The sequence below is a fragment of the Lissotriton helveticus genome, chromosome 8 (genome assembly GCF_964261635.1).
Source record: "Lissotriton helveticus chromosome 8, aLisHel1.1, whole genome shotgun sequence".
In the NCBI taxonomy this organism is placed as follows: domain Eukaryota; kingdom Metazoa; phylum Chordata; class Amphibia; order Caudata; family Salamandridae; genus Lissotriton; species Lissotriton helveticus.
The window spans coordinates 1,148,051,893-1,149,205,325 of record NC_136069.1 but is presented as its reverse complement, the minus strand read 5'-3'; the positions used below and the strand labels follow the sequence as shown (position 1 = coordinate 1,149,205,325).

Genomic DNA, 1,153,433 nt, shown 5'->3' with positions numbered 1-1,153,433 from the left:
GTGTATTTTTTTGGTTTTATTTTTTAATCCCACACACACCACAGAAAGCTTGCCCATTTCGATAGATAACTTGGTTGAGCACATGCTGTGCTGGTCGATGTGTAGTCTTTCAGGGACTAACCTGAATCCCGTCTGCACACCTTTCGTGTTTGATCATTGAGTTGGTAAAATAATCAATGCCTGTGATTTGGGCCACATATTATGAGGTCACCAATCTTACCCAGGAACTTTACTCATTTATGCTTTACTTTTATATTTGTTATAACATGTATTTTAATATCTTTTCATAGAGATTTTGTCTTTTAATGTTCTTTGTTCTTAATGTGAATATACATAGAAATACAATAAGGCTGCTCAGTGAAAACAACGAAGCTTCAAGGTTTATCATATCCTGTGCTCCAAATATAGGTATACTCTTATTACTATTGTTAGACCTGACATCATTGGCGTGAGTCTCCCTTCCATTTTTGACGGATTGCCTTCTCTGTTTTGATATGTTTGTGCTGGTTATATGTTTTGGGCACTGTGCCACTGGTAATCAGTGCCACAGTGCAAGTGCTCCCTATGTTAAATTGATATACTAATTGGATTCCATGATTGGGTTATTTGATTTATCTGTCAGCCCCTAGTACACTGCGCCATGCGTGCCTAGGGCTTGTAAATCAAATGCTGCTGGTGGGCTTGCATCACTGGTTGTGCCACCCACAGAAGCAGCTTGTAAAATGTGTCTCAGGCCTGCCATTGCAAAGCCTATGTGCAGTCTAGCACTGCCAAGTCGACTTACCAGTCCCTAAACCTTCCCTTTGCTTCATATTAGACACCCCTATGGTAGGCCCAAGGGCAGGGTGCATTGTAAGTATAAGGTAGGACATGCTCTGATGTGTGTAGCATGTTCTAATAGTGAATTACAGCCATTTTCGTTTTTCACTATTGAAGGGTACCTGTTCTCATAGGCCAGAATGGGCAGTTAGATTATTACCTTCTTATAATCCTAACTGACTCGGGGAACACGGTAGAAATTCGAATTTAGTATGCCTGAACTCAGAATAATAAAATACATATTTTAGTGAAGTTGGTTTTAATATTCTGTGTTTGAAAATACCCCTTTTAGAAAGTAGGTATGTTCTTGCCTAACTATCCAGGCCTGCCTCTGCTGGGTTGTGTATTCCTTGTCTGGGGTTTTGAGTGACAGGGCTAGGGGATTCCAGGAGACAGGTTGGGGCAGCCCAGTGGTGAATGGAGAGATCTGCATCTAGATGGGAGGGAGGAATTGCACCTGGGACCTGATTAGGGCTGGGCCTTACCTCTACAATGCTGGCTCCACCCCTTGTGGCTTGTCTGATGTCTCTGACCTGCACAGTGAAAGGAAGAAGAGAGTCATGCAAACAAAGTGCTCAGGAACTGGTTTGGACTAGGCAGAGGCCTCTCTGCCTTCAGAGAACAAAGGATTTTGGGGTATAAATATTGGGACTCTGATCCCAAGAAATTAGATCACTTCTGGAACAAGAAACCTTTCTTCCAAGGAGAAGAACCAAGGAAGCTGCAGGAGTTTGGACTGCCCCTCTGCCAGTGTGCTGTTTGCTGGGTTGGCCTGCAGTGGTTGCTTCATTGCCAAGGGAAAGGAGAAGGAACTTTGTAAGGACTTTCATCTACAGAATATTCTCCAAGGACTTGAACTGTGCTTGCCTCCTTCTGAAGTCTCAGGGACAAAAGACTTCACCTCCAGCTCCCCCTGAAATTCCTTGCTGGGAATTCTGACTCCAGACACTTGCTTGCCGCTGGGAGCTGGAAGCGCGACGCATCGAGAAGAAGCGTATCGCCGCCGCAGCTGAAATCGTGGCATCACCGGAGAAGCGAGCCTTCGCCTCATCTCCCTGGAAGCGTGTGTTCATCGAAGCTGCCTGCTGTCGCATCATCGGATATGCCTGACGCAATCGTGAGAGTCGCCATCGCATCACCGGAGAAGCGTGTCGCAGGGCCTGTCGTGGCTCCAAAGTACAGAGTCGTCGCAAGGCTGCCAGGGCATCATCGCATCGCCGCATCAAGGGTGCCATCTTCTCGCATCGCAACCGGATCATCGCATCGAGGCGCCATCTTGCGCACAGCAGCAGGCCCGCAGGCCGAGAATCTACGCATCACCTCCGCACCGGTAAGGCTCACGACGAGTCCCCTACTCTGCGCAAGCATTGAGGCAGGACGCAACCGTTCCCCCGGATCACGGAACCGACGCATCTCCCCTTTTGAGAGCCTTTTGTTTACTTTGCGTTACGCATCCAGGTACTTTGTTGAGAACTTTGTCGCATTATACATCAACTTGAACTAAGCAACTTTAATCATCTTTTTAGTCAACTTTTAGTGTAGTATTGTGGATTTTTGTCGTTTGTGGTCTTGTGTTTAAGTCTATATAAGGAATACTTATTTTTATAAAACCTGTGTTGTGTCCATCTGTAGTGTTATCACTGTATTACTGTGTATATTCACAAATGCTTAACACACTGCCTTTGAGATAAGCCTGGCTACTCGTGGCAAGCTACCAAGGCGGTGTGCAGCGGTTATTAAGGAGTGTAATTCCCTCATCCTGACTTAGAAGTAAGGGTCCCTATTTGGACAAAGGTGAATACCATTGCCAACTAGAGACCCCCAGATCTAACAACTATGAATTGCGTACCCTAGTATTCCCTAAGTCATTGGTCCTTAATCTTTTCACTTCTGAGGACAATTGGAGCTTTTTAAAATTCAATTGAGTCAACTCATTGTCCATACTATATTCCGTTGGATGCACTTGCACGACTCCCACAAATCAATCTGTGGATTCTAATTTAATTTTTAGCTTCCAGTTTCAAAATTCTTCACATTTACAGGACATTTAAAAATTTCAAATTGTACATTTATCTTCATTATTTTTATAACTTTATTAATCTGTTAATATTATTTAATTTTCTAAGCAGTCACAGACCCCCCGAGTAGGCTTCGTGGGCTCCCAGGGTTCCCCAGATCACAGGTTAAGAACCACTGCCCTAAAAGCTTTGTGACCCTGCCTACTTCCTTTCGGTTACTACTCTTGTGTATGGGTGTGGTTGGCGGTAACCCGCACAGTCAATGTATTGGCATATTATAAGGCATTGGCATAGCAAGGGTTTTAGGACACTATTGCAAGAAAGGAAAATATCTTCCTATCACTTTGTTTGATTTAAAAAACAGGGGTGCTCAAACCCTTGGGCGCTCCCTGCTGCACTATTAATGGGTATGCCTCTGTTATAATCAGCTCCAACTGCAGGTGGGAGATATATTATGAAAGAATGAAAACTGATCCCCAGAAAGTCCAGTATAAATGTACACTCGGGTATGCAGATATTCATTCTCTTCCTCGCTTTCCTCATCCTAGTTGTTCATTTGCTCCAGTTAAGTGCTATTCACCGTAGATTACTAGTTTTTGGTGTTTTTCTCATGTAATAACTGTCTAAGACATGTTTAGAGCAGAATTTTTGGGGCTTTCTACTCTTCAAGTGCTATCGAGTCAATCTCAGGATTAGAAAGTGCGGTTTCTTTTTCTGCTAATTTGTTTGAGGTGAATTACCAGTGAATGTCTGATTTATTTTCTCTCCCTCTGACATAATGTTTACATTCAAAATACAAAGGTGTTTCTGCTTCCAGGGCATTGGTATGGGCTGTCACAATTTTCTTGTAGTTGTGTGATATGCACACATATTCTTTCACTTTGCAGTTGTCAACAAATTCCCATCACCACGTGACTCAAGCTTGGACAGTCACAGAGTGCAACACAAGGTTAAATGGAGGACACACAATCTCCTTGGGGAGGGGGGAGCAATACAGTGATGGAAAGTAACATTAAAAAAGTCAAGCAAATGTGGAGAAGACAATAGTAACTTCTTCAAATAGTTTTATTTATAAGGATTTAAACACCGTCTTGCCACCGCATCCTGGCTTCTTTCAGTGCCCAGTTTATTTAATTGTTAAGAGGGTATATTTTCCTAACCAATGAATGAACAAGTATCTATATTCTGTTGACACACTGTCAAAAGTTCACAGTCCACGTACTGGGTGCCTTTGTTCTTTCAAAGTCTTCAGCATCTTTGTCCCACAAATGTTCAAAGTCATTGGGCCCTATAGACAAAGGTATATTTAGACATGTATATTTACTCCTGTGTAAATCTACTCCTGCACCTAGCCTTAAGTCTGCACTGTTTTACTGTTCCCCATTTCTGAGTGTAGATTTACTACTTAAAGTTTAAAGTTACTCCTACTAACATTTGACACATAGGTGAAGATCTCTGCCACCATGTCAGAGATCTTCATTAAGGAAAGTATAAGAAAAAACTATTTTTTAAACAGTACAAATATATTAATGTATAAATGTAAAATAAATATTTTTAACCTAGAACTAATATATCATTAGAGCACATTAACGCTTCACAATAAATGTTTATTAAACAAGTAAATCATTTAAATATATCAATTTAGTTTTGAAATATATATTTTTAAATAAAATAAAATAAAACTGCCCTCATGACCATTTTTATTTTTAAACAATATGTAGAAAATGTAATTGAAAGTAGTGTTTAATGTTAATTATTCAGTTTTTTTTTACACTGTTTAACATTCTCAAGTTCCAGGTACATATTACTTAGGAACACATTTTGTTTATGTCTTGTAGACAACAACTCATAAATCTGATCTGACCCCTTCCGGAACATCAGCCACAGAACTACACTTTCCAAGAGCAGCACATAGACATTCCCCATGAAGCATCCCCAGTCACAATATCCTCAGCCCCAGTCACAATATCCTCCTGGCACAGGGCTCCCCTTAATCGCCACAATGAGCCTGTTCAATCCCCAAACGTATTAGGTCAGGTTGGCATGAGATTCCCCGGGTACATTTAATATATGTTTGAAAAGGCGTCCAAATCTTCTCGTATTTCGACATGGTGTCCTGTACCAGTAGAGTCAGTCTTTCATTGCATGAATGTTCCAGACTTTAGTCCACTACATGTCTAGGGTTAATGGAGTCGGTGCTTGCCAATGCCGTGCTACTATCAGGTGAGCCTTCAGCAGCAATGCTTTGAGTAGTCTAACTACTGATGGGGAAAGTGGGGACAATCACCCTTTGCCTATCATTCCTAGCAGGGCTAATCCCAGCTGCATGGGGAGGGATACATTGATAATGTCTCTAATAACCTCCTTTACCTGACTCCAGATCCGCTGTGTGTACGTGCACTCCCACCACATATACAAGGATGTCCCCCTTGCTCCAGTACCCCTCTAATAAGCGTCAGGGGGGGTCCACCATAGCTTTCAGTTGAACTGGTGTCAGGTAGCGAAGCATTGCTTTAAAATCATTTGTCTGTGTTTAAGGTGAGTGAGGAATGTGAAGTCTCTCTCTTGCCAATATCCCACAGTCAGTGCCTAACGAGGTCAGTGGCACATTTTTGCATATAGGAAAGCTGTAGCGTGGGGCGTGTAGGAAGCTGGCTCTGTATATACTATACCAAAGTAAGGTATAGTGTGCACAGAATCCATTGGATACCTAAAGGTTTACAGAGGTAGAAGTAGATAATAATTTACTCTCTACTTGTGGTAGTGTGGGTGAGCAGTAACACTTTATCAGAGGGTAGTGTTAAGCATTTATTGTACACATTCAGGCAAGAAATGATTTCACACACTCAAAGACTGTGCTCTGACCAATTTGTTTTGTATAAAAATATTATTTAGTTGTATTTTATTTCTAGAACCAAGCAAGGCCTGGCACAGGTAAGTGTAATAGTACTTTGCAAGAATAATGCAGTTAAATACAGTTGAATGCAATTGGTTTGATTACAGGTAAGTCAAATATTGATAACGAATTGAAATTACAATACAGTTGTGAATGTCACTGGCATGGGCTCCAGGAAAGGGAACAACCAAGCATGGAATTGGTCATTAGGTCCAGAGACAGGGACTATCATCAATGTCTCGCCTCCTATCAATCCCCTAACCAGAACAGCTTTCCCATCCCTACGGGTCGAGTTGTGGCAGAAAGGGACACCTGCTAAGAATAGGATAGCCACTCCCTTCATCTTGGTGGATGCAGAGGAAAAGAATTGGAGGGGGAAGTATTGGGGAGCACACTTTTTCATTTTCGCAATGGCCACCGTTAGAGGGGGTGGAAGTGTTGCGCCCTGTCCTGCCATTCAAACACCATTGGGTCAGTGCTAGCTAACACACTTAGTATTTGGTTACCTTTCTATGGTCTACATTCTGGTGCTGGGAAACAGTAAAACAAAAGCACAAACATCAAAACAAATCGAAACAACACAACATTTAGGAGCCTATTAACTGTAGGTTACTGGCGACAATGATGGGGTTAGCTCTCGGGATTCTAGGTTTGCTTCTCTTTATGGCTCAGTCCCAGTCGGCCCCTCTGGGTCGGGTCTGTCCACTAATCCTTGTGCAACCCTCCAGTAATGTTTAATTGTTAGGAGTCCAGTAAAGTCATTTCGAGTCAGGCAAAGGACGTGGAGGACCCGCCACCACCAGGTAAGCCTATTAGTGTGAGCATGCAGGTTATCTCCGTGAAGGGGAGAGGAGATCTGAAGGTTATTCCCAGCTTCACGTCTCTTCTTCCTAGTTTGATGCCTTCTCCATCCTGGGTGTTGATGGTCCAGTTGCACTTGTGTGGGACAGGAGTCATCCTCGAGACCCAAGAGTATCACTGCCTCTTCATGTGTGGTGATGGTAGCTGTTTTTACCTTATAGCCAAAGAACAGGCGTATTGATAACCCCCAGCGATACAAGATCTTAGGGTCTCTGAAGTAGTCTCTGGCTATCTTTAGCAATTTGCATGTAGCCAGGGTTGTTGCTGATACGGCTTGGAACAATGGCAGGGACGAACATCTGAACACCAGGGGATCCATCAGTCTCACCGCCTTCATGATTTTCTCTTTCTATCGGAAGAGGTAAACTATGGGTACAATGCCAGAATCCTCCCCATCAGTATTCCAGAGGAAGTAGCTTCTCAGCCTGCCGTCCTGGAACAAGCAAAGAACTTATGCAGGTTGCACAGAAAGGTGCGGGACATCTGATAAAAGCCAAGCAGAGCTACAAGAAGTGGGAGGATCTTCACCGAATGGATGGTCCTACATATCAAGTGGGCGACAAAGTGTGACTGTACACCAAGAACATTCGCTTTAAGTTGCGCAGTGTGTTCCATCCTAGGTACATTGGCCCTTACACTGTAATGAAGCAAATTAATCCTGTGGCGTACAAACTGAAATTGACTGGTACTCTTCGGATACACCCCGTTTTCCATTGTAATCTCATGAAGCCTGCCCTTTCGGCGAGACGGCGTGCTCCCCCTCCAGTGATGTGTGATCGGAACCTGGAATATGAGGTAAAGAGCATTAAGGACTCCAGGGTGAGGAGGGGAGTTCATTGGTACCTGGTCTCCTGGAAGGGGTATACCGCCGAGGACAACTCTTGGGTAACATCCATGCGCTTGTAACTGTTCGCTCCTTCCATAGAAGATATCCCACAAAGCCCGGACCTAGGAGGGAGGGCCTACTGTCAGGATTCATCCTTAGCGGCGCCTGTCTACTGGTAAAACTACAACTCCCATGAGGCCTTTGGTGGGAGGAAGTACTTTAGACGCTATAGCGCCAATGCCGTTGTGCGTAATTCTGATTGGAAAGTTCTGTTCTCGCTCGGCTGAGTGAGAGCGTCCTCGCTGCTGTTACTGGAGCCGTTCTGTACCTGTTCCTGGATATTCTGTCCTCGCGTTTCTGTGAGTATTGAGGTGCTATCAATACCGGGCAGACAAGGTTGTTGGGATTGTGTCGTATTGTGTGAGCGGGATGTAGCGGTGAGCAATGTGAGCCGCACATTACCGTTTCCAGGCTTGTGCTTCAAACAAGTCTGCTTGTGAAGTTAACGAGCCTTGGGTTCTAGACTGTATCATTAGCGGAGCGCAGTGGTAACTCCTGGCCATGCGTTACCGTTTATTCACAAGAGCTTATTAAGCATCGCAGCGGAGCGGAGTGGTAACTCCTTGCCACGCGTTACCGTTTATTGACAAGAGTTGATTAAGCAGCATAGCGGAGCGCTGTGGCTATTCCTGTCCACCCGTTACCGTGTATGTCTCGCTTCTTGGATTATCTGAGCTGAACTGAGTGTTGACTTTTTAACCCCACTTGTCCGTGTTTTAAAGGACTGGCTATTCCATAACCCATTGGAGGAGTCTTTTCAGACTGAGCATATTGTGTGTGTGGAGTAAACATCGCGCTATGGCATTTCTAAAGAACTATATATTAAGTTGCACCTTTCTGGATTCAATTACTTTATCTTTTCTGGGATAAGGGAGGAGTCTTCCAGTGGTTATTTGAGATTCCACTCCTATTTTGATTGCTGTGTTAGGATTGCTATTTCAGGAATCTTGGTATGTATGAGTGGTTACAGGATACTTAAGATACGGTTCTTTTGCAGGGTAAACTGGGTATTAACCTGTGTGAGTTCTGTATTGTAGATGCCACTTATGGACTACGCAGAGCCTGGGGTAGCTTGATCATACAGGGAGACAACGTAGGTTTAAAGAGGTATGCCTATCTTAGTCTAGTGAGCATTATCGAGAGTAGACAATTGTATGCACTATTTATATCTCTGTCTTTGTTGTTTCAGGTCCTATTGGTCCCACCCTGCTCCTTCCCTTTCCCTTCCCTCACCTGATCCCTCGAACACCCTGTATATATATACCTTGGGGTGTTGGTGAATGTATGATTTTCCAGCATTTTGTCCATCATATCTTTGCATAGCACTTTTCACCCTAAGTGGGATGGGTATACCCAGACGTGGGTCCTTTGCTCACTGTCCCACTGGAATCAAGCTAGCCTGGCTGATGAAGGGTAATACCCAGAAACTGGTCCCAGGATGTTTGTTTCCGGTCCAGGGAGGACCTGGTTTGGCAGTTCAGACTGGACTGTTACCATGAGGAACAGGGTCAAAACTGATTTGCATATGGCTGGGTCTAAACTGGGGTGGCATGGTGAGCAAAAGAACAATGGATTTAACCCAGATCTCTTGACTGGGGGTCATTTATGATTTTTCAGCATTCCATCCATCATTTGTTTGTGTAGCACTTTTCACGCTAAGTGGGATGGGTATGCCCAGACGTGGGTCCCTTGCTTACTGTGCCACTGGAATCACACTAGCCTGGCTGATGAAGGGCAATACCCAGAAACAGGTCCCAGAATGCTTGTTTCTGGTCCAGGGAAGACCTGGATTGGCAGTTCAGTGTGGACTGTTCCCATGAGGCACAGGGTCAAAACTGATTTGCATATGGCTGGGTCTAAACTGGGGTGGTATGGTGAGCAAAAGAACGATGGATTCAACTCAGATCTCTTGGCTGGAGGTGAATGTATGATTTTTCAGCATTCCGTCCATCATTTGTTTGCGTAGTCCTTTTCACCCTAAGTGGGATGGGTATACCCAGACGTGGGTCCCTTGCTCACTTTGCCACTGGAATCAAGCTAGCCTGGCTGATGAAGGGTAATACCTAGAAACCGGTCCAAGGATGCTTGTTTCCGGTCCAGGGAGGACCCTGCTTGGCAGCTCGGTCTGGACTGTTCCCATGAGGCACAGGGTCAAAACTGATTTGCATATGGCTGGCTCTAAACGTGGGTGGCATGCTGAGCAAAAAACAATGGATTTGGGCCCAGATCTCTGTACTGGGGTGGATGTATGACATTGTTCTGCATTCTGTCCATCTATTGTTCTTTTTCCAGAATTTAAAACAGCACAGGTCTTCTGGGCATCAATTTTAACCCTTCTTTTTAATCAAGCTTTTATCACTGAAATGACAACGCACTCTTGGAGGGGTTCCATACTCTTTCCCATTCACAAAAAGGTGACATTCCCAATCCTGCAACCTACAAGCTTGTTGCCCTTCGTGATTTAGAAGCAAAGGCTTATGCCCAAATCCTCTTCAAAGAGTTGCTGGAGTCATGGGTAAAAGAAAATGAATCAGCAGTAGACTATGGGGGAAATTGACCGCATTGGGGGAATCCGCCTAAGCTCCTGAAGGCAATAATATCATTAAACAGGGGACATGGGTCCAGGTCAAAACAAGCCCAAAAACAGTAACTTCAAGAGTCGCTACAAACAATGGGCTCAAACAGGGCTGTGTTTGGCTAACCTCCTTTTTAACCTCTACACTGCAGATTTGGGAGTCTCCTTTCAAGGTGCCAGCCTAGTAGCTCCAAGGCCGGGCAGTGCGAGACTCCCCATTTTATAATATGCGGCCGACATGGCAATAATGGACCATACCAGGGTGGGCTTCCAGCGAAACCTTAACACACTTGAACGTTATAACCAAGAGAACCACCAATGGTTCAACTAGAGTAAAACCAAGGTAGCAGTATTAGGAAAATACCCACATAAAAGGCAAGTTCACTGGCATTTGGGAGATCTGCAAATTGGGACAGCAACAGCTTATAACTACCTTGGGGTCTGGTTTTCAGAAAGGGCAAATTTGGCTATCAACCTAAAGCACCTTAGCATAAAGGCCAACTGTGTCATCCATACATTGAGCCAACTGAACCGTGGCCTATCAAGTCCAACCACTGAGCCAACACTGACAGTTCTAAAAGCAAAATTGATACCCGCCATCAGCTATGGTCATCTAGCTTTTTCTGGAGCCCTGGATGACACCATCACCATAATTGCCGCACAGGCCAAGGCATACAAGTCACTGCTGCTAGCACTATGGCACACCAAAAAAGCAAGGTTGAGGCTGGAGTTTGGCCTTGGTGGCTGGACCTGGCAAGTCAGGAGGACCTAATAAAGTTCTTCATTAGGATCTCAAGAGCTCTAGAAGACTCCCTCAAATACCAATTGAGAAACTCTTTTGAGGAAGAGGGCTCCCCCTTAGCACTATGGGCTCGTTCAGGCACTCAGCAGCTTGAAGACTTAAGCAGAAAGCCTGCATTTACCCAACATCCCTCTATCCGCCTGGAAAAAAGTGGCGAATAGAGAGGTATTGCTAACCTTGTTTGAAAAAGACTCTTATGTTCGCGACGCACTGATATCCTGTCATGGAGATGGGCTTTGCCTTTACAATGTGTTAAGTTAGCATGAGCTTATTAGTAGTTTAAACGCCATTTTTCCTCTTTGCTGCTTTTGCACACGGCACACAATATTATAAATGTTTAGAGTCTAGCAGAATATTTTGCTTCACACGAGAATAATATGTTTTCCTATAGTATCAGCCTTGCTTGGTAAGCTATGTCTGAACAGTGTGTGCCGCGGCCTTCAAGGTTGTTTCAACACAGTGGTTGTTGTTCGGTCTGATCAGCGCACATCCTAGACATAACACATATACAGCTTTGGCCACCTCTGATTTTGGCGCGTTTAATAATGCACTGCGCAGAGCATGCACACACACTTTGGACATTCGCATGCAGAGAGCTGGGGTAGAAAATGATGTGATCCATTTCTACTAGGACCAGAGGTATGGGGTCGCCCTTGTAATCCCAAGAGACCTTCTGTAGATATAATATAATTTACTAGCAAGGGAAGGTAAGACTTAGGTGCAATTTAGCCTTCTTCCCTTTAGACTTTTAACATGCTTTCTCCCTTTGTATTTTATGGAATACTATCTATGCTGATAACCTTGTTGCCTATAATATGTCTGCTTGTATTAGCTAAGATACTGCGCCTAAAAACACGGCATTAGAAATAAATATTTCAAACTTGCACGTGTCTTCATTTACTCCTCGTTTTGGACTGTTATGATAGTATAACGAAAGAATGTTCGTGTGTTCCACGTTACCTGAGGTATTCTAAGTTCATGTTCTGGGTTGTCTAATCATTGGGGGTATGGAAACACAAATGAGACACTGATTGCTAGTCTGGTAGGGGATTTTGGATACTAAGGTGAGTTTTGGTACACCCTAATTTACCGTGGTTCCAAGTCTCTATGCACAGTTCTGTTTAGGAGCAGAATCCCTGCGAAAATCCCATGTCCACAGGAAAATACTCTACATGAGATTCTCTGGGTTACGAATCACAGTTTCAAATCCAGCATAGGTGCACAAGGGGGAAACTGTGTTGTGCAGACTTTGTTCATACTCTCAAGCATCGTGGCTGCATCTACTGTGCTGCTGCCTCAAACTGTTCGATGATCAACACCGCCTGCTTTTAGCTATTTTTAGGGCAAAGCGAGTTAGTACTTGCAAGGAGCCTTCAGATCTGTGCTTCACTGAAATCATCACAGGGAGAACAAGGGAACCCTACTCACTAAGGAACCAGGGTACATGCTATATATAGAAAACAATGGTTCCAGTGGCGCAATAAGTGTATACTCAATAAACAATTTATAACATAATAGACAATAGCTGATGTGAGAGTATGCGGGATGTAGGAGGGAGACACAAGGCTCATGACACAAAATTTATACCATCATAATTTTGTATTGTTTCAGAAAAAATCAACATGAATATATACATTGTTCACATAGTGTTATATAAAAAGTGCAAGCGTGTCCCAAGTGTATCGTGAGAACCTAACAATTGTGCAGTGAATTAACAAGAAGTGCAAATTATGTACACGGTTTCTACAAGGGATAATATACAGGGGAAGGAAAACGACCATTAAAGCAATTAATGATAACAATGGTGTTGCAGTGACTATTTTCAGTCATAGACACTGCATGTATGGTTCATTTCCATATGGCGTCGACGGCGTTTCGACCCTCTAATGGATATGGGGTCTCTTCAGGACATGGGGGATGTGGACACCATTGTATATATTCATGTTGATTTTTTCTGAAACAATACAAAATTATGATGGTATAAATTTTGTGTCATGAGCCTTGTGTCTCCCTCCTACATCCCGCATACTTTCACATCAGCTATTGTCTATTATGTTATAAATTGTTTATTGAGTATACATTTATCACTGAAATCATGGCACACAGTCTAGCCAGACTGGGGAAGTTCACAAACTTAATCGGAGTAGCACTCAATGAGTTGCTACAGACAAACTCTAGTCGTCAACAGGCTAAACATTGCACCTTTTTCCTTACACAGCACATTTTCTTCCTTTTAGGGGGTAGCATGGAAGGTTTCCAACATGTTCTAGGGGGGGTGTATAACGAGGGCCACCAACCATTAGTTTAACAATAAAGGACTTTTAAGTCTCTAATACCTACTGGTTTGCACTTACTGAGCTGCTACAGATGAACAACAGGCCGTGATAGGCCAGCACATAGCAGTATATATTAGCATTTTGCACTTTATCTTTTTTAACGTCGTTGTACAGTATGTTTTTATTAGGCTTAGAAGGTATGAATAGCAAGGGCTTGCTTGACTACCAGCTTAATTAATTTTGGACTTTTATAATCCTAGTCTATTTACAGGTTATTAGGACGAGCTATGACTCAAGTAGGATAGCATAGTATAGGTCTAACCTGGGTAGACATGCCTCATTTTTATGACATGTAACCAACCCTCACCCTCAAAGGGTCTTACTCTCCATCTGTTGCCCTTTTCAATCTGGAAGTGTAAATTACATTGACTTCTGAGAATACGCGTGCCGGGAGACCATTGCAGCTTTGAAGATCCACAAGACTGGAGGGTGGGATGGGGGGGTAAACAGCAACGCATATTTTTCTGAAATGATTTTAATTAATCGAATGGTCAATAAAGAAATTGAAATAATTGAAAATTGACTCATTCGCATGTGTCCTTGCTGTGACTACGTCCCCAATTATTCCTAATAAAAGTTTAAACAAGTAATATAGTTTTAAAGACTGTAAGTTAACTATTTTTAAAGTAAAATATTTGTAAATTTTGTATAATCAAGGCTAAAAGAATTAATGTAATCTAAGAGTCAAAATAATAAAATTATTTTAACATTATTTTCAGTGGGGTGTTCTATTACGTTCCTACCTCCGCTATTTTCTGTGGGAGTGTGTTGCATCCTGGTTCAAGGTTCCCAAGGAAAAATAGTGCTGGAGTTTGTTCATTGTATTTGAGGACGGGCCTTATTAACTACATTCTCTCTTTTGATGACAAAAAATGTCGCTCTTGCTTACCTTTATCATTACTATTAAACGATCATCATGTAGACTTCTCAGGAAAAGACAATCATTACAGGTGGGATTCCTGTGATCTATTTTCCTACTTTGCATATTCTGAATTTCAAATTTCTTTAGGTCACTTACAACAGCTTGGTGAAATGTATTTATAATATTATATTTCAGTAAATATAGGACAAAGGGATTTAACTTTTGAACAGATAAAGTCACTATGTCCAAATCTAATACAATTGTAGTCAATTGTATGGAGAATGTGCGTTTTCAGTGTCCTAAATAAAAGTCTTTGTATCCAGAATATTTCCTGCTGATAAAAGGTTTCATTTCCTTATCAGCAACAGTGTAAAAGTATTCTGAAGAACAGTGAAGGATTTAATTTATTTCAATGTATGAGAGATCTTATAAAATGGCTCTCAATGTGCATTGACTAGTTGATTAATCAATGACTAGTTGGATACAATTAAAGCACTGGACCCCATTTAGAAGGGGGTGTTAAAAAGACATCTGCCGGAAAACTACTGATGTCCCAGCCACCCACCTACTGAAGTAGTACCACTTTTACAGAGTTCATATTTACGCCTTTCTCTACAGCAGGCCCTGGGTGGCTTAGTTATCCGAAATACCCATTCAGAGTCGTGGTCTATGTTCCTTTTAGGGTGCGCGCGCGTGCGCTCGCACCTTTCCTTTTAAAAGCGCCCAGGCTCTCTTTTGGTGCGTGCATGCTGAACATGCAGAAAGAAAGAATTCAAGTGTTCATTTAAAACGAGTGTCTTGAAAGTTTTTCTTGGTGCACGATGGCACTCACACTCTATGAGAATTATTAAGAGAAGTATGAAAGCACTTGGGGGCATTTTATGCAGAAACTTGCTGATTTTACACACACTGCCAGCTTGGGACTGCTGCTGGGGTGTTTTTTGTTAAAAAATATTAAGCTATGGGAGGCTAGTAATTGCACACTGTGCTGATGGGCCTTTGGTTGAGACCCAGCTGTGGGGATTGTGGGAGGGTAAGCAGTTTTGTATGAGTGTCGCTGAAGGGGGGGTCTGCTAAAGTTAATAGGACATTTAGCAGTTCTTTTGGGAATCAAAGTGCATTTTGCATGACACTGGTATAAGTGGGGAGGGTCAAGTGAAAGCAGTAATGGGTTCATCCCAACTACTATATTCATGCCCTTAATATTGCAAATTTCTTTTTTTCTTAAAGTAATAGAGGTCAGCAATGCAGTCCCTGTTTCATTTCGCTTTTTGACCTCATGTTCTATTGTATATGTAATTCTGCTTCCTAGGAGTATTTTATTTTCCCAGCTGTGTTGCAGTAATTTATTTGTTCATGCAGCTTTTGAATCTTGTACAGCGGCATCATGCAAGTTGAGTTGACTCCAAGTTTTTGGGTGAGTTAAGGGTGTGGATGGGGTTTATGATGGGGCAAGATTGAGCTCTCCGAAATTGCATCTGAAAGCAGTGTGAGTTTCTCTTAGTGCCTCTGACTGGGCCATAAGGGGTTCAGAAAAAAATTCTCAATCTTTGGCCTCTCTGTAAAGCATAGAGTGAAGGTCTCATTTGTGCCATTTGGAACAAAGGAGATGTAAACCTGTTGAGATATAGAGAGTGAAGTATTAGAGGTGGGAGGGTCAAAAAATTAACAGGGCAGTCCGAGGAAAGTGTCTGGCTTGACTCTAAGAGCATGTGTTAGAGCCAAGTCCCAATAATGTGTGGCATGTAAATTATGCAACAAACATCATGCAACACTATGAGATGATCTCTTCAAAATTCCAAAAAGCATATTTCTTTAACATATGGAAGCGTTCCACTTTAGTACATCAGAATATTTCACTGCATTAAAAAGCATTTAATAAAATTGATTTTTTTAAAATATGAATTTGGAAACATTTATGCCTCCTGCCATGGCAACAATGTGATTAGTGAAGAGGTATGTCAGTTGTTATGTGCACCCTACATATAGCCTATATTCTATTAAATCAAACAAAATATATGTTTTGTACAGCACACATCCACAGCTTACATATTTCTGCATGCCCTCATATGAAATAAAGAAGAAAAGAGAGCCACATAAATTAAACATTTGTTTAATATCACACAAACTGGTCAAACATAGAAGCCAAGATTGATCCCAGGTTCTTTGTTTTCACAGTTTGCAATTCTGGCACTAGATAGGTATCTTATTCTCTCTCCTACATCAAGTGTTAATGTTTGTCTTCAATTTTTGTCTCATTTGCTTAGAGTGTGGTTGGCAGGCAGAAGCCACATGAAAGCTCAGCTTGTGTTGGTCTTAAGGTTCGAAGAGGACCTCAAGGTGAGCCAGAGTCAGGCATCTGGTTAAAGCCTCCATTGGCTCGCCCGCCACTACGAAGTGTTGACAGTGCCAAAGGAAAAGAAAATACATTGTAATGGAGAGAGTGAAACCATGGTCCTTTGAGGGGATGGAGGAAATGCATAATGGGAGAGAAAATGAAGGGTGTGCCTTGCTTGACACTCTGGAGGAACCAATGTTTTGTAGAGATGGATAATAATGATATAAGTGAAATGGCACCCTATATGCCAGATGTGTTCCCTCGAGGGCGATCTAAAGTGGTTTTGCAATTCTGCAGAGGAGAACTGTGGCTGCTGTTCTTTGACACCCTTGGCACTGCCATGTCCTCTGTATTATGGAACACACTGGTTGGACTGCTACTGCACAGGTTGTGAGGCCTGGCGCTTCCAAAAGGGTATAAATTGGGAGTAACACCCGAACGTACAATATTATCTGTGGAACTGAAGAGCAGGGAAAGCCAAGGCGAATAACTGGGCCATGACACAACCCTGTTTAAAATGTTCCAAGGGTAAGTCAGCCTCCTTGCCAAAAACATGAGCATCATCAAAGGGAATGTTTATGAGAATCAACTGGACATCACCAGCCAGATCAGTGCATTCAGGCAAAGTGGTGCATGACAATAAAGAAGCCCATGGACCTACAAGCCATTCCACAGTATGTTGGTCAAAGCAGAAGAGGTTAGTTTCTCTTTAGCTGTGTCCTGACTATCATGCAACACGTCTGCAAAATGGTTGAAAAGGTGATCAGAGACGTTCAGGAAAAACATTTGTGCAATGTCCTAAAGATCATGAAAGTAACAGGCCAGGAGGCAAGTTGCATTCTTGTAGCAAAAGGGCAAGACTCCCCGAAAAGAATAACTCTATCCTCATTGCCTCAATCCTCTTACATTCCCTCCCATAGAGTAGAGAGAAAAGAGCCGAGATTCTGATAGGAAGAAGTGGAAGCCTATACCACAAGACTCTTTGCGAGTGATGCAGAGAAAGTTGAGGTGAAGGATTATGAAGTTGGGTGACCTGATGATTCACTATCTGAGTAGAAACTTGTTTACTCCATGAAATCTATGAAGGCCTTGTTGAAAGGGAGCAAGAGATTCACATCAAAGGAGGCCAGCTGTGGAATCTCTGTGTGGTTAGCTTTGTTTTCATCTACAGGCAAAGGCATTCCATAATCACCACAATCTTGCGTAGCACAGGCATGAAGGAGGCAACCTCCTCCTTCGGAGGTGCTGATGGACTCTCCAGATCTACCTCAGGTAAAGTGCCCAGACCGCTTTCTTTCTGCACCACCAAACTGACCCCAACATCTGTTCGAGTATGGGGAACAAGTTTACCAGTTTCATTACTATCACCATGGTTGATAATATTGGCCATCTGAATGTGGTCTGAGTAAGCCAAAAATCCCTTCAAACCTGTCAAAGTACTTAACACAAGGTAAAGCCCTGCAAGAAACTCTTTCTCCATTAACTATTGGGCATGGGACTGGGATCATATCAAAATGGCCTTCACATTTTGTAACAGATCAGTGATGGTCGAAACCTTGGAGAGGACAACTGCTGTGTCTGGAAGAGGCTGAGAAGGGTTGGCCAGGGTTGAAGTCTCTGGTAGAAATCTAGTCCCAGTCAGAAGCCCCAAGGGCTCTTGGGAATTTCGGGTGCACCAGAGAAAGCTGGAGGATAAAATTGCCAGCATAGCCTGTATGAAGACAACATACTGTGCGGTGTCCATCCCAGAAGATGGAAACTCTAGCTAGAAAGCAGGGGGCTCTGGACCCAGATCCAGTTGCATTGCTATGAAAATCAGATACCAGGATGATATTGATGCCCAGGAATCAGGCAATGACCTGCAGCTGTGATGCACTCAGCAGTTATCCTAAGCTTGTGCCATGATGAGCTCCACTTTCCACTCCTTCATGTCCTTGGTGTGCATGAAGTTGCACTTCTCAAATGACCCAGAGTTATCTTTGGGCTCCAGGCAGCAGATGTATATATCTGTTGCCGTACAGAGTCAGGGCATGGTTAGCGCATCTCCTGTTGTCCAATGATAGGCATAGCTTGCTCATCCAATCCTTTTTTTCAATCTTCATTATACTACTTGTAGTCTTGTTGCTATAATGTGGTTGAAAACATACATGTTATGCAATGGCAAGAATTAAACATGACTCGATCAGTTAATCATGCCTGACATGGCAGAACTTGAGAGCTCTGTTGAATGCTTTCCCACACTATTCACACTAAGGCGTCGATTCCGATCCGTGAAGAAGCGCTCCGAATAGCGTTTGGGAGCGTTTTTCCCCGTACGAATCGTACCCGTAGGCGTCCACGTACGAATCTGCAAGTACGATCACAATCTAAAGCGTCACTCCGTACGGCTCGGAAAAAACGCCGTCCGAATCGAAAGTCCATACGATTTGCAGTCGGTTGACGTTACACGCAACGTTCGGACGTAAAAAGACCGCGTCTCCCGAACCAGGAAGTACGATCCGTGTAGAACACACTCCGTACGGCTCTTATTCTACGAGAGCTCTAAACTACCGTAAAACCACACTCCTGCACGAACCGCACGCCGGTACGCGACAAGCAGGACATGAACGCCATCGTCCGTCTCATCTCTATCCTGTACGGCCACCACCTCGTACTTAGAAACCGATGACGGCGCAGAAGGTGAGTACAACGAACTTCAACATACCTGTACGTGTTGCCACACGCGCACATCTCCATTGCACGACTGTAATGTCTGGGTACATTGCGCCACACACTCCCGCACAACACCAGAGGAATTCGGAGACGTACCGCACCTACGTCATCGACCTCGGGGTACGGTACGTCACCGCACAACACCAGTGCAATACGGAGACGTACCGCACCTACGTCATCGACCTCGGGGTACGGTACGTCACCGCACAACACCAGTGCAATACGGAGACGTACCGCACCTACGTCATCGACCTCGGGGTACGGTATGTCACCGCACAACACCAGTGGAATACGTGCCGCATGTACGTCATCGATCTCGGGGTACGGTACGTCACCGCACAACACCAGTGCAATACGGAGACGTACCGCACCTACGTCATCGACCTCGGGGTACGGTACGTCACCGCACAACACCAGTGGAATACGTGCCGCATGTACGTCATCGATCTCGGGCTACGGTACGTCACCGCACAACACCAGTGCAATACGGAGACGTACCGCACCTACGTCATCGACCTCGGGGTACGGTACGTCACCGCACAACACCAGTGGAATACGTGCCGCATGTACGTCATCGATCTCGGGGTACGGTACGTCACCGCACAACACCAGTGCAATACGGAGACGTACCGCACTTACATCATCGACCTCGGGGTACGGTACGTCACCCCACAACACCAGTGGAGTACGTGCCGCATGTACGTCATCAACCTCGGGGTACGGTACGTCACCGCACAACACTAGTGCAATACGTGCCGCATGTACGTCATCGACCATGGGGTACGGTACGTCACTGCACAACACCAGTGCAATACGGAGACGTACCGCACCTACGTCATCGACCTCGGGGTACGGTACGTCACCGCACAACACCAGTGCAATACGGAGACGTACCGCACCTACGTCATCGACCTCGGGGTACGGTACGTCACCGCACAACACCAGTGCAATACGTAGACGTACCGCACCTATGTCATCGACCTCGGGGTACGTACGTCACCGCACAACACCAGTGGAATACGTGCCGCATGTACGTCATCGACCACGGGGTACGGTACGTCACCGCACAACACCAGTGCAATACGTGCCGCATGTACGTCATCGACCACGGGGTACGGTACGTCACCGCACAACACCAGTGCAATACGGAGACGTACCGCACCTACGTCATCGACCACGGGGTACGGTACGTCACCGCACAACACCAGTGCAATACGTGCCGCATGTACGTCATCGACGTACGTCATCGCACTTCACCAGTGTAATAGACGTGTGGGACATACGTCTGCTAAGTAATTGTATGTGTAAGTATCAGAGTGTGTGTCTGAGACCCCCCCCTGCCCACCAGTGCCCAGCACCAGAGTGTGTGTATGGCTAACCCCCCCACTGCCCACCAGTGCCCAGCATCAGAGTGTGTGTATGGCTAACCCCCCTGCCCACCAGTGCCCAGCATCAGAGTGTGTGTATGGCTAACACCCCCCCCCCCACTGCCCACCAGTGCCCAGCATCAGAGTGTGTGTATGGCTAACACCCCCCCCACTGCCTACCAGTGCCCAACATCAGAGTGGGTGGCTGAGACCCCCCCACTGCCCACCAGTGCCCAGCATCAGAGTGTGTGTATGGCTAACCCCCCCCCACTGCCCACCAGTGCCCAACATCAGAGTGGGTGGCTGAGACCCCCCCACTGCCCACCAGTGCCCAGCATCAGAGTGTGTGTATGGCTAACCCCCCCACTGCCCACCAGTGCTCAGCATCAGAGTGTGTGTATGGCTAACCCCCCCCACTGCCCACCAGTGCCCAGCATCAGAGTGTGTGTATGGCTAACCCCCCCCTGCCCACCAGTGCCCAGCATCAGAGTGTGTGTATGGCTAACACCCCCCCCCCCCACTGCCCACCAGTGCCCAGCATCAGAGTGTGTGTATGGCTAACACCCCCCCCCCCACTGCCCACCAGTGCCCAACATCAGAGTGGGTGGCTGAGACCCCCCCACTGCCCACCAGTGCCCAGCATCAGAGTGTGTGTATGGCTACCCCCCCCCCACTGCCCACCAGTGCCCAACATCAGAGTGGGTGGCTGAGACCCCCCCCCACTGCCCACCAGTGCCCAGCATCAGAGTGTGTGTATGGCTAACACCCCCCACTGCCCACCAGTGCCCAACATCAGAGTGGGTGGCTGAGACCCCCCCACTGCCCACCAGTGCCCAGCATCAGAGTGTGTGTATGGCTAACCCCCCCACTGCCCACCAGTGCTCAGCATCAGAGTGTGTGTATGGCTACCCCCCTCACTGCCCACCAGTGCCCAGCATCAGAGTGTGTGTATGGCTACCCCCCCCCACTGCCCACCAGTGCCCAGCATCAGAGTGTGTGTATGGCTAACCCCCCCCCCACTGCCCACCAGTGCCCAGCATCAGAGTGTGTGTATGGCTAACCCCCCCACTGCCCACCAGTGCTCAGCATCAGAGTGTGTGTATGGCTACCCCCCCTCACTGCCCACCAGTGCCCAGCATCAGAGTGTGTGTATGGCTACCCCCCCCCACTGCCCACCAGTGCCCAGCATCAGAGTGTGTGTATGGCTAACCCCCCCCCCCACTGCCCACCACTGCCCAGCATCAGAGTGTGTGTATGGCTAACACCCCCCCACTGCCCACCACTGCCCAGTATCAGAGTGTGTGTATGGCTAACCCCCCCCACTGCCCACCAGTGCCCAGCATCAGAGTGTGTGTATGGCTAACCCCCCCCCCCCCACTGCCCACCAGTGCCCAGCATCAGAGTGTGTGTATGGCTAACACCCCCCCACTGCCCACCAGTGCCCAGCATCAGAGTGTGTGTATGGCTAACACCCCCCACTGCCCATCACTGCCCAGCATCAGAGTGTGTGTATGGCTAACCCCCCCCCCCCCTGCCCACCAGTGCCCAGCATCAGAGTGTGTGTATGGCTAACCCCCCCACTGCCCACCAGTGCCCAGCATCAGAGTGTGTGTATGGCTAACACCCCCCCCACTGCCCACCAGTGCCCAACATCAGAGTGGGTGGCTGAGACCCCCCCCACTGCCCACCAGTGCCCAGCATCAGAGTGTGTGTATGGGTAACCCCCCCCCCCCCCACTGCCCACCAGTGCTCAGCATCAGAGTGTGTGTATGGCTAACCCCCCCTGCCCACCAGTGCCCAGCATCAGAGTGTGTGTATGGCTAACCCCCCCACTGCCCACCAGTGCCCAGCATCAGAGTGTGTGTATGGCTAACCCCCCACTGCCCACCAGTGCCCAGCATCAGAGTGTGTGTATGGCTAACCCCCCCACTGCCACCAGTGCCCAGCATCAGAGTGTGTGTATGGCTAACACCCCCCCTTGCCCACCAGTGCCCAACATCAGAGTGGGTGGCTGAGACCCCCCCACTGCCCACCAGTGGCCAACCTTTACATCACAAACCTACCATTGATAACCACATTACCATCAGGAGAGTGACACATGTCATCATACTTATATTCAAATAGCTTTATTCAGCTGGTGCTAAAATAGCAAAGCAAATAAGAGTCCTCGCTCATTAAAGGCCAATGGCCAGTCCAAAAAAGTCTCTGCAACAGTTTGTGCCTCAATGGGTGTCATTACACCTAAACCTGCCTGCACATGGCGTTTAGTCCGCTGTGGTGACTATGGGGGCACCATCTGTGGAATCCTCTGGCACCGCATGGACAGGAGAGGGAAGGACTGGTGGAGTGGGTGCAGGTGTAGTGGATTCATCCACACTGGCTGGGTCATCGCCGAAAGTAGCTTCAAAGACCTGGCTGCAAACCTCAGCCAGTGCGGAAAAACTACCACCTGAACCCGGGGACACATTGCGGGTGGAGGTACAGGGCTGTGAGTCAGTTCTACTGGGTGTGTCGATGCGTGTGTGAGGTGTCTCCCCTCTCCCTGTGGGTGTGCCTACTTCCCCTTGAGAATGGGTGCGTTGAGCTTTGAGCTTCTTATGCTGTGTGTGAGCGCTTGGTGTGTCTGACCTGTGGCGTGTGTGTGTATGATGTGTAGGTATGTGAGAGGCAGAGGTGGATGGGTCTGAAGGATGGGGGGGGGGGCAGATGCTGCTGGGTGTACACAGCTGCCATCAGTGCTGACTCCATGGCAGCCACACTCCGACGTAGATCAGACATGGCTGATGACATGCTCTCCATGAACGACACCACCTGTGTAAGCAGTTGTGTATGTCCATGGAGGACAGACAGCATGGATGTCTGACCTACTGCAATCTGCCGGAGTAGGTCCACAGTCTCAGCACTGAGGGCAGCAGGGGACACAGGGGCAGGGGCTGCGGTGCCGGGAACAAAGGAGACACGGGGGCTAGCACGGACCCTAGGAACACTAACGACTGGGAGGGTGGAGATGGTACTGGAGGAGGGGAGGGCAGCCGAAGAAGATGTTACCATTGCTGCATATTCCACCCCCTCCTGAGAGTCTGACTCGGAGTCGTCGGCATGCTAAGATGTGTCAGTCACATGTCGTCCGGCCTGCAGACTCTCCTCGCCCTCCGTGCCACTGCCTCCCTCTGACACCTCAAAGCAGGTGGCACTGTCGCTGGGTCCCTCGGCCTGGTCCGCGCCTGTGTCTCCTCCAGATTCAGATGATGATACTGTGGGCAAGGAGAACAACAATAACATATCAGTCACTTGTACACATCAGACATATCAGCTACAATACATTATGGCTCATTTCGAAACATGGCATGCATCATGAGGCACATTACACAGAACTCTGCACAATGCAAAGTCTACTTGTGGCCAATTGGGAGAGACACAACGATCAATGTACAGTAGGATACAAGCAAAATGTAAGCTAAAAACTAGTATGAGATACACAATGATGATCCACTGCCTGGCAACAGGATAGCTGATTATGCATCCCTGCTCATTTTCCCACCCTGCCACCCAAACCCAGAACAGGACATGTTGGAATTGCTTAGACCTTGTGCCACATGGGGAAAGTGCTGCCTGTACTGAAATGTTATGCCATCCTGGGACCTGAACCAAGTGTAACATCACCTCACACTGGCATCACAGCTGTTGACACCCAAAGCCTCATTGTGTGGCTGACCATCATTATTAGTTAGAAACAACATTATACATATTTGGCGCATATGCACACACGCACTGCCCAGTGTGAGTATGCATAATGCCAAAATATTGCACATGTACATTGTGCACCTGTATCCAACACATTACAATTTGAAAGAGTACCATGGTCCAAGGCCACTGAGGCAGACTCGTGCAGAAAACACATGCTTAGACTGAAGATCAGTGCAAAAATATGAAGAATGGCAGACACTGTGAACATGTGGTGCTACATGTAATGTACCAACAGGTGTCACAGACCCACCTCAAACATGATGATGTGCAAAGGAAGATGCATACTGAGACATTGCACCATAGGAGTACATGTGAAAAATACACATAAGCCAAAGCGCAGGGCAAATGTGGAGTAGGGCAAGGCATGCAAAGAAGCAGCTGCAGAACCTGGGACATTCTAATGCCAAAGCATGGAGTGCCTGTCTGACCACACCACTCAAACTATGGGAGTGTGAACATGCCATGAAGCACTGCAGGGAGCATGTGACACACATGACAACAAACAGACATGTACCTACCCCCTACTTGCTGCTGTCCCTCCTGCAACTGCCTATGGAGGTCTGGGAACACCACTTCCAGGACCCGGAGCATGTTGGGGGTGAGGTGGCAGGTGCCGCCATGCCGGCGTGGAGCTTCCAGATGCAGCTGGACTCTGGCGATGCGGCGGGTCCAGCACCGGATGTCCTGCCACCTCTTCTTGATGTTCCTGAGCCTCCTGCGAGGCCCCCCCTCACTCCTGACAGCCCTGGCGATGTCCAGCCAGATTTCACCCTTCTCATAGGCAGATACCTGTCACAAATGTAAAGTTAAAGAGCATCAGTACACCTGGTCCATGTTCAAAAGACACACATATGTGCACAAAAGACTTGATGACAACAGGGCATCGTAGGCTCCACACATTAGCATCATTGTCCAGGAGTATGTGGCCTGTGAGCAAACACTGCTGCATTACATGCCATTGAAAGACTACAGATGACATGACGTGGGCTAAACACTCTTAGAGCATAGCAATCAGAGAGCAATGTATGCTACATCTGGGTGCACTGCAGCCTGTGACACGCTGTCACACACCCCACTACAAGAAATAACACTCTTTACACAAGACTGTACACCCTGGCATTCACTCCCAACAACATTGCATCTATACACCATACATACACAGTGGGCATTATGTCACACACACAACAGGTGCACACTCCAAGGTATTGCACCAATCACTCACCTGATCCTCTGGTCTCCCATACAGCTTGCTGTAGTTGTGCAGGAGGGCATCCAGCAGGGCCTTGTTCTCAGCATCAGTGAATGCAGGTGCCCTCTCCATGCTCAGCTAATCAAGGTCCAGAGGATTCAGAGACAGCAGCTGTGGTTACCACACCAATGTTGTGCAGGCAAGTGCCCTCCCACAGCCACATGCTGCCTTATATCTGTGCTGCAGAGGGTCTGTGAGTCCAAGGAGTAGTGTGTGATAGGCCACCATAGTTAGCATCCTATGTTCCATCCAATCACATCACACATAAGCCCATTACACACATATGCATGGTTTGAAAATTGAGCCTGAGCTGAACAACAACTTTTGCAACATTGTATACTTTAGCCAAACTGATTTTTCTAGAACAACTGTAGGAGCCTCAAAAAACTCTGTATCCAGGACAACCTGGTTGCATTTTGATCAGTACACTGTTCCCCTAGTTGTTCACTATTATTTATCTAAAATGCCCACACAAGTATGGTGACATAGCGTTGCTAATGCAACCCAGTTAATGGTGTAACGAGGCGTACACACGCACGTACCTTGGGGTACGCTTTGCTCGCGCATGGCCGAAAAGCAATAGGGAAACGAGGCGTACACACGCACGTACCTTGGGGTACGCTTTGCTCGCGCATGGCCGAAAAGCAATAGGGAAACGAGGCGTACACACGCACGTACCTTGGGGTACGCTTTGCTCGCGCATGGCCAAAAAGCAATAGGAAAACGAGGCGTACACACGCACGTACCTTGGGGTACAGTGCGTCAGACATGGTCAAGTGAAGGGTTGTGTAGCCTGAGTCCCTGTCCACCTTCATGTCACCATTGGGAGAATCACACCAGGAAATCACATAGCAGGGATGTAGTCTACACTCAGTTCGACGATGTGGTGCATACATCAGCATGGCATACATACATCAGGATGCCCATGGTGTGGCAGACATTGAAGAAGCACAGGGATTGTGACCTTGTGCCTCAGTTGATGTGTGAAGAGCTTGCGAGACATGTCATCAATCATATTGCACATGTGCATCACATGCAGTCAACACTTTGCACCGGAGTAACGTCAGCAACATGTTGCAAGGAACATCAACACTGGAATGGCTCACCATTCAGTACAGGGAACTGGCACATGATGACAGCAACATGCCCACTGTCACTGAGGTGTAATAGCCGCACAGCATGACCCTGTGTGACCACGTCATGTGTGTGCCATGAGCGACATTGTGCATGCCGTTTGCATATGAAATGAACAGGTCAGTATTCTATAACTCACCTTACAATATCCCCGCATGTCATCCTGGATATGTCAATTTTCGTTCTGTAGTACAATTGTGTGTCGGTAGGCATGTCCTGTGGCTCTGCATGGGTTGTTGGCGTCATGTGGGCCGTGATGACGTTGTCAGAGTACTCATACGTCACCTCTGCGTGCACACGTCAGGTCCGCTTTTTTAACAACACCAGCGCTGGTCCCGTATAAGTGTAACCGTACACACTTTTGTTGCCACTTTCATAGTACAATCACTTCAGACCTTTTACCTTGGATTCTCTGACTCTGGCCGGTGCCAATAGGGATGTCATTTTCAAAGCCTGTGAGGAATACAAACTAGTCATGTTGGTGACTGACCCTCACCGTCTGTGTCTCCACTCTTATCACGTCAAGCACAACAACAAGAGCAGCTCCCACTGCCGGGACCAGACATATGAATCCAGGTGTGATTGGTCCCACAAGCCACTCAGACTCCAGCAGTTGGCACTGCACCACAATCGCTCATGGCTGGACGTAGGACGAGTGCATGGGCGTTGTAGTTGAGACATCACTGCCCCTTAATTTGACATCAGTGCTCCCGGGCAAAGTTGTCCGGTTAACTAAATAAGTCAGATATATCTGATAGCAAATCCAAATCACCACAATGCACGTGCAATGCTGCATGGGATTCGGGTGACACCAACCACGCGGCTCTGTCAGAATTGCAGCCGTCGTAGCCAGCACCACGACCTCCGGTCCCTGCCCTGCATGTGACGCAGGATGAGTTAGTGCACTTCCTCAAGTCCATGATGTCCCTCACCCCACCAACGGCCTACGCGTCGGCTTCTGGCACAGCGGACCCGTCTGGGGGCACTAGCGCGTCTGTTGAATAGCCCCTGACGCCATCACTCACTTACTACAGGACGCAGGCGGCGCATATGTCCCAAACCGCCGGGAGAGACAGGATCTGAATGTTCATCCTGGTCCCCGCTGGTTGAACTCGCAACCTCACTGGCAACTATCACCCAGGTGTCAGCCGTGGCGCCGTTCTCGGGTGGTGATGTCCCCGATACCACACACTGTACCGCTCCGGCGTGGGAAATGTGCAGCAGAACACCCCTAATAATGCTGCATGGGGAGTTTAACTTCAATGAGCCGGGCAATGCTCATTACAATGCTTGTCAATGAGTATTGGGAGGGTAATGAGGAACCACTGGCACGTGAGTGTCAGTCCCAAGACAACAGGACAGGTGGACTGGGGGATGCAAGTGGTCTGGACACCTAGCCAGACACTGGTGATGTCTCTACTCCTAACGTGTCTTAGGATGAGCGGGCAACGTACAGTGTTGTGTTAACGTGGGAGGCCGGAGCCTTGGCCCTTCATCTCCCCGTTGCTGCCATGAGGACCAACTCCTCACTGAGGTCCTTAAACTTCACTCCGGCTCAGCTGATCCTCTGCAGGCATATCTTGAGGAATGTACTGTATCTATATTGGGCATCCTGTACAGTCACGCATCATGTTTGGCTGTAGATAGGCACCTTGTCAGACCCCCACACCCCGCCCTGGACTGACCATGTTCCCTTTCCTCCCACCCCACCCCAGAGAGCATGGGCATCCAGGCCTCCCAATCACAGTCCACATTCCCGTTAGCTCTGCTGTAGAGGGTATCCAAGAGGTATGGGCACTACGGAAAGATGTCATCATCCTCCCTGAGTCTGGGACTGAGGTCTTCCAACATTACATGAATCTTAGTCCGCTACCCACATTCTTGGTGGGACATGGTTGTGTAACTGCTGGCAGAGTGTGCGTTGTAGGTACGGGCAACACTTGGGCACGCCCTTGTGGGATACCAATATGCGGCACTGTCATTTTTCCGGTGTGGCCTGGATACCCCCGACTCACTGTGCAGAGCTATGGCATCCAGGGATGCAAATAGGTCAAAAGCCTGGTATGTATTGAAAGTCGGGAATATGCTTCTAACTACTGTTGCTTACTGATATTTTGTTACAAAAGGGAAGTAATCCGTCCTTACTGTTCAGTACATCTGCTGTAGGAGCATCTATGTAGTGTCCTTGCCGTGATGACAGGGTTACTAATGTACGCACACCATGCCACGTGTGTTAATGACCTGTTCATATGTATGATGGCATCACAGACCATTTGTGAGAATAACACATTTATGCTGTATGATGATGGATATGTAATAGTTAGGGAAGCTACACACCGCAACATGACTAAGGCAGAAGTGTGCAAATGATGGCACATGTGGTGTGTGTGTGTGTTTATTGCTGTCAGATGTCTGGTTGTGCAGACAACCTACTACAGACATTCACATGACCTTTGTCACTGACATGATACATTGTCATGCTCACTAAGACCTTTCCATCAGATTGTTTGTATGCATGTCATATCCATTCCACACACCACAGGTCTTTAATTATTCACGGAGGAGTGGCTGGGAGCTGGCACACGTTACTTCAGTGTTTATGCCACGCCACACTCCAAATTGTCTAGATTATTTTAAGCAGTCTTGCTTGTGCCATGTACATTGTTACAGTCTCAGTCAGACAGTTGAAGACATTTCCAATAAATTGTGTATTGCAGGGCACCCCCTCTGGAAAGGCCGTTGCCTGATTCGGAAGCCATGAGGGAGGCAGTTGATCAAGGAGCTGACGAACAGGCTTGAGGCTCACCTACAACCACGCCACAGGTATCCAACTGCACTGACACCCAAGGTAAAGGTGATGGCAGCCCTCCATTTCTTTGCCACAGGTACGTTCCAATTTACCATAGCTGATGTGGGAGGGATGTCTCAGACAATGATAAGCCGGGTGTTGAGTGATGTTTTGGCTGCCATGTTGCTACACCTAGATGAATTCATTAGATTTCCGACTCCTGAAGAGTTGACAGATGTCAAGGGGGAATTCTATGCCCTGGGCCGCATGCCACATGTAATTGGTGCAATTGATGGTACACATGTTACTCTGGTGCCACCACAGGCTCAGGAGCAAGCGTATCGCAACAGGAAATACTACCACTCGATAAATGCCCTGGTGGTGTGTCTTGCCAACATGATTATCTCACATGTTTGTGCACGTTTTCCAGGATCGTGCCACGATGCTTTCATCATGAGGCGTAGCAGGGTACCACAGATGATGCTGCAGCTGCACAATCACCGGGCATGTCTAGTTGGTGAGTATACACTGTCAGCTCTGTATGTCAGTATGTCACAACTTCATGATCTGCATGATATTAATCACTTTTGTACATGATGTCTATTTGCAGGAGACGCTGGATATCCTAACATGCCGTGGTTAATGACTCCACTACGCAACCCCAGAACAGCTGCAGACCAGCGGTACAACAATGCCCATGGCAAGACCAGGCGGGTGATTGAGCGAACCTTTGGACTCCTGAAGAGCCGGTTCAGGTGCCTGGACAAGACAGGCGGAGCCCTCCAATACAGCCCACGCAAGGTGTGTGACATCTTCACCGTGTGCTGCATGCTACACAACATGGCAGTGGAGAAGGCCGTGCCACTCTACCTTGATCCTGATGAGCTGGAACATCCGCCCGTTGAGGATGAAGGCCTTGCCCAGGATGCCAGTGACGAGGAGGATGAAGATGATATCCGGAGTCACCTAATCCGCAACTTTTTTGCATAATGGTGAGTCATCGCAGCTTTTCAGCAACAGATGGACTCTAGAGTAGCATGGGTAGCATGCTGTGTATGCAACAGACTATATGCAACGTCACTTGGATGTGTGTTGTGCAGTGTCACACATGTGCAGTTCTAATGCAACACACATACGTGCTATGTGTGCACTTGGAATGTACAGGTGTTCTACAACATCTGGCTATTCAACAGGACATTGTGATAATGACATTATACAGAACTTGACCCCTTGTGTGCCACTCTCATCCACAGCTCGCCCTGCCTGTTGTCCGTTGGGGTCATCGTGGTCATCCTGCTATCGCTCATTATGATTGCAACATCAGCCAAATCAACGGAGCATGCATGGACATGTGTAGAAGTCAATTTGGGTAAGGACGCATATGAGGCTGTTTAGCGTTGGTATGTTTAGAAACGTGTGGTACATGTTCATGTGCATGTAGTGAGACCATGCATACATGCAACTACTTTATGTTACTTATTACATGTATGCCCACTCCCATGACAGGATATTCACCCCATCTGACTGTCATCTGTTGTAGTTATAGACTCTGGTGAATGCATCAATGTGTGTAGACATTGGCACTGCAACATTGCAAATACCCTGGGTTTACATTGTGTCAGAGGTCACAACCACGGACTCTGTGGGGGATTGCAGCCTCACTGTGTGCATTAGATTGTGACTGGATCCTCACGTCCAGCTTGTGGCCCAGTCCAGTTTGATTAACATGACACTATGTGGTGTGGGTGTGGCCCAGTGTATGTTCCACATGTTAAGACAACTGTCCTGTGAATCAGTTAACATGGATGCATTGCCCCTTGTCGCTGTATATCATGTCACTGTCATGTCGTTACCTCAGTGCAGGTTGAGAATACTGCTACGCCAGCCTTCACAGTGAGTAGCAGTGCTGTTTAGACTCACATGATGCCAAGTATGTTTTGCATGTAAAGTCTAATTGTTGGGATGATGCATATGTGATAAATTGTGTTGCACCAGTGGAGTGCAGTCATTCACATGAATCTCTGGTCCCGTGCTGCATTCCTGTGTAATGGTAAGGTCTCATTATGTGGCTCGGATCAACATCACTAGCACTTTATAGTTCTTCTACTAGCATGTGATGTATTGCATAGTAGTGCTAACTTGACAGATCAAAAGACTGGCTACAGAGTGCCTCCATTGCATGTTGGTCATTAGCTTCCTCTACATATGTGATAGTTACAGCTGTTGTGGCTGAAGTAAAGTTTGCCTACATGGCCCTTATGGGTAACCAATATCAGACAGACATTACAGTTAGGGTAAGTAGCATTTCCATATGTTTCCATTTGTATGTAAGGTCCACCTCATCTGAGCCAGTGAAAGAGTTTTTTGCAACATAGATCTAATTGCATGGTAGCTCAGTTGTGAGCGGTACACATGACTCTGATGGATGACAGACTGTCCTTGGTTTTATGTGTCCGTGCCATAGCATCAGATCTCATGTGATGGCATGATTAATCATCTAAACTTGTCTCCAGTTAGTACACTTCACAGGTGTGAGTGGTACGGTGTATCAAATGAGGTATTTGAAATGTCAGTGACATGAGAATGTAATCCTAATGGTTATATGCCTGTGTTTCAGGTCTCCCTCCCAGCAGTTCCCATCCTCTCCTTCCCTCGCCTGATCACCCTTTTGTGTCTGTCGTTTGTACTCAGACCAAGGGGCTATTTGGAGGTGGAACCCTTTGAGCATCACACCACTCTGAAGAAGAAAGGTATGGCCAGTCCTTGACAGGCTAGTAGGTAATAGTACTGCTGCATTACAGGTGACATCAATAATATTGTAATTTGGACTTCTTGCCAATGCACATGTATGTTTCATGATGCTCCATGGGCTCACAATGTAAATAATGATGTTGTGCATGACGTCTGACTTCTACGGAATATTGTGCCGCCTTGATGTCAACGCACATGTCCTTCTAATGTGCATCTATACTATTTGTCATTAACTTAGCTTATGCTTGTTTTGTGTTTACCTGTAAAGTGAGCACACGCATGGGGTTGGGGAAGGCTAGTATACTATGTTGTGTGTGAGGTAGATGGCTTTGTAGCTGCTGTTTAGCTTTGAAAACACTAGCTGTAGTCTACACCTGATGATGCTGTGTGTCCTGTGCCCCACTTGTCCGTAATGTCCCTGATCCAGTGACCTTGGTGATTACTGTGCCATTTATTTTTCAGTGACCCTGAGTGAGGCAGACACTCCAGCCTTCACATACACATGTCACTTTGTGGCTTGCCAATGGTGTTGTGGTATGTGCTTGTTTTGCATGTTGTCACACCCCTCCTGCCATCATGTCTTCAGTCATTGCTGCTGCTGCATACACAGCCACCATGCAGCGCACACCATTCAGGAACACTGACACCTACAGGATGACCCTCCTTACATCCATTTATGGAGCATGCTCCTGCCACCCTACACACAGACAAAACCAGACAATCAGCATCCTGGTATCACGATGCTACCGACTCAGCCATTGCTGCTGCTATGCCTGTGTGTGCGACACATACTGGCACGACTATGCAGATTCACATGACATTGGGTCTACGTACCACCAGGTCATGTGCCGTGTCCAGCACAGCCCCCCCTTCCACGGCACAATATTGTACAGGGTTACCTTGTTAACACCACTATAGCACTAAAGTGCTTGCTTACAGTCACGTGGCTGTACACAACCTGCTCACACCACTGCAACATGGCAGTCACAGTCAGTCAAGTTGCCACATGGAACACACACCATGAGCATGTCTCTTGGGTGTGGTGTGATTTCCCCGTTCTGGTGTAGGTATTTGTCAGACGTGTGTAGTTGTTCTGTATGCGTAGCTACCATTACAGTAGTATAGTACTTGTAGCTACATAGGGGTAGGTCACCTATTCAGGTGTGCTTGTGTGGATTGCTACAGCCCATTGCCCACAGTCTGTCCTGCCAGCCTTGTCCTGTGCGCCACACCTCACATCCACAGTACTGCATCATGCTGATGATAGCTCACATACCTGAGCACACAGTTGCAGGTACTCCCTACGTGGACCACTACTTTTGTGCCACTGATATGTACACCTCAAAGACACTCTCCTGGGTCAGCCTGTGATAGAATGTTTGGGATCCATACCCCCCTCCAGCATTTACTGTCCCACGCAGGTGTGTATTTCCATCCAGGTATGTAGTTGATAGGATTTTCTGACCAATGTGTGTCCTCACTCAAATTCTGATCGAAGTGTGAGGCTGACTGCTGTTTGTTGTATACCCTTGCATTTTATACATTTGCACACACATATCAGTTTATGCTGTTTAAAAGATAACTCACCTAAAGCGTATGAGGTGTAGAATATTTAGTGGGTGATATTGTGCAGGAAACGTGAATAGATGCTGTACAGGAAGGGGTGGAATCCAAAGTTCACTGCTGGAGATGAGATGCCTTACAGTTTGAGTCACCAGAGTCCAGGCCACAGTGATTGGCAACATTGGGCAGACTGTGACCAGCAAGTCCATGTGGGAGAGTCTCATAGGGGATGCTGTTGCACCCAGGGGCAATATGCCAGGTCCAGTGTCCTGGGAGATGTCCATGGCCCACTGCCCCTCAACGTCTTCGCCGTGGACGACCCACCTTCCTTGGGGGACCCTCATGTGCAGGCATGGACGGTGTATGGGACGCTACGTCAGAGGGTACCTCCTCCTCCTCCTCCTCCTCCTCCCTCCCTGTGGCTGGTGTTGCACTTTGCCGTGATGTTGCTGGCCTTGTGACACAGGGAGGGGGCCGCATGTTGGCAGCCATCTGACGTAGCATATGGCAAATGTCCCGATGCACCATCAAGAGCTGAGCCTGGTGTGCCTCCACCCGTCCATAATGCTGGTCTGGCCTGGCTATTTGCTCTGCCTGCTGTTGTCTGACCTGGTTGAGGGCCTCCGCAAGCTGGCTTACCTCCCTGGTGTCCCGCCGGTATGCCTCCAGGATGTTAGCGAGTTCAGGCATACCGGGTGCTGCAGCTGACTGTCCAGATTCTCGCCTCCGCCTTCCGCCACTCCCACCACCCTGACCCACATGAGCACGGCCTGCGCTAGTGGGCACATCCGCTCGACGGGCCCCCCGATTGCTGGCAGGGTGGAGGTCGTCACCATCCTCAGGGGCGCCCGACAAAGGGTGTCCCTCATTTTCAGACTGGCTCTCTTGTGGATCATGGGCAGGGCTCTGACCTGTCTGCTGGGATGTGGTGGGAATGGGTCCGGTGGTTGGCTGAGATGTAGCTGGTTCAGTTGCTGCAGGGGTTTGGGATCCAGAGGAGCCAGGTTGGTTGGGGTCATCCACAGTGCGTTGAGGGACGGCGCTGTTGGTGGGGTCTGGGTCCTGCTGAGCCTGGGACTGGGATCCTTCTCCCCCCTGGTTGGGGGGGACCGCCGCACGTTCCCCTGTGTGTGGGAGAGACAGACACTGTTAAGGCACTATCAAGTGACATCTTGTTAACTTATCCATTATCAGCATCACAGTTCCACAAGCTTGACATTGTTGACATTGTTAAGTTGTGTATGTAGTGGTACAAATTTTAAATGTACTCTGGGCTATTTACATTCTTCCTTTGTCTTGACAATGACTGACACAGCCATTGCTGTGTCTTGTGTTGCCGGCACCACACGTGTTAAGCATTGCTCATTTTCACGCAACATCCAGGATACGGTGTAAATCCTTATGTCTGCGTCATGCATGCACAGAGTTCATATGCAGCGTGTTGATGTAAGAGACAGAGCATCATTAATTTGCATGTCCTCTACTACTTTGGATGTCTTTTGCTGTCCCATGCTGGGCAAACAATGCCAACACACCTGGACCTGTAGACACACAGTTATAGATCATGGCTTTTGAACTTGGCACTTCTCAAACACGCATCACCTTGTCGATACCCATGTCCATGTCAGTACTTACATGCATACACAAAGTTCATGAGATGGGACACGTGCATTGTTTGAGAGGCACAATGGACTAGAGCATCTGCTATGTGCATGTATGAGTTGTATGCATATTCATATGAGTGAGTGTTTTGTTGTGGTACATGACAATTGGGACAGTGTTGCACTCCATTGCCTGTTCCCTGGGGCTGACTTTCTGTATGGGGGTGTATGACAAGGCATGCTATTACTTAGCTTGGGAATTGGAAGCGTCAATCGTTCATGATTTGGCTGTCCCCTGATGTATCATGCTGGCATGATCGTGTTTTTGTGTTGATGCCCAGGATGTGTGACCTTGTCCTGGTGTTTGTGTTAGCAGTGATCACAGGAGGGACTTGTGCTGCCTACACCTGTGCCCATTGTGTACTACAGAGCATTCCGAGAAGTGTGTCCTAACACAGTACAGTGTGGACTGCAAATGGTGGGTGTGTTGCAGGCACATAGCAGATGACTGGTGGTACTTGTGAGACATCCCTTTACATTCAGATCTATGGTGTTTGTTAGGCCTGTGCAGTGCTTAGGTGCAACTGTGTGTGTGCCCAGGGAGCTGCGGTGAGGTGACAGAGGGAGGAACACTGAGGGATGGCAACAGAGGGAGAGGGCGACAGAGGGAGAGGGCGACAGAGGGAGAGGGCCACAGAGGGAGAGGGCGACAGAGGGAGAGGGCGACCGAGGGAGAGGGCCACAGAGGGAGAGGGCAACAGAGGGAGAGGGCAACAGAGGGAGAGGGTGACAGAGGGAGAGGGCAACAGAGGGAGAGGGCAACAGAGGGAGAGGGCAACAGAGGGAGAGGGCCACAGAGGGAGAGGGCGACAGAGGGAGAGGGTGACAGAGGGAGAGGGCGACAGAGGGAGAGGGCGACAGAGGGAGAGGGCGACAGAGGGAGAGGGCGACAGAGGGAGAGGGCGACAGAGGGAGAGGGCCACAGAGGGAGAGTGCGACAGAGGGAGAGGGCGACAGGGATGGAGACAGGTTGTTTGTGCTTGTTTGCTTGCTACACTGCCTTACTGTGTCACAAAATATCGCATCTCGGGAAGGTGTGTCCACAACATGAAATTGATTAGGAGCTGTGGTCTACTATATTGTGTGATATTTCCCTATCCCTGTACATTGGGCATGGTGCTTGAGTGAGGCCCTTGGACATATGGGATGAGTGCAGCCTCCTACCCTCCACCTTCCACCCTTTGTGGGTTCCACTTGCAACAAACCACTTTTAGATGTGTCCTGCTAGGACTCATGGCCACCCACTCCATGCTGCTGGGCACTGTTGTAAGTCCACCCATGTGACATGTATTTTTTGTACACTCACCAGACTCAACGGCTCCTTGTATTCCATGTACTCCCACTGGTGGCAGCAGGGCCATGACTCTCTCCTCCCAGGGATGGTATACAGGAGGTCTGCGGGGACCGCCGCCTCCTGTGTGGTGTGCAGAGGCGTAGTCCTGGTCCATTTTCTTCTTGACCATCCTCCGCAGCTCATACCACCTGGACTGGCATTCCACCCTGGTGCGCCGGATGGGTGCAACAGCATTGACCCGGTCTACAATCCTCTCCCACAGGCGTGTTTTTTCTGCCAGGCTGGTCTGTCTGACCAATGCGCCAAACAGCTGTGGCTCGACTCTGATGACTTCATCTGTGAGTATCTCATTCTCCGGGTTAGTGAACTTTGGATTCTTGGGTGTGGTCATGGTGTGGGGTGTATGTGATTGAGGGTGTGATGGTGTGTATGGATGAGGGTGTGTGGTTGTAATTGTGAAGGGGGTGGTGTGGGTGAAGATGTGATGGTGTATGTGTGAAGGTATGTGGCTGCAATTGTTGGTGTGCTCTCAGTTTCCTCGCAAGAATGGGTATGTTGCTAAGGATGATGGGTTGTATGTGTGGACCCTTTTATTGGCCAAAATGTGGGTGTGGCTTAATTTGAATTCGGGGGGGTGGGGTGTTATATGGGGTGGGTGTTGGTGTTGACCTCTGTTTGGCTGTGACCAGGGCAGTGATTCTCAATGGAGTGTACACAGGAGACATGTTCAGTGTTGTTGTGCGACCTGTTTGGTAAGTCCTTGTGCTGCTTTGGGTGTTGGCGTTATTTGTGCGTGTCGTACTTGTGCGTGCGGTTGACTGGTACGGCCGTTGGCGGTTGGGGCTGTTCGGGTGGGCTGGTTGGGGGGGTGTGCGTGTCGTAGTTGTGCGTGCGGTTGACTGGTACGGCCGTTGGCGGGTGGGGGTGTTCGCGTAGGGGGGTGTACGTGTCGTACTTGTGCGTGCGGTTGACTGGTACGGCCGTTGGCGGGAGGGGGTGTTCGCGTAGGGGGTTGTACGTGTCGTACTTGTGCGTGCGGTTGACTTGTACGGGCCGTTGTCGGTTGGGGCTGTTCGCGTGGGCTGGTTGGGGGTGTGTGCGTGTCGTACTTGTGCGTGCGGTTGACTGGTACAGCCGTTGGCGGGTGGGGGTGTTCGCGTAGGGGGGTGTACGTGTCGTACTTGTGCATGCGGTTGACTGGTACGGGCCGTTGGCGGTTGGGGCTGTTCGTATGGGCTGGTTGGGGGGTGTGCGTGTCGTACTTGTGCGTGCGGTTGACTGGTACGGGCCGTTGGCGGATGGGGGTGTTCGCGTAGGGGGGTGTACGTGTCGTACTTGTGCGTGCCGTTGACTTGTACGGGCCGTTGGCGGTTGGGGTTGTTCGCGTGGGCTGGTTGGGGGGTGTGCGTGTCGTACTTGTGCGTGCGGTTGACTGGTACGGCCATTAGCGGGTGGGGGTGTTCGCGTAGGGGGGTGTACGTGTCGTACTTGTGCGTGCGGTTGACTGGTACGGGCCGTTGGCGGTTGGGGCTGTTCGCGTGGGCTGGTTGGGGGGGTGTGCATGCCGTACTTGTGCGTGCGGTTGACTGGTACGGGCCGTTGGCGGTTGGGGCTGTTCGCGTGGGCTGTTTGGGGTGTGTGCGTGTCGTACTTGTGCGTGCGGTTGACTGGTACGGCCGTTGGCGGGTGGGGGTGTTCGCGTAGGGGGGTGTACGTGTCGTACTTGTGCGTGCGGTTGACTTGTACGGGCCGTTGGCGGTTGGGGCTGTTCGCGTGGGCTGGTTGGGGGGGTGTGCGTGTCGTACTTGTGCGTGCGGTTGACTGGTTCGGCCGTTGGCGGGTGGGGGTGTTCGCGTAGGGGGGTGTACGTGTCGTACTTGTGCGTGCGGTTGACTGGTACGGGCCGTTGGCGGTTGGGGCTGTTCGCGTGGGCTGGTTGGGGGGGTGTGCATGTCGTACTTGTGCGTGCGGTTGACTGGTACGGCCGTTGGCGGTTGGGGCTGTTCGCGTGGGCTGGTTGGGGGGGGTGCGTGTCGTACTTGTGCGTGCGGTTGACTGGTACGGCCGTTGGCGGTTGGGGGTGTTCGCGTAGGGGGGTGTACGTGTCGTACTTGTGCGTGCGGTTGACTGGTATGGCCGTTGGCGGGTGGGGGTGTTCGCGTAGGGGGTGTACGTGTCGTACTTATTCGTGCGGTTGACTGGTACGGGCCGTTGGCGGTTGGGGCTGTTCGCGTGGGCTGGTTGGGGAGGTGTGCGTGTCGTACTTGTGCGTGCGGTTGACTGGTACGGCCGTTGGCGGTTGGGGGTGTTCGCGTAGGGGGGTGTACGTGTCGTACTTGTGCGTGCGGTTGACTGGTACGGGCCGTTGGCGGTTGGGGCTGTTCGCGTGGGCTGGTTGGGGGGGGTGCGTGTCGTACTTGTGCCTGCGGTTGACTGGTACGGCCGTTGGCGGGTGAGGGTGTTCACGTAGGGGGGTGTACGTGTCATACTTGTGCGTACGGTTGACTGGTACGGGCCGTTGGCGGTTGGGGCTGTTCGTGTGGGCTGGTTGGGGGGGTGTGCGTGTCGTACTTGTGCGCGCGGTTGACTGGTACGGGCCGTTGGCGGTTGGGGCTGTTCGCGTGGGCTGGTTGGGGGGGGTGTGTGTCGTACTTGTGCGTGCGGTTGACTGGTACGGCCGTTGGCGGGTGGGGGTGTTCGCGTAGGGGGTGTGCGTGTCGTACTTGTGCGTGCGGTTGACTGGTACGGGCCGTTGGCGGTTGGGGCTGTTGCGTGGGCTGGTTGGGGGGTGTGCGTGTCGTACTTGTGCGTGCGGTTGACTGGTACGGCCGTTGGCGGGTGGGGGTGTTCGCGTAGGGGGTGTACGTGTCGTACTTGTGCGTGCGGTTGACTGGTACGGGCCGTTGGCGGTTGGGGCTGTTCGCATTTGCTGGTAGGGGGGTGTGCGTGTCGTACTTGTGCGTGCGGTTGACTGGTACGGCCGTTGGCGGTTGGGGCTGTTCGCGTGGGCTGGTTGGGGGGTGTGCGTGTCGTACTTGTGCGTGCGGTTGACTTGTACGGGCCGTTGGTGGGTGGGGCTGTTCGCGTGGGCTGGTTGGGGGGTGTGCGTGTCGTACTTGTGCGTGTGGTTGACTTGTACGGGCTGTTGGCGGGTGGGGGGCTTCGCGTAGGGGGGTGTGCGTGTCATACTTGTGCTTGTGTGAGGGGTACACGTGTGGTATGGTTTGACGCTGCTTGATGCGACCCCATATTTGCCGTACGAATCATTGTTTATGTCCGAATACTTTGTCCCGTCCGAATCGCTGTCAGGCTTCTCGTACCGGATCGTACTTGTGTGTTAGTACGGGTAGTTTCCGAATCGTACGGTAGGATTCCCGATGCATGTTCGTACGGATCATCGACTGTGATTCGGACGGTTAGATGATATTCGTACGGAAATAGACAGGAACGGATCGGAATTCGCAGGTCGGACGTAAAGTTCCCATTCGTACGGATTCGGATACGAATGCGATTCGTACGGCGGATTATTTTACGGGATCGGAATCGGCCCCTAAATGTACCTAATGGTACAAATATTTGAGTTCTGGACATGTCTGTACCTGTTTAAATCCAGGTGATGGTGGAGTGACTGTCATGGGGTACTGGTATGATCAAGATAGTGTATAATGCATCTGACGTAAATATGGTTATTACATGCAACTACGAGTGAGTCAAAATGAGCCTTTGATGTGGTAAAACCAACCGATTTTGGTTGCTCAGACGCTGCAATGGCTTGCATAGTGAGTTTTTAAATGTCTTTGGCACTCGGCCTTGGCTGCTGTGCACAGAGAACCTTTACTGCTGCACACAGAAGAACAGAATTAGAGGGAACAATGGTCGTGGTACCCATTCAGAGTCATGGTACCAATGGAAAAGTGTTGGAGGGATTGTCCAATTAATGGTGGCACTTCTGGCTTCATTGCCACTTCATTGCAACGGGTAGAACTGTCCAAGAAAGCCATTGTAACCATGGTAGTTCTGCCCAAACAGAAAATACTACAAATGTCCTCCACACACAAGACAAAAGTCCCTGCCTGTAGGGGACATTACTTATGTATGTCATGGTGATAGATCTGCGCATTGGGGTACTATCTAAGGGATGCGCATAAGTGAAGGACCACTGTTGTGCCATAGCATAGCAAAACTTCCACAATAGTTTTTTCTCCCCCAAAGCAGCTCCCTCAAGGGATGCAGGAGACGAGCATCTCTAAACTTGGGGCTGTAAATCTTCCCCAAAGTCTGCAGTAATATAACGTAGTCATATAATATACACTGTCAAAATATTATCAAAACAAATTTCTCCCCACAAAACATGTTGACACAATTTAATTACTTAATCTTGCCAAACTTGCTTCATATGCCAGTCTAACCATACCTAGAGGCAAGTGGTTAATACAGAGTTGATGATGTCAAACATTTTGTAAGAAGATATTTATGTATGGTCGATATTCGAGCAGGGCGTAGTTTAGAAGTTTAAGCTTTTGCAGTCTGTGTTTTCCCATGGTACCCTCAGTTGTCATGAATATTCTTTTTGTGAGATTGATAACCAATGATCCGGTAGAATTCATCCTTTGTAGTAAATTATGACTGTTTGATTGTGTTGTTAAAGGTTTTAAACCTGCTATCTCTTTCCTATTTACATACGTCATTTTCTTTCTCTCTGATATGGCCCCGAAAATGTAAACTGCTGCCAGCAGAGAACTGCCAAACTTTGTCCAAAGAATACCCATATATCTTTTGCATCCAATCACATGAGGTTAGATATACAAAAGGACTTTGTGTCTGCAAAGGGGGGGCGTGGTTTCAGCGCCGACCGGGATGGCTGCGTGAGCGAGTTGCTCCGCGCCATGTCCCGTCTTTCCTCCTGGTAATTATTGCCCCGAGTCGCCTGGCGGCTGGAATCGTGGTCCGGAGGGGCCGCTGACCTCCTGGGGAGCGTTTGACCCCGGTCGGAGCCCTGGCTGCTGAGCGCCGGAGGACCTGGTGATCGGCTCGTCCTGCGGGCGGACAAAGGAAAGATGGCGGCGCCGACTGCGTGAAAGCTCCGGGAGCGGAGCAGTGGGGAGAACCGGAGCAGCTGCAGGCTCCTGCGGGGCCCTTGTGAGGCGGCGAGCAGAGCGGTGGGCCATAGGAGCGGGCCTCGACTTGCGGAGGAGGTCGGCGGGGATATGCCGGCACGAGTGGTGCCCCTCCCCCACCCGGTCCCTAGAACGGCTGGAGAACGGAGCCTGGAGTTGCGCTGAGCCGGCTGAGGCACTGTTGGGCTGTGAGGCCGCCCACCCACTGGCTGGATCGCGGTAGGAGCCGAGGGGCCACGGAGGTGTGCGGTGGGCTGGTGGAGCACTGGGGGGGCGGCCGCCCGAGGCGCCTGAGCATCCCTGGACACGGACAGACAAGGTGGTGGCCTTCGGCCCGGTCTGTGGTGGAGGACCCGCCCGGTGGAGGGCAAGGATACGCCGGGCAGCGAGCGTGGAGCTGGGCCCCGCTGCGCGTGGTGCGTCACGGGGGCCGGTGCTGCCGTGGGCGGGGAGTTCGGCTTGCCCTGGACCCTGACTAATCCGCTGGCCACCTCTTCAGTGGAGCTTGCTCCCCCTGGCCCTGGTGGGCTTTGCGGGCGTTCCCTGGGTGACTGTGGGGCAGCGCGGAGGGCACTTCCGGCCTGGATATAGTCGGAGGACCGTGAGTGTGGCACGGCTGGCGCCGCGGGTTCCCGCTTGACCTGGGGATTGGGGTTCCTCCGCTGGGTGTTTCTGGAGGGCCTGGCCATTGTCCGAAGGGGCTGCTCGAGCAGCTGAATACCGGCACGCAAGATGGCCGCGCGGGGAAATGGCGTTGCCGAACCGCCTGAACCGGGAGGCCGGAGGCCAGAAGACGTGAATGGCGGTGCCCTGACGGAGCCCTCAACACAAGAACAGAGACTAAACCTTCGCCTTGATGCAATCTTGGCTGCGATCACCGCTACAAAGGATGAGCTGCACCAGGATATTGCGCAGGTGGCGTCCGGGCTCGGCCTGCTGAGGGCGGACCACGCCAAGCTCTCTGACCGTGTGAAATCCAACGAACAACTGCTCCAGGAGCTGAAACCGGCGGTGGTCACGGCGGAGCATAAACTGGATGATGTTATCCATCGGCTGGCGCTTCTGGAGCGGCGAGCGGAGGACGCGGAAGGACGCAACCGCCGGAACAACGTGAGGGTGGTGGGGCTTCCGGAGAAAATTGAGAAGGGTGATGCGGTGGCCTACTTGGAGGACTGGTTCCGCACAGTGGTGGCGCCGGAGGGCCTATCCCCCTTCTTCTCCCTGGAAAGAGCGCATAGGGTGCCCGCGAAGCCTCCCCTGGAGGGCCGACCGCCCCGACCGATGGTGGCCAGACTGCTGCACTATAAGGATCGGGATCTGCTGATCCAAAGGGCGAGAGATCGGGGGCCCTTCCAAGTAGACAATAGCAAGGTGACGATCTTTCCGGACTACACACAGGAGGTACAGCGGAGCAGGGCTTCTTTTCTGTTGGTGAAGAAAGAGCTGCGAGAGGAGGGAATTCAATACTCCTTGCTTTTTCCAGCCAAGCTGCGGGTCGTCGTTGATGACAGGACCCACTTTTTTCAAACACCCGATGAGGCTTGGTCCTGGCTGGAACTGTACCGGGCAGGGACAGATCGAGCGCACAGGCCCGCCAGGGATCGGGAGCAGCCGGTCAGGGTCAGGAAGTCGCAGCGCATCCGCTCCCGGAATAGGCGCCAACGGGCCGAGCGAGAAGCGCAAATGCTGGCCGATAGACGGAGTGCGTTGGAGGCCACGGCGAACATCACGGGCTCGCAGCAAGAGGACGCCTCCAGAGGCTCGGCTTCGGAGGGTGAAGGTGAGAAGACCGGCGACGAGGACTCGGAGATGGGGGGAGCGCTAGGGCCGGAGGTGACCCCACAAACGTCGGATGGTATCTTTAATGGGTGAAGCCTGTGGCCGCTGAACTTTTTGTAAGGCCTGGACGCTCCTGACTTCTATTAGACTGCCAGGTATGGGGCTGCATCAGCAACACGGGGCTGTGGGCGCGGGGTGGTTGCTCTGTCGTCCTGGTTCGGGGCTCCACAGTCCCCATCAGACCCTTAAGGTCTTCTGTGGTGTCGACCACAGAATAGTGTGATGTGTTGGGTGTTTACGGTTTGGAACGGGGCTGAAGCTGGGTTACTAGGCCCTGTCCTGGGGAGGGGGTGGGTGGGAGTTGTGGGGTGTGTTTTGAGGGGGTTGTACAATTGCTGCGATGCGGGTCACATTTCTTGGCGTGCACTACTGTTGGGATTGATGCTCTATGGGGACGTTACCTAATTTGAAATGTGTCACATGGAATGTCCGGGGTATTCGCACTATGGTTAAGCGCCACAAAGTACATGCCTACCTGGTGAGGCGGGGCGTTCAGATAGCAATGCTTCAAGAAACTCACTTGACACAGCAGGAATGTGGGGCGTTACAGAGGAGGTGGCGGGGTCAGGTGTTTGGCACGACTTACTCGGCATTTGCTAGGGGAGTGTTAATATGGATCAGAGCGGGCACGCCATTCCAAGTCACGAGTCAGAAGATAGATCCGGAGGGTCGTTATGTAGTGGTGGAGGGACGGCTATGTGGACGGGAAGTAGTGCTGTGTAACATTTATGCCCCCAACGCTGAGCAAGCGCATTTCTTTGAAGGTTTATCGCGCTCACTGGCGTATTATTTGGCAGGCCCTATCCTGCTGGCGGGGGACTTTAACTCCATTTCGGATGTGCTGTTGGACAGGTCGCACCCGCCTTTGGTAGACTCCCCAGTGCGCAGACTTGCGACCCATAGACGGGACTGGCAGGAGAGGTGGGGCTTGGTGGATGTATGGAGGGCGCAGCACCCCGAAACTCGGGATTACTCCTACTTCTCAGCGCTGCATGATCTGCATGTTCGATTGGATTCGGTGCTGTGTTGTGAGTCTCTAGCGCAGGTGGTGATGCACTCTGAGTACTTGTCTAGAACCATCTCGGACCATAACCCACTGCTGATTTCTGTGCACTGGCAGCTGGCGAGATCGGCGGTCCCCACATGGAGACTTCGTCCGGAGACGCTGGATGACCCGGCGTTCTGTGACACGGTCCGACAAGGCATAGATGACTACTTCGCGGTCAATGCTGGGTCGACAGCGACCAGAGCGAATGAATGGGACGCGATGAAAGTGGTGGTGAGGGGGCTGTGCATGGGCCGGTTTCTGACTGTGAGAGGAACGGTGTTGAATGACCTCGCGAAGGCGGAGGAAGTGCTGAGAGGGGTGGAGCGGTAGCGACCAGAGAAGCCGGAGCTGCAGGACAGCCTGTTGCGTGCTAAGGAGGCGGTGGCGACTGAGACGGAGAGATTGCGGTGCTATGATTATAGGTTGTATGCGGTGAGAGTGCATGAGGAGCATGATAAAGTGGGCACGCTCCTTGCGAAACTGGCCGATCCACACCCTAGAGGATGTCCGGTTATGAGTGTGCGACAGGAGGATGGAGTTGTGGTTTGCTCGCAGTCAGCGGTCCTGGGGCGCTTTCAATCCTATTACGCGGGTCTGTATGCCAGCCACCTCGAAGTGGAAGCTACGGATATTGGCGATTATTTAGATCAGATCCCTTTGCCAGTATTAGATGAGGAGGAGGCCCGGGATCTGGGGGGCCCGGTCACCCTGTCCGAAATCAGAGGGGCGATTAGCCATATGGCGCGGAACAAACCCCCCGGGGTTGATGGGTTGCCGATCGAGTTCTACGTCAAATTTATGGATGTGCTGGCGCCTAGACTGCAGGCTGTGTATGCGGAGGCGACACAATTGGGGCGGTTGCCTGACTCTATGACGGAGGCGCTGGTTGTGCCCCTGATGAAACCGGGCAGAGATGTTTTAGATGTCTCCTCTTTTCGTCCGTTGTCCATGCTGACTGTGGATTATAAGATTTTGAGCCGAATCCTGGCCACCCGGCTCCTGCCACTGATGACCTTTTTGGTGCATAGGGATCAAGTGGGATTCATCCCCTCTAGGAGCACTTCGATGAATATCCGCCGGCTGATTGGGATCATCGATAGTGCTGCCTTGGCGGATCCAGGCCCAGCAGTGCTGACGGTTGATATTGAAAAGGCGTTTGATAGTTTGGAATGGGATTTTTTAGATGGCGTGCTGTTGAAGTTCGGGGTTGGGGAGGGGTTCCGGGGCTGGACGAGAGTGCTTTATTCTTCGGCTAAGGCGCGGGTGCGGCTGGGGACACTGGTCTCCTCGGTTTATCCGGTCTGTAGGGGCACGAGGCAGGGCTGCTCGCTGTCCCCTCTGCTCTTTGCTCTCGCGATGGAACCATTAGCGGCGCAGGCAAGGTCGGGAGTTGTTTTCGACGGGATTGCGCAGGGCCTTGACGCGCATTACATATCGCTGTACGCCGACGACTTGTTACTGTACCTGGCGGATGCTGAAAAGGCTCTAGAAGGCGCGGTGGATATGTTGAGTAGGTTCGGGAGGCTTTCAGGCCTACGGGTGAACTGGGCAAAGACCTGTGTGTTTCCGCTGCGGAAGACCACGCTCTGTCCGCAGCTTACGAGGCCGGTGGTGTGGGAACCCTCTTGTTTTACTTACCTAGGAGTGCGCATCTACCATGCCACGGCGGACCTCCTTGAGGGGAATGTGGGACGCTGTATTAGGGCTCTGAGAGGCAGTATGGACTTCTGGGCCTCTCTTCCGCTGTCTGTACTGGGCCGAGTGGCGCTGTTGAAAATGGTGGCGCTCCCGAGACTCCTCTATTATTTTAGAACGCTGCCGGTGTGGATCCCGCAAGGTGTCTTTAGGGAGCTGAAGACGTTGGTGACTGGCTTTCTCTGGGGCCACGGTCGCAGACGGGTGGCATTGACCACCCTGATGAGACCCAAGTGTGAGGGGGGATGGCCGTCCCCGACTATGAGTTATACTATCTGGCAGCACAGCTCCAGGTCCTGACACAGAACGTGGCCAGAGAATTCAGGGGGCCCGAGGATGGCCGGGGGGTCGGCGCTCAGAGGCATGTTTTGTCATCTATTGTGATGCAACAGAGGCTGGCCAGTAGGGACGTCACGATGGAGGAATGGACACTCAGATTGTGTTGGAACAGGTACCTGAAGAGGGCTGGGAAGCGCCGGCCGTACGCCCCGGAGATTCCGTTGGGCATGCTCACTGCCTTGCCGCACGGAGGTGATTGGTCCCAATTATTGGAGTGGGAGGACCTGGGCTTGCAGATGGTAGGAGACCTCTATGTGGATGGGACGCTGGCCCCGTTCCAGACCTTGCATGAGCAATTCGGCCTGCCGAGTGGTACCTTCTTGCTGCATGCTGCGGTTGTCGCGGCTCTGCAGAAGCATTGGGGGGGCGGATTGGCTGAACCGGAGGTGACGACGGTATGCCAATATGTGGTGATGGCAGCGGGCACCGTCAAGGCGGTGACCTGCCTGCACAATAGGATGTTAAACGAAGGTCTGTCCCCGTTGGCCGAGTTGAAGTCGCGCTGGGAGGCCAGCATTGGTAGGCAAATCCCGGACTCTGTATGGGGCCAGGTGTTACACAGGGCCTGGAAAGGGACAAGGAATGCGAGATTCCAACAGGTGCACTATTTTGTGCTTCATAGGGCTTATTTGACCCCGGAGAGGTTGCGTCGTCACTTCCGGGTGCTTGATGCCACGTGCCCGCGATGCTTAGAACCTGAGGCGGATCTTGACCACATGCTGTGGGGTTGCCCGAAATTGGGGGACTACTGGTCTGAGGTGGGGGACCTCTTGAATGCTGTCACGGATCGGGAGGTGGACTTTGACATGGCCACTTGCCTGCTTCTCTGGTTCCCGCATACCAAAAAGACCAAGGTTACGAGTAAATTCATTGGGTTGGGACTGATACTGGCACAGCGAGAAATCACTTGGCATTGGAAGTCTAAGGAGGGGCCGTCTGTACGGAGGTGGAGGAATGAATTGGTGAAGTGGTCGAGCTGTGAGAGTGTGTTACGAATGCGCCAGGCGACTAGAACGGGTAATGAGAAGAGCTTGGACCTGGCACGGTCGTGGGAGCTGGTGGTGCAGGCATTACGGGACAACATAACTGAAGGCGAAGACACTGATCAGTCATGAGCAGGGACTCCATGTGACTACTAGCTTGTTACACTTTCCTGATAGTTGTCACCCTAGAGCAGGAGGGGGGTGGTGGTACCCGCATTAGCAGCAGTTGCAGGGGAGGGTTCAGAGTAGGAGTCGTAGAAGGGGGTGGTTTGCCGGCCAGCGGCGACCTCCCGGAACTGGATGGCCCAGGAAGGTAGTCGTGTTGAGTTCGTGATATGACATTGGAGTGGCCTAGGATTGGACGGAGAGGGGGGTTGGTTGTTTTGGGATAAAAGCGGAAACGAAGTGCTACACTTGACCTGTGTCCCGAACAGGGCACGCACCGAGGTACCTCCAGTGACCTGACTCATTGACGCGCCGCCCAGCCTCCGGGATGTGGGCTAATTGGCTGTGTATTGTATTACTATCGTACTGTATGCTGGGTACCGTTGGTATATGGGTTGGCTTGTTGGATATGTTTCTTCCTGATTCTGCAATAAAAATATATTAAAAAAAAAAAAAAAAAAGGACTTTGTGTCTGCAAAATCCATTTTTGCCATGTGCAAAGCCCAAATCTTTTGTTGACGCGTAAAACAGGGTTTTGTGGCAATTCATCTCAAGTTGTAAGTGGCGTGAAAGCGCCATTCCTTCCAAACTGCTATTTGATGTAGTATGTTTCAATGGTTTGTGACCACAGTTATGGTCGCAAACTATTAAAGAATTACCGACTCGTCAAAAGGACAACGTCCCCTTTGGAAATCGGGGTGGTAGCGTGAGGGGGAGCAGGCAACAGTCAAGTGGACAACTGCCTGCTTCCACTGAAGTTTGCCAAACAGAAAACTTTTCTTTTAGGTCTTGCGTTAGCCAAGACCCTTTGATTTTACGAAAATATGAATATTGTACTTACTTTCAGACCCCTCTCTTCATCCATTGGTCATTCACATTCCGCTTCCTCCCTATACAGAGTATAGCCTGCGGCAGTGGGTCAGCCTACTTAAGCTACTGGGTAACTTCACTTTGAGTGTAACATTTTGCTTTCTAACGAGGAGCACATGTGCACACAAACTAGTTCCCTTTCATGCCAGTGTTTTTTTGGTCGAGCGTAGAGCTGCGCATGCGTAGCATGCGCTGTCTAGCTCAGGACCTATAGCTGTTACTTTTGGGGGAATCTGGGACAGCATTCTGCCACAAGCCTCTGCTGTCTCAGATTTGTCCGCGTGAGCGCGCCTCGCGCTTTTGTATCTGGCTGCCCGTCCCCTGGCTCCGAATGCTTTCGGTTTCGGAGTGCGTGTCTGCTGAAAAAGACACAGCACACATACACGCAGGCAGGCACAACACACGCTGGCACATACAAGCGCACCCCCCCCACCCCGGCATGGCTTACATACACACACAAACGCGCACACACACACTCCCAACCCCACTCACCGGGCACACGCAGGGCTTCCATCACTGGGGGGGCGGGCACCGTCAATGTGCCCCGACGCCCCCCCTCACCGGCTCCTCTCGTCCTGTTCCTCCGTGTCCAGACTCCGCAGCCCGCTCTGTTGTTTCTCCGCCCCTTCAGGACAGTTCGTGCGTGTCACGCCTCTCCTTTCTCCCGGCCAGAAATCCTATTTGCGTGTTAGGCCTCGTTTTCACCACGCAATTTTTTTTTGTTGCTGGCTTGTTTCTTTTTTGTGGACATATCTACAGCCAGATGGGGTCTGAATCTGGTTCTGCAAAATCGTTTCAAGTCTGTGGGTTCCTGCGAGCTTTGGCTGCTCTCTTAATGCGTCCTTCATGGGGGCCATATTGTGAACGTGTGTGACGCTTTTTGCGTCCTCTGGGTACTTTAGAAGTACAGAAAAGGACATTTGCACGGTCGCTAAGATAATATGGATTGTTATGGTGCAAATGTGCACTGGCATAATCCCAAATGAGCATTCCCGGATTTGCAAGAGGCGCGGTCCCAGTAACCCCTTCCCCCAGGCGTCCCTCTGAAGGCGGGTGGACTCGCTCACTGCACCCACCTGCGGGCCGATCCCAGTCCTTTAGTTTGAGCATTGAAAGGTGAACCGGCTCTTTGAAACCGGACTCTGCCTCGCAGTGCGGTGCTGACCCAGCCCGGTGTGAGTGTGCTCCTGCGCTATGAAAGTGCATGGTTTTGGCATTGGGTGTTCTGTTCCAGTCTAGGCGCAGCCGCCCCCCAGTGAAAGGTGTGCTGTGGTACAGACTGGAAGAGTGCCCTGGTTGTATCACTTCTGCAGTACATAGAAGGGGGCTCGGCCATGACCATGCTGGGGCCGGGGAGCAGCGGATGCGGCATCGGGGTGCGGGAGCCCGGGGAAGCGGCACAAGCATCTCCGGCTCCGGTGGCAGAGCTCAGCCTCGGCCGGGGAGGCGAGGCCTGCAGACTTTCACAGTTCACTACCAAGGCGTTGCCATGGCGACCAAAGTCAACGTTGACGTCACCGCCGAGATGTCAATCAGGGAGTGTGTCCGCTGCCAGCTCCTTGGCTGTCAATCTCCGGAGGTGGGCAAGGAGGGGGAGGCAGACGCCAGCTGTGCCAAGTGCCTGCCCTCGCCTACTCTGTCTCTGCGCACCCATGCAGCTGGATAGCGCTTGCACCCGTGGCGTGGGTATATCCTTTATGTGCCAGCTCCGTTAGCTCAGGGTACATGGTAGCCCCGGAAGATAATTGCACCCGGCACCATCTCTGCAGTTTACATAACTTCTACATTGATCTGTGCGTGGTACTTAGGGTATATCACTCCATAAAAATGGCGCTATTAAATCTTGCACCGAGCACTCTTTACCAGGAACAGCCACGCTACTCCGTCTAGAATGATCCACGCAGCTCTTATTATGTGCAATGTAGAGGTACTCACCACATACCATTCGCAGGTATATTTGGCCTATCTCAGTGGCGACGTAGGGGCTGCAGGGGTTTGCGTTACACCCCTGCACGGCACCCAACACTATCTGTGAACAGTAAACGCCTTCAAGGGTACATGCAGTACATCCACTCCATCCAGCAATCCATCCCCCCACTCCACCCTCCCCACTCCATCCATCCCACTCCATCCATCCATCCATCCCCCCCACTCCATCCATCCATCCCACTCCATCCATCCCACTCCATCCATCCATCCATCACACTCCATCGATCCATCCATCCCCCCACTCCATCCATCCATCCATTCCCCCCCACTCCATCCATCCATCCCCCCACTCCATCCATCCATCCACTCCATCCATCCCGCCACTCCATCCATCCATCACCCATCTACATCCCCCCACTCCATCCATCCACCCTCCCCACTCCATCCATCAATCCATCCCCCCACTCCTTCCCCCCACTCAATCCCCCCATTCCATCCCCCCCACTCTATCCCCCCACTCTATCCCCCCCACTCTATCCCCCCCACTCTATCCATCCCACTCTATCCATCCCACTCCATCCATCCCACTCCATCCATCCATCCCCCCACTCCATCCATCCATCCATCCATCTCCATCCATCTCCATCCATCCATCCATCCATCCCACTCCATTCATCCCCCCACTCCATCCATCCATCCATCCCCCCACTCCATCCATCCATCCATCCATCTCCCCACTCCATCCATCCATCCATCCATCCATCCCCCCACTCCATCCAGCCATCCATCCCTCCACTCCATCCAGCCATCCATCCAACCCCCCTACTCCATCCATCCATCCATCCATTCCATCCATCCATCCATCCATCCATCCCTCCCCCGCCCCACACTCCATCCCTCCCCGCCCCACACTCCATCCCTCCCCCACCCCACACTAAATCCTTCCCTCGCCCCACACTCCATCCCTCCCCTGCCATACACTCCATCCCTCCCCTGCCCCACACTCCATCCCTCCCCTGCCCCACACTCCATCCCTCCCCCGCCCCACACTCCATCCCTCCCCCGCCCCACACCCCATCCCTCCCCGCCTCACACTCCATCCCTCGCCCCACACTCCATCCCTCGCCCCACACTCCATCCCTCGCCCCACACTCCATCCCTCACCCACACTCCATCCCTCGACCCACACTCCATCCCTCGCCCCACACTCCATCCCTCGCCCCACACTCCATCCCTCGCCGACACTCCATCCCTCGCCCACCCTCTATCCCTCGCCCTCCCTCTATCTCTCGCCCTCCCTCTATCTCGCCCTCCCTCTATCTCTCTCTCGCCCTCCCTCTATCTCTCTCTCCCCCTCTATCTATCTCTTGCCCTCCCTCTATCTTTCGCCCTCCCTCTATCTACCTTTCGCCCTCCCTCTATCTATCTATCGCCCTCACTATCTAGCGCATCACCACAGCATCACTCGGCACCACCACAGCATCACTCAGGGGCACCACAACATCACTATGCGCTACCACAGCATCACTGAACGCCACAGAATCACTCGTCGCCGCCTCAACATCATTCAGAGCCACCACATCATCAATCTGTGCAGCCATTCAACAACAACTGATTCAAATATGTTCTCTCAATGTTTCAAGCTTTATTACAAATGTCACAAAAAGATGTTGATATTTCACTTCTGTTCTTGGATTTTGTCACAATAAAATACACTGAACATAATCTTCACAAAAGTTATTTACAAAAGTTTAAGCTATTAAGCTATTGCCATTATACATTACAATAGCTTTTATTTAAGTATTAATTATTTAAAAAAATTAAAAGCCATTGTTATTTGTAATATCAATACATCTAAGTCACTTAAATAAAACACATATTGCATTACAAATGCTATAGGTGTCACATTTGCGAAAGTTAAAACTATTGGCATTGTAAATGACAAAGCTATTAATTTCGCTATGTTCAAAACCAACACATAAGTAAAAAATTTGTCATTTACAATACCAATAGCTCAAACTTTCCTGATGCGAGACCTATTGCATTGCAAATGCTTGTTCTTTATAGTTACTTTAGCAAGACACTTCTAATGTCCATTCAATCTTTCTCACATCCCATCTCCCGCCAATGCTGTTTTAATTACCTTTTCGAGTGTTTTGCTTTGGTGACTGCTGCTAATACACAGCATAACAGATTGTGTCCATTTGAAACTATTCTGTATTGAGGTATCGTCTTTTTACTTCTTCCTTTCTTTCTTTGTTCCTCCCTTTATTTCCTCTCTCTTTCTCTCTCTTTTTTTTCCTCCTCTCTCTCTCTCTTTCTTTCTTTCCTCCTTTCATTCATTATACTTTCTATTTCTTTCTCTATTCCATTATCTCTCTTTATCTTTCTTTTTGTTTTTTCTTTCTTTCATTCTTGCCTTTCTCTATTTCCTTCTCTTTTTTTCCTTCTCTCTTTCTCTTTCCTTCTTTATTTCCTTCATTTTTTATTTTTTGCTATTTTCCTTTCTTTCCTTCTTTCTTAGTTTCCCTTTTTTCTTTTCTTCTTTATTGCCATTTTCTCTCTTTCTCTCTTTCTTTCTTTGTTTTTCCTTTGTTTTTCCTTCTCTTTCCATCTTTCTTTCCTTCTCTTTCCTTTTTATTTCTTCTTTCTTTGCTTTTCTCTTTCCTTATTTCTTCTCTCTCTCCTTCCCTGTTTCCTTCTCTTTCTTTATTTCATTCTCCGTTTTCTTCTCTCTTTCTATCCTTCTCTCTTTCCTGCTACATTTCTTTCTTTCTTTCGAAGGCAAGAGACTTGTAGGCAGTGCCAGACTCACTGGCTTTCTAAGGAGTTCCCTTCAATTGCAAGGAGTACTGTGGTGAAGTTTGACCTCAAAATCTATGTTTTACCTGTGGCAAAGAATTTTTTGTTTAGATTGATGAGGGCCTGGCATATTCTCAAACAATAATGTTATGTAAAAACCATGACAAAAAAAGAATTGCCAGAAGGCTGTAAGTAGGCGCCAGATTTGACAACACTTGTTTTTAAATAGCACTGATACCTTTTAGAATCATAGGCTGCTTTAAAGAAAATCTGTTTTAGAATGGAATCACAAGAAGTAACAAATTGCGACTTGGCTAATGAGTAAAAGTTAGGCAGGTGGTTCTGTGACCTGCTGCAAATGGTGATTGTTGGGAAACAACCTAATAGTAATCAGTCGGTATGCAAAATTGAATTCCATTCACAAAAAGTTGGTGTGCAATTTGCAACCACTTTTTGCAAATGGAAGTTTGTCACATCTGGCCCTAGCTGAGGATTCAAATTAAATCCATCAGCAAGCCACATCACCAGGACTCTCCCAGGTGTCTAGTTTTCAGAAATGTCTAGGTTTGGTAGGTTTGCCTGGGTGGTGCAAATGGATTTTCATGGTGAAAATGTCAAATCTCTATGTGCATTTTGGGACCTTTCGTGTCAGCGATAGGCCCACATATACAAGTGGAGTACCATTTTTATCAGGAAAAGTGCGGGAGCACAGAATAATATAACATTTGCTATTATCAATGTAACTTTTTTCCCTTGTTGGCTTCTAAATGTAACCCAGTATGCAAAATGAACACATTTTTCAAAATGCCTGCTGAATCACATGATAGGATGGGTAACCCAAAATTCAGAGCTGTGCAAATAACAACTTTTCCTAAATTCAGTATTGTGGTCACATTTGAAAAAGGCACAGGTTTCCTTTATGCCTATTTTTCATTAATTATATTTTACCATACAAATTGAAACACAGTAGTTACACAATTAAGAAGCATTACAAGCTGCAGCTTAGTTGTTGGGTCTGGGAATAACATGTTTTTGGACAACAAACTTATATTGCATTGAACAGAAGGGTCTGAAGAACCTAACGATTTATCACTTATGTAAATCAGCCATTGAAACAAAACATAGATAAAAATGTTGGCACATTTCCAACTTATTTTCATCACTTTTTTAAATTAAAGAGTGATCAACATAAATGACCCCTTACTGAATTCAGAATTTCATCTAAGAAATGTATAGTTTTTGGGAGTCACCTATGGATTTCACATCTGTTCACACCACAAATTGAAATCAGGTGGAAACCAGATAAAAATGTAAACAACCAGCTACCGCTTGGAAAAATGCAAAACATTGGTAATATATTATAACTCTCCCTACTCCTAAACAATGGGACGATGGTGATCTTAGCACAGCAAACCTTCCATTGATATAATTTTCAGAAACAAAATACACTTTCTTGCACAGTAAGTATTAACCAAAAAAGTAAGTGTTGCTATAGTTTGGCTATTTTCTGAGTTCTCCGCAGAGGAGTCCACAATCTATGGGTACCTTTAGAATCCCTAAGATGTGAGAAAAAAGGATGCAAATTTGGTGTGGATACCTTTTGTAGGAAAAGAGTTATGATGGGGTAAGTGCAAAGCACCCCAGGCATCACAAAATGGCTCAGCTTTTGGGCCAGAAAAGCTTCAGTAGCTAAGGGCTTAAAATACAAGCGGTGCCTGTCTGCTTTCCACAATAACATGGATGAGATAAAGCTCAGGTTGAGTGCTCAATTGTGATAAGTAGGTGCTAGTTATTTTTTGTAGTACAGCAATGCAAGCCAGTCTTGGCTAAGGGAAACAAATGATTCACTTTGTGGGTTTCTGACAATGCACAGTGCTTTGGCACATTCACTTAGTTTTGCTTCCAGTAAGACAAACGTACGTGTAAGTTGTTTATGTATGATCTTTGCGGTGTTCGATACGTGAGTGGATAAAACTGACCACGTGCCACAAATCACTTGTGCAATTCTAATGGACAGAATTGCCAAAAACGCGCCAAACGTGAGGTATAGGAGTTATGTATTGGTTAGCTGCATGCTCTGCGTTCCACCCTCTCCCCTCACCTCAAGCATGTTCTCATTGTTCCGTCTGTTTCCCCATGATGAGTTCATGTGGAACAATGATGCAAGGGGAAGTCAGCTGCATCCTTACAACCGCAAAAGCCTCACCTCTGGCACAAGGCCTCAGACTTTTTTTTGAGCTCTGCTATTAATAAGCATTGTTTTTTGTCAAATGTTCCACAACTCAGTGGTCTTTTCCTGTGTTCCGTTCACCTCTTTTCAGATCATACTCTTGGTTCCCTATTTTAGGTTTCCTTATTGAAGGCTTTCTTTTTGCTGACCAGTCCCACCCACTCCTTAGCAGGCGCTTTTACAAGTGTTGGAAGACTTGAATGCCAACCCCTATGCATAAACCATGGGTTGGTTTGTACTCAATAGTGGACAGCCACAGATCTCCTTTCCTTGAGGTGCTGTCTCAGAGGAATGAATAGATGTATGTTGCTCGAGAGACTCATATAAGAAGCTTGTGGGTCCACTCAAAAACTTGTAGAGTTATGGGAGCACTGGTGGAACCACTTCCCTTTGGATAGTCGTTCCAGGTGGTGTAGCCGTTACCTTGTCCTAGAAATAGCCATTCCAATGCTTCAGATTATAGTTGCCTTTAACTGTGCTATCTTTTAATGGCCTGGTGCTTATTTCTTACTGTTTTGTTTATTTTTAAAGGCTAAAAAAATTGCTTATTAAAAGAATAGAATTAACGGACTGGGATACAGCCCAGTTGTTTTCCATAGGCTGAAATGTATTCAAACATTCCTTCCATCACCTTATTGTATGTTGTGGTGGATGCCATATGTGCAACAGGTATGGCCCGAAGTGCGCCTCGTGCTCACTGTGTCACATGACTCAAGTTATATGTCACTGGTGAGACCTAAGTTGGTTGGAACAGTCTGGGATTGCTTGTGTTCCTGTCTGGAAATGACCTGTCCTGGCAGTTCAGACTGGATTGTTCCCAATGGAGCAGAACCAATATTAATTTGTCTGTATCAGGTCTTTAGTGTGGCTAAGTGGCTGGAAAATGATGGACTTGAATGCGTCCCTGAGCAATTGCCCGAGGCTGAGATTAATTCAAGTATTTCTTCCATCACTTGCTGCTTTTTGCAGTAAATGTCCTAAGATGCAGCAGATGCCATAAGTGCAACGGATGTGCCAAGATGTGGGTCCGACTCATGCTATACCTCGGTGATTAGACATATTTAGGTCAGAACCAGTCCGGTGTTACATATGTTCTCGTCTGGAAGGAACCAGACCAGGCAGTTTGGAACAGAGTGTTTCTATTGGAGCAGGACCGAGGGTGATTTGCTTATGGCATATATCTGGCTAGCGTGGCATAGTGGGTGAAAAACAATGCACTGGAATGTGGCCCTGAATATTTGCCCTTGGCTGAGATAAATTCAAGCATTCTTTCTATCACTTTGTTTGTGGCAGTAAACATCCACTCAAAGAATGAGGAAAATCTGTACTGAGGAATCCATCCACACACAATGGACCATCCACCTCCTATATATGGGAAACAGCCTTTACGATGCAGCCAGAACTACGCACTACCATTGCAACGCGGGCAATACAACAAACGCATTGTTACCACGTGTTCCATTACCATGCAAGTCATTACAATGACTTGCATTAGGAAACATGTTGTTGGATTATAAATCCAACACCTTCCCTACTGTTGCATGACTGGAGTTCGAATAGTAATATATACTATTTGGAAGCCCATCGCTTCCCTAAGGCAAGTGGTTGTAACCACTTGCGTGATAATGGAATGCATGGTAACAACGAGTTTGCTGTATTGGCCGCGTTGTATTGGCATGTGTTGTAAAAGCATGTGTGATTGTGTCATACATCCCCTATATCCACACCAACAAATGCTGTACTTGGTATTTGTTTGAGCATCCTGTACAGACGTGTGGTGGAACCATGCCGCTCCAAACTTGGTCTCCATTGTGTGCGTCAACCAAGTCGGTGCATCTTTCTCACTTCTTCCGTTATCAAGAAAGTTGTCAAAAATCCGTAGATGTTTGTCCGACCTCTTTTCATGGTTAACTGCCTCATTTAGAGGGGGGGGGCATCTTCATTTCACCCAGCAGGGCCTCAGCCTGCTCCACTGCCAGAGCCCTATTCTCAGCTGGAATCCTCTGCAGGACAGCCATCTACACCTCTATGGTGTTAAAAGGCTCTCTCTTTAGGGCAGGTGTTCTAATGCTCCTTTTTCCAGAAGTGGAAAATATGAGCTATGTACCTTAAATGCTGGGAGCACATCAAGGGCATTCGTTTTTTAATTTTTCTAAAACAAACTCACGATTTGGCGCTTGTGTTTAAAAAACAATCCCGACCAATCTGTCATGACATGGCAGGTCATCAGGAAGGTATTGTGCGATTTCTACTGCTGCATTGCCAGAAATACTTTTGTTTTAAAAGCCCACAACTAGTGCTTAATTTGAGTTGGTGGTTTCCTGTGCTCAGCACCAGCACTTAATTGTCTACTCCGGCTCTAATAACAGTGCACCACATGGCGGCACTGTCTGTCAAATTTTGAGATAAGCACAACAACAGTGTTTAATATGTTAATATACATTACAAATGAATAACGCCTGTTGCTTACACCATTATTATAGCTTTTGGTGGCCTGGAATAGTTTGAATTGTCATATTTGTAGGAGTCCCGTGGTTAGGACTTGTGTTTATTATGTCAGTTGCAGCGCTGGCAGGGGCAATGTGCGGGGCAGGGTGCAGTCGCCTCCAGAGATGGGCTTTGGCACTTTTTTTTACAAATTGAGCACTACCCACATCACAAGCTGCAGGACAGTCTGCGGCTGGCGTGGTGGAAGCACTGCCCCTGTTGGAGGCCTGTCAACGTTTTTGCAGCAACAAAAAAGTGAGAATCTATGTTCCTGCAGTATTCCACGCATGTTTTTGCCGGGTATTTCACCTAGAGGCGTCACCAGCTTGTAGCAGGCAAAGCCACTGGATGAAATTCTCCTGAGCCACAGAGATACAGTGGTTCTCATAATTCCGGTGAGACCACTAAAACCTTTTACTCGCCCCATCGGGGTTACAGCGGAAGTCACAGTAAAGCCCTAGGTATAACCCATCGATTCATGTGAGAAAAAGATCTCAGGTCTACCTGGTATGATTCCAGGAGCTTTGCTGTCAATGGTACTGCAGGTGTCCACGTCCCAGAGGCCTGTGGTGCCACTGAAGCCCGATTATTGCAGAATCGTTGTATTAGGAAGTGTGTATTGGCCTTTAAAGTAAAATTTAATTATTGACATTTTTTATTATTGACAACTTTTCTTCAATGCTTGCATTTTTTATAGTAACATGATTAATACAATAAAGTATTTTTACTACTACTACACTGAAGCCGGATTATTGCTGTACTATACCAACCAAGTAGCAAATACGGGGTCTACTTTCCTTACCTGCTCTTGGGCCCATGGCATCCTTGCTACGGCATTGCATGATTTTAATTTATGTCACTCTTTTTAAGGTCATATTACCAAATAAAGAGTTTTTACATAACATAAGCAAAGATCAAGCAAGAAAGTAAAATACAAATGTCTCAAATCCGACTTAAGTAATGAATTCTAGAAACGCATTACTAGGCACCGGCTCTCACTGTGATTGTGAGCGCATATGGAAAAGATGATAACGGTTTACTGTTTCACATGTGGAAATAGTTTCAGGCAATAAAGCTTGGAAAAATACAGTTTCCAAGAAGGCAATATACGCATTGCAGCTCAGCCCTCAGACTGATGTTTCATAACGTGCTTTAGTTGCGGGATACCGAGTGGCGAAGGAAACACTGATTAGCTGGCCAGGATTGTCATCCCTAGACCAGTGCTGTAAATTTTACGAGCCCAGGAAAGCCTCATAATACTTCAGCAATTGTTTGCTGACATCCGGGTTTCTTTCGTGCTCAGCTTCTTTGACTTCCGGTAGGAGTCGAAATGCCCTGATGGAGTTCGGTCTCTGGTCAGGCTGCAGATTCCCCCTGCGTCTTGTCTATCCTGTTTTTAAAGCCCGAAGAGACCTACTTCCTGGCCATATCCATCAGCTCCGAGTATGTGACTCAGACTTTTTTAGCAGAATCTGTTTGTCTGGAAGCTTCTGGAAGTCATACACAGGCCCAAGGGATGGGCGCGAGAAACATGCCAACGGTTTTTTAGCTCTGTTCATTCGCAGTTCATATTTCTAATGGCAGATCACAGAGTTGTGTCCAGTCACCTATCTGTGTTGTTCTTTAATCACTTTCTTTGAATTTTTTTTGTATAAAATCTTGTTTTTGTTTTGCTTTTAAATAAGTATTTTATTATTATCATGACAAAAAATAATAAAGAAAAAACTCACTGCTCTACATTGACACAGTCAATTAAAAAATTTCCCTCTCAGCCACTAATAGCTTGTGTGTTCTCTCACCCTCCCCCATCACATCACCAAAAAATGACGTTTGATTCGGAGTGATTAGCCAGTGATATATCGGAACTAGCACCAACGAGGGAAGTGCAGGGATTTCCTTTATAGTTGTTCCATTTCCCCCATATTTTTGCCTTTTTTTAGGACAGCCCTGGCCCTCATATACCAGCCATCATGCACCAGTCCATGTCCCGTTTCTAGTCTCCCGGTTGTGATGCTTGCTCCACCTCCCATAAACGTGCAATATGTCATTGGGCTACCGCCAGCCCCAGTGTCATCCAAATCTGCTCCATATGACTGAGATCTGTTTCATCCTAGACATTTAAGAGAGAGACTCCCAATATTGTTGTATCTCAGGGCAGCTCCATATAGTGTGAAAGAATTTATCTATTTGGCCGCACTGCCTGTGACACTGTGCTTCCGTTGCCTTGCCCATTTTTACCTTGGTAGTGCATGGATAATTGGGTCTAAGCAGTATTTTGGCTGCACAAGGGATAACTGTGACCTTATAACCCCCTCTCTTTGGGACGCCAGAGCCTCACGCCACTCATCGTCCTCAAGACCCTCCGGATCGCGCTCCCACTGCTCCTGTAGATGTTTTAGGGTATGTGGTGAGTTGCTGATACATTTTTGGTAAGTGAGGGAGATTGCCTTGCTGGGCATGTGATCATCTAACAATCTGTCCTCTACTGGTGAGGACTTGGAGAGCACTGCTCCTTACGGCCATGTGGTCTGCAGTGCATGGTGTATCTGCAAATAGCGATACGTTTCAGTCGGTGTTAGTTGATACTCATGTTGCAGTTCAGCGAACGGGATGACCTCCTGTGCCTAGAGGTCTCCCACCTTAGATAGATGGATGAGGTCTGATTTCTCACATCCAGGCTGTGTCCTAGTGTGCCTAGTTTCGCTGCATCCCGCTGGGGAGTGGCTGTTGTTATCTTGTCCCACTAGCCAAGAACATGAAGCCTTTTTTGCCAGAGGCTGAGCGTTACTGCCGTTGGACCTTTAAAGGTTGTGCAGCATGACCCCCCATAGATGGCCCAGAGATGGCTCCCCCCACCCCCCCTCCCCCAGTTGCAAGATTTGTCCATCGATGCGAAAGGCAGGATCTTCTGTGTGGAGGTGGACCCAGTGGTTAACAGCAGTTAGTTGTGCTGCCCAAAAGTATTTTTGTAGATCAGTTCTGGCGATTCTGCCATTGTGCCAACCTCTCATCAGCTTTTTGATGGGTAAACGCGCAGGGCAACCATCCCAGAGCAGTGTTCGAGTTTCACTCTTGATTGCTCTAAAGTAGGAAACGGAGTGGGTAGGGTGTGGTGTGCAGAGAATAAAGAAAGCGTGGCAAGGCCATCATTTTGAATTGTGCAGCCCTGCCAAGTATCGACAGGGGTAGGTACCTCCAGTGTTGGACATCACGCCTCAGAAATGCCAGCGGTGGTAACACATTACTGTTGTAAAACATGCCAGGGTCAGTGGTACTGTGTATCCCTGTATATCGTTACCCATCTGTGACGATTCTCACCTCATAATCACAGGGCAATCGTGGTATGCGCCTGTGGAGGATGTAGATCAGGAACTTTCTCTAGTTGATAGTCTAACCAGAGTTTCGGCTAAACTGGATAAGTATTTGCATAATTTGATCAAGTGTAAAGACTGGATTCAAAACGTAGAGCAGAATGTCATCCACGTAGAGTGATATTTTGTCTTGCCAACGGTTGGTCCATTACAAACCTCGAAACAGGGGGTCTGGCCTAATCCAGTCTGCTAGCGGCTCTAAAATGAGAGCGAACATTAATGGTGAGAGCGGGCAGCCCTTTGTAGAACCACATTGGAGCCAGAATATCTGAGATATTCCTCCGTTGACTGTCACCGGTGCCAGTTGATCGGTGTACTAGCCAACACTTCAAACATGTATGGCCACTCGATCTTGTCAAATGCCATTCTGGCATCAAGCGAGAAACACCATGGAGACAATGTAGATTGCGAGCAGTGCTCCCCCCCATCATAAAGCCAGACTGGTCAAGATGATAAGAGTCGTAATCACATGGATCAAACGGGAGGCCAATACTTTAGCTAATATTTTGATTTTGGCGTTCAACAGCGAAATCAGCCTATATGAGGCACACTCCTCTGGCGGTTTACCATCTTTGTGTTGTGACCACAACATTGGCCAACCTTTGATCTCCAGGGAGGGAGCTCCAATTGCAGCTTTCCTTGAACTTTTGCAGCAGATAGCAGGCAAGAGTCCGTAAGCTTGTAAAGTTCAATAGGCACGCCATTAGGGCCCACCGCTTTGCCAGGGTTTAAGTCACGGATTGCCCGCACGATTTCCGCTTTGGTGAGCTTCGTTTCCAGGAGCGCCCTGTCTGAGTGTGAAAAGCTTGGGAGTACTATGTTCGCCAATAGTTAAGTGGGTGTAATAAGCGGCAAAGCTGTTTTTAGTTTTTATGCAAACAAAACGTCAAACCAAGTAATAAGAAGCTGTTTGGACTGTACATTTGCCTGACTATTTCTTCTTACTTTTCCTAATATAAACAAGCCATTTTTGCTGTATTACGAACAATCAATGATTAAGCCAACACAATCAATCGTTCTTAAGACATCTAAGCCTTACAATTTCTTTTTTTGAACGATATTTTATTGATTTTTCTTGAACTCAATGCAGCCACAAAGGTGGCGAACAGTTTATCAAAAACCAAGGGCCCAAATGTGTTATTTTACATGCCAGGCGTGGACACAAACAAATTTGCTGTGCTGCTTTGTGTAAGGGGAAAAAAGCACCACAGATCCGAATTTATTAAGATTGGTCTAGCACTGTCATCTTCTGCAGTGGTGCACAAGCAGTCCACCCTGCACAACACACAGCTTTGCAACATGGCGCAGAGGCGAGTATGCGCTGTCTAGCACAGGATTTAACAAGATGCATGGCCTTCCTGCATAGGTAAACTCAGAAGTATCCCACCCATTGGGTGTGTGCTCCGCATCACAAAACACATGCAATGCATTTTTTTCAGAAATGAGCACATTTTGCCTTCTTTACCCCTGCTGTAAAGCGACACAAAGCTCCGCAAAACATTTTCATGCTGAGAAAGGGCCCCTTTCAATAGCAAAACACCTTTTGCACTTATTAACAAATACCATGCAAGACTTTCTGTTGCTTTGCATCGCATTGTGCCAGCTCAAAGCCTTAGTAAATCTGGACCAAAGATCTTTTGCATGTCGGCTGCTGTACAAATATGAGAGTAGCATACATTGTACAAGCTTGGATTATGTGTAACGTTACCATTTAATTATTCAAGCATATACTCAAATTACTTTGGTAAGAGTTCAGTGTGAAGTTACTACAAACCACACGTAGCCACCTATTTTGTCAATGTTGCTCTGCAAATGTCAGTACCGCTCAACGCCCCCATTGTATTACAGTGCCTCTTTTTGCCACTATGAGGTCCTCATTTACAAACAGTCTTAGTCGTGCCAATTTTTTTCAAAATCCCCAAGATAAGAGCTAGTACTGTTCATTTTACAGTTCTGCCTAAGGTTGCCTCCAACATCTGGCTTGCTTTCTCCCAGTATTTTGCTATGCAGGCGCAATTTAAGTCTTAAATTTCCAAAGGCAAAGATTGAATTCTATAAAGGATATCCTTTCCCATCCCATAAATGGACACATAAAGTTAACACTTTTCTTGAAGAGCATGCATGGGCAATTTTAGTTCGTGTATTATTGATGTGTGCTGACTTTTACACCAACTCACATATTACCCAGATGTCTGCAGAAATTGTAAAAGATCTCGCCCCCTTATATTCAAATGAGCGTCATAATTGTAGCCTTTTGAATTGTGTAACTTTAGCAACTTTCTAGAGGAGTAAGGTTCAACCGCATGTTACCCTTAGCATGGAATAGTGCTACACTTAGCACACTGTCAGAATCTGCCTTATATCACCACCACAAATGGTCACAAGAGAGTGCCAGCGTGCAGCAACAGGCCTCAATAATCGGACCATCGCCGTCCTAATTTTGAAGTGGTACTGTTAGCCCCATATAATTCTATCCATCCAAAAGTTCAACAGGGGCTAAGGTCTCATGTTGCCAAAGTTAGGTATGCATATCTCAGCTAGTCCTGGTTTTAAATTATTTCCTTTTTCTGCACTTTGTGCCTTAAGAAGACAGGGTGGAAACAGGATGATTAAGGACAACATACTTGCCTGAGGCTCGGATCTGCACTTGGATCCCTGAGGGCCTGGTTCATCATCCAGAAGGGGCTCTGTTCAGGTCCACTATCTTCCAAAAGAACGATCAGACCATGAGGAGACCATGCAATGATCTGCAGACACGGCTCGGCCCAGGCACACCCACATATGTTTATTTTGGGCTCTGGGAGAGCACCCCTTAAATTAATTAAATAGACTGTTGAGAGTTTGTGTACTGATAATGAGAAGCAAGCAAAGGCATACACGAGAAAAGAACAGACACAAACAAGGTAAGGAACAGGAAAAGGACAGAAAAGGCAAGGTTACCCTAAAGTGTACAAAAAGGGTAAGGAACAACTAGCGGACAAAAACACAGGGTTACCACTAGGGTTGTGCACAGGTAAGACTCAGAACCTCCCACAGCAATAGGGAAAGTCTTCTTTTCTGTGCAGATGACTCTTACAGATAGCTACTCTGTGAACCCCATAAAAGGGAGATGGCAGACGTAATTATGTTTCTGGACTCTCGGGCACAAACAAGTATTGTACTTACTTACGCTAGACATGCCTTTATTGGTCCAGTTGGATACACACTGGAGATTCCTATAAAAATACGAATATCACACTGTCACAATTAAAGCACTTAAGACTACATGTAACACAAGACAAAGGATGGAACAGGGCTTGCCTCCTGGAATCCAAGAGCCAAACCCTGTACAAAAGGAATACACTTATACAAAGGTGAGTAAAAAATAACATGCATACCAAGAGGAGTACACAGCTCAAGCATTCGCGGCTGGCATGACTCATGGGTGGGGAGGGCGAGGGTCACGTGGGGAGGGGATCATGCAGGGGTAAGGGGGTGTAATTATAAATTAAAAAAATAAAGTTAACTTACCTTTGTCGGCCCGGTCAGGTCCCGCGTCGTGTCATTCTGAGTGTCTCTGCTCCTCACAGGAAGCAGGCAGCCTCCCTCCCCTTCCCTAAGCCAATCACTACACTACACAGGCATCTATGGGGAGGCCATTTTCTCCATGTAGGCTGCTTGCAGCCTACATAGAGAAACGGGAGAGTGTGTGTGACTGGTTTGGTCGTCCCTTGGACTGACCAAACAGTCAGCACCCACAACAGTGGGCAAGCCACTCCTCCCCTTCCCTGGAGCAGGACCGCCCACCCGCCTGCCCCCAACCAAACCCTTCTGCTTTCTCGCAGTGCAGAAGCAGAAATATAAAATGGTATTTCTAATACCATTTTATGTTTCTGCTTCTCGCACTGCGAGAAAGCAGTGGGGCAACTCTCCTCCGCCCACATGGAGGAGCCGCCCCCGAGCTCAAGTACTAGAAAAAAGCCTAAGAACTAGCAAATATTGAACAGCAAGCCATTCAAGGAAAAACTGGAGAACAAATGGGGTAAGGCAAGCACAAGGATAAAAGGAACTGTACCAAGCAAGATATTGGAACTGCAAGGGTGCTGGAGTTTTCAGGAGAAACACAGAAAAGGGCACATAAACAAGGAGCAAAGTATAGAAAACTGGGGAAAAATATAAGAGCTATTACAGAAACAAAAGGAATAAGCAAAGGGAAATAATAGCATGAACAGGTGGAACAAACAGGAGCAATTAGAAAGGGGGCAGTCAGGGGCTGTACTTATTTTAGACAAAAGGCAGACAAGGAAATAAGCAAAAAACAATGCAAGGCTGGGAGAAATCTGCAGCAATCTGCAAAGGAATAGGGCACAGTTTCTGGCAGAAACAAGGCAGGAACTGGTCAGGGAAACAGGCAACAAGAGTTGCAGTAAACATAGGTTCTAACTTCAATAAACAAACCAGGGGCTTCAGGCAATGTTCCAGGTAGCAGCAAGCTTGGATGGAGTCACATGATTGAGCTGCACAAGACGAGTCACAGGTGTGTGTGCAATTCCCATCTCTTAGAAGCCTTGGAAGAGAGAATCCAACAGCAGAACTGGCATCATAGAAAGCATTTCACATTGGAAGCCGGAACTTAGTGTATATATGGCAGTGCAATATGGGACATGTACTCCATGGAAGCAAATACAGTTTTTTCTAATGTGCCTGAGACTGCAATGGGAAGCTGGAAGAAGCTATACAGGGACTTTGGATGAGCAGTAGTGGTGATTTGATTTCCAGGCTGAAGTTGACCAAGTACACCCTCCAGAGGCAGACTGATCGGATCGTAACATTACCTCATTCATACTGCAACATAAAGATACAATATTGAGGGGTCCTCCTAGGCTCCCTGAGGGTAGCTGCCCGAATACTTGCCGAAGGCAGTACATGTAAACAGCTGCCAGTTAAATCCACAAACCAGCTGGGAGAGACTGAACCTCTCCATCCAATTAAATATTTTGGTGCCCAGAAATGAGTTCATTTTAATAAATGAATGAGCTGATATTTGGCATTTGACAACAACCCATGCATAATTGTTACTAAACAGGTTTAACCAATGACATAGCTGCTAAGGGTTCTCGTGTTAATTGTGGCACATTCAGTTTTAGCTTTTTACGGCCCCATGGAAACTATTCGGTTTTTCTAACAAATTTTACCTTAAAAGTTGTCTTTAAATCCTATTCAAATTTGAATAGTGTTACTGGCCGTAACTGCTTTGGAATACACCATTTGCAAAGACATTTCCTATTCATTTCTTAGGGTAAAGCCCCTAATGTTTCTCTGTCAAATTGCCTTTGAATTATATCCAATTGATTATCATTCTGAATACTTCTGACTGCAGATTGCTCACCTTTTGAATACCCCCAGGTGCCACACTGCAGAGCTTTCTCAGTAGCACTGCGTTGACTTAATTCCAGTCCAGAAGCGATGCAAGAATCACATATATGTGCCACTCCTGTGCGCTGTCAGTTCCTTTTTTCTGCACCTCTGATGCAGATCCAGAGCTCAATCCCAATCTTTCTTTCCACCGTTTGACAAATATTTTCTCAAGTTATTTTTTTTCATAGTGTGCAAGGGAATATGTCCCCTCCAACAACTACAGGTTATAAAGTTTATACTGACTGTCTCTTGTGTCTAAGGTCCTCACAGACTGCTCCCAGATGAATCTCAAGATGATCTGGGACCGTGAAGCCAAACTCTATGTGCTGAACACTGTCAGAAGGCACGTAAATCCCGGTCAAAGTCGATAACGCGGACCCGCTCCCGTTCTTGGGCCCATTCCAGAGAAAGATCTTCCTTGCATTTCAAGTCTTCAGGTTAGTCTAAATTGAATACAAATGCAAGAAGATGAAGATGAAGCAGGATTCTTCAAAGTCCGGCTACTCCTGAAAAAGTTTTAGGGACGTCAAGGTGCCTCTCGGTCTCAATCCTCTCCTATTGACGAACATGTTCTACAACTTCTTGCAATGCAACCGAGTTGAAAGGTCCATGGGTGTTGCTGCAAAAAGTACCGGCTTTCAAAGAAGCCATATTGTGAATATGTTTGGAACCTTTCTGGCTCCCTAAGGCAGTCCTTCGGCCCCCAGGATTGGAGGAGGTCTCCAGTTGGATTGCCATCGCTGTAGGGCGGTGCGATCGGTGCCACCACACCGGGCGATGACTTGGGGTGGGGGCACCATGTTTTTTTTTTTTGGGAATCTTATATAGCGCGTAGTTACCCTCGGGCATCCCAGCGCTCGTACATGACTCAGAGGCAGAGGGCTAAAAGGACAACGTTAGCCAGGGAATAGGTGGGTCTTAAGCAACTTTCGAAATTGAATCATATCGGTCTCTGTCCGTAGATTCAAGGGCAATGCATTCCATAACTTGGACACATTCACTGAGAATCTTCTACCGCCCGTCCGGGCTCTTTTTACTCTGGCCACTTGTACCAGAAATTTGTGGTCAGAGCGTAGTGCTCTAGTAGCCTTGTAGGGGAGCACCATGTTCTCCAGGGCGGGAGGACCTTTCCCTTTCAAGATCTTATGAGCTGTACAGAGGGATTTAAATTTTATCCTCTCCCGTACAGGGAGCCAATGCAAAGCTCTTAATGCTGGTTTTGCTGACTGTCTCCTAGGAACATTCAGCAGCAGCCTTGCTGCTGCGTTCTGCACCAGCTGAAGTTTGTTAAGCGTTGCCTCCGGCGCGCCCAAGAAAAGAGCGTTGCTGTTTACTGTTTTAAAAGCACCTGATGCCACGTTCCTTGTCCCAGCAATTTTTAAGCATCAATAAACTTGTCAAAATAACTCCAGTGATTAATGTTCTTGCTGTAGAGAGACTGGAGCTTATTCTGGTCGCGGAAGTTTTGACTCATCATAGTTCAGAGGGTTAATATGTCTGCTGCAAAGAACGTGTCCCATTCAGATCACAAAGTGCATATACTATAAATAGGTCAATGGGTTATCGCTTTTGTCAAAGAGAGCCCTTTTGTTACTTGCAGTTTAAAAGTAAAACATCCTAATATAGAGCAGTGAGCTATTAACAGTCCTCAAAGAGCTGCATGCAAACTGTAAGGAATATATTACAGCTACATGTTTTTTTGCCCAGTCTTTCCTTATCCTAAAATTGCAAAAAGTGTTTATTTGGGTAAAAATCAATTCTTATTACTAAAGAAACCCCCTAACAAGGGTGTTAAATTTTAAATTCTGAATGTGTGCTTTTCCAGACCAAGGACTCAAACTATACTGCTTACCAGTATGGATGACATGTGACTCCTACACCTTGTAGGCCTCTGTCTTGAGTAACATTTCCTATACACTGATCAACACACGTTTGATTGTCTCTGTGCAATGTATGTTTTGATGTAAAGTGTTCTGACACCATAAACTGGTATGAGTGGAGCTACAAAACTAAATGAATAGAAGAGACAGTGGTTATGGAGACTTGGGGGGCATTGTCAAATGGTGGTAGTGAGGGAATCCGTTGAGAGGTGGTCATGGGGGGGCGCACACATTGTCACACAGGGCGCCACCAGTACTACAGGCGGCCCTGCATCACTGTATCTGTCTTCAACGCTGTCTGTGTCTTCAGACTCCTCTGCAGGGTCTGGCCGAATCTCTGGGGACGACACCCAACACAGCTCTAAATGTGGCACCACAAGCAATGCCAGTCCCTGTCATATTAACGCTGGCCCTGACACTGTTGGAGGATCCAGTTGTTTTGTCTGACATGGACTCGTCCATAGCCACATCTCCCACAAGCTTTCATGTAGTCAGTCCAACCTCATTATGACTCCGACAGAATACTTCTAATACCTAGGAGTCGCCACAGACACTCTGAAACTAATTTGGTTCAGACTCAGAAAACAAACAGTCACCATGGTCTAGATGATGATAATGGAGATGATGGGGATACTACATCCCATTGTAATGATGATAACATTTTATACATGGACCTTCAACAGGCCAGTGGCCTGAACACCTCCCCTGACACTGGGTTGAGTCTCCTTCTCTCTTTCTGGCCCTTCCACAGAAGAATCAGCCTCCTTTGCTGTGGTCATCTGGCTTGCTTCCTGAAATTCTGGACCTATAGCACTTGTCCATTAAGGTAAAAAATAATGTCCTCTATGACGTCCTACAGCCTGGGAAGGCTTCCACAGAACCACTCCTCCCATTTAACAAAGCCCAGACTGATAAACGAATGGGCATTTGGGACGAACCTTGGTCGTACCCACAAGTAAATAGGCAAGTTGTTGAAACTAAGTCGGGGACAATCGATATTTGCCCGGCGGTATCGCCTCTTTAACCCACGAAATATTAATCAATGAAGAGGCAGGCGCTGGAGACGGGAAGGCAGGAAACAAGGTTTATTCTCTCCGGAGGAGAACACATCAGTTCAAACAGCAGGTATCGTTCTGAGGTGCTCTACCCGCATCTCCGAGGCCTGGCCTCTTATACATAGTTAAATGAATTTTATTGCAGGTAACACAGTCTTGTAATGCTTTGAAGTATGAAAGGATATCCTCTGAATCTCCCCTTCAGGCCCGTTCCCACACACATTTACAGTTGAAGTCCCCACCCCGGTCACAACAGGTGATGATTATCGCGCAGCTGGACATTCCACCGATTCATGGAATGTGGGGGTTTGATCGGATCTCATAGGGTGGGGGCTTTGATCAACTCGGGGGTCCTTTGATGAGGGAAGCGTTCTACTGTACGGGGAGGGGCAATAAACAGTATCGGCAGAGCTAGGTGTCGGCCTGGGAACGAGGAAGACAAACGGGCACACAGGAAAAGGGGGTTTGTGTCAAAAAGGGCCTGGGACCATGAAAGGAAGGAAGGGAGGTGTCGCGCTGGGAACAGGATGGGGTTCTGAGGCAGAGCTGCGCTGAAGAGGGGTTTATGACCCAAGGCATGTGCGAGCGGGGGTTGTCAGAGTGCGGGCTTTGTGAGGGCGGAGGGCTATGCTGGAGGCCAGTGGCATGCAAAAGGGTGGTTCTGATCGAGGCACCTAAAATGGCGGGTGCGCACGACAAAAAGTGTGGCATTGGGGAAAAAAGGCAAGATGGCGCAGATAATGTTTACTAAACCGTACTAATTTTCCACAGGCCTCCCTTTAACATATCCAAGACATCTTGCTGGCCTATTTCCTATTCATGTCTACTGTGGTGGTCATAAGAAAAGAAGTAGGTACCCAGGTGAAGGAGCTATAAACATTACATTTTAAAATCTTTCATCTTAGGAGGCGGGTCTATCGATAAAAACTCGTTTGCAGGAAAGTCATAGTAATGCAATAACGGACAAAAAATGATTCTGTAGTGAGAGCATTGAGTACATTTCATAGCTACTTATAGTCATTCGGAATGTAAATTGATAGGTCATTACATATGTAAGTTCTGTTCATATTTGGTTGGAGCATAATCAATACAATGGTGGCTGGGAGAGAAATGAGACATAGGAGAAACGATAATTAAGGGTGTCAATGTTCGAAGTTAGTGAGTTCTCAGCATTCTTTGTCGTCTTTTGTTGGCACTGTGGAGCACCGGTGGTGGAGCCACGGGTCCGGCTCTATTCTAGGTCCCGCGTTGCAGGGCACGACCTTTTCCTCGCGTTTCTGGTCACAAAGGTCCTTTTCGCCCTGTGTCCTTTGAGTTGATTGTCAAAAAAAGTTCAGATGGAAGAAATGTGCGTGTGAGCAGTCCTTTAGGGTAGGTCGGAGAAAAAAGGGGGATGGAGCAGGGCCAGATCGGGAACAGACTAGGGGGACGGAAAATTTCAGGTAGGCGGGCTCATGACCGAGTTCAGAGAGCGGGGACTTTTCGGCATACGTTGAACATCGAGCAGGGGCATCAGGTCAGCCCTTTCCTCTCATTTTGTCGGAAACAGTGCCTCGTCCTGCAGCTCCTTACTGTCGCGGTCTCGCCTTGGCCAATGTCGCAGATGTTCCATAATCTGTAGTCAGGCCACGTGCTCCCACATCCGGTCCTTCTTTCCTCCGACAGTCGTACCCTTAAATGAGTTTGAAAAGACAGTCTTTAGAGAATTGGCAGAGGAAGGTAATCACATAAGTCTATTTCTCTCCCAGCTCCAGGCAAATGGGAAACGTCCGTTATATTGGGGTTCACAATTAACATATAAATGATTGATGATGGGCTTGCTGGGTTTACTATAACTTTCCTTCACAACTATTACTTTGGTGTTTGTTGGTCGTGGTACGAGATCTGGTACCTTTTATTGCATTACAGTTACGTCAGTTCTTCTGACGGAGACCCACCTTCCTAATACGAGCCTTACAAAGCTATACCGTTCTCCAGGGCTTTATATTTAAAAAAGGGTGCTGTGTGCTATCACCATGGTCTGATAGGTATCTTTCTGAGGGACGAACATAGGCTAAACATTTTTCATTCTATCAATGCATCCTGCCTTTCAACTAAACATTTTCGCTTTCAACAGGGTTCATTGCAATGATTTCTTCACTTCGGTCTAATCTTTAACTTTGTAAACATCATTCTGGTTCCTACATAGCCTCTTACGACCTGACTACTTAATTAAAAAGGGGGTCTTATGGAAAACAACTAGGGACATAGAAAACTGTGGTAAGGGCGTAAATCGACCCATCTCTTACAACCGGGGGTGAGGGACAGTTTTAAAACTCTCGTCTGGGGCAGCTGATACGAAACTGGGGGCGTTCTGGGAACATGAGGATGTTTCGATCACCTTTACTGCTTGGGTATTGCGACAATTCGGGACGGGGAAGGTCGCGTTATCTGAGGCATCTTTTTATAACACAGGAGCCGCTGACATGTAGTTCCCTTATTACGGGTCAGATTAGGGAACCTCAGTTGTCTTACCTGTCCTTTCCCTTATGGCCAATTCTCGGTTTCATCAATTTTTAACAGAAAGGAGAGGTAGTGCCACGGCGTCAGGGTGATTTTATTTAGGATAAATTTTGTGCAAATACTTGCGGTATTTGGAGCCAATTGGGTGGTGCACTAGGGGCGGCGGTTTGCCAATTTAGGTGCTAGTCGTTCGGAAGAGCGAGAGAGAGAGAGAGAGAGAGAGAGCGAGAGAGACAGAGAGAGAGAGAGAGAGAGAAAGAGAGAGAGAGAGAGAGAGAGAGAGATGTGCAACAACAGGCTAAATAGTACACGTGCGACATGGGGAGTGGCCGTGTATTTAAGATAGGCTATTCAGCGCATTACACAACATAAGACATTACGGGTCCGTGTTAGAATTTTGAAAGCATGCAGTTTGGGATGGACGAGCATTAGGCCGGGTACAGAGGACATGCATCGAGTAGTCCGCTTCGTGTATCAGACATGGCGAGGCTTCAGATCTTCACCATACCTCGGTCGTGATTCCGATGTGGCCTGTAGGGGGGGAAAAAGAGGGGAGGGGAGGGGGACAACATTCGAGCATATCAAAAGCACGGGTACGAAAGTCTTTTACTTACCTCATACTCGTCTTATCTCCTCGGGATAGAATCCCTGGGGTTGTGGTTTCTGGAGCCAAGGGGGGGGGGGGGTAGTGTGTCCTTATAGGCTGTGAGTAAGGAAACGTTAGAGAATCAGAAGCACTTAGCGCGAGGTTTCTAGTTGGTAGGTGTATTTGCTATCGGGGTCCTTAAATCTCTCACAACGCTGTGATGTTCTAAGGTTTATCAGTTCTTCGGACAACTCTGTTCCCTAGTACCTTTTAGCGTCGTATTTTTATAATACTCTATCATTTACATCGTTTCACTTTACCCATCCTTTATATTCCATCATTTACACCGTTTCGCTTTACCCATCCTCAGAAGTCGAGGTCTTTCTCCATGCGCGAGTCCCTGAGTCAGTCGCATATTTGACGGCAGAGTATCGTGTCTTAGATTCGATCCTCCATCCGGGGCTGGGCAACCTTCTTCTAATAACCTTAAAGAGAGGGCAGAGTAGGGTGCACAGAAAAAAATTCTCCCGCCGATCCCACATTTTAAATAAAGCATGTAATACCCGTTCATAGTTTCGAAAACCTTTATTTGCACAATCGTTCAGCATGTTGATATGACAGTGTGATCGGGGTTGGCCGGATACGGCAATGGCTAAAGTGCGTACAGTAGGGGGGGCTATTTTGTAGGATTAAAAACATGTTAAAAAGGTTCATTCATTCATTTGCAGGGGACTAAAAACGTCTATCGAATAGTTGAGGGATCAAGGGGCATTCATTTCATAATTGGAAACACAGTTGGACTAGTTGTAATCAAATTCCTATAGGTATACCATGGGAGTGTGTCATAAGCGAGGTTACATGTCAGACATGATAATATCATAATGAATCGTACATTGAAAAACATTTTTTTCACGGGGTCCTGTTACATGTTCGTCGAGTGAATCCTCCCTCTTTTCCGTCAAGTGTACAAAGGATCATAACATATCTCGGAACATCGAGTCTTTTTAGCAAAAGAAAGACACCACGAGGTGTTCGTAAGTTCCTATTGATACCGGTGCCATTTTGGGCGGGGCCGGGTTAGTCCGGAAGTAGTATCAAGGAAAAAATGTTTCCTACAACCGGCGGTTGGACCAGAGTCCTTTTCGGCAGTTCAAGAATTCATGCTAACAGAAGGAGTGGCTATGTCATGCTTATTTCGTTAGCGATCAAGGCAGTTGTCCCTCACCGGAAACCTGCAGGGGCCGAGGGCTCCTGGGACTTTTGTAGAATCTTCAAGGCTGTGGGGGTGCTGCCGGAGGTGGGGGCTCGTGCCCCGGTGGGCAAGCGCCCGAGTTACATTGCTGGTCAAAGTTACTCTAGCGGCCTAGACCCGCCTTCCAGCGGACCCAGACGCCATTTTGAGGCCCTGCAGCAGCTCCCCTCGTCGAGTCTGCAAGAGTGGAAGAGACCCTTTTGGGGACAAAAAGGAAATAGAACTCCGTGTTGTGGAAGCAGGACATTCGGCTAGGGTGCAGCTGTGGTGCCCCCCACCTGGGGGGGGCGAGGGAGACTTGTTCGCGCCGTCTCCCTCTCCCGGTGCACTCCATGCCGCTCTCTTTCATGGGCATGCACGATGGCCTCTCCACACCCCGTGCTCCACAAGTCCCATGCCCAGTGCTGCGGAAGTATGGCCACCTGCGGCGCATGTTCGGTGCTGCGCAAGTACTGGGGCGCCACCATGGTATGTTCGGTGCTACGCAGGTATTGGCACCCCCGCCTGGCTGGAGGAGTTCGGCGCCGGGCCGGGGGCTGGGAAACCTCCTATCCGTGGAGGTGGGAGAGGCTCGTCCGCGTCGCCTCTCCCTCCCAGCCCGACCTGGACTAATTTTCGCGGAGGTATGTACAAGACATTCCTCCCCCCCAGAGTTGTCGCAGCCATTATTCAAGTGGCGCCTGGCGTGCTGCTGCTGCCATTACGGAGGAGAAAAGAAAGAAGTGTCTCGTCCTTCTCTGGGCCGGGCTTCCGGTGGATGTCGGCCGGATGCCCCTGGCTCTGGCCCCATGAACGGGTTCCTTGGTTTATCGGCTGCAGCCGGATCCAGTTGGCCCCAGTCCCTGGCCATTGGTGGCCGGACTGGGAGGACATGTGGCGGGACTACCTGAAACTCCCACGCGCCACCGCGGCCGGACTGGGGGAGAGAGAGAGGGGGGTCGAGGACATAGACATTCCCCCCCTACAACTCTCCGGTGTGGTCAAGGTGATCCCCTGGCTGGGTCCCGCTGGCCCCTGTCTCTCCTCCGGCTCCACCCTATGTTACGATTCCCTGGCCGACTGTTGGCAGCAGGACCCGCCTTATATGGGTTGCTGCCGGCTGGGCGTAGCCGTAACCCTGCCCTACCGTGGAAGGTTCCAGAGTGGGGGGGGATGTTCTGCTGACTTTCATTTTCTACAGTTTACCGTTCTTGTTTCTAACGTTTTCTGTTGTTAGGGCATTAATAGGTGTTATTATTACGTATTGTTATTTGTTTCTTGTTCGTTATGTTAAATAAAAGTTCAAGTTCATCAGTGGCCTACGATTTTCGTTTTCCCATTCCTTTCTTTCCAGGTTGTTTCATGCTAAAGCTTCTGTTAACAGAAGTTAAGTAACACGGAAACACAGGCAGAGGGATGACGTAGATTCATGCATCACGTACACACAAACTCAGACGGGGAGACAGTACAAGTATTATATACAAAGACCCAAGACAAACATAAAACAGTTATTGGCCATAATTATCTCTTTCTGTATGCTGCGCATACTTATCGCTAGAGCAATGGGGCAGTTTTTAGTTATATGTCTATAAGGATGCGGAAAAAGGAGGTAGTAGGTTTTCAAACATTGGCAATATCCCTAGTCCTCTCGGCGAAGGATACTTGTGTAACCCTTACCTCGAAATACCCTAAACTTTTCCCTACTTGGCTAAACGTAAGAATGCTTGATCATGTGTGTACATTATTCTTTTTGCTTTATTCGGAGTTTGTCGTCTGTTAATTTAGAGCTAGACTGGGTTTCTCGTCTTAGCGTTGTTTGATCTATGAGGACTCGAACATGTCGCTGAAATCGGCCTGGCGAAATCTGTGCCATCGGGCATAATCGAACGTGGTGGTTCTATCTGGCCTGTCCATGTCAGTCTGATTCATCTTTGTCTCGCGCCTTTTCCCTTTCTGCCGGCCTGTTATTCCTGTCGGCCCTCTGCTCCTACTCCGGTTCAGTAGAGTCGGGCATTGGGCTTTCCAGTGCCCGGCATATCTACAAAAAGCACATTGGTTTTGCCCTAAGTCTGGCCGTCCTGTGCGTAGTGTCGGGGGATTACTTTCGGGACGTGGTGTCCTGGGGTCGTCCTGTCGATATATTCCTTTACCCGCTCTGTCCTCGTCTCTTTTCTTTCGTTGCATGGCTTCTTTGCGCCACATACCGAGACAGTCGAGCATAATAGGCGTTGTCTTATTATCACGAAGGGCTATTTCTAACGTTTCTATTTTATCAAGATCGAAGGATCCTATCAGTGGCCACTGTTTCTCTTGATTTTCTTTGGTATACCTGTGCCATAGTTTACTATAGGCTATAGTAACTAATCCATAGTTTATGAACATGTCTTTATTAGGGGTGCCTTCCAGCGGAGCTAGATGGTCCACCTCTAATAAACGGTCCGGGCTGAACCAGCTATCGACCAGTGGGGAGAAGACAGACATGACAGCTCACAACGAGGGACAAAAAGTCAGCACTGCCTATCTTATCACTGTGTGCAAAGACTAGACAGAATATTTCTACTCTACGTTGTTTGCAGGCAGTGAATACCTCATGAACCAATATCAAATGAACAATAAAACGACCAGTGGGAAGAATAAGTAGGTTCGCAAAAGGTCTGCGTCCTCTACCCTTTCACTATCTGCAAAGGGGAACCTGTTCTTTCCTGTTTGTAGACAGAGAATCTCCAGAAAACGATCCGCGAACAGTAGCTCGGGGTCAAAAACAGTTAATCAGTGGCCGTTAATAAATAATCAATTCAGTGGGGGAGAAAGATAGGCGCGACGGCTGCGTTACCTATCCTTCACTGTTTCCAAAGGAGAAAGAGCCTACTGTTTCTCCGTTTGCAGACAGTGAATCTCCAAATAGGTCAATAAAAAGAGTAATACTAGTATTTTCTGAACAATTAAACAATTATTTCGTGATTCGTCGTGTCTACACGACCTTACCCGGACCGTATGGACAGTTTCTTGTCTTCCGAATCCAGCGCCCGATCGTCCTCTTTTCCTCGTATTTCTCGCAGCACTCCTGATGGTTCCCAGTCAGGACCGTAGATCACTCGAGAGAGGTCTGTTCGGAACCAGTGAAGTTCGGATGATCGGCTGCCAGACGAGGGTCTATTGGGCAAGAGCTCTCCCGATCGTTGCAGTCGTTCACTCTGTCGTCAGGACCTCTCCCACTGGATCCACGAGTCGCTGATGGGCCCCACGCTTGGGACGCCAATTGTTGAAACTAAGTCGGGGACAATCGATATTTGCCCGGCGGTATCGCCTCTTTAACCCACGAAATATTAATCAATGAAGAGGCAGGCGCTGGAGACGGGAAGGCAGGAAACGAGGTTTATTCTCTCCGGAGGAGAACACATCAGTTCAAACAGCAGGTATCGTTCTGAGGTGCTCTACCCGCATCTCCGAGGCCTGGCCTCTTATACATAGTTAAATGAATTTTATTGCAGGTAACACAGTCTTGTAATGCTTTGAAGTACGAAAGGATATCCTCCGAATCTCCCCTTCAGGCCCGTTCCCACACACATTTACAGTTGAAGTCCCCACCCCGGTCACAACAGGTGATGATTATCGCGCAGCTGGACATTCCGCCGATTCATGGAATGTGGGGGTTTGATCGGATCTCATAGGGTGGGGGCTTTGATCAACTCGGGGGTCCTTTGATGAGGGAAGCTTTCTACTGTACGGGGAGGGGCAATAAACAGTATCGGCAGAGCTAGGTGTCGGCCTGGGAACGAGGAAGACAAACGGGGACACAGGAAAAGGGGGTTTGTGTCAAAAAGGGCCTGGGACCATGAAAGGAAGGAAGGGAGGTGTCGCGCTGGGAACAGGATGGGGTTCTGAGGAAGAGCTGCGCTGAAGAGGGGTTTATGACCCAAGGCATGTGCGAGCGGGGGTTGTCAGAGTGCGGGCTTTGTGAGGGCGGAGGGCTATGCTGGGGGCCAGTGGCATGCAAAAGGGTGGTTCTGATCGAGGCACCTAAAATGGCGGGTGCGCACGACAAAAAGTGTGGCATCGGGGAAAAAAGGCAAGATGGCGCAGATAATGTTTACTAAACCGTACTAATTTTCCACAAAGTGTCTAGAGGACACATACCCACCCAGGGGACCGGCCTGTCTCTTTCTGCCTATGCATAAGGCTTTGGTGGTCCAGGTGTGAACAAGTAGACTGAACTCAAACTAATTTCCTACCACGCCTCAGGTAGGAGTTCAAAATGTATGAGTCAATTTGGGAAAGGGACGCTTTCCTCTGCTAGTGTCACCATTTGGTCAATGCCAGCTCCCTTTTAGGGAGATACTCATGTTAAAGCGGGAAAAGTTTGCTTTAAATATGTGTCTTAACTTGTGAAAATATTGGGATGAGAATGCCTAAAGAATGGAACAAATAGTAAATGAGCCTTTTCTAAACCGTGCAATTTAACATGTTTCATCATATTTCTTTGAAGTAAGCATCTATTTCTATAATATTTACACTGTCGCCCCCTGCTCTACCAGAACTCCAAGATAATGGTCTTCCCGGATTACTCCAGAGAGGTCCAGTCCCAGCGCAGGGCCTACGACGAAGTCAAACAAAAGCTCAGGGTGATGGGCCTGCGCTATGGTCTCCTTTTTCCGGCTCGCCTTAAGGTCTTCTTTCAGGACAGGACCTTCTTCTTTGACAGCCCGCAGGCGGCGTGGACTTGGCTTACGGAGGAACGCCCCCTCCTGCCCGGGCGGGCCCCATCCCCTACCCGGAGATCTTCAACTCACCCGACCCATGGCACGCCCAGGTCGCGGCGGTGCCGCAATGGTTCTCGCAGGAGGGGCCGTCGCCGAGAAGGGACCTCTCGGTCGCCGGGAGGTGGGGGGGTCTCGACGACCCCAGTGTCCGCCCACTAGCCCTGGTGCTCCCCCCTCGGCTGCCCCCTCCTCCCTGGTTGTCATCGGCGGGACTCCGGAGTTGGCTGCGGGCCTGCGGAGGGCAAGATCTGACTCGGACTTATCTGGCAGCCCTGTGATCCAAGGAACCATAGACGACGTGGAAGTCTGAACCAACTTCACCAGATACCTGGTCTCAGTAGGTCGGGTGCGACGCACCGGCCCTGCCCGGGCCGGCCACCCGGGCCTCTTCCGCTATCCGGGGAATCTGGTCGCCCATGGTGTTCCCCGTGGGAGACGGGCCCTGAACTGCACACGTTCTCACAGCCGCCGTCCCTGCCCTGTCCATCTCCTGCCACTCACCTCACATCCTGTCAATTACCTGCATAACTGTGGCTAATATCCTGAACTGTGCTCAGCTCTTAAGTTTTCCTTCGGTGTTTAAAGCTGTTGACATTTATCCTGTGATATGGAGGGAGGTCCTCCATAGCAAACTCTTGACTGGTGCTACTGCTCCCTACTAACCGTTTTAGTTTAGTGTCGACTGTTTGAAATTTGGGGCGACAGATGCTTCCTGTTTTGAAGTGTAGGGTAGGGGGAGTTGGGGGGTGTGGGGGGGTGGGGAGTCCGTTGACTCTCCTTGGTTTGTTATTTTTAGTCGCCTACGGGCCGCCTTTTAGTTTAACTCTGTTTAGCCGCTTCTCGGCTTTTGCTGGTGCTGCCTCCGGGTGGCTGGTTGCAGTTCTCCTTACTGAAGAAATGGGGTGGGTGGGTCCACGCCTGACACGCATCTCCTATCACCCGCGACTTTATTATTTTCGGCCACTTACGGACCACCATGGGGGGCGACCGCGGGCGGCTGCCCCCCTCCCCGACTTCCTGCTCGAGCCCTCAAAGCCCCTGCTCCGCCCATTGCCCCTGGATCAACTCCTCCCGCCTCTGCTGGCGCTGCTGGCCCTCTCTCCCCGGGTGCGCTTCCCTCATACCTCCTCCTCCCCTGATGGTGTACGCACTGCTTAGGCCCCTCCACATTCTTTCTTGGAATGTCAATGGTCTCTTGGAACGCATTAAGCGCGCAGCTGTCCTTAGGGCGGCCCACCGCCACGCGGCGGACGTCCTTCTTCTCCAAGAAACCCACCTCCTAGGCACGCAATGCAACTTCCTGGCCCGGTATGGCTTCGCGATGGTATGGCACTTTGGGTTCGCACGCGGGTCCCGAGGCGTGGCAATCCTGCTTAAGAGAAGCCTTCCCTTTACCTTAACTGCCGCATGCACTAACCCGCAGGGGCGCTACGTGGTGATATCGGGCACGCTGGAAGGTTGCCCTCTAAATATCCTGAATCTTTACGTCCTGCCTGCCCTCCTGCCCACGAGACTTTGATGCCTTACACGGGTCTTCTCCTCCCTCCCGCAGGGCCTCACGGTGGTTGGGGGTGTCTTCAACGCCGTCATGCAACCCCGATGCGACACGACCGGGACCCCGTCCACAGTCCGGATCTCCTCCGCTGCTGCTCTGTCGAGTTTGGCCTCGGCATTGGGGCTCTGCGACATATGGCGGGTTTGGAATCCCCACAAGGCACAGTACACTCACACATCGGCCTCCCACCACACCCACTCCCGTATTGACCTCTTCCTGCTTCCAGCCACCGACTGCCATCTGGTCTCCGGTGCGGCTATATTGCCCAGGGGCCTGTCCGACCACTCTCCCGTCTCTCTCCGGTTTGGCTCCCCACGGGCGGGCCCGCGAACGGTTTGGCGTCTCAATGCTTCGTTCCTGAAAAACCCTAAACTAGTGGATTCACTAGGACAAGAGCTACAACAGTACTTCTCTACTAATGAGGGGTCGGTCGCCTCGCCGAGCACCCTGTGGGAAGCTGGCAAGGCTGTGATTCGCGGAGTGGCGAGAGGACTGGTGCATGCCAAGCGGGCAGACCAGTCGACCCGGCTTGTGGTGTTGGAGTCCAAAGCCGCGCGACTGGAGGCGGAGCAGATCTCTGCTGGACGCACAGACCCCACCCGCCAGCTGTCGTTGCTGTGGGAGGAAATCCGACAGGTCTCACTAGACTCGGCCCAAATGTTGTGGCGATCGCCGGTGGCGCGGGTGTATGGCTGGGGGGACAAGAACTCTTCCACAACCTGGTCTCCTATCCCACCGTCCACCGCATCATTCCGGAGGTCCGCGCACAAGATAAATACCAATAGTACATTAAAACAATATTGTATGCAGGAAAATGTGAAGCCCAAGACTTAATTCCGTAGAAGTTACAATTAGAATATTTCTGCGTTAGACTAGTTCATTGTCATGCAGTGGAGTTCTGAATAGCTAATAGTGTAAACTGCAGGGTTCTTGTGGGCCGTTGTATGTTTACCGTGGTAATGAAGTAAGATGTAGCAGTCCATCGGACAATACTTTTTCATTGGACTGAGATGACCTAACACCGACAAGGATAGATATATTCTTTTTGTGTTTTATATACACGTTCCTAGTTAGGAGTTCTAATTGAATTGATTATTTTAGGAAACAGAGGTCTTCCCCTACCTTTTCCTTAGAGCATGCTCTGAGAGCCCATTCTGCCCAGGCTATTTGTTCTGTGACCGTCCCATATCCTGGCTTTTTTGCCTTTTTTGCCTTTTTCACTGTGAGCTACTGCTGATGGTGATTGCTAAATTCTTTTAGGATAACAGCTACTGCTGTGACTAACTTCTGAATTAAGGGAGACTCGGACGAGTTTCCAGAACTGCTCTTCATGAGGAGTTCAACCAAATGCTAATCTTGTATTAAGTGCTCCTTAAAATCTCGCTGTTTTCTGAAAATGACTCTTTATGGTTCTGGTAGGTAGGATCTGCTAGGGTAGAATAGGGACTTAGTTAATATTTTCTTTCTGGAACATGTGGTAATCCGCCCGCCATCCTAATGGGCCCCTTACTATTCTGCTAGAATACCTACTGCAACAGCAGGCCTTTGTCCTCTGTACTCAGATCTGGCCTTGACTCTATGGGAGAGCAGCCAAGTGGCCAGTCCATGTCCATTCGTTCCTCTGGACTTTGAAGATCCAGCACCAAGGAATATGCAGGCCTTATTTTGCAACTCTACAAGCTGTACCCTATACAGGTAAGCACATTTGTCAGCTAAAGGATTAGTAAGGCCAGTGCTCAGGGCCGGACTGGGAACCACAACCGGCCCTGGCAAAGTGCTCGGCCGGTCCCCCCTCCCCACTCGGGGGGTTGGAGGTGCCGCCGAGCTCTTTGCCGGGGCCGGTTTTCAGCCGATTTTGGTATAGGGTTGATTTTGCAGCTATGCTGCAAAAACGGCCCTGTAACTAAAACGGCCCCCAGGGGCCCAAAACCGGCTCCCACCTGTTCAGCGTACCGGGGGATTGCCCGGTGCCCGCTGCGGCGAATCCGGCCCTGCCAGTGCTTCATTTGAGCCTGTGGTTTCCGTTGCTGACACCAGCACTTAATTGTCAACACCGGCATTTATTACAGTCTGCCACGTGGTGGAGCTTTTTGTCTAATTTAGCAATCAGCACTACAGCAGTTATTAATTCACTATGAAAAAATGACTAGTAGTCTGAATTGTCACACTTGTACATGTGCTATGGTTAGTAGTTGTGTTGGTACTGTCACTGTCAGCACTGTCAGGGGCAATGGGTGATGCATGCGGCAGTGGCCTCCTGACAATGGCCCTGTCACTTATTTATTATTATTATTATTAGTTTTTTACAAATTAAGTACTCAGTAACGCTACGCAGTGATATGGCATACTACCTGCTGTTGATGTTTTTAAAATATGTGACCACTTTTGTTACTAATGAGAGCAGGAGGAATGAGTGCCAGATAGGCCTGGTTTTGAGACAAGTCTGTTCAGAGCATTAATTGTGTGCTTCTATGGCACATTTTAATAAAGGTGTAGATCTAGTGTTACATACTCAAATATTGCAGTTGCCTGTTCCAGGCTTCTTCTGTCCCTAAAACGAGCTCAAACTGTGTAAAACTGGATTAAGTTCACGTATAAAGAGTCCTCAGATTTAGAATTTACAGCTTTGAATTAGCATCAGGGGTTATTTTTTTATATGCAGAACCCATCACCACCAGAGGGTCCTTACAGATTCAAGGGTATGAGAACCCATGGTCCAGCTGTCAGAGATCCTGAAGTGGCATGGTGTGGAGAAAGTGGAGACACAGTATGTCCTAACCACGTTAACATATAGCTTTTGTTTAAAACAGAGACGTTTCTATATATATGCACATACATTGCCCTTTAAATGGGGCCATGTCATGGGTTAGCCCACATAGGCTTGCAGACTAGGACATTCAGAATTAATTTATTTATACCTAGAAAGGCCCTGGATCTCCCCCTGACGTCATACTCCCTGATATGGTTTGGACATCAGGGTCCTGTCAGAACCCAAATCCCTGAGGTTCTAGGAGAGTTTGGGTACGAGGGGTCCACCTGCCTCAAACACTAAATTTCAGCTTGTGTTCCTCCACTAGAATCCGGGACCTTGCATGGTCCTCTGAGCCTAGAACTACATCTCTAAGCCAGTGCTTAATTTGAGCCGGGTTTCTGGTGCTTGGCACTGGCACTAAATTGTCAACACCGGCGCTTGTAACAGCCTGCCACAAGGTGGCACTATCTGACCAATTTACAGGCGGCCACAACAAGAGATAATTAATTCAATATACATTAAAATGACTATTACCGTCCGCCCAAGTCATTGTTATAGCTTTGGGGGCCTGAAATATTAAGAATGATCACACTTGTAGGAGTGTGATGGTTAGTAGTTGTGTTGTTACTATCGTTGGCAGCAGGGCTGGGGCAATGCTTGGTGCAAGCTGCAGTGGCCTCTTGACGAGAGCCCCGGTGCTCATTTATTTACAAATTAGGCACTGTGCCCACCCACTAACAGTTGTTGTCTGACAAAGCTATCATTACATATGTCAGTAGTGACATTTGAGATTTGTGTTCCCACTTGTCTCAAATCCATTGAGTCATTCCTGACTCCTTGATTATAACTCCTGCACATTTCACTCTGTCTGCAAACATGCCACGTTTCCTGGACTAGCGCTTTAAACAAGCCTATTTCACATCACGCATAACATAATACATGTATTATGCAATCTGTTTGTGACATTCATATTTACATGCAATAGGAAAATAGAGCTATTCTACTCTAATAGTTTATTACAGAAGATAAGCAGCATCTCAGTATTTCCTTCTAGGAACAGTAAACAATGAAAAACGCCTCTTAAGTAATTAAAGGGATGTTTAGCTTTTCCGACGTCTTTCTTCTGAACATTCTGTTCATTTTACCAAACATAGTCAGTATCCTTGTATAGTAGAATGCTTATTTCTCACACTGCTGGGGCCAAATAATTGAGAGCATGATTTTGTCTGCCTGTTACCTACATATTCTAAAATGCAAACGTAGTACTCATACTGACTTAGAATAAATTGCTTCAGAGTGCTTGAAAGAAAGTACTCAGTGGGCCATATTATGAGTTAGGAGGTTCATTTTGACCCGAGGTGTAAATTATGAGTTGTTTGGTATTTAACACATCCGACAATTATGAGATGCATTAAATAACCCAACCCCTTGTTAAATTTCGGCAGGATTGTAACGAGTGAAAACCACACAATATTTACCACATCATGCAGTTTTTGATGTGATAAACACCAAAATCAGCATATTATTCCCCAACAACTCATAATAGGTGATATTTATCACACTTGATAAATAACATACCCTGGTTATCATGTCCGATAAATACCACCTATACTTATAATCAGGGCCAGTGTGTTTATATTCACAGTACAGATTCTACATTCATTATGCAATGTTAGCCACCTGGGGCTATATAGCACTAGGCGCCCCGGGGGCGCAACAGGCGTTTGCACCCGCTTTGCATGCCCTCGGGCACTTTGGTATTACAGAAGGGGCCGCAGACACTTCTGTGACCCGTTCTGTAATTCTGAGAGCGCTGGCGCGTATACAGCGCCAGCGCTTTCTCAAGAGGGCGTTCCCTCATTTGCGTGGGGGGGCATGGCCCCATGCAAATTAGGGACCCTTTGCCTCTGCACCTGCGCCGTATTACAGACTCAGGTGAGGAGGCAAAGAAGCCCTGAGGAGGCACATTGACAGGTGGCACACTGTCATTGTCCCCTGACTGCAGCCCTCTGTTATGGGTAAAGGGGTCCCATGGACCCCCCAGGCATCCCCTTTAAAGGTGCAGGTGAGTTGCCGCCTGAACTGTGAAACACGGAGCGGCTTCTTTAAAGCCGCTCCGTATTTCACTTGAATTTGCTGGCCCCCGGGCAACACGACTTCGTGGCTGACCTGGGGGCAGCGCTTTTTATGTAGTCGGGAGCACTCTCCCTGTTTGCACCCGGCACACCTGTTTAAAGGTACTCCGGGTGCAAACAGGATAAGTGCACCTTTTCAATAATAGGGCCCAAGAGGTTTTCTTAAATTTTAAGGGACAGAGACCATAGATTTTGTGGTGGACAAAGGATGAGATGTGACCATGTATTACAAAGAATAAAATATCCTCAACAGTATGTACCAAGAATATCACAAGGCACCGTGTTGCTTTGTATAAAGAGTCATGGCCTTCAACCTCATTCCTCCACCTGGCCACAGAACGCCTCAGTGACCTGAACTATCCTTGTCTTGTATGTTGGATCCTTTATCCCAGATACATCTGGTTGTTAAATTAAGGGACTACCTACATTTCAGAATAAACATAATGACCATATGTTATTTTAATAGTGTTTGGACCCAGTGAAAACCTGTGCTGTCTCTAAATCACTGCATATAGGTATTTGTCAAGCAATATGCCTGTTGGAGGAAGAGGTGGGAAATAAGACTTGGGGTGCAAGTAAAACATAGGACCGAATTCGCCCTCAGAGCGGATTCATCTCAATCAGGGCCAGATATAAGCTAAGTGACACACACAGTGTAGAATACAGAACAACTATGAGTCATAAGGAATATGTTGAATGATAGAACAAGACTGTCAGGATCTATTTTATTAGAGACATGGATGAGAGTATGACGAGTCGGATTGGAGTCTTTGGAGAACGGGAAAACAAAAATTGTAAATTCTCAAACACTAGACCACTAACGTGGTGCTGGCTAACATGTTTTACTCACTTCCTGGTTTCATACGCTTTTGGGGGAGAAAGAGTAGAGCCAGTATTTAGGGGACTGATAAACATGGCGGCAACACCTGGCAACATGTTGTTCAGTGGTGCAGCTTTCGGGTTGTTTTAGTTTGCAACTGTTCTCACATCCATCACGTCCTTGGGTTCTCTACCTTTTCCCAGCTTTGGTCTGTGTGAATGTCTGTGGTACCTCTGGTTATCTTCTTTCTCTTGCTTGCTTCATTTGCTGTCTTGTGTGGTTTGCGGTGGCAAACAGGGACTTCCACCTCGGATGACGGTCTGTAGGGGTTTTACCACAGCAGCATCTACCCCTGACACCAGTAAGCCTGACTTAATTGAACTACTGCAATATTTTACCAACAATAACCCATACTCTTTTGGGGTGTCCTGCATCATTACTGCCCATGCAGTGAATCCTCGTACTCCTAGCAGCGAGGCCTTCAGTACTGGTCCAGACCCGCGCAGGCTTCAGTACGACAGTGAACTCCAGCCTTATCTCTCTCTCTCTCTCTCTCTCTCTCTCTCTCTCTCTCTCTCTCTCTCTCTCTCTCTCTCTCTCTCTCTCTCTCTCTCTCTCTCTCTCTATATATATATATATATATATATATATATATATATATATATATATATATATATACATAGCTTTCTTAGTGAGAACTGCGTCTCTCTATGCCTGACCACCTTCGTAAGTTAGAGTCAGAACTAATGTTTAGGAAAGCTTTGAAAACCTGGCTTTTTGGCCTACCATAGTTGCCCCCCGTTCTCTCTCTGTCGAATCCGCTGCTTGCGCCGGGACACATCCGTTGGAGGTAGCCATGCGCTGAATAAATGTAATGTAATATAATGTAATGTAAATATATCTCTATCTATCTCTCCCACTTCTATTCCAGAAGTACTTTTAATAACCCAGAAATGAAGATGTCTATTGAAACTGCCTTGAGCAGTCCAGTGTCCCTATGAGGTTAATCTTCAGTGCCCTATTTTTCAGTTTCCAAGCATTTCCGGCCCTGTAAATAACTCAGTCTGAGTCATATATGAATCCTGATCCCAGAGATGATCTATTCTGCTAATCAAATTTTTTTAAAGTGGAAAAAAAATGATTAACCGACCTCCACATGTCCTGTGCTCTATACACCTGTCTCTCAGGCTTGGGTGTTCACAGCAAAGATGGCTAATGAGTTTCAGTGATTTGTGTGGAACTCGGAACATTTTGAAGTCTGACCTTTTGACACGTTATACCCAATTTCATGTTGCTGTGAAACCCACAAGCTTCCCCCCCTCCCCCATGTCAGCAGTGGGCATGCCCTGCAGAATTTTGTCACCAAACCCTTATGAAATGTGGAGTGTCATGTATGTCCCCTCAAGAACACACTTTTGGACCATCCACATTTCTAATATGGGGGCAAGATGGTGAATAAGGGCGTTGACTCCCATAAAAAGCACTGTTTCTCTACAACACAACTTTTATACTTATCTTCCTCCTGAAATATTTGCTTTTTATTTGCAAGACACCTGTCTATTCCCAAAACACACAAAACCGGGAAGGAGATTGCTCTTTTTCCATTCAAGCTGCTACCAGGAGCTTTGAAGCAACTGGGACAACAAGCGCGGAGGACATCTCGCCATCACCAGCTCGGTGATCTCTCCAGGTCCAGGATCCCCGCCTTTGAGTGCAACAGCACCCTGAAGGCCGGGCTGAAAGCAAGAACCCCAGCAATGGCGAGAAGATCACGCTGTGTAAATATCTAATATATATATGTGTCCATCCCTAATCGCTTTAACTCTTCCTAAAATGTAATCTTGAGTGAATTTGCAACTTCTATATATGTAACTCTAACCAATAGTATCTGTAGTAGACATATGTACTTTCTAACATTCTTATATAAGTTTAGAGTTTATCTGTTTGTATCTTTTATGCAACTCAAGGACGCTGAAGTCCTTATGTAATGTGTCTGGTTCTATTGTAAAGCACTTTGACACCTTCGGGTAACGTTTGCGCTATATAAAAACACATTAAATAAATAAATATAGGGTCATGGCAATCATTGGGCCTTTTGAAAACAAATTAAAACCACATCGTTCATTCAATTTTGAGACCTACTTCTCTGACCAGTTAGTGGTTTTCTTCATTGTGCCAGGACATAGTCAGGGGTATTTGTGATCTCTATGAATTTAATCAAATAACATTCTGTGGTAGAACGCAGGCGCGATACCAAAGGGGATGATGGACGGAGCGTTAGAGCCAATCAAACACTCACCCCCAGTCAACTGATCTGGGTTTAATCCATCATCATTCTTTAGCTCACTCCACCACCCCAGTTCAGACAAGGCCATATGCAAATCAGTCCGACCCTGCGCCTCATGGGAACAGTCCAGCCCGAAATGCCAAGCCATGTCTTCCCTGGACCGGAAACAAGCATTCTGGGACCGGTTTCGGGTTCATAACCCTCATGACAAAGTGAGCAAGGGACCCACGTCTGGGCATACCCTGCCAATTTAGGGCGAACAAAGCGATACCAAAGAGGATGATGGACGGAAGTGATGCAGACTTCCCCAAAATGGCGCAAGCATCGGGCAGGGCATCCGCCTGAGAGGGGAGTGGACTACAGGCTGAGGTGAGACGTCTGTCGCAACAGGAATGAATGCTTTTCAAAATCTCTGGGATGTTATTAGGTGACATTCACAAAGGATGAATGGTATGGTTTCCATACTGTCAGAGTTTCTGTTATTCCAAATGCATTTTATTCATGGAAAATTATGCAAGTCTGGACTCTGTAACTCATATTTTAGGTGCACAGACCACTTTCTCAAACTGACCAAATATACCATAGCTCTGCTTTAATTATTCTGGGTTGCCCCGCTCCACGACTGACGCAGCTTTAAACGTGACATTAGCTACGCTTCGATTGGCTTATTGTGTGCGAATACCTCCAAGCAGCTTTGCACTTTTCAATTCTGGTTTATGCTCCTGCTCGGTTTTACATACACATTCTAATATGAGGCAAATCTGTGTCCTCTTTGCATGTACCTCCCTTCGGGTTGAATTACTCTCTGAGAATATTTGCACATATTATCTTCTGGTTCCCAAACAAGTATATTTTTGCACATTACATGCCACTCATAATTTGCGAACCTGGAATATTTATCGCACACTTTGAGCATATTGTACAGTTTTGCTGTGGCGGTATTTCTAATTTTACAGATTGGCAGCTCCTTTTGCTTATCCAGAATTATTAGAAAAAATCTGGTCCTGTTTTTCTTAATCATAAGCGCGTCTCAGTGCTACAAAATTAATAGGCGTTCGAGTTGTTGGTTTGAAATCCAATCTAGATAGATGCACGTGGAATATGACAAAATCCCAGAATCTGGAGAGAATAGATAATGTAATAAATTCGAGGAGCTAGCCTCGTTTTACTTGGCATAAAAATATTATTGGGCATCACGCCTTCTCCATATCCATCCAGTTCTTGCTTGGCCCAGCGAGGGAGATGTGAAGCTAATTACTTCCAATTCCTCTTTTACTTAACAAATCCAAACTCAGCAAAACATTATCTTACAAAATTCAGGAATCCGAAGTATTTAAAAAAAGTTAAATTCGAGATTAATCATCAATTGGCGCAAACATATTTCACCCAGAGCTCAGCTGTCAGGGATAACCACGACCTACTACTCATAAAGGCCTCCTCACACTCAAAGATTCAGGATTATATCAACTATTTGAACGATCTGTTGGTGATGTGAAACAGCTGAAAAACGTTCATGAATTATGATAGTGTACAATAAATTAATTGAATTTGTTAATATATTATCTGCTGACAAACGTACTGCTATAGAGCCAGGCTCTAGATTTCATCAGCTGTCTCCACTATTCACTTGAAGCATACATTTTTTTTCTCTGAGTATCATGAACAATTTTCTCAGTTTTCTAAAAAAAAATACAACTGAAGCAAAATGGATTCTTGTGTATTAAGGGATTCAAGTGTCCAATGAGTTTTTGTTGAATTTAATTTCGTATATATACACCAAAATTACCATACCAGGTATCTCCAACAACAATTGTAAACAATGCATCGTGAATATTATACACCGGAAAGACTTGCTAAATTGAAAGCTCAATCTAACAGTATATGCTCAAAATATAAATTCGGACCACATCTACATATTTTTTCATTTCTTCTTCTTAGTTCCATTTTGGGAATCCACTGAAGTTTGATACTGTTTGGAGTAAGTCTGAGATAAATATATTCTCCATTGGTGTTACATTTTTTGTGTGCTTTGCAGGGGTAATTGCATGGTTAATTATTGCTACAGACTGGAAAACCTCAATGAATCCGCAATGTAATAAGTATGTGGGACAAATAAAGTATGTTTGCGCCAAGGAGCTGGCTATACCATTAAGAAATCAGATAAGTAAAGGTTTATTGTTGATAAATTGAAATATTACAATATGCAATCATTACAAACAACATGTTATTCAATGAAGAATGATAACAATACTCGGATACAATTGAATGAAAAGCTTTCAGAATTGCAGTTTAAAATCAATCTAAAATTCCTAAAATACCAGCAGCTCTCATGGTTTCTGTTGCTAGCAAAAAGTGTACACTAGTCCTCTTTTGTTATACCAGCTAATTAGCGCCTCATATACAAAACTTAAGTAGGTAATCAAAGTGCAATTTGAACAGAAATCAGAACAGAAAAATGAGTGCCACTTGGACTAATATTAAAATTAGTTTGAGGAGGTTGATAACCCTTGAATCTCAGGTGTTTTTGTTTTGGTAAAGGCCTTTATCAGATGAACAATAGGAGCAATATCCATTGAGGTTTTGTAATTGACGAGTGGAGAATGGAGATAGCTTTTCAGGTTTAACCAAGAATTTAACAGGCTAACTCCTTGAAAGATTCTTTAATAGGTAGACCAGATGGTTTGATAAGTTGATTGAGTGTGATGCAACAAGGAGGGAGGCTGCCAGTCAACTGACAACGGCATCCCTTTTAATTCACATATACTAAAGAAGGAGAATGTTGGAGCAAAATTGTCTGCTAAGTGGAAAGGATGCAACTCTCATATCTTCCGCCATTTAAGGACAATATATCCAATATACTAATGTTCAGGTAGGAAACGATCCATTGTCGACGCAGTTGCATTTTGCTCCTCTGTGTTCTGTTTCATTATCTTATTCAGCTTGTTTTCAACTGCACTGGCATAATTTAGCAGCATTTATTCTGCTATGGTGAGTTGAAGTGTAAGGATTATCTCACAAAAACAACACTGCCAACTCCAATAGCCCAGTGTTTAATGTGCTAACACACGCGCAGTGCTGGCACATTAAAGTGAGACAGACACACAAGAGGTAGCAGACAGAAAAGAACATACTTGTAAAGTAGTCCTTCATGCTGTTCAATGCAAGCACTGGAGTGGAGGCAGTAGGATATACTCAAACAGTCAATAACTTTAGGTGAGAGATGAAATCTTTATTGAGATGAGCCAAAAAATGATTGAAAAAGTCTCGGTCCAATGGCTGAATGAGTCTGTTACAAGGAAGCAAATGGTTGAAAGGGAGGCTCCAAAGCCCATTCCATGTATGCTGTTTGCAACAGGCTTTCAAAATAATGGCAGTAGTGATCCTTCAGACTGCAATGGTCAATATCCCTAAATTCTTATGTATATTGTGCCTTATCCCAGAGTTTCGACCGCCCATAAAATTCTACATAAATCAGGAATATTTTTAGTAGTAGGGCACAATATATCGGGTTGTTTCATTCGTATGGCCATGATTTTTTTTGTGCACAGTTGTAATCACTTTAGAGCCAACAATTCGTAAGCAAAGTCTTTCCTTCTGTTGTAAATTATACTCCAAGCGTTGGTATTTTTTCAAAATGTTCTTTATTGCAAGCCAGTTTTCAATCATTTTTTGGCAGACCCAACCAATGTGTTTTATCCCTTATATGGACTTCATCAGGGCAAAACATTATATTTCATTTCTGTTGTGCTATTTTTTTAGTTCTCAACAATTTCAGACCATTTAACCACATAAAGCATTTCTCATATCAGGCAACAGCGATCTCCCTACCCGATGAAGTCCCTGTAAGCATGGCCATTGGAATTATGCGGCAGGAAAGTTCCAAATTATGTGGCCGGGTTGGGTAAATTATGCAGCACATTTGGGGATACTATTTCTTCTTTATTTTGTCATTTTTAAACTTGTTAACACTGTCTGGCAATTGGTTGCAACTCACTAGTACCAGTTTAAACCCCAAACACAGCAATAGGCTACAGAAAGGTGACCAGTCAACTTTTGTGAGGTGCCTTCCACTGCATGGCAATGTGAGTCGCTATGTTTGTAGTAACCTTTGAACCGTTTGAGCTAGAAACAAAATTATTTTTTTTGTTAAAATCTGCAGATTATGCAGCAATTATTATGAAAATCGCTGCAGCCGCAAAATCACACAATGCCAGTGGCCCTGCCTATAAGGGAGGATACATTGCCTTGGCTGGGTCTGCCAAACAATGACTGAAAACTGGTTTGCAATAAAGTACATTTTGAAAAAAAAACACCAATGAATGGAGAATAATTTACAACAGAAAGAAATATTTTGCTTATGAATTTTTGGATCTAAAGTGATTACAGCTAAATATAAAAAAAATCGTAGACATATGAATGAAACAAACAGATTGTATGCTGGCCTCCTACCAAAATGTATTGCTCTTAGCAGCAGGTCTACTTGGCAACTGAGCTGTCAAACCCAAGAAAGGACTAGTAGATTTATAATCATGGTTAAGCCAAGATAAAGTGTCTCCAAGACCTGGTTTCAATTGGCTGAAATGAAGACTTCCAAAAAATGTAAAAAAAAAAAAAAAAGAGGTTGCAGTACCAGTTCCTCTGCAAAACCCCTCGTTTATCAGATTTCCCTTTTAGATCTCATTCCCTACATCACAAACGGCTCAAACTTGGATTGACACCTCAGTTGTATTGTTTATTGCCTGGTTAATCTAAAAGTTCCCTTTTAACAATTCACCCACGCTGTCTTTGACAGCAGACTGTGGTGACTACCTTAACTCCTGGATCCTGTCATAATATTGCCTTTATACTCCTAAGTGCTGTTCTGATTTCCCTCTGCAGCGGCTCAGTTTATTCAGCAGCTCTGTGGATGTGACATGCGATGCTATGGCAACCAGCTCAGGCACCAGCGGCAGGGAGACGCGTGGAGTTTCTTATAAACAGTATGGTTTTTGTAAGTGTGAACAGGGTGTGGCTTATAAACAAAATCATTCTTGTAAGTTTGAACACAGTGTCTGTCGACTGAGAAACAGAAATGGTGTTACTTTTACAAATCTGGCAAGAAGATGGCTACCATTGGTTGCCTTTCTTGATAGTGTCATCTGTTTGCTGCTTATTCAATTTCTTTCCTTCCTCTTCTTGTGTTTGTCCCTCCCCTGGAGCATAGCTTCTTTATCATCCTTTTGATTTGATGACTTTTTTCCTAGAAGCTGTACAGCATGGGTAAAAAAAAAAGCTTGTTTAATGTATATTGGGTTCTATACATTTTTATTTCTGCTAATGCAGAAGATTGCAATGCTATGGACTCAATTAGTCAAGAGGGTCCTGCCCTTGAATAGTAAGGGAGGCAATCCTTTGCTGTCATATATCGCTTATGTCAGTAAAGCTAAAACAAGTGTTAAAGTGTTAGAACAAGCCAAAAGACAGTTCTCCGTGCATACCAACAAAGAGACACTGATGTAGACAGTCCAAAAGAACTATAGAGACCCAAACATGCAGGCCATATATCGGGTGATTAGCCGTGCTTTATACATCTTGATTGATTGATATACAGGCACCCTTGCAGACAGACCGACAGGTATGCAAGCACCTATACATGTACAGAAGATACACACACAAATACACACACACACATTACCTATGCAGATAGACCAAAACATCAGTGCACACAAGCAAGCAGACAGAAAAGCACCTCTGTGCACAGACCAATAGTCCTACATATCCTTGTGCAACAAAAGGCACAAGTTCTTGACTATTGCAACTCCTTGTATTTAGAGGCTCTTCAGTACATCTTCCAGGGGTTGCAAAGAGCGCAGTCCGCCGCGGAAAAACTGGTGCTGAATCTGCGGCGTAACGCGTCCTCTACTCGTGCCCTGAGAGAGCCCCATTGGTTACCAATCAAGGAAAGGGCTCTCTTTAAATCAATCTGTCAGGTTTACAGAGCATCACACGAGATGGGCCCAATCCCTTTACAAGAAAGGTTTTCTTGGTACCTTCCGCAGCTCAGGTCCTCTGGTGCTAGTTTATTAGCAACCACGAGATTTAAACGCTCAAGGATGGGAGGGAGGGCCTTCGGTGTGGTAGGAGCTCAGCTATGGAATGAGCTGCCACAAAGGATCAGACAGCCTGACTCTCTAATTGAATTCAGGAAGAGCCTGAAAACTTAGCTCTTCCCGAAAGTCTGATCCGTACTTTCCATCTCTCTGCTCGTCATCATGCTGATCGGGTGTTATTATATCTGAGCGCCAGGATACCCGTAGGGTAGCAGTTGCGCTATATAAGCACTGATACAATACAATGCAATACAATGTGCATCAGGGGAGCAAAGGATGGTATGCAATAGGTGGACCATGCAGCAGCGGCTGGCACAGGTAAGTGCTGTAGGGCAGGGCACGGTGGGGGGAAGTCGACAGATGACGAAATAGGTATTATTTGTTTATTTATACACATTCCATTGTCTGTCTACTCCCCCCCCGCTCTGCCCCTCCCCACCTCGCTTACCTGTGCCAGCTGCCGCTGGGTCCATGACAATGTGAATCATTGGAGCACAGGTTGAATGGCACCAGTGGGCCACAGAGATGTGGACCTGGGAAGCACAGGGTGATCTGCAGAGCACAAGATAGGGAAGATGTGCACCAGGTAAGCAACAGGAGAATTGCAGCAAGGCAAGCACAGGCCAATGTGCACAAGCATAGCACAGAGCGGTTGTCCTAAGTCAAATCCTCAGGGAAGCATAAGTTTATGTGCTTCAGGAAACACGTGGTGATTCTCCACAAGGGAATACTGGGTGATGTGCCTCAAGAAAGCACTGCGCATTACTCCTTATGGGAATACTGAGTGCTGTGCGTAACAAGAGCACGTGCTGCTGAGCATCAGTGCAGCTCCGGGTGATATGAAGATCATGGACACAGGGCTGTCTGCATTACAAAGCTGGAGGTTGATGGGCAGCGGGATGCAATCCAATGGGACACAGGGTGGTAAGTACTTGGGAGACAAGGGGATGTGCAGCAAGGAGCACATGATCATGTATTGATGGAACAGTGATTATGGATTAATGGGTGGTTGATAGGCACATCAATGTGTAAGAGGGATCTCATTTGAGGCTTAAGTAACACAATTTACCAAGTCTGAATGCTGTGATTAGCAGGCGTTACTGTTACTCAATGTAATGGTCCTCAATTTACCCACATCATAAAGATGGGAAGATTTTGCCAGAATTAAAGCTCATAACCTACAGATGTCACAGCGTGTTTGGAGCTGTATGGGAGGAGAGAGGTCCAAAGCTTGTCAAGTACTCTCCACCAAGTAAGAACAGTAAGTGGAGGAGTGGGGAATCTCCAATCTACTAGTTCATAACAGGGGGAAATGGAGCTAGGGAGGGTAAGGGACAGCACAATGGAATAGCTGGCTTGTCTCAGAGGGGTTCAGATGTTTTACTACTCAGGCTTGCACTGTCTCCCTTGGAAGTCTTACAGAAACCCATACCACTGGTTCAGCAAGTCTAACTAATATGACAAAGGTAGACAGTAAGTAAAGGCAGTGTGCAAGCATACCCGTTACATAACGACGAGCATCCCTTCTGGGACATGATGTTCCTAAGGCAAATGGGAATAAAGAACCCAGGAAGTACCTGGCAACCTTCCTCATCTTGGGAGTGCCAGGAGATGCTGAAAACTGATGGTTGCGTCAAATATCACACAGCAGGTTTAAGCTAATCTGTTAGCTGGATATCAGAGGCATACAAAGTCACAACAAGGAGGAAAAATGGGGCGACTGATATAGAACCAAATAAAGGTACAGTGTAGCCCCAAAACGTTGATGAACTAAGTGAGTGGGAACCATACAACACAGAAGTTGGAAAGCAGCCTACCGCTACCACTAGGTTCTTAACATACCCGGGAAGCAGTCCTACTGCAAATGTGATTGGTTGTCCTTCTCTGTCTAAGCCGGAAGACCGAGCTCTTGTCCACTAGCTCCAACCTCCTATGAACCAGCCTTCACAATAACAATGTGTCCTTTCTGCCTTTCTTCCATGTTCTCCTTCCCAAAATATCACAACCTCACGTTATTCTCCCACAAGTCATGACAACAGATCACCTGAGATATCAGCAATGAAATGAGCTTTAATTCAATAAGTCATATTGTCAAGTAGGTTGTCTGGACCATGTTTTTTTCTTAGTATGCTTCACTTGTAGTAAAGCATGTACAGTGAGACAACTAGTGCAGTAGGCAATGAAAACACACATCAGATAAGATACTGAAACTTGATAAGGGATATTTCTAGAACCTCATGGTAAACAGGGGGATTTTAAGCCACTCTTTTAAATGCATTTGAGTGATGTTTGAGGGCAGCAAGCTACTTGTGGACCGATAACTAAAATGATCTGTTTTATGCACACGTGGATGGAGTGATCATGTGAAGCAAAGGTATATCATTCATTTTGCTTTCATCACACATTTTTATATGTTCACCATGTATGACTATCTCAATACAATACAATACAATCTTTCATACTATCTCAATTCTTGGCAAACATATTATATTCTATACTTATGTCATGGGCTTCTTGTACTCAAGGAGCTTCACCACGGGCTTGAGACACTGTCAGTCACATCTCAGATCTTCCCACAGAAGTGTTTTAGTCTCACCACAAAGGACTTTCTTTTATATCTAGAATCATTTGAAAATTACCCAAAAGCACAGAGGAGCAAGCACTGACAAAAGAATCTGAAAAATACATGCTGCAGAAAAGAGAGCACCGATTTATTTTCTGTAACATCCATTTTTCAGATGCTTTTGCCTATCTTGCTCTCTGGTGCTGCCAGGCAAACAAGCATTGTTAAAGTTAATTTGATTTGTACATTTGTACGATGTGTGCACGCTAGGTCCGCACACCATAAAAATGTGATGCCTATTTGCAAATTATTTTCTGGTTCATTCCATTTACATTTGCATTATTGAAGTGCCCTAGTTGCAAAGTCCATTTTATTGTGCGTAATAAATACAGAGAGAGGTGGTAATTTGGGCAGTGAGACTGCCTATTATGTTTGTGTTCAATTTCCCATTAACGTGCCTACCAATGATGGGATCAATTTACTCTTCATTGTTAAATGTGGTAAAGCTTCATACTCATAAGCAGTGAAATTTGCAGTCTGTGCTCAGTGGACCAGTTTCTAGTTTGCTATCATTGCCAGTCCAACTCCGACTTTACGCCAGTTTACCATTTACTACATGCACAAGAGTATCATGGAGCATGCAAAAACATAATTTTGGTATATACAATGTTGACAATCTGTATTATTTTCATTTTCTTGCTTCCCACAAATTACTTTTATTTCCTATTGGCATCTCACAACAGTCTAAACTAAATAAACAGACATTGGCAAAGCCACTAGGTCTCTCCTATGCAAGAGCTATTCACTTTGCCAATATGATTAAGCCATGTTGTACACCAGCATGGCTAAAAGTAAGTGGCGTAAAGGAGAGTGGCGTGGAATGTCGTAAAGTAGAGTATCGTGGAGTAGAGTGGTGTGTTATGGAGCGGTATAAGGTAGAGTTGGGTAGAGTGGAGTGAAGTGGACTGAGATGGAGTCATGTAAAGTGTTGTGAAGTGTTGAGGAGGGAGTAGAATGTCTTAGAGTGCAAGGGAATAGAATGGAGTTGAGCTTTTGAGTTGAGTAGCATAAGAGTAGAGTAGAGTGTCAGAGAGGAGTAGATTGTCGTAGAATGGAGTGGCATAGAGTGGATTGGAATTGCGGAGAGTGGAGTAGAGTGTTGTAGAATAGAGTGATGTGTAGTGGCGTAGAGTGAAATAGTAGAATAGAGCAGAGTAGTGTGTCATAGAATAGAGTGGAGTAAAGTGGCATGGATTTGCATAGAGGGAGTTGTGTAGAGTGTTGTAGAGTGGAGTAGTGTTGCAGAGTGGCATAGAGAGGGGAAGTGTTGTAGAGTGGAGGGTCATAGAGTGGAGTAGAGTTTAGTGGAGTAGAGTGTCACAGAGTGGAGTGTCGTAGAGTGACCTAGAGGGAAGGGGCTTCATTTACAGTGTTGCCGAGTAGATTGGCGTAGAGTGCATTAGTTTTGAGTGAAGTGGTGCAGAGTTCAATGTCGTAGAGTGCAGTGACATAGAGTAGAGTAGTGCAGGGTAGAGAGGTGTAGAGAAGAGTGGAGTGGTGCACTGTAGATTGCAGTGGCTTAGAGTGCAATGCCGTAGAGAGGAGTGGTGCAGAGTGGAGTGGGCAGAGTGGCGTTGAGTGCAGTGGCATAGAGTAGATTGTTTCAGAGTAGAATGAAGTGGTGCAGGGTAAAGTGGAGTGGTGCAGGATAAAGTGTAAAGGTGTAGAGTGGCATAGAGTACAGCAGTGTAGAGTGCAGTGGTGTGGGGTGCAGTGGTGCAGAGTAGATTAGAGTGTTGTAGAGTGGAGTGAAGCAGTTTAGAGCTGTTTAGAGTGCAGTGACAGGGCTCCATTGGCATAAAGTGCAGTAGAGTGGTGTAGAGCAGTATAGAGTTCCATGGCGGAGAGTGTAGCCTTGCAGAGTAGACTGTCTTAGAGTGCAGTGGCATAGAGAGCAGTGGTGTAGAGTGCCTTGGCATAGAGTATATTGGCATATAGTGCAGTGGCATAGAGTGTTGCAGAGTAGAGTGCTGTAGAGAGAAGTGACATACAGTACAGTGGTGCAGAGTACAATAGAGTGGCATAGAATGCATTGACATAGAGAACAATGGTGTAGAGTGACATAGCGTTTAGTGGTGTAGAGTACATTGGCATAGAGTGTGGTGTCTTAGAGCAGATTGGCAAAGAGCACTGGCGTAGAGTAGAGTGGTGCTGAGGTGTGTAGAGTGCAGTGGCATTCCGGCACTCTATGCCGGAATAAACAAAAACCTCACCCACAAGCTACAGAACATCCAAAATGCCGCCCCAAGACTGGTCCTCAACCTGCCAAGACACTGACACATCTCCCAGCACCTGCGCACACTCCACTGGCTCCCCATCGAAGCTAGAGTCACCTTCAAGATGCTAACCCACGCTCACAAGGCCCTCCACGACACCGGACCAGCATACCTGAACAGCCAACTCAAATTCCACGCACCCGAAAGGACCCTACGATCAGCCCGGCTTTCATGTGCCGTGGTTCCCCACGCCAGAAAGACGAGATCGGGAGGCCGCTCCTTCCGCGCGGCCAGAGCCTGGAACGACCTTCTGCTCCACCTCAGACAGATAACATCGCTCCCCATCTTAGCAAGAAACCTCAAAACCTGCCTCTTCGACAGACTCCCTCCTTGATGGACTGGAACCTGCGAAACCCCCCCCGCATACCCCCCCAGCGCCTTGAGACCCTTACGGGTGAGTAGTCGTGCTTAGCAAACACCTGATTTGATTTGATTTGGCATAGAATGCAGTGACATAGAATAGATTGTTTCTGTGAATTGGGTTGTTTGTGACTGCAAAAAAGGTTTATTAAATGTACAAAAGTAAAATTGCTATTCAGTAACCTGTTACTGAATCTTAATTTGGGTTTGCGAATTGGTATTTGGAAGGGGTGTGTTTAGGGCATCCCATCCTAATACCGATTCACAGCGGTATGTATGAATGTTTTATCACCAAATTATAGTAGTAAAACATTCATTTTTTTCCTGACAACTCAAGGGTGTTGGCAACCATTCAAAAATGGGAAGGGATCCCTATAGGACCCTTTCCTTCTCCTTTGTGCATGCTGATATAAATATTTTTTAGATCAGGCAGTGGTCCTACGAACCACTGCCTACTCCTAAAAAATGAAACTTCAACATTTCTTTGTTTTTTTTCTTTTTAAATGCATCCCGTTTTCTTTTAGGGAAATTGGGCCGTATTGGAACAAAAAAAGATTGCTTTATTAAAAAGTAATCACAGACATGGTGGTCCTGTGACCCCAGCAGGCCTCCCTGTGATGGCTGGAAATTCCTATTTGGCCACAAATTGCGACCTATCTCATTAATGTTCACGAGGAAGGTCTATTGTGACCCCATTAGTAATCGCTATTTCGAACTTGTACATTTTTGTAATTAGGAATTGCGATTCGCAAAGAATCGTATTTAGGAAATCGCAATTCCTAAATTCTGTACATATGGCCCTTGGCTCATCTCACAAAGCCTAGAGTTCTACACAGCACCAACTATCCTCTAAACCAGTGACATTCATTACATAAACCCTAATGACTCCACAATTGGTAATACTAAACATATCAGATTTTATACCACCATTGACAAATGGCGTCCCGTAATATCAGCCCTTCCACCTCATTCTCGATTTAGATTAATTTCCCTTAGATGCAGTTTGGCAGTTTGCCCAGTCGTGAGAGATTTAAGAAAAAAACACAGCTGACTTGCCCTCGACTCCCCACCTCAGGTATTCATGCTCAAACGCAGGTACTGCCCCCCTCAGGCTGAGATTTCCCTCTTTCCTGTGCCCACCCCCAAGTATCCCATGCTGGAATGTTACCACTGGGTGCAAAATTGCTGAGCAGAGGAATCGCTGTGACAACAATACATGGCCCTGACACAACCAGTAGGAGTGAGGGACCCCAAGCATGGAGCACCTGGACCCTGCCATCTCTAAGCATTGGGGTGCTCCTTTTTTGCAGAAGGGGTTTGCAGTGGTGACCCTGCACCATTTTATGGAATGGAATGCCAAAGGTTACTCATGTGTTTGCTTTGAGTGTTTACCATTCCAGTGATCCACAAACGTTTTGTATTTTGTCAGAGACATCAACAGAAAACTATTCCTCGAGGTACCTCTCTACACACCTTACTTTGCTTGTCCTTGAAAAGAGATCAAAGGTGGGGTCAAAGGAACAGGAAACATAAATAACATAAAATAGTAAATGACAAATATGTAAGTATTAACAAGGGGTTTCACACCTTGTGGTGCTCTTGGGTTTCACTCTCTAAGGCTATGATGTCACCAGGAACACCTCAGTGGAAAAACAACTCGGTTCTTGACGCCTCCCCATGTGCACTTATATCCCAGTTTTTCATACACCACACAAAAAACCCTGAAGGTGAAAGAGAATATTTAGTGCTTCCTATGAGTGGAGTAATGGCAACATTATTTATAGAACATAAGGGAGGCATCAAATAAACTAGTTCAGACCTCTGCAGGTATCCTATATTCTACTACACCATGCAAATGAAAGCCTTTGTAGGACTACCTCCATTTAACAAGAAGATTCTATTTCCTGTCCACATTCTGCACCCTGAAAGTGACAAGCACTTGGTAGCAGCCTAGAGAGATTGCAAGGAGACCATGAGAAGGCAGCCAAGGGAGTCTACATCAAATGATGCTTTTGCCTCACTCAGCTCTAAGGCACACAGGCAAAACAACAATCTTCATTTATTTAACAAGCTTTGCTTGATGTCATCATATAATGAGGGCCGGAGAAAGGCCACATTTTAGTTGCGCTGAGGGGATTAAAGAGTCAGGCCCTCATTAGGAGGGTAGTGTAAACTTTAGATGAAACCGCTAACAGAAGTTACCAGAATTACTGTAATTATAAGTTTTTGGTTTCCATAGGGAAATTGCACTGAAGAACTTAAACATGCAGGAACTGTCGCGAGAACACCGGATACCACATGTTATTCCCCGAAAACATGAAATATCTGTTATTTTCTCTCCACCTCTGAAATTACAAGGACATCAGGGAATGGTATTTCTGGGTCATGGAAATAACAGGGATTTTAGCAGGCCAGCTACAATGAGAGTATAAGTAGAGAGCCTGTTAATACTCCAATGTATGTTAGGAGTCAGTAGAACCCTGTATGGGCCTTCATGTGGATACACAAAAGCTTATTTCAAGAGGAGAAGTCAGACGCCTGGGTGCTTTCAAAGGGGATGGATACGTCATTCTCAGCTACGGAAATACTGTGAATGCTGTCCAGTTCCAGAGAAGATACGGTTCTGTGCATATCATTGATTGCTTGGGGAATCACTGCTCAATGCAGTGAGACTCCATTTTCAAAAACGCGCACATCGTAGTTCAGATAACAACCACCACTTCGCTGTGAAAATGATCCAGGTGGCCTGACCAACAAATCAATGGATGTCCTCATCTATATTTAGGCCTCTAGGTTTCTCCAGCTTCATTTAAAAAATCAATGTGCACTCAATTTGCCGCCTTTGTGATCCTGACCTTTGTTTAGTGGAGAACTGAGTTCTCAGAGACTTGAAAGTATTATATGAGAAGCAATTAAATATTTTTGACAGGTTGTCATCGAATCGGTGGGAGTAGAGGGCATTTACATACAACCTCCAATCATTACGATCATCATGTAGCTTGCCATGATATATGCACAGTCTCCACCCATTCCTCCACAACAGGCAACCATCTTTCAACCACTAGGGCTTCCCTTTTCATTTAACACTAGATAGTAGTGTCCCAGTGTTAGAGTTCAAGGTTCCCAGCAGGTGAGTACATACAAAGTTATAACTGGGGGTGAACACCTACCCCAAATGAAGTCTCTTTGCATAGGTAGTAGTAAATAGCATAAGGGGATAGATCAATTTATAAGCATACATTTTCAGTTTATCAGAGCAGTTTGTCTTGACCACCATGAGGTTCCTTGTGATTCACAATTTCTTAAAATATATACAGCTCCTCTGTGTGAGATTTCCAATGAACAATATAGCTGAATTTGGTTTGTGTATGTTGACAGATCTAGATAGCTGTATTCTTTTGGAGCTTTAGTCTCACCTCCTAGAGAGGGCGCATCAAATCTAGATGAGCAAGAAACATTTTCTTTATGGTTGTAAAAGGAAACTAAGGTTTTGTTTGTCCTTATAATTGGTTGTCTTTAGCTGGGAAATTGAAAAGTGAAAAGACTGGATTGATTGGGGATGCATCTTTTGGAGAAATGTATGAACCACTGAAAAACTGATTGTACATTGGATTCAGGGGAGTAGGCTAATCTAATATCTTTTACTTTCTGCTTGGGCATTTGAATTCCTTGAGTTTTAATGAGTTATCCTAAATAGTACACGTTGGCACTGTGAAATTAGCACTCACATACCTCATATGATTGTGGTGCTTCCAATTAGATAAATATATCATCCAACTACACTAACACATGTTTGGGAAGTAATGGGGTTATTTAGAGTTTGACAGGATGGAACCACCACCATAAAATTGGTAATGCCCCCTTCCGCCCAAACTTGCAGTTGACTCACCACATTTATAGGATGAGGATTCCAAGGGTTTCGGAAGGTTGTACATTAGCTGACTCCGATGTCGATAACCCTTGACCCGACAGCTCATTTGCCCCTGAAGGCTAAGACATAGTGACAGTTGCCTTGCTCTAGGGCAGAGAAACAGTTGCTAATTTTCCTTGCCCAGTTCTGGCATGCAAAGAATTGTGGGCACAGGCAGAGAAAAGAAATAGTGGTACAAAAGGGGGTGGTTATGGACGGAGCATCTGAACCAATCAAACACTCACACCCAGTCAACAGATCTGGGTTTAATCCATCACCATTCTTAGCCCACTCTGCCACCCCAGTTCAGACATGGCCATATGCAAATCAGTCTGACCCTGTGCCTCATGGGAACAGTCCAGCCCAAACTGCCAAGCCATGCCTTCCCTGGACCGAAAACAAGCTTCCGAGGACCGGTTTCTGGCTTTTCAGCCGGCTTCAGCCCGGCTTGCTTGAATCCAGTGGCAAAGTGAGAAAGGGCTCTGATGACAGTAAGATTAGGCAGATGGGGATCTCATAATATAGCTGATGGACCAATACCAAAGAAGTGGAGGCCAGGCCCTCGACTGAATTGCGGGCTAGTGGGCCACACACCAGGCTCGAAATTATCCTGCATGAATCGAAAAAACATCTTCAGTAATTCTTTCAAAGTTAGATGGCAAATTTCAAGGGCCAAATGGCATCAATAAGAATCCATAATCCCCAAATCAACTTTGAAAATCGATCGTTTGCTTGTCTTATCCTTAAATTGCACACTGTGTAACACTGGGATTCACAAATATTTATTTACCTAAGTATTTTTATAATTAAATAATAATGTACTATTTTTAGATATTTTTTGGATTACTTTACACTTATTTATATTTTTTAACTATTTGAACAAATTTAATTGAATTCAACATTATTTCATATGCCGTTTATTTTAAGGCCCTGCCGCTATTATTTTCTATTGGAGGGTGTTGCAGTACTAGTGGTTGGCAATGTGTAGTCTTGGACTTACTTGAAAACTGTACGTTATTACAAAAGTGTTAGTTACTACAAAAGTGCAGCTTGTGAATGCCAAAAAGTAGTAGACTTATTTAAAAGTGTAAACTTTCTCAAAAGTGTAGGTTGCAGTTGGGGCGGAGAAGTCTTTCGTCTTATCACGAAAATGTAACCATGCCTTGAGTGCCCCAGCTGTGGAAGAAGTCTCGATCCCTGGTGCTGATTTTATTGTTATGGGCAACATGTTATCACATGTGTGCACCATGACATAGGTCTGTCTCTGGTTGTGGTCTGGTTGCACTGGAAGGTGTGCACAATGCTCTACCCTCATAGTGGTGAAATGCTATTGCCTTTGCAAAGTGTTAAGTAGCACGAGTGCAGTGGTGACAGCATAATGTATTGAGATCAGTATGTGCAGAAGAACATAGGAGGGAGGGAAGGAGGTTAAACCAAACTAGGTCGGCCTCCAAACAGTATTAGAAATACATAAACCTCCTCTAAAGAGGTCGGAGACCTAGTTGGTGTGTATGGTTACTGCCAATTATGTCAGTGTGTACCAAGAAATTAAGAAAGAAAAATTTCTTTCTATAGTCCCCTCACTCACCGGGGTTTCCCCACGGTGACATGCTTCATCATTGGGGCTTCCCAATTTCTCTACGAAAAAGGGGCGTGCTGCGACAAAACGGACTACGCAGGAGCACTTTTTACGTGAAAGGCTATGTGTGGTGTAAGGTGTAGTGATGGTGGAGTGGGTGTGGGTTTAAAAATACCGTGCTAGTGGGCCTCAACAATTTATTTTGCTCCTAGTCTGGTATATTAAAAACGGGGTGTGACACTGCTATCTGGCCTTAAACTAGGGCTAGATCAGTGTTCTATGGTCAACATGTTTCAAGCTCCCCAAGCTTTTCATCAGGACCATACAGGGTCCAGCCCTGTATTTTCCACTCCTATATCCCAATATTAGGGTTTTTAAAAAAAAATTTCGTGATCATACTAAACGCTGTAATTATTTAAACATGCGTTTTGCATACATACGATTTGTATCCTACTCGTATTTCTGAAAAAGAGAATGACACTGATTAGTGGCAAACATCCCCCCTCAAAGGAGTAGGGGTTCACACATGCAGCTCACTTCGTCTAGGGCAATGGTGTGCCTTGGGCACCATAATGGTGCGTGCAGGCTTTCCAAACTCGTGAAGATTAAAAAGGTTCTGTGAAAAGGTGGTAACGTGATTGGCACACACATAACACAGAACTTAATGTGACTATTGACAAGACACACAACATATATACACAAAATGTTCTCATGGCAAAAAGGTATATTTACATATGCAAGTGCTCAATTACACTTCATGGTCTCTGGCGAGGGCAGGATCGCCTCGTGGAAACGTTGCTGTAAAGTTTAGGTGATAGTTACTTTCCGTTTTCACCCAAAGATTTGCGTTACCATTTTAAGGAAATCAAACCATTTACGAGGTTAGGAACAACTGTACTGCTTCGCGTCATTGTACTTACTTCCTATCGGCAAACCCGCTCGGTACTACCTGATCAATCCTCACCCGACCTCATACTAATGCTGGAGAGGAACGCCGGTGTATTTGGAGTCACCGCGCTTCCGGGTCTAGTGCGTCTAGAACGTTCATAACGCGGCGGCCATCTTAGGTGTATGTCGATGGAACCGTCACGAGTGTGCTATGAAATTGTGAATAAAATTACTAATCAGCTGATTTTTAAAAAAAAGAAGGTATTTACAGTGATGCCTCGATGTTTGGCATTCATTTAATACAATTTAGGCGAAATGATGACCAAAAGTGTTTAGTCAGTTTTTATGCTGAGTGGTTGGTCTGAAAAAACGGTGATACCGTCTACTTATGTTTAGATAAAGTTCTGAGTATTGCAACGCTGGCGAGATACTTCCCAATGTCACTAGATGGTTTGTTTTATCTGTTTGGGTTGCAGTTCAAAGGTCAGAAAAAATCAGGAAAATTTTTTTTCAAGGCTTGAGGATCAATAAGGTGTATTGTAGTGTTCTTATTGATTAGGTTAGGTTCTGAAAGCACCCCAAGGGATTTCGTCGTTAAGCCCAAGGGTGTCGGTGTGAAGACGATACACCCATCTTTGTTCACGTTCATGGAGGACTCTCTCCAGGTTGTCCTTGTTTTTCACTGTCTCGAGCACCACCCAGGTCAAGTCATTTGGTGTATGGTTCTGTTCGATGAAGTGGGTAGTCATCCTGGTGGTTGCTCGTTTGCACCTGATATTGCTTCTGTGTTCCACTATGCGGGTACTGACCTTCCTCGTGGTCATCCCTACATAGTGGAGGTTACAGGTGCATGTTATTAGGTACACCACTCCACTGGTGTTACAATTAGAGAAAACCCTTAGTTCCCATTTTGTAGCATTGTTAAAGGTTACAGTTTTTGTTGCGGATGTCAAATGACAAACACTACAGTTGTTACAGGGAAAATGTCCACATGGTAGTGGTTGTGTTCTTATTGTTTGATTTGTAGTTATGGGTCGGGTGTGAACCAGGAAGTCTTTCAGGTTCTTTCACGTAAAAAGTGCTCCTGCGTAGTCCGTTTTGTCGCAGCACGCCCCTTTTTCGTAGAGAAATTGGGAAGCCCCAATGATGAAGCATGTCACCGTGGGGAAACCCCGGTGAGTGAGGGGACTATAGAAAGACATTTTTCTTTCTTAATTTCTTGGTACACACTGACATAATTGGCAGTAACCATACACACCAACTCGTTCGAGATCAGTATGTGAGCAGGCCTTTCAACCTGTGTCACTGGAGTGAGGCCTACAGGCTCACTCTTGTAAAATTCAGCTGCTGTGTTCTTAATTCACCCTTGGTTAGCATGTAGCAACTTGCAGTGCGTGTGAGTTGTATGCATGTACTGGTTGTATGTGTGCCTGTGAATGGTACACTACATGGAAGATTGTGGATTCCATTTTGGGAGACCCAGAGCTGACTGAAGGAACTGAGTGGGTAGAGGAATCCCCCCATATAGATTTGTGGATTGCTTTATTTCTGTGAGCTGGGTGGGACACACAGGAGAAAGGGAGAGCCAGGCTCTCCAGCACACTTCAAAGGGTGCTCTTTGATTTAGAGAGACATCACTAGAAAGGGGACTGGGCACATCACAGGAAGGAAATAAGATGTGCCACGGCATGTCCTGTCATTTGTGGTTTTACAGCAAAAGTTGCATGCGGACTCGTTATCCGCAGAGGAACACACTTTGAGGCTTTGTTGGAAGCGGTACCACAACAGAGTTGGGGTGCAGCGCCCTTACGCCCCAGAGATACCATCGGGCATGTGTACAGCACTTCCACATGGCAGAGATTGGTCGGCCCTTGCGGAGTGGGAGACTCTCGTGCTGCAAGTTGTGGGATCCTTGTACGGCGATGGCGTTTTATTGCCTTATAATGAGCTGCAGGAGAGATTTGGACTTCTACAGGGTCACTACCTAATCCATACAGCCATAATTGCTGCCATCCAAAAACGCTGGGGAACGGGCCTAGTAGAGCCACCGGTGAATGCTGCATGCCAGTATGTAACGATGTCGGCGGGCACCTATAAGGCTGTCACCTGCTTATATAGACGAATGCTTGAGGAAGGGTTGTCGCCACTGCAGAGACAACGTTCCCACTGGGAGGCAGATATGTATAAAGAAATACCTGACTCGGCCTGGACGCACATAGTTAAGAGGGCATGGAAGGGCACTAGAAATGCTAGATTTCAATTACTTCATTTCTTCATATTGCACAGGGCGTACCTTACCCCAGTGAAGATAAGCCAGTATTTCCATATAGACACTGCATAATGCCCCCGCTGCAAGCTGAGTGATGCGGGCCCGTTACATATGTTATGGGATTGTCCACAACTGGGTACTTACTGGGAGGATATAGTTACATTACTGAGTAATATAACGAAACGACAGATTAATCCAGACAAAGGAACCTGCCTATTACATTGGTTCCCTCATACTAGTAGGACAAAATTGACGAGTACGTTCCTGGACTTGTGGTTGGTGCTGGCTAAAAGAGAAATTACGTCCCACTGGAAGGCTACGGGAGGTCCCAGCTTCATCAAATGGAGGGCTGCATTACTTACATGTGCGGGGAGTGAGAGTATGGTTCGCCTGCAGCAGGCCCAGAGGTCCCACAACGACAAGGCACTAGAAGCAGCGCGGGCATGGGAGGCCCTGGTCACAGAGCTGAGGGTGACAGATGCGGACTCTGACTCGGAATTGAGCGCACCTACTGGGGATGGTGACTTATAATGTAGCTGCCCTATGGTGACGGTATGGAAGCATACGGAAGGGTTGTTTCCCCCCCTTCTAATATAGTCGCAATACTTCATATTGCCGTGTATTTGGTACCATGTACATGATCGATCATCATAACATACTGTTTTGTTAATATATGTTGGTTTAATTGACACGCCGGTGAGAGGGGGCGGGAGGCGGGAGGATTGAGGGAGGGCAGTACAAGCTGGCCTGTCTATGATAAGGCCTTGAGCCACAACATACAATGTTTGCAGGAGGGCCCTGGTGCTACTACGGAACTATTACAGCTTGGGCAAATTGATGACAGGTGGTTTCACTTTTCTTTTGTTATTTACTTGAATATTTTGCTTGGAATGTGACATCACATGTCATATTTTGTTGCACGTGCCTTGACGTGGCCACGCTCATGTGTAGCTTGAATTGGTCATCTTTTACGCTAGTTTTGTATGGAAAGCAATACAAATATTATAAAAAATAAAAAATAAAAAAATCACAGGAAGGTAATGAGCTGACAGGAGACTCATAAAGACTGGGGCCCTTGGGAATTTTTTGCTGCACTTATAACTGCTGCTGACATCAGGTGTGAACCTTAGGTCTCTCCCATGACCTTTGTTGTGGGCTATCAGGTTGAAATCACTCCTGCTGTGACAGACTGCTTTCCTGAGGAAGGACAGTGCAGAGGAGTGGGCACCTCAAAAGGAAGCAGACTCCCAACACAAACGTCAAAGACTCAGGCCCTAAATCACATTTGGTGTTTGGAAATGGACTATATGAATGGGAGTGTGAGGCCCCCGATATTGTCAACTGTCAAGCAGCCAGTCAGGCTCTGCAAGGAGGAGAAGCTCTGCAAGACTTCTGCCTATGCCCAGGGTTGGAGGCAAAGGCCTGCCAATCTCCTAGCTGGGTGAGTGGACTACACCCAGGGACATCCAACACCATCTGCCTGTGGAGCCTGGAGCACTAGTGTCTGTCTGTTTGTGAAGACTAGTAAGCCCTGTGAGAAAGATGAAAGTACTGGAGGGAGCAAGGTCCAGCTGAGGATCCTGGCAAGTGAATCCCAGTACAAGGTGTGAAGCGATGACTGCTGTACTAATTGGATCATCGCCATGTTCCAGTCAGCGACCCAGTATGCCAGGAGGTGGCTGCCATGAAGTTGGCAGTGATCATCATCACTGCTTTGCCAATCTTGCCGTAGTTTGTGTGCGGAGTGAAGTCAGTGACTATATTCCAGGTGGGGCAACAGTGAAGTTCACTGCAGTGCCGATTGGGCAGTAGTCCTTGTGCAGAGTGAAGTCGGCGACCCTATATACTAGGTAGGGCTGCTGTGAAGATTACTGCTGTGCCGAACAGGCCATAGTCTGTGTACGGAAGAAAGTCGGTGACCCCTATGTTAGGTGGGGCCGCCGTGAAGATTAGTGCCATGTTGATTGGGCTGTAGCCCGTGTGCAGAGTAATGTCAGTTACTTCCGTATGCCAGGTGGGCTCACCAGAAAGGACAAGGACCATCTTCCAGTTCAACCGTTCATTGTGTTAGAGACTACTGTTGTGACTTGTGTGGGCCTGAGCCCTCTGACTGAGGATCAGAGGATCAGAAATAGATCAACCCCTCACCTGTGGGAAGGATCAGAGGAACTTAACGTCTCACAAGCGCTGTGGATGCCCAGCTACAAGTGCTACTCACCAGCAGCAGTTGCTGTGCTCCCCGCAGAGATTCTGATCAGACCATCCTCACTCAGGAGCAGGTAAGAATGATCTCTGGGCTAAAAGGTCCTGGGAGAATTTGTTCTGCTACGTAGTGCTTCGGGCGCTGGAACACTTTTGCCTTTTATCGGAGTCAGAGTTACACTCCTGAGACTCGGACTACTGCTGGAGTCTAGAATAAATGCCACCTATAGTTAGTAGGGAATCCTCACTATGGCTAGTGATAAGGAAGGGTTACTCAGAGACCTGCCTATTTAACACTAGAGCCCTGACCTTATGGGGCTGTGTATATTGTTTGTGTATACTGTATTTCACTTTGTGTTCGTATGTAAATACTACTTTTGTTGTAAAAGAAGGTATTTGACAAAACAATCATTTACTGCTGCTATTGAACGTACTTTGAGCTGTGAGCCTGCGTTCACCCTCCTGTATCTACACGCCCCCCCGGTTTCCCGTGAGAAGCCTGGGATTGCTCAACCAGCACTATCACTGAGAGTCAAGTGCTCAAGGAATACTTGGCACAGTTGCTCAGAACCCATAGTAGGTCGGGTCCCTGGACATCAGGAGTAAAAAGCCCCAACCCCCACAGTTGGGCCCAGTAGCTTCTGCTTGCCCGGTTGCCCTCTGAAAGGGGCTCTGACAGTTACCTATGTGAACCAGGCCTGCAATCTTGAAAATCCGGTTATTGTCTGATGAGATAAATGGCAGTTCAGTGCTTGAGTATAGGAATCTGCCTGCATGTTGCCCAATATGGAAACGGAAACGTTATACTTTATCAAAGTACCGATATATGATAGAATAAATGATTTACTATTTCCACAGAATAAGGCGGTAGTGGCGTGGAAGCATTTGGCACGCAGAAAAGCAATTGATATGGCCATACATGGGCATTTCTAACAACATCTGTAAATTTGCACAATTGTTATTTTTCTGATAGAAGTGCATACATTTAAGGTGGCAAAACTAGCAAAATATATTAAACTGCTTGAAGTATATGAACAATTATTCTACATTACCTGCTGCAGGGAGACCTCATTCATCAGAAGGAGTAAAAGACCAAGGATCTAAAAAAACAATGGTTTGGGGTCCAGGTGACGGCTTGAGCACATGCTATAAGAAATAGGAGACCCACCCTGCCTGCACACCTTCAGCGTTCAGCCCAGTTAACAACGATACTGAAGTAAGGTGAGCAACAGTTATTTTGTTTTTAAATGTGTGTGAATCATCAGCTGTAACTGGGGAAAATAAGAAGCTCAATTGCTCTATAGCAGAGCTGCAGCTGAACACCCTACCACAAAACCAATCTTTACACCTTACCTCCTCTCACACACTGTACCTTACTCTAAGACTAACCCCTAAACATAACCTGAACTTAAGCTTGAGCTCCTTCTAAGGCCATCTGTTATCCTAACCCTAACACATACATTTTCAATACTTTTGTCAACATTTTTGTATATTCCATATATATATATATATATATAGTCCCGCGTCTTCTCTGCTCCTGCTCGTCTGCCTCAGACTCTGACAGGAAGCATGCAGCCAGGCTCCCCCCTAAAGCCAATCACAACACTGCAATGCAGCGTTGTGATCAGTCGGAGCGCCATGAAACGGCACTCAGCAGGGGTTGCAGGGGTGAGCATGTTCTGGAGAACTGGGAAAGTGCGCATGACTGGTTTGGGCAGCCCAAGTGGACCGACCAAACAGTTATTGCACACTAAGGAGTGGTTAACGCCTTAACCACAGCGGTTTTTCCGCTGCGATGCGGGCGTTCTAAAGTGTGGGCGGGGCTCGGCAGCACTAGGGAGGTAGTGCTCCCATCGGCCAACGGCCGACAGGAGCACACAAGGGGTTAAGCCACTTCTCCCCTGCTCCGAGAGCAGAACAGCCCCGCCCGCCCGCCGTAAAGCAGTAGGACACGAAGCATAAAATGTTAATAACTTTAGGTTATTATCATTTTATGTTTCTCACTGCCTAAAAGTAGTGGGGCGACGCTCCTCCACCATAGCGGAGGAGCCGCCCTTATTCCTTTGTGTGTGGTCTGGTTTCCTACTTCGTAGTCTCTACCTTTTTGCTAGTCTTTCGTTTTATGTTGTTTTTTTTACTTCAAATCTCATCACCGATCCATCAGAAGCTCTACACCAAGGTACATAAAAATATTTTGCTGAGTCACCTTGGGGTTCTATGGCTGTATAAATGAACAAAACCTTCAGTCGTATTCCCCTATGTCAATGCAAAAACATCTAGATGACATACAGTATTGTTATGATTTATGGTTACGGAAACTTTATACTTGAAAAAAGTTCCGATATATGATAGAATAAATTCTTTACTATTTCCACAGAATAAGGCGGTAGTGGCGTGGAAGCATTTGACACGCAGAAAAGCAATGGATATGGCCATACATGGGCATTTCTAACAACATCTGTAAATTTGCACAGTTGTTATTTTTCTGATAGTAGTGCATACATTTAAGGTGGTTAGCATAGTTTTTGTCTGCCGAATAGTGACATGATATTTTTTCACGCTCCCACACTTAAAAGGTAGATGGAATTTTTGATGTTACTGTTGTCACAGCCTCAAGATCTTCTGGTGGTGTTTGCTGCTGGACATTGGCTTTACGTATGTTTGTAATCACACGGTCCTGCTTGTGCCTATAAGAGCAGTTAGCAGAGGATGACTCGAAACCACGGGCACTGCAATTATGCATAATTATAGATTTGCCACATAATCCATCCTCTCCTCCATAATCTGCAGATTTTAACCAAAAAAATGTTTCTAGCTCAAACCGTTCAAAAATTACTAAAAACGCAGCTGCACATGCTATTGTGCAGTGGAAATCTTTGCAAAGGTTAACTAACTGTTCATCTTTCGGTTGCTTATTGCTATATTTGGGAGTTACACTGGTACAAATGAGGTGCAACCAATGTCCAGACAGTGTTGGCAAGTGTAAAGTAACAAACAACTGAAGTAATACTGTCACAAAAGGTGCTTCATTATGCCACATATTTGCTGTTTCTTGCTCTGCATAGTTTACTCAATCCTGTCGCAAAAATTGGCTCTCCCATGCCACATGATTCCAATGGCCCTGCTCAATACAAGTGAGTGGGAAAGAGGATAGACATGGAGATAGAATCAGACAGACGGAGAGAGACAGGTGTCATGACCTGGCAATGGGCACTAGGACCCTGGGGTCGGCAACAAAGAAAGTATAACAAGAAAGAAAAAAAAAGAGAAGGAAATTAAAGAAGGCACAAAGAGATGCCACACAAAAAGAATCAATAGAAAATAACAGGAAGTCAAGTATAAACAGCGAAGGGCCACCAAGAGCATAAAGCAAAGAAAATGGCAGAGGCAAGGATTGAAAGGCAAAGTTCCCAATATCGCAGACCTCTCCCATTCAACCTCTCAGAGCCACAAGTGGGAATAAGATGGGAGAGGTGGGTCAAAAGATTTGAAAGGTACATGGAAGCAACTGATGTAATAGAGGCCAAGCAACTAGGCCTGTTCCTCAACTTAGTGGACGACGAAGTAGATGACCTACTGGTGATCCTACCAGAAAATGAGATATCAACGTACAAAGACCTAATAAAGTGCCTAACAAACAAATTTGACCCGCAAAGAAACATTGATTTCGAGCGATATACTTTCACCATAGCGTTCCAACACACCGATGAGTCACTAGATGATTTGGCGACGAGACTAAGGAAGCTAGTAACTCACTGCGAGTTCGATAAATATGACAACGAGCAAGCAATTTGCCTACGCATCATTGAAGGGTGTCGTGACACAGAGTTCTGCACAAGGATTCTGAAGGAACCGACATCACTAGAGAACATCCTATCACTAGCAAGGGCGGAAGCAAGAGCGGCAATACAAGCGAAGGAAATGGAGCGAGGAAAAGAACGACGAGTCGAACAGGCACACCGCATGACAGAACACAGTCGCACCAACAACTGGAAGAAAGGAAAAAATGACCAAACGACAAGAAAACAACCAGAATCATCATGCTACAGATGCGTACTGGAATTTCCGCATAGAGGCGAGTGCCCAGCGTTTTGCCAAACCTGCAGGAAATGCAACAGGAGCAATCACTTTGCCAGTGTTTGCCAAGGGCTGCAATTTAGAAGTGAAAGAGGAAGACCGGGAAGACAGCGGACGACGACGAGCAGACACGTCAGGCATGTCGAGACGGCAAACAGAAGCTCTTCAATAGAGCGGCAGATGAAGAAGAAGAAGAAAAGGTAGAGCGACTGTACCTCATGTCAGATACTGCTGTCATGTTCACAGATGAAGACAAAACTGAAGAAAGTATCCGCCTCATAGACAAAAGCACCATAAAGAAGACAGAGTCTGTGACCATTGACGTAGGACCACACAGAACACGGTTCGTGCTCGACAGCGGCGCCACATTCAACATCATGTGTGCGTCGTAATATGAAAGGATGGAAGTGAAACCAGCGCTGAAACCGTCGAAAGTTGAGGTGTTCAAATGGGGGTCAAAAAGGCCTGTGACCAACCTGGGAAAATTCACAGAGAACCTAACATACAAAAGTCAATCGACAAAGGAAGAGATTCATGTACTGAGAGGTGACTTTCCAGCACCGTGCCTGTTGAGCAACGTCACAGCCCAAGTGATGGGCCTGCTTGAGATGACGTATAACATGTCGGAAAAAAAGAGCATCTTAAAAGAATATCCCAAACAACTGAAAGGGCTGGGGAAGCTAAAGGGACGCCAAATAACGCTACACATCGACGAAGCGATAAGGCCAGTAGCTCAACACCACCGGCGAGTGCCAATACACCTGCAAGCGCAAGTAGAAGAAGAGATTGAGGCACTGCTCAAACAGGACATTATAGAACCAGCTGAAGGGCCGACGCCCTGGGTGTCGCCAATAGTGGCTGTACCAAAGAAAAACACATCCAAAATTCGCATCTGTGTTGACATGAGGGTACCAAACACAGCAATTGAACGGGGAAGACACCCTGGACCTCATCTTGACGACATGATCAGCTGCCTAACAGGCACCAGAAGATTCTCCAAACTAGACTTGTGCAAAGGATATCACCAGCTAGAGCTTGATCCTCAGTCATGATACATAACAACATTCTCCACGCACCTTGGTCTGTTCCGCTACAAGCGTCTGAGTTTTGGACTATCCTCAGCCCCCGAAATATTTCAAGAGACAATAAGACAAGTGATAAGGCCAGTAAAGAATAGCCTGAACTACAGCGATGACATCCTAGTGTTCGGCAAGTCGGATAAGGAACATGACAAGGCGCTGCGAGAAGTATGCTCTCAACTAGAGCAGGCAGGGCTCACATTAAACGAAGACAAATGTGAACTTGGGCGAGATGAACTAGTATTCTTCAGACACATTTTTTCAAAAAAAGGAATGCGGCCAGATCACAGCAAGGTGGACACATTGGAAAAAGCCAGGCAGCCAAGCGATGTGGCAGAAGTAAGGTAATTTCTTGGTCTTGCCAGTTACTGTGCAAGGTACATCAAAGACTTTGCCACAGTAAGCGCACCATTGTGAGAACTGACAAAACAAAGACAGAGCTTTGCATAGACAGAGGAATGCAGCAAAGCCTTTGAAGAGATCAGAAAAGCTGTGACTGCAGTAGATCATCTAGCATACTTTGATCCTCGACTGTGCACGGAATTGACAGTGGATGCAAGTCCAGTGGGGTTGGGAGCCATACTGGCACAACACAAACCAGGAAAGGACTCACCAAGATGTGTGGTGGCATATGGAAGTAAGAGTCTCTCTGACGTTGAGCGAGCATACTCTCAACCGGAAAAAGAGAGTTTAGCAGTTGTGTGGGCCTGCGAACATTATCACATGTTCATCTATGGGAAACCATTCACGATAATAACAGACCACCAGGCACTCATAACAATCTATGGAAACCCCAACGCAAAGATACCACCCCGGATACAGAGGTGGGGAATAAGACTAATGGATTACAATTTCAAAATAATACACAAGCCTGGCAAAGAACACAACCCGGCTGACTACATGTCCAGACATCCGTTGCCACACGCAACTGAGGCCACGACAATGGCGGAGGAATACCCGAACTTCATACTGAAACACAACACGCCGGCCTCAATAACAATGGCAGAGCTGGAACATGAGACCAAGCGGGATCCCACCATGCGAGCAATACAGAAAGTGACAAGACAGCAAAGGTGGAGACACATCAACAATAACTGCATCGTGGATGAAGGAGTAATGAAGGAGGAACTGTTGGCCTTCAAGAAGATCCACGAAGAGCTCTCAGAGACCGAAAATGGTATCATGATGAGAGGAACGAGAATCGTGATGCCCCGAACACTGAGGAAGCAGACAATAGAACTGGCACACGAGTCACACAGAGGAATGGTCGCAACTAAGAAAATGCTACGAGAAAAAGTGTGGTTCCTGGGGCTGGACAGCATGGTCGAGGCGACTGTCATGCGTTGTCACGTCTGCCAAGTGACGGGGCCGCTGCCCAAGCCAGAGCCACTTCAGATGTCTGAACTACCAAAAGCAGTGTGGACCGAGCTGGCGGCAGATTTCTATGGACCACTGGAGACAGGAAACTACTACCTGTTGGTAATAATAGATGAGTTCTCCCGTTTTCCAATTGTCAGGCAAGTGGCGTCAACGTCAGCAAGCGCGACACTACCTGTCATGGATGACGTGTTTGCAGCATGGGGCTCGCCTCAGACATTAAAAACTGACAATGGGCCGCCATTTTCAGGAGAAGAGTTCCGGAAGTTCATGGATTACCTAGGCATCCGCCATCAGAAGATAACGCCTCTGTGGCCACAAGCGAATGGGATGGCGGAAAGGTTCATGGGGACAATAAAGAGGGTGGTGCAGAGAGCAAAGATAACACAAATATCGATAGGACAAGCACTATGCCAGGTACTACAGGAACACGCCTCACAGCTCCACAGGCCGGTGCCCGGCCGAGCTCGTGCTCGGATGTTCGAGCAGGACCCGGTTGCCGTAGGTGGAAACGATGTCAAGTGTGGAGCGAAGCAACATAGCTGCAAAAGATGAAGAGGCATAAGCAAAAATGAAGGCGTACGCAGATCAAAGAAGGCACACCACCAAAGCAAGACTAAAAGAAGGGGACACAGTGGTGGTACGGCAAAGACAGCAGAGGAAATCGGACAGTGCGTTCTCGAAGGACCCGCTGACCGTAACGGAAGTGAAAGGACCGATGATCACAGCATTAGCCGGGCGGTACAGCATTACAAGGAACAGCTCACATTTCAAAGAGTTGAGAATGAAAGAAGAAGAACAGCCGGCACCAGCGCCGGAGGCAACAAAAGAGGAAGAAAGTGTACAGGTACAACAGAGAAACAAGGCAGAGAAGGACATGCAAGAAGCCACAGAGACTGATTGAAGAGATGTAATGGGGCGAGGGTCTGTGAAGATCTCTCTCTCTCTCTCTCTCTCTCTCTCTCTCTCTTTCTCTCTGTCTCTCTTTCTCTCTCTCTCTCTCTCTCTCTCTCTCTCTCAGCACTCACTGACTAGTGGTCACAGGCCGCGTCACGACAAATGTTTAAATGCTTGTTTGGAACAAAGGGGGAGATGTCAAGACCTGGCAATGGGCACTAGGACCCTGGGGTCACAGATGTGGGGAGGTGACACTTGACACCACATCCGGTCAAGGGGCAGGACATGGGCATTCAGGAGGGCAGAGGGCGAGGAGCAGGACGCAGGACAGGCTGTATGAAGACCGACAATAAAAGTACCTGAAAGAGACCAACTGCATCGCGTCATCATTGGGGGGCGAGCAGAATACCACAACAGGCAGACAAGAAGTCAGAGGAATGCATGGTTGGGCATAAAAAGAGACGCATGGCAGACTCATATATGAAAATATAGGTGTCTGGGTAGATTTATGGAGTGGCTGTTGAGTCAAAGGGTTGATAGGAAGACGAACACGTGGAAGGAGAGTTTTCTAAATATCTGTAGTCCTATAGTTCTTGAACTATTGTTTTTCCCACGCTTGCTGGCAAAGGTAACCCCAGTTTAGGATAGGGTTCAATGGAATCGTTTTGTGGAACCCCATACATCTCGTTTTTGCTGTAATAACTCCAATGATCTGGGCTGCTGCTTCTTCGGTGGGGGGGGTGGACGGGGGGCCAGTGTGGTCTTAACACATGGGCATGCTGGGCAGTTGCCCCCGGACCCCACGAGCATAAGTGTCCCATGCTATTCTATGCACAGACCAGAATTTAACCAAATTTACATTTTTATTCATGTAAGGGGTTGTGTGGTCGGGGCTCAGTGCACTGCTTTGCCCAGGGGCCTATAATGCTGTTAAGAGGCCCTAGGTGGGGGGCACGTTCTTACACTGTTGGCTTCATTTGCATGACACTGGCGGTTGGTGATGAAGTGGTGGCATGTGCAGCTTAGTCCTAGTGGGGACTGGGAGGCAGTTACATAGTTGTACATGTGCTATATCGTATTCTGCTTACCAATGGCTGGAAGAGTTCATATTATCATGACCTGAACAGCTACTGAAAGTGCTGTAGAGCACTCTCCTTGTTGATTGAACAGAAGGTTGGTGTCACCTTCTTTCAGTAGGTGCAGCCTACTATGCAGAGGCATACCAAATTAGCTAAAAAAGGGAGCACAGAATTGTATTACTATTCGTACTCCATAGGACCACTACGTATTGGTGCAGGGATGCTTTGATGGCCAGGATTAATGTTTACCACAATCCATGCTTCTACTGTTCCTGACCTTTCATTTCCCCCACAATTGCTAGCAAAGGTAAACTCTTTATGTGGAGTCTAAGGAGTAGAAGAGATTTCCTTTGAGGCGGATCTCTGCCTTAGGCTCATGGCTCAATTGTGTGATACAGTAGGAAGACTTTACCAGCTACATTTGTAGAGGAAGCACTGTTGTATTTTTTTTATTCACCCTCATGCGCTGGTACAGTAGATCTGAATGTATTATGGTTAGTTCACACATCCTGTACGAAAGACCCTCTGATGCCTATTATCTTGGTAGACCTTCTCTGATTGTTCAACCTACTGCCTACTCTATTTGTGGTAGAAATCTCAAAATAGGGAGCTGACATGGAAACTGAAAGTGGAATCACTGCTGCATCCAACTTTCTCAGCAGCTATAGGTGAGGCCCTACTAGCTTCTTTGAGACAAACTGGGGAACTCGATTCAAGGGAGCATCAAAATGGGATGCAATGAAGGCTGCTGTATGAGGTATATGTATTGAGAAAATATACGGTGTGACACAGCAACTGCAGCTACTATACAAAAGTTTTAAGATAAGATAACTGCCTTGAGGTTGGAAGTGGAGCACAAATCCAAGCTTGAGAAGCACCTCCTGGACTGTGAACATGAATGTAGCGAACAAAATATGTCCGTAGATAAATTATAATACACTTCCAGAAGACAAAGGTATGGAGATAGGCCGGGTACGATGTTCATGTGGCTTATTAAAAAAAAAGGATTAACCACAGTCCTTTATTTACATTATAGACCAACAAGGTGTTTTGCAGCACACTGAGACAGGAATTAACATTTTACGACTAATTAAAAGCCCTGTATGCACACAATGATGGCCAAGATCTGCAATCAATACACAGATATCTGGTGAATATGGCTATCTGTGGAGCGGAGAGAAACTTGAAATACATTGTCCTCCTTGAAACAAATGACATGGAGGAAATACCGGAGGTCGGGGGGGGGGGTAGGACTGCCTGCTCTGACAGGATCCAGGATCCCGTTGGGGCGGCGGTCGGACTCTTATCCCGACTATAGAGGCGGTGCCTGCGCAGGCACCACCGTAAGGATTAGGATGTCCCTTTACGACTGCCTTTTCATAGTGGTCCCAACGTCATGAAAAGGCAGACGGAAACAAGCAGGGCCCCCATCCCTCGTGGGCCACTGCTAAGTGGCCTGGGGGGCACATGTAGTGCCCCCCCACACATCCATGCACCAGGTTCCAGGCACCATATGGTGCCTGGCACACAGTGCATGGTTGTGCACAAAGTTCCTTTTTCTACTGCGGCTTGTGCTGCGGCCCTATTCCTGGGCCGCAGGCCAAGCTGCAGTAGAAAAAAAAACTTTACGACTGCCTGCACGATGGTCGTATTCTAATAGGGCGGGCAGGAGCACCAGACTCATTGTTGGACGGTTTCCTGCCCGAAACGTTGGCGGTCGGGGGTCTGACTGACCACCATCTTAATAAGGCCCAGAGTTCTTCCAGGCTTCCTTTGGTCTACTGATCGACAAAATCTTCAACTGAGACTGAGAGGTAGATAGTCTTCGACATGATGTGTAACATGTTCTCCTTGTAGCCGTAGTTGTATGGTGCACTATTATGGTGTATATAAATGGAAAATAATTTTAAAAAGTGTAAATAGTCCAAAGGAGGAACAGAAAATGGCCTCAAAGAGGAAGAAAGGTCAAATAGTGAGAGAGAGGAGCCGATAAGGGACTGACAGAGTAACTGGGAGGTGGACAGATGGAGGGGAAGATGGAAAGGCACATTCTGGGATCCAAAATGCTGTTTTGTTGTAATTTATTTGCATAGGGCACCCGTCCACTGAAGTTTCTTGGCGCTATGGAAAATAAAAGAGCAAGTGCTTGCGCAGTCCATCCCCCAAATAGTGGTTCTCAACCGCGTGAACAGCCAAGCATTCCGCATTTTCCGGAATTTAGAAAGAGAAATGAGATATTGAGGGAGGCTGGAGAAGCAGATGGAGATGACTGGATGGATGGATTGATGGATGACTGGCTGGCGAAGAACAGCTAAAAGGACACAGAGCCAAGGTTTGGATGAAGAGACAAAAAAGGGAGTGACTAATGGAGAGATGAAGGGAGGATCATCTGACAATTAGAAAGGCAGGTAAGACTGATGGAGCAGAGGTCAAACAAACTGAATCAGTGACGGGGATGGGTCGCCTGATTGACAGAAGCAGAGATGGCGGGACGCATATATGAACTGACCAATGGAGAACAAACAAAGGTGCAAAGGTGTGTGTTATTGAGTGTACAGATGGACAAAATGCAGGGACAGATAGATGCATAGAGATGGTGAATGGGTTTGGCCGAAAAATAGAGTCACCCATGGCAGGGTAGGTGGGTGGACTATCTATACTACTATAATAAAGGAAGAATTTTCAGCCTTTGAGGCGGGTAAACTCGGGAACCACAGTGCCAATCTACACACCCCATACACCGTTGGAATCGTCAGGGTGTGTAGATGGTTATAGGCTATATACATTTTTAAAAAAAAGTTATTTAAAAAATTTACAGTAAAAAAAAAGTAGTCCCTCCGAAGTAGCGCCGGCCTAGACGTGCGTGCTCATGTCAGGAGCGCGGGGAGGAGCGGCGTCCAGGAGCGCGACGAGGAGCGGCGGACATGGCGCGGGGGAGGAGCGGTGACGTGAGGAGCAGCGGACAGGCCAGCGGCGGGGCGAGCAGTGGACAGACTGGAGGAGCGGCGGCTGAGGTAAGGGAGCGGCGGACATGGCGCGGGGGAGGAGTGGTGACGTGAGGAGCAGCGGACAGGCTAGCGGCGGTGCGAGCAGCAACAGGCTGGAGGAGTGGCGGCTGAGGTAAGGGGCTCCATGTCGGGGCAGGCGGGGGTCGGGGCAGGCGGGGGTCGGGGCAGGCGGGGGACGGGCCGGGCGGGGGCCGGGCTGCTGGACAATGTCAGGGCGGGCGGGGGTCGGGGAAGCCTGTTGCTCCCGGACAACGTCGGGACAGGCTGCTAGTTTAATATAATGCAGAAAGACAGAGGGGGGCGACTGTGCACAAGCTACAGTGAACTCTACACAAAATTTAAAATATTAAATTGTCAGATAACCTGCTATCCTGCGAAAATCACCCTTGGATCGCTGCCCTGTGACACAGATGTTTTTGTGGCAGATAAAGGCACGGTCACAACCGTGGCTTTACAGCAGACTTTCTAGTAATGTAAACAGAGAAATATTTAATGAATGTCCGTGGATGGCATGCCTGGGATGTTTCTGTGAAGTAGTTCAAGTTTTTATCGTGTCTTCCTGTAATAGCAAAATGAGTTGGGGGGTTTGGGGCGGGGGGGGGAGGGGGGTGAGTCATACCCCTCCAGGCTATGTATACTTTTTTTTCAGTGACTAACTCTTGCCAGTTAAAACTTGGGGAAGCACAGCTTTGATCCAAAAACATCTGCCACGGGTCAGCAGTTTTAAAATGAACTCTTGTTTCTTTCATGTGAAGCCCCTCTGGCTGAACTCCTCATTATGATTTTTTTTTTTTACCCCTCACCACTGATTTTGCTCAACCACATGCTTCTCGGACTGTACTTAAGTGAGGCGAGGGAGCTTTGCAGGCAGTCTGTAACCAGCAAATAAGCAGATGGGCCGGCCGCGCCTCTCTCTTGGCTGACAATTATGCAAACCTCAGGAATAAAAAGAACAAAAAGCGATCGGTGAGTAGGATTTGGTTTTGAGAAATGCTGATATTAAATGGGAAAAAGATGACTGAATAAAAAAGGTGCAGCAGGAGGGGAATTTACGTGGGGGGTTGGTAAGGGCCACTAAAAAACTTTTTTGCACACAGGTAGACATTTTGCTGACTTAAAGAAAGTTTAACCTAGATCACTATATGTTATATTTTAGATCCAGGTTTTAAGGTAAGAATTGGTGGTTTGGCTGTAAAATCTTAGCGCTCAACACATTGTAACAGCGGGTGTGCGAAGTGTAAAGATTTTGTTCAGACACTTTGTAAACTTGTTTAAACACTTCATAATCTTCGTGAACATCACAAAGCTGGTTATTTTTTTTAAAACAAGCATTGGCAAGGCAGTACACCTTGCGTTGGCTGGCAGCGTTTTGGCTTTGTCAATGCTTGTTTTGTTTTGCCATGGTTTTTGTACAACTTTATTTTTTTTTTTTTTTTTTTTCCAAACCTTTATTGGAGTAAGCATAGAAAAGTACAAGAATGGGCCTACAACCTCACGGGCTGGCCGCTAATAACAAGGCACAGTGCATGTAAGAAAATGTACACCCGTGGATGGGTACAGCTCAAGTACAAAGCATTACTCTATAGACATCACAGAACAATGTGTATTTTTATTTTTTACAAAAAGAAACACAAACACTAAAAGGCGAATGAATGATACTTAAGGTCAGCCCAAAGAGCGGAGGGGACGGTTCCACGATCAGGAGAACACACCCAGAGCCCAGAGGCTCCAATCAAGTCGGGGAGGGGGGCGGAGGGGAGCAGCGGGGAGAACCGGAAGTATAAAAAACCCTTACGGAAGGGTTCCGGGAACTCTAGTCTAGGGAGAAAGGACAATCTCAGCTGTGTTGTCAAGGGGAGGGGTGCAAATATCCCCACGATAATCATTCCACTGGCCCCAAACCTTCGTCCACGCCCTGGGCCTGCCTCTGGCCACATAAACCGTCTTCTCACGAAACATGGACCAGTCCATATTGTCTTCCCACTTTGAGACCTCAGGGGGCCTGGAAGCGCCCCAGAGTTGCGCGACATCCCGCTTCGCAATCATGTAACCAAGGGTAGCCCATCTGGTCTGGGCCACCGAGTAGTCAGTGGGCTCCCACACATTCAACAGACATCTGCGAGGCTCCGGCCGCAGGGCAACACCCGTAACAGCAGTCATCACCTCAAGCACAGCAGTCCAATAAGCAGCTACAACCGGGCACTCCCAAAGGATATGCAAAAAGGTCGCACTCAAGCCACATCCACGCTTGCATAGCCCATCCGAAGAAAAGCCCATCGTAACCAGACGCGGACCAGTGACATAGACCCGATGAAGAATCTTAAGCTGAACCAAGCGGAGACGGGCAGGAATGGCCACCTCCTTGGGAGAAGAGAGCGCCGATTGCCAATCTTCGTCGTCCAGTTCCAACCCATCGCAAACCCAAGCCTCCCGAAGTCGGACCAGTAAGTCCGCCCGATTATTAATCAATTTCTTGTAAATAAGAGAAATAGTGCTATCGGGAAGATGCCCATCAAGGACACGGTCCTCGAGGGGGGAAGATTCAGGCAGGGCCTCATCAGGGACCAAGACTGAGGCGAGGGCATGCCGGACCTGCAGGTAGCGAAAAAATTCCCTACCACTCAAACCATATTCCGCCTGGAGGGCCTGGAACGACTTCACACAACCGTTCGAGTACACGTCACCCACCTTACAGATCCCAATCACATCCCAGCGGTCGAAACCCTTGGTAGACCAGAGCCCGCCCAAACGTTCGGATGCATAAAGCGGCGTCGCCAACGTCAGTCGATCCTCCCACCCCAAACTCACACTCGCAGCCCGCCACACCGTTACTGCAATCCTGGATGGGCCCACAAGATGGCGCCCGGCCGATCGGGAATAAAGCGCTCTAGTAAAGTCCCCACCCGGAAGCTGGAGTCTGTCCATCTCGAATGCAGGATTACGACCCGGGGAAAACATCACGTGATTAATGGCAGACAACTGGGAAGCCCAGTAATATCGCTTGATATCGGGGAGCGCCATGCCCCCGTCATACCAAGGGATGGTGAGCTTTGCAAGCGCTATACGCGGACGCCCATCCCATATCAATTGCCGTTGAAGACTCTCAATCTCTTGGAAATAGGTCTTAGGAATAGCGTCATAGGAGTTTTGGAGCGCGTAAAGGAATCGCGGCAAGGACATCATTTTAAACAGAGCCGCCCTGCCCAGAGGAGACAAAGGAAGCTTACGCCAACGGGCCACATCCAGGCGCAATCTAAGCAACGGTGGGAGGAGATTACGCTCAAAGCGGAGCGTCGGATCCAACGTAATAAAAATCCCTAAATACTTGAAACCCGAGTGGACCACCTGAATAGGAAGTCTGCTCGGCAAGGGGGGCAAAACCCCCGAAAGAACATATACACAGGATTTGGTCCAGTTAATAACAAGGCCCGAATTGGCTCCAAAGGAAGCAAGAACATCAAACAGAACAGACAGAGATTTACGCGGGGAGGTGAGATATAAAAGGATATCGTCCGCGTAAAGCGAAACGCGGTCCTCAAAGTCCGGAGACCAGTGGATCCCCTTGAGGGAAGGTTCCCACCGAAGCCAAGCAGCCAATGGTTCCATGGCGAGCGCAAACAGTAACGGAGACAGGGGGCATCCCTGACGGGTACCCCTACCAAGGGTGAAAGGAGCCGAGACCCTACCATTCACCACTACTTGCGCCAGAGGTTCCGCGTACAGTAACTGGACCCAACCAATAAACTCAGGCCCAAAACCAAATTTCTCGAGAGCCGCCCAAAGATAAGGCCACTCCACCGTGTCGAAGGCCATGGAAGCATCCAACGATGCCAAAATGGCCGGCTCCGTCAGAAGCCCCGCCCCCGCGACCGCGCCGTGAAGACGACGCAGGTTCAGAGCCGTGTTGTGATGCGGGATAAATCCAGATTGATCCGGATGGACCAAGTCACTAATGACCGTCAAGAGACGGGATGCCAGGAGTTTCGCCAATACCTTGGGTTCAACATTTAACAGGGATATGGGCCTATAGGAGGAACAAAGATCACGTGGTTTACCCTCCTTGGGGATGACAACTATTGTGGCCAGTCTCTGATCATAAGGAAGAATACCCCGTTCCCGGGACTCCAGAAACATGGCGCGAAGATACGGAGCCACCCTATCGGGACGCAACTTGTACAATTCGATTGGCAACCCGTTCGGGCCCAATGCTTTCCCGGAACGGAGGGAACGGATGGCAGTAGCTATCTCATCAACCGTAAAGGGAGAGTCCAACGCCACACGGTCTAAATCGGAAACAATGGGCAGGGCTATATCACGCAACAGAAGGCGAGAGTCAACCACATCCCTCACAGACACATGGGTATACACCACACGGAAGTAATCGGCAAACCGGTCAACTATTCCAATCGGGTCCGTTACACTCACACCACTCGCAGACTGAATCACGGGTACCACACGATTAGCTCTCTCCTTCTTATCCAGCCATGCCAGTAATTTACCCGCTTTGTCACCCACATCATACAAACGACCCTGTTGCTCCCGAAACATCACTTTGGCGGCATCTGTGACCATGGACTTATAAGCAAATTGTTTCAGACCCAGGGCATGGAGCTTCTCAGGTGTGACACCAGATTCCAAACCCTCCTCCAATGCAGAAATCTCCCCCTCAAGATCAACCACCTCTCTATTTCTCGCTCTCTTAGCCTCAACAATAAGGGAGAGGGCCTGCCCACGAATCACGGTCTTAAAGGCCTCCCATAGGGACACAGCAGAGGAAACCGACCCCTCGTTATCCAGAAAATACGAGTCCAAGGACTTAAGCAAAAGGGTGCGGGTCTCGGGGGAGGTGAGGTACCACGGATTAATGGGGGCCACCCGGCCCACTGCCTCCACCCCAACCTCAAAACAAAGCCAGAGCGGAGAGTGGTCAGAGATACCCCTGGGCAGGTGCACAATCTCACGCACCGCTGGGGACTGAGCCGCAGGCATCAGGAAATAATCCAGCCGAGACAGACTCCCATGGGCCCCAGAGTGAAAGGTGTACTGAAGCTGCGTAGGATGCAAAAGCCTCCAGCAATCCACCAGGCCAAAGGTATCCAAAAATCCACCCAACCACTGCTGAGCCGCAGGGGTATCCCTAGGGGGGTGGCGATCGTGGAGGCCGGAGACTACCGAATTAAAATCACCAGCCAGAAAGAGAGTACTATCAGGGAGGTCCAACAAGACACGGCCCAAATCTGAAAAGGTAGAAGTCTGCAAGCCGGGGGGCACATAAACAGTTAATAAGGAGAGGGCACGGCCTTCATATCGACCCACAAGAACAGCATACCGCCCCCGGTCATCCTGAATAACATCATCAATAGCCAGGGGGAGGGAAGCCCGGACAAGGATACCCACACCCCTGGAACCCGAGGTAAACCCCGAATGCGCTACGAGGCGATAGCCCCACCTATTCATTGCATGACAAACATTGCCTATCAAATGAGTCTCCTGCAGGAAAACAATGTCAGGAGATAAACGTCGTATACATTTCAACACCACACTTCGTTTGATACGATCTCCCAGACCATTAACGTTCCACGAAACAAATCTCAACCCGCTACCCCCCATCCCACCCGAAAAAGCCCAAACCCCCCACCAATGAGCATGACCATGAAAAGCAGTACAGATACAGAATAAAGTCGCCTTGAACACAGAACACACAAACAACGAACTTCCCAACCACCCACCCCCCAGGTAACAAGAAAACACCCCCCACCCTGCACCCCTGCAAAAAGCTAAAAAGCCACCCCAACCTGCAGTGTGCCTGTCGCCCAAGAACCCCTATTCTACACAAAGACCCCGGAGGAGGAAAGGCTCTGTCCCACCCGCCCCCCGATCAAACCAATGACGAGAATAGAATCATACATCAAAACACAAGTGAGGTAGAGGAACATAGGCTTACATCCCTGGAGAAGTTATACAAAACAAGGCATCAGTCAAAGATGAAATGTTCAGCTCTCTACGCCACCTTCAGCACCGCCCGGGTGGGCTTCGGACTCAGGCTCAGGAGGTCGATGAGGCAGGGAGTCTAGCCAGTCATTCACAGCATCTGGCCGATCAAAGAAGAAAGTTCGATCATTATACTCCACCCGCAGCCTGGTCGGAAAGAGCATTGCGTAACGCATCCCCATGTCCCTAAGACGCTTCTTGGCACCACGAAATCCCATACGCTGCTTCTGGACCTGTTGGGAAAAGTCCGGATAAAAGTTCACCGTGGTATTCTCAAAGGCCACCGGGCCCTTCACCCGCGAGGCCTGCAGGATAGCGTCCCGATCTCTATAGTGGAAAAGCTTAGCAACAATAGGTCTCGGCGGGGCGCCTGGCTTGCCCTGGCCCCCCGGAACACGATGTGCGCGCTCCACTGCGAAAAATTTACTAAGGCCAGACGGAGAAAGGTGGTTCTGGATAAGGTCTTCAACCAGGAGATCAACCGAGTGGGGTTCTGGGTTCTCCGGCACACCAACCACGCGAACATTACAGCGACGTGCCCTGTTCTCAAAATCCTCCAAGCGCCGGGTCATGAAATCGTTCACCCTACGGAGATTGCCAATCTCCGTCTGAATATCAGAGACGTCCGTCGTGAGGCTGGATGATTTGATATCCAACGACTTCACCTTTTCGTTCGTCTTGGAGAGATCGGCTCGAATCAAATTCACCTCAATTGCCACAGTGTCAAGTTTGTGGGCCAAGGTTTCGTACTGTTGGCCTATGGATTCCCTCATGCCAGAAATGGCGCCCATAATGTCCTGCAAGGAGGGCTCCGTCGACGCATCCACTACTTGGTCGGACGCAATGGGACCGGGCAGGGCAGCTCCGGGGGATCCTTTAGAGTGGGTATAACGATCCATAACATTAGATTGAACCGGACCCCCGCGCAGAGGTGTCTTCGTCTTGCGCGTCTCTCGGTCCCCTCTGCCCGCCATTTTGAAGATGCGTCACGAGTAAAGTCACCAGGGTCGACGGACCGGGCACCAGAAATGGAGGCCCTGGGACCAAAGGACTACAAGAGGGGGAATCACCAGGATCGAGGCAGCCCACTCCAGGAACAGTGCAGCCAAGGCCAGACAACCTACTCGTGTCCCGGCCGCAGCTCCGGTCCGACCCTCTCACCAGTGTCCCAGTCTGAGGCAGAAACGAAACCGAAACTTAAGAGGGGGACCCACAAGACCAATCCCCCTGCCGTTGTTGTTCAACTCCAAGACGGCCACCGAACCTCACCCAGTCCCGGGCGCACTTCGAGGGCGGAGCCCAAAAGTTCAATTGAACATAATTCAGGCACCCGATGTCCAAATCAGTTTCTGAAAGGTCCAGGTAGATCAGCCCAATGTCCTCTACATGAATCCTCGCAAGAAATCAGGATTAAAGCAGGATATTAAGCCGGGAGCGGCGGGGGTCCGGAGAGCGCTGTGCTCACGCGGCCATCTCGGATGCCCGCCAAGCTCCTCCTACAACTTTATTTTTGAGGAGCTTCCGGGCCATCACCAATATAAAAAATAGGCACTGGCTAAAAGCAAAAATATATTTTTGACATCGCAAAGCACACTTTGCTGTAGTAGTCCCTGATACTGAAGGGACTGAAGGGAACTACTTTGTGTGGAGGTGCTCTTTGAGAAAGAGCAGAATGGCATGACTCACAGTGAAGTTAGCCAGCGGCTGAAGTGCAGTGACACATTGTCCCATGCTGTACACTGTTGTGGGTGGAAGAAAAATGTGACTTGCACAACAATAGACCAATGGATGACGATGGCTGGATGAAAACCAATATAAGTAAGCATAATATATATATTACCTATTAGCAGTCGCCAGTAGGTATATATTCTTAAGACCATGTTGCCATTGGAAAAGGGTTTTTTGATTTGCCAATATCTTTGGTGCCGGTTGATGCATTGTCACAAAATGTTTCAAAAGAAGTGTACTGGTCATTCTAGTTGTGAATGTGAGGTTTTGGGGTGATCCGTCCAGCGGGGGCCAAGAAAAAGGGGGGGCCAACAAATGTGTGTTTCCCATGTTAATTCCCATAAGGATTTTGAACATGACTACACCCCGAACCACTGCACGGAATTACACCAACTTTGGCAGAAAGGTAGCTCTTGGTCCAGAAAACATGTTTTTTGTTATTTGGTGTAAATCCATTCATTAGTTTTCGAGGAATTAATTGAAAATCAGATTTGTTTATCTAGTGATGCGGATCCTCAGAGGATCCGACAGTCCCTCTGCTGATATCTGATTGGCAGCTAACACTTCAACCAGGAAGTGTTGGCAGTCATCTTGGGACTCGGCTTCAGCCGAGCCTGAATTATTATTTTTTTTTAAAGAAAAGGCGGCATGGTAGGAATACCCTGACCCCCTAGCGTCTCCCTGGTACCCCACCAGGGCAAAAAAGCACTTTATAAAAAATGATTTTGGTGCAAAATCAAAAGGGGGTCGCAAATCCCTGGCAACCCCCCTCCCACCAAAAAAAACAAGCACGGGCTCCTGTGCTTGTTTACACTATATCCCCTCTTGTGGGCTGGATCCCAGGGGCATACATATTTTATAAAAATAATTGAAGGGGTGCACATGGCCCTCCTCCAATGGCATTTTTATACCTTGGGTACCACCATCCCCCTGGGCCTACATATACATATAATGTGGGCCACACGAACCCCCAAAACCCGGGGACCATGTCCTCCCCTGGGCTTTTTTTTAAAAAGCAGTGGGGCTGAGGAGCCAAGATGGCGACCGGAGCAGACCTGTAGGCTCCCGGCTCCTTCAGCCTGCTATCGCCGCACCGGGATCCTGGCATAAATCCTGATACAACTTACTATTCGATGAAGTGCGGCGCGGCGCTGATTCCAGCGGTGTGTTTCTGGTCACTCGACCTGGCCGGCGGCCGGAGATAGCCGCGGTACTGCTTGCAGCCCTGGAGCCCGCCTGCACAATCGCTCTCTGCCGTTCCCCGGAGACCTGATGGCGGCCGGGATGCCTGGTCAGCGCTGACGACCCGAGCACCGGTGGGGACCTCGCGATGCACTGTCTGTGCTGCGACGCTTACGGTGACTTGCAGAAGGCGGCCAGGAGCGAGCGCTTGCTGAGCTGAGGCACCCTATCGCAACGGATCCTTTGTTTGGGGCAGATACAAACGGAGAGTGTCGCACGGCCATGTTTGTTAGCCTATGCTTGCCTGACCCCGCGCCTCACTACTCTCCTCTGTTACGAGGCGCCTCTCCGCGATGTGTGCATCACTGGTACTGTGCTTTGTGATATCGTAGCCCTGCAGGGACGCTCGCCTGTGCCACACTCATCCTGCCGATTTCCCCAGAACTTCGCCATGATGGCTTTGTTTGATGCTCCGAGGTGTGGGGGAGAGCGCCCGCCCCTGCCAGTGGCCTGTTTTGCCCCACCTGTGTTGGGGTCCGATTCTCAAACACCTTTCTTGGGAAGTGTGAGACGGGGGATTCGGCCTACACTTTCTTTCGAAAATATCCTGACTGCCCTGCACGACCTCCGTGCTGATATGTGCCTAGGCTACCAAGTACTTCGAAGGAAGCTAGACGACATGGCGTCGTCGCTGCGGCGGGAATGTAACGTTCTGACCCCGCAAAGTCTACACTCCTCTCCGACTGCGTTCCATGGTGATACAGCACATCCGTCTGCCAGCTGGACGCTGGTGCCCGCTTCCAAATCTACTGCTGCCCGAGACCGTCCGCCTGCTACCTCTATCTGGGATACTTTGTTTCTCCTTTCACCGGAGAGTGCAACATTGTTGGTATTTTCACCGCGAGTTCCTTGGGACATATCTAAGACATTGTCGACCTTATCGCCGGCCCCTGGGTTGTGCCCTCTGATTCTGTATTCAGAGGACTCGTGCGCTCTGCAGGTTTCTGGGGAACTCGCTATTACAGTCGGTGGAGTTACTGATGGCTCTCGACGGCCATTTTGTGTTCCTGAGACGCTCTCACTCTCTCGGTGGCCATACTGTCTCACTGTCTCTCTGTGGCTATACCTAGTGGGATTCCGACGTTCGGGACAGGGCTGATGACTTTTCCCTTGCTGGCACTGACTTTCTGCCTGGCTGTGACCCCGGACTGCAACACTTGTTGATGCATTGCTTATGCATTAAGTGAGACTTCCACCCACTTCATATTGTATTTCCTGTTCTGCGCGCCGGCCGCTCCCTTCCTTTCAAGTCGCAAGTATTGTGTTTTATCATTTTTGGTTCCTCTTTATGGGGCGACTGTTGTTTTGCGGGCTGGGGGCTCAGAGACAGATGTTGTGGTTGATGGCTGCGGACTTTGTATTTGCTTAGCCGGGGGGGACCCGGACCGAAACACTAAAATGACGTAGGGGTTGCGGATGGCTGGGAGTCCGGGAGTACTGTTATTGTGAGGGCTCCTCCCCGCTTCCTTCTTTTTGGGAGTGGCGGATCAGCTTGATCTTTTCTTCCTCCCTATATTCAAGTGTTGAAATTCTCCGTTTCTTATTATTTTCTTTCTTCCTTTTCTACATTTTTCTTCCTTTATCTCGTCTTTTTCTCTTCCCTTCTTCTCTTGCTATATTTCGGGTTTATGGGGCGACAGACACTCTGCTAGGGGGGGGGGTAGGCCATAGCCTCTGCATGTGTGTAGGGTGGGGGGTTATATTTTGTTTTTGGTTTGTTTCTATGGGACCGGTTTTTGCTTCTTTTCTTTTTTTCCTTTTCCCTTTTCCTCTTTCTCCCTTTCTTATTCCCCTCTTTTCTCGTTATTATTCTCTTCTTCTTTCTATATTTCGGGTGATTCGGGGCGACAGGCACGCTGTTTAGTGGGGTAGACCGTAGCCATTACAGTGATGTAGGGTGGGGGGGGTGTTTGTTGTTTTAGTTTGTTTTCTTCTATGGTCCCTTTTTGCTTTCTTCAGGAGGTGGGCTGTGTCCCTTGGTGTTTACTCCTTTGTTTCATGATGCGTCTGCACTTTCTCCTTTTTCGGGGCGGGTGGGCTGTACGTATGGCGTCCACTTGATTTGTTTGTTGGTATTTTTGTCTATTTTGCACCTGATATGGGCGTGTGTGGTCTTGGGGCTCTGCCCTACTGTGGTCATCTGCTTACGTGGGGGGCTGTTCCCTCCCGCCCCCCCCCTTTTTCTCTTTTCGGTATGTGTTGCATGACGCACTGGTAGATATGGTTGCTGCCTCCTTCATACAATTTAAAATGAAACCTCTTTCTCCTGGCGCTGGCGATGTCATGATTTTTGCATTTATCCTGTATTCATCCTGTCGTATACATTGCTATGTTTTTTGACTCTCCTGATTTTGCGGCCGGCCCCTGTGGTTGTAGGCCAGCGCTTGTACTTATACCTGTTTTTCAATAAAGGTTTTTAAAAAAAAAAGAAAAAAAAAAAAAAAAAAGCAGTGGGGTCGCACCGACACACATCCTAGGGCTTTTAGTAACCACCTTCCCATGGCTAAATTAAATATGGCCAGCCCCGGGGACCACCATCTCCTCAGGGCCAAATCCAAAATGTAAACATGGAGGGGGGCCATATATGACTCCAGGGTCCACCACCTCCCAGGGCTGCCAGTGCAAAACAAAGGAGCGGGGCTGCGTGACCTCCTCCTGGAGATAGCAGTTTTCTTTTGCTTCACTGGAGCTGTAACAGCTCCCACCAAGTAAGAGCAAACATTTACTTTGCTCGCAGCAAGTGGGAGTTGTACAACGATTTTACCTGTTTCCCTGCCCGCTTTCAAACAGGCAGGGAAACAGATGAAAAGATTGCTCCCACACACAGGGAGCTGCATGCTTAGCAGCTTGCTGTGTGTATGGAAGCAATATCGGCTCCTGCTGGAGGCAGGGAGCCGGCAGGGACTGTGGGAGCTCCGCGTTCCCCTGCAGTACAGACTGGGTACCCTGCATGGGGTTAAAGGCACCCAGCATGTCAAGGCCAGGCCCCAGGGAGGGGGGGCGCCGTGCAGCCCCCCCTCACTCTAAAAATATAAAAAGAGACCATGGCTCTCTCTTGTAATTAGCCTGAGTACGCAAATGTCCAAAAACATCTGCAAGCCCTGCATATTAGTATTCAAAGGTCTTACCTCCTTTTCCCACGTTGATTGACAGTTTACCAAAAGGCCCCTGAGCGCATTTCCCACCGATTTTGGTGACGGGTTCTTGATGCAGATGAATATTCGGACATCTCCACCAAACAAAGAACCAGTTATTTTATATAGTAAAGGGGAAGTACCCCTGTTAGGTCGAGATTCACCTCTTTGTAGTCTTGTTATCTTCTCTTAACAAGGATTCAGGTTATCAGAAATTTGTGGATGAAAACGCTGTAGGAAGAATCACATTGCTGAAATTACATGCACACAAGGTCACTACATACATTTCCTTATGGTTCTATATACAGCTGTAGTGCAGATTATGCACTAGACATTTAGACAACAAGGTAGCACTTACTAATTAACCTGTAGAAATACATTTTCAGCAAAAGTGTGCACTCTTCTTCAAAAAAATGAGGTTCCATTCTGGCCGTGATGCTCATTTCACAGAATTTAAACCTTAACGGGAATCACTTACAAATATAAACACAGCAAGTGCCCCAGCTAAAGCTCCACTTCAGTGACGTTATTTGCGATGTCATCAGTGATATCACTGACCATCTAATGAGTGATGTAATATGTGAGGTCATAAGCAGTGCATTATTGGGGCATAAGGGATAGTTAGTACAGGTAACTATAACTGCTGAATTTCACTGATTTTGTTCAAGTGGAATGTAAGGCTAACTATAACGTCCCTGTTGCCTATGTTTTGTTTCAGTGAATATATATATAATTTCGGTAAAATCAAAACTAATGCCAGACCTTAAAAATAAACATGCCTGACACGGATGGTTTCACTCACTAACTGGCTCTTGCTGTTTTGTAACGATCCAGCGGCTTATATGACCCCTTGATAACTTCGGTTACCTGCTGCCATGCCCTTTTGACATTCCCCTGATGAAGGGCAATTGTAAATGCCCGAAATGCATTGGGATCGGTGGTATTGATTAACTCCAAAGTGTTCAGAACTCAGCGGCACGACTTCTATCCAACTTCCCTAGGAATAACTCAGTCACCGCTGAAATTCGAAAGCTGCATTGGCTCCCAGTGGAGCAACGGATTAAATTCAAGGCACTGTCTTTAGCTTACAAAGCCTTGAGCAAAAAAGGGCCGATCTTTTTGCAGAAATTGTTTTCCTGGTACGAACCTTCCAGACACCTCCGTTCCTCTGGCACAAAACTTCTGCAGGTACCAAAAATCTGCACCGTGCAATGTGGCGGGCACAGCTTCCACTACTATACCTCCAAGCTCTGGAACTCTCTTCCTTTCGAGCTTAGAAACGCCCCCACTCTCATCGCCTTTAGAAAGGGCCTGAAGACCTGGCTATTCCAGAACTAGCTGTCAGTGTAGACCCCCGCTGTCCATAGCGCCAAGACACCTCCGGGTACACGCGCGCTTTATAAATTAAAATAACATAACATAACATAACCATAATTTGTTATTATTGAACTGTGTACCAAGAAGGTCATTTCTTTGTCGAGATGTTTTTTCATCTGAACATTAAAACAACTGAGGAAGATCCAGCGGTCTATTGATCATTTTGCCATGGACATTGTCACTGAGTTATCGATTATGCACAGTCGTTGAATTTTGGTCACACTTTGTTGAACATTTCTTTAATTTGTTGCTGTTCACATTGTTCAAACTATTACAGTGTTTTACAGTAGTTCACCGAGTGTCTGGGACACACGTCCTAGTTTTCTTTTTCCTTTTGAATTGGGTGGCTGTGCAGACTTGAGAAAACGGCCTTGAGTAATTTGAGTCACATATGTTTGAAATTCGTTTAAATGGAGTGCATCCCAGCTTATTTTTTGTACTTGTTAGACCTAAAAAATAAACATGGGAGAGAATTCCCACTCCAACTAGGCATGCCAGAGGACACTTTGAGAAAAGTCAGTTTTGAGCTGTTGTCTTATAAATAAGATTTTGCAAGAAAATTCTCTCACAAAAATATTTTTATGTGGAAAACAAGCACGCGAAACCAGGGCAAGTTGGTAAACTTGGCAAAGTATCGAAGCTAGGTGAAGTGCAAGATTTGCAAACTCCATCACATTTCAAGGACGAAGATTATAATTTTGGCCACTCGTAATTCTATTCCAAATATGGTCATTGCATTCTTTTACTTATTTGTGTTCATTGTGTTCCAAAGGCAAGATATTGGCTGTACATAGAAGACAATCGCAACAAATAAACAGCAATAATCAAACTGACAATTTTGCTTACTGCATTAGTGCTTGCTGCTAAAATTGCAGTGCTCAGAATTTCAATTTCAAACGTTTGAATTCTGTCAAGGTCTGTTAGCCTTCTATCTTCTGAGATCAGGAAATTAAGTCACAATGCTTAGAAACAGTACAAATGTGGTTTGAAGTGCTTTAGGACAATTATTTTTAAAAACAAGTTATTCATAAACAAAGAACCAAAAATGGGTATCCAATTGCCTCAAGATTAAAATAAAATTTTCCAAAAAAGTCTCAGGATTTTGATCTAATCAGCCATACACTTTCTCATTATCAGCATAAAATGCTCCAAATGAAGTAATGTGCATTTTATTCTCCCAGATATTATTCCCCGGTAGTGCACAATCATAAAGCTGTCACTGACCACGGGGGCAGACCTAAGTCACCCTGTCCTATGATAGGAGCATGACTTTCAGCCGGCCCTGGTTTAGTAGCCATTGTAAAAGAACTTTTACTTTCATTTTTCGCGTAATAAACATGGGTCTATAAGCCTGCACACACTTAGGGCCTGATTACAAGTTTGGCAGACGGGGTTACTCTGTCACAAACATGACGGAGAACCCGTCCGCCGTATTACAATTCAATTATATCCTATGGAACTTGTAATCGCCAAACTTGTAATCAGGCCCTTAGGGGGGAGGGGGAGGGGAGGGGGAGGGGGGGGGGGAGGGGGGGGGGTCCTGATAATTGAAAAGCCTAGTGTGGCTGAAAGCCACACACCTGGCATAATAAACATACTAAACAGTTAATGTATGGCTTAAACTTGTGGGACACCCCCGCGCCGCACGGCCACCAGCTGCTGCGTGTGCCCCTTCGCTGTGCCCTCTGCCTCGCTGCTTGCCTCGCTGCCGGCTGACCCTGCTGCTCTGTTGTGTTTTGACAACCATTTGTGCGTGTTTTTATTTTTCCTAGTTTCGGCCCGTGTCAAGCGTCTTTTGACTGTCATTTGTGCTTGTTTTGTATCTCTCTTTGTTTTTGCCCGTGTTTAGCGTTTTTACTGTAACTTGTGCCTGTTTTCTTGGTTTTGACCGTCCTCTGGCCTGTTTCCCGCCTCCCTCGCCGCCCCCCGCTTCCCGCCACCACCGCCGACCCCGCCCCTTTTTTCCTTCTGTTCCCTCCCCGCTCCCGCCTCCCAGCTGCTCCGCCCACCCGCGCACTTGGCCTTAAATGGCGACCGTGCGACACAGGTGAGTGTGACCCACTTGTGGGACACCCCCGCGCCGCACGGCCACCAGCTGCTGCGTGTGCCCCTTCGCTGTGCCCTCTGCCTCGCTGCTTGCCTCGCTGCCGGCTGACCCTGCTGCTCTGTTATGTTTTGACAACCATTTGTGCTTGTTTTTATTTTTCCTAGTTTCGGCCCGTGTCAAGCGTCTTTTGACTGTCATTTGTGCTTGTTTTGTATCTCTCTTTGTTTTTGCCCGTGTTTAGCGTTTTTACTGTAACTTGTGCCTGTTTTCTTGGTTTTTGACCGTCCTCCGGCCTGTTTCCCGCCTCCCTCGCCGCCCCCCGCTTCCCGCCACCACCGCCGACCCCGCCCCTTTTTTCCTTCTGTTCCCTCCCCGCTCCCGCCTCCCAGCTGCTCCGCCCACCCGCGCACTTCGCCTTAAATGGCGACCGTGCGAACGCGCAGCGTTGACGCGCAGCGGGCGTGCCGATTGTGCGCCGAAGGCGCGCCAAAGGTAAGCCCGTCTGCGCCCGTCCGCGACCGGATCGCGACCAGCGCCAGGACCCCTGGCCCCCACCGACGGAAGCCGACCCGACGAACCTACACCGCCGCCGATCTCATCGCACTCAACACCGGCCGCATCCCGGGATGTCATCGAGCCGCCCCGAAGCACACCCACGGACCCTTCAGCTGCCACGCCTGCAAGTTCACCTGCATCCCGACCTTCCCTGCACCCGCCAAGCCGAACACCAGCAGCAACCACCTCAAGTGCATCCTGCTCAACACCCGCTCCGCCCACAGACACGCCGTAGAACTCTGGAACCTCCTCGACACCACCGCCCCTGACGTTGCCTTCCTCACCGAGACCTGGATGAACGCCTCCTCAGCCCCCGACATCGCCATCGCCATCCCAGAGGGCTACAAGATCATCCGGAGGGACCGCACCACCAACCAGACGGGAGGAGGCATCGCCATCATCCACAGAGACACCATCCGCATCACGACCAACACCGACGACACCCTAACCACCGCTGAACACCTGCACTTCCAGATCCACACCAACCCGAAGACCACCCTCAGAGGCACCCTGATCTACCGACCCCCGGGTCCACGCACACGATTCAGCGAGGACATCGCCGACTTCATCAGCCCGCACGCCCTCCCCTCCGCCGACTACATCCTCCTGGGGGACCTCAACTTCCACCTGGAGAACAACAGCGACCGCAACACCATCAGCCTGCTCGACAACCTCGCCAACCTCGGACTCAAGCAGCTGGTATCCACCCCCACCCACCTCGCCGGACACACACTCGACGCCGTCTTCTCATCCAGCAAAGACGTCACCTTCAGCCACGCAACAGGACTCCACTGGACGGACCACAGCTGCGTCCACTTCACCTTCAGAAGAACGACGATCCACCCCCACCAGCAACAGGTTGCCCGAAGAAGCTGGAACAAGATCACAGCCGACCAGCTCACCGCTTTCCTGAGCCAGCACCCTCCCGCCAGCTCAGCGAACCCCAGCCAGGCCGCCGACAACCTCACGAAGTGGATCAACAACTGCACGGACGAACTCGCCCCTCTGAGAACCCCACCCAGCAGACCCTGCAGCAGAAAAACACCATGGTTCACCGACGAACTCAAGAGCTCCAAGAAGAACTGTCGAGCCCTCGAGAAAGTCTGGAGAAGGGAACCAACTACGGACAACATGACCACCCTCAAGCTCGCCACCCGGAAACACCACCAACTGATCCGCGCCACCAAGAAAAATACATACAAGGACCGACTGGACAACAACGCACACAACTGCAAGGAACTCTTCAACATCGTGAAAGAGCTCTCCAACCCCAACGCCGGAAACAATGACATCACCCCGTCGCAAGACCTCTGCAACTCCCTCGCGTCCTACTTCCACAACAAGATCACGGACATACACAACAGCTTCAGCAACCAACCAACGCAAGCCACAACCGCAACAACGCCACCCACCACCACCCTCCGCACCTGGACTCCGATCAGCACCGAAGACACCATCCGCACAATGAACTCCATCCATTCCGGATCTCCGACTGACCCCTGCCCTCACCACGTCTTCAACAAGGCCGACGCTGTCATCGCACCCCACCTGCGGGACATCATCAACACCTCCTTCGACACCGCCACCTTCCCTGAGAGCTGGAAGCACGCCGAACTCAGCGCTCTTCTCAAGAAACCCACAGCAGACCCCACCGACCTCAAGAACTACCGTCCCATCTCGCTCCTCCCGTTCCCGGCCAAAGTCATCGAGAAGACCGTCAACAAACAGCTGGCCGCCTTCCTCGAGACGAATGGATCCCTCGACCCCTCACAGTCGGGCTTCCGAGCGAACCACAGCACCGAGACGGCCCTCATCGCTGCCACCGATGACATTCGAACTCTGATGGACAACGGAGAAACAGCGGCCCTCATCCTCCTGGACCTCTCCGCGGCTTTCGACACTGTCTGCCACCGCACCCTAGTACAGCGCCTCAGCAACATCGGAATCCAGGACAAGGCACTGGAATGGATCACCTCCTTCCTCGACGGAAGAACACAGAGAGTCCGCCTACCACCGTACAAGTCAGAGGCCACCAAAGTCATCTGCGGCGTCCCTCAAGGATCCTCACTGAGCCCCACCCTCTTCAACGTCTACATGAGCCCCCTCGCGGCCATCGCACGCCAACACAACCTCAACATAATCTCCTACGCCGACGACACCCAGCTGATCCTCTCCCTGACCAACGACCCCGCCACCGCCAGAGCCAACCTGCACGAAGGGATGAGAGATGTAGCCGAATGGATGACGACCAGCCGCCTGAAACTGAACTCGGACAAGACGGAGGTCCTCATCCTGGGCTCCTCGCCCTCCGCCTGGGACGACTCCTGGTGGCCCCCCGCCCTGGGCACCGCACCCAAACCGACGGACCACGCACGCAACCTGGGCTTCATCCTGGACTCCTCCCTCTCCATGACCAGACAAGTAAACGCCGTCTCCTCGTCTTGCTTCAACATCCTGCGCATGCTACGTAAGATCTTCCGGTGGATGATCCCCACCGAGACAAGGCAGACGGTCACCCAGGCCCTCGTCACCAGCCGACTGGACTACGGCAACGCCCTCTACGCCGGAACCACCGCCAAGCTCCAGAAGAGACTCCAGCGGATCCAGAACGCCTCGGCCAGACTCATCCTCGACATCCCCCGACGCAGCCACATCTCCGGACACCTGAGAGATCTGCACTGGCTCCCGATCAACAAGAGAATCACCTTCCGGCTCCTCACCCACGCACACAAAGCCCTACACGACCAAGGCCCGAGCTACCTCAACAACCGGATCAACTTCTACACTCCCAAGCGCCTCCTCAGATCAACCAGCCTCGCCCTCGCCGCCGTCCCCCGCATCCGAAGAGCGACAACAGGAGGAAGGTCCTTCTCCTACCTGGCCGCCAAGACCTGGAACTCACTCCCGACCGACCTGCGCCTGACCCAAGACCACCTCTCCTTCAGGAAGAAGCTCAAGACCTGGCTGTTCGAGCAGTAACGGCACCCCCCCCCCCACCCAGCGCCTTGAGACCCTACGGGTGAGTAGTGCGCTCTATAAATGACCTGATTGATTGATTGAAACCCTGAGTGCAGAGCCCACAGTGTCATCTGCCGTTTGGAATAGAGCCTGAGGGTGACAAGTCAGCTGCAGGAAACTTACTAACGGTGATACATGGTTTTGAATAATGCATGGATCCCCATCATGACTGAAAAAATAGTGCAGCACACTCTAACTAAATTTACAATCAGCAAGATCGGCGACCTATTTCCAGGCGGCAATGTCTTTGACGGAGACGAGGAGGGTAGATTTAGTGAAGCTACGTTTATGGACAAATTCATCCTTCGACAGGTGCGAAGCGCGCTTAGGTCTACATTTTCAGAATTCCCCTTGGCACCAGCCGACTTCGGCCCGTTAACCACTGTAATTTCTTCCCTGGGTAGTGCCCGACTAGTTTCGAAAATGTGTAGTTCATTCAGGACACTAGTTCCTGGAAAGGACACCGAGATCAGGGAGGCTTGGGAAAGGGATATGGGGCATCCTATTCCAGACACACACTGGGACTTTAGATGTGCATAAATTAAAGAAGTTTCCTTAAACAGCAGACACCGGTTATTACACGTTAAATTCTTATGGAGGATCTACATGTCCCCAGAAAAAATACACATCATCGACGCTAGCAGGGCACACGCATGTGTAAAGTGTGGCACACCACACGCAGACTTTGCACACTTAGGGGCTCATTACGATGCCCGCCACCATAGCAGTGATTGGGTCTGACCACCATGTGTGCGGCGGTCCTGCATATACAGTTATGATGGTACCGCAACCGCTGCGGTTGGATTCCGCACCTTTAACATTGCGGTGGTGGCTGCTGACAGCAGCACCGCCACGATGTTAAAAAGAGCATGTTGTGCATTTCACAGCACTACGCGGCAGGCACCACCCTGTGCCTGCCACTTGGTGCAGTGAAATGTAGGGGATTCATAAAAGGAGGTGGTGATGGACAGAGCATCTGAATTAAGCAGAATACTCCTACCCAGTCAAAAGATCAGGGATTGATCCATCACCGTCTTTTAGCTCACTGCACCATCCCAGATCAGAACCTGGCTACATGCAAATTAGTCTGTCCCTGGCCCAGTGCATCATGGGAACAGGGCAGATCAAACTACCAAGCCAATTCTTTACTGGAAAGAAAACAAGCTTCCGGGGACCGGTTTCTGGCATTGCAGCCGTCTTCGGCCCGGCTTGCTTGAATCCTGATGGTGCAGTGAGCAAGGGACTCATGTCTGAGCATACCCTTCCACACTTGTAGTGGCCAAAACGATTCATAAAAGGGGGTGGTGATGGACAGAGCATCTGAATTAAGCAGAATACTCCTACCCAGTCAAAATATCAGGGCTTGATCCATCACCGTTTTTTAGCTCACTGCACCATCCCAGATCAGAACCTGGCTACATGCAAATTAGTCTGTCCCTGGCCCAGTGCATCATGGGAACAGGGCAGACCAAACTACCAAGCCAATTCTTTACTGGAAAGGAAACAAGCTTCCGGGGACCGGTTTCTGGCATTGCAGCCGTCTTCGGCCCGGCTTGCTTGAATCCTGATGGTGCAGTGAGCAAGGGACTCATGTCTGAGCATACCCTTCCACACTTGTAGTGGCCAAACTAATTTGCATGTAGCCAGGTTCTGAACTGGGATGGTGCAGTGAGCTAAAAAACGGTGATGGATCAAGCCCTGATCTTTTGACTGGGTAGGAGTGTTCTGCTTAATTCAGATACTCTGTCCATCACCACCCCCCTTTTTGAATCGTTTTAGCCACCATAAGTGTGGTAGGGTATACTCAGATGTGAGTCCCTTGCTCATTGCACCATCAGGATTCAAGCAAGCCGGGCCGAAGACGGCTGCAATGCAAGAAACTGGTCCCCGGAAGCTTGTTTCCTTCCCAGTAAAGAATTGGCTTGGTAGTTTGGTCTGCCCTGTTCCCATGATGCACTGGACCAGGGCCAGACTAATTTGCATGTAGCCAGGTTCTGAACTGGGATGGTGCAGTGAGCTAAAAAACGGTGATGGATCAAGCCCTGATCTTTTGACTGGGTAGGAGTGTTCTGCTTAATTCAGATACTCTGTCCATCACCACCCCCCTTTTTGAATCGTTTTAGCCACCATAAGTGTGGTAGGGTATACTCAGATGTGAGTCCCTTGCTCATTGCACCATCAGGATTCAAGCAAGCCGGGCCGAAGACGGCTGCAATGCCAGAAACCGGTCCCCGGAAGCTTGTTTCCTTCCCAGTAAAGAATTGGCTTGGTAGGTTGGTCTGCCCTGTTCCCATGATGCACTGGACCAGGGCCAGACTAATTTGCATGTAGCCAGGTTCTGAACTGGGATAGTGCAGTGAGCTAAAAAACGGTGATGGATCAAGCCCTGATCTTTTGACTGGGTAGGAGTGTTCTGCTTAATTCAGATACTCTGTCCATCACCACCCCCCTTTTTGAATCGTGAAATATAGGGGGGTACCATGGGTACTACCCCAGTGCACCCACACCTCCCCCCAACACAAGGGGGGCCCACAACAGGCCCCTGAAGACATTTATCTGCCAGCTGTTCAATGGCGGTTCAACCGCCACGGAAAGGCTGGCTTCCACCGGCATCATAATTGTGCCGGTGGAGCCTACTAGGCTCCGCCGCCATTGTGAGCATGCTGACCGCTCCTCCAGGCAATTGTGACGATTGCTACTGGTGGAAAAGTGGCAGACGGACTTTCTGTCCGCCAGGATACCCACCGCCATTATGATGTGGCTGGGGTAAATCTCATGACGATGGCGGAACGATCGCCACCGCCGACCCGGTTGTGGCTGTTTTTCTGCCATCGTAATGAGCCCCTTAGTTTGGAACTGTGCGAAGATTGGGGCATATTGGGGTTCGACTTGCGTTGGAATAGCTAAGATGATTAATGGGGATGTGGCTCTCTCACCGGGGCCTACATTATTGGGCTATGTACTAAGCTTCCCTAAGCCTGTTCGTAAATTTACTGCAACGGGCATCCTGCTTGCCAAGCGGGAGATTGCCCTTAAATGGGGCTGCAAGGCCCCTCCGACAACTAAGGCATGGCTCCAGAGTTTAGCCTACTGTAACACAAATAGTGATCTGTACTAGGACACCATACCTGCAGGTCGTGTCCAAAGGATATTTGGGACCCCTTCAAAGCCTGTTTAGTGGACATGAACACCACCCCCACTTCACAACTCCCAGATGGGCTGGTCCCCACAGGAGTGGGGTGACACAATACAGTGGGCATACGCCTCTCAGATGCACCCTTTGTTATGTATATTTCATATTAGGAGGGAAAAACTCCACCTTCTCAGAGTACAGATGATTATTGTGGGGTTGGAAAGCATTGTCTGGGTGTTCTGTTTACATAGATAGGCAGTTACCGATGCAAAGGCGGTTGGAGGGTGTGGGAAACAATCTCGTCAAATATATTCAATGTTCATTGTATGATTCAACGTGGAGTTACCTACTGCGGTGCAGCAGTGTACTACATATGTGAATGCTGTGACTTTTTCTATTATGGAAATGGAAAATAAAGTTTAAAAAAAAAAGTTGTGATACATGGTTCCATATATCCTTCTTGAGCTCACAGATTAGTGAGTTTCTTGACATTCACAAACCTCGATCCAACCTTTTCCCACCCTGGAAATGGACACAGATTTACTCTATTAAAAGACTGGAGTAACTCCCTATCCAGAGTGTTATAGTGAAGGATTAATCTCCAAGCTTGGTTGGGCTGTAGGAAAGGCGTTTCTTTATGTGGCAAAATGTTTTCCCGTACAGAAGAAAAGGAGAAAATGTGCATATGTATGTATTTATTTATTTATATTTGTAATTTCTTTATTACCTTTTACATTGATAGCATACTGGTAATTGTTGTTAATAAGATACTATTTTCTAGTTTTTAAGCTTTTAGGCTTTTTAGGGGGTTGAGTGGTAAGTATTATTTACATTTTTAATATTTTAGATATTTCAAATATTTCAAGGTAATTGAAATTTGTTTTATTGGATAACATTCAAAATTTGATTGCTTAAAAAATATGTAATCTTTTTTGTACTAATTATCATTATTTGTAATAAACTTTATAGAAAACAATTACTGTTCTTTTTAAGGTATTGTTTCTTTTTCAGTTGGTTCACTTTGCATTTTGATTTTTATAACATTAATTGTTTTTTTGAAATTGTGATAATTTATTTACTTGGTTATGTATTTATTCAAACGATTTTGTAGTATTTATGTTTGTTTAATGTTATGCTTACTTTTGTTTTAAATATTTTTTATTTTGTTTTTAATATTTTTAATTATGTTGTGAAATGTGGATTATTAATAGCAAGCTTATACTGTTTAGATATCGATTTTATAAGTGAAATTTTAGGTTTGTAGGTGAAATTATTTTTTGGGTCCCCCCCTCCTCAACCAAAGTCAAACACTTTCTCCAGTGAGGTTGTTTGGAGTGGGAAAAAAACTTCTAAATCCCAAAACTGCTCCCAGTGGGGTAAAGTTTGGAGTGGTAATAGTAAACACTTTCCCCATGGTGGCTGCGTTCGGAGTGGAAATAGAATTTCTAAACCCCCCAGAGTCGAACACTTTCCTCAATGTGGTGAAGTTTGGAATGGCAATAGTAAATCTGACACCCTCAGTTTCCAACACTTTCTCCAGTGCGTCTAAGCTTGGAGTGGTACAAATAAATCTGACACCCCCATGGACCAACACTTTCTCCAGTGTGGCTAAGTTAGGAGCGGGAATTGTAAATCTGACATCCTCTGAGTCCAACACTTTCCCCAACATGTATTGAGTGGGAACGACAAATCTGACACCTCCATAGTTCAACACCTTCCCCACTCTGGCTATTTTTGCAATGGGAATAGTGAATTTGATGCCCTCAGAGTCCAACACTTTCCCCAGTGTAGCTAAGTTTGAAGTGGGAATTTTAAACTTTACACATCGAAAGTGCAACAGTTTCCCCAGTTCACTTCAGTTTGGAGTTGGAAATATTAGTGTGATACCCTGAAAGTCATATAGTAAATTACAATATATTAAAAAAACATTTTTAGTAAATTGTTTGTTTAATATTAGAGTGAACATTATTTCTGACTGTATTATTTAAAAAAATAATTATAAACAAATATGGATTGGTAATAGCAAGCTTATACTGTTTAGATCTAAATTTTTTACATGAAATTTTAGGTTTGTAGGTGGAATTATATTTTGGGTCCCCCCTCCTCAACCAAAGTCAAACACTTTCTTCAATGAGGTTGTTTGGAGTGGGAATAAAACTTCTAAACCCCAAAACTGTCCCCAGTAAGGTAAAGTAAACACTTTCCCCATGGTGACTACGTTTGGAGTGGAAATAGAATTTCTAAAGCCCCCAGAGTCGAACACTTTCCTCAATGTGGTGATGTTTGGAATGGCAATAGTAAATCTGACACCCTCAGTTTCCAACACTTTCTCCAGAGCGTCTAAGCTTGGAGTGGTACAAATAAATCTGACACCCCCATGGACCAACACTTTCTCCAGTGTGGCTAAGTTAGGAGCGGGAATAGTAAATCTGACATCCTCTGAGTCCAACACTTTCCCCAACATGTATTGAGTGGGAACGACAAATCTGACACCTCCATAGTTCAACACCTTCCCCACTCTGGCTATTTTTGCAGTGGGAATAGTAAACTTGATGTCCTCAGAGTCCAACACTTTCCCCAGTGTAGCTAAGTTTGAAGTAGGAATATTAAATCTTACACATCCAAAGTGCAACAGTTTCTCCAGTTCGGAGTTAGAGTTGGAAATATCAGTGTGATCACCTCAAAGTCATATAGTAAATTTACAGTATATTTAAAAACATTTTAAGTAAATTGTTTAATATTACAGCGAAAATTATTTCTGACTGTATTATTTAAAAAAAATAATTATAAACAAATGTTTTTGGTACATATACACAGAAACACTTTTAGTAATAAATTTTTAGCATGTATTTATTGTTGCTAAATTTGTAGGCCAGGTCGTTTTAAGCAGGGCTTTATTTGACCAAACACCCGTTTCTGTCTACTGGCCAGTCTCTGTTTAGCAAAGCTGGCGGGATCCGTGTTGGAGATGGGCGTTGGGCTGCTCGGTACGGAAGCTGGCTTGGTCTGGAGGCTCCTGTCAGGCGGTCCCCTTGGTCCGGATGTCCCGTAGGCAGGAGAGGTAGTCAGGTATAACAAAGAAATAAAGAGAGATGTCAGGACACTTGTCCTACTGGAAAGCGTATAAACCAGGGCCCGGGGAGTGAGGGAGACACCACCCTCTAGTGGGTAGAGTGCAGACACACGAGTATGACGTGAATCAGTGCTCGTGGGTGGGGACGGGGTTATTTACAAGGACTATGCGGGTGGCGGAGGCTTCACGCCTAGAGGCCCGACAGTCTCTTCTTCCCACCCACCCCGCGAACTTGCCCCGTACCTGTTCCAGCCACGCTCCTTCCCTGGGAACGTGGCACAGCGGCTCGTGGGGTCGTTGGTCTCCTGGCTTCGTTGGGGCTGCAATGGAGCCCAGCCTTCGTTCTTCCTCGTCTTCTTCCTCTGATGTTTGGTCTCTCGAAATCGCTCTCAGCTCGGGTTCTTCTTCCTCTCCAGTGGCACTGCACAGCGGCTTCCTGGGAATCCCTGTTCTTGAGGGCGTGGGTGTCATGACGTCATTTGGGGGCGGGGCCTCGTACGGCAGGAATCCCCAATTAAAGGCACTAGTTTCTTGTTCCTTGCTAGCGCTCAATAAAATTTGGGAATGTGGGGTCCATTCCTCCTGTTGAAAGGGGACAAGAGGAGGAAAGAGAGGTACAGCAGTCCACCAGTCTCTATTTGTCTTTACTTCCTCACTGGGTTGCCCCACCTCGTCACACACCTCCCCCCCTGGATTCTCCCACTCGGGGAGAGGAAAGGCCAGAGACAAGTAATCTGTATTTCAATTATCCTTCCCCTTCCTATGATGTACTTCAAAGGTAAAGGGTTGGAGAGACAAGAACCAGCAAAGCACTCGTGGATTTTGGGCTTTGTTTCGGCACATCCACTGCAATGGGGCATGGTGTGTGTACACGACAAATGGTTTCCCTTCTAGATAATAGCGCAGTTTGTCAATGGCCCATTTAATTGCCAGGCACTCCCACTCTATCGTGGGATACTTGCATTCCCTGGGAAACAATTTTCTGCAGACATATAAGATAGGGTGTTCTAGCCCATCTTCCCCTATCTGGTATGACATGGCCCCCAGCCCTGAATTGGAAGCGTCAGTGGCCAGAATGAAGGGTTTGCTAAAATCGGGTGATATGAGAACTGGATTTGTAGTGATGATCCCTTTCAGCTCCCTAAAAGCTCTCAGCATGTCTGGGGACGGGTTTTTGAGTAGTTGTGGCCGGACCTCTTTTCAGAGAAGGTTGGTCAAGGGAGTCGCCAGGTCTGCAAACTGGGGAATGAATCTTCGATAATACCCTATCAGACCTAAAAATGCCCTTAGCTCCCTCTTGGTGGTTGGAAAGGTGTGCAGTCATAATATCGAGTCTTTTATTTCGACTGGACAGAATATCGAGTAAAAAATATAGAATGGACATAATATCGACTAGACATAATATAGACAACAAAAATATCGACTAGAGAAAATTAATATCGAATAGAATGGACATAATATCGAATCAAAAATATAGAATGGACATAATATCGACTAGACATAATATAGCCAACAAAAATATCGAATTTAAGGTAAGTTAATAATAATTTTTATTTTTTGTGTAATATAAGTCTGTAGCGGGTTGTGGGTTTATAGGGTTTATAGGGGAATAGGGTGGGAAGTAATTTAATTCTAATTAATTAAATATGTTAATTTATTTATTGATATTTATTTAGAATTAATTGTTAATTACTTATTAATTGGTAATTAATTAAAATATAATTGGTAATTAATTATAATTGATAAATATTTTAATTTTAGTAATTTATTTTCTGTAGCGGGTTGTGGGTTTATAGGGGAATAGGGTGGGAAGTAATTTAATTATAATTAATTAAATATGTTAATTTATTTATTGATATTTATTTAGAATTAATTGTTAATTATTTATTAATTGGTAATTAATTAAAATATAATTGGTAATTAATTATAATTGATTAATTGATGAATATTTTAATTTTAGTAATTTATTTTCTGTAGCGGGTTGTGGGTTTATAGGGGAATAGGGTGGGAAGTAATTTAATTATAATGAATTAAATATGTTAATTTATTTATTGATATTTATTTAGAATTAATTGTTAATTAATTATTAATTGGTAATCAATTAAAATATAATTGGTAATTAATTATAATTGATTAATTGATAAATATTTTAATTTTAGTAATTTATTTTCTGTAGCGGGTTGTGGGTTTATAGGGGAATAGGGTGGGAAGTAATTTAATTATAATTAATTAAATTTTTTAAATTATTTATTGATATTTATTTATAATTAATTGTGAATTATTTATTAATTGGTAATTAATTAAAATATAATTGGTAATTAATTATAATTGATTAATTGATAAATATGTTAATTTTAGTAATTTATTTTCTGTAGCGGGTTGTGGGTTTATAGGGGAATAGGGTGGGAAGTAATTTAATTATAATTAATTAAATATGTTAATTTATTTATTCTTAATTATTTGGAATACATTGTTAATTAAATAATAATTGGTAATTAATAAAAATATGATTGGTAAATAATTTTAATTGATTAATTGATAAATATGTTAATTTCATTCATTTATTTTCTGTAGCGGGTTGTGGGTTTATAGGGGAATAGGGTGGGAAGTAATTTAATTCTCATTAATTAAATATGTCATTTAAATTATTGGTATTTATTTTGAATTAATTGTTAATTCATTTTTAATAGGTAATTAATTACAATATAATTGGTAATTAAAATTAATTTATTAATTTTTAAATTGTACAGTAATTTATTGTTAATAGGTAATTAATTAGTATGAGTAGGCAATTTTTATAATTAAATAATTTTATTTTGTATTTATAAATAAATATTTAATATTTTTTATACACAAGTAAAATATTTTATTTATTTGTAATTGGTATTACTATTTATGTTATTTATATCTATTTGTGAAGTATTTACTTTCCCTATTATTGCACTCTCTGAAGTTGGAATAGTAATTTTAACCCCTACGCTATACAACACTTTCCCTACTGTTGCACCGACTGGAGTGGGTATGCAACGTTTACAACGCAACTTTTACTATGCACTACCATTACAACGAAACTTTTACAACGCAAAAACTTTTACAGCGCATACATTTACAAAGCATGTTTTTACAACGCAGATACCTTTACAACGCATACCATTACAACGTAAGTATTGCTAAGTATATAATTATTTTTAAAAAGTTATATGTTTGGGTTTTTGGGTAAAGGGGTATTTTTAGGGTTCAGGGTCAGTTTTCAGTTTTTGGGTAAAGGGGTATTTTTAGGGTTCAGGGTCAGTTTTCAGTTTTTGGGTAAAGGGGTATTTTTAGAGTTCATGGTCAGTTTTCAGTTTTTGGGGTAAAGGGGTATTTTTAGGGTTCAGGGTCAGTTTTCAGTTTTTGGTTAAAGGGGTATTTTTAGGGTTAAGGGTCAGTTTTCAGTTTTTGGGTAAAGGGGTATTTGTAGGGTTCAGGGTCAGTTTTCAGTTTTTGGGTTAAGGGGTATTTTTAGGGTTCAGGGTCAGTTTTCAGTTTCTGGGGTAAAGGGGTATTTTTAGGGTTCAGGGTCAGTTTTCAGTTTTTGGGTAAAGGGGTATTTTTAGGGTTCAGGGTCAGTTTTCAGTTTTTGGGTAAAGGGGTATTTTTAGGGTTCAGGGTCAGTTTTCAGTTTTTGGGGAAAAGGGGTATTTTTAGGGTTCAGGGTCAGTTTTCAGTTTTTGGGTAAAGGGGTATTTTTAGGGTTCAGGGTCAGTTTTCAGTTTTTGGGTAAAGGGGTATTTTTAGGGTTCAGGGTCAGTTTAGGGTTTTTGGGGTACAGGGGTACTTAGTAAAAATAAAGTAAAATTACATTTAAATTACATTAATTAAATAAAATTAAATAAAATTAAATTATATTATAATATTTTAAATTAATTTATATTAAAAAAAATATTATATACTTACCAATACTTACGTTGTAATGGTATGCGTTGTAAAGGTATATGCGTTGTAAAATCTTGCGTTGTAAATGTATGAGTTGTAAAAGTTTTTGTGTTGTAAAAGTTTTGATGTAATGGTAGGTGTTGTAAAAGTATGCGTTGTAACGTCATACATCCCTGGAGTGGGAATAGTAATTTTAACCCCTACGCTATCCAGCGCTTTTCCCTACTGTTGCACCCACTGGAGTGGGAATAGTAAATTTTACCTCTACGCTATCCAACACTTTTGCTAATGTTGAACTCACTATAGTTGTTACAATAAATTTTAACCATTTTCTATGCTACGCTAAAAATGTTATATATGTTTATTTAATAATATGTTTTTATATATATATATATATATACATATATATATATATATATATATATATATATATATATATATATATATATATATGTATTATTTTTGGTGATATAATTTTTTTAATTATAGAAATTATTTATTAAAATTAAAATTTTAAAATAATTATTTCTAAGTTTATATTAAATATATTTATTACTATATTAGTTTTAACTTAATTTTAAGACATTTAAAAAAATCGATATTTTGACAGTCTATATTTTTGTAAGTCGATATTTTGGAGTCGATATTTTGGTACTTACCTGTTTGTAGATAGGGAGTCGATATTTTGTCAATCGATATTTTTCACTCGATATTGGTGTATCTCGATATTTGTGACGTCGATATTATGTCAGTGATCCGGTTGGAAAAGGTGTTTCCGCTATGGCCTTTAATTTTTCTGCTTGAGGGGCTTTTGCACCGTCTCCTAACACGAACCCAAGATACTTCACCCTCTGAAATGCCACGCAGGATTTTTTTGCGTTAATGTGTAGCCCGGCCTGCTTGAGGGCCTGCAAGATGACTTTTAGATGTTCTAAGTGGTCGGCCCAACTGCTACTATAGACTACAATATCGTCCAGATACGCTGAACTAAACGAGGGGTATGGTTGAAGGATGGTGTTCATCAGCCTTTGAAATGTGGCAGGTGCCCCGTGGAGTCCAAAAGGAAGAACGTTAAATTCAAACAATCCTTCATCCGTAGAAAATGCTGTTTTTCTTCGGTCTTCGTCACGGAAGGGCACCTGCCAATACCCCTTCGTTAAGTCAAAGGTCGTGATGTACGTGGCGTCACCGAGATTTTCTTTTAGCTCATCCACCCTGGGTATTGGGTCGGCATCAAATGTGGAGATGGAATTTAAGGCTCTGAAGTCCATGCAGAAGCGCATCCGGATTCGGGACCATTACGATCGGGGACGCCCAGTTATTGTTAGATGGGCGAATCACCCCAAGTCTCAGCATCTTCTGCACTTCCTGTCTTACTGCCTCTCTTCTGGCCGCGGCTATCCGATATGGCTTCTGCTTCACTGTTGTTCCGGGTTGTGTTTTGATCTTATGTTCTGCTAGGGAAGTCTTTCCTGGGAGATCTGAAAAAATGTCTGAAAAAGGGAAAAGAGCGTGCTGTAGCTCTTTCTTCATGTCTTCTGTAATGTCTTCATTGACTGTGAGTTTCTCTAGTGTCGAGTCCCGGCTGGATGAAAATGGGTAGTAAAAAGTGTGCCGCCTTGGGTGGTGGTCCGAGCCATTTTTTTTAGCATGTTTATGTGATTACATTGGACTTTGGTGGGAGTAATCTGTATTCTATACGTGGTGTTGCCCAGGGTCTCTGTCACTCGATAAGGGCCCAGCGACTCACTTTGGAATTAACGGGTAGAGGAGGGGAGAAGAACCAACACCCAGTCCCCAACGAATAGTCTTCTCAACCTCTTCCCCCGGTTGTAATACTTCTTTTGTTTTGTTCTACTTTCTCTAGGTTGGAGTAGGCTAGGTCTCTCAATTTCCCCAGTTTCGACCTCAGTTGTTGCGTATATTCCAATAAAGACTGTTGGTCTTTTTCTTCTTCTGTTTCCCATACGTCTTTGGTCTTCTCAAGTAGGGACCTGGGCTGTCATTCGTACAGCATTTCGAATGCCGAACAACACAGGCTGCTTTGTACCTGTGAGCATAGGACATATAAAGCCAGGGGTAGGAGCCGGTCCCAGTCACGTCCCTCCACGGTGAGCATCTTCTTTAGAGTGATCTTCAGAGATTGGTTGTATCTCTCGACGAGACCGTCTGTCAGGTGGTGGTACACTCACGTACGGAGGTGGTGTAAATCCATAGAGCGGCATACTTCCTTCATCAGGCCGGACACAAATGGGGTCCCTTGATCTGTTAACACTTCTTTGGGGAAACCCACCCTTAACAACAGCTCTACAAACTTCTCTGCGATGTTCTTGGTGGTAGGGGCTCGAAGAGGCAAAGCCTCTGTGAATCTAGTGGCGTAGTCAATCAATCAATCAGAAATTTGTATAGCGCGCTACTCACCCGTAAGGGTCTCAAGGCGCTTGAGGGGGGGGTCGCTACTACTCGAACAGCCAGGTCTTGAGTTGTTTCCTGAAGGCGAGATGGTCCGGGGTCAGCCGTAGGTGAGTGGGGAGGGAGTTCCATGTCTTGGCTGCCAGATAGGAGAAGGATCTTCCTCCGAAGGTGCATTTCCGAAATTGTGGGACGGCGGCAAGGGTGAGGCTGGCGGATCGGAGCTGGTGGGTGGGTGTGTAGAAAGTGAGGCGGCTGTTGAGGTACTTCGGGCCCGCGTCGTGGAGAGCCTTGTGTGCGTGGGTGAGGAGTCTAAACGTGATCCTCTTGCTAACGGGGAGCCAGTGCAGGTCTTTCAGGTGGGCAGAGATGTGGTTGTGGCGAGGGATATCCAGGATGAGTTGTGCTGAGGCGTTCTGAATGCGCTGGAGTCTTTTCTGGAGTTTGGCTGTGGTTCCAGCGTAGAGGGTGTTCCCGTAGTCCAGACGGCTGGTGACGAGGGCCTGGGTGACCGTCTTCCTGGTTTCAGTGGGGATCCATCGGAAGATCTTTCGGAGCATGTGCAGGGTGTTGAAGCAGGTGGACGAGACGGCGTTGACCTGCTTGGTCATCGTGAGGGAGGAGTCCAGGATGAAGCCCAGGTTGCGTGCGTGGTCCGATGGCTTGGGTGCGGTGCCCAGGGCAGGGGGCCACCAGGAGTCGTCCCAGGCAGAAGGAGATGGCCCAAGGATGAGGACTTCCGTCTTGTCTGAGTTCAGTTTCAGACGGCTGATCTTCATCCATTCTGCGACGTCTTTCATTCCTTCCTGGAGGCTGGCTTTGGCAGTGGCGGGGTCGTTGGTGAGGGAGAGGATCAGCTGGGTGTCGTCGGCATAGGAGATGATGTTGAGGTTGTGTTGGCGAGCGATGGCTGCGAGAGGGCTCATGTAGACGTTGAAGAGGGTGGGGCTGAGTGAAGATCCTTGCGGAACGCCGCAGATGACTTCGGTGGCCGCGGATCGGAACGGGGGGAGGCGGACTCTCTGTGTTCTTCCGGCGAGGAACGAGATGATCCACTCCAGTGCCGCTCCTTGGATTCCGGTGTTGCTGAGGCGCTGTATCAGGGTGCGGTGGCATACGGTGTCGAAGGCTGCTGAGAGGTCCAGGAGGATGAGGGCCGCAGTTTCCCCGTTGTCGAGCAGGGACCTGATGCCGTCGGTGGCTGCGATGAGGGCGGTCTCGGTGCTGTGGTTTGCTCGGAAACCGGACAGTGAGGGGTCGAGGGATCCGTTGGTCTCGAGGAAGGCGGAGAGTTGTCTGTTGACGGTCTTTTCGATGACTTTGGCTGGAAAGGGGAGGAGCGAGATGGGGCGGAAGTTCTTGAGGTCCGTGGGGTCCATGGTGGGTTTCTTCAGGAGGGCATGTTTCCAGCTCTCCGGGAAGATGGCGGATGCGAAGGAGCTGTTGACGATGTTCCGGAGTTGGGGTGCGATGATGGAGTCGGCTCTGTTGAAGATGTGGTGAGGGCAGGGGTCGGCGGGGGATTCAGAGTGGATGGTGTTCATCAGGCGGGTGGTGTCTTCGGTGCTGAGAGGGGTCCAGGTGCAGAGGGTGGTGGTGGGGGGCGCTGGTTCGGTGGTTGGGTGCGTGGTTTGTGCACCGAAGCTGTTGTGTATGTCGGCGATCTTTCGGTGAAAGAACGAGGCGAGTGAGTCGCAGAGGTCTTGCGAGGGTGTGATGTCGTTGTTGCAGGCGCTGGGGTTGGAGAGCTCCTCAACGATGCTGAAGAGTTCCTTGCTGTTGTGGGTGTTGTTGTCCAGTCGTTCTTTGAATGCTGTCTTCTTGGTGGTGCGGATCAGCTGCTGGTGTTTGCGGCTGGCGTTCTTGAGGGCTGTCATGTGTTCTGCTGTCTAGTCGCGGCGCCAGGTTTTCTCGAGGGTGCGGCAGGTTTTCTTGGAGTTCTTGAGGTCGTTGGTGAACCAGGAGGCTTTCTTGTTGCAGGGTCTGCTGGGAGGCTCCTTCAGTGGTGCGTGTTCGTCGACGCAGTTGGTGAGCCACTGTGTGAGGTTGCGGGCTGCTTCGCTGGGGTCCGTCGTGTTGGTGGGCGGGTTCTGGCTGAGGGTGGTGGTGAGCTGGTCGGCGGTGATCTTGCTTCAGCTTCTGCGGGGAACCTGTTGCGGGTGGTGGTGGGTCGTGGTTCTTCTGAAGTTGAAGTGGACGCAGCTGTGATCTGTCCAGTGTAGTCCAGTAGAGTGGCTGAAGGAGATGTGTTTGCTGGAGGAGAAGATGGGGTCAAGCGTGTGGCCGGCGTAGTGGGTGGGGGTGTTTACCAGCTGCTTGAGTCCGAGGTTGGCGAGGTTGTCCAGCAGGGTGGCGGTGTTGCGGTCCTTGTTGTTCTCCAGGTGGAAGTTGAGGTCCCCTAGGAGGATGTAGTCTGTGGAGGTGAGGGCGTGCGTACTGATGAAATCTGCGATGGCTTCGCTGAATTATGTGCGTGGTCCCGGGGGTCTGTAGATGAGGGTGCCTCTGAGGGTGGTCTTGGTGTCGGTGTGTATCTGAAAGTGAAGGTGTTCGGCGGTGGTGAGGGTGTCGTCAGAGTTGGTTGTGATGCGGATGGTGTTTCTGTGGACTATGGCGATGCCTCCTCCGGTTTGGTTGACGCGGTCCCTCCGGGTGATCTTGTAGCCGTCCGGGATGGCTATGGCGATGTCGGGTGATGTTGAGGAAGGCGACGTCTGGTGATGTTGTGTCGAGCAAGTTCCAGAGTTCGACGGCGTGCCTGTGGACGGAGCGGGTGTTGAGCAGGATGCCCTTGAGGTGGTTGTTGCTGGCGCTCGGATTTGCGGGTGCGGTGCTGGTTCGGAGACATGTGAATTGGCAGGCTTGGCAGGTAAAGGGTCCGTGGGTGCGTTTTGGGGTAGCTCGGTGGCAGGCGGGGTTCCGGCCGGTGTTGAGTGCGTGGAGGGTGGCGGCGGCGTAGGTTCGTCGGGTGCGCTGGCAACGTCGAGGACCAGGGGTTCCGGCGCTGGGCGCGGTCCAGGCCCGGACAGGCGTAGACGGGTTTACCTTTGGCGTGCCTTCGGCGCACAATCCGCGCGCCCACTGCGCGTACGCGCGGGCTCCATATGAGGCGAAGTGGGAGGGAGGAGCAGCTGGGAGGCGGGAGCGGGGCGGCCAATGGGGTTACAGAATAGAAAAGGGGGTGGGGCCGCGAGGGAGCAGCGGCGGAAAGCGGGGGGGGCACACCAGTGGTACAATACTAACGGGCACAAAATCAATTAAACAGAAAATAAGAGATTACAATTACGAAATGCACAAAATGAGGGCAACACTACAATACTAACGAGGCACAAAACAATTAAGCAGAGATTAAAGAGATTACAATCACGAGATGCACAAAATGAGGGCAACAGCGGGGAGAGAAGGAACGAGCAGCAGCGAGGGGCACCGAGGTCAGGGGCGAGTCTGTGGCGCCGGGGCAGAGACGCGCTACCGCTGGCGAGCCGTGCGGTGTGGGGGGTGTCCTGGGGTCAGGTCACACTCGCCTGCCCCGCGCGGGCTCCATATGAGGTGAAGTGGGAGGGAGGAGCAGCTGGGAGGCGGGAGCGGGGCGGCCAATGGGGTTACAGAATAGAAAAGGGGGCGGGCCGCGAGGGAGCAGCGGCGGGAAGCGGAGGGGGCACACCAGGGGTACAATACTAACAGGCACAAAATCAATTAAACAGAAAATAAGAGATTACAATTACGAAATGCACAAAATGATGGCAACACTACAGTACTAACGAGGCACAAAACAATAAAACAGAGATTAAAGAGATTACAATCACGAGATGCACAAAATGAGGGCAACGGCGGGGAGTGAAGGAACGAGCAGCAGCAAGGGGCACCGAGGTCAGGGGCGAGCCTGTGGCGCCAGGGCAGAGACGCGCTACAGCTGGCGAGCCGTGCGGCATGGGGGGTGTCCTGGGGTCAGGTCACACTCGCCTGCGCCGCGCGGGCTCCATATGAGGCCAAGTGGGAGGGAGGAGCAGCTGGGAGGCGGGAGCGGGGCGGTCAATGGGGTTACAGAATAGAAAAGGTGGCGGGGCCGCGAGGGAGCAGCGGCGGGAAGTGGGGGGGGCACACCAGGGGTACAATACTAACGGGCACAAAATCAATTAAACAGAAAATAAGAGATTACAATTACGAAATGCACAAAATGAGGGCAACACTATAATACTAACGAGGCACAAAACAATTAAACAGAGATTAAAGAGATTACAATCACGAGATGCACAAAATGAGGGCAACAGCGGGGAGAGAAGGAACGGGCAGCAGCGAGGGGCACAGAGGTCAGGGGCGAGCCTGTGGCGCCGGGGCAGAGACTCGCTACAGCTGGCAAGCCGTGCGGCGTGGGGGGTGTCCTGGGGTCAGGTCACACTCGCCTGCGCCGCGCGGGCTCCATATGAGGCCAAATGGGAGGGAGGAGCAGCTGGGAGGCGGGAGCGGGGCGGCCAATGGGGTTACAGAATAGAAAAGGGGGCGGGGCCGCGAGGGAGCAGCAACGGGAAGCGGGGGGCACACCAGGGGTACAATACTAATGGGCACAAAATCAATTAAACAGAAAATAAGAGATTACAATTACGAAATGCACAAAATGAGGGCAACACTACAATACTAACGAGGCACAAAACAATTAAACAGAGATTAAAAAAAGAGATTACAATCACGAGATGCACAAAATGAGGGCAACAGCGGGGAGAGAAAGAACGAGCAGCAGCGAGGGGCACCGAGGACAGGGGCGAGCCTGTGGCGCCGGGGCAGAGACGCGCTACAGCTGGTGAGCCGTGCGGCGTGGGGGGTGTCCTGGGGTCACAGTCCACAATAACAAGCGCATAAAGGTGTCCTTTCGCGGTCCTAGGTAGGGGACCTATCAAGTCCATGCCGACTCATTCAAAGGGGGTTCCTATAATAGGCATAGGTTGCAGGGGTGCGGCCAGAGGTCAGTGCATATTCTTCTTTTGGCAAAGCTCGCAGGTTTGACAGTATTTCTGGATGTCCCTGTAGATGCCCGGCCAGAAGAAGTGCGCAATACACTTTCTGTGGTCTTTTCCGTTCCAGAGTGACCTGCTGTAAGGTGCGCATGGGAAAAAAATAGAATTTGCTCCCTGAAGGGCATCGGAACTAGTAGTTGTGTGGGCTCACCTAGTCCCCCTTCACGGTATAGAAGATCATTCTTGATAAAAAAACGGGGATAAGTGATGGTTAGAGCAGGCAGACCCTGAAGCAGAGGTCAGACCCGGGACCAGGGTTCAATTCCCGACGCGGCAGGGTCTTGAGCTCAAATGTCCATGGACTCGATAATTCTCGCTTCGGTGCCTGACCTAATCATGGGTTCACACTCTGCAACTCTGGGCATTAAGCTTGCTTAATCTCCACAACGGCCCCCCTGCGGCGGGATGCCTGGCTTTCACCTTGGGGATGCCCTGTAGGGGCTATCTCACAGGGAAAAGCCAGGATGGGTTCCCAAGGCAAGCGCGGAGATACCCCTTCGGGGGTCGATTCAGGCGCTATATAAGAAACATAATAATAATAATAATAATAATAATAATGGTCTGATTACTCTGGTTGACATGAGCGGACTCCCAGGCATTAAACAAAGTGGTGTCATTGGCTTGGGCGAAGCGGAAACTACGGTCTATCAACCAAGGGTCTGGGGATTTAAAGGCCGGTAAAGGGCTCCCCTGTTCTCCCGTTGGTCTTCCTATTTTACCCTGGAATAGGGAGAGAAAGTCAGGATTGTCAACTCCCAGGATGATGTCTTCGGGCAGGGAATCAACCATCCCCCACTTTAACCGTACAAGGGTCCCTGTCTATGGGTATCATAGTTATTAGGGCGAGGGGGTAGGGCTTTACGTCCCCGTGCACGCAACTGATGTGAATCAATGTATCGGGAATATACTGGATAGGGAGGATAAGGTTTCTCTGCACCACTGATTGCTTACACCCCGAATCTAAAAGGGCTTTTACCATTTTCCCATTCACCTGTACACTTACATAAAAGGATGTCCCCATCCCTGCCGAATACAGTACAGCTTTTGGGAGGTACCCAACTTCCATCGGCTCCTCCACTGGTTTTTTCCTGGGGCACAGACGGGCGATATGGCCCCAGTTGCCACATTCAAAACACTGGGGCCCTCGGAATGTGGGTGTCTCCACTCTGATACTTTTAGTCTTTGGAGTGTCCATCAGGGGTTTTAGCTTTTTCTCGGGTTTAGCCGGTCTTCTGAGGTCTTTCCAAGTCCCACCCCATGGTCCGAGGTTGGGCTCTGGAGTAGTTTGCAGCCATTTCTATGGCTTGTTCCGCCGAGAGATTAGAGTGCTGCTGCAGCCACCTCTGGGTACCGTAAGGGAGGGCATCCATGAATTGTTCCATGTAGACCCTCGTCATGATTACTTCCTTGGTGCTAGTGGCCGGCTTTAGCCACTTGTCAGTAGCCATCTTGAGATGGAAAAATAGTGTTTTGGGATTCTCCCCTGGTAAACCTCGTTCCTTTCGGAACCTTCCTCTGTAGGCTTCAGCATCGAGCCCAAGATGATCCAGAATCACCTCTTTGATCCCCTGGTATGGAGTGTCCCCTGTGGGGTTGGCGACTTGGTAGGCGAACTGGGACTCGCCGGTCAGTAATGGCGCTAAAAAGAAAGGCCATTTTTCTTCGGGCCAGCCACATGCCCTGGCGGCCCTCTCGAAATTCAACAAGAAATCGTCTTCCCCGGGGATGTAATTTTGGAGCGCTATCCCTGAAGGATTGGGAACAGGGGCTCGTCTCTCTGCAAGGATTGGGGTGCCAGGGTCGCGTGCCACTTTCTGCATGCTTTCTATATGGGCAGTGATCGTGTTTTGGAACACTTCACGGTCCGCCTGGGCTGACGACATTTGTCTTTCGATAGCCCACTCAAGCTTCTCTTGGCCTTTGATTAGGTGTTGAATAAGGGCGTCCATCTTGGGTTGGCAGACAGACTGGGATTTTAATCCCACTTCTGACATCAGTTATGGCGGGGTATCATTAACTGAGAGTAGGCCAGGTCGTTTTAAGTAGGGCTTTATTTTACCAAACACCCGTTTCTGTCTACTGGTCAGTCTCTGTTTAGCAAAGCTGGCGGGATCCGTGTTGGAGATGGGCGTTGGGCTGCTCGGTACGGAAGCTGGTTTAGTCTGGAGGCTCCTGTCAAGCGGTCCCCTTGGTCCCAATGTCCCGTAGGCAGGAGAGGTAGTCAGGTATAACAAAGAAATAAAGAGAGATGTCAGGACACTTGTCCTACTGGAAAGCGTATAAACCAGGGCCCGGGGAGTGAGGGAGACACCACACTCTAGTGCGCAGAGTGCAGACTCAGCAGTACGACGCAAATCGGTGCTCTAGTGCTCGTGGGTGGGGACGGGGTTATTTACAAGGACTATGCGGGTGGCGGAGGCTTCACTTCTAGAGGTCCGGACGGTCTCTTCTTCCCACCCACCCCGCGAACTTGCCCGTTCCTGTTCCAGCCACGCTCCTCCCCTGGGAACGTGGCACGGCGGCTCGTGGGGTCGTTGGCTTCCTGGCTTCGTTGGGGCTGCAATGGAGCCCAGCCTTCGTTCTCCCTCGTCTTCTTCCTCCGATGTTTGGTCTCTCGAAATCGCTCTCATCTCCGGTTCTTCCTCCTCTCCGGTGGTGTTGCATGGCGGCTTCCTGGGAATCCCTGTTCTTGTGGGCGTCATGATGTAATTTGGGGGTGGAGCCTCATCCGGCAGAAATCCCCAATTAAAGGTGCCGGTTTCTTGTTCCTCGCTAGCACTCAATAAAGTTTGTGAATGTGGGGTCCATTCCTCCTGTTGAAAGGGGACAAGAGGAAGAAAGAGAGGTACAGCAGTCAACCAGTCTATATTTGTCTTTACTTCCTCACTGGGTTGCCCTGCCTCGTCACATACCAGTATTTGCAAAGTCATGTAAAGAAAGGGTTTTTCATTTAATAAGCTTTGTAACCGGTAGCCAATGAAGATCTGACAAGTGAGAAAAGATTGATTGGTGTTTAGGGATATGCAGGAGTAGGGATGCGCCACGTTTTGTATTATTTGAAGTCGTTTTAATAGCAAATGTGAAATACATAGATAATGTACGATCCCGTAGTCCAGGTTCGCGTTAATAATAGCTTGGACCACGTTCTTAAGGCTCATGAGAAGGCCAAAACAACAGGCTGATAGATTCTTTATTAGATTTTCTAGAGATAATTTGTTGTCAATCCAAACACCAAATATCTTATTGCAAATCCGGGGACAGAAAAAGGGCTTAGAAGCTCCAGCAGCATGTAGGGGTCCAGAGATAGGGCTGGTTACCCACTATCATCACTTCAGTCTTCCCGCAGTTCAATTTCTGGCAGATAAGTCCCATCCAATCGGCAACATCTGAGAGATAATACCTTAATTTCACAGAGTTTTTTTCATGATCTGGCAGAAGTGACCTTACCAGCTGGGTGACATCAGCATAGATGATCTGGGTAAGACCAAATAATTCAACAATGTCGATCAGTGTGTGGACATATATATTAAAAACAGATTGGGCTCAAGTAAGAATCCTGAGGCACACCACAAGAAACTGTCAGGCTGATAGTGAAGAAAGGTTTGTCAGATGCTTAAAAGCATCTGTCCATCAGAAAGAAGGCAAACAAAATCCAAGACATTATTGCTGATACCACAGCTCTGTAAAATAGAGCTATGGGTCACTGCATCCAAAGTGGCATTCAGATCAAGCAAGATGATAACAGCAGAGCTGATTTGATCTAGGGTCCAACTACGTTTTCCAATACAGCCAGCAGGGCAGACTTCGGGCTATGGTATGGCAAAAATCAGGCTGTGAAGAGTGGAGCAGGCTGTGAGTTTCAAGATACGTAGAGAGTCGGTGGTTAACATGTTTTTCCAGTACCTTAGCTGGAAAAGGAAAGATGATATATACAATAGTAGTTTTACAGTTTGTTGGCATCCAGTGGGGTTTTGCAGTAAAGGAATAACTACTACATGTTTCCATGAAGAATGAACCTGTGCAGTGGAAATCAAAAGACTGAGTAGATCAACAAAGGTTGGAAGGATACTGGACACACCTTTATTGATGGCATGTGGTGGAGCAGGATCAAGTGGAGAGCTTCATTTTACTGTGTGGGCAAAACTTTAAAAGTCCTCAAGCTGAATAGGACTGAAAGTCCAGCAGAGTCCAGAGTCTCAGAGGTCACAGGTGCTTTCATGTTCTGAGCCTCTGCGGGAAAGGAGGCATAGATATCTCACATTTTTTGTGAAAAGAACCCTGTGAGTTCATTGCGTGGAGGTAGCAACCAAAGGGAACTTAGAAGTAAGGTCTCTCATAGACTTAACAACTGAGGAAATCTCAAGAAACTGTAACTCGTGCCCTAAGGTAACTATAACTTGTGCCCCTACCATGCACAGTTTTCTCATCAATAATTTTATTGCACATGTTGCAGTTATATTATAAATAATGTCATTTAAGATCTCATTACTGATGTAATATGTGGGTTTATTAACAGTGTATTGCGAGGGTGTGAGTTATAGTTACTTTAGGGCAAGAGTTATAGTTTCTTGAGATAAGTGTAACTATAGCTGCTGAATTTCTATGGTTTTGTGTATGTAAAATCTGAATCTAACTATAACGTCCCTCTGACCTTTGTTTTTTTTAGTGAATTTCTAAGATTTTTTTGTTTCTATTTCCTAACTATAACGTCCCAGTAACCTTTGGTTTTTTTCAGTGAATTTGTAGTTGTTTTAACATTAAGTGATGTTTTAAATCAAATCATATCAAAATACTTTATTCAGCACAAATATTGGTACCATAAAAAAAGCATAAAATATGTCACTAAAAAATATAACATTTAAAAAGCTATAAAAATTAAACAATCAAATCATTCCTAAAAATGTACATTACAATACAATGCTTTTCCTGTTAGGAAAGGCAACCAAGTGGTAAATAGTGCCTAACCGCAGTCTGGTTAGGAAAAAACAGTGCTGTCCGTTGGTTACAAAAATAAGATATGATTTGCAACCATCTGGCAGATCGTTCGATAAATATGTCATCATTGTTTGCTTCCTGGATTATTGTGTCCTTCACTCCGTTCTATAATTCATAAAGGAGGCCTTAATTACATTAAGTAATATTTAATTACCAGGGCACCCAGCATCAAGTGGCCGGCCCCCAGAGGATGGGGTCCCCAGGACCAAAATAGGCCCAGGGAGGGGGGCTGCGTGGCCCCCTCCACTTTCAATAAATGGCCTGGCCCCGGGGGATGGGGTCCCCTGGTCCAAAATCAGCCAGGGAGGGGGGCCACGTGGCCCGTTCTTCCCTTTAAATAATTGACCGGGCCTTGGGGGAATTTTTTCACAGAAGAAACGTTTGCTCCCAGCAGGCGGGGGCAGTTTTACTGCTCCCGCCTGCTGGGAGCGGTCTTACTATTTACTCCGCTTGGCGGGAGCTGTCAAAGCTCCCATCAATCGAATGCAAACATCTATGTCCCGAGGGTGGGCACCTCATGACATAGGGAGCCGGCCCTTGGAAGTGGCCACCCCGGGGCCATTAATGGCACAGCTCTCCTCTTGTGAAATTTGAAGGGCTGCCCCAGAGAGGTGGAAGCCGAAAACAGCCTGTTAGAGGGGCCGCCCGGTCCCCTTCCCCGTTGTCAAAATCGGCTGGGCCCCGGTTTATATATATATAGAGGTATACACATTTTAATATCTTTTAACACTTTTTTGGTTGGCAATATTTTTTTTGTAGTTTACATCATGCTTCATTGGTTTTTATGAGTTGTCAGTATTATAGGTTTAGATATTTCTGTTTTCAATATTATATATTTTCTGTATATAGAGGACATATTAATTTTCTCTCGTTTTTTAAAATGAAATTTTAATATCTCAATATTTCTGTCAATATTGTGTGATAGAACAGTCCCACCGGCTCGACTTAGCATCCTTGCTGCTGGATGATCCAACTCAATTTTGCAACCTGTTTCATCTGAGCATGACATCTCAATGAGCAGGCACTATGCACTCTTTGCTATATCACGTCACAGGCAGCAGAGCCAACGCTGGAGCCTATGCATGGTTTTCAAGCACTGCCTCATCTTCATCATCAGTGTAAACACATTGGGCTTAATTACGGCTTGTCAGTTGCGGTCCAAACCGCATCTACTTCTGAGGTCCGACCGATGCATTACGATGCGTGCGGTTGGAAGTAGCATTCGGAGGGACCAACTGCCGGTTTCTGATGGTCTCATGGAGCCCGTCAGTCGGAAACTCATCATAATCCCTTATGGATGGCGTTTACGCCGTCTGGATACTGAATTATGATGTTGGTTTCTGACTGTCTTTCATGGAAGGAAAACGACATTGGAGGCCCCTAGCAGGGCCCCCTTCCCCCTGGCCCTCCACATCTGGACCTAGGGGGCACCTATGGTGCTCCCCTGAACATCCCTGCACTGTGTGACAGGCAGCGTGAGGTGCCTGCCACACGAATCAGGGATGTTCACAAATTCCCGTTTCTCAATGGGAGCCTGTGCTGCAGACGGTTTCTTATGGGAGTGGATTGTAATTTTGTGTGCGGATGCAACTCCGACCGACATCGTAATAAGGCCCTGAGTCTTGTTTCACAAACAAAAGACACCACTACCAGTCGAGATACGCAGTAAACCAAAGTTCAAAACATAAAAATCAGCAAACAAAAACACCTGTGCTGCAGATCTACCTTATATTGCATAAGAAGCAGAAGGAACTTAAGACTGCTGTTGTCGCGATTACTGGTTTTCAGACACGAAAGGGAGCTAGTCTAAGTGAAAAACACACAACACCTTTCTCTGTTTTGAATGAAATCCCAGTATCTCACAGTTTAACCTATTTCACTACATCCCCCAGAAGGCCATGGGGCACAGTGGTAGGAAGAAGAAACCATGTGACTACCAAAAGCCTATCCAGATATAAGCCCTGCCTCTTCCAGAGAACGGCACTTGACAATCTCCCAAAGCCAAGTAGCGGATGGTGCTTCCCCGCAGGAGGTCTCTCGGTTCTTTGCCATAGAAATGCTGTCTCAACTCGACGAAGCCTCGTTTAACCTGTGAGCACACGTGTGCTCAATTCCAGAATATCGAAGGCCAGCCTTGCTTTCTGGATGACCCAGCGCGTTCTCAGGTATTTGATCTTCACCCCGAGAGTGGAAGACTGCGCACAGAAGCGCTCTCCTCTCGGGGCTGTGGGGCATTTCCGCCTAGCGCGTACTCAGGTATTTGGTCTTCACCCCGAGAGTGGAAGCCTGCGCACGGAAGCGCTCTCCTCTTCGGGGGTGTGGGGCATTTCAGCCTTCCTTGCTTAGCGGTACGGGCGGCAGTCCTGGTGTTTTCAGGCTCTCCGCTCCGCTTACTTTATTTCACAATCTTCTTGACAAATACACCGCAGTGGTCATGTGGTTCATAGCGGGCAGTTGAAAGTTGCGGGATGCCCGCGCCTTTCTTGATTTGTTCACTACTGGAAAGGAGATACAATATAGTGTGTACATTGTGGGGTATACATTATCCTGAAGTTCCTTTTGGCCCTCCTGATTCTCGAGTAGAGCATGGGAGGAAATTACTTATATTTACTTTGGAAGTTTATTCCGTGATGGTCTCGAGTCTTCCCCCCCTATGACAGAAGGAGTTCTGGGTTTATATTTGTTTTACTGCGATGATTCCGGCACAGAAACTTCCTGTGAGTGTAACATGGTGATACTAGATTGGTAATCTGTATGACTGCATGCTGTGTCTCTCACTGTCCTCTTACTTTCTATTTACAAACAGTGTTAACCAAGAAGAAGGCAGGAGAGCCAGACTAGACCAGACCTGTGAATCAACAAAAGTCTTTTATTGTTTTGTCCCCTTCCCTTTTCCCCTGTGTGCTCCTTTTCTCCACAATGTGGTCTTTTACATTGTGGTGGGGGTTGTGTTCAGCGTAAGAGGGAGGCTATTCTTCACGGCATCGTTCCTGCTAGCTGCTGCAGAAAAGGTTAGCGGCGACTAGCTACCTTGTGCTGCTGACAACCCTGACATATTGTCAAGCCCAAGTTAGACACCCAGCCTAAACGATGAATACTAATGTGGTATTGTCCTCATTGCTGGAGAGCCTAACCGCTCTACAGCAGGAGGTGCAAACCTCACGCCTGGAAAAGCAGGAACTTAGGAAAGAAATGAACACACTAAGAAGGGAGGTAGCAGGTATATCCCGGAAAGGTAAAGGGCCTTCTATAAGGGAAGCTACCTTACCCCCACCAATATCAGTCGTACACCCACCTGCCCCTACACAAGGGGGGGCTTTTTTGCAGCTGGTCCTATATCCCCTCCAGCAAGTGATTCAGTGCCCACAGTCCATGTCATACAAAACACTGGAATTCCCTTGGCACCCCCTGAACGCTTCTACGGGGATCCTAAGAAGTTTGAAACATTTTTGAATCAATATCGTTTACATTTCCTCTGCAAACCTGCTGTTTTTCAGGACGAAACCACTATGAACTCATACAGTTTGATGTCATAGACGCTCCCCAGTTCCGCCTCATCTTGGATATGCCATGGCTTACTTTACACGACCCTATAGTTTGATGGGCAGCTCGTACTGTGATCCTGAAATCGAATACTGCAGAGAACACTGCCATCAACAGGCGGCCTTTCTAAGCAACTCCCAGGAGGTATCTCAGGCTAATCTACTGGCTTCCGCTTGTGCAAATCCTGTTTATTTTTGTGCTACCTCATTGCCAAGTGAATATGAAGAATACCAGTCTGTTTTCAATAAACAGAAGGTTACCCAACTTCCACCCCATCGAGTATTTGACTGCCGTATTGATCTAATCCCCGGAGCAGAGATCCCATGCAGCCGAGTATACGCTCTAACGGAACCCGAGACGCACTACTTACGGAAGTACCTTGATGAAAACCTAGCTTGAGGTTTTATAAGACATTCCTCATCACCTGCTTCTCCTCCTCTCTTTTTTATCACAAAGAAGGATTGCCATAATGCCAGAAACCGGTCCCCGGAAGCTTGTTTCCTTTCCAGTAAAGAATTGGCTTGGTAGTTTGGTCTGCCCTGTTCCCATGATGCACTGGGCCAGGGACAGACTAATTTGCATGTAGCCAGGTTCTGAACTGGGATGGTGCAGTGAGCTAAAAAACGGTGATGGATCAAGCCCTGATCTTTTGACTGGGTAGGAGTGTTCTGCTTAATTCAGATGCTCTGTCCATCACCACCCCCTTTTCTGAATCGTTTTGGCCACTATAGGAGTGGAAGGGTATGCTCAGACATGAGTCCCTTGCTCACTGCACCATCAGGATTCAAGCAAGCCGGGCCAAAGACGGCTGTAATGCCAGAAACTGGTCCCCAGAAGCTTGTTTCCTTTCCAGTAAAGAATTGGCTTGGTAGTTTGGTCTGCCCTGTTCCCATGATGCACTGGGCCAGGGACAGACTAATTTGCATGTAGCCAGGTTCTGAACTGGGATGGTGCAGTGAGCTAAAAAACGGTGATGGATCAAGCCCTGATCTTTTGACTGGGTAGGAGTGTTCTGCTTAATTCAGATGCTCTGTCCATCACCACCCCCTTTTCTGAATCGTTTTGGTCACTATAGGAGTGGAAGGGTATGCTCAGACATGAGTCCCTTGCTCACTGCACCATCAGGATTCAAGCAAGCCGGGCCGAAGACGGCTGTAATGCCAGAAACCGGTCCCCAGAAGCTTGTTTCCTTTCCAGTAAAGAATTGGCTTGGTAGTTTGGTCTGCCCTGTTCCCATGATGCACTGGGCCAGGGACAGACTAATTTGCATGTAGCCAGGTTCTGAACTGGGATGGTGCAGTGAGCTAAAAAACGGTGATGGATCAAGCCCTGATCTTTTGACTGGGTAGGAGTGTTCTGCTTAATTCAGATGCTCTGTGCATCACCACCCCCTTTTCTGAATCGTTTTGGCCACTATAGGAGTGGAAGGGTATGCTCAGACATGAGTCCCTTGTTCACTGCACCATCAGGATTCAAGCAAGCCGGGCCGAAGACGGCTGTAATGCCAGAAACCGGTCCCCGGAAGCTTGTTTCCTTTCCAGTAAAGAATTGGCTTGGTAGTTTGGTCTGCCCTGTTCCCATGATGCACTGGGCCAGGGACAGACTAATTTGCATGTAGGCAGGTTCTGAACTGGGATGGTGCAGTGAGCTAAAAAACGGTGATGGATCAAGCCCTGATCTTTTGACTGGGTAGGAGTGTTCTGCTTAATTCAGATGCTCTGTCCATCACCACCCCCTTTTCTAAATCGTTTTGGCCACTATAGGAGTGGAAGGGTATGCTCAGACATGAGTCCCTTGCTCACTGCACCATCAGGATTCAAGCAAGCCGGGCCAAAGACGGCTGTAATGCCAGAAACCGGTCCCCGGAAGCTTGTTTCCTTTCCAGTAAAGAATTGGCTTGGTAGTTTGGTCTGCCCTGTTCCCATGATGCACTGGGCCAGGGTCAGACTAATTTGCATGTAGCCAGGTTCTGAACTGGGATGGAGCAGTGAGCTAAAAAACGGTGATGGATCAAGCCCTGATCTTTTGACTGGGTAGGAGTGTTCTGCTTAATTCAGATGCTCTGTCCATCACCACCCCCTTTTCTGAATCGTTTTGGCCACTATAGGAGTGGAAGGGTATGCTCAGACATGAGTCCCTTGCTCACTGCACCATCAGGATTCAAGCAAGCCGGGCCGAAGACGGCTGTAATGCCAGAAACCGGTCCCCGGAAGCTTGTTTCCTTTCCAGTAAAGAATTGGCTTGGTAGTTTGGTCTGCCCTGTTCCCATGACGCACTGGGCCAGGGACAGACTAATGTGCTTGTAGCCAGGTTCTGAACTGGGATGGTGCAGTGAGCTAAAAACGGTGATGGATCAAGCCCTGATCTTTTGACTGGGTAGGAGTGTTCTGCTTAATTCAGATGTTCTGTCCATCACCACCCCCTTTTCTGAATCGTTTTGGCCACTATAGGAGTGGAAGGGTATGCTCAGACATGAGTCCCTTGCTCACTGCACCATCAGGATTCAAGCAAGCGGGGCCGAAGACGGCTGTAATGCCAGAAACCGGTCCCCGGAAGCTTGTTTCCTTTCCAGTAAAGAATTGGCTTGGTAGTTTGGTCTGCCCTGTTCCCATGATGCACTGGGCCAGGGACAGACTAATTTGCATGTAGCCAGGTTCTGAACTGGGATGGTGCAGTGAGCTAAAAAACTGTGATGGATCAAGCCCTGATCTTTTGACTGGGTAGGAGTGTTCTGCTTAATTCAGATGCTCTGTCCATCACCACCCCCTTTTCTGAATCGTTTTTCAGGACGAAGCAGTCAAGTCTGCATTTATGATGTCCTATATGGGAGGAAATGCCGCTAACTAGACGATTGCGTTAATGGAACGCAAGGATCCTGCGTTACATAGATTCAGCGATTTCTGCCTAGAACTGAGGAAACTGTTTGACCGCAAATCCCACATGATGACCCTAGATCGTGAACTCATCACCATCCGACAGGGATCACAGGATTTGTTAGCATATATAACGACATTTAACCGCCTGATAGTAGAAACCGACTGGCCACAGGAAAAAAAGAACCACTCTCTTCTACCAGGGATTAAGGGGGGAATTAAAGGATGTCCTTGCTCAGGTGGAACAGCTGCCCCAAACTTGCGAAGAACTGATTGACCTTACAGTCCAGCTTGATCATAGGATCCAGGAACGAAAAGGAGATAGGAATAAGGGAGACATGCGCCTTTTTCTTCCTAGATCTAAACCTCATCCCGAAGAACAATCCAAGCAGGCAGGTAGATCAGAGCCAATGCAAATCGGAGGCATCAGAGGTCCCCTGACCACCAAGGAAAGAGAAAAACGGAGGAAAATGAAACTATGTCTGTACTGTGGAAAAGGGGGTCACTTTATCGGAGAATGTCGTGCCCGAGCCCAGCTTCCAGAACGAAGCATGGGCCAGAGGGGGCAAGCATCACTCGGATCAATGGAACCGTTGGAAAACTGAAAGCTCTGAGACAAAAAGGGATCACTGGCTCATCAGGTGATTGGAACACGATCTCGTCAGTGATTACTAATACCACGCAACCAGCGGTCCCCGGAAGCTTGTTTCCTTCCCAGTATAAGAATTGGCTTGGTAGTTTGGTTTGCCCTGTTCCCATCATGCACTGGGACAGGAACAGACTAATTTGCATATAGCCAAGTTCTGAGCTGGGATGGTGCAGTGAGCTAAAAAACGGTGATGGATCAAGCCCTGATCTTTGGACTGGGTAAGAGTGGTCTGCTTAATTCAGGCACTCTGTTCATCACCACCCCCTTTTCTGAATCATTTTGTCCACCATAAGCGTGGAAGGGTATACTCAGATGTGAGTCCCTTGCTCATTGCACCATCAGGATTCAAGCAAGCCGGGCCGACGACGCCTGAAATGGCAGAAACCGGTCCCCGGAAGCTTGTTTCCTTCCCAGTATAAGAATTGGCTTGGTAGTTTGGTTTGCCCTGTTCCCATCATGCACTGGGACAGGAACAGACTAATTTGCATATAGCCAAGTTCTGAGCTGGGATGGTGCAGTGAGCTAAAAAACGGTGATGGATCAAGCCCTGATCTTTGGACTGGGTAAGAGTGGTCTGCTTAATTCAGGCACTCTGTTCATCACCACCCCCTTTTCTGAATCATTTTGTCCACCATAAGCGTGGAAGGGTATATACTCAGATGTGAGTCCCTTGCTCATTGCACCATCAGGATTCAAGCAAGCCGGGCCGACGACGCCTGAAATGGCAGAAACCGGTCCCCGGAAGCTTGTTTCCTTCCCAGTATAAGAATTGGCTTGGTAGTTTGGTTTGCCCTGTTCCCATCATGCACTGGGACAGGAACAGACTAATTTGCATATAGCCAAGTTCTGAGCTGGGATGGTGCAGTGAGCTAAAAAACGGTGATGGATCAAGCCCTGATCTTTGGACTGGGTAAGAGTGGTCTGCTTAATTCAGGCACTCTGTTCATCACCACCCCCTTTTCTGAATCATTTTGTCCACCATAAGCGTGGAAGGGTATACTCAGATGTGAGTCCCTTGCTCATTGCACCATCAGGATTCAAGGAAGCCGGGCCGACGACGCCTGAAATGGCAGAAACCGGTCCCCGGAAGCTTGTTTCCTTCCCAGTATAAGAATTGGCTTGGTAGTTTGGTTTGCCCTGTTCCCATCATGCACTGGGACAGGAACAGACTAATTTGCATATAGCCAAGTTCTGAGCTGGGATGGTGCAGTGAGCTAAAAAACGGTGATGGATCAAGCCCTGATCTTTGGACTGGGTAAGAGTGGTCTGCTTAATTCAGGCACTCTGTTCATCACCACCCCCTTTTCTGAATCATTTTGTCCACCATAAGCGTGGAAGGGTATACTCAGATGTGAGTCCCTTGCTCATTGCACCATCAGGATTCAAGCAAGCCGGGCCGACGACGCCTGAAATGGCAGAAACCGGTCCCCGGAAGCTTGTTTCCTTCCCAGTATAAGAATTGGCTTGGTAGTTTGGTTTGCCCTGTTCCCATCATGCACTGGGACAGGAACAGACTAATTTGCATGTAGGCAGGTTCTGAACTGGGATGGTGCAGTGAGCTAAAAAACGGTGATGGATCAAGCCCTGATCTTTTGACTGGGTAGGAGTGTTCTGCTTAATTCAGAACACGAGACGCACTACTTACGGAAGTACCTTGATGAAAACCTAGCTTGAGGTTTTATAAGACATTCCTCATCACCTGCTTCTCCTCCTCTCTTTTTTATCACAAAGAAGGATTGCCATGAATTACGCATGTGTATTGACTTCAGAGCTATCAACCGGGTCACAATAAAAAATCGTTATCACTTACCCTTGATTCCTGTCTTATTGGACCAGATAAAGGGGGCTCAATATTTCACCAAATTGGAGTTACGAGGAGCCTACCATTTGGTAAGGTTGAAGCATGGTGATGAGTGGAAGACCGCCTTTCGAACAAAATTCGGGCTTTTTGAGTACAGAGTAATGCCCTTCGGTCTCTGCAATGCCCCGGCGGCATTCCAGTACTTTATGGATGAGGTACTCCGCGGATTGCTGGATACTATTTGCGTTGTGTACATCGACGATATCTTGGTATATTTGTCCAGTCTTCATGAACACATTCTACATGTGAAAACCATCCTGGAACGACTTCGACAACATTCCCTATATGCCAGACTGGAAAAGTGTTTGTTTCATGTTCAAGAAGTTGCTTTCCTGGGGTACATCATAAACACAAAAGGATTCCAGATGGAAACAGGCAAGGTGGAGGCCATCACCCAATGGAAAAACCCCCAACACGTGAAATCCGTCCAAAGCTTTCTGGGGTTCGCCAATTATTATCGGCGTTTTATCAAGGACTTTTCAAAAATCATCCACACCATCTCCTGCCTGTTATGAAAAAACACCCCGTTTATCTGGGGAGAGGAGGCTGAGAAATCCTTCAACATACTGAAAGAAAGGTTCACCCATGCACCTATTCTCAGACACCCCGATCCACAATTTCCTTTCATCATGGAAACCGATGCCTCGCAAAATGCAATAGGAGGGGCATTGTTGCAACGTCGTCCCACTACCGGACAGCTAAAATGTATACTTGTAAAGCGCACTGTTACTCCATCTCGGAGTGTCCTGGCGCTGTATACCGCTGGGGAACCCGTCCTGACTTTCCCTGTGAGATGGTCCCTCTTGGGCACCTCCAAGGTGAAGCCAGGCATCCCCGGCGCTGATAGGGCCGTTGTGGAGATTAAGCAAGCTATTGCCCAGAGTTGCAGAGTGGGACCCATGGTTAGCTTAGGCACCTAGGCGAGAATTATCGAGTCCACGGACATTGACCCAAGACCCTGCCGCGATGGGAATTGAACCCTGGTCCCGGGCCGACCTCTGCTTCAGGGTCTGCCGCTTCTAACCAGTGAGCCACACTGCTACACCTGGTTGCTTATTATTAGAAGAAACGTAGCCCAAGTGAAGTGAATTACTCAATCACTGAGAGTTACTCGCCATAAAAAGGGGTTGTGAGGAATGGAGGCATTACCTTCTAGGAGCTCATCATGTTATTGAGATATACACTGATCACAGGAATCTGTTGTTCTTGAAAACAGCCAAAGCCCTAACACCACGTCAGTTGAGATGGACTCTTTTCTTTTCTGATTATGATTTTGTTATCAAGTACAGGCCTGGACCACAGAACGGCAAAGCCGATGCATTATCATGCATCGATGATTCAGAAAATGTGTTGTCACCTGAAACACCAGAACCCCCATCCATACTAACTGAGACATGTTTTCCTACCACATCGGTAGCATTGACGACTTCACGTGACTTCCTTGAGGATATCAAAGTGTCTTTAGCGGACATCGATGTCGATGCGTGGATCCAAGTACTTCCAGAGGTGCACAGACATAATATCGACTCCAAAATATCGTTTGGACAGAATATCGAGTTTTAAATATCGTTTGGACAAAATATCGACAGGACAGAATATCGACAGTCAAAATATCGTTTTTAAGGTAAGTGAAGTAATATCGACTGTAAATAATATAGAAAGTGAAAATATCCAAGTGTATAATCTAGATAGTAAAAAATATCGTTTTTTAAATAATATTTAATTATTTATAGTGTTTTTATGTTATAATATGTGTGAAAAGTGTCATTTTATGTTATAATTATTTTTAATTAATGATTTTTTTGTAATTAATGTGTAATTTTATTCTGTAGCGGGTTGTGGGTTTATAGGGGAATAGGGTGGGAAGTAATTTAATTATAATGAATTAAATATGTAAATTTATTAATTGGTAGTAATAATTAATTAATTGGTAATTAAATAATATTTGTTAATTATTTAAAATTTAATTGGTAATTAATGTAATTTAATTTAATTGATTAATTGCTAATTATGTAAATTAAAATAATTTATTTCCTGTAGCGGGTTGTGGGTTTATAGGGGAATAGGGTGGGAAGTAATTTAATTATAATTAATTAAATATGTAAATGTATTAATTGGTAGTAATATTTAATTAATTGGTAATTAAATAATATTTGTTAATTATTTAAAATGTAATTAGTAATTAATTTAATTTAATTGATTAATTGCTAATTATGTTAAATTAAAGGGGTATTTTTAGGGTTCAGGGTCAGTTTTTTGTTTTTGGGTAAAGGGGTATTTTTAGGGTTCAGGGTCAGTTTTTAGTTTTTGGGTAAAGGGGTATTTTTTGGGTTCAGGGTCAGTTTTTAGTTTTTGGGTAAAGGGGTATTTTTAGGGTTCAGGGTCAGTTTTTAGTTTTTGGGTAAAGGGGTATTTTTAGGGTTCAGGGTCAGTTTTTAGTTTTTGGGTAAAGGGGTATTTTTAGGGTTCAGGGTCAGTTTTTAGTTTTTGGGTTAAGGGGTATTTTTAGGGTTCAGGGTCAGTTTTGGGTTTTTGGGTAAAGGGGTATTTTTAGGGTTCAGGGTCAGTTTTTAGTTTTTGGGTAAAGGGGTATTTTTAGGGTTCAGGGTCAGTTTTGGGGTTTTGGGTAAAGGTTTTTTTTTTAGGGTTCAGGGTCAGTTTTGGGTTTTTGGGGTACAGGGGTACAGTGTAAAAATAAAGTAAAATTAAATTTACATTAATTTAATTTAATGAAATTAAATTAAATTAAATTAAATTATATTAAATTAATTTTAAATAATTTAAATTATAAAAATTATTATATACTTACCAATACTTACGTTGTAATGGTAGTGCGTTGTAAAAGTTGCGTTGTAACGTCATATATCCACTGTTGCACTCCTTGGAGTGGGAATAGTAATTTTAACCCCTACGCTATCCAACGCTTTCCCTACTGTTGCACCCACTGGAGTGGGAATAGTAATTTTTATTCTATTGTATTTGTACGTTAATAATATTGGCTATTATTTAATTAAATTTTGTTACTATATATATATATGTTTTAAGAAATATGATTAAAAAAATATAATTTTTTTACTTTCATTAATTATTAAAAGTTATTTTAAGTATTGTTAAGTATATTTTAGTAATTAATTTTTTGTATTAATGTAATTAAACATTGTTTTTATTAAAGTCGATATTTTTTACAACGATATTTTTGTAAACGATATTTTTAACTCGATATTTTTGTACTTACCTGTTTGTAGATAGAAACTCGATATTTTGTCTCTCGATATTTTGTCAACGATATTTTTGTTGGTCGATATTCTGTCCCTCGATATTATTTCAGTGATCCACTTCCAGAGTACCGCACAGAAAAAGAAAACCTGTTATACCATTATTAAGCTTTGTACATCCCAAGCGCAACAATACAAAACCAGGTGTTGGCATGGGCACATGACTCCACGTTGGGAGGACATCTGGGAAGATATAAGACCATTGCCAGCATCGATAGATCTTTTTGGTGGCCCACCTTGAGAAAAGACACTGAGCAGTACATAAGGAATTGTGCTATGTGTGCACAAGGAAAGGCAGACCACAAGAAACCAACAGGCCTCCTACAACCTTTACCTATTCCCCCAGACCATAGCATACGGTGTCGATGGGTTTTATCGTAGAGATGCCACCCTGTGAGAGGTACACAACCATATTGGTGGTTGTTGATCATTTTTCTAAAATGCGACACTTTATACCTCTCAAACGGTTACCTACTTCATCCGAGTTAGCCCTAGTTTTTCTACAAAATGTGATCAGACTATACGGAATCCAGAGTGTCCTTATCACGAATCGTGGATCACAATTCACTTCTCGCTTCTGGAAAGCTTTATGTAAAACCATGCAGATAGAAGGTAAACTCTCAAGTAGCTACCATCCACAGACAGATGGAAAAACAGAACGGTTGAACCAAACCTTGGAGCAATATCTCCGTTGCTTCACCCTCCAAAATACCTCTGATTGGTATACTCTATTATGGACAGCGGAATTCACATTCAACAATGCTGAACACTCAACGTTGGGGTGCTCGCCATTCTTTTGTTTGCACGGTCATCATCCCAACATGGTTCCCTTTGAATGGTCAGTCCAGTCCCAACTTCTGAGTATTTAAGAACACCATGCTCATCTCAGGGCTGTGTTGCTAGACGCAAAGAAACATCTCCTCACATCCCAACAAACACAGAAACACTTTGCTGATAGAAAAAGGTCTCCAGAACCTGTTTACCAGGTGGGGGACAAGGTATGGTTGGAAACCAAGAACATTCACCTTAAAGTGTTAATAAACTGAAACCTAAATACATTGGTCCATATGGTATAGAGGAAGTCATAAATCCCGTAGCTATGAGACTATCCCTACCCGAAGCATGGCACATCCATCCTGTATTCCATGTCTCTTTGCTCCAACCCAGTCCTACTAGCATGAGAGTACCTGACTGACCTCTCCCTGTAGAAATAGATGGCCAGAAAGAATACGAAGTACAAGTACTCATCGATTCTCGGATAGTACGGGGGCAAGTACAATATCTTGTTGAGTGGAAGGGTTATGGGGTAGAAGATAGAATGTGGGAGCCAGTGCAGAACCTTAACTGCCCCGACCTACTGGAACCGTTCCACACTACCCATCCAGGGAAGCCTGGATGACCGCCGAGTCGGCGATCCTTGCGAGGGGGTTCTGTCGCGATTACTGGTTTTCAGACACGAAAGGGAGCTAGTCTAAGAGAAAAACACACAACACCTTTCTCTGCTTTGAATGAAATCCCAGTATCTCACAGTTTACCCTATTTCACTACATCTCCCAGAAGGCCATGGGGCACAGTGGTAGGAAGAAGAAACCATGTGACTACCAAAAGCCTATCCTGATATAAGCCCCGCCTCTTCCAGAGAACGGCACTTGACAATCTCCCAAAGCCGAATAGCGGATGGTGCTTCCCCGCTGGAGGTCTCTCGGTTTATTGCCATAGAGACGCTGTCTCTCCTTGACGAAGCCTCGTTTAACCTGTGAGCACGCGTGTGCTCAATTCCAGAATAGCGAAGGCCAGCCTTGCTTTCCGGATGACCCAGTGCGTTCTCAGGTATTTGGTCTTCACCCCGAGAGTGGAAGACTGCGTGGGGAAGCGCTCTCCTCTCGGGGCTGTGGGGCATTTCTGCCTAGCGCGTACTCAGGGATTTGATCTTCACCCCGAGAGTGGAAGACTGCGCACGAAGCGCTCTCCTCTCGGGGCTGTGGGGCATTTCCGCCTTCCTTGCTTAGCGGTACAGAGGAGCAGTACTGGTGTTTTCGGGCTCTCCGCTCCGCTTACTTTATTTCACAATTTTCTTGACAAATACACCGCAGTGGTCATGCGGTTCATAGCGGAGCAGTTCAAAGTTGCGGGTTGCCCGCGCCTTGATTTGTTCACTACTGGAAAGGAGATACAATTTAGTGTGTACATTGTGGGGTATACAGTATCCTGAAGTTCCTTTTGGCCCTCCTGTTTCTCGAGTATAGCATGGGAGGAAATTACTTATAATTACTTTGGAAGTTTATTCCGTGATAGCCTCGAGTCTTCCCCCCCTATGAAATAAGGAGTTCTGGGTTTATATTTGTTTTACTACGACGATTCCGGCACAGAAACTCCCTGTAAGTGTAACATGGTGATACTAGATTGGTAATCTGTATGACTGCATGCTGTGTCTCCCACTGTCCACTTACTTTCTATTTACATACAGTGTTAACCAGGAAGAAGGCAGACCAGACTAGACCAGACCTGTGAAACAACAAAAGTCTTTTATTATTTTGTCCCCTTCCCTTTTCCCCTGTGTGCTCCTTTTTTCCACAATGTGGTCTTTTACATTGTGGTGGGGGTAGTGTTCAGGGTAGGAGGGAGGCTATTCTTCACGGCATCGTTCCTGCTGGCTGCTGCAGAAAAAGTTAGTGGCGACTAGCTACCTTGTGCTGCTGACAACCCCGCCAGCTGTTCAGCAACACTTACCTCACCACAAAATGCATATCTTCATATAACGACAGAGGGAAACCCCGCTCCCCGATGGTCCTGTACACACAAAATTGTTTGCTTTTTTGACAATTTTATTGATGTTTACAAACATATTTAGAACCAGAAAAAGTAGTGTAAAAATAATGAAGCAAATACATTTGTTCCAGTTTTGAAGATAATTAAGCAGAAATAGCGTACCTCTTAGAATATTTTCAGAGCTTAGATAGCTTGGCAACGATATTTTCAATTAGGTCATTAGTGTGCCCTATATCTTTTCATTTTTCCTGGGATGTATACACCCCCTGGCACTAGTCCTCCACCCACTATGTCCTTGTCCACGTCACTAACCCAAGTTCTATTTTCCGGTGCACCTTTCACGCGCCAAGGATTACAGCGTCCAGTTTGCTAAAGAGTAATACAAAAGTTACAAACACTTGAGTGTGCCTTAACACCTTGGGAGCTTGTAAACATACCTCCCCAGTGCTGCGCTGTCCATTATCCAGTGCTGAACTGGACGTCCAGCGGTCGCACGCAGCACTGGGGAGGTAGTGCCCGTGACGACCGTTGGCCGACGGCAGCACCTAAAGGGTTAAGAGGTCAAGTTCCTCTAGCAATCCCAGAAGGGCCATTTTGGGGTCAATCTAAGTCTTTACCTTAAGCATCACAGCAATAACCCCAGCCATATCAACTCAGAAGTTTTGTTTGGCACTAAATCCCACAGAATTGTTTGTATGCCGATAGTAGCATGAAAAACAAAATTACCAAAAAGTGCATAACTGTTCCAAATAAAATGCTATGTGGAAGCAAATCAAACAAAGACTCAATGAGAACAAATAATCCCCAAACAAAAGTAGTTATGGCTACGAAAGGCCGCACATATGCTACTCTTGTAATAGCTGTAGGCACTCACCCTACAATGGTTGAACTACTCAACAACGATAAATACAATTGAACAGACAAAGACACACAAAAGGGAGTGCCTCAAGAATCCAAAAACTGTATTATAGAGCTTGTTCTCTTTCTTTTCTTCCCCTTTCACGAAGAGCACGTAATTCTATGGTCTTGATCCCAATATACTCTTCTCCAAGACCAAAATAACATGGGAGCCGTAATATGAATCTCAAAACAATTCTCTTCATTAGTCTTCAAAACATCAATGAAACAGCCTGGACAACGCGTTTCGTCCTCTGATAGGACTTCATCAGGGTTCATGTATTTCTTTGCAGCAATATCACATTGAAGTTTAATTGTGAGGAAATCAGTTCTCTCAGAGACTCTTGGAACACTTGTTTTGCTCCTATATTATCGTAGTACAATAACGGAAGCCCATATTTTAACCTTGCAGCTTAATATCCACACCCCAGTAGGTTCTGTAAGCTCAGACCAGGTAGCACAACGCACCTTCTTGGACTCTTGAAGCATTCCCTTCTATGTGTTTTTGTAAAAACTCAATAACACAAGGGGCTGGAGATTAGTAGTGTACAAACGAAAGTAATTCTTAAGCATTTTGTAGCACAGCAGCCCCAGCATAAGTATTCACTACATGTTTCTGCTAAAAAGCGAATAAATACGTTAGCAGGAAATAAATACCCAATGCTGGGCGGTTATTATTTCGATCTAACAAAATACATTTTATGGTCTGTCTGGAACATGAGTACGAGAGATTGAAAAACAGCGTAGCCAGTGTTGTTCCGTTGTGTGAACTGATGATTGATAACCTGGGTACATTCGGTTTTGTATTTCATATTCTGAGCGCTATTTCGTGCAGATTATGACTTGCGATACATATTATATTGTGTCCTCCAAGCCACCTGTTCACAATGAGCAGGTGAGAATTAATTATCTAGATGCAAAGAATCTGAAGCGAGAAAGAAAGAGAGAAAACAACAAAAGCTTTTACGGAAAAACCCACTTTCAATCCCGGTCCTTGTGGGCCATCTAGTGGTGATATTGAAAAGTGCTTGTAGTTGATAGTCCAGCAGTAAAGGGGACAGAATAATGGAGTTAGAGTTGTGTGTTGTTTTTTTAATTAATATATTTTACATACACTCATACTGGGACACGAATAAAATAGAAAATACATTTTCTGTTCTCACCTAATCTAAGTAATTCTCTAATAAAGTGGCTGCATTCATCATGTATCTCTTTACCTGCACCACCGAATACAGGAGGCCGCATTTTGTAGTTTGCAGAGGTTCAATTTTGCATATTTGGATTGACTTGACTATGGAGGCGAACTAGACCGTTACCAGTGGTACGGCAAATTAGAGGGAAAGATAGGGGCAGATTTACAAGCCCCTTGTGCCATTTTTGCGTCACGTTTAACAGGGAAAAGTGATGCAAAAGTGGCGCAGGGGGGAAATCTGCCCCATAGACTCTAAAAAACAAAACGAATATAAAATATTAAATTTTGGCGTACCGATAGTATGGTTCATCGGGGTGTCAGTTGCTTACAGCTAGTCTATGACTGCCCCTGCTTACATTGAAGCCTGTGTCATTTTGTGCCAACATTTACACTGCCTACCTAGAGGAAAACCAAAACTTGCACATATTAATCAGTGGTAAAACAGCATTTTTAAATAATCAGTGGTAAAACGGCATTTTTAAAGGTCGCACAGCAATTTAGCAGACGAAGGATGTTTGGAGTGCTGGGCTTTACCAGTACTTAATTTGAGCCGGTGGTTCTAATAGGGCCCACCGTCACTAATTTTTGGGACCCGGTATTTTTTTTTTTTCTCCATCAGACTTTGACCCAGAACAAGAAAGAAAAAGGCAGGAAAGTGGGAAAGAGTGAAACGAGGTAGATAGTAATGCAGTGAAAAATCGAGAAAGAAAGGATGAAAGAGAACAGCCTATAAGGGTGAAATTAAGGGACAGAGAGCGTACGGTAGTGGATGAAAGAGACAAATACAAAATCAAAATACTAAACACTCTTGGTGTTCTACAACTCCCACATTTGGTTGCACCTCTGCGATCCTCTGAGAAAAAAAATGGGCCCGGCACCTAATAAATTGCAAATTAAGGTCTGGGACTTACAATTAGCGCATAAACAGCCTGGGCCTGCTTATGAGTTTGACTGTACAGGCAGGGAGGTAAATATACACATGAAAATAATATTACCATGTGTTAACACCGCACCAAGTCCAGGCAATAATGAGCATAAATAACCCCGATGTATAGGTCTCGTCCCAAAAGAAAACAGGGAAAGAGGCTTGGCTGTTGCTGCAGCCAAAGTCTCGTGCAATATTTATGGGCAGAATTATCAGCGAATGAAAGCAGGCCTCATGGCCTAACACCTAGGAATATCAGATGCGGAATTCCATACAGTAATCAGCTCCATCTGATAATCGGGGCTTATGTGAGGTAATGAGGTTTGTGGCCCAGCATTTCTGATGTATCACTCAGACACCAAATATCCACTGGTGAAACTAAATGTACCCAGAACAAATCAGCTTTCTTAGGGGCACCCTCTGACTGTGAGGCAAAATCAAAAATCATACTGGACCCATAATCTATCCCTTTAAAAAAAAACATACTAGAGTCTTAAGAGCTCGTGATGAATTGTAGGACTCGGTAATAGCTGAAATTTAAAGGGAATAACTGCTCATTAAGTCAGAAATTATGGAAAGTGACAGAGAACAATGGCTGGTTCTGACACAAGCGTGGTGGTGTATTCTAGTGAGAACATAGGCAATTGTAGGGGCTGGGATTTTACGTGAGACATGTACCAGGTGGTAGATTTCGGTGGCAGCAAGACATTCCACCAACTGGAGCATGCCGTTGACACGTGCTGACACATGGCCTGTTTGCCATCACACATGAGGGGGTGGTCATTCATGAAGGCTGACCAAACTCTACATTTGGTGTCATCATTCTTAGTGACACACACATAGCTGTAGAGTGAGTAGCGTTGCCACAGTTCCTTGAAACAAATACTGGCACTTTTGGCTATTCGGGAACAGTCAAAGGCTAGTGGATTCTTTTATATAACAAAGCAATTAACCCTATGTTTTAATATAGCCTTAGCTCGCCGTAGCGGGCTATACCACCCATGAAAGGCCCGCTCCAGCGTTAAAGGCCTGAGTTAGAACATTGCGACACTAGAGAGCAGAATGTTCTAACAAATAAAACAAAGGCCTCACGCAGTGCAAGGGGATTTCAGTCCGTGAGGCCTTTGCTCACAGTAACAGCTATGAACAACAACATTGGAATGTTGGAATTATCAGTAGCCCGGAACACTCCATTGTTTTCAAAGGCGCTTCCAACAGGCCAATGTTCTAATAGTCATTCTGAAATGATTTAGAAAGCTCTCAAATATATTTTACCTGATTTGTTTATGTGTTTCCAGCTTTACGTGCATGTTTTGGGAGGAAAAAATGCCGGATTTCATTACATTTCCCAAACTTTTTATTGACCTGAATGTAAAAATACAAGCCAGGCCAGTAAAAAAACACACAGCCATTTGGCATGCCTAAGTGTGAGCAAGGGTAAGACTGCTCTGTAAGTGGTAAAAGGCACAGTTTTCAGAGCTGCATATTTAAGTAGTGTAACCATTTGGAAAATTGCTTTGGAAGTGGTCAAGGGCACAGTTTCTGGTTCCAGGCAGGAAATCGGTGAAAGTACGTGGAAGGCCACACTGGTGTTGCATAGAAGTAGGGAACGGGTATAAGTACCGGGAGAGGTAGGGCACCGTGGTCAGGCCACGAGGCAGCAGACGTACATCCCAGAGGTTCCTTGCACTCATCTCTCACTCACCTCACACGGACATAAATTATTGACTTTTCATAGGGGAGTTGAGGAAATCTGTTTTCACGAGTGACAGTCTTGTGGTAGGACTGGACACTGCACAGGTCTCTGATAATTTCATCTGCTTGCCAGTAAAAGTCCTCACAGCAGCACCGCTCACCAGGGCCGTCTTAACAGCATTATAGGCCCCCGGGCAAATCAGTGCACTGGGCTTTGCCTACACAACAACTCACCGGAATCAAAATGTTTAACGGAAAATTAGTGTTAAATTCTGGTCTGCATGGGGCTTATGCTTGTGGGCCCTGCCCAGAGAGCCCATGCGTTAAAACGGCACTGCCGCTCATAGCGGAATCTGTACTCTGGTCTAATTTAGGCAGATTATGGGCACAACTGGGATTTTATCTCCTCTTCAGAGCTCCCTGTATAAGAAAGGTGAACATGGGTATCTAGCTCACAGGACCAGTTTTTAATCCCAAAACGGTGTCAACTGGCTACTAAAATTCAAAGTAATCCCCAGATATAAAGAGTAACCAATCAGGACAAAGTGCATCTTTCTGTAGGACTTGCTCATTGCAAGACAACTAATTTCCAAAGGCTGCAAGGTCACTGCTGAGCAAGGTGTGGCCAAGAGGAGAGCAGCATAGGAGGACATGTAGGGAATACCTGGGCGCATCTAAAGACCACCTAAGCTTTGAAGCATCCTACAATCTTGGGGATACATGTACACGTGGGTATCCCCAAACTCGGATATCACACACACACTATATCCAAGTCTTTCACACTCACATTCCACACTTTTGGGGGGCGTTCACTTGGCCCACTCAAGGCAGACTACACAGATTACAACATGGCACTTTGGGGTTCAGGCATAAAGGCCTACATCTCATGGCTGCAGATCATCTGCTGGTAGCCATATGGCATGTCATCGTCTAGAGCTCGCTTTCTGGAGCATCATACAAAAGTATGAAGAACTTATGAAAAGCTGCATATTTTGAGATGCAGGCTGAATGCAGAGTATCTTAATCTGGTTAGATTAAATACGAGATGCACATTGGACAGATATTTGTTTAGAGACTAAAGGGATTGTTCGCAGAGCCAAGGTTAACACTGAGAGAGTGTAAGAACCAATTCCCTTGGCGTAAGTAGGAACCATTTTCCAGGGAGAAAGGACGGAACCCTTTGGAACTCAAGGGCTGAGAGTACATAACATAGTATGTGTATTTGTAAACATAACGTGTATTTGTAGAGTGCACTTTCACCCATGGGCATCTTGGCGTTGAACAACAGATGTATTTTTTTTAATTTTTATAAACAGATTTTATTGTGTCAACAATCAAACACAATGCAGTGTTCTGTAACTCAGAAGACATCTGCCATAGTATATAATGCTGGATAATGACATTGACATTTAGGTTATATACTTTCAGAATCGTAAACGAACAACAGGTGTTTATTGTTACCCAACTCAATGGTACTCATTTTATTGACCTCAGAAGGATGAAACGCTGAGTGGACCCGCCAGGATTTGAACCTCTGACCTTGAGATCAAACACAGGCCCCTACAGTAGACACATTAGTCCACTAAGCCACCAGACCAGCACTGCGGCGGACTGAGCCACTGGTAACCAGATTCCTGGGTGTCTCCCAGGTCCAACTCAACAGCACGGAAGGGCTCTCAGGATGAAGTAGAAACTGAGTCTGCTGTCAAGGCTCTGCTGCAGGGCTACCCGCATGGTACGGGGCGAGACAGGTTATTAGTGGGACCCTAGGCTCATGCCTATGTGGTGGTCCCCTACTGCTGACCCACCTAGAACCTAGGTGGGAGACATCCTCTACAACGCATGCGTTACAACACGTGCCATTACAACACAATTTTTTAACGCAAAATCCATTACAACACATGTCATTACAACGCATGCCATTACAATGCATTCCCCCAAGTAACATCCCAGGGGAGTTAGAATAGTAATTTGCGTTGTTATGGATTATGTGTTGTAAGGGTTTGTGTTGTGAGCGAGGGTTAATCGAGCCAGATATATGTGTTAATATTTCCCCACAGGGAAGTGATCTATATGTGTTACATCTCACAGATGCACTATGCCAAGAAAATGTGCCTGCTGCAATGGAGGTCCTTGCCAAATCCTGTAAGCCTGTATCTCACTGGGAGTGAATGTCTATGGGTGTCACGCAGGAGACTGTTAGAGTCGTCAATTACCCCCTTACCCAGGGGGGGTCCCAGAGAAGAGTGACGAGAGGTCTACATCTTGCATGGATCCAAACCTAAACAATTAAAAGTGGTCTACCTAGGTGGGCACCCTAGGTTAACACACAACTTTAAGAAACCAACCTATCAAAAAACAGGTTCTTTTTGGTTTAGTGCTTTCACCTTTTTAAAAAAGTGAAAGGATTACAGCTCAAGTGCCTGGCTGAAAAAAAGGTAGAAATGCATCAAAGGAATGCGCCTATTTGTTAAGTCTAAACGGCTGTAATTCAGGTTGCAATAATAAAAGTTATTGTCACAGGAGACTGAATAAAAACAAATAAAATGCAGTTTCTGAAAAGAGACGTCGTTTTCTGAACAAATAGTCCCTAGTGCATACTGTGGCTTCTTTTATGTTTGTCAGCACCTTCAGGACACAGGGCACCGAGAATAAGGTCATTATTAAATATCATTGGCAGCTGTAACAAGTTGCTGTTATTTCCTATAATAGAGGTTGGAACTCGAGATCTGGAGAAAGCTGAATGTAGAATAAGCAGAGACATTCTTTTGTAAGGAAGAAGCAATATTTTCTCCCTGAGACTGAGTTGTCCTGCTGTGATAAAACCGCAAACAATTTCACATCACCTAACTGGTAAGAATTTGAAACATTGATCGTTTTTAGCCAGTTGCAGTACATTTGCTGTGCATGGCACCAGACACACATTTATTGCTTATCAGGCATAGAAGAGAACATCGAAAGGAAAGTCGATAACCGCTTAGATAAACACAACAGTGCCAGTCGAGGACATCAGATTTCAAGGCCTGGTTGTTAGCTGTCTATGGCGCCTCTTACTGGCATGGCCAACAATTTCAGAACCCCCGCCTAGTAAACAGAGGTTTGGAACCTAATCCGGGGGAGACACCTTCATATATTGAAACAGACGTGTGTCATCTCCCCACACAAATTCTTCTTTACGGGTCCTGTTTACCAAATAGGCAAAGTATGCACCGGCCTATGGGCCCCACTCGAGGCCCGCTACAATGGATCAAAATAATATTGATTTGATCTTGACAGAAAATTACAATCAAGCTTTCTTAAGTTGTTTTCAAAAGATAGGAAAAAATGAATCATCTCAAAGGAACGAAAACTTTACATTAAAGATTCTATAGAGAAAATACTGTATTAATGTAATGTACCCATTAACAACTTAAAGTACATAAACCAGAGGCATCAGATTCACCTAACTGTCTCTTAAAAGCTCATCTTCTGGCATCCAGGGGCAGCTCTTCCATTAGAGCGGAGGAGTTTCACCCCACTTATGTGTCCCCCAAAGACTCAGAGATCAAAATTAAAATGGTAAATCGTTACCATTTTATTTTTTAGCGTCCCGTCCTGAACCGAGCGTCAGAATGCGGTCGGGTCTGCTCAGTGAGCAGGGAGAAGTGGTGGGCAGAGGGCTGCCTTGTGTGTCTTTGGCCGGCTGCCTTGAGACGTCCAGCCACAAATGCGCACTTTAACCCTCTCAACCCAGCTGTCTTAAACTCTTGCGTGCTGATGACGAGCTCAGCTCGTAATGCAGCACGGTGGCGCTGTGCTGATAACGAGCTGAGCTCGTCATGACCTCCGCGGAACGCCCATGTGGGGATAATTACCCCGCTGTGCTGGGCAGCTGTCAGTTTAATAAAAAATCTGGTGCAAACTCTTACATGTTAATTATTAAAGTTGTTGGTTGGTAAAATTAAAAACATATTAGGAGATAATTTGCGAGGTGGCCCTTCAAAAGTTCCACTGCCTACGGGCCTCCACAGGGTTTAATTCGGCACTACTTCTTTACACTAAATAGGTGGATTTAAAAACAGGAAATGCAGCTCCTGTGTTATACTCTACCATGTGTATTTCATAGTGTTTTGAGTCACTGAGCCTTTTCTGCTGCAGTGTGGAATGGCTGTAGGGTTTCCACTTGGGTCAGACCATGAGCAAAGATGTCATCACTGCCCCCTGCCGGGGAGCGTTCTATATGTACATTTGTGACATAGACGGCTTGGCCAAGCGCAAGGAGCTAACACTTGAAGAAGACTATGTGCATATGGATTTGGAAGAGTCAAATATGTCATCGGATATCAGCTTTGATCCTGGGCAGAAGACTGGTGAGGGGGAACACCAGGAAAATGTGATATGTGGTTACTGTTTTGATGTGGCATGATTATCACAACGGTTAGCTGTGAGCGTGCTGTAATTGTAAGAGGTTCAACCGTAGCTGCTTATTTATGGGTCCAAGGGACAGAATATGCCCACAGTGAGAAGGCAGCTATTGGCCCATTCATGTAATAGAAGTGATAGCCATCTTCAAGACATAATTTGTTCTTTTGTATAAATGTTGGACTTAAGAATTGTCATTTTTATGGCCTGCGTTGGGAGTAAAAAGAGCATTTATTTGGAGGGAAGTTGTGCAATCTATGTGTGTACAGCATACACGTGTTTCTATAATTAGATTGCGTCTGATGTGTGTGTGGGGTCACGCATTTCAGTCATCATGGACTTTTGTGCATGCTAATTTTCAGTGCTTATCATGTCGGAACATTTCCAAGACTCCTAAGGCACCTCAACAAACCAGCCATTTCTAATCAATTAATAATCTCAAATAAGGTTTTTAGCTATTTTAAGATGGCCGCCCATGATACAAAGTTCCTTTGGGGAATCGTTCTCCATACGCGGCTATAAAAACTATACAAATAGAAAGGGAACATCGGGTTCGAGAGAGTTGGCTTTGCTGTGAGTCAAGATACAGCAAGTAAGTAATTGGTAAAACCTGATAAACTGGATAAGGCTGGTTATTGTATATGTTAACAAAACAATAAAGACCCACTCCCTCGGCGTACGACCAAATCAGTGACTAGAGGGGGGGTGTTTCAAACGTCCTACTCCCTACCACTCTCTTACCAATATTGTAAGAGACAATATGCACTGTTCTCCGCCAATGTATAAAAACCTGTTCTCCAGGGCAACACACCAGAACCAACACATAAGGTGTACCCGAATCCCGGGATTTACCACTGTATCCACACCCAACGTTGGACACTGCTCTTGTTAGAGCAAAAAATGTGAAAGACGCAAGTGACACCTCACGGAAACACCACCGTCGGGGTAACTGGTATCAAATTTCCAGACAGGCCCCTGTCTCATCATCGGTTGTCACATGCGTCTTAAAGAAAAATAAGATGAAAGGAAAGAAGTGTCCAAAACAACAAACATATATAGTGACAAACTAGTGAAGGTGCAGAAATATCTGCTAGTGACCAACACATATAAACAAAGTGAAAATAAAGTAACAAAGTGCATAAAAACACACACCCAATCAACCGTCCCTTACCCAACTTTATTCATAGGGCGGAGATGGTGTGCTTGTATAAAAAAGGGGGCTGGTAGTTAATCATATCTACCACAACCTCCTGCCAGTGCCGACATGTTTCACTGCTATGTTATATTAAAGCAGTTTCTTCAGGGCTGCACTCTGGGAATGTCACTTCACTGTCTTGGACACTAGTTCTATAGTGTGCAAAGGGCAGCCAGGCCATTCATACCGGCCGCTCCAGTATCTATAAGGGCAATCAACACTTCTCATGTAAGTCTGTGCCTTATTGCTCCATTATCAAATCGTGCCGTGCTCGGAAGGCGCCTTTCCTCAGCCGTCGAGCACGGCACGATTTGATAATGGAGCAATAAGGCACAGACTTACATGAGAAGTGTTGATTGCCCTTATAGATACTGGAGCGGCCGGTATGAATGGCCTGGCTGCCCTTTGCACACTATAGAACTAGTGTCCAAGACAGTGAAGTGACATTCCCAGAGTGCAGCCCTGAAGAAACTGCTTTAATATAACATAGCAGTGAAACATGTCGGCACTGGCAGGAGGTTGTGGTAGATATGATTAACTACCAGCCCCCTTTTTTATACAAGCACACCATCTCCGCCCTATGAATAAAGTTGGGTAAGGGACGGTTGATTGGGTGTGTGTTTTTATGCACTTTGTTACTTTATTTTCACTTTGTTTATATGTGTTGGTCACTAGCAGATATTTCTGCACCTTCACTAGTTTGTCACTATATATGTTTGTTGTTTTGGACACTTCTTTCCTTTCATCTTATTTTTCTTTAAGACGCATGTGACAACCGATGATGAGACAGGGGCCTGTCTGGAAATTTGATACCAGTTACCCCGACGGTGGTGTTTCCGTGAGGTGTCACTTGCGTCTTTCACATTTTTTGCTCTAACAAGAGCAGTGTCCAACGTTGGGTGTGGATACAGTGGTAAATCCCGGGATTCGGGTACACCTTATGTGTTGGTTCTGGTGTGTTGCCCTGGAGAACAGGTTTTTATACATTGGCGGAGAACAGTGCATATTGTCTCTTACAATATTGGTAAGAGAGTGGTAGGGAGTAGGACGTTTGAAACACCCCCCCTCTAGTCACTGATTTGGTCGTACGCCGAGGGAGTGGGTCTTTATTGTTTTGTTGACTTTGAGTGGAGGGCGACCCGCTCCAGCATCCCTCTGTGCTCCTTTAATTGTTTATTGTATATGTTAGACAACCGCCGCCTAGTTTATAATAAATTGCAGAAAAGTAAATAAGCTGTTGTAAGCAGTCATATCTACAGTTAGGCCTTTTTCTTCAAGGCGCCGTAATAATTTTCTGTAAAAAAAGTGAGACTCCATATAATCCCGTCTTCGATACAGTAAAGGAGAGTCAAGGTGGATTTAAAAACCGGTATGAAATTGTAGAGCACTATGCTCTGTAGTCAGACCAGATTATTATATTCTCCGGTACGCTTAACTTTGAAAAACGCCAGACTTTGTATCCCTGTTTTTTGATACAATTAAAGGAAAGTTAAGGTGGATACAAAAGACTGACGATATTAAATTTATGAAATTGCTAAATAGCATGCTTTTCGGTTATAAACTAATGTAAAAGCGGTCATCTTCAGACACCCGTGAATACGCCGAGCGCTATGTTCGTAAATCCAATAAGAGGTGTAAAAAAAGGGTGTGATAAATTAAACAGAAAGCAACCATTTAAATGTAGCCGGCAGCTACAGATATTTAGCAGCCCTTAGAGAAGAAAAAGTTTTGCTTTTTATGCTTAAACCAATTTGCCTTAAAATAAATAGTAGTAAGTTACAGTCAACACTACAAGGACACTTATTCTTGTCTCCTCAGGTGCACTATAAACCAATGAGATACTTCAATTTGAAATCGTCACTCAGGTCCTAAGAAATTAAATAGACAAAACAGGTAACTAATTCTCCTATCAAAATTTGGCTACACGATGGAGTGTAAGAAAAGAATTTCCCTTGATCTCCTATATGATAAGAAGGGAGTTTATTCTTTCAAGTAATGTTCCTGAATTATTGCCTTTCGAGATCTAAGAATTGTGAAGACAGAGGCATACTCACAAAGAATTTACGAGTTGGTAACACCATAGAGAACTGTCCAGGTAACACTCTGAGATAATACATTTAAATCTCTGATGATGTAAGGAACCAAGGGGCATATTATCAAAGGGGTTTATCTCCGCTTTTTTGGCTTTAAAAGCCAAGAAAGCGGAGATAAAATTATCTCCCTATTACCTAGCTGTTGCTAACACTAGTTAGCGACAGCTAGTAGGAGATAACCACCATCTTGGGCCCCGCTTTGCATGTCAGTGAAATTTATCACTAATGACATGCAAAGTGGGCGTGCCAAGATGTTAGCGACTGGAAACAGTCGCTAACATCGCTATCTCCTATTACCAACTTTTGGAGATATTTGCGCTAAGCGCGAATATCTCCAAAAGCTAACACCTGCCCCATAGCAGTTCTTAGCCATGTTATCCAATGGTAGGTGGATAACATGGCTAAGAGCATTAGCTCGGTAATGCATGAATATCGCTGACTTTTCAGCTTTATTCATGCATTTCGGACGATTTTTATCGCTTAGGAGATAAACCTTGATAATAGCAAGGTTCCTAAGCGATTAAAAATCGCCGCATCTCGGCGATAAAAATATTGCCGCTAAGCCAACATAGCGATAATTATCGCTAGTTGTTGGTAATATGCCCCCAAGTCCTAATTAGAAATGTTTAGGTTCATTATATGCTTTAATCTCTCAGGAAATTTGGTTCAACAAAAGAAAATGTAAAAATGAAGTTTCCGCAAATCAATAACGTTCGTTTGCGATATCACAAAACCCACTCTGAATAAAAGAGGGTTTTAATAAGAATCCATTGGATACTGTGGTTTAAGCATTCTAGATGTAGATAGTTGATACCAAGAATCAGCTATGTTTTAATAGATATCTCAAGACTCAACAAGAGTCAGATTTCTGTTTTGCACACAGGTTATTATTAAAAATTTGATGTATAAATTATTATGTAAAGGATAACAATGTTAACATTGTATCTTTTTCAGGGGGTCACATCTATATGCAATTATTGATTGTCCTGAAGATGGTCTTAAGGAGTCAACAACTATAAGACCGAAACGTCGACCAAATTGTCCAGATCATTTTCACTTTGATTAAATTCACGCAACGTCATTCTTTCTGTGTAACATAAGAGTCGTTGATGATAATTTTTGTTGGACTGGACTTTAGTGCAGATTGATTAATGGAGTGATTGATTTAATTCCTGTTCATTTGAAATATTTTGTATATTCAATTTTAATTATTTAACTGTACCCTTAAAAATACATAAAAATAATCAATTTTTTCATAAAATCAACCTCCCGAGTAGCAATTTCTTTCATTTTTTTGATTTGTTTCTTCGTCTTGAGCAGTGAGACTCAAATAATAGCAAACAGATACCATTTGGTTTGATAGACTACAAGAATCGATTAACTTATATGTCTATAATCTGTGATTGATTCTGATAAAACAAATTTCCTTGCTGGCACACTTTCTTCCCTTGCTGGCACACTTTCTTTTATAATCAATTATCATCCCGAGCCCGCAAGGGTAGATTGGGTAACCCACTATCTTTCTATATACTTCTGAATATCCAACATTACAATAGGCCATCTGACTCTCTGTATTTGAGGAGATCACAACATCCAGTTCTTCAAACTGACACTGGGTCAGACCGCATGTCTCCTCACTAACTTTAACGCACTCAACTTCCACCATCTCCTCACTGGCCACATGCACTCAGCAGACCAATCCCTCAATGCTATCCCACTTCATCTCAATAACAAGCAACAAACGTCTTCTTTGCCAGCCATGCCCAAAGCATGCTACCTCCCTGACCCAAAATAAACTCTACTCCTCAACCTGCAAACAAAAAAAGGAACCAATGATCTATTAAAAAATATGAATATCTAAGGGCCTGATTTAGAACTCGGCGATGGGTTACTCAACTACAACAGTGATGGATATCCCATCCACTGAAATATAAATCACCTATGGGATTTATATTTCGGTGGACATCTGTCGCTGTTGTGATGGAGTAACCTTTCCGCCAAGTTGTAAATCAGTCCCTTAGGCTCACAAGCAGACTTTTAACATTTTTATGGCTATTCTCAAAGAATAGCCTGAGCAATCATGAAATTCTCCGTATAAACTGGAGAGGTCCAAGTGGCCTGAAAATATTTTACATTTAATCGAAAGAAGATACTTGACCAGATAGACCTGGTAAATTACAGACCAGTATCCAATGAACTGATCCTAGATAGACTCTTAGAAGACCACTTTTTTATAGATCTCAAGCTTCATAAAACAAAACAAACTAGTGTCAGACAAAAAGACTGCATTTAAACCTTGAGGAAGCACTGAATCAGTATTCATCTCGACCACCTATAAAAAATCGATTATTTTGACCAAACTTTCCTATTTTTCCCAGAAAGTCTTGACTTCGGCATCCAAGACTAAAGAAATCTTCTCTATCGTCGCCGAACTCTCCCTCCCTGATCGGGTTACCCCCCAGCCTCTACCCTCACAAGCCCTGTGCAACTCCCTTAATTCTTTTTTCTCTGATAAGATCTCCTTGATTAAAAACAATATTCCTCCTACTACTTTGTCTCACGATTCTGTTCTCCCTCCCTCGAACCCTCACTCCTTGCTTGAATTTCCCCCCATTTCTCTGGATACTTTTCTTTCACTACTTCAGGCTGTGAGCTCTGGCTCTCCTAATGATCGCTGCCCTCCATCTATTCTAAGAGTTGCCTTTATGGCCTGCCCCGGCCCTCCTCTTGACCTTTTAAATCACTCACTCTTGTCAGGTTCTGTCCCCAATGCTTTCAAAAACGCCGTGGTGGTCCCCATTTGAAAAAAACCTGGGTCTGACCCTACCACGCTGGCCAACTATCGACCCATCTCCCTCCTCCCTTACCTGGGGAAGGTTTTGGAGACTTACGTCACCCGCTGCCTTAGTGCTTTTATCGAGGAAACACACTTCCTCGATGACCGACAGGCTGGTTTTAGACCTGCTCATTCCACCGAGACAGTGGTGGTGGCAGTCATGGACACGCTGAAACAGGGGGCTGATAAGAACTTAGCCCAGGCCCTTGTACTCTTAGATCTTTCAGCCGCATTTGACACGGTCGTCCATGGAATCTTGGTCGACCGTGTCAGAAATGCTGGCATTTCTGGTCTGGCCCCGTCATGGGTTGTATCCTTTCTCCAATCCCGCTCTCAATCTGTTCGTCTTTCTTCCTTCTCTGCCCCTTCACTTTCACTTTCTTGTGGTGTTCCCCAGGGTTCCGCTCTGTCCCCGCTTTTGTTTAATCTGTATATGCAGCCCCTCCTTGCTTCTCTTCGTCAGTTTTCAGTTACTGCTTTCAACTATGCAGACGATTTGCAGCTTATTTTTCCTATCGACTCTTCTCCCTCTTCTTGTTCTAACTTCCAAAACACTATGCTTTTTATTTATGAGTGGAAGAATCTTAGCCAGTTAAAGCTTAATCCTAGCAAAACGGAGCTGGTTTTGACTGGCGGCCTTCACACCCCCTGGTCTTCCAACTTTTGGCCCAACGCTCTTGGCCCCCCTCCTTGTCCAGTGAACACTGTGAAGAGCTTAGGGGTTACCATCTCCAGTGATCTTTCGATGCGGCCACATATCAACACCGTCACTTCGGCTTGTTTCTATCATCTCCGCCGAATCGGGAAGATTCGCAGGTTTCTATCTCAAGAGGCCCTTATTCTCGTTATTCTGGCCCTCATCACCTCACGTCTAGACTATGCCAACTGTCTATACGTGGGGGTCCCTGCCTGCCATCTCTCCCGACTTCAACTGGTTCAAAATCAGGCAGCCAGATTAATCTTCCAGCAGCCTTAACACCAGCACGTTACTCCACTGCTGAAGACTTTACATTGGCTCCCAGTTGCGCAGCGGTGTGTTTTCAAAATGGCCTGCACCATCTTTAAATCTCTGTTTATTTGCGCCCCTGTTTTTATCTCTTCGTGCTTGCACGCTTATGTCCCCTCCCGTCACCTCAGATCTTCTGCCCACAATCTTTTGATCACTCCCAGGTTCAACCGCAAGAAACACGGGGGTGCTTGTTTCTCCTTTCTTGCTCCCTCTACCTGGAATTCCCTTCCTCTTTTCATTCGACTGTCTACTGACTATCTTTTTTTTCGTAATCTCTTGAAAACTCACCTGTTCCGCCTTGCCCACGGCTAGCTGTCCTAAACCTTTTGCTCTTCTTTCACCCGGTCTTGCGCGCCAAGAAACCAATTGGTGTATGAGCGCGGTACCAAATCTTTTTTAATAATAATAATAATAATAATAATTTAATAATAAATAATAATAATCGACCAGGGATGACCTCAGGAACTGTTGGTATTTACACCACTACTCCCACTCAAACTTCCAGCAGCAATCCTCACTGGAGATGACCCGCCACCAGCCCAGAACATATGACATGGGAATGTAATGCACAGTCAGTAACAGGATAAAATCCCACCCCAAAGACAGAGCTCAAATTGTCACACTTCTTCCATTCAGTTCCTTGCCATCTACCAGTTGGGTAGGTGTCCCCCTTGGCTAAACAATCAACCCCCCTTTTTAAAGTGCATCTGTCCCCACTTCCCAATCCCTTCAGCTCCTTCAAATGTCCCTGCTACAACAGCGTTGATGATACTAAGATAATCTTAAAGCTGGAAAGATCATCAGACCTCAGCACCTCTGGGGTCAACCAATGCCTCCTGGCAGAGTACCAGTAGATGCTAAAGCATCAATTTTCAAGTTTATTTAAATGCATAGTTAATTAAAACCAGTGCAGAATAAAAGAAAAAGAACTAGATACATTTTAAGACCCAAGTAAAAAATAGATATAACACTTACATAATAATTTAGATTTTACATAAGATAGAATTCTATGATAATACTAGGTTTAACAAAGTGCACAGACAATAATAGACCTGTAAACAAGCAGAGGCTAGCAGAGTACTCAAATGCCAAGGGAACGTTTCCCGTAGTCTAGCCCTTCTTCAGGACTAGCCTAATAAAGTGCTGGGTGCAGTAAAACCATCAGCAAGAGGGGGACTTCCTGCCATATGTCATTATTGAAATTGTGCATTGTCAGCTGAATCATAAGGAATAGAGAGCAATGCGTAAGAGATTTAAAATTATGAGGTTTTTTTTTTTGCAGAGTTTTATATAGCGCGAACTAGACCCGAACCGAATCTGTTAACAGAGCGCTTTACATAGCACCAGTTACCTTACATGTGGATGGACACACATTCATTTTTTAGGCACAGGTGAAATTAAGTGATTTGCCCAGAATCACAGGAGGTTTTGGCGCCGTTACCGAGACTCGAACCCAGATCCCCAGGTCCGAGGTCGAGCGCCCTAGCCGTTAGGCTCCTCTCCCCAAGTTACATGGGTTACAGGTTGCTTGCTGTGCTGGAGACAGAGGATGCTGCAGGAACCGTGTCCATGGTTTTATTTGTGAGCCATTTGCCCAGGGGCTCACGTCCTAGGTTAGAAGTGGGCAAGCCACAGAAGGCTCGAACCAGGCTAGAGCCAGAGGCCTGGCTCTGGCTCAGCTCCAGGTCTTTTTGGACAATCGAGCCCAAAACGAGCTGAGCTTTCATGTGACTTCTGCCTGCCAACACATGTTATTCTCATACTCTAAGAATAAACCTTTGATGTTAAAAATGGAGAGAAAAAGATAGCTATCTAGTGGCTGAATTTCAAAATATAAAATCAGAAAACCAGTAATCAAGCCTGGCTTCCCAGCTTGACTAAATTGTGTGATCCCACAGAGGTATTTTATTTCACAAGGCCTCTTTTTCTTCCTTAACACGCATGCAAGCACATTCAAATATGTGAGTTTAGGATGTGCAATAGTGGCGTAGTTCTGGGGGGTGGGTTGGGGTGTTACACCCCCCTAAAAAATTTATTTTTCGACAAATAGTCAGGTACAGGTTCTTTCCGTCGGGTATGGTAAGATGTCTGCCAGATTTCACCAGGAATTTAAACATACATAGAAAAAAACACAGACACACACACACACACACACACACACACAATCTCCCTCTTTGTTTTCAAAGTCCTCAAAAATGTTGGTTATTATTTGACAAGATATTGTGTTTTCTCTCTTAGTACTCCTACCAATCCACATTCCTCTCCCTTTCCACTGCCCCTTGGGCCCTCTCCTGCTCCCTGCTTGTTGTATAATGTATTTAACATTACATGCCAGCCTGATTATCGGAAAATCTGAAGCTCACACCCATATAATTTTACTAACAAAGCTAGGCCCCTGTATGTGCAATAGACAGAAACCTATTTTGTTTGATTCAATAAAATAGGATGTTGCTCAATGTATAATGAGAATGTAGGCCACACATAGCGTATAGATGACAACTGACATGCCTCTTAGTTCACAAATGGTATTGTTGTCAGAGTTGGCGGGGGCATAAATGTTTCTGTTTATAAATCATCACTTTTTTTTTTTTTTTTTTTTTTTTTTTAAAACCTTTATTGTGCACAAAAGGAGAGAACAAATACGGGCCTACAACCAGCAGGCCGGCCACGAAACTTTAAGCACATGTGCGAGCAATGCGGTTTCACAGCGGCAACAGGCAAGATAGCAGCAATCAGTAACAGTTACACTGAATGGAGTCATGTCGCCAAGGAGAAGGAGTATTGAAGGTTAAATTTTAAAGTTTCGAAAAAATATAAATCAGTAAAGAATAAAATCAAGAAGAACTGAGTCCGGACATTAGCTTTACAACATGAGCAGGCAGCAGCAATTAGAACAACATTAGTAAGAACACCCCGTAAATATGGCAGTACCATACAAAACAATAAGAGCTGCAGTTCACATATACGTACTACCCTCAGCGCCACCTAATCCCTACTGACCCCTAACGCAGACCCAGAACAGAAAGCAGAACAAGAAAGCGCAGAAATTAGAAAAATAAGGCCCATAGAAACTAAAAAGAAAAATAAATCTACCCCCCCACCCTGCAACAATCCGGAGGCTACGGCCTACCCCCCCCCGGCAAAGCGCCTGTCGCCCAGTAAAGAAACCCGAAATACAGAGGAAGAATAGAGAAGAAAGAAGAAAGATAAGAAAAGAAAGTTATCACACTTGAAGCATCGGGAGGAAGAAAAGAACAAGCTAGTCTACCACTCCCGAAAAAGAAAGGAAACGGGGGAGGAGGAGCCCTAATACTAACAAAATTCTCGGACCCCCAGCTATGTATAGCCCCCTGCACTGAGTGAAGCAATAATATCGAAAAGTACACCACCAAATGAAAAATTGAATCAGATACACCCGGGACCCCGAGCCGGTATTTGAATGACCACCCCGTCCATATGGGCAATAACAGGATACACCCAGTTCTACCCCACGTACGAAATCGCCAGGATGAGCAACAGTAGCAGAACAAATGTGGGGGGCTACGACCATTACATTCGCCAGAGATGCGGCACAGTCCGAAACATAACAGCTAGTCCAACAAGAGCGAAGCCCCGAAGACCTCCAGCTCCGATCAGGTCGCAAGCGACCACTACAGCATGACGCCCAGCAAAAGCCCTCCCCAGTCAGGACAAAGGGACAAGATGGCCGCCGTAACGAGAGTGCAGAGAAAGGAGAGCAAGATGGACGCTACCCTAAACAAATAACACCCATGTCACAACAAGCTTCCAGGACCAGCAAACAGGAACCATAGAAAACGTGGCGGAGCCGATAGCCAGCAATTAATTAGGGTAGCCAGTGTATAATGCCGACTGTGCCATTGACAAAGGTCGCAGCACCCGTAGGATGCCTTGATTGGAAAGCAAAACAACCACTAGCTATAATAGAGACAGACGGGGGAGAACAATCTACATCGTAAACATAAGCCATGCAGCCAGTACGTACCCCATTCTAACCCCAATCCCCACCCGGCAAGACAGTGACACAACCAGGAACCCGCCCAACCCTGTCCCGATCTCAGGAGCACCCCCGATCCCAGCCCTCGATCAACTAGCAGCAGTCGATGAAACTGGACATAAAAACAATCCTGAACCCGGCCCAACCAGCCAAGAAGCAGGTACTAAGGAAATCAGCCCAGCCCTGACCCAAACGTGGATAAACCCCCGGACATGCTCCCCGAAAGAAGCTCGCCCACTGCAGAACAAAGAAGCAACATGGCAAGAGAAAAACGAAAGTGCAGCGAGACCACAAAATGGCCGTCAAAAGTCACCAGGAATTCCGTCGACTGTAGCATGGAGATCCGCGTGGGGGGTCATTGCATGTAAAACGCGACCAGTATATCAACCAGCGCGCCAGTCCGGGTCTCAGCCAGCCAGTCAGTCAGAACCAGTGAGAGAAACAGCATCAACCTTGTCCTGAACGTCGAAACCCCAGCAGGCTTGGCCACCGCTGTGAGCGCACTTCAGGCAGAACAAAGGAGGAAAATGGCCGCCCTCGGCATGGAAGAAACGGAAAAAGAAGAAGGGAGTGTCCCCAGTCGGCAGCCAGAGAAGCGTCCAAGGTGGCGGGCTCTATTTTTTCTGCAGGATGGCTCACACTCCGATTGTGAAGAAAAGACGATGGCAGCATTCTCGTAGGCAAAGTCTCAGTAGTAAGAATGGAGGGACACTTTGTAGCTGCAGTCTCGTCAGTAGGGAAACACTCGACACTGTAGCCAGGGACATGGCCGATCTCCGTGTGCACATGTTGCAACATTGTATCCATCTCGGGAGCAGTGAGAGGCAGCAAAGGGTCAGCCAGCCGCGATTGCCCCATGTCATGGGCAGCGCTGTCGATCTTCCGTGCCAGCTCTCGAGCAGTCCTTCGCCATGTTGCCCGTAGATCCGCAAGCGCCACCAGGATATCTCTATAAGTCAGGACACTCCGCGGTACTGGCCGGTCAGCTCCGCTCAATGACACCCCCAGTGTAGTCTCAAGCCCCAGGGCAGGCAGGGCAGCAAGTACTGAAGACAGGGGATCAGCCACTCCGTCGTATCGATAGGCAGGCGCCATTACCACCCCTTCGGGCAGCCTACAATGGAGGGAGGGGGGGGCCGACTCCGGTACCTAATGAAGCAGGGGTTAGAGCCACCAGATGTAGCGCGGCTCGCAGTCCGGGGGCTGCGCGAGTGAAAGCCCTTTCGCTGGCTGTTGGTGCAAGCGTCACTCGGCGGAGAAAGCGCTTTAAGATGGAGTCCGCTCCGATGGCCCGTCTCGGAACAAAGAAAGGCTTCGCCTGCATAGACCCAGCCCCACAAGTAGACACTCCGCCGTTAAATGGGGTCTCGTCCCAGCAGAGAAAGCAAATCCGCTCGTCTCAGCAATCGGACGCGCTTCGCTCAGGATCGGCCCCGCTACAGCCCCGCCACAGCTCGTTCCACCTCCCAAGTCTAGCAGCGTCAGGCGGGGAACATCGGAGCAGATCCCAGGGGCAGTGTCGGAGGTCGGCTAACTCCACGAATCCTCCAGCAAATCAGCCGAGAGAGACCTCAGGAGAACGCAGTCATCTCCAGCGCATTCGTGGCTCCGTTTAAATTAGATTCGACCGAGGATAACTAACAGGATTTTAAAGTGAAAAACAGACGGGTCGCGGAGCCGGGGGCTCAGACGTCCGTCTCGTCCGCCATCTTGGCTCCTCCCCATAAATCATCACTTTTAATAATAACCTAACAATGCAGTTCTATAATCTGATGCACTAAATTAATGCATGTTAAGCAAATACACTTTTGAAAATATAAGACATTTTGGGCCAGATGTAGGTAATTCCTATTTACCGACTCTTAAATACCGAATCATACCGATTCGGTATTTAAGAGTAGGTAAATATGAAGGAGGCATATGTAGGTAAATCCCATTTCCTAATTACCGATTCGGTAAGATTCGGTATTTACCGATTCGGTAAATACCGAATCGGTATTGCCCATTGATTCAATGGGAAATACAGATTCGGAATTTACAGAATCGGTAAATACCAAATCTTGCAAGGGTGCAGGGGGTGTCACTTTGACACCCTCTAGCACCCCAAGTTCAGGCATGTGTGACATGTGGCACACATACATGCCCTAAGGGCATGTCTGTGTGTCACATTGCACAGGTGTGCCTGAATTCGGTATTTTACCACCCAATAGGATTGGGTGGTAAAATACCGACTCTTAAGGGCCTGTGGCACTCTTAGGAGTGTCAGCTACATATGGATTTACAGAATCGGTATATTTACCGATTCGGTAAAATACCGAAGTGGTAAATTTACCGAATCGGTAAATATACCGATTCTGTAAATTACGACCCACCTACATCTCAAAAGCCAAATACCGGTCGGTAACGGCCGAAATCGTCCGTTACCGACCGGTATTTGGCTACCTACATCTGGCCCTAAATGTTATTTTTACATGACATTTGTTGCATGATTTACATGCCAACTATTTTCAGGGCTCAGCTCACACACGGGCTCTTGGAGCCAAGCCAGACTTGGCTTTGGCTCGGCTCTCCAGGCTAATTTGTTGATTCGCCCCACTCTACACTAGATGTAATGTCACAGACCACATCATTCCATGGGCAACATGCTGCCCAGAAACAGTAAGTTCATAGAGAGCAATCATAACAGAGTAGCACTTTAATTACTGGACGAATTTTGTTGTATCTCCCTTTTGCTCACAGTAATCTTTACTCATAGCCATGATATAACTTCAGTTACTAAAGCCCAGAATATGAGTGGCCGGGCTAGTGGCCTGCATTTTGTCCACCCCTGAAGTTACTGATGCCAGAGTTACCGGTAAATTCAGGGGCAGGAAAATGAAATCCGGTCCATTACAAGTGGTATGCAGAAGGTTCATTACACGTTTAAGCCCGAAGAACCTAAGAAGGAATGAATTATCAAGAGAAACTGCAATTCTGGGTCCGAATCCCCTGGTAATTCTTCATTTTCCAAAAGTACTTTCACAGGGAGATTTCAGTTGTTTTGAGAAGCTGAAATCTCCAGGTGAAAGTAAAGAGATCCGCAGTGTTCCAGTCAACCCCATATTTCGATGGGGCTTGTAACCGCTTTTACCAACTACAATAGGAATTAGGGGACCACTCGTAATGAGAATGTAAGTCTGAGGTCTTCAACAGGTTGATCACAAGCCACCAGTAGCTCACAAAGGGGCATATTACCAACAACTAACGATAATTATCGCTATGTTGGCTTAGCGGCAATATTTTTATCGCCGAGCTGCGGCGATTTTTATCGCTTACGAACCTTGCTATTATCAAGGTTTATCTCCTAAGCGATAAAAATCGGCCGAAATGCATGAATATTGCTGAAAAGTCAGCGATATTCATGCATTACTGAGCTAATGCTCTTAGCCATGTTGGTAATAGGAGATAGCGATGTTAGCGACTGTTTCCAGTCGCTAACATTTTGGCACGCCCACTTTGCATGTCATTAGTGATAAATTTCACTGACATGCAAAGCGGGGCCCAAGATGGTCGCTATCTCCTACTAGCTGTCGCTAACTGGTGTTAGCGACAGCTAGGTAATAGGGAGATAATTTTATCTCCGCTTTCTTGGCTTTTAAATCCAAAAAAGCAGAGATAAACCCCCTTGATAATATGCCCCAAAGTTCTTCTAAGTAGCTTCCAGATGTTATATGTCTGCCAGCAGGTTTGTGGAGCTGTACAGCTACTAAGGCAGTTCTTCAAAACACTGTTGCCCCGATTCTGAGTTGGTAGGAGTTTCCAGGCCCTGTGCAAACTGGAATTCCGAGTTTGGTGAAATTTTACCACACCCAGTAATTACAATTAATGGGAGTGTTAAATACCTCACCCTTCAATACATTTCAGTAGGCCAAACCTGCCAGCAAATGTAACAGGGGACAACAGTACAACATTTACTGTGACATGGGTTTTGCTGATGTAAGCACCAAAATCCACGTGCTATTCCCTAAATTCTTAGAATAGGTGCTATTTATTGCACCAGATAAATTTCACACCCCAGGGAGTTGGGTTTTATTGGGTGCAATAACTAGTACCAGATCCCACAACTATCTTGGAATTATGGCCTGTGTATCTGAGACCCAGGAAGTTAACAGTACAGAATCAGGCGACTTACCATCTTTCATTTCTTATTTCTTTTTTCTCCCTTTCCATTCTTTTCTTTTTTTTTTGCAATTTCTTTAATTTGTTTTCCCCTCTTTCTTGCTTTCTCTTTTTGCTTTCTTTCTTTCTTTCTTTCTATCTTAATTTCCTTCTTTTTCTTCCTATCTCCATTTCTGTCTCTACCTCTCTCCTTTTTGTTTTTCATCCTCTTTCTTTTTGTCTTACTTGTTCTTGTCTGTCTCTTTTACTTCTTTCTTCTTCTACTTTTCTCCTTTCTAGTCTTCAATTTTCTATCTTTTCTGTTTTTCTTCCTGTTTCTGTCTTTCTTTACATTTTTTTCTCACTTCTCTCTTTCTGCCACCTGTTGCTTATTATTTTTGTATGTGTTTTGTTCCTTCCTTTTTTTATTTCTTCCTATTTCTTTTTCTCATTTTTCTCTTTCGTTTCGCTCTACTCTTTCTTTTTGTTACTCCTTTCAATTTTGTTTTTGTTCCTGTCTTATTCTCTTATTTCTTCTGCTATTTTTTCTTTCTTTCTTTCTTTCTTTCATTAATTTCTTAATGCTTAGCTGCTTAAAACAATATCTTCATGCATTAATTTGCGTCATGATTTCCTACCAGGTGTACCTGATGAATATTAATTGTAGATAGCCACGGAGCCTACATATCATATGCCTCACTGAATATATTAATGTTAATGATCCCATATGCTAAAAATAACGTTATGATTTGCTGGTTTGTGGGTATCAACTAAGGCACTTCAAGATAATAGCCAGACAGTGGAAGTCTTTCAGGCCTCCCTGTCTCAAAATTAGAGCAGTGTCATCCCATATAATGAGTGACAATAAAAATATCTTCCCTAGTGAAACACTCACCTCTGAGTGGCAATTAGAACAAGAGCAAAGGGACAGAGCTGATGTTGATAACCTCCCAGAGAAGCCTTTAGAAATACAGCTCTTAAATCATTAATGCTGGGGTACCCCAGGGTTGGTGTTTAAGTTACTTGGCCTTCATGTACCTTTATCCAATCCCAATGTTAGGCAGGAGCTTAGGATGGCTTTTGGTGATCAGAAGTAGCTCTCGCTACAGGAAAGGTCACGATAGGTCAGAGATGCTTGGTGTTTTGCCTAGAAATTAAGTCAAATTACCACTATTCAACCTTCATTTAAAAAGTAAGAGAATCAGGGTGTTTATGTGAGGGTGTTACCTGTTTTCAACAGACTCATTCACACATTTTTCAGAGAGAATCACATTTCATGAAGATCAATCCCTGACACTGTTAAGTGTTCACAATGAGAAGGCTGTTCTTTGGTCAAGAAAGAGACAGCTTTAGCTGAGGGCCATAGCCTGAGTCACCAACAAACAATAAAGAGAGGTGCTATGGGTCAGCTTCTTTCAGCATTGCCCGCGGCGAGCGTCTTTAACATTTTGGATAATCCCACACTAAGGCTAGTAGGAGCTGTGATGATCAGTCATGATATGAAGTATTTCATTTTTACTGGCATATGGATATTGCATTAGTACACCAAGTTTATGATTCCTCATTGGTATCTGCGTCCTGTCTTTCTACGTAATGGCTCTTTCCACCCGAGACTATCAATGGCCCTCATTACTCCAAGACTCAGCAGGATAGAGACCACCAGGCAGTGACTCTGGGCAGTGGCGTAGCATGGGAGGGGAAACATCCTTTACAACGCAACTGTTACAACGCACTACCATTACGACACAACCATTAAAACATAAGTCATTACAACGACTTGCGCTGGGGGGCGCTCTAGGATAGGGAATAGGTTTAATTTACTATCCAACACCTTCCCTACCATCCACGGGGACTGGAGTTGGAATAGTAAATTAAACTATTCACTATCCAGCGCCCCCCAACGCAAGTCGTTGTAAAACTTGCGTCGTAAAGGCATGCGTTGTAATAGCATGCGTTGTAACGACATACATCCCGTGGGAGGGTCCACAGGGCGGTTCCCCGGGTGCAAAATTCTTAGGGTAGTGCAAAATTTCAAAAGATAGGATTGCGCCTCCTAACCGGTGCACCCATGTTACGCTGCTGACTCTGGGTACTGTGGCTGTTGCCTAAACCATGGCAGTAGAGGTCTCCTTGGAGATGCTGCCGATTTCCGAGGAGACAGGAGATTATAGGCTGGCAGTGGTGAGCTACGAGTCACAGAGATATGAGCTATTAAGGCACAGGAAGACAGTCTTGCTGCTCACCTGCCTTAACTGGACGGTTTTCAGAGGTTATGGTTTGCCTGGTGATAGGGAGGCTGTATTCAGAGGAGTTGCAGCTGCTGACAGAAATTGTGGCAACAAGGGTACCATGGAAATAGCTGGAAGACACTCCGCCTTAAAGTGGCTCGGGGTCGGCCATATTGCAACAGCTTCTGTACTGCTCATGCTGCAGAAGCCTACTGCTGGATGGCCTGCCGTTGGCTACATATGGCCCAATGATGTAATAGGCTGCTGCCGAAACCCATCACCATGGTCTATGAAGCTGGCACTCCATAAAGTGCCCATCATGCGGCCCCCAGAGCACACTCCTGTCCCTGGGCTGCCCTTGCTTGAATATGGGGATGGGGATCCTACTGCAGAGAACCTTCCCTGGGCAGAGCTAGGCACACCGACTATGTGAGAACACATATAACCTGTAGCAGAGCCAGAAGCAGCAGCCATCCATGAACAAGAACTGCCAGTGTGCAACTATAAAAAATATATTTTTATGGAGCAGTATTGAGTATAAAGTGTGATTTACATTTCTTTTCAATGGAATGTAGTTTGACACTTTTGTTAAGCGTTTTTTCCTGCAAAGAGACATATGACTGCATTTATTTATTTGTTTGTGAGCATTTAGCAAACTCTGTTTAATTATTGTGGTGACAGTATCAATTATTGTTTTGAAAGTGTTAGTAATTGTATTTATTTTGTGCTATGTCAGCCAGTTCCTTTTTTCACTCACAGGGTTGAGAATTAACATTATCAGGAATTTTTTCATCTACTGGGCCAGTGGTTCTTAACCTGTGGTCCGAACACCCCTTGGGGGGCCGCAAATGTTTTACAAAATTAAATAATATTATATTTGATGAGTTAATATTATTGAATCCATACAAATAACATTTGAAAACGGTTTCTATATTTGCTTGTGAATTAAACAAAATATTGTTTTTGTATTTTTGTGGATTGTTTTGGTTCAAATCATAGAAATTGCTTAGGCAGGGGTACCCAGCTTCCGATAAAGACCCAGATTCCATTAATGATTCAGGGGGAGTCCACAGAAGTCAAAACGTTAAGAACAGCTGTACCGGGCAATACACTAAATGTATTGCAATTGATTTTACCATTATTTTCTCATTACAGATTTCCTTCCCTGCAGTACACTAGCTAATAACCTTTTCCCCCAGTGAGCCAGTCCAAGCATCTCTATGTGTGCTATAACACAGAGTTGGAACTGCTAAGAGGTGGGCATTGGCAAGAAGTACTGCACCCATGTAATTTTTTTCAGCTCCTGACATATTAGTGAGCCCACAGAGTGTTTTCTTCCCTAGCAGTGTGACTCCATGATGGCTCCCTTAGATGATTTCATTAATCTAATGGCTAATATGTAGGAAGCCGATGCGGCAGCCAGAGCAGAGATAGCTACCTTGCAATCCTAAAATGCTGCTTTAGCTTCTTGAGTAGCCCAGCAGGAGTCCAGAAGTATTCCATTGCCAACTTCTACACCTATTTATTAATTGCCCTTCTACACAGTTATCTGATGGGGTTCCTCTCAAATGACCCCCACAAATGTTACTGTTATGGTACCACTGATAGCTACTCACCTGAATTGTTTCTGGAGAGACATCTAAGGTACAGGCATCTTTAATACAGGTTGTGTTACATTTTTTGTGCTCTCATGGTGAATTCAGTTGGCAGTGTTAACTTTTTTGATGCTGCCTAAGCACACATTTGTGGAATTCGTATGTCAAAAAAATAAAAACCAGAGGAAATATATGCAACTAATATAACACCGTTGTTATCAGGTTTGATCACAAAATATACTTGTCTTTTGGTATATGATGCTAATAATCTGAGCCATTATCAGGATATTCAGTTTAATATTATAAATGCCCCTCAGTTCAGAATAGTATTGGTAAAGAAAAACAATGCCAGCATAGATTGATTAGAATATTCAGTTTGCTTCTGAGAGAGCACAAATCTGGAAAAACGTATGAGTGCACCATATTTACAAGCACGTAGTTAGTTTAAATATACATTGCACAAGAGTGTCATATATACAGAAGTGAAATATACAAGAGTGTTTAAGTAGAGTAACAATAAACATAGCAGTGTGAGACTAATGTAGAAATGTTAGAATGATTTGAAACCTCACGTTTCTCATGTTAAGTGACTGTGTGGAAAGGAAATGAAACTTAGCAAACCAATGAGAATGTGTAGGCCGCATGGCAACTCATAGTAAAGATAAAGTGCTGCTAAAACGTGAGACGTGGTTAACATTGTTTTCAAATATATTATTGAACTTAGTACTGAAATATATGTTCTGTAGATGTGTTACATTATAGAACTTGTGTTAGTTAAGAATACTGTTTAATAAAAGGTTAAATGTTCTCAGAATGCAGGGACCCGCTTCATGTAAATCAAGTAGGCCTGAACAGATAAAGTCGTTTCTTTGATCTGCAATGTGCTCGTTAGAGAAAGGTCGAGAGGCACCAAGTACAAAACTCTACACATGGTTTACGACTTTAGATATGTTGGAGTCTGGAATTTAAGGCCCACCATAGAACTGTCTGTTTGCAGGTGCGAGGGGTTTTAATCAGTTGTAATGAATAGGGCCTTGTTCAGCGACGCCTGGCACAGGCCTGTAGGAGGGTTCAGGAATTTCAGGGGGTACCATCGAGATGGAGAAGAAGCCTGAGAACCAAGGTCAACTTTAACGAGGGTCCCGAAGAGTATCATCATGGCGTTTGCCGCCGGAATCTGTACCACGTGAGGGGCGTTCTCAGAGGCGTGTCAATGGGAAATGTGATTTTGTATTAGGGACAGTATCCCGGGGGGAAGAGCAGAGCAGATGATTCTGGGAGCCTTAGAGAGCGGTTGGGTAGGCAGATAGGCTGATCACAAGAGACTGATTTACAGAAGAGACAAGGAGAAGTGTGTGATCTTCTTAGGAAGTCACCACGGCTGACACCTTTTGGGTAAAGATCTTGCTAAATAGGGATGTCACTTAGTCTAGTGTAGGGACAGACTAACCTGAATTTTCTTTCTGTAATGACTCTTAAGTTGCAACTTGTATCTATTCTTGCAACCTTGATGATCTTCGAACTTGTACTCATCATTTTGTTTTGTAGACTTAGAGCATTTAAAGAATATATGTTTGTAGTGATACCAGTGTACCTTTTAAATCTTATCTTGAGAAGTTTGTATCTTCAGTTATCTTTGACTTTACATTAAATCATAAAACTTTATCTGTAGTCAGTGGTTATTTAGAGTGGTGTAAGTTCTTAACTTTCTAACCTAGTATTGGATTGCCTTTTACTCAATGACAGGTACCAACGATTTAGTCGACCTGAATCGGGATCTGGAACAATAAATATAGACCCCACGTTAACAGTTGGTAGCAGAGTTAGGATGGTTATCTTCTTGAGGAAGGTAATCTAGGGTAGGTTAGTTTACCCCAAGGCCCCTAGACATCAAGAGATGAGCATCGGAAGAATCGAGTATCGAAGAAGGCGTTGACGGTGCGAGACAAGCAGCAGTGTCGGGAGAGAGTGAGTATAAGAAGGGTCATGCGAACAGATTGCGGCGTTTTGTGTTATATTTGTATTGTAATGTCAAGCGGAGTTGAATGCCTGTAGTGTGATTGAGAGAAGGTTGTGAGCGCGCGCAACCTGGTGACTAGTAACTCGGCAACGGGTGAACTGGTAGAAAATCTTAAGTTCAGGCCAGAGCTTAAGTGGTTCGGGGTGTATTGAACATCCAGAGTAGTTGTCTGCCATAGTACGGGAGTCATGAGGTACCATTGACCGCCGTGGAACCGAGATAGGGGGAAAGCAAGAGAGAGTGTGTGAGTAACGGACGCTGGTCGAAAGTTACTGTGTGGGAGTAACCTATCAGAGAAGGCGATTGTCTGGACGTAATCGGAAAGACATTTCGCCAAGTTAAGGCGACAACTACAGTTAGGCTGTGGGCGTACAGCCAAGGAAAGTGATCGCTTGGTCGGAAGTAATCATTTTTCGGAGTATGAATGGGACGCATGCATAAACGAGGAGGCGAGCTGAGAGAGGAGGGGAACTGCTGCGAAGGGGGAGGCGTGACGTTGGCATGAGCCGCGCTCGGATAGGGCGGTTGGTGTGACGTCGGCTAGAGCCGCGCTCTGATAGGCCAGCTAGCGAGAGCCGCGCTGAGATTGGTGGAGTGTCATCAGGAAGTAAACAAACGCGGAGAAAACAGAAATAGTAGATTCTAAACATGAAGTGCTTTAAATGTTTGAAAGGGATCTTTAAGAGAAAGAGAAGGGAATCCTATTATGGGGAAGAGGCACCGCCAGAGGGTACTCCAGCTCACTACATGGCAACGAATGTCGGTTTGCACACCATTCTATGGATTAGTGATTGGAGTAAGCTTACGGTGGGGAATGAGGAACAGATCTTTCCAAAGTATGGAACGTTTAGGTTAGATGCATTATATCGATTGAAAGCAAGTCTGTCCTCATTACAACCTCCGCCTAGACCAACCCAGTTTGAGGCCCTCAACGCCTGGATTAGAGCCGCCCACGACAGGAATCTGAATAGGCGCCAAGAAAGGCTGAAGCGATCGGTAAGGGCAGTGCGAGATGCCAAATGGGATGAGGATGCCAAGATGTGGAGGGTACAGGTGATTGAGGTGGATAAATTGTACCCAATGAGAGAGGTGGCAGGAGAAAAGAGGCTCATGGAAGAAGATGAAGAGAGCGAGGCGGAGGACAGTTTAATAAATAGACTATTGATAGATAGACCACCTCCGGACAATAGAGAAATAAGAAGTACTGAGCTCCCAAGAGAAGACAGGACTGGCGTAGAAGGGTATAGACCGTTCCCTGTCTCGGAATGGTTACCGACTAAAGGGGAAGAGATGTCTCAACCTAGTACAGTACAGAACGTAGTCGGAAGATTGGTGGTACAGAAGACGCCAGCCACAGAGAGGGCAGAACCTTATACATTGCCAGATGCTCTTCAAGTACCTGTTACCATAGGACCTATAGTGTCGATTTACAATCCTGATCATGGGAGAGGGGAAGAGCAGGCACGGCTAGATAGGGAAAGACTTGAAATGGAGAGGAGGAATAACACGACAAATGCCTGGAGACAGCTGCCAGGACCAGTAACGTGGAGCACCCCATTAGAAGCGGCAGTGGGTCCCGCAACAGGGCAAAGGGGTCAGGGAGGACCGATGGACCTGAGGGGACCACGGCCGAAAACCTTTAGCGAACTGAGAGCTGATCTAAGGGAGTGGGATGGATCCATAGAAGTACCCACCACAGAGTCAAGAGCAGGAGCTGAGTGGGGAAGTCGAGACAACGGGATAGGATCACACTGTGGGGCTAGCGAAAGCAGTCAGGAGCGAGAAGGACAAAGTCAGGGGAACCGAGGAGTTGTATGCCCTACAGACAGTAGGGATCAGCAGGAGCGAAATGGTAGAAGTATGGAGTGTGAAGGGATGTCTCGCCTCATGCAAAGTGAGGGGGAACAAAGGACACAAGAGTACAGGGATAGGTTTAGGTGCACTCATCACGCACCTGGGGAAGAAGTACAACACTGGCAGAAAGGGAACAGTGAAAGATCACGTCATATATCAAGTGATCAGAGATCACAGACACATTGGGAAGAAAGAGGGAGTAACGGAATGTCTTACCATGCATCCCGAGAAACTAGACAGGATGGGGAATGCGGGGCTATGAGGCGCGAAGGAGTGTTTCACCATCCACCCCGAGAAGATGGAAAGGCATGGGACCTAGAGAGATGGGAGCATGGGAGGACTCCACATAACACACCAGAGCCTAGACGTAGAACTAGGAGCTGGGATGGGAGAGATGCGGAAGGAGCACCTAGAGCCGAAGTACTAAAAGCTGCGATAAAGGTTAAAAGGCTTGATGTCTCCAGCCTAAAATCCGATCTAGATGAGATTATAGAAGGGACGGTGCCTTTAGAAAGGATTGATTTGTACGAACAAGATGAGCTGCTGTTCTTAGCAAAGGATATTACTAGAAAGGCCAGAGCAATTCATGAGAAACTGTCTAACTTGGCAGACAGGTACGTGGTAGATTTGTCCAGAACAAAGACGTTACAGAGTAACCATAGGTTGCAGTACTCAGATCAAGACCTAGACGAGAAGAGAACTACAGGATTAAAAACACACATAAGAGAGTTGATATCGGGAATAAGGGTGTGGAGAGATCTGGACAAATGGGAAGAGAGATGGTCCAAAAGGGGTACAGTTAGACGGAGTACAAGTGTGATGTCTCCAGAGGGAAGGGTAATGCAGATGGAGGCGTTCCCTTTGCGAGAAATATCGAACGGAAATTATGTACATGTGCCCTGGAGTAGAGGAGATTTGGCTGCATTCACCAACTCATTTCCGAAGCTAAGGGAAATCCGGTAGAATGGTATAAACAAGTAGAGAGGTTTGTTAAGATTTCCAAGGTATTGTGGATTGATCTGAACACTTTGTTTGACATTGTGGTCCCAGGAGATTTGTGGACGGCATGCAAGACTGCTGTCGAGTGGCCAAATGTGGAACCACAAAGGGATGCCCAGACTAATGGACCGTCAGAAATTGTAATGATGAAATATGAACGGGTGATAAATTGGTTGAAAGATAAGGTACCACCGCAGGATGTAGATTGGGTGAAAATAGATCGAACAAGACAGGAACCCAAAGAGACAGTTCACGAATTTTATGAGAGATTGTTGAAAACATTCAAACAATATAGTGGACTAGATGTAATGGATCCCAAGGATATGGGGCAGTTTGTGTCAAAATTCGTATTGGGATTAAGACCTGAAATTTGTTTAATGATTCAGCACCACTTAATTTGTTGGCAAAACAGACCATTAGACGAGATTCTGCGGTACGCAAGGTACTGCAGCGATGAAATAGATTCCAAAGCGAAGAAGCTAAAGGAAAAGTTAATGGTGGTGCAGATGCAGTCAGCTGGAAAGGGCGGATCCCAGAAACAGGGAATAGGAACACTGGGACGAAAACCAAATAATCAGAATAAAGAGGAGGAAGGTCTGAGATCGAAAATAGACTTTGCTGCTTTGAAAAAGACGACAAAGTGTCACCGGTGTCACCAGGTGGGACATTGGAGACGAGAGTGTCCCTATAACCCTGAAAATGGAGAATTAGAATCAGAGGAGGAAGAACAAGAAGTTCCAGTTCAAAAGATGACAGTTACAAAGAGCAAGGTGGCCAAAGGGGGGACTTCGGCTCCACGAGCCCAGATTCCACAGCCACCTAAGATTGCGACGGGGGGAAAGGTCTTTAGACAAATGCCTCTCTTCATAGATGAGGAAAAATGTTATTATATTGATCCATTGACGGGACAACGTGTGAGTAGAGAAGAGGACTGTACCCTCGGGGCAGTTCTAGAAGTGGATCAAAGAGGACCGTTTGTTGAGGCTGAAGTGGCAGGGTGTCCTACAACGTTCTTGGTGGATACTGGAGCTACTCGATCAACTCTGAGATCAGCTGTGGTTCCAGATTTGCCGATGTCAGGGGAAACAATTCAAGTGGTAGGAGTTGCAAACAAAAGGATGACTAGTCCCTTGACTGAACCAGTGTCCGTAAAAATAGGAAACTATAAGAATGAACATCAGTTTGTAGTATGTGATTCGAGTCCTGTATGTCTGTTAGGAAGGGATTTGTTGTGCAAATTGAATTGCACAATATACTGCACACCGCAAGGAGTGGAGGTACAGACTACAGACGATGATGCTACCTTCAAAGTAACCAATTCAAAATCTTGCATAGAACTATATCCTACTCTGACTGTAGAAGATCTTCCTCAGGATTTACGAGATGCAGTGGCCTCAGAGGTATGGGATTTCACAGGTGAAGAAATAGGATTGATCAAAGGGGTAGAACCAGTAAAGATCATGGTAAAACCAAATGCTGAGTATCCAAGAACGCCTCAATACAAATTGTCCCAGGAAACGATTGCAGGAATAAAACCCGTGATCGAGTCAATGATTCAACAGGGAATACTAAAAGAAATCGTGGGCAGTCCTTGTAACTCCCCGATTATGGGTTTGCAGAAACCTAGTGGGAAATTCAGGATAGTTCAGGATCTTCGAAAAATTAACAATATAGTTGTTTCATGTTGTCCAGTGGTACCGAATCCATCAGTGATACTGTTTCAGATACCATGCCAAGCTGAGTGGTTCACAGTGATAGATCTTTGCCAGGCTTTCTTTTCAATCCCATTGGATGAAGAAAGCAGGTATCTTTTCGCTTTTAAGATGGAAAATCGCGTCTTAACATGGTGTCGAATCCCACAAGGATTCACAGACAGCCCATCAATCTTCAACCAGTTGTTGAAGAAGAATCTCGAAAATCTAGTACTGCCGCAGAATTCGGTTCTGGTCCAGTACATAGATGACCTACTTGTTGCGTCAGAGACCGAGGAAGCTTGTAAAACAGATTCCATTGCCTTATTGAACCATTTAGCTGAAAATGGACATAAGGTATCTCCAAGCAAGTTACAGTACTGTCTGACAGAAGTACAGTATTTGGGGCACCGGTTAGAAAAGGGAAAGCGTAAGGTGTCTCCAGACAGGATTGAGGCGATAATGAAGATGAATGCGCCTACGACACAGACAGAAGTTAGGATGTTCCTAGGAATGGTTGGTTATTGCCGACAGTGGATAGTTAACTTTTCACTGAAAGCAAAACCCTTACAGAAACTGACGCACAAGGAGGTGAGTGATCCGGTACCATGGGACGATGAATGCTTAGTGGCATTCCTGCAGCTGAGAGATGACTTGTGCCGTGCTCCGGCCCTGGGGATGCCCGACTACGAGAAGTCTTTTTCACTTTACTGCTGTGAGAGAGAGGGATGTGCCTTGTCAGTCCTGGCGCAAGCCCATGGAAATGCCCGTAGACCAGTTGCCTACTTTTCGGCTACATTAGATCCGGTAGCCGCAGCGTTGCCCGGATGTCTCAAATCCGTTGCTGCAACGGGTGTCAGCATTGAACGGTGTGAGAGTATTGTTATGGGACACCAGTTAGTGGTGTATGTACCGCATTCTGTAGAATTGTTAATGACCAGGACCAAGACGCAGCATCTGACCAATAGTAGGCTCACGCGCTACGAGCAAGTTATCCTTGCTGCGGAGAACGTGACCCTTAAGAGATGCTCTGTCTTGAATCCTGCTACTCTGATGCCACTACCTAGTGTAATAGAAGGCGAAGAATGTGAAGACCACGATTGCCTTGATGTGACTGAACTCTGCACGAAGCCCAGACTAGATATTGTGGATGAGCCGTTGACTGACCCTGATGAAATTTACTTTGTCGATGGCTCATGTTTAAGAAACGATACTGGTCAGTTGAGAGCAGCTTATGCTGTTTGCACCATTACTGGAGTTGTGGAAGCCGCTTGCCTGGAAGGAGTACATTCCGCACAGGTAGCAGAAATCATTGCATTAACTCGTGCCTGTATAGCAGGTAACGGAAAGAGAGTCACCATATACACTGACAGCCAATATGGTTTCGGTGTGGTTCACGATTTCGGGCAGTTGTGGTCTCAGAGAGGTTACATGACCTCTTCTGCTTCGCCCATTCGAAATGGAGAATTTGTGCGACTGTTGTTGGAAGCATTACAAGGTCCAGCCGCCATTGCTATTGTAAAGTGTGTAGCTCACACTAAGAATACAGATTTTGTGTCACAAGGTAACCGTTATGCAGACGAGGTCGCCCGCTACTGTGCGGAGCAGGATTATTCTTTCACAAAAGTAGAAATAGATGGGGCTGAAGAGAAGACAGAATTGAGCATGATGTTGGAAACAGTAGACACTTGGGAGGATTTAAGAGTGATGCAGGAGAACGCACCTGAAACAGAGAAAAAGGCATGGGAGATAGCAGGTTGCGTGAGAAGCGAAATGGATTTTTGGATTTCAGCAGATGGGAGGGCAGTGTTACCTGAGGAACTAGCGAACCCAATGGCAAGACAAATACATGGTCCAGTACACCTAGGAAGAGATGCCATGCTGAGAGTGTTTAGGCAGACTTGGTATTGCCCTAAATTTAGGATAGCAGCAGAATCAGTATGTAAGCGATGTGTTACCTGCCAACAATTAAACATAGGGAAGCGAACACCAGTTACACTGAGTCACATTGGGAGGTCAGGGGGGCCTTTCAATAGGATGCAATTAGATTTTATTGAAATGCCAAAAATAAACCGCCTTAGATATGTTTTGGTGGTTGTATGCATATTTTCCAGATGGGTCGAAGCATACCCTACACGCAGGTGTGATACACTCACAGTAGCCAAACTGTTGCTCAGGGAGTTGATACCACGCTTCGGGGTGCCTGCCTCCTTGGAATCGGACAGAGGAACACATTTTAACAGCGAAATTGTGAAGATGTTGTGCTCTGCATTAAAGATCGATCAAAAACTGCATTGTAGTTATCGACCAGAGGCCTCAGGGATTGTGGAACAAGTAAATGGCACCCTGAAGAGTCGGCTGGCTAAAGTCTGTTCATCCACATCTTTGAGTTGGCCTGATGCTCTTCCTTTAGTGCTCATGAGCATGCGTAGCACACCTGACAGGAGGACAGGTCTCTCTCCGCATGAGGTTCTGATGGGGAGGGCTATGAGACTTCCTACCGTCCCAACTGCTGCCCTATTGAACATTACAGATGATCTGATCTTGGATTATTGTAAGGGACTGTCTGACGCCATTAATTCTGTGTCCCTTCAGGTGCAGGCGGCTGAAGTTCCATCATCAAGGAATCTGTGTCATGATCTGTGCCCAGGGGACTGTGTGCTGATTAAGAAGCACGTCCGGAAAAACTGCCTAGATGTACGTTGGCGTGGGCCCTATCAGGTAATCCTGATAACAAACACCGCAGTGAAGTGCGGAGGGCTGCCAAATTGGATCCATGCATCCCACACTCGAAGAGTTCCAGCACCCCTAGAAGAAACAGCTCCTCTCCCAGACGAAAGTCCAGTGGTGGAAGAAGAATCACAAGAGGGGACCAGTCAAGCTGTGGGGGTGTCTGAAGAAGTTGAGAGTGCATCAGATCAAGAAGAAGAAGAAGGAAGGCAGGACGGCAGTGAAACTGAAGTTGCAACCGAAGGTGAGAGCTGCAGTGAATACGACTCAGACACAGACCAGTACCAGAGCGATCAAGAACCAAGTGTGAGGACGAGAAATAGGAGAACAAGGCGTGGAGCAGCCATTTGGCCGGAAAGAAGAAGGAGGCCAAGCTTGAGGTCAGCTCGAGAAGAGACGCTTGCTCCTATATCCGAAGACTCGGATCTGGAAGAAGATTCCCAGGACCAAGCTCAGGAAGGTCCAAGAAGATCAAGGAGGGCGCGAGTGCCAAGCAGAAGATACTCTACTCCTGATTGGACCTACCTTGTTGCAGATGTCCGTGGGAAACAGAACTGAGAGGGTGAGGGAAGTGAACCTGACCAGAATTGAACCAATCATCACAGTGGAAATACGGTTCCTGCTACCAGGAGCGGAGGCCGAAAGACTGCTGACACTCAACATCGTCTATCCTCCTCTCCTGAGCGGAATAAGAAAATTGATTTTAGAGACAGTTGACTTTCCGGTTTGTTGTTCACAATATCCAATACTAGAGGGAACTCTCCTTCGTTTGGAAATGCTTGAGCGAGTAGTGGAAGTTCTTGGAATGCTCATTGTCTTGGATTAATACCTCGTTGCGGATGTCTTCAAAGGGGCGCAGAACTGGGAGGGTGAAGAAAGTGACCCTGATCAGAACGGACCCCTTTGTAACTGTGGATGTAGAGTTGGTAGTACCAGGAGTGGAGATCGAAAAACTATTAACTCTTAATTTTGTTTGTCCTCTTGTTCTGAGCGAAATAAGAAGAATAATACTAGAGACAGTCGAATTCCCATGTTGTTGCACGAAATGTCCAATAATTGAGGGAATATTTCTTCGTATGGACATATATGAGGACGTGGTGGGGCTTCTTGGAACACGCATAGTTTCAGATGGCTAAAAGACTTTTGAAAAAGAACTTTGTAAATACAGCTGAAAGACAACTTAGCGCCGAGAGGAAGAAGAAAGAATAGTAGGGACTTCCTTTTAGTGGACGGAGAAGGGCTAGGGTTGTCTATTTCTACAGGATTCAAAGACTGTTTTGCGGAGAAAATTTGTCAGCTTCCAGGGGTGTTCAAAGGAAAGAGAGACATTGTTCGAAAGAGAGACTTTGTTCAGAGAAAAGGAGGCGTTGGCACGGAAGAACATCCAGAACTACACTGTTTGAGATCATGGAGGCCGGCAACCCGAACCGCAGGGCAAAATGTATAGTTGGCACACTTTTAGGAGTAGTGATTTCTCTTATGGTTTTGGTGGTTACTATCTCATACATAATAGGGCACGAGAAGGATGCAAAAGTAGCTAAAGAAGCCAAGGGAGTGTCAACACAGAGAACAACTACTGTTAGTTATAAGGGAAACACCAATGATAAAGACAAAGTTTTGTTGGACGCAGAAATTAAAAGGTTACACACAGATGAATCACAGGGAAATTTTAGGTCAAATGCTTATGCCAAATTACTTTACGAATACATTGATGTCATGGAAGCGAAGAATTGCTACGTTTGTATGCAATTACCAGCTTCTGTGGATGAGGGTATCAGATACCATCATCTTCCATTGACGTATGGAATCACCTGTAGTTTGTTGTTGAGCATATTTTATGGACGAGAAGGGTTCGAGTATTATTTCTCGAATTTTGACTCGACATTACCAGAGGTCCCAAATTATAAGCATCTGAATAAGTGGGACTACTACAAGTGCGAAGACAGGTTACAGAAATTTTTCATTCCATGGAGAACGTTAGATACTTCACATGCCCGAAGAAATAATTTGACTTGTCAAGTGTCAGAAGTTGAGAAAAAGTTTATAGGGCAGGTGGATACTCGATACAGAAGGCAAAAGATCCTAAAAGCCTCAGGACAATGGGAAACGGATTGGACCAAGGTAGAAAGGGAACACCAAAGAAAGGGTAGCAAGGGTCCAATTGCGTTAGACAAGGAGAAGAGGGGGAAACTGTGCATTCACAGAAGTTACTCCTATTATGAGAATTTGTTTGTAGGTGAAGTTAGTTGTGAACATGCTTTCCAATTGGAGTACCACTCCAAAGACTTTTTGAAGGAGATGCAAGCCATCCCAAATGTATATTTTGTATGTGGAAGAAATGCCTATGTGAAGCTACCAGATAATTGGTACGGATCATGCTATTTAGCAATTGTCTTCCCCAAAATATATCATGTTGAGGATTTAGAAACAACTAAGAGAGGAAAACAGACTAGAGGGAGAAGAGATCTAGGTGCTGAGGAGGTAGTTGGGGATGTATTTGGTGCTGCATTCCCTCTTTTGGGATTGATACTGAATGACATCAAAATTAGAAGATTGGCTACAGTAGTAGATAGGTTATCTGCTAGTACTGCTAGATCTTTAATGCTGGTGGAGGGAGAGATGCAATCGATAAGGGCAATGGTTCTTCAGAACCGACTTGCTCTAGATGTTCTGTTAGCCAAAGAGGGCGGAGTCTGTAAGGCTTTGAAGGTCCAGGAATGTTGCACTTACATTCCAGACAATTCAAAACCTCTAGAGAAGTACATACGAAACATTACTGCAATTCACTACGAAATTGAGGATCTGACAAAGGTAAATGTGTGGGAGAAAGTAGGTCAAGGAATGGGAAAAGTTGGAGGTTGGTTTGCCAACCTAGGAAAGGGTATCATTTGGTACCTATTGAAACCCATTATCATAATAGTGATTTGTGTAATCACTTTGTGGGGATTGGTGCGACTGTATCAATGGTATAGAGCAAACAGGTTGCAGAGATCTATGAGAGAACAGGAGAGAAGGTTGACAGCGATGCAAGATACACAATATAAGAGTCTGAAGGCATTAGAGACAATGAAACGAGGTGGTACTGCAGTGACCTCACTTAGAAGGATCCTACATTTTAGAAATGGTGTTCTGATGATGATGACTCCTGAAAGTCATCAAAGGGGGGACTGAGAGAGCACAAATCTGGAAAAACGTATGAGTGCACCATATTTACAAGCACGTAGTTAGTTTAAATATACATTGCACAAGAGTGTCATATATACAGAAGTGAAATATACAAGAGTGTTTAAGTAGAGTAACAATAAACATAGCAGTGTGAGACTAATGTAGAAATGTTAGAATGATATGAAACCTCACGTTTCTCATGTTAAGTGACTGTGTGGAAAGGAAATGAAACTTAGCAAACCAATGAGAATGTGTAGGCCGCATGGCAACTCACAGTAAAGATAAAGTGCTGCTAAAACGTGAGACGTGGTTAACATTGTTTTCAAATATATTATTGAACTTAGTACTGAAATATATGTTTTGTAGATGTGTTACATTATAGAACGTGTGTTAGTTAAGAATACTGTTTAATAAAAGGTTAAATGTTCTCAGAATGCAGGGACCCGCTTCATGTAAATCAAGTAGGCCTGAACAGATAAAGTCGTTTCTTTGATCTGCAATGTGCTCGTTAGAGAAAGGTCGAGAGGCACCAAGTACAAAACTCTACACATGGTTTACGACTTTAGATATGTTGGAGTCTGGAATTTAAGGCCCACCATAGAACTGTCTGTTTGCAGGTGCGAGGGGTTTTAATCAATTGTAATGAATAGGGCCTTGTTCAGCGACGCCTGGCACAGGCCTGTAGGAGGGTTCAGGAATTTCAGGGGGTACCATCGAGATGGAGAAGAAGCCTGAGAACCAAGGTCAACTTTAACGAGGGTCCCGAAGAGTATCATCATGGCGTTTGCCGCCGGAATCTGTACCACGTGAGGGGCATTCTCAGAGGCGTGTCAATGGGAAATGTGAATTTGTATTAGGGACAGTATCCCGGGGGGAAGAGCAGAGCAGATGATTCTGGGAGCCTAAGAGAGCGGTTGGGTAGGCAGATAGGCTGATCACAAGAGACTGATTTACAGAAGAGACAAGGAGAAGTGCGTGATCTTCTTAGGAAGTCACCACGGCTGACACCTTTTGGGTAAAGATCTTGCTAAATAGGGATGTCACTTAGTCTAGTGTAGGGACAGACTAACCTGAATTTTCTTTCTGTAATGACTCTTAAGTTGCAACTTGTATCTAATCTTGCAACCTTGATGATCTTCGAACTTGTACTCATCATTTTGTTTTGTAGACTTAGAGCATTTAAAGAATATATGTTTGTAGTGATACCAGTGTACCTTTTAAATCTTATCTTGAGAAGTTTGTATCTTCAGTTATCTTTGACTTTACATTAAATCATAAAACTTTATCTGTAGTCAGTGGTTATTTAGAGTGGTGTAAGTTCTTAACTTTCTAACCTAGTATTGGATTGCCTTTTACTCAATGACAGGTACCAACAATTTAGTCGACCTGAATCGGGATCTGGAACAATAAATATAGACCAGAAACCCCGCGTTAACACTTCACTTCTTCATTCTGTCACAAAGAATGTTCTCAACCATTCCCTAAATAATGACATGAAGTTCAGAAGTCTGGTGAAACGTCAATAACAGTAGCTACAACAGCACAAAAACCACGCAATTAGCACCATAATGTCCTTCATTCTCTGACATATTTAGTAGTGATTAGACAGATGTATTACCACCACATAGGGTGTATGACTGCCAAATTAATTTAATTCCTTGAGCTGAAGTACATTGCAGTAGATTATATGCATTAACTGAGCCAGAAAACATGAATATTTAGACAAACATTTAGTGACTGGATTTATACACCATTCCAAATCACCTGCTGCATCTCCACTATGTTTTATTCTTGTGTCAAACGGAGAACTCGGGCTCTCTATTGACACACTAAATAAGATTACAGTATAGCCTGCTTTTGGATCAGTTGCAAACCAAGCTTGATTTGAAAGGCGCATTTCAACTGATTCACATGTCACAGGGGTGAGTGGAAGATGGTTTTCTACACACGTTATGGATAATTTCAATAATATGTTATGTTTTTAGGTTTGAGTCATGCTCCAGTTGCTTTCCATCTCTTTTTGGATTATTTTTTACGTGAATACTTGGATAGATTTATTGTAGTGTGCATTGATGATATACTGATCTATTCCATTTCAGAAGAACATGGCACTTTTGTGATAGAAATGCTATCTGTATTACAACAAGTTGTATTGCATATTAAGTAAATGTGAATTTCATATAAAAAAAGGTGGAGCTTCTGGGCTTCCTTATCATTCAATCAGGTCTGAGAATGGTTGAGAGAAAGATTCAAGCAGTGGTGGACTGGTTGACAGCTTGGACTGTGAAAGTCATTAAATGTTTCTTGGGGTTTGCTAATATTTTTTCGTTGTTTAATAGACAATTCTTCTCAAAAGGCACCCACCATCACCACATTGCGATGAAAAAGGTCAACATTTGAAGGGGTTCGGAAAAAAACATTTATTTCTGCTCATCATTGTCCCATACATATATTTACAAGACCATTTGTAGTTGTAGCAGATGCTTCAGTAGTCGCATTTGGTGTGATTTTGTCTGAAATAAATAATTAGATGGAGAATCGCTTTCAGGAGTTTTTCTCTTGTGCAAACATGATGAGGCTGAAAATAACTACACCATAGCAACAGCAAAGGTTGTTGTTCTTCTCAGAATACGATTGTGTTATCACCTTTTGTCCTGGATTTGTTAATCATAAAGCAGATGCCTTGTCTCCATATGAAGAATCTAGCATTAAAGAAAACAAAGACAACAAAGATCCTCCTCTAATCCTATCAGACCACCACGCTATGCGAGTATTAGATATACAAGATTATTTTGGAAAAATACAATTTAATTACATCTTTGTTGATTTATCTTCATTGTTAAAATACAGTTCAATATGTTGGGTGAATGATGGGTAGCTTTACCATGTTACTTCTCTGTATTTGCCACATTCAGACCTTAGAGATCAGGCGTGGTCTTGGTGACATAAGTCAGTATTAAGTGTACTTATGGGAGTAACTAAAACTCAAGATCTATTAGCAAGATATTTGTGATAGCCAACTCTGAAAAAGGATGTACATGATCACATGCACAATTATACAGTCAGTGCCAAGAAGAAAGCATATTGATCCAAACCTAGAGGGTACTTAAATCATATTTTCGTTGCTGCATTGCCTTGGGAATCCTTCTCAATTGATTTTATTACAGACTTACCTTTAGATCAAAATATTACTACAGATTTAGTAATAGTCAATAGTTTAATCAAATGGCTCACTTCATACCCTGTTTAAAATGCCCAACAGCTTTACAATTGGTTAAACTTTAATTACATAATGTTATACGCCTTCATGGCTTAACGACAACTATCATGTTTAATAGAGGACCACAGTTTATGTTTCGTGTTCAGCTAAGTTGGTGCAGCATGCTTCTAATTACGCCAACATTGTCCACCAGTTTCCATCCTCATTCTGATGGGCAAATAGAACGTGTAAACCAGTCACTTAAACAATACCTTCATTGTTATTTGTCTGATGTCGCAGAGTCTTGGGTAGATCTGCTGTGGGCAGGGGAAGTTGCATACAACAATGTAAAACATGCATCTACATAAGTATCTTCTTTATTTCCTATGGCTTTCCTCTCTTAGCAATGCTGTTACCAGGGAAACAGCCTTTACAATGCGGCTCAAACTACACTGGGCCTTTACAATGCGATCTGAACCACAAATGCGTTTTTATAACGCATTCCTTTACCAAGCAAGTCACTACAAGGACTTGCGTTTGGGGAAAGCGTTGTTGGACTGATGTTGGACTTTAAGTCCAACCCTTTCCCTACTGTTGCGCAGACTGGAGTTGGAATAGTAAATTATACTATTCCAAAGTCCAGAGCTGTCCCGAAGGCAAATCATTGTAACGACTTGCATGGTAAAGGAATGCATTGTAAAGACACATTCATGGTTCAGATCGCATTGTAAAGGCCCAGTGTAGTTTGAGCCGCATTGTAAAGGCTGTTTCCCTGGTAACAGCATTGCGTGGCAAATGCAAACATTGTTCAAATATACAACCTGATTATCATTGCTAAAAAAACTTGGTATTAACCCCAGAAGTAACCGAAAGAGCCTTATACATGCACAGAATCCTTAGCAAAGACCAGAATCATTTAATACATGCGAAGAGTTTGCACAAAAAATGCTTCAAAAACAGATATCCTGATCAGTCTTACAAAAAAGAGCTACTGTATGGTTGTCTACAAAAAATTAGTTTTTTAAAACACCACCGGAATTTATGCTAAAATGTGTGTGTTCATTTGAAGTAATATCACAAGTGAATCCAATTTCATAAACTACAATTGCCAATTTACGTAAAAATGTACCTGTTTTTTCACTCGTCACTTCTGAAATCAGCAAAATGAGAGGGTCCATCACATCACTCTTGTGTGATGATAGTGAGCACTTTTGACTCTAAATGGCAAGGAGGGCGTTTTTGGTTATTGGTGTCCTGGCATGGTTATGGATCAGAAGACGCTTTATGGGAACTAGCAACTAATGTGCTTGCACCCACAATAATTACAGCTTTTTGTATGTTATTTTCTCATGAACCTCAACTGCGCATTGGGCTTAAGGGAGCAGGGTAGTATTGTCAGGCAAGGACCTTGCCAGCTACATAATTCAAGAGCCTAATGTGAAAATGTGCAACAAGTGTAAAAAATACCTGCTTCTCAAACTGTTCCAGATTCGGGATGAGGCAACTTAATTGCCACAACTGCAGTGAATGCCATGCGGAGGATTTGTGGACGCTTGCACTGCACAGGATCAGCTGCCCATTTTCCCATTTAGCAATACCCACCCCACAACATCCACATCCACAAACAGAGCAACACACTCACACCAAATGCACACCACGCATAACACTATGCACAGATTAATGTACCAGCCTGCACTACAAACCCATCAAACCACATCTACACACCCTACTATCCCACTACCACACATATCCACCATCACCTAGAAACACTACACAACTCTATCCTATACCACTAACCAATACACTCATCACTAACGCAACGCCAATCAACACCATACATAACTACGTCCCATTCAGACACACTCTCCCTACTGTAATTACACCTAACAGACCACCTTTTATCACTAACAAACATATAATTATCCTTCCATCAGTTGTCCAACAAACACCCTCCTATCCCTTCCACCATAATAACACTAACGCGCAACACACACACTGCACACCACCACACTTTGTAACTCTTGCAACAAACAAGTCTAAGATAAACACTCTCACCTCTACTTCATTCCCTCCTCCTTACACAACATACGCTCTACTCATAAACACATCACCACCCCCTCTACGTCACAACCTCCTCTCACAAACAATACTATACAACCAAAACCATTGCATGAAACATATACATCAGCACCCCTTTTCACTACTCATCAAAAGCAAAACATATCACACACACCATCACAACAAGATCTTCAAAGGGCAACACCTCATAATACTTACCATCACAAAATACAAACATATACCCACCTTTCAAACCATATAAAGGAACAATCTCCAATGCCAAGCTTTCCCTCTTCCACCACACCTAACACAGATACAGCAATACTGCAACTCTCTTCTAACCGCCTCTCATCCATTGGACAATTTAGAACATTACTACATGACCCACATGCTGCACCACCTCCCATGACTCATACACCTTCCACCTTAAACACACGCAAAAAATATCTCACAACTTTGCTTTCCCATGTCTACTTCACAACAATCTTAAACCACAAAAGCAACACAGCACTCCAACTCACTCTCAAACACCATCTCCAACACATACACACGCAGACCCATCAAAATGCCTTCTTAGCATGCTGGATGAGGAACACGATACAGAACAGCTACACGTTTACTATCCTAATACAGCTAATACCAGCATTAAAAACACACCTGTTACAAACCCACACAATACTGATCACTCTTCTAAAAAAAACAAAGTCCCACTATCACTAAAGGCCATTCACTAAACATCTACGACCTTCTCACGATGCAAAACCAGACATACTATTCATACCTGTGTCATGGTTGGGAGAGGATATGGCACCAGTCCTGCATGAAGCCATTCCTCAAGGCTATCAAACAATCACCCAAAATCGTATAGCCAAAAAAGGAGGTGGTCTAGCTGTTGTATTCAGGCAAATAATACATATCACTAAAATTGACAACATCTCCATAAACAATTGCGAAGCTCTTCTAACAAGATGCAATCCTACACCGTCTTCCTCCTGTAACCTCCTGCTTCTTTACAGACCTCCACCTAGCAAGGCAACATTCCCAGATGCACTTCTAGACACAGTTTCAAACCTGATAACAATACACTCCAACCTATGCGTTCTGGGTGACCTCAACATTTGGGTTGATAAACCCAATATGACTCAACCAAAAACAATAATCACTGTCCTAGACGCATTGAACCCGCATCAGATTGTCCACAATCCGACACACAACGCTGGACATATCCTAGATGTCATGTTTGCTACTACTGAACTAGTTACCTTTCAAACTATAACTCCAGTCACATGGTCAGACCACCACTTGCTTGCTTTCCATAAAAAAATAACACTAAGCGACTCACCTAAAACTACCTTACATCCATCCACCTATCGGCCGTGGAACAAGCTTAATTTGGAACACTTAGAAAGACAACTAACATCCAGTACAAATCTGGAAACCATAGATTCTATTCAAAATCTATATGAGTGGCTACAGGAAGCTTTTAGACATCCTGATACCACTCAAAACCACACAACAGAACAAAAGAAAAAATGCCTTGGAGAAACATAGAAATAAAAGACATAAAACAACAAATTAGAAAGCTGCAACGTACCTGGCTCAAAACAAACACCAAACAAGACAAACTTCACCTACAGAAAATTAACAGATTATACAAGTCGGCTATCAAAAAAGCTAAGAAAAGGTACTATTCAGACAGAATTCAAAACGCTAAATGTGCATATAAAGAATTCTATAAAATACTCAATGAATTTCACAAACCAAATTGCCTAGAAGGAACTCATCCTGTTACTCAAGATTTCACAGACAAACTGGCAAATCATTACACGGACAAAGCAGACAAGTTGGACTCGTACTTAAAACAGAAACAAAGCACCAGCAATAACCCTTGTACAAAACAATAATCCAAGAACACTCTAATCAAGCCTCTCCGTTCCTTCCAACACATCTCACACAATGAATTTATGGACCTGGTCAAAGCAGGCATGCCTGCCAGCAGCCCTTCTGACCCCTGTCCGCCACAAACTTTCAAGACAATTCTTTTAACAACCTCTGCTGTCACTCCGGTAAGAAGAATCATCAATGATTCCTTAACTAGTGGAATATTTCCAGAAGAACTCAAAAAGTCATACATACGCCCTTTACTAAAGAAAACAAACCTGGACACGCTGAACCCTGACAACTACAGACCCATTACAAATGGACCTTTCCTGGGCAAACTGATAGAAAGAGTAGCGTTCGCCCAGATGTCACAATTCATTGAATAGAATGACATACTTTCAGACTTCCAAACAGGATTCCGTCCGGAAAGAGGCACTGAATCTGCCCTCCTTGCCATCAGGGAGGACCTGAAGAATACAGTTGACCGCAACGGGTTTGCTGCGCTACTCCTCTTGAACCTCTCAGCTGCCTTTGACACGGTTGACCATGACACTCTGAAACAAAGACTCTATGAAGCCGGCATAAAGGGAACTGCTCTAGACTGGATCGCATCCTACCTTCGAAACAGAACTAATGTCATCCATACCCCACCTTTCTCGTCCAAACCGTACTCCACAAAAGCAGGGGTCCCTCAAGGTTCTATCATCTCGCCCATGCTTTTCAACATCCACATGAAGTCATTACCAGTACTAATCAATACATTTCACCTCATGTGCTATAACTATGCAGATGACACGCAAATACTCCTTCAACTGGAATGCCCCAAAGACATTGGAAAATCACCAATTTTCAGCTGTCTCAGAGCCGTGGATCAGTGGATGACATGGAGCCATCGCAAATTGAACACTTTAAAAACTGAAATACTAATGTGTGGGGATTGGAAACATTATAACCCGGTTGCTGCATGGCCTAATGAACTGGGATCACTGCCTAAAGTATCGAAGGAAGTAAGAAACCTCGGAATGACCATGGACTCCAAGCTGTAGATGAATGCTCAAGTGGATAAACTAGCAAGATCAAGCGTTGTCACTATAAAAACGCTGTGACGAATTTTCCCTCATTTGGGATTTCCACACAAGGTCCACCTACCATCTCCCTTGTTCTGTCCAAACTCGATTACGCCAATAGCCTCTACCACGGATCACCTTTAACGACCATGAAAAGACTATTGATTGATTGATTGATTTATTATTGACCATTCGATTATTTAAAACCATTACAGTAAAAGCTAAAATTAAAACCCTACCCCCCTTACCCTCCCACCCGTCCCGCCTCCCATGACCTCCTGTGAAATTTAAAACCCCGTTTCCAACAGTCAAACTTGTATTGCAAGGAACATTTTGCCTTTAGTCCAGGAGCTTAATTTTAATGTGGCAATGTTCCAGTCATAATACTTGAGGTGGCGGCCAAGGTCTTCTTTGCTCATGAGTGTTAAAGTGACACCTTGATGGCGCATTAATATGGCCCTGACTTTCACGGGCAGGAAATGATTATAGTCTAGCGTCTAGTGCTTGACCAATCTGGTAAGTAAATTTTGCCGCTCTTGCCAGATGGTGTGTTTTTATTTCTGAAAAGCACCAATCTGATGCCTCCTTGAAAGTTCTAATGCCAAGAGCTCTGAAAATGGGACGAAGCAGCCTCTGTCGGTCGCAGGTGAGTTTGGGGCAACAGCATAGTAAGTGGAGCCAGGACTCCCAATGGTAATTGCATAGGCGGCATGAAACGGCTCCATCTGTTAGTGCCCATGCTGGATTGAAGTCCCCAATTCTAAGTGACGTTAGCCTCATGAAAAGATTTTTTTGCGTGCCTGGGCCCCTAGTGCTTAAGTTAGTTATGGTTGGGCTTTCCCCAAGATGTAAGATTCGTCCAATGCCTTCGTATTGGTGTTGTGTCGGAGTGAAGTTTGATCCTTATCGTACGAAATGGAGCAGACCTGCTGTCTTATGATGTTTTGACCAAGCCTTAAGCAGGATGTCTGTTAGGGACAAACTGTTGGAATCTATATTTAGGGTCTCTGTTGCTTTAACCAGCTTGGTAAACCAGGGGGAGTCCTCTTCTCTGAAAATTGTTACAAGATGGTGTTTGAGAGAGTTGTGCGGTGCTTTGAGGACTCTGATATAATATTTTATTAGATCTCCCTGGAGGGCCAGTTCGGGTCTGCAGAGGACTAATTCCAGCCGTAATCTTGTGTTCCTTGCATTCCTAGGTGCTTGCAGCACAATCTTGTGGGCTTTGACCTGCGCTGCTGCTATAAGTTTATCTAGAGCTCCTGGGAACGCCAAGTGACCTTAGTTGACGGCCGGGATTAGTTTTGCCCTGAGGACCTTCAGCATGGGGTCTGCTGAGGGGCTGGTCAAGCGTTGACTCAGGCGTCTCATTGATAAAATTACGCTGTTGATTTTAGCAGTTAGATGTTTTGAATGAGCTGCCGATGTTGCCCTCTCGTTTAGCCAAACACCAAGATAATTATAAGCTATAGTGGTCCCAATTTGGTGATCTTCCAACTTCCAGACTGCTTGTTTTTTGTGCGGGTATCTGGCGAATATCATTATCTTAGTTTTGCCTTGATTAACTGTCGGGTGATTCTCCTTGTTATACTCCCCCAACTCTTTAAGTGCTCTTTGGAGGCCCACTCTTGTGTGGTCCATCACTACAGTATCGTCTGCGTATTGTAGAATTGCCATGCTGGTCGTGCCCGGTCTCGATGGAACTAGACTTGCCTTTTTCAGGGCTCCCCCCATGTCTTCTGTGTAAAGATTAAATAATAGGGGACCAGGACGCAGCCCTGCTTCAGTCCGTTGTTGGTTTCAACTTTGGCAAATAGAGCTGTGGGGCTTAATTTGACTAGTACCCAGGTCCCCTCGTGAAGGGATATGATGGCTTTCAATAACTTGGGGGGTACACCCCAGGATGACATTTTTCCCCAGAGGTTGCCCCTATCGACTTTGTCAAAAGCCGTACTGTAGTCAATAAAACAGCAGAACAGCGAGGGTGCCTGACTATAACATCACATTTTGAGAAGTAGACTAGGGCCATGATGTTATCAGTTGTTGCACTGTTTTTCCTGAAGCCAGTTTGAAAGAATGGTAATATTTCGTTGTTATTAGCCCAGTCCTCTAGCTCTCTCAGTAGTAGTTTGGCAAAAGCTTTGGCTTCTACATCCAGCAGGGCTACTAGCCTGTAGTTTGCGGGGTTAGGGTGGTCGCCTTTTCTGTGAATGGGGAAGAGGATGGATCCTTTCCATGAGTGTGGAATTGATGCAGTTGCATATGAAACGTTGTATAAAGGGGTGAGGACTGTGGAAAAGAATGATTGGGCTGTTTTAAAGGCCATGGCTGGAATGCCATTTGGGCCTGGTGCCCGTCATTCCTCATTTTCCTAATCTCCATCATTATTTTGGCTTCTGTGAATCCCTCATCCTCAAGCATCCTTTGTCCTCCCTCTTCTGTGTGCCTGGGGAGAGTGGCGATGTGGGAGCCTGTTTCCCGAATGTTCAAAGGGTTGTGCTGGGTAACTAGTGTACCTTTGGTATATAATCCCCTAACATACTCTTCCCACTCGTTGCTTTCAATATTGTTCTCCTTGCTCCTGGTTTGAGAGCTCAGTCGATTGATATACCTCCATAATTTCGCATTATTCTTTTCTTTTAGCAGGGCAAATACCGTGATCCATTTTTGTTCCATCTCTTTCCTCTTCTGATCACCTAATTTCCTCCTGAAGGCGGCTCTTAGTATTGCTATGGAGGCCCCCTCTGCCGGTGTTCCTCTTTTCTTCCTTTTTCTAAGTGCCTTCATTAGCGCACCTTTACATTGTCTCAGGCTCTTCGATGTCTGTTGGTTCTTTTGAGAGTCAGCCTTATGACAGGGTTTTTTAACAGGGTTTTTTACCCAGCTTCCGCCACAGATCTTCTGTCAGTTCCTCTCAGCAACCAACCACTTCTAAGTCAGTTTCCCGTTATCCCCGAGCCTGCCACGTTAATACCCACTCCTGCATTTTCCCTTCAAGCATGGTTGACCATTTTATTCTTTTGATATCTCTGAAGCGTTCATCCCCTGTGGTTTCTCACAACATTTCTGGAGGTCTGTTGCTTCCATACCTAAGTTGGATCTTGCACATAGAGGCCTGTGGTCACTTTCCCCTCTATCATCGACCCGGAAATCCTCCAGCCTTTCCGCTGTTTTCTCGTTTTAAAAAATATAATCTATGGTAGATATATTCCTGAACTATGGTTTGGAGCACCACAAGGGTCATCTTAGTTTCATCAGGAAGTGGGTTGAGTGGAGTTTAACATTATTAAGAAGACAGAGCAATGGGCCTGCCTTTTGCTGTTTATTTTGTTTTTCCGGGGGATTTTCCAAGCCTCTCAAGTTAAAGTCTCCTGCGATGATTATGTTGTATTGCTCATATTTTATTAATATATCTTCCAGCGTGTTGGTGAAAGATGTCATACTGGCCGTAGTCAGAGCAGGGTTGATATAGCAGTTTATGAGCAGCAGATTAAACGGCAGGTGGTACTCCGTTAGCTCAGCGATTGTCATTGCTTGCAGGTCTGGGGAGTTTACTCTTATTTCTGTGGGCTTGAGTTTTCTCGCATGGCTTATAAAGATAGAAAGACCCCCCGATGGACGTCCGAAGATGCTTTTTTTGTTGCATTAATCCGATGTTCGTCAAAGCTCACTATAGGTGTTGAGGTCATTGACCAAGTTTCCTGACAGCAGATAATGTCCCCTTTTGCAAAGTAGTCCTGTACTTCCTTAATCCCTGCTTTTTTATTTAACCCTGCGATGTTCCATGATATGAGGGTTAAATCATGGTGGAGGTCCAAGATTTGGCCTTGGTATTGATCTTCCCGTACCACCTGTTATTTTCTATGGGTGCTGTTGCCAGCTGTCACTTCTTGTTGGCTGATTCGTTTGACCCATTAGCACTCTTCGTAAGTTGTCTCTTTGAAAGATAGAGACATTTATTGGTGTTTTGGGGTGTTCATTGGTATATTCTCCTTGTTTCCTGTTGTGGATGGTACCTTTCAAGATTGATATGGGCCCTTGCCCCTCTGTTTGAGGTATGAGGACGAAGGGGTAATTAGGTTGAGTGGGTTCTGTTACTTCTATGCCCAAACTAGCGAATTGTTGGGCTTCACCGAGGACTGCCTTTTGGAGGGATTGCTCGCAGAAGCCCAGAATAGTTGAATCGCCGTGGCTATCTCCTTGTGACCTTTTCACCTTTACCCACTCTGGGTTTTCCGAAGTGATCTGAGATAGTGGTTTAACATGGCCAAAGAGTTGGAGGATGTTGGTTCTGTTTAAGATGTCGTGAGGCCCTGTCATGTGGTACCTGGGGGTGAGCGCCACCTCATAGAATATGGATGGGTCCACAAGATTACTTGTTTGTATGACCCCCCCAATTGCGCTTGCTGCTTGATTTCAACTGTGGGAGGGTTTGATCAGGGTTTGCAAATGTTGTTCATCATCCACCCGATTGTTGTTACCCAGAGTGCTAACAGTGTCCTTTTGCTACATCAGTGTCCATAAGACCTTTGTGACCCTCCAGTTGCAATTGATCGTTGAGCCTTATTTGTGTGGTGGTGTCCTCCTTGCCCTTACTGACGTTCTTTGTTGTAACCAGGGCTGTTGTTGATGATGACACTGCGGGGTGTGGTAGGTCAGCCTGGTCCGCCTGGTTTTCTTGAACCCTGCCTTGTAGAATTACACCAAGCCTTTCTCTTTCTTCGGCTTTTCCTTTGTTTCCCGATACACTCTGGCTCATGATCTTCTGTTTGGGATTAAAAATCGGGTAGAGTGATAGTGAGTTGCTTTTCTCCTCAGATCTCCAGCTATTCAACATTGGCGGTAGGATGGATCTTCTTTTCATTTTGTTCTCTTCAGCTGTTTCTTTAGCTTTTTCTTTGCCCTCCTTGTTAGTGGTGCTTCTGTTCTGGCTTCTGGTTCCCCTCCATGTATTTTCCTGTTCTTCGGCTTCCTTTGTCTCAGATGTTGCCAGAGCCTCCTTGATGTTGCTCTTTGTCGGGGATGCTAGTGTAACTTGGCTGTTCTTCTCGTTCTCGAGGGTTTTTGTTTCCATTGCCCTCGCTCTGACGTGTTCGCCCATGAAGGCCACCTTAAGATTTCACTTTTCCAGTGGTTCCATTGTTCCTGGTGTTTTTGACGAATCACTCCTGCTCTTGGCTAGTGCCACTATGTCCCCCAGAATTTCTGGTAATTCAGCCCACTTTTCTATTATTTCTGCGATTGGGCTTGTCCGAGCTATCATTGTCTGATTATATTTGATTGTTGCCTCCAATTCATCCAGTTTGCTTCCCTGCTTCTCTAGACACTGGGCTATTGATAGTAAAAGGTCAACTTGGACCTCCATTTTAGTTGCTTGCCATATCAGGGCCTTAGCTATTGATATCTGAGCTTCTCTAGTGGTTGTCAGAAGGGAGATTATTTTTTGGTTGTCTTGCTCATCTCGGTCCTTTCGGCCTGTCGTTGGGAACATCGCTGCTCTTTCTTTGCCCTGAGTTACTGCCATGTCCCCTCTCCCAATACGGAGGGGAGTAAGTTCCAAAGTTCTTTCAATTGTCTCCTCTAGTTTTTGTAAAAAGGAGTTGGTAAAATCTCCTGTCTCTGGTGAGTCGAAGTGTCGCCCTCCAATAGATGAGACCTTTGAACTTGGTTGTGAGGTGTTGCGCGGACTAGTATGCATAGGATCTTTGCCCTCGATGCCTTCCGACATGTCTTCCTCCTGGGGCCGATGGATCAAGGCTTTGATCGGTGAAAGGCTGTGTATCAGGTCATTGGTCTTCGTTCCGATCCGAGAGACTATTGTGAGCTTCCCGGGGTCAGAGTTAGTTCTCCTTTTTTTTTATATGTTATGCTGTTTTCGTCTGCGATTAGTATTTTACACCCGCCAGAAGGGAATGACTTTTGATCTCTGTTGGACTTGGCCTTTGTCCCCCAAAATTTTTCGCTTTTGACCCCCTAATTTGAATGTCTCCCCCATGGGATTAAACCTGTATAGGCCATGAGTGGTGTGAGACCCCTTTTGAAAAATGTAATTACCTGACCTAATGTGAGCACTTGTAAAATCCCCCATTTTAAAACTGCACTCCCATTTTGGAAATGTACCTGACTGAAAAGTATTGTATTTAAAATGGATGCCATGGCCATGGGTTTTGCCACTGGACTGACATAGGTCAGCGGACTAGATAATATTACCCAGCTACCCCTAGTTTTGGAGGGAAAGCCTGGCACCCAGGGTGCTCACCCCCTCCCCTAGAACCAGTTTAGGCTAGATGTGCCAACATTCTAGAAGGTCCTGGCACTGCCTGGGAGGAGGGTATAAATAGGGTGAAGTGACACCAGAGAGTCAGTCAGCGCTGGGACAAGGAAGGGAGGGGGACCTGCTGTGAGGTGCGACCGCCACATGGGCCTGTGAGCTGGGCCCTGCACCCCTATAAACCCCCCCACTGCTGTCCCCATGGGCCCCTGACAAGGGAGGACTCTTCATAGGTCCCTGACGCCGTGGGACCTTGAACTACGCCAGCGCTGAGGGAAAAAGGTGCCCAGAAGAGGAGGAATACTGTGGGCTTGAACCCCCCAGGAGGTGAGGAGTGTGCCCCTGGGACTGGCTGTGGAGCTGTTCGCCCCCCTCCGTGAGAAGCGCTATAATTTGGAAGCGCTGGGCTGTGAGGTGCCTATGGTGAAGGGCTGTGGACAGCTGACAGGCGTAAACTGCCGTATCACCCCATAAGCGCTGGATGTCTAAAGACTGTTGCTGCCTGTGGAGCTGCCTGGGGAGGATTGTGCCCCCAAGGGACTGTGCCCTGTGAATGATGTGGCCCCCGAAGTGCTGTTGGCCCTGAGGACTGTGTGGGCAGAGGAGGGAGTAGTGCGCTGTGAATGGCGCCATTCTCCTGAGGAGAATCACGCTGGAGGAGCCTACCCTCGTTTCAGCGCGCTGTCTGCCGCATCATTAATTAATTAAGAAGGGAGCCTACCCCTTGTCGCAGCCGGAGATCACCGTCGCAGCCCGGGTGCTGAGGAGACTGTGAAGGGACTTAATATCCAGAAAGGGAGCCTACCCCTTGTCCGGTCCTCGCGCTGTGTGGCAGCGCCGAAAATCACCGCTGCCGCCCGGCGCCGCCGTGAGGAGACCCCCCTGCTGGGGTGTGCATCGTCGCGGCAGCCCCCGATGCCAGGAGGGGGCCGCCGAAGTAGAGTGAGGGCCGCGCTAGGCCTGGAAGCCGTCCAGGCCCGTGTCATGTGACGGGGGCGCCTGGTGGCGTCATTGGCCACGCCCCCGAGAAGGCCGCGCAGGGATTGGTGGTCGGCCGGGAAGGCCAGAAGGAGCTGAATCGAAGCCCCGGGTCCCCGTGAGGTAGGAGGGGGGACCTGGGTGAAGAATCGTTGCAGAGCTCCGATCGGGAGTGACCGGAGCAGGAGCCTACCCTGCCGGTCTGCGCCCTGAGTGTGAAGCTGGGAGGATAGGCGGGGCCGGGGCATACTGTCGGTGCCAGCCCCGCCTCCCCAAACAAAGCCGGGAGAGAGGCCGGCGAAGGAGGCCAGCCGGAGCGGGTGCCCACACTGCCGGTGAGTCCCCCGCCCGGCTCGGGAGTAAGGAGAGGCCTGGGCGGAGGCAACGGAAAGGCTACGGGGCCCCCAGTGAGCTGAGAGGAGCCCCGCGACTGAGGGAACCGCATGCCTGTAGGTAGGCGCCAGAAGTCCACGCAAGGGGCCTGAAGGCCCGAAGATAGCAGGTAAAGCCCCGGGGAGGGCGGAGAACCGGCACAGAAACGGGGCCTTCCTGAAGCAAGTAGGGGGACCCAGAACTGCCCCTCCCCTCAGAAGGACTAGAGACTGGCCCCCTTAAGGTACCAGAACTAGCCCGGGTGCCTATTAAGGATTAACCCCGCGCTGGGGGTGCTGGTGATTGTAAATTCCTAAGGAAAGGTGCCTACTTACCTGATGTTTCCTGCCTGTTGGTTGATCCGTGACTATTGAAATGATGTGCAGGTGCTGGTTCCAGGAAATGCTAATTGAGCTCCTTTTTATTGCCTTTCTTGCAGGGGCGGGCTTGGTGGAATGTTTATGGTGAAGCTACCAGGGTCATAGACTTGCACCCCTGTGAAATGTTTTAATAGGGGAAGGTAGGGAGAGGTTGACTACCCCCCCTTTGCTCCTGCGGTGGGAGGATTAGTAGACTAAGCTGCATTGTGATGAAATGCCCAGTGTTACGCCTAAGCTAGGGGATCGATGCCCAAGTGCAGTGGGATTCAAGCCTGGTTCAAATGTTATTAATGCCAATGCACTACCTGATGTTTGTGTTGCAGGTTGGGGGCTAAGGAGTCATGTTCCCCAGGTCTTTTCCCTAAGGCTATAGCACCGGGGTTCTGTATGCCCTGTAGAGCTTGCGAAAGTGGCTTAAGAGTCCTATGGTTATGCCCACCTGCTAGTGGATGCTGGTATGCCATGATGTCTTTCCTTACAGGGGTTATGCAGGATGCTGCCTGTTGTAATTACAGCCGCTACCGAGGATGAAGGCCTGAGTTGGCCCTGCCTGACGCATAGTTCCTTAGGTGGAGGGGGGGAAGAAACCTGATGTTTTATTACAGGTGTTCCTGCCTAATGTTAATGCCAGGTGATTCCTATTCTTTTTGCAGGAGTCGCCAATGCCAGCTATTTTGGGTTCTTACCCCTAATGTTTGATTGCATGTTTAATGGGCAAATACGCCAAGTGCATTTTTCCCTTATATAGGTGTCACTGATGTTACATGCCAAATGCTAACCCTTTTATATTGCAGCATGGACTTATGGACTCATCCCTTTTGTCCCATGTAAATAATCCCCCACTGAAATACTTGGCTTGGGTGCCAGTTGGCGCCATGTTATGATTACCAGTGTATTTTTCCTTTTTACCTTGCAGGTTGGAGATAATACTAAAATTATTCTTTTCCAACTAAAGGTGGAGTTGCGTCTCTTTTGTAGTGTGCCTGGTGTGTCGTTTGTGGGTACTGCGTGAATGCTTCACATGTCCTCCAAGTTTGGCCTGCCCGCTTGATGCCATGCTACCCCCTTTGAGACTTGGGCAACCCCCATTTCCAACATTTGGTGGCAGAGCGGTGGGATAGGACTTGTGTTTGCGCAGTACCACAGCGGCCACGGGTTACACTGCAAATAGAGCTTTGGAGGTAATCCGAGCCTTGTTGTGGGGATTATTGTTGCTTCCTCCTGAAAGTGTTTGACAATTGTGTCCCCTTGTTCCACTGGGAGGGTGTGTCCCGGGTGTATCTCGCCACGATGGGGTTGATTTACCAGGAAGTGGAACTGATGGAGTACACCGAACAGGAGGTGATAGACTTCCTCCTGGAGAGAGGGATACCCCCAGTAGGGAACATTAGGAGGAATTTGTTTCTCTATGAGGCCCTCAAGAGGGGAGAGGCCTTAGAGGTTAATGGGGACTTGTCTGACTACCCCCCCGAAGTGTTGAAGGGTCAGTGGGTTAGAGACCAGAGTGAGGGCTCCCCATCCAGAACCCAGGGAGGTAGTTGCTCCGATGAGGAGGAGGAAGAGTCTAGCAGGGCAGAGACGCCAGTAGCTGTGGAGGACACCGGAGATAGGGAGTCTCGCACTGGGTCCAGTCCCGGGGGCACTGCCCCATCCCTTTCCCTGTCCCCAGAAGAGTGGGTAGATAGGCGAGAAGAGAGGGAGTATCAGCTGGCGCTGGCAAAGCTCAGGCATGCCGAGGGCTTAGCGCAGCTGAGGGTAGAAGAGCAGCGACTAGAGACTGAAAAAGTCCTAGCGCTGGAGAGGATGGCGGAGGCGGAGAGGGCCTTCGCCAAAGAGAGATCAGCTCAGGTGGGTAGGTTGTCCCCTGAGAGTGGTTTTAGGAGTCTGGATTCACCGGAGAGGGTGGGATCCAGTGGTGGCAGCGAGTGTAGGTCCAGTGCAAGGAGTCCCACTCCCGAAGCCCAAGAGACTGTGCCTGATTCCCCGGAAGAGGAGGACGGGTTAGTGTTTAGGGGCAGGGGAAAGCTGTCCCATCAGTCCTGGGAAGAGTTCGAGGAGGAGTGTTGGACTGTACTGGAGGATTGGGTGGTGAGGAGAGCAGTGGAGGATTGGGAAGGGCTGTGCCATGCCGTTATCCGGGAGCACATGCTGAGGAGTTGTTTCCCAAGACTGCGTCACCATCTGTTGCAGTGCGGGTTCTCAGACCCCAGGGAACTTGCACGGGAGGCAGACCTCTGGGTAAGTGCCAGAGCGTCTGGGAAGGCTGAGGGGAGTGATCCTGAAGGGAGTGAGGCGGGGAGGTGTCCCAAGGTACCCCAGCTGCGGCCACCAGGCCTGGAGTGTTCTTTAAGAGAACCCCAGCTTGGGAGGCTAGGCGGCCCCGATGTGTCATCCCGAGGGAGGGATCCCCTTATGTCAGGAGAACCCGGAGCATCATTAATCAGAGCTCCAGTGGTTCGGGGGACTGACCAGTCACAGGGTTTAGATCCTGGACTGGGGTTTCAGGTTCAGGGGTTGCCTGACCTGGAAGGTGGGGTTCCTGTAAAGCAGATCTCTACCAAATTGACTCCTAGGGGTACTACTCCCAGTGGGAGGGTGCGGAACTCTGGGAGGGGGTGCAGAGGGAGGAAGGTCTCTTCTCTGTCACCAGCTCAGCCACAGGGTTTAGATCCTGGACTGGGGTTCCAGGTTAAGGGGTTGCCTGACCTGGAGGGTGGGGTACCTGTAATTCAGGTCCCTACCAATTTGACTCCTAGGGGTACTACTCCCAGTGGGAGGGTGCGGAACTCTGGGAGGGGGTGCAGAGGGAGGAAGGTCTCTTCTCTGTCACCGGCTCAGCCACAGGGCGCAGATCCTGGGTTGGGTGGCCAGGGACAGGGTTTGCCTGCTCTGGTGGGAGGGACCTCTGTAACCAGAGTCCCCCCGGAAGTGACTCCCAGGGGTACTACTCCAGTTAGGAGGGTGCGGGACTCTGGGAGGGGGTGCAGGGAGAGGGAGGACTCGCCCCTGTCACCGGTTCAGCCTGTGGGTTTTGGCTCCAGGTTGGGGAGAGAGTTGTGTGAGGGTGTCCCCCAGCGTAGGAGATGGAGGAACCCTAGGAGGAGAAGTAGGGGGAGGAGAGCCTCGCCCCTAAGGGCTGGTCAGTCTGAGGGTGTAGACCCCAGGTGGGTGGACCAGTGGCAGTTTGGAGAGAAGAGAGTGGTCCAAGGGAATTACAAGCCTGAGGCTAGAGCCTCCCACTCTAGGAAGGAGAGACATCCCACTAGGGAACACCAGTGGGGTGGTGATGTTGGTGAAAGGAGGGATGCGAAAAAGAACCATTGGGTTCCCGAGTGGAGGAGAGACTGCAGGTGCTCCTGTAGTTGCAGGCCTGCGTCCACCTTTTACCGCCCCAAGCAGGGAAGCCCATCAAGGCATTGATATGTCTACCCTGGCTTTTGGCTGGGGGGGAGTCGTGTTGGACTTGGCCTTTGTCCCCCAAAATTTTTCGCTTTTGACCCCCTAATTTGAATGTCTCCCCCATGGGATTAAACCTGTATAGGCCATGAGTGGTGTGAGACCCCTTTTGAAAAATGTAATTACCTGACCTAATGTGAGCACTTGTAAAATCCCCCATTTTAAAACTGCACTCCCATTTTGGAAATGTACCTGACTGAAAAGTATTGTATTTAAAATGGATGCCATGGCCATGGGTTTTGCCACTGGACTGACATAGGTCAGCGGACTAGATAATATTACCCAGCTACCCCTAGTTTTGGAGGGAAAGCCTGGCACCCAGGGTGCTCACCCCCTCCCCTAGAACCAGTTTAGGCTAGATGTGCCAACATTCTAGAAGGTCCTGGCACTGCCTGGGAGGAGGGTATAAATAGGGTGAAGTGACACCAGAGAGTCAGTCAGCGCTGGGACAAGGAAGGGAGGGGGACCTGCTGTGAGGTGCGACCGCCACATGGGCCTGTGAGCTGGGCCCTGCACCCCTATAAACCCCCCCACTGCTGTCCCCATGGGCCCCTGACAAGGGAGGACTCTTCATAGGTCCCTGACGCCGTGGGACCTTGAACTACGCCAGCGCTGAGGGAAAAAGGTGCCCAGAAGAGGAGGAATACTGTGGGCTTGAACCCCCCAGGAGGTGAGGAGTGTGCCCCTGGGACTGGCTGTGGAGCTGTTCGCCCCCCTCCGTGAGAAGCGCTATAATTTGGAAGCGCTGGGCTGTGAGGTGCCTATGGTGAAGGGCTGTGGACAGCTGACAGGCGTAAACTGCCGTATCACCCCATAAGCGCTGGATGTCTAAAGACTGTTGCTGCCTGTGGAGCTGCCTGGGGAGGATTGTGCCCCCAAGGGACTGTGCCCTGTGAATGATGTGGCCCCCGAAGTGCTGTTGGCCCTGAGGACTGTGTGGGCAGAGGAGGGAGTAGTGCGCTGTGAATGGCGCCATTCTCCTGAGGAGAATCACGCTGGAGGAGCCTACCCTCGTTTCAGCGCGCTGTCTGCCGCATCATTAATTAATTAAGAAGGGAGCCTACCCCTTGTCGCAGCCGGAGATCACCGTCGCAGCCCGGGTGCTGAGGAGACTGTGAAGGGACTTAATATCCAGAAAGGGAGCCTACCCCTTGTCCGGTCCTCGCGCTGTGTGGCAGCGCCGAAAATCACCGCTGCCGCCCGGCGCCGCCGTGAGGAGACCCCCCTGCTGGGGTGTGCATCGTCGCGGCAGCCCCCGATGCCAGGAGGGGGCCGCCGAAGTAGAGTGAGGGCCGCGCTAGGCCTGGAAGCCGTCCAGGCCCGTGTCATGTGACGGGGGCGCCTGGTGGCGTCATTGGCCACGCCCCCGAGAAGGCCGCGCAGGGATTGGTGGTCGGCCGGGAAGGCCAGAAGGAGCTGAATCGAAGCCCCGGGTCCCCGTGAGGTAGGAGGGGGGACCTGGGTGAAGAATCGTTGCAGAGCTCCGATCGGGAGTGACCGGAGCAGGAGCCTACCCTGCCGGTCTGCGCCCTGAGTGTGAAGCTGGGAGGATAGGCGGGGCCGGGGCATACTGTCGGTGCCAGCCCCGCCTCCCCAAACAAAGCCGGGAGAGAGGCCGGCGAAGGAGGCCAGCCGGAGCGGGTGCCCACACTGCCGGTGAGTCCCCCGCCCGGCTCGGGAGTAAGGAGAGGCCTGGGCGGAGGCAACGGAAAGGCTACGGGGCCCCCAGTGAGCTGAGAGGAGCCCCGCGACTGAGGGAACCGCATGCCTGTAGGTAGGCGCCAGAAGTCCACGCAAGGGGCCTGAAGGCCCGAAGATAGCAGGTAAAGCCCCGGGGAGGGCGGAGAACCGGCACAGAAACGGGGCCTTCCTGAAGCAAGTAGGGGGACCCAGAACTGCCCCTCCCCTCAGAAGGACTAGAGACTGGCCCCCTTAAGGTACCAGAACTAGCCCGGGTGCCTATTAAGGATTAACCCCGCGCTGGGGGTGCTGGTGATTGTAAATTCCTAAGGAAAGGTGCCTACTTACCTGATGTTTCCTGCCTGTTGGTTGATCCGTGACTATTGAAATGATGTGCAGGTGCTGGTTCCAGGAAATGCTAATTGAGCTCCTTTTTATTGCCTTTCTTGCAGGGGCGGGCTTGGTGGAATGTTTATGGTGAAGCTACCAGGGTCATAGACTTGCACCCCTGTGAAATGTTTTAATAGGGGAAGGTAGGGAGAGGTTGACTACCCCCCCTTTGCTCCTGCGGTGGGAGGATTAGTAGACTAAGCTGCATTGTGATGAAATGCCCAGTGTTACGCCTAAGCTAGGGGATCGATGCCCAAGTGCAGTGGGATTCAAGCCTGGTTCAAATGTTATTAATGCCAATGCACTACCTGATGTTTGTGTTGCAGGTTGGGGGCTAAGGAGTCATGTTCCCCAGGTCTTTTCCCTAAGGCTATAGCACCGGGGTTCTGTATGCCCTGTAGAGCTTGCGAAAGTGGCTTAAGAGTCCTATGGTTATGCCCACCTGCTAGTGGATGCTGGTATGCCATGATGTCTTTCCTTACAGGGGTTATGCAGGATGCTGCCTGTTGTAATTACAGCCGCTACCGAGGATGAAGGCCTGAGTTGGCCCTGCCTGACGCATAGTTCCTTAGGTGGAGGGGGGGAAGAAACCTGATGTTTTATTACAGGTGTTCCTGCCTAATGTTAATGCCAGGTGATTCCTATTCTTTTTGCAGGAGTCGCCAATGCCAGCTATTTTGGGTTCTTACCCCTAATGTTTGATTGCATGTTTAATGGGCAAATACGCCAAGTGCATTTTTCCCTTATATAGGTGTCACTGATGTTACATGCCAAATGCTAACCCTTTTATATTGCAGCATGGACTTATGGACTCATCCCTTTTGTCCCATGTAAATAATCCCCCACTGAAATACTTGGCTTGGGTGCCAGTTGGCGCCATGTTATGATTACCAGTGTATTTTTCCTTTTTACCTTGCAGGTTGGAGATAATACTAAAATTATTCTTTTCCAACTAAAGGTGGAGTTGCGTCTCTTTTGTAGTGTGCCTGGTGTGTCGTTTGTGGGTACTGCGTGAATGCTTCACATGTCCTCCAAGTTTGGCCTGCCCGCTTGATGCCATGCTACCCCCTTTGAGACTTGGGCAACCCCCATTTCCAACAATCTCCCTGTGACCATGTATCCCATTCCTGAACCTGGTCCTGGTCCCCTTCATTGGGCAGAAGGTTGCTTCCTCTCCCGGATGGGGAGATTTTAATATCAAGCTTGAAGGGTACCTGACCTGATCGAGGTGCTCTGGGGTTGCCCACTGTGGCCTCTTCTGGCTCTTCAGCCCTCCCGGCAGGCATACCAATGAGTGGTAAGCTGCCCGGCATTTGAAAGTAGTGAGTAATGAGCCCTTGTTGACAAGATTGTAAATGGGGGCTCATGGTGTGCGACTCTTGTCTAGCATGCTTGGCCGTACTTCTCGTGACCCTAGTTGTTTGACCCTTGGGGACTTCTTTATCAGCGTCAGTAGCCCTGCTCTTTGGTTTGAGCAGTTTTCCCTTGAGCATTCTGCTCCGCGCACAGGGAACGGTTTTAAGACCCGTGAAGCCTCGTGAAAGGCACTCCCTTTGTTTTTTGTTTCAGTGAGTGCTATTTCCTGTGAGCACTCTTATGCTTCTGCTTCTTTCCACTCTACCACTTGCGCTGCTTGGGCGCTGCTTAGGCGCAGCTTGGGCGTGCACTCCTCGCCAAGCAGTCGGGCCAGACTGAATAGCGTGCGTCAACAAGCGCTATATAAATACAAACCTTTTCCCTCCTCTATCCTTCTGCTATCATTCCAAATCCAAATAACTGACTAACCTATCCACCTCTTAAAATGTACTTGCATGTTTCACTTTACTAATTCAACGCTAATCCTCTATGGGCCCCGGAGTAGCGTGCTACTCGCCGTAAAAGCGCTTTGACCCCTCGTCAGGGGTAGTAAGCGCTATATAATTGCAATTACAATACAATACAATACAATGGTGGATGTGTTCACGGAAACGTTGGGAAAAACTACATTTACCAGGAGGCTTTGCACGATGAAGATCCTAGTGTGTTGGAGTAGTAAAACTGACCCCTCACTCAACTTTTCCTTGCTCGATATTGAATTTTGCAGAAGACACATCCAGAGACTGGTTCGGAAGTAACGCTGGTAAAACACAGTGTAATTAGTGTAAGAACACAACACTGGAATGCAGTGAGAGCACTGTTAAAAAGTGTCTTTCATTTCCTTATGCCTAGTTGAACTCAGCTTTCAGATGTAACCTTAAGATTGACAAGACTGTTTGGTTTTAAAGTGAAAGAGAAGTTACTTATTCGATTTAATTTTCAACCCTAGGATCTTAAAAGACATTTCCTGTCGAGTGATTAAATTAACTGGAAAGTATCCGAGTATTGTTTTTTTTTTTTGGTGCCTTTTGAGGATGTAGTTGTCAACTAATTAAATTACAACTCACGTGTGCTCAAAAGGGAGCCCCCATGTCAGTAGTCAACTATAAACGTTTTCGTTTTTGGAGTATAATAAAGTGCGTACTGTCGTTTATACTTCCATAATGGAACAATAGGGATAATCCCTGGCAACATGCTGGCCTTTGCACACACAATCATGGTAATTCCTGACAACTTGTTCACCATGGCACAATGGTAGTATTTTTCTGGTAAAATACTGCACCTGGCACAGTGTTGGAAATCCCTGGCAACATGTTTGTCACAATGGTGATCATTTCTGTAAAATGCTGGATCTGCCACAACGATGGTATTTCCTTATGAATACCAAAGAGAAAGGAAGTCTCCTTTTAACTAACTCCAATTAGGGACAAGGAGAGGTAAACATATAACAAGACGAAATTCCCTATCTTTCCAACAATATGGAGAAATTTCTGTAATGCATCCACTAATTAATCAAGAACCCATTAATGCCACATACACATATCCAAACAAAAGAACTACTGCTCAAAAATATTAAATATACACAAAGGTTGTCTTTATTTTATTGTTCTTTATGTGTATTGACACATTTTTAATCTTCATTGTATGGCACTTTTTTCTTGTGTTTAATACTATTATGTATGAAATAAATTGTACAATTTTTTTTACAAGTGATTTGTGTATATTTAATATTTTTGAACAGTAGTTCTTTTGTTTGGATATGTGTATGTGGTATTTCCTTATGAAAATGCAGGCACTGTGTCAATGGTGTAATTCATAGCAACATACTGACCCTAAAACAGTGGTGGTAATTCCTACTTACATACTGGCATAATGGTGGTAATCTTTGGCATCGTGCTAGCCCTGGTGAAATGGTAGTAATTCCTGGTAAAATCAAATGCGGGCCCTGGCAAAATGGTGATAATCCTAGCAACATGCTGGACCTTACCCCATGGTTGTAATTCATGACAGTTTACTGGTACAATGATGGTAATCCCTTGCAACATTTAGGCCCTGGCACATTGATGGTAATTTCTGGCAACATGCTGCTCCTGGCACAATGGTGGCAATACCTCACAACATGCTGGCTCTAGCACACCTGGCAAAATGGTGGTACTCCTAGCAACATGCTGGACCTTACCCGATGGTTGTAATTCATAACAATTCACGGGCACAATGGTGGTAATCACTTTCAACATTTAGGCCCTGGCACATTGATGGTAATTTCTGGCAACATGCTGCTCCTGGCACAATGGTGGCAATACCTCACAACATGCTGGCTCTGGCACACTTGGGATAATTCCGGGAGACAAATCTTTCCCTGGCACAACAGTGATAATCATTAGCTACATGCAGCCCCTGGCACATTGATTGGGATTCCTAGTAGCCTGCTGGTCCTGGCGCAATGCTGGTAATGCTTGGCAACATGCTGGGCCACGTACAAGAATGGTAATCCCTGAGGAGCCAAGCACGCGAGCGTAATGGTCGCCCTGTAGCTCGGCTCCGTCAGCCCTCTGGCCTGCCTCGACTATCCTGTTACGTATCCTGTCCGCAGACGACTTAATTCTGGAGAAACAGGAACGTAACGTTTCGCTCCTACTCACCGTTTGACCTGGAGGCTCCGACGTTACCCGGTTCCGGAGTTGTGCCCCCCGAAGGGATCTGGGCCTTCGTGGTGTTGAGACCGGGGCCTCGCCTACTGAATCCTGCCTGGCGTTGTGATGCCCGTTGTCCCCGCCGAGAGAGTGAGCCGCTTTTGAGAGCCGTTGAGAGAATATCCCGGCTACCCCGATCCGGGCCTGCCTTGACGGCTGTGGTGCTGCTCCGGGGCAAGGTCCTCCGTGACCTGCTCGAGTGAAGGGGTCCCCCCACCGCCGCTTCGTCCATCGACCCTGGACCCTTGTCCTTAGACTCGGTCTGTGGGGAGCGCCAGAGAAACGAGAGACGGCTCCCCGCCTTGGGCGAATCTCCTTTCTTCGCTGAGGCTGCCATTGTTGGGACCCCCCGAACATCTGTAAAGGCCTACATTTTTGACCTGTTTCGGGTGCCGCAGAGGGTGGTGCGGAGGCTGCACTCATGGAATGGCTGCCGATTGCCCGTGTTGTGGGTCCCCCTGTGATGGCGGTCTTGTGTTGCCGGAACGCACGGGGGCCTGGACATGTGTGCGTGAGCCTACGATTCGAGATGTGCTTGATGCCTTGTGGTCCTTACAGGCGTCCCTGGCCCCCGGTGCTCCCGGAGACTCGGTGCGATCCGCCGCCATCTTGGATGAATGCTCCTTCAAGGTCTCCATTGGTTCTACTGACGCCACTGCCTCGCCTCTCCTGGTCGCTCCGGAGGTTACTGCCGCTGTCCACCGATGGGACTGTAGTCCGGTGGATTTGGAGCCCCCTGCTTTTCGAGGTTTGGAGTTCGGGACAGGGGCTATTGTGCGAGGTCCCGATCTTCCCCGGGTGCCTGGGAACATTGGTGCACTGCTGCCTATTTTAGCCTCGGCGGGGTCGTGTTTTTATTTTACTGGGAAGCCCTCGCCTTTTCATCCGGCGGGATTGACCTCCTGTCTTTTCTTGCCTCTATTGCTACTGCTGAGACATTTGAACTACCTCTTTGATTATTTACCCTTTTGTTTATTGATTGCCCTCCCTGGACTACGTCTTTCTCGTACTTTTTTGCATTTGTATGCTTGCCTAGCATTGTGTTGTTTCCTTCACACTGCCGTGTGGTGGGTGGAAATTGTGGTTCGGACGGGACTGGGGTGAAGTACGCGACTCCCGGCGGTTTCTTGGTGCACGAATCCATGGCAAAGTAGTTCCTGTTTATAGTGCGGTGGGAGACCTTCCGTACGCTATGATTGTGTGAGTGGGCGGAGGGCTGTGGCCGACCGTCTCTATTTTTGCCCTCTTGCTCCTCCCTCCCTTTTTAGTATTTTTTGTTTGGTTTTTGTTGTTTTCATGTTTCTCTTTTTGTTTCTTTTTTCCCCTTTTCTCTTGTCTCTACTATATTTCGGGTTCTGGATTAGGGCGACAGGCGCGCTGTTTGGAGGGTAGGCCATAGCCTTCTGCAGGGGTGCTGGGTGGGATGGGTGGATGGGGTTCTTTCTGACGTTTTATTCTCTTCAGTTCTATGGCCCTTTTGTGTCTCTGTCTTGGAGTGCCGCGTCTGTCCTTGCCTTCCATGGTGTGACTGGGATAGGGTCTATAGCATTATTGTCCTTCTTCGTATAGTTCTATGGCTTTTCATTGTGATTCTCATGCCCTCCCCGACGCTGCTATGCCTGCTCTTTTATGTGTTCCTCACCGCGGGGCGCTTGTTTAGGCGCGGCATTCTTGTCTTTCGGTTTGTGTTTTTCTTTCTTTTCCTATTTCATCTCCCCTCCTCCCCTTCCCCTTTTCTTTCCCCGCCCAAGGTTGGTGTGACGGGTTAGTCTTGATATTGTCGCTTTCCGGACCCTTTGTTTTGATTTCGATGTGCTATTGGGTGGTGGGGATGCGTAGATTGCTATTAATTTCAAATTGACTTGGGTTTACTATACCTATTTTTATACCGTTCTGTACATTGTTGTCGCTCCTGCATTTATGCCCTTTAGCCTTTCTGCGGCTCATGGTTTGATTTGGGACTCCGGATTCCCTTATATTGTCGCTGAACCTGTCATACCCCTTATTGTTTCCTTATATAAAATGACCTTCTTTCCTCCTGTCTATTGGCCGTTTCGACCATTTCTCCCCTTCGTATGATAATATTGCTTACGTTTTTATATGATCAAATAATGTGCATTCCTTCTGTACTTCTCGACTATTTACACATGTGAAGGCCGGCCGGATTGGTTGTAGGCCCAGTTTTTATATCCTGTTTGTACCAATAAAGGTTTAAAAAAAAAAAAAAAAAAAAAGAATGGTAATCCCTGACAATATGATAGCACTGGCACAACAGTGATACACCTTACAAACATGCTGGGCCTTGCATATTGGTGGTAAATTCCTAGCATTTGTTCCCATTCACGCACAACACTTAGCAACACTGGCCCTGGCAGAATGGTTCTAATTTCGAGTAAAATACTAGCCCTAGCACAACGGGGGCAACTTGCTGACTCTGGCACATTGGTAGTATTTCCTGGGAACATGCAAACCCTGGCTTAGTGGTGGTATTCCCTTGTAATCTGCTGGCCCTGGCACAATATTGGCAATCCTTGACTACATGCAGGCCCTGACATATTGGGGATAATTCTTGACAGCATACATGTCCTGACACAATGTTGACAATCCATGATCACATACTGGCACTGGTATTATAGTAAATATTCCTAGTAAAATGCTGGCCCTAGCACATGGCAAAATGCTACCTCTGACAGAATGCTGGTAATCCTTGGAACACGCTGGCCTTGGCACAATAGTGGTTATGTGAAAAAATAAGAGAGAGGGACCCCTAGATTCACCAAGGGAATCGAGGTACAAATACCAACAAGAGAAGAGGATTCCCTTGGACACACTATTTATAACAACGTCCACCACCTGTGTCATAAACTATTTTCAGACTATAATCAGCCAATACAAAATATTACACTACTCAAACACAACAATTTAAAAGTATGAACTGAATTTTGCCTACGTAAACATTTGTCTCTATTAACACAAATATTCAATAAAATTCATTTAAAAGCAATACATATACGAAAAATTTATGCAAATTGCAATTATATCAGGAATTCTTACACGCAATGAAATTAAAACATTTTTAAATCATACATATACATATACACATTCAATATACACTAATTATGACCTGCATAATTGAGACAAAAAAATCACAACAGACATTAAGATTATCTATTTCAATTTGTACATCGTTTTTAAGATACTTGTAACTTATATTTGAACCCTTCTGTGTCTGTTTTATTCGATTATACTGTTCTTATGCGTCGACGCGTTTCGATGGTTTATCTTAATTCAATACCATCTTTTTCAAGACAAAGAAAAATTATTTTGCTTTCCCGATAAACTGTTATGCTTGTTTCTACCTGAAAGTAGATGTAAATAAGATCAATAATTTTGATATTACTACATGAAATGTTACTCTCATTTGCTTCATGCTATATACAAGAACATTGAAATATTCACATAATGTTAACATCTCATTGTCCACATTATATCTTAACCTCGTATATGTATTGCTTTTCAATGAATTTTATTGAATATTTGTGTTAATAAAGACAAATGTTTACCTAGACAAAATTCAGTTCATACTTTTAAATTGTTGTGTTTGAGTAGTGTAATATTTTGTATTGGCTGATTATAGTCTGAAAATAGTGTGTGACACAGGTGGTGGACGTTGTTATCAATAGTGTGTCCAAGGGAATCCTCTTCTCTTTTTGACAATAGTGGTTATTCCTGGTAAAATGCTGGCCATGCCACAATGGTTGTATTCCCTCAGAACATGCTGGCCATGACACAATGGTGGTAATTCCTGGCAACATGCTGGTCTGGTCTACTTGGTGGTAATTCCTGGGAACCTGCTAGTCCTGGCACAATGGTGGTAAACCCCGACAATATGCTGCCTCTTGCCCAATTATGATAATTTCTGGCATAACGCTGGTATAGGCACAATAGTGGTAATCACTGGCTACATGCTGGCCTTGGCACAATGGTGATAATACCTGGATGCATGCTGGCCCTGGCACACTGGTGGAACTTTGTGGTAAAGCACCAGACTCGGCACAGTGATTGTAATCCCTGGTAAAATGCTGGCTGTAGCACAATGGTGATAATTCCTGGTAAAATGCTAGGCCTGGCACAATGCTAATCATTAGCAATATACTGGCACTGAAAACATGGTGGTAACCCCTGGCAAAATGCTATCCCTATCACAATGGTGACAATCCTTGGTAAGATGCTAGCGATTGCCAATGGTGGTATCTCTGATATCATGCAAGGCCCGGCGCAATGGTGGTAGTCCGAGTAAAAAACGGATCCTGGCACAAGGATGGTAAACATTGACAACACACTGCTCCTGAAACAAAAGTTGTGTTCCCTGCCAATATGGTAACACTGGCACAATCAGAGTAATCCCTAGCAACATGCCAACCCTGGGGCATTGGTGACATATCCTAAGCAACCTATTTGTGCTGGCTAAGTGGTGGTATTGCTGGCACTGGCATAATTGTACTATTCCCTTGCAACATGAAGGTCTTGACACACTATTGGTAGAAATTGCTAGTAAAATTCTGCCCCTGGCACAATAGTGGTAATCCCTGGCAACATAGTGGCAGTGGCACAATGATGGTAATTCCTTGTAAAATATTGGGCCTGGCACAATGGGGGTAATTCCTAGTAAAGGTCTGGCCCTCACCCAATGGCAGTAATTCCTGGCATCATGCTTTCCCCGATACAATGGTGGTAATCCCTGGCAATATGGTGTTCTTGTCACAATTGTGACAATACTTGGTTGCATGCTGGCCATGGCACAGTGGTGGTAATCTCTGACATCGTGCTAGGTCTGGCACAATGGTGGCAATTATGGGTAAAATGCTGGCCATGGCACAATGGTAGTAATCACTAACATCATGCTAGTGCTGACACACATTTCATAATCCCTGAAAATATGGAATCACTGGAACAGGGGTGCTAATCCCTAGGAACAAGATGGACCCCGCAAAATAGTGGTAATCCACAATAATATGCTAGCACCAGGGCAATGGGTTTAATCCCTTGCAAAATGCTGACAATGCACATTGGTGGTATTTCCTAGGCAACATGTAGTCCTCGCTCAATGGCAGTATACCCTTGTAACATTCTGGACCTGGCACAATGGTAGTAATCCCTGGCTCTGTGCAGGCCCTGACACACTGGAGGTAATTCCTGGCACAATAGTGGAAATCATTTGCCATTGGCAAGGAGAGGATTGAACATGGTGGCACCTGTTGCATTTGTAAATGCTTGTTTTACCTCTATTTATCGGTAAATAGTGCTCTGCTTTGTCTTTTAAAATATTACTACAATGTAGGTTCCTTTGTGTCTGTACTTTTATGGTTTTAACTTAACCGAATAAAGTGGTTTGACTGACTGACTACTAAAATGTGTTAGTCTGACAATACCATTGTTGTACCATTAGTATGGATGCAGAATTAAAAATCCGGTTGTTCATTGTTTTTACATCACAGTAGTGAACAAGCTAGGCCAGGCAACATATCTTGCCAATGGGAGAGCTATTGGCTTTGTCAATTTCTTTTAGCTATGTTGTACAGCAGCATGGCCACTGTGCAGCATGGCAGAAAGTAAGAAAAAAAGTGCTTGGCTCGGACAGTGGTGACCACGAGGGACAGTGATCGTTTTCTTAGCATAGGAGTACTCTTTGCCTTTGCAAAAATAACATTTAATTGGTTTACACTTTAGCTGAAGTTCTCTGCATTTAGCCCACATAAACACACAACCAAAAATGCCAAAAGGCCATGCAGAGCAGGGAGTGTAGTGCTGTTTGCATCTTTCTAGCATCTTGACTACCATTGGTGTTACTTTTGAACACTTTTTTCTAGCAGTGGAGAAAGCGAGGGCAAGCAATGAAGAGGAAGAGCGTGATGATGGGCGTGGCAAACAGCAATATTGGAGGGGTGGGCCAGACAAGTAACATTGCAGAAGGAGGGTGAAGGGCAGGAAAAGCAACAATGTAGATGGGGGAATAGAGGAAGGAGGAGCAGGTAGGTAAAAGGAAAAAAGTACAGCTGAAAGCAGTGAGCATTGGAAGGGCAATGGACAAGGGAAGCAGTACTTGGACTATGCTCCAGGGTAGGGGCAACACATGAAAAGGAAGTGAAACTGGCACTTGCTGTCCAAAGAAGGGAAGGAAATGAGAATGACGATAAAGCCAACCAATAGTAAGCAGTGGGTGAGATCTAAGTTGCATAAGTAAAAAAAAGTCATGCAAGTGACAACACATGCACTGTTTCAGGAAAGACCTAAAGTATAGGGTATTGGGGAGTAAGAGGAAGGAGGGTGCAAACTGTAAAAGAGTTGAGGGTGCCCTTCAAAAATACCGAAGGACATAAAAACTGACAGTGCCCCCAAAACATTTGTGTTGTGACTGAGGGAAAACAGCTTTTACCTCACAGCTTTTACCACACAAGACCTTAACCATACAGTCTTTACTGTGCAGGTAAGTACTGCACAAGTAAGTATTTGTACCTTTGCCACGTAGGAAAGTATTTTTTTAAACAACATACTTTTAATTTAATTTTAAAAAAAATGTGATTTTAGGATTTAGAGTTCCGTTGTAAGTTGGGCTCTGAATCTGATTAGCTTCATCCTCCATCCTCCTCGTCGATGGCCCATTCATGCACACCTAATCCCTTCATTATGTGACTGGGAGGAATTCACAAAGTTGGTCAGCTACACCCTGCCATATGACATAGGCCTTGCTGTAAGCACAAAAAGGGCAGAAAGGCCAACTTTTTTAAAGTGGCATTTTTATAATTGTGATAAAAAACAGACTTTACCATTAAATATAGCTTCCCACCACAATTTCAAAGACACCAACCATGAAATAGCACCCAGCTCCCAATTGGAAATTGCAGATTATTAAATGTAATAAGGAATCCCCCATGTTATCCTATGGGGAGGGTAGGCATCACAGTAGTGAAACATGAATTTAGATGTTTTTCTCTACCAGAGCATGCAAAACTTAAAAGTAGATGTCGCTCCTTATAATTACACAGCACACTGCCCTATGGGCTCCCTAGGGCCTACCTTAGGGATTACTTATTTGTAATAAAAGGGGAATTTAAGGCTTGGCAAGAAGGTTTAAATGCAAGAGGACATGGCAGTTTAAAATTGCATTCAAGCTGCAGTGGGAGACCCGGGGCATGTTTTAAAGTGCTACTTAAGTGGGTGGCACAATAGGTGCTGTAGGCACACTAGTAGCATTTAATTTACAGGCTCTGGGAATATGGTATACTGCTCTATAAAGGACTTACACGTAAATTAAATATGCCAGTTGGGTATAAGTCAGTGTAGCCATGTTTTAGAGGAGGTCGAGAACCTAGGACAAGGGGGGACCCTACTCACACGAAACCAGGGTAGTTAAATGATTAATGAAAACAATGGCTCCTGTGGAATAATATCAAAGTGATATTGATATACTTATGAATAATGGCAACGAAGAGGGTTAGAGTGATGTCAAAAGGAGAAAAGACCTCATACACCTTACTTTTGTATTTCACAATCAAGTTTATATAGATCTTGAAAGAAATCAAGATATGTACAAGGAAACAATATCACAGTAGTGCGTAGTGTCCAAAGTGAGGAAAAAGGAACCCAGAATATTGGTGATATATTTGGGACATATGTACAAGGTTTCCAATTAATCATAGAATTAACCATTTGTAAATATACAAAATGTATACCGCATTTCTCATACAATGATAAGCGCTGGTTTAATGATTTGTTTCTGTTATCTGCTGGCAACGTTTTGACCCTTTGTGCAATGTAGGGTCTCTTCAGGACCTAGAAATGTAGGGACATCTACAAAGAAAGGGATAATATAAGTGTGTGGCCAAGTTGTAGGCGGGGTCACTTGAAAAGGAGCACATGGGTTTGTATAGTACCTGAAGGGTGGTTTGCGCAGCCGTGTAGTATATGTGTGCCACAAGTGAGTATAGGAAAGAGACACAGAAGAAGAAGATACTTACAAGGGTCCCAGTCGGGCGCTGTATATATAAGAAAACAATCATATATTAGTGGAGAACAGGTAACACAAGGGTACTGGAAATGAGAAATAATCGCTAATACAAGCTTACCCCATGTGAGGGTAGAATAGAGGGTAGAGTGGGCCTGGCAGCCTGTGGCGTAGCACAACATGAGGATTTCACATGCTGGAACCTGATTCTAACAGCCCAACAGTGCGTGCGTTACTGGTACGATCTCTGTGAATAGAGTGGATGTGTCAGTCAGTCAGTCAGAAGATCTTTATTCGGTTTGATGACAGCCATAAAAGGACAAATAAAAACATTATTCAGACTAATTAAAACCCAGGAATTCATTTTGATACAATATTTCGGAGTCGGACTGCAGAGGAGATATACTTATAGACAATAAGACAAGTGAATTAATCATTTAAAAGAAGTAAATGGCATAATGCAGGATAATACTTTCTAATGTTTAAAAAACTTAGTAATGGTTTTAAAACGGTGCGCCTCGGATTAAGATACAGTTTACAGAAGAACATAAAGTGCAAAGTGCCCTGTGCAGAAGTTGAATTACATGGACACAAGTCTAATTTGGCATCACAGTAAACATCACACGGGTACGAAACCAACAGGTGAGCAATACCCATCCTAAGCCTAATCAGATTAAACATTTTTGCTCGATTAAAATAAAAAGAGAGGTAGGATTCAATCTGTGGAGAGTTAATTAGCAATGAATGCTCAACAACCCTTTTTGGGCCATCTCTTGGCTATCTCTTAGATGCTTCAAAAATGAAAGGAGGTCACTTTTAAGCTTGGCCTTAGGGATTGAAGATATCTTTCCAGGACTACTAAAACAATCCTGCAATCCCAGTTTTCCAAATGATCTTGCACATAAAATAGCCACAGAATTCTTTTTGCATGGCCCAATTTCAAACAATCTAGAATTATATCGCGATTCAGTGCTGGTTCCTCCTTTACCCAGATGCTGCGCCAAAGCATCAACGGTGCTAATTGAATACGAAAGGATAATGGTGTTACGCCTAGTTCGTTATGATACATGGTGGCTGGGGTACTTTTAGGTAGGATCAGCATACGTTTTAGCTTTATGTTCTCAGCTCTCTGGAGGCCCAATATGTTAGTACAGCCCCAGACTCCGGCACCATATAAAGTGACTGCGCAAGTTCATGCTTTGTAAATGTCAATAATTACTTTTATGGGGCGAGAGCCTAATTTGTTTGTGAATCTAAATATGGCCTCCATATTTTTATTGAAGCCCACAATCCTAGCATTCACTCGGTAGGACCAAGAGTTTTTTTCATTAAAAAGAATACCTAAATATGAAAAGGTTGGCACCTGACATAAAATGTAATTCTTTATATAAAAGGTTTTCATTTTAAATGGAGCTTTTCCTGCTACCATGATGTGATTTTGCAACATTTGTTTTTAACCAGAGATCACTCATTAAATCATTAAAACTGGTTAAAAGCCTTGGTAATCCCACCCCAGTTCTCGACATTAGGACACAATCGTCCACATGATGAGCTGGTAGAGCCCTCCGACCTATTGTGGGTGCATCTACAGTTCCAGTTCTGATGTAATTTTCTAAGTAATTTATGTATAAACAGAATAAGAAAGGGGCGAGTACACATCCCTGTTGCACCCCACAATCCATCCTTATGGGTGGGGTAAGCTCGCCTGCAGCACCATACCGTACTCTGCCTGTGACTCCCTGGTGCATTGCAGCTAAAAAATGGACGATGGAAGGATCAATGCCCATAAGCAACATTTTCTACCACAATTTCCCCCTCTGCACCCAGTCAAAGGCAGACGTTCGGTTCATAAACCCAAGGTATAAGGACCCTGACTTAGCCATAGTGTATTTGCCAATGCCCAGGTGCAGATTGAGGCACTGTTCTACAGTGCCCAGGCCTTTCCTAAATCCGTATTGGACAGCGGAGAACTTCCCATTATATGTTATCCAAGTCTCCAATCTCTCCAATATTACCCGTCCCATAATCTTACAAGTGCTGTCAATTAGAGAGATCGGTCGATAACATTTAGGATCCAACCTGTCTCCCTTTTTAAAGATAGGGACCAATATGACTGATCTCCATGACTCCGGGGGACCCTGGGCTGCGTAGCATTTTAATATGTTTGTTAGTAACGGTTGCCACAGATGGATATTTGCCAGGAATAAGTCCGCAGGTATACCATCCGGCCCAGGGGCCTTGTTCTTTACAGTCTGGGAAAGTACCCTATTTACCTTATCTAAAGTTGGGGGTCCAGGGGAGAAGCCTTGTCTGGAAAATATGCGCCACATTGTGTCTCAGTGCTATTGCTGTAGAGACCAGCAAAGTGTTTTACCCACATTTCAGGCATAATTGTTGCGTCGATGTTACCATTTTTTGTGTCACCAAAATACTCTTTGTTGACAGTTTTCCAAAAGAGTTTGGGATCTTTACTCTGGGATGCCAGGTGTAATTGGTCCCATGCTTCTTGCCTGATCTCCATTATGCGTTTCTCCAGCACGCCCTTATAATCTATGCAGGTCTGTCTCACTTCTACTTTATCTTGTGGTTTAATTTTTTAAATCTTGACTAGTGTATTGTGTAGTTGTGAGCATTCCCTGTTCAACCAACTTTTGTTGTTCTGTATTCTATTTGGGTTTTTCTTAGTTAGAAGTACCTTTATTGTCTCTGTTATTGCCTTGAATGATTTAATGATGGATGGGATGCTTAAACCTTCTTCCAAACAATCCAGTACTTGCACAAGGTTGCTCTTTATAATCTCCTCCAACACAAAGTCTGGATTAACGGTAGACCACTTCCTGGTTAACCCCTGATTTTTGGTGTAGGATAAGGGGACTACTTTAGCTGGTGTAGTGAAAGAATCTGATAGAATTGCTAATCTTAATGTTAGCGGGTAATGATCACTGAGATGTATTTTAGATATATTAAAAGCATTAAAAGCCACGTATTGAGAGTTAAAATAGTCAGACAGAATAATGAAATCGATCAACGTCCCTTGTCCTCTTCCCACATATGTTACCATGTCAGAATTTAGGAGGTCAAAAAAATCTAAGGTTAAAAAGAGTGAAAATTTGGACAATAAAAAATTCAAAACATCCCCACACGGATTGTGCTCAAAGTGGTAACCACCCACTGTGTCCCTTGCTAAATAGTGACATGCCTCACGTTTAGACAATGAACACAACTTACAATTAAAATCACCCCCAGAGTATTACATAGTCCATTTTTATCTCCTCAATGTACTTCGTGAGTGCATTCTCCAATTCCTGGGCAATAGTGATATTTGCGCTGTTGTTATTGTATTGTATTGTATTGTATTGTAATTGCATTTATATAGCGCTTACTAACCCTAAAGAGGCGTTAAAGCGCTTTTTCAGCGGGTAGCACGCTACTCCGGGACCCAAAGAGGATTTGTGTTGAATTATTATAGTGAAACATGCAAATACATTTTAAGTGGTGGATAGGTTAGTCAGTTATTTGGATTTGGAATGATAGCAGAAGTATAGAGGAGGACAAAGGTTTGTATTTATTTATCGCTCGCTTGTTGACGCATACTATTCAGGAAGCCTATAAAGGATTAGTGGTGAATTATTATGGTGAAATATGAGGTAATTTCAGTGGTGGATATTAGTCTGTTACTTGGTGTGAGAAGGATAGTGGATGGATAAAAGGGGAAGAAAGATTTGCATTCATATAGCACTTGTTAGCCCTGATGGGTGTTGAAGCGCTTTTCTGGCGAGTAGCACGCCACTCCGGAACCCATAAAGGATTAGTGTTGAAAATTAGTATAGTATAAATATGAAGTAATTTGAGTAGTAGATATGTTATTCAGTTATTTGGGCAGTAAATTAGTATAGTTGAATATGGAATATGGAATTTGAGAAGTGAACATGATAGTCTGTTAATTTTGATTGAAAAGGATAGTGGAGGGATAAAAGAGTGAAGGATTTTTTTATTTTTATTTTTTTATTTTTTAGGTCTTAGCAGTAGGAAGAGGCTTTTGGATGAGTAAACAGGAGTTTTGGAGGGAAGGAGTCAGAGGGAAAAGTTTAGAAAGGTTTGTTTTAGGGGATCGGTGTAGTAAAAAGAGGTGTCAGATAATGCAAGGAGGGGTAGAGCAGGAGAGAGTCTAGAAAGGGTTATTTTGGCAATCATGGTAGTGGTATGAGGTTTGGGATAAATGAGAGAGTGGATGTAGAGGATATATTGATAGATGTATAGGATGAGAGATAGGGTAGTGCATTAGAAGGAGTAGTAGAAAGAAGTTTGAGATGAGTCAGAAGGTTGGGCTAGAAGATATATTGAGCGAAGTATAGGCTGAGAAATAGGCTAGTGCATTGGAAATGCTAAATTAGAAGAAAGTGATAAATATATAGATCCATTAATACATTGAAGGTATATAGATTCATAAAGAAATTAAGTATATTTAGATTAAATATATTGATAGAAGCACAGGATGAGAAATAGGGTAGTGCATTGGATATGCTTTTTCAGGAGAAAACTAACAGACACACAGATCCAAGTACATGGAAAGTACATAGATGCACAATGGAAGTATGTACATGTAGACCAAAGATCATTTTTATTTATTGATGAATATTAATATTATTATTAATATTACTATTTTCTCTTGACAACATAATTATTTTACATGTTCTATAAAGTAATACACAAAGATAGGTACATATCTATAGTGAAAACAAATGATTATATACAGAGGGATATGCTATAAATTTCTGTTTCCATATGGTGCTTATGTGGGGAAGAGCCAGATCCTGAGTAGTTTTCTGAAGATAAGGTGGTTGTCGGTGGATCTTATGTTGGGGGGTAAAGAGTTTCATAGTTTGGCTGCTTGAACAGAGAAGGATGTGCCACCCATGTTTTTTTTTTGTATGGTGGAATTTTGAGGCGAGATGCTCCTTTAGAGCGGAGGTTCCTTTGTTGAATGTGTTTGGTGATTTTATTCCTGATGAAGAGTGGTCCTATTCCATGTATTGCTTTGTGGGTAATACAAAGCAGCTTGAACGTGGATCTTCTGGCAACCGGTAACCAATGCAGGGCTTTCAAGGCAGGGGAGATGTGGTCTCGTGGTTTAATATGCAAGAGTAGTCTGGCAGCCGAGTTCTGAATCCGTTGTAGTGTTTTCATGGTCGTTAAAGGTGATCCGTGGTAGAGGCTATTGGCATAATCGAGTTTAGATAGAACAGGTGAGATGGTAGCTTAGACCTTGTGTGGAAATCCCAAATGAGGGAAAATTCGTCGCAGCGTTTTTATATTAGAAAAGCTTGATCTTGCTAGTTTATCCACTTGGACATTCATCGACAGCTTGGAGTCCATGGTCATTCCGAGGTTTCTTACTTCCTTCAATACTTTAGGCAGTGATCCCAGTTCATCAGGCCAGCAAGCGGGTTGTAATTTTTCCAAGTCATCCACTGATCCACGGCTCTGAGACAGCTGAAAATTGGTGATTTTCCAATGTCTTTGGGGCATTCCAGTTGAAGGAGTATTTGCGTGTCATCTGCATAGTTGTAGCACGTGAGGTGAAATTTATTGATCAGTACTTGTAAAGACTTCATGTAGATGTTGAAAAGCATGGGCGAGATGATAGAACCTTGAGGGACCCCTGCTTTTGTGGAGTACGGTTTGGAAGAGAAAGGTGGGGTGTGGATGACATTAGTTCTGTTTCGAAGGTAGGACGCGATCCAGTCTAGAGCAGTTCCCTCTATGCGGGCTTCATAAAGTCTTTGTTTCAGAGTGTCATGGTCAACTGTGTCAAAGGCAGCTGAGAGGTCCAAGGAGACTCCAACTGCATTTTCCTAACTCTGCCCTTTTTTTTTTTTTTTTTTGCCCTCATTCTGCAATAGCTTGTGTAAGGAGTTGTCAGGGACCCCACCGTTTCCAACAGGGGTCCCTTTATTTCCATTACCAATTCCAATAAATGTTTCCAGGGGAGGGGAGCTAGCCTCCCTGGCTACTCAAACAAGCATTCTGCCTGTTTATTTATTGCCATCGCATAATTATTGGATTTTGGACGATCATAGATCATACTTTCAATTAAAATATTCTTTGTGGTTACTGACTGGGTCTGTTAAAATGTTCTCAAATTTCCCAAAAGTTATATTTTTTATTGGGTTCCCCCTTCTGTCCATCCCGTTTATTTTATGAATTGATGTCAGCCATTCCCAGTGTGTAGGGGGTACGGGGCTTATCCACTTGCTACATATTTCCCTTCTTGCCAAAAAAATTAACAAAAAGAGTAGATTTTCTTGTTTCTTAGTTAACTTAACTAAGCATTCCGATTGGTCCACCCCAAATACAACAAGATCAATACTTACATCAATTGGTCTTTCTAGTAGGGTATCAAGAGTCTTACCCACTTCCTGCCAGAATTTTTCGAGCTGGGGCACTGCCAAAACATGTGCAGGGCCTCGGCTTTCTCCTTACCACATTTGGGGCAGTTCTTCGTTTTTGACCCACTGAACTTTGATAACCTCTTTGGGGTCCAGTAAGCTCTATGAGTGGTGAACAAATGGTTTCTCCTTAAAGCAGCAGATTTTACAATAGATCAACATTTTTCCACAGATACTCGCCATATTTTTTGTACATCCAGTGTCGGGAGGTTGTTCCCCCAGGTCGCATCTGGAATTGAGAAGTCCTACTCACCGGCTAGTATAAGGGCCCAGTACCACTGTGAGACTTCTTTTTTAAAGGCGCATTTTCTTGCATTCCCTTCTCCAATGCACTGTTTCCTTTTTTACTTTCTGTTAAGGTTTTTGCCCAACTTGAAAGTTTATCAAATTTAAATTTTGATAGGGTGCCATTCGTTTATGTTGCTAGTTGGTCCCAGTCTATAATGTTGTTCTCTATTACCAGTTGGCCCCATTTAAGTATTCCTGATACTCTTAACGGGATGGCAAGCCTATCTTTAAGACATTCCGGAGTCCCCGGTGAATCCCATATCGGGGCATATTCGCTATAATAAGGTATCTTCAGGGTGCATCTAATATGATACCATAGATTTGTTGCTGACTTGAGGACCTTCAGTTTAACCTTTTTAAAATACTTTGGATGTCCAAATTTGTATAAAAAGTGCCCTTCTACACCAGTCATTGCTTGTAGGTAGGCGGGATAGTGCTCATACTCATTCAAAAGAACACTCATATACTTAAACTGAAAAGCTCTAATAATATTCTAGTATATCAGGACTTGCTACCCCACCTTGTTCTTTTTTCCTCCTTAGTTTTTTCCATGCTATTCTTGTCCCTTTTGTGAACCATATAAAGCTGTTTAGTTCCCCTTGAAGTTTCTTTATTGATTCCCTCTTAAACTCTAGAGGAATTGAACTAAAAATGTAGGTAAATCTGGGTAAAATTGACATTTTTATTATATTTGATCTTCCCAGGAAAGTCAGTGGGAGACCCCCCATACCTTAAGTAGTTACCTAGTCACACCAAAAATGTTATTAAAATGTATCTGGTTTATTTTTATCTAAGACTCTAACCAATTCCCGGCCTAGATAACTTATCCTTTCTTTACAAGTTGATTATTACTATAAGTATTGCATTCCATGATTTCTGTTTTTGCCTCATTAATCAGATATCCCGATACTCTCCCAAAGTGTTCCAGATTTTCTTCTATTATGTTAAAAGACCCCACAAAGTCATTCGTAAAGATCATTGGGTCATCTGCGTAGAGGGCAACTTTTTTCTCCCACCCTTGATAACGAAAAGGAGATATTTCTGGATTATTTCTGAGGTTTTGCGCTAGGGGTTCGATGTATAGATTAAAAAGTGGGGGAGACAAGGGACAACCCTGTCTCGTACCTCTATTGATCTTTATGTTATCTGTGAGGTTCCCGTTAATTAATATCTTGGCCTTTGGATCTCTATATAGTCTCTTAACCATTCCTTGAAAATTTTCCCCAAGTTTGTATTTTTCCAAGACGCAGTTCAAAAACGGCCAGTTCACTCTGTCGAATGCTTTCGCTGCATCGTAGGTGATTATGGATAGGGGCAGCTTTTCTTGTATGGCTAAGTCTATTGTTCCTATTAATTCGTGAGTCAAGTCCTGAATCTGTCTCCCTTTCATGAAACCCTTCTGATCAGTGTTAATTAGGGTTCCTGCTACTTTCCCTAGCCTCTGTGCCATGATCTGCGTAAATATCTTCTAGTCGCAGTTTAATAGAGATATAGACCTGTACGACTCACATTTACCCGGATTTTTTCCAGGTTTTAGTAAGATGTTTATTACTGCGTCATTCCAAGAATCTGGAAATTCTCCTTTCTCAACAAAAATATTGTTTATCAATTCCGACCAGGACTTCTCTTAATTTGATGTAAAGTTCATTAGGTAGATCATCCGGGCCTGAAGCCTTGCCTTTCTTTACACCTCTAATGACGTCTTATACTTCTTTATTTGTAATTTTGTTGTTTAGATCTTCGTTTTCATCTTGTGATAGTATTGGGAGATCTAGATAGCCGTTGAGTTGTTCGTTTGTTGGCATAATGTCTTCAGTGTATAACTCTTCAAAGAATTTAACAAATTCCTGAAGAAGATGGCAGCCGGCTAGACTGACCGGTTGGGAGCTCCATGTTCGCCAGGCGAATTTTTTTTTTTAAACGGACGGAACGGACTGAGAAGTGCTCGATCTCCTCGTAAAAAGAAAGCGTTTAATGGAACCATGGAGATATGTTGCCGTCAGGATTAATTATCTTTAAATCAGAGGCAAAGCACAATCTTACCGCGTTGCGAGGGAGCAGCGAGGGGGCAAAATCCGCCGTCTGCAGAGCACAGCGTGTATTCATTTTGAGTGTGGTCGGAAGCCTCGGTAGCACAGCGGAGCTACTGCAGGGTGGCCGCCAGAGTCTCCTTCTGGGGCACCCTGGGAAGAGTAATCATGGCGCCAAACAAACCTCTTCCTCTCCCCCAGCGAGAGCAAGCAGGACGCCGCTAGGAAAAAGCAAAGTGTCACTCATCGGACTCACCGGACCGCTCAAGGCACGCATAGCTGCTGGCAAGGAGTACGAAGCAAAGCACATGAAAAGGGTAAGCGAGTCAATCAGCCTAGCGAGGGCGAGTTTTCAAAGGGAACGGCGCTGACACAGGGGAAAAGGGAAAACAGCATTGTAATATCAGGAGAGGAGTGGGGGGAAATTTCAAGCACCGTCTGCTCCTCCGAGTTAGGCACAACGGCAGGTAGGGAGAAAAACGGAGGCACAAGCTACTGCTTAAGAAACAGGCAGTTTCTTGAGAGCACCCCGATTGTTGCACCAAAGCATAACATAGCCCCCCTAAGCACTAAAAACAGGCCCTGACCACAGCACCCCCCCCCCCAAGACAAAGAGAAACAAACAAAAGGGAAAGGATCAGGAGGAGTAGGGGGGCCCTAGGACCTAAGGTCAAAGTTACCCCATCTTTGAGATCATTCTTTAAAGCTCAAGTGCAGGAACAGCTCGCCAAAACCCTACATCACAATAAACACTTGGTCCACAATCTTTCTGACAACTTGAGGGAGAGTATGGAGGAAGGAATTGTAAAAGAGTCACTACAGACATCTGAAACAGAGGGTAACATAGCAAAAGAGCCCCCGACTACAAGCACAGATAGCGCAGACAGCGCGGAACGCAGTAAGCAGTATCCCAAAATGTCTGCGCTCCCTCAAAACTCTGCAGATCAAATACTGGAGAGAATGTTAAAAGAAATTAGGTCTAAATTTGCAATTGCCGAGGAAAATCAAACTAAGATACAAGAGGCTTGTGAGACGCTGGACACTAAGTTGAATGCACTTGGGAAGAGAGTAACAACAGTAGAGGCAGCAGTAGAGGTCCTGAGCAAAAAGGTGGATGCGCACCAAAAGGAAATCAGGGCTCTGAAGTCATATGAAGGAAGCCTCAAAGAAAAGTTAGAATCCTTGGAAAACCAAGCAAGGAGGAATAACTCAAGAATTTTGAATGTGCCAGAAGGGCAAGAAGGAGATGACATGAAAAAATACATAGTATTATTACTAGACAAGAACTTCCCCTGGGCAAAGGCAGCAGTTTTAGCAGAGGATATACAGAGCAGAGGGTGCATCGAGACCCCTTTTTGAAAAATAAGATGAAGAAAACCCAGAGGAAAATTCTGATACACTTTAAAACCTTCACCCTCAAGGAAAAGATTCTGAGTGAGGCCCTAAAAAAGGGCTCCTGTAACAAAGATGAGTGGTCCTTCAGAATCCGATCAGATATTTCTAAGGCAAGCCAGGATAGACAATGGGAGCTCAGACGACAGATGCAGCAATTAAGCTCATTAGGAGCAACAGTCCAGATGAAGTTCCCTTCCGCCCTAAGAATTATGTGGAGGAACAAAATGCACAACATTAGGGAGCCAAACGAGGTTGAGCACTTCCTGGAACAAATGTGAGATCAAATGTGAGAGCAACAGTAGAAAATTAAAATAAACTACAGTGTGGTGAGCATGGAGCTCAAAGAGGGCTATCAATACTGCCCAGTGAAGAAAAAAGGGAGGCTTCTCCAGGGCGGGATGAATCAATAAACACAAAAGCAAAAAAATATAAACACATGGGTGGGAAGCAAACTAGGGAAAAAAACAAAAAAGAGTCCTCACAAAAAAAGATGAAGGAGAATGGGACCAGCAAATCAGTAGGAAGACCCCAAAGTAAAAAGGAAAAAAACAATGACGAAAGACCCAGCAGTAGTTAACATACTCTCATGGAATGTTAATGGCCTTAGAACTAAGAGCCGGAGAAGGAAATATTTGAATATTTGTAAACAATAGACAGTGAAATTATAATACTACAGGAAAAGCATCTCCTGAAAAATGAATGGGAAGAAATAATAAAGACTCTGAGAGGGGTAGACTCTTATGCCTGTACAAATCAGGACTGTTGTATAAAAGGAGTAGCTATACTATTCAAAAAATCCCTCAAGGTAAGAATAGAGTCAGTTGAGGTGGACAGGAAAGGGAGATGGGTGATAACGAGAGTAAGAATAACCAACAAACAGTACTCTATTGTTGGTTATCATGGGCCAAATACAGACGATCCAGACCCACTACAAAAGCTGTATACACAGCTACTAACGGCTGCCTCCCCAATAATTATGGGGGGAGATTTTAATATAATCCTGGATCCTAAGGTGGATCGTCTTCCACCTAGAAGAGAAGAAAATCTTTTAAAAATGAGGGAGTGGTTGGGGCTTTGCATTAAAAGACCTGGGCCTAGTTGACATCTGGAAGGAAAAAGGAGATAAAGCGCAATGCTTTACATTTCAAAATAAAAAATTAGGACAGCTTTCCAGAATAAACTATTTTCTGTTGGATAGAAGCCTAGTAGACAGAACACAGAAAGTGGAACACTTGCCCGCCCATTTATCTGATCACTCAGCAGTCCTACTAAAACTTCAAATGAAGCATACTACTACTTCAACAAAATGGACAGTTGATCGCACAATCTTAGCAGACTCACAGAACATAGAAGCTCTTATAAGAGAAACAGAACACTATTTCCAAGCTAATAAAAAGAGTACTTCCATACAAGTAACTTGGGATGCCTATAAGGCGGTAATCAGAGGAAAGCTGTTAAGTATTGCGGCATATAAATCTAAAAAAATGAAACACAAAATTAGTCAACTGGAAGGCACAATAAAAACTCTGGATATACAACTAGAAACAGAAACCTTAATATCAGAAAGGGAAAAGATAGAGTCTGAAAGGTCAACAAAAAAAGAAGCCCTCACAGAAATACTGGAGAATATTGTGAGAGATTTGGGAGGTCAGCAAACTGTCCCACTATGAATACGGAGAAGGGTGCAGCAAGATGCTGGCATGGAAGCCTAAAACTGACCAGACCAGAAACAAGATAGCAGGTATCCAACCCGGGATCTCCGCAGAAATAAGTTCTGAAGATGCTGTGATTATGCAGGAATTTGTTAAATTCTTTGAAGAGTTATACACTCTGCCATTTAATGTTGTAGAGATCAGAGTTAATAAACCTCCCTTATCATGACCGCCCATAGATGGTCTAGCCGGAGTGTCAACAGAATGAAAAACATTTATGTGAGCTATTTCACGCATCCAAGTTTCCTGTAGGCAATCTATACTAAATTTGCTAACAAACTCTGCCCAGTCTTTCATGCCTAATTTGTTTTGCAAACCCGCTACATTCCAGAAGAGACTGCCATGAGTAATTACGCTGGTGTAGGGTGTGTCTTTACTTTCTACACGACCGGTATCTATTACCCCACCTTCTACTGTTATCATGTTAGTTGGTGCATTAAGGTTTAGAGCGCCTGCTGGTAAAACAACAGGGTAAACTGGCAAAGAGTCTGATATACCGCCATTGAATAGATTAACAGGGTTAAGCCCTATTGGGTGTGTCGGGTCTAATGAACAATGCCGGTGGGGTTTAAAAGAATCATTTAAAGTGTTTATGATTAAAAGTGTTGGTGAAGTTGCTGTTAGGGCCTGGTGACTATCTCTTTCTGTATCAACTACGGCCTGCAAAACAGTTAGGTTTAGATTTGCGACACAAGACTCCCTCAGCAGCTGATCATTCAGTCAGTCCACTTGGTCTAGGGGAAAAAAGAACATGTTTTAAATTGTGAATTGGCACGACAAATGCCCGATTTAACAACGGCCTATAAAAATATCCAAGTGGTACAGCATCAACAGTGCCCCTCAGACTGCTACACCAAGTGAGTCTGTATATGAGCCAATGTACAAAATCTCTGTCCCTGAAGTTTACAACGATACAGTCTCCTATTTCAGTTTTTGTCTGAGAACCCACCCATGAAACACGTTTTACATTGTTAATTTTGTCATTTAAAACATCACATCCTGGCTATTCCAAAGTTTTCACCAGCCACTGCACCGTTTTGTTTTTAAGCTGTTTCCAATCTTTTGTCTTGCTGTTAAGTAAGGGTGGAACATTTTTAAGAACGATAACATGGTGGTGACTTCCGGAGGTAGGTGGAGTGTTCTCAAACTTCTGTTGGTACCAGCTGTAGGGGTGTTATGATTTCAACCAGTGAAATTATTGTCGCTTGTTACCACATTTGCTGTTGAAGATCCCGGAAGAAGTTTTGTCTGGTTAAGTAAATGAATGCGTTGCAGTCTCAATATTACTAACAACACCAATCGCCAAAATTACGCATTATCCCCCAATTGCTCGATATTGGTGGGGTCTTTGACAGTGCCCGTTCCCCGAGTTATTGGCTTACGTGGAGGAACCATGTTTTTTTGCGTGTCGCTAAGGGCAATTTATTTTTCTTGGTTTTCCCACAGGCCTTAGATTGTTTACAAAAAGTAAGGTGTATGAGGTTTTTTCTCCTTTTGACATCACTCTAACCCTCTTCATTGCCATTGTGCATAAGTATATCAATATCACTTTGATATTATTCCACAGGAGCCATTGTTTTCGTTAATCAATGTTTTAGAGGAGGAGCACAAGCCCTTTAGCACCGGTTAGCAGTGATAAAGTGCACAAAGTCCTGGGACCACCACAAAATAAATGCAGCAAAATAGAGGAGGTAAAGCAAAACATTTGGGTGAAGACCACCCTAAGGCTGACAGGTCTAACAAAGAGAATAAGAAGGAAGTGTGGCAAAGAGAGAAATTTGAACAAGGAATAATAGATAAAAAAAGAATGAAAGGGAGAGGAAACAAAAAGTTAGACTAAAAAGAAGGGGGAAGAAAGAAAGAAAGAGAAAAGGTAAAATGAAATGGGAGAGGAAAACTCTCAGGAAAAAGAAAGTGTGAAGTGTAAAAAATAAAGAATGACAGAAATAAAGGAAACAATATATAAGAGAGATAGCAAAAGGCTTAAAGAGAAAAATCGATATAAAAAAAATTAAAAGAGAGGGAAATATATAAACAAAACAAAGTAACAAAGAAAAAGGACAAAGAAAATGGAAAGAGAGAAGCAGATATGACAATATGACTAAGAGAAAGGTAAAAAGATGAGAGAAAGCAAAACCAAGAGCACGAGGTCAAGAAAACGATACCCGGAGGGAGTAGGCATTACAGGGAGAGAGATAGGGAGAAGAATGCAGTCATCCTGTGCAAGGTGGATAAGGAGGTAATAGCAAGTAAAGTGAGATGTGGCAGGCTGTTTGGACAGATGGAATGGGAAAGGGAGTGACAGAGTGACGGACCTGCTGTAACATGAAAGTAACAAGGAACGGTAATGAAGGTGGAAAAAGGAAGCTGAGATGAAAATTGGGAAAGATGGTCCTGTGAGAAAAGAAGTTCAAATAGCAGTTTGTAAGAGGAAATTAGAATCTGGATGATGAATGTGAAGCAATGTCAGAGGTAGAGGGGAAACTGGCAGACCTATAGAGGGATGAGAGGAGGAACAAATAAGAGAGGCTGAGGTGCAAAGAAACCCAGGAGAAATAGAGATAAGAGTACAATTGTCAGGGCCTGGCCGACCACGGCAAGATGGCGGGCGCAATCTCGTGTTGTTCTGTGCCTCAACTCACAATCCGCTGACAGCCACCCACATCCTGGGGCCCGACCACCCACATCGCTGCTCCGGTGGAGTACGCGGAGACTGCGGACCCCGTGTATTGCTTTGGAAACCCAGAGAGCTGCTGTCATCTGCTGAACGACTCTGAAGCAGAGGAACCCGTGTGGAGAGTCAGGTGCGGGGCCTTGCCTGGTGAGCCAATGAGAGGGCCTGGATGGAGCTCCCCTGCATTGCGGGGGCTGTGATAGGCAAAGTCCTGTTCCTTGTGGGCCTCTTTGCCCCTCCTCTTGCTCATTAGGGGACTGGGGGATTTTGTGACTGTCATCCTCGCCGAGGGGAGACTGCGGAAGCCTGAGGTGCTTGTTGTTTGGGTCGCTGGACGGACTACAGTGGCTGGTGGCATGGCCTGCGGCTTGAGTAGGGAGGAGGCGGCTGGCACCCTGCCCCTGTTTGAGGCTTGGAGGCTGGGGGGCTCCCATGCTCTTGCTCTGAGCATCTGGTCCCTGGTGCTGACTCCCCTGACTGACCTGGAGGCCTAGGACCTGGGCAGCGGTAGTGAGAACTGATCAACACGCACTTGAGGCATCGTTTGAGGTGCGAGGGAGGCCAAGGACTGTGCTCCCTGCTCTCCACATCCCGCCTGCGGTGAGGGGCTGCCCCCCATTACTTTTTGGACGAGTGAGGCCTTATCACCTTTGGGGTGTTGGTTTCACCACCTGGGCCGGGGCCTGATCAGCAGCCCCATGCGTCAAGGGAATACAGGACAGAGGACACTGGAGGGTGGTGGTTGGCTCTGCCCTTTGAGGGGAACCTCACTGGGCCTCATAATCTTCTTCGCTGGCCAGAAGGGAAGCCCGGATTGCTCCTGCCTCACCCATGGACACGAGTCATTGGCCTATATGGAAAGGTGAGGCAGGTCCAATCGCAGGGCTCCTCCTCCCCTCCCCTAGATGCTCTACATTGACGTTGGGCCCAACTTCCGGCAATGCTGCCCCTTCTCCGCCAGATGTCTATGAAGTGCCTCATGGAGTGCTGAGAGCAGTTGTGGACAGCTAATGCGCCTCTCTTCTCCAGTTACCCATATATAGTTGTGAGGTGAGGCGAGTCCCTTCTCTTGGTGCCAACCAGCATATGGGCCATCAACACACCCTTAGAGTTTAGGACCAGAGAAGATTCACCTCCTGTACCAGTTAACCCCAGTCTACACTTCACAGGTGGGCTTTGCATTGGAGCTGCAATCTCCCTCTTAACCTGCAATTTTCTGCTGCCTAAGTGGATGTCTTGGTGGTCTGAAGTGGCCCTTGAGTACGGAGGATCTTCACTGGCCTTCTTTCTCTCCCCCATTCGAACCGGACCTGCCCTTGTCTTCTAGTGTGGCTGACTGGTGGAGACAGACTATTGGAGAGGCATGGAGTAAGCGGCCCCATTCACTGGGTCGACAGGGGTGTGATTAATGGAGCAGAACACACAGGATGGTGGTGACCCTCCCTTGGCTGATAAAGTGGAAAAAATACTAGCAGCCATAGCAGAGACCCGACAGGACCTGCACACCAGGGGTCAATGCTGTGGCAATTGAGGAGGGCTTACTATGTGAGCACCAATGGAAACTGTTGGGACGAGTCACCCAGACAGAGTGCACACTTAATGAGCTGCGACCTGCAGTTACAGAACTTGAAATTCCCGTTCAATGATTGGTGGCAAAGCTGTGGGAATGGGAGGACTGGGCATCAGACTCCGAGGGATATCCCATCGCAAAAACCTCTGGGTTGTTGGTTTTCTTGAGGGGGCAGAGGGCAACGATCCGGTCTTCTTCTTCAAATGCTGGCTGGCACAGGTCATTGTACCGGTGACCTCTTCTGCCTACTACCAGTTGTAGCGAGCTCACAGGGTTCCAGCGAGAAGACTGACTCCAGGATCATCTCCTAGACCAGTGGTGATCCGCCTCCTGATCTTTTGGGAGAAGTAGACCATCCTAATGGCTGCCCGCACTGCAGATCCCCTACAATATGGCAATACATGTATCTTCCTTTTCCCGGATTATACACTGATGGTGCAACATCAGAGGGCCTCCTTCTTGGGAATTAAGAAGTGCCTGAGGCAGGTAGACCTCATCTACTCTTTGTTGTATTGGCCAACTAGTGCAGTTATTTTTTAATGGATCCTGCTGACACCTGGGACTTGGACTTCGTGGAACAACATCGCTATAACTCGTCCACTCCAGTACGGGGGTCTCGCACAGAGGGACGATGGCGAGTGAAGAGACGGCAAAGCCGTACCAATGCAGTGCCACGTGCAGAGAGGGCTTCCTCCCCGACACAGGGAAGGGATCAGCAGCAACGCACGCTGGCGGCTGTTTCACATCTGTCTGTGGAGTTTTCCTCCTCTTCGCCTCAATTCCCAGAAGATTTGCAGTCCAATGCTAGCTCCATCAATTTGTTGAGCAGTAACTCTTCAATAGAAGAAATAAAGAGGAGGCTAGGGGCTTCCGCAGAACTCCTATTGCACTAGAGCAAAGGACTCCTGAGGCGGAAGCCGGGAGTTTAGGGCTCCGATATTTTAAAAATGATAATTGACTATTCAGCTAGCATTATTACATTTTTAAATCATGCATTAGCATTTATGTTTTTTTAATCTCCCCCCCCCTCGCCGCTCCTCCCTACCTGTGTGGCTTTCCCTTCTGGGATTTTTGGGGCTTTAGGGAGCCGATTTGGGGCTCCTGCTGATCACCGGCCTCAATTCCTCTCGGCGCAGACTTCGGGCGCCATCTTGGAGGAGGACGAGGACAGCGCTCTAGTGTTGCGGCCGATTTGGGGCCTATACACTACAAATTGGGCTTGTGAATACCTGCTCTTCTGTTAGAACAAAGGACTCCTGAGGCGGAAGCCGGGAGTTTAGGGCTCCGATATTTTAAAAACCATAATTGACTATTCAGCTAGCATTATTACATTTTTAAATCACGCATTAGCATTTATGTTTTTTTAATCTTTCCCCCCCTCGCCGCACCTCCCTACCTGTGTGGCTTTCCCTTCTGGGATTTTTGGGGCTTTAGGGAGCCGATTTGGGGCTCCTGATGATCACCGGCCTCAATTCCTCTCGGCGCAGACTTCGGGCGCCATCTTGGGGGAGGATGAGGACAACGCTCTAGTGTTGCGGCCGATTTGGGGCCTATACACTATAAAATGAACACCACCTCCCATCCGCGCAGCGGGCGGGCACAGCGGGCGCGCCGATGGCGCGCTGGAGGCGCGCCAGAGGCAAGCCCGTCTGTGCCCGTCTGTGCCCGTCCGTGCCGGACCGGGCCCTGGGCCAGAAACGCTGGCCGTTTCCCCGGGACACCACATTATCTATACACGGGAAAATCTTCTGCAATTAAAACCTACATTTAACGCCCTGGAACATTTAAAATTCAGGCCGGATGATCCTTGGCCGAGAGGCTATGATTGGGCGGGGTCCATGCAGGAGAAGAACAACGCCGGAAACATCACGGCTCTCCTCAACATGGCACTTTTAAACTGTAGGTCTCTTTCAAAACATGCCGTTGAAATCAATCTACTGATTCAAGACCTGAAACTGGATTTACTGTTTCTAACGGAGACATGGCTGTCACCAAACTCAGGAGCAGATATTGTCACGGCACTTCCAGGTGGCTTCAGAATGCAATGCCAACATAGGCCTCACGGGAAAGGGGGTGGACTAGCGATAATACATAGAGACAAATTTGTCTGCAGAGTATCAGAGTGTGGTGTCAATGACTGCGAAAGCACTCAGTTTAATTTGCAAATTACGCCAAATAAATCACTATCAGGCCTACTAATATATCGCCCTCCGGGCAGTCCTGGTCAATTTACAGGATCACTCTTAGAGAACACCATTGCCTTAGCCTCGGTTGCACCCAATTTTATCCTACTGGGGGATTTAAATGTTCATTTTGATGACCCATGTGATAAGGGGGTGTGATCGTGGGGTGTAGGCGGACCGGAATAACAGGCGTGGAGGCCGTATGTAGTGGGCTATCTTTTAGCGGATTTTTATTTTCAGTACACAGTTTGAGGGTGAGGGAAAGGGAGAACAGAGTCTTGAAGCGATGCTTGGCGCTGTGTCGAGGTGATGGCTCTTCATTGAGGGAAGGTACTTGGCTGGAAGACGTGTTGAGGGTTTCCTGAGGGGTTGGTCAGTCGAACGGCGGGACGGTGGCTCCTCGGAGGTATGGGAGGGAGAGAAAAAGAGGGCCGTTAGTTCTTCCACTCAGAACTGAGTGATGCCGTCTACCTACACCAGGGTTGTGTGGGAATACCAGCGAACGTGAGGTAGGTAGGGGAGGAGGAAGAGAGGGAAAGAGGAAGTAGGGGCGGGCAGAAGGGTGACTGGGTGACGGGCAAGTGAGGGGATAGTATCTACAATCGTGCCGGTGACTACAAACGGGTTATATATACAATATCCTACAGTGCTGGGTGCAAGGTGGAGGGGGATGGCCTACTGTACATTACAATATTTACACTCGCTAGAAAAGGGGAGTCGGTACTCACTTGGCCCGCCGCAACTCTCCCGCGAGTTGCGGCCGCTCTCCAGCTTCCTACACCGGACTCCACCAGTCCTCCGTCCAGACTTCGTCTTCTTCTTCTTCCGCTTCACCGCTCGGCTCCCGGGGTTCTCCGCACGCTGTCTCCTGCCACGAGTCTTCCTGCTTGAACGCCCTGTTGTCCTCGGTTCCGGCTTTTCTGTGCTCCGCCTCTGGACTATGGGAGGGACTTCTGGGGTCACGGGAGAGTCCTTCCGGGATCTCGCTCGTCGTGCTTGGGTCCTGAAACGAAGGAGAGAGGGGTGGAGTCCGGGTTGCTATGGACGCCCGAGGATCGGATGGCGGGCGCCGGGATCGCAAGGGAAGGCGCGGCTTTGCCAAGGTAGGGGTCGCGGCCCCTTCACAGGGGGCTATGGATCTTAAGCTCAAGTTAAAATCCATGGAGCTGGAGCAAAAAAATGAAGATGCCACCCATGTTAAAGGGCATCTTCTCGACCCCATATTTACGAATGTTTCACATCTGGTAGCAAAGCCCCCCCCTCCCTCTATCTTGGTCTGACCATTTTTTGGTCCCATTCGAGTGGCAAATTAATATTGATCTTCCACAGATACAAGCGCCACGCACTTTTGAGAGAGTGTGGTCCAAACTTCCTTTGGAAAGCTGGACTCACAGACTGGAGCAGACAATTCCCCTTTCGGATCCTGATCCCGTAGAGGCGGATAAAAACTTCTCAAACTGGCTCAATAGCTCCCTTGACTCCGTCCTTCCTAAAAAAACACTAGAAAAGAAGAGCAGGGTTTTTAAAACTCCTAGGTACACCCCTGAACTTCGAGAATTAAGGAAAATATGTAAGAAAGCCGAACGCACTTGGAGAAAAAATTGGGCCTCCCACAATAAATTCAAGTATAAAGCAGCAATGAGGACCTACAAATTGTCCCAGAAATTGGCTCAAGCCACTTATTATGAGGAGAAAATCAGAACCTCTTCTAATTCATCTAGAGAGACATTTAACATTGTTAAAGATCTCGTTAAAGCACCAAGCCCCCCGACGGTGCAAGTGGCATCGGAAGCTAGGTGCAATCAATTTGCCGCTTTTTTTTAAAGCAAAATTCAAAATATACTCAAAACTTTGCCGCAGAACGACCAATCTTTTGACCTGGCTCATTCTTTGGCCCCTCCTTCCGGCCTCGCTTTGACTCGTTTGCCCCGATTTCAATGGACGATCTCCTAAAAATTCTGCATATCATAAAGAGTGGTTCTCCCAATGACCCTGCTCCTATGCATATTATGAATCAGGTAGCTGCCACCAGTGCCCCAATAATCACAGACCTTCTCAATACCTCCCTGACTCAGGGAATTGTCCCGCCCAGCTGGAGGCGGGCCATGGTCAAAGCGCTCCTTAAAAAACCAGAGCTTGATCCCGCCGAGTTGGCTAATTTCCGACCAATCTCGCTGCTGCCAGGTATCAGCAAGATGGCGGAAAAAATAGCCAATCAGCAACTCTCATCTTTCTTAGAAAGTAATAAGCTGCTTTGCAACTCCCAGACAGGTTTCCGCCCAGGGCAGGTAACAGAGTCTTCCCTATTAGCAGTTGTGGAGGAGGCAAGGTGCCTCTTGGATTCAGGGGTATCAACGATGGTGATCCTCCTGGATCTAAGCGCAGCTTTCGACACGGTGGACCATAAGATCTTAATCCATCGTCTGAGCAACTTGGGAGTGTTAGGTACAGCGCTGCGATGGCTCACATCTTTTTTGGAGAATCTGACCTTTCAGGTTTGTGAAGGTGCAGCACGCTCCAAGCTAACCCCCCTCGAGTGTGGGGTCCCACAGGGCTAATCACTGAGCCCTACCTTATTCAATGTTTATATGCCCCCCCCTGGAGGATGTGGTGAATCCATTTGGGATTAAAGTAGTCACCTACGCCGACGACACCCAACTGGTCGTCTCCCTCTCCCAAGAAAAACACCGCGAGGAAAATCTTCACTCTTGTCTCTTAGAAATCCACTCTTGGATGAATGGCTCACGTCTTAAATTGAATGGAGCTAAAACAGAGCTTATGTTGCTAGGCCACCATACAACATCCTTACCTAATTCCATCTGGCCTGCCTGTCTGGGACCTGCGCCCACACCAAAGAATAAATTAAAAAGTCTGGGGGTTTGGCTGGAGCAGGATCTCACATTTAAGACCCAAGCAAAAAAGACAGCGGGCATCTGTATAGGGCTACTTTGATCTGCTCGTAAGATTCTTCCCCTATTGCCAGAGCACTCGAGGAGACGACTTATTCAGGGGCTAATCCTATCAGGACTGGATTACAGCAATGCCCTTTTCTTGGCGGCCCCTGAATCTACAATTAATATTCTCCAACGAGTCCAGAACTCGGCAGCGAGACTGCTTACTGGCATTTCCCGCAGATCATCAGCTAGACCGGCACTCAAAGCCCTTCACTGGTTACCAATTCGTGAAAGGGTCAAATGTAAGTCCTTATGTATTGCTCACAAGTCCCTGCATGGGAACGGACCCCCCATTTTAGGGCATCTTGTCCGCCCATACAAGGCCACCAGATCGCTTCGTTCCGATCATGGCAATTTTGCTATTGTTCAGAGAGTAATGCGGACTCGAACTGGGGGTCGCCGTTTTTCAGTTAACTCAGCGACCCTATGGAATGCTCTTCCACCCAGGATTCGGATGGAGCCAAGCTATCCGAAGTTCCGAAAGCTCCTCAAAACCTTTCTGTTCCCCCAAGACCCCTAGACGCTGGCACTGTCCATGGCATTCCTTGTTCTATAGCGCTGGGACGCTCTCGGGCAGCCATGTGCTCTACAAATTCATTTTCATTTCATTTCATTTCATTTCTAGAGTGGGACAGACTGCTGCATGAGTTAGAGGCAAAAAACACAGTTGATGGACAGAATGTAGAACAATGTCATACATTCATCCCAGTACAAGGATCTGGGCCTAAATCCATCGTTTTTTTGCACTCCACACCACCCTGGGTTAGACACTGGCTATATGCAAATCAGCTCTGACCCTGTGCCTCATGGGAACAGTCCAGTCCGAACTACCAAGCCATGTCTTTCCCAGACCAGAATCAAGCATCCAAGGACCGGTTTCTGGCTATCAGCCTTCATCAGCTTGGATAGCTTGACTCCAGTGGTGTGGAGAGCCTGGGACTCACGTCTGAGCATACCCAGCCCACTCGGGGTGAAAATTGAAAAAAACACAGTTGATGGACAGAATGTAGAACAATGTCATACATTCATCCCAGTACAAGGATCTGGGCCTAAATCCATTGTTTTTTTGCACTCCACACCACCCTGGGTCAGACACTGGCTATATGCAAATCAGCTCTGACCCTGTGCCTCATGGGAACAGTCCAGTCCGAACTACCAAGCCATGTCTTTCCCAGACCAGAATCAAGCATCCAAGGACCGGTTTCTGGCTATCAGCCTTCATCAGCCTGGATAGCTTGACTCCAGGGGTGTGGAGAGCCTGGGACTCACGTCTGAGCATACCCAGCCCACTCGGGGTGAAAATTGCAAAAAACTCAGTTGATGGACAGAATGTAGAACAATGTCATACATTCATCCCAGTACAAGGATCTGGGCCTAAATCCTTCGTTTTTTTGCACTCCACACCACCCTGGGTTAGACACTGGCTATATGCAAATCAGCTCTGACCCATCACCACCTTTGGTTTTTGTTTGTTCACCCTAAGTTGGCAGGGTATGCTCAGACGTGAGTCCCTTGCTCACTTTGCCACTGGAGTCAAGCAAGCCCGGCTGAAGACGGCTGTAATGCCAGAAACCGGTCCTGGGAAGCTTGATTCCAGTCCAGGGAAGACATGGCTTGGCAGTTTGGGCTTGACTGTTCCCATGAGGCACAGGGTCAGACTGATTTGCATATAGCCATGTCTGAACTGGGGTGGCAGAGTGGGCTAAAGAACGGTGATGGATCAAACCCAGATATTTTGACTGGGTGTGAGTGTTTGATTGGTTCTGATGCTCCGTCCATCACCACCCCCTTTTGTACTGCTTTTGGCCGCCATAAGTGTGGCAGGGTATGCTCAGACGTGAGTCCCTTGCTCACTTTGCCACTGGATTCAAGCAAGCCGGGCTGAAGACGGCTGGAATGCCAGAAACCGGTCCTAGTAAGCTTGTTTCCGGTCCAGGGAAGGCATGGCTTGGCAGTTCGGGCTGGACTGTTCCCATGAGGCACAGGGTCAGATTGATTTGCTTATAGCCATGTCTGAACTGGGGTGGCAGAGTGGGCTAAAGAACGGTGATGGATCAAACCCAGATCTTTTGACTGGGTGTGAGTGTTTGATTGGTTCTGATGCTCCGTCCATCTCCACCCCCTTTTGTACCGCATGAGTTAGAGGTGCTTTCTGCAAAACCCCGAGATCTCATGTTGGATGGAGGTCTGTGACCGATTTTCACTCTGCATGACATTCTTTGACACGTTTCATAATTCTTTTGTTCCTTTATTACACTCTCCCCTTTATTGTTTTCTGCCTTAAAGCCTGCCTCCCAGAGTATGGCTACCTATATGATGCTAGAAATTCCTCTTCTATGGTATGGGGATTTCACTATTCTATCCACAGACCGCTCACAGATGCTCTCCTGGGCGCTTTTTACCACTGCCGAACAACCTACCCGCCATTTGCAAAGGGTTTTTGACTCTATGTGTCTGTTATGACCTGCTTATTGCCTTTGTTTCATTTGTGTGACAACTAGCAGTTGCTTAGAATATGTGGACCCTCTGGGAACTTATACATTACTGCTGATTTCATTTATATACTCATGGCTATAATGTGCTCTGTATCAACAGAAAATCAATAAAAATTGGTTCCAAAAGAGCACAACTGTCAGATACAGAGTTGAGAGAGTGACAGTTAGATATGTTAGGAAAGATGTGAGTGATGGAAAGGATGAAATAGGAGAGAACATGGGGCAGAGATGTGAGGATATGTGAGATACATTTTTATGTGATTATAAACTGAGTTGAAAGTAACAGAATTACAGCAGTGTGCTTAAAAAAGTACAGTGCGACAGATACTGGCAGGGTGACTGAAGTAGAAAAAAGATACAGATAAGTATGACGGGGAAACAGGTGAGCTGAGTGGTAGGCTATGAAGTAAGGAGATATGAAGATATCACATGTGGAAGCGAGAACAATAAAGATATAGAGTTGTGAGAGGGGTAGAGGTGGTGAAAGAAAAAGTGATAGGGTCATATCTTAGACCTGTACATCATAAGCTTTTAGCAGTTCATCAGAAACAGAAGCAGCTCTGTGCAGCATATTGCACTTAATAAGATCCTAAAACATAGGGCCTCATTACGATGTCGATATTTCCTCTAACCCGTGTTGGAACCCATGTTGCGACCGACTCAGAAACATTTCTGACCAATCGATTATGATAGATTTTTCAGTCTTTCCGACTCAGTTCTGACTGGCTTTCGGAGGCTTTGAGTCAGTCGGAGGTAAACCGTAAAGGTCTATGGACTGCATTTCCGACCGACGTATTACAATGTATGGTTCTAATAGCCTTTCTGAATCGGTCTGTCTGACACGAAACTGCTGTCAGAAACTGACTTTTGGGGCCTGTAGCAGGCCCCACTTCATCCGGAGGCCTCCGTATGGGGCCCGTGGGGGGACCCATGGGACACCTCATTCCAACTATGCACAGTGTGGCAGGCACCATGGGGTGCCCGCTACATGGTGCAAGGTTTTCCGGAACCACCCCTTTTTTCAATGGAAGCCTGTGTTGTCGGTTGGAACACAGGCAATGGGAATCAGACCGAACGCTGTTCAGAAACATCGTAATCGGTCGGTCGGACTCCCGGAACCCGAATTGGTCGGAAACCAGTCCGACAAGGAGTCAGTTGGAATGCTTTCCGACCAACATTGTAATGAGGTCCATAGTCTGTAACTGCACAGGACCTTGCATGGCTTATAACTACTTTATACGGGTAGGAGATTATTTGCCCCTGGCAAGTTATGCCAGCACCCTAGTTAAAATACACTTGGTAACTAAAATAGTTTATGTATCTGGTTTAGTAACATTTATGGTAATTTATTTTTCTAGCATTTATTGTAGAGTTTATTGATGTAATTTCTGAGATGTCACCAGGGTCAACAGTAATGGGACATCACTCCCTGAAAAGACATTGGATCATATGATATAATGAGTGGGGTCGGAGTACATGTGATGTCACTTCTGCTATACCCGGTATTTGGTGAACCAACATCCATGCCTGTATCAAGCCCTGCATGTTTATGGAACCTCTGCATGTCTCACAGCTGTGGGCCGTGGCCTTAAATGAAGTGTGGGGTCATAGCTGCAGGAGTTGAATTCGGAGGCTTAGGAGAGGGCTTGGGCAGAGAACGATGTAAGTACAGCTTGCAATGGTCTTAATAACCAGGAGGCACTGAGACAATTTGAATTTGGTATTGAGCTTAAGTAATATTTTCTTCTTCTGTACGTAGCCACTGCCCCACATCAATATGCATTTCATCATCTGTTAAAGATATCCTTCTCTTTTAGACCTCACTCCACTCTCCAGTTAGTCTGAGGCTCACACATTTGTTTATTCCCAAGGAACTAAAACACCGTTAATTAACCATCCGATTTGTAACTACTTGGGACCATTCAGATGTTTTAACCATTTTAACCAATACATTCTAGTATGTATACTTTCACTTCTGCTGTTACATGTATGAGCCTTTAATACCTATCACGAAAAGTGCTGTTGTAAAAAAAAAAGCCAAAGGTGTTTTGTTGGTTTACGTAAACACATAGGTATTACTAAAGTTTGCTTTATGTATTGTTTCTTTCAGTATTTGTTGAAAACCCTATATACATTAAGGGATAGCACTGACTCATTTTGTAAGGGTCCAAATACTGTACAGGTGTAATGGACCAGTAACCATTAACACACTTTCAGATGAGCAGGAACATGCTGAGAATGAGCTCAGGAAGAGAGGTGCCAGCACATTGTTTTTCCTTTCTCAGTGTATCTTTAGACACATTTAGTTGCTGCTGAATACTGGGCCCCTAGCAAAGAGGAACCCCAAACGCGCAAGCACTCCATCTCATGGGTAGGGGTTGTCACCTCATGAAATGGCTGTACTGTGTCATCAGGGCACAGGATGGGATCTCTCTCACTGGCCTACACAACAAATGGTCTGAGGACCTTGGGAAAGAACTGTCTGATAAGGAATGGGTTACATTGCTGGAGTACCCCAAAAAGGTGTCTTGCAATGCCAAGTTCAAATTCATTCAGTATATGAATATTACAAGGGACATACCTCACTCCACACCACTTATAGGGTATGTTCCCGGACACACAACACCAGTGCCCCAGGTGCAGGCTGGAAAACGCCGATATCTTACACATGCTATGGGCTATGCCCTATATTAACTGAATTCTGGGAGGGGGTAATCCAGAGTAAAAGAAACGCGACAGGTATTACTATAGCTCAAACAGCCGACAGTCTTGCTTGGTTTGCGCTGCCGCTCGAAATCACAGAAGGTGCAAATGTACTTCATTGACTTGGCGGTTCTTATTGCCAAACGCGCCATCAAAATGCAGTGGAAGTCAGCGAAGGCCCCATCAGATTATATTTGGCACAGTGAGGTGGTGCACTGGGGTAGTGCGGAGAGCGCTGCCATTAGATTAGAGGAGGCCCGAGGTCAATGTAAGATTCTGATATCAATGGAATGGGACCTGCTACTAGAAACACTTAAAGCCGTTAAACCTGCGCCCATCCCTAGAATGGGTGATGAATAGTATGATAATTATCGTCTGATTGCAGCCCCCCCTCACTAATACCGGCCCCAGAACAGTATATATGAGTAGTATGGTTCTCTAAACCCTACACTCTACACATGCATCTATGGGCAAAACGAGGAAACCAGTGTAGACTGCATAGCTGAGTATTTTAAATGGGGTAGAGCCAGTTGAGAGGGGTGGAGGGTAGGGCCGTTTATATGTTATGATACTGCAATTGAACTCATATAAAGCCTTTCTTTTACAGTTATTACTGTAAGAATGCACATGTAAAATAAACTGCATCAAAGATATGTAGTGCCTAATAATAGGAATATACTAATAACAGTCAGATATACAATGTACTGTATTATTTTCAATGTCTTGCAAACAACTGCGGATATACATGTTTTGTTGAAAAGAAAAAGAGAAAACCAATAAAGTGTGTAAAAAAAATCTAGTTGCTGCTGAATGTTATCACTTTAGAAGTGAAATGCTTGCATTTGCATTTGAAAGACTGTCTCTGCTGTCTCACTCACTAGGCTGTTGACTGACTGCCTACAATTAAAAATAGACAAATAGTTAGGAACTGAATTTTATTTTACCTTTTCACAAATCTGTGCAGTGGTCCTATGGCAAGTGGGACAGTCAGCCATTTCTAGTTTTTCAGACAACCCCATTTTGCATTGTGGGGCTTGTAGTTTTGCTTTTTACACTTTTGTAATGGCTCACACCGCCAACATGCAAAGTGCTGTTGGCTAAAATGCCAGAATTGGCTGCAGGTGTCATACAAGACAGAGAACCACTTGTCAGCTTTGTTTTAACTTTTTACAAAGTTATCTAGTCTATTTCAAAAACTTCTTGTTTCACGTGTAAAATCAGAAATAAACTCTGCTAACATATTTTGTGAGGGTTCACTCTTGTTCACATCATGCACTAGAACAAGCATTGGAAATTCAAATTGCTTTTGCCTTTTGTGTAGTGGAAGGTTTTACACTGAGCTTCAGGTCCCAGCTCCATCCATTGCATCACTGATGAGCCCTAAATAGGACTAAACCAGTCCTACGTTGCTTGTGTTCTGGTTCAGGGAGGACCTGGACTGGCAGTTCAGGATTGACTGTGACCATTGGAGAAGGGTCAAGGCTGCTTTGCATATTACTGGGTCCAAACTGGGGTGGCATGGTGTTCAAAATAATGGTCGGGTATGCGGCCTTAAGTAATTAACAGTAATTAAGATTAATTTCTATATTCCATCTATAGTGTTTTTATATACTTCAGTATGTCATCCTCAGTAGAACGGGTGTGGCCAGAAGTGAATCCTGTGCACACTGTGTCATTGAAACTACTTGCCTGACGAGCCCCAACTAGGGAGAACCTGGCCTGGCATATGGCTGGGTCTAAACTGAGGTAGCATAGTGTGCAAAAAAACAATGGACTGGGATACTACCCTAGTAATTACCACTGGTTCAGATTAATTCAAGCATTCTATCCATCACTTTTTGTATACTTTTAATCGTTATTTGTCATAGGAGCACCCCAACCACAGCCTAAATAAATTACTATGCTCTAGACACGCCCACAGGTGCCAACCCCTTCGGTTTTTAACGTGCACACACCATGAGCTTGAATGTGCACACAAACAGGCACTGTGCAATCCTAGCTTCACTGCTGCACCTATCCAAAATGTCGAGGGCTGCCACTGCAGACACAAGACTTTATGAGGTATTTTCATAATTCTGCAGTTTTATATTTCAAATGATAAATAATGTTGATCTTGTGTACATTGTTATTATTAGAAGTTACGAGTATACAACAAAAAATGTTCCCTAAAGACTGTGCTGACTCCGATTGACCGTTTCAGCCTTGCACCTGTAACGTCCTGTCACTAATGAAGGTGTGATCGGCCGCACACAGACAAACCGCTTTGACAGTGCACGTGCGTCGCGTGCTGTGGAAATTACTCCTGCTGCTGCAGCCGCGAGGCCTTGCAGGCCACGCGGGACAGAGGCCGGGACGCACGCGTTTCCTCCTGCTGCTGCAGCCGACGTACGAAGCCTTGCAGGGCACGCGGAACAGAGAGCCGGGACGCACGCGTGCACCCTCAGTCATCTTTTGAATACGCCCGGCCGCTGCTTTCAGAACGCGGCTGGACAACAAACCGAGCCACTCGCTGGACGGGCCACTCGGAGAGGTCGGGCCCTTAGCTCCTGGCAACGGCAGGACAATGGCGCTGAGTACCATGTGCGCTCACAGCGGCTACCGCAGCCCGCACAGCACCGTGGTGCAATGGTGAGTCACTGGGAGTAAGCCCCGTTTTTTAGTTTAAAAACCCCATCTGGTGTTTTGATGGACCTCTCTCAGTCTGCCGTTATGTGCATGTTCATTAGATCAGGCATGCCAATAATGATATACTTTCACGAGGAATAGTTTACATTCGTTTTTAAATAGAAGCATTTAATAATTTGAAATACTTTTGCCACATCCTCTTCTGTTTACACATAATGCTTTTCAGTTCTCGCCGCAGACAACTGTAGCCAGGGCTCAAATTGTAAAAAATGTAAGTGCCAAGTCTCTCGTCAGGAGACCACTGCAGCTTGCACCACCCATTGCCCTGCCAGTGCTGCCAATGACAGTACCAACACAACTACTAACCATCACCCGCCTAGTACCAACACAACTATTAACCATCACCCGCCTAGGGGGAGAGGATGTGACCTAACGGCTAGGAAGGTCGACCTTGAAACTGTGGAACTGAGTTCGAGTCTCGGCAGGGACGCTCAACATCCTGTGATTCTGGGTAAATCACTTAATCTCCCTGTGCCTAACAAAAATGAATGTGTCCATCAGTAACGCAACTGGTGCTCACAGGGCCGGTTCTAGGATTTGCGAAGGCCCTGGGCTAAAAAGGAATGTGCAAGGCCCCTCTAATGTAGATAAGTGGCCCCTTCCAAGGAGACCATTCACAGACACTGTGGGAGGCCTATTGTCCAGCATTTTGTCGCCCCCCACAGTTTTAACTTTGAGCCCACAAGCATTTCTCACACCTTCAGTCCGATAGGTGTGAGAATTGCTTGTGGGCTAAAAGTTAAAACTATGGGGGCGCCAAAATGATGGACAATGGGCCTCCCACAGTGTCTGTGAATGGGTCTCCTTTCAATTGAAGGAAGCGTCTCCCTCCCTTATGTATCCAGATACCATCCCTGAGAGGCCCGGGGAGGGGGACCCCTCCATTTCAAAGAAAGGTGACACCTTTCTTTGAAATGGATCGCCAGGGAACCGACAGGACGCATCACCAGTGCGTGGCCCCATGCTGGTGAGCTGAGTGCGAGGCCCTGGGCAGCTGCCCACGCTGCCCATGCCTAGCGCCGGCCCTGGGTGCTCATGTAAAGCGCTCTGATATCTTCGGGTCTAGTTCGCTCTATGTAAAACAACAACAAAATAATGTTTTTTTCTTTAACATATCGAAGCTTTGGCATTAAAACATCACATCATGGCATTGCACTGAAAAAGTACTTAATAAAAGTGATAGTTTTTAAACATGAACCATTAGTGAACTAAGAGATCAGACAATTGTCATATAGACCCTGTATATGGCCAGATTATTAGAGAGGAACATTATTGTCAATTAAATCAAACACAATAGATTTTTGTAGATCTGTTTTTTGAACATACATATTTGAAAGTTCTTCCATATGTGATAATGAAGAAAAAGGAGTTTTGGTAAAATAAAATATTTGCTTTAGATCACATAATTTAAGAGAGGAAGCCGCTGATCCAGTGGCACACCAACAACGGGCAATCTAATACCACATACTCACCCCGGCCCATTCACACTCTCACTACAACCTGTCAATAACCGCTGGAGTCGTGTTTTTTTGAGTTCTTAACATTTCAAGATTAGTTACCTCTTATTCTCAACTAATCTTTCACTGATCAAACAGTTCTTTCCTCTGGTCAATGGACCATTAGTTGATCCATTTGATGGTGAAATTACATAAATTGATCTACTTACTTTTATGAAATGATCACAGAGTGGAGAAATATTTTAAATCTTTATCTAATTTAATTTTCATGTGAACCACTTACAAAGTACAGAACAGTCTCCGTCTCCCATAGGAAGGAAGATTCAATTAATCAATCATTAAACATGTACTTTATACTTTGCAATGACTTATGCTCAGAAAGGAGAGGATAGAGAGAACATAGGCACATACACAGATATATATTTTTTTATAGTTATCAAGAATGGTGTGAAAACCAACCCCCTGGCCAAGGAGCTCGGAAGGATTCCCAGGAAAGATCTGGCCTCCAAAGGCTTCAGGACAGGATAGATGACCTCTCTACCACCGACGCTTGCATAGCACCCCTCTCTGACACTCTCTTTCTCCTCGAGATTCTTCCGCTATCTTCTAAATTAATTAGTTTAAGATAAATGGTTCTGCAATTCGATTCCTCTTCAGCATCTCTTGTCACTCCGACAGCATCCCGAGCTCTGCAGCATTCAGCAAATCTCCGTCTCACTAACCAACTAATAACTACCTCAATTATACTCTTCAGTATTCATGTACAACCCATTAATGTTTCAAACTCACAAAAATACTAACTCTGAATGGACAGGAAAGGGGAGGTGATCATCACACCATGCTTATTTTCCAATTTTAGTCTATCAGTTTATTGTTCTAAATCACCACCCCTTAATTTTTATTCACAAGTCTTTATTCCCACCCGCATTTACATCTTAATAGACACAAAAGTATCATTTTCATGTGTTCCCATCCGTGTCAGTGGACTTCAGTATGACTTTCCCAGGGGATGTATCCTTTTCGTCCTTGGACAGTGTGCAAGAGGCACATCACTTCTGCCGGCTCATTCGCATTACGCAATCAGGAGGGAACAGACTATATGGTTCACGTAAAAATGCCCATTATACGCACTATTGAAAGAGTCAAAAAGACAAATGTTAAAATCAAAAATAAATGGTTTAACTGTATACCACCAATCTCTACTCTAGCCCCATTTACTTATTAATGCTCTCCCCGCATTAGCATTAGTAAAATAGCTTGATTTAGTTTCAGCAAAGCAGATGCCAAGCATGGGAGTTTCAACGCAGCCATTTTAATAGCATTTGTGCAAGCGCAAGAAATTCCCTCCAAGCATCAGGACGTCATACTAGGTAGATGCAGTTGACGCATGCGCACTAAAGTTTTTCCGTCAGCTGCCATTTTAGAATCCGGCTCGAGTTACTCATTAGTAAAACACATAGGCAAGCTTTTCTTTCTTTTGTGTCTTCTGTTGTGCATATTAATTTACACAATACAAGGTTAGTATGAGGTTAGAGGTTACGTGAGAGGATTGCGTACGAACAAGCCTCTTTTCTACGAGTCCTTGCTCCATCACCGCCATTTATCCAGGTTATCCACTAAAGAGGTATCTATTTGTCTTTTCATTTTTATGTTAACACTTTGGGTTACCTCTTTGTGCACTTGACATGAGCAGCAGTTACATTACACAAGGTAACATTCATTATTATAGTCATGGGGAGAGTAAGTGAGTTGCCCCAGAATCATAGGATGTTGAGCCAATGCCAAGGCTCGAACCTGGTTCTCCAGTTCCAAAATCTGTAACCCTGGCTGTAACTCCAAATCGTGACTAGAGGAAGATGGCAGGCAGAATCTGCATGAAAGCTCGACTCGCTTTGGACTCGAGGTTCCAACAGGACCTTGAGCTTAGCCAGAGCCAGGCTTCAGGCTTGAGCCTAGCTCGAGCTTTCAGTTGCTTGCTCACCTCTAAAAGAAATGGTCATCCCCTTTCAGGCTTTGGCTTGTTTGGTCTGGCCCTCTTTCAGACATTTGCTCAGAGATGGGCTGTCCATCTTGTTTTGTGTCAGGCCACCAACAGAAAAAACCCTCATTCACCATCAATTATAGACTTATTTCAAGACAGACGTGTAGACAGTTTTCACCATGCCTTCTTGTTATTCCTTTTACTGAAAATTCCTTTTAATTTACAGTTTCATTTTCAGTTAATTAGGCTTCATCATAATTTCCACAATGTTTACATGGCTTTATGAAATCTTTAAAAAAAATCTTATTTATATTGACATAAAACATACACTGAGTCTATTCAATAAAAAATAATTAGGAGTGTCCTTATCAACAACATAAAAAGTGTTCATAATCAATAGCAAATGTGATGACAACACAAAGCGCTTTCAATGTTAAAGAATTCGGTCAGTCAGTCATAAACTTTTTTGGGCGATATAACCATAAAAGATCAGCATACATGGTAAATACACACACACTTTACAATTGATTTCATTACATGTAATTTTCCATAGCATGTAAAATCTCACTATAAAATGTTAAACTTTTCTTAAAGCTAAAAGTATAATAACATTTCCCAAGTACCAAAATACTGTAGTGAAAGTGATCAACAGGGACTGATCAGCAATATCTCTCCCTAATGCTTGAAAAATCTCTGATATAGCTGATCACTGCATGGCAAACCCTTGGTGAGTTTAAGTGCTGTAGGAATATAAAACCATTCTTATAAGAGTTAAAATGTAGTGGGCGCAAAAGGGGAATTACAAATTGAGTTCTCACAGATTTGTAGTGGGTGCAAAAGAGCATAAAGTGCAATGTGCTTTGCCTTGAGTTGTTGTCACATGGACATGGCGGTACATTTTCAAACCATGCACCTGTGGAAAGGCTAAAAAAAAATTCAATGACTCTATTCATACTCTGGTCAGATAAAACCTATGTTGGGCATTTTCAATGTGAGTAAGATACAATTCCAGCTAATGACTAGGTGATAAGTTTGAAAAGTTGGCCTGGCATATGCTGTCCACTATTCTAGTGGGCACCTTGCACCTGTCCAAACAATCCTTATTGATGATAAGTTTAAAGACAACCTTACAGAAAGTTATCCTAGTGGTAGCTGTGGAGAGCAGCCTTCAGGCTAAGTCTTGAAGGAATGTAATGCAGCTTGTTTTACCAGTCTATAATCTCATGAATGACCAAATGAAAGGAGAACCACACCAGGTATATATATATAAAATATATGCATTTATTCTAAACACATCCCTCTAGTCGCTTTATGAGGCTATAGGCAAAAGTTCATACAGTAAACTTATTTATCACACAGTAAATTAGTACACTATATGTGAGCCCTAGGGGCGTACCAAAACATATATTAAGAAAGTGGTATAAGAACCACGACTGTCATAGATACAAGGCCTAGAGCCTTCAAAACCTCTGGGGCCACCAAGAACCACCCAAGGTAGTGACTCAGGGGACCCACGGGGACGCGTGCAGTGTCTAAACACAGCTGCGACTCACCATTAACTTCTATGGGGAAAGTCGCAGTTGGAATTGTAAAGATTAAAGATACTTGGAAGAGGACTTGGAGCAAACCCCTTTAGAACTAGGCAGTTCTAGAGTCAATACCCATGGGAGCACTGGAGTACTCGAGTTACCTCACCCAGGGAAGCCGGCGGCATAGGTGTCTTTTGGTGTCGGGTTTCGTCATCGTTTTAAATGGCGATCTGCCGCAAAGTGCTGCTGGGGACCAAGTGGAAAGTGTCCGGGTTGATACAAGGGCGGATCAGAGATGTGAAGAACCTGAAAGCAGAGGGGACAGAGTCTGGGTCACTTGCCAGTAACCAGGAAGGCGATGAGACGATGCCAACCGATGTCGGGTGATTTCAGGTGAAGAAGGTGAACCTTGACTCTTCAGCCACGAGGACCGGGAGGTGTCGACGACAACCAGGAGCTGCATTCGAGCTGTCCCACGAAGGATGTCACGTGCTGCGGTGTCTGTTTCCGGATTGGACCCAACAAGCTTTGGCAACAGCAACCCACACAGAAATCAAAGATTGGCTTCGGTGCAGACCAGCAAGGTCTGAGGGACTCAACACTTGGTGGGGAGTCAGGGGAAGTCTGGAGCAACTAGGAAAGCCCAAGAAACAGAAGAGTTACCTTTGTGGGGACCCACCAGTCGACGGACCAGGGATCGCGAAAGAGCCTCCAGGGGAAATGCTAGAAGCAGGCCCACGGAACACTCGTGGAATGTAGGCCCACAATCCTCGGTGCAGATGATGCTCGGGGCTTGGACTACAAGTAGCCCAATGCACAACTTCGAGAAAGCTCGGGAAGTCGATAAACTAGCATATGTGCATGGTGTCCAGGAGTTCTGGTCCCACGTCACTCGTGAGGGCTGCGGGTCTCAGCTTTGCTGGGACCCCCTGTCGGCCTCTGAGAAGTCTGGAAGTCCATTTTCCTGAGTTGCAAATCCGGCGGGATACAGCTGGAGCCGTGGAAATGCAGACCGGCAAGATGCTTCTTTGGTGCCTGTTTGAACAGGGGAGTCACTCCTTGACCCCCAAGGAGATTCTTCCATCTTCTAGTGGAAATAGAACATTGAAGTTCCAGGATATATGTTGCAGAGTTTCGTCCAGGTGTAATCTGAAGTCCTAAGGACTGGGGTCCCATACTTATACTAAGTTAGAGGGTTGGACATACTCTGGGGATCCACCTATGGAAGGATCCAGAGAGGGGGTTACACCCCTTTCCCTTTGTCCAGTTTTGCGCCAGAGCAGGGGCTAAGTGCCCCTGCAACTGGTTTAAACTGGGGTATGCACAGGGACACCAAGTGTGCCCCCAGCACTGTCTGAAAAGCATTCTATGAATGCACCCACACTAAAGCCTGTCTGGGAGATGGTTACACCTCCCTGTGACAGGAAACCTATTGTCCAGGCCTCCTCTGTCGGAGTTTCGTCCAGCAGCGGGAGGTCAGACCCATGTCTGTGGCATCCATTTTGTGATGCCGGGGCTCTTTTAAACTATTACCGGTTAGGTACGTGTGTACATTTCTTCTCTCTCTAGAAGGGTGGAATTCTATCCCCGCGCCTGCACTGGCGGCGGGGGGGGGGGGTAGGATTCCAAAGCGTTTGACCCCAAATGTGACATGTTTCCATGCATCCATTCCAAAGTTAGCATTTACCGCAAGGTTATAATGCACTTAAGAGTATATGGTCTGGCTGTATCACAGAACAGCCTCGGAGAATAGATTCCGAAAGCTGCAGAGGGGTCCTGCTCATGCATGGGCACCCTCTCGCACAAAGCCAAGCACCCTGCCTTCAGGATTGATAAGGCCTGCCATAGGAGTGACTTATAGGTTTACATGTGTCAGTGATTTAAGGTAGATATAGGTAACCTATATCTTAATAAGGGGTGCATGTACCACCTTACCCAGGCTGCAGTAGCAGACCTGTGGTGACATTTTGGAAGGCTTCCCAGGGGTGGCATAATACATGCTTCAGCCGCTGGTAGGGGTCTGGGGTACCTATGCCCTTGGTACCTAAGGTACCATATACTAGTCCCTACTAGTTACAAGGGTAACCTAAAGTAACCTAAAGTATATGCAATCATTTTAGAGAGGAAAGCAGATAGGCTGGGGCCCTGAATAGCAGGATCCCAGCCAAGCTAAGTGAAAAACCATCAAAACACCAGAAAAAGGGGGGGGGGGTAACGGACGGGAGAGGGGTGGACAGATTCGGGGGGCCCTCCTAGAAGAGGGGCAGGACAGAGGGGTGGCTACACCCATGTCTTTTGTCCAGTATTTGCACCAAAGAACTCCGGCCTCCTCGCACCGTGTGCTCCATGGGCTGGTGCTTTGTAATCTTGCTCAAGGTCCCCTTGCGACTCCTGGTCATTCGGCCTGTGGGTCCTCTTGAGGGTCATCTTGATTGTTCTTGGGCTTTCTCGGTTGCTCCCGACATGCCCTGACTCCCCATTGCTTGGTAAGTCCCCTGGCCTTTGCTGGTCCACACCGTAACCTGTTTGACCATCTTGAGTGGGTTGCTGTTGCCAAGGCTTGTTGGTGCTCCCGCCAGACACCAACCCCTCAGCACTCGACCTCCTTCATGGGACAGCTCACCTCCAGGTCCTGGTCATCCTCGGCATCTCCTGGTCCTCCTGGCTGCAGAGTCAAGCACCCTTTCTTCGCACCTGAAGCACCCGACATCGGTGGGCATTCGTCTACCGAGCCCCTGGTCACTCTGAAGTGACCCAGACTCTGTCCCCTCTGCTTTCAAGTTCCTCTCATCCAGAATCCAGGCTTGGATTGCGCCAGACCCTTTTCACCTTCACGGCAGCAGTACTTCTTCTCTCTCTTTCAGAGAGAATGACAGAGGTTCCAACACCATTTCAGACCTATGCACCCGGCTTCCCTGGGATAGGTAACTCCAATACTACAGTATCCACGGGTGGGGTGGCTCTCCAACCTCTTAAGTTCCAAAGGGTTTGCTTGAAGTCCTCCTAGAAGGGTCCGTAAACTTTAACTTTGCAACCGTGACTTTCCTATTGAGTTGTACGGAGCTAGCAGTCGTGTCTCCTCACTGCACCCGTCCTCCGTGGGTTCCCTGTAACATCACCTTGGGTGGTTCCTTGGGGTCCCAGCGATTCTACGTGCACTAGACACTGTGTCTAGTCAAGTCGTGATTGTTATACCACTATTTTAGTATATGATTCGGTCTCCCCCTGGAGCCCACTGTGTATTGTCCAACTTACAACTGTTCTATTGATCTTGTATTGTGTGCTTTGTGTTCTATCCTCGTGTAGAGGATAGTAGAGAGTGTTATATTAATAAATACATATTTTTATATAACTACTTTGTGGTTCTCCTTCATTTAGTCATTCAGGAGGTGATATTCTGGTAAAACGAGATGCTTTACATTCCTTCAAGATAAAGCCTGAAGGCTGCACTCTTTAGCTACCACTAGGATAGCTTTCAATAAGGTTATCTTTGACCTCATACATCATTAGGGTCGTGTGGACTGGTACAGGATGCCCACTTTAACTAGTGGACAGCATATACCAGGCCACTTTCTCACAAACCGGTTATTTATTTCAGGAACCATGGGAATTGTAGTTCTATTATGTTTGGGCGAGTTTGTGAGCTAGAGGCTGTGACATTATGTAGTGCTCTCAGTTATGTCCAATTATTTATTCAGGAGTTTCATGTGAAATTTAGTTTTGAGATATAGGAGCCCGGTAGCTCTTTGTGGTTCACCTTTTTGGAAGTCTTGTATGCTGTGGGAGAACATCCATCCATTTTCAGTGCTCATTACCGGATATTCAGGTATTTATTTCCGGGACACTTTGGGAATATAGTCCTATTATGTTTAGACAAATCAGTACACTCTATCATTATGTAGCGTTTTCATTGATATCTGATTTTTTATTCTGGGATATTGTTAGAAATGGGGGTCTCTAGTTGGCAGAGTTTGTACCTTTGTCCAAATAGGGACCCTTGCTTCTAGCCAGGGTAAGGGGGATACTCTTCTAAAATAACCCCTGCTCACCCCCTTGGTAGCTTGGTACGAGCAGACAAGCTTATTTCAGAGGCAGTGTGTAAAGCATTTGTGAACACATACAGGGATACAGTGAAAACACTACAAATGGACACTACTCCAGTTTAGAAAAATAAGTAATCTTTATCTAAACCAAAACAAGACCAAACAACAAAAATCCACAATACAGTATTAAAAATATGACTTTCAAATGGTAGAAACAATTCAGTTCCAAAAAAATGTGAGATGCGACACTTTTACACAAAGTACCTTGATTGTAATGAAAAATGCAAGCAAAAAGGGTCTCAGGGAAGGTGATGCGTCAGTTCCTTACACTCAGGAAAGGTTTTCCATTGGTTCCTTGCTCCAGGAGAGGTGATGTGTTGGTTCCTTACTGCTGGGCAGGGGAGGTGATGCGTCGGTTCCTTAACGGAGAGGAGGTGATGCGCCGTTTTTTTACTGCGTGCAGAGGTGATGCGTCGGTTTCTTACTGCGTCCCCCAATGATGCGACAGACTTGGCGCTTCGAGGCGATGCATGACGTTCCAGTGCAATGAGTCGGTTCTTCTCCAACCGGGCTTGCGTCAGAATCGGTGCCGTGATTTCGGATGTCGGAGATCGGTGCACAGGATTCGTCGCACGGCAGACACTTCAGCCACGAGCAGGCGCTGCATCGATTCTTTGTTGGCGGCAATGTGTCGGAATTCTTCTCTTGCACCGCTGCAATGCATTGGAAACAGGCGATCTGTCGATTTTCACAGTTTTTGCTGTTTCCAGTCCCAAAACAACCTCCAGAGGCCCAGAACACTGACATGCACCTCTCAGCAGGTCAGAACTCCCAGCAGAGGAACTCAGGGTGGACTCGGGGTGAAGTCATTGTGTCCCTGAGATTTCAGAACAGGAGGCAAGCTCAATTCAAGCCCCTGGAGATCTTCCTCAAGCAGGGGACACAGCAAACAGCAAAAGCCCTTATTTCCTTTCCTTGGCAGCAAGTAGCCACTGCAGGCCAACCCCAGATAGAAAACAGCAAGCACAGTGGCAGTATTCCTCCTCAGCTTCTCCAGCTCTTCTCCTTGGCAAAGGTTCCTCTTGATTCCCAGAAGTGATCTAAAAGTCTGGGGTCTGGGCCCCTATATTTATACAGCAAAATCCTTTGTTCTCTGGTGGCAGAGATGCCGTGTGCTCAGTCAAAACCAGTTCTGTACTCTCTGGTGCAGCTTCCTGGCAGGAGGTGGGGACAGCATTGTGGAAGGCAGACCAGGCCCATTCAGGTGAGCGGTAAATCTCCTCCCCCTACTCTAAATGCAGACCAGGTCTATTCAGCTCTGACTCATCCAGCCACTCTGGTGCCACTGCAGAGCCCCAGCCCCTGTCACTCAAAAGCCAAACAGTCAACACACATCCTAGCAGAGGCACACTGGATGGCTAAGCAAGAAAATACCTACTTTCTAAAAGTGGTATTTTCAAACACAGAATGTAAAAATCATCCTCACTAAAAGATGCATTTTAACATTCTGAGTTCAGGCTTACTAAACTTTATTTCTCTACCTTGTTCCCAGGGGTAGTTATGTTTATAAGATGTTATAAGCAAACTCCCCATTCTATCCAATGGGAACAGGTAGTCTTGCAGTAGTGAAAAACGAAATTGGCAGTATTTCAGTATCAGGACATGCCACACACATCAAGGCATGTCCTACCTTTCACATACACTGCACCCTCCCGACAGGGGTACCTTGGGCCTACCTTAGGGTTGACTAACATGTAAGAAAATAGAAGGTTAGGGACTGGCAAGTGGGTGCACTTGCCAGGTCGACATGGCAGTACTAGACAGCACACAGGCTCTGCAATGGCAGGCCTGAGTTACATTTACAGGCTGCTTATGTGGGTTGCACAATCAGTGCTGCAGCTCACTAGCAGTATTTGATTTACAGTTCCTGGACACACACAGTGCACTGTACTAGGGACTGACTAGTAAATCAAATATGTCAATCATGGAAACACCAATCCATAACAACAATTTACAAACGGAGCACTAGCACATTGGCACTGAACAGCAGTGGCAAAGTGCCCAAAGCATGTATACCAGCAAAACGAAGTCCGACACACAGCAAAAACACAGGAGGCAAAGGCAAAAAATGCAGGAGAGACCTACGCCAATGGTGCCAGATCTAACAGGGATCATGGAGAATGTAGTTTTATGTTTTAAGAGCCATTATTATCTGATGTTATTGTTCAATGATTCAATGCTTCTTTAAAGCAATGGGTTTTATTATTTTACTTCCATGGAGTAGGTCTTAACCTGTACTGACTAAACATAACGTTTTATTTAAAAATGTTCTTACACCTGAATTTTTTTGTTCTCCCTTACTCTGTGATATAAACGTGTACAGCGCACAGTTTCATTATTAGTGTGCAGCCTTTTTATGGAACCTATTAATTATGATGTGGCGGTGAAAGTAGTATTTTCCAAATCCTTGAACGGGCTTGGAGTTCAGTTTCCCTGTTGTTACCATACCAGTAGTTACGGGGACTCAATACATTTTTCTTATTTCCTGGGTATTTGCACACATAATCATTGCTCACAGGTTGCTAATTTCTGACATTTCACTAAGGTTATTTTCCACTGTCCGCCCGTAAGTATCATCTTTGCCTCAGTTGGCAGCCTGCTCTAATTTCCTAATATTATGCATCTCATTACTCCATATTACTTTAGGAATAGCTGGGAACCTTAATTGAACCTTAGCAGTGAATTTCACCATCTCATCCATTCTTTGACCCAATTCCCACTGTCTCTACTCAATGCTACGCGCACTTTCCCTCACTGTCAACATTTTAGACTTGAGCGCAAGTCCCATTATCTGCTCTTTAACAGAATATGAATACAGCTAGATTTTCCTAGGTCTCTCCCGCTCTTCTTTCCATGACTCTGTGCACCAGCACTCAGCACTCAACATTTCATTAGGCACTAATAAACAAGGCATCAAGCAAAGGTGAGCATCTCATTAGGCCAGGTTAAACCATGCGTCGGGCTAAAAAAAGGAGCATTTCATTAACCCAAAATAAGCCATGCATCAGGCTACAGTAACTTGCATTCAACTGTATCCCAGGCAGGGGTTAACTTTTATCAACTGAGGCCCCCACAGTGTCTTTAGGGGCCCTGGCCCAGGTCCAGTGCTTAAAGGGGGCCAAATAGGGCCAACGGGGCCTAGCCACAGTCTTCCCTAGGGGAGGGGCGAACTCGGGGCCTCCTCCAGCCTTCCGCCCTCCTCCCCAGGGGTTTACCTTGTCTCTTCGGGCTTCCTCAGCCCCTTGCGGAGGTGTGCAGCCGGTGGGGAGGGCTCCGACCCTCTGGTAGGCCTCACGCGGCCTTCCGATTGATTCTAAGCCCTCCGGGGGCCTGCACTGGCAGGCAGGGGCTCTCGGGCTCCTCCGGAGCCACCGTGCAGGTTCTTTTCCTGGTCCCGGGTCTGGGACCAATCAGCAAGCTCCAGGGGAGGGGCCCGCCCGCGGCCGCCAATGGCAGAGCGGCCTGCGGGGCGTCCCGGCCTTCCTCAAATTGGCGGCAACCAAGGCGGGGGCGCGGCCGTCACGCGGCAAGCGTCCCCCACACCACGTGACAGGGATGATGCAGGCTTCAGGCCTAGCGCGGCCTCGAGGAGTGTAGCGGCGGCCCTCTCCTGCGTCCGGGGGCCGCCGAGGGGGTGACGGAGGCGGTACCGGCGCAACGAGAGAGCGCTGAGCCGCGACGGCAGTGACAAGGCCCAGAGGGCCCCCCCCGGGCTGCGGTGGTGATTTCGGCCCTCAGCAATGCGGCAGCGGCCCTCTCCTGGTACCGGGGGCCGCCGAGGCTGACAAAGGTGACACCGGCACCTCGGCGGGGACAGCCGAGACCCACAGTCGGCCCGGGTGGTGGCGGTAAGTTTGGCAGCGCGTCAAGGTTACAGCGCTTTGGGGCACACCGATGGCAGGCAGGATGGCGCGTAATGAGTATAGCGCCTCGGGGGCACAGTAGTGTGGAGTTCAAGCGCTTGGAAGGGAGCGCTCAGTAGGGCAGTCCAGCAGGCTAGCGCTAGAGGCAATGAGGGCGCTTAGCCAGCAGTTCAGGCAAGGCAGGACAGGCCACACGACAGTGGCAGAACAGCGATGGGGGTTAGGCCGGACAGCACAGCACAGGGGCCCAGGTGAAGACAGAGGGGCGCAGAAGTGGCACAGCCCGGTACCTGGTTGATCCCCAGCAGTCCTGGTGGCACAAGAAAGGGGTCTTCTCGGCGCTTGGTGGTTCCTGCGCCCTTTGTAGATAGCAGATTCTTGGTTTCTTGGAGGGGTGGGGGTTGAGTTGAAGGCTGCTGACAGGATTCTTCAGCAGGTCACAGCAGGTGGTCCCTGGGTTCCCCTCCCGCTGGGCCAGATCAGTGGGCTAGTTCAGTGTTCCTCACACAGCTTGGTGGAAGGCGCCTAAACCCTGTCACCCCCAGTGGTATAGGTTCCTGACTAGGCCCTACCGCCTAAGTCTCCTGCGTATGGTCCCCCAGGTCGGTGATGCCCCAACTGACTAAAAACGTTCCCTCCTTTCTTTATATATGCCCAGGTCAGGTGACCACCCTCTAAGGCGGCAAAAGCAGACCCCGCCCCTATTCTAGAAGGTTCCAGGAGCTTCCCTACTCTAAATATGGGCAGGCAAGGCAGGCTGATATGGCAACAATGTTTAAGGGTTCCAGCCAGCTCCTGGCAACTAGAGTGCTACTAAAAAGGCCACTCTGCAGTAGCAGGGGCCTATGGCAGCCATGTTTGAAGTATAGAGCACCTGCACCTTAGCATTGGTTAGCATTGGGAAGGTGCTTGGAGACCTAAGGCCAACAAAAAAGAAGGTGGGAAAAATGAGGCAAGGGCAAAAAAAAAACAGGGAAAGATCACCCTAGGGCTGACAGGTCTAACAGGCGTCCTTGCGTTGATCCAGCTATGCAAATTCAGTCGATCCTCAGTGGTCCCTTTCCAGATGAGAACACCGTCAATGTAGCATCTCCATAATGACAATCCATCCTTGTAGGGGTTTTTGTTATGAACCCAGTTTTCTTCATATTTCGCCATAAACAGCACTGCTAGCTCTAGGGCAAAAAGACACCCCGTAGCAGTACCCTTTATTTGGATGTAGAAAGCCTGATTTAATTTTTTTTTAAAGTTCTTCAGGCACATTTTTACCAGATGGACTCTGAATTCTGTGGGGACCATATATGGACAGGGCCTTGTTTCCAGATACTATTCTATAGCATGCCCTATGGTATATTAATATACAAACTCTCCACGTCCATCATGGCCAATATATCTACATGTACATCGTAATTCCATTGTTCAATTTGATTTATGATGTCAGAGGCATCCTTAATGCATGATGGAACTTCCTTTACAAAAGGTTTTTTAAAAATGTCCACATATTTGGCCATGGGTTCCAAGTTCCAGCTGAGTCCTGAAATAATTGGTCTCCTGGAGGTCTTTCCTGGTTTCTACGGATTTTGGGCACTGTATACAGCACTGATATTCTAGGATGTTTATTTCACAGGAAGCCATGCTCTTGTTTCGAGAACCATCGTTCATTCATAGCTTCGTCAACAATTTATTTGATTTCTGCCTGTATCTCTAGTGAGATTATAGTCAGTTTGTCTTGTGGTTTTATGAAAATCTACTCCAGTTGTGTTAGATTATGGCAGGCTTCTGTTTCCTGTTTAGTGACACTGAGTTTCATATACTTTTTTTTCTTTCTTCAAGTTTATTTATTTCCTTAAGAATTGATTTCTCAAAACTCATAATCTCTTGTGAAATTTTACTGGAGAGAAGCAGAATTTAGATGGATTTTCAGACCTGTGCCACCCTCTGGTTGTTGCGTGTCATTAGTACCAAAATATTCTCTAAGGCAAATCTTCCTGAAGAATTGCATCTTTTCCAAGCGTATTTGTGTGAAGTCAGTAGAGACAAACGATAATCCTCTCTTGAGTATCCTCTTTCCATAAACATCCAATGGTTTGGTGGAAATGGGTGTTAATTCTCTGTGCCCCATCGGTATGTCCATGTTTATTTCCCCTGCTTCTTGAGTTTGCCATATTTTTCCTTTTTGTACCCCTGCCTAAAGAACCTCTACATGATGGATTGAAAGAGGTCTGTTGCGTATCTGAATCACTGGTGGAGTCGGAATAAGACAAACTCTCCGAAAGGTTAATAAAATGGCTTTTTCTACAACTGTGGTAATGATTCAATACCTTAATGTACTCCGGCTTTGTATAAAAATCATTTGGTAAATACGGATATGTTTTTTCCAGACTGAAATTGTATATATACTTCTCTGGTTTTCGCAGCTTCAGACCTTCGAGGTTCACCTTGAACTCTCCATACTTTTCAATTTGGGCTAGCAATGCCATAGAGTCTGCAATTCTAGTGTTCTTGATTTCTTCCTGCAATTCTATGATTGCCTCAAGTTCTTTTTTCCCCACCTTGCCAATTGACAGCTTGGCTGATTGCTCCTGCATAGTCACAGTGTATTACAGAACAAATAATTGCAATACATAAAAATAAAAAAAGTGAAAGTACTTTAAGGCAGCATTCAATTTAGTGGAGTGGCACTAATGCAAGCAAGAAAAAGGCATGCATATTCAGGTGCTGTGGGTCCCTCAAACTCCAGGACCTGGGTGCCATTCCAGCTGCTCCACCACTGTTAGCTATGCTCCGATTCATTCACTTTTTACCTTTGTGACTGAACCTAGGGTATTTTTTAAACATTCCTGAGTCCTTGATCCCCTCCTTAAAGTATCTACTAGAAGTGCATACCTTTCTACCTGCGTGCTGCTGAGGATGAAGGTTCCTTTAAGCGTTGCCTAAAAGCCTGGTTGTTTAACTGTGCCTTTTACATTTATTTGTTAGTGCAGTGGATGACGTGCCTTCAGCACCGGACACTGCAGATAGCTGTGCGCTCTACAGATATTACTTGTTTGATTTATTGTGGGGTATGAGATAAAACCAGTCTGAACACGTAGGCCTATATCAGGAACCAGGATACGGGGTACACCTTTGATATACCCTCTGTATGCCTGTAGCACAGAGATACTCAGTGTACATCTGCTTGCGGCCATCCTGAATTTTTCGTGTGGTCCCCTGGTGAGCAGCTGCAATGAGCTGCTGTTTACTTGACAGGATCACTAACATGCAGAGGTATGTTGAGCAAACGGGCAAGCATTTATTTACAAATTTAGCTGAAATAAAGAAAAAGAAGCAGAAAATGTGTGCTGACTGTCCGGCCGAGTGCGTTGTTTCATTTGACATCAAACTTCTAAATACACGAACCACTCGACGCTGTGGGGAACATCGCTCTACACATTGCCCAAAACAGCGAGCAAACTAATAAAACAAGCTCCGCATGTAGCGAAAAGTGCCTCCTTCTTCCAATGCTAATAATACTCCTGGGTCTAGGGCAATGTGTGATGTTTTGGCGCGCATGCGTACGATGTAAAGCATCGCGCGCATGCGAGACAAATAGTGCGAATGCACCCAACAATCAAAAAGCAAACAAGCACTGAAAATGCAATAGCATGCCTATTTAAGGGAGTCCTATTGCATTTATAACAAAAGTGCAGATGTAAAACAAGGCACGAACAGGAGGGGATGGGAAGGTGTTGTTGGTGGAAGAAGTCACCGAAGATGGGAGGGAACGGCGAGAGGCAGGGTAGCCAAACTGTTTAGGAAGTAAAGGGGCTGATAGCCGAGGAAGGGAAAAAATTACGACATGCCCGTCAGGAGGTGGGATTACCAAGCCAAGCACCAATCATAATGCTGAAAATATGATGCAAGCCAATCACAAATAAGACTGGAAAGTGGGCGGTGCTTCCCCCACTATACTGTATACAGCATCTCTCTGACGAGACAGCGCATGCGCTGCCTAGTCTGAGACCTAAAAAGGAAGGTATTCATTTGACCATGATTAAACAATTTGGTGAAGTAGGAGTACTAGCATTTCAGTGCAGGACTCCTTTTTTTAAGATCAATAACGTTCTTGTTACAACACATTTTGGTGAGTGGACAATGAGACTGGATGTTTTCTAATCCCTTGGGTTTCCTGTTTTCTTATCACACACTTACTACCAGTGTATGGTTTAATTTGTTACTCCTATCCCTGTAAAAAAAAAAAGCAGAGAATTAAGTCCAAAAACAGCACACAACTTGTCAAATCAAGATTTATTCGATCATATGCATATAATCATAAAAGCAGACAACTTGTCACAAAGGGAGGCAGGGAATAATAAAAACCATGTCTTCTGGTCCCATAGTTTCCATTTTGCTCATTACACAACAGCTGAGGTGTGAGTGGTTTCAACGCTGACTGAGGGACTTCTTTCACCAAGGAAATTACATTGTGTTGTGGATCTTGCCCAGGCTTTTAATTCAGAGTTCACAACCAGCATATTTTGGCAAAGTGGTAAACCCAGAATTAAACATCAATCCTTCTAGTGCCATAGTGAAAACATTCCCCATTTTACCAGGTCTTGCGGTGGAGGTTGGGTGTTTGTGTCAGCCCACCTCAATTAATTACACATCTTGTTGAGGGATCCTTGTCAAATATTTTTTATAGCGATTTCTACTTTTGCCTGTTTTTAAGCACTTCTTATGTGAACTTATATGAAGCTAAAGGCATAAAGAAATGGTGAGGTCTAATTTCAATTTCAGTATAATTGAATAATCAAGTTATTTCCATTGAAATCTTGATCCGCCAAAGGTTGGAAAAGGCTTACTCAGGGTGTGGAAAGGGATGCCAAGACACAGCATAATACAGTATTGTCAAATCTATGGCTCTTCAGGTGCCTGGTGTTTTAGTATGGAATACAAACCCTAAAAATAACTCCAAGACTCACAGTCCACACCATATACATGCTTCGCTCCTCATATGCCCTTTTGAAGCCCCGCCCTGCTGACTATGCCATAGCACGTTCCACCTTTGTTGCTAAGAGCAAACTTCTTAAAATACTTAAAGGTCTCCCTGTTATGTGTGGAAATACACTCCTCCTCATCTTTGCACACCTGAATTTGGTGCAGCATCAAACAACAAAACCTTGAGCACTTAAAATGCCGAAATGTTGAACTCACGTTGAACAATGTAGAAACATAACCCTCGTACAAGCATCTGATATTCAAACTGCAACCGTCCAGATGACAGGGAACCCCAAAGCAACAACAACAAAAACACTCTATCCACTTCACCTTTTCCTCAGCACCCAGCCTGTTTATATTCTTGTTTCCACCAAATTTGCATTTTTACATTTAAGGGTCTGCTTTATCAATGACTTGCCTTAGGGTTTCATATTAATATACTTTTCAATAACTATTTTATAGGTATCCTGTCGTGGAAAGAGGCACTGTGCTATTGCATAGAAACATCATAAGAACTTCCCTATAAGAGTACTATAAAATATACTCTTCCAGTCTCTCAAGCCTACTTAACAACCTTTGAATGTATCATGGAAACCCGTTGCTGTACATTGGAACTTAGACTTTACCTTCTGACTCTTCAAATGGCATTTCCCTTGCACACATTGTGAAATATGTTTATTTTTATTTAATAGATGGACTATTGTTCCCTATCCCAAAGTACTGTCCCAGCAGTCATAAAACAGGCGGGAGTCATACCCTGGTTTAAACAAGCACTGGCAAGGCCAATAGGTCTCGCCTGTGACACCTATTGTCTTCAGCAATGATTTGTAGCATGTTGTACAGCCGGACTACCCGCGCTGCTGTGCAGCATGGCTAAAACTAACTAAGAAGGAGACATTCGATGCTGCCAGCTGGCCGCGTCATAGCATTTTCTTTAATATTATTTTTTGCGGTGTGTTCCCCCATCCTCTCTCGCCTGTCCTCTCCTCTCACCTGCATCCTTCTATCCCTTGCAGATTGATTTGCGGAGATCACATACTCTAACTGAGCTATTTGTTTCTTTTTTTAGCATCCTGAATCCGAATTGATGCAGCACTCAGTGTATTCCATAATGTATTCCTATATAAATTTATGACACCAATCCTTGTATGGCAGACACATCTTTCTCGCCAGCCATCTGGAGATGACATTTTGCTGTATGATATTTTTGTTCTAAATATCGTGGCATAAAACCTGCTGACAAAGTACGGCTAAGTAATCTGTGAAATACTGAAGTCATTGTTCCGAAACACTCTTACAATTGAATCATAATGGTACAATTATAAAATGTTTTTTTTTAAAAGGAATCCCAACGATCTGAATATATTCTGATGCCAACAATATCTTACTAAACAACTTCTGGTATCGGGAGAATTTCCAAAAAGATTTGACCTTTCTATGAAAGTTTTTGTGCTTTTCTGTACTTTTGAGAAACATAAAAGAGTGGTGACTGTAAACTATTAAACCTCCCCCATCAATGTTTGCATCTTATTTTCACATTTCAGGGAGCAATGCCAATAACCACCCTCCCCATCAACCCCCAAACGATGCTCCCCCTCAACCCCAAACTATGCTCTGCCTTCTTCACTTTGAATATATAGAACCAGAGGGGTCACCTGCGATACAGAAAACTACTTCAAATCTCCAGGATTCTTTAGCCTCTCAATTGAGGCATAATACATTACATTAATTTATTTGTAGGTGCCGAATTCATCAGATGTTTTTTGTTGTTGGCGATTGTACTCATACCCAAGCAGGCATAGCTCACGAACCAAAGCCGGACCCATATAACCAGTCTCATTCCTCATATATCCATTAATCAAATAACAGAATAGTCAGATCTGTGTAGCTAGAGTTGAAAGGTTCATAACGTCTCCACTTGGTGTCCAACAACTGCAGTACAAAATAGATTGTTTTTTTAACCCTTTGTGGCATAGCATTGTATGAGGACATTAAAGCTCTCAAACGTTGACTGATCAAATTAATTAGCGGGAACTGCCAAAGTCTTGTAAAGAACTTTAAAACTTTCTTGGGTCCGTTGGTCCCATATTACAAATATAATAAAATGGAACTTGCTTTTTCATTTGAATTACATTTGGTAAAATAATCATTTTTGTACATGTTTTAAGGTTGGTTGAGAACTTTCATGTGTCTGAAGGATGCAGTGTTCCACGTTGTTTGATGTACGAAGTTTACACAGAGACCTGTGGTCAAACCTCTGTCACTAAAGTTAATCCAGCCACGTTCGGAAAGGTAGTGTATGACAATTTTTTTGTGTTGTCTGTGGTACAAGGAATGTAGCATTTTGCAAAACCTTGTAATATAACTATGGTGTGTGGATTCCAACTCATGATCTCCATTAGTCTGAAGCAAGACTACTAAGCAATCATTTTTGTTAAATTTTTCTCGATGTATTTTTGTAAAACGTCAAGTAAATGGACAGAAATGTTAGTAAGAACAAGTCGTCATGAATGAGCATGACAGGTAGTTACGTCATGTCCAGATATGCCCATTGTTCCCCCATGAAGTGGGCTCTGCTGTATAAAGTGATTGATAAAAATCCCTACAGGCAGCCAATTTTCCTTATCTCTGTGGATCATCTTTTCCTCTGTGTCCATTAGTGTGGTAATGTACTCCCTTTTTTTGATTAGCCCGCACTTCGTCAGCAAACACTTATTTGTTTGGTACTATTTTCATAAACGACCTTCTTTGCTGTCAGAATGGCAGGCAAATATAGTCTCAAAGACAGTATACTAGGGTGAATGCATATGACTCCTCTTTCAAAGGTGCCCTAGGTTCCCCCATCCCAAATCCCATTAAACTCCATCAATTCAGTGAATCCATCTTATCTACTCAATAGGGGTTCATTGCCACATGTATGAGAGTCGAGTAAAGCAAGTAATGTCTTTGTGGTTCAGAGGTATCTAAAAGATACTGACAGTCGTCCGTGTTGAAAAGTTGATCAAAGTTCTCTCTTCGTGGGATTTTGCGCATGTTCCTTTTTGTCTGGGATCATTAGCAGAAATCCCGTATTTTGTACAGACACCACATGCCACTGTAATAAAGAATATTCTGCATTAGGTGCTAAAAGTCAGTTCCCCTTACATTCTAAGTCTATACCAACTTACGATATGCATCTGGTAAAAGCCCAGGTGAGAAAACTGGAATAGTTACACTACCGTTCGTTGTAGAGACCCCGACTAGTTTTTAGGAAAAGGACTTCCCGCACCCAATGTAACCAAGGAATCCATTCTGAAGAGGAACTTCCCACTTTGATAAGTTGATTAGACTTAAAATGTGTACATATCAATTATATCAGCTGCCTTTTACAAAACACATTCACATTTTCACAACTTTGACATTAATTATTGAGAACATGGTAGGATAAATTCAACCCCTCATGATTGCTACCCATCAGTTTTAAAATGTCATCTTTATGTTCCTTCTTGGAAGATAGAAATTCTCACCCACGCTTCCTTCTCTAGTAAGCAAAATCTGTATGAGTTGTAATTGTAATTTGATTTATATACTGCTTACTACCAGTGACAAGATGTTGACGCAATTTTTACCAGGCAGCATGCAGATCTGAAACCCAGTGTTGGTGGATAGTCCAGCATTATTGATTATTGTTGATTACCGGGTTAAGTCTTTTATCCCCAAACAAACCACTCCATGCATTCACTCCAGTGTCTTTGAGGTGTTTTAAATTAATAGGAGTTAGTTGTGATCGCTAGTGGGGGGGTGAGTTAATGCAAATGATTGTTGAGATTAATAGGTGAGCTATATAAGTTTAGGTATTGATAGGGTGCAGAGGTATGACTTTTAGAGTACGGAGTAGAGGTAGTGAGCTTGTAAATGAGTTGTAGGCAATTTGCAGAAATACAATAATAGAAATTAAGGCAAACACGCATGTTACAGAGTTTGTCGAGCTCAGAGAGAGGAAGCATGCAGAGGATGGAATTAAAGCAGAGGTCCATTTGAAAGAGAAAAAGAGGCAGCAATCAAAAGTTTGATTTAAAGAGAAGTATTTCATGTTGGATCATATGGCTATAGAGGAAATATTTGAGTGAGCATGCAGTTTGAGGATGCAAGACTGTAGAAAGAAGCAACATATTTTGCTTGTGAAGATTGTGCTATATTAGATATTTTTGAAAGGCACTAGAATAAGGCAATCGGTGTGCTTTGGGCTACTGCTAGACCATTACACCAGGTAGATGAGTTGATCAGCTCAAGCTCTGGAAGCTAAAAATAATGGCTGGACACATGCATTGATAAATATCAAGAGCTTTAGGCTGCACTCAAACAAAGTATTAACCACAAGATCATAGCAATGTATGAAAATACCTGGGCAAGTAACATATTCATGGAAAAGGATATTTTGCAAATGCTAGTGTTCTGATGTTCATCCTCAAGATTGCCGCACAGTATTTATTACAAAGCAGAGTGGGATCCATTTGGATGTCTCTGGTTTATATTGGCACAAGATTGAGGGTGAAGACAGCTTCCCAGATAGTGGAAGTGTATTAACTGGTTAGAGGGTGGAGATTCTGAGACTGGTGTGAGGAGTATGTTGATAGCCTCCCTGACTTGGCATAATTAGAGCTACTACCCCACCGCGCTCCACCACCTCCCCTGAGCGCTTGCGCTTTTCCTTCTCCTTCCTCCACCCTTTACCATCTTTCTCCCCCCCTGTACAGCACCGTTTCCCCTCCAACCCAGTCCTGAAGATGATCCCAAATAATGAGGATCGAAACGTCGTCGACCGCTCAGCGCAATAAGAGGCGCAGCCCACAATGTGGTTCATCCTGACTACAACCAACCTAATTTAGAACTCAAGCTTCACGATTCAGCTGGAGCCACATTGTATTTCATTTCCTCACTGTATATATCCAAGCACCATTCAATATGCGCCGTTTATGCTGATCACAATTGTCACTTGCGTCGCCACCCTGTTCATCACTTGTACACCTTGAGCACCAAGTACAATTTGGGTTGTATTGTTATTTGTTTACCTACAGTGCTGCTACAACTGTATTTTGCCCAATTACTTCTAGATAAATATGATGCCCTGAGCACATTTGAAATATTCAATGAGTCTCCTTATTTTATTTTCTGATAATGTTTGTTGCCTATCCATTCTAATTGTCTTTCAATAATACCAGTTAGGATACTATATGTTTCTTCTGGTTTATATTGGCACAAGATAGAGGGTGAAGACAGCTTCACAGATAGTGGAAGTGTATTAACTGGTTGGAGGGTGGAGATTCTGACACTGGCGTGAGGAGTATGTTGATAGGGTTCCCTTTACAAATTTAGTGAAGACTTTGTTAGCAAAGGGCTGTTGACAACACTTCCTAAATTACCGCCCTTTGGTAGATTGTAGTGGTGAGGGATGGAACTACAGATTCTGTTGTGCAAGTTGACAGGGGCCCCCTAGATGATGCCAAGGATTTTGCTTTCCTTGATCACATTTCCAATGCAGAAACTTCACTTCTCTTTGTGCCTTTGCTGTTGTCGATACCCCAGACTGGACACTAATTTGTTGCAAGCGGCAATGAAAAAAGGTAGTGTTTGATCAGCAGTTCTAGCCAATTGAGTGTGAGAAACGCACGTTTTAAATAGAGATCTGCACATATGCTATGAATCCTTGATTCAAGATGAGACTGACATCTCAGTTTTAGAAGCAATGCATTGATATGAGTCCTTATTTGGCACTCAGGCTGATGAGGAGATGAATACAATGAAACAGACCTTGACACCATAAACTCTACTAATTTGAAGAAGAAAGCTTTTGTTGGGATGGGAGTACCTCCTGCATGGTAAATTGTAAGTCCCCCCACATTTACTCCTACCCTGTCCGCCCAAGTGCATGTGAAACCAGTATCCTTATTCTTTCTTTAGCCCTGTCAATATGTTAATCTGTCCTGTGCACAGAGACCTAAGTATGTCCCTGGCAAAGCCAGGTCCAGATCCTGTTAAGTGTGATCGAGGGGCACAACAAGTGAGCCCTCTAGCAGGCCTAGTACTACTGTCTAAGCCCTGGACGAGCCACTTAAAGTGGTGTCCTTAGTGTGACCAGATATTGGTCATCTCTAGTATGACAGCCCTTTTTCTCTGAGTTGGGAGAGAGGACAGGCATCTGACCCCTTTTATGTAATGGTCCTCTTTAATGTGAACCCCAGACCATGTGCTGACGTTCTGTGTGCATGTTGAGTGAGTAAATGCTTAAACGGTGTGTGAGCACTGGGGCCAGTGAGATCTATTTTTGATGACTCCTCGTTTAGCATGGTACAGGATGTAGGGTGGATACATCTTCTCCAGGCAATGGAAATATATTGACTTTATTCCTGTGACTGTAGGGTGGATGCCCTGACACTGAAGTGAGATTAGGATGGAGACAGGGCTACCATTAGAAATACAATAAGGTCCTTGTTGAAAAAGACTCATAATTAGTTCTTCCTCAGCACTGACATTTGGTAGATAGTAGGGGTGCAAGATGAGAATGCAGTTTCTGTTGTTCAAAGGAAGGAGTTTTCTCAGTAGGGTCTGCATTTTTGTTTATCTCGGATTAGTGCTTCTTGAAGGCTGATGACAGCTAGGTGCAGAGATCTCCCACTTCATTTGGCCCTTGTTTTGGATAATATTGCTCGGAGCCAGCATCATTGCTACTTGCGGTGAGTTATTTCTTTGCACAAACAGCCAGAAGACAATATTTGAGAACAAGCTCAAGCCGACTTTCAAACACTAGACGATTAATACACTGAAAATTGATGGGATCCAAACTACCCCACTTTGTTCCAGTTACAAGTTCTTCATGAGTATAGGAGGGAGTACGCCACAATGTACTCGAAGGACTGCTGTGTGACCATGGCTGTTGTCTAAATGACTGAGTTTTTCCAAAAGTGCAGAGACATCACCTGAAGTCTGCACTTTTGGCTGAAAGAGCTGATCATCTGTTTGGACCTAGAGGCCTGTCTGCTGGCTCAAAAAGGAAGGAGAGTGCATGTCTCTGAAGAAGGAATGACTTTTCAGGAGAAGCCCAATGTATTACTAGAGTGAGCTACATGCAGAGAAAGCTGTCTGACAAAATGCAGCGAAGTCAAGAGTGACCCATGTTGTGAAGAAGTTCATGCTGTCAATTGGACCACAACTTATAAGTACCAAGCATCATTGGGTCATCAGGCATCTTTTTGTATGCCCAAGACACTATTGCTGCAGCTGCTGTCTTCACAGACGAAGATCCCTCATTGCTACAGATGCAAAATTGCTGATCAGTCCAGACACCAAAAACATAAGCCAGCTCTCAAACCCTAGACGTGAATCCACTTCGCTTGTCTTCAAAATGGGTGGGATCCAATCTACACCACTTTGTTCCACTTCCAAGTTCTTAATTACCAAGGAAGGGAGAGCTCTGTGAAGTACTTGAAGGACTGCTGTACGACCACGGCTTGTGTTCGCATGATAGAAAGTTTCCATGAGCAGACATTACCTGAAGCCTGCACTTTTTGCTGGAGGACCTGATGGTCTGTTTGGACCTCAGAGGCCTGTCTGCTTGCTAAAAGACAGAAATAGAGTTCCTGTTCCTGCAGAAGGAAAGACTATTCCGAGAAGCCCAATGTGTTCCTAGAGTTAGGTATATGCAGAGAAAGCTGACAGACAAAATGCAGTGAAGTCATGAGCAACCCATGTTGTGAAGCAGTTCATGCTGTCAATTGGACCACAACTTTTGAGTACCAAACATCATTGTATCATCAGGCATCCTTCAGTAAGATGCAGCTGCGGACTTCAGAGCCGAAGATCCCTCATTGCTACAAACACAGAAGTGCTGATAAGTCCGGACACCACAAATGCTGAAGATGCACACCCACAGACAACCCAACCCAGAGGTCAAATTTGACTATTAAAGCGCCCCTCTGCACCGAACCTCGGAAGCCACTTATACCAAAGATGAGTGCTGCCATGTAAACCTAACGCCTGATTTTGCCGAGTGGCTTGTGTTACCAGTGAGGTCACTGCAGCGCCCCATGCAGTAACTGTATTAACAAACAGAAGAAAAAACCCAAAACCCCAGTTGAGACCTGGGTGAGTACACTATTATGCAACTACGTCCCAATGGGAGTCAATGAGAGAAATACAAATTATCGCACTGAGTTAATTACACAAAGAACCCATAGTCACATTTTTTTAGTTCAAAAAGAATTATTTAGCAAAATAAATTATTGAGTATATGTTTTACAAAGAGAAATGATGGCAGCATCAATAACGTTTTTTAGATTGTGTTTAAAGTGCAAGGTGAACCTATCACACAGTGCTTGTAAAAAGAGTGATTAAACGGTGCAAGTGAAACATATAGAGAAACAAAGAAAACAGCGTAAGGTTTGGAAGTTATCTGATGCAGTAATTATGCATGAACATGATTTGATAGTACAAATAGTAATGGAATCACAGCATAAATAGCAATTCCAATAGGTGTTTTGATCTTCATGACTAGAGGTCTTCTTCAGGACAAAATAACCCAAATGCAATGATTGCTGCCTGAAGGGAATCCAAGGCACGGGTTAAGGAGTATATACAGTGGAAACGTCCAAGGCTGGGCCAGTGCCTCTGGGTGCCAGTAAAGCAAGATTGGGGCGGTGCTGAGTTTTAATGGACTGTCATGTCAGTCTGGAAGAATCAAGCTCTGACTCACCACAGTCCCAATCTTTGACTAATGAAACAAATTATTATTTTGACTCCTGCATATTTGTTCTTCCTCCTTACTGAAGCTTGCCCTTGTTCTCCTTTCAAACCATTGCACACCTTATTTCTTCTGAGCTGTAGAGGTATCCTACATCACTTGATCCATTGCATTTTAAAATTCTCCAATGTGTTTGCAGCCACAACATAATGACCTTTTCAGAAGACTGCAGCGCTAATGCCTTTGTGGTTCCTGCAGCCATTGAAGAACATGGTTCTGATGTGGTGGTTGTTTTAGAGTTGATTGCTGGAGAGGTAGTATAGAAAATGGAAACATCTCCATCAATATCCTTTGTATGCATATTTTTTTTAATTCGAAAAGGAAACTGAATGCCATGCATCACTTGCTTAGTATGTGAGCAAATACTGAGCAAAGGTACAATGGCCAAACACTGTTTTGGCACTGACATTGATCACTCTTCTCAGTGCCAAACATTAGGCTGTTTTGCAAGCTGTGTGATGGAAGAGGAGTAGTAAAGAGTGATGGAGCGGAGATCCTTGTTTCTTAATCACTGAGTGAAATCCTCAAATAGCACTGGTCATGTTGACCTATGGTTGCTGACTTGAAGCGTAAGAAAGGTCAAAGAGGAGGATTTCTGATAGATACATCTGCCGTGTGGATTCCTCACCTTGTGAATATCCCCCTTGCGTCAGCAACATTCGGAAATTCTTTTCGTAGCTTCTCGGCGACGTGGACTTGGACGTCATAGAGGCACGGCATCGCTCGCGACTCCGCTGACGTCACCGACGCCCATAATAGGCCCACGCCGGCGTGATGACATCAGTTCCCTTTTTTCCGCGTCGTCGACGCTAACGGTTTTGGGAATCTCAGTAGCTATACTGTAACTTTGTTTCGTTTCTCTGTGCTTCCTGCTTCTTTGTTTCGATAAGATGTCGAAGAAGACCGGTTTCAAGCCCTGCAGGGAGTGCGGAAAAATGATGTCCATCACGGATCCGCACGAGGACTGTATTTGGTGCTTAAGCTCCGATCACAACGTGGATGGATGTTCATCATGTCGTAAGATGAATCCAAAGGCCCTGCGGGAAAGGGAAACCAAGCTACTTGTTGCAAAAATTAAGGCCGACAAGGGTAAGAAGACATCAAGATCTCGTTCGAGGAAGAATAAGTCGAAGTCGAGGTAGAAGTCGAGGTCCCGATCTCGTGAGGGTTCGGCCTCGAAGTCTTCTTCGGACCATGCTTCAAGGTCAAGGAAGAAGCCCAGGAAGAGGAGACATGAGTCTCGACGTCACTCGGGTGAGAAGTCAGACTCGAGGTCGAGGTCGCCCAGGAGGGTTCGTTCGAAGGTGGTCCCGCCGCAGGAGACTCCGGATCAGGAAGGTGAGGCTTCGCCTTCGAGGTCGCAGGTTCCCTCTCCGGCTCCGGAGTCCAATCCATCTCCGGCGCCTTCACCGGCTCGAGAGGAGGAAGAGGTAGTCCCTGTGGAGGTTGAAGAATCTGCGCATTTTGTTGAGCCGGATTCGATCCCACCTCGAGGTCAGCCTGAGGGTGTTCAACCACCTTTTCCAGCGCCGGGCCAAGACCCTTCAGCGTTTTTAAACGCTATGTATGGTGTGTTCTCAAGGGCGTGGTACCCCTCTGGTGCACCTTCGGGTCCCATGGGTCTTCTGGCATTTAATCTGGGGGTTCCTCATTCATATGCTCGGCTCCATTCATGCCGTTTATGCCAGCCCCATCGACGCCGTGGCAGTTTCCGGCCCCGCCGAGGTCGTCACCGACTCGTTCGAAGTCGACGACTCCAATGCCGACGTCGCCTGCTCCGAGTAGACATCAGGAGCATACATCTGGGCCATCGAAGTCGGTACCGACGTCGGTTCCGACTCCGTCGGAGTCGTTGATGGATCCGGTGCCGAGGCGTGTAAAGGAGAGTTACAGAAGAGAAGCTCAACGTCTCTTGGAGGAACAAAGTTATGCAGACTCTCGCCCTGACTTAGAAGAGGGTGAGCTGGGAGAAGATTGTTTTGAAGAGCTGGCTGATGCCAGTGGCCTGGATTTTTCCCCGGAGTGGGAATTGCCCTCAGGACATGATGTGCCTTCAAAGGATGTCCAGCCATATCATGTGGTAATGAGGAAGGCTGCGGGTCTTTTAAATTTAACATTACCAACAGTTGAATTTAAGTCAAACCTTCTAACAGAAGTTCTTCACTCTCCGAGTTCGGCTGTGGAGCATTTACTTCCATTTAATGAGGCATAACTGAGCCCATTATGGAGGTGTTGAAGAAGCCGCTCTCTGCTCCTGCTGTATCCAAGAGTGTGGCTAGAAGATATAGGGTAGCTCCAGAGGACCCTGCTTTCTTAACATCTCACCCTTCTCCAGAGAGCCTGGTGATTCAGGCTGCGTGTTCTAAGAAGTCTATAAGTGCTTTTCCCCAAGTTCCTGGGGACAAGGAGGCTAAAAAACAAGATCAGGTGGCCAAGAAAACTTTCTCATCTGCTAGTATGGCCTTGAAGTCTACAAATGCCACTTGTCTCATGGGGAGGTATGTGCACGCACTTATGGACTCAATGCGTGCTTTGACTCCTAAGATCCCTGAGGAGAACAGGAGTGATTTCGAGGAGGTGTTGTCTGACACCCAAGCAGCGGCACGCCAAGTAATTCAGAGCGGTCTTGACACGGCTGATTCTGTGGCTCCGATTATGGGTACTGCAGTTGCTACATGAAGATCGGCTTGGCTAAAGTCCTCGGACTTTTCTGCTATTGTTCAGGCAACGCTTTTGGATCTGCCTTTTGACGGAGAAGGACTATTTGGCAAGAAAGCAGATACAGCCCTCGAAAGGTTTAAAGATAGCAGAGCTACTGCCAGGTCTTTGGGCCTTCAAATTAGAGGTGCTTCGACCAAAAAGTTCAGAGGGTTTGGACGCTCTTCCTTTCGGAACTTTAGACAAGGTCAGCAGCAGCAACAACAGCAGCAGCAGCAGCAGAAAACCTTGTATAGGTCATACAGGGGAAAGCAAAGGGGTCGTCTTCAAGGGCGTCAAACCTCTTCCTCCTCCACCTCCTCCAACCCCCCAGCCACAGAAAAGCAGCCCTAGATCCGCCATTCAGGATCATGTGGGTCCAGTGGGGGGTCGGCTTACCTACTTTCTACGGGATTGGGAATCGGTTACATCAGATCTTTGGGTTCTCAATCTCGTAGAAAATGGGTATGCCCTTCCCTTTCGGGAATTTCCTCCCAATTACCCTCCTTGCCAAGGTTTTTGCATGGAGGAACATCTGTTGCTTCTGCAGGAGGAGGTACAGACTTTGTTAAGAAAGGGTGCGATAGAGGTGGTCCCAGAGCAGGAGAGGGGTCAGGGTTGCTACTCCCGGTATTTCCTGATCCCCATGAAGGATGGCAGACTTCGTCCAGTCCTGGATCTCAGGATCTTGAATCTCTATCTGAAACAAGAGAAATTCAAGATGCTCACCCTTGCACAGGTTCTTCAAGCGCTGCTGGAAGAAGACTGGATGGTGTCGCTCGACTTGCAGGATGCGTATTTCCACATCCCAATCCTGAAGTCGCACAGAAAGTATCTCCGTTTTACGGTGGGATCGCAGCACTACCAGTTTGCGGTCCTTCCGTTTGGTCTTACTACTGCGCCTCGAGTCTTCACCAAGGTGATGACGGTGGTGTCAGCACATCTCAGGAAGTCGGGGATTCCGGTATTACCCTATTTGGACGACTGGCTGACCAAAGCGGAGTCGTCGGAGAGAGTGCTCCAGCATCTGCAGGATACAACTCAGTTGTTGTACCGTTTGGGTTTTTCAATAAATGTACCCAAGTCTCACCTGGTGCCCTCCCAGCACAACCTGTTCAAAGGTGCAGTACTGGACACTACTGTGTGTCGTGCATTCCCTCCTCCTCAAAGGATTTGCGACATATAGGAAATGATTCCTTTATTTTTCAATGGAGCGTTCGTTCCAGTCCTGAAGGTCCTTCGCCTGCTCGGTCTGATGGCTTCATGCATTCTGCTGGTCAACCATGCACGCTGGCATATGAGGGCGCTCCAGTGGTGCCTCCGCAGGCAGCGGTTTCAACACCAAGGGGATCTCAGGGAGTCAGTGAGGATCTCCAGAGAGGCTGCAGCAGATGTATCTTGGTGGGGCGTGGAAGGCAATCTGTCACAAGCGAAGCCTTTCCATCTGTCTCCATCGGTGGCCACGGTGATAACGGATGCATCCACTCTAGGGTGGGGTGCTCATCTGGGGGATCTGGAGGTCAAGGGTCTTTGGTCTCCAGAGGAAAGGTTGCTTCATATCAACCTTCTAGAATAGCAGGCGATACGTTTGGCGCTCAAGGCCTTCCTCCCTTCCCTTCGCGGTCGGTCAGTGCAAGTCCTGACGGACAACACAACAGCGATGTGGTAGATCAACAAGCAGGGAGGAGTAGGGTCGCAGTGTTTCTGCAGAGAGGCTCTGCGGCTCTGGTCTTGGGTTCAGGACCATCAGATTTGTCTGATGGCAAATCCTCTGGCCGGGGTTCTGAACGTGCGAGCAGACAGTCTAAGTCGTCAGTTCTCGGCCGACCACGAGTGGAGGCTCCATCCAGAGGTTGTTCTCGACATCTTTCGGATGTGGGGAACTCCTCGGGTGGATCTGTTTGCCACTCGCGGGAATGCTCACTGCCCGTCGTTCTGCAGTCTCCAGTATCCGATGCATGGAGCCTTGGGGGACGCGTTTCAGTTGAGTTGGGGAAATCAACTCCTTTACGCGTTTCCTCCCATACCTTTGATTCCTCGGGTTCTGAGGAAGATTCGCCAAGACCGGGCCCAAGTCATATTGGTCGCCCCGGGTTGGCTAAGAAGGGTGTGGTACACGGATCTTCTCCACCTCTCCTCTCACCCGCCGCTCCGTCTCCCTCTCAGGGCAGACCTCCTCTCTCAGATGGAGGGGCAGGTTCTACACCCCCACCTCCAGACATTACACCTTCATGCCTGGAGATTGAACGGGGCAACCTGATTTCTTTTTCTCTCCTGCCTGACGTGGTGGATGTCATCTTGTCAGCCAGGCGTGACTCCACTAAGTCCATCTATTCTTATAGATGGTCAAAATTTGTCGCTTGGTGTGGGGAGGGATCTATAGACCCTTTGAGAGCCCATTTGTCTAATGTTCTCCAGTTTGCCCTTTCTCTGGCGCAGCAGGGTCTTGCTGTTGCCACAGTGAAGGGCTATCATTCAGCGCTGTCGGCATTTCTCCGCTTGCCTGACCAGCCATCTCTTTTTAAATCTCATGTAGTTTTAAGGTTTTTGAAGGGCCTCACAAATAAGTTCCCTCCTACTCCTTTTATTGTGCCTCAGTGGGACTTAAATCTTGTTTTGACCTTTTTGATGGGTGCTCCCTTTGAGCCTCTTCATAAATGTCCTATGAGGCTTTTGACTCTTAAGACAGTTTTCCTCGTTGCAATAACCTCGGCAAGGAGGGTAAGTGAGCTTCAAGCTCTTAGCTCCAAGCCCCCTTTCTTGACCATTCATGCTGATCGAATGGTTCTTAGGACCAGGGCTGCTTTTCTGCCTAAGATGGTGACTCCTTTCCACCTTGGTCAATCCATTACCCTCCCTACCTTTTATCCTCCCCCTCACCCTTCCAAGGAGGAGGAGAGATTACACCGTCTGGACCCCAAAAGGGCGGTGTCCTTTTATCTGGACAGATCTAAAGACTGCTTGTTGGATGACCAGCTCTTCATTGGGTTTGCTGGCTGCAAGAGAGGAAGAGAGGTCCATAAAAGAACTTGGTCAAGAATGGATCGTCCTCTGTAGAAAGATCTGCTACTCTTTGGCCGGTAAGGAACCTCCAGAGGGTATAAGGGCTCATTCTACAAGAGCTAAATCTTCAACCTCTGCATTGGCTAGAGGTGTTCCTGTAGAGGACATTTGTAGGGCGGCAACTTGGTCTTCCCTCCACACGTTTGCGAAGCATTACTGCTTGGATTCCGAAGTGAGGAGGGACGGTCACTTTGCACGCTCTGTTCTCCAGGATTTCCTGGTCTAGAAGAGTGGACACCCTCCTCCGGGAGTGGGTACTGCTGTGGGACTCTATTCACAAGGTGAGGAATCCACACGGCAGATGTATCTATCAGAAGAACAAGTTACTTACCTTCGGTAACGCTTTTTCTGGTAGATACAATATCTGCCTGTGGATTCCTCACTGACCCACCTGCCTCCCCGTTGTCTGCTCTTCTATACCAGAGAATCTGTGTTGTAAATATTTTATGGTCAAGGAAAATGTTTTATTTCAAATGTTTTCTTATATTTACTTTGCACTGTGTATTTTACCTTGGCTATTGTATACTTTGTATACTATTTATATATCTACTGTCATTGGTCCGTCCGTGTGCCTCGAAGGTACGGAAAAAAGGGCAGAACTGATGTCATCACGCCGGCGTGGGCCTATTATGGGCGTCGGTGACGTCAGCGGAGTCGCGAGCGATGCCGTGCCTCTATGACGTCCAAGTCCATGTCGGCGCGAAGCTACGAAAAGAATTTCCGAATGTTGCTGACGCAAGGGGGATATTCACATGGTGAGGAATCCACAGGCAGATATTGTATCTACCAGAAAAAGCGTTACCGAAGGTAAGTAACTTGTTCGTCTGAACCAAAAGGGTTTTATTAGTAGTTTAGTCAAATCACAATCCAAATCAGTTAGCAAAGGTTCAGGAAAAATATAACAAGAGCTTACATATTAAAAAGATTGAGCAATAGAAACTTGTATATTATGAGGAAAAAGATCCAAAATATAATCGGGGAAAGGCAACATACCGGACATCTTTCGCCCCCTTCTCTACACTGGCAATGCCCTTTGGAAGGATCACCAGTGGGTGGTTTATTGGTGCGCTTAGAGTCTCCCCTCTCATGTAAATGTAAATGTAAATGTAGTTGAGCTTATATAGCGCACAGCTACCCGCAGTGGGTGTCCCAGCGCTTGCTTAGGGAACCCTTCCTGGTATTCCCCTGTGAGATAGCAGGGTATCCACAAGGTGAAAGTCAGGCATCCCGCCGCGAGGGGCCATTGTGGAGATTAAGCAAGCTATTGCCCAGAGTCGCAGAGTGTGAACCCGTGAGTCGAGGAGGCACCGGAGCGAGAATTATCGAGTCCGTGGAATTTTTAGCCCAAGACCCGCCGAGGCGGGGAATTGAACCCTGGTCCAGGACCGATCTCAGCTTCCGGGTCTGCTGCCTCTAACCCCTGAGCCACACTTCTCCACTTCTCATGTCATAGCAGCCGACAGTCATAAAGCTCCCCAGCCTTTGAAGGGTCATGATTCATTCCCAGGTACTCTTGGACATGGATGGGCTTGAGGACTTCCCCCATCCCTTGCGCATTCCTTTGGGGATCTTCATATGACACTTTCTTTTTATCTTTGCTCATTTCTTTCCCCAGTGGGTGAGGTAAGGGGGTGAGGGGGACCCTGTTTCTTAGGATCAGCTCCATGGGACTTCTTAGGTTCTCTGCTGCGCCCCCATTTATCTGCCAACTTGTCCAGCTATCTGGAACTAGTCAGCTGTGAATCCACCGGATGCTGGTGTAAAACTCTGAAAAACAATTTGTAAGGATATGCTCTTTAACCATTAAACTATACAGCCCTTCATAAGTATTCACCTTATTACCTTTAAACACCCATCCATTGCCTTTACTGAAGCATCCACAAAGTCCACCCATGTGTGTTCCTGAATATCTGTCTATACTCCTCTGGGGTAAGGCCATACAGCTCCATAAAGTGCTACTTTCCCGTGAGTGTAAGACTTTGCCACCTCAACCTCTAGTGTTAGGAGCCTATCTCTGCCCACTACTGGATCGGGTTCCCAGAATAAGGACCTCCAGTGCTGGGCTCCCACACGTCTCATCCTGTGAGCTTGCTCATAAAATATCAGCCACGTATCTATGGCATCACCCTCGAAATATTCATAGGCACCCCCTGCAGTAACCTCAGACTCTCTGTTATTGCCACCATTTTCTTGGGTTTTAAGCCCAGCTTGACTTTTCTCTCCTCAAGGGCCAGTCTCCTTTCCTCCAAGGTCAATCTTCTCTCGTCCAGGTCTAGGAGGCTTACTTTGGCCTCAAGCTCTTTTGGCTCCTTCTCTGAATCTGTGCTCCTGTCACTGCCAGATATTTAGTGGAGCCTTGGGCGGATGTTGGGGGTCAGGGTGTTGTCGTCCTGGTCATCCTTGTCTTTGAGGCCATCCTGTCATCATCCTCTTCCCTAATGTCTAGGGTTATCTCACTCTAAAAAGTGATTGGCCTTTGCGGGCCTCTTCTCAGGCCTTGGGGGCTATCTCGAGATTCTATTTCTTGGCTAAGGCCCCCAAGTTGATCTTTCCGTCCTTGCACAGGACTCTCAAATCATTGATCCTGAGAGTGGACAGGGTGGCCAAGTCAGTCTCCATGTTTTCTGAATTTGTTTCTGACTTTCAGAAACTTTGCAGTAGCTTTGACAAACTCTCTCAAAAGTTTTCTAAGCTATTTTAAAGATTGCAAACTCTCAAAAACAGAACTTTTTTAAAGTTTCAAACTTATTAACAGAAAGGTGCCGTGAAACACAAGCTCTGTATCCCCCTGCTAGGCACCAATGAGAGGAAAGAGGTTTTTTTTTTTTTTGTTTTTTTTTGCAGTGTTTTATATAGCGCGAACTAGAACCGAACCGAATCAGTTATCAGAGCACTTTACATAGCACCAGTTACGTTACAGAGGACACACTTTCATTTTAGGCACGGGGAGATTAAGTGATTTGCCCAGAATCACAGGGGTTTTTTGGCGTCGTTACCGAGACTCGAACCCAGATCCCCAGGTCCGAGGTCGAGCGCCTTAGCCGATAGGCCAACACCTCCGTATAATAAACTCACTGCCTTTACTGGGTCCAGTCAGATTCACTTAAAAACCTTATATCAACCCTGGGTAGCAGTGGCGCTGAGCAGTCAGGCTTTAGCAAAGGAACAAGTGTTAAGCAATAAGAAGAAACGAAACAGTTAAATAAGACAGAAACAAGACTCAATACAATTATTACCGGAATTTATAAAACTAGTATGTATCTTTATTTTCAAAATTACACCACAACAACAAAAATCCACTGGTGAGTTCCAGAGATAGGAATTTTTAAAGAAAGAATAAATCACTGCTTTTTCATTCATTGTAATAAATCATTGCAATGCTGGCAAACTTTAAAACATATTTATAAAGTTGTAAACTACTACTCTGGCCCACTTTGCGAGTCCACCTCTGGACGGTAGCTACTCACAGACGCCAAATAGGCTTGATTTAACAGTTACATCACTATCAAAGGAGTCTGTAGTCTGGTTTCAGGCTCTATGGGCAAATCACAATAGATGTCAATGCGTTGGTCCTGATGCAAGGGATACAAGATTGCAAAGATACTGAAAGATGCTGAGGATGCTGATCTGTTGACAAGGGTCTTCCTGGGTTACTCCTCAGTTCACAGACACAGTGGGGCGACTTTGGCCACAGAGGTTGATGTGCCTCAAAGTCCAGTTGAAGACCAGCCAAAACCCAGTTGCCACTGGTCTCCAGTTACAGTGAAACTAGCGGTTGCCTTTAACTTGGGATGACTTCCGCTTGGGTGGCCAAACTTTACTCCAACGACTTATATGCAACTTTTGAGGGTTGGATCTTGGTCTCCCAAGCTGCACTTTGATGGTCAGCGGCGATGCGGCATACTTGGTACCAACTCACCAAGACAAGTTTCTTCAGATTTTGTGGCCCTGTAGCTGAAACAGGAAGTCAACCAGCTGACTCTCGGAATCACCACTTCTGTCTGAGGCTCAGGGATGACTTCCTGGAGTGGGACTGCAGAGGCAGAGCCTCTCTTTGCTAGCCCAGAGAGCAGCAGATTCAGTCCAGTCATGGTGAAGTCTCTGTTTGGTGGGTCCAGGGCGGGAAACATCTTTTACAACAAAACTTTTACAACGCAGTGCTTTTACAACGCAGGTTTTACAACGAAAACCATTACAACGCATTGCGCTGGAGGGCGCTCTAGGATAGGGAATAGATTTAATTTACTATCCAACACCTTCCCTAGTGTCCACGGGGACTGGAGTTGGAATAGTAAATTAAACTATTCACTATCCAGCACCCCAACGCGCTATGCGTTGTAAAGGTTTGCGTTGTAAAAACTGCGTTGTAACAGCATGCGTGGTAAAAGCATGCGTTGTAACGTCATGCATCCGTCCAGGGCACAGCAGGGCAGTTTTTTCTCAGTCCATTCTTCAGTAGATCATGATCTGTGGTCAGGGTGCCACTTCTATACACAGTTAGTGCCCTCGAAGAATGTGGCCACTTCTAGCTCCTTGGCTACCAGGTCCCCTTCCACCTAGTGATGACTTCCTGTAAAGTGTGGCATCTAGCTGTCTCAAAATGTACTATTCTGTCCACTCCCAAAATGGCAGAACCCTTCTCTTATTGTGTGGAGTTCCCTAGCCCACCCCATAGGTGTTTCTGCTTGGGGGCTACATGCCCATGGAAAATCCAGTTTGACAACTGCTTCCCCACTCTGTCCTCGAAGCCGACTTATCTGCAAGAACAAAAGAGCAGCCCATCGTGTGTGTGTTCAGCATTTGCCCTTTAAAGTCAGCTTCCACTTTGAAGCTCTTTTTTTGTGCTTACACCCTGTTTGGCCTTCCTTCCAGGGAAAAGTAAACCGCTCCCTGCTGCATGCCCTTTGTGTTCCTTCCTAAGAGTCATTCACTTCTCACCCCAGTGGGGCAGAAGGCTGTCTTGTGGCCAGGAACCGTAAGCAGTCACTGGAAAACTTTGGGCCCCAAAATGGCTACTCACTAAAGTCACCACTCCTGCAAAAGTTACATTAAATTCTACTTGAGCATCAAGTCGAGTCAAATGCAACAATTTTTTTATACCTTGTGGTGTCATATTTCGTAGTCCCATTCAGAAGTTAGCACTTCTGAGTTGTCAGAGTGTAACCCTATACTCGCCGATGGGGCTACTAGCCGTCCCACAGTAAAAACGACAATGCGAGGTTTTTACTGCCAGGACACGTAAAGTTAAGAACCGCATGTCCAGCTTTTGATATAATTCGAGAAAAAACCCAAAAAACAACGGCGTGGTTATGCGTATAGGGATTGAGGCGCCTAAGTTTAAGAGTAGCACTAAAGTAAAGTTGATTGTAATTAATATTCACGGTGCTTTAAGGTATGGAGAACCACTAACTCCACAGGTTTCTCAAATGCATTTTTACTCCCAAGCACACGTGTAAGTAAACAAGGTTTCCCTTTTAGTGATAATTATGTACAGTGATTCAATAACACATTACACAATAAATTCTTTGTCAGTGGGTTCCTTTTGTCCCGCTTTAATCAGTTCTTTTCAGCAACAGCCAACGCGTTTCGTCGCATAAGGGTGTGATACTGCGACTTTCTCAAGGCTGTACAAGACAAATATACAAAATCCGTTGTATTCACTGGTATCTTACAAACGTAAGTCAACATGACTTGAAATATTACATGTTATAAATATATATCAAAATTAAAGGACATGTAAAGCTCTGTTAGTTATTAAGCTATATATAGAGAGCGTAAGTCCATATCCTGATGATCAACATAAGAAAAGGGATATAGTATACGATGGAGAGTGCAGGGATGCCAAAGTGGGTGATGAAAAGAACCTTATACCCGAGTGAGAGAAAAGGTTGCCGATTGTTTCATAGAAAACCACCCGTGCACGAACGAGCGGTGATGTGATGGTGTCAGGGCGCAGTTTCTTTATAAATAGACTGGTGCCAAGTTTAATGTAAAACGTGACTGAATTGATAAGACCCAAAGATAATATTTACAAAAAGTAAATAGTTTCTCAAATACCTTTGGTTTAGGACGTGTAGTTTCTGTAGAATGAAATAAGAACAAGGTAAATATCTAAAAAAAACCCTTATTAACATCTGTTCTGGACTACAATCAACATGTAATGGGGTAAACCTACCATATATGCGGTGTTAATTCCGACCCACATAGAGTTTCTGAAGATTAGGGATGGCGCAATATCAGCGCAAATCCTTTGGTATTCCACTCCCAATAAATCACCAAAATGTTCAGATTTCTGAAAATCAATATATATTATCAGCAAGCATAGGCACAGTACTTCCACCCAACAGCTAATGTTGGTCCCATATCACAATCTGTATTTATACGATGCAATGAGATTTATACATGTCAATACCTCTCAGTAATGTGCACACCACCGGCACGACTCTGTTAACAAAGAACATATTAACCTCTATCAGTTTATCGACATAGTGGGGTGTTGGGCCAGCAGTGCCCCATATTATATCTCAATGTCGTATAGTGAAACCAATTTATTAAGATCACATAGCCCATAGATCATTTAAGAAAGTAAGCGTTAAGGATAGTAATTTATAATGTTTCCCCAGTCAAATCATAATGTGATCGAACCGTCTGTAGAGAGTCCGTTCTATGTACATGTTGTGCCTTTTATTCAAAACAACTTATATGGTTTCCCCAGTCAAATCATAATATGATTGAACCGTCTGTTGAGAGTCCGTTCTATGTAATTGTTGTGCCATTTATTCAAAACACCTTATCAGTATGCCCCGAGTGTTTATACGTTAAAATTACCCATATATGCGTATTAGGAAAATAACGGGCCATTATCCAGGACATATTAAAGACAACCCGTCTCTATCATAAACGTACTTAAGCCACGACGTGATATTTCTAGTAAAAAAGAAAATGCTAGGTACGACGTCACTCTCTTCCACCAGCTAAGGTTAAATACACATACTGCCACGTTTCCAAAACAATAAGTACTCATAAAGCTAATCGTCTTCATGATACGGGTTGTTCTTATATATTTGATATAATTCACCCGGCCTTTAGAGCTTAATATGCCTGCCTTAGGGTTGACTTATAAATATTAAAAAGGAAGGTTTGGGTTTTGCCCCTACTTTAAATGGCAAAGTTGAGGTAGCAGTTGAAAACGACTCTTCAAGCCAGAAATAGCGGCTGGGAGTCAAATATTTACTTTGTCACACTCATGGTGGCACAATAAGTGCTGCAGTCCACGAGAGACACTTTAACTCAGAGGCCCTGGGTACCCTTGGTACCATATATTAGGGACTTATAAATAAGTTAACTTATGCCAACTGTGGGTGTACCAATCAGTTATATACCTTTTGAGGGTTAGCTGACTGGCACTGATGTCTATTTAGCAGGGCTCAGTACACCTTCAGAGTAAAAAACCAGCATCATCAGTCAAAAAACTTGGGGGTGATCATGCAAAAAGAGGCATTTCCTTACACTGGTTTTCATTATCAATACAAAGTCCTACTGTTAGGATTAAAGTCTACCCCAGGATATTTTCAAAATGCATGGCTCTGGTAGTAGCTTATTTATGTAGACGGGGAAACTATATTATCCCATATTTGGACGAGTGTTTACTAAAAGCACCATCATTCCCAGCTGCAATCTACTCAACGAAAGACAGTCTGCAAATTTTCATAGATTTAGGTCTAAAGCTTTACAGAGATAAATTCTGTCGCTTTCTGTCCAGGGAGATTAAAATTCAAGGACCAATTCTGCATACAGTCACTTGAAAGCCTTTCCAACACAAGAAAGAAACTTCAAAATATTAATGTTAGCTCCCTTTCTCTAAAGTAAAATGTCAATTTCACTTAAAACATACAAGTCGGTCCTGGAAACGATATCTTTTTGCATTCCACTAATACTAAATTATCGTGTTTTCATGAGACCATTGAAAGAACAGATCAACTAAGGTCTGTGGCTGGGTCGGGGCTCTATCGCCTCACATGCAGCAGTGCTAACAGCATTTTAATAATAGCATTTTTAAATTGTCACATTGTGTTTTTAAAAGGAACGTTGCTCTTATTGCTTATTTGCATAATTTATTCTTAGCTGTTTACCTGCCTTAATAATCGAACTGGTTCTCCTAACTGCGTGTTTGCACAACTCAATTCCAGCTGTATTTTAAACTTGTATTGTTTACTTGCCTGCTCCACGTTTCCGGTCCGTTGCGGCTACCTGGTGCCGATTGCAAGGAGAAACGCGCCAGGCTCACTCCCTCTAACCTCCAGACCACCCCCACTTCCTGTTGGCTGGCGGGCTGATTAGCGGGATTTTGGGAGCTATAAAACGTAATGCCTCCTCGAACGCGCAGCGGACGCGCACAGCGGGCGCTCCGAAGGGACGCCAAAGGCAAGCCCGTCTGCGCCCGTCCACGGCCGGCCGGGGCGAGGGGCTACCCCTTTAGCCCATTTTCTTAGATACTCTTCTAATGAGCTAAAATTGTGGCAAGGTAAGCCTCATATGGACATGCCTACAAAACTGAAACTTGAACAGGCGGAAATTTTTACACAAAGACTTGTTTTCCCTGAATTGATTTTTGATCCTTCCCCCCTTAGGAACCTACCTCAGCCCCTTCTCCCTCCCTTTAGGGCTCAGCAACCCTCAGGACTTTCAGTCTACTACTTAAACACCCGATCCTTGGTGAAACACCAAGTAGAAATTTCACTACTTCTACAAACAGAAATTCCTTATATGCTCCTTCTAACTGAAACTTGGTTGACCAATGATTGCGCCCCAGACATCCTAGCGGCAATACCGGATGGCTACTACATTCTTCAAGCCTGGTCACGCATACGCATCGGTCAAAGACACGCTTTGGGCTCTATGCTGGAACTTATCATGGCTCCACAATTGCAATAAATGAGGACGACAGTCACTTAACCGCATGCATGCGGGGCGAATTCCGCCCGTACGCTGGGTTTTTTAATATCGCACTTTACATGACGAGCTGGGCTCGTCATGAGCGTGCGAGGAGGCTACGCCATGACGAGCCCAGCTCGTCATGAGCGTCGAAGGGGTTAAATAGTGTGAAATCAGATTAAGAATGATACCGGATAGACTATTATCGAAGGGATTCCGAATGATTCTAACGTTGGTAGATAGAGTGCTGTACATATTGGATTTCGGCCTTGAGAAAGCCCATAGGGGGTGAAACGCGCGTCGGCTGTGAAGAACCTTGTTTTAAAAGAAATAATAAACTGGAATTTGTCTACACTACGTGATTCCTTTGGATTAAGAAGTCGTGTTTGTGCGTGCGAATTGCACATGGATGAAAGAGACTATTGATGATGTGCACTGATGTGGTTCTTTTGTTGCATTCTTCATGGCAATCGGTCTACTGGGAAAGTTGGGGGCGGGGTTGCTGCAATCATCCGTAAGTATCATCAATTTACACGCTTGGAAACTTCTGGTTTGTCCGCTATGGACTTTTTGATTTTAAAATTTGAATCCCTCCAGTCATCTTTTATTTGTGCTCTCTTTTATAGACCTGTGTATGTAGGATTGTGCACCGCTTTTATCGTTGTTAGTATGCGTTTTTCGTGCTCCAGGGCTCACTCCCCGTCTGGAGTGATACGTAATGAACCTTTCTGTAGCCTCTATACCTGGTTGGGTGTAGTGGTCCCCCTGGGCACCGATTTGTGCTGTGTTCCAGCTATATGTTTCATAAACTTTCCAATTTTAGCTGGTTAAACCAAGGTACTTTTTTTTCAAAATAAATCAATTGTTCCGTTATTTGTTTGCATTTCATTTATTTTCCTTAGATTCCAATGCATTTCGGCAGAGCTTGCTGCCTTCGTCAGGGAAATAATTTAATCTGTGAACAATCAAAGAAAACACAATCTAAGAATGCATTCAAAACAATTGCTTCATTTAAACTTTCAATCAGTTTACCAATTCATTTGTTAAATACTATTGTTGTGATTTAACTTCGATCTATACCACATCATAACTTTACTGTTCGATGTCTCTTTAAACCTAACTTCAGGTCGCTTTCTGTTATCGGGTGGGGCTCAACTTAATCTCAAGGCGGTGGTTATTTCCCGCGCTTGCCGTTAAACTAACGTTTTACTCGAACTTTAACCTTTCGCTTGTTCGCGCTAACTGCTTTTCGTATGGTGTCATTATGACTGAAAACTAAATCTTTTTACGCACTTATAAATCAACCAATATTCTTTCAGTCGCTCACCTCGGCGTTTTAGTGCCGCTCCTCAATTTCACATTCTGATTCTGCTTGCTTCCGGTATTTCGAGATACGCGCATGCGCACTGCTTAACCTATAAGCTGCCACTTTTTTTTCTTTTTTTCTAGCTTTATTGTTATCGCTATGCATGACGCTCGCTACTACATGAATTAAATATCACTGTGTATATTTTGGTACAATTAAGGATACGCTATTTACATAAATGGTGAATTATAGACATGACTTATTTACAGATAACACAGAAATTCTGTCCGTTCGTTTAATCCGCCTGGCTTCAGGCTTCCCAGGTTATAAATCCAATAGTTTTCTTGCTTCAATAACCTCGTTTTGTTTGTGGCTCCTTCTGTTTTAGATAATGTTTCTAAAACGCACACTCTCAGTTGACTCACATTGTGTTGCATTTTGGTGAAATGTTCAGCTATGGAAGTTTTCTCAGATTTTAATCTTATCGTGCTTTTATGTTCGTTTATTCGCACTTTTAATTTCCGTTCAGTGTGTCCCACATAGACATCGCCACATGGGCATTTAATCATGTAGATTAGGTTACTTGTGTCACATGTAGCATTAACTTTCAACTGTATGGGGTACCCCTTCTGCGGATGTGTTATAGTGGTGCCTCTCATGATATTATTACACGTGTTGCAGTTATGGCAGGGTGTTGTTCCTCGGAAATGCGTTTTGGTGGTTACTTCTTCTGTGGTTTTCAAGAGCTCTGCTATGTTCTTTGCACGAGTATGTGCAAAAATTGGTTCCTGAGAGAAGATTCCATTAAAATCTGCTTCCATTTTTAGCATTGGCCAGTGTTTTATAATTATCCTTTTGAATGGTGTGCTGACCGTAGAAAATTTGCTGACGCATGTAATGCGGTTGCTTTGTTGGGTTACTTTCCGTTTCAAAAGTTCTTGTCTGGTTTTTTGTTGGGCTCTAGTTAAGGCTTGTTTCGTGATATCTGGGGGATATCCCCGGTCTTGAAATCTTTGAATCATGTTACTCATTTGTTCTCTACATTGTGCGGCCTCTGAAACCACTCTCTTCACCCGTAGCATCTGGGAATATGGCAGGTGTTTTTTTAGAGACGGGGGGTGATGACTTTTGAATTGTAATAGGTTATTCCTATCTGTGTCTTTTCGATATAGGTTCGTGGAGAAAACTGTAGTTTGTTTTGTAATCTCTACATCTAAGTACTGAATTTGCCATTCATTGATATTCCACGTGAAACCTATTTGGTCTAGTTTTGTGTCCAAAATTCCTAACTGTTGTTCCAACAAAGTTTTAGGGCCTTTCCATATTGTGAAAATATCATCAATGAACCGTACATACATGACGGTATTGTTCATCCAAATGGGATCTTGATATATGTGTTCCTCCTCAAATGATGCCATAAATAAATTAGCATATGCCTGCGCGGCACAATTTCCCATTGACGTTCCGCTTTGTTGTATATACCACTTTTTATCCTGTTCAAAATAGTTGCTTACCAATGTAAATTGCATCAATTCTAGTATGAATACTTGTTGTTCTTGTGTGTAATCGCTATCTAAAAGGGCCCTTTCGATAGCTTCTAATCCTTGTTGGTGCGGTATGTCTATAATTCACCATTTATGTAAATAGCGTATCCTTAATTGTACCAAAATATACACAGTGATATTTAATTCATGTAGTAGCGAGCGTCATGCATAGCGATAACAATAAAGCTAGAAAAAAAGAAAAAAAAGTGGCAGCTTATAGGTTAAGCAGTGCGCATGCGCGTATCTCGAAATACCGGAAGCAAGCAGAATCAGAATGTGAAATTGAGGAGCGGCACTAAAACGCCGAGGTGAGCGACTGAAAGAATATTGGTTGATTTATAAGTGCGTAAAAAGATTTAGTTTTCAGTCATAATGACACCATACGAAAAGCAGTTAGCGCGAACAAGCGAAAGGTTAAAGTTCGAGTAAAACGTTAGTTTAACGGCAAGCGCGGGAAATAACCACCGCCTTGAGATTAAGTTGAGCCCCACCCGATAACAGAAAGCGACCTGAAGTTAGGTTTAAAGAGACATCGAACAGTAAAGTTATGATGTGGTGTAGATCGAAGTTAAATCACAACAATAGTATTTAACAAATGAATTGGTAAACTGATAGAAAGTTTAAATGAAGCAATTGTTTTGAATGCATTCTTAGATTGTGTTTTCTTTGATTGTTCACAGATTAAATTATTTCCCTGACGAAGGCAGCAAGCTCTGCCGAAATGCATTGGAATCTAAGGAAAATAAATGAAATGCAAACAAATAACGGAACAATTGATTTATTTTGAAAAAAAAGTACCTTGGTTTAACCAGCTAAAATTGGAAAGTTTATGAAACATATAGGTGGAACACAGCACAAATCGGTGCCCAGGGGGACCACTACACCCAACCAGGTATAGAGGCTACAGAAAGGCTCTTTTATAGACCGCCAGGTAACATGCCCACTTTTCCTCAGGCGCTGGGAGAAATGATATCTCACTTCGCCATCAACCCCGCCAGGATAATTATAATTGGGGATTTTAACTACTGGCCTGGAGACATTCAGGAAAGACCCAGCTCTAGGGAATTCGTCAATCTACTTGTGGGGATGAATTGCTCCTCGCATGTGAGGGATGCCAACAATATTAAGGGGCACACCTTAGATCAAGTGTGGACCTCTAATTTCCCCTGATAACTCCGTGCGCCTGGTCAGACCACCGTCTAATCAGATTCACTCTTCGATGTACTCTTCCACCTAAATCACAATTAGTGGAGAATCATATGTCCAGAAATTGGAATAGAGTCGATATGGACCTTTTTCGACTGCATTTAAAGACTGCTTCTCCTCCCCCAATAGGAGATCCTCAAATCCAGGCTGAGAATATTAATCTATGGCTGGAGTCAGTCAGTGACTGTGTTGCTCCCCTAAAAAAAAACAAGATTATGAGACCTCACGACGCGCAACGTTGGTTCTCGGATGAGCTTAAATCTAAGAAATTAGCAATAAGACAAGCATAACGCCAATGGCGTCTCCACTACCTTTCAGAAAAAAAGGGGTTTTGTTTGGCCAGGATGACAGAATACAAAAATCTGATTACCCAAACTAAGGCTAGCTACTTCTCTCAAAAAATAATTGATGCATCTAATAAATCTAAAGAGATCTTCTCTATAGTTGACCAACTTTCCAAACCCGATAGAGTCACGCCTGTGTCGGTTCCCTCGCAGTTTTTATGTGACTCTTTGAATTCTTACTTTTTAGAGAAGATCGCCATCATCAAGGCTAGTATCTCTTTGGTGGCATGTGGCCCACCTGCCCTTAAAAACGATCTCTGTCCTCATCTTCTTGACAGAATCCCTCTGATCTGGAAAGAAACCTTCCTGAACCTACTAAAAAAGGTTTGCTCAGGCTCTCCCCTGGATTGCTGTCCCCCGCATATTCTTCGAGAAGCATTCACTACTTGTCCTGATCCTTCCCGGCTATTGTTAAAAAATTCTCTTGAACTTGGCTTTGTCCCAGACTTCTTTAAAAGAGCAGAGATTATTCCAATCCTGAAGAAGCCGGGTGCCGACCTGTAGGCTCTTTGTAATTATCGGGCTATTTCACTGCTGCCTTATCTGGGTAAAGTTTTGGAGGCCCATGCAACTAATTGTTTTAGCTCTGTTGTGGAACACTTCCAGGTCCTCGACACTCGCCTGGCTGGTTTTAGACCTGCACACTCGACCGAGTCTTTCATCCTCGCTGTTATGGACGTACTGAGGGGAGGGGCGGATCAGGGCACTACCCAGGCCCTGATTCTACTGGATCTATTGGCGGCTTTTGACACGGTCAACCATGGTATTTTGATCGACCGTGTCAGGAACGCTGGTTTCCAGGGGCTGGCCCTTAAGTGGCTTTCCTCCTTCTTGAGCAATCGGACACAAGCGGTGCGCCTTGCAAATTTCTCTTCTAACAAAAGAGACATTATCTGTGGGGTTCCCCAGGGTTCCTCTCTTTCTCCTCTGCTTTTCAATCTTTATCTTTTCCCCCTAATTCACTCTTTGAGGGAAAGGAATGTCAGTTTTTTAACTATGCTGACGACCTTCAACTGGTGTTTAATGTCGATTCATCCCCATCATCTGAGTCCAACATCCAAGACACGATGGTTTTTATAAGTGACTGGATGAATAACAACCAGCTGAAGTTGCATCCAGAGAAAACTGAGCTTATCCTTACCTGTGGGTTGGCTAACCCTTGGCACTCCAATTTCTGGCCCCCTAAGCTTGGTAATCCCCCTACGCCAGCTGTCTCCTCAAAGAGTTTGGGGATTATTATTTGTAATGATCTGTCTATGAAAGCCCAAATCAGCTCGGTAGTCTCTGCTGGCTTCTTTCAGTTGCGGAAAATAAAGAAGATCAGCAGATTTCTGAGCAGGGAAGCCCTGATTGCGGTCATTCTGGCTTTAGTGATCTCCCGTTTGGATTATGCCAACTCATTATTCGTGGGCATGCCAGCTTACCAGCTTCGGCGTCTTCAGCTAGTTCAAAATCAGGCGGCCAGGCTGATTTTTCATCAGCCTAAATGGCATCACGTCAGCCCACTAATGAAAAGCTTACATTGGCTCCCAGTGAGCAAGCGGTGCATTTTTAAGATGGGCTGCACTATTTTTAAAGCATTACATGGTAATGGTCCGGCTTTCATCTCGGAGTGTCTCTATTGTTACACTCCCTCTCGTAACTTCAGATCTTCTCAACTCAACCTGCTGCAAATTCCCTTAGCCAAACGGAAGAAGTACGGCGCAACTTTGGAATTCCCTTCCTGTGGCGCTAAGGTCTTCGTCCTTTCTTGCCCAATTCAGGAGGCAGCTTAAGACCTGGCTGTTTACCCAAGCATACCCTGATTGAGCTTCCCTCTTGCCATGGCCTTTATCCTCACTTCAGCGGCAAGAAACCATTGGTGTACGTGCTCTTAATAAGTGCTTTTAACATAACATTTAACATAACATAACTATCAGTGAAAGCAGACACTGGGGGGTGTTTTGACAATGGTATCAAGATAATTCCAGAAACAACACTGCCATGAATTGGTGGATGCAGGTCTAATGTTTCTCAGCACTCAAGCTCAATATGTTATAACCACAGATGCATTAATGGGTGGGGGGGGGGGGCTGGAAAGGTCTCCAGGATCACAAAGTAAGCGGCAAAGGGTCATTCCAAGAGAAGAAGATGCGCACAAATTTGCTATAACTGAGAGCTATAGCTCTAGGACTTCACGCTTTCCTCTCAGGATTAAAAATATCTGCAGTACTATTTCACACAGACAATATGACCACTATGTTCTACCTGAACAAACAGGGAGGGATAAGATTGCCTCTACTGTCCAAGGAAGCACGAGGCATATGGAACTGGATCTTACAAAACCAGATCACTTTAAAGATGGAACATGTGCCAATTATAGACAATCAGTGGGTAGAGAAGCTGAGCAGTACCTCAAGAGAGTACAATGAATGGGAGCTATCAAACAACCATATATCAATGCAAGGAGGACAAAGCTATCCTGAGAGCTAATCCTCATTTCATCCCTAAGGTTCCAAAATACTCCCACCATCTAACATCGCAGAAAGGTCTCTTGATACGCTGGATGTTAAAAGATGTTTAAATTCTACATTTTTTTAAAATTTCCAAAACCTTTATTGTAGATGAGAAGGTACGGTACATCAGTGCAATAAGGACATCCAATACAATGACGAATAAGCACATATGCGAAGGGCACCTTCCCGTACATGTTGATATACATTCGTAGAAAAGAGCAATCAAAAATTCAAACGTGATTAACAACTTCCCCCCTCCCCCACATAATTTGTGCATGCATCGTACCAAGGTGTCTTATGACTACAGGTATCAATCTAGAGAATAACAGTGCGACAGGTGCTGCAATATACAGTACTGGTGTGGCTTGCGGCGCATCAATACAGTGCAGCTGTGGTAAGCCTGTGCCGAGTACCGGTTCAGAGACACCCTCCGATCGGTCTAGTCCATCCAAGTGTATGGGGTGGAACCCCCTGAATAGTCAGTCCATGTGAGCCATGCCCAATTTACATCAGTGTGCGTGAAGGTGAGACCCGGCAAGATTGGTGAGCTGTCTGGGTACCTCCTGCGGGTGTACTCTTGGCCTCCCCTGATTCCTCTGCCTCATCCTCTTGCCGCCTGAGAAGGTAGGTTGTGAGGGGTCCGCAAACATCTTTTGGGCGTGACTTTTGTGGCAGTTGTTCCGCATAAGTGTGTAGCTGGTCTTGCCACGTAGTCATGGTCGATATCCAGGCCCTAAATTTGGGGGCGCGTCCCTGACCCCATCTACATGCCACCTGGCTTTTGGCTAGGAGCAGACTCAGCGGCAGAAACTTTTTGTGTATGGTCGTAGTGTTGTGTACGAGGCCTAGCAGCGCCACTAGTCGGCACGGTGTGAGCTCCGCCCCTAACATATCTGACAGGCCTCCAAAGACCTCAGTCTAGTACTTGGCAACACCGGGACAGGTCCATGCCAGGTAGAAAAAGTCCGCTCCCTCCCTCCCACAGCGGTAGCAGTGATCATCATCTCGTAGGCAGAACTTATGCATTTTAGCCGGGGTATAGTATAGGCGATGCAAAAATGTAAAATGTACCAAGCGCAGCCTAGCATTGCCTGTTACTGCATTTATTTGAGTACAACTGCTCGTCCGTCAGTGGCACATCGAGATCTCCCTCCCATTCCGCGCATGCTCGCAGTGTGGTCGTCAGTGGCGCGTTCTGCACGTGCTTGTAAAGCAGTGACACAACGTGTTGCGGAGCATCCTTCTGCAGGAGAGCGTGAAAGGGTGCCAGGGTTTCGGGTTCGTCTGGGAATTTGGGGGTAACAGCTTGTACGTTTTGTCAGAGCCGGGTGTACAGGAACGTGTCCATTATTGTGGGCGTGCGGTCCCCGAAGAATTGATGTGATGTGCGGAACTGTCCCTGGGTGTATAAGTCTCCCCAAGTGTGGTATGCTAGCTTGGTTAACATTTTGCGCCCGATCTCCTCGCGGGTTACCTATAATCGGGAGTCATTCATCAGGGTCATACAAGGCGAATACAGGAACGGAGTTCCCATGGCGCTGGCCAGCGCTTCCACGCCACCGCCGTGCAGTCTACCGTAGACGGGTCACGTTCTCTTTCCTGTACGTTAGTAAAGATATATCCAGAGGCTTTCTTGGGTCTCATGTACCCATCTTCAACCGCTAGATGCGCCATATATGGTGGTGGGTGGAACCAATAGGCGGCAAAGTGACCTTGAGGACAGTCATAATACCGCTCGAAGTTAGGGACCTCAAACCCTCCTTGGTGGTACGGCAGCATTAGCGTAGCTAGACTAATCCTCGCTTGCTTACCACCCCATATGAGCCGCGTCAGTTGAGCCATAAGTGCACGGAAAAAGTGTTGTCCCGGGTTATATGGGATGTTAGTGAATAAATACTTAAGTTTTGGCAGCAACACCATCTTGATGAGGGAGATGCGGCCCGCCATTGAAAGCGGGAGGCGTATCCACTTGGTGATGTTATCGGTAATTTTATCCAAAGCCGTCCCGTAATTGGCTCTGATCAGGGTATCACGCTGTCTGGTAATTCGGATGCCTAGGTATTTCAGTTCCTCAGTTTTCCAGACAAGGGGGTAGTCTAGTTGGTATGGTTGCGTTTTTTCCGTTAGGGCAAACACCGCAGATTTGGTCCAGTTTATTTGTACCCCAGCGATGCCACCAAATGCCGTAATTTCGCGTAGTATGGGATTAAGATTGTCTTGAGGCCTCTTAACATAAAGCGTCATGTCATCTGTATATAGCAAGATGAGTAACTGTCTCTGGGTAAATTAGCGCCCGATGGTTATGATGCTGTCTGAGTTTGGCTGCCAGTGGCTCAATGGCCAGTGCGAAGAGAACAAGGGATAGCGGGCAGCCCTGGCGAGTGCCTCTGTTAATGCAGAAAGGGGTAGATCGAGACCCGTTCAGCAACACAGCCGCGGTCGGCTGGTAATATAGCAGCCGCACCCAATCCAGAAAGCTGAAGGGCATTCCCATGCGCTCCAGGATGCCTAGTAAGTAGTCCCATTCTAGCGAGTCGAACGCCTTTGTGACGTCGAGAAATATGGCGGCTGCCTCACAATTGGGGTCTATATCCTGCAGTACCGCATGAAGCGTACGCAAGTTGTGTGACGTCGCATGGTTAGGGACAAACCCTGCCTGGTCTGGTAGGACCAGCCGGTCCATCAAAAGATTGAGACGCGTGGCAAGGACTTTTGCCAAGATTTTGATATCGCTATTTAATAGCGACAAGGGCCGGTATGAATCGCACTGCTCGGGGGGCTTGCCTGGTTTAAGCAGGGATGTGATCAAGGCTTCACGCATGGAACCGGGTAAACCACCCTCCTTCAACGCTGCATAGTAGACTTGTTTAAGGATAGGGGCAAGCAAATGGGCGTAGTTTTTATAAAAGTCGATTGGAAGACCGTCCGAACCGGGGGCTCGACCGGACTTCTTTGCCATGATCGCTTCTGTTATTTCATCAAGCTCTAGTTCCAAGTTTAGGAATTTTTGTTGAGTTGGTCCCAGCCAGGCTATGGCGGTGTCCCCTAAGTAAGCATTCAAGTAAATCGGTGTGTCCCTATGAGAGGTGTAAAGTGCGGTGTAATAATCTCTGAGGATGCAGAGTTGGTCTGGGAGGTTTCTGTACACGTCACCCTGTTCGTTCTGTAATGCAGTAACATAGTTAGCAAATCTGGGAGGCCTAATTGAAGACGCTAAAGCTTTCCCTGGGCGGTCACCTTCTCCATAGATGCGCGCTGTGTGCGGTTTCCCACGGAATTTACACTCCCTATCAGCTACCGTCTCATATTCGGTTAATTTGTCCCTCATTTGGGCTTTAATCCCGTGGTCTCGCGAGTTATTTTCCAGTGTGTGTTCCAGCTTGCGCAGTTCAGATGCCAGCTTCCTAAGGTCTCCCCGCAGGGATTTAAGGATCCCTCCCCCTTTGGCAATGCACCAGCCCCGCACGGTGACTTTGAAAGCTTTCCACACTGTTGTGACGCTGGACACAGACGTTAGGTTGCGGTCAAAAAAATCCCGAATGTCTTGCTCCAATTCGGCCTTAAAGGCGGAGTAGCTAAGGTGAGAGGGATTGAGTCGCCAGTTCAGATAGGGGGAGCAATCTACGGGGATCCGAAGCTCCATCAGGACTGGGGAGTGGTCTGAGAACGTGCGGGCCAGGTGCATCGCTTGTGTCAGCCAGTGTGTCAGTCCTGCCGTCAGAAAAACATAGTGTAAGCGCGCCCAGGTGGAGTGTACCGCTGAGTAATGAGTGCCTTGTTTGAGCGTGGGGTGCTTGTGTCTCTAGGCGTCCAGCAGGTAGTGGTCTCCTACAATATCAGTTAGCGTTCTCTTTGTGTTCGTTTAGTTTGCCGAGAGGGATGTGACCTGTCTGCCTGTGGGTGTAGTGCCGTGTTGAAGTCTCCCCCCAGAATAACATGCGTGATATCCAGCGCCTGTATCTTACCCCACAATAAGAGTAGGGCATTGGGGTTGTCAATGTTGGGTCCATAGTAGCACGCAAAGAGGATGTTGTGAGATAGTAGTTGCCCCCAAACCATGCAGAATCTGCCATCAGCGTCGGTGTCCGCTCCCAGTGGCGTAAACTCCACTCCCCGCTTGATTAAAATAGTCACACCTCTGGAGTAAGTAGAATAGGAGGCAAATACACGGCATGAAGCCCAGCGGGATGCAAATTGAGGGGTACCCCCAGGTGCTAGGTGTGTTTCCTGCAGCATGGCACCTGTCACCCCATGCCTGTCTAGATAACCCAGTATTTGTCATTTCTTCCTGGGGTCATTAAGTCCCCGGACATTCCACGAGGCCACCTTAATGTGTCGGAGTGCCTGTGTGCGACCTGTTGTCCCCATGTCGGCGTGTAAAAATCAACATACAGTAAGAAATATTCGACATATCCTTGATTCCTAGCAATGCATTAGTTAGAGCTATCTGTCCCCCCACCCACTCCAGCGTCCCCAACTTGCCGGGTACATAGTTCCCACCCAACAACATTAACCACGTTTCAAAATGCAGGATAGCCCCCTCCCAAAGGGGGAAAGAACCGCTAGGGGTGCCCATCCAGCCCTCACACCTCCCTACTTGCACCCACAGGCCCCTGCGATAATAGCTAGGTAGCCAACCGTGGGACGGAGGTGGGTGGCCAAGCAGTATATACTTTATAGACCATAAATACTCATCCCCGTGTATACGTCACCAGAGAGGAGTAGTCCATCACCACATGAAAGTTCGTGGGAGTGTTCCATACAGCGACCATCGGGTCTACGTGTTAGTCCTGCTGGGACATAGGTGACTGCGATCTGGAGCGGTTCCGGTCCGCTTCCTCTCTGGAGGTCGCCTTCCTGTGACGTTTGAGATAGTCCTCAGCCTGCTGCGGGGTGCTGAAAAAGTGTTGTTTCCCCTGATGGGTAGTTTTCAGCTTGGCGGGGTAGAGCATTGCATAGGGGATTTCCTGGGTCTGGAGTTTCTTTTTGACCCCTTGCAATTTGCGTCTTGCCTCCTGCAAAGCCGGCGTAAAGTCCGGAAAGAATGACAGTGTTGTGTTTTCATAGCGGACTTGTCCCTCCTCTCGGGCCAGGCGGAGGACAGCATCGCGGTCACGGTAATTAAAAAACTGGGCTATGTTGGGCCTTGGCGTCGCACCTGGGGGAGGGCGGGCAGCAAGGGATCTGTGCGCGCGTTCCACTGTGAGGTGTGCCGAGAAGGATTCTCTCCCAAAGAGTTCTGCCAACAGGTTTTCCACAAAATCTTCCATTCTGCCAGTATTGGTGGATTTCGCAAGGCCCAGGATGCGCACATTATTCCTTCTAGACCTAGCTTCTAGGTCTTCGTTTTTGTCCGCTATGACCTTGAGTAGTTTGTCCATTTGTGTGATGTGTCGTCCGCTAGAGGTCGCTCCATCTTCCAGGTCCGAGATTCTACTCTCCGCTTCCTTGATGCGAGTGTCATGTTGCCCCAGTTTTGCGACCACAGTGTCCATTCTCATATCGAGAGCATCTATTTTGGAATCGATGGATGTTAGGCTCTATTTCATACAAGAAGCAGAGCTTTCCAGTCCTCCTCCGGAGGGGCGCCCGTCGAGGATTCCCCGTTCTCCGCCGATTGGGACCTGGGGGGCTTGCAGATTCGAAAGGGATCTTGGATTGTTTAGCCTCAGTGCGACCCATTATGAGGTGAGGGAGAAGAAGCTCTGTTGGGAGCAGTGTGTAGGGCGCAGGGGGATCGTCCAAATCCAGGTAGTATGACTTGTTTGGTCTTAGTTATCACAGCGTACAGGACTCTCAGCACGATTCCTTCCGGGGTTAGAATCTGTTGTGGTTGCGGCACGAGAGGTACGAGGGGTTCTCGCCAGAAAGGATCAGAGGAAATGCAGGGGACCCCGCAGGTTCAGGCCAGCGCCCTGCCAGGCGTAGACTGGCCGAGGCCACGGAGGTGCCCGGGAGAGTCAGCCGTGGGTGTCCCCCTGGGCTCGTGGCGAGGGGCAAGCGTGAGTATGTGGGGTGCTCTTGCTGCAGGTATCTTAGAGGGATGCGTTTCGGGGGGGCGGCCTCCTCCGGCCCGTGGGTTTCAGGCGCTCCGCTTGTATCGACTGTGGAAGACAAAATGGCGGTGCAACGCAGGATGGCACAGCAGTGCGATGGCGCCCTGGTCTTCACTCCCTAGGCCTTTATGCGCACCAGTCTTTGAGGCAGCTTCCTTAGGCGCTGCGGCGCTATTGGCGCCTCGTGAGTGTTGGCCACAAGGGACAAAATGGCGGTGTTCAGCAATTAGGCGCGGTAGTGTAACGGCCCTCCGGGCTCCGCAGCGGGCCTTTCAGTATCTCCGCTGCTCGCTCGCCACACAAATCGCCGTGATCGCACGCCTCTGGGGCAGGTCAGCTGTCTCTCCACAATGTGCTGCAGTGTTCCACTGTGAATGTAGCGCCGCGATGTTTGTCTGCTTTGTTTGCGCGCGTTCAATGCCGTCACAGCTTCCCCCCCGGGGGCCGAATGTAATGGACTCTGATGAATGTTCCACTGGGAGAGAGCTTCAGAGGGATGAGATGCTCTTCGCGGGGGGCTGGAGGGTCTCTTCCCCGTAACTTCGCAGCTATGCGATTACGCGCCGGATCTTAGGCGCAGCAGGCGGGGGCTCCTCACTTCGGTTTTGTGGCTGTATGAGGTCGGACGTGCTATCGGGGGCAGGCGTCTGTGATTTCGGCCCCCGGGTGGCTTCTTTCTGTCTCGAGGCCGCGTCACCTCCACAGGCCGCAGATCCCCGGTCTCACCTGGCGGGCGTCCCCCAGCGGGAGGTCCCAACAGCTCAGATCAGGAGGTCGCGGTCAGGCGTCGGTGCCTGTAATGCGCTCTCCGTCGGCAGCAGGTGGGCAAAAGTGGTATAGCCGAGGTCCTCTCAGTGTCGCGCTTCCATTTAGGATGGTCACAGGGAACTTGATAAGGCCAGGATACCACTGGAGGATGTTTAACGGCTCGGCCAGGCAGGAGCCTCACTGACGCTCGGCCATCTTGGTCCGGCGCCACCTAGCGCCCCCGTTTAATTTCTACATTAACTGAACTAAATCATTTAGAAAATTTGATGGACTCTTTATTGGCTTCACACCCCCAAGAAAAGGTCAAGCTTTGTTAAAAAGAAGCTTAGATCAATGGGTCCCAGCAGCCGTAACCTTCTTTTTTGTTTTTATTTATTTGTTTTTTGAAAAGTTTTTTATAGCATTGGCTAGACCCGGAGGTATCAGAGCGCTTTACATGAGTTACAGGTTATATAGTTCCATCACTTAAATCAGAGTCACAGGGGGAGGGAGGGAATACACAATGGGAAAAATGAGGAAAACAATGTCAGACGTCCGACTGGGTAGGTGATGGCCGAGGGGGTGAAACCAGGGCCAAGGGGGTGAAACTAGGGCCAGACCCCTCTTTAACTGCACGTGACAGCTCCACCGGGCATCGGCCAAGGTTGCTCGTGCATCGAGGTGAGTACAAACAGTTTTGACGCCCATGGGTCGTCAGCAAACGTCCAACAGAAGTTCAGAGGAACGTTATTTATGAGTTATATATAATGCTGGTTAGACCCGTAGGTATGAGAGCACTTTACATTGGGCTACACAATGTTACAGAGAATGAAAACAAATACACATTACGTCAAAAATTAAGCAACAAATTGGGAGAGGAAAGAAAGGTGAGAAAAATAGAAAGGGGGAAGGGGGAGGATGAGGGAAAAGACGGCAGGAGAGACTAAAGGAAATCTGCCCATAGACCGACTGGGTAGGTGACGTCCAAGGAGGGAATCCACAGCCCATCCCCCCAATAGCTAAACAGGTAGCTCCATCAGGCATCAGTCAGATAGCTAGGTCTCAACTGATGAGGGAAAGTTCACAGAAGGAAGTCCAGTGGATAGACAGGGTGGGAACTATGAGCAAGGACGGGTGAGGGCAAAAGTCAATAGCGGGAAAGAGAAGAAGAGGAGAGAGGAGGGAGGTATGGGGTATGGTGAAGAGGAGAAGGGAGAAAGGTCCAGTAGAGAGACGCAGGAGAGTTTGTGTTACAATGAAGAAATCCACTGAGGCAAGGTAAGTTCAAGCATCTTTATTCTGTCATCCACTCTCCGCAACTGACAGACTGTCCAACATGCTACAGTGAACTCTGGAGGAATGTTCCAAAAGGGGAAGTGAGGCGGGGGAGGGAGGAAGGTACCAAGGGGAGAGAGGAAGATTACAACACATCTCCTTACGGAGGGAAAAGGAACGGAAGGATGCTGAGCAAAGGGAAAAATATAACATTTCAGTTACATGTAACACCAGTATCTAAAAACGAGGAGAACACTGCTGCCTAAATGAAGGAAGCTGGAACAGGATTACATTATGATGAGGGCGTTAAGCACATAAATCCGGGAATAATGGATTTGGCAATCGGATCTCTTCCCCTGATGGAAGCAAAAGGGGTTACTCCCGTTACCAAGTCGGAAGAGGTGTGATATGCCAAAACGCTATCTCTTGTCTACATCCATATTGTTGGCACCAGCTAGATGTATGAGTTTTTTGATTTGGAGGATTAACATTCAAATGGGGTCATTGTCCCTGTGGTCTTGTACAGTGGATCCATCATGCTTGATGCTCAGCTTATTAAGGAATGCCTTTATTTCCATAGAAGAGAATTTGATATCATTGTTGGTGACTATGCAAGCTGGCACACCTTCACATGCGAAAGAGTCTCTTAAAAAGTCAATGAGAGTTTTAGTCGAGACACATTGAACCAACTTATATTTGATCCAGCGAGAAGTGTAGTCTATAAGTAAAATCACAAATTATTTCAGGAAACCCAACTGTCCCGTGGGACTGATTATTTCTAATGCCAACTTAGTCCATGGTGTCTTAGGGACTGCTGTGGGATTATCTGGTAAGGTGCAAATTTTCTCTGCAGGCCAACTTTTAACCACGTCAGTTCCTGATGCAGCATGAAACAACTCAGTTAACCCCCTTCCTACTGGGGTTTTAGCATTATGATGTGTAATGATGTTCACTCCCGTGGGGGTTACACTGCAGGCAGTACCATTTACATTGTGGTCAAATCCGGAGAAAAATTCAGGATGAATGGTTAAATTACTGCTGGTTCCCTCCTCCCACTCAGCTAAGAGAACTTGATCTTTATTATCGGGATCAAGGACCATCCCCAACTCTCTTTGATGATGCCAACCCAAAAGATTGGCACCTTTGCTCACCATATACACCTTGCCCCATGTAGTTCTCCCTTTGAATTTAATACATGCCATCATCATCCCCAACAATGGAATGTTCTCATCAGCATACCCAATAGCTGAAATATCAAGTTCCAGCACAGTTAGGTTGGAGGTGTCAATTATGTCAATTATGCTGTCCATGTTAAGTAAGGTAACCGGGGCACACGAGTCAGCAAACACGTCTATGGGAATATCATTTACAAAGATGGTACCTTTAGGATAATCATTAGATCTGTGGTCTTTGGAATGCCCTAGAGGAATTTGAGAAGTTTGTTAGTCCCTTGCTCTTATTTGAAAAACATACGTAGGGGTCACGTCCCCTTCACTGTGCACAACTTTAACTTGACTGTTCTCACTATTTTTGCAGACTCTGCCCAGGTGCCCCCTCTCTTTACATTTGACACATGTGACATTGCGGGCAGTGCAGCGCACATCATTGGCAACATGATTGCTGCTGCCACATCTATAGCATTTTAACCTTTCCTTCTCTCTAACCGCATGGTTATCCTTAACTTTGCCAGGTCTAACCTTGAATACCTCATTTTCAATGCAATTGTCCTGCGCATCACTGCTACTATGAACATTGGCAACTAGCTCATTGGGGGTCTTCATCTCTTTGATACACTTAGCTGTGTGTTCTATCGAGACGGCTATCCTAACAGCTTCTTTAAAGGTAGGGTTTTTTGCTAGGAGCTTTTCTTGAATACGGCTATTAGTCGTACACCTGACTAGTTGGTCCCTGATAAGAGAGTCGGTGAGTTCGCCAAAGTCACAAAGTTGAGTCAGGCCTCTGAGTGCTGCTATGTAATTGATGACAGATTCTTGTTTACCTTGGATACGGGTGAAGAACTTATGCCACTCCAAAACTACGTTTACCCTGTCACCAAAATGTGCCTCTAATTTTAAGAGAGTGACTTTAAACTCATCCGCATCCTCCTCATCTTCTTCTAGCTCCGGTTCAGGTAGGGTATCATATATCTTCCTGCCCTGTATGCCTAGGTTATGCAATAAGATGTGTTGTTTGTGAAGTGCTGAATACCTCTCGCCGCCTATGGCAATGTGGTATGAGGCAAACACATTTATCCATTCTTTCCAGTGAATTTCCGGTTCTCTGATTTAATTTAGGAATGGAGGGGGTTGGCTCATAGCTCGTCCTGCCATAGTAGAGGAGGTGAGCTATCCTAGCAGGCTGCAGCAGGAAACAATAGCCAGTAAATGGTCACACTATGCTAGGTTGAAATAGGGGGCGCAGAGCAGGAGAAGTCCTTAAGGGACTCGGAATAGGATGACTAAAAGGGAACCTCAATGCGTAGCAACTAAAATTAAGCTAATTGAAACTGAGAGGCTGAAAGTGTGCGTTAGCAACCCCAATATTTTATTCTAATACACTCTCAACAATAAAATCATGCAGGAAGACATAGCTTGTAAAGCAGTACTCAGTAAGCACAATACATTATATACACACTAAAAAATGGATGCAGGAAGACTATGCATGTAAAACAGAACTCAGTAATCACAGATAGTCTCAGAGACCCAAAATATACGTGGTAGTAGTTTCATTTAGGAGATTGTAATTAAAATGAAGTATGCAAGAAAGCTTGCTTGTGAAGTAACCAGAAATTCACGCCATAGCTAAGAAATACATCAATAAACTCGGGTACTGGGATGATGCGGATCTGAAAAAGGAAATTAAGAGAGACAAGGAGAAGTGGAGGTATGCATTACACGTTAAAATGTCCAATGGTCCAATGATGAAGGTGTGCGTGTCACCGTGTAGAGGTGCACACATCGTGCTATGATTGAGGTGGAAAGTATGTGGAGATCACACAAGTAGTGAAGAATATCGCCCTAGGGGAAGTGTCAATGGGAATAGCAGTACTCTTCTATGTATCACCACCGTGGGTAATGAATGTTAGATATGCAGAGCAAGGTAGGTGTGTGTATCACCGCAGAGGTAGACACACAGGAATGAACAGGATTGTGGCCGTGAAATGGTGGGTGAGTCACTGTGGAAACTGCTAAGTTCCCGGGAGGTGAAGGGAAAAATCTTACTTGGAGGGTAGGAGGCTTCACAAGATGTGACTCGGCCGGAGCAGCTATCCCCTGGAAGAGACGATCGTAGGTATGGGCAGAACTTGCTGTGAGAGGGTAGTTGTGAGCCTGTAGCTTGAACTTTAAGAGTTAAGGCTGATTTGGAGACGCTACTGGAAACCGGCCATAAGGTGGCTAGTGCGCCAGGAGGAACTTCTGACAGGAATGTGACGACGAACAGGCTGTGAGGGAGCTGGGGCACACAGGAACTGACAAACTTGTCGCACTCGTATAGCTGGGTGAAGGAGGTGATGATAGAATTCTTTCTTAGCTGCAGTGCAGTAAAGACTCAGCTCGGAGCACCAAAAAGGAAGCAGCTGCGATTCGAGCAGGGCCAGCGAGGAGGCGTCGGAGACTGCTGGTAATTGACAAGGTTACCCCCCGCAGATCGAAACGGTGACAGACCGCAACCGACCCCAAGGCAGACGATCCAGGGGGCCAGCGGCGCAACGCCAACGGGTAACTCTGTGGCCAGATACCACCGCTGCATCCCGCAGACTTCACTTAGTTGTGAGATGGGCGCGCTTAACACGAAGGTCAACTAGTGGCGCGCGGGTCACACTGCTTCCCGTTGCGTCCTCTGAAATGTGGGCAATCTGGCGCCATACCACATGGAGAAGAGGCGCAACTTGCTGCCCAGACACTTCACTGACAAGGATATCTACGCCACAGCCGTCATGGAACTAGCCAGAGTTCAAACAGTATTGTTCACAATTGACGCACTGCAAAAGCTACTCCCTCGCTCCTGCTGAGGGACAGAAGTATCTGAAGTAACAGTCCGCCTCAATACCGGGAAACGCTGCAACTTCCAGCCACTGGCCACAATTGCGCCGAGGAAAGGATCACTCCCAGAGACGCGGTGCAGAGCCAGAGAAGGAAGGGGAAAGAGAAAGCACACTCTGGGTACCTCACACGGCAGCAAATGTCCAGAACCGCAGCAGGTGACTACGACGGACTTCCCCCAAGGAGCGGGGACGTGCACAGGTGCCTCTTCTTCACAGGCATGGAATCAACAAGCAGAAACCCCGGGGCAGGCACAGGAGTCTTCAAAACATGTTCAGAGGTAATCTTTCTGGCAACACCATGCAGAAGTGCAGAATCACCAAGCAGGAGAGCAGGAATCACCACCCAGAAGTGCAGGAAGGAGAGAGTAATGAAAGGGGAGATCTCAGAGATGGCCCCCTTCGCCAAATCGTCACCAGTGTTATAATGAAGAAAGTCACTGTGACAAGGTAAGGTCAAGCGTCTTTATTCTGTCATCCACTCTTCCCAACTGACAGGCTGTCCAACATTCTACAGTGAACTCTGGAGGAACTTTCCAAAAGGGGAAGGGAGGCGGGGGAGGGAGGAAGGTACCAAGGGGAGAGAGGAAGATTACAACAGTTTGCCCAAAGACCGGCTGGGTAGGTGATGGTCAAGGAGGGCAATCCATAGCCACTCTCCCCTTTAGCTCATGAGGTAGCTCCACTGGGCGTCAGTCAAAATTTCTAGGTCTCGGCTGCCAATTGAAAGATCTCCGGGTCAAGTGTCATGGAGGGTAAGCAAGAGCGGGGTCAGGTGAGGGCTGATCCAGAACAGGACGATGACCAATGATTTTAGATCAGGAGAGGTACTTGTTCCCGTGGAACATCCCACCAGCTCAGTTTGGGAGTGCCCCGGTACCTCAGGAGACCCCCGCGGCGGTACTCAGGACTGGCCCCAGTCGCCATCTTGGGGACAGGCACTGCAGCAAACTCCACTTCCACCTGAGATGCAAGCATTGTAAAAGGCAGAGGGTAGGGGGGCCAAGAAATCTCGGTAGCCTTTCCACCATGATAGGAGAGTTGGAAGAGACAGCTCCTAAATCTGCAGATCTTCGCCATTCCCCAAAGCAGTAGTGAGTGTTGGGCAATTGTCCAGGAACACAGTGATAAGGGGGCCATGGGCACCTCTGGGTCGAAAAGTGATGCTCGGAGAGTGGTAGGATGCCGAATAGAGCCTTATAGCCTAAACCAGGAAACCGGGGTTTCCAAGCTTCCAAAGGACATAGGGAGAGATCGCAGGCGGCAGTAAAGGAAAGAAGGTACCCTGGTGGTGATAGCACAGCCTTCCCATAGAGCACTGTTCTAGAGGCTCATGTGCTGCATTCGCCCAGATCTTACTTATGCTCAAAATGTCTCAGCCCCTCATTTCCTTGCAGCCACGAAGTCCAGAATAAACCACACCACCTTGGCACAGCTCTGTAAAGCCCGGCGTGGGAACAAGATCAGTTGTGCAGTGAACCGCTCCCCACAAGACACAGACGTTGCACCACTCTATAGCTTCCTAATACATCATGCTCAGATAGAGAAAGTGAAGCGGGCCGCGTTGTTTTACACGGTCGCCATTTTGAAGTCAGGCGCCGTTCCACTGGAGGTCGTCATGAGACTACAGTTGGATATGAGATGTCAAAAGAGACTTCAAATCGTAGGCATTGCTTCTTTACGCTTGACTAGTGTTTCGTTAGCAAGACACCAAAGCTTAAATCCGCAAAGAAAAGCTCTGTATTTTGCGGGTAGCCACCATTTTGAAATCAGGCTGCATAAGATAAACAATTACCGCAAAAGCCTCTGGTAATGGCAATAATGCTGCAAATACCTCATCAAGTGTGCGCCGAGACTCAAACTCGCGGATCCAATGTTTGGTGAGGAAAAAAGGATCATTGGTGACTTATTAACCCCCTCCATAATCAAGCCGACCAAATCCGCCATTTTAAGTTGTCGGGTCTCGTGGTGGATATTGCCATGACAGTGCTAGAATACCATTACTGGCACAAGAAGTAAGGCAACATCTATTGCCCTGTTAGCTGGGGTCTTGTTACTCTATATATGCAGGGCTGCCACATGGAAAAATAGTGAATACCCTACTGTCTAGATGCATCCACGAATAAAGACGCAGCAGTAGGTCAAGCAGTTCTCCGATATCTATTCCAGTGAGGCGAGTTAATTTTATTGCTATATAGATATACATATAGAAAGTTTATTTGGCTTGCTTTAGATGCTTCCCATCTCCACATGTTTCATACTCTGTCAAGTTTGGTACTTCTTGCTGTTCAGACACAAGCATGTGAATCTATGAAAGATTCAATACTGGAGCATGTGAATCTATGAAAGATTCAATACTGGAGAAAAAAACAATTACTTACCTGTACACTGTAGTCTCCAGTTTTGACATCTACCATATATTCACAAGCTACTCTCCCTCCTCCCTTCAAACGGCATTCTGCACATCGGATACCTCACTTATGTTGCCCTTATACTTGTGCTTAGAAATCTGAGGTATGGTGGCCGGTGAGTGGATGAGTGATGCAGCAACTACTCTGTGATTGGCTGGAGTTTAGTTACTTTTAAAAGAAAGAGAATTGGTTAACAATGTCACCTGTTTACACTACTTATTATATTTACCATGGGGCTCTCACCTCAACAACCGGAAAGATGCAATCGTGTGAATCTATGAAAGATGTCAATACTGGAGAACCACAGTGGAAGTAACTTGTGTCTGCTAACAGAAAAGGCATTGTCACCCTTTTTCTTACATTCTGTGAAACTTTGCTCATTGCTTAAAAACAATAAAGGAGAAGTGAAGTTATCAGCATCCATGAAATCTTCCTCATTACTTCGAAACATTCACTGGAAAAATTAACTTGATTCACACAAAATAATATGTATATAGTCAAGAAGACTTGATTATCACATTACAATGAATAATACCATGGATAAATGTGGATTTTATATTTGCTACTTATGTCTAAATAACCAGCATACATAATTCAAGAAAGGGGCTACCTAAATGGAAATATATATAATTATCATATAACAATGCACCTCACTGTAGAAGTACATGGCCTCTTCAAGGCTGCAAAAATAATTGATTTGTCGCACAGCAAAGTTCTATACTCAGTTCAACACACAAAAGTAGTAAGCTAGTAAATGTTAATGAGGTTTGCAGCCCAGGTGGCGTCTCTTGTCAAGGATGACCAGTTGAATCAACAAAAACAAGTGCCTCCAATGTCCATTGGAGGCATCCCTTGGCGCTCCACTCTCAGAGAGTTCAAATTATTTCAAAATAAAGATCCATGCAACGTTTTGATTCCATATCTTATATTCAACAGTTCAGGAAAAATCTTATTGAATCCATCAACAATCGTTCGTATCAAATAACCAATTCATTGAACGGTATCATAATAACACAAATCACAGTCCAATGCATTTCGGGCTGTGTGCCCTTCATCCGGGACAATGGCTAGAAGCAAGACAAAAATAAGATCTATAAGTCTCCCACATCATATGATAACACTACATGAAACATGGTAACGAAATGACGGCATCAATACACATTCAATATACATTCAGTGCTCTCCCTTTAAGTGTATGCATGCAAAGAAAATTAAGTAGAAATAGGTCTCACGTTTTGTGCTTGAAGTTCTACGAAGTAAAACAATGTTCTGTGAGAAATCAAAATAAATACGGACGCTGTTACTTAGCGCTAACACAAAGGAGTAACATGATATGAAACATAGTAATCCACTGTTATTCCTTACTTGTAATACGCAGAGCGCGTTTGTATACTGTTCGTGACCGGATTGTCCTTCCTATCTGGCGCGAAAAAAGTTCGAAGAAGTGTGAGCCAATCACAGTGGATATTAATATAATTGAGTCTAGGTTCATTTGTGTGACTCGGTTTGATACGTTAGATTATCCTGTCACGTGATCAGTAAACACACCAATCGGCGGTAAATGCAGATTGTTTACAAACAAAATAACGAAGGACTATCTTACCTGTAAAACCAATGGTGAAACAGAAAATATACAAACCATGATTTATGTAGATGCTAAGTATGGATAGAGCGACCCATACGAACTATCCAATAAAACTAAACAAGTTTTCAGAGATAACACAGAAATTCAATACGCTCATTAAGCCCATGGGGCTTGCTCGAATTAAGTAGGTAAATCCAATGGTTCTCTCTTTGGAGGAGAAAACGATTATTGTCTCTGCCTTCGATTTTATCCACAGTTTCAAGTACCACAAATTGCAGTTGCGAAATGTTGTGGTTGGCCTCTAGAAAATGAGTAGCTACAGTGGACTTCAAATTTTTTGTACGAATATTTGACTTATGTTCATTCAGTCTTGTCTTTATCTTACGTTCAGTCTTTCCAACATATGACTTGCCACATGGACATTTCAGCATGTAGATCAGATTCGAACTGTCGCAGGTTGCATTGACATTGAGGTTGATTTTGCTTCCCTTCATTGGATGGGTTATGTGGTTACCTCTTATTATGCTGTTGCAATTTCCACACTGTAGGCAAGGACGAGTACCTCTGTATTGTTTATTGTCCGATGTGGTGTGTTTGAGCATTTCACCAAAGTTCCTATTCCTAGTGAATGCAAAAATAGGGGAATTTTGGAAGGACTGTTGGAAATCAGGTTCAGCTTTAAGTATGTTCCAGTGATTCTTTATGATCCTTTTAAAGTTGAAACTTGCAGTAGAATATTTGGAAACAATTGTCATTCTGTCTTGTTGAGGTTTTTGTTTGACAGTTAACAGATCTTTTCTTTGCATATTCTCAACTTTTTGTGCAGCTTGCTGAATCATAGGTTCTGGATAGTTCCTCTTGCGAAATCTCTCTCCCATTTCTTTGATGTTAGCTGAGGCTTTTGTAGGGTCTGACGTGATGCGTTTCGCTCGCATCATCTGCGATACAGGTAAATGTCTTTTCAGTGATTCTTGATGAAAACTGTGATAGTGAAGGGTGTTGTTTTTATCTGTACTTTTCCTGTACATTTCTGTTTCAATCTTTCCTTCATTTAGATTGACTCGGACATCCAAAAAGGTCAATGATTTCGTTGAAATTTCCCAAGTAAATTGGATTCTTTCTTCTTGTCTGTTCAGTTCATTCAGAGCAAGTTCTAATGATTCTGGACTGTTCTTCCATAAAATGAAAACATCGTCGATATAACGTACAAACATTTTCAGGTTGTTCTTCCACTGTGCTTTACTCAAGATATGTTGGGTTTCATACGCTTTCATATACAGATTAGCGTAGACCGGGGCTGCGCTATTTCCCATGCTCGTTCCAATCAGCTGTTGGTACCACGTATTATCATACTTAAAATAACTATGATAAAGCGTGAAAATAACGAGTTCCATAAGAAAGGACTGGAGTTTGGGATCATATTCTGTCGATAAGATTGCTTCTTCCATTGCTTCAATGCCCGAACCATGCGGGATGGAGGTATACAGAGATTTAACATCTGCTGTGCATAGTATCAAAGATTCTTGATCGTCAAGATTTAGAGCATTCAGTTTGGACAGAAAATCCGTGGTATCTCGGATGTAGGTGACCGTCCAGAAAATGGTCACGCTTTATCATAGTTATTTTAAGTATGATAATACGTGGTACCAACAGCTGATTGGAACGAGCATGGGAAATAGCGCAGCCCCGGTCTACGCTAATCTGTATATGAAAGCGTATGAAACCCAACATATCTTGAGTAAAGCACAGTGGAAGAACAACCTGAAAATGTTTGTACGTTATATCGACGATGTTTTCATTTTATGGAAGAACAGTCCAGAATCATTAGAACTTGCTCTGAATGAACTGAACAGACAAGAAGAAAGAATCCAATTTACTTGGGAAATTTCAACGAAATAATTGACCTTTTTGGATGTCCGAGTCAATCTAAATTAAGGAAAGATTGAAACAGAAATGTACAGGAAAAGTACAGATAAAAACAACACCCTTCACTATCACAGTTTTCATCAAGAATCACTGAAAAGACATTTACCTGTATCGCAGATGATGCGAGCGAAACGCATCACGTCAGACCCTACAAAAGCCTCAGCTAACATCAAAGAAATGGGAGAGAGATTTCGCAAGAGGAACTATCCAGAACCTATGATTCAGCAAGCTGCACAAAAAGTTGAGAATATGCAAAGAAAAGATCTGTTAACTGTCAAACAAAAACCTCAACAAGACAGAATGACAATTGTTTCCAAATATTCTACTGCAAGTTTCAACTTTAAAAGGATCATAAAGAATCACTGGAACATACTTAAAGCTGAACCTGATTTCCAACAGTCCTTCCAAAATCCCCCTATTTTTGCATTCACTAGGAATAGGAACTTTGGTGAAATGCTCAAACACACCACATCGGACAATAAACAATACAGAGGTACTCGTCCTTGCCTACAGTGTGGAAATTGCAACAGCATAATAAGAGGTAACCACATAACCCATCCAATGAAGGGAAGCAAAATCAACCTCAAAGTCAATGCAACCTGCGACAGTTCGAATCTGATCTACATGCTGAAATGTCCATGTGGCAAGCCATATGTTGGAAAGACTGAACGTAAGATAAAGACAAGACTGAATGAACATAAGTCAAATATTCGTACAAAAAATTTGAAGTCCACTGTAGCTACTCATTTTCTAGAGGCCAACCACAACATTTCGCAACTGCAATTTGTGGTACTTGAAACTGTGGATAAAATCGATGGCAGAGACAATAATCGATTTCTCCTCCAAAGAGAGAACCATTGGATTTACCTACCTAATTCGAGCAAGCCCCATGGGCTTAATGAGCGTATTGAATTTCTGTGTTATCTCTGAAAACTTGTTTAGTTTTATTGGATAGTTCGTATGGGTCGCTCTATCCATACTTAGCATCTACATAAATCATGGTTTGTACATTTTCTGTTTCACCATTGGTTTTACAGGTAAGATAGTCCTTCGTTATTTTGTTTGTAAACAATCTGCATTTACCGCCGATTGGTGTGTTTACCGATCACGTGACAGGATAATCTAACGTATCAAACCGAGTCACACAAATGAACCTAGACTCAATTATATTAATATCCACTGTGATTGGCTCACATTTCTTCGAACTTTTTTCGCGCCAGATAGGAAGGACAATCCGGTCACGAACAGTATACAAACGCGTTCTGCGTATTACAAGTAAGCAATAACAGTGGATTACTATGTTTCATATCATGTTACTCCTTTGTGTTAGCGCTAAGTAACAGCGTCCGTATTTATTTTGATTTCTCACAGAACATTGTTTTACTTCGTAGAACTTCAAGCACAAAACGTGAGACCTATTTCTACTTAATTTTCTTTGCATGCATACACTTAAAGGGAGAGCACTGAATGTGTATTGATGCCGTCATTTCGTTACCATGTTTCATGTAGTGTTATCATATGATGTGGGAGACTTATAGATCTTATTTTTGTCTTGCTTCTAGCCATTGTCCCGGATGAAGGGCACACAGCCCGAAATGCATTGGACTGTGATTTGTGTTATTATGATACCGTTCAATGAATTGGTTATTTGATACGAACGATTGTTGATAGATTCAATAAGATTTTTCCTGAACTGTTGAATATAAGATATGGAATCAAAACGTTGCATGGATCTTTATTTTGAAATAATTTGAACTCTCTGAGAGTGGAGCGCCAAGGGATGCCTCCAATGGACATTGGAGGCACTTGTTTTTGTCTCTTCAAGGCTGCATCATGCCTCCTGATTAGATACAGAGCAGCTGATGCTCAACAGCATGCAGTGTCCTATATGTGTATTGGCTGAAGAAAACTCACAAAGCTGAACACTTCGTTATTACATTAAATTTATAGGAGGCTCCATCCTCGCTCAGGGCCATATCTTCTCTCACAGCCAGATGCCTCCATATCCCTTTCTGAAGTGGTGTCCACCAAGCAGGATCATATCCCTTTCTCATGATTGCATCCATGGCTTAGTACCACATACTCCATTCACTTCCTCCACCTCATACTCTTACCGTGAGGTCTTATACTTTCAATTCCTTCCCTCAACAATCCACCTTCCATCAGTGTCCAATCAATTCTGATCCCTCTCCCTCTTCCTCAGGGTTGCATACCTTTCTCAGGACCATACTGCATCTCAGTGTTGCATCCTTTCACATGCCTCCCGCAACAATCCTCCCTCCCTCAGAGTTACATCCTTTCTCTCATGATCACAACCTTTTTTCCTCTATTTGAATAACCTTAATTTCCTAGCCTCACAGTCGAGTTCAGTCGAGTTCAGCACCTGCCATCAGAGTCACCCCCTTTCCTTAGAGCTTGCTTCCATTTCTTAGGCTTTTATTCCGTCCTCAGGGCTACCCTGTCATTTGTGGTCCAATCCTCTGCCTTGATTGCAGTGCCTATCATAAATACCTTAGGCTCATCTCTCTTTCATTATTACCTCTCTCACTCTCACCTCCCTCAAAAGCACCTTCCTCCAGAATCACATCAGTCTCATAGTCTAATTCCTTCACACTCATTCAGGATCCACTAGTCATTTGCTTTCCTCCCTATCGTTTCTAGGTGTAGAACGATCAGCCCTAGTTAAGTTACATATGTTTATTTTATGCCGCCCACCCCTCACTTTCAGTTCAAATGCAATCCTCTGAGGCCTATCATAATGCTTTTTAACTTGAGGTGCTCTGTGCACCATGTGCCTGGACGTCCTGCAACGGTTAACTGCAGAGTCTTACCGAAACCATATGGCATAGGAGCTTGTGCTTCCACACACATCACCCCTAACCTGAACTGGCCTTGGACACTAAAGAAATGCTCAGAAAGTCTGTTCAGATTAAGAGGAAAGGATTTAAGATTCCACTTTCAAAAGAGAATTTAGTTTACTAATATCCAAAACTACCAAAGAAAGCATGTTTTGATGCAGACCAATAATCTAAATTATGGGTTGTCGGAGGGGTAATGTGAGGAAGCTTTTTTATAGATGTGGGCAGGACAGAGTTAGTGATTAAGCCAAAGGTAGTTATAAAAATAGATGCCTGGATAGATTATTCACTGCACATAGTGTCACTAGAATGCTGGCAAAGAGGTAGGGTTTGCAAATGATTCCACCAATTGTGCAACACATTTGGAACAAACATATATTTGTATTCTGGGTAAAAGAAGGCGATGGAAAATTTGCCTGGATAATGGAATACTGAAGTTGGGGTCTTTTGATTCTGGCGGAAGTATGTTTCAGCAACCACATTCAAACTATCTTAGTTTGCTCAAAACTGGAAGTATGATAAGAACTATTATATTGTATAGAATCCTATGTGAACAGGGAGTTGAGTATCTCAGACATATCTCAGACATAAATTAATCTAGTCCACAAGATACATTTTACTTATTTTTGGTGTGGACTGCGAGGAGGAACACATGGATCTTCTCTGGTTTAGGATTTTGACTGACATCCCCAGATTAAATTTGCAACACTGCCTTACGCTACTAGAACATGCAAACATTCGATTTTGTTACTTAAAACTGTATTGTCATTTTGTAGTAAAACCTCAGAGGTGAGGGGTATGGAGTGGTAATGCCCAAGTTGTTCATATCCATCCTGCACACCAACATACTGATAAACCCTTCATATTTCAAAGCCAAACTGTTTGAAAGTAAAATTACAGTAAGCAAATGGAAACTACTGAGTGTTGTATTTATTAAAACATTTGAACTTCTAACTTTATGATCTTTCTTGTGATCTTTGTCTTAGCTTGTACGCATAGTTTTTCCAGACCTTAAGACAAGGAGGCTTGGCACTAGAGGAAATGCAAGGTAAATTCTTGTTTCAATTTGTACCGTAAATTAAAGCTGTTTGGGTCAGAAACATTTGCAATTATTCATCCCCCAATGCTTTTCATGATCTGATACAGATAAGTAATTCTTAAGATTCATGAAAGTACATTAGAATTCTTGCAGAAGAGGACTTATCTTTTTAAAAGTTGTGTATCATAGCTGACAGTGAAAAATATATAAACGTCATCAGGTTATGCATAAATGCCATACCTGGAACGCAACACTGCACCTTGAAGTCACGCTTTATTTTGTCTGGGGAATGGCGAATTGGCTAACCACTGTACAGTAAAATCCCAGAAATGTGCCAGAATAGGAACAGGTGGTATAGCCTCTGAGTTGAGAATGGAACCAAGCAGAAGTGTGGCCGAACCCAGCAGACTGTACACCAAGTAGGACTGTTCAGATGGTCTCCAGATCAAATTTAGGGGAGGATGCTCACTTTACACCCCAGTATTGGTATTTCTGCTGTATCCAAAGTTGGATACTGTTGGAACTGGGGTCACCAGTCCCCTAGGGTAGCATGGCACGAGCGGGTAGGCATCCGAAAGCACATGTGTTAAGCGATCATGCAGCACACTCTCACACTGAGACAGAAACCTGGGCACGCAAAAAAAAAATTACTCCACTCCAAAGTTTGTGTAAAAACAAGTAATTTGTATTAAGATAAATAGTTAAATAGAGCAGGATCAGGGAAATCATAAATTCATTTAGAATACATGTGTCTCCAAACTTGCGATCAATATCGGATGAACAGATATTAAATAATCAATAATTATTAAATATTGGATCAATAAATATTAGTTAGATAAATAGTAAATACTCAATAAATATCAGATATTAGATAAATACATCTTCAGAAATCCATAGGCCTGTCCTTTGCCTTGCTTCATGACAGCACCTGTAAAAATGCATTGATGAGACAACCAAATAACATGGCATTTGTTCCTGTAGGTTTTTCACCCATGTTTCACCAACCATAAATAGGTGAATAAATAACTGTAGGTTTCAGTCAATAAATACAGCCCTAAAGAGGCGAAAACATTTCACTAAGAATAAATATTCCATATAGCAAGGATGGGCATACCTTTTGGAGAACTTCTCATTGGGCCCAGATAACCCTTGCATTAGCCAGCACTAACTAGGAGAAAACATTGCAAAATAAATAAATATCCCCTTGTGCCGGTTTAACTGTTGCCTCAAACAGGAATAACCCTTCTAGGTAACACTCCTAGTAAGAATAACATTAGGCAGTTAAACGGTTTAAAGGAAAACCTTCCCATTGGTTATACATCAACATTACATTCATGAAGTAACCTCTTCTCGCTGTAGGTATAAAACAATTTGTTAAGTGTAGGTCAAACATTTCCTTGAATATGAAACACCATATTAGAGAGAACATTGGCTGTGCATAACTCTTCTCCCCTATTAGGAGTAAAACATCTCATAAACAGATAAATGATGTATCATAACTGACTATAGGTCAAAGTTATCACTCTCCTCACACAGGGAAAAGACTTCCTGAAAAAGTCAATGTAGAACATTTCATTTAACCAGCATTACCCATTTCATCAGGTAAGAATCAACCTTTCTTTTAACTAGGTTAAACTACTACAACACCTGAGGCTGGAATAGACATGACATGTCAAGTCAAGTCAAGTCAAAAAATTTGTATAGCGCACTACATACCCAGAGGGTTTCAAGGCGCTTAGGAAGGGGAGGAGGATTATTTGTCAAATATCCACGTTTTAAGCTGCTTTCTGAACGCTAGGTGGTTCTGGGTGAGGCGAAGGTAAGCGGGGAGTGAGTTCCATGTTTTAGCAGCCAGGTATGAAAAGGATCTGCCTCCCATGGTGGTCTTGTTGATGCGAGGTACAGTGGCGAAGGCTTGGCTGGAAGAGCGTAGTTGTCGGGAGGGGGTGTAGAAGGACAGTCGAGAGTTGAGGCAATCTGGTCCGATGTCGTAGAGTGATTTGTGTGCGTGGGTAAGCAGTCGGAAAGTGATCCTCTTATTGACGGGTAGCCAGTGGAGGTCTTTAAGGTGACCGGAGATGTGTTCGTTGCGTGGGATGTCTAATATGAGCCTGGCTGAGGCGTTTTGGATTCGTTGGAGTTTCTTCTGGAGTTTAGCGGTGGTACCTGCGTAGAGGGTGTTTCCGTAGTCCAATCGGCTCGTGACCAGAGCGTGGGTGACTGTTTTCCTTGTTTCGGAGGGGATCCAGCGAAATGTTTTTCTGAGCATGCGAAGAATGTTGAAGCAGGAAGAGGATACGGCGTTGACTTGTCTGTTCATTGAGAGTGAAGAGTCCAGGATGACGCCCAGGTTCCGTGCGTGGTCTGTCGGAATGGGTGCTTTTCCGAGGGCTTCCGGCCACCAGGAGTCGTCCCAAGCAGAGGGGGATGTGCCTAAGATGAGGACTTCTGTTTTATCTGAGTTCAGTTTCAGACGGCTTTGTTTCATCCATTCAGCGACTTCTTTCATTCCTTCGTGTAGGTTAGTTTTGGCGGTGCTAGGGTCCTTGGTGACCCCAGAAACATTTCACCACATAGGGTTAAGCGCCCCATTACCTAAGGCACCCAGTTAATTACTCTCTTTGAACCAGCATAGGCATTTTCATGGAGCATGAACAAGCGTTCCATTGGGTAAAGTAAACACCTTTCCTTAGGTAAGGATAACCACTTTCTGAGGCAGCTAACAGCATTCAGACAACACTGCCTTAGACAGAAATATACATATCCTACGTTTGGGGGCAGAACATTTTAGTACCTGGCTGTAGGGGTTTCAGGAAACCTGGCACTAGGCGGGATTTAACATGTCATCAAATAGGCCCTCCAGAATTGCAGAACTAACAGGACTAAACATTTCCTTTTTCACAGATCAGCATTTCCTCATGAAAGGGAAAACATTTTAGATTAACAACCCCAGTATTTCATTATGGCAAAGTTAACCCAGGCCTTAGGCAACAAGTAGTCACGTCCCCCCAATCAGGGGTTAACATTAAAGGGCCCACCAGTCAATCTGGGCCTCCGCCCAGTTCAGGTAGTGCTGGGGGCACAACGGGGCCACTGGGGCCCAGTAACAACTTTTCCCAGGGGAGGGGCGGACACGGGGCCTTCTGTGGCCTCCCGCCCTCCTCCCCGAGGATTACCTTACTCTTCGGGCCGGTCGGGCCCCTTGCGGAGGTTTCCGGCAATGTCTGGGCCTTGTGGGGCTGGTGTTTCCGCTGGTGGGGGCCCAGGGAGGGCTCTCACTCTCCTCAGGGAGCTCTCCGGGATCTCTACCCGGCTTCCGTGCTGCTCGGGGGGGGGTGTCCGTCCTACAGCGGGGCCGGCCCGTCCTACAGCGGGGCCGGCCCAAGTCTCAGCGCGGCAGCAGCCAAGAGCCGGACAAGCAGGCGGGGGCGCGGCTCTAGACGCGGCACGCCCCCGTCACGTGACAAGGGTGCCGACTCCCTTGCAGCTTCAGGGACCGCCGCGGGCCTTCCTCCACATACCGGCGGTCCTCTCCTCACACCGGGGGCCGCCGGGGAAACTCCTCACTCCACGGCCGGGCTGCGACGACGGCCCTCAGATGTGGCGGCGGCCCTCTCCTGGCACCGAGGGCCGCCCGGGCAATTTCCACACGTCGCTAGGCGCTACAGGTAAGCGCTTGGCACAGGCCGCGCCTGAGGGGCACTTCTCGACGCTCTGGGACGACCCAATGGCAGGCAGAAGGGCGCTGAATACTGACAGCGCCTGGGGGCAAAATATAGCGCTCCTCAAGGGCACAGGATACGGCGCTTTTCAAGGCACGCAGTCTCTAGCGCTGATGAGAGGAACAGAACATAGCGCTTTACACAGGCACTGTTCCCAGCGCTTTGGGGGGGGGGGGGGGCAGGATACCGCACTCCTCCAGCACTTGAGGCACTTCACTACGCTTTGCAGGGGGGGCAACTTCCACAGCCCTGCAGGCAATTCACAGCGCTCCCACAGGACACAGCAATTCTTCACCAGTCAAGCGCTTAGAGGCAATGTAGCGCTTAGGCAGTTTCTAGGTTGGCGCTTCATTAGTAGTTGCTTTAAAATAGAGGCAGCTCACAGGACAAGCCACACAGCAGCGGCAGGTTAACTCAAGGACCCCAGGTGGCGTCAGGGGGGGCACAGGGAGCGACACAGCGCCAATACCTGGGTAGTTCCTCAAAAAGTCCTGTGGTTGCTTAGTTTCTTGTTGGCATGATGTTCCTTACGCCCTTAGTTTTGTTGCTTGGTTTCTTGTTCCTTGAAGGGGGGAATAGTTTGGTGGCTGGTGTTCCAAGTTCTTCTCAGCCAATCCCTTCAATTGGTCCCTGGGGGTTCCCTGCCGCGGGGTTAGGTCAGTGGGGGGGGGTACAGGATGCCTCAATACTTGTAAAGCAGCACACTAGGCCCTGTCATTCCAGCATCATAAGACCCTGCCCTGACCCCCACTGCCTATCCTCCTGAGTAGGTACTTCCCCAGGTCTCCCCTCAGTCCCTCTCCTCAGGAAAGTTTCCCTCCCTTTCCTTATATACTGCCAGTTGACAGTTGGTGGTGGCAGTTGGTGTCACCTCACCTCTTCCAGAAGGTTCCAGAGGCTTCCAGGAGGTTCCACCATTCTACCTGTGGACAGGCTGGCAGGCTAAGTTGATACATTGTTTGGAGGGGTTCCAGCCAGGCACTGGCCACTAGAACGCGCCCACTAAACCACGCTGCAGCAGCAGTGGTCAGTGGCAGCCATATTAGGGGTATAAGGCACCTGCATTTTAACACTAGTTTTAAACTACACAGGGCATTCTCCACCACCCAAGGCCTTTACATTGTTGTTACCATGAGGGCATTCTGATTTAAAAGGGAAATAAAAGGCGAAAAATTTTGGGGAAAGGGCCAAGTCTCACACATCTCCCCCCCCAGCCAAAAGCCAGGGTAGACCGATCATTCCCTTGATGGGCTTCCCTGCTTGGGGTGGAAAAAGGTGGACGCAGGCCCAATACCACCATGACATTCTCGCTAATCCAACCACCCCACTGGTGTTCCTAGTGGGATGCGGCCAGGACAGACCTCCAATCCAAATGTCTCTGGCCCTTGCTCTCTCTCAGAGTGGGGGGCAGTCGCCCCAGGCCCGTGGTACCTTTTTCCACTCTCGTCCTCAACCTAGGGTCTAAACCCTTAAGTTGACCTGGTGACAGGGGCGAGACCTACCTCTCCCTGCACCCCCTCCCAGGGTTCCGCACCCTCCCACCTGGAGTAGTACCCCTGAGAGTCACAACCGGGGGAACTCTGAATACAGAGATTCCTCCCGCCAGGTCAGGCAACCCCTGAACCTGGCCACACAACCCAGGATCTGAACCCCGTGGCTGGACCGGTGCCAGAGGAGAGTCCTTCCTCCCTCTGCACCCCCTTCCAGGGTTCCGCACCCTCCTCCCCGGATAGGTACCCCTGGAAGTCACATTGGTAGGGTCCATAGTTACTGGTACCCCACCCTCCAGGTCAGGCAATCCCTGCACCTGAAACCCCAGTCCAGGTTCTACACCCCGTGACTGGTCCAAACCCCGAACCTCGGGTACGCTGCCACCATGGAAGTACCTGGCACACATGATTTCAAGGTCTTCAGCTCTGTCTCTGTTAGCTGAAGCCTGTGCACCAGCTTCCCTTCCTTCATTGCAAGGCTCACACTCTCCCTTTTCTGCTCTAACCTCTTTGACGACACACACTCCCTTCCAAGGTTCTCTGGTGTGCCCGCCTCCCTGGGTGTGACCTGCCCCTCCTATCCCCATCCCCTCTCCCCTCTGGGTGGGCTCCTACCCGTGCCCCCAAAGTGGTACGGAGTTCCTTCTTCCCTCCGCCCAACAGGCACCCCCATCCCCTGACAACACTCCAGTACGCCAGGTGGGGACTCAGATAATTCAGGAAAAAGGTTCTAGGATGTGGCGACAGAATGAGGTCCAACAGGCCCTGATACACTCACAGGCTAGACAGTGGAGGGGTCAATTCCTAAGGCTTGCACACACAATAATTGTGCAGCCCAATTGCTGTGCACCCTGTCCCAATGGAGGGTGCTGCATGGTCACAGGTCCTGGATCCCACCGCTCGACACCAATATGTTGGAACTGGGGTCACCAGTCCCCTAGGGTAGCATGGCACGAGCGGGTAAGCACATGTGTTAAGCGATCATGCAGCACACTCTCACACTGAGACAGAAACCTGGGCACGCAAAAAAAAATGACTCCACTCCAAAGTTTGTGTAAAAACAAGTAATTTGTATTAAGATAAATAGTTAAATAGAGCAGGATCAGGGAAATCATAAATTCATTTAGAATACATGTGTCTCCAAACTTGCGATCAATATCGGATGAACAGATATTAAATAATCAATAATTATTAAATATTGGATCAATAAATATTAGTTAGATAAATAGTAAATACTCAATGAATATCAGATATTAGATAAATACATCTTCAGAAATCCATAGGCCTGTCCTTTGCCTTGCTTCATGACAGCACCTGTAAAAATGCATTGATGAGACAACCAAATAACATGGCATTTGTTCCTGTAGGTTTTTCACCCATGTTTCACCAACCATAAATAGGTGAATAAATAACTGTAGGTTTCAGTCAATAAATACAGCCCTAAAGAGGCGAAAACATTTCACTAAGAATAAATATTCCATATAGCAAGGATGGGCATACCTTTTGGAGAACTTCTCATTGGGCCCAGATAACCCTTGCATTAGCCAGCACTAACTAGGAGAAAACATTGCAAAATAAATAAATATCCCCTTGTGCCGGTTTAACTGTTGCCTCAAACAGGAATAACCCTTCTAGGTAACACTCCTAGTAAGAATAACATTAGGCAGTTCAACGGTTTAAAGGAAAACCTTCCCATTGGTTATACATCAACATTACATTCATGAAGTAACCTCTTCTCGCTGTAGGTATAAAACAATTCGTTAAGTGTAGGTCAAACATTTCCTTGAATATGAAACACCATATTAGAGAGAACATTGGCTGTGCATAACTCTTCTCCCCTATTAGGAGTAAAACATCTCATAAACAGATAAATGATGTATCATAACTGACTATAGGTCAAAGTTATCACTCTCCTCACACAGGGAAAAGACTTCCTGAAAAAGTCAATGTAGAACATTTCATTTAACCAGCATTACCCATTTCATCAGGTAAGAATCAACCTTTCTTTTAACTAGGTTAAACTACTACAACACCTGAGGCTGGAATAGACATGACATGTGACCCCAGAAACATTTCACCACATAGGGTTAAGCGCCCCATTACCTAAGGCACCCAGTTAATTACTCTCTTTGAACCAGCATAGGCATTTTCATGGAGCATGAACAAGCGTTCCATTGGGTAAAGTAAACACCTTTCCTTAGGTAAGGATAACCACTTTCTGAGGCAGCTAACAGCATTCAGACAACACTGCCTTAGACAGAAATATACATATCCTACGTTTGGGGGCAGAACATTTTAGTACCTGGCTGTAGGGGTTTCAGGAAACCTGGCACTAGGCGGGATTTAACATGTCATCAAATAGGCCCTCCAGAATTGCAGAACTAACAGGACTAAACATTTCCTTTTTCACAGATCAGCATTTCCTCATGAAAGGGAAAACATTTTAGATTAACAACCCCAGTATTTCATTATGGCAAAGTTAACCCAGGCCTTAGGCAACAAGTAGTCACGTCCCCCCAATCAGGGGTTAACTTTAAAGGGCCCACCAGTCAATCTGGGCCTCCGCCCAGTTCAGGTAGTGCTGGGGGCACAACGGGGCCACTGGGGCCCAGTAACAACTTTTCCCAGGGGAGGGGCGGACACGGGGCCTTCTGTGGCCTCCCGCCCTCCTCCCCGAGGATTACCTTTCTCTTCGGGCCGGTCGGGCCCCTTGCGGAGGTTTCCGGCAATGTCTGGGCCTTGTGGGGCTGGTGTTTCCGCTGGTGGGGGCCCAGGGAGGGCTCTCACTCTCCTCAGGGAGCTCTCCGGGATCTCTACCCGGCTTCCGTGCTGCTCGGGGGGGGGGTCCGTCCGACAGCGGGGCCGGCCCAAGTCTCAGCACGGCAGCAGCCAAGAGCCGGACAAGCAGGCGGGGGCGCGGCTCTAGACGCGGCGCACCCCCGTCACGTGACAAGGGTGCCGACTCCCTTGCAGCTTCAGGGACCGCCGCGGGCCTTCCTCCACATACCGGCGGTCCTCTCCTCACACCGGGTGCCGCCGGGGAAACTCCTCACTCCACGGCCGGGCTACGGCGGCGACGACGGCCCTCAGATGTGGCGGCGGCCCTCTCCTGGCACCGAGGGCCGCCCGGGCAATTTCCACACGTCGCTAGGCGCTACAGGTAAGCGCTTGGCACAGGCCGCGCCTGAGGGGCACTTCTCGACGCTCTGGGACGACCCAATGGCAGGCAGAAGGGCGCTGAATACTGACAGCGCCTGGGGGCAAAATATAGCGCTCCTCAAGGGCACAGGATACGGCGCTTTTCAAGGCACGCAGTCTCTAGCGCTGATGAGAGGAACAGAACATAGCGCTTTACACAGGCACTGTTCCCAGCGCTTTGGGGGGGGGGGCAGGATACTGCACTCCTCCAGCACTTGAGGCACTTCAATACGCTTTGCAGGGGGGGCAACTTCCACAGCCCTGCAGGCAATTCACAGCGCTCCCACAGGACACAGCAATTCTTCACCAGTCAAGCGCTTAGAGGCAATGTAGCGCTTAGGCAGTTTCTAGGTTGGCGCTTCATTAGTAGTTGCTTTAAAATAGAGGCAGCTCACAGGACAAGCCACACAGCAGCGGCAGGTTAACTCAAGGACCCCAGGTGGCGTCAGGGGGGGCACAGGGAGCGACACAGCGCCAATACCTGGGTAGTTCCTCAAAAAGTCCTGTGGTTGCTTAGTTTCTTGTTGGCATGATGTTTCTTGCGCCCTTGTAAATAGAAGCTTAGTTTCTTGTTGGCGTGATGTTCCTTACGCCCTTAGTTTTGTTGCTTGGTTTCTTGTTCCTTGAAGGGGGGAATAGTTTGGTGGCTGGTGTTCCAAGTTCTTCTCAGCCAATCCCTTCAAGTGGTCCCTGGGGGTTCCCTGCCGCGGGGTTAGGTCAGTGGGGGGGGTACAGGATGCCTCAATACTTGTAAAGCAGCATACTAGGCCCTGTCATTCCAGCATCATAAGACCCTGCCCTGACCCCCACTGCCTATCCTCCTGCGTAGGTACTTCCCCAGGTCTCCCCTCAGTCCCTCTCCTCAGGAAAGTTTCCCTCCCTTTCCTTATATACTGCCAGTTGACAGTTGGTGGTGGCAGTTGGTGTCACCTCACCTCTTCCAGAAGGTTCCAGAGGCTTCCAGGAGGTTCCACCATTCTACCTGTGGACAGGCTGGCAGGCTAAGTTGATACATTGTTTGGAGGGGTTCCAGCCAGGCCCTGGCCACTAGAACGCGCCCACTAAACCACGCTGCAGCAGCAGTGGTCAGTGGCAGCCATATTAGGGGTATAAGGCACCTGCATTTTAACACTAGTTTTAAACTACACAGGGCATTCTCCACCACCCAAGGCCTTTACATTGTTGTTACCATGAGGGCATTCTGATTTAAAAGGGAAATAAAAGGCGAAAAATTTTGGGGAAAGGGCCAAGTCTCACAGATACATACAGGGAGTGATCATGATGTGTACACAGTTCAAGTAATGTGTCTCGTTCCTCTTTGTAAGACTTCTGAAAATACTTGGGCTTGACATTAAGGGCCTGATTCACAACTGCACTTCGTAGTAGGTTTTACTTCAAAGTGCTATTCATAAACTTCACATTTGTAGTAACTTACACTTTTGCAGTAACTTATAAATGTAACTGACATTTTTTAGTAGCACAGTCAGGGACTTGAGCAAGGGACTGGGTAAAAAACGTGCTGAGTACAGAAAGAGTAGTAGAGTGCTGCCCAGCATCACACAGGTAGTCAGGAGAAAAAGGGATTCAAAGGGGAAGCCTGTAGAAGTGAACAAGATGGCTAAGACTCAGAAAAGAAGGGCACTCACAAGGCAATTTAGCATTCAGACTAACTACACCAAGGACGGGCATGCAAGACATATATATACACATTAACAATAAAGAGAATGTAGGTTAAAACACTCTGGAGCTCCACACGGTAAGCCTGAAGCTCAGTAAGTTCCTCACCCACAATTGCTGTTACAGATACTGACTGAAAATACCCACATATAGAAAATGCATGCAAAGGCCCTTGGAACAGATACCTATGGTGCTGTTATAAATGTAACTCAAAGACAATACTCACAGTGAACAAGAAACACCACTTAGGTTGTCAGCTGTGCCCACGGATCAGGACAATCAAACAGGAACACGCAAGGCAGTAATATCAAGGGGGTAGAACTAAATACAAGCACAATAGACAAGGAGCTAGCAAAGAGGAGTGCTCAACAGGAAAGGAAGGAAATCACAGGGCACACTTGGCAGAAAGCAAGTAACAAACATACAAGGTAATAGAATTTATTTATATTTATTATTTATTTATAACACTTATATAGCGCAGCTATCACCTTGCAGGTATCCTGGCGCTGTAACAGTATAGCTCCTGAGATGGAGAGCAGTGGGGACAACAGATAAGGAAAGCCAAAATTTAACGTTTAGGGAAAGAGCCAGGTTTTAATCCGCTTTCTGAAAGGGAGGAGTTCAGTGATTTGGCGAATGTCGAGGGGTAGGCTGTTCCAAAGCTTAGCGGCAGCAATTCTGAAGGATCTTCCCCCCGTCCTGACCTTGTAGAATCTTGGTATTGAGACAAGACAGGCTGTGGAGGAGCGGAGGGCTCTGGTTGGGATGTACCACGTGAACATGGATCGCAGGGGTTTGGGCCCAACTCCGTGTAATGCCTTAAAGACAAGACAAAGTGATTTAAAAGCCACTCGCTGCCTCATAGGAAGCCAGTGCAGCTCGACCAAAGCCGCAGTGGCCGAGGATCCCCTTGTCCAGCCAAGGGCTAGTTTGGCAGCGGCAGATTGAGCTCTTTGGAGTCGGTCAAGCAATACAACTGGAGCCTCTAACAGCATCGCCTTGCAATAGTCAAGGCGACTAAGAATAGTACACCTGACTATTAGCGCCCGGGCTTGTTAGGGGAGAAGTGGCATAATCTTGCATAGGGAGCGCAAGAGGGCCGAGCAAGTGGACACTGTTTTCGCAACCTGAGTTTCCATGCTAAGTTTGTCGTTCATCATGACACCCAGATTGCGAACGGTGGTGACCGGTTGAGGCTTTACCAGGGCTTCAGGGGGCCAGAAATCGGCTGGGAATAAGCGAGGGATCCGACTTCCGGCACAGTACAGAACCTCGGTTTTAGAGGAGTTAAATTGCAGGGAATTTTTGTGCAACCAACCAGCTGTGTCTCTCAGACAGTTGTGAAATGATTCCAGGGGGATTGATTCTTCCCCCTCCCAAGAGAGAATAAACTGAGTGTCATCAGCATAGTTTATGGCTTTTAGATTATGGGATTTTATTAGCGTGATCAAAGGTTTGAGGTAGACATTAAATAAAATAGGGCTGATAGACGAGCCTTGGGGCACCCCATGGGGAACTGGGGAGAAGGCAGATTGAAACGGGGGAGGGACACAGCCTGCTTCCTGTCCCGCAGGAAGGAGTGAAACCAGAGCAGGGCGGTGCCATCAACCCCTGCCTCCCTCAGTCTTTCCAGCAGAGTCACATGATTGACCGTATCGAATGCGGCAGACAGGTCCAGCAGGACCAGGGCAGCTGCCTGGCCCCTGTCTGCGCGCATACGAAGGTCCTCCATGGCAGTGAGAACAGCTGTTTCAGTGCCATGGGCCGGACGAAACCCAAATTGAATTTCGTCCAGGATGTTATTCAGCTCCAGGTGTTTGGAAAGACAGGAGCTCACCCAGCGCTCGACGATTTTCGCCGGGAAAGGTAATAGGGAGATAGGCCGATAGTTCAGTAAACATTCGGGGTTCAAGGAGGGTTTCTTCAGTAGAGAAGTGATGAGAGCCTGCTTCCAAGGAGCCGGAACAACCCCGCAACGCAGGGATTGATTGCAGATTCTGCAAAGGGTACAGAAGAGTTCCACTCCGAAAGCTTTCCAGGTGTTAGGGGGCAGAGGGTCAAGAGGGGAACCCGAAGAAATCCCACGAGCCAAACTATCGAAAGCCGCCTCCAAGATGGGGGGAAATTCCCGCAGGCATATAGTAGGAGAACACCCTGGGCTTATCTTTTTGTAGTCAATAGAGTCAGCTCCAGGGCTAGTGCTCAGGTTATGGATGATCGTCTCGATTTTGTCCTTGAAGAACTGTGCGAGATTGTCACAGAGTGCTTGTGTGGGAGGGATAGTTTTTTTGGCAGAGTTGGGGTGGGTGAGGTTGTTAAGGATCTGAAAGATGCTTTTAGAACTGTTGGAGGCTGTAGCTATAGTGGAGCAATAGTAGGTAGATTTACATTTAATAATTACAGCTTTATATTCCAGGAGTTTGTTTTTCCAGATCAGCTTGTTAGTGTCGGAATATCCTTGCCTCCATTTCCTCTCAGCCTGTTTGCAGGCTAGTTTAAGGGCTTTCAGGGAATCATCAAACCAAGGGGATGATGCTGTGCCCTTAGTTTTGCATCTTTTTAGGGGAACAAGGGAATCAATAATTGAGGATATCTTAGTGCAGAAAACCTCGTAGTTGTCTTCTACTGGATTGTGGGGGGAGAAACTGTCTTCCACTAGAAACACGGCACCAGTAGTTTTCAGCCTTCCTAGAGCTTTCCAGTCTCTATACATGAATTCCGAAAAGCTACTGTGTGTCGGCGTACTAGTCCCCTTACTAGTAATATAAAATTTAAGAAGGGAATGATCAGTCCAGCTCATAGGCAGGATATCGTTCACGTGTACTAGCTGAGGGGTAGAGAAGATGAGGTCGAGTCGATGTCCTGCTATGTGAGTGGGTTCCTTGACCAGTTGTTGGAGTCCCACGCTATCACAAGAGAGCACTAAATTGTTCAGTCCCGTGTCAAGAGTGCCATTCGACCAAAGGTTAAAATCACCTAAGATGATGAGCTTATTGTGGGAGGTCGCCATGTTGGTAAAGGAGGTAAGTAGCGATTGTTGTTGTTGGGAGCTGAAGGTCCCAGGAGGTCGGTAACAGATAATTGCCGTGAAAATAGCTCCTGTGTGACTGTTAATGGAGAGGCCTAGGAGCTCGGTCCCAGCGACCGGGTCCATGTCTAGGATGGTAACGAGCCAAGAGGCTCTGTAGATAATGCCTACTCCACCACCGCGGCCTTTGGGTCTAGGGAGATGCAGGATTTTAAAATCCTGTGGACAGGCCCAGTCTAATTCAATTTCACAGTCGGCGTGGGTCCACGTTTCGGTTAGAAAGAGAACATCCAAGTGATGAGTATCAATCAATAGTTGGATTTCGTCAGCATGCTTTGGCAGTGATCTGACATTAAGAAGTCCCCCCAGGAGCAGGCCCCTAATAGCGAAGTCCTGCACTGGGAAGGCAGCGTCAGTGAGGGTGAGATGACCTTCGTGCGCATGCTCTCTCAGGTTGAGCAAGGTTTCACGACTGTAAAGCGGGGGGGAAGCCCAAAGCCTTGTGTGAATTTGGGCAGAGTGGTCTGCGCTCGTCGCGTCATGGTCGCGGACGGGCGCAGACGGGCTTGCCTTAGGCGCGCCCGCTGCGCTCGTCCGCTGCGCTTCCGGATGGCATGCATTTTTATAAGTGAGAGGGGGGTAGGGGCGTGGCTTGTCGTGGGGGGCGTGGCCAATCGTCTCGTGGGCGATGGCGGCGCTGCGGCAGGTAAACACACAGATTGTTAAAATCACAAGTCAAGCAATAGTTTTAAAATATAGCAGCAAGAGGCTCCCGGCTTCCGCCTCAGGAGAAATACAAAAGACGCCTGCTTGTAGATCAGCGCGGCACTTTATAGTGCAAAAGGGGCGTGGCTTGTCGCGGAGGGCGTGGGCGATGGCGGCGCTGCGGCAGGTAAACACACAGATTGTTAAAATCACAAGTCAAGCAATAGTTTTAAAGTATAGCAGCAAGAGGCTCCCGGCTTCCGCCTCAGGAGAAATACAAAAGGAAGAAATCAGGAATAGAAAGACAGTAAACTACAAACTGGAGCCAAAGGAAATGGGAAGAAAAGCAGGGACTGGAAAAGGATATACAGTAGGGGAGGCTACAAGGGTATACTAGAATAATGCTGGACCAGGAGTCAAGAAAACAAAGTAGCACTGAAGGCTGTGCTGGAGCGAGAACAAGAATTTAGCAAAAGCTCAAAATCCAAGGCAGCACTACAGGCAGTGCTAGTTGAGGAACAAGGGAAACTACTGCAGCTCAGGAACAAGGAATGCTATCGCTCAGTAGTGAAGGTAGCACTGCAGGCAGTGCTAGTTCAGGAACAAGGGAAACTACTGCAGCTCAGGAACAAGGAATGCTGTTGGAAATGGGATCCCCGGCTGGCCAGGGCTTTCGCCAAAGTCAGTCAGAGACCACCACACCCAAGTCAGGGCAAGGGAGTTACACACCAAGATAACCCCTACTCACCCTCTAGGTAACGTGGCGCGAGCAGCAAGGCTAAACTTGGAGGCGATGTAAGTTAAGTATTTGCGCATGCACCCCAGCAACAACTCCCAGGGCCCACCACAAAGGAAACTCCACACAAGGTTATATAAAAATAGCCTTTGTATTACACCAAAACACATTAGATAAAACACACACTTTACAATGTGCCAGAGGCACGGGCAGAATTTACAAGGGATTATTTACAAGACAGGGCCACCTGGACCACTGTCAGGAATCAGAAGTAGCACTTTCAGAAATAGCACTTAGTACATAGAATGTAGCACAAAATAGCACACAACCAGTAATTACTGGTAACCAGGACCTCACTAGCACCACCTGTACTAGGGAGAAAACAACCACCTATGTATCACAATACCTGTAGGGGTGTAAGAGGAAAACACATGATGCAATGCATAACATTCATTCAGAGGTGTAAGGAGGAAAACACATGATGCATTAACAATACATTCAGAGGTGTAAAAACAATAATAATTGCGCCAATCTCACGAGTCCCCACCTGTGACTGTCCATGTGTCCCAATGTCAGGGCCTAAACGGAGCAGCTGCCCACGAAGTGCTGGGCAGCTGTGTGAGACAATACTGGGGCCAACGTGGGAACCTCGCTGGGCTCGGTGCCCCAGAACAAAGATGTGCCCCCTAGAGCCTCTCTGAGCTCTCAATGACACATGCGCTGTGGAGCCTCTCTGGGCTCTTAGTAAACCAATGGCCCCTGAGCCTCTCTGGGCTCTGAACAAAGAACTGGCCCTCCTGAGCCTCTCAGGGCTCGTGATCAACAAAATGGGCCACGTGGAGCCTCTCAGGGCTCCCAACACTAAGCAAGGCCCCAAGAGCCTCGTGGTTGGAGCCTCGCAGGCTCTGAATACAAAATGGCCCCCAACGTTGGAGTCTCCCCTCCTGGGGACTCGAAGTGCAATTGGGGCACCTAGAACAATGTTGGAGCGGCCCTCTGATCAGGCGGGGCCGCTCGACAGTCAGGTTGCACAAAGCTAGCACAGCCCTGGGGGGCGGGACCGCGCTCCACCCTTCCGCTCCCTCAGCCGGTTTTCCACTTACCGGCTCTCGGTGGGAAGGTGCTGCAGCTCCTCTGTGTGGCTGCGATGGTGGGGCGGCTCCTCTCTCTCCTGCACGCCGGGCCCCTCTGCAGGCGGGCCCTTCCTCAACCGGTCCCGCTTCTGGGGGCCGGGGGCGGCAGGCGGGGGAACCAGCACGCTCTCTCTCTGCTCCGGGCTTCCTCTTCTCCTCGCGCTGGAAATGCGGAGGCGGGACTTCCGGTTGCTTCCCCCCGGGGCCGCGCACGGATTGGCCGGCCGGCCCTTCACTTCCGGGTCACCGCGGGCAGCGCGGCGGCCCGATTTAGGCAGGCAGGCGGGGGATGAATTTACCGAGGGGTGGCCTCCCTCGAGGTAAATTATCAATCAAAACGGCGGCAATGTCCCGGGCAGGGTGGGCACCTGCCAGGGGACTCCAAAATCAGCAAAAGCGGCGTGGGCAGCCGCGGAAGGACAACGACAGCGCTCCCAGCGCTCAGCTGATAAGCAAAGCGCTTCTGAGCGCTATGGCCGCAAATAAAGCGCTTCAAACGCTTCAGGGGTAAGAGAAAGCGCTCTCAAGCGCTAAGGGCCACAAGGAAGCGCTTCCAAGCGCTAGAGGCAAAGTTCAGGCCCCAAAGTCCTTGTAGGCAGGCAGGGGGGCAGGGCTGGGCCCAGAGCCAGCACACTGGGTCTCCAGGCAGGGAGACAGTCCAAGTGGCGGTCCTCTGGCCCAGCGACAGCTGCAGCAGCCCCCTCAGGATCCTGGAAGAGAACAACTTCTGTGGGGACACAGCCCCATTTTTATACAGTGCATTCCTTCGTTCAAGGGTGTAGAGTGGGGGCGGAACCAGTCGCAGCTGGTTCTTGAGTACTCTGTTTACCTCAACCACCCTCTCTATTCACTGGCAGGGCTTGGGTCATTAGACACACCACAGGGGGGCGGAGCCAGCATTGTGTGGGGAAAACCCAGCCCATCCAGGACACAGGTACACTCCTCCCACACATTACTCATGCAGATCTCCCACTCACCACCGGGCAGACCCATCCAGACTTCCTGGAGCCTGGCATGCCAGCCAGCTCCAGCCAATCACACGCCAGCACCCTCACAGCACACGTACAGCCATGTCTAGAAATGGCGCTTCGCTACTAGACACATACATGCTGCATACACCATCTCGCAGCATTCACTCTCACGAGTTCACACATACCAGACTCAAGCCTGTACACCCCACGCATCAGGAACTACCAGGGACACATACATTCCCCATGCATTCCTATGGGCGGGCAGGCCTAGCTCAGCACATGCACTCAGAGTGCGCACGCACTTTCCACTGGGACACAATGAAAGTGCGCACAATCCAAAAATCACCATCTCCAGGTCACCATTTCAAGCAAAAAGTCTAGGGGTGAACCTGCCCTAAGGGCCAAAGTCCAACATAACCCCCTTCCAGCCAAAACGCAGGGGAGACCAATCACCACCGTGATGGACTTCCCTGCTTGGGGCGATAGAACACGGACGCGGGCCCACAACTGCAGGGACACCCTCCTGTTCTACGCCACGGTGAACCCATGGGATTCCTTCTAAACACACTGTCTGGACCAACTGGGCTACCCCACTGGTACTCCCAAGTTGTCCGCGGCCAGGACCAGGCCCTGGGCCACCCAGGTGCCACTGGTCCATGCCAATTCGCAGAGCGGGGGGTAGTAACCCCTGGCACATAGGAGCCATTTTCCACTCTTCCTGTCTGCAAGACAGGACTAGACTGCCACTGGTACTCCAGCCTAGGGCCTACAACCTCAGGCGGACCAGGAGTCTCGGGGAAGGCTCTCCTCCCCCTACCTCTTCTCCTAGGGTTCCTCCTCCCTCTGCGAGGGGTACCCCTAGAACGCCATTCCAACCCAGGACTTATCCACTCAGGTTGCACCGGGGTCAGAGGTGGGCTCTCCCACCCTCTGCACCCCCTTCCAGAGGTCTGCCCTCTCCCACCTGGAGAAGTTCCTCTGGATGAAGAACCGGTCAGGACACTGGTTACAGTCGTCCTACCCTTCAGGTCAGGCTGATCCTGAACCTGGCCTCCCAACCTCTGGTCTAGAACCTTCGGTGGAACAATTGCCTGGCACTCCAGGACTTCTGGGGATTCACACGCAATCCCCCTGAGGCTAACAAATGTCACATCTGTTGCGTGACTGTCTGTCTGGCGCAGATCTCCCGCCCTCTGTCCACCTGACAGTGCGTGACGATCCCCCAGACCAGAAGTGGTGTTACCATGGTCACTACACGGGAACCTAGCCCAACTGGGTAGTCCCTGACCCACTGGTCCTTCCACTGGGGAACTCCCCCAATCACTCCTCACTCTGGACTCCTGTACCCTCCCTATCGGAGCGGTACTGCCAGACTCTAGAACCACAGGAGCTCTGGTTACAGACGCTCCAGGTCCTCTACTCACTAGGAGATCCTCCTCAACTGGGTTAACAGGACAGCATAGGTCCCCAACCTGGTGTTCCCTCAAGAAACCACCCAGGTTCTGAGACAGGGCTTCGGGCCTCTGGGGGCTCTCAGCCACCCACTGACTCCTGCTCCACTGAGCCAGGCAGTCAGCCCCTCCACCCTTCTCACTATACTGGGACCTCGCTGGGCTACACTGAGCCTCTTCCACCACGCTGGGCTGGAAGATCCCTGACCCACTACTTTTGGAGTCACTCACCAATGACTCTACAGAACCTCTGGTCCCTTCCCAGCGGTCTGCTTCTTCTGCCAGCTCACATGGTTCAGACAATCCACACCCTAACAGGTGTTGGCGCAACCCTGGTGAACAACAACTGAGCAACTGCTCTCTGAGAAACATATCGAGCAATAGGTCCCAATCACATTTCGTGGGCTCCCGTACCCAATCACACAGGGCTCTACAACAGTCATCCTCAAAGTCTTCCCAAGACTGATGAGACGGTTTCCTAAGGTTCCTAAACCTCAACCTATTCTCCTCCTCTGGGGAAACAGGAACCATACTCTGGGAACTGGGAATTTCTACACTGTGATTTAAATAGCTGCCACCACTGGACTCAACCCTCCCTGGGGGATCCAGACACTCAACACTGCGCGCAGGGGATAGTCTACCCTCCAGAGCTACTTTGCCTCTGGTGGAGGCCCTCTCAGCCTCCTCTATCCTTTCCTGCGCTAAGACCCTCTCGGTCTCTAGCTGTTGCTTCTTAACCTCCAGCTGTTGCTTTCTAACGCCCAGCTGTGCCATAGCCTGGGCATGCTCCAACCTGAGCTTTTCTAAAGCCAGCTGGTGCTCCCTTTCTCTCCTCCTATCTTCCAGCTCCTCTGGGGACAGGGAAAGGGATGAGGCGCTGCCTCCTACGCTGGACCCAGCAAGGGACTCCCTATCTATGGGGTCCTCACTATCTGCTGGCGTCCCTGTGCTATCATCTTCTTCCTCTTCCTCAGACTCTTCAGGGCTCCCCTCTGACCCACCACCCTCATGGTGTGAGACCCGGGCCCTCTCCTCACTGTGCTCACGCTCCCAGTCCTCCTTCTGCCATTGGATTAGGTTACCCCTAAGTTGGGACTGGGTGTCTGACTCATTCACTGCAATGTCTCTCTCTTCGCAAAACTCTCTCAGTTCATGCAAAAACAGACCCCAGACATTAAAAGCAGACTCCATCTTGGCAAGATGCTCACAGACACATGCAACACAGGGGACTTAACAATCTGAAGTAAGAGTACACAATTCCAAAACTTCAACAATCTCCTTATCAAAGAGAACTCATACTCATGCGTCCAGGAAAACACACCATTCATCCACACACACCCTCCCCTCCGATCGGTAAGGCAGTTTCTACCACCCCTGACTTCTCAACCTGACCAAAAGCGACACAGGTACCAAACTCTGGAAGCAGGGCGGGGGACAAATGTACTGAACACAATTATCAAATGACACTCTTCAGGAGAAGAAACAATGGAATTTCACCAAAAACAATCCCCTAAAATGTGGTCATCTAAAATGCTGAGTTTTGTGGTGCAGCCAGCTGCTACCGTGGTACAACGCAAACACAAATCCTTATCCCACAGCTGCCACCAATGTTGGAAATGGGATCCCCGGCTGGCCAGGGCTTTCGCCAAAGTCAGTCAGAGACCACCACACCCAAGTCAGGGCAAGGGAGTTACACACCAAGATAACCCCTACTCACCCTCTAGGTAACGTGGCGCGAGCAGCAAGGCTAAACTTGGAGGCGATGTAAGTTAAGTATTTGCGCATGCACCCCAGCAACAACTCCCAGGGCCCACCACAAAGGAAACTCCACACAAGGTTATATAAAAATAGCCTTTGTATTACACCAAAACACATTAGATAAAACACACACTTTACAATGTGCCAGAGGCACGGGCAGAATTTACAAGGGATTATTTACAAGACAGGGCCACCTGGACCACTGTCAGGAATCAGAAGTAGCACTTTCAGAAATAGCACTTAGTACATAGAATGTAGCACAAAATAGCACACAACCAGTAATTACTGGTAACCAGGACCTCACTAGCACCACCTGTACTAGGGAGAAAACAACCACCTATGTATCACAATACCTGTAGGGGTGTAAGAGGAAAACACATGATGCAATGCATAACATTCATTCAGAGGTGTAAGGAGGAAAACACATGATGCATTAACAATACATTCAGAGGTGTAAAAACAATAATAATTGCGCCAATCTCACGAGTCACCACCTGTGACTGTCCATGTGTCCCAATGTCAGGGCCTAAACGGAGCAGCTGCCCACGAAGTGCTGGGCAGCTGTGTGAGACAATACTGGGGCCAACGTGGGAACCTCGCTGGGCTCGGTGCCCCAGAACAAAGATGTGCCCCCTAGAGCCTCTCTGAGCTCTCAATGACACATGCGCTGTGGAGCCTCTCTGGGCTCTTAGTAAACCAATGGCCCCTGAGCCTCTCTGGGCTCTGAACAAAGAACTGGCCCTCCTGAGCCTCTCAGGGCTCGTGATCAACAAAATGGGCCACGTGGAGCCTCTCAGGGCTCCCAACACTAAGCAAGGCCCCAAGAGCCTCGTGGTTGGAGCCTCGCAGGCTCTGAATACAAAATGGCCCCCAACGTTGGAGTCTCCCCTCCTGGGGACTCGAAGTGCAATTGGGGCACCTAGAACAATGTTGGAGCGGCCCTCTGATCAGGCGGGGCCGCTCGACAGTCAGGTTGCACAAAGCTAGCACAGCCCTGGGGGGCGGGACCGCGCTCCACCCTTCCGCTCCCTCAGCCGGTTTTCCACTTACCGGCTCTCGGTGGGAAGGTGCTGCAGCTCCTCTGTGTGGCTGCGATGGTGGGGCGGCTCCTCTCTCTCCTGCACGCCGGGCCCCTCTGCAGGCGGGCCCTTCCTCAACCGGTCCCGCTTCTGGGGGCCGGGGGCGGCAGGCGGGGGAACCAGCACGCTCTCTCTCTGCTCCGGGCTTCCTCTTCTCCTCGCGCTGGAAATGCGGAGGCGGGACTTCCGGTTGCTTCCCCCCGGGGCCGCGCACGGATTGGCCGGCCGGCCCTTCACTTCCGGGTCACCGCGGGCAGCGCGGCGGCCCGATTTAGGCAGGCAGGCGGGGGATGAATTTACCGAGGGGTGGCCTCCCTCGAGGTAAATTATCAATCAAAACGGCGGCAATGTCCCGGGCAGGGTGGGCACCTGCCAGGGGATCCAAAATCAGCAAAAGCGGCGTGGGCAGCCGCGGAAGGACAACGACAGCGCTCCCAGCGCTCAGCTGATAAGCAAAGCGCTTCTGAGCGCTATGGCCGCAAATAAAGCGCTTCAAACGCTTCAGGGGTAAGAGAAAGCGCTCTCAAGCGCTAAGGGCCACAAGGAAGCGCTTCCAAGCGCTAGAGGCAAAGTTCAGGCCCCAAAGTCCTTGTAGGCAGGCAGGGGGGCAGGGCTGGGCCCAGAGCCAGCACACTGGGTCTCCAGGCAGGGAGACAGTCCAAGTGGCGGTCCTCTGGCCCAGCGACAGCTGCAGCAGCCCCCTCAGGATCCTGGAAGAGAACAACTTCTGTGGGGACACAGCCCCATTTTTATACAGTGCATTCCTTCGTTCAAGGGTGTAGAGTGGGGGCGGAACCAGTCGCAGCTGGTTCTTGAGTACTCTGTTTACCTCAACCACCCTCTCTATTCACTGGCAGGGCTTGGGTCATTAGACACACCACAGGGGGGCGGAGCCAGCATTGTGTGGGGAAAACCCAGCCCATCCAGGACACAGGTACACTCCTCCCACACATTACTCATGCAGATCTCCCACTCACCACCGGGCAGACCCATCCAGACTTCCTGGAGCCTGGCATGCCAGCCAGCTCCAGCCAATCACACGCCAGCACCCTCACAGCACACGTACAGCCATGTCTAGAAATGGCGCTTCGCTACTAGACACATACATGCTGCATACACCATCTCGCAGCATTCACTCTCACGAGTTCACACATACCAGACTCAAGCCTGTACACCCCACGCATCAGGAACTACCAGGGACACATACATTCCCCATGCATTCCTATGGGCGGGCAGGCCTAGCTCAGCACATGCACTCAGAGTGCGCACGCACTTTCCACTGGGACACAGTGAAAGTGCGCACAATCCAAAAATCACCATCTCCAGGTCACCATTTCAAGCAAAAAGTCTAGGGGTGAACCTGCCCTAAGGGCCAAAGTCCAACAAATGCTATGGCTCAGCAGTCAAAGTAGCACTGCAGGCAGTGTTAGTTCAGGATCAAGGGAAACTACTGCAGCTCAGAAACAAAGAATGCTAAGGCTCAGGAAACAGTGGAAACACGGATATCAAAAGCTCTGGAAACACTGGAAACAAGGGTCAGTCTCACCAGTACACAGCTAAAATGGCCAACCTTGGCCTGAATGGATCTGGTGGTTAAAATAGCTCACAGTAATCACATGCATCAGGTGTGAGCAGGTTAGCTGCACCCAGCCACATGTGAGTTGAATTCCTCCACCCATCCTTGGCCTGAAGGGGTGGAGACAAAGCAGTGAGCAGGGTCTGGGTCACGGAGTTTCAAACAAGAGCAGACTGGCTTCAAGCATGAGCAGGCTGGCTTTCACAAAACCGGGCATGGATTGGGAATGGATGGCAATTTGCAAGTAGAATCCAAATGACTGAAAGTCAGTATGTACATGAAGGGGAGGGTCTGGAAGCTTATTAGACCACTGGAGAGTCCCACAGTTCAGCCCCCTGGTGGTGGTGTCGAGAACGCAGGGAGCAAGTGGTGACACAATTGTAACTTACACATTTGTAGTAACTTAAGTTTGTAGGAACTTGCACGTTTTACTTACACTTTTGCAGTAACAAGCTTTTGTAGTCCAGAATCAAACTGGCCAAGCATTGGTACTGCAACACCTTCCCACAGAAAATTATGAAAGTAGGAACTTAAAATAAAATCCTATAAGAAATCATTTTAAAGTAATTTCTTTTTAAATAGCAAAAAATATAAATATAATATAAAAAATATAAAAATGGGACATATTTATTATTTAATAATAAAATATTTAATAACCTATTTTTCATTTAAAGCACAATGTAACAATATATTTTATTAAAATAATGACAATTAATATGGTTAATCGTAGACATCACTTTTATTCACTATAAGTGCACATGAAAAATATTTTTCTTCAGATGGGAACTTATTTTTTAATTTAAAGCGCAGGAAAAAATAAATGTTTATATTTCAATGAATTACATTTTTAATTCACAATTAATTTAAAAGTGCCGTAGAATGTTGTTTTTCTATCGGGATGCTCAGGATCACTTGAAAACATTTTTATTATTTGCTGTACCGGTAACGTGTTTCGATCGCAGCCGCTATATTCGTCATACCGTTTGTTTCTTCATTAACACAGCACTTTGTACCTTTGCCAGACGTCAGCACAGTTAGCATTTTTTTCACATCTTTTTTTAAACATTTAAAGTGACAGTACTGTACAAACACATTATGCAATCTTTAAACAAAGTGCAACATGCATATTAATAATCGTTGCTGCATTCTGATAATCAAAACACGAAAACAGTGCAGAAAAAGTGTCAAATGCCAGTACATTAAATGATCACTAAAAGCCTTTGTGTTGTTCGCCATGTGGGCACACAAATTATTCCATGTGTATATATACACAATCATATACATACAGGGAAGAAGAATCCCATTTGTCAATTTTGCTATAAATATTAACCGTGTTTATATAAAATTTGTTACAAAAGTTATTGTAAAATATGTAATATAAAAATCTATATACGAAATTGGGTTCATTGTCTATATAAGATGCTCGTCAGGGGAGAGTTGATAAACCCTATTTGATACGACTTTAAACAAATTAAAACAAATCAAAATGATATGAAAACGGTTTAAACGGTATAAATATATATATATTTTTTAAACTCTTTTTAATGTTACATAATCAATGGGCAGTGCATATAAGGAACAGTTATTTTGTGTTGCTATTTTCTCTGTTGTCTATACACTTTGTTAGGAATCAGCCACACATTATTATTTACTACAACGATGACGGGTAATTATGATACACGCGGTGTCACTGTACGCGGATGATCTACTCCTTTACATCAGAGACCTGACTTGTTTTCCGCGGGTGATCACCGACATATTCCGCGTATTCGGTGAAGTGTCGGGTCTCCAAGTTAACTGGGCGAAATCAGGGGTATATTCTTTTGCTGCTGACACCCCGGAATGTGATATTGTGGTCCTGGGTGAGCGACTCCTTTGGTATCCAACCACTTTTCGCTATTTAGGAATTTATATATATCGAGATCCCACTGATTTGTTAGAGGGCAACCTCACAAGGGCAATCTCATTGCTCACGGCTCAGGTAACTTTTTGGAACTCCCTCCCACTCAATGTCCCAAGTCGAATTACGTTGACAAAAATGATAGCTCTGCCTAAATTGCTGTATTTTTATGCCAACCTTCCGGTTTATGTCCCGGCCCGAACTTTTCGAGAGCTGGAAACTTTGACCAGACGATTGATATAAAACATGTGACGGCCCCGAATTGCGCTGAGGACATTATATGCTTCGGCGGAAAATGGTGGATTGGCTGGTCCTAATCAGAAGCTCTATTACTTGGCGGCGCAGCTGCAGTGGGTTGCCTACTGGCTAAGCGGGAAGAACCTAGGTGATACTGCCACGGACGACACTATCATGACGATTGCACAGGTCCATGCTTTATTTCATCCCTTAGCTAAGGTCCGCTGCCCTGAGCAACTACACCTTACAGTGGCGCGGAAGTGCTACGTGAGGAGCCTGAAACTCACAAGCTCCACCAAACCATATGCTCCAAATCTACCATTACTGGGGACACCCTGGGAGGGAAGCGCACTCTCGGAGACGGCATTAAGCAGTTGGACATGAGCTGAGTTGGGGGGACTGGGGGACCTGTATGCAGAGGGTGCCTTACTTCCATTCGAGACCCTAGCGGCCAACACGGGGCTACCTGTTGGTCAATTCCTAACACACGCAACGATCATACATTTATTAACGCAAGCCTGGGGTGACCTTGCGGAAGAACTGCCAACTCACCTGCTGATACAGTATTTACATGTGATGGGGAATGGCTCCCACATAGTACACTGGCTCGCACAGGCCCTACACACGCATACTCAATTTTCCTCACAACGCTTGCGAGACAAATGGACCGCAGATAGGGGTCGAGACTGGACTGATAAAGAATGGGCGATGGTGTTGGCTGGTGCGCTAAATGTTCCACGCAACTCCCGCTTTAAGATCATCCAATACTATATTGTGCATCGCGCGTATTTATCCCCGGATAAAATAAACCGCTATTTTGGCCTCGACACCACAACATGCCCCAGGTGCGGACGTGTGGATGCGCAGTTTCTGCATATGCTCTCGTCGTGCCCTCTCCTACACGATTACTGGAAGGCAGTATTGGCCTCTCTAGCGGCGGGTACAGGGAGCAGTTTACCGCACACGTGGGAAGCTTGTCTATTGGGCTTATTTAAGCGGACAAAACAGACGAAGGTCCCGGCTAGATTTTGGGATCTTGGTCTAATAACGGCGAAACAACTTATTACCAAGCGCTGGAAGAATGGCGAGCCTCCCCAAGCAATACACTGGCGTACTTCGTTTGACAATTGGGCTAAGGCGGAGAGTGTAGCCTTGCACAGGGAAGAGACAGCGGGGCTCCGCGTGTATCCCATAGCCCAGGATTGGGACAACACCCTGGCTGCTTTTCACCAAGCGTGCCTACAGGGAGGTATTATTTAGCCACTCTTCCACCTTTAGACAGTATTCTGACTCCCTTCCCCCCCCCTCTACCTACCCACCTTTCTCCCCTGCTCCTCCCCTCCCCTTTTTTAATTTAAAGCGCAGGAAAAAATAAATGTTTATATTTCAATGAATTACATTTTTAATTCAAAATTAATTTAAAAGTGCCATAGCATGTTTTTCTATCGGGATGCTCAGGATCAGAGATCTTTACCGAACTTCTCACACTCCCCCCCCCCACCTCACTACGGCTATTGCGCGCCATTCCGGATGACTCCCACTGCTGACACAGTGACGCATATACCCGCCCTTACCCGTACCCTCTTCTCTTTATTTTGACATTACTCGGTTCTCAGTCCCCATATTCTTAGGTTCTTCCTCAAAGTTTATTGTTATGAACAAACGGTTTTGAATATAGATTGCATTACAGACCGCTTTGAACTTTGCTCCGTAACCGTAGAGTTGGCCGTGAGTGAACAGCCATGGTTATCCTCAGGGACGGGCGCTTTTCTTTTGGGAACAAAGCAGGAGACACACCCTGGAATTGGTCGACATTGTTGACCGATACACACGACCTCACACGCTGACACATACCGATAGTCCTGTCCTCCCCTTTCACGTCGTTCCTCTCGATTGGGACGTCACTCGCTGACTGTAATGCGCCAGACCTGGCCCGCTGGCAGTACTTTCAACACTCTTCCAGCACACCCGATTCCTCTTGATTCATCAGTTACTTACCATAAGCGCCCCAAACTAACCATTTACTTTGCGGGATATGGGTGGAAGGATAGATTATTCTAGCACACTGTTGTCGTTGTTATGTATTCTCGTACAGCTATGTTCATCAATCTTGTCATGTTGTTCTTACTACTTTGTGTTTATTTCACTATCACGTATGGAAAACTGATATGACATGCCATGTATATCCTGCAATACCGCTGTGTTACCTATTTTCATGTACTTTCATACAAGAAATGCAATAAAAGATATTCAAACAAAAAAACGATGACGGGTAATTATGACCATTACAATTTGCAGTAAACTCCCTATAAGCCTATGTAAGTCTGCCAGGCCCCCCATATCTTCTCCCATTTCCTTGGACACCCCTGCTCTTATATACTGTGTGTTCTCCCTGCCAACACCAATCTAGATCCTTTATCCATTCTTCTAATGTTGGAATGGCAGTTGCCCCCCCATTTTTTTGCAATATTCCGTATCGCAACCACAGCTGCAAAATGACAACCACTGTCTTACATGTCTCGGCCAGTCTTCTTCTCCCAAGGTCAATAATAGGAACCAATTTGGCTCTATCGGTACCCCTGTGCCCACAACTGCTGCCATCACCTCTCCAACTTTCTGCCAATATGTCTGTAGCATTGGGCATTCCCATAATAAATTATAAAAGGTCCCTTGCGACCCACACCCTCTAATGCAACATGTGTCTCCACTACGTCCCATTCGGTATACACTGATCTGGGGAAATACACTCTATGTACAATTTTTTATTGTCTTATTCAGAACCTTGCTCATATTGCCACCTCTCTTGGGCCTTGTAATACCTCCGTCCATTCCTCCTCCTCTATCGGGCCCACATCTCCGTCCTAGGTACTCCTCAGTGTGCCTAGTATGTCTGGGCATTATTGATTATCTTCTTATACAGCAAGGAAATGTTTTTTTCCTGTAGCTGTTCAGTCAGTTTTCTATCTTCTAAAGGAGAAGATTCTTCCAGAGTCTCCCTTTTGCAGATATGTTTTTCGCAGGGCATGCCCTAACTGGATGTATCTTAGCTATTCCCTATTCGCCATTTCATATTCAGTTTGTAGGGTCGTGAATGTGATGTATGCACATTGTTTCCACACACCCCCAGGGTCTCCAGGCCCAGCAGCTCCCACTTGATGAAGTCCCCCAGGTCGCTTACTCCTTTCAAATGATCACCATCCCAGAGGGGTGTCATACCTGTGAGTTCTCCTTCCCAGCCCAGGTATTGTGTTGCTGTTTGCCATGCCTTTATCACTGTCTCAGTGTGTGTTGGTAGATTCATCCTTGCTAGCCTGGTGTATAGTATCGCTTGGGGTCCCTTCGTACCCATGGCTAATCTGCCCATCCTATATGCTGATTCGGTCCTCTCTCCTAACATCCACCCATTTAGTGTGACTAATTGGGCTGCCCAGTAGTGGCAAGGGATGTCGGGCACCACTAACCCTCCTTCATAAATACTTCTCTGGAGTTTGCGCAATGCTATCTGCAGCGCAGAACCTCGCCACAATAAAACTCGCAGTTCCAAATCTACCCTTTGAAAGAAGGTGGGGGCGGCTCTTATGGTGTGTTTTCATTGTGTATAGTAGTCAGGGGATCTTGATTTATCCATTCCGCCAACATCTCCAGGGCCAAAGCGAATAGAATTGGGGAGAGTGGGCAACCTTGTCTTGTCCCCCTCTGCAAGGCGAACACTCGAGACGCTGTGGCATTGGCTCCTACTCTGGCCAAGGGTTGTTAACCCACCCTATAAATTTGGGTCCCATGACAAACCGATCTAAGACCGCGAAGAGATAGTTCCATTCCACATAATCAAAGGCCATCCTGGCGTCTAGGGACAGGAGGGCCGACTGGTCACCAGGGTTTACTTCAGTTAAATGGAGGACTCAGAACAGCCTCCGGAGGTTCAGTCTAGTTCCTCTGTGCGGCATAAACCTAGATCGACCTGGGTGTACAAGGTAGGTAAGCACACTAGCCAGACGCATGGACAAGAGTTTTGCCAGGACCTTTACCTCATAATTGAGCAGTGAGATTGGTCTATATGACCCACACTCAGTAGGTGGTTTACCTACTTTTGGTATTACCGCGGTCCGCTGATCTGATGGCAGTATCCCCTCTTGTTTTGCCTGTTCCAGGCTCCCGGATTGGTTCTGGTCCGAGGAGACTTGTTTAGATCTGAAAAGGTTGTTTGGGCTCCATACTTGCAGTGTTTTTTAATGCAATTCTTCATGGCTTGAAACCCCCCCCAACCTGGGTGGGTGCTGAGATCATCCCTATTTTTAAAAAGGGTTCCCCTCTAGAACCGGCAAATTACAGGCCCATCAGCCTAATCGATGTAACACAAAAGATCTTTGCTCGTGTTCTATTGGGAAGGTTGCAGTCCTGGATGAATGAACATAATATACTAACTCCCTTACAAGCTGGAGTTAGGTCCAAAACATCAACCATAGATCAGCTGTTTAGATTACAGCTGATCTATTGGAAAACCATAACATTGGAAGGGGGTTCTCTCTACCTAATGTTCGTGGACCTCAAATCCGCGTTTGATATGGTGGATCGAGACCAAATGTGGGGCCTATTGCTTGAGATGGGAGCTCCAGCTTACCTCTGTCAACAGCTCAAACGCCTTCACGATGGCACCTTTGCCAGAATAAGATTTGGGAATGGCGGCAAACTATCGGCTCCTTTTCCCGTTGAGAAGGGAGTGAGACAAGGCTGCGTGCTTGCACCGACCCTCTTTTCCCTCCTTCTCAACGGCTTAATTAAGGACCTCTTGGCTGTTAGGGATACAGATTCCCCAAAACTTGCTAACCGCAAAATACCTGCATTAATGTTTGCGGATGACACGCTATTGCTATCGAAAACACCCATGGGGATGCAGCGTGTTCTAGTGGAATTTAGCTTGTTTTGTAAAAAAAGGAATCTGGAGGTAAACATAAAGAAAACTAAGTATATGGTTTTCCATGCTTACTCTACTAACTGCCCGCGCCCTAAATTGAATCTCAAGTCCCTAGAGAGGGTCCCGGTTTTCGATTACCTGGGCCTTACCCTAAACGAGAAAATGGAATGGGGTCCACAGATTAATAAGGCAGACCTAAAACTTATCCAGGCAAGTGGGGGGATTTTAATAGTTCATAGGAGCTGCGCAGTAAAAGTTCCAGCTTACCTAGTAAGTGCTTGTTCAACATGGATCTGTACATCTTCACTGGGAGACCATTTGGCCCCGCTGCTTTGCCTGATTGTATTTCGCAGAATGCTGCCTTTATTTCGTCAATTGTTAGCTCACCCTCTAGCATCTATCTGTCTTCTACTGTTAGTTGTGGTAGAGTAATGTCTCGAAGGAAGTCACTGCAGTCTTTCTCTGTATTCACTGACGAAGAGGTGTAAATTTCCTCGTAATACGTGGCAAATTTCTCCGCCACTTCTGTCCTTGTTTCGTATCTGCCTCCCTCTTCAACTGTCAATCCAGGAACTCATCCACCATTCATACTCCTCTTATCTAACCAGGCCAGTAATTTATTTTCCTTGTCCCCCACGTCATAGAGCTTGGGTTTTGTGGCTAATGCCTGAGCCCTGGTGTCCAACCTTAGCCCATAAAAATGCCCCTTGTGAATCTAAGTTTTCTCTTGAATGTTGCTGTTAGGTTCAAATCAGAACAAACTAATCCCTCCCCCCATCGCATTTTTCACCTACACTTTAACCATCAAACGTCAGAATTATGTACTATAATCTCAAATTTGTTAACAATTTTTTTATAACCCCCCTCTGCACAGACTCACTGTACCAAGGTATTTCCTTCCAATTATCCTAGCTTCATAAATGACATTTCAGGATATTCCATCTTAGTCAATACATAGATAACTCTGTGAGCCTCATGTCAGACCCATGGTTTCTGCAAGTCTGTGACTTACATGAGCCGTAGTCTATAATTAATCTGATGTTGGAAGTATAACAGCCTTCTAGCATTCTATGACCCAAGTACTATTAAAATAACATTTGGAGCAGAGCCAAGCCAAACTCCCATTATGCTAGTACCAGGGAGGCTGCCTTGCGAATTTTCATAGAAATCACAAAACAAAATTACTTAGCCAGCAATAAAATTCTGATGTAGTTAAAGTGGATTAAGGTATGGTCCAATCTGGAACAAAGCTTCAATAGGGATGACGTTTTGGATTGCCTCATTCAAGACAAGGGTTTAGGTATACCCTGGCGGAAATATGTTAATAAGGTTTTCACTGATATTGGGCTCCATTAAATGTGTTCTGCACCGACTAGTTAAAAAAATTCTGACAAGCAGCTAGTCAAGTCCTGTCATGTAGAGTTCTGTAGCTCTCAAAGAATGGAGGGTGTCTTTAATAAGTGCCAAACACAAGACTATACTTTTAACCCCAGGGGAGATGGCATCTTATTTGCATTTGGAACTCTCATGGTGGGAAAGATAACTTCTTCATAGATTCAGGGACGGCACAGTTTGGCGTCTTTTGTGTTTTCCTGATGACTTGAAGCCTTGGGGTAGCCTACTACCAGCCTGCCCTTGCGATGGGTTGGCTGAGCAATCCTTGGTGCATTTTATATTTTTTTGCACATTTTACCGTTTTTTGCGTTCTAAGCTGTCCTAAACATAACCTGAAACCTCTTGCCTTCTAATGACCAGGCGCTTTCTTATATTTGCAGCGTCTAGGCAGCCCCCTTGTTTGTCATAGCCTGTGTTGTTTATTTTAAACTTTCAGTTAAAAGCAGGAAATGTATGGACAGGTGGGAAGCTTTACTCAGTTAGCTGATGAATCCATGGTTTGATATTTGGGAAGGGGTGGTTTTCTTGTGACTTTGCACCATATGTTGATGTTATTGTAAGCATGTTAGAGTACTTTGTTTTCCATGGAAGCAGTAACAGTAGTAAGAGCATAACTGCCCTTATCACTATTATGCTCTTTTATGATTTTATCTATAAAACTGAATAAAGATATTTTGATATAACAAAATTAATGTTCCCAGGAACACCAACTAGCACCAGTGCATCAAGCCGTTGTATTCTATCAGTTAATGTATAGATAAACATAGGTAGCCTTGTAAATGCAGTAATCATTCCACCTCGCCCATCTCACAGCTGACCTATGAATCTGCCTCGTGGTGACGGTGCTTGCGATCGCCTCACTTACAGGTAAGTTCTTTAACATATTTGGAGACAGCTACTGCAGTAGCAAAAAAAAGGGTCTTGTCTGTGTGAATTACCTTAAGTATACATCCTCTTGTAACAGTTATCTTTTTGACAGTCATCCAGGGGTCCTGCATTTGCTGAGAATATCTTTGAATACCTCTACTATCAGTCCACATAGTCACTGGGGGTCTGCAGGTGCCACACTATCAGATCTGACTGAGGATTGCTAATTTTTCATTACCAGACTTTCTCTCGGGGCAAATAGAATAAAGGGAGAAAAGAAAAGAAATATGAAAAACAGTGACAGGGAGAAAGGAGGAATGAAAAAGAAACTAGTAAGAGTAAGATAATGAAACAGGAAAAAGAGGGTGGTGGAAGAAAGAGCTGTGAGTTGGAATGAAGACTAGGGCCCTTTCGAATTCGCCAGTGCTAGTGGTGGGCCCCTAAGAAATACTTTGGGGGCCTGCACGCATCTATATATTTATTAATTTGAGAAATTTAACAGACTAATTGAGTTATTTAGATGCCTGGTATTATATTAAGGGGCACATTTAGCCAAAAAATATTTGCAAAAACAAATATTAATTAAAAATACTATCATATAAAGAATATGTTACATAGCATTTTTCTCATGATCACTAAGGGGGTGGTTATATCAAATTACGTATTTTCCAGCCACCATTTCATGGTGGCACTTAATCTGTGCTATATATTCGGGATTTTAATACATCTATTTTTCATCCGTCTGTTTTTACATCTTTTCTAGGTATCATTATGACGGAATTCAAATCAAGAAAAGCTCTCATTTCTATGCACGTTACTGCTGCCTCTTGGAGTTAAAAAGGTAATGGCTTTTTGGTATTTTTTTGTTGTTGTTAATTGTGGAAAACAATGCTCTGCAGATTATATTTGCAAAACGGTTCTTTAATTTGTGTAATATGGAATTCTGTCGGACTACACTATATGTTGCCAAATTTTGCTTAATCCGTCACGTTTCAAAATGAAATTAGAATCACTTTTATGCTTTTTCTTATGATGGCGGTCACCATCTTCAATATTTCCCTCGTTTAAGGCGTGGGTTTCATAACCAAGATCATTATAAAACTAAAATATGATCTGCTGATTTTGCATTGGTTTGTACCTTCCTTAGGTAGGTATCCAGTAGCCTCCGCCAAGCACTGTCATCCCTTGTTATATCATTGTCCGAGTGGGTCTGAAGAAGCTAGTTTAAAAAATGTATTTGTCTCTTTTACATATTTCAAGTTTCTCTTTTCTCTAAATGCAGGTTATCAAACGTAGCTAATTATATTTACATTGCAATGAAACTTTATGTTTGTTCAGCTATATTTGTTAGGAAAATATCTCTTAAATTTTGACGCTCCACAGACATAATGTTGGATCAAGAGGGAAATACATTTGCGAAATACGACAAAATGCTGATCGTTTTACATTGAGACTAATAGTGAATGGGATTGTCCATTGTAATTCATAGAGAAATACTTGTCAGCTTTTGGTTTCCTACAATGGGTAGCAGGGGTGTGCTGGCTTCTTAATGATATAATATTATATTTACATTACATTTTTGGTCCATTTAAAATGGACTCTACTATACTACCATATTATTTTGCTGGGACATGGGACATATAGGCATGCTGCCCATTCACTGCTGATGTCTGAACCTCAGATGATGAACGATGACCATAGTTATTTATCCCTCTTGATCTTGCTTGCTGTGAAGGAGGACTCTAACTTGGTCAGAGGAAGCATGACACACATTGCAACATGAAGTTTTGAAGACTGTGGTCAACCATAGGCAGCGGTGCTCGGGTGGGATTGCTATATTGCTCTTAACAAAGAAAGAAAGTACCGTCCTTGGTATCTGCTTTTATCACTAGCCTTCTCTCATTTTGTCTTTTGCCACTCTCTGCATTTTCCTTGCCTGATCCAATTTGTATGTATGTACATGGAGTGTGAGCCTTACTCAGATGGTTACTCGTACTCTTTCTGTAACAAGCATTGGCAAAACAAAACATCTCACCTTTATAATGAGAGTGCCTAGCTACTGGCTTTGCAAATGCTTATTTGTAAAGTATTATTTTTAAAAAGTAAAAACATTGTCAAAATACTTGAGGAAAAGCAAACACATAAATAAACTCAAAACTGTTCACTGAATTCAAACATTATAAATAGCATGGTTTCTTCATGCTGGAATTTCTTTCATAGATTCCCATGCTTGAATCATCCCTGCCAACGAGGTGGAGGTCTCATGGTATATTCTAAAGCAGTAGTGATAATTAACATAGCTTACAATGAGAAAAGACATTACATTTAATATCTTTTCCACTTCATTTAAAAACAACCAAGCTCCAGCCAATCAGATAACACCACACTCTAGAGCACTCCTAGCCGAGGCATCTTCCTTCAGATTTTCACTGCATTTATTGTGAGAGGGAGTCTCCCTGAGCTCTGCTCAGTTCTTCTGATGTGGTTATTACAGATTACTTCAGCTGTATCCCAGTATGTCAGAACTCAAAAAGAAAGGGCTCTTTAGGCCTTGTGTGACCTGCGGAAATAGGAGGCTGCACTCATAGAGAGTGTATCTACTGCCTTCATCCCACCCACAAGGTGAAAGGCTGTACAATCTGCAGGACCTCTTCTACTAAAAATTGCAAAGATCGTGAGGGAAGACTTTTGATTTGGCTTCAGAAACTTAAAGCCGAAACTGCCATTGTTTCTGAGGAGGAAGATGGTGAGAGTTCAGTTACCTCACAAAAATCCAAAAATTCAGAGAGGTTGCTCCATGGATGGCCTCAGGGGCACAGAAAAACCTTAAAAAAGACCCACCATGGGTCTACAAAATGCTCCTCTCATGAAGAAAAGAGAGAAAGGGCTTCTTCGGACTCTAAACTGAACCTACTACTTCATCTGTAGCCTTGCCATTAAAGCGTGACAGATGCTACTCTGAACTAGTCATGGGAAAGCACTAACTGACTGGAAAAACATATTTGATGATGGCAATGCTGTTGAAATCCTCTTCGACGGCAGTGAAAACAAAATATTGATGACAGCTGCCTTAGCATCTAACATCACCATGTCGACGATCACCGTCCCGTCGATAACCCCTACGCCGACGAAGACCACTTTGTCAACAATACCACTACCTCGTTGATGGCAACTGCCTCTTCGATGACAACAGTTACATCGACGGGAACTATACCAACACCTTCAACCCACGTTGACCTTGGCGCAACCGTTGATGACGCATCTGGCTGAAAAGTTTGCTTCGTCGGCATTAAAAGCATAGCCTAGGAAACTGCCTATGCTGATTTTGACCACACTGTTGCTGCTACCATCGACAACTTTGTCGATGAGACTGTTATCAACACTGGATACTGTTTGTCCAGAGTTTTTATCGCCTAGCAAGGTGCCACCATTACCTCCAAGACACTTACTAGATGTTGAAGAATCAGATGAAGATGAACAGGTGCCTTTTGGTGCAGCTCATAGTCCTTCTGAGTTGCATGCAAAATATCAAGATGACGAAGATGAAGGGGAGTATTACACACCCATTTATCAAGGGTAACAATATGTAGAGCTGTACTGCCACTTTGTTCCTCCTTCAACACCGCAGGGTATGTTTCAAGTTCCTGCTGCTTTTGTCCAGCATTTACAAAGCATGCTCTAGGACTACTGCAAGTGCTTCCCAACACCAGCCAGAGCTCAACTGTCACCTACAGGTGCACCGACTCCTGCACCTATGTAACCCGTCCCTATGCTGCCTCCACATACGCCGAGGATGACCCCAAAGGTCCACATTGCCTTGCCTCCTCGAGGTGACCCATCATCTACAGATGATGACGATGGAAATAGGGAGGAATGTGAGATTCCAGACAACCAATCAATGGCCAACGAATCGGAAAATTGTCTTATACCCCACCTTCACCTTCACCCCCAGCACCGAAACCGGTTGATTATCTGCCAGAGGACATTGGTGAGTTCCACAAGCACATGGAAAGAGTGGTCAAGCGTTTTGTGCTCCCGATCACTGTCAAGCTGTCGGATTGTTTTCTGTGTGACTTTAAAGAGCAGTCCAGAAAGATGCTTAGGGCAATCCCTATTGTGCATTATATTTGGGAGGAAGGAGTAAAAATTATGAAGACGCCAGCAACCATCATGGCAGTTCTTCCCAAAATTGGCAAAAAATGAAAAGCACCTGAAGACTCGCCTGCTTGTCTCAAAGGACATCTGAAACCAGACTCAGTAATTACCCAGGCTGCACAATGCCAGTCAAAAAGCCCTTCCACTCCAATCTCTACTCTGCCTGACTTAGAGGGTAGGCGCCTTGATAATATTGGAAAGAGGTTTTTGATAATGTCAGGTACAACTGTTTGTGCAGAAAATTTTCTGGCTATTCTGGGTAGATACGATCCGCAGATGTGGTTGGACATCGTCGCTTATCATCTCCTAGCTGTTTTGTGTTGTCATAGATATTCCACCATGGAACATGATACTTGGGATGGCGTCTGTGGCCTTATCAGTGCAGATGACCAACCCAAGTATCCTTAAAATAATACATTAGTGGAGCTAGTTTGGTTTCATCTTGTTGGTAATAAGGGTATTCAATTAGTATACCATAATGTTTAGTGACCTCTGTTACAGGGACGTATGCTAAAGCTATTAGAACTCTTAGAGCGATTAAGAACAATTGACTCGAGCGCTTATACACTACACACACATGCGGAAGCCGATAGGGCCATCATATTATTGGCGCTACTGATTAAACCACAAACATCTCTCAAGCCAATCCTGGCGATCCACGATACCCATCACACTTTAGTCACTTCCCAAGTTGATATAAATAGGACATTTCAGGACTTTTACACAAGTCTTTACATAGCTCCTCCCCTTGACACCACAGGTGCAACACACTCCTTCTTGGAGATATAGACCTCCCTACCATTTCAGAATCAAATACTGAGGAATTGGCAGCCTCACTCACTTTAGCAGAGATCTGCAGTGCTATAAATGCATTGGCTCGTAATAAGACCCCAGGCTCAGATGGGCTCCCCATTGAATTATTCTCCACTTACGAGGCAGCATTAGTCCCAAAATTATTGCAACCTTATACCACTTCACTTACAGAGGGCACACTACCACCCACGACCAGGGAGGCAATAGTCCCCTCCTTACTGAAACCCAACAAGGTCCCGAATGACCTTACATCCTATGGACCCCTGCCAATTCTTAATACTGAATATAAAATACTCAGCAAACAGCGTCTAGACTCCTCTCCCTGCTCCCCAGATTGATACATCCAGATCAATGTGGGTTTATACCCAAAGGCAGTACCTCCCTAAAGATACACCATCTGTATGCCCTGATGCATGCAGCCTAAACACTTAGCTCTGCAAGCAGGTTGTTTATCTTTAAACATATGCCAAGCATTCGATACCCTGAGTTGGCCATATATGCTGGCCATATTTGCCAAGTTTGTATTACCCCCGGAGTACTTTCATGAGTGAAATTGCTTTATACAAATCCCACTGCTTGTGCTAGAACAGGTGCCACAATCTCTCCAGCATACCAAATATTCTGTGGGACACGTCAGGGGTGTCCCCTATCGCCCCTCTTGTTTGTACTAGCATTGGACCCCCTAGCTCAACATTACGACCCCATATGGGATCCTGATATGCGCGACAATCCACTCTGTATCACTTTATGCTGACGACATGCCATTATATTTTAAAGATCTAAAAGTGGACATGCAACCCATGGCCACCTTATTTGCACAGTTCGGTGAAATATCCGGCTTATGTCTTAGCACCTCAAAGTCTGTGGCATACTCCTTTTATGACACTTTTAACAGGCCCAGTCTGCAATTTGGCCAATTACAGTTCAGAGCCCACTACTTTCAAGTACCTTGGAATACACATTTACAGGACTAGTGCTCACACTATAGATGGAAATGTGACTAGGACTATTAACTCTCTCTGCTCTCAGGTAGCGCTCTGGACTACCTTGGAGTTGACGACAGCAGGCTGGCTGGCAGTGTCTAACATGGTCATGCTGCCCAGACGCCAATATAACTTTGTAAATCTTTCTGTTGCCCTCCCGTCAATGATCTTTAAAACACTAGACACATTATTGGCATCTTTGCTTTTAGGCAGCCATAGACTTGCTCTGGCCAAAATGCAGTTGCAGAGTTCTGCGGGAGGCATAGGGCCCATGATTTTAAGGTGTATTGCATTGTTGGGCAGCTGCAATGGCTGGTGTACTGGTTGGCCGGCCTCAACCTATTCGAAATAGGTTACTCCTCTGAGCATCTGCAGCTAGGGACACTGCAGGCATTGTTATGCCCCGGAGCCGCCAGGGTGAGGGATCCTCCTCTTCTCCTACATTTTGCACTACATTACTGGAAGCTGATGTTAAAATATGTCAAAATATCTACTCCGTATGCCCCGAATATTCCACTCTGTGGCCTATCTACCTGTGGCGTAGTGTTGTCAAATGCTAGAATACGGAGCTGAACACAGGCCGGTACGGAGACGCTTGGGGACTTATTCTTGGATGACAATCTGATTCCCCATGCCGAGTTTGTACACAATAGCGCAGTCCTGGACACCTTATTCCTAACTCATGCGGTTGTCATACTCTTTATTCGAAGGTATTGGTTGGTCAACCAGAAAGAACCCCCTACCTTTCAATTATTGCAGGCTATTCACCTCATGGGTCACGGAAGCCACCTGGTCAAGTGGCTATGTTGCGGTTTGGGAGAGCATCTGTGCACCCCCTTACAGGCTCTTCATCACAAGTGGGAAGCAGCGTTAGCTAGGGAATTGAACGACAAAGAATGGGCTTTGGTGCTAGAGCATCCTAAGCGGGTTTCCTGTATTTTCCGACTAAAAACAATACAGCTGATGATATTACATAGGGCCTACCTCACGCTGTTGGAAATACACAAAATGTACCCTACGGTACATGCGGATTGTCTGGGATGTTCCCGTTTGGATGCTGACTTTATTCATATGATATGGGCTTGCCCCTCCCTGAGAGTGTTTTGGTCTACGGTCACTTGGGGTCTCACTTATCTTACCGAATGCTCCCCTTGGGCAAACATTGAAGCCTGTCTTTTGGGCCTCCTTTCTCTTCTAAGGAAGGCAGCTCTGCTGCGCCGATTTGCGGTACTGGCCTTGATACTCGCTAAAAGATTAGTCACACAACTATGGAAATCTCGCACAGCCCCGCGCAAGGGTAGGTGGAGGGAGGAAATACTTAAATGGGCCAGAGCTGGAAGGGAGGCGCAAAAGCGTGAGGAATACAGAGGATTGAGGAAGAAGCCGATCTCCTTGAACTGGGCCCAACTGATAGAACACTTTAGATCAGAGGTTGGTGAAGAGGTAGAAGATAGTCAGGACACACCATGCGACCCTACCTGACATGCTTTATTCATAACTATACCTCGTACTGCAAATAAGTGCCTGTTCCCCTCCCCTCTCTCCCCCCTTCTTCTTTCCTTTGTTTCCGTGTTCCTCTCCCCTTCTCCCTTCTTTACCGCCCCTGTTCTCCCTCCCCCCCATGCCGGGACTATTGCCCTGGCTAGTAATACTGTAGGATAGGACAGGTTAGTTCAGGTTCACAGCGTCAAAAGTTAAGGGGAAGGGCAATACAGTGGGAGGGAGTTTAGTGGGAGGGACCAAAGGTTTCTTTAACAATACATTGATGTCATTTGATACTGGAATATTTATAACTTGACAAAAGGTTTTCCGATGCGTATGCCACCATGTGAAAACAATTGCCTAATATATGTTTTATGCCTAAAGATTGCATCTGTAATGTAATACTAGCTTTCAAACCTTGATGCCTAATAAAATATGTGTTAAAAAAATGCTAAAGCTATTAGCTTTTTTATTTCATGTGAACATTTTTGTTTAGTTGCGTATGCCATGCTCATGGTAAATTTTTGTATGTGCCTCCATACGCTATGGTTAAAGTGATAAAAGCATGTAAGTGCCATCCATCATCCATGTGTTACATAGTGTTGAGGTTAGTAACTTGTTATTGGTAGCATAAATAAATTATTCTTTTATTGTTTTTGAGGTTGTCATTAATAAAAATGTGTTTTTTATGTGTGATTAGTAGGTGTTGGAGTATGTCTATTTCTGCTACTGGTATTTCCCTTGCTGTTCTGTGTGTCTTGGTAATTAATCATTTTTAGATTGGCATGCCAAGTAGTTGGCCTATTGCTTGTTCGGCAACATTTGGTGTAATGTTTTTAAGTGTTGTTCCTGTTGGCTCTTGAGAGCTCATCCTGGTCTATTTTACGTCCTATAAAATATTTCTGACTTTTATTTTAGTAATGTTAAGGGGATAATTATGCCCTCTAACGCTTTCAGCAATTTCCTTTTAGTGGTAACCTTGTCATAGCATGCGTCTGTATAATATTTGGTTCATTTCCAGTGTATTTTCCACTGGCGATGCTCTCCTTACTATAAGTATATGGTATGTAATTTCTTAACAGCTCTCTTTCTTGTAGTTTGATATATTTTGATGTTTCCAACATATTATCTGAGGGTTTTAGAGTATAAAAATATATTATTTTATTTTATTAAAAACAACATTTGATGTTATATTTATTTTCAAAATTTTTATATATCAGCTGCGTATTTTTATGTACATACTGTAAACTACCTTTTTAGGTTTCGCCTGGCGAAAGCTGCGCACCGCGCAGCTTTTCGGCGCAGGCGAAATCTAATGTTTACAGTATGTGGCTTGGGAATCCGCCCTCTGTTCCATTGGCTAGCTCCATAAATGGAGGCTAGCCATTAGAACAGAGATCTGTCCGTCAATTGCGGAGCAGATTCGGGGGCGTTCCGGCCATTTTTACTCATCCTGCCCCTTTTCGCACGTCATGCGGCTGTGGGCGTGTGGTTTTTTTTTTTCTCCCGTGATGTTTTCGTCTTTTTAGAAGTGCCTTTAGCCAGAGTGGTCGGCGAGATTTACGTTGCCAGGAAGTTGTTGTTATTTCCGATCAGGTAAGCAGCATTTTGTTTACACTTTTGCTCCGTGTTGTGAATGTTTGTGTTTGCACAGTATGCTTTATTTTGCTCAGCTAATGTTGTTTTGTCTCTTTTCCAGGTTTAACATGGGCCGTGTCGTCTGCGTGCAGTGGTGTGCACCGCTGTGCATGAAGTGGTCCCGACGGTAGGTATGCTGCTGTTTTTGGATGTTAGAGGTAAGCCATCTGTTTTATTTTGCTCAGCTAATGTTTTTCTGTCTCTTTTCCAGGTTTAACATGGGTCGTGTCGTCTGCGTGCAGTGGTGTGCACCGCTGTGCACGAAGTGGTTCCGACGGTAGGTATGCTGCTGTTTTTGGAAGTTAGAGGTAAGCCATCTGTTTTATTTTGCTCAGCTAATGTTTTTCTGTCTCTTTTCCAGGTTTAACATGGCCCGTGTCGTCTGCGTGCAGTGGTGTGCACGACTGTGCACGAAGTGGTTCCAACGGTAGGTATGCTGCTGTTTTTGGATGTTAGAGGTAAGCCATCTGTTTTATTTTGCTCAGCTAATGTTTTTCTGTCTCTTTTCCAGGTTTAACATGGCCCGTGTCGTCTGCGTGCAGTGGTGTGCTCCGCTGTGCACAAAGTGGTTCAGACGGTAGGTATGCTGCTGTTTTTGGATGTTGGAGGTAAGCCATCTGTTTTATTTTGCTCAGCTAATGTTGTTTTGTCTCTTTTCCAGGTCCAACATGGCCCGTGTGGTCTGCGTGCAGTGGTGTGCACTGCTGTGCACAAAGTGGTTCCGACGGTAGGTATGCTGCTGTTTTTGGATGTTAGAGGTAAGCCAACTGTTTTATTTTGCTCAGCTAATGTTTTTCTGTCTCTTTTCCAGGTTTAACATGGCCCGTGTCGTCTGCGTGCAGTGGTGTGCACCGCTGTGCACGAAGTGCTTCCGACGGTATGTATGCTGCTGTTTTTGGATGTTAGAGTTAAGCCATCTGCTTTATTTTGCTCAGCTAATGTTGTTTTGTCTCTTTTCCAGGTTTAACATGGCCCGTGTCGTCTGCGTGCAGTGGTGTGCACCGCTGTGCACGAAGTCGTTCCGACGTAGGTATGCTGCTGTTTTTGGATGTTAGAGGTAAGCCATCTGTTTTATTTTGCTTACCTAATGTTTTTCTGTCTCTTTTCCAGGTTTAACATGGCCCGTGTCGTCTGCGTGCAGTGGTGTGCACCGCTGTGCACGAAGTGCTTCCGACGGTAGGTATGCTGCTGTTTTTGGATGTTGGAGGTAAGCCATCTGTTTTATTTTGCTCAGCTAATGTTGTTTTGTCTCTTTTCCAGGTCCAACATGGCCCGTGTGGTCTGCGTGCAATGGTGTGCACCGCTGTGCACGAAGTGGTTCCGACGATAGGTATGCTGCTGTTTTTGAATTTTAGAGGTAAGCCATCTGTTTTATTTTGCTCAGCTAATGTTTTTCTGTCTCTTTTCCAGGTTTAACATGGCCCGTGTCGTCTGCGTGCAGTGGTGTGCACCGCTGTGCACGAAGTGCTTCCGACGGTATGTATGCTGCTGTTTTTGGATGTTAGAGTTAAGACATCTGCTTTATTTTGCTCAGCTAATGTTGTTTTGTCTCTTTTCCAGGTTTAACATGGCCCGTGTCGTCTGCGTGCAGTGGTGTGCACCACTGTGCACGAAGTGGTTCCAACGGTAGGTATGCTGCTGTTTTTGGATGTTAGAGGTAAGCCATCTGTTTTATTTTGCTCAGCTAATGTTTTTCTGTCTCTTTTCCAAGTTTAACATGGCCCGTGTCGTCTGCGTGCAGTGGTGTGCTCCGCTGTGCACAAAGTGGTTCAGACAGTAGGTATGCTGCTGTTTTTGGATGTTGGAGGTAAGCCATCTGATTTATTTTGCTCAGCTAATGTTGTTTTGTCTCTTTTCCAGGTCCAACATGGCCCGTGTGGTCTGCGTGCAGTGGTGTGCACCGCTGTGCACAAAGTGGTTCCGACGGTAGGTATGCTGCTGTTTTTGGATGTTAGAGGTAAGCCAACTGTTTTATTTTGCTCAGCTAATGTTTTTCTGTCTCTTTTCCAGGTTTAACATGGCCCGTGTCGTCTGCGTGCAGTGGTGTGCACCGCTGTGCACGAAGTGCTTCCAACGGTAGGTATGCTGCTGTTTTTGGATGTTAGAGTTAAGCCATCTGCTTTATTTTGCTCAGCTAATGTTTTTCTGTCTCTTTTCCAGGTTTAACATGGCCCGTGTCGTCTGCGTGCAGTGATGTGCACCGCTGTGCACGAAGTCGTTCCGACGTAGGTATGCTGCTGTTTTTGGATGTTAGAGGAAAGCCATCTGTTTTATTTTGCTCACCTAATGTTTTTCTGTCTCTTTTCCAGGTTTAACATGGCCCGTGTCGTCTGCGTGCAGTGGTGTGCACCGCTGTGCACGAAGTGCTTTCGACGGTAGGTATGCTGCTGTTTTTAGATGTTGGAGGTAAGCCATCTATTTTATTTTGCTCAGCTAATGTTGTTTTGTCTCTTTTCCAGGTCCAACATGGCCCGTGTGGTCTGCGTGCAATGGTGTGCACCGCTGTGCACGAAGTGGTTCCGACGATAGGTATGCTGCTGTTTTTGAATGTTAGAGGTAAGCCATCTGTTTTATTTTGCTCAGCTAATGTTGTTTTGTCTCTTTTCCAGGTCCAACATGGCCCGTGTGGTCTGCGTGCAGTGGTGTGCACCGCTGTGCACGAAGTGGTTCCGACGGTAGGTATGTTGCTGTTTTTGGATGTTAGAGGTAAGCCATCTGTTTTATTTTGCTCAGCTAATGTTTTTCTGTCTCTTTTCCAGGTTAACATGGCCCGTGTCATCTGCGTACAGTGGTGTGCACCGCTGTGCACGAAGTGGTTCCGACGGTAGGTATGCTGCTGTTTTTGGATGTTAGAGGTAAGCCATCTGTTTTATTTTGCTCAGCTAATGTTTTTCTGTCTCTTTTCCAGGTTTAACATGGCCCGTGTCGTCTGCGTGCAGTGGTGTGCACCGCTGTGCACGAAGTGGTTCCGACGGTAGGTATGCTGCTGTTTTTGGATGTTAAAGGTAAGCCATCTGTTTTATTTTGCTCAGCTAATGTTTTTCTGTCTCTTTTCCAGGTTTAACATGGCCCGTGTCGTCTGCGTGCAGTGGTGTGCACCGCTGTGCACAAAGTGGTTCCAACGGTAGGTATGCTGCTGTTTTTGGATGTTAGAGGTAAGCCATCTGTTTTATTTTGCTCAGCTAATGTTGTTTTGTCTCTTTTCCAGGTCCAACATGGCCCATGTGGTCTGCGTGCACTGGTGTGCACCGCTGTGCACGAAGTGGTTCCGACGGTAGGTATGCTGCTGTTTTTGGATGTCAGAGGGAAGCCATCTGTTTTATTTTGCTCAGCTAATGTTTTTCTGTCTCTTTTCCAGGTTTAACATGGCCCGTGTCGTCTGTGTGCAGTGGTGTGCACCGCTGTGTACGAAGTGCTTCCGACGGTAGGTATGCTGCTGTTTTTGGATGTTGGAGGTAAGCCATCTGTTTAATTTTGCTCAGCTAATGTTTTTCTGTCTCTTTTCCAGGTCCAACATGGCCCGTGTCGTCTGCGTGCTGTGGTGTGCACCGCTGTGCACGAAGTGGTTCCGACGGTAGTTATGCTGCTGTTTTTGGATGTTAGAGGTAAGCCATCTGTTTTATTTTGCTCAGCTAATGTTTTTTTGTCTCTTTTCCAGGTTTAACATGGCCTGTGTCGTCTGCGTGCAGTGGTGTGCACCGCTGTGCACGAAGTGGTTCCAACGGTAGGTATGCTGCTGTTTTTGGATGTTAGAGGTAAGCCATCTGCTTTATTTTGCTCAGCTAATGTTGTTTTGTTTCTTTTCCTGGTCCAACATGGCCCGTGTGGTCTGCGTGCAGTGGTGTGCACCGCTGTGCACGAAGTGCTTCCGATGGTAGGTATGCTGCTGTTTTTGGATGTTAGAGGTAAGCCATTTGTTTTATTTTGCTCAGCTAATGTTTTTCTGTCTCTTTTCCAGGTTTAACATGGCCCGTGTCGTCTGCGTGCAGTGGTGTGCACCGCTGTGCACGAAGTGGTTCAGACGGTAGGTATTCTGCTGTTTTTGGATGTTAGAGGTAAGCCATCTGCTTTATTTTGCTCAGCTAAGGTTGTTTTGTCTCTTTTCCAGGTTTAACATGGCCCGTGTCGTCTGCGTGCAGTGGTGTGCACCGCTGTGTATGAAGTGCTTCCGACGGTATGTATGCTGCTGTTTTTGGATGTTAGAGGTAAGCCATCTGCTTTATTTTGCTCAGCTAATGTTGTTTTGTCTCTTTTCCAGGTTTAACATGGCCTGTGTCGTCTGCGTGCAGTGGTGTGCACCGCTGTGCATGAAGTGGTTCCAACGGTAGGTATGCTGCTGTTTTTGGATGTTAGAGGTAAGCCATCTGTTTGATTTTGCTCAGCTAATGTTTTTCAGTCTCTTTTCCAGGTTTAACATGGCCCGTGTCGTCTGCGTGCAGTGGTGTGCTCCGCTGTGCACGAAGTGGTTCCGACGGTAGGTATGCTGCTGTTTTTGGATGTTAGAGGTAAGCCATCTGCTTTATTTTGCTCAGCTAATGTTGTTTTGTTTCTTTTCCAGGTCCAACATGGCCCGTGTGGTCTGCGTGCAGTGGTGTGCACCGCTGTGCACGAAGTGCTTCCGATGGTAGGTATGCTGCTGTTTTTGGATGTTAGAGGTAAGCCATTTGTTTTATTTTGCTCAGCTAATGTTGTTTTGTCTCTTTTCCAGGTCCAACATGGCCCGTGTCGTCTGCGTGCTGTGGTGTGCACCGCTGTGCACGAAGTGGTTACGACGGTAGGTATGCTCCTGTTTTTGGATGTTAGAGGTAAGCCATCTGCTTTATTTTGCTCAGCTAATGTTTTTCTGTCTCTATTCCAGGTCCAACATGGCCCATGTCGTCTGCGTGCTGTGGTGTGCACCGCTGTGCACGAAGTGGTTCCGACGGTAGGTATGCTGCTGTTTTTGGATGTTAGAGGTAAGCCATCTGCTTTATTTTGCTCAGCTAATGTTGTTTTGTTTCTTTTCCAGGTCCAACATGGCCCGTGTGGTCTGCGTGCAGTGGTGTGCACCGCTGTGCACGAAGTGGTTCCGACGGTATGTATGCTGCTGTTTTTGGATGTTAGAGGTAAGCCATCTGCTTTATTTTGCTCAGCTAATGTTGTTTTGTCTCTTTTCCAGGTTTAACATGGCCTGTGTCAACTGCGTGTAGTGGTGTGCACCGCTGTGCACAAAGTGGTTCCAACGGTAGGTATGCTGCTGTTTTTGGATGTTAGAGGTAAGCCATCTGTTTTATTTTGCTCAGCTAATGTTTTTCTGTCTCTTTTCCAGGTTTAACATGGCCCATGTCGTCTGCGTGCAGTGGTGTGCACCGCTGTGCACGAAGTGGTTCCGACGGTAGGTATGTTGCTGTTTTTGGATGTTAGAGGTAAGCCATCTGCTTTATTTTGCTCAGCTAATGTTGTTTTGTTTCTTTTCCAGGTCCAACATGGCCCGTGTGGTCTGCGTGCAGTGGTGTGCACCGCTGTGCACGAAGTGCTTCCGATGGTAGGTATGCTGCTGTTTTTGGATGTTAGAGGTAAGCCATCTGCTTTATTTTGCTCAGCTAATGTTTTTCTGTCTCTTTTCCAGGTTTAACATGGCCCGTGTCGTCTGCGTGCAGTGGTGTGCACCGCTGTGCACGAAGTGCTTCCAACGGGTTCCGACAGGTAAGTGCTATATTTATATATTGTTAGGGAATGTGTTTGTGTTTTGTTACATTATATTGGGTCTAGTTTTTCCTTTGTTTGTCTTAAATAGCTAGTAGTTTCTTTAAAAAATATAACTAATGTTTTTGTAATTCACGCTTTTTTAACGAAAGTGCTTTTGATGTATTTTATGTCCAATTTTCTTCAGGAGGCTTCTAGAATTCACCGTCCGTGATGCAGCAAAATTCAGGTAAGTGCTATATTTATATATTGTTATCTTAACCAGAGCTGGTGATGCTGTTTGAACTAAGTCACTGTTGTTGGTGAGATGTCGCTACGCACATCTTCTTATATATGTGGGTATACAGTGTGAGATTAACTAGCATAATGCATATTCTGCTGTGACAGGAGCTAGCGTATACTAAGCACATCCTCTTATGGGTGATTTATTTTAACATATATCCATGTAGTTGAGATACTTGATGAGTTGGTATTTAGCGGGTCCTAGCATATCAGGTTAGTTGGTGTGTAGATTATATCCATGTTGGTAGCCTATGTATGTGCAGTGTGTGGGGAGGCTCTGTGTGGGTGTGTGGGGGGGCTCTGTGTGGGTGTGTGTGGGGGGCTCTGTGTGGGGGGGGCTCTGTGTGGGGGGTGTGTGTGGGGGGGCTCTCTGTGGGTATGTGTGGGTGGCATTTGCGAGAGATTAAGCTATTGGCATTGTAAATGACAATGCCATTTATTTATCTGTTTTCAAAACCAACACATAAATAAAAATGTTGTCATTTACAATGTCAATAGCTCTAACTTTTGCAAAGGCGAAACCGTTGCATTGTAAATGCTTGTTTTGTTTTAGTCATAGCAGTTTGCTTTGCAGGCCTGTTTAGTATTGTTTTTGAGTGTTTTCTTTTGTTGCTGTCTGCTGAGAGGCAAGATTTTATAGTTGTGCAATGTTTTTAATCTAAAATTTAGTTATAGGTTTGTTCATTTTATTTTATTTTCTAAATATGTTAGAGCTTTATTTTAGTTTAATTTAAGTTTTGCGCTTTGATTACTATACTTACTTTCAAAGTGGTGGTCTTCTTTGAATTTCCACTAAATTAGTGACAATGTATTTATTTTCATCCTTGTAGCATTTTTTCTTTTCTTTCTTCAATATGCACCTTTTCTTTAATGTGGAGAAATAAAAATTTACTATAATTTTAAGTATTTACTATTTTAACATAGTTTTAGTTATTTGTTAATATGTATTTATTCTTAAACTGACTGTAGCATATACTGGTTTTTGAACTGGTGCAGTCATCTTTTGTAGGTTTGCAATCCATCTGAGTGCTGGTATCCTGCTGTAATTATTTTTAGGAAGTATTTTCTTGTGCATTTTTGTGGCATTTTTGAACAGTTTTTTAATTGGAACAGCATTCCTCTTTTTAATAGTTTTACTGTATTTATGTTTCATTTGAGTGGTTCAGTGGACACTAGTTTAATTTTTTATTTTGACATCATATATGGTAAACATTAATTCTGATAGATACATCTGCCGTGTGAATTCCTCACCTTGTGAATATCCCCTGCGTCAGCAACATTCGGAAATTCTTTTTGTAGCTTCGCGCCGACGTGGACCCGGACTTCATAGAGGCACGGCATCGCTCGCGACTCCGCTGACGTCACCGACGCCTATATTAGGCCCACGCCGGCGTGATGACATCAGTTCCCTTTTTTCCGCGTCGTCGACGTTAACGGTTTTCTGGGATCGTCTGTAGCCTTTGCTGTAACTTTGTTACTTGCTATTTTTCTAGTCTCTTTGTCTTCTCTCTTTCGACATGACCTCGAAGAAGACCGGGTTTAAAGCCTGCGGAGAATGTAACAAGATAATGTCCATCACAGATCCACATGAATGCTGTTTGTGGTGTCTGAGCTCCGACCACGACGTCGAGGACTGCCAATCCTGCAGGAAGATGACACCAAAGGCCCTCCGGGAAAGAGAGGCAAAACTTCTTGCTGCCAAGTTTAAAGAAGGAAAGGATAAGAAGAAATCAAGATCGCGGACTCGACGCTCGAAGTCAAGGTCTCGATCGAGGTCGCGATCGGATTCGTCCTCGGCCCATGCTTCAAGATCTTCAAAAAAGAAGCATAAAAAGAGAACCCATGAATCCCGACATCGATCGAGGAAGGAGTCGGGTTCCAAGCCGAAGTCGCATGTGAAGCTGGTCGAGACGGTGGTAGTATCTTCGGCTTCGGGAGAACAGGATGCCGAGGTTGAGGCGTCGCATGCGAATTCGCCGAGTTCACCGAAGCAGAAAGCTGTTCCATCTCCGGACCCATCCCATCCTTCAGGTCGGGAGGATGAAGGTGAGGAGGAGGAGGTTGGAGAGGGAGAGGCTCACCTGCCCGAAGGTCGTACTACTCCGGTACACCAACCCGAAGAGGAGATCGACGTTGTTTCGACTCCGCGCCCTTAAGAGCAGCCTGGGAGTTTGTACCCAGCCTTCCCGGCTCCAGGTCAGGATCCTATGCATTTCCTGAATGCGATGTTCGGAATTTATTCAAGGGCTATGTATCCCTCTGGGGCTCCTGCTGGTCCCATGGGTCCGATGGCATATGGTCTGGGTGTTCCTCAATCCTATGCACCTGCGCCCTTTATGCCCTTTATGCCGACTCCAACGCCGCATTGGCATTATCCGAATCCGGCGAGGCCTTCGACTCCGAAGCCATCGACGTCGTGATCGATGACTCCGATTCCTTCGATGCCAGTTCCATCAACTTTGATGCCGAACCCTGAATGACGTCGTGGATCTCTTCCTCGTCCGACGTCGGGTTCTACGCCGGCTCCGTCGGAGTCGATTGCGGATCCGACGGCTTCGAATGTGAAGCAAAGATCAAGGCATGAAGCCCAGAGAACTACAGGAGTCTGAGGACCCTTTTGAGGACCTGACTGTAGCAAGTGGCCTAGAACTGTCACCTGAATGGGACCTTGTTTCGGTTTCTAATGAGCCCTCAAGGGATGTGACGCCTTATCATGTAGTGATAAAGAAGGCTGCAGGTTTGTTGAACATTGCTCAACCAACTGCAGAATTTAAATCTAATCTGCTCACAGAGGTCCTTCACTCTCCTTCATCAGTGGCTGAACCGTTGCTACCTTTTAATGATGCCTTAAAGGATCCAATTTTAGAGATTTGGAAAAATCCTGTATCAGCTCCTGCTCTATCTAGGGCTGTAGCTAGGAGGTATAGGGCAGCTCCTGAAGACCCGGAATTTTTAACCTCTCATCCTCTGCCGGAGAGTTTGGTGGTGCAGGCTGCCTGTTCCAAAAGATCTACGGGTGCATTTCCGCAGGTTCCAGCAGAAAAGGAGTTGAGAAAGCAGGATCAGGCTGCTAAAAAGGTTTTCTCCTCTGCCAGTATGGCTTTGAAGTCCACAAACGCAACCTGCTTGATGGGGCGTTATATCCACGCTCTTATGGACACTGTGAAACAGTTGGTGCCCAAGATACCTGAGGAGGATAGAAAAGACTTCCAAGAGGTAATCTCTGATACTCAAGCTGCAGCAAGGCAGGTTATTCAAAGTGGATTGGACGCGGCGGACTCTATGGCGAGGGTCATGGGTTCTCCCGTAGCGACAAGAAGAGCTGCGTGGCTGAAGTCAAGTGAGTTTTCCACAGATGTCCAGGCGGCATTAATGGATCTTCCATTTGACGGGTCTGGATTGTTTGGAAAAAAAGCAGACACTGCTTTGGAGCGCTTTAAAGACAGCAGGGCGACAGCAAAGTCATTGGGCCTTCAGACCAGGGGCACTTTTGGAAGACGTTCAAGAGGATTTAGCAGATCTTCTTTTCAAACCTATAAGTCAACCCAGCTACAGCCACAGCAGCAGCAAAACACTTTATATAGATCTTATAGAGGCAAGCAAAGGGCCCGAGCTCGGGGCTGTAACGCTTCCTCCTCTTCCTTCACTTCCCCATTCCAGCCCCCAGCCACCGCAGCAAAGCAGCCCTAGATCCGCCATTCCGGATCATGTGGGCCCAGTGGGGGACCGGCTTACCCATTTTCTACAAGATTGGGAATTGATAACATCGGATCTTTGGGTTCTCAATCTTGTAGAGAATGGGTATGTCCTTCCCTTTCGGGAGTTTCCCCCAAATTATCCTCCTTGCCAGGGTTATTGTTCGGAGGACCACCTGCTTCTCCTGCAGGAAGAAGTCCTGACACTGTTTCGAAAAGGTGCGATAGAGGTGGTTCCAGAGCAGGAGAGGGGTCAGGGATGCTACTCCTGGTATTTCCTGATCCCCAAAAAGGATGGCAGGTTTCGGCCAATTCTGGATCTCAGGATCTTGAACCTTTACCTGAAACAGGAAAAGTTCAAGATGCTCACTCTTGCACAGGTTCTTCAAGCGCTGCTGGAAGAAGACTGGATGGTGTCCATCGACTTGCAGGATGCGTATTTTCATATTCCCATCTTGAAGTCGCACAGAAAGTATCTCTGTTTTACGGTTGGGTCGCAACACTACCAGTTTGCGGTCCTTCCGTTTGGTCTTACTACTGCACCTCGAGTCTTGGTGATGGCAGTGGTGGCAGCACATCTCAGGAGGTCGGGGATACATGTATTCCCGTATCTGGACGACTGGTTGATCAAAGCGGAGTCGCCGGAGAAGGTGCTCCATCATCTGCAAGAGACAACTCAGTTGTTGCACAAGTTGGGTTTTCGATAAATGTACCCAAGTCTCACCTGGTGCCCTCCCAGCGCAACCTGTTCATAGGTGCGGTACTGGACACTACTGTTTGTCGTGCGTTCCCTCCACCTCAAAGGATTCGCGACATTCAGGAAATGATTCCTTTGTTCTACAATGGAGCGGTCGTTCCAGTCTTGAAGGTTCTTCGTCTGCTCGGTCTGATGGCTTCTTGCATTCTGTTGGTCAACCATGCACGCTGGCACATGAGGGCACTCCAGTGGTGCCTCCGCAGGCAGTGGTATCAGCACAACTGAGATCTCAGGGAGTCAGTGAGGATCTCCAGAGAAGCTGCAGCGGATCTGTCTTGGTGGAGTGTAGAAGGCAATCTGTCGCAAGGAAAGCCTTTTCAACTTCCTCCATCGGTGGCCACGGTAATAACGGATGCATCCACTCTCGGGTGGGGTGCTCATCTGGGGGACCTGGAGGTCAAGGGTCTTTGGTCTCCAGAGGAAAGGTTGCTTCACATCAACCTTCTGGAATTGCGGGCGATACGTCTGGCGCTCAATGCCTTCCTCCCTTCCTTTTGCGGTCAGTCGGTTCAGGTCCTGACGGACAACACGACCGCGATGTGGTACATCAACTAACAGGGAGGAGTGGGGTCACAGTGTCTCTGCAGAGAGGCTCTGCGTCTCTGGTCCTGGGTTCAGGACCATCAGATTTGTCTGATGGCAAATCATCTGGCCGGAGTTCAGAACGTTCGTGCAGACAGTCTCAGTCGGCAGTTCTCTGCCGACCACGAGTGGAGGCTTCACCCGGAGGTTGTTCACGACATCTTTCAGATGTGGGGGACTCCTCGGGTGGACCTGTTCGCCACTCGCGAGAATGCTCACTGCCTGTCATTCTGCAGTCTCCAGTATCCGATGCAAGGAGCCTTGGGGGACGCGTTTCAGTTGAGTTGGAACTCGCAACTCCTTTACGCGTTTCCTCCCATACCTTTGATTCCTCGGGTTCTGAGGAAAATTCGCCAAGACCGGGCCCAAGTCATATTGGTCGCCCCGGATTGGCCAAGAAGGGTGTGATACTCAGACCTTCTCCACCTCTCCTCTCACCCGCCGCTCCGTCTCCCTCACAGGGCAGATCTCCTCTCCCAGATGGAGGGGCAGGTTCTACACCCCCACCTCCAGACCTTACACCTTCATACCTGGAGATTGAACGAGGCAACCTGAGTTCTTTTTCTCTCCCGCCTGACGTGGTGGATGTCATCTTGTCAGCCAGGCGTGACTCCACTAAGTCCATCTACTCTTATAGGTGGTCAAAATTTGTCATGTGGTGTGGGGATAAATCTATAGATCCTTTGAGAGCCCATTTGTCTGATGTTCTCCAGTTTGCCCTTTCTCTGGCACAACAGGGGCTTGCTGTTGCCACAGTGAAGGGTTATCTTTCAGCGCTGTCGGCATTTCTCTGTTTGCCTGACCAGCCATCTCTTTTTAAATCTCCTGTGGTTTTAAGGTTTTTGAAGGGCCTCACGAATAAGTTCCCTCCTACTCCTTTTATTGTGCCTCAGTGGGACTTAAATCTTGTATTGACCTTTTTAATGGGTGCTCCTTTTGAGCCTCTTCACAAATGTCCTATGAGGCTTCTGACTCTTAAAACAGTCTTCCTCGTTGCAATAACCTTGTCAAGGAGGGTAAGTGAGCTTCAAGCTCTTAGTTACAATCCCCCTTTCTTGACCATTCATGCTGATCGAATGGTTCTTAGGACCAGTGCTGCTTTTCTGCCTAAGGTGGTGACTCCTTTCCACCTTGGTCAATCCATTACCATCCCTACCTTTTATCCTCCCCCACACCCCTCTAAGGATGAGGAGAGGTTGCACCGTCTGGACCCCAAAAGGGCGGTGTCCTTTTACTTGGACAGATCTAATGACTTTCGTTTGGATGACCAGCTCTTCATTGGGTTTGCTGGCTGCAAGAAAGGAAGAGCGGTCCATAAAAGAACTTTGTCGAGATGGACCGTCCTCTGTATAAAGATCTGCTACTCTTTGGCCGGTAAGGAACCACCAGAGGGTATAAGGGCTCATTCTACAAGAGCTAAGTCTTCAACCTGAGTTGAGGTGAGTGAAATGGAGACCTCGGTTAATGGCAAACATGTTGCAGCGTATGCCGCCCTATTTAATAATTCCCCGTAATTTCATCTCTTGAATTTAGCGCGATTAAAGCACGCACCTCCACACGCCGCTGAAGAGCCCACAGCTTGCTCCCCGCTTTCAGCAAAGACCACGGCAGTGTTCAGACTAATGACAATGTGACCAGCAAACAAAACTTCGCTCCCCCCCACAGGTATGTCTCGCATCACGTAAGAACTTAAATGTAGAAAGTCAAAATCTAAACGTAATGTCTGTATTCAAAATCATTACCAGTAAGCACAATCTATACTTGTGCGTTACAGATTCCATCGGCATCGCTCTACGAGCAGGATAATTTCAGGGTGCAAACACCAGTAGCGTTGTCGCCACAACGTTCAAAGGTATGACATGTGAGCCTTAGTTATAGAGACACTCTAACTGTACTGCAGTGGATGGTCCAGTAACCATCACGTATTTTTTCCAAACACAGAATTTTCTGCCAAAATCAAAAAGCCCATGGCCCCCGTCCCCACCTGAACTTTTCGAACGGCGGGACCGTGCTATACACTTGTGAAGGTAATCCAAACAGTGACTTTCAGTATGACACAGGGGATTTCATATTTTAATTTTTAGCAATTAAATCGAACTTCCTTTATTTTCCATAGATTACTACATTGACAGAGCCCTGAGGAGAATCTGTGAATTGTTTCCAGATTCGAAACGCGTCGGCAGACGGCAAATAGGCACCATAATTCATTAGTTTTTGAGTTGATCATTCATTACTTTAAACTAATCGGAAAGAGTTTAATTCAATTTCTTGTTGCCTTGCTTGTATTTGACCTTTTTGGGCACTACAGTGGTTTGAGTTTTCACAAAGAATAATTATTTGTGGATATACAATTGCCATTGTCTTCATGTAAAAGGAGTTTGTATATAAATGTGGATTTATTTGTATATATGTCAGTTGTATGATAGTTGTAAATATTGTAAATGTTTTTGTGTAAAGTGTTTTTTCTCGCTCATGAAAAATATATAAAAATGATTTAAAAATTCAAATGGGTTGAAATAAAATAACCCCAACAAACAGAAGATTTTTCTTTGTTTGTATTCTCACTAATTTGAGAGATAAACTATTGTAAGGGTCAGCAATCTTTTTGTTTATTAGTTATATTAGGTCCAGCTGCCCCTTAGACCCAGGACCAGACTCCGCTGCTTCTCAAACTTTAGAGCGAGTGCACACTCGCGAGAGTTTCAAGGGCACTAGAATCTTCCATGTTGTAAGTCATTTACCACTCACGGCGTGGAGAGACTTCTTTGTCCCTCCAAAGTAATGGGCGAGAAGGACACTCTTTCTTTTTCTGAGAGCCATATTCAAAACTTGTTGGCTACATCCCCCTTTGCTGAAGTCACCTTGAGCTCCTCAGCTCAACAGCAAAACGAAACTGATAAACTAACTAGACTTCGCAAGAAACAGATTCGTACTGAATTACACGGCCATTTTCTTCTGAAGCACCTAAGGGGTGGGACCATCCCATGGGGTCTTCAGGTGAAGAATGTCCCTGTGATCTTTACTGATGATGCGGACTACAAAAAGGGCTTTAGCTGCATAAATACAAAGTGCAGCAGGGACTTAATGGTCCATACGATAGAAACAGCTCAGAGAATATGTGCTAAGGAATTACAAGAAATTGAGGAACTTACTACGGCTATCAGGGACAGCCAGGTGGTTCTCGACTCTAAGGCTCTGTTAGAGAAAATAGACAAAGAGATACAGTCTTTTAAAGACCATACTATTAATAACAAAACAGCCCAGTACGAAAGGGACTCTAAATCCTTCACATTAGAAAGGGCTTACCCCTTCCTTAAAGACGATTTTTACTCCCAACCGGAATCTCGAGGAGCACTCTCAAACTTCCAAGGAAGATCTAGAAACAGGTTCAAAACTTTCTCTGAGACCTCGTCTTCCGAGTCATCAGGTTCTGACTCAAGAGGGGGTAACAACAAAAAACAAACTTCTTTTTTAGAGAAAGGCCAACAGTCAAAAGTAAAATTCAAAGCACCATGGGAAATGCGAACCAGGAGGAACTTTTACAAATCGTAAAAAGCCCCTCCACCATAGTCAACCTATCCGCTTGGACATTGACAAAGGACGAAGAGTCAGTCCTCAATTTGGGGCTCAAATTTGTTCCCTCGAGAAAGACAGATTTCACCAAGATCAAGTTGGAAGCAATAGAATTCTGTCGTAAGATCAGATTGAAAGCTTTCTTTGCCAACCAACCGTTAATCAGTAATATGGAGACCACGGGTCTTAGAAATAAGTCTACTTTTGTACCAACTCAAAACATTCCCAAACAAATATATGCATTTGAACAAATCCTGTTGTCATCAATTAATAAACTAGAACGTCAGCAGAAATTTGTTAAACCAAACATCACCAAGGGACAACGGACAGCATTAAGAAATCTAAAGGAAGATCCCTCATTGGTGATTAAGCAGGCCGACAAGGGCGGTGCCGTTGTTATCTGGCCAAGATATAAATATCTAGCGGAAGGTTTTTCCCAGGTAAATAATCAGGAATGGTATCGAAAACTGACAATAGACCCCCTACAACAAATACAGTCTCTAATTTTGGATATTGTGCAAACTGGCACAGACAGTGGCTTTTTGGGTCCCAAAGAAAGTGACTTTTTGATTAAAAAATTCCCCAGAACTCCGGTGGCATACTTTTTGCCAAAGATCCACAAAAATTTGTCTAAACCCCCGGGGCGACCAATCGTCTCGGGCTGTGACTCGTGTCTCGAGCCACTGTCCAAATATGTGGATTTTTTCTTAAAACCCTTTGTGTCAAAAGTAACAGCTTATTTACGGGACACTACTGACTTTTTAACAAAAGTTGAGGGTGTCTTATTTGACGAAACATCACAATTAATGGTGACTATGGATGTGACGTCACTATATACGCAAATCCCACAGGACGAAGCGTTAGAAGTGATTGAACTCTATCTTGACTCTAGGGAAAGACCCCACAGAGTGCCCACATCCTTCATACTGAGACTGGCAGAAATCACGCTGAAAAAGAACTATTTCCGTTTCAATGAGGACTACTTTATGCAAATTAAGGGCACCGCGATGGGATGCCCTTATGCTCCTGAGATGGCCGTATTATACATGGCCGAATATGAGAAAAAATTTGTTGAGGAAAACAACCCTTTCAAACAACATATAGTACACTGGTATCGTTATATCAACGACGTGTGGCTCCTGTGGCAGGGGAGCCACACCGAGTTGAGCGACTTTCACCAGTGGCTAAATACAAGACACCAGGATATACAATTTTCACTGGACTCAAGTAATGAAAAAATGACTTTCCTTGATGTGGAAATAAGAAACGCAGGTGGAAGCCTAAATTCGTCGCTATTTAAAAAGGCAACGGACAAAAACACCATCCTTCATTATGGCAGTTCGCATCCTAGAAACCTGAGGGCGAACTTGCCTTATGGGCAACTTCTCCGGATTCGGAGGAACTGTTCAGAGATTGGACAGTTTGAACAGCATGGGCAAAACTTTTGTGATGAATTGGTTCAACGGGGTTACCCAAAAAAATTATTGAAACATTCTTTTAAGAGAGCTCGATATACACCCAGAGAGTGTCTCTTTGAAACAAAAATGAAACGTGAACTTCAGAGCCTGGCCTGCGTCACGACATTTTGTGCAGAGACCCACAAAATAAAACAAATGGTGTTGAAACACTGGCATTTGCTAGAGGAATTGGAAATACCATTTCCCCGCCCGATATTTGCATTAAAGAAAAATCAAAATATTGGTCAGCAATTAGTTCGTGCAGATATCCGGACCACTAAACCAAAAAATGATTTATTGTTCCAATGGCACCTCAAACCGATAGAGGGACACCACAGGTGTGGGAACTGTATCGCATGTGACACAACCATTGAGGGTAAAACCCTTCAACATACCAACATGACGTGGACCCATCTAGGCTTTACCAATTGCAGAACAAAGAATGTGGTTTATGCTATATTTTGTCCTTGTCATAAAATTTATATAGGCAAGACGAATCAACAAGTGAACACACGCATGACACAACATAGGTCACGCATTAAAAACGAAGTCCTTACTGCGCCCCTGGTTCAACATTTTATTGATAACAAACATGGAGAGAACGAGTTCCAATGGACTGTTTTGTTTAATATTAATCAATCCAAATCTGGTGCAAATACTGAACAAATATTACTAAGGAAAGAGGCCTACTTGATACTAAAATTCAATAGTACCCAAACGGGGTTGAATTCTTTGTCCGAGATTTCTCGCCTCTAAAATCCAAAAGCGCCCTATAATGAAATAACTACAACAACCACAATGCCGAGCGGTACGTTCACTGTGAAGTAGGAGCTCACATGGCAGCTTCCCCACCAATGAGTTCGCATTTCCTGGTCCGTCAACCCGAGAGTGAGGTGAGTGAAATGGAGACCTCGGCTAATGGCAAACACATTGCAGTGTATGCCGCCCTATTTAATAATTCCCCGTAATTTCATCTCTTGAATTTAGCGCGATTAAAGCACGCACCTCCACACGCCGCTGAAGAGCCCACAGCTTGCTCCCCGCTTTCAGCAAAGACCACGGCAGTGTTCAGACTAATGACAATGTGACCAGCAAACAAAACTTCGCTCCCCCCCACAGGTATGTCTCGCATCACGTAAGAACTTAAATGTAGAAAGTCAAAATCTAAACGTAATGTCTGTATTCAAAATCATTACCAGTAAGCACAATCTATACTTGTGCGTTACAGATTCCATCGGCATCGCTCTACGAGCAGGATAATTTCAGGGTGCAAACACCAGTAGCGTTGTCGCCACAACGTTCAAAGGTATGACATGTGAGCCTTAGTTATAGAGACACTCTAACTGTACTGCAGTGGATGGTCCAGTAACCATCACGTATTTTTTCCAAACACAGAATTTTCTGCCAAAATCAAAAAGCCCATGGCCCCCGTCCCCACCTGAACTTTTCGAACGGCGGGACCGTGCTATACACTTGTGAAGGTAATCCAAACAGTGACTTTCAGTATGACACAGGGGATTTCATATTTTAATTTTTAGCAATTAAATCGAACTTCCTTTATTTTCCATAGATTACTACATTGACAGAGCCCTGAGGAGAATCTGTGAATTGTTTCCAGATTCGAAACGCGTCGGCAGACGGCAAATAGGCACCATAATTCATTAGTTTTTGAGTTGATCATTCATTACTTTAAACTAATCGGAAAGAGTTTAATTCAATTTCTTGTTGCCTTGCTTGTTTTTGACCTTTTTGGGCACTACAGTGGTTTGAGTTTTCACAAAGAATAATTATTTGTGGATATACAATTGCCATTGTCTTCATGTAAAAGGAGTTTGTATATAAATGTGGATTTATTTGTATATATGTCAGTTGTATGATAGTTGTAAATATTGTAAATGTTTTTGTGTAAAGTGTTTTTTCTCGCTCATGAAAAATATATAAAAATGATTTAAAAATTCAAATGGGTTGAAATAAAATAACCCCAACAAACAGAAGATTTTTCTTTGTTTGTATTCTCACTAATTTGAGAGATAAACTATTGTAAGGGTCAGCAATCTTTTTGTTTATTAGTTATATTAGGTCCAGCTGCCCCTTAGACCCAGGACCAGACTCCGCTGCTTCTCAAAGTCTTCAACCTCAGCATTGGCTAGAGGTGTTCCTGTAGAGGATATTTGTAGGGCGGCAACTTGGTCTTCCCTCCACACTTTCGCGAAGCATTAATGCATTGATTCCGAAGTGAGGAGGGACGGTCATTTTGCACACTCTGTTCTCCAGGATTTCCTGGTTTAGAAGAGTGGACACCCTCCTTCGGGAGTGGGGACTGCTGTGGGACTCTATTCACAAGGTGAGGAATCCACACGGCAGATGTATCTATCAGAAGAACAAGTTACTTACCTTCGGTAACGCTTTTTCTGGTAGATACAATATCTGCCTGTGGATTCCTCACTGACCCACCCGCCTCCCCGTTGTCCACTCTTCTATGCCAGTGTTTCTATTATGTTTTTATTTTATTGTCAAATGTTTTATTGCATTTGCTTCACACTGTGTGTGTTACCTTGATATTTGTACTGTGGATACTGTGTACATGTCTACCGTCATTGGTCCATCCGTGTGCCTTGAAGGCAGGGGAAAAAAGGGCGGAACTGATGTCATCACGCCGGCGTGGGCCTAATATAGGCGGTGGTGACGTCAGCGGAGTCGCGAGGAATGCCGTGCCTCTATGACGCCCGGGTCCACGTCGGCGCGAAGCTACAAAAAGAATTTCCGAATGTTGCTGACGCAGGGGATATTCACAAGGTGAGGAATCCACAGGCAGATATTGTATCTACCAGAAAAAGCGTTACCGAAGGTAAGTAACTTGTTCTTTATGTTTTGGTATTTATATAGTTGTATACATTGAATGTACATGGTGCGTTTTATTTCGAATCATGTTGATTTTCCATTGTTAGGTATTTTGTTTTTCATAATTGTTGGTATGTTTCCCTAGTTTTAATGTGTAAAAGATATTTGTTATTTTTTTATTTTTGTTTATCATATTATTGTATTTAAAAAAAATTTCATCCATATTTTACTGTTTAAATATGGAGCTGAAAACTAATTCTTTTGATATTTTTGGCCGATATTTGTGTATTGTAATATTATTTTTCTTCATTTAGTGTCATACAACCATTGTGTCTGTCAATACCGCTATCATTGTAAGATCAGGTGGGCATTATAACAACCGTCCCGACTGGTGCAATTGTTGGCCCCCTCCTAAACCAATTGTATATTGTATTATTTTGTTGTGATGGGTTTGTTGTTAGTTTCCCATCTTGAAGTCGCACAGACTGAACAATTGTTTTGTGCTGGACCTGGAATTGGGGAAATGTTCTTTGTATTACCATGTATGTTCCTATGTCTGCCATGTAACTGAACATGGGATGAGTGTCCCCACTGACTTGACTGTCTGTGTGTTGTTGACGTGCGGACTGTTTTGCAACACTGCACAACTGGAATGTCAGGGGAATGGGGTCTATTCATAAGTGACACAGAATCCTAGCACATCTCCATCGCCGGAAGGCAGATTTAGTTTCCCTTTACCTACAGTAGGCCTTCTCATCTCCCCTGAAGCTATTAAACAGCATACTAAAGTGAGGGGCCAATTGTTTGCCACTCTTTATTCAGGCTATGCCCACTGGGCGGCTATCTGGTTGAGGGCAGGGGGCCCATTTGAAGTACAGGCCACCAAAATTGACGTCATTGGGCACTATGTCGTTGTCCGCGGGCTGTTGGATGGCTAGAGGCTTGTTCTGGGCAGTATATATGCATCAAATACTGAGAAGTCTTTTTGCAATGCTTAGCCTCAATCCTAGCAGAATTGGTCACATCTCCTTTGGCTGTTAGGGGGTGATTTTAACACGGTTTTGGATATTAGCCTTGACCATTCACATCCTCCCTTACCAAATACTGTCTCTATTAAGCAAGCCAAGGCCCCCTCTCATTAGATGTCCAACTAGTCCTTGGTAGATATATGGAGGGACAACGAGAGGGGCATGCAGGAATATTCCTTCTATTCTCCCCCACATGGCCTCCATGCCAGTTTGGATTATATTCTTTACACACCCCATACTGTGGATAAGTTCTTCAATGGAACTTATCTAAACAAAACCTTTTCAGACCAAAACCTGCTTGAAATGATAATGACATAGAGCAGTGTCCCTACATCGATACCCATATGGCACATTCAACCAACACCCCTAAAAGATATATTCTTTAGAGATACCCTGGGCACCACAATTGACACTTACTTTACTGACAACGAGGGCATGCCATCCACGCCACTTATAGAGTGGAAAGCGTTTAAGGTCTGGGACTCCTTAAACAAGAAACAGCACACAAGCCCACACTCTTAGAAGACTTACAGGAAACTAAGATACATCACGCAGAACTATTGTAGCTGCTGAGAATTATAGTCTATAACACATATGTACAGAGGTTACACTCCAAAGGTGATAGGGATGGGACGTTACGTTCCCGTATGATACAGCCCCAATGTCCCCTAATCAGATCCTATCCATCACAGCACTCTCCAAGGCACAAATGAACCACACAATTGGAAATAAACGAGGCCTTTTGCTCTTATTACGCCGAGCTGTATAGTGCTACATCCACTCCACCCTCTGTGGAGAGAGACACTTTCCTGTGTAGCTTGAGACTTCCTCAGATCCCAACAACATTGCGAATGGCACTGGAGGCCCCCGTGGCACTAGGTGAATTATTTTTATATATATATATATGTTTTGTCATGATTGCCTAATAGTAGTGTCTAATACTAACATTTGGGCTTCACTTTCTAGTAATCTCGCCAAGGGAATTTTTGATTTTACTGTCTAAAAGTACCCTATTCCCCTGGTTCAAGGGGTCTCTCTCTAATTATTTTACACTAGGTGAATTACGCCAGGCAATTGGGGAGATGATGCGTAATAAAACATCATGCATAGATGGTTTGCCCTTTGAATTTTACTCAACCTTCGCCTCCCATTTGGTCCCATGTCTGGAGAAACTGTATACAGCATCCCTGAAAGCAGGAGCGCTGCCGCCAACTCCCAGTCAGGCCCTAGCCACTTCCCTACTTAAGCTCTAAAAGACCGCACTCTGTTTTAACTTTAGAGTATAAAATCCATAGTAAGGTGGTGGTTCAAAGGCTGCTCCCTTTACTCCATGACTTAGTTCACATTGACCAATGTGGCTTTGTCCCACGTAGGGGCACCTCTTTAAACATCAGACATCAATCCCAGGTAATAGTGATAACACACAATCCATTTCCCAACGCTAGTTGCCTCGAATTATACCTCCAACAAGCATTTGATTCCCTGGTTTGAGAGTATATGTTTTTGGCAGTGGCGGTTTGCAGAGGGAGTGCTGCTGGGCGGTGGGGCAGGGGAGGGACAGGGTGGGGGTAGTGTAGTCGGACATACGACGGCCAGAGGTAAAGTAAGTAAATAAATAAATAAAGCTATTTACCTTGCGCTCACTGCATCGCCGCGTTGGCGATGCAGCGAGCTCAAGGTAAATAGTTTCATTTATTTATTTACTTGACTCCTTGCTGTCGTATGTCTGATCCCACTGTGGAAAAGTAAATTTTGCCATGTTCTGTGTCCCTACGTGTCCTCCATCTTATGTTATGTGTGCATGATTAAATATGCATATGTATCCCCCATGTTTGATTAAAGACGCAATTACAGTTGTGTCCATCACTAGTATGCCAGTTTCCAGTTCTCGTGAAAGCTACGAGTATCAGGCCTATGTAAAGTTCTGTTGCCACGTTTCTCAGTGTGCACGTTATTTCATTGTAAAGTCCCCGTTTCCAGGCCTCAAAAGGGCCCGGACACCAGATTCAGCTCCTGTCTTCTGAGTCCTCGCTGAGGAGCGATACAGCCCCCACCTGTATCCTCGACCCTTCACTTACTTCCTGCCTCACAGTGCCCGGCTCAGCCTGGCTCTGCCTCTGAGTCTGCCAAGAGTATGTTATGATTCTAGTTATCAGTCCAGCCCTCCTTCTCTGCATTCCTAAGCTACTGAATCGCATCAATAGTTTCCGTCATTGTCTAGCCTTTACGTCTCCATGTAAGAGAAATACTGCATTTAATGGTCATTTAATATTCTTCATCACGCACTACATGTAGAGTAATGCATGCACCATTCTTAGAGTCTGTTAGCCTTTACCCCGATAACTTTTGGATTCTATCAACATGTTCTCTAAACATCAGATACTAGATACTGTTTAGGTACATGTCGCCCTGACTCTCCAGACTTCAGTCTCTGCTCCTAGCACAGAGTTCATAGCCCCCAGCTTCTCCTAGTAACACGTCATTGTCAGTTTGCGCGCACCATTAGGTTAGAGGTCCCGGCTCCTTAGGTAGCCCCCTCCATGTTTCCGCCCCATTTATGACATATTCTGTTACGTTTGCATCACATGTCTATGTATACGCCCCTGTTACACCCATTTTCACCCGTATCTTTCGCGACTGCTATTGACCACACCCACTGCTCCGCCTACTGTAATTCATTGTAATGTAACTGTTTTAGTATATATATTTGTGCACTGTTATTAAATGTTACGCCGATTCTGATCCTGCCCCCGGCAGCGCTGTCCATCCTGTTCCCGTGCAGGTTGTCCTGTTCCTGTCCTTTATGCTGTATTAAACCTGCAAACTCCTACTACCTCGAATCTTGACTCTTATTTATTGAGCTATCTGTTATTGCTATGTCCAGTCAAACCTAGATCCGGTATTATTTATTTATATACCACATAATGGCGCCCGAATAGGGACTTGCCCTTTCCCCACGCGCCGGTGAAGCCACGCCGGCCCCCTGACCCTCTGCAGCCATGACGGAACCATACCGTGCACGTGCAGATATTTCTGCTTCAAGTATCCCTCAGGCCCACGGAGGAGACGGAGGTGGCGGTCCAGCATCCAGACGAGGCGGTGGAGGAACGCGGCGAGTCCCGACCAGAGCCCAAGCCGAGAGTCCAAGGTCCGAGGTATCCGGAGGCCCACCCGTAACAGAAGTCCGAAGTTCGTCCGTCCGGCGTCGAAGCAGTCCAGTCCAGTCCGAGGCCTTCCGTTCTTGCTGCCCGGTGAGTACCGTTGCTGGGGTAGTATCTAGACAGGGTCAATCTAATTGTCTCTGGTCCGTGGGGTTTGGTGGTACACAGATCCCAAAACGAAGTGTCCACTCCGGTGGATGCGGGTCCTGACGTGTCTCTTTATGAGACCGGTAAGTTTCGTACTGTTTCAGCAGTGCATCTAGTTTCTGTTCTAGTCAGTTCTGTTCTCGAGAAAATTCATGTATTCTGAGTATTCCAGGTAGTATTCTGTTCGAACTGTTATTTTAAATGTTCTTCGTGTATTTTTAATGTCGTGGTATGAAAGTGGTGTAGTTATCGTGTTCGTTGTGTATTGTATTGTGTCTAGATTACAGTTCAGTCATGCCTCTATTCTCGAAATTACGTCAGTTAAAAACCAGAAAAGGTCTGCTAGAAGCAGCAGTTCCTGTCCCGCCTAGGGACAGTCCAGGTCATTTTATGTATCAAAAGCATGGCATAAGTGCCATATTATATCTAGATTTATGGGTAGAGTATACCAAACAGTTAGAAGAAAAGTATAGATGGCCTGTATCAGGCACATGGGATGCCGAGTGCATCATGAGAGTAGAAGAAGCGTTATGGAAGAAGAAAGCCAGACAGTCACAGAAAGATGCCATCGAGTTATGGCGCAAAGAATCTCATAAAAGAACCGAAAAAGAAATCAGAAAGTCAGAACTAAGTAGAGAATCCTTAGAACGAGCCCAAGAAAGGGAACTAATCGAGATAGGTGAACGAGTTAAAACAGAACAGTCAGACAGACAGAGGCATGCCCTTATTAAGGGTATGTATCCTCTTCTTGCCGAGGGCTTGCCAAAAGCGACCCCGGAGGCATCCAGTAATTTTCCGCCACCACTAGTTCCGACTAAGCTACGTCACAAACCGACCGCAGCTGATATTTTCATCTCGTCCTATTTGGACGACACAGTCCCGGAATATGCAAATCCTGTTCCGCCAGTCCCTGTAAATCAGGCAATTCCTGCTCCCCCAGACACCGGGGCACCTCTTGCAGTACCTGCTACGGTACCCCCGGTCCAGCCTACATTACAATTTCCCGCCGCGCTAGTACGAAGAGTATCAGTCGACGATTCCAGTTTAGGGGCCGCAGGAGGAGGTCCTCCTGGTACCCCGCCACCGCACCAACGTAGAACGTTGGCCGAGTTACATGAATGTGCGTTACAGCGTACGCCCAAATTTAAGTCCGTTGCAGAAATCCGACGAGCTCTTACTGAATGCCGCTATGATCCAGTTGCAGGTGATGATAGTACAGTAATATATTCCATCCGTGTAAGACGGGTGACCGGGTATTTAGACACCCTACCAGATATGAAAGGAGATCTAGACAGAATATATCGTTTCATCCGTACAGGGGATGATCCAGAAAGTATTGGCGAAGCCATGTCTCAAAGGAAAGCTGAGATCCAGCTCATGTTATTAAAGTTCCTGATTAATTGTCTAATAAGAGAACAAGATTCCCCGACTAAAGATCAGGCCGAAATGAAAATCCTGACAAGGTGGAGTGATAATATAGCCGAGGGTAAACACAAGACTATCAGTAGTATAGAGAGTATGTACAAGAAAATCCGTAAAGAAATAATAAAGTTACACGAACAACGTAAAGCAGCACAAGTAAGCGAGAACGAGAATGACTCTTCTACTGAAGAGGTAGAGGACGAGAATCCCGTCAGAATAGCGTATGTAGGAAAATCTAGATTTCCAGACCGACATTCACGTCTAGACTACAAGAAAACTGTTCATCATCCAGCACCAGAACAAGGTTCTCTAGAACAAGTATTTCAAGCTACCGATCACATTTTGTAGTCACGAATCGGTTATAGTGAGTTAAGTACTATGCATGAACAAGAACTAGTCCGATCAGCAGTCCGATGGATTACTGATTCTACCACTTTTCCAGACGAAATAGTGGCACAAATGTTTCTGAAACTGCCCCCAGCCGAGCAACGACTGGTGGGTATGTATATGATCCAACACCTCATTACTCTGTATGAGGGTCAACATTCTGATCCAGGTCCGTTACACGATGTCCTGAACGAGTTACTCCAATATAGATGGAAAGGTCTAGGTACCGATTTAATTAGTGTCATTCTAGAACAGCGCCACAAATATAGAACGTTTTTGAACCCGCATTTTGTTCATGTCTCACCTCCAGAAAGTAAACCGTTTTACATAGACAGACAGAATCCGTTACGAGAAGTACACCCAGTTAGGACAACAGATGGTGAAATGCAACAAGTGTTTGTTTACACTCCGATTACAAAGATGGAACTCTTAGAGATGAAAAAGTTAATTCCCTGTCATGATAAAGATCCAGCAGGGTTCCACCGGGAATTAAAAGACATGCTCCGTATGGGAGAATACACGTATCCAGATATAATTAAAATGTTAAAAGTCTTATTGCCCGCAGGGGTATACGAGAAACTCAAGGAAAAAGATTGGGAGGTGGGAGAGAAAAAGATCGATTGGGCAGTTCTAGAAGCTGAAGATAAGGCACGAGTACCAGGTACCGGTCTAGGAGAGAAATGTAAAGAATTACCTGAACTGTTAATACAAGTTTTGCCCAGATTATTAGCAACTAAAAAGGAAGACTGGGATGCAATCTCAGCCTGTAAACAGAAACAAGACGAAGACACTAGTGATTTTTATTCTAGATTCGAGAAATGTTTTAGTATAAACAGTGGCCTCAAGACGAGTAGCGAGTCATACCCTCATCTTTTTGTTACTAAATTAGTCGAGAATTCAAGTCCACAAGTTAAGAATCGAGTTTTGAAAGTTGAAAGTACCTGGCAAGCTAATACCCCGTCCCAGATGTTACAGATGCTCCAATACCACCAGAATAGAATCAGAGAAGAGCAAGATCATGAAAGAAAACGTATGAAAGACACGAAAATGAAAGTACTAGTTGCACAATCTGTTCCACAAGACAGTCAGAAGAGGGGTACGAATCAAGCCAGTCATCCTGCAGTTCCCGTTAAAGGGACATGCAATTATTGTAAACAGCCAGGTCATTTTATAAACGAGTGTGCAGTTCTGAAACACAACATAGCTACCGGTAAGACTAAAGAAAGACCACGTCCGCCTAGACAAGAACAAACTGCACAGACTTCTCAGCCACAGAATGCACAACAGACAGTTCCAGCACCGCAGCCTATTGCTGCAACACAGCATGTTACACAGCAGATGTACCAGTATGCGCAGTCTGAGTATCCAGAGTATCAGCCATATTCATGAAACAGCCTAGAGAGGGAGGTAGGCTTGCCTCTCATCGAGATACCTGTAGATCAAGAGGGTCCCTATGTTCATAGTCAAGTATTAGGGAAAGACAGAAAGTTTCTGATTGATACAGGGGCAAGTAGGACCACCATCAGTCACGCTGAAGTTCCAGGGGCTCCGCTCTCAGGCTCTAGAAATGTTTCCCTTGGATTTTCAGGAAAGCCTATTGTAAATGAGATATCTAAGCCAGTTACTCTAGAAGTAGGTCCATTGTCCCGCACTACTGATCTGTTACTTACGAAGTCATGTCCAGAAAATTTATTAGGCATTAAAACACTGAAAGAATTAGGTGCAGTTATTTGCTGTTCCCCCGAGGGAATACGCTTGTTCCTACGTGACTTCAAGGGTCACTATGTATTACGAGATTTTGATCCGAGATTGTCTAATGTTCCGCAGCATCTATGGGCGCAAGGTCCAACTGATGTTGGTTATATGCAAATCACACCCCATCGTGTGACTCTCAAGCCAGGTGTAGTGTTACCACGAATCAGACAGTACAGATTGCCACCTGAGGCTGTAGCAGCCTTATCCAAAATTATTGACGAGCTCATCGCTCAAGGAGTAGTTGTAGAAACTGACTCCAATGTATGTAATTCTCCGATCATTCCAGTCATGAAACGTACTGATCCAAATGCACCCCCAGTATATCGATTAGTGATTGACCTTCGAGAACTCAACAAATGTATTGTTCCCCAGTACCCAGTTGTCCCAGATATCTCTTCCCTATTGACAGCCATTGATTCTGAAGCCTCATTTTTTTCATAGACCTCAAGAACGCATTTTTTAGTGTCCCCATTCATCCAGACAGCCAGTTTCTTTTCGGATTTTGTTTAAATGGAAGGAGCTATATGTTCACACGAGCTCCTCAAGGTTTCACAGAAAGTCCTAGTATTTACAGTCAAGCACTTAAGAGACAACTAGACAATATTCACATGCCAACTGACACTGCCCTGCTCCAGTATGTCGATGATCTACTGATCACAGCCCGTTCTGAACGTGCTTGCGAGCGAGCATCCCTTACAGTCTTGTATTTCCTAGCCGAGATGGGGCACAAGGTGTCCCCTTCTAAGCTTCAATTCTGTGTCCAGCAAGTGATCTACTTAGGCCACTTACTGTCCAAGAGGGGTAGGCAGTTGACACCCGATCGTATCCAGTTAATAGCGAGTCTTCCTCAGCCCAAGACACAGAAGGAGGTACGTGCTTTTATCGGCCTTACTTCTTATTGCAGACAATGGATTCCTCAGTATGCATTTCTAGCTAAACCACTGATACAGTTAACGACACAGGAGGCAGCCGTATCGACTGTCCTCCCTTGGACATCTGAACATACACTTAGTTTTAATGAGTTAAAGAAAGCTCTATGCCAAGCTCCAGTTCTAGCAACACCGAACTACAGTAAGCCTTTTACACTTTTTGTCACTGAACGGGAAGGTACAGCATTATCTGTTCTCACACAAGATCAAGCAGGACAATACAAGCCCTGTGCTTATTTTTCGAGCACATTAGATCCAGTAGCCCAGGCTCTGCCTGCGTGCCTCAAGTCAGTTGCAGCCACAGCTCTAGCTATCAGACAAAGTGATTCCATAGTATTAGGACATTCCTTGACAGTACAAGTTCCACACTCCGTGGAAGTTCTTTTAAACCGAACACAGACTCAGCACTTGACAATTGCACGTTTAACAGGTTATGAACTGACACTGTTCCAGCCACACATAGAAATCAGACGCTGCAACGTTGTAAATCCTGCCACACTGTTACCGTCAGTTAATTCAAATCCTGCCACACACGACTGTGTGGAAGTAGTTAACATTATGACTAAGCCAAGACAAGATCTGACAGATATTCCATTACCAGATCCCGACCTGACACTTTATGTGGATGGTTCATGTATGAGAACAAGTACAGGAGAACTAGTAGCCGCATATGCAGTGACTACTGACACTGAAGTTATTGAAACACACCGTATTGACACCCTGTCTGCTCAAGCAGCAGAGCTAGTTGCTCTGACTCAAGCCTGCATACACGCTAAAAACCTGAAAGTTAATGTTTACACAGATTCACGTTATGCATTTGGAGTCGTACACGACTTTGGAGTGCTCTGGCAGGAGAGAGGTTTCATGACTTCTCATGGAACCAAGATTCAGCATGGTCTCCTTATTCAAGCTCTGTTAGATGCCATACACCTACCGACATCTATTGCTATCATGAAATGCAAAGCACATACGAAAGTTACTGACACTATTTCCCAAGGTAATGATCTAGCAGATCGCACAGCCAAGCTTACAGCACAGACACCAGACATTCCAGTTAATAAGACACCGACATACACTCCAGATCCGACTACCTGTATGACAGTTAAGGACCCCACTCAAGATGTCATAGATATCCAGTTACATGCTACTCCCGAGGAAATCAAGAAATGGTCTGAACAAGGAGGGGTCCAGACAGATCAGGGATGGGTAACGAAGGGTAAAGCCACATGGTTTCTCCCCGATTCTATGGTTCAAGTCATTATCAATACCGCACATAGTCCAGCACATTTAGGAGAAAAAGCTATGTTAGATAGTATCCAGAACATTTGGTTCAACAAGTATTTACGAGCTGCAGCCAAGCAGAAAGTCCGTACCTGTATGATATGTTGCCAGTTTAATCCAGGTAAAAGTGTCCCGGTGGAACAAGGTGGTTTCCAGCCCCCTGACCACCCTTTTGAAGTCCTCCAGATGGATTATATTCAGATGGAGCGATGTCGAGGTTTCAAGTATGTCCTCGTAGTTGTATGCGCTTTGTCCAGGTGGACAGAAGCATATCCAGTACCAGATTACACAGCCGCGACCACTGCCAAGCAGTTGGTTCGTGAATTCTTCCCCCGCTACGGACTCCCTAGAGTCGTATATTCTGACAACGGCCAGCCATTCTCATCTGAGCTCATGAAACATATTTCCCTTTTGTTAGGGTACCAGTGGAAGTTCCATTGTGTACGCCATCCAGAAGCAGCCGGTCTCGTAGAGAGACATAATCAGACCCTGAAAATCCGAATTGCAAAAGTATGTAAAGAGAAAGGTGTGGACTGGCTAGTAGCTCTGCCAGTTGCCTTATTTTATATGCGCATGGTCGCACACTCCAGATCAGGTCTGTCCCCGTATGAAGTCGTATTCGGCCGCCCCCCTAACATGTGGGGTACACCTAGACCTCGAAGTATTACCGATGTTTCAAGTAATATGCTGACAGATTACCTAGCTTCCTTGATGTCTGCCCTCAACTCTTGTCGTTCACAGGTTGCTGCCGCATTTCCAGACAATACCGAGGTGGCACCGCATGAAATCGTTCCCGGATCCATGGTTCTGGTCCGGAATTTTGATCGTTCAAGTCCGCTGGAGCCTCGCTGGAAGGAACCCCGACAGGTCCTCCTGGCCACCCGTACTGCCGTCAAGCTGGAAGGCAGGAAGGGCTGGGTCCACCTGTCACATGTGAAAAGATTTTTTGGACTGAAGCCTGTTTCAAAGAACATTTCCGAGGATCCTAAAGACTGCCAAAGTACTATTCTTAAGGACTGTCCCGCAAAAGACATTGCTACGAACCCTTCCCTGTTAAAGAAAACTCCGCAGCAGGAGTATAAGCTTAAACTAAGGTCTAGTAAAATAAGTCAGCCAGTTTGATTGTCTAAGTCCTCCCCTAGGTGAAACGGTTAGACCGGTTTCTGACATGTATATAATAGACCCCCATAGAGAGAGAGTTAGTGAGAACTCTAGAAGTTGCACTATTATTTTATGTTTTCTGCTATATTTTAGCATTATGATTTCCTGCACCAGTTATGCATTTTATTTGTGTTTTTCAGTTTCTCATGTAAATAAGTCTGCCAATGTTACAGTAGAGCACACGTTTAGTGATCTGCCTCCTCATGAACTCTCATATCGTCTTGCTATGCGTAATAACTCCTTTATCCGCATGTTACATTATTCACACCAGACCAGCAATGCCACAAATTGTTGGGTGTGTGGTCGACTCCCCCCTTTCCAGACACCGAAGGGAGTTCTGCCACTCTTTCCTTATCCATTTTCACATAATGGTTCGTGTGGAGCATGGTCCACGTTAACGTCATCCTTAACAGATATGTCTTTTCTGAACAGTACATGTTTCCCAGACAAGCAAGGTCTTCCCCACAGAACAGGGTTAGATCTAGAAAATGAAGTTTATAATTTGGGGAATTATTCTTCGAGTTTTATGGTCCTGAATGTTCGGTCTGATTCTACTCCAGACTTACCTGCCATGTCAGTACTACCAGTCAAAGGTGAATTATGTGTCCGAAATAATGGTTCCATACATGTAGGCCATAGTGACTGTACTACTATTATCAAGTATAGTGACAGTAGGAAATCTATTTTCAAAGCTTCACGTCATTCTTATTTTGTTTGTGGTCAGACCGCATATGTTCGTCTGCCCCTTGATTGGGATGGTACATGTTACATTGCCTTCCTACTGCCACCAGTTTTCCTAGCCCCACCTGACTATCATAGGAATTCCCACCTAGTACATACTAGACACAAGAGAAATCTCCCGATTGTCGATTATACTGAAACTGCTCTAGAACAATACATAGATATCAATAAAGGTGTCTTCCCCTACTTAGGTACTGTTGTAAATAGTAAACTGATACGTAGATTAACCAGAACACTTGAAGCAGTAGTAATTGAGACTACTTCTGCTCTAGGTAACTTAACCGAAGAACAATCCTTTATGAGAATTGTCGTGCTCCAGAATCGTCTCGTCCTTGACGTCATACTGGCCGATAGGGGCGGGGCATGTAGAGTCATCGGATCTAGTTGCTGCATTTTCATTCCTAATAACGCACCGTCTGTTTATTCAGCTATTACCAGACTCCATAAAATTGCCCATATGTTACACCAAGATCCAGGCACCTGGACATGGTCCGGTTGGTTCTGGAATATAATTTCCGCCTGGGGATGGAAAGTATTGTCATTTCTGGGTATTACAGTAGCGATCATATTCAGTTGCTGCCTCTGTTTACAATGTGGCCCTGCGATTTGCGGCATTTGTGCTACATCTTGTATTCCTAGTCCCGAGTCCCGTCCTAAATCCCGTTCCAAGAAAATTCGAGACGAGCAAATGATACTGTATGAAATGATAGATGGTATCATGAATATTGATGTTTCCTGATGGAAACGTAGTGACAAGGAGGGAATGTGGAAAAGTAAATTTTGCCATGTTCTGTGTCCCTACGTGTCCTCCATCTTATGTTATGTGTGCATGATTAAATATGCATATGTATCCCCCATGTTTGATTAAAGACGCAATTACAGTTGTGTCCATCACTAGTATGCCAGTTTCCAGTTCTCGTGAAAGCTACGAGTATCAGGCCTATGTAAAGTTCTGTTGCCACGTTTCTCAGTGTGCACGTTATTTCATTGTAAAGTCCCCGTTTCTAGGCCTCAAAAGGGCCCGGACACCAGATTCAGCTCCTGTCTTCTGAGTCCTCGCTGAGGAGCGATACAGCCCCCACCTGTATCCTCGACCCTTCACTTACTTCCTGCCTCACAGTGCCCGGCTCAGCCTGGCTCTGCCTCTGAGTCTGCCAAGAGTATGTTATGATTCTAGTTATCAGTCCAGCCCTCCTTCTCTGCATTCCTAAGCTACTGAATCGCATCAATAGTTTCCGTCATTGTCTAGCCTTTACGTCTCCATGTAAGAGAAATACTGCATTTAATGGTCATTTAATATTCTTCATCACGCACTACATGTAGAGTAATGCATGCACCATTCTTAGAGTCTGTTAGCCTTTACCCCGATAACTTTTGGATTCTATCAACATGTTCTCTAAACATCAGATACTAGATACTGTTTAGGTACATGTCGCCCTGACTCTCCAGACTTCAGTCTCTGCTCCTAGCACAGAGTTCATAGCCCCCAGCTTCTCCTAGTAACACGTCATTGTCAGTTTGCGCGCACCATTAGGTTAGAGGTCCCGGCTCCTTAGGTAGCCCCCTCCATGTTTCCGCCCCATTTATGACATATTCTGTTACGTTTGCATCACATGTCTATGTATACGCCCCTGTTACACCCATTTTCACCCTTATCTTTCGCGACTGCTATTGACCACACCCACTGCTCCGCCTACTGTAATTCATTGTAATGTAACTGTTTTAGTATATATATTTGTGCACTGTTATTAAATGTTACGCCGATTCTGATCCTGCCCCCGGCAGCGCTGTCCATCCTGTTCCCGTGCAGGTTGTCCTGTTCCTGTCCTTTATGCTGTATTAAACCTGCAAACTCCTACTACCTCGAATCTTGACTCTTATTTATTGAGCTATCTGTTATTGCTATGTCCAGTCAAACCTAGATCCGGTATTATTTATTTATATACCACACCACTACCACCCAACCCTCACCCTCCCCCGCACCGCCCTACTGCCCCACAGCACTCCCTCTGCGAGCCGCCACTGTTTTTCGGTCTTGCGAAAAATCAACATCCCTCCCACCTTCATCAATTGGGTTATGCTACTCTATACCAGCCCGACAGCAAGAGCTAAAACGGGAATGCACATCTCCTCTCAATATCTGATATCCCGAGGAACAAGTCAAGGTAGTCCACTGCCACCCTATTATTTGTTTTAGCAATGGAACCCCTAGCTCAGAAACTCAGAGCGGAGGCAGCAAGCTGGGGTATCCCACGAGGGCCTCAATCCTACGCAGTTTCACTATAAGCCAATGACATGATCGTTTACACTTGGGACCTGGGTGTGGACCTTAAACTGGTCTATACTTTACTCCACTCATTTGGAGCCCTATCTGGCCTCCAAGTTATTCATGCCAAGTTGCACGTATTTTCCTTCCAAGACAATATGCCTCAAGACATGATCTGCCTGGTTGCACGGTTCACACAGGTTGCACATCACACATTCCAATATCTGGGCATTCAGGCCTACAGATGGCCCATGGACCTATTTGCTTAAGGCCATTTCAGCACTAAGAGCTCAGGTGATGTTTTGGGTCACATTGCCCCTTTCTGTAGTGGCTGGTTGGCTCTTTCAAAAATGGTGCTGCTACCCAAAGTATATTATTTTGTAAACCTACCAATATTTGTCCCTTGGCCTGTTTTTAAGATGTTGGACTCCCTACTACTTGACCTTATTTGGGGCTCAGGTCGATGGCGCGCTAGCCTCCTTAAACAACATCTACCAACAGAGGGAGTGGACTTCATGTCTTATTGCTTTGCTGCTCAGCTACAATGGCTCTTTTACTGTCTGGCGGGGATACACTCACTGGAAATTCGCTTTTCACAACATATACTGTGCTAATGGCAGTTACATAGACTGCAGCTACCAGGGGTTACACGCCCCCCCAAGCTTCCCCTACTCCTGCATAACGGGGTAACATACTCGAAGAATGCGCTGTGTTACATATGTACCCCAACTCATTATGCCCCAAATATCCCTCTATGTGGCCTACCCACTCCTGTTGGAACTCTCACATGTAGTAGACTAATACCATGGGAAATGATGGGGATTACCACTGTGGGCGACCTGTTAGAGGATGGGATACTGGTGCCCCATCCAGGATTGTATGCAATTTCACGAGCTTCTGGGTGCCCTCTTTCTCACACATGCCAATATTTTACATCTGATAGAGACATCTAGCTGCAGATTCCTTAACTTAACTTAGAATATCCCCAGGCATGAGACTGGATCCAGAATTTTTTTGCAGCAGCATCTCTGCGTGACGGTTGACAACCCCACGCGACCTCGCCCTGATGTCGTCCTCGTACGTGACGTCAGCGAAGTCATATAAGTCCCTCCTGGCGCGCTGATGTCAGTTTCCTTCTTTTCTGCGTGCAACGCGGATCCGGAGTGAGCACCTCTGGCCTGTTTTCAGACCCCATTATCGACGCTTTGTATCGGGAACAATGTGCGATGCCTTCGGGCTTTCAATCTTGTAATTCTTGTTCGCAGCAAATGTCCGCGACAGACCCGCATCTTATTTGTATGTGGTGTCTGGGCGAGCACCATGACTCCACGGACTGTGAAGCCTGTCAACGTCCGAAACCAAAGTCTTGGTGGCAGGCCGTATGAAGCTTCTCTCGACACGGCTGTCCCAGTCGGAGTCGTCTCGTCCCCCGGCCTCATCGTCGACTGCAGGTCCCTCTACTGTCCGGTTCCGCCGTCAATCGCCCTCTGGGATTCGGGGCCATCGTTCTCCACTTGGTAAGTCGAGGCCCTGGTCGCCGAGGTCATCGATCTCACCTTCTTCTGTTGTCAGGGGATCTGGTTCCCGGAACTTTCCGAACGTGCGCTCCAGACGGTCGCCCCCCCTCTATCCGCTCTTTCCCGGTGTTGGTGCGACTCGGGCCCAAATGGAGGCCTATGCTACGGCCTTGCAGGCCTGCCTTGGGTCCTCTCCCATTCCTGGGGTGTCCTCTGGACCTCCGCTTCTTGTGGGGTCTCCGACCGACTTGCCGGTGGGTTCGCCCCGGCGCCAATTGAGCCCTTGCCTCCCAGGAATGTCTGAGATGTGGTGTTGTTAGGGCGCGGCCCAGCTGGGTCCCACTCTATGCTCCACATGGGGTCGTTAGGGCAAGGCCCACCTAGGTCCCCCTCTTTGACCCACGGCGCCTCTGCCGCGCTGCATAGCCCCGCGGGGATGCCTGTGGCACCGCAGGTGGTTGCCTGTGCTCATAGCCCTGACTTGAGCACACCCCAGCCTTCCGAGCAGGTGGCCGTCGGTTCTGGCGCCAGAGGCACGCCTCCTCGGCTCCGCCTCCGGTCCTTTCTCCGGAATCGGAGCCCGCTCTGGATGAAGCGGAGCCGGCGCCGGGTGGTGCCGGAAGATTGCTTCGCCAGCAACCTCTTCTTCAGCGGGGGAGCTTGTCATAGTTTTGCCGCTAGACGGCTCCGACTGGACGCCGGAGGCTGCAGAGTCAGCGTCTGACGAGGCACAATTGGCGCCGACACGTTTCATTTCAACGCCATGTCGACGCCGAGTTCTGGATTCTTCTAAAGAGGCCTCTGGAGAAGGTTCGGCGCCACTGTCCCCCCCCGGCGTCGCCGGAGCTAGTGCTACCAGTGCCCCCCTTGGAATTTGTGGAGCATCCTCAGGAGCTCCCAGATCTGGCAGGCTGTTTGCCTCCCCAGGAGCCCCGTCAGAATCCTCATTCTTCCATAGGGCTCCCTTCTGTGGGGCATTGGGCGCACCCACAGTGTCTTGGGAGGGCCAGCCTACAACCCTCCCCCACTGATGAGCTGTTTTCCTCTCCGGGGAGGGCTACAGAGGCTGGTGCGGCTTTTTTGAGAGTGGTCTCTACGGCCACCTTCACTTTGAATATGCAGACCGCCTCTACCCCCTTATCGGTGGACCCCTTGTTGGAGGTCCTCCACCGAGGGTCTGGCAATGTGGAGACGCTTTTGCCTTTGAGGCTTCCCTTTATGATGCCCTCTTGGGTACCTGGGTCTGACCTGCTTCAGGTAATCCGGTGGCACGTTCAGTTTTGCACCGACACCGCCCAGCTCCGCATGATCTGGTCTGTCTTTTCATGCACCCTGATGTGCAGGGGTTTGTGTTGCAGACTGCCTTTCCTTCTCTGCCCCCTCTAACGCTTCCTCCCTCTCAGGAGTCCAGGTGCCTTGAGTCCTCTGGTAGGAACGTCTTTGCATCCACTAGTGCGGCCCTTCGGTCCTTAAATACCATGTGTGTTTTGGCTCGGGCTACCTCTGCCCTGTGGGATTCTACAGAGTCTTTGCTTACTGGCACCTCCTAAAGTGCTCATGCTGATCTCCTTCACTCCATTCGGGATGGCCGCGACCTGGCCGAATTCATAATCCATTCATCCTTAGATACTGCGGATTCTTTGGGCCGAGCCATGGCGAGTTCTGTTTCCTTAAGGCGTCACGCTTGGCTGCGAGATAGTGTCTTCACTGAAAATATCCGGAAACGTCTGGTTCAATTACCCTTTAATGGGGTTTTTCTCTTTGATGCTCACGTCGAGTTGGTGGTTCACCGGCTGCTGGCTGGCTTTCGCCCTCCCACTTAGGTCTAGTTAGGCCTGTCTTCGGTGGTACTTTTTCATTTCGCATTCTTTAGATGCGCTCTGTGTTTAACATAGGCAGTGAGCCTTACGTCTTCTTTCTTATGAGGTCAAGGGTGTTTAACCTTTTATTAGCATCCCTTGGATGCATTTTTCTTTCAGTTGCCTGTTGGCCTTCTGTGGCTATGTTCCACAGGTTGCTGTGTCCTCTGCTTGTGGTTTTCAGCCGGTGGCTCAGCTTGGTAATGTCATTACGACCCGGAACTCTGTTCATGGGGTCGTTTCGTTGCTGTATTCTTTTGGCCTGGCTTTTTGCCCTAAGAGGTGTTCCCAGTTGTCCGGGGTATACATACTCCATGTGGGGTACTTGTACGCAATTATATAGCGTTGCTTATCTCATCTGGTCCTGGCGATCATGTGGGCTCCATGGACCGATTAAAGGTCCGTTGTACAGTGTTCTATGTTTTTCCTTGGTGCCATCTGCTTTCGCCAGGGTTATCCACCTCTTTGGAGGTTTCATGGTTTCTTCTTTGCAAACAGCTCCTACCTGCCCTTAATGTGCTAGGTATGGTCCGGCATATTCTTTATGTCTACATACTGGTTGCCCTATTTTCCTCTTCCTACGTCGTCACCTCTTGTCGTGGTTGCGAAGTTTGGACCAATATCTTCATGTGTGCGGTACCCTTTTTATGTGGTTGCAAGTTGCCATAGGTTCCTTCTTGCTTCCACTTCCTCAAGTTATTTTCCAATTGTCATATGCTCCCTTTTTGGTGTTCAGCGCTGTCCGTGTCTTTTGGAGTGTTGGTCTTGGATTCTGAGACTCTGTAACCATTCGTTGACTTGGAGTTTTTGGCCTCTCCCTTCTGATTTGCCTACTCTTGTTAAAGCTACGCCTGTGGGATAGTTCTTCTGATGGCAGTGGTCATTGCTTACTGTCTGCGAGTCTCTATTGTGGTTGTTCCTCCCTTTGGTTTCATGCTGCCCAGTCGGGCGCTCTTCTGTTCCTGTGTAAGACACTTTAAGGTTTCTATTGCCGTTTGCTAGCAGCATATTATACTTACTGCAGCGGGTTGGGGGTTGATGCTATTGGACTTCTTTGCCCTTTTGGAGTTCGGTGTGAGCTTGGCGTCCTTTCTTGTCCTGCTGGCTGTTTCCAGTGCATTGCTCAGGTACTGGCTTGTAGTGTAGTTCCTATATTCCCAATAGGCTCTGCGCATTGGAATAATATCTTCAATAGTATAGACGTAGGACAGAGGTTAACTAGGTCTTCTACTGACGATATTAGACTTAAAGTTTTGTGTGCCAGCTAGCTCAGAGTTCACTAGAAACTTTCTCAAATAGGCAAGGAGGAGTTTAACCTCCCTGGATAGACAAGAAGGGATTTAGTTTCTGACAACCATAGAACATGACAACTTTGCTCTCCCTAGTCAAGAGTATATCTCTAGAGTTGTGTGAAAACAAAAGACAGCTATTTTACTCAGTCAATACGTGCATTCTTAGTTCCACCAGATTGTAGAGAAAAGGAAGAGACGGGCGTGTTCAATAAAAGGAGTTATTTATTGATCAGTCTCTTTTCTCATACAAGAGAAATGAATCGCTATTATTGCAATACTTATAGTTAAGTAAAGTGCATACAGTAAAAGCAGGATTATAAAATAATACTGTAAAAGCATTGATATGGTTTCTTAGCCATATGATACTTAAAATGGATAAAAGTTATACATACATATATACATTGACTAATCGTACTCAACTGGTGCTTCTAACTACGCCTACCCCGGTGTACCTGACCTAAGCCTAATACGTGGGATGGAGTAAGTAAGTAGCAGTTTAAGTTAAGTTTGGTTTGCCAAGAATCTGACTCAAGAAATCTCTGTAAGGGGTTAGTCAGTTCAGTACCTGGGATTTAGAAGGCAGGAGGGCTGGTATCTCTGTCTCAGGACACGGTATCCCAGTTACCCGCGAGGGCAAGCCGGAAACGCCGGAGGCTGGATTTCTCGGCAGGAGAAAAGACAGCGTCTCTCTCAGCGCGTCAAAAGGGAGGGGCAGCGTCCGTGGGCTTCCTGCATCAGCTGGGCTCTCCGGCAAGTAGCGCTGCTCCAAGCTCATCACCACCGTGTCTTTGCTTAGGGCAGCGCCGGTATATTTATACCTGAAAGGTGCCGTGTTTGACGTAAGGATGGACATAAGACGTCATTAAGGATGTCATAAGAACTGGTCGTTCTTACATTTTTTACAGGAGTTCTCGAACGAAATCAAAACAATAGCTGCGGGGGATTTCCCAGGTCTGCTGGAGGTTTGGTTTGTTTTGAGAACTCGGTGTGATTTCTAGGGGGCTGGAGGAATAGTGCTTGCCTAATGTGACAGCATGCGCTATGACTTAATCTGAAAACGGGTTTCTGTGACGCTGTATGGACATTAGTGAATTAATAACCGGACAAGGGTCAGAAATAGGAGTATCGATATAGGTACCTAGATAAACACACTACACCCACTCCACGATTTTATGTACATATTTACTAACCTAAGCAATAGTAAACATAACTAATATTGCATGTGTATATCGAACCACCCCAAAATACATTTTTTGCATTTGAAAAATGGCATATCGGAAATACACGAAAATGAGTATAGGTACTGTATGCATTTAAGCAGTGTAATCATTCAAAAAAGGAAGCACATATATATCAGCATGAATGATTTGCGAAATTACACATGAAATGGCTCTTAATACAGAAAAAAAATTGCGAGACCACTTCATCACATATAAATACAATCACTTGTAAATAAGCTAGAGGTTGAGGTAATGTAATGTCTCTAGAGTTCCTAAGAATAGAAGCTCTGTTCTCTAAGAATAGTTTTACTTTAAGCAGAAGATAAGTGCCAAAAAGGTAAATATTTTGGATTTGGAAAAAAGTTTTCGCTTTTCAAGGGAGAAGAGAAAAAATAGTTCACAGTCACTTTGTTTTCAAAAACTGAAGGCCAAATTCAGAGTTCAGGGAACGCTGTGTGCAAGTATGTTTAAAGTCATTCTCTCTGTTCTGGTGAAAACATCATTTCAGACAGACTCTCGAAAAAACAGTCTACAGCTTCTGGTGAAAGTTCGACTAGGTTGGAAAATGTCGCTACCATGCAGTCATGAGCATGTTCATATTCAGGGATGTTTCGATCAGAACTGTTTACAGAAGGTCGTACCTGGTCGATGCTGCTTTCATCTTGTACTTCACTACCCTTCAATCGTATTGGTGAAGTCTCCACAAATGCCGTCATCAGGATAGGTAGCCGCTGGGGACAGCACAATGCATGAGCCTTTACTGGACCCAACAAAGTATCTGCATCCAATGGTACTTCTGATTGTAGTGTAAGACAGGTGTCCAACACGCATTCTTCGCCGCATAGCATGCACCTCAATACAGGCATAACACAATTCTGCCACATGGGTCTGAATGAAAGAAACCAGGTCATATTTAGATCTCGTAGCCGGGCTAAGCCAAGGACTTTAGTTATGCGGTCCCGGTAGCGTATAGCTAGGATCGTTTCTTCCATTGTTGCTGGAGTCTTGTCTGTGACAAGGTTTGCCATAACGAAGCAGGAGTAGCAAAAATAAAATGCCTGCTACGAGTCCCAACAGGAGTGGAAGTCCGCCAAAGATGGAATGGACGAAATTTGGAAAAATACCCAGGACTGCTTTGAATGGGGTTAACAGTCCCGAAAAAACTGTCTTAAATACGCTTGTGATACCACTTGTATCAGAAATATTTAAGATTTCGTTTAGCATTTCTGCGAAGTGTAGGGGGCAATTTGTTGATAACAATGCATGTATCTCACCCGTTGTCCTTGCAACTTGGAGATCATACGTTTCCTTTGATGACATCAAATGGGTTGGCGTCTGTAGGAGCACAGTCTTCATTCTGCTTAAACTATCAATTCGAATAGAAGAGATTTTCAAACTGGGCCATAACCTTCCCTCCCTGTCTGGGGTGTCATTCGGGAACAATACTCGCTCACAGCATATGACCATGGAAGTCACGCTAACCAGATAAGGTTTTCCTGGCAGCAAGCCACAACATCTGTGATCTACAATTAGAATGTAACTCCCGTTAGAAAGTCTTTTAAAGAATGGTTCTATTTGTGTTGCAGGTGTGCCAAGTTGGTGACATGAAAGGTTATTTGAAGTTCCTTCACAGGCCCCATGTAAACTTATACACAGAAGTATACCACTTAGTGATTTCTCACAATTATTACCACTAAGAAATACACTCTGTCCTTTATTACTGTAACATGTGTGTGTATAAGGTAAGTACCATGTTGACTTAATGTATCCTTTACCCAACCTTTCATACTGGCCTGCCTGTATATATTTTTGGCAGTATTGAAACTGGAAAGTTGTTATCGGAATAGTTATTATCCCATGTGTTATCCATTCAATGACAGGTCGTTCTGACATTGTCAATGGTAATCTCTCAAGTTTTTCAATGCTCAGAATTGTATACTCTGCACCCTTCTGTGCCAAACTGATTTGTGTATCAGTAAGGTTAAAGATACTGAATAGTGACGTTGTGTTGATTAAACGCCAAGGCACGTAGCCTGAACGTAGATTTTGTAAAGTCCAGCCAAGCTGTACAATAGAACGCAATTGGGACTGACCGTGTTGCAACATTAGTAAGTCTTGTTCTATTATATCGATTGCAGAAGATACAATACTGTCCAGTGAATATATTCTGGAAGACAGAGTCATTAACCCATTGTCCACAACAGAAAGTGATTTTTCCAAATTAACACGGTCAATTTCCCGTATTTTCTCTGCTGTCTCAATTTGAGTTTCTTTCCAAGCTTCGTTGTAAGCTGCATATATAGAGGCCGCTATGAAACGTTTTTGACGCTGTTTGCGTGGTCCCATAATGAAATCACGCAAGTCAGCACCTTCTTTAAGTAAAGTCAAGTGTTGCTTAATTTCAACCAGTGTGGATGTTTGTAGCCATTCGAGGCAGAGTTTCCCTACACTGTAAGTAGTTACAATCCCTGGATGTTGTCTCTGGGAGTATCTAGGGTCTGGCCTGGTCAATGTGAACCCTTGTATTTTGTTCAGGAATCTATCTTGACAGTTATTTGTGTCTGTGGGCCAGATCAACCATTTTTTCCAATCAGGATGTATTCTGTTTTGGTTTAAAATATGGGATACGTCTATTTCAACATCTGTAGTGCTATTACTCTCAGGAGTTGGTTTTGGAATAGACGGTTTATTCAAGTCTTTAATTTTGGCTGGGCCAAGACAGGTTGTCTGTTGAATTGTATCATTCAAAAATATAATTTGTTCTGGGATCATGCAGGCTCTAAATAATGATTCTATACCTTGCACTTGCCAATCTCTTGTACCCCAGATTGTCTTCGTTTCAATATTTTTGTTCCAGAAATCAAAACCGAATGTTTTCATTTTTTCAAAAAATGTCTCTGAATAGATTAATTTTGTGTTTGTAAGCATGGTTTTCATTCCTGTCTTATTTAACAATTTGAAATAAAATGTTTCTGCATTACTTGTGTTAAACCCTGAGAAATAAGAAAAATTTTCATAAAATGTATTTGAACTGCCTTTTGGTGGAGTAGCACAATGTTCCCATTGATTATAATTAAAAACATTTCTAGGTTGAGCAGATTTATGCAGATAATGGTGACCATAGTGGTTGTAACAATACATCTGGTCATAATTAGATGAACCCTGTAAATAATCATGTTCTGTAAATTTAGCTGACATCACTAGATCTGACATCATATCATTAATACTTTCAAAGACCCAATCATCAGCGAATGTGCTTGGTTTTACAAAGTCACTCAATGAAATCTTGAATTGATGAGGATACTTCAGGAGCTCAACCGGACCATAGATTTCGTAATCAGTTTTGTCCCATGCTACCCCACCGGGTATAGGATTAGCTGTGAAGTTTACTGAAGAAAGTTCTCTTTTCTCGATGTGTGAAGACTTGTGTGGTTTCAGGACCAAGTTGATTTTCTGACTTGCTGTGTCCATTGTAACATATTTTCCCTCAATGAAGTGTCCCAAGCATAGTACCATGATGAGCCAAAGTATGAGGATAAATACACCTTGTGCCACCCAAAGTACAATCCATGGAGAAATCAGATAGGTTTCTTTTAGTTGATGAAAGAGTTCCTTTGCTTTGTCTTAAAAATTTTTTGTTGTCGGCTGTTCCTCAGGTTCACTTGGATCCTCAGAAAAATCATTGAAGTTGATGAAGTAGCCTGATGCTGTTCTGTCAATTGTTTCAATTGCTTCTGGATTCCTTTTTGCTATAGGAATTTGCTTTGTTTCATTAGCATAGTCAGCAGTTACGTCATTGTAGATTGGTGTTTCTTGATGTAAAAATTTGATTTGGGTTTCAAGAGGTTTGAGTTCCATGGCTTTGTTGTATAGTCCTTGTTGATTCACTGTAGGTTTATCAGATGTGATTAGTCTCTCAGTTTGAACCTCTGTATTTGTAGCAAACTTTGGTGTTCTGCTACTTCTTGGGAGTCCACTTGGCCTACTACTTGTTATCGGCCACATGATTGTGGTTTAACCAGGTCGATGGATACAACTCGGTTCTCCTTTTTACCAGCAAGGGGCGGTAATACTACTGATCTTGTCCCGTTGACAGACAAGACAGGTACTGCTTTTCTGTAAGAAGGCCCAAATTCCTTCTTTACCGCGATCTTCTCTCTGACCAGATCCCCGATTTTTGGAATCCAGACAGGCCTTGCTGGGACAGGTGGTTTCTCTACAGTGGCTGTTGGCTGCTGTTTCAACTTTATGTTGCTCAGGTCTTTTCTTGTTTCATTTAAGTCCTGTAAAATAGCCAAACGATCTTTGATATCAAAGCATTTTTCTTTAACCACTGAAGTTTGAGTATCGAGGTCCTGGATTAACATTCTAGTCCCAAACAATAGTTCGTACGGACTGAGACCTCTGAGATAATTTCTTGGCAGATTATTAAGACTACGTTGGACACTTATTAAATGTTTGACCCACCCAGCTCCCGAACCTAATAACTTTGCCATTATAGATTGCTCTATGCCTTGGTTTTTTCTTTACACCATCCCGTTTCCCTCAGGAAGGAAGTGACAAGAGTACCGCAATGCAATGCTCATGCTGGTCATGGCCTCCTTATAAGCTCGAGAGCTAAAAGCAGGACCCTGGTCAGAATGTAGCATGCCAATTGCGTATATGCCATTATAGACTCGCAAATCTTTGTATAACAGTTCAGATGTCAGCCAAGAGCTGGGGTCTACATTATAAGTGAAAATAGTCTTTATATGTTAATGTGACGCATTATTCCTACTGGGTTTTTTATGTCGATAGCCTAATGCTTATTGAGCGAAACGCCATGGCAATACACCATCTCGGTCACCACTGCGATCTCTGTTGCAGTTTGGACAGTTTTTTGCGAATATGTGATGTTGCAGGCTCATTCCTGGCCACCAGTATTTGGATTCTAAGTCTTCCAGAGATTCCTTAAGTTTAAGGTGTCTAAGACCCTCACCCATATGTGCGTCTGCTATTAACAAGCCTCTCCTGTTCGTGTTTGGAATTACTCTATCCCCCACTCCAGGGATTTGAGCAAAAGGAACGGAGTTTGCATCGAATATGTATGTATAATTGAGTGGATACATGATGGGTAGCGCTGAGCGGTCGCCTTTTGATGACGTTTTCACCGCCAGCATTGTTTCCCCGTCAATGTATTTTTCCGAACGCTTTTTTGTAGCTACGGAAGCCGATTTAGTTGCTTCCGCTGTGGCTGTCTCAGCCAATGAATTCCCTGCAACGTGAACGCCATCACGCTGATGACTCAGTGAGTGTATCACGTGAGTCCTTGGTAGTTCTTTCTTTAAAAGAACTACTTGTTCCCAAAGCGTTTTTTGCTTTATTGTGGCACCTGTGTCATCTTTGTACCCGTTTTCAACCCATTTCTGCAAGTCGTTATCGTATGATTTGACGCAGTAATATGAATCGCACACTACTAGTGTCGGGAATTCGTGATCCGCATTATCTAGCGCCATTTTTAACGCTATTATTTCAGTTTGTTGTTCTGAATTATTTTCCACTGAATGTGTTTTTGTAAACAGAGGTTTCAATTTACCTTTGCGCCACACGTCTTTTATAATCTCGCATGTGCCGTTATATGCTTGCTCTCCCCAAACTGAGGGCTGAGCATGTCCGTCTGTATATATTACACAGGCGTATTGTCGTATGGGCAGAATGTCGATTGGCAGAGGATATTCTCTTTCATATTCTAGATTTTTAAATTTTTTCATTTCCGGATCAAAATAGTATTTTACTTTGTCTGTAGCAAGAGAATTTTCCCATTGTATCCATTTTGGATTTAGTGCCATAGTAGGTAAATTACATGGGCTTGTTAATGCCTCAAAAGCTGGTTCTGCTGTTCTGACTGTAATACGTCTGCCGTCAGCTTGGTCTCTTTCTCTTGCTATAGCTGTTTGAACCGCATGAACAATGTTTTCCTTGATGCTGAACGTTTTTTCAGCTTCTGTGTACAAATGTGATTTGTAAGCTATTGGTACCGTTTCTCCCTCATTAGAGGTTAGGTATGGGAATCCGCATCTTCCTGGGATGACTCGAATCACAAGGTTGCGTGTATTATCGCGTGTTTGCAATTTTGTTTTAACTAACATGTCTGTTTGTAAAGATCTCAAAGTTTCTGTGTGTTTTTGAGTCCAATTGATTCTTTTAAAATCTGGTTTTATTAGGTCATAGAGAGGTTTACCCCTCTCCGCGTAATTTATAATGTATGTTCTTCCGAAATTCAGGAAACCTAGAATTGATTGTAAGTTTTTCAGCGTTCTTGGTGCTTGGATTACAGCACATTTCTCTAGAAAATTGTCAGCCAGGCTTTTGCCTTTACTTGATAATTCATATCCGAATAACAGGACCGTTAGATGGGCAATTCTTGACTTTTTGAAGTTGAATTTGTAACCCTCTGCTGCGAAGCCAAGTATTATGGTGTTCACTCTCTTCAAGTGAGTATCCAAGTCATCATCTGTTAGATAGATGTCATCGACATAAGATAATGCCTCATCATCATATATTTGTAGTAACTCTGTTACTCTCGCTGAGAATAATCCTGGGCTGTTCTTGAACCCCTGTGGCAAACAACAGAAATTTTTCTGCGAGCCGTTTATTGAGAACGCGGTCAAATATCTGCTTTCTGGTGCTATATTTTGACAAAAGAATCCATTAGAAATGTCTAATGTTGTTTTGTATTTTTTGCGCACTATGCTATTCATTAGTGCTGCACTGTGTGAGTTTTGTACTGCAAAGGTCTTGCAACATGAGTTTAAGTGTCTGTAGTCCAAAACTAGATGATATGAGTCATCTGGTTTGGAGACAGGAAACAAAGGATTGTTCATTTGTGAGGTGCAAGTTTCAATCACCCCCTGGTATTCAAGTTGATCTAAGATCTCCCTGACCTGTTTTTTAGCTTCTTGCTTAATTAGGTACTGCCTTTGTGCAGTCGGTTGAGATTTTAACTGGATTTTGTGAGGAGGAGAGTCCTCATCCCATCCTACATGATTTTTATATTATAGTGCAGGAGCCTGGGCTACTGCCCATTTTCTTGCAAGTGTATATTTTTTATGAATTGGAATATGATTTGAGAAGGCAGGCATAATCATTTCTTCGCCATGAGGGCACTCTCTGACAAACTCTGGTGGCCAGTCTTTTTCAGCTAAAAGGATATCATAGCCTTTGGAGAGATTATCCCAAAATAGACCACTTATTTTCCTAGTCTTATCTCCCTCTATACGTAATGTTATTTCATATATTTTATGAGGTTTGCTAACTCTGGTATCTGCAGTTTCCACCTGAATGTATTCATTCGTGTCCACTGTCTCCAGATGATTCATCAGGATCTTGCGAGCTATGCTCACTTCTGCTGCGCTGTCTAGCATTGTCTGAGCCCACTCTCCGTTTTTCAGCTGAGTCCTCAGGATCCTCGGCATGTTTGATTATTTTAATGCTGGCTACCTTCTTCTTTGGAAATTGTAACTTTTTACTTTGATGAGCAGGTTCTTTGTCCTTGGACTTGACGTGCTCTTCCCTGTGTTCTGACCGTCCTCTTCTTTCCGATTTCTGCGAGGAAGTCTCAAAAGATCGAGATGGACGTGTATCAATATCTTGATATCTATCAGGTTTCTTCAAATTATCCCTATTTCTAAGGTTGTATTTTTTCTCAGAGGGCTCCCTCTGGGGAGACTTGTGTCCTTGGTCCGGAGATCTTTCTCTCCGCCGAGGAGACCTTCCTCTGGACTGGAATCTTTTTTCTTTGGGAGTGGATTGTTTATTTCCATCCCAGCTCTTTTTTGAAGTGTTTAGATTATTTTTAATAAATACCTTTTCAGTATTTTCAATTAGTTGGGGTTTCACTGGTTTCCCACCCAAACTATCTCTTCCTAGTTCTTCATAGGATTTTTCTATGATTCTGGCAAGTTCAAATGGTTGGTCTGCTATATCTGTTTCTTTCAACCTTTGGCGGATTGCCACATTTGCTGCTTCCCCCTTTATGTTGGCTAGTAATATTGCCGAGACCTGCTTGAAGTCTTTCAGTAATTTCATACCTAGAGTTAAAGCAGGTTCTGGACCGTATTCACTTTGAATCTGTTTTAGCACCTCTGGTATTACCGACATGGACGGAACACCATGTGTTTTTGTGTAAATGGAAGCAAAAACTGTGCCCCAAGTGTCACAGTCTTCCACATGTGGTGCGATCCCCATTGGAAGACAGATAGTCAGAATTCTGTGTTTCTCAACAGGGGTGGTATCCGGAAATACCGCCTCTATTTGAGTAATTTTTTGTGCTAACCAGAATGGAATTTGTTCCCTTTTAATGGGTACTTTACCTAGACAGGACTGTATGTTCTGTGGTGTGATTTTATTTGTGTTCCCCTGATGAGGGGTCAGCTGTGGAATTTTAATAGCTGTTTGGACTGTTGAAGTCCGCATTACATATTGGACTAATTGTCTGTGTATTTTAATCAGTTGTTTTAGCTGTGCTAAAAGTTCTGGTATTGACATTTTTTCAATGTCTGGATGTGGTGTGTGGCCGGCTAGAACCGGCCACGTTGCTCCTGGTCTACCAAGTGGACAGATCCTGGTGATGTGATCATTATGTTTTAGGGCGCCTTTAAACCAGAGCAGGTGCTCTTGGTATTTGAGTGGTATTTCCACCTCCTCGAAAGGAGTGTACTCATCCGGAGGTTCCTCTATCTTGAAATAGTGGAATTCCTTTGTTACAGCGTTTGCTGCTGGAAAGTTTATCCATGAATAGAATACCTCTGTCTGCCGATATTCATGTGCCTCAATTACAAATATGACTGTACCACCTCTTGATGTCAGTCCATTTTCTATAAGTTTTAGAGTTATAGTTTTTCTTATGCTGACCGGGATGAGTATTGCGTCCGGGTCAGTTTGCAGGAGACTTGTGTCTTCCTCTATGAGTTGAGCTGCTATTCTAGCTGTCTCCCTATCTTTTTCAGTGTCTGACATTTTACTGACAGTAAGGTTTTTTGTTTTTGTTGCAGATCAGGTTTCCACGGAAACAAAGATTAGGTGCACAATATTTTGGAACAGTGTATCCTTCAACGTTGAATAAACCAAAAACCATACATAGGAGTCTCCTCCTACTAAGTTTGGCGGATTTAACCTTTAACCCACTCCAGACGTCTTTGGAGTATTTATGGGCGAAAGGGTCTGTGTGGAAAAGCACGACTGAGTTACTCTAATGCCTTGCGTTAGATTTATCGCCTTACCAAACGTTGGGCGCCATGTAGTGTAGTTCCTATATTCCCAATAGGCTCTGCGCATTGGAATAATATCTTCAATAGTATAGACGTAGGACAGAGGTTAACTAGGTCTTCTACTGACGATATTAGACTTAAAGTTTTGTGTTCCAGCTAGCTCAGAGTTCACTAGAAACTTTCTCAAATAGGCAAGGAGGAGTTTAACCTCCCTGGATAGACAAGAAGGGATTTAGTTTCTGACAACCATAGAACATGACAACTTTGCTCTCCCTAATCAAGAGTATATCTCTAGAGTTGTGTGAAAACAAAAGACAGCTATTTTACTCAGTCAATACGTGCATTCTTAGTTCCACCAGATTGTAGAGAAAAGGAAGAGACGGGCGTGTTCAATAAAAGGAGTTATTTATTGATCAGTCTCTTTTCTCATACAAGAGAAATGAATCGCTATTATTGCAATACTTATCGTTAAGTAAAGTGCATACAGTAAAAGCAGGATTATAAAATAATACTGTAAAAGCATTGATATGGTTTCTTAGCCATATGATACTTAAAATGGATAAAAGTTATACATACATATATACATTGACTAATCGTACTCAACTGGTGCTTCTAACTACGCCTACCCCGGTGTACCTGACCTAAGCCTAATACGTGGGATGGAGTAAGTAAGTAGCAGTTTAAGTTAAGTTTGGTTTGCCAAGAATCTGACTCAAGAAATCTCTGTAAGGGGTTAGTCAGTTCAGTACCTGGGATTTAGAAGGCAGGAGGGCTGGTATCTCTGTCTCAGGACTCGGTATCCCAGTTACCCGCGAGGGCAAGCCAGAAACGCCAGAGGCTGGATTTCTCGGCAGGAGAAAAGACAGCATCTCTCTCAGCGCGTCAAAAGGGAGGGGCAGCGACCGTGGGCTTCCTGCATCAGCTGGGCTCTCCGGCAAGTAGCGCTGCTCCAAGCTCATTACCACCGTGTCTTTTCTTAGGGCAGCGTTATGTTATGTTATGTTAAAATCAATTTGTAGAGCGCTCGTACGCCCGTAGGCTTCATGGCGCTATAGGAAAAGTGAAGAATCCGTCCAACATAACACTGAGCTAACAATGGCTAATGGTAGGCTTGAGAGAACAACCAAGTTTTTAATCCCTTACGAAAGGTGAGTAGATCCTTACTCTGCCTAATCAGTAAGGGGATGGAGTTCCACAATGAGGCTGCTAGATGGCGAAAGCAGCAGCCTCCCTGTCGCTTCCTTTTAAAGCGAGACACCTCCAGTAGGGATTTTTGCGCAGAGCGCAGGCTTCTGGTGGGTATATATTTGGAAGTCAGACAACGAATAAAGGCAGGGCCTTTATCTTGTGTGGCCTTGAAGGTGATACAACCTGCTTTAAAAGCTATGCGCTGGGAAATCGGAAGCCAGTGTAGCTTTTCTAGTCCTGGTTTAATAGAAGACCATTTTGGCTGTTGTAGAATAAGTCTCGCCGCCTGATTCTGGACAAGTTGAAGTCTCTTCAACAGGCCCACTGGAAGTCCCAAGTAGACACTGTTGGAATAGTCCAGGCGGGACATGACCAAAGCAATAGTAACCTGGATTAAGGCAGACTGGGTGAGGAGGTGAGCAATTTTTTTTATTTTCCTCATTTGGAAAAAGCTAGCTGAGACCACGGCGCCCACCTGAGTTTTTAAGGATAGGTCCGAGTGGAGCGTGATGCCTAAGCTCTTTACCACAGTGGACCTTACAGGGGGGATGCCCAGGTCTGCTGGCCAGAAGTTAACACTCCAGCTGGATAAACTGTTCCCGGGCAAAAGTAGTTCTGTTTTGCCCGGGTTGAGTTTTAGATGGTTTTCGTTCATCCAGCATTGGATGTGTTTCATGGTGTTCTGAAATTCGGACACAGCATCAGAGATGTTCAGATGAAATATTAGCTGTAAATCGTCCGCGTAGTTGAACACCGTGACTTTAAACTTCTTAAGGGAATAAAGAAGAGGGCGGAGATAAAGGTTAAATAATAAGGGAGATGATAACGACCCCTGCGGAACTCCACAGGTGGACGCATGCCTAGTGCCTGTAAAGCTACCCAGTTGAATTGCCTGAGTCCGGCCCTCAATAAAGGATGTAATCCAGCTCAACGCTGGTCCTCTCAGGCCGGCCTGTTCGACACGGTTGAGCAAGATGTCATAGTCAACCGTGTCGAACGCAGCCGAGAGGTCAAGCAGCACCAAGGCTTGGTGTGAATCAACATCCGCATTGGCTCTAAGGTTGTCCTGAACCGCCAGGATCACCGCCTCTGTTGAGTGACCTGGGCGGAACCCCGCTTGATTAGGCTCCAAGTAGTTGGTGGTCTCGATGAAATTAGAGACACTCTTAGAGACATGAGCCTCCAGCACCTTTGAGAGGTAGGGCAGCAGGGAGATAGGTCTATAGTTTGTAAGATCCAAAGGATCCTTCCCTTGTTTTTTTACCAAAGGTATAAGGAGCGCTTTTTAAAAATCTGTGGGGACTCTGCCTTGTCTGAGGGATTCATTAAGAATAGGCAGGAGTGCATGAGGAAGGGATAGGCCTACTTCTTTAAAGATAGAAGGGGGACAAATATCATTAGGTGACCCTGATTTAATCCTTTGCAGAAGTTCCGACAGTTGTTTGGAGTCAATCGGGGGGATGTGGTCTAAGATCTCTGGATTCATGTATGTATCCTCAGTGGTGGTGCTGACAGGGTGTAGTGGTATACTTTGTTTAATTGTAATGATTTTGTTAATAAAATAGTTATTCAAATCATTACATAAAGCTTGAGATTGTGCGATAGGTAGTGACGTACGCTCATCGTTACAGAGGTCGTTCACTATTCTAAAGATGTCTTTGGTTTGATTCTGGGATTTCAGAATTATACCTGAAAAATAATCAGTCTTCCTCTTAAGGATGGTTTTTTGGTAGAGACGACGGCTCAGGCAGTAGGCCTCTTTATCTTGTGGAAGATAATTTCTGCGCCAGATTCTCTCTTTTTGCCTGACCTCTAGTTTGAGTTGTTTGAGGTCCGCAGAGAACCATTTGTGAGCCTCTTTATCGCGTGAGCGGGAAAATTTTACATTGGGGGCATGAATATTGGCAGCACTTTGGATCCACAAGAATAGTGCCTCATAGATGTCATCTACGTCCTCCATGTCGTCAAATGGTGGCAAAGTAGAGACCAAAGTGTCCAGAAAGGCAGAAAGATCTATCGCCCCCCATTTGCGAGTTTCCCCTCCAGGCTGAGAAGGAGTCTGATGTTGTCTCCTTACTTGAAGGGAAAAATAAACAAAATGGTGATCTGACCAAATACAGGGCTGAATCAGGATAGATAATAGAGGGAGATTATGCGACCATAATTGGTCAAGATGGTGGCCTTTCTCATGAGTGGAAGACTGTATGAATTGAATCATATTGATGTCGGTGAGTGAATCAAACAATTCTCTAGCTTGGATGTCAGTGTCCAGGCTGTCAAACCACAGATTAAAATCTCCAATAAGGATGGTATGAGGGTATTTCATAGTGATTGATGCTATTTGTTCGGCAAGTCCTGAGGGAAAGGCGGAGAAAGCGTCTGTATATTTATACCTGAAAGGTGCCCTGTTTGACGTAAGGATGGACATAAGACGTCATTAAGGATGTCATAAGAACTGGTCGTTCTTACATTCTTTACAGGAGTTCTCGAACTAAATCAAAACAATAGCTGCGGGGGATTTCCCAGGTCTGCTGGAGGTTTGGTTTGTTTTGAGAACTCGGTGTGCTTTCTAGGGGGCTGGAGGAATAGTGCTTGCCTAATGTGACAGCATGCGCTATGACTTAATCTGAAAACGGGTTTCTGTGCCGTTGTATGGACATTAGTGAATTAATAACCGGACAAGGGTCAGAAATAGGAGTATCGATATAGGTACCTAGATAAACTAACTACAGGCTTGCCTTTGGGCTCTTGCCGCCCGCACTTTCAGCTTCCTTTTATGACCTAGTTTGTAATGCGCTGGTTGCATCTCTTCAAGTTCATTACAAGCTTGGGTTAATGCACTTTTTGTGTGCCGTTTAGCGGAGAGTAATCCTTCTCACTCTCTCTCCCTCTCTTCTGAGGATTATACAGTTCTACCGTCCTTTCTATACTGGTATGGCGCCATTCTGGCATGTTGTCGGATATCTTCTATCCTGAGACTTCTGCTCTTCGAGCTGTCGGGGTTGCTGTCGGACCTTCCTTATTCACGGAATTTTCATTCCTCGCACACTGTTCCCATACTTTCACAGTTTTTAGTTGGTGGCTCTTCGTTGTGCAGCGGAAAAGTTTCTCCGCCGAAAACTGACGTCAGCTCGCCAGGAGGGACTTAGATGACCTCGCTGATGTCACGTATGAGGACGACGTCAGGGCGGGGTCACGTGGGGCCGTCCCCCGGCGCGCAGAGGTGCTGCTGCAAAACAATTCCGGATCCAGTCCCACGCCTAAGGATATTCTAAGTTAAGTTAAGGAACATGTGGCTAGTCAACGTCTCTACCAGATACATTGTTCCCGAAGGTGAGTAACTTGTACGTTATTTCCAGAGGCACTGGTCACCAGTGGGCTCGAACCTGACACACACGCACTAGTACAGGCAGTTCATGAAATGGGCACCGGCAGACACTTAGGGCCTGATTAAATCTTGGCGGACAGGTTACTCTGTTATAACTGTGACAGATATCCCGTCCACCGAAATGTAAATCACATAGGATATAATGGAATGTATATTTTGGCAGACTGGATATTCATCACCTTTGTGACAGATTAACCCATCCGCCGAGATCTAAATCAAGCCCTTAGTTAAGTGGCTCTATAAATGCCTGCACTCCCATTTACATACTTCACTGATCCCGCTAAGGGCCCAATGGGAACCAGGCCTTAATCATGAATTCTATGACAAAGAATGGGGCTTTCTTCTAGATAGAATACTCCAGCATGATACCCCACAACACACTTTTCAAATTCAGCCAGTTATCACTATTGCATGGGGCATATTTAACACAATTTAAATTGAATAGGCTTTTCCCTACAACCTCATCTTCTTGTCCAAGATGCTGAACCAAAGAACAAACCGACTACATGTGATGTGGCCAGTCACACATACTACTTTCCTATTGGGTGGACATCAGGGAATCACTCATGTCACTTACAAGGTGCATACACTGGGACACAGCAGTACATTGTCTTTTGGGACTACACCCTAGGCCTAAAACCTCCAAGACTGAATCCTGCTTTGTTGATGCAGCGATTCTTCTCACTAAGCAACAGATATCATGCTGTTGGAAGTCACCCACTGCACCCCTCATGTCATGTTAGCGTGAGGAGGTTTGACGCTGGGGTTCCGCTGAGAGTCAATCATTACAGAGGGAGCAATACTATGGGCTGCGTAAACAGCGCATAGCTATGGTATGGGATGCCATGTTGAAACAATTTAAAGCTCAAGGAGAGAATGCTGTCTGATGCTGATATGTGTTGGGGCATGCACTGGTAGGGCCCTGCCCATTGACATGCCACCACTACGCATTACCAGTGTTGTATTTTGACATCTGTGACATCTAGGGGGCCATTGTCTGCCCGTCATCTTACCGGTGATCTGGACCGCCCGCCATAAGGGCGGGGGTCCCGTGGCCAGCAATAGGATGCGCCCGCCACAGTGGCGGGCGCATCCAGCATTCCAACCATTGTGGCAGGTGGTGCACTCGGCACCGCCCGCAACACAATGGCAGGAAGGCATGCTGTGCACTTCCATACACAGCATGGCAAGCACCGCGCGGTGCCTGCCATGCTGTGCATGGAACTGCTGGGAGGTACCCCCCATGTGCACCCCCCGGAGTCCTTGGGGGCCCGCTCCGCCCGACATCCTAATGGGCCCCCTAGTGTGGCAGGACAATTCACAATCTCATTGCGTTATGTGGATTTAATTGCGGATGTGGAACTAACAAGGTGGATGCTGTTGGGGGGGATGGAGGGTTAGTTGTGTTGTAGTTTACTTTTGCTTTCTCCTTATTCAATCATTATGTAATTTTTAACAATACAAATTCATATACTGTACATGGCTTATTGCTGAATCCACAATGCCTGTGATTTTGCATACGTACGTGTCACTGTTGCTATTCTGATGAACATGCCCCAGTCTATGATCATGTCAATGGCAAAATAATATGTTTTTGTTTTTACTAAAATGAAATAAATACATTTAAAAAAAGTAGTCCTTGAGTTCCCATTTGTTACGTTTGCGTGGAACTTCAAAGGAATGTAAAGATGTCCATGGATGTCTGAGGGGCCAATGACTTTATTATCTGATGAATATTCATGGTTCACTGTTCCTGGCCCAAAAGAGGTAGCAGCATTTTTTTTAGCTCTGCCGTGCCAAGACACAACCTGCTCAATATTCTCCTTGCATTAGGCCAAGGCCTGTTCCTTCTTCGGTTTGTGTGTGGTTTGTGTTCAAAGTCTGTTACATTTTCTGTTCAGGTTGCATCTCTTGAGTTCTCTCACAGTTGCATGGTGTTCCACTTCCCATTGATCACACATTCCAAGGCCGCTTTAGGAATAAAGTATTTGCAGTTCTTGTCCATTCAACTCCACTGTGGTCAGCAGTTTCAGTGTCTGTAACTTTATCAGAGAGTTTGTGCTGGTCAGTACAGAGGAGATTGAGGTCTACAGCCACCATACCAATATTGGATTCCACAGCCTTGCGTGATTCCCCAATGGGAGGCATGACTGTATCCACCTTCTCAGGGCCAGGAGAGTCCTGCTTCCATGCTCCAGCAAAAGTCTGGGTGGCCCTTTCATCACCATGTATCTTATAGGGAAGAAATATCAGAAAATAAACAGATTCTTGAAGACTGTTCTGTCACATTCGTAACTTCACATTCAACTATGTGCACAAACAGGAAGAACAGTTAGAAAAGAGTGACAAAAAATAATGGAAAGGGAAGAGCAACATGAAACACAAACGTTTAAAGATGAAAGTAAGCAGAGAATGCAGATCAAAGGCTAGACAAGTATAGCAGAAAATAAAGTCAATTTTTTATGGCTGTTTATTCAGCGCTGCACATCTTTGGAGGAAAGTTGACTTTGAGTAAGATGGGGAAGTCAAAGTTTGCTCAGGTTGGGGGAGCATATTTGATGTTCTTAATTTGCTGCCCTGTTCTCTTTGAAGTTCAGTTATAAAAAAGCTTGAAACGTTCTGTTTCACTTCTCTCAGGTTTGGACTCAAGCGTTAACACAGTCTGGCGCCCTCAACCTCCAAGTTTTTGCTTCTTTGTTTCAGTCGGTCGATTGTATATTGATTAAGGTATTCTGGGCCAAAACCCAGGACTCCTTGTGGACATGACAGAGGATGTTGAAATTGATAATTGCGTCCACCTGCTGCCAGTGGAGTAATTGTTTAGGTTGGTTTAATGTGGTCTAGTTTGCAAGGTTCAAGCACTTTCAAGCTGCTTGTTTCGTAGCTTTTTCAACTTGTCAATGAGTTTCTTTTGCCGTTCTGTGTAGATGAGATTGTCCTAGCCGAGATATGCCAAGACAAGGGTTGATCTCAGCATGACCAATAATTGGATTGGGATAGCCGGTTTTATTTTTGAGTGGAGAGGGAACTGCTTGTTGCCACGCCTAGGCTCTCATTTACACAAAGTGGGAATTAGTGCCTGAAGTCAAAAAGAATTACCAGAGACTTTGCTGGTGAGGACAGCTATGGAGTCATTCGGAGTCCAGAGGGTCAGATGAGGACTCCCACTCTGAAGAGTTCAATTTTGGCTTACTTCAACCAGGGGAAGCATTGCTCATCATGTAGAAGATATGATTAAAGCATGACGAGGTAGGATTTAGTCATCCATCATATAGAAGGCAGCAGAGAGATCAATATGGGCTTCTACCCTCATTGTTCCATGATGAGAAGGAGCCATTCTCAATGTTGACCTGAGCAGATTCACTGCTTCTCAAAGGTCTAAACCCTAACTGTTGATTGTGAAGATGATGATTCAGTTCCACATATTCTTGAAGTTATGCCGTAACAGCCTTTCGAGGGTTTGCTGACTTTCAAGAAGAATGGAAAGTGCGAAAATGTGCCAGTATCTTTTTGTCTGTTGATGTTTGTTTAAAAGGGGTGTAATGACTGGTTTCAAAAAGTCAGTGCCTATTCTTCTTAGCATGGACGCATTTATCATCGTTGGAATGTCTCATAGTGATTAATATACCTACTGCCAAGTTCTATTTGGGGTGGTGTCTTGGGGCATGTGATGTTACCTCTACTACCTACTTGGTGATTGACGTTATATACTAGCGAGGTGTGTGTTTTCTTACCGAAGACTTAGCCAGAACTTGAAACAGCATAAGCTCCCAATGGCAGGGTTCCTTATCATCCAAAAAATCAAGTTAAATTCAAACTGTACAGATAAAGCTTTAGACACATGCAAACTCTAAATTGTAATTGGGTGTCTGGATGTTAATAGTTTTCATCTTTTCTTACAACAGTGGAGATGTACCCTCTTATGAAAAAGTTGCAAAGTTTGAAGAGTGTAGTTATAAGAAAGAAATGGTGAGTATTTAATAAACTCCAGCTCACTCCCACAATTTCTGAAATCTAGTTTAACCAACAAAAAAGTATGACACTTTTAAATATGTGTTTGTGAATGGGGGGGTTCTCTGCTCTATTGAATCACTAAATATGATAATTCTCCAACATTAGATTTTTTGTATATTCACATGCTTGAATCATTCGGTGGGCTGGGAATCGCTAGTACATTAAAATAGCAGAATGTAGTGTTAAAATGCAATTTGTCCTGACACTGCATTATCTATTTAGTCAGTTTTGTTGAAATAACCCACACTTCACCCAATGAGGTGAAAGCTTAAGCTCTCTTACTTCCCCTAGTGACCATCATAGCTCAGATTTCTACCGCACATCGTGTGTGAGGGAACACCCTGACAGAGTTCTGCTCAAACCATTCAGTTAACCCGTAATTATTACTACATTTGATCTGCCCTGGATTTGAACTAACCCTCTCTTCAACACGGAAGTGGTGTGAGTTTTTTTTAGGGAAGAATCTGTCTTTTCTGGGCTAGGGAAATCTTTCTACCTGACAGCCAACTATCACTAACTGTCACCATGGCTAACAGAGAGATGACATCTGTTTTCACCCTTGTTTATCTTGTGGATATAAGAAGATTTACACTGATGACCCTCATTCTCTATTTATGTATTGCTCTTTAGCCTAATTATACAATATCAATATATGGCATATGTAAGATATTTACAGCTAAGACTCTTAAGGACAGAGAAAGGAGTTTGACATTACTTCTTATGGGCCAAGAGAATTTCCCTCCTTCTAAGGTAGATTCCCCCCTTCAGAGGAATCTTCCCTGAATGAATCCTGTGAAAAGTACCCCTCCAAGCACCTCCACGAAGGCAGTGCAGAAGAGGAGACATTTACAGTTTCCTGAATTTGATTTATTTGGTACAGCAATTGCAGTCACCTCTTCCAATACTAAACAAGGAAGGCACTCATCTATGCACTCCAAAGAGTATCAATCATCGGTAAAGAGAAAGAAATTCTGAAAACTCCTCTCGTCGACCACAAGACCGTCAACGATGACAGCAACGTTGACAGTGACAACAAGAATGCTGACATTAAGGCCATTGACGACGACGACTTGCATGGTAACAAGACAAAATATCGAATTCAAAATATAGAATTACCAAATTATCGAAGTCAAAATATAGAATGGAAAAAATATCGAATGGACAGAATATAGTGGTTAAAAATATCGAATTGAAGGTAAGTAATATAATATCGAGTTTTTAAAATATAGAAAGTCAAAATATCGAAGTATATAATATAGGTATTAAAATATATCGAATTTTTAATAATATCAAATTTTTTAAAGTGTTTTGTATGTTAGTATATGTGTGAAAAGTGTATATTATTTTTGCAATTTATTTTAAATAATGAATTTTATGTTATTTAATTTTTGCGTAATTTAATTCTTTGGCGGGTTGTGGGTTTATAGAGGAATAGGGTGGGAAGTAATTTAATTATATTAAATTAAATATTAATTTTTAGAAATTACTAAAAAAAAATGTATTTAATTTTGCGGGTTGTGAATTTGTAGGGGAATAGGGTGGGAAGTAATTTAATTGTAATTAATTAAATATGTATATTTATTTATTGGTAGTCATTTTGAATTAATTGGTAATTAATTTTTTAATTGGTAATTAATTTGTATTAATTGATAATTATGTTAATTTTATTAATTTATTTTCTGTAGCGGGTTGAGGGTTTATAGGGGAATAGGGTGGGAAGTAATTTAATTGTAATGAAGTAAATAATTGTTATTTATTTATTGGTATTGATTTTTTATTTATTGTTAATTGGTAATTCATTTTTGTTAATTGGTAATTCATTTGTAATAATTTATTAATTGATAATTACGATAATTGTCTTAATTTCTTTTCTGTAGCGGATTGTGGGTTTATAGGCGAATAGAGTGGGAAGTAATTTAATTGTAATTAATTACATCTTAAAAATTATTTATGTGTATTGATAATTAATTTACTGTTAATTAATTATTAATTGGTACTAATTGTTATTAATAATTAGTTTTTGTTATTGAAAATTAATTAGTTGTTAATTAATTATGAGTAGGTAATTTATTTTAATAACTAATATTTATTTGTATTTATAATTGATTAATTATTACATAATATTAAATTGGCAATTCATTTTAATTAATGTTTTATTGGTATTGATATTTAATTTATTTGTATTAATATATTTAATCATTACTTTCCCTAATGTTAAATTCACTAGAATGGGAATAGTAATTTTTACCCCTACGCTATTCAACGCTTTCCCTACTGTCGCACTTTCTGGAGTGGGAATAGTAATTTTTACCTCTGCACTATCCAACGCTTTCCCTACTGTTGCACTCTCTGGAGTGGGAATAGTAATTTTTACCCTCCTGCTATCCAACGCTTTCCCTACTGTTGCACTCTCTGGAGTAGGAATAGTAATTTTTACCCCTACACTATCCAACGCTTTCCCTACTGTTGCACTCACTGGAGAGGGAATAATACTTTTTAACCCTACGCTATCCAATGTTTTCACCAATGTTGCATTCACTGGAGTGGTAATAGTAATGTTACTCTCCCGTTATCCTACGGTCAAAATATTGTATATTGTTTATGAATAGTAGGTTAATATATATATATATATATATATATATATATATATATATATATATATATATATATGTATCAAAAAATAAAAATTTATTTTTTTTATAAAATTTTAAGGTTATTTAAGTATTTTTAAGTATGTTTTAGTTAATTATATTTATTATTTCATTAATTTTAAATGACTTTTAAGACATTTTAAAAAATTCGATATTTTGACTAACTATATTTTTTAAAATGATATTTTTGATTCAATATTTTTGTACTTACCTGATTGGAGATAGGAATTCGATATTCTTGCATTCTATATTTTTTCCTCGATATTTTGGTAATTCTATATTTGTGTATTCGATATTATGTCAGTGATCCGACGAGCATATCTTCTGCGCCTCTGTCGGCGATTAACTCATGGACAATTGGAGCAATGCCATTGACGACGATTCTGCCGTCGACGGCAGAACCAACAATGGTTATACTGTTAACAAAATTTTGAAGGAGCCCGTCTCTTTTAACCATGTAAGGTGTCAACTTTACCTCCTGCACATATTTTACATTTAGACCAGGAAGAGAATGCTACTGAATATGCCTCACAAACTGCTGATAGTCCAACGCATTTAGATATAAAGTATGCCCTAGACTTTGAAGAAGAAATGGAAGACAGTGAATATGATGATTGGCTGGATTTGTTTTAGCAAAACTCTAGTTCTTGCATAGGATGGAGACACGTAGACAGTACAGGGAGCTGATATGGTCCAGGTGCCAATTCCCGTTTTATCTATGTTACAGCAAATGATGGACACATTTCAATAGCTAGTACCACAACAGCCAGTCATTAGTCCTCAAATGGGGTTATCTGCTGCACCAATTCTACCACCTATACTAACTATTCCTTTACCTGTTACACTTCCTCGCTAACCGTCACCTTCTCCTAAACCTCCAGAGGAACCATCCCCAAGACTTGTGCAGACCACTGGTCTCACCAACTTCTCAAGTGGATTTTAATTATTCTGTATATTCTCTCCTAACTCTCACAAGATGAGCGAGACAAGATGATAATGGACGGAATTTTATTATCCCAAATGGAGTTGGTGATGAGCCAAATCCACAAGATTCAATGGATTATATCTTTAGATTTCATTAATTAATGGAACGAGCTGCCTAAAAATTAATTCTACTAATGGTGTCTGTATTCAATCATTTTTTCTTTACAACTTCAAAGAACAACCACGAAAGACTATAAATCAATACCAATTTTGGATTTTCTGTGGTTTGAAGGCCTACAGCTCAGCGAAGAACCAAAAACCCAATAACACCATCCTCTGGCTCCAGCTTGCCTCAAAGCACATAGTAAAACGGATTCAGTCCTCTCCTCAGCGGTTCAGCGAAGAACCAAAAAATACAATCGCACAATCCTCTGGTTGCCATATAAGAATAGTAGACGTATGGATAATTTGGGCCGGAGGATTTCTTTTATGGCAGCCGCGTCAATTAAAAAAGCCAATGCTCTGGCAATTTGAAGATGGTACGACTTGTACATGTAGCATGATATTTTACCATTGCTTGAACTCATTCTGGAAGATAAGAATAAAATGGCAAGAGCAAGGGAGGGGAGCTTACTTCTTCATTCATTATTGTTTTTGTTATTGTTAAGTGCTCTTATAATGCGCAATAGCTACTCCAAAGAGTGTCCCAGCGAGGATCCAAGAGGAGTCCCTAAGCAACACCCCCATCATTTATGGGAACTGGTGAGTTTTTAAAAATGTCTTGAAGGCTAATGGGTCTTGAGTATTGCGCAGTAGAAATGGAAGGGCATTCCAAGCCTGGGCAGCCTTAACAGCCAGAGAGCAGCCGCCCAGCTTGTGGCGGATGAAACGAGGCACCCTAGCTAGAAGGAGGGTTGAAGAACGCAGTTGTCTCAGTGGGCCATAAAAGGAGAACCGCTTCTGTAAATAGGCGGGCCCATGTCCGTAGAGGGCTCGATGAGCAATGACCAGGGATTTAAATTTGACCCGATCCGCCACGGGAAGCCAGTGGAGTGGGCGGAGATGTTCACGCATGCTGCTCCTTTAAGCGATTCCCAGGAGCAGCCTGGCGGCCACATTCTGAATGACCTGGAGTCTATTCAGAGAGTATCCAGGGATGCCTATGTACAATGCATTAGCGTAGTCCAATCGAGAAAGGATCAAGGCATGGATAACCGTCTCTTTAGCAGGCCTGGGAAGGAGAGGTAAAAAACACCTTAGTGTTTTGAGAAGGCCAAAAAAGCTGCCTGAGAGCTTTTTCACCTGAGCAGAAAAGGAGAGGTTATCCTCAAACCACACTCCTAGTTTTTTTGCAGATTTCCCATTGGAGGTTGGTAGAGGGAATCCAGGAGGCCAAATCGTGTTTCTGAAGTCAGGGGGGGAAATACAGTAGAGTAGGATCTCTGACTTGTCTTTGTTACATTTGATTTGGGCCGCCGCAAGCCACTCAAAAACCGAAGACAAGCAATGCTGTACAAAGGCTACAGAGTTCTCATTCTTTTCCCAAGGAAAGAGGATCTGGGTGTCATCAGCATAGGCTATCACCTTAGCCCCCAACTCCTCAGCTAAATAGACCAGAGGAGTAACATAGATATCAAAAAGAAGGGGGCTAAGGGAAGACCCCTGTTGGACACCAGTGGTGACTGGCTGCGGAGTAGGAGCGGCCGGTGGCAACCAAACCTGTTGAGCCTACCCTTCAAGGAAGGACCTCAGCCAGCCCCAGGCCGCACCAGAGACACCAATCTCTGTGAGTCGGGCGAGCAGCAGGGAGTGCGGGACCGTATCCAATGCTGCAGACAGGTTGAGCATTACCAATGTAGCTCTTCCAATGGCATCGAAACAGTCACAGATGGCTTCGGAAATCTCCACCAGGGCTGTCTCGGTACTGTAAGAGGAGTTAAACCCAGACAGCGCTGGATGCAGAACATCAGACTCTTCCACAAACTCTGTAAGTTTTCTGGTCACCGCCTTCTCACAGACTTTAGCTAAGCTGGGCAGGAGGGAAATAGGGCGATAGTTCCCTGGGATCAGAGGGTCAAGAGTAGGGTTCTTTAAAAGGGGAAGGATTTTTGTCTGTTTCCAGTCCTCCGGTACCCGAGCCTCACGAAGGGAGGCGTTTATGATTGAATTAACTTCAGCGGGTTAATAATCTCAGCGACTGCAGCAAACAATCTCGCCGCACAGGGGTCCATGGTGAACCCGATTTCAATTCCTGCAGGATTTTGAGAGAGCTAGACAGATCCACAGAAGAGAAGGCTCGCAGGCGGTATGGCAGAAGGCACACGGACAGAAGGAGGACCGGGACAGGAAGTGAAGGCCGCCTGAATCAAGCGTATTTTAACCAAGAACAAATTAGATAGAATGTTGCGCCAGCCCTCCGTGGCCGGGAAATAGCATGCTTGAGCTGCAGCAGACATAAAACTCTGAACTATAGAGAAAATCTCCTTGGAGTTGTTGGGGGCCTGCTTAATGTGGGCTGTAAAGTACTGCTTTTTAGCCTGTATTATAGCTGCATAGTAGATTTTTTGCCTGCCCCTGAGAGTGGCCTTAGCCAGGGGCAGTACTCACTGAGGCGCCAGGCCCGTTCAAGTTTTTTACACTCCTGCTTAAGCATGCGGAAATCCGGGGTAAACCAGGGGTTAGAAGGTGATTCCCTGGAGAACCTAGACTAAAGTCGGTGTAGCAAGCTTGGTCATAGAATTGGATTGCCAGTTAGTAAGCCCGCAAGACTCCTATCAAGGTCCGGGGTAAGTGCGGGTCTAGAAGCCACCAAACCGTAGCAAATTTGGAAGGATCAATTATTTTGAAAGCTGTTTTCCGCGAGCAGGGGCCCGCAGGGCAGGTCGTGACTAGCTTCCAGGAAAAGTAGGAGAGGGAGTGGTCTGACCAGGTGACTGGCAGAGGATCCTCAGCCACAATAGCGAAATTGGACGCATTTAATGGATGTCTCGAACACAGGTTTTCGCCAGCTTGCAGGTAGGAACTGTGTTAAGTACAAAAGGCTGGTTAAAATCAACAGTATTCCCTCAAGAACTCCAATCTAACATTCTGGACACTCCTTGTGATGGCCTTACTCTTTTATATACATGTAGATGAAGCTCTTCAATGTCTTAAAACTGACACTGATACTGAAAATGCTTTAGGACTTTAACAGTACCCTAAATTTGGATCATCTAATTTTCATGGCTCTAGATCTTAAAACTTTAGAGGAAGATTCAACCAATATGGAAGTTAGGGACGTATATACTATCCCCAATGACAGTCCAGATATGACAAAGGATATTCCTATAATCGCCAAAACAGTCTTATATACAAACATTATAAAGGAAGAGAATTTCCTCCGAAACACGTACCATTGACAATCAGAAGAGAGTTTGACTCTCCGCCTTTACACCTTATTCCATCTTGCACTCAAAAGTTGGTGGGGAGGTGGGAGAATTTCCCTTTTTGCTCCTTCACTGGAAACCATAGTATCGGACAAATGAGTTAGACAGATTGTTCATTCATGTCACACAATGGAGTTCAGAGCATCATGCCCATTTGAAGGAGCTTCAATGGGAAATTCTCATGCTTCTCCCCAAGGGGGCTATCGTGATTGTTCACAAAGAATCTGGGGGTTTTACTTCAGACTCTTCGTAATGAGAAAGAAGATAAGTCAATTGAGACCAATTCTGGATCTCAGGAAGCTAAACAAATTTCTAAAGAAACAGTCATTTCGGATGATTACCCTACAGGAAGTTCTACAGATGATACAGAAAAGGGATTTTATGACCTCTCTGGATCTTCTAGATGCATACTTCCACATACCCATTCACTGAATACCCAAAAAAACTTCAGTTCTTGGCAACACTACCAGTTCAAGATGCTCCCTTTCCTCTCATGTTAGCACATCAAATATTTACCAAATGTGTGCTCCAGTAACTGCCTTTCTCAGATGAGAAGATCAGCAGATGTTCCAATACCTGGACGAATGACTCCTCAAAGCATAATCAGAAAAAGGAGCAAAAGCCTGCATCAGTCTCTTCAGTAGATATGGTCTCACTTGTAACAGAGAGTAATCTTCATTAGAGCCTCAAACAAGGATATAATTCCTGGGTTTATTACTCGACATACAGTTGGCAAAGGCTTTTCCATCCGCAGTAAGAATGAGAAAGTTGCAAACGGAGCCAAGAGCCTTTCTGCAAAGTAATCAGTCAGACAATAAAAGTCCCTTTAGGACCTGATGGCATCATGTATTGGCCTCATTCCACTTTGCAGGCTCCTCATGAGACCAGTACAGCAGGAACTGGACCTGCAATGAAAACAGGCCGAAGGTTCATGTGAAGATACGGTCAGTGTCACAAGGTGAGTGAAGCAGGTATTGCAGTGACAGAGGATCCCACCAAATCTAAATGCAGGACTTTCTTTTCTACATACAACAGAAAGGATAATACAACAGATGCATCTGTGGATGGATGGGGAGGTCGCCTGTAGGAACTTTCAACCAGGGCCATTTATTTAGATGCAGAGAAGATGCTGCACATTAATGTGTTGGAAATCTGTGCCATACGGATAGGTTTTCAAATGTTCCTTCCCAGATTAGCAGGTCAACCAGCCCTAATCAGAATTAACAACACAACATTTATGTTCTACATAGCCAAGCAAAGAGGAATGAAGCCCAATCTCTCTCAGAAGAGGCTTAATTGTTGTGGAACTGGACCATTTCTCATGAGATCCACATTGCTTTGAACACCTGCCAGGCTGCCAGAACAATTCGGCAGATGCACTCAGTCAGCAGCTGTCAGAGTATCACAAGTGGGGACTCCATCAAAACCAGGTGGATTTGTAAGAAATTGATCATGAAGGAAGCTTGTAGTCAATTATTTATTAGTAAGCGGCACAGCAACAGATGAGGACAGCCAGCGCAGAGCAGTAGATCCAATTAACTGACTCTGATGGCTTGCAGCACTCAAAGATTCCAATAGAACAGTAAGCATCTAAAACATAACAAGGCATTTAAAGGTACAGGAATGAAAATACAAAGTCATAAGAATGTAACACATCTCCCTCAATAAGAAAGGAAAAGTGAAAAAGTACAGGTAATACCAATAAAAAAAAACAGAGAGGAGGAAGGAGAGAAAAAATCATAGTGAGAGAAAATGCATTAAGAAACAAAATCAGCAAATCTCCTTTGAACAGATTTTGGACGTGAAGAAGACTTAATCCTAGAGGCAATAGAATCTATATACCTGCGTTGTGGAACAGTAACGTTATTATCATGAATATCAGGACATTTAGCAACACGCTTGATGTTCCACAATTTGCCATCTTGTGTGATTACACTGTTAGTGAAGAGCTTAACAACTTTCATAGGCGTACCAAATTTTCCTGAACATTTGGTAAGAAAACCTGGTCTCCTAATTCTAACCCAATCACCCACAGATAAATTAGAATTTTTGGTATTCCACTTACTATCATACCACTCTTTAGATTTGGCTTGTTTACTTGCAACTTTATGAGCAACATCATTAATGACAACTTCTGAGAAAGATTTGCTAGAACATTTCTCCTTAATCTACTAAGGACAAATATTAGAGGCAGGATCACGCCCTTTAAGAAGACGAAAAGGACTAACCTCAGTAGTTGAGTGTGGAGTTATGCGATACAACCAGAGTTTTTCCCTCAAAACATTTTTCCAATCAGATCCTGACTTAATAACGTCAGAAATAAACCCTTCAACACCCTGTTGAAACGCTCAACTAAGCCATTTTCATGAGGTTCATAAACAGAAACAGTGTGATGTATAATGTTCTGTCGTTTGAGGAAATCCCCCATCTCTAAAGAAGTCAACTGAACTCCATTATCAGAAACAAGGGTCGAAGGACAACCTTCTCTTGAAAAGACTTCTTTAAAAAATTCAATTACGTTACACGTTGAAGCAGTAGACACAAATTTGACCTCAGGCCATTTAGAGTGGTAATCAATGAGGACAAATGCATAACGGGAATCTGAGGGTAGACGCATAAAAGGACCAGAAATATCAAATGCTATCTTTTTCCAAGGATCAGTGGGCCAGGGTGTAGTCTTCAACGGGGGAACATTAACTTTTAACATCTTCTCACTACTGATACAAACCAAACACTCTCTTACCTTCCGATCAACCATGCGATCCAAGCCTGGCCACCAAAAATAATTCCTTATTAAACGTTTCATTGCAGACATACCTGGATGCATTCTGTGAGCCAATTCTAAAATACCATTTTGCATGGCAAATGGTGGAACACATTTTCCAGACTTGAAAACAAAATTGTTTTCCAATTCCAACTCATCATACACTTTAAACATAGGCATGAAATCTTCAGTTAAGTTTTTCTTGTCAGGCCAACCCTCCAAAATATATTTTTTTATAGACTGTAAAGACAGATCTTGATTATCTGCAAGAGCCCAAGATTCTTCAGAGATATCTTCAAACGTACCCAACAACACATCTTGTAAACATGTGACAACATCAGTGTCATCAGAAATATCATTTGAAGAAACTTGGCAAGGAAGACGAGACATGAAATCAGCAATGACATTTTTTTTTCCAGGAACATATTCAGGAGTGAAACAGTACTCTTGTAATCTAGAGGTCAATCTGGCAATACGTGCAGTTGAATTCCACCCCCCACCTGGAGAAAGAATATTCACAAGAGGTTTGTGATCTGTTTTCAAAACAAATTTACTACCCCAAATATAGTTCCTGAAATGTTCAATCGCCCAAACGCACGCTAACAGCTCTTTCTCTATGACGGCATATCTACGTTCACTTTCATTTAAAGTGCGTGAAGCAAAACAAACATTCCATTCTTCTTTCCCAGATTTCTGAGACAAAACTGAACCAATACCATACATGCTTGCATCCACAGTAATAATACATGTCTTGTTTAAACAGAAAGGCTTAAGTGTGGGAGCATGCAAAATCTCCGACTTAATATTATCAAAAGCAAACTGCTGTTCACTACCCCATTCAAACACACTACCCTGTCTGAGAAGCTTCCTAAGTGGTTCCATTTTTGCTGCAAAATTGTTAACAAATTTGCTATAATACTCGCACATACCTGCGAAAGAAAGCAACTGTTCTTTGTTGGAAGGAGGAGGAGCCTTGCTAATACCTTCAACATTGGATTTATTAGGTATTACACCATTACCAGATAACGTGTCACCAAGATATTCAATGGAGTCTTGAAACAGTTTACACTTACTAGACTTTAAAGTCAAACCACTTTTCCTCAGTTTCTCACACACACAACGCAAATGTGAAACATGTTCCTCAGTGGTAGCAGAATGAATAAGAATGTCATCTTGGAAGCACTTGACGAAATGATCTACATCCCTGAAAATGTTAAACATAACCCTTTGAAAGACAGATGCTGCAGATGCCAAACCGAACGGCATCCTAGAATATTGATACAGCCCTTGAGGAGTGATGCATGCCGTGAGACACTTAGAATCTTCAGTCAGGGGAATTTGATGGTAGGCAGACCTTAAATCGAGGGTGGAGAAAACTTTAGCTCCCTCCAACATAGAAACAACCTCATTTATGTAGGGAAGAGGATGACAGTCCACAATAAGAGCGGTGTTTTAAGCTCTTAGGTCGACACACATCCTCAAACTTTTATCAGGTTTCCTCACCGAAACAATGGGAGAAACCCACTCTGCCGACTCAATGGGTTCAATGATACCTTCTGAAACTAACTCATCCAAATTTTTTCTAAGTTCTTCTCTAACATTTATTGGAACACCCCTTAACCTCTGTTTAATAGGAGTAACACCCATTTTAAGTTTTATCGGATGAGAAAAATTTTGTATCATTCCCAACTTGTCAGAAAAAACATCCTCCAATTCTGATTTAACCATGTCAGCCTTTCTTTGAGATACAATTAAAGACACCTTGTCACATTCAAACGTATGATCTAAAGACACAGGATCTTTAGAGCGGGGATTGAGTATAATTCCAAATTTCCACTGGTCTTTCCAACCTACAACATTAACACCCTTAACTACCACATATAATTTTACATTAACACACCTAGATCTAAAAGTAAGATCAACCAGAAAGAAACCTAACATGTCAATTCTCGTACCATTAAAACTCAGAGGACAAACATCAGGTGGCAGAATGTTGTTCAAATCCAAAATAGAACCTAAACGTTCCTCAAAGTATTCCTTAGTAATTATAGTCCACGGGGAACCTGAATCTGCCATGAGATCAATTTTTAAACCCAAAACAAACATTTCACAGACAGGTTTTTTTATAGAGCCATCCTCCAAACATGCATTAATGCTATACACATCTTCAGAAAGATAAATAACAAATCCTTTTTTCCCCTCAGAACTATCTTCAGAAGCATAAGCTATTTTGTTCCTGGTGTTTTGGACAAATTTCCTGACATCTCTACACACAGTAGAAAAGTGACCCAATCTCCCACATTTCCTGCACTCCTTGTTAAGAGCAGGACACCCAGCATATGAAGCAACATGTCCCTTACTACCACACTTATAACATGTAACATTTTTGTCAAATCTTTTAAACTGCCCAGAATTATTAGTTTTTGAATAATTTTGCGAAGAGTGCGAATTTTCAGTAAGTTGACCATCTGTTTGTTTAACCAAACAAACTTCATCAAGTGAGTTAGATTTCTGCTCTGTATGTTTTTTAACAGTTAACATCCATGTTTCTGATTGTTCTAGCGATTTAGCTATAGCAATGGCTTCTGACAATTTTGGATCCCCCAACTCCCACAGGCGTTCCTGGGTTTTCTTATTCTTGACATGAACAATGATTTGGTCTCTCAACATTTCATCACACATATTACCAAAGTTACAGTGTATTGATAATGATCTTAGTGCAGTGATGAAATCGTCAAAAGATTCTAAATCATGTTGTGCACGTGTATAAAACTTATACCTATTTAAGGCAATATTTGATACAGGTTTAAATCTTTTCTCTATTCTAAGTAACGCTTCCTTATACACATTTGAACCATCACCCTCACCCTCTGCAGGTGCAATGGGTGGTAACGCTCTAAAAACCATTTGTCCTTCTGAACCTAAGCAATGTAGCAAAATACTCTTCTTCCTTTCTGATCCCATACGTTCACCATCGATGGCCTTCATATAATTGAAGAATTCCTCCTTCCATCGTGTCCAAGGAATGAGAGGATCACCTTTATTTTGAAGAAACTTTTCTGGTGGATCGAATTGCATGTTCAAGGAAGTAATAAAATAACAATGAGTGTAAAGGTAGAGAAAATAATTGAATCCTCAGACGTGTTTCTTTGTAATGAATGTAAAAACAAATAAATGAATAAATAATTGAATGAGTACATAAAACTGTCACAAATATAAAGTAGGTTTCAAAAGAATAAAAGAATTGCTGCACTAAATGTCAATGTTCCAGACGATATCTGTTGAAAGTTAGATCCAATGTCACAAAAAAAATAGAACATTGTTCCCAAAGATGTACAACACTTACTTCGTGTTTCCGCCGTTAAATAATTAGGTTAATGTCACTTCCGACCTTAAAATGTACTTTCCGTAACTGTAGCCTTAATTTCCGACAAGAAACGGCACTCGCGATTACTTGTGCAATCATGGAAACCAAAATGCACAAAATGGCTGCCACGTAACGCGATGTCGTAATACACGTTAACGTGAGATGCGTGATGACTCAATACGCGTTTCTTCCTTCCTCCTTCACGTCACTTGGAATATACAGTGCGAGGAATGAAATGCTCACGCTTCAGATGGCAAAAGGCTACTCGCGCTCAATGTGAAGAATGTCCACGAGTCTTCACGGGTCCCAGCGGTCGGTAAAGTAGTATCAAAAATAAACAAAGTCTGGATATCTTCTAAAATTGTATAAAATTGCTTCACTCACTGTTGGTTGGAACCAATTTTCCGCGATTTTCAATGACCGGTAGATGTTAAGATGGTGATAACTAATTTCAAGTCCGTTTCCATCCTTTTCATCAGTTTAGACATACAGCCGCAGAAATTCAGTAAATAAAAAAAATTAATAAAATATAGGTTCCACACCTGTGCCGCTTAATTGGTTCTTCACCTCGTTGCCAAAATTTGTAAGAAATTGATCATGAAGGAAGCTTGTAGTCAATTATTTATTAGTAAGCGGCACAGCAACAGATGAGGACAGCCAGCGCAGAGCAGTAGATCCAATTAACTGACTCTGATGGCTTGCAGCACTCAAAGATTCCAATAGAACAGTAAGCATCTAAAACATAAGAAGGCATTTAAAGGTACATGAATGAAAATACAATGTCATAAGAATGTAACAGGATTACATTTTCAATCTATAGGGTTGATGCTTGATCGATTTGTTCACCACTCAGGATAACAGCAAATGCCAGTGCTTTGGATGCAGGGCTTGGACAATGCCTTTTTGATCAGTTGCTCCGAGATCATTGCTTATACTTTTTCTCTGTTGCCTCTGATCCTCAGAGTGCTAAGGAAGACGAAGATAGATCATTGCACTCTGATAGTAATTGCTCCAGCGTGGCCATGCCAATACTGATACAGAGTTATCCTTAAGTTATCTGCATGTCCAGCCATTCCTCTGAAAGCTCACCCCGAGATCCTCTCCAGACAACATGGAGAGATTCTCCATCATGACCCCAGGTCGTTGAACTTGACAGCATAGTACCTGACCACTTAGAGTTTGGTCATGTGGATCTACTGCACGATTGTCGAAATATTTTGGTACAGGCTCGAGCCCCATTGGCCACAAAGACTTACAACGCCAAGTGGAAATTTTTCCATATCTGGTGCAGGGATAAAGGTCATCATTGTCTTCAAATTACACCTCATCAAATTCTACCATATTTGTTGGATATAGATATGGGTGGGCTTAAATATTCTTTAATCAGAGTCCATCTGGCTGCAATTTCAAGATTTAGGAGAGGTGAACTGTTGTTATCTAATCTGTTCTCCGAGTGGATCATAAAACAGTTTATGAAAGGGGTCTTCAGAGCATTCCCACCTATTCAACATCCTCTGCTTCCATGGGAACCCACCTATTTAACATCCTTTGGTTCCATGGGAAGTTAATAGTGTTCTCAGACAGTTAATGCTACCTCTTTTTGAACCTATACATAAGGCACATTTGAAATTCGTCTCATGGAAGACAGCTCTTCTCCTAGCCTTAACATCTGCAAGGAGAGTGAGTAAAATTCAAGAATTCACAATCAAGGTACCTTTCATCCAATTCACAAAAGATAAAATAACTTTGAGAAGCATCCTAAGATTCATACCCTAGTTGCCCACTGACTTTCGCATAGTTGAACCTGTCGTTCTCAGATTTTTCTTTACAAATCTATATACAACAGCAGAAAGATCTTTGCTTTCATTGGACTTGTGTAGATGTTTCAGTTGCTACATAGGCAAAACAAAGAATATACGCACATCAGACTACCTGTTTGTGTCTTTTGGACAACCACTGAGAGGTTATCACCTGTCAAACGGTGTAGCGCGTAGGGTCCCAGCCTGTATTGTCTGCTGTCATGTCAAGACTAGAGCCAACTCTACAGAAGGGCAAGGGCGCATTCTACTAGGAACATGGAATCAGCTGCTGCACTCTGTGCTGATGTGCCCTTCAAAGACAACTGTCATGCTGCCACCTGGAAGAGCATATATTAACAACAACAAGGGACCCCAAATCAGTCAGCAGGGACCTCGGGGAACATACTTTGTATATGCAACAATGGTCCCATGCATTCAAGAAATACAAACAAAAAATGAATATAGACAAAGCCAATCTATATTATGAGTGACATGTCCAGCCGGACAGCGGTCTTCCAAGTTTACTCAATAAACATTTAGTTAAGACACAAGGAATACCTTCCACAATTCAACCAGTGTGGTACACAAGCCTGTGCCCAGCACTAACAGATCGGGTACAAAAGGTAGGTATAGAAAGCGAAGAAGGGCTTTTTAAGGCAGAAGACGTTTTTCTGTTTTCAATTCAGTTGTACAGAATTTGTAAAAGCAGCACCATTACATTACATAGTAATCACGTTTTGTATTAGGTGCTAAATGGGTCGACGGCGTTTCGGACCCCCTATTAAATCACGGGGACCATCATCAGGACATTTCAATGAAAGCCTTAACAATAATTAGCCCCTAGTTGCCAGTAACGCCCAATCGGGAATGGCAGATGGAAGGTTAAAATGTGAACGCTCAGAATCAAACGCACAAGTCCGCGGTACGAGGTAGTATTCGTCGGAGCCAAGGGAAACCGGGTGAGTCGGCGTGAGGGTGTGCTCCCTGGCGTCTATGTAATGTAATGGTGCTGCTTTTACAAATTCTGTACAACTGTACACCATGATGCAGAGAATACATCACTACATATGCTTCCCCAGCACACAGGCAGAGCTGCAGAAGACAAAGCTGGATTTCTACCAAAAGGCACAGTTCCCACATGTAATAGGCTGCATCGATGGGACCCACAATCCAATCTGTCCACCTGCAGCTACAGAATACATATACCGCAACCGCAAATCCACTCACTCCATCAACGTGCAGGTGATATGTGATGCAGACTTCCTCATTACTGACATTGTGGCCAAATTCCCAGGGAGTACCCATGACTCCTACATATTCAGGAACAGTGGGATCTATACACGTCTGGCTGCTGGCGAATTCGGAGAAGGATACCTACTAGGTAAATCAATGCGACACACCCTGATTGTAGACCTTGGATGAAGGTATTGGTGACCCAAATTAATGGCACTTTCTTTCCCATTCAGGTGACAGCGCATATGCCGTCCGGTCATTTATACTAACTCCATACCTCAACCCATCCACCCCAAGGTAGAGGAGATACAATGTGGCACATAAAAGCACGAGCAACGTTGTGGAGTGCACCTTTGGACTACTAAAAAGCAGGTTTTGTTGCCTCCACAAAAGTGGAGGTGCACGTCAGTACCGCCCCATCATCTGCTGCAAAATAATAGCAACATGTGCAATGCTGCATAACCTTGCCACAAAGAAAGGAACAGCAGTGGAACTAACTGACTCTGAGGACGAGGGTGAGGACTATCCACAGCCGGAGCACGGCGCAGCTGGTGTGGCAGCAGCACCGGATGGGAGACACAGACGGGCTGAGATAACACGCAACTATTTCTGAGTGAATAAGGAGACATAGCCTGTTACTGTATTTGAGTGATGGTGTTTAATGAACAGTGCACACCACCAAGATCAAAAGCAGTGTCCATACACCCATGGGTTACATCACCCATTTCAGTACAACCATAGCATGGCTGGCTCTATTTCGTGCGCCCACGCGCTGCACTGCCACGTTCCTTTGCCCCACTGTCTGCACTGCCAGTTTGTCCAGGGCCAGCGTTGTGGCATTTGTTGCGCCTCCTGGTCTCGGTGGGAGAGGGCATAATGCTACTACAGCTAGTAGCATCCTCACTTTCACCCCCATCAGCTGTAGTGGCCACCTTGTCTGTTTGCAGCAGTTCAAGAGCATTGGTCATTGTGACCATCCCCCTAGCCACACCCCGACTACAGTGTGCCATCTCCTCCTGCATGGCTATTGAGCGTCTGCACATGAGAGAGGTTGCAGTGGACAGGCGGTACACCGCCTTGGTGTAATTGTCCAACTTCTGCCTCTCCTTGCGCCTAGACAGGCTATCCTCCTCCAACTTGCTACAGAGCTGCCTCACAGCCGACGCAACGTCGATCATTCCCTCAGCCATGGTGGTGTTAATGGCACTGATGCCCTTTTCGATGCGATGCATGTGATCATTCATGTGTGCCATCTCCTGCTGCACTGACCTGATCGCTCTCCGTTGCAGGCGCTGGACCTTCAGCATGTTGCCTTCAAGCCCAGCAAACACACTGTCATCTTCGCCCTGGATGTGAGGACTGACTGCCCTTGCCCTGCGGCGTCGGGAAGATGTATGGGCACGCTCTGTTGGGGACTGTGATCTTGCCCTGTTGCCGTCCTCAGCCACTGTTGACTGTTGGCCCCCTATGCTGTCCTCCTCGGACACCTCCATCTGCTGGAGGGTGGCCACTGCATGCCTCCTGCCTGACGGTGGTGGTGGCGTAGATTGTGGCGGTGGTGATGGTGATGGTGGCGTTGTTTCGAGCTGTGGTGGTGGTGGCGTTGGTGGTGGGGTTGTGTGCCCTGCAGGCGACTGGTCTTCCTCCTCTTGTCTCCCCTCTGGCCTGGGTGCCTTCCCTCTGCTCCCCTCTGCTGCACTGCGAGATTTCTCACCTGTGAAGACAGAATGTAGATATGCTCACTTATCTGGCAGCATTTGCATTGTAATAAACATTATGCCTGCCAATCACACTGACTGTCCTCTGCTTGCTAATTGCTGTCATATGCCTTTGGGTTTGCTAGACTGACTGTTCTGAACATGTGTTACTACTGACTACATCTCCCATAATGCATTGCAGGTTATGAGTAAAACATGGACTGGAGTGGAAGTCCCTATACCTCTCTGGGATTGGGGTGGGGAGGGGGTGCACAGTATGCTGTGCATGAAGCTTACCTTGTTTGTTGGCAGCTCTGGCCGAGCTGTCTGCGTCTCCAACGCCACTCACACTCTCTGGCTGGAGGGTGGACTCAACCATGAGCTCCAGGACTGTTGGTGCAGGTGCTCTGCTCCCCCCTCCACCAGTTTTGCTGGCCTGCTTCTGCCTCTCTGCCATCCTCGCCTTAGTAGTCTTCCTCAGGTCATACCATCTTTTTTTAACATCCTCAATGGAGCGCTGGGGGACTCCGATGGCATTGATCTTGTTCTGGATGGCAAGCCAGATGTGTCTTTTTTGCGATTCTGGCACATGCAGGGACTGCTTGCCAAACAACTTGTCATGGTTCTTGGTGACATCTTCGATTAGGACCTCAAGCTCCCTCTCGCTAAATTTCTGCTATCCTTTCTGCTCCCTCCTTCTCCCTCTCCTGGTTTGCCATTTTGCTTGGGTTTGTTTGCAAAAAGAGGCTGTGTTGCTCCTGGCTTCTCTGCTCAGCTCCCTGCCTCACAGTCAGCTCAAGGTCCAGTACAGCTGCCTGGGTGTGGCCACTTCCTGTTTGGGAGGTAATTGGGATGCACAGGATTGGCTGATTCCACATTTTCGGAATTTGTTCTGATTTGGTATTGGGATTCGGTATTAACTATTCTGAATTGGGGTTGCGGTATTTTTTTTCATCGATCCTTTCCGAATCACTATTATTTGCCGATTAATACCGATTCGGTAATTTTTTGCGAATCTTTACGTACATCGGAGATACCGATTCCTTAATACCGAATCGGTAACATTTGGTATTAAGGAATCAGTATTTCACGATTACCTACATCTAGCCCTAAATAGCTAATGTTGTTTCAGGACTGTGGCTGTATACTGTTATTTTAATGTACCAGGGATTCCCAGCCTGATGAATGAGAATGATTTAAGCATATGTATATTTACAAGATGCCACCTTTGCAGACCTGAGTTACAGGTAAGTAAATAATTTGCTTCTTCAAGTGTCCAACTGTAGAGAGATGTTCGCAAAAACGTGTGTAAACACTTCAACTGTGTATACCAAGCGAACAAGTGTGGGCCATAAAGGAAAAAGAATCAAAGTGTTTTAGTGACATTCCTGTATATCGAAACTCAGGCAGGCTAATCTTAGACATATTGTTTATTTGCTGCTACTTTCTATTACCAAGCATTTCCATTCTCCCGTTTTTAGGTCTCGCCTGAGGTAGCGCATGCGCTGCCCTGGCGAGTCTTTTAGTGAGTGGGCATTTTAAAATGCAACCACACGCTTTCTTTGTGGCCTCAAGCTTGCGAGCTCGCGCACATCAGCCATCTGGCTTTCCTCGCGGCACCCTTACAGCGTGACTCGCTCCGCCCCTCCCCCACCAGAGAGCACGTGATCGCTTTCACGGCTGCGCCAATGCTTGTTCTTTCAACCCTTGGCCCCTTTCTTCACTCTCCTCGCTTTGGGACTTTTTTCTTTCCCTTCTGGGTCCTCTCTTTCATCCCTTCACTTGCACACTCCCACAGCCCCCCTGCCCTCCATCTCTCATCACCCCCACCCCTCTGTCTCAGTCATTTCCCTTCAGCCCCTGTCGCTTACTTCTCGTCTCTGGGTCGAGTCTAAAGCCGATAACTGTGAATGCCAGCAGGGTGGACTTAGCCCCTCATCCTTCCGGTGTTGATACAGCGTGCCCTTCCGTTGCGTAGCTGTATCCCCCTACCCCTCCCCCTCATGTTCCCAATGCTTTCGACGGTTACACGTTAGTGGTAGCGTGTGCATCATCGAGTGACCCTCGGCTCACCAGACCCTCCTTTACTCATCTTTTCACCTCTCTTTACCTCCTCGCGTTCATCCCCGCTCCCTTATTTCCGTTCCTTTCCTTCCTTCTTGGGTCTCTCCCTTGTTCTCAGTCCAGCTCCCTGTTTTATTTTTACACCCCTCCTCCTTCCCTCGTGCCCCCCTTCTTGTTCTCTGGTACTTTCCTCCTCTCGGTCCTCCGTCCTCCAACAGACCCTTAATCTATTTTCACTTCGGAATCCTTCTCTATTTTTTGTGTACTAACTCTTCCCCATGTTCCTTCATCACACCGTCTCACTTTCTGCTTTCGTTTTTTCCCGTACAGTTTCGCCTTCTCCCTTCAGTTGTTTTCATCAGGCCCCCAGTCTCTCCCCTGCCCCTCACTAAGTCCTCACACTTCCATTTCCCCTTTCATACCTCTTTTCTCCCATCGCCTCGTCTCTCGTGCTGCTCCAGGTGTGATCTGCACTCTTCTTCCCCCTTCAGTTCTTTTCATCAGGTCCCCCCTCTCTCCCGGCCCCTCCCTCAGTCCTCACACCTCTATTCCCCCCTTTCATACCTCTTTTCTCCCCTCGTCTGGTCTCTCTTGCTGCTCCAGGTGTGATCTGCACTCTTCTTCCCCTGCTCCTCCCTCAGTCCTCACACCTCCATTTCCCTCTTCCATGCCCCTCTTTCTCGCCTTACCTCGTCTCTTGTGTGTGATCTGTTCCCGCTGTGGCGGCCCCTGGTCGGCCCTTGTGATTCCCTGCCACAGCCTGTCCCTCGGAGCTCAGCTATCCCTCGTAGTGCGGCCACAAGTGAGGGACTGGCCTGTGGGGTGGGGAGGATCCGGGGTGCTTCCAGGCAGAAGCTGCGGTAACAGATACATTTGTGCTAAATGCACCTGTCTAGAACCGTTTAGATTCATCTTTAAAAAAAAAAAGCAACGAGTGATATTTCAAGAGGTAGACTGCTTCAGTTGCTACCCCTACCTCCTGAACTGGCAGACTTGGGGGTGGGAGGCTTTGCCATGGACTCGGCTCGGTGGAGGGTGCTCATGGGAGCAAGGTGAGCAGAACCCGGATCTACCCAGGCGTTGAGCATTAATAAAGGATTAAAGCCTGGTTTAGGGTCGGCTATGACGGCTGCTAATGGCTGGGCATTACCTGTAGTACTCTCAGCATTCACTCTAAAGTACCCGTCTACTCCACAGAAACAAGCAACTCCCGGAATCCAGAAACACACTTAAAACACAGATGCACAAAGAACAAGCAGGCGCTGTAACCACCTGGACCTCAGCTTTCACTTCCATTTCAAAGCAAACACAGCAGCACGGGGACCCCATCAAGTGCTTATTTTGAGCCGGTGGATTGCGGTGCTTGGCACCGCACCCGCACTTAATTGGTTTCCGGTGCTGAGAGATAACGGTTTATGAATACAGTATGCATTCAAAATGACTAATACTGCCTCCCCAGCCAATATTTTAGCTTTGGGGACTTGGAATAATCTGAACTGTTGTACTTGCAGGAGAGAGAGATGGTTAGTAGCTGGTTTGGTTCCGTCTTTGGCAGTGATGAGGGGGATAATGGGTGGTGCAAGCTGCAGCGACCTCCTGGTCACGGCCCGGCACAACACCCAACTCCCACATACACAAGCACAATACAGGTGACAAAGCAAGAAACTCGATAACCTACTACTCACCTCCACACATGGAATAAATATAGTCAAAGTTCTGTACAACATACATTCATACTCGGTTAGCATAGTCACATCTATACAACACTGGATTAACAAGCATAGATGTTTAATACAATGGCAGGTAAATGTACAAGCTATATTATAAAAAACCTCTCTCTAATACTATGCTCCAAGCCCCCTTCTAAATGAAGTACCTTCTTCACTTTACTGCCCCAACCCCCCAAAATGCAATTTAAAAAACATGCTGAATACTACGTTGGTGGAGCCTTTGTACAGCCATTGAACAAAGCCAGCAGAGCCACTCTAAAGCAGAGAAATTGGTCAGCAAAGCCATTATAACATTGAACAAGCATTGGCATAGCCAATAGGTCTCGCTTTTGTGATGTTAAAAGTATTTTGTTATGTAGCACAATATCCTTGGTGCAACAACAGCAACTGCTGCATGGTTAAACACTTATAAGGTCCCAAAGGCGAGACCTATTGGCTATGCCAATGCTTGTTAGCTTTCTCATTGTGTCGACCTAAGTACCTTTCTCATTACATTAAGTCGCCTAAAGTGTATGCCCAAACATGGGTCCATAGCTTACTGTGTCGTAATAACACAGCCTGCTTCTCACTGAAGAAGCCGAACAAAGACAAAAAATGTATGAGTTGTTTTTGTGCCAATTAGGAGGGATCCTTGGATAGGTTTTGATTTAGGGTGGGTGTGGACTTGTAGATTAGGCAAGGTCAGGCTTTTCTAATGAGTAGTTTGTGAGCTGCTAGTAGCTCTCCAGCTACCTGTAAGGCCTGTGTGCATCTCAGTCTACTAAATTAGAACGTTTTGCTTGGTTGGATTAATGTATGTATACAAAAATTTGAATGCATGTACTTGAGATGAACATTTGTGCATTTTCAAAACTTAAAAGCTGACGTTTTGAAAAAAAAAATCGAATTTGTAAAAAATATATATTTAAAGCTGGTATTTGAATGAAAAATCATATGGGCTCTGCGAGACATATTACTCAGATTAGTACCTTGGCTGTTATGTATTACCCATGTAGAGACATTCTAAATTGATAAAGGTTTGGTTTTTAGGTCTCGCTGGTACTGCATCAGAAGGATGCATCCAGCTGGAGACTTCATGTTGCCGGTCTCGGGGGAAGGAGGGACAAGAGGGTGCCACGCGCTTCTCTTGTGCTGGATTTGACTGCGTGCACGCGCACCCACACTCACGCATGCGCACATCACAGCCACACGCATACACAGCCACATGCATACACAGGCACACACACACCCCCCCCCGTCGCCGACGCACCTACACACACACTAGCGCACCTACACGCACACACAGAGACCCCCCCACACACACACCAGCGCACCTACACACACGCACACACACATACAAAGACCCGCCGCCGCCGCCATCGCATACATACACACACACACACACACACACAAGCGCACCCCCTCCCCCCTAGAACTAAACCCCACTTACCGCCATTCGGGACTTCGGTAGCCGGGGCTCTCCCTCGGGCATGGGAGCCCTGCTCTCAGGCACTCCGTGGGCGCGTGCGCGGGACTTCCGAAGACGGAAGTCCCGCCCAAAGGAACTGGCTCAAACGCGCATGCGCAGTGACCAGACGATATCAAAATCATTTTCACTGTCACCATCATGCCCCATCGTCAGGATACCGCCCACAGATTGGGTTCGAAGGACAACGAGAACTTGCTGTCTGCCAGGAATGCACATCCGCGTCGCTCTGGGCAGCTAGGCGTGGCGCCCCCATAAAGTGCCCGCAGCTGAGTTTCTCTGGGTTGCCGGTCTGAGCGTCCGTGGGGTCAGAGGGCAGCGCGGTTACAGGCGCGTGGGGGGGAGACGAGCTACCCGGAACCGCACCATCCCTGCGTCCTCCGCCAGCTCAAAGGTTGGGTTGCCGTCCTCCGTGCAGACCTGTCCAGGACTTTTTCTCTCTCGCCTATTCCGGTGTAGACGCAACAGCCCTTTTACCCGCCCAGCTGAGGCCCCCCTGCTCCCCGACCTGCAACATGTCTGGTGGGGCACCTCCCTGGACACGGTGCGCCGGAAGATCCGCGCCCTGCAGGAGCAGGCGGACAACGCCGAGGCGCGGGCCGGGTGCCTGCAGCGGGAGCAGGACACCGAGAGGCAGCTGCGGGAGGCGGTAAGGCGCTAGAGTGCGGGGAGGGGGTAAAGAAGGGCCCCAGAGGTGCGTGCGTTACTGTATGCAGCTGACAGAGGACACGGGTGGGTGAACATGGGGGAGGGGCAGAGGATGCGGCGGGGGTGGGAACGGAGTGCCATTCAGAGACACTGCTTCATGATAGACCTACAGTAATCTAGTAAAAGACCGGGTCTAAAACAACATAGATGTAGGCAAGCACTGCTTGTTTTGGGGTGCTGCAAGTCATAAGGGGGGCGGGGGGGCAGTGAGCCCATGTATAATATTGGATCGTGACTGCGTCCGCTGCCGAGTGTCCCTAAGACTGCTGGACATGGTGCTTACTCGAAATTGCGTACTCTAGTCGTGGACCCTGGGTAGGGAGGATCCGAGGGTGACTCGCTCCCAGGAGTGTGTTTTAATTCGTTTGGGGGCCTTGTATAGTTTACACATGGGTTATGCTTTATAGTACATTTCTTTGGCCTGTCAGTAATGAGCTTATTCGTAGTAACTACTTCTTGTGAATTTTATCTGGTGACCATGCAGTGGTGGGCGTTTTCACAAGATTTCACCTAGGGGTGTGGTTAGGGGGTGCACACTAGAGTGAAGCTGTTGTGGGTCCACTCACGGGATTATACCTAGTTTGTGCGTGTTGTAGCGGCCCGGTTCATGGTGGGGCGAGGGTTAGGAGTACTGTCACCAGTTTGCCTATTCATGCCTCCACTGATTAAGCTATTGCCATTATAAATTACAATAACTTATTTAAGTATTAATTATTTGAAAAAATTAACAGCCATTGTTATTTGTAATATCAATACATGTAAGTCACGTAAATACAACACATATTGCAATAGAAATGCTCTAGGTGTCGCATTTGCGAAAGTTATAACTATTAGCATTGTAAATGACATAGCTATTAATTTAGCTATTTTCAAAAACAAAACATAAATAAAAAATTTGACATTTACAATACCAATAGCTCAAACTTTCCTAATGCGAGACCTATTGCATTGTAAATAAACTATTTAAAACAAACAGTGCACATTATATTTTATTCCCCAGCATCAGTCCACAGACCTGCAGGTACCGAAACTAACTTTCTGTCGAGTGCTGCTATCTTTGATACTCTCTCTGTGATTGACGGTCATGCTGACAGCTCTTACCCCCGCAGCGAAGGGGCTAAGCTATTAGCATTGTAAATGTTTAAAAACAAAAACATAAATAAAAGGCATTGCCATTTACAATGCCAATAGCTCTAACTTTAATAATGCGAGACCTATTGCATTGCAAATGCTTGTTTACAGTACTGATGGTAACCCTGGCTTTTACACAGAGGTAATTTCTGCAGACAATCTTGCACAGAGAGGCCGCTAATGTAATTTTGTCTGTTATAGTCACTAGTACAACATTAATAATATAACAAGTTTGTAATGGTGGTTATTGAATATAAGTAGCTCATATTACAGAAAAGGTTAGAGACCCCTGGGATGTACTGTCCCTTCAAGGCTGGGGCAAGGACTGATTTGCACACTATTGGTTTGCTTACAGTAATGTTGAAGATAGGAAAGAACGCATTAATGTAGGGTGTCCGTGGCTATTGCCAGCAGTTATAATAAATTCAGTTTCCATTCCACTCTTTTTTTCTTTCTCATTCATATTCTAACTCCTTGGGATGAAACGGGACAGTAGACATTTTGGAATATGCAAACAGTACTAGTACTAGTTTCACCACTACCACCTCAATCACGAACCATGTATCTGCCACCATTAATAGGTGGAAATAAGAGTGGGTGCATTGTTTGTCAGTAGCCCTCCTTCATAGTGGTAAATGAGTATATATCCCTTAGGGAAACTAAATTCACGTTAACAGATACACACCACACCTTAGTTGTATATATAGCACTCCACTTCAGAAGAGGATACACCTCAAACACAACACGTCAACTAGCCCTCCTTCATACAGTAACATCACCCCACACTAGTGTTTTAGCGGGTGGCACTTTTCCGCAAACAGAGAAGCTTAAGTCAGTTGTTAAATACATATATGCGTGCATTTTTTTGTATTTCGGTGGTGCTTTAGTGGGAACAGTTTTTCGCTGAAACCAGATGTATGAAAGTTTTTCTCTCGAAATTTCTAGTGCAAATAATGTTCTGCTGAATCTGGATGTTCCATCCTTTCACTCACACCTTTACCAGAGGGAGCGGTTTTCTGTTGGAACTGCATGTACATCAACATTTTCTCACACAATTATTACAGTGGGAACTGTTTTTCACTGTGTGTGAACATATTCTTATGACTATACCCAACTATACCTGTAACTATACCTGTCCTATTTCGTGACTGATGATTCTTCATTTTGCCATCCTCTAGGAAAAACATCACTGGATCACAGCATCCTTTTTCTGCTGGAGTCCATTTAGGTTACACGGGAAATTATCAATATTTGTGAGCATTATTATTTGTGCGTTCTTTCGAAAATTCTTAGCCCTGGCTTCCATAATGACTCAGTCCGGCTCTCGGTTTCCAAAAACAATTAATTGGGGTCACTGGGTTACAGTAGTGATCAAGTGGGGGGCCACAGAAGTCGAAACGTCTTAACGTTCTACATCTAGATGAAGAGCAAGAACATACAACTCAAAACTAGACACTTACATGAACAAACAGCCCGTACCCCTTCTGACCGATAGTGGATACGCTGAGCACCCTCCCACAGGTTCTAAACAACTTAATGAAAGAATTAAAATGCTGCTCCATATTAGACAGGACACAACAAAAAATAGATAACAGCTGTGGTAGCCTTAAAAGCATTAATAGCAACAAGGAAGCTGCATGTCTATCAGCAATGAACCTGCAACTCAATCATCTCCAGTCTACAACACCTTCACGCAAGCAACCAATGTATGCTGAGATCATGACTTCCACTTTCCAATCATTTCAATACAAGCTCAACATCAAGTTCTGGCAGAGTTTCATCAAATACAAATACAAGAGCACCTGGCACTTCCTCAAACCTCTAATTCAAGTGATAAATCCATGAATCCTCAAGCCCACCCTTTCAGGGCATCATCGAGTGTACTAATGAACACACAAAGGAAACAAAAAACAATATCTAAAAAAAAAAAAGGCTCCAGCTCTAGCGAGCTTACTTCAACTACGGAAAGCAAACAGCTTGATGACTCTAGACTAACTGGGGGACATAATAAGAGCACAAAATGTCTCAGCTATATCAACCCTAGTAAGCGTCATGAAGAGGAGCCAAAATTGAAACCATCTAGCTCACAAAGGCAGTATAGTCTAGAAGGCTATGAGAGACTAGAAGAATTACACAAATAGCAAGAAAAATGAGTTCAAAACAGCCATCTTGGCGCAGAGGCAAGAGCACCCAAAGGTGTTTTTAAATCTTCAATAAAAAAGTTAACATAGCGAACAAGGAGACACATAACATGACACTGCCCATTAAGAGCATCCTCAAGCTCACATAGAATCACTTAACAAAACTTCAGAAACACAGGAGTCAAAAGATCATGCGAAAACTAGACATACTGGACAATATAAACAAAATTATAAGCGGACACACAATGTTAGGACAACTGTTTTGGCCAAATTCGCTCAAATCGTAGTGCTCCCAGACAGAAATGATATAAAAGAAAATACAAAAATCCACTGGTAGTAGTTCTCCTCTCAAGGTGATCTTCCAACTTGTCCTGAACAAGGCAAAATATCTCATAGAATCATTTAACAAAACTTCAGAAAAACAGAGGTCAAAAGATCATGCAAAAACTAATAGGGAACACAATCAATTGGTTAGACACATGGACAATATAAATAAACCATGTTATGAGGGAATACACAGTGTTAGAATGACCCTATCATGTGTGCCTGAATTAAACACCAGGACAACTGTTCTGGCTAAATTTACCCAAACCGAGACGCTCCCAGCCAAACAAGATAGACGACGAATACAAGCACCCACTGGTAGTAGTTCTCCCTCGTGACAGTCTTCCAACCCGGGTCAAACCTCCTAGAGCTCCTGAGATCAGGATCAACCCCAGAGGCCTCCCCAGAGTGGTGTAATAAACTGGCAGACTTTTTTCTAGGAAAAATAAAATATATATACACTGCTTTTCGCAGCTCACCCCGCCCAAGTGGCCTCCTTTTAACGAATAAGCTCCCTCTCCGTCCAGACATTTACTTAAAGAATTTCCAACCTTGAATCTGGCTAAGCTGGCAGAAATCCTTTCTCAAAAAAAATCAGACTGCCCCCTAGATCCAGCTCCCCCCGCGCCCTACGTAAAGCAGGAAATTTGATACTCCCCTCTATGCAGAAATGGTAAATCTGTCCATCTCTAGTCACAATAGGTATTCAGTTCCTCAAGGCGGATAAAGTGATCAAGAAGTAGGAGGAGGGGGATCTCCTTGTCGGAACTAGAGTCCTCACACACCCGACAAGCTAGGTCTCCTCTTCATCATTTGGACCTGCTCCTCGTCGGATCAACGCTGCAAAAGCCAACGGGCACCCGTAAAGGGGGCTCTTTAGCAGAGATCTTTTGTTCCTTGCTGTGTGGTTTAGGGGTATAGGTGGTGTAGATGCGGTGAAAGTGATTGAAATTAAAAAAGGTTAGACAGTCCAAATAAGAATTTTATTCAGGATGGCTATCCACCTTCTTAAGAGCAAATAGAGTGGCCACTCTCTGACTTTATGGTCCAGTGGAGCTAGGCTCTACTCTCATGGTCGACATGTTTCATGCACAGTGGTCTGGTGTGATCCATGGCATTTCTTCTGGACCTAGTGGGTGCACTATCTACACGGAGTGGTTGGTAAAATTTCTACCTACCAAATATCATGAATGCGAGCACAGCGTCCCGCCAATTCAAGTGGTGAACTATGGGAGAGAGAATAGGGGGAAGTAATTAGACAGTAACAACATACTAGAAAGGTCACTGAGGATCCGACATCCACTCTGTAGGTATCCACACTCTTACTGAATTGGAGTGAATCTACTCACTCAAGTGTAAAAGGTTGCATTCATTTAAAAAGGTTTAAAACGAAGACTGGGTTAAAAAGTTACTATGACTAGGTAGACCGGGATCACTCTAACAACCTCAACAGAGTCCGTAGGGAGAGTCCTAGTCACTCTAGACACCAGTTTCGCAGTGTCCTAGAAACATAGGAGGCAAGGGAGCATATCAGTATGCTCGGGTACAATATCCGATGCACAATAATAAAAAAACCTGATGTACAATAATATTATTATACTATTTTCTCTCCCATAGGTCACCACTTGAATTGGAGGGACACTGTGCTCGATCAGCTCCGGAGTCCCTGGCGGATATCATTCTACCATATGGGATAAAAATTGTAACCTATGCATATGACACGCAGCTGGTAATCACCCTCAATGGTCCCGAAACTTCTCCTCTGACTTTGAAACGTGTCTGGAGAAAGTGGTTTGCTGAATGGAGCATTCCTGCCTCAAGTTAAATGGAGGAAAAACAGAACTAATGCTTCTGGGCAACACCTCTAGCATGGATCTCACACTGATATGGCCCAACTGCCTGGGTCCTGCCCCAACTCCCAAGACCAAGATCAAAAGCTTGGGCGTCTGGCTAGATAACTCCCTTAAGTTCGAAGACCAGGCAATGGGAGTAACAGGGGCTTGTTTTGGCACCCTCAGACCACTTCGGAAGGTTCTCCCCTCCTTCCAATGAGGGTAAGAAGGACCCTGATACATTCTATTGAATTCCTAAAGCCTAGAAGAACCTGGAATATGGAGTAAACCTTCGTCACCTTCGCCTCAATTTAGGTGACTCAATTAGTTTAAGGTATTAAACGCAAAAAAAGGGAATGGGGCACTAAGATGACGATTTTCAGATAAAGCCCTATCCATCAGTACTAGTTATCTCGCCAACTTCGAAAGCGCGACACGAGGCACCCAAATAATAACTCATCAGTCCCCCAAACAGAGACATTATGAGTAGATCAATCAACAATGTGTCAGCTACCCATCCGATTCTTGTAGTCTCTCACCTGATATTACAGTTCTGTATTTTACAGCCACACCAAACTCAAGAACCCCCAACTCCTTTTTAAGAAATCCAGTTGGTAATGACGTGAGTAATGTAAGGAATGTTAAATGGACCATGTCGAACAATCACCCTCTACTGAAGGCAAATCACTCAAGCAAATGTATTAACAGCGTTCCCATTGACTCGGACTGGGCATGGCTTTCTGCTGCTTTGATTTCAGCAACCTCAGCATGAACTGAAGCCCTCCACTGGATCACAGCGCCTGTAACTTTAACAATAGCCACCTTGAATATCTGTTATGGAACAGATAAGCGACCAACACATTATTTCACATTGGCAGCAATTCCATGCTATTTTTCTCCAAGAAACATGGTCAGAGCACTCAATCCCTCTACCTAGCTTCCCAGAATATTATAATGTTGCAGATAAATCAAACACAAAGGGGCAACCGAAGCGTAGACTCATAATATTCTTAAGTGTGAATTTAGACATTTAAATCAAACCATTACAATCAAAGGAATCATGAATGATGGCTGTGAGATTAGACGGAGGGTCTCAAAATTTGAAATCTTCACTGATCATAGTAAATGTATACATTAATCCAAGATACAGAGAGAAAAGATGAACACTCGAGAAATTAACTGACATAATAACAAAGTTAACAATACCATGATGCACACATATTAGTTACTAGGTACTTCAACTCAAATCTTTTCTACTTTACTGTTAACAACAACTAAATTACAACACAAGATACAGTGTGAAATATTCCCTAGCAAGTCTGCCCATAAGCTAAGCATAGGGACAAATTGGGTGAAAAGCTGACTACCGCCTTTATATCACCGGTTATATAATACTAAACAGTTGCTATAGAAATGGCTCCCCACCTGCATGCATCCACATCAGTTCCAGTCTAATTCTATTGTTGATTATACCATAGCCCGCTAATCTCTGATTAAATACATTGCTAACTTCAGCATTTAACATCGCCCTAAGAGTGACTATTTTCCTCAATTTATAAAACTCATGACCGGCATCCAGCAATCCTCTAGTATTAACATCCTGATTTCAGACGTCCATACAGAAAATAAAAAAAAGAATAAAATGGCGTGATCGCATCCAACCTGAAATATTAGCCGAATGTATTGATCTGCTCAAAGAATACAACTTGGCAGAGAGACATTCTATTACAAATTGGGAACGATTCATTAATAGGATACTAGCAGCCTACCCAAATAAGATATGCTCTAAGTAGCACATAGTATTCTTGGCAATGGAACTAACAAAACTCTATAAGGCCTTCGTCCCATATTCTTGGAGGGGATCTTCAAAGTAGGCGAAAAAAGCAGTCTTGCAAACTGTCAGCTCATAGCCCTTCTGGTCAGCGAGGCCGAGTATTTCCCGGTTTGCTTTTGCGGGATTTCAACAATTGGGTCACTGACTTGAAAATAGCCCTCAGGAACAAGACAGGATTCTGTCCAGGAGCAAGAACCCTTTCAAATCAGTTTCAATGGAAAACACCTTTGCTGCCACATCAATTTTATGTACATGATTTGTTGCTTTCAAAGCAGCCTTTGACTGTGCCAAGAAACAGCCTATGACAGAGATTAACTACCTCTGGAATACCAAAGAAAATACTTATAGCGATACAGATATTGTATTCTAAAACCTGGTTCCGTGTAAAAGCAAGTGGTTACACAAAGTCTACACATCATCCTGTTTAAAGCAGGGATGTGTCCTAGCTCCGCTGCTTTTAAGTCTGCATATCTCTTACCTATTACAAGAATTTAGCAAGATAAAAGCACACCCTCCGAAACTAGGGGGCAGGCTAGTCTCAAATGTATTACACTCTGATTGAGTAAAACTAAGGACTCCAGAGGCTTCTTGACAAGTTGCTCGTCTCCTCTAGTGTGAACCCACTGGACATTAATCTTAATAAAAACACCCCCTTAAAATTAGAAAGAAGATCAAAACCCTGGCATTTGGAGCATAAATGGCCAAAGTCTTATAAATGAAATCAAGAATAAATATTTCGGAGTTATAAATGGCAAGATGGTCTCTTATTTCCACATAGTCAGCTAATATAACCGAAAGCAGCCACATTAACATCTGCATTTTTTCGTTATTCCCCAGATTCATGTGCGGAAGGACTAGATGTGGGGTTTCAGAGTAGCCATGGTTTATGGTAAGCATTGTACTCTTGCAGTTAGAGTCAAATGCCAGTTAGAATGCGGAAATTGTGGCTAACAGGGAGTACATCCAAGACAATATTATCGGTCCTTCCTATAAAGATCTGCACTCTTCAGAGGAGGATTTAACAAGTACTGGGAGTGGATTCTAAAGAGGGAAGGGGAAATAAGTGACATCTTTAAAAAGAGACAATGAGAAAGGCGACATCCACTGAACACTTTTACCCCATCACTGTTCTCCCTAACAGCACTTCATAGATGTATTAAAACAGTTATTTGTCCAGGCTGTGCAAAGATTATTGTCCTGAAATCAATATCCGTTTTGCACCTTAATAATATGGGTTGCTGTAACTTGTGATTTTTTTTTAGTAGCAGTACCCTGCCAGAAGTGTATTGCTGCAATCTTTAAAAAAAAACATCTTTGCCGTGAGGAAGGTTGACTTGAAGACAGAGTGGTGATCTAAAGACACTGCAATAAAAAAGCAATCGAGGATGCTGACTACTGGTGGTGCCAATTTCTGAACATGACTACTTAAAGACTTGTGCTTCATCTTGGGCGATTGTATGGAACAGGGGAGCGACTTGAAAGGAAACATGTAATGTGAAATTACCTTTTCGGGTTCAATTAGATTACTTACTGTTCAAGATAGTGTAATGTTCAAAGTTTAAAAGTTATTTGGTTAGTTCCATAACTATCTCCGTAGCCAACACGGACCCTGTTGCACCTCGAGGTGCTGCATTAGATGAAAAATTTAGAAAAAAATAATAAAAGGGTTAAAAATGTAAAACGTTTTTTTTGGTTGGGTCACTATCTCGTGCAGGTAGGCAATACTTGTCACTAAGTTGTCTAAGCTTCTTCAGTGGGCGTAGCTTCGTCAGTGAGATTCAGGGAGCGTGAATCTCAAATTTCCAAACCCAAAAAAAGGAGGACGGAGGGGTAAGATGACTAAGGTTCAGGATGGAATATTTACTTGAGGCACAGGGTCATTTCTGCTTTGCATTATGTGGGCCTCTGCCTAGAGTGGCACAGCAGTGAAAACAATGGATTGGAATGCTACCTTAAGCGATTGCCACTAATTAGACTATTTGCAAGCATTAATCCCATCACTCTTTGGGTGTTTAATTGCCAGTAATATGCCTGGAAACCTGAGACTGACAGATTTCCAAGCATACTACTTACAATGTTTTTCAACTACAAAGAGTTGCAAATTTGCACCCATTCAAGGTATATGGTTTCTATGGGGACGGATTTACAACTTTTTTAGTAGACCAATCACTATATATTTAAGTTTCCGCTCCAAAAAATGAACAAGTTGAAAACTCCTAATCAATTGAGTACTGCTAGAAAAAACACGCAGATATAGCATACCAGATTCAGGGCCCCCAGACACACACTACCATGCCAAGAATGCATTTGCAGGAAGTGACAGCACAAACAACCATCCCATCCCACCGTGACCCCCATCCCCACCCCTGAAGCTACTCCACTGCCTGTGCCACCTAGGTGGTAGTTCTCACTAGGAACTCATGACTACAGTCATGTATAACACAATGGCCTGCAGTCCCTGCCCTGGGATCACCTACTTGACATGCAATGAGAAACCTTGATGGTAAAGTTGTCAAATCGGCGCATGTAGGCAGATCTTCAAGTTTCCAGTCCTTGCCTTTTACAAATCATTTTATCAATTGACTAATTACCCCATAAACAAAGCCCGAGTCACAGATAGATGTGGGTATGCACCAGGAAGATAGGGTAAGCCAGACCTGAGCCAACGATCTTGAGCTAAAGACCAACCCCAAGACCTAGTATAAAACAAATTACACCCAACAAGAACATAAAATCGATAAGATGCTTTTGTGGGACACTCTTGGATCCTCAAGCACATGAGGTTTTGGATTATTTCTATCAAGGGCTTTACAGCTTAATACAAACCAGCTATCACATCCTTGCTATCAGTTAACTTACTTTTCCATAACCACATGCCACATATACTTCTCCACTTACTTCTAATATGATCAAAACACATATGTAGTGACTTTCAACTTTGCAAGGGAAGGGCAAGATCATAGTAGTGTGACAACCTGTGCTATGCTACCCAGGAGCCGGCGTTTACAGTTTCAAGCTACATCATGTTGTCAGATGTCATTGGAGTAATATGTAGGAGCGGCTATGTATCCAGGTTCCCCTCTCCTCCTTCCAAAGTCGATTTCTAGGTTCCAGGCTCTGAACCAGAGAGGTCAATAGGAGACTGTTGTGAGGCCATGAGGTCATCTGTGTCACTGCACTCGGGTGCTTGTTTAGCCGATGGTCTATGCATTGATTGCTACTCCTGGACCACAAGGTTGATGCCTTGTTTCTCACTGAGACTTGGCTATCTGACGCCTCGGGTCCGGATGTGGTTACAGCGCTAGCGCCGGGATATTTGATCTACCATCTTGACAGAGGCGCAGGGAGGAGGGGGGGGGGGCTTGGCCATTATCTATAGGGAATCACTGGGCTGTAAAGCCTGGGAGGCAGGGGTGAAAGATTGTGAGAGCTGCCAATTTTCCCTTAAATTCTCCCCTACCTGCACGCTGACAGGCCTCCTAGTTTATCGTTCACCTGGAAGTGTGGGGGAGTTTATATCTTCGCTTATGGAAACTACCACTCTCCTGGCCTCAGCTTCGTCCAACTTTATTCTGTTGGGAGATCTCAACTGCCATTTTGATGAGGCAACTGACCCAATGGCAACTAATTTAATGAGCAGGCTGACCGCCCTGGAGATGAATTTGATAAACACCGGGCCCACACATGTTAAAGGGCACCTTTTGGACCCCCTTTTTACGAACATGAGGGGTTTATTAGCTATGCCCCCTCTTGTTCTTCCCTGGTCTGACCATTCACTGATCATGGCAAACTGGGAGGTAAAGGAAGATGATACCCTCCCATCCAGGAAATTTAGAACAGACAGGGCATGGTCAAGGCTCCCAGTAGAGGCCTGGAATGCCCGGTTGGAGGGCTCCCAGCCTGAGAAAGGTCAGGATCCAGTGACTGCAGACGCTATGATGAGGAACTGGCTGACCAACGCAGTGGACCATGTGCTTCCACTCAAGAAGATGCTTATTAGGGATAAGAGAGTGGGGTCTGCCCCATGGTACTCCCCAGAGCTTAGAACCCTGAGAAAGAACTGTAAACGGGCGGAGAGATTATGGAGGAAGAACCCAGAGACAGAGAGTAGGGAAAAATACCGTAGGGAATTAAGGACGTATAAACTTGCTATACGCGCAGCAAAGGCCTCCTTTTTTAGGGAGAGAGTGAGTCATGCTGCGTCCTCATCCAGGGAAGCCTTTCTAGTGATGAAGGAGCTTCTTAAACCACAGGATCCCATTCTTGTCCACGACAGACCACAGGAAAAATGTCTGGAATTGGCCACTTACTTCAAAGATAAAATTGACACCATTATTAGTTCTCTCCCTCCGGTGATGGGAACCCCGACTCCGTCTGAGGACTTAAGCATGTTGGAAAATTTATTGACGTCTTTTGGCCCCGTAACCTCAGGCGAAGTACTGAAGGTCCTCGGGAGCTTGAAGAGTGGCTCGCCTCGAGATCCAGTCCCAATGCGGTATTTAAAGCAGGCTGCCCCATCGATAGGAGAGCCTTTGACCGATTTGGTCAATCTCTCCTTCGCTCATGGCACGGTACCGCCAGACTGGAAGAGCGCAGTCGTTAAAGCGCTTCTGAAGAAGCCTGGCTTAGATCCACAGAACTTAGCCAATTTCAGGCCCATCTCCTTGCTACCAGGGATTAGTAAGGTTGCCGAGAAACTGGTTAACCGCCAACTGTCCAACTTTCTCGAGGAGAATGGTCGGTTGAGAGACTCCCAGACGGGATTCCGACCGGGTCATGGAACCGACACGGCTCTGCTAGCAGTTGTAGAGGAGGCCAGAAGCACTTTGGATACAGGGGGGTCAGTGGCAGTGATCCTCCTGGACCTAAGTGCGGCCTTCGATACTGTCAACCATGGAGTGTTGACACAACGCCTAGCAGAGACAGGAGTCGCAGGAGCGGCCCTGGAATGGCTGGCCTCTTTTCTGGAGGGGCGTACCTTCGAGGTTTGGGAAGGCAACGCAAAATCTCCTCCCCTTCCACTTCACTGTGGGGTGCCTCAGGGCTCATCCCTGAGCCCTACGTTATTTAACGTGTATATGGCACCCCTGGAGGGTGTGGTGTCTCCGTTTGGCTTTAAGACCATAAGCTATGCGGACGACACTCAGCTAGTGGTGGGTCTGACACAGCTGGAGAAACAGCCTGAAACGCTCCATTCATGCCTAAGAGAGGTGTTTGACTGGATGACCAGGTCATCGCTCAAATTGAATGGCTCAAAAACTGAGCTGATGATCTTGGGCCACTCAAGCTTTGCCCTCTCGCCGAGCAGCTGGCCCAACTGTATGGGCACTCCGCCTGACCCAAAGAAGGAGATTAAGAGCCTGGGGGTCTGGCTGGAGCCTGATCTGTCCTTTAGGACACACGCCAAGAAGATCGCTGGCGTGTGTTATGGACTGCTCCGTTCGGCCCGTAAGGTTCTCCCCCTCTTACCTGAACTCTCCCGGAAGCTGTTAGTCCAAGGTCTAATCATCTCACGCCTGGACTACAGTAATGCACTCTTTCTCGGAGCACCGGAATCAACGTTCAAAATCCTGCAACAAGTGCAGAACGCGGCAGCCAGGCTGCTGCGGAACGTTCCGGCCAGGCAATCAGCCAGGCCCGCTCTAAAGGCACTCCATTGGCTCCCGGTCAAAGAGAGAGTGACCTTCAAAGCCCTCTGTATTGCTCACAAGAGCATGCAGGGGAAAGGACCTGCTATTCTGAAGGACATGATTCAGCCATATAAGCCCACCAGAGCCTTACGCTCCAATAATAAACACCTCCTTCAGATAAAGAGAATTAGGAGAGCCCGTTCAGGTGGCAGGAGCTTCTCTATTCATACTGCACACGCCTGGAACTCCCTCCCACTCTCACTACGCTCTGAACCAAACCTGCTCAGGTTCAGGAAACATTTGAAAACTTATCTATTTCCAGAATAATTCTAAATCTGTTCTGTTTCACATAGGCAACTTGCTCTGATTCTCTATAAGCGCTGGGATGCCTCTGGGTAACCGTGCGCGGTACAAAATTCGTTAATAATAATAATAATAATAATTGATTAGTTTGTCAGCATGCCACCTCCTTCTATAGTGCTTTTTTCTGGGTACTAGCTCTATGTCGGTTCCGTCTTCTGCAGCCCACCTCTCTGTTCATTCTCTTGCGATGTGTGGTTTTGGGAAGAAATGGAGATCTTTCCCATCATGGACCTTCTAGTTTGCTAGTGTGTATTTCAGGCCTAAGTACGACACAGTTGACTTCAATGAATGTGTTCAGCTTCTGCCGTACCACAACAGTGTAATCTAGAGACAAGAACACTTTGCTATTTTGACCCATGTTGGCCATTATTGCCAAGACGGCCCTTTTTGCTTTACAAGCCAGTTTGACCATTATGGTGTACTCGTTGCAGCAATCAGTCACAGTCTCTGCAGTTGACTGAGTGGCCCATATGTGCGCTTAATGGAGCTCCTGGATTGAAGTGAAGCACAATACCATTTTCCATTTGAGAAAAGTATACAGAGTCCATTTAGTGCATTTTGGGTGCTGACCCATCTTTGCGATATAGCTTCATGCCATCTTCCCAGGTAGTTCAACAATTCATGCGTTGTTTCTCCTGAAACACCCTTAGAACTTTCAGCTTGTGGCTGAATTCTTATTGGTGCTTATTGTCTGGTAACCAGTCTGAAATACAGAGTTCCTGTTCATAGGCATAAATAAGAACAAATTGTACCCAGAACTCCTTGACAAAATCAAAGTAGATGACATTCCTTATTCCCTCTCACCAACAGTAAAATGCATAGGCTTAATATTGGACCTTTTTCTACGGCTGGTCCCTCACATCAACAGAATAGCGAAAGCTGACAATGATAATCACTATTCTCTCAAGAAAGTATAACATCACTTTTTGCATGCTCATCTAGTAATGTCAGTGCACACATTAGTTTTACCATGATTAGTCCTTGGCAACACGACCATTGCAGGGGTACTACAGCCTTTACTCATGACACTTAAGGCCATGGTAAACTTCATCTTCAGATCAGATGCTTATCTCTAGGAAGAAAATTGTGGAATAAAGCTGATTCTCTTTCGCAGCTACTCACTATCCCAGGGAGTAAATGAAGGAGAGAGCAAGACCACTCTGTACATGAAAGTACCAAGATTCAGAACTCCTCACACACAAAAGAATGCAACCTACTAGAGGGCAGATTACTGACGGGAGCCCTGGGCAATCATAAAATAAGGCAAGTATATCCAACACTAGTGACACATAGTACCTCCGCACTCCCGGCCTTGAGACAGACTTGGCTGGAGGACATACCCACACTGCATAGCGATGATTGGACCGAGTCTTTGATGGGCCTTCCGTGAAGCGGCGCTGCTACGCCCTATTCAATTGAAATTTCTTCATAGAGTCTACTTCACTAGATGTCACTTATGGCTCATGGTAGTCATTGCCTCGCTGCGGTATCTGAGGGGTGAATTGGCAGATGGCACCTTTATACATACAGTCTGGGAGTGTGCATCCTTTGTAGTGTAGTTCCTATATTCCCAATAGTATATCCTATAGATGTGATGTAGGACTTAGGTCTACTAGGTCTCTATCGAATATATTAGACTTAATTGTGAGTGCCAACTAGCTCAGAGGTCACTAGAAACTTTCTCGAATAAACAAGAAGTGATTAGTTTCTGACAACCGCATAAACATGACAGCTTTGTTTCCCCAAGATAAAACGTATCTTCAGCGTCGTGGAAACAATATATAGATATTTCACTCAGTCAATCGTGCATGCTTCGTTTCATCAGAGGTGCAGAGAAATAGAGAGATGGGCGTTTTCAATAAAAGTATTTATTGAACAGTCTTCTTTCTCGTGCAGAAGAAATGAACTGCTACAATCGTAATACTGGCTGTAAAGTATAATGCGTACAGCAACAAGAGTATTATAAAATAATACTGTAAAAACATGGTATGTCTTTTAAGCCATAAAATACATACATAAATAACAAAGACTAAAAGTACTCAACTGGTGCTTCTAAAATACGCCTACCCCGATGTACCTAACCTAAGTCTAGTACGAGGGAAGAAGTAAGTGTGGTGTAGCACAGGTTTAGTTTCTTTGCCAAGAATCTATCCAAGATTTCTCTTAGGGTCCAATCAACTCCGTACCTTGTTTTAGAACGAAGGAGGTCTGGTATCTCTGTCTCGGGACTCCATTTCTCAACACCCCGCGAGGGGAGCTTGGAAACACTGGAGCTGGAATCTCAACGAGAGAAAGGCAGCCTCTCTGTATGTGCGTCAGCTGGAGGGTTGGCCTCCTTCGGCACTTGCTGTAGCGAGCTGCGTCAGGCAAGTAGATAGTCGAACTGCTCCAAACCACTGTGTGTTTGCTAGGGCAAGTGTGGGCATATTTATACCTTGAAGGTGCCTGGTTTGACGTAAATTCAGACATAATAACGTCACCAAAGAACCCCAAGGGAATAGTAGTTCTTTGAAAATGCCATGATTTCTAGGACAAATCAATATTCAAGAAAGGGGATGTCCCTGACTGCTGAAGCCGAGTTTTCCAAGAAATCATTGTGGCTTTTTGGAACTAGTGGAAGTAGCCATGCCTGTATTTGGACTGGATGGGTTATGTCTAAATATGGGTATGATTTCTATGCCTAAATAAGGGCAAGGTGAATTATACCTATATACTTATGTCCCACTCCATCCGGAGTGTTACTTCATATAATTTATGAGGTACACTAACCCTGGTATCAGCAGTTTGAACTTGAATGTACTCATTCAAGTCCACTGTCTCCAGATGATCCTTCAGGATCTTGCGAGCTATGGTAACTTCTGCTGCGCTGTCTAGCATTGTCTGGGCCCACTCCCCGTTCTTGAGTTGTGTCCTCAAGATCCTCGGCATGTCTGATTTTTAGACCTGCTACCTTCTTTTTGGTGAATTGGGTTTTCTTATTTTTTGGAATGTGTTGATCGTCTTTGGAGTTCACGCGTTCTTCCTTGTGTTCTGACCGTCCTCTTTTTTCCGATTTCTGTGAGGAAGTCTGAAAGGTACGAGACGAACGTGTATCAGTATCTTGATATCTATCAGATTTTCTTAAATTATCCCTATTCCTGAGGTTATACCTCTTTTCAGAGGGCTCCTTTTGAGGAGACCTACCTCTGGAGTGAGAACGCTTCTCTTTAGGAAGTGTCTGTTAATTATTTTCCCACTCCTTTTTAGGAGTAGTGAGAGTGTTTTTAATAAAAACCTTTTCAGGACTTTCTGTTAGTTGGGGCTTAACTGGTTTCCCACCCAAACTATCTCTACCTAGTTCTTCATAGGATTTTTCTATTATTCTGGCCAATTCATATGGTTGCTCAGTTACATCAAGTTCTTTTAATTTTTGGCGAATCACCACGGATGCTGCTTTACCTTTAATATTAGCTAATATTATAGCTGAGACCTGTTTGAAATCTTTAAGTAATTTCATACCCAGATTTAAAGCAGGCTCTGACCCGTATTCATTTTGGATTTGTTTCAGGACGTCTGGTATTACCGCCATAGACGGAACACTATGAGTTTTTGTGTAGATTGCAGCAAAGACTGTACCCCAAGTGTCGCAGTCCTCCAGGTGTGGTGCGATTCCCATTGGTAAACAGATTGTTAAAATTCTGTGTTTCTCACAAGGTGTACTAACTGGAAATACTGCCTCTATTTGAGTAATCTTTTGAGCTAACCAGAATGGAATTTGTTCCCGTTTTGTTGGTAATTTACCAATGACTGATTGTATAGTCTGTGGTGTAATTTTATTTGTGTTCCCCTGGTAAGGGGTTTGCTGTGGAATCCTGATAGCAGGTTGGACTGTTAAAGTCCGCATGACATATTGAACCAATTGTATATGTATTTTGATTAATTGTTTTAGTTGAACTAATAGTTCTGGACCTGACATTTCTTCAATGACAGGATGTGGTGTATAGCTGGCTAGTACCGGCCATGTTGCTCCTGGTCTACCTAGTGGTCCGAGCCTGGTAATGTGATTTTGATGTTGTAGGGCGCCTTTAAACCAGAGCGTATGCTCTTGGTATGTTAATGGAATTTCAATATCCTCGAAAGGAGTGTATTCGTTGGAGTTTCCTCTTCTTTGTAGAAGTGAAACACATGTGTTCTTGGATTTGCTTCAGGGAAGACAATCCATGAAGAGAATACCTCTGTCGCCGATATTCATGTGCCTCTATGACAAAAATTACCCTACCACCTCTTGGTGATAGGCCATTTGCTATAAACTTCATAGTAATGGCTTTCCTTACGTTTTTCTGGGATGATTATAGCATCCGCATCGGTTTCTTGGAAACCTGTAACGTCTAAACCTGGTTGGTTTGCATTTACTGCATCTCCACCGTTCTCGGGGTCACTCATTTTGTTGACTGAAAGTTTGCAGAGCAAGTTTCAAGGAAACAAAGATAAGGTTCACAATATTTTGGAACACTGTATCCTTCAACATTGAACAAACCAAAATACATAGGATTTTTCGTCCTACTCAGTTATGTCGGATATTTTATCCTTTTACCCACTCCAGACGTCTATTGGAGTATTTTACGGGAAAAAGGGGTCTCTGTGATAAGCAAACCTGAGTTACTCTAGTATCTAGCGTTAAATTAGTGCCTTACCAAACGTTGGGCACCATGTAGTGTAGTTCCTATATTCCCAATAGGCTCTGTGCATTGGAATAATATATCCTATAGATGTGACGTAGGACTTAAGTCGACTAGGTCTTTATCGAATATATTAGACTTAATTGTAAGTGCCAGCTAGCTCAGAGGTCACTAGAAACTTTCTCGAATAAACAAGAAGGGATTAGTTTCTGACAACCGCATAAACATGACAACTTTGTTTCTCCAAGATAAAATGTATCTTCAGAGTCGAGGAAACAATAGATAGATATTTCACTCAGTCAATCGTGCATGCTTCGTTTCATCAGAGGTGCAGAGAAATAGAGAGACGGGCGTTTTCAATAAAAGTATTTATTGAACAGTCTTCTTTCTCATGCCGAAGAAATGAACTGCTACAATCGTAATACTGGCTGTAAAGTATAATGCGTACAGCAAGAAGAGTATTATAAAATAATACTGTAAAAGCATGGTATGGTTTCTAAGCCATAAAATACATACATAAATAACAAAGACTAAAAGTACTCAACTGGTGCTTCTAAAATACGCCTACCCCGATGTACCTAACCTAAGTCTAGTACGAGGGAAGAAGTAAGTGTGGTGTAGCACAGGTTTAGCTTCTTTGCCAAGAATGTATCCAAGATTTCTCTTATGGTCCAATCAGCTCTGTACCTTGGTTTAGAATGAAGGAGGTCTGGTATCTCTGTCTCGGGACTCGATTTCCCAACACCCCGCGATGGGAGCTTGGAAACACTGGAGCTGGATTCTCAGCGAGAGAAAGGCAGCCTCTCCGTCAGTGTCTCAGCTGGAGGGTCGGTTTCCTTCAGCACTTGCTGTAGCGAGCTGCGTGGGGCAAGTAGATAGTCGAACTGCTCCAAACCACTGTGTGTTTGCTAAGGCAAGTGTGGGCATATTTATACCTTGAAGGTGCCTGGTTTGACTACATTCGGACATAATAACGTCACCAAAGAACCGCAAGGGAATGGTAATTCTTTGTAAACGCTATGATTTCTAGGACAAATCAATATTCAAGAAAGGGGATGTCCCTGACTGCTGAAGCCGAGTTTTCCAAGAAATCATTGTGGCTTTTTGGAACTAGTGGAAGTAGACAAATAACAAAATGTAGAGGAGGGTCTAAGGGGAAAGTAAGTTTAAAGACTACCTTGCATCCTGTCCCCTCGTCTCATATGGATGACTGGGACAACGACGGACAGAGCGGGGTCCCTCTAATCTGTTGCAGTAGCACTTAAAATATAGGTCCTGAAGAAAGCCTTCACAGGCTGAAACATGTTGACCATTTTTCTCTACAACTGATAGTAATATTTGTTCCAGATACTATCTTCACTTTGTTTTGAATCTTGCCGTTATGCTGACCCCCCTTAATAAAAATGTATTCTTGGCACCATAACAGGCATTTTTAATATCACATTCAAACCTTCACCCTTTTTCTTGTGCACTGCTTTTTCTTTACTCTCAGCCTAACCAACATATCCTGTTGGCAACTTCTCACACTGGTGGATCTTACACTAGTTTCCCTCTGTATATATCAAAAGAGGTGACTAGTAGATACCAGTTTCTAACCCTAACCCAGATGATGAGACTCCATCAGTGGGCGGGCTGATGGGTATACTTTCACACTTGTATCTAATTTCATAGTTGTTTACCTCTCTCTCCTGATACTTGACTACCTCTCTCACACTACATTTGAGTGTCTGGTTAGTTTGTAGTCGGATCTAGACCCTTAGCATCCCCTGTGTTTTGTTACTAGTGGAAGTAGCCATGCCTGTATTTGGACTGGATGGGTTCTGTCTAAATATGGGTATGATTTCTATGCCTATATAAGGGCAATGTGAATTATACCTATATAAGGGCATGAATCGGTAAATTACACTAGGGTCTTAAAACGCTATACAACACCTTGACGAGCTTTTTGAGAGGGGTAGTGACATGTTTGGAGAGGGTGTTGTCATGGGAGATTCCCTTCCACATAAAGACTATACTTCTTCGCAGCACAGATGGCATTGGAGGTAATAGATATAAAAGGCACTTACTCTTCTTGGGCCTAACCCTTGGCAAACAGGATAATAGCAAGGCTATGGATAGACATGTTGCCACCCACAGTAGGAGCCTGGAAGCTGGGAATGGACCATTGCATAGGGATGGACGTAGCGGTGTTCCGAGCAAGGAGGTATCTACATAAACACGCAAAGATCTGGCAGAGATGGGGTATTGATTTGGCACCAATACCATCAGTGGATTCCCTTCTTGACACAGAGATTCAACAACTCAATGAATGATCACGACCCCCCAGTCCCCTAACATACACAAACTCATGGTTGTACTCCTAGAATGGTGCCCAGGTGATTATTGTTTTGCGATGGTAGAGATGGTATACCTGCTAAGTATACATCTGTATTGTGGAGGGAGGGTGATGGGGTGTTACTGCACTGTAATGTTTTTATTGGCCATGTGAGCCACCATGTTATAAGCTAATAAAATTCCAATGAAATGTGTCATGAAGAAAAAAAAAGAAGCTAAATCGGTATCTATGGTAAAAAGTGTAACATGTAACTCCAATGTCTCTGAATACTACCTTATGTGCAGTGCGCTACTGCTCCATACAGCTAGTTTTTTGCTTTACAAATAGTCAAAATAAGTCACAAATAAAATAATAAATCACTCTTGGAAAGATGATAGAGTTCTTCAGTCAGCTGTTCCCTGTCTGCACTCCACCCGCATTGTTACCGCGTCAGGCTCTGAGGCGGGACTTTGTCCCCGGTGTTCACCAAGGCTAGGCGGGGCCTTAGAACATTAAACCACCCTCTTAAGTGCACAGAGCTTCCAGCAGAGTGGGTTATTCACTGAACAGTTACCTGCCTGCACTCCACCACATCGTTTGCTGCTTCAGGCACTGGGGTGGGACTTCATCCCCTAGTGTGCTTTAAGACTAGACGGGCATCAGGACATTAAAGTGCACTCTTAAGCACTCACAGCGCAGTTTCTTTACTCAGCAGTTCTCTACCAGTACTCCACTTGCATTGTTTGCCACTTCAGGTGTCAAGGTGGGACGTCATCCTTCAGTGTGCACCGAGGCTAGGCGGGGCTTCAGGATATTAAACTGTGCTCTCAAATGCTCATATCGTCCTGCAGTGTGTGTTCCTCACTCAGCGAGTCCCTGCCCGCAATCCGCCTTCATTGGTTGCCACTGCAGGTGTTGGGGTGGGACTTTGTCCGCCAGTGTGCACCGAGCTGGTCAGGGCCTTAGAATATTAGACTGCACTCTTAAGCCCTCACAGCTTCTTGTAGCACAGGTTCTTCACTCAGCAGTTCCCACCTACCACATTTTTTTGCTGCTTCAGGCTCTAGGGTGGGACTTCGCCCCCCAGTGTGCACCGAGGCTAGGCAGGGCCTCAGGACATTTTGCACATGCCCTTAAGTGCTCACAGCTTCCACAGCACTGGTTCTTCAATCAGCGGTTACCTGTCAACACTTCGCCTGCATTGTTTGCCGCTTCTGGCGCTGGGGTGGGACTTCGTCCACCAGTGTGCACCAAGCTAGGTGGGGCCTCCAGACACTAAACCACACTCTTAAGCGCTCATAACTTCCAGCTCTATGGGTTCTTCACTCATCAGTTCCCTGCTCACACTCCCCCACATTGTTTGCTGCTGCAGGCACCCGGGTCCCTCAGTGTGCACTGAGGCTAGGTGGAGCCTCAGGACATGAAACCACACTCCTAAGTGTTCACAGCTTTCTGCAGTTTGGCATGCGCCTGGGCAAAGACTGGTGCAAGAGCAGGCCTGCCTGTGCCCAGAAGAGTCTGGGCTGGGCCCGGTCTCTTGGCTCAGGATTTGAATGCCCGGAGACAGCTTCTGGTTACAAGAAGACAGTCACTCTGCTGAAATTAAAGGTATTTAGTCACCTTTTGAATTATTTTTTTGACTTTGCATGACCTGGATTAAAAAGCTTAACATGGGCAAAAGGAAGGGTAGTCACTGCACTAAAAACAAGCATTGGCATAGCCAATAGGTCTCGCATTTACGTGAGTTTAAGCTATTGACATTGTAAATGACAATGCGTTTTTATTTATGTTTTATAAACCAAAACCGAAATAAAAGGTATTGTCATTTACAATACCAAGAGCTCCGGCTCGCATAAATGCGAGACCTTGTTGCATTGCAATGCTTGTTTATTTCCCCAACACCAACAAATTAAAATGTAATACGAGTGTTTACATTAAAAAAATATTTTCTGGAAACTGGTGACCTTACAAGTGTATTGTTTATGTTTATACACACTCGCTTTCCAGAAGAAAATGTCAACCTTCAAACTGGATACAAATAACAAGCTTACGTAGAAAAACGTAAATTATGAAGTAAATAATTTATTTTTTTAAATATATGGGATTTGGGGTAGATGCAAATAATAGTCATAAAAAATTAGCAAAACAAGTAAAATAATATCCCAACACTGTAAACGAAAATAACATGCTAGATGTTAAGTTAACTCCTATAAAGCTACGTCCAGATCGTGTTTGATAACAACAGACACAGAATGTAACAGAGCAAGCTAAAATGCAATCCATATAACTCATACCCATTAGTAATCTGTATATATATATATATATATATATATATATATATATATATATATATATATATATATATATATATATATATATATATTACCTACTGGCAGTCGCCAGTAGGTATATATAGTTAGGATTTTTTTGAATAGGGATTTCTGAAAATTCTATGTTGAATAACTTTGGCGTTGATGGACGGAATTGGCTGAAATTATCAGGAAAATGGCACATTTTGTTTCTGAGCGTCCCCTGAAAGTTTGGGGGGGGTTTCGTCAAGCGGGGGCCGAGAAAAAAGGGGGGTCCCAAAACATGTTTTTAACATTGAATTTTCCTTAGGGCGGTTGGACTCACTTTTAGCTCGAACGGCTGAATGGATTTCCACAAAACTTGGCAAAATTGTAGGGACTGGTAGCCCGATGTGCCTTTGCTATGTCTCAAGATATATGCTCCAGTGGTTTTTACGAAAATTAACTTTGAAAAATATATATTGGGCTACATTGGGCTATATATATATGTTAGAGCCCAAATGTAGCCCAATGTAGCCCAATGTAGCCCAAAGATGGCCACCAGAGACAAAAAAAAACAAATGTAGCCCACATATCAGCCAGATGTAGCCCAACTATAGCCCAGTGACAGAATGTCCCAGAGTGTTCTAAAGAACAACTAGAGCGCTAACAGTCTTACTTATGACAAAAGTATGGCACACCTGAAGTCATCTTGATTGGAATAAAGTGTTAACACTTAAAACATTTAATTTGCAAAGGAACAAAATGAGGGGGTTCATTTTGCCATAGAAATTATGATTAGTGCTGAAGAAAGAAAAATTAGGGCACATTTTGAGTGACTTCTCAAATCCTCTTATATTTCATTAAAAAAATTCTGATATGCAGTCTCCCAAGATGGCCACCAGAGACAAAAGAGCCCAAATGTAGCCCAAATATCAGCCAGATGTAGCCCAACTATAGCCCAATGACAGAATGTCCCAGAGTGTTCTAAAGAACAACTAGAACGCTAACAGTCTTACTTATGACAAAAGTATGGCACACCTGAAGTCATCTTGATTGGAAAAAAGTGGTAACACTTAATACATTTAATTTGAAAAGGAACAAAATGAGGGGTTTCATTTTGCCATAGAAATGTTATATATATATATATATATATATATATATATATATATATATATATATATATATATATATATATATATATATATATATATATATATATATATATATATATATATATATATATATATATATATATATATATATATATATATATATATATATATTACCTACTGGCGGTCGCCAGTAGGTATATATAGTTAGGATTTTTTTGAATAGGGATTTCTGAAAATTCTATGTTGAATAACTTTGGCGTTGATGGACGGAATTGGCTGAAATTTTCAGGAAAATGGCACATTTAGTTTCTGAGCGTCCCCTGAAAGTTTGGGGGGGTTTCGTCAAGCGGGGGCCGAGAAAAAAGGGGGGTCCCAAAACGTGTTTTTAACATTGAGTTTTCCTTAGGGCGGTTGGACTCACTTTTAGCTCGAACGGCTGAATGGATTTTTATGAAACTTGGCAAAATTGTAGAGACTGTTTGCCCGATGTGCCTTTGCTAGGTCTCAAGATATGTGCTCCAGTGGATTTTGAGAAATTAACGTTCAAAAAAATATATATATCTGTGACAGCGTCCCGGTTCGCGTACCAGACGCGTAACGGAACTTCGCGAGGAGAAGCGGATTGGCTCTCCGGTGACTGTCAACATTCTAAACAGTCCGGAGCGGCCGCCATCTTGTCTCTCGGTAGGATCGAGAGACAAGAGGTGGAAATAAACGAAAGGGGAAATGAATGAAAGGGGGCAAGGTAGACCCCTCCTGACCCCCTAGGATTGATGTGGGGGCTATTAAAGGTTACAGATTTTTCGCGGTGGAAGCGCTACCCGGTACGTGAACCGGGTAGCTCACCGGTAGCGTAACAGGAGTCCGCCATCTTGTGTTTCGGACGAATTTAGTCACAAGATGGAGGATAAACAATGTTGGGAATGGGTATAAGGGGGCACGGGAGACATATCCTGACCCCCTAGGTTTTCTGAGGGTGGCTGAGGAGGCCCATATATGTAAAAAAAAATTTGCACGGTTAGCGCCCGGTCCGCGCACCGGGTAGCGTTCCGGAAAGCGTAACAAGGGGAAAACCAAGGGAAATATTAAAATAATATTTTAGAGTGCTTTGAGGTAGGGTAGCTCTGAATAGAGCTGTTGTGTTGTGTGGGTGATGTAAGTACCAACATGTAGGTACCAATGAAGAGTCTAAAATTCAATGTACACCGTCTCCTCTGTAGATATTTTGTATGTTCTAATATGGGTTATTTAAATGTAAATGTGTGGAAAAGCACTTCATGCTTTAAAGCAATTGTATTTTTGAACTGATTGTTCTTTCCTCTTAGTCCTCCTCTTTGGTTTTTTTCCCCACACTCTTCTTCAGCATGATAGTTGATAAATTTGTTTCCTCAAAAAATGTATATACATAAAAAATTATATTAAATACATATAAAATATATTTTTCCTTTAAAAGAAGAATACATTTTACAGCTTTTGATATTTGCTATTAAAAAACCATTGAAATTCACTGAAAAAACCATAGGTCATAGACCATATATAGTTAGGAATTAGCATTTACAAAACCTTGAAAATTCACTGAAAAAACCATAGGTTATAGACCATATATAGTTTGGAATTAGCATTTACAAAACCTTATTTTACTCACACAAAACCATTGAAATTCGCATATATAGTTAGTTGCACTAACTATATATCGCGCACCGGCAATCCACTGCTGATCATGTCACATATTACATCATTCATGACATGGTCAGTGACATCACTGATGACATCACTGATGACATCTCAAATGACATCACTGATGACATCACTGATGACAACATCCAGTGACTGTATGTTTCTGTAAAGTTAAAATATGTCTTACATATTGAAGAATGAGTGGATGTATAAGTGTCTGGATGAAGGATTTAGTAGGTGCATGACTGACTGTATGAGTGAGTGATTAAATGTGTCTCACTGAGTGCATGGGTTAGTGACTAAACTGTCTTAATTTGTGCATCATTATGTCTGTTGTTCTGTAAACTGCTGCATGTGTTGATCAGTAGCTATATGAGTAACTATATGGGTTATTGATTGGTTGCCCAAGTATTTGTATGGGAGACTGAGTGTGTGTGTGGGTGGCTGGGAGGTGTATGACTCTGTGCATAGATGTGTGAGCAGTTGATTCACTAGATGTATGGGTTCAAAAGTGCATGTGGAAACAGCTGTATGGGCGGTTGACTGTGTGCATGAGTGTATTGGTGAGTGAATGGATATCTCAGTGCTACATGTCAAAGTAAGTACATATGTAAAACACAGTACATGTGAGAGTTGACATATATAAATAACTGTGCATAAGAGCCAGTGAATGTGTGAGTGGCTGTATGGATCATTGTGAACTTGTATCAGGGAATGTATAAGAGAGTAAATATGTGTTAGTATATGTTTGAATAAGTAAGGTGTGTATAACTGTATAGTTGAGGAAATGGAGGTGTGATTGATTCTTTGCATGACTGACTAGGTGTGTGAGTAACTCCATGGATGAGTGACAGTCTGTGAGTGTCTGTTTACACTGAGTGTATCTAAGGTTATATTAGAGTCTGAAGAGGTTCATCGTGTTATCACATGAATGATGTCATCAGTGATGTGATCAGTAATGTCAAATGAGATGTCATCAGTGATGTCATTTGAGATGTCATCAGTGATGTCATCAGTGATGTCATTTGAGATGTCATCAGTGATGTCATCAGTGATGTCATTTGAGATGTCATCAGTGATGTCATCAGTGATGTCATTTGAGATGTCATCAGTGATGTCATCAGTGATGTCACTGACCATGTCATGAATGATGTAATATGTGACATGATCAGCAGTGGATTGCGGGTGCGCGATATATACTTAGTGCAACTAACTATATATGCAAATTTCAATGGTTTTGTGTGAGTAAAATAAGGTTTTGTAAATGCTAATTCCTAACTATATATGGTCTATAACCTATGGTTTTTTCAGTGAATATATATATACATATATATAATCAACCACGTCGTTAGACAGAAATCTAAGGCATTACAACGTACTAGCACGTATGAGAAGTGTTCATAATGCTCTCGTGGCATTTGACTCGACAGTGCCCTAAACTTACTGGAAGAAAGAGCATACATTAGGTCGGCATCTCCAACAATACTTCTCTTACTAAGTGTAATCATTTAAAAACATCTACGTCAAAGTAATTAATGTAACACGCAACAAAAAGTACGTTGTGTTCTTTTGAAGATGCTCAAAAACACCAGACACAGGAAAGGAGTTTCGAAATTAAAATCAAAATGCAATAACATTTTAAATTGCAAATATTAGATCCCTAAACAGCAATGCTGAAAAAGACAACGGGTGTAAGCAGGGGCATGGCGATAATATTACAAGGGTTAACTGACCCTAGGGAGGCCAAAGTGCAGCAAGCGTGCCCTACCTATGCAACACATACTGACAGCGGAAACTATACATTCCAAACTAGATATTGTGGCATACGGTGCGAGTAGAGTGGGGGTTATGTGAACACATGGGGACACTGGGGTTCGGGTTATTGAAGGGAGGCAAAAACGGTGCACATGAGAAAGCCGTCCGGACAACACAGAAAAGTTCCAAAAGGCCAGAAGATGCAAGTAGGATCAAGGGGTCGCAAAGAGACCATGAACAAGATGTGCAGCCGCGAACGGAAGTTGTGTGTGCGTGAAAGTGAATGTCAGTAGAGTGGGTGTTATGTGGACACCCAGGGACACTGGTGTTCCGGTTATTGAAGGGAGGCAAAAACGGTGCACATGGGAAAGCCGTTCAGACAACACAGAAAAGTTCCAAAAGGCCAGAAGATGCAAGTAGGAGCAAGGGGTCGCAAAAAGACCATGAATACGATGTGTGGCCGCGAACGGGAGTTACATGCACGCGAGAAAATGCGCTAGGCCAGCAAAAGCGTGGGGTAGCACTTTGAAACCCCCACTTACTAAATGTCTTGCAGAGCAGTGCATGTGCTGGCTCAGGCGATACCTAAAAAGGGGAAGTGACCTTAAAGGATGAGTATGCCAATTGGATCAATTCAGCAGTACCAAAGCTGGTTCGATTCAAATCCACTAAAATTCACAGATCCAACCCAACGGCTCCCTAGTTCTCTCAGAATCTTAGGGCTATTAAATTGAGATGGCGTAGGCAAGAGAAGAAGCAATAATTCAACTGAAAGAAGTGAATATAAACAACTTATTCAGGATTGCAAAAGGTTAAATTATTTCTGAGAGCACTCAGAAATTCCCTGATAAAATTAATCTAGCTATAAACTCTAGTGAAATTTTAAAACAATCAATATACTTTCTGCTTTAATCCAACCAGCACTGCAGCACTTAGCTGTATGATCATTGAACGATTTTTTTTTAAAAACAAGGTCGAGGCAGTATATGGATATCTTGACTCAAGTCACAATAATAATGAATCAAGTCACAACAATAAAATTGATGTTGTAGAAAAAGAATCATTCGGATCAAGCAAACAGGAGCTTGTTGATTTCCCCTTCTTACTAAAGAAGGACTGCTTGAGCTTATTGCTCAAACAAAATCAGAAGCTCCATCAGACCTAACCCTGTTAACAAAAACCTTCTCTTAATCCCGATGAGGAAAAGAATTATCGCCCAATTTCCCGCCTGTCAATGCCACAAAAATTATTTGAAAACACCTTAACATCACTCTTGGAATTCTTAAACAAAAATGCGATCCAAAACTCAACATGGTTTTAGAACAAACCGCAGTACTGAAACGGTGCTGGTTGTACCCACAGAGGAGATAAGATCCATTATGGCCAATGGTGGGCAGGCTGCGGTGATCCGTTTGGATCTGTCTGCAGCCTTTAACACCGTTAGTCATTCGGTCCTCATAGACAGCCTAGCCAATATAAGGATACACTGATCAGCTTGGAATCTCCTTCAAGCTTTTCTCATGTACAGAGAGCAGCCAGTCTCCCTTAGAGAATTTAGATCAAAGCCCATCTCACTGCCTTGTGGCGTCCTGCAGGGTTCATCACTGAACCCTACACTTTTGAATATGTATGTGGCTCCTCTAGCCAAATTGATCCAATCCTTTGGTTTTTCTACAATTTTATACTCTGAGGACACCCATATTATTGTCTATTTCTTGCAAGTGGTGAGGTCTCTCATCACTTTAAAAGTTTTATGTGGGAGGTTGTGAAATCGATTAAATGTTACAGTCTTTAGCTAAACTAAGAGAAAACGGAAGTCCTTCTATTCAGAAAGGATTCCTCATTTTTGAGCCGGTATTGGTGGCCCCGGTCCCTTGGCCCTCTTGCCACTCCGGTCTCGAAAGTGAAGGACCTGGGAGTGATTGTTAATGCTAATCTCACCTTTAGAGATCATATCAAAAAACTCACTTCTGCTTGCCTTTTTCTCTTAAGTGCATTTTGAAGAATTATTCCTTTCATTATCTATGATCTTCTGAAATCAGTGGTAATTGCATTGGTAGGAATATTGGCCAGGCTGGACTATTGTAATTCCCTTTATCAGGGCATTCAGTAGCTTTTCATATACAAAATCCGGCTCTTGCAGAATACAGCAGCCGTCTCCTCCAGAAAATACCCAAATATCGATTTTTTCAGGCCTTAGTGGAGATTCACTGGCTTGTTAAGAAACAAGTTGCCTTTAAGCCACTCTGTATCGCATATAAACCCCTTTACGGGATAGACCCAGAATATTTTAGGAAAAAGTTTACTTAGTACACGCCAAGGAGAACTTTGCGCTCAGCCATAACTTAGGACATCTAGGTATGTCCTAAATTGTGACAATACCTTGATCCACTTTTCCTAGCAGACTAATCTTCCTTCTATTTTATTTAGCTTGCTGACTACAGCAAATCTTTGGCCTGTTTGATGATTTGAGTGGGATCCCAAAGGCTTGTCAGAGTATATCAGTTATAGGCTCAAGGACAGAGGAAATAGGCCCACTTTGAGAGAATTAAATTCAGCTTGTGTGGTGCACTTAGATGTCAAAGCACGAAAAAGTCTTCTTGCCTTACATATAAATTTGTAGTCAAGTTTAATATTGAGAAATCAAAACAAACATTTGCCTACAGCTTTTTCTTAGAGACTACTTTGTTTTATCAAAGAGGCATTTCAATTCACAGAATGTTGGTCCATCAATTCTTTTGATATATAATTAACATTTTTTAAAGAAGCACCATCTTTGCTAAGCTTATGATTACCCAAAGACATTGTCAAAATACACACCATGGTCTTCGTTATATCCTTGCTTGCAGCGGTTTCCACCAGCAGACGTCTCTCTCCTTTGCTTCCTCTCCTTCCATGGCAACTATGTTTATAAGTGGTGTTACAGGGTCATAGCTTTAAGCTAGCCCTGTCCATTTATTGGAGAACACAGGTCCAGACTACATAAAGCCGATGATCTCTTGGACATAGTTATGACAGTAGTGTGCATCTGGTGCATTAGGCCAGCAGTCCTTCAATTAGTTATTTGTTCCCAATACACACTCCTTTGTAGCATGCTATGAGTCATGCATTCTTCCTTCTCTAAAGGCATTTCAGTTCTTTCTGCTACTTCAGTCAAGATGTAGTAGAGGTTTGTGTTATGATGTAGTTCAGGTGTAATCCTAAAGTCACAACAATTATTCTTGTAATCTCCTGATTCCAGAAACCACACTGGAATAGTGGGAGAGTTCACAGCATTAACTCCACAATGTCCAGCCTATACATACAAATCAATGTTGTGTGCTTTGAAGAATATTGGTCTGCAGTGCTACAAACTATGAATGACCTTTACCATTATCTCTCTCCATATAATTGAACTTTATTTAAGCCCAGCCCTTGAGATTCATCAGGGTGATGTACAGCAATTAGTAGGTTAAATGAGAAATATCACAGCCATTTAAGCAGACAACTGGTTCACCAGAACAGCCCGGTACTTTGCGTTCCAGAATTTGGGTGTTCGTTATGTGGCCTTAGAATTGTACCCATAAGCTAGTTCTGTGTTTCCTTCATTCTGTATAATTGGAGGTGTAGGAAGGGGCCAAGAAGCTCCTTAGGTAGAGTGTGAAACAGGCTCCTTATTTTCACAATTTGCTTTTCCATACAGTCTCTGGATTTGGGAACAACTGCCGATGCCCGCATGAACCATCAGGGCCATGACAGACACAGATGAAGGGTTTTTCTAATGCCTATCTTCAACCACTTTGGAAGACTGGTGATCTACATTTTGGAAACTGGCTGGTCCATTGAAGTGTTCACTTTGTAAACTGTGATTTTGTAACTGATCCGGATATAATAATCAACTTGATTTATGCCACTTGACTTACTATTCTGACAATCCTTCACAATCCGTTTTCAGCTGGTGTAGCTGGGTCTGGGGTTCTCATTATCAAGAGTAGCTCACCAACAGACATAAACAACTTTATGTCCTTGTCACCCATCTTAAAGACAATATACAATCACTGATCCTTAAAACAATGACTACAGGTCTCACTTGAAAACTGAATAGTAATTATGATATTGGGCATATGCCTTATTTGGAACATTGTATAAATAACAAGAGCAAGAACCCGTCAACCGTGTTGGGATTGGGGTAGAAAGTATGATACAAACATATGATATCCCAACTGGTATTATTCAAAGGCAATTAGAAAGGATATGAATACTACATTATCAAAAGGAAGTAAGGAGACTCTATTTGATTATTGCATGTGCTCATCGCATCATTTATGTAAAAAATTAGGAAAAAGGAAAACAGGGCAATTGGCAGTTGTAGTACCAAGCTTCCCCAACTTGGAGGAAGACTCCCCGGAGCACAGCAGCAATGAAATCTGAATGTTTAAATACAGTTCGTCATAAAGTATAATCCACACACTTGAAATGTTCCATATAGTTTACTCAAAACTCATTAGCTTCATGAGTGTGTCATAAGTTTTCAAAAAAATCAGTTCCAAGAACAAATTCCAATGAAATAACATCCAACGTTTAACAGTCCCAATGCATTTCGGGCTGATGACAAGCCCTTCCTCAGGGGAATGCTCTATAACAAAAAGAAAGTATCACTCTATCACTAAATGATTCATAAAACAGCGCCAGAATACGTGCTTATATCAATCATTGTTGGTAGAAACATGCCATCATGCTAGAAAGGCAACCGTATACAGTCACCCGAAGAAGTGCCATCCATTAATGAAATAAGGGCGTGTGAAAGTGTATGTGACGCGCAGGGTTTAAACAAATGACGCGCAGGCTTGAACACAAAATGTGCTGAACAATGCCTGGTGCAAGAAAACAATCACAAACATCCGTGTATTCAGAAAATAGCATCAGTGTGAACCACATGCCCCCCGAACGCGGAGCCGAAGCTAACTCTACTCACGTGTTCACATACGGATAATGCCCATGACGCCTAATCGCCTGAACCTACAAAAAGTGTAGGTGCGCATTAAAAACAAGAAGGTAACGCGTCCCTCAACGTTATAGCGTGGTCCTCAGGAGAGGTACTTACGCTTCTAGATCTGTGTGTATCTTCGTTCAGTGACCGACTTGAGAAGTGTAGCCACCCGTGTGTTCGTGTGATAAGTAAGCGCGGTGTGAGATCCAAAAGTGTGAAAGAAGGACTAAAGGTGAAATAAACGAGCGCCATCTTGAAATTGTCAAAACATATACTGGTGAAATATGCATTCAATGTCATAAAAAACAGTATTTAGACTAAATGATCATTGGCTCAAATAATCTGGGAAACATAAGAAAAACATCATAAACAAAATTATACATAAAAACATGATGGTCATCTGACAGTAATCACAAATGCAAAGCGGCAATAGTACAGTCTATAGGTAACACAGGAATTCCATCCTGTCATTTAATCCGTGCGGCTGCATCGTCGCCATGAAGCGGATGCAAAAGTTCTCTCTTTTCAATAAGGTGTTTTTGTTGTTACGAGTTAATGTGACTTGCTCCAGTATCAAATATTTCGATTGAGCTACTGTGTGATTGTGTTCAAGAAAATGTGCGGCAACTGTAGATTTGATATTCCCAGTTCTAATGTTACTTTTGTGTTCCAATAGGCGTACTCGTATTTTTCTCTCGGTGTGGCCGACATAACACTTTCCACAAGGACACTTCAACATGTAAATAACATTCGAAGAATTGCAGGTTGCATTGACTCGCAGTCTGATCGGATGACCTTTCATCGGATGATTCGTGACATTCCCTTGTATGCAATTGTTACAATTGCTACAGTTGTAGCAAGGTCTAAGGCCTTTGAACATTTCCGGTTGCGTTTGTTCTTGTGGTTTGGACAACATCTCTTTTAAATTGTGTCCCCTTGTGTACGCAAACATGGGTGGCTGTGAAAAGGCTCCCTGAAAATCTGGCTCCAGACTAAGTAGAGGCCATTGTTTATTGATAATGTTTTTGAATTGATTGCTGATGACAGTGTACTTAGAAACTACCACCATCCGTGTGTTTCCTGTTTTGGGTTTGACTTGCAAAAGATCCTCTCTCTTAATGTTCTCACAGCGGGCCGCTGCCTGGTCTAGTGTCTGCTGCGGATAACCGCGTGCTTTGAACTTCTCCAGCATGTTTGACATTTCTTGTTGACAGACATTATCTGCTGATACGATGCGTTTGACACGCAGCAACTGAGAAAAAGGTAAATTCTGTTTCAACCCAGGTCCGTGAAAACTCCGATAATGTAGAATTGAATTCCGATCGGTGGGCTTTCTAAACAGGGTCGTGGTCACTTTTCCAGCTTCCAGAAATGTTCAAAGGCCTTAGACCTTGCTACAACTGTAGCAATTGTAACAATTGCATACAAGGGAATGTCACGAATCATCCGATGAAAGGTCATCCGATCAGACTGCGAGTCAATGCAACCTGCAATTCTTCGAATGTTATTTACATGTTGAAGTGTCCTTGTGGAAAGTGTTATGTCCGCCACACCAAGAGAAAAATACGAGTGCGCCTATTGGAACACAAAAGTAACATTAGAACTGGGAATATCAAATCTACAGTTGGCGCACATTTTCTTGAACACAATCACACAGTAGCTCAATTGAAATATTTGATACTGGAGCAAGTCACATTAACTCGTAACAACAAAAACACCTTATTGAAAAGAGAGAACTTTTGGATCCGCTTCATGGAGACGATGCAGCCGCACGGATTAAATGACAGGATGGAATTCCTGTGTTACCTATAGACTGTACTATTGCCGCTTTGCATTTGTGATTACTGTCAGATGACCATCATGTTTTTATGTATAATTTTGTTTATGATGTTTTTCTTATGTTTCCAGATTATTTGAGCCAATGATCATTTAGTCTAAATACTGTTTTTATGACATTGAATGCATATTTCACCAGTATATGTTTTGACCATTTCAAGATGGCGCTCGTTTATTTCACCTTTAGTCCTTCTTTCACACTTTTGGATCTCACACCGCGCTTACTTATCACACGAACACACGAGTGGCTACACTTCTCGAGTCGGTCACTGAACGAAGATACACACAGACCTAGAAGCGTAAGTACCTCTCCTGAGGACCGCGCTATAACGTTGAGGGACGCGTTACCTTCTTGTTTTTAATGCGCACCTACACTTTTTGTAGGTTCAGGCGATTAGGCGTCATGGGCATTATCCGTACGTGAACACGTGAGTAGAGTTAGCTTCGGGGGGGCATGTGGTTCACACTGATGCTATTTTCTGAATACACGGATGTTTGTGATTGTTTTCTTGCACCAGGCATTGTTCAGCACATTTTGTGTTCAACCCTGCGCGTCATTTGTTTAAACCCTGCGCTTCACTTACACTTTCACACGCCCTTATTTCATTAATGGATGGTTCTTCTTCGGGTGACTGTATACGGTTGCCTTTCTAGCATGATGGGAAAACAAAAATAGGGTTGGCTCTAAGCAGCAAGGCTGAGCCTATATATCAAATAACAAGAGAAAGTGCCAATGCTGCTACATTTATTCAATGATAGAACTCATCATCCACATCAAGAAAATAATTCAAGATTGGGTATCGCTACTTAGTCGCAATTTTATTTTATAAAAATTTCAATCATTATTATGATTGAGGTGCTTGGATGTATGAAGTGTCTATTTGAATGTAGTTTGATGTGTCTTGAATTGTCCTAATTTCTCTTTATGCTTTTCTTTTTTTAAGAACAGATAAAGTTTGTAATAATGATTGAAATTTTTATAAAATAAAATTGCGACTAAGTAGCGATACCCAATCTTGAATTATTTTCTTGATGTGGATGATGAGTTCTATCATTGAATAAATGTAGCAGCATTGGCACTTTCTCTTTTCTAGCATGATGGCATGTTTCTACCAACAACGATTGATATAATCACGTATTCTGGCGCTGTTTTATGAATCATTTAGTGATAGAGTGATACTTTCTTTTTGTTATAGAGCATTCCCCTGAGGAAGGGCTTGTCATCAGCCCAAAATGCATTGGGACTGTTAAACGTTGGATGTTATTTCATTGGAATTTGTTCATGGAACTGATTTTTTGAAAACTTATGACACACTCATGAAGCTAATGAGTTTTGAGTAAACTATATGGAACATTTCAAGTGTGTGGATTATACTTTATGACAAACTGTATTTAAACATTCAGATTTCATTGCTGCTGTGCTCCGGGGAGTCTTCCTCCAAGTTGGGGAAGCTTGGTACTAGTCCTTTGGCATTTACGCTGCTTGGTACAGACAGCGTCATCTCTGGAAGCACGCCACAGACCATTACTAGTGGTAAATTTTGAGCTCACTCTAGCTGTGCAAGACCTTTTCCAATTTTTAGTCAATTGGCAGTGGTGACAGCACTGCGATATACAATTAGAACAATTGATAAGAACCCAAATTGTAACTGGTGCTCAAAGTGTGTGAGTGAAAAACACGGTAGCGACGCAAGTGACAATGTGATCAGCGAGGACGGCGCATAGTGACTGGTGCATAGATATATACAGTGAATGAATGACACAATGTGGTTCCAGGTAGCTTGAAGAGTTTGTTTCTGTTCGGTTGGGTTGTATTATTCGTGATGCACTTTGTGAGGCGCGCCTATGATCGCGCTGAATGGTCGACGGCAATTCGATCCACTTTAATCGGATCTTCATCAGGATTGGGTTGGAAGCAGTGCTGTACATGGGGGGCAAAGGAAGAGGGTAAGACGAAGGAGGGTGGAAGAGGAAAGCGCTGGGGGGGCGCCTGAGTGTGGAGGGGGGGGTAGAGATAAGCTGTGTTGGCAGCTGGGGTCCAGGGTAGATGCGGCAACCATGGAGGGCCAGTAGGTGACCATTAATTGGTAACCCGGTTTGAGTTGCGGCACTGAGTCATGATGAACTGGGTAACTGGCATCTCCAGTGTCTCAGAATAGTAAGCGCATGGGTGGGTTGAAGTGGGAGGATGAAGCACGCACTGTAGTGTCAGAGGCGGAGCAGGAGGCCAAGCTAAGTCATAATGTACTCGATGGTTGGCGTCTCCAGGATCTAAGAATGGTAAGCGCATGGGTCAGCTGAAATCGCACAGTAGCATCAGGAGCAGAGCGGGAGGATGAGCGAAGGGTCCGTCAACAATTGGCACTATGTCATAATGGACTGGAGAGTTAGCGTCTCCTGGGTCTAACAGGGCACGCGATGTGGGCAGCTCTAAGTTAAAGATGCGCTCTGGACTGTCGGGCGCGGAGCTGTTTCAGGGGAGCTTGTGCACGCGTGGTGGGGGGGAAGAAAGGGGAGAAAGCGGGGACAAAAATTAGCTACCTGATATAGAATCAGTGCAGGTGGACGTCCGGGGTCCAATCGGACAAGCAAGAGATCTGGGGAGGGAAGGTAAGTGTAAGTGTGGGGTAGGCTAGGCTGGAGCAACTATCGGGGGCATGGAGAGGACCAGGGCTTAACGGGGATGGCGTGAACAACTTAATGTCCTTGTCACCCATCTTAAAGACAATATACAATCACTGATCCTTAAAACAATGACTACAGGCCTCACTTGAAAATTGAATAGTAAATATGATATTGGGCATATGTCTGATTTGGAACATATCAGAAAGAACATGATATGTTATTACCTAGTCTGTGAAACTGTCAGATATAACGGGAACAAATACTATCCAACCCACACATTCCATTTCAGGTAGTTCCAATTCATGTCGTTGAAAGTGTTCTCGGCATCAATATCCAGAACTACCACAGGGTCAGACTTGTCTCTTCAAGCTAAGGAATATCAGACAGTGATCGTATAGTTTAACAGCCTATATATAACAAATCCATCTTGATCATCATTGTTCAGTTTTCATATTAGACTATCCTGTCCTATTGTTGCCTGACAACAACTTTCTAGCTCCAGAATGAATGTTATTAAAACATTTTGGTTATTGTCAGTAATGCTGCCTGATGAAATATTGAAACAATATATCTGTTGAAGTATAGAGATTTCAAGGCTTTGTTAGTTTAATAAAATCTAAATACTATTTGCATGAAAAGGTCTTCTCCTTGCTTTTTTTTTTTCTTGAAAACCTTTATTGTGCAGAAATTGCTCACAAATACGGGCCTACAACCCATCGGGCCGGCCACCACACTTATAGAAGCACATTGGTCAGGACAGAAGCTCCAGCAGGATACCACAGTAATCCAAACGGGAATCAAAGGCGAAAAGCCACAGAGCAACCACCACGAGCAGGATGAGAGAAGGTTGATTTTATAATAGAAGAAGGGGTATAGCAGAATAATGGCAATCATTAAGGTCCAGAGGGCCGTGGCGGGCCGCGAGCAAGCAGTAATACAGAACACAGGAAAATTCAAAAAGAACAGTTACATTTTAGCAAAGGCAGAACGTGAGTCCCACATTAGTAAGCAATTGCAACCGCTGCCCAGCGCCCACCCACCACTACGAGAACACACAATGATACACAGAACGGAAAATAGGCTTGCAAAACAAAGAGCCCTCCGCTACAACAACCCAGGGGAGGGAAGAAAAAAGGGGAGGGGGAAAAAGGGAAAGGACATCGGGAAAAAGGGGGGGAAGAAGAACGCGGCATCACAGCATGCGCCCCATGGCTAACAAAGCACTCAAAAATAGATCGGCACATGGAACCAGTGGTAACAGGAGTAATGGATGCGTAGTAAACCGTGACGGCAGGGAGACCAGAAGGCCCATGCTAGCAAAAAAACACCCCAGGGGGCCCACATACAGACACCGCGTCCCGAAAAAAGGGGATACATAAGAGCCATAGAACCAAAAAAGGAAAAAAGGGGGAAAAAACAAAATGACAGACCCCCCCCACCCCGCACACCCCACCCTGCACCCCTGCAGAAGGCTATGGCCTACCCCCCAGCAGCGTGCCTGTCGCCCTATCTAGAAACCCGAAATATAGAAGAGTTAAAAGTAAAGAAAGAACCACAAAGACAAAAAGAAGAAGGGGAAATAGGGAAATAACGACGGGAGAGGAGCCACATAATCAAAACCATCAGCTCCCACCCCCCCGTCCGAACACACTCAAAGCCCACGGGAAGATAGTAATTACAAGGATAAGCTCCAGGAACATGAAGGAGAATCGAACATAGTCATATAGTCACAAACGGATCATCCGACCATACCGCAAAATAATAGTCCACCGAGGCAAGTTCATCTCAACCCTGTCCTCGTCTATCCAAAGCCGTAGGCATCCAACGCACAAGGAACCAGATCATGAGGAACCAGAGGCGAATAGCAGGGAGTCCAATCGTCAATCCACACAAGTCATATCGATTTCGACCCGGATGAACAGGAAAAGACGGCAACCACCGCAGGTAATGCAGGCACAGTTCCGCCGACAATAGGAGGAAAGTCGTCTCGGCGGAGCAACCACAGGATCTTCGTTCGGCCATTCGAGGCAAAAAAGGAATGGGAGATCCAACGAGACCGGTCCGGACGGGACCCGGCCGGCGGACCCCCAGCACAGGGGAGAGCACATGATGATTGAGGGCAGCGGGTATCCGTACACCCAAACAAGCGGCAGCCGCCGGGTCCACGACCTCCAGGAAAGTCCCAGCAGCACACAGCAGCGATGAAGCCGCACACACCGGGGGGGGGCCCAGCAGGCCCGGCAAAACGATCATCATACAGTTCAGCGATAGGTGCGGTCATGGAAGCACTCCAGGAGCGCAAGGCGGCGAGAATGTCGCCAAGCGTAGGCTCACCTTTACGGTATTCAGCAAACGTGCCACGCGGCGGACCAGTGCCGCCAGTCTCGGCCAGGCTGAGAGACAGGGAGCCGGCCGCCATCTTGAAAGCCCGGCGGGGCCGCGGCAATCTCCGACCCCCGTCCGGCCACAAGCGGGGTCACACAGGATACAGCCGACCACAAGCAGAGGCACTCCCAGGGCAGGAAGGCGGGCCACCAGGATAAGGAGGGTCGCCGGCTCCCCCACGCCACCGGCTCCGTTCTCCGAGTCCGGGCGGAGGGACTCAAAATGGCCGGACAGGAGAACAAAGGGGAGACGAGCCACATACACGGTCAACCCTCGTCCATGGAAGGCAGCGCCCCAACACCAGGCCGCAGGACCGCCGGACCAGGCCCGGAGAGCCGTCACCGGTCTAATTGCACATCGGCCTCTCCGACCGAGCCCACACCGCCACCAAGGGCCGGCTACAGCGCTCCGCCCCGCCCGGGCGCCGCCGAGGAGTTTCAGGCCCGCCCGCTCCGGAGGCCCCGAAGCGAACAAGGGCGCAGCTCAGGATCCGCGGCACCTAGGAACAGACGGATCAGACGGTAAGTGCCAGCGAAATGTCTTAGTTCCATAGTCTACCAAAGAATACTTCCCGGGGCAGGATAAAACACAGGATAGACGTTCCAGGCAGGAAAGCGAACGGAGCCGAGCTAAAACGCGGCCATCGCGGACGCGAGCTTGGCTCCTCCCCCTCTCCTTGCTTTTTTGAATAGTTAGTTTATAGCTCCACTAATCCATTTTAGAGTACTTTCCTTTTTAAGGTCTCAACTTTCTTCTTTACCAAGGCATAGCATAGGTATCACCTAAAAGGTTCTCAGTATGTTTGTGGCTAGCTATCTTTTTTTATGCATTCCAAGTACAATATTCAGGGCTGGCTTGACAGTACAAACATCTGCCAGAGATTGTATCACTACTTTTCATCTAAAAAATAAATAATACAGCGCATGAGGAGTAAACATCTTTCACCCCTTGCTATTGGTTGTTAGGTGCGTCATACCTTCTCCTAGAGAGTGCTTCTTTTAAAGTGCATGAGTTGCATTATTTTCAGCATGTGACAGGGACTATTTGGCGAAGCAGAAGCCATCTTGGAAAGAAGCTATTTGTCAGGTTTGCATTAACCTGGCAACCCGTATCCAACAGGAACAATGATAATATCCTCATGTTTGTGAAACCATTGACAACCACGAAAAGTATATGATGCCAGTCAGCAGTAGATCCGGGGGAAAGGGACATGAGAGAGAAACAGAAACACTGGATATCTTCATTCTGCCTGTTTTACTGCTGGGTTCAGACTGCACTGCAGAAATGTTGATCTCTGAAACAAGAAATAACTCTTTTAGTATTTCAATATTTAAATCATAATTCACTATTCAAAATAAGTTATACCTTGTGGTGATCTCTGCATTTTTTGAGTCTCTACAGTGGTTGAAACTTTGGAACTTCCTTGAGCTAATGTATAAAGGAAATCTATATAAGCTATGCAAGAAAATACTTGAAATACAATACTTGTTACTGTATTGATAACTACCTTCAGTGATTCATAAATTTAAGTTAAGTCTGTGCTCTGGTGATTCTTAATGTAACAAGTTTATTTATTGTAAAACAATAAATATGCACTTATATTCTGCCTTCCTCTCAATCCCAATCACTTCCCCACCATTGCCAACATCTCAGCCACCATACTTGGATCAAAAATAAATGTAAACAAAGTCCATACAAGCTGTGGACTACCCATCTTGCACAAATGGGAAGTGCAGTGATGTTCCTTGAAGGATGACTCTAGTAATAATGTGCAGTATTACAAGTCTAAGCCCATGATCAATCCAGAATTCTGTAAGCCTGTGATAACTCCAGGCATAGGCTTTGAGTTGCTAACTACGATAACAAGAAACTTGCTGTTACAACTGAGTATCTACTTGCACACTGAGACACTAGAAAGTTAAGCTCCATGAATCTAAGATGTCTAACACCACTGTTAATCTCATCAGAGTCAAGTGGCACCCTGGGAATTGTAGTCTGCCTTGTTTCTACTTGTGTCTTCTGCGTAGTGCATGTGTTGCAGACAAAAAGCCTCACATCAAATGTTGCCCACATCTGTGGTATTGTTTTTAAACTAGGATATAAAGATGGCTATAGTCTGCTGGTCATGACTTTGTGCCACACCAAAAGTACCACACCAAGGGGCTTATTCACAAACGCCATTTTGTAGAACTTTAGTAGTACTACAAAGTCACTACTAAATGTAATTAACAAACCTAAGAGTGGAAATCTCCACCCCCACCTTTCCTCTCTTTTCTATGGGAAGATCCTCACACATGGAAGTTTACTACCTGGGGTCTCATCAGGAGGTTGGGCGGACCACCACGGGTAGGCCATCAGTGGCAGTCTGCCTAACATCCAGGGCAACGGTCCGACTGACGGATTATGATACAGGCAGTTGGAGTGCAGCGGGCGGCGTGAAAGACTGCCGCCTCCGGCAGGTGCAAGAAGCCCACCAGGGTGGTGGTCAGATAGTAATCCCTACAATGAAGGTGGTGCCTGCGCAGACATTGCCCGTGGGATTACGATGTCCATCGCCCACAGCCTTTTCATGGTGGTCCCAACACTATGGAAAGGCTGTCGGAATGGGACCCTGTGGGCCTCCGCTATGTGGCCAGCGGAGCACGTGGTGCCAACTCAAACATCCATGAACTGCGTGCCAGGCACTACATGGTCCCAATCCCACGGCGATGGTGGTCGGGCGTCATCCGACCGCCATCATAATGAGACCCTTGGTAGTAAATTAGGAGGGACCATCGGGATTGGCTCAAAGATAAGGCATTCTTACTAGGATAAAGGTGTGGCTTAGGGAGAAGGAAAACAGGTTAGGAAGGGGTTTAGGGAGGGACTTGCACTTACCCACAAAAGAGTAAGCTCATTCCTATTCACAAGATGCATGTCTAAAGTTACTGCAGCCAGAAGGAACAGTACTACATGTGCACCAAGTTAGAGCTGGAGTAGGTCCTGCACCACACATGCCCAGCCATTGGTACTGCAACATCCTCACACAGAAGATTATGGAGGCAGGGACTTAAAATAAAACTGCATCACAAATAATGCAAAATGTATTTAAAATAGTAAAAAGGATAAATACTTTTAATTTAATGTAAAGAAAATCTAAAAATAATGCACCTTTATTTTCTTTGACTCATTTAATAACATATTTTGAATGAGATAATTGGTGTTACATAATTTTTTCTTAAAATGAAATAAAATGACATTTAATTAATTCTATACATCACTTTTAATAATTGGTGATACATAATAAGATCTTTTTGTTTTACTTTCTGAGTGATTTTGTTTAATTTACACTTAGGAAAAATAATGTTTCATTTAATATGTTGAAAATAATTACATTTTAATTTTAACTTAAATGGTTTAATGCTGCAACTGTTTCTTATTTTGTTCTACAAATAAAATATAAATAAATTACATTACTATTTCACATAAAATATTTTCACTGTTGTTTTTTCAAGTTAAATAAACTTTTGTACTTTTCCTTGTACTTTACGCTAGGGAGATTTCCACCGGGACATCAATTTCAAATTGTAAATTGCCATGAGATGTATCAGTGTTTTCTCAACATAATCCAGTCACAAAACATTTAAAAATTCCTGACTGCATAGCTGGGGTGGTAAGCCATTCACTAAAGGAATGGGATCCACTTAAGTCCCCATCCCTTTGTGAATGCAAATAAATATGTGTTGTGGAGTAGGCCCTTATTCAGGAGACCACTGCCAACTCTCAAACTAATCTTTTCTTTTTTTAAGTGCAACAGGCTGCATTTAAAGCAATTGTTTGTTTACAGGCAATCATAGACATGCTGGTCTGCTGATCCTAGTACCCCACCATTCCTGTGATTGTGACCAGTCATAGTTAGTCACATTTTTATGATCTGCCAAATGAATATTCATTAGACAGGGTGGACTGCGACTTCCTTATTTTGCAAACTGACCTATTACTGCATAGGTCAGTTTACAAAATCAGATTCTCTTCACAAGTTGGTTTGCAATTTGCAACCATTTTTTGCAAATTGAATCTTTTTACATTATGCAGTATGAGATCAGATTTATCATGACTATTTTTTGCAAATCTAGGGTACAATTTAACATTTAAACTCAGTGACTGCTCCTCTGCAGATGTTTTTACTTATCACTTACCTGCAAACTGCTCTTTGTATTTATCACAAAAGTGGAGTTATTATACAGCTTGCATAGAGTTACATTTCAGAAGTGTTTAGTTTTTATATTTTGATTGTATTTGTGTATTTATACCTAAATAGTTACCAAAAATATGTAATGTATGCTAATTCTCCTGTAAGGCTTTCCTCTAGCTTCTCAATGTATTAAATACAATTCAAATATTATTTTTACAGAATACAATGCAGTGACTCTTGACTGAATCTATAATTCAATATAGTAAAACTTGTCTTGTATAGCTTTGTATTACCTTGTTGCAAGCTTTATATTTTTTGATATTCTCATAGTTAGGATACGATAGAAAATCAGAAACTGGGAGTGAGTTATGAAATAGAAAATAAAAGGGATTGTATGAGTTGCAGAAAATTATAGAAACCTACCCCTTCCTATTTCCTTCCTATTTGTATTTTTTCCATTTTCAGTACCATATAACTCTAGAAATCCATATATCAGTATATGTCATATTTTGCTACCACATAATAAATGATTTAAATTTTCATTTGATTTATGAAAGCATTAAAGAAGGCCCATCATTTTTCCAGATATAAGTAAGACTGTTGTCACTTTGGTATCATTTTACAGATAAAGAAAGATTCCATTGTTGAAAGTCCTTTAATTGAATTCACAAGGTTTAATTCATGGGAGCAGGAATTATGCAAAAAGCACTCATCTAAATTGGTAAGTTGAGACATATTTAGATTATAAGTGTCTTGCACTTTATTGCCTACATTCTTTAATCATTTTTGCTTATTCTCTAGTTTATGTTTCTTGCTGATGAATATTATAACTATTGTCAAGACATCCTGCAGAACATCAGGAACAAAGAACTAGAACGGGTATGGTTTCACAGTAATTATCTTTATTCAAGCTCACCTATGAATGGTATAATAATATCCTGTCATTTGTCAAATGCTTACACCAAGGGGCTTTTCTTATCACCATGGTTGTTACGTAAGCAGCAGAATAAAAAAAATTATATATATATATATATATATATATATATATATATATATATATATATATATATATATATATATATATATATAGTTTTAAATAGATGGTTACAGTCAGTTAGCAAGTGAAGGTTGTCTGGCAATGCTATGGGTAGAAGGGCATGCTCATGTGAGACACTAAAGGAAGGGGGGTTAGACAACTAGTGCTGGCAGTGAATTCAGGTGCTTGGGAACCAGTAGCGAGATAGTTGTCAAATGGAAATCAGCACCAAATGGCAGAGACCAGGATTAATAGAATTTCTGAAGGCAACAAAGAAGTTAGGTAAGGAAATAAAATTCTTTCAAGATTGGACAAATGGGGGATAAAAAAAGTACAGAATTATATATAATACGGAAAGATTGTAATTGCAGACAAAAGGGAAAGGAAGTTCATGATTGGAAATAAAGTGAATAAAAAAGGAAGCTTGAATAGCTGATAGACTAAAGAGTTGAAAATTGCATGAAGAGAATGTTTCAATAAATGAGCAAATTGATATCACCCACAACTATAGCAACCATTGTCCCTATGCTCTGAGGGCCTGAGGGCACAAGAGTGTTAATTGAAATGCCTATGACAAGGAGGGAACAGTACTCAAGACAAGAAAAAAACTAAGATAAGTAAATTTTTGGTTGTGGCAAATTATGCATAGATAATGGAGTTACAAGAGACAGTTTGAAGAGACAGTGGTAACGGATTGAGAGGAAGACACAGTGATGAAAAAATAACACTCATATTTCAAGCTGCAGATTCAAAATCTGGATGTGGTAACACCCTGTACCTTGGCCTTCCAGACTCCACACAGGCACCCTTAATGGCATTCTACAAACCTCAGCAGTTTTTATCTAGGCCCTGCCTATTTTCTTCAGAATACAGGCTCATCAGGCATTGTGTGCATGCAAGCCTATTGGGCAGACCTTGAAGGAGGAAGGACCATATGCATCTCAGACCCGGTAGTAATTAAAAACGGACCTTGAAACGAGTCTCTATCGGGCCCTAAAATCATTGTCCTTCACGTTACTGGTAAAAATACTGATCAATTTATGAACAATGAGTGTAAAAAACATCAACGTAATCCATGTCAACAATTTAGTTCCTGTTTATATTTCACATGTTTTACTTAGCCTTGCACCCTAAGAGTGATAACTATTTTCAGGATTTCGTTTTTCTGAATTTATTTCGGTGTATCATAATTCTCTTGGTTGGTGCTTTATCTTAAACAAGCTAGCTGTCATTAACAAACCCAAAAGTCCTAGCTAGTTTTAGGAGTATGTCAGTTGTTGTGTTATATCTGGAAGCAGTAACAAGAAGTTCATAGATGCAGGCACTAAAATACCAGTTGGGTGGTATGCCATGGGAATCACAGAAATGTAATTGACGTGTTTAAGCCACACCCTTAATTACATAGGCCACGCTCCTTTATAGACCCTCCACTTTTTTCATCCCACTTTGAGCACTGATATTGGACATAGATTCCCATAAAGAGGTAGTGGGTAAAAAGTGTAAATTGGGGTGTCCTTAAACAGCTAGAACCCTCACCAATGTGGGGCTTCTTACATCACCTTGTTAGTGAGCTGGGTACCAGCTTTTGGTAACAGTGTTTAAAAAGAATTGTATGTTGAAAACCTTTGTTACCATTGGCTAAAATAGATCATAGAAGTGTGTAGATTAAACAGATTTTGGTATATGCTTCTACAAATAAATACACAGATCATCACCATTAGTTGTGGCGTGTATGTTCTGATTCCCCTAATTTTGTATACAGGAACATAGAGGGCGCTTTCACTGATCAAATTGAGACAGGTGGTGAAATGTAATGTCACTCCAAATAATCTGCAGCATCCAGAATATTTGATTTACAAAACATGGCCTTTTTTCATACTGCCTAAACGTGTATCATATTGAACTGTCCTGAACTTCAGTCCACTTTGTTGTGTTGCTGAAATTATTTTTCTCCTTCAACTCAACAATTTCTCATGAGCTTCTGAAGTAAAACCCGGCATGCAAGAATTTCTTTGTATTGTTTCTAAAGGTTTGACACTGGTTCATGTAACTCGTATATAGTTCTATCTAATGAGTATAAAAATATAATTTAAAAAGTAACATTTATAATTTATATTTTAGGTAGAAGACCTTGTAATGTTTTTTTGGAAGTCTTTGTCTTACGAAGCTCTTGTTCTCATGTCACTGCCAGATGTTTCTCATTTATTTCAGTGCTATGATGTGAAACTCTACAAGGTGAGCTAGCATCTGTTTCACTTATGTATATGTTTTAGTGTATTTTTGTGGAGATTTTTGTCACCATATAGCATTTGCAAGTCTTGACACTATTATTTCCTCCTGTAGTAATGAAAAAATTAAAAATGTCCCTCATTACTGTGTCTGTTTAATAGCAGGTAAGTAATGCCTTATTATTCCATCTGTCTGCATCACCATGGATACAGTGGAACTTGACCAGTGTCACAGTTGTTTTATACTTAGGGCCTGATTGAGGCTTTGGAGGACAACATACTTTCCGTTAGGGTGGTAGAGAATATTACCTCCAACAAATCTGAAGGACTACCGTCCACAAAATTTGGATATAATTGCTTGCCCAATGCTCATCTATGTATGTTGAAAGGAATTGCCATGACAGCAGTTCCCTTCTAGATGCAAAACCTTTGGTGGACATCCTCAGTCAGTTTTGACAGACGCTGTCTATTTCATCAACCAAATATTTTACATTTAAAAAAAATAATAATAATCCCAAAGTGCCATTGTTTTTTTGCAAAACAGAATACTAATGACCCCTACACCATATAAGTTTTCTCCCAGCGAGTTGGGGTCATTATTGTTTTTTTCTGGCCCTCACTGCCAGGTAAAAACATTTAGTGACTAACTAGAAGAAAGAATATTATACCTTCCACCCTAAATAGGGTGGGTGGTGTAACGCACTTCTTTTGATGGCCACTACTCCTTCGCGCCTTCAGGCTGTTAGAGGAATCTTTCTGTCAACTGAGCCAGCTGTAGCAGGCAGACTGAAGGTTTGGCGAACAGGATATTCCTTATCATTTGTGACAGAGTGCTCTGTCCTCCAAACTCTAAATCAACCCCTTAGTTTGTTACCACCTTCTTATGGTAAAGATTTCTTGATAATTGAGTCTGGCCTGTTCCCAGGCAAAACACTCTAAATTACCACGCTGCCAAAAGTTCCTTCACTTTGAATAACTTAATTGAGCTACAAACTATGACTGAATGGATCTCTGGGTTTGTACAAAAGTCCCCCATCAGCACTGTCACCTAGTGATTTAGCGTCATTTGGTAGTCTACACATCCCCAGTGGAAATGAAAGTGAATCATACGTTTTTTTCTGCTGTGACCAAGTTTGTAGTCACTTAAGTGCTAAGGACGAGATGGTCTAACCCTCATCACAGCCACCTCCAGTGGGGCTGAGTACAACACCTTCTTGTCCTTAGCACATGAGGGATTAACCATGAACTTAAATGACTGTTTTGAGGGACACCATTATCAGAACAATAAAGGAATACTTTGCTATCAGTGAAACACCTGATGTATTCTGGGGAACTGGTGCAGGAGTCATTAAAAGCTGTAATGAAGCGTGAAGGCATCACTCTCTTTTCAGTCTCCGAAAAAGGCAAGAAGTTGGTTCTGGAATACTAGCTCAAGTCTCTTGAGTATAAGCATAAACCAAAATTACATTTAAAGGATGTTGACAGTGCAGAATGTAGTTTCCTCCAGATGGCACAATATGACAAAAGAAATAAGGCTAGACTTCTTTTTGCCTGTAGAATTCAATAATTCCCATCCCAGAAACTACATCCTGTAAAAAATCTATGAATCACATGGTGCTGCCCACACTTCCATCTTAGAAAGTTTTGGCTTTATCTGGATAATATGAGGCACTATTCTCCTTACGCAGTGTCTCGTTTTCTAATCAGATGGAATACTGGCATGTTATGGTTTGTCCCATGTTATTCCATATACCCAAAAGCCAAGTCTTGCCCAGAAGCCAAGTCTTACCCAGATGTCAAGTCTGTAGTGCATGCATTGTTCTCTGCAAGATATGTGGCCCCATCCTCATTTGGACCAATAGAGTGCAGGCATGGAGAGGGAGGCCTGCTAGACAGCGAACAATAACTGCCCGAACTAAATGGGACTCTCTTTAAGGTGAAGTGCTTAGTTTGAAAACCTATGGAACTACAGGACATAGGTGCTAGCGTTGGTGGACAATTGGAGGTCATGTGGGCTTCCTAAGGTCACAATAGGCTGTCAGTTGGCTGCAGTGAGTTTATAAATTAGGAATACAAAATAAGCAAGGCAATAGCAGGGTGATAACAGTAAGCAAGATGTTCTTAATACATATTGACAATTGCCTGTACCGGGTACTATGTGTTAGTACAATAGGTAGAGGAAAACAGGATCTTAATGTGGTTACTGAATCTCACACTTTATTCTACACTCTGAACTCTATTGAGAATATGTCTCAGATAGAATCAAATTGGCCCGCTCCTACTTTGGGTGATTGTGTGGACAAACACTGAAGCAAGTTTTATTTGAGAAGTTATTTTAGGTTGCCTCAGTTTAGACAATGGTCTTTCCTTTCGCTGGTTGAAATACGCTAGCAAGTGTTTCACTGACATTGGTCTCCCCAAGATGTTTACTACACTAAGTAATCATGACAAGAGGCTGGTAAAGTCTTGTCATGCAGAGTCCAGCCTCTCCAAAAGAATGGAGAAGTTTTTTAGTAAGTACTTCATGCTTAACAATTTTATCACACTAACTACAGGAGATTTGGCATTCTGCCTAACTCAAGAGCTCTCGTGGTGGGAGACGTCCCTGCTTTTTAGATTCAGGGCAGGTACTTTGTTGTGTCTGCTGTGCTTTTCTGATGGGTTGAAGGTGTGGTACAGCAATTAACCAGCATGTCCTTGTATTAGTCACAGCACAATTTTATTGTTGCTTTTTCCAAATCTGTTTTAAGCATATTCTGAAATCGCTTGCTTTAAAGAAATGTTGGGAACCTCTAGCGTGCTCTCAAATGTTAGCCAGCCCTGATATCTATTTAGTGTTTGTTGCTTTCTTAAAATGTCTATACGAAGTAGGAAATCGATAGAGGGGTAATGACTGTGGAGTCAGCTTATTGCATAGTAAACACACTTTACACAGCAGTTCATCTTGCATTGTAGTATGTTTTCTTTTTGGAAATGATTCTGTATTGATGTTTTAAAGTTCTTTAACATTTTTGTGTATTTGTGATGAATTGTATCCGTGAAACTGCCTTATATGAAGTAGGAAGCTGATGGAGAGGTAACGTCCGTGGAGGTAGCCCATCGCTGAGCTAGCACACTTTATTGCAGTAGTCTATTTAGCAGTGAAGTAATGTTTTTAATCATATTTGTATAAATGTTTTAAATTGTAATCTTGCTTTTTAATGATTTTTATCTAAAGATCGAATAAAGATACTTTGATTGATTGATACAATAGGTACTGATAACCAATGATCTGAAGTAAGTGATTCTGCGACTTGACAGTTGTGTTTCTTGGATATTGGTTTTTCTCATATGTGTCTTCTGCATTTAGTTAAAAATTATCAGAAGAGCCACGCATCAAAAAGAGAGGCCAATGCATTTTGATTTGCAGACAACATAGACCAGTCTCTTCCATACCCCTTTCTTCCTTTGGGTGCCCATCAGGCAACAGTCCTATGCAGTGGTGCATTGGACTAACTAAAGGATAGGTGGCACAAGCATCACGTGCTGAATCTTCACACCCTCTAAAGCTAGTGCTTGACAACTAACTAGATAAGGTGGCATCCCAGTATCTTTCACTTGAAGAAACGCCCTGAAAAATCCTGTCTCCAAACTGCCATTGTGAACTTCTGCAGTAATAAGGAGCAACGTCCTGACTAATTTCCACTTCTGTGGTGTTGGCTGACACTCTTTCTGCTCACTAGAACTCATTCCTTTTCAAGGAAAGCTGTATGCCCACCTGGGCCAAGTCCACAATAACAGTAGTAGTGAAACTTGATAATGGCCCAAATGCTGCAGTTCTGTGCTCAACATAAAAAGCAAGTAGTGCTTCGGTTGGAGATAATTGTGGTAAATTGAATACTTGGAGGGGGCAATTATAAAACAAATCCTTCCTCAGGGATATCAATCATAATAAGAACGATTCATCCACAGACAATAATCAAAACTTATATTTTGTTTGATAAAAGATATATTGTCTTTAGTTAGTTAAATTCACTGAATAAGCAATAGAAGATTGTAGAGTTCTCCATGCATAGTGAAAAAGTGCTTGTGCTGTTGGTGATTGAGCGTACATAAATATATAAACAATGTTGACTAATTGGTAATTAGTCGGTCAAGTCTGTCTATCCTGAATTGTATGTTTGTTTAGACTGGGCAGCCTTCACAGCCCTTTAATGATAAACAGCCCAACTTTGTACTATAGAAAAAGTATTGCGTCAGTGTTTTGACCCCAGACAGACAATGTGACACTTGATCATCAGTCGGGGGCTTCCCCAGGACAACACGTAGAAACACCCATGTGTAATCAAATGATTAATTTGAAAAAAAGAAGAGGGGTTTAGTTGCCATCAGCTTCTAATTACAACTGCTGTAGGTCCCCAGTTTGCGATACAAAAGATGAACACTGTCTTCTGTCCTGTCTCCTTGTCACCTCCTCTGTGATTCTGTGTGATTTTGTGAGACTTTATCTTTGACTTATCATCTTAGCTCATTTTTATTATTTTTGGCCCTCAAAAGTGTTCCAGCAGTGGTACTCTCTGTGTCACAACTTGTATTCAGCTGCAATGTTACAAAATTCTAGATTTCACCTTTTGTATTGTTTGGCCCACATATGCCAGATTGCAGGGACCTTTGACCATGTAAATCACATATGGACTGTTATAATTAGTGAAACTGTTCAGTGTGATCTTGTTTGTTATTGTGTATAAATTCCTTAGTTTCACACACAAGCTCAAAGTCTTTACGTCTGCCACATATTGTAGTGTCCCTTCACCAGATGTAACCTTAAATGCGTGCACACATCTGATCATTGAGGGGAAGGTAGTCGAGCCCTTACTACATGGTCCATGACATTTCTGCCTCTTTTGAAGCCAAGGAGAGGTTTCTCTGTTGTTCCCAAAGTATCTTGAACTAACTCCCAAAACGTACATCAACATAACTTCCCTTTGGAAGCAAAATAAGTCATCAATGAACATAGACTTTTATTTTAAATGGTACAAAGGTGATTTTCATCATGTTCCAGTTGATTTAGAAAACAATTTGTACCTGTGACTGTAATCCCTTTCTTGTAGCTGAAGCCCCTGTGGGACAGCTGTTAATTTGTTTCTTTCACAGCTTCTCCCCCTACAAGAGAGGTGCTTTACTCCAATTATTTAAAGCATTTCCAAGACAATGGCCTTCATGCCAGTCACTGCACTTCTATTTTGACAGCCATGAATCAAGCAAAGTTATGGTATGGCTTCATTGAAGGGCAGAGATTTCATGAACAGGAGAGCCAATACCCCAGGTGGGGAACGCGTAGTTGCTTAGAAGTGATGCATGTCTGCTTTGATTGTAGAGAGGCTGGAGGAGGTTGGCTTTGAGAGTTCTTAGGAGAAGGAAAAGAGAACATAGGCAATGTGCAATTCTGCCACAAACAGAAAGTAGCTCATGCTGCTGAAAGAGCGCAGGCTGATGTGGTGGCATTCTGGTTAAGCACTAAACCAACTGCTAACAGCATACTTGAGGTAGAGATCTGCTTGGATCTGAAAAGAACAAAGCTTGTTTGGAAGAATTCCTGTCTGCCTAGTAAATGACTGAGGAGTGGGCCTCCTGCTTCATCTTGACAAGGAGAGTTAGTCTGCTGTGGATCTTTCTTTCCTTCAGACTGGAAAATGGAGAAAATCCAACAAACAGACACTACTACATCAGACTGGAAGAGAACCAGCAACTCTAGGGGCAATAGGACTGTTGATGGTCATTTAACTTGAATTGGGGAGAAGACTTTTACCCACTAAAACCAGTGATGTGATCTTGAAAGAACCCTTCCTGGAAGTTTGGGAATGTTGAGAGTGTAAAGAAACACAATGTAGAATTGTTGGAGAAGTTAGGACTTAAAATAAATGTAATCCCTGCAGGACAAGGACAAGGACTGAATGATAATGCAACTTTGGTGGGCAAACATTGCTGTTGATCCCTATATTACTTTTGGCACAATATCTGAGGCTCCTAGTAGAATACATAAATAAGGCATATGAACTTGTGGAGCAATTTCTTGCTGGGGCTTCCAGCCTACTGCCACAAATGTTGACCTACAGAAATGTTTCTCTTCAGCATCTACCTTAAGTTCGTGTAAGAGCATGGACTAACAAATAAAATAAATGACAAATTAAACCCTTAGTTGATCTCGCCAAATGTGTCTGAAATATATAAGCGTCAACTTGATAGGGTGCCATGGTTCTGATTTTTCTGCCACACAGAATCATGGTCAGTCTAAGGCAGATTAATCTTGAAGCCGTTACAAAATCCTGGAAAGGGAACGAGAATAGTTCTGCCAAATATTTGTGTAATGATAATCTAGATATAAATGTTACCAACACTGTTGAGGTGGAAAAGTCCCTGCATGGTGAAGGGCATTCACCTGTACCCCTAGTGCCCCAGCTGACACGGTATTTTCATGCCTGGTACTGATTTTTGATCATGGGCAAACATGGATCATGTTGTATGCCATGGCCTGGGCTTGTCTCACGGTATTGCGGTCTACTTAGACAGGAAGGGGTGTACCAAGCGATACCCTCATGAAGGTAGATGGAAACTGCCTTACCTGCAGTTAAGTGATATGAGCACAGTGATGGCAGCATAACTGTTTTGTGTTCATTAGAATCAGTACTGTGAACAGGCCAATGTAACTCCATCACTGTAATGGGGCCTACTGACCCACTCATGTAAAGTTTTGTGGCTGTGAACTTAACTTAGCCTTAGCACCAGACAAGCACATGATACTTGAATGTGCGTGCTGGGTTACATGTGTGTACTGGTGGATGGTACATAGCATTCAAGCTGCTGGCTTCCATTTTAAAATCGCAGGGCTTGGAGAAACTGGAGGAGTAAGGACTGAAACCCCCAGACAGGAGATATGTATTGCTAACATTCCTGCGGGCTGAGATGGTACAGTCACACTCAAGGGAGATGAACAGAGCATCCACTATTCACATCAAAGGGCTCTTTGATCGCAGAAAGAGCTACTAGACAGAGGTTCCAGGGCTCATTGTAAGGAAGATGGTGGGACTGATAAGGTTAACACTACCAGGGAATCTTGATAGTCTTCATCTCGGGGATCCAAGAAGAGGGGTAGGTCTTCTCCCTCTTCTTCAGCTGAGGCCCCTATCAAGGCCCCTCATAAGATCTCTGACAGGTCTGAGAGGGCTAGTCCCCTTAAATCTCCTCACGGAAGTGAAAAGGAGAGGATGGGACAGGCTGCTGGATTGGTGACGGCCACTAAGGACAAAAAGGAGGTTTCTATCACTTCTCCTCCGTCCAAAAAGAAAAAAGTCCTTTGACACTTTATGGTTCATATTTCAGTGGAGGCTGACAGCCAGGTGTGATCTCTGATCAATACCTTCTCCTGTGTTGTGGATCAGTCAGAACTTGAGTCATTCCTGCTGTGGCAGGCAGTCCCTTGACAAAGGGCAGTGCAAAGGAGGGTGCACGTCAAAGGAGCTGGCACCCCCAAAACAAATTTCAGAGGTCAGAGGCCAGACACTTAATGACGTATGTCGCTTGATTTGGACTATAAAGGTGGAAGCATGAGCTCCATTCTAGGTTGAACAGCCCCAGCTAATCAGTAGAGGGAAGAGTGGCAAGATTATTGCTGCTGGAACCAGGACTGTTGGCCAAGATCTGCTATTCTCCCTACTGGGTGAGTGGCCATCATCCAAGAATGCAAGAGCACCAGCCTCCTGCCTTCCTGCCAAAACCAAAGCCTCCTACGAGGAGGAGAAGTACCTAGAGTCTGCCTCCCTGCTTAGACCAGAGTACCCTGTGAGGTGAACAGTACCTAGAGTCTGTCTGCCTGCAAAGACCAGAGAGCCCTGTGAGGAGGAGGAGGAGGAAAATGCCTTGAGGATGCAAAGCTCAGTGTGGATCCTGTTGTGTAGATCCTGGTGAGTGAAGTCAGAGGTGCCCAATCCAGTTGGGACAGTTACAGGTATGTGGGCCATTCCACTCATCCTGCGGAAGATAGGCCCTTCACCCTAACATGTGACAATTGTAGTCACGGACCCCATATGCAAGGAGAGGATCACTGACATAATATTGATGCGTATAGTATTGTTAACAAAAATATCGGAAAAAACATCGTTCACAAAAATATCGCCTTCCTATACCTAACTAATAAAACCGCAAATATTGGGAACACAAATATCAGAACAAAAATATCTTTACCATTATTAAACATATAATATGCCAAAAATATCGACTACAATAATATTACCAAAATAATTACATTATCATTACTAAATACAAGAAAACAACTTTTTACATCAAACAATTATTTATAATAAACATAAATCATTATATACTCTTCTTCAGCCGAGCCCCCTATCAAGGCCCCTCATAAGATCTCTGCCAAGTCTGAGAGGGCTAGTCCCCTTAAATCTCCTCACGGAAGGAGAGGATGGCACAGGCTGCTGGATAGGTGACGGCCACTAAGGACAAAAAGGAGGTTTCTATCACTTCTCCTCTGTCCAAAAAGGAAAAAACTGTTGAAAAATACTCTGCAGTCAATCCAGGGACCATGCCTGAGAGAAAACGGCGTCCGTCGACGACGAAAACAACGGGTACGTCGACGACGATTTCTTCTCTGAAAGCTTCCGCTGTTTCATTGACTCCGTGACGGGACCGTCGACGTCGACGACTCCGTCGTCGTTTATGGTACCTGGTTCGTCGACCATGACTACTTCCTCGTCGTCGATGATGGTCTCCGGGAAGGCGCTGTCGACAGCCTCGTCGTCGGCGAAGACTACGTCGACGACAACAACGACTTCGACGACGACACTGATGGTGATGACGACGAGTTCGACGACGAAACTGTTGACGATAATACCCTCGACGACGATAAAGTCTCCGTCGACGAAGTTCAGTATGCCGTCGACGATTCTATCGACGATTCCGTCGACGACGGCCGCACCTTCGACGACGGCACCGTCGACGAGGCCGTCGACGGGTCAGAAAATGCAATTTCCAAAGCAGAAGTTGAAAATTACACCTGAAATGACGTCTCCTAGACGGGTTTCGTCTCTTCCACCAACAATGCTTCTGGATGACGAGTCGGATGAGGAGGAGGAAGAAGGAGGCCATTATGGGGATGCCTACAGTCCCTCGGATTTAAATGTAAAATTGCAAGAGACGGACACCGAGGAATACTATGAGCATACATATGACCAACAGGTGCATCACTATGGTCCTCAGGAGCTACGTCCTCCAGGTTTGGGACAGGACATGGTGGCCATGCCGGCCTCTCTAGTCTCTGATCTACAGATGATGCTGCAGGACTGCAGAACCAGGTTTCCATCAGAACCTTCGGTACAGCCTGCAAGACCTCCAACTCCGGTGCTGCCTCAGGCGCAACCAGTTGTCGTACTGCCTCCTACACAGGTGGTACCTCTGACGCCACCAGTGGTCATTCCAGCGGTCCTATCACGGACATCGGACCCTGAGCCAACCAATACCGTTCTGCAGGATACCTCTTCCGATGATGAAGTACAGGTAGATCCGTTGACTGATCCATTGCAGGACCCAGACTTGGATCCCGGTGACAGTGGACTACAGGATCCGGACGCCACGGGACGAGATACGTCCGTATCGCCGCCAGTCGATATAGGGGGGTTCCATAACCTCATGGAAAGAGCGTCGAAGAGGTTCGGACTGCCAATTATAAGGGAGCAGTCTGAATGTTTCCTGTATGATTTCAAAGAACAATACAGAAAATCAGTCAAATCCCATAATTGAACATGTGTGGGAGGAAGGGATCAAGATCATGCAGAATCCGGCCACTGTTATCCCTGTTCTTCCCCGGCTGGAGAAGAAATATAAGGCTCCGGATGGCAGTCCTGCATGTCTTCTTGGACAGCCTAAGCCTGATTCTGTGATCTCGCAGGCCGCACAAAGCAAATCCAAAAACCCATCAACGCCTTTGACTACGCTTCCGGACAAGGACGGTAGGCGCTTGGATAACGTGGGGAAGAGGTTTTCTTCCATGGCCAGCTTGCTTGTTCGAGCAGCAAATGCTCTAGCCATTCTAGGCAGATACGATCGCCAGATGTGGTGTGACTTGGAGCCATTTGTGGAACAACTGCCGGACTCCGCGAGGGAAGAGGCCAGGAGAGTTCTGATGGAGGGAGAAAAATCATCCTCCGAAGTAATTGATTGTGCTATGGATATCGCTTCTATGGCTTTTCGTGCCTTAGCAGGGTCAGCGGTGTTACGCCATCAAGGCTGGTTGCGAGCCACCTGGTTTCGTCAGGAGGTCCAAAATAAGTTCCTGGACCTCCCATTTGATGGGGAGATGCTTTTCAGTAAGCATGTTGATGATGCCCTGCAAAGTATAAAAAAGGATACTGACACGGCGAAGTCATTGGGATCATTGAACTATCGAAAGGTCCCATTTAGAGGTGCACGAGGCAGAGGTTTCTCTTCTTATAGAGGCAACAACCAGCAGAGATATTCCTCGCAGTCTTGGCAGTCTTATAAGACCCAATATTCAAATCAACGCCAAGGACAATCGGCGTCTTTCTCTCGCCAACCTCAGCGAGGGCGTCAGAACCGCCAGGGACGTGACAATGCCAAGAGGCAATAGCGGCCTCCTGGCTCTTACTACTATTCCTCCCCTCCCAGTCACATCAGTGGGGGGCAGGATATCTTTTTGTCTGAACAGCTGGAAGAGTCTAACATCGGACCGGTGGGTCCTGAATATTGTTCAGAGTGGCCATACGTTGGAATTCCAAGATCTTCCTCCAACAAGAGCTCCAGGCGCCAACCGCACAAAACCTCTGGGACTGTTACATCTCGAAGCCCACCAATTGTTCATCAAGGGGGCAATAGAGCCGGTACCTCTCTCTCAGAAGGGCAGAGGTTTTTATTCCAGGTTCTTCCTGGTTCGGAAGACGTCAGACACTTGCCGCCCCATATTAGACCTACGAGAGCTCAACACTTATCTCATCAAACTATCTTTCAGGATGGTTACTCTCCAAGATATTCTTCCTCTTTTGAACCCAGGCGACTATTTGGCATCTCTGGATTTAGAAGATGCGTACTTCCACATACCGATACACCCATCTCACAGACAATATCTACGCTTCACAGTAGGCAAGAGCCATTTCCAATTCAAGGTGCTTCCGTTTGGCCTTCGGTCTGCACCACGAATATTCACAAAAGTGTTAGCACCAGTGGCGGCTTTTCTCCAGAAACAATCCCTGGAAGTTTTCCCCTACTTGGACAACTGGCTCGTCAAAGCTCCATCTTTCAAGGAAACTTCTCAAGCCGTTTCAACTTGCATCCAATTGTTCAATCACCTGGGCCTTCAGCTCAACAAGATCAAGTCAGTTCTGCAACCTTCCAGGTCCACAAAATTCCTTGGGGCCATTTTAGACACAAAGCGATGCACAGCTCATCCGTCAGACGAACGTCAACAAAAATTGATCATCTCGGCTCGCCAGGTGATGAAAAAGAGATGCCTTTCAGTCCGACTCTACAAGTCCCTGCTCGGGTCGATGTCATCCTGCATACCATTAATACGACATTGCAGGCTGCGAATGCGTCCTCTGCAGGAAGAGCTAGACAAACAATGGTGCCAAGCGGAGGGCTCTTTCAACGACAAGGTGTTGATGACGCCAGAAATAAGAAAGGCATGCGAGTGGTGGCTGGTAAAAGACAATATCGCAGAAGGTCTGACATTCAGGATTTTACCATCTCCTCTGATCATGACCACGGATGCCTCTTTGGAGGGCTGGGGAGCAGTGCTCCGAGAGCTTCAAGTCAGCGGGCACTGGAGTCCAGAGCAACGCCAGTGCCATATAAACATTTCGGTTGGCTTTGCAGGCTTTCCTTCCCAGAGTTCAGAATCAAACAGTGCTGGTCCGGACGGACAATACGACGGCCATGCACTACATCAACAAGCAAGGAGGGACGAAATCACGAACTGTCCAAAGAAGCTCAGAGAATCTGTGATTATGCGATTCTTCACAAGATCAATCTGCAGGCCGAACACCTGGCAGGTTCTCTCAATGTCACAGCGGATGCCCTGAGTCACCAGGCAGAGGTGAATCACGAATGGGAATTAAACCAGTCCATTCTGGAGAGTGTGTTCTCGGCCTGGGGTCCGGCGTTCACCGGAGACCTCTTTGCGTCTCCGGTGAATGCCAAATGCCGGTTTTACGCAAGCAAGGTTCACTATCAGGGATCTCTGGGGAACGCTCTTTCGATTGCCTGGTACGGCGCATTCTTTTATCAGGGAGATGAAGGCGGAGCCATGCAAGATGATTCTCATTGCACCAGCGTGGCCCCGGCAGTTCTGGTACACAGAACTCCTTCTACTCTCCCAGGATCATCCAATTCGCTTGCGACAGATTCCGTCCCTGTTATCGAGGGATCAGGGTCAGGTGTTCCATCCGGATCCGAAGTCGCTGCACTTGACAGCGTGGCTCCTGAACACAGAGAGTTCCGTCATCTGAATCTCCCCAAGGAGTGTCGAGAAGTTTTGTCCCAGGCTCGAGCACCAAGCACTATTAAAACATACAAGGCAAAATGGAAGAGGTTCTGCCTGTGGTGTCAAAGACAGGGTCTCCATCCTTACAAATCTCTGCCTCATCAACTTTTGCCATATATACTATCATTGGCTAAATCTGGGTTGGTACATTCTTCTGTAAAGGTACATCTTGCAGCCATATCGAGGTTTCGGCGCACTTCTTCAGGCCCGTCCCTATGGTCCTCTAGGATTGTTAAACAGTTTTTGAAAGGCTTGTTTCGGATGTATCCTCCAGTTCGCCCTCCTCCGCCAGTTTGGCAGCTCAACCTTGTGCTGGCTCAACTCATGAAAGCTCCGTTTGAGCCGGTTCACAAGGCGGACTTGAAATTCCTATCTTGGAAACTGGCCCTCCTCTTAGCGCTAACATCAGCTAGAAGAGTTAGTGAGCTTCAAGCCCTCTCCATAGTGGATCCATTCCTTCAATTAAAAAAAGATGTGCTTATTCTTCGCACCAATCCGAAATTTATTCCGAAGGTGCCGTCTGAGTTCCATTTGAATGAACCCTTGATCTTAAAGTCTTTCTTTCCGCGCCCTTCTACTCCTGCGGAACGGACATTACATTCTTTGGACGTTCAAAGATGCTTGAAATTCTACTTAGAACGCACACAGCCCTTTCGAAAATCATCCCAAATGTTTGTGTCCTACAGCGCACCACGAAAGGGATTTCCTTTAGCAAAAAGTGGCATTTCCCGCTGGATCTCCAGTGCGATTCAATTCTGCCATCAGGAGGCGGGCAAGCCCCTGGACAGAAAAGTCTGTGCACATTCCACAAGGTCTGTGGCATCGTCTGTGGCTCTTTTCTCTGGAGTCGCCATCAAAGACATATGCAGGGCGGCAACGTGGAGCAGTACACATACCTTCACGAAGCACTACTGCCTGGAGTCTGCAGGACGAGACGACGCTGCTGTTGGTCAAGCAGTCCTTCGGAATCTTTTTCATTGAGAGGTGAGCTTTCCCTACAATCCCTCCATCCTGGTTCGCACATTTTTGTTTGTTGTTTTGGTATGCTATAATTTTTGTCATATGGTTATGTGATGCCATGTATCTAACAAAATGTGCCTTGGTGATTTACTGCTAACTACTCTGATACAAAGCATGGGAATCTATGAAAGTTCCAATACTGGGGTAAGAAAACAAGTTACTTACCTGTAACTTTGGTTCCCCAGTATTGGTAACTTTCATAGATTCCTATGCGCCCACCCTCCTCCCCTGGGAAAGCTCAGTCTTTTTACAGAGATAGTGGCGGTTTGCACAACGGCTACGAAAATCTGAGGCTCTGAGCTCTCTCAGGAAGGTTCTATAGGGTGAGGCTGCTCTGATTGGTCCTGACAAAAGTTTGGTCTCTTTTACACAAAGAGGGTGATAGGATACAAAATGAGATGAGGCCTAGGCCTATTTTTCTCTTTTGTTTCTATGGTTGTGATACTACCGAGGCTCCCATTCCGACGACGGGGAATAATACAAAGCATTGGGAATCTATGAAAGTTACCAATACTGGGGAACCAAAGTTACAGGTAAGTAACTTGTTTTTATATATATATATATATATATATATATATATATATATATATATATATATATATATATATATATATATATATATGTTCCAACATAGGCTCCTTCTGAAAGTCCGAGGACCCTCGGGAATTGGCGTGTACACCGGCAGAGCACGCCGGTAATCAAACTAATCCAAGAGATCCCAAATGCTCACACGCTCTCAGCAACACAGACGGCTACCAGGTAATGTCCAAGGGTCAAATACAATGCGATGACCAGGTAAAGGACAGGCGCTCAACAAGATTAAGGCAAAAAGTAAAATGTCCCTGTAAAGTTATCTGCTACAAAGCAAAGAAAAGGAAGGTCACCTCTCTTCCTTACAACACCAGGGGAATTCCTCCGGTTAAAGCATTCAAAAGATTCTTTGCTGAGCAATCAATAATCAATATATCACAATATTCCAAGTCCAAAGTTATCCTAAAAATTGTCCATATTATTTGAAGTTTTTTGAGTGTCCAGCTTTATATCCAAAGTGATGTATTTGCCTTATTAACAACACCAAGGTATGTTGTTATAGCATCATTTTCTTTTATTTCAGTTCTGATTTCCATCAATCAATAATAGCAGCCAACACGTGTTTCGTCTGGCATTCATATCATGCCTTTCGACTTCTTCAGGGCTGCAAGCCAAGAAGACAATAATATTTACAATTCAAAGTGTAACACATCAAATAAAAAATATTTGTAATAGAGAAGAAAGTATAACCACGTGTGGGGTCAAATTCAACGATAGCCATGTAATTGTTTAAGGCCAATTAGAACGTCACCTAAAAGTAAGAGTGCATACCCAGGTGTCAAGAAAACACAAGAAAAGGCCCACAAGTACCAACCTAGTCAGAAATTAGTAAATGAAAATATCTTTTTACCAAAGTAAAATTTCTGCAACTCAGATTTCCATTCGTATAAACGTGAGTCACACCCTGAAACAACAGAGGACACTCCTCAGCTCCACCATTCGTAAAACATATATAGAAAGAATATAACACCTTCTAAAATATGTTAAAACTGATAGCGTACTTACTCGATTTAATAAAAAAATCTGATAGAAAAGACCTCCTCAATATTTGTCAATCCACACTCCAAAAAAAACAATAGTAAACATCCGTCATAGGCTTCCTGTAACAAGAATAAGAGTACTCACTATTGCGTCCCGGTTACTATAATTGATTTGGAAATGAGCCACTGTCGTATCACTCACCTCTATTTAGAGGGATTCTCTCCAAAGTATAAGCGTAACCATCTATTTCACACCATATATGATTTGCCGTAATATCCTCAATTTCGTTGAAAGGTACACAGTATGTATAGTCATTCTGTTATGAGTAAAAGATAAACATAAAAGTTCCTGTTTAACCACCTACGGCCGCTAGTAATACAATTATTTCTAATACATGAGCCACTGTCAATACACTCACCAATATTCACGCTGATTACCTCCAAAGTGTAAACACATCCATCTCTTTTAATATAAAGCAAGTAGCCGTTTTAACCTCAATCTCGTCAACACGGGTACGTGGCGAGTTGTTCTGTTATAAAAATGGAAAGAAAAGAACACAGAGTTCTTAAGTATCAAATTACTACTAGTAATATTCCAAAAGGATCGCCTAACGAACCGGGGAGCTTACCTCAAATGCACAGCGAGTACGCCAACTAGGATCACATTCAGGAGCGAGCTTTCAACACGGGCGCCATTTTATTGCACTCGTGAAAAAAGTATGAAATAGGTCGCCATCTTGTAATGGTAAAACTTCTCCATATCTTAATATATATGGGATCTTTCATCCCAGCACTCAATTATCGTTACTATCTAAATAAAAGTTAAAAATCATACTTAAAGTAACTGGAAGCTAACAACACATAAAGTGTGAAGTAAAGAACATAAAACAAAATGTGTTCACACTTCGAATATCCACGTAAAAAATAAAATAAAAAATTCTAATTGTAAATTCTCATTATTCGAGTACTTATCTAATACAAAAATCTGATATAATATGTCAATACAGAAGTTATTCAAACAATAGTAAAAAAATGTTGGTAATATCTCGATTGTCCGAGTAATTTTAACCGAACTTCTTAGGGGGGTATTCGAACCCTTGTCACAAAAGTAATATCTAAATACTCCAATCTATCGCGCCACCGCTGCCGTTTGTAATCATAATGTAAAAATATCGTATAAAAGGCACTCGTCAATTAGTAAATACCACAAATATTTGTATCACAGTATCACATGAACTGTGGAGTGTCCACCCACGCTCCAGAGTACAACCCCGAGTATACCTGGAAATCGTAATGTATCGCTTAAATATTTCGTAAAGTGGTAGGGGGGAGAAAAAAGTTAGTGACAAACCGGGGGTGCAGATTTAAGGCAAAAGCTACAAGAACATTTTCCAGCAAAAAGTACTGATAGTACCACACTCTTCCATACGTTCGCTACATGGTGTTGTTACACCTTAGCTATAATATTTCATTAGTGTTACTAGTCTCTCATTTCCCAAAAACAGAGGATAGAAAAAGGCATCCAAAAATATTAACATATATATAAAATGGACATTCTTTAAAGGCTAATCTTTCACTTTGATGTGATTGTTTCTCATTTACCAAAAGTAGAGGATAGGAGAAATCTTCCACAAATATTAGCATGTACATAAAAATTAGCATTCTTTAAAGACTAATCTTTCACTTTGTTATAACAGTCGTTTTTAACATATTAGTCAAATTGAACAAAGTAAATCATTTTTAGTCTCCTAAGAAGAATTGTAATTCAGGGTCCAAATTTAATCCTTCCTCCACAGCTCTCAAAATCATAATCCATCTAGCTTCTCTCCGTCTCAATTTTAAAGTTCTATTGCCACCTCTTCTATCTACATTTACATGTTCTATTCCGTGATATGTAAATGTATGTTTATTGGAGTCATTCCGATTTTGGATAGCATGGGAAGCAATGGGGTAGCGAGTATCCCCATTCTTAAGAGCACGAAAGTGTTCCATCATTCTATCCTTCAATCGTCTCACTGTACTTCCAACGTAAATTTTGCCACACGTACACGCTATTATATAAATAACGTAGGTGGTCTCACAATTTATAAACGTTTGGATTTTGAAAGTACCAGTATTATTGTATTCAAAAGACACAATCTTCTTAGTAGCCCATCTACAACAACTGTAGAGTCCACAATAGTGAAAACCTATAGGTTTAATACGCAACCACTGTTCTTTCTGCATAGGTTTAATAATTTTGGGGTAACTCGGACTCACAATGTTAGCAATTGTCGTACCCTTCCGAAATGTTAAACTTGGCCTTTCAGATAGATATGATGCTATATCACCATCTGTCTTTAGTAAATGCCAATATTTGTTTAAAATGGTATACAATTTATGACTCCCTGCTCCAAAATTGGTGATCATCCTCACCTTCTGCAGATTCTGAGTCAACTCACTCTTATTTCTGGGTTTCAGTATATCTTCTCTTCACCATATCTATCCGAAAGGCCAAGTTAAACATTTCCAGTGAAGAATTGGCTTGGTAGTTTGGTCTGCCCTCTTCCCATGATGCACTGGGCCAGGGACAGACTAATTTGCATATAGCCAGGTTCTGAACTGGGATGGTGCAGTGGGTGTGTATCACTTACAACGCAACTTTTACGTCGTAATGCTGTTACAATGCAGCTATTACAACGCAGGATCCATTACATCGGATGCCATTACAACGCATGGCATTACATAGCAGATGGTATTACAACGCATACCATTACATCGTAAGTATTGGTAAGTATATAAATTTTTTTTATTTTATTTAATATTATATAATTGATTTAATTATTATTAATTATAAATAAAAATAAATAAAAATATTTATTTATGTTTTTAAATATTATAAATTAAATTTATTAATTTAAGTAATTTTTTAAATAAGTATGAGTATAGGAGTATATGTTTTGGGGTACTGAGGTATATGTTTTGGGGTGTTTGGGTATTTTTAGGTTTTAGGGCAGGGTTTGGGTTTTGGGGTACAGGGGTGTTTTTAGGTTTTAGGGTTTTGGGGTACAGGGGTGTTTTTAGGTTTCAGGGTAGGGTTTGGGTTTTGGGGTACAGGGGTGTTTTTAGGTTTCAGGGTAGGGTTTGGGTTTTGGGGTACAAGGGTGTTTTTAGGTTTCAGGGTAGGGTTTGGGTTTTGGGGTACAGGGGTGTTTTTAGGTGTCAGGGTAGGGTTTGGGTTTTGGGGTACAGGGGTGTTTTTAGGTTTCAGGGTAGGGTTTGGGTTTTGGGGTACAGGGGTGTTTTTAGGTTTCAGGGTAGGGTTTGGGTTTTGTGGTACAGGGGTGTTTTAGGTTTCAGGGTAGGGTTTGGGTTTTGGGGTACAGGGGTGTTTTTAGGTTTCAGGGTAGGGTTTGGGTTTTGGGGTACAGGGGTGTTTTTAGGTTTCAGGGTAGGGGTAGGGTTTGGGTTTTGGGGTACAGGGGTGTTTTTAGGTTTCAGGGTAGGGTTTGGGTTTTGGGATACAGGGGTGTTTTTAGGTTTCAGGGTAGGGTTTGGGTTTTGGGGTACAGGGGTGTTTTTAGGTTTCAGGGTAGGGTTTGGGTTTTGGGGTACAAGGGTGTTTTTAGGTTTCAGGGTAGGGTTTGGTTTTTGGGGTACAGGGGTGTTTTTAGGTTTCAGGGTAGGGTTTGGGTTTTGGGGTACAGGGGTGTTTTTAGGTTTCAGGGTAGGGTTTGGGTTTTGGGGTACAAGGGTGTTTTTAGGTTTCAGGGCAGGGTTTGGGTTTTGGGGTACAGGGGTGTTTTTAGGTTAAATTAAATTAATTATATTATATTAATTACATTTCTTAATTAAAATAATTAAATTAAATACATTATTTTAAATAATTTAATTTAATTACAATCAAAAAAATATTTAAATTAAATTAATTTAATTATATTAATTAAATAAAATTAATTACAATGTTTATTAAAATTAATTTAAATAAATAGATTTAAATTTATTAAATAAAAATAATTACTATTTTAAAATGTATTTTAATTAAATTAATTAAATTAAATTAATTAAATTAACTTAATTACATTTTTTTTAAAAAGGTATACTTACCTATACTTACGATGTAATGCCATGCGTTGTAATAGCATCTGCTATGTAATGCCATGCGTTGTAATGGCATCCGATGTAATGGATCCTGCGTTGTAAAAATTCCGATGTAACGGAATGCGTTGTTATAAACCGCGTTGTAGTGACACCAATCCGGTGCAGTGAGCTAAAAAACGGGTGATGGATCAAACCCTGATCTGTTGACTGGGTAGGAGTGTTCTGCTTAATTCAGATACTCTGTCCATCACCACCCCCTTTTGAATCGTTTTGGCCACCACAAGTGTGGAAGGGTATGCTCAGATGTGAGTCCCTTGCTCACTGCACCATCAGGATTCAAGCAAGCCGGGCCGAAGACGGCTGTAATGCCAGAAACCGGTCAGGGTAGGGTTTGGTTTTTGGGGTACAGGGGTGTTTTTAGGTTTCAGGGTAGGGTTTGGGTTTTGGGGTACAGGGGTGTTTTTAGGTTTCAGGGTAGGGTTTGGGTTTTGGGGTACAAGGGTGTTTTTAGGTTTCAGGGCAGGGTTTGGGTTTTGGGGTACAGGGGTGTTTTTAGGTTAAATTAAATTAATTATATTATATTAATTACATTTCTTAATTAAAATAATTAAATTAAATACATTATTTTAAATAATTTAATTTAATTACAATCAAAAAAATATTTAAATTAAATTAATTTAATTATATTAATTAAATAAAATTAATTACAATTTTTATTAAAATTAATTTAAATAAATAGATTTAAATTTATTAAATAAAAATAATTACTATTGTAAAATGTATTTTAATTAAATTAATTAAATTAAATTAATTAAATTAACTTAATTACATTTTTTTTAAAAAGGTATACTTACCTATACTTACGATGTAATGCCATGCGTTGTAATAGCATCTGCTATGTAATGCCATGCGTTGTAATGGCATCCGATGTAATGGATCCTGCGTTGTAAAAATTCCGATGTAACGGAATGCGTTGTTATAAACCGCGTTGTAGTGACACCAATCCGGTGCAGTGAGCTAAAAAACGGGTGATGGATCAAACCCTGATCTGTTGACTGGGTAGGAGTGTTCTGCTTAATTCAGATACTCTGTCCATCACCACCCCCTTTTGAATCGTTTTGGCCACCACAAGTGTGGAAGGGTATGCTCAGATGTGAGTCCCTTGCTCACTGCACCATCAGGATTCAAGCAAGCCGGGCCGAAGACGGCTGTAATGCCAGAAACCGGTCCCCGGAAGCTTGTTTCCTTTCCAGTGAAGAATTGGCTTGGTAGTTTGGTGTGCCCTGTTCCCATGATGCACTGGGCCAGGGACAGACTAATTTGCATATAGCCAAGTTCTGAACTGGGATGGTGCAGTGAGCTAAAAAATAGTGATGGATCAAGCCCTGATCTGTTGACTGGGTAGGAGTGTTCTGATCTACTCAGATACTCTGTCCATCACCACCCCCTTTTTGTAATTATTTTGGCCACCATGAGTGTGGAAGGGTATGCTCAGACATGAGTCCCTTGCTCATTGCACCATCAGGATTCAAGCAAGCCAGGCCGAAGACGGCTGTAATGCCAGAAACCGGTCCCCGGAAGCTTGTTTCCTTTCCAGTGAAGAATTGGCTTGGTAGTTTGGTCTGCCCTCTTCCCATGATGCACTGGGCCAGGGACAGACTAATTTGCATATAGCCAGATCCTGAACTGGGATGGTGCAGTGAGCTAAAAAACGGTGATGGATCAAGCCCTGATCTGTTGACTGGGTAGGAGTGTTCTGATTAACTCAGATACTCTGTCCATCACCACCCCCTTTTTGTAATTATTTTGGCCACCATGAGTGTGGAAGGGTATGCTCAGACATGAGTCCCTTGCTCATTGCACCATCAGGATTCAAGCAAGCCGGGCCGAAGACGGCTGTAATGCCAGAAACCGGTCCCCGGAAGCTTGTTTCCTTTCCAGTGAAGAATTGGCTTGGTAGTTTGGTCTGCCCTGTTCCCATGATGCACTGGGCCAGGGACAGACTAATTTGCATATAGCCAGGTTCTGAACTGGGATGGTGCAGTGAGCTAAAAAACGGTGATGGATCAAGCCCTGATCTGTTGACTGGGTAGGAGTGTTCTGATTAACTCAGATACTCTGTCCATCACCACCCCCTTTTTGTAATTATTTTGGCCACCATGAGTGTGGAAGGGTATGCTCAGACATGAGTCCCTTGCTCATTGCACCATCAGGATTCAAGCAAGCCGGGCCGAAGACGGCTGTAATGCCAGAAACCGGTCCCCGGAAGCTTGTTTCCTTTCCAGTGAAGAATTGGCTTGGTAGTTTGGTCTGCCCTGTTCCCATGATGCACTGGGCCAGGGACAGACTAATTTGCATATAGCCAGGTTCTGAACTGGGCTGGTGCAGTGAGCTAAAAAACGGTGATGGATCAAGCCCTGATCTGTTGACTGGGTAGGAGTGTTCTGATTAACTCAGATACTCTGTCCATCACCACCCCCTTTTTGTAATTATTTTGGCCACCATGAGTGTGGAAGGGTATGTTCAGACATGAGTCCCTTGCTCATTGCACCATCAGGATTCAAGCAAGCCGGGCCGAAGACGGCTGTAATGCCAGAAACCGGTCCCCGGAAGCTTGTTTCCTTTCCAGTGAAGAATTGGCTTGGTAGTTTGGTCTGCCCTGTTCCCATGATGCACTGGGCCAGGGACAGACTAATTTGCATATAGCCAGGTTCTGAACTGGGCTGGTGCAGTGAGCTAAAAAACGGTGATGGATCAAGCCCTGATCTGTTGACTGGGTAGGAGTGTTCTGATTAACTCAGATACTCTGTCCATCACCACCCCCTTTTTGTAATTATTTTGGCCAACATGAGTGTGGAAGGGTATGCTCAGACATGAGTCCCTTGCTCATTGCACCATCAGGATTCAAGCAAGCCGGGCCGAAAACGGCTGTAATGCCAGAAACCGGTCCCCGGAAGCTTGTTTCCTTTCCAGTGAAGAATTGGCTTGGTAGTTTGGTCTGCCCTGTTCCCATGATGCACTGGACCAGGGACAGACTAATTTGCATATAGCCAGGTTCTGAACTGGGATGGTGCAGTGAGCTAAAAAACGGTGATGGATCAAGCCCTGATCTGTTGACTGGGTAGGAGTGTTCTGATTAACTCAGATTCTCTGTCCATCACCACCCCCTTTTTGTAATTATTTTGGCCACCATGAGTGTGGAAGGGTATGCTCAGACATGAGTCCCTTGCTCATTGCACCATCAGGATTCAAGCAAGCCGGGCCGAAGACGGTTGTAATGCCAGAAACCGGTCCCCGGAAGCTTGTTTCCTTTCCAGTGAAGAATTGGCTTGGTAGTTTGGTCTGCCCTGTTCCCATGATGCACTGGGCCAGGGACAGACTAATTTGCATATAGCCAGGTTCTGAACTGGGCTGGTGCAGTGAGCTAAAAAACGGTGATGGGTCAAGCCCTGATCTGTTGACTGGGTAGGAGTGTTCTGATTAACTCAGATACTCTGTCCATCACCACCCCCTTTTTGTAATTATTTTGGCCACCATGAGTGTGGAAGGGTATGTTCAGACATGAGTCCCTTGCTCATTGCACCATCAGGATTCAAGCAAGCCGGGCCGAAGACGGCTGTAATGCCAGAAACCGGTCCCCGGAAGCTTGTTTCCTTTCCAGTGAAGAATTGGCTTGGTAGTTTGGTCTGCCCTGTTCACATGATGCACTGGGCCAGGGACAGACTAATTTGCATATAGCCAGGTTCTGAACTGTGATGGTGCAGTGAGCTAAAAAACGGTGATGGATCAAGCCCTGATCTGTTGACTGGGTAGGAGTGTTCTGATTAACTCAGATACTCTGTCCATCACCACCCCCTTTTTGTAATTATTTTGGCCACCATGAGTGTGGAAGGGTATGCTCAGACATGAGTCCCTTGCTCATTGCACCATCAGGATTCAAGCAAGCCGGGCCGAAGACGGCTGTAATGCCAGAAACCGGTCCCCGGAAGCTTGTTTCCTTTCCAGTAAAGAATTGGCTTGGTAGTTTGGTCTGCCCTGTTCCCATGATGCACTGGGCCAGGGACAGACTAATTTGCATATAGCCAGGTTCTGAACTGGGATGGTGCAGTGAGCTAAAAAACGGTGATGGATCAAGCCCTGATCTGTTGACTGGGTAGGAGTGTTCTGATTAACTCAGATTCTCTGTCCATCGCCACCCCCTTTTTGTAATTATTTTGGCCACCATGAGTGTGGAAGGGTATGCTCAGACATGAGTCCCTTGCTCATTGCACCATCAGGATTCAAGCAAGCCGGGCCGAAGACGGTTGTAATGCCAGAAACCGGTCCCCTGAAGCTTGTTTCCTTTCCAGTGAAGAATTGGCTTGGTAGTTTGGTCTGCCCTGTTCCCATAATGCACTGGGCCAGGGACAGACTAATTTGCATATAGCCAGGTTCTGAACTGGGATGGTGCAGTGAGCTAAAAAACGGTGATGGATCAAGCCCTGATCTGTTGACTGGGTAGGAGTGTTCTGATTTACTCAGATACTCTGTCCATCACCACCCCCTTTTTGTAATATTTTGGCCACCATGAGTGTGGAAGGGTATGCTCAGACATGAGTCCCTTGCTCATTGCACCATCAGGATTCAAGCAAGCCGGGCCGAAGACGGCTGTAATGCCAGAAACCGGTCCCCGGAAGCTTGTTTCCTTTCCAGTGAAGAATTGGCTTGGTAGTTTGGTCTGCCCTGTTCCCATGATGCACTGGGCCAGGGACAGACTAATTTGCATATAGCCAGGTTCTGAACTGTGATGGTGCAGTGAGCTAAAAAACGGTGATGGATCAAGCCCTGATCTGTTGACTGGGTAGGAGTGTTCTGATTAACTCAGATACTCTGTCCATCACCACCCCCTTTTTGTAAATATTTTGGCCACCATGAGTGTGGAAGGGTATGCTCAGACATGAGTCCCTTGCTCATTGCACCATCAGGATTCAAGCAAGCCGGGCCGAAGACGGCTGTAATGCCAGAAACCGGTCCCCGGAAGCTTGTTTCCTTTCCAGTGAAGAATTGGCTTGGTAGTTTGGTCTGCCCTGTTCCCTTCGATGCACTGGGCCAGGGACAGACTAATTTGCATATAGCCAGGTTCTGAACTGGGATGGTGCAGTGAGCTAAAAAACGGTGATGGATCAAGCCCTGATCTGTTGACTGGGTAGGAGTGTTCTGATTAACTCAGATGCTCTGTCCATCACCACCCCCTTTTTGTAATTATTTTGGCCACCATGAGTGTGGAAGGGTATGCTCAGACATGAGTCCCTTGCTCATTGCACCATCAGGATTCAAGCAAGCCGGGCCGAAGATGGCTGTAATGCCAGAAACCGGTCCCCGGAAGCTTGTTTCCTTTCCAGTGAAGAATTGGCTTGGTAGTTTGGTCTGCCCTGTTCCCATGATGCACTGGGCCAGGGACAGACTAATTTGCATATAGCCAGGTTCTGAACTGGGATGGTGCAGTGAGCTAAAAAACGGTGATGGATCAAGCCCTGATCTGTTGACTGGGTAGGAGTGTTCTGATTAACTCAGATACTCTGTCCATCACCACCCCCTTTTTGTAATTATTTTGGCCACCATGAGTGTGGAAGGGTATGCTCAGACATGAGTCCCTTGCTCATTGCACCATCAGGATTCAAGCAAGCCGGGCCGAAGACGGCTGTAATGCCAGAAACCGGTCCCTGGAAGCTTGTTTCCTTTCCAGTGAAGAATTGGCTTGGTAGTTTGGTCTGCCCTGTTCCCATGATGCACTGGGCCAGGGACAGACTAATTTGCATATATACAGGTTCTAAACTTTGATGGTGCAGTGAGCTAAAAAACGGTGATGGATCAAGCCCTGATTTGTTGACTGGGTAGGAGTGTTCTGATTAACTCAGATACTCTGTCCATCACCACCCCCTTTTTGTAATTATTTTGGCCACCATGAGTGTGGAAGGGTATGCTCAGACATGAGTCCCTTGCTCATTGCACCATCAGGATTCAAGCAAGCCGGGCCGAATACGGCTGTAATGCCAGAAACCGGTCCCCGGAAGCTTGTTTCCTTTCCAGTGAAGAATTGGCTTGGTAGTTTGGTCTGCCCTGTTCCCATGATGCACTGGGCCAGGGACAGACTAATTTGCATATAGCCAGGTTCTGAACTGGGATGGTGCAGTGAGCTAAAAAACGGTGATGGATCAAGCCCTAATCGGTTGTCTGGGTAGGAGTGTTCTGATTAACTCAGATACTCTGTCCATCACCACCCCCTTTTTGTAATTATCACCCCACTAGAAGCTGACAAATAAAATATTGGTCTGGTGACATGTAATTATTAGGACAGTTATTATGTAAAATACAGCTGATCAACCAAAATGGCAGGTCGTACCCAGAGCACAGAATAAATGTTGCAACCGATTTACTGAAAACGGCTCATCATGAAAGTACATATGTTATACAGAACCTATATACCAGTTCAGCTGCTACAGTTAAAAGATTTTGCACACCTAAGCAGCTATGCTGATACAAAAATAGATACACGATTCCAGATCAAAGCAAATATGCTACAATCAGATGTCATCGCCCAACTAAAAGTAAAATACTAGTTTGGTGATATGTCATTTTGGCGACAGTTACTTTGTGAAATGCATCAACACAATCAAAACCCATAACTAGTTGGGACTACAGGTCACATATCAGATCATTGAACTGTAAAATAACAGGTACAGGACCGATATAACCCGAAAATGTCCAAACCATCACAACTCGTGATGTAGAGTTCCGAAATATGTGTTACCAAAGTGCTGAGAAAGCTCATCAGTGGTCACGTGCTAAGTGAAGTAATGGTGAAAAGGGTAGGATGCCCGTGAGCGGTGAATAACGTGGTTGGGCCCCTTCCTTAATGCCTGTGTGAGCAGAACAGAAACAATAACATTAGTGTAGTGAAATTAAAATCTTAAAAACTGTTTTTTTTTTTTTTTTTTTTGTATTTTCAAAAACCTTTATTGTATCTATAAGAGTGTACGGTACATTAGTGCAATAAATGATATCCAATACAAATAACAGATATTAGTTAAGGCTAGAGGCACCTTCCCGTACAACTTAGGTTTGTCCACAGGATCCGAAAGACATGAACAGAAACACATGAGTTAAACTCTCCCCCCCTCCTCCCCCACATAATTGGCATTCATTATATCAAGGAACCTAGTGCCTGTAGGTTATGATCAAGGAACTAACGGTGTAACAGGTGTAACAGTGGCTAAGATTGGTGATTGCCCGTGGCGTGTCCGTGCCTCACATCTGTGAGATGGCTGCGGTGGGTAACAGTGTAGGTGCGTCTCGCTGTCGGTCCATTCCATTCTACTGTGTGAGCTCGTGTGAGCGATCTGACCGTTGTACATGTAGCTAGTCGTGTTTGTAGCAGCGTGGCTGTGGATGGTATGTCAGGGTCAGTGTGATAGTTGTGTGTCTGCTGCTAGTGCATCTCGTGTTTCACCCGATGCTATATCCTCCTCCACCCGCTGCCTAAGAAGATAGGCAGTGAAGGGGCCCCAGATATCCTTAGGGCGCGATGTTTGTGACAGTAGTTCCGCATAGTCATGCAGTTGGTCTTGCCATGTGGTCAGGGTGGATATCCAAGCCTTGAATTTGGGGGCGCGGCCCCGGACCCATCTGCACGCCACCTGGCGCTTTGCTAAGAGTAGGCTTAGTGCCAAGAATTTCTTGTGTGTGGTCGCAATGGTGTGCGTTTGGCCCAGTAGCGCTACCAGCGGGCATGGTGTGAGGTCTATTCCCAACATTTCGGACAATCCCTCAAAGACCTCACTCCAGTATGCGGCAACTGCAGGGCAGGACCATGCTAGGTGTAGAAAATCTGCTCCGTCTCTCCCGCAGCGGTAGCAGCGGTCATTGTCTCGCAGGTGGAATCTGTGTAGTTTGTAATAGAGGCGGTGCAAAAATGTAAAATGTACCAAGCGTAACCGGGCATTGCCCGTCACGGCATTTGTGTGAGTGCAGCTGGTCTCCCATTGCTTGTCCGTTAGTGGGACCATAAGATCTCTATCCCAGTCCGCGCGCGCGCGCGCTCGCGGTGTAGTGGGCGGTGGTGCGTTCTGCACGTGTTTGTAAAGTAACGACACGACGTGCTGCGGGGCATCGTTCTGGAGGAGTGCATGTAATGGTGCCAGAGTGTCGGGTTCGTCAGGGAAGTTAGGAGTGACGGCTCTAACATTTTGGCGCAGTCGGGTGTACAGGAACGTGTCCATTATTGTGGGGGTATGGTCCCCAAAGAATAGATGAGATGTGCGGAATTGGCCCTGAAGATATAAGTCCCCCACGTGTGGTAAGCCAGGTTAGTCAACATTTTGCACCCGATTTCTTCGCAGGTTACACACAGACGGGGGTCATTCATCAGGGTCATGCGGGGCGAGTATAGGAACGGGGAACCCATGGCGTTGGCAAGGTGTTTCCACACCATCACTGTACAATCTACTGTGGAGGGATCGCGTTCTCTCTCTCGCACTGTCGTGTAGATGTACCCAGAGGTTTTTTCGGGTCTCATGTGGCCGTCCTCCACTGCAAGGTGTGCCATGTATGGTGGAGGATGGAACCAATAGGTGGCGAAATGACCTTGAGCACTATCGTAGTACCGTTCAAAGTTAGGGACGTCAAACCCACCTTGGTGGTATGGCAGCATCAGTGTAGCCAATCCGATCCTCGCCTGTTTTCCGCCCCATATCAGCCGCAATAATTGAGTCTTTAGGGCACGAATTTTTTTTTACCAGGATTATAAGGGATGTTAGTGAATAAATATAGGAGTTTTGGGAGCACCACCATCTTAATGAGGGAGATGCGACCTGCCATTGACAGCGGGAGGCGTATCCATTTAGTGATATTATCTGTGATTTTGTCCAGGGCTGTCCCGTAGTTGGCCCTGATCATGGTGTCCCGTTGCCTGGTAACTCGGATGCCGAGGTACTTTAGTTCATCTGTTTCCCAAACAAGGGGGTAATCTAAGGGGTAAGGCTGCGTTTTATCCGTTAGGGGGAATATAGCAGATTTGGCCCAGTTTATATGTACCCCCGCGATGCCACCAAATTTTTTAATTTCGCGTAATATGGGATTCAGGTTATCTTGGGGTTTTGTGACATAGAGCGTCATGTCATCTGCGTATAGTGAGATGAGTAACTGTCTCTCCGGATATATGAGCGCCCGGTGGTTATGGTGCTGCCTGAGTTTGGCTGCCAGTGGCTCGATGGCCAGCGCGAAAAGAACCGGGGATAGCGGACACCCCTGGCGAGTGCCCCAGTGAATTTCAAAGGGGGTAGAGCATAACCCATTCAGTAGCACGGTAGCGGTCGGCCGATAGTACAGCAGTCGCATCCAGTCCAGGAAGCTAAAAGGCATCCCCATGTGTTTCAAAAGTTCAAGTAGGTAATCCCATTCTAGTGAGTCGAACGCTTTTGTAGCGTCGAGAAATAAGGCGGCTGCTTCACAGTTGGGGTCTATATCTTGCAATACCGCATGTAGCGTGTGCAAGTTGTGGGACGTCGCTCGGTTAGGGACGAATTTGGCCTGGTCCGGCAGGACCAGTCGCTCCATCAAAAGGTTGAGACGCGTGGCTAGGACTTTCGCTAGAATTTTGATGTCAGTATTTAATAACGACAAGGGCCGGTATGAATCGCACTGTTCAGGGGGCTTGCCTGGTTTAAGCAAAGATGCGATCAGGGCTTCACGCATGGAGTTGGGTAGGCTGCCTTCTTCCAGGGCTGTATAATAAACCTGTTTAAGAATAGGGGCGAGTAGGTGAATGTATGTTTTATAAAAAATCTATCGGGAGACCGTCCGATTCTGGGGCTCGGCCGGACTTCATTGACATGATCGCTTCAGTTATTTCATCGCGTTCAAGTTCATGGTTGAGGACTTTTTGTTGAGTAGGGCCTAGCCAAGCTATGGCAGTGTCGTCTAGGTAGGTGTCCAGATCCACTGGCATGGTTCTGTGTGAAGTGTAGAGTGCAGTGTAGTGTTCTTTGAGGATGCAGAGTTGGTCGGGCAGGTTCTTGTGAATAGTGCCTTGTTCATCTTGTAATGTGGTGACATAGTTGGTGAATCGGGGAGGTCTAACGGAGGCTGCCAGGGCTTTCCCCGGATGGTCTCCGTCTCCGTAGCGGCATGCAGTGTATGGCTTCCCGCGGACTTTACACTCCCTGTCCGCTGCCTCCTCGTATTCAGTTAGTTTGTCCCTCATTTGGGCTTTAATTTCGTGTCCGCGCATATCATGATCTAGATCCTGTTCTAGGGCACGCAGTTCTGCTTCTATCTTTCTGAGATCCCCTCGTAAGGATTTAAGGATTCCACCTCTGTTAGCAATACACCAGCCTCGCACAGAAACCTTGAAGGCTTCCCAGACTGTTGAGAGGCTAGACACTGACGTTGTGTTGCGGTCAAAGAAGTCTTATATGTCTTGCCCTAATTCGGCCCTAAAGGCCGAGTCGCTGAGGTGGGCAGTGTTGAGACGCCAGCTCAGGTAGGGAGAACTGTCCACGGGAATCTGGAGTTCTAAAAGGACAGGGGAATGGTCCGAGAACGTGCGGGCAAGATGTACAGCCAGTGTGTGAGGCCTGCTGATAAAAAAACATAGTCTATGCGTGCCCACGTGGAGTGTACCACTGAGAAATTAGTTACTTGCCTGAGAGTGGGGTGATTGTGTCTCCACGCATCCAGCAGACAATGGTCCTCTACTATACTCAGAAGTGTTTTTTGTATATTCGTGTAATGCGTCGTGAGGGGGTGCGACCTATCCATATGAGGACGTAGTGCCGTGTTGAAGTCACCCCCTAGGATGACGTGTGTGATGTCCAACGCTTGTATCTTGCCCCATAGTAACAGCAGCGCGTTGGGGTTGTCAATGTTGGGTCCGTAATAGCATGCGAAAAAGGCAGTGTGTGATAGGAGTCTCCCCCAGACCATACAAAATCTGCCGTCCGTGTCGGTGTCTGTTCCCAGTGGTGTAAATCCCACTCCTCGTTTAATCAAAATAGTCGCCCCTCTGGAGTAGGTAGAGTAAGAGGAAAACATGCGGCATGAAGCCCAGCGGGACGCAAATTGGGGGGTACTTCCTGACGCTAAGTGTGTTTCCTGCAGCATGGCGATTGTCACCCCGTGTCGGTCTAAGTAGCCAAGAATCTGTTGTTTCTTCCTTGGGTTGTTCAGTCCACGGACGTTCCACAAGACTAGCTTAATCTGTCGAAGTGCCTGTGCGTCACCTGTCACTCCCCTATCGATGTGTAAAGATCAACATATAATACAAATGTGGCATCTCTTCCTTGATGTCTGGCAGTGCTTCAATGAAGGCCAAGTGTCCTCCCTCCCACTCCGGCGACCCCAACTTTCCGGGTACATAATCCCCACCCAACAACCATATTGCGAAAAAAGAATTGCCCCCGCCCACAAGGGGGGGTATTAATGGGTTCACCCATGAGGGGAATGAACCACTAGGGGTGCCTGACCTGCCCTTCCACCTCCCTACTTGCACCCACAGGCCTCCGAGCTGACAGCAAGGTAGCCACACGTGGGACGGAGGTGGGTGGCCGAGCAACATGTTTGTTGTAGACCATAAATCCAGCGTTCCCATATATACTTCACCAGGGTTGGAGTAGACCACCAGCGTAGAGGCGACAATGGGAATGTTCTAAACAGTGTGCGCAAAGTCTGAAGATCAGTCCTGCTGGGACATTGGCGATTGCGATCTGGATTGATTCCGTTCTGCGTCTTCTCCGGAGAGCCCCTTCCTATACTGCTTGAGATAGCTTTCCGCTTGCTGCGGGGTGTTGAAGAAGTGCTGTTTCCCTTGATGATTGATTTTCAGCTTTGCGGGGTAGAGCATCGCGTAGGGAATTTCCTGGGCCTGGAGTTTCCTTTTAATCCCTGCAAATTTACGCCTTGCTTCTTGCACCGATGGTGTAAAGTCTGGAACGAATGACAGTGTAGTATTTCCATATCTGACTTGCCCCTTCTCATGCACCAGGCGAAGGATTGCATTGCGGTCTCTGTAGTTTAGGAAGCGGGCAATGATGGGCCTCGGTGGTGTACCTGGGGGAGGGCTGCCAGGGATCTGTGAGCGCGCTCCACAGTGAGGTGGGTGGAGAAGGATTCTCTCCCAAATAGCTCCGCCACTAGGTTTTCTACAAAGTCCTCCATTCTGCCAGTGTTGGTGGACTCCGCCAGGCCCAGGATACGAACGTTGTTCCTTCGAGACCTAGCTTCTAAGTCTTCGTTTTTGTCCGCAATGATCTTGAGCAGTTTGTCCATTTGCGCGATATGGTGTCCGCTGGAGGTGGCTCCGTCTTCCAGGACAGAAATTCTGCTCTCGGCTTCCTTGATGCGGGTGTCCTGCTGTTCCAGCTTTGCAACCACCGTGTCCATTCACATATTGATAGTATCTATCTTGGAGTCTATGGATGTGAGGCTTTGTTTCATGCCAAGAAGAAGCGCCTTCCAATCTTCCTCCGGGGGCACTCACCGCAGACTCTCCGTTTTCAGCAGGCGGTGATCCGGGGGCCTTTCGGGATGCAAATGGGATCTTGGATTGTTTGGCATCTGTGCGGCCCATGTCGCGTCGCGGGACTCGAGACGCTGCAGGGTGTGAATTATCAAGGTCAAGCGGGGTCGTTGGCGCCAGGCGGGGAGTCTTGTGGGGGTTAGTGACACAGAAACCGCAGGGTTCTTGGCTTGCTGAACGGCAAGCAGGAGGGCAGTAGAGAAGTGGCACTTTGGGTGTCTGGGGTCAGTGAAGCGTGGGTGCGTCGTCAGGGTTTTCGCCACAGCGGCGTCCTTAGCAGCCGCTTCTCAGGAGGACGGCCTGTCGACGCCCCGTAGGTGCCAAAAGTCTCGTAGGCCACAGATGCAGGGGACAAGATGGCGGCTCAGTGTGGGTGGCGCGATAATGATAAAGCGCTTCGACCTTTGTCCTCTGGCGGCAGCGCCCTCGGAGACTGAGCACCCTCTCCACTTGTGAGCGTATGGGCACTGGGAGGGTATTCCTGTTGGGCGCTGTGGCGCGATAAATCAGCAGGAGCCGCCAGTTCAGTGGTGAGTCTACCGGCCTCGTGTGGCAGCAGGTCATCCAGCAGCCAATCCTCTACCTTAACGCCTGCACTGGTCTAGGCCTACTCCTCCCGAACCACAGAAGTAGGGCTAGTGTCTTAGTAGGAGCTGTGGTGCACGCTGTGGGAGTACTGCGGCTTGGGCGCCGTCGCTAGTTATGTTGCATCCCCCAGGAGCTGACAGCATTGAGTCCCAGCAGGTGGTAGGTGAAGTAAGGGAAGCTCAGGGGGGTAGAGTGTTGTTACGTCGGGGGCGCGAAGCTGTCCAGTCCCCTGCTCCTGCCGTTCCTTCCAAAGCACAGGCACCATGCGGGAGGGAGCCCCTCTCCCCAGCGCAACAGTGGTGAGGTGCCTGGTGAGCTTCACAAGATGTGGAGTATAATGTAGGTGGTCGGGGGTAACAGCGCCGCCCCAGGGCCTAGCCTCGGCCGCAGTCCGCAGATCCCCGATGTCTCCCAGCGAGAGGCCCAGGCGGGTGGTCCCAGCGAGGACGCGCAGGGGCAAAGCGCGGGTCTCGTGCAGAGTCTGGTTCAATACGGCGGTGGGGGCCTCTCACCTTAATGCGGCAGACAAATGGCAGACAAATGGCACAGGATGCGTCCTCCGGTGTGTGTGGGACGCGGGGCAGCCGAGCGCCGCCGGCTGTATGCAGACTCCGGTCCTCTCCACAGGCTGCAGATCCCCGGCCTATACTGGCAGACGTGCCCGGCGGGTGGTACCAGCAGGGCAGCACCGGAGGTCGCAGGCGGGAAACGGGGCCAATAACTCACGCCTCGATTGGATCTGGGAGGCGCGTTTGGTGTCGCTGTGTTCCTCTCAATTAGGCGGTCACAGTCATGCTGGGTAAGGGACGCCAAATCGGGTCAGAATGGTATTGTAGGATGATGGAAGGCTCGGCCAGGCGAGAGCCTCACTAAACTTCAGCCCTCTTGGTCTGGCGCCACCTACCGCCCCTTCATCTTAAAAACGGTTTCATGAGCCTCCTATGTCTCTAATTTAGACACAGCACATAAGGAGGGGAGATGTTTAAAACCAGGGGAGGATGGTGGCAAAGAAATAGAGAGCAGAAAACCAGAGAAGAAAACAAAAGAGCAAAAAAAGCAAAAAGAGAGAGAGAGCGGGAGAGGAAGGAGGGGGCGAAACAGATAATGCACCATGTGTTGATAAGAATGCAGCATGTCATGCACGGACCATGGTATCTGGTGCATAATAAACATATAGCAAAACACCTGAAATATCAAACCATCAGGAACTGCGCATTATTCTCTAAGGTGAATTGCTAGCTTCTCATCTTGATTGAGACCCCCTGGGAACTTACTTTGGAAATCAACAATATATTTAGATTTCCTTTGCCTCAATCTGAGCTCTCTATTCCCTCCTCTAGTACTTCTAGTGATCTGTTCAAGAATGAAAAATCTCATGTCTGAGGGGTTCGAGAAATGTGTGTCCCTGAAGTGTCTTGCTACTGGGTATTTTTCATCGTTGTGTACAATGGCCCTATAGTGTTCCAACACCTGTTTCTTGGTTTAGAAAAGTCATACTGCCAATGTACCATAGCCCGCAAGGGCATACAATGACATATATTGCAAAGGTGGTACTGCAAGTGAGGAATTGTTGGATCTCCCATTTTATGCCATTGTAACTGACATTGTTGACGTAATGACTGTTTTTGCAGGCTTTACAATGGCCGCAAGGGGAAAATCCCTTGAGGCCATGTCCCTGTCCTGTAGTGTACACAGTGACATTGCTATGGACTAGCATGTCATGAATGTTTCTACTTTTTCTGTATGTGACACTAGGTCTGTTGGTAATCTCATTTCCTATTATCGGGTCACATTTCAGAATGTCCCAGTTTTTTGCCAGAATCTTTTGTATGTTTTTAGATTCAGAATTATACGTCAAGATCAATCTAGTATTACACTCCTTCTCATTCTCAGTGATAATTTCTTTGTCAGAAAGAGTGAGAGACCTAGATATTTTGTCCGCCCGTTCTTTGGCTTTATGGAGTGCCCAGTTAGGATAACCACAGCTTTTGAAACGTGACAGCATTTCTTTGCATTCCCCCTGGTATGCCACCTCAGTGTTGCAATTCCTTTTTGCCCTCAGCAGCTCACCATATGGAATACTCCACTTGGGAGTCTCCGGGTGACTGCTGAGGGCGTGGAGGATACTATTCCCCGCAGTGGCTTTCCTGAACAAAGTAGTTGAAAGCTTGTTGTCAGTCACATCCAGCCTGACATCTAGGTACTCCGCAGTATTCTTGCTAATGTGGCTTGTAAGTTGGATGTTTCTGTTATTGTCATTGAGCATCACAATGAAATCTCTGGCCTCTTGTTTGTCACCTTTCCAGATGACGAAGAGATCGTCTATGTATCTCCACCACGTGACTTTGCGCTCGAGGTGTCCTGCACAAGCCAGGCTTGCAAAGATCTCCCGCTCCCAGCTTCCCACAAAGAGATTCGCGAAGCTGGGATCAAAGTAAGAACCCATCGCGGTGCCCATCACCTGCCTGTACAGGACACCATCGAACAATTTTTTTTTTATTTGTAAGGCAAAATTACATCATGCTGAGCAACATCTTGCTGTGTTCCCTGAATCTCAGGGGACGCTGCTCAAGAAATTCATTACATGCCCTGAGTCCTTGCTGATGCTCTATGATAATATATAAGGACTGAACATCAAGGGTGATCAGAACAAAATCACTTTCCCATACGATTTCTTATATGGTATTAATAAAATTCTTTGTATCACGGATGTAACTGGGCAAGTTGTTGACCCATTCCCGTAGAAAGAATTCTCCGTATTTTGATACATGTTCTGCTACACTACCCTTGGAAGACACGATGGGTCTTCCAGGTGGGTTGATGGGGTCCGTATGTACTTTCAGTAGGAGATACATCACAGGGAGTACAGAATGGTCATTTTTGAGGTATATATACTCTACCCACTCGAGGATACCCATATCTTTCCACGTGGCAAGTTTGTCCCATATAAACAGTATACTGTTGTTGTAAATATCTTGAGAAATGGGTTGGTAGACTTTCTGATCTTTGAGTTGCCTATGTGCCTCCTCTATGTACTTCACCCTGTCCATGATGACAACATTGCCATCCTTGTCCGCATGACGGATGACAATGTTGTCATCTTCCATGAGTGTTTTGAGTGCCTTTCTTTCCTTCACTGACATGTTATTATTGCTGGAGTAGGCTCTATTCCTTTTGTGGCGATAATCACAAAGTGCCTTGCTCACACTCTCCTGGAAGGTATCCAATGCATCCTATGCAAGATGAGGAGCTAGAAATTCACCTTAGAGAAAAATACGCAGTTCCTGATGGTTTGATATTCAGGTGTTTAGCTATATGTTTATTATGTACCAGATACCATGGTCCGTGCATGACATGCTGCATTCTTATCAACACATGGTGCATTATCTGTTTCCCCCCCTGCCCTCCCGCTCTCTCTCTCTCTTTTTGCTCTTTTTGCTTTTTTTGCTCTTTTGTTTTCTTCTCTGGTTTTCTTCTCTCTATTTCTTTGCCCCCATCCTCCCCTGGTTTTAAAACATCTCCCCTCGTTATGTGCTGTGTCTAAATTAGAGACATAGTAGGCTCATGAAACTGTTTTTAAGATTTTAATTTCACTACAATAATGTTATTGTTTCTGTTCATCTCACACAGGAGTTAAGGAAGCAGCCCAACCACGTTATTCACCGCTCACAGGCATCCTACCCTTTTCACCGTTACTTCACCTAGCACGTGACCACTGATGAGCTTTCTCAGCACTTTGGTAACACATATTTCGGAACTCTACATCACGAGTTGTGATGGTTTGGACATTTTTGGGTTAAATCGTTCCTGTACCTGTTATTTTACAGTTCAATGATCTGATATGTGACCTGTAGTCCCAACTAGTTATGGTTTTTGATTGCGTTGATGCATTTCACAGAGTAACTGTCGCCAAATTGACATATCACCAAACTAGTATTTTACTTTTAGTTGGGGAATGACATCTGATTGTAGCATATTTGCTTTGATCTAGAATCGTGTATCTATTTTTGTATCAGCACACTTGCTTAGGTGTGCAACATCTTTTAATTGTAGAAGCTGAACTGGCATAGAGGTTCTATATAACATATGTACTTACACAATGAGCCGTTTTCAGTACATCGGTTGTAACATTTATTCTGTGCTCTGGGCATGACCTGCCATTTTGGTTGATCAGCTGTATTTTACATAATAACTGTCCTAATAATTACATGTCACCAGACCAGTATTTTATTTATCAACTTCTAGTGGGGCGATGACATCTGATTGCAGCATGTTCGTTTCTGACTACTTGACTATAATACATGCACTTCCGTATCAGCACGAGCTGTCATGACATGTAATTTTCCATGTATGCGGTAACTTAATTTGCATTGATACTTAATCCAACATGTGTATTGGATATGATTAGCTGTTTCCAGCACAATAGATGCAATATTGAATTATGCGCTGGGGACGTCTTGCCGCAGTCAGATGTATTTGCGCTAATGCCCTGGTACATTTTCAAATACGGCACATGAAAAGTGGACATTTCGCCAAACAATTGGATTTTTTCCATTTAATTACAGTATTAAAAACATACTTGGGAAGGCATGGTATTATATCTGCTAATTTTATTTCCACACAAGCTTGTGAGTATTTTCAAGCAATAAGAGACACTACAAGATGGCCACCACTTTTTTCAGAGCCAGAGATGTATTGTAGCAATGTGTCCTTCATTTGTGTTTACCATTGTGCAATCACTGAATGCTTTATTAGTTGTCTCTTGTATACACTTTCTTCGACGTGAGCAAGGCTTCGTGCCGAAACATGTTGTCAAAGAAATAAACACCCTTGGACATTATCTGGTAACCGTCTGTGTTGCTGAGAGCGTGTGAGCATTTGGGATCTTTTGGATATTATATATATATATATATATATATATATATATATATATATATATATATACACACACACACACACATAGATGTATATATATATATATATATTAATAATCCACAGTGTGCAGAAAAGCAACTCGCACACTCAGTAGTAAAGATATATCGGGTGTTTATTACTCAGTCAACGTTACGCGTTTCGACACCAAAGTGAACGTGTGACCAAGACACACTTTGGTGTCGAAACACGTAACGTTGACTGAGTAATAAACACCCGATATATCTTTACTACTGAGTGCGCGAGTTGCTTTTCTGCACACTGTGGATTATTAATTGAAATTTCGGCTGACGGGTTCGCCGATGGAACGCGCCACCCGACTATGGGAGTAGGATCCCGGAAGAACCCTTCCTGCTACAAGTAATATATATATATATATATATATATATATATATATATATATATATATATATATATATATATATATATATATATATATATATATATATAAATAATTCAAATTAATATGTAAATAAAATTATATTAAAAAGTATCAAACTATATATAAAACATTATTCAAATAAAAAATGCATTGACTTTAGAAGGACATAACTGATAAACAAGAATTAAAACTAAACTAACCAATAAAATCAAACAATAAACAACCTTAACCAATAAAATCATACAAACAATTAAAGCAACAATATTGAAGGCACATTCATTTTATTAACTAAATACCTCAAAAGCTGCCAGACAAGGAAAATCTGTCAGATTCTCATGAAAGTAAAACTTATATTTAAACTAAACCTACTTACAAATAAACTTAAATCCTAAAATAGCAGATAATTAGCCAAAGTGTCTCCATCTTTTATCTCTATATATGTGCTTTCTAAAAGAAAGTACACAATGACTTTGAATAGATAAGTGTTTTTTTCTGGCAGCCTATCACAAAGCAGCAAAAAGATATAACCAAGTAAGTATACATAAATATTGAAAAATATAAACTCAACCCAATGGCAAGTAAAAAAAACACGTAACAACCATAACCTCTACAAACTACCAACAAATTAACATTTAAAATGAAACTGACACGACCAAATAAACAAAGCACCACTTACTACGACCTCTTAAATCACATTAAACATAAAACAAATAACTGCTACCTACAAAAAATAATCATGGGCTTTGAACAAGCCACAATTCAGAAATGTAACCCTACACAGCTGTACAAGGCTGTTACTATCATTTCAATCAAAGCATATGGAGCGAGACACCTCCAATAATCTTCACTAAGTATAGAATATCCTACAAGCGGCCAATTTGCCATTGAAATAAAAAAATATATACCAGTAGCATATGTCCTTGTCACAGAAGTTGTTAACCACTACAATTTACTAATAGAAAGACATTTCTACCAACAAAATAAATACACTTTGGCTGGCAGATTGCATCGCTCTGGACATACACATCAACCCAAATTCCAAATACTATGGTGGAATGTCTATGTCAAAGGAAGCCAAAACAAACAACACATTGCAAGGATTAACTAGTACTTTCCAATCCAAATTAGGCAGAACCCACCCTACACTCTACAAATGCATAGAAGTATTAAAAAAAGAGCAAACCTACAAGCAAGTATGAATGGAGCAATCTGCAACCCAAACTGCATCTAAATTTAGCAAACAAGCCCAAAGAATGTACAACATGCTACAATGTAAAGTCAAACTCTTCACAAACAACAAAGGGGTAGATTATGTATAAATAGTAGCCAAAAATGAATTATAAAATAAATAATAGCATACAAAAGTCCCAGAATCTATCACAAAATCTAAAACATGGCAAATAATTTTTAATATAAATAAGAGACATATTTCATTACATTAGTCTAAACATTAACTAAAACTCCAGTTTTAAACAAGACTGATATAATAAAATAGTATATAAATTATTCACATGAAAAATGTAAACCTCACCAACCAAAAACAACAAACAATCATAATCCATCATGAAAAATAAAAACACATCCACCACACATTTCCAAATAACAATCACATAATATTTACACACACAATAAAATATATCATTTGCCAACGTAAGAAATAAAATAAATATGGCATACTGTTCTGTAGCTGCAGATCTTTCTCTGTATCCACATAGTAAAAATAAAATTATCCACCAAAAACTTGAAAAATATTTTCAACAAAAAAAATCAATCGAATAGACATGCCTTAAAGCAATGCAAAGTATCTAGGAATCATACGAAACCAGAACAAATGTTTTTTTTAAAAAACACTCCTGACAACCCAAAAAAGAGGAAATCAAAGTTAAACATTTTGGTTTATTATAAACCAAAAATCATTTCCTTCAACAAAATAGTAACTCTCAATGCCCATAGGACACGTTTGTGAAACTGTAGATAAGAACACCCACCCACACAATACATTACAATCCCAAAAATACATATACATTACACTTATTCATCATAAAGTAAGTAACATTAAAGCAATGTAACAACTAAATGTTCAAAACCCTACAAACAACACTATGACTAACCTCTAGAGTAGGGTTCTCCAATGTCGGTCCTGGAGGAACAGACCCATTCCAGATTTGTAGCATATTCACATTTAGATAAATGAAGTTTTCTTAAAAATCTGGAATGGATCCGGTCCTCCTGGGCCGACATTGGGGAACCCTCCTCTAGACCTCAACCTTACACCCCTAAAAAGGCTTACCTGTTGAAACGGCAGCACCTTACCTTGACTTGTATCTCGTAAATGTTAAATAATATTAAATATTTAAAACATGGCAAAAAAAGATGTAAAAAAATATTAAAGAATTGTAGAGTATACATTAAATAATAGCATCAAATATATACAATTATTTATTATATACTGAAACAACGCATGTTAAAATGATGTCAAAAATATCTGTATAAAATAATTCCAGAAGGGGGCCTGGTCAATGCGGCAGCCATGTTGGTCGCTCCTTGAAAGAGCTCCTGAGCCTTGCCCAGCCACCCATTCTGCGCACTGCTCCCCAGGACTTCAAGTTGACATCGGCACCCCTCCTTTACTCATGGTGACTGAGTGAGGCGTCCAGCAGCCAGGGCGGCCACCCGCCGGGCCATGAAGTTCATCAAGATGGTCACAGCCTTTGAGGCAAGGCCTGGCCTTGAAATGCTGGTGCGGCCATAAGTTGGCGCTGGGGTGTGGTATGAGGCCCTGGGTGGACAGTGTAGTGGTGAAGCGCCCCTCCCAGGACTGGGGGAGGGCAGGTGCCATGCAATGAACTGGTGCCCAGTATTGGTATTTCTGATAGATACATCTGCCGTGTGGATTCCTCACCTTGTGAATACCCCTTGCGTCAGCAACATTCGGAAATTCTTTTTTCGTAGCCTCGCGCCGACGTGGACTCCTGACGTCATAGAGACACGACCTCGCTCGCGACTCCGCTGACGTCACCGACGCCTATAACAGGCCCACGCTGGCGTGATGACATCAGTTCCCTTTTTTCCGCGTCGTCGACGCTAACGGTTTCGGGATACTCTGTAGCCTTAGTACATTGTTACTTCGTTTCTTCGATTCTCCATTCTCAGATATTTCTGTTCTGTTGTCATGTCGACAAAGAAGACCGGGTTTAAGCCTTGCAGAGAATGCGGGAAGATGATGTCCGTTACGGACCCTCACCAAGACTGTATCTGGTGTTTAAGCTCGGATCATGACGTCGAGGATTGTTCATCTTGTCAAAAGATGAATCCGAAGGCTCTTCGTGAGAGGGAATCTAAACTTCTTGTTGCCAAACTTAAAGCAAGTAAGGTTAAAAGATCCTCAAAGCATCCGAAGAAGTCGAGGTCGAGATCCAGGTCAAGGTCTCGAGAGGCGTCGGCCTCGAAGTCATCATCTGGTCATGCTTCCGGTTCCCACAAGAAGCATAAGAAGAGGAGACACGGATCACGTCATCATTCCAGATCAAAGTCTCCCAAAAGGATGAAGTCGAAGGTGATTCCTCCTCATGAGCCGGTAGGTGAGGCTTCACCTTCGGAGTCGGTGGTCCATTCTCCGACTCCTGTTCCAGATCCGACTCCGTCTCCGGCTCCATCTCCGGCTCCATCTCCGGCTCCGGAAGACGCCGATGGAGTTCCTGTTGAGGAAGGGGCTTCGAATCCTGTTGAGGAAACAGATTCTAATGTACCTCGTGGTCAGCCTGAGCATCCACCATTCCCGACTCCAGGTCAGGACCCTTCTGCGTTTTTAAACGCGATGTATGGTGTTTTCTCGAGGTCGTGGTACCCCTCTGGAGCACCTTCGGGTCCCATGGGTCCAATGGCTTTCAATTTGGGTGTTCCACACTCGTATGCTCCGGCACCCTTCATGCCGTATATGCCGGCTCCGACTCCATTGTGGCAGTACCAAGCTCCACCGAGGTCGACGCCGGTGTCGACGCCGGCTCGGCCGAAGTCGACGACTCCGGTCCCGGCGTCACCGACTCCCTTGGATTCTATGGGGCAGCCTTCCAAGCCCTCGGATTCGATTCCGAAGTCGGCTCCGGCGCCGTCGAATTCGGCGTTGGATTCGACTGCACTTCGAGTCAAAATGAGGTCTCGTAGAGAGGCTCAACGACTTCGGGAGGAGCAGAGAGTTAATGATTCATCTTCTGAGGTGGAAGAAGGTGAATTGGAAGGGGATTGTTTTGAAGACCTGGCGGATGCTGGTGGTCTTGAGTTTTCACCGGAGTGGTCTTTGCCTTCTGGACCTGATGCTCCCTCCAGAGATGTCCAACCTTATCATGTTGTCATGAAGAAGGCAGCAGGACTTTTAGGTCTGACTTTGCCCTCTGTCGAGTTTAAATCGAATTTGTTGACAGAGGTTCTCCATTCTCCTAGTTCATCAGTGGAACCTTTGCTCCCATTTAACGATGCCTTAAAGGATCCTATAATGGAAGTTTGGAAAAAGCCTTTTTCTGCTCCTGCAGTTGCAAAAAGTGTGGCTAGGAGGTATAGAGTGGCTCCTGAGGATCCTGCTTTCTTATCTTCGCATCCTTCCCCTGAAAGTTTGGTAATTCAGGCCGCTTGCTCTAAGAATGTTTGTTATATACAAGGGGACCCCATACAGTAGAACCTGGGGTAGAATGATAATTTTATAAAACAATGGTTCGGAGTAGGCCTTATGTGGTCCTTAAAGGAGAACAAAGGGTATTAGCGAGTATTTAATAAGTCGCTAGGGAGCATTGGTAGTAGGAAAAATGGAATTTTTTATTTTTACTCTTTTCTCATAGCAAGACACAAAATTATATATATATATATATACACAGTATTTCAGGTGCTCAGGTGAATAGTACGGTGCAGGACGTGACATAGGTGATCAAAGTGAACGAACTGTCACACACAACAAGGATAAACACACACAACAATTATATACAATGGTACAAGTGAAATTCCTTGGGTAGGTCGACGGCGTTTCGATCTATATTATTTTAGATCTTCATCAGGACAGTTGAGCCTCCTGAAAACAAGATTGGTTAGAATCCAGGCATTAAATGGGGATTCAGGTAGTGGCTGTTTACTTCAATGTGGGGAAAATACTTGAGAGAAAATTAAGGTTAAAACATGATCAGTATCACTGCCAAGGCGCAGTCGTCGCTATGGTAGGGAAGGTTATCTGAAAACAATTATTGTGGGTTCAGACAGCGCATTCGTCGTTTTTGTAGAAGGAGCGACCTGAAATTATTTTTAGCAGGTCGGTGCGGCAAGCAGGGGGTCCGAGTTCCTCTTCCTAGAAGCTCACAACTAATGCGCTGTCTGAAATAATATAGATCGAAACGCCGTCGACCTACCCAAGGAATTTCAGTTGTACCATTGTATATAATTGTTGTGTGTGTTTATCCTTGTTGTGTGTGACAGTTCGTTCACTTTGATCACCTATGTCACGTCCTGCACCGTACTATTCACCTGAGCACCTGAAATACTGTGTATATATATATATATATAATTTTGTGTCTTGCTATGAGAAAAGAGTAAAAATAAAAAATTCCATTTTTCCTACTACCAATGCTCCCTAGCGACTTATTAAATACTCGCTAATACCCTTTGTTCTCCTTTAAGGACCACATAAGGCCTACTCCGAACCATTGTTTTATAAAATTAGCTTGCTCTAAGAAGTCTGTTGGGGCTTTTCCGCAGGTGCCTGGCGACAAAGAGGCAAAGAAACAAGATCAGGTCGCGAAGAAGATTTTTTCTTCGTCCAGCATGGCTTTGAAGTCTTCTAACGCCACTTGCCTCATGGGAAGGTACATCCATGCTCTTATGGACTCTATAAGTTCTTTGGTCCCTAAGGTTCCTGAAGCTAGTAGAAAGGACTTTGAAGAGGCTTTATCTGACACTCAGGCAGCGGCTCGTCAGGTCATCCAAAGTGGACTTGATACAACAGATTCTGTGGCAAGAATTATGGGCACGGCGGTTGCCACGAGGCGTTCAGCCTGGTTGAAGTCATCTGACTTCTCAGCTGATGTGCAGTCTGCATTATTGGATTTGCCTTTCGATGGCGAGGGGCTTTTTGGAAAGAAGGCAGACGCGGCCTTGGAGAGATTCAAGGACAGCAGGGCAACTGCTAGATCTCTGGGCCTTCAGGTCAGGGGTTCTACGACCAGGAAGTTTAGAGGGTTTGGTCGCTCTTCCTTTCGGTCGTATAGACCCGCTCAGCAGCAGCAGCAACAACAGCAGCAGCAGAATACCTTGTATAGGTCTTACAGAGGGAAACAGAGATCACGTCCTCGAGGTCGTCAGGTCTCTTCCTCCTCCACCTCCTCCAACCCCCCAGCCACAGAAAAGCAGCCCTAGATCCGCCATTCAGGATCATGTGGGTCCAGTGGGGGGCCGGCTTACCTACTTTCTACGAGATTGGGAATCGGTTACATCAGATCTTTGGGTTCTCAATCTCGTAGAAAATGGGTATGCCCTTCCCTTTTGGGAATTCCCTCCCAATTACCCTCCTTGCCAGGGATATTGCTCAGAGGAACATCTGTTACTCCTACAGGAGGAAGTCCAAACACTTTTGAGAAAAGGTGCGATAGAGGTGGTTCCAGAGCAGGAAAGGGGTCAGGGATGCTACTCCCGGTATTTCCTGATTCCCAAGAAGGATGCCAGGCTTCGTCCGATCCTGGATCTCAGGATCTTGAATTTTTATCTGAAGCAGGAGAAATTCAAGATGCTCACCCTTGCTCAGGTTCTTCAGGCTCTGCTGGAAGAAGACTGGATGGTGTCACTCGACTTGCAGGATGCGTACTTTCACATCCCAATCCTGAAGTCGCACAGGAGGTATCTCCGTTTTACGGTTGGGTCACAACACTACCAGTTTGCGGTCCTTCCGTTTGGACTTACTACTGCACCTCGGGTCTTCACCAAGGTGATGGCAGTGGTGGCGGCGCATCTCAAAAGATCGGGGATTCCGGTATTCCCGTATCTGGACGATTGGCTGATCAAAGCGGAGTCGTCAGAGATTGTGCTTCATCATCTGCAGGAGACAACCCAGTTGTTGTACAGGTTGGGTTTTTCAATAAATGTACCCAAGTCTCACCTGGTGCCCTCCCAGCGCAACCTGTTCATAGGTGCAGTACTGGACACAACCGTATGTCGTGCATTCCCTCCCCCTCAAAGGATTCGCGACATACGGGAGATGATTCCTTTATTTTACAATGGAGCGGTCGTTCCAGTCCTGAAGGTCCTTCGCTTGCTCGGTCTGATGGCTTCTTGCATTCTGTTGGTCAACCATGCACGCTGGCACATGAGGGCGCTCCAGTGGTGCCTCCGCAAGCAGTGGTATCAGCACATCGGAGATCTCAGGGAGTCAGTGAGGATCTCCAGAGAAGCTGCAGCGGATCTGTCTTGGTGGGGCGTGGAAGGCAATCTGTCCCAAGGAAAGCCTTTTCAACTTCCCCCATCGGTGGCCACGGTGATATCGGATGCATCCACTCTCGGGTGGGGTGCTCATCTGGGGGATCTGGAGGTCAAGGGCCTTTGGTCTCCAGAGGAAAGGTTGCTTCACATCAACCTTCTAGAATTGCGGGCGATACGTTTGACGCTCAAGGCCTTCCTCCCTTCCCTTCGCGGTCAGTCTGTTCAGGTCCTAACGGACAACACGACCGCGATGTGGTACATCAACAAGCAGGGAGGAGTGGGGTCGCAGTGTCTCTGCAGAGAGGCTCTGCGTCTCTGGTCCTGGGCTCAGGACCATCAGATTTGTCTAATGGCGAATCATCTGGCCGGGGTGTTGAACGTTCGTGCAGACAGTCTCAGTCGGCAGTTCTCTGCCGACCACGAGTGGAGGCTTCACCCGGAGGTGGTTCACGACATCTTTCGGATGTGGGGGACTCCTCGGGTGGACCTGTTCGCCACTCACGAGAATGCGCACTGCCTGTCTTTCTGCAGTCCCCAGTATCCGATGCAAGGAGCCTTGGGGGATGCGTTTCAGTTGAGTTGGAAAGGTCAACTCCTTTACGCGTTTCCCCCCATACCCTTGATTCCTCGGGTTCTGAGGAAGATTCGCCTAGACCGGGCCCAAGTCATATTGGTCGCCCCGGATTGGCCAAGAAGGGTGTGGTACTCAGACCTTCTCCACCTCTCCTCTCACCCGCCGCTCCGTCTCCCTCACAGGGCAGATCTCCTCTCCCAGATGGAGGGGCAGGTTCTACACCCCCACCTCCAGACATTGCACCTTCATGCCTGGAGATTGAGCGGGGCAACCTGATTTCCTTTTCCCTCCCGCCTGACGTTGTGGATGTCATCTTGTCAGCCAGGCGTGACTCCACTAAGTCCGTCTATTCTTATAGATGGGCGAAATTTGTCTCGTGGTGTGGGGAAAGGTCTATTGATCCTTTGAAGGCCCATTTATCTCACGTTCTCCAGTTTGCCCTTTCTCTGGCGCAACAGGGTCTTGCCGTTGCTACAGTGAAGGGCTATCTTTCTGCGCTGTCAGCTTTTCTCTGTTTGCCTGACCAGCCTTCTCTTTTTAAGTCACCTGTGGTTTTAAGGTTCTTAAAGGGCCTTATTAATAAGTTTCCTCCTGTCCCTTTTATTGTGCCTCAGTGGGACTTGAATCTGGTCTTGACCTTTTTGATGGGTGCTCCTTTCGAGCCTCTCCACAAATGTCCCTTGAGGCTTCTTACCCTTAAAACGGTTTTCCTCGTTGCAATAACCTCGGCAAGGAGGGTAAGCGAGCTTCAAGCTCTTTGTCACAAGCCCCCTTTCTTGTCCATACATGCTGATCGAATGGTTCTCAGGACCAGGGCTGCTTTTCTGCCTAAGGTGGTAACTCCCTTCCACCTACGACAGTCCATTACTTTACCTTCCTTCTATCCTCCCCCTCACCCTTCTAAGGAGGAAGAGAGACTGCACCGTCTGGACCCTAAGAGGGCGGTGTCCTTTTACTTGGACAGATCCAAGGACTTTCGTTTGGAGGACCAGCTCTTCGTTGGATTTGCTGGCTGCAAGAAAGGAAGAGCGGTCCATAAAAGAACTTTATCGAGATGGATCGTCCTCTGCATAAAGATCTGCTACTCTTTGGCCGGTAAGGAACCACCAGAGGGTATAAGGGCTCATTCAACTAGAGCTAAATCTTCGACCTCTGCATTGGCTAGAGGTGTGCCTGTTGAGGATATTTGTAGAGCGGCAACTTGGTCTTCCCTCCACACTTTCGCGAAGCATTACTGCTTGGATTCCGAGGTGAGGAGGGACGGTCATTTTGCACGCTCTGTCCTTCAGGATTTCCTGGTCTAGAAGAGTGGACGCCCTCCTCCGGGAGTGGGGACTGCTGTGGGACTCTATTCACAAGGTGAGGAATCCACACGGCAGATGTATCTATCAGAAGAACAAGTTACTTACCTTCGGTAACGCTTTTTCTGGTAGATACTATATCTGCCTGTGGATTCCTCACTGACCCACCCGCCTCCCCGTTGTCCACTCTTCTTTGCCAGAGTTACTGTATTGTAATGTATATATATTTTGTTGTCAAGGAAATGTTCCAATTTCTTTCCTGCTTTTGCTTAACACTGTGTGTTTTGCCTTGATTATTGTGTACTATGTATACTTGTATATTTCTACTGTCATTGGTCCGTCCGTGTGCCTCGATGGCACGGAAAAAAGGGCGGAACTGATGTCATCACGCCGGCGTGGGCCTGTTATAGGCGTCGGTGACGTCAGCGGAGTCGCGAGCGAGGTCGTGTCTCTATGACGTCAGGAGTCCACGTTGGCGCGAGGCTACGAAAAAAGAATTTCTGAATGTTGCTGACGCAAGGGGTATTCACAAGGTGAGGAATCCACAGGCAGATATAGTATCTACCAGAAAAAGCGTTACCGAAGGTAAGTAACTTGTTCTTTGGGGCTCCAGCAGCTTCCCTGCCTGCAGATCTGCCAACGAGAGCAGGCTCGGCGCATGGAGTGACTGGAGGACTGTGGAGCGATGGTAATCAGGACTGACATGGTGACCCGGGTGTGTACCACCAATGGACCAGTGCCTCTCTCGGCTAGTGGTGAACTGTAGAGGAGCTGCCCGTGATCGCAGTTAATGGTGTAACAGGATCTGGCTACTCCTTTTTGGAGCACGAATAACTGAGTGGCCTGGTTGAAGTGCCCTTGGCTGCGGTGGCAGAGTGCGGGCCTGTTGTCTCTGCCGACCCTCCCTCCTCCTTCCCCCTACCTCGGCAGCAGAAATGCTAGGCCTTTCCCACAGTGGACATAAACCGAGGCAGCACTAACATTGCAGGAACCAAGCAGGATTGAACAGATTCTGTGGGAGGGATGCACAGGCCCCCCAGCAGAGGAGAGACAGCCTTTATTGTGACAGGTAGATCTCCCCCCTCTGGTTCCCTTGGGCCCTAGCTGTGGTCACTCGCCCCCAACATTTTCTCCATGGTGACTATGGTGCACCAGAAAGGCCCCAAGCAGGGAGCAGTGGGTTTCCCCAGTCCGAAGCATGCCCGGCGTGAACGTAACCTACCAGGTGCTTCAGACCTACTCAGGGCAGTTCAAGATGCTCTTGCAAGCCATCAAGGATGTCAAGCAGATGCTGGAGCCTAAGCTGGGTGTGCTGACATTTGCAATGGGGCTCCTGCGCGTGGCTCATCAACAACTGACGCCACATAATCTACACTAGCTACCATACAGTCATTGGTGGCAGACATGCAGATGTAGATACAGGATCTGTAGACTGTGGTGGCTACCCTGGAAGCTAAGGCTGACAATGCAGATGGCTGGTGCAAAAATTTGCACATTACGGGACTACCGCAGGGAATGGAGGGCCCTAGCATGGCGATGTACCTATAGGACTGGCTGGAAATAACGGTCCTGGGGGGAAGATATATACTATTCCCACTACAATCAATACCAATTTGGGAAATATGTTGGAAAATAAAACGGGGACATTTAATATACCCCACTCCAATATAAACCATTTTGAGGAAGGTGTTGGAGACTTTAGGGATGACATTTATAATACCACTCCAATCTCTGCCAATTTGGGGAAGGTGTTGGACACTAAAAGGGTAACATTTACTATTCCCATTCTAATTTATAGCAATTTGGGAAAAGTGATGGACACTAAAGGGGTGGAAGTTACTATTCCCACTCCAATCTATACCCATTTGGGCCCTGTGTCCCACTCCAATTTATACCAAATTCAGGAAGATGTGGGACACTCTAGGGATGACATTTACTATTCACACACCAATCTATACCAATTTCGGGAATGTGTTGAATATTCAAGGAGTGACATTTACTATTCCCTCTCCAATCAATACCAATTTAGGAAAGATGTTGGACAATAATAGGGGGACATTTACTATACCCCACTATACCCCACTCCAATTTAAACCAATTTGAGAAAGGTGTTGGAGACTTTAGGAATGACATTTACTAATACCACTCCAATCTATACCAATTTGGGGAAGGTGTTGAACAATTAAAGTGTGACATTTACTATCCCCACTCCAATTTATACCCATTTGGGGGAAGGTGTGGACATTTAAAGGATGGCATTTACTATTCCCATTCCAATTTATACCAAATTCGGGAAGATGTTGGACACTGTAGGGATGACATTTACTATTCCCACTCCAATCTATACCAATTTTGGGAACGTATTGAATATTAAAGGTGTGACATTTACTATTCCCTCTCCAATCTATATCAAGTTGGAGAAGGTGATGGGCACTAAAATGATGAAATTTACTATTCCCTCTCCAATTTAAACCAATTTGAGGAAGGTGTTGGAAACTGAAGGGATGACATTTACCTCTCCCACTCCAATCTGCACCAGTTTGGGGAAGGTGCTGGACATTAAAGGAGTGAAAATTACTATTTCCACTGCAATCTAAAACATTTTATGCAAGGTGCTATAGACTAAAAATTTTGAATACACAATCATTACTTCATCTGCTTTCTAAGCGGCTGCCGATGCGCATCCAGATCACTGGCGGTGTCGTGTAGTGGCTTCTCCACTACACTACAGTCCGACGCATAACATCAAAAAACGCAATGGCACTAGAGTATGGTGTTAGGTGTTTATAATAAACTAACATTACATTAAAAATACCAAAACTATGTAGTTACATTTAAACATTAACATGTAAAAGACCATTTTTTCACACTTAAGGGCCCATTAGGATGTTGGGCAGATTGTCCCCGCCAGGGGGACATCCGCATTCGAATTCCCCCCGCCATATTAGTATGGCGGGGGGACCTCGGCGGACGGAAAGACCGTCCGCCGCTTTTCCACCCCGGTTGCCTTGCGGCCGGGGTGGAAAAGGATCAATATGGTGGCGGTGTCTATTAGACACCGCCAGCCATATTACAATGGGCTTAGGGAGATGCCTTTCGAAAGGCATGCGGTCTTCACTCTGTGGGCCCCCTGCGGACCCCCAGAGTGAAGGAGAGGTGGTGGGTGCACACGGGGGGTACCCCCCTGCATTTGCATAAACAAAGCGGCAGGCACTGCGCGTTGCCTGGCGCTTTGTTTATGCAAATGTAAAAGTGCATTTTTAGCATTGTGGCGGCAGTGCTGAGAGCACTGCCCGCCACAATGCTAACAATACAGGATGCGCCCGCCACAGTGGTGGACGCTTCCTAATACCCCCGCGGGACCCCAGCCCTTATGGCGGGCGGTCCCGATTACCGATGGGATGGCGGGCGGACTAAGTCTGCCCGCCATCCTAATGGACCCCTTAATGTATTTTTTCAAATATTTACTACCATTCCTAAACTTTGAGCCATAAAGTAACAAATAAAATCATAACCCAAATCAATAATAAATTTAAAAATTCAATATCAAACCAGTTTTTACAATTAAAAAAATATTTCTACAATGACATTATACATTTTTACATCAAACATACTTTAAGGCTTTTTTCATTAAAATTATAAAATGTATGTTTTTTATTTGAAAAAGTAAAAAATTTAATTTTTATTTTTGTAAATGCTTTTAAATGTAAATATTGATATACATATTTAGAATTAAATAATATATGTTTAATATAATACAATTAATATATTTTATTTACTTATAAATTATTTATAACAATTATTAATCAAACAAAATAAATGTTAAAATGTTACAATATTAATTTGCATATCAATAAATAATTAAAATTAAATATACATTAAAATATCCACTTTTAAAAATCTCCCTACCCTTATCCCTAAAAACCCAATATCCTGCTGCTAAACAAATTATAAAACTATGCGTTTTATACATTATTACAACTAAAAACACACATTTCAACAATTTCATAATTAATAAATGATCTTACTAAAACACAAAATATATTATTAAACATATAAATCAAACACAGTGCAATACATTACATACAGGATTACACAAACTTACATACAACAATATTTGATAAACCAATATTTCTTTACAATATTAAATACAATACTTAAAAAAATATTTTTACCTTTAATCTACCTGTCGGTGATGTTGTTGAAAATATATTTTTGGCACAAGTTTTTTTAATCCCGATATTTTTTTACTCTATATTTTGTTCAAACACCCCAGGAGGGATCCCCTGTGAAGTTTGGGCCATCATCCATGGGGGTGCTGTAGTGGGTGACCCCATGTGCCAGGAAGGGCTATTGTGAAGTGTGGACCAGCGCCTGTGAGAGCGCTGTAGTCTGTGAAACTGTGTGCCAGGAGGGGTCCACCACAAAGTGCAGACCATCGCCTGTGGGAGCACTGCAGTCAGTAATACCATGGGCCAGGAGGAAGACACCATGAAATGAAGACCATTACCCGTGTGCCCCGCAGTAGTCAATGACATAGTGTGCCAGGAGGGGGCCACCATGAAAACAAGGTAATTATCCGTGAGGGAGCAGGAGTTGGCAACTTCTGTATGCCTGGAGGGGGCCACATTTGGGATAGGGCCTTTGCCATGGTTCGTCATGCCAAGGAAGCTGTAAAGAACACCACACTTACCGATTGCTACTGGAGCTTCAATAGGATGCCCGACACAGAAGCAGGCGAACCAGGGACAGTGGATCGTTCAGGAAAAACAGTGAGAGGTCACAACCCCTCTGAGAAGTGTGTGTGTGTGTGTGTGTGTGTGTGTGTATATATATATTTCATGAATGATGTTAATTGTGACATCATCACCAGTGGATTGCGGGCGCGAGAGTTACAGTTAGTACAACTAACTAGAACGGAGGAATTTCAATGGTTTTGTATGAGTGAAATGTCCAGCTAATTATAACACCCCTTAAACCTATGTTTTTTTCTGTGAATTTCTAAGGTTCTTTAAATGATAATTCCTAACTATAACCTGCTTGAAACCTATGGCTTTTTCAGTGAATTTCAATAGTTTTTTAAAATGATAATTCCAAAGTATAACCTTCCTGAAACCTAAGGTTTTTTTCAGTGATTTTGAAAGATTTATTCAATAACAATTTTTAAATCTATTAATTGTTATATTCATTTCTTTGATACTGATTTACAAATTTATTTTAAATATATTCATTTTTAGATATCTTATTTTTAAGATTACATTACACATTTTTAATATACTTTAAAAAAAATTTAATATATATATTTTTTAATATTTTTATAATATTTTCTGTTTTCTTTCTTTTTACAATTTTTGAGCAGTCCTGCACCCAAAGCGCACCTCTCTCGATTGCTGTGCAGAACGTAGCCACCATTTTACAATTGTTCTGTAGGATGCGCGTAGGGTGTGCGATGGGTACATATTTTCATGCGCGATTGCTATGCGACCCGTACGTGACTTCAAGTGCATACGCAACATATACGTATCACGCCACACTGCACGCATTTCCGCATGACGTCATGTACGTGTTCAACGCGGTCAGCGTGCGACTTCGCCGAAATTTTTCGATATAAAAAACTATATATATTTATATGCATTTAATATAAATATTAAGGGGAAAAAATATTATTCTTTTAGTTTTAATAAACTGTTATTACTTTTAAATGCAGTTTGGAGAAGTCGCAGTAGATGCGTGCTGCGTGTACACACCCAACGTGGATCCCATGTGACCAAAAAAAAGAGATTTCATTGGTTTATAACACTTACTGTTCTAACTATTGAAGAACCCCACCCATTTCAAATACTCTTCTTAGACCTTCCGTACAAGAAGACCTATCCTGTAAAGAACGTCACTTTTTGTTCATTGGAAACCTGAACTTCTTTTTTGGATTCAAAAATGGCTACACCACTGCAAGAATCATCTGATTCTGATGATTTTGTTACTCAACAATTTGTACCAGAACCTCACCCTCCCAAAAGATACACATCCATCGTATGGAAATGTTCTACTTTTCCAGAGGGGCAAAAGAAATGTAATGCCACCAAAGTAACATGCAAGATTTGCCAGGCAGTACTGTCCAGAGGAGATCCAAACAAGAAATACTCCTGTGGCACTGCTAGTATATGCAAGCACCTCCAATCCATGCATCCTGTCAACTATGCTCTCGAAGAATGTGGAAGACTGTGCCAAAATGTACCTCCACCACCGGCAATACCAAGTACCTCTGCAGCATCACCTTCAACATCACGACCAGACATACGTCCCCAATTAGTGAAAGTTAGAATGAACTGCGTGAAGTGCAATCATTTAATTTGTTATGGGGAGCAATCAGTAGACCTAGTTTGCAGAGCAATTGATAACCATCAATGCTAGTTTTTTTTTATTCCCTCAAAGTTCATGATTTTCTTCGTCCTGTTGACTTTTTTTCTTTCTAAAAAAACCCAAACAACTTTCTAAAAAATAAAAAAAAAATATAGTACAAAAAAAAAGGTTATTTTCAGAACTAACTACTCTGGTTAAAGAAAGAGCTAAATGTATATGCTAGTGTGTGAAAGTTTACATAAATGTATACATACTGCAGAACTATAAGGAAGTGCTGTACCATGACACTGTAAGCTCTTTAGCTACAGCGTGCTGAGCTACTTCCGAAGGACAGAGATGCAACATATGTACATAAATATGTTGGAAATCTGTCCTTCCCTCTGCACTGCTGCTTAAACTGCAGGCACATGGTGATACACGCACCCTTGCACCATGGTGCAACAATATCTGTGTCGAGTGGAGTTTGTTTTTGTGCAGGAAGACACTCCTTCCTGCTCAAAAACAATCAGTGAAGACATTTTTCTCCAATGTATGCTGTGCATTGTAGCATATATTGTAAGAAAAAAATGAGGAGAAATGAAAGAAATTCTACAGCAGATTTACAAGCTCCATGCACCACCAGTACGTCACTTTTTGTGACGTACTGGTTGTGCAGGTGGCTCCATATTTACAAGGAGACAAAAAGTTACCCTGCATAACTTTTCCTTACCTTCTAAATACCGCCCTTTCATACGCAGCTCTTTACATATATATATTACATCATTCATGACATGGTTAGTGACATCACTGATAACATCACTGATGACATCTCATATGACATCACTTATGACATCACTGATGACAGCATCCAGTGAAAGTGGTTTGGTGTGTTATTTAAATATGTATTATATATATAACAATCTGCATTGAAGATTGACTGGATATAAAAAAATCTGGATAAAGGATTTAGTAGCAGTGTGATTCATTGTTTACTTGAATAATTTATAGTGTCTCATTAAATATATTGGATAGTGACTAAACTGTGTGAATATCTGTATTACTTTGTCAGTTGTTCTGTAAACTGCTGCACCAGTTGGTTACTAGCTACGTGAAAGTCTATATTAGTTATTGATTAGTTAACTGAGTATTTGTATGGGAGAGTGAATGTGTGTGTGGTTTACTGGGGGTGTCTGACTGCCCAAAGATGTGTGAATAGTTGATTCAGTAGGTATATGACGTTAAGACTACATGTTATAACAATTGTTTGGATGAGTTAATATCTTTATGGGTGTGGTAATGAGCAAATATATCTCTGAATGGTACATGTGCAATAAAACACAAAAATAAAAGGCTGTGTGTGTGACATTTGTTGTATATAAAGAAGTATACATATGACTCAGTGATTGCATCAGTAACTGTATGGAAAACTGTATACTTGTAATAGTGGTTTTATAACACTAACTATGAGTTACTATCTATATGAGTACATGAGGTGCTGTTTGTATAAGTGTTAGGGGTAGTGTTTTAGGGTTTAGGGTAGTGTAGTGATGTTTGTGTACTGAACGGGGAACAGCGTTTACTACGCAACTTTTACAACGCTGTGCCTTTACGATGCAACTTTTACAACGCAAGTCGTTACAACGACTTGCGCTGGGGGGCGCTCCAGGATAGGGAATAGTTTAATTTACTATCCAACTCCTTCCCTACTATCCACGGGGACTGGAGTTGGAATAGTAAATTAAACTATTCACTATCCAGCCGTTGTAACGACTTGCGTTGTAAAAGTTGCGTCGTAAAGGCATGCGTTGTAAATGCATGCGTAGTAACGACATACATCTGTACTGAACAGCTTGTGCTGGGGATAGATTTAGGATTTAAGGTAGTGCATTGGTATTTATGTAGAGTAGGGGGTCGTGTTGGTAGTAGATTTAGCGTTTAGTGTAGAACACTGGTGTTTGTGTAGTGTAGGGGGTCATGCTGAGGGTAGTGTTTTAAGGTTTAGAATAGTGCAGTGGTGTTCGTCTACTGTAGGGGATAGTGTTTTAGGGTTTAAAGTAGTGCAGGGGTGTTTATGTAGTAGAGAGGTTCATGCTGGGGGAGTGTTTTTGGGCTTAGGGTAGTGTAGTGGTGTTTGTGAAGTGTAGGGGTTGTGCTCGGGGTATGTATTAACATTACACTATGACCATCCAAAGCACAATTATCAGTAGTAACCACCAAAAAATTCCAGGTGAAGTTATCAGCAGAATTCTAGGAAAACGTTTATCAATATTAAATACTTCTAATCAAGTAAAATTCAAATCATTACATGCAGTGTGCCACAAATGATATTACCACAGCAGTAAGTCTCCCCAACTTAGATTTAAAGTGGATAAACATGTTTCATGTGATAGACCCATAGGCCAACGCTACAGCTTCCACATGCTTCAACACCCTCCACATACTCAGCAAGACCTTCAAATAGACCCACCCCCCGAATAAAGGAAGACCATCACCCAAGCACTCATCACCAGCAGGCTGGACTACGGTAACGCCCTCTAGGCCGGAATCAACAAATTTCTACTCCATAAACTTCAGACTGTCCAGAACACCGCAGCCAGACTCATCCTCAGCATCCCACAACAAGACCACATAGCCCAGCATAAACGAGCACTCCACTTGCTTCACATCTTATAATTCCATCTGCAATACTTTCCACATCGATGACTTCCATATGCAAATACGCCTCACTAATCGAAGGGAGTCTGGTACTGTGGTCACTGCCACAAAGTTGGGATCACTGCCATTCAGGACTCAGGACACAGTTCGACATGTGGGATTGGCTTGTATTGAACAGGGTTAGTGGCACCACGTGTCGTCCCTTGTGTTGTACAGGGTTAATGGCACCATGTGTCGCCGGCCTTGCATATGGAAATATGCCTCACTGATCGAAGGGAGTCTGGTGCTGTGATCGCTGCCATGGGCTTGGAGTCACTGCTATTCAGGACTCAGGACACAGTTACACATGTGGCCTTTAAGCTGCTCAAACACACCTATAAAGCCATCCACAACAGCGGACTCCAATACCTCAATCTCCTTCTACACCCCCAAAAGAAACCTCCACTCCGCTGAACAGGCCTTGGCCGAAATTCTCTGTATCCACAGAACTAGACAGGAGGCACACCCTTCTCTCACATCATGGCCAAAACCTGGAATGAGCTCCCCCTCAGCATCAGATGAACCCCCACACTGAAAGCATTCAGGAAGAGCTATAAGACCTAGCTTTTTGAGTCACCAAAGCTGTACTAATCCCCCTCACATACCCCCCAGCGCCTGTAAACCCTCACAGGTGAGTACTGCGCTCTATACATCCCTAATTGATTAATTGATACGCCACCACAGTGTGTGTTTGAGTGTTATCAACAGGCCCTGCCATTCGTTTGGCTGTCTGTAACTCTTAAGGGTAGTAAAGTGAGCAGTACTACCTTCTTTAATATACACAGAATCTCTGAGATTGGCTTGGTTTGGCTTCACCTCTGAGAGCTACTTTCAGCCATTTTGTGATTTACTCCGTTAGCTCACATGTCTCCGTGTAGAAGCTATTGGGTCCGCATTTTTACCTCTGCGAGGCCTCACTGGCATCTGTGTGAGATATGCCTTTCACACTGCCTCTCCTCATATCACTAGGTCGAGGCTATGGCTTTAGAAGCCCGTTCTTCGGCTCCCACCTCTTTAAGTTTGCAACCCAGTACATTGATGTGGGCCACAGGTGTCCCTTTGCGAGACTGGGTGCAAACTGTTGATAAGTCACACTATATGTGCATAGAAAAGCCATTTTATGATTGAGTCCGTCAGTTCGCATCTGACTGAGGCAACTCTGGAAACATTCCGGAGCTCTCTCTGTGAGAGATACTCCTTTCACGCTGCTTCTCCCCACATCAGTAGGTAAGGCACCCTGTTCCCAGATCACCAGCATACCCCCATCAACCTTATTAAGTTCGCAAGTCTGTCTGTGTGAACTAGTGGTTGGATTGCAGCTATTCCGGTGGGACTTCTCGGGCTGCAGTTGTATCTATGAAGTCAAGACTGGAAATATACCGCAGCTCTCTCTCTGCGAGATACCCTCTTCACGCTCCCTGTGCCCAACATCACCACTTTGCAGCTATGCCTTTAGAAGCCAGTGCGTTGGCTCGCAGCTCTCTATCTTTCCGAGCTACTACGCTGCTGTGCCTCTACCTCTGCGAGCTACCACGCTGCTGTTCCTTTGGGAGTGAATGACCCAGAGTTCTTCCTCTGCGAGTCGAGCCCAAGGGCCTCAGCTTTGCCTCTGCGAGCCTGGGTGTGAACTGTTCATAAGTCACAAAACATGAGTATTGAAAGCTATTTTGTGATTCAGTCCGTCAGCTAGCATCTGTCCGAGATATTTCTGAAAACATACCGGAGTTCTTTCTCTGAGAGATATCCCTTTCACGCTGCATCTCCCCACATTAGCAGGTAACACATCCTCTTCCCACATCACCAGCATACCCCCAACAACCTTCTTGGACCCGGAAGTGCATCTGTGCGTTTGGATAAATAAGAATCTTAGTCATGTATAGATTTACATATAAAATATTTTATTTAAACTAAACAACAAGAAATAATACTATGTACAGCCGGGGTGTGTCATCGCTAGTCCATTTGTGAATCACAGCCTGCAAGACAAAAAGAAAGATAAGATGTTGCGTCATGCATCCAGGAAAGGAGATAGAGACAGAGAGAAAGAGTGTGAGAGAGGAAGATAGAGAAAGAGTGAGAGAGAGAAAGAGTGAGATACAAGGTAGAGAGGAGGAGAAACAGTGTGAGAGAGGGGAACACAGAGAGAGAAAAATGATTCACAGCCCATTAGATAAAAAGCAAGATAAGATTGTGTGTCATGTGAACTTTGATTATCTTGAGAACTATCTCTAGCTATTTCAACTGCAATAGTTATTTCTTGATTAATCTCTTCGTTCAACATTTGGAGATAATTTGGAAAAATTGTACATTCAATGCTATCTTTTCATGCATTGAAAGAATCCTCATAGCAGTCCAAGTAATTCCATTTCATTCTGCCAAAGTTTGAAGAGTTGCAGAAGAGCTAAATAGAAAAACTCTCTTTTATCTGGAGTATCACAACGTAATTCCCTGTGATTAATCAGATTTCCTTTGTCATGCTGTACCAAACATTTATATTTTCTGTGACATTTTTTTTAAAAACTATGATGTTGCAGTACTTCATGTAGACATATGTTTTCCAAGTATGGACTTCTATTTGGATAGTACATATCCAACATATTTGTTTCCAGAATATCTGTACTTTCCGGTTCATTCAGTGCCAAGTATTCAATTTCTTGTACAGATTTCAAAACTCGATTTTAATGCTGCAGGAAGACCAAGACTTATCCAGATAATCCTTCTTGACCTTGAATATAAACTTACGTTGTCAAACGATCCGAACATTCGTAGGATCCAAGTTCTTGATGTGAAAGCATCTTCAAGCTGAAGCTGTACAATTTTTTGCTAAGTGTCCCCTCCTGCGTAATTTCCTCCCACATTTCTTTCAATTCTGTCTTCTCAGAGTTGGTAATATATGACATGACATAGCGAGCAACAGCAATTGAGTTATCTGCAACATATTGTATGTCCATATTTGCATTCCACATCTTCAAAAATCACAGGATTGTAATCATTAATATACTTCGATTCTTCAGTTTTTTTTAAATTATAAGTATTTTTGGGTGATTTTCGAGGGATGTTCACTCACCCTTTGGAAATTACTGGATGTGGAAAGCCAAATCGCCATTTTGTGTAAAATGTATCCTTTGACTTATAATTTTGTCTGCAATACTTTCCACATCGATGACTTCCATATGCAAATACGCCTCACTAATCGAAGGGAGTCTGGTACTGTGGTCGCTGCCACAAAGTTGGGATCACTGCCATTCAGGACTCAGGACACAGTTCGACATGTGGGATTGGCTTGTATTGAACAGGGTTAGTGGCACCACGTGTCGTCCCTTGTGTTGTACAGGGTTAATGGCACCATGTGTCGCCAGCCTTGCATATGGAAATATGCCTCACTGATCGAAGGGAGTCTGGTGCTGTGATCGCTGCCATGGGCTTGGGGTCACTGCTATTCAGGACTCAGGACACAGTTACACATGTGGGATCGGCTTGTGTTGAACAGGGTTAGTGGCACCACGTGTCGCCGGCCTTGCATATGTAAATATGTCTCACTGATCGAAGGGAGTCTGGTGCTGTGGTCGCTGCCACAGACTTGGGGTGACTGCCATTCAGGACTCAGGACACAGTTGCACATTTGGGATCTACTGTGTACGCGTTTCATGAAAAGATGAAATATGTCGAAGTGTTGTATTTTCTGAGTACAATCTTGTTGTTAGAAATTAGCATTTAAAATTCCAATTGCGAGCTCTGCTGCCCGCAGTGTAGACTGCTATTAACTGCTTCGACGCTATTGACGGAACCGTTCCGTCACGGCTCGCGGGTGAACTGTGCTCATGACGGAACGGTTCCGTCACGGCCCAGCCGCCGCACCTGCGCAGCGCTGATTTCGCGCGTGCGCGGCGCGTTTCATTAAGCGGGCGGGGCCGTGACGGAACCGTTCCGTCACAAGCACAGCTCACCCGCGAGCCGTGACGGAACGGTTCTGTCACCAGCGCAGGTGAGCCGCGCGCCCGCCCGCGACCGTTAGCGTGCGGCGGAATAGCCGCCGCAGCGAAGGAGTTAAGTGTTTGTTTGCACTTGTAGATGAATTTGGTAAATGTACTAAAGCTATAACTGATATAAATAAGTTCTTGAAGCAAGGGTACTACAAGGATATTTATGTAGGGTTCAGTACTGTGATAGTTACTTACCTACTGGACTCTGTAATTAAAGAATCAAGACTTAATTTTAATTGTGAGCCCTGATGACCGCAGTGTAGGTCAGAGGTAGCAGTCAGCAAGAGCCCATAGCCACATGGCTTTGAGTTGAGGTGCACAGTTAGTGGCACCAGAAGCATTGAGAGTGTATGAGCATGTGATGATGCTCGGTGCGGATGGGGTGCACTGGAGCAATGCCTCTTGTCTGCTGGACTGCGCCATCTGCAATCACGACTCTATCTGATTTGTGAGCTCTGCTGACTGCAGTGTAGGTCAGAGGTAGTGGTGAGCAAAGGCCCACAGCCACGTGCATAGGTTGGTGGCCCCACCGGCCTGCGTAGTTCAGGTTCAATGGCACCACGTGTCGCCGGCCTTCCATATGCAAATACGCCTCAGTAATCAAAGAGAGTCTGGTGCTGTGGTTGCTGCCACAAAGTTGGGGTCACTGCCATTCAGGACTCAGGACACAGTTGCACATGTGGGATCTACTGTGCCGATGATGCGACGTCCGGACAGGCCGTGCTGGTAACAATGTATGTGAGAGAAATTTCCTAGGCAGTCTTATTGATAAGTAAACAAGTGACTTGACCACAATTGCAAGAAGCACAATTAACAAGAAAAAAGAAATTATCTGTATAAAACATACATATTTTTAATAATAAACATAGTAAAAATCATATAGATAACTGGAATCCATCAGACTATATGACAAATCAATTTAAAATTACATACAATCATAACATAAATTTAACATGACATATTGAATAAAAGAAGACACCACGAGGGAACCAGCTGTCCACAAAGGGGTTTTAATTAATTAATTAATTAATAACTCGACGCGCGTTTCGGCGGAAAACGCCTTCTTCAGGAGCCACCTGAAAGTATATACAAACATGTATAAGGGACAATTCTTACATATTGTAAAATTCCAGATCAAACAGCAATACAATATTTAATTCCTTAACTAAAGGTTCACAACATAATAATAAGTATATTGCCTAATGCAATTTAAGGGTCAATCATTGTCACTTTGTTTCTTATATGTCCTAAAATAGACATATATCATAGGCGATGATTGTATAGTACTCAGAGACATGATCAACATCAAGCCAACGGTTTGATTTTAGTACTCAATAGTGGCATTGGTACATTTCTTTTTGCTTTTAACGCATAATGATAACAGTATTACATTTCTTTTCTAATCATCCATAACATACTAAAACTAAATACAAAAATTAAACCTTTAACTCCTATTGTTGACAATGTTACATTTCTTTTTAAATCTTTTGTAACTTTAATGCTGTCCATTTACAGATAGAAGGTAGTATAAGGACACAGTCGTTTTCTTTGTACAGAGAATAGGTAGTTGATGTACCTGGACAGAATAAGACAGTCATGTCACAAATATCATTCAGTAAGGTGTATAGCCATGTCAAATGAACACACATTGTCAGGAGAAGGCAAGAGGCATATGGAAAAAACAGATATTGAGTAGAGTTTATATGGGGTATAGACTAGAGTACTCCCATTTCAATAAATTGGATACTTTATAAAACCTATCTTACTGTATAGAGAGATGTATCAACTCTAATAAATACCTGCTAAATAGTGGTTACGATATTTCAAGGGGTATCTGGATGCACTAGCTGGTCTGGAAATCGGAAAGTTGCACGGCTGATCTATAAAAATAGACAGACAGAGCATGATAATATAGTGTATGCTTCATATCAGAACAGCAAATGCATGTGGAACGCTTTGTCTCTTAAGGGTTAGTAATTCATCTAATTTAATAGAGATATATTCCACACGGTGAATGGTACAATATAGTGCTGCCATATCAGACACGTTTAATGATGAATTATATATATGGTTCATGACTGACACACTTATCCAGAGGGATAAGGGTAGACATATTTATATAGAACCTCTTATTGTAACTCAATAAAAAGAAAGCAAAATTCAAAGGAATAATAAAAATACCTTGGAAGAAGGGGTATATAAATATTGCAGATGAATTAAGAAGGACAGCGTCAAAAAGCGGTAAGTAATGACTCGCTGTTAAGGCACAAAGTGTTGCAATGTGGAGAGGGTCCTTACAGGATCTAAACAACCAAATACAACACGTTTAATTAAACCTTTAATCTATCATCTGGTTTTTATTTTAATAAAAGGAAAAAGATTAAAAGGAGAGGGAATGTTACCTCCACAGACTCAATATATCTTCTTTAAAATGCACAGAGCATTACCAAAAATCAAAATTGCATACTATAATATCGAGGAATCTGTTGCCTGGAAAGATGACAAACAGCATATAAGTATACGTTATACAGCCTAATTGTCAGTATACCGATCAGTTATGATTGTAGAGGGGTTGCCAGTTACCTGAAAAGGTTAAAATCTGCTGTCCTCTAAACGATGATTGCCATGCTAGTTGAAGGAAACTCATGATTGAAATATGAGTAATATGAAGTAGATAGCTGAAAAACACGATAAAGATGCCATAGAGGTGTTTATCTGTTTCATAAAAACATTGTTACATTCCAAATAGGACCTTAGATCATAAAGGACAGATAATGTTTACCTCGATAAAATGCGAGCACACCGGTTCTGATGAACAATTGCACAAGGATCGTATTATTTCAAAGTGAGCTTCTGTTTCTAAGGAGAGGGATATATAACCAGCAAAGATGCCGTCAATATTAGCAGAGTGTGTGTTCGAACAAAATTTTAACATGCAACTTAATCCCTAAGCTATTAATTCTGTGATGACCGGCGTGTGTAGAGCTAAAAAGTAAATATTTATATAACCAGCAAAGATAAATATTTATATAACCAGCAAAGATGCCGTCAATATTAGCAGAGCGTGTGTTCGAAGAGAAATTTCAACATGCAACTTAATCTCTGAGCTATTAATTCTGTGATGACCGGCGTGTGTTGAGCTAAAAAGTAAATATTTAAACCCGGCACGTTCTGATGTCTTACCTGATGGGCAGAATGTACGGAGCAGGATAAAGCTCGCGTATTCGGTCCGATATGATGTTCTGTATGCCGAATTCGAAATAAACGGCCGGGTCCTTACTGACACGTTTAAATATTCAAAGATGAAAGGCGGGACTAAGCTCACCTGATAGGTAGTGGTAAAGGTAAAGAAAGGACTGTATGCACCTAATGGTTAGAACCTAGATGAAAGAAAGACTATGCCGTTTTGTAGTGAAAACAAAGGTCTGAAAAAACTTATAAAATACCGCGCAGAGGATAAAAATCAATCTATAAATGAGAGTATGGACAGTTCTCACAATATGGATAAAAAAGGAGAAAGAAGGGGGAGGCTGGCCTGCAAATAGCTTAAACTCGTATGTATCTGCAAAGACAGCAAGGTAGATAACGAACGCTGAATATGGTTTAAAGTGTATATATGTTGTCATAAATGCATGGGATGTAATTACGAGTAATGTAGGGATAATCCTAAGTATCCAGCTAATATAAGCAAACAACATACCACTAATACAAAACTGACTCTGCGGACTCGAAACCGATGTGTTCAAAGTTACAAAGAAAGAACCTGCCCCGGACTTTATGAACAATGTCTTCATCGTTGCTGGTTTAATATTATGACCCAGTGTAAATCAGTAGGTACTGGGGCAGTATGGAAGCCAAACACCTCCTGAAATGTATACAATTTCATGAAGCATCCGTGGTGTCTAGAACAAATTAATGTATCTAGAACAAAGTAAAGTGCCTCATAAAAATGAAATGAAATGAAAACCGAAATAAAACTAAAATGTTAATCAGGAACAGAACTGGACCAAAGATAGATCGGAATCAAACTAAAAATACATGCAGGATTCCCATATTATTAAATGATGGCGTTTTCCCATGGAATTTCCGCGTTGAGACCCTTCTTGAAAGTCCCAAGAGAAAATATCCAAAAGACTTCTCTTTTCTTTCTTATTTTTCCTCCTCCTTTGTTTTCTTGAAGTCTAATTTTTTCAAGAATTCGCCATTTGAATTCGTCTGGCGCATGCTTCTTCTCTTGAAAGTGTTTCACTAGGGGGGCCATAGTTTTATTGGTGCGGATAGCAGAGCGATGCTCTGTGAGCCTCACCTGGATGGATCTAGAGGTCTCGCCAACATACCCTAGTTGGCGGGGGCATAGAATAAAATAAATACAGTTCCCGGTTTTACAATTCCACATGTCACTCGCATTAACATGACAGCCATTGTGCACAAATGACTCACCTCCAATGATGTTATGACATGATTTGCATGATGAGCATTTAAATGTTCCTTTTACAGGAAAGTTGTTATCAATAGACCTGTGAACAAATTCTGATGTAGTCTGGTTAGCGTTAAATCGTGAGTGCACAATCAGATCTTTCAAATTCTTGTTACGTTTATAAGCAAATAAGGGTTTCTCTAGTTTACTCAGGGCTGTAGGATTAGAATTTCGAATGTGCCAATTGGTGTTAACAATATGTTTCACTGTCTTGTCTAAAGTTGAGTGTTTGGTTACACATACAAGATTAGTATTTTCCGTGGGCGCTTTTTTCTTTAAGAGTGAGTCACGATCATAGAAACAATGCTGGTAACAATGTCTGTTGCCTACTGGACTGCGTCATCTGCAATCGCAAGTCGCTCTGAATTGTGAGCCCTATTCACCGCAGTGGAGGCAGGAGGCATCGGTGAGGAAGGGCCCACAGGCATGTGGCATTGACTTGGGCAATGTCTGCTGCTTACTGGACTGCGTCATTTGCAATCGCGACTCGATCTGTATTGTAAGCCCTACTCACCGCAGTGTAGGCCAGAGGCATCGGTCAGGAAGAGCACACAGGCACGTTGTGTTGACTTAAGCAATGTTTGTTGCCTACTGGACTGTGTCATCTTGAATCATGACTCGATCTGAATTGTGAGCCCTACTCACCGCAGTGTAGGCCAGAGGCAGCGGTGTGGAAGGGCCCACAGCCACGTGTTGTTGACTTGAGCTATGTCTGTTGCCTACTGGACTGCGTCATCTGCAATGGCGACTCAATCTGAATTTTAAGCCTTGCTGTCCACAGTGTATATTGAAGGCAGTAGTTTGTACAGACATAAGTCAGTGGTGCTGTGCTGCTGGGGGCCTGTGTTGTGGAAGCCAGCGATCAGCTGAGGAGGCTGGCGGTCACGGCGGTGGCCTCGTGGCAGAATGAGGGGCGCTGCCGTGGCAGATGCTTTGGCCTTCCCACAAGTGAACCACGCCCAGAGCGCCGGCCTATTTATTCACACTCCTATACTGAAGTGGCGTACGTCGGACCAGCCCACTCTGGTTACACTTATTCTGACAGGGGGAGAAGACACAGATACATGACTGAGATCTTCCCTAGTGTTTGACGTAACATGGTTGGGTCCACTGTCCACAACACTACAAGCACCAGTAGTATTTGTGCACATGGTGAGGTGTGTGTTCTGCATACTGATATGTGTCCAGCACATCACCGCTACACTTTGCATTGTGTGCATTGTTATTGATGGGTGAATTGCTTCCATCACATATAGTTTGTTCACACCTGCCCCAATATTCAGCTATTGTGCGGCTGACAAGCCATGCTGTTTTCGGAACGTTCGCTGTCTTATTCTGCGCTGCCTCGTGGTAGAGGGGGGGTCCTGGGGGTGGTGGTGGGTGTTGTTGCGTTCTTGGGTTTCGGAGCTGCTTAATCAGTAGGTCCATGACATGTGTTGGTCTCCAAATGTGGCTCCGGGCTGGGCTCCCTTTCATACTGTATGTAGTTTTTTAATATTTTAAAAACTAGAAGACATTAAATAGTTTAAATAATAAATTTTTAAAATTACAAAAACTATTTTTAGGATATTAAAGTTACAAAATATAATTTTTCAAAAATACTGAGAAAAACATAGGTTTTTTTAAACTTTATAATTAGAAATTAGTATTTAAATAACCTTTGAAATTCACCGAAAAATAGGTCTCAGGAACATTAAAGTTAGAAATTAGTATTTAAAAGAAAATTCAAATTTACTGAAAAAACGATTGCAACATTTCTCAACATTGGGCTATTATATGGCTGAGGGACCATGCCATTATTGGAGGGTTCGCTGTCCTGTTTGGCACTACCTTGGTGGTAGCAGGGAGAGGGGTGATATGGGGGGGAGGTCCTGAGGATTGTGGCAGTGGGTGTTGTGTCCTTCTTGGGTGTCGGAAAAAAATATATGTTAAATGAACATTATAATTAGAAGTTAGCGTTAAAAAAAACATTGAAATTCACTTAAAAAAACATAGGTTTCAGGCACGTTAAGGATAGAAATTAGCATTTAAAAAACTTTTGAAGTTCACTGAAAAAAACGTAGGTTTCAGGCACATTATAGTTAATTAGCATTTAAAAAACCTTAGAAATTCACTGAAAAAACCATAGATTTCAGGCATGTTATAGTTAGAAATTAGCATTTAAAAAACCTTAGAAATTCACTGAAAAAACTATAGGTTTCAGACATGTTATAGTTAGTTGGACATTTCACTCGTACAAAACCATAGAAATTCCCCTGTTATAGTTAGTTCAGCTAACTAGAACTAGCGCCCCTGCAATGCACTGCTGATGACGTCACATATTACATCATTCATGACATGGTCAGTGACATCACTGATGACATCTTAAATGACATCACTGATGACATCATCCACATGAAAATCTGATGTACCTCCTCACACTCTAATATAACTTTTGATACATCCACTCTAAAATATAGAGTATCATTTTCAAAACCATCAACACACCAATACCAGTTACTACATACACACTCACTGATTCCTAGGTCTAGACACACATCCACTCATTCACCCATACAGTCCCTCATACATGCATTCACTCATGAATACAACACTATCATATGCACTCATACTCCTATACTGACACTCACACAGCGCCAATTATTCATGGAGTTACTCACACACCTAGTCAGTCATGCAAAGAATCAATCACACTTCCATTTACTGACCTATAGAGTTATACACGCAACAGATCACTTATTCAAACAGAAACAAACACATAATTACTCTCTTATACAATCACTGATACAAGTAAACACTCATCTATACAGCCACTCTCACAATCGCTGACTCTCACATATAGTCATTTATATACTCCAACTCTAACATACACTGCCTTTTACATATGTAGTTACTTGGACATGTACCACTGAGGGGAAACAACCTTTACAACGCAACCATTACATCACAACATCCTTTACAACGCATGAAATTACATTGCAGGCATTACAACGCATACCATTACAGCGCATACCATTAGAGTTAGAATAGTAATTTTTAACCCCTTCACTATCCAACACTTACCCTACTGTTGCACCCCCTGGAGTTAGAATAGTAATTTTTACCCCAATACTATCCAATACTTACCTTAAATGCAATGTAATGGTATGTATTATAATGGTATGCGTTGTAAAGCTACTATGCGATGTAATGGAATGTGTTATAAAGGTAGTTTTTTTAAATGCGATGTAGTGTCATGCGATGTAATGGAATGCGTTGTAGCGAATATTGCGTTGTAAAAACTGCGTTGTAAGTGCATGCGTTGTAAATGTATGCGTTGTAACGTCATACATTCGCCATTGAGATATCCATCCACTCAGTTACACACCCATACACACACTGACCCACCCATACAGGTGTTTCCACATGCACTCTTGAACCCGTACACATAGTGAATCAACCACTCAAACATCTATGCACAGACTCACACACCTCCCACGCACTCACACACACACACCCAGGTACCCATACAGATACTCAGACAACCAATCAATAACCCATATAGACCCTCATTTAGCTACTCACCAACCCAAGCAACCGCTTACATAGCAACTGACAAACTAAACTGTGTGAATAGGAAACTATTGTGGGATCACACTGCTTCACCTCCCAGCGAGTCGCCCCTGAGCATTGTGGTCAATGCAGTTCACCAAGCGTGTGTGCTTTCAGGATTGTCTCGAGTAATTACAAAGTTGTACTGGCCATCTCTATACAAGGGTTTCTGGATCATTTTCCGTCGTCAGTAGAGATTAGGCATCAAATATTTGGGGTTGCTGAGCAGGCTGCCAAAGTATTCTCAGGTCACAGTACCTCTCAAGGCGCGCAGGGGCCTCTCCACGAGCTTGTCAGCTCAACCGACTCGAGGGAGCCTTTTAAACAGGAAACCAATTTGGGATCACACTGCTTCACCTCCCAGCGGAGTGTTACCATGCACTGCATTTATTATGATGCATCAGGGCAAACTGAGTGCTGGAGTGTGAGGCAGTGTGTGCCCTCCCCCCTCCTATTTGAAAAGGCTCCCTTGAGCTAACAAGCTGACGAGCTCTGGTTGATGCACCAGCGCCCAGCGAGTGGTACTGAGACCTGAGAAGACTTTGGGCAGCATCTCCAGAACCCCCCAAAAAAGTGTTGCTCTCTACTGAAGAAGGACAATTATCCTGAAACACGTGTCTAGAGATACACAGCACTGGCTGCACCCACAAGGGTGAAAAACTAAGGCCTGACACCGAAGAAAGTGTTATCATGCACTGCATTTATTATGATGCATCGGGGCAAACTGAGCGCTGGAGTGTGAAGCAGTGTGCGCCCACCCCCCTCCTATTTAAAAGGCTCCCTTGAGCTAACGTGCTGATGAGCTCTGGTTTATGTACCTGCGCCCAGCGAGTGGTACTGAGACCTGAGAAGACTTTGGGCAGCATCTCCAGAACCCCCCAAAAAAGTGTTGCTCTCTACTGAAGAAGGACAATTATCCTGAAACACGTGTCTAGAGATACACAGCACTGGCTGCACCCACAAGGGTGAAAAACTAAAGCCTGACACCGAAGAAAGTTTTATCATGCACTGCATTTATTATGATACAGCGGGGCAAACTGAGTGCTGGAGTGTGAGGCAGTGTGCGCCCACCCCCCTCCTATTTAAACTGTGTGAATGTCTGTATCAGTCTCTAACCTGTGCATTCAGTAAGACACATGTAATTACTCACTTAAACAGTCAGTCACACACCTACTAAATACTCCATCCCGACACTTATACACCCACTCATTCTTCAATACACCTAGGCATATATACAATATATATATAAACTTTAAAGAAACACTCATTCACTGGATGATGTCATCAGTGATGTCATCAGTGATGTCGCCGACCATGTCATGAATGATGTAATATGTGACGTCATCAGCAGTGCATTGCGGGGGCGCGAGTTATAGTTAGCTGAACTAACTATAACAGGGTAATTTCTGTGGTTTTGTAAGTGTGAAATGTCCATCTAACTATAACATGGCTGAAAACCTATGTTTTTTTCAGTAAATATATATAAATATTCCTGCAACAACTTCGTATTTCGATGAAATTAGACAGCACTCCAGTATCGTGTTCAAAAAAGATTTATTGGCAGACCCCCTGCCTCCTCCGACAGACGCGTTTCACCTTTCGGCTTCGTCAAAAAAAAAAGGAACTACAAATACCAGAGTTCATAGCGAAGACGCCAGTGGGCGTGACTTTATAACACCAATTAAGGAACTATGTATCTGCCTCTCCCTGTATGCCATTCCCCAAGATGAAGGGTGCGGTGACGCCCGAAACGCGTTGGAACTCATATGGCAAATATTACTCGAGTCTGCTGAAGTTTTAGCTGCGCTGCAAGAGGAAAATAAAAACAAATTTGACACGGATGTGAGTGGGCCTCCAACTGTTGGTGTTCTCTGTTTGTGGATATATATATATATATATATATATATATATATATATATATATATATATATATATATATATATATTTTGCAGGTCCGACACACGGTCGGTAGATGAAAGAGGCACTCACTCAGGATTTGTGGCTCAAAACAGCAGTTTTATTTTTTGTCTGCTACTCATGGTTAACCCAACGCGTTTCGCGTTGCCCTGAAGGCTTGATCACGGGATGTGGAGCTCTAACATGAGCCTTCTTTTATGTTCAGTGATTTGAATTGAAAAAACCATGTGCATTATGGGTAATGTAGTTTTTTTGTATACATTTCGTTATAACCCATTAAATTAAAGAAGGTAAAAAAGTGAAAAGTGCTCTTAATATTATATAACACATTTAGGAAGAATTTTTTTAAGCGTTTTACAGGCAATTATCACATTTTTGGTGAATTTCATTGCTGAGTGTTCTTTTAAACTCACTGGTGAGTTTATGAGTTGTCACATTTTTGGTGAATTGATTGCTGAATGTTCTTGAAGACTCTTTAGTGAGTTAATCTATCATCTCAATTTTTATCACCGTTTTTCTTTTAAAGGTTTTTCCAACACTTGATATACAGCCGGTTCGGTGTTCGATTTGCTCTTTTCTTTCTTAATTTGTTCCCATTTTACTCTCTGGTGCAGACGTCTTTTGGCTGATAAATGGATTTTTGTATGTTCTTACAGATGAACATGCAATTCTTCACTTTGATTTAGACCCCACGGGTCTAAGGTCCTGAAGCTGATAATATGTTTTGGTTCCTTTTGTCTAAGCGCTTTTCTGCGATTGCCACCTCTTTCTGATTCCAAAAGTTGATCAATAGCACAATACTTTAGAGATTCCCAGTTATTATCATGACATTTGTCCATGTGTTTTGCAATGGCATTTGAGTGGTCTCTGTGAGTGGTGGCTCTTGTGTGTTCTAGTATCCTCTTTTTCACTTCAAAAATTGTGCTGCCGATGTATTTCTTTTCACAAGGGCACGTGACCATGTATACAGTGTATGTACTTTTGCATGTTAAATGTTGGCGTATCTTCCAATTCTTTCCATTATGCATTTCTATTTCCTTTGGGGCAGTTGCGATTCTACACACTTTACACTGTCGGCACGGCCAAAAGCCAGGTCTATGTAGCCAAGTAGTTTTTTGTTTGTCTTTGAAATGGCTATGGACTAATTGATCTCCAATATTCTTGGCTCTTCGAAAGGTGATTTGAGGATGATCTCCAATTATTTTGGCTAAGGTTTGGTCCAATTTTAAGATTACCCAGTGTTTTCTGATTATTTTGGCAAGTTGTTGTGTTTCTGCACTGTAGGTGGTGATTAGTCTAATAGTGTTGTCTTTGTTTTTATCTTCTTGTTCTTTGTATAAGATTGCTTTTCGATCTTGTTCGATAACTTTTTTGAGACCATTCGCTACCACTTTGGCTGAATATTTTCTTTTTAGGAATCTTTCTGTGGCTTCTTTGCTGTGTTTTTCAAATTCCTGCTTGCTTGAGCAATTTCTTTTTAATTGCAAAAATTCCCCATAGGGGATGCTCCATTTCAGTTTTTCGTTATGGAAACTCTGTCCATGTAGGATTGAGTTTGTCGCTGTTTTTCTGCGATGAAGTGTGGTCTGTAGTTGATTTTTTTCCACATACATCTCTGTGTCCAGAAACACTACCCTTTCTGATCTCAGTTCAAAGGTGAATTTTAGATTGGTCGAAGTATTGTTTAATTTTTCAAAATATAGTTCAAATTCAGTCGGTATCCATCCCAGATAATTAGCAGATTGTCAATAAACCTCAGCCATAAGACGATTTTTTGCTTCCACTCATAATTTTCTGTTTTTCAAGCTTCATTTTGTTCATACCAGCCCATGGTGAGATTGGCGTAATTTGGTGAAAAGGAGAAGCCCATGGCACATCCTCGTGTTTGCTTATAGATCTTCTTGTTAAATAAAAAAATATTATTATGTAGGCATAACGAAATTATTTGATTCAGCATTTTATTGTGCTCTCTATATTTTATGTTTCTTTTGCCCAAATAATATTAACATGCATCCATGCCAATTTGATGTTCAATACTGGTATACAATGAGATTGCGTCCATTGTGATCAATTTATAGGACGGTTGCCAGTCCACTTTTTCTAGTTTTTGTAGGAGGTCAGTTGTGTCCTTCAAATAGGATTTTAGATCTTTTACTAGTGGGGCCAGGAATTGATCTATGTAGTTTGATATTCCTTCTAGGAGTGGATTGTTGGCCGAAACTATCGGCCTCCCAGGTGGTTTGTCTTGGTTCTTGTGAATTTTTGGTAAACAATAAAAGGTTGGTAAAGTTGGAAATTTGTTGTTTATGTATTTGTCTTCTTCACTTATTAGATTCTGATGTAGCCATTCTTCTAAGTGCATCGAGATTTTATTTTGTAGTGCCTTTGTTGGATCTTGGTCCAATAATTGATAACAATTTTCATCCTTTAGTTGGCGTAGGGCTTCCTCTACATAATCTGTTTTGTTGATGATTACAATATTTCTTCCTTTATCGGCAAGTTTTATTTCTATATTTTTGTCCTCTGCCAGTTGTTTTAAAATTCCCTTTTCTTTGCTGGTTAAGTTTTGATGTTTTTTCTGTTGTTTTATTTTGTATAATTCTTCCACTACTAGTTCTTGGCATACATCTATTTTGTTTCCTGGTGGTAATGTTGGATTGAATCTTGATTTTTGTTTCAAGCCTCTTTCATTGGCTCCCTCTGTCTCCATCGTGTCCTCTATAGCTATTAAGGCTTGTTCCTCTTGTGTGAGTGTTGTTGTGCCCATAGTCATTAGAGTAGTCAGGCCTTTCATGTCTTCCACATTAAGTGCTGTGTCTGGGTTTTTGCTTGGTTGTTTTGTTTCTGTGGTTTTCTCTGCATAGATTTTAGCCAATTTCAATTTGCGTGTATATTTATATAGATCAACTCTTGTTTCTGCAAGATTCATGTTGGTAGTAGGACAAAAATGTAATCCTTTTTTCAAAATATCATTTTCAGTGGTGGTTAATGTCCTTGTTGAGAGCTTGATGATGTTCAATTCTTGTACATTTTGTTCAGAGTCCTTTATCTCCTCGGTTGTCTTAGTCTGTCCTTCGACCATGAGTCTTCCTTGGACTCTTCTCTCACCTCGCTTGCCTCGTCTTGTTTTCTTTGGCCTCCTCTGGGTCGCCCCCTGCCTCTACCTCTGTTTGGCTGTCCACCTTTGTGTTGTTGTTCTAATGCTTGTCGCATTTCTGTTAAAAAATTTGATTTTTTTGTCGTTTGTTCGGTGATCTTGGCAGTATTTTCCTCTGTTTCACTTAGCTCTAAACTGGAGAGGGAATCAAAGCTAGAGGTTTCTTCGCCTCTTTTGTTAGTCGTCGGGTTATTTTTTCTTTGTTGATATTGTTTTCCAAAGGTGAAAATGCGTCCTTCTTCGAAATCAGCTTTATCTCTTTGAAATGTATACTGCTTGCATGATTTGACACGCTCTTCATGTTTCTCTAAGGTTTTTAGAATTTCTGATTTCAATTTTTGTTGTTCATCGGTGAGTGATAGTTTATTTATTTCTTCTTCTACCATCTTTAATTCATTTTTTATTTCCTTTAGGACTTTTTCAATGTGTTTTATCAGAATAATCATAAGGCCCATTGAGGAGTCCAGTAAATGCTCCCCCCACTCTTGCAGCAGTTCCCCGCTAGTGTCTTGATGGCTTGGCATGAGTGTTAGGCGTAAGCCACGTGGGATGCGTTTTACTTCGACATATTTCTGTAGGGATAGAAGTTCCCACCATTTATTTATTTCTCTTTTAGAAAGGCGTTCCCAGTATTTTAGTTTCTCCTTATTGGTGTTTGTTCCCATTGTAGTTTGTCCCCTCTCCATCTGTGGAATTTCGATAGTTGTGAATAATTCACTTAATTCAGCAATCCGTTTCGCTTCTCTTTCTTCCATAACAAAAGATTCCTTTTATGAGATTAGCTTGACAGTTAATTTTGAATGTGACTGGTGTTGAGATGCCTGAGTCCTTTTCGAATTGGTAACGACTCTTGTTGACTTAGTTGTTCTTATTTAATAAAGTTTTGAAGATTTCCAATGCTCGTGTGTTAACTCAACTTTGATGAAAATATCGTTTTTACAATATTTAAAGGACACTTTTTATCGCGAGTTATTTGCACTTTAGTTTCTCGCGTTTGTGCCGAGAGGCGTAGTTAGGAATATATCGTTGCGGCTTTTACAGGCTCTTACCGGAGTTCAGGTGACCGCGAAGTTCCAGACCCTCCGGTTCGGCTCCTCACCGGACACTGTTCTCCTCTGAGCACTCGTAATCCGCAGCTCATTGGTTCTTTACTTATTCCAATTGTTCAGCTTCTCGGGCGCTGCAAAGTACAATTTCGATGGCGACGGCAGCCTCGCGTCTGCTTCTGAATCCTCACTGTTTGGGTCCACTTTGACGCTGGCGCTCTGTTGTAGTGGTGTGCCTGTTTCTGTCGACAGGACCAGTCGATAATTATTTTGCAGGTCCGACACACGGTCGGTAGATGAAAGAGGCACTCACTCAGGATTTGTGGCTCAAAACAGCAGTTTTATTTTTTGTCTGCTACTCATGATTAACCCAACGCGTTTCGCCTTGCCCTGAAGGCTTGATCACGGGATGTGGAGCTCTAACATGAGCCTTCTTTTATGTTTAGTGATTTGAATTGAAAAAAACATGTATGTATAAGTGCATTATGGGTAATGTAGTTTTTTTGTATACATTTCGTTATAACCCATTAAATTAAAGAAGGTAAAAAAGTGAAAAGTGCTCCAAATATTATGTAACACATTTAGGAAGAATTTTTTTAAGCGTTTTACAGGCAATGATCACATTTTTGGTGAATTTCTTTGCTGAGTGTTCTTTTAAACTCACTGGTGAGTTCATGAGTTGTCACATTTTTGGTGAATTGATTGCTGAATATATATATATACACGAATACTCCATCATTCCTGGCCTCGCTGCACAGACGGAGACGGACCACAGTATGGTGCTTCAAAATGTTATTGCCTGCTTCGGTCCTGATGCGTTTTGGCTCTGGGGTGAGCCTTGATCACATGACACCGAGGTAAGCGTTTTACTCTTATTTAAAGTGACATTGCAGTGAAACACATAACACATGGGGGTCGATTCCGATCCGGTAAAATAATCCGGCGTACGAATCGTATTCGTAGCCGATTCCGTACGAATGGGAAACTACCGTCCGACCAGCGAATTCCGATCCGTTTCCGTCGATTTCCGTACGATTTGCTGCGACCCGTACGAATGACATTCGTTTACCCGTACGAATAAGCCTCGTGCAGACCACCGTACGAATCGTTATCAGTCCGTACAAACTCACTATTCCGATTCGGAACAAAATGCCTGAGCGAGATACGTATGGGCCAAAGTATTCACGCTACAACATTGATTCGTACGGGACATTCGCCTCACTGCAAGCTCCACCAATACATACTACACGCACACCCCTCGGCCAAGCCTACGCGAACCCCCCCCACCCGCCAACGGCCCGTACCACTCACTCGCACGCACGCACAAGTACGACATGCACACCCCTCGGCCAAGCCTACGCGAACACCCCCACCCGCCAACGGCCCGTACCACTCACTCGCACGCACAAGTACGACACGCACACCCCCCCAACAAGCCTACGCGAACACCCCCACCCGCCAACGGCCCGTACCACTCACTCGCACGCACAAGTATGACACGCACACCCCCCCAACAAGCCTACGCGAACACCCCCACCCGCCAACGGCCCGTACCACTCACTCGCACGCACAAGTACGACATGAACACCCCCCCAACAAGCCTACGCGAACACCCCCACCCGCCAACGGCCCGTACCACTCACTCGCACGCACAAGTACGACACGCACACACCCCTACGCGAACACCCCCACCCGCCAACAGCCCGTACCACTCACTCGCACGCACAAGTACGACACGCAACCCCCCCCAACAAGCCTACGCGAACACCCCCACCCGCCAACGGCCCGTACCACTCACTCGCACGCACAAGTATGACACGCACACCCCCCTACGCGAACACCCCCACCCGCCAACGGCCCGTACCACACACTCGCACGCACAAGTACGACACGCACACCCCTCGGCCAAGCCTACGCGAACACCCCCACCCGCCAACGGCCCGTACCACTCACTCGCACGCACAAGTACGACACGCACACCCCCCCAACAAGCCTACGCGAACACCCCCACCCGCCAACGGCCCGTACCACTCACTCGCACGCACAAGTACGACACGCACACCCCTCGGCCAAGCCTACGCGAACACCCCCACCCGCCAACGGCCCGTACCACTCACTCGCACGCACAAGTACGACACGCACACCCCCCCAACAAGCCTACGCGAACACCCCCACCCGCCAACGGCCCGTACCACTCACTCGCACGCACAAGTACGACACACACACCCCCCCCCAACAAGCCTACGCGAACACCCCCACCCGCCAACGGCCCGTACCACTCACTCGCACGCAGAAGTACGACACGCACACCCCCCAACAAGCCTACGCGAACACCCCCACCCGCCAACAGCCCGTACCACTCACTCGCACGCACAAGTACGACACGCACCCCCCCAACAAGCCTACGCGAATACCCCCACCCGCCAACGGCCCGTACCACTCACTCGCACGCACAAGTACGACACGCACACCCCCCTACGTGAACACCCCCACCCGCCAACGGCCCATACCACACACTCGCACGCACAAGTACGACATGCACACCCCTCGGCCAAGCCTACGCGAACACCCCCACCCGCCAACGGCCCGTACTACTCAAACGCACGCACAAGTACAGCACGCACACATAACGCCAACACCTAAACGACCACAAGGACCTTGCTAACGAGTCGCACTACCACACTGAACATGTCTCCTGTGTACACACCTTTGACAATCAATGTCCTGGTCACAGCCAAGCAGCCAAACAGAGGACAACACCAACACCCACCCCATATAACACCCACCCCAACAATTCAAATTAAGCCACACCCACCATTTGACCAATAAAAGGGACCACACATACAACCCATCATCCTTTGCAACATACCCATTCTTGCGAGGAAACTGAGAGCACACAAACTATTGCAGACACATACCTTCACACATACACCCTATCTCACCTACACCCACACCACCCCCTTCACATTCTGACCCAAACACCCTCATTCATACACACCATCAACCCCTCAATCACATACACTACACACCATGACCGCACACAAGAATCCAAAATTCACTAACCCGGAGATGGGAATACTTACTGATGAAGTCATCAGAGTCGAGCCGCAGCTATTTGGCGCATTGGTCAGACAGACCAGCCTGGCAGAAAGAACACGCCTGTGGGAGAGGATTGTAGACCGGGTCAATGCTGTTGCACCCATCAGGCGCTCCAGGGATGAATGCCAGGCCAGGTGGTACGATCTGCGAGGATGGTGAAGAAGAAGATGGCACAGGATTACGCCAATGCAAACCACACTGGAGGCGGTGGTCCCCGCAGACCTCCTGTATACCAGCCCTGGGAGGAGAAGGTCATGGTCCTACTGCCAGCGGTGGGAGTACATGGAATAGAAGGAGCCATTGAGTCTGGTGAGTGTACAAAAAACACAAGTTACATGGGTAGACAAACAACAGTGCCCAGCAGCATGGGGTGGGTGGCCATGAGTCCAAGCAGTACACTACCAAATGGTGGTAGTTGCAAGGGGGAGGCACATAGGCTGCAATGTGTAGGGTAAGAGGCTGCTCTCATGCCATATGTCCCAGGGACACAAACAAGCATAATGACCAATGCACAGGGATAGGTAAATATCACACAAGATACTACACCACAGCTTCTAAATATTTACTATTTGCTGACACACCTTACAGAGAGGCATCATTTTGTGACAAAGTAAGGCAGTGTAGCAAGAGACCAAGCACAATCTACCTGTCTCCATCCCTGTCTCGCCCTCTCCCTCTGGCTCCCTCTCCCTCTGTCTCTGTCGCCCTCTCCCTTGGTTGCCCTCTCCCTCTGTCGGCCTCTGTCTCTGTCTCCCTCTGTCTCTGTCGCCCTCTCCCTCGGTTGCCCTCTCCCTCTGTCAGCCTCTGTCTCTGTCTCCCTCTGTCTCTGTCGCCCTCTCCCTCGGTTGCCCTCTCCCTCGGTTGCCCTCTCCCTCTGTCTCCATCAGTCAGTGTACGTCCCTCTGTCACCTCAACGCACATCCCTGGGGCACACACACAGTTGCACACAAGCACTGCACAGGCCACACAAACTCCATAGAGCAGAATGTCAAGGGATGTCTCACAAGTACCAGCAAACATCTGCTATGTGCCTGTAAGACACCCACCATTTGCTGTCAACACTGTACTGTTCAGGACACACATCTCAGAAAGCTCTGTCGTACACAATGGGCACAGGTGTAGGCAGCACAAGTCCCTCCTGTGCTCATTGCAAACACAAACACCAGGACAAGGTCACACATCCTGTGCACCAACACAAATCCACCATTATGGCAGCATGCCACATGAGGGGACAGCCAAATCATGAACAATGGACGCTCGCAATTCACAAACAAAGTAATAGCATGGCCTGTTGTACACACCCCTTACCGAAACTCATCCCCGGGGGACAGGCGTTGTATTGCAACACTGTCCCAATTGCCATGTACCACAACAAAACACGTACTCATATGAATATGCATACAACTCATACATGCACATAACAGAAGCTCCAGTCCATTGTGCCCCTCCAAAAAAGCACGTGCCCCATCTCATTTCCTTTGTGGATGTACATATTACCAACATGGACATGGGTATTGACAATGTGATGCGTCTTAGAGAAGTGCCAAGTTCTAAAGCCATGATCTAGAAGTGGGTGTACAGGTCCAGCGGTGTTGGCATTGTTTGGATAGCATGGAACAGCAAAAGACATCCATAGTAGTAGCTGACATGCTAAATAATGATGCTCTGTCTCTTACATCAACATGCTGCATCTAAAGTCTGTGCATGCTTGACGCACACATAAGAATTTTCACCATATCCAGGATGTTGCGTGTAACTTACAAATGCTTTACACGTGTGGTGCCGGCAACACAAGACACAGCAATGGCTGTGTCAGTCATTGTCAAGAGATTGGAAGAATGTAAATACCCCATTGTACAATTGTTTTTTCTACCACTAAATACACAACTGTACAATGTCAACAATGTATAGCTTGTGGAACAGTGATGCTGATAATGGATAACCAAACCACATGTCACTTGATATTGCCTTAACAGTGTCTGTCTCTCCCACACACAGGGCAACGTGCGGATCTCCCCCCCAGACAGGGGGGCCAAGGATCCCAGTCCCAGGCTCAGCAGGACCCAGACCCCACCGGCAGCGGCGTCCCTCAATGCACTGTGGATGAACCCAACCAACCTGGCTCCTCTGGATCCCAAACCTCTGCAGCAACTGTACCAGCTACATCTCTGCCAACCACCGGACCTATTCCCACCACATCCCAGCAGACAGGTCAGAGCCCTGCCCATGATTCATAAGAGAGCCAGTCTGAAAATGAGGGACACCCTTTGTCGGGCGCCCCTGAGGTTGGTGACAACCTCCACCCTCCCAGCACTCGGGGGGCCCGTCGATCGGATGTGCCCACAAGCGCAGGCCGTGCTCATGTGGGTCAGGGTGGTGGGAGTGGCGCAAGGCGGAGGCGAGAATCTGGCCAGTCAGCTGCAGGGACCGGTATGGCTGAACTCACTAACATCCTTGAGGCATACCGGCGGGACACCAGTGAGGTAAGCCAGCTTGCGGAGACCCTCAACCAGCTCAGAGAACAGCAGGCAGAGCAAATAGCCAGGCAAGACCTGCATTATGGACGGGTGGAGGCACACCAGGCTCAGCTTTTGATGGTGCATAGGGACATTGTCCATGTGCTACGTCAGATGGCTGGCAACATGCAGCCCCCTCCCTGTGTCACAAGGCCATCAACATCATGGCAAAGTGCAACACCAGCCATAGGGAGGGAGGAGAGGGAGGAGGAGGAGGAACCCTCTGACGTAGCGTCCCATGCACCGTCCATGCCTGCACATGAGGGTCCCCCAAGGGAGGTGGGTCGTCCACGGCGAAGACGTTGAGGGCCTGTGGCCCATGGACTTCTCCCAGGACACTGGACCTGGCATATAGCCCCTGTGTGCAAAAGCATCCCCTATGAGACTCTCCCACATGGACGTGCTGGTCCCAGTCTGCCCAATGATGTCAGGCACTGTGGGCTGGACTCTGTTGACTGAAACTGTAAGGCATCTCATCTCAAGGTGTGAATTTTGGATTCCCCCCCTTTCTGTACAGCACCTATTCACGTTTCATGCACAAGATCACCCAATAAATAATGTAAACATCATACGCATTTGGTGAGTAATCTTTGAAACAGCATACATGTATATGTGTCTGCAAATGTCAAAAATGCAAGGTATACAACAAACAGCAGTCATCCACACACTTGGATCAGAATCTGAGTGAGGACACACATTGGTCAGAAATTTCCACAAACTACATACATGGATGGTAAGACACACCTGTGTGGGACAGTCAATGCTGGAGGGGGGATTGAATCCCAATACTGCTAGCACAGGCAGGCCCAGGAGAGTCACTTTGAGGAGTACATGTCACTGTCACAAAAGTAGTAGTCCATGTAGGGAGTACCTACAACTGTGTCCTCAGGTATGTGAGCTACCATCAGCATGATGCATTACTGTGTATGTGATTAATGCCGCACAGGATAACGGTGGCAGGACAGACTGTGGCCAATGGGCTGGAGCACTCTAGACAAGCACACCTGATTAGGTGACCTACCCCTATGGAGCTACAAGTACTATACTACTGTAATGGGAGCAACGCATACAGAACAACGACACACATCAGACAAATACCTACCCCTGAAGGCCAAATCACACCACACCCAAGCGACAGGGTCATGGTGTCTGTCCCATGTGCCAACTTGACTGACTGTGACAGCAATGTTGAAGTGGTGTGAGCATGTTGTGTTCCGGCACGTGACTGTAAGCTAACAGTTTTCTGATCTAGTGGTGTTGACAAGCTAACACTGTACAATATTGTGCCTATGTAAGGTGTGTGTGTGTGTTGGACACGGCACATGACCTGGTGGTATGTAGACCCAATGTCATGTGAATCTGCATAGTCGTGCCAGTATGTGTTCCACACACACGCATAGCAGCAGCTATGGCTGAGTACAAAGCATTTTTATAGCACGAGGGTGAATGTCTGGTGTTGTCTATGTGTAGGGTGGCAGGAGCATGCTCTATTAATGGATGGAAGGAGGGTCATCCTGTAGGTGTCTGTGTTTCTGGATAGTGTGCGCTGCATGGTGGCTGTGTATGCAGCTGCAGCAATGAGTGAAGACATGACGGCAGGAGGGGTGTGACTAATTGCTAAACAAACACATAACACAAGGGCAACCGCAATGCACAAAGTTACATGTGGATGTGAAGGCAGGAGTGTCTGCCTCAGTCAGGATCACTGACAACAAAATGGCACAGTAATCACCACACATCACAGTCACTGGATCAGGGCCCTTACGGTCAAGTGGGGCACAAGACACACAGCGTCAGCAGGTGTATACAAGAGCTAGTGTGTTCAAATCCAAACTGCACCAACAAAGACATCTACCTCACACACAACATAGTATTCTAGCCTTCACCCACCCCATGCGTGTGGTCAATATACAGTTACACACCTAACAAGCATGAGGTAACTACGTTCAAAATAGTATATGTGCACATTAGACGGACATATGTGTTGAGCCCCTAGCAGGCACTATATTCTCTAGGAGTCACACGTCATGCACAACATGATAATTTACATTGTGAGCCCATGGAGCTTTCACAAACATACATGTGCATTGTCAATACGTCCAATTTACAATAATCATGATGTCACCTGTAATGCCGCTTTACGAATACCTACAAGGCTGTCAACGACTGGCCGTACCTTTCTTCATCAGAGTGGTGTGATGCTCTAAGGGTTCCACCTCCAAATAGCCCATTGGTCTGAGTACAAACAACAGACACAAAAGGGTGATCAGGCGAGGGAAGGAGAGGATGGGAACTGCTGGGAGGGAGACCTGAAACAGAGGCAAATAAGCATTAGGACAACATTCTCATGTCACAGACACTTCAAAAACCTCATTAGCTACACTGTACCAGTCACACCTGTGAAGTGTACTGTCTGGTGAAAAATAATGATGATTAATCATGCCATCACATGAGATACGATGCTGTGACACAGACACATAAAAACTGGGACAGTCTATCATCCATTAGAGTCATGTGTAACGCTCACAAGTGAGCACCCATGCAAACATATCTATGTAGTATAAACACATTCCCAGGCACAGATGAGGTGGACCTCAGTAACAAATGGAAACATATGGAAATCCAACTTCCGCTAACTGTAAAGTCTGTATCTGATATTGGATAGCCATAAGGGCCATGTAGGCTAACTTGAGCAAATCCACTACAGCTGTTAGTATCACATATGATGAGGAAGCTAATGATCGACATGCAATGAAGGCACTCTGTAGCCAGTCTGTTGGTGTGTCAAGTATGCATCACAATGCTAAACATTAAATGCATGTACAATATATATTAAGTGCAAGTGATGTCCATCCAAGCTACATAATCAGACCCTACCATAGCACAGTAATGGTGCCGGCGACCAGAGATTCATGTGAATGACCGCACTCCACTGGTGCAACACAAAAATTCACATATGCATCTTTCACACTTTTTACTTAGTCATGCTAAACATACATGGCATCATGTGCATCTAAACATCACTGCTACTCACTGTGAAGGCTGGCATAGCAGTATTCTCAACCGGCACTGAGGTAACGACATGACAGTGACATGATATACTGCTGCAAGGGGCAATGCATCCATGTTAACTGATTCACAGGACAGTTGTCTTAAGATGTGGAACATACACTGGGCAACACCGACACCACATGGTTTCATGGTAATCACACTGGACTGCCCAACAAGCTGGAGGTGAGGATCCAGTCACATTCTAATGCACACAGTGAGGCTGCAATCCCCCACAGAGTCCGTGGTTGTGACCTCTGACACAATGTCATGCCATGGTATGTGCAATGTTGCTGTGGCAATGTCTACACACATTGATGCATTCACCAGAGTATCAAAGTACAACAGATGACAGAAGGGGTGACTATCCTGCCATGGGAGTGGCCATACATGTCATAAGGTACATAATGGAGTAGCATGTATGCAAGGTGACACTACATGCACATGAACATGTACCACACGTTTCTACACATACCAACGGTAAACAGCCTCATATGAGTCCTTACCCAAATTGACTACTCAACATGTCCAAGCATGCTCCGTTGATGTGGCTGACGTTGCAATCATAATGAGCAGTAGCAGGATGACCACGATGTACCCCAACGGACAACAGGCAGGGCGAGCTGTGGATGAGAGTGGCACACAAGGGGTCAAGTTCTGTATAATGTCATTTTGTCAATGTCTGTTGAATAGCCAGATGTAGTATGACACCTGTACATTCCAAGTGCACACATAGCACGTATGTGTTTAGCATTACAACTGAACATGTGACACAGCACAACACACATCCAAGTGATCTTGCTTACAGTCTGTTGCATACACAGCATGCTACCCATGCAACTCTATAGTCCATCTTTTACATAAAAGATGAAATGACTCACCATCATGAAAAGAAGTTGCGGATGAGGTGACCGCGGATATCATCTTCACCCTCCTCGTCACTGGCATCCTGGCCAAGGCCTTCATCCTCAACGGGTGGATTTTCCAGCTCATCAGGATCCAGGTAGAGTGGCACAGCCTTCTCCACTGCCATGTTGTGTAGCATGCAGCACACGGTGAAGATGTCACACACCTTGCGTGGGCTGTATTGGAGGGCTCCGCCTGTCTTGTCCAGGCACCTGAACCGGCTCTTCAGGAGTCCAAAGGTCCGTTCGATCACCTGCCTGGTCTTCACATGAGCATTGTTGTAACGCTGGTCTGCAGCTGTCCTGGGGTTGCGTAGCGGAGTCATTAGCCACGGCATGTTTGGATATCCAGCGTCTCCTGCAATTTGACATCATGTACAAGAGTGAATCATATGATGCAGATCATGAAGTTGTGACATACTGACATACAGAGCTCACAGTGTATACTCACCAACTAGACATGCCCGGTGGTTGTGCAGCTGCAGCATCATCTGTGGTACCCTGCTACGCCTCATGATGAAAGCATCGTGGCACGATCCTGGATAACGTGCACAAACATGTGAGATAATCATGTTGGCAAGACACACCACCAGGGCATTTATCGAGTGGTAGTGTTTCCTGTTGCGATACGCTTGCTCCTGAGCCTGTGGTGGGACAAGAGTAACATGTGTACCATCAATTGCACCAATAACATGTGGCATGCGGCCCAGGGCATAGAATTCCCCCTTGACATCTGTCAACTCTTCTGGAGTAGGGAATGTAATGAATTCATCAAGGTGGAGCAACATTGCTCCCAAAACATCACCCAATACCCGGCTAAACATGGTCTGAGACATCCCTCCCACATCAGCTATGGTAAATTGGAAGGTACCTGTGGCAAAGAAATGGAGGGCTGCCATCACCTTTGCCTTGGGTGTCAGTGCAGTAGGATACCTGTGGCGTGGTTGTAGGTGAGCCTCAAGCCTGCCCGTCAGGTCCTTGATCAACTGTCTACCAAACCTATATCGACGGATGCAGTTGCGCTCCCTCATGGCTTCCAAGTCAGGCAACGGCCTTTCCAGAGGGGGTGCCCTGCAAAACACAATTTTAAGGAAATGTCTACAACTGTCTGACTAACACTATAACAATGTACATGGCACAAGCAACACTGCTTCAAATAATGTAGACAATTTGGAGTGTGGCGTGGGATACACACTGATGCCAGCTCCCACACACTCCTCCGTGGAGAAGGAAAATACCTGTAGTGTGTGGAATGGATGTGACATGCATACAAACGATCAGATGGAAAGGTCTTAGTGAGCATGACAATGTATCATGTCAGTGAGACACGTCATGTCAATGTCAGTAGGAGGTTGTCTGCACATCCAGACGGCTGACTGCAATACACACACACACCACATGTGCCATCATTTGCACTGTTCAGCCTTAGTCATGTTGCGGTGTGTACTTTCAGTGACAATTACATGACCATCATCATACAGCATGATAATTACATTTGTCACTGATGGTCTGTGATGCCATCACACATGTGAACGGGTCATTAACACACGTGGCATGGTGTGTGTTCATTAGTCACCCTGCCATCACAGCAAGGACACTACATAGATGCTCCTACATCAGATGCACAGAACTTTCAAGGACTAGTTACTTACCTTTAGTAAACCAATATCTGTAAGGAACAGTAGGCTGTAGCAAAGTGTCACATTTCAATACATACATAGCTTAGGACTAATTAGCCTCCCTGGGTGCCATCGATCTGAGCAGTGAGTGGTGGCTATCCAGGCCACACCGGAACAAAACCAGTGTTGTAGATTGGCAACCGAGATGGGCGTGGCCACGTTTTGGCCGTACCTACAACACATTCACTGGCAGCTTTTACACATACATATCCCACAGAGAGTGTGGGTAGCAGGCAAAGATGGATGTCAAGTAGCTAAACATCACTCCCAGAGTCAGGGAGGATGATGACATCTTAGCGTAGTGCCTGTACCTCTTGGATACCCTCTACAGCGTAGCTAACGGGAATGTGTTCTGTGGTTTTGAGGCCTGGATGCAGATGCTTCCTGGGATGGGGTGGTAGGACAGGGAACATGGTCAGTGCGGGTAGGGCAGTGGGGGTCTGACAACGTGCCTATCTACAGACAAACATGCTGCGTGGCTGTACATGCTTGCCAATATACATACAGTTCTTTCATCAAGATAGGCCTGCAGAGGCTCAGCGTAGCGTTAGTGTAGTTGAAGGACCTGAGTGACAAGTTGGTCCTCACCGCAGCAACAGGGAGATGAAGGCCCATGGTTCCAACCGCCCACATAAACACTACACTGTACGTTGCCCAATCATCCAAATACATCATTTGAGTTGAGACATCACCAGTGTCTGCCTAGGTGTCCACAACACTCGCATCCCCCAGTCCACCTGTCCAGTGGTCTTGGGACTGACACTCACGTGCCAGTGGGTCTTCATTACCCTCCCAATACTCATTAGCGCCAATTGTAATGAGGTGTGGCCAGCTCATTGATGTTTACATTCCCATGCAGCATTAAGAGCGGTGTTCTGCCACACAGTTACCACAGTGGAGCCGTACAGTGTGTGGTATCGGGCCCAGCACCACCCCAGAATGGCGCCACGGATGACACCTGGGGGAGATCTGGCAGTGAACTTGTGAGATGAACCAGCGGGGACCTGGATGAACATTCCGATCATGTCTGTCACAGGGGTTCTGGGACGTATGCACCGCCTGCGTCCGTCACTCAGCGAATGATGGCGTCAGGGGCATATCAACAGAGGCGCAACTGCCCCCAGACGGGTACGGTGGGCCAGAAGCTGACGCTGAGTCAGTGGGCGGGGTGAGGGACATCATGGACATGAGGAAGTGCACTTACTCCTCCTGTGTCACATGCAGGGCTGGGACCGTAGGTCGTGGTGCTGGCTACGACGGCTGCAATTCTGATGGAGCCGTGTGGTCGCTGTCACCCTAATCCCATGCAGCATTGCACTTGCATCGTGGTTATTTGTTAATGCAATTACACATCTCTGACTTCTTGTGTTTACCTGACGAGTTTGGGCTGGGGAATGATGTACTACTAAGGGGCTCACATGTCTCCACACCCACACACATGCACTCGTCCTACATCCCAACCATGAGCTATTGTGGTGCTGTGTCAACTGCTGGAGTCTGAGTGGCTTGTGGGACATATCACAATTGGATTCATATGTCTGGTCCCCGCAATTGGAGCAGCTCTTGTTGTTGTGGCTGACGTGAAAACCGTGGAGACACAGACGGTGAGGGTCACTCACCAACATGAGGCGTTTTCATTCCTCACAGGCTTTGTAAGTGACATCCCTATTGGCACGGTCTTGAGTATGACAATAAAAGATAAATGCTCAGAAGTGTTAGTACAATGATTTAGGCTACAAAATGTGTAAGCTTTAACTTAGACCGGACCTGCGTTGGTGTTGAGAAACAAACAGAGGACCTGACGTGTGCACGCAGAGGTCACATATGACTACTCAGATAACGTCATCAGGGCTCACACAAGGCCAAGGATACTTGCAGAGCCAGATGATTTGCACACCAACACACAAGTGTACGGTATTACGGAAATTGCCATGTCCAGGATGACATGTGGGGATATTCAGAGGTGAGTAATACGTTACTGACCTGTTCATGGCATATGCTAACAGCATGCACAATGTAGCACATGGCACACACATGACGTGGTCACACAGGGTCATGCTGTGCGGCTATGACACCTCTGTGACAGTGGACATGTTCCTGTCATCATGTGCCAGTTCCCTGTACTGAATTGTGGGCCATTCGAGTGTTCATGTGCCTCGCTACATGTTGCTGACGTTAATCGGGGTGAAATTGTTGAATGCATGTGATGCACATGTGCATCATGATTGATGACATGTTGTGCAAGCTATTCACACATCAACTGAGGCACAGGGTCACAATCCCTGAGCTTCTTCAATGTCTGCCACACCTGGCACATACTGATGTATGTGTGCCATGCTGATGTATGCATCCACATCGTTGACATGAGTGTAGCCTACATCCCTGCTGTGTGATTTCCTGGTGTAACTCTCCCAATGGTGACATGAAGGTGGACAGGGACGCAGCATACACAATCGTTCACAATCGTTCAGTTGACCATGTCTGACGCAATGTACCCCAATGGTAAGTGCGTGTACGCATCGTTTCCCTATCGCATGTGGGCTCTACGGAGCTAAGCGTACCCCAATGGTACGTGCGTGTGTACGCATCGTTTCCCTATCGCATTTCGGCTCTACGGAGCTAAGCGTACCCCAATGGTACGTGCGTGTGTACGCATCGTTTCCCTATCGCATTTCGGCTCTACGCGAGCTAAGCGTACCCCAATGGTACGTGCATGTGTCGGCCTCGTTTCCCTATCGCATTTCGGCTCTACGTGACCTAAGCGTACCCCAATGGTACGTGCATGTGTCGGCCTCGTTTCCCTATCGCATTTCGGCTCTACGGAGCTAAGCGTACCCCAATGGTACGTGCGTGTGTACGCATCGTTTCCCTATCGCATGTGGGCTCTATGGAGCTAAGCGTACCCCAATGGTACGTGCGTGTGTATGCATCGTTTTCCTATCGCATTTCGGCTCTACGGAGCTAAGCGTACCCCAATGGTACGTGCGTGTGTACGCATCGTTTTCCTATCGCATTTCGGCTCTACGCGAGCTAAGCGTACCCCAATGGTACGTGCATGTGTCGGCCGCGTTTCCCTATCGCATTTCGGCTCTACGCAACCTAAGCGTACCCCAATGGTACGTGCGTGTGTACGCATCGTTTTCCTATCGCATTTCGGCTCTACGGAGCTAAGCGAACCCCAATGGTACGTGCGTGTGTACGCATCGTTTTCCTATCGCATTTCGGCTCTACGCGAGCTAAGCGTACCCCAATGGTACGTGCATGTGTCGGCCTCGTTTCCCTATCGCATTTCGGCTCTACGGAGCTAAGCGTACCCCAATGGTACGTGCGTGTGTACGCATCGTTTCCCTATCGCATTTCGGCTCTACGCGAGCTAAGCGTACCCCAATGGTACGTGCATGTGTCGGCCTCGTTTCCCTATCGCATTTCGGCTCTACGGAGCTAAGCGTACCCCAATGGTACGTGCGTGTGTACGCATCATTACACCATTCAATGTGTAGCATTGGCAATGGCAATGTCACCGTACTTGTGTGTGAATTTTAAAAAATGCATAGGGAACAACTAGGGGAACAGTGTACTGTTCAAAATGCAACCAGGTTGTCATGGATACAGAGTGTTTTGAAACTCCTACAGGTGTCCTGGAAGAATCAGTTAGGAAAAAGTATACAATGTTGCGATAGTTGTTGTTCAGCTCAGGCTCTATTTTCAAACCATGCATATGTGTGTCATGGGCTTAGGTGTGATGTGATTGGATGGAACATAGGATGCAAATTATGGTGGCCTATCACACACTACTCCTTGGACTCACAGACCCTCTGCAGCACAGATATAAGGCAGCATGTGGCTGTGGGAGGGCACTTGCCTGCACAACATTGGTGTGCTAACCACAGCTGCTGTCTCTGAATCCTCTGGACCCTGATTTGCTGAACATGGAGAGGGCACCTGCATTCACTGATGGTGAGAACAAGGCCCTGCTGGATGCCCTCCTGCCAAACTTCAGCAAGCTGTATGGGAGACCAGAGGATCAGGTGAGTGATGTGTGCAATACCTTGGAGTGTGCACCTGTTGTGTGTGTGACATCATAGCCACTGTGTAGTAATAGTGGATAGATGCAATGTTGTTGTGAGTGAGTGCCAGGGTGCACAGTGTTGTTAGAAGAGAGTTATTTGTTGTAGTGTGGTGTGTGACAGCATGTCACGTGCTGCATTGCACCCGGATATAGCATATATTGTTCAGTGAGTGCCATGCTCAAAGAGTGTTTTGCAGCCCTCATGTCATCTGTAGATTTTCTATGTCATGCAAAGCAGTTGTGTTTGCACACAGGCCACATACTCCTGGTCAATGATGCAAATGTGTGTGGCATACGATGCCCTGTTGTCCTCATGTATTTTGTGCACATATGGGTGTCTTGGGAACATGCACCAGGTATACTGATGTTCTGTAACTTTACATTTGTGACAGGTATCTGCCTATGAGAAGGGTGAAATCTGGGTGGACATCGCCAGGGCTGTCCGGAGAGAGGGGGGGCCTCGCAGGAGGCTTCGAAACATAAAGAAGAGGTGGCAGGACATCCGGTGCTGGAGCCGCCGCATCGCCCGAGTCCAGCTGAAGCTGGAAGCTCCACGCCGGCATGGCGGCAGCCGCCAACTCACCCCCAACATGCTCCGGGTCCTGGAAGTGGTGTTCCCAGACCTCCATAGGCAGTTGCAGGAGGGACAGCAGCATGAAGGGGGTATGTACATGTCTGTTTGTAGTCATGTGTGTGTGAAATGGTACCTGAAGAGCTCTAAGGCATGGTCACACTCCCATAGTTTGAGTGGTGTGGTCAGACAGGCAGTTCATGCTTTTGAATTTCATTGTCCCTCTGTCAGCAGCTGCTTCTTTACATGCCTTGCCCTACTCCACATTAGAGGTTTGCTTTGGCTAATGCTTGTTTTTAACATGTACTCCTATGGTGCAGTGTCTCAGATTGCATCTTCCTTTGCACATCATCATGTTGTAGGGGGGTAGTGACACCTGTTCGTACCTTAAATGTAGCACAACATGTGCACTATGTCTGCCCTTCTTCATATAGTGGCACTGTTCTTGAGTCTCAACAAGTGTTTTGTGCACAAGTCTGCCTCAGTGGCCTTTGTCCATGGTACACTTTCAAATTATCTTGTGTTTGCTACAGGTGCACAATGTACATGTGCTATATTTTGCCCTTCTGCATACTCACACTGGGCAGTGCGTGTGTGCATATTCTCAACATCTGTTGCATGTTCTTTGTACATAGTATTGATGGTCTGCCACACAATGTGACTTTGGGTGTAGAAATCTGTGATGGCAGTGTGAGGTGATGGAACACTTGTTTCTGGTCCCAGGATGGCATCACATGGCAGTTCGGCCAGGACTTTTCTAATGTGGCACAGAGTCAAAGGGAATCAAACGACCAGGTATTGATTTGGGTGGCAGGGTTGGCTAATGAACTGTGATACATCATCAGCTATCCTGTTGTCAGGCAGTGGATCATGATTGTGTCTCTCATACAAGTATTTTCCTTGCCTGTACCTTGTATCCTAACATACAGTGAGCGCTGTGTCTCAGACACTTGTCCACAAGTAGACTTGTCATTATGCAGAGTTCTGTGTCATGTGACTCATGATGCATGCCATGTTGAGAAATGAGGCCAAATGATTTGCTGCTGATATGTCTGATGTGTACAGGTGACTGATATGTTTTCATTCTTCTCCTTGCTCACAGCATCATCATCTGAATCTGGAGGAGACACAGGCACGGATCAGGCAGAGGGACACACCGACAGTGCCACCTGCTTTGAGGTGTCAGAGGGAGGCAGTGGCACAGAGTTGGAGGAGAGTCTGCAGGCCGGACGACATGTGACTGATACTTCTTACCATGCCGACGAATCCGAGACAGACTCTCAGGAGGGGTGTGAATATGCAGCAATGGTCACTCATTCATCTTTGGCTGCCCTCCCCTCCTCCAGTCCCATCTCCAACCTCCCAGTCCTTGGTGTGCCTAGGGTCCGTGCTAGCCCCCGTGTCTCCTTTGTTCCCGGCACCGCAGCCCCTGCCCCTGTGTCCCCTGCTGCCCTCAGTGCTGAGACAGTGGACCTACTCCGGCAGATTGCAGTAGGTCAGACATCCATGCTGTCTGTCCTCCATGGACATACACAACTGATGACACAGGTGGTGTCGTTCATGGAGGGCATGTCATCAGCCATGTCTGATCTGCGTCGGAGTGTGGCTGCCATTGAATCAACACTGACGGCACCTCTCTACACCCAGCAGCATCTGTCCCCCCCCCCTCCTTCAGAGCCATCCACCTCTGCCTCTCACATACCTACACAGCATACACGCACACGCCACAGGTCAGACACACCCAGCGCACACACACAGCATAAGAAGCTCAAAGCTCCACGCACACAGTCTCAAGGGCAAGTAGGCACACCCACAGGGAGAGGGGAGACACCTCACACACGCATCCACACACCCAGTAGGACAGACTCACAGCCCTGTACCTCCACCCCCAATGTGTCCCCGGGTTCAGGTGGTAGTTTTTCCGCCCTGGCTGAGGTGTGCAGCCAGGTTTTTGAATCTACTTTCTGCGATGCCCCAGCCAGTGTGGATGAATCCACTACACCTGCACCCACTCCAACTGTCCTTCCCTCTCCTGTCCATGCGGTGCCGGAGGATTCCACAGATGGTGCCCCCATAGTCAGCACAGCTGATTAAACGCCATGTGCAGGCAGGTTTGGGTGAGATGAAACCCATGGAGGCACAAACTGTTGCAGAGACTCTATTGGACTGGCCATTGGCCTTTAATGAGCGAGGACTCTCATTTCCTTTTCTTTTGTGATTCCGCTGAATAAAGCTAATTTTTTCCTTTTCAGATTTGTAGTTTGTGTGATGATGTCTGTGACTGCTGGGTGCGTGGGAGCTGGTGTGATGTTCACATTTAGGTCTACTAAAATGTGTCTATCTCCTGAGGGTAATGAGGTTGACAATGGTATGTTTTTGATGTACGAGCTGGGCAGTGGTGGGCACTCTGATGCTGGGCAGTGGTGGGCACTCTGATGCTGGGCAGTGGTGGGCACTCTGATGCTGGGTAGTGGTGGGCACTCTGATGCTGGGCAGTGGTGTGCACTCTGATGCTGGGCAGTGGTGGGCACTCTGATGCTGGGCAGTGGTGTGCACTCTGATGCTGGGCAGTGGTGGGCACTCTGATGCTGGGCAGTGGTGTGCACTCTGATGCTGGGCAGTGGTGGGCACTCTGATGCTGGGCAGTGGTGGGCACTCTGATGCTGGGCAGTGGGGGGAAGTGGTGGGCACTCTGATGCTGGGCAGTGGGGGGAAGTGGTGGGCACTCTGATGCTGGCCAGTGGTGGGCACTCTGATGCTGGGCAGTGGTGGGCACTCTGATGCTGGGCAGTGGTGGGCACTGTGATGCTGGGCAGTGGGGGGAAGTGGTGGATGTGTTTACTTTACACCAGTTAGACAAACGTTGATATAGCAGCGTATGTCCCATACGTCTATTGCACTGGTGATGTGCGGTGACTTACCATACCCCGTGGTCGATGACGTAGGTGCGGCCTGTCACCGTATTACACTAGTGTTGTGCGGTGACGTACCGTACCCCGAGCTGGATGACGTACATGCGGCACGTATCACACAGGTGGAGTGCGGTGACGTACCGTACCCCGAGCTGGATGACGTACATGCGGCACGTATCACACTGGTGGAGTGCGGTGACGTACCGTACCCCGAGCTGGATGACGTACATGCGGCACGTATCACACTGGTGGAGTGCGGTGACGTACCGTACCCCGAGCTGGATGACGTACATGCGGCACGTATAACACAGGTGGAGTGCGGTGACGTACCGCACCCCGAAGTCGATGACGTAGGTGCGGTACGTCTCCGTATTACACAGGTGGAGTGCGGTGACGTACCGTACCCCGAGCTGGATGACGTACATGCGGCACGTATCACACTGGTGGAGTGTGGTGACGTACCGTACCCCGAGCTGGATGACGTACATGCGGCACGTATCACACTGGTGGAGTGCTGTGACGTACCGTACCCCGAAGTCGATGACGAAGGTGCGGTACGTCTCCGTATTACACAGGTGGAGTGCGGTGACGTACCGTACCTCGAGCTGGATGACGTACATGCGGCACGTATAACACTGGTGGAGTGCGGTGATGTACCGTACCCCGATGTCGATGACGTAGGTGCGGTACGTCTCCGTATTGAACTGGTGAAGTGCGGGAGTGTGTGGTGCAACGTACCCAGACATGACAGTCGTGCAATGGAGATGTGCCCGTGTGGCAACACGTACAGGTATGTTGGAGTTCGTTGTACTCACCGTCTGCGCCGTCGTCGGTTTCTAAATACGAGGTGGTGGGCGTACAGGATAGGGATGACACGGACGATGGCGTTCATGTCCTGCTTGTCGTGTACCGGGTGCCGGTTTTGCCGGAGTGTGGGTTTACGGTAGTTTAGAGCTCTCTTAGCAAAAGAGCCGTACGGAGTGTGTTGAACACGGATCGTACTTCCTGGGTCGGAAGGCGCGGTCAATTTACGTACGGACGCTGCGTGGTGCGTCAGCCGACTGCAATTCGTATGGATTTCCGATTTGTACGGTGTTTTTTACGATCCGTACGGAGTGTCGCTTTAATTTGTGATCGTACTTGCTGAATCGTACGGGGACGCCTACAGGTGCGATTCGTACGGGGAAAAACGCTCCGAACTGCAATTCGGAGCGCTTTTTACCGGATCGGAATCGACACCATGATATCTACGATATAATAGACGTAGTTAAATACAAGCTAAAAAAATCTTAGTTATTAGCACATACGTTGTTATTAGTCCGCTGTTAAAATTTGCTAATTTAATAATACATTAGTGTAAACTAAACATTAAATACAAATACGAAAACCACCCGAATTTTAATTGTTATAAAAGGTCACGATTAACACTTATCATTGTGTGGATCGCTGTAGCTGATATGCTGGATTATCATTAATATATACCCTCTTGTTTACTTTGTCTACACTATGTGTCAGTGAATAAATTGTGCAAAATAACAATAGTGCATACAGTGAATAAAGTGCATATGTGTTCTAAGTGTGTTTGTCAGTTATTGGTCAGACTTCTATCTTATATATGCATGAACATGTTTATTTCATATAATTTTCAGCAGAATCTGCATATTCTAGCATAATGCATTGAGCAAGCGAGTGCTTGGTTCTGTTGTTTTCCTTTCCTAATTTGTTGATTAGTATGCCATCATACTAACTTTCTGATTCCATTCTGGTAAAATACCCAAAAAAGGATTATTGTTCTGACTGTGTGTTGCATACTTAGTTTGATTTTAGACTTAACGAATATAGAATGTTGCTTCTGCACTAAGCCTCTGTGTTCCCCTGGTAGGTACACTGAGTATAATACTCAGGGCTGGTTAAATGTAGTTACTTAAATGTTGGTTTCATCATATATGCATGTATTTGGATCATGATAGCCTACTGCTCATATTAGTGACCTCAGGTTTATTCTGGTCATTCTACACTATCTGTGCAAATACGCCAATACATATATAAATAAATATCATGAATAAATACCATAAGTGTCATCAATAATATATAAACATACATATAAATAAATATACTTGTTATAAATATCACATCATAAAACGTTAATAGTACTCATTAAAACCACCCATATATAAATATGAATATCAATATATAAATATACGTAATTGCATACAATTATATAACAAAGTGATCCATTTGCACTGATTATAGAACAACCTTGTTGTTTCTGTTTTCTTGTTCATTAGTCACTAGTAGGCTAAAATTCCTGATATTTAAATTCTGTTATGTCGGGCAATCTGCTGCTTTCTAATCCATCATCCAAATACAAAATACAAAAACTGTGTCCAACTCTGATAAAGTACCTATGATGGAAACACCTACTTGTTTTGATCTAAAATCTTGAGTTAATTTTTAAAACTGGGTTTCAACTCAGAGGTACAGTGGCGTGTCGTATAATTGCCTACTGTATGCTTTAACTTAATTGACTGTTTTATGTCATTGGGATTTTGTCAGATTCTCATCAGTCATTAAGGGGCCGATTAGGATCGCGGTTTTCCCGCATCCTCCGGGACGGCGGAAGCCACCGCCGGCCCGGAGGATGCGGGAAAACCGTTGGGGAGGCACAAAAGTCCCACCGCCAAATTAGGATGGCGCTGGGTCTCAAAATCGGTCCGCAGCTTTTCCGCCGCGGTCGCCTTCCGACCGTGGCGGAAAAGCTCTAACATGGCTGGCGGTGTCTATCAGACACCGCCAGCCATATTAGGATGGCGAAAAACAGATGCCTTTCCGCGGCGGATTCTCTGCCGTGGAAAGGCTCACGGTGAATTCTTTGGGGGCCCGTTGCGGGCCCCCTGGGTGAGTGGGGGGGTGCTCATGGGGCGTACCTATGTTACCCCGCATTTGCGTGCACGAAGTGGCAGGCACCGCGCAGTGCCTGCCGCTTTGTGCATGCAAATGCTAAGCATGCATATTTAACCTTGCGGCGGGTGCTGCTTCAAGCAGCACCCGCTGCAATGTTAAATATTGAGGATGTGACCGCCAGGCTGGCAGTCACATCCTAATTGCACTGGAGGGACCGCCACTGCCCCTGCGGACGGTCCCTCCTACTCTAGGGTGGCGGACGGACGCAGGTCCGTCCGCCATCCTAATGAGCCCCTAATTTAGGTTTATGGCATTACAGGCAGGTGTATAAATCTTCATAAATGTTAAGGCCATTGAAATGTTTAGTATCGGGCGTGATAATGTAACGTGTCTCCAACAACCTCAGTGCACTTTCTCTATTACCACCTCGTCTACTGGATGGTACAGTATCGATCACAAAATACTTCAGGTCTTTGTTGTTAGAGTGATGGTTTTCTCTAAAGTGACGTGCTACTGGGTAGGTATTGTCCTGGTTGCTAATGGCCCTAAGGTGTTGGAGTATGCGCTTGTGTGCTGCCAGTTTATAGTACTTCCAACATAAAGGAGATTACATGGACAAGAGAGGACATAGACTGGATGGTCAGTCTTGCATGTGAGCAATTTGCCGATTGTGTGTGTTTTGTTGCCAAATGGAGTCATATATTCAGTCTTATTTACTCCATGTTGATAAGCCTTGCAGATTTTGCACTGGATGAATCCTTTCCGATTCTGAAGCCAATTGGTTGTATCTATGGTTTTAGGGCTCGTTGATACAAGCTGATCCCTCATAGACGGACCTCGGCTGTAGGACAATGACACTCTCTGAGGCAAATATGGACCTATTATTGGGTCACTGAGCACTAGTGGCCAGTTTTTCTGTATAATTGCCCTTAACTGATTGTGCTGGTTGCTATACTGTACTACAAGTCTGGAATTATTGTCACTGGCAGATTTGTTAGTGGTACAAAGATCTGTGTCGAGTTGGCTGTCTGTATCTGTTTTCCTAAGTAACTCTTCCCTGGATTTACTCATGGATTTACTAATGGCAGACTCAATGATGTTATCCGAGCATACCCTTTCCCTAAATCTTTGCTTACATTCTTTCTGTGCCCTGATGAGATCCCCTTAATTGCTGTGGAGGCGCCGCATCCGCAGCATCTCGCCATAGGGAATGCTGTTGACGAGGTGCCGCGGATGCGCACTGTCTGCATGCAGAGTAGAGTTCCCTGATGTAGGTTTCCTAAACAGTTTGGTTTCTATCCTGTTGTCCACAATATACACTTCTATGTCCAGAAATGATACAGATACTTCACTAAGCGTGACTGTAAATTAATCTATTTTTGGTTAATCTCCGATACAAACTGAAAAGCTGTTTCTTTGTTTCCATCCCATATAACAAAAAGGTCATCAATATATTGTAGCCATGATACAATTTGGTTATCATCCTTCGCTATATTGGAAAGGACCAGCTCCTCCCAGCACCCCATATGGAGGCAGGCGTAGCTTGGGGAGTAGCTGGTCCCCATAGCAACTCTCCTGATCTGCTGGTACAATATGTTGTTAAACATAAATACATTGTTCTCAAGGCAAAATAAAACCATTTCAATAATCATCCTTTTGTGATCCTCACAGTAATTAGGGTCTTTGTTGAGATAATGTTCAATCGCCCTGACGCCATCATCGTGTCGAATACTTGTGTACAGAGATGTTACGTCTAAGGTCATCATCAAGTATGTGTCTTTCCATTTGATATTTGCCAGTTTATTCAGGAAATCGCTTGAGTCTCGGACATAAGATGGCAATGTTTGAACATGTGGCTGCTAAAAATGATCCACATATTGCGAGGTATGTTCCAATAAGCTTTTACGGGCCAAGGTGATTGGTCGGCCTGGAGGCTTTTGTATATCCTTCTGGGTTTTGGGAATGAAATAAATAGTTGGAATGATCGGATGTTAATTTCTCAAAAATTTCCATCCCTGCTTGGTAATTAGATCTTTTTTCTGTCACACATTTAGCATATGGTGATATCTCACATACACAGTTTTGTATTCAGTACTGCTTATTCTCACGTAGCAGGCTCTGTCATTTAAGTGTGTGTATGCCTCTTTGTTGTAATCATTCTTGCTTCAAATCACGATGTTTCCACCCTTGTCTGGATTTATATATATATATATATTTTAACAAATCTGTTTATTTACACATTTTTTCATCCTATCAAAGGTCCTTATTATGAGTCCGGTGGTCCAGGACTGCCACACTCATAGTGGCAGTCTCCGACCGCCCTATTACGACTAGGGCGGTTGGGCCACCCTGGGGCCACCGCATCTGCTGCAACCTCCATTCCCTGGCAGTTGCGCTGCAGTCCTAAGGGCGCAGTATGCTTGGTGCGGCCGCTGCCAAGCATATTACGTGTTTCCTCACTGCCACACTTTTCAACAAAACAAAGAGGGCCCCTTGTGCCTCACACCATGTGGATGCAAACCTGTGTACACGCACACCAGTACTTGCACGCCACGGACTGTATCAGTCCATGCCATGCAGGTACTGATTTTGAAGTTCCCTTTGCTGTGCCTATTTCATAGGCACCACCATTGGCGCGCCAAAAATAAGCCCACCAGACAGGTGAAAATTCCTCATCTTGTGGACAGTTCCTATATGGGTTTGGCAGCATAAGAGCGGAGTGGTTGCACTCCCGCACCGTCAAACTCGTAATAAGGCCCAAAGTTCATGTATCAAGTCTGAAGTTAGAGAGTACACTACAGGTTAACTTGTAAAAAATGAATGAACAAGAGCATGGACCAATAAGATTGCTTACAAGATGGGTTCCTAGTCCTAAAATCAAGACAGGTACGAGACAGGTACATATGAGTCAACAAAGTTTTGTCTACCGTTGCCTAGCTCAAGCAGTTTAAAGTGTTGACTGTATTTTTAAGATCATATCAACACATGTTTTCAAGTAGGTACTTGTTTTACAAATGTTTAAAAATATGAAATTTCTTTTTTATAACTCTTGGTTTTTTTCTGTTGTCTTTGAGTTTGCCTTACTTAAAGTGTGCGAACAGCTTTGCAGATGATGATGTGTCTAAAGAAAACTATAGTTACGATGCTGACGATGATTATTAGTTTGACCTCCTTTTTTCTTCCACACACATCTACGTAAGTCAGACATTACATGGCAAAAGTTGATTGAATTGCATCTTCTTCAGATGAGGAGCACATGAAGAGTATGACATGTTTCATACAACATAAAAGGTAGAAAAGACGAATTGTCAATGCTTATACAGACTGACCACGGTCTTACACATACCTACAGCACTTCATCCCAAAATTTGCCTACAGGTTTTTATTGGGACCAATAGGTCGTTTGACTGACTGCACAATGAACTGAATAAAGTCAGTCACAAGCAATGGATTACAGAAATACATGGAGTTAATAGAAAACATTTGGCAAAACAGCCCATGGCAATACCACATCAACCCTGCCAAATCTCATATATAATGCCACTTATAACCCTAATATTCCACCCACAGAAAACTGTTAATCCCAACACCTGGCAAAACTCTCCAGATGTCCAGCCATCCTGTACCCTAATTAACACCTCCACCACCTCCAACATTCTTCACAAAAAGCTGTTAAATTGCTCCCCAGGTAACACCTGCCAAAATTCACATCTGTGCCCCACCCATTGACCCAGAGCGACCCTAGAGTATCACAGATGGCTAATTCACACTGTTTAAGCCTCAGTGCCGCCCTACAATCTTTGTATGACCCTGCCTCTGCCCTTTGAGGTGTGTCATTGCGGGGAAGTAGCCAAAAAAGGTGAGGCATCAGTTTTACTTCTTAAAGTCAGATGCCTTTCGCCTGCAGGGTGGTAATGACGTGGAGTACAATTTAGAAAATCTTGCTGTTATTCAGAGGTCGAGTTGTAAATTGGGATGTCACATCCTCAGGCATGCCATGTACTACAGTAAAATCTGAAACCTGACTCAGTAAAACGTAGATTATGCACTTACTTCACAGAACAGATCTGCAGTTACCCCAATATTAGAACTTTCATAGATTCCCATGCTTTGTATCATTCCCCGTCGTCGGAATGGGAGCCTCGGTAAATAGAAAATACCTTAGTAGTAAGCACAAAGTGAAAAAATAGGCCTAGGCCTCATCTCATTTTGTAGCTTATCCACCTCTTTTTGTAAAAGAGACCAAATTCCTGCAGTAGCCAATCAGAGCAGCCTCACCCCATAGAACCTTCCTGAGAGAGCCTCGGAGCCTCAGATTTTCTACTGCACGTTGTGCAAGGGAGTCTCCATTGAGCTTTGCTCAGTTTTCTTCACTACTTAGTATTTTTCTTCAACTTCTGCTTAATTTTTTCGTCATGTCTGACAAGGAGAAGAAGGCACTTTTTAGAGCCTGTGCTACTTGCTCAAAGAAGAGGTTGTTTGTTGAGGACAAACACGAGGACTGCATATATTGCTTATATCCGGATCATAAGGCCACGGACTGCAAGATTTGCAGGACCTTCTCCACCAAGACCTTGAGGGACAGAGAGGGACGTCTCCTCACCTGGCTACAGAAAATGAAAGACCGTAAGGAACTTATATCTTCTGACAGTGAGGGCTCCTCTTCAATGGTGTCCTCAAGAAGGTCGCGAAAGAGGGGTAGGTCTCCCCCTTCTACATCTGAGGAGCCCCATGTCACGGCCTTTCCTGGGACCTCTGATAGGTCTGACAGGCCTGCTTCCCAAAAATCTCCTCACCACGGTGAAAAGGAGAGGCAGGGAAAGCTTGAGGAGTCGCAACCTGCTAAAAAGGCTAAGAAAATCGTTCCTGTGACTTCACCACCCTCTGACAAGGATAGAGGGATGAAGAAGCCTTCTACTGCGACTCAGGAGGTCGTTTCAGACAAGAAACAGCGCTCGTCGACGGTGAAGACCTCAGGTACGCCGACGATTTCTGTCAAAAAAGTCTTGTCTACAAAATAGCCCTCGTCGACGGGCTCGTCGACGACGGCTGCGACGACAGCACCTGTGCCGTCGACGATGTTTAAGACGCCTGATGCCTGTTCCTCATCGACGAGAATGACTTTCTCCACGTCGACGGCGATGACGACGAGAGTCGCTTCGATGGCGACGACGACTACGAGGACGACGTCGACGACGACTGTGTCGACGACCCCTGTCTCCATGCTGCTGTCGACGAGTTCGCCGACGGTTCCGTCGACGATCCAACCGTCGTCGACGACGACCATCTCTCCGTCAACGACGAACATCTCCCCGTCGACGACTCAATCCTCGACGACGAGCGCGGTCTCTTTGTCAGCACCTCCGTCGACGAAACAGCCTCTGCAGTTTCAACCGTCGACGACGATTCCGTCGACGACGCCGTCGACGACAGGAAAAATTGTTCTTTCTCGCAGAAAGAGACAAATAACACTGGAAATGACATCCCCACGACGAGTTTCAACGTTACCTCCTAATTTATTGCTAGATGACGACTCTGAGGAAGAGGCTTATAGCGATTTTGACCAGGCTTGTAGCCCTTCTGATTTACAAGTAAAGTTGCAGGGCATCAGTTCTGAGGAAGGGGAGATGGAACAACACTAACAATATGTTCCACAGCAATACTATGAACAACAGAAAAGGCCAGGTATGCAGGTTCCTTTCCAGAAACCTACTCGTCCATCTCAGCAGGAGATGGTGGCGATGCCATCCACTCTCATTTCTGATCTACAACTAATGTTGCAGGACTATCGGAGGCGATTTCCTACTCCTCAGGAGTTTCAACAGGTACACCCTCCTACACCGTCGCCTCAGTTATCACAGCCTGTGGCAGATCATTCTTTGCCTTCAAGAGGGCGTGACGCAGAGCCTGTAGTGCATCCACAGGAGGTGGTGCCAGTTCGGGATGATACGGATGTTGACACTGCCTCATCGGATGTAGATCAGCAAGTGGACCCTGACCAAGACGAGCATGTCGACTGGACTCAGAATGACCCTCGAGATCCAGATGTCACAGGGGCTGATACCGCAATCTCTCCTCCAGCAGATATCGGAGGCTTTCACAACTTGATGGAACGAGCTTCCAAGAGATTTGGCCTTCCCGTTACCACGGTTCAGTCCGAGTGTTTTTTGTATGATTTCAAAGAACCTTTCCGGAAATCCGTACGTTCAATTCCCATCATTGAGCATGTTTGGTCTGAAGGCTTAAAAGCTATGCATAATCCGGCCACAGTCCTCCCGGTGCTCCCCAGACTGGAGAAAAAATATAAGGCGCCAGATGGCAGCCCGGCATGTCTCCTAGGTCAACCAAAACCGGATTCGGTCATCTCCCAGGCCGCACAGAGCAAGTCTAAAAACCCATCCACGCCGCTAACGACACCGCCGGATAAAGAGGGCAGGCGTTTGGACAATGTTGGAAAACGATTCTCCACAATGGCCAGCCTTCTCATTAGGGCGGCTAATGCTTTGGCGATTCTGGGGAGATATGATCACCAGATGTGGTGTGACCTCTCCCCGTTTGTGGAAGAACTTCAAGATGCATCTAAGGACGAGGTAAAAAAGATCTTACTGGAAGGAGAGCGAGCCTCCTCTGAAGTAATCGACTGCGCTATGGATATAGCAACTACGGCCTTCCGAGCGCTAGCCGGCTCGGCAGTTCTGAGACGCCAGGGTTGGCTGAGAGCCACGTGGTTCAGACAGGAGGTACAAATTCTAGATCTACCATATGATGGGGAGATGTTATTTGGCAAGCACGTGGATGACGCCCTACAGGGCATAAAGAAAGATACGGATACGGCCAAGTCCTTGGGAACTTTACAATACCGCAAGGTGCCCTTTAAAGGAGCAAGAGGAAGGGGATTCTCCTCCTATAGAGGCGACAATCAGCAACGCTACTCTTCAACCTCCCAACCGGGCCAGACATACAAACCCCAGTATTCACAGAGGGGCTCTTTCTCTCGCCAGCCGCCGAGAGGACGACAAGGGCAGCAGAGAAGAGATGCTTCCAAGAGACAATAGCGGCCAGGTGGCTCTTTCTACTGTCCCTGTGCCCTCATTAACACCAGTGGGGGGCAGGATTGCCCATTGCCACAGCAACTGGATGGTCATAACAACAGACCAGTGGGTCCTGAACATCATCAAAGAAGGACACACGGTGGAGTTCCAAGACCTTCCTCCAACGAGAGCTCCAGACACCTTTACACCCAAACATCTGAAACTCCTTCATCTCGAGGCCCACCAACTCTTCACCAAGGGGGCAATAGAACCTGTACCTCTCTCCCAGAAGGGGAAAGGGTTCTATTCCAGGTTCTTCCTGGTTCGGAAGACGAAGGACAAGTGGCGTCCGATTTTAGATCTACGGCAGCTCAACACATATCTCATCAGGTTGTCCTTCAGGATGGTCACTCTTCAGGACATCCTCCGCCTTCTCAATCCAGGGGACTACATGGCGACCCTAGATTTGGAAGACGCTTACTTCCATGTACCAATTCATCCAGCTCACAGGCAATACCTTCGATTTACAGTAGGCAAGAGCCACTTTCAATTCAAAGTACTGCCTTTTGGTCTCCGGTCCGCTCCGCGGATCTTTACAAAAGTACTGGCTCCGGTGGCAGCCTTTCTCAGAAAGCAGTCTCTCGAAGTCTTCCCATATTTGGATGATTGGCTGCTAAAGGCTCCTTCGTTCCAAGAGGCGTCCAGGGCTGTCGCGAGCTGCAGACAGCTGTTCGAGCAACTGGGCCTTCAGCTCAACAGAGAAAAATCGATTTTGCGCCCCTCCAAAACAGCAACGTTTCTGGGTGCGATCCTAGACACGGACTGCTGCCTGGTTTTTCCTTCGGAAGAGCCCCAGACCAAGCTAATTCATTCAGCTCGCCTTCTACAGACACGAAAGTTTCTGTCAGTTCGCAAATACAAATCGCTTCTCGGATCGATATCATCCTGCATACCATTGGTACCACACTGCAGGCTGCGAATGCGTCCACTGCAGGAACAGTTGGACAAACAATGGCGTCAGGTGACAGGCTCCTTCGACGACAGGATTGCCATCACTCCGGAAATGCAGAAGGCAAGCAGCTGGTGGTTGCTAAAAGACAATCTTTCCGTAGGATTACCATTCCAACTTCCACCTTCTCCCATGGTATTAACAACAGATGCTTCCATGGAGTGATGGGGAGTGGTCCTCCAAGAACTAAAGGTCAGTGGTCATTGGAGCCCAGTCCAAGCAAAGTTCCACATCAATCTACTGGAACTTATGGCCATTCGTCTAGCCTTACAGGCTTTCCTTCCAAGGATCCGCAACCGTTCAGTGCTGGTTCGTACAGACAACACTACAGCCATGCACTACACAAGCAAGGGGGAACGAGATCTTGCACCCTTTCGAAGGAAGCACAGAGGATTTGGAATTGGGCGATCCAACACGACATCACCCTTTCAGCGGAACATCTGGCGGGAACACTCAATGCCACGGCGGACGCGTTGAGTCGCCAAAAGACTGTCAGCAATGAATGGGAATTGGATCAGACCATTCTAGAGGAACTGTTTGCACGTTGGGGGACCCCAACCATCGATCTGTTTGCAACTCCCCAAAACGCCAAATGCCAATCCTACGCAAGCAGTGTTCTCCATCGGGGATCCTTGGGGAATGCGGTGTTGATTGCCTGGTACGGCGCATTTGTTTACGCCTTTCCTCCTATTCCGCTTATCCCGAGACTGATCGACAAGCTCAAGGCGGAACCGTGCAGGATGATTCTGATCGCACCAGCATGGCCCAGGCAGTTTTGGTACACAGAACTTCTTCTCCTCTAACAGGATCAACCAATTCTCCTGCGTCCTGTTCCATCACTGTTGACAATGGCTCACGGACAGGTTCTGCATCCAGACCTGAATTCACTACGATTGACAGCGTGGCTCCTGAGTTCAGAGAGTTCCAGGGTTTAAATCTTTCAGGAGAATGTAAAGACATTTTGGCCCAGGCCCGAGAGCCTAGTACAAATAAAACCTATCGGGCTAAGTGGAAGAGATTCTGCCTTTGGTGTCGGAGAGAAGGTCTACATCCATATACTTCTGCACCACACCAACTCTTGCCTTACATCCTTTCTCTTGCGAAATCTGGATTGGCTCCTTCTTCCATGAAAGTGCATCTAGCGGCCATTTCTAGATTTAGACGATCGTCATCATGTCCTTCCCTTTGGTCTGCAAGGATCATTAAACAATTCCTGAAGGGTTTATTCAGGGTTTTTCCTCCAGTCCGGCCTCCACCCCCAGCCTGGCATCTTAATTTGGTCCTGTCCCATCTAATGAAGGCCCCATTTGAACCCATTCATAGGGCCGACCTGAAGTTTCTCTCATGGAAGCTGGCTCTTCTCTTGGCCCTGACATCGGCTAGAAGAGTTAGTGAGCTCCAGGCTCTCACAATTGAGGAACCTTTTCTGCAATTCAAAAATGATGTTCTCATCCTCAGGACAAATCCTAAATTTATTCCGAAGGTCCCCTCAGAATTTCATCTGAATGAGCCGGTGATCTTAAAATACTTCTTCCCGCGGCCCTCCACGCCAGCTGAAAGGGCCTTGCACTCTTTGGACATTCACAGATGTCTCAAGTTCTACTTGGAGCGCACGAGTCTATTCATAAAATCTTCCCAGCTTTTTGTTTCATTCAGTGCTCCACGCAAGGGGTGTCCAGTTTCTAAACCTTGCATTTCCCGCTGGATATCCAGTGCAATACACTTTTGCCATCAAGCAGCGGGGAAACCACTTCAACAAGCAGTTCGTGCTCATTCTACCAGATCCATGGCTTCATCGGTGGCTCTATTCTCAGGTGTCCCGATCAAGGATATATGTAGAGCGGTGACATGGAGCAGTGTCCACACCTTTACTCGCCACTACTGCTTGGATTCGTCTGTAAAAGAGGATGCGGCAGTGGGCCAGGCGGTTTTGAGGAATCTTTTCCAATAAGTCGGTGAGCTTTCCTTTCTATCCCGCCTTCCTGTTTGCATATTTTGTATCCCTTGTTATTGTTCTGCTTTGTACTGCAAATGTGTATCTGCTTTCTTATCAGATTATGTATGACGTTTACAGGTACACATGTTACAAAATATGCTTCTTTCTTACTGCTGGCTCTTCTGATACAAAGCATGGGAATCTATGAAAGTTCCAATACTGGGGTAAGAAAACAAGTTACTTACCTGTAACTTTGGTTCCCCAGTATTGGTAACTTTCATAGATTCCCATGCGCCCACCCGTCTCCCCTGGGAAAGCTCAGCCTTATTGTCCTATGATGTTGCTGTTCACAACGGCTACGAAAATCTGAGGCTCTGAGGCTCTCTCAGGAAGGTTCTATGGGGTGAGGCTGCTCTGATTGGCTACTGCAGGAATTTGGTCTCTTTTACAAAAAGAGGTGGATAAGCTACAGAATGAGATGAGGCCTAGGCCTATTTTTTCACTTTGTGCTTACTACTAAGGTGTTTTCTATTTACCGAGGCTCCCATTCCGACGACTGGGAATGATACAAAGCATGGGAATCTATGAAAGTTACCAATACTGGGGAACCAAAGTTACAGGTAAGTAACTTGTTTTCATGTGCCAGGTGCCATTGACTGCTGCTGTTGGTTGTCTTAAGGCATTTCCTTACAGGGTAAATACGTGCAGGTCATATACTGCTGCCATAATACACTAGTGGGATTCTTTTCAGCCTCATTGTCTTGAATTCCAGTACCCCTGGAGCCTCCTTTGAGAAGTTGATGCCTACCACACACATGAACATCTCCATAGGGCTGCATTTTCAGTGCTTAATTTGTAAAAAAAAAGATGTGCAGGTTCTGAAAATTTTGCCACGGAGGTCACAGCTCACTTCTTTCTCCTGTGAGCCCCACTTTTCTTACTGCTGTTAATTTTGCTGCCGCACCAACCCCTACAGGTTTTGGGTTCTGAAATTACCAGCACAAATGTAACCATGATTCCAGTTCTAAACCCTGGTGCCAGAGCGTTTCACACCCATGGCTAAAACACCTTTATTACAATTCTTATGGAGTCAATGGGATTTATTGTTTTCGTTAGTGCAGCGAACAATCATGTGTAGCACACATTTAACACTAGCAATTTTTATGTTATCTTTTAAAGATTACATGTACTTTCTTGTTAGTGTCTGATGCATTTATATGAAATTCAGCCATTGCCTTCTGTCCCAATGTTCGGAACATATTGCAGGAAATTGAAAACATTTTGCTCCATGATTTCTTGGAAGATGTGTCGATTCAGTACCTGAAGACAGCCAGATTGTTTAGCAAAAGGTTTAGAATATGGCTTCTCACCGCTCTAGAAGGTTTCCCGACAGTAGTGCAGAATTCTAAACACAAAGGTAAGTTTCACTAATAAGTATGATTCTTTGCTAAAAGACATTTCTAAAGTGACAATGCTATATTGTAACCATTTAATTTAGTTTTTAGGTCGGTCAGTAGTTTGTTGCCTGCACTGGAAAACAATGTGTTCTATAATGGAGAGGCAGTGGGCTCAGTGGTATTCTTTGAGTGGTGCAAACATTTTCATTTACAAAGCTCTGTTCCTAGGACGAGCCAGTATGATAGTGGGAGAACTTCCTGATTTACAGAAGGAGGGGCCCGATATACAAAGAGGCAGTTCACAAATGGTCGTAATTTGCACCTTGACATTTTGCAACCTGTTTTAAATGTTCGATGCACCATTGTATTAATAGGTCATGTCACAAAATCTCCAGTTGCAGGTGGTCACAGAACGATGTGCGAGTCGCTATTTGTGGCCTCCTGTCATTAGGTACAAAAACAGGGATGGCGGCCTGCAAGGAACAGCAGACCACCATCTGTGTCTGTTGCATTCTGAAACAGGAAAACTTTTTTTCTTTTAAAGCAGCATGGGTCCGTCAAAGAAGCCAGTTCTCGCTGTCAATTACATGTAACCCATTATGTTTCATCTGCTGTCGAACCAAATACCTTCTTGATGCCCCTCCGCCCAAACTGAGTGGGAACGCAAAGAGAACAATGAATCCATCCATAAATGGGCTTGATGGACTGCGGATCCAAGCAATGTCAAAGTTGAAAAAAATTATCAGGGGATTTCTATTGCTAGTTATAATCACTGAATAGTCCCGCCCCAGTGCGGGGATCCCAGAGTACTTTTCATATTATGTCTTTTTAAGTGTAGATGTTCCTCTTTCTTCAGGAAGGCCTGGAAAAACACAACATAAATATTGTGCTGCCTATCAGAAAAGCTATAGTGGCCAGTTTTCTTCAGATAGCATTTAAAAAGGGGTAATGAATACACACGTACATATAAATGTAAGGCCTATTAAATGGAAAAAAGATTTTCACTACTCAAATCTCTTTCACAAACCCTTTTTAAGAGGAGAAAGATGAAGGAAAAGAGGACAGTGTAGCCCGCCTAATCCTCCAGGAAAAACAACGAAACTTTTTGTCTCCTCTTCCAAATGTATTTCGGGACTGTATAAGCCTGAAGGTTGCTGCTTATATCCAGTACAATTATAGTTGGGCTCCTGCTACACAAATTCAAAATGGGCCCTATATGTTCTATGGTAGCTTCATTACAAATCGCTTTTCCTTCCTGTGAACTATAGCAGCATTCTACCATGACCACCGTCACTCAGGTTGTGGATTGGGAATCAGGTGACCTCTTGCCATGCTGATGCTCTTATTCGTTGCTGGCTTCTTAAGCAGGAAATATGATTAACCGATCTCCACTAGTAACATTCAGTTATGCGCTCTTAATAAAGATTGCTCTGCTGCCATCTGGTGGAAAGATAGGTTTTATGCTTTTTCTAAATAACTTACATTTCTGTGATGTACCGGCAATTTATGACTTGAAATCGGAAATCTGAAACCTTTAGAGCGTGGCGCCTCTGGCTAGTTTGGAGGGCGCACCACGGTGCTTCGGCGCACAGATTGGTAACCACTGCCCTATGGGCTGCCATTATGTAAATGTCAAAAACTGAGTCTACGCCATTAAGGGTCTAGAGACCACCAGTAACCCATTATGCCCAGCAGGTGGTGTTTGCTTCAACCCTTTTTCCTAGCTCCCGGTTACAGGATTTTGGAGCACTGAGCTTGGTCCTTTTGGCTTTTTTCGTCAACAATCTAACTAGAAAGTTTTTGACAACTGTTTCATTCAACTGATTTCATCTTTCCCACTCTTTTTCTGACAGAATTTTTTTATCCATTGGTCAAATAAAATGCCACCTTTATTTGACAAGTGTCCTGCCTGTGGAAGAAACAAGGTCAAGTCAGACCCTCATGATGTCTGCATCCTCTGCCTTCTGGAGAGCCATGTTCCTGACAGATGTCCACACTGCAGGAAGTTTTCGAGGCTCACCCTGAGGGAAAGGGAGAAGATTTGTTTCCATGGTACAGAGGAGTGCCTCAAGCAGCAATCAGCAGGTGAGACATCCAGAGAGCGAGGAGAGCTTCAGTCCTCTACCAGGGCTCTTCCACCTTCTTCTGAGGACTCCAGGCGTGGAAGATCCAAAAAGAGACACTTACTTAAAAGATAACTCAGTTCCAGGGCAACATCGAGAGAAGGTACAATTCCTACATGTTCGCCATCGTGGGCTGGGTCGAATTCGAAGATGAGACGACATTTGACATTGAGACATAGAAGGTCAACGTCGAAGGAGACTATGACGTCAAGGCGTCAGAAGTTCAATGTCGGGGAGTATATCTATGTTGAGACATAGGTGAAAATCGACGTTAAGAAGTCTGTCAACATCGAGCCCATCCAGACCTGCAGAAAAAGTTAAAAAACAAGACCCAGATGTCTACCCTATAAGGGGTATCTCCGCACTAAGTACCCAGGATTTGAAGGTGAAACATATGCGCAACCCATCCTAACAGAGAGGCATCTGTCACTATTGTCTCAGACAGAACATCCTGTTGAAATGGCATCCCCTGAAGCAGATTTGTTGGAGAGCAACTCCATTTCAGATACTACTTTGCTTTGGGAGAGAGTGTGATCTTGTCCTCCAAATTGCCTGAGTATTGGTCCTATTGATCCTTGAGAAATTCTTGTAGAGGTCTCATGTGGAGACGGGCATTTGGAATCAGAAAAAAACACAAAGCCATTGAGCCCAGAAGAGATGGCACTGTGCTCACTGCGGGGTGAGAGGCTTTAATGAGAGATTGACACTTCAGATAGACTGATAACAGTCTCTCCTCTGAAGGATAAACTTTTCCTTGTATGGGGTCGATGGTGGCACCTAAGAAATGTAGGGACAGAAGCAGAGGTTTATTTGCTGTGGATGACATCCTAAAAGCTGGAGAAGATTGCTTGCCAACTGGTAACGCCTTTGGGCTTCTTGAGGTGTTGATGATTTGATGAGCCAGTTGTCTAGATACGGGTAGACAAAAATTTAAAGTTTTCTGAGGTGTGCAGCTACCACTGCCATACACTTTGAGAAAGTTATGGGGCTGATTTGAAGCTGAATGGAAGCACTTTGTACAGGTAAGGATCATGACCTACGACAAACATCAAGAATTTTCGGTGCTTCTGGGCTATTGGAATGTGAAAGTATGCATCCTGGAGGTCTATCGAACAGAGCCAGTCTCCCTGGTATATTTGGGGACAGACCTGAAGCAGTGTAGGCATTCAAAACTTTTATCTTCAAATCCATTTGTTGGCTACTTTTAGATCAAGAATGTGTCTGAATTTGTTTTTGGGGCATTTCTTCTTCACCAGAAAATAAATCCCTGTGCCTAGTTTGGGAGGAACAGTCTCCACCGCATGCTTCTGCAGAAGGATGTTTACTTTCAAACGCAACAGCTGAAGATGTTGATTGGATGGTTTTGATGGAATATTTGACGGAGGACTGGTACACCTGAGACAATACCCACTGTTGGAGGGAAATTTGAAAAAGAAAAAACCAAGACATATTTGGCAAAATAATATAGGTTTAATCAAATACTGCAGGAGAGATCAGTCACCTCCTTGGAGATGAAATGTGATGTCCAAAGTACAGCTCACATGCAGCAATATTTATGCTCATAAACCGCAAAATGATAGTTTTGAAACTGTTGACCTTTTAACAGTTTCCATGCACAATAAGCAGAAACCTCGGGGAACGGCCGGACCAATGCAAGCAGCGCCACCGGTGTCGTTTCCCTGCAAGTGTAACCACGCTTGCTTGAACAACGTATCTGCCTTAACCACACATGTGGGTGGCTAAGGCAGATAGCGTTCTAGTGTTCAGGATGGGAGGAACATGAGGAGGAAGCGTCGGAACAGGAAGCTCTGGACGCGGACAGGTAAGTGGGGCTGGGTTGGTGTAGTCTTTAGGGATGGGGGTTGCTTTTAGGACTCAGTGCAGGTGGGTTGAGGTACTTTTTGGAACGGGCGGGTTTTTAGGGCTCAGGGCAGGGGAGGGCTGGGTTTGGAGGGTAGTTTTTAGGAGTAGTGGGAGGTTTCAGGGCAAGGGGCAAGGGGATCGGGGTAGTTTTTTTAAATTGGCGGCATGGTTTTAGGCCTCAGGGCAGTGGAAGGGTTGGGTTAGTTAGATGGACAGCGTGGGGTACATTTTTGGGATCAGGATGGGAGCTGGGGTCGGTGTAGTTTATGACAGGGGGCAGGGTTTTAGTCCTCAGTGCAGGGGGAGGGAAAGGGGCAGTTTTAAGGGCAGGGCTAGTTTTAGGCCTTAGGGTTGGGGGTGATGTGGGGGGCTAGAATTTCAGGGCTTTGGGTGGGGGGTCAGGTAGTGGCAATCTTAACCATGCACACCCCTTATCCTTCATGCCTTTACTACTTGCATGGTAAAGGCATGCATAGTAAAGTAATGCATGGTTAAGACACATTCGTGATTTGGGATACATGGTAGATGCACGCAAAGTTTTGCCATGCGTGCCTCTGTCATACAAACGGAAACCCACAATGTGGGATCAGGTCTTGGAATTCAAGTAAAGCAAAAATATTTTTACGTGACCGCAAAGCTCATGGTAATATTTTTCTAAATGCTAATTGGCCAAGCTATCTGACCTTTATGTGTGATTTCATTTGCCAAGCTATCTGACCTTTACGTGTGGTTTCTGCAGCAATGTGGAAATCTTTGTCAGCAAATTTTCTCAGGGTGTGTACCTGGAATATCATCCTATGTTCAGACTGGGCTTGTCTTATCCTTTGTATGTCTTAAGACAGGAGTGTGAGGAATCACAAAGCACATGGTGGAAGCAAGCTCTTATGTGATTGGTGCATCTTGGCTCATTACCCTAGCAGATGAAGATTGTGGTGACCTATTTTGTGAAATAGCTCATCTGAACTAACCACAAGATGTTCTGTCAAGTTTCCTGAAATTGAAGTGCTATGTGACCTGCCGATTTCTCCTTAACCCACTGCCTTTCAGCATGAAGATTGTTTCCATGTATGAGTCTGTCACTGATTTACATACGTTTGATGCTATTTCTTACCTGAAAGGTCTGTATGGGGATCTGGGGTCTTAGAGCTGTGGAGGTCTCTACACAATGCTTAACATTCTGACCTCTATCACAGTTCCATACACTATTTAAAACACAGGCATTTTTTATGACGAAGAGCCACTCTGTCAGAAAATTAGAGATACTTCCCCCTACCAGAGTAGAGAACGGAAGAGGGGGAAGTAGAGATTAATTTGTTCCTCTTTATGTAGGCTGTTGGCTACCTCTTCCTCTGAGTTGGCGATGTTGTTGTTGGTGAAGTCTTTGTTGTTGGTGGACACCTTGGTACCATTGAGGGGTTTGAACCGTCTACTGGTAAAACATTGTTGAGAAGGCTTGAAGGTTTGCTTCCGTTGGTCTTTTTGTTTCTGGAGGCCTACTGCCTTCAGGGTCTCCATCCCTGACTTCTTCCAAGCCATTTTGTCATTGGTATGGCTGATGAATAAGGTGGGTCCTGAGAAGGGATGATTAAGAATCTGTTTCTGGGATTTGTGTTTAAGGGCTGTAAGGCAAAGCTATGAGTGCCTTCTTATGGCCACACCATGACAGTACTTGTTGGATGCCAATATTAACGTATTGGCAGCAGCACTAATTATTTGGTTGGAGACCATCATGCCCTCATTTACCATCTCGGGAAAGTCCTCTTGTCTATCTTTAGGGAGGTCTTCTGCAAATGTTTGTAAAGACTCTCACAAGAGATAACATAAAAATTGCTAGTGGTAAATGTGTGCTACACATGATTGTTCGCTGCACTAACGAAAACAATAAATCCCATCGACTCCATAAGAATTGTAATAAAGGTGTTTTAGCCATGGGTGTGAAACGCTCTGGCACCAGGGTTTAGAACTGGAATCATGGTTACATTTGTGCTGGTAATTTCAGAACCCAAAACCTGTAGGGGTTGGTGCGGCAGCAAAATTAACAGCAGTAAGAAAAGTGGGGCTCACAGGAGAAAGAAGTGAGCTGTGACCTCCTTGGCAAAATTTTCAGCACCTGCACATCTTTTTTTTACAAATTAAGCACTGAAAATGCAGCCCTATGGAGATGTTCATGTGTGTGGTAGGCATCAACTTCTCAAAGGAGGCTCCAGGGGTACTGGAATTCAAGACAATGAGGCTGAAAAGAATCCCACTAGTGTATTATGGCAGCAGTATATGACCTGCACGTATTTACCCTGTAAGGAAATGCCTTAAGACAACCAACAGCAGCAGTCAATGGCACCTGGCACATGAAAACAAGTTACTTACCTGTAACTTTGGTTCCCCAGTATTGGTAACTTTCATAGATTCCCATGCTTTGTATCATTCCCCGTCGTCGGAATGGGAGCCTCGGTAAATAGAAAATACCTTAGTAGTAAGCACAAAGTGAAAAAATAGGCCTAGGCCTCATCTCATTCTGTAGCTTATCCACCTCTTTTTGTAAAAGAGACCAAATTCCTGCAGTAGCCAATCAGAGCAGCCTCACCCCATAGAACCTTCCTGAGAGAGCCTCAGAGCCTCAGATTTTCGTAGCCGTTGTGAACAGCAACATCATAGGACAATAAGGCTGAGCTTTCCCAGGGGAGACGGGTGGGCGCATGGGAATCTATGAAAGTTACCAATACTGGGGAACCAAAGTTACAGGTAAGTAACTTGTTTTCTTACCCCAGTATTGGAACTTTCATAGATTCCCATGCTTTGTATCAGAAGAGCCAGCAGTAAGGAAGAAGCATATTTTGTAACATGTGTACCTGTAAATGTCATACATAATCTGATAAGAAAGCAGATACACATTTGCAGTACAAAGCAGAACAATAACAAGGGATACAAAATATGCAAACAGGAAGGCGGGATAGAAAGGAAAGCTCACCGACTTATTGGAAAAGATTCCTCAAAACCGCCTGGCCCACTGCCGCATCCTCTTTTACAGACGAATCCAAGCAGTAGTGGCGAGTAAAGGTGTGGACACTGCTCCATGTCACCGCTCTACATATATCCTTGATCGGGACACCTGAGAATAGAGCCACCGATGAAGCCATGGATCTGGTAGAATGAGCACGAACTGCTCGTTGAAGTGGTTTCCCCGCTGCTTGATGGCAAAAGTGTATTGCACTGGATATCCAGCGGGAAATGCAAGGTTTAGAAACTGGACACCCCTTGCGTGGAGCACTGAATGAAACAAAAAGCTGATAAGATTTTCTGAATAGACTCGTGCGCTCCAAGTAGAACTTGAGACATCTGTGAATGTCCAAAGAGTGCAAGGCCCTTTCAGCTGGCGTGGAGGGCCGCGGGAAGAAGTATTTTAAGATCACCGGCTCATTCAGATGAAATTCTGAGGGGACCTTCGGAATAAATTTAGGATTTGTCCTGAGGATGAGAACATCATTTTTGAATTGCAGAAAAGGTTCCTCAATTGTGAGAGCCTGGAGCTCACTAACTCTTCTAGCCGATGTCAGGGCCAAGAGAAGAGCCAGCTTCCATGAGAGAAACTTCAGGTCGGCCCTATGAATGGGTTCAAATGGGGCCTTCATTAGATGGGACAGGACCAAATTAAGATGCCAGGCTGGGGGTGGAGGCCGGACTGGTGGAAAAACCCTGAATAAACCCTTCAGGAATTGTTTAATGATCCTTGCAGACCAAAGGGAAGGACATGATGACGATCGTCTAAATCTAGAAATGGCCGCTAGATGCACTTTCACGGAAGAAGGAGCCAATCCAGATTTCGCAAGAGAAAGGATGTAAGGCAAGAGTTGGTGTGGTGCAGAAGTATATGGATGTAGACCGTCTCTCCGACACCAAAGGCAGAATCTCTTCCACTTAGCCCGATAAGTTTTATTTGTACTAGGCTCTCGGGCCTGGGCCAAAATGTCTTTACATTCTCCTGAAAGATTTAAACCCTGGAACTCTCTGAACTCAGGAGCCACGCTGTCAATCGTAGTGACTTCAGGTCTGGATGCAGAACCTGTCCGTGAGCCATTGTCAACAGTGATGGAACAGGACGCAGGAGAATTGGTTGATCCTGTGAGAGGAGAAGAAGTTCTGTGTACCAAAACTGCCTGGGCCATGCTGGTGCGATCAGAATCATCCTGCACGGTTCCGCCTTGAGCTTGTGGATCAGTCTCGGGATAAGCGGAATAGGAGGAAAGGCGTAAACAAATGCGCCGTACCAGGCAATCAACACCGCATTCCCCAGGGATCCCCGATGGAGAACCCTGCTTGCGTAGGATTGGCATTTGGCATTTTGGGGAGTTGCAAACAGATCGATGGTTGGGGTCCCCCAACGTGCAAACAGTTCCTCTAGAATGGTCTGATCCAGTTCCCATTCGTGGCTGACAGTCTTTTGGCGACTCAACGCGTCCGCCGTGGCATTGAGTGTTCCCGCCAGATGTTCCGCTGAAAGGGTGATGTCGTGTTGGATCGCCCAATTCCAAATCCTCTGTGCTTCCTTCGAAAGGGTGCAAGATCTCGTTCCCCCTTGCTTGTGTAGTGCATGGCTGTAGTGTTGTCTGTACGAACCAGCACTGAACGGTTGCGGATCCTTGGAAGGAAAGCCTGTAAGGCTAGACAAATGGCCATAAGTTCCAGTAGATTGATGTGGAACTTTGCTTGGACTGGGCTCCAATGACCACTGACCTTTAGTTCTTGGAGGACCACTCCCCATCACTCCATGGAAGCATCTGTTGTTAATACCATGGGAGAAGGTGGAAGTTGGAATGGTAATCCTACGGAAAGATTGTCTTTTAGCAACCACCAGCTGCTTGCCTTCTGCATTTCCGGAGTGATGGCAATCCTGTCGTCGAAGGAGCCTGTCACCTGACGCCATTGTTTGTCCAACTGTTCCTGCAGTGGACGCATTCGCAGCCTGCAGTGTGGTACCAATGGTATGCAGGATGATATCGATCCGAGAAGCGATTTGTATTTGCGAACTGACAGAAACTTTCGTGTCTGTAGAAGGCGAGCTGAATGAATTAGCTTGGTCTGGGGCTCTTCCGAAGGAAAAACCAGGCAGCAGTCCGTGTCTAGGATCGCACCCAGAAACTTCGCTGTTTTGGAGGGGCGCAAAACCGATTTTTCTCTGTTGAGCCGAAGGTCCAGTTGCTCGAACAGCTGTCTGCAGCTCGCGACAGCCCTGGACGCCTCTTGGAACGAAGGAGCCTTTAGCAGCCAATCATCCAAATATGGGAAGACTTCGAGAGACTGCTTTCTGAGAAAGGCTGCCACCGGAGCCAGTACTTTTGTAAAGATCCGCGGAGCGGACCGGAGACCAAAAGGCAGTACTTTGAATTGAAAGTGGCTCTTGCCTACTGTAAATCGAAGGTATTGCCTGTGAGCTGGATGAATTGGTACATGGAAGTAAGCGTCTTCCAAATCTAGGGTCGCCATTCTATGGTAGCTTCATTAAAAATCGCTTTTCCTTCCTGTGAACTATAGCAGCCTGCTACCATGACCACCGTCACTCAGGTTGTGGATTGGGAATCAGGTGACCTCTTGCCATGCTGATGCTCTTATTCGTTGCTGGCTTCTTAAGCAGGAAATATGATTAACCGATCTCCACTAGTAACATTCAGTTATGCGCTCTTAATAAAGATTGCTCTGCTGCCATCTGGTGGAAAGATAGGTTTTATGCTTTTTCTAAATAACTTACATTTCTGTGATGTACCGGCAATTTATGACTTGAAATCGGAAATCTGAAACCTTTAGAGCGTGGCGCCTCTGGCTAGTTTGGAGGGCGCACCACGGTGCTTCGGCGCACAGATTGGTAACCACTGCCCTATGGGCTGCCATTATGTAAATGTCAAAAACTGAGTCTACGCCATTAAGGGTCTAGAGACCACCAGTAACCCATTATGCCCAGCAGGTGGTGTTTGCTTCAACCCTTTTTCCTAGCTCCCGGTTACAGGATTTTGGAGGACTGAGCTTGGTCCTTTTGGCTTTTTTCGTCAACAATCTAACTAGAAAGTTTTTGACAACTGTTTCATTCAACTGATTTCATCTTTCCCACTCTTTTTCTGACAGAATTTTTTTATCCATTGGTCAAATAAAATGCCACCTTTATATGACAAGTGTCCTGCCTGTGGAAGAAACAAGGTCAAGTCAGACCCTCATGATGTCTGCATCATCTGCCTTCTGGAGAGCCATGTTCCTGACAGATGTCCACACTGCAGGAAGTTTTCGAGGCTCACCCTGAGGGAAAGGGAGAAGATTTGTTTCCATGGTACAGAGGAGTGCCTCAAGCAGCAATCAGCAGGTGAGACATCCAGAGAGCGAGGAGAGCTTCAGTCCTCTACCAGGGCTCTTCCACCTTCTTCTGAGGACTCCAGGCGTGGAAGATCCAAAAATAGACACTTACTTAAAAGATAACTCAGTTCCAGGGCAACATCGAGAGAAGGTACAATTCCTACATGTTCGCCATCGTGGGCTGGGTCGAATTCGAAGATGAGACGACATTTGACATTGAGACATAGAAGGTCAACGTCGAAGGAGACTATGACGTCAAGGCGCAGAAGTTCAATGTCGGGGAGTATATTTATGTTGAGACATAGGTGAAAATCGACGTTAAGAAGTCTGTCAACATCGAGCCCATCCAGACCTGCAGAAAAAGTTAAAAAACAAGACCCAGATGTCTACCATCATCTCCTGACTCTGGTTACTCCAGAGTATATTCTCCTTCCTCGGCCATATTGCTGCCAGATTCTCCAACTACCCCTCCTCTGACTCCACCTCCTCCACCTCCTCCGGTGCTTTTTTCACCTCCAGCTCCTCTTCCACAACCACAACATGTGGATGCCCCACCTCCAAGACCTCTACCCTCTCCGTGACGATCAAGTTCTAGATTCGTCATCATTCACCACATTCCAGGCATTGCCACAGGCCCCAGCGCTCATCATCATGAACATCCTTTAGATACACATCGCATCATGCGTCCAGGTCTAGAACACAATCAAGACATCTTTCGACCTATTATTCTTTATCTTATTCCAGCGCTGGCAGATATTCACCAACACTCTCTGACTCACTCCAACCAAGGGTCTCCAGTGGATGACATACACACCTTTCGGGTGAGAGGCGCAGCAGAACTGAACATCCCAATGCCAGCTTCCACACCATCTACATCAGTAATTTTCAAGACGCTTCACCACCGATCAGCGTCCAGACAACTCCTACCATTGGTCCCGGGCCTGTTGGAACGGATGTATGTCATCATAACGCATGGTTTTACTACGCATGCCTTTACAACGCAGGTTTTACAACGCAAGTCGTTACAACGACTTGCGTTGGGGGGGCTGGATAGTGGAATAGTTTAATTTACTATTCCAACTCCAGTCCCCGTGGTTAGTAGGGAAGGTTTTGGATAGTAAATTAAACTATTCCCTATCCTGCAGCGCCCCCCAGCGCAATTCGTTGTAATGACTTTTGTTGTAAAACCTGCGTTGTAAAGGTACTGCGTGGTGAAAGTTGCGTCGTAAAGGATGTTTCCTGCTGGAACCAGCCATGGAGCTGTTCCCCACACCGGCCTCAGCCAAATCTGCTCCATCGAGGCTAGAAAAAAAGTATAGACCTTTAGAGCAGGACCCACTGTTTCTCCGCTCAGACCCTCCCCCTGATTCTGTGATTATCCTTCTGGCATAGAAACAATATTCCGCTACTCCTTCGTCAAATGTACCACCAGACAAAGAGAGTAAAAGTTAGATTCAGTGGGGCGCAAGGTTTGTGGTACAGCTGCCACTCCCATGAAAGCAGCAAGTGCATCAGCCCTCCTGGTCAAATACAACAGAGCTTGTGAGAGTCTTTACAAACATTTGCAGAAGACCTCCCTAAAGATAGACAAGAGGACTTTCCCAAGATGGTAAATGAGGGCATGATGGTCTCCAACAAAATAATTAGTGCTGCTGCCAATACGTTAATATTGGCATCCCACAAGTACTGTCATGGTGTGGCCATAAGAAGGCACTCATAGCTTTGCCTTACAGCCCTTAAACACAAATCCCAGAAACAGATTCTTAATCATCCCTTCTCAGGACCCACCTTATTCATCAGCCATACCAATGACAAAATGGCTTGGAAGAAGTCAGAGATGGAGACCCTGAAGGCAGTAGGCCTCCAGAAACAAAAAGACCAACGGAAGCAAACCTTCAAGCCTTCTCAACAATGTTTTACCAGTAGACGGTTCAAACCCCTCAATGGTACCAAGGTGTCCACCAACAACAAATAATAATCCACGACTTCACCAACAACAACATCGCCAACTCAGAGGAAGAGGTAGCCAACAGCCTACATAAAGAGGAACAAATTAATCTCTACTTCCCCCTCTTCCGTTCTCTACTCTGGTAGGGGGAAGTATCTCTAATTTTCTGACAGAGTGGCTCTTCGTCATAAAAAATGCATGTGTTTTAAATAGTGTATGGAACTGTGATAGAGGTCAGAATGTTAAGCATTGTGTAGAGACCTCCACAGCTCTAAGACCCCAGATCCCCATACAGACCTTTCAGGTAAGAAATAGCATCAAACGTATGTAAATCAGTGACAGACTCATACATGGAAACAATCTTCATGCTGAAAGGCAGTGGGTTAAGGAGAAATCGGCAGGTCACATAGCACTTCAATTTCAGGAAACTTGACGGAACATCTTGTGGTTAGTTCAGATGAGCTATTTCACAAAATAGGTCACCACAATCTTCATCTGCTAGGGTAATGAGCCAAGATGCACCAATCACATAAGAGCTTGCTTCCACCATGTGCTTTGTGATTCCTCACACTCCTGTCTTAAGACATACAAAGGATAAGACAAGCCCAGTCTGAACATAGGATGATATTCCAGGTACACACCCTGAGAAAATTTGCTGACAAAGATTTCCACATTGCTGCAGAAACCACACGTAAAGGTCAGATAGCTTGGCAAATGAAATCACACATAAAGGTCAGATAGCTTGGCCAATTAGCATTTAGAAAAATATTACCATGAGCTTTGCGGTCACGTAAAAATATTTTTGCTTTACTTGAATTCCAAGACCTGATCCCACATTGTGGGTTTCCGTTTGTATGACAGAGGCACGCATGGCAAAACTTTGCGTGCATCTACCATGTATCCCAAATCACGAATGTGTCTTAACCATGCATTACTTTACTATGCATGCCTTTACCATGCAAGTAGTAAAGGCATGAAGGATAAGGGGTGTGCATGGTTAAGATTGCCACTACCTGACCCCCCACCCAAAGCCCTGAAATTCTAGCCCCCCACATCACCCCCAACCCTGAGGCCTAAAACTAGCCCTGCCCTTAAAACTGCCCCTTTCCCTCCCCCTGCACTGAGGACTAAAACCCTGCCCCCTGTCATAAACTACACCGACCCCAGCTCCCATCCTGATCCCAAAAATGTACCCCACGCTGTCCATCTAACTAACCCAACCCTTCCACTGCCCTGAGGCCTAAAACCATGCCGCCAATTTAAAAAAACTACCCCGATCCCCTTGCCCCTTGCCCTGAAACCTCCCACTACTCCTAAAAACTACCCTCCAAACCCAGCCCTCCCCTGCCCTGAGCCCTAAAAACCCGCCCGTTCCAAAAAGTACCTCAACCCACCTGCACTGAGTCCTAAAAGCAACCCCCATCCCTAAAGACTACACCAACCCAGCCCCACTTACCTGTCCGCGTCCAGAGCTTCCTGTTCCGACGCTTCCTTCTCATGTTCCTCCCATCCTGAACACTAGAACGCTATCTGCCTTAGCCACCCACATGTGTGGTTAAGGCAGATACGTTGTTCAAGCAAGCGTGGTTACACTTGCAGGGAAACGACACCGGTGGCGCTGCTTGCATTGGTCCGGCCGTTCCCCGAGGTTTCTGCTTATTGTGCATGGAAACTGTTAAAAAGTCAACAGTTTCAAAACTATCATTTTGCGGTTTATGAGCATAAATATTGCTGCATGTGAGCTGTACTTTGGACATCACATTTCATCTCCAAGGAGGTGACTGATCTCTCCTGCAGTATTTGATTAAACCTATATTATTTTGCCAAATATGTCTTGGTTTTTTCTTTTTCAAATTTCCCTCCAACAGTGGGTATTGTCTCAGGTGTACCAGTCCTCCGTCAAATATTCCATCAAAACCATCCAATCAACATCTTCAGCTGTTGCGTTTGAAAGTAAACATCCTTCTGCAGAAGCATGCGGTGGAGACTGTTCCTCCCAAACTAGGCACAGGGATTTATTTTCTGGTGAAGAAGAAATGCCCCAAAAACAAATTCAGACACATTTTTGATCTAAAAGTAGCCAACAAATGGATTTGAAGAGAAAAGTTTTGAATGCCTACACTGCTTCAGGTCTGTCCCCAAATATACCAGGGAGACTGGCTCTGTTCGATAGACCTCCAGGATGCATACTTTCACATTCCAATAGCCCAGAAGCACCGAAAATTCTTGATGTTTGTTATAGGTCATGATCCTTACCTGTACAAAGTGCTTCCATTCAGCTTCAAATCAGCCCCATAACTTTCTCAAAGTGTATGGCAGTGGTAGCTGCACACCTCAGAAAACTTTAAATATTTGTCTACCCGTATCTAGACAACTGGCTCATCAAATCATCAACACCTCAAGAAGCCCAAAGGCATTACCAGTTGGCAAGCAATCTTCTCCAGCTTTTAGGATATCATCCACAGCAAATAAACCTCTGCTTCTGTCCCTACATTTCTTAGGTGCCACCATCGACCCCATACAAGGAAAAGTTTATCCTTCAGAGGAGAGACTGTTATCAGTCTATCTGAAGTGTCAATCTCTCATGAAAGCCTCTCACCCCGCAGTGAGCACAGTGCCATCTCTTCTGGGCTCAATGGCTTTGTGTTTTTTTCTGATTCCAAATGCCCGTCTCCACATGAGACCTCTACAAGAATTTCTCAAGGATCATTAGGACCAATACTCAGGCAATTTGGAGGACAAGATCACACTCTCTCCCAAAGCAAAGTAGTATCTGAAATGGAGTTGCTCTCCAACAAATCTGCTTCAAGGGATGCCATTTCAACAGGATGTTCTGTCTGAGACAATAGTGACAGATGCCTCTCTGTTAGGATGGGTTGCGCATATGTTTCACCTTCAAATCCGGGGTACTTAGTGCGGAGATACCCCTTATAGGGTGATTTAGGTGCTTTGTAAGTTAATAAATATCAAATACTTGGTTACCAAGAGAGATTACTTATCATATCAATCTCCTCGAGCTACAAGCAGGTTACCCAGCCTTGAAGGCTTTTCTCCCATCCTTCAAGATGCAATCCCTGCTTGTTCAGACACACAACACGACAACTATGTACTACCTCAACACGCAAGGGGAAACATGGGCCAAACCATTGTCTCATGAAGTCCAGACAATATGGAATTGGCTGATAGCCAGAGACCTCTGGATCACTGCAGCTAATCTCCCAGGTGGTCAAAATGTTCAAACAGACTCCCTAAGCAGAGTCCTTCAGGAAAACTACAAGTGTGGGATGCTCCTCACATAGATTTATTCACCAGCGCAGAAAACAAAAAATGCCCATGCTTTGCCTCGACGTAATTCCAACCAGGGACACTGGGGAACACCCTATAGATTGCCTGGTCTGGCAAATTCCTCTACTCCTTTCCTCTGATCCCCCTGATTCCTTCAGTTCTCATCAAGTTGTCTTACTCGGAAGGCCAGAATGATCTTGATTGCTCCAGAGTGGCCCTGGCAATGGTGGTTCACAGACCTGCTTCACATTTTGGAGCGTCCACCTCTGAAGCTGCTGGGCAGACCGGACCTTCTCATGGATTTTGGCGGACAAATTGTTCACCCCAACCTCTCATCTGCATGGCTCTTGAGCTAGTTCAATATGGACATTTGAACTTAAACGTGGCTCTTTGTCGCACAGGTAGCTAATGGAGGCCCCTCAGACATTCAGGTGCTGAGCTGTATTTGCTTTTATTACAGACCAGCTTGGCGGCGGCATTCTGTATCACTTGCAGTCAGGAGAAAAGATACTCGGGCATGCCCACATAGGACGCGTTCCCTTAATCTAGTTTACTAGAAAGTAATGCCTGGGTAATAGTCTTTCTGCAGCTTAAGGGGATCCATGAGTAGAGTCTTCTTAGTTGTTTTAGAGTGGCAAAACTTTTTCAGCTCCGCGCTCGCACTTGGTCTTGCATGGTTAATACGTTGTTGATGAGTTTGCCCAGGTTTAGCATTCTATTAAGCTATCAGAAAGCAAATATGATTCTCTCCGGTAGACCTAAAGTTCATTCCACTAGAGGGAAAGTGGCTACAGCTGCTTTAATGAGAAATATTCCAATAACTGAGATCTGTAAAGCGGCCACATGGAGAACTGTTCACACTTTTACCAAACACTATTGGACAGGCTTCCCTGAGAAATGTATTTGCATAATCTGGTCGATTGCTAGTTCCTCTGTTTTTCTACTGCCCTTTGGTTAGGTAGGTTTTCTATTCTGTTCAATGCTTATGACTGTCAGTGGAGATCCGCTGAGAGAGAAAGAGCGGTTTCATACTGTAATCCCAGTTCTCTTGCAGGGGAATCTCCATTGAAGTCATAAGCAGCCCTCCTTCCTCCCATGTGGAAATGACAGAGACGACGATTGGACTTTTCTAGCAGTGCCACATTCTGCCAAAAAGAACTGAAGCAACTGCCACCTGATGGGATACTGGTAGTCTCTGGGCCCTTAAAGGCGCACAGCTGTTTTTATATATTTACGTAACAGCAGCCTATTGGGCTACACTTTTCCTTCATCTTTCTACTTTTAAAATGGTTTTGTGAAAGAGATTTAAGTTGTCAAATAACTTTTTCCCACTTCCTTGGCCTTAAAGTTCTATGTACATATGTATTCATTACACCTTCTTAAATGCAATCTGAAGAAATTGGCCACTATAGCTTTCTTATTGGCTGCACAATATTTATGTCTTCAGTGTATTTCAAGGCCTTCTTGAAGAAAGGCTAACATCTACACTTAAAAATACATATTATGAAAAGTGCTCTGGGATCCCTGCATGTGGGAGGGATTATTCAGTGCTTATGATTTCAATGGAGATTCCCCTGAGAGAATTTGGGATTGCAGGTAAGAAACCATTACTTCTTATTTTAAAAAAAACAACAATTGACTACATGAATTCTTGTCAAACCTAATAATCAATATAAAAATAAAATCACAAAGGGATCATTTAGAATGTAGTAGATGTTGTACATCCACTGTGAACCATCAGATAACTTTTTTCACCTGCTTGCAATTCCTTCACCTCATTTATAATCAGGGTATGTGCTAGGTTTCTGAAAGTGGAGGAACAGCTGACTTCCATAAGAAATGTTTTGCTGAGGGCCACCAATATGGGCCTGCCAGTGGTGGCCGGCACAGTTCAGGGGTGGTGAGGCGGGTGAATGTAAAAAAATAAAAACTTACCTAATCCATGCCGCATCTCTCAAGTCTCTCCTCTACGGCGTCAGGACTCGGCCGGAGCAGGAACCAGGAAGTACCCAGGCTCCCCTGACTAATCACAACTCTGCAATGCAGTGTTGTGATTGGTCTAAGCGCAGTGGTTCGGCGCTCAGCCAGGAAATGGGGGCCTGGGCATGTTCCCCATGTAGGCTGTAATGGAGCCTGCGTGAAGAACAAGCAAAGTGCACATGACTTTTGGCTAAGAACTCTTGCGCACTTGGAGTGCGCAAACCACTCCTCCCCTGCTCTGAGAGCAGAGCTGCCCTGCCGGCCCCAGCCACAAAGCAGCAAGACCAAATAAAATGATAATAACATTCAATTATTATCATTTTATTTTTCCTTTAGTTACAGTGCTTAAAAGCAGTGGGGTGATGCTCCTCTGCCTTAATGGAAGAACCACCACTGGGGCCTGCTAGCATAACTGCATTGGGATTTGGGGCCAGCATGTCGCCACATTCCATTCTTGATTGCGACCGCCACGACAACCAACAAATTGTTAAGTCCACCATCAATTTCCAGAGCTGTCAGTAACCATATTCATCAGGGCAAGCCATAGGGTGGAGGGGACAAATACCATATACCTGGTGTGTCTCCAGAATCACATAGTAAGCGTGCTGTTTGTCACATCCACTGACAGAGTAGGGTTGAAATTCTTACTCATAAAATACTTATTCTACTCAGGCTCTCCATGTAGGCATCTGTCTACTCACAGTCATCTCACCCTTCAGCCTTCCGGGTATGTCTCCTGACTAGTTTTAAGAATACAAATGTTTTGCAGAGGCTGTACAGTGACTTAAATACAGCTGAGTATCCTGTGGTTGAGCCTTGCGCCTTTGCTGGTGAAGGCATAAGATTGCTGAGGTTGTGAGATCACAAAACCTGTTGCCCAAATCGAAGAGTGACAACTGAGGATACCAAGAGAAAGTGAGGAGTAGACAACCGTGGCATCATAGCTCTTATCCTGAAGCTTGTACAAAGTGTTATGCCACATATGTGAAGGAGGTGGGCACATTTTCAGTTCGAGGCAATTTCCAGATTCACTTTATTTCACCAAGAGTGCCTAGATATCTGAAGAAAGTGAATCAACAATGGTTATCATTTGTAGACTTACAAGTTGGAGTCTTGTTAGTTGATCATGTAATTTCTTGTGCTTTTTACATGTCACTACAGGCTTCGGACAAGAACGACCTAAGGCATGACTGACAGTCCAAGCAAGCCTTATTGTCTAGTAAGCACTAATGCTTGGGATACTGTCCACAAAAGGCTTTTGGAGTTGAAGGAGCCGGAAAAGCATGTTCTAGATTTGCTCTAGAACTCGAGTTGATGGTACTTTTTTAGGTCTTGCGCCCAGCGTTGCAGTGCGCAGCATTGCTCGCGTAGCGCGAGACATTTAGTAAGGGAAAAACAGGGTTTGGGTAGCTGACCTAGGAATCGCACACGATCGTGCGTGTGCTTTTCCTATTGTGATACCCGATTGGCCTTTGCGTGCGTCTTTTTTTAAAAGACTGCACGCAATTGGCCAAAGGCGGGCGCATTGCTCTGCCCATGGCCTATTGGTGTCTATTACGTGAATGGTGCGCGTAATAGACACCAATAGGCCATGTGGTTTCAATTATCGTGCCCAGGCACGGTTGCGATAATTGAAACTACGGCTCGTTGTGGAGCGCGCTTCTGCTTTTTTGGATCCATTTTACAGCGAAGCAACTAAATGAAAGACGGCAAGAGAGGTGGGCTGCTTGTTTTTATTGTATTAAGTTTATCTCGAAGCCTCTGCCCTGGATCGCCCGAGAGGGTGTGTGTGGCTGTGCGGTGCCCGCTGGTGTCGTCCTCTGTTGTGCTAGTGTATGAACGCGCCAGCATTCGTCCTGGGGGCGGTGTCTGAAGGCGAGGGCAGAACATAGCGCTGTCACAGTCCTCTGGCGAGGGAGACAGGAGGCGCTATTGCACACTCCCAGAAGAACACGCCCTGCCCATCACGGGAAGGGCTCAATCTGCAGCATCGCCCGGGCTCCATAGGGGAACACGGTCTGAATATCTGGGGTGCGCAATTTCTTCAAGGGGAAACAACACCATTTAGGGGTGTTTGGTGTATACCCCACAGTAGTGACCCACTCCCACCACAGCCCGTGATTCTGCAGTTAGCCCTCGGAGGGAACCCGCATGAACTGCACCTCAAGGGAAAGACTCCAGATAGCGCTCGAAGACGAGATACTGTATTGAGGCGCCCTTCTCTTCCGAGGAGGTCAAAGTAGAATTTAGCAGCAGCTTAGCCTCGGGTGAGGTGTAAAGGGGGAGGTTGAGGTATTGAGTGAATGGTTTATGCTTTCTGCGAGGCTTTATTAACTGCGTTTTATAAAGCGCCCGCAAACTGCCTTATGGCCAGTTTTTGAGCTTCGAGAACTTGCAGTACACTAGAAAGAAAATTCCAAACATGCAATACCCACACCAAAAGCATGCTTTATGACAGGTCCGTCAGTGTATGTGAGGGCATTGGCGGGATTCTTGGTGCTATATTTTTGCATGACCGTACATATATGTATCCAACACAGTGTAATATCAATGTTTTCGCTTGTTTCATAACAAGCTAGCAATAGCCGTTTCTTCGAATACCTCATCATCCTGGGTGGGTGGGTGATTGGGTCGAAAGCATGGGCGTGGAAATTTCAAGAACATTGTGTGATTTATGAGGAGGGTTTAGGGTCAGTGAGGAGGGCTCTGGTGCGAAAGAGTAGCTGGCTCTGACGTGGTAATAGGGGCTCTGATGAAGCGAGCACTAGTGGTGAAGTGGGCTGTGGTGAGGTGGGGTTTGGGTGTTCTGTGTGGGCCTTGCTGTGGTGAGGAGTACTCTGGCGTGATCGGTGATGGGGGCTAAGGTGAGTTGAGCCCTGCAGTGGTGGTGTTGGGCAGGGTGAGTCATTTTTGGGGTGGTGAAGTGGGATGAACTGTGCTGCAGCGGGTTTTGGGTGTTCGACATGAGCTCCGACGTGGTGAGGTGGACTTTGAAGCGGTAACCCGGGCTCTGGTGAGGTGAACTCTGTAGTGGTGATGTCAGGCAGGGTTAAGTAAGCTCTGGTGTGGTGCAGTAGGATCCAGTGGGGTGGGTTCTGGGTGTTCTACGTTGGCTCTAATGTCTTGCGGTGGGCTCTGGCACGGTGGTAATGGGGCTCTGGTGAGGTGAGTTCTTTAATGGCGATCTCAGGTTGGGTGAGGTGGGCTGTGATGATGTGGTTCTGTGTGCTCTGCGTTAGCTCTTACTTGAAGAGATTGGTTCCGATGTGGTGATTGAGCTCTGGTGAAGTGAGTCCTGTAATAGTGATGTAAGGCGGGGTGAAGAAGGCTCTGATGTGGTTAAGTGGCGAGGTGGGTTTTGTGAGTTCTATGTGGTCTCTTCCGTGGTGAGGTGGGCTAGGCTCTAATATGGTGATGGGGCTGGGGTGAGGTGGGCTTTGTAGAGGGGATCCCGGGTGAGGTGAAGTGGGCTGTAGTGTGAGGTGGGTTATCCTATTGTGGTCACCGGCAGGGTCAAGTGGACTCTCATGTGGGGATGTCGGGTGAGTTGGGTTCTGTAGTAGTGATTTTTGGGAGTGTGAAGTAGGCTCTGGTGTGGTAATGTGGTCTCTGGTGAGGTGGGTTCTACTGTAGTCCTCTCCGGGGCAGTGAATAGGCCTCTGATGTGGTGGGATGGACTCTGGTGATTAGGGTTCTGAGTAGCTATGGGGTCTGATGTGGTAAAGTGGCCTAATGTGAAATGGCCTTGTCTAGAGTAGCTTGTGAAAGGTGGGAATAGCTTTGGAAGGCAGTACTGCGGAGGGCTCTGTTGACGTGGGTTCTACTGTTGTGATCTCGGGCAGATTGAGGTGGGCTTTGTTGTGTTGACATAAGCTGTGGTGAATTGGGCTCTGCAGTGGGTGAGGTGGGCAGTGGTGATGTTGGTTCTGGTGAGCTTGGCTCTACTGTTGTGATCTGTGGCGGAGTGAGGTGAGCTCTCATGTACTGATGGGGGCTCTGGTGAAGTGGACGCTGTGGTGATGAGGTAGCCTCTAGTCTGGTGGGCTCTGTAGTGGTGCTCTCATGTGAGCTGAGGTGGGATCTGATGGTGTGATGGGGCCTCTGGTGGAGTGGGCACCATATTGGTGATCAGTAGTGGGGTGAGGTAGGCTGGGATGTGGGCTCTGCAGAAATCGGCTCTGCTGTTGTGATCTCTGGCGGTGTGAGACAGGCTTTCGTATGCAGGCTCTGGTGAGGGATATCTATTGTTGTGATCTCCTGCAGGGTGAAGTGGGCTCTCATGTGGGCAATGGCAATGGTGATCTCTGGTGAGTTGCATGCGGTAGGTTTTTGTGCAGTGGGTTTTGGGGTGGAAAAGGGAGCTTTGTAATTATGCGGTGTGCTCTAGTAAAGTGGTTTTGTGGCCTGTAGTGTGGCGAGGGAGGTCTGTTCTGCTGATGGTGATATGGTTGGTTTGTGCTCACTGCACGAGAACCTATCACACACACCAGAGATCACAACAGCAGAGCCCACCTCACCCTATCAGAGCCCACCTCACCCTACTCAGCGGTTCCTATTGTAGGGGAGGACGACTCTGTTGATGCTAAGCAATGCTTTTTTTAGCACACTAGTATTTTGTAAATAGTGAGAAACGTGCTGCCTTTTTTTAATTAAAAATGATTGATCTGCCTGTCATTGTAATAAGAGAGAAAGAGACAGAAGAGTAAAAGAGAAAGAGAATATGTGAGTGTGAAAGTGTGTGAGACAGAGCTTTATGGGAGATGGTTAGCACCAACAGTTTTTAAATTTAAAACACACTTCGAAAGTGGGCCTTTCTTTCAAGCCCTTGTGTTTCAAAGGAAAGAAAATGATTTCTTTCTCAACAATATGTGCAACAACCTTTATGTTCATTCACGCCCATGATGCTTTCACGTTTTACTGCATTGCATGGTATGTGGACTCCTATTTCCTAAGTGTGATTTATTTTCCCAGATGATGTGTTTCTGCAGTTTTGTTTTTCGTGAATTGACATATGAGTCTTGCATAGTGCATACTGCATACTGCGACTGAGCCAGCCTTTAGGTTTCGGAGTGAATTCCAGAGGTGGCTGAGTGTTCATGACAGCATGCTTGAGAGCTCTTTAGTTTAGGATGAAGGAAGGCAGTGCGAGTCACTAGTAGCCGAAGTCACTGTGTCATAAAGATGTTCTCAATACTGCTCATTCGATCTTTGGCCTCTTTGCAGAGCATACAGAGTTATTGTCAGGTGTGCCTATTGTAATTACGGTTCTATCGGAAACTTTGTGAAGGAGTTGCACAACTTTTAAAATATGGAAAGTGCCATGGGAACATTTGTCTAACTCTCCCTAGCTGCCCCCTGCGCCCCCTCCCCCCCCACACACACACTATGTGGGAAACTGGCTTGTTCATTATCAAGTTGCAGCTGTGCTCTTGTCTGCACGGTGATGGATCAAGCCCTGATCTTTGGACTGGGTAAGATTGGTCTGCTTAATTCAGGCACTCTGTTCATCACCACCCCCTTTTCTGAATCATTTTGTCCACCATAAGCGTGGAAGGGTATACTCAGATGTGAGTCCCTTGCTCATTGCACCATCAGGATTCAAGCAAGCCGGGCCGAAGACGCCTGAAATGGCAGAAACCGGTCCCCGGAAGCTTGTTTCCTTCCCAGTACAAGAATTGGCTTGGTAGTTTGGTTTGCCCTGTTCCCATCATGCACTGGGACAGGAACAGACTAATTTGCATATAGCCAAGTTCTGAGCTGGGATGGTGCAGTGAGCTAAAAAACGGTGATGGATCAAGCCCTGATCTTTGGACTGGGTAAGAGTGGTCTGCTTAATTCAGGCACTCTGTTCATCACCACCCCCTTTTCTGAATCATTTTGTCCACCATAAGCGTGGAAGGGTATACTCAGATGTGAGTCCCTTGCTCATTGCACCATCAGGATTCAAGCAAGCCGGGCCGAAGACGCCTGAAATGGCAGAAACCGGTCCCCGGAAGCTTGTTTCCTTCCCTTGCTCATTGCACCATCAGGATTCAAGCAAGCCGGGCCGAAGACGCCTGAAATGGCAGAAACCGGTCCCCGGAAGCTTGTTTCCTTCCCAGTACAAGAATTGGCTTGGTAGTTTGGTTTGCCCTGTTCCCATCATGCACTGGGACAGGAACAGACTAATTTGCATATAGCCAAGTTCTGAGCTGGGATGGTGCAGTGAGCTAAAAAAACGGTGATGGATCAAGCCCTGATCTTTGGACTGGGTAAGAGTGGTCTGCTTAATTCAGGCACTCTGTTCATCACCACCCCCTTTTCTGAATCATCTTGTCTGCAATGCAAGCATTGTCTCAATATGATTGTTTTTTGACTTATGACCCTTGGGTCTCAATGGTCAATCAGATCACAGGAAAGTGCCCTAGTATCTAACACTTAGAAGTTATACATTTCGAAATATCCATACCAGTACGCATAAGCACACCTCTTTTATGATCAGTTTCTTCAGTTTACAGTGGGGCTACAATCCTATGACATCCTTTGGCAGCTCACGGTCCTATAACTCAAGTGTGTTAAAGTTGCAAAATCACTCTGTGTAGTGCCTCATTAATCTTTTTTTATTTTTTATTTTTTTTATTTTATTTATTGCCACAAATAATAAATACAAAACAAATCAACAATCGAAAAAAGAAAATGTATGTGTATATATATATATATATATATCACACAGTTGCAGGTATCCCAAGCGAAGTGACCACAGGAGGAAACTATGTTGCTTCAAGTATCTTTAATGGCATCATGCAAGCAGGTAAACGAGCAGCGTGACAGCCTCAATAAAAGTCTAAATGCCAAACGCGTTTCGGGAACTAAGGTGTCCCTTCTTCAGTGGCGTGTGGTTACAGGAGGGCAGAGAGCGCTTTTAAATATTAAAGTCCAGCCCTAGTGGGTGTGACCGTATGCACGGTCTTCTGGATCTTGTAGTACGTGGTGCATTCTCCCCAATGGGCGCGCCCCTCATGTCCTCTCAATTAAACCAAGTATTGCTCCCCAAGTGGGTAGAGGTGCACTCTGTCGGTAACCTGTCCCGCTTTGTCGATGTCATCATGGAGCGGTCGGGCCTCATCCTGCAAAGACGCCCAATCCTCTTCCTTCCTTTCAATGCCTGCCATTAAAGATACTTGAAGCAACATAGTTTCCTCCTGTGGTCACTTCGCTTGGGATACCTCCAACTGTGTGATGTGTTACGGTCGTTTCCCGGCCGTGAAGTTTGACCCTCCACTGCTCGCGGATCCCGAGCCTGCGTCACACTGGTGCAGGCGTTGAAAGGAAGGAAGAGGATTGGGCGTCTTTGCAGGATGAGGCCCGACCGCTCCATGATGACATCGACAAAGCGGGGCAGGTTACCGACAGAGTGCACCTCTACCCACTTGGGGAGCAATACTTGGTTTAATTGAGAGGACATGAGGGGCGCGCCCATTGGAGAGAATGCACCACGTACTACAAGATCCAGAAGACCGTGCATACGGTCACGCCCACTAGGGCTGGTCTTTAATATTTAAAAGCGCTCTCTGCCCTCCTGTAACCACACAATACTGAAGAAGGGACACCTTAGTTCCCGAAACGCGTTTAGCATTTAGACTTTTATTGAGGCTGTCACGCTGCTCGTTTACCTGCTTGCATGATGCCATTAAAGATACTTGAAGCAACATAGTTTCCTCCTGTGGTCACTTCGCTTGGGATACCTGCAACTGTGTGATGTGTTACGGTCGTTTCCCGGCCGTGAAGTTTGACCCTCCGCTGCTCGCGGATCCCGAGCCTGCGTCACACTGGTGCAGGCGTTGAAAGGAAGGAAGAGGATTGTGCGTCTTTGCAGGATGAGGCCCGACCGCTCCATGATGACATCGACAAAGCGGGGCAGGTTACCGACAGAGTGCACCTCTACCCACTTGGGGAGCAATACTTGGTTTAATTGAGAGGACATGAGGGGCGCGCCCATTGGGGAGAATGCACCACGTACTACAAGATCCAGAAGACCGTGCATATGGTCACGCCCACTAGGGCTGGACTTTAATATTTAAAAGCGCTCTCTGCCCTCCTGTAACCGCACGCCACTGAAGAAGGGACACCTTAGTTCCCGAAACGCGTTTGGCATTTAGACTTTTATTGAGGCTGTCACGCTGCTCGTTTACCTGCTTGCATGATGCCATTAAAGATACTTGAAGCAACATAGTTTCCTCCTGTGGTCACTTCGCTTGGGATACCTGCAACTGTGTGATGTGTTACGGTCGTTTCCCGGCCGTGAAGTTTGACCCTCCGCTGCTCGCGGATCCCGAGCCTGCGTCACACTGGTGCAGGCGTTGAAAGGAAGGAAGAGGATTGGGCGTCTTTGCAGGATGAGGCCCAACCGCTCCATGATGACATCGACAAAGCGGGGCAGGTTACCGACAGAGTGCACCTCTACCCACTTGGGGAGCAATACTTGGTTTAATTGAGAGGACATGAGGGGCGCGCCCATTGGGGAGAATGCACCACGTACTACAAGATCCAGAAGACCGTGCATACGGTCACGCCCACTAGGGCTGGACTGTAATATTTAAAAGCGCTCTCTGCCCTCCTGTAACCACACGCCACTGAAGAAGGGACACCTTAGTTCCCGAAATGCGTTTTTCATTTAGACTTTTATTGAGGCTGTCACGCAGCTCGTTTACCTGCTTGCATGATGCCATTAAAGATACTTGAAGCAACATAGTTTCCTCCTGTGGTCACTTCGTTTGGGATACCTGCAACCGTGTGATGTGTTACGGTCGTTTCCCGGCCGTGAAGTTTGACCCTCCGCTGCTCGCGGATCCCGAGCCTGCGTCACACTGGTGCAGGCGCTGAAAGGAAGGAAGAGGATTGGGCGTCTTTGCAGGATGAGGCCCGACCGCTCCATGATGACATCGACAAAGCGGGGCAGGTTACCAACAGAGTGCACCTCTACCCACTTGGGGAGCAATACTTGGTTTAATTGAGAGGACATGAGGGGCGCGCCCATTGGGGAGAATGCACCACGTACTACAAGATCCAGAAGACCGTGCATACGGTCACGCCCACTAGGGCTGGACTTTAATATTTAAAAGCGCTCTCTGCCCTCCTGTAACCACACGCCACTGAAGAAGGGACACCTTAGTTCCCGAAACGCGTTTGGCATTTAGACTTTTATTGAGGCTGTCACGCTGCTCGTTTACCTGCTTGCATGATGCCATTAAAGATACTTGAAGCAACATAGTTTCCTCCTGTGGTCACTTCGCTTGGGATACCTGCAACTGTGTGATGTGTTACGGTCGTTTCCCGGCGTGAAGTTTGACCCTCCGCTGCTCGCGGATCCCGAGCCTGCGTCACACTGGTGCAGGCGTTGAAAGGAAGGAAGAGGATTGGGCGTCTTTGCAGGATGAGGCCTGACCGCTACATGATAACATCGACAAAGCGGGGCAGGTTACCGACAGAGTGCACCTCTACCCACTTGGGGAGCAATACTTGGTTTAATGGAGAGGACATGAGGAGTGCGCCCATTGGGGAGAATGCACCACATACTACAAGATCCAGAAGACCGTGTATACGGTCACGCCCACTAGGGCTGGACTTTAATATTTAAAAGCGCTCTCTGCCCTCCTGTAACCACACGCCACTGAAGAAGGGACACCTTAGTTCCCGAAACGCGTTTGGCATTTAGACTTTTATTGAGGCTGTCACGCTGCTCGTTTACCTGCTTGCATGATGCCATTAAAGATACTTGAAGCAACATAGTTTCCTCCTGTGGTCACTTGGCTTGGAATACCTGCAACTGTGTGATATATAAATATATATATATATATATATATCACACGAAAGGTTCTGCCTGTTGTAAGGAGGCCCTCTCTGCCAACAATATGCCTCATGAAGTGGAGCTTGCAGCTTCGAATCACCGTTTTCCAACAGCTTTGGCCCTACGCGTTTCGGAAATGTGCTTCCTTGTTCACGGGCCATGCACAAATAAAGCAAGTGACGACTGATGAATATCAACTGCTTTATTAACATTTTCAAGCCCTTGTGGGCGTGGTTATCTCGCCTCGGTGTGCGCTGGTAATTGCAGTCCAAGTTAAACCCCAGTGGGTGTCGTCGCTTGCCTCTTTGTTAAATTAAAACCTCTGTAGGCGAAAAACAGCCATCACGAATACGTTGCCATTATAGTCTCTCACCAATGTGCCAGTTGGTAGTCCTGTATTACGTGTCTTCTGACACCTCAGGGCCGCCTGCAAACACAAGCGGCGGTTCCTCCTAGCGACCCAGGCAAGGCCGCTTAAACATCACACGAAAGGTTCTGCCTGTTGTAAGGAGGCCCTCTCTGCCAACAATATGCCTCATGAAGTGGAGCTTGCAGCTTCGAATCACCGTTTTCCAACAGCTTTGGCCCTACGCGTTTCGGAAATGTGCTTCCTTGTTCACGGGCCATGCACAAATAAAGCAAGTGACGACTGATGAATATCAACTGCTTTATTAACATTTTCAAGCCCTTGTGGGCGTGGTTATCTCGCCATCAGTCGTCACTTGCTTTATTTGTGCATGGCCCGTGAACAAGGAAGCACATTTCCGAAACGCGTAGGGCCAAAGCTGTTGGAAAACGGTGATTCGAAGCTGCAAGCTCCACTTCATGAGGCATATTGTTGGCAGAGAGGGCCTCCTTACAACAGGCAGAACCTTTCGTGTGATGTTTAAGCGGCCTTGCCTGGGTCGCTAGGAGGAACCGCCGCTTGTGTTTGCAGGCGGCCCTGAGGTGTCAGAAGACACGTAATACAGGACTACCAACTGGCACATTGGTGAGAGACTATAATGGCAACGTATTCGTGATGGCTGTTTTTCGCCTACAGAGGTTTTAATTTAACAAAGAGGCAAGCGACGACACCCACTGGGGTTTAACTTGGACTGCAATTACCAGCGCACACCGAGGCGAGATAACCACGCCCACAAGGGCTTGAAAATGTTAATAAAGCAGTTGATATTCATCAGTCGTCACTTGCTTTATTTGTGCATGGCCCGTGAACAAGGAAGCACATTTCCGAAACGCGTAGGGCCAAAGCTGTTGGAAAACGGTGATTCGAAGCTGCAAGCTCCACTTCATGAGGCATATTGTTGGCAGAGAGGGCCTCCTTACAACAGGCAGAACCTTTCGTGTGATGTTTAAGCGGCCTTGCCTGGGTCGCTAGGAGGAACCGCCGCTTGTGTTTGCAGGCGGCCCTGAGGTGTCAGAAGACACGTAATACAGGACTACCAACTGGCACATTGGTGAGAGACTATAATGGCAACGTATTCGTGATGGCTGTTTTTCGCCTACAGAGGTTTTAATTTAACAAAGAGGCAAGCGACGACACCCACTGGGGTTTAACTTGGACTGCAATTACCAGCGCACACCGAGGCGAGATAACCACGCCCACAAGGGCTTGAAAATGTTAATAAAGCAGTTGATATTCATCAGTCGTCACTTGCTTTATTTGTGCATGGCCCGTGAACAAGGAAGCACATTTCCGAAACGCGTAGGGCCAAAGCTGTTGGAAAACGGTGATTCGAAGCTGCAAGCTCCACTTCATGAGGCATATTGTTGGCAGAGAGGGCCTCCTTACAACAGGCAGAACCTTTCGTGTGATGTTTAAGCGGCCTTGCCTGGGTCGCTAGGAGGAACCGCCGCTTGTGTTTGCAGGCGGCCCTGAGGTGTCAGAAGACACGTAATACAGGACTACCAACTGGCACATTGGTGAGAGACTATAATGGCAACGTATTCGTGATGGCTGTTTTTCGCCTACAGAGGTTTTAATTTAACAAAGAGGCAAGCGACGACACCCACTGGGGTTTAACTTGGACTGCAATTACCAGCACACACCGAGGCGAGATAACCACGCCCACAAGGGCTTGAAAATGTTAATAAAGCAGTTGATATTCATCAGTCGTCACTTGCTTTATTTGTGCATGGCCCGTGAACAAGGAAGCACATTTCCGAAACGCGTAGGGCCAAAGCTGTTGGAAAACGGTGATTCGAAGCTGCAAGCTCCACTTCATGAGGCATATTGTTGGCAGAGAGGGCCTCCTTACAACAGGCAGAACCTTTCGTGTGATGTTTAAGCGGCCTTGCCTGGGTCGCTAGGAGGAACCGCCGCTTGTGTTTGCAGGCGGCCCTGAGGTGTCAGAAGACACGTAATACAGGACTACCAACTGGCACATTGGTGAGAGACTATAATGGCAACGTATTCGTGATGGCTGTTTTTCGCCTACAGAGGTTTTAATTTAACAAAGAGGCAAGCGACGACACCCACTGGGGTTTAACTTGGACTGCAATTACCAGCGCACACCGAGGCGAGATAACCACGCCCACAAGGGCTTGAAAATGTTAATAAAGCAGTTGATATTCATCAGTCGTCACTTGCTTTATTTGTGCATGGCCCGTGAACAAGGAAGCACATTTCCGAAACGCGTAGGGCCAAAGCTGTTGGAAAACGGTGATTCGAAGCTGCAAGCTCCACTTCATGAGGCATATTGTTGGCAGAGAGGGCCTCCTTACAACAGGCAGAACCTTTCGTGTGATGTTTAAGCGGCCTTGCCTGGGTCGCTAGGAGGAACCGCCGCTTGTGTTTGCAGGCGGCCCTGAGGTGTCAGAAGACACGTAATACAGGACTACCAACTGGCACATTGGTGAGAGACTATAATGGCAACGTATTCGTGATGGCTGTTTTTCGCCTACAGAGGTTTTAATTTAACAAAGAGGCAAGCGACGACACCCACTGGGGTTTAACTTGGACTGCAATTACCAGCGCACACCGAGGCGAGATAACCACGCCCACAAGGGCTTGAAAATGTTAATAAAGCAGTTGATATTCATCAGTCGTCACTTGCTTTATTTGTGCATGGCCCGTGAACAAGGAAGCACATTTCCGAAACGCGTAGGGCCAAAGCTGTTGGAAAACGGTGATTCGAAGCTGCAAGCTCCACTTCATGAGGCATATTGTTGGCAGAGAGGGCCTCCTTACAACAGGCAGAACCTTTCGTGTGATATATATATATATATATATATATATATATATATATATATATATATATACACACATCAGTATGCATATGCAGAGCTCAGCACAAAGCACGTTTTGCAGAGAGTAAAGGAGCAAAAGGCAAGGAAAGATAAAAAGAAAGGAGTACGAAGAAAAAGGAAAGGAAAAGAAAAGGGTAGATACAGTCATTAAGCCCAATGGAGACAGGACAAAACCATGCGCAATTTTAACTGGGAGCGGGGGCCTCTAGCTTTAGCCAATGCAGTTTTCATTTCATAAATCTCCTTCATCAAAGACCAACATTCATTAATACTAGGAGGTGTGGGATGTATCCAAGAGCGGGCTATACACAGACGAGCACAAGAAGCAATGATAGAGACTAAGGGTTTCAGAAGACATGGAGATGCGCAAAAAAGTCCCAACAACAGCTCTTTACCTGAGACCGGGCTATCGTAGCCGACCCACGTTGACAAAGCCAGAGCAATGTTAGACCAAAAATCCTTCAGCCTAGGGCAGGTAAAAAACATAGGAGGTAAATCAGCAGCGTATTCCTGACATTTGGGTCAATTGGTCTTAGCAGCAGTTGAGTTATTAGCCCATTTGGAAATTCGCTCTGGAGTGTAATATACCATAAAAATAATTCTGTGTTGCTGTAATTTTAGATTGACAAGTGTTACAGCTGAATCAATTGTTTGAAGTGATTCTTGTATTTCCTCCCTAGAAATATCAGAGGGAAAAACCCGACTAAGTAAGGTAGTGCTCCATTAATCACTGAAATAGTAGTAAATTGATTAAGGCAAATAAAAAGTCACTCTGCGAATATAATTTTTATTTGTTAGTTTTGGCACAAAATCTTATAAAACCACTTTTAGCCACCTGTGGTTTTTTATATATATTTTTATTAAATAATAGGTAGTGCCTGTCACCTGCTATACATTCCATCCTACATTTTAAGATCCCATCTTTTTATTTTTATTCATCCATTTGACACTGCTTGCAGGCAGGTCGCCCCCACACTCGTTACCTGTTGACCGGCTGATTCCTGTGCCCCTGCTGCCGCCTCCTGGTCCCTGGGCTTCCCTTTCCCTGTGCGCCAGTTTTCCCCCGCCCCCCACCGCTTCCATCCCAGCCTTCCCACTGCTGCCTCCCTGCGGCCCCGCCCCCCAGCACACACATTGGCCTTCCCGCTCCTGCCTCCCAGCTGCTCCTCCTTCCCAGGCCTCCTGAAATACAGGCCGAGTGACAGCAAGAGGAGCGACCTTTGACCCTGCTTGCAGGCAGGTCGCCCCCACACCGCCACTCGCCACCTGTTGACCGGATGATTACTGTGCCCCTGCTGCCGTCTCCTGGTCCCTGAGCTTCCCTCGCCCTGTGCGCCAGTTTTCCCCCACCGCCCCCCACCGCTCCGGTCCCAGCCTTCCCGCCGCTGCCTCCCTGCTTGATTCTGGTCCAGGGAGGCATGGCTTGGCAGTTCGGGCTGGACTGTTCCCATGAGGCACAGGGTCAAGACTGATTTGCATATGGCTATGTCTGAATTGGGGTGGTTTGGTGAGCAAAATAATGATGGATGAAACCCAGATCTGCGACTGGGGGTGAATGTTTTGCCATTGTTCAACATTCCGTCCATCATCTTGTATGTTTTGCTGTTTACCCTATGTGGGAAGGGTATGCCCAGACGTGGGTCCCGTGCTCACTAAGCCACTGGAGTCAAGCTATCCTGGCTGAAGACGGCTGATAGCCAGAAACCGGTCCTAGGATGCTTGATTCCGGTCCAGGGAAGACATGGCTTGGCAGTTCGGGATGGACTGTTCCCATGAGGCACAGGGTGAAGACTGATTTGCATATGGCCATTTCTGAACTGGGGTGGCTTGGTGAGCAAAATAACGATGGATTAAACCCAGATCTGTGACTGGGAGTGAATGTTTTACCATCGTGCAACATTCCGTCCATCATCTTGTATGTTTTGCTGGCCTCCCTGCACCCCAGCTCACCCATTGGCCTCCACGCTCCCGCCTCCCAGCTCCTCCTCCCTCCCAAGCCCCATCATATGCAGGATGGGAAGTGGCCGCGCCGCTGGCGTGCCAAAGGTGCCCCAAAGGCAAGCCCATCTGCGGCTGGATCGCGGCCAGCACCAGAACTCCTGCATCCTGCGAACGCCACAACACCAGAATCCACTACGACGCCAGCACCATCCACACACTCAACGCAGGCCGAAACCGCACCTGCTTCCCGGCCGCCCCAAGACGGACCCACGGACCCTTCTCCTGCCACACCTGCAGCTTCACCTGCAACAGAAACAACAAACCTCCAAGGACTCGACCCAACCACCTCTGCTGCATACTCCTCAACCCTCACTTCGCACGCAAACACGCCGTCGAGCTCTGGGATCTGCTCGACACCTCCGCCCCAGACGTGGCCTTCCTGACTGAGACCTGGTGGAACAACTCCTCAGCTCCCGACATCGCCATAGCCATCCAGGACGGCTACAAGATCACCCGCAGGGATCCTGCCAACGGAATCAGAGGAGGAATAGCCATCATCCACAAGTCTACCCTCAAAGTCGCCACCCACGCAAACGACACCCTCAACACCGCCGAACACTTGCACTTCCGGATCCACACCGACCCCAACACCACCCTCAGAGGAACACTTATCTACAGACCCCCCGGACCCCGGGCTCAATTAATCGACTCCATCGCCGACCTCGCCAGCAACCACGTACTCGCCTCCACGGACTACATCCACCTCGGGGACCTGAACTTCTACCTCGAGAACAACAACGACGCCAACTCCGCCACCCTGATCGCCAACCTCGGCCTCAGACAACTCGTCACCACACCCACCCACACCGCCGGCCACACGCTTGACACCATCTTCTCCACAGGCTCCCACGTCGTCTTCGACCACACCACCGAACTCCACTGGACCGACCACCGCTGCATCCACTTCACCTTCAAGAAACCAACCACGCACCAACGCACCCAACAGCTGCCTCGCCGCTGCTGGAGCAAAGTCACCGAAGACCAGCTGCTCTCCTCCCTCGCCCCACCCACCGACCCCACCAACTCTGACGCCGCAGCCCACAACCTCAGACAGTAGATCGACGACTGCGCCAACACCCTCGCCCCACTCAAGAAACCCTCCAACAGCCACACCAACAAGAGAGCCACATGGTTCACCAACGAGCTCCAGGCCTCCAAACGGGCATGCCGAAAACTGGAGAAGACATGGCTATACGAACTGCACACCGGACAATCATGCAGCCCACAAGGACTCCACCCTCAGACACCACCACCTCATCAGACTAGCCAAGAGATCCTCCTTCAAAGACCGCTTGGACAACAACACGCACAATAGCAAAGAGCTCTTCAGCATCGTAAAGGAACTCTCCAACCCCAGCGCCAACGACAACGACATCCCGCCCTCACAAGAACTGTGCGACTCACTAGCCATCTTCTTCCACCGCAAGATCGCTGACATCCACGACAGCTTCAACACCACGACCGCCGCAACTACGCCAGACTCCACCTCCCCTGTGAACACCACCAGCGCCAACCATCTGACCTCCTGGTCCAACGTCAACGACGACGAGACACGCAAGGTCATGAACTCCATCCACTCAGGATCTCCGTCTGACCCGTGCCCACACCACGTATTCAACAAAGCAGACGCAGCCATCGCACCCCAACTACAGAAGGTCATCAACCTCTCCTTTGACACAGCGAAATTCCCGGAAAGCTGGAAGCACACCGAAATCAACGCCCTCCTCAAGAAGCCCAAAGCAGACCCCAAGAAACTCATGAACTCCGGCCCATCTCCCTGCTCCCATTCCCGGCAAAGGTCATCGGGAAAATCGTCAACATGCAACTGACCCGCCACCTGGAAGACAACAACATCTTGAACCCGTCCCAGTCCGGATTCAGATGAAACCACAGCACCGAGACAGCCCTCATCGCCGCCACAGACGACATCAGGTGCCAACTAGACAACAGCGAAACATCAGCCCTCATCCTCCTGGACCTGTCAGCAGCCTTCAACACGGTCTGCCATCACACTCTAAGGACATGCCTCCCAGAAGCCGGAATCCAAGAGAAGGCCCTCGACTGGACCACGTCCTTCCTCACCAGCAGAACCCAGAGCGTCCGCCTCCCACACTTCCGATCCGAAGCCACCGACATCATCTGCGGTGTCCCCCAGGGCTCATCCCTCAGCCTGACGCTGTTCAACGTCTACATGGCCCCCCTCGCACTAGTGGCCTGCCATCATGACCTCAACATCATCTCCTATGCCGACGACACCCAGCGCTTCCTCTCCCTCACCAAGGACCCACACACCACCAAAACCACCCTCCACTAGGGAAGGAAGGCTGTCGCCGACTGGATGAGGAGTAGCCGTCTGAAGCTGAACTCGGACAAGACGGAGGTCCTCATCTTCGGATCCACCCCCTCAGCCTGGGACGACTCCTGGTGGCAGACCGCACTGGCAACAGCATCAACACCCACCGACCATGCACGCAATCTAAGATTCATCCTCGACTCCTCCCTCTCCATGTCGAAACAGGTCAACGCCGTCTCCTCCTCCTGCTACAACACCCTCCGCATGCTCCGCAGGATCTACAAGTGGATCCCGACCGAAACAAGAAGAACGGTGACACAGCCCTCGTCAGCAGCAGACTGGACTATGGAAACGCACTCTATGCAGGAATCCCAGCCAAACACCTATGACGACTACGCATCCAAAACTCCTACGCCAGACTGATTGTCAACGCCCCCTGCCACAGCCACATGACCCCCCACCTGAGAGACCAACACTGGCTCCCTGTCGACAAGAGGATCGCCTTCAAGCTCCTCACCCACGCACACAAAGCACTCCACAACGCCGGACTTGCCTACCTGAACAGCAGACTCAGCTTCCACACCCCCACCCGCCAGCTCTGCTCCGCCAGCCTCGCCGCTGTCCCCCGCATCCAATGAATGACCTCCGATGGCAGATCCTTCTCCTACCTTGCCGCCAAGACCTGGAACACCCTCCCTACCCACATACAGCAAACCCAAGACCTATTCACCTTCACAAGACTCCTTAAGACCTGGCTCTTCGAGCGGTAGGAGCAACCCCCCCCCCCCCTCAGCGACTTGGGACCCTCACGGGTAAGTAGCGCGCTCTACAAGTACTCTGATTGATTGATTGATTCACACCCCTTTACATTAACATGGCCATACCTTTACTGTACAGTTGCTAAACAAGCTCAAAATGTAGTGTGCACTTTCTTTCGTTGAACATTCACTCCACTGCAAACAAAAAACATAAATAAATACATTTGTCATTACAATGCTAATAGCTCAAACTCCAGCAAATGCGAGACCTATTGCATTGCAAATGCTTGTTCTCAGCATGAGAGCATGGAAGGGAGAAAAATTAATTAACAATGCCAATCAATGCAGTTGCAGTTCTCTAGGCCCATAATAATCACAGACTACTAAAAAAGGTTAGTTAATTTATTACAAAGCCAAAAACAACTGGACATACAGACACATCAAGATGAGGGTGTAGAAATACATTGGAACCAATATAAAGATAAATCTACAAATAAGATTAAGGCGGTGCAGCGAACACAAGACAATTCAAGAATCAGGATGCAAAATATCAGGGAATAGGAATCCAATTTCCCCTGCATCGAGGGTTGATGAAGATAAAGAAGTAAACTATCCCTACATTAGCACTAACATGACATCCCCAATTAAGCATTCTTCAGGGCAGGATAGATTAAGGTGTCAGTCTCTTCACTTCAGTTGGGTCAAGTAGCATGAAGCTAATGAGACAGAGCTTGTTCTAAGATTCCGTCTCTCCAAAGGCAGAGAAGACGTGGGCTCTTCCCCTACTTACAATACTTTAAATATCACAGGTATCTTCCCATGATTCCTTTCAGGTCATGCCATTTGATCAGGCCACATTCTCATAGTTATTTTTCCATGGAGCGACGATTACTCCCAATAGTAACACGATGACCTTGATTCCCAGGCCCTCTCCGGTGAGAAAATACAACAGTTCTTCTTATCAGAGTTATCTCCCAATGTATCCTCGTCTCTCCTTGCCTAACTCCTAAAACAAAGACATTTGTCTAACAAACAAGGGCGCCTCTTTCACCTGCAACATAAACGCTAACATAAGAGAAATGAATCATGAGCTTTATGCAGTTATATCAAATTGAGACATATACAGTTGATATTTTCTTCTACATATAAAACAACATGATTAATAAGCACGTTCAATAATGAAATGATTGTCAGTTGCACAACACGAGCGTTACCTGCTTGTGTTTTTTTGCTTATTACATTTGATTTTCCATGGAATTCTTCACATATTCTAGATTTAGGCCTAAACACATCACATTCATCTTATTACATTACAAGATCCTAACACTTAAGTTAACACAGCAAAAGATTATATGTGGATGCAGTCTACATGTGTGATTATAATGTTTGTTACTTACCAGTAATCGTCATTACTCTGATTACGATCATCCTCGTCCCAGTCCTTACAAAGTGAATCAGTCCTGCCCCCAACCAGCCAATCAGAACGCTAGAAACCAAAAGTCAAAGGTCATATAAACCCCTTCCAACCACTGCCATGCCTGTTATCAACAAGTCCCAGACACAAACACAGCGGGAAGGAGGGAGGGAAGAGGACTGGGACAAGGAGGACCCTTATCGGGGTAATGAAGATTACCAGTAAGTAACAAGACATTACCCACTCATGGGTCCTCCTCGTCCCAGTGCTTACAAAGCGAGGAACTCACAAGCAGAGAACCAGGAAGAAAAAATGCAGGACACCAGATATCCATGCAGAAAATACAAAACTGTAATCAAACGAATGAACAACGAACAGCAGCATTCAGAAGACCAACAGCAAAAACTGTCAAGAGATGCAATTAAAATATAAAGACGACAATGCTGAACAAACGTGTGATGGAACGGCTAAGAGGCCTCAACACAAAAACTCCGGGACATAGAAGCCTGCCACCACAGCCCAGGAAGCGGACACAAAATGGGTCGAACGACTCGACACCAGAGATGGAGGAGGCACACCCAAAAAAGAGGCAGACCGCGAAACGCACAGAGCGAGTGAAGGCAGAAGGAGAAAACAACCAACCCGAGCCACAGTAGGGCAGGAGAAATACGAAACTCGAAGGTACGGAGGAGGAAAAACCAAAAGGTGCGAACATCCAAGGAGGAAGGAACAAAGGAATACTCATCCCCAGGCAAAATAGGAAGGAACCACCTCCAGCTGCAAATGGAACACGGAGGAAACCCAAGGAGAAAAGCCGGGCCCAGCCGCAAAACAACCCCAACCAGCAGAAACTACAAAGAAGGGAATGAGAGGAGCAAAGCACCCAACTCACCCAACCGAAGCGCGGAGCCACTGTTGCGGGCAACCACAACAAATAACCTACAACAAAGGCACAAAAGTGGACAACAGCAGACCCCACAAACCAGTAGTCAAACTCAAGAAGGCACAACCACAGGAGAGACCAGACGCAGAAGCCGAAAATTACGCTGAATTTGACACACCAAAGGAGCAACAACCTCCAAAAAGGCCCCGGGACCCCGACAAGCCTAAACCGCAGCCCAATCAGCAGACAAGGCAGAAGGGGAAAGGTCCATAAAAAACCCATCCTGGGGAGAGACAAGAAAGGAGGCCGGATCTCCAAACACTGACCCAGACCCAGAGAAGAGCAGCAGGAGACAAAAGGGCTCCAACGCGCACCACAGTTCTCAAGTGTCGAAGGATGATGTGACAACCAAATGCCACAGGCCACCACAGAAGAACAGCCCAACGACTCTAACAACAGCCATCCAAGAGCCAGTCCGTCAGATGCAAGCGACAAACACAGGGCTAAGACAGGCGCGGACAAAGAAGCGGAGCCGGAGTCAGGAGAAGCCAGCCAAACCCCCCCCCCCCCGCAGCAACAGGAGCAGAAATCAAAAACAGCAAGGCCAAAAAGGAGCAACCAACAACACAGACACTTTCAGCCCCCCCTCCAAAATCCACCGCAGCACCCTCAGGAGGAGGGAAATGGAAGGGAAGGCATACAGAAAGCCCAAAAGCCAAGGAAACAAGAGAGCAACCAAGCCTGTTGACAGACCACCACGGAACAAAAACAGGGGAGAAGAGCGCCGTGAGGGGAAGCAAAAAGACCAAACCAGAGGGCCCGAACCGAAGACAAAGGCCCCGGAATAGGAGAACAGACAGACGGCACAAAACAGAGGATGGGAGGAAGCGGCCCAATCTGCCCGCAGGAAAACTCAGACGCCCCATCACACAAACAGCCCTCAATGCCAACAGACAAGAGTTCACCCAGACACAAAACATGGATAACAGTAGGCACAGAGATGGACACCTAGGCCCCCCATGAAGGCGCAAGTAACAACAAGCCACCTGAAAGCCGGTACAAACCAACAAACTCATCAGCCACCAAGGACCCAGTGCGGCCCCCCAACCCCAAGGACAGGCGTCCGAACCCAAGAAGAGGAGGGAAGGAATCAGAAAAACGCACCCCCTACACTAGGTCGAGAGAGCAAAGCCACCAGGCCACAAAAGGAACCAGAACAGGGGGGAGAGGAACCAGAGCCATGCACCCGCATGAGAAGGAACCCAAGGAGTCAACAGAAGAACCACCAAGGACCGGAGGCGCAGGTGGGCCCAAGGAAGCACAACTGTGGTGGCAGTCGCCAACCCCCGGACCTGTAACCACCCCGAGTCCGGGCAGAAGGGCAACCCAGCAGGACCCGCAGAAGAGCCAACAGGGTAGAGACCGAGCCAAAAGGAGAAAAACAGCCCCCGCAAAGCGACGAATAGGCCTCCGATAAAACAAAGTCCCCGAACAGGAACCAGAGGTCAGATCCAACATGAACCCCACAACCTGGAACAAGGCCATCAACGATACCATAGCCAGAAAAGCCCCAAGGAGGGTGGAAGCAGACACCAGACAAAAGCAACATAGGGAAACACAGAGAAACCCAGACTCAGCAAAACCCCCACAGCAGGAGCCAACACCATGGAAAAACCCGGGGAGCAGTAGAGAGGCCGAAAAGGAAACACCAGAAACCGGTAATGGAACACATCCACCACAAACCGAGGAACCAATGACCCAGCGGATGGACGGGAATGGGAAAACAGGCAACTTCCAAATCCAGGGACGCCAAAAATTTCCCACCAGGATGTGGGGAACGACGGACTGCAAGGGTCATCCAAAATTACCCAGCCGCACCAATACGTACAAAGCCCGGGGACCCTGGCTCGAGTGGAAGGAATCAACGGGGGCCAGAACCAGGAGCAGAAAGGAACAGAACCCCAGGTCCTGCACCGCCCCCGGAGCCAGCACAACAGTGCCCTGTGAAAAAAACATGTCAACGCCAGAGAACATGGCCGATCCCAACACCGGCCCTATGGACAACGGGGTAACCCAAAAACAGTCCAAAATGGGGACGGCCTAAGAACGGAATCCGGTAACCAAGACCGATGACTGACAGGCCCCTCCAGTCGGAAATAAGACCACACAACCAAACCAGGAACAAAGGGGCCCAGCCCCCCAAATTAGCAACAGTGCCAACAAAGCAGACAGGAACCCACAACCAGTGAAACACCAGGACAGGAACACACAACAACTTGAGAAAGGGACCACAACCATAACCACCAGGCCACGGCGACTCCTCCAGGGAATAACACTAAGTGACCAACAACCAGGGGCAGCCGCAGGAGAGGCCGGGAACCAATAGAACGCAGCCCCCGACCACGAAAGGGCTGAGAAGAAAATGGAGTACCCGGAAACTCCAGAACCTGGAAAAAGACAAGTACCCCCATAGAAGCCACCTGCGGAGAAAGCCAAAAAAGCCTGGGACCCACAAAAAGGCAGGCAATGGACCAAGGAGTCTGAGCAGCGCAAAGGCACCAAGCGTTGGCCAGAGAGACCTCCCACGAGCCACCGCCGCCCCGTCAGCCGAAGAGAAGTCCCACAAGGAACCAAAAGACACATCCGAGAGGAATAGTGCCAAAATCTCCATCTGAGCCAACACAGGAGTAGGGTCCCCCTGAACCTGCAAACAATCAAACAACTTCTCAAATCCTACAGAAGGACCTCCCCAAAATGAGAAGCCTTAGATGACAAAAGAGAACTGACTTCGGGAACCCGAGGAAACAAGGTGTCAAAGACCGCCAGGCGATATCGCTTCCCAAGAAAACAAGGAATACCCTGCATATCAACCTCAAGCCATTCCTTAGACAGCATATCCCTAAGGACAACATGGAAGGGAAGGCCATTCACCACAGAGTAACAATACAGGGAGTAAAACCCGTAATCCGAAAATGAGGTAGGGCTAAAACGAAGTACCTCCCAACATGGACCAGCATGACTGAAAGAAGCTTGCCCCGGACGTACACCCCTTAGGGGAATTGTCCAAGTCCACCACATCATCCGCAGGCACCATCAGACTGGACATGCAAATCAGCCCTAGAAACCTGCAAAACGTCAACCCCAGCAGTTCCTGGAGATAACGCCGCTCGGACACCGCTAATGCAAGCACCGGAGAGGAAGCCCCAGCACTCAGGGCCAGAGGAAAAAGGAGTAAACCACACAGGAAAACTCCAAACACACAAAAAAGGAAGTGCCCAGCAACTCCCATGACAAACTGCCCCCAATCAACCAAGTCTCGAGATGAGAGGCTTGGAAAATCTGCAAAAGGGCAGCCCTGCAGTCCCTACCCACAGCCATAGACACACAACATGGCCGCGAAGGCCGGACACTGCTGGAAATAACCCCCAGCACCGGAACAACCCGGGGCCAGGACTTCTGGAAAGCTCCCTGTCCCAGCCCAACACATGCGCGGGGAGCGTCCTGACCCAGGAGCAGGAGCGCGGCCAACCGGAGCATCGGAACGGCCGTGCAGAAACACAAAACAAAAGTACACAGCAAACAGCACAATGAAAGACCTTCAACAAAGTAGGTTTTGTTTTAAAAACTCACGGCACCGCAATATATCCCGCAGAAAACCGGAAACAGTAGACACGATACACGGAGCACCAATGTTTCGACCGCCGTCGGAGCAAGAAAAACAAGCATTGCAAATGCAATAGGTCTCGCATAAGAAAAGTTGGAGTTATTGGTCTTGTAAATGACATATTTTATTTATTTGTTGGTTTTTAAAATTGCTAAATTGATGGCTTTGTCATTTACAATGCCAATAGTTATAACTTTCGCGAATGTGACACCTATAGCATTTGGAATGCAACATGTTTTGTATTTACGTGACTTAGATGGCAGCTCTGGTCGTTAGGCCACATCTCTAGAGAGCAGGAGAGTGCAGCAGGGGAGAGAAGCACAGCAATGCAATAGGTCTCGCATTAGGAAAGTTTGAGCTATTGGTATTGTAAAGGACACATTTTTTATTTATGTGCTTGTTTTGAAAATAGCGAAATTAATAGCTTTGTTATTTACAATGCCAATAGTTTTATCTTTCGCAAATGTGACACCTATTGTAACACAATATGTGTTGTGAGGGTGAGTGAGGGTGAGGGTGAGGGGTTGAGGGTGAGGGGTTGAGGGTGAGTGAGGGTGAGGGGTTGAGGGTGAGGGGTTGAGGGTGAGTGAGGGTGAGGGGTTGAGGGTGAGTGAGGGTGAGAGGGTGAGGGTGAGTGAGGGTGAGGGTGACTGTGAGGGTGAGGGGTTGAGGGTGAGGGGTTGAGGGTGAGTGAGGGTGAGGGTGAGTGAGGGTGAGGGTGAGGGGTTGAGGGTGAGTGAGGGTGAGGGTGAGGGTGGGTGAGGGGTTGAGGGTGAGTGAGGGTGAGGGTGAGTGAGGGTGAGGGTGAGTGAGGGTGAGGGTGAGGGGTTGAGGGTGAGTGAGGGTGAGGGAGAGTGAGGGTGAGTGAGGGGTTGAGGGTGAGTGAGGGTGAGGGTGAGGGGTTGAGGGTGAGTGAGGGTGAGGGGTTGAGGGTGAGGGTGAGTGAGGGTGAGGGTGAGTGAGGGTGAGGGGTTGAGGGTGAGTGAGGGTGAGGGTGAGTGAGGTTGAGGGTGAGTGAGGGTGAGGGTGAGTGAGGGTGAGTGAGGGTGAGGGTGAGTGAGGGTGAGGGTGAGTGAGGGTGAGGGTGAGTGAGGGTGAGGGTGAGTGAGGGTGAGGGTGAGTGAGGGTGAGTGAGGGTGAGGGGTTGAGGGTGAGGGGTTGAGGGTGAGTGAGGGTGAGGGTGAGTGAGGGTGAGGGTGAGTGAGGGTGAGGGGTTGAGGGTGAGTGAGGGTGAGGGGTTGAGGGTGAGGGAGGGTGAGGGTGAGGGTGAGTGAGGGTGAGGGGTTGAGGGTGAGGGGCTGAGGGTGAGTGAGGGTGAGGGGTTGAGGGTGAGTGAGGGTGAGGGGTTGAGGGTGAGTGAGGGTGAGGGGTTGAGGGTGAGTGAGGGTGAGGGTGAGGGTGAGTGAGGGTGAGGGGTTGAGGGTGAGTGAGGGTGAGGGTGAGGGTGAGTGAGGGTGAGGGGGTGAGGGTGAGTGAGGGTGAGTGAGGGTGAGGGGTTGAGGGTGAGTGAGGGTGAGTGAGAGTGAGGGTGAGTGAGGGGTTGAGGGTGAGGGGTTGAGGGTGAGTGAGGGTGAGGGTGAGGGGTTGAGGGTGAGTGAGGGTGAGGGGTTGAGGGTGAGTGAGGGTGAGGGTGGGTGAGGGTGAGTGAGGGTGAGGGGTTGAGGGTGAGTGAGGGTGAGTGAGGGTGAGGGTGAGGGGTTGAGGGTGAGTGAGGGTGAGGGTGAGTGAGGGTGGGTGAGGGTGAGTGAGGGTGAGTGAGGGTGAGGGTGAGTGAGGGTGAGTGAGGGTGAGGGTGAGTGAGGGTGAGGGTGAGTGAGGGTGAGGGTGAGGGTGAGTGAGGGTGAGGGTGAGAGGTTGAGGGTGAGTGAGGGTGAGTGAGGGTGAGAGGGTGAGGGGTTGAGGGTGAGTGAGGGTGAGGGTGAGGGTGAGTGAGGGTGAGTGAGGGTGAGTGAGGGTGAGGGGTTGAGGGTGAGTGAGGGTGAGTGAGAGTGAGGGTGAGTGAGGGGTTGAGGGTGAGGGGTTGAGGGTGAGGGTGAGGGTGGATGTGGTGGTGGATGTGGTGGTGGATGCGGTGGTGGTGGATGTGGAGGTGGTGGTGGATGTGGTGGTGGATGTGGTGGATGTGGGGTGATTGCGGCTTGCAAGCTTATTCCGCTCACGTTATGCAGTTTCAAACATGATTGCCACTATTACTCTCAAATTCACTTGGCAGCAAACTGGTGAACTAATTAAAAGAAAGTCGTATTCAGCGTTATGGCCGGTACTTTATTCCAGCAAAGTGGCAAGCCAGTACACACCAATGAGCTAGTAAAGCTAAAAACACACCACATGGCACAATTGCTGGCTGAGCGAGCAGAAGTAAGCCAAACAGCTTTCCCGTAGCTAAGGAGAGCTGAGCTCTTTTTGTAGCAGCACGCATAAGAAAAGTCCCGTATTTTCACCAAAACACTCTCTGATAATGATCAGCCGAATTCAGAAGGCTTCCTGCCCTCATATATTCCCAAGAGAGCAGTAATCTTATAAGGAAATGCTGTCATCACACCTAAACCTACGGATGAGGAGAGCTTGCTGGAAGACATTCAATTAATGAAAAAAAAAAAAAGAAAAGGAGACACGGCCGGCCGGCCGTGAACTGAAAGCACGGCCGGCCGGCCGTGTAAAAGCCTTTGATGCTGCAGGGGGTAATTAGGGGAGGAGAATGGCTGGGCTGAGGCACAGCGCCAAGCCTTTGATGCAGCAGGGGGCGGAGCGGGAAGAGCTGCTGGCGGCACTAAGCTGACGATTTGATGCTGTGCACGCGCATTTTAACTAATTGCGCTTGCGCATTGAGTTAAAAGTGCACATGCACTTCATCAAATCGCCAGTGAATCGCCAGTGTAGGTAAGCTTTGTTTAAGCCCCCATAGTCTCGCTCTGCTCAATGCGCATGCGCATTGACAGGCGAGACCTAAAAACAGGCATGGCGTGGGTGGGGGGGTGGGGGGGTTATGAACTTTGACTTTTGGTTTCTGGCGTTTTGATTGTCTGGTTGGAGGCAGGACTGCCTCACTTTGTAAGGACTGTGACGAGGAGGACCAATGAGGGGGTAATGCACCCCTACAATGAAAAATGGATTTTGAGCTACGTCAGAGCCCCATAGTAAGCCTGCTGTTAGTCACATCCACTGACAGAGAAGGGTTGAAATTCGTACTCATAAAATACTTATTTCACACAGGCCCTCCATGTAGGCATCTATTTACTCACAGTCACCTCACCATCCAGCCTTCTACTTACATTTATCCACCCATGTGCTCATCTATTTTTGGGTGTATCACATATTCGAAAACTGCATTGATGACGCTAATTTCTGAATAATACATCATACTTTAGCCAAATTGCAGCTGATTAATAACTGCAAAGCTCCAGGAGAGTCAGAACCCCGAAAACCTGCATTATATTTCAACCATAAATCAGTTGATGACTGCTTGTCTATACTAAGTGCTGTAGCCAGTTACGCCAACACTTCCACTACATCCACGTGTCAGCTGGTGCCCATAAGTGGTTTATCTGGCTGCATATGTATCTAGGTGTTCACACATCTGCATAATACCTACGTATATATGGTGAATAGATGGTGGATAGGGTAAAAATGTATTACCTGCATTTTAGATTATCTTTGAAGAACTATATCAAAAGGTCAAAAAGGCCAAATTATATGTAAAATAAAGAGTGCGGTACAGCTTTGTGTGTTTAATTGTGAGTGATATATTTTGTTGCCCCTTCTGATTTTTTTCCATCATTCTCTTCGTAAACTTGATTACACACTTTACTTGGAGATTCTGCCAATCTAAATGACAGAATATTTGTAAATGAATTTCATTTCGCTTAATATTCATTTATGTTTCAACTGATCCATTTCTTTTTAATCTCCCATATTTTCTCATAGGAGTAACTGTTTTTGTTAAACGATTACGAAGAAAGACGTGTCTCGCCAACCTTGCAAAGGTATTTTTTGTACATTAGTGTTTTTTAAATATTTGTTTTAATTTAATGACATTAGGATTGACGTATCACTTTACGGCACCCATACATAAAACAATAATTAAAATAAGAATAAAAAAGGTATCCATCTTTCATCGTCCAAGAAGCAGGACACTTCTTACTTACGTAAAGTGCATACTGAAGAAGGCGTGCGAGACACAGCAAAAATGCCTATGGGTTGGTTTATCTGCTGAACGCCATGAGGCCTTCCATGAAATGCAGAACAGCATGCTTGATGAAGGACAGCGATTCTGGGTGAGAAGTAAAAATAATGGCATCGATCAACGTCGTCTTGCCAGGCTCCAGTGTGGTCACAGAAATACCTGCCTGCATAATTTGCAAGTTATATTCACAAAGGGCATCTGTGTTTGGGTATCTCATGCAAGATTGGTGGGCCAAAGAGAATGCATGGGAGGCGGTGCTTTTACCCCTGCATACATGAAAGTGCCGGGGAATCCTGGGGGGGAGGGGCATGTGGTGAGGATAGAAGAGCCTCTCTTCTCTCCCTTAAAGTGGTCCCTGGACAGAGCCAGAAGTCAGAGATGTCGGCCTTGTAAAACCAGCACAAGGGGATGCCCCGCATAGCACACTGTGCTGCCTAAGTGTTGCCTAAATATTGTCCCCTGAAAGCGTAGTCTTAGTGTATTACAGAAGGTTCACAGTTATCTCCATCGAGTTAACCTTCACCATAGTACTTATCTTTCTCTTGTAGTTAGCTATCCCCAAAATCCCAGGACAGTCTGAATACCAGCTTTACCTACTAGCACATATTGTCTCACATCCCAACTTCCGGTCTGCTTTTTCTCCACTACCTCATTCCTTCTGTTCTTTCAAATCTGCCACTAAACAATTCATTCATTCCTTAGATTAAGCATGAATCGCTACATTTCTTCACTATCACGGAGACAAAAGTGTAAGTTTACCTTTGTAAATCAGGCATTCTATTCGCAGCTCAATTTGTGTCCCTGCTACAAAATAAGTCCATACGCAATATAACAATCTTCAGGCACTAGACACCCCATCCTGACAATCAAAATCATACTACTTCCAAAGCCTCCTCAACTCACTTCGACCGCAGCCTCAGCGACTCACCCTATAAACAGCCTACTCTTGCAGAGAGACACCTTTCTCTCAATCCTTAGTCTTATCAAATGACTTTCCACCATACTGCTCATCTAAAATCATAACTATTCATGAAACATTTGCTAAACCTCTTAATGCTGCTCTTTACACTTCTACACTCACTCCACTTCCCAGGATCACTCTCCCAATAATTAAATTCATGCTCTTTCTTTTGAGGCTCTCTTCTGCCTTACCTCACTCTTTACCTTGTTCCCCATATCCTGCACTAACACACAGTGCTTAAGATCAGCAGTGGTAATGTCTCTGGTACAAAAAGAACACTCAGCTGAAAATTCCTCTCTCTCTAACCTGGCAGCGTCACCCTTTTTTCTCAAAAATTCTGTTGCACCTTTTTTTCAGTCCTTTAGCTCTGAGTCTCCACATTAGCAGCCTGCTGACTCCCCTTCAGTCTGATTTCTGTGCATTCCGCTCTATATAGACAACGCTTGTGCATTTCAAACCTCATTTCAGCGGCGTATCACAATCATCTATTATCAGTTCTCACACCCCTTGATTAGTTCATGGTATTTGACATTATTGATCACCCAACTCTCCTTTCCTGACTAAACACCCTTGGTGTCACTCGCAGACAGATCTTTTTTCAGTTATCTGAAACTCCAAGTCATGTCTACCCACTGCTCTGCTAGATACCACAGATGATAGAACCAACTGGTGCCACATATGTCTTATTTTTATGCCACCCCCCTCATGATCATCTCTTCCTTTGGTTACTCTGACCACCTTTATGTTGATTAACCCAAATATGATTCTCTTTCCCAACTTTCTGCCCCTCATTACTCAGGCCTTTTAGATTATTTCGAGTTCTCCAGTGCAGGTTCGTTAATAGATTTACATGCTTGAATCATTTCCCGGTGTTAAGGTGGAAGTCCCATGGCAATATTACACTAGTATCATTAGCAGGCCTGGGCGTAGTTTGCGGAGTTTCGCTACTCAGAACTCAGCGAAATGACAAAAAACTCTGCGGAGTTCCGCAAGTGGCGGAGTTGAGTGCGAACTGCCCTACGCGCTGATCTTCCTGCCACTCGGATAAAAATGTTACCCGTGCTGCAACTCGTGCTCACCAACTTACCGTTCGCGAGCGCAGGCAGGGAAAAAACTCTGCTGCACTACGCGGAACAGAGTTTTCTGCACTCCGCGAACTCCGAGGAGCGCGGTGTGATGAAAACTCCGCAAACAGAGTAGAGTTCACCGCCCAGGCTTAATTATTAGGCACTGAATGACTTGAAGAGATTGATTCAAAACAGTGTTACTTTAGTAGCACATTCATATTGTTGTAAAAAACTCAAACTCCAATCTGTGACCTGAAAGTGAGCTCAGAGCACTGGCCTTTATTAATAGAGTCGCAGTGACTTCAGAGAGTAACTTTCTCCAATAGCATGCATGTGGGTGAAGACCAGAGGACTGACTCTTAAGAATACCATTCCATGGACAGCAATTCTTTGATGATCAGTTAGAGAACTTTGTCTCCAAGTCGAGAGCCAGAAGTATGCCCCACTTTTTCAAGTGGAGAGTGAAGGATTCTATAATAATAATACATCATCACAAAGAAAGGACAAAGGAAGATCTTACTAATCTAGACACACTTGACAGTATAATAATAATAATAATTATATTACGTTTTCAAATCGAGTTTCATACTCCAATTCTGCTCTTTCTAAGAACTGTAATTGACAGATCTTACTATTGCCTAATTTATTTGTACTGAATGTACAAATCTTGAAGGGATAGCTGGCCGAGTCTGCCATGGCTTAATTCAAACTCTTGACTATCAGGTCTCTACAGATATCAGCTAGGGGTGGCTCCTTCGTTTGAGCGGAGGAGCATCGCCCAACAAACAAACATTTATTGCCATTTAATTTTTCAGCAACTGACCTGTCCCAAACTGAGCGTCAGAACAGGGCAGGGTCATTGCTGGAGAGTGGCAGCAGGGAGCTTTGTGCTCTCGAGTTTAAAATGCATATGTTTCTTTGACTGACCGTCTTGCTACAGTCAGCCAAGCATGCACATTTTAAACCTCTCTAACCTAGCTGTCTTAATACAGCTGGCTTAGAGAAAGCAAAGGCCTCCAGTGCTCGTGTGAGCGCTGATAGAGGCTGCTCCCACCAATCCTAGTTCTGATCTCATGCTACATGAGAGCAGTGCCAGGTATGGCTTCGGGAGTTTGAAGCCAGTGCGTAGAGAAAGATCAAGGAGGGCGTCACGCTGCTAGAAGGCATAAGTTCCTTTTATATTTTTTAAATTATTACCCCCCCCCCCCGCCCCACCACCCTCAGAACATGCCAGCTATGAACATTGGGCCTTGAGCTACGCTGCCATCATTCAGTTACAATATCTCAAACAATGGGAAACCCAATAAACCATTGGAGGCTTAGGCAGTTAAATGAGCAGGCATGGGTGCCTACAAGGGATTGGTTCAATAATGACTTTTTATAACAATTGAGAAATTACAATTGAGTAAGCTCTGTGAAAGTCGCTTACAGTAAGTTTACTCCATAAACAATTCCGTTACTTAGTCAATGAATCAAACATTATCACAGAGAGAGAGTAATACCTGCTCATCATTCAGTCACAGCAGAAGTCTTCTACAGTTTACTGATGGAATTGTTCCTCAGCTCTTCCCAGTAAACCTCAGTTTCAATCCTGACAAATGTCACCTTACCGGACAGGTGTGACCTGTTGGGTTGCATATACTTGTGGCATTTCCAGGAGCATTTGTTCTTAGGCTTCCGGGATCTAAAAATCTTAAGGAGAGGGTATCCAATCTGTGGTGTCTTGCGATATTTTATCACTGAAACCCTTTTTCTCCTAAAGGACCCCATAGAGCTGTGATATAGGTGTTAGAGCCCAATGCCGTGAAAGCTTGTTTTAGAATGTTGAGTTCACAGTTATGTGCAGCAGAATAAAGACGTGTAATACTCTGTAAGCCTATCGCTCAACACCTCACTTGACCACAGGCAAAAATCCTGTGTCTTTGATGTTCAGGAGTTGCAAAAAACACAGTTGATGGACAGAATGTAGAACAATGTCATACATTCACCCCAGTACATGGATCTGGGCCTAAATCCATCGTTTTTTTGCACTCCATACCACCCTGGGTTAGACACTGGCTATATGCAAATCAGCTCTGACCCTGTGCCTCATGGGAACAGTCCAGTCCGAACTACCAAGCCATGTCTTTCCCAGACCGGAATCAAGCATCCAAGGACCGGTTTCTGGCTATCAGCCTTCATCAGCCTGGATAGCTTGACTCCAGTGGTGTGGAGAGCCTGGGACTCACGTCTGAGCATACCCAGCCCACTCGGGTGAAAATTGCAAAAAACACAGTTGATGGACAGAATGTAGAACACTGTCATACATTCACCCCAGTACAAGGATCTGGGCCTAAATCCATCGTTTGTTTTGCACTCCACACCACCCTGGGTTAGACACTGGATATATGCAAATCAGCTCTGACCCTGTGCCTCATGGGAACAGTCCAGTCCGAACTACCATGCCATGTCTTTCCCAGACCGGAATCAAGCAGCCAAGGACCGGTTTCTGGCTATCAGCCTGCATCAGCCTGGATAGCTTGACTCCAGTGGTGTGGAGATCCTGGACTCACGTCTGAGCAAACCCAGCCCACTTGGGGTGAAAATTGCAAAAAAACAGTTGACGGACAGAATGTAGAACAATGTCATACATTCAACCCCGTGTCCAAGGATCTGGGCCTAAATCCATCGTTTTTTTGCACTCCACACCACCCTGGGTTAGACACTGGCTATATGCAAATCAGCTCCTCTGACCCTGTGCCTCATGGGAACAGTCCAGTCCGAACTACCAAGCCATGTCTTTCCCAGACCGGAATCAAGCATCCAAGGACCGGTTTCTGGCTATCAGCCTTCATCAGCCTGGATAGCTTGACTCCAGTGGTGTGGAGAGCCTGGGACTCACGTCTGAGCATACCCAGCCCACTCGGGGTGAAAATTGCAAAAAACACAGTTGATGGACAGAATGTAAAACAATGTCATACATTCACTCCAGTTACAAGGATCTGGGCCTAAATCCATCGTTTTTTTGCACTCCACACCACCCTGGGTTAGACACTGGCTATATGCAAATCAGCTCTGACCCTGTGCCTCATGGGAACAGTCCAGTCCGAACTACCAAGCCATATCTTTCCCAGACCGGAATCAAGCATCCAAGGACCGGTTTCTGGCTATTAGCCTTTATCAGCCTGGATAGCTTGACTCCAGTGGTGTGGAGAGCCTGGGACTCACGTCTGAGCATACCCAGCCCACTCAGGGTGAAAATCGCAAAAAACACAGTTGATGGACAGAATGTAGAACAATGTCATACATTAACCCCAGTACAAGGATCTGGGCCTAAATCCATTGTTTTTTTGCACTCCACACCACCCTGGGTTAGACACTGGCTATATGCAAATCAGCTCTGACCCTGTGCCTCGTGGGAACAGTCCAGTCGGAACTACCAAGCCATGTCTTTCCCAGACCGGAATCAAGCATCCAAGGACCGGTTTCTGGCTATCAGCCTTCATCAGCCTGGATAGCTTGATTCCAGTGGTGTGGAGAGCCTGGGACTCACGTCTGAGCATACCCAGCCCACTCGGGGTGAAAATTGCAAAAAACACAGTTGATGGACAGAATGTAGAACAATGTCATACATTCACCCCAGTACAAGGATCTGGGCCTAAATCCATCGGTTTTTTTGCACTCCACACCACCCTGGGTTAGACACTGGCTATATGCAAATCAGCTCTGACCCTGTGCCTCATAGGAACAGCCCAGTCCGAACTACCAAGCCATGTCTTTCCCTCAGAAGCTTGTTTCCGGTCCAGGGAAGGCATGGCTTGGCAGTTCGGGCTGGACTGTTCCCATGAGGCACAGGGTCAGACTGATTTGCATTTAGCCATGTCTGAACTGGGGTGGCAGAGTGGGCTAAAGAACGGTGATGGATCAAACCCAGATCTTTTGACTGGGTGTGAGTGTTTCATTGGTTCAGATGCTCCGTCCATCACCACCCCCTTTTGTACCGCTTTGGCCGCCATAAGTGTGGCAGGGTGTGCTCAGACGTGAGTCCCTTGCTCACTTTGCCACTGGATTCAAGCAAGCCGGGCTGAAGACGGCTGGAATGCCAGAAACCGGTCCTCTGAAGCTTGTTTCTGGTCCAGGGAAGGCATGGCTTGGCTGTTCAGGCTGGACTGTTCCCATGAGGCATAGGGTCAGACTGATTTGCATATAGCCATGTCTGAACTTGGGTGGCAGAGTGGGCTAAAGAACGGTGATGGATCAAACCCAGATCTTTTGACTGGGTGTGAGCGTTTGATTGGTTCAGATGCTCCGTCCATCACCACCCCCTTTTGTACCGCTTTGGCCGCCATAAGTGTGGCAGGGTGTGCTCAGACGTGAGTCCCTTGCTCACTTTGCCACTGGATTCAAGCAAGCCGGGCTGAAGACGGCTGGAATGCCAGAAACCGGTCCTCGGAAGCTTGTTTCCGGTCCAGGGAAGGCATGGCTTGGCAGTTCGGGCTGGACTGTTCCCATGAGGTACAGGGTCAGACTGATTTGCATATAGCCATGTCTGAACTGGGGTGGCAGACATATAAAAAAACATTGAATTTAAGGCAGGAGCTCTAGTAATCACCTGACGAATGCGAAGGAGGAAATCTGATGCTCCATATGATGCTGTACCTTTCCATGTTGTGTCCACCAATGGACATATGGTGACTGCCCAGCATCCTGGAAAGTCTTACCAGAGACTCTTCTCACTTTTGGCATTTGATTTATCAGTCTTCTGATCGAAATGGAGAAAAAAAATGTGAACCTGAAAACTCAGTGACTGCTGTTACTTCTTCAAAAATCTCTGATAGGGAAGATGACAGCTCCCAGCTTCCAGTAACCAGATCAGGTCGAATAATTAAAACACCAAGAAGGTTATTGAAGAAAGAAATGTAATTGTGCGTGTGTGGGTGTGTGTGTGTATATGTATATATATATATGAAGAAATTCCCTTTCGTAGAAAAAGAACACAGGCCGCAAGAGGGATTCAGGTTAAACACAGCTTTATTTCTATAGTCCCAGCTCTGGCGAATGCATTTCGGCGGTTGTGCCTTCTTCAGCGCCGTCAGCTGTTAAGGTCCGCTCTAATGATCTCAGTCTGTTTAAAATAATTGCCGGCACTTGTGTCCCTCCTTCCTCGCGGTCTGCGCACCAATCAGAGCCCGCGGGTGTTGACAGCGAACTCCAATTCCCAGCATGCCACTTCATGGTCTCCCGGGCTGGTGGTGTGGAAGAGTGGACTCGGTATTTGCAGTGCAGGCTTCAGGTGAGTCGAGTGGGTCACGGAGCCACAGAGACAGGCCATGTCCTTGCCGAATCCCCTTGGATACTGCAGCAGCCAGATGCGCTTGGAAGATATATGAGAAGGGGCTGTCAAATGCGAGACAGATCGCCCTCTTAAGGTAGAATACCTAGTTCCTCTCACTGTCCCCTGACGATCATGGCGGAGCCCGAAGATACCAGTCCCCTGGTTAAAGGATGTGCTGCAAGCAGCGGTGTGCCAGTTTTATCCTCGGGTTCACTTGCGCTGCAGGGCCATCTGGACTGAGCTGCTGGCTAGCTCAGAAAATATGAAGAAATTCCCTTTCGTAGAAAAAGAACAGAGGCCGCAAGAGGGATTCAGGTTAAACACAGCTTTATTTCTATAGTCCCAGCTCTGGCGAATGCATTTCGGCGGTTGTGCCTTCTTCAGCGCCGTCAGCTGTTAAGGTCCGCTCTAATGATCTCAGTCTGTTTAAAATAATTGCCGGCACTTGTGTCCCTCCTTCCTCGCGGTCTGCGCACCAATCAGAGCCCGCGGGTGTTGACAGCGAACTCCAATTCCCAGCATGCCACTTCATGGTCTCCCGGGCTGGTGGTGTGGAAGAGTGGACTCGGTATTTGCAGTGCAGGCTTCAGGTGAGTCGAGTGGGTCACGGAGCCACAGAGACAGGCCGTGTCCTTGCCGAATCCCCTTGGATACTGCAGCAGCCAGATGCGCTTGGAAGATATATGAGAAGGGGCTGTCAAATGCGAGACAGATCGCCCTCTTAAGGTAGAATACCTAGTTCCTCTCACTGTCCCCTGACGATCATGGCGGAGCCCGAAGATACCAGTCCCCTGGTTAAAGGATGTGCTGCAAGCAGCGGTGTGCCAGTTTTATCCTCGGGTTCACTTGCGCTGCAGGGCCATCTGGACTGAGCTGCTGGCTAGCTCAGAAAATATGAAGAAATTCCCTTTCGTAGAAAAAGAACAGAGGCCGCAAGAGGGATTCAGGTTAAACACAGCTTTATTTCTATAGTCCCAGCTCTGGCGAATGCATTTCGGCGGTTGTGCCTTCTTCAGCGCCGTCAGCTGTTAAGGTCCGCTCTAATGATCTCAGTCTGTTTAAAATAATTGCCGGCACTTGTGTCCCTCCTTCCTCGCGGTCTGCGCACCAATCAGAGCCCGCGGGTGTTGACAGCGAGCTCCAATTCCCAGCATGCCACTTCATGGTCTCCCGGGCTGGTGGTGTGGAAGAGTGGACTCGGTATTTGCAGTGCAGGCTTCAGGTGAGTCGAGTGGGTCACGGAGCCACAGAGACAGGCCGTGTCCTTGCCGAATCCCCTTGGATACTGCAGCAGCCAGATGCGCTTGGAAGATATATGAGAAGGGGCTGTCAAATGCGAGACAGATCGCCCTCTTAAGGTAGAATACCTAGTTCCTCTCACTGTCCCCTGACGATCATGGCGGAGCCCGAAGATACCAGTCCCCTGGTTAAAGGATGTGCTGCAAGCAGCGGTGTGCCAGTTTTATCCTCGGGTTCACTTGCGCTGCAGGGCCATCTGGACTGAGCTGCTGGCTAGCTCAGAAAATATGAAGAAATTCCCTTTCGTAGAAAAAGAACAGAGGCCGCAAGAGGGATTCAGGTTAAACACAGCTTTATTTCTATAGTCCCAGCTCTGGCGAATGCATTTCGGCGGTTGTGCCTTCTTCAGCGCCGTCAGCTGTTAAGGTCCGCTCTAATGATCTCAGTCTGTTTAAAATAATTGCCGGCACTTGTGTCCCTCCTTCCTCGCGGTCTGCGCACCAATCAGAGCCCGCGGGTGTTGACAGCGAACTCCAATTCCCAGCATGCCACTTCATGGTCTCCCGGGCTGGTGGTGTGGAAGAGTGGACTCGGTATTTGCAGTGCAGGCTTCAGGTGAGTCGAGTGGGTCACGGAGCCACAGAGACAGGCCGTGTCCTTGCCGAATCCCCTTGGTTACTGCAGCAGCCAGATGCGCTTGGAAGATATATGAGAAGGGGCTGTCAAATGCGAGACAGATCGCCCTCTTAAGGTAGAATACCTAGTTCCTCTCACTGTCCCCTGACGATCATGGCGGAGCCCGAAGATACCAGTCCCCTGGTTAAAGGATGTGCTGCAAGCAGCGGTGTGCCAGTTTTATCCTCGGGTTCACTTGCGCTGCAGGGCCATCTGGACTGAGCTGCTGGCTAGCTCAGAAAATATGAAGAAATTCCCTTTCGTAGAAAAAGAACAGAGGCCGCAAGAGGGATTCAGGTTAAACACAGCTTTATTTCTATAGTCCCAGCTCTGGCGAATGCATTTCGGCGGTTGTGCCTTCTTCAGCGCCGTCAGCTGTTAAGGTCCGCTCTAATGATCTCAGTCTGTTTAAAATAATTGCCGGCACTTGTGTCCCTCCTTCCTTGCGGTCTGCGCACCAATCAGAGCCCGCGGGTGTTGACAGCGAACTCCAATTCCCAGCATGCCACTTCATGGTCTCCCGGGCTGGTGGTGTGGAAGAGTGGACTCGGTATTTGCAGTGCAGGCTTCAGGTGAGTCGAGTGGGTCACGGAGCCACAGAGACAGGCCGTGTCCTTGCCGAATTCCCTTGGATACTGCAGCAGCCAGATGCGCTTGGAAGATATATGAGAAGGGGCTGTCAAATGCGAGACAGATCGCCCTCTTAAAGTAGAATACCTAGTTCCTCTCACTGTCCCCTGACGATCATGGCGGAGCCCAAAGATACCAGTCCCCTGGTTAAAGGATGTGCTGCAAGCAGCGGTGTGCCAGTTTTATCCTCGGGTTCACTTGCGCTGCAGGGCCATCTGGACTGAGCTGCTGGCTAGCTCAGAAAATATGAAGAAATTCCCTTTCGTAGAAAAAGAACAGAGGCCGCAAGAGGGATTCAGGTTAAACACAGCTTTATTTCTATAGTCCCAGCTCTGGCGAATGCATTTCGGCGGTTGTGCCTTCTTCAGCGCCGTCAGCTGTTAAGGTCCGCTCTAATGATCTCAGTCTGTTTAAAATAATTGCCGGCACTTGTGTCCCTCCTTCCTCGCGGTATGCGCACCAATCAGAGCCCGCGGGTGTTGACAGCGAACTCCAATTCCCAGCATGCCACTTCATGGTCTCCCGGGCTGGTGGTGTGGAAGAGTGGACTCGGTATTTGCAGTGCAAGCTTCAGGTGAGTCGAGTGGGTCACGGAGCCACAGAGACAGGCCGTGTCCTTGCCGAATCCCCTTGGATACTGCAGCAGCCAGATGCGCTTGGAAGATATATGAGAAGGGGCTGTCAAATGCGAGACAGATCGCCCTCTTAAGGTAGAATACCTAGTTCCTCTCACTGTCCCCTGACGATCATGGCGGAGCCCGAAGATACCAGTCCCCTGGTTAAAGGATGTGCTGCAAGCAGCGGTGTGCCAGTTTTATCCTCGGGTTCACTTGCGCTGCAGGGCCATCTGGACTGAGCTGCTGGCTAGCTCAGAAAATATGAAGAAATTCCCTGTTGTAGAAAAAGAACAGAGGCCGCAAGAGGGATTCAGGTTAAACACAGCTTTATTTCTATAGTCCCAGCTCTGGCGAATGCATTTCGGCGGTTGTGCCTTCTTCAGCGCCGTCAGCTGTTAAGGTCCGCTCTAATGATCTCAGTCTGTTTAAAATAATTGCCGGCACTTGTGTCCCTCCTTCCTCGCGGTCTGCGCACCAATCAAAGCCCGCGGGTGTTGACAGCGAACTCCAATTCCCAGCATGCCACTTCATGGTCTCCCGGGCTGGTGGTGTGGATATATAAATATATATATATATATATACATATATATATATATGTATATATATATATATATATATATATGCTGATTTGTAAAAGAAAATTAAATGTTTTATTCAACAGAGGGGGAGATGTAGTGTCTTGCGATATTTTATGACGGAACACTTTTGGTTCCTAACAGACTCCATAGAGCTATGACGTAGGAGTTAGATCACAATGTCATGAAAGCGTGTTCGCAGTTACACGCAGCAGAATAAAGATGCGTAATACAAAGCTCCGTGTGTGGTGTAGTCATTGGCGGGTACCCAGGCTGGGGAAGATGCAACACAAAAACATTTGGTATTATAGCACATACGTCCACCCACATACTGACACAATCACCACTTATTCGCTGTGGAACCCCTCCTTAAAAGTTGTCCTGACAAATAAGATTGCTGACCTGAGTATGCATTTGTTTGCATTGTTGGAAGGCAGTGGGAACATTTGCATGGATCATAGATCTGGATCTGGTGAACATTTGGGTGTATACCAAAAATACTTTAAAGAGGAGTTGGGACAGATGATCCTTCCACTGATTAACCAAGGATAATTCCTGACATCCACAGCTCGCCAAGATTAAAATGCATGATTTTGTATTCCTAGCTTACTTGTCCACCTGTAGTATTATTTAGCCGTGGTAATGCGCTGGCACTTCCAGGTCTTTCACACAGTTCATCACCTAGAAGCTTCATGAAGGTCCCAGCATCTCTAGTTGGAGATAAAGGGATGCTTGCAGTTGTCTGCATATGACTTGGACGAATTACCTGTGCATGCCCCTTCCTGCTTCAAGGTAATGAGTGATAGGGATACTGCTCAGGACAAATAGGTTCCTCCTATACATATGTTAGACTCACTTTATGCCTTTCTGGACTTGTAAGTAACTGCTATTTCAGGGCTCAGTTGTGGGGACTTTCAGGAAAGGGGCATTTAGCTGCAGATGGATCAGACGTCAGCAAGAGAGCATTTCAAGGTGAAAGGGGACGTGGTAAGTAGAGTGACTGGGGCTTCTACGCTAGTGGTCCTCTAGTTTCATCATTTTTAGGTAATGATGGTGTTTAGATTTTTTGTTTTGTCTCTCAGGAATTGTTGATCTTTTGGTGCTATGGGCATATCTGCACTTGTATTCCTTGGCTAAGCATCTATCACGGCACTGAAGATTGCATTTATTTATTGATAATTTTATTAACAAACCTGTGACTAACAGCCAGCTTGTAGGGAAGAGGAGAAAGCAGAGGTATTATATGCATTGAATATGATAGTGAGAAAATAAAAAACAGCAGTTTCTCAGATCCCACCTGCCCATTAATTCTTTTCATGAACAGTTCAAGAAAGACAGTTTGATATTCCCTTCGAAAGCAGACTGAGAGGAGTTATAATAGGCCAGGGCATTTGTTGGGTAGCTTTGAGCTTCCATGGTTCATGGTCTTGTATCAAGTCAATTTAGCTGAATGTTAGTTTGCAAAAGACCTGGAGGGACAGGAATGTCTTCAGCTCACTTTGGATTTTTTTCTGGTCTTAATGATGTCTTAAGGTTCGGTTTAGTCAGTTCTATTCTACACAGACATTTGTTCCTAAGGTTTTCTACTGCTTTAACATTTTTATTATATGGAACTGAAGTGATTCTCTTGTCTGATGCAGATCTCAAATTACGTTTTGACCTATAGAAATGGATTACTTTGATTAGATGTATTGATCCACCGGACCAGTAGGCACAATGGGTGATACAAAGTAGCTTTAAGTCTGTCTGTTGTTTCACAGGTAGTGCAAGTCAAAGTACATAGGTGTATTGTGTCCTGGCCTCTTTATTCCCAGACCAAGTCTTGCTGCTCAGTTTCAAACCAGTTAAAGTTGTCTTTAGGAGATTAATGTACATGCAACAAAGTTCACTTTGTGCAGAAAGGATAACATTGGTGGGACTTTGCACAACTCCTCCTTCACCTGCTTAGTACTCGCCATCACAGCCTTCATTGAGCCATCAAAGGAGAGTTTTGGTTCAAAGATGACTCCAACATTCCTAACTTTGGATGCTGGAGTTGGTGGTCACCCAGCAATATCAGCCACTGCAAATGTGTCCTGCTGAGTGTGGCTTGCTTAAAAGCATAATTTTAATCTTCAAGCCATTGAGGTATAGTTTACTTTGGCTCATCACTTGCTAAACATTGAATTTCTGAGGCAGATAGTAATGTCTAGCAGTTTGTTTGGTCTTCTCTGTGAGGGATCATGATCTGTGTCTGTTTATCTGGTCTTTCTAAACTTTTCGGAAGTAACTCTATTGTCACAGTACCAAGTAAAGTTAACCTCACCTCATATTGTTCAGAGATGTTCCTCTTTATGCTCAGTCTATTGGTAATTACAATAGATGTGAGCAGGTGGATTAGGGGCATCTGTGTGCAGTCTCAGAGTGGTGCTAATCACACAATTAGTCTGAACTGCAGGGGAGTCCACCATACAGTAGAAGTTTTGAGACATCTATTACCGGAGGGGCATGGTTATATAGAGCAACACTGTGATGTTAGAATTGATCAAGCAGCCTCCGGAATTTTTCAAATAGGATCTTGATGAGCCGAGAGCCACTTTGTTCCACTGTGATTTGTAAATGTAAAGAGGGTGGAAAATAATGGGGCCTACATTAGCACAGTTCTTCCATCCTCCCAGGACGTTTGCTTATCAACTAATCAGCACTGTAGATGTCTCAGACAGTCTTTGCTGTAGTACAAAGATCCGGTTGGATGTTACAGACGGTGATTGCTGGAGCTTCACATTGACGGTCTCGCATACTGTTAATGCTGTAGCACAAAGTGCAGATCTCATGTTGCTGGTCGCGGGCAGAAGAGTCTCTGCACCAGTGGACCCATTCACGGTTTCACCTTTCTTGGCAGTGAAGTGCAGTCTGATGTTAGCCAAGGGTCTAGGTCCCAGAGAGGCACTTCTTGAGTGTCAGGCATTCACTCTAGCAGATGCCAGCAAGGGTCAGGCTGGTTCAGTTGCAAGTCCAGGCAGGTCCAATTGCAGCAGGTCAGATGAGCACTGAGAGGGAAGCCTCCAGAGCTGAACAGGAGGCCAGTCAGCTAGCCCTTGGAGCACTCTGGTGATCCTGGGTTCATGTAGCATGTCCAGGCGTGCAACCTCAGGGAGCAGGACAGTACTTCCAGCTGCAGGGCAGTCCTTCCCGCACCAGGACAGCAGAACAGTCCTTCTCTCAGTCTTCCACAGGTCCAAAAGTGATCTGATGAGTGGTTCAAGAGGTCCAATATTTAATATATGTTAATATTTATACCTCATGCCAGCTTTTGAAGTGGGGAGGCTCCTTATATTACCCGCATCTGGGAAGTTCCTTTCTTCCTCTCTCAAGACTCCAATTAGTCTAGAATGACAAAATGGGTGTCAAGTTCCTTTGTGTGTGTGCTGGAGTCAGCCCTTTAAAATGTAAGTGGGGCAGTGAACAGCTTCACTCTAACCTTCCTGCCAACACTAGTCTCCCTTTGTCTCACCCTCTGGAAGGAATACATAACGTCCAACTGCCAAGCTTTTCATTGTCACGTGGGCCAGAACAGAGCACCAAATGGCCAGGACAAGAAAATGGCAACTTTCTAAAAGTATTCCAAACAACAGTTCAGGAGACAATTAACGAATCACAATTAAGAAAAACCACTTGTAATCAAATTCTGCTTTGCAAAAGAAAAAGAAAAGAGAAGAAAGGGGAAAGGGGTAAAGAGGAGGGAGACATAAATCAAAACTGTCAACAAATCATTAGAAAAAGATCACAAATTTATTATAAATAGTGCGCTCAAAAAAGTAATTGCTGGTTTATAAAACAATACATAACATACAAAGGAAACCAAATAGGTGGCAAACAATAATTATGTTACAAAAGAAGGGGTACAACATATACAGGGATTATGTGTCCTCTAGAGTGCGTTGACGGCGTTTCAACCACAGTCAGAAGTTACGGTCATCATCAGGACGAATACAATTCAATGAGCGTCAAGGGTCTGTATTTAAAATTCTGACCGGAGCAGGCACGTTTATATTTTGTGTAGTCACAATAAATTCCGTGTTCAGATTATTAAGAGGCGATTGCAATTCCCATACAACAAGGATGTGACATTAATTCCTCCTGTTGATTGCAAAGTTACACTAGAGGAGTAGAGACTTAATCCTCCATCAGGAACTTGTCAATAGTTTCTACATATCAACACTCAGCAGCAAGTCTTCAAGTTCCTAGTGCCGCAATTACTTCCGATGAATGAGGGATTTATTGAGCACACGAAATATAAACATGCCTGCTCCTGTCAGAATTTTAAATACAGACCCTTGACGCTCATTGAATGGTATTTCTCCTGATGATGACCGTAACTTCTGACTGCGGTTGAAACGCCGTTGACGCATTTGTGGCTTATAAACTCTAGAGGACACATAATCCCTGTATATATTGTACCTCTTCTTTTGTATGTCTCCCTCCTCTTTACCTCTTTACCCCTTTCCCCTTTCTTCTCTTTTCTTTTTCTTTTGCAAAGCAGAATTTGATTGCAAGTGATTTTTCTTAATTGTGATTCGTTAATTGTCTCCCGAACTGTTGTTTGGAATACTTATCTACTGCCCCTGGTTCAGGTTGGTGGGTTGCCTCTGTGGTTGTTTATAACTTTCTAAAAGTAGCATTTCAGAATTGCGACTTAGGGCCTGACTTAGGTCTCGACGGATGGGTTACTCCGTCACAACGGTGACGGATATTCCGTCCGCTGAAATGCAAATCCCATTATATCCAATTGGATTTATTTTTTAGTAGATGGTATGTCCGTCACCATTGTGATGGAGTAACCTATTTGCCGGGATCTAAATTAGTCCCTTAATATCTGAATTTACCATTGAAAAGGGTTTTAAATTACAATTTATTTATTTGTAAACATAGTTTTACTATCTGCTCCCAAACTTAGGTTATCTCTCAATAAGTGTAATAAGGGAACCCAATATATTCCTATGGGAGAAAAGCTACTTTATGAATTGTCCACTACCCAGGCATGTAAAACTTGAACCCACATGTCCACATTGTATGCTGCTCTTCAGAGCCTACCTTAGGGGTGACTTATTAGCATTAAAAAGGAAAATTTAGGCTTGGCAAAACATTTATTTTTTCCAGGTCAAAATGGCAGTTTAAAACTGCACTACAGGCTGCTGTGGCAAGTCTGAGTCACGTTTTAGAAGGCTACTTTATTCAAACATGTAATAAAGCATCAAAGTCTTCTTTGTGCATTCAACATGGGGCAAATGCTTTCAAACTGATGTTACAGTGGTAAATGACTCCGGTCCGTTTGAGTGCGATGAATGTAGGCGCAAAGACTTGCTGAAGGGTATGTGATTCACCGGGGACTTACATCCACATGTTTTTTTTTTTGCAGAGTTTTATATAGCGCGAACTAGAACCGAACCGAATCAGTTATCAGAGCGCTTTACATAGCACCAGTTACGTTACATGAGGACACACTTTCATTTTAGGCACATGTGGTGGGACTGTTCTAAATTACAGAATTTTTGGGGCGATTTGCAGGCCCTAATTAAAGAAATCACAGATTTGGACATGCCCCTACTACGGCAAATAATACTTTTGGGTCTTATAGATGTTGACAAACTCCAAGTCCTTTCTTGGACTCGAGAGAAACTGATAACCCCACTTCTACCCGACACCCAACTCACCATAGCCCAGCGGTAGAGGGATGCCTCCCTGCCGACAATGGATATATGGTGGGTGAAAGTATGGTCCATACATGCAATGGAGTTGCTCACAGTCACTCTGAGAGACACATTGGATACATTTGAAAAAATATGGACTCCATTCCAAGCTTACATCAAAAGGGACAAATGGGTTCAGCAACCGCCTATATCAGTGGGAATAGACGGTTTGGAGGCACTGGACATGTTGCCCTGTTCCTGCTTCTGTCCCTGTATTGTTGTTCTTCAGGAAGGTAGGCATGTCTGTATGCTTCTTGCATATGTATATCTGCCTGTGTGTATACGTGTGTACATGGATTCCCAGATCTCCTTTCTTTTTTTGACATCTGTCTGAAAGCCTACTATTGCTGCTAACTCCATGATGACCACCACTCATCCTCACTCTGTTTGCTCCTTCCCCATGATTGCTACCTTTTCTATGCTTCTTCCATTTCTCTCCTGCTTCCTCTTTCACTATCAGTATCCTAATGCTACTTACTCACTGCTAGTCCATTATAGGAATATCATTCTATTGAAAAGATTCCTTTATCAAGCATAACACCACATATGTGTGCACGGTAACTGCAGTTCTGGTCCTATGTATGCATGGATGCCTTTAGGTCTGTAAGAATGAGATAGATGTTTGTGTCCTGGACATCAGTGTCTGTAGACGTGAAGTTCTACGTGTAAAAGTCTATAGGCTTGTTGCTGTCTCTATATATATGAGCAAATAGGACCTTCCTGTATGTAAATATATATTCAAAAGTGAAGCCTATTGCTTAATTAATGCTTTTTAAAATGTACAAATGGGAGGTGGCCAAGATGGCGACGGAGTGAGACGTTCTCTGCGTCCCCTCCGGCGCCGAATTTCACAAAGCACCGAATAGCACCCCCGGAACCGTGCTTTGACCGGTGGTTCTGCTGTCAAGGGGCACCGGAGCATAGTGGCTGAGTGCTGGTGGCGGCGCTGGTCCCTCGGGGCGTCCCACGAGGAGAAGCGCGCTTCTGGAGCTGAGGCGGCGGAGGGCCTCTCCGACGCCGGACTGGAGTAGAAAGGAGGCCGACAGGAAGTGCAGGCAGAGCGGTCGCCGTGCTGAACTGAAGGTCGGCCCGGTGTCTGGAGCGGCGCCTCGATAGATTCAGCAACCGGCGGGATTCCCGGAGGTCGGCGTCTGCCCCCCTGCCCCCCCGCCCGTGTGTAGAGCTGTGTGTGCGGTGGCGGAGCCGGAGACTGAGTGCGGTCCGGCGGAGCAGAGTCCCTGCAGACCGGAGGGAGGTGAGCGCCTGGAGGCGGCCGGGGCTGCGATCTGGCTCGTGAAGGGCACCGGCTGAGCCGGACTGCTGGGCTGGCCTTGTGAGGAGACGACATTAGGCTCTGGCCGGAAGCGAAGACGGCCTAGTGCGGGCTAGGCGGCCGCCTGCGTGGGTCGATTGCAGATTGCGGCCACGAGTAGCCTACGCTTACGAGGCTCCGTGATCGGCGGCGGCCTCTAATGGAGGGGGGGGCGAGACGCCTGGAGCCTCAGCTGCGGCCTACACCCTGAGTGGCGCTTGAATTGGAGGGCCTGGTCGTGCAGCGACCCCGGGCGACATTTTCCCACGGAGCAGTGACCCGGGCGTGTGAGACGCTCTCTGGTCTTTGGGGGCACGCGCACCATTGACCTGTGACCTGGTGGGGACTGCAAGATCCGAAGGGCTGGCAGTGCAGAGGAGCGGACCTGCTTTAGCGGCCCTAACACTTCGAAGGGGGTTCCAGGGAGGCCCGCCTCGGTCGCCCCACCGCGTGGCCGGCAGTTGACGCCGTGGGTTGTGGTCGCCGGCGATTTGTGGTCGGCCTGGGGAAACGCACACGACCGGTCTTGAGATGGCGAACAACCAGAGGAGGGGGAAGACTAACAAGGATGGCCTGTCCAGGGGCTCCCATCTTCCGCCATCGCCTGGGGGGAGCTCCTCTTCCGCGTCAGGGGACGGAGAGGCGCCGGTCACGAAAGCGTTCATGACTGAGCTGTTTGCTTCCATTAAGGATGACATCTCAGAGCTGCGGACCCAGCTCGCGTCGGACCTTAGAGAGGTGAGGAGAGACCTGGATGGAGTTGGCGAGAGGGTAGCCACCCTGGAGGACCATGATCTTACCCTGGCTAATGATGTCCATCAGCTGCAACAGGATGTGCTGCGTCTTAGGGAACAGAATCTGGATCTGCAGTCCCACGCGGAGGACCTGGAGAACCGCTCCAGACGGAACAACATCCGTATCAAGTCGGTGCCGTGGGACGGGGAGTCCGGAGATCTGAGAGGCTATGTCCTGGAGCTGTTCCGGCAGATCCTGGGTGACGAAGAGCTAACGGATGTTAAGATGGACAGGGCCCATAGGGTTGGTCTTCCTAGGCGAGGAGGGGGCCCTCCGCCTGACATCCTCGTTTGCGTCCACGATTTTCAGTTGAAAGAGCGCATTCTGAAGAAGGCCCGGGAGGCTACATCTATCCAGTTTCGTGGGCACCATCCGCAGTTGTACCAGGATCTGGCGGCTTCTACTCTGCAGAAACGGCGTGAGTTTAGACCAGTGACTGCCTTCCTGCGGAACCGCAACATTGCTTACTCCTGGGGCCACCCGTTCCGCATCATATTTCGTTGGAACAACAGGCTTGAACAGATCAGGTCCCTTCAAGTGGCCATGGATCTACTGGGGATCGACGGACCGGACGCTTCACCTGGCGATGGGAGTCCCTCTGCACGGGGCCGGCGGAGGTCCCCCTCCTGGCACAGGGTGGGCGGGGAGGGGGGGAGGAGGGTGCCTGATAGGCCCACCAGCATGCAAGAACGGGTCGACGCGGTGGCCTCGGTTGCCACTGTCACGCTGTCAGCCTCTCAGCTTGGTTCCGGGGCGGCGTGATTTCTGAGGAGAGATCTGGCAGGCGCCGGAGGGGCGCACCCCTGCAGGTACCGTGGGTTCATATGTACTTTGTGAGAAGACGCCCAGGTACGAGATTCGAGGGGGACATCGGCCGATGTCTCCTAGCCCCTACCAAGGAGGACTCTTTTGGACTTCTGATGGTTTGTGAGGGGGTTTTCGGGGGGGGGAGGGTCTTGGGGGGGCTGTTTGGGGTGTTGGGGTTGGGGGAGGGGGGGGGGATGGTGGTGACGCGGTCGTGCTGTGGATAGTGTTGTGTAGTGTTGAGAGGGAGTATGTGTGGTGTTGTTGGTATGGGGAAGGCGAGGCGGGTGGGCCTTGGACTCGAGGTTGGGACAGTGGGGAGGAGGGCTGGCGGGACACTGTTCTTCCCGTGGGCTGTAACCATGGTTTCTTATGGCAGGGGGTGGTGGGCTTGCCCCCGAGTTATGCAAGATTCTGGTTTTTGTCTCCCGATGCCTGTTAGCATAGGAACCTGGAATGTCAAGGGACTGAACTCGCCGCAGAAACGGCAAAGGGTGTGGAAATATATAACGGATCACCATTTAGATATAGTGGGTCTGCAGGAAACTCACCTTACACGCGCAGATGAACTGCGTCTCAAGCATAAGGCTTATCCTCTGATATACAGGTCCTCTGCGTCCACAAAGCACAATGGGGTGGCCCTCCTCTTCCATGCTTCGCTGCGTTTCCAACCTGAGGCGATCCGCACGGACAGGGAGGGCCGCTGGTTGATGGTGAGGGGGCTGGTTCAGGGGCGGCTCTGTACCTTTGTTGTGTTGTATGCTCCTAATACTGGCCAGAATAAATTTCTGCAGGGCTTATTGCGTAAAGTGGGTGATTTTGTTGAAGGGCTGTTGTTTATCATGGGGGACTGTAATTTGGTGTGGGACGGAGCGCTGGACTGTTCTGGCTCTCGCAGGGCGGATACTGGTGTGTTCTCAGAGGTGTCACGGCGAAAAGTTGAGGACATGGGGTTGGTTGATGGGTGGCGGTTTCTACATCCAACGTCCAGGGATTATACGTTTTTTTCTCATGTGCACCGCTCGTATTCCCGACTGGACCATATATTCCTAGGCCAGGCTCTTCGAGGAGATGTCCTTGACTCCACCATACTGCCCCTCTCGGTCTCGGATCACAGCATGCTGGTGCTTACACTGCGCTGGTCGTCGACAGGCTCCGGGCAACGGAAGTGGTATTTCCCGGCCTCGGTGCTTCGGGACGAGACTTCTAACAAGGCGCTGCGGGTGGCCGTTAGGGAGTTCTTTGCCCTCAACCCACCGTCTGATACCTCGGTGGCCAACACGTGGGATGCCTTTAAGGCGTCCATCAGGGGCACTTGCTTGGGCCTTAACGCACAACTCAATAGGATGCGACGCGAGGAGAGGGAGGCCCTGGAGGCTGAACTGGCTGCTCTCGAGCAAGCGCATAAACTCAACCCCTCGAGGGTGACCCTCCGGCCCCTCACGGCGGTACGGGGGAAACTGAGGGCCCACTACAGTAACAGGGCGGAGTTCACCCTACTGAGGCTGGGCCGTCAGTCCTACTCTTCTGGTAACAAGGTGGGGAGGCACTTGGCTCGACAGCTTCGTGACAGGCGGGAGCGGGAGTACATTGGAGGGATCCGTGACTCTGCTGGCCAATTGCAGCATCGGGACGAGACGAAGGCGGCCATCTTTGGTCGCTTTTACTCGGACCTATACAAGGGGGACCGATTAGGAACGGCCGCTCAGGAAGATTACTTGGGGCGTCTACCCCTTCCGCAGGTGTCTAAGGAATGGAATGAGCTCTTAGGGGCGCCGATTACCAGGGAGGAGGTGCTAGCGGCTATTAAGAACTTGAAGCTTCACAAGGCGCCTGGACCGGACGGGTACACTGCTGTGTTTTATAAATCTTACGCCTCCGAGCTCTGTGACTTCTTGGTCACCCTTTTTAATGACATGGCCGCCTCTGGTTCTTCCACTGGCTCCTTGGCGGAGGCGATGATTACGGTCTTGCCGAAGCCGGGGAAGGATCCGGCACACTGCGCCTCATTTCGCCCGATTGCGCTTCTTAATTTGGACGCAAAACTGTATTCGGCGATCTTGGCATGTCGGCTACAAGACCTTATGCCGGCACTGATCCACCCGGACCAGTCTGGCTTTATCAAGGGGCGCCAGACGCATGATAACACACGGCGGGTGGTGCATCTGATAGAAAAAGCGGAACGATTCCGTATACCGGCGGTCCTAGTGGGCCTGGACGCCGAGAAGGCCTTCGATAGGGTGGATTGGGGGTTCCTATTCAATACCATGACTGCCTTTGGTTTTTCAGAGACCTTCATCACTATGGTAAGGGCTAATTACTGCTGCCCCCGGTCCCGGGTTGCGGTGAATGGTCATTTGTCAGCATTCTTTGCTCACACTCGCGGCACTAGACAGGGCTGCCCTCTGTCCCCCCTGCTATTCGCACTGAGCATCGAGCCGCTGGCGGTGGCGGTGCGGGAGCATGAGGGGATCCGAGGTTTACCATTTGCGGGGGAGCAGCATAAGATTTCGCTCTTCGCGGACGATGTCTTGCTCTCTATTGCTGATCCGGAGAGCTTGCTTCCTTGCGTTAGGGAGGCCTTGCTGGAATTTGAGGGAGTGGCGGGCTTTAAGGTCAACTATAGCAAGTCGCACATCCTGAATCTTACCCTGTCGCAGGCTGAGATGGACCGGGTGCGGCCGCTGACACCGTTGGCCTGGGCCGCGGGTTCGATTATCTACCTGGGGGTCCATCTGACTCCGACGGTGGGCGGGCTGTTCCAGGCCAATTTCCCATCCTTGCTGGCAAAATCTCGGGCCGAATTGGACAGGTGGAAGCCGAAGTTTCTGTCGTGGCTGGGCAGAATCCATGCCGTGAAGATGGTCCTTCTCCCTAAATTCTTATATTTGTTCCAAGCCTTGCCTATCCCCATGGGCAGCGATTTCTTTCGGCTCCTCAAGACTTCCTTACTGCGTTTCGTGTGGCAGGGGGGTCAGGCACGGGTGTCATATGCAGTTCTCCGTCGACCGAGATCAGAGGGTGGGGTTGGGCTCCCAGACCTGCAGTTATATTACAAAGCGGCGCAATTGAGAGTTTTGGTAGAGTGGTCGCAACAGACCTCCGAGAAACACTGGCTCCATATGGACCGATGCGTTGCCGGTAGGTCAATTTGGGACCTGGCCTGGAAACCAAAGAAGGACCGCCCCCTCAATGCATATATCAGCACCCCCACCAGCACGGTATTGAAGGTGTGGGACTCACTGGCGGGAGATGACCGTTGGACCACATTCCCTTCGCCGTTTACGCCCTTGCATTACAACCCAGCTTTCCCGCCGGCGCTACACGAGGGACCGTTTGCGGTGTGGAGGGAGGGGGGGTGTCGGGCGTTGACCCATTTGTTCCACGGCCGGGACACCCTCACTTTCGCTAATTGTATGAGAGATTATGGGGTCCCCCAGACTGAGCGATTCCGGCATGTTCAGCTGCTACACTGGGCTACGTCACCTGGAGTGATGGAGGCGGCTACGAGACCGCCGACGCCGTTTGAAGCCTTTATTTTGCGGACGTCTGCCATGAAAGGGGCCATCTCCTTCATTTACCGGCTGTTACTTCAATCGACGATAACTCCTCGACCTCGCTACATGGGGCAATGGGAGGAAATGTTGGGGCGAGATGTCTCGGACGCGGAATGGTCGGCGCTGTGGCGCGACTTGACGTCCTTTAATCATTCCTTGCACTTGAGAGAAGCCCACCTCAAAACGGTCATGCAATGGTATATGTGCCCGACTAGGCTTCACCGCATTTTCCCGGGGACCTCGGACAAGTGCTGGAGGGGTTGCGGACTTCTGGGGGATTTCCGCCATATCTGGTGGGACTGCCCGGTGATCCGTCCGTATTGGGAGGAAATCCTTTCCCATATGAAGGACATATTGACTTATCCCATTGATGACTCTATGGCTTGTGTCCTGCTAGGGCTGCGTGATCCTGGCCTCGTCTATCAGACCAGGGCAGATAAAAAGATTTTGTGGCTGTGCCTCGGCGCAGCGAAGCTTACACTGGCTGCGGCCTGGAAGAAGAGGGAGGCTCCGGCGATCTCGTTGTGGCATGCGCGGCTGTGGAGGTTGCTCAGTCTGGAGAGAGTGGCGGACATCTTCTTGGGCCAGTATAAGAATTTCCGATATCAGTGGGGACCTCTGGTTACGTTTCTCTCTAAGGGATTGCCCTCGGCCGTATGTCCGGCCTCTGTGAGATCGATGCACCTCTTTCAAGTGTGAAGTGGATCTGTATGAGTGTTGAGAGAATGGCGTCACCACCGGGGGGGAGGGAGGGGGTGGGAGGGGATTGTTGGTTGTTTGGGGTTTTTGGGCTGTGGAGGATCCACAAATTGACTATCTGCACCGCCTGTATGGAACCTGGAGGTCTGGGGTCCGGCACATTGCGGCACTGGTAGTCTTAGTTGACCCGGCCTACTGATGAGCTGATAGCACATTATGTTCAGTGATCCTCAATGTTATGTTGCCCTGAGCCTGGACTGGATATGCGGTTAATATGCTTGGGTCATTGCTGATGTGCGTACAAGGCTTTTACCTTGCTTTTGGGTACTGTGCGGTTCTCCCGCAGCCCTTTGTTTATTTTCTTATGTACCTCAAAATAAAATAAAAATTTTACAAAAAAAAAAAATTTACAAATGTAGTCACAGCCTCAAATCAACCTTTCTTTTTTCTTCTCTACAGACAACTCGAACAGTTTTGAAGGATATACGCACAGTGTGTGTACTAAAATCTGATTTGTACACTATCATCAGCCAAGGAATTTTTGAAATCCCTAGAAAAACGCGGAAAGTGAATATTCGAAATGTTGAAGAGGTTCACAGCGGCCTGGAAGTGACCTGTAATGTTCTCTTTCTCTCACTTTAGGAGATTCTATACTAATGTAATAATTAGAAATAAGTAAATTACCTGTAACTGTAGCTCACATGCTTGAAACATTTCTTGTCATCCAGGGGATAGCATCTGGCCACATAAAACAGCAGTGGATAACATCAAAAAACCATAAGGTATTCTTTACTTTAGTAGCCAATCTACCTCATTGGATATGACTCACACTCCAACCAGATGTGGAGGTACTCTAAACTCTACTCTCCCCGAAGTCCATTATAGCTTAGATTTTCAAAGCACTTGTGTAAGCAATCTTTATTAGCTGGTGAGTCTCTAAGCGTGGAAGAGGGAGACTTTCGTGAGAATGCATGAATGATGTCAACACTGGAAAACTACAGTTACAGGTAAGTAACTTCTACAGCATTGGATATTTCATTAAACCACATGCATGAATCAAAATAGTCAGCAGAATGTACAGTAAGAAATAACACAAACGGGAAGAAGAGGGCTCACCTTTAATAAAAATGGCTATGTAGAACTGCTTGTACAGCTGCAGACTCCCTCCCCCATTCTCTGCCCAGTCACTGGTGCTTGGTGAAACTGTCATCTATTCCATGTTGCTGCTCTACAGATGTCAATCCATGGAACCCTGGGATACAGGGACAGGGTCACTGTGACACCACTTATGGAATGAGCCCTGACACCAGAGGACAAAGGTCTGGTAGGCTTCCTGTGCCAAAATGTGATCGCTGCCAAGATCCATCTAGCAATAATTAGTTTGGCTTGTAACCAACGCCTTTCAGGATACCCAGAAAAACTAAGAGGTGTTCTTGTTGTCTGTTGGAACACGTTTTTGCAATATTAAACCTTAAATGTCTGGTAACCAGAGTGCATTGCTGTTTCTTTGGAAATACTGGAATAAAAGATTTAGGACAACAGGTTTGTTCGGATGAGTCATGCTGAACGTCTTGTGTAAAAATTGGATTTGTTACATTACTCTCTCTCGAGCTTTCTAGTCAAAATGGCAAGGGAATTTGGCGTACAGACAGAAGTAGGTGCTATACGGTAGACTGCATCCATGCCTTATTTCTCTGTCAGGAGGTACTATGCAGGGTGAAGTCAGTAGAGGAACCACATAATCCACTTTTTGATGTCCAAGGCAGCAAATCTGGGTGTTATCAGATCCCCTGCATTAAAAAAAAAGCCTAGGTACTGTTGTTGGTGCAGAAGCCTGATTTTGCATAAGCGTCTTCCCCTCCAATCAGCCATGGTCCACAACAGGAAGGCCAACAGCACAATAAGCAGAGACAGTGGTAACCAGAACGCTTCTAGAGAAAGGAAGATAGAAATGTTAACAGATAGGGGATACAGTCTCCCCAAAAAATACTTCGACACAATAGGCTATCCCATACCCAGAAGTAAAATCAGAGTTGGGTACGCGAGGAAGCGAACCCTGCTTAAAAAGATCTTTAAATGTTGTTTGTTAGACCCTCATCACTTTATTAGTGACATGCTTCATCATCGGGCTCACCCTCATCCCTAGAAACCAGAATGGGCTCAATCATATTTGAGGGAGCACTTTGGATATAATCACAACTAGGGTCTTAAGAAAAACATACAAATATCTTGAACAATCCATGTATTTCTTTAATGTGTTTGTTCAGGTATGTATAAAAGAAGGTACGCAGGATTAATTCAGGGATATAATGTCCCTCTACCCTCTAAATGTGTTACCATGTTTCAGCCCTACTCTACAAGGATTCTGTGTTCCAGGTATTTCATCAGAACTATCAAGGTACCCTGGAATTTCTTTTGTATGTTGAGGAAAATTGTCAACCCATCTGCAGTTGACGGGACAAACAACACTTAGCGCATTCACTTGCAGGTATAGGGTCTTCTCACCCAACTGTAACGACTATTTATCTTGATTCTCTACTTCGGAAGCATATTATGCAACATGGGAAGAGGTGCGGACATGCCCCTGTATTCACACAATAGTCAAGAGAGCCATGTTGCCGCTATAACCTACTTCAGCCCTGTTCTCCTACCGACTTCTCTGCTAACAAACAAAGGCTAAAGGTCTTTTAAATTGGGGTTTGCTTCTTCGCGTACTCAACTCTGAGTATATTTCTGATGTGGGATACCCTATTATGATGGTTAAACCGCTTATGGTGTCCTATGATTAAAGGGAGTGTGGTGTCATAACAATACGCCACCAAGGACTGTGTTCTCCCAATAAATACACTGGCTTATACATCCTAGGCTGCTACCATGGTACTCTTCTTCATATTATTGAGTGTAATGTTTTTTGTAGTGGAGATTATGCTGCCACCAGGCATGTCTTCATCCTCAGCTTGACAGGATTAAGGATGGACTTACGGCGAGTATTGATCATGTGGTTATAGATTACTGTAATCGTCTTAATATTTAACGTCAGCTGTGCTGTAAGTAGATTCAAAGGAATCATTGTCACAAGACACATCATCTCCTGCTTCAATGTCTGCTTCAAATTTTCTCTTGAGGCACCTGCGACACCTTTCTCAGTGACATGAGCACTGGCAAAACCATGGATGGAATACCCAAAGCGATCTAGGTGCTGGAAATCCAGGTAATGGCTCAGTCAAAGATGGCCTTCTTGTCGATGAGGGTGGCATTGATGGCAGTCGTGATCATGAGGTCATTAACAGGAGTACTGTTGATGATATCACAAAGGTAACTAAAGGTGCTGATAATTAGGTGGCCTTCATCAGTGGAAAAGGTGTCTGTGACAGTGCCATCATCAATAGAGTAATCGACTGTGGTGCAGTCTTGTTGACAATGATTTAATTGACAGTTGTGTCTTAGTCAATGAGGGTCAGGTTCATTCTTCATTCAAACGAGAGGTTATGGCTTCATGTCCAATAATGTAGAAGGCATAGATGATGTGTTCATCAATGGCGACTCCATCGGCAGGTACTTGAACAGGCCTCTATCTGAAGTATGACTCTTCTGAGGAAGCTTAGATGTTTATGGGCCTGATATTTTAGGCAACTTGAAGAGAGAGTTCTCTTGAGACAATCATCTGTACCTGAGGTTGGCTCTCTTGTGGCTTTTTAGAGTCAGATTGTGATTATACATCAGAAGACAGTGCCTGTCCTTTTTAAATCTGCGTAAGACTCTTTCTATGTCCTGAAATGTTTTGTCAAGAATTATCAGCAAATTTGCATACTTTAGGCTTATGATGCGGATGCAGGCAATATATAGATTTATGTAGATCATCCAAATGTAGCTGCTTTTTTTACAAGCTCTTTCAGGTTTCTCAGACAGAACTCCATGGAAACTCCCTCCACACACAACATGCAATAGAAATCGAGCTGTGGTGACCTCTGGGGAGAGTTGAGTTCCGAGCTACTCTACCTTATAGTCTAGTGGTTGGGCCATATTAAATGAGGTGGATAAGCTACAAAGGCAATATCTTTTAATCTGTTGTTTTTTAGAGGGCCTGGAAGTTCTGCAGAGAGAGCTATCAAGCCACTTTCTTGCGGCTCATTTAATCTGCATTGCCTACATCCCAGTAGGCCACTGCTTCTAAACGAGGCAGTCATCGTGGAATGGCATTATCCAGACTGAATCATTGTTTTACTGTTTTAAGATGTGTGCCAGGCTTGAAAGCAGCATGTTGGCCCTCTAGGATCAGTACAGCAATGATACATTATGCACAATACCATTCCAAGATGCCCTCCCACTGCTATATTCATTTTTTTGCTTATTTTTATTGCAAGCATAGGTCCTCATTTACGTGGTAGTGTTTTCTCTTTTCTAGTTTTATTCTTTTAATCTCTGGATTGTAGATTGGTGAGTTGGTGAGTGCAAGAATGAGTCAATGGTTAGCCGAATCAATGCATGATAACTGTGATGTGTGACAGCATACCTGTATGATGAGTTAATGAGTGCCTAAGCTCACCAGTAACTGACAAAGCACTTTCAGTTACAATCAAGACCAGTTGGAACCATGTCTGTGTTTGCTGCTGCTGATGATTTTTGTATGCACCTTAAATGTTGGCCAATGAGGCCCAATAAAATCACATTGAACTGTAAATATATCAGTAATTTTCTCATCTAGCCAGAACAGGTCAAGTTTAGCAACTGCACATCCTTGTTAGGGTTATTGCTGTGCTTTATAAATAAATAAAGAAATAAATAAACACCATAACTCAACTGAGCAAAATGTATAGCAAAGGTACATAGGGGCATATTACCAAGGGCCTATATCGCCGCTTTAGCTGGACTTTTTCCCGCTAAAGCAGCGATAATTTGATCGCCCTATTACCTAGCTGTCGCTAACACCAGTTAGCGACAGCTAGTAGGCGATAGCGAGCATCTTGGGGCCCACTTTGCATGTCAGCGATATTTATCGCTAATGACATGCAAAGTGGGCGTGCCAAGATGTTAGCGACTGAAAACAGTTGCTAACATCGCTATCTCCTATTACCTACAAAGGCGTAGTTTTGGAAATATTCGCGCTAAGCGCGAATATCTCCAAAAGCTAACACCTGCCCAGGGCAGTTCTTAGCTATGTTATCCAATGGGAGGTGGATAACATGGCTAAGAGCATTGTCATGATAATGTGTGAATATCGCTGTATTTCCAGCGATATTCACGCATTTCGAATGATTTTTATCGTTTCTGAGATAAACCTTGATGATAGCAAGGTATCTCAGCAATAAAAATCGTCGTAGCGCGGCGATAAAATTATTCACGCTAACCCTGCTTAGCGATAAATATCGCTATTTCTAGGTAATATGCCCCATAGTATTTTGGAAAGACTGACCTGTTCCAGCTACCTGCTTAATATGTCACTCGCTGCTTCTGCATTTAAGAGCGCATGCCTTAATTAAATTAATATTTATTTCCTATACATTTTTGGATACTGAATTGTCAATTAATATTTTCAACCCTTAATTAAAAGTACCCATAACATCATCTTTATTTTAGCAACAATATAGGCCCGAACTGCTAATCTGAAAACTTAATTAGCTACATGCTTTCCAGTATTTTTTAATATCAAGAACATTTCTAGACTTCCTACTCTCTATGATGATCTGGGTTATGAAAGATTTATCAGATATGTCTACCAATATTTAAGACAAATCATCAGCTACATTTATATTTCAACCACATAAAACTTATAGGATGGACAGTCGACCAAAGCACAAATACAGCACCTGTACCGTTAATCACTAAAGCATTTTATATCGAATAATATTGAACATCTTTGTGTGCATTTCTCCGTATGCACCTCCTGTCCAAGGGTGCCCCTTCACAAGGAGATATGAAACAACAAAGCAGAGTTGAAGCTGCACCACAGATAAGCAAACATATATATAGAATGTAAAACAAGCAATCAAATATGGCACTTCTATATAAATTGTAACAACGGAAGCCTTACTACGAGCAAGGTCAACCACTGAGCACTCTTAGTGCGTCAGAGCGCTTTAAAGTTCATTAATCATTGTACTCCGAAGTAGTATTCAAAAGATCATCTTTTATTCAGAGTTGAATTAGTTCGTATTTTCACTCAAGGTATTGGTTTATCACAATCCATCATATTTCATCATATGGGTGTATTTCTTTTAGCATCAAAGTAACCAAAGGTCCGAACATGAAAACATTTCGAAAAGAGCTCCGTAGTGTTGTTATCCCCAATGCATTTCGTGCACAGCACTTCATCAGGGGGGAATCTGTTAAATAAATCATAGAGAAAATATATATGTATCGCTATATTTAAGGAGAACGGAATTACAATAAAAGGTCTTCAGAGGTAGCCAAACATAAACACCCAAAGTGCAGGTTACCAGGAAAGAAAAAATTATAAATTAAGTAGAAAAAAGTACAAAAAGTGTGACACGTAGAGGATAGTTAATGTGCTCTAAATATACTCAAAATATACGCGTGGGACGAAAGATGAGAATGCACTATGTAGTTGGTAAGTGTCACTGCTGAGGTTAATATTATGTTTATTGGTAAGCGATGTAACGTAATACCGAAACTTACTTGCTACCATTTGTTCTGTAATTTCGAGGCACAATTAGATTTATCACAGCACATCCGTTATTTACGCGCCCTCTCCTGCACGAGTGGTTAGGAAGTCTCTTATATTTCTCACCATCAGGTTTAACCTTTCCTACATATGCACCTTTCGTATTTACAGTGAGTTCACGTTCTTGCACGTTCAGTATCACTCAGCATTCGTTGTATGTCTTCTTTTTTCCTTTCACAATCTCCGTCCAAAGAGTGCATTCTCATCTTTCGTCCCACGCGTATATTTTGGTAACCTGTACTTTGGGTGTTTACGTTTGGCTACCTCTGAAGACCTTTTATTGTAATTCCTTTCTCCTTAAATATAGCGATACATATATATTTTCTCTACAATTTATTTAACAGATTCCCCCTGATGAAGTGCTGTGCACGAAATGCATTGGGGATAACGACACTACGGAGCTCTTTTGAAATGTTTTCATGTTCGGACCTTTGGTTACTTTGATGCTAAAAGAAATACACCCATATGATGAAATATGATGGATTGTGATAAACCAATACCTAGAGTGAAAATACGAACTAATTCAACTCTGAATAAAAGATGATCTTTTGAATACTATTTCGGATTACAATGATTAATTAACTTTAAAGCGTTCTGACGCACTAAGAGTGCTCAGTGGTTGACCTTGCTCGTAGTAAGGCTTCCATTGTTACAATTTCATAGCACCCCACGGACCAGGAGGTGATCCCCCTGAGCACCTACAAGAAAGTTTACTTATATACATTCTACTACAACTCCGATTAATTACTTAACCACGATAGTGAGTGCAGCGGCTCCTGCTTGCACACTTCTATATAAATAACAATGTAAATGCGATCCATATGTCAATTTCTTCTTTAATTGAGGTATTTTCCATTCATAAAAAACCATCAGCCAATGCGTTTCGTCCATTTAAACATTGGACTTCTTCAGGGCAGTAAGATTATAAGGCGCCTGTGCCAATCACAAAGGTGCACCTTAGTTAGTGGCACTTGTCAAATGCATATGCCAATTATGGCATCTGGATAGAACTGAAGGAACAGTCCAAGCAAAGAAGCAAATAGAATCAAATGTCCAATAGGCAGTATGATAGTATTAATCATATAGGTGATGTCATAACCAAATAACGAAGGTAGACGTTCAAGTCCAAAACAGTAAAAAATATTGATGTTAAAAATATTGAGTGAAAAATATAGACAAGAAAAATATCAACTCCTATACTTAAACAGGGAAGTACAAAAATATTGACTAAAAAATATCGATGTAAAAAAATAGATGTAGAAAATATCGACTTTTGTATGAATATAAAATAAAATAATATATATTAAATACATTAAATATTGAGTATAATATTAATAAAATAAATTTAATATACATTTTAATAAAATAACATAAATAAACGTAATAAAAAATAAACACACAGACATAATAATTTCTACATATATATTTACTTTAAAACAATTATTAAACTATAATTTTTAATTTATGTTAAAAGTTTACAGTAATATGAAAAATTCAAATATATAGTAATGATTTAAAATATAAAAAAACACAAATCTACAATAAATAAAACATTAAAATATTAGAAAAATATAAAAAAATTAATTTCACCATACTCTCAGTGCAACAGTAAGGAAAGTGTTGGAGAACAAAAGGGTAAAAATAACTATTCCCACTCCAGTGAGTGCAATAGTAGGGTAAGTGTTGGATAGCAGATAAATTAAATTTACTATTCCAACTCCAGTGAGTGCAACAGTAGAGAAATGTTGGATAGCGGAGGGGTTAAAATTACTATTCTCACTCCAGTGAAAGCAACATTAGGGAAAGTGTTGGACAGCGGAGGGAAAAAAATGACTATTCCCACTCCAAAGAGTGCAACAGTAGGATAAGTGTTGGATAGAGGAGGGGTAAACAAATGTATTCCCACTCCAGTGAGTGCAACAGTAGATAAAGTGTTAAAAAGCAGAGGGGTAAAAATTACTATTCCAACTCCAGTGAGTGCAACAGTAGAGAAAGTGCTGGATAGCAGAGGGGTAAAAATTACTATTCCCAACCCAGTGAGTGCACCAGTAGGGAAAGTGCTGGATAGCAGAGGGGTAAAAATTACTATTCCCACTCCAGTGAGTGCAACAGTAGGGAAAGTGCTGGACAGCGGAGAAGTAAAAATTACTATTCACACTCAGTTTAAAAAAAATGTATATATTAAAAATTTTAAAAATGTAAAAAATAAATAAACAATATTTAAAAAAGCAAATATATTAAACTTATAAAAAGAACACATATTTTAATATTAATTACACATAAAAACCTACAAATGTTATATAAAATAATAAGCACTTTTATAAAATATAATTCTTCTAAACTAGAAAATATTTATTAAAACATAAATGTATTTATTTTATTTACTACCCTATACCATCACACCAATAACAAAACACTCCAACATTTTTAATTAGATGTAATGTAATGTAATGTAAAATGTAATGTAAAAACAATTTATAAAGCGCAACATACACCGGTCGGTTTCTTGGCGCTGTTCATTAAATCAGAAGGAGACATAGAAAGAAGGGCAAGGGAGCAAGGGAGCTTATGTGTAAGCACCGCGGAAGAGGTGAGTCTTTAGGAGAGACCTGAAGTGAGGGTAAGAGGGGGAAAGTCTAAGTTCCAGGGGGAGAGAGTTCCAGAATGAGGGGGCCAGAAAAGAAAATCTGAGGCCTCCGTGCTTTTTGCGTCTGAACCTGGGCGTCTGAAGGAGAGCATGGTGGGAGGATCGAAGGAGTCTGGAAGGGACGTACGGGTGCAGAAGCGACGAGATGAAAGAGGGGCCGATGCCGGCCAGGGATTTGTGAGTCAAGCAGCCTAGTTTGAATTGACAACGCTCTGATACAGGAAGCCAGTGCAGGGCACTAAGTAAAGGACGGACGTGGTGATGTTTGGGTTGGTGGTAGATGAGGCGTGCTGCCTGATTCTGTATCATCTGAAGTCTTTTGATTTGGTATTGTGGGATACCTGCGTACAAGGCATTGGCATAGTCAACCCGAGAGATGACTAATGCCAGCAACGTCAGGGTAAGGGCTTCGGTGGTCAGAAAATGGGCAATTTTGCGAATTTTTCTGAGCTGGTGGAAGCAGGAAGACACTGTAGCACTGACCTGATGTTGCATGGAGAGATCATGAGAAATGTAGACCCCCAAGCTTTTGACCTTGTCAGCAGGGCGGGGGGAGGGGCCAAGGGCAGGGGGCCAGAAAGTGGAGTTCCAGGGGTTGGATGGGCCTCCGACAAGAACAAGCTCCGTCTTGTCGGGATTAAGTTTGAGATGGTGAGTGCCCATCCAATTGCTGATATGACAGAGGGTAGACTGGAAGTCCTGAGCCGCATCCTGCGAGGAGTCAAGATTGAAGATGAGCTGAATGTCATCTGCATAGTTAAATGCAGTGACATTCCTTCCCCGGAGGGAGCGGATCAGGGGGGTAAGGTACAAATTAAAAAGAAGTGGGGACAGAGACGAACCCTGTGGCACACCGCAGGTGAGTTTCATCCTGTCAGCCGAAAAATGGGAGAGTCGGACAGATTGGTGGCGGTTCGTCAGGAATGAGCGGATCCAGTCAAGGGCCGTCCCTCCGATACCAGCCTCTTTGACACGGTCGACCAAGATGGTGTGGTTGACCGTGTCAAAGGCCGCCGACAGGTCCAGAAGAATCAGGGCTTGGTGGGTGTTAGAGTCAGCGCCTCTGCGGAGTTCCTCCATTACAGAGAGAATGACCGCCTCTGTCGAATGGGCGGGTCTGAACCCGGCCTGCTGGGGGTCCAAGAAGTTGGAGTCCTCAATAAAAGAACTGAGGATACTAGTTACGTACGTCTCGAGTGCCTTGCTTAGGTAGGGTAGAAGGGAGATGGGGCGGAAGTTGCCCATGACCGTAGGGTCGGCAGTGGGTTTCTTTAGAATGGGAACTACCTCTGCGTTCTTAAATTGGCTGGGGACCTCTCCGAGCAGGAGAGAACTGTTCAGGAGGGCCAGAGGAGAAGTGGGGCAGGCTGAGAAAGCGGCCTGGAGAATTGCGGGGGGGGGCAGCAGTCTGTGGGGGAGCCAGAGGAAACTTTGTTAAGCAGGGCAATGAAAACGTCTTCTGATAGGGGGGGGAACTGAGTCAGAGAGTGAGAGTTGGTGGAGGGAGCAGCCTCAGTGAGGGGTATAGTCAGGGGTATGGAAGAGATACTATTTTTGATTTTGCTAATTTTTTCTATGAAGAAGCAGTTGAGGGAATCGCAGAGTGCCTGAGATGGAAGGGGTTTGATGGTCACCCTATCTGGATGTGAGAGTTCTTCTACAATGGCGAAGATGTCTTTTGATTTTTGCGCAGAGTTGAGGATTTTGGTGGAAAAATAGGTGGTTTTGGTGGCAGAGATTGCTCGTTTATATTCTCCCAGTAATTTTAGAAAAGGTGGTTTTTCTAAGGGATCATAACTTCTACGCCAGCAACGCTCGGCTTGGCGGAGACCGAGTTTTAAAGATTTAAGGTTGTCAGAGAACCAGCGATGTGCGTCGTGAGGGCGCTTGGTTCTAATTAGCTTGAGGGGGGCGACCTTGTCACTCGCGGATTCTAGCCAATTAACGAGTGCAGCTGCTTGGGAATCGATAGAACCAGAGCTGGGCGGAGCTGACGAAGTTAGAGAGGTAAGGAATAAGTCAAGGTCTGCTTTGTTCCAGTTTCTAGCCAAGAGGCTAGTGCCTCGACTGCGAGGGGGAGGGACCAGGAGGAGGAAGGAAATTAGGTGATGGTCTGACCAGTGACAAGGTGTGATCATGAGTGACTTAATATCGAGATTATAGGTCCACACTTGATCTAAAATATGGCCCTTGGAGTGAGTGGGTGAATGAACGTGTTGAAGACCATTGAGTCCAGTTAATAAGTCAGTAAAAGCCAGAGATTGTATTGTATTTCCATAGTTAACATAATTAATAATCAATTAAAAAAAATTATCAATAAAAAACTAATACACATTAATTGACTACACACACTTCAACACTATAATATCCACAACATACACCTAAATTAAACTATAAAATAATAAAACACAATGAAAACTTCTTTTACAATTAAAACTATTACTATTAATAACTAATAATAAAATGTATTTAAAACTTGTCCTTTATCCCTTTAAAAGTAAAAACAACACACACACAAAAATAAACAAGTACCCAAAATAAATATCAAATAATTAACGTTAATTGACAACTATATATTAATTAATTAAACACAAATCACTTACCACCCTTTACTCCTATAATCATCACACCACACACCTGAAATTAATTATACAGTTAACATAATTAATTACCAATTAATTAATTAAAATTAATTAACAACCAATTCATGTATCAATTAAACAATATTTACTTACCACCCTTTACACCTATAAACACAACACACACCTAAAATAATTACACAATTACCATAATTAATTACAAATGTATTAATTAAAATTAATTAACAACCAATTATTCATTCATAAATTAGAAATAAATTACTACCCACCCTTTACACCTATAAACACCACAACACACACTTAAAATTAATTACACAACTACCATAATTAATTACCAACTAATTAACTAAAATTAATTAACAGCCAATTATTAATTCCTAAATTAAAAATAAATTCCTTCTCACCCTTTACACCTATAAACACCGCAACACACTCCTAAAATTAATTATACAATTACCATAATTAATTACTAAAGAATTATTTAAAATTAATTAACAACCAATTATGAATTACTTAATAATAAAATCCTTTACACATTTAACAATTAAACAAATATTAATAAATAGAAAACAATCTATACATTTAATATATTTAAATTACTTCCCACCATATTCCCCTATAAACCCACAACCTGCTACAGAACGAAAAATGCCAAATTTAAATAAAACAATAATTAATAACTTCTAAAAATGTAATACATATATTAAAAATACAAATAATTCTTATACAAAAAAACCTACATATAAACTATATACTAAAATACATAACATTAATAAAAATACAATATTTTTAACAACTATATTTTTGCAAATGATATTAAACACTTCAATATTTTTAAAATCTATATTACTTACCCTAAGTCAACATTCTTGACCACAATATTCTTGCTGGCGATGTTTCTGAACCACAAAATTAATGACTTGATATTTGTGCAATTCGATATTTTTTACTCAATATTCTGTCTCTGCACCATACAATGTCTGAAGAAATTTAAGGGGCTTTTTTAGCGACTTAAGGAGGACTGAAAGACAAGTAGCCATAATAGCACTCACTTGTGGTTTAAATGATAAGTCTGTATCAAATTTGATCCCTGGGTTTTTGGCAACAGGTGTAGGAGTTGGGGGTTCCCCAAGTTCAATTGTCCAAAGTCCCCCAAGATCCAGAGGAGATGTATTTCAAAAGACCAGAAGCTCAGACTTCTCAGAGTTCACTTTGAGATAGCTACTGCACATCCACCTTGCAACAGCAGGGAAGCAACCATGGACATTTTTACAACTGTGTTATCTATTTGTTGAAAAGCTAACATCAATTGTCTGTCATAAGCATAGGATGAAATTTGAAATCGTCATGTCTCAACTTCCTGAGCCAACAGGACCATATAGATAATGAACAACGCAGGACTGAGTGCTGATCCCTGCGGTACCCCATATCTCATTTCTTTATTGCTCAGCTTATAAGGTGGTAGATAGACAGCCTGTTTCCTTTCAGATAGAAAGATTGTAGCCACAGTCTAGCCCACAATTCAAGCTGTTTCCAACCTCTCATGGAGGATCTATTGGGATGCTGTATCAAAAGCTGATGAGAGTTTTAAAAGAATGACCACTGCATGGGTCCGCTAGCAGATATCGTCAGACCCCACATCATCAACATCATTTCCTACACCAAGGACACTCAGTTCATACTCTCACTCTCAGCGGACCCGACCAGGATGAAAACCAACTTCCGGAACTGCATGAAGAACGTTGCAACCTGGATGAAAGACAACTGCCTGAAGCGCAACACAAACAAGACCAAAGTGCTGATTTTTGGCAGCCAAACCTCCCTCTGGAACTACTCCTTGTGGCCAGGGGAACTCAGACGTACCTCCAATCCGAAAGACCACACACGTAACCTCTGCATTATTCTGGACAGCAAACTCTCCATGAAACGGCAGGCCAATGCCATCTTCTTATCTTGCTTCCACACCTCTGCATGCTCTGCAGAATCTTCAAATGGCTTCCTATAACCATCAGGAAAACAGTGACCCAGGGCCTCATCACCAGCCCTCTGGACTATGGCAACGCACTCTATGCAACCACCACCAGCGAACTCTTGGAAGACTCCAGATGATCCAGAACGCAGCAGCCAGACTGATCCTCAGCCTGCTCAAATGGACCCTCATTACCCAGGACTCGAGAGACCCCGACTGGCTCCCCATCCAGAAAAGATGCCAATTCAAGCTTATAAACCATTCCTACAAAGCCCTCCATGACCAAGGGCTGGCATACATGAACCACTGCCTGAACTTTCACCAACCATCCAGAAACCTCCACTTTGTTCACCTAGCCCTCACACAGACACCACACATCTGCCGCTACCACACCTGAGGACTATTCTCCCACACGCCACCAAATCCTGGAACGCCCTTCCCCTCCAACTTCGAACGTCTTCCTCATTGGCATACTACAGGAAGGGACTAAAGACCTGTCTCTTCGACTGAGACCCGCAGCCCAGTGCTTGAATACCCTGATAAGCTGCACTATACAAGTAGTGATTGATTGATTGATTGACAGTTTTTTTCCCAAGGTTGAGGTGAGCTCTGATTAATTCAGTAACCTTTAAAAGAACTACTTCTGATGGATACATCTGCCGTGTGGATTCCTCACCTTGTGAATATCCCCTTGCGTTAGCAACATTCGGAAATTCTTTTCGTAGCTTCGCGCCGACGTGGACTTGGACGTCATAGAGGCACGGCATCGCTCGCGACTCTGCTGACGTCACCGACGCCTATAATAGGCCCACGCCAGCGTGATGACATCAGTTCCCTTTTTTCTGCGTCGTCGGCGCTAACGGTTTGGGAATCTCAGTAGCTATACTGTGACTTTGTTTAGTTTCTCTGTGTTTCCTGCTTCTTTGTTTCGATAGGATGTCGAAGAAGACCGGTTTCAAGCCCTGCAGGGAGTGCGGAAAAATGATGTCCATCACGGATCCGCACGAGGACTGTATTTGGTGCTTAAGCTCCGATCACGACGTGGATGGATGTTCATCATGTCGTAAGATTAATCCGAAGACCCTGCGGGAGAGGGAGACCAAGCTTCTTGTGGCAAGACTTAAGGCCGACAAGGGTAAGAAAACATCAAGATCTCACTCGAGGAAGACCAAGATGAAGTCGAGGTCGAAGTCGAGGTCCCGATCTCGTGAGGGTGCGGCCTCGAAATCTTCTTCGGAACATGCTTCAAGGTCAAGGAAGAAGCACAGGAAGAGGAGACATGAGTCTCGATGTCACTCGGGTGAGAAGTCGGACTCGAGGTCGAGGTCGCCCAGGAGGGTTCATTCGAAGGTGGTCCCGCCGCAGGAGACTTCGGATCATGAAGGTGAGGCTTCGCCTTCGAGGTCGCAGGTTCCCTCTCCGACTCCGGAGCCCAATCCATCTCCGGCGCCTTCTCCGGCTCGAAAGGAGGAAGAGGTAGTCCATGTGGAAGTTGAAGAATCTGCGCATTTTGTTGAGCCGGATTTGATCCCACCTCGAGGTCAGCCTGAGGGTGTTCAACCACCTTTTCCAGTGCAGGGCCAAGACCCTTCAGCGTTCTTGAACGCTATGTATGGTGTGTTCTCAAGGGCGTGGTACCCCTCTGGTGCACCTTCGGGTCCCATGGGTCCTCTGGCATTTAATTTGGGGGTTCCTCATTCATATGCCCCGGCTCCATTCATGCCGTTTATGCCAGCCCCATCGACGCCGTGGCAGTTTCCGGCCCCGCCGAGGTCGTCACCGGCTCGTCCGAAGTCGACGACTCCAATGCCGACGTCGCCTGCTCCGAGTAGACATCATGAGCATACATCTGGGCCATCGAAGTCGGTACCGACGTCGGTTCCGACTCCGTCGGAGTCGTTGATGGATCCGGTGCCGAGGCGTGTAAAGGAGAGGTCCAGAAGAGAAGCTCAACGTCTTTTGGAGGAACAAAGTTATGCCGACTCTCGCCCTGACTTAGAAGAGGGTGAGCTGGGAGAAGATTGTTTTGAAGAGCTGGCTGATGCCAGTGGCCTAGATTTTTCCCCGGAGTGGGAATTGCCCTCAGGACATGATACGCCTTCAAAGGATGTCCAGCCATATCATGTGGTAATGAGGAAGGCTGCGGGACTTTTAAATTTAACATTACCACCAGTTGAATTTAAGTCAAACCTTCCTACAGAAGTTCTTCATTCTCCGAGTTCGGCTGTGGAGCCTTTACTTCCATTTAACGAGGCATTAACTGAGCCCATTATGGAGGTGTGGAAGAAGCCACTCTCTGCTCCTGCTGTATCCAAGAGTGTGGCTAGAAGGTATAGGGTAGCTCCAGAGGACCCTGCATTCTTAACATCTCACCCTTCTTCAGAGAGCCTGGTGATTCAGGCTGCGTGTTCTAAGAAGTCTATAAGTGCTTTTCCCCAAGTTCCTGAGGACAAGGAGGCTAAAAAGCAAGATCAGGTGGCCAAGAAAACTTTCTCATCTGCTAGTATGGCCTTGAAGTCTACAAATGCCACTTGTCACATGGGGAGGTATGTGCACGCACTTATGGACTCAATGCGTGCTTTGGCTCCTAATATCCCTGAGGAGAACAGGAGTGATTTCGAGGAGGTGTTGTCTGACACCCAAGCAGCGGCACGCCAAGTAATTCAGAGCGGTCTTGACACGGCTGATTCTGTGGCTTGGATTATGGGTACTGCAGTTGCTACACGAAGATCGGCGTGGCTAAAGTCCTCGGACTTTTCTGCTGATGTTCAGGCGGCGCTTTTGGATCTGCCTTTTGACGGAGAAGGACTATTTGGCAAGAAAGCGGATACAGCCCTCGAAAGGTTTAAAGATAGCAGAGCTACTGCCAGATCTTTGGGCCTTCAAATTAGAGGTGCTTCCACCAGAAAGTTCAGAGGGTTTGGACGCTCTTCCTTTCGGAACTTTAGACAAGGTCAGCAGCAGCAACAACAGCAGCAACAACAGCAGCAGCAGCAGCAGAACACCTTGTACAGGTCATAAAGGGGGAAGCAAAGGGGTCGTCTTCGAGGGCGTCAAACCTCTTCCTCCTCCACCTCCTCCAACCCCCCAGCCACAGAAAAGCAGCCCTAGATCCGCCATTCAGGATCATGTGGGTTCGGTGGGGGGTCGGCTTACCTACTTTCTACGGGATTGGGAATCGGTTACATCAGATCTTTGGGTTCTCAATCTCGTAGAAAATGGGTATGCCCTTCCCTTTCGGGAATTTCCTCCCAATTACCCTCCTTGCCAAGGTTTTTGCACGGAGGAACATCTGTTGCTTCTGCAGGAGGAAGTACAGACTTTGTTAAGAAAGGGTGCGATAGAGATGGTTCCAGAGCAGGAAAGGGGTCAGGGATGCTACTCCCGGTATTTCCTGATCCCCAAGAAGGATGGCAGACTTCGTCCAATCCTGGATCTCAGGATCTTGAATCTCTATCTGAAACAAGAGAAATTCAAGATGCTCACCCTTGCACAGGTTCTTCAAGCGCTGCTGGAAGAAGACTGGATGGTGTCGCTCGACTTGCAGGATGCTTATTTCCACATCCCAATCCTGAAGTCACACAGAAAATATCTCCGTTTTACGGTGGGATCGCAGCACTACCAGTTTGCGGTCCTTCCGTTTGGTCTTACTACTGCTCCTCGAGTGTTCACCAAGGTGATGGCGGTGGTGGCGGCACATCTCAGGAAGTCGGAGATTCCGGTATTCCCCTATTTGGACGACTGGCTGATCAAAGCAAAGTCGTCGGAGAGAGTGCTCCAGCATCTGCAGGATACAACTCAGTTGTTGTACCGTTTGGGTTTTTCGATAAATGTACCCAAGTCTCACCTGGTGCCCTCCCAGCGCAACCTGTTCATAGGTGCGGTACTGGACACTACTGTGTGTCGTACATTCCCTCCTCCTCAAAGGATTCGCGACATACAGGAAATGATTCCTTTATTCTACAATGCAGCGGTCGTTCCAGTCCTGAAGGTCCTTCGTCTGCTCTGTCTGATGGCTTCATGCATTCTATTGGTCAACCATGCACACTGGCATATGAGGGCGCTCCAGTGGTGCCTCCGCAGGCAGTGGTTTCAACACCGAGGGGATCTCAGGGAGTCAGTGAGGATCTCCAGAGAGGCTGCAGCGGATGTATCTTGGTGGGGCGTGGAAGGCAATCTGTCACAAGGGAAGCCTTTCCATCTGTCTCCATCGGTGGCCACGGTTATAACGGATGCATCCACTTTAGGGTGGGGTGCTCATCTGAGGGATCTGGAGGTCAAGGGTCTTTGGTCTCCAGAGGAAAGGTTGCTTCACATCAACCTTCTAGAATTGCGGGCGATACGTTTGGCGCTCAAGGCCTTCCTCCCTTCCCTTCGCGGTCGGTCAGTGCAAGTCCTGACGGACAACACGACCGCGATGTGGTACATCAACAAGCAGGGAGGAGTAGGGTCGCAGTGTCTCTGCAGAGAGGCTCTGCGGCTCTGGTCTTGGGTTCAGGACCATTGGATTTGTCTGATGGCAAATCATCTGGCCGGGGTTCTGAACGTGCGAGCAGACAGTCTGAGTCGTCAGTTCTCGGCCAACCACGAGTGGAGGCTCCATCCAGAGGTTGTTCTCGACATCTTTCGGATGTGGGGAACTGCTCGGGTGGATCTGTTTGCCACTCGCGGGAATGCTCACTGCCCGTCGTTCTGCAGTCTCCAGTATCCGATGCAAGGAGCCTTGTGGGACGCGTTTCAGTTGAGTTGGGGAAATCAACTCCTTTGCGCGTTTCCTCCCATACCTTTGATTCCTCGGGTTCTGAGGAATATTCGCCAAGACCGGGCCCAAGTCATATTGGTCGCCCCGGGTTGTCCAAGAAGGGTGTGGTACACGGATCTTCTCCACCTCTCCTCTCACCCGCCGCTCCGTCTCCCTCTCAGGGCAGACCTCCTCTCTCAGATGGAGGGGCAGGTTCTACACCCCCACCTCCAGACATTACACCTTCATGCCTGGAGATTGAACGGGGCAACCTGATTTCCTTTTCTCTCCCGCCTGACGTGGTGGATGTCATCTTGTCAGCCAGGCGTGACTCCACTAAGTCCATCTATTCTTATAGATGGTCAAAAGTTGTCACTTGGTGTGGGGAGAAATCTATAGACCCTTTGAGAGCACATTTATCTAATGTTCTCCAGTTTGCCCTTTCTCTGGCGCAACAGGGGCTTGCTGTTGCCACAGTGAAGGGCTATCTTTCAGCGCTGTCGGCATTTCTCTCCTTGCCTGACCAGCCATCTCCTTTTAAATCTCGTGTAGTTTTAAGGTTTTTGAAGGGCCTCACGAATAAGTTCCCTCCTATTCCTTTTATTGTGCCTCAGTGGGACATAAATCTTGTTTTGACCTTTCTGATGGGTGCTCCCTTTGAGCCTCTTCACAAATGTCCCATGAGGCTTTTGACTCTTAAGACAGTTTTCCTCGTTGCAATAACCTCGGCAAGGAGGGTAAGTGAGCTTCAAGCTCTTAGTTCCAAGCCCCCTTTCTTGTCCATTCATGCTGACCGGATGGTTCTTAGGACCAGGGCTGCTTTTCTGCCTAAGGTGGTGACTCATTTCCACCATGGTCAATCCATTACCCTCCCTACCTTTTATCCTCCCCCACACCCTTCTAAGGAGGAGGAGAGATTACACCGTCTGGACCCCAAAAGGGCGGTGTCTTTTTACCTGGACAGATCTAAAGACTGTCGATTGGATGACCAACTCTTCATAGGGTTTGATGGCTGCAAAAGAGGAAGAGCGGTCCATAAAAGAACTTTGTCGAGATGGATCGTCCTCTGTATAAAGATCTGCTACTCTTTGGCCGGTAAGGAACCACCAGAGGGTATAAGGGCTCATTCTACAAGAGCTAAATCTTCGACCTCAGCATTGTGTAGAGGTGTTCCTGTAGAGGACATTTGGAGGGCGGCAACTTGGTCTTCCTTCCACACTTTCGCGAAGCATTACTGCTTGGATTCCGAAGTGAGGAGGGACTGTCACTTTGCACGTTCTGTCCTCCAAGATTTCTTTGTGTAGAAGAGTGGACACCCTCCTCCGGGAGTGGGGACTGCTGTGGGACTCTATTCACAAGGTGAGGAATCCACACGGCAGATGTATCTATCAGAAGAACAAGTTACTTACCTTCGGTAACGCTTTTTCTGGTAGATACAATATCTGCCTGTGGATTCCTCACTGACCCACCCGCCTCCCCGTTGTCTGCTCTTCTATACCAGAGAATCTGTGTTGTAAATATTTTATGGTCAAGGAAAATGTTTTATTTCAATTGTTTTTTTATATTTACTTTGCACTGTGTGTTTTACCTTGGCTATTGTATACTGTGTATACTATGTATATATCTACTGTCATTGGTCCGTCCGTGTGCCTCGAAGGCACGGAAAAAAGGGCGGAACTGATGTCATCACGCCGGCGTGGGCCTATTATAGGTGTCGGTGACGTCAGCGGAGTCGCGAGCGATGTCGTGCCTCTATGACGTCCAAGTCCACGTCGGCACGAAGCTACGAAAAGAATTTCCGAATGTTGCTGACGCAAGGGGATATTCACAAGGTGAGGAATCCACAGGCAGATATTGTATCTACCAGAAAAAGCGTTACCGAAGGTAAGTAACTTGTTCTTCCATACCGTGTAGGATTTCTTTGCTTTCAATAAACTGGATAAGCTGAGTTTTAGCCAGTTTTTCCAGCATTTTCCCAACTGCAGGAAGCAGGGAATTAGGTCTATAATTATTCAAACAAAGTGTATCTGAATTAGATTTTTTTAACAGTGGGGGCAAACAAACTTTTTTCCAAGCTGAGGGAACCTCTCCCTTATCCACCGAAAGATAAAATTGTGTTAAATCTGAGCATTAACAGATGACACAGTCTAAATTAAAATACTTAGGGAACACTGGTCATGGGAAGATCCCAGCCCTAAGAATGGTAGATTCGGAATCTGCTAAAGAAATCTTCCCAAAGCTTAATGCTAATGCTCATCGTCTGATCAAACGGGACTGACCTCAGACACATCTCACCTTTAACATTTTCAAAGTTAGAATAGATATTTTCTACCTTTTTTTTTAAATAATAATGAAAGGTTATCACATAAAGCTTGGGAGGCTAAAATGCTCAGTTTTCCTGCTCTTGGAGAATGGTCAGTTGTTTCAATTTGCTTAGCGAAGACATTGGCTTTCACCTTCTTCATTTTTGCCAACGTTCTTAAGTGCTATTTTATAGGTCCTCTTAACCTTGTATGAATAAGTCTACCTCCATTTCCTTTCCAGCTCTTTACATTTACGTTTCTCTGCTTGTAATGTAGAAGAAAATCAGACGGTGAGGGGGATTTCTTTTCACAGAACCTCCTTTTAGAGGGCCAATTTATCTCCACATTTTAGCTCTATACTTTCCAACTTTCAAACGGGATTCCATCCAGGAAGAGGCACAGAATCTGCTCACATACCCTTCTGGGATGATCTTAAAAACACTATAGACCAGAACGGGGTCACTGCATTACTTCTCCTGGACCTTTCAGCTTCCTTCGACACAGTTGACCATGTCAAATACAAAAACTCTAAGAAGCCGGCATAGAGGTGATTGCTCTCGACTTGATCACATTGTACCTTCAACACAGAACAAACATCATCCATACTCCCCCTTTCTCATCCAAACTATACTTCACAAAAGCAGGGGTCCCGCAAGGCTCTATCATCTCACTTATGCTTTTCAACATCTCATTGAATTCCTTATCGGCAATGATCAATTAATTGTAGCTCAAATGCTATAACTATGCAGATGACACACAAATACTCCCTAAACTGAAAAGCCCCACAGACATTGGAAACTCACAAATGTACAGTTGCCTTAGAGCTGTTTATCAGTGAATGACATGGAGCCACTTCAAATTGAATGCTTCCAAAATGGAAATACTCACATGTGATGATTGGAAAAATTATGACCCACTCAGCGCATGGCCTGACAATCTGAGACCACCTCTTAAAGTATATAAGGAATTACCATGGACTGCAGGCTATCAATGAATGCCCAAGTGGACAAATTAGCAAGATCAAGCTTCACTACTATAAACCCCTGTGATGCATCTTCCCCCACCAGGGATTTCCACACAAGGTCCAGGCTACTACCTCTCTTGGACTGTCTAAACTTGATTACGACAATGGCCTCTACCATGGATCATCTTTATAAACTATCAAAAGACTGCAATGGATTCATAACTCTGCTGCCAGACTGCTCTTACATATAAGGGTCACATGCCCACATCTCCCTTGCCACGAGGCCCTACATTGGTTATGGGTCACCAGAAGATCCACATTCAAACTGCTTTATTAAAGTTTGTAAATCTATATAGTACAGATCATCACCCGTGAGGATATTCAGGCGCTGTCTATGGGCATGGGAGATTAAGTGATTTGCCCAGAATCACAGGAGGTTTTTCCGAGACTCAAACCGGATCCCCAACTCCCGAGTCGGCAACTCTGGCTGCTGCGCCACATCCTCTCTCTCGTACCACCTACAAAGCAATACATGGAATAGTACCGCTTTTCATCAGGAATAAAATCACCAGGTATATTCAACAAAGGAACCTCTGCTCCAGATTGGTAGCTCGCCTTAAAATCTCACCATACAAGGAAAAAACCATAAGTGACACATCCTTCTGTGTTCAAGAAGCCAAACTATGAAACTCATTACCCCTAAACATAAGATCCAAGGAAAACTGTCTTATCTCCAGAAGACTGCTCAAGAGTTGGTTTTTCGCTACATAACTACAATACTCAAACACAAATGTACAGTATATCCCTGTGTTTATAAACATTTAATTTGATTATATGTATGTATCTAGATATTTGTATTTCTTTGTATGAATATGTCTAATAATTATGTTTTTAAATATATAGGTATTCCTTAGGTCTGCGTCACAAATGTACACTTTACCTATGGTTAAAATGTTAATATATTATTCTATGCTTAATATGTATATAGGTCACTGCATGTTTTCATATACGTTATTTGATTAGATCCAATGGTTCTCCATTTATCTATCACAATATATAAATATTATCATAACTATTTATATACAATTGCTTCACAAATGAATTTTTGAAAAAATATTTAATAAAAAAACAAAATGAAAAAAGTAAAAACAAATACACAAATAGATTAGTTTAAAGTAACACAATACTTCAAAGTCTGAGTATAAAATGCAAATTAAATCTTGATGTATGTTACCTTCCTTATACATGTATACTCTCCATGTACACATGCATCTATTTATTAATTACTTTACTCCTACTATAAAATTGAAACAATACAAAAAAATGATAAATAATAAAAAAATCTGAGTCTCTCCAATGCACTACCCTATGTTTCACCCTATACCTCTCTCAATATATCCTCTACCTCCACTCTCTGACTCATCCCAAAGTTCATTCGATGACTGTGATCTGATCTCCAAAATAACCCTTTCTAGACTCTTCCCTCCTCTATCCCTCTTTGCATCACCCAAACCTCATTTTACTACTCTGGTCTCCCAAACAACCCTTTCTTAATTCTTCCCTTACTTATCCCTCCTTAGACTCATCCGAAAACTAATTTTACTACTATGATCTTCTTAATCCCTTTCTAGAGACTCTTCCCTCCTCCATCTCTCCTTTAATCATCCCAAACCTCCTCCTACTACTATGATCTCCCAATAAACACTTCCCAGACTCTTCCTTCTTCTATCCTTCCATTAGCCTTTTCAATCCAACTAACAGATTTACATGTCCACCACTCAAATTAACTCTTAATCCCTATACTAATTCACCACTAATCTCCTTGGGTTCCGGAGTATGGTGCTACTCTCCAAAAAGTGCTTTGACACCTTGTCAGAGGTAGTAAGCACTATATAAATACAATTACAATATATATATTGTTAGAATTGGAGGTCTCTGGTTGGCACAGGTATGCACTTGTGACAAACAGGGACCCTCTCCTCTAGTCAGGGTAAGGGAAGTACCCCTTAAGAATAACCCCTGTTCACCCTTTAGGTTGCGTGGCGCGAGCAGTCAAGGCTAATCCTCAGGGCGCTAAGTCGGTTAAGCATTTATGACCACATACAGTAATATCAAAGACCCACCACAAATGGACACCAGGCGTAAGTTTTGTATCAAAAATACGTAGACTTTATGTAAAAAATATGTTGTTGTAATTCTATCTAGGACCCTAATTCGATATTCCTGATTCATTTTTTTTTTTTTTTTGTAAATATTTTTTATTGCAGCAATATCAGAAAATCATATAGCATGTTCAAACATCTCTCCTTGGTTCTCAGTTGGCTTGTCACCCCTCACCCCAGTATTACACAGCCATTCAGCTCATAACCCGGAGGTTGAGCGGCAATACCACGGTGGGAAAAAAAAATTTCACTGGAGCGTTTTGTTCATGCCCATAGTCACCAAGCGGATGAGGAATGACATGGCTGCTTTTGGTCCTAACATTCCCTTCTCCCTGTCCCAAGTCCAGGTAAACCAGGAGTCTCTTTTCACCCAACTTGAACAACCCCCCCTTCCCCCGCAACACCCTCAACCCCAACTACCCCTCCACCCTCGTCCAGGCCCACCCCTGAATGCCCTCCCACCCCCGCCCAGACCCCCCTCCCCCCCAGGTGTGCCAGAGTATTGCCTAATCATATTCTCAATCCCAACCACAAGACCAGATCCGGAACTTAGCACCAGGATTTATCAGCGACCATTCGTAAGTCTTCACAATGGAACTCAAGGGTAGGGAAGCAGCAAATCAGGTCTAGACCGTCCCCCCGTCTGGTGGGCGCTCCGCCGGAGCCGGACTATGTTCCGGGGAGTCCTCCTCCTCCATGTCCATGAGTGTGAGTCCTAGGACCATCCCCTCCCACGCCCTGGCTCTCTCCAGTGCTGTGTCGTTGCCTGCCCTGAGCGCGGCCCTCAGGCGAACCTCACCCTCACATCTAGCCCATTTATGCAGCTCAGTCCTCCAGCGCCCTATCACGGGGCTCCGGGACGCCTTCCATTGGGACGTGATGGCTCGCTTCGCCAGGATGAGCCCCAAGTCCAGAAACTTGCTAGTGACTTTGTTTTTTGATGTGTGTGGGAACCAGTGTAGTATGCAATGCGCCATGGTGAGCTGCAGGTCCCTTTCCGTCACCTCCCTTAGAACCTCCACTACTTCCTCCCAAAAGGGCCCCAGCTCAGGACAGGACCAGAACATGTGTTGGAAGTCGGCGGGATCTGCCGGGCAACGCGGGCAGGACGCCGGGTGGGCCGGGAAGTATTTATGCAGTTTATCAGGGGTCAGGTAGGCCCTATGCAGGACATAAAAGTGCACCAGCTGGAACCTCGCGTTGCGTGTGCTATTCCGGGCCCCCTCCAGTATACCCTTCCATGCCTCCTCGGGGATCTCAGTCGCCAAATCAGCCTCCCATTTCGCCTTCAGGGCCATCAGTGGAGCGATGGATTCCGAGACCATGCGACGAGACAGGCACGTGACAGCCTTGACCGTCCCCGTCATCATCACGATGTACTGGCAGCCCAGGGACAATGGTGGCTCCGACATGCCCGTTCCCCAGTGTTTGCGGATCGCCGCCGTTAGAGCCGCATGAAGTAGGAAGTCCCCGCCCGCCAACCCAAAGCGGTCCTGGAGGAGATCAAAGGGCAACATCGCCCCGTTTTCGTACAGGTCACCCATGGATGACAGCCCCTGCTGATCCCACCCGTCTAGCCCGCGCCACGAGCCCCCGTGTGGAAGTGCCCCGCAGAGTCCAAGAGGGATCTCAGGTGCGTACGGAATCGCAATACCGCATCTCCGGCGATATCTGTTCCAGCATTTTCGGGCCGTTGCAAACTCCTGAGTGAGGTGGAAATCCCCCATCGGTAGTCCCAGGACGATCCGAGACAGCACTTGGACCGGACCCGCCGGTTCTCCCGATCCGTCTGACCCTCTCCTGGCTCGTGCTACCCATTGCGTCAGCCACTGCAGCTGCGCCGCCAAGTAGTAGAGCTCGTAGTCCGGCACTGCCAGACCGCCATCTGTTCTAGGGCGGAGAAGTGTGGCGTGGGCCACCCTGCGCCTGCCCGCCCCCCACAGAAAGCCGATGATCATCGATCGCAGCCGCCGAAAGTAGCTCGCCGGGATCCAGATCGGGAGGGTCCCGAAGAAGTAAAGCAAACGCGGTAAGGTCACCATTTTGAGCAGCGCCACCCTCCCCATGAGTGATAACGGGAGCGTGCCCCAAAAGTCGAAGTTCCCTTTAGCATGCCTGATCGCCGACCCGATATTCCCCTCAAGGATATCAGCCCCATCGTGGAAGATCGTGGTGCCAAGGTATCGTAGGCCTCTCTCTACCCAGGTCACGCCCTCCGTTTCCTGCGGGCACGCTTGCCGCGGGCGGGTCGGGAATAGGTGGGACTTCGCCCAGTTCACCCGGAGACTCTGCTCAGCGATTGCAGGAGAGTCTTAGCACCACGCAGGGAGTCCGCCGAGTCCGCCAGGAACATCAGCAGATCATCTGCGTATAATGCGATGTGGTGTACTTGGCCATAGACGTCCAGTCCCTGATATGCCCGGCCCAGCCGGGCCCGTGCCGCAAGGGGCTCGGCAGCCAAGGCAAATAGTAAGGGGGAAAGAGGGCATCCCTGACGGGTGCCCCTGCCCACCCTGCACATCTCAGAGATAACCCTCCCTGTCCTGACTCTCGCCGTCGCGTTTTGGTATAGCAGTCGCGTCCAATCTACGAAGCCTTCACCAAGGCCCAGCGCTCGTAATACATGGAAGAGGTAAGGCCATTCCAAGCTGTCAAATGCCTTCTCCATATCGACAGCAAACACCACCGCCTCGTCACCGTCATAAGTGTCGGCCTCTAGTATATGCAAGAGTCGACGCACATTAAGCGCCGTATTGCGGGCCGGGATGAAACCCGACTGGTCCGCATGTACCAGCATGGACATGTGTGGGAGCAATCGCGTCGCCAAGATCTTGCTCAGGATCTTGTAATCCAGGTTAAGCATGGACAGCGGGCGGTATGCCGATCTGTCCCATGGTTCCTTACCCGGCTTCAGAAGGGGGACAATCAACGCCTCCCTCGTGGTCTCGGGTAGACAGCCCAATCGCCTCGACTCATTGTACAGCCACGTCAGCCGGGGCGCAAGGAGTTCCACGTAGGTGAGATAGAATTCCGCAGGGAAACCATCCGTGCCCGGCGTCTTATTCCGTGCCATACTCTTGATGGCGACCCGTACCTCTCTCTCCTCGATCTTGTCCCCGAGCCGTTTCGCATCCTCCTCACCTAGTTCCGGCAGGTCAAGACCCTCCATAAAGGTCTGGAACTCCACCAACGAAGGGAGGACCCTGCTGCGGTAGAGTTCTGTGTAGTAGTCATAGAACAACGCGTTGATCCCCTGCTGATCAAATCTCGCCGCCCCCGCGTGGTCCCGGAGCTCAAGGATGACCGAGCTCCGGCGGGCTGGGTTGGCCAGCCAGGCCAGGAGGGCTCCCGATTTGTCGCGTTCCGAGTGCGCTCGCGTGAGGTAGGCTTTGTAGTCAAAGCACCGGAGGCGCTCCACCGATGCCGCCACCTCCTCTCGCGCCCCCAGCAGGTCTCCGTGCGTGTCTGGCCGCTCAGGCCTTACCCTCTCCAGTCTCCGCAGGGTCTCGTCCCCCTTCCCAATTTCGTCCAGTAGCGTTTTCCGCACTCCCGATGCCGTTGCTATGCATTGGCCTCGCAACACCGATTTGAACGCGTCCCATTCCGTTGCAGCTGAACCCGCCGTGCCCGCATTCACCTGGAAATACTCAGCTATGTCTGATGCAATTGTGGTCCGGAAGAGCTGGTCGTCCAGCGCCTCAGGGCGTAGTTTCCAAGCCGGAATCCTCGGGCGGATTTGCGACCAGCGCAGCCGCACGAGGAGCGGGTTATGGTCAGAGATCGAGCGCGTGAGATATTCACTGTGGCTCACTTCCGCATGCACATCCTGGGAGCTCAGGAAGGCGTCAATGCGGACGTGTAACTCGTGGATACCGGAGAAGAATGAGTAGTCCCTGTCCAATGGATGGTTAGCCCTCCAAGAGTCAACCAGTCCCCATCGGCGCTGCCAGGCGGAGCGCGCAACTGCAAGTCTACCAGCTGGTGCAAGTTGTAGGGGGGGGTGGGACCTGTCCAGGGTAACGTCGGCCACACTGTTAAAATCGCCGCCCAGGAGCAAGGGCTCCACTAAGAACTGAGCTAGTTTGTGGGACAGAAGTGAGAGGAAAGCAGGTTGGTCTACATTCGGGGCGTACAAACAACCCAGGTTAAGGTCCCTCCCGTCCAGCTTGCCTCGCACCATTATGTATCTCCCCTCCGGGTCAATTACCTGTTGTGTGCACAGGAAGGGTACCCATGCCCGTATCCAAATGGCCACCCCCCTAGCATAGGCAGAGTAGCCAGTGTGAAAGACCTGCCCCCTCCAGCGCCGCTGCAGAGCCCTCCCCTCCTTATCCAGCAGATGTGTTTCTTGAAGGAAGGCGATGTGAATACCCCGCCTGACCAGATAGGAGTGGATCTTATGACGCCTATGCATCGAGTGCATCCCTCTTACGTTCCATGTGAGACATTTGTAGCCTAAGTCGGATCCCATGATAGAGTCCACCATATCCTAATCACCCACTCAGCAACCCCGCCAGCACGCCTAGGTCCCCCCCTTGTCCCCCCCCAACTTGTGCGATCAACCTACCCCAACTCCCGCTCCCCCGGACAGATAACCAACATGGAAACCCCATCCAAACACAGTTATCAAAAAAGGGTATCTCTACAAAATAGGGCTGGAGTGGCGGCGATGCCGGCTCCAGACAGGCCCGAAGTCCCCCGCCCCCGCCCCACTACCCCCAGCAACCAACAGGAGATGTCTCCCGACTCTCCCCGTCCCCAAGGTCTCAGTAAGAAGTCCTAGTGGGCAGCCGCACACCACAGCACAGCGTCCTGAAGCGGCCCCCCTCCGCCCACGTATCCCAGTACCTTACTCATGTGATCAGTGTCCCACGAACCATCTCAGCCCAGGATACCATCCGCAGTCTGGGGAGTCACAGCCGGCAGGTCTGTCTCTGACAACTCATGCTCACTGCTGGAGCCAGGGCTGGGAGCACTGGCCTTCGACTGCTCCGATGCGCTACTGGAGGGGCTGGCTTCTCCCTGGCTGATGGTCGCCACTGCCTGCACCGCCTTGGCGCGTTCCTGTTGCCAGTCCGATGGGGAGCCAGTTCGTCTCGTCGGCGGCGACTCCGTGGCGTGACTCCTGGGGGGGGTCTGCGACGCGTGGTCCTTTTCCCTCTCCCCTCTCAAATCCAGCCAGCTCCAAGCCTCCTGAGGTGTCAGGAAAAAGTGGGTGCGCTCTCCTGCGACCACCCGCAGCCGCGCCGGGAACATCATAGCGTAGGGCAGTTGTAACGATCTCAGTTTCCTCTTGACCGCCAGGAAGGAGGCCCGTTGCTTTTGCACCTCCCTGGTGAAGTCCGGAAAGATCATGATCTGACTGTTGTCAATGCTCAGGTCCGGAATGTCTCTCACTCTCCGCAGGATATGGTCTCTGTCTCTGAAGTGCAGAAGACGCAGTACAATCGGTCGCGGAGGCGCCCCCTGTTTGGGGGGACGCGCAGGGACCCTGTGTGCCCGTTCAATGGCAAAGAACGTCGAAAGTCCCTCCGGGGCCACCTCTGATCGCAGCCAGCCCTCCAGGTAGGCGACCGCGTCCCGCCCCTCGGCTTTTTCGGGGACCCCCACAAGGCGAAGATTATTGCGCCGAGAGCGCCCTTCACTGTCCTCAGCTCGGAGCTCTAGCACCCGTACCTTCTGCACCATTTCCGCCAGCGTTGTCTTTAGCTCCGCCACGTCCCCTGGCAAACTTTTCAGGGTACCCTCGGAAGTCGCTACCCGCTCCTTCAGTTTTTTGTGGTCGTCCTTTAGCAGGGACAGGTCCGACCCAATGGTGTCCATGCGTTTCTCAAGGGCCTCCCGCGACTCCACAATCGCCTGCATTATGTCCCCCAGGGAGGGGTCCCGCGGGCGGGACGGACTCCCGGCCCCCGCCCCCGGCGGGACGTCGTCCTCTGGATGCCCCGGGTCGTCCAGCTTCAGGGCCTCGAAGCCCTTCTTCCTGCTGCCGCGTGTCATCCTGGCGGGCAGCTAGTGTCGCGTGCCCCTCCCAGCCCCTGGTCCGCCTCAAGCCCGTCACCCACTCCGATTTCAGGGCCCGCGCCTCGTGGGGACCAGTTCGTGAAGCAGCCCAAGTGTTGGGGCTCGTTCCACCAGGGTCGTGGGGCACAATAGTCCCGGGTCAGGGCACCTGACGAGGTTCCCGCGCCCAGACTGCTCAGGCCGGGTGTGCACCTATGAGCCCCAGTCCCAATGCGGCGCGCTGGTCTCGGGTGCCTCCGGGCAGGTAGACGCTCCCTCCCGTCTGCAGAGCCAATGCTTCGTGGGGGGGCGGGCAGCCAGCCCCTCACCCCCTGTTCCCCTCCCTGTCGTCGCTCTCTCCAAGCTCCGGCGGGTCCTCTTCCACGAGGTGGCCCGGGTCGTCTAGCTTCAGGGCCTCAAAGCCCTTCTTCCTGCCCCCCGCACCACTCTGCTGGGCAGCTAGCCTCACGTGGCTCTGCGGCGGTCGTCAGCGGTACAGAGCTCCCCTGCCCTCCTTGCCAGGTCCGCCGCAAAGTCTCGCTCCTTTCGCGCCTCTGGGCCCCCGTCAGGCGGGGCTCCGGACCACAGAGCAATACAGTGAGCAGGCCCCGCTCCACCAGGGCTGCCGGCCACCAGTGCACCCCGTCTGGTCACTGGATGAAGACTCGTCCTCCTGGGTGTGCCAGTCTGAGTTCGCGCCCGCTAGCGTCAGCCCCAAGGTGGTTCCCAGCGCGTGGGTCCCCCTGGCTCTTGAGCCTCCTTTTCCCACCTACAGGCCTCTCAACAGCGGGCGGCCGGAACTCACTCCACCATCTGCGTCCGCTCGGCGCTAGCCTGCCGGTTGTGTGGGCACCACACTTCCCTGGGCAGGGGGGGGCCACCGGACTATCCCCACGTCAGGAGGGCGGTCACAGCACTCCCCGAGGCCCCAGGGTCTCCGTGGACGGCAATCAAGGCAGGCAACTGCAGTCAGGCGGCGCCATGTTAGGGTCAGGCAGGCCGGTCGTCTCTCACCCTTTAGTCCCGTGTGACCTTTGGCGCCCGCCGCTGCTTCTCACCTCCGATGGGTGCAAGAGACCTCCAGTAACAAACGTCCAAGATCCGCTATGTCCCAGGGCTTCTCAGCTCTGCCCGGGGCTCCGTCACCAGGCGTGTCAGAGCAGGACGGCGGCCGCCATTTTGGGCGCTCGTAGCTCCGGGTGCCTCGGTCACCTCCAACCGTTCAGCGGGGGCTCACCCAGGGGCCCTCCAGACCTCCAGATTTCTCCCACTCGCCCTCAGTACACTCCTGGATACTGCTGTGGGCTTGGGGTCCGAGTCGGGACCCAGGATATGTGGCGGTGCGAGGCGGGCGCGGAGGAGCTCCGGAGTCCCGCTTCCACCTACATCGGCGCCTTAGCCACGCCCCCTCGATATTCCTGATTCATGCCCTTATGTGGTTATAATAAATAATATCCTTATGAAGGCATAAGAATCATATCCATATTTAGTAACAACCCATGCGGTCCAAATACAGCATGGCTACTCCTCTAGACTCCTAGAAAGTACAACGCGTTCTTTAAACTAACCAAGCCTCCAGCAGCCCGGGAAATCCCCCTGCTCTTGTTTTGATTTGCACAAGAACTCCTAGAGTCAGAAAGAACTGTTAGTTCTTGGTGACGTTTCATGTCCAACCTTACGTCAAACCCGGCACCTTTCAGGTATAAATATACCAACGTTGCCTTAAGCAAACACACGGTGGTTTGGAGCAGAGCGGCTATCTACTTGCCCGAGAGCCCAGCTGATGCGGAGAGCCCACGGACGCCGCCCCTCCCTTTTGACACAATGAGAGAGACGCTGTCTTTTCTCCTGCCGAGAAATCCAGCTCTGGTGTTTCCAGCTGCCCTTGCGGGTTGCCGGGATATCGAGTCCTGAGAAAGAGATACCAGACCTCCTGCTTTCTATTACCCAGGTACGGAGCTGACAAAACCCTTAAAGAGAATTCTTGCTTTAGATTCTTGGCAAAACCAACTTAACTTAAACTGCTACTTATTTACTCCTTCCCATGTATTAGGCTTAGGTCAGGTACACCGGGGTAGGCATATTTAGAAGCACCAGTTGAGTACGTTAGTCAATGTATATTTGTATGTATATATTTGATCTATTTTAAAGTATCATATGGCTAAGAAACCATATCAATGCTTTTACAGTATTATTTTATAATACTCCTTTTACTGTACGCACTTTACTTTATACTAAGTATTGCAATTGTGGCAATTCATTTCTCTTGCATGAGAAAGAAGACTGCTCAATAAATAACACCTTTTATTGAAAACGCCCGTCTCTCTATTCTCTGCACTCTGGTAAAACTAAGTATGCACGATTGACTGAGTAAAATAGTTGTCTATTGTTTTCACACGACTCTCGAGATACACTCTTATTCTGAGGGAGCAAAGTTGTCTTGTTTTATGGTTGTCAGAAGCTAATCCCTTCTTGTCTATCCAGGGAGGTTAAACTTCTCCTTGTTTATTCGAGAAAGTTTCTAGTGACCTCTGAGCTTGCTGGCAAAACTAATTAAGTCTAATATAGTCAGTAGAGACCTAGTCAACCTCAGTCCTATGTCTACACTGCTGTTTATATTATTCCAATGCGCAGAGCCTATTGGGAATATAGGAACTACACTACATGGTGCCCAACGTTTGGTAAGGCGATAATCTAACGCAAGACACTAGAGTAACTCAGTCGTGCTTTTTCACACAGACCCTTTTCCCGTAAAAACTCCAAAAGACATCTGGAGTGGGTAAAAGGTTAAAATCCGCCGGAACTTAGTAGGATGAGAATCCTATGTATAGTTTTTGGTTTATAAGTTAATCAAAAAGGGCCACCTCACAATGGGTGGGTGTATATCCGGATGTCATTGGAATACACCTTCTTTGTTAAAATACCCCTCACACACCAAAAGGGCCCTTGGTGTCATGCTTCATCATCGGGGTCTTCCCGTCCCGCTGCGGGGCGGGGCAGTGCTGCGACAAGCGGATACGCTGGAGCACCTTTAGGTGGAGGTACTATGTGTTGGGAGTGAGTGTCAGTGGGGTCAGGAGTGATATAAGAGTGAGTCGTTAAAAAATACCTGGCCTAGTGGAAAAAAGAAATTTTATTAAACACTGGCTGGTATTATTAAAAGAAAAGTGAAGCGGAGAGATGGAGCTAATTAATGGGCTCTCTCTCCTATGTGGGTCAACATGTTTCGAGGCGCGGGGCCTCTTCGTCAGGACCTAGGGGAAGATCCCCCTGTCACTCACTGGTGTTTCTCCACAGAGGTAGAAAAAGTGTATATACAGAAAAAGTGAAAAAAAGGTAAACTATGTGTGTAACTACAATTAATAATTACGACACATTTATGCTTCCACACTAATAATGTAGTATGCCTGCAAGATAAGAAAAACTAATTATAATTGCGCCGATCCCAATGTGCGCTTAACTCTAAGTCACCTGTAAGGGAGAAAGAGACACACAAACACATATACCAGTTTGGAATGTTGGGATCATGCGTAAGCAGTGAAGGATATCCAAGCACATCCTGAGAAAACACACAGTCACACACAGACAAGTTACACATAGGGGATGTTAATAGCCAGGGGTTGAGGTATTCAAATTCATACTTATCAATGGAGGAGTCAATGCCCCATAAGCCAGCTTGAGACAGAAGGGTAAGGTGGGGTCCCAATGGGCCCCTCGCACGCTCGTGCTTCCTCCTTCGTCTGCGGCTTCCGTGGATATGTCGGAGGCTGTGGGCGGCGAGTATTTATGGAGTATGTTAATTGTTTAATTGATCAATTAGGCAAGGAAAAGCCCGCCGAGATCACACAGGCCCAAAAGGTAAGTAATGCGGGCGGCCATCTTAGAGTGGTAGGTAGACCCACCTCCTGTAGCTATAAATGCATTATCGATTGTGAGCCATTAGCCCCGGTGCTCGGAATATACCAGGCTTAGACTTATCTCTTACGGACGTTCAAGCTCCTTGTCCGGCCGATGCAGGTTCGGATTGCCTCAGACTGCAACCGCGCTGAGAGGCAGTGTGTACTGCCAATGCACCGCGCATGCGCCGGATTACTTGCTCAACGCGCATGTGCGCAGACGTGACGCTGTAACCGGTGCGCATGCGCACATCTTCCCCGATAGTAGTATTACAGGAAGACCAGACCATTGGAGATTGTTATCCTGTGGCAAACTGAATTTTCCGAAACCTATGTTTTCACATAGAAGAGGAATGAACCTGAAGGATCTACTGGTCCATACTAGACCAAAAGCAACTGGTTTAACTGAACCCTCTAGAGTCATAGGGGTCAATGGACACCACCCATGTGGTGCATGTGTGTCCTGTCAATACACGCAGAAGAGCAGAAGTATCACATTCTCTAACCAGTCTACATAGGAACAGCGAGCCTTCACTAATTGCAATAGCCGCAATGTGGTGTACCTAATCACGTGTCCCTGCAACAAGGAGTATGTAGGCATGACCAGCAGACCCCTGAAGATTCGAATTGGTGAACACCGCAGCAATGTACGCTGCAACAGGACAACAACAAAAATGTCATCACATTTTGCCACCGTAGGACACAGTGTCCATGACCTGAAATGGACTGTCATCGAGGCTTTCCCAAACGATAGAGATCTTCTATCGAAAGAACAACGTTGGGTGTACCGTCTGGGAACACACCGCACAGGCCTGAATGATGACATTCCGTGGGCCCAACTTAACACCTAGGGCCTGCTGGGTGACTTACATCCTAAGCAACTGACTCCCGGTTTTCAGTATAATGTTTTTTCAGGGCTAATCTTGCTAGCGTCTACCTCTACCAGTCCCCCATGAACTGGAATGTACATTTATGTATAATCAACAGCAAGCAACTGGCTCCAGTTTTTCAGTAGCAATTCTTTCAAGGTTCTACCTCTCCCAGACCTTCAGTAACTAAAAATGTATGTTTGTGTCCAAACCAGAGGATAGATACGGCACAGCAATCTGCATTTATACTCCTAATACTTTTCCAGCCATAATATGATCTCATATCTAGCAATGCTGGCCTCTAGCCATACAGACGCTGGTCTTCCTGTAATACTACTATCGGGGAAGATGTGCGCATGCGCACCGGTTACAGCGTCACGTCTGCGCACATGCGCGTTGAGCAAGTAATCCGGCGCATGCGCGGTGCATTGGCAGTACACACTGCCTCTCAGCGCGGTTGCAGTCTGAGGCAATCCGAACCTGCATCGGCCGGACAAGGAGCTTGAACGTCCGTAAGAGATAAGTCTAAGCCTGGTATATTCCGAGCACCGGGGCTAATGGCTCACAATCGATAATGCATTTATAGCTACAGGAGGTGGGTCTACCTACCACTCTAAGATGGCCGCCCGCATTACTTACCTTTTGGGCCTGTGTGATCTCGGCGGGCTTTTCCTTGCCTAATTGATCAATTAAACAATTAACATACTCCATAAATACTCGCCGCCCGCAGCCTCCGACATATCCACGGAAGCCGCAGACGAAGGAGGAAGCACGAGCGTGCGAGGGGCCCATTGGGACCCCACCTTACCCTTCTGTCTCAAGCTGGCTTATGGGGCATTGACTCCTCCATTGATAAGTATGAATTTGAATACCTCAACCCCTGGCTATTAACATCCCCTATGTGTAACCTGTCTGTGTGTGACTGTGTGTTTTCTCAGGATGTGCTTGGATATCCTTCACTGCTTACGCATGATCCCAACATTCCAAACTGGTATATGTGTTTGTGTGTCTCTTTCTCCCTTACAGGTGACTTAGAGTTAAGCGCACATTGGGATCGGCGCAATTATAATTAGTTTTTCTTATCTTGCAGGCATACTACATTATTAGTGAGGAAGCATAAATGTGTCGTAATTATTAATTGTAGTTACACACATAGTTTACCTTTTTTTCACTTTTTCTGTATATACACTTTTTCTACCTCTGTGGAGAAACACTAGTGAGTGACAGGGGGATCTTCCCCTAGGTCCTGACGAAGAGGCCCCGCGCCTCGAAACATGTTGACCCACATAGGAGAGAGAGCCCATTAATTAGCTCCATCTCTCCGCTTCACTTTTCTTTTAATAATACCAGCCAGTGTTTAATAAAATTTCTTTTTTCCACTAGGCCAGGTATTTTTTAACGACTCACTCTTATATCACTCCTGACCCCACTGACACTCACTCCCAACACATAGCACCTCCACCTAAAGGTGCTCCAGCGTATCCGCTTGTCGCAGCACTGCCCCGCCCCGCAGCGGGACGGGAAGACCCCGATGATGAAGCATGACACCAAGGGCCCTTTTGGTGTGTGAGGGGTATTTTAACAAAGAAGGTGTATTCCAATGACATCCGGATATACACCCACCCATTGTGAGGTGGCCCTTTTTGATTAACTTATATCCCTGATAAGAGGAGGACGTGCCCACCTCGGTGCCCACCGGCATCACCTCTTCACTCCCCCCTTTTGATTTCCTTAGTCTTTAGACAGCGTGCAGCTGTGGGAGTCTTTCCCTCTCGATTATATCGAGACACCAGTAGTTCTGGACCTACACATAGCACCACATTAGGCTGCCTTGTGTTTATTTGTTTACGTTTCACGCACATCACAGCTAACACTCACACATAGTCACCAGACACTCGTCCTAAGTAGCCATCCATCATGGAGGATGCAGGAGGCCTCACCTTTGATGATGAGGAAGTCGATAGAATCCTAGCCACGCTTCGCCCTTTTGAAGGACTAAGTAACACCGAACCATGCATGAATGATAGTGACTGGGATGAATTGGCTGTGCTAAGAAGAACACAGATCAAGACGGCCCTACACGGTCTATTCATGTCGGAATATCTGAAATCTAAGACAGCCCCGTCTGGGTTAATAGTAAAAAATGAACCTTTCATCTTCACCCACGACCTCGAATTTAAAAGAGACTGGTCGCTGATTAGCTGGCGGTGCACCCGGGATTGGTTGGTACTCATTGTAAAGACAGCAACAAAGCTAACACAAGAACTCAAAATCGAAATATCGAAATTGGAAGTAAAAATCAAGAGTTACCTGTCCCCTACTGCCCTGAAAAAACGACTCGAGGAATTGAATCAAGAAATGACCGAGTTCGAACTCACTCTGAAAAAAAGTAAATCTAAAAAACCCAAAAAAGATACGGAGGAGTTCACACATGAGCGGATTTACCCGTATATCAAGAAAGACTATGTGTCCAAAAATCAAAATAGCGATCCAGACACTAACTTTTCTGATACCAGCTCGAATAGCTCTAACTCGTGCAGAAGTAGCAATCAAGGTGCAAACAGAGGGAAACCCTCCTTCAGAGGTCAATTCCCAAGAAGTGGAAGAGGGTGGACACCATACCAGGCCCCCCCAGGGTACATGCAATACCAACCAGCACCACCCTTTATGGGTCACCCCTTCCAGCCTTGGGACCCACAGGTTCCCCAATTTAACTACTTTGGGCAACCGCCTTTTTTAGGCCAGCGCCGAGGCCCCAGAAGGGGAAGAAATCGAAAAGGCACCCAGGTTCATTGGAACCAACCACCGGAGACCGCCCCAGGTGTATCAACCCGGAGCCAAACAGCCTCCACCAGTCGGGGAACCTAGTAGTGAACCTGTCGGATCAAGAGTTAACGGAGGCCCAAGAGAACGTTCTGTCTAAGGGTCTAGGCTTTGTCCCTACGAACAAAATGGACAAATTTAAAATCTGTCAGGAGATGAAAGAGTTCATGCGGAAACTCAAACTCCGAGCTTTCTTTCAGGATTCTACCAAGGAGGGCACCGAGCAGTCAGATACAGGGCTAAAGAAAAAGTCAACTTTCACCCCGTTAGACTCCACCATTCCTGTAGAACTATTGACTTTCGAGAAAGCAGTGATGGAAGATCTTGAGAAGTTACCCATCGGTGACAAGATCTCCTTTCGGAACACTTCCAGGCAGGAGCATACTGCACTGCAGGAACTTGCGAATAACCAGACTATCGTCATCAAACCAGCCGACAAGGGTGGGGCCACAGTTGTACAGACCTACAGTAACTATGACAGGGAATGCAGGAAACTGTTGGATGATGGACGTAAGTATCAGGTGCTAAGAGAAGATCCAACTGAGGAAGTGAGGATCTCGATCCTGATAATGATTGAGGAAGCCAGAGCACATGATTGGCTGACTAGAAAAGAGAGTGAATTTCTAATCCAAGATAAACCGAAAGTACCGTACTTCTACACTATACCCAAGATTCACAAGGACGCCCCTTACCCACCTGGGCGTCCTATAGTGTCTGGCATCAATTCAATCTTGGAACCACTATCTAAATTTGCCGACGCATTCCTCCGACCAATTGTTCAAACCACGGATACCTATCTGAGGGACACCAAGGCAGTTCTCCAACTGATCAAAGAGGTTTCCTTTGACCCAGAACAAGATCTCCTTGTGGGTCTTGACGTGGAGAGCCTCTATACAAGTCTTCCACATAGAGAAACCTTGGAAATAATAGAGGAAGTACTATTCTCCACACCATGGGACTACCACACCCCCAGACAAGTGGTCCTTGAATGCATCTCCCTGTCTCTTACAAAAAACTTTTTTCAATATGAGGACACGTACTACCTCCAAAGACACGGAACCAGCATGGGGAGCACCTGTGCCCCCAGTCTGGCAGGTCTATACGTGCACCACCTGGAATCCACAAAAATTTTGAATCACAGCAATCCCTATAGGCATCATGTACTTACATGGAAAAGGTACATAGATGACATTTTTGTCATCTGGAGGGGTGACCGAGACTCCATTACCCGGTTCATGAACTGGCTGAACCAACAGGATCAGTTCCTAAAATTCACTCACACCGCCTCCAATGAAAATCTGGTGTTCCTCGATCTGAACATCTACCCCAAAGAGGGTAAACTTGCAACTTGCACTCACTTTAAACCCACAGCCAAGAACAGTCTGCTCCTGTACAGTAGCTTCCATCTACGTGAGAACCTTCCGTATGGACAGTTTCTCCGCCTACGGCGTAACTGTAGCAACATTGATGACTTTAAAACACAAGCGGCTGATTTGGAGTGCAAACTTTTGAACAGGCAGTACCCTACGAACATTGTTCGTAAAGGCCTCAAACGGGCCCGCAACAACAATAGGGAAGCGCTTTTGGAGGACACCGAACTGAAGGAACCTGATCCACGCCCCATCTGCGTAACAACTTACAACACAAACTCCAACCAGATCACCAAGATCGTAAACAAACATTGGAGATTGTTATCCTGTGGCAAACTGAATTTTCCGAAACCTATGTTTTCACATAGAAGAGGAATGAACCTGAAGGATCTACTGGTCCATACTAGACCAAAAGCAACTGGTTTAACTGAACCCTCTAGAGTCATAGGGGTCAATGGACACCACCCATGTGGTGCATGTGTGTCCTGTCAATACACGCAGAAGAGCAGAAGTATCACATTCTCTAACCAGTCTACATGGGAACAGCGAGCCTTCACTAATTGCAATAGCCGCAATGTGGTGTACCTAATCACGTGTCCCTGCAACAAGGAGTATGTAGGCATGACCAGCAGACCCGTGAAGATTCGAATGGGTGAACACCGCAGCAATGTACGCTGCAACAGGACAACAACAAAAATGTCAGCACATTTTGCCACCGTAGGACACAGTGTCCATGACCTGAAATGGACTGTCATCGAGGCTTTCCCAAACGATAGAGATCTTCTATCGAAAGAACAACGTTGGGTGTACCGTCTGGGAACACACCGCACAGGCCTGAATGATGACATTCCGTGGGCCCAACTTAACACCTAGGGCCTGCTGGGTGACTTACATCCTAAGCAACTGACTCCCGGTTTTCAGTATAATGTTTTTTCAGGGCTAATCTTGCTAGCGTCTACCTCTACCAGTCCCCCATGAACTGGAATGTACATTTATGTATAATCAACAGCAAGCAACTGGCTCCAGTTTTTCAGTAGCAATTCTTTCAAGGTTCTACCTCTCCCAGACCTTCAGTAACTAAAAATGTATGTTTGTGTCCAAACCAGAGGATAGATACGGCACAGCAATCTGCATTTATACTCCTAATACTTTTCCAGCCATAATATGATCTCATATCTAGCAATGCTGGCCTCTAGCCATACAGACGCTGGTCTTCCTGTAATACTACTATCGGGGAAGATGTGCGCATGCGCACCGGTTACAGCGTCACGTCTGCGCACATGCGCGTTGAGCAAGTAATCCGGCGCATGCGCGGTGCATTGGCAGTACACACTGCCTCTCAGCGCGGTTGCAGTCTGAGGCAATCCGAACCTGCATCGGCCGGACAAGGAGCTTGAACGTCCGTAAGAGATAAGTCTAAGCCTGGTATATTCCGAGCACCGGGGCTAATGGCTCACAATCGATAATGCATTTATAGCTACAGGAGGTGGGTCTACCTACCACTCTAAGATGGCCGCCCGCATTACTTACCTTTTGGGCCTGTGTGATCTCGGCGGGCTTTTCCTTGCCTAATTGATCAATTAAACAATTAACATACTCCATAAATACTCGCCGCCCGCAGCCTCCGACATATCCACGGAAGCCGCAGACGAAGGAGGAAGCACGAGCGTGCGAGGGGCCCATTGGGACCCCACCTTACCCTTCTGTCTCAAGCTGGCTTATGGGGCATTGACTCCTCCATTGATAAGTATGAATTTGAATACCTCAACCCCTGGCTATTAACATCCCCTATGTGTAACTTGTCTGTGTGTGACTGTGTGTTTTCTCAGGATGTGCTTGGATATCCTTCACTGCTTACGCATGATCCCAACATTCCAAACTGGTATATGTGTTTGTGTGTCTCTTTCTCCCTTACAGGTGACTTAGAGTTAAGCGCACATTGGGATTGGCGCAATTATAATTAGTTTTTCTTATCTTGCAGGCATACTACATTATTAGTGTGGAAGCATAAATGTGTCGTAATTATTAATTGTAGTTACACACATAGTTTACCTTTTTTTCACTTTTTCTGTATATACACTTTTTCTACCTCTGTGGAGAAACACTAGTGAGTGACAGGGGGATCTTCCCCTAGGTCCTGACGAAGAGGCCCCGCGCCTCGAAACATGTTGACCCACATAGGAGAGAGAGCCCATTAATTAGCTCCATCTCTCCGCTTCACTTTTCTTTTAATAATACCAGCCAGTGTTTAATAAAATTTATTTTTTCCACTAGGCCAGGTATGTTTTAACGACTCACTCTTATATCACTCCTGACCCCACTGACACTCACTCCCAACACATAGCACCTCCACCTAAAGGTGCTCCAGCGTATCCGCTTGTCGCAGCACTGCCCCGCCCCGCAGCGGGACGGGAAGACCCCGATGATGAAGCATGACACCAAGGGCCCTTTTGGTGTGTGAGGGGTATTTTAACAAAGAAGGTGTATTCCAATGACATCCGGATATACACCCACCCATTGTGAGGTGGCCCTTTTTGATTAACTTATATCCCCGATAAGAGGAGGACGTGCCCACCTCGGTGCCCACCGGCATCACCTCTTCACTCCCCCCTTTTGATTTCCTTAGTTTTTGGTTTAGTCAATGTTGAAGGATACAGTGTTCCAAAATATTGTGCACCTAATCTTTGTTTCCCTTGAAACTTGATCTGCAACAAAAAGCTTTCTGTTAGTAAAAATGGCGGAAAGTGAAGACGAAAGGGAGGCAGCTACAATAGCAGCTCGACTCCTAGCGGATGACACAAGTCTCCAAGAAAATGACCCGAATGCTATAATAATTCCGGTCAACATAAGAAAAACTATAATTATCAAACTTATAGAAAACAGACTGACATCACGAGGTGGTACAGTCATATTCGTGGTAGAGGCCCATGAATATCGGCAGACAGAGGTATTCTATTCATGGATACATTTTCCAGCAGCAAACGCTGTAACAAAAGAATTCCACTATTATAAAATAGAGAAACCTCCAGATGAATACACTCCTTTCGAGGAGATTGAAATCCCATTAAATTACCAAGAGCACCTGCTCTGGTTTAAAGGCGCCCTAAAACATAAAAATCACATCACCAGGCTCGGTCCACTAGGTAGACCAGGAGCAACGTGGCCGGTTCTAGCCAGCTACACACTACACCCAGACATTGATAAAATGTTAAACCAGGAACTTTTAGCCCAGCTAAAACAACTAATTAAAATACACAGACAATTGGTTCAATATGTAATGCGGACTTTAACAGTCCAACCAGCAAATAACATTCCACAGCTGACCCCTCATCAGGGGAACACAAACAAAATTACACCACAGAACATACAATCATGTCTTGGTAGAACACCCGCAAAACGGGAACAAATTCCATTCTGGTTAGCACAAAAAATCACTCAAATAGAGGCCGTATTTCCTGATACTACACCTACTGAGAAACACAGAATTCTGACTATCTGTCTTCCAATGGGGGTTGCACCACATGTGGAGGACTGTGACACTTGGGGCACAGTCTTTGCTTCCATTTACACAAAAACCCATGGTGTTCCGTCTATGGCAGTAATACCAGATGTGCTAAGACAGATTCAAAATGAATACGGTCCAGAACCTGCTTTAACTCTGGGTATGAAATTACTGAAAGACTTCAAGCAGGTCTCGGCTATATTACTAGCCAACATAAAAGGAGAAGCAGCATCTGTGGCGATCCGCCAGAAATTGAAAGAAACAGATATAGCAGAACAACCATTTGAACTTGCCAGAATCATAGAAAAATCCTATGAAGAACTAGGTAGAGATAGTTTGGGTGGGAAACCTGTAAAACCCCAACTAACTGAAAATCCTGAAAAAACATTTATTAAAAATAATCTAAACACTCCAAAAAAGAGTTGGGATGGGAATAAACAATCCACTCCCAAAGAAAAACGTTTCCAGTCCAGAGGAAGGTCTCCTCAACGGAGAGAAAGATCTCCGGACCGAGGTGACAAGTCTCCCCAGAGGGAGCCCTCTGAAAAAAGATACAACCTTAGAGATAGGGATAAATTAAGAAAACCTGATAGATATCAAGATATTGATAAACGTCCCTCTCGATCTTTTCAGACTTCCTCACAGAAATCGGAAAGAAGAGGACGGTCAGAACACAAGGAAGAGCACGTCAAGTCCAAAGACAAGGAACCTGCTCATCAAAGTAAAAAGTTAAAATTTCCAAGAAAGAAGGTAGCTAGTATTAAATAATTAAACATGCCGAGGATACAGAGGACACAACTGAAAAACGGAGAGTGGGCCCAGACAATGCTAGACAGCGCAGCAGAAGTGACCATAGCTCGCAAGATCTTGATGAATCTTCTGGAGACAGTGGACATGAATGAATACATTCAGGTGGAAACTGCAGACACCAGGGTCAGAAAACCTCATAAAATATACGAAATAACATTGCGTATAGAGGGAGACAAGACCAGGAAAGTAAGGGGTCTCTTTTGGGATAACCTTTCAAAGGGCTATGACATCCTTTTAGCTGAAAAAGACTGGCCACCAGAGTTTGTCAGGGAGTGCCCCCATGGCGAAGAAATGATTATGCCTGCCTTCTCAAATCATATTCCAATTCATAGAAAATATACATATGCAAGAAAATGGGCAGTAGCTCAAGCTCCTGCATTATATAAAAATCATGTAGGATGGGATGAGGACTCTCCTCATAAAATCCAGTTAAAATGTCAACCCACTGCACAAAGGCAGTACGCAATTAAACAAGAAGCTAAAAAGCAAGTCAGGGAGATCTTAGATCAACTTGAATACCAGGGGGTGATTGAAACATGCACCTCACAAATGAACAATCCTTTGTTTCCTGTCTCCAAACCAGACGATTCATATCGTCTAGTTTTGGACTACAGACACCTTAACTCATGTTGCAAAACATTTTCAGTACAAAACTCACACAGTGCAGCACTAATGAATAACATCGTGCGCAGAAAATACAAAACGACATTAGACATCTCTAATGGATTCTTTTGTCAAAACATTGCACCTGAGAGCAGGTATGTGACCGCGTTCTCAATAATGGGGTCGCAAAAACACTTCTGTCGACTCCCACAGGGATTCAAGAATAGCCCAGGATTATTCTCAGCAAGGGTAACAGAGTTACTACAAATATATGATGATGAGGCATTATCTTATGTCGACGACATCTATCTCACAGATGATGACCTGGATACTCACTTGAAAAGAGTGAACACCATAATACTTGGGTTTGCAGCTGAGGGTTACAAATTCAACTTAGAGAAGTCAAGAATTGCCCATCTAACTGTCCTATTTTTAGGATATGAATTATCAAGTGAAGGCAAAAGCCTAGCAGACAACTTCTTAGAGAAGTGCGCTGTACTCCAAGCACCTAAAACGCTGAAGAACTTACAATCAATACTATGTTTCCTGAATTTCAGAAGAACATACATTCTAAATTATGTAGAGAGGGTTAAACCTCTCTATGAATGAATAAAACCTGATTTCAAACCAATAAATTGGACTCAAAAACATACAGAAAGTTTAAGATCATTGCAAACAGACATGTTAGCCAAAACAAAACTGCAAACTCGCGAAAACATACGCAACCTTGTAATCCGAGTCATCCCAGGAAGATGCGGATTCACGTACCTGACCTCTAATGAGGGAGAAACGGTACCAATGGCTTACAAATCACACTTGTACACACAAGCTGAAATGAAATTCAGTCGAACTGAAAAAATTCTCATAGCGGTTCAAACTGCTGTAGCAAAAGAAAGAGCCCAAGCCCAAGGCAGAAGGATAACTGTTTTAACAGCAGAATCAGCCCTTGAGGCATTAACAAGCCCACGAAACTTGACTACCGTGGCATTACATCCAAAATGGATACAATGGGAAAATTCTCTTGCTGCAGAAGACATGAAGTACTATTTTGACCCGGAAATGAAAAAATTAAAGAATATAAAATATGAAGAAGAATATCTTCTGCCAATCGAAATTCTGCCTCTGAAACATTACGCCTGTATAATATATACAGATGGATCACCACAACTCACAGTTGGGGGTAAGCAAGCTTACAGTGCTGCGTGCGCGGTTGTTAAATGCCGATGGCACGAAGGAAAATTGAGACCACTGGTAACTATGACTCAATCTGTAAAAGATCGTTCGTCTCTATGAACTGAACTACTAGCTTTAAAGATGGCGCTCGATATTGCGGATCGCGAATTCCCCCCACTAATAGTGTGCGATTCGCATTACTGTGTCAAGTCTTACAATAATAACTGGCAGAACTGGGTTCAAAACGATTACAAAGATGACACAGGTGCCACAATAAAGTATAAAAAGCTTTGGGAACAGGTAGTTCTTTTACAGAAAGAACTACAAAAGACTCATGTGATACATACACTGAGTCATCAACGTGATGGCGTTCACGTTGCAGGGAATTCTTTGGCTGACACAGCCACAGCGGAAGCAGCTCAACCGGCTTCCGTAGCCACAAAAAAGCGTTCAGAAAAATACATAGACGGGGAAACAATGCTGGTGGTAAAAGCATCTTTGCAAGGCGACTGTGCAGCATTACCTGTGAACTATCCACTCAATTATACATACATAATTGATGCAAACTCCGTTCCTTTTGCTCGAATCCCTGGAGTGGGGGATAGAGTAATTCCAAACACGAACAGGAGAGTCTTCTTGATTCAAGAAGCACATATGGGATTAGGTCTAAGGCATCAAGAGATCTTAAAATCTCTTAAAGAATTACAATGAGAATACTGGTGGCCGGGGATGAGCCTGCAAAACTACAAATTTGCAATGGGCTGTCCAAACTGCAACAGAGATCGCAGTCGTGAACCGACCGGAGCATTGCCAGGACCCTTCTTTTAGAAAGCATAAGGCTATCTATACGCAGAAATCCAATAGGAAAAATGCGTCCCATTTATGTTTAAGACTAGATTCACTTAAAATATAGACACCAGCGCTCGGCTGACGCCAGAACTGTTATAAAAGATTTGCGAGTCCTTATCGGCACATACGCAATTGGCATGCTACATTCTGACCAGGGTCCTGCTTTTAGCTCTCGAGCTTATAAGGAAGCCATGACCAGCATGGGCATTGCATTGCGGTACTCTTGTCCATTCCATCCTGAGGGAAATGCGATAGTGGAAAGAAAAAACCGGGACATAAAGCAAACTATAACGGCGAGGGTATTAGGTTCGGGTGATGGGTGGGTCCAACATTTAACAAGTGTCCAACGTAGTCTTAATAATCTGCCAATAAATTCTCTAAAAAGTCTCAGTCCGTACGAACTATTGTTCGGTACTAGAATGCATATTCAGGACCTTGATAGTCAGACTTCAGTGGTAGAAGAAAAATGCTTTGATATCAAAGACCGTTTGGCTGTTTAACAGGACTTAAATGAAACAAGACCTGAGCAACGTAAAGTTAAAGCAACAGCCAACAGCCACTGAAGAAAAACCACTGTCCCAGCAAGACTTGTCTGGATTCCAAAGATTGGGGATCTGGTCAGAGAGAAGATCGCGGTGAAGAAGGATTTTGGGCCTTCTTACAGAAAAGAAGTACCTGTCTTAGCTATCAGCGGAACAAGATCAGTTGTACTACCGCCCCTTGCTGGTAAAAAGGAGAACCGAGTTGTATCCATCGACCTGGTAAAACCACAATCATGTGGCCAATAATAAGTAGTAGGCCCAGTGGACTACCAAGAAATAGCAGAGTACCAAAATTTGCTACAATACAAGAGGTTCAAGCTGAGAGACTAATCACATTCGATAAACCTGCAGTGAATAAAAAAGGACTATGCAACAATGCCATGGAACTTGTGCCTCTTGAAACCCAAATTGCAACAGTTCGTCAAGAAACACCAGTCTACAATGATGTAGCCTCAGACTATGCTAGTGAAACAAAGAAAAATCCAAAAGCAAATGAAAATTCGGAAGCAATTCCAACAATTGACAGAACTGCATCTGGCTACTTCATCAATTTCGATGACTTTTCTGATGATCCAAGTGAACATGAAGAAACGCCAGCAACAAAAACTTTCAAAGATAAAGTAACAGAACTCTTTCATCAACTCAAAGAAACCTATCTGATTTCTCCATGGGTTGAATTTTGGATTGTGTTAGGTGTACTTTTCCTCCTGCTTTGGCTCATTATGGTTCTTTGTTTGGGAAAATTAATTGAAGGAAAATACAGTACAATGGACACAGCAAGTCAGAACATCGACTTGGTCCTAAAGCCTCACAAGTCATCTCACTTCAAGAAAAGAGAACTATCATCAGTGAACGTCACAGCCAATCCAATACCAGGTGGGGTAGCATGGGACAGAAATTACTTTTACATTTTTGGCCCGATTGAGCTCTTGAAATATCCATATCAGTTCAAGGTTTCATTAAGTGACTTTGTAACACCACATACTTTCTCTGATGATTGGGACTTTGAAAATATAAATAATATGATGTCAGATTTAGTAATGTCAGCAAAATTTACAGAACATGATTACTTACAGGGTTCATCAATCTATGAAGAAATGTACTGCTATAATCACTTTGGTCGTCACTATTTGCATAAATCTGCACAGCCTAGAAATGTTTTTAATTATAATCAATGGGAACATTGTGCAACTTCACCTAAAAGCAGCTCGAAAACATTCTATGAGAAATTCCCATACTTCTCAGGGTTCAACACAAGTGATGCAGAAACGTTTTATTTTAAAATGTTAAATAAGACAGGAATGAAAACAATGCTGACAAATACAAAATTGAATTATTCTGAAACATTTTATGAAAAAATGATTACATTTGGTTTTGAATTCTGGAAAAACAACATTGAAACAAAAACCATCTGGGGTACAAAAGATTGGCAGGTACAAGGTTTAGAAGCATTGTTTAGAGCCTGCATGATCCCAGAACAAATAATATTCTTGAATGACACCATTCAACAGACTACCTGTCTTGGCCTAGCCAAAATTAAAGACTTAAACAAACCGTCTATTCCAAAGCCCATACCTGATAGTAATAGCACTACTGATATGGAGATAGACGTATCCCATATTTTATACCAAAACAGAACACATCCTGATTGGAAAAAATGGTTGATCTGGCCCACAGACACAGAAAACTGTCAAGATAGATTCCTGAACAAAATACAGGGGTTGAAAATGACCAGGCCAGACCCAAGATACTCCCAGAGACAACATCCAGGGATAGTTACAACATACAGTGTAGGGAAACTCTGCCTCGAATGGCTACAGAAATCCACACTGGCTGAAATTAAGCAACACTTGACTTTACTTAAAGACGGTGCTGACTTGCGTGATTTCATTCTGGGACCACGCAAACAGCGTCAAAAACGTTTCATAGCGGCCGGTATATACGCTGCGTACAACGAAGCTTGGAAAGTAATGCAAATTGAAACAGCAGAAAAAATACAAGAAATTGATCACAATAATTTGGAAAAATCACTTTGGGTTGTGGACAATGGGTTAACGACTCTGTCCTCCAGAATATATTCACTGGACAGTATTGTATCATCTGCTATTGATATAACAGAGCAAGACTTACTAATGTTACAACATGGTCAGTCCCAAATACGTTCTATTGTACAACTTGGCTGGACGTTGCAAAATCTGCGTTCAGGCTACGTGCCATGGCGTTTAATCAACGTAATGTCATTTTTTTCTATCTTTAACTTTACTGATAAACAAATCAGTTTGGCACAAAAAGGAGCAGACTATATGATTCTGAGCATTGAAAAACTTGAGAGATTACCATTGACAATGTCAGAAAGACCTATCATTGAATGGATAATACACGGAATAATCACAATTCCGATAACAACTTTCCAATTTAAATACTGCAAAGAATATATACCAGCGGGCCAGTATGAAAGGTTGTGTAAAGGGTACATCAAGTCAACATGGAAATTACCTTACACATACACATGTTACAGTGAAAAGAAAAAGGAGGTATTTCTTAGTGGTAAAAATTGTAAAAGATCACTAAGCGGTACACTTCTTTGTCAAGGTATTAACCTGCATGGAGCCTGCGAAGGGTCTTCAAATAACCTTTCATGTCACCTGCACGGCACTCCTGCAACACAGATAGAGCCATTCTTTAGACAGCTTTCTAACGGGAGCTATATTCTAATAAATGACCACAGCTGTTGTGGCTTGGTGCCAGGAAAAGCCTATCTCGTAAGCGTGAGTTCCATGGTCACTTGCTGTATGCAAGTATTGTATCCAAACAGCAATCCAGATATGGAGACGGCAATATGGCCTCGTTTGAATATCTCTTCTATTCGAATTGATACTTTAAGCAGAATGAAGTCTATTCTTTTACAGACAACTGTGCCTTTTACCTCGTCCAAGGAAACGTATGATCTGCAAGTTGCAAGGACAACGGCAGAGATACATACCCTTTTATCAACAAATTTCCCCGCGCATTTCGTAGAAATGCTAAGCCAAATCCTCAACATGTCAGATACCAGTGGCAACGCACATGTATTTAAGACAATTTTTCCGGGACTGTTAACACCCTTTGAAACAGGTCTGGGCATCTTCCCAAATTTTGTCCATTCTGTCTTTGGCGGCCTACCTCTACTTTTGGGACTAGTGGCAGGAATTTTATTTTTGATTCTTCTGCTCCGATATGGCAAGCCAAGTCACAGACAAGACTCCAGCAACGATGGAAGAAACGATCCTAGCTATATGCTATCGGGACCGCATAACTAAAGTCCTTGGATTAGCCCGGCTAAGAGATCTGAATATGACCTGGTTTCTTTCATTCAGACCTATCTGGCAAAATTGCATCTTACCTGTGCTTCGATGTATGCTATGCGGAGAAGAATGCGTGTTGGACGTCTGTCTTACACTACCATCAGCAGTACCAATGGATACAGATACCTTGCTAGGTCCTGTAACGGCTCATGCATCATGTTGTCCCCAGCGGCTACCATTCTGATGACGGCATTCGTTGAGACTTCACCACTACCAGTATGTGGCAGTGGAGTACGAGATGAGAGCAGCATCGCACAGGTACAACTTTCAGTGAGCATTGCTTATCCTGACATCGATGATAGCAATCATTCCCACGACTGCACTGTTTCGGCATTTTCAAATTTGGTCGAACTTTCACCTGATGTCATAGACCAATTTTTTGCGAGTCTGTCTGAAATGATGTTCTCCCCTGAACAGAAAGAATAACTTTCTAAAAACAAACGAGCACACAGCGTTCCCTGAACTCTGAATTCGGCCTTCAGCTTTGAAAAACAAAAGCTACTGAAAACAATTGGAACTATTTTTCCCCTTGAGAGCGAAATTATTTTTTTTCGACTTCCAAAATATTTACCTTTTTCAGGCACATGTACTCTGCTTAAAGTAAAACTATTCTTAGAGAACAGAGCTTCTATTTTAGGAACTCTAGAGACAATATTTTACCTCAGCCTCTAGCACATGTACAGCATTTTGTATAAATATGTGATGGAATGGTCTCGACCTTCTTTTCTGTATTCAGAGCCATTTCATGTGTAAATTTTCGCAATTCATTCAGCTGATATATACATGCATTTTTTTAACTGAATGATACCACTGCTTGAAAAGCGTACAGTACCAATACTCATTTTCGTGTATTTACCATATACCATTTCAAATGCGAATTATGTATTTTGGGGTGGGTTGGAAAACACATGCACCATTATATGTTTACTATTGCTTAGTTTTAAGTAATGAGGGACATTAGATCGTGGAGTGGGTGTTGAGATTCTATCTAGGACCCTAATTCGATATTCCTGATTCATGCCCTTATGTGGTTATAATAAATAATATCCTTATGAAGGCATAAGAATCATATCCATATTTAGTAACAACCCATGCGGTCCAAATACAGCATGGCTACTCCTCTAGACTCCTAGAAAGTACAACGCGTTCTTTAAACAAACCAAGCCTCCAGCAGCCCGGGAAATCCCCCTGCTCTTGTTTTGATGTTTTGATTTGCAAAAAAACTCCTAGAGTCAGAAAGTACTGTTAGTTCTTGGTGACGTCTCATGTCCAACCTTACGTCAAACCCGGCACCTTTCAGGTATAAATATACCAACGTTGCCTTAAGCAAACACACGGTGGTTTGGAGCAGAGCGGCTATCTACTTGCCCGAGAGCCCAGCTGATGCGGAGAGCCCACGGACGCCGCCCCTCCCTTTTGACACAATGAGAGAGACGCTGTCTTTTCTCCTGCCGAGAAATCCAGCTCCGGTGTTTCCAGCTGCCCTTGCGGGTTGCCGGGATATCGAGTCCTGAGAAAGAGATACCAGACCTCCTGCTTTCTATTACCCAGGTACGGAGCTGACTAAACCCTTAAAGAGAATTCTTGCTTCAGATTCTTGGCAAAACCAACTTAACTTAAACTGCTATTTATTTACTCCTTCCCAAGTATTAGGCTTAGGTCAGGTACATCGGGGTAGGCATATTTAGAAGCACCAGTTGAGTACGTTAGTCAATGTATATTTGTATGTATATATTTTATCTATTTTAAAGTATCTTTTGGCTAAGAAACCATATCAATGCTTTTACAGTATTATTTTATAATACTCCTTTTACTGTACGCACTTTACTTTATACTAAGTATTGCAATTGTGGCAATTCATTTCTCTTGCATGAGAAAGAAGACTGCTCAATAAATAACACCTTTTATTGAAAACGCCCATCTCTCTATTCTCTGCACTCTGGTAAAACTAAGTATGCATGCGTGACTGAGTAAAATAGTTGTCTATTGTTTTCACACGACTCTAGAGATACACTCTTATTCTGAGGGAGCAAAGTTGTCATGTTTTATGGTTGTCAGAAGCTAATCCCTTCTTGTCTATCCAGGGAGGTTAAAAACTCCTCCTTGTTTATTCGAGAAAGTTTCTAGTGACCTCTGAGCTAGCTGGCAAAACTAATTAAGTCTAATATAGTCAGTAGAGACCTAGTCGACCTCAGTCCTACGTTCTACACTGCTGTTTATATTATTCCAATGCGCAGAGCCTATTGGGAATATAGGAACTACACTACTGTTGCTATGCAGTTTTATCACAAGACCAATATAACGTTAGGAAATGAGGCCACAGTACTTTCGTTTGTAAAAGAGTTCTTTAAAGTTCCTAATTACTGCTTATTTCGCAAGGTCCATTGATTAAAACACTGTCCCACACCGCTCAAAGTGGATTCTGATTTCTTGGCACAGTTCGTTAAAGGTGGTGCGCTGCGTAGCGCTCTGGTGTACTCTGTGCGGGGAGAACAGGGAGGCCCTCCCAGTGCTCACGTGCCTCGCGGTACGGGACGTACGGCGCGGCAGTCTTTACTGAGGGGGTACGAGTCGCAGGGCGGCCGTGCGACTCATTCGTGTTTCAAAGCAATGCGGGGAAAACAAACGTTGCAGACCCCGAGTCCGATGCGAATGGCACAGTACCTTGGTTTGATGATTCACAGGCAATTGGTGATTCCAACGTTGCGGACCGGTGAAGGCAGCCCAGGACGGGTTTGCGGCTTCCCTGCTGGGCACGGCTCGTACCAACCTCAGAGACCGAGGCGGAGGAGCGGGGCTCTGGGAGGCGGGCGGACGGTCCGGGACTCACGCTGCTTTGGGGCACTCACACGGTGTGGCGTCTGAGTCGATCCTCTCGGACAACGTTGTGGGGCGGTTGGGGGGTCGGGTGGCACGGAGCGGCCGGTACAGGCGTATGGGCAGGCTCGAGGTGCGGCGCGGACCCAAGTGGCACAAACCGCTAGTGCGGTCCGGGCGTACAGGCCTCTAAGGGGACTCGCGCTGGGTTTGGGCCGGTTGTCTCTGGTGGCGTGGGTGATCAGTGACCAGTACGCCTCGTCAGGAAGGAGGGGCAGGATGCGGGCGGCCCAGGTGGGACAGGATTGACATGACTCAACGGAGCGGAGTCACCTGTTGTGGGGCGGCCAGGCACGGGCTGCTCACTCGGGGAAAATGAGGCGCATAGGGGGGTCACTGCTGCCGGCGACACAGAGACAGGTCAACACACAGCCAGGAACATCGTCAGGAGAGGTGGCGAGAGTCCAATGATCCCGGGACTCTGGTCAGGGGGAAAGCTCAATTCCAAGCACTTGGAGATTGTTTTAGGCACAAATGTTGCAAAGTCATTTCTGGTCTTTTCCTCTCCTTTCTCAGCAAGGCACCAACTACAGGCCAATCCTTTAGGTCAGGGACAGTCTTTCCTCCTTCAGCTTCTTCTTGGTCCTTCTAGTCAGGCAGAGTTTCTTCGTGGTCAAAACAGGATCTAATGCTTAGGAGCAGGGCTCCTACTTTCATACACAGTTTATTTTGTCTTTGCAGGCCAGGGGGCCTGAGCCTGGTTCAACCCAGTTTTGAAGCACTTTGTTTTGGAGACTCTTGCTGTTGCTTTCAGGTTGCAGGGCAGTGACATCAGATGCTCCGCAGGAGGTGGAGCCAGCATTGTGGTGGCAGAGCACAGCCCTATTCAGAGTCAAGGGGCACGCCTCCCACCTATCCTGGGGGTAATCCCTCTATTCACCACCTGGCAGCCCAGACTGTCCCCTGGAATCCCCCAGCCCTGTCACTCACAGAAACCAGACAGCAGATACACATCCTAGCAGAGGCGGGCTGAAATGGTCAGGCAAGCAAATGCTAACTTTCTAAAAGTAGCATTTGCAAAAACACAGGATATTAAAATAAACTTTACTAAAAGAAGTATTTTATTATTCTGAGTTCAGGCATACTAAACGTGACTTTCTACCATGTTACCTGAGCCTGCTGCGATTATAGAGAGTAATAATTCTAGCAGTCTATTCTGGCCTATGAGAACAGATAGCCTTACAATAGTGAAAAACGAAAATGGCTGTAATTCACTATTAGGACATGCCACACACATCAGGGCTTGTCCTACCTTATGCTTACAATGCACCCTGCCCTTGGGCCTACCATAGGGGTGACTCACATGAAGTAAAGGGAAGGTTTAGGGGCTGGCAAGTGTGTGCATTTGCCCAGCCAGCATGACAGTACCAGACTGCACGCAGGTTCTGCATTGGCAGACCTTATACACATTTTAAAAGGCTGCTTCTGTGGGTGGCGCAACCAGCGCTGCAGGCCCACTAGCAGCATTTGTATTTACAAGCCCTGGCACTCCTGGTGCACTTTACTGGGGACTGATAGTAAACCAAATAAGCCAATCATGGAATTCAATTACATGTACACTTTTCACAGGGAGAGCATATGCACTTTAGCACTGGTCAGCAGTGGTAAAGTGCCCAGAGTCATTAAACCAACAAAAACAGGTCAGAGAGAATATTGGAGGAAGGCAAAAAGTTCAGGGATGACCCTGCAGAAAGGGGCAAGTCCAACACACACATATATATATATATATATATATATATATATTACCTACTGGCGGTCGCCAGTAGGTATATATAGTTAGGATTTTTTCTCTATGGGTTTTTTGAAAATTCTATGTCTAATAACTTTGGCGTTTGTGGACGGAATCGGCTGAAATTTTCAGGAAAATGGCACATTTTGTTTCTGAGCAGCCCTTGAAAATTTGGGGGGGGTTCGTCCAGTGGGGGCCGAGAAAAAAGGGGGGTCCCAAAACGTGTTTTTAACATTGAGTTTTCCATAGGGCGGTTGGCCTCACTTTTAGCCCGAACGGCTGAATGGATTTGCACGAAACTTGGCAAAATTGTAGGGACTGGTAGCCCGATGTGCCTTTTGTAGGTCTCAATATATGTGCTCCAGTGGATTTTGAGAAATTAACGTTTAAAAAAAGATATATATCTGTAACAGCGGACCGGTTAGCGCTCTGGTTCGCGGACTTTTCGCGCAACGGAGCTTTGTGAAGCGAAGCTGATTGGTTCTCCGGCGTCTGTCAACATTCCAAACAGTCCGTAGCGGCCGCCATCTTGTCTCTCGGTAGGATCGAGAGACAAGAGGAGGTCAAAACAAAGGGGGAAATAACTATAAGGGGGCATAGTAGATCCTCGCTGACCCCCTAGGTTTGATGTGGAGGTTTTAAAAGGGCCCCGCGGGGCAAAAAAAAAACAAAATAATAATAATCGAACGGCTGAATGGATTTGCACGAAACTTGGCAAAATATTAGGGACTGGTAGCCCGATGTGCCTTTGCTAGGTCTCAATATATGTGCTCCAGTGGATTTTGAGAAATTAACGTTGAAAAAAAGATATATATCTGTAACAGCGCTCCGCTTCGCGTACTTTTCGCGTTACGGAGCTTTGCGAAGCTGATTGGTTCTCCGGCGTCTGTCAACATTCCAAACAGTCCGTAGCGGCCGCCATCTTGTCCCTCGGTAGGATTGAGAGACAAGAGGAGGCCAAAGCGAAGGGGGAAATGACCATAAGGGGGCATAGTAGATCATTCCTGACCTCTTAGGTTTGATGTACCATTTTGCCAAGTTTGGTGTAATTCCGTTCAGCCATTCAGGCTGTAGACGTATGTAAATGTCCTATGGAAAATTGCATGGGGAAAACACATTTGAAAGTGTTGAAATTTAGAACCAATTAAAATGTTACTTTGGTTTTGTATTTGTGTGTGATGAAAGTTAATTGGTTATGTATATATGTCAAATGAGAGGAAACCACAGCCATTTTGTGATACTACTGTCTGAGGTACATTTGTGAGGAATTTTTGGTGGTGAATTTCTGGTGTTTGATTTACACAGTACTAACACTTCTGCTACTTTTAAAAAGGTGAGTTGTTAATTTGTAAGGGGAACTATGTTGTACACTTGAAGATAATTTGAAAAATGTTTTCTGTTATTTATTTGCAGTCCTTCTGTTATACTAAATACTTGATGAAGTTAGTTTTATATTATGTATTACTAAAAACGATAAATGAAAGTGATTATTTTTTTCTGCAATTTACAGCAAGCAATTTCAAAATAAAATGGCTCACAATGAAGAGACCGTGGCAATTTCTTTTGAATTGTCCACTACATTGATTGAAATTGAGAGCACCAATAATGAAATATTGTCACAAGGAGGACATGACTTGTATGATTCCATTAGATTGATTGAAATGGACAGCACCAAGAATGAAATATTGTCACAAGGAGATGACTTGAATGATTCCACTACATTGATTGAAATTGAGAGCACCAATAATGAAATATTGTCACAAGGAGGAGATGGCTTGTATGATTCCATTAGATTGATTGAAATGGACAGCACCAATAATGAAATATTGTCACAAGGAGGAGATGACTTGAATGATTCCACTACATTGATTGAAATTGAGAGCACCAATAATGAAATATTGTCACGAGGAGATGACTTGAATGATTCCACTACATTGATTGAAATGGACAGCACCAATAATGAAATATTGTCAGAAGGAGGAGATGACTTGAATGATTTTTTTGATCAATCTCTTGATGGCGAATTTATCGAGTGTTTGGAGACCATAGAGTTACAAGAATCATCATTGCAGACTTTTAATGAGGAGATTCCAGATGAGATGATTGAAGAGGAAATTACTGATGAGGACATGTTACTAGTTGTTTCAAATTTAGAAAATTCTGAAGAATAAATTTATATTTAGAAATCAAAAATTGTTTGAGACATTATTTATTTTTATTTTTAATTTATGAGGTTGTAGCGAAGTGATTGTAGTATAAAATGAGACTTATAGTATAGAGTGCAACATTTTTATGTTACATGGTAAGTTTACTCATATTTACTTCCCTTCTGCCACTATATTATCTCCAATGTGTATTTGACATGTCTTCTTCATCTCCGGCCTCCTTTCTCTCACTGTGTGTCTCCGATGCATCTTATCGCTGGTATTTTGTGTAATTACAGAAGAGAGTAAAATAAAATAGTTCGGAACGTGAAAAGGGGGCAAAGTAGAGTACTCCTCACCCCCTAGGCCTTTTTAGGCGGTCCCAAAAGGATCAGTTTCTGCTTTCCTGAGAGATTATGGTATGAGTTCCATATACCACAATAACTTGCATTACAACATGCAAGATATCTATCTCCTATTACCAACTTTTGGAGATATTCGCGCTAAGCGCGAATATCTCCAAAAAGTAACACCTGCCCTGAGCAGTTCTTAGCCATGTTATCCAATGGGAGGTGGATAACATGGCTAAGAGTATTAGCTCGGTAATGCATGAATATCGCTGACTTTTTAGCGATATTCATGCATTGCGGCCGTTTATTATCGCATTTGCGATAAACCTTGATAATAGTAAGGTTTATCTTCGATAATTTCTGACGATGCTTAGTGGTAAAAAATTGGTTGGTAAGCATCGTTAGCGATAAATATCGCTTAACTTTGGTAATATGCCCCAACGTCTGTTAACGTTCGATTCGAAGGAAATGAGGAAGTGTTGAAAAACATTGTCTGCGCCATCTTGCCTTTTTTGAAATGCCACACTTTTGTCGTGCACGGCAGCCATTTTAGATGTCTTGACCAGACCCACTCTCTGCACGCTGTCGATTCGTAGCATGGCTCCTCACCCTCGTAAGCATCTCCCCCAGGCACTGGTCACCACCGCTCTCTGTCTTATGCATGGGCAATAAACCTTCCCCCATCTGCGCTGCTCTTCCCTGAGAATCACACTCTGTGCCCGCCCGACACCTCCCTTTCGCCCTATTCACTACCGCACCCTCTGACACTCCTCTTCCTCTGTGTCCGAATGTCCAGGCCGGTCCTAGGCTATCAGCTAGCCCTGCAGATGTAGTTTATGGCCCCAGCTGTAAAGAATCACCCCTCTTCAAAGGAGTTATAGTAGATCAAGGCCCACACCCGATGTGATCCGTCACAGCACACGCGTTCCTACTATCTGAAAACCATCCTGTATTGTGATTGGGGAGGGGACCGAGCCTGAAGCGGAAGATTCCAGGAATGACTCTTTGTACATCAAAGTTTTTACAATTATGTGTCACATTAAAAATATATAGCACTCCAACAAAGTAGTAGGAATATAAAACTTTAATAACATATAAATATATACAACAAAACAAAAACAGTAAAAACATTTAAACAACGAAGAGACCGTGGCAATTTCTTTTTAATTATCCAATAGATTTATTGAAATTGACAGCACCAATAATGAAATATTCTTGTCAGTAGCGGTCTGTTGTGCGAATAGTTCCAAGGCAGCAGAACGCGCTGAAATCTAGATGGCACGAAAGTGATGTCTAGTAAGTTGCCGCCCAGCAAAAAACGGCGTGGGGCGCCGCGGGGGTGAGTGAGTCCAGTAGGCACCACAGCTATTCTTACCGGCATTGCAGAATTACTGCTGGGGACAATGCCTGTGCTGTAGCAGGGTCACAGCAGAAACAAAAAGGATTCTGTTGAAGATGTTGTTGGTTTTCAATTTGAAAACAGTTCTGGTGTCAACTGCTATGCTAATGTAGTGGTTAATGTTTTGTTTTCTCTAGAAAATGTAAAAGAGGGGGAGGCAGTCCAAAGTTCCGTTAAAAGGGCAAAGGAAAGGATCGGTGGTTTGAACTATCAGTCAAAAAGGGGAGGGGGTGCAATAATTTTTCCTACCGGGTCACACTGTGCTTTCACCGGAAGTAAGGTCTGCAGGATTGTAGTAATTCAAAGTGAGGCTGGCGCCAGCATGGGAGCGCCGACGTCCCGCGGATACAGTTTCGTCACTCCACGGGCGATCATGGCAGTCATTCCCCATCGGGGGTCGGAGACTCCCGCGGCTCCTCTAGAATCTTCAAGGTCGTGGAGGACTACGGTGGTGGAGTCAACCAGTGACCGGGCCATTTCTTTATGTTGGGCCCGCTCTTGCCAGGTCGACCGCCATTTTGAGAGTTCGGCAGCTACCGGCGATCGCGGGGTCACATGAGCGGACGGGCTCCACCCTGCCGGGCGAGACGTTGCAGCATGGCCACAGTGGAAGAACCGTTATCTAGGTCGTTCCGAAACTGTGCAGCACTGTAGTTGTTAGGATGCCACCGCCTGGAGCGCTGAGGGTGCAGCTGGGAAGCCTCCACCTGGGGAGGCGGGAGAGGCCTGTTCGCACCGTCTCTCCCTCCCAGTGCACCCCACGGCGTCTCGCTTGAGATTTGTTATGGCCGGACCAGGCGATGAGGACGAGGGGGGGGTCGGAGGCATGTGCAAGACATCCCCCTCCAGTGTTGTCGCAGCCATTATAAAAGAAAGAAGTGTCCCGTCCGTCTTCGGGCCGGGCTTCCGGTGGATGTCGGCCGGACGCCCCTGGCTCTGGCCCCATGAACGGGTTTCTTGGTTTATCGGCTGCAGCCGGATCCCGTCGGCCTCGGCCCCCCGACCGTTGGTGGTCGGACCGGAAGAGCATGTGGCGGGACTACCTGCAACTCTCAAGGCACCGCGGCCGGACTGGGAGAGAGAGGGGAGGGTCGAGGAGACATTCCCCCCCCTGCAACTGTTCAGCGTTGTAAAGGCAATCCCCTGGCCGGGTCCCGCTGGTCTCGGCCTCTCCTCCGGCTACACCCTACGTTAGGATCTCCTGGCCGAGGCGTGGCAGCAGGACCTGCCTTATATGGGCTGCTCCCGGCTGGGCGTAGCCGGAACCCTGCCCCACCTTGGAAGTTTCCAGAGTGGGGGTGGATGTTCTACTGACTTGCATTTTCCCTAGTCTATCGATTTTTTTGGCGTGGCAGGCGGTGGGACAGCGAGGGGTGATTTGGTTTCTCTTACTGTTTTTCTGGTCTCTCACCACTGGCATATTTTAACGTTTTCTTGTTTCTAGGACATTAATAGGTTTTATCATTACGTTATGTTATCGTTTCTTTGTTCGTTGTTTAATAAAAGTTCATGTTCATCAGTGGCCTACTGATTTTCGTTTTCCTATTTTTTTCTTTCCAGGTTGTTTCATGGTAAAGTTTCTGTTAACAGGATACAGTGATCACTTCGTTATTATTGCATATGTCCTTTTCACTAGGGGTGCTCTCTGGTCGGGCCAGATGACGTATCTCTAGTAAATGGTCCGGGTGAAAAAGGTGCATCAATCAGTGGGGAGTAGATAGGCATGACAGATTACAACGGGGGAGAACGGTCCGCATTACGTACCCTTTCACTACTTGCAAAGATTTTCCTACGTTTATTTGCAAACAGGGAATACCTCCAAAAAGAACTAATTCCCAAACAGTCAATGTTCGGACAATCAATCAATCAATGAGGAATGAAATAGGTACGACGTGTTAAAGGCTTGCGTTACCTACCCTTCACTATCTGCAAAGGGAGATAGAATATTCCTATTCTTCCTCGTTTGCAGGTAGAGAAGATCGTTAAGAGAATTAACTTCGAACAATTCAATGCTCGATTGAAACAATCAACAAGGGGTACTGTGAACACAAATGAACGCCGCTTATATACATACGCATTGCTATTTTCAACAGGTTGTTCCTAATGTTTCTATTTTAGCGAGGTCAAAAGAGATCCCATTAGTGGCCTACTGATTTTGCTCGATTCCTTTTGTTTTTTTACACGATTTTTCGCTATCTGCAAAGACTAAACAGAGTATTGCGACTCTGTGCTTGTTTGTAAATAGAGAATGAACCAAAGAGAACAATCAATCAAATGGAGAGAGAAGCAGGCACGACGGATTACAAAGGGGGAAAGGGCTGCGTTAACTACCCTTCACTATCTGCAAAGAGAGAGTACTCCTAATAGAAATGAGGGGTGGGGGGCAGCAATCAAAGCAGATCAGTGTGCATAAACACGAAAAAAAAAATTCTTACCACGTACTTGACATTCGACAGCTTATGATATTTGCTATTAAAAAACCATTGAAATTCACTGAAAAAACCATAGGTTATAGACCATATATAGTTAGGAATTAGCATTTACAAAACCTTGAAAATTCACTGAAAAAACCATAGGTTATAGACCATATATAGTTAGGAATTAGCATTTAAAAAACCTTATTTTACTCACACAAAACCATTGAAATTCCATATATAGTTAGTTGCACTAACTATATATTGCGCACCCGCAATCCACTGCTGATGATGTCACATATTACATCATTCATGACATGGTCAGTGACATCACTGATGACATCACTGATGACATCTCAAATGACATCACTGATGACATCACTGATGACAACATCCAGTGACTATGTTTCTGTAAAGTTAAAATATGTCTTACATATTGAAGAATGAGTGGATGTATAAGTGTCTGGACGAAGGATTTAGTAGGTGCATGACTGAATGTATGAGTGAGTGATTAAATGTGTCTCACTGAGTGCATGGGTTAGTGACTAAACTGTCTTAATTTGTGCATCATTATGTCTGTTGTTCTGTAAACTGCTGCATGTGTTGATCAGTAGCTATATGAGTAACTATATGGGTTATTGATTGATTGCCCAAGTATTTGCATGGGAGACTGAGTGTGTGTGTGGCTGGATGGGAGGTGTGTGACTCTGTACAGATCAATGTGTACTTGTATCAATGATTGTATAAGAGAGTAAGTATGTGTTAGTATATGGTTGAAAACGTAAGGTGCTCTATGTTTAACTGTATAGAGTAGAAAATGGAAGTGTGATTGATTCTTTACAGGACTGACTAGGTGTGTGAGTAACTCCATGGATGAGTGGCAGAGTGTGAGTGTCTGTATAGGTGTATGAGTGCATATGATTGTGTTGTAAACATGAGTGATTGTATGTATGAATGATTGTATGGGTGAATGAGTGAATGTGTGTGTAGACGTAGGAATCAGTGAGTACGTATGTAGTAACTAGTATTGGTGTGTCAATGGTTTCAAAAATTATACTCTGTTTTTAACACTGGGTGAAACAGAGGTTATATTAAAATGTGAGGAGATGCATTGTATTGTCACATGAATGATATCATCAGTGATGTGATCATTGATGTCAAGTGAGATGTCATCAGTGATGTCATTTGAGATGTCATCAGTGATGTCATCAGTGATGTCACTGACCATGTCATGAATGATGTAATATGTGACATCATCAGCAGTGGATTGCGGGTGCGCAATATATAGTTAGTGCAACTAACTATATATGGAATTTCAATGGTTTTGTGTGAGTAAAATAAGGTTTTTTAAATGCTAATTCCTAACTATATATGGTCTATAACCTATGGTTTTTTCAGTGAATATATATATATATACATACATACATACATACATACATACATACATATATATATATATATTTATACATTAATTTATGCTTAAGATGGATACTGGTCACTGCCTAGTTTTCATTTAGGTTATTTGTTTAGATGCTTATGGATCTCCGTTTATTTATTTATCTACCATGATATCTAACTATGATCGGAACAATTGTATCTATAAGTGCTTCACTATTGAAATATTGAGGGAAATAAAATAAATAAAACTCTCTCTCTCTCTCTCTCTCTATATATATATATATATATATATATATATATATATATTACCTACTGGCGGTCGCCAGTAGGTAGTTATAGTTAGGATTGTTTTCCATAGGGAAATCGCAACATTCTATTGGGAATAACTTTGGCACCAGTTGAGGAATCTGCCTGAATTTTTCAGCAACTTTGCCTCGCGGCGCTCCGCTCCTTCTCTGAAAGTTTGGGGGGGATTCGTCAAGTAGGGGCCGAGATAAAAGGGGGGTCCCAAAACGTGTTTTCCCCATGTTAATTTCCATAGGGCGGTCGGTCGCACTTTTAGCTCGAACGGCTGAATGGATTTTCACCAAACTTGGCAAAATTGTAGGGACTGGTAGCCCGATGTGCCTTTGCTATGTCTCAAGATATGTGCTCCAGAGGATTTTGAGTAATTTAGGTTAAAAAAAATTTATATATCTATGGCAGCGCCCCGGTACGCGCACCGGGGAGCGCTCCGGGCGCGCCACGGGACTTGCGCACGGAAAGCTGATTGGCTCTCGGGTGTCTGTAAACATTCGAAACAGTCCGCAGCGGCCGCCATCTTGTGTCTCGGTAGGACCGAGACACAAGAGGTGGCTAAAAAGGGGGAAATTACCAAAAGGGGGCAGGGTACACCCCCCTGACCCCCTAGGTTTGATGTGGGGGCCATAAAAGGGTCCCGCGGGACAAAACTATTTTTTAATTTTGTTTTCGATTTTCGCGGGGGGAGCGCCCGGTACGCGCACCGGGGAGCGTACCGGGGAGCGTACCATGGGGAAAACCTAGGGAAACAGTAAAATAATAATTTAAAGTGCTTAGAGGTAGGGTATCTCTGAATAGAGTTGTTGTGTTGTGTGGGTGATTTAAGTACCAACATGTAGGTACCAATGCAGAGTCTTAAAATCAATGTACACCTTTTTTTATGTAGATATCTAGCATGTTGTTATAGAAGTTATTGTGGTATATGGAATCCGTACCATAGTCTGTCAGGAAAGCAGAAAGAACATGGAGGCAGGAGATGAAAAAGAGATGTCAAATACACATTGGAGATAATATAGTGGGAGAAAGGAAGTATCTATGAGCAAAATTACTATGTAACACAAAAAAGTTGCACAGTATACTATAAGTCTGACTTTACATTATAATCAATTTGGTACTAGTTTAAGAATTACATATAAAAATGAATAATGTCTCAAACAATTTTAGAATTATTAAATATACATTTATTTTTCAGATTCTTTTTCTAAATTAAACATAACTTCTATCATTTGACTGTCAGAAACGTCCTCATATTGAATTAACAAATCCACAGATTCTACACATTGTAGAAGTTCATGGTCCCGTGATTCATCCATGAATTCCAAGTGATTGTGTTCAATGATTTCTTCATTGTTCGTCTCTAGGACAATTTCAAAGGAAACGTTTTGTTCTCCTTCCATTTTGGTGCTGAAATTTGCATTAAAAAAAACAGTAGAAATATGGCACTGTTGGGTTTAAGTTCAGACAGGTAGTTTGGATTTTTTAACAGTGAATTTATCTTTGGGTAGTGTATGGTATCAGACTGGAAGTAGAAATATAAAAAAGTGCATGTGATGAAGCCAAAGTAAATTCATAATTATACAAGACAAGCCTAAATCCATCCACTATAACAGATAAGTCTATCTAAATCTATAACTATTACAGAGGGATAGTATAAAACTATCAGAAAAAGTTTTCCAAATAAACTTAAAGTGCACAACATACTTCAGTTTTCAAAATAACAACTTACCTTTCAAAAAGCAGTTTAAGTTCTCAGTGAAAATTTTCTTGAAATCTACTTCAGGAGGTAGTAGTCAAAATGGCTGGGTTTTCCACTCTTTCTTTATATATATTCATGTACATAACCAATCAAATGTCAGGAAAAAAAGTAGAAAATGAAAGTAACATTTTAATTGGTTGTCAATTGTAACACTTCAGATGTGTTTTTGTGAAGTAATTTACCTCAGGATATTTAGACAGTGCTACAGCTCAAATGGCTCAATGGAATTCCACCAAATTTGGGAAAATGGTAGGGACTGGTATGTAGTATGGCCTATTCTATATTTGGTGAAAGTGTCTCCAGTGGTTTTTATGTAAATTAACTTTTATTATTTCTTTTGGAGCGCTTCCCGGTGCGCGCCCCGGTACGCGTACCGGCAGCGCTACGGTAGTCCTCCATTTTGTGTTTCGGTAGATTTGAGTCAGAAAATGGCGGACAAACAATGTTGGGAATGAGTATAAGGGGGCACGGTAGGCACTCCCTGACCCTCTAGGTTTTCTGAGGGGGTCTTAGGAGGCCCATATAGGCCCAAAAAAATAAATATATTTTTTAATTTTTGCGGGGGGAGCGCCCGGTACGCGTACCGGGAAGCGTACCGGGGAGCGTACTATGGTGAAAAATAGTGAAAAAAGTTAGAAAAAAATATTCATTTGGAGTGATCAGAGGTAGGGTAGCTCTGAAAAGAGCTTTTGGGTTCTGTGGCTGATTTAGGTACCTACAAGTAGGTACCAATGCACAGTCTTAAATTCAGGAGGAATATTCTATTCCCCTCATCTGAAAAGTGCACACCATCTCCTCTGTAGATATCTTGCATGTTGTAACGCAAGTTGTTGTTGTATATTGAACCCATTCCATAGTCTCTCATGTAAGCAGAAACAGATTTATTCACATGTTTCCGTGCTTTCTCAAATTGTGGACAAAATTGGTTGGACCAGTTCCATTTCTGCCTTTGGCATATATTGGAAAATACCAAGGCAGTTTGAGGAAAAAGTGCCATCAATTGTTCAAAGGTGTCCTTTAAAAGCATTTCCAGACCTACCCCAGTCAAAGTGCCTAAGTCATTTCCACCACAGTGCAGAATTATGAGGTTAGGGTGTGGCAAATGCAAAAAGGTTTTCGCCAATGGTATCAATTGGTGACATCTCAATCCTCTCTGGCCAATCCATTTAATGTTCACATTTGGTAAATCAAGGTTGTGAAAATTTCGGGTAGCTGCATACCTTTGAGGCCAGTGGATATAGCTATGTCCAATAATCCAGACAGAATATATGGTAGAGGAGGTTCTGGTGCAGCCAGATGAAGTGTAGAAATAAAATGGCAGTTGGAACAGTAAGAGTTTGCAAAAAAAACCTGTGGAGTTTCAGTGGTCTTGAATCACAAGCAATGATTGGTAGATTGAGATAGTTGAAAACTGAAAGTTAGGGTGCATTGTTGTGTTCTGTGTAAGAAGTAATTTGAATGGTTAAAAAAAGTCATTTAAAGAAACATTGCACCAGCAAAGCTGGTGTATTGAGAGGTCAAACACCCTTGCTCATTTGATTTGCAACATTGTAGAATAAACTTTTAACCCTGGGAGCTCAGTGAGGAGGGAGTTGCTATGGTAACAGGTAGAAAGGGCTGAGGGGGGGGAGGGGGTTGATTTGAAAATAGAGAGGGAAGAGTTTTGATTGGTTACCATGAGGAATATGTGTGTACAATTAGAGGTTTTCTGTGCCATTAAAGGTTGCAGTGCCTGGAGAACATACCTTTTGCTCTGCTAAAGAAATATTGGTGTGTGAATCTCCTAGAGCATTTGTAAAGGTGAGTTATGATTCATTTAATATACATAGAGACTTGTACACTCTATGGAGAAGATTTGGAAGCAAATTGTGGTTTTTTAATGTTGCTTTGTGTCATGCTTTTTGATAATGCTTGGTAAAACGTTTTTACTGCATAGAGGAATTGTATTTTGTAAAATTGTGAAGTTTTAGTAGTGACATGGAATGCTTGTACATAGGACCTGTGCTGTGTTTCTTAAATGTGATGTCAAAAACGATTTTGGGAAAAATGAATGGCTTTTACATTTTTTAAAAGGAATAAAGAATGTGTGCATGTTTAAAGAAATAAATGTGACTCTTTACAATGATGTTACCTGTGTTAACTCAGTGTAGGAAGCATATTGAGTTTGTTTGCATAGAGGAATTGTATTTTGTAAAATAGTGAGGTTTCAGTAATGACATGGAATGCTTGTACATAGGACCTGTGCTGTGTTTCCTAAATGTGATGTCAAACACGATTTTGAGGAAAATGAATGGCTTTTACATTTTTGAGTATAATGTGGCGCAGAGGTTTAAAAAGTGACACATCTACCTACATGCGTCACTTTTTAAATATGGCGGAAAAAGGTACATGTTTGGGCTTTCCTGGGGAGCGTAGGTGGTGAGGATTGTGTCTAAGAGTGCAGTGGACTAGGCTTCATGAAGCCTATTCCCGACTGCACTCTTAGACACAGGCGTCAATTTGACTCTTTACTATGATGTTACCTGTGTTAACTCAGTGTAGGAAGCATATTGAGTTTGTTTGCATAGAGGAATTGTATTTTGAAAAATAGTGAGGTTTCAGTAATGACATGGAATGCTTGTACATAGGACCTGTGCTGTGTTTCCTAAATGTGATGTCAAAAACGATTTTGGGGAAAATGAATGGCTTTTACATTTTTGAGTATAATGTGGCGCAGAGGTTTAAAAAATGACGCATCTACCTACATGCGTCATTTTTTAAATATGGCGCAAAAAGGTACATGTTTTATGCCGCCGATGCGTCACAAAAAGTGACGCATCAGCAGTGCAAAACTGACGCAGGGTCTCATAAATAAGATTCTTTTTTTTTTGCACACTACTTCAGTTTAGTCCTGTCCACTGCACTCTTGGACACAAGCCTCACCTTTTGTGCTCCCCTGGACAGTCTTCATCTCATCTGCACTCCTTGTTAGGTGTCAGAATCCTATCACATGGGGAAAGCTCCATGTGAAAGCGTTTGCCTCAGTCTTAACCCTGCTGTGAGGCAGATGCTTGTACATAGGACCTGTGCTGGGTTTCCTAAATGTGATGTCAAAAACGATTTTGGGGGAAATGAATGGCTTTTACATTTTTGAGTATAATGTGGCGCAGAGGTTTAAAAAGTGACGCATCTACCTACATGCGTCACTTTTTAAATATGGCGCAAAAAGGTACATGTTTGGGCTTTCCTGGGGAGCGTAGGTGGTGAGGCTTGTGTCTAAGAGTGCAGTGGACTAGGCTTAATGAAGCCTATCCCCGACTGCACTCTTAGACACAGGCGTCAATTTGACTCTTTACAATGATGTTACCTGTGTTAACTCAGTGTAGGAAGCATATTGAGTTTGTTTGCATAGAGGAATTGTATTTTGTAAAATAGTGAGGTTTCAGTAATGACATGGAATGCTTGTACATAGGACCTGTGCTGTGTTTCCTAAATGTGATGTCAAAAACGATTTTGGGGAAAATTAATGGCTTTTACATTTTTTAGTATAATGTGGGGCAGAGGTTTAAAAAGTGACGCATCTACCTGCATGCGTCACTTTTTAAATATGGCGCAAAAAGGTACATGTTTTAAGCCACCGATGCGTCACAAAAAGTGACGCATCAGCAGTGCAAAACTGATGCAGGGCCTCATAAATGTTTTTTTTTTTTTGCACACTACTCCAGTTTAGTCCTGTCCACTGCACTCTTGGACACAAGCCTCACCTTTTGTACTCGCCTGGACAGTCTTCATGTCATCTGCACTCCTGCTTAGGTGTTAGAATCCTATCACATGGGGAAAGCTCCATGTGAAAGTGTTTGCCTCAGTCTTATCCCTGCTGTGAGGCAGGTGCAAGATTTTGATGTAGCAGTGTCCTAAAAGTGACGCAGTGAAATCTCATAGATTTCACTGCGTCATTATTACGAGGCTTTTTGCGGAGAAATGACCCCTCTGTGTACATTACACTTGACAGAGGTATAATGTGGTGCAGAGGTTTAAAAAATGACGCATCTACCTACATGCGTCACTTTTTAAATATGGTGCAACAAGGCACATGTTTTATGCCGCCAATGTGTCACAAAAAGTGACGCATCAGTAGCGCAAAACTGACGCAGGACTGTAGTGGGAGAGAGGCCTTTCCCGGGAAGCATAGGTGGTGAAGCCTGTGTACAAGAGTGCAGTGGACTAGACTTTATGAAGTCTATCCCGTACTGGACTCTTAGACACAGGTCTCATCTTCTTTGTACCTGTGGACAGAGCTGTCTTCCACTATACTCTTCAATACAGGCCTCACCTTTTGTGCATCCATGGAGAATCCTCACCTGATCTGTAACCGTGAATAGATTGTTTGCTTTTTGTCATTGCTTTGTTGTTTGGTAATAGTGGTCTATAATGTGCTATTTTTTTTAACACAGATTGAAATAAAGATTTGAAGAGTAAGCAAAGATGCCCTCAAGGGAAAGGAGAAGAAAACAACATAACCGGCAAAAAACAAAAACAGCAACGGAATTACAGCACTCTTCCACAACAAATGGAAAAAAAACAGGAACAAAGCTCCTGGTAAGAAAACTAAGTCTTTCTTACGTAACATATGTACATCCCAAAAAAATGATGGACAGCATGTAGAAAAAGAGAATGAGAGAGTAAATTTGAAAAGTAAGGAGAGAACCTCAAAGAATTCTACAACTGGAGCAGGAGAGAATAAAATGTACAGGAATAGAAGGCAGAATCAGTTTAGAGACATTCGTAAACGAATGTTTCGCAATAGGGTGGTTTTAAATTTGTTAAAAAACATTAGGAAAGTTAAACAGAGAACTGCTTTTTATAAGAAAAAGAAAAGTGTAGAGAAGATTGTTGATCAGGCTTTTGAAGTTAAGAAAAAATTATTTATTTTAATAATCAATAGAATTAGGACACTTAACAAGACAATTGATGTTTTCAAATCAAACAGTAGATGGAAAAGAGTAATTAATCGGACTAATTTTTGTAAAGTTTTTTCTGGAGAATGGATGCACTGTTCAAGTTGTGAGCCATTTTTTAATGAGGAGAGTTACTTCCAGGAGAATGATTTAGTGCATGCAGTTGACACCAGTGGTCGAGCGTATGAAGTGAAAGACGGTTGTCCGATTGAAAAAGAGAAGCTTGTGCCTAGAGAACCAGAAGATGTGTTAACTGATGAAGTTTTAGGGAGACGTACTAAGGGTCCAGTGTACACTTGGAAGTGTAGTCGTATTTGTAGTGTGCAACAGGAATCAATTGATTTGTTTTGTAATTTCTTACGTACATATAGTAAGAAAAGTCTAAAGCAGAAAGTGAAGTTGTTGCAAGACTTAGATCCTTGCAGAGTGAGAGAAAACACAGGTTTGCAAGGCCATTCACTGGCTTGTCTTTCTAGAAAAGTCTGTCAGAGTTTTTTTCATCATTTTAGGATGTTAGCAGTGCATCATACCAAAATGAGGAAATTAGTGAGAATGTTGTATTATGCAAAAAGTCCAACACTTAAGCTTAAACAATTAAACAGTGCTCTTTTGCATGGAACTGAATTAGATGTGAAGAAGATTTGTGAAGAAATTGAGATTTGTTATTTTGGTGAAAAAGAGAAGTGTAGAAATTGACACAGCAATTCAAGGTAATGTGGAAGACAATGTACAGATTTCAAGTACAGAAAAGTTTGAGCAGGAAATTACCAGGTTTAAGGTGAAATCAAGTGAAAGGCCGAATTTTACTTGTGTGTAAGCTTCAACCTAGATTAGTTGATTTATTCGTAAAAAGTGAAAAGATGAATTATTATGAGTGGAAGGATTTTGCAACTTATTTGTGGGTGGAGAATTGTTTTGATTTGAGTTCTGATGAGCGTATTTGTAAATATTGTTATGATAAATTAAATCAAAACAGAATGCCTGCTAGAGCTGTTCATAATAATCTGGAGTTGGTAGACATTCCCCGTGAATTGATGGATTTAAATACATATGAGTCTATTTTGATTTAATGTGCCCACCCTTTTCAGGCAATTGTTCGCATGGAGCCTAAGATAGGGAAATTGCCTCCCACAGATTTGCAGAGAGGATTAAAGGGAAGAGTTGTTTATTTGCCTCTTGATTTGAAAAAAAATATTGATACAATTGGTATAGAAAAAGTAGAAGAGGAACCTTTAGTTATTCTAGTTAATGGGGTTCCGACAAAGAGTAAGAAAATCTGGCAAGATTTAGTGGATGTTAGGAAAGTCAAAAAGGCAACGTTGTATTTAGTCAAAAACAATGAGTATTATAAAGATGTATGTGTTGCAGCAGAGGAAACAGCTGCAGATGAAGACAGTGATTGTTCTGGCGGCCAAATTGAAAAAGTTGATGTGTCTAGAAGTGAAGAAATATATGAACATTATACTGTTCATCCTTTGCATTCCAAAGAAGTAATGGGGAATGCAATTGAATTGTTTCAAATGAAAGCAGCAAAAGGAAGTCCCATTAGTGTATGGGAAGAAAGTTTGGAAGCTCGTTGTTTTCCACAACTATTTCCAACAGGTCGAGGTGGACGATATGATGATCGTCCACTTCAAATTCCTGCATCTGAATATCGAACTGTAAGATTATATGCTGAAGATCCAAGGTTTCGTCAATGCATTCCCTATTTGTTTCATCTACTGTATGAAAGTGACTTGTCTGGGCTTTCTTATGCAGTAAACCATATACTGAAAAGTGGAGCACATCTGCAAAATGTTTCGGCGAGGGACTTTATGGAGAAAGTGAATCTGCAAGATAATATTTTGGAATCTCATCTAATCAATCTCATGGCATGTCAGCGTGGTACAAATGAGTATTGGTACCGTCGTCATGGGGAATTGAAATGTATGCTAAGAAACTTAGGAACTCCTACATGGTTCCTCACTCTTAGCTGTGCCGAGTATGCATGGGACGACTTACTTCAATTTCTACGAGAGGCAAATGCAAATATACAAAATATAGAATTCAAAACTGCTGGAGAACTGTGTTCTTTGGATCCAGTGAATGTATGCAGATATTTTAATCATAGATTTCAAGCTATGATGTCTTTTATTACCAACAAAAAAAATCCTCCCCTTGGAGAGGTTTTGGATTTCTTTTGGAGAAAGGAGTATCAAGCGAGAGGTGCTCCTCGCATACACATGTTGTTGTGGATTAAAGATGCACCCAAATTTGGAACAGATTCGGATGAGACAGTGATGAGCTTCATTGAAGAGTATTCTACATGTGCTGTTCCGAAAACTACCGAAGAAAACAGTTTAAGGCAACAAGTTTTACGCTTTCAATCCCATCGTTGTGGAAAGTACTGTCGCCGAAAATTCAGAAACAAGGACAAGTTCTACACAAAATGTTGTTTCAGCTTTCCACGACCAGTGATTTCTAAAGGAAGAGTAAATAATTTGATGTCTTCTCTACGACATACTGTGACGAGGAAGTCACCAAAAAATACATACAATTTAAAAAGAAACAAAGAGTCCAAGTACATCAATGACTACAACCCAGTGATTTTGTCGATGTGGAATGCTAACATGGATATTCAATTCGTTGCTGACAACTCTATTGCTGTGGCTCGATATGTGACGTCTTACATCACAAAAAAAGAAAAGACAGAACTGAAGGAAATGTGGGAGGACATTTCAAATGAAAAGAGTATAAGCAAGAAATTATACAGTTTCAGTTTGAAGATGTTGTTGCATCGAGAAATTGGAGCATATGAATGTTCTGATCGATTGTCATCAGCAAGTCTCTATGCCAAATCTAGCACTATCATTTGGGTGAGTCTAGGTTTTGCTGCAACACGAAATCGAGTTTTGAAATCTGTACAGGAGGTAGAGTATTTGGCGGAGAAAGAACCAGAAAGAACAGATATTTTGAAGACAAACATGTTGGATACATACTATCCAAATAGAAGTAGTCATCTTGAGAACAGTTGTTTGTATGAAGTTCTGCAAAACTATATTTATAAGAGGACCATCAGAGAAGATATCAACAATGGAATATATGCTATCATTGGGTGTGAAGGATGTCTAGTGAAGCAGAAAAAAGGCCATTTGATTAATCATCGAAAATTGAGTTGCGAAAATCCAGAGAAAAGGGAATTTTACTATTTAGCTCTTTTGCAACTCTTTAAACCATGGCGTACAGAAGAGGAACTACTTGGAGATTTTCTCTGTTACGAAGACTCTTTTAATGCAACGAAGGATACCATAGAATGTCCTGTTTTTCCAAATTATCTGCAAATGTTGAATGAAGAAATAGAACAAGAAGCAACAATTGCTGCAGAGATTGCGAGAGACAGTTCACAAGACAGTCAGAGTTCTGCTTCATTGAGTCAGGATCCACTAGGAGGACCAATTATCCAAAATGAAGCTGCCACTGCCATGGATGAGGTGGAAAGAGCTATGGAGCAAGCTCAAGAGGATGTAATTAATTTAGAAGATTTGGTGAAACAATTAAACCTTGAGCAGAAACAGATATATGACGAAGTCACAGAACAGGTTGAACATGGATTCAGTCATGAGAAGAAAGAGTGCTCATGTACATCATTTAAGCCTGTCCAACTGTACGTGAGTGGAGAAGCGGGAACTGGAAAAAGTTTTCTGATTAAAGCAATTGCAACTTATCTGCAGAAAAGGACTGAATCACCGCTGTCTTGTGTTGTTACCGCTCCAACTGGGCTGGCAGCACATAATATTAAAGGGATTACTTTACATCGTTTACTGATGCTGCCAGTGGAACATGATAACAAATTGCAATACCACAAGCTATCTGGAGATGCGTGTTCCGAAGTTTCCAGAGTCCTGAAGAAAATCAAACTTCTTATCATTGATGAAGTAAGCATGGTGTCAAATATAATGCTTGCTTTTGTGCATTTGAGAATGCAAGAAATTCTTAGAACAGACTATGATGTTTTATTTGGAGGAAAACATATTATTGTTTTTGCAGATCTTCTGCAGTTGACTCCAGTGAAAGGACAACCTGTGTTCAAAATGCTCACGCAAGAAGATACCAGGAAGTGCCTAGGAAGCATTGGAAAGTTAATATATGGTTAAACTTCAAATATGCAGAACTGCTTCAAAATATGCGGCAGGCAAAGGATGAAGATTATAAAAATATTTTACAAGATGTAAGAGTCGGAAAAATAAGTCAGCAAGGGAAAGAAGCTTTACATGGACGGTTAATTTCAAATTTGTACCCAAATGAAAACATTCTTCCAGAGAATATTTTTAAGAAAATTAACGAGAAGAAATCTGGCATATGTTTAATGCCAACTCTGAAAGAATGTTCCATGTTCAACAACAAAATGTTAAATTTAGAAAATGAAGAGATAGTGAAACTGGAAGCTACAGATAAAATAGAGCATATGGGAGCAACAATTGTTTTGTCTGAAAATTTGATTCATTAGAGAAGACTATATCTAAAACTGCTGGTTTTGAAAAGACTCTGAATGTGTGTTTGAATTGTCGTATCATTTTGAGAAGGAATTTAAATGTTGAAAGAGGTCTGGTAAATGGAGCAATGGGTCATGTTGTTGGTTTTGTGAATTACAAAAATAGAGATGAAATTGAAATTTAAAAAAAATTAAATTTGATGGCATTGATGAAATAGAACAAATTTGTCGTTGTTCAGCTAGATTTTTGCTCGTGAAAGACTTATATGTTCGCCGAAAACAGTTTCCTATTTGTTTGGCATATGCAGTGACAATTCATAAATCTCAAGGTTTAAGTGTAGATAGTACATTGGAAGTTCTGTGTTTAAAGAGGGTATGACATGTGGCATTATCACGAGTCAGAACTTTATCAGGATTGTACTTGATTGAGTGTGATGAAACAAAGATTTGTGCTGATCTAGATTGTGTTAAAGAATACAATAGGTTAAGAAGAGAGTATGCTCCACATTTGCCTCAATATCCTCTGTTTGAAAAACGTGTGGTAGGCCGAAAAAGAAGAAATGAGATTAATTGCAGTGAGGTATTAGCAAAAAGGCAAAAAGTAGTTAAAAGTGTAATTGTAAAGAGAAAGAAAAAGGATTCTGTTGAAGATGTTGTTGGATTTCAGTTTGAAAAAAGTTCTGGTGTCAACTGCTATGCTAATGTAGCAGTTAATGTTGTTTTTTTCTTCAAAATTTACAAAAACAGATTGTTGAAAATCGGGAACAAACATTGTGCTGTTTATTGAATTCTGTGTTCGAGAAATGTAGTAGTGATAGAGCAAAAATAGAAAGTGTTTCAGAAATTAGAAATCTTTTAGACATATGTTCCGGTCAAAATCAATTTTCACAGATAATTCAGCAGGATTGTCAGGAATTTTTAATGTATATGTTTGATGTATTGGAAGATGAAGGAGTAGATATAAAAAATCTTTTTAACCTTATCAATGACAACATGACTGTGATAACTGTGCTTCATCAAGTACTACTAGAATAGACTCTGAAAGATTTATATATTTGACTTTACCAGACTGCAAATCAGTGTCTTTTAATAATCTAGTTAGCCCCTTCGACGCTCATGACGAGCCCAGCTCGTCATGGAGTTTCCATTGACTTCAATGGAAATTACATTCAAAGCCATAAAACACCTTAGCATCCAAGTGGTTAAAGCAGCGGATCACAATATGGTGTGTACCCAATGTAAGTCTACAATGCTGTCCACATTATTTCTACAAAGTTATGGTCAGTATGTCATTTTAATGTTCCAACGATGTAGACCTGATGGAACTAAATTGACAACTTCTATTAAAAATTTCGTGGCTTCTCAGTTATCGATATCAGGAAGAACCTTTACAACTGTAGCTATTATTTTTCATGACGGTCTTTCTACAACATCAGGGCATTACACATGCTATTTAAAAACTTCTAAAGGTTGGACCCAATGTAACAACACTGATTTGACTTTCAAACAACGTTTGCCTTTTGGCTTTATAAATTCATACCTAGTGTTTTTACAGCCAAAATGTAGGTAAAAGTAATTGGCCTATGAAGACGGGAGTAGTTAATAAAGGTTATTTTGCTGTTTAAAAATATATTCTGAGTAAAAGTGATCCAGGCAATATAAAAAATTGACTTGTCATATAGGTACTGTAAGTGGATCTCATAGTAAGTGATATTAGTATTATACAAAATGATGAACATGACTGAGTCAGAGATGGTTTAACAAATACTGAAATATTGTGAAAATGTTGTAGAGCCTTTCTTTCAGACGTTGGGAAAAGGTCATTTCAGAGTGCCTTAGAATTAATTTGAAAATATACATCTGACACTATTTGGCCAAATGGAAAGGTGCAGGAATGAGTAAAGAGCCATGACTGAAAAAGGAGTATATGAAAATATTGAAAATATTTCAGATGTTTTTGGAGCTTTTCTTCTAGAAAGTCGATGGAATGGATTTTTTACTGAACAGCAAAGTACTTTGCAACGAGAAAAGGACCTCCATTATACAGTATTTGGCCTCAAGGAAAAGTAAGTCAATCAAAGATTAGCGTACATTTGTCAGTATCCAAGTTTTTTTTAAAAACACAATCTTTTAGATTGTGTTTTTTTTTCCCGCTGTCATATGATGAGTAATTTGAACTCACTGTTTTAAGTGAAATTCAATATATTCTGAGAACAGCAAAAATAAACTATGTAACATGTTGTACAAGTTATTTTATACTTTGGATTGTGTAAATTAAATTGTATTCTCATTCTCTGACACTCACTTTCCTTTTTCCATCCTCTTTCAGCTGTTTTTACTCACTTATAATGTCTTTCTCTCACTCTCTGTAACCCCGTTCCTTTACTCCACTTCTTTCACAACCCTTCATTCTCATTTCAACTGTCTGCATCCCCTCTCTCCCTTGCATAACTTTTCAGCTTTCAGTCTCTCTGCTTTACTTCCCTTTTCCGTATTTTCCTCCTTTGCTCTTTTAGTAATTCCTCTTTACTCACTCACCAGTATTGTCGCACTCTATCACTATAAATCATCCACTCTCCCTCGCTTATTTTTGATTCCTCCTTTCTTTTGACCTCTTCTCTCTATTTTCCGTTCACTACCTCTATGTCCACAGTCCCTCAGTCTCCTTGTGTTATATTCACTTGTGTTTATCTACCTTCTATCATTTCTCTTACAACAACTTCACTGCTCCTCTCTCATCGTTCATCAACCTATTTCTTTTAGTCCGGTTTCATTACTACCCCTCATTTCCTATGTTTCAGTGTCCTTCTCTTTACTTTCATCACCAAATCACTTTCTCTCAGTACCACTGCTTTAGTCCTCTTCTCCTCTCTTTCCTTTTTGTGCTCCCTTACTCATTTCCTTTCCTCACTCATTGTACTCCACTTCACTCAGTTTTTCTCTTAGTCTGTCTGTCTACTAACTTCCTCACTCCTTTTCCCTCAATCCTTCTATATTATCCTCTCTCCCTTCATTCCTTCACTCTATGACTGTTCTTCACTTACTCTCAGTTATCTTCCATTCCTCATTCTTCTAAATGCATCCTTAATTAGACTCTTTAGCGTCTCAGTCATTATCTTTTTATTTACTACTGTTTCCTGATTTAGTTTTGTAACTCACATTCTTTTAGTATCTTTCTTACCTTCAGTTCATTTCTCTGTTCTTCTCTCTCTCTTTGTCAGTGAATCGATATGCCTTACTCTTTGTAATTTGCTCTCCTTCTATTTCTTTTTCTCTCTTTTTGTGCTTCTACCTTACTTTATTTCCCTTTCTGTGTCCTTCACTCTTATTTTATTTCTAAATAGAGTGTTATGATTTTTAACCTCTTCATTTGTATCTTTTAATTTAAAATACATATTTCATTAATTATAACTTATTTTTTCTTCTCCCTTTCACAGATACAAACTGTAGTAAAAAAAATGTAATTACAGTTACATTTATTATACGGTAAGTGTGACTAAAAAAATGTAGTTTGTCATCACCCTTTGTTTTAAGCTCACTAATATTTTCTCAACCAACCTCACTCCTGTTTCTTTACTCTGCTCACACCTCAAACACACACACACATTCCATACACACACATACATCGAACACATATACACCCTACACTCATACACTCCTCACACATATTTCACACAACCTCACCTCCACCCACACCGAAACACCACACAGCCACACCCACAGACACACCTTACACACCCACACCCCGACCTACACCCACTGACTCCCTATAAGTCACACACACGGCATTACTTATCTTTCTTTGCTGTTTCACTCATGCCCATTCAGGTACTGTTTCCTTTACTCTCTTTGTCCTTTCTCTTTCTCACTCCCCATGTCTTATCCTAATTCAATTTTGCCCCCTCTTTCACCCCTCTTTACTTATACCACCTGGTCTTTTCTCACTTTCCTTCATCGTTCTTCATTTATCCCGGTTCCGCCACTACCCTTCATTCCCCATTTTTTACTGTCCTTTCTTTTTCTTTTAACAGCCAGTCACATTCTCCCACTATCTCTACTTTAGTGTTCTTCCTCTCTCTTTCTTTCTTTTGCTCCTTTAGTCATTTTACTTTTCTCACTTTCATCCAATTACACCTTCTCTATTTTTTACTATGTAATAAACAATCCCTCTGTGTTCATCCTGTAGCTCTTTTTCTCTTAACATAACTCTCTTTGTGTTCTTGTCTCATGCTAACTGCTTCATTAAATTTTTTTTTCTTTTTTTGGGGGGGGGGGGGCGCGCCCCGGTACGCGTACCCTAAGGACAAAAAATTGACTGAGATCCTTTAAAAATATAGGTTTAATTTTATATATGAAAGGTAGTTCTAAAAATAACTTTTTTTTCTTCTTTTTGTTGTTTTATTTATTTATTTATTTTTTTGAACATTTTGTACTTTTTTTGGCTTTTCAAAACAGTTTTATATTTTTTGGTATTTTTTATGGGAAGAAACAAAGAGAAAGGGAATTAAAAATGGCTCAACTGGAGCAAAAAACAAAAAATGGAAAAAATTACTTCTTTTTTTTGGGGCAATCGTGATTGTCACCAGCAATGACGATGAGCTTTACACTCTTTTCCCCATAGGACATAAGCTTGCCACATCCAGTACAAGTGACTTTAAAATTACCAAATCGTTCCTGGATACAAGGCATCACCTCTGATGTTTCTGGTCCCGATTGAGTGGATTGCTTTCTTTTGGAGCTGGTCCTTGAACACTGGGGGAGGTGACTTGCCAGTTCCCTGATCTCTGCACGAGAATAGTTAGCAGGATGCTTCCGGGTCATATGCCTAATCATGGTATTGTTACCAAATGAATATTTTTTATCTGGATTGCCCCTTGAGAGTTCTGCACCACAGATTCGACATGTTACCTTAGCCGCATTTACTTTTTTCTTGCCCTCTGGAAGTGAAAAAAACTCCCATACAATGTGTTCTTTTGGCTTGTATGGGGTAATTTCTTCCGGCAGCCATCTGCTCCCCTCCTCCTCTTCCTCTTCCTCCTCCTCCTCTTCTTCACCACCAATGTATTGTTGTGGTGGTCCTCTTGGTGGTTGTAGTGGTGGTGGTGCAGATGCTCCAGCTGTTGCTGCTAGAGTAGCCATTTCCAAGTACAAAAGAATTGTCTCTGTAGATGAAACAGGTCTTCCTCAGTCAAAAGACAAAGTCAGAGTGAGGAAGAAAGGTGGGGTTTTTTGTCATTTGGAAAAAAAAAACTGTGCTGAACCAATCAGAAGTGTTATTTTCAGGTCACAAGACCAAGGCTTTACTCATTTGGAAACCAAAACTGTTCTGCACCAATAGAAAGTGTTATTTTCAGGTCACAAGACCCAGGGTGGTCACAAGACCCAGGCATTACTCATTTAGAAACCAAAACTGTTCTGCACCAATAGAAAGTGATATTTTTAAGTCACATGACCCGACGCGCTTACGCTACGCGCCCCGGGGCGCGCCCGTAGCGTAAGCGCGTCAGGACGTTTCGCGATCGTATGCGATCGCATGCTTTCGGTTGCGATTACGCTGTGCGTCATATGACGCATCACGCGTGTACGCAAAACGTCACGATGTTGTTTTCGTTCGTGAAAATAGCGCTCCCGGGACGCTCCCCGGTACGCGCCCCGGGGCGCGCTGTAATATTGTGCTTACCAGTGCGTTCACCGGTACGCGCCCCGGGAGCGCCCCCGGGTTAAAAATTCAAAAAAATATATATATATTTATACAATATAAAATTCGTTTTAAAATTTTTCACTTTCTATACCTATAAAGATTTGCTATTTAAAAACCATTGAAATTCACTGAAAAAAACCATAGGTTCCACACCAGTTATAGTTAGGAATTAGCATTAAAAAAAACTATGAAATTCACTGAAAAAACCATAGGTTTCACACCAATTATAGTTAGGAATTAGCATTTGAAAAACCTATTAAATTCACTGAAAAAACCATAGGTTTCACACCAGTTATAGATTACTGGAAGTTTTACTTGCATAAAGCCATTGAAATTCCCACGTTATAGTTAGTTGGACTCACTATAACTTGCGCGTGCAATGCACTGCTGATGACGTCACATATTACATCACTCATGACATGGTCAGTGACATCACTCATGACATCACTGATAACACCATCCTTGTGACAGACTGACGGACCTCCTTTCACTGTAATGTAACCCTTGAAACACATATTAAAAAATAGAAACTAAAATTTTCACAAAAATGGAGATACCCATACTAGTTATAACAACCAATTCAGTAATTCCAACATCTATATACACATCCACTCATTCACCAACAGTTCTATGTAGTCACTCATACATATACTCACTCATCATATATAGTGATACACCTATATATCCTGTTACACAACGACAGTGATCCAAAAGTTACTCACACATGCAAATAAACTATTGAACATACATTTATTTGCATATACAGCTATACACACACTACCACCTTACTTCTAAGGAAACTTACACATACTTACTCTCTTAAACAATAAATTAGAGAAACACATACTTATTTAAACAGGAACTCTTACAATCTCTTACTCTCACATATACTCACTTATATACATCAATATTGACATATACTACATCTAAACATATGTACTTACTGATAAAGACACTAGTGAGACAGTCATTCACTCACTAACACACACATATACACACTCATCCACCCATACAGTCCTGCACATATGCTGTCTTCAAAACACATACAAACAGAGAGTCAGTCATTCATGCATGTATGTGCTAAGTAATACCCCCACCAAACCATACAGACACTCATACTGAAACAAAAAAAACATCTAATAACCCATGTACATACACATGTAGCTACTTACCAACCCATGCAGCCACTTATACACAAAGTGAAACACTAATACATATATTTAAATATTTAAACATTACTCACTAATATATGTATTCACTAAGATACACTTAATAAACCAGTTAACCAATCAATTTAAACATTTATTCTTATATCAACTTTTACATATACATATATAACACATATTTACTTATCAGAAAGACAGACATTTACTGGATGGTGTTATCAGTGATGTCATGAGTGATGTCACTGACCATGTCATGAGTGATGTAATATGTGACGTCATCAGCAGTGCATTGCACGCGCAAGTTATAGTGAGTCCAACTAACTATAACGTGGGAATTTCAATGGTTTTATGCAAGTAAAACTTCCAGCAATCTATAACTGGTGTGAAACCTATGGTTTTTTCAGTGAATTTAATAGGTTTTTCAAATGCTAATTCCTAACTATAATTGGTGTGAAACCTATGGTTTTTTCAGTGAATATATATATATATCAAGCCAAGCACAGTCGCTTCGGATCCCTGCCGCTTTCAGTGGCGGGCCTCGGATGTGGTAGCGAATCCCTGTATTTTCAACCAAACACTCTCCTCCATCAAAGAAAGAAGTCCGGGCCACTTTAAAGTTGCAAAGCGATTTTAATTCAGAAGGCTTTCGCTCTACGCGTTTCGCAGGTGAAACCTGCTTTTTCACGAGAACGAGTGAACTGCATACCATTCAATATATACAAAGTCATCTGGTATTGACGTCATACCAATAGTAATCAACGACAGACTCGCCGATAAACAAGTGGGCTGAGTTCCCTTTGAAGTGCAGCTTCTTACGAGTAGAAACAGAAATGCTTTGAATAAAACCAAATACTATTTCAAATTGGAACACAGCATGCACAAATTCTTAACAGTATATTTAGACAGTTTTTTCACATTATGTTTTCAATTATTTAACATGTTACCAACAGTCCATTTCTAAGTGCGCCCGCCACCGCTGCGGTTTGAGACAATCGAGACTCACCGCCGTGCGGAATGACGTCCGCACCGCTCCACAAATTAGGATGGTCCAAACAGGCAGACGCACCGCAGCGGAGACACCGCATAACCAGAGCCGGCGGAAAGTCGATAGCGGAGCACTATAGCCGAGACCCGGCCATGAACGCCATGGACCCAGCCCTCCACATGCATCCGGTCATGTACCTGCTACTGCACTACCATCAACAGGGCCGCCGCGGAAGACTCTGCAGGTACGCAAATACACCTATAAAACACATAACACACGGCCCAACACCGGGTCCAAGTCCACCACAGGCACCCCTATATTACCCACCTGCCAACAAGTCACCCCTCTGCATCCGGGACACACATCGACCGCGAACTAGCAGCAACGTCCCGCTCCCGGTCATGTCACCACCGCGGTCGACACATGCGCACAATGCAGAAGGCAGGGCCAGTCCAAGGCATGGGCAGGGCTCTAACACCACAGGGACACACCACCCCCAACCACACATCAACACACACCATCAAGTCACAGGTTTGGTACACATCCTGTACACCCCCATGCACAGCAACAAGCACAGGTACAAGCAAGCACAATACACACCATGCACCACACAACCGAGAACCAGGGAGACTGCCACTGCAGGAGTAGCTGACAAGGAACACACTACATCAGTGCCACACACACTCAAGGCTGACAATACTTCCCAGCACATACACACAACATGGGTGTAACCACAAACAGAACACACACACACAGGGTAGCCTGAACAGATGCCTGCACAAACTATACACTAACACCACAGGACATCAGGATATGCACATCAGCCAATGCCAAGCACACAGATACACAAAACTGTATGCACAACAGGCAGTGTGTGCACAACAAGCACAACAGATACACACAGACATGACTGGCACAACCACAACACACACCACAAAGCAGCACAGCACAAAAACAACAGCACACCCAGGAAGTGAAGCTACACCACAGCCAACACACAGACACCCAACACAACAACAACAGGATGCACCACTCTGGGATACAACAGCAAACCCAGCAATACCAGAGCACTGGGCAGCACACACAGCCCAAATGCACAAGGGCAAGCAACACTGATGAATAACACAAGAACATCACACATAAAACAATGGAGCCATGTCCAGAGTGGAACAGCACACTTCACCCAAAAAATCCACCACAAGGCACAGTCTCACAAATGAAGAGATGGGAAGGCACATAGACATGGAAACATAGGGGGCAGGTGACATCAAAATCAACTGATTTGCATGTCAGTATCAGACATGTGAGGTGTATCCAATACACAAATAGAGTGAATGCAGACCCACAATGTCAACGCACAAGTGGCACACATAGGGGATGGCATCACACCATACACCATGCCTTACAGGAAGAGAAAAGGCACCATGTGCCTGCAGTGCTAGATAAAGTCACAGACAATGCCAGTGATGACCAGCAGGGTCACACAGTCCACACAAACATACACAACACACTATGATGAGCAAACAACCACAACACTGATGTGCAAGTAACACACTTTGCACACACATAAGTGACAAATACAACAAGGAGGAGTCACACAGAACTGCATGGACACACAAACACACTGCACAGTGCACAACAGACAACTCACGCAAAAGCATCAAATCATTTACACAGGGCAGGACAATCAAAAACACAGGCACACAACTCCTGGCTGACACATGTGAGTCTATCACAATCCAGGGGCACACACACATACACAACAAATACAAAATCACACCCTTCACACTGCACACCTCCTCACCACCCAAGAGCACACATCACATGTATGCCATGGGACCACGACTGCGTGCCAACACAGGATGTCCATACACATACACAGCTGGGAATATATACAGGAATAACACATATACATCATGACAGTGCGCAGCCAGCATGCCAACCTGGGCACAGCATCACACCCTGTGCTGGCAGTGTACCCCAAACTGACATGGCAACCACATAGCCAACAACAGAAAACCACTCAAAACATAACAGCATGACAGCTAAAAGAGCCAAAACAGGTAACACAAGTATCAGTGTCAGAATGGACTGAACCCCCTGTCACCCCTGTCTATAAATGTGATGCGGACAAAGAACTTAGCAATGTCAAAGTGATACATAGAACATGTGGCCCAGTCAACTAAATGCACACACAAAAAGAACTTTAATCAGCAAGGACACCGACAAAAGACACAACAGGAGTAACTGTCTTTATTCACCTATTGCACAGATGTGAAAGTATAACAACTGTACACAACATCAAGGTACAAAAAGCAGAGCAAATGCAAGATATCCTGCACAGGCAAAGTACAAACAGGAAGGACAGTGTCCATGGCACAGATGAGAGTACAACACAGCAGAGCAACAGGGCCAGTGGGCATGGCACAGGTGAGACTCCAACACAGCAGAGCAACAGGGTCAGTGTCCATGGCACAGGTGGGACTCCAACACAGCAGAGCAACAGGGTCAGTGTCCATGGCACAGGTGAGACTCCAACACAGTAGAGCAACAGGGCCAGTGGGCATGGCACAGGTGAGAGTACAACATAGCAGAGCAACAGGGTCAGTGTCCATGGCACAGGTGAGACTCCAACACAGCAGAGCAACAGGGTCAGTGTCCATGGCACAGGTGAGAGTACAACACAGCAGAGCAACAGGGTCAGTGTCCATGGCACAGGTGAGACTCCAACACAGCAGAGCAACAGGGTCAGTGTCCATGGCACAGGTGAGACTCCAACACAGCAGAGCAACAGGGCCAGTGGGCTTGGCACAGGTGAGAGTACAACACAGCAGAGCAACAGGGTCAGTGTCCATGGCACAGGTGAGAGTACAACACAGCAGAGCAACAGGGCCAGTGGGCATAGCACAGGTGAGACTCCAACACAGCAGAGCAACAGGGTCAGTGTCCATGGCACAGGTGAGAGTACAACGCAGCAGAGCAACAGGGCCAGTGGGCAAGGCACAGGTGAGAGTACAACACAGCAGAGCAACAGGGTCAGTGTCCATGGCACAGGTGAGACTCCAACACATCAGAGCGACAGGGTCAGTGTCCATGGCACAGGTGAGACTCCAACACAGCAGAGCAACAGTGTCAGTGTCCTTAGCACAGGTGAGACGTCAACAGCTGAGCAACAGGGTCAGTGTCCATGGCACAGGTGAGACTCCAACACAGCAGAGCAACAGGGTCAGTGTCCAAGGCACGGGTGAGAGTACAACACAGCAGAGCAACAGGGTCAGTGTCCATGGCACAGGTGAGACTCCAACACAGCAGAGCAACAGGGCCAGTGGGCATGGCACAGGTGAGAGTACAACAGAGCAGAGCAACAGGGTCAGTGTCCATGGCACAGGTGAGAGCACAACACAGCAGAGCAACAGGGCAAGTGGGCATGGCACAGGTGAGACTACAACACAGCAGAGCAACAGGGTCAGTGGCCAGGGACAAGTGCAGAGTCAGGACATGAGAAGCTGCACAGTGAGTGTGTATGACTGTACCCTTTCATGGCCAGCAACACAACCATGTGGCAAACGATGGTCAGGACTAGCACACCTCAATGAGAGACAGGTGTATGAGGGGGACTAACACTCACATCTGGCTGTCAGGTAGACTTGGAGTGGGCTGTGTTTCTGGCTCAGCAGGAACACCTGACTGGGGAGACAGAGAAACAGGTGATGTAGGGCTATCAGTCGTCTGGCAAGCTGGAGGGCTGTTTGGACCAGGTGGTATAGTAGCACGTGGAGGTGGAGTCATGCAGACCTGGTACACAGTGTGGGTGGGAGAGGTTGGAGGGGTGCCCTTCCACTTTTTGGGAATACGGAATGGCTTCCCTGTCTTGGGGTTAATGGGAACAGGTGATGACACAACAGGTACACACACCAACTGGCCCGCATCTGGTTCAGACACTGGCACTCCCTCTGGTGATGTGCTGGATCCTGCAGGACGCTTTGTCTGGCTACGCCTCTGGACCATCTTACCCTGCTTGACAGGTGTCCCACTTACAGTGCCCTCCTTTGCTTGTCTGCCTGGTGTCCCACTTACAGTGTCCTCCTTTGCCGCTTTGCCTGGTGTGGCACCTACAGTGCCCCCCTTTGCCTCTTTGCCTGGGGTGGCACCTCCAGTGCCCCCTTTGCCTCTTTGCCTGAGGTGGCACCTACAGAGTCGCCCTTTGCCTCTTTGCCTGGGGTGGCAACTACAGTGCCCTGCTCCACCTGCTTCACTGGGCTTTGAATTGAAGTTGATGTGGTGGGGGTAACTGGGCCTGTGCCCTTCCTAGGTGTACACTTGCTATGCAACACCTCCTCAGTGGACACAGACACTGCATGCCTAGCTCTACGTGACGTTTTATGGACAGGAGAGTCCTTTGCTGGAGATGCCTCTGAGGTTTTTGAGGCTGTTATCTGCCTCATTGCTTTTTCTGCCTTGGTCTTCCCTGGAGGGCTCTTGTCTATGCATTCTGGGCTGGCTCTGCTCTTCTGGGGGGATGGTGTCTGTGGGCGGGAACGCTTGGCTTACGTCTGTTTGTGCTCCTTGTGCTGTATCACCTCTGTGATGTATGTGAACCGTGGTCACTGTCTGATGTGGCCACTGACTGGGTGGTGGACAAAGGCACCTGAACAGGAATGTGAGGATGTGCCTGTTGAAGGGCAGACGTCACTGCGTCTGACAACCCTGGACTGTATGGTGGAGCCCACCCACGTCAGAGTGTATGCCCTCCATGTAGGCAACCACCTGACCCAATTTTTTGTCATGGTTGCTGAAGACATTGAGCAGGGCGGTCTGGCCCACACAATGCTGGCGCAGGAGCTCTACACACTCAGCATTGAGGGCAGCAGGGGGGGACAGGTGCAGGCTCAGCGGTGCCAGGTGTGAATGTAACACGTCCCCTCTTATGGACACGGGCAGCACCAGAGAAAGTGGATGGGATGCTGGGCACTGGCCGTTAAGTGGGAGATGATGTAGCAGACTCCCCAGCCCCTGTGCCTGACAACATGGATGCATCACCACTCGCATCAGATGATGTAGTACTCTGTGTCTCTGCCACGGATTCCTCCTGCATACTCCTGTCCCCTTCAGATGCGCTGTGAGCTCTCTGTCACTGGCCACCGGTGCAGCTGTAGTGCTACTCTCCCCTCCACTGGTTTCCGGCTCCGGTTCCTCCGTGCACACTGGCAAATCTGTATGTGAGACAGATGCAGGGTTGTATAAATGACATCATCAGGACAAAGTTAATTAAACCATGCATACAGGGGATGCACCAATCAACATGCTGACCACCACACCCTGCATAAACATTTCAGCAACACACTACATACACTACAATAGTGTGTGCAACACTGACTACCTGCCATGACTGAGCCATGTTCAGGCCACACAGCACAACACCTTGCCGGTGGATGAAGTGTACCACACACAACTCCACATGACCACAAGTATCATGCACCAAAACTCCGTGACATTGAGATCCCTCCATGGAACCGGATGGGAGGAGACACACACCTATTAGGACATGACATTCCACAATGCCAAGTAGGCCATACTAATCAACATGTGCTACTCAGGGGCACTTTGTAGTCAGACGCGTGACCCTCATCAATCATGGTGCATGTAAAGTAGGAATACATTAGTTCACACTCAGATACTGGACCCTTCTGTTCACCCCCTAATACATTTCCAACACCATCACAATGCAGAATGACCATGTGTATCCCAACACACCTGGCCATGATTAAGCACAGCATGGATGATCAACCTTTTCATGAGCTGTTAGGCACAATGCCTGACACTAGCACACATCCCTGCAGCCACTCACATGACACATCACTGCACCAGACCGCCAACATTAAATGGCTCACCACTGCAACTAGCTCTGTACACATGCATTGGCTTCCAGGCAAAGTCACCCTCACCCAAAACTCACCCATGCCTTGCTGCCTATGCTCCTTCAGACGTCCATCCAAATCCGGATTAGTCACTGCCAATATGCGGTACATCAGTGGTGTTAAGTTTCGCTGTGCCAGACGCCCAGTGCGTGGTAGCAGCCCCAAGGTAATTTCGGCCACGTTTTTTGCCAGCCGGCTGATGTCGTCCCACCTCTTGTGGCAGTGAGTGGGACATCGGTTCGATACCCCCAGGGTCCGTACCTTGGCAGCAATGGCCCTCCACACGGCGGCCTTATGCTGGTGTACCTTGAGCTGCAGGTATGGGAGAAAAGTAGGGATAAGTAACCAGTTGCACTGTGTCATGTTCACACATCTATTACTACAGTAGCATTATACAGAGTCTGGACCTATTGGAATCCCACAAATACCCAAACTGGGGGACACCGCACAAGGGCACTCTGCATGGGCCAAATAGTCATCACAACATGCAAACAATGATACTTACCACGACATTGGGGCCACCATACAGCCTCGGGTACTTTGCCAGCACCTCGTCCACTAGCACCTCCAGCTCCTCGCTTGTGAATGGGCTGGCACGGATCTTCTCTGTTCTTGCCATCCCTGTGGACAAGTGAGACCTGTGGTTGAAGTGAGTGTTGATGAGTCCCAGGCGGCAGGCACTTCAGACAGCAGCAGGAGAGGGTCCCAGGCAGCAGCAGGAGAGGGTCCCAGGCAGCAGCAGGAGAGGGTCCCAGGCAGCAGCAGGAGAGGGTCCCAGGCAGCAGCAGGAGAGAGTCCCAGGCAGCAGCAGGAGAGAGTCCCAGCAGTAGGAGAGAGTCCCAGGTAGCAGGCACTTCAGGCAGCAGCAGGAGAGTGTCCCAGGCAGCAGCAGGAGAGGGACCCAGGCAGCAGCAGGAGAGAGTCCCAGGCAGCAGCAGGAGAGAGTCCCACGCAGCAGGCACTCCAAGCAGCACCAGGAGAGGGTCCCAGGCAGCAGCAGGTGAGAGTCCCAGGCAACAGCAGGAGAGAGTCCCAGGCAGCAGCAGGAGAGAGTCCCAGGCAGCAGGCACTTCAGGCAGCAGCAGGAGAGGGTCCCAGGCAGCAGGCTCTGTGAGCAGTGGAAATGTTGGGCTCACTCTCACAGATTTATAGCCCCATGGGCTCGTTTGTGGGATGCAAAGCTACAATTATTGGTTGTCCAGGTCTGCCTCATTCAAACACATCCAATGACCGGCTCCGCAGTGGCGGAGCACGCCTTCTGCGATTTTCAAACCTGCATCATGCCACCGCAATCATCGCTCCCATTGGCTGTAGGCTATGCCCCATGGTGGTGATGCACCGCAGGGGCCCGGGGCGCGCTACTGCGATGGTGCATCTTTCAAACCCATCCAATGCCCGGCTCCGCGGTGGCGGAGCACGCCTTCTGCTATTTTCAAACCTGCATCATGCCACCGCAATCGTCACTCCCATTGGCTGTAGGTTATGCCCCATGGCGGTGATGCAACGCCGTGGACAGGCGGTAGCTACCGCCATATGTGTGGCGCAGCCTGCCCACCGCCAGCAAGCCATGCCAATAGCTACCGCACTTGTGGACGGGGGTGGTGCTGGTGTCCAGCTACTGCCTGTCCACGGTGGTGTGAGGCCAGCACCACCCCCGTCCACAAGTGCGGTAGCTATTGGCATGGCTTGCTGGCGGTGGCAGGCTGCGCCACACATATGGCAGTTGCTACTGCCTGTCCACGGCGGTGTGAGGCCAGCACCACTGCCATCCACAAGTGCGGTAGCTATTGGCATGGCTTGCTGGCGGTGGGCAGGCTGCTACCGCCTGTCCACGGCGGTGTGAGGCCAGCACCACCCCGTCAACAAGTGCGATAGCTATTGGCATGGCTTGCTGGCGGTGGGCAGGCTGCGCCACACATATGGCGGTTGCTAGCTCCTGTCCACAGCGGTGTGAGGCCAGCACCACCCCGTCCACAAGTGCGGTAGCCATTGGCATTGCTTGCTGGCGGTGTGCAGGCTGCACCACACATATGGCGGTTGCTACTGCCTGTCCACGGCGGTGTGAGGCCAGTACCACCCCGTCCACAAGTGCAGTAGCTATTGGCATGGCTTGCTGGCGGTGGGCAGGCTGCGCCACACATATGGCGGTTGCTACCGCCTGTCCACGGTGGTGTGAGACCAGCACCACCCCCGTCCACAAGTGCGGTAGCTATTGGCATGGCTTGCTGGAGGTGGGCAGGCTGCACCACACATATGGCGGATGCTACCAAGCCAGCAAGCCAGGCCAATAGCTACCGCACTTGTGGACGGGGGGTGGTGCTGGCCTCACACCGCCGTGGACAGGCGGTAGTTTCCGCAAATTAGGTCACATGCAATGTGAATTTGAACCGTGAACTCAGCATCAGTACCCAGCAGCTACATGTTTAATGGCACATCATTGTACACACAATTGCATCTCTTGGTATCAGGCACAGGTGGTTGCATGGTATGTGTGACGCACATTGCTCTGTGTTCCTGCTTTGTCACTGATGCATTTGATGGTTGTTGATGGCTGACAGTGTTAAGCTTGTCTCAATTATGTGTAACCAAGCACTGTGCTGTGTGTCTGTGCTGACATTATCAAGACTTGTCTCACTGTATGTTGTCCTTTCATACTTGTGCTGCCATATAAGCCCATGAACACAAGTTTAACATCGACTGTGATCATTGTGCTCTTGATGTGCGCCAGCTTCACATGATGCATTGAGGTGTGACAGGTAAAGCAGATGTGTGTGAGGCATGCATGGTCATCTCACACACTTTTGTGGATGTTACTGGGTGAGTCATGCACACGTTGAATGTCCAGTACGCAAACTGTGCTTTTTACATTGATATTCTGTTATGTCTGTGGGACATGTTTTAGGTAAATGGATTGGTGTGTCAACAATTTATAAACATGTAACCTTCTGTGTCACGCATCTCAAATGGAATTTATAATGTTTTGCGTAACATGATCACAGTATGTTCTGGGTCAACTTCTTGATGGCTGTCATTGACATGTGTCCATGTACATCACACCTAGGAGGAGGCCAAATCTCATACGCCACCTGACAATGCTGGGGTACATGGAGGATGTTGCGATAATCCGGAAGTTCCGCCTTGACCGTGCGAGACTCAAGACCCTTTGTGACCAGTTGGAGCCCCACCTGCAGCCTTGTCGCCACTACCCAACTGCCTTCACACCCACATACAAGGTGATGGCAGCCCTCTACTTTTTTTGCTACTGGTTCCTTCCAGGAGACTGTGGCCGCCGCTGCAGGGATGTCGTAGCCCATGTTCAGCATGGTGCTGAGGGATGTTCTTGCAGCCATGATGTTATATAAAAATCAATACATACATTCCCCCAGGGAAGCTGAATTGCCAGGAGTGAAGGGTGACTTCTATGCTCTTGGGCACATACCACATGTAGTAGGTGCCATCGATTGCACCCATGTAGGTCTGGTGGCGCCACAGGCCAATGAACATATTTTTAGGAATCGGAAACATTATCATTCTATAAATGTGCAGGTGGTGTGCCTTGCGGACATGACAATTTCGCAGGTGTGTGCAAAATTCCCCGGCTCTGCCCATGATTCCTACGTCATGAGGCATTGTGAGTAAGTATGACCTGTGATATGGTGTGAGGTGTGTTTGTGACCTGCTGCACTCAGCCTGTGTGACATTGCAATGTGTGTTCTTATTTCCTAGGTGACTCAGCCTATCATAGCCAACCCTGGCTGCTGAGTCCAGTGCGAAATCCCAGGACCCCGGCTGGCGTCAGGTACAATGAGGCACATGGCAGGACCCGACGTGTCATTGGGCTATTCAAGTCAAGATTCCGCTGCCTTGACCGGACTGGAGGAGCACTGGCATACTCGCCTGGGAAGGTCTGCAAGATCGTTGTGGCATGCTGTATACTGCACAATTTGGCCATTCACAAGAGGATTCCCCTGCTCCTGGATGATGGAGAGGAACCAAGGCCTTCACCTGCCCAAGGACCTGAGTCCAGCTCATCAACCGCTACTTCACTTGAAGGTGTGTACAGATGTTCAACTTGTACATTATCTGTTGTGTTGGTAGTTGTTGTACAGGGCTATCTGCGGATGGTAGAGACAGGCACACGTTCAGTCACCTGTGTGTGGTACATGTGACATTGAGGTTCCATATGGGGACGTATGCTGGACTCTATTTGCTCACACCTGAAGCCCATTGTCTTGTATGCCAGTAGTCTCTTGTGTAAGTTTTGTGTAGTGTTCTTTCTGTGCTGCCACAATGACACCAGTGACTGTTGTCCTGTTGTGTCTCCCTAGGTGCTTCAAAATAATCCAGCCCTACATACTGTACAAATTTTGGACACATCATGGACATTGTCAACACTGTAAATATTGCACTAAAGACAATACTGCACAAAATCTGGTGCATCAGGTATTTTATTTGGAAAGTGGACATGTAATTTGTGCGTGAATATTTACAATAAGGTAGGGAATGAGCAGTGAGTTAACAGTCATGGTCGATGAGATGCAAGAGTAGACACCACATGGATGTGGTGACCCAGTCCAACAGACAAGTGCCATTGCCAAGGAAATGTGGGGAAAGACAGTCCAAACAGTCAATGCAGTGGGGAAGAGGGTTGCCATCAGGGCTGGCTCCATGACTGGCTTGTGGCAGGTGCTTTGCCACCTGAGACTCCCAGGCTCTACTTTGGACGCCCCCTTGATCTTTTTGGCGGTGGGGGGTCTGCTGACTGGCCAGCGTCGTCAGGGGGCTCGCCCCTCTCTGTTGGCACAGGAGAGGATGGTGCACTGTCATCCTGCGGCACAACAGGAGGGGGCAGAGGTGTTGGTTGGGACACAGGCCTGTCCCTCTGCAACGCCACTTGCTGGGCCATGAGGTCCACCATTTGACCCATACGTCTGTCGATGGACCTCATCAGCAGGATGAGCTCACTTAATAGTTCGTCCGACTGGCCACTTTGTCCCTGGACCTGTTCATATGCACCGATGATTCGGGTGAAGTGGTCCAGGGACGGTGTGCCAACCTCCTGATGTCTGGGGGGGACCCTAGCCCTCCCACCTGCCCTGCTGCCATTGACCTGTTGCCTCGCCACGGTGGGTCCTCGCGCACTCTCCCTGCCCTCCACAGTTGGTGGTGTGTCCTGCTCGTCCCCTTGGACAGGGAAGGTGCTGGTGGTGGTGTCCGAGGTGGCAGCGGTGGAGGCACAGGCCGTGACTGCAGGGGTCTGTTGTGCAGATGTTGTTGCAGCAGAAGTGGTGGTGGGGAGGATGGGGTCCTGGGCCCAGTTGGGCTGTGGCACACCAGATGGGCCGGCCTGGAGCTCATCGTCCAAACTGTCCTGGGAGCCTACATCCGAGAGTCCATGTACCGGGGGTGGAGACTGGCTCTGCTGGTTGATGTTGTCCGCAGCAGAAAGATCTTCATCACCTATCGATTATATGGAAAATGGTCAGTGTTGGGCGATGTGCAGGGATTGTGTTAGCTGCATGTCATCTGCTGTCTGTACACTACACAATTGAGAACACTTTTGTATTCTTGTTACAGGCAATACTGGCTGTTATTACATAGTGCATGCCAACATCATGAACTCATACATGTCCTGTGTCAATGCATTGCATGCAATTGGTGCCCTGTGTAGTGTTGCAGGTCTCCCAGACATAAACAGCTACAGCTGTGAGGATGGCTACCTACCTGTTAGGTGAGGGTGGACAGTGCAATGGCTGACACATGCTCCTGGTTTTGGGGGCCTCATGTTGCTGGGGTGTGTGACAGGGGGCATGCTGGGAGTAGTAATACAGGCCTCCCACCCCCAAACAGTAATCCATTACAAGATGGCTACCTACCTGTGAGTCTGTTTGATAAACAGTGCAATGGCGGACACATGCTCCAGGGCGGGGAGGCCTCCACGCTGCTGGAGTGTGGGATAGGGGGCATGCTGGGAGTAGTAATACAGGCCTCCCACCCCCAAACAGTCCTCCATTACAAGATGGCTACCTACCTGGTAGGTGATGGTGAACAGTGCAATGGCTGACACATGCTCCTGGGTTGGGGGGGCTTCCATGCTGCTGGGGTGTGTGACAGGGGGCATGCTGGGAGTAATGATACAGGCCTCCCACCCCAAACAGTCCTCCATTACAAGATGGCTACCTACCTGGTAGTTGATGGTGAACAGTGCAATGGCTGACACATGCTCCTGGGTTGGGGGGCCTCCATGCTGCTTGAGTGTATGGCAGGGGGCATGCTGGGAGTAGTGATACAGGCCTCCCACCCCCAAACAGTCCTCCATTACAAGATGGCTACCTACCTGGGAGGTGATGGTGAACAGTGCAATGGCTGACACATGCTCCTGGGTTGGGGGCCTCCATGCTGCTGGGGTGTGTGACAGGGGGCATGCTGGGAGTAGTGATACAGGCCTCCCAACCCCAAACAGTCCTCCATTACAAGATGGCTACCTACCTGTGAGTCTGTTTGATAAACAGTGCAATGGCGGACACATGCTCCTGGGTAGGGGGGCCTCCATGCCGCTGGGGTGTGTGACAGGGGGCATGCAGGGAGTAGTAATACAGTCCTCCCACCCCCAAACAGTCCTCCAATACAAGATGGCTACCTACCTGGTAGTTGATGGTGAACAGTGCAATGGATGACAGATGCTCCTGGGTTGGGGGGGCTCCATGCTGCTGGGGTGTGTGACAGGGGGCATGCTGGGAGTAGTAATACAGGCCTCCCACCCCCAAACAGTACTCCATTACAAGATGGCTACCTACCTGTGAGTCTGTTTGATAAACAGTGCAATGGCTGACACACGCTCCTGGGTTGGGGGCCTCCATGCTGCTGGAGTGTGTGACAGGGGGTATGCTGGTAGTAGTAATACAGGCCTCCCAACCCCAAACAGTCCTCCATTACAAGATGGCTACCTATCTGGTAGGTGATGGTGAACAGTGCAATGGCTGACACATGCTCCAGGGTGGGAGGCCTCCATGCTGCTGTAGTGTGTGACAGGGGGTATGCTGGGAGTAGTAATACAGGCCTCCCACCCCCAAACAATCCTCCATTACAAGATGGCTACCTACCTGGTAGGTGATGGTGAACAGTGCAATGGCTGACACATGCTCCTGGGTTGGGGGGCCTCCATGCTGCTGACGTGGGGGACAGGGGGCATGCTGGGAGTGGTAATGCAGGCCTCACTCCCCCAAACAGGCCTCACAGTGAAGATGGCTGGCTACCTGTTAGGTGAGGCTGGACAGTGGAATGGTGTTTGGGTTGTGAAAGGAAGTACTTATCAGTGTGTTGTTTGGTATTTGTTTGTACCTACCAGCCTCCATTCCCCCGGCTACTCCTGTGAGACTCTCAGGATGCAGTATGGCAAGAACCTTCTCCTCCCATGGTGTGAATGTTTTCTGTGGGTTGGGAGGGCCACTGCCAGTCATGTTCGCCAGCTACCAGTTCTTGCTCCTCTTCTCCTTGACAACCCTCTTCAGATCATGCCACCGCTTCATAATCTCCTTCTTGGATCGCGGGGTGGTCCCTACTGCAATGACCCTTTGGACTATCCTTTCCCACATTTGTGTCCTTGTGGCTAATGGTGTCTGTTGGACAAGGCTACCAAACAGTTGTGGTTCCACTCTCACTATCTCATTGACCATGACTGTCAACTCACCCTCTGTGAATTTTGGCATTTTCTGTGCTGCCATGGTGGTTGGTGTTTGCAGTGTTTGTGGGTGCAGGGGTGGGGGTGGTGGGTGTGGTGTTGTGTTGTAAGATGTGTTGTGTGCTGGGGAGTTTTTGGTGATGGTGTAATGGTGGTGGTGGTGGTGGTGGTGGTGGTGGTGGTGATGTGTGTGTGCTGTGTTATTTAGCCTCTCCCCTCAGATCAGGTGTATGCCCTTCTCTTCTGGTGCCTTGCAAGGAATTGTGGTCAGTGAAGGACCTGTATTTATACTCAGCTGTGAGGGTGTGTCCAATTGGGCCTTTGCTGTGAGGTGTATTGTGGGTGTTGTCCTGGGAATTTGTTATTTTGTTAAAAATGTATTATACATTGGTATGTGTTTTATTTATTTGTGTGGCATGGCTTTGATTTGTGCTCAGTTAGGCATTGTTGGGGTGTTTTTGCTTTGTCCGCAATGTTTTTCTTGTACCATCCGCGGCGGTGGCAATGCTGCAGCTACTCCGCTGTCCCTCCCATTCACTGCAATGTGCGACCGCGGCGGTCGGAAACAGCGGTTCGTACCGCGGGACCATCGGGGAAATCCTAATTTCCCGTGCGGTGTCTCCGCTATGCTTGTGGTAGGGTGTTGCTTTTCCGCTGCTTTTCCGACCGCAGAGGACGGTTTTTAGATGTCACCGCACGCGTCGGACGGTTTTTGTTAGCCCGCTACCGCCGCGGTCGGTCTTTTTGAGCGGTTGATCCTAATTTGTCTGCCGATTTATCCGCGGTCCAGGCGGGCGGTTGTTTTCCGCCTCCATGGCAGTCGGGGTGATTTTCCGCACGCTATCCTAATGAGCCCCTAAGACTCCTAATGTTTTGAATGCTAGTGAGGATTGTTTTACTTATCTATGAATTGCAAATAACTTTAGCCTGTCACAGTATACATAGTAATGAGCTGCTTCTTCATTAGACCATTTTTGGTCCATTTTAACATTGTATGTGTATTATATTTGTCACTGTATTATATATTTATTTAACACAGGGTTGCACTATTTTTTCATGACTATTTATTTGCGAAATTTGCACATTTGTTACCAAATACCAATATGGCGACAGGCATTTGCCCACTTGGCCTTTATTGCATATTGTTCTCCTTATATTTAGTGGGAACCAGGTGGTTTTAGACCGACCACTTGGCACAATGTAAATGCACTATCTGAGAAAACTTTTGAGAGATGTTAGTAGATCCTAGTTATTTATTGATTTTAACAGGGTTTTATTGACTTTACTGTCTCTTAGATATGTGGCTTATATTGATTTTACAGCCAGAACGGTTTTTAACAGCAATGTTGAGGAATATTTATATTTTATTACACAACAACTTAAGAGTGACTCAAAAAAATGCTATGCCGAAAAATCACCAAAGCAACCAGAAACACCAAGCAAATGAAAAAACTAGATATATATGCAAAGAGAATTAACCATAGGAAATCCTAGATGGAAAAAAGAGATCTTATTTATTTCTTAAAAGAACCCTCACTCACCAACCTGGTGGTGACATCCTTCATCATTGGGTTCCACTGAGGGAACCGAATGTCCCCTCAGTGTGCTACAACGCCTTCTTTGCAGCAGAGCTGGTTATTTATAAAGGGATAGTATGTAGTGCTCGAAGTGAAGTGAGTGTGGATTAAAAGATAACAGCTGTACCCTAAATAATTTTATTCAATGGTCAGTTGGTATCATTAAAAAACTTGTGAACAGGACACGCAATGGTCTATTATTTGAACCAATGTGTCCTTAAAAGATGTAGGTCGACATGTTTCAGCTGTTTTAACGCTCTAGTCAGCTCAGCTTTCTTCAGGACCAAAACAAATATCCCCGGTGGTCCACGCACGCTAAGGCGTGTCCTATCCGTGAGGATACGAAATGTGAGAAAAAATATGAAAAAAACTCACTGTATTGTCCGTGTGGGCACTCCTAGGATTCCCCAGGGGCCAAACCTGTGAAATATATAAAATCATTCTATTAAATGACGGTCACGTGATATGGCTTGAATTTCATTAACTTCTGCATCCCGGCCCAGCGAGTTGTTATTCGGGCTACGGATGTGTACTGAATAGGTCTAAGGCGGGGAGCCGTTGGATACCAAGTAAGTGGGGCGCTTTGATGGTGGTGAGTCTGATATTTTACTATTGGGCACCCAACTGGCGGGCAATACCGTGAGTTTTTTTCATATTTTTTCTCACATTTAGTTTCCTCACGGATAGGACACGCCTTAGCGTGCGTGGACCACCGGGTATATTTGTTTTGGTCCTGAAGATAGCTGAGCTGACTAGAGCGTTAAAACAGCTGAAACATGTCGACCTACATCTTTTAAGGACACATTGGTTCAAATAATAGACCATTGCGTGTCCTGTTCAAAAGTTTTTTAATGATACCAACTGACCATTGAATAAAATTATTTAGGGTACAGCTGTTATCTTTTAATCCACACTCACTGCACTTCGAGCACTACATACTATCCCTTTATAAATAACCAGCTCCGCTGCAGAGCAGGCGTTGTAGCACACTGAGGGGACATTCGGTTCCCTCAGTGGAACCCAATGATGAAGCATGTCACCACCAGGTTGGTGAGTGAGGGTTCTTTTAAGAAATAAGATCTCTTTTTTCCATCTAGGATTTCCTATGGTTAATTCTCTTCGCATATATATATAGTTTTTTCATTTACTTGGTGTTTCTGGTTGCTTTGGTGATTTTTCGGCATAGCATTTTTTTGAGTCTCTCTTAAGTTGCTGTAAAAGAATTTTCTGGTGTAGAGGAGTGACCTAAGTACCCTGACTCTCCTGTTGTTTGGTATATTTATATTTTAGACATACTTACTTATTTATTTATGTGTTTTATATTTATTCTAAATTGCTGCTATTGGTGATATTATTCACCTAAACCTATGGCTATTTGATTAACCAACTGTTTAAATCAAATTGTATTTGCAAATTTTGTTATACACAACTATGCACTGCAGTATGTTTTCTATGTTTATATAAAGAAATCAGAGTGCTTCCATTTGTGGGACAATACGTACTTCATCTACCAGAAAGCCACGCAGTACTCATTAGAGGTGTCCATTCAGGGCCTGCGATATTGCTCATTAAGGAAGATGGAGACGGACTTGCGCACTGAGACTGTCTTTACCCTTTGAAAAAGAGGTTATCTCGAAACGCGTCAGGGTCACAGTCGAACGCTTTGAAATATTTGGCAAGTGCTGCTGCTCGTACCAGTGAATAAAGGCTACTTTGGGGAATGGCTTTCCTTTGTTCGAGTGAGGCTCAATTTTTGAACCCCCAGCGAGCATGATATATATATATATATATATATATTTCAGAAACAAAAAGGCACGCGGCACACTTCTTGGCAAGTAGAACTCAGTTTTAATCACTCAAGTCAGGTCTGCAGCAAAACTCCTACGCGTTTCGAACTAACGTTCTTGGTCACGGCAGTGTTCTACAATTAGTCCTTCTTTCGTTTCAGAATTTATACTTGCACCACATGTTACATAACGGTGATGCATTCTGGGCTGTGTAGTTTTATTTACTGTTTGGTAACTTTTTTCTGATTTTTTGCAACTTTATTTTCAGTTGACATTTGTAGGGCAGACATGTGGGGAAAAATCTAAGGATTTGGTCCCAATTTATACGTTTTATTCCTGTAGTAGGATCTTTTTAACGTATAATAATCTAATTATATTTCTATATCGTTCGCACTTTTGTGTGTGATACGATTGCTGGGAAATATTTATCCTTAGATTTGGGTGTTACTAGGGCTGAGTGCCCTTTGCCCCACATGTGTGCCTCTGTTCATATCTGTTTCAGCCCATATAGTTCATTAATTACAAGCATTCATCAACTTCGGACGATCATCCTGCACGCAAAGCATACTGTATCACATTTTGGATTTTTCTGCAATTATTTTTACAAATGGATGTGCATTTCTTCGTCTGCATTCAAACCTCTCGGGTACTTAGTTTTGAATTTAATTATTAATTTGGACTCCAACCTTCTCAACTTTAAGAGTCTGTCTCCCCCACGTTCTTGGTTTGGGATGGTTGCTAGTCCCAGATATCTTATGTCCTGCCATGTTTTTCCTTCGTGTTGTTTTAAGTGTTTTGCCATGGCATAGGCATTGTCATCATTTTGTATCGCACGAATATGCTCTAATATTCTTTTTTTCATAGGACATTTTGTGCTGCCTATATATTCTTTTCCGCAGCAGCATCTCAGCATATATACCACAAATGATGATTCGCAGGTTATCTTTGTTTTAATCAAAAACTCTTTACCAGTTGGGTCTTTCAATGTAGTAGTATTTTGACCTATTTTGCAGGCCTTGCAGGTCATGCACTTTACAAATCCATTGCTCCTTTTCTGAAGCCAATCTGTTGGTTTTTTAACTGTGAAGTGACTTCTTACCAGATGGTCTGTTAAGTTGGGCGCTCTTCTGTATGAGATTAGAGGGCCTGTTCCAATTTCCTTTCCTATATCTGGATCTTTCATTAGTATATGCCAGTATTTAGAAAGGATTTTCTGGATCTTGTGGCTTTCCTTACTGTATGTGACAATCATTCTTGGTCGTTCCTCAGTTATATTTTCTCTATTTTTCTCTTTATTCGTCAATGTTTCCAATCTTGTCTTTTGTCTGGCTTTTTCTTCCCCCTTTGCTATATCATTGTACTTATAGCCTCTTTCTTGGAACTGATTTTTGGTATCTTCAAACTTTTTCTCCATTTCCTCAGTTGTTGAACAGTTCCTCTTCATACGAAGAAATTCTCCGTAGGGAATGCTTTTTATCAGTTTTTTGGGGTGAAAGCTTTGACCATGAAGAATGCTGTTTGTTGCTGTTCGTTTTCTGTGCGTGGTCGTTTCAATTTTGTTATCTTTTACGAATACTTTAATATCCAAAAATTCAATTTCTTTAGAATTGATGTTGAATGTGAAACTCAAACCCACGTCATTACAGTTTAGGATACCCAGGAAGGTTTCAAGTTCCGCTGCAGTGCCTTTCCATAACAGAAACAAATCATCAATGAATCGCACCCATAGTGCTACATTTGCCATATATTGGTCGTTTTCTTCTCTCCAAGCCACGTTCCTCTCCCACCACCCCATCATGAGATTCGCATAGCTTGGAGAGAAGGAAACTCCCATGGCCGTTCCACACTTTTGTTTATACATTTTCTGATTGAATAGAAAAACATTATTATATAAACACATTCGAATCATATCTACTAGCATTTTCGAGTGTTCACGTTCAGTGATTGGTCGCTGTTTGAGAAAGAATTCTATTGCTTTCAGGCCGATTTCATGGCTAATCGAGGTATAAAGTGACACCACGTCAATGGTAACTAACATATATGATGGTTGCCATTCCGTATTGTTCAATAGTTTCAGGAAATCACCTGTATCTTTTATGTAAGAAGTGAGGGTAGGGACCCAAGGAGCTAAGAAATAATCAACATAATTCGCCACATTCTCATATATGCTCCCGCAGCTGGAGATTATTGGTCTCCCCGGTGGTTTGTTTAACGTCTTGTGCACTTTTGGTAAAAAGTACATGGTCGGTATAATAGGATGTTCAACCATTAGATATTTCTTTTCATTTTCCGTGATCAGACCATTTTTCTGCCAGTTGTTTAATTTTACTTCCAGATCTGTTATTAATTCCGGAATTGGATTTTTCTTTAATAATTCATAATTCTTTTCATCCTTTAATTGACGTAATGCTTCATCTACATAGTGTTGTTTGTCCATTATTACGATGTTACCACCCTTGTCTGCGGGTTTGATTTCGATCAATGGGTTGTCTTTTAGAGATTGTATTGCCGCTCGTTCTCGTTTTGATAAATTTTCTCTTTTGTTTGTTTGGTTCGTGTTTGTCATTGATTCAATATCGCTTGTTACTAACTCATAAAATTGATCAATTTTGTTTCCTGGATATAGAGTAGGATAAAATTTTGATTTTGCTTTGAAAGGGGTTTTCATACCTTTGTCAGTTTTTATCTCCATATCTTGAAGGATTTGGGTATCTGTTATTTGAGAGCCTGTAACATCATGTGTTAATTCATATGCAATTCTCAAGTGAGGAACATCTTCAATATTGCATATTTCACTTTGATTTTGCAATATTATGAGTTAGTAACAAGCGATATTGAATCAATGACAAACACGAACCAAACAAACAAAAGAGAAAATTTATCAAAACGAGAACGAGCGGCAATACAATCTCTAAAAGACAACCCATTGATCGAAATCAAACCCGCAGACAAGGGTGGTAACATCGTAATAATGGACAAACAACACTATGTAGATGAAGCATTACGTCAATTAAAGGATGAAAAGAATTATGAATTATTAAAGAAAAATCCAATTCCGGAATTAATAACAGATCTGGAAGTAAAATTAAACAACTGGCAGAAAAATGGTCTGATCACGGAAAATGAAAAGAAATATCTAATGGTTGAACATCCTATTATACCGACCATGTACTTTTTACCAAAAGTGCACAAGACGTTAAACAAACCACCGGGGAGACCAATAATCTCCAGCTGCGGGAGCATATATGAGAATGTGGCGAATTATGTTGATTATTTCTTAGCTCCTTGGGTCCCTACCCTCACTTCTTACATAAAAGATACAGGTGATTTCCTGAAACTATTGAACAATACGGAATGGCAACCATCATATATGTTAGTTACCATTGACGTGGTGTCACTTTATACCTCGATTAGCCATGAAATCGGCCTGAAAGCAATAGAATTCTTTCTCAAACAGCGACCAATCACTGAACGTGAACACTCGAAAATGCTAGTAGATATGATTCGAATGTGTTTATATAATAATGTTTTTCTATTCAATCAGAAAATGTATAAACAAAAGTGTGGAACGGCCATGGGAGTTTCCTTCTCTCCAAGCTATGCGAATCTCATGATGGGGTGGTGGGAGAGGAACGTGGCTTGGAGAGAAGAAAACGACCAATATATGGCAAATGTAGCACTATGGGTGCGATTCATTGATGATTTGTTTCTGTTATGGAAAGGCACTGCAGCGGAACTTGAAACCTTCCTGGGTATCCTAAACTGTAATGACGTGGGTTTGAGTTTCACATTCAACATCAATTCTAAAGAAATTGAATTTTTGGATATTAAAGTATTCGTAAAAGATAACAAAATTGAAACGACCACGCACAGAAAACGAACAGCAACAAACAGCATTCTTCATGGTCAAAGCTTTCACCCCAAAAAACTGATAAAAAGCATTCCCTACGGAGAATTTCTTCGTATGAAGAGGAACTGTTCAACAACTGAGGAAATGGAGAAAAAGTTTGAAGATACCAAAAATCAGTTCCAAGAAAGAGGCTATAAGTACAATGATATAGCAAAGGGGGAAGAAAAAGCCAGACAAAAGACAAGATTGGAAACATTGACGAATAAAGAGAAAAATAGAGAAAATATAACTGAGGAACGACCAAGAATGATTGTCACATACAGTAAGGAAAGCCACAAGATCCAGAAAATCCTTTCTAAATACTGGCATATACTAATGAAAGATCCAGATATAGGAAAGGAAATTGGAACAGGCCCTCTAATCTCATACAGAAGAGCGCCCAACTTAACAGACCATCTGGTAAGAAGTCACTTCACAGTTAAAAAACCAACAGATTGGCTTCAGAAAAGGAGCAATGGATTTGTAAAGTGCATGACCTGCAAGGCCTGCAAAATAGGTCAAAATACTACTACATTGAAAGACCCAACTGGTAAAGAGTTTTTGATTAAAACAAAGATAACCTGCGAATCATCATTTGTGGTATATATGCTGAGATGCTGCTGCGGAAAAGAATATATAGGCAGCACAAAATGTCCTATGAAAAAAAGAATATTAGAGCATATTCGTGCGATACAAAATGATGACAATGCCTATGCCATGGCAAAACACTTAAAACAACACGAAGGAAAAACATGGCAGGACATAAGATATCTGGGACTAGCAACCATCCCAAACCAAGAACGTGGGGGAGACAGACTCTTAAAGTTGAGAAGGTTGGAGTCCAAATTAATAATTAAATTCAAAACTAAGTACCCGAGAGGTTTGAATGCAGACGAAGAAATGCACATCCATTTGTAAAAATAATTGCAGAAAAATCCAAAATGTGATACAGTATGCTTTGCGTGCAGGATGATCGTCCGAAGTTGATGAATGCTTGTAATTAATGAACTATATGGGCTGAAACAGATATGAACAGAGGCACACATGTGGGGCAAAGGGCACTCAGCCCTAGTAACACCCAAATCTAAGGATAAATATTTCCCAGCAATCGTATCACACACAAAAGTGCGAACGATATAGAAATATAATTAGATTATTATACGTTAAAAAGATCCTACTACAGGAATAAAACGTATAAATTGGGACCAAATCCTTAGATTTTTCCCCACATGTCTGCCCTACAAATGTCAACTGAAAATAAAGTTGCAAAAAATCAGAAAAAAGTTACTAAACAGTAAATAAAACTACACAGCCCAGAATGCATCACCGTTATGTAACATGTGGTGCAAGTATAAATTCTGAAACGAAAGAAGGACTAATTGTAGAACACTGCCGTGACCAAGAACGTTAGTTCGAAACGCGTAGGAGTTTTGCTGCAGACCTGACTTGAGTGATTAAAACTGAGTTCTACTTGCCAAGAAGTGTGCCGCGTGCCTTTTTGTTTCTGAAATAAAATTGAGACACGCTCCCGGTCTCAAACGCGGGCACCAACATCAGCGTTCCCTCTGTGACGGGGACATTTGCGAGGATATATATATATATATATATATATATATATATATTTTTTTTTTTCAAACAAGTAGTGGGTTCTTCCGAGATCCATCCCGTCGTCAGTTGGCGCAATGCCGGCAGTAACCCAAGCCGGTCAAGATTGATTAAAGTTCAATTGCAGAATAATTTGCGCACTCGGAGTAGGATTTGACAATCACCATTTATTCCATGATACCGCTGCGCGTTTCGACACCCGGCGGTGTCTTGATCACACGATACATTCACGTTCTCACGGACATGCATAAGTAAACTTCAAACTAAACATAGAAGAGGTACTGCACATCAGCCTGCTCGGTCTGTAAAACATAGTCGCCATCTTAGGACAGCTAAAATGTAACCCTCAATCCTATTAAGTCAAAGTTATGGGTACAGATTAGTCCATTCCATACATGTCGTTGTACTAAATCAACATATTTACATTGCAATAATACAAAGCGTATCATTATTAAAGTACATCTCAAAAATACCACAATTGAAATGGCATTGGCAGGTTAGCGCTGCAGCGTGTTACACTGCATCTGACTGGAGGGTTAATCAAGGGATTGTTTTGTAATTTCTCGCGGTCTAGTGCCGTAACCCAATTATGTCAGCTGACATTGCTCTTGGACTAGTGCCCCTGCTGTCTTATATGGCCATAACACACCAAGCAGTAACTTATATTTCTAATTATCTGTCCATGCTTACACATATGGAATATAATGCATTGCAATTTTATATCACTTTATTATTATGCTTTGTGCATGTATGCCCTTTCTAGGTAATTAGGCATCTAATATTTGATACTTTTCTCCTACTGTAGAATTTTTGTTAAACTCAACTCCCTCCAATGCACAATTCTATGTCTCATCCTTTACCTCTCAATATATCCTCTACCTCCACTCTCTGACTCATCCCAAATCTCATTCTAATACAACGACTACTATGATGTCCCATATGACCCTTTCTAGACTCTTCACTCATCAATCCCTCCTTGGCCCAACCCAAACCTCGTTTTACTAATGTGTTCCCTCCTGTATGCCTCCTTTGACTCGTCCCAAACCAAATGTTGCCTCTGTGACCTTCCTAATAACACTTTCTAGAATCGGCTCCGCTAATGCCGAACTCGATTTGGTGCCCTTCCGACCGAGATCGGAATCGCCCCCTAGACTCTTCCCTCCTCTATCCCTCCTTTATCCTATTTAATCAAACCGACAGAGTCACATGTCCACCACTCAAATTAAAAACTTATTTTTCCTATACTAATCCACCACTAATCCTATGGGTTGCGGATTAGCGTGGTACTCGCCGAAAAGTGATCCAACGCCTCATCAATGGTAGTAAGTGCTACATAAATACAATTACAATTACAAAGCTTGTACACAGGTTGAGTTGAAGGAGCAAACCATCTCATCCACTCAATCCGTTGGAACAATCTTAATTTGCTCAAACATTTCTGTTTGAGTCTATAATTAAATGCCAGGGCCATGTTGCTCTTACCGGCCTGTGGCCTTTTGCTAATCAGTGATTCTAGGAAGGTGTTAAATAACCTAAAATTAAATTAGGAAAGGTGATAAATCTATATAAAACGCCAGAGACAGATTGGGTAACTGCTATATTTTACACAGTTTTTTGCCATTTCCTTATACTTTGCCTTGTTCATTTTCTGAATTATTTCTTATTCAGCGGACAACTTAATAAAACTATGCAAAACACTTTAAAACAATTTACTCAAAAGTAGGAAAAGATCAAAAACATTTCTTTTCCAACAGGACACGTTGCTGATGCTAAAATATCTAAATATATCCAGGAGAAAAGAGACCGTTTAGCCCTCTTTTTTATAACGGATCAATATTGGTTTATCTGGAGACAGAGTTTTGGCACTATCCGTCAAGTAACTCATTCGGTGGAGAAGAAGAATATTAGAAATGGGCAGAAAGAAATCGATTGTGTAAGCCGGACCTTCTTAAGCAGGATCCTGGTAAAATCTGCCAGTGCAATTGCTTATTTAAATAAAATAGTGCACTCAAAGCAAGAATCAAGGTGAATGGACATCAAACAGAAATGTCCGGGTCACAGAGGGGAACCTGATAGAGATTTTCCATTTCACTCTGTTGTATTTCTATCTAGGACCATAATTCAATATTCCTAATTTATGCCCTTATACGGTGGCTATAATAAATAATATCCTTACAAAGGCATAAGAATCATATCCATATTTAGTCGTAGCCCATGCAGTCCAAATTAAGCAAGGCTACTTCCCCAGACTCCTAGAGAGTACAACGCGTTCTATAAACAAAGCAAACCTCCAGCAACCTGGGAAATCCCCATGCTTCTGTTTTGATTTGTCCTAGAACTCCTGTGAGCACTGAAAGAACGGCCAGTTCTTAGTGACATCTTTATTGACGTCTTATGTCCAACCTTACGTCAAACCCGGCACCTTTCAGGTATAAATATACCAACATTGCCTTAAGCAACCACACGGTGGTTTGGAGCAGAGCGGCTATCTACTTGCCCGAGAGCCCAGCTGATGCGAGAGCCCACGGCCGCCCCCCCTCCCTTTTGACGCACTGAGAGAGACGCTGTCTTTTCTCCAGCCGAGAAATCCTGCTCCGGTGTTTCCAGCCGCCCTTGCCGGTTGCTGGGATATCGAGTCCTGAGAAAGGGATACCAGACCTCCTACTTTCTATTACCCAGGTACGGAGCTGACTAAACCCTTAAAGAGAATTCTTGATTCAGATTCTTGGCAAAACCAACTTAACTTAAACTGCTACTTACTTACTCCTTCCCACGTATTAGGCTTAGGTCAGGTACACCGGGGTAGGCGTATTTAGAAGCACCAGTTGAGTACGTTAGTCAATGTATTTATGTATGTATATATTTTATCTATTTTAAAGTATCATATGGCTAAGAAACCATATCAATGCTTTTACAGTATTACTTTTATAATACTCCTTTTACTGTACGCACTTTACTTTATACTAAGTATTGCAATTGTGGCAATTCATTTCTCTTGCATGAGAAAGAAGACTGCTCAATAAATAACACCTTTTATTGAAAACGCCCGTCTCTCTATTTCTCTGCACTCTGGTGAAACTAAGTACGCACGATTGACTGAGTGAAATAACTGTCTATTGTTTTCACACGACTCTAGAGATACACTCTTATTCTGAGGGAGCAAAGTTGTCATGTTTTATGGTTGTCAGAAGCTAATCCCTTCTTGTCTATCCAGGGAAGTTAAACTCCTCCTTGTTTATTCGAGAAAGTTTCTAGTGACCTCTGAGCTAGCTGGCAAAACTAATTAAGTCTAATATAGTCAGTAGAGACCTAGTCGACCTCAGTCCTACGTCTACACTGTTGTTTATATTATTCCAATGCGCAGAGCCTATTGGGAATATAGGAACTACACTACAACTCCTGCTCTTTAATTTATCTTTATATTCACTGGTGCATAATTTAACATTCAACATAGGAATTAAGGTCAAATCTTTTGTGAATGAACAGAATCTAAAGTCATTGTATGCAAATGACTGCATGATCCATTTAACTGATTTTCCTGGAATACTAACCATGAATTCGTTATGAGTGGCCTCAACGTTACAGACTGTTGAGACTGATAGGGATCAAGCACTGTTCAATGTCTAGAATGAGTCTGCAGCACCTTCCCCTCTAGGTCCAGGCCAACAAACTTGAAGCAGTACTACAGTATAACCTGAGAAGGGATAGAATTTGAGACATGAATGACAGTATTCAGCCAAATCCTTTGAAATGTGAAAGCATGGATTCTAAGTCAATAAACTAGAAGTATTCATTATTACCAGCTTTGCAAAGGGCACTGTACCAATAAAGAGATAGCCATCATGGAACTAACATCATTTGAGAAATTGATTTTGACACATGATAGACCCAAGAACTTCCTAACTATACAGTATGAGACTGTAAAAGAAGTTTGGGAGCAAACAACTGGGTGTTGAATGAATAGTTGGGAATGGAATCTGAGGGCTGGTACAGACATCCAGAAGTATGCGGAACTGTGGGAGACGTCCCTAAAAATAATACCTGCATACAAAATAGGGATGTATACTACTGATGGATTGGTACCACACTGCAGCCAAGCTGTATACCCAATGGTATATGCCCACTGTTTCAGGGAATACAAGGAGAAACCTGACCACCTGCATGTCGGTGATCATGGGCTAAACTTTGAACATACTCAAAGTAGATGCTGTTTTTAAATGAAATAGAGTTCAGGTTGCACAGTCACTCAACTCTGGGATCAAGAAACCAGATTTTAGCAGGTGTCTCCAGGAATGACAGATTTATAAACGCACTTAGGCTGACTGTGGTTAAACCAGATATAGTTCTCCATTAGACGATACAACCACCCCCCTCTAGACCCCCCTGCCCCCCCCCCCGCAGCCTGCCATGGTTACATACTAATCTGTTCCTTACAAGATATTGTTTCTGTCCATAAAAACGTTTAATGTTTGAGAATATTGCAGAGAGGCAAGGCTTAGAAAATTGCCAGAACCTACCATTGGTGGGTTCGTAAGGAAACTCCAGCTCACTAAGTTTTTTGTTACTAGACTGTTTCAGTAACACCTAATGGGTTTATCGAAAGACTGACAAATGCTCTACCAGGTGTTAACTGTAAAAAATGGATAAAAGGGCCACAAACAAAGCATGTTACTGACAGTTTGTTTTACTCAGAAGGAAAATTATGTACACTACTAAAAAACTAAAAGATCAAATGCTACATTGGTGCTATAAAGCACTGATTATTGGTTACGAAGGATTGTGGAGCAGAATAATTTATCACTCACTCTTTCTAGTGGCCTACAAAACTCTGCCTTAATACAGCTAATAAAGGTCTTTACGAGTTCTTTTACAAAGACCTCATCTGGGAAACCTCTAGATTTGTTACAACCCATACCAACTCCTGGTTCACCATGGAATTTAGTGTGAACTTGCTTGTGTCAGACTCTAGTGGATTTGATAGATTCCTCTGTCTGGATTGGAAATGTATTACCTCTCGAGGCCATACCCTAGTGAAGCAGTTAGTGAAATTAATTGTACGATTATGTGTCTATGTGTCCTTCTCACTATAAATAACATATCTTGCATCTCAATTTACTTCTATATTTTGGACCACACTGACGTCTGTTCTTGAAATCATTTCACATAAATCCAGCACTTGCCGTGCTGAACTGGAAGGCCAAACAGAATGGGTCACTGAGGCCTTCAAACAACACATCTGATGCTTCCTCTGGCAACATCAGAATTATTTAGAAAAATGGGTAACGAGTGCTGAGTTTTTTCATAACAGTTAATTTATATAGCGCTGCGAAGACATCTGCATTTAAATGTACTTATGGATTTAACCTATGTTTATTACCTTTCGATAGACTGCCATGCCCTACTCATCGGCTGAGACTCTGGTTTTGTCATAACTAAGGTTTTCGTTCAGTCACTGTAAGAGATACAGAAATGAATCATCATCTAACTAAATACACTTAAAGAAGCATACAAAAGACATGATGATGAACAGTCCCAACCCTACCCTGATGATAATTAGTCCCCGCCAACATGATCTCCTTAATTTGATGTCATTTCAAGTCCATTCAGATAAAAATTCAATTGCAGAAGAACAGGAACAAGGAACACGAGGGACTGTTGTTCTTGACATGTGTTTCTGTGCTATTATTTTAGCTTGAAATGCGACCAAAATGGATGCAAGGATTATTTTCACGCTAAATGCTTGATTTTCATTGCATGTAATTTTTCACATTTTGCACATTCCTTATAATAATTTGGGTCACTCAATATTCCTTTGTGACTTCACGCCATATATCCTGTTTTGGGTCATGTGTTTGCGTGTGCTTCTTTGGGTTTTGATAGACTGATTGTGTTGTATTTTTGATCTCAAACTATGTCATGAATATGGGCAGACTGTGTAGTAGCATGCCATATACTTTGTTGGTACATATTTTGTTGACAGGCTACGGATCGCATGTCAGATCTTTATTGTGTGAAAGTCATGGGCAGGCTATTAGTCATGCTTGTCCGATACTGGGTGCATTTAAGTCATGGGCAGACTGAGGATCGTATGCATTCCACCATATTTGTAAGTAACTCACGGGCAGCCTATAGTTCATGTGCATCACTGGTTTGGGCAGTGTGTAATTTTTGTGCAGGCTGTGGGTCACATGCCTCACTTCACAGTGTGTGTAAGTCGTAGAAAGGCTGGGGTCGCTGTTGCTTATTTGTGCTACATTGTGTTGCTGTTGTGTTTGTGTGTGTCTGGTGTTTATTTCCCATAATATGTTTAAGTCATGGCGGGCTGTGTGTAGTCTATGCTTCGCTCTGTGGTTTTGTTTTGAGTGTGTGTGGTTGCGGTGGAGGTCTACTTGTTCTTGTATTCTGTGTACCTAGTGTGTGCTGTTTGTGTCAATAGTGTCTGTGAGTTCATGAAGAATGCTGGTGTGCACTTGAATACACCAGTCAGATGGAAGAGCTCATAAGGTCCAGGGCTGAGCTGGTGTCAGACTGCTCTGCCCCTGGTGGGGTGATATTACACGTGATTTACTTTATTAAATAGACTACATCTTTGTTGAATTTCTGTTCATCTTAACAGGTTTGCCCTATGGTGGACATGCTAATTATGTGTCGCTCTAACTACTGCTGCTGTACTCGCATCAAGTGGAGTTCCTTTCAGTGAGAAACGTTACATTGCATATTTTCCTGCAAGGCTGCCAATACCCAAGTGATTACTTTCAAGGAGCATCTCTGTCTCCTGGCACGCTATAGGCTGGAACCAGGAGTCGTGGGTGGAAAAGGGACTCCTAAACTTCAAGTATCTGAGCTACATCTTGGGGATGGCTCTAGTGATAGAGTACTAAGAACAAGGGGATGCAGGAGCAAGCAGCTTCACATTCTTTTTCCCTTTTTTCCTCATAGGCATCTAAGGGTTCACTAAAAGCAGATGTTTGCAATAATCTTGCATCCAAGTAACAGGGTGCGGTGAAGATAAACCTGCCCCACACACAGAGGTGGATTTATATAGGCCTTCTCAGAAGGGTCTACGCCTTTGGGTACCAAACCGTAGTTTTGGTCCTGATATTCCTACAGAACAATTATTCATAGATTTTATCCACAAAGCATTGTCCATGACAGATCTGAAGAGCAGGTGCCTGGGCTGCCTCCACTGCTTTCTGCACAGATACTAAAATATTCAACCACATGTCAATGAAACATCTCTTTACTTCAGTCTGTACTTGGGGATCGTGAGAGGCGGTATTAAAAGAGAAGCACAAGCTACCCATCAGTTTTAAGGTGTAGCCTTCCACAGGTTACCTTTGCCCTACCTCCATGCGGGTATGCTGATGCCAATTGACAGTCTCCAAATCAGTTGGTTGAACAGTGGCAGCAAAACAAAAGTAGATGTGTGCAAGTTTGTGTTTGCATAGCAATGATTTCAAGGTTCCTATGGAAGGACTGTGCATGCTTTATTAACATTTTTACCATAGTAAGCTGACTGATTAATTTCCAACCTTTGTGAGAGAACAGGTGAGAAAAAGTGTATTCGTTTAGACATGGTACTATTCATTAAATGTGCTTAGGACTTCTGCTTTCTGACTTACACAGAAAGACAGTAATTTCACGGTTGCAGCATTGTATCTCCATTTTCATATTACAGGTTTGAACAGTTTGATCTCCTTGCTTGGCACCTCATCAGATCTCAGAGCGTTCTTGAACTGTGTTTCATCACTTCTGCAGGCGTTTGTATTCCAGGTAGGGCGTTAGAAGCATTTATAATTTGAATTTTCAAAAACTGTAATAAGCTGGGGAATGACTTGATGGGGACAGGCTAGCAGATGAAATGGTAACTCCGCGTTGCCATCCAGGATACCCCAGTATGTGTTTATCGGTTTAAAAGCTAACAGCCTATGTAGGCTTCGCCCTGTCCATTCTCATTACCCTTTCTGGCCAGATTGGCAAAGTAATCTCCATGTGCCCCTTCCACCTTTAACGCGTACTCTGCATCACTGTATTAATTCCTGAAAGCACCGCCAGCTGTCAGCAATACCCTTATAGAGTCTAACTTGGACTATGAGCCTCCCCTTTAGACAGCCCAATTACTGAATTGCAGCACGTGTGCAGCAACTCAGAATGTTGCTTATTAAATAACATGGAACAAAACCTTTCGAGTGCATAGTATCAAGCTGCGAATGTTCCATGATTACCAGTCCAGGCGTGGGCCACTTTCTAGAACCTCTACCATGCAATCATGTGTGAATGAGGGTGTCGCGGGGTTGAAGTGAGGGTACGGAGACTGGATCTTGCTAGATAAGGTTTTATTTTAGTAAATGTCATTTTACTCCTGGAGGTGAGTCTTTCCCGGGAAAAGGCTGCGGGATCCGTGGTGACAGGTTTCCCCCCCTTTCTGGGCGTCTTCCTTTGTCTTGCTCGTGCCTCGGTGAAGGTCCTCTTCCACCTCGTCTCGGCAGAGCATGCGGAGACAAAACAATTCAGGATGTCAGGACCTTGTTCTCGGTGTTCAAAAATCCCCGTGGGGTCCCAGGTAGTGAGAGGGGCACCGCTGATCAAGTGATATGTACAATGTATTATTTATAGGGGTGGAGCGAGGAGCAGTAGTGAGGAAAGCGTGGTTTAGGGGAAGGAATAGCGGGAGGACGGGAAAGGTTATTTACACGGTAGTCAGAGGTGAGCGAAGTCGGGTATAAACTAGCGAGACGGGTTTCCCCGCCTCCCCACCCAACCTGAAACCCGCTGACGTACCTGCTGAAGCCACACTCCTCCTGGAGCGTGGCCCGGCGGTTCGTGGGGACGTAGGCCTGCTGGCGCTCCAACACTCTCGCCCAAACCGCTCGTCTCGCGGTGCGGCAACCCTTCTCCTTGCGCCTCCTGGATTCCACTCGCCACCCAGCTCCGGTGATCTTCAGACTCTCTTCCTACTCCACTCGACACGCCAAACTCCTCCGGGGTGATGTCACACCCCAAACCTTCTTCTTCCTCCTTTTTGGCCAATCCGACCATGGGCGCGTCATTCGGGGGCGGACCTTCCTCTTCAGCACTATACGCCCAGTTAAAGGAGCAAAGTCCTACATCTTCCTCTTGTGTCGGCCATAGAGATTGCTTGTCGACTCTCCATTCGTTCAGGTTAGGGGGGAGAGAGGGGGTAACATCAGGATCCACAGTCCACCAGTCTAGGTTAGGAGGTCTCTTATGTGCCCGTTCGACCACCCCGTTACAGAGGGTATCCCCAGTTGCATCGCCTTCAAAATTGAGCCATACCCATCCCAGCAGTTCACTCTGTTCATTAAACTAAAACCTCCATGTACAGAGAGCATGCTGCTTCTCTGGTGGAACTAGACGCTTTACAACTGGAAGCCCCAGCTCTAAAAGACAACCATCCAGGTGTCAGTGGCCGGATGCACCAAAGGGTATTTTGCTTTCTGTAACCAACCATGTTGGTGCCGCTAACGTAGCTTAATTGTTCACATTTTGATGTGATTTAGGGTACCTATCCAGTGGCCAGATTCTTTCACAGAGTAGCACAGAGCAGGTTTTCATGTAAAAAACTAAAATGGAAACATCATGTGATTCCCTAGTTCTTCTCTCTTGAAAATTTGGCATATTTCCTGTACATTATCTGCACAATATTTTCCATGATGACTTGTCTCTTTAACTAACTAGCCAGATCACTTATTTGCCTCATTTACTACAAAAGGACGCAGGGCGGAGCCGCAAGTCATATTGCCTCACGAGCTGCATAATTTTAAAAGCACAGGGATGCATCGTATTAACAACAATACAACACATCCGTGTGCTTTCCCCTGCGCTGGCGTACAGTTGGCTGCCATGCGCCAGCGCAGGCAACCTTGGGTCATGTTGTAAGAGTGTCCGCGTTGTGGGGATGATTGTTTTTGTGCAGGAAGGGACACCTGCACAGAAACAATCATTGATGGCATTTTCCTCTTTCTATGCATGCTGCAGAATCCATCACGCAAATGAAGAGGAAAAACTAGGAGAAATTAAAGTATTTCTCCTTGTTGCACCACTACTACGCCTCCCCTGGGGAAGCTTAGGATTCTGATGCATTCCCAGCTTTACAAAACGTTGTAAATCTGGGAATGTGTGAGGTTCCATAGATGTTGCATGGGAACACCCACAGCAACACCATTGGAACGTCCCTTTCACGCAGAGTAATGCCCGAAAGGGGCCCATATTTACATGGCCATGAAAAGTCATGCAGGGTGACTTTACCTGGCCTTGTAACTATGGGCATGCCCACTGCGCTGTCTGTGCGTCAAAAAAAGGTACACACTGGAGGCGCAATGGGCTTGTTAATGAGCCTAAAGGGGCTTATTTACAAGCCCCTTGCGCCGCCGGTGCATCATTTTTTATGACACACCGGTGGCACAGCCTGTCTCCCTATATTTACAGGGACACGTAAAGCCACCCTGCATGGCTTTTCGTGTCCTTATAAATATGGCCCCTGTGCATGCAACACTTTGTGTGAAAGGGGCATGCCATGAATGTTTCTGTGGGTGTTCCCACGCAACACCCATGGCTTCTGCCGCATTCCCAGATTTACAAGAAATCGTAAACCTGGAAATGCATCAGAATGCTACGGCGTAGGGAGGTGCAATCAGGAGAAATGTTTTAATTTCTCCTCGTTTTTTTCTTCTTTCTATGCGTGCTGCATTCTGCAGCACACATAGTTAGAGGAAATCACCTCTTGTGATTGTTTATGTGCAGGAAGGTGTCCCTTCTTCCTGCACATAAACAATCATTGGAGAAAATGCCGTTTTTTAACTTCTATGTGTGCTGCATTAGGCCGCACACATCGAAGTTTAAAAATGCCATTTCTGATTTTTTATGTGCAGGAAGGGACACCTTTCTGCACATAAACAATCATTCCCCTCAATCCAGACACCCTTGCACTATGGTGCAAGGGTGCCTGCATCGGTGCAAGGCAGCAAATTGTGCGCCAGCGCAGGTGAGGGCAAATGGATCCGTGATATCGTTGTAGATATGACACATCCCTGTGCTTCGGAAATAACGCAGTGCGGCACAGCCAAATGGGTTGCGGTACCGTGCTGCGTTAATTCCTTGTAAATGAGGCCCAAAGTGTTTAGGTCAGGGTGGAGTAAAGGGGCAGATGGGTACAACAAATGGTACAGCAGGGAGTCTTTCTGTCTCTCGTGGCCCACTATAAGTTAGCCGCCTACAATGTATTTATGGAGCACCGTCAAAGAACAGAAGCTAGATTTTTTTTTTTAAATAAGTAAAAGAAACTACTTTACCTTGTTTTTCAGAAGTATGGTGTTCTGCAAATATATGGGAAAGATTGTGAATAAAAACCTGAGAAACTAAGAATACAACCCCGAAGTTTTTATATAGAGAAAATCGTGTTATTTATGTTAGCAGCACTTTAAAACTGTAGTTAGAATAAATGCACTTCTGTTCTTTAAAGCTATTCAGTCAATTTATCTTAGTTACCACTGTTTAGATTGGAACGTTTAATTACAGCTCGCATTGTGTTATTTTCAAAATACTGTTTTCGAACAGCCAAGCAAAAATAAAGATGATTTCAAGAAATTGGCTGCCAGTTTCCAGCTGAGATGGAACTTTCTGCTCACCTCGGTCAGCAAAGCCATGACACTCTTCCATGCGGACAGCTTTGGTGAGTGAATAATGGGCATTCACATTTCCTTGTTTTATAGGTTTATAGGAAAATTTACATTGTATAGTCAATCAGGCTTAAGGAAGTACCTGTGTTTAATGCATAACACACCTGCATGGATATTTATGTGGTTTCCCCAATCAGGTGCCTGTTTGCTGCGGTTGGATAATGTGTTCAGGAAGGTTGGGAGTGCTTGTTATCATACATACTCATATGTCATGGTGTCTTCTGTTTCTAGGAATTGGGTGCCCTGTCAGTTATAGGCATGACGGCGAAATGCTTCTCAAAACTGTAGAATACAGAGTTTTCCGTGACTACTTGAGTGAACGCACACGACCTATGAGCAGAAAACAGTTGTATGATAGAGGCACGCATGGCTAAACCACGCGCGCCTCTATGATGAAGCCTGGACCTTGAATGCGTCTTAACCACGCATGCCTTTACCACGCAATTTCATTGTAAAGGCATGAATGGTGAGGCGTATGCGTTGTTAACTTCACCACCATTCCGACCTCCCCATGCCCTAAGCCCTAAATTATGAACCCCCTACCTGCCTGTCCTCCTGCCTTGAGGCCCAAAACCTGCCCTGAAAACTACCCCTTTCACTTCCACTGCCCTGAGGCCTAAAACCCTGCCCCTAATTAAAAAAAACTACCCTGATCTCCCCCGCCTTCAGCCCTAAAACAGCCCCTTCCTTAAAAACTCCCCCCAAACTCAGCCTTTAAAACAACCCTAATCCCAATTTACCTGTCCGCGTCCGGAGCTTCCTGTTCCGACGCTTGTTCCTAAGTCCCTTCCCTTCCTGAACACTAGAGCACATCCGCCTTACCCACGCATATGTGTGTGTAAGGGAGATTCGTTGTTTGGGTAAGCGTGGTTACGCTTGTGGTGTTCCGGGACGCATGGCTCTGGCTGCGTTGTTCTGGATGTGTTCCTTTGTGGATGCATGTCAGGCAGCCAGGCCTTCACTCTTGTGACTTTGTAGTGTGGGGAGGTTATGTGATGAAGAAGAGCATGGTTCCTCTTATGGATACCTGCATTGTGACTCATAGTGTTGCTGATTTATGGGGTATGTACCTAGGAGTGCAACCAGCAGTTAAAAACAAGAAGGCTTATTCCTTCCATGCAACTACTCCCTCTGAGTGCCATTTCCATTCGGGGAAGAACGTAGTAAGAAATGAATGGCCACAAGTCAAGGAGCAACGGCCTTCAGAGCAAGAAAACACAGAAGAGTCTAGGTTCTTCCACAATGCCAGTAGATACCATAGTCTTCAGTCCAAAGAATACACAGATAGAAGTACATCCATGGGGAGGCATCTGTAACTGCGGAGTCCACCCCTTCAGCCAGCCTCCCACAACAATCTGTGTGGATAGCTACGTCAGTTTCAACCCCAAATTCTCATGCAGAAGAATGTAGCACTACAGTTCTGGCTCTTTAATTACAACCTGAAGAGTTTGGGTGGATATCAACTTTTTGCTTTGTGAGGTAGGAGATCTCCATCATCCCTTTCATATCCATATTCGGAATCTTCCTGTCTTCCCTGGAACATGGATCCATGATGTTACGGGTGACTCCAAGGAAGCTGTGCCAGGCTGCTCCTTTCACTCGGTTTTGTACTTTTGTTGGTGCTCAATCTGGAGATGCAGGATACAGTTGAGACTGGTAACAATAACAACATCTATCATTCTTCCTTCCTGGTCTTTGTCACTAAAGGCAGCTGAAAAAAGCAAACTGTGTGCAACAGATAAGCACCAGCCTCTGTGGGCTCTGGCTGCCTAAAGCTACCAGTACTAGGTCTGGCCTTCCTGAAGTGATACTAATACAACCATTGTCAACAGTGCCTGCAAAATCACTTTTGTTGCCGCTCCTTCCTGTGCCAGGCTAGACGTAGGCCTAGGCCCACCTATAGAGACTCTGGCAGACTCCTCAATGTCGTGGATGTGTCAGCAGTTTCATCCCTTCAGTCATCTCGTTGCATGATATTAAATACACATGATAACTCTCGTTGTCAGTGCACTTAATGGAGAGAACAGGAATTTGTCTAGTCAGAGGTTTGTCTCATCCTAAATGTAGTGGTAGAAGGTTAATGTGCCTAATGCAAAGCACAAAGTGTAACATGCAGATCACATTTTTGTATTTTATGTAAATAGCTTAGTGGGTTACTGCTTTTGTTACAAGGATCCTTTTGTTACATGGAGTTCATAGGATAAAATTATTATAATATAGTATATTAAGCTATTAACTGGCATCACAAAGCTACAGGAAAATGGCATGGCATAGACTTCGAACCTTATTGTTTTTTCCTCAATCTTTCATTATTGTAAGGTTGTTAAAAGCGTTCCTTTGGATAGTAATACAATTGTATTAGTATGACACCCCAATCATTGTGTGGTATTTCAAATTCTTGGTCTATGGGATGGATTTGTTAACTCTTTGTGCCTGGTTTGTATCACAAGAGTGAAGCAAGCCTGATGCAAATTTTGCTTTTGGGATTACTTTCCAGCACAAACCCTGAAGTATGTTGGACTTTAGCTTAAAATAACACAAAGTAGCACTATTTGTCCTTTGCATCAAGGAGGCGTTGTGATGTATTCCTATAGGTTCTGTATCGATTCCCCTATTCCCGGCCCTGTTCTGGTTAATACTTAACTAGCAGCCGACCCACGGTGCAAAACCGTTATCTGATTAAGCCACACCACGGCACAGAAACGTGTTATCTGATTAGGTAATAACGCATGCCATCTAATTAGACAAGCACTATTCCTCCAGCCCCTGATAAGGCATACGGAGTTCTCAAAACAAATCAAACCTATGACAACCTGGGAAAATCCCTGCGGCCATTGTTTTGATTTCACCGAGAACTTCAGCAAAAGAATGTGCGAACAAGCCCGTTCGTATGACATCCTTATTGACGTATCCATGTCCATCCTTACGTCAATCTCGACACCTTACAGGTATAAATATTACCGACATTGCCTTAAGCAAACACACGCGGTGGTGACGAGATCGGAGCAGCGAGACGCGCTGAGGAGCCCAGCAGAGAGCGAAGCCCACACGCGCTGCCCCGCCTTCCTGACGCGCTGAGAACGAGAAGCTGTTTTTTTCTCCTGCCGAGAAATCCAGCTCCGGCACTTCCAAGCAGCCCTCGCAGGCAGCTGGAATATCAAGACCAGAGACGAGAGATACCAGCCCTCAACCATTCTAGATCTCAGGTACAGAACTGAACAACCCCTTGCAGAGAATTCTTGAGTCAGTCACTTGGCAAAACAAACTTAACTTAAACTGCTACTTATCTACTCCCGCCCACGTATTAGGCTTAGGTCAGGTACACTGGGGTAGGCGTGGTTAGAAGCACCAGTTGAGTACGGTTAGTCAAATGTATATATGTATGTATCTATTTCATCAATTTTAACTATCATATGGCTTAGAAACCATATCAATGCTTCTGCAGTATTATTTTATACTTCTGCTTTTATTGTATGCACTTTACTTAACCATAAGTATCGCAAAAATATCGATTCATTTCTCTTGTACGAGAAAAGAGACTGATCAATAAATAACATCTTTTATTGAACACGCCCGTCTCTTCCTTTTCTCTACAAACTGGTGAAACTAAGAATGCACGTACTGACTGAGTAAAATAAGTTGTCTTTTGTTTTCACACGACTCTAGAGATACACTCTTGATTGGGGGAGAGAAAAGTTGTCATGTTCTATGGTTGTCAGAAACTAAATCCCTTCTTGTCTATCCAGGGAAGTTAAACTCCTCCTTGTCTATTCGAGAAAGTTTCTAGTGAACTCTGAGCTAGCTGGCAAAACCAAAAACTTTAAGTCTAATATCGTCAGTAGAAGACCTAGTTAACCTATGCCCTAGATCTATACTATTGAAGATATTATTCCAATGCGCAGAGCCTATTGGGATAATAGGAACTACACTACATGGCGCCCAACGTTTGGATAGGCGATAAAACTAACGCAAGACATTAGAGTAACTCAGTCGTGCTTTTTCACACAGAACCCCTTTTTTTCCCATAATACTCCAAAGACGTCTGGAGTGGGTAAAAGGTCATATCCGCCAAACCTCGCAGGAGGACACTCCTATTGAAGGTTCTTGGTTTATTCAACGTTGAAGGATACACTGTTCCAAAATATTGTGCATCTAATCTTTGTTTCCATAGAAACCTGATCTGCAAACAAACAGAATAACCTTCCTGTCGGTAAAATGATAGACAGTGATGAAGAAAGGGAGACAGCTAGAATAGCAGCTGAACTCCTAGTAGCAGACAATACTCTGCTGGAAAATGACCCGGATGCAAAACTCATCCCGGTCAACATAAGAAAATCAATAACTTTAAAACTTATAGAAAATGGACTGACATCGAGAAGTGGTACAGTCATATTCGTAATTGAGGCACACGAATATCGGCAGACAGAGGTATTCTATTCATGGATAAACTTTCCAGCAGCAAACGCTGTAACAAAAGAGTTCCACTATTATAAAATAGAGGAACCACCGGATACCTACATTCCTTTCGAGGAGGTGGAAGTACCACTCAAATTCCAAGAGCACCTGCTCTTGTTTAATGGCGCCCTAAAACATAATAATCACATCACCAGGCTCGGTCCACTAGGTAGACCAGGAGCAACGTGGCCGGTCCTAGCCGGATATACACCACATCCAGACATTGAAGAAATGTCTGCACCAGATCTTTTAGCACAGCTAAAACAACTAATCAAAATACATAGACAATTAGTCCAATATGTAATGCGGACTTCAACAATCCAACCAGCAAATAAAATTCCACAGCTGACCCCTCATCAGGGTAACACAAATAAAATTACACCACAGAACATACAGTCCTGTCTGGGTAAAGTACCCGCAAAACGGGAACAAATACCCTTCTGGCTAGCACAAAAAATCACTCAAATAGAGGCGGTGTTTCCAGACACCACCCCGGTAGAAAAACACAGGATTCTGACTATCTGTCTTCCAATGGGAATCGCACCACACGTGGAGGACTGTGACACCTGGGGTACAGTCTTTGCTTCCATATACACAAAAACACATGGTGTACCATCCATGTCAGTAATACCAGATGTGCTAAAACAAATTCAAGATGAATATGGTCCAGAACCCACTTTAACTCTCGGTATGAAATTACTGAAGGACTTTAAGCAGGTCTCGGCTATATTATTAGCCAACATAAAGGGAGAAGCAGCAAACGTGGCGATCCGCCAAAGGTTAAAAGAGACAGATATAGCAGACCAACCAACTGAAATTGCCAGAATCATAGAGAAATCCTATGAAGAACTAGGAAGAGATAGTCTGGGTGGAATACCGGTAAAACCTCAACTGATTGAAAGTCCTGAAAAGATATTTATTAAAAATAATTTAAACACTCAAAAAAAGAGCTGGGATGGAAACAAACAATCCAATCCTAAAGAAAAAAGATTCCAGTCCAGAGGAAGGTCTCCTCGGTGGAGAGAAAGATCTCCGAACCAAGGACGCAGGTCTCCCCAAACTGAGCCCTCTGGGAAAAAATACAACCTTAGAAATAGGGATAATATAAAGAAACCTGATAGATATCAAGATAATGATACACGTCCCTCTCAATCTTTTCAGACTTCCTCGCAGAAATCGGAAAGAAGAGGACGACCAGAACACAGGGAAGAGCACGTCAAGTCCAAAAACAAGGAACCTGCTCATCCGAATAAAAAGTTACAATTTCCAAAAAAGAAGGTAGCCAGTATTAAAGTAATCAAATATGCCGAGAATACTGAGGACACAGCTGAAAAACGGAGAATGGGCTCAGACAATGCTAGACAGCGCAGCAGAAGTGAGCATAGCTCGCAAAGCCCTTATGAATCATCTGGAGACAGTGGACACGAATGAATATATTCAAGTGGAAACTGCCGACACCAGAGTTAGCAAACCTCACAAAATATATGAAATTACATTGCGTATAGAGGGGGATAAGACTAGAAAAATAAGGGGACTATTTTGGGATAATCTCTCCCAGGGCTATGACATCCTTCTAGCTGAAAAAGACTCGCCACCCGAGTTCGTCAGAGAGTGCCCTCATGGCGAAGAAATAATTATGCCTGCTTTCTCAAATCACATTCCAATTCATAAAAAATATACACTTGCTAGAAAGTGGGCAGTAGCTCAAGCTCCTGCTTTATATAAAAATCATGTAGGATGGGATGAGGACTCTCCTCCTCACAAAATCCAGTTAAAATCACATCCTACTGCACAGAGGCAGTACCCAATTAAGCAAGAAGCTAAAAAACAGGTAAAAGAGATCCTAGATCAACTTGAATACCAGGGGGTGATTGAAACTTGCACCTCACAAATGAACAATCCTTTGTTTCCTGTCTCCAAACCAGACAACTCATATCGTCTAGTTTTGGATTACAGACACCTTAACTCATGTTGCAAAACTTTTGCAGTGCAAAACTCACATAGTGCTGCACTAATGAATAACATAGTACGCAAAAAATACAAAACAACATTAGACATCTCTAATGGATTCTTTTGTCAAAATATAGCACCAGAAAGCAGATATTTGACTGCGTTCTCGGTAAATGGCTCACAAAAAAGTTTCTGCCGTTTACCCCAGGGGCACAAGAATAGCCCAGGATTATTCTCAAAGAGAGTAACAGAATTACTACAAACATACGATGACGAGGCATTATCATATGTCGACGACATTTACCTAACAGATGATGACTTGGATACTCACTTGAAGAGAGTGAACACCATAATACTTGGGTTCGCAGCAGAGGGTTACAAATTCAACTTTAAAAAATCAAGAATTGCCCATCTAACAGTCCTGTTTTTAGGATATGAATTATCAAGTGAAGGCAAAAGCCTGGCTGACAATTTCCTAGAGAAATGTGCAGTACTCCAAGCTCCTAGAACACTAAAAAACTTACAATCAATTCTAGGCTTCCTAAATTTCGGAAGAACATACATTGCAAATTACGCAGAAAGGATCAAACCCCTTTATGATCTAATAAAACCAGATTTTAAAAGAATCAATTGGACTCAAAAACACACAGAAATTTTGAGATCTTTACAAACAGACATGCTAATTAAAACAAAATTAGAAACACGTGATAACTCACGCAATCTTGTGATTCGAGTCATCCCAGGAAGATGCGGATTCACATACCTGACCTCTAATGAGGGAGAAAAGGTACCAATTGCATACAAATCACACTTGTACACAAAGGCTGAAATGAAATTTAGTCCAACGGAAAAAATTCTGACAGCGGTACAGACTGCTGTAGCAAAGGAAAGGGCCCTAGCACAAGGTAAACGAATAATCATCGTGACACCAATACCAGTCCTGGAGGCGGTAACAAAAGCAAGCATTCCAAATGCTAAAGCACTCCATCCAAGGTGGATACAGTGGGCTAATTCTCTTGCTGCAACAGACGTTGTATACGAATTTGATCCCAACTTAAAAACACAAGAATTTCTCCAATACGAATTTGAATGTCCTCCGCCAATCGGAATTCTGCCTCTAGAACACTACGGCTGTATAATATATACAGACGGGTCAGCACAACCCGCAGTAGGGGGTAAACAAGCTTACAGTGGTGCGTGCGCGATCGTTAAAGGTCGCTGGCACGAAGGGAAATTTAAACCAACGGTCACTAAAACACAATCTCTAGGAGATTGTACAGCTCAAAGAGCAGAACTACTAGCATTCAAGATGGCGCTTGAAAATACCGATCGAGAATTCCCCACACTCATAGTGTGCGATTCGTATTATTGCGTTCAGTCTTACAATGAATACTTACAGATCTGGCTTCAGAATGGTTTTAAGGATGCAAAAGGAGGCACAATCAAGCATAAAATGCTTTGGGAACAAGTAGTTCTTTTGCAAAAAGAACTACCAAAGACTCACGTGATACATACACTGAGTCATCAACGTGATGGCGTTCACGTTGCAGGGAATTCATTGGCTGATGAGGCAGCGAAGGCAGCTGTGCAAACGGCTTCCGTAGCCGCCATCACACGGTCAAAAACAAAAATAGACAGCGATATATTACAAGCTGTCAGCGCGGCAGGAAAGGATTCGATAGAAACACTCCCAAAAGGCTTTCCAGTGAAATACTCATATATGACTGATACAAACAATGTTCCGTTTGCTCGAATCCCTGGAGTGGGGGATAGGGCAATTCCAAACATGGAACATAGATTAGGACTTATCATAGCGGCACACGAAGGACTTGCTTCTGTACATGCTGGCGTCTCAGCCACAGTATCATTATTAAAACAGAGATACTGGTGGCCGCAAATGAGAAGACAAACACGGAACTATGTTCTAGAATGTGAAATTTGTCAAAAAATGAAAGTATTAACAGTGAGACGACCAGCTCAGACGCCCCTTTTAATCTCGGATAAACCATTAGCTTGTGTTTACCTGGACCACTGTGGTCCCTTACAAAGGGATGGCAACTATAAATATATCATGGTCGCAGTGGATTCCTGCACGAGATTCATTTGGATGTGACCCAGCGATCGGCTGACGCCAGAACTGTTATAAGAGATTTGCGAGTCTTTATCGGCACATACGCAATTGGCATGTTGCATTCTGACCAGGGTCCTGCTTTTAGCTCTCGAGCTTATAAGGAGGCCATGACCAGCATGGGCATTGCATTGCGGTATTCTTGTCCATTTCATCCCGAGGGAAACGGAATCGTAGAAAGAAAAAACCGTGACATAAAGCAATCTATAACAGCGAAGGTATTAGGTTCGGGAGCTGGGTGGGTCAAACATCTAATAAGTGTCCAACGTAGTCTAAATAACCTGCCAAGAAATTCTCTGAGGGGATTCAGTCCGTACGAACTATTGTTTGGAACTAGAATGATGGTCTTAGATCTTGACAGTCAGACTTCAGTGGTTAAAGAAAAAAGCTTTGATATCAAAGATCGTTTGGCTATTTTACAGGACTTAAACGAAACAAGGAAAGACCTGAGCAACATAAAGTTGAAACAACAGCCAACGACCACTGAAGAAAAACCACCTGTCCCAGCAAGACCTGTCTGGATTCCAAAAGTCGGGGATCTAGTCAGAGAAAAGATCGCGGTAAAGAAGGAATTTGGGCCTTCTTACAGAAAAGCAGTTCCTGTCTTGTCTATCAACGGGACAAGATCAGTAGTACTACCGCCCCTTGCTGGTAAAAAGGAGAACCGAGTTGTATCCATCGACCTGGTTAAACCACAATCATGTGGCCGATAACAAACAGTAGGCCAAGTGGACTCCCGATAAGTAGTAGAACACCAAGGTTTGCTACAAACACAGAGGTTCAATCTAAGAGGCTACTCACGTTTGAAATGCCAAAAGAACAACAACAAGGTATATGCAACAATGCTATGGAACTTAAACCTCTACAAACCCAAATAAAAACATTTAGCAGAGACACACCAATCTACAATGAAGTAATAAATGACTATGCTGCTGCAACAAAACACACGGATAAAGCAAATATCAATCCTGAAACTATTGGAACAATAGACAGAACGGCTTCCGGTTACTTCATCAACTTCAGCGATTCATCTGAAAACCTGAGTGAATCAAAGGAACAAACATCAACAAAAACCTTTAAAGACAAAGCTAAGGAACTTTTTCAACAACTGAAAGAAACCTATCTGATTTCTCCAGGGATTGAATTCTGGGTGGCCTTAGGTGCACTTATCCTCATACTTTGGCTCATCATGGTACTATGTTTGGGACACTTCATTGAGGGAAAATATGCTAAAATGGACACAGCAAGCCAGAAAATCAACTTGGTCCTCAAACCACACACATCTTCACACATCGAGAAAAGGGAACTTTCTTCAGTCAACTTCACAGCCAATCCTATACCCGGTGGGGTAGCATGGGACAATACTGATTATGAAATCTATGGTCCGGTTGAAATCCTGAAATATCCACACTAAATCAAGATCTCATTGAGTGACTTTGTAAAACCAAGCTCAGTTGCTGATGATTGGGACGTGGAAAGCATTAATAATATGATGTCTGACCTAGTGATGTCTGCTAAATTTACAAAACATGATTATTTGCAGGGTTCGTCTAATTATGATAAAATGTTCTGCTATAATCACTATAGTAATCATTATCTGCATAAATCTGCGCAACCTAGAAATGTTTTAAATTATAATCAATGGGAACACTGTGCAACCCCTCCAAAAGGTAGCTCAAAAACCTTTTATGACAAATATTCATATTTTTCAGGGTTCAACACAAGTAATGCAGAAACGTTTTATTTCAAATTATCAAACAAGACAGGTACAAAAACCATGCTTACAAACACTAAATTGATATATTCAGACTCGTTTTTTGAACAAATGAGTACGTTTGGTTTTGAATACTGGGACAAAAATGTTGAAGTAAAAAGTGTTTGGGGTACAAAGGAATGGCAAGTACAAGGTATAGAATCATTGTTTAGAGCCTGCATGATCCCAGAACAAATGATATTTTTGAATGACACTATTCAACAAACTACCTGTCTTGGCCTAGCCAAAATCAAAGATTTAAACAAACCGTCTATTCCAAAGCCAACGATAAACAGTAATAGCTCGACAGATGAGGAGATAGACGTAAACCATATATTAAGCCAAAACAGAACACATCCAGATTGGAAAAAGTGGTTGATCTGGCCCACAGATACTAATAACTGTCAAGACAGATTCCTGAACAAAATCCAGGGGTTCAAATTGACCAGGCCAGACCCTAGATATTCCCAAAGACAACACCCAGGGATAATTACCACGTACAGTGTGGGCAAGCTCTGCCTTCAATGGCTACAAACATCCACACTGGCAGAAATTAAGCAACACCTAACTTTACTTACTGATGGTGCTGACTTGCGTGATTTCATTATGGGACCACGCAAACAGCGTCAAAAACGCTTCATAGCAGCCTCTGTATATGCAGCTTATAACGAAGCCTGGAAAATAACTCAAATTGAAACATCAGAGAGAATACGGGAAATTGACCGTATTAATTTGGAAAAATCACTTTCTGTAGTGGACAATGGGTTAATGACTCTGTCCTCCAGAATATACTCTTTGGACAGCATTGTGTCTTCAGCAATCGACATAATATCGCAAGACTTACTGTTGTTACAACACGGTCAGTCCCAATTGCGTTCTATTGTACAACTTGGCTGGACGTTACAAAATCTGCGTTCAGGCTATGTACCTTGGCGTTTAATCAACACAACGTCACTGTTCAATATCTTTAACCTTACTGATAAACAAATCAGTATGGCACAGAAGGGTGCTGATTATACAATCCTGAGCATTGAGAAACTCGAGAGATTACCATTGACAATGTCAGAACGACCTGTCAGTGAGTGGATAATACATGGAATAATTAATATTCCAATATCTACTTTCAGGTTTCAATACTGCCAAAAATATATACAGGCTGGCATGTACGAAAAATTGGGTAAAGGGTACATTAAGTCAACATGGAACTTGCCCTATTCACATGCTTGTGTCAGTAATAAAGGCCGGAAAGTGTTTCTTAGTGGCAATAATTGTGCCATGTCACTAAGCGGTACACTTCTGTGTAATGGTATTAGTTTACACGGAGCCTGTGAAGGGTCCTCAAATAACCTTTCATGTCACCAGCTAGGCACACCTGCGACACAAATAGAACCATTCTTTAGGAGACTATCGAACGGGAGTTACATTATAATCGTAGACCGCAGATGTTGTAGCTTGGTGCCCGGAGTAGCTTATCTCATAAGTACGACTGCGAAGGTCATGTGCTGTGAACGAGTATTGTTCCCCAACGCAATGCCAGACAGGGAGGCAAGGTTATGGCCGAATTTGAAAATTTCTTCCATTAGAGTTGATACTTTAAGCAGAATGAAAACAGTGCTCCTTCAGACGCCAACCAGGCTCACGTCATCAAAAGAAACGTATGATCTCCAAGTTGCAAGGACAACGGCAGAGATTCATTCATTGTTATCAACTAATTCCCCCATACATTTCGCAGAAATCCTGAACGAAATCTTAAATATTTCTGATACCAGTGGAGTCTCAAATGTATTTAAGACAGTGTTTTCAGGGGCTCTAACACCATTTAAAGCCATTCTGGGTATTTTTCCAGACTTTGTCCATTCCGTCTTTGGTGGACTTCCTCTCCTTTTGGGACTAGTGGCAGGAATCCTATTTTTGATCCTGTTATTTCGCTATGGCAAACCGTGTCACAGACAAGACACCTGCGACAAGGGAAGAAACAATCCTAGCCATTGGATACTGGGACCAGATATCTAGAATCCTTGGACTGTCCCGGCTTAGAGACCTGAACATGACTTGGTTTCTTTCGTTTAGACCTATGTGGCAAAGCTGTGTTTTACCTGTACTAAGGTGCTTGCTATGCGGAGAAGAATGCGTGTTAGACACCTGTCTGACGCTACAATCGGATGCGCCAATGGATGCAGAAACTTTGTTGGGTCCGGTCACGGCTCATGCATTGTGCTGTCCCCAGCGGCTACCAATCCTGATGACGGCATTCGTGGAGACTTCACCACTACGATTAAGGGGTAGTGAGGTTCAAGATGAAAGCAGCATCGATCAGGTACGACCTTCTGTCAGCTATGCTGATCCAAACATAAATGAAGGCAATCATGCTCACGAATGCATGGTAACATCTTTTTCCGAGTTAATGGGACTTTCACAGGAAGCTGTTGACAGCTTTTTCGAGAGTCTAAATGATATGATGTTCTCACCAGCACAGAAATAATGACCTTTGTACAAGCTAGCACAAGGCGTTCCCAACACCCTGAATTTGGCCTTCAACTTTGATAATAAAGTATTGTGAACAATTTTTCTCCAGTTTACGGACAGCGGAACATAATTTTTTCAGCGGCCCCAAAATATGTTGCAATTTTTCGGGACACTTATCTTCTGCTTAAAGTAGAAACTATTCTTAGAGAACTATATTTCTATTTTAGGAACTTTAGAATCATTAGCTGCCCTCTAGCCTGTTCATAAATATTTTATTTTGTGATGAAATGGTCTCGCATTTTTTTTCTTCTGTCTTAAGAGCCATTTCATGTGTAATTTTCATATTTTATTAGTTATGATATATGAATATGCGTGATATTTAGCATTAATATACTGCTTGAGTGCATATAATGTATATATATATCGTTTCGTATATTTCATGTTTCAAAATGCATATGGATGTATTTTGGGGTGGTACGGTATACACATGCTCTACTAGTGTATTTGCTATGCCTACATCTTGTAAATATGGACATAGTCAGCGTGGAGTGGGTGTGATGTATTCCTATAGGTTCTGTATCGATTCCCCTATTCCCGGCCCTGTTCTGGTTAATACTTAACTAGCAGCCGACCCACGGTGCAAAACCGTTATCTGATTAAGCCACACCACGGCACAGAAACGTGTTATCTGATTAGGTAATAACGCATGCCATCTAATTAGACAAGCACTATTCCTCCAGCCCCTGATAAGGCATACGGAGTTCTCAAAACAAATCAAACCTATGACTACCTGGGAAAATCCCTGCGGCCATTGTTTTGATTTCACCGAGAACTTCAGCAAAAGAATGTGCGAACAAGCCCGTTCGTATGACATCCTTATTGACGTATCCATGTCCATCCTTACGTCAATCTCGACACCTTACAGGTATAAATATTACCGACATTGCCTTAAGCAAACACACGCGGTGGTGACGAGATCGGAGCAGCGAGACGCGCTGAGGAGCCCAGCAGAGAGCAAAGCCCACATGCGCTGCCCCGCCTTCCTGACGCGCTGAGAACGAGAAGCTGTTTTTTTCTCCTGCCGAGAAATCCAGCTCCAGCGCTTCCAAGCAGCCCTCGCAGGCAGCTGGAATATCAAGACCAGAGACGAGAGATACCAGCCCTCAACCATTCTAGATCTCAGGTACAGAACTGAACAACCCCTTGCAGAGAATTCTTGAGTCAGTCACTTGGCAAAACAAACTTAACTTAAACTGCTACTTATCTACTCCCGCCCACGTATTAGGCTTAGGTCAGGTACACTGGGGTAGGTGTGGTTAGAAGCACCAGTTGAGTACGGTTAGTCAAATGTATATATGTATGTATCTATTTCATCAATTTTAACTATCATATGGCTTAGAAACCATATCAATGCTTCTGCAGTATTATTTTATACTTCTGCTTTTATTGTATGCACTTTACTTAACCATAAGTATCGCAATAATATCGATTCATTTCTCTTGTACGAGAAAAGAGACTGATCAATAAATAACATCTTTTATTGAACACGCCCGTCTCTTCCTTTTCTCTACAAACTGGTGAAACTAAGAATGCACGTACTGACTGAGTAAAATAAGTTGTCTTTTGTTTTCACACGACTCTAGAGATACACTCTTGATTGGGGGAGAGCAAAGTTGTCATGTTCTATGGTTGTCAGAAACTAAATCCCTTCTTGTCTATCCAGGGAAGTTAAACTCCTCCTTGTCTATTCGAGAAAGTTTCTAGTGAACTCTGAGCTAGCTGGCAAAACCAAAAACTTTAAGTCTAATATCGTCAGTAGAAGACCTAGTTAACCTATGCCCTAGATCTATACTATTGACGATATTATTCCAATGCGCAGAGCCTATTGGGATAATAGGAACTACACTACAGCGTACCATTGGTGGTATGGATGTTCAAATGCACCTAGCCATGGATTTTTACACTAATCCCTATCTGCTACCTTTGGTGGAAAGGGATTAGCACCAAAAAATTAAGCCTCCTGCATAAAGTTGGAAACAAAATGTATTTTCTCCAAATCTTTCCAACTTTGCATGTGTGCTGCACTGTACAGCACACACTTAAAGTTGGTAAAGTCTTACATTTTGTAAAAGCATTGAATTTTGGAATGGTACACTTCTAGTATAAAACCTATGCTTGATATCTCATGCATACACTTGCACCATGGTGCAAGCGTGTGTGCATTGGCGCAAGGCAGGCTAGGGTACGCCTGTACTAGAGGAGAGAGCAAGAGCACATTATCTTAGTAGATTTGGCACTATTGTTCTCTCTCCTTTTCAACAACACAACACAATAACTTTGGTTACTATGTTGCATGAAAACTTGTAGGACATGTAAATATGCCCTTTCGTTTTTCCTGACCAAGCAGTCTTATAATACTTACCAGTATAGATGACATGTGCCTCCTACACCTTATATACCTTACTTCTTAAGTAATATTTCCTATATTGATTTACACACTAATATGACTCATTGTCTATGTATATGTTTGTGATATAAAGCACTCTGACACTTCATTGGTACGAGTAGTGCGATAAAATCAATAAATGTGAGAGATGAGATAAGGAGAGATGAGGGCCACCATTGGATGGTGGTAGTGAGGGTATCCGTGAAGAAGGAGGCTATGGGGGGAGGGGTGCCAAAAAAGACTATTGTCTCGGGCGCCACCAATACTAAAGCCGGGCCTGTTGTCAGCACGGTAAAAATTTACAGCTTGCATGAGATAGTCTCTTGATTTTTATTGCGCGTTAGGCACTCGGGGTTTCATTTGCCCTTCAGCAATCAAAATGAGCCTTCTCTGTGCCCCTCCACAAGACTAGAAAAACTTTTTTTGATGTCTCCATATTCATTAGCCGGTCTAATCTGTATCTATGACTTCTCTCTATGTCAAACGCAAACGACACCCAGCTTGTCATCTCGTTTGTAGATAAACCTATCGCCTGCACCCAAAATAGTAGTAGTGTAGTTCCTATATTCCCAATAGGCTCTGCGCATTGGAATAATATATTCAGCAGTGTAGACGTAGGACTGAGGTTATCTAGGTCTCTACTGACTATATTAGATTTAAGGTTTGCCAGCTAGCTCAGAGGTCACTAGAAACGTTCTCAAATAAACGAGGAGGAGTTTAACCTCCCTGGATAGACAAGAAGGGATTAGCTTCTGACAACCATAAAAAATGACAACTTTGCTCTCCCTGAATAAGAGTGTATCTCTAGAGTCGTGTGAAAACAATAGACAGCTATTTCACTCAGTCAAATGTGCGTACTTAGTTTCACCAGAATGCAGAGAAAAGAGAGACGGGCGTTTTCAATAAAAGGTGTTATTTATTGAGCAGTCTTCTTCCTCATACAAGAGAAATGAATTGCCACGATTGTAATGCTCATGGTAAAGTAAAGTGCGTACAGTAAAAGGAGGATTATAAAATAATACTGTAAAAGCATTGATATGGTTTCTTAGCCATATGATACTTTAAAATAAATAAAATATATACATACATATATACATTGACTAATCGTACTCAACTGGTGCTTCTAAATACGCCTACCCCGGTGTACCTGACCTAAGCCTAATACGTGGGAGGGAGTAAGTAAGTAGCAGTTTAAGTTAAGTTTGTTTTGCCAAGAATCTGACTCAAGAATTCTCTGTAAGGGTTTAGTCAGTTCCGTACCTGGGTAATAGAAAGCAGGAGGTCTTGTATCTCTTTCTCAGGACTCGATATCCCAGTAACCCGCGAAGGTATCTGGGAACACCGGAGCTGGATTTCTCGGCAGGAGAAAAGACAGCGTCTCTCTCAGTGCGTCAAGGAGGAGGGGCAGCGATCGTGGGCTCTCGCATTAGCTGGGCTCTCGGGCAAGTAGATAGCTGCTCTGCTCCAGAATCACCACCGTGTGTTTGCTTAAGGCAACGTTGGTATATTTATACCTGAAAGGTGCCTGGGTTTGACGTAAGGTTGGACATAAGACGTCAATAAAGATGTCACTAAGAACTGGCCGTTCTTACAGTGCTTTACAGGAGTTCTAGGACGAATTCAAAACAAAGCAAGGGGGATTTCCCAGGTTGCTGGAGGCTTGGTTTTGTTTAGAGAACTCGGTGTGCTTACTAGGGGGCCGGAGAAGTAGCCTTGCTTAATGTGACAGCATGTGCTATGACTGAATTATGGATATGATTATTATGCCGTTGTATGGATATTATTGATTATAGCCGGACAAGGGCATAAAATAGGAATATCGATTCAGGTTTCCTAGATAAAACACTACACCCACTCCACGAAATAATGTCCATCATTACTAAAAACTAAGCAGTAGTAAACATAAAAGGTGCATGTTCAGAGAAAAGGACAACAGTGGAAAGTTCCCAAGGTGGCAGCACCTAGTCAAATATTCTCCAAATTCTTTTGGGCCCACCCTCTAGTGTATAGGGCAGTCTATGTGCACACTTCAAAAAACACCCACTGTTACAGTGTAGGTTCAAAAAATGAACTATGAATGAATTTTAAGAAAAAGGACAAGGTGCGCCACTTGAATGTTTTTGGTAGACTCTTATCTCCAATCAGATGAACAGGAATGATCACATCAAATTCTTTTCTTTTTGTTCTTGAAAGTTCTTTATTCAAATCAGATGATAAAATGTGCAAACACGATCTACAGCCGACGCGTTTCGTCCTCAAGGGACTTCTTCAGGGCAAGATAATCACTAGCGATGGTATCCCTGGATCTTCTCCCGTTGTTAAAGGGTGTGTAAGTATAACTGTATGATGGTATTATGGGTCACATGGCATCATATCTTTCAGAAACTGTCCGAATGTGGTTTCGTTTCAGCAGATCACTTGTTGTTGGAGTATAGTTAGTTCCGTTAGAGAATTCGACTACGATCGAGTCACACCCATGATATAAGGTGCTTCAATATTATATATGCAAGCCACATCCAAAATTGAGGATAGTAATCCAATAGCAGTGGAACCAGAGTAGAGAAGTAATGGGGGCCTCCGTTTATCGTCTATTAGTATCTTCTTATTGTAGGATTGTAGGGATGTATGGACGTTCTATTTTTAGGGAACTCTTGATAAAGCGTTTTACAGCGTCCCCTGGTTCCTTCGTGGCTTAATTGAGTAGCGTGAAATAACGACGTCCCCCTCCGTCAACGGAGGGGGACGTCGTTATTTCACGCTACTCGATTAAGCCACGAAGGAACCAGGGGACGCTGTAAAACGCTTTATCAAGAGTTCCCTAAAAATAGAACGTCCATACATCCCTACAATCCTACAATAAGAAGATACTAATAGACGATAAACGGAGGCCCCCATTACTTCTCTACTCTGGTTCCACTGCTATTGGATTACTATCCTTGGATTACTATCCTCAATTTTGGATGTGGCTTGCATATATAATATTGAAGCACCTTATATCATGGGTGTGACTCGATCGTAGTCGAATTCTCTAACGGAACTAACTATACTCCAACAACAAGTGATCTGCTGAAACGAAACCACATTCGGACAGTTTCTGAAAGATATGATGCCATGTGACCCATAATACCATCATACAGTTATACTTACACACCCTTTAACAACGGGAGAAGATCCAGGGATACCATCGCTAGTGATTATCTTGCCCTGAAGAAGTCCCTTGAGGACGAAACGCGTCGGCTGTAGATCGTGTTTGCACATTTTATCATCTGATTTGAATAAAGAACAAAAAGAACAAAAAGAAAAGAATTTGATGTGATCATTCCTGTTCATCTGATTGGAGATAAGAGTCTACCAAAAACATTCAAGTGGTGCACCTTGTCCTTTTTCTTAAAATAAAAGGTGCATGTGTATACCAACCCACACCAAAATACATTTTTGCATTTGAAATGGTGTATGAAATACATGAAAATGATTATAGGTACTGTACGCTTTTCAAGCAGTGTAATCATTCATTAAAAAGGATACATATATATATCGGCATGAATGATTTGTGAAATTTACACATGAAATGGCTCTTAATACAGAAGAAAGGGTCGAGACCATTCCATCACATATAAATACAGTTGCTGTAAATGTGCTAGAGGCTGACGATATATATTGTCTTTAGAGTTCCTAAAATAGAAGCTCTATTCTCTAAGAATAGTTCTACTTCAAGCAGAGTACATGTGCCTGAAAAAGGGTCAATATTTTGGAATCTGGGAAAAAAATAATTTCGCTTTCAGGGGAGAGAGAAAAAAATATATAGTTCCAAATATGTTCAGTAGCTTTTGTTTATCAAAAGCCGAAGGCCGAATTCAGAGTTCAGGGAACGCTGTGTACTAGTTTGCTTAAAAGTTATTCTTTTTGTTCGGGGGAAAACATCATTTCAGACAGACTTTCAAAAAAGTGGTTTACCGCTTCAGGTGAAAGTTCGACCAAGTTGGAAAATGCCGCAACTGTGCAGTCGTGAGCATGATTGCTATCATCGATGACAGGATCAGCTGTGCTCACAGAAGGTCGTACCTGGGTGATGTTGCTCTCATCTCGTACTTCACTACCCTTTAATCGCAGTGGTGAAGTCTCAACGAATGCCGTCATCAGGATTGGTAACCGCTGGGGACAACACGATGCATGAGCCGTTACAGGACTTAGCAAAGTATCTGTATCCAATGGTACTGCTGATTGTAGTGTAAGACAGACGTCCAACACGCATTCTTCTCCGCATAGCATACATCGAAGCACAGGTAAGATACAATTCTGCCAGATGGATCTGAATGAAAGAAACCAGGTCATATTCAGATCTCTTAGCCGGGCTAATCCAAGGACTTTAGTTATGCGGTCCTGATAGCGTATAGCTAGGATTGTTTCTTCCATTGTTGCTGGAGTCTTGTCTGCGTTTTGGCTTGCCATAACGAAGCAGAAGTATCAAAAATAAAATGCCTGCTACGAATCCCAACAGGAGTGGTAGGCCGCCAAAGACAGAATGGACACAATTAGGAAAAATGCCCAGAACTGTTGTGAAGGGTGTTAACAGTCCCGAAAAAATTGTCTTAAATACATGTGGGATCCCGCCAGTATCAGACATATTTAGGATTTGGCTTAACATTTCTGCGAAATGTAGGGGGCAATTTGTTGATAAAAGGCTATGTATCTCTGCCGTTGTGCTTGCGACTTGCAGATCACACGTTTCTTTTGATGACGTCAAGGGCACAGTTGTCTGCAAAAGGACAGACTTCATTCTGCTTAAAGTATCAATTCGAATAGAAGAGATATTCAAAAAGGGCCACATTTTTGCCTCCCTGTCTGGAGTGTTGTTTGGAAACAATACTTGCATACAGCAAGTGACCATGGAACTAACGCTAACGAGATAAGCTTTTCCTGGCACCATGCCACAACATCTGTGGTCCACTATTAGAATATAGCTCCCGTTAGAAAGCCGTCTAAAGAATGGCTCTATTCGAGTTGCAGGTGTGCCATGCTGGTGACATGAAAGGTTATTTGAAGTCCCCTCACAGGCCCCATGCAGGTTAATACCTTGACACAGAAGTATACCACTTAGTGATCTTTTACAATTATTACCACTAAGAAATACATTCTGTTCCTTTTCACTATAACATGTGTGTGTGTAAGATAATTTCCATGATGACTTAATGTACCCTTTACCCAACCTTTCATACTGGCCTGCTGGTATATACTCTTGACAGAATTTAAATTGGAAAGTTGTTATCGGAATAGTTATTATTCCGTGTATTATCCATTCAATGACAGGTCGTTCTGACATTGTCAATGGTAATCTCTCAAGTTTTTCAATGCTCAGAATTGTATATTCTGCTCCTTTCTGTGCCAAGCTGATTTGTGTATCAGTAAGGTTAAAGATTGAGAATAATGACGTTGTGTTGATTAAACGCCAAGGCACGTAGCCTGAATGCAGATTTTGTAACGTCCAGCCTAGCTGTACAATAGAACGTAATTGTGACTGACCATGTTGTAACATTAGCAAGTCCTGCTCTATTATATCTATAGCAGATGATACAATACTGTCCAGTGAATATATTCTGGAAGACAGAGTCATTAACCCATTGTCCACAACAGAAAGTGATTTTTCCAAATTAATACGGTCAATTTCCCGTATTTTCTCTGCTGTGTCAATTTGCGTTTTTTCCCAAGCTTCGTTGTAAGCTGCATATATACTGGCCACTATGAAACGTTTTTGACGCTGTTTGCGTGGTCCCATTATGAAATCACGCAAGTCAGCACCGTCTTTAAGTAAAGTCAAGTGTTGCTTAATTTCTGTCAGTGTGGATTGTTTTCATTCCTGTCTTATTTAACATTTTGAAATAAAACACTTCTGCTTCACTTGTGTTAAACCCTGAGAAGTATGGGAATTTCTCATAAAATGTTTTTGAACTGCCTTTTGGTGGAGTTGCACAGTGTTCCCACTGATTATAATTTAAAACATTTCTTGGTTGAATAGATTTATGCAAATAGTGATGTGCAAAATGGTTGTAGCAGTACATTTCTTCATAATTATATGAACCCTGCAAGTAATCATGTTCTGTAAATTTTGCTGACATTACTAAGTCTGACATCATATCATTAATACTTTCAAAGTCCCAATCATCAGAGAATGTGCTCGGTTTTACAAAGTCACTCAATTAAATCTTAAACTGGTGTGGATACTTCAGGAGCTCGACCGGGCCATAAATATCGTAATCTGTTTTGTCCCAAGCTACCCCACCGGGTATTGGATTGGCTGTGACATTCACGGATGATAGTTCTCTTTTCTCGATGTGAGATGACTTGTGTGGCTTTAGGACCAAGTTGATGTTCTGACTTGCTGTGTCCATTGTACTGTATTTTCCCTCAATGAATTTTCCCAAACAAAGAACCACGATGAGCCAAAGCAGGAGGAAAAGTACACCTAACACAATCCAAAATTCAATCCATGGAGAAATCAGATAGGTTTCTTTGAGTTGATGAAAGAGTTCTGTTACTTTGTTTTTAAAAGATTTTGTTGTTGGCTGTTCTTCAGGCTCGCTTGGATCCTCAGAAAAGTCATCGAAATTGATGACATAGCCAGATGCAGTTCTATCAATTGTTGGAATCGCTTCCGGATTTTTATTTGCTTTTGGAATTTTCTTTGTTTCATTAGCATAGTCTGTGGCTACATCGTTGTAGACAGGTGTTTCTTGATGAACTGTTGCGATTTGGGTTTCAAGAGGCACAAGTTCCATGGCATTATTGCATAGTCCCTTTTTAATCACTGCAGGTTTATCAAATGTGATTAGTCTCTCAGTTTGAACCTCTTGTATTGTAGCAAACTTTGGTGTTCTGCTATTTCTTGGGAGTCCACTGGGCCTACTACTTATTATCGGCCACATGATTGTGGTTTGACCAGGTCGATGGATACAACTCGGTTCTCCTTTTTACCAGCAAGGGGCGGTAGTACAACTGATCTTGTTCCGTTGACAGCTAAGACAGGTACTGCTTTTCTGTAAGAAGGCCCAAATTCCTTCTTTACCGTGATCTTCTCTCTGACCAGATCCCCAATCTTTGGAATCCAGACAGGCCTTGCTGGGACAGGTGGTTTCTCTTCAGTGGCTGTTGGCTGCTGTTTTTGCTTTACGTTGCTCAGGTCTTTTCTTGTTTCATTTAAGTCCTGTAAAATAGCCAAACGATCTTTGATATCAAAGCATTTTTCTTCTACCACTGAAGTCTGACTATCGAGGTCCTGAATGTGCATTCTAGTTCCAAACAATAGTTCGTACGGACTGAAACCTTTTAGAGAATTTCTTGGCAGATTGTTAAGACTACGTTGGACACTTGTTAAATGTTGGACCCACCCAGTACCCGTACCTAATACCCTCGCCGTTATAGATTGCTTTATGTCTCGTTTTTTTCTTTCCACAATCCCGTTTCCCTCAGGATGGAAGGGACAAGAGTACCGCAATGCAATGCCCATGCTGGTCATGGCCTCCTTATAAGCTCGAGAGCTAAAAGCAGGACCATGGTCAGAATGTAGCATGCCAATTGCGTATGTGCCGATATAGACTCGCAAATCTTTTATAACAGTTCTGGCGTCAGCCGAGCGCTGGGGCCTAAATTTTAAGTGAATCTAGTCTTAAATAATATACATTGGGACGCATGTTTCTTGTTTAATCATGCGTATAGATCACCTTATGTTTTCTATTAGGTGTTCTGGCACTACTTCGGTCGGTTCGCCACTGCGATCTCTGTTGCAGTTTTCACAATCTTTTGCAAATTTGTGATTATCCACGCTCATTCCCGGCCACCAGTATTCTGATTGTAATTCTGTCAGAGATTCCTTGATCATCTGATGCCTTAGACCTAATCCCATATGTGCTTCTTGTATTAGGAAGATTCTCCTGTTTGTGTTTGGAATTACTCTATCCCCCACTCCAGGGATTCGAGCAAAAGGAACGGCGTTTGCATCGATTATGTATGTATAATTGAGTGGATAGTTCAAGGGTAATGCTGCACAGTCGCCCTTTGAAGCTGTTTTTACCGCCAGCATGGTTTCCCCGTCTATGTATTTTTCTGAACGCTTTTTTGTGGCTACGGAAGCCGGTTTAGTTGCTTCCACTGTGGCTGTCTCAGCCAATGAATTCCCTGCAGCGTGAACGCCATCACGCTGATGACTCAGTGTATGTATCACGTGAGTCTTTTGTAGTTCTTTCTTTACAAGAACTACTTGTTCCCAAAGCGATTTTTGCTTAATTGTGGCACCTGTGTCATCTTTGTAACTGTTTTCAACCCATGTCTGCAAGTCATTATTGTATGATTTGACGCAGGAATGCGAATCGCACACTATTAGTGTCGGGAATTCGTGATCTGCAATGTCGAGCGCCATTTTTAAAGCTATTAATTCAGTTTGTTGACCTGAATTGTCTTTTACAGATTGTGACATTGTTGCCAGTGGTCTCAATTTACCTCCGCGCCACCGGCATTTGACAACCTCGCACGTAGCGTTATAAGCTTGTTTTCCCCAAACTGAGGGTTCTGCATAACTGTTTGTGTATATTAAGCAGGCGTACTGTTGTAGGAGCAGAATGTCGATTGGCATAGGATATTCTTTTTCATATGTTAGATATTTCAATTTTTTCATTTCTGGGTCAAAATAGTATTTCACTTTTTCTATAGCAAGAGAATTTTCACATTGTATCCATTTTGGATCTAATGCCATGGTAGTCAAATTACATGGGCTTGTTAATGCCTCGAAGGCTAATTCTGCTGTTAAAACAGTAATCCGTCTGCCTTGGGCCTGGGCTCTTTCTTTTGCTACAGCTGTTTGAACTGCATTTACAACATTTTTCGCGAGACTGAATGTTTTTTCAGCTTGTGAGCACAAGTGTGATTTGTATGCTATTGGTACCTTTTCTCCCTCATTAGAGGTCAGGTACGTGAATCCGCATCTTCCTGGGATGACTCGGATTACAAGGTTGCGTGTATTATCGCGAGTTCGCAATTTTTTTTGGTAACATGTCTGTTTGCAATGATCTCAAAATTTCTGTGTGTTTTTGAGTCCAATTGATTGGTTTAAAATCAGGTTTCATTAATTCATAGAGAGGTTTAACCCTCTCTGCATAATTTAGAATGTAAGTTCTTCCGAAGTTCAGGAAACCTAGTATTGATTGTAAGTTCCTCAGCGTTTTTGGTGCTTGGAGTACAGCACACTTCTCTAAGAAATTGTCTGCTAGGCTTTTGCCTTCACTTGATAATTCAAATCCTAAAAACAGGACAGTTAGATGGGCAATTCGAGACTTTTTAAAGTTGAATTTGTAACCCTCTGCTGCAAACCCAAGTATTATGGTGTTCACTCTTTTCAAGTGAGTATCCAAATCATCATCTGTGAGATAGATGTCATCGACATAAGATAATGCCTCATCATCATACATTTGTAGTAACTCTGTTACTCTTGCTGAGAATAATCCTGGGCTGTTCTTGAACCCCTGTGGGAGTCGACAGAAATTTTCTGCGAGCCCATTATTGAGAAAGCGGTCAAATACCTGCTTTCAGGTGCAATGTTTTGACAAAAGAATCCATTAGAGATGTCTAATGTTGTTTTGTATTTTTTGCGCACGATGTTATTCATTAGTGCTGCACTGTGTGAGTTTTGTACTGCAAATGTCTTGCAACATGAATTAAGGTGTCTGTAGTCCAAAACTAGACGATATGAATCGTCTGGCTTGGAGACAGGAAACAAAGGATTGTTCATTTGTGAGGTGCATGTTTCAATCACCCCCTGGTATTCAAGTTGATCTAAGATCTCCCTGACCTGTTTTTTAGCTTCTTGCTTAATTGGGTACTGCCTTTGTGCAGTTGGTTGACATTTTAATTGGATTTTGTGAGGAGGAGAGTCCTCATCCCATCCTACATGATTTTTATATAATGCAGGAGCTTGGGCTACTGCCCACTTTCTTGCAAGTGTATATTTTTTTATGAATTGGAATGTGATTTGAGAAGGCAGGCATAATCATTTCTTCGCCATGAGGGCACTCCCTGACAAACTCTGGTGGCCAGTCCTTTTCAGCTAAAAGGATGTTATAGCCTTTGGAAAGGTTATCCCAAAATAGACCCCTTACTTTCCTAGTCTTATCTCCCTCTATACGTAATGTTATCTCGTATATTTTATGAGGTTTGCTAACTCTGCTGTCTGCAGTTTCCACTTGAATGTATTCATTCGTGTCCACTGTCTCCAGATGACTCATCAGGATCTTGCGAGCTATGGTCACTTCTGCTGTGCTGTCTAGCACTGTCTGGGCCCACTCTCCGTTTTTCAGCTGTGTCCTCGGTATCCTCGGCATGTTTGATTATTTTAATGCTGGCTACCTTCTTTCTTGGAAATTGTAATTTTTTACTTTGATGAGCAGGTTCCTTGTCTTTGGACTTGACGTGCTCTTCCCTTTGTTCTGACCGTCCTCTTCTTTCCGATTTCTGCGAGGAAGTCTGAAAAGATCGAGAGGGACGTGTATCAATATCTTGATATCTATCAGGTTTCTTTAGATTATCCCTATTTCTAAGGTTGTATCTTTTCTCAGAGGGCTCCCTCGGGATAGACTTGTGTCCTTGGTCCGGAGATCTTTCTCTCCGCCGAGGAGGCCTTCTTCTGGACTGGAATCTTTTTTCTTTGGGAGTGGATTGTTTATTTCCATCCCAGCTCTTTTTCGGAGTGTTTAGATTATTTTTAATGAATATTTTTTCAGGATTTTCAGTTAGTTGGGGTTTTACTGGTTTCCCACCCAAACTATCTCTTCCTAGTTCTTCATAGGATTTTTCTATGATTCTAGCAAGTTCAAATGGTTGTTCTGTTATATCTGTCTCTTTCAATTTCTGGCGGATCGCCACAGATGCTGCTTCCCCTTTTATGTTGGCTAATAATATAGCCGAGACCTGCTTGAAGTCTTTTAATAATTTCATACCCAGAGTTAAAGCAGGTTCTGGACCGTATTCATTTTGAATCTGTCTTAGCACATCGGGTATTACCGCCATGGACGGAACACCATGTGTTTTTGTGTAAATGGAAGCAAAGACTGTGCCCCAAGTGTCACAGTCCTCTACATGTGGTGCGATCCCCATTGGAAGACAGATAGTCAGAATTCTGTGTTTCTCAGTAGGGGTAGTATACGGAAATACTGCCTCTATTTGAGTGATTTTTTGTGCTAACCAGAATAGAATTTGTTCCCGTTTTGCGGGTGTTTTACCAAGACATGATTGTATGTTCTGTGGTGTTATTTTATTTGTATTCCCCTGATGAGGGGTCAGCTGTGAAATGTTAATAGCTGGTTGGACTGTTGAAGTCCGCATTACATATTGGACTAATTGTCTATGTATTTTAATCAGTTGTTTTAGCTGTGCTAAAAGTTCTGGTACTGACATTTTTTCAATGTCTGGATGTGGTGTGTAGCTGGCTAGAACCGGCCACGTTGCTCCTGGTCTACCTAGTGGACCGAGCCTGGTGATGTGATCATTATGTTTTAGGGCGCCTTTAAACCAGAGCAGGTGCTCTTGGTATTTTAATGGGATTTCCACCTCCTCGAAAGGAGTGTATTAATCCGGAGGTTCCTCTATTTTGTAATAGTGGAATTCGTGTGTGAAAGCGTTTGCTGCTGGAAAGTTTATCCATGAATAGAATACCTCTGTCTGCCGATATTCATGTGCCTCAATTACGAATATGACTGTACCACCTCTCGATGTTAGTCCATTTTCTATAAGTTTAAGAGTTATAGTTTTTCTTATGTTGACCGGAATGAGTATTGCATTCGGGTCATTCTGTAGGAGACTTGTGTCATCCTCTAGGAGTTGAGCTGCTATTCTAGCTGCCTCCCTCTCTTCTTCAGTTTCTGACATTTTTACTGACAGAAAGATTTTTGTTGCAGATCAAGTTTCAAGGAAACAAAGATTAGGTGCACAATATTTTTGGAACACTGTATCCTTCAACGTTGACTAAACCAAAAACTATACATAGGATTCTCATCCTACTAAGTTCCGGTGGATTTTTAACCTTTTACCCACTCCAGACGTCTTTTGGAGTATTTACGGGAAAAAGGGTCTGTGTGAAAAAGCACGACTGAGTTACTCTAACGTCTTGCGTTAGATTTATCGCCTTACCAAACGTTGGACGCCATGTAGTGTAGTTCCTATATTCCCAATAGGCTCTGCGCATTGGAATAATATATTCAGCAGTGTAGACGTAGGACTGAGGTTATCTAGGTCTCTACTGACTATATTAGACTTAGGGTTTGCCAGCTAGCTCAGAGGTCACTAGAAACTTTCTCGAATAAACGAGGAGGAGTTTAACCTCCCTGGATAGACAAGAAGGGATTTGCTTCTGACAACCATAAAACATGACAACTTTGCTCTCCCTGAATAAGAGTGTATCTCTAGAGTGGTGTGAAAACAATAGACAGCTATTTCACTCAGTCAAATGTGCGTACTTAGTTTTACCAGAATGCAGAGAAAAGAGAGACGGGCGTTTTCAATAAAAGGTGTTATTTATTGAGCAGTCTTCTTCCTCATACAAGAGAAATGAATTGCCACGGTTGTAATGCTCATGGTAAAGTAAAGTGCGTACAGTAAAAGGAGGATTATAAAATAATACTGTAAAAGCATTGATATGGTTTCTTAGCCATATGATACTTTAAAATAGATAAAATATATACATACATATATACATTGACTAACGTACTCAACTGGTGCTTCTAAATACGCCTACCCCGGTGTACCTGACCTAAGCCTAATACGTGGGAGGGAGTAAGTAAGTAGCAGTTTAAGTTAAGTTTGTTTTGCCAAGAATCTGACTCGAGAATTCTCTGTAAGGGTTTAGTCAGTTCCGTACCTGGGTAATAGAAAGCAGGAGGTCTTGTATCTCTTTCTCAGGACTCGATATCCCTGTAACCCGCGAAGGTATCTGGGAACACCGGAGCTGGATTTCTCGGCAGGAGAAAAGACAGCGTCTCTCTCAGTGTGTCAAGGAGGAGGGGTAGCGTCCGTGGGCTCTCGCATCAGCTGGGCTCTCGGGCAAGTAGATAACTGCTCTGCTCCAGAATCACCACCGTGTGTTTGCTTAAGGCAACGTTGGTATATTTATACCTAAAAGGTGCCTGGGTTTGACGTAAGGTTGGACATAAGACGTCAATAAAGATGTCACTAAGAACTGGCCGTTCTTACAGTGCTTTACCGGAGTTCTAGGACGAAATCAAAACAAAGCAAGGGGGGTTTCCCAGGTTGCTGGAGGCTTGGTTTTGTTGTTTAGAGAACTCGGTGTGCTTACTAGGGGGCCGGAGAAGTACCCTTGCTTAATGTGACAGCATGTGCTACGACTGAATTATGGATATGATTATTATGCCGTTGTATGGATATTACTGATTATAGCCGGACAAGGGCATAAAATAGGAATATCGATTCAGGTTTCCTAGATAAAACACTACACTAGTGCTTGTTTATTACTGTATTTTGGATGTAAAGATACTCATTAATGCCTTATAGCCCGCTGTAGTTGGCTATACCGGCTATTAAAGGCCCGCTCCAGTGTTAAAGGCCCCAGCCGAAAGGCGAGGGCCTTTAACACCTTCAATGCGGCTGATATTCCCCCCCCCGGTGCTGAGCCCTAATGAAAACAGGCGTGGTCATGACGGAACGGTTCCGTCATGAGCACAGCTCGACCGATGCTCATGACGGAACCGTTCCGTCATGAGCATGGAAGGGGTTAACAACGGAGTAGGACTTTAATAGCCGGTATAGCCCAGCTACAAAGAGAGCTATGTGACAATCTTACTTTCTTAGTGGGATACAGAAAGTGTAAAAGAAAAGATTGTAAGATTATATTTTTTTCTACCACACAACAAAATCTAAATACCTGTAGTGAACTGTACAAATACTTCTAAATATATTAGTAATTAGGAAAGAACACATGAAACGTGCTTTTTGTAATTCTGAAGTGTGATGGAAACAAATACTTTAATAAGATGAAAACAAATCAAGATTCTTTACTTGGTGTTGCACAAATGATATTCACTGAAAACCAATTTTCAAAAGCACAGTTTGTGCACTGTATAGTTTTATAAAAAAAACAGCACATCTGTGCAAATTTAGTAGCCATGCTGTCTGTAAATGATAGTGTGTTACCGTAATGCTTTAGTAATGTATTTGCAACAGTGTGCTTCAAAATGCACCACTGGCTGCATATCAGGCCCTTATCACTCTCCTTCTGAATGGGTGTGTCTCATTCCCTGCACATGTTCTTTGTGTGATGCTTTGGTTTTTCACAATCCTTATGACTTCTGTGATGCAACTTTGAAGGCAGCACCCCTACTCCGAAAATTGTTCCAGCGCCACTGGTATAGGATAACTAAGCAGGGTTCACAGCCTGAACTGTTTAGCTAAAAAATCCATCTTCAACTCTACTGGCTTCTAGAGAGCCCCCTCCCACCAGACTCTTGCAGCCCTCCATCTTTCTGCAATCCGGCAGCACTCCCTTTCTGAAGTTTCTCCCAGGTTGCAGCAAATCTCTCTTCTTGTGGGCTAATGAAATGAAAAGATCATTTATAAAGCGCATGGCTACCCGCGAGTATCCCAGCGCTAGTAGCAGTAGGCAGCAGAATCATCCGAACTAGGGGAAGAGCCATGTTTTTAATACCTTTTCAAAATGCAAGGTAATTGGGTTCCCTGCGCAGATGAAGCGGAAGGGTGTTCCAGCACTTGACGGCATTGTATGAGAAAAGACGTCCTACGCTTCTTGCTTTGTGGATCCTAGGGACTACAGCAAGATGTAGATCGTCAGAGCGGAGGCGTCTGTTCGCGCCATAGGGCCGGATGATAGAATGATTGATAGTAGGGCCCTATCTGGCTAAGGACTTATGTACAATGCACATAGCCTTGAAATGAACTCTCCCTAATGGGTAGTCAGTGGAGGGATTTCAGGGAAGGTTTTGCAGATTAGCATTTCGGAATATCCAAAAGGATTTTAGCTGCCCAGTTTTGAACTGTTTGGAGTTTTGTGAAGGTAATGCATGGGGACCCAAGATAAAGGGCATTCCCATGGTCCAGACGTGATAGAATGAGGGCCTGAACCATAATTTTACTTGCCTGGTAGGGGAAGAGTAGGAGTAGTTTGTGGAGCATCTTTAAGATGCCAAAACATGAGGCTGTATACTTTTACAATGATGAGATGCACACCTCTGTACTCTTATTTTATCAATATATTTTTTTGGCTCCGTTTCGCTGCTTCAGACCTGTTGTGGCGTGCGATGCTAGATGCGCGCTCCGTCCAATTGCGCTTACGAATTATAAACGAAAACACGGGGACCCAGTTAGATCCCTTTACTAGCAGCACAACCTTGCCCGTTGCTCCAATGAATCCAATTAATCAAGTTAATCACTGTATATGCTTCAATGAATGTACTCTTTAACACTAATATCCAAAAGGATTTTAGCTGCCCAGTTTTGAACTGTGTGGAGTTTTGTGAAGGTAATGCATGGGGACCCAAGATAAAGGGCATTCCCATGGTCCAGACGTGATAGAATGAGGGCCTGAACCATAATTTTACTTGCCTGGAAGGGGAAGAGTAGGAGTACTCTGTGGAGCATATTTAGGATGCCATAACATGAGGCTGCCACGTTACATGCCTGGACCTTGAAGGTCAGATCACGATCCAGCAAAACCCCCAGGCTTTTTATTTGACTCTTGGGAGTAGGGACAGGGCCCAGGTCAACTGGCCACATTAGATTGGAGTTGAATAGAGAAGGAGGAGCAGCGCACTGTGGTTGATTAAGAATCTACAGCTGCATGGTGTGCTTTTTAAATACTTATGCTTCGTCTTTGTGTGCATTTTGTATTTTCATTTTTGGTGGTAGATTGGCAGGCAGAATTGTGACCTTATTGCCCCTTTGTACTTACCCGGTCCGTCCCTGTTCCGCCACGGCTTTCTGTGCCGCTTGAGCGGAGGGACGTGACTCCTCCCACACACCGCCTACAAAGGTGCCGGTGATCAGCCGCGCTTGGTGAGAGCAGCGCGAGCTAGGCGCTGGGATGTGTGTGATGTTCTTTGCTTTTAAACTGCACTGTGGTTGATTAAGAATCTACAGCTGCACGGTGTGCTTTTTAAATACTTATGCTTCGTCTTGGTGTGCATTTTGTATTTTCATTTTTGGGGGTAGATTGGCAGGCAGAATTGTGACCTTATTGCCCCTCTGTACTTACCCGGTCCGTCCCTGTACCGCCACGGCTTTCTGTGCCGCTTGAGCGGACGGACGTGACTCCTCCCACACATTGCATCACTTCCTGGGCACTCCCCTATTAGTACAATGTGTATCCGGCCGGGCAGTGGGCGCGCGCAGCGGGCGCACCGATGGCGCGCCAAAGGCGCGCCTAAGGCAAGCCCGTCTGCGCCCGTCCGCTACCGGATAGCGGCCAAGGCTAGTCATGCTGCCGGTGCTGGTATAGCGGGGGCCAGGATCACCTGGTCAAGGGAGGACCTGCTATCTTTGAAGCTTGTGAGACCGTGCAAAACCTATTCACCGGAGGCAGGGCCTTTGCTGAGCCCGATCCCATACTTAGAAGGGGAGAACTCGCGGTGTGACGCGGGCGTCTCACAAGAGATCAAGCCAAAGACATACAACAGCCAGCCTTGCAACGGTTTCAGAGCAGGATTGCTGAACTGTAGATCTATGATAAAGCATGCAAATGACATCTGGCTGTTATTAGAGAGTCAGGATTGGGATGCTTTGTTTCTAACGGAAACATGGCTGAATGAGCATAATATGACTGCCATTGCCCTAGCAGTACCTGACGGTTTTAAAATGTGTTTCTCCAACCGGGTGGATGGCAGGAGAGGTGGGGGGGTAGCCCTCATTTTTAAGGAGTGTCACACCCTTACATCGGCCCTACCAATCTCGATTTTGGGGGTAGAGGGCTTGCATTTTTGCCTGCTAGTTAGCCCCCAAGTGGCTCTAGCGGGGATAGACATCTATCGCCCCCCAGACTGCACAGAAGGCAGTACAAAGGCACTAATGGACATTATTGTCCAATGTTCTCTCTTGCATAATCATTTTTTGGTTGTAGGGGACTTTAATATGCACGTTGATAGACCGGATAACTTACAGGCGGAGCATCTAGTTGCCTCATTGAGTGCGGCAAATTTGGTCCTATCCACGAGGAGACCGACGCATAGGGCTGGGCATACGCTCGATCTGATCTTTTCGAATATAAATGGCTTGTCAGTTGAAGATGCACAGCCACTGCTGTGGTCAGATCATGCATTAATCCCTTTTGTGGTAGTGTTAGAAGGGATTGGGATGGCCAAGGGGAAACGGTGCTTTTATCAGAGACAGTGGAAAAAGCTCACCCCGGAGATTATGGGCCCAGTTTTGGCTCTTCACCCCCCACAGCTAACCACTAATGCTAGCAAGGATGCTATGGCGCTGAATAAATGGATAGGGGACATGGTATCACAGATTGCTCCTGCCAAGCGGGCAATGTCGCAGAGGGAGTCTCCCTCGGCCCCTTGGTTCTCTGCCGAACTTAGGTCGGAAAAATCTGACTGCAAGAGGCTGGAGCGCACTTGGAGGTCAGATTACTGCCCTTTAGCCAAAGCCCAATACAAAGAAGCCATGAATAGATTTCATAAGTCAATAAAGAGGGCCAAGAAAATGTTCTTTGCTTCTGCGGTCCAACAAGCAGAACACTCAAGTAAAGAGGTTTTTAAAATTGTAGTCATTTTTTAAACCCCGATGTATAGAGAGGGAGGTTCCCCCGTCCATAGCACTCTGTGATGATATATCAACTTTCTTTGCCAATAAAATACAAAAAGTTTATGATTCCTTTGTTCCTTCGAGACCCACCGTTATGGCTGATTCAACAGCCAATGACCTACGTTCAGTACCCCTTGGCCAATTTCAGCCAATTTCACTGGATATGGCGAAGCAGGAACTAAAACGCTGTAAATCAGGTTCGCCAGATGACCCCTGCCCACCAAAGCTCTGGGGGCTGATGGCGGATTCAATCGCGCCTACCCTGCAGCATATCTGGAACACCTCCATTAGTACGGGAGAGTTCCCGGAGGGCTGGAAGCATGCGACGCTTCTCCCCGTGAAAAAAAAGCCTAATGGGGACCCGGAGGATTTGAACGGTACACAGACATAATTTCGACCTCACAAATATCGACATACACAAATATCGATTCAAAAATATAGACTAGACAAAATATCGACCAGACATAATATCGACTACAAAAATATCGATTACTATCGATATTAATAGCAAAAATATCGATTCAAAAATATAGACTAGACATAATATCGAGTAGATAGAATATAGACAACAAAAATATGTCAAATTAGGTGTTTTATAATTTGTAATAATTGTGTAATATAAATCTGTAGCGGGTTGTGGGTTTATAGGGGAATAGGGTGGGAAGTAATTTAAATATAATTATATAAATATGTAATATAATAGTAATTGTTAATTAATTAATAATTGTTAATTAATTACATTATAATTGGTAATTAATAATAATTGAATAATTGATAAATCATTACTTTTTACTATATATTTTTTTTAGCGGGTTGTGGGTTTATAGGGGAATAGGGTGGGAATTAATTTAAATATAATTATATAAATATGTAATATAATAGTAATTGTTAATTAATTAATAATTGTTAATTAATTACATTATAATTGGTAATTAATAATAATTGAATAATTGATAAATCATTACTTTTTACTATATTTTTTTTTTAGCGGGTTGTGGGTTTATAGGGGAATAGGGTGGGAAGTAATTTAAATGTAATTATATAAATATGTAATATAATAGTAATTGTTAATTAATTAATAATTGTTAATTAATTTAATTATAATTGGTAATTAATAATAATTGAATAATTGATAAATCATTACTTTTTACTATATTTTTTTTTTTAGCGGGTTGTGGGTTTATAGGGGAATAGGGTGGGAGGTAATTTAAATATAAATATATAAATATGTAATATAATAGTAATTGTTATTTAATAATTGTTAATTAATTAAATTATAATTGGTAATTAATAATAATTGAATAATTGATAAATCATTACTTTTTACTATATTATTTTTTTTAGCGGGTTGTGGGTTTATAGGGGAATAGGGTGGGAAGTAATTTAAATTTAATTAATTACATATGTAAATTAATAATAATTGTTAATTAATTATTATTTGGTAAATAATTAAAATATAATTGGTAATTATAAATATTTAAAGAATAAATAAATAATAATTAGTAAATTAATTTCTGTAGTGGGTTGTGAGTTTATAGGGGGATAGGGTGGGGAGTAATTTAATAATAACTAATTAAATATGTTAATTAATTAAATTTGTTAATTAATTAATAATTGACCATGAAATAAAATTTACTTAGTAAATAAAAGTAATTGGTTTTGGAAATTAAATTTAAGTTTTGGGTTTTTGGGTAAAGGGGTATTTTTAGGGTTCAGGGTCAGTTTGGGGTTTTTGGGTAAAGGGGTATTTTTTGGGTTCAGGGTCAGTTTTTAGTTTTTGGGTAAAGGGGTATTTTTAGGGTTCAGGGTCAGTTTTTGGTTTTTAGGTAAAGGGGTATTTTTAGGGTTCAGGGTCAGTTTTTAGTTTTTGGGTAAAGGGGTATTTTTAGGGTTCAGGGTCAGTTTTGGGTTTTTGGGTAAATGGGTATTTTTAGGGTTCAGGGTCAGTTTTGGGTTTTTGGGTAAAGGGGTATTTTTTGGGTTCAGGGTCAGTTTTTAGTTTTTGGGTAAAGGGGTATTTTTAGGGTTCAGGGTCAGTTTTTGGTTTTTAGGTAAAGGGGTATTTTTAGGGTTCAGGGTCAGTTTTTAGTTTTGGGGTAAGGGGTATTTTTAGGGTTCAGGGTCAGTTTTGGGTTTTTGGGTAAAGGGGTATTTTTAGGGTTCAGGGTCAGTTGTGGGTTTTTAGGTAAAGGGGTATTTTTAGGGTTCAGGGTCAGTTTTTAGTTTTTGGGTAAAGGGGTATTTTTAGGGTTCAGGGTCAGTTTTTGGTTTTTAGGTAAAGGGGTATTTTTAGGGTTCAGGGTCAGTTTTGGGTTTTTGGGTAAAGGGGTGTTTTTAGGGTTCAGGGTCAGTTTTTAGTTTTTGGGTAAAGGGGTATTTTTAGGGTTCAGGGTCAGTTTGGGGTTTTTGGGTAAAGGGGTATTTTTAGGGTTCAGGGTCAGTTTTTGTTTTTTAGGTAAAGGGGTATTTTTAGGGTTCAGGGTCAGTTTTGGGTTTTTGGGTAAAGGGGTATTTTTAGGGTTCAGGGTCAGTTTTTAGTTTTTGGGTAAAGGGGTATTTTTAGGGTTCAGGGTCAGTTTTTAGTTTTTGGGTAAAGGGGTATTTTTAGGGTTCAGGGTCAGTTTTGGGTTTTTGGGGTACAGGGGTACAGTGTAAAAATAAAGTAAAATTAAATTAATTTAATGAAATGAAATTAAATTAAATTATATTATATTAATATGTTTATTTAATAATATGTTTATATATATATATATATATATATATATATATATGTATTATTTTTGGTGATATAATTTTTTTATTTATATTAATTATTTATTAATATTACATTTATTTAATAATTATTTCTAAGTTTATATTAAATATATTTATATATATTATTTTTAACTTAATTTTAAGACATTTAAAAAAATCAATATTTTTACTGGCTATATTTTTGTAAGTCGATATTTTGGAGTCGATATTTTGGTACTTACCTGTTTGAAGATAGGCTGTCGATATTTTGTATTTCGATATTTTTGACTCGATATTTGTGTATGTCGATTTTTTGATTTCGATATTCTGTCAGTGATTCGATTTGAACAACCTCCGCCCTATTTCCTTACTGGCGGCGCCGGGTAAAATGATGGAGAAATTGATTCAGCGACAGCTAAATAGTTATATCGAGGCCAACAATATACTACATGAGTCCCAATCGGGGTTTAGACCCGGCTTTAGCACCGAGACAGCTCTGATTGAGGTGGCAGAGTCATTGAGGTAGTCGATGGATTCAGGGGACTCGGCTATGCTGATGCTCCTGGATCTGTCGGCCGCTTTGACACGGTCGACCATGGCAGACTATTACAACGGCTCGCAGTGATTGGGCTTCAGGATCAGGCTCTCGGGTGGCTACATTCTTACCTATCTAATAGATCGCAGATGGTGGCACTGGGGGCGTGTTCCTCAAAGTCCAGAGGCCTGAGATGTGGCGTTCCGCAGGGGTCGGCACTAAGCCCTTTACTATTCAACATTTATTTGGCCCCGCTCTTCCCTTTAATTGCCAACTGGGCGGTCACTGCAATATCTTATGCAGATGACATCCAGTTGGTTTTTCCCTACTCAAAAGTGTCAGAGGTAGCCTTTTTCAGCTTTAAGGGCTGTCTCGGTGACGTGGCAACCTGGATGAACACGAATAAATTAAAATTAAATCAGAATAAAACAGATGTGATCTTTTTCGGGAAAGGTACTCCTCCCACGGCAGAACTATGGTGGCCCGCGGAGATGGGGCCTGCTCGCCTACCTAGCCACTTAGCAAAAAATGTAGGGGTTAAATGGGACGATAGACTTTCCTTTTCTTCCCATATTCAGCAGGTGACGGGGTGCTGCCTTAGCAAACTGAGGAACCTGCGGAAAATTCTCAAGCTGTTGCCAGAAAAGTGTAGGCAAACGGTGATCCATGCCACTATTACATCTAGGCTGGATTATGCGAATGGTCTATATTTGGGGCTCCTGAAACACTTGATCCAGCGCTTGCAAACCGCGCAGAATGCTGCGGCTAGGTTGCTAAAGCATATACCGTTTAAAGATCACGTTACCCCACACCTCCGCTCTTTGCACTGGCTGCCGGTGTCCAGTAGAATAAAATGTAAGGCTCTCACGCTTGCGTTTCGAGCTTTGCATGGAAACTGTCCACACTATCTAAGATCTCGGATGCCCAGATACTCCCAGGCCCGCTTTCTCCGTTCGAACTGTCGGGTCCTGTTGCTCGAACCTCGAGTGAGAAGGGCTCGACTGGGGGGTCGGATGTTCTTGGCAAATACGGCTCGGCTCTAGAACACTTTGCCTCCGGGCCTCCAGAGCGCCCCCTCGGAATCCGGTTTTAGAAATCAGTTAAAAACATGGCTTTTCACACAGGATAGTTAGATATTCTTTTCCCAGGGCTCTTAGATCTGCTATGTTCTCACAGCGCCGGGACACCTCCTAGTTGAGGTAGCTGTTCGCGCTATACAAAAATCTGTATTATTATTATTATTATTCCCCAAGATCATCATTACAGTTTTCTCTCCATTCAGCTTCAAGAAGGAAGCATTCATCCATTTGGCTACCTCGTTCAGGCAGGGAGAGAGGCTAGGTGAGGAATTGTCTGCCTGTTTGAGTCCCACCACATGTTGTGTGTCATCTTCATACGTCACTATGTGTACCCCAAAACGCTGTAAAGTCTTCACTAATGGACTGAGGTAAACGTTAAATAGGGTGAGACTTAGGGAAGATCCCTGAGGCACTTAGCAGCGGAGAGGCATCAGTTTTGAGGTCACATCGGCTTCGAAAACCTGGGAGAATCTATTATCTAGGAAGGACTGCAGCCATGTCAACGCGACCCCGGTCACCCCAAACTTATGAGTCTGTGGGCCAGTATCTGATGGTTGACCGCGTCGAAGGCGGCACTGAGATATAAGAGGCTAATGCAACACTTCCTTTCTCCAGGCCACCTCTCAACTCCAGCCATATACTGCAAAAAGTTTCAGAATACTGCCTGTGAAAACAAGACCTAAACGAGTCGAACCCATACAGTGACGCTGATTACCACCTCACCATCATTGGGTGAGTTTAACTTGTTACCCCTTTGGCCATGTATCAAGGAGGGCCCTAAATAATGTGGCTATGCAAATCTAGAGTGGAAATTTTAAGACAATCTTTAATAAAGTTCTATAAATCCCTTCTTGGCAAATGTGCCCAACGAAGGTCAATTGTAGAGGAGACATAAATGTTGTTCAGAATATCCCAAGAAAACCAATGAATTCACTCTCATTTACCCAGGGCTTTGAGTGGAGTGAAAAAAAGTGTGTGTGGGGCAGGTTGTCTAAAAGAGCGTGGTCTGTGTAATTAAGGGTGTGGCTTAAACATATAAAATAAATTCCTGTGCTTCGAAGTGTGCCACTCGATTTGTATTTTGGCGCCTGTCTGAGCTTTCTGTCAGGACTAATGGCTTTGCTAACAGTTGTTAGCTGTTTAATATAAATGAGGATCAGCAATGATTTTGTTGTAAGTAATAAATATTGAAAATGTTTAAATTCAAAATTGTGAGACTGTGAATTACTGAGGCCTGTGGTGTCTCAAACTCTCCGGTTATGTTCACTCTATGTTAGACACGTAAGCCATTTTTCTCTCCACATCTCCTCCATCTGCGTATCTGCCACCTCACTTATTTCCCCTTCAGCAGCACCATTTCACTCTCTCTCCTGAAAGGACCTACACGCATCTCCTTCACTTCACCACCCCAAACACGCCCACTCGCCTGTAGGCACTACATTTTCTTTTACTTTTGTCTTGTCAATAATTTTACAATTATATACCTCTTTCACACACATTTGCACAGAATCACAGTTGCAACTGGAATAGCTGAACATGTCTTTGTGGGCTCTGCAGAGAGGCCAAGGTTTGAATGGTCATGCATTCTGAACACCCTTTTGACCCAGTAACAGAGTGCGAGAAACTCCCTGTGCCTTCAGTCTCAACTCTAGAACTCTCAATTATGGCCCTTTATTAACACCTAGAGGTATTTCAAAATATGCACTATACAAGAATAACTTGCTACATCAACAAAAAATACAGAAACATAACATCCGGGAAATAGCTAACACTCTTAGGGAATTCATGATTAAGTAAAACATTTTGAATATAAACAGGAACTAAATTGATGACAGGAATTACTTTCACGTTTTATATTTTAATGCTGCAAAATCAATCAGGTTTTTTCGTCTGTGAAGTTAAGGACATGAATATTGGGGCCAGAAAGGGGCTAGTTTCTATGTCTGCATTTAATTATTTCTGGGTCTGAGACCCGGAGCGCCCAGAACACTTTAAGCCCTGCATCTACCATGTTGGACATGCCTAATGTAATCAGTTAAAGCCTGGGGGGGGGGGGGGGGACTTTCTGTAACACTTTTTGGTTTGGACCTACCTAGCCACCCCCAAAATGAACAAATGTGGTACAAGAGGCACATAAATCTTGCGGAATGTAGACTCAGAGAAACAATTATGACACTAAAACTATTGTTCTTGTAAGCAAAATCAAATAAGCATTAGGAAAACCTATGTGACTTTCCCTGTTTATAAACAGTGGCGGCTGGTGACATTTGAAAGTGCTGAGGCGTAAAACAATTGTCATACAGCACTGTCGCGAGTGAGCCCTGAACCACGGGGGTTTGGGGGAGTTTTCCCCGCGAGAAAATTTTGAAAAAAGAGTGAGCAAATGGTGCATTTTCAAGCAAATTTGAGAAAGCAGGAAGGTTAATAAAGGAATTGTGAATCTGTTCTAACAAAGACAGTGACTGGCAAAACTGTGTATCGCTTGTTCTGCTGACATCCTAGACGCGCAAAAAGAAACCATTATACTATTGGGTGTAAGGTAAGGTTTGTGCCTGTGTCTTTCCATCTGGCTGTGTAGCGCCAAGAAGCAAAGAAACACCTACAAACAACACAGGGGCTCACACGAGTCGCTCCTTAAACCAGTGACACGACGAGTCCTCAGTGGGACCACAGAGACTGGACTCTGCTTTGTTAGGAACAAGGCGCAGAACACAAGTCAGCTTGGAGGCCGTGAGAGACACACCAGTCCGTGTGTAAAGCCGCTGTATGTTAGGAATCCACACAAGCTTCGACACACGTGCAACCCCACACCCCAGACACGTAAATGGATAGGCACATATTTGTGAGGACCCCACAAAGGAAGCAACTGGGTAGACACATAAGAAGCTAGAAAAAACCGATAGACACAGAGGAACCAGATAGACACAAAAAGCTATACAATAACAATAAAGATGCAACAGAAGCTAGAAAACATTAGACAACTAGAAAACACTGTTGGACATACAAGCAGACAGAAAATAGAAGAAATGCAAGAAGCTAGAAAACACTGAGATAGAGATAATTAGATATCCTAGAATGTTAGTTTAAAGTTGTACACACAGTGCGTGGTCTAACACAACCACAGCTGAGTGTTTGCTGTCTTCAGCCAATCCTGTTTTTTAAACCATCAACAGGTGGCACTGTGGAACTTCATGCTTTGCTTTTACCGTTCAAAGCAGAGGGTCAAAAAACACACTGCATTCAAACTGAAAATGGCAAAAAAGCTGAGCTCCATGTCTTACCCAAAATGACACTGGGCACTAACCAGCTCTTAAGAGCAACTGTAACCCAATTTACAGAGGCAGAAACTTCAGAGGACAGCCATGGTTATCCAGGAGCAGCTTATAAGTAGAGCTTTCTTCATTGTTAGTGCTTTTTGGAGCAGATTAAAGTGGACAACAACAAATGCAGAATCACTATAGAATAGCGAATAACACACGAGTACCGTCACACAGGGCGCCTAAATGCTAACAGCTATCCAGGACCTACTAGGAATTAGGTTACCATGGCCTCACTCACTTGTCAATTGAAATTTGCCCTTACAGAAATGTTTCCTATGCATTCTGCTACTTGTAGCCCTACAATTATAGGGGGGAAAAGCAAACTAACCACAACAAGCATTTGCAATGCAATAGGTCTCGCATTTGTGAGAGTTTGAGGTGTTGGCATTGTAAATGACAATGGCTTTAATTTAAGTGTTGGTTTTAAAAACATAAATAAAAGGCATTGTCGTTTACAATGCCATTAGCTTAAACTATCGCAAATGCGAGACTTATTGCATTGCAAATGCTTGTTGTATAAGTGCATTGAGTTATCTTCTATGGATGTTCACAGCATTAAAACTTGGCAGGCATTCAAGCATGAGTGCATATTTATCGGTTAAATAAATGTGGAAATATACTAATGTCAGCTTCATTTCTTCAGAAAACCCCAAATAAATATGGATAAATACAGATAAAATTAGTGCAAAAAAACATGGATAAATACAGACGGAAATGTAAATGAAAAAAAATACCATAAAACCGGGAGCCCTAGTCATAATGATGTTCAGACAACATGTTCATCCAGTCCTTGGCCTCTCTGCAGAGAGCACAGGGTACTGGTAATTAAGATTCTGTCCAGAAGTGTATGAAGGAGGAAAACAGCTTGCGAAATATTGATAGGGCCAAAGGAAAGGACTGTGCAGCTTTTGTGGATATGTGTGAGAAGGAATGAGAGAGGATGGTGAAGTGGAGTAGATAAAAGAAAGTATGTCCAGAAAACTGAGCGAAAATACTGTGATAGAGGAAGAGGTGAAGGATGAGCCGTGTAGATAGAAGAAATGCAGGAAAAGATTTGTGGAACAGTAGCATAATAGATGCCCTTGCAGATGGGGGTGGGGTGCCTTGGAGTACGCGCCCAACCTTTCAGGGCCCTCATTCAGGCCAAGGCCAATGGATATCTGTGAGGTAAGGAAAACCTGGGGGTCCCATCACATTCTACGGGGTCTGGGGGTTCAACTGTTTGTTTTACACCATTGTGGTGGACAAAAAAGGGCGTAGGTGACATACGTAGAGAGACTAGCAGAAGGAAATGAAGGGGAAGACCTCGATATTGAACACAATTCAGTGCTAACAAGAATTGGTAAAGCCAACAGTGGCATGATATCCTTGTGTGCCATATATTCGGAAGGATTAACGAAAACACAGAGGCACCTAAACACCAGTGTGGTTATATGCTGCATCAAAAGTGTTTTTAGTTCATATTTTACACCTACTTGTAAAAGACACGCTTTTCGGCTACGGCTCTTTAGAGAACCCTAACACCCACATTTTTCATTGTACTTAAAACCCTGTCCTCTGTATTACTTTTTCTGTTATTGTTACTTTGTGACACTCCCTGCACGAAATTCTTATTGGAAAAAATAACCATTCACAATAGTTCTTTGTTACATCTGTCCAAAGTTAAAGGTACTGGTGGGTGTGGTGAAGGGGCAGTTAATCTGATCTTTGTACGTGTAGTTCCGAAACTGTCTGGGTGCCCTATACTATTGCAGAGGCGATGGAGGGATGCGGGGCTCAGGCCACTAACATGTTACAATTTGTGACAGATTAGGTGTACGACAGTAATGTTCAATGGACAGCAGGTGGGGTGTGTAGGGACGTCTGGGTACAAAAGGCTTGGGTGCAGGGATAACGCTTGTGAAGGGGAACGGTTGCTTGGGCTGCTGGATGCTCGGTTTGGCAGATTACTAAATGGGGGTTAGGAGCACAAGGTTATTAAGGGAGTCAACAGTAGGCAATATTGAGGACCAAGGGGTACGGAACAGGGCCTTGTGCTCAAAGTTGCTGATTTTGAAGCCGGGGTGGGGGGTACGAATAAGGGTCGGATTTCGCCATGATCAACCTTCTGTGATCTAGGGCAGATTGTTTAAACTTCCCGGAGTACCAAAGAAAATTTTTAAAAATTGACTTTGTCCTGGTGTGTAGCAACGGGGCTCATGTAAAAACGCACAATACCAGAGTCAGGTTAGAGTGAGACAAAAGTGGGAGCAAGAGGGTGGGGGGAGGGTGGGAGCAAAGGGGTGGGGGGAAGGTAGGGGCAAGGGGCCCTCATTTCAGCAACTTAAAGAAGAGACAATAAAGGGTCTAATTACAAGGTTAAGGGGGGAGCGAGGCTGCCCAGGAGGAGGATTTTAAGATAAGGAGAAAGGGGTGGGGCCTTCTATGCTGAGTGGGCTCCCTCACATCTGGTGGGGTAGGGGGGAGTTGTGACGCCAGGCGCTACAGGGTGCGGCACTCAGTAATTATGGATTGGCGCCATCCCTACAATAGCAGGAGTGTAACATACAAGTGTGGCACGCCTGAGATAAGATGTACCAGTCCGGCGGTGTGTACCGAACAGTGGGTGGCCCGCTTGTGGGCACACCCGGCTGGCGGAGTGTGCATAGATGTGAGTGTCTGGCGGTGCGGCAATGAGAAGTTTACAGGAGGCTAATTGCGCCGTGAATAGTGGAAAGGAGGCTGTCCCCTTCCCCCCGTTCACGGCAGGGAGCAAGGAAGATTGTATGTTGGGTGCCTGGCACCTGGCAGTGCTACAATGGGGGGGGGAGTAATGTTGGGCCTCAGGAGAGCCTACCTTGGCTAATGGCTGCACCGTTCGTTGGGGGGTACTCTTACGAGGAGAGGAGACCGGTAGTTAGGTCAGGGTCCGCAATAATGTAGTCAGTTCTCCTCCTCAAAGCAGTCACAGGTTGCAAGCGCGGAGCTGCTTTTGCCAGTTGTTCTGGCAATATTAAATAAACAACCATATGGCTCTGGGACACACGCAGAAGAGAGAGACACGGTTTTTGTAGAAGAAACAGTAATAAATAGATGGTTTGGCCATGCAAAAATCTCTCTTCTAAAAGAACAGCTATTTCAAGATGATTTCAGTTTTACTAATTGAAGGGCAATCGCCCACATCAGAAAAGGAGCCGCGGTAGGGCCCATGGCCTATTCCCCACACCGCCCGCCTTCCCAAGTCTCTGGTGCCGCTTCACGTACTCACTAGCTGCCTCGCACCCCCTACTTGGGACTTGTCAGAGCCCGCACTGCGCACTCAGTGTGGGAAGCACGGCAATATGGCAGCGCTTCGTCAGCCGAACATCACAGGCACTGATATACCTGATACTTCGCAGCATCACCCCAAATATAAAAAAAAATAACATGTTCACGTTTACCTGCTTATGCATCATGATCCTGAAGACCACAACGTGATGTGTATGCGGACATGCATCAAAACACATGCATATTTATCATCCCAAGAACAAAACAAGCAAAACAATGCGTTTAACACGGGAAGAGAAGCAAATTAAAAAGGAAGAGACAAATGAAGAAAACGCCCGGCCGGACAGCCAATTGCATCGCGGCCCGGCCGGAAGTCCCGCCTCCTCGAGCACCCGAGAAAGGAGAGGAAAAGTCTTCCCGCGGCCCGGGGCTCCCGTGAGCTGCGGAGTGCCCCGGAGCCGCCTGCGCAGAGGAGTAGCTTTTGTCCCGCGGCCCCGGAGAAGAGCTGCAGAGCCGAGGAGTCACACCAGGAGCAAAGAGAAGTGCCGCGGAAAGAGCCCCGAGGAGCGGGAGCTCTCGTGTAGCCCCCGCCAGCAGAGCCCGGAGCCGGTAAGTGTTGTCAGGTGGGGGGAGAGCTGCGGCGGGGGCGGGGGAGGGGGGGGAGAGCTGCGGCGGGGGCGGGGGAGGGGGGGGGAGAGCTGCGGCGGGGGCGGGGGAGGGGGGGGAGAGCTGCGGCGGGGGCGGGGGAGGGGGGGGAGATGTCTCTGCATGTATGCGGCGGCCGGGGGCGCTTCTGTGTATGCGGCAGGGCGGGGGGGAATGTCTCTGTATGTGTACGTGTGTGTGCACATTAGATGCAGGCAAAGCGCGCTCACGAGGTCAAAAGGCACTCCACATAAAGAACTACCAGACGCATTGACGCCTGCACTTCAAAGTGAAACTGACTGAAGCAAGCGCCCGGCCCACGTTAAAAAAAAAAACACACACGCATTAGATACAGTCAAGGTGCGCTCACGAGGTCTAATCTCCAGCAGAAGAAATTCGAAACAGTCTGCTGTCCACATTCCCCTTCATTCCCCAGAAAGCGGCAACATAAGTTGTCTCCCTAGACAGCAAAAGCTTTCGCTTTTGCTTTCGTCTAGGCGAGACCTAATGAAAAAAAAGATGTATAGCCCTCACACCCGACACACTGCAGCTTACATCTACGGTATAGACCAATTTGCAGTTTAAATCACATACCGTCTTACCTGGTATCCAGGGCGGGCCGTGTTCTTGGCAACTACCTGTATCTGGTGCACTTTGACAGTCGAGTTCTCACATGGAAGTTCTTGCGTTTGTCCTGCAGAGCCTAATACCTGGACAACTCCTAGGCAGCCTCCATGGAGTCGGTTCCCCGCAGCTTCTTTTGCCTTATTGTGTGGTGCTGTGCTGGCGCCCTGCTGGTCAGCACGGCGGCCGGGCTTGTTCTTGGCGGGCAACTGCTGCCTGAGTCGACGGTGTCATTGCCTCCTCTCCTAGTCTTTCTGCTCCCGAGTGCAGCGCTGCTACTGCTGATGGCGATGCTCTGGCTTTATCGCTTCTGTTCCAGCCCAATGGAGCTCCTCAGGGGACCCGACCAGATTGGTTATATACCACTACCAGAGCAGGGTGGGAGCTGCGCCGAGATGGCCACGACATCCGCAAGAAGGGTTACCTGCCTCCGGTCGACCCCAACAACGGGTGGTACCTCCTTCTGGATTCGCACCCAGGGCAGGCCCGTAAGCAGCGCAAACTGCCCCTGGCAGTAGCAGTGAACACGAGGTGTGTCTGCCTCGAGGAGGCTTCGACATCACGCACACTCCTGGCTGGCTGGCAAGTAGCGCGTGCGTCTCAGCCAATCCAGATGCTGCTCCAGCAGTGCCAGGATTGGCTTGAACAGTGATACTTGCCGCTTATTAGGAGATCGGGGGCTGTGGCATGGAACAACCCTCGCTCTTCTAATGAGCAGCCTAGTGCACATGTTCGGGCTGGTCGCAAAATTTTTCAGCCCTAAACAGAACATGTGCACTCTTGCTGTGTGCTCCGCCGACCACCTGATATTATCGATGTCATCACTTGCACTGAACTCCTGTTGTCCCGCCCCCTTCTGAGCCAACTGCCTTGGGCGTGGTCCAATGGCCGGCCAGCCAGCCTGCCGGCCGGCCTGCATTTGGAAATGTGAGTGAGTGACAGTGCCCGCGCAACACTTGTTTGAGTGCCTCAAATTAATTAGTGGGGCAACGCCAAATCGGCCCTAATGGGCGCACCGCTACTGTTTATAAATGAATGTGCTTCTTCTTGTTTGGCAAGTTTGTGTTTTTAGTTCTGTTCTGTGAATGTGCGAGTCAATGGGAAATGTGTTGCAGTTGGGAGGATGAGTGAATGGATGGATGAATGAGTACATGACAGTATGGATAATGAATAAATGGGTGTATGCATTGTTGAATTGGTGAGTGCATAGATGAATGGTTCAATAAGTGGTTGTTTTGATGAAAGGATGAGAGCATAAACAGATGAGTATATGGGTGAATGCAAACAGGTTGCACCAGCCTTAAAGGCTGAGGTTTCAGATTGAAGTAGTCTTGGACCAAAAAATTACAAGAATGCCCTATACTATGCCAGCAACATTATAACTATAGGGCAGGCAAAATTGTGCCTGGGATGCCCAAATCTAAAGAGAATTACTACCATTACTCCACGGTACGTAAAGTGTGTGCCATCATTTCAGAATGACAATTGTGTGCCAAGAATTTGTACCATTATGCATGTTCACCTCGAGAAGGAGCACAAGATGGTGGGTGGCCGGGGTACTAAGAAGCACAGATGGGAGAAGAGTGAAAGAGCAGACGTCCAGTCAGAGAAGTGTGAAGGAGCACAGATGGCAAGTGAAATAAGGATGAAGCAGCAAAAGTGGCGGGAGGAGGGTGATGGAGCACATATGGCATACAGGAGAAGGGCAAACAAGCAAGATGGAAAAGGTTGCATGATGTAGAATGAAGACCAATGGGAGGGGGCAGAAAGACCACCAAGGAGAATGTGTTTAGAGATTAGAGGCATGGGAGTTTTACAGATGCCTGGGGCTCCATCAAAAATGCTGGTCAAATGTTTGGCCACTGCAGATCGTCTTGCCCCTTCTGCTGCTGACAGTCAGCACAAGATATAGGCTCAGCCCTCAGATGTTGACTTGGCAGTGGTCAGATCTCTTGAAACCTGCTACTGTTGACAGTGCTCACAAGTGATCATCTGCAGTGCCTTGCCATCTAGAGACACCTGTAATACAGATAATCCCCGGGTTGACTGCACGCAGATTGGGTAAAATCCCCGAGACGTGTTGGTTGGAGCCCAGTATCCACAGCCCATTGACAAGGGTTATCCTGCAGGTTGCGGAGTTGCCTTCTACATGTTGGTAGGAGTCCTGTCTCTGCAGTTCACACTCCTAGAGATGATGCTCCCAGCCTTTGTTTGTGGTATGCTCAAGCACGCACCCCGCTCTCTCATCAGCTATAAACCCAAATACATTCTCCTTTTTTTTTTGTTGCAGAGTTTTATATAGCGCGAACTAGACCCAAACCGAATCAGGTATCAGAGCACTTTACATAGCACCAGTTATGTTACATGAGGACACACATTCATTCTAGGCACGGAGAGATTTGGGGCCAGATGTAGGTAATTCTATTTTACCGACTCATAAATACCGAATTTTACCGATTCGATATTTATGAATCGGTAAAATAGAAGTACCGAGATGTAGGTAAATCCAGATGTGGATTTACCGAATCTTTAAAAGTCGGTATTTACCGATTCGGTAAATACCGACCGGTAATGCCCCATTCATTCCTATGGGCTTTGAAGCCCATAGGAATGAATGGGGCATTACCGGTCGGTATTTACCGAATCGGTAAATACCGAATTTGACAAGGGTGCAGGGGGTGTCACTTTGACACCCTCTAGCACCCCCAAAAAAGGTTCGGGGGCCATGTGGCAGGCATACCTGCCCTAAGGGCAGGTCTGCCTGTCATATGGCACAGGTGTGCATGCACACATGTGCATGCACACCTGAATCGGTATTTTACCATCAAATTGAATTTGATGGTAAAATACCGACTTTGTAGGGCTTGTGGGACTCAGAAGAGTCCCACCTACATCTCAATTTTACCAATTCTGTAAAAATACCGGTCAGTAAATTTACCGGCCGGTATATTTACCGAATCGGTAAAATTACCGAAATGGCCTGTTTCCTGCCCCCTACATGTCAAAAGCCAAATACCGGTCGGTAACGGCCGAAATCGGCCGTTACCGACCGGTATTTGGCTACCTACATCTGGCCCTAAGTGATTTACCCAGAATCACAGGAGGTTTTGGCGTTGTTTTCTGCATCACTCTTATAAGGTAAGTATCCTGAGAATACTGTACGTTATGACTACAGTCCTTACTCCCAATGGGTGTGTTGTGGGCTGATCCAGACTATTCATGACACTCACCATGAGGTGGCTGAAAGGATCTGACCAAAGCAATCAAATGAAGGGCTGATCCAAAGCCCCTCTCTGTGAATTCTGTTTTTCTTCATTGACTGTCTGCAAGTGCTCATGTAATGATGCCCCTAGCCAGACTTAGAAAGAAATCACAGAAAGACACTAAGGGGCCGATTCAGATTCGGGGAAAAAAACATCCGACGCTTCGTATTCGTAGCCGTTTCCGGACGAATCGTACAAACCCGTCCGAATCGCGTAGTACGATCCGTTTACAAAAATACGTCTGAATGTTTTCGAACCATACGAAAAACAAGCCAAGGTCCGTACAATATGGCTTCGGAAATTGTACCATACGATTCGTAAACATGCCGTACGACCCGAGAAGTACGATCCGGACCGGGGACCCAGGACGCGATTTGTACGGGTAAACGTAGTCACGTATGAACTGTGATTTGTATGGAAAACATCGCGTATGAGCGAGCCGCACAAACTAATACAAAACGTACCCCCCCATAACAAAGCGCACGTGAACCCACGGAAAACGTCCCGTATGAGCGAATCACACAAACAAATACGCAACGCACTCCCCCATTAACAAACCGCATGCGAACCCACGGAAAACGTCCCGTATGAGCGAACCACACAAACAAATACGCAACGCACTCCCCCATGAACAAAGCACACATGAACCCACGGAAAACGTCCCGTATGAGTGAACCACACAAACAAATACGAAACGCACTCCCCCTTAACAAAGCACACGCGAACCCCGTATAAACGCCGCGTATGCATGAGCCACAAAAGTAAATACGATTCGAACCCCCCATGAACGAAGCACACACAAACCCATAAATATAGCACAAGGAGGGTGCAAACGACTCGCACAACACCACAAAACATGTCTCCTGTGTACAAAGAATGGCAAATGAATGTCCAGGACACATCAAAACAGGCAAACAGAGGGCAGAAGTCAGAACCAAACCTTATAACACACCCACCAAAAATTCAAAATAAGCCCCACCCACAAAAGGACCAATAAAAGGGCCCACACACACACAACCCATCATCCTTTGCAACCTACACATTTGCCTACAGAGACTGACAACACACCAACAACTGCACACATACACCTTCACACATACACCTCAATCACATTCCGACCCACATACCCCTTCACATTCAGACCCACCCCCCCCCCCCATCCATACACACCATCACACCACCCCAATCACAGACACCCCACACCATGTCTACACACAAGAATCCAAAGTTCACAAACCCGGAGATGGAGATCCTTGCAGATGAAATCATCAGAGTTGAGCCACAGCTGTTTGGCGCATTGGTCAGACAGACCAGCATAGCTGATAAAACACGGCTGTGGGAGAGGATCGTCAATAGGGTCAATGCTGTTGTACCCATCAGGTGCACCAGGAGGGATTGCCAGGCCAGGTGGTACGATCTGCGGAGGATGGTCAAGAGGAAGATGGATGAGGATTATGCCCAGAGCCAGCAGACTGGAGGTGGTGGTCCCCGCAGACCAGTACAGTACCATCTCTGGGAGGAGGAGGTCATGGCCCTGCTACCACCGGTGGGAGTACATGGAATTGAAGGAGTCGTGGAGCCTGGTGAGTATACAAAGAACTCATGTAACATGGGGGGACTCCCAGCAGTGTCCAGACATATGAGGGGTGTGTGCACAGGACTCCCAGCATAGGTCAACAGTATGGGGGTGGGTGGATATGACTCCCAGCAGTGCCCAGACATATGAGGGGTGGGTGCAGAGGACTCCCAGCAGTGCCCAGACATAAGAGGGATGAGTGCAGAGGATTCCCAGCAGTGTCCAGACATAAGAGGTGTGGGTGCAGAGGACTCCCACCAGTGTCCAGACATATGAGGGGTGGGTGCAGAGGACTCCCACCAGTGTCTAGACATATGAGGGGTGTGTACACAGGTCTCCCAGCATGGGCCAACAGTATGGGGGGTGGATAGGACTACGACCAGTGGCCAACAGTATGGGGTGGGTGGCTATGACTCCCACCAGTGTCCAGACATAAGAGGGGTGGGTGCAGAGGACTACCACCAGTGTCCAGACATAAGAGGGATGGTGCACAGGACTCCCAGCATAGGCCAACACTATGGGGGGTGGATAGGACTACGACCAGTGGCCAACAGTATGGGGGTGGGTGGATATGACTCCCACCAGTGTCCAGACATAAGAGGGGTGGGTGCAGAGGACTCCTACCAGTGTCCAGACATAAGAGGGATGGGTGCAGAGGACTCCCAGCATAGGCCAAAAGTATGGGCGTTGTGGATAGGACTCCCACCAGTGTCCAGACATATGAGGGGTGTGTGCACAGGACTCCCAGCATAGGCCAACAGTATGGGGGGGGTGCAAAGGGCAGGGTCAAAAGGCTGCAAGGGGGAGGGTATGAATGGTCCAAGGGGGAGGGTAGGAGGGTGCAAGGGGGATGGTGAAGAAGCCAAAATATTGCACACTTCTCTCACCAATACTGTGTATGCACATGCCCAATTGCATACATCCCATATGGCCCAGGTACACACCCATGCACCATGCTCAATGCACAGGAAGTGTGAAAGTACTGACGAGATAGCTGACACTGGGCCCTGGTGTAGATAGCACTAGGCCCTCCTGTGACCAGTGCAAACACAAACACTAGGACGAGGTCAGATATCTCGCACAGGAACTTACAACCACTGTCCTGGCAGCATGCTCCATGGGGGGACAGCCACACCACAAGGGGTGCCCAGGTGCAAATCAGACTCCAACTACCAGCACGGCCTGTCACACACCCCTTACATAAACATAGCCTCCTGGGACAGGCAAATTGTCATGTAACACAACAAAACAAATACAGATTTTTTTTTTTTTTTGAAACTTTGTTTATTGAAGGTTTTTAAACAAGACAGTACATACAGAGCGACATTACAGCGGCCGGAGTCTGTGGTTTACAAAGCAACATCAAAATGGGGTCAGGAATCGCAGCATAGCGAGTTACCCTTAAACGGCTTGGACGACAACAATGCAATAATAAGCAGGTCATACATCAGAAACAGGAGCAGATCAACGGCAATCAAGCACAGGGAGCAATCGTTGGGGTTATACACAACACATCAGGGGTTAAAAAGAAAATAAAAGCAACAAATAAAGAAAGAGAAATACCATAGGAGAAACATAATAGTAAAAGCAACATTACATCATGTAGGTGGTAGGAGTGCATCACAGCATACAGATTCAATGGACAATGCAGTAGACACTATAGTGGAGGCAAAGCATAAGATCGAGTGACTGAGGTACCTTACGCTAGGCTACCAGCACCATCACCAGTGGGACCTCCCGGTAGTGTTTCATCACAAGCATTCCGGGCTAGAAGATAGGTCACCAGGGGCTGCCATATGTCTCTCGGTCTACTGGGTACTGGAAGTAGGTCATTAAATGTCGTGTGCTGCTCCTGACTGTATATCATATCAGCAATCCATTCTTTGAACTTGGGAGCCCTGCCACGTCCCCATCTGCATGCTACGCGCCTCTTCGCCAGTAGGAGCGCAGTGTCCACAAATTTTCTGTGTGTTGAGGGAATATGTGGTGTGTGCCCCAACAGCATGAGCAGGGGGTCAGGTTGTATGGATGACCCAATCATGGATTCAAGAGCGGCATGTACTTGCTGCCAGTAGGCCTGTAAGGGGGGGCATTCCCAAGCTAGGTGCAAGAAGTCTGCATGTTCTGCGCGGCAGCGGTCACAGCGATCAGTGTCAGCTAAGTGAAACCTAAATTTTTTTACAGGGGTATAGTACAAGCGCTGTAAGTATTTGTAGTGAATTAATTTGAGCCTACTGCTCGCCGATATACGAGCCGTAAGAGTACAACAGTATACCCATTGGTCCTCAGTAATGTCGATTGCCAGCTCTGAAGCCCATCGCGTTCTCGCAGGTGCCATAGGCTGCGGGCTATCCGCGCGGATATGGCGGTACATTCCCGAGACCAGGTGCGAACCATCGCTCGAGGTTAGCAGGAAATGAAGTGGAGGCGAGACAACAGGCTCCGCAGGATAGTCAGGGAGTATTGCCCGCATGCCCTGGCGGAGTCGCAAATAATAAAACACCTCAAGAGGGGTGCGTGCATGTTCCTTGAAGAATGCATCAGCGGATTTAAATCGGCCCCCAGTAAACATGTCCCCCCAGCACACGACCTTCAGGGTCCCACAGAGGCGCTGAAAGCCTTTCTCCTGCAGGAGTGCGAGTTCGGGATGATATGTGAGTGGCAGCAAGGGAGAGTATAAAAGTTCACAACGCAGTCTCTTAGCCAGTCGTCGCCAAGCATCAACAGTGCATGTGACCGATGTGTGGGGCGTCGTAATGGCGGAGGGCTGACAGTGCAGCAGACCTCGCAATGGCAGGGGAGCGGCAATCCAATCCTCAACCGCCAGCTGAGGTAGAAAGGGAGTAGGGCGAAGCCAGTGGTACGCATAATGTGCCTGTGCACAAAGATAATAGGCCTCGAAGTCTGGGAGGTCAAACCCCCCTTTATCATACGGCAGGATCAACAGGGACCATTTAAGTCGCGGACCCTTGCCACCCCAGAAGAGTCGACACAGCTCTGATCGTAGTGTCTTGAAAAAATAGGCCCCCGGGTAAAAGGGAATATTTAGAAAAAGATAGAGGAAGCGTGGGAGCACCACCATTTTGATCAGGGAAGCTCTGCCTGCCATGGAGATGGGTAGGGTGATCCAGCGGTCAACCAGGGTAGTGAGTTTGGTCATAGCCACCCCATAATTAGAGCGAAGAATCTCATCCCTGTCTCGCGATATCTGTACGCCCAGATATTTAAGATCAGAACTGCATCGCTCCAGGGGGTAATCCAGGGGAAAGTCTGGTACAGCAGCCGTGAGCGGAAAAAATTGGGATTTCGTCCAGTTGATCTGAACCCCCGACAAACGGCCAAAAACCACGAATTCCCTGAGTAGAGGGTTCAGATTATGCACTGGGTCTTTAACAAACAAGGTCATGTCGTCCGCATACAGGGAGACATCAATTTGGCGCTGGAGGCAGCGAAACGCCCCCTCACCATGGAGTTGGCGGATCCGGCAAGCCAGGGGTTCGACAGCGATTGCAAATAATAAGGGGGATAAAGGGCATCCTTGCCGCGTGCCTCTGGAGATATCGAGCGACGTGGAGAGATGGCCATTGATCAGCACCCTGGCAGTAGGCCGGGTATATAACAAACGCACCCAGGAGATAAAGATGGGGGGGAATCCCATGCGGGTCAGAACAGCAAACAAATAAGGCCACTCGACGGAGTCAAACGCTTTTGAAGCGTCCAAAAAAATCGCTGCAACAGGGAGGTCAGGATGAATTGTATGTAGTAGGGAAAAAAGGATGCGAAGATTATGCGAAGTGGAGCGGCCAGGGACAAAGCCAGACTGGTCGGGTAGTATTATCCGAGTCATAAGGAGAGATAACCTAGTGGCTAGTACTTTTGCCAGGATTTTAACGTCGCAATTCAAGAGCGACAAGGGGCGATACGAGTCACAGGATGTGGGAGCTGTACCAGGTTTCAACAATGAGGTGATGACCACCTCGCGCATGGACCCCGGGAGAACACCGTCCTCGAAGGACTCTGTGAAGACCTCCCTGAGGACCGGAGCCATGATATCCACATAAGTTTTGTAGAATTCCGCGGGAAGACCGTCCAGGCCAGGTGCCTTCCCATTACGCAGTGACATGATGGCATCCCTTATTTCCTCCAATTCGAAAGGGGCAGCAAGGAATCGCCTGTCGACGTCGCTTAACCAGCATAAGGCTATGTCACGGAAAAAATCGTCGTACTGGACTTCAGGGGTGGTGACTGTGGTATATAGGGTGCGATAGTGGGATACAAAGGCATCCAGCAAGTCGTCCGAGTCCCTGACAGTATGCCCTTGGCCATTGACTACTTCAACGATAGTATTGCCCCCTCGCAATGGGCCCGTCAACATGGCTAATGCCTTGCCGGGCCTATCGCCCTCACAATATTTCCTCGCCTGCCAATGTTTATTTCGGAACCTGGTCTCCCTGGTCGCCTCCTCCTCATAGTGTGTGAGCTTGTCCCTGAACTCAGCGTGTGCAGCAGTGTGGTCGCCCTCCACCATTCTCGCCTCCAACGCCCTCAACTCATCTTCAAGCCTCCGAATCGTGCGCTGTATGTCACGCAACACCCCAAAGCTCTTAGACATGCAGTGACCCCTAATCGTGACCTTGAACGCCTCCCAGATAGTCTCGATGGAGGCAACAGAGCCCTTGTTTCGGGGGAAGAAGGCAGCGATCTCATCCCCCAGTTCAATTCGAAAAACTTCATCCAGCAGAGCCGTAGGTTGCAGTCGCCAACGCATCCGAGGGTAATCCCATCCCGGCAGTAAAACAGACAGCAGCACAGGGCTGTGATCCGAATAAGTGCGCGGGAGGTGGGTCACCGCGTTCACCCCAGGCATGGTCACACAGGTCAGAAAAAAGTAATCAAGGCGTGCCCAGGTACCAGTCTGTGACGTGAAGTGTGTGCCCTCCCTACGGCCAGGGTGTAGCTGTCGCCAGGCATCTAGTAGACCGCCTTCCGAGAGCACCTCCTCCAATGCCTCACGTGATCTGGGTTTGTAAATTGTCGCACCATCAGCCCTATCTAAGTGTGGCGCCAGCGCTATGTTGAAATCTCCTCCCCATAGGATGTGACGGGATCCAACATCTATGATCTTACCCCACAGTATCGTGAAGAAACTAGGCTCATCAACATTCGGGGCATAGCAGTTAACCAACGTGACTGTGTCGCGGCCCATTCGCCCCCAGAGTATTACATAGCGGCCCTCCTTGTCCGCCAGTTCCCCACACACCTGAAAGGGGACATTACGTTTAACCAGGATGACAACCCCTCTAGCATATGAGGAGTAGGACGAGAAGGAACGGGCAGCAGCCCATTTACAACCAAATGTAGAACGCCCCTGTGGGGCTAAGTGCGTTTCCTGCAACATAGCAATCTGTACCTGTTTGCGATCTAAATATGCAATTACATTTCTACATTTTTTAGCATCATTGAGCCCCCGGACGTTCCAAGACAAACAGTGCAAAGGTATGGTAATCCCAGAGTTAGCCATTATCCAGACAGGGAAGAACTAAAACACTGCGCCGTCTCAGACTCCCAAAATGCAACATCCTATATACAAAAGCACAGAGCACCGGTAACTGCCGCCCATATGTCGCCCACAACAAACCAACCATCCCCGAACCAACCCCCACCCCACCACCCACCACTGCATCCCAATCATGCCAGTAGCCAGTCCAATCCATGCCCTCCCACCGCCCACTCCCCAGAAATTCCCACAACTTGGATAGAACAGCGGGGTACTCCCGTAGGGGGAACATCAGCATAGGCACACAGCCGCCCCCATACCCAAACGCCTCACAATCGAAACCGTCCATGGAAGAGGCTGGGACTGTGGGGGCAGTTCCTACAAATCTGTAACCGTCTGGGGTCTCAGTCATTTCCAGCCCACTGGACCCATACCTGCACCAAAGTCTGCAACAGTGTGAAGTCAATGAACGGAGGGCAGGTAGAAGACAGATACTTATGGGGATGGCGGAGTCCGTCAATCTTCATTAACTGCCGGAGGCATGTCCTCTTCGGGTATCTCACGATCCTCTCGCCGCTCCCTCTGCGTTCTGAGATGATGTTTCAGGAAGTCTTCAGCCTTATGTGGATCCGTGAAGAAGCGTTGTTTACCCTGGTGCGTCACCCTTAGCCTGGCCGGATATAGCAGAGCATAGTCTATCTGAGCCTCTCTCAATTTTTTCTTGACTGCCAAAAATTTCCGTCTTTCCTCCTGCACGATAGGGGTAAAGTCAGGATAGAGGGAGAAAGCGACTCCATTGTAGTGCAGGGTGCGTTTGGATCTGGCAGCCCTCAAGGCAACATCCCGATCACGGTAGTTTAGCAGTCGGGCTATGATAGGCCTGGGCGGGAGTCCAGGCTGCGGCACAGGAGCTAGGGATCTGTGCGCCCTCTCCACAATGAACTGAGAGGAGAAGGCATCTTCCCCTATGGATGCCCGGAGGAGGGACTCGATGTAAAGTTCCATTCTACCAGTAGCCGTGGATTCCGGAATGCCCGTGACGCGGATGTTGTTGCGTCTGCTACGGGCTTCCAAATCCTCATTCTTGGCCGCTATAACCCTAAGCAGGCTATCCATTCGAGCAAGTTGGGAGGTGTGAGCGGCAGTGAGGTCATCGGTGTCCGATATACGTTGCTCTGTTGCAGCTATTCTCTCCTCATGTTTGTCAACCTTGTGAACTAGTGCGTCCAGCCTAGACGAAATACCGTCCACCTTCTCCACCACAGTGGCAAATCCTTGGCGCATTTCCTGGAACAGGCCTCGGAGATCAGACGCGTTCGTGGGAGAAGACGCGGCAGCAGAGCCCGCGCCGCTAGGCCCAGGGTCCCCTCCGGTCGCCTTTGAGTTCTTCTTGGCGCTCTCAAAGCTGAGCTTCGCTTGTCGGTGCTCCTGGCGCACCATCGTGCCCTTGCGCAGCTCGTGAGCCACCGGTGCGGGGTCCGACAAAGCAAGCACTGGCCACCCCTTGGGCAGAGAGAGCGGTGAGGGTCGTCCCCGGTGGCCCCCGCAGCAGGCGGTGTGGTATGGTTGGGGGAAGGGGAACCACTAGTCACGCAGCGCTCACACGACCCTCACGAGCTGGAAACTCGCAGGTCAGCATATGCACCTCCAGGGCCCCTCGGTGACCGCACACGCAGCGCAGAGAGTCAGCCGGCCAAACTGAACAGGATGAAGGGGCAGATGAGGCCGCAGCGCCAGCCGGCCTCCGCCGAACCGCGACAGAGGTAGGTTAGGCCGTCCACTGAAGAGGCGTCTACATGCAGCAATCAAGCAAACCAGATATCATCAGCCGCAGCCGAGCACTGCCCAGGATGTCCAAGATGCGGACCGTTACTCACTGCGTGGGTCCGGACACCAACAGTATGCGGGCAGCTCCGCCGGCGAAGGTCTCCTCCGCGCTCCCATGCACGGCCGCGGCCATTAACAAATGGTCTTCCTCCGCCGCCAGTCGCGGCGCCACTGGTATTGCAGCCAGCACCCTCTGCCAGTCCAAAAGCAGAAGGGTGTGAGCAGCTCCGCAAGGATGTCCGCCGCAGTCGGGGGCCGTGCAGCGTAGCCCCGTTCTGTCAACCAGGGCGCATCGGGTTTCAGCCTCGCCTGGGGCCCTGCACCTCGTGGTCAACCCCGGCCTCGCGTGAGCGCCGGAGGCCGATGTCCGCACCCCGGCGTGATCCGGGAGTGCACCGGTGAAAGTTCCGGAGAGGATAAAGCAGCGGGGGTGACTCACAGCGGGCCCAGAGTCGGACCGAGTGTAGATGAGGCTGGTGGGTATCGGTTCCGCTATTGCAGGGCCAGAGAGGCCGCCAGACAGCAAGGATTCCTACAGGATCAGTAGCGTAGGAGACGGGAGCCGCTCACTCAAGCGGCCATTCCGTTTGCGCGCCAAGCCACGCCCCCCCCACAAAACAAATACAGATTTGATTACTCATCCAAGCAAAAAATACATGGTGCTGATTCACAAGCAAAGTGAGCAAGGGACTCAGGTCTGAGCATACCCTGCCAACTTAGGGCGAACAAAGAAAAACCAAAGGTGGTGATGGACGGAGCGTTGACAATACAAACACTCACCCCCAGTCAACTGATCTGGGTTTAATCCATCACGTTCTTTAGCTCACTCCGCCACCCCAGTTCAGACATGGCCATATGCAAATCAGTCTGACCCAGTGCCTCATGGGAAGAGTCCAGCCCGAACTGCCAAGCCATGTCTTCCCTGGACCGGAATCAAGCTTCCCAGGACCGGTTTCTGGCATTACAGCCGTCTTCAGCCGGGCTTGCTTAACTCCAGTGGCAAAGTGAGCAAGGGACTCACGTCTGAGCATACCCTGCCAACTTAGGGCGAACAAAGAAAAACCAAAGGTGGTGATGGACGGAGCGTTGACAATACAAACACTCACCCCCAGTCTACTGATCTGGGTTTAATCCATCACCGTTCTTTAGCTCACTCCGCCACCCCAGTTCAGACATGGCCATATGCAAATCAGTCTGACCCTGTGCCTCATGGGAACAGTCCAGCCCGAACTGCCAAGCCATGTCTTCCCTGGACCAGAATCAAGCTTCCCAGGACCGGTTTCTGGCATTACAGCCATCTTCAGCCGGGCTTGCTTAACTCCAGCGGCAAAGTGAGCAAGGGACTCACGTCTGAGCATACCCTGCCAACTTAGGGCGAACAAAGAAAAACCAAAGGTGGTGATGGACGGAGCGTTGACAATACAAACACTCACCCCCAGTCAACTGATCTGGGTTTAATCCATCACCGTTCTTTAGCTCACTCCGACACCCCAGTTCAGACATGGCCATATGCAAATCAGTCTGACCCTGTGCCTCATGGGAACAGTCCAGCCCGAACTGCCAAGCCATGTCTTCCCTGGACCGGAATCAAGCTTCCCAGGACCGGTTTCTGGCATTACAGCCGTCTTCAGCCGGGCTTGCTTAACTCCAGTGGCAAAGTGAGCAAGGGACTCACGTCTGAGCATACCCTGCCAACTTAGGGCGAACAAAGAACAACCAAAGGTGGTGTTGGACGGAGCGTTGACAATACAAACAATCACCCCCAGTCAACTGATCTGGGTTTAATCCATCACCGTTCTTTAGCTCACTCTGCCACCCCAGTTCAGACATGGCCATATGCAAATCAGTCTGACCCTGTACCTCATGGGAACAGTCCAGCCCGAACTGCCAAGCCATGTCTTCCCTGGACTGGAATCAAGCTTCCCAGGACCGGTTTCTGGCATTACAGCCGTCTTCAGCCGGGCTTGCTTAACTCCAGTGGCAAAGTGAGCAAGGGACTCACGTCTGAGCATACCCTGCCAACTTAGGGCGAACAAAGAAAAACCAAAGGTGGTGATGGACGGAGCGTTGACAATACAAACACTCACCCCCAGTCAACTGATCTGGGTTTAATCCATCACCGTACTGTAGCTCACTCCGCCACCCCAGTTCAGACATGGCCATATGCAAATCAGTCTGACCCTGTGCCTCATGGGAACAGTCCAGCCCGAACTGCCAAGCCATGTCTTCCTGGACCGGAATCAAGCTTCCCAGGACCGGTTTCGGGCATTACAGCCGTCTTCAGCCGGGCTTGCTTAACTCCAGTGGCAAAGTGAGCAAGGGACTCACGTCTGAGCATACCCTGCCAACTTAGGGCGAACAAAGAAAAACCAAAGGTGGTGATGGACAGAGCGTTGACAATACAAACACTCACCCCCAGTCAACTGATCTGGGTTTAGTCCATCACCGTTCTTTAGCTCACTCGCCACCCCAGTTCAGACATGGCCATATGCAAATCAGTCTGACCCTGTGCCTCATGGGAACAGTCCAGCCCGAACTGCCAATCCATGTCTTCCCTGGACCGGAATCAAGCTTCCCAGGACCGGTTTCTGGCATTACAGCCGTCTTCAGCCGGGCTTGCTTAACTCCAGTGGCAAAGTGAGCAAGGGACTCACGTCTGAGCATACCCTGCCAACTTAGGGCGAACAGAGAAAAAACAAAGGTGGTGATGGACGGAGCGTTGACAATACAAACACTCACCCCCAGTCAACTGATCTGGGTTTAATCCATCACCGTTCTTTAGCTCACTCCGCCACCCCAGTTCAGACATGGCCATATGCAAATCAGTCTGACCCTGTGCCTCATGGGAACAGTCCAGCCCGAACTGCCAAGCCATGTCTTCCCTGGACCGGAATCAAGCTTCCCATGACCCGTTTCTGGCATTACAGCCGTCTTCAGCCGGGCTTGCTTAACTCCAGTGGCAAAGTGAGCAAGGGTCTCACGTCTGAGCATACCCTGCCAACTTAGGGCGAACAAAGAAAAACCAAAGGTGCTGATGGACGGAGCATTGACGATACAAACACTCACCCCCAGTCAACTGATCTGGGTTTAATCCATCACTGTTCTTTAGCTCACTCCGCCACCCCAGTTCAGACATGGCCATATGCAAATCAGTCTGACCCTGTGCCTCATGGGAACAGTCCAGCCCGAACTGCCAAGCCATGTCTTCCCTGGACCGGAATAAAGCTTCCCAGGACCGGTTTCTGGCATTACAGCCGTCTTCAGCCGGGCTTGCTTAACTCCAGTGGCAAAGTGAGCAAGGGACTCACGTCTGAGCATACCCTGCCAACTTAGGGCGAACAAAGAAAAACCAAAGGTGGTGATGGACGGAGCGTTGACAATACAAACACTCACCCCCAGTCTACTGATCTGGGTTTAATCCATCACCGTTCTTTAGCTCACTCCGCCACCCCAGTTCAGACATGGCCATATGCAAATCAGTCTGACCCTGTGCCTCATGGGAACAGTCCAGCCCGAACTGCCAAACCATGTCTTCCCTGGACCGGAATCAAGCTTCCCAGGACCGGTTTCTGGCATTACAGCCGTCTTCAGCCGGGCTTCCTTAACTCCAGTGGCAAAGTGAGCAAGGGACTCAGGTCTGAGCATACCCTGCCAACTTAGGGCGAACAAAGAAAAACCAAAGGTGGTGATGGACAGAGCGTTGACAATACAAACACTCACCCCCAGTCAACTGATCTTGGCTTAATCCATCACCGTTCTTTAGCTCACTCCACCACCCCAGTTCAGACATGGCCATATGCAAATCAGTCTGACCCTGTGCCTCATGGGAACAGTCCAGCCCGAACTGCCAAGCCATGTCTTCCCTGGACCGGACTCAAGCTTCCCAGGACCGGTTTCTGGCATTACAGCCGTCTTCAGCCGGGCTTGCTTAACTCCAGTGGCAAAGTGAGCAAGGGACTCACGTCTGAGCATACCCTGCCACCTTAGGGCGAACAAAGAAAAACCAAAGGTGGTGATGGACGGAGCGTTGACAATACAAACACTCACCCCCAGTCAACTGATCTGGGTTTAATCCATCACCGTTCTTTAGCTGACTCCGCCACCCCAGTTCAGACATGGCCATATGCAAATCAGTCTGACCCTGTGCCTCATGGGAACAGTCCAGCCCGAACTGCCAAGCCATGTCTTCCCTGGACCGGAATCAAGCTTCCCAGGACCGGTTTCTGGCATTACAGCCGTCTTCAGCCGGGCTTGCATAACTCCAGTGGCAAAGTGAGCAAGGGACTCACGTCTGAGCATACCCTGCCAACTTAGGGCGAACAAAGAAAAACCAAAGGTGGTGATGGACGCTCCGTTCATCATCCCCTTTTGTATCGCTGATTCACAAGTACCTTGTGCTTACACAATGCCGTAGCTTCACCTTTGTGACACAGCAGACGCACAAAAGTTGTGCCCTGGTACTGGGTATTGACAAGGTGAGGCATCTGGGAGATGTGCCACGTTCTAAAGCCCTGTGCCACAAGTAGGTGTACTGGTCCATGGGGGTGGGCAGTGGGTGGCCGTCACGGCGCAGCAATACCTCCCAAAAGTTGGTGAGTGAAATCACAAAGATTTCACTCAGTCACTTTTATGCACATGCTGCATCAAAACCCTGTGCATGCTTGAAGCAGGTGTAAGGATTGATGCTGCATTGTGCAGATAGAGCCACAGAGAGCATTGCTGGATCTGCGTTGCTCCGGCGACACAACCACAGCAATGTGCCACCTCTATGGCACATATGCTTGACGCAGTCGTTCTTTTTTTCCACCATAGTGATCCGCATAGTCAATGTGTTGCATCCATGCTGTCATAGCTGTGGTGCACAATGACTGGCAAATCCCTGCAAACATGCATGGCAGTGTCAGTCATTGTAAACAGTCCCTCACATGTCAATGACTCCTGAGCACATATCAATCTGACACCACAACATACCCATCCACAAGTGAACATTGAGAACAATCCAAAGCAGGTGGAATAGTGCCAACGACAATGTATATGAAAATTGGATGTTGCATGAAATGGCATTAACATTGTCTGTCTCTCTCACCCACAGGGCAACGTGCGCAATCTACCCCCAACCAGGGGGAGATGGATCACAGTCCCAGACTCCGCAGGACCCTGATCCCACCGACAGCGACGCCTCTCACCACTCCATGGATAACCACAACCCACTTGGCACTCCTGGAGCCCAAACCCGTACAGCAGCTGGCCCAGGGACATCTGTGCCAACCACCACACCCATTCCTGCCACATCCCAGCAGACAGCTCGGAGCCCCGCCCACACTCCACAACTGAGCCAGTCTGACAATGAGGGACAAGCTTCGCCGGACACCCAGGAGGAGACAGACAACACCACCATTGCCATCCCTCAGGGGTCCCGTCGACCCGATGTGCCCACAACAGCAGGCCAGGCTCGTGTGGGCAGGGGTGGTGGGAGTGGCACAAGGCGGAGGCGAGAACCTGACCAGCCAGCTGCAGGGCCCGGTATGTCTGAACTCAGAGACATCATGGAGGTATACCGGCAGGACACCAGGGAGTTCAGCCAGGTAGTGGGGCCCTCAACAAAATGAAAAAACAGCAGGCCGAGCAACACGCCAGTCAACGACGACACCAAGGACGGATGGAGGCAAGTCTGGTGTGGTATATAAATAAATAATACCGGATCTATTTTTGAATGAATGAATGAATAACAGATAGCTCAATAAATAAGAGTCAAAATTCGAGGTAGTAGGAGTTTTGCAGGTTTATTACAGCATAAGGACAGGAACAGGACAACCTGCACGGAATAGGATGGCAAGCCTGGCAGCGCTGCCAGGATCTGGACAAGAAGGCTAGGAAGGAATAACTTTTTAATAGCAGTACATGAGCATATATACATAGCGCAAACACATAGCATTACATTGCAATAGGCGTAGCAGTGGGTGGAGCAAGAGGCGTGACGCGTAGCAGTCGCGAAAGATAAGGGTGAGAAGAGGTGTAACAGGGCGTATATATAGACATGTGATGCAAACGTAACAGAATATGTCATGAATGGGCGGAAACATTGGAGGGGGCTACCTAAGGAGCCGGGACCTCTAACCTGATGGTGCGCGCAAACTGGCAATGACGTGTTACTAGGAGAAGCTGGGGGCTATGAACTCTGTACTAGGAGCAGAGACTTAAGTCTGGAGGGTCGGAGCGACATGTACCTAAACCCTATCTGGTATCTAATGTTTAGGGAACATGTTGATATAAACTAGAAGTCATGAGGGGAAAAGCTAACAGACTCTAAGGCTAGAGCATGTATTTATTCTACATGTAGTGCGTGATGAAGAATATTAAATGACCATTAAATACAGTATTTCTCTTAACATGGGGCCGAATAGGCTAGACAATGACGGAAACTATTGATGCAGTTCAGTAGCTTGGGAATGCAGAGAAGGAGGACTAAACTGATAGCTGGAATCATAACATAGTCTTGGCAGACTCAGAGGCAGAGCCAAGCTGCACCGGGCACTGCGAGGCAGGAAGTAAGCGAAAGGTCGAGGATACAGGTGGGGGCTGTATCGCTCCTCAGCGAGGCTTCAGGAGACAGGAGCTGAATCTGGTGTCCGGGCCCTGTTGAGGCCTAGAAACGGGGACTTTCAATGAATTAACGTGCACACTGAGAAACGTGGCAACATAACTTTACATAGGCCTGACACTCATATTACTCATGAGGACTGGGAGATGACATACCAGAGGTGGACACAACTATAATTGCGTCTTGAATCGGACATGGGGAATAACATATGCATATTGGTCATGCACACATAACATATGATGGATGACACGTAGGGACACAGAACATGGCAAAATTTACTTTTCCACATTCCCTCCTTGTCACTACGTTTCCATCAGGAAACATCAATATTCATAATACCATCTATCATTTCATACAGTACCATTTGTTCATCTCGAATTGTCTTGGAACGGGATTTAGAACGGGGCTTGGGACTAGGAATACAAGAGGTAGCACACATACCGCAAATCGCAGGGCCACATTGTATACAGAGGCAGCAGCTGAATATGATCGCTACTGCGATACCTAGAAAGGACAGGACTTTCCATCCCCAGGCGGAAATTATATTCCAGAACCAACCGGACCATGTCCAGGTGCCTGGATCTTGGTGTAACAGATGGGCAATTTTATGAAGTCTGGTTATAGCTGAATAAACAGACGGCGCCTTATTTGGAATGAAAATGCAGCAACTGGATCCGATGAGTCTACAGGCCCCGCCCCTATCGGCCAGTATGACGTCAAGGACGAGACTATTCTGGAGCACAACAATTCTCATAAAGGATTGCTCTTCGGTTAAGTTACCTAGAGCGGAGGCAGTCTCATCTACTACAGCTTCAAGGGTTCTTGTTAACCTACGGATTAGCTTACTATTTACAACTGTACCTAAATAAGGGAAAACACCTTTATCAATATCAATGAATTGCTCTGCAGCAGTTTCAGTATAGTCGACAATCGGGAGATTTCTCTTGTGTCTAGTATGTACTAGGTAGGAATTCCTATGGTAGTCAGGTGGGGCTAGAAAAACAGGTGGCAGTAGGAAGGCAATGTAACAGGTTCCCTCCCAATCGAGGGGCAGACGAACATATGCAGTTTGACCACAAACAAAATAAGAATGACGTGAAGCTTTAAAAATAGATTTCCCACTGTCACTATACTTGACAATAGTAGTACAATCACTATGTCCTACATGTACAGAACCATAATTACGAACACATAATTCGCCTTTGACTGGTAATACTGAAATAGCAGGTGAGTCTGGAGTAGTATCAGACTGAACATTCAGGACCATAAAATTCGACGAATAGTTACCTAAATTGTACACTTCATTTTCTAGATCTAAACCTGTTCTGTGGGGGGGACCATGCTTGTCTGGGAAACATGTGCTGTTAAGAAAAGACATATCTGTTGAGGATGACGTTAACGTGGACCATGCTCCACACGAACCATTATGTGAAAAAGGATAAGGAAAGAGTGGCAGAACTCCCTTTGACGTCTGGAAAGGGGGGAGTCGACCACACACCCAACAATTAGTGGCATTGCTGGTCTGGTGTGAATAATGCAACATGCGGATAAAAGTATTGTTACGCATAGCGAGGCGGTATGAATATTCATGAGGAGGCAGATCACTAAACGTGTGCTCTACTGTAACATTAGAATGCTTATTTACATGAGGAACTGGAAAACACAGATAAAATGCGTAACTAGTGCAGGAAGTCAAAAGGCTGAGAAATAATATGAAACTTAGAAAAACGATATATCGGATTGAGTTTTGACTAACTCTCTCACTATGGGGGTCTATTTTATACATGTCAGAAACAGTCTAACCGTTTCACCTAGGGGAGGACTTAGACAATCAAACTGGCTGACTTATTTTACTAGACCGTAGCTTTTGCTTATACTCCTGCTGCGGAGTTTTCTCTAACAGGGGAGGGGTTGTGTCAATGTCATTTGCGGGACAGTCCTTAGGAACAATGTTTTGACAAGTTTTTAAATCCTGGGAAATGTTCTTGGAGACCGGCTTTAATCCGTAGAATTTCTTGACGTGCGAAAGGTGTACCCAGCCGCGGCGTCCTTCCAATTTCACGGCTGTACGGGTGGTGAGGAGGACCTGACGGGGCTCCTTCCAACGTGGCTCCAGCGGACTTGATCTGTCGAAGTTACGTACGAGGACCATTGAACCTGGAACGATTTCATGCGGGGCCACCTCGGTATTGTCTGGAAATGCGGCGGCAACCTGTGAACGACATGAGTTGAGGGCAGACATCAAGGAAGCTAGGTAATCTGTCAGCATATTACATGAAACATCAGTAATACTTCGGGGTCTAGGAGTACCCCACATGTTAGGGGGGCGGCCGAAAACGACCTCATACGGGGACAGACCTGATCTGGAATGTGCGACCATGCGCATATAAAACAAAGCAACTGGCAGAGCTACTAGCCAGTCCACACCTTTCTCTTTACATATTTTGGCAATTCGGATTTTCAGAGTCTGATTATGTCTCTCGACCAGACCAGCTGCTTCAGGATGGCGTACACAATGAAACTTCCACTGGTACCCTAACAACAGGGAAACGTGCTTCATGAGTTCAGATGAGAATGGCTGACCGTTATCAGAATATACGACTCTAGGGAGTCCATAACGAGGGAAGAACTCACGAACCAACTGCTTGGCAGTGGTCGCGGCTGTGTAATCTGGGACTGGATATGCTTCTGTCCATCTGGACAAAGCGCATACAACTACAAGAACATACTTGAAACCTCGACATCGCTCCATCTGAATATAATCCATCTGGAGGACCTCAAAAGGGTGGTCAGGGGGCTGGAATCCACCTTGTTCCACCGGGACACTTTTACCTGGATTAAACTGACAACATATCATACAGGTACGGACTTTCTGCTTGGCTGCAGCTCGTAAATGCTTGTTGAACCAAATGTTCTGGATACTGTCTAACATTGCTTTTTCTCCTAAATGTGCTGGACTATGTGCGGTATTAATGATAACTTGAACCATAGAGTCGGGGAGAAACCATGTGGCTCTACCCTTCGTCACCCATCCTTGATCTGTCTGGACCCCTCCTTGTTCAGACCATTTCTTGATTTCATCGGGAGTAGCATGTAACTGGATATCTATGACATCCTGTGTAGGGTCCTTAACTGTCATACATGTAGTCAGATCTGGAGTTTGTGTCTGTGTCGGATTAACTTGAATGTCTGGAGTCTGTGCTGTAAGCTTGGCTGTGCGATCTGCTAGATCATTACCTTGGGAAATAATGTCAGTAACTTTCGTATGTGCTTTGCATTTCATAATAGCAATGGATGTCGGTAAATGTATTGCATCTAACAGAGCTTGGATAAGGAAACCATGCTGAATTTTGGTTCCATGAGAAGTCATGAAACCTCTCTCCTGCCAGAGCACTCCAAAGTCGTGAACGACTCCAAATGCGTAGCGTGAATCTGTGTAAATATTAACTTTCTTTTCCTTGGCGTGTATACAAGCTTGTGTCAGAGCAACTAGCTCTGCTGCTTGAGCGGACAGAGTGTCAATGCGGTGTGTCTCAATAACTTCAGTGTCAGTAGTCACTGCATACGCGGCAACTAAATCTCCTGTACTAGTTCTCATACATGACCCATCCACATAAAGTGTCAGGTCGGGATCTAGTAACGGAATGTCTGTCAGGTCTTGTCTTGGCTTTGTCGTAATGTTGACTACTTCCACACAGTCATGTGGGTTAGGATTCGAAGTAACTGATGGTAACAGTGTAGCAGGATTTAAAATGTTGCAGCGTCTGATTTCTATGTGTGGCTGGAACAGTGTCAATTCATAACCCGTTAAACGTGCAATTGTCAAGTGCTGAGTTTGTGTTCTTTTTAAAAGAACTTCCACGGAGTGTGGAACTTGTACTGTCAGGGAGTGTCCTAAAACTATGGAATCACTTTGTCTGATAGCTAGTGCTGTGGCTGCAACTGACTTGAGGCACGCGGGCAAAGCCTGGGCGACTGGATCTAATGTGCTAGAAAAATAAGCACAGGGCTTGTATTGTCCTGCTTGATCTTGTGTGAGAACAGATAATGCTGTACCTTCGCGTTCAGTGACGAAAAGTGTAAAAGGCTTACTGTAGTTCGGTGTAGCTAGAACTGGAGCTTGACATAAAGCTTTCTTTAATTCGTTGAAACTAAGTGTATGTTCAGATGTCCAAGGGAGGACAGTCGGTGCGGCTGCCTCCTGTGTCGTTAACTGTATCAGTGGTTTGGCTAGAAACGCATACTGAGGAATCCATTGTCTGCAATAAGAAGTAAGGCCAATAAAGGCACGTACCTCCTTCTGGGTCCTGGGCTGAGGAAGACTCGCTATCAACTGGATGCGATCGGGTGTCAACTGCCTACCCCTCTTGGACAGCAAGTGTCCTAAGTATACCACTTGCTGGACACAGAATTGAAGCTTCGAAGGGGACACCTTGTGCCCCATCTCGGCCAGGAAATACAGAACCGTTAGTGACGCTCGCTCGCAATCACGTTCAGAACGGGCTGTGATCAATAGATCATCGACATACTGGAGCAGGGCAGTGTCAGTTGGCATGTGAATATTGTCTAGTTGTCTCTTAAGTGCTTGACTGTAAATACTAGGACTTTCTGTGAAACCTTGAGGAGCTCGTGTAAACATATAGCTCCTTCCATTTAAACAAAATCCGAAAAGAAACTGGCTGTCTGGATGGATGGGAACACTAAAAAATGCATTCTTAAGATTGATTACTGTAAAGAACATGGCTTCGGAATCAATGGCTGTCAATAGGGAAGAGATATCTGGGACAACTGGGTACTGAGGAATAATACATTTGTTAAGTTCTCGTAAATCAATCACTAATCGATATACTGGGGGTGCATTTGGATCAGTACGTTTCATGACTGGAATGATCGGAGAGTTACATACATTGGAGTCAGTTTCTACAACTACTCCTTGAGCCATGAGCTCGTCTATAATTTTGGATAAGGCTGCTACAGCCTCAGGTGGCAATCTATACTGCCTGATTCGTGGTAACACTACACCTGGTTTGAGAGTCACACGATGGGGTGTGATTTGCATGTAACCTACATCAGTTGGACCTTGCGCCCATAAATGCTGTGGAACATTAGACAGTCTTGAATCAAAATCTCGTAATACATAGTGACCCTTAAAGTCACGTAGGAACAAACGTATTCCCTCTGGGGAACAACATATAACTGCACCTAACTCTTTCAATGTCTTAATGCCTAACAGATTTTCTGGACATGACTTAGTAAGTAGCAGATCAGTAGTGCGGGACAATGGACCTACTTCTAGAGTGACTGGCTTTGAAATCTCATTTACGATAGGCTTTCCTGAAAATCCAAGGGAAACATTTCTAGAGCCTGAGAGCGGAGCCCCTGGAACTTCGGCGTGACTAATTGTGGTCCTACTTGCCCCTGTATCAATCAAAAACTTTCTGTCTTTCCCTAATACTTGACTGTGAACATAGGGACCCTCTTGATCTACAGGTATCTCGATGAGAGGCAAGCCTACCTCCCTCTCTAGGCTGTTTCATGAATACTGCTGATACTCTGGATACTCAGACTGTGCATACTGGTACATCTGCGATGTAACATGCTGTGTTGCAGCAATAGGCTGCGGTGCTGTAACTGTCTGTGGTGCATTCTGTGACTGAGGAGTCTGTGAAACTTGTTCTTGTCTAGGCGGACGTGGTCTTTCTTTAGTCTTACCAGTAGCTATGTTATGTTTCAGAACTGTACACTCGTTTATGAAATGACCTGGCTGTTTACAATAATTGCAGTTCCCTTTAACGGGAGCTGCAGGATGACTGGCTTGATTCGGACCCCTCTTCTGACTGTCTTGAGGAACAGATTGTGCAACTAGCACTTTCATTTTTGTGTCTTTCATACGTTTTCTTTCGTGTTCTTGTTCTTCTCTGATTCTATTCTGGTGATACTGGAGCATCTGGAGCATCTGGGACGGAGTATTAGCTTGCCAGGTACTTTCGACTTTCAGAACTCGATTTTTAATTGGTGGACTTGAATTCTCGACTAATTTGGTAACGAAAAGGTGAGGGTATGACTCACTACTTGTCTTGAGACCACTGTTGATACTAAAGCACTTTTCAAACCTAGAATAAAAATCACTAATATCTTCCTCTTGTTTCTGTTTACAGGCTGAGATTGCATCCCAGTCTTCTTTTCTAGTTGTCAATAATCTGGGTAAAACTTGAATCAATAATTCTGGTAATTCTTTACATTTCTCTCCTAGACCAGTACCTGGTACACGTATCTTATCTTCTGCTTCTAGGACTGCCCAATCTATCTTTTTCTCTCCCACCTCCCATTCTTTCTCCTTGAGCTTTTCATACACCCCGGCGGGCAACAGAACCTTTAACATTTTAATTATATCCGGGTATGTGTATTCTCCCATACGGAGCATGTCTTTTAATTCTCTATGGTACCCTGCTGGATCTTTGTCATGACAGGGAATTAATTTCTTCATCTCTAGAAGTTCCATCTTTGTGATTGGAGTGTATACAAACACTCGCTGCATTTCGCCACCCGCTCCTCTGACTGGGTGGACTTCTCGTAACGGATTCTGTCTGTCTATGTAGAATGATTTACTTTCTGGGGGTGAGACATGAACGAAATGCGGGTTCAAGAACATTCTATATTTATGGCGTTGTTCTAGAATGACACTAATTAAATCGGTACCTAAACCTCTCCATGTATACTGGAGTAACTCGTTCAGAATATCATGTAACGGGCCTGGATCAGAATGTTGACCCTCATACAGAGTAATGAGGTGCTGAATCATATACATACCCACCAGTCGCTGCTCGGCTGGGGGCATTTTCAGAAACATTTGTGCCACTATTTCGTCTGGAAAAGTGGTAGAATCAGTAATCCATCGGACTGCTGACCGAACTATTTCTTGTTCATGCATGGTACTTAACTCACTATAACCGATTCGTGATTTCAGAATGTGATCGGTAGCTTGGAATACTTGTTCTAGGGAACCTTGTTCTGGTGCTGAATGATGGGAAATTGGCTTGTGTTCTAGACGTAAATGGCGATCTGGAAATCTAGGTTTTCCTACATACGCTATTCTGGCGGTATTCTCATCGTCTTCTTCTTCAGGATCAGAGGTACTTTCTTTCTCGCTTACTTGTGCTGCTTTACGCTGTTCGTGTATCTTTATTATCTCTCTACGGATTTTCTTGTACATACTTTCCATGGCACCAATGGTATTGTGCTTTCCTTCGGCTATATTATCACTCCACTTTGTTAGAGTTTTCATTTCTTCCGGGTCTTTAGACGGATGATCCTGTTCTCTTATTAGACAGTTAATTAAGAACTTTAATATCATGCGCTGAATCTCGGCTTTCCTTTGAGACATGGCATCACTAATACTTTGTGGGTCATCCCCTGTACGGATGAAACGATATATCCTGTCTAGATCTTCTTTCATATTCGGTAGGGTGACTAGATACTCGGTCACTCTCCTTACGCGTACGGAATATAAAACCATATTAAACTCGCCTGGAACTGGGTCATAGACACATTCGCCAAGGGTTTGCCTGATCTCTGCAACAGACTTATTACTTTTAGGAGTACGCTGTGATGCTTGAGCATGTAATTCGAGTGCTGATAAACGCTTGTATGGCGGCGGGGTTTGAGGAAGACCTCCTCCTGCAGCCCCTAGACTAGAATCATCGACTGATGCTTTTCGTCCTGGCAGGGTGGGTAATTGTAACGTGGGCTGGACTTGTATGGCGGGCTGACCCGGGGGGGCTGTTAAGGGCACCCCGGTGTCTGGGGGAGTAGGAATTACCTGATTTACAGGGACTGGCGGAGCGCGGACAGGATTTACATATTCAGGGATTGTGTCGTCCAAATAGGACGAGATGAAAATATCAGCTGCGGTCGGTTTGTGACGTAGCTTGGTCGGAACTAACGGTGGCGGGAAATTACTAGATGCCTCCGGGGTCGCTTCTGGCAAGCCCTCGGCAAGAAGAGGATACATACCCTTAATGAGGGCGTTCCTCTGTCTGTCTGATTGCTCAGTTCTAACTCGTTCACCTATCTCGATTAATTCCCTTTCTTGGGCTCGTTCTTGGGATTCTCTACTTAGTTCTGACTTTCTGATTTCTTTTTCGGTTCTTTTATGAGCTTCTTTTCGCCATAACTCAATGGCATCTTTCTGTGATTGTCTGGCTTTCTTTTTCCATAATGCTTCTTCTACTCGCATGATGCATTCGGCATCCCATGTACCCGATACGGGCCATCTATACTTTTCTTCTAACTGTTTGGTATACTCTACCCATAAATCTAGATACAATATGGCGCTTATGCCATGTTTCTGATACATAAAGTGACCTGGACTGTCCCTAGGCGGGACGGGAACTGCTGCTTCCAGCAGACCCTTTCTAGTTTTTAACTGACGTAACTTGGAAAATATGGGCATGACTGAACTGTAATCTAGACACAATACAATACACAATGAACACGATACTTATACCCCATTCATACCACGACATTAAAATACATGAAAAACATTTAAAATAACAGTTCGAACAGAATACTACCTGGAAATACTGAGAACAGAACACATACATTTTCTCGAGAACAGAAACTGACTAGAACAGAAACTAGATGCACTGCTGAAACAGTACGAAACTTACCGGTCTCTTAAAGAGACACGTCAGGACCCGTATCCACCGAAGTGAACACTTCGTTTGTGGGACTGTGTACCACCAACCCACAGACCAGAGTCAATTAAATTGACCCTGTCTAGATACCACCCCAGTAACGGTACTCACCGGGCAGCAAGAACGGAAGGCCTCAGACTGGACTGTACTGCTACGACGACGGACGACGAACTTCGGACTTCGGACTTCAGTTACGGGTGGACCTCCGGATACCTCGGACCTTGTACTCTTGGCTTGGGCTCTGGTCGGGACTCGCCGCGTTCCTCCACCGTCTCGTCTGGATGCTGGACCGCCTCCTCCGTCTCCTCCGTGGGCCTGAGGGATACTTGAGCAGAAATATCTGCCACTGCGCAGAAGAGTTCCGTCACGACTGCAGAGGGTCAGGGGGTCGGCGTGGCTTCACCGACGCGTGGGGAAAGGGCAAGTCCCTGTTCGGGCGCCATTATGTGGTATATAAATAAATAATACCGGATCTATTTTTGAATGAATGAATGAATAACAGATAGCTCAATAAATAAGAGTCAAAATTCGAGGTAGTAGGAGTTTTGCAGGTTTATTACAGCATAAGGACAGGAACAGGACAACCTGCACGGAATAGGATGGCAAGCCTGGCAGCGCTGCCAGGATCTGGACAAGAAGGCTAGGAAGGAATAACTTTTTAATAGCAGTACATGAGCATATATACATAGCGCAAACACATAGCATTACATTGCAATAGGCGTAGCAGTGGGTGGAGCAAGAGGCGTGACGCGTAGCAGTCGCGAAAGATAAGGGTGAGAAGAGGTGTAACAGGGCGTATATATAGACATGTGATGCAAACGTAACAGAATATGTCATGAATGGGCGGAAACATTGGAGGGGGCTACCTAAGGAGCCGGGACCTCTAACCTGATGGTGCGCGCAAACTGGCAATGACGTGTTACTAGGAGAAGCTGGGGGCTATGAACTCTGTACTAGGAGCAGAGACTTAAGTCTGGAGGGTCGGAGCGACATGTACCTAAACCCTATCTGGTATCTAATGTTTAGGGAACATGTTGATATAAACTAGAAGTCATGAGGGGAAAAGCTAACAGACTCTAAGGCTAGAGCATGCATTTATTCTACATGTAGTGCGTGATGAAGAATATTAAATGACCATTAAATACAGTATTTCTCTTAACATGGGGCCGAATAGGCTAGACAATGACGGAAACTATTGATGCAGTTCAGTAGCTTGGGAATGCAGAGAATGAGGACTAAACTGATAGCTGGAATCATAACATAGTCTTGGCAGACTCAGAGGCAGAGCCAAGCTGCACCGGGCACTGCGAGGCAGGAAGTAAGCGAAAGGTCGAGGATACAGGTGGGGGCTGTATCGCTCCTCAGCGAGGCTTCAGGAGACAGGAGCTGAATCTGGTGTCCGGGCCCTGTTGAGGCCTAGAAACGGGGACTTTCAATGAATTAACGTGCACACTGAGAAACGTGGCAACATAACTTTACATAGGCCTGACACTCATATTACTCATGAGGACTGGGAGATGACATACCAGAGGCTGACACAACTATAATTGCGTCTTGAATCGGACATGGGGAATAACATATGCATATTGGTCATGCACACATAACATATGATGGATGACACGTAGGGACACAGAACATGGCAAAATTTACTTTTCCACACTGGCTGAGCTCTTGACGGTGTAGAGGGACATAAGCCATTCACTCCGTCGGATCGCTGACAACATGCAGCACCCTCCCTGTGTCACCAGGCCAGAAACATCTAGGCAAAGTCTGCCACCAGGCACATGGAGCGAGGAGGAGGAGGAATTGTCCGACTGAGCGTCCCAGGCATTGTCAAGGCCTGCACATGAGGGTTCCCCAAGGAAGGTGGGTCGTCCACGCAAAAGACAGTGAGAGGCAGTGGGCCATACGCATCTCCCAGGTCACCTGGGCTGGCATCTTGCCTTTGTGTGCAACAGCATCACCTTATTGACTATCCTACTCTCCCACATGGACTTGCTGGTCACAGTCTGAACAATGCTGCCAAGCACTGTGGTCTTCACTCTGTTGACTCAAACTGCAAGGCATCACATCTCCCTCTGTGAACTTTGGATTCCCCTCATTTTTGTACAGCACCTAGCACCTACTCACGTTTCCCACACAAGATTGATAAATACACATAACAAACACAATAGATCCTGATGTTGCAGTCTTTTTCCCTGAGTCCACAACATACGTGTGGGGATATGTCAAAGTATGCCAGAGTGTGGAACAAACTCAAGCCATCCATACACTGTTTTCTGAGTCCGGTTGAGGACACACATAGGTCACAATGTATCATCAACTACATATTTGGATGCCAATACTCACCCGTGATGGGTTCTATCTGCTGAGGGGGGAGCTTGGCATACTGCACTGACAGACAGTTCCTGAAGAGTTTCATGAAGGTGTAGATGTCATGGGCAATGTGTAGGTGCCCAGGGAGGGAGTACCAAGTCTGTTTGGTGAGGTGGGATAACTATCTCCCGCATGCAGTTGTACTGTGGATGTGGTGAATGTTGCCCAGGGCAAGGATGGCTGGACAGAGTTGGGGCAACAGGGTGTTGGATGGGAGACGTCCCTAATCATTTTTGGTGCTGGGGTTGTGGAGTGCCTACTGAGTGTGGCTGAGGAGTATGAATGTGATCCTGCAGTTGACAGTGATAATATTGTAGATATCTCAGGTGGACGGTCATGTCGCTGTGGCAGAGGATGTTGATGATGAATTTTGCACATGTGCACAAATCCTCCTGGAGTCTGGCTGTTGTTCCTGCGTAGAGGTGTTGCCGTAGTTGAGCTGGCTGGTGTCGTGGAGCTGGGTGGCTGTCTGTCTTCACTAGGAGTGGATCTATCTGAAGATCATTTACAGCATGCGGAGGGACCTGCAGTATGAGGTAGTGATGGTGTTGACTTGCATGGTCATTGTGAGCGATGATCACCTGCTTGCGAGCGTGGCCACTGTGTGCTTGTGCGATGCCCAGGCCGTTGTGACACAAGGAGTCGGCCCAGCCGTAAGGGAACATTTCTCAGATGATGAGCTCAGTCTTGTCCAAGTCCAGCCTCAGATGGCTGATGTTCATCCATTTCTCTATGCACCTCATGCCTACTTGAATTTTGGATCTGGGAGTGGCTGGGTCTTTGGTGAGGGTGAGGTGCAGCTGGGTGTCAACGGTATAGGACATGATGATGATGTTGTGTGTGCATGTGATGGTAGAGAGGGGGTCATGGAGACATTGTACATTGTCACGCTGATAGATGAGGCTGGGGCATGGAACCTATGACCCCATTGTTCTACGTGACGAAGGGTGATGCGGAGATCCAGGGCCTTGCTGGGGAAGTACTTGGCCATTTCATCCTGGGTCTTCATGTGGATCCCAGTGTTGGAGATGTGTGATCTGACAGTGTGGTAGCACATGGTGTTGAATGCCGTTGAGCAGTCGGTGAGGTGAGGGTGGTGGTGTCACCATTTTTGAGCATGGTCCAAGATGGTGTTGGTGGTGGAAATGAGGGCTGTGGCAGTGGGGTGAATACTGTGGACGATGGTCTGGGGCGGGTTGGCTGGAGATGTGTGCTTGGAGGGAGATGGTCAGTTGCTCCTTGACTGTCTACTTGTTGACATTTGCCGGGTAGGCAAGCAGGCTGATGTACCAGGACATCCTGCGGTACTGACGTCCGTTGTCAAAGAAGGGCCTGGGTTACTGCATGCCCCCAGCTCCCATGGGAAGTGGCATACGCAAAGGAGCCATGCATGACGTGCCGGAGGTGGGCTTCAAGGAGGGTGTATGCTGTGCTTGAGATGTTTTGTGGGAAGGGTCCTGATGGAGAGCCAGAGTGGATGGTGTACATGATCCGGGTGGTGTCTTTGCTGCTGACGGGAGTCCAGGACCTGATGGGGGGGCATGTACTGTGGAAAACAGCGATGTCTGCCTATGTGTGGCAAGGCTGTCAGGTACGTCCACGATCTTGGAGTGCTAGTAAGTAACAAGGGATCCCTTTGGTCTTGCAAGGTGGGATGTTGTTTGGATGGAGAGCTGGGGTTAGATAGTTCACACACAATGCCGATGAGGCCATTCATGTTGTGTATACTGCTGCCTAGCCCAAACATGAAGGTTATCCTCTTGTCCGTGCTGATGATATGGTAATGTGTGTGTAGTGGATTTCATGTATGAAAGGTAAATGATGGTTGTTTGGTTTACACGGTTTGCACATTATTCTAGCTTGACCTGTATGAGTCCAGGAGGTCTGCCTTGACCCTGGTGGCTTAACAGTTGCTGTGCTACACAGGAAAGTCCCCCAATGTGGCAAGAGTGTTGGAACAGTCGCTGATCCAGTGTGTGCGGTTCCAGGGTGTGGCGGTGACGTTGGTTGGAGTGTCCTGTGTGAGGATGCCACACAGGTTATCTGTGTCCACTCAGGTAAACTGCTATTTGGTGGATCTGTAGCAGAGTCTGGTGCAGTGTGTTGTGACTTGGACATCTGGATGCAAATGTAGTTGTACCAATGCAGGATGGTGGTGTGGGTGTCCTACAGCCACGAGTTGCACCCGCCCTGACCCATGTAGTCTGTGTAGGTGCGGCCCTGCATGCAGATTTCGTTGTCCAATGTCTGAGGAGAAATCAGTATATACGTTTCACAGCTCTGTGGTCTCAGAATTTGTCTCAATTCCTGAGGAAGCCTCCCTGCTCAATTCGCAGATGTGTAAATCCGGTTACCCTACTGACCCCTTGTCCGCCAAGCAATACAACATCTTTGCTAACATTCACAATCACCATATAAACGCCATTTGTAATCTTTAGCTCTGATTGGGCTCTAATCCGGATGCCTGGAAACACGCTTTCCTCCTGCCCATCTTAAGTAAAACAAACGCAGATCCTGAATATCCTTCCAATCATAGACCTAACTCTCTTTTAACAGCTCTGGCCAACATTTCAGGGAAATATGTCTGTCAGCAAATGAAGCCCTTTGTAGAAGATAATAGCCTCCTCCACGACTCGCAATCCAGCTCCCATCCCTGATATAGTATGCAGTCGGCCCTCATAGAAATGGCAGACTCTATACGCTGTGAGGGCAACGGAGGTTCCAAGGTGGTGTTGGTGCTGTTAGACTTGTCTACGCGGTACAGAAGCGGGTGGTGATGGACGGAGCATCTGAACCAATCAAACACTCGCACCCAGTCAAATAATCTGGGTTTGATCCATCACCGTTCTTTAGCCCACTCTGCCACCCCAGTTCAGACATGGCTATATGCAAATCAGTCTGACCCTGTGCCTCATGGGAACAGTCCAGCCCGAACTGCCAAGCCATGCCTTCCCGGACCGGAAACAAGCTTCCGAGGACCGGTTTCTGGCATTCCAGCCGTCTTCAGCCCGGCTTGCTTGAATCCAGTGGCAAAGTGACCAAGGGACTCACGTCTGAGCATACCCTGCCACACTTATGGCGGCCAAAGCGGTACAAAAAGGGGTGGTGATGGACGGAGCATCTGAACCAATCAAACACTCACACCCAGTCAAAAGATCTGGGTTTGATCCATCACCGTTCTTTAGCCCACTCTGTCACCCCAGTTCAGACATGGCTATGTGCAAATCAGTCTGACCCTGTGCCTCATGGGAACAGTCCAGTCCGAACTGCCAAGCTATGCCTTCCCTGGACCGGAAACAAGCTTCCGAGGACCGGTTTCTGGCATTCCAGTCGTCTTCAGCCCGGCTTGCTTGAATCCAGTGGCAAAGTAAGCAAGGGACTCACGTCTGAGCATACCCTGCAACACTTATGGCGGCCAAAGCGGTACAAAAGGGGGTGGTGATGGACGGAGCATCTGAACCATTCAAACACTCACACCCAGTCAAAGATCTGGGTTTGATCCATCACCGTTCTTTAGCCCACTCTGCCACCCCATTTCAGACATGGCTATATGAAAATCAGTCTGACCCTGTGCCTCATGTGAACAGTCCAGCCCGAACTGCCAAGCCATGCCTTCCCTGGACCGGAAACAAGCTTCCGAGGACCGGTTTCTGGCATTCCAGCCATCTTCAGCCCGGCTTGCTTGAATCCAGTGGCAAAGTAAGCAAGGGACTCACGTCTGAGCATACCCTGCCACACTTATGGCGGCCAAAGCGGTACAAAAGGGGGTGGTTATGGACGGAGCATCTGAACCAATCAAACACTCACACCCAGTCAGAAGATCTGGGTTTGATCCATCACCGTTCTTTAGCCCACTCTGCCACCCCAGTTCAGACATGGCTATATGCAAATCAGTCTGACCCTGTGCCTCATGGGAACAGTCCAGCCCGAACTGCCAAGCCATGCCTTCCCTGGACCGGAAACAAGCTTCCGAGGACCGGTTTCGGGCATTTCAGCCGTCTTCAGCCCGGCTTGCTTGAATCCAGTGGCAAAGTGAGCAAGGGACTCACGTCTGAGCATACCCTGCCACACTTTTGGCGGCCAAAGCGGTACAAAAGGGGGTGGTGATGGACGGAGCATCTGAACCAATAAAACACTCACACCCAGTCAAAAGATCTGGGTTTGATCCATCACCGTTCTTTAGCCCACTCTGCCACCCCAGTTCAGACATGGCTATATGCAAATCAGTCTGACCCTGTGCCTCATGGGAGCAGTCCAGCCCGAACTGCCAAGCCATGCCTTCCCTGGACCGGGAACAAGCTTCCGAGGACCGGTTTCTGACATTCCAGCCGTCTTCAGCCCGGCTTGCTTGAATCCAGTGGCAAAGTGAGCAAGAGACTCACGTCTGAGCATACCCTGCCACACTTATGGCGGCCAAAGCGGTACAAAAGGGGGTGGTGATGGACGGAGCATCTGAACCAATCAAACACTCACACCCAGTCAAAAGATCTGGGTTTGATCCATCACCGTTCTTTAGCCCACTCTGCCACCCCAGTTCAGACATGGCTATGTGCAAATCAGTCTGACCCTGTGCCTCATGGGAACAGTCCAGTCCGAACTGCCAAGCCATGCCTTCCCTGGACCGGAAACAAGCTTCCGAAGACCGGTTTCTGGCATTCCAGCCGTCTTCAGCCCGGCTTGCTTGAATCCAGTGGCAAAGTGAGCAAGGGACTCACGTCTGAGCATACCCTGCCACACTTATGGCGGCCAAAGCGGTACAAAAGGGAGTGGTGATGGACGGAGCATCTGAACCAATCAAACACTCACACCCAGTCAAAGATCTGGGTTTGATCCATCACTGTTCTTTAGCCCACTCTGCCACCCCAGTTCAGACATGGCTATTTGAAAATCAGTCTGACCCTGTGCCTCATGTGAACAGTCCAGCCCGAACTGCCAAGCCATGCCTTCCCTGGACCGGAAACAAGCTTCCGAGGACCGGTTTCTGGCATTCCAGCCATCTTCAGCCCGGCTTGCTTGAATACAGTGGCAAAGTGAGCAAGGGACTCACGTCTGAGCATACCCTGCCACACTTATGGCGGCCAAAGCGGTACAAAAGGGGGTGGTGATGGACGGAGCATCTGAACCAATCAAACACTCACACCCAGTCAGAAGATCTGGGTTTGATCCATCACCGTTCTTTAGCCCACTCTGCCACCCCAGTTCAGACATGGCTATATGCAAATCAGTCTGACCCTGTGCCTCATGGGAACAGTCCAGCCCGAACTGCCAAGCCATGCCTTCCCTGGACCGGAAACAAGCTTCCGAGGACCGGTTTCTGGCATTTCAGCCGTCTTCAGCCCGGCTTGCTTGAATCCAGTGGCAAATTGAGCAAGGGACTCACGTCTGAGCATACCCTGCCACACTTTTGGCGGCCAAAGCGGTACAAAAGGGGGTGGTGATGGACGGAGCATCTGAACCAATCAAGCACTCACACCCAGTCAAAAGATCTGGGTTTGATCCATCACCGTTCTTTAGCCCACTCTGCCACCCCAGTTCAGACATGGCTATATGCAAATCAGTCTGACCCTGTGCCTTATGGGAGCAGTCCAGCCCGAACTGCCAAGCCATGCCTTCCCTGGACCGGGAACAAGCTTCCGAGGACCGGTTTCTGTCATTCCAGCCGTCTTCAGCCCGGCTTGCTTGAATCCAGTGGCAAAGTGAGCAAGAGACTCACGTCTGAGCATACCCTGCCACACTTATGGCGGCCAAAGCGGTACAAAAGGCGGTGGTGATGGACGGAGCATCTGAACCAATCAAACACTCACACCCAGTCAAAAGATATGGGTTTGATCCATCACCGTTCTTTAGCCCACTCTGCCACCCCAGTTCAGACATGGCTATATGCAAATCAGACTGACCCTGTGCCTCATGGGAACAGTCCAGCCTGAACTGCCAAGCCATGCCTTCCCTGGACCGGAAACAAGCTTCCTTTTGTACCAGTTAGACTTGTCTACAGCATTTGACACCATCAAACATCCCATTCTTCTTCACCGCATTAGGACCATAGGTGTGGAGGGCTCAGTGCAGAACGGGATATCGTCCTAACTAACTTACCGCAAACATCAGGTCCGGACCTACACATTCATCTCACCAGTCAAACCACTGTAGTGGTGCGTGCCACAGGGCTCTGCTCTGAGGCCACTGACTTTTAATATTTGCTTAACCCCGCTGGCTGAATCAATTGCCATGTCTGAAGTCAACATCATATCATGTGCTGATGATCTTCAGCCTCTATTCACCTAAAATGCTATGTGTGTTGTAAAATTTGACCCACTCAAAAATTGACTCACGATTTTTGCGGCATGGATGGACCACCTTTGCTTCAAAATTAATCCAGATAACACCTAGGTCCTATATGTTTACAAAAATCATTCTCCCCTCTCTACCAATCTTTGGGAGCCAGAGGAACTGGCCATTGCTCCGGCACACAAGGACTTGGTCAGGAATCTGGGACTCATTTGGGACAATCGTCTATCCCTTGCCACACAGGTACAAGAGGCGGGTGCTGCTTGTTTTGACAAGATTGAGAAAATCTAGAGATTTATTAAGTATCTGCACAATGTAATCCAGGAAACGGTGGTTGACGCACTGATCAAGTCCCCTTTTGACTAAGCAAATGGGTCATCCGTGGGTCTCACATTAGGCTTGCTACGTATACTGCAGATGGTCTAAAATGTGGCTGCCCGCATGGTATGTGGAGTCTCCGTTTGACAACATATCTCCCCCTTACTTCAACTAGTCCATTGGCTGCCCATGGCTACACAAACAGATTTCAATGCGCTGACACTCGCCTACAGTGCAGGACTCGGTCGTGGACCGGTCTCTCTTAGGAGGAGGCTCTGTCCCTATTGTCACTCACGACCTCTACGTTCCATAGACAACCACTTGCTCATTGGTCCTTGGTCAGCAAAACCAAGATCAGGAGGTGAAACTTTTCAGGTAGGAACTACCCAATGTGGGACTAAGCCACCTCTTCCGCTGCATAGGAATCTGTCTGAATGGGAGTTTTGCAAAGGCCTTGAAACCTGGCTATTTTGCATGCTTGATTACTTGCTACTCTGTATGCTTCCTTCTTTTCGGTGACCGACAGTCCTGTGACACCGCGTTGGTTTAGATGTGCGCACAAGAAATGATCATTCATATATTCATAGATGGCTTAGCAGAATTGTGGGTGTAGGCTTGGAGACCTGTAGATGACAGTTAGACTGAGGGTGGTCAGGGTGTTGGTGTGAAACATGAAGTGCAGATGGCTGACAATGCTGAGTGTGTCCTTGGTCTTGTATGTGACTGTGAGGGGGTACTTCAGACACTATTTCAAATCACACACCTGGATTGTTGGTGTGGTCCCTGTGGGTGATCTAGTATCTGTCTGCGGTGGCAATGTAGAAGTAGTGTACTGAGGTTGCGTACAACCAGGTTACAGTAATGAAGGCAATGTGTGTGGCTGTTATGTTGATGAGGTAACAGAGTCCAATGGCATGCTGGTGGATGTAGCGGGTGTGCAGTACGAGGCACATGACCTGCTTGTACGGACATGCACTGTTATGTGTGGCAGCGCGGTGTTGGCAGTTTCAGTTCCACACACTGCCTGACAAGCTATCATGGGTGCGCTTAGGGGTTGCCTGATAGTAGGTGGATGATTGTCTGGTGTTCACTGTTTGGAGGGTGGCTGGAGCATGAGTCTGTTGTGTTACCTGGGTCATGGAAGGACCAGAGTGTCTTGCACTGTGCACGTTGCAGGTGCTGACGGTTGTGCTTTTGGCACAGAGGTGCTGCAACACTGGCCTTGACCAGCTGCTGTCTGCCTTAAGAATGGAGGGAGGGAGCAGCATCTTTGAGGCGTGTGTGTTGCAGAATCAGGGCACTCGGTGGTGCGGTGTCGCTGGGGAGGCAGCAGCAGGAATGAGTGAACACATGACGGCAGAAGAGGTGAGACACCATGCAACAGTAGCACACAAAGGCAAGGAGTTTTGAAAGGCACCATGTAGCATGTGTATGGAAAGGAAGGAGTGTCTGGTTAGTCATGGGTCACTAAATGAACATGGATGAACAATCACCAATTATGACAGGCACAGGATCAGGCACCAAAAGGCCAAGCGGGGCACAGGACACACAGCGTCAGCAGGTGTTGCCTGACCGTTGTGGGTAGCAAGGTTAAACAATACATACATAACCATGTACGTCATGCACAATATGGATGTTTAGCCATTATGAACTGCATGCATGTTGCCACAGTACACATACTCACATATGCACAATCATTGAAAATTATGCCATCGATGACGCATGCAGACTGTCAACAGATCCACGGTGACAGTGATGAGGCACAATGTTCTGTGGGGAACACATTTCATACACAAATGGATCTAGTTTGTGTTGAGGCCATGCTGCTTCAGCCAATGTCCATTGCCAGGGCCATTGCTCCAAAAAAAATAACAGCAATTCAATGATGTTACCTGTGATGCTGGTGAAACAATCTCCACACGACTGCCAGGGACTGTCGGTACCTTGAATCCTCAGAGACGTGCGATGCTGAAAGAGGTCCATCTCCCGATAGCCCCTTGGTCTGAGTATGAATAAAAGACTCAAAAGGGTGATCAGGCGAGGGAAGGAGAGGATGGGAACAGCAGGGAGGGAGACCTGCAACAAAGTTAAACAAGCATAAGGATTCTACACTTCTTGTCACTGAATCACAAATTACCCCAGGACCTATACTGTAACAGTTACACCTGTAAAGGAAAGCAACAGCCACTGTATCCTAGTTGGCAACACAGAAATGTAAATTATACTAGATATGTGTATTGAACACGGTCACATGAAAGGAAGCAGAGGTTGTCATCTAAATGAAGGGGGCAAAATACTCTCCAGGCTGCTGCAATGCAATAAGATCCATGCGGTCATCAAGTGAGTCACAATGTATGAATTTGGGGCCAATATACAGATGAACAAATGTGTGGAAGTGATACTCACACGAAGCCAGCAATCCGTAGTTAGCCCTGGGAATCAGTGAGAGTCAAGAATGGAAATTACACATCACCCGCAAGAGCCGTATGAGGCTCATACAACGAGGGAGGGAATTATATAAACACAAGGAATCCACGCACAAGCCAGTCTAACTGGCCTTTACAATGCCTAACATGACAAGCAGGTGAGAACAAACTCAACAGAGAGTAATGAGGAACAAAGCCACCAAACCGCCCCTACCGTGACCATGATATGCAGCACGGCACAAGAGAATCCTGGAATTAACGTCACCCGGCTGGTGCCACAGAAGCGTTCAATTTTGCTACAGCACAGTGTGATGTCATATGCGTAACATTCCTGCCATCATGGGAATAGAAAGTTAACATCAACTTACAGAGAAGACTTGCAAGGCAGTGTTCTCCACTGGCACAGAGGTAGCGACGTGACAGTGACATTACATACTGGCACAAGGGGCAATGTATTCATACGAACAGACTCACAGGACAGTTGACAGAACATGTGGGACATACACTGGACCACACCTTCACAACATGGTTGTTTGGAAATCTAACTGTACTGGCACACAAGACCAGACACATCCTGCTGCAGACAGTGAGGCTGCAATTCCCCACAGAGCCTGTGGTTGTGATGTTACAAACAATGTCAACCGGTGGTATATGCAATGTGTCAGGGTCAAGCTTTACACACATTGATGCATTCACCAGACTCAAAACTCAACAACAGATGACTGTCAAGAAGGGTGACCGTCCTGTCATGGGAGTGGTGCAACATGAAATTTGATCCATGGTGATGAGACATGTATGGATGGTTCTACAACATACACAGAATCAGTTTCCACACATTCCCAAACTATAACAACCCCAAACACCCTGTTTGGATATCTTACCCGAACTTACATTTGCACATGTCCGTGCATGGAACGCAGATTCGGGCCACATTGCACTCATCATGAGAAATAGCAGGAGGACTAAGGTGACACGAACAGACAACAGGCAGAGCAACCGGGGAATGAGAGGCACACAAGGGGTCCCCTTCAATATCCTTTCCTCAAGGCATGGTCATGGTAAAACCACAAACAATGTAGTACACATGTACATTTCAAGATCAATCATTGCCCATTTGTGTGCAGCATGACATCAGCACTTGCGTGACACATCGGATCACACATCAAAGTGACTTTGCATATAGTCAGCTGGATACACACTTTGCAACACATGCCACTCTAGGGTACGAGCTTGCACACTCATTCCCAGTGACTCACCATCATGAGAAGAAGTTGCGAATGAGTTGACTCCGGATATCATTCTCCTCCTCCTCATCACTTGCATTGTGGCAAAGCCCTTGATCCTCAATGGGTGGATGTTCCAGCTCCTCAGGATTCAGGATGAGTGGCACGGCCTTCTCAACTGCCATGTTGTGCAGCATGCAGCACACAATGAAGATGTTACAGACCTTGGCCGGGGCATATGGGAGGGATCCGCCGGTCTTATTGAGGCACCGGAATCGGCTCTTCAGGAGGCCAAATGTCCGCTCAATGACTCGCCTGGTCTGCCCGTGCGCATTATTGTACCGCTGATCTGCAGCTGTTCTCGGGTTGCACAGAGGTGTCATTAGCCATGGCATGTTGGGATATCCTGCGTCACCTAAAATTATACATCATGTAAATAATTGGCTCAGGAGATGCCGTCAGAGCAAAAGATATTGACACACACAGTACAAACAGATTTTGCCCACCAACAAGACATGCCCGATCGTTGTGCAGCTGCAGCATCATTCGTGGTACCCTGCTATGCCTCATGATGAATACATCATGGCACGGTCTTGGAAAACATGCACAAACATGGGAAATCAGCATGTTAGCAAGACACATCACCAGGGCATTAATTGAGTGGTAATGTTTCCTGTTGCAGTAAGCCTGCTCCTGAGCCTGTGGTGGCAACAAAGCCACATGTGTTCCATCTATGGACCCAATCACATGTGGCATCCCTCCCAGGGCATAGAATTCACCCTTGACATCTGTCAACTCTTCTGGCGTGGGAAATTTTATGAATTCATCAATGTGCTCCAACATGGCTGACAACACATCACGCAGGACACGACTGAACATTGTCTGAGACATACCCCCGACATCAGCTATGGTAAATTGAAACGTACCTGTAGCAAAGAAATGTAGGGCTGCCATCACCTTTACCTTGGGGGTCAGCGCAGTCGGATACCTGTGTCGCGGTTGGAGATGTGGTTGCAGCCTGTTCGTCAAGTCCTGAATCAACTGTCGAGTGACTCTGTCCCTCATGGTATCCAAGTCTGGAAATGGCCTTGGTAGAGGCGGTGGCCTCAGGACATATTTGAGAAGAATGGATAACAACTGTCAGCCAACAACGATATCAATGTACATAGCACATGCAACACAGCTACTACACATCAGGTCACTATGGAGTCTGACGTGTGCAATACATCCAGCACACATATGCCAGCTTGCTGGCCCTCGTACGAAAACCCACATACACCTGTTGATTGATAAATATACATTACATGCCCTCAAAAGAGCTGCTGGGCTGGTCTGAGTGATCAGCCCAAGATATCACTGGAATGGCACACGTCACCAGACCTGCATTTGAAGATTGCCATCCCATCCAGACAGCTGACTGCAAGGCACACGCCCAGGTCACATGGAATATCAAATGTACATATGAAACAAATTGCAATTAAGGTGTGCATGTGACAACAAAACACCACAGCCATTGTCACGATGCAGACATGTATGCCTGGGGATAAATGATGTATGATGCCATCAGACCCAAATGCCATGGAAATGGCCATGTGGCATGGTGTGCGTACATGTCAAACCATTAACATCTCAACACAGACCCATGATAGATGCACCAACAGCAGATGCAGTTTGCGTAACACAAACAGCAAGCTCAATCTTTAACATGACACACACTGGACATAGTCACATAGGGTCATGCTGAGCCTCTGATTGTCAATTGACAAAGTGCCCCGGTCCCTGCCATCATGGAACTGGTGCCCGTAGTGATGACTGTGCCATCCCAGTGTTGATGTGCATGTCTACATGTGCATAATGATACATATGGTCCAAGTGTGAAGGTGATGTGTACCACATAGTGCACAAGCACACATGACTTGTGTCAACAGGACATCACACATGGATTATACAACCAGATCAGATGCTGTGTGCTATATCACAGCCTGCAACCCCTAGGGTCTACTCACGTAAGTAAAAAAGGCAGGATGTTGATAGCCATCCTTGTTTGAACCGTATCCCTATATTACGTACGTGTGTGCGGGACGTTTCACTATTGAAATGGTGCCATATGCGAGTGAATCGTGCCCCTAGATTACATGCGTGTGTGCGGGACGTTTCACAATTGAAATGGTGCCATACGCGAGTGAACCGTATCCCTACATTACGTGCGTGTGTGCGGGACGTTTCACTATTGAAATTGTGCCATACGCGAGCGAACTGTACCTCTATATTACATGCGTGTGTGCGGGATGTTTCACTATTGAAATGGTGCCATACGCAAGCGAACCGTACCCCTACATTACGTGCGTGTGTGCGGGACGTTTCACTATTGAAATGGTGCCATACGCGAGCGAACCGTATCCCTATATTACGTGCGTGTGTGCGGGACGTTTCACTATTGAAATGGTGCCATACTCAAGAGAAGTGTACCACTACATTACGTGCGTGTGTGTGGGACGTTTCACTATTGAAATGGTGCCATACGCAAGCGAAGCGTACCCCTACATTACGTGCATGTGTGCAGGATGTTTCACTATTGAAATGGTGCCATACGCAAGTGAACCATACCCCTATATTACGTGCGTGTGTGCGGGACGTTTCACTATTGAAATGGTGCCATACGTGAGCGAAGCGTACCCCTACATTACGTGGGTGTGTGCGGCACGTTTCACTATTGAAATGGTGCCATACGTGAGTGAACCGTACCCCTACATTTTGTGTGTGTGCGTGGGACGTTTCACTATTGAAATGGTGCCATATGTAAGTGAACCGTACCCCTACATTACGTGCGTGTGTGCGGGATGTTTCACTATTGAAATGGTGCCATATGCAAGTGAACCGTACCCCTACATTACGTGCGTGTGTGCGGGACGTTTAACTATTGAAATGGTGCCATACGCGAGCGAAACGTACCCCTACATTACGTGCGTGTGTGCGGGACGTTTCACTATTGAAATCGTGCCATACGCAAGCGAACCGTACCCCTACATTACGTGCGTGTGTGCAGGACATTTCACTATTGAAATCGTGCCATACGCGAGTGAAGCGTACCCCTACATTACGTGCGTGTGTGCGGGACTTTTCACTATTGAAATGGTACCATACATGAGTGAAACGTACCCCTACATTTTGTGCGTGTGTGTGGGACGTTTCACTATTAAAATGGTACGATATGTGAGTGAACCGTACCCCTACATTTTGTGCATGCGTGCGAGACGTTTCACTATTAAAATAGTGCAATAAGCAAGTGAACCGTACCCCTACCTTACCTGCGTGTGTGCGGGACGTTTCACTATTGAAATGGTGCCATACGCGAGCGAAACGTACCACTACATTACGTGCGTGTGTGCAGGACGTTTCACTATTGAAATGGTGCCATACGCGAGCGAACCGTATCCCTATATTACGTGCGTGTGTGCGGGACGTTTCACTATTGAAATGGTGCCATACTCAAGCGAAGTGTACCACTACATTACGTGCGTGTGTGTGGGACGTTTCACTATTGAAATGGTGCCATACGCAAGCGAAGCATACCCCTACATTACGTGCATGTGTGCAGGATGTTTCACTATTGAAATGGTGCCATACGCAAGTGAACCGTACCCCTATATTACGTGCGTGTGTGCGGGACGTTTCACTATTGAAATGGTGCCATACGTGAGCGAAGCGTACCCCTACATTACGTGCATGTGTGCGGGACATTTCACTATTGAAATGGTGCCATACGTGAGCGAAGCGTACCCCTACATTACGTGGGTGTGTGCGGCACGTTTCACTATTGAAATGGTGCCATACGTGAGTGAACCGTACCCCTACATTTTGTGTGTGTGCGTGGGACGTTTCACTATTGAAATGGTGCCATATGTAAGTGAACCGTACCCCTACATTACGTGCGTGTGTGCGGGATGGTTTACTATTGAAATGGTGCCATATGCAAGTGAACCATACCCCTACATTACGTGCGTGTGTGCGGGACGTTTAACTATTGAAATGGTGCCATACGCGAGCGAAGCGTACCCCTACATTACGTGCGTGTGTGCGGGACTTTTCACTATTGAAATGGTACCATACATGAGTGAAACGTACCCCTACATTTTGTGCGTGTGTGTGGGACGTTTCACTATTAAAATGGTACCATATGTGAGTGAACCGTACCCCTACATTTTGTGCATGCGTGCGAGACGTTTCACTATTAAAATAGTGCAATAAGCAAGTGAACCGTACCCCTACCTTACCTGCGTGTGTGCGGGACGTTTCACTATTGAAATGGTGCCATACGCGAGCGAAACGTACCACTACATTACGTGCGTGTGTGCAGGACGTTTCACTATTGAAATGGTGCCATATGTAAGTGAACCGTACCCCTACATTACGTGCGTGTGTGCGGGATGTTTCACTATTGAAATGGTGCCATATGCAAGTGAACCGTACCCCTACATTACGTGCATGTGTGCGGGACTTTTAACTATTGAAATGGTGCCATACGCGAGCGAAACATACCCCTACATTACGTGCGTGTGTGCGGGACGTTTCACTATTGAAATCGTGCCATACGCAAGCGAACCGTACCCCTACATTACGTGCGTGTGTGCAGGACATTTCACTATTGAAATGGTGCCATACACGAGCGAAGCGTACCCCTAAATTACGTGCATGTGTGCGGGACTTTTCACTATTGAAATGGTACCATACATGAGTGAAACGTACCCCTACATTTTGTGCGTGTGTGTGGGACGTTTCACTATTAAAATGGTACCATATGTGAGTGAACCGTACCCCTACATTTTGTGCATGCGTGCGGGACGTTTCACTATTGAAATAGTGCCATACGCAAGTGAACCGTACCCCTACCTTACCTGCGTGTGTGCGGGACGTTTCACTTTTGAAATGGTGCCATACGCGAGCGAAACGTACCACTACATTACGTGCGTGTGTGCAGGACGTTTCACTATTGAAATGGTGCCATACGCGAGCGAAGCGTACCACTTCATTACGTGCGTGTGTGCGGGACGTTTCACTATTGAAATGGTGCCATACGCGAGCGAAGCGTACCACTACATTACGTGCGTGTGTGCGGGACGTTTCACTATTGAAATGGTGCCATACGCGACGTGAAACGCACCGTACACGTGAGGGGAGCTAAACAAATACTCTGGGGACACCTAGGGGACAAGTAGTAGGCCCTGAATGCAGCCTGGTTGTCAGGAATACTGAGATTTGAATGTGTGCTACAGGTGTCCTGCAAAAGTCAGTTGGTCTAAAATATACAATGTATATAATGTATATAAAATGCCGCAGCCAGGATGGTCTTGAGCCTTCCTAGGCTTGCATCTGCAACTCAGGCTAGGAAGGATCTCCACTGGCTACCTATTCAAGAAAGGATTTCTTTTAAGCTCATCTGTCTGGCCCACAGGGCAATTTTTGGATCAGGTTCTGAAGGTATTAGATCTCTTGTCAGCCCCTATACTCCTAGTAGAACCCTCCGCTCAGCCTCTAGAAATCTGAACTCTGTTCCCAGATTTAAAAGGGCGAAGTGGGGGGGGGGGAGAGCCTTCTCCATCTTGGCCCCGAAACTCTGGAATTCTCTCCCCCATGAACTTTCCAGTCAACCCTCACTGGGCATTTTTCGCAAACTTTTAAAGACCTGGCTCTTTTCCCAGGCCTATGGATCCTAGGTCTTTGGGCCCTCTGATACTCTAATACTCTGATATTCTAATTGTGTTTTGTTTTCTGTGATGTTATGTTTGTTTTGTTTCTTGCACCTTGATGCCCCTTGGGCTAAGTCTGCGCACTACAAGACCTTTATTCATTCATTCAATGTTGCAAAATGATTGTGGAGCTGAGGCTCAAATTTTAAACCATGCAAATGTGTGTCAGGGCCTTATGTTGAAAGGGATTGGATGAAACGTAGGATGCAAAGTAATCTGGCCTATCACACTGTAGTCCTGAGACTGAAAGCCCCTGAGCAGCACAGATTTAAGGCTGCATGTGGCTGGAAGAGAGCACTTGCCTGCACAACATTGGAGTGGACCACACTGCTGCTGTCTCTGCATTCCCTGGACTCTTATATCGCGTACGATGGAGAGGGCACCAGCATTCTCTGAGGAGGAAAACCAGGCCCTGCTGTATGCCCTCCTACCACAGTACAGCAAGCTGTCTGGGAGACCAGGGGAGCAGGTGAGTGCTGACTGCACTAGCTTTGACTGTGCACCTGTTGTGTGGGTGTCACAACAGGCATTGTGTATTGGTGGGCAGACATGCAATGTGGTTTTGAGAGAGTCCCAGGGGGTGTAAATGGTGGTGTATCTCATGCAGAGCATGATGTAGTTCATGCGTGTTCACTCCTCACTTGCATTGTGCTTACTGTGACATTCACTGCTTGATAAATATACATTACATGCCCTCAAAAGAGCTGCATGGTGGCTTTATTCACAAATGTCCTGAGATGTAACACCTCTTTGTCAAGTGGCACATGTGCAAAGTGAGGGTTGTACCTACTGTGGTCAGTGATAGGCGAGTGATCTGTGCCATGGTGTATCTGTCTGGTCTGCTGAGGGTTATTAAGTGGAGTATGAAATGTGACTGCTTGCCACGTGCTGTCCCACACCCTGCTGTTGGATGTGTTGTACAGTGTGTGCCATGATCAGTGAGTGTGTTGCCCCCCTTATGCCATCTGCTGTCTTACATAGGCATGTAGTGCATGGGGGTTTGCCCACATGCCAAATTCACATGTACGATGATGCAAGTCCTGTCAGCATCCTATGGCCTGTTAACATCATCAATGTAGTGCAAGTGTGTGTCTCTGGGATATGGAGCAGGTGTAGTGATGTTGTTTCACTTTATCTTCCTGACAGGTAACTGCCTACGAGAAGGGGGAGATCTGGTTGGACGTTGTCAGGGCTGTCAGGTCTGTGGGGGGCCCTTGCCAGCTGCTGAGCAACATCAGGAAGAGGTGGCAGGACATCCGGTGCTGGGCCCGGCGTATCGCCCGGGTCCAGCTGAAGCTGTCACCTCCACACCGGCATGGTGGAAGCCGTCACCTCACCCCCACATGCTCCGGGTCCTGGAAGTGGTCTTTCCAGACCTCCATAGGCAGTTGCAGGAGAGGCAGCAGCAACCAGGGGGTATGTACATGGCTGTTTGTAGTGTTGTGTGTCACCTGCTACTTGAGGTGCTCTGAAGCCTGGAAACACTCCCACAGTTAGGGTGTATGGTCAGACAGGCTATTTGTGCATTGTAGTTTCCATTCCCCATATTCAGCTGGTGCCCTTTTTCATCCTTTACCCCCCTCCTCCACATGTGTCCCCTAGGCTGTGAGTTTTGACATTTGCACATGTTCTTCTAGGGTGCCAGGTAATTAGACTGCACATTGATTAGCGCATCATGTGGGAGGGAGGTATGTGTCATGTGTTGGTACCTTACCTGTGCCATGACCTGTGCACTGTGTTTGTGCTTCATATTTGTTTGCACTGATGATGAGTCTCAACATAGAAGTGTGAGGTTTTAACTGCACATCCGTGCAGCATGTATGACCCATGTTGTGTTCTCAGACATGATGTACATCATTTGTGAGTTATGCATAGTGCCATGACGGTTAATCATGGTACACTCAGCTCATTCCAGAACCACGGATCAGTGTGCCCACTACAGTCACTCACCAGACACACCCTGGCCTCCTAATCATGTGTGTCATCCAACACTGCCCATTCAATGTGTGTTCAGCATGGGGCTGCCTCTGTGGCATTGGTCCCTGGCATAGTTTGTATTTATCCTGTGTCTGCTACATGTGTCCACTGTACATGGATACAAGATTTGGCTTGTGCATGCTCACACTGGGCAGTGCCTGTGTGCCTATTCACAACAATCTGTGGTTGGTTGTTTGTGACTAATATGGTTTGCCAGCCCCACGAGGTGAGCTTGTGTTACTTTTGGAATTGTAGCTGCACAGTTTTTTTTACCCAGATTCTGAGTTCTCACTTCTTGATCTGTATCAATCACATTGACTGAGGGATGGGGGTGTTGTGCAGGAGAGGACTAATGGGCCTGCCTGATTTGGCCTTGCCAGGTCTGACCTGTGGGTGAGAATTGGCTGGTCGGTGTTTCACCATGCTCTTCCCCTGTGATGGTGGGCAGTGCTTTCATTTTGTGCTTGAGAGCCTATGTAATTTGTTTCCAGACATGATTGTGCCTCCTTCATTTTTGCCACATGTATGTAGTTCTGGTGGAACGCTGTTTTGTCTTAGTGTGCACACTACTGTGTTGTCATTTTGCCTGGGGATGACGGTGTGTCCACGTTGCAACTAGGATTTTTTTTCACGATTGCAGGCCCATTAGCTTGAGCATTGTCCGGATTTGGGACATGTGGGCCACTTCACATGACAGCCAGTAGGTCTTATGTGCTAGCAACTGCATGATCAGGTAATAGATGCCCAAGTGAGGACTGACATATTTCAAGTTGACTCTTATTAATGATTGTACTTTGGCACTCACAAAACTTGTGATTATTTCTTTACGTTTTGAATGTGTACATATGACGAATTGTCTAAGTAACGCTTATGTGCCTGCATGATAGTTGTCTCACAAGGTAGTGCACACAAAACAACAATAGCAAGTTTTTGTTACAAGCTGGCAGATTTTGAATGAGGCCAGTGTTAGTGATTAATGTTGTGTGTTGATCTCCATATACATGTCCCCACAGTGGTCTTGAGGTCTTGCAACTCCTTTGTTCTCAATTGTACAAACTAATGTGTGTCAAGCCATAAAGACCTCCGTTGGCCCGAATCACTGACATAATATCGATAGACACTATATCGACCTACAAAAATATCGATAGAAAAATATCGATAACAATAATATCGACAACCTATACTTATCTAGAAACATACAAAAATATCGGATACACAATATCGACCTACATAAACATCGATTTCACTAAAATCGACAACATAAATATCGAAATTTTAAATATCGACTATTCAAAAATAAACATACTAGGTAACAAATATCGGCAGCTAAAATATCGACAGCAATAAATTCGTTAAATTAATAATATCGAAAAATATTATACATTTATAATATGACTTTTAAACATTTATAAATTATATGAACACTAAAATAAACATCTCTCATTACAAACTATAAATAAAAATACATTTCACAATTAAATAACATTAAAAATGATTACATTTTAACTTAAACTATTTAAATAAATACTATAAAATCAAATAACCACATTCTTAATTAGTTTGCCTTATATGGAAATTAACCACCCCAACATATTTTCAAAAATACAAACTAACCAATAAAAACAATGCAATACAAAATGAACCAATAACAACCTAATTACTAACTCTAAAATACCATATAAATAATTAAACACTAAACACAAACGACCACAAAAATAGAAAACGACAGAAGAAAACACTGTGGATGCCTTCAACTACACCTACAAGAAATTCTACATTCTACCTACAATTCAGTGAATTCAAAGTAAGTAACTAAACTAAACTAAATAAAAGTAACAGCTACAACCTTTAAAAATTTTTAAAATAATCTAAATACTAATGCATATCTACTTTTATTTTCTATTCCCTCTACAGAATAGTCTACAAACAAATAACAAATAACAGAACTCACCAAAGAAATATACAAATAACAAAGTAAGTATCTGCAAACAATGTTAAAAACACATGTAATAACTGTCAGCTCAAACTTATAGCAAAAACTTGAACTACCACCTTAAATATATATCAGAACAAGTGATACAAATAAATATACTTTTCCCCCAGATCAAAAAAAATACAGAAGACCAAGAACACAAGTGAACAGAAAAATACATCACAATCAAATACAGATTAATCAACAATGTAGGTATATACTGTAAAAATGTTTTTTAATTAACTTAATATATTTTTAGCAACATATATTAAAAGTATACAATATATTTCTTAAAGATTAAAAAACAGCAAAATGACAGAAGGAGCAGAATTTGTAACGCGCCAGAAAGGAAAACTATTACTGTGCTATATGGGTTACACTTATACCCAAGAGAAACAATTTGGGAGGAAAGTAAATTGAAAATGTTGTAAATATTATTCCAACAAATGTTACGGGAGGGCAACAACTAGAGAAGCAACAGTACTTTATACTAGGGAACACAACTGCCCACCAAACGTAACTGAAATTGAAGTTAGAAGAGCATTAGAAAATATAAAAGAAGCTAGTACAGGTTCCCAAAAACCAACTAGTGTCATTCTAAAAGAACAGATACCCCAAATACCTAAAACAGCCACCAATGCCAAATATAGTCTCCCTAAAAAGAACAATATCACGTACCAAAAGAACAACTACCACTACCACTCCACCTCCTAGAACATATAGCGAAATCATTTTAAATCCTGACCAAATTATAACTTTAAACAAAAGACCATTTGTCATTTATGATAATGAAAACAATGACAAAAGACTAATAATTTTTGGCACAGCTATAAACCTCATAAAACTTCAACAAAGCCAATATTGGATGATGGATGGGACTTTTATCATCTGTCTCAAACCTTTTTACCAATTATACACAGTACATGGTCTTTATCAAAACTGCAGTACTCCTCTTCTGTATGCACTACTACCAAACAAAAATAATTCCACATATATGGAATTATTGCAAACAATTAAACAAAAAACTAATGACTATTCCCCAGATAAAATAATACTAGATTTTAAATAAGCAATGCTTTTAACTATCTTAAAAATACATCCCCACACCTGTGCCCAAGGCTGTTATTATCATTTTAGCCAATGTCTATGAAGACATTTACAAAAGACAACACTAAGCATAGAATTTGCAACAAATTTATCATTTGCATATCAAATAAAAAAAATAACAGCACTAGCTTACGTCCCAGAAACAGCTGTGGCAGAACACTACAACCTTTTAATTGACAGCAACTTTTACAAACAAAATGAAGCTAAACTAAGTCCTCTATTAGACTATTTCGAGGACACATGGGTGGGTAGACTCCATAGATCTGGCCACAGAAGAAATGCTAAATTCTTAATACCCTGGTGGAACATTTACAAAGGTACACTAAATGGAGAATCAAAAACAAATAACGCTGTCGAAGGCTGGCACAATGCCTTCCTTCAATCCACAGGCAGAAATAAACCTAGTTTAGAAAACTTTATTAAATGCCTACAAAAGGAACAAAGCTATCAAGCGTTCCAAATGGAACAATCCATTACAGAACTAACTCCCAAAACATCTAAGCAAACCAAACAAATGCATAAATACCTAGAACAACAAGTAAAATTGTATCCTAGCACTAAAGGAATTGAATACCTCAACATAATAGCCAAAACACTACTTTAAATTACTATCACCAACAAAGCAGTAAAACAAAATAGCAACAACATGTAAATAACAATAATTTTTTTATCTCAAAAATAATTAATGTGTGCAATATATATATTATGTTATAAAAGATATATACACACATTAATAATATTTGAAATAAAATATGATCTACCAATAATAATACAAATACTACCCACCCACCCACAATAAATAAAGAAAAATACTTACCAATGGTATCCCAAAGGCTGTAAACTCCTTTTCCACCAAAACAATCCATGTATAATAAAATGTAGCCCAAAAAAAATGAAAAAATACAACTGTCCAAAAACAGAATAATCCATCCAACGAAAGTCCTTCGAAAAACCATAAAAAACCCGAACAAAGATAAAATATAGAAAAACCGCTCCAGGAAAACCGAAAAATTTAAAGAAGTGTTAAAAATATATTAGTTAATAAAACTAACGAACACTTCTTTAAAAAAAAAAAATGATTCCTTCCGAGATGACGAACTCCTAAAATAAAAACACTGAAAACATACATTCCCACCCACATAAACAAGCAAATATCCACAAACTAACACTAATACTAACATTAAATTTCACCTCACTTAACTTTATACATAGAAACACTAAGGGGTCCATTAGGATGGCGATAAGGGCGGAGGTCCCGTTGGGGGTATTAGGATGTGCCCGCCACAGTGTCGGGCACATCCTACATGTTTTGCATTGTGGCGGGCGGTGCTCTCTGCACCGCCCGCCACAATGCAAAACATAAGTTGACGCATTTACATATGCAAAGCGGCAGGCACCGCGCGGTGCCTGCCGCTTTGCATATGTAAATGTGGGGGAGTACCATAGGTACCCCCCATGTGCCCCCCCCGACAGTGGCGGCAACCTGGGGGCCCTGCAGGGGGCCCCCGCAGCAATCTCCGCCTGCCTTTCCGTGGAGGCATTGCCGCCGCGGAATGGCCCCTACATTGTGCCATCGTAATATGGCTGGCGGTGCCCATTGGACACCGCCACCATATTAATCTATTACCGCCGCGGTCGCAAGGCGACCGCGGCGGTAAAGCGGTGGACGGTTTTTCCGTCCGCCGCTGTCCCCTCCGCCATCCTAATCTGGCGGAGGGGAAAACGAGAGTGGTTGTCGGGCGGATTGCCTCCGCCAGGGTGGCGGTGGCCACCGCCACCCTGGCGGAGGCAATCCGCCCGACTTCCTAATGGACCCCCAAGTCTACAAACAAGCCTAGACAATGCTAAAAATACGTACATCTACTACACATAAAAACAACACATAAAAAACGCCTAATACAACTAACTCACTTATAACTACAGTAAACATCACCAAACTACTCTCAAAATTCATACACAACACTTAAAACATATAAAACAAACCTTACCTTAAGCGACGTGAAGTGCCTCCCAACCGGGAGCTTCTCTGCATCCAAATTACACAAAACGACCTAAAGCGGTTACAAAATAAATGACCCAAAATAAATCAAAAAGGTTAACATTACTAACATAATAAATAATTTTTTTAAATAATGCTTTACACATAAAAAAATCAATAGTATGCTACTGTATTAAATATTATTTGTTAATAAAATGTACAATTTCAATTTAAATTAAAAACTGTACAATAACAATTACATTTTTTCCAAATATATGCATTAATATATTTGTATTGAATACAATTATAATACTAATGTTTTCTGTTTCATTTTTCTCATGTTAATAAATAAAAAGTTCTCTTTAAAAAAATTGTATGAACTTTATTTATTTACATGAATAATGTAAAAATCCCACTCTAACATAGATACATTTGATATAGATGCTGTACAATAATTAAAAATAATTTGCTATTCCCACCCCAGTTTACATTAAATTAAATAAAGTGCTATAGACTAATGAAAAATGTTTTACTATTCCCACTCCAATCTACATTAATTTGGGGTAGGTGGTGGACACTCATTAAATTTAATTTACTATTCCCACTCCAGTCTACATTAATTAGGGGTAGGTGCTGGACACTAATTACATTTTATTTACTATTCCCACTCCAATCTACATAAATTTAAGGTAGGTGCTGAATACTCATGAAATTTAATTTACTATTCCAAATCCAGTCTACATTAATTTGGGTAGGTGCTGGACACTCATTAAATTAAATTTACTATTCCCACTCCAGTCTACATTAAGTAGGGGTAGGTGCTGAACACTAATTAAATTTAAATTACTATTCCCACTCCAGTCTACATTAATTAGGGGTAGGTGTTGGACACTAATTAAATTGTATTTACTAATCCCACACCAGTCTACATTAATTAGGGGTAGGTGCTGGACACTAAATACATTTAATTTACTATTCCCACTCCAGTCTACATTAATTAGGGGTAGGTGCTGGACACTAATTCAATTTAATTTACTATTCCCACTCCAGTCTACATTAATTAGGGGTAGGTGCTGGACACTAATTCAATTTAATTTACTATTCCCACTCCAGTCTACATTAATTAGGGGTAGGTGCTAGACACTAATTACAACTAATTTAATATTCCCACTCCAGTCTACATTAATTAGGGGTAGGTGCTGGACACTAATTAAATTTAATTTACTATTTCCACTCAAATCTACATTAATTAGGGGTAGGTGCTGGACACTAATTAAATTTAATTTACTATTCCCACTCCAGTCTACATTAATTAGGGGTAGGTGCTGGACACTAATTAAATTTAATTTAGTATTCCCACTCCAGTCTACATTAATTAGGGGTAGGTGCTGGACACTAATTAAATATAATTTACTATTCTCACTCCAGTCTACATTAATTAGGGGTAGGTGCTAGACACTAATTACAACTAATTTAATATTCCCACTCCAGTCTACATTAATTAGGGGTAGGTGCTGGACACTAATTAAATTTAATTTACTATTCCCACTCCAGTCTACATTAATTAGGGGTAGGTGCTGGACACTAATTCAATTTAATTTACTATTCCCACTCCAGTCTACATTAATTAGGGGTAGGTGCTAGACACTAATTACAACTAATTTAATATTCTCACTCCAGTCTACATTAATTAGGGGTAGGTGCTGGACTCTAATTAAATTTAATTTACTATTTCCACTCAAATCTACATTAATTAGGGGTAGGTGCTGAACACTAATTAAATTTAATTTACTATTCCCACTCCAGTCTACATTAATTAGGGGTAGGTGCTGGACACTAATTAAATTTAATTTAGTATTCCCACTCCAGTCCACATTAATTAGGGGTAGGTGCTGGACACTAATTAAATATAATTTACTATTCCCACTCCAGTCTACATTAATTAGGGGTAGGTGCTGGACACTAATTAAATTGAATTTACTATTCCCACTCCAGTCTACATACATTTAAGGTAGGTGCTGAACAGTAATTAAATTTAATGTACTATTCTAAGTCTAGTCTAAATTAATTTTGAGTAGTTGCTGGACACTAATTACAAATTATTTGCTATTCCTAATCCAATAATTAAACAACATTTATTTAAACTTTCAAAATAAAAATAATTGTTTTTAAATTTATAAATAACTATTTACAAATGTATTAACAATTTGTAAACAATAACCTTTCAATTTTCAATAATAATAAAAAAATGTGACAATATTCCAAAATATTGATAAAAAATTCTCAGAATGTACATTTTTTAATTTTTGGTTAAATTACAATTGTTTTTAAACTTGCCAAATGTTTCACATTTTAAAACACTCCCACCCTTATCCCCTATAAACAGAACATAACACTCCTAAAAATTTTCTTTACATTTCGTAATATTCAAATATTTCATAAAATATTCTCATAATTTTTTTTTTTAATTTCAAATCTTTTTTAAAAATTTGATAAAAATCTTAAAATGTAAAAAGAATTCCCAACCTTATCCTCTATAAACCCAACATACCACTCCTAAAATATTTTCTAATATTTCTAAATATTCCACTATTTCTCAAAATATTCTCATAATAATGTATTTTTAAAAAAAAATGTTTTAATTTTTTTTTTTAAAAACATGTTTTTAAAATTTTAAAATACTCCCCACCCTTATCCCCTATAAACCCAACATCCCACACCTAAAATATTTTAAAATAATGAACATTTTTAGAAATAATTATCAAAATTTTTTATTTTTTTTATTTTTATATACTTAACCCAAAAAAGGAACATTTTTAATACACTCCCCACCCTTATCCCCTATAAACCCAAAATCCCGCTCCTAAAATATTTTCAAATATTAGTAAATATTCGAAATTATTGTCAAATTTTTCTCAATTTTTTTATTTTTTATTTTTTTTTAGAAATTTAACAAAAAAAACACTACTTTTTTAATACACTCCCCACCCTTATCCCCTATAAACCCAACATCCCACTCCTAAAATATTTTTAAATATTAGTAAATATTCTAAATTGTTGTCAAATTTTTCCCGTTTTTTTATTTTTATTTTTTTTACAAATTTAAAAAAAAATCAACATTTTTAATGCACTCCCCACCCTTATCCCCTATAAACCCAACATCCCGCTCCTAAACTTATATATCATTTACAAAAAAACAAAACAAATGACATAGTATAAACACAATATAAAATAAATATGACAATATTTAAAAAAATAAAATCAACAAAATCTTACTATAAACTACATTTTATCGATATTTTTGGACAACGATATTTTTATATTCGATATTTTTAGCTTCGATATTTCACTACACATACAAAAATCGATATTTTTAATGTCGATATTAAAATATTCAATATATTTTACTATCGATATTAAAACTTCGATATTTTGTCACATCGATATTTAAAATTCGATATTCTGTCTACTTACCCGTTGGCCCATGTATATGGCAAATCTGCAATTCCATTTATTTCTAAAATTGTTTCATCTTCCAGGGTGCCAGCTGTTTCAATTAATGTGTCTATGATTTTGTATGCATTTCCTTGTGAGAGATCTTTCATGCAGGCACATACGTGTTCTCTTCACAAGTTGGCGAATTTACACATTCAATACATGTTGAATGTGTGAAGTATTGTGAGTCCCAAGATGTAAACTATTCGTTACATTTTTGATCACCAAATGTACTTACATGGCTCTGAATGTGGTGTCACCTTGGGGAGTGAGGTGTGTTAGTTTGCCCTGAGGGCCACCACAACTGTTTATTTGTTGGTGAACTGGAAGTGGCATCACTTCATTGTATAGATCTGCTCTCATGTAAACAAACAGAATCTTCTAAGTGTAACTCTCATTCAAGTTGGGGCCTGGTGTGTTCTTTGTATTCTTGTGTCCATGTAGCATTGTGTCAATGACACCTGGTCAGTACTAGTCTCAAATATGTGCAGAGCTATCTGGCTGTTACTCATGATGCATGCCATGATTCGCAATGTGACCAACTGATTTTGTGCTCATGTGTCAGATATGTACAGGTGACTGATGCATTTTTGTTTCTTTTCCTTGCCCACAGCATCATCAACAGAGACAGAAGGAGGAGACATGAGCACGGACCAAGAGGAGGGACCCAGCCACAGTCAAAAAATGGTTATCTGGGAGCTACCCTTTCTGTCAGGAAAAGGATTGGGTCAATAGTATCAAAAATCAGAGTTCCTTCTCCTGAGTTCACTATGAATCAGATCTATGATCGGTCATGGGGTATTGACTAACGGCGCTAGGGTTTGTAGTGTTACATTAGTTACCAAATTTACACTTTAATGCAAATGATGCCCACAAGTATCAACAATGACATGAAACATTAATGTTTTGTATAAAAATATTGATCAATCATTTGTTAAGAGACAGAATAAAAACAAATTAAAATAAATTGGCAACATATACAAGATTATCAATTTTATCATAAGGTTTTCAAACACAAAAAAACATTCATCATATTAAAAAGGTTACTATCAGATCGTTGTGCTGTCATTTATACAATAATTTTGATTAAAAACAGATTTATCTTAGGAACGAAAAAGTGTCGACGCAGCGTTTCGGTGCCTCTTTGTTTTGCACCTTCTTCAAGGACTCGTTCACGATTCAATTAATATACTCTGAAAACATACAGTGATACATAACGTTAGGCCCATATTTTCGTACATTTGCACATAGATATTAATCACATTTCTACATTTATACTCATATTTGGTAACTACGAACATCTGCACAACACCCTACAGTTCTTTAACATACATTTTGTTCATAGAATGCCGGAGATGGAATCTCTCACTCATTCTATTGGGGGGTCTAATTACTGTTATCTAGACTCCTCATGTTCTACTCCCTGCAGGTTCTAAATGTAGGGGTAGGGATATAAACAGGCTGGGTTCTTTTATTTATTAGCTCTACATCAAACTGAAACGGTTTGACTTACCCAGGTGCATTTATCCTGGTGGTATTTCTCATCATTCTAATTTAGTACGTTTCTTCGTGTACTAGCTGTATTTCTTTATCTCTTTTCTCTAAAATAAATCATGTCGTATGTCATCTTTGAGAACTCTGCTTATGTTCCCTGCATTTAGATTTTGCTTATCAATTATGTGCTCATATTACAATTTTTACCTTGTAAAGGTGCCTTTAGTTGGGCGTCACCTGTTTTGAGAGATTGGGGACACGCTTCAATCCTGTTGAGAGTAAATTACAACACTAATTTTCTAGAGTATTTACTGGGATAATTCACAGATTTCCAGCTCAAGAGGCCTGTTGCTGGCTTTCAGGAAGTTCTGTCATACTGATTTTAACATGACGTGTCTTACCGGTCCGCTTTACTCCTGGTCTTTTGAGAGTAATGGAGGACGCCTCTGGGAGCTACCTTCTGGTAATTTCATCAACCATTTACTCTGTAAAATAATTTGTTGTACTTATTGCTCTGATCGCGTTTCCTATGTCACTTACTTTATACTTTGTGTGAATAAATCATTACCTGTATGGTTAGACTGAAAGATGCGGAGGTTTATTTCCTTCTCCTTATATCTTCATCTATGTGGGGCTTTTTTAGCACATTAGCGGTCCACTCTATATGAGGGAATTAGAAAGTACTGGCATTTAGTCTATTACTGACTCTATATACTTTGCTTTCAATCTTACTATATTTTTTGTAAGCTTCCTTTCCTTAGTGCAATCCTTAGGGGATGCCTAAGGCCAACCCCGGCGTTTAGAGTCAGAGGGGACTTCTTCAATCACTCACCTTTAAAAGATAGCTGAACTGCACGGCGTCCTCCACCTTCCTGGGCTTGTTTGGAATGAATGAGTGCTATTCTTGACTCCCATTTTATACTCCAGCTAATTGGTCGATTATTTTCACCTGTGGCTCTTTGTTACACCCTTTGTGTTAGGTGGATGATTTTTGATTGGACACACTGGTCGCCATCTTGTAGTGTACCTCTTATGGTCATTATACTGGCTAATGTCCCTCATAATTCGAGGTCTCTGTGTTCTGAATGTTTTAAAATGTGTCTTTTATCCCCTTCGTATGAGTCTCGTTTGCTTTCATTATTTGACTTTAAAAACGGAGCATCTTAAATATCTTTTTAGAATGATCGGTATTGAATTGGCAATTCGATGCCTTTCACGTAATTATAGGATTTCTGGTAGGGGCGGCCCCCTCTACACTCGGGGAGCCGTTTTGTCTATCTGTCGGTTTGCCTGTCCGAGCTGGGTCTTATTATTTGATGGTTTCGGCTTGATCCGTGGCCGCCATCTTGTAGTGTCTATCTTGTTACCCATATCCTATCTATTATTTACTTTGCCTCGCAAACTTAGTGTTCCGGGTGATTTTGAACTCGATCTTTACAGTATCGTTTCTGTGTCCCAATATTTTACTTTTTAATGCTCACGGAAACACGAACATTGGAGAAAATATTATTAGAGCTTTTTTCCGTTATTTTAAAAGACAATTCGTAATTCGTTGCGCCTCTGTGACCTAAGTCCTACTCGCGTCCCCTGCTAAAGGGTGTATGTATATATTTTTACCCTAACGTTATACCAAGCTCGGACGCATTTTTTGCCCGCCATTTTGGAGTGGGAACGCGTTATCGCTCTGTTGCCCATTTTCCATGTTGTACACTCTCAATCAGGTTATTTGCTCTCTATGTGGTGGCCTATTGTTTACATGGTGGCCATCTTGGACCTGGGAAGGGTCAATTATTCCACTAGTTCGTATAGGGGTAGCACTGGATAACTTGTGATTTATTTTATCCAGCATTTAAGATCCTTAGTTAAAGTCCAATTGATTGTGTACTCACGTTTCATAATTCTTGAGCAAGATAATAAAGCTACTTTCTCCCCTTAAAGCTGTGTTGGGAATTATCTGGTTACTTACATTTTTTTATCTAAATTTGCTTCCTCCATATAGGTGTATTTAGATTTCCTGGGGGTATATATGGATGTGCCTTCGAGCCTTACTTTATCTATTCTTTCATTGATTAATATGGGGGTGTCTGGATCATCTATACATTTATCATGCACTTTTTGCATTGCCCTTCTCTTTGAATGAGTTATGGCTATTCCAACTCTTTACAGGATTCTTTCCCATTCTTCTCTATTGTTTAATCCAGTTTTATAGCTGTTGAATTTAGACATATAAAACTGTTCCCTCAATTTGCGTTTCCTGGTTATGTCTCCCCCTCTTTTATTTGTGGTTATTGCTTCTAAAACACACCACCTCAGGTCCTCCACTTTGTGGTTCTGTTCTAACCAGTGCGTTACCAGTGGTGCGGCTGTTTTCTTTGTGCGGATTGCAGATTTATGTTCATTGATCCTTAGTCTAATTTCTCGTTGTGTCTCCCCAACATAAATTTTCGCACATGGACATTGTATCATGTATATGACGTTTTGCGTCTTGCAGTTAAACAGAGATCTATAGGTATGGGTTATTTTACCACATTTCATGCTCTTTCCTGATATTATTAGGGGGCAATTTGTACAATTTTCACAGGCTACATTACCAGTAGGTTTCGAGCCGTCTATGGTCCTAATCATATTCCTATTGTTTCTGTTAGGATATGTATGTACCAGACAGTTTCTCACTGTTCTATTTCTCCTAAAGGCGAATATTGGTTTTGGCATCGGCGCTTCTCCTGCCTCATTCATTAATTTCCAATTGCTGTTGATGCAGTTTTTTATTTTGTTCGATATACAGGAGAAATTGGATACAAAAACAATTGGTTTTGTTGTTCTGTCTTGATTCATTTTTGGTTCAAAAAGGCTCTCCCTGTTATAGTATTTAGCCCGCTTGTAGGCTTTTTTCACCATTGATCTAGGGTATCCTCTCTCTAAAAATTTATTAAACATGATACCCGCATGCTTGTCATACTCTGTTTTCGTGGTGCAGTTGCGCCTTATTCTCAAAAATTGACCAAAGGGTATGTTATTTTTTTGGGTCGCAGGGTGATGGCTATTAAAATGGAGCATGGTGTTGCGATCAGATGGCTTGGTATATAACTCCACTGCAAGCGTGCCTTCCACATTCTTTATCGTTATATCCAGGAAATTGCACATTACATTACTATATGCGGAGGTGAACTTTAAGTTTTCATCCCCTAAGTTGAGCCACATGATAAACTCATTTAGATTTTCTTCACTGCCTTCCCAAATGAAGAATATATCGTCTATAAATCTAGACCAATGGGATATATTTTCATAAAAGGGTGCTGACGTGTTAAAAATGTGTTTTTGCTCAAAGTCTGCTACATATAAGCATGCCAGACTCGGGGCACAGGTAGCCCCCATGCTGGTGCCCTTTGTCTGTTTATACAGGGTTTCTTTACATAGGAAGATGTTATTTTTCAAAATCAATTCTAGGCACTCTATTATGAATATTGAGTGCTCCGACAGATCTTCCCCCTCTGTAGCTAACATTTTTTTGATTACCTTGATGGTGTCATTTTGAGGAATGTTAGTATACAATGCTTCTATGTCAAGCGTGACCAACCATTGTATACATGAGTTGAATTCAATGCCCTCCACTTTCTTTATCATCTCTGTGGTGTCTTTTATGTATGCTGGTTGTTCAGTCACCATTGGTTGAATGAACTTGTCCACATACTTGCTTAAGGGCTCTGTTAGTGAGTTAAGATTTGAAACTATTGGCCGCATTGGTGGGTCATTAATGTCCTTATGGACTTTCGGTAGTCCATATATTGCTGGGATTGTGGGTGTCTCGTTATGGAGGAAGTTGAATTCCTCTTGATTGATAATCCCGTCTTCCTTCGCTAATAAAAGTAAGTTTTTAGTACGTTTCCCCAAATCTTGCCATTCCTGTATGTTAGATTTCACATAGTGGTTTGGATTATCAAGGAGAACATTCATCCTTCTATCATAATCTGATGACTCCAGTACCACTATACTCCCGCCTTTGTCTCCTGGCTTGATAATAATTGTACTATCCTCTTCCAGACTTCTAAGGGCTTCTTTTTCTTTCACTGAGATGTTATATTGGGTCCATATTTTTTGTTCAAATATCTCCTCTATGCTTCGACTCTTTCAAATGTTTCCACATTTTTGTGGACCATAGAGCTGGACGGTGTCCACACGGACTTGGGGCGTAGACCGGATTTATTATCCGATGGCATTCTATCTTTACCTTCAAAGTATTTATTGAGTCTGATTTTACGGACAAAGTTTTGCAAGTCCCTCTCAAGTGTAAATTTATCTGGTGGTCCTGCTATCGCAAAACCCAATCCCTTTTCTAAAATTTTTGTTTCCTCCCTATTTAGGTGTCTCTTGGATAGGTTTATAATTGGTGCTCTGGTATCTGTATTTAGTCCCAGGTTTTCTGGCTCCTGGTCCTCATATAGGGACGTTGTTGGCCCTGATTCATCTGGTGGTATCCTCTCCCTCTCCCCCGTCCCCGGGGATTCGGGTTTGGATTTTGACTGTGATTTCCCTTTCGTCTGTCTAAAAAATTTAAGCTCTCTCTATTTTGCTTTTGTGGACCTTCTTTGTCTATTTCTGTGTGGTTTGTCGATATGGGCTCATTCTCTGATTCGCTACTGGTGTATGACGTGTCCGAGAATGTTACCCCTTTTCTAAAATTCTGGCGTTTATTCGTTTGCCAATTGTTCTTGTTTGACCACTCTTCTCTAGGTCTTTCAAAGTAATCTTTCTGTAGGTAAGGATAGACTAATTCGGGTTTGTATTGGTTGAGGTCTTTCCTAAATTTATTACTTTTTTTATTAATTAGATAGTCTTTATAGCTATCAAGGTCTTTTTGAATTTCCTCTAATTTTAATTTTGCGTCTTCTACTGAGGTATTATCTTTAAGTTTCTTCTCCATCTCATCAAGCTCTGCTTTTTCTATAATCAGCGTGGCTTGTGCTGTCTCTATAATCAGTAAGAGCCAGTCCCTACTGCACCTGTTTGCAATGAATGTCCAGGTCTCTACGAACTTTTCATTCTTTACAAATAGGCTAGGCTCATTTCTCACCTGTAAGCCCTTAGGAATCATTCCTTTCTTACAATATTGAATGAGGAAGTCCGAATGTAATTCGGTCCTGATTATCTTTTTTTTGTAGTTCCATAGTTCTTTCCATTGCTCTGTGTCCGTGTTAGTTGATGATATTGTACTGGTGTTTTTATCAGAGCAGTTCACTAGCTTGTTAAACTGATCTTCAGAAAAACTGAAGACTTTGAACGTGTCCATTTTTACTTAGGAACACCTGCGTATGTTAATTACGCCTCACACTATGGTGAGAGAGAGAACAAAACTCCCCAGTTAAAAGACTGTGCATATAGACAAAAAATGGTTATCTGGGAGCTACCCTTTCTGTCAGGAAAAGGATTGGGTCAATAGTATCAAAAATCAGAGTTCCTTCTCCTGAGTTCACTATGAATCAGATCTATGATCCAGCCACAGTGCCACCATGGCTGAGGAGTCGGAGGGAGCCAGTGGCACGGAGGGTGAGGGGAGTCAGCCGTCCGTACCTTTTGAAGGCGACAATTCATACCATGCAGACAGATCGTCTTCTGACTCCCAGGAGGAGGGGAAATACGCGGCGACACCAACTTCCATCTCTGTGTCTGTCCCCGCCTCCTCCAGACCCATCTCCACCCTCCCAGTTGCTAGTGTCCCTTCTGTCCGTGCTGCCCTCCCATGTCTCCTTCGGCCCCGACACCGCAGCCCCTGCCCCTGTCTCCCCTGCTGCCCTCCGTGCGGAGTCTGTGGACATACTCCAGCAGATTCAGGTTGGTCAGACATCAATGCTGACTGTCCTCCATGGCCACACTACAATCATGACACAGTTGTTGTCATTCATGGAGGGCATGTCAGCTATGATGTCTGACCAACGTTGGATTCTATCGTCCATGGAGCCCTCACTGACGGCAGCAGTATCCCTCCTGCAGTGGTCCGTCGTCCCCCCTCCTTCGGACCCATCCACACTCCCCTCTCCCATACCTGTCTAAGGCACACACAGACGAACAAGATCACGCACACCAACAGACACAAGCAGAACACCACCACCAAAGTCTAAGCGCAGATCTACAGGCACACAATCTCAGAGGGATGCAGGCACACCCACAGGGGCTGAGTTTGTTGCCACCTTTGGCGCTGCACGTGCCACTGAGGAGGAATCCTCCTCCCCTGTACCCACAACACCTACCCTTCCCTCTACTGTCCCTGCGGTGCCTGGACGTGACCAAGATGATGCCCCCCACACGTCACCAACCCTTTAGCTCCTACATGTGCAGGCAAGCTTGAGGTCGACGAGCTCCCCAACGTCCCCCATGCAGACTTTACTGTGGACTGGCCATTGGCCTTGTTTGAGCCTGGACTCATTTTCTAAATCATTTTACTTTGGAGCTGAATAAATCATTTTATTTTTCTTTCTAAACTATTGCATTTCAGGTACTTGCTTTCAGTGCTGTGGGCCTAGGAGTTGGTGTCATGGTAATGTTTTGGGGTTCTGGAAGATGTCTACTTTATGAGGGTGATGATGTGGACCATGGTATCTATGTGCCATCACAATGTTGCAGCTATTGATCTTTGGTTGTGTGTGCTCAGTTTGGCTAGAGACATTGTCCCAAGGAGTGTTCCTTCATCAGTGACACATGAGCTCTTCACTGCAGACAGTTGCACAATTGTTGTTCTGACATGTCTGCAGATTTCCTATTTCGTTGACCGTTCCCTTCAGCAATGGACATGCCTGCTCACAGATGAGTACCGCTCATTAGTCTGTGCCATCCATGCTACTCACGGTACTTGTGTTTTGAGTATGTAGAAATGCCTTCATGGACACATTCACCCTTTTCCCCACTATGCAGATGTGCAATCAAAACCTACCCCTATGTTGGGTTTTGTGATGCAGGGTATTTGCACACATGACTCACAATTTTGTGCATTGTATCTAAGGGGTTTCAAACCTATTCCTTCCATGAGAGAGTACATGTTGGTGGTCTGACCACCACCTGGACATTCATCTCAGCCCAGGGATGTACATGAGAGTGTGTGTTCCCTTTCACGCTCTTAGTTTGGTGGGCTGTCACATGACTATACAGTATTGTGTCATGATGTTAGGGTGTGTAGGTTGCCTGCAACCTCCATGGGTGGGTATGGATGTGGGATCTGACATCACATACACACATGTGGTGTGTCACACAGTGTGTGACAGAAATACATCCACCGTGGAGTGGCACACTGCTGTAAGTGATGTGTTGCTATGGCACTATCAGGACACTCGCAGGTTAGGGATGTAAACATACACCCATGTAGTTGTATGATGATGATAATAACCCCCATATATCTGAGCAATGCTGGGAGTCCTCTGCACCCACCCCTCTTATGTCTGGGCACTGCTGGGAGTCATATCCACACACCCCCATACTGTTGGGCACTGCTGGGAGTCCTCTGCACCCACCCCTCTTATGTCTGGGCACTGCTGGGAGTCCTCTGCACCCACCCCTCTTATGTCTGCGCACTCCTGGGAGTCATATCCACCCACCCCTCATATGTCTGGGCACTGCTGGGAGTCTCCTGCACCCACCCCTCTTATGTCTGGGCACTGCTGGGAGTCATATCCAGCCACCCCACTTATGTCTGGGCATTGCTGGGAGTCCTCTGCACCCACCCCTCTTATGTCTGGGCACTGCTGGGAGTCCTCTGCACCCACCCCTCTTATGTCTGGCCACTGCTGGGAGTCATATCCACACACCCCCATACTGTTGGGCACTGCTGGGAGTCCTCTGCACCCACCCCTCTTATGTCTGGCCACTACTGAGAGTCATATCCACACATCCCTCTTATGTCTGGGCACTGCTGGGAGTCATATCCACACACCCCTCTTATGTCTGGGCACTGCTGGGAGTCATATCCACACACCCCTCTTATGTCTAGGCACTGCTGGGAGTCATATCCACCCACCCCCATACTGTTGGGCACTGCTGGGAGTCCTCTGCACCCACCCCTCATATGTCTGGGCACTGCTGGGAGTCCTCTGCACCCACCCCTCATATGTCTGGGCACTGCTGGGAGTCCTCTGCACCCACCCATCATGTCTGGGCACTGCTGGGAGTCATATCCACCCACCCATCTTATGTATGGGCACTGGTGGGAGTCATATCCAGCCACCCCTCTCATGTCTGGGCACTGCTGGGAGTCCTCTGCACCCACCCCTCTTATGTCTGGGCACTGCTGGGAGTCATATCCAGCCACCCCTCTTATGTCTGGGCACTGCTTGGAGTCCTCTGCACCCACCCCTCTTATGCACACTCCTGGGAGTCATATCCACCCACCCCTCATATGTCTGGGCACTGCTGGGAGTCCTCTGCACCCACCCCTCATGTCTGGGCACTGCTGGGAGTCTCCTGCACCCACCCCTCTTATGTCTGGGCACTGCTGGGAGTCATATCCAGCCACCCCTCTTATGTCTGGGCATTGCTGGGAGTCCTCTGCACCCACCCCTCTTATGTCTGGGCACTGCTGGGAGTCCTCTGCACCCACCCCTCTTATGTCTGGCCACTGCTGGGAGTCATATCCACACCCCCCATACTGTTGGGCACTGCTGGGAGTCCTCTGCACCCACCCCTCTTATGTCTGGCCACTACTGAGAGTCATATCCACACATCCCTCTTATGTCTGGGCACTGCTGGGAGTCATATCCACACATCCCTCTTATGTCTGGGCACTGCTGGGAGTCATATCCACACACCCCTCTTATGTCTGGGCACTGCTGGGAGTCATATCCACCCACCCCCATACTGTTGAGCACTGCTGGGAGTCCTCTGCACCCACCCCTCTTATGTCTGGGCACTGCTGGGAGTCCTCTGCACCCACCCCTCATATGTCTGGGCACTGCTGGGAGTCCTCTGCACCCACCCTTCATGTCTGGGCACTACTGGGAGTCATATCCACCCACCCATCTTATGTCTGGGCACTGGTGGGAGTCATATCCAGCCACCCCTCTCATGTCTGGGCACTGCTGGGAGTCCTCTGCACCCACCCCTCTTATGTCTGGGCACTGCTGGGAGTCATATCCAGTCACCCCTCTTATGTCTGGGCACTGCTGCGTCATATCCACACACCCCCATACGGTTGGGCACTGCTGGGAGTCCTCTGCACCCACCCCTCTTATGTCTGGGCACTGCTGGGAGTCTCCTGCACCCACCCCTCTTATGTCTGGGCACTGCTGGGAGTCATATCCAGCCACCCCTCTTATGTCTGGTCACTGCTGGGAGTCATATCGACCCACCCCTCTTTTGTCTGGGCACTGGTGGGAGTCATATCCAGCCACCCCTCTTATGTCTGGGCACTGCTGGGAGTCATATCCAGCCACTCCTCTTATGTCTGGGCACTGCTGGGAGTCATATCCACACACCCCTCTTATGTCTGGGCAATGCTGGGAGTCCTCTGCACCCACCTCTCTTATGTCTGGGCACTGCTGGGAGTCCTCTGCACGCACCCCTCATATGTCTGGGCACTGCTGGGAGTCCTCTGCACCCACCCCTCTAATGTCTGGGCACTGCTGGGAGTCCTCTGCACACACCCCTCGTATGTCTGGGCACTGCTGGGAGTCATATCCAGCCACCCCTCTTATGTCTGGGCACTGCTGGGAGTCAAATACACCCACCTCCATACTGTTGGGCACTGCTGGGAGTCTCCTGCACCCTCCCATCTTATGTCTGGGCACTGCTGGGAGTCATATCCACACACCCCTGTTATGTCTGGGCACTGCTGGGAGTCATATCCACACACCCCTCTTATTTCTGGGCACTGCTGGGAGTCATATCCACACAACTCTCTTATGTCTGGGCACTGCTGGGAGTCATATCCACACACCCCTCTTATGTCTTTGAACTGCTGGGAGTCATATCCACCCACCCCTCATGTGCCACACAAGGTACACCAACATTCATGGCGTGCGTGTGGCTCGTATCTCTATTACAATGGTGCCATACGCGAGCGCGTGTGATGCACCGTACCCCAATATTCATGGCGTGCGTGCGGCTCGTATCTTTATTACAATGGTGCCATAGGCGAGCGCGTGTGATGCACCGTACCCCGACATTCATGGCGTGCGTGCTGCTCGTATCTCTATGACAATGATGGTATATGCGGCAATGTATGACACACCGTACAGGTACACTTCCCTTGTTACGGTACGTAATTCTCACCGTCTGCATAGTCGTCGGTTTCTATGCACCAGGTCGTAGGCGTACAGGACTGGGATGACACGGATGATGGGGTTCATGGCGTGTATGTCGCGTACCGGGTTGCGGTTCGAACCGGACTCTGCTTTACGGCAGATTTTGGGTCCCGTAGAAGGGTCGTACGGAGTGTCGCAGGGACGGATCGTACTTGCTGGGCCGGAAACTGCTGCTTTTTTACGTACGGACATACCGTACTGCATGACCCGGAAGCAACTCGTATGTATTTTCATGTTGTACGGTGTTTTTCCGAATCGTACGTGGATTAGCTTGGTTATGTGATCGTACTTGGACATACGTACGGGGACGTTGTAGGTGTACGAATCGTACGGGAAAAACGCTGCGTACGGTGAATCGTAGGGCATTTTACCGAATCGGCCCCTAAGGCGTTCAGCTGCCTCATCATATACAGATTGACAGCATGGGCCATACACAGGACACACTGAGTACTGAAAAAAGAAACAGTAAAACCGGAACTTATGTACGATACGTGTGGTAAATTAAGAATAGGCAATGAAATGATGAGACCGGACAAGCTTAACTTTCCATATCTTTTTTTATATTAGTAAAATGTTCTTTCCTTACAAATAAACATAACAGTCTAATTACACACAATTGATAGATATACCTTAGTACAGCAGAGACCAAACATGTATGATTATCATTAACATATTACATAAATATTCCTATTATTCAATGCTGTATGAGATTCTCTAGTGCAAGTGGGTCATCTGCCTGTGACCCTAAGTGAGCAGCATACACACAGCAGATGTCAGGTTCCATTCCTTCTGGTATCGCATCCTTAATCTGGAAACAGCACCGGTTAGAGAAATAGTTTCCAGATAGCATCAAACAGCCTCAATTGGTCTTTGACTTTATATTTTACTCACCCTCACTCTACAATCCTAGAAAATTCAGACAACATTTTTGAGGCGATGGGTAGAAAGGGCTGTTTCCAGTGTCTTAAGATACACACTTTTACAGCAGCAAGGGCCTTTGCAAATCAGTGTTGATTGTGTATGTTGGGTACTACACAGTACGTCATGTCATGGAGAGAGCCAGATGCATCAGTGGGACGATCTGCTACCCCTGTGAAGTTAGGGTCTACCATATAGATGTCCTGTTGGGTGTAAGTGCTTGACAGTTGCATAGGACAAGATGTAGATGGCAGCTTTCTGCCCCGCATCTCCAGCAGGAGTCTTGAGGGAGAAGGCCTGTTTGTGTAGGTTCAGGGGGGTCCCGTATCTTTCATGCAAGATCTTATAATAGGCACATTTTAATTTGACCACTCTTAACAGTGTGCCATGTGTGGGTAAGGAAATTGACAGTGCTTCAGCTGTGTATTCCCATTGTGCCATTGTTCTCTTACCCTCTCCATTGTAGGTGTAGATAATAAGCTGGCAATAAATTTCCGATAGAGGCCAGACATGACTCCTTTGTAAACCACCATGTATTTAATTAAATGCGAAAGGGGAACATGTGATTATGATAGGGGAGCCTCCCAGGTGTCCCCAAAGTCAAGGCTTCAATTGAGTGCATCACCATTGTTGCGAGTAGGACAGGCCTATTTCTGAATTAAGTTCTTGGAAGATTTTATAGGTGTCTCCTACAAACAATTTATCCACATGTCTGATTCCCTTAGTTTGTCTCCTACAAACATTTCATCCACATGTCCGATTCCCTTAGTTTGCTGTACTTGCCAGCACATGGTGTGGCCTCCTATGCTTAATCCATTATTGTGACAAAATGGGGCTAAGGTATGGCGCTACAAATGTATTTTGATATGGTTATGTGTGTAGACCACCACGCGAAGAACAACGTGGCAGGGGAAGGGGACGAGGAGCAGAAAGAGAAAAAACAGACGCTGGGGCGGAAGACAGAAACACAAAGACAGACTGTCAAACAAACGAGGAGAAAGTAAACACAGAGATAGACAATACAGTCATTAATCTTAGTAACATGGATTTAAACGAAGAAGAACAAAAACGTTTATCTCTGGGCATCACGTACTGTACACAAACTAACTTTGACTACGTGCAGACACGTAAAGATGTTTTTCAGTTTGTTAGGAAACTCGAACTGCAAAAATATTTTTCCAGTGTGGCAAAAAACACTCCTAACAACACAGAATCAGGTAATCCAACGGAAAACTTATTGGTGCAAGATATGATGCTACTACAAGACATGCATGAATTAGAGCAAGGTGAATCAACAAGGATTTCTCCTGAAGACCTAGCACTGACCATGGGCCTAGACATCTATGGCAGCTCCAGCACTCCAGACAAGTCTAAATCAGTATTTTTGCCAATTATGCCAAGAGATGCCATAGACATTTTTGCGTAAAATGTAATTAGAGACCTTAAAACATTGGCACAACAATCCAGCAAGGAAATTATGACAACTAACCACAATCTGAGAATCAAATACACAAATCTCATCAATAGAATCAAAGAGAAACAAGACATTGTGGTATGCTGGTCCGACAAAGGTGGTAATGTGGTGCTTTGGCCATTGGATATGTATAACAATGAAGTATCCAAACAACTGCAAGTTAAAGAATGGTATTGCAGACTAAGCCCCACCTCCATACAGGGAATCAAAGTAAAAATTCACAATGCACTTTACAAGTGGAGAGGATTGGGTCTAATTTCAAAAAATTAACTGGACTTTCTGAAAACAGATTATCCTACTATACCGCAACTTTACCTTATACCACAAATTCATAAACATGCAAGCAATCACCCCGGAAGCCCAATAATATCATCTATAAGGGACTATTTGAGAACACTTCAAGGTATATTGACTTTTTCCTCCAGGAATACTTCTGGGAACTCCCTTCCTACATCAGGGACACCAGAGATTTCCTGAAGAAGATCTATAACATTAAATGGGAAGACCAATTTGTACTCATGACTTTAGATGTTAGTACATTATACACCAATATCAAAGACACAGATGTCCTGAGAGTTTTAGCACATTACTTGGGAAAAAGACCAATGACCTTGCATCAACATACTAGCATGTTACTCCAAATGGCTGAGTGGTGTCTTGATAACAATATTTTCATCTTTGATCAATTGACATAAAAACAGCCACAAGGTACGGCCATGGGCACCTGCTTCGCCCCCAGCTATGCGAATCTGCATATGGGCTGGTGGGAGGAGCAGGTGCTCATGACTAAACATGCCAAGGAATGCATGAAAATGTTATTATGTATGTCAGATATACTGATGTGATCTGTTTGTTGTGTGGCAGGTGTCTCAGGAATCAGCATACAAATTTGCATTAGAACTGAATGAAAACAGTTTGAATCTATCATTTACCTGTAATTTGGGCCCGCTATCTGTAAATTTTCTTGATTTGGAAAGTTTCGTGCAAGACAAACAGTTACACTCTAGAACTTATAGAAAGCCAACTTCTGGCAATTCGTTTTTACATTCAAGCAGCTTTCACTGACAAAAGCTGAAGGAAGGCATCCCCTACGCGGAATGCCTCAGCATGAAGCGCAACTGTAGCACTGCAGACAGTTTGAGTGATGCCACGAATGATTTATTTACAAGACGTAGATCACGTGGGTATAGTCAGGAAACACACACTAAAGCACAACTTAAAACTTCACGAATCAAAGAAACGAAACAAAGAGCATCACAGTCTGGTACACCTAGGCTCATTACAGGGTATTCTACATATCACACGAATTTGCAAAAACTTCTCTATAAAACTGGCAAATCATCAGGAGTGACTCAGTCATTGGTTCAAAAATAGCAAGTTTTCCACCTATCACATTTAGAAGAGCTAAGGTCAATGCGCAGCGAACTAGTCCGCAATGCACCAAAGGTGAAGAAAGGGTCTGACTAAATGGCGTGAACACCAAACAAGTATTCACACCCCTTAGAAAAGCACTGTATGTAATCTGTGGCAGTTGCACCTGCAAGAAAAGCCACGTAGGCAGTACCATACACCCTGTACATGTAAGAATCTTACAACACCTACGGGCGATCGCCAACGATGGCCCTAGTTATCCTGTCGCTAGACACATTAACTCCTGCCATGGGGGTAATGTGAAGGACCTAACACATTTTGTAATTAACTCCATCCCTAAGAATCCAAGGGGTGGAAACAGACAACTGGCGCTTAGGAGACTTGAATCCAGATATATTCTGAAGATGAACTCTAAGATTCCATATGGGATGAATGCGGATGAAGAGCTGTAGTAATTCTGCTTCCATTCTCTTATTCTCTCTTTCTCTGAGAACCACTCTGGGCTTTGTAAATAGTGCACAATTTTCTTTCTTAGTCACACAATACATTTTTGAATTCCACTGGTAACCAACTGTGGGTCGAGATTACATATTTTTATATTCTTGTACTTGCATATGAGGTACATATAGGTGTTAGTCTTGTTTTCCCACTTGGGCTGTACTCTATGCCTCCTCCCGTCCCATGTCCTATATCTTGGTCTATTTCTCCCTTTGTATGAATTTTTACAATGCGCATGTAAGATAATTGACACCCTCAGGTTATATTGATATAGCCAAATTATTTAGATGTTAGTCATTCCAGGCCACTTGGACTTTATTGTTTGGCTTTATCCTCTGTATATGTGTCTTTATGGTTTAATTTAACCATTTTTGGAACTTTTGCATTATGTGCCCAAAGGACTGGACCGCATCTTACTTATTTGTTGTAATAATTTTTTGGGAGCTTGACAACAAGGCCCAGCATTATTTAATGGTTTTGCAGCAGGGCGCACCCAAGGCTTTATACCTTATCTATTAACGAGCATTTTCTCGGCTCCCGACTAAGTGCCTCTCACCCACAGGGGCGCACACTGTAACACTAAACTGTCACTAAGTCTTTCTTTCTTTCTTTCTTTTCTACCTTTAGAACTTTCTGTCATTATACGTTTTCTTTAATACATGTGTTGAGACTTTATCAACATATGTCTATTTATTGTTAATTTATATGTTTTGACTTTAACTGTTTAAACTTTTATGTTGATTATGACAGCGGTTGCTGTGACAACCGCAAGTGGTGACTATGCACTTAATGATCACTTGCAATGGCGCCCTTTATTGTGAACAAGGTGGCTCGCCGCCGAAACACATCAAGGCTTTCGTTGTGAAAGAATAAACTACAGTGGCATAATTCCACGGCGTCCGCGCCTGTCATTTGGACACAGTGTACAGGATTGGTCATTATATATATATATATATATATATTTTTTTTTGTAAATGTGAATGTGTAAATGTGGGATACTTGTAAAGCGCACTGTTACTCTACCCGAGTGTCCTGGCGCTGTAGACCGCTGGGGAACCCGTCCTGGTTTTCCCTGTGAGATGATCCCTTTCTGTGTATCTCCAGGGTGAAACCAGGCATCCCCGGTGTCTGTGGGGGGCCGTTGTAGAGATGAGGCAAGATTAATGCCCAGAGTTACCGAGTGTGTTCCCTGGTTAGAGTAGGCACTGAGGCGAGAATTATCGAGTCCGTTGACCCTGGTCCAAGACCCTGCCGCATCGGGAATTGAACCCTGGTCCCGGGCCGTTCTCTGCTTACAGGTCTGCCGCCTCTAACCAGTGAGCCACACCTCTCCACATCCATATATATATATTCTCCACAACAACTATCCACTCCAATCAGGTTAATCCAGCTGCACTTGCCCTCGTATCCAAAGAAAGACAGCAGAGCACCAGGTCCAAGTGCTTAGTGATTTTTTATTATTTCATTTTACAGTGTCTCAGCAACAGACCTTATGGAAAAGGCTACGCATTTTGGCTAAAGCCTTCAACCGGGCTATCCCATCTATCACACAAATAGTGTTTTAAAAAGCAACAAGAGACTCATGCGTCCACATCCTGCACTTCCTGTTGGCAATATCTAGAATGTGCATGCTGACGTCATAGGGCTTCAGCCATGTTGGAATTCTAAAGGACAATCTCAGAACAGTCACATTGATACAAAATTCAAATATTGAATCCCTCAACAAGATGAATAGGAGGGAGGGAAAAGGGAGTTTAAAGACAGGTGATCATAAAACACTCAATTAATTTACTGTGGTGCTGGAAAATTAAATCCTGCCATAAATATCCAAAAAAGGCATGTAGGACCACTTGGGCGATCAGGGTTGTGACACATATTATATGGAATATCCGTGTAAAGGTGACACTTCGTAGATCGTACATTTTAATAAAATATTTGTATCTACATACAAATACCACTTAATGGTACTCAACCTCAATCATGCAAGTATCATTATCATAAAAATATAAAGTGCTGATGCTTCTTATCATATTGCAAGAATCCCATAAAGTGCACTGACATCATTCTAATGCATTTCATTAAATGGATGACTCTAAATAGACTACACAGTTCTTGCATCCTCCAGCAACTTGCTTAACTATAAAATGCAAATGCTTCAGTCAACAACCTACTCTTATAAATGACCACCAAAAAGAGGATATAAATAATCTAAAAATGTTCAAGTATTATATTAATCCAGTCATAAATACATACAATAAAAATTTTAATTCAATGTTAATGTAAAAAAGAGTGCAAATGTATCCATCCCTATTTTCAGAGTACAGAGAAGAATCATCAATGACTGCATCTCCTTGCCCCCAATAAATAATAAAGTAATTCCCAGAGCATGATAGTAACTCTACTGATGTGCCTTAAATGCTCTGAGATCCCTATTGAATCTCATCCACTACTGTATAAAGTGCAAGTACTGTCAAACAATCAACATACATCATGGTTAAATGCGGGACAGTCTAAAAAAACATACACCTATGTCCTCATATTTCAAATCAAAGGCAGTAAAAGTCTGAGTGGTCTCATCAGTTGTATATATCATACCCTTGACCAGTACCCCAAGTGAAGAACTCTTGGAACATAATACAGATAAAAACAAATACTCAATAGGATATGAAGATCGGATTCTTGGTTATGGCCCCATGGTTTCTCAGTGCCTAGGAGAATGATCATCCTTGATTTATACTGGCGCAATTCCAATTCCCTGTTGCCTCTACGTGGATGCGCTTTGATATGTTTCAAACCATATTATTGAAAAGAGGTCATGACACCTTCATGCTGTTCCCAAAAATGCTTAGCCATGGGGTAGGTACGATCCTGATGTTTTATAGCCCTGATATGCTGCAAAATCTAGCCAATTGATGCACTGCCCACATATCGCAGTCCACAGCCACATTCCAATGAATTCACAACAAATTCTGTTTCACAGGTGATCAGTTCTTTGTTCTTGATTGTTCTACCCTCAAAAGTCTTGTACTCAGTACAATTCAGTCCAAATTTGCAGGCCTTTCAAGTGTCACATTTTCTGAAACCCAAACTTCTGTCGGTCAGCCAATTAGATTCTTGATAATACATGGATCTGGTTAGGATATCCTCCAAAGATGGTGCCTTTCGATATGTAATCTTGGGGTGCTAACCAACTACATCTCTCAAATGTTCATCATGTTTCAAAATTTGCCACTTCTCGTTAATCAGGGAACTGATCGAACTATGTTCCATATTGTATCCCATGAAAAAGCATATAGCTTAGTCCTGGTCATCATCTACCCCACATGTCAGAGTAGATGAAGCTTTTGTACTCCACAACTGCTCCCTGTTTTCAATTAAAACACTTTGTTTTGCTTCTCTAAGGACCCGCAATGGATATATCTTTCCGCAAATTTCATGATCATCAAACTGACTTCATTTTCAAATAAATCATCAGTGGAGCAAATTCTACTGGCCCTAAGTAGTTGACTATACGGAATACTCCATTTTAGAGAACATGGGCATGCACTATTACCATGGAGTTACAGGCAGTCTTTTGTTGAAAAACCTTGGTTTGCAAGGAGTCACCCTCTACTTGCAATTTCACATCCAGGAAATCAATTTCTTCCATATGGCACTCTTATTGGTGTACTCTGCATTACTTTCTGCCCAAGCATTTTCTTTCTCCCACCATCCCATGTGGACGTTGGCATACATTGGAGCAAAGGCTGCCCCCATTGCAGTCCCCTGTTTCTGGAGATATGTTTTCTTATCAAAAAGAAAGATGTGGGTTAGACAAAAATAAAGCATAGTGAGAAGCATCATAGTGTGTTGAGTCAATGCCAGAGATCTGGATCTCAAAATGTATTGACAGGCATCTTTCCCATATTGATGCAAGATGGAGGTGTACTGGGCACAAACATCTAATGTTACCATGATGTGGCCACTACGCCATGGGATGTTTTTCACCTTTCTTAAAACATAATTTGTGTCCTGTATATAGGATGCAAGGCTGGTGACATGATGACAAAGATATAAATCCAAAAATCGGGAGGTGTTCTCTAACAGGGATCCATTCATACTGGCAATCGGTCTTCCAGGTGGTTCCTGAAGATTTTCGTGTATCTTCAGAAGACAACAGATAACTGGCATCCTGGAATGGTCAATCTTTAAATATTGAAATTCCTCTTGTGATAATAATCCCTGTTGTGCCCAACCATGTAGCAGGATATTGTATTCTTTCTGATAATCATTGATGGGATTATTGCTTAATTCCTGGTAGTGTTATTTGACCTTAAGTTGCTTTGTCATTTCTTTGGTATATTGGTTCTTAAAACAACAACATTGGGGGGCGTGGCCAAGATGGCGGCTTGAATAGACGTGAATCGAGAGGCTCCCCGGCCCTAATCCCCATACCACGTTATTTCTAGCTGCCACCCCCTGTGATTCTGCCCACACCAAGCTTGACCCTTTCTGCTGCCTTGGAGCGCTACCGATCGGACTTTTCTGGGCTATTGACCGCCTGTGGCCCCGCTTCCCAGCCGCCGGAGAGGACAGCGCAATGGCGACGAAGGTTTGAGCCCTTCCGCCGCGCGGTCGCACTGCAGTGGCTGCACGCACTAGACCGGAGCGCCGTGGAAGAGCACATCGGAATACGGAGAGGCGAACTCGGCGGCTGCGTGGGACAGCCGGGGGAGGCGGTGCGTGCCGACCCCCCCGGACACAGTGCGTCCCACCGGAGGACCCCCGGCAAATCCAGGCCCCGGCGTGGGCCTACCAGACAGCCAGGCGGGACAGGCCCCGACGGACCCACAGCGCCCACACCCTGCGCATACCAACCCTGCTCCACTAGGAGACCACCGGCCAGAGCTTTGTGTGCCGACGGACACTGACGACCCGCAGCTTCCGCTGCTGCCACGACCGGTGCACCGGCGAAGAAGGTTAGAGCCCTTCCGCCGCGCGCCTACGCCTCGGCGGCTGCGGGCGTGGACAGGCCTCCCAGGCCTGCGGGCGGCCGCCCACGAAGAAACACCCAGAACATCCTACGGCGGAGTACCGGAGGGGTCGGCGCTCCTGGCCTTTCCTGGGTGGGCCGTGCCCCGTCAGCAGCCAACCAACGACCCCAGGCCCCGGCGTGGGCCTCCGGACGCAAACCCGTGCCTTCTCTTGGCGGGCCTACGGGACCTTGAGCTACGCGGAGCGCCGGCCTCCGGTCTTGCGCGCTTCCGCTGGTCCCCCCCCACCTCATCGGCGGCCTCTGGGGGAGGTGCGCCGGGATCAGCGGCTCCGCTCCATCGGGGCCTCGTGCACTCCAGCGGGAGCCCCTTGGACAATTTAGGCCCCGGCGTGGGCCTACCGGGTGACGGCATTGAACCAGCCCCGTCACCCCCACAGAGCGGCACAACGAGCGGGGCCTCGTTCGCCCGACCCTCACAACTCACCGGGACCCCCTCGCACCTCCGATCTCCAGCGGGGGGACACCACCTGTGCCGGGGCCTACCCACCCCGGCCCCCCCGAGAACTGCGAGCCCCGCCGGAGGCATCCAGCCACTTTGCGCCCCGGCGTGGGCCTGTTGGAGGGTCGGAGAGATCTCCATCCGTCGCGCTACCCACGGCGGACATCTTACTAAGCGGCATCGACCCACCACCGGGGGAGCCCCAGAGCCCCCCCACCCCTTGGCCTAACGGCGGAGAGACACACCAGCGACGTGGGAAGCCACCCAGTAGCACACCCCCGCGTTGATAACGACCCCCTGGACGGGGGGCATAAGGTGAGCGGCGCCCTGCGACCTGGACTACCGAACACTCTGCCCCCCCTGGGTCCCTGCACTCTCTGTTGGGTGGCCCTCCACTGCTGCGGTCGGTGACACAGCCCTGCTGGACGCTATCCTGGGCCCCCGCTCACCAGAACCATCAGTCCCGGCCTCCTCCCTGCTGCCTGCTGTCCGCCGTCCACCGGGTCCCCCACTCCGTCACTGGGGCCGTCTGTGGACCTCTCTGTGACCTCCAGTCCACGAGATCTTCCTCCGGCTGCTCCCGGGGCGCTGCTCTCCTGCCTGGCGCCTAAGCATTCTTCCTAGGCCCACGTTGCTCTTCCTCTATCAGGCATAACCTTGCTCGGCGCGGCGCGGCGGCCCCAGCCCGACTACTCTGATCACCTTTACCCCCACTACCTCACTAACCACTACGCACTCTGAGCGCCGCCCTTGCAGCGCCCCACGAGGGACTCTTCCTCCGGCCGCCCCCGGAGCGGCTTGCGGAGCCTCTTCTTGGGCCGCTGATCCGTGACCCTTCGCGGGACCCAGAGCCGGCTCCGATTCGTCCGCTACCCTTCACGGTTCATTTCGTTGCTGGGCGATCACTCGCCGACGGCGCCCGCCGGCTGGCCCATCGCCCTGTTCTGGACATCATGACGCACTCTAATCGCAAAGGAACCCGGAATGTTGTGGAACTCATGCATAAAGCAGCGTCGAAAGGAGACAAGACCCAGCCACAGTCGTCCCCGAAACCCCCCGCGAGCCCTCAGCCGTAGGACGAAGACTCCGCTCCGATCACGAAAGCCTTCCTAGCCTCCCTCTTCAACACACTGCGAGAGGACTTCCAGACTCTGAAACAGGACTTGGCTGGGGAACAACGCGAACTCCGTCGTGACATTGATGGCTTGGGTGAGCGAGTTGCCTCTCTGGAAGACGCTGATCAGTCCCGCAGCGGGGAGGTGGAGAGACTCCAGCAGGAAATCCTGCGACTTCAGGATCAGCAGGTGGATTTACAGTCGCACTCTGAAGACTTGGAGAACCGCTCCAGGCGGAATAACATACGGGTCAGGGGTGTTCCATTGAAGGCTGAAAAGGACAATGTGACCAACTACCTTCAAGACCTATTCAGAGACATCCTGGGAGAGCCAAGCGAGTTTGAAATCCGAATCGACAGGGCGCACAGGGTGGGCATGGCGCGCAGGGCTCCTGCACCACCTCCGGACATTCTAGCATTCCTCCCGGACTTCCCCCTGAAGGAACGCATCCTTAGAGAAGCCAGGAAAGCACAGCCCATCAGATTTCGCGATGATCCTGTAGCCCTTTTTCAGGATCTCTCTAACATCACCCTACAAAAGCGTAAATCCTTCAGACCTGCGACGAACTTCCTGCGGGATGCCGGGATACCCTACTCCTGGGGCCACCCGTTCCGTCTGATCTTTAAATGGAACGGCTCCCTTCACCAGCTTAGATCACTCCGCGACACCTGCTCCCTCCTTGGGATCGACATGCCGGAAAGTTCAACCTCCAGAGACGCCTCTCCATCCCAATCGCAAGAGGACCCGCCTCGCCCTACAAGAGACGGCTGGCAGACGGTTCGCAGGAGGAGAACGCCGAGGACCATCCCGAAACCCGACCCGATCACGGTCGCCCAGGAACGAGAAGCTGCAGTACAGGAAGTGGCAGATAACACAGCACCCGACCTGTAATACATTGCCCTTGTGAACCTTGACCAATTTGGGGGTGTTCTCTCATTCGCACATGGCTTGACTGGGGTCTGGGCCGGGGAGCCGCCAACTGGGCTGCAGCCATGGTACCCCTTCCATTGACTTTCTACGGACCTGTGCCCTGCACGACTAGGCCCGAGACTTTTACCAGTTTCTGTTGGGGGGATCGTTCTGGGAGGGGACGGGGGGTTTGGGGGATGGGGGTTCGATTCTTGAGGGGAGTTGGGCTGGTCCACTCTGTTGGGGTTAGGGTGGCCTTGGGGGGGAGGGAACTGTTGGGGGGGACCAGTACGCCATGGGATCTTTGCACACACCAGGGATTGCCTACGTTTTCCATCACTGCGCAGCGTCTTGCACTACTGAGCCCGTTCGCCCCTACGTGCCTTAGCGATGGCTGATACACTCAAAATCCTGTCTCTTAATGTCAAGGGGCTCAACAACCCGATTAAGCGCAGGGCTATCATCTCCTACCTAGAGAATTCTGAAGCCGATGTCTGCCTGCTGCAAGAAACCCACCTCTTGGCTAAGGATTGGCACTGGCTGCACTCCCGCGCTTTCCCACAGCAATTCTTCTCCTCTCTCCCATCAAAGAAGGCTGGGGTGGCTATACTCATATCGCGGCGCTTCAAAGGCAAGGTAGGGGCCAAAATAGGGGAAATTAAAGGACGCCTTCTAGCCCACACTTTCCAGATAGGCAACACCACTTACGCGATAGGCTCCATCTATTCCCCCAATACAGGTCAGGAACCCTTCTTGCTATCCGCAATCTCAGAAACGCTTCAAGCACCTCACACCCACATGCTCCTAGGGGGGGACCTTAACCTCGTCATGGATACAGTCAAGGATAGATCGGGGCGCCGTTACGGAGACACAGGGGCGATTTCGCAGAAGGGCATCACCTGGCTGCATGATAGAGACATCTCGGACCTTTGAAGACACGCACACCCACTCACAACGCAGTACACATTCTACTCACACGTACACCACACTTACGCACGCATAGACCACTTCATGGGTTCATCGACCCTCATCCCCCACATCGCCACAGTGTCAATTGTCCCGGCAGCCCTCTCCGACCATCAAGCAGTGGAACTGACGCTTAACGTGCCCAGTTCGCCGCGCACTCCGGGGTCGTGGAGGCTTAACGAAACCCTCTTACAGAGACCGGCGGTAATCCGCCAACTTCATAAATGCATCTCAGACTACCTGGCCACCAATGACACCCCTGATGTGTCGATGTCGTCCTTATGGGGCGCTCTGAAAGCTGTCGTTAGGGGGGAGCTGATAGCACTATCCGCCGCAGACGCCAAACTTCGCAAGGAAAAGAGGAGCGACCTCTCCGACAAAGTCGCGGAGTTGGAGAGAGTTCACAGCCGCACTGGTGCCCCGAGAATTTGGCGCCAACTTAAGGCCGCCCGGGCTCAATTGGCTAGCCTCGATACTGACAGGGCAGAATTTGCTGCTCTTCGCCTCCGTCACACGTGTACTACGTGTGGGGCAACCGCACCGGCCGGCTCCTGGCCAGCGCCTTGAAAGCCAAACTCCAGCGCTCCAAAATCACGAAGCTACTAGACGACGCCGGCGATGCAGTTACTGAGGACACACAGATAGCCTCGGCCTTTCGCTCCTACTACGCCTCTCTATATAGCACGGATAAGGCGTCACCGACAGCCATTGACACTTACTTGCAGTCGGCCGATATCACGCCGTTATGCTCGGCGAGCGTGGAAACCCTTGATGCCCCCATTCGCCCCGACGAGATCCTCGCTGCCATTACACGCCTCCGTCCGCTTAAATCCCCGGGCCCTGACGGCTTCTCCTCGGGCTTTTATAAATCCTTTGGCCATGTCCTGGCGCCTATCCTCGCCAGGCTATTCAATTCCTTTGAAGGGCCGAGTTCCATCCCGCCCGATATGCTTGCAGCCGACATTGTGGTTCTGCCTAAGCCGGGCAAACCCCCAACGCACTGCTCCGCGTTCCGCCCCATCTCTTTACTCAATCTAGATCTGAAGCTGTTTACGGGGGTACTGGCGGCTCGCCTAGGTCCCTGCCTCCCAGGCATCCTCGAACCGGACCAATCGGGCTTTGTCCCGAACCGCCAGTGCAGCGACAACACCAAAAGACTCCTGCACCTCGTGGACAAAGCTCACTTTCAGGTCTCCGACTCTGCCCTATTAGCCATCGATGCAGAGAAGGCGTTCGACCGTGTCGACTGGACCTACTTACAGGCTGTGCTGCGACGCTATCACTTGGGAGACCGGTTTCAGACCTGGATCGCGAGCTGCTACCACCGTCCCTTGGCACGCGTCCGGTTGGGTGGCCTCAAATCCAACCCCTTCGAGATCCAGAGAGGAACCCGCCAGGGGTGTCCCCTCTCACCCCTCCTATTTGCTCTATACGTGGAGCCCTTAGCGCAGAAGATCCACGATAATCCCCACATTATAGGAATGACTTTTGGCAACGAACCCCACGTGGTGGGACTTTACGCAGACGACATAATCGCCGCTTTGGACCGCCCATCTAGCTCCATACCGGCGCTTTTGGCGGAGCTGGAACAATTCGGCGTGGTATCTGGTTTCAAGGTTAACCAGGGGAAGTCCCTGATACTGCCCCTTGGCAGCCATGCTCTTCCCAATAACCCACCACCCACCTTCGGGTGCCAACTGCGGTCCACCACTCGGCTGCCATACCTGGGGATTACCCTGACCTCCTCCACGGTCTCGACAGTCAATCACAACTACTCTACTTTATCATCCCAGATCCGGGCTGATCTCGCGCGTTGGTCGAAGCAGCCTCTCTCCTTACTTGGGAGGATCGCAGCGGTAAAGATGTCGGTCCTACCCAAAATATTATACATCTTTCAGACCCTCCCGGTGTCGCCGCCAACGGGAATGCTAGCTGACCTCCAACACGATCTTCACCAATTTGTGTGGGAACGGAAACGCGCCAGGCTACATCAACGAGTAGCACACAGGACTGTAGACGAGGGCGGCCTCGGGATCCCAAACTTGTTGCAATACTTCCAGGCCTCGCAAATTCGATATCTAGTGGAGTGGTACCGGCCCGAATCAGAGAAGAGATGGCTCTTTCAGGACAGGGCCATGGCACAGACCTCCCTGTGGAAGATACCGTTTCTTGCTCGCCGGCACAGGCCGCGTTATCTCCTTCGCTCCCCTATTACTCGGACCACTATGGCGACCTGGGACAAGGTAGCGGTCAAACGGAGCCTCACGACCTTCCCATCCCCGCTTACCCCGCTTTTTGACAACCCTGCATTCCCACCCGGCGCGGACACTCAAGCTTTCCTGCAATGGCGTGACACGCCTTGCCGATCAGCTGGGCACCTCTTTGATACGGAGGGGTTCCTCTCTCTCGCCGACGTATCGCGAGACTACGGAGTGGACAAGCCTCACCTGTTTCAATATTTTCAAATACGCCACTGGCTCTTGAAGCCGGACGTTGCCCCTCTGGTTGGCCGGCAAATGACACCGTTCGAACGCTGGCTCGTGTCCAAGGACTCAGATAAACATCTTATCTCAGACCTCTATCGGATGCTCTCCCCTGCTGCCGACCCTGCTAAAACTGCTGGACAGCGGCGATGGGAAGCTGAACTTGGACGACCTCTCTCCTCGATAGAATGGAACCACATATATTACAGGGCCGCCCACACTACCCGCAATACCAAAGCCAGGGAATCGGCGATAAAATTGGCTATCTATTGGCACCTTACCCCAGCCAGACTCAATCAAGGCAACCCGACCCGAAGCGCGCTGTGCTGGAGAGGATGTGGCAGCCGGGGTACACTGACTCACCTCCTGTGGGAATGTCCCTCCTTACAGGAGTACTGGAAGGTCGTCTTGGACGATATTGACTCCGCGTTCGACACTGAGATCACACGCTTCCCAGCATACACACTCCTAGGGCTTCCCAATGCACTTACATTCCCCCTGAGATCAGCTCGCGGCAAACAGATGGGCATCGCTATGCAGGCAGCGTCACAACACGTCCTGTCGCTCTGGGGCTCCACTATCCCACCCACCCACACTGGCTGGCTACACAAGCTGTGGTTCATGTTAGGCATGGAACGGATCCAGGCCACACTCACACATACCACTGACGCATTCCGCACTGCCTGGCAGCCGCTCCTGACGTTGCTCTCCAGGGAATTCCACGAAATCACCTGCCCGAAGTACCTTCGTATCCTACGACTAACAGACTGCATGGTGGACCGGACGCGACCTGTGGCACCTTGATACATTTAGACTAGCTGTAACTCACACGATTACTATGGAAGACTGGCGTACTGGTGGGGTGGGGGAGGGGGCGTTAGAGTTGGGGGTTAGGGGGGGAGGCGGGTTCTTAGGGCTGGCTTGTTTACTTGTTGCCCCGACTGGGGGCTTCTCTCGACCTCCGGGCACCACCTTTCCATTTGGGCATGCTCATCCTGCTCACCTAACGCTTATTAGAGAAGACGTGTCTGTCTGTCTCGCTTGCCTAACTTGCCTGTTGATTGTCCATTGCTATGCCATGCCTGTTTCCTCTGTTCTAAAACTCAATAAAAATACTTTGAAATTAAAACAACAACATTGCCTCCATTGTCTGAAGGTTTAATGATGATGGCTTTGTTGTTTCATAATGCATTTAATTCAAGCTAATCCTGTGCAGAAAAGTTATTCTGATTCTTTTGCCATCCTGCTGTTCTTAACTTATTGGTGTCATCAATTAAAAATTCATGAAAAACATCAACCGAATTACCAGTTTCTCAACTGAGGAGTAAATCTACTCCCAGGCCTCAAACCACTATCAATAGTCTGCTCAGTTGAAACCCCCATTTGATTAAGCAAGGGAACATCCATGAATTCAGAAGCAGAACCAGGGTTTTGAATTTATTCACCCCTATCCAGGGCTTTGATTTCCAAAATGTCCAATATGTCCCCAACAGTGAAATGTGTAGAGCCAACAGCCATAGGTTGTATATTTTGGCCCAAAGTTCCTCATTGTAAAATATTTCTGTAACTTCAATTTTCGCACAAACTTGTATGCTTCAATTCGTAGATTGACAAAATCAGATCCTACCGAGGGGCAAAAGCTTAGACCATAATTGAGCAACTTCATTTTACCAGATGTTAACGGGGATACCATAGATGTTGACAACCGTGTTGTTATGGTTGTCTTCGTTTTTAGTCAAAAACATCAATCTTATATTTCCTTCGCCTCTTTCGCCTTTCCTTTTGCCCCTCCTCGTTTTGCATTGCCTTGTGTTCCGCCTCGATTTTGCCCCCTCCCTTTTTGGGGCATCACCATTCGCAGAAGTCGCATTTACTCCAGTATTATGCCTACCTGGTCTAGGTCTTGTGTTGTGAATATATACTTGAGTGGAGGGCGACCTATGACCATTTTTCCCTCTAAGCTCCTTGTTGGTAACTGTCCTAAAGATAGTAGACAGGAGGTCAAGAAGATCCTTCAAGAAGGAGAAATTGCTTCGGCTGAAGTCATTGATTGTGCGATGGATATCATGACCACAGCTTTTAGATCGCTTGGAGGGGCGGCTGTGCTGCACTGTCAAGGATGGCTGAGAGCAACGGCTTTTAGGCCGGAGGTCCAGAATAAGATCTTGGATCTTCCCTTCAATGGGGAAGCTTTGTTTGGGAAACATGTGAATGATGCGTTGCAGAGCATCAAGAAGGCCCAGGGCACTCTGCAATACCAGAAGGTGCCCTTTCGAGGAGTTAGGGGTAGAGGACAGACATCAAATAGAGGTGGTTACCAACAGAGCAGATACCCCTCCTGTTTGACATCTTCGCAACCACACTGGCAACAGTATGGGCAACGAAAGACAGGGGGCTATACAAAATCTGCACCTAGAGGAAGAGAAGGTTGTCAAAGGAAGGACAACTCCTGAAGACAATGACAACATTCAGGATCCGGCTACATCTCCCTCCACATGTTCCCCTGGGTGGAAGAATTTCCGATCATTTTCATTAATGGCAAAAAATAACTACGGACTGATGGGTCCTCAATCCAATCCAATTTGGACATACTCTAGAGTTCCTTCAAATCCCCCCTTGTACTCCTCTGAGGTGTCAAGGGGTCAAACATCTACATCAGATGCCCTTTGAGATTCGAACAATGCTCCGAAAGGGAGCAATAGAACCGGTGCCAATCTCCCAGAGAGGAAGGGGATTTTATTCCTATTTTTTCCTAGTCCAAAAGAATGTTCTTCAATGGCGTCCTATTCTGGACCTGAGATCTCTGAATACTTATCTCAAAAAATCAATCTTTCCGGATGGTTTCCCTCCAAGACATTCTGCTACTCTTGAACCCAGGGGATCATATGACCACCTTAGACCTGCAGGATGCCTATTTCCACACCCCCATTCATCTTTACCACAGGCAGTACCTTTGGTTTGCGGTAGCTGGAGACCATTACCAGTTCAAGATATTGCCAATCTGCCTCAAATCAGCCCCAAGAATTTTCACAAAATGCCTGGCTCCAGTGGCAGCTTTTCTAAGGAGACAAAGACACCAAGTGTTTCCTTACCTGGACGACTGGTTAATCAAAGCGCCTTCTCGAGCATTGGCTCAGTTGTTAACAGTGGCATGCGTAGAATTGTTTGCCAAGCTGGGCCTGATTCTGAACACGGAAAAGTCATCCCTCCATCCTGCAAGGAACATCACATTCTTGGGGGCGATTCTGGACACCACAGTAAACAAGGAGTTTCCTTCTGTGGAAAGACAACAGAGACTAATCTCTCCATCCCAGGCGATTGCAAAAAGAAAGTGTCTTTCAGCAAGCTGTTACAAGTCACTGCTGGTAACAATGTCCTCTTGTATTCCTCTCATTCCATTCTGCCAATTGAGAATGCATCAATTGCAGGAGCAACTATATTGGCAATGGCGTCAAGTAGTGGGATCCTTCGACAACATTGTGAAAATCACACCCGCCATGGTTCAAGCGGTGGAGTGGTGGACTCTGCAACGAAAATATCTCGGTCGGTCTTTCCTTCCTTACCGACCTGGCTCCGCTGGTCATTACCACCGATGCATCCCTGGAAGGTTGGGGAGCCTTCCTTCTAGACCTCCAGGTCAGTGGGTGTTGAAAGTTCCAGGAGCAACAACTTCACATCAACCTACTGGAGCTCAGGGCTGTGAGATTAGCATTGCTGACTTTCCTGCCGCAAATACAAGGATCAGCTCTACTAATCAGGACAGACAACACAACAGCAATGCACTATCTCAACAAACAGGGCGGTACAAGATCACTCTCCCTGTCTCAGGAACCTAAAAAATATGGGAATGGGCTGTTCAACATGGAATATCCCTAAAATCGGAACATCTTCCAGGAGATCAGAATGTCAAGGCGGACACTCTGAGCAGGCTAAAATCAACCTGTCACCAGTGGGAGATCAATCAAGATATCCTAAAAGACATCTTCCTAAGATGGGGAGAACCGTCAGTGGACCCCTTTGCAACAGCTCAGAATAATAAATGCTGGTTCTTTGCAAGCTGGCTTCACCAACGGGGGTCTTGGTGAATGCGTTTTTGATGGCATGGTCAGGAACTTTGCCTGCGCCTTTCCTCCAATTCCCCTCCTGCCACGCATTCTGACAAAGATCAAAAAGGAACCATGCAGAATGATCATGATATCCCCTTGGTGGCCCAGGCAGCATTGGTTCACGGAGCTTCTTCTACTGTCGCAGATTCACCCGATTTGCCTTCAACCAATACCTTAGCTCCTGACGATGTCCCAGGGACAAGTACTTCATCCGGAACCAAATTCACTACATTTAGCGGCCTGGCTCCTGAACACTGTGAATTTCAACATCTAAATATTCCAACAGAATGCAGAGATATATTGTCAAAGGCCAGAGCGGCGAGTACAAACAAAACATACAGGATGAAATGGAAGAGATTTTGTATACGGTGCCAGGAAGCTAATATCCATCCTCTGAGGTTGACAGCTCATGAGATTATCCCATATATTCTGCTCTTAGCCAAATCTGGCTTGGCTCATGCTTCTATTATAGTACATCTGCCTGCTACATCATGTTACAGAAGAACTTCCTCTGGACCATCATTGTGGTCTGCTAGAATCATCAAACAGTTCATGAAGGGGTTATTTCGAACCTTTCCTCTGGTAAAGGCCCTACCACCTCTCTGGCAGCTGAACATTGTATTATCTCAATTAATGAAGCAGCCCTTCGAACCCATTCGCAGGGCGGATCTCAAATTCCTATCATGGAAAGTAGTTCTTCTCATAGCACTCACTTTGGCCAGGAGAGTTGGGGAGTTACAGGCTCTCACTATACAAGAACCTTTCTTGCAGTTTAAGGAGGACCGGATTGTACTCAGAACTAATCCAAAATTCATACCCAAGATGCCATCAGACTTTCATTTGAATGAGCCACTAATTCTTAAAAGATTTTTTCCTCAACCAACTACAGCGGCAGAGAGAGCTCTACACTCACTAGATGTACAGCTCTGTCTCAAGTTTTATTTACAAAAGACAAAACCTTTCTGATAGTCTTCACAACTTTTGTATATTTTAGTGCACCTCGGAAGGGTTTTCCTCTGTCCAAAAGTGGGATTGCCAGATGGATTTTCAGTGCGATACAATATTGTCATCAGGCGGCAGGGAAACCTTTGAATGCTCGGGTTCATGCTCATTCACCAAGATCAGTGTCCACTTCCACTGCTTTGTTTGCTGGGGTGCCTGTCCAGGATATCTGCAAGGTGGCTTCCTGGAAGAGTACGCACACCTTTACCAGACATTACTGCCTGGATGGAGCTGCTGAGAAGGATGTGGCAGAAGGACAAACGGTGCTGAGAAACCTTTTAGAGGGTCGGTGAGCCCTCTTTCTCATCCCTCCTTCCTTTATGTGTTGCATATTCACATTTTATTGTTAAGCTTTTTGATGTCACAGATTAAGAGTGTTATATATATATTTTATTATCTTAATGTTGAAAGTGATCTCAATGTTGGAAGACATTTATAAGTATATATGCTTATAGAGTGCAGTTTTTCAATCCGTATGCTGCCTGAAGTCAGTTTTTCTGCACAATAAAATGTGCTGGTTTACTGCTTGCTATTCTGATTCAGGCATCTGAATCTATGAAAGCTCCAATACTGGAGTAAGAAAACAAGTTACTTACCTGTAACTGTAGTTGAAAGCTTTCATAGATTCACATGTGACCCACACTCCTCACCTAAGAGGCTCACCTTTGGATTTTTGGCACAAAAGATAGCTGAGGCACAAGTGCTAGAAAATCTGAGGGGCAAAAGGTTCTCTCAGGAATGTTCTAGAGGGTGAGAGGTTCTGATTGGTTCAGGGACAAATTTGGTCTCTTTTACATAACTAGAGTTATGGGTGGCAAAATGGAAATGTGCCTAGGCCTCTTTTCAGTTTGGTACTTATCTATGCATTGCTTTTTTATATACCGGGGACTCCCATCTCGACGACGGGGAATAATTCAGGCATGAAAGTCTATGAAAGCTTCCAATACTGGAAATCTACAGTTACAGGTAAGTAACTTTGTTTTCTTCCTGCTGAAAATCTAATGTTTCTCTTGGTCCTTCACCTGCCGTTGATCCCAGTTCAGAGCTGTCTTCTCATGCAGTAACATCCAGCCCATTATATTCAATCTTTGTATAGGTGTCTCCTACAAACATTTCATCCACATGCTTGATTCCCTTAGTTTGCCATGCTTCCCAGCACATTGGGGCTAACGTATGGAGCCACAAATTTATTTTGAAATGGTTATCTGTGTGTGCTGCATATATATGTATATATATATATATAGAGAAGCATCAGCATGACGTGTTTCGTCTTAAATTACTTTTTCAAATGCCTGTTAACAATAGAGTTTCCCACCAGTTCACTGGAAATATACTCCCACTTGTTCTACCATTGGTGGTTGTCCTGGTGAGCCGGATCAGAGTCTCACAAGATACTGTAGCTGCATCAGCACACTTCAGATCCCAGCATGCACCTCTCACAACATGCCAGGTGAGGTTCTCCTCTCGGTTCCCTATATCCATCTCTGGGTCCTGGACATGATTAGGAACGTGGTGCAGATGAAATGGCCAACTCAGCTGCAGAGTCAAAACCTCCCCCTGGGTCCCCTAGATGCCTCCACCGCATGTATCCACATCGGGACAGACCTAGGACCTTGGATACAATTGCACTTGGTTCCTCCGCGCGTTTCACAGACTGCTGGTTGCAGCGGCGCTGTTTCCAAATGCGGGTGCGATGGGTCAGAGTACTCCCAGTATCCTGGAACAAAAAATGTTGCCGAAGCTGCCCTTATGACTCTGTCCACTTTTGAGGTGGGTCCCTCCGGCGCGCACAATATGCCACAGTAGATTCGAACCAAAGGAAGAATCAGAGGGACACAACGGGGATCCAGGTAAGTGGTTTATTCTCAAAGGAGCATCGGCAGGACGCATTTCGTCTTAAATTACTTTTTCAAATGCCTGCTAATAACAGAGTTTCCCGCCAGTTCACTGGAAATATACTCCCACTTTTTCTACCATTGGTTGTTGTCCTGGCGGGCCGGATCAGAGTCTCACAAGATACTGTAGCTGCATCGGCAGACTTCAGATCCCATCATGCACCTCTCACAACATAAATATAGCATAGGTTCGACCACAGGATTGGCGTTTTGCGGTGTCAGAGGGAAGGGCTTGTAAAGGACTTTGAGAGATCTTTCGCACTTCAAACTAGCCTTTTCAGTGGAAAGCCAAATGGGGCTCTGGGATCATGGCCATCCAGTATATCATTTGGGAAAGATAATGGGCAGTGTAGTAGGTGGCCATGTATCGTAGACATAGTCCTCTGGAATCAGTGTGTGCAAAAACGTTATCTATCTTCATCTGGGGACGACTGCCACACCAAATGAGTTACTTTATGACTCAGTCTATGTGTCAGTAGAGGCCTAAGAACCAATACCGGTAGCATCCCAAATACATAATTGAAGCGGGTGCTATGATTATTCTCCCTGCCTGCAGCCAGACCCAAACGAACAACTGGAAAGCAGACCATCTATCAAAAATTGTCCACCTCTTAGCTAGGAGGAGTGAGATATTATCCTACATCATGTGAACCTTACCCCTATTGAATAGAATCCCTACTTATTTAATCCCTTTTGTCACGTACCTAAAATTGTATCCCTCAAGACATGCTCCAATGGTAACATAAAGTAAAGTCCACATTTGTAAAGCGCACAATCACCCGTAAGGGTCTCTAGGCGCTGGGGGCCGTCGGGAAGATTAAGCGAGCTATTGCCCAGAGTCACATGGTGCTGGGCTAATCTGTCGCCGGAGCCAGGGATCGAACCGTGATCCCCAGATTCCAGCGTCAGTCGCCCTGGCCGCGGCGCCACACCTCTCCCTAAGACTTAGTCATCATCTCACAGTTAGCCTAATAATCTTTGTACCCTGAAAACTGAGAAAAGGTGTCCAAGAGATCAATAGGAGTAGGCAACATTTCCCCTGGATTAGTAATGGTCATTAGGATATCATTGGCATAGAGGATCGCCTTCAAGGTGACTGTCTCATAAAAGGTGCCCCGTATTTGAGGGAGTTTCTGAGTGCCAGGGCCGGAGGTTCCAGGACTAACCAGAAAAGTAACGAGGAGAGGGGGGCAGCCCTGCTTTGTTCCTCACCTTATGGGTAAGCTACAAGATAGGAATCCGCCACAATTGAGTTGTGCCTTTGGGATTTGGTCTAACCACTTAACATTTTGAATGAGCTGGCGGCCTTGACCGGACCTATCGAGGACCTTAAAGAAGCACCGTTCAACCTGATCAAAGACTTTCTACTCATCAAGTGAGCTGGCCAGTGTTTCTCAGTCCATGTCTTTAGAAGCCCATGTTAGATGAGCTAACGTTCTCATATAATTCATGGAAGAGTGCCCAGGCACAACCCCAAACTGGAAGTGGTGTATTAAGAGGAGTATGATTTTACTTACCCTTGTTACCAATATTTTGGCTAGTATTTTAGCATTTACATTGATGAGGAGATGGGTCTGTAACACCTGCAATCCAGCTGGACTATGACGTCCTTTTGGCAATTAGGTGATAATGGCTGTATTAGACATGACACCCAGGGAATTTGTGGTTTCTGCCTCTTTAAAAGCCTCATAGAACATTGGTGTGATCAGGGGCTTACATGTTATGTAAACTTCCCTGGGGAACCCATCCTTATCTGGGGATTTGCACATGAGAAGGTTGGAGATGGCTTTGTTAATTTCTTTCGGCATGATCTCCCCTAACAGTTTCCTGCCTTCCTCAGTGAGGGGTGGTAAATGAAGCAAGTTAAAGAATCTATCCTGTCCCTCGTGGTTGACCGTGTTCAAGGCAGAGTAGAGGTATTCATAGTAAGAGGCAAAGGCCTCCAAGATGTCTCCTGGATGGGAAACAAGCCTTAAGTGGCTACCTCGTGTCACGTGATTTTGCCAGTGAAGCGTCCCTTTATTGTAATTGAGAGCGAACATTCTTCCTGCTTTCCACCCCTCTTTCATAGTGGCACCATTTTAATTTTGTCAGTTTTTTTTTGCCGTGGACATATAATATTAGTTTAGGGAAAATGTTGAGGCTTCTGTTTGATGCAACAGCTAGATTGAGTACTTTGTTTTGTATTCCGCAGTGGTCTCCAATATGACCTCATCTAGGTATTTTCTAAAAGACTGGGCTTTGGTTATATACTCAGCATAATAGGTGCAAACATGGGAGCTTAGAATGTGCTTATCTTCGGGTGTTCTATAGTTGGAAACATTCTTCCGCCAGTATCTCCTTATTGGTTGGCTGGGTCCCAGGTGGCCCGATAGTTGGATCGGACAGCGATCAGATATCTGTTTGAAATAGAAGTTGTACAAGTAGGCCTCATCTGAGAAATTAGTCTATGTGGGACGAATTGTTGTCTACCTATGTGTAAAATGAATACCATGAATTGTCTTTACCTTTTGGATGGGTTAGGCACCACAAATCTATCAAGTCTTGTTCTTTGATCAAATCTTTTAAGATTACCCTGTTAGTTGCATTATATTTTTTACTGGAGCGTTCAGTCTAGGATGGATTCAATCACTAACTTCCAATCCCTCCCCACCAGTACTACTTTCAAGTCAAGTCAAAGATGCTTTATTCGAGTTTTTTCCTCATAAAAGCAGATACAATCACAGTTAAAAAGAGAAAAAAAAAACATCATACAAATCCAACGATTAAAATTAGACTTGAAAATAGATCAAACATTGTAAAACATAAAGAAACCATAATGACAAATAAATTCACATTTGAAAAAGATTACAAAAAGTAAAAATATTCAAGTATTAAAATACGGACAATCCTAAAATGCAAAAAACGATCAGCTGCCTAAGGTCTTCTGTCTTATACTCCTGGCCCATCCTGAAAATTTGTCTGTAGCTATAATTGTTTCTTGACTCTCGGACGGCGGATCGGCAAGACGAACGCCGAGTGCTTCTCTAACCTGCTGGTGATCTATGAGGCGATAGTCTCAGAGGTGTTCCCTGTTGAATTGACGGATATTGTGAGACACGCCTAGGTGTTTGTTAAACTCCACACTTACGAATTAATCTGCGCTATAAATCCAGAAGTGTAATCTTTGAAGGAGAGTTTCGAACTGTTTGGCCCGTAGGAGGAGGTTGTTTGTAGCCCTCAGGGGGGTGTCCGCTCTCCTGTGTGGGGGGGGGGGGCGCCCTCACATCGTTTCCCAGTACCCTTGTCCTGATGAAGCCACAAGATACTACTGGCGGAAACGCGACTGCGACCACGTCGACAGATAATTGATTGTGTTTGTTTTATTCCCTTGTTTTCTTTTTTGTTTAGGGTACATAAGTGTATATTCTGTATATATTGTAATTATCACGTTTGATTACTGTATATAGTTAGGTCATCTCCCCTTCTGTGATTCATTACCTTGTCCTTCTTAAAAATCATATCATTTATTGCAGACAAAATATATTGAAGAAAACAGGTTAATAAATTGTTTCCTGTTTTGAAATAGCTTTTGCTTTATTTGTCCCTCTGTACCGTTTTTTCTACTTTTTCATCCTCGTGATGCTCCTTGCCCAGGTTTGGGAGGGTTATTTGGGCAGAACCCCTGTTTATTACGTAGTAGCTATAATTAAGGGCAATAAAGTGCTGGAACGTATAATTCTTAGAGCTACATCACTACTAGTGGTACCTAGATTCTTACACGCCGGAGATAACCAAATACGTCTCGGTTCAGTATAAAACTTGCAAGCAAATAGGAAATGGCCAATTGTTTCTTTATTTACTCCACAAACAGGGCAATTGCTATTCAATGAGCCTCCCCACCTACCTGTTAAAGTTCTAATGGGGAGGACACCCACTCTAATTTGAAAGAAGAGCTTCCTGTCCCTAGGTGTGGTTATGGCATCCCAATAAAGCTCTAGACTGGGGTACAGTTTTGCTTCTAAAAAACCTCCTGTCATAGATAAGGCATTAGCGCCACTCCAATTTCGAATTGCCACATTCTCCCAATATATTTCTTTTAAGGCTTTTTTCGAGGGGAATGAGGCACCTGTCGGGTTATCCCAAAGCGTTTGAAGGCCGAGTTCGCCCAACGTCACTCTAAGAACATTCAGTCAGCCAATTTTTGGTAGAACCCAAAAAATCCTGTTAGGAATCTGGAGAGAAAAAGATTTTTCTATATTGGGGCATATATAGAAGCTAAGATTAAGGTATGCCCTACTGTTTTTGATTTTGACAAATACATATCTACCTTCCAGATCAGTCCAAGTGCAGGGCACCTTGTGAGTGAAAGACTTGCTAATAAGTACATTTCTTATTGGGATTAGTGGGAGGTGGTTGACCATTATCTTTCAGGTTTGTGCAGCAAATATAAATAACCCTTACCATCCAGTCCCACTTCTGCTTGTCTGCTTCCTCCGGTTGCAAATGTTTTTCTTGGGCCATCACAATGTCAATGCATTTATGTTTAAAGTAGGTCAAGATTTATTGCATTTATTGTACTTGTTTAGCCCACTGATGTTGAGTGATATATAATGCGTTCAGGTATATGGGCCATTGTGTTCAGGGCCATGTTTTCCTGGGGTGAATAGTGTAAGATATAGAGAGAAGGGACTCCGCAAAGTCAGTAATGTGGTGATCTCACGCAGTAGCGAAGTAGTGGTACTGCAGGTGCTTTTGGTGGTCCAGAGTGCTGAGGTTTAATGTAATGTAGCTTAAGAGTATCAGTGGTGAATAAGGAGGACTCATCTAATCCCATCCTCCTGAGAACCACCTATGACCCGCTCCTGATCTTGGGGATCACAGGAGTGTGCAGCACTCATGTGGCTGTGCAGTAGCAGCTGTTGGAGGCTTGTGGTGGGGCCTGCGGAGGAGAGGACCCCAGGCACAGATGACACCCTCACCCGATCGTGTTGTGCGGCCTGCGACTGCAACAGCACCTCCAAGGCCATTTGAGCATGTTTGTTTGGAGCTGGCCCTCTGCGACCACGGATCCGGCAGAGGAGCTGGAGTAATTGTTTTGGCCCGTTATTGGGCTTCTACGTGAGGTGGCAGGGACAGGCGGCACACGCATGTGTTAACACCACGGGGCACTGCTTAAGGCCCCATTGTACTCTGAGCCCCTGGATCTTGGTGGAGACGGTGGAGCCCCCCCTGCAACTGGAGATCGTGCAGAGGGAGTCGGGGCTGAGTACTGGGGTGATTGTGGGCCCCCATGTGAGGTGGTGATGTCCCTCCTGCATGGGATGGCCTAGTGGTCAGACAAACGCCACCTGGAGGAGAGGACTGTTCACAGGCAGTGGCCTAACGGAGACTCCTGGATGTGGTAAGGATGCTCCAGTGCTCAGTGTGGTTCTGTGGTGATGATCTTCGCAATGACATTCCAGCAGGGGCGGTACGCCTGAGGCCTGGTGGCGGGAAGCTTGATCTACTGGTGGCAGTGGCAGTGACCTAACGGTCAGTGCTCCTGATGTCTTCCTCCCTCTTCCAGGATGATTTCACAGATAGAATCTTAGGAGCACTCTTGCGGTGAGTGACAGGAAGGACTGCTTGTGTGAAGGGACATTGACTTACTCCACTGGAGAAATACTGTCCATGTGTTCCTGGAGTCTGACTGTGTCTGGAGGACTTTCGTTGCATGGATAATCAGTGAGGGGGGACCCGGGAAAAAGCACTAACTATGAGGTGAGAAAGGATTTGTGATTTGATCGGAGGTTGCTCGGGCATGGGTCAATGCTTGCTGCTGGCTGCAGAGCAGGTGGTGGTTTGGAGTTGGAGGCACTTGACTGAACACTCCAGTGGACTGATCTATTGAACAGGGGTGCTGAACCCCATACCTTGTGTGTGGGAGAAGAGCCGCTACGGAGCATCCTGCAAACTGGGGGCCAGGTGGGTGGCCCAGTGGCTCCAAGACAATGGACAGAGCCAGGCAAAAGGATGGCAGCCCATCTGCAGACACACAGGGGGCAACCCAGGTGGAGGAGTTGCTTCTTGGACCTGGTCCAGAGCCTCTGAAGCCTACACTGCAGCACAAGTCTGAAGATGGAGAAGGGCGCAATTGTTACAATAATGTGCCTGAAGGGGAGGAGGGCAGTGACATGGTCGCCTACTTAAAGCACTGGATGAAGACCAGCTTGGCGCCTGCACAACGTTCTCTTTTTTTTGCACTTGAAAGGGCACACAGGGTTTCAGTACAGCCTCCAGACCCAGAACTGCTACCACGGCTAGTGATGGCCAAGTTGCTCCATTATAGGGACCGTGACACTTTGCTTCAGAGGGCGCATACTGGGGTTCCCTTTCGTGTTGGGAGTTCAGCAGTGACCACGCTCACTGACTTTACTGTGGCTGTACAGGCTAAGAGGGCCTCCTTTACGGAAGTCAAGAAGGGACTCCGCAAAGCAAAGCTTTACTGTTCCCTTTTATTCCCGGGGAAGCTGTGTGTGCTTCTCGATAGTGTGCCACACATCTTCCTGACACCTTCCAATGCATGGGAGTGGTGTAAGAGGTACCATGCTGAGAGCATGGGCAAAAAGAACTGGCCCAAACCAATCCGACACATACAGAAATGGCGTCGGGATCCCACAAGTGTTACACAAGTGAGGAAACCAATGAACGAACAAACAGCCGAGGACAGGGCGGCGGCTTTGGTGGTTGCAACTGGGCTCACTGCAGGGGGCCCTGTGGACTCAGATGACGATACTTGATCAGATGGCAGATTGGAGGGTCTGTTTTGGATGCTATTTAAACTAGCAGACAGAGCCTGCTCAGTATGATGATGCACACAGCAGAGGACCTGATTTGACACTATGACCCAGATTCTCAATGGTATAGCGTCGGAGTAGCGTTACTTTTGTGATGCTAAACCTTTATTGGGATCCATGAACCATAGCAAACTGGTATTTGCGTTGGTTTGTATGGAAAAGTAGTGCAAAGGAGTATGAAATTCTGCTTTGCAATACTTTGCATCAAGGGGGCGTTACATGGGTGGTACATGGGCATACTTGTGCAACCACCCATTCTTTTTTATGCTAAACCCTATTCTCAAAAATCAGTAGAAAGGGTTTAACGCCAAAAATGTGCACAGCTGAAAAGCAAACGTTAAACGGAGAAATCTTTTCTGACTTTGCATGCATGCTGCACTGTGCAGGACACAAACAAAGTAGGAAAAACGTTCTCACTTCCTGTAAAAACCTATGCTGTACTTACGCATACACCCTAGCGCTATGACGCTAAGGTGTGGCATGGCGCTGAGCAGCTGAAATCAGCGCTAGGGAGAAGGGAGTAGAGATTCATTTCTATGCGAATATGGCGATCTCCTGCTCCCTCCCTGTCACACAACGCAGCACTGCGTTTCATGGCGGCTATCAGAATCTGGGCCTATTGACCCTAATAGGTGAGCTGGTACCTTTTAGGGGATGTGCAATTGACTCTGCTCTCCTTTGTTTGCCACCATTGGGAGGTATACAGGGGCAGCCCGTGGGAGGTAGAACATGTTGCTCGGCCATTGAAGGGGGACAGTCATGCATTGGCCTGCTGTGCAGTGCTTCAGTAACCCGCCAATTGCTGGCCCGGAAGTGACTTTCACCGTTTTTCATGGATGGGATGTGTGTAGCTGGTGTCTTCTGCGTACTGCTTGGGTTCTCCGTTGTAGTGATTGTAAGCGGCTGGCTGGGGTGTGTTGAGGCTGGGGCGGGGTGCCACCGAGTCGTGATTGTGTGATTTTTTTCACCCCATAATCATGTCCACTTCTTAATGAATAGTGGTAGTTTAGTAGACTTGAGGATTTAAGAGAGGCAAACACTAGCTTCCAGGAGCCCACAACATAAATCCAGAAAGATGTACTCCCTGAAGTCCCTAAACACATCACAGGCCCACTACCACCTTTACCCATTTTAATTCATTTACTTTCACAAACTAACAAAGCAACCAGTGATGCACCTGCCCCTAAACATTACCAAAATATAGAAATACCTGAACACCTTAAAATCAATCATAACGAGGCTCCCTTGCTGGTATATGACAACCTTAAACAATGATAGACAAAACCTAATATTTTCTGCAGCAGATAACTTACTAAAACTAAGCCATTGTCTCACCTGGGTGATGGATGAGACCTTCAAAATGTGCCCCAAACCATTCACTCACAACACACACATCCATTTTATATTTGTCTACTACTAAATAAACAAAGTAGCCCTTACTAGGAACTTTTAAACCACACTAAACGTAAAACAAATAACTACTACCCACAAAAAATTATAGACTTCGAACAAGACATGATTGAAACTATTTGAAAAGTTTACCCACTCACAGCCATACAAGGCTGTTACTACTATTTCAATCAAAGCATATGGCGACATCTCCATCAGTCTGCACTATGGACCTTATTATGAGTACGGCAGTCCAAAGATCGCCGTACCCATGGTGACAGCCCAACCACCGCAACCTCAGCCGTCCGACTGTCTGATTATAAATTTGGCAGTTTATTTATTTATTTATTTATTTGAAAGTTTTATAGAGTGCGAACATGACCCTTGCAGGAATCAGAGCGCTTTACAGTAAAGAAGTGTATAGGCATACAAACAATAAAAATAAGAGGTAACGTAAGTATGACATCAAAAGCAAGTGACAAATCAAACAATTAAGGATAATCAGGACAAAAAGGGTGGCAGCAGAGAAAAATCAATGGTTAGAAGGGAAAGTCAAGTAAGATGCAACACAGCACCGATTGGGTTTAATGGATGATAGAAATACATTGAAGGTAAAAGTGACAAAAATAAGTGGCGCCAAACTGTACATGTAGGATCCAAGCATTAAATGAGTGGGAAAGAAGAATGAATGAAAGATGATAATACATTGATGGCAAAAACAACAACAGTACGTGGAGCAAGGCTGTACATGTAAGATCCACAGTCATGTGAGGCAATATTTATGTGAATTTAGCCATAAGGATGCTTTTTACTCCCAGTTTGAAGGAAGAGGAGGAGGGGTTCAGTCTTATTTCTGGTGGCAGGGCATTCCAGATCCTAGGTGCCATTCCTGAGAAGGAGTGACTATAGGTTTTTTACTTTTTGAATTTTTTTAGTTTCAGAAGGAGGTTGTCCGCACTTCTTGTTGATCTTCAACCTCCAGATAATTGTGAGTTTTTGTGTGAGATAGCTGGGCGCATTGTGATGTAGAGCCCTGTGCGTCATGCAAGCTATTTTCAGGTGGATTCTGGCTTCAAATGGCAGCCAATTTAAAGATTTTAGATCCGGGGAGATGTGGGCCCTTTTTTTGAGCCAGTGATTAGTCTTGCTGCCGCGTTGGTAGAGGCTCTTAGAGGAGCTGTAGTGGTCTTGGGGAGACTGCATAAAGAGACGCTTCCATAGTCCAGCCGAGGTAAAACTAGAGCCTGAACCGCTATCTTGAAGTCAATGGGCGGTAGGAAGGGCTTCAGCTTCCTTAGGGTATTGATCTGGAAGTTTGCTTCCCTCGTTGCATTGCTAATATGCTTCTGCATGTTGAGGTTACTATCCAAAGTTATACCGAGTGATTTCGCGGAGTCCACGATGGTTGGTTGAACATCAAGTGCTGTGAGGTGTTTTATCAAATTGTGCATAGTGGGGACTTTGGCGGGTGGGGTAATAAGGAGGAATTCAGTTTTTAAGGCATTCAGCTTGAGGTGATTCATTGCCAGCCATGATTTGGTGGTCTTAAGAGTATTGTTGAGTAAATTAATGTCGTTCAAGGTGTTGATTTTGAGGTAGAGTTGAGTGTCGTCTGCATACATGTGGAATTGAACGTTGGATGTTTGTAGCAGATCGGTGAGTGGTTCCATGAAGAGGTTGAAGAGTGTGGGGGATAACGAGGAGCCTTGTGGGACACCTAGCGTACCAGGAACTGGTTTGGACAGTGTGTTGTTGACCTTGAATTTTTGAGTCCGGTTATGCAGAAAAGAGGCAAACCAGTCCAGTGCTGATCCTGAGAGACCCATTCTGTGTTTCAACAGATCTATCAGGTGATCGTGTTTGACCGTGTCGAACGCTGAGGAAAGGTCTAATAGGATGAGGAGACAAGCTTCGTTCTAATCGAGAAGTTGTAGTGCATCATCTATGATGTGTGTCATGACTGATTACGTGCTGTGATTTGCCAGGAAGCCGTATTGGTGTTTATTTAGGAGGTTGAAGTGGTTGATATGTTTTGACAGTTGGTGCTGAGCACATTTTTCCAGAAGTTTGGCCAGGGTGGGAATATTGGAGATTGGGCGGTAGTTGTTGAGGTCCGTAGGGTCGGCTGTGGGTTTCTTAAGGATGGGAGACACTTGTCCTACCGTTAATGTGTCTGGGATGCAACCTTGTTGAAGTAAGCTGTTGATGATCTTGGTCCATATGGGTAGTATCAAAGGTGTAAGATCTTTGACCGCATTTGCTGGGAGAGGGTCCGTGAGGTGATTGGAAGGCTTCAGGGCACAGAGAAATTTTCCTATACCTTCCTCAGTGTAGGAGTAAAAGTAAGACCGTGTTGCATTGTTTTTCAGCTTTGATGGGATTTGTTGAGAAGCGTTAGGGTGTGGGGGGATTTGGTGAGGGGGCCAGAGTGAGAGATTAAGTCTTTGAGGAGATCTTTCTTGATGTTCTCCGTCTTTAGGTTAAAGTGGTTAGAAAAGTCATCACAAGATGGTAGTGGGTGAGTTGATTCAAGTGGCCTTTGCGGTTGGTCCTTAGATTGCGTTTTGATCAATTCAAAAGGTTTTTGGGGCGATTTTTTGCCTAGTCAAGTTGTTGTCTAAAGAAGACTGCGTTGGTGCGTTTGACCTTACGAAAGTAAGCATTTCTCTTTCTTTTTAGCGTCAGGAGGAGATTGGCAGATGGTACTGATATCCAGTTGCATTCTGCAGTTCTGAGAGAGCGTATGTCCTCGTTAAGGTGCCCGTTGAACCAGGGTTTAGAGTCTTTCGTGGAGACTCTCTTTAGTTGCAGGGGGGAAAATTCGTTAATTATCGAGGTCATGGAGTTTAGGTAGTGGTTGGTGAGGTCCGTTACGTTGGACGTTCAAGCAGGGGGTAGAAGTAGCTTCTTGCTAGAGGGTGGTAAAGAGTTTGTGTTGAGCTTTTTCCATTCCCTTTTCCATACTTTAGGTTTTGTGACTTGTGTAGATGTCAGCTTGATTGTTTCATTGATGAAAAAGGTGATGATGTGATAGTCAGACCAGTTACAAGGGAGGATAGATTCCTGTTGGGTGGCTTCTGTCTTGGCAATTATTAAATCCAAGATTGCGCCCTTATTGTGAGTTGAACTGTTGCACAGTTGGATGAGGTCTAAGGCGTTGAGGAAGTTTTTAAGGCTGTTGACTACAGTGTCGTTAAGGTTGTTCCAGTGGAGGTTAAAGTCACCCAGGAAGATTTGTGTGTTATGTCGACCAGTGAGTGATGTGATCAGGTCCATGAGGTGTTCTGTGAAAAGGAGGTTTTCGCCAGGTGGGTGATAGATGATGTGGAGCGAGCAGACAGGTTTACCATTGTTGTTGATGTTGAGACTGATGTATTCACACGAAGGGAGTAGCGCTGGTATGGCTCTGTTAATGGTAATGTTGCCGCGGTGTATGCACGCAATGCCTCCTCCAATCTTGCCTCCCAGCCTGTCTAGTCTGATGAACGCCATCAGCCCAACACAAGACCGCCGCCCGCCAGCTTCCTGGATCCCAACGGGACTGTGGTGGGGTGGTCTGTGGCAGCAGTGGTGATGCCGGCGCCACCGTGCATATTACGATCTGCATTTTTGATGTGCTTTTCACAATGGTGAGCCCTCCATGAAAAGGTCGGCAGCAGAAAGGCAGGGAAAGGTGCCCTCGACAGGGCATTTTAGCCCATGGGGTGGTGCATTGGAGCAAAAGTTCTACTCCCTTCTGCTTGCCCTGTTGTGCGTGCACCGTGTACACCAATGTGCAAGCTGCACTGCCACAGCTGTGGCATATGCTACAGGCTAATATGAGCCAAAGCATGCCACCGCCATGGCACCACCAACACAACACCGCCAGCATCGTAGTAAACTCATAATACGGCTGTCAGGATGCCGCTGGCTTGGCCTACTCTTGTTGGACCCCTTGTTGGACCCGGCCTCGTGGCGTGGTCCTACCCCTCCCGCATGGCAGGCCCAGGACGGCATCGGCCTCCGTCGACCCGCCGTCAACCCCCCTGAACACGAACCATCGACGAGAGCAGCCCCCCTGGCAACCCACGGCTCTCCCCTCTGGGACCCCGGCAGACCCTGCTCGCCAACACTGCCGGTCTGGCGACCATGCCAGGCCACCCTTTCCGGCCCGACTCCATCTTGGGCCAATCACGTCCCGAGCACGTGGCCGCAGCCATCCCTGGCCCCGGCCCCAGCGAAGCCCCGACATCGAGGCACCAAGATCCTCCCAGGTGGTAGAGTGGCCACTTGACGGATCCCGGAGGAGGGGAGTTTCGATGGGCCTCCAGCCGTCCCCGGACGCCTGGTATCGATCGCCCTCCAGCCTCCCTGGGCGCTGGCTCAACCCCCCTGCTGGGTGTCTGGACACCTTCATCCCGGCCCCTCTGACCCCCAGGCACGAGGGTCCGGACATCAAAGGACTCCAGTCCTATATCTGGGCCAGCCCTGGAGTAGGACTCCAGTTGTATCTTGGAGTCGAAGCCCTGCTGACCTAGTCGCGGCTGGTCCTGATCCGAACTCATGCCCTGGAACCTACGAGGCCCTGCTGACGCTGTCGCTGCCTGACCGAACGGAACCATCTTCGAGGCCCTGCTGACGCTGTCGCGGCCTGACCGAACTGAACCATCTTCGAGGCACTGCTGACGCTGTCGCGGCCTGACCGAGCTGAACCATCTCCGAGGCCCTGCTGACGCTGTCGCGGCCTAATCCACGCTGAACTATACCAAGGCCCTGCTGACGCTGTCGCGGCCTGACCCCGTGAACTATCCACGCCAGTGGTGCCAAGACTGTCCCGCTACCCCCTTACTCCCGAAACCAAGACTTTACGGATCCCTCGATCCCTGCCTGCTAACCGGCCAAGAACGCGCCTTCATTTTATTATATAAAGATACTTGTGAATACTCCTTCGTGTGGTGTCCATCTGTAGTAGTGTGATTGCTCAGCTGTTACGATTGTAGGAGAGGAGCCTCGCCAAGGAGGCCTCCCTACGGCGCTCGGCCTATTCTATAGAGAGGTGGGTCTCGGGGCGGACAGTCAGACATCTTCTGTCTCCCCTGGGATCGCCTTTCCAACATTGGTGGCAAGCGACGGGATCCGAGCCCGCGCAAATCGTACAGCGAGTAACTCGTCACTACTAACAGAGACCCACAACCATGATGACTACTAAGGAAGCCGGAACGACCACAGAATTCCAGAAGGAACGATTAGAGGAGTACACCCATAAAGAACTCAAACAATTCTGCAAAGCCCTGGGTATCTCTACCACCGGACTAAGCACAAAAGACGATTTTAAAGACGCGCTACAAACGTGGGTGGAGACCGGAGCGACCCCACCCCAGACTAACGATGACATTATCCTAGAAGTACCCCTGAGTACGATCATAGCCCCAGTGGAAGAAAGAACCGCCAACAGAGAAGCGGGCCTCTCCCACGAAGACGCCCGGGAGTGAGAGAGGAGTCGGCTCCATGAACTCGAGCTCGCCCGACTCCGGCTGGATGGAGAACTTCAATTAGCAGAAAAGAAAATGGCCATTGAGCAACTACGATTAGAAGGAGATCTGGACGAGAGGCGGAGGCAAAGGGAATTGGAAGAAAAAAAGCTCACGTACGAACACGAGCTTGGCCTCAAAGAACTAGAAATAAAGGCCAAGATCGAAGAGGCTGGCGCCGCGATAACCCGGGACCCTCCACCTCCTGCCGATCCGAAGGTCCACATTCCCAAGGATATCGTCAAGGAATACTACAAGAATGACGATATCCAGCAATGGTTCAAGGCGTATGAAGTGGCCATGACCGCGCACCGCATCCCGCGAAAAGATTGGGGTGCCGGCTTATGGGGGAGATTTGTCAGCGAAGGAAGAGACACCCTGCTCGAGCTGGCCGAGGACGTGATGTCCTCCTATGACCACATGAAGGACGCCCTGCTCACCCGGTATGGCCTCACCCCCGAGATGTACCGACAGAGGTTCAGAGACTGCAAAAAGATCCCCGGTACCACGTGGGTGGAGTACGTGAACTTTTATAGCCGGGCCCTGGAAGGATGGATCAAGGGCAGCAACGTGTCCACCTACGAACAGCTGTTCGACCTCATCGTTTGGGAACACCTCTCCAACAACTGTTTTGTCGAGCCCAGACAGCATCTCCTCGACAGCAAGCTGACCGAGCCCCGGAAACTCGCCGTCGAGGCTGATCGATGGGTGAGCACCCGGGTCCCCCGGACCCCGATAGGAGAAACGGGACGGAACGGCCAGGGGCACCCCCGCCAGCGTGGCAGCGGAGAAGGCCAGAACAGGAGCCGAGACTTTCCGCTGGCCCCGGGCCGGAGTCCGCCTCGGGGGTCCCCCCCGAATAAACCTTCGCCAACCCTGACCAGAAGAGGGCCCCCTCCAGCACGGCCGGGGCCCCGCCCGAACATTACTTGCCACAGATGCCAGCGGCCCGGTCACTATGCCAGTGACCCCCTCTGCCCCATGAACCAGCGCCCCGGCACCACCGGGCCTCCGACCCGCCAGTTCTCTGCTGCAGCCCTGGGGGAGGGGGGAGAAGAAGACGAAGAGGTCTACAATGAAGATCAGACGAGTATGAACCGGCCGCCATGGCCCTAGCCTGCCTGGGCGAAAGAGGCATGGTCCCCCAGGCCCCGCTACCGAGCAACACTCAAAAATACCGTCAGTGGGTCCACATCAATGGACAGCGGACCGAAGCCCTCCGAGACACGGGAGCCAGTGTGACGGCCATCCGCTGCCACTTGGTGACCCCCGAACAGATCATACCAAACGTGCGATGCCCCGTGAGGACCACCGACAACTCCGAGACTCTGTGTCAGATGGCCCGAATCCCCTTCGAGTGGGGGGGTGTCGGGCACCCTCAAGGTGACCGTCCGGGACGACGCCCCTGTGGACTGCCTCCTCGGAAACGACCTCGAGAGCTCCCCCTGGGCCCAAGTCGAGCGGAGAGAACATCTAGGAATGATGGGACTACCAGAGTGGGTCTGCGCTACGACCCGATCTATGACTGCCCGGGCCCCGGCGGCAACCGAGGCTCCCCCGACTGAAGAGCCGGAGTGGCCCGCGCCACCACCGCCCGCAGTCAGTGAAGAATCCGAGCCCGAGCCATCGGAGCATGACCGAGAAGGCAGTGCCGAACTCAGCGACATACCCGAACTAGCCCAATGGCACCAGGAGGGTGGTCCCACCCGAGAACAATTCCGGCAGGAACAGAAGGCCTGCCCCTCCCTCGAGGGGACCCGGCAGCAAGTCACAGCCCAAGCCGCCGGGGACACCTCGGGGTCCCACTGGGTATACTGGGACCACGACCTCCTATACAGTGAACAGAAAATTGCCGAGCTGGGGGCCAGCCGAGTGTTCCCCTACGATTCAGAGACTTCCTCTTGAACCTGGCACACGATGCGCCCCTCGCCGGGCACCTGGGACAGGACAAAACTTACAGCCGCCTGGTGACCCATTTCTACTGGCCGAAAATGCGCAACGATGTGCATAACCACTGCTGCACCTGCCCGACATGCCAAGCCAGCGGAAAGAGCGGGGGGAAGATGAAGGCCCCTCTCCAACCGTTTCCAGTAGTGACCACTCCCTTCGAGCGAGTGGGGATCGATATCGTGGGGCCCCTGGATCCCCGAACCTCGCAAGGGCATCGCTTCATCCTCGTCCTGGTGGACCATGCCACCCGCTACCCCGAAGCCATCCCCCTACGAACCATAACGGCTCCCGTGGTGGGCCGAGCACTGATGGGGATCTTCTCCAGAGTGGGGTTCCCCCGAGAAGTCGGGGCACAAACTTTATATCGAAGTATATGCGGTCCCTGTGGCAACAGTGCGGGGTCACATATAAGTTCACCACCCCGTATCACCCCCAAGGGAATGGACTTGTGGAGCGGTTTAACCGAACACTCAAGAGGATGATCCAGGGCCTAGAAGAACCCCTCTGCCGCAAATGGGACGTCCTGTTGCCCTGCCTCTTGTTCGCCTATCGGGAGGTACCACAGAAATCCCTGGGGTTCAGCCCCTTCGAACTCTTGTACGGGCACCCTGTCCGAGGTCCCCTCAGCCTGGTCAAAGAAGGCTGGGAAACTACAGTCCAAGACGCACCGCCGAATGTCTACCGGTACCTCCTGACCTCCGGAGCCAGACTCGGAAGTTCCGGGCCCTTGCCGATGCCAACCTTGAGGCCAGTCAGGAGGACATGAAACGCTGGTATGACCAGAACTCTTCATCCATCGAGTTCGAGCCGGGCCAGCAGGTCTGGGTCATGTCCCCGGTCGAACCTTGTGCCCTCCAGGACAAATGGTCGGGCCCCTTCAAAGTGGTCGAGCGCAAGAGCCCCGTCACCTATCTCGTGGACATGGAGTCACCCCGAAACCCCCTCCGGGGTCTGCACGCCAACCGGCTCAAGCCTCATTTTGCCCGCACAGAACTGAGCCTGCTGCTAGCTACCGATGATGGGGCCGAAGACGACTCCGAGCCCCTGCCCGACCTCCTAAGGTGCGCTGAGAAAGACGGCTCCGTCGAGGGAATTTCTCTCTCCTCCGACCTGACCCCCGCACAGCGCCGAGACTGCCAAGAGCTGTTGGGGCAATTTACGGACCTGTTCTCCCTCACCCCCGGGGTTACCCAGTGGTGTGTCCATGATGTCGACACCGGGGACAGCCAGCCAGTGCGACACCGGGCCTACCGAGTTCCCGACCGAGTTCGGGCCTGCATCCAGACAGAAGTTGCCAAAATGCTGGCCCTGGGGGTGGTCGAACCCTCCGACAGTCCCTGGGCCAGCCCAGTTGTCCTGGTCCCCAAAGCCGCCGCACCGGGCACCCCTCCAGAACTCAGGTTTTGTGTTGACTACCGGGGACTAAATACTGTTACCAGAACCGACGCACATCCCATCCCCCGGGCCGATGAACTGATCGACCGCCTGGGAGCCGCCAAGTACCTCAGTACCTTCGACCTCACAGCCGGGTACTGGCAGATCGGCCTCACCCCGGGCGCCCAGGAGCGATCGGCCTTCTCCACGCCCGATGGCCACTTCCAATTCAAGGTGATGCCCTTCGGCATGAAAAACGCCCCAGCAACCTTCCAGAGACTGGTGAACAAAGTGCTGGCGGGGCTAGAAGAATTCAGCGCCGCCTATCTAGACGACATTGCAGTGTTCAGCCTCCACTGGGCCGAGCACCTGAAGCACCTCTGGGAGGTCCTGACGGCCCTCCGACGGGCCGGACTAACTGTGAAAGCCAGCAAGTGCCAAATAGGTCAAGGGCCGTGACCTACCTGGGACACCAAGTGGGGAGCGGCCACGTAGCTCCCCTCCAACCCAAGATTGACACCATCGTGGCCTGGGAGCCCCCGGTCAGCCAGACAGCCGTCCGAGCCTTCCTGGGGCTCACTGGATATTATCGGCGCTTCATAAAGAACTATGGGAGCATTGTGGGTCCCCTCACTGAACTGACCTCGAAAAACCGTCCACAGAAAGTACAATGGACACCCGCGTGCCAGGTGGCCTTCGAGACTCTGAAAACAGCCATGTGCACCGCCCCTGTGCTCCAAGCCCCTGACTACAGCCGGGAGTTCGTAGTCCAGACCGACGCCTCGGAGCACGGCATTGGGGCGGTCCTATCTCAGATTGACCCCGAGGGGATTGACCATCCTGTGGCCTTCATCAGCCGACGGCTGCTGGCCAGAGAGCAGCGATGGAGCACCATTGAGAGAGAGGCCTTCGCCGTTGTGTGGGCCCTCAAGAAACTCAGGCCCTACCTCTTCGGCACCCACTTCCGGGTCCAGACTGACCACCGGCCCCTGCGGTGGCTGATGCAGATGCGTGGCGAAAACCCAAAGCTGCTGCGATGGTCCATCTCCCTCCAAGGGATGGACTTCACTGTGGAGCATCGCCCTGGCAACGACCACGCCAACGCTGACGGCCTGTCCCGCTTCTTCCGCCTCGACAAGGAGAATACCCAGGAAGATGGGTGACTCTCCCCGCCTTCAGCTGGAGGGGACGTGTGTTGGACCCGGCCTCGTGGCGTGGTCCTACCCCTCCCGCATGGCGGGCCCAGGACGGCATCGGCCTCCGTCGACCCGCCGTCAACCCCCCTGAACACGAACCATCGACGAGAGCAGCCCCCCTGGCAACCCACGGCTCTCCCCTCTGGGAGCCCGGCAGACCCTGCTCGCCAACACTGCCGGTCTGGCGACCATGCCAGGCCACCCTTTCCGGCCCGACTCCATCTTGGGCCCATCACGTCCCGAGCACGTGGCCGCAGCCATCCCTGGCCCCGGCCCCAGCGAAGCCCCGACATCGAGGCACCAAGATCCTCCCAGGTGGTAGAGTGGCCACTTGACGGATCCCGGAGGAGGGGAGTTTCGATGGGCCTCCAGCCGTCCCCGGACACCTGGTATCGATCGCCCTCCAGCCTCCCTGGGCGCTGGCTCCACCCCCCTGCTGGGTGTCTGGACACCTTCATCCCGGCCCCTCTGACCCCCAGGCACGAGGGTCCGGACATCAAAGGACTCCAGTCCTATATCTGGGCCAGCCCTGGAGTAGGACTCCAGTAGTATCTTGGAGTCGAAGCCCTGCTGACCTAGTCGCGGCTGGTCCTGATCCGAACTCATGCCCTGGAACCTACGAGGCCCTGCTGACGCTGTCGTGGCCTGACCGAACTGAACCATCTTCGAGGCCCTGCTGACGCTGTCACGGCCTGACCGAACTGAACCATCTTCGAGGCCCTGCTGACGCTGTCGCGGCCTGACCGAACTGAACCATCTTCGAGGCCCTGCTGACGCTGTCGCGGCCTGACCAAACTGAACCATCTTCGAGGCCCTGCTGACGCTGTCGCCGCCTGACCGAGCTGAACCATCTCCAAGGCCCTGCTGACGCTGTCGCGGCCTAATCCACGCTGAACTATACCAAGGCCCTACTGACGCTGTCGCGGCCTGACCCCGTGAACTATCCACGCACCAGTGGTGCCAAGACTGTCCCGCTACCCCCTTACTCCCGAAACCAAGACTTTACGGATCCCTCGATCCCTGCCTGCTAACCGGCCAAGAACGCGCCTTCATTTTATTATATAAAGATACTTGTGAATACTCCTTCGTGTGGTGTCCATCTGTAGTAGTGTGATTGCTCAGCTGTTACGATTGTAGGAGAGGAGCCTCGCACAAGGAGGCCTCCCTACGGCGCTCGGCCTATTCCATAGAGAGGTGGGTCTCGGAGCGGACAGTCAGACATCTTCTGTCTCCCCTGGGATCGCCTTTCCAACAACTCTCGACTTCCGCAATGGCGGCCTGGCGGTCGGACCACCAAACTCGTAAACGCGCCCTAAGTGTGGAGTATGCTACAGTCAATTTGCCCTTTAAATTAAAAACATTATAGCACTAGCCTATATCCCTGTCACGGAGGTAGCTGACCACTACAATTTACTAATAGAAAGCCCTTTCTACCAACAGAATTAAAGGAAACTAAGCCCCTCTAATGGATTATTTCTAAGACACTTGGTTTGGCAGACTACATCGCTCTGGACACCGGTACCAACCCAAATTCCAAATACCATGGTGGAATGTCTATGACAGCACCGTAGCACAGCAAGCCAAAACAAACAACACAGTGTATGGATTGCATAATGCTTTCTAATCCGCACTAGTCAGAGCCTAGGATTGTAATATTTATTGGGACCTTCAGTCCAATAATGACACTTGTCTCTTAATTGATATTATGTCTTTGCTAGGCTTTTTGCAATGGGTAATGAACACCACCCATGTATGAGGTTATATATTTGACCTGGTATTTTCGACCCTCGGTTTGTCCCTGACGGAGCCTATTCCCCTAGCACAGACGGATCACTATCGGGTCCAATTTAATTGGCCTATTTTTAACCAGGCCAATGTAAGTGAGCATGTTGCTTCTCACAAACTAACCTGCAGCTTGCCTCAGATAATAATAAGCCGACCCTTTCAGGTTCCATTGAATCTGACATGAATCAATATGACAATTGGTTCTGGTCTTCTGTGGAAAAACATGCTCCTTTGTCAAGTCAGGTTCCTGGCAGAAATATGATTTCTAGTCCTTGGTTTTGTGATGTCCTTAAACAAGAGAAAGAAATATGCAAGAAGGCTGAAAAGGCATGGGGAAAACTAAAGTATAGAAACTAAAGTACTGTATAAAAATGCGTGGACGAAATATGCAACTTTGATTAACTCTAAGAGGGTATACTCTGAAGGAAGGATAGAAAGGGCAGGTAATAAAGCCAGAAACATTTTTAAGATTGTTAAAGATTTTTTAGATCCAGTTGCTTGCCACAGAAGTAAGACTTTGTCTCCCATGTGGTGTGAGCAATTGGCTAGTTTCTTTCACACCAAAATACAAGAGATTAAGAACAGCCTCCTTTTAACTCACACCCTGGAAGTTGATGTTTTTAGTTTTACTCAATCTTCCAAGACTGTGTCTTGTTGGATATCTGAGTTTAACACAATTTATCTGTAAGATTCCAGAGTTGCTATGTTGAATCTTTTTTTTTAAGTCTTTTGTATTAAACAGTTTGAAGTACGGAATCATTTAGCCAGTGTTAGTGAGAGCATCAGGTACTTTGTTCGTGATCAATATAATCATTACAATAAAGCATAGATTTAATATGTTCCATCCCCACAATATTTCATTGATATTTTGAGACTCCATCCCACCCTCCTCTCCATATTATCCTCCACCATATGAACATTTTAGGTCCCTCTGTAGTCCATCCACCTACCCCATATCAATCCCCACTACATCGGGCATCCCTGTCACTGATATACAATTTTTTCTGCTGCACGGCACCAGTCAAGGTCCGACGGCGCCTCTGCCACCCCAGGAGGTTGAGCCACCCCCCATGATCTTGCTATATTTTTTAGCTACTATATTCATCCAAGTGTATTTTGGTCACAGGTCCTCCCCTGTCAGGCATAGTATATGCCATCGTGCTTCCAAACTAACCTCCTGACCCACCACCTTGGTCATGACTCAAACGATACCCCTCCAGTATTGCTGAATTCGAGGGCAGGTCAACAGTGTACCAACCTCCCCACAGCCCCTTGTTCAGTGTGTATTATCAATGTGACCCATTCTGTGTAACAGCGTCCTGGAGGTATATGATTTGTGTAGAACATGAAGTTGTATGAGGTGGAACCGTGCCCTTATGGCCACCTCCCGGGGACTCTGGATTGCCTCCGTCTAAGCGTCATCCTCTAGTATGCCTACCTCAGCCTCCCATGTTTCTCGTAATGCCCTGAGGGGGTCTGTGGTGTTATTCATTATTTTTGTATATATCAGGGATATGGCCTTGTCTTGTATTGGGTCTAGCAATACCCTATTTTCAAGCGGCGTATATTCAGGTTGTTGTTCACCCACCGGAATGTAGGTTTGCAATGCATGTTTCAATTGCAAATATCTGAACCTTTCCGATTCAGGCATCTGGTATTCTACCCGTAAGCCGGCAAACTCCACCATCTTTTGTCCTCTCCAGGTATTCTCTAGGTAGTCTATCCCTAGTAGCCCCCATGGCCAAAAACCCTTTAGGTTTCCAACCTCTCTCAGAAGATCACTGCCCCACAAGGGAATCTTTTTGGTTAGTCTCCCTTCCCAGCCCAGCAATTTAGCTGCTTCTCTCCATATACATAGCACTGTTTGTGTATGCACGGGCAAGCGTCTGTCTATTTTCTACAGTATAGTGCAGCAAGGTAACCCCCGTCCCGTCGCATAATGATCAACTCTATAGGCCGGTTCCTCCTGTCCTGCAAATGCCCAGGCATTAATCGTGACTAACAGTGTCACCCAGTAGTATTTCCTCGTGTCAGGAATTGCTAACCCACCCTCAAACACTCCCTCTGTAGTTCATGCAAAGCTATCCCGGAGCTTCCCCATCCCACAGGAACTGTCGTATTTCATGATCAATCTTATGAAAGAATTCGGCTGGTATTATGCAAGGGGTGTTTTGAAGGACATTATTGCAATGGTGGCAGTGTCATTATTTTAAACAATGCCGCCCTTCCTACAAGCGATAGTGACAGTTTCCTCCAGTGCAACACATATCTGCGCAACCCATATAATTGTGGGTATTAATTATCATCTATGAACCCCCTTTATCCGACTTGGAGATTGTGATGCCCAGGTATTTAAACTTATCCTTGATCAGTAGTGCTCTCCCACTGGTTGGCAGGGCTGGTGTGCCCCCAGCCAGCACGAATACAAGGGACTTATCCCAGTTGATCTGATGACCCGAATAACTTCCAAACAGTTGTAATATGTGTAGTATACGATTGATCAAGGACCAGCTATTTTGAATCTTAAGTCTGGAATGCCTTCAGATCCCTGTCCCCCTTGACTTCAGGCTATGGGAGTTGATGTCAACAACCCCATTATGAATTCTTTGCTAAATAAGTCTTTAGCCAGGGGCGGCTCCTACATTAGGGCGGAGTAGCCCAGCCCCACTGCTTTCTCGTAGTACGATAAGCAGAAATACCATTTTATGTTTCTGCTTCTCACACTGCAAGAAAGCAGAAGGGTATGCCTGGTTGGAGACGGGCGGGTGGGCGGACCAGGGAGGTGTGGTTTGCCCAATGCTGTGGACCCTGACTGTTTGGTCAGCCTTCTGGGGTCGACCAAACCAGTCATGCGCACTCTGACTTTTCTCTATGTAGGCTGCAAGCAGCCTACAAAGAGAAAATGGCCTCCCCATAGGCGCCCGGCTGGGCGCCATCCCCGCCAATCACAATGCTGCCATTGCAGCATTGTTATTGGCTTAGGGGAGGGAAGGGAGGCTTCCTGTGGCTGCTAACTGTTGGGAAAACGCGGGACCCGGCCAGGAGCTGAGGCGGCGTGGGACCCGGTAAGGTACGTTTTTTAAAATTTTTAATTAACCCCCCTCCTTTTCCCCCTCCCGTGAACCTGCGTGACACCCCCACCCGCGAGTCATGCCAGCCGCCTTAGTCTTTAGCCACAGCTACAGTATCCAACTGCTGGAAACGGGCCAATATTGTTCCTCTTTTAAACAAGCCAAGTATGGACCCAAATATCCCTGCCAACTATTGGCCCATTTCTCTTTTTCCATAGGCCCCTAAACTTTTGGAAACATCTTTGAATCACTAGCTCACCAACTATATTGAGTCTAATAGATCATTACATCCCAGCCATTCTGGCTTCAAGCCAAACTGCAGTACAGAGACTTCCCTTTTCGAAGTCTCTGAACAGATTAAAAGCACCAGCGGCAGGGCTGCCTGGTATTGTTAGACCTATCTGCAGCATTTGACATGGTCCCACATGCCAGACTGCCCACCGATTTCAAGAAATTGGCATTAGGGAAAATGCTTGGAAATGGAAAAAAATCTTCTTGGATGACTGTAGTCAAGAAGTGTGGCTACCCCCTTACTCTTCGGGTAGTGTCATAGTGGGAGTCCCTCAGAGATTGGAGCTATGCCTCACAATGCTTAACATCTATATGTCTCCCCTTGCTGATTTGGTGGAGCCTTTTGGGACTAATATTATCTCCTACGCCAATGATACTGAGATGATCTTTTCTTTTGGTAAAAGGGTACCTAATGAACAGGATGCTATTCAACCCTGTCTCTCTGCGGTTTTCCGGTGGATGAGTTATAATCAATTGAAGTACAACACAGAAAAAACTGAGGTTCTTAGTGTGGGAGACAACTTTGATCTCAATCTGGAAGTGCATTGACCAGAAGGGGTCTCCCCACCCAACATGCAAGTGGATACGGGAAATAATAAATGTCACCCTTTTAGTGTCCAACACTTTCTCCATAATGGTTTATGTTGGAGTGGGAATATTTAATTTAACCCTTGGAGCAACCTGTAACCCAAATTGCACCCACAATTAGCAAACAAACCAAAAGAATGTACAACATGCTACAATTTGAAGTAAACTTCGCCATAAACAACAAAGGAGTAGAATACTTTGAAAAAAGGCATATTATAAAATAAATACAAACCTGCAAAACTCCCACAAAAGTAGAGCATAATCTTAACCAACATTGCAAATCATTTTTTATAGAAATAATAAACAGAGTATTTTATTACATCAGTCAAAACACTAAATAGAACTCCAATTTTATGTAAGACTGATAAAATAAAATATGTATATTATTTATATAAAACAACCTAAACCTCATCAACCAAAAACCTCAAACAACAAACTCAATCTGTTGTAAAAATAATTGCAACACAAAATATACAACACCAAATAACAATCACTTAACACTTACATCAATGATAAAATATAAAATTCCCCATTCAAAACAAATACATTAAATATGACTTACTGTCCTGTAGCTGCAGTTCATCTTCTGCATCCACATAGTAAAAAGGTATAATCCACCAAAAACAGGAAAAATAATTTCCAAAAAGCCCAAAAAAATGCAAAAAGAAAACCAGTCCAATAGAGATCCAGCAAAACAATCCAAAGTATCCAGGAATCATAACAGACCCCCAAAAAAGTTTTAAAAAAAGAGTTGTTTCTGGAAACCTGAAAAAAATAAAACCAAAGTAAGAAATATTGGTTTACTAGAAACCAAAACAGATTCCCTTAAAAAATGTCAAATTCAAATCTCCATAGGACAAGTTCGTAAAGAAAAACCCTTCAAAATAAAGCAGAATACCTACCCTAAAAAAATAGTGCAATCAAAAATTACATATACATTGCATTTGATAATCAAAAAGTAAATAACACAACATAATATGACATAACATATTGATACATTACTAAAGCACTCTACAAAAACCTAAACAACACACTAGTGAAAGACTCTACAACTAAATCTACTAAAATCCCACAATCAACACTATAACTAACCTCTAGAACTCCCCCTACCCTCAAAACCCTTAATAAACCTTTAAAAATGACATAACTGTTTCCATGACCAGCAGCACCTTACCGCGACCTGGATCCCGGAAAACAGCCAAAAGTTAGACAAATAGGCTTCAGAATAGAAGGTAGCGGTAAAAAATGGCTCCTAAATTAAACCAAAAAAAAATACTTTCTCCCTATAGAAATGAATGGGAATATGTTCAAACTGTTTAGAAATGTTTTCAGAATTGTAAAAAAGTTATTAAACATGTAAAATATGTTAACAATGCCATTAAAAATGAATGTATAAATTAAATAATAGTGTACAAAATATACAATTATTTATTGTATGCTGAAAAAATGATGGTAAGAATATGTATGTGAAACAACTGAATTAATGTTATAAATGTTATACAATAGAAATAAACCCTGAAAAGTGTACTGCATGTAAATGCTATTTAAATATGATTTACATTGTTTATTTAATAATAAAAATGTATTATTTATTTATCAACATATAAAAAAAATTATACCTACTAGTATCTATGGGGGGGGGAGTACAAAATATATATTAAATAATCTTTGAAAACATAATATAAATAGAAATACATATCTTTATTGAATGAAAATATATAAATAATAATGTTATTTATTACAAATATACAACCAACTACTATATTAATTATCTTTCTAAACATCAACAATACTAATTCAATATTATAAACTACACTTACTATATAGAAATACATTTTAACAAAGGAATTTAACACTAAAAGGGTTCAATGAAATATTCCCACTCCAACATAAACCATTATGAATAAAGTTTTGGACACAATAGGGGTGACATTTATTATTTCCACTCCAATCTAAACCAATTTGGGGAAGGTGTTAGACACTAAAGGGCTGACATTTATTATCCCAAGGCCAAACTAAACCAAGTAGGGGAAGGTGTTTAAAACTAAAGTAGCAACTTTTACTACTACCACTCCAGTCTACATCATCTTGGGGAGGGTGTTGGACACTAAAGGGGTGGCATTCACAATTCCGAAATCTAATCCAAACAAATTTGGGGAAGGTGGTGGACACTAAATAGGTGACATTTACTATTCCCACTCCAACCTGAACCATTTTGGGGAAGATGGTGGGTACTAAAGAGGTGACATTCACTATTCCAACTCCAATCTAAACCAGATTGGGGAAGGAGTTGGCCACTAAAGGTGCAGCATTTACTATTTCCACTCCAATTAAAACCATTTCGGGGAAAGTGTTGGCCACTAAAGGGGCGACATTCACTCTTCCCACTCCAATCTCAACCATTTTGGGGAAGATGTTGGACACCAAAGGGGCAACATTTACTATTCCCATGCCAACCCTAAACCATTTTAGGGAAGGTGTTGGACACTATAAATTGTATATACACAATCAATACTCCATAGTCTCACATAATTATTTATGTAAAATAAAATAGAAAGTACTTAGAGAACGCAAAATCCCAAACTAAAGGGCTGATGGCGGGCGGGCTTACGTCTGCCTGCCACCCTATTGGACAACGGGACCGCCTGACTTGCTGTCAGTGGTCCCGTCAATGCAATTACAATGCATCCTCCTCCAAGATGGTTGCAATGTTTATGTTTTGTATTGCGGCGGGTGCTGCATGCTGCAGCACACGTCGCAGTATAGAAAGTAGACATAACACATTTCCCTGCAGTACGTGGCAGGCACCATGCAGTACCTGCCACATGGTGCAGGGATATGTAGGGGGCACCATATGTGCCCCCAACAACCAAAACTAAGGGCCAGGGAGGAAGGGGGGCCTGCTATGGGCCCCCTTTATTCTTTTCCATCAGCCTTTTTATAGCGGGTAAACCGACATGAAACGGTTGGTGAGGAGGAACATCATAATCCCCATGGGGACCATTGTAGGGATTATGGCTGGCTCCGATGCACAGCCCGTCGGATGCGTGGTGGTCAGGCTTTCCGACCGCCATCCATCCGCCCGCCATTGAAATATGAGACCACCACCGACAGGCTGTTGGTGGCGGTCTCACTGGCATTGTAATCAGGCCCTAAAAGCTATATATTTAAAATGAAATATGAACATATGAAATAATTTCTTAATTTCTATTTAAAAATAAGATATTTTTGTTATTATTTTTTAATATTACTAACTTTTGAAACATAACATAAAAAAACTAAATACATAGTCCAAATTGAAAAATCATTTAAAATATATAATTAAAAAAATGATATAATAAATATAAATTGTCTTACATTTAAATTAATAAATATTAGAATATATACATCCAACAATTTATTATTCCGAATAATATAAATATTAGAAATTCCATTATTCATGTTGCTATTAACATTTTAATAAATAAACCTAAAACATATAAATATAAAATAAATCTTAATTCACTCATCACATCATACATAATACATATTTATTCTATTTTCATAGTTTAATTATACATAATTTTGAATATTTTTTAAATACTTTTATTTTTTTACAAAAAAAAATTAAGCAACTTATTAATGACAGTATATTCCTGTCCACAATATTTTTGACATTCTAATATATTTGAAACAATATGTTTGTATCACAATATTTTTAATTCAATATTTTGTACAAACACAATTTCCTTCTGGCTCTCAAAGAGCACTGGAGTGGCCCGTGGCTGTTCGATCAATGGGGACCGTCTCATGGACCCTCAGTTGCTGACAGATTTGGGGGAAGATCCATGATTATAGGAATTTGCACTCAAGTAAGCTCCCCGGCCAACGGGAGCAATTCAAAGAAAGGCCATCATTTTTCGTGGATTGATCCACCTCCTTGCCATGTCTGCCATCAAATTATATGTTTCTAATTTGCAGCAATCTTATTGGGAGATAAATTAATTTTGCTTCTTCTCAAATAAATATCAATGGACAAAATACCTTTGTTTCCAGCCCTCAAAAAGTATGCTTGTTCAGATGTACATGGATATCGTATAGAGTTGTTGCAGTGCTTAATTTAGGCCGGTGCTTTCCGGTGCTTAGCACCGGCACTTACTTCTCAGGGCCGGGTCTACAGCGTCTGCTGCACGTGACGTCACATATGATGTTGATGATTTATATTTACTTCACTCCCTTGGCGCAGAGTGTTGTTCTTGTCTCCCAAGTCCCTGTAAAGAGTGTTGCAGCTATGGGAGCCTGAGCGAAGAAGATTCTGACGGCATTACTGCTTTGGCGTCCCTTAGTTAAGTGTTTCCGGTGGTTGGGACACTGATTTGGCAATTAGAGCTGCATTTGGTTGCGCAGGTGCAGGGTCTGTGCGGCAGCAAGGCAGCGTGAGCAGATTACAGATCACCACGCCCAGGCACGCCCCCACCCCACGAGACATGAGCAGCATTGAAGTGAGCCTGCCATTGTTTAGAGGAGGCAGCAGCCCCACCAGCCCTATATCAGTGAATTAAGGCAGTGCCCCGGCCCACCACGTGACCGTAAGTAAGTGCCGGTAGCCATGCCCATTGCCAAAGGAACGCTGCTTTTTTTAAATTTGTTTAGCGTGGTGTTGTGACGGTGATTTGATGAGGTTGCGCCACTGCCTCTGCCTGGCCTAGTAGCGGCCGCCGGCTGTACTCTCTCATATATCACGATGAGGGCCAGGCCGGGGATAAGTTAAAGGTCCTGCCCGGCGCCTGAAGTTTCCTCCAGACTCCCGCTCTCCTAAATAGTTTTCTGCTTCAAAGCTATGTATCAGTTAGTGAAAGCAGTGCCCCGGCTCACCACGAAACGGTAATAATCATAACCAAGCACTGTAGCCATTCACACTTGTGTTAAAAAGTGTTCTTTCGTTTAAAGTGTTCAGTTTTAAATCTGTACTTTAATAAGGGACAGGGGTGCTTGGTAATTTGGCTTCGTGCAGAAGAATGTGAAATTACTTTATTTCAGAAATAAACAGAGAAATAAACAATCCCAACCCCTCAAACCAACAAAGAGACAGACAACCTTTCAGACATGTTACGCATTTGTCAGGTTTTATTGAAAACCAATTTACAAGAAAGTTGAACTACTTGTGATCCCAGTGTGGACTGAGGCAGTAGGGTCTTCTTGCAGACCCTTTGGAGAGGTTTCAGCATCGCCAACGTACAAGGAGTCTGCACCACGTGGGGCAGTGTCCAACGCAGCCTTGCTACTACTGGTCTCTGTTAAAGGTGGGCGTACTTCAAAACATTCCTACTGGTTGCTGCTCCAGGACCCCCTGGCGCAGACGTTCAGGACTAAACACTACGATGAGATTTTACACTGGGCTGCGACGGAGACTGCAACCCAGAGCTTGTAGTGGGTATCTGGGATTACTACAGCAGTACGATATCCTTCAGATGTAGAATGCACTAAGGGAAACATTCAGTCTTTCCGCCAGTGCGGCACTGACTCTCAAGGGTATGCTCCCACATTAAACTTCAAGACTGGCCTAAATAAAATACACCAAGAAAAGTCAGCATGGAAACAAAATGGCGCAGAGCCTAGTTTTTGAACTGCATAAGATGGTGAATAGCTTGGGGGAGGTCAGGAGTCGGGACATAAAGACTACCCAACACCCTGTCTGGCCTACGTGAACACGTCACTACATGCTTTGCTTTGTACAGGCTTTTGGAGGGTTCACGTAGGGTGCCAGCACGGGCCTATATGGGGACATCAACACCAGTGTTTGCTGCATGCTGCAGCCATCCTAATATGAGGCCTCTAGCATGACTTTGGAGGTCTGGTTGACGTTCTCACTCTCAAACCCACTAGTAAGCAGCTACCTTCCTTTAAATGGGTTGCTTGTCACCTGCAGGTCCAAAGTGATACGGCCAGTAGAATATCAGGGTCCTGGGGGCTGTAGCAGGTGAGTGTAGTTTGGCATGAACCACTGCCCTGCCTCAGCCAAATAATGTGTTCTCTGCGTTTACCTATGCATGCCTGGGGCCTACAGACCAACAGATTGAGGTTCCTGCTTGCACTGCCTTGGAAGACGTTTAGCTCCAGTTTATTATGTCACTACAACTTATTAAAGGGACACCCTTTCCCTTATAGGCTAGTGAGTTGGGCCTTTAGCAGCAACATTAATTCGGATTGGGAGGGGTTGGAGGGCTTTAGCAGCAAGTACAGACATTGGCATCAATATAAAATCTCTGGTCCAGGAAGCAGCTTGGTTACCTCGCAGCAGAGGCTGGATGAGTGAATAGGGAACAGCCAGGCCTTGAAAGTGCTCTTCTCTTGGCAGCAAGGCTCGCAGTGGATAGTTTCATTTGCCAGGTAGTGAAGTCCTTCTGCTCTCGTTGCAGTGCACCCTTTCGCCCAGTGACACTGATACCCGCCGCATAGCTGCCAAGGTTTCAGCTTCCTATGAGTGCCATTTTCATAATTTCAGTCAATTCAGCGTAATTATGAGTGACATTTCAACGACTATGAACCAGTAGTACTGACTATGATTGACACTTTCTGGCAAGCAAAATCAAGCAATGAAGACGAGAGATTAGAAACATATAAATATCAGACATTGCACCAATTTGTGCATCAAGATTGTCTGAATCATACGTTTTGAGCGGAATCATAACCCTTTATTAAAGCATCCGCTACATTATGTTCCTAAACAGGGCGTTCCATGACTGCTCAACACCTTTCAGCGATGTTTGTAATATTTAGGACAAGGTTATGGTAAAAATGTACTCTAGTTTGCTCCGGAGAAAAAATCTTTCTCTCGAGTAGCCTGCAACAAAACCAGAGTCCAAACTATCTATAATACTTTAGGCCTCTGAATTTTGTACTCCTGAAAGTCATTACATTGAAGTTTTTTTCACATGTGTACATTTGGTATGTTAAGTAAGTCTGCACAGGTGTTCAAGCCAGAAAATAGATGTAAAGTTATCCCTCTTCAAAACACACAAAGCTGTTGCAGTAAGCTCAACAAAGAATCCCTACTAGCACAAGCATCTCTGGGATAGGCTCTGGCTAGCTTGCAGTTTCACTCTTACCATTAAACACAGGCCTATATGCTGCCTGCAAAGTGCCATTGTATTCTTGACCCAAGGCAAGAGTCTGCTTTTCGGATCTGGAAAAGTCTGAATTTTCCCTATTTCGAGGGAGGCCAGCTCACCTCGTCAGCCCATTCCTGAGATTGCCTTAAGTTAAAGTGCCAAGCCCTGGAGGTACCAAACATACCGGATGCGACGGCAGGAGTAGGATCCCCTCTATACAACCTGTCTTAATCACAGGACTAGCTTTGCTTCTGAGTCCTACAACTAGCTATCTTGAATTGTTACCGCTGCTTCGTAGAGCTATCCCTACAGTTATATCATTAACAACTAGTGATGTTTGGTTGCTACGCAACTGTCCAAAGCATCAACCGATAAGCAGAAATTCTACCACAACACTGGAAAGAGCAGGAAGCTGAGGCACTTGGGGTTGGTGAGTTTAGGATTGTGGAAAGATTTGGTTCACACCGTTCACCAACACCACTCAACAAGCAGCGGTCTTCAAAATGCTCCACTGGCTGCAACATACCTAACCACACCCTCACCACTTCCGCCGGAATGGGCAAGGCTCATTTGCTATGTTTGCCTTTAGTGTGATGTTTGGATTTTTCATACTCTTGACTTCTTCAGTGATGTAACTTTGAGGGCAGCACCACCACTTTCAAAATGGTTCCAGCACCACTGGCTTGGGTGCATTTGATTGGCATTTTCATACTTTCTGGCATGGGTGCCTTTGTTTGACGTTTCCATGCTTTCTGGCTTGGGTGTCTTTGTTTATCTGTTTAGAGTGTTTTCTGAACATTTTGGTTTATTTTATCACATAAGCTATGTAAAAGTTGTATCTTTGAACTCATAGTCTGTTAAAAATGCCATATTTTAGTATTGTCCTTTCCCTAAATCAGTATATAGAGCACTGGAATTGTCCCTTTTTAATGCATTAGTGATTTTAGCTAATGTATTCAAAATTGTTCTTTAAATGTACGTTTGATTTAATCTTTTTAAAGATTTTCACAGGACGGGGGAACCTCTTATCAAACGCTTACTTTGAGGAAGGCTCCCTCAGTGAAATTCTGATCGGGTATTTCATACAACTGTTATCAGTGCCAGTTGATAGTGGGTGGAGTCAGTGGAGGAAGTGGGTGGGGCCGTAGAAAAGTAGGTGTGGCCTCTGACAAACATTTGAGCACCTGCACTTCATATTTTACAAATTACAGTCTTGGAGGACAGTATTATGAGTAAAACACCGATCTATTCCTGTTTTTTTACAAACACAGGGTCCTGGCATTTGCTGAATGTGCTGCTTCTCGAGTATGCAATTCACATACTCCAAACATGTGTTGAGGAGGATGAGAACGGAAAACCACTAGAGGAGCTGCCGAGACATCATTCTCCCATACAGATAGTTCAGGAATCCACTTACCTTTTGGAGGTGTTTGCCGGCCAGCCTAAAGTGACAGGCGCTCCTGAAGTTACTATTGAAAATAGTAAATGTGAACTTAATTTAAGCAACATTTTGCTCAAAGTCCTGGGATTTTCTGTGGATGCAGCTACTGGTAATAAGGTAACACGTGATGGCAATGTGTTTGTGAAATTTGAACGCCTGAGCATAATACATTTGTCAAGCTATGTGTTTTTCTGTTTATATGTGTAGCTGTCGGTAAAGTAATAATAGCTTTCAATGGTGTAACTTGCTGATAAGAATTGAATGTAAAGTATTACTTGACTGAACTAACAATATTAGTTTCAGAGATCACTTGTTACACTGTCGGTATCCTTCACTCCCTGCCTCCAACTGTTTGGATTCTTGAATTACGAGCTTAGTGCACAAAGAAATTGTTTCATTTGAAGACTTAATTTAGGGATGCTCCCAACAAGCACTATGGTAAGATAATCTACATCGTATTAGTTTCTTAAAACTATTTGCAGAGCTCTGATGCCTCAAAGAGTTGCAATAACAATAACACTCCACAATAAAAAAGCATGCAGAAAAAATGTAAACAAAATCAGATCATTATTACATTAACCCAGACCACCCTAAAATCATAAATGCAAAGCCTTTGATAGCTGCCTGTCCTCTAGGCATGGATGGCCCTAAGAAACCACAAACTCATTGGCTTGGAATGCAGCTGCTATTTCTCAACTTCGGTCAAAAAACAAAACATTCTCTCATCCTCTTAAAACTTATTTCATCAGGGCCCTCTTATTCAAGAGTTGACATGTCTACTTATCAGGGGTGGTTTCTCTTCGTGGGCAGAAGAGTGTCAGCCTACAGCGGTAAACACAGAACAATAAAATGTTAGTTACCATTTTATTATTCTGTGTGCTGCCCGCCATAGTGAGTGGATGGTGGGGGAGGGGCAGATTCCTGCAGATTGCAGGATGACAATATAGGTGCTCAAGTACACATGTCAGATTGGCCAGCTGCCTACAACCGGCCAATCTGACATGGGCACTACAAAGGCAGCAATCCCAGCGCTATAAAACAGCTGAGGGATTGCAGGCATAGACCCCAGCCTCAAAATAAGCACTGGGTTAGCCTGCTCCACCCAATCCATCTCCATGATTGGTTGGATTCACAGGTCACAAGGAGGGAAGCCTTTCCCTTTCCTTCCTGCTCCTCATCACCCCCAGGATCGGTGCAAGGAGAGGAGCATCTGTTTGGAGTGCCCAGCGGCAGGCAGCATTTATGGTTAGTGCCACACCATTAATTAATGTTGCCGGCCACCATTGTTACTCATGCGCCACAGCACAATTTAGCTCTGTGCACACGGTCCTAATTAAAGTAAATTGAAGCTATGTTTTGTGTCACGTTTCACAATTTTACCTGCCAAAACTTATTAAATAAAGGCTTAAGTCTTAAAGAGAAAAGCCTTTCAGTCTCTCTTGTCTTGTACAGCACTCAGCTTTCGGGGGCAGATTTACAAAATTTTAACGCATGCAACTACCAAAGTTGCTGTGCTACATTTAGAAGGTGAGAGCAGGGCAGCACAATATCTACTAAGAAATGGCACTTCCACTGTCATCTACAGCACTATCACACGAACATGTTGACACGCGCCATTCACACTCTTTCGCACCATAGTGCAAAGGTGCCTGCATGATATCTAGCCTAGGTTTTTAACAACATGAGTACTTGTTCTGTACAAAATACTACATCTGATAGAGACATCTAGCTGCAGATTCCTTAACTTTGAATTCTCCTCAGGTGTAAGACTGGATCAGAAATCTTTCAGCAATACCTCAGCCTGCTGGGGATGGCACCATATGGCACTGTGATGGCATCTACTCCGGTTTTGATATCAGTGGACCCATATAAGTCCCATCTGGCACGGGGAAGTCAGTTTCCTCATTTCTGCACCACACAGCGGATCCGTAGAAGCGGTTCTTCAGGCATTTATGGCCTAATTAAAAAAAAATTGTTGCTGAGAACAGTGTGCCCCTTTTTCCCTATGGCTTCAGGCTTTAAGCCTCGTGTGTTTTGTAGTTGGCAGATGTTGCTTACAGACCCACATACAATTTGTATGTGGTGTTCGGGCGATCACCACGACGCCGAGGATTGCAGCTCCTGCCAAAAGCTGAAGCTGAAGGTGCTTAGAGAGTGTTGTATGAAGTTGCTGGCAGTGCATTTGTTGCAATCTTTGGACACTTCTCGGCCTCGGTCTTCTTCGTCCCAGAAGGAGGTCCGTTCGCGTGATCGTCCTAGAAGCTAGAGCTGGTCCAAAAGATGTCGTTCTCCAGAGACGTCGAAGGGTAGGAATGGTTGAAGTTGAGGCACCTCCCGATTTTGCCATGTGGAGACTCTGTCTACCATGACTCCTCCCGCTTGATGGTTGAGAAGGCCTTACGTCTTCCAGGAGTCAGGACGTCGATGGCCCACATGACGGAGTATTATAACTCTGTATACCTCATTTTTTAAACTTCATCTCCTTCTGGAACGCCTCAGGGCCCCAAGGAAGTGAGTGGGGTGCTGTCAGAGGGTTCAACCGCCATGACGGTTGGGCCATCGGAATCGTTGTTTCAGAGTTGATCCGCATCGACAGGCGTCGCTTCAGTGCAGATATACAGTCCCTCGGGATCTCCGCCTATGGCACCCATTTTTGACTAGCTGACTCCGGTACTGTTGTTTGTGGCGTTAGTCAAAATCATCTCTCCTCCTCCTATCAACGTCGAGGCGTCACCTTCTCTGCATCGTTCGTCATTGATTGCGGAGTCGACAGTACATACTGAGGGGAATCTGATGTTGTTGGTTCCTTCTCAGGAAGAGACTTCTGAAAGTTGCCATGTGTTGGCTGAGACAGCCTTTTCAGCCCATTTTGAATACTTTTATATCTCAGATGGAGGGGAGCCGGATAGCTGCTCTTGGAGAGGCTAGTGGACTAGAATCGTCACCAGCAAGGGTTACTTCTCCCCTTAGTCTCGCTACTGAGGCGAGTTCTATCTCCCAAATATGCAGAGGAAGGTGGCCATAGTGTTGGATTTGTGGGTGCCTAAGGTGCAGAGGTCTACCGGCGTTATGATTGGAGTCCTTTGCCAAGGACAGACGGGGGAAAAGCCTGTTCTTCCGTATAGTGAGGCCCTGTTTGAGATTTTATTAGGATCTTGGGCCAAGCCTGAGTCAGGGGTCTCAATTGATTGGGATATCGCTTGCAGACATTTACCTGCACCTGGAGACCTGGTTTGCCTCCATAGACATCCTTCCACTCGTAGCCTCGTGATTCTGGCTGGAACATCTTATCATGATGTGGATTCTGCGCCCAAGACTCGAATGAATAAGGATTCTAAGAGTCGAGATGCATGTGGCAAAAACATCTTTACTTCTGCCAGCTCTGCCTTGAGATCCACCAAGATGTCTTGTGAGCTAGGGCATTTTTACCATGCTTTGTGGAATTCTTTTAGGAATATGTTGCATTCTCTTCCGGATAACCTCTGTTCTGAGGTGACTGGCTTGATAAGAGATGGTCAACAGGCAGCAACATTTTTAATTTCATGTGGCATGGACACTACACAATCAGTAGGTCAAGCCATGGCATCTGCGGTGGCGCTATGGCGTCATGCTTGGTTGGCAGCTTCAGGTTTTTCTGAAGCTGTACAGTCGACGTTGGTCGACATGCCATTTGATGGTACCCATCTCTTTGGGGCTCAGGCCGATGCGGCATTAAGACCCCTCTGTGATAGGCAAAGGAATACAGAGGCATAATTCCTCATTGTCTGTTTATATGCTAATTGGCCCATACCTGGGTTTATAGGTGGTTAAGCCTTCTTGGGGCATTGTCCGGTCCACTTTTGGTGCACCAGATGGTGTTCCTCCGAGGAGCAAATGTATTTGTTTCAATACCATCTTGATTAAAAGGGGATGGTGCCTCTTTATTCTTTTATCTCTAAGGATGAGCTTTACACTTAGGAGGATTATTGAAAGAGAAGTGTCTTCCGGATGGGAAGCTTATCTGTTCACATGCTTCTTTAAAGCAGTTTGGTATGCTGAATTTGCATGGCTTCTGTCTTTCAGTATTTCTTATAGAGACATATTGTTGTGCCGGTTATGAGACCTGGTACGTAGAGTGTGTATCTGTTTTTGTATATAACCCGATTTTTCCAGTCAGGTTAATCAGTGCAACACTTTGTCGCTGCTTAAGCGGAGTGCATGTTCATTGTGGGTGCTTCACTTTTTTGGTAAGCTCAGAGTCTATGTTTTGTATTCTTTCAAATACTCACACTCTTGGTATCCTCATCTGTTGGGAGAGAATAAGTAATTCCTGTGTTTAATTTTGGAACAGGGTAGTTATGTGAACTTTATGTCTGAGGATATCTGAGAGGCAGTGTCTGAAAAAGTGTTCCTTCAGGCTGTGTTTGGCTATGCCTTGCATAGTACGAGAATTTTAGGGTTTCATAGAAGCTCTTCTTCTTCTTTATTTTCCTGCAATGTTTTTTTTAAATCTTTTTTTATTGAGTGGATTAAAACATAATTATAATGAATGAAATGCAACAATAGAAATAAAAAAAGACGACACCGGACAATCATCAAACAAAACTGTCCTATAAAGCAATCAATAAATAGCATACAAAAAAGAGGAAGACACATTAAAGTACTAGTACGATAAGGTGCTAAGATTCTGGCAGAAAATACAATATAAATACATCAGAAAAAAGATGAAAAATCATCAAGAATTACAGCAAAAGCAGCACCTTACACATAGATCATGCTTATGTCAAATAGGATTACAATTCATAATACTTCCAAAATAGGTTTCCATTTAAATAAAAAGAAGAAACATGCATTATACAAAAGATTAGAAACATTGGCGGCGAAAGTGCAACAAGAAAATCCTAATGTCGGGTGCTAAAAACCCCAGTCCAGATCACTTTAAATCTGCGTAAGACCCCTATACATTTAGCATAAGCTTTTTCCCACAAATATGTCCTAGCCATTTTCTCATACCAATGATAAATCAAAGCTATCTTATCAGATTTTCAATTCTGAAGATTTAAACGACCTGCTATAGCATTGGAAAGAAAATATTGCTGGTATTTTGTCAAATGATGAGCCTCTACTGAAGAACCAAATAGAACCAATTTGAGAGAAGAAATAATGTAAACCGATAATGATAACAATTGAATAATCATTTGAAAAACTTCAGACCAAAATTGTTGTAAATAGCGAAAATGTAAAAGAATATGGTTCCATGACCCTATCTCTGGTTCCTGGCACCTAAATCAATACTCTGAAGACAGTGGGAACAAGTCTTTTCGGCATAAAGTAGGTCAACCACCTTGACAAAAAAGCTATTTTATAATTAGCAGCACGCAGCGCTCTATGCCCAACTTCACATAACGTCTGCCACTCTTTATTGCTGAGACTACATCCAGTTTTCTTTACTTGTCTGGAGAGAAATTTACCAACCTCTTTCTGGTCACCCAGCTGGGATAAACAAGAATACCAATTGCCAACTCCAGTTAAGCCATGATCGTATAATTGACTTAAAATCCTTGATGCCAAAATATTAATCATACCATAATTTGATCTTAAAAAACTGGTTACTTGATTAAAGCTGAAAGAAAGGTCTGAAATCCTAGGGCCCAACTGCTGAGTCAATGAATCACAAGTAATCAAGTTTGATACACATAAAAATCCCCCAGTTGTTCCAACCCGCCTCTCTCTCCATTGCACCCCCTAGGAGAACTGTAAGCCTACACCCTGGTAATCGGCTATTTTTATATATGGATGATAGCTAGGAATTTTGTGTGATGTAAAAAAGAATTGTATATGATAAGCTAAATCTAATATTGTCAGATCTAGATATTTTCTGCAATTTCGGGAAGCGAAGAAAAACAGGTAATTAGATTGCACTCTTAGCCAACATTGTATTTAGCATACCATTTTCAAATTTAGAAGATGTCTTTGGGAGATGCACCAACACATTGAGCAAGGCTGCATGATAATAAAGTTCAAGATTTGGGAGGGCTAGCCCTAAGTTAAGTCTAATTGTAATATTGCTAATGAAGTTCTGGGCTGTTTGTTTCCCCAAATTAAATTTTCAATTATATTATCTAAATCCCAAAAATAGGATTTAGGTATTTTGATAGGAAGATTTATAAACAAAAATAAAAAATAATGGTAAAATAGACATTTTAACCGTGGATATGTGACCAATTAGTGTTAAAGGAAGAAGAGACCAGGAGTTCAATAACCTTTTTGCTTTTTTAAATGTACTCCCATCATTTAGCATAAATAATTGATCATACTGGTTAGTCATGAATAACCCTAGATATCTAATTGGTTTAGTAACTGTCTGTTGGAGGGGAAATGGAAGCGATATTGTCGGAGCATTAAACTACAGAACCTCAGTCTTAGCATGCTTTAACCTATACCCACCTATTCGTATAAAAGCTAATATTTCATCAAATGCATTTTGAATATTTAACAATAAAGAATAATATCTTCTGCAAAAAAATTGATTTTTAGCATTGAATCTAAAGTTGGCACTATCCGGGAATTATTACAGATTTTTATTGTCAGAGGCTCTATAAAAAACGAAAATAGAAGAGGGGAGAGGGGGCACCCCTGCCTTGGTCCAAGTCTGCTCTTTCTCAGCCTAACCTCTTCTTTATTTATCACAATCCTAGCATCTGAACCTGCATAAAGCTCTCTTAACATTTTAACTAGCTAGATCGGGAGACCACATTTTTGTAATATAAAAAACAAAGCCTGCCAGTCAACAAGGTCAAATGCTTTTACCGCATCAAGCATTAAGATTGCTGCCTTGGCCTTGTTGACTGACAGGAAATCAATTGCTTGTGTTAAAAAGTAGGTGTTTGAGGCCATAGATCTATGAGGTGCAAAACCTGTCTTATCCGGATGGACCACCTGTTACGCACAAGGGGCCAATCTTACAGCCCAGATTTTCATAAACATTTTATAGTGTAGATTTAATAGACTGGTGAGGCGATATGCACTAGGATCCCTCGGGTCCTTATCTTCTTGAGAAAGCATACAACCACCGCTTCTTTAAAGTTTTTCAATATGGGCTCACCTTTTTTCATGACATTAAAAAATGTAGTAAGAAAAGGCAGAATTAAAGGCTCAAAGGTCTTGAATACTTTAATGGGTATACCTTCATTGCCTGCGGCGTTTGCCTTAGCCATGGTTTTTAGTATATTGCTGACTACAATTTGTGAAATAGGCTTGTCGAGGGAATCACTCAAAGTCTTTGAAACAGTGGGTAATTGTAGCGGTTCAAAATATTGTATGAGTGATTCAAAGACTATAGCTTGCACTTCCTCATAAATGATTTTAAATACTGGAGAAAAACCTTTGCAATTTCATCCTTTAAATCTTGTACTATGCCCGTTTCTGGATCTCTAATGTGAGTAACTACATTTTCACTACTATGGACGTTAGTAGCACAAGCCTGAAAGCATCCTATGTGTTGGCTTTCCTCATAGAGTTTTTGTTTATAAGCCTTACTCCCCTTGATTTTCTCTATGTTGAAATTTCCTCAGATTGTCTTTTGCTATCGCTAGATCTAGGAGAGAAGCAGTTTTTTAGGATTCCGACCTAGCCTTATTTAACTTATCTCTGTCGCTTTCAACCGCTATCTGCAGTGACAGCACCACTTGAGGTTATTGCTTTTTCACCGCCGCCTTATAGGCTATTACCTGGCCTCTAAAAGCTGCGTTAAAAGCCTCCCAAACCAGAAATAAAGGGGCAGGGTTCTCCTTAATTTCAAAGAAGGTTTTTATAAAAAAGCTGTGTTTCTTTAATCCAATCCAGATCTTCAAGAGGGGATTCGTTGAAATACCAGCGCTTAGTACTTCGCAGCCCAGGTATATTTAATTTAACTATCGCTGAAATAGCTGATGATCAGAAAAAGAGTTGGAAATAATCTCTGACTCCCCTCTAGACAGCAAGTTATCGATCAAGGAAAGGCTGACTTGTGCCTGGAAGAATAACAGGTATGATGGGACTGACCTGGATGGCCATGCCGCCACGGGTCGAGAAGGGCAAGTTCCTGTTTCATCCTATTAATCAATTTAGTTGTTTTGGGCTTCAATTGTTTCTTCGCTGAATTTGAGGTGTCTAGCCAAATGTCCTGAATATAGTTAAAATCTCCACCCCAAATTATAGAACCCTCTGAAGGAAATAATAAATCATACATTTGCTGCAAAGCCTCAGTATCATCGAATATGGGGCCATCATAATTCAGGAGATTTAACAATACACCCCAAAGTTTAATTTTTAGCAAGATCCATCGCCCCTGAGAATCTCGACTAACTTGCTATACTTCACAATTACAATCATTGCGAAAAATAATGGCAACCCCTTGAACAGACATATTTTCAGAAGCAAAATAAGCTTGATTGTACCCTTTGGCTAAGGTCATTTTGGGTGAATTTGACTTGAAATGCATTTCCTGAATAAACAAAGTCTGGGGGGAAAAAAGACGACAACCAGCACAATATAGGTCCTGCTTTTCTGTGATTCAAAAGCACATTGGCATGAAACTAAATTATTTTATTACTATGCATTTGTGATGAAATTGCATTCTTTCTTAGCACCAACAAACCAAACAATAAAACATTGAAAAAAAGTGATTTTGATCTACTCGTTTTTCTCTGCAACACCAACCCAGCCCTCAGGCAAATATAGTGGGAATCCCCCTTGCATCCCACCGCGCAGAACCCCCAACTAAATGGATGCCATGGAATTGCATCCTAAACCTGTCAAGACCACTTCTCCCCCAGCACCCCTCACCACCCCCTAATGTGCACGGCTGTACCACCAAAAAGTTCTTCAAATTATACATATAACTTTATTTTTTGATTAATTTAAGAAAGTCTGTGCTTCTGAAAGAATGGTTAAAAGCTTGGATTGACCATTCCAAAGACCTTTTAGCTTAGTGGATTGGACTATGGAGGTCTGGGCACCCATTGACCTAAATTCATAGGCTAGTTCTTGAAAGGCCTTTCTACGCCTTGCTGTGACCACTGAAAGATCAGAAAAAACCTTCAAGGAACCATTTTGGAGCACCGTAAACATTTTCTTCTGAATAGCTGTTGAGAGTACTTGTTCTTTAATCTGGAAATCAGAGAAGTTGACCAAGATAGTTCGTTGAAATTTAGCCCCAGGTGACTGATGGGAAGGAGCTCAATATGTGACCATGATCGTCAAATTCTCTGTGGCCGATGGTAGAATATGATCTTTAATCAGCATGTTAATAAGTTGAGGAACAGACTGTATTTGGCCGTGTGAATTGCTTCCTTCAGGGATTCATGTGAACCTGAGATTGGAGCATCTTTAATGATTTTCCATTATTTCTAATTTCATCTCCAATTACGCAATTATAGAAAACTCAAATGACCGTCATGAACAAGGCTCAGTGAGAGCTGAAACGCATAGACGTGTTGCCTGTGATATGCGAGCATATTGCCTGTGTTTTATGCCGCACTTCATAGAGTACCGTCTCTGGTTTACTCTATTGGAGCTGTTTTGAAGAATATATATATATGTGTATATATATGTATATATATATATATATATATATATATATATATGTGTGTGTGTGTGTGAGTATATATATATATATTTATATATATATATATATGTGTGTATGTGTGTATATATATATGTATATATATATATATATATATATATATATATATATATATATATATATATATATTCACTGAAAAAAACATAGGTTTAACACTCGTTATAGTTAGGAATTAGCATTTAAAAACCTTTGAAATTCACTGAAAAAACCATAGGTTTCACACCAGTTATAGTTAGCTGAACATTTTACTCATACAAAACCATTGAAATTCCCACGTTATAGTTAGTTGGACTCACTATAACTCGCGCACCCGCAATCCACTGCTGATGATGTCACATATTACATCATTCATGACATGGTCAGTGACATCACTGATGACATCACTGATGACATCTCAAATGACATCACTGATGACATCTCAAATGACATCACTGATGACATCACTGATGACATCATCCAGTGACTGTGTGTTTCTGTAAAGTTTAAATATGTTTTACATATTCAAGAATGAGTGGGTGTATAAGTGTCTGGATGAAGCATTTAGTTGGTGTGTGCCTGACTGTATGAGTGAGTGAGTGATTAAATGTGTCTTACTGAATGCATGGGTTAGTGACTAAACTGTCTGAATGTGTGCATCAGTATGTCTGTTGTTGTGTAAGCTGCTGCATGTGTTGATCAATAGCTATATGAGTGGTTATTGATTGGTTGCCCAAGTATTTGTATGTGAGGCTGAGTGTGTGTGTGGGTGGCTGGGAGGTGTGTGACTCTGTGCATAGATGTGTGAGTAGCTGATTCACTAGATGTATGAGTTCAAGAGTGCATGAGGAAACAGCTGTATGGGCGGTTGACTGTGTGCATGGCTGTGTTGGTGAGTGAATGAATATCTCAGTGCTACATGTCCAAGTAAGTACATATGTAAAACACAGTGCATGTGAGAGTTGGCATATATAAAGGACTATACATGAGAGCCAGTAATTGTGCGAGTGGCTGTATGGATCAATGTGTACTTGTATCAGTGATTGTATAAGAGAGTAAGTATGTGTTAGTATATGTTTGTATAATTGAAGTGTTGTCTGTATAACTGTATAGATGAAGAAATGGGAGTGTGATTGATTCTTTGTATGACTGACTAGGTGTGTGAGTAACTCCATGGATGAGTGGCAGTGTGTGAGTGTCTGTATAGGTGTATGAGTGCATATGATAGTGTTGTATTGATGAGTGTCTGTATGTATGAGTGATTGTATGGGTGAATGAGTGGATGTGTGTGTAGACCTAGGAATCAGTGAGTCTGTATGTAGTAACTGGTATTGGTGTGTCAATGGTTTCAGGAATGGTAGTTTGTATTTAACACTGGGTGTATCAAAGGTTAGATTAGAGTGTGAGGAGGTGCATCGTATTATTACATGAATGATGTCATCAGTGATGTCATCAGTGATGTCATTTGAGATGTCATCAGTGATGCCATTTGAGATGTCATCAGTGATGTCACTGACCATGTCATGAATGATGTAATATGTGACATCATCAGCAGTGGATTGCGGGTGCGCGAGTTAGAGTGAGTCCAACTAACTATAACGTGGGAATTTCAATGGTTTTGTATGAGTAAAATGTTCAGCTAACTATAACTGGTGTTAAACCTATGGTTTTTTCAGTGAATTTCAAAGGTTTTTTAAAAGCTAATTCCTTACTATAACGAAGTTGTAACCTACAGTTGTTAAAGTGAATTATTAAGTTTTTTTAATAGCTATGGGCCAGATGTAGGTAGCCAAATACCGGTCGGTAACGGCCGAATTCGGCCGTTACCGACCGGTATTTGGCTACCGAGATGTAGGGGCAGGTAAACTGGGCAAATCGGTAATTTTACCGATTCTGTAAATATACCGGTCGGTAAATTTACCGACCGGTATTTTTACAGAATCGGTAAAATTGATATGTAGGTGGGACTCTTCTGAGTCCCACAAGGCCTAAGAAATCGGTATTTTACCATCAAATTCAATTTGATGGTGAAATACCGATTCAGATGTGCATGCACATGTGTGCATGCACACCTGTGCCATATGACAGGCAGACCTGCCCTTAGGGCAGGTATGCCTGCCATATGGCCCCCGAACCTTTTTTGGAGGTGCTAGAGGGTGTCAAAGTGACACCCCCTGCACCCTTGCCAAAAATCGGTATTTACCGATCGGTAAATACCGACCGGTAATGCCCCATTCATTCCTATGGGCTTCAAAGCCCATAGGAATGAATGGGGCATTACCGGTCGGTATTTACCGAATCGGTAAATACCGACTTTTAAAGAATCGGTAAATCCACATCTGGATTTACCCACATCTCGGTACTTCTATTTTACCGATTCATAAATACCGAATCGGTAAAATTCGGTATTTATGAGTCGGTAAAATAGAATTACCTACATCTGGCCCTATTTTTTATAGCTATTAATTATTATAATTTTTATAAAATTATTTAAATAATGTATATTTTTCTAAAATTAATTTTTAAATGTATTTTTCCTGTGTTTTTTTAAATCATTTTACCCCGGAGCGCTCAGGGTACGCACACCGGTAAACGCACCGGTAAACGTAGCGAGAGAGCTATTCCCGCGTGAGAAAAAATATTTAATTATGTATTTAAAGTAAATAATAATGCAAGACATTCAGTGGCATACTCATAAAAGAACTAATTTTCCTGTTTAATATCCGTATTTCACCTTTAAACGCATTTAATAAAATCTAGCAAAACGTCATTCTGACGTGCCGCGTAAGCGCCCCCGGAAGCGTTCCCGGAAGCGCCTACGTACGTGCCGCGTAAGCACCCCGTGGCGCGTAGCGTAAGCATGCGTCAAGCCATGTGACCTTAAAACAACACTTTTGATTGGTTAATAACTGGGTTTTTTCACAAGTAGGGAAACACCCCACCCATTTCCATCACAACCTCTTTGCTTTTGCTGAGACAACACCTCTTGTCTGTTCCTGCAAAAACAAAACTTCTACTATCATGTCTGGTTCCCAGAACCCTTCCCAGGACCAGTCCTCAGACTCTTCCGATGGATTCCTGCCTGAGGTCCCCCCACAGAGAAAAGTGAAGGACCACTACATTTGGAAATTTTTCTCTTTTCCAGAGGGGGAGAAGAAATGCAATGCAGCAAAAGTCACGTGTAAAATTTGTGACACTGTACTCTCTCGTGGAGATCCCACCCGGAAATATAGTTTTGGAAATGCAACATTAATAAGGCATGTGGAGAGGAGGCACCCGATTAATTTTGCACGGGAGAGCACCAGAGCCCTGGCTCGCAATCTACCACAAGTAGGCCCGTCCACTTCCACCGGAGCTTCCACATCATCAGTGAGAGGAAGACCAGAACTGATGATTCCAAATATTCAACCTGTTTTTGGTGACATTACAATTCGGTGTAAGCAATGTGACCAACTGCTCTGTTATGGGGAGCAGAGCATTCAAATAATTGTGAGAACCAGGGAAGATCACCGCTGCGCCCCTCGGCCCTATTTTTTCCCTTTTTTTTTTATCTTGTTGAGCAGTTTGGCATTCCCTAGTTTTGTTTTTGTTCTCAAAAAAAGACTAAATAAAATTAAAAACGTTCGGAAAAACTAACAAAAAATAAAAAACTAAAAAAGAAGAAAAAAAACAGTTCTTTTTAGAACTACCTCCAATTTTCCAAAAAGAGCTATATTCTTTACAAATTCTCAAGGAGTGAGTGAAGTGGAGTACGGTGAGAAAGGAAAGGAAAATAAGTGAGGGAGCGAAGGAGGGGAAGAGAGGGGAAGGAAAGTGAAGCAGGGGGACTGAAAGAATGTGAGTGTGGGAGGTGAGTGAGGGGAAGGGGAGTGAACATGGGGAATGAGGATAAGTGAGGAAAGCGGAGTAAGGGAATGGGGGTGAGGAAGGGTAAGAGAAGAGCAGTGAGGTTGAGGAAAGAGTGGTGATAGAGGGTGGATAAAGGCAAGTGAGCGTGAGACAAGGGGAGTGAGGGAGTGAGGAGACAGAGGGAGTGAAGGAAAGAGTGAGAGAAGGGGACTGAGTGAGGGAGCATAGAAAAGTAAGTGAGGGAGTGTGGGAGAATTAAAGAGAGTAAGCATGAGGGAAGGGGACAGAGAGTGAGGGGACGGACGTAGTGAGGCTAAGAGACAGGAAGTGAAGGAAGGAGAATGAGGATGTGACAGGACAGTGGGAGTGAGAGAAGCACTGAGTGAAGTGGAGTAAGGTAAGTGAACGAAGGAAGGGAAATAGAGGGGAAGAGGACTGAAGCATAGGTATTGAGAGAAGGTGAGTGGGGGATGAAAGTAAAGGGAAGGGGAGAGAAGGATGGTAAATGAGGGGTAGTGAGGAAACTGGAGTAAGGGAACGAGGGTGAGGGAGGGTGAGAGAAGGGCAGTGAGGTTGAGGAAAGAGGAGTGATAGAGGGTGAATAAAGGCGAGTGATTGTAAGACAAGGGGACTGAGGGAGTGAGGACATAGAGGTAGTGAAGGAAAGAGTGACAGAAAGGGACTGAGTGAGGGACCAAAGAAAGGTAAGTGAGGGAGTGTGGGTGAGTTATAGGGAGTGAGTGTAACGGAAGAGGAGTGAGAGAGCAAAGGGACGGAGAGAGTGAGGCTAAGTGAGAGGGAGTGAGGGAAGGGGAGTGAGGAAGTGAGAGGGCAGAGGGAGTGAGAGAAGGAGTGAGTGAAGTGGAATAAGGTGAGTAAGGGAAGGGGAATGAGTGAAGAAGCGAAGGAAGGGAAGAGAGGGGAAGGGAAGTAAAGCAGGGGGTCTGAAAGAAGGTGAGTGTGGGAGGGGAGTGAGGGAAAGGGGAGTAAACATGGAATGAGAATAAGTGAGGGCAGCGGAGTAAGGGAACGGGGGTGAGGGTGGTTGAGAAAAGATTAGCGAGGTTAAGGAAATGAGTGATGAGAAAGTGCATTTTGTTTGTCAAACTTACCTTATAAGTAATGTAAACTTGATGACATATTTTTATTAAATTTAATATCTGTGGAAGAGAAAACAAAAATACTTATAATTTTAATAATATTTATTTCAAAATACAAGAGACGAGGCAGGAGATTAAAAGTCATAAAAGGGTACTAAGAGATAAAGTAGGAGCGAAGGACACAGAAAGGGAAATAAAAGAATGGTGAAGGACAGAGAGAGTGAAAAAGAAATAGAGGGAGAACAAATTACTAAGAGGATAATGAGGCAGATAGGAAAGGGGAGTAAGGAAAGGGGAGTGCGTAACAGGGAAGGGGGAGTGAGTGAGGGTGGATTCACGACAATGAGGGATGGAAAGTGAGTGAGGGTGAGTGTAGGGGCATAAGAGAGTGAGAGGACAATGGGAGTGAGGGTAACAGAAAGGGAGTGAGGGAAGAGGAGTGAGGAAGTGAGAGGACATAGGGAGTGAGAGAAGGAGTGAGTATAGGGGAGTAAGGTGAGTGAGGGAAGGAGAATGGCTGAGGGAGCAAAAGAAGGAAAGAAGGGGAAGGAGAGTGAAGCAGAGGGACTGGAAAAAGGTGAGGGCATGAGGAGAGAAAGGGAAAGGGGAGTTAAAGATGGGGAATGAGGATAAGTGAGGGAACCGGAGTAAGGGAACAAGGGTGAGGGAGGGTGAGAGAAGGGCAGTGAGGTTGAGGAAAGAGGGATGATAGAGGGTAGATAAAGGCAAGTGAGTGTAAGACAAGGGGACTGAGGGAGTGAGGACATAGAGGTAGTGAAGGAAAGAGTGAGAGAAAAGGACTGAGTAAGGGAGCAAAGAAAGGTAAGTGAGGGAGTGTGGGTGAGTTATAGGGAGTGAGTGTGATGGAAGAGGAGTGAGAGAGTGAAGGGACAGAGAGAGTAAGGCTAAGAGAGAGGGAGTGAGGGAAGGGGAGTGAGGAAGTGAGAGGACAGAGGGAGTGACAGAAGGAGCGAGAGAATTGGAGTAAGGTGAGTAAGGGAAGGAGAATGAGTGAGGGAACGAAGGAAGGAAAGAGAGGGGAAGGGAAGTGAAGAAAGGGGACTGAAAGAAGTTGAGTGTGGGAGGGGAGTGAGGGAAAGGGGAGTAAACATGGGGAATGAGAATAAGTGAGGGAAGTGGAGTAAGGGAACGGGGTGAGGGTGAGAGAAGGGCAGTGAGGTAGAGGAAAGAGGAGTGATAGAGGGTGGATAAAGGCGAGTGATTGTAAGACAAGGGGACTGAGGGACTGAGGACATAGAGGTAGTGAAGGAAAGAGTGAGAGAAAAGGACTGAGTAAGGGAGGTAAGTGAGGGAGTGTGGGTGAGTTATAGGGAGTGAGCGTGACGGAAGAGGAGTGAGAGGACGGAGAGAGTGAGGCTAAGAGTGAGAGAGTGAGGGAAGAGGAGTGAGGATGTGAGAGGACAGAAGGAGTGAGAGAAGGAGTGAGTGAAGTGGAGTAAGGTGAGTAAGGGAAGGGGAATTACTGAGGGAGCAAAGAAAGGAAAGAAGGTGAAGGGGAGTGAAGTAGAGTGACTGACATCTGGAAAGTGGTGGATGGGAGAGAGGGAAAGGGAAGTGAAGGAATGGGGAATGAGGATAAGTGAGGGAAGTGGAATAAGGGAAGGGAGGTGAGGGAGGGTGAGAGAAGGGCAGTGAGGGTGAGTTAAGAGGAGTGATAGAGGGTGGAAAAAGGTGAGTGAGCGTGAGACAAGGGGAGTATAATATATATTTCATAATACAAAATACAAAATAACTTGTACAACATGTTATATGGTTTATTTTTGCTGTTCTCAGAATATATTGAATTTCACTTAACCGCATCGTTGCGGCGCATTTTCCCCTGCTGTGCTGGAATATGCAAAAACCCATTATTCATGACGAGCTGGGCTCGTCATGAGCGTGCGAGGAGGCTACCTCATGACGAGCCCAGCTCGTCATGAGCGTCGAAGGGGTTAAAAAAGTGACTTCAATACTACTCATCATATGACAGCGGGCAAAAAAAACACAATCAAAAAGATTGTGTTTAAAAAACCCATACAACGTTTCAATAAATAATGTAAAATTTATAAAAAACATATCTTAACTCACTTCTGATCCACGTACTTTTCCACGAGGCCAAATAGTATATGGAAAGTCCTTTTCTTTGGAAATTACTCAATAGTATCCTTAAACTTCCATTTACCCGAGTTTCTGAAAGAAAAGCTCCAACATACTTTACATCATGAAACAATAGTTATATTTCCACATCTGGCTTACTCATGATTAACATTTCCTATAATACTCATATCACTCACTATGTGATACACTTACACTACCTCTATGACAACTACAAGTTTTTTATTATCTTGATCACTCTCACTCACAAAGTAATTTTGAACAGCAAACTAAGTTTTATTAACTGCTCCAATCTTCATAGGCCAATTACCTTTCCTAAAATTTCGGTTGTAAGAACACTAGGTAAGAATTTGGTAAGTCAAAAGGCAAACGTTTTTTAAAAGTCAATTGAGTATCATTACAGTGTGTCCAGCCTTTTGGACATTTTAAATAAGCTGTGTAATGTCCTGATTTTGTCGAAGGACCATCATGGAAAATAATTGCTGTGGTTGCAAAGGTTCTTCCTGAAATTGATAATTGAGAAGCCACAACATTTTTAATTAACGTTGTCAATTTAGTTCCATCAGGTCTACATCGTTGGAACATTAAAATTACATACTGTCCATATCTTTGTATAAATAATGTTGATAGCATTGCAGATTTACATTGAGTACAGACCATGTTTTGATTTGCTTTTCTAACTAGATTATTAAAAGACACTGATTTGCAGTCTGGTAAAGTCAAATATATAAATCTTTCAGTGTCTATTATAGTAGTACTTGAAAAGGAACAATTGTCGCAGTTATGCTGCCATTTATAAGAAAGGCCAAAAAGATTTTCTACATCTACACCTTCATCTTGCAATACAACAAGCATATACATTAGAAATTCCTGACAATCTTGCTGAATATTCTGTGAAAATTGATTTAGACCAGAACATATGTCTAAAACATTTCGAATTTCAGAAACACTTTGTATTTTTGTTCTATCACTGCTACATTTCTCAAACACAGAATTCAACAAACAACAAAATCTTTGATCACGATTTTCAACAATCTGTTCTTGTACAGTTTGGTGAAAAAAACAACATTAACCACTACATTAGCATAGCAGTTGACACCAGAACTGTTTTCAAACTGAAATCCAACATCTTTAACTGAATCCTTTTCTTTCTGCTTACAATTACTGGTTCATTTACTTTTTTTCTTTTTGCTACAACTTCACTACAATTTTTCTCATTTCTTCTTTTTCGGCCTACTACACACTTTTCAAATAGAGGATATTGCGGTAAATTTGAAGCATACTCTCTTCTTAACCTTTTATATTCTTTTACACAATTTAGATCTGCACTAATCTTTGTCTCATCAAAATCAATCAAGTACAATCCAGCTAAAGTTCTGACTCGAGATAAAGCAACATATGCCATACCCTCCTTGAACACAGAACTTCCAATATTCACCAAAGCCCTATCTACACTTAAACCTTGAGATTTATGAATAGTCACCGCATATGCCAAAGAAACAGGAAACTGTTTTCGGCAGACATATAAATCTTTCACAAGCAAAAATCGAGCAAACAACGACTGATTTGTTGTACTTCTTCAATACCATCAAATTTAATTTTTATAAATTCAATTTCATCTCTATTTCGGTAATTAACAAAATCAACAACATGACCCATTGCTCAATTTACTAAACCTCTTTCCATATGTAAATTCCGTCGTAAAATTATATGACAATTTAAAGATGCATACATAGTCTTTTCCAAACCAGCAGTTTTAGATATTGTCTTCTCTAAAGAATCCAATTTTGATTTCAACTTTTCTGACAAAATAATAGTTGCTCCTTCATGCTCTATTTTATCGATAGCTTCCACTTTCACTATCTCTTGATTTTCTAACTTTAACATTTTGTTGTTGAAGATTGAACATTCTTGCAGAGTTGGCATCAAGCATATGACAGATTTGTTTTCAGGAATTTTCTTAAAAATATTCTCTGGGAGAATGTTTTCGTTTGGAAACCAATTTGAAATTAATCGTGCATGTAAAGCTTCTTTGCCATACTCACTTACTTTTCCAATTCTTACATCTTGTAGAATATTTTTATAATCTTCATCCTTTGCCTGTCACATATTTTGAAGCAGTTCTGCATATTTGAAATTTAACCATATGTTAACATTTCCAATGCTTCCTAAGCACTTCCTGGTATCTTCATGCGTAAGCATTTTAAACACTGGTTGTCCTTTCACTGGATTTAGCTGCAGTAGATCACCAAAAACAATGATGTGTTTGCCTCCAAATAACACATCATACTCTGTTTTAAGAATTTCTTGCATTCCTAAATGCACAAAAGCAAGCATTATCCAGTATTTGGGTGTCTTTCATAGATTCACATGCCTGAATCATTCCCCGTCGTCGAGACGGGAGCCTCCGGTATATAAAAAAGTAATGTCCTATAGACATACATAGAAAACAATAGGCCTAAGGGTCTCACCTTAGTGACCTATCCACGTCCTTATGCAGGAAGGACCAAACAGAGCAGGCCCCAAGGGTCCCACCTTGGTGGCCTATCTGGGTCCTTTTGTAAAAAAGGACCAAATAAAGAAAAACCAGCCAATCAGCTACAACCTCCTTCTAGAACCTTCCTGTCAGGAGCCCAAGTCTCTCAGATTTTCTACCGCACGTTGTGCTAGGGAGTCTCCACCTGAGTTCTCCTCAGGAAACTATTTCTTTTCTTCAAAAAACAACTTTGTTACTCTTCTAAATATGTCTGACAGCCAGAAAAAAGGTCTTTTTAGGGCCTGTTCCTCCTCCAGCAAAAAAAGACTTCACATAGAAGATAAACATGAAACATGTTTATATTGTCTCTACCCTCACCATCAAGCCAAAGACTGCAAGATATGTAGGACCTTCTCGAACAAGACCCTCAAAGACCGAGAAGGACGCCTACTCCTCTGGCTCAACAGACTCAAGACCAAGACCGATGACTTGATGTCAGAAGGTGAGAGCGTGTCAGGAACTTCACAGTTTTCCTTGAAGAGGCCATGGGTTACTTCCCCTAGCCCCACAGACACCCCTCCTATGAAGACTTCCAAAAAGTCCTCAGAGGGCAAACCCTCTGTGTCTGGAAAGGACCTTCTTGTCACCAGGAAGCAGCCGCTGGTTCCGACGACGACGACAACGTCGATGGTCCATTCAGCGCTTAAAACTGTATCGACGTCGACGACGACAGTGTCGACGACGACCGCGTCGTCGACTTTCTCCTCGACGACGAGGACGACACCTTCATCGTCGACAAGTAGACCTACGCCGTCGACCATCCCGGTCACTCCCTCGACGACGAAGACATCATCGTCGACGACGAGACCACCGTCGAAGACATCGACAACGACGCCGTCGACGAAAATGACACCATCGACGAAGCCTACCTCGTCGACGAGGAGCACCCCGTCGACGGCGGGAAAATTGACGACGACGGTTACCCCGTCGACGGTAGAGAAGATGCCGTCGGCGACAACGGCGTCGACGAAGACACCGTCGACACAACCACCGCTGCCGACGAGTAAATTACCATCGGCGAAAACGCCTGTCAAGACACCGTCGACTTCAGCGTCGGCGTCCGCAGGACCATGGAAGGAGTCTGCACTCTTATCACATGCCATGGACGCCTTTCCACCACAAGTTAGCCATGTCACGGTCAAAATCACTAAAAACCGATTACGCCAACACTGACGTCGCCCAGTAAGGTGCAGCAGCTACCTCCAGCCTGTCTGTTGCAGGGTCAGGAGTCAGATGAGGACTCTTATATGCAAGCAACTAGTCCATCAGACTTGGTGCTTAAATGTCAAACCACGGACGAGGAGCCGGAGGAGCAGGAGGACCATGGGGAACATTTGGTCCACCCTCAGATCCAACCACAGGTTACTCCTATGGTGTGTCTCCCAGCTTCCATCGTCTCAGATCTCCAGTTCCTGATCAAGGATTATAAAGAAAGATTTCCGGAGAAACCCTCTACACCTGCACTTCCTCCTGCACAGGCGCCAGTTCCTTCGTCTCGCCATAGACCATCTCCACTGGTCTTGGAGACAGTACAAGTGCCAATACAAGATGTTCCCTCATCTGACGAAGAGGAGAGAGAACAGGAGGAGGGTGAAGTTGACGAAGACGAGTCAGACCCGGATGCAGACCAGGACTACGTGACTCATTCTCCAGCATCACCAGAGCCACAGTCCTCGGAATCACCATCTGCTGACATCGGTGGATTCCACAATATCATTGAGCGGGCTGCCAAGAGATTCCATATGTCTATGGAAACTCAGGAGACTGAGTGCTTCCTTTATGATTTCAAGGAGCCTACTAAGAAGTCAACAAGATCAATACCAATAATTGACTTTATCTGGAAGCAGGGCAAACAACTCATGCAAACTCCAGCCTCCATACAGGTGGTAGTGCCCAGACTGGATAAAAAATATAAGGCAACATCATCAGCGCCAGTATGCCTAACAGGTCACCCTAAGGCGGATTCTGTAGTGACTCAAGCGGCGCAGAAGAACTCGCGTAATCCAGCCTCACCTCTGTTGACGCCACCTGACAAGGAAGGCAGGAAACTGGATGCGGTTGGCAAACGTTTCACTACCACGTCGGCTATGACGGTGAAAGTGGCGAATTCGATTGCACTTCTGGGCCGTTACAATCACCAACTCTGGGCGGACATTGCACCCTATCTCGCTAATCTGCCAGAGGATCTCAGAGAGGAAGCCCATGCACTCCTCTTAGAAGGCCAGACCTCCGCTTCTGAACTTATCGACTGCGCCATTGACGCCGCCATGACGGGCTTCCGGCAACTAGCGGGGGCTGCATTACTGAGACGACAGGGTTGGCTCAAAGCCACCACCTTCCGACAGGAGGTACAGACCAAAATCCTAGATATGCCTTATGACGGCCAGCACCTCTTTGGTGACCAAATTGACGCTACCCTCACTACGATTAAAAAGGACACGGACACGGCCAAGGCTCTGGGTACTCTACAATTCCGAACCCAGTCCTTTCGTGGCAACAGAGGAAGGGGTCAACCTTCGTATAGAGGTTCCTACCAAAGTAGATCATCCTACTCGTACTCACACAACAAACCGCAATTTCAACAGCGGCAGAACCAACAGGGGCGCCAGGCTTCCTACGGCAAGTCCAATTACCGAGGAAAAAGCCAGAAACGACCTGCTGGCAACCGACAATGACTTGTCTCACTGGCTAGCCCATCCACCACTGCATTCTTTGCGACTTGGAGGAAAGCTTACACACTTCCTAAAAAATTGGCAAAATATAACAACGGATCGGTGGGTACTCCAACTCATCCAATTCGGACATTCCCTAGAATTCGTCTCAATCCCCCCAACAACACCTCCTTGCCAACGATCCCACAAGCACCTACGGTTGCTTCTTCAGGAAATAGCTTCCATGCTAAAAAAGGGAGCAATAGAGAGAGTTCCACACGCCCACAAAGGAAAAGGCTTCTACTCTCATTTCTTCCTAATCCACAAGAAAGGAAAGAAGTGGCGGCCAATCCTGGACCTCAGGGCACTCAATGTGTTCCTAAAGAAACAATCGTTCCGTATGGTAACTCTACAGGAAATCCTTGGTCTTCTGGAGGAAAGGGACTATATGACGTCATTAGACCTTCAGGACGCCTACTACCATATACCAATCCTCAAGGGACACAGGAAGTTCCTCAGGTTTGCGGTGGCAGGACAACACTACCAGTTTCGTGTCCTCCCATTTGGCCTCAAATCTGCCCCGAGGATATTTACCAAATGCCTCTCCCCTGTAGCAGCCTTCCTCCGTCAACAAGGCCACCAGGTGTTTCCATACCTGGACGACTGGCTGGTGAAAGCGCCAACTGCGGCCGCCGCAGCCGCATCTTCCAGCGCCTCTCTGGATATTTTCCACCGCCTAGGCCTGACCCTCAACTGCGAAAAGTCGACTCTGGAACCCACCAAAGTAATTACGTTCCTTGGAGCGACTCTGGACACGGAGCGCGTCAGAGCTTTTCCCTCCCAGGAAAGTAAGGCCAAACTCATCTCCTTGGCCAAATCTGTGGCTTTGCGGAAGACTCTACCGGTCCGCACCTTCAAGTCCCTTCTCGGCATGATGTCTTCATGCATACTACTCATTCCACACTGCCGCCTCAAAATGCGTCCTCTCCAGGAAGAACTAACAAAGCAGTGGACACAAGCCACTGGATCCTTCGAGGATCGCATACGAGTCACTCAAACCATTGTCAACCACTTGCAATGGTGGAGATCACTCAACCATCTGTCAAGAGGACTACCGTTCCTGCTCCCAGCAGAACCACATGTAATAACAACGGACGCATCCCTGGAAGGGTGGGGAGCGGTGCTTCAGGAACTCCAGATCAACGGCAAATGGACGACACAGGAGACCAAGCTCCATATCAATCTATTGGAGTTAAGAGCGGTCTTCCTGGCTTTGTAGGCGTTCCTTCCACGCATCCGAAACTCCCCAGTGCTCATCAGAACGGACAACACCACGACGATGCACTACCTGAACAAACAGGGGGGGACACGTTCGATCTCGTTATCGCGAGAATCTCAAAGAGTCTGGAACTGGCTTCTGCTACATGGAATAACATTGAAAGCGGAATACGTCCCGGGCAAGGACAATGTCTTGACGGACGCCCTCAGCAGAGAGAGGTCTCCTTCCCACGAATGGGAACTGGACACAGAGGTGCTGGAGCATATCTTCACGGAGTGGGGCACCCCGAAAATAGACCTCTTCGCCACCAGAGAGAACGCCAAATGCCCAAGCTTCGCAAGCAGGCATCACCACTCAGGAACCCTCGGGAATGCATTTTCCATCGCATGGCGCAATGTCTTTGCGTACGCCTTTCCGCCATTCCCACTGATACCCAGGGTTCTCAGGAAAATGAAGTCAGAACCCTGCACTCTGATCCTGATTGCTCCAGCCTGGCGGAGGCAGCACTGGTTCACGGACCTTCATCGCCTCTCTGCCCGGCCCCCACTTCGCCTACAGCAGTTCCCGGCCCTGATCACGATGTCCCAAGGGCAGGTCCTCCACCCGAACCTGAGCTCTCTGAAGTTGTCAGCCTGGCTCCTGAATACCGCGAATTCAGCAACCTGAACATTCCGCAGGAGTGCAGAGACGTCCTGGCGAAAGCTAGAGCTGACAGCACTAACAAGACCTACTCACTCAAATGGAAGCGATTCTGTTCCTGGTGTGTACCTCATGACTTACACCCCTTCCACGTCACCCCACAGCAGCTGCTGCCATACTTATTGCATCTTGCGCAGTCAGGCCTTGCACATGCATCCATCAAAGTGCATCTAGCGGCGATTTCCAGGTTCACAAGGACTGCTTCAGGCCCGTCCCTGTGGGCGGACAGACTTATCAAACAATTCTTAAAAGGCCTCTTTAGGTCCTTTCCATGACCAAGACCAATTCCTCCATCGTGGCACCTCAACGTGGTACTTCATCAATTAATGAAGCATCCCTTCGAACCCATCCACAAGGCGGAGATCAAGTTCCTTTCCTGGAAGACGGCCCTCCTCCTGGCGTTGACCTCTGCCAGAAGGGTCAGTGAATTGCAGGCTCTATCCATCCAAGATCCTTTCCTACAATTCAGGGAAGACAGAGTCATTCTGCGTACTAACCCTCGGTTCATTCCAAAAGTTCCCTCGGACTTCCACCTTAACGAACCCGTGGTGCTTAGATCTTTCTTCTCAAATACGGCCACTGCAGCCGAGAAGACACTGCATTTCCTAGATCTGAAGAGATGCCTTAAATTTTACATCGATAGGACACAACACTTCCGTAAGTCATCACAACTCTTTATTGCCTTTAGTAGACCACGGAAAGGAATGCCTCTGACAAAGCAGAGTATATCAAGATGGATTTCCTCTGCGATCACCTTTTGCCACGACAAGGCTGGACAGCCTTTAGACTCACGAGCCAAAGCTCATTCGACAAGAGCCATGTCCACGTCGGCGGCGCTGTTCGCTGGTGTGCCGATATTGGACATCTGCAGAGCGGCGACCTGGAAGTCCCCGCACACCTTCACCAGGCACTACTGCCTGGATACTGAGCTGATGAAGGATGCAGCAGTGGGCCGAGCAGTGCTTCGCCATCTATTCCAGTGAGGTGAGCCTTCTTACATCCCTCCATCCTTTTCTGGTATGCACATTCTTTTACTAATGTTACATGACAATGCATCTTGGTGGTTTACAGTCACGTGATATGTATTATCTACAGACTCATTCCTGCTGTTCCACTCAGAATGTGCATTATGTATTGCTCGCTACTCTGATTCAGGCATGTGAATCTATGAAAGACACCCAAATACTGGATAAGAAATGCGTTACTTACCTGTAACTGCAGTTATCCAGTATTAGTGTCTTTCATAGATTCACATGCACCCTCCCGCCTCCCCTGCAGGGGCTCACCTTTCTCTCTAACGAGTTTACGCCTAACTAGCTTGGTGCGTACGAAAATCTGAGAGACTTGGGCTCCTGACAGGAAGGTTCTAGAAGGAGGTTGTAGCTGATTGGCTGGTTTTTCTTTATTTGGTCCTTTTTTTTTACAAAAGGACCCAGATAGGCCACCAAGGTGGGACCCTTGGGGCCTGCTCTGTTTGGTCCTTCCTGCATAAGGACATGGATAGGTCACTAAGGTGAGACCCTTAGGCCTATTCTTTTCTATGTATGTCTATAGGACATTACTTTTTTATATACCGGAGGCTCCCATCTCGACGACGGGGAATGATTCAGGCATGTGAATCTATGAAAGACACTAATACTGGATAACTGCAGTTACAGGTAAGTAACGCATTTCTTACATTTGATACCATGCTTACCTCATCAATGATAAGAAGTTTCATTTTCTTTAGGACTCTTGAAACTTCACAACAAGCTTCTCCAGATAGCTTGTGGTATTGTAATTTATTATCATGCTCTACTGGCAGCATCAATAAACGATGTAAAGTAATCCCTTTAATCTTATGCGCTGCCAACCCAGTTGGAGCGGTAACAACACAAGACAGTGATGACTCCATTCTTTTCTGCAGGTAAGTTGCAATTGCTTTAATCAGAAAACTTTTTCCAGTTCCTGCTTCTCCACTCACGTACAGTCGGACAGGTATAAATGATGTACATGAGCACTCTTTTTTCTCATGACATGAACCATGCTCAATCTCTTCTGTGACTTCGTCATATATTTGTCTCTCCCAAGCATACTCAGCACAGCTAAGAGTGAGGAACCATGTAGGAGTTCCTAAGTTTCTTAACATACATTTCAATTCCCCATGACGACGGTACCAATACTCGTTAGTACCACGCAGACATGCCATGAGATTAATTAGTTGAGATTCCAAAACACTGTCTTGCAGTTTGACTTTATCCATAAAGTCCCTTGCCGAAACATTTTGCAGATGTACTCCACTTTTCAGTATATGGTTCACTGCATAAGAAAGTCCAGACAAGTCACTCTCAAACAGTAGATGAAACAAATATGAAATGCATTGACAAAACCTTGGATCTTCTGCATATAATATTAAAGTCCGGTATTCAGATGCAGGATTTTGAACAGGTCAGTCGTCATACCGTCCACCTTTTTTTTTTGTCCTCATCTCCACCATGGTTGTGAACTGCCGAACTACTGAACAAGGAAGAAAGGCAGTAGGTGGTACTGACGTGCTGCCTCAGTCAAAGACTGGTGAGGGTAAAGAGGTGAGTGGGACTACCATAACCCAACAGCTACGTCAAACACCATACCAATCTTGACATCTTGTTGCACAGTTGGCAGATGCTAACCATAAGCCAGTTACCGCCATTGCTTATATCCACCAGTGTGCCAAAAAAGAGGTGAAGTGGCTTAGCAGGGAGAATGTACCTTGGCTACGTAATCATCGAACCTGGGGAAAAAAGAAAAAAAAAAAAAACAGTACGACTAGTGGGACCAGTCAAGTAAATGCCAGAAAGCTCTTTTATCTGGCTACCCAGCCCTAGCAAGATCTAGTTTCGATATTTGGAGGATTGATGTACACCAGTCATGTAAAGAAGGAGGGGAAGCCTCCTTCCATCGCTTACAAATTTTTCTGCGCGCCACCAGGATGGAATAGAACAAAAGGTTCTTGGCTGGGCTCCGACTCTGATCTGCTACACCGAAGATTACGAGGGGTAGGTCCATAACCACTGTAAAGCCCAGGGAAGATGTAAGTTTATTGCTTTTTTGTTTTTTCCTCATATGCCTCTCCTCATCCGATACTGTCGCGGATCCACCCTGGGGTTGTTTCATCTCATATAGCGGGCGTAGTGTTGTTAAGGAGTAAAATGTATCTCGTTCGCCCTTCCTCCTTACAACAAAACTTCCACCGAGATTCTAGAGAAGCTTAATCATAGGACTATTATTACATCTAAGTCTTTGTCCCCCCACCATCACCCATAGTGTTGTAAGAACGGAGTCCAGAATTTGCATCTCTTCTTATTCCGACCAGCCATATCTAGCTTTGCTATAGCTCTCATAGCTCTTAACCAAGTCAGCTCGGACGGAGGGTCCACAGATATCCACATTCTGCAAATTTCCCTTCGAGCAACCAAGATACCATAAAACACCAACTTCACTTTATCATTATAGCCCTTACCTTGTAGGTCTGCCTTTCCCGTCATAACAAGTTCAGGGCTTACGTCCAATTGTTGGCCCGATACAGTGGACAAGCATTTACTCACTGCTTTCCAGAAATCTTCTATCCCTGGGCATGTAACAATCATGTGTAAATCGTCTTCGTTCGGGCTATTGCATTTGGAGCACCTCACTGTACCGCCGTCTTTGAATTTCGCCAGTTTTTTGGTGTCCAATACGCCCTGTGGAGAGTGAACAAGTGGTTTCTCCTTAAATTCGCAGGTTTAACCACCTTGTATAGAATCAACATAGATACTTGCCATATATCCTCTGTCGCAATCCTCGGCAAGCACTCTCCCCACAGGGTCTCCGGCAATACGAAGGGTCCATCTTCTAAGTCCACTATCGACCAATACCACATCGCCACCTCTTTTTTAATCAGGGTTCCCAAAACCAGTTTCTCTTCAAAAACGTTATAGTGCCCGAGTAAATTTTCCTTCCCTGCAGCCCAGCTTTGTATCTGCAGGTACTTAAATTTAGAGAACTTATTGCCCCACTTCTGTTCACAGTACCTCCACGGTACTAAACTCCCTTCTAAAAACAAATCCCCCCCATCTCTGAGGTCCTACTATTTTTAATGGTGTTGCCAGAGCATCTTCGGTCCAACTCGGAGCTCCTGGTGTATCCCAAATTGGTGCCATTGCACTAAAGTATGGTATCTTCGTTGCCCTCCTAACTCTATACCATAGCATTGCTAGGTCTTTCAAAACCTTTAACCTTATTTTCTTAAAGTATTTCGGGTCGGCAAATTTGTACATAAAAGCGCTTTGATTAGTCTTCTCCGTTCTTAACAGTGCTGAGAGTAGTATGCCAATGTCTGAACTCCCTGGGGTTCCCAAAAGCATTCTGCAGTTCTGTAACAAAAAAGCCCAAGAGTAAATCTGTAGGTCCAGGGCTGCCAAACCTCCTTTCAAAAGTTTTCTCCTCATTTTTTTCCAGGATAAACGTGATCCCTTAGATGCCCAAATAAAAGACCCAATCTCACTTTGCAGCTTTCTAATCTCCTCCTTCTCGAACATAAGTGGGATAGAGTCAAAGAGAAAAGTTAACTTGGGTAGCACCATCATTTTCACGAGATTAACTTGGCCGTATAGTGTTAGCGGCAAATACGACCAGCCAGAGAAATTTCTTTCCTTACTTTAGCAAAATTTACTTTAGTAAGATCCTTAATGTTTTGTGTTATTTGCACCCCTAAATATCTTATCTCTGTTTTGCATACTGTGACTCCTGCATTTAACACCTTGCCTGCTAAGGCTTTTCCCGTCCTGTGCTGACAGATTGATTCTCCCATTGTTCATGGCAAGGTCAGCTCGTCATAAGCACAGGTCCAGTAAACTGCATGACGAGCTGACCTTGTCATTAGCATGGAAGTGGTTAAGTTCCAGGACATGATCTCCGTTTTACCCCTATTTAAACGATATCCAGAAACCTCACCAAATTGCTTCGTTATGGTTTCTATACAACTCAATGATTGATGTAGTTTAGGGGTTAAAATGACTATATCGTCTGAATATAGCCCAATCTATCTGGCCCAACCTTGAAACTCAAAAGGAGGAATCAACTCTGCCTCTCTTATTCGACACGCTAAAGGTTCTATATAAAGATCGAACAAGAGAGGAGATAAAGGGCTTCCCTGCCTTGTGCCCCTCATTACTTTTATTGGTGGGGTTAGACTCCCGTTTACTAGTACCCTCGAAGTGGGAGACTGATATAACCGTGTCAAGACCGAGCCAAAATTGACCCCCATCTGTATATGAGCTATTAACTCTTTCAAATACACCCAGTTAACACGATCAAATGCCTTGGCGGCGTCCAGGGCAACCACCGCCAAGGGAAGATTATATGTAGCTGCTGCATCTATACTGCATATAAGGGAAAACGTTAGCTCCTTTAAATTCCTCCCTTTAATAAACCCCTTCTGATCTGTGTGTATTAGATATGGGACAACTCTAGCCAGCCTATCTGCCAGGATCTTAGCAAACAGCTTATAATCGCTGTTTAACAACGAAATCGGCCTGTAGGAGTCCATATATTTTGGTGATTTCCCGGGTTTAGGAATAACAATGATGTTTGCCTCATTCCATGACGCTGGGAGGACCGCATCACCTAAGAAAATATCATTAAAGAGCTTTGTTAATAGGGATGCTAAGCTCCCTGCCACTGCCTTGTAGACCTCGGCAGGAAGCCCGTCTGGTCCTGGCGCCTTCCCTTTTTTCACATTACTTACAGCCCTCTCAACTTCTCCCAACGTTATCTCTTGATCTAATAGTTCCTGAAGGTCTTCCGTCAATGGTTTTAAAACCTTCACCCAATTATCTGTTGCATGTTTAGCCGGAACAAGGTCCTCCCTATACACCTCTTCAAAATATCTATAGAAAGCCTCAGCAATATCCTTTGTACCAGTAACAAATTGTCCTTGTTCACCATATTTCACTTCTTTAATTATGCTACGTACCCGCTCACTCCTAGTTTTCCAGGCTAATAATTTACTTGTAGCCTCACCATATTCAAAATGCGCTAATTGACTAGCCTCATATTTTTCCTTAACCCTATTAGAAACCACTGCAACAATTTCTCTTTTTAATTCTTCCAAATCTTGAACAATCTTTTCTTTAGTCTCGCTACTCACTGCATCCACTAGCCCTTTCTCCTTTTGACGGACCTCTTTTTCCAAAGATTCTACCCTACTGAAGTATGCTCTTCTTTTACTAGCCGCCAAAGCTCCCAATCTCCCTCGGAGAAAAGCTTTACAAGCCTCCCAAACAACATCAATTTCCGCTGACCCCACATTGTGTTCTACAAATCCATCTATTTCCTGCCTGAGATTCTCTATCAACTCAGAGTCATACAATATGGTTCGATCCAGCCTCCAGACCGAACCCAAACCGCTCACCCCTATCTTGACCATTAAAGTAACTGCTGAATGGTCTGAGAGATGTACCCCAACATGAAAAATCTGTTTCGCTCTCACCAACAGTCTTAAATCTATTAAGATATAATCAATCCGTGATCTATGACGGTATTTTTTATTGTAATAGGTGTAGCCTAGTGCTTGACCTGACCTGTGTCTCCACACATCGCATAAACCAAACTGATCTATTACCCCCTTAACCCTATTTGACATTTTGCTGTTTACCTGCGCCCTACTGTTTGAAGATCTGTCCAGTTTATGATCCAGTACCGTGTTAAAATCTCCAGCAAGAATAATATTACCTGTAAGACCTACTATCTCTTTAGTTAATTCATCCAAAGGCCCCACATCGTCCTGATTTGGACCATAATACCCTATGATGTTATATACGAGGCCACTTATTTTCATGGTAACAATCAGCCATCTTCCTTTAGTGTCAGCTACCTCCCCCTCAATAATACAGTCTACCCCCTGTCTAACCAACAATGCAATCCCTTTTGTTACCGCCGATTGTGGAGTATAAAAGACATGCTTCAGCCATCGCTGTGATGCAAAATATTTCTTGCTCTCCTCACCGGTTAAATGAGTCTCCTGTAGAATCATAATATGTACTGAAAGATCCCTTAGGTACTTCATTATCAAGTCCCTCCTAGACTTTACTCTTAAACCATTTACATTCCACGAAGTCAAGGTCAGCTCGGCAACACTACCCCCCATCCTCACATATCCCCTCGGAACTTACTAACACCCAGGTGAGAAAATAGCTTATGAGAACATTTTTTAACTTTTTCTTCCCTACTCCCCTCTCCCCAACCCCCTCCCCTGCCTTCCTCCCACTTCCCCCCAGTCCCCCCTCCCTGGAAAACCCAACCAGCTTCCTTAGGCCCTACCAAGGCCTTTTGAGTACCCGTTACGGGAGGTATGGCGTTTTTCTTCACTATCTTCCTTATGCACGAAAAATAAGCCTCTATGCGTCCGAGCATACCCATTCTTCTAGAGCCTTTTCCAATTACACATTTCCGGCCTGACATTGATCCAGAAAAGCATCAACATCCTCAACAAACCTAAAAGTATGCATTCTATTCTTCCACATGACTTTTAAAAAAGCCGGAAATTTCGGGGGCGCTAGGTGGCGCCAGACCAAGATGGCCACACTGCAGTGAGGCTCTCGCCTGATCGAGCCTAAGAGCCATCCTTCATGCCATCCTGACCAGCTGTATCGCCTTGTGACTAGCGGGATCAGACGCCTGCGAGGCACGCTCCGGTGTCATCGTCTCCCGTGTCACACCCCTAGAGCCGGAGAAACCCGACCTGCTTCCTGTGAGCGGCGCTTCACCCTCTGTCGCAGCTCCGCCCTCACGGGCACACCGGATAGGCAAGCTCGGGGCTTCAAGGCCTGGTCGGAATGGCCCCAACCCTGGTGTAACGTGTGACCCGCTCCGAGGTCCTGCTTCGGGCCGGGTGGGCCTGCCTCGAGGAGGAGTCCGCCGCCACCCCCCCTCCTGGCTTAAGGTACGTGCCGCTGGACCCACCGCGGCCCGCCACGCTCCTCTGCTTGCGGCCGGACTCGGAGCACGTCCTGCCGGCCGCACGGGACTGTGGTTCCTAGCTACCACCGGCGCGTCTCGTGCCATTGATGTGTAATTTGGAGCCGCGGGGGGGGGGACTGCTGTGCGGAGCCCGAGCATCGGCGGGGAGCCTGTCTCTTTCTGGCCCGGTGCGGGAACACAGGATCTCCTTCACATTGCCACAACGGCGTACCCCTCCCGCCTGAGCCGCGACCAGCCTCAAGTACACCTAACGTCATAACTGCCTTCGCTGCCATTTCGACGTGCGCTGCGGCCCGCGGTTGGCCGCCACAGCTGGAATTTAGGCAGCAACTCATACCTACACCTTCCCAGCACACCTGGGCCTCATCGACCAGTGCTCTGCAACGGGCAGCGCCAGTTCCACACTCCTTACTGTGATCCCTCTTCACTCCTACAGTAAATTACTGACATTATTCAAGCATTTTTCAGTCTGCGCTCTGTCTTGCTTGCAATCCCGTCATTGACTTCTCTTGCAGCGCCCTCTCCCCCTGGAGGGACCCGCTCCCTACCCCGCCCTGCCATCTGGCGGTTCTTCTTTGGCGGACTATCGTTAGCTTCTGGACATAGAGCAATTGAAGTACTGGCGAAGCGCTATTCACGACAGTTCCCTCCTGAGACCTGGCATCCACCTACTCAGCAGTCTCACAGACACCGAGACGCGACATGGGCCGAACTGATGCAAGACAATCAAAAAATCCTTTTGAATCTAAAAAAACTTCCAAGGCGACGCCGGAGGGAGGTGGGAGTCCTTCGGCTCCGGCCCCCCAAGAGGAAGATTGGAAAACACTTTTGTTAGGCATGAAACAAAGCCTGTCAACAATCGACTCAAAAATCGACACCATAAATGCCCGCATGGACAGCGTGGTGGAAAAGCTTTAACATCATGACACTCGTATAAAGGAGGCTGAAGATAGAATTTCGGGTTTGGAAGATGGCGCTACCTCTTCACATCGCCAGCTCACCCAAATGGACAGACTGCTCAAAGTCATAGCGGACAAGAGCGAAGATTTGGAAGCGAGATCGCGCCGGAACAACGTCCGAATTTTGGGCCTTGCGGAGACCACCAACACGGGGAAGATGGAGATATTTGTTGAGAACCTCGTAGCGAACTGTTTGGAAAGGAATCATTCTCCCCACACCTTATTGTGGAGAGGGCCCACAGATCCTTGGCTGTTCCCCCTCCTCTTGGAGCCCCGCCGAGGCCCATCATAGCGCGGTTTCTTAACTACAGAGACTGAGATGTGGTATTGCGGCGCGCGAGCGAACTGAAGACAGTGCACTATGGAAACACAACGTTATCTTTTTTCCCCGACTTCACCCCCTCGGTCCAAGAAGCCAGGCGCAAATTCGCAGGGGTGAAAAAGAAACTGCAAACCCCATATGCCATGCTGTACCCGGCAAAACTAAAAATCTCCTACCAGGGCAAGCACCACTTTTTTCAAAATCCGCAGCAAGTGGAGGACTTCCTCAAACAATGTAGGAGGGATCAACACAGGGAGGAATCAACTTGCCGCCGCTCCAGATCACATTCACCACTGTCACAACAGGACTGACATGATGTATCGTCCAGAGGACTCTTTTAGTTCATTGTCCCCTATACACTGGCTGTGCGTGAACTGATTCCTGGTTACTCTGGTGAGATCTTAGCTTTGTTTTACACCTGACTGGTCTAACTGTATACTGAGTGCTCGCTAGACCACCTCCGTCCCACAGTGCTGACTGGGGTAACCTGGTTGAATGTGGGTGTGGGTGTGAGTAGGGAGGTGGTTGGCAGGTCTGGTACCCCTAGTTCAGACCCCCAATGGGCGTACCCCAGACTCCCTCTCTCCTTCTGAGGGCAGTGGTTTATGTAGTAATTTTTTTGGCTTTTGTTCTTGTTTTGTTTTGGCTTCGGGTGGGTGGGTGGGGAACTAATGCACGGCGAGTTGGGGTTGCCGTTGTGGGTGGGTTGATACCCCGTTTTCACGTTGTCGTGAGTGTTGAAGTGCTGGGATGGGACAAGGGTTGGCATGCTGGGAGGGTACTGGGTGGGAAATGTTGTTTACTTGCATCTGATACTGCTGTGATCCGATCTGAAGTACTAAATATGCTACACATCTTTACACTTTGCTGAATGGGTGACGTAGCGTCGCCGCAACTGTCGCACCAGTTTAGGCTGGTGACATGGAACATTCGAGGGCTGAATGACCCGCGGCAGAAGCGACAAATTTTGGGATATTTGGATAGGCAGGGGGTAGCTATCGCCATGCTTCAGGAAACTCACTTAAGGCCTGACAGTTCCCCTTTGTTTGCATCACGATGGGACTCCTGCAAGGTGTTCTCCTCTTATTCCAACTATGCCAGGGGTGTAATGATATTGGTTCGAAAAGGAGTGCGGTTTACACCAGCGGGCACTGAGACTGACCCGGGAGGGAGGTATTGCCTGGTATGGGGGACACTGCACTCACACACGGTCCTCCTAGCTTGTTATTATGGCCCTAATACTGATGACACGTCTACACTCCTTACGCTGTGGGGTAGGATTCAAACACTGGGCATCAGCCATGTCATCTTAGGTGGTGACTTCAACACGGCATTGGAACCAAGCCGAGATAGATCCCACCCTTAGGCCATCCACTACACGCATACCCAGCGCACATTATCTACTCTTGTCGATGAACACCATTACACTGATGCATGGAGGCACCTGCACCCCTCTCTTAAACGAGGGACCCATCACTCAGCGGTACATTCTACATGGGCGAGGCTAGATTATGTGTTCCTGTCGGCTGGCCTCCTACCATGGCTGGGGGGCGCTCTTCACCTTGCTAGAACATTCTCAGATCACTCGCCAGTCCTCCTTACATTACGCATACCTATTGACGTCTCCCCGTATCTAAGTTGGCGCCTCAATCCCGCACACCTCACAGACTCGGCGTTTAGGGCGGAAATTGAACAGGACATACAGGACTTTTTCGACAGGAATACAGGGTCAGTTCCGTCATTCACAACGGTCTGGGAGGCCTTTAAGGTAACTGTCAGAGGGTGGTGTATTGCGAAGGGGGGGGGCATCCTCAAGTCACTTCGTGAAGACCTGCGTAAACTAGAGACTGAACTCCGTAATCTTGTACGCGACGTTGCCCGAGATCCACATGGGCATGCACCTAAGGCCCTTCTCAGGGAAAAGCTTAATGAATATGCGGAAGCGGCGGAAAAAGAATGCAAGTTCCTCGGGAAACCATACACGGCACGCTTGTACGGCGAGGGAGATAGGCCTGGCAGGGCACTTGCTTTCGCGGTCAGGACCCCGAAGTGTCACAACTATGTGGCGACCCTAATGGACGAAAATCATGTCCCGCAGAGGGACCTCGCGGAACAATTGCGTATCCTTACTAATCACTACTCCACTCTCTATACTTCCCACCGGTTGACGCCCATTGATTTGCAGTCTTATCTTGCAGACACTGCCGTCGCGTGGTTAGTTCCTTCTCAGCAGAAATTTTTACATCACGATCTCGAACTCGACGAAATAAAAGACGCCATCATGTCTATGAAGTCCGGCAAATCACCGGGTTCGGATGGGCTGCCAATTGACTTTTGCAAGGCCTATATACACCTGCTTGCTCCTCTACTAAATTTTTTGTACTATTCTGCCCTTGAGGAGGGTAAGTTACCGATCACTATGCGGGACGCACTTATAGCATCCCTGCTGAAACCGGACAAGCCTCCGGAACACTGCGACTCTTATAGGCCTCTGTCATTGCTCAATACTGACGTGAAGATTCTGGCGAAAGTGCTCGCGACGCGTCTTAATTTACTGATGGAGCGTCTAGTCTTACCGGACCAGGCTGGATTTTTCCCCAATAGGGTGACATCCCACAACCTGCGCACACTTCAGGCTGTCCTGCAGGACATTAACCCTGGCTGTGAGGCAGCAGCCGTATTCCTAGACGCAACGAAGGCCTTCGACTCTCTAGAGTGGGACTACCTTCTTGCCCTTCTGGAACGGATGGGGATCCCCTTTTCCTTCCTGGATTGGATCCGACTGCTGTACTGTAGTCCTCAGGCCTCTGTACTGTTGAATGGCTCCCGATCTGCCCCCTTTGAAATCCGCAGGGGTACCCGGTAGGGTTGCCCTCTCTCGCCGGTTCTCTTTGCGATTGCTATTGAACCCCTGGTGGCCACGCTCCGGCAACATCACAACCACCGCTCTTTAATCTACCCGGAAAGGCAGTTGCTCATTGCATTGTATGCTGACGATATGACCTTGTATGTAGATAAACCGCAGGAGAACCTTAACCCTTTGCTGCGAGAGATAACCAAATTCGGAGCCATATCCGGGATTCAGATCAACTGGTCGAAATCAGCTTTGTTTCCCCTGACGGACAAGACCGTCTCCTTCCCTTTGGATTACCCTCTGATGTGGGAGGCTGACGAAATTAAATACCTAGGCATAATCGTGACCAGAAACTGTGAAGCTCTCATTCGGGCCAATTATGGTACAGTCATGGACAAGCTGACTGATACCATCACTAAGTGGATCCACCTCCCACTGTCGATGGCGGGGCGTATCTCCCTGATTAAGATGGTGGTCCTTCCCAAGCTCCTTTATTTATTTACTAATATACCGTATAATCCAGGCGCCTGCTTCTTCCGTGTTCTTAATTCCCAGCTGTCGAGACTTATCTGGGGTGGAAAGCAGGCTAGACTCAGCCTCAAGACGCTCATGTTGCCTTATCACCAAGGTGGGTTCGATGTCCCGAATTTTCAGCGCTACTATGACTGCGCTCAAGGACACTTTGCTGTGTACTGGCTACATCCTCCTCCCTTTATGGCTCATCTGGCGGTGGAGGACTGATATATGAGACTGGCTCAGCCATCGGGGTATCTGTACGCCCCGACCCGGGCTACCTAGCGAGACCCTACCACGGTGGATTGCACGGTGCTGGCCTGGAATCGCATAGCCGCCCAGATGGGGGTCGAGTTCTTATACTCGCCACGTATGCCCTTAGCACATGATCCCAGGTTAAGCGTCACCTGTGAAGAGATAGGCCGTAAACTGCTTACGAAATATGCGGCCCTCACCTGGGGAGATCTGTATCTTCAGGGGACGTTTCGCACGGCGGCTCACTTTTTTGGGGACTCCATCCCTTCAGTCATGGATACTTTCCTATACACCCGGTTGCCCCAGAACGTCAAGGCGGTCACGCCCAATTTTCCTGATGAACCGGAAATTGTGACGCCTCTACACGCTCTCCTCCAATATGACCCCCCGAAACACCTGGTATCTATGTTGTACAAACATGCACAAGCCCCCCCTCTCCCCCGCTGCTTAGAGCGCGTGGGGACTGGGACACGGATCTAGACATGCAACTGTCGGAGGAGCAGTGGGAAGAATGCTGTTCACACACAACTGCTGTTACGGGTAACGCGCGTCTCAGACTGGCGCATTTCAAATTTTTGCACCGACTCTACCATACCCCTGCCAAACTATTCCGCTTTGGCCTCCGGGATAACGACAGGTGCTTGAGATGTGGGAATGAAGGGGCTGATTTTTTTTACTTGGCCTGGTTGTGCCCGGCCGTAGAGGCATATTGGGCAGAAATATTTAAGGCAATGTCCGATATGGTCGGAGTGGAAGTTGCGCCCTGTCCTAGGATTGCTCTACTGGGCCAGTCGACTCCAGCGATCACAGCACATCGGAAATTCTTTGCGCTAGGCTTCCTATTAGCTAAACGACATGTCGCTTGCCGCTGGGGTCGGGGCCGCGCGCCCAAATTTAAGATATGGCTCTCCACGATGTCATCTTGGCAGGAACATCTGCACACATACGCTGACCTTCTGCCACAAAAGTCATGCCCTAAAGACCTCTGGGGTCCCCTAACCACATATCTTCGTTCCTTGCAGGAGGTAGATGCCTCGGAGGCGGGTAGCAGCGGGAACATTGATTAGGCTGGCCTGTTCCCCCTCTCTGAATCGGGCCCTAGAGCCTTGTCGCTGGACGACAGCAGGGACCACCCCCCTCCCCTCCCCCCCCTCCTCCCCTTGGTCACTGCCCTACTGAAGATCCGCGTGGGTGCTAGCCACATGGGTGGGACGCCTGGGGCACTGGGCTGACCATAACACCATAGGGGATTAGATCAAGAGCAGCGTTTACCACTGCCCCTCTGCCGAGCGCTAAGATGGCGACCTTCCCCGTCACCGGTCCCACTCTGCCTTACACGCGCATGGGGCGTGTGGTGCTGCGCACACCATGTCCCGTACTATTGTTCTCCTTGATCGGATTATAGACTACTATCTTCCCTTTCCCCCCCCCCTCTCCCCCCACGGGCAAGTAGAAGCATGTAATCATACACCTCCAGACACCTCTCACACTCTCCCTGTAGGTTGGGTATCATGGGTGGGTAAGCTTTCTGTTGACCTGTTAGGTTTGTTATACTAGATAAACGAAACCTCATGTTGGAAATGTTTGATCGTACTCCTGCCAACTTGCCGACTTGATACGGCACTTATAAACGATTTACAGAGCCTTTACATCGCGGCCGGCCCCATGGGTTGTAGGCGGCATGCTGTCTTTAATTTGTTATTCCTCTTCCTGGCATGACGAACCTCCATACAAACTTGCACTGTGAACGCTGCCGGCCTGCGGGAACAGGTTGTAGGCAAGTGGCTGTGTACACTTTACTTACCATCAATAAAGGTTTAAAAAAAAAAAAAGAAAAAAGCCGGAAATTTCAGCTGCACAGTAGCTCCCATACTTCTTAATGGCTCGATCCTTTTGCCCAGCTCCCATTGTCTGTTTGCTGTTACCACCGATAAGTCCGACCTGACCTCAACTCTAGAGTTATCTACCATCAAGGCTCCTTTCTTCAGAGCCGCGGCCAGAAGTTTTTCCTTTAAACTATATGTCAGGAAGTTAATCAAAATCCTTCTGGGTTTTGAGCGGTTTGGATTTAATCTGAAGGGATCACGATGTATTCTCTGAATATCCAGAGAGATCTCCTCCTCCGTTTCTTCTACCTACAGTTCTGTTTTCAATAAATGGACAATATAACCCTTTATATTTTCACCTTCTTTCCCTTCTGGCAATTTCACAATTTTTAAATTGTTTGTCCGTTGCATGTTCTCCAATCTTTCCAGCCTATCTTCATGCGCCCTCTCCCTGGATCTAACCTCTTCCAGTTCTTTGCTATTTTCCTCTACCTTGTCTCTAATCTCCTGAACCTCTAATTCAAGAGCTTCTGTACGCTTGCTCAAGTCATCAAACTTAGCTTCCAAAATTCCACATACCTCCCTGATTCCCTCCTGATTCGCCTTTGACTCTTCAAACCCCCTATGTACATCCAAATCGAGTTTTCTTAAAAGGGCTATAACCGTACTATCTAGATTCTCAACCTCAGATAAGCTTTCACTACCTCCTCCCTCGCCCTCTACTTCCTCTCTAGTGCCTGGTTTTTCTGTCAAAGGGGGTTCGCTTTCCCCTAGGCTAGTGGGTGCAGCATTAACCTCCTGTCCTAACTCCTGCTCGACATCTATTGTATCTTGATTATCTTGAGTTACATCCTCCATCTCTAAGACCTGATATCTATTCGGGCTTAGTTGATCTGCCCAATCTGTCAAGCTATTTTCTATCCCAGGCGTTTTCAACCCAGTAGCAGCTTCAAGTCTCTCCCCCTTCGTCTGTTCTTCCTTCAAATACCTACTCTTATTCAATCTATCGCTGTCTGGGATAGAATCCTTTAATAATATTATAGTTTTGGGCAGTGGTTTAAAGTATACATTCAAAGAGGGGTTTATTGATAAGTATTTACCTAATAATCCTGCTCTGTTGTTTTGCCTATTGTGCTTTTTACTGTTATTCCTGAGATTTGAGCCTAGATCTTTTTTATAGATATTCTGTGTATTGGCCTGTTTTTTCTCTCCTCCCTGTCTCGTGCTTCTCAAAGCATATCCTGTGACCTCTTTATTTTCCTCCTTCTTAATATGCACTGAGCCCTTTTTTCTCTCACTGGAAGCATTTTGAGAGACCTTTGATCGTGCCCTCCTCTCCTTACTCCCTCTGCCTGTATTCTCACCCCCCACCCCAGAGGCGCTCACTTTAGGTCTGAAATGTGCCTGCAACACTAAGGCTTCTCCTACCTACACTTTACTTTCTCCCTTCAAGCCCCCAGCTCCACAACCAATAGCCCCTCCCGCACTATATTGAAGCCTGGCTGCTGCTTTCCTACCTCTCCCCAGCTCAGCAGCCGCTCTCCCCCAGCGTTCTCCTCCACCGGCAGACTGTTCCTCCAGTGATTCCGCCGGAGGCTCCTCCTCCCCTCCCCTCAGCCTGGGTAATCGCTCCTTGTCTCCCGCCGCCATGCACCGCCTGCGGCTGCTGCCGCCCTTCACTCCCCTCCGCTTGCCGCTTTCAACACTGGAAAGAACCTAACACGCTCGAAAAAGCTGAAAAAGCTGACACAGTGAAATCAGGTAAGAAAGCTGGGCGCCCGCATGTTGGACGCGTAACAGGCTGTTTGATTGTCAAAAAAAACGCCGCTCCTCGTCCCCGGGCACTCGCGACCGACTACCTAGCTGGCCGCCATGTTTTCGCCCGATGTAAGTTTATTGCTGATTGAATCCCAAAAAGACGTCAAGTGAGGGCAATCAAAGAACATATGCGTGTCAGAGGCCGCAGCTAGCCCACACCGGGCACAGGCCACCGGGGCACCTGTGGAGAACTTGTACAACCTCTGAGGAGAGTAGTAGGCCCTATGTAGGGTGAAAAGGTGGTTCCTACAGAGCCAGGCTGGTTTAACTAGATCCCATAGAACATTACAAGATGTTAGCCACAGATCGTTCAAGTTCAGGCTAGGCATCGAGGAACCCCACAGTAGTTCGGGGAGATGAAATTCCCCATCAATCTCTTTGAGGATTAAATTGTACTATAAAGAAACTTCTTTCGATACAGATGGTTTATCCAGCAGGAGAGATTCCAATTGACTGCCTCCCCCTAGAGGCATGATGTTGCGACGGGGGTTTTAGTGGAAAAGGCTTGAGCCCAACTTGATATCTGCAGATATTTAAGTCTTGAGAGGTTAGGGCCCACTTTGGTCACTAAATATTCCCATGGAAGCAGAGTCCCTTCCACAAACAGATCATCCCATGTTGATATTCCGGCATCTTTAAGTGGAATTGCTAGTATATCACTCACCCAACCTGGAGCAAAGGGAAGATCCCATATAGGGGATCTATTAGAATAGTACCCCAGTTTTATAGAAGACCTGAGATTAGACCAGGTTCTTGCTAGGCCCTCCAGCACCTTCAATTTAACCTTTTTTAAAAATTTGGGGTCGCCAAACTTAAAAAGAAAACCCGACTGCCCAACTCCTTCACCCTTCAATAAGGCCGAGAACATTGTCCCTATACCCTGATCTGTTGGCATTTTTAGCAACATTCGTGCGTGTGACAATTGAAATGCCCACGCATATATCTGAAGGTCAGGAGCTGCCAGACCACCTTTCTCCCTACGACGCCTTATTTTCTTCCAAGCAATCCTTACGTTTTTATTGTTCCAAATAAATGAAGAAATATCCCCCTGTAGCTTCGCCATCATAGATGTGTCAAAATAAAGTGGAACGGTATTATATAAAAAGGACAACTTAGGTAGAATGGACATTTTCACCAGATTAGCACGACCCAGAACAGTCAGAGGGAGATGCCTCCAGGACCCCATTAACTTCCGGCACTCTAGGAACTATAGCAAAATTGGTGGAAGCGATCAGATTAATATCTTTAACAATTCTTAATCCAAGATATCTCAGATTTGTGCTTAGTTATGTTATGTTAAAAAAGCTCTTTTATAGCGCACAGCTACTCCTAGGAGTGTCCCGGCGCTTTGACAAAGAGCCCTCAATGTAAGAAAAACATAACACTGCGAAAATAGAGAAAAGCAGAAGAACAGTTACTGTGTAAAAAGCCAGGTTTTTAGTCCTTTCCTAAAAGAGAGCAGATCCTCAGCTTTCCTGAGCGAGACAGGCAAGTCATTCCAACTTTGAGACGCTAGGAAACGGAAAGAGCGTCCTCCGATTTTAGCCCGGCCGATGGGGGGAATCAAGGCTTTGGATAAAGTCGCGGAACGTAACGTCCTACGAGGCACATAAAAAGCCAAACGCTTCTGAAGATATTTAGGGCCAATCAGATGAAGGGCCTTGAAGGCAAAAGTAAGCGCCTTAAAGACAATCCTTTTAGCGACTGGGAGCCAGTGCAGTTTTTTTAGCAAATCTGTGGCTCCGGCTCTGCGCTGGAGACCAAAGATGGCTCTGGCCGCAGAGTTTGGCACAATCTGCAGTCGCGTCAGAAGATATTTCGGCAGGCCAAGATAGAGAACATTCACGTAATCCAAACGCGAGCCTATCAAGGCCTGCACGATAGTCTTTCTATGCTTCAGCGACAACAGCGGAAGAAATTTCCGTAACATTTTCAGGAGGCCGAAGCATTTGCCGGTCAGCCCAATAATCTGGGGGCCAAAGGCAAGGTCATCATCAATCACAAAGCCCAGATTTTTAGCTTTGGAAGAGGCAGCCTCCGGTGGAGACATATCTGAGGGCCACCAGGCCTTCCAGCCAGGATCAGGTGGGCATCCAAAGAAAAGCAATTCCGATTTATCAGGATTGCATTTTAGGCTATGTCGCTGGAACCAGGTAAAGACGGCTCCCAAACCTTCTCTAATCCGCGGGCCGTCAAAGTCCTTACCCTTTTCAGATGTAAAGAGCAACTGGGTGTCATCAGAATAGGTTATGATCTGGGCACCAAAAGATTCCGCAACCGCCGCCAGAGGGGCCATATAGATGTTGAAAAGCGCAGGGCTTAGAATAGAGCCCTGCGGCACCCCCACCTCCAGCGGCGGCATTTCAGCGGAAAACGGAGGTGCCCAGACCACTTGCCGGCGGTCGGTCAGGAATGACTCAAACCAATTCAACACCGTCCCACGAAAACCGATCTCCTGGAGTCTTAAAAGGAGACCTTCATGGGGGACGGTGTCGAAAGCCGCCGACAAATCCAGCATAACCAAAATGGCCTTACCTCCAGTATGCAAAACCTCCCTGATGGCATCGGTGACCTCGAGAAGGGCGGTCTCTGTGCTAAAATTCGTGCGAATGCCCGATTGAGATTCATGAAGTATGTTATTACTCTCAATGAAGTTGGAAATGGAGCTATGCACGTGCTTCGCGGTCACCTTGGCCAGAGCAGGGAGGAGAGAGATAGGCCTGTAGTTAGCATGGATGAGAGGATCAAGGATAGTCTTCTTGATCAGTGGAAGAATCAATGCATGCTTCCACGCTTGAGGGACAACACCCGTGCTCAATGAAGCATTAAGTAAAGGATTGAGCACCGCATTTAAAGCCGGAGCTACTTTCCCCAAACATTTCGCCGGACAAGGGTCAAGCGGAGAGCCGGACTTAAGCCGAGACAAAAGGTCAAGGGAGGCCGTGGGAGACATTGCCGGAAATTCCGACAAAAGTGGGCCTTCCTCCGTTATAGATGTTTCCAGGCTGGATGTAAAACCCGGCTCAGACATAGGGCATGGACGGCGAAAGGAATCGTGAATAGCTTTGATTTTGTCCACGAAGAAATCCGACTGGCTAATCCAGGCTTCAGTGTGCGCATGAGAGGGGGCACCAGTGGAGGGAGAAGTAAACTCCATGACTATCCTAAATATCTCTTTACTGGTGCTCTCTGCATCGTCTATTCTACGCTCAAGGTAAACTTTTTTTCCTGCTAGGATGTGCCTGTGGTATAGCTTGATGGTATCTCTGTAGCTAGCCTTAAGATGAGGGTCGTCGCTCGTTAAATCCTGTTTCATCGCTATTCCAAACCATTATTTAAGTTTTTGAGGCGTTTACCTCATGCCCTGAGACTTTCCCAAATTCCAGAGCTAAATTAATAACTGCAGGGAACGCGGTACTAATCTCTGACGTCATAATCATGACGTCGTCAGCATACAAGGACACCCTCTTTTCCCACTCTCTATATATAAAAGGCTTGATGGTATTGTCCTCTCGAATTTTTTGAGCAAACGGCTCTATATAGAGATCAAAGAGCAGCGGGGATAAAGGGCAGCCCTGCCGTGTTCCCCTTGTAATATCAAATGGTTCGGACAGACCTCCATTAACCAGGACAGATGCGGATGGCCTATGGTACAGGAGTTCCACCGCTCTGCGAAAAGCCTCACCCACCCCGAATTTAGCCAAGGCCCCCGACAGGTACAACCAATTGACCCTGTCGAAGGCCTTGGTAGCATCCAGCGTAAGGATAGCCAGTGGCATTGAGGACATGGTCGCCATATCTATTGCTCCTATCAGATCGTACGTCAATTCGAAGAGCTGGCGACCCTTCACAAAGCCCTTCTGATTGGGGTGTAAAACTGCCGGAGCAACCTGGCCCAACCTCTTAGCCAGGAGCGACGCAAAGATTTTATAGTCAGCGTTGAGGATTGATATGGGGCGGTATGAACCACAATCAGTAGCAACCTTGCCTGGTTTCAGAATTAATGTGATAGATGCATTGTTCCAGGAAGTTGGGGGAAGTGCTCCTTCCTGCAATATTTGATTGAATAGTACTACAAGGAAGGGAGCTATTTCACCCACAAGATGCTTGTAGATCTCGGCTGGCAAGCCATCAGGACCCGCAGCCTTATTCCCCTTGCTACCTTGTATCGCCATCACCACCTCTTCTTCTGTAATGACCTTATCTAGAGAAGCACTTTGTTCTAGCGATAGCGATGGTAATGAAATACCGTTCAGCCACTCTCCTATGCTGTCAGGGGAGATGTTCTTGTCCTCCTGGTATATATTCTGAAAGAATTCTTTAAAGACCAATCTGATTTCTACATCAGAAGACGCGGTCCCTGCACTAGTTGTAATAAAATCAATGTTATTGCGTGCCTGATCGGTTCTAGACTTCCAGGCCAACAGTTTGCCTGCCCCTTCACCAAATTCGAAATGGGCTAATTTACTCACTTCCCATTTCTGGAGGATGCGCTGGTTTAAAACAGAAGCCAGTTGCCCTTTTTCCAGCAGTTTCTCCTGCTTGGCCAATGAAGTAGGGTTGGAAACATTACTACAAGCATCCAGTTCAGTTTGCATTGTAAATAGGTTAGTCTCGATAGATGTAACTTCTAGCATGTACTGCCTTCTGCGGAATACAGTCTTATTCTTAATGACCCCTAGCAGGGAACACTTAAAGGCGTCCCAAACAGTACTAGAACTTGCCGAGCCGATATTAATTCACAAAAATTCCCGTGCTACTGATCTAATGTATAAGACATCATCTAACGTTGACAAGAAGTACCGGTCAAAAGACCATGACCTAGTCGGGGATTGAATAACACCGACAAGATCTAAAGAAACTGAAGGGTGGTCCGACAGGTGCGATGGTAAATAGCTAACATTTTTTACAGAATCGACCAAAGCTCGGCTTATTAGGAAAAAATCGATCCTGGATTGGTGGTGATACTTAAGATTCCGAAAGGAGAAACCAGGTTGCTGACCTGCCCTTACTCTCCAGATGTCTATGAAGCCGTATTGATGCATACATTTAAGTAAAAAAGCTCTAGATCATCATATCGTCCACCTTGACCTGTTGGAAATAACTGTGAAAAACAACGAGCTTCCAAACTTTCTTCCCATACACTAATGGGACTTCCTTTTGCTTCTTTCATTTGAAACAAGTCAATAGCATTCCCCATTACTTCTTTGGAATGCAATGGATGAACACTATAATGTTCATAAATTTCTTCACTTCTAGAGACATCAACTTTTTCAATTTGTCCAGCTGAGAAATCACTGTCCTCTTCTACAGTTGTTTCCTCTTCTCCAACATATACATTTTTGTAGTAGTGATTATTTTTTACCAAATACAACGTTGCCTTTTCGACTTTCCTAACATCCACTAATTCTTGCCAGATTTTCTTACTCTTTGTTGGAACACCATTAACTAGAATAACCAGAGGTTCCTCTTCTACTTTTTCGACACCAATTGTATCAATATTTTTCTTAAAATCTAGAGGCAAATAAACAACTCTTCCCTTTAATCCTCTCTGTAAATCTGAAGGAGGCAATTTCCCTGTCTTAGGCTCAATGCGAACAATAGCCTGAAAAGGATGCACACATTGAATCAGAATAGACTCATAGGTATTTAAATCCATCAATTCAGATGGAATGTCTACCAACTCCAGATTATTATGAACAGCTCTAGCAGGCATTCTGTTTTCATTTAATTTATTATAACAATATTTACAAATACGTTGATCAGAACCCAAATCAAAACAATTTTCTACCAACAAATAAGTTGCAAAATCCTTCCATTCATCATTATTTTCCATTTCACTTTTTACATATAAATCAACTAATCTAGTCTGATTCTTATAATGAGTTCGTCGACAACACACACAAGAAAAATTAGGCCTTTCACTTGAACTGACCTTAAACTTTGTAATTTCATGTTCAAATTTTTCTGTACTTGAAATCTGTACATTCTCTTCCACATTACCTTCTATTACTGTATCAGTTTCTCCACTGTCCTCTTTTTCACCAAAGTAACAAAACTCAATTTCTTGACAAATGTTCTTCACATCTAATTCAGTTCCATGCAAAAGAGCAATGTTTTACTGTTTTAGCTTAAGAGCTGGACTTTTTGCATAATACAACCTTCTCACTAATTTCCTCACTTTATTATGATGCACTGCTAACATCCTAAAATGGTGAAAAACACTCTGACATACTTTTCTTGAAAGACAAGCCAGTGAATGCCCATGCAAACCTGTTTTTTTTCTCTCACTCCACAAGGATCTAACTCTTGCAAAATCTTCATCTTTTGTTTTAGACTTTTCTTAGTATATCTCCGTAAGAAATTCAGAAACAAATCAATTGAATCCTGTCGCACACTACAAATACTACTACAATTCCAAGTATACACTGGAGCCTTAGGACATCTTCCTAAAACTTAATCAGCTAACACCTCTTCTGCATTTCTAGGCACAATGTTTTCTTTTTCAACCGGACAACGGTCCTTCACCTCATATGCTCGACCACTGGTGTCAACTGCATGCGCCAAATCATTATCCTGAAAGTAACTTTCTTCATTAAAAAATGGCTCACAACTTGAACTATGCTTCCATTCGCCAGAAAAAACATCACAAAAATTAGTCCGATTAATTACTCTTTTCCACTTACATTTGGATTTGAAAACATTGATTACCTTATCTAGTGTACGAATTCTATTGATTACTAAACCATATAATTTATTTTTCACTTTAAATGCCTGATCCACAATCATCACTATGCTTTTTTTTCTTGTAAAAAGCACTCTTCTTTTGATACATCTTTACATTTTTTAATACATTTGAAACTATTCTGTTATAAAACATTCATCTACGAATGTCAATAAATTGATTTCTCCGTCTATTGCTATAGAGAATATCATCTCCTTCTACAGGTCTAACATTTTTTGAGGGGCACAGTTTTTTGTTTGTATTTACAGATGTTTTATTTTTCTTTGAAAGAACATCTTTTTTTTTTACATTTCATTAATTTCCTTAAAAACTCCTTTGTTTGCTTACCAGGAGCATTCTTTTTTTTCACTGATGATTGTGTTTTTTGGATGAATCTTCTAGTTGATTTTTCTTGGACCATAAATCATGTTTATAAACTTTTTGTTGTCTTTCCTTCGTCGGCATATTCTTTTATCTTTTTATAGATGATTACAATCTGTGGTAAAGAAAAAATAACATATTATAGACCTCTACAAACATACTACATAGCAATTACAATAAGTAAATGATATAAACACTAGTTTACAACATAAGTAAGTTTATACCACAGCAACAGTGTCACTACAACAGTGCAGTACAGTTTAATTATTAATCTCACTCTCTGCCTGCACCATCTTACTCTGTGCCTGTGTCTCATGTCACTCTGTGCCTCTGTCTCATCTCACTCTGTGCCTGTGTCTCATCTCACTCTGTGCCTGTGTCTCATCTCAGTCTGTGCCTGCCCCACCTCTCTCTTTATGTGTGTCATTTCTCTCTTTGCGTGTCTCATCTCACTCTATGCCTGTGCCTCATCTCACTCTGTGCCTGTGTCTCATCTCACTCTGAGCCTGTCTCTCATCTAACTCTGTGCCTGTGTATCATCTCACTCTGTGCCTGCCCCATCTCTCTCTTTGTGTGTGTCATTTGTCTGTTTGTGTGTGTCTCATCTCACTTTGGTAAATGTTTTATGGTAAAAAGTATGGCTTTAACATTTTTGACAAGGATCACACTGAGTGTCTGTATGAAATAAGGAATTATATTTTCAGATTTTTTCAATAATGTCACCTGTGTCTGCTCACAGTTTACAACTCTAAGCTTAAAGGGTACTATGTGCCTGTGTCTCACCTCACTCTGAGCCTGTGTGTCATCTCACTCTGTGCCTGCCCCATCTCTCTCTCTTTGTATGTGTCATTTGTCTGTTTGCTTGTGTCTCATCTCACTCTGTGCCTACCCCATCTCCAGGGTGTGCAAAAAACAGACCATATATATATAAGCAAGACATAACATTCCTTTTTCATTTCAACAGCACACCCTGGATCTTTATTGCACAGCTTAGAGCCTATTTGTGAAGTAAGAGGCCTAACAGACATGCTGCCTAGGATTCTCTACTAGTACATATCCTAAAGCCTAACTGACTTCAAGAATACATGTATTCCCATATTTTTAAACACATCAACTAAGCAAATTATTCATCCAGATTAATTTAAAATCAAGCTTGACTCACAGTGTGATCTTAGGCACATGACCAGGATGTTACATGTAATCTACCATGTCTGTCTCTACCTCCACTATGTGTGTTTGTGCTCATACTATCAAACTGTCTCTACTGGGAAAAAACAGACCATATATATATATATATATATATATATATATATATATATATATATATATATATATATATATATATATATATATATATATATATATATATATATACAAGACATAACATTCCATTTTCATTTCAACAGCACCCCTGGATATTTATTGCACAGCTTAGAGCCTATTTCTGAAGTAAGAGGCCTAACAGGCATGCTGCCTAAGATTCTCTACTAATACATATCCTAAAGCCTAACTGACTTCAAGAATACATGTATTCCCATATTTTTAAATACATCAACTAAGCACATTATTCACCCAGATTCATTTAAAATCAAGCTTGACTCACAGTGTGATCTTAGGCACATGACCAGGATGTTACATGTAATCTACCATGTCTGGCTCTGCATGCAATATGTGATTCTCAGCTCATACTATCTCACTGTCTCTACTGGCAAAAAACAGACCACATATATATAAGCAAGACATAACATTCCTTTTTCATTTCAACAGCACACCCTGCATCTGTATTGCACAGCTTAGAGACTATTTGTGAAGTAAGAGGCCTAACAGACATGCTGCCTAAGATTCACTACTAGTACACATCCTAAAGCCTAACTGACTTCAAGAATACATGTATTCCCATATTTTTAAACACATCAACTAAGCAAATTATTCATTCAGATTCATTTAAAATCAAGCTTGACTCACAGTGTGATCTTAGGCACATGACCAGGATGTTACATATAATCTACCATGTCTGTCTCTGCATGCAATATGTGTGTTTGTGCTCATAGTATCTCACTGTCTCTACTGGCAAAAAACAGACCATATATATATATATAAAAGAGACATAACATTCCTTATTCATTTCAACAGCACACCCTGGATCTTTATTGCACAGCTTAGAGCCTATTTGTGAAGTAAGAGGCCTAACAGACATGCTGCCTAAGATTCCATACTAGTACATATCCTAAAGCCTAACTGACTTCAAGAATACATGTATTCCCATATTTTTAAACACATCAACTAAGCAAATTATTCATTCAGATTCATTTTAAATCAAGCTTGACTCACAGTGTGATCTTAGGCACATGACCAGGATGTTACATATAATCTACCATGTCTGTCTCTGCATGCAATATGTGTGTTTGTGCTCATAGTATCTCACTGTCTCTACTGGCAAAAAACAGACGATATATATATATAAAAGAGACATAACATTCCTTATTCATTTCAACAGCACACCCTGGATCTTTATTTCACAGCTTAGAGCCTATTTGTGAACTGAGAGGCCTAACAGACATGCTGCCTAAGATTCTCTACTAGTACATATCCTAAAGCCTAACTGACTTCAAGAATACATGAATTCCCATATTATAAACACATCAACTAAGCTAAATATTCACCCAGATTCATTTTAAATCAAGCTTGACTCACAGTGTGATCTTAGGCATATGACCAGGATGTCACATGTAATCTACCATGTCTGTCTCTGCATGCAATATGTGTGTTTGTGCTCATACTATCCCACTGTCTCTACTGGCAAAAAACAGACCATATATATATAAGCAAGACATAACATTCCTTATTCATTTCAACAGCACACCCTGGATCTTTTTTGCACAGCTTAGAGCCTATTTATGAACTAAGAAGCCTAACAGACATGATGCCTAAGATTCTCTAATACTACATATCCTAAAGCCTAACTGATGTCAAGAATACATGTATTCCCCTATTTTTAAACACATCAACTAAGCAAATTATTCATCCAGATTCATTTAAAATCATGCTTGACTCACAGTTTGATCTTAGGCACATGACCAGGATGTTACATGTAATCTACCATGTCTGTCTCTGCATGCAATATGTGTGTTTGTGCTCATAGTATCTCACTGTCTCTACTGGCAAAAAACAGACCATATATATATATATAAAAGAGACATAACATTCCTTATTCATTTCAACAGCACACCCTGGATCTTTATTGCACAGCTTAGAGCCTATTTGTGAACTGAGAGGCCTAACAGACATGCTGCCTAAGATTCTCTACTAGTACATATCCTAAAGCCTAACTGACTTCAAGAATACATGAATTCCCATATTATAAACACATCAACTAAGCTAAATATTCACCCAGATTCATTTTAAATCAAGCTTGACTCACAGTGTGATCTTAGGCATATGACCAGGATGTCACATGTAATCTACCATGTCTGTCTCTGCATGCAATATGTGTGTTTATGCTCATACTATCTAACTGTCTCTACTGGCAAAAAACAGACCATATATATAAGCAAGACATAACTTCCTTATTCATTTCAACAGCACATCCTGGATCTTTATTGCACAGCTTACAACCTATTTGTGAACTAAGAGGCCAGACAGACATGCTGCCCAAGATTCTCTACTAGTACATATCCTAAAGCCTAACTGACTTCAAGAATACATGTATTCCCATATTATAAACACATCAACTAACCAAATTATTCACCCAGATTCATTTTAAATCAAGCTTGACTCACAGCGTGATCTTAGGCATATGACCAGGATGTTACATGTAATCTACCATGTCTGTCTCTGCATGCAATATGTGTGTTTGTGCTCATACTATCCCACTGTCTCTACTGGCAAAAAACAGACCATATATATATAAGCAAGACATAACATTCCTTATTCATTTCAACAGCACACCCTGGATCTTTTTTGCACAGCTTAGAGCCTATTTATGAACTAAGAAGCCTAACAGACATGATGCCTAAGATTCTCTAATACTACATATCCTAAAGCCTAACTGATGTCAAGAATACATGTATTCCCCTATTTTTAAACACATCAACTAAGCAAATTATTCATCCAGATTCATTTAAAATCATGCTTGACTCACAGTTTGATCTTAGGCACATGACCAGGATGTTACATGTAATCTACCATGTCTGTCTCTGCATGCAATATGTGTGTTTGTGCTCATAGTATCTCACTGTCTCTACTGGCAAAAAACAGACCATATATATATAAGCAAGACATAACATTCCTTCTTCATTTCAACAGCACACCCTGGATCTTTATTGCACAGCTTAGAGCCTATTTGTGGACTAAGAGGCCTAACAGACATGCTGCCTAAGATTCTCCACTAGTACATATCCTAAAGCCTAACTGACTTCAAGAATACATGAATCCCCATATTATAAACACATCAACTAACCACATTAATCACCCAGATTCATTTTAAATCAAGCTTGACTCACAGTGTGATCTTAGGCATATGACCAGGATCTTGCATGTAATCCACCATGTCTGTCTCTGCATGCAATATGTGTGTTTGTGCTCATACTATCTCACTGTCTCTACTGGCAAAAAACAGACCATATATATATATATATATATATAAGCAAGACATAACATTCCTTATTCATTTCAACAGCACACCCTGGATCTTTTTTGCACAGCTTAGAGCCTATTTATGAGCTAAGAAGCCTAACAGACATGCTGCCTAAGATTCTCTACTAGTACATATCCTAAAGCCTAACTGACTTCAAGAATACATGTATTCCCATATTTTTAAACACATCACCTAAGCAAATTATTCACCTAGATTCATTTAAAATCAAGCTTGACCCGCAGTCTGATCTTAGGCACATGACCAGAATGTTACATGTAATCTACCATGTCTGTCTCTGCATGCAATATGTGTGTTTGTGCTCATACCATCTCACCATCTCCCACCATCTTACATTTTACCAAAAAACATGTAGCATAGTAAATCGTTTTACACACAAAGCACAGCCCATTCAAATGATCACTAAATTACAAGAAAGAAACCGGACTCATTTTCAAAATACAATGCCAATATGCACCATCCATTTTTTTGCCAACATTACATAGAAACATGAGACACAATGCAAGAATAAACAAGCCCAATATGCTTCTTAATCTACCCCATAGTGCATACAGCACTCTATCTATATTAAATGAATCATTACTCACCTTTAAAAATGCTTTTGAAGATTTAGAACAGTGTCAGTCACACACACCAGATTTTCTTAAGCAGAATCTCTGAAATGCACATCAAACACTGCAACCACAAATGGCCCTGATTCCCTGTAATTCTTCACACATATCCCTGGACTTAACCAATCAAAATTCTTCCCACACTATTTCAAAACCAAACTAACATTTTAATTGGTTCTACATTTCAACACTTTCAAACTCACATAATATTCACCCATCCCCCCAATGCTCATTCAGCCTGTTCCCATGGTAACTCCCACCTAACTCAGCACACAGGTGAAAAGTTCATCATACTATGTTGCAAATGAATCCAGCAAGAGTGTTTGACCTCTCAATATACTAGCTAATCATGTTCAATGTTTCTTTCAATGACTTTTTCTCAACCATTAGAATTACTTCTTTCAAAAAACAAAAGCATGCACCCTAATTTTCAGTGGAGAATTAAAAGAAACCACCAATCATTTCTTCTTTTTCAAGTGCACTGAATCTCAACCACTTTTTTTTCATAACTCCTACTTTCAAACTGCCATTTCATTTCTACAGCCCATTTGAGTACAACCACATCTACCTTCAAGATACCAAAAGTCTGGATTGTGGGTCATAGCTTTGTTTACTGGAGTGAAAAGTATTCAGCAAACAGAGGTATTCCCAACCTTGAAATGTGGATATTATGTGGATTGGCCAGAGAGGATTGAGATGTCACCAATTGATACCATTGGTAAAATCCTTTATGCATCTACCACACCCTGATCTCATAATTGTGCACTGTGGTGGAAATGACCTGGGCACTTTGACTGGGGTAGGTCTGGAAATGCTTTTAATGGACATCTTTGGGCAATTGATGTCACTTTTTCCAAAAACTGCCTTGGTATATTCTAATATATGCCAAAGGCAAAAATGGAACTGGTCCAAACAATTTTGTCCACAGATTGAGAAAGCAAGGAAACATGTGAATAAATCTGTTTCTGCTTTCCTCAGAGACTATGGTATGGGTTCTATATACCACAACAACTTGCGTTACAAAATGCAAGGCATCTATAGGAGAGATGGTGTACATTTTACAGATGAGGGGAATAGAGTCTTCCTCTTGAATTTTAGACTCTGCATCGGCAATTACTTGTAGGTACAAAAACCACCCACATAACACAACAGCTCTTTTCAGAGCTACCCTACCTCTAAGCACTCTAAATTATTTTTTTACTCTAATTTTTTTCACTGTTTTTCCCCGTGGTGCGCTCAGGGTACGCGTACCGGGAAGCGTACATGGGAACGCACCCAGCGCTTACCCCGCGAAAATTAAAAAAAATTATCTTTTTTTTTGCCCTCAGGGCCCTTCTAGGCCCCCCTGAGAAAACCAGGGGGTATCTACCCTGCCCCCTTTTAATAATTTCCCCCTTTATTTTTTCACCTCTTGTGTCTCGATTCTACAGAGACACAAGATGGTGGACTCTCCGGACTGTTTAGAATGTTGACAGACACCCGAGAGCCAATCAGCTTTCCGCTCGCGCACTCCCGTGGCGCGCCGGGTGCGCTCCCCGGTACGCGTACCGGTAAGCGCTGGAAGCGCGCATATAGATATATAATTTTTTTTAAAGTTAATTTTCGTAAAAACCACTGGAGCAATTTTCACCAAATATAGAAAAGGCACTTCTGCGTACCAGTCCCTACAATTTTGCAAAGTTGGGTGTAATTCCATTCAGCGGTTCGGGCTGTAGCCTTGTCTATTCGTTCTATGGAAATTAACATGGGGAAAACACCTTTTGGGACCCCCTTTTTCTCGGCCCCCGCATGACGAATCCCCCGAAACTTCCAAGGAAGAAGCGGAGCGGAGCTGGCCTAAATTTTGGAAAATTACACGCAAATTCCTCAACCGGCGCCAAAGTTATTCCCAATAGAATGTTGCGGATTTCCTATGGTAGCTAGGTCCTAACTATAACTACCTACTGGCGACCGCCAGTAGGTAATATATATATATATATATTCACTGAAAAAACCATAGGTTTCAGGAGTTATATAGTTAGGAATTAGCTTTTAAAAAACCTTTGAAATTCACTCAAAAAACTATAAGTTTTAGTGGTGTTATAGTTAGCTGGACATTTTACTCATACAAAACCATTGAAATTGCTCCTATATAGTTAGTTGTACTAACTATATTTTGCGCACCCGCAATCCACTGCTGATGATGTCACATATTAGATCATTCATGACATGGTCAGTGACATCACTGATGACATCTCAAATGGCATCACTGATGACATCACTGATGACATCATCCAGTGAATGTGGTTTGCTTCGTTATTTAAATATGCATTATATATATAGCAATTTGCATTGAAGAATAAGTGGATATAAATAAATAAATATTTGGATGGAGGATTTAGTAGCAGTGTAATTGACTTGTTTACTTGACCATTTTATAATGTCTCACTAAATATAGTGGATAGTGACTAAACTGTGTGAATATCTGTATCACTTTGTCAGTTGTTGTGTAAACTGATTCTACAGTTGGTTACTAGCTATGTGAAAGTCTATATTAGTTATTGATTAGTTAACTGAGTATTTGTATGGGAGTGTGAAAGTGTGTGTGGTTCGGTGGGGGGGTGTGACTGTCCAAAGATGTGTGAATAGTTGATTCAGTAGATATATGAAGTTAAAACTACATGTTCTAACAGTTGTTTGGGTGAGTGAATATCTTTATGGGTGTGGTGATGAGCAAATATATTTCTCAATGGTACAGGTCCAACAAACTAGAAAAATAAAAGGCAGTGTATGTGTCAGTTGTTGTATATAAATAAGTATACATAAGACACAATGATTGTGTGAGTGACTGTATGGATAACTGTATACTTGTAATAATGATTTTATAATTCACCAAGTATGACTTACTATCGAAATGAATAGAAGAAGTGGTGTTTGTATAAGTGTTTTGCTAAGTAAATATGTAAGTATGATCCATTGTTTGCATAAGTGAGTAGGATGACTTCATATGTGAATAGGATGCGTGCTGTTGTTTAATGTCGATATAGATGTATAAGTATTTTTGATAGTGCTCTATTGTTCATTGACAGCATGTATGAGAGAAATCCATAGGTAAGTGATTAGATGTGTGTATACATCTATGAATCACTGAGTGGATTTTTAGATACTTGTATTGCTGTGACAATGGATTTAAATATGATACTCTGTATTTTACAAAGAGTGATGAAAAATTGTAATAGTGTATGAAAAGGTGTATGTGATTGTCACGTGGATGATGTCATCAGTGATGTCATCAGTGATGTCATTTGAGATGTCATCAGTGATGTCACTGACCATGTCATGAATGATCTAATATGTGACATCATCAGCAGTGGATTGCGGGTGCGCGAAATATAGTTAGTACAACTAACTATATAGGAGCAATTTCAATGGTTTTGTATGAGTAAAATGTCCAGCTAACTATAACACCACTAATACTTATAGTTTTTGGAGTGAATTTCAAAGGTTTTTTTAAAAGCTAATTCCTAACTATATAACTCCTGAAACCTATGGTTTTTTCAGTGAATTTCAAAGGTTTTTTAAATGCTAATTCCTAACTAAATAAGGCCTGAAACCTATGGTTTTTTCAGTGAATTTGCAAGGTTTTTTAAATGCTAATTCCTAACTATATAAGGCCTGAAACCTATGGTTTTTTCAGTGAATTTCAAAGGTTTTTTAAATGCTAATTCCTAACTATATAAGGCCTGAAACCTATGGTTTTTTCATTGAATTCGCAAGGTTTTTTAAATGCTAATTCTATTAGCGGATAACGTTTTTTATATATTAAAACGTTTTTTAAATCTCAAATGCCTGCTTTGCTAACAGAGTTTTTAAACACAGGCTCTTTTGTCTCTGGTGGCCATCTTGGGAGACTGCATATCAGAATTTTTTTAATGAAATATAAGAGGATTTGAGAAGTCACTCAAAATGTGCCCTAATTTTTCTTTCTTCAGCACTAATCATAATTTCTATGGCAAAATGAACCCCCTCATTTTGTTCCTTTGCAAATTAAATGTTTTAAGTGTTAACACTTTATTCCATTCAAGATGACTTCAGGTGTGCCATACTTTTGTCATAAGTAAGACTGTTAGCGCTCTAGTTGTTCTTTAGAACACTCTGGGACATTCTGTCATTGGGCTATAGTTGGGCTACATCTGGCTGATATTTGGGCTACATTTGTTTTTTTTTGTCTCTGGTGGCCATCTTTGGGCTACATTGGGCTACATTGGGCTACATTTGGGCTCTAACATATATATAGCCCAATGTAGCCCAATATATATTTTTCAAAGTTAATTTTCGTAAAAACCACTGGAGCACATAGCTTGAGACATAGCAAAGGCACATCGGGCTACCAGTCCCTACAATGTTGCCAAGTTTGGTGGAAAACCATTCAGCCCTTCGGGCTAAAAGTGAGTCCAACCGCCCTATGGAAATTAACATAATGAAAACACGTTTTGGGACCCCCCTTTTATCTCGACCCCCGCTTGACGAATCCCCCCCAAACTTTCAGGGAAGGACCGGAGCGCCGCGAGGCAAAGTTAAGGAAAATTTCAGGAAGATTCCTCAACCGGCGCCAAAGTTATTCCCAATAGAATGTTGCGATTTCCCTATGGAAAACAATCCTAACTATATATACCTACTGGCTATGGCCAGTAGGTAATATATATATATATATATATATATATATATATATATATATATATATATATATATATATCAGCTGCAGTCTCCCAACACCGCCACCACGACGATAGAGAAACCACGCAAATCCAACGTTTTTTTCCAGGCACAGGTATTTAATTTGATCGAGTTACCAGATCTGAGGCGTTTCGGGCATCTGCCCTTGTTCACAGATGCTGCAAAAAACACAGTTGATGGACAGAATGTAGAACAATGTCATACATTCACCCCAGTACAAGGATCTGGGCCTAAATCCATCGTTTTTTTGCACTCCACACCACCCTGGGTTAGACACTGGCTATATGCAAATCAGCTCTGACCCTGTGCCTCATGGGAACAGTCCAGTCCGAACTACCAAGCCATGTCTTTCCCAGACCGGAATCAAGCATCCAAGGACCGGTTTCTGGCTATCAGCCTTCATCATCCTGGATAGCATGACTCCAGTGGTGTGGAGAGCCTGGGACTCACGTCTGAGCATCCCCAGCCCACTCGGGGTGAAATTGCAAAAAACACAGTTGATGGACAGAATGTAGAACAATGTCATACAGTCACCCCAGTACAAGGATCTGGGCCTAAATCCATCGTTTTTTTGCACTCCACACCACCCTGGGTTAGACACTGGCTATATGCAAATCAGCTCTGACCCTGTGCCTTTAGAACTCTTCCATGTCTATACAAGTTGTAGGCTCTAATGCCATGTGATATTGTATTTAAACCTATGCATGGTGGTTAACTGTGTCATGTGATCAAGCGCTCTGTGAAGCGCGAAACGCGTCGTGACGATTGGGAGCACCGAGGTCGAATAAATTATTCTTTGCACCAAAACTGGGTTTGTGTCCGTACTTACATATATTACCTACTGGCGGTCGCCAGTAGGTATATATAGTTAGGATTTTTTCCCTATGGGATTTTTGAAAATTCTATGTCTAATAACTTTGGCGTTTGTGGACGGAATTGGCTGAAATTTTCTGGAAAATGGAACATTTTGTTTCTGAGCAGCCCCTGGAAATTTAGGGGGGGTTCGTCCAGGGGGGGTCGAGAAAAAAGGGGGGTCCCAAAACGTGTTTTTAACATTGAGTTTTCCATAGGGCGGTTGGCCTCACTTTTAGCCTGAACGGCTGAATGGATTTGCACGAAACTTGGCAAAATTGTAGGGACTGGTAGCCCGATGTGCCTTTTGTAGGTCTCAATATATGTGCTCCAGTGGATTTTGAGAAATTAACGTTTAAAAAAAGATATATATCTGTAACAGCGGACCGGGCAGCGCCCCGGTTCGCGGACCTTACGCGTACCGGAACTTCGCGTAGCGAAGCTGATTGGTTCTCCGGTGTCTGTCAACATTCTAAACAGTCCGGAGCGGCCGCCATCTTGTCTCTCGGTAGGATTGAGAGACAAGAGGAGGCCAAAACAAAGGGGGAAATAACCATAAGGGGGCATACTAGATCCTCCCTGACCCCCTAGGTTTAATGTGGAGGTTTTAAAAGGGCCCCGCGGGGCAAAAAAAAAAATAATTTTTTTTGTTTTTTTGCGTGGGTAGCGCCCGGTCCGCGAACCGGGAAGCGTTCTGGGCAGCGTACTACAATGAAAAATGAATGATAGACTTTTCAAATACTGTATGTTAATTGATTGTTGGTTTTGTTGATTATTTTTTATTTTTTTTTATTTTTGAAGCAATTATTTATTATTGTGATTGTGTTTCAAAATTTAATAACATTTCTAACATTTCACTGTCTGAAATGTCGTCATTTTCATTGAACATAGCTTGTAATCTATGAGGGTGTAAAATGTCCTCATTTTGAAGGAGGTCATCCACTGCTTGCACACATTGCAGTAGTTCTTGGTCCCAAGTTTCATCCATAAATTCTATATAATTTGGATCAATTAATTCTTGGCTGCTCTGTTGCAGGACAATTTGAAATGAAACTTTCTGTTCGCCTTCCATGTTGCCTGAAATTTGGATAAAAAAAATATATATTAGTAGAGATAGGGCACTGTTGGGATTAATTTTAGATAGGCATTTTTTAACAGAGAATTTATCTTTGGGCAGTGTATAGTATCAGAGTGGAAATAGGAATATAAAAAAGTGTATGTGATTTAACGTAAGTAAATTCATAATTATAAAAGAGAAGCCTAACTCCATCCATAACTATAACAGAGAAGTCTATCTAAATCTATAACTACTACAGAGGGATAGTATATAACTATCAGAAAAAGTTTACCATATTAACTGATAGTGCACAATATAGTTCAGTTTTTAAAATAACAACTTACCTTTAGAAAGAAGTTGAAGTGATTAGTGAAAATCCAATTGAAATGTACACCAGGAAGTAGTAGTCAAAATGGCTGTGTTTCATTCTCTTCTTTTATATATATTCAGGTACATAACCAATCAAATGTCAGGTAAAAAAAGTAGAAAATGAAAGTAACATTTTAATTGGTTGTCAATTCCAACACTTCAGATGTGTTTTGAGAAGTAATTTACCTCAGGGTATTTAGAGAGGTCTACAGGCTAAATGGCTAAATGGAATTCCAATCAAATTTGTGAAAATGGTAGGGATTGGTATGTAGTATGAGCTAATCTATATTTGGTGAAATTGTCTCCAGTGGCTTTTCTGTAAACTACTTTCCCACCTTTTTTGATGGTGCGCTTCCCAGGGAGCGACCCGGTACGCGAACCGTTGAGCGCCCCGGTTCGCGAACCTTAAGCGTTACGGGAGTCCACCATTTTGTGTTTCGGTCGAATTAAGATACAAAATGGAGGGCAAATAATGTTCAGAATGGGTAGAAGGGGGCACGGTAGACTTATCTTGACCCCCTAGGTTTTGTGAGGGTGGCTGAGGAGGCTTATATGTGCGAAAAAAAAACATTTTTTTAAAAAATTTCGCGAGGTTAGCTCCCGGTTCGCGTACAGGGTAGCGCCCCGGGGAGCGTACTTTGTTGAAAATTAGTGAAAAAAGTTAGAGTAAAATAATAATTGTGAGTGATCAGATGTAGGGTAGCTCTGAGAAGAGCTTTTGGGTTTATGGTACATTTAGGTACTTATAAGTAGGTACCAATGCACAGTCTTAAATTCAGAGTGAAAATTCTGTTGCCCTCATCTGAGAAGTGAACTCCATCTCCTCTGTAGATATCTTGCATGTAGTAACGCAAGTTATTGTTGTACATGGAGCCCATTCCATGGTCTCTCATGTAAGCTGAAACAGATTTGTTTACATGCTTCCTCGACTTCTCAATTTGTGGACAAAATTGGTTTGACCACCTCCATTTCTGTCTTTGGCATATATTTGAATATACCAAGGCAGTCTGAGGAAAAAGTGCCATTAATTGCTCAAAGGTGTCCTTTAAAAGCATTTCCAGACCTACCCCAGTCAAAGTGCCCAAATCATTACCTCCACAGTGCACAATTAACAGGTCAGGTTTGGGCAAATGCATAAAGGTTTTCACCAATTGTATCAATTGGTGACATTTTAATCCTCTGTGGCCAAACCACTTAATTTCCACATCTTGTAAATTGAGGTTAGGTAATTTTCTGTTCTCAGCATACCTGTGAGCCCAGTGGATATAACTATGTCCAACAATCCAGACAGAAAACATGGTGAGAGAAGGTTCTCCTGCAGTCAGATGAAGTGTGGCAATGAAATGGCAGTTGAAAAAATGAGAGTTTAAAATGAAAAAAACTGTGGAGTTTCTGTGTTCATGAAGCAGTAACAGTGATTGGTGGATTTTGATTGCTGAAAACAGAAAGTTAGGGTGCATGGTGAGTTATTTGAAAGATGTATTTTGAATGGTCAATAAAAAATCATTAAATGAAAGAATGCACTGGATATGCAGGTGCACTGAGAGTTCAGAGTTCAATTGCAACATTGTTGTGTGAACTTGCAAACACCAGACGTCTTCCAAGAGGTGGTTGCCATGCAGAAAAGGCATGAAATGGCAGAGGGGGGAAGGGTTTTCATTTGAAAAAAAGTGAGGGAAGAGTTTTGATTGGGTGACATGAGAGATATGTGAGAAGAATTACAGCATTTCTGTGCTTTTGATAGCTGCAGACTCTGGAGTGCATACCTTTTGCTCTGCTGAAGACAAATTGGTGTGTTTCTGAGACTGTTTTCAAACTCAAAGTATTTGCTAAGGTGAGAAAATATTTCTTTAATTTAGATAGAGAATAGTGTGCTTTAAGGAGAAAATTATGAATTATGTGGCGCAAATTGCTTGTAAATATGCTCCCACCTGTGCATGGAAAATTTAGATTTTGAATGTTTGTGTTACATAGCCATGTTAAAAGTGATACAAACATGCTGCAAAGGCAATCAAAAAACGCTTTTATGTGTCTTAAGGACATTTTAAGTAATTTTCCCATGTGCAGTGTTTTGAAATTATGATTTGAAAATCGTTTTTGGGGAAAAGGAATTGTTTTAAATTTATGACAAGGACATAATGGTGTATGCTTCTTTATAAGGCAATTGACTGTCCCTGATGTTATTTTTCCCATTTTAATGTAAGACCTTTCTCTGTGGCGCAAATTGCTTGTAAATATGCTCCCACCTGTGCATGGCAAATTTAGATTTTAAATGTTTGTGTTACATAGCCATGTTAAAAGTGACCCAACCATGCTGGAAAGGCAATCAAAAAACACTTTCATGTGTCTTAAGGACATTTTAAGTAATTTCCCTGTGGGCAGTGTTTTCAAATTATGAATTGAAAATCGTTTTTGAGGTAAAGGAATGTTGTTAAAATTTATGTGCGCCATATGCCCCCAAATTTCTTTTTCAGGGGTGCAGCAGGGTGTTCTTGAGACACCCCTGCACCTTTGGAAAAATTCCTAATTTGCGATGAGCTAATTGCTAATCGCAAATTGCACCTTCATTCATATGGGTATCCTGGCCCATGGAAATGAATGGGTAATTTGCAATTAGCAATTTGCTCATCGCAAATTTGGAATGGTAAAGAATCGCTATTTATTCCTTAAAATTCGCTATTTAGGAAATGCAAAATAGTTTGATGGTACATATGGCGGTTGATGTCTAACAAGATAAGAAGCTTAGGGATACATTTATGATGACTGGCGCAATGAAGTGGAAATTACTTACTTCATTGGTAGAGCTTTACATGTATTATGTCCTCTGTATTCTTCATCAAGCGTAACTTTAATCTGCAATCCTGAGTAGGCCTCACCTTAAACAAACCTCTGGATAGGCCACACCTTATCGTCATCATGAATTAATCATTTAAAATGCTAGGGACAGATTTATGATAGGTGTATGCCTCTTTTGCGCCACTTACAAAACACTGTCCACGGGGAAATGACTTAAAATGTCCTTAAGACACATGAATGTGTTTTTTTAAAGCGTTTGCAATTTTTTTGGGTCACTTTTAACATGGCTATGTGACTCAAACAGTCAAAATCTAAATTCACCATGCACAGGTGGGAGCATATTTACAAGGAATGTGCTCCATGGGGAAAGGTCTTATAATGTAATATGGGAAAAATGACATCAGAGACAGTGAAATGCCTTATAGAGAAGCATACACCATTATGTCCTTGTCATAATTTTGCAAACCATTCCTTTTCCCCAAAAACGATTTTCAAATCATAATTTGAAAACACTGCACATGTGGAAATGACTTAAAGTGTCCTTAATTCAAAATTTGCTATTCTTTATTTTGCGATTGCACTGAAGGATTTGCAAATTTTGCGATTCCTTAAATGCAATGTATCAAACAAAAAATATGTAAAAAATAACATTAAGGATTTGGAAACTACCACCAACTTCTAGTTTGTGGTAATTTCCGAATTCTTTTCAAAAAGCATTTTTTTCCAAAAAACAAAAGGTGCCATATGACGCCAATACATGTCCTTAGGGCATGTATGTGCGCCATATGCCCCCAAATTTCTTTTTCAGGGGTGCAGCAGGGTGTTCTTGAGATACCCCTGCACCCTTGAAAAAATTCCTAATTTGCGATGAGCTAATTGCTAATCGCAAATTGCACCTTCATTCCTATGAGCCTCCTAGCCCATGGAAATGAATGGGTAATTTGCAATTAGCAATTTGCTCATTGCAAATTAGGAATGGTAAAGAATTGCTATTTATTCCTTAAAATTCGCTATTTAGGAAATGTAAAATAGTTTGATGGTACATATGGTGGTTCATCTGTAACAAGATAAGAAGCTTAGGGATACATTTATGATGACTGGCGAAATAAAGTGCACATCACTTACTTCATTGGTAGGCCTTTACATGTATTATCTCCTCTGTATTCTTCATCAAGCGTAACTTTAATCTGCAATCCTGAGTAGGCCTCACCTTAAACAAACCTCTGGATAGGCCACACCTTATCGTCATCATGAATTAATCATTTAAAATGCTAGGGACAGATTTATGATAGGTGTATGCCTCTTTTGCGCCACTTACAAAACACTGTCCACGGGGAAATGACTTAAAATGTCCTTAAGACACATGAATGTGTTTTTTTAAAGCGTTTGCAATTTTTTTGGGTCACTTTTAACATGGCTATGTGACTCAAACAGTCAAAATCTAAATTCACCATGCACAGGTGGGAGCATATTTACAAGGAATGTGCTCCATGGGGAAAGGTCTTATAATGTAATATGGGAAAAATGACATCAGAGACAGTGAAATGCCTTATAGAGAAGCATACACCATTATGTCCTTGTCATAATTTTGCAAACCATTCCTTTTCCCCAAAAACGATTTTCAAATCATAATTTGAAAACACTGCACATGTGGAAATGACTTAAAATGTCCTTAATTCAAAATTTGCTATTCTTTATTTTGCGATTGCACTGAAGGATTTGCAAATTTTGCGATTCCTTAAATGCAATGTATCAAACAAAAAATATGTAAAAAATAACATTAAGGATTTGGAAACTACCACCAACTTCTAGTTTGTGGTAATTTCCGAATTCTTTTCAAAAAGCATTTTTTTCCAAAAAACAAAAGGTGCCATATGACGCCAATACATGTCCTTAGGGCATGTATGTGCGCCATATGCCCCCAAATTTCTTTTTCAGGGGTGCAGCAGGGTGTTCTTGAGATACCCCTGCACCCTTGAAAAAATTCCTAATTTGCGATGAGCTAATTGCTAATCGCAAATTGCACCTTCATTCCTATGAGCCTCCTAGCCCATGGAAATGAATGGGTAATTTGCAATTAGCAATTTGCTCATTGCAAATTAGGAATGGTAAAGAATTGCTATTTATTCCTTAAAATTCGCTATTTAGGAAATGCAAAATAGTTTGATGGTACATATGGTGGTTCATCTGTAACAAGTTAAGAAGCTTAGGGATACATTTATGATGACTGGCGAAATAAAGTGGACATAACTTACTTCATTGGTAGGCCTTTACATGTATTATCTCCTCTGTATTCTTCATCAAGCGTAACTTTAATCTGCAATCCTGAGTAGGCCTCACCTTAAACAAACCTCTGGATAGGCCACACCTTATCGTCATCCTGGATTAATCATTTAAAATGCTAGGGACAGATTTATGATAGGTGTATGCCTCTTTTGCGCCACTGTGCGTCACTTTTATGATGCAGCGGCGGTGCAAAAGATTTGCTATGAGGCGACAAAATTACAAATTGATGCATTTAGGCAGATATGTCATGGTGTAAAAAAAACGTACCACATGAAACCGATGCAGCAGTGATGCAAAAGATGCACCATGTTGCAAGACAGGCCTCACTTGGGGCCATATGTATCAAGCTAATTAGCATTCGCAAAGATCAAAATTCTGCGAATTTCGGCCTTTGCGAATGCTAATTAGACAAATGGTATGTATCAAACAAGTTTGATGCAAAATAAGGAATAGCAAAATTTGCTATTCCTTATTTTGCGATTGCACTGAAGGATTTGCAAATTTTGCGATTACTTAAATGCAATGTATCAAACAAAAAATATGTAAAAAATGACATTAAGGATTTGGAAACTACCACCAACTTCTAGTTGGTGGTAATTTGTGAATTCTTTTCAAAAAGCTTTTTTTCCAAAAAACAAAAGGTGCCATATGACGCCAATACATGCCCTTAGGGCATGTATGTGTGCCATATGCCCCCAAATTTCTTTTTCAGGGGTGCAGCAGGGTGTTCTTGAGACACCCCTGCACCCTTGGAAAAATTCCTAATTTGCGATGAGCTAATTGCTAATCGCAAATTGTACCTTCATTCCTATGAGCCTCCTAGCCCATGGAAATGAATGGGTAATTTGCAATTAGCAATTTGCTCATTGCAAATTAGGATTGGTAAAGAATTGCTATTTATTCCTTAAAATTCGCTATTTAGGAAATGCAAAATAGTTTGATGGTACATATGGCGGTTCATCTGTAACAAGATAAGAAGCTTAGGGATAGATTTATGATGACTGGCGCATCACCAGGGATGTGCCAGTCATCCTGCGCCGCTGTTCCGCCACCCATGGTGTGCTGCATTTACAATGCGGGGCATCATGGGGCAAAAATGGCACAGATGCGTGACGTATCTGTGCTGTAAAGGTAGTGATTGCTGGAGTTGTATCGCAAGTGCGATGCAGCTCAAGCAAGGCTCAGGGGTGCCCCATCTCCACAATGTTGCGTCAAGACCTATGCCTGCTTAAAGCAGGCGCAGGGTTTTGACGCAGCTTTCTCCTATCTGATTGTAAATACGGCACACCATGGGTGGCAGAGCAGCGGTGCACGTTAACTGGTGCATGCCTGGGGATGTGCCATTTAACATAAATCTGCCCCTTTACATTTAAGTATGTGCAGGGGACACAGAGTTGGTGAGGCTTATCCAAGGTTAAGAAGAGATGAGTCCTGTTCACTGAAAAATTAGACATAGGCTTCACCTGCTCAGCATCGCTGGATATGGCTAAATAATAGCTGCAAAATGTTACTCTTGTTAAACAATTTTACTATTATAATCTCTGAGATTTGTCTCTTACTCTGCAACATCTCATTGTTGTTATCTTTCTTTAAAGATAAAGACAACATCAACATGAGCGACAATCTGCAATCAGTTGATTTTGACCTCATCATTGAACTTGTAATTGAAACATCAGTGGATGTTGATCCCTTGGATGATTTAAATCCTGAGGATGAAGAAGAGCGTGATGAGGATGCAGATTTGTCCGAATTATATGACATAGGGTGGGAAGCTGACCTGCTTGAGCCTATGGAACTATAAACATTTATTTTTAAAATTTATAATAAATAAAAAGTAAAAGTGTAAACCGTTTAATTTAAAAATAAAGACACCTTCAAAAACAGGTTATGTGTAGTGTCTTCAATAAAATATTAAAATATGCTCATAAAATTAGATCAGATTCACATATAAAATAGCACAGGTAACATGAATATAAATTCCATTTCTTTTCTGCTATTTCTGTATTGTAAATTTGCCAAGGACTAAAAAATCTTCTATTTAAAATGTCAAGTAGTGTGTTTTTGATCACTGTTATTGATTTACTGTTTGGTAATAGTGGTTAATAACATTTTTTAATATATTTTACCACAGATTCAACTGCAGATCATTTCAACATTTCACCATGCCAACGAAAGAAAGAGAGAGAAAGGCTGCAAAACGTCAAAGACAGCAGGTGAATCAAAAGAAGCAGCAGTCCTCTAACAAAAAGATTTGTCAAGTCACGAAGAAAGCACCGGGTAAGAGTACAAAAACATTCATAAGAAATATGTGTAGTAAAAAAAATATTACTACAGAAAATGTTTCAGTCCATAAAAAGAGAAGCAATTCAAATGGAAAGGAAAGGCCAATCAAAAATGTTACTGCTAGAGCAAGAGATAACTCTGTGCATGATAGTAGAAGGAAACAACAGTTTAGGGACATTTGTAAACGAATGTTCCGCAACAGGATAATTGGCAATTTGTTAAAAAATATTAAGAAAGGTCAACAGAAAGTGGTTTTTTATAAGAGAAAAAAAAAAGTTGAGAAAGTTATTGATCAGGCATTTGAAATTAAACGTAAGTTATTTATTTTGATAATCAATAGAATTAGGAAGCTAAACAAGGCAATTTATGATTTCAAAAGAAATAGTAGATGGAAGAGAATAGTTAATCGTAGTAATTTTTGTGAAGTTTTTTCTGGAGAATGGATTCATAGTTCAAGCTGTGAGGCATTTTTTAATGAGGAGAGTTATTTCCAGGATAATGATTTGGTGCATGCAGTTGACACCAGTGGTCGTGCTTATGAAGTGAAAGATGATTGTCCAGTTGAAAAAGAAAAACTTGTGACAACAGAGGCAGAAGAGGTGTTAGGTAATGAGGTTTTAGGAAGACGTGCTAAGGGTCCTGTGTACACCTGGAAGTGTAGTAGTATTTGTAGTGTGCGACAGGATTCCATCAATTTGCTTTGTGATTTTGTACGGTCATTTAATAAGAAAAGTTTGAAGCAGAAAATAAGGTTGTTGCAAGAATTAGATCCTTGCAGAGTGAGAGAAGTGACAGGTTTGCATGGTCATTCACTGGCTTGTCTTTCCAGGAGAGTATGCCAGAGTGTTTTTCATCATTTCAGGATGCTAGCAGTGCATCATAATAAAGTGAGGAAATTAGTTAGAATGTTGTATTATGCTAAGAGTCCAGCAATTATGCTTAAACAATTATGCGCTGCTCTTTTGCATGGTTCTGAAATAGATGTGAAGAATATATGTGAAGAAATTGAGTTTTGTTACTTTGGAAGTAAAGAGGAGAATGTTGAAATTGACCAAGAAGAAGCGGGTAATGTGGAAGATAGTGTACAGGTTTCCAGTACAGATAATTTCCAGAGGGAAATTGTCACATTTCAGGTCAAATCAAGTGAGAGGCCAAATTTCACTTGTGTGTGTTGTCGACGCACTTATTATAAGAATCAGACTAAGTTAGTGGATTTATATGCAAAAAGTGAAAGGGAAAATAATAGTGAATGGAAGGATTTTGCAACATACTTGATGGTAGAAAATTGTTTTGATTTGGGATTGGATCAACGTGTGTGTACTTATTGTTGTTGCAAATTAAATCAAAACCAGATGCCTGCTAGAGCAGTTCATAATAATCTGGAATTGGTTGAGATTCCTTCTGAATTGAAGGATTTAAATACTTATGAATCTATTTTGATTCAAAGTATCCATCCCTTTCAGGCTATTGTAAGAATGGAGCCAAAGACAGGGAAATTGCCTCCATCAGATTTACAGAGAGGATTAAAGGGAAGAGTTGTTTATTTGCCTCTAGATTTGAAGAAAAACATTAACACAATTGGAGTAGAAAAAGTGGAAGAGGAACCTCTGGTTATCTTAGTTAATGGGGTTCCGACAAAGAATAAGAAAATATGGCAAGATTTAGTAGATGTTAGGAAAGTTAAAAAGGCAACATTGTATTTGAAAAAAAATAATAAATACTATAAGAATGTATATGTTGCAGAAGAGGAAGTAAGTGAGGAAGAGGATAGCGATTTGTGTGCTGGTCAAATTGAGAAAGTAGAACCCTCTACTAGTGAAGAAATATATGAACATTATAGTGTTCATCCTTTGCATTCCAAGGAAGTCATGGGGAATGCTATTGAGTTGTTTCAAATGAAACAAGCCAAAGGGAGTCCCATTAGTGTTTGGGAGGAAAGTTTGGAAGCTCGGTGTTTCCCACAGCTTTTTCCAACAGGTCAGGGAGGAAGATATGATGAGCGACCTCATCAAATTCCTGCTTCTGAATACCGGACTTTGCGATTGTATGCAGGAGATGCTAGGTTTCGACAATGCATTCCTTATTTGTTTCATCTCCTGTTTGAAAGCGATCTGTCTGGACTGTCATATGCAGTGAACCACATCTTGAAAAGTGGTATACACATGCAAAACATCTCGGCAAGTGACTTTATGGATAAAGTCAATGTCCAAGACAGTATTTTGGATTCTCACCTGATTAATCTCATGGCGTGTCAGCGTGGTACTAATGAGTACTGGTACCGTCGTCATGGTGATTTAAAATGTATGCTGAGGAACTTAGGTACTCCCACATGGTTCCTCACTCTGAGCTGTGCCGAGTATGGCTGGGAAGACTTACTTGAATTTCTACGAGAGGCAAATGCTAACGTAGATAACATCGAATTCAAGACACCCGGAGAACTGTGCTCTTTGGATCCAGTCAATGTATGTAGGTACTTCAATCATAGATTTGAAGCTATGATGTCTTTCATCATGAATAAGAAGAATCCACCTCTTGGAGAGGTGTTGGATTTCTTCTGGAGAAAGGAGTACCAAGCAAGAGGTGCTCCTCATATACATATGTTGCTGTGGATCAAGGATGCACCTAAATTTGGAACGGATCCAGAAGACTCAGTGATGAGTTTCATCCAACAGTATTCTACGTGTGCTGTTCCAAACGCAAAGGAGAAGAAAAGCCTAAGAGAAAAAGTTCTGCGTTTCCAAAGCCATCGATGTGGAAAGTACTGCCGTCGTAAATTCCGAAACAAGGACAAGTTCTACACCAAATGTCGTTTCGGCTTTCCACGACCGGTGATTTCTAAAGGAAGAGTAAACAGTTTGATGTCTTCGCTGCGACATAATGTCATGAAGAAATCACCTAAAAACACATACAATTTGAAGAGGAACGAAGAGTCCAAGTACATCAACGACTACAACCCGGTGATTTTGTCCATGTGGAATGCTAACATGGATATACAGTTTGTGGCTGATAACTGTATGGCTGTGGCTCGGTATGTGACGTCTTACATCACCAAAAAAGAGAAGACAGAATTGAAGGATATGTGGGAGGACATTTCCCATGAAAAGAGCCTCAGCAAGAAGTTGTACAGTTTCAGTCTGAAGATGTTGTCGCATCGAGAAATTGGAGCTTACGAATGCTCTGACCGGTTGTCTTCAGCAAGTCTCTATGCCAAGTCCAGGAGTATCGTTTGGGCGAGTCTTGGTCTTGCTGCAACGCGTAATCGAGTTCTGAAACCTGTGCGGGAAATTGAGTATTTGGCGGAAAAGGAGCCAAACAGTACCGACATTTTGAAGACCAACATGTTGGATACATATTATCCAAATAGAAGCAGTCACCTCGACAATGTTTGTCTGTATGAGGTTCTTCAAAATTACATATTCAAGAGGAACATCAAAGAAGATACTGAGAAAGGAGTGTATGCTGTAATAGGAAGTGAGGGATGTCTGGTCAAGCAAAGAAAATGCCACTTGGTAAACCATCGAAAATTGAGTGGCGAATCTCCTGAAAAAAAGGAGTTTTTCTATTTAGCACTTTTGCAACTTTTCAAGCCTTGGCGTGCAGAAGAGGAACTGCTTGGAGATTTCCTCTGTTACGAAGACTCTTTCAATGCCGCCAAGGAGACCATAGAATGTCCTGCTTTTCCCAAATATGTAGAAATGTTGAATGCGGAAATTGAGCAGGAAGCAACGATTGCAGCCGAGATTGCCAGAGACAGTTCTCAGGACAGTCAGAGTTCTGCTTCATTGAGTCAGGATCCACTAGGAGGACCTGTTATCGAAAATGAAGCTGCCACTGCCATGAATGAAGTGGAAAGAGCCATGGCACATGCTCAGGAGGATGCGGTTAACTTAGAAGAGTTGGAAAGACAACTCAACGTTGAGCAGAGGAAAATATATGACGAAGTTACCATGCAAATTGATCATGGATTAAGTCATGACAAGAAAGAGTGCTCATGTACGTCGTTGAAGCCTGTCCGACTGTACGTGAGTGGAGAAGCGGGAACTGGAAAAAGTTTCCTCATTAAAGCAATTTCATGCTATTTGCAGGAAAGGACAGAGTCATCGCTGTCTTGTGTTGTCACCGCTCCAACTGGACTGGCAGCACATAACATTAAAGGGATTACTTTACATCGTTTACTGATGCTGCCAGTGGAGCATGACAACAAATTACAATATCACAAGCTATCTGGAGATGCTTGTTTTGAAGTTTCAAGAATCTTGAGGAAAATGAAACTTCTTATCATTGACGAAGTAAGCATGGTTTCCAATGTCATGCTTGCCTTTGTGCATTTGAGAATGCAAGAAGTTCTCAAAACAGAGTATGATGTGTTATTTGGTGGCAAACACATCATTGTTTTCGGAGATCTTTTGCAGCGGACACCAGTGAAAGGGCAACCTGTGTTCAAAATGCTCACGCATGAAGATACCAGGAAGTGCCTAGGCAGCATTGGCAACGTCAATATATGGTTAAACTTCAATTATGCTGAACTGCATGAAAATATGCGTCAGGCGAAGGATGAAGTTTACAAGACTATTCTACAAGATGTTAGAATTGGAAAAGTGACCGAGCATGGGAAAGAAGCTTTACATGCACGATTACTGTCAAATTTATATCCAGAACAAGATGTTGTGCCTGAGAATATTTTTCAGAAAATTACTGATAAGAAATCTGGAATATGTTTGATGCCAACTCTTGCAGAATGTGCCAAATTCAACAACAAAATGTTGCATTTAGAAAAGCAAGAGATTGTGAAACTGGGAGCTATTGACAGAGTAGAGCATATGGGATCAACAATTATTTTGTCTGAGAATCTGAAAACAAAATTGGATTCATTAGAGAAGAGTATATCTAAAACTGCAGGTTTTGAAAAGACTCTGAATGTGTGCTTGAACTGCCGTATAATTTTAAGAAGGAATTTACATGTTGAAAGAGGTCTGGTAAATGGATCAATGGGTAATGTTGTTGATTTTGTAAAATACAGAAATAGAGATGGAATTGAAGTTTTAAAAATTAAATTTGATGGCATTGAGGAAGTACAGCTAATTGGTCGTTGCTCTGCTAGATTTTTGCTTGTAAAAGACTTATATGTTCGCCGTAAGCAGTTTCCTGTTTGCTTGGCATATGCGGTGACAATCCATAAATCGCAAGGTTTAAGTGTAGACTGTGCATTGGTGAATATTGGCAGTTCTGTGTTCAAGGAGGGTATGGCATATGTGGCATTGTCACGAGTTAGAACTTTATCGGGATTGTACTTGATTGAGTGTGATGTCACAAACATTTGTGCGGATCTAGATTGTGTTAAGGAATACAATAGGTTAAGAAGAGAGTATGCGCCACATTTGCCTCAGTATCCTTTGTTTGAGAAACGTGTGGTAGGCCGGAAACGAAGAAATGTGACCAATACTGGGGAGGTTGTAGCAAAAAGACGAAAAGTCGATGAACCTAAAATTACAAGCAGAAACAAAAAGGATTCTGTTGAAGATGTTGTTGGTTTTCAATTTGAAAACAGTTCTGGTGTCAACTGCTATGCTAATGTAGTGGTTAATGTTTTGTTTTCTCTAGAAAATGTAAAAGAAGAGATTGTGGTCAATTCTGATCAAAGATTTTGCAGTTTGTTAAATTCTGTGTTAGAGAAATGTAGCACTGATAGAACAAACATAGAAAGTGTGTCTGAAATTCGAAATCTGTTAGACAGATGTTCAGGCCAAACACAATTCTCTCAAAATATTCAGCAAGATTGTCAGGAGTTTTTAATGTATATGCTTGATGTATTGCATGCTGAAGGTGTAGATGTAGATCAGCTGTTTGGGCTTTCTTATCAATGGCAGCATGACTGCGAGAACTGTATGGTATCAAGTACTAGTAGTGTAGACTCAGAAAGATTTATATATTTAACTTTGCCAGACAGTAAATCAGTCTCCTTTAATAAGCTAGTAAAAGCAGCTGATCACAACATGGAGTGTAGCCAATGTAAATCTGAAATGATGTCCACATTATTTATACGAACATATGGCCAGTATGTCATTTTAATGTTCCAACGATGTAGGCCTGATGGAACAAAATTGACAACTTTAATTAAAAATTTTGTAGCTTCGCAGTTGTCAATATCAGGAAGGACTTTTGTAACTGCAGCAATTATATATCATGACGGCCCTTCAATAACATCAGGACATTACACAGCTTATTTAAAGTCTAGAAATGGCTGGTCATTCTGCAACTATTCTGTTTTAATTTTCAAAAAAAAATTGCCGTATGACCTTAAAAACTCTTACCTGGTGTTTTTAAAACCAAAATTTTAGGGAAATAATCTCGGGATGTGCTCTGTGGAATTTCAAGAAGTTCTAATGGCTCCTACACAATTTGGCCTTGAGGATAAGTGTAGTTCAGAGACATAACTTCTAACCATAAGACTGGACGTCATGGAGAAATAAGTGCACTTTGAATGAGTTCAGAAAAACTATTTCTTTTTATAAGCTAATTGAAGCAGCCAATCAAAACATAGAGTAGAGGGAATGTAAGTCTGCAATGCTGTCTACTGTTTTACATTGCTTTGTGATTGAAAGTGATGTAGAGAATTAAATAATTGTAGTAGTCATAGAGTTAGTGTAAGTCTGCTTCATAGTAAGCAGTATCAGTGTCATAGGAAATGTAGAACATGACTGAGCAAGAAGGGGAAGATATTACTATTCCTGGATTGTGAAAATGATCTTCAACATTTTAATTCTGAAAGTTGCAGAAATGCCAAATGACGGGATTGGCTTACAAGAAATCCAAGAGTTATAAATGGCTCTGACAAGATTTGGCCTTGTGGAAACTTGTGGTAGAGAGCAAGAAGTCATTTATTGCATGTAACATGTTTTTAAAAACGATGGAGATTTTCTTTCAGAAAGTGGCGGGCTGAAAGTAATAACAGCACAACAGAGTGTAAGCTGTTCATAGGACATCCTTTGACGTCATGGAAAGTAAGTTAACTTTAAGGAGTTCTGAATTCTGATTTGTTATGTTGTATGGGTTTTTTAAACACAATCATTTTGATTGTGTTTTTTTTTCCCCGCTGTTATATGATGAATACCTTCAAGTCACTGTTTTTAGTGAATTTTGATACATTCTGAGAACAGCAAAAATAAACCATTTAACATGTATAATTAATTCTGTACTGTTTGCATTTATGATGTATATGTAGAACTGTGTAGGAGGCATGGAGAAGGAGAGGCTTCTGTAAGTGTCAAAGTTGTTGCATGCAGTGCTGCGCTTCTGCGTATTCTTTCATATGCTAGACTACATCTGCACAATGAGATACCTAAGCAAAGGAAACACAAGTGATGTGATTGTGAAATGAGCAAAATAAATTGCACGTATTTCATTTACATCACCTGTGTTTCCTATCATTACGAATCACATTGTGCAGATCAAGTTTAGGTCTGTCCAGGGAAACATAGGAGGTTTGGACTTTGTTCAAGAGTGCAGTGGACATGACTCACTTCATTGGTAGACCTTCACATATATTATGTCCTCTATTCTCTTCAACAACTCGAAATTTCATCTGCAACCCTGAGTAGGCCTCACCTCAAACAAACCTCTGGATAGGAGACATCTTATTGGCATCCTGAAGCAATTATTTAAAATTTTAGTGTCTTGCGACACTTTTCTGAGACAACAGCAATGCAAAAGATGCACCATGTTTTAAGATAGGCCTCACTTCATCTGCATCAAGATACTGTTAGTTTAAAATGTATATCTTTAGGACTGTGTAGGGGGCCTGGAGAAGCAGAAGCTTCTGTAAGTGTCAAAGTTGTTGAAAAACTGTTTGTCCTTCAATCTTTTCCCTTGTCTTTTGTAATTTTTAAATACATGTTTTAATATTTTTCAAATGTTTGTTCTCTCTTTCACAGATTGAAAGTATAAAAACAAAAAGTGAGTAATTTAACGACAATTATAAGGTAAATGTTTTGTACTCTTTTCGTTACATTTCTATCACATTCACCTACTATTAGTTCCACAGCTTCATTTCTTTAACCCTCAGTTTCCTGCCTTTGCTACTTCCCTCATTCCTTTCTCTATTACCTACTTACTCAACTCCTTCCACTCTTTTTGTCAGTCCCTCTCTTCTCATAGTTCCTCACTCTTGTTCACTCACTCCGTCTCTATTACTCTTAGTGTCTTTGATTGATCACTGTATCACTATTTGTTCATAATGCTTTCTCTGTGTAGTTGAAGCACACTAAGGGGCATATTATGAACACAGCCAATAAAATTATTGCTCTTTTTATTGGCAGAAAACTGGTGCAAAAGTGGTTTTAGCGGCAGTTTTCTGCCGCAAAAGCAGCTTTAGCGACACATTTCTGCCAATAAAAGCTGCAAAACTTTTATTGCCTATGTTGATGATATGGCTCTATGTTACTTACATTTCTTTGCTGTTTCAATTAATCTTTTTCTGTTATTTTTTGTTTTCTGTTTTCTATTTTTTCTCTCTGTTATTCCTCATGTTTTAATCTTATTTTGAACATTCACTCACATTCTCCAAGAAACTCTTCTTTGTTAATGTTATACTCTCTTTTTTTTTCTTTCACTTCGTTATCTATTTTGTTTTTCACAATTATACCCTCTTCCGTCTTTTCTTCGGTAAATAGATCTATTAAACAGTATCTCTTCTTTACTCCCTATAGCTGTCTTTCTTTTAACATCACTCTCTGTTTGCTTTCCTTATACTTACTCTTTTTTTATTTTTTTTTATTTTTTGGTTAGCTCCCGGTCCGCGTACCGGGAAGCTAACCGGGAAGCGAACCAAAAGAAATAGAGCTTGCCAGAGTGCTAAACATTCTAGCAATTTTTTTTGAAAGGGAAGGTAGTTCTGAAAAGAACTTTTTTTTAAATATTTTTGTTGTTTTATATTTTTTTTTTTTGTGAACATTTTTTGTTTTTTTTGTATTTTTTGAACGATTTTATATTTTTTGGGGGTTTTTTTTGGGGGGGAAACAACAAAAAACAGGCATTGAAAAGGGCTCAACAGGAGCAAAAAAAAAATTACTGGGGGCGGTTAGGGCAATTATGATGTTCATAAGCCAGGTTGATAGCATTTATGCTCATATTGCCACATGCTAACAACGCACGACAGTGCATACAAGTGTGTATCATGTGGCCAAAATTTTCTTGTATGTTTGGCACAGTTTCCCGTGCCTCTGCTGGTGTCAATGAAATTGATATTCTTGATCTGGCCACAGGAGTTGATCTTGGATTTTCCTGCAAATCCCGTATTTCCGCCCGGCTATAATTGAGTGGATGCTTCCTGGTCATGTGCCTGTGCATAGTATGGTTCCCATAACTATATTTCTTATCCGTCCCTCTGGATAATTGTTCTTTGCAGATGAGGCAGGTGACATACCTCGCATTCACTTGTTTTTGGCCAGGAGGGATCGAATAAAACTGCCAGATGAAACTGGCTTTCTTATGGGAAACCCGGGGCACCTCTTCTAAGAACTGTGGTTCTTCTCCCTCCTCTTCCTCCATTTCTTCCTCTTCCTCCTCAGTGTTGGTCATGACCTGGGGAGGTGGTCCTCTCTTCCCATGAGGAGGTGGAGGTGGTGGTGGTGGTGCACCAGCTGAAGCAACTACTGAAGCCATTTCTGATATAGTAATAAAGGTCTTCCTCTCACAATGATGAAAGTCAGAGTGAGGAAAGAAGGAGGGGTTTTCATCATTTGGGAAAAACAATACTTCTCAACCAATGAAAAGTGTTATTTTTAGGTCACCTGACCTAGCCTTACATCATTATGAAACCAAAAGTGAAATGAACCAATGAAAAGTTTTACTAACAAGTCACATGACCTCTCACGCTCATGTTACGCGCTGCGGAACGCGCCCCGGTTAGCTTCCGGGTCGCTGCGCTTCGCGCCTTGGTCCGCGCCCCGGGGCACTTCCGGGTGCGCTAACGCGGTACGTCACAAGACGCATTACGCGGCAACGCGATACGTCGCGCTTTCGCGACGCGCTGCAGATCGCTTTCGGGGAGCTGCGTTTCGCGCCTCGGTCCGCGCCCCGGGGCACTTCCGGGTGCGCTAACGCAGTACGTCATAAGACGCATTACGCGGCAACGCGATACCGTCACTATGTTGATTTCTTACCGGTTCGCGGACCGGGTCGCGGCATCAATTTGAGCTAACGGAAAGCTTTCCGGTTCGCGGACCGGGAGCGAAACAAAAAAAATATTTTAAAAAAATTATTAATAAACATATAAAATATATTTTTGGATTTAAAGAAGAATACATTTTACAGCTATAGATATTAGCTTTTAAAAAACCAATGAAATTCACTGAAAAAACCATAGGTTATAGACCATATATAGTTAGGAATTAGCATTTACAAAACCTTGAAAATTCACTGAAAAAACCATAGGTTATACACCATATATAGTTAGGAATTAGCATTTAAAAAACCTTATTTTACTCACACAAAACCAATGAAATTCCATATATAGTTAGTTGTACTAACTATATATCGCGCACCCGCAATCCACTGCTGATCATGTCACATATTACATCATTCATGACATGGTCAGTGACATCACTGATGACATCACTGATGACATCTCAAATGACATCACTGATGACATCACTGATGACATCTCAAATGACATCACTGATGACATCACTGATGACATCTCATTTGACATTACTGATCACATCACTGATGACATCATTCATGTGATAATACGATGAACCTCTTCAGACTCTAATATAACCTTAGATACACTCAGTGTAAACAGACACTCACAGACTGTCACTCATCCATGGAGTTACTTACACACCTAGTCAGTCATGCAAAGAATCAATCACACCTCCATTTTCATAACTATACAGTTATACACACCTTACTTATTCAAACATATACTAAAACATATTTACTCACTTATACAATCCTGGATACAAGTGCACAATGATCCATACAGCCACTCACACATTCACTGGCTCTTATGCACAGTTATTTATATATGTCAACTCTCACATGTACTGTATTTTACATATGTACTTACTTTGACATGTAGCACTGAGATATCTATTCACTCACCAATACAGTCATGCACACAGTCAACCGCCCATACAGCTGTTTCCACATGCACTTTTGAACCCATACATCTATGCACAGAGTCATACACCTCCCAGCCACCCACACACACACTCAGTCTCCCATACAAATGCTTGGGCAACCAATCAATAACCCATATAGTTACTCATATAGCTACTGATCAACACATGCAGCAGTTTACAGAACAACAGACATAATGATGCACAAATTAAGACAGTTTTGTCACTAAACCATGCACTCAGTGAGACACATTTAACCACTCACTCATACAGTCAGTCATGCACCTACTAAATCCTTCATCCAGACACTTATACATCTACTCATTCTTAAATATGTAAGACATATTTTAACTTTACAGAAAAATACAGTCACTGGATGTTGTCATCAGTGATGTCATCAGTGATGTCATTTGAGATGTCATCAGTGATGTCATCAGTGATGTCATTTGAGATGTCATCAGTGATGTCATCAGTGATGTCACTGACCATGTCATGAATGATGTAATATGTGACATGATCAGCAGTGGATTGCGGGTGCGCGATATATAGTTAGTACAACTAACTATATATGGAATTTCATTGGTTTTGTGTGAGTAAAATAAGGTTTTTTAAATGCTAATTCCTAACTATATATGGTGTATAACCTATGGTTTTTTCAGTGAATTTTCAAGGTTTTGTAAATGCTAATTCCTAACTATATATGGTCTATAACCTATGGTTTTTTCAGTGAATATACATATATATACATATACATACATATATATACATATATGTATACATATATATACATATATATATATATATATATATATATATATATATATATATAAAAATATATATATATATATATATATATATATATATATATATATATATATATATATATATATATATATATATATATATATATATATATATATATATATATATTACCTACTGGCGGTCGCCAGTAGGTATATATAGTTAGGATTTTTTCTCTATGGGTTTTTTGAAAATTCTATGTCTAATAACTTTGGCGTTTGTGGACGGAATTGGCTGAAATTTTCAGGAAAATGGCACATTTTGTTTCTGAGCAGCCCTTGAAAATTTGGGGGGGGTTCGTCCAGTGGGGGCCGAGAAAAAAGGGGGGTCCCAAAACGTGTTTTTAACATTGAGTTTTCCATAGGGCGGTTGGCCTCACTTTTAGCCCGAACGGCTGAATGGATTTGCACGAAACTTGGCAAAATTGTAGGGACTGGTAGCCCGATGTGCCTTTTGTAGGTCTCAATATATGTGCTCCAGTGGATTTTGAGAAATTAACGTTTAAAAAAAGATATATATCTGTAACAGCGGACCGGTTAGCGCTCTGGTTCGCGGACTTTTCGCGCAACGGAGCTTTGTGAAGCGAAGCTGATTGGTTCTCCGGCGTCTGTCAACATTCCAAACAGTCCGTAGCGGCCGCCATCTTGTCTCTCGGTAGGATCGAGAGACAAGAGGAGGTCAAAACAAAGGGGGAAATAACTATAAGGGGGCATAGTAGATCCTCGCTGACCCCCTAGGTTTGATGTGGAGGTTTTAAAAGGGCCCCGCGGGGCAAAAAAAAAACAAAATAATAATAATCGAACGGCTGAATGGATTTGCACGAAACTTGGCAAAATATTAGGGACTGGTAGCCCGATGTGCCTTTGCTAGGTCTCAATATATGTGCTCCAGTGGATTTTGAGAAATTAACGTTGAAAAAAAGATATATATCTGTAACAGCGCTCCGCTTCGCGTACTTTTCGCGTTACGGAGCTTTGCGAAGCTGATTGGTTCTCCGGCGTCTGTCAACATTCCAAACAGTCCGTAGCGGCCGCCATCTTGTCCCTCGGTAGGATTGAGAGACAAGAGGAGGCCAAAGCGAAGGGGGAAATGACCATAAGGGGGCATAGTAGATCCTTCCTGACCTCTTAGGTTTGATGTACCATTTTGCCAAGTTTGGTGTAATTCCGTTCAGCCATTCAGGCTGTAGACGTATGTAAATGTCCTATGGAAAATTGCATGGGGAAAACACATTTGAAAGTGTTGAAATTTAGAACCAATTAAAATGTTACTTTGGTTTTGTATTTGTGTGTGATGAAAGTTAATTGGTTATGTATATATGTCAAATGAGAGGAAACCACAGCCATTTTGTGATACTACTGTCTGAGGTACATTTGTGAGGAATTTTTGGTGGTGAATTTCTGGTGTTTGATTTACACAGTACTAACACTTCTGCTACTTTTAAAAAGGTGAGTTGTTAATTTGTAAGGGGAACTATGTTGTACACTTGAAGATAATTTGAAAAATGTTTTCTGTTATTTATTTGCAGTCCTTCTGTTATACTAAATACTTGATGAAGTTAGTTTTATATTATGTATTACTAAAAACGATAAATGAAAGTGATTATTTTTTTCTGCAATTTACAGCAAGCAATTTCAAAATAAAATGGCTCACAATGAAGAGACCGTGGCAATTTCTTTTGAATTGTCCACTACATTGATTGAAATTAAGAGCACCAATAATGAAATATTGTCACAAGGAGGACATGACTTGTATGATTCCATTAGATTGATTGAAATGGACAGCACCAAGAATGAAATATTGTCACAAGGAGATGACTTGAATGATTCCACTACATTGATTGAAATTGAGAGCACCAATAATGAAATATTGTCACAAGGAGGAGATGGCTTGTATGATTCCATTAGATTGATTGAAATGGACAGCACCAATAATGAAATATTGTCACAAGGAGGAGATGACTTGAATGATTCCACTACATTGATTGAAATTGAGAGCACCAATAATGAAATATTGTCACGAGGAGATGACTTGAATGATTCCACTACATTGATTGAAATGGACAGCACCAATAATGAAATATTGTCAGAAGGAGGAGATGACTTGAATGATTTTTTTGATCAATCTCTTGATGGCGAATTTATCGAGTGTTTGGAGACCATAGAGTTACAAGAATCATCATTGCAGACTTTTAATGAGGAGATTCCAGATGAGATGATTGAAGAGGAAATTACTGATGAGGACATGTTACTAGTTGTTTCAAATTTAGAAAATTCTGAAGAATAAATTTATATTTAGAAATCAAAAATTGTTTGAGACATTATTTATTTTTATTTTTAATTTATGAGGTTGTAGCGAAGTGATTGTAGTATAAAATGAGACTTATAGTATAGAGTGCAACATTTTTATGTTACATGGTAAGTTTACTCATATTTACTTCCCTTCTGCCACTATATTATCTCCAATGTGTATTTGACATGTCTTCTTCATCTCCGGCCTCCTTTCTCTCACTGTGTGTCTCCGATGCATCTTATCGCTGGTATTTTGTGTAATTACAGAAGAGAGTAAAATAAAATAGTTCGGAACGTGAAAAGGGGGCAAAGTAGAGTACTCCTCACCCCCTAGGCCTTTTTAGGCGGTCCCAAAAGGATCAGTTTCTGCTTTCCTGAGAGATTATGGTATGAGTTCCATATACCACAATAACTTGCATTACAACATGCAAGATATCTATCTCCTATTACCAACTTTTGGAGATATTCGCGCTAAGCGCGAATATCTCCAAAAAGTAACACCTGCCCTGAGCAGTTCTTAGCCATGTTATCCAATGGGAGGTGGATAACATGGCTAAGAGTATTAGCTCGGTAATGCATGAATATCGCTGACTTTTTAGCGATATTCATGCATTGCGGCCGTTTATTATCGCATTTGCGATAAACCTTGATAATAGTAAGGTTTATCTTCGATAATTTCTGACGATGCTTAGTGGTAAAAAATTGGTTGGTAAGCATCGTTAGCGATAAATATCGCTTAACTTTGGTAATATGCCCCAACGTCTGTTAACGTTCGATTCGAAGGAAATGAGGAAGTGTTGAAAAACATTGTCTGCGCCATCTTGCCTTTTTTGAAATGCCACACTTTTGTCGTGCACGGCAGCCATTTTAGATGTCTTGACCAGACCCACTCTCTGCACGCTGTCGATTCGTAGCATGGCTCCTCACCCTCGTAAGCATCTCCCCCAGGCACTGGTCACCACCGCTCTCTGTCTTATGCATGGGCAATAAACCTTCCCCCATCTGCGCTGCTCTTCCCTGAGAATCACACTCTGTGCCCGCCCGACACCTCCCTTTCGCCCTATTCACTACCGCACCCTCTGACACTCCTCTTCCTCTGTGTCCGAATGTCCAGGCCGGTCCTAGGCTATCAGCTAGCCCTGCAGATGTAGTTTATGGCCCCAGCTGTAAAGAATCACCCCTCTTCAAAGGAGTTATAGTAGATCAAGGCCCACACCCGATGTGATCCGTCACAGCACACGCGTTCCTACTATCTGAAAACCATCCTGTATTGTGATTGGGGAGGGGACCGAGCCTGAAGCGGAAGATTCCAGGAATGACTCTTTGTACATCAAAGTTTTTACAATTATGTGTCACATTAAAAATATATAGCACTCCAACAAAGTAGTAGGAATATAAAACTTTAATAACATATAAATATATACAACAAAACAAAAACAGTAAAAACATTTAAACAACGAAGAGACCGTGGCAATTTCTTTTTAATTATCCAATAGATTTATTGAAATTGACAGCACCAATAATGAAATATTCTTGTCAGTAGCGGTCTGTTGTGCGAATAGTTCCAAGGCAGCAGAACGCGCTGAAATCTAGATGGCACGAAAGTGATGTCTAGTAAGTTGCCGCCCAGCAAAAAACGGCGTGGGGCGCCGCGGGGGTGAGTGAGTCCAGTAGGCACCACAGCTATTCTTACCGGCATTGCAGAATTACTGCTGGGGACAATGCCTGTGCTGTAGCAGGGTCACAGCAGAAACAAAAAGGATTCTGTTGAAGATGTTGTTGGTTTTCAATTTGAAAACAGTTCTGGTGTCAACTGCTATGCTAATGTAGTGGTTAATGTTTTGTTTTCTCTAGAAAATGTAAAAGAGGGGGAGGCAGTCCAAAGTTCCGTTAAAAGGGCAAAGGAAAGGATCGGTGGTTTGAACTATCAGTCAAAAAGTGGAGGGGGTGCAATAATTTTTCCTACCGGGTCACTCTGTGCTTTCACCGGAAGTAAGGTCTGCAGGATTGTAGTAATTCAAAGTGAGGCTGGCGCCAGCATGGGAGCGCCGACGTCCCGCGGATACAGTTTCGTCACTCCACGGGCGATCATGGCAGTCATTCCCCATCGGGGGTCGGAGACTCCCGCGGCTCCTCTAGAATCTTCAAGGTCGTGGAGGACTACGGTGGTGGAGTCAACCAGTGACCGGGCCATTTCTTTATGTTGGGCCCGCTCTTGCCAGGTCGACCGCCATTTTGAGAGTTCGGCAGCTACCGGCGATCGCGGGGTCACATGAGCGGACGGGCTCCACCCTGCCGGGCGAGACGTTGCAGCATGGCCACAGTGGAAGAACCGTTATCTAGGTCGTTCCGAAACTGTGCAGCACTGTAGTTGTTAGGATGCCACCGCCTGGAGCGCTGAGGGTGCAGCTGGGAAGCCTCCACCTGGGGAGGCGGGAGAGGCCTGTTCGCACCGTCTCTCCCTCCCAGTGCACCCCACGGCGTCTCGCTTGAGATTTGTTATGGCCGGACCAGGCGATGAGGACGAGGGGGGGGTCGGAGGCATGTGCAAGACATCCCCCTCCAGTGTTGTCGCAGCCATTATAAAAGAAAGAAGTGTCCCGTCCGTCTTCGGGCCGGGCTTCCGGTGGATGTCGGCCGGACGCCCCTGGCTCTGGCCCCATGAACGGGTTTCTTGGTTTATCGGCTGCAGCCGGATCCCGTCGGCCTCGGCCCCCCGACCGTTGGTGGTCGGACTGGAAGAGCATGTGGCGGGACTACCTGCAACTCTCAAGGGCCACCGCGGCCGGACTGGGAGAGAGAGGGGAGGGTCGAGGAGACATTCCCCCCCCCTGCAACTGTTCAGCGTTGTAAAGGCAATCTCCTGGCCGGGTCCCGCTGGTCTCGGCCTCTCCTCCGGCTACACCCTACGTTAGGATCTCCTGGCCGAGGCGTGGCAGCAGGACCTGCCTTATATGGGCTGCTCCCGGCTGGGCGTAGCCGGAACCCTGCCCCACCTTGGAAGTTTCCAGAGTGGGGGTGGATGTTCTACTGACTTGCATTTTCCCTAGTCTATCGATTTTTTTGGCGTGGCAGGCGGTGGGACAGCGAGGGGTGATTTGGTTTCTCTTACTGTTTTTCTGGTCTCTCACCACTGGCATATTTTAACGTTTTCTTGTTTCTAGGACATTAATAGGTTTTATCATTACGTTATGTTATCGTTTCTTTGTTCGTTGTTTAATAAAAGTTCATGTTCATCAGTGGCCTACTGATTTTCGTTTTCCTATTTTTTTCTTTCCAGGTTGTTTCATGGTAAAGTTTCTGTTAACAGGATACAGTGATCACTTCGTTATTATTGCATATGTCCTTTTCACTAGGGGTGCTCTCTGGTCGGGCCAGATGACGTATCTCTAGTAAATGGTCCGGGTGAAAAAGGTGCATCAATCAGTGGGGAGTAGATAGGCATGACAGATTACAACGGGGGAGAACGGTCCGCATTACGTACCCTTTCACTACTTGCAAAGATTTTCCTACGTTTATTTGCAAACAGGGAATACCTCCAAAAAGAACTAATTCCCAAACAGTCAATGTTCGGACAATCAATCAATCAATGAGGAATGAAATAGGTACGACGTGTTAAAGGCTTGCGTTACCTACCCTTCACTATCTGCAAAGGGAGATAGAATATTCCTATTCTTCCTCGTTTGCAGGTAGAGAAGATCGTTAAGAGAATTAACTTCGAACAATTCAATGCTCGATTGAAACAATCAACAAGGGGTACTGTGAACACAAATGAACGCCGCTTATATACATACGCATTGCTATTTTCAACAGGTTGTTCCTAATGTTTCTATTTTAGCGAGGTCAAAAGAGATCCCATTAGTGGCCTACTGATTTTGCTCGATTCCTTTTGTTTTTTTACACGATTTTTCGCTATCTGCAAAGACTAAACAGAGTATTGCGACTCTGTGCTTGTTTGTAAATAGAGAATGAACCAAAGAGAACAATCAATCAAATGGAGAGAGAAGCAGGCACGACGGATTACAAAGGGGGAAAGGGCTGCGTTAACTACCCTTCACTATCTGCAAAGAGAGAGTACTCCTAATAGAAATGAGGGGTGGGGGGCAGCAATCAAAGCAGATCAGTGTGCATAAACACGAAAAAAAAAATTCTTACCACGTACTTGACATTCGACAGCTTATGATATTTGCTATTAAAAAACCATTGAAATTCACTGAAAAAACCATAGGTTATAGACCATATATAGTTAGGAATTAGCATTTACAAAACCTTGAAAATTCACTGAAAAAACCATAGGTTATAGACCATATATAGTTAGGAATTAGCATTTAAAAAACCTTATTTTACTCACACAAAACCATTGAAATTCCATATATAGTTAGTTGCACTAACTATATATTGCGCACCCGCAATCCACTGCTGATGATGTCACATATTACATCATTCATGACATGGTCAGTGACATCACTGATGACATCACTGATGACATCTCAAATGACATCACTGATGACATCTCACTTGACATCAATGATCACATCACTGATGATATCATTCATGTGACAATACAATGCATCTCCTCACATTTTAATATAACCTCTGTTTCACCCAGTGTTAAAAACAGAGTATAATTTTTGAAACCATTGACACACCAATACTAGTTACTACATACGTACTCACTGATTCCTACGTCTACACACACATTCACTCATTCACCCATACAATCATTCATACATACAATCACTCATGTTTACAACACAATCATATGCACTCATACACCTATACAGACACTCACACTCTGCCACTCATCCATGGAGTTACTCACACACCTAGTCAGTCCTGTAAAGAATCAATCACACTTCCATTTTCTACTCTATACAGTTAAACATAGAGCACCTTACGTTTTCAACCATATACTAACACATACTTACTCTCTTATACAATCATTGATACAAGTACACATTGATCTGTACAGAGTCACACACCTCCCATCCAGCCACACACACACTCAGTCTCCCATGCAAATACTTGGGCAATCAATCAATAACCCATATAGTTACTCATATAGCTACTGATCAACACATGCAGCAGTTTACAGAACAACAGACATAATGATGCACAAATTAAGACAGTTTAGTCACTAACCCATGCACTCAGTGAGACACATTTAATCACTCACTCATACATTCAGTCATGCACCTACTAAATCCTTCGTCCAGACACTTATACATCCACTCATTCTTCAATATGTAAGACATATTTTAACTTTACAGAAACATAGTCACTGGATGTTGTCATCAGTGATGTCATCAGTGATGTCATTTGAGATGTCATCAGTGATGTCATCAGTGATGTCACTGACCATGTCATGAATGATGTAATATGTGACATCATCAGCAGTGGATTGCGGGTGCGCAATATATAGTTAGTGCAACTAACTATATATGGAATTTCAATGGTTTTGTGTGAGTAAAATAAGGTTTTTTAAATGCTAATTCCTAACTATATATGGTCTATAACCTATGGTTTTTTCAGTGAATTTTCAAGGTTTTGTAAATGCTAATTCCTAACTATATATGGTCTATAACCTATGGTTTTTTCAGTGAATATATATATATATATATATATTACCTACTGGCGGTCGCCAGTAGGTAGTTATAGTTAGGATTGGCTACCATAGGAAATCCGCAACATTCTATTGGGAATAACTTTAGCGCCGGTGGAGGAATTTGTGTGTAATTTTCCCCAATTTTGGCCAGCTCCGCTGCGCTCCTTCCCTGAAAGTTTCGGGGGGATTCGTGAAGTGAGGGCTGAGAAAAAAGGGGGTCCCAAAACGTGTTTTTCCCATGTTAATTTCCATAGGACGGTCTGACAAGTCTACAGCCCGAACCGCTGAACGGAATTACGCCAAACTTGGCAAAATTGTAGGGACTGGTACGCAGATGTGCATTTGCTATATTTGCTGAAAATTGCTCCAGTGTTTTTTTTGAAAATTAACTTGAAAAACACATATATATCTATAGGCGCGCTCCGAGCGCTCACCGGTACGCGTACCGGGTAGCGCACCCGGCGCGCTACGGGAGTGCGCGAGCGGAAAGCTGATTGGTTGTCGAGTGTCTGTCAACATTCTAAACAGTCTGGAGAGTCCGCCATCTTGTGTCTCGGTAGAATCGAAACACAAGAGGTGGAAAAAAAAGGGGGAAATAATTAAAAAGGGGCAGAGTAGACACCCCCTAACCCCCTAGGTTTTCTGAGGGGGGCCTAGAAGGACGGGGTAAGCGCTGGGTGCGCTCCCAGGTGCGCGCTCCGGTACGCGCACCCTGAGCGCACCACGGGGGAAACCAGTGTAAAAAAATAGAGTAAAATATATATATATGTATATATATATATATATATATATATATATTAGCAAATACAGGATGGCAAAAAGGTTTTCAATTGATAACAATCGATGTTGTATCCCTATATACATCGATCGATCATGAACTTGGACTGAAGGCTGTGGAATATTTTCTTCGTCAAAGAAACACTGAGGAATTAAATCACTCAAAAATACTGCTTGAAATGATTAAATTGTGTTTTCAGAATAACATCTTTCTCTTCAATCATCAACTATACAACCAAAAACGTGGCACTGCCATGGGCATATCTTTCTCACCGAGCTACGCCAACATAACGATGGGATGGTGGGAAAAATTTGTGGCATGGCAAGAAAAATTCAAAAAAATTCGAACAATACACGAGCAAAATAGAACTTTGGTTGAGATACATCGACGACCTTTTTATCATTTGGAATGGGAATCAAAACGATTTCAAAGAATATTTTGAACTCCTCAATGATAATGATGTGGGATTACAATTCACCTACAATATAAGTCCAAAAAGGATCCAATACCTAGACGTCGAAATATATATAGAAAATGAAGAGATTCAAACCAAAATTTACCGAAAACCAACCTCGACAAACAGCATTCTCCATGGAACTAGTTTCCATCCGTCGAAACTCCTGAAGAGCATCCCATATGGAGAGTTTATCAGAATGCAACGAAACTGTTCAACTGACGAAATGGTACAAAAAAGCTTTTCAGACAGCAAAAATCGGTTCCTTAAAAGAGGATACAAACAGAGTGATGTAGAGATGGGACTGTCACGTGCAAAGAAAATCCCCAGAGAACAAACCCTGATTAACAAAACGAAACCAAGTAATGATGATACAACAAGACTGATCTTAACATATAGCAAGGAAAGCTATAAAATCAGAAAGATTCTGAACAAATATTGGAGTGTTCTGGAAAAGGACATAGACATAGGCACTTCAATCGGAAAATGTGCACAAATCACATACCGAAAAGCCCCTTCTTTAAAAGACAAACTAGTGAAAAGTCACTTTTCAACAGAGAAGAAAACAACATGGATGAAACCGAAAGAAATGGGATTTGTACACTGTAACAAATGCAAAGCCTGCAAAATCGGGAAAACAATATCCAAATTAATTGATGGAAGAGGCAAATGTTATGAAATCAGAGAGAAGATCACTCAAACGTGATGAGTTGGATTATGAAATGGGTTCTATTCTAACCTTTGCCAAACGATTTGATGGACTCAAAAAACAATTTCATCAAGGCAAACTGCCAGTAACTGAGACAGACAAGCCATACATCAGCGGTTCAGACTCAGACTGGAGTGAAGACGAGAGGAGACAATATCAAAGTATACGAACACATTTTTTAGACGAAATGAAGTTGGTATACCTAGACCAACAAACTCCGAAGATACGAGGGAGAGGACGGGGTCGAGGGAAGGGAAATCGATCTGTCTCAACATCAAAAGAAGGAGAAAAACACGCAGAGGAAAAAGAAAAAACAAAAAATTATCCACTGCGCAACAGAATGCTGAGAAAGTAAACCATACCAGAATCAAAGACAATCTTATAGTCAATCTTTCTGACCATACCCTAACCCCTGATGAAAAAAGTGTCCTCAATAAAGGCCTATCCTTTTGTCCTGAACAACATCATGACTATGTAGAGACAAGGATTGACCTTTATAAATACATAAGGAAATTGAAATTAAGGAAATTCTTTTCAAAATATCCAGACACTAGAAATCCTCCAACTCCAGACCGCAGAGAGAACCAGGGAATCCCGACTATGGAAGATATTACCAACATACAAACAATTTGTACTATAACATCGAATCCGGAGGAAGTGATCCCCACAGAAACACAAATAATAGCAGATCTGGGAATCCGAATGGATAAACACCCACCATCAGGATTGAAACCCAAATCAAAATTCTGTCCGGTGCTGAGTCCTGGCAACAAAATTGATCAATTCCATGACCTTGTATTGACAGAACTTGACAGAATGGAAAACATCAACTCTAATAAAAAAGAAAACCTAACCAAAAAAGAACGCAGTGCATTAACAAATCTATTGAAGAATGATAAAATCACAATAAAGCCTGCAGATAAAGGTGGAAATGCAGTAATAATGAATACCAGAGACTATATTGAGGAAGACAAAAACCAGCTTACAGTACAAGAGAATTACATTCAACTAACAACAAATCCCATCAATGATCTAACATTAGATCTTGAAAGGAAGGTACAAATTTGGAAACAAGATGGCCTCTTAACTGATAATGAAGCGAAATTTCTCTTGAATGATAGTCCTGTGATACCAACGATTTATTTTCTGCCAAAAATACATAAAACACTAATCAATCCACCGGGGAGGCCAATAGTCTCCAGTTGTGAATCACTATACGAGAATGTATCGATTTATGTGGATACATTTTTGGCACCCATAGTGACTAACTTGAGCTCGTACATAAAAGACACTGGTGATTTTCTGCGGATACTAGCAAATACAGGATGGCAAAAAGGTTTTCAATTGATAACAATCGATGTTGTATCCCTATATACATCGATCGATCATGAACTTGGACTGAAGGCTGTGGAATATTTTCTTCGTCAAAGAAACATTGAGGAATTAAATCACTCAAAAATGCTGCTTGAAATGATTAAATTGTGTTTACAGAATAACATCTTTCTCTTCAATCATCAACTATACAACCAAAAACGTGGCACTGCCATGGGCATATCTTTCTCAACGAGTTACACCAACATAACGATTGGATGGTGGGAAAAATTTGTGGCATGGCAAGAAAAATTCGAACAATACACGAGCAAAATAGAACTTTGGTTGAGATACATCGACGACCTTTTTATCATTTGGAATGGGAATCAAAACGATTTCAAAGAATATTTTGAACTCTTCAATGATAATGATGTGGGATTATAATTCACCTACAATATAAGTCCAAAAAGGATCCAATACCTAGACGTCGAAATATATATAGAAAATGAAGAGATTCAAACCAAAATTTACCGAAAACCAACCTCGACAAACAGCATTCTCCATGGAACTAGTTTCCATCCGTCGAAACTCCTGAAGAGCATCCCATATGGAGAGTTTATCAGAAAGCAACGAAACTGTTCAACTGACGAAATGGTACAAAAAAGCTTTTCAGACAGCAAAAATCGGTTCCTTAAAAGAGGATACAAACAGAGTGATGTAGAGATGGGACTGTCACGTGCAAAGAAAATCCCCAGAGAACAAACCCTGATTAACAAAATGAAACCAAGTAATGATGATACAACAAGACTGATCTTAACATATAGCAAGGAAAGCTATAAAATCAGAAAGATTCTGAACAAATATTGGAGTGTTCTGGAAAAGGACATAGACATAGGCACTTCAATCGGAAAATGTGCACAAATCACATACCGAAAAGCCCCTTCTTTAAAAGACAAACTAGTGAAAAGTCACTTTTCAACAGAGAAGAAAACAACATGGATGAAACCGAAACAAATGGGATTTGTACACTGTAACAAATGCAAAGCCTGCAAAATCGGGAAAACAATATCCAAATTAATTGATGGAAGAGTCAAATGTTATGAAACCAGAGAGAAGATCACTTGTGACACATCCTATGTAGTCTATATGTTAGAATGCTCATGTGGAATGCGCTACATAGGTAGCACGATTTGCCCGTTGAAAAAACGCATACTAGAACACCTAAGGGCAATTCACAATAAGGACATGTCATATGCAATTTCCAAACATTTCCATTTACAAAATCATACAAATTGGGAGAGCATTCGTTACTTTGGGATTGCTTCAGTGCCAGCCAATGAAAGAGGCGGCAACCGTACACAAAAATTGAGACAACTTGAATCACGTCTCATAATTCGTTTCAAGACAAAGACCCCGTATGGCCTGAACGGGGATGAAGAGATGCATGTACATTTATAATATTGCCATAAATAAGAATTTTTGAACTGTAAATAATACTGGTGCTGGGTACTATACCTCTTAACAATTGCATAATAGATCTTGGGTACTATACCGAGATTAAATGTGTGATACAAACAATTGTAAACAAAGTGCATAAAATGGAGTTGAAATGTAGCGATACTCGCATGTATTACAACATCAGTATTCATGACTCAGTAAAGAATTGCTGCTGACTAGATGACAAATGCATAACAAAAAGTTAATATGATAACCAATGTACAAGCACAAAGAAAATGTGATAAAGTTTTACTTGAAACGAACCAAAAATGATGAAAAAAGCTGACCGATGCTCCTATGAAAATACAAGAACCAGAATGCACTGTGATAGCATTATAATTGAAAAGTATAAATAATGAAAGTGAAAACGGACTCACATTACAGTGAGAAAGAACATTTTTTGTTCGAAACGTTGGTGGGTGATGATGGCTGTTCCATGCTTGAAATAAAAACGCTTTAAAAAGTGACAAAGTCGTTGTCAGGAGTGCAGTTTCTTCGTAATTTTGCTGTTCATAAATTTCCACGAGACTGGGTCTGGTCTCGGAAATTGCACCCGCTATTTTGGTGCGCCGGTTACAGACTGTTTGGTGAAAGGATATATATATATATATATATATATATATATATATATATATATATATATATATATATCTTCGCTCCTGTTGCACCTGCTTCTGCACTCAAATACGGGTGCTGTATGCGGGGGGTGCTCCCGCTAACATCACGCTTTTCGTCTTCCTCTCTTCCAAAAAGACACAGCACTCACGGGGGAGAGTCTTAGTTTTTATTTTGACTCCTCAAGCGCACCAGACGCGTATCGGCATACGCCTTCCTCGGTGGTATATATATTACCTACTGGCGGTCACCAGTAGGTAGTTATAGTTAGGACCTATTTTCCATAGGAAATCCGCAACATTCTATTTGGAATAATTTTGACGCTGGTTGATGAATCTTTGCAAAATTTTCAAAACTAATGGCTACTTCCGTTCCACTCCTTCCCTGTAAGTTTCGGGGTGATTCGTGAAGCGAGGCCTGAGAAAAAAGGGGGGTCCCAAAACGTGTTTTCCCCATGCAATTTTCCATAGGACCTTTAGCCACAGCTACAGCCCGAACTGCTGAACGGAATTACGCCAAATTTGGCAGAGATGTAGTCCTCAGTTCAGACTTGTGCCTTTATCTTAAATGGTGTCAATCTGTTCAGTAGTTCCTGAGAAAATTACAGTTAAAAGCATATATATGTCTATGGGCGCGGTGGATCAGCGGACTATGAACGCACCATGAGTGTATCATAAGCGCACCGATCACGGGCTGAATGCTAATTGGCTGTCAAGTGGTTGTCAACATTCAAAACCAGGAACTGTTGGCAGACATTTTGTGCCTCGGTAGAAGTAAGGCTGAAGAAGTCAGTGGAACAAGTGTGTAAAACGTAGAAAGGGGTCAGGGTAGAAATAGTTTGACCCCCAGGGCCCACTAAATGTATTTTTTTGTTGTTGAAAAAACAGCAAGTGGTGTAGGGTGCGCGGACTCTGCCGTTAAAAAAAAAGGAGTTTTTTTTCATTATTAGCCCCAGGGGGGGCAAAATTATAAAATTTTATGGGGGGTCCAGAGGGCCCCCCAGCCTCGGGGATCATCACCTCCTGGCTACAAAAAAAATGGTTGGTGGGGCTCCAAGGTCCCCAAAGCCCTGGGTACCACCACCCTCCGGGGCATTATGTATTGTGGGAGGGCTGGCTCCTGCAGTGTCCCTGGGTGCCCATCCCGCCCTCCCATAGCGAGGAAATCTGATCTCTCTTTCTAAATCTAAACCAGATTGCTTTTCCACATGGGAAGCTGCATGTTAGTAGCTCCCCATGTGGCATAGCAATGCCAGCTCCCAAACGCATAGAAGTTGTGCACGAAAGGCACTGGAGTGGTGCACCCTACAGATTATGAGTCGTGCATCCAGCGCAGGCACACCAGGGGGCTGCAATGAGCGCCCCGCTGGGTGCGGGACTTCTAATTTTACCGTAAAGAAATAGCCCCTATCAGTAATTTCTAATATCCCCGGGGACCCCATCCCCCGGGTCTTATAAAATATGTTGGGGACCGTGGGGGGAGCCAAAATGCACTCACGGTCCCGCCGGCTCCCCGCGTCCTTCGGGAGCCGGCTTTGCTTTTCCACATGGGGAGATGCTAACATGCATGTGGAAAAGCAATCTAGTTTGGATTTTGAAAGAGAGAACAGATTTCCCTGCTCTCTCTTTCAAAATCCAAACCAACTTTGAAAGAGTTGTATACTTCTTCTGCTCGTAATGTGCATAGGGGCAGATTTACAAGTTCATTGCGTTACTGTTGCATCATTTTTAAGTGGCTCAAGGGGCTTGTAAATCTGCTACACAGTGTTGTGTCTTACTTTGCTTTCCTTTCTGTTATGTAAAAGATCCTGGGTAAATATAACGGTTTCTGTACAGCTAGTACTTTTCAACCCTACCTCCAAGCTGCTTACTGCCTGTTACCATAGTATCAGTTCATGGAATACTAAAGTGAGCATACAGGTCACAGGTTCACCACACAATGTTGCTAATCCAAACCATTAGTCGTTGAAGAAGTCAGTGGAAAATATAAAAAAAATAATAGCGGGGGTTCGTCGGGACCCCACAGTCCGGGGCTTCACTCTTGTTGGGAGGGGGGTGCAGTAGGCTGTGGAAATTATATCGGGAAAACAACAATGCGGCTTATTGCGGCTTCTCTTTAATAAAATGTGGAAAAATATTTATTTAGTAGGCAGTGTTCACTTTTGTTACCGACAGAAAAGTATTTTCCTCTCTGTATTTATTTTAAAGTGTGGATAAATACGGAAATTGGGTTATTTTTTGAGCGTTTGTAAATGCTGTCAATAATGAGTAGTAGGCCAATAGGTCTGTCGTTCTAAAAGTAAAAGGGTAAAAACAATAAAAGACTTTTAGTAAAGAGCCTTAAAGAGCATATATATCCTCGTATAAGAAAAATTGCACATTTAATATGAAAAGTGTGTATAGTTTATCATCTAGCAGTGTTTACATGAGTGAAAACGGTCAGTCTTTCAGCCATGAGTGCATATTTATCAGTAAAATAAATGTGGAAATATACTAATTTCAGATTCATTTCTTTACAAAACTTGAAATGTATATGGATAAATAAACATACAATTATTTAAAAAAAATATGGATAAATACAGGTGGAAATGTCCCAAAAATAAATATCATAAAACCAGGAGGTATCATTATAAGTAATAAAACACTACTGTTAAGTTTGTTTTTACTATAAAAAGTATACACGTGTTTTTGAAATTTGACTTAACAAACACTGTAGGTTATAGGGATATTGTAGTTAGAAATTAGCATTTAAAAAACCTTTGAAATTCACTGAAAAAACCATAGGTTTCAGCTAGGTTATAGTTAGGAATTATCATTTAAAAAACCTTAAAAATTCACTGAAAAAAACATAGGTTTCAGGCAGGTTATAGTTAGGAATCATCATTTAAAAAACCTTAGAAATTCATTGCATAAACATAGGTTTCATGGGTGTTATAGTTAGCTGGACATTTCACTCATACAAAACCTTTGAAATTCCTCTGTTATAGTTAGTTGTACTAAGTATAACTCGCACGCCCGCAATCCACTGCTGATGATGTCACATATTACATCATTCATGACATGGTCAGTGACATCACCGATGACATCACTGATGACATCTCAAATGACATCACTGATGACATCACTGATGACATCATCCAGTGAATGTGGTTTGGTTTGTTATTTATATAATTATTATATATATAGGAATCTGCAATGAAGACTGAGTGGATGTAGAAGTGTCTCGATGGAGGATTTAGTACTACTGTGAATGACTGTGTAAGTGAGTAATTTAAAGTGTCTCACTAAATATATGGGATAGTGATTTAACTGTGTGAATATTTGTTTCACCCTGTGTCTTGTTGTGTAAACTACTACATAAGTTGATTACTAGGTACGTGAAACTATATATTAGTTTTTAATTAGTTAAAAGAGTAATTGTATGAGATAGTCAATGTGTGTGTAGTTGGATGGAAGGTGTGTAACTGTCTAAAGATGTGTAAATAGTTGATTAAGTACATATATAAGTTTAAGACTGTATGTGAAAACAGTTGTTTTGGGTGAGTGAATCTCTTTATGGGTGTTTTGATAAGTAAATATATTTCTCAATGTGATATGTCCAACAAAGTAGAAATATAAAAGGCAATGTATGTGACCGTTGTTGTATATAAATAAGCATACATAAGACTCAGTGATTGTATGAGTGACTGTATTGAAAACTGTTTACTTGTATTAGTGAGTTTATAACACACTAAGTATGATTTAATATCTATATGAATAAATAAAGTGCTGTTTGTATAAGTTTGTAGCTTAGTAAATGTAAGTATGATCAATTGTTTGCATAAGTGGGTAGGATGACTGCATAAGTGAATAGGGTGTGTGCTGGTGTGTAATGGCGATGTAGGTGTATAAATATATTTAATAGTGTTCTTTTGATCTTTGTTAGCATGTATGAGTGAATCTATAGGCAAGTGTTTAGATGTTTATGTAGATCTAGGAATCACTGAGTGGGTTTTTAGAAAGTTGGATTGGTGTATCAATGGATTCAAATATGGGTCTCTGTATTTTACAGTGAGTGATGAAAGGTTATACTAGTGTATGATGAAGTGTATCTGATTGTCACATGCATGATGTCATCAGTGAGGTCATCAGTGATGTCATTTGAGATGTCATCAGTGATGTCACTGACCATGTCATGAATGATGTGATATATGACATCATCAGCAGTGGATTGCGGGCGAGCGAATTATACTTAGTACAACTAACTATAACGGAGGAATTTCAATGGTTTTGTATGAGTGAAATGTCCAGCTAACTATAACCTGCCTGACACCTATGTTTTTTTCAGTGAATATATATATATATATAAAGCTGTCTCCTTCATCGAGGAAATCAACAATAACTCCCTGAATTTAAAGTTTACATCGCATATTAGCGCGTGTCAGGTTGAGTTTTTAGACGTTAAAGTCTACATTGATGACTCGATGAAACTCCACACTACATTATTTAGAAAGCCGACCGCAGGCAATACCACCTTGCATGCTTCGTGTCTACATCCACAACACACCATCCAGAGCATCCCATATGGAGAAATTCTCAGACTGAAAAGGATTTGTAGCTCTGAGGTTGACTTTATGCAATGTGTTGGAGAATTGAAAGTACGACTGAGGGGACGGGGGTACTCTAAGAAAACTTTTGATCGAGCTTTGGCTAAAGCTGATCTAAGGACCCGTGAGAGCCTTTTACCTGTTACTGATGGAGAGGTAGATCCGACCACTTCATCAGAGCACAAGTCTGAACTTTGTCCTAGATTCATTACCTCTTTCAGTGACCAGGAGTGTAAAATTAGAAAGATCATCAATAGGAACTGGCCCATTGTTTTATCTGATAGTATCCTAGGGTCCTTTTTACCGCAGAAACCAACAGTAACTTTTCGCAGAGCACGCAATATGGGCGCGGTCTTGGACCAATCATGTCCAGAATTAAAAGTAAAAGCGAACTGGCTACAATCTGCAGGTGGCTTCCGAAAATGTGCTAGTTGCCGTGCCTGTAAATTTGGGGTAAACAAAACTCATTATAATACCCCTTTCGGCAACACGGCAATTGAAATTGTTGGTCAACACACCTGCAAGACAGAGTTTGCAGTATATGTCCTGACGGTCACCTGCGGCCTTAACTACATTGGCAGCACTAAGCAGCAGGTGCACGTCAGGATCCTGCAACATCTTCGTGCAATTCTGCACAGTGACCCTAGCTACCCCGTGGCACGCCACTTCGAAAGCAAACACAACAAAGATATTAATTGTTTGACATATTTTGTTGTAGGGGCAGTGCCCAAACTACGAAGAGGTGGCAACAGGGAGTTAAGGCTCAGACAGCTCGAATCGAACATGATTCTGGAATTCGACAGCAAGTGGCCGAATGGTCTCAACAACACTGAGGACTTACATACTTGTTTGTAGGCTGGCCCTTGAGTGGCATTCTCTGATTTTGATCTCCTGTAACTTCATATGATGTATACCACCCTTGGTAGTCAGGTTCCCTGTTGCCAGGGGAACTGCAATATCAATGATCAATGTCGTCTTTCTCGGTACATATTTGCTGTACTAGCCCTGGCTAATCAGGGTCCCTGTTAGCCAGGGATCATAATCTGTGTTATTATCAACCCCTCTATGTAAATATATTCAATAATAAAATAAAACATCTTTTTGACATATCTAATTTTAACACTAATTTTAGGCACAGGGTGTTTTTATCACTACCTTTTATCACTTCTTTATGATGAACCCTGTTAATAATATGAAATGTTTTTTATCAAGCTTTTATCATACAAAATGTGACTATTGTCCGTTTGTGTAATTAGCATGGAGCAATCATTTCTAAATGCAGGTCGTTTTATCAGGCATTATGCACTTTTTTTCCTTCTCCTGTAAATATATTGTAGCACTGATGTGAATTTTTGCACTTTAGGACATGCACTGTTTGGCACTAATATTAAGCACTTTACACTTTATCCACTGGACTATGCCCACCCCGAAATAAGATAATGACAAATAAATAGAAATAATCTTCGCATCCCTTATGGTACCAAAGGTGCCTGTATGTGGTAAAATTGAAATAACATGTACAACTAACGGATTTATCCCGTAATAGTTTTAATTGCTTACAGAATATATGACAATGATTTTATGTCTAATATAAGTATTTATACTATGTTTACAGCATATTTGCACATGTCGTGGTAAAAAGTATGTTTACTATGTCTATGACCACATGATGTGTGGGAGGGGCGTGTACCAGTGATCACTTGGCATTATAAATGTGAAAATGTAACAAACAGTCTTGTGCATGTGAACAAGGGCTTGTAGCCCGAAACGCGTTATGCATTTCCTGACAACGAACTTGTAACCTGAATTAAAAGAATTGTTACCTAATCTGGTGGTCCGTGTCCTGTTTGACGATTCGCTAATCCACGTGGTTGGAAGTGGCGTTTGGAGTTTTCTGTGAATATATATATATATATATATATATATATATATATATATGCACCAACGATCTTCACCACCTCCGTGAAACGGCGAAATGAAGACACGGACCCCAGGCTGTCGGCAAGGTAGTTTTTATTTTTGACCTCTCAACGGGCGACGCGTTTCGAGCAACAAGTGCTCTTGTTCACACACCGTACACCGTATATATTCTTATATTCACTTAAAAAACTAAGGTTACAGGGACGTTATAGTTAGGAAATAGAATTTTAAAAAACTTTTAAATTCACTGAAAAAAACAAAGGTTATAGGAACGTTATAGTTAGGCTCAGATTTCACTCGTACAAAACCAGTGAAATTCAGCAGTTATAGTTACCTGAGCTAAGTATAACCTCTTCCCCCCCAATGTAATGCTCATGACCTCACATATTATATCACTCACGGCATGGGCAGTGTCAAATGACATCACTGATGACATCATCAAGTGATTGTAAGTGTTTTTAAGAGTTTATGGGTGTTAAACATATGTGCTAACCTTGTACAAAAGTTAAATTAGTATACTAGGTGCTCAACTACTGAGTGATACTACTTATAACTTATATTATGTGAGTTGCTGTGTGACTATGTATCCTTATGTGTATGTGTGTGTAAGTGGCAGTCTGGGTGTATACGTGGGTGTCTGAGTAGCTGTGTGGGTGAGTGACATGCTGTGTGAGTAGCGGTATTGGTGAGTGAGTGTGTCAATGGCTGTATGAGTAAGTGGTGGTGTGAGTGGCTCTATGGATGAATAAGTGGTTGTAGGGTGACTATGGGTGAGTGAGTGGGTGTCTGAATGGTTGAATGAGTAAGTGACTTGGTGTAAGTGGCTATGCGGGTGAGTGAGTAGCTGTTTGATTGGCTATTTAAGTTGCTGTGTGAGTGGTTGTGTGGGTGTGTGAGTGAATGTGTGAGTGCTTGTATTGGTGAGTGTGTGGCTGTCTTGAGAGGCAGTGTGGGTGAGTGAGTGGGTATGTGAGTAACTATATAGGTAATTAAGTGGGTATGTCAGTGGCTATTTGGGTGAGTGTGTGGCCACATGAGTGGCTGTACAGGTGAGTGACTGGTTGAGTGGCTGTACGAATTAGTGAGCGTGTGAGTGAGTGAGTGTGTAAGTGCCTCTATGGAGAAGTGAGTGGGAATATGCATACTAGAATGTGTCTGTGAATGAATATCTTAGTGGTTGTTTTGGTGTGTCAATGGGCATACAAGAGATTCTATGGGGGTGTGAGTGGGTGTGTGAGTGGTTTTGTGGATGTTGTCATCATTGATGTCATCTGAGATGTCATCAGTGATGTCATCAGTGATGTCACTAACCATGTCATGAGTGATGTAATATATGAGGTCATAAGCAGTGCATTGAGGTGACGTAAGTTATAGTTAGCTTAGGTAACTATAACTGCTTAATTCCACTGGTTTTGTTCGAGTGAAATCTGAGCCTAATTATAGCGTCCCTGTAACCTTTGATTTTTCAGTGGATTTTATGGTTTCTCAAATTTTATTTCCTAACTATAACACCTCTGTGACCTTTGTTTTTTAAGTGCATTTGTATGTTTTTTTAACTAGTAATCACATTTGCAGTGTGGTGGAGAAAGGAGGTGGTGCCTCCGACCAGCTCTCAGGAATCCCACTGTAAGGGATTTACTGGAGTTAACAGGAGGGCTTTTTGGCCCCCAAGGTCCCTCAGCAACTAAGGGGACTTCAGCCACCAACCAGTAGTACGCCAGGCGGCACGTTTGCAGAGTGGTGGAGAAAAGGGGAATGGTCTCCAATAACCTCTCAGCAAACCATCTGTGTGGGACTTACTGGAGATAACAGGAGGGGTAGTTGCCCCCAAGGACCCTCTGGTGCCAAGGGGACTTCACCCCCCAACCAGCAGTGTGCCAGGAGGTGCGTTTGCAGAATGGTGGAGAAAAGGGGCGTGGTCTCCAAAGTCCTCTCAGCAATCAGGCTGTGCGAGACTTACTGGAGGTAAAAGGAGGGCTTGTTGGTCTTCAAGGACCCTCTGAACCCAATGGGACTTCATCCCCCAAATAGCAGTGCATAGGCAGTGAGTTTGCAGAGTGGTGGAGAAGGGGGGGTGGCCTCCGAAGTCCTCTCAGCAGTCAGGCTGTGTGGGATTTACTGGAGGTAACAAGAGGGCTTGTGGGTCCCCAAGGGCCTTTTGGACCCAAGGGGACTACATCCAGTGTGCCAGGAGGTTGGTTTGCAGAATGGTGGAGAAAGAGGGCGGGTCCTCCAGTGAATTGCCAGGTTTTTTTTATCAGTGGAGGAAAGATCGTGCAGCCCCACTCCCCAGGTCAATTTCGGCCACGGGGCCCGGCCTTTGAAAAAATATTTTTTGATAAACTAAAAGGTAGGGGGGCAGAGCAACCCCCTCTTTGGCCAATTTCAGCCCCTTGGACCCCATCCCCAGGGGCCTGGTCTCACTTTTGGGGGTCCTGGTACCACCTGGGACAGCCACTCTGTTGGGGACCACCGGGGGTGCCTCAAGGCCCTGCGGTCCCTGCCAGCTCCCTGTCTCCTGCAGGAGGCAGCATTGCTTTGAGAGAGAGGGAATTGCTAGCATGCATCTGTCAAAGCAATTGTGCTCTGATTTGAGCAAGCAAGAGTAAAATGCTCTTGCTTGCTCAAAGCGGAGCACAGTTTGCTATGACTTAGCGGGCATGGTGAAGCGCCCGCCAAGCCGTAGCAAACTGCTATTTCTCGGGGTGGGCACCCCAGGATATAGCAGGAGCTGGCCCTGGAGGCTGGTGGTCTCCAGGCCTATGTGGCTCCAGGAGGGGGTCCACCCGGTCCCCCTCCTTTCTTGTTGTAGGGCCTGCTCCAAGGAGGTGGCAGTCCCTGGTGCCAAGAATGGCCCAGGCGGGGGGCCATGTGGCCTCGATCCCATTTCTAAAAAAAGAGTTTCGCCCCGTGGTGGAGATGGCACCTGTGGCACGGTGGGGTCCATGAGGCCCCCATGTCAAAAATAAAAAGCCCGGGGAAGGTGGGGATCCCTGGAGCAGGGGGTCAATGAGGCCCCCCTTTCTATTGTAAGTAGCCCCAGGGAGGTGGTGGAGCCGGGCTGTGAGGGAGGCCATATAGGCCTCCCTGCACTCATTTTACAAATAGCCCTGGGGAGGTTGTGGTCCTCGGGGATGCAGGGGCCGTGCTGGACCTGCATCATTTTATTGTTTGCCCCAGGGATATGGTGGTCTCCAGGGCGAAGAGGGTGCTGCTTAGACCCCCCCCCCCGCATCATTAAAAACACTGCCCCCGGGATTTGTCCCACCAAGGGGCTTCATGAAAAAGACGCATGGGAGTCCGCACGTCTTGTTTTTTTCAATTTTGCATCGGATCCGTGGGTTCCATAGGGAAAGCATTTTTGACTTGCTTATAACTTTGGTGCCTTTTAACAAATCTTCACAAAATATTCCCAAAAAAGTGACCACCTGTTTCTAGTTGTGCATGGAATATTTCAGGGTGATCCGTTAAGCAAGGTTCAGAAAAAAGGGGGGGGCAAAAAATCTGTGTTTCCCATGTTAATTCCCATAGAGATTTTAGACTACAGCCCAAACTCCTGGACAGAATTACACCAAATTTGGCAGAGAGGTAGTTCCTGGTTCAGAACAAGCCCTTTTTGTGATTTGGTGGAGTTTTTTAGTTATTAAAGGAAAACTAGGTTTGTATATCTAAAGGCACGAATCCTTTGCGAATCCATCGCGGAACTTTGCTAATCCATGTGCCATCAGCAATGCCGTGATTGGCTGGTTGCAATCTGAGTAAAAAGTTGCTGCAGTCATTTTAGATGTGGGGGAACGGTCCCCAGTAGCAAAAGTTCCCCTGATATGTTGTAGAAGGGGTCAAGGTAGATAAACTCTGACCCCATGGGTTCAAATTAGGAGTCTCTGAGGGACCCCCGATAGGCCAGGAAATACCCTCGAAATATTGGTTTTTCCACATGCGAAATTTTGCAAAACCGCTGCGATACTCATCGCAGCCTCCGTGCGCCATAATGTCAGATTCACAAATTCTAGTGAACAATTATTTGCACACTCGACACTAACACAGACACTCATAGACACACTCATACACTGATGCACCCATTCACAGACCAACCCAGACACTCAAGCACCCACTCACAGACCCACTCAAGCACTCACTCACAGACCCTCTCAGATACTCATGCATGCACTCACGGACCCTCTCACACACTCGCCCACTCAGACACACCCATCCACTTACAGACCTACTCAGACACTCACACATCCACTCACACACCCATACAATCAAGGTTACAGAGACATTATGCACCCGCTCACAAACCCACTCAGACACTAGTGCAACCACTCACAGACCCACTCAGACACTAACACACCCACTCACAGACCCACTGAGGCACTCATGCACCCACTCACAGACCCACTCAGACACTCACACACCCACTTGCAGACCCACTCAGACACTCATGCACCCACTCAGACACTGCCACACCTACTCACAGACCCACTCAGACACTCACGTACCCAATCACAGACCCACTCAGACACTCATGAACAGGGACATTATAGTTAGAAATAACATTTAAAAACCTTAGAAATTCACTGAAAAAAACAAAGGTTACAGGTACTTTATAGTTAGGAAATAGATTTTTTTTAATTAGAAATTCACTGAACAAAACAAAGGTCATAAGGATGTTATAGTTAGGAAACAGAATGTAAACAAAAACTTAGACATTCACTGAAAAATCCAGTGGTTACAGGGACATATAGTTAGGAAATAGAATTGAAAAAAACCCTTAGAAATTCACTGGAGAAAACAAAGGTTACAGGGACGTTATAGTTAGGAAATAGATGTTTTTTTAAACTAAGAAATTCACTGAAAAAACAAAGGTTACAGGGACGTTTTAGTTAGGCTAAGTACAAAACCATATACATTCAGCAGTTATAGTTATCCTGAGCTAACTATGACTTATGCACCCACAATGCAATATATGTATATATGTGATCAAGCCTCGATTTGGAGACGAAACGCGTCATGGCGGATGGCTGGCGAATGATTTGCACAATAGATCACTGAAGATTTTCACCAAATCTGGGCTTACTCAGCGTTGTTGTTTTCTGGTGAGGAAAGACTTTGGAATAACGGTTTATATATATATATATATATATATACATATATATATATATATATATATATATATATATATATATATATATATATATATATATATATATATATATATATATATATATATATATATATATATTCACTGAAAAAACCATAGGTTATAGACCATATATAGTTAGGGCTTAGCATTTAAAAAACCTTATTTTACTCACACAAAACCATTGAAATTCCATATATAGTTAGTTGCACTAACTATATATCGCGCACCCGCAATCCACTGCTGATGATGTCACATATTACATCATTCATGACATGGTCAGTGACATCACTGATGACATCACTGATGACATCTCAAATGACATCACTGATGACATCACTGATGACATCTCAAATGACATCACTGATGACATCATCTAGTGTCTGTGTGTTTTTGTAAAGTTTAAATATGTTTTACATATTGAAGAATGAGTGGATGTATGGAAGACTGAGTGTGTGTGTGTGGCTGGCTGGGAGGTGTGTGACTCTGTGCATATCAATGTGTACTTGTATCAGTGATTGTATAAGAGAGTAAGTATGTGTTAGTATATGTGTGAAAAGTATGGTGTTCTGTGTTTAACTGTATAGATGAGGAAATTGAAGTGTGATTGATTCTTCACAGGACTGACTAGGTGTATGAGTGCATATGATAGTGTTGTAATAATGAGTGACTGTATGTATGAGTGATTGTATGGGTGAATGAGTGAATGTGTGTGTAGCCGTAGGAATCAGTGAGTGTGTATGTAGTAACTGGTATTGGTGTGTCATGATGTCATCAGTGATGTCATTTGAGATGTCATCAGTGATATCATTTGAGATGTCATCAGTGATGTCATCAGTGATGTCACTGAAGTATGGTGTTCTGTGTTTAACTGTATAGATGAGGAAATGGAAGTGTGATTGATTCTTTACAGGACTGACTAGGTGTGTGAGTAACTCCATGGATGAGTGGCAGTGTGTGAGTGTCTGCATAGGTGTATGAGTGCATATGATAGTGTTGTAATAATGAGTGACTGTATGTATGAGTGATTGTATGGGTGAATGAGTGAATGTGTGTGTAGACGTAGGAATCAGTGAGTGCGTATGTAGTAACTGGTATTGGTGTGTCATGATGTCATCAGTGATGTCATTTGAGATGTCATCAGTGATGTCATCAGTGATGTCATTTGAGATGTCATCAGTGATGTCATCAGTGATGTCACTGACCATGTCATGAGTGATGTAATATGTGACATCATCAGCAGTGGATTGCGGGTGCGCGATATATAGTTAGTGCAACTAACTATATATGGAATTTCAATGGTTTTGTGTGAGTAAAATAAGGTTTTTTAAATGCTAAGCCCTAACTATATATGGTCTATAACCTATGGTTTTTTCAGTGAATTTTCAAGGTTTTTTAAATGCTAATTCCTAACTATATATGGTCTCTAACCTATGGTTTTTTCAGTGAATTTCAATGGTTTTTTAATAGCAAATATCATAAGCTGTCGAATGTCAAGTACGTGGTAAGTAAAAACATTTTCGTGTTTATGCACACTGATCTGCTTTGAATGCTGCCCCCCCCCTCCCCCTCATTTCTATTAGGAGTACTCTCTCTTTGCAGATAGTGAAGGGTAGTTAACGCAGGCCTTTGCCCCCGTTGTAATCCGTCGTGCCTGCTTCTCTCTCCATTTGATTGATTGTTATCCAAGCATTTACTGTTTTAGAATTGGTTCTCTTTGGTTCATTCTCTATTTACAAACAAGCACAGAGTCGCAATACTCTGTTTAGTCTTTGCAGATAGCGAAAAATCGTGTAAAAAAACAAAAGGAATCGAGCAAAATCAGTAGGCCACTAATGGGATCTCTTTTTGACCTCGCTAAAATAGAAACATTAGGAACAACCCCTCATGACAAACACGAAACTATTGAGATGAACTGAACTCCACACCATGATGGCTGCAATACAGCTCGGCTCCGCCACCCACCCCGCCCAAAATAACGATAAACTCTATGCAAATATTACAAATATATACAACACACCAGCAAAGTAACAGGGTAAAACATTTTATTAAACAACTATTTACATAACTATTTTATACTTTTTGATGCCCGATCCGGCTAGCTCAATCGATCGAGCATGAAACTCATGCACTCTGATGGTTCAAAGTTTTGAGGAGTGCTTGTAACACTGTCTGAAGCCTATTTGCACTTGCTTCAGCTTCACTATTGTCAAAGTAAAGTGGGGACTGTTTGAGGACGTGACTGCATTTGTGAACAATGTAATGCGGTGCCACCCTGAACCGCTTGACGGAGGCCCCCGAGGGACGGTGTGATGGCGCGGACTCGGAGGGGGCGCTTGGCTCCGGCTCCCTCCCCAAGTCGTGTTCTCCTGGTGTAGCCTGAGATCGCCCCCGACATAGGTGGCCGGCTCCCGGGATCAAGCGGAACTTTTTGCCTTTTGGTAACTCCTCCATTCTTGACCTTGTCCCACAATCCGTTTCACCTAAAGACACGCTGTAGTGGGGCGCCCCTTTACCATTTCAGTTACCATTCCGCCCGCTTTTGCTACACTGTGCCTCTTCCGCTATTCAGCTGTTTACCGCCCGCTCTTTCGACTACAGCGTCTCGCTCACCATGTAGTTGAGTTGCTCCCGCTCTTGCGGTGCAGCGATAGGCGGCTGCCACAGGACTCTCAAAATGGCGGCCGGCTCTTCAGATTTGGGCGTGGTCCACTAAAATTGCCCTGCGACACCTTGGAACTCGGACGCTTGTCTGCTAGAGATTGGGCTCCATTCTCGAAAGCGTCCCCTCAGCCTTGAAGATTCTACAAAAGTCTTGGGGGCCCCCGACTCCCGCAGGCTTCTGGTGGAGAGCGGCTAGCATTATTGCTCGTCGAATGGCCACGACGGAGCTACGAAATGGTGGTGCTCTCATGCTAACGCCAGCTTCAGTCTGAAACATCCAGAAACACTGTAGACTACCAATTCGATCAGTTCCGGTAGCGCCCCAACGTGACCCGGTAGAGAAGAACTAGCCCTCCCCTCTTTCACTGATGGTTCTTGTTGCCTGTCCCTTCTGTTGTCATTTAGCAGAACTATTTAGCCTGCTGAAAGGGGTTGTGTTCCGACCGCTGGTTGGTGGAGACATTTTGACTATATTCTAGACCTGCGTTGTCGCGTAATGCGTCATATGACGCGCCGCGTTAGCGCATCCAGAAGTGATCCGGGGCGCGACGCGCAGCGCGTAACGTAAGCATAACAGGTCATATGACTTGTTAATAAAACTTTTCATTGGTTCATTTTACTTTTCTTATTCTAATGATGCTTTCGAACATTATTTTTTCTTAAATATATGTTATAATGTTCCAGGCTAATGTACTTTCCCGGACAATTTACAACTGTCCTGCAAGTAAAATATATTCCTTTTTCGAGAAAAAGGGCGTTTCTTCGTCCCATGACGGAGCCGTTGAGCAAAAGAGGGTCGGCCTGCTGTCTTAGTCGCCGATACGCCTGAATATCAGATTCTTATCGATCACTTTATGTTGCAGGAGTAGAAAACACAACAGCCCTTGACCATTTATCTTTACTGCGTTCCTGCGTATTATACCTTTTACCCTTCATGTAATTGGACTGCTTTATTTCACTTGCCTTTTACTGATTCGAAAACAGTGACTATTATTAAAAACTTTACCAATGTATATACTACTACCATGTTTTCTTTTAAAAACCTTTATTGTGAAAATGTCATTATACAAATACGGGCCTATAACCACGTGGGCCGGCCACGGAGCAAACTGTAATCGTATATGATGAGTAGACATTTACACTGTAGAGGAACGTAACGGGCGGGCCATTAGGTTGCAAGAACTAAAGTGTCTAACAGTTGCGGAATCGGTGGACGTACATTTTATAATTAAAATACGACAGGGCCACTTACAATAAAATTATCTAGATATACATTTGCGGGCAAGTACCATGGGTGACGTTAATTCGAACTTTCAATAGTACAGTAATCAATAACACATCAGAACTTAATATCAATAGGGATATCGAAATATTCAATCTATTCTCGTCCCCGCCCGCCATGTGCTTCAAAACTGCATACGTATCTCGTGATATCAAGGTTGTGCAACCAGTACACAACAAGGAGTTACGAGTCCCATTTATTCCGGCGCCATTTTGGGCGAGGACGGGCAGGTCCAGGATATAGTCAAAATGTCTCTACCAACCATCGACTATGATGATGTTCATATGCTGTATTTATTAGAGTAACACTCATCTGTCCACATGAAATTAATTTGCCACAATCTAAACATGTCATTTTAATCTTTCCAAAGTTCTTCTAAATATTTGGGACCGTTTCCCTTGCCTCTGATGCTGTCAGTGCCACTTCTTTGATGAATGTACTGGCAGGTCGGGGGTTCTCCTCCAAATCTCTCTTTTATGCAGCACTATAATTAATCGGTGCCACCTCTCCATATGACGATGCATGGTATAGTTACCATAACTATATATTTTTTTCGGTTCCTCTGGAGAGTACATCGTGGCAGATGAAGCGTGTAACGTACCGGGCATTTACCTTTTTTTGCATGTAGAGGAAAGGAAAAAAAATTCGAGCGTCCGAGTTCTAAGGTGTCCCAGGGCCATTTTAGTGGACCAGGCCCAAATCCAAAGAACAGGCCGCCATTTTGAGAGTCCTCTTGCAGCCGCCTGTCGCTGTAGCATCAAGAGCGGCCGAAACTCAGCTGAATGGCAACTGAAACGGTAAAGGGGCGCCCCACTACAGCAGACGAGCCTCCACCTAGGAAGGCCCGTTCACGCCGCCTTCCCCCCCCCCCTTCGGGCACCCCACGCCGTTATTCGGAGCAGGATTGTAGGATGGCCACACCAGTACGGCAACTTGCTAGACACCACCTCGGTGCCTACCGAATCTCAGCGCCTTGTGGTGTCTTCTATTCAGAAAACATTGTTGTGCTGCCTTCGACCTATTCGCCGCAAGTGCGCACGCAACTCAGCTGCATAGCTTGCTAGACACCACCGAGGTGCTAACCGAATCTCAGCGCCTTGTAGTGTCTTCTATTCCAAAAATATTGTTGCGCTGCCTTTGGCCCCATTCGCACATCGGTCCGCTACTGACGCCATCTCACAGGCCAACGGGGCGCCCCACGCCGACTTTCAGCATTGTAGGATGGCCACACCAGTGCGACAACTTACTAGACACCACCTCGGTGCCATCCGGATCTTGGCATCTCAGCGCCTTGTGGTGTCTTCTATTCAGAAAATATTGTTGCGCTGCCTTTGGCCCCATTCGCACATCGGTCCGCTACTGACGCCATCTCACAGGCCAACGGGGCGCCCCACGCCGACTTTCAGCATTGTAGGATGGCCACACCAGTGCAACTTACTAGACACCACCTCGGTGCCATCCGGATCTTGGCATCTCAGCGCCTTGTGGTGTCTTCTATTCAGAAAATATTGTTGCGCTGCCTTTGGCCCCATTCGCACATCGGTCCGCTACTGCCGCCATCTCACAGGCCAACGGGGCGCCCCACGCCGACTTTCAGCATTGTAGGATGGCCACACCAGTGCGACAACTTGCTGGACACCACCTCGGTGCCATCCGGATCTTGGCGCGTTGTGCTGCCTTCGGCCTATTCGCCCATCGGTCCGCTACTGACGCCATCTCACAGACCAACGGGGCGCCCCACGCCGACTTTCAGCATTGTAGGATGGCCACACCAGTGCAACTTACTAGACACCACCTCGGTGCCATCCGGATCTTGGCGCATTGTGCTGCCTTCGGCCTATTCGCACATCGGTCCGCTACTGACGCCATCTCACAGGCCATCGGGGCGCCCCACGACGACTTTCAGCATTGTAGGATGGCCACACCAGTGCAACTTACTAGACACCACCTCGGTCCCATCCGGATCTTGGCGCGTTGTGCTGCCTTCGGCCTATTCGCACATCGGTCCGCTACTGCCGCCATCTCACAGGCCAACGGGGCGCCCCACGCCGACTTTCAGCATTGTAGGATGGCCACACCAGTGCGACAACTTGCTGGACACCACCTCGGTGCCATCCGGATCTTGGCGCGTTGTGCTGCCTTCGGCCTATTCGCACATCGGTCCGCTACTGACGCCATCTCACAGGCCAACGGGGCACCCCACGCCGACTTTCAGCATTGTAGGATGGCCACACCAGTGCAACTTACTAGACACCACCTCGGTGCCATCCGGATCTTGGCGCGTTGTGCTGCCTTCGGCCTATTCGCACATCGGTCCGCTACTGACGCCATCTCACAGGCCAACGGGGCGCCCCACGCCGACTTTCAGCATTGTAGGATGGCCACACCAGTGCGACAACTTGCTGGACACCACCTCGGTGCCATCCGGATCTTGGCGCGTTGTGCTGCCTTCGGCCTATTCGCACATCGGTCCGCTACTGACGCCGCCTCACGTGCCAACGGATTTTCTACGCTTTTTATACCCTATGCCGCATAACAGGTCATGTGACTTGTTTATAAAACTTTTCATTGGTTCATTTTACTTTTGGTTTCCTAATGATGGAAGGCTTGATCATATGACCTAAAAATAACACTTTTCATTGGATGAAAACTATTTTTTTTCCCCAAACGATGAAAGCCCCACCTTGTTTCTGGATGTTTCAGACTGAAGCTGGCGTCAGCATGAAAGCACCACCATCTCGTGGCTCCGTCGTGGTCATTCCGCGAGCAATCATGGCAGCCGCTCCCCACCGGAAGCCTACAGGAGTCGGGGGCCCCCAAGACTTTTGTAGAATCATCAAGGCGGAGGGGACACTTTCGAGAATGGGGTCCAAGACCTAGCAGACAAGCGTCCGATTTCCAAGGTGTCCCAGGGCCATTTCAGTGGACCAGGCCCAAAAAGGAAAGAGCCTGCTGCCATTTTGAGAGTCCTGTGACAGCCACCTATCGCTGCACCGCAAGAGTGGGCGCAACTCAGCTGAATTGCGGATTTTGACACAGTGGACCAAAAGCGGACGGAATGGCAACTGAAACGGTAAAGGGGCGCCCCACTACAGCAGACGAGGCTCCACCTGGGGATGTCCGTTCACGCCGCCCCCCCCCCCCCCGGGCGCCCCACGCCGTTATTCGGAGGGCGGCAACTCAGCTGAATTGCGGATTTTGACACAGTGGACCAAAAGCGGACGGAATGGCAACTGAAACGGTAAAGGGGCGCCCCACTACAGCAGACGAGGCTCCACCTGGGGAGGCCCGTTCACGCCGCCTCCGTCCCCCCCCCCCGGGGTGCCCCACGCCGTTATTCGGAGGGCGGCAACTTACTGGACATCACCTTGGTGCCATCGTTCTGCTGCCTTGGAACTATTCGCACAACAGACCGCTACTGATGACCCCCCCCCCGCGACGCCCCACGCCGGATACCGAAATCAGTGCGGCACCCAGGCAACATCACCTGGGTGCCGTCCAGAAATCTGGACGTTGTGCTGCCTTGGGACTATTCGCACAACCGACCGCTACTTCCTTCTTTTTGCCTAAAAATGTTTAAATGTTTTTACTGTTTTTGTTTTGTTGTATATATTTATAAGTTATTAAAGTTTTATAATCCTACTACTTTGTTGGAGTGCTATATATTTTTAATGTGACACATAATTGTAAAAACTTTGATGTACAAAGATTCATCCCTGGAATCTTCCGCTTCAGGCTCGGTCCCCTCCCCAATCACAATACAGGATGGTTTTCAGATAGTAGGAACGCGTGTGGTGTGACGGATCTCATCGGGTGTGGGCCTTGATCTACTATAACTCCTTTGAAGAGGGGTAATTCTTTACAGCTGGGGCCATAAACTACATCTGCAGGGCTAGCTGATAGCCTGGGACCGGCCTGGACAATCGGACACAGAGGAAGAGGAGTGTCAGAGGGTGCGGTAGTGAATAGGGCGAAAGGGAGGTGTCGGGCGGGCACAGGGTGTGATTCTCAGGGAAGAGCAGCGCAGATGGGGGGAGGTTTATTGCCCATGCATAAGACAGAGAGCGGGGGTGACCAGTGCCTGGGGGAGATGCTTGCGAGGGTGGGGAGCCATGCTAAGGATCGACAGCGTGCAGAGAGTGGGTCTGGTCAAGTCATCTAAAATGGCTGCCGTGCACGACAAAAGTGTGGCATTTGAAAAAAGGCAAGATGGCGCAGACAATGTTTTTCAACACTTCCTGATTTCCTTCGAATCGAACGTTAACAGACGTTGGGGCCTATTACCAAAGTTAAGCGATATTTATCCCTAACGATGCTTAGCAACGAATTTTTTACCGCTAAGCATCGTCAGAAATGATCGCAGATAAACCTTGCTATTATCAAGGTTTATCGCAAATGCGATAAAAAACGGCCGCAATGCATTAATATCGCTGAAAAGTCAGCGATATTCATGCATTACCGAGCTAATGCTCTTAGCCATGTTATCCACCTCCCATTGGATAACATGGCTAAGAACTGCTCAGGGCAGGTGTTACTTTTTGGAGATATTCGCGCTTAGCGCGAATATCTCCAAAAGTTGGTAATAGGAGATAGCGATGTTAGCGACTGTTTCCAGTCGCTAACATCTTGGCATGCCCACTTTGCATGTCATTAGTGATAAATATCACTGACATGCAAAGTGGAGCCCAAGATGGTCGCTATCTCCTACTAGCGGTCGCTAACTGGTGTTAGCGACAGCTAGGTAATACGGAGATAATTTTATCTCCGCTTTCTTGGCTTTTAAAGCCAAAAAAGCGGAGATAAACCCCCTTGATAATATGCCCCGTTATCTCTCCCACACTACCGGTCCCCCTGGGCTTAAACGCCGAGATGGTAGGGACTGCATCCCGTGAAGATAGGCCGAGACGTCACTCAGCAGAAAAAAAAGTTAAAAAAAAGTCTATAAACATACAATAAGTTAAAAGTCAATCATTCTTCATTCCTTGTAGTACGCTCCCCAGTCCGCTTCCCGTTACGCTAACCGGGCGCACCCCACCAAAAAAACGATTTTTTTTTGCCCCGCGAAGCCCTTTTAAAGCCTCCACATCAAACCTATGGGGTCAGGGAGGATCTACTATGCCCCCTTATGGTCATTTGCCCCTTCGCTTTGGCCTCCTCTTGTCTCTCGATCCTACCGAGAGACAAGATGGCGGCCGCTACGGACTGTTTGGAATGTTTACAGACGCCGGAGAACCAATCAGCTTCGCTTCACAAAGCTCCGTAACGCGAAAAGTACGCGAACTGGAGCGCTGCCCGTTCCGCTGTTACAGATATATATCTTTTTTGAACGTTAATTTCTCAAAATCCACTGGAGCACATATATTGAGACCTAGCAAAGGCACATCGGGCTACCAGTCCCTACAATTTTGCCAAGTTTCGTGCAAATCCATTCAGCCGTTCGATTATTATTATTTATTTATTTTTTTGCCCCGCGGGGCCCTTTTAAAACCTCCACATCAAACCTAGGGGGTCAGGGAGGATCTACTATGCCCCCTTATGGTCATTTTCCCCTTCGCTTTGGCCTCCTCTTGTCTCTCGATCCTACCGAGAGACAAGATGGCGGCCGCTACGAACTGTTTGGAATGTTTACAGACGCCGGAGAACCAATCAGCTTCGCTTCACAAAGCTCCGTAACGCGAAAAGTACGCGAACTGGAGCGCTGCCCGTTCCGCTGTTACAGATATATATCTTTTTTGAACGTTAATTTCTCAAAATCCACTGGAGCACATATATTGAGACCTAGCAAAGGCACATCGGGCTACCAGTCCCTACAATTTTGCCAAGTTTCGTGCAAATCCATTCAGCCGTTCGATTATTATTATTTATTTATTTTTTTGCCCCGCGGGGCCCTTTTAAAACCTCCACATCAAACCTAGGGGGTCAGGGAGGATCTACTATGCCCCCTTATGGTCATTTTCCCCTTCGCTTTGGCCTCCTCTTGTCTCTCGATCCTACCGAGAGACAAGATGGCGGCCGCTACGGACTGTTTGGAATGTGTACAGACGCCGGAGAACCAATCAGCTTCGCTTCACAAAGCTCCGTAACGCGAAAAGTACGCGAACTGGAGCGCTGCCCGGTCCGCTGTTACAGATATATATCTTTTTTTGAACGTTAATTTCTCAAAATCCACTGGAGCACATATATTGAGACCTAGCAAAGGCACATCGGGCTACCAGTCCCTACAATTTTGCCAAGTTTCGTGCAAATCCATTCAGCCGTTCGGGCTAAAAGTGAGGCCAACCGCCCTATGGAAAACTCAATGTTAAAAACACGTTTTGGGACCCCCCTTTTTTCTCGCCCCCCCCTTGACGAAACCCCCCCAAATTTTCAGGGGCTACTCAGAAACAAAATGTTCCATTTTCCGGAAAATTTCAGCCAATTCCGTCCACAAACGCCAAAGTTATTAGACATAGAATTTTCAAAAATCCCATAGAGAAAAAATCCTAACTATATATACCTACTGGCGACCGCCAGTAGGTAATATATATATATATATATATAAACACTCCTGAACCTCCTTTCGGCGAACAGAGTAAACGGACTCCAGGTCAGCTGCATTCAAGCCGTGTTTATTTTCTTTTTCTTATCATGCACCTTGCAACGCGTTTCGGGCAACGAATGCCCTTGATCACACAAGGAATCATGAATTGCTGTGCAAATATATACAATTGATCACGTTCACCAATCACCATCACATGGCCATAGAAAGGGAAAACAGAGATATATCTGTCCTCACGAGGCTGACAAATGCATGAAAAACAGACTCAGGAAGTTACTGGGCAGTTATTCAAGGCCACATTTTTTACCCATTGTGCTTATTGCTCATCTGTTCATATAAAGTGCAATGCATGTAATAAATAAATAAATAAATAAATAAATATTTATAAATATAACTACAAAACAATTGTTTTAAAATGTATGCACTCATTTATATATTACAATTATATATATATATATATATATATATATATATATATATATATATATATATATATATATATATATATAAATATATAGTACCAGATATGAGCAAAAATGTATTAAAAACTAAAGTGCAAGAATAATAACAGCATAATGCTGACAATGTAAACTTCTATCACTCCATGGCCTTCTGTATGAGTCTTATGTTCAACAAATCTCTGATGAATACACACTGTTGAAATCATATGCATCTGATATAACAGTATAAATACAACAAATAACGCCTCGAAGGTTCCGATTAGGCCATCATATATTAAAGTGTCTATTGTGCAAAGTGCAAACATTTTGAAACTGTAAATAAATAGATATATAATGTAAATATCTATTACCCCAATATAGACACTCGTGAAAATAATATGGTGTCAAAATTATAAAACCTATTTAAAAAGCTGGCTATTTAGAGTTGAGGCAGCTGACGAAACCAGTATCTTATCACAATTTAATTTAATTTTTAATTTTTATTTTTATTTTTGTTTTCAACACATCATAAATCTATCTGTGCTCAAGCCTGAGCATAGAGATATTTTGTAAAGTCAAGTCAAATCTGGGAATCGAAGGCAAATAATAATGATTTTAATGATTTTATAAGTCAAAAGTCAAGTCAAAAAAGGTTTATTTGTAACGGTACTCTTTTGAGGACCACAAAATAAAATATATGCTTTATACATTCTCATTTAATACATTTTCAGTGAAATTTTCAAAAACTTAAAAATTCTATAGCAAACATATTCATTTGGGGGGTTTTTGCAAATTAATAAAAAGTCCTTTGAGTTTACGATCCTACATGACCGGTAAATAGGCGTAAGACATAATAACCTTGCCTTCACTATTTCTGTGTTAGGACATATAAAAAGAAGATGTTCCAAATTCTGATTGCCCCCTTGACAAAAGGTACATAGAGCTGTCTTGTCTGATCTCCAAGAAGAGATAAAAGTTAATACAGGAAGTATTCCCAGGCGCAGCATCATAATTGCACGCCTTGCACCGTGTATAAGAGTATAATCTAGATAAGGCTGGTATTGCTTGTATTCATGGGAGTCTACATAGGTCTTATACGAGGATAAACTAACACAATGTAAGTGGTCAATGTCATAACTCAGTTTAGGGGTGAAGTTTTTTAAGAATAGTTTGAGTTGGGCTGGAGACCACATAGACAAAATTTCCACACTAACTTTAGCAAGCTGAAAAGCCTCTCGCATGTTTTTTGAAAAAGTGAGGTTGGTAGAACCGGTGTTAAATGTCTCAACTTTTAGTAAACTTCGTAGAGTGCCTTCTTTAGAGTGAAGAAGGTTGTAGGCCCACCTTATGATACTAGCTACAGCTGTAGCATAGGCACTCGTGATGTTACATTCCAGTCTCAACGCCTGTACTGGGGTAGATGTTGAGATTTTCAATACATTTTTTAATATTTTACCTTCAGTTATGTTCATATAGGTCCATTGATTAATGGGGATGTATTCCGAAGCATAAGACATGACCGGTGGAATCTTGGCTCGATAAACTTGTATTAGTGCAGAGAAGTGCCTATGTCCAGTAGCAGAATATAGGCGAGACAAAGCCCCAGCATGTAGGTCACTTTTCCTTTTTAAGTGATTAATTTGACTGTTGTTACTCGCATTTTGTGAGAAGATTCTGCCCAGGTAAGTATATTCCTTTACCTGCTCTAGTTTCTCCCCTCCCAACTTCCATTCGTATCTCACCCTTTTCTTCTGTTTTGCGAAGGCAACCACTTTGGTCTTATTTATGTTTGGGATTAAAAAAAAATTCCCAGAGTACTGATGTAAAATGTCTAGGAGATTTTGAAGTCCAAAAGGTGTTAGGTCGAACAAGACAATGTCGTCCGCGTACAGCAGGGAGTGAATATACTCATTGGCTATCTTTGGCGGAGTACTTAACCCTTGTTGTAGTTGGGATGGTAAATCACTTAAATACAAAGAAAACAAAATTGGAGCCAAGAGGCACCCTTGTTTTAAACCATTTGATGTGCGAATTACCTTTGATAGACCCTTATCTCTCCCCATTTGGACACGGCACCAGGTGTCACTGTGTAAATTCACTATTAAAAGCAATAGCTGTTCCGATATGCCCATTCTTCTCAATTTTGACCACAGGGTCGGTCTATCTACTCGATCGAAGGCTGTCGAGTAGTCTATGAACGCTGCATAGATGGATTGTTTTTTCCCTGATACATACTTGTCCAAAATGGTTTGGAAGATCGCTACATTGTCGGTCACTGCATGGTTTGGACGAAATCCAGACTGAAACTTAGGGATTAAACCCAGGGAGAATGCCCAAGTTTTCAGCCTATCCAATATTTCTGCCACAAAAATCTTCCCGGCAGCGTCCATGAGGGCAATTTGCCTATAATTTCCCGGTATGCTTCTTTTTCCTTTTTTGTAAATCGGGATAATTATACTCCCCTTCCAGGAGATTGGCATTTTGCCACTATCGATTATATAGTTAAATAGTGGCGAGAGCAACCGTCCCCACTCTTTATGGTCAATTTGATAAGCCTTGATAGGTATCTGATCGGGGCCCGACGCACCCGTGCTTCTTGCCTTTCTAATGATCGTAGAGACAGACACTGCCGACGTTTTGTTGATTTTTATGTCATTCATTCCCAAAATTTGTACTTCAGCCTCACCATTATTAATAGACTTGTTCGGTCTGTATAGCTCTCGAAGGTAAATTTCCCAGTCTTCTTCTGTAACAGGAGTTGCTTCCAACTTTTTCTTGGATCCAGTCATTATTGCAATCAGGGCCCAATATTTGCGCTGGTTGTTTTGTTTAGCTGCTTGTTGGATTTCAATCCAATTAGTGTCCTGCTTCAGTTTTTTCTGTTTAGTTTTTTCTCGTCGTATTTGGTTCTTTAATCTGTTGATTTCCTTTTTATTTGTAGGTGAGAAATTCAGATACTGGGCACGTATGAACCTATTAATTTGTTTTACGACTGGTTTATTTGAATTTTTATGCTTACTACTTCGTCTGCTTTTTGCTGATTTGGTATGTTCTAACTTACTTTGTAATGCATATTTGAACTTATTTAATATGCAGTCAAAGTTCTTTATAGGATCGACTGAGTATGAGGTAGTCAGCAGATAAGTTTGGGAGATTAGTAGCCTCACATGGTCCAAATTTTCTGTCCCCCAATATATTCGGCCCCTCGTTGCGTTCACTTCCAATTTGGTTTTATGAAATATCGGCTGATACTGGAAAGTGGACTGTGCAATCCATTCAGTTGATAGACATAAGAGAGCATGATCACTTTCCTCATTGAATGTAATCGAAAGTTGACTCATTTGTTCTTTTTCTCCGATCCCGCATATGAAGTAATCAAGGATGGAGGGAGATCCGTTACCCTGCCTCGTATACGATGCTGGTTTATCACCATGAATATTACCATTTAAAATTGTCCCGTTGATACTAGGGAGAAATGATAATAGTGCGCGACCTCTCCTATCAGATTTCATTCCTTTTGGGAATACAGGGAGTGATGTTTCCAAAGATTCCTCTTTAAAGAGAAGAGCCCATTTCTTTATTTCGCAGTTTGACATTTTTGCATTCATGTCTCCCATTATAATATATGGCAAGTTAAGTTGGTCTTCAATAATATGAGAGATGGTCTCCATTAGGCGTTCGAACAACAGATCGCAGTTGTTACTGGGAGGTGCATAGACGTTAAAGAGCAGTATTTTTTCAAATGTGGCTGATATTTGAGTTTTAAGAGATACCTTTAGACATTGTAAATTATCCGTATTTGTATTAATTATTTCCTGTGACCAAGAGTGGTCTTCTTTTAGTAAAATTGCTAGACCGCCCTTAGCATGCCCCCTTCTAGATCTTTTTGCCAAGGTTTCATATACATAGTATCCTTTTTGTTTAAAGGGATTAATGGACCACGTTTCCTGTAAACCAATAATATCTGGGGAGATTTTAGTTGCATACTTCATTTTTTTGTCAGTCTTCCCCGCCAAATTCCAGGACAGTAGCGTCATACCTTTGCTAAACTTGATATTGTTGGGGTTTAACAGATTTTTTACTATTTAAGGTTTCTGATAACCATGCCCAAGATTTTATCGAGTTCTCATTATTACTAGGGCTTGAGTCCCGGGACCATACTGACCTCTCACCTTGCTTTACATGTATTTTTAGTGAGTCTTTTCTCGTGAAATTTGATACTGATTCTCCCCAGAGTGTACTGATATTTTCGTTTCTTCGATTAGTTAGTCCTAGGATACCTTTGTTTAAATTATTGGTTATGGGTTCAACTACGGAAATTACATCATAGCCATTTTTATGTAGAATTTCCTTCTCTCTGAGTATTATTCCAGGCAGAACTGACGAAAAAAAGGATACCTGTGCTAGTTTATTGTTTTCTTTTTTTTGGAAAGAGAACTAGATCGATTTCTTGGCTTGTCAGAGAGATCAGGGGTGGAATTTCTTGTAAAAGGTTCAGTATTCTACCACGATTCAATGGCATCTTGTCAGTAGGAAACAATTCTTCTATAATTATGTGCTTAGATGGAATTCCTTCCCATGGTTGAGAGATGATGTCATTGGCTTCTTCAGTATCCTTGGTATTTCGTACTGTTGTTCTATTTTCGACCACTGGACGGAATTCTTCAACTTTTGGGTTCAGACGTGTTACCAACGGGGTTTTTTGAATTTCTGGAGAGTTCACCGAGATTATGGGAGTGGATTTTTTAAATTTCAGTTTATTCCCTTTTTTTCTCTGGATTCTCCTTAGTGGTTTTCTCTTCTTCTTCCCCCTAGCATTTTCCCTATCATGACTTTTTTCAGACATTTCTTGTTGACTACGTTTCTGTTCAGCAGTAACTCCCGATGACTCTGCTTTGTTGTCCCCTATACCCTGATCTTGGTTATTGTCAGATACTTTGTATGAAAAGATAGGAAAATGCTTATTATTATTTCCGGTAATGTTTTCTGATTCTTCTTTAAACAGTTTTTTGAGAGAATATGTAATAAGAGGATTATTCTTCTTTCTTAGTTCCTTAGTTTTAGTCTCAATTTTTGCTATGTTATTCGTTTGCGTACTTGCTTCTTGTTGTTTTGGAGTCGTATTTCCATTTTTTTGGAGATCTACTTTTTTTATTGTTTCGACTAAATCAAGTTTTTTTGATATATCTTTATTTTGATATATTTTCTTTTTTTCTTCAACCAGGAATTTCAATATTCCTATTTGTACGTCTAAAGTATCGTCGGAATTAGCTAGAATTTGACCAAGATGAGTAAGTACTGATTCCAAGATTTCCTGCAGCGTAAAAAGCGCTGTTGAGAGAGGAGAAGTAGTATTTCCAAAATTTAAATGTGAAAAAATTGGGTCAGTAAAGTTGGCCTGATTAGGGTATAGGATAGGGGATTTTTCTGGAGAACTGGTTAAAGGATGTAATTGGCTCAGTAATATTTCAGATTTTTCTTGTTCTAACTTTGTATTGTCACTTAAAGACACGTCAAAAGGTAACTCGTTATCCTGATTTCTTATTGGTGTTATAGGTGTTATTTGTGCCGTATCTAGGGACGATTTTTGACGTTCCCCAGTGAGGGAGATATTTGCCAAATTACTTTCAGTTATTGTCTGTCCTTGTTTGTCAGTATTCTGGTCAAAAAAAGGTAACGAATCGTAATTTTCCTTATTTGTAGAAAGTTCCAGCTTATTTTGGTCTTCAGTTGAAAATGAAGATAGGGTTTTTTTCTTGGAAAGGGTAGAGAAATATGTGTTTATAGCTGGAGTACTTGATATTTGACCAGGTTTCAGTGATTTATCTGCAGACTTTCTAACAGCTGCATCAGTCCCCATGCGCCTCATATAGATTGTTCGTGAGCGAAGTTTTTTTACAGCCCTCATAATTGGGATCGGAAATCTACTTTTTGGTATATTAATCGCAGTTGATTTTGTGTAAAAGTAGTATCTTTGTTTCAGGGTCTGCGATAAAGATTTGATCCGTAAAACTTGAGATATATTTTCAAGTTGGTTTCAAAGTATGGCTTTGGTAGATCCTCAATGGCTAAGCATAAGTGGGGTGGCCCGTCCCGTCCTCGGTCGTCCCCGGACGGCCACAGACGGCCCGCCCTTTGCCCGGGCTTGGCCCCGCTCTTGGTCCCGCGCGCGTCCCGCTACGCGTTGATCCGGATGTAATTTATAGTTGTATCGCCGGTGGGCGTGTCGCCTGGGGGAAGAGGAACCAGCTGACCCCAGCTGGGATTTCTGGTCCTCGCAGTCCCCCGGGCTTGACGCGCTGTAGTTCTTTCTCCCTGGCCTCAACCCTACTGACTCCAGCTGGGAGCGATGGGCAGAGCGTGCAGATTGCAGCTCACGCTCACACCAGCGAGTCAAGGGGAGGCGCACCACGGGGCAAAGAGGAAAACGAGCGTCAGCTCTGGCAGCAGAAGCAGGATACAGTTAGCAAGTGGGGATAGAGATCCCTCGTCAGGCACTAGTGAGCAGCAGTTCAACTTGATCAGAATACCGGTGAGTGGCGCCCGCGAAGCGGGTGTCACGAAGCTTTATCCTGCCTCGTCAGTAGGTGTGTCCGTGGGCGTGTCGCCTGGGGGAAGAGGAACCAGCTGACCCCAGCTGGGATTTCTGGTCCTCGCAGTCCCCCGGGCTTGACGCGCTGTAGTTCTTTCTCCCTGGCCTCGACCCTACTGACTCCAGCTGGGAGCGATGGGCAGAGCGTGCAGATTGCAGCTCACGCTCACACCAGCGAGTCAAGGGGAGGCGCACCACGGGGCAAAGAGGAAAACGAGCGTCAGCTCTGGCAGCAGAAGCAGGATACAGTTAGCAAGTGGGGATAGAGATCCCTCGTCAGGCACTAGTGAGCAGCAGTTCAACTTGATCAGAATACCGGTGAGTGGCGCCCGCGAAGCGGGTGTCACGAAGCTTTATCCTGCCTCGTCAGTAGGTGTGTCCGTGGGCGTGTCGCCTGGGGGAAGAGGAACCAGCTGACCCCAGCTGGGATTTCTGGTCCTCGCAGTCCCCCGGGCTTGACGCGCTGTAGTTCTTTCTCCCTGGCCTCGACCCTACTGACTCCAGCTGTGAGCGATGGGCAGAGCGTGCAGATTGCAGCTCACGCTCACACCAGCGAGTCAAGGGGAGGCGCACCACGGGGCAAAGAGGAAAACGAGCGCCAGCTCTGGCAGCAGAAGCAGGATACAGTTAGCAAGTGGGGATAGAGATCCCTCGTCAGGCACTAGTGAGCAGCAGTTCAACTTGATCAGAATACTGGTGAGTGGCGCCCGCGAAGCGGGTGTCACGAAGCTTTATCCTGCCTCGTCAGTAGGTGTGTCCGTGGGCGTGTCGCCTGGGGGAAGAGGAACCAGCTGACCCCAGCTGGGATTTCTGGTCCTCGCAGTCCCCCGGGCTTGACGCGCTGTAGTTCTTTCTCCCTGGCCTCGACCCTACTGACTCCAGCTGGGAGCGATTGGCAGAGCGTGCAGATTGCAGCTCACGCTCACACCAGCGAGTCAAGGGGAGGCGCACCACGGGGCAAAGAGGAAAACGAGCGTCAGCTCTGGCAGCAGAAGCAGGATACAGTTAGCAAGTGGGGATAGAGATCCCTCGTCAGGCACTAGTGAGCAGCAGTTCAACTTGATCAGAATACCGGTGAGTGGCGCCCGCGAAGCGGGTGTCACGAAGCTTTATCCTGCCTCGTCAGTAGGTGTGTCCGTGGGCGTGTCGCCTGGGGGAAGAGGAACCAGCTGACCCCAGCTGGGATTTCTGGTCCTCGCAGTCCCCCGGGCTTGACGCGCTGTAGTTCTTTCTCCCTGGCCTCGACCCTACTGACTCCAGCTGGGAGCGATGGGCAGAGCGTGCAGATTGCAGCTCACGCTCACACCAGCGAGTCAAGGGGAGGCGCACCACGGGGCAAAGAGGAAAACGAGCGTCAGCTCTGGCAGCAGAAGCAGGATACAGTTAGCAAGTGGGGATAGAGATCCCTCGTCAGGCACTAGTGAGCAGCAGTTCAACTTGATCAGAATACCGGTGATTGGCGCCCGCGAAGCGGGTGTCACGAAGCTTTATCCTGCCTCGTCAGTAGGTGTGTCCGTGGGCGTGTCGCCTGGGGGAAGAGGAACCAGCTGACCCCAGCTGGGATTTCTGGTCCTCGCAGTCCCCCGGGCTTGACGCGCTGTAGTTCTTTCTCCCTGGCCTCGACCCTACTGACTCCAGCTGGGAGCGATGGGCAGAGCGTGCAGATTGCAGCTCACGCTCACACCAGCGAGTCAAGGGGAGGCGCACCACGGGGCAAAGAGGAAAACGAGCGTCAGCTCTGGCAGCAGAAGCAGGATACAGTTAGCAAGTGGGGATAGAGATCCCTTGTCAGGCACTAGTGAGCAGCAGTTCAACTTGATCAGAATACCGGTGAGTGGCGCCCGCGAAGCGGGTGTCACGAAGCTTTATCCTGCCTCGTCAGTAGGTGTGTCCGTGGGCGTGTCGCCTGGGGGAAGAGGAACCAGCTGACCCCAGCTGGGATTTCTGGTCCTCGCAGTCCCCCGGGCTTGACGCGCTGTAGTTCTTTCTCCCTGGCCTCGACCCTACTGACTCCAGCTGGGAGCGATGGGCAGAGCGTGCAGATTGCAGCTCACGCTCACACCAGCGAGTCAAGGGGAGGCGCACCATGGGGCAAAGAGGAAAACGAGTGTCAGCTCTGGCAGCAGAAGCAGGATACAGTTAGCAAGTGGGGATAGAGATCCCTCGTCAGGCACTAGTGAGCAGCAGTTCAACTTGATCAGAATACCGGTGAATGATTTTATAAATAATGATGCATCTCATCTGAGGTGTTAAGGCCATTCGAGACTTTACTGTCCATGTTGAGAATGTAACGCGCTTCCCTCTGTCTCAACATACCCTCTCGGTTGCCACCCCTACGAAGGACCGGTATGGCGTCTATAACATAATATTTCAAACAATTAATGTCTCTCTCATGTGTTTCTTTGAAGTGACACGCCACTGGGTATGATGAGTCGTTGTTAATAATGGCTCTCAGATGTTGTAATATTCTGACCTGCACTTGCAACTTGGTGCTACCAATGTAGCTTAGTCCACAAGTGCACGTCAGAACATAAATAGCAAAATCGGTTCTACAAGTGTAGCTGCCTTTGATGGGAATTGCACTCCTTGAGAATGGTGTTGTGTAGTGAGTCATATATAATCCAAATTTACATGCCCGGAATGTAGTACATTTACGAAAACCCGGGCTTGGTTTCAACAAGTACTAATCTGCGATATTTCTAGACTACTTTTAACCAGTTTGCTACCCATTGAAGTACATTTTCGAAAGGTAATAGTTGGAACTTCAGATAAGCGGGATCTTAGAACGCTATCTGTGAGTAATATTGGCCAATTATACTTGATAATGGCTTTCAACTTCCTCTCCTGAGCGCTAAAAGTAGTAATAAGTCTTGGTGTACCATCTTCATCTGTTTCTGTCTCTGCCATGTCATCTTTAGTGGGTAACATGGCTGCTCTATATATCTCATCTGCCTTTACACAAGCCTGTATTAAAGTTCTTTCATTGTACCCTCTTTTTCGCAATCTCTTCAGAGAGTCCTGTTTACAGGTTTCATAATCCTCTATGGTGCTACAAATACGTTTAACTCTTATTAGTTCACCATATGGAATGCTTTTGATTAGGTGGCCTGGATGCGCACTGCTGGCATGCAATGTTGCATTGCCCGCCATTGGTTCGCGAAAGAGGGTCGTTTCTAATTGCAGATTTTTTACATAAATAGAAACATCTAAAAATTCAATAGTAGTACTGCTGACATGAGAAGTATGAGTATATATATATATATATATATATATATATATATATATATATATATATATATATATAAATATATATATATATATATATATATGTATATATATATGTGTATATATATATATATATATATATATATATATATATATATATATATATATATATATATATATATATATATATATATATATATTCACTGAAAAAACCATAGGTTATAGACCATATATAGTTAGGAATTAGCATTTAAAAAACCTTATTTTACTCACACAAAACCATTGAAATTCCATATATAGTTAGTTGCACTAACTATATATCGCGCACCTGCAATCCACTGCTGATGATGTCACATATTACATCATTCATGACATGGTCAGTGACATCACTGATGACATCACTGATGACATCTCAAATGACATCACTGATGACATCACTGATGACATCTCATTTGACATCAATGACCACATCACTGATGATATCATTCATGTGACAATACAATGCATCTCCTCACATTTTAATATAACCTCTGTTTCACCCAGTGTTAAATACAGAATATAATTTTTGAAACCATTGACACACCAATACTAGTTACTACATACGCACTCACTGATTCCTACGTCTACACACACCTTCACTCATTCACCCATACTATCATTCATACATACAATCACTCATCTTTACAACACTATCATATGCACTCATACACCTATACAGACACTCACAGTCTGCCACTCATCCATGGAGTTACTCACACACCTAGTCAGTCCTGTAAAGAATCAATGACACTTCCATTTTCTTGTCTATACAGTTAAACATAGAGCACCTTACATTTTCAAACATATACTAACACATACTTACCTTGTTATACAATCATTGATACAAGTACACATTGATCTGCACAGAGTCACACACCTCCCAGCCAGCCACACACACACTCAGTCTCCCATACAAATACTTGGACAATCAATCAGTAACCCATATAGTTAATCATATAGCTACTGATCAAAACATGCAGCAGTTTACAGAACAACAGACATAATGATGCAAAAATTAAGACACTTTAGTCACTAACCCATGCACTCAGTGAGACACATTTAATCACTCACTCATGCATTCAGTCATGCACCTACTAAATCCTTTGTCCAGACACTTATACTTCCACTCATTCTTCAATATGTAAGACACATTTTAACTTTACAGAAACATACAGTCACTGGATGTTGTCATCAGTGATGTCATCAGTGATGTCATTTGAGATGTCATCAGTGATGTCATCAGTGATGTCACTGACCATGTCATGAATGATGTAATATGTGACATCATCAGCAGTGGATTGCAGGTGCGCGATATATAGTTAGTGCAACTAACTATATATGGAATTTCAATGGTTTTGTGTGAGTAAAATAAGGTTTTTTAAATGCTAATTCCTAACTATATATGGTCTATAACCTATGGTTTTTTCAGTGAATTTTCAAGGTTTTGTAAATGCTAATTCCTAACTATATATGGTCTATAACCTATGGTTTTTTCAGTGAATTTCAATGGTTTTTTAATAGCAAATATCATAAGCTGTCGAATGTCAAGTACGTGGTAAGTGAAAACATTTTCGTGTTTATGCACACTGATCTGCTTTGAATGGTGCCCCCCCCCCCTCATTTCTATTAGGAGTACTCTCTCTTTGCAGATAGTGAAAGGTAGTTAACGCAGGTCTTTGCCCCCATTGTAATCCGTCGTGCCTGCTTCTCTCTCCATTTGATTCATTGTTATCCAAGTATTTACTGTTTTAGAATTAGTTCTCTTTGGTTCATTCTCTATTTACAAACAAACACAGAGTCGCAATACTCTGTTTAGTCTTTGCAGATAACGAAAAATCGTGTAAAAAAAAAGAAAAGGAATCGAGCAAAATCAGTAGGCCACTAATGGGATCTCTTTTTGACCTCGCTAAAATAGAAACATTAGGAACAACCCCTCATGACAAATACAAAACTAGTGAGATGAACTGAACTCCACACAATGATGGCTGCAAAACAGCTCGGCTCCGCCACCCACCCCGCCCAAAATAACGATAAAGAACGGCTGCCATGATTGGTTGCGGAATGACCACGACGGAGCTACGAAATGGTGCTGCTCTCATGCTAACCCCAGCTTCAGTCTGAAACATCCAGAAACACTGTAGACTACCAATTCGATCAGTTCCGGTAGCGCCCCAATGTAACCCGGTAGAGAAGAACTAGCCCTCCCCTCTTTGACTGATGGTTCTTGTTGCCTGTCCCTTCTGTTGTCATTTAACAGAACTGTTTAGCCTGCTGAAAGGGGTTGTGTTCCGACCGCTGGTTGGTGGAGACATTTTGACTATATTCTGTACCTGCGTTGTCGCGTAATGCGTCATATGACGCGCCGCGTTAGCGCATCCGGAAGTCATCCGGGGCGCGCAGCGCGTAACGTAAGCATAACAAGTCATGTGACTTGTTAATAAAACTTTTCATTGGTTCATTTTACTTTTCTTATTGTAATGATGAAAGGCTTGGTCATATGACCTAAAAATTACGCTTTTCATTACTTCCGAACATTATTTTTTCTTAAATATATGTTATAATGTTCCAGGCTAATGTACTTTCCCGGAAATTTTACAACTGTCCTGCAAGTAAAATATATTCTTTTTTCGAGAAAAAGAGCGTTTCTTCGTCCCATGACGGAGCCGTTGAGCAAAAGAGGGTCGACCTGCTGTCTTAGTCGCCGATACGCCTGAATATGAGATTCTTATCGATCACTTTATGTTGCAGGAATAGAAAACACAACAGCCCTTGACCATTTATCTTTACTGCGTTCCTTTGTATTATACCTTTTACCCTTCATGTAATTGGTCTGCTTTATTTCACTTGCCTTTTAATGATTCTAAAACAGTGACTATTATTAAAAACTTTACCAATGTATATACTACTACCATGTTTTCTTTTAAAAACCTTTATTGTGAAAATTTCATTATACAAATACGAGCCTATAACCACGTGGGCCGGCCACGGAGCAAACTGTAATCGTATATGATGAATAGACATTTACACTGTAGAGGAACGTAACGGGCGGGCCATTAGGTTGCAAGAACTAAGGTGTCTAACAGTTACGGAATCGGTGGACGTACATTTTATAATTAAAATACGACAGGGCCAGTTACAATAAAATTATCTAGATATACATTTGCGGGCAAGTACCATGGGTGACGTTAATTCGAACTTTCAACAGTACAGTAATCAATAACACATCAGAACTTAATATCAATAGGGATGTCGAAATATTCAATCAATTCTCGTCCCCGCCCGCCATGTGCTTCAAAACTGCATACGTATCTCGTGATTTCAAGGTTCTGCAACCAGTACACAACAAGGAGTTACGAGTCCCATTTATTCTGGCGCCATTTTGGGCGAGGACGGGCAGGTCCAGGATATAGTCAAAATGTCTCTACCAACCATCGACTATGATGATGTTCATATGCTGTATTTATTAGAGTAACACTCATCTGTCCACATGAAATTAATTTGCCACAATCTAAACATGTCATTTTAATCTTTCCAAAGTTCTTCTAAATATTTGGGACCGTTTCCCTTGCCTCTGAAGCTCTCAGTGCCACTTCTTTGATGAATGTACTAGCAGGTCAGGGGTTCTCCTCCAAATCTCTCTTTTATGCAGCACTATAATTAATTGGTGCCACCTCTCCATATGACGATGCATGGTATAGTTACCACAACTATATTTTTTTTCGGTTCCTCTGGAGAGTTCATCGTGGCAGATGAAGCGTGTAACGTACCGGGCATTTACCTTTTTTTGCATGTACAGGAAAGGAAAAAAAAATCGAGCGTCCGAGTTCTAAGGTGTCCCAGGGCCATTTTAGTGGACCAGGCCCAAATCCAAAGAACAGGCCGCCATTTTGAGAGTCCTGTTGCAGCCGCCTGTCGCTGTAGCATCAAGAGCAGCCGAAACTCAGCTGAATGGCAACTGAAACGGTAAAGGGGCGCCCCACTACAGCAGACGAGCCAGGCCCAAATCCAAAGAACAGCTATCTCACAGGCTAATGGGGCGACCCACGCCGAGTTTCAGCATTGTAGGATGACCACACAAGTACAGCAACTTGCTAGACATCACCTCGGTGCCATCCGGATCTCGGCGCCCCACTGCAGATGAAGTGCCTCTCAACTATGAAACCACCACGGTGACATCCGGATCTTGGCGCGTTGTGCTGCCTTCGGCCTATTCGCACATCGGTCCGCTACTGACGCCATCTCACAGGCTAATGGGGCGACCCACGCCGAGTTTCAGCATTGTAGGATGACCACACCAGTACAGCAACTTGCTAGACATCACCTCGGTGCCATCCGGATCTCGGCGCCCCACTGCAGATGAAGTGCCTCTCAACTATGAAACCACCACGGTGACATCCGGATCTTGGCGCGTTGTGCTGCCTTCGGCCTATTCGCACATCGGTCCGCTACTGACGCCATCTCACAGGCTAATGGGGCGACCCACGCCGAGTTTCAGCATTGTAGGATGACCACACCAGTACAGCAACTTGCTAGACATCACCTCGGTGCCATCCGGATCTCGGCGCCCCACTGCAGATGAAGTGCCTCTCAACTATGAAACCACCACGGTGACATCCGGATCTTGGCGCGTTGTGCTGCCTTCGGCCTATTCGCACATCGGTCCGCTACTGACGCCATCTCACAGGCTAATGGGGTGACCCACGCCGAGTTTCAGCATTGTAGGATGACCACACCAACTTGCTAGACATCACCTCAGTGCCATCCGAATCTTGGCATCTCAACGCCTAGTGGTATCTTCCATACAAAAAATATTGTTACGCTGCCTTTGGCCCCATTCGCACATCAGTCCGCAACTTAGACATCACCTCGGTGCCATCCGGATCTTGGCATCTCAGCGCCTTGTGGTGTCAGTCAGAAAATATTGTTGTGCTGCCTTCGGCCTATTCGCACATCGGTCCGCTACTGACGCCATCTCACAGGCCAACGGGGCGCCCCACGCCGACTTTCAGCATTGTAGGATGGCCACACCAGTGCGGCAACTTGCTACACACCACCTCGGTGCCATCCGGATCTTGGCATCTCAGCGCCTTGTGGTCTCTTCTACACCGGAAATATAGTAGAAAATATTGTTGCGCTGCCTTTGGCCCCATTCACACATCAGTCCGCTACTGACACCATCTCACAGGCCAACGGGGCGCCCCACGCCGACTTTCAACATTGTAGGATGGCCACAGAAGTGCGACAACTTACTAGACACCACCTCGGTGCCATCCGGATCTTGGCGCGTTGTGCTGCCTTCGGCCTATTCGCACATCGGTCCGCTACTGACGCAAACTCACAGGCCAACGGGGCGCCCCACGCCGACTTTCAGCATTGTAGGATGGCCACACCAGTGCGGCAACTTCCTACACACCACCTCGGTGCCATCCGGATCTTGGCGCGTAGTGAAGCTGCAGCAGCTGCAAATAAGCTTCAGACAGTGTTACAACCGCTGCTCAGAACTCTCAACTATGACACCACCTCGATGCCATCCGGATCTTGGCGCGTTGTATTGCCTTCGGCCTATTCGCACATCGGTCCGCTACTGACGCCGCCTCATGTGCCAACGTATTTTCTCCGCATTTTATACCCTATGCCGCATAACAGGTCATGTGACTTGTTTATAAAACTTTTCATTGGTTCATTTTACTTTTGGTTTCCTAATGATGGAAGGCTTGATCATATGACCTAAAAACAACACTTTTCATTGGATGAAAACTTTTTTTTTCCCCCAAACGATGAAAGCCCCACCTTGTTTCTGGATGTTTCAGACTGAAGCTGGCGTCACCATGAGAGCACCACCATCTCGTAGCTCCGTCGTGGTCATTCCGCGAGCAATCATGGCAGCCGCTCCCCACCAGAAGCCTGCAGGAGTCGGGGCCCCCAAAACTTTTGATGAATTCTCAAGGCGGAGGGGACGCTTTCGAGAATGGGGTCCAAGACCTAGCAGACAAGCGTCCGATTTCCAAGGTGTCCCAGGGCCATTTCAGTGGACCAGGCCCAAAAAGGAAACAGCCTGCCGCCATTTTGAGAGTCCTGTGACAGCCGCCTATCGCTGCACCGCAAGAGTGGGCGCAACTCAGCTGAATGGCGGATTTTGACACAGTGGACTAAAAGCGGACGGAATGGCAACTGAAACGGTAAAGGGGCGCCCCACTACAACAGACGAGACTCCACCTGGAGAGGCCCGTTCACGCCGCCTCCCCCGGGGCGCTCCACGCCGTTATTCGGAGCAGCATTGTAGGATACCAAAACCAGTGCGGCAACTTACTGGACATCACCTTGGTGCCATCGTTCTGCTGCCTTGGAACTATTCGCACAACAGTTTGCTACTGATGACCCACCCCCCGCGACGCCCCACGCCGTTATTTGCTGGGTGGCAACTTACTAGACATCACTTTTGTGTCATCTAGATTTCGGCGCGTTCTGCTGCCTTGGAACTATTCGCACAACAGTTTGCTACTGATCACCCACCCCCCGCGACGCCCCACGCCGGAAATCTGGACGTTGTGCTGCGTTGGGACTATTCGCACAGCCGACCGCTACTTCGTTGTTTTTCTCTAAAAATGTTTATATGTTATTACTATTTTTGTTTTCTTGTAAATATTTATAAATTATTAAAGGTTTATAATCTTACTACTTTGTCGGAGTGCTATATATTTTTAATGTGACACATAATTGTAAAAACTTTGATGTACAAAGAGTCATCCCTGGAATCTTCCGCTTCACGCTCGGTCCCCTCCCCAATCACAATACAGGATGGTTTTCAGATAATAGCAACGCTTCTGCTGTGACGGATCTCATCGAGTGTGGGCCTTGATCTACTATAACTCCTTTGAAGACGGGTGATTCTTTACAGCTGTGGCCATAAACTACATCTGCAGAGCTAGCTGATAGCCTAGGACCGGCCTGGACAATCGGACACAGAGGAAAAGGAGTGTCAGAGGGTGCGGTAGTGAATAGGGCGAAAGGGAGGTGTCGGGCGGGCACAGGGTGTGATTCTCAGGGAAGAACAGCGCAGATGGGGGGAGGTTTATTACCCATGCATAAAACAGAGAGCGGGGGTGACCACTGCCTGGGGGAGATGCTTGCGAGGGTGGGGAGCCATGCTAAGGATCGACAGCGTGCACAGAGTGGATCTGGTCAAGGCATCTAAAATGGCTGCCGTGCACGACAAAAGTGTGGCATTTGAAAAAAGACAAGATGGCGCACACAATGTTTTTCAACAATTCCTGATTTCCTTCGAATCGAACGTTAACAGACGTTGGGGCATATTACCAAAGTTAAGCGATATTTATCCCTAACGATGCATTGCAAAGATTTTTTTACCGTCAGAAATGATCGCAGATAAACCTTGCTATTATCAAGGTTTATCGCAAATACGATAAAAAACGAGCGCAATGCATTAATATCGCTGAAAACTCCGCGATATTCATGCATTACCGAGCTAATGCTCTTAGCCATGTTATCCACCTCCCATTGGATAACATGGCTAAGAACTGCTCAGGGCAGCTGTTACTTTTTGGAGATACTCGCGCTTATCTCGAATATTTCCAAAAGTTGATAATAGGAGATAGCGATGTTAGCGACTGTTTCCAGTCGCTAACATCTTGGCATGCCCACTTTGCATGTCATTAGTGATAAATATCACTCACATGCAAAGTGGGACCCAAGATGGTCGCTATCTCCTACTAGCCGTCGCTAACTGGTGTTAGCAACAGCTAGGTAATACACATATAATTTTATCTCCGCGAAGCGGAGCGCTGTTACAGATATATATCTTGTTTTTGAACGTTAATTTCTCAAAATGCACTGAAGCACATATATTGAGACATAGCAAAGGCACATCGGGCTACCAGTCCCTAATATTTTACCAAGTTTCGTGCAAATCCATTCAGCCGTTCGATTATTATTATTATTTTTTTTTTTTGCCCCGCGGGGCCCTTTTAAAACCTCCACATCAAACCTAGGGGGTCAGCGAGGATCTACTATGCCCCCTTATGGTCATCAGCCGTTCGATTATTATTATTATTTTTTTTTTTTGCCCCGCGGGGCCCTTTTAAAACCTCCACATCAAACCTAGGGGGTCAGCGAGGATCTACTATGCCCCCTTATGGTCATTTGCCCCTTCGCTTTGGCCTCCTCTTGTCTCTCGATCCTACCGAGAGACAAGATGGCGGCCGCTACGTACTGTTTGGAATGTTTACAGACACCGGAGAGCCAATCAGCTTCGCTTCGCAAAGCTCCGTAACGCGAAAAGTACGCGAAGCGGTGCGCTGTTACAGATATATATCTTTTTTTGAACGTTAATTTCTCAAAATCCACTGAAGCACATATATTGAGACCTAGCAAAGGCACATCGGGCTACCAGTCCCTACAATTTTGCCAAGTTTCGTGCAAATCCATTCAGCCGTTCGATTATTATTATTATTATTATTTTTTGCCCCGCGGGGCCCTTTTAAAACCTCCACATCAAACCTAGGGGGTCAGCGAGGATCTACTATGCCCCCTTATAGTTATTTCCCCCTTTGTTTTGACCTCCTCTTGTCTCTCGATCCTACCGAGAGACAAGATGGCGGCCGCTACGGACTGTTTGGAATGTTGACAGACGCCGGAGAACCAATCAGCTTCGCTTCACAAAGCTCCGTTGCGCGAAAAGTCCGCGAACCAGAGCGCTAACCGGTCCGCTGTTACAGATATATATCTTTTTTTGGTAATATATATATATATATATATATATATATATATTCACTGGAAAAAACCATAGGTTTCACATCAGTTATAGTTAGGAATTAGCATTTAAAAAACCTATAAAATTCACTGAAAAAACCATAGGTTTGACAACAGTTATAGTTAGCTGGAAATTTTACTCGCATAAAACCAATGAAATTCCCAAGTTATAGTTAGTTGGACTCACTATAACTTGCGCGTGCAATGCACTGCTGATGACGTCACATATTACATCATTCATGACATGGTCAGTGACATCACTCATGACATCACTGATGACACCATCCAGTGAATGTGTGTATTTTTAAAAAATAATGATGTGTTATATATGTATATGTAAAAGTTGATGGAAGAATAAATGTTTAAATAAGTGTTTATATGGATGGTTTTTTTTTTTTAAATTGATTGGTTAACTCGCTTATTAAGTGTATCTTAGTGAATACATATATTAGTGAGTAATGTTTAAATATTTAAATATATGGATTAGTGTTTCACTTTGTATATAAGTGGCTGCATGGGTTGGTGAGTAGCTACATGTGTAGGTATATGGGTTATTAGATGTTTTTCTTAGTATCAGTATGAGTGTTTGTATGGTTTGGTGGGGGTATTACTTAGCACATATCTGCATGAGTGACTGACTCTCTGTTTGTATGTGTTTTGAAGACAGCATATGTGCAGGACTGTATGGGTGGATGAGTGTATATATGTGTGTGTTAGTGACTAAATGACTGTCTCACTAGTGTCTTTATCAGTAACTATATATGTTTTAATCTAATATATGTTAATATTGATGTATATAAGTGAGTATATGTGATAGTAAGAGATTGTAAGAGTTCCGGTTTAAATAAGTATGTGTTTCTATAAGTGATTATTTAAGAGAGTAAGTATGTGTAAGTTTCCTTAGAAGTAAGGTGGTTGTGTGTGTATAGCTGTATATGCAAATAAATGGATGTTCAATAGTTTATTTGCATGTGTGAGTATGTGTGAGAGTATCTTTTGGATGACTGTCGGTGTGTAACAGGATGTATAGGTGTATCACTACATATGATGAGTGAGTATATGTATGAGTGACTATATAGAACTGTTGGTCAATGAGTGGATGTGTATATAGATGGTGGAATTATTGAATTGGTTGTAACTGGTAAGGGTATCTCAATTTTTTTGAAAATTTTAGTTTCTATTTTTGAATATGTGTTTCACGGATTACATTACAGTGAAAAGAGGTCTGTCACTCTGTCACAAGGATGGTGTCATCAGTGATGTCATGAGTGATGTGACTGACCATGTCATGAGTGATGTAATATGTGACGTCATCAGCAGTGCATTGCACGCGCAAGTTATAGTGAGTCCAACTAATTATAACGTGGGAATTTCATTGGTTTTATGCGAGTAAAATTTCCAGCTAACTATAACTGGTGTCAAACCTATGGTTTTTTCAGTGAATTTCATAGGTTTTTTAAATGCTAATTCCTAACTATAACTGGTGTGAAACCTATGGTTTTTTCAGTGAATTTCATAGGTTTTTTAAATGCTAATTCCTAACTATAAGTGGTGTGAAACCTATGGTTTTTTCAGTGAATTTCATAGGTTTTTTAATAGCAAATCTCTATACGTAGGAAATGTTATATTTTTTATAATGAATTTTATATTTTATAATTATGTAAAATTTTTTGTGTTATGTTTATTTTTTATTTTATTTTTTTTGCCCCGGAGCGCTCCCGGGGCACGTACCGATGCGCTCATCGGTGAGCGCTATGTTATGGCGCGCCCCGGGGCGCGTACCGGTGAGCGTCCCGTTAGCGCTATTGCCGCGAACGAAAACAACATCGTGACGTATCGCGTAGCCGCGTGATGCGTCATATGACGCACAGCATAAGCGCACCCGGAAGCACCCGAGCGCATACGATCGCGCAACGTAAGCGCCGCCGGGTGCGCACCGGGGCGCGTAGCGTAAGCGCGTCGGGTCATGTGATCTGAAAATAACACTTTTCATTGGTTCAGATCAGTTTTGGTTTCCAAATGATGAAAGCCCAGATCATGTGACTTGAAAATAACACTTTTCATTGGTTCAGAACAGTTTTGTTTTCCAAATGATGAAAGCCCCCACCTTTTTTCCTAATTCTCACTTTGTTCTTTGAGTGAGGAAGACCTGCTTTTTGATTACAGATATGGCTACAGTAGTATCAGCAGCTGGAGCAACTGCCCCACCACCACCACCACCACAAGGACCACCAGAAGATCACATTGGTGGTCAAGAAGAAGAGGAGGAGGAGGAGGAAGAGGAGGAAGAGAGAAGGCAGTTCCTGCCTGAAGACAATCCCCCATACAAACCAAAAGAGCACTTCATATGGGAGTTTTACAAAATCCCAAGGGGTTCAAAAAAAGTCAACGCTGCGAAGGTGACTTGTCTCATCTGTGGTGCTGTGCTATCCAGGGGGAACCCTGCAAAAAAATATTCCTTTGGAAATCATACTATGATTCGGCATATGCAGCGTTTACACCCTAATAACTATTCTGCAGCAGAGGTGAGGGAACTCTGCAGAAACCTACCCCAATCATCATCCAGAACCTCAACATCAAAAGAACCCACTCCATCGGGTCCAGAGGCAAGTGAGGTGATTGCTAATATACAAACAAAGTTTGGGGGATACAAAATTGTTTGTATTTATTGTAATAAAACAATTAGTTATGGTCAGCAAAGCATTACACTAATCAATGTTGCTATGGATAACCACAAATGCCCGAGGAAACCATCATTTTTCCTGGGTTTTTTTGTGCTCCAGTTGAGCCATTTTCAATTCCCTGTTTTTTGTTTCTCCCCATAAAAAATACGAAAAAAAATTAAAACTGTTCAGAAAAGCCAAAAATGTAAAAAAAATTCAAAAAAACAATAAAAAAATATAAAACAACAAAAAGAAAAACAGTTCTTTTTAGAACTACCTCTAATTTATAAAAAAAACAAAAAAAAATTTAAAAACTCTGTCATTCTTTTTTCTCCACGGTACGCGTAACGGTACGCTACCCGGTATGCGTACCGGGGAGCGTACCAAAAAAAAAGAATGAAAGAGTGAGCATGAGGGAAAGGGACAGAGAGAGTGATGTTAAGAGAAAGAGATCTAGAGGGAGCAACACAAAGGGACTGTGTATTAGATAGTAAAACAGTGAGGGAGGATTAGAAAAGAGCAGTGACTCTAAGTAAAGAGGGGTGAAAGAGTGTGGATAAAAGTGAATAAGGGTAAGACATGGGGAGTGACAGAGAGAAAGGAGAGAGAGAGTAAAGGAAGGAGTGACTGAAAGGGAGTGAGTGAAGCAGCAAACAAAGGTAAGTGAGGGAGTGTGGGTGAGTTGTAGGGAGTAAGCATGACGAAAGAGTATTGGCAGAATGAGGGGAGAGAGACAGCGACGATAAGAGAGACAGACTGAGGGAACGGAAGTGAGGAACTGTGAGAACAGACGGACTGAGAGAAGGAGTGACAGGAGTGAAGTAAATGATTATGGGAAAGGGAATGAGTGAGGGAGCAAAGGAAGGTAACAGAGGGTAAGGGAAGTAAAGCAGGGGGACTGAAAGAAGTTGAATGTGGGAGGGGACTTAGGGAAAGGGGAGTAAACATGGAGGATAAGAATAAGTGAGGGAAGCAGAGTAAGGAAACAGGAGTGAGGTAGGGTGAGAGAATAATAGTGAGGTTAAAGCAAAGGGTGATGAAAAACTACATTTTTTAGTCACACTTACCATATAATTAATGTACCTTTAATTACATTTTTTACTACACTTTGTATCTGTGAAAGAGAGAAGAAAAAATAAGTTATAATTAGTAAAATATATATTTTAATATAAAAGATACAAATGAAGAGGTTAAAAAACATAACAGTGTATTAAGAAATAAAGTAAGAGTGAAGGACACAGAAAGGGAAATAAAGTAATGTAGAAGGACAAAAAGAGGGTAAAAGAAATAGAAGTAGAGCAAATTACTAAGAGTAAGGCATATAGATTCACTGACAGAGAGGAAGAGAAGAAGAGAGAAATGAACTGAAGGTAAGAAAGATACTAAAAGAATTTGAGTTAGCAAAACTAAATCAGAAAACAGAAGTAAGTAAAAAGAGAATGACTGAGAGGGAAAGGAGTCTGATTGAGGATGCATTTAGAAGAATGAGGAATGGAAGATAACTGAGAGTAAGTGAAGGAGAGTCATAGAGTGAAGCGATGAAAGGAGAGAGGATAATATAGAAGGATTGAGTGAAAAGGAGTGAGGAAGTTAGTAGACAAAGAAACTAAGGGAATGACTGAGTAAAGTGGAGTACAATGAGTGAGGAAAGGAAATGAGTAAGGGAGCAAAAAAAGGAAAGAGAGGAGAAGAGGACTAAAACAGTGGTACTGAGAGAAAGTGATTCGGTGATGAAAGTAAAGAGAAGGTCACTGAAAGATAGGAAATGAGGGGTAGTAATGGAACCAGAGTAAAAGAAATGGGATGAAGAACGATGAGAGAGGAGCAGTGAAGTTGTTGTAAGAGAAATGATAGAAGGTAGATAAACACAAGTGACAGTTCAGAGGACGTGATTCCTCTACACTGCACTCATGGATACAGGCCTCGTCTCCTTTGCACCCCTGCACATGCCTCACCTCATCTGCACAATCTACTTCCTAATCTGAGAAAACACAGGTAACATGATTGTGAAAGGTTCAAATATATCTATTTAATCTTGCAGACACTATTTATTCCTTCTCAAAAATGTAAAAGCCATTCATTTGCCCCAAAATCGTTTTTTAAATAACATTTAATAAACAGTGCGCAGGTCCTATGTACAAGCATTCAATTTCACTACTGAAACCTCACTATTTCACAAAATACAATTTCTCTATCTTGCAAATGTTTTTACCAAGCATTATCAAAAAACATGACACAAACCAACAGCAAAGAAGCTCAATGTGCTTCCTAATCTGAGGTAACACAGGTGTCATGATTGTGAAAGGTTCAAATATATTTATTTAATCATGCAGACACTAATTATTCCTTCTCAAAAATGTAAAAGCCATTCATTTGCCCCAAAATCGTTTTTTCAATAAGATTTAAGAAACAGAGCGCAGGTCCTATGCACAAGCATTCCAGGTCACTACTGAAACCTCACTATTTCACAAAAAAACATTTCCTCTCTCTTGCAAACATTCCTACCAAGCATTATCAAAAAACATGACACAAAACAACAGCAAAGAAGCTTAATGTGCTTCCTAATCTGAGGTAACACGGGTGACATGATTGTGAAAGGTTCAAATATATTTATTTAATCACGCAGACACTATTTATTCCTTCTCAAAAATGTGAAAGCCATTCATTCGCCCCAAAATCGCTTTTTGAATAACATTTTAGAAAAAGGTCCTATGTACAAGCATTCAATTTCACTACTGAAACCTCACTATTTCACAAGATACAAATCCTCTATCTTGCAAATGTTGATACTAAGCATTATCAAAAAACATGACACAAACCATCAGCAAAGAAGCTCAATGTGCTTCCTAATCTGAGGTAACACAGGTGACATGATTGTGAAAGGTTCAAATATATCTATTTAATCTTGCAGACACTATTTATTCCTTCTCAAAAATGTAAAAGCCATTCATTTGCCCCAAAATCGTTTTTTAAATAACATTTAATAAACAGTGCGCAGGTCCTATGTACAAGCATTCAATTTCACTACTGAAACCTCACTATTTCACAAAATACAATTTCTCTATCTTGCAAATGTTTTTACCAAGCATTATCAAAAAACATGACACAAACCAACAGCAAAGAAGCTCAATGTGCTTCCTAATCTGAGGTAACACAGGTGTCATGATTGTGAAAGGTTCAAATATATTTATTTAATCATGCAGACACTAATTATTCCTTCTCAAAAATGTAAAAGCCATTCATTTGCCCCAAAATCGTTTTTTCAATAAGATTTAAGAAACAGAGCGCAGGTCCTATGCACAAGCATTCCAGGTCACTACTGAAACCTCACTATTTCACAAAAAACATTTCCTCTCTCTTGCAAACATTCCTACCAAGCATTATCAAAAAACATGACACAAAACAACAGCAAAGAAGCTTAATGTGCTTCCTAATCTGAGGTAACACGGGTGACATGATTGTGAAAGGTTCAAATATATTTATTTAATCACGCAGACACTATTTATTCCTTCTCAAAAATGTGAAAGCCATTCATTCGCCCCAAAATCGCTTTTTGAATAACATTTTAGAAAAAGGTCCTATGTACAAGCATTCAATTTCACTACTGAAACCTCACTATTTCACAAGATACAAATCCTCTATCTTGCAAATGTTGATACTAAGCATTATCAAAAAACATGACACAAACCATCAGCAAAGAAGCTCAATGTGCTTCCTAATCTGAGGTAACACAGGTGACATGATTGTGAAAGGTTCAAATATATTTATTTAATCATGCAGACACTAATTATTCCTTCTCAAAAATGTAAAAGTCATTCATTCGCCCCAAAATCGTTTTTTTAATAAGATTAAAAAAACAGAGCGCAGGTCCTATGTACAAGCATTCCAGGTCACTACTGAAACCTCACTATTTTACAAAATACATTTCCTCTCTCTTGCAAACATTCCTACCAAGCATTATCAAAAAACATGACACAAACCAACAGCAAAGAAGCTCAATGTGCTTCCTAATCTGAGGTAACACAGGTGACATGATTGTGAAAGGTTCAAATATATTTATTTAATCATGCAGACACTATTTATTCCTTCTCAAAAATGTGAAAACCATTCATTTGCCCCAAAATCGTTTTTTGAATAACATTTTAGAAAAAGAGCGCAGGTCCTATGTACAAGCATTCAATTTCACTACTGAAACCTCACTATTTCCCAAAATACAAATCCTCTATCTTGCAAATGTTGATACCAAGCATTATCAAAAAACATGACACAAACCAACAGCAAAGAAGCTCAACGTGCTTCCTAATCTGAGGTAACACAGGGGACATGATTGTGAATGGTTCAAATATATTTATTTAATCATGCAGACACTATTCATTCCTTCTCAAAAATGTAAAAGCCATTCATTTGCCCCCAAATCGTTTTTTCAATAAGATTTAAGAAACAGAGCGCAGGTCCTATGCACAAGCATTCCAGGTCACTACTGAAACCTCACTATTTCACAAAAAACATTTCCTCTCTCTTGCAAACATTCCTACCAAGCATTATCAAAAAACATGACACAAAACAACAGCAAAGAAGCTTAATGTGCTTCCTAATCTGAGGTAACACGGGTGACATGATTGTGAAAGGTTCAAATATATTTATTTAATCACGCAGACACTATTTATTCCTTCTCAAAAATGTGAAAGCCATTCATTCGCCCCAAAATCGCTTTTTGAATAACATTTTAGAAAAAGGTCCTATGTACAAGCATTCAATTTCACTACTGAAACCTCACTATTTCACAAGATACAAATCCTCTATCTTGCAAATGTTGATACTAAGCATTATCAAAAAACATGACACAAACCATCAGCAAAGAAGCTCAATGTGCTTCCTAATCTGAGGTAACACAGGTGACATGATTGTGAAAGGTTCAAATATATTTATTTAATCATGCAGACACTAATTATTCCTTCTCAAAAATGTAAAAGTCATTAATTCGCCCCAAAATCGTTTTTTTAATAAGATTAAAAAAACAGAGCGCAGGTCCTATGTACAAGCATTCCAGGTCACTACTGAAACCTCACTATTTTACAAAATACATTTCCTCTCTCTTGCAAACATTTCTACCAAGCATTATCAAAAAACATGACACAAACCAACAGCAAAGAAGCTCAATGTGCTTCCTAATCTGAGGTAACACAGGTGACATGATTGTGAAAGGTTCAAATATATTTATTTAATCATGCAGACACTATTTATTCCTTCTCAAAAATGTGAAAACCATTCATTTGCCCCAAAATCGTTTTTTGAATAACATTTTAGAAAAAGAGCGCAGGTCCTATGTACAAGCATTCAATTTCACTACTGAAACCTCACTATTTCCCAAAATACAAATCCTCTATCTTGCAAATGTTGATACCAAGCATTATCAAAAAACATGACACAAACCAACAGCAAAGAAGCTCAACGTGCTTCCTAATCTGAGGTAACACAGGGGACATGATTGTGAATGGTTCAAATATATTTATTTAATCATGCAGACACTATTCATTCCTTCTCAAAAATGTAAAAGCCATTCATTTGCCCCAAAATCGTTTTTTAAATAACATTTTAGAAACAAAGCGCAGGTCATATGTACAAGCATTCCAGGTTACTACTGATACTTCACATTTTTCCAAAATACAATTCCTCTTTCCAGCAACAACTTTTTATCAAGCATGTTCAAAAAACATGAAGAAAGTCACATTAAAAAACCACATTTTGCTTCCAAATCTTCTCCATAGAGTATACAAGTCTCTATCTATATTAAATGCATCATTACTCACCTTTACAAATGCTTTGGGAGATTGAGAACAGTGTCAGACACACACACCAATATTTCTTTAGCAGAGCAAAAGGTATGTACTCCAGGCACTGCAACCATGAATGGCACAGAAAACCTCTAATTCTACACACATATCCCTCATGTTAACCAATTAAAACTCTTCCCTCTCTATTTTCAAACCAACACCCTTCCCCCCCTCAGCCCTTTCTACCAGTTACCATAGCAACTCCCTCCTCACTGAACTCTCAGGTTTAAAAGTTTATTCTACAATGTTGCAAATGAACTCAGCAAGGATGTTTGACCTCTCAATACACCAGCTTATCCGGTGCTATGTTTCTTTAAATTACTTTTTCTTAACCATTCAAATTACTTCTTTCACAGAACAGAAGCATGCACCCTAACTTTCAGTTTTCAACAATCTGAATCCACCAATCATTGCTTGTGATTCAAGAGCACTGAAACTCCACAGTTTTGTTTTTGCAAACTCCTACTGTTCCAACTGCCATTTCATTCCTACACTTCATCTGACTGCACCAGGCACCAGAACCTCCTCTCACCATGTATTCTGTCTGGATTATTGGACATAGCTACATCCACTGGGCTCAAAGGTATGCAGCTATCAGAAATTTTCACAACCTTGATTTACCAAATGTGGACATCAAGTGGGTTGGCCAAAGAGGATTGAGATGTCATCAATTGATACCATTGGTGAAAACCTTTTACCATCTGCCACACCCTGACCTCATAATTTTGCACTGTGGTGGAAATGACCTAGGCACTTTGACTGGGGTAGGTCTGGAAATGGTTTTAAAGGACACCTTTGGGCAATTGATGACACTTTTTCCACAAACTGCCTTGGTATATTCCAATATATGCCAAGGACAGAAAGGGAAGTGGTCCAACCAATTTTGTCCACAATTTGAGAAAGCACGGAAACATGTGAATAAATCTGTTTCTGCTTACATGAGAGACTATGGAATGGGTTCAATATACAACAATAACTTGCGTTACAACATGCAAGATATCTACAGAGGAGATGGTGTGCACTTCTCAGATGAGGGGAATAGAATATTCCTCCTGAATTTAAGACTGTGCATTGGAACCTACTTGTAAGTACCTAAATCAGCCACAGAACCCAAAAGCTCTTTTCAAGGCTACCCTACCTCTGATCACTCAAAATGATTACTTTACTCCAACTTTTTTCACTGTTTTTCACCAAAGTACGCTCCCCCCGGTACGCTCCCCGGTACGCGTACCGGGCGCTCCCCCGCGAAAAATATATATATATATATATTTTTTTTTTTGGCCTATATGGGCCTCCTAAGCCCCCCTCAGAAAACCTAGGGGGTCAGGGGGTGACCACCGTGCCCCCTTTTACCCATTCCCAACGTTGTTTGTCCTCCATCTTCCGTCTCAAATCTACCGAAATACAAGATGGAGGACTCTCGTAGCGCTACCGGTACGCGTACCGGGGCGTTCACCGGTAAGCGCTCCCAACATTTTTTAAAAGTTAATTTACATAAAAACATCTGTAGAGATTTTCACCAAATATAGAATAGGCCCTACTACATATTGGTCCCTACCATTTTCCCAAATTTTGTCGAATTCCATTGAGCCATTTGGCCTGTAGCCCTGTCTAAATATCCTGAGGTAAATTACATGACTAAAACACATATGAAAGTGTTAGAATTTGCAACCAATGAAAATGTTACTTTCATTTTGTATTTTTATGTGCTGACATTTCATTGGTTATAGACATGAATATATATTAAAAATGAGAGGGAAACACGGCCATTTTGACTAGTACTACCTGAGGTACATTTATAAAAGATTTCCTCTGAAAACATCAACTCCTTTCTGAAAGGTAAGTTGTTAATTTGTAAGGGCAACTATGTTCTGCACTTTAACTTAAATTGGAAAACGTTTTCTGATAGTTTTTTACTGTCCCTCTGTTATAGTTATAGATTGAGATAGGCTTCTCTGTTATAATTATGGATTGAGTTAGGCTTCTCTGGTATAATTATGAATTTACTTAGGCTTCATCACATGCACTTTTTTATATTTCTGCTTCCTGCCTGATACCATACACTGCCCAAAGATAACTTCACTGTTAAAAACTCAGAAGTACCTGTCTGAACTTAAACCCACAGTGCCCTAACTCTACTGATATAGTTATTTTTTATGCAATTTACAGCAAAAAAATGGAAGGTAAAGAGGATACCAATACAATTTCTTTTGAAATTATGGATAAAGACGTTCTTAACGAAGACCTGGATTTCATGGATGAGTCTGAGGATCAAGAACTAATTGACTGTCTTGAAGCAATTGAATCATGTAATGAAAATTTGGAGGACATTCCGGATGATGTAATGTTACAAGTGTTATTAAATTATGAACAATCTCAACAATAAATTCATATTTAATAATTAAAAATTGTTCGAGACATTATTCATTTTTATATGTAATTCATGAAATAGTACCAAAATGATTATAATATAAACTGAGACTTACAGTATACTGTGCAATGTTTTTGTGTTACATAGTAAGTTTGCTCATAGTTACTTCCTTTCTCCCACTATATTATCTCCAATGTGTTTTTCACATCTCTTTTTCGTCTCCTGCCTCCTTTCTCTCACTGTCTCTCTCTAATGCACCATATCACCGCCAATTTTGTGTAGATTCAGAAGAGAGTAAAATGTAATACTTGAAAACATCATAAGGGAGCAGGGTAGACTACCCATGATCCCCTAGGCCTTCTCAGGGAGTCCTTAAAGGATCTGTTTCTGCTTTCCTGACAGACTATGGTATGGATTCCATATACCACAATAACTTCTGTAACAACATGCAAGATATCTACAAAGGAGACGGTGTACATTGAATTTAAGACTCTGCATTGGTAACTACATGTTGGTACTTACATCACCCACACAACACAACAACTCTATTCAGAGCTACCCTACCTCTAAGCACTTTAAATTATTATTTTACTGTTTCACTTGGTTGTCCCCATGGTACGCTCCCCGATACGCTCCCCGGTGCGCGTACCGGGCGCTCCCCCCGGGAAAATCGCAATTTTTTTATTTTTTTGCCCCGCGGGACCCTTTTATGGCTCCCACATCAAACATAGGGGGTCAGGGGGGGTCTACCCTGCCCCCTTTTGGTCATTTCCCCCTTTGTTTTTGCCACCTCTTGTGTCTCGATCCTACTGACACACAAGATGGCGGCCACTCTGGACTGCTTGGAATGTTGACAGACACCCGAGAGCCAATCAGCTTTCCGCTCGCGTACTCGGTTACGCGCCGGGTGCACTCCCTGGTGCGCGTACCGGGGCCGCTTATAGATATATATTTTTTTTTTAACCTAAATTACTCCAAATCCACTGGAGCACATATCTTGAGACATAGCAAAGGCACATCGGGCTACCAGTCCCTACAATTTTGCCAAGTTTGGTGGAAATCCATTCAGCCGTTCGGGCTAAAAGTGAGTCCAACCGCCCTATGGAAATTAACATGGGGAAAACACGTTTTGGAACCCCCCTTTTATCTCGGCCCCCACTTCACGAATCCCTCCCAAATTTTCAGGGAAGGAGCGGAGCGGGCCATCTTCTTTGAGAAATTCGCGAAAATTCGTCCACCGGCGCCAAAGTTATTCCCAATAGAATGTTGCGGATTTCCTATGGAAAACAATCCTAACTATAACTACCTACTGGCAACCGCCAGTAGGTAATATATATATAATCCTGTGCTTAAAAACTTTGATAGAAAAATAGACATTTGAGGTGAGCAGATCTAGAGTGTCGCTGGTGTTGAGAGTGCTCTAACAGGAGCTGCTTTCCACCTAAACTTGAGAACTACCCAGAATTCTCTCCTTCTTTTTTGCATAATTTATGCGTCACTCTATGCCTGAAAGGGTTTTGTTTTGACTTAATACTGGGTGCTCCCTTGTGTCTGGACAAAGCTATACCTCTCTGAAGAGCTCTGGTTAGAGCGAGGCACTGTGTCAGGGGTTGCTTTTGCTCATTTCAGGTTGGCTTGAGTTGGTATTTTGCCAATTCAAAGCTGTGGTATTGTGCCTGGAGTGATAAATGGCTTTTGTCGTTTGCAGCTCGGCAAGGACAGCACTGTACTAGTCTTATGCTTAAAAACTTTGCTGTTTAAATGGCAAAAGACTTTGTAATTTTCTATATCGGCGTGGATAGCACTATGCTAATCCTGTGCTTAAAAACTTTGATAGAAAAACAGACATTTGAGGTGAGCAGATCTAGAGTGTCGCTGGTGTTGAGAGTGCTCTAACAGGAGCTGCTTTCCACCTAAACTTCTTTTTTGTATATATATATATATATATATATATATATATATATATATATATATATATATATATATATATGATTCCGTCTCTCCAAGCCATTCCTTTTCAAAAACGGATACGGACCACAGTAGGTGCTTCAGAATTGTATTTGTGCACTACAAGCCTTGATCACATACTTAGAATGTGGATGTAATGGTCAGGCAACGTAGTGGTATATCAATATATGGGGGTTATGATGCGGTCCCAGCCAATCATGCCACACCATAGTTTTCAGAGGGTTTTATATTTAGTTCATTCTTTTTCCTTATTTCCATAGTCACAAGCTTAATGATAGTCATGTTAACAGTTCTCCAAGCCACAGTCCTTCTAACATTTGGTTTTAATAAGTAAGCCACTTCTCCTAGACCATGGTCTAGTTCCTGCACCACGTTGTTTCTGCCACCACTTGATTACTGCCACCTCCAGAAGAGTTCCCTGTCAAGTCCTTGTGAGGAAACTGACACAGTATTCAGAAGGCATGCTAAGGGTTTTCCATTTTTCTTATGACTGCCAAAACCTCTTTGTACACTTTGGTTCCCTGTGCTTCCACACCTAACCCTTTCACTACTTCTATTCCGCTTTCCACACCCAAGTACTTGCCTGAGGCCATGGTTTGGTGCCAGAACTGTGGCTTCAGGGAACAGAGAGTCTCTCTCCTTCAGGCCACTGATCACAGGCATTTGGGTGAGTTGTTCTGCTGCCTTTAGCTCCTCCTGATCAGGCTTGATCTTCTTTCTGATCAGGGAACTTCCTCTCCCACTCCACTCGTCCACAATACTGACACTCGTGTACACCTTCTTGCTCCTCACACCGCCTCCTTATTTAACATAGCTGCCACCATGATCTTCTAATCATTTCCGCTTCTTGAATTCCATTGCCATCATGTTCTCACTGCCCTTTCTATCTTCATGCTCCTGAATCTGTGCCCCTGCTCGAACACTTCCTCACAGCTAAGTTTAGATTATATCAGTGCTAACAAACCCATACTACTTCCTATACTACTGCCATCATCTTTCCAGTGCCATATTCCATTTGACCAAAGGAGAAAGTGTTAATGCCAAAACTACAGGCCTAATTTAGAGTTTGGGGGATAGGTCACAAATGTCTCAGATAACCCATCCTCATTGTTACAAGTGCCTAATATCATATGCCACTTGCATTATGGGGGATGGGATATCGGCCATGTCCACAACAGTGTACCTGTCTGTCAAATTCTAAATTAGAACCTAAATCTCTCATCTCCAAGTTGACTAGCACATCGTAGTAAGATTGGTAACTGTGAATGTCCAGATCACTTTAAATACTCTCTACCTTACTCACGAACACATTTATGGAAAAGCCCTAATTACTTAAAATCGAATAAGTGACTCAGTCCCAAGAAGGTCTCTTTGATCTTCTCATTCCTAGATTGCATTAAAGTTTAAAAAGCAGCTTTACCTTACACACGTGTTTGTTGCAAGGAGTACACTCCTAATTCTGGGTTGAACACCACCAGCTAGGTTTAAATTTCAATCGGTGAAAGCACCAATTTTTAGTTTTGAGCCAAACCCGAACACAACATTGTACTCTTTGTGTGAATATAATGAATGTATTTCTCAGATTGTTTTTAGGACACTCTAATTAATTTTAAGAAACTATGCTTCCACCTGGTTCATTACATTTTGATTGAATTGAGAAAAAGTACAATTGAATTACTAATTATACCTTCCTTCCACCCACTTCCTTCCCTCCCAGCTGTATCGCTCAGTCTCATGAATAGGTGACAGCCATTGTGGCAACTAGATACTAAAGCATCTCTTAATGAAGGATCTGTGGAAGAACATTGGTTTCCTCAATTTGTAGAGCCATAAGGGTCCCTGGGCAAGTGAGCTTTCTAAAGTCTATTATAAAACAGTCTAGGAAAGGTTTCTTTAAAGTCTAGAAGCATTTCCGAGGACCAACTATCAGCAGTGAAATATTTTCCATACTAATGATATGCCATATTTGTTGCACCATTTATGCACCTTTAAGATGAGGGCTGATCCCCATTTAGCTAGGAAGGCTTACTTGAAACACAGCAGTACCATATTGTTGGAAATCAATAAATCTTATTTCCTTATTTCGACAATCTACCTCAGGCATCCATCATAATGTCTTTGATATTGTCATGGCTACGCAAACACACATACCTCCTTTCAATAGCTGTGTAGTGTGGAGCAGTCGACTAAAGATATGTGTTAATATGCCTATATTGCTCCATTTTTCCTGCTGTGATTGCTTCTATTTTTGTTGGCAAGGTATATCCAGACGTGGGTCCCTTGCTCACTTTGCCACTGGATTCAAGCTAGCCTGGCTGATAAGTGCTGTTAGCCCGAAGCCGGTCCCAGGATGGTTGTTTCCGGTCCAGGGGGGTCAAGACTGATTTTAATATAGCTGTGTCTGAACTGGGGTGGCAAAGTGAGCTAAAGAATGATGATGGATTCAACCCAGATCTGTGACTGGGGGTGATTGTTTGAAACGTTTCAGCACTCCGTCCATCATCTCCTTGTGTTTGCTCTATTTTTGTCTATGGCATGTATGCATTTTAGTTTCTAGCGCCATCAAAGTAATATTATTTCCACTACCTCAGATCCCTGTTTATGTGTGGCACCCTTATATTAGTTTTGCAAGCGTGTTACCCATTGAGATTTTGTAAAGAATAGGCTCAGTTCTTCCCATTTGACCTGAAATGTGCGCTTTTGCTGGGACCCTCCTATAAGGAGCACTTAATATATCTTGAATCAAGTTGAGACGCATCGTCTTCATTTTGGGGCAGTTTCTCAAACAGCTAGTGGACAGGATTCTACCTCCCTAACGTGGTGGGCCACGATCCAGTGTCTCAGCTGTGTGTACCTGTATTTTTTGATTTCGTAGAGAAAAAAGTTCCCTTTGAGTTGGAGGAAAACTTTATTACCCCATATTCAAATAAGTGTCATATGTTTTAACCTTCCTGTCAAATTAGAAAAGCCTTTATCTCAAGGCCTAGGGTGAATTTGGGCTTTCCACACATGGGTGTGAAAGGTGAAGGGAAACTTGTAAGACCATACCTTTCCCCTTTTTGGTTCCACACATTTACTGCAGTTTGTGTGATTGCAACCTTTACATCATGATAGATCTGTTTTTCATGGTTATCCATGGCATCTCCTATAGGGGCCTTCTTGCCCGGTCTAGGAAGACCCAATGTTTGTCTGTCCCAGCGTTAGACCATTCCATAAAGTAAAATAAATCAGATCACATGTAGTAAAGTGGAATGCTTGGGATGCCCAGGGCCCCTTTTTTGGCTGCCTTAAACCCTTGTAATTTGCTTTTGAGCAATATGCCAAATTTCATCAAAATGACACAAAAGTATGTGTAATTATGTAAAATGCAAAACTGCAATTTCCTGCTGTATTTTAGTGCGAAATGTGCCCTCACGTCGACTTTAGACTAAAAAGTGCCAAAAAATATAAGAACTGTGAACAACTGCTGCTTATGCTCTCTCGTACACATTGCTCCTGTGTGCTTGCAGTAATATTTTACAGTAAATGGCGCATAATTATGCAATGTGGAGTAGTAATGTAATTTCAGGAATTTCATCTCACAATAGTAATGCTAAATTACCGTAATTCCACTTATTATGCTGGCATATTGCAAATTTCAAACAGCCCTACTTCTGCCTTCCTACACTCTTCAAAAAAATCTGTGCACATCTGGTGGAACTGGACCAAGTGTTTTCTCTGAACCTGTATGGGCCATGCTTGGTACAATCATCATCTTAATCATAGCTGTGCACCCTAACTAGGACAGAGAGTGGTTATGCCATCACATTACATCACTCCTGATATCTTTATTAATAGGGGGAATTAACAATAAATTAACTTGGGATAGAAGTTGTTAGGTGTATCCCCAGGTATCTGACATTGGAGGAGCTTCATTGAAGTGGAGAGTGGTGCCTATGCCAGGATAGGTCATCTGCTAGAATATTGGTGGTTTTGATGTGTGGATGTTTAATATGAAACCCAGTACTGCACAAAATTGACACAACTCTCCTAGCAACGGCCATAGAGGGATCACAGGTCTGTAAAGGAAATCAGGATATCATTTGCAAAAGCAAAAGAGTCAGTTTAAACTTGTCAATTCCCAGCAGTACCCTTGAGATATGTTTGATCATGTGGATCTTCTGTGTGATGGGCTCCATACATAAAGCGAATATTAGAAATTGGGTAGCTGGTTGACTGGGATGCGAGCCCTAGTCGAGTAGCAACCACAATCTTAGTCAGGGTAAGGCACAAGCAACCCCCAAATTAACATGTGCTCAACCTCCTGGTAGCTTGGCACAGAGCAGTCAGGCCTAACATAGAGGCAGTGTGTAAAGTATTTGTGCAGCACTTTAAACAGGAAAACACCACACAAAATGAATCCCACACCAAGTTAGAAACATAGAGCCTAATTCAATAAATAAATCAAGACCAAAATAACAAAAATCCAATCAGTAGAACCGGAGTTAGGAATTTTTAAAGAATAAATGGTAAAATAGTGCCTAGAAGCAGAAAGCATCAACCGTGTATATTTGGTCATGCTAGACTGGGTCAAAGTCAAAAGTTTAAGATAAGAGTCTAGTTCGCAGTGGAGAGGGTCACAAGGAGCAAGGAGAGCATCGCCGGCAGCAGTCAGTGTGATGCGAAGAGCAGGTTGGGTGTCGTAGATGGACTGGTGATCCTCCTGAAGAGGTGGGCTAGTGGCGGCTTGCACTGATTTTTGGTGCAAGCGGCGCTGTTCTGGTGAGAAAAAGCCAGTTTGCGGTCATGAAGAGCCCAAAAGCTTGATTTCAAGAGATCAAGAGGTATACCTAGGGGCAAGGGCCTGAGAGACACCACCTGTGGTTCAGGAACTCAAAGATGGGTCAAGGAGCTGCTGGGGAGCCTTTTATGTCCCTGAGGATCAGATCAGGAGGCCAGCAGACTAGACATTTGAGTCATTATGTGATCTTGGGTTAAAGATGGGTTTCATGTCCAGTTCTTTCCCCCCCCCCAGTCCACACAGCAGGCAATAGCTCCACAGAGTGGCAATCCTTTCATCAGCACAGCTGTACTTCTTCCTAGCAGGGTATCCACAGGTCCAGAAATGTACTGAAGGGTTGGTGTGAGGTCCCCTTTTTAAACCTTAGTTCCCTGGTTCAGGAAGGTTGGTGAAGCTTCTAAACAGTGCCTATGAAGTGCATAGAATTCCTGACCTTCCCTGCCCTGGCTCCAAGCTGGCTAAAGTGAAAATGCAGGGTTGTTAAGCCCTTGTTAAGCCCTTTGTGTGGAGACAGAACACAGCCTATGCAGGTGTAAATGAGGTTGGGCCCAGTTCCTCCCTCCCATTCTGCCAATGATGGCACATCCAGTCACACATTGTGTTTGTCTGTCTAGGAGGAATACACAAAGCCCAACTGCTAACTACACCCAGTCATGTGACCAGAGACAGGCTACTGGCTCCAAATGAAAAGGCAGGAAAATGTGAACATTCTAAAAGTGGCATTTTCAGATTCATAATTTTAAATCTGACTTCACCATGAGTTAGGATTTAAAATTCGGATTCCAGAGACACCAAACATGAACTGGTTATCTCTTCCCATTTGAAAATTACACTTATAAAATGTAATAATGCAACTCCAATGTTATCCTATGGGAGAGAAAGCCCTTGAAGTAGTAAAAAATGAAGTTAAGAGTTTTTTACTACCATGGTATGTAAAACTTAAAAGTACATGTCCAACTTTTTTTAATGCATTGCACCCTGCCCTGTGGGCTGTCCAACTCCTACTTTTGGGGTGTCTTCTATATATTAACAAGCATTTGCAATGCAATCGGTCTCGCCTTTGGAACCTTATAAGTATTTAGCCATGGAGAAGACAGTATACCAATTTGGTGATTAAATAGTTACAGTCTCTGCAAATATGGAACTAATTTTAATGCTTATTTAAAACTCCCACACCCTGCCTGCCCAAAGTAATGTTATGAAAGAAATGTAATTATTAAGTTACTTACTTTAGCATGTAGCTGCCGCCCTTTGCTTTTGACACACTGTGGGTATCTTTGACCTGCGTTTGAATGCTGTGCAGCAGGGAGTGTTAGTTCTGGCTTCTACACTGATGAAATGCTTAGTACCCGAAAATAGCCCTCAGGCAGCCAAGTCAGTCTGGGGTTTGTGTGGAGTGATAAGCTGCAATGGAGACGTAGCCTGTTGACCTGGGCAGTGGGGGGCCTCTCCTTGCTGCAGGCAAGAGAGCGCAGATATGTTGAAAATAAAACTGTGTGTACGAGGTGGGGCAAAATTGCATTCACGTACGGTCTTTGTCACATCTCCTCTACACACTGCAAGCACTAGTGTTCCCTACTGCCCCAGGTGGTGTTTTCACACTGTCTCTTGGGTTTCGGAAGTCCTTGTTCGGGAAGCGCAGTCCATAATTCTAGTTTACATTTGAGGATTTGTTGTCCGTCATTTACCACAATGAAGTGAAGACTGCAAGTACTAAAATGCAACCTGAAGCTGAACTGGGTAGGCTGCTTACTTATAGACCCAGGAAAGGTGACAGTTCCTGCACTCCTCTGCGAGAGGCCAAGAACTTGTGGGCACTGCCGTTCTCATGCTCTGTTTGTTGTAATTCCTCATCCCCTGATGCACCTGCATCAGGGGACGAGCTAGGTGCTTAGCCAGGGCCGGTATTGACAGTCAGTCGAGCTGCGGCTTGCCCTGCCGTGAATGAAAGGGCTCACTGTCTGTTTGTGGGTCTGGGCTGTGCGCGCACTCTTAGCTTTGCTGAGCGTGATCTGACCGGGTATGGGCTGCAGCAGCCACTGCAGACCTGGAGCACAGAACCAACCCCGGGGCAGAGTACAGGGCGCTGCCAAATAACACCGGTGAGAGGCGACTCATAAAACACTAAATTTGAGCTCACCTCTGTAAACTCAAAACTGATCATAGTCGAATCCTCCCAGCAGCTGTCCTAGTGCATTGGCTGCATAAAGCCTGTAGACACAAGCATACAACCTGAAGACATATTCACAACCTGCCGACACATACACCCGACCAACACAAGCATACAGACAGCCATATGCATACAGCCTGGCAGACAACATATGTAATGTAATGTAATTTAAACTTATATAGCTGTCATTGTGCATGTAGATGACCTATTCAAAAGATAAAAAAGGCTCAAGTTACTCCTCCCTCGGGAAGAGCCAGGTCTTCAACCTCTTTCTAAATGGAAGCAGGGTTTGAATTTGTCTAATGTCTAAGGGGAGATCATTCCAAAGCCATGAGGCTGCGACACCAAAGTACACCCAAACAAGAAGGAGCATTGCTAAGGCTAGTGAGTTGTTTGAGGAAAGCGCTCCCTCTTTGGTGTTTGCTTTCTCCTCTCACAGTTTATGAAGTCACAGTGACAGACTGACAAATACTTACTTGTTCTAGCTGTGCTGTGAAGTCCCAAGACTGGCTATGGGGTTACACTCCAAGACCCAGAGAGACCCAGCGCCCTGCTCTTATCCCTGCCGGCATCGCCCAACGTCCACCAGTTTGTGGTCCTCCATAATCACGCGGAGCTGTTCTGCCGCTCTTGGACGAGGCCGGCGTGAATCGCCAGATCTGTCCATGTCCACATACGTTGAAGTCCCCCCCCCCCCCAAGACAGTCCCAGGACTAAGTGATTCCGTCAGCCTCCAGACCTCGCTAAAGAATTGCGGATCATCCACATTCGGCCCGTAAACCAACACCAGTCTGACCAACTGCGTCCTCAAGACCCCCACTACAATCACATGCCTCCCCTGTAGATCATAGAGCACAGGGCTTATTTTCCAGGGAAGTCCTTCCTAAGGACTATAACTGTGCTCCTAGCATAATTGGAGTAGCCTGACACAAATGCCTCTCCCATCCACCCCGCTCTGAGTCACGCGCAGCCATTTCTGGTGAGGTGTAATTCCTGCAGAAAGCATATATCTGCCCCATGGCGCTTGAGATATACTGCTACCAGTCTCACCTTTCGGCAGTCATTCAAGCACCGCACATTCCATGTCACTGCCTTTATCACATCTGAGTCTGTAGCGGATTCACCTATCCCCTGGTACATCACGATCACGCTGCGCCGAGCAGTACTGCGCACCTATTGGGCAGTAAGGCGGGGCCAGACAGAGGAAAGCCAAGGGAAAAGAGGGGAGAGAACAAGAAGAACCAAACCGCACACCTAGTGTGCAGCCCACCCAAAAGTCCCACCCACCTCTCACCACAGTCCCCCAACATGGCTGACAGTTTAGCCCATGAAACAAATTAGGCCCAGAGCGGCCAACAAGAAGAACAACCATGGGATTCATCCCTACAGGAGGCACTAGGTGCTTGGGGAAACCCAGCAGTTGTATGCCGGGTGGCCGGAGCAGGGAAAGTCAGGAGTGGGACAACAAAAACCTCCCTCCAGCCGAAGGCCGATTGGACGGGCCCTCCATCCCGAGTCGCGGGATAGACAGCAACCTCAACCAAGGTAGGAAAAAAGGGTCCTGTGGGATCATTCCCATGCAGCCACATGTGCCTCCGCCTTACCGGCTCACTTCCGCTCACTCAGCGCCTCAGTCATTCTCATCCAGGGGGTCTCCCCATGCACCCATACAGCTTGTGCAGGCTGTCTGAAGGAGCGAGCAAACTTGATGGCCCCCTTGGGATCAGTAAAAAACACAGTCTTTCTCTGATGAAAGATGCAAAGCTTTGCAGGATAAAGGAGCGAGTACTTGATGTCCTGCTGCTGCAGTATTCTTTTCACGGGCACAAACTCCCTCCTTGCAGCTTGCACCGCTAAGGTGAAATCAATGAAACAGAAGATTGCATTACCTTGGTACCTTGTGTCCTGTAGATCTCGGGCTTTGCTCAGCACAGTGACCTAGTCCCTATAAATCAGTAGGTGTGCTATTATCGGCCTTGCCGGGACTCCCGGCATCGGCATTGGCCTCCCGCCCAGGGACCTGTATGTGCGCTCCACTATGCAGACCTTGGAGAGGGAGTCCCCAAACATCGCCTTGAGCATTTCCTCAACGTAGTCCTCAACTCTGGTCATGGCTGTGGTTTCTGGTATCCCTACTATGCGCAGATTGTTACAGTGCGATCTCGCTTTGTAATCTTCGTTTTTGTTGTGGATCACCTCCAGCACCTTCTCCATCTGTACCAGCTTTTCACGAGTAGTGGTACCCTCATCCTCTAGTGCAGAAGTGCACTGTTCGACTTCCATGAGACACTCTTCATGGTTCGAAATCTTGTCCCTAAGCTTTTCCGACATTGAGTCGATTTTGAGGTCCATAGTCGAAAGTGACTGCTTCAAGTCCAGAAACATCTCCCGTATGTTGGGATCTGATGGGTGCACGGAGGGCATGGTCACCTCTGACTGTTCCTCCTCTGGTGGAGTCCCCCCACTGGGGATTTACCTCTGTTCAAAGGAGAGCTTGGACTGCTTTGTGTCCGCCTTACCCATAGTGACCCAAGGGAGCATTGCAGGGTGCCGCTGGTCTTGCTTTATCAATGTGGACTTGCGCAGTGTGGGCTACAGCAACAGGCTACCGCTGAAGCTGTGTCTCCTGCTGTTGTGGGTATCGGTGTACAGCGCTCGGTGTCCAAGGCAATGTCGGTTGGCGACCTGGCCTGCCACCCTCACCATCAGCGCCTAGCCAGATTCCTCACTCCCTGAGTGCAGTCGCCTGAGTTGTCACGTTGTGGAACTTTCGCGCCCCAAGTGGCGCAGTCGGCGAGGTATGTAAGCACACCGCTATTCAGTTTGCCTCAGTCGTTCCCGCTCACCCACTACAGAACTGCGGGTCGTGGGTCACACTGCCAGGTCTCTCCTGCGGCTCTTTCCACTGCAGTGCTGCTCCGCAACACCCACCAGGCCACTTCGTATTTCACAGGGAGCAATGCGCGCTCACTAGGGCAGTTTCAGTAGGTAGCTAGGTCCTTCCGTGGGCAGCAGGCTCTTCAGCTCCAAATCCACACAGATTATCAGCCCGATGCCCCTCCATCAACCATTACACTCTGGGGCCCACTGCTATGCGCGCCCCTCCTCAGGTGCCCCCACGCGTCGATTTTCACTGCAGCCAGGGCGCAGGGAGGGGGGATTCCAAGCTCAATGAGGGTTCAGGGGGGGTCCGCCTAGACACTCAACACAGTTCAGGTTGTTGATGGAGCTCGCCAGAGTCCCGGTACTGCCCAAGTCTCGGGAGCGGCCACCAGCGCGTCTCCGCTGTTGAAACTCAATACCTGAGGAGGCGGGCGGCTGAATTGTAGGGCACTTCCTCCGCACTGGGTTGCAGGGCGCTCCCCTTCGCTGTGCACCCTCCGCCTCTCAGGTACCGCCTGGCCGCTCGTTCTTGTTGTCCCTGCGTCGCAGCCACCAGACTAACCGGGGATCAGGGTAGGGCGGGTCCAGCCCTCAGAACGCTCCTCAGGATTCTGCCAGCCAGTGGCGCTCGTGGCTCTGCAGCAGTGGTCGGATCTCCTAACTCTACCGCCCGCAGTGCAGGGGGCCAGTAGGTATTTTATTCCTGACGCCGATGCTTTGTTCAGGCAGCACACTTCAGGCTACAGCGTGCAAGGCCACCATTTTGTTTCACAGCTCCGCGATGAAGGTGCACATCGGCGTTTCACCCGGCGCGTGTGTTCTCAGCCCTCCTTGCATGGCAGCTGACTGCCAGGGTGTTCCAAAGCCTGTCTGCACCGTCTGGAGCCCCCAGCACCCGCCCGTTCCACCCGATAATTAGCAGATCTTCGGTCCGGCCCGCCCCGCAGAGCCACACTAGGTGGTGGCCATTTTGCAGCCAGCACTCTAGCGCCCCCAAGGGTGAGAAGTTTTCACTTCAGGGTTTTTCTGTCTCGAGCCATTGGTGTCAGGTGTGTGAAGTTCAATGAGTCTACTGAAGCAAATCAAGACTGCAACTCCCAGAATGCACTGGTTTGTTAAACAAGAAGGACCCTATGTTTTTGATGGGACGCAATCTGGCAATTCTTTGCAAAATGCAATCCATTGGAAGTGTACGAACTTGTGGCTTCCCTAGAATAGTATGCCTGCTAAAGGTTTCATAAACGTATCATTAAATGTTAATAACTAGCACAGATAATGACCCACTGTTTTTTTGGGGGGGGAGTGAGAGTAATTGATGACTCCATGCCGCTGCGGGACTCCATATTTCAGTCAATGCCTGTCTAATCAAGATTTCTAGTGCAAAGGGCTCATTTAAATGAAACATTACTATAGGTCCCAGAATGCATGTGGTATAGAAAAAAAGTAATTAAAAAACAGGACTAGAACATAATGACTCATGTACTCAGTTCAGTTCACGAATACCTTATTCGGCAAGTAAAAGCCATAAACATAAACAGTTAAAAGACCTTAAAACTTTAAAATACAGTTGATACGTTGAGAGGGAATACAAGTGTCCAACCGAGGGTCTATCAAGCACATAGTTACAAGTACCGCAATTAATTCAGAGGACATATTTTAAAAAGACAAACTACAAGTATCAATACATCAATAAAAATACACTTTTGATTATACAAAAAATATGTTAAAAAGGCATATAATACCAATTCCATGTTTGAACAATGTTACATCACTACTGCAAGGGCATCTTCGTCCTAAGTCTCATGGCCCCTAGCAGAAAGCTTGCGACCCCGAAGCACACCACAGGGCAGGGTAGCATTTGCAGAAAAATTAATGCAGGTCTAACTTGAATAAAATTGGTTTCTCTCAATAATGGCAGTATAAAGTTCTTACGAAGGGCGGCATAGAATTCACAAAAAAATATAAAATACAAGGTATCCTGTTCCGAGAAGCTGGCGCAGAGGCACGGCTTTAGTGTACCTGGCATGGAATAACCCTTGGTAAAGGCTAAAATCCAAGGCACCTGATTCAGCCGGAATCTTAAGGCAAAGTGGTGTTGTGCGTTGGTAACTAATGACAGATAGGGCTGAAGCTGTGTGGACAGACTTATAATAGCATACCTTCTCACTGAGGTCTTAGATAATTCCAAGCCCTCCCTGGTTGCCTGCTGCTTGGCTAAGAATTTTATTTTGACATCTCTAATGGCTGCTGGTATTCATGTACTCTTATTTCCGGTGAACTAGGGTTTATGTTGACACTTAGAAGTCAAAATTATGAAAGGGATTTTATCTAATTTTCTAGTCTAACATTTGTCCAAGCAGCCTTGCCGGTCAGTCACAGCAGGATATTGTCATGAGAGGATCAGGTATCCGTGCGAGCAGTGGGGGCTTCAAAAATGAAACTTAGAAACATAACTTGCGCCCTCTCGCATTTCTGACAGTTAATTAAGAAAGGTCTCCTCGCAGCCCCAGGAGAAACAAGATGATTTAACCTTCTGTGGCTCCAAGGTGCCCCAGCACGTGCTGTGATCAGGCCATATTCATTAGCCCCAGTGGCTCGAACTGAACTCAGGAACCAGTGACTTCTCTCCGCGCGGCCCATGTATTTTAAATCGCGATTGCTTCACATTCACTTGGACGCACTGCCGAATGGCCTTTATATTTATTATTTTCTATGGCCATAACCTGCACTTTTTAAAAATAAATTTCATTCTGCTGTGAATATTAAATTAAGGAGGCTCCGTGATCAAGAGCGGCACACGTGCATAAAAATATTTGCAATGCCGTTGTCCCGGCTGCTTGAAAGTGAAAGCATGCATGGCGCGCTGAAACTGAGCAAAGCACGCCTCAAGTAGGAGAAACTCAAAGAAAATAGTGCTTACAAGTCTAAATAACACGTAGCGTGTAACAACTGAAGTAAAGGGGCCAGTAGCCATGGGAGGTTACAAATGGAGACATGGCTGTACTAAGGAAGGACTAGCAAGTTAATTACAGAATCAGAAGCCAACATTTACGAAGGACAAAGGGCCAGGTTCACAGAACTAACTTAAGACAAAATCCTAAACTTACTACCATTTTGGTATTCACAGAAGGCACTTACTCATTTTGTTATTCAGAGAAGGCACTTACTCATTTCGGTATTCACAGAAGTTAGGACTCCTAACTTTAGGACTCCTAAATGCCTTCTGTGAATACCGAAAGTCTTAAAGTTAGGATTTTTCTCAGTTTAACAGTAGTAAAGTTAGGACTCCTAACTTTAGGACTTCTAAACTGAGAAAAATCCTAACTTTAAGACTTTCGGTATTCACAGAAGGCATTTAGGAGTCCTAAAGTTAGGAGTCCTAACTTTACTACTCCTAAACTGAGAAAAATCCTAACTTTAAGACTTTCGGTAGTCACAGAAGGCAAGTTAGGACTCCTAACGTCTGTGAATACCGAAATGAGTAAGTGCCTTCTGTAAGGGGCATATTAGCAAGAACCTCGTTAAAATTATCCTGTTTTAGCGGCAGGAAATTGCCGCTAAAGCGGCGATAATGTGCTTGCTAATATACGTTATAGAATTCCAATAGAACCCCAGGTTAGATGTGAAGGACATCTAACCTGGGCTTCTATTGGAATTCTATAACGCATATTAGCAAGACCATTATCGCCGTTTTAGCGTCAGTTTCCTGACGCTAATACGGCGATAATTTTAACGAGGTTCTTGCTAATATGCCCCCAAGTGCCTTCTGTGAATACCAAAATGGCAGAAAGTTTAGGATTTTGTCTAAAGTTAGTTCTGTGAATCAGGCCCATTGACACAAGCCAATGAAAAATATGGGCGGGGCTTCTTTTCTACACTAGACTAAAACAGATGCTCGCCAGAGCAGTGCTTGCACACTGACTCAGGCTCAACCTAAAAAGGAAGTTTTGGGCCTGGTTAAATAATTATTTTGCCAGGTCGAAATGGCTTTTAAAACGGCACATGCAGGCTGCAATGACAGGTCTGAGATATGTTTAAAGGGCTACTTAAGTGGGTGGCACAATCAGTGCTGCAGGCCCATAGTAGCATTTAATTTACAGATCCTGGGTACATATAGTGCCACTTTACTAGGGACTTATGAGTAAATTAAGTATGGGAATCGGGTATAAGCCAATGTTACCATGTTTAGATGAGAAAGCATAGGCACTTTAGCACTGGTTAGGAGTGGTAAAGTGCACAGAGTCCTAAGGGCTGCAAAACAAGGTCAGCACATATGGAGGAGGAAGCAAAAGGTTTGGGGGAGGGCCACCCTAATCCTGACAGGTCTAATAGCAAATAGTATGATGACATCAGAGTACTCTGTCCAGTGTAAAACTCTATAGAAACATTAGAAGACATTCTAAGGTAAATATATATTATTGCAGTTGGCAATACATATTATACCAGTACTATCTTAAGAAATCATGTGCCAAAGGCTCTTGCTTTGAATCCCCTGACTACTCTGTCAAAGGTGTTTTCAGCATCCAAAGTCAGAAGCATCAAGTTCTTGATTTATCAACATGGTGAATTAGGTTTTTAGTGTTATCACCCACTTGTTTCATCATAAAGAAGCCCTTCTGGTCTGGGTGTATTAACTGTGGCAGCAAATTGTTCATTGTTATGGCGAAGATTTATACAAAAATCTTGACATCTATACTTAAGAGAGATACCAGGTGGTATCACTTTGTGATGCAAACTTCTCCATTACTGATAGTTCCCTTTTTCCCTTGGAGAAGCCCATTATGTCTGTGAGGTTGCTCTTCTCAGACCACCCCTCCAGCTGATTGCCTTCACACCCATGACCGAAGATTCCAAAGGCTTCACCTTCTTTACGTAATATCAGTTGGTCAGATTTACTTGAGCAGGCTTGCAAAACATTTACTGTAGCTTTATGAAGATCTAAAGGCATTTGTTAGCAATTTAATGTTCCAGTGCTGGTTCACTTCTTGCCATCTCTTTAATGGGAGTGGACCTCACAGCAGCTTAACCTGGTTCGAGGACGCACCCGCCTCCAATTTTCCCAGACCCTCCCGGAAGCAGAGTTTGCCCAAGTGATTTGCATTAGGTCAGGGGGTGCCATCCTCAGGGATCCATTACTGAGAGATTTCCTGCTTCCTTCCTATGTATCACCTTGAGGCGTCTTCATTAGTAACCGCTCTGTTCAAGGGCATGCCTTTCTTTACCAGTTCTTCACCATCCTGAGTTGCGTCATCACGTCTGTTCTTGGCTATACATCCGCCAGCTCGGCTACTGTACTGAGCCACCTGGCCTCCTGTAGCACATTGCCAAGGTGATAAATAAAGGAGGATAAATCGCTCAGGGTTCAATTGTGTGGGTGTCCGTTGTTCCTTCTGCTGTGCGTAAGACCTGGTGGAGCCCCTATTCCCCCCACCCCCGGCACAGCCACAATGCCATTGTTACCTTAACCCGGGGTCCGGTGCCCAGAAGCAATCATAAAACCGTCCACCAGCAACAGTGGCACAGACTGCTGCCTTCACGTGTGGTAGGGGGGTTACCAATATCACCCCTGCCTTATGGGCCACTCCCTTCACTATGGGAGTAGCATCCACACAGCTACCCAAATTACTCTTCTCACTTTTCAGAAGACCACCATAAATTGTTTCTAAACCTCTTCTTTGCTTTTTGGGTAACTTTCTTTGTCTAAACTACTGACACATTTTACTGGAGTTATACACACTGCCAGAGAGTTCAAAATTGAAATCTAGTCATTAGGGTTTATACTTAAGAGCCCTCCTTGCGGGGCATTCAATGACAGTCCTGCTTGTTGAATTATTTTCTCAGTCCATCCCTTAACATGTTCTCCTGGTTTGTGTTAGCTATACTGTCTTCAATTAAGTCACAATTCACATGTTTTTGTTGCAGCTTATCCAGGTAGCACTTGAAGACAAGTCGACTAAAAGCATTGTAAAACTAAATCTCCCAGTCGGACAGGAAGCTGTTGTTACTCTAAAAGATGGACAAAAATTTGTGATCCATACCTCAGATGTCCTTCAAGATGTCAGCACTAGTGGCGCGTGTCCCACGGAAACCAAAACAAATCTTCAAGATTGACCTGTGTGACACATGCAAAGTCCCGGACGATAGAAAACAAATTGTGGATGCATGAAGATATCGCAAAACCTTTACTTTTGTGCATTTGCTTGGTCTACCATACTTCAGTACTTCCCTATTGATTTTGTAGTTTATGAATATGTGTAAAGAGGGGCTAAACACTTTGGTAGGCTAGACAGTTAGAAATAACACCCTTTTTACCTGCATTTGTGTATTTATGACATTATGATTTTTTTTAACCAGAACTAGTATATATATTTGTAGTTTTTTCAAATGTATTAAATAAATTCTGTTTTTCCTATGTGATGTGTTTCTGCTTTATTATATGGCAAAAAATGTAGAGATGGTAGAATTTACTTAGTTTGAGAATTAATCAATAGTCACCTGCTTTTGGGAGCCCACGGACCTACCAGCGAAGGGGAGGCTATGGGTTACGCTTGGACAAGCAGTAGCGAAGCAAAACATTGCCAGACTGTGGGGGGCAGTCACGCCTCCAAAAATCAGCTCCTGAAAAAAGGACATGGACTGGTGCATGCTCCAGGAAAAGACAGTTTATATGGCACGGGGGTGCCCCAAAAAATGGGGGGCAGTGAGGTCCAATTGGAACGAGTACAGAGGCAATATATGTGTACCCCCTCAACCCTTGCATACAGACGAGGAGGCGGAAACGTAAGTTATTCTATGACATGCTGATGTAATCCCTCTATTATTGATTGTAAACAATAGACTCTGTGTTCTTTATGGTGCACTGTAACAACTGACTAGCACAACTGTGTTGACCACCACTGGTTCTAAGCTGTTAATAAAAAGATTTTATAAAAAAATAAAAAATAAAAATAGTCACCTGCCGCAATTTCTCTCTTACCTTCCAGGCATATTAGTTGTCCATATCACAATTCAGGGTACTAGGATACCTCTTACACAACTAAGAGTCAAAACCCCGAACAGGCCTTATTTTCAGTGCTTGTCACTAAGAAGTGTTTTGCACAATACAGAATATTTTGCACTTGATTTCATTTACAGTGGCATCGCTAAGGGGGGGTCAGATAAGGCCTGTGCCCCCAATCTTTATCCTGACCCCCTTTTAGGTCCCGCCACCACAGCTGTTTAATGTGGCAAGAGGCAACACAGAAAAAAACATTGCACCTTGGCACGCACAGTTATTTGTTCGTCTACCATTCACTACAAAGCAATGTTTGTGTGAGGCAATGAACATGCTATATATTTATTTAAAATGTTTTTATATGACTTTGTGTGTTTATATATGCATAAATATATACCCAAAGATATATACTCTCAGGCATACAAAATCATGTTTAAACATGTTAAGCAAAAATGCATTTAATACACACACATATACACACGCACACATATTACCCAGTGCAAGTATTGTTAGGACCACGTCTCCATCAGAAAAGCATTTTGTGGTCTGCTTATAAGTTTCATGTTGTCTGTTTAATCTTCATGAAACTTTCCTAAAAAAATTTCATCGTCTTCAGCTCCTTCCTGGAAAATTTCAGGGTGATCCATCAAGCAGAGGCTGGGTAAAAGGGGTGGGCTCCAAAATGTGTTTTTTTCCATTCATTTTTCCATATGAAATTTGATCAGCAACATCGCAAAAACTGCTAAACGGAATTACACCAAATTTGGCTGAAAGCTAGATGTTGCTCCAGAAAGCATGCTTTTTTGTAATTTGGTGTCAATTTGTTCAGCATTATTTTGAGAAAATACAGTAAAATACATTGTATATTTCATGCAGCGGAGCTGGCATATCTCTAGATAAGATCTGATTTGCTGCTGCCACATCAACAAAGAGTCCCCTGTCCTCAAATAGGTATAACAAATATATATAAGATGGCAGGATAGGGATACCCTCCCCCAGGCCTGGTGGATGGGTGCTACCAGCCACCCCCCTGGACCAAAAGCTTTTTTGTTACAGTTTACTGCTAATTCGTGAAGGATCTTTGAGGAAAAATATAGTTCCACAACAAAATAAGAAATACAAGGTTCTTGTTAGAACCACCTTTCAAGGTTAAAAAAAGATAAACTCTATGTCTGCGTATATTTAAGGAAGAGTGGTTGTATAAGTGAGTGACTTGATTGGTAAGTGGCTGCATGGGTGAGTGACTGAGTGTGTTAGTGGTTGTGTGAGTGAGTGACTGCCTCTGTAAGTAGCTGTATGGGTGAGTGAATTGCTGTGTAAGTGCCTGTATGATAGAGTGATTATTTGTGTCAGTGGCGGTATAGGTGAGGGAGTGATGTTAGTGGCTGTATGAGTGACTGAAAGGATGGTTGAGTTTTGCTATCAGTGAGTGACTCGAGATGGGGCGTGGCTTGAAAACATGGTGAGCTAGACGCGGAGTATAGCAGCTCCTGCCCAAATGAGTGAAAATCCTACCTAATACTGGCGGACTGGTGATTATCCCCCCACAAATGGGGGTCAGAGCCCCCCCGGGTGCCGTCCCTTGGGATCGTAGGCGGTGTGGAGTCACAGCAGATCTGTACGCCGCTCTTTCTTCCTTGCGGAGCTGGCGGCCGCGCTGCGGACAACATGGAGGCGCTGCCAAGATCAGCCTGACTCTCAGATGCGGGACGCTTGTGCTGGGGCGGCCCCTGCTGTGCGGTTCGGTGCAGCGGGGCTATCGGCAACCCGACGATCCGGAATCGCTGCACTGGGCCCCCTGAGACTGAGCAGGTGGAGGCCGGGCCCGGTGTGGGCCTCGGAATAGTGGCCTGGAGCGGTCCCCGGGGCAGGATTTTGCGCGACCCCGGGGGTTCAGTGGGCCGTGGTAGGCCCGTGTGGTGGGACTCCCTTTTTTTTGCAGCATCGGGACCTGTGACGAGCCGCTCCCTGGACCGGATTGCACCCTTGGTGGCCCCCTCGTGAGAGACCTCTGAGGGGAGAAACGACGATCTTGTGCCTGGAGACCCGGCCCAGATGGAGGCACTGGCGCAGGGGGAGTGTGAGGCTGACGGCGCCCAGGGACGCGCTAATTACGGTGGGGAGACTTGAGTGGACCGCCTCTGGCCGACGCTGTTGGAAGGCTTGCTTAGGGAGGACAGCTGACGACCCCAGGTGCTGCGAGTGGCCTGGCAACTGGTTGAAGGGCAGTGGCCCTCTGGGGTAGAGGAACTGCTGGAAGAAGCTGATCCTGGACCCTTGTGATTGCCGGGGCGGGCGGATGCCACCTAGAAGGCTGTGGTGAGGACCGCTACAGGGGTGCAAGAAAGAGACGCGGGGGACATAGTTAGACCCCCTGCCGGACGGCGACTCTTGCGGCGGCCGTGGGGGCCCTGGACGCCTGAGAGGATGGGCCCTGTGAATTTTCCTTAGTTGGACACCGCCTGATTGCCTGGGGGTCTGGCAGTGGTGAGGGGCCTTCACAAAGACTTCCCGGTTCTGGCCCGGCACCCGACGGAGCTCATTGCCATGGACAGCGGTGCAACATAACTCTGGTGACGACCTCTGGACCCTGAACAGGGACTGCCGCGGGGAGCCACGACCCAAGATAAGGCAGACATCCTGGAGGCCATCAGGGACTCGCGAGTGGCTGTAGAATCGAAAATGGACGGCATGGCGATGGACATAAACCACCTGCGCCTGGATCTGCAAAAGGTGGCAGACCGGGTCACTACCACGGAGAGGGACCTGACCTCCCTGCGGACGAAGGTTCAATACCTGCAAGCGACGGTATCCGCACTGCAAGAACACACCTCTCGGCTTGAGGATAGGGCAGAAGATGCGGAAGGACGCTCACAGAGGAACAACCTCCGCTTTTTGGGTTTTTCGGAGAAGGTGGAGGGGCCGGCAGCGGACTTATTTCTGGAAGAGTGGATCGACACTGCTCTCCCAGGGCTCCGACTTTCCAAGATGTTCGCAATAGGATGGGCCCACCGATCCTTGGGTCCCCCTCCGAAACCTGGGGCGCCGCCTCGAACTCTGAACGCACGCTTGTTCAATTTCAGGGATCGGGATGTGAACCTGCAATTCATCCTCAAGAATGGCCCCCAGAGGTTTGAAAAACAGGCGATTCACATCTACCCAGATTACACCAAAAGAGTCCAGGACTTACGAAACGACTTTTTGGGCGTTAAGCAGTGGCTGCGAGAGCTGAATATCAAATACAGCCTAAGGTTCCCCGCTCGGCTCCACGTACAGCATACTGACAAGTTCCACTTTTTCAATACCCCGCAGGAGGCCGTGGAGTGGATGGACTCGTTAGGTCTGGGGGGGCAAGAGGTGCAACATGGTTGGCAGGAGCAGAGGAGGCGGAACGGCAGACAGCGGAATCAGACTCGTCGCACTGGAGAACGCCGTCTTGAGTCACATAGGGGAGTCGGCTCGGGGTCACATCCTGGTGGGGCCGGATGGCACCCTGAGAGAGGAGTTGTGGAGCATACCAACTCAGAATCAGTGCTCCCCACTTTGCCTTGTCCAAGAAACTCAGTCGGAACCGGAGGGCACTGCTGAACCGAATGCAGGTGATTACTGAGCCACCTGCGTTTGTTGGTATGGTCGGCCAACTGTGGGACGGTGGGTCGACGCATCTACATAGGCCACTGTGAGTAGGAACCCCATCGGAAGATTGGCCCGAACTGGTCGCGCAAGGGTGGGAGGAGATCCTCATCTGAGGGGACTGTATGGGGGAGGGTGAGACCATTGGGGGGTGAGATGCTATTCCGCCACCCAGCAGTCTAGACATTCCAACTGCAGTGTGCTTTGTCGGCCTGGCTAAGCCGTTGGTCGGGCGGGGCCGCACTGCACCAGGCAGTTTAGCTGTACGACGTAGACGGGGTAGTACATTCGACTGACTGTTAGTGTTGTCTACAAGGTTGTGGGGGGGTTTTAGGGGAGGGTGGTGGCTATGAGGCGGAGTCCTGAGTCTTCAGACCATGTTTGGACTGTGAGAATGAGGTTCTACTGCCTATGGGTGGGGGGGGGGATTGTTTCCACTGTTCTGTATTGTTGTTATTGCTCTTTGTTGGGGATGTTTTTATGCCGGGTTACCAGAGGTCATGAGAGATTTCGGAGGGAGATGGTACACCTTCCAGTTCATTCCCTGTCTCCCCCGGGGGCCATGGGTGCCTAGTATTCACTATTTATGGCGGGCGATCAGCAGGCTTACAAGGTTATAACATGGAATGTTAGGGGGCTTAACAATAGAAGTAAGAGAATTCGGATTGCGACCTATCTCCGGCCTTACAAGATAAGTTTGGCCTTTTTACAGGAGACACATCTCTGGGGGGATTGCCTGAAGTATGTTCAGAGGAGGTGGAGGGGCCAGTTTTTTGCGACCTCCTATTCGGGGTTCGCCAGGGGGGCACTGATATGGGTGGCACCGGGGGTCCCCTCCAAAATGTTGAACTGCTATCCGGATTCAGATGGTCGATACTTGGTGGTGGAGGGGACATTGGGTGGGAGACACCTGTGTCTAGTGAATGTTTGTGCCCCAAACGCCGATGATGGGGAATTCCTGGGGATCCTGGATTTGGCACCTGATGTGGAACTGATTGTGGCTGGTGACTTAAACTGTGCCATTGATGGGGATTGGGACAGACACCCTGCAAAACCGGACGCTAAACCCAAGACTTGCGCGGCCATACAGCAAATGCTTACTAATTATCACTTGTTGGACATATGGCGACACAGCCACCCGGATAGCCGGGTGTATTCTTGTTACACCCTGGCGGCTAATACTTACAGCAGATTAGATTATTGTTTCATACCAGAAGCGGCGGCTGGCCGGATTTTAGAAACGCAGTACATGGCCCGCTATCTGTCTGACCACTCCCCTCTGCTGGTGGCCAATACTCTGGGCCACCCACGCTCAAAAATACAGTTGTGGAGACTTAATACAGAAGCGATGACAGACCTGGTTTTTAAGGTAACACTCACGACAGGGCTGGACGGCTAATTTGAGGAAAACTGGAACATGGCTAGTTTGAGGGCGTTTGAATGGGACGCAATGAAAATGGTGTTGCGGGAAATATGTGTGGCCACGGATGTGGGAGTGAGGAGAGTGTTGGAACGGGATCTAGCACATCAGGAGGACCGCTTAAAGGTTCTGGAGGCGGCCCTCCCTACAGACGCAGAGGGACCGACTAAGTGGATGGAGCAGAGACAGAAGGTAGGGGAGCTATGGGAGACATTGGACAAATATAACAGATCCACTAGCAAACGTCAATGGAACACTGAGGGGGACAAAGCAGGGCGCCTACTGGCACGCCTGATTAGAGAGGAGACTCAGCCCACCCCAATACTAGCCCTTCGGTCCGCTCAGGGTCGGGTGGTATACACCCAACAGGAGATCAACATGGTCTTTGCCGCACACTTCAAGAAAATATATTCCGAGCCCGCTACTGCCCCGCCGTCTCTGGAAGCCCATCTTACCGAGGTAGACCTGCCCTGCCTGGACCCGGAAAGACAGGAGTCCTTAGGGGTGCCTTTCCAGTGCGAAGAGATGAAGGCGGCGATTGCGCACCTAAAAACAGCTAAGTCCCCTGGCGCGGACAGCCTGGCGGGAGAACTTTATAAGGAGTTTGGAGGGACCTTGGTTCCCCGGTTCCTGGAAGCAGTCCTGGAAGCTGAGGAGACAGGTATGCTGCCTCCCTCCATGCGTGAGGCATTAGTTGTGATGATCCCCAAACCGGGGAAGGATCCTTTGCTCCTGGCCTCTTACAGGCCGATATCTATGCCTAATGTTGACCTGAAGATTATTAGCCAGGTTTTAGCGAAAAGACTGCTTCCGTATCTTCGCCAACTGGTCCATGACGACCAGTCTGGTTTTATCCCAGGCAGGAACTTGCTTCAGAATATCCGTAGCCTGGCCCACGTCATGCAGTCCCTTGAAGGGGAGGCGGGGCAGAGCACATGGTATTTCTCGACATCGAACAGGTGTTTGATTCGCTCCGGTGGGAATATCTATGGCAGGTGCTGTTAAAAATGGGGCTGGGCAAGGGGTTTGTGAACTGGGTTAAACTCCTTTATACTGGGCTGACGGCTAGGGTCCGCACGGGGCGTTATGTCTCGGACTCCTTTTCTATAGCTAGAGGGACGCGGCAGGGGTGTCCACTGTCCCCCTTGCTGTTCGCCCTCGCGATGGAGCCATTGACATGCCATCTTCCTGGGGTTCTGCAGGGGAGGGGTATTCGGGTGGGGGCTGTATGCGGACGACGCGCTGGTATACCTGCGGGAGCCAACGGATTCGCTTCCGCTATTGATGGCGGCATTGGGTAAGCAAGATCATTTCATAAGTGAGAAAGGGTGTTAGTAACTGTCAGTGAGTTAGTGGGTGAGTGTTTGATTGAATAGATGAGTGACTGGGTGGTTGACTTGTGTAATCAGTGTGTCTGTGTGAGTAGCTATATAAGACTCTAGCTTGGTGTATAGTTTTACAATGTAAATTTGCAGAACTACAGTGAAAATAATAATTAGCAAATGGGCAAAACAAAGTAGTGGCAAGGTATACCAAGTGCCCTTCATGCATAAATACACTTTCCAGGGGTATGTGTACGAAATATTTCTGTGGTACAAGTATGTTGAGACATTTAAAGACATAACAGTCCAACCACTATTGAAAAAGAATATAAAAATATGTTAGTATTTCATTTTCAAAACTAAACTACAGAAACATAACAATACACATTGGTTATGCTGTAACAGAATATCACAATATACTAAAACATTTAATTGACACATTTCTTTGCTGTTCTCAGCTTTCATACGTGTTCACCATAAATGATGTACTGCATGAAGCTTCATCATCGAACAGTGGGGAAAAAACGATTGTACTGATTGCAGGGGAAATAAACTGCACAGCATATCCATTATAAATAAGTACCACTATGCATTGCACTCACTACAGTTTGTTAATCAGTTATTTTAAGTATAGGTACTACACTTATCTAAACAACCGTATCTTAGAAATATTTGTTTTATTATTATACCTGGTACACTACTACTAATAAATATAAACCACACTTGAATTTTGAAGTTCATTTTGAAAACATCCCTGGTAGGCCAAATGATGTCTAAAACACTGATGATTCATATAGACAAAATCCCAAACATTATTTTTTTTCACAAATAGTGCAAAGACTTCTTAACTGATTGTAATCCCTCACACAACTTGCATCGGCACTAACTTTCTTATCTTCAAAATCAAAAACAAACAAGACAATGTTCTAAATTGTGGCAATGCTACATATGACATTCCTTCTTGAAATACAGTAGTTCTAATATTTAACAATAGCTGCATCTACACTTAAACCTTGTATTTTATGGATAGTTTTAGCATAATCTAGAGAGAGTGGGAACTGCTGGTACAACACATTGGGCAATCTGTTTGATGCCATCAATCTGATCAGATTTTATGGCCAAGTAGTCAACCTCATCTCTATTCAGAAAATTAATGAAATCAATAACTTTACCCATTGCACCATTTACTAACCCTACTTCAACATTTAAATTATTACGCAAAATGACTTGGCTGTTGTTGCATATGCGTAAACGCTTTTCTAATCCTGCAGTCCTGGATCCAAATTTCTCTAAAGAATTCAAGTTTGCTTATAGTTTTTCTGTGAGCAGTCTTGTCACTCCCTGATGTACCCTTTTATCGATAGCTGTAATTTCCAATATATCTTCTTTCTCCAGTAGCTGCCAGTCACTCCTGTGTTTCCTGCTGCAAGGGGCAGAAGCCATGCCTTGAGCATCTGACACACTTCTGGTGACTTCAACTCCCTACAATCCTCCAGCCTGCCTATGCGCATTAAAGCTTGATGCCGACCTGCGATGCAGGACTCGCATGTGGGCATGCCCAGGCCTCTCCCAGACCAAGGGTGTACCCGTCCACGGCTGTCAGCATCGGAAGAGGCTGGGCTGGGCCACCGCCCTAACATGTCAGCCCTGTTCCTTGGATCCCCCTACCCAAAGAATGGGTAAACGCAAGGCTAAAGCAGCCGAACAAGGGGGAGAAATTATCAACACCTTGGACTCCTTCTTGACGAGAGCAGCCAACGTACTATCCAAAGAAATTGGACTTACAGAACACCGCCTCCCATTGGACGCAGTAAGAATTGTTCCCAATTCAACCGGAACAGGTATTTTAGTAGAGCTGACAAATTCAAATACTGAGATACAGGGTGTTAGTCCAAGGGCCCCTAAAGCTGATGCCAGCATCATATAGCAACACCCAGGTAAAAGGAAAAGGGGAATCTATAACTTCATTGTAAATTTCTTTCTGGTCATCGTTCAGTTGTTCTACTAACTCTTTGAAATTAACAGTTTCCTCTCTTGCTTTCTGCATCGCACTCTCCACCTCATCAGAGCTAGAGCTGCTTCAGTTTGAATCATTGGTTCTCCAAGAGTACCTTTAATCAATGGTACAGAACTTTGGCTGCTTTGTGAACTCTCCTTGGCTATCTCAGCAGCAATGGTTTCTTCCTGTTTGATCTCATCTTTCAACATTTGCAAGTAGGTCATGACTTTGAGAACAAACTAGCTGAGCTCAAACAATCCGAGCACTCACCGGATCCTATTTCTCTGTTGGAAAGCATTTACAAGCTGAAACTGTACAATTTCTTGGTAAGACTCTTTACTGCAGAAATCTCCTCCCTCATATCTTTCATCTGTTTTCTCTGATTTTGTTATATATGAAGTCATGTAGCGAGCAACAGCGATCGAGTTGTCTGCAACAAATTGTAGATCCTAATTTGCATTCCACATCTTCAGAATCACATAGCTGTAGTCATTAATGTACTTCAAAGCCTCTGTTCTTCTGAGGTTGTATGTATTTTTGGTGATTTCCGTGTCAGTGTATGTCTGACTGCAGACAAAAAGTTGATCACTCTTCCTTCAGAAATGACAGGTTGTGCGAATCCAAAATTACATATTGTGCTAAATATTCCTTTGCATCTCTATTTTTGACTATAGT

The 1,153,433-nt window shown here is 45.2% G+C and overlaps 1 protein-coding gene across 3 annotated transcripts; it reads left to right on the top strand.

Moving 5' to 3' along the window:
• The first annotated feature begins 282,221 nt into the window (after positions 1–282,221).
• Positions 282,222–1,143,740, top strand: RFX8 (regulatory factor X8). 3 transcript variants are annotated; one of them, XM_078658033.1, is made up of 15 exons: positions 282,222–282,353; positions 302,489–302,612; positions 352,572–352,633; positions 385,226–385,303; positions 450,301–450,364; positions 517,913–518,008; positions 518,089–518,166; positions 520,445–520,558; positions 627,692–627,842; positions 673,367–673,425; positions 698,059–698,215; positions 809,214–809,308; positions 813,113–813,227; positions 981,109–981,395; positions 1,143,313–1,143,740. In XM_078658033.1, the coding sequence occupies exons 1-15, from the start codon at positions 282,289–282,291 to the stop codon at positions 1,143,499–1,143,501; spliced, it is 1,734 nt and encodes a 577-aa protein (XP_078514159.1). In that variant the 5' UTR covers positions 282,222–282,288; the 3' UTR covers positions 1,143,502–1,143,740. The 3 variants fall into 3 exon arrangements, with proteins under 3 accessions (XP_078514159.1, XP_078514161.1, XP_078514160.1); XM_078658035.1 differs by lacking the exon at positions 981,109–981,395 and having other exon boundaries at positions 1,143,313–1,143,460; XM_078658034.1 differs by lacking the exons at positions 981,109–981,395; positions 1,143,313–1,143,740 and adding an exon at positions 915,400–915,534.
• Positions 1,143,741–1,153,433: the final 9,693 nt, after the last annotated feature.

Bases quoted from the DNA above. Each gene is read 5' to 3' on its own strand.
- RFX8 (XM_078658033.1), top strand. From the start codon at position 282,289: ATGGCGCTGAGTACCATGTGCGCTCACAGCGGCTACCGCAGCCCGCAC. The intron at 282,354-302,488 runs GTGAGTCACTGG...ACATGTTTTAAG, and splicing joins CACAGCACCGTGGTGCAATG to GTTGGTTGAGAACTTTCATG. The intron at 809,309-813,112 runs GTAGGGCGTTAG...GTTTTCGAACAG, and splicing joins TGCAGGCGTTTGTATTCCAG to CCAAGCAAAAATAAAGATGA.